General features: G+C 46.4%; 2 protein-coding genes across 9 annotated transcripts in view; one reads left to right on the top strand and one right to left on the bottom strand.

The window, feature by feature from the left end:
* The window catches only part of LOC138537711 (protein FAM163A-like), a 440,835-nt gene extending 254,911 nt beyond the window's left edge, over positions 1–185,924 (top strand). The window contains exons 2-4 of one of the 2 annotated variants that reach the window (XM_069641471.1): positions 75,534–75,630; positions 120,162–120,276; positions 184,599–185,924. In XM_069641471.1, the coding sequence (XP_069497572.1) occupies positions 120,184–120,276; positions 184,599–184,985 (480 nt within the window). In that variant the 5' untranslated portion in view covers positions 75,534–75,630; positions 120,162–120,183 and the 3' untranslated portion in view covers positions 184,986–185,924. The remainder of the gene's footprint in view (positions 1–75,533; positions 75,631–120,161; positions 120,277–184,598) is intronic. The other variant, XM_069641472.1, reaches the window with a different exon arrangement.
* Positions 185,925–215,591: 29,667 nt separating this feature from the next.
* On the bottom strand, positions 215,592–894,333 carry LOC138537634 (ADAMTS-like protein 2). 7 transcript variants are annotated; one of them, XM_069641464.1, is made up of 18 exons: positions 894,119–894,332; positions 708,028–708,173; positions 706,501–706,576; positions 686,913–687,015; positions 609,660–609,805; positions 547,479–547,602; positions 527,059–527,139; positions 512,843–513,018; positions 488,939–489,347; positions 422,406–422,859; positions 408,863–408,966; positions 405,334–405,460; positions 404,218–404,431; positions 338,209–338,364; positions 292,620–292,790; positions 284,219–284,395; positions 217,715–217,859; positions 215,592–216,695 (listed from the first exon to the last, which is right to left on the bottom strand). In XM_069641464.1, exons 1-18 carry the CDS (start codon positions 894,188–894,190, stop codon positions 216,577–216,579), a joined length of 3,000 nt encoding a protein of 999 aa, XP_069497565.1. In that variant the 5' UTR covers positions 894,191–894,332; the 3' UTR covers positions 215,592–216,576. The 7 variants fall into 7 exon arrangements, with proteins under 7 accessions (XP_069497565.1, XP_069497571.1, XP_069497567.1 ...); XM_069641470.1 differs by having other exon boundaries at positions 404,314–404,431; positions 609,665–609,805; positions 708,028–708,168; positions 894,119–894,306; XM_069641466.1 differs by having other exon boundaries at positions 708,028–708,168; positions 894,119–894,259.
* Positions 894,334–1,153,433: the final 259,100 nt, after the last annotated feature.

Here is a 1,153,433-nt window from a genome sequence, read left to right as displayed (position 1 = left end):
TTTTTAGGACCCGCTCCCAAATATTGCATCATGACGTGTTCTATCCCCCCTCGATTTCTTATCCCACTTAAAGCACTGGCAGCACCGCTTCCCTTTGCGCCGTGGTGCTTGTCTACAGGCTTGGGCTGGCCAATAGGGCAATACCCAAATTGAGCTCCAAGTTCTCCAACATGGCAGTGTGGCCAGTTTTTTTGTTGGTGAAAGAGGGCCAGTTTGGTGAGTTACTTCGCTGTGCAGCTAGTAGTTTTGAAGAAATAGTCATTAAAATTGTCAAATTGCAACATATTGTACCAACAAACTCCCCATTGAGTACTATTCAAACAGTCTATCAAAAAATTAAAGAATCGTGACGGTGGACCACCTTTTCATTGGTACCCAAGCCAATTTTATGCGCCCGTCTGACATTGCCTGACCAAGTCTTAGGGTGCAGTGAGGCACAGCAGAGGCCAGCGCCACTATTGAAGTTCGGAAAGTCAGCGAGTGTGCCACGCAGGTGAGCGGGCCACCCCCAAACATGTACCTATTACCCGCACCCCAAAGCTACCTGAAAAGGTGGAACTGTTCAAGATGCTCCTGCAACAGTTACAGCCACCCTCAAATTGCACAGAAAGAAGGTAAAGATACCTCAAAACTCACTGAAATGACACAATTATTATTGGCCTTGGCCTTCAGCGTCCATTTTTCATGTTTAAAGCTGGTCACCCTGGTTTCCCGCAAAAACAAACAGGTGATGGCTGGAAGGTTTAGAATTAATCTTAACCTCTGGCATTGCTCTGGGCAACCCTCCAGACCAGTGTTCTTCACCTGCAAAGCCATTACAGAAGGGGAAAGACCATATGCAAATCAGGCAGGGTCCCACCCCAAAAGGGGCAGTTCAGCCCGAACTGTTAGGTCACATCCCTTCTGCACGAGACCACAAACATCCGCAAGCATGTTTCGGCCTTGTTGGGCCTCATCAGTGGGGAGTAGCTTGGGTCTCTAGGTCCAGCAGGCACGGGACCCACGTCTGGGCGTACCCGTCCCCACTCGGGGTGACAAAGCAAAAACAAAGAGGTGATGGCTGGAAGGTTTAGAATACATCTTAACCTCTGGCATTGCTCTGGGCAACCCTCCAGACCATCCATCATTCTTCGCCTGCCAAGCCATTACAGAAGGGGAAAGTTTCCTGCCAGAATCAACGAAAGTGTGAGCAGCATCAAAACATATATAATGTATGCTTCTTTTTCTGAAAGAATGATCATTTAGTAAATGTGCTACACAAACCTTAATATGCAATCTAAATATTTAAGTTCACACATGCGTTTCACCGTGTAGTGAAGATATTCAGGTTCCGACAGCAGCAGCAGATGTTATTGGAGGCAGTCGGGTTGTGGCAGGAGCTTCCCAGGCTAACGAGTGAATGGATTCAGGCAGCAGCTGGATATGTTGAGCATTTGACATCATGTCACAGGTCCAGCAAATCCAAGCTGTAGGATACACCCACCCCAAATGCAACTCAGCCCACTATCCCTCCCGGTGAGCACCCTCTACACAGCACCCTGCCCCACCCATCACTCTTCACATCCTTTCAGCACTCTGCATGCCCCCCCACTAACTGTAAATGTTGACTATTCCCTGCTGCCCCAAAAGTAATAAATGTTATGTTCTAAGAAGAGTTCTTCTATGGCACCAAGAGCACATGTCTAGGTAGGGTGACCAGATGTCCTGGTTTTGGCGGGACCGTCCAGGAATTGGGCTCTCTGTCCCCCCGCTGCAGAAATGCAACAATTTAAACTGACATTTTAAATAATGAACAGCTTGATTCCTCACATTCCCATTATCACCTTTGTCAGACACCCCAGGGTAGCCTCGAACTTTACTTATTGCGCCACAGAGACTTGTTAATAAACAAGCCTAGCAAATCCTGTAACAACAATCAAAGCAAGAACTCCTCAGAGCGCTAGTGAGATATCATTTTGCAACCCTGCAGTTTATATATATGAGAAGTGCTGGAGATATTTATTTCAATGTTTGATCCCATAGGGAGGGGAAGGAAGGAGCGACAGAAGTGGTGGTGTGGAGGGGGGTTGATTGGGCTTGGGGTTCTAGTCCTACTTTTATGTTTTTGGCCTGTCAAGGGTTTTTTATTTTCAAAATATGTTCACCCTACGTCTAGGGTAAGCATGCTCTTTATAAGTGCACTATGTTATGGCAGTCTTACGGCTCGCTCGTCTTGTTACTGATTGCATTAGTGTGTTCTGTCAAGAGCGGAACAGGTTGGCGGGAATGGCGTCAGTATTTCGGCTCTGACTGACAGGAGCTAGTCTAGACAAATTACCAAAGATATTCGGATTGTGACAGAAGCTACAGTAGCCGGGTTAATGAGTTCTGTGTCATAATCCCGACTGTTGAAGGCTGCACTGAAAAAAGGCTCTTTTTGGGATGATTTTGTGCGGCCATCAATGGGCGGGATTAGGGCGATGTGTGTGGGGAGGGGGGGGAGTTTCATCCCCGAACCCTACTGAAAGCGCTCCCCCACATTTTTCAATCCAGGTTTTCACACCACCAACACCCTTCTGCTCCCCCCGCAAAAATATTGCACCCCTGTATTTCCACATCTCCCCCACGGACACATATGCAAACACACACACACACGCAAATACACGTACCCGTCGCAAAACCCATGACTTCCCTCTTCTGGGCCGTGCCTGTCAGCCCCCATGTGCACGCATGAGCGGCGTGGGCGGGGCTTGTTGGGCAGGTGCGCTTGCTGGCATTGGTATTCGGTCTTTTTTTACCCTTGACCTATACATCGCAGCCAAAAGACCTACTATCAGTTAATGATATCTTGCAGATACAGACTGCAGCTGGCCAGGTTGAAGATTGTATTCAGACAGCTGCTGCTCGGCTTCATGGAATTATTCTGGGTCAAACAACAGCTGCACGTGTGATTCAGGTTATGATATGATATGGCATTTATAATGCGCCTATACACAAATGTTTCAAGGCACGGCGAGGCAAGGGAGGGGAAACACAGGGAGGACAGAGACAACGATCCTACTAGGCCAGGTGACATTGAGAATTGCGCAAGTGCAGGGGAGAGGGGAAGGGGAAAGGTGCAGGAGGAAAGGGGAGGGGACAGTGCAGTACATAGGATAACAGTAAAATAAGTAAAGACAATAAATAAGAGTGCGGCCAGCTGGTGGCAAGGGTAAGAGCAAACGTCAGGGGTCAAGTGCTTCAGAAAGTATTCAGGTAGAAACAGAAGCTGGGCAGGATAATACATGTATTGTTCTGGAGAGAGTCATTCAGGTATTCAGTTCAACCCGTAGCTGACCAGGTGAATGCTTGCAGTCAGATTTAGACATGAGCTGGGCCGAAAGTATTCAGATTCAGACAGCAGCTGCTCATTTTGATAACAGTGTTCAAGTTCGGAATGGAGCCCGAGCTGAGAGTATACAGGTCCAGACAGCAGCTGGACATTTTAATGAAGGTATGCAGGTTCAGACAGCAGCTGGACATTTTAATGAAGGTATGCAGGTTCAGACAGCAGCTGGACATATTAATGAAGGTATGCAGGTTCAGACAGCAGCTGGACATATTAATGAAGGTATGCAGGTTCAGACAGCATCTGGACATTTTAATGAAGGTATGCAGGTTCAGACAGTAGTTGGACATTTTAATGAAGGTATGCAGGTTCAGGCAGGAGCTGACCAAGCTAATAATTGTATTCACGCTGGTGCTGGAGTTGGGGTTAATGAAGGAATTAAGGAACAGCCAGCCGCAGGATCGATGAATTCGCCCAGGGCCGCTGCTGCCTCTAAGGCCGGCCCTGACTGTTACCTTTCTCAAGCAAAAACTGCATGTAACATATTCATTACGGCCGTGCTACTTTGCATCACGCTCTAATGTAAGCTAGAGTTCCCATGGCATGCCAACGTCACCTACAGTGCTGCTGGGCGGTCATGAACTAGTAGACGCGTGACCTTAACTAGCAGAATGTAGTACTCTAGTATTCGGGGCGTCTGTGATGTCTGTGGCTCTGAGTCAGTGTGGAAGCCTGGGCGAGTGCCTGGGTGAGGGAGATTCTAGGAGTGACCAGTGGAGAAGGAGTGCTGGGCATTGCAGGGTGTGTGTGGCCAGCTGTCTGTTACATGCCACCAGCAGTTGGACTTACCTTACTTGTCTGGAATACCAGCAATAGACCTACCTGGACACGGAAGCGAGGGTACAGTGTCTTCATTCCAACAAACCTACTGTGCAACACAGAACCATTGGTTATGTCCGTAACCAGGATTGTCTAACGAGTGGGGCCTGAAGCTAATGTACCTGGGCCCACCGCAGTGACATTAACATCTGTAAATACCCACACAGTGCTGCTGAGTGGGCATTTACAGATGCTGGGTGGGCCTTGCCCACTCAGGCCCTACCCCGTCTATGCCCACATGTAACTGTTAATGTGCTTGTGGGCTTGTCCAGACCGCCTTCCATGCTTTTGATGCTATTGAATACCCGCCATGTTTTCCCTGTACTTTTTGATGTTTTTTTTCTTCACTTGTATTCATCCTTTTGAATAGTCACTCATGTATTTTGATTGTAATGGCCTTGTGTTCTGATCATGTACTCTCACAAGAGAATCACTGACGTGATATGCCTTACCAGCATATGGTACCGGTGTTGGGTGAATTACAGCCTCATTCAGTCCGTGAGGTCTTTTCCCTTCTACCCCCCTCCGCCCGCCCCACATTGCGAGCCGTCTCCATTGATGGCACAAACAGAGAATTGAGTCCCCGTGCAGGTAAGGTGAAAACCACAGCAACCCGGACCTGCCTGGATTTCACCCCTTTCACTGAATGTATGTGTCCTGGGTGAGGACCTCCTGGTCACGGCAGATTACATCAGACCCTGGCAGGCACCGCCTCCACCCTCCATCACGTTCTTCTGCTACTACAGCCTGAGCCCTTGCGTCGCCTACCTGGGGTTGTAGGTATAACCAGAGACTAGGCTTCTGCTACTACAGTCTGAACTCTTACATCGCCTACCTGGGGTTTTAGGTATGACCAGGGACTAGGCTTCTGCTTCTACAGCCTAAGCCCTTGCATCACCTACCCGGGGTTGGAGGTATAACCAGAGACTAGGCTTGTGTTTCTACTGCCTGAGCCCTTACATCGCCTACCTGGGGTTGTAGGTATGACAAGGGACTAGGCTTCTGCTACTACAGCCTAAGCCCTTGCATCGCCTAACTGGGGTTGTAGGTATAACCAGAAACTCAACTTCTGCTACTACAGCCTGAACCTTTGCTGCACCTACCCGTGGCTGAATGTATAACAAGAGATTGGGTTTCTGCTACTACAGTCTGAGCCCTTGCATCACCTACCCGGGGTTGTAGGTATGACCAGAGACTAGGCTTCTGCTACTACAGTCTGAGCCCTTGCATCACCTACCTGGGGTTGCAGGTATAACCACAGACTAGGCTTCTGCTACTACAGTCTGAGCCCTTGCATTGTGCACTTTAGTTTTCCACTTCTCTTAGGAACAACCAAATACTTTAGAACTGCTTGGTTCAATGCCTCCAACGATATATATTCAATTCCCTCCCAGACACATATGGAAATCATTGGGGCAAGAATGGCATTGGTTTCCTCCAAGTAAATATCATCAACCCTTTCTGCTCCCCTTTATTCAGGAGTATAGCACAGGGGCATCCTATTCACCTTCGAACAGGACATCATGCGACATGGGCTCGTTCCCTGGCCAAGCGCTTAGAAGACTGAGGAGTCTGTCGTGGCGCAGTATAACAATCACTAATAATGATAAATTGGATACAATGACTTCTGTTCATTTCTTTAGTCTCTAAATCGCAGTGGCTGGTGATAGAATGTGTTTAGGCATCTTTCCTCTCGGGTTTCTGTGTTCATACTTTCTTGTACACTTTTTTCTTCACACTCTGCTTGGCCTTTCCTGCAAATACTTTCTCCAGTACTTCCAAACAGTTTATTTTGAGAAATCTGGGTCCTTCATCTACCCCCTTGCACATAGGTTTTCTTGAAGCAAACCGGCTCATGTTCAGAAAACAATCACATTAGGACCAGGTACAAAGACACAGCCATGCACTGACCCTACCTGAACTCATCGAACCCGTGTTCACTCAAAGGCCCTTCGTCTGTGTCTTAAGTCTCCTGTCCTTCCAGGTCTATCTCAGGAGGCCTAGGGGCAGACACTGCCTCTCTCTCAGTGAGATACAAATCCAGGACTGGAGCTATGCTTGGGGAACACAATGCAAGGGCGAGGTGGGTGGTGTCCCCGACTACAGGCAATCAGTTGAGTAGAGCCCTAAACCCATAAAGCATTTGTCAAAGTGGTCTGATTAGCAGACCTACTTTTCAGAAACAGGATTACCTGCATTATATTAATACAAATGAAAAAGCTGCGGCTTTCACACCCACACAGATGTCATCCTTCACAGGCAGGTCGCATGCAATGGATCAACAAGCAACCAGGCCAGAGAACAGGGAGCAGTAAATCAACCTGTCTTGAAGAGGCGAGTCTTGGGCTCCTTCCGGAAATGTAGAAGCGAGGGGGTGAGTCTGGTGTTGACATACAAATTGTGCAGAATAAAGTGGGTATTCACAATCAAACGGTAGCAGCACTGGTAAGCAAAGGCATCACTGTCTAGACAGGAGTGGGACGGGGAATGGTGGTATTCGGTATCAGACAGTAGCTGGACATGATAGATAACCAATAAGGTTTTAACAGCAGCAACCAGATACGTTTAAAGAAGTTGCTCTGGTTCAGACAGTGTCAGCGAGGAGCTGGCCAGAATGGTGTTTGGGATTCGGAGTGGCAGAACATAATGTTTAGATGCAGACAAACTCTCTACATGTGCATAAATGCATTTCGGAATCTATCAAGGTTCAGACAGTGGTGGACTGGCCAACAGGGAACTCTGGAGATTTCCTGCTGGGCCTACGCACCCTGGGCCTCTTTTGTGTGGGGTCCTTGGTTTTCTGTTCCTCTTAACCTCTCTCTCAGGCAATATGCCCCTTCCTTCCTTCAATCTCTCTGTCACATCCCACTCTAAATTTTCTTATGGGGCACCCCCCACTAAGCCCTAGTTACAGAGGTTGGGATTGTTCACAATGTGTAATTTGGGGCCACTTTGGAGAACATTTCCAGTGCCACATTTGGTTCCCAGTCCACCCCTGGTTCATACGGTTATATGTGATTTTACAGATGGAAAATTCAGAGTGGTACATTTCATCGTAACCAAAATACTGAACAATACCAATTTTTTATTTCTTTTTTAATTTGGGGGGTCCCACACCGCGATTTTCTATCCTTATAATGCCACGCCAACCCCATCCCGACCCATTTTAACCCCTTAACCCACTAGCCTAAATATATTTATTTAATATTTTCGGTGAAATGTACCAAATGTAAATTGACTGGGTACCGTTCACACACATGCCAAAAACAACACCGCATGATTGTTATAGATGTACACAGGGACCAATTAAACAAAAGGTAAATCTATAAATAGAGGTTTATGAAATCGTAAAAGCTATACTAAAAACACTGTGCAATCAACAACGTTGTGGGGATTTAACTGATTTACCAATGTGGATGAGAGGAAGCAAACCAATAGCAAGTACAAGCGCACCAACCTCTGAAGGGAACAAATGAACACACACCTGTGCTTAAACACCTGAGTCGTATTAACATGCTGCAGGGCGAGCGGGGAGGTGGCAGAGCTACAGGATTCTAGGCTGGAAGAGCTAGGCCCTGCCTACTCCTGCCGCCAGACTCCCCACACTGCGCATTAGTCCACCGGGCAGGTGGTGGCCTTGTTGAATCAGGCATTTGTAGTCGAAGTTGGAGGAATGGTTACAGGACCCTCTAGCCCGGAGCTGGCTGTAGCTCCCCTTGAAACACCCCCATGTCGGGGGAAAGGCAGTGGACAGAGCAGTTCAGGATGGCCTGGTCAAATACCAGGACCCCTCTCTCGGGTCCATATTCCTGCCCAGCGATGGGTGGAATCATGTGAGCCACCATTATCCAGGTGTACTTATGCCATGGGGCCATGGGCATCATTTAGGGGTTATTAGGGCAAGTGCTTACTACTTTGCCTGTGCTTGCTTGCTACACCCAGTCTATCACTCTCACCCCGCCGACCCCGAATCCAGGTTACATCGCACCATGGAGAGGGAAAATAGCCTCCTGGAACAGAACCTAAATACACGAACATCAGAGGAAGGCGGGAGACCTTGAGGAGGTATGCCGCCTGCTGAACAATATTGGCAGAGTCCTAGGCTGCCCTTCTTCGATGGCAAGATGCTCCAAACCACACAGCTTGATTCAAGGGAGGTTGAGATGCGGCATCGCCTCCCTTTCATGGAATAGGTCCAGTGCTTTACCATGTCACAATGAAGTCGCGGCTCCGACTCTTATTTGACGTAATTGGCACCTTTAAGATTACAGGTGAAGGAATGGTGAAGGGACATGTCTCATGTGACCAAGCGGACATCAACCTGGTATTTGTCGGCTTGTCTCTTAAGGATTAAGGTGAATGGGGACCTCTAAGTGGTGGAATTGGACAGCCTCTCTATGAAGCAATGGCTCATTGTACAGCATCATGGCAGTCACTCTTAGATTGCTTTGCCAACTACAGGGTCTCCTTTAGGAATCTGTCAAGTTACTCAGGTTGCCCATTGACTGTCTGGTGATATAATGCACACCTGCAATTTTTAATTCCACATGTGAAAAGAGAGGAGGTAATCTGCTCGTAGGATACTAACCATTAGAGGTAGCCTTATCTGCCAAACATCTGTGACTTGATGGTCATTTCAGGCAAGGAATCGGCTTCAATCCACCTAGACGTGACCATCTCATAACTCTGTTCCAGCAACATGTTCATAAGGGGGAGATGGGTAATGAAGTCAATGCCTGCTTTCTCCCGGAAAGAACACTTCCATCCCACACTCGTCATCTGAGGGGTACGGGTCACAAGATGATTGTCCTCTTCAATGCAGGTGATGCAGATGTAGATCCCTATCCATTATGGGCCACCAGTACTTGCCTCTGAGCCTGCATTTGGCAATTGTACTGCTCAGTTACCCTACAGCTGTAATAGTGTTCCGAACACAGGTGGGTGGGATGAGTTTGTCAACTCTTGCAACTAGACCTGACTATTCCAATAATTAGTCGTAGATTTTACACAGTGTTTAATCTGTAAAGAAATAGGTGCCAGGATCAAATATTTTCTAACACGGCCATGACACATCAGGATGGGCCGCTCCTTGCTCTGTTACCACCACCCATTGCTGCTTCACATGCTGTCAACATATATGGGGTTAAAGCTGCAACTCCACTCCCACCGGCTTAGTGTGGTTGATGGATGGACTCACTACGGCAGATGTGTGATTTACAAATACCAATCAAGATACACATAAAATAACATACTCATTGTTTCTTGACATGAGATAAATGTTTAAGTGTGTCTTTAAACACAGCCATCATTTACATTTTGCTCTGATTCTATAGGTGTTTATTATGTGACTGATAGGAAAGATTTCCATTTCATGTGTAATTTTCCCTCCAGTTGTGTACCCCCCAACTTTTTGCTTTGTTTAGACACTGTAGTCTGACTTTACCAGAGGAGCACAGCCTTCTGCTGCACTCCCTTGGGCTTTTCGCTCACTTCCTATGGGGAAACTGACATGCCCTTAAAGACAGTCAGTACTGGGAGACATTTGTCAATGTTGCAACTTTTCTGCCACATGTTGCAAGTGCACGAAGTACCTTACAGTACAGTGCACTTGGGTCTTCCTGTCATTTCTAAAGGCCCTAGTTACTCTCGAAGGATTTTTTAGGAGAAGTGCAGATGTGCTTTGGACAGGGTTGGTGGCAGCTTATCGTTTCGTATATTTTTAACCCTTTCGTGCCAGGTAAACCCCGATTACCGCGTTTGGCACGGTTAGGTGGCCCGGCTCCAAAATGGCCATGCCATGAGGTTCTTTGTCCTGTCCTTTGGCCATCTTGCCCATTCACCTTCCCCAGGTCGAGCTGACCCGGGCCAGTCCTTATTTGGGCATGCATTTTCCCGCGAAGCGCCACGCTTTTGCAGGCTTCTGCATGACTTGTGTGCGCGTCCCCACGATGTGGGATGGACTGTCTAGTTCCAATACACATCCCGGGTGCCATAGAGTCTGGTGTACTGTCAATGCCTGGGACCACTGTGGTCTATGATTGGTCCACGTATGGTATGCCTGCATGTGAGCAGACCTCCTCTTGGGTCCTCTTTGTTTTGGCGCAAAGGAGATTTTGGATAAGAGAAGGCTCCAAACACCCATACCATGTCGATCTCCTGAGTTCTCACTGAATGAAGGATAGGATCCAAGTATCCTCAAACTAAGAAGCCGAGTCGAGGAACCGCTGGTAACCGCTGGAAGGTTTGGCACCTTGAGCCTGCTGTCGTCCTGTGGGACCCCTCTGCATCTGCTCATCCTAGGAAGTCTGCGAAGACGCTTCGACCCATTGGAATAGTGGGACCAACTATTCTCGGCACCTTCATCAAAATCTACAAGTAAGCCTTTTCGGAAGCGTCCCTGGGCCAACCAGTGGGCTGACCAGCTTGCGCAGTTTTGCCCTGATACTGGCGTTTCGAGGAGGCCCTTTAAACTTGGTACATCGCACGCTCTGTGTTCACGGCACTCTCACATCACTTGGCGTTCGCAGGTTTGGAGTAAAGTGAGTGCACCCAAACCGGAGTATACACGGTTACCGTGTCACCCAGCCGTGGTGACGTGGTGACAAACTTTGCAAGTTCTTTGCAGCTGTGGTCCTTTGTGCCCTGGAACCCGCTACAGTAAAACTGGCCTTATCCATCCACCAGGAGCGGAGAAATTTCCACAGTCCCATTTGGGAATCAATGCTGTATCTTCGTCCCTGAAAGCCGCAGAGCAGCGAGACTGCCGCATTTGATCCTGCAACCGAAGTGGACACAACTGCCGAAGTTTGGTCCGGAGTGCGCCAGGGATCAGTGAGTAATTGCAACCCTTACCGGTGGCCCCTAGCGCATCCATCCATTTTTATGCACGAGTGGACCCTGAGGCCCCTCTCCTTTCCACTGCTAGTGCGAACTAGCGAACTATTCCCAAACTCTGAAACCTGCGCTGCCCTGTTGGGGAGGCCCTCCACGAATAGTTGGAACTTATTCTGCATCACCTCACCCACCTTCCTGAGCTGCTACAGACCCTTGAAGAGACCCCGTTTTGCCCATCTGCATTACCGCGTGCGCCAGCATTGCAAGTACATTTGAGAAATAGGCTCCACTCTTCGTAGGGATTGGACTGCCTTTCAGTTAGGATTGTGTTTGATGCAGAAGGGACTAAAGACTATTTTTACTGCCTGCTTCCTTCCCTGTTTAGGTTCTGGACCCATTTCGTGCATCACCCCTTTAGACCCCATTGGTCTTGTATATATGTGTATAGATAGGATTATATTGGTTTAATAAGTATTGCTGTGAGTTTCTTACTGTGTGTTGAATTGCAAAGGCCTTGGAATAAATGTATTTGTATTATTGATAAATATACACCTGACTGGGAGTGATTCGTAAGTGTCCTTTACTCTGTGAGCTCATTGAGGTCTTTCAGTCACCCGCACCTCCCCTGTGACCTAGTCTTGACCGCCGCCAAGCTCCCTTGATTGGTCTGGCTTGTCCAGAAGTTTACCCTGTTCCAGGAAACTAGGATAGCCTTCTGAACCTCTGCCCACCAGGTCTTAGTTCAGAAATCCGTCTTAACAGTGACTGCTGTTTAAAATAATAAAGTTGCCAAAACACCACATCATAATCAAACTGACTCTGAGACAATAAGTGCCGTGGCTCAGAAATAAGTGCCAGGGCTGAGCCCTGGCAAACACCCCCACAAATTAAGCATTGATTGTACATGACGGCTTCAGATCGAGGGGTAGACTTTTCTCAGAGGGTAAGCCTTGCTTCATTAATTTCTTAATGGCGCCCAGCATGGCACCCACTGCAGTGTCACTGATGGCTCAGACGGACTCCAGGAAAGCATCTTGCACTGAGGCTACCACTTACTCTTCCCTCACATATTCTGCGGTGGCTGCCCTGGGGACTGACAACCTAGATATACCACCAGCTTGGTAGTTTTTCCATAACAGAACATATTCTATCAGGAAGTTCAATTCCTGAATCCAGAAAAATACCTTTCTGGCAAAATTAGCCTGTCTGGATGAAATCTTTGTGCCTTCAAGAAGGTGGATCAGGTGTTCATGATCGGTGCAAAGATGGAAGCGATGACCCCATATGTATGGATGAAAATGTTCAGCCACCGCGTCACAGGCTAGCATCTCACGCTGAATGACCAAATCATTTGGATCCGGATCTGTGAGTGAGGATAGCTCAGCAGCAACGTTCTTGCCTTGGAAGCAAAATGACCCAGCGCAACACAGGTTCGATCCCCGGGTCCGCCCTTAGAAACCTCTATGTATTAAGCGCGCAGAGGCACTGATATCCTCTGCTCCGGTGGTGAGCGCTGCACATTATCTCATGTTATGAAGCTTTTGTACTGCACCAATCACCATCATAGTAGACTTTTAGTGCCAGTACCTGCTTTGAGGAAATTATGTATTGTGCCCTCACCGGGCTTATTAGACCATAGTCTGTAAAAGACGAGGAAAGGAAATCAGAGCAAAAAGTGGAGGTGGGGAGAAGCAAGAATAGGATAGGAACACACAGAGCTACAAACTGGGAAGTTACAATGGGTTTATGTTAGAGGGAAATATACTTCTTTAAGTAGAGCTGTAGTGGTAGGCAATGGATGAGGCAGAATGCTGATCTAGAAAGAGGGAAAATAAGCAAACGTTTTCCAGTGATGACGCTTTCTGGAGGATCTTAAAGGGTGGAAGGACGGCAGGGTCATGTGGCATTTGTGGGCACCTGCTGAACATCCCAGGCATATAATCTTGAAATAACAAGACAACTATCAAGTGACAGAGCCAAGGACAGGCAGTGTGTGAGAATGCTGGGAAACACACTGAGAGAAAGGGAATAGGGAAGAAGTAAGTAGAAACCACCCTACAGGAGCCATACGTGCATGGCGTCTCAAGGGGGCGAATTCACTGCTGTGAGCTGTGGGAGATGAGGAGCTGATGGGCTGCCATACCTTAGCTGCCGTGCAAACGTAGCTCCACTACCATAGGCCGAATGCCTGATGTAAGCGACTATCGTGAGAACAGAGAACACGGAAACAATATGTTCTGAAAATTAAAATAGTGTCAGTTAAACTTTATTTCAGTTGTCGGAGATGTACTAGTGGCACTCTGAATCAAGTATTAGCCAGTCAGCTGATGGGCCACCCCAATAATGTTTGGATCAGAGAAATGTAATGGCTTGATTAGACTCCGCCTTGTCCAGCCGAATGGTATGGTCCATGGGGATTGAACAATCTAGGGCATGCATGATGCAACAACACTGGGACAGACATATGCACTGGATAGAGCTGGTGCTGTGTGTGTAGTAGATGATAGGTCTACAAGCTGGGCCATAACAAATGGGAAGGGTCATCGGCAGTCAACAACCATGGATGCCAACTCAACAAAATGCCAGAGCTGGTGGAAGTGACATCACAGGAAGCACCTTCACTGAAATAAAGAACGCATTGTAATAAATGTAAGAATAGACAGATTGATCTCGGGCTATGAAACAGCACTGACGATTGCAGTGGTACAGGTTTTGGCAAGAAGCAATATTGTGTTGTGAAGGTCAGCCCGTCAGCGCAGGATGATTATCAGTTTTATTGTAAAGTTATAATAATTGAACATTCTTCCTTTTTTTCTGTTTTGTTTTAATTTTTATGTAATTGATGATTGTTTAAGAATGAAACTAATGTTGTAAAAGGCTTGTGTAGCCAAACACAAATCATTTTTTTAAAATGTAATAATAATGATATAACAAGTTACTAAAGTGGAAAAAGGGATTTTTTGTTACCAATCATAAAATAAGGAGGGTGATGCATTGATGTGCCTTGGTGTGGTCATGATATGCCAACTGAACATGCAATATTTAGCTGGGGCATTGCATCGTAGGTCTATACATTATTTTATAGATAGTTATTGCCATTGCAGTCCCTGCTTTAGGGCCGTTGTCTGGGGCCCTAAACCCCAGACAAGGGTCAGTCCCCATGGGAACACCCACCCAACAGGCCAAGCGGAGAGGGTGGGCCCTCTAGCTGTAAAATAAAACTGCTGTTAATAGGATTAGGCCACACCCTGAGTTCTTACTTTATTTTAATTGGGCACAAACACCAAGGTGGATTTTTTAGAGATCCCTGTGTGAATCCCTCTTGATAAAGACACGTAGGCCTGTTTGAAATAAACATTCCTATCCCCAAATTAAATTATTCCCTTCTAAGGTCCCCCTTGTGACGGTTTGTTCTAAAAAGGGATCTGCTCTGTCATCCCCCACATTCTTGGAGGGGCCACAGGGATACCCATAGGGTGTGATTGATGATGGAGAGATCCCATACTTGTCACCTGGTACCACCACCCACTGATGGATGAGGCCAGAGGATGGCCTCTGTGGGTGGTCCCACCCCCTAGGCAGCCCCAGGTAGGGTGCCACTTCCATCATCTACATCACACCAGGATTTACATCCCTCTAACCCCTTGCACCTAATCCTAAACTCCTAAATCTACATAGCAATTCCTACATAAGATTTCCCCTACTTAACCCCCCACTTAAAATGTACTGACTCTATACATAATCATAACTATAAACATGCATTTAAAAATAAATATAAATATACAAATGACTAGCAAAACATATATGTCATCATATTTTACACAGGGGTGACTGCTTCAGTTTCTTATTGGGCTGTCTCTGTGTGGCTGGGAGGTGGCCTGCCCCTTAATAATATTGCGGACTAGCCCACTGGTCTATTTTCTGGGTGGCCCCATCCACCACTTGGGACCACGTTAACACACTGTGCTAAACCCACATTCCCAAATTGTCTTTGGGAGGCACCCGGCCCGGGTGAGGGGTTGCCTGGTCTCACCACCATGACCCACGGCTTGACTATTTCTTTGGGGTGGCCCCATAGTCTGGGGGCCACACACTGTGATCCCCCTATGACTTGGGTGGGCCCCCATGTCACCGTGCAGCCTGCAGTACCACCTTATCTTCTGGTGGAGTTCCCAATGTCATGAGGAACGATATCTCGCTCACTGCATCACCCGCGTGGGTTTACCCCATCTCTTTGCTGCGTCTAGTAAGATACAGGGGGTGGGCAACTGATCTTCACCCAGGCTGCTCCACCACAGCAGCCCAGAACTTACTTCACCCAGGCTGTTGGGATAGGGCAGTCCGGCTCTTAACTGGCATCACCGCTATTCACCCGGGCTGCCTAGGGTGATGGCGCAGGACTTCTCTTCACTGTTCCGCCCCAGGGGCGGAGCAGACTTGCCCTCTCTTTTTTTAATGAAGATGGGCCCGTCCGGTCTGCCACAGCCCCCATGGGTGCCCGGGCTGCTCCGGGCACGCAGCACGGGCCCGCATTAATTTAGCTGGATCGCCCAGCACACACATCCTGGCACAAAAGTTTCTTCACGCCCTGGAGGGCCACTCAAAGCCGTAGCCCCCTCAACCCCCAAGGGAGGAGTTTCTTTTGTCTTCTTCTCTCTCCCTCCTCTTCTTGCAACAGTTTTTTCTTTTTTTTTACCCTCAACGGTTTTCTCTAGAATGCTGCCCTGCCCATCCCGTTATTGAGCAGCGGTGTTCTGTTCCTCTGTTTCTCTTGTACCATTCCATCCAGCTCCATGGTGGCCTGGATGGATTAGTACAAGCAATTGAACTCTACACCTAAACACTACACAATCACTACACTTATTTCAACCCTGGTGTCTGTGTCTTATGTCTGGCTATCCCTTAGGGGGAAAGTATGCAGCCATACCTAGCCAGGCCCCTTTTGGGCAATGGGCTACCCCACCATCTTATGCCACTAAGAGCTTCACATGATAGGTTAGGCATCATATGCTAAATTCAGCCCCATATAACAAGGTACTACCGTCATATTCCACGTGCAGCATCTAATGCCCGGAAAGTGTTTTCTTATGCCAGGTAAAGTCTTATATTCCAAGAACTTCCCCCAGATAATTGAGCAACAGGATATCTCAGAGAGTTAAGCTCGCACTGCAGGAATCTGTGTTCAGCTTGCAGGACATAGGCGTGAATGTGTGCACAGTAAATTGAGTATCAATAAATTAGTTAATAGCACCTATTAGAACCCTTGTCTGCAATTTGGCGCTTCCTCATTTGGGAAACTCAGAGCTCAACCTTTTTGGTAAAAATCAAAGATTCACTCTCTGTGTCATTGCCCTCCTGGTCCTGGGCTCCCCTTCAGTGTAAGCGGGACTTCCTCCAATCTGTTCTCCATGTCATCCTTACCCACTCCCGCTGCCCACGCGCCACCCTCTAGTTGTACTGTCAGGTCCCGCTGAACTGCTCTGTCCCCTCAGAAAGTCGCTCACAACCATAGGCATGTCCAGGGAGTGGCCTCTGGTGGCACGCCCCGTGAACACGTGGGGTGCTGTTTACTTCACTGTCGTAGGCCCAGGCTCAGCAACGCAGCTCGAGCTCGCTGCTGGCCCGTCCTCACTCTGCTTACACATACCTTCTCAAGGCTGCAGCTTTCCTTATCTGCGGTGCCTTGCAACAAAACTCAGCAAGAATACTGCACAGGCTTAAAAAGAATTCTCTCTGTTTTTGTTGGGGGCTATGAACCCCCACGGTTGCTGAACGCCATAGCTCCCATTGAAAGTGGCCCTCACATCCAGTAGGAACCTCAGCCCTCTCTAGCTTTGTTTACGGCTGTTAAATTGGGCTTCCTTGGTACCTAATGGACAGGAACGCCTGTCCCCAAAGGTAATTTATTTATTTATGTTGTCATTTATAGAGTGCACCAAACCCGAGGCATCAGGGCGGGGGTTACAGTAAGCGTATTTAGCTTAAACATAGTACAATCATTTCAGTTTCGTGTTGCAGTCAGTTCAGTTGCTGATGTTTACAGGTAATACATCCAAAGCACAGTGAGGGTAGAGGAATAATGAGGGTATTATAGCATAGCATAGAGCAGTTACCTGTTGGTACAGTCAGTTTGGATGCTTACTGTTACCTGTAATACATACGGAGCTCCAACTTGTAGTAGTGTTATGGATCTTGTGTGAATAGCCAGATTTTGAGACTTTTGCGGAAGGACCAGAGGGTTTTTCGGCCCTTAGGTGGAGAGGTAGGGTATTCCAATCATTTTCTGCTACTACCGGGAAGCTGCAGCCCCCCTGCTTTCTGTAGTTTGAATTTTGGCTTTCAGAGTAGAGGGGAGTAGATAGCTCTAGTCGGTCTAAACGAGTATCTTTTCTTGAATTTGTTGGCAAGGTCTTTAGGTGCTGTGTTTGCAAGGCATTTGTGAGTCAATGTGAGGGTTTTAATTTGTATTTGATCGATTGCGAACTCAGAGCCAGTGGGCACTTCTTCTGGCCGCAGATATGTGGTCTTTTGTAGGGATATTCAATGCTGCTCTTAAGGCATTGTTTTGAATCACTTGTAATTTTTTTATGTTGCAGAAGGATGTTCCGGTGAACAGGGCATTGCAGTAGTCAGGTCTGGACATAATGAGAGCTCTGGCTAGGGTAATGCAACTGTTGGAAGACAGGAAGGGTCTGCCAGCATTGAAACATTTAGTTGTGTAGGCTGAGGATATTGTGTTCACCTGTCTGGTTAGGGTGTGGGACGCATCCAGGTATACTTCCAAGGTTTTTCCTCATTGGAGACTGGGATGGTGTTGCAATCGATAGTAGAAGATGTGTAAGCCTTTTCCAGTTTGATAAGATGTTTCTGTGATTCAACGAGCTACAGCTCCGTTTTTTCATCACTGAGGCGCAATGAGTGCATACAGAGTTTCAAAATAGGGATTGCCTTACTGCCACAGTTTCTTCAGGTTAAATATAATGGAACAACAAAAATGAACCTGGGCGAAATGAGATCAGAACATCTGTACACATTTAAACAATACCAGGTCTCGTCAAAAAATATACATTTATTTATAAGCAGTTGACACAAATATTTATTGTTCTCAACATCCACATTTAAACACCACCATTCATTCCATCATTCATTCACACTCTCACTATACATGTCAATATTCCACACTTGTGGTACTTAGACCACCTAGAACCAATATATTAACATAAATATAAGTGACCCTCTTGAGGAGACGGATGGTTCTGCTGCAACAGTGTGTCCATACCATATATACAATGGTGTATTGTTTATAGGGCAGGCTTACTAAGAAGCTTTGTCCTCCTCTTACGTTGCAGTATAGGCGCAGAGTTATCTAGCACCACTGCAGGATTTAGTCCATCGTTGACACGCGTCTCCATTATTTCACGTGGAGGTGAGTGCCAATCTGTATACACATAAACTGAGATATACACACAAGATATATCTGTGTCTAAACAAATAAGAGATGAGAATTCTGATGTCATGTACATTGTTTGTTTGTAGATTGAGGTTTGATGACATCCTCCACCTTTTGACATTTCGGAGTGGTTGCAACAGAACCATCCGTCTCCTGAAGAAGGTCGCTTATATTTACCGGCTTGAATTAGGGGCCTATTGTGACGACCGAAACATATGTTGAGTTACAGCAAATAAGCAGGATGCTATTTGTTTTTGTATTAACACTTACTGTAATCGCCAAGAGGTGTTGAAATGTATGTTAATATATTGGTTCTAGGTGGTCTAAGTACCACAAGTGTGGAATATTGACATGCGTAATGAGTGCATAGCCATCCAGGACTGGATACTTTGGTAGATTGTGTTCAGTAAGTTAATGTTAGTAGTGTTGTCACCAGATATAGGGATAACGATTTGGGTATCATCCACATAGTTAGTGTTGAAGATACCCATTGAGTCAAGGAGGTCGAAGAGTGGCTTTGTAAATATGTTGTATAGCGTGGGTGAGACACAGGAACCTTGGGGGACACTACATGGGACTAGCGGAGGCAGTGCCGATGCTGATGATGAGAAGACTCTCATGGTTTGTTAGACAGGAATGATTCAATCCAAGCTATTGCTTTCGGGGAGAAATGGGCCGCTGAGGCAAGGTGAAGGCAGAGGGTTTTGTGATCTACTAGATCCAAGTCAGCTGAGAGGTCGAGCAAGACGAGGAGATCTACTTTACCCTTATCTGTGAATTTGTGCATTTGTATTTTTAGAACGAGGAGAGCGGATTCAGTTCCGTGGCCAAGGCAGAAGCCAGATTGGTTCTGTCCTAGAAGATAGTTTTTTCAAGGTGATTTTGGATCTGTAAGCATGCAGCTCTGTATTTTTAGAAGGAAAGGGACAGTAGTGATCGGACAGTAGTTTGTGGGGATGCTAAGGTCGAGTGTTGGCTTTTTGAGGAGGGGAGGACCCAGGCATTTTTTAAATTAGTGGGCATCGTGCTGGTGGTAAATGAAGTGTTGATGACCAGGGCAATGAACGGGGGTAGTTTGGTGGTGCAGTCTTTGATGACGCGGACCGGGCAAGGGTCGCCTTGACATCTAGAAGGTTTTAGGCCTTTGATGATTGAGTTAACTTCCAAGTCGGAGACTCAGGAGAATTCAAAGGGCTGGATAGAATGGTCATGCGGCACCAAGCTTTGAGCTCGGAGTGTTCCATTAGTCATGAGTTTAGTTTTCTTTGCTGAGATTTTGATTTGGAGAGAGGATATCTTGTCCAGAAGTGTGCACCAAGTAGTATCTTTGAGGCAGGTGGCGGGTGGGGCAACTTGGGAGTCTAATTTGCGCAGAATAGCAAAAAACTCTCTAGAGCTGGACTGAGCACTCTCAATCCTTTTGTTATACAATACCTTTTTTGCTTGGCAAATGGCTTGTTTGTAAGTTTTTGATAGTGATGTGAAGTGGACTTTGTTGGTGTCTGAGGTTTCCTTTTTCCAAATTGTTTCCGCTGCACACTTTAAGGAGCAAAGAGTTTTGAGATTTGTGGTGGACCATGTGTTCACATGAGCTGGGGGTTTAGATTTACGTTTGCTCAGGGGGGCCACTTTGTCTGTGGCTTGGAGTAGGGAGTAGTTGTATAGGTTAACCATTGCTGTGACATCGCAAGTAGGTGGTTGGAGGGCTGTGAGTGGCTTCAGTAATGGGAGGATGGTGGCAGGAGTGATGTTTTTGACTTTTCTCTGTAGATTTCTTGGTAGTATCAGGGTTACCTGCGGTGGTGCGTTATTCACAGGGATCAAGAATGAGATCACATTGTGGTCTGACCAGGGGCATGGCACGTTGGCTAATATCTTGATGTTACTGTTGTATTCAGCAAGCCAGTCTAAGGTGCGGCTTTTGTCGTGGGTGGACTCCAGGATACACTGGCTCAAGCCCAGGGCTTCTATAGAATTTGCTAATGAGAGTACCTTGGCGTCTGTAGGGTCGTTAAATCCTAGGTTGAAATCACCCAAGAGAACAATTCCAGAGGAGGGCTTATCTTCCAAAGACAGGAGTGATGAGATATCTTCTTTGAATGAGAGGGTAGGCCCCCACGGCCTATAGATAAGGTGAATATTAAGTGTGTGTGGCTGTGTGGAATAGGGCTATTTTAATGGCCAGTAGTTTGCACGTTTGGAACACTGGGTTACTGATTTATCTAATAAGTAGTGCCTTTTTAGCAATAAAGGCTATTCCCCAACTTTAGATATCGGTCTATCCTTCCTGATGATGGTGTATGTCTGGGATGACCCAGGAAAGAGAGGGGCGGGCTGCAGGATGATTTCAGGCTTCTGTGATGGCTAGAATGTCAAGGTGACTAGAAGTGATCAGGTCAGAGATATCTAGTGAATGTGCGAGTAGTGACCTAGCGTTGATGAGTGCTCCTTTGAAGGGTGCTGGGAGGATTGAGTCAGGGCTAAGGGCTCCAATTGCTTTGGTCGCCGTGGCCCTGCGTGCATGAGTGGTCATTCAAGTTAGGGTTGGCCAACGTAATCGCAGCTGGAGGGTTGGTTAGTAAAACTAACAATAGGCAGGGTCTTTGTGAAGGCGGTATTATCAACACTGGTAGTAGGCAAGCTAAGCTATGAGGCATCCAAAACAGTTGAGCATACTGCAGTAAAGTTTGAAGGCAAAGCATTCGCATTATCAGTATCAACAACATTGGTAGCAGGTGCGTTAGCCACTAGAGGATCTACATCAGTTGAGCATACTATGGTACAGTTTGAAGGCAGGACATTAGCATTAATGATATCAGCAATAAGGCTTAAGTAGACTGAGTGGTCATGATCCCTTGGAATAATGACCCTTCCCCAATGTATAGCCCATTAATTAATTTATTTAATTGATCATTTGTAAGGCTCTTTATACAACAGAATTGTGTTTCATGCCTTTGCCTTGGTCAATAACATGGTGGCAGGTCATTATCCCACAATCACGACCCCTCCCTTAGACAACAGGGCTTAATTATTATGGTGCTTAAAAGCATGAGGAATCCATCATGAGGCACTATATAGGACCATGATACTAATATTAGGTATCACCCCATTATTGCACTGCATAAAATACCAAAGCCGAAGATGCTGAATTTTGTACTGCACATTTTAACGCAACTATATGTGAGGGTGGGTGTGTTAGGGCAATACATGAGATAAGGGGAGTATGGGGGCAGGAGTTGCGGGGGGTCTTCCCAGCATATAATTGCATTGAAATGTGCAGGGAAAAAATACTTCGACAATTTCGGCGTCAGTATTTTATTTTGCAGCATTCACATTGATCACTAATATCATACGCAAGGCGCAGCAACGCATGCCGAGGTTCTGCAAAACGTGCCAACCGCAGCCTCAAATGCCCTGGTGTTGACCTATTATTTCAAGCAAAGCTTCATATGCTAGCTATCACCACAATTCAATATGCTAGATACAGCCTCACACAACCAAGTTACAGCCCTCATATTACAAGTGCAGCTTTATAAGCAGAACTACTGCCATCAAATGCAAGGACAATTATCATAGTTTCGATACAGCATGTATTTCCTAATGTGCTGCCATCATAAGTCTGTTAAAGTTATAAATGCCCAGGCAATGCAATATTAAGCCAGTTACAGCCTCACATGCCAGGTATACTAATCAGCTCACTACAGCCTCCACAGCCCATGATACTGCCATAATATAGCAAGTGCAGCCTTATATTTATGCCTCATAAAGCCTCAAATGAAAGGTATCGCCATCGTCGATATGGTATGTGCAGCATTGAATGCCCAAGTTACTACCATCCTCTACCAAGTGAACGCGTATATGCTGGGCAACTGTCAAAATAACCACGCCTAAGGGGTTAGTGCGCTTAACAAATGCCAAAATAAATAAATAAATACTGCGGGGGGGGGGGGGGAAGCCACATATGCTAGATACGTCTCACATATCCACGGTGCTGCCATGGTAAGGGACACGCGCATGTAGCTCCACCCCACCACCCAACTCTCCGGTACCTAGAAGAGATCATGTCAAGTGTGTAGGTGGAGTCCAGATGAAATGGCCAGGCGGGCTGGTCCGCCTTCTACGAAGCAGGAGCATCTCCCCTCTTCTCCTCCCTCCCACTCTTTAGGTGGAGCTGGGGGTGGTGTACCCTGGATGCCATAGCACCATGTGAAGAGAAACCTTCACTAATACTGCTTCCCTTCTCCTGCTATAGCTGGATACATGCCGTATTTCTTTCTCCTGTCATGATTAAACGGTTGGGACGGGGTCGCTCGAGAGCCCAATAGAGATGGCTGCCTTCCAGTGTTGCCATGCCCGCGTATTATAGGCGACGTTGGGCTTTTTTTCCCAAAGTCGCTTATAATTTTGTCAGGTCGCTTGTTGCGGTTTTTGTCAGCTTATCGCCCTGGTTGTGTTCTTGCATGTAAACACACGCATGAAAGAAGAACTAACGTTCGTCCTTTCACAGCTTTCTATTGTCATGCAATGACACACGCTGGCTTCCTGCTGCAATTGCCTTCTTACCCACTGATGGTCTCAACGCCCCCACCCCAGGGTTCATTGGCATAGCAGAAACCTCTCTGCCTACATTTAATGCATTTGGAAACCTTTTGGGAACTGGCTCATAGGGTGGGGCTTTTCTATTTGCCTTGTGGCATGGTCGTTGTTATGGAAACGAGGGGATACGTTTATTGCATTTGATTTACACGTCAAGTTGAAAGATGTGAAAAATAAACAACCTGGAAGTGAATCCACGGTGTGTTTCCTTTTTTTCTTTTTCGGAAGCATTCATCTTTAGATTTTTCTTTCTCTAGGTGTGTGATCCTGGGCAAGTATAGAGGACTCCCCTTAGCAGGGCCAACATCCATTTTCACCCCTTTTGTTCCTATTCAGCCCGAGTACTGCCCCACAGAAGACTGTGTGAAATTCTTTGCTATGCTCTGTTGATGTGCACTCCAGGTTACTAACGTAAATTGCGTGATTGCCAAAAGATGCGCTTTTACAAGCCCCATTCAGATGAGAAATTAAAGTACACACATTTTCCTGAAAATAAAATGGAATTTTAGTGAATTTGTTTTGTTCTAGAATATCTGAGTTATCTTTATGTAGGCTTGCCTTACTGTATTTTTTCTTTTGAGGCCTTTCTGTAGTGTTTTAGAAGTGCGCTTGTTTTTTCAGCTTATTTCGTTGGGAGTCAACTTGTTTTGGGCTTGTTTTAAAGGGACATTCAGCTTATTTTTTCCTTTTGACCTGGCAACAATGCTGCCTTCCTGTGCAGCCCCTGACTGGGTGAGAAGGCCCTCACACAATTCAAACGCTAGTGTGTACTGTAAGAGGATTCAATTCAGCACTACAGCCAAGTTAACGCCTAGTCTAGAATACTGAATGAAAACCCTTATTGATATATCTTTATGTCCAGTTCATGCGTTCTGGATGACTACCCCTATATAACACCCCTCTCTTGGAATCCTCCTGACCCCACTGAGCCAAGAAGTAGTTCTGTTTTGCAAATTAAAAGGTTTATTTGAGAAGTAAAGCAATATATATCTATCACACTTTATAATAAATTAATAATTGAATATCACACTTAATCTGATATGATAAAGATTAACAACGGAGAATCTGGCACTAGCACACTTCTTTATAATCACTAAGGAGTTGACATGAAATGGATAAGATAGTACACTGGTAAATAGGGACAGAAGAATAATGTGGAAGAGAATGTTTTATAGGGTTCAAGGAAATGCAAGGTTGAATGAATGAAATGCAGTATAGAAAATACTCAATATGATTTCAACAAAACAATGTAATCACTTTTCTCTGGCAATTCACCCCCCCTTTTATGCAATGCAAGGAAATGGAAGGAAGCACACAGTTCTCAGAAATGCAATTCAAATGTAATTCAGTTCACCCAGCAACTTAGACTACAGAAGTTGAAAACACAGGCAAAATGCTTTTAAATGTGCTGGAAATGAAGAAAAAAAATATGCTAAAATGCCTTTAATTCCCTTTAGAGGTTCAGGGTGAGTGAAATCAAGTTAATATTAGCTCAGGCTCACTCTAGCAGTGATGCAGGGATAGTTTTTATGAGGCAAACGATTTTTTTTCAGAGGAAAGCAAAAGCAGCTATCTTTTTTCAAGTGGAGAAATTTTTAAATCGCGGCAAAATTTGCGGATGCGTCTGGCGCGATTACAGAGGAACTACAAGGACTATCACTATCGTTTTGGGGTCCTAGGAAAGCCTAGGATCTCAGCTTCCAGATGAAAGTTACTGCAAGTCTCTAGCACAAACGGTCACGGAGATATGAGCGATTAAATAAAGGTCGTTTTTCAGATTTGAAATTTTAAAGTTCAAAAAGACAAGTGCAGCTTGCAACTAGAAAATGACAGGTGACAGCTATGCAAATGACAGGTGACAGTTAGGAGACAGTTCTACTTAGATTAAGCTAGATTGAATTATATTATTTTAACTAGGAGATTGGTTCTGCACAGTTTTCTAGGTACTCACACTATATTCTTGAGTGAAATGGGCCTCGCCATGGATCTGGTCAGGTTTTAGACGGGACTCTGGTCTCTGCACTTCACAGTGATCTGGGTCTGCTCTCTCTCTGGATTCTGAAGATTGAGGGATTTAAAGTCTGGATCTTTCTGCACAGCTTTCTCTGGAGATTGATGGAGATAAAGTATGGATTTTCCCGGCAGAGCTTCAAGCTGCAAATGGATTTGAAAGTCCCTATCTGTCCTGTCTGTCTGCTTTTATGTGTTTAGAATGTGGGTGTGTTCTAGCATCACTGACCCTACCTCTCTCTCAGCTTCTAATTGGTCAAACTTCCATTTCTCACTTGATTGGGGGAGCTAGGTTGTGTCAGAGTGATGTCATTTTACAGCCTGCTGAAAGTCCACTCCTCCTGTCAACTTACACACAAATCTAGATTTGAACCAAATACATATTTCATAACTACACAGTGGTTTGAAATTACATGCACCCATCGCATATCACAGGAGGTATACCCTGTTCAAACTCTGCTCTTCCTGGGGGCTTGCATTCAGAAATAGCGATATTTTGCACTTTTTAACTGGTTTGAAATCCCGGACATTACCCCAAATGTACACACATGTGCGCAAGGAGTATGGATTGAAGTGTCAGATTTTTCACATGCACACATTTTGAGTAATATCCTCTTTTCCGCTAAAACCCCCCTAAACATGCCACCGGTTCTAAAAACCTCTTAAAATGTGGGCAGAAAAATCACAAGAATTATGGTGTCATTTATAAAATTTTCACAAGTCCGTACTATGAGTTATTCATCTTTTTCTAAAACCATATTCTGGCTATAGAGGTGTGTCTTTTCATGTCACATGGTACAGAAACCAGTCTTTCCAGTTTCTGCCAAGCTCAGAGACCCTGCCCCTCCCAGCTTCTGCCAAGAGGAAGCTCCATTTACGACTCCCGCCAATAAAACATTTGCCTGAGTCAGGACAGGGCTTTGTTCAATTTCCTGCAGAGCCCAGGTAATTCAATCAGGGAAGTGTCATATCCCTTTTGGTGTGAGCAGCAAAAGGGCAGCTAGGCCTGGGAACACAGCTGTGACTCAAGTTTCACTCCTGATGGGGGTAGTTGCCAGGCAGAATTCAGTTCCTTAAGCCAGGTTTCAGATAAAATGTCACTTTTTGTTTCCCAGTTTAAGTCAAGACAATTTTTTTACATATGCAGCTAGAATGCTGATTCTAAGTTCAAAACTATGACATTTAAACAATTGCAACCTATGTGACACTCAAAGTAGGTCACTCATTTCTCTTAAACCTTGAGATTTTTAATGTCTTTCAGTCCAAATTTACTTAAACTGCTGAAATCCCCAGCTCAGCCAGTCTTGTTATAAACCTTCAATTCACTTCAGAATATAACTTTACATTGGATCCACCTCTCAGTAAGTCTTTCTTTGGCCTGTTTTGGGTTCATTTATTCAGTTTTCTACAAAAAAGTAAAATCTGGTGGTTTTAAAACGCCGGCTTTTGGATAGTGGTGAGTACTGGTACTGCACCCCTTTTTGGGATTTAAGAAAATGAATTCTCCACAGTTATGGGTTTGCTTTTGGCAATCAGCATTGCCATTCCCAATGGTTTCAGACTACTGTGTGGGTAGTCCAATGGTGGTTTTTAGGCAGCGTCCTTCTGTGCCCATAACATCAGCAAAAATGAGTGGCAGCCTATTCTTCATGCATTTCCCTGTGCATTTTCTGGGAAGCTCTGGCCATCATGATGTTTTCCATGTCAGTACTGCACAGTTTTGAGGTATGGCTCGGATGCATGGGTAAATACATCCCACAAGCCCCCCTCTTGCGATGGCCATTCTATTTCGCGAATGGGACTCGCAAGACCTGGGATGTTTCCTCATCTTCTTCCAATAGATGGCACAGTTCAGCATCTTTTTCTCCATCCGGTCGGATCGATCGGTTCTCCTCGCCGGTCCTGATGGGAAAATTGGGCGGTACCCCGGGCCCGTTGCGTCTCTGCTCCCGGTCCCCGGATCGTCCTCCTTGGCCCGTCTCAAGGTTTTCTTTCTCCTAGGACGACAAAGGAAGAGCGGCAATACCTATCCATAGACATTTTTCCCCCACCATTGATATAGTGGGGCAGCATATGCATTTCATCATAACGAAACATTACATTCTTATTTTGAAAAAAAAACAGTATAACTAAGAGACAGTTTCATGCAAATCACAATATTTTAGAGACTAGATGTGGTATGTTTTATGGTTGGAACTGAATTAGTCTGAGACAATACCCGCTAGGATTCCAGAGGATTCCTCCAGTTGTTGCAGAGTGTGCCTGGGATGGCAACATTTCAACTGGTTTATGTGGACCCACTTGTCTTCCCCCTCTGCCAAAGGACCTTTGGGGATGTGGATTTTGTAGGCCACAGGGGAGATCTTGTCGATGATCTCAAAGGGTCCCTTCCATGTAGGCAAAAATTTCCGCTGTTTTGCCTGGTTTCTTTGGAAGTTGTATAGATAGACCCGGTCCCCCACCTGATATTCCTTCCTGGAAGTCTTCAGGTCATAGTGGGTCTTCATGCTATCAGCCGATCTTTCTAGATTCCGCTGAGCGTAAGCAAAAGCATGTTGGAGGTGTTTCCTTAAATTCTCCACATACTCATGAGTTGTGGAGGCATTTATTAGTGTCTGCTCTTGGGTCCTGTAGAGCAAATGCTGCGGAAGCCCCATCTTGCGCCCAGTCATCAATTCAAATGGTGACATTTTGGTTGCAGATGAAGGGGTAGATCTGATGGCCATTAGGACCAGAGGTAATCGGATATCCCAACTTGGCCCAGAATCTGCCACAAACTTTTTTAAGATGCTCACAATTGTCCGGTTATATCTCTCTACTGCCCCAGAAGAAGCTGGTCTATAAGCAATATGCAGCTTTCTCTTGACCCCCAGTATCTCCCACATCTTTGTCATTACTTCACTGGTGAAGTGGCTACCCCTGTCTGACTCAATCCTTTGAGGTAGACCAAAACGGGAAAAGATGTGGTTAATCATCAAGGCAGCTGCCGTTTCTGCCTTGCAATTTGGGGCTGGGAGACATTCCACCCACTTGGTAAACAAGCATGTCACAGTCAACATGTACTTATTCCCCCTAGCAGAGCGAATCACGGGGCCTACAAAGTCGATTTGTAAATCTGACCATGGCAGTGTCATCCCCCGCTTTTGGAGAGGCGCGCGGTGCGTGAGGGATGATGGCTGAAATTGTGCACACACAAGACACCCCTTCAAGTATTGGTCGAGGTCCTGCCCCATGTGTGGCCAGTATGCAACCTCTCTTAAGATTTCCAATGTTGTGTGAAACCCCCTATGACCGGCGGTGGACGCATCATGGGCGTGACTTAACATCAGGCTTCGGAATGAGGTAGGAACCACCCACTGATCGTGGCCAGCTTTGGATTTCCTTACCAGCAAACCGTCTTGGATTCGGAACATTTTTGGACATTTCATCAACACTCTTAGGTCCTCTTTCCCAATGTAATCGGTATCCGTCAGGGGAAAGTTCTCAGGGTCCTCAAGGTGCTGGTAAAATTTACCAATTATTGGATCCCCCTTCTGAGCGGTAATCAAATCAGCATCAGGGGTCTCCTTACTCCATTGTGCAATTGAAAGGTCGTTGTGAGCATTTGTCTGGGACCTAGTGATAGCAGTGACCTGGATTTCCCCCAACAGGGACTCAATCTCAATTAGATCCCCTTGGATGGCCCCGGTTTTGGCCAGCTGATCAGCTAAGTCATTTCGAGTTTTGTCTGGTCCCTCTACTTTGGAATGACCCTTGATCTTTTTCCAATAGATGGTCATCTCATTCGAGGTGACCAGATCATCAATGTTTTGGATCAACTTCCCATGTTTCAAGGGTTTGTTGTTAGCACATAACATGCCTCTGGTTTTCCAATTAACCAGGTGCTCCACGAACCCATTCCGTACATAATCCGAATCTGTGATTATGACCAGTTCGTGGAGTTGATGCTGGACAGCAGTGAGGATGGCCTGATGCACAGCCATCAATTCTGCCACCTGACTACTTCGGGGACCAATTTTGTATCCAGCGGAGGGTTCTGGGGACTCATTCACCCATGCATTCCCTACGCCGGCCACCAGTTCTTTCTCCCCGTCGTTGTCAACATGGTAAGAGCATCCATCCACATAGACAGTGGGCATTCCCTCACACTTGTCCTCTTCAAAGACTTTGTGTGGGGAATTAAGGTATGCCTCTGTGTTGTCCTTGATTTTTAGACTTTCGTCCTCGAGACAGTTTTCTCTGGCACAATCATGCAAGTCAGCCAGACCTTGCGCGAGGGGACTCTTCTTGTTTTGGCCATATCGGACCTCCACAGGAAAGCCTTGCATTGACAGAATCCAGGAAGTAATTCGGGAATTACTCACATTTCCGGCCCGGATTCTGTCACTTTGGAGATATTGCAGAGGCTGGTGTGGAGTCTCCACTATGATGTGTTCCCCCTGGATAAACGGGCGGTAATTCTTCAATGCCCACACCGTTGCCAGGAGTGCCTTCTCACAATCGTTGAATTTTTCCTCCACAGAGGATAAAGTTTTGCTCGCATAGGATATTACTTTATTGACCTTGTCATGCTTTTGGTATAATACTGCCGTCAAGCACGTATTAGAGAACCCCGTCTCCAGGAAGAACTCCTTGTTTCTGACAGGGTAAGCTAGGCAGGGCGCTTGTGAGAGGCTTCTTTTGAGTTGTCTTACTGCCTCGGCTTGTTCTGGACCCCATTCCCACTTGACCCCCCCTTCAGGAGATGAATCAGGGGTCTAGTGATCTCTGCGTAGCCCTCGATGAACTTTCTGCTGTAATTGGTCAGTCCAAGGAGGCTCCTTAGTTCCCGCAGAGTTGTGGGGTCTTTCAGTTTCTGAAGCGCTTCCACTTTCTTTTCCTGGGGACAGAGGCCCTGAGGAGTAATCTCATGCCCCAAGAAATTAACACGGGTTCTACACCACTGTGCTTTCTGAAAGGAAAGTTTTGCTCCGGCGGCTCTCAACTGGGTTAGAACATAACGGATCTCCGCTATGTGTTCCTCCACAGATGAACTTTTGATGAGGACATCATCTACATAAGCCAGGTTACCCCTTGCACCCAGGTCGGGCATGGCCTTATGTAGGAAAATATTGAACTCATTACCGGAGTTAAGGTATCCGAAGGGCGTCCGGGTCCATGTATACTGTTGGCCCCCAAAGGTAAAAGCCAGTTTGTATTGGTCCTCCCTACTGACAGGCACAGTCCAGTATCCATTGGTCAGGTCTATTGCAGTGAATACCTGTGACCCCTGAATCTGGGCCAGCCCTTGGTCAATGTAGGGCAGAGGCCATCGGGAAGTATGGACCCGTTTGTTGAGCTCCCTGAGGTCAGCACAGAGTCTCCACTGGCCGTTTGGCTTCAATATTCCCAGCACCGGATTATTGAAGGTGCTGTGGACTGGACGGATTATTCCCCGGGACTCAAGGTTCTTAATTATTTCAGTAAGGGACTCCATTGATGCGAGAGGCAAGCGATATTGCTTCACAAACACAGGAGTCATGCCAGGGTCCGTGGGGATTGTTGTTGTGTGGATGTCAGTGCGACCACAGTCATATGAGTCTACCGCAAAGAGATCTTGGAAATCCAAGAAAACTTGTTTCAACTTTTGCTTTTGTTCCAGAGTCACACAGGCATCAGCTAGGTTGACTCTCTCTTCCACCATCTGCCTGAAGCCTGGAAAGACTTCTGGTTTGGCTATTTCAGCGGCCTCCTCCAGCTGGGTGGAGAAGTCCCTGGTCAGAGTGCTGATTTGGACTGGAGGCTTCAGGTGGGAAAGGCAGCCCTCATGGACCTGGAAAATCACCTCATCCCTCCTGAAGTCACAAGTCACATCTTCCTTACCATAGGGGCAGGAAGTGTACACCAGGAAGTTCCCCCCATGCCGGGTAAAAATCCTGTCTGGTGTTGTGTTGTCCTCACTGTCACTGTCAAAACAGTCCTTGGGGATTGGTCCTAACAGTTCATTTACTAAGTCGATGGAAAGATGTCGGTCATCAACCGCCATTCCAATAATGGTGCCTGCGGCTAGAGTAATACTCTTCAAGTCGCTGTTATCCACCTCTATTGGAATGGTGTCATGTTCTATGTTGACTAATGGAGTTGGGTTTACCCCCAACCCTTGCTGTTGGAGAGAAGCGTTTAGATGTATGTAAGCATCAGGGTTTTGCAAATATTGTCCTCTTTTAGCTTTCACTTCCAGGGAGAATTGTCGGGTCCTTTCTGGGATGGTGACTTCCTCTTTAATCTGAATTTCAACTGCATAAGGTAGCAATTGAGCTGACCTAAATGCTTTTTCTGGATCATCAAAGCCCATGGGATTATCCGCTAATCGGGACCAAGCTTTGAAGTTTATTAGGTCCAAACTAATGGCAAAGCGATTGAGAATGTCACTGCCTAAGTAAAAGGCGGCAGGGACGTCTCGCACGACCCAACAATTATGGACTATGCTCTTGTTGCCAATGGAGATTTTGAGCATACACCTGCTTGGCAGGAGATGTTTGGAATTAGGTGCTTCCAGGGCCATTTCCCATTTGTCTATCAGTTTGAAGGTGGGGATGGCTGGATCTTTTGGGAGTTGGCGGAACATGGCTTCGCTGATGAAGCTCTTACCGTTGTTCACACACACTCGAGCGAGAACAGAGTCCTTCCCATCATTTAATTGGACAGGGATGAACAACTGCTCTCCAATTTGCTGAATATCAGCCAGGCTCTGAGCTGATTTCACATCTTTCTGGACTATAGGAGTGGGAGTTTCTGATTGTGGATTAGTATAGAATTTCAGAGTGTTTCCTTCCAGCATGGAGTACCACTTTAGACTGGAAGGAAGGTTGATTTTCAGAAATAGAGAGGACCCCCCATCACCAGTCTGTTGTCCTACTGCTATTACTGTCACGTCTGGAATTTGGCTATTCTGGAAGTGAAATTCTACTTGGTCAGGTTTTTGTTCAACCATGTGGCAGGTGCCGTTTAAACTAACATGGTTGACACTCTGTTTTAATTTTATTGGTCGGCTAGTCTGGGTCCAGAGGACCTTGTTTACACAATCTATTAGGGGTGACAACCTTCTCAGGAGGTCATTCCCTAGTAAACAAGGGGTGCCCTCTGGAGACACTACTATGACCGGGTGTTTCAACTTGTGTCGCCCGATCTTAATGTCCAAGTCTGCAGTCCCCTCAACGGGAATTTCCTTCCCGTCAAAGTTCTGGAGTTGCCCAGGAAGAGAGGTGAGAGGAATTTGGTAATTCTCTCCCCTTCCTGCATTCAGTTCGTCAAAGGCCCTTCTGGACAGAAGGGTAGCTTGAGATCCAGTGTCCACCAGTGCCAAAATTGTACCCTGCCCCTGTACTTGTACCGGGGCATAATATCTTCCCTCCTTCTCCTCAAGGGGGCACAGATAATGCACATTTTTGGACAACTGGTGGGCTAACTTTCTGGTTTTGGACATTGCTAGCGAAGAGATTTGGGCGGAATTCTGCGGAGAGCCTTGGGAATCTGAAAGAAAAAGTTGGCAACTGGAGATCAGAGCCATTGTGGGTTCCCCTGGCTCCGGTTCTGGGCCGCCCCCCCCCTTTTTGGAGGCAGTCACCAGGATGGGTTTGAACCAGGGGATATTCTTGCTGTTGGTTCTGGGATGAGATGGTGGGCGGCGGTAGCTCAGTCTCCACATCTCCCCAGTCTGGATTTGCATCCCTAGGGACCCATTTTTCTTTGGGAGGAGTTCCCCCATCTCTGAAGGAGAAGATCCTTTTCCCAGGATCCTCTGAGGATCCCTCTCCCTCAAATTGGAAGATCTGTACCTCCTCCTCAAACTGTGTCTGTTTGGGTCTTTTGTTTCTCCTACCACCCCTCTGCTCCTTAGGAGGCAGACTTTCAGGGGCAGGAGATTTTGTTTCCGGTTCCTGGGATTCCAGGGGCTGTTTACAAGTGAGGAAGGAAGCTTCCTCCAAGGCTTTACACCCCCCTTCCCTTTGTGCCTCCTCGCTGGGAACCGGTGAGTTATCGGGGTGCTGCCCCCGTCATTGTTCTGGAGCACCAGGTCCAGAGTTGGGTGCGTTCTGCGCCGGCACGCCCATCTGAGGGTTCTGCTGAGCCCTCAGTATGTGACCCAGATCCCGTGCCATATTTTGGATCTGGCGCTCTAACTGGGAAACCCGCTCAGGCTGATACGGGGCCCTGTTTTCTCCCCTGGGCTGATCCCGGGAAGGGTAGCTGTCCCTTCTTTGGTAGTACCCCTGGTTGGGAAGATTTGGGTACCCCTCCACCCTTGGCATCCCCTCTCCCGTATTAGGTTGTCTGGGCTCAGGGAATTGGGGAAAGAAGGATGGATGATTTTGGGGTTGGAAGTTGGGTGGATACCTGGGGAAAAAGTTCTGCCCAGGATTTGGAGAATTTCTGCCCTCCAGTGGGAAGTTAGGAGGGAAGTTCCCTGGGCTAGGTGCTTGGCTGGATCCCCCCCCCCTTGGGCTGGAGGAGTCCACACATAACCCAGGATGGGTCTGTTTCCCTTGTAACGGGGGCTTACATAATCAGGAGAGCGAGGGACCCCATTTGTGGGGCTGCCTCCCTGGCTCCCTGTCTGTGACTGGCCCGAGGACCTTCTGGGCCTAGCATTATTAGGTGCAGGTAGGTTTTTAGGCCCCCCCATCTCCAACTCTAAAACGGGGGTGACCTTTACCTCTGCCACCTTGGCAGCAGCAGGGGTGCTGTTGGCTTTGGGGTTTTTCTGAGCATTATTTTTGCTATCTACCGGTTTCTGCACCTCATAGATCCGGGTAGCCTGTTCAAGGACCCAGTCTAAAGATCTTTTCTCGTGAAAATCCCTCACGAGCTGGGTCATTATGTATTTGGGCAAGGCATGAAAAAATGTATTTATGAATTCTCTACTGTCTGTGCGCACCCTTCTGGTGGTCTGCGCAAAAGCACGTTTCAGTTCTTGCACAAATTCTTGTGGGGCCTGATCCTCCCCACATTGCAAATTGTAGGCTGCCTTGCGAGCCTCTTGAGGATTTCTATGAATGGAAAAATGTTTCAAGATGGCCGCCTTATAGGTGGACCATCTTAAATGATTTTGGTCCTCCAGCCCCGCAAAGAAACTGGAGTATTCCGGGGAGAATGTCCACTTTACATATTGGATACAGCTTTGGCTGTCCTTCAAATGGAAAGTCTCCATCATTTGCTCAAACAACTCTAAGTGCTCCCAAACAGAATACTTAGCGTTCTTATGGTAAGGCGTGATGACGCTCCTGATCGCCTTAATCTGCTTTAAGGGGTCCTTAAGCAAGGCCCTTTTTGCCTTATTGGCCTTTTTGGTTCGGGTAACCCTTGTCCATTCATCCTCTGACTCAGAGGCACTGCTCCCAGAGGTTCCTGTCTGCTCTTCCAGGTTTTCCCGGATTCTGCGAGCCTGGGAATGGCTGGCAGAATGTGGGGACCTGGTCTCCTGTGTCCTGCGCAGTTCAGAGGAGTCTTCAGATTCCTCCTTGCTGCCAGGATTTGATGGGTACCCCCTCCACTGACCTAACTGGGCAGAGGTTTTCAGGATGCCCTTAATGGGCCTACTCTCCTGGGGTTCCCCATTGAACTGTACTGTACTTGGGTGCCCATACCCGGATGCCCACCCCTCCATTCCTGAGCGGTACTGGCCTATGAGCCCCATACTCTTAGCTGGATAGTAATCTGCCATCCCTGTGGCCCTGTGCTCATGTGCGCCAGGGGACATGGGGGTGGTAGAGTCCAGGGACTGGGGGAGATGAAGGCCCCTGGTGTTAGGGCTCCTGCGGTTATGGTCAGGAATCTCTCTTTCCCAGCGGACCTCATCTCTATCCGCCCCTGCTCCCTGTTGCAATGCAAGAGCCTGCATTTGTGCTTTCAGTTCCTCTGTTAAGGCCTTACTCGACTCTATCAGTTTCACCTGCATCGCTACCTGTTGCTGGAGCCTCTCATTGTGCTGGCAGAGAGCCTCATTTTCCCTCCGTGCTTCCTGGTTGGTCCTGGAGAACTGGGCCAGTCTTTGCTGCAGGAGGGTTACCTCCTGAGCTGTGTCCCTATTGGCCTGCTCCTTTCTTGCTAGAGCATCCTCCACCCTCCTGGTGTGCTCTAGCAAGTTCTGGTGTTCTTTTTGGAGGTCACCCAGCCCCTGGAGGGCCAGGTGATTTTCTTCAATTTCCTTTTTTAAGTGGCAGACTTCCTGGCCTAAAGTGTCTCTTTCCTGACTGAGAGCCTGCATCTGTGCTGCCAGGTCGTCCCTCTGCCTTTGAAGGGCACCAGCTTTCCGGCGCTCTTCATCAAACTCTGCCTGGGTATCCAGGTCTTTCAGAATCAGTTTATTGCTTTCTGCCTTTTCCCTATCTAGGTGGCCTTGCAGGGTGACTACCTGCTCAGCACATACCCTGTTGAAGTCCAGTTGTTGCTCCCGCTTTTTCTGGCTTTGCAGTAGGGAGTCCAAACCTTCTTGGTGTTCCTTCTGCAAGGCCCGAAATCTGGTATCCTGTTCTGACATTTCCTTTTGCAGCACATCCATATCCTCCTTTATTTTAGTGATGTACTGTCTGGTCTCATTTTCTGACTCCTGGCTTCTATGCAGCCTTTGCTCAGAAGAGTCCAGATCAGATTGGGCCTTCTCTAACGCCATCTGTTGCCTTTTTGCCAGATCATGGCCTTCAGCACATTTATTCTGTATGGCTCCCATATATAAATATAAATATGCCGCTATCCTAACAATCTTGTCGTGTTCATCTTTGGCCTTAGGAGCCATATATAGTTCACTCAGGGCCACATGTAATGGACCCTGATCTCTCCATAAGTCTGACCCTGTTTCAGTGGCCTGTCGCGTGATGGCCTGCAACCAGGCCTCCTGGCCCTGCTCAGCCCATTCACCTCTCACAAATAACTTATGTAAGAAGTGCTCTCTGGCTATTTTCATGTCTACTAAGGTCGTCATTCTAGAGATTGGTCTCTGTCCTGACTTACAGAAGTTTGTATTTTATTTTTGCAGAACAGAACTTTTCTTGGAGTGTCCCTTTTGAGGAATGCTTTACAGCGTAACACAGCGTGGTGATCCGACCGGATATGTGTATCTGGTCAGCTGGCACGCTGTATTAATCTGCACAAATGGTAGATCTAACCCAAACATCCTGGACGAGCCCCCAATTTGTAAGAGGATTCAATTCAGCACTACAGCCAAGTCAACGCCTAGTCTAGAATACTGAATGAAAACCCTTATTGATATATCTTTATGTCCAGTTCATGCGTTCTGGATGACTACCCCTATATAACACCCCTCTCTTGGAATCCTCCTGACCCCACTGAGCCAAGAAGTAGTTCTGTTTTGCAAATTAAAAGGTTTATTTGAGAAGTAAAGCAATATATATCTATCACACTTTATAATAAATTAATAATTGAATATCACACTTAATCTGATATGATAAAGATTAACAACGGAGAATCTGGCACTAGCACACTTCTTTATAATCACTAAGGAGTTGACATGAAATGGATAAGATAGCACACTGGTAAATAGGGACAGAAGAATAATGTGGAAGAGAATGTTTTATAGGGTTCAAGGAAATGCAAGGTTGAATGAATGAAATGCAGTATAGAAAATACTCAATATGATTTCAACAAAACAATGTAATCACTTTTCTCTGGCAATTCACCCCCCCTTTTATGCAATGCAAGGAAATGGAAGGAAGCACACAGTTCTCAGAAATGCAATTCAAATGTAATTCAGTTCACCCAGCAACTTAGACTACAGAAGTTGAAAACACAGGCAAAATGCTTTTAAATGTGCTGGAAATGAAGAAAAAAAATATGCTAAAATGCTTTTAATTCCCTTTAGAGGTTCAGGGTGAGTGAAATCAAGTTAATATTAGCTCAGGCTCACTCTAGCAGTGATGCAGGGATAGTTTTTATGAGGCAAACGATTTTTTTTCAGAGGAGAGCAAAAGCAGCTATCTTTTTGCAAGTGGAGAAATTTTCAAATCGCGGCAAAATTCGCGGATGCGTCTGGCGCGATTACAGAGGAACTACAAGGACTATCACTATCGTTTTGGGGTCCTAGGAAAGCCTAGGATCTCAGCTTCCAGATGAAAGTTACTGCAAGTCTCTAGCACAAACGGTCACGGAGATATGAGCGATTAAATAAAGGTCGTTTTTCAGATTTGAAATTTTAAAGTTCAAAAAGACAAGTGCAGCTTGCAACTAGAAAATGACAGGTGACAGCTATGCAAATGACAGGTGACAGTTAGGAGACAGTTCTACTTAGATTAAGCTAGATTGAATTATATTATTTTAACTAGGAGATTGGTTCTGCACAGTTTTCTAGGTACTCACACTATATTCTTGAGTGAAATGGGCCTCGCCATGGATCTGGTCAGGTTTTAGACGGGACTCTGGTCTCTGCACTTCACAGTGATCTGGGTCTGCTCTCTCTCTGGATTCTGAAGATTGAGGGATTTAAAGTCTGGATCTTTCTGCACAGCTTTCTCTGGAGATTGATGGAGGTAAAGTATGGATTTTCCCGGCAGAGCTTCCAGCTGCAAATGGATTTGAAAGTCCCTATCTGTCCTGTCTGTCTGCTTTTATGTGTTTAGAATGTGGGTGTGTTCTAGCATCACTGACCCTACCTCTCTCTCAGCTTCTAATTGGTCAAACTTCCATTTCTCACTTGATTGGGGGAGCTAGGTTGTGTCAGAGTGATGTCATTTTACAGCCTGCAGAAAGTCCATTCCTCCTGTCAACTTACACACAAATCTAGATTTGAACCAAATACATATTTCATAACTACACAGTGGTTTGAAATTACATGCACCCATCACATATCACAGGAGGTATACCCTGTTCAAACTCTGCTCTTCCTGGGGGCTTGCATTCAGAAATAGCGATATTTTGCACTTTTTAACTGGTTTGCAATCCCGGACATTACCCCAAATGTACACACATGTGCGCAAGGAGTATGGACATTAGTTGATGAAGTGTCAGATTTTTCACATGCACACATTTTGAGTAATATCCTCTTTTCCGCTAAAACCCCCCTAAACATGCCACAGGTTCTAAAAACCTCTTAAAATGTGGGCAGAAAAATCACAAGAATTATGGTGTCATTTATAAAATGTTCACAAGTCCGTACTATGAGTTATTCATCTTTTTCTAAAACCATATTCTGGCTATAGAGGTGTGTCTTTTCATGTCACATGGTACAGAAACCAGTCTTTCCAGTTTCTGACAAGCTCAGAGACCCTGCCCCTCCCAGCTTCTGCCAAGAGGAAGCTCCATTTACGACTCCCGCCAATAAAACATTTGCCTGAGTCAGGACAGGGCTTTGTTCAATTTCCTGCAGAGCCCAGGTAATTCAATCAGGGAAGTGTCATATCCCTTTTGGTGTGAGCAGCAAAAGGGCAGCTAGGCCTGGGAACACAGCTGTGACTCAAGTATCACTCCTGATGGGGGTAGTTGCCAGGCAGAATTCAGTTCCTTAAGCCAGGTTTCAGATAAAATGTCACTTTTTGTTTCCCAGTTTAAGTCAAGACAATTTTTTTACATATGCAGCTAGAATGCTGATTCTAAGTTCAAAACTATGACATTTAAACAATTGCAACCTATGTGACACTCAAAGTAGGTCACTCATTTCTCTTAAACCTTGAGATTTTTAATGTCTTTCAGTCCAAATTTACTTAAACTGCTGAAATCCCCAGCTCAGCCAGTCTTGTTATAAACCTTCAAGTCACTTCAGAATATAACTTTACATTGGATCCACCTCTCAGTAAGTCTTTCTTTGGCCTGTTTTGGGTTCATTTATTCAGTTTTCTACAAAAAAGTAAAATCTGGTGGTTTTAAAACGCCGGCTTTTGGATAGTGGTGAGTACTGGTACTGCACCCCTTTTTGGGATTTAAGAAAATGAATTCTCCACAGTTATGGGTTTGCTTTTGGCAATCAGCATTGCCATTCCCAATGGTTTCAGACTACTGTGTGGGTAGTCCAATGGTGGTTTTTAGGCAGCGTCCTTCTGTGCCCATAACATCAGCAAAAATGAGTGGCAGCCTATTCTTCATGCATTTCCCTGTGCATTTTCTGGGAAGCTCTGGCCATCATGATGTTTTCCATGTCAGTACTGCACAGTTTTGAGGTATGGCTCGGATGCATGGGTAAATACATCCCACAGTACTGAAGGACCAACCTGGCATACTATGGGCAAATGTTGACCCCCCCAGGCAGTGGTGTCGTGAATTTGGACCGAATTGAGTTGGTGGGGACTGAGAAATAGAACCAGAAGAGGAGGCCTGTGGTACAGCATGGGTGCACGGACAGTGCGTGCTGAAAGTGCTTGCGTCCCAGAGTGAAGCTGAGACCTTTGGCCATTGCGGAACAGTGAGCCTGACGTCGGGACTCGGATGCAGAGCTGGAGCCGGGGCACGCGGGCACACTCAGTGTGGCGTTGCAGTCCCGTGGTTGTGGGAGGCACAGCCTTGTAACACAATGGGCTGCCTGGGGCTGCGAGAAAGGGGGAGTTTGCTTAGAATTAGGTGGCAGAGAAGAGCGGACGGCCAGCAGGAAGGTGGCTGCTATCGAAATACAGGGCCTTTCGGGTTACAAATGCTGAGACCCCAGCATGCATGGGTACACAGTCGATAGTTGTTGGCAATGGTTGTGGAGTGTGAACGGCCGGCCATTTATTATGCAGATGCAGGCTTGCCATTTTATTACAGTGTATTGAAGATTACAGGGTGGCGCTGGATCCTGGCAAGTGGAAGGGGGGAAATATGCTGGCTTTCAGAGGAGGTGGCTACCGTGTAGACCTTTACGTGCGTGGGGCACTCTGCACAGTCTGCGTAGGACTAACCCTGGCCCCTGGAAGAGCAAAGCGGTGGAGATTGTACCGGGATGGTCATATGGTATGGGTTTTGTGTGTCAGCGGCAGTCACACTAGGTGAGGCCATTTCCCCGGTGATACCTCCTAATGGGCGTAGCTGGGCAACGAGGACTGTTTAATATCAGGACAGTGGCTTGCCATTGTAAGGCTGTAGTATACCCTCTCCCTCGTTTTGCGGTATCCTAGCTGCCACTGGAGAGGCGAAGGGGAAATGGCATTGCGGATGTCAGGTAAGAAAGCTAAGGCTGAGGAGGCAGGAGAAGGTGGCGGCTCAGAATCCGGTGATGGCTGCGTTGGGTAGGATTGAGAAGTCAGTGTCACGGTTGGAAAACAAATGAGATAAAATGAGTAAGAAAATCACCCAGTTGGAAATGAGAACTGCCACGCATGAGCTGCGCACTAATTAAATGAATCAGCAGTGTGTGTGCCCAAATTACCCTTGGCTCAGCAGACATGGAGAGATGTGGAGGCTGTGATCAAAGGGAACTTGGCAATGCAGTCCAAACTGAAATTCTTAGAAAACGTGGTGAGACTGAGCTACGCAACTGCAGATTATTGGTCTCCCAGATGTGTGGGTACAGAGAGCGGTTAATGTGGACATCTATTGCACACTGTATAATATTCCCCCCAAATGGAAAGAGGACTTGCAGGGTGTCTCACATGACAACGGTTGGAGGTTTATTGTTTGGGTTTACTTTTTGAGGTGTGGACCAACCATGCGGAGGGTTCCCCTCTTGCAAATAAAAAAAAATGTTTTTTTAAAAAAATGGTTGAGACATCTTCCTCTTGCTGTTCCCTGCCTACTCTGTTTTTGGAAGCGGGAGGCCCCTTGCCACTCTTCCTCCCTGTAGTACTCTGCAGTGATGTGGCATAGGGAGGAAAATGTCGCACCCTTTATCCCTCCCATGGTACTCTGGGAATCGGTGGAACTATCTTTGCATATTGGGGGTACTTTCCATACCTTACCTAGGAATATTAGCTATGCTGTGGTACCATTGAACTACCTCTTATGCTGGCTGGAAGTCAGATTAGTCAATGAACTAACCTCTGCAAAAATTATTAGTTTATTGATAGAAGGGTTCGCAGAAGTATCAATTACGGACAATGGAGAGCAGATACTTACCTGTGATCTGTAGAATTGCTTTCGAATCAACGCCATCAAACACCATGGAGTAGTAATTTACCATCCCCATGCAAATGGACTGGTTAAACGCTTTAATCACATACCTGAGGAGAATATACAATTCGCCATTATCATCAATTAACAGCTGGTTACAGATGATGAATATGGTGTAGCAAATACTTTGCTCATACCTGCGTATTGCGCATCATGCAAAAGTGGAACTCCATTTGGGGGAGTTGAAGGAGAGGATAATGATGCCACTTGTGAGATGGTGGTGGCTGATGAGAGAAGTGAAAGTGCATCAGTTATCGACTGTGGTGGACCTGCCCCTTTATCTGAAGGGATTTTGAGGGTGATCAATCAAGGAGAAACACTGGTCTGATTCTACATAAGGTTTGAAATGCCCCTACTTGGTTATGGGTACGGGGATCAAAGTTAAAAGGCCACAACATAAATCAAAGGGCTTAGTGAGATATGGGGAACCAATACAAGGCTGGAAGGGCTGAAGGCAGATGTGCATGGAAGCAATATAGAACATGAAACATCGAGAGAATGCCCAAGCATTCAGGAAAGATATTTGGTCAGGAAATGGAGATGACTAGGGTGATCAAAGCAACGTGTGCAGCTTTGCATTATGAACATTCATCTCGGCAGAATCCAAGCGGAGAATATCTCTCTGGGGTAGGAAGAGTATAAAGCCAGGATTGATTGTTTTAGTGACAAGCCATTGATGTGCTCTAACATTTTACAGATTTAATTTTAACACCTGTTGGAGTTGTCAAATTGTACTTGTTATGAAGGGGTAGATGTGTCCTGTGTGCGTGTGTGTCTGTATGTGTTCTATGTGCAGCTGTTCCGTTCCTGTATCCCATGTCACCACGTGATGTCAACATAGACACATTATGGAATGTGGTTTGAGGGATAATTGGAGGGGAATGCAAGTAGTGTGATCTAAATAGCTTAATGGAAAAAACTCCCCAACCATGGTGTAGTGCAGGGGTCTGGAACCTTTGACTCTTCGGATGTTTTGGACTACAACACCCATCAACTCTAGCCACCAAATTATTTGGAGAGGGATCATGGGAGTCGTAGTCCAAAATATCTAGAGAGCTGTAGGTTGCAGATCCCGGGTTTAGCGGTTCTTACAACAACCCTCAGTATGCAACGTGTTGTACTTTGCATGACCACTCACATGTGACCTTTATGGGAATATGCACATGCCTGGCACCAGTTTGCCCAGTGAATTAGCGTAAATGCAGGCAAGCATGGCACTTCATTCGTAGTTTGCATGTGCCTAGACGGTTGTAAGGTTTTCTTTAAGCCGAAGGGTATGTACGGGGATTATTCATCTTTGCTCAGTGTGCATTTTGATCATGGGCCATGTCAGTAACATCACATTCCGTATCCTTGCAGACAATTCATGAAAAAATGTGCTAAAAAGTGCCACAAGGGGAGATGTATTATCCTTTATTCCCTGTAGTATCATGTTTTGTCTAAGGGAACATGGGAGATAAGGCCAGTGAGAGTATACAAATGATGAGGAGAGGAGGTGACAGGTACATCTCCTCCACTCCTCCCCCACATTAAGTGCTTCCCAGTCTCAGGCCACCGGGGTGCTTCTCCATACAGTCTCCTTGTTCCCGGCATCATCTGTTGCCACGAGATATGCTCATGCATTATGTAGTGTTCGAACCCCTCCTTCAGCACATCCTCCTCCTGAGAGTTTGTCATCCCTCCTTACCACACAGACATTATCGTATTTAAATTCTACTCATTCCCTCAATAGCAACTCACAGGACGTATTATATTAGGGGTCTGCAAGCCGCTCCATCTGAGAATGCAGTGCTGCTGTTTCTCCGGCCCCAGTTCGGAGGTCCCTGCTACTGGAAAGCCCCTTCTGGAGCCTCCCTGCACCCATCTGGTTTACACCCGGCTTGCTTGCGGACCTGGTCTCCTTTTCACATCCTGAAAAATCCCTCGCGGGTCTGTAGCTAGGAGCCTGGGCTGACTGCGCTTCATCACACGCACCACCCCAAGGCTTCAACATCTCATCTGGCAAAGTAGCGGTGAAACAACAGCCCCAACAATTGTGTAGTTGGAAGCAGCCCTTGCAGTGCCTCTTTTCTCTCCAGGAAGATGGGACTTCCTCTTTCATGTAACAACTTCTCCTACATCCATCTTCCCCTGGAAAGGACACCTCAAACTATTCATTCTAGGTGCTTCTTTCCTTTTCCATAAGTCTCTCCGTCTTCCCATATTTTCTGTTAGTTCCAGATGTTCCAGTTTCTAGTGGTTGGGTAATTCCTTTTGCTCCATACTGCTCTGCTCTTCTTGTACTCAATTCTCAGACGAGGGAAGGCTCTGGTAGTTGGGCGGAGAAGCGAGTCTCCAATGTATACTTCCGCCTTCACCTTGCACGTGGACATTTACAGTAGCTTTAGGATAAAGTTTGCTTTCCCCATGAATACATGGAGCGTCACTGCCAGAGAATAGTGGAGGGATCTTCATTACTCCCTCTCCCTCCCTGCCTGTCCCAGGGGTTGGGGGGAGAATGTTCACCCTGCACCAGGCCTGATTCCAGAGAAGGGAAACGGAGGGGTCGATGGAGGCTCCTGCCCCAGACCTGCTGCATGGTGCCAACACCTGAAGGGAGTCCATGCTGGAGGGAAAAGATGCCAGTGCCATGGCCCATGTAAGTGTTTAAAAAGAAATGTGATTATATTGTTCAGTGCATGTTTGTGGGTAGGAGCGTGTGTGTGGGTGTGTGTAAGAGAGAGAGTTTGAATGAGCGTGCACAACTTGGTGAGTGGCAGCGTGTGCATGTTCGTCTGTGTGCATGTGTTTGTGTGTGGGTATGCATGCGAATACATGTTGAATGTCTGGAAGGCAGATGGAGCTGGGCCGATGTTTGCAGTGTGGTTGTGGGGGAGGGAAAGGGCTCAAACGGAGCAGTTCCTGTGGTTGGTGGGCTTGTTCAGGGGATTGATGCAATAGTGCCTGTGTTTGCATTGTGGGGCTGTGCTGGGAGGTGGCCAGGGGAGCAATGCTTGTCAGTGTCTTTTTAAAGTGACAAAATGGCCTCATTCAACATGTGTGTATTCTTAAATGTGCATAACTGGCATATTTTGGCACACTCAGCATTGTAATGTACTCTTACAATGGCACAATATGATTATTAGGCACAACCAACATGCGTGTGTGTTCTTAAAGTGGCAATATTGGCATATATTTGCACAGTAAGCAAAACAATGTCTTCTTGCACTGCATACTGTCATATATAATGGGCGCATAATGAAAATGCATCTGCCAATCATTCTGTTTACTTTTGGCGACTAGACGTATTGGACTATTTTCTTGAGTTAGCCTTCAAAACCAATTATACATTGTTTGGCTTTTTACCAGTTTTTATTATCAAAAAGGGTCCTGTAAAATGCATCATATGAACCCATTATTTTAAAAATTCTCTCAGGGAGAGAACCCACCCAATCTTCCCTTAGTTAGTTTGGGCTCCCACACTAGGCTCGGTCACTCCCTTATTACTAGGACATAATTAACTGCCAAAGTTAAAAACTCGCCAGCCACCACTGACGGGAGCAGTGGGTAGGAATGCTTTACCCTAGGACACCTTTCCTCGATATATTGCAGTTCCCGATGTTAGATTCAAGAGCAACCCGAGGGTTTGAGCATTCGAAGATTTCTGTTGGTATGCCCAGGTGATATTAATGGCTTCTTCTAAGAAAGGCTAATGGTGTTGGCATATCCAGCCTTGTATTGACATAAGCAATGCATCTAGGAATTGTTCAAGGACAATGCTTTCCAACATTCGTTCCTTCGAAAATGTTGAATACTGAAGTCATTTTGTAGCTCAGTCTCTGAATGGATAATTGAAATGTCTTAAGTTTCTTTACAAAGATGTCTGAAGTCACCATACTTTATTTGTAAAGCCTATTCAAATAACCAAGTCTTTCAAGAATGGTTTTCGTTAAATATTAGGTGTCCCCAATTGGAATGGGTGCTTCATAGGACTACTGTATTCCGCTGACAATTAAAGGAGTGAAACATTGACTCCAGTGTTCTTCTGACCAACTAGTGTTTCTGGCAACTCTATCAAGGTTGGTAGAAATATTCTGGGTCTTCTATAGGTGAATATCTCTGCAAATCTGAAGCTGGAACTTTACTTGGGCAGGGGCTACTCCATACCATGTTTGTAGTACATCTCTAGTTTTTACCCTGCACAGTTTCTTGGACCCTGGTACTTTCACCTCTTGCTAAATGGTCGGTTGGCACGCTTGTTGCTAGGTTACAGCCTGCTAAGCCGGCAGTTGTTTCCTCTGCGCAATTGCTGTAGCCCCACAGCGATAGATTTAATCAGCCGTTCCATTTTTTTCTTTTTTTGTGGGGAAGTCCCCAATTTATAAGAATGTTGTTGAAATCTTGTCGGAAATAGTGCAGAAGCTCAGAAGAATGAGGCGTTGAATATTTTCTTGGTCAACTCTGGGTTATCCCCTAACATTGTTCTTCCAGTGGCTCGATCGTGACTTTCCGGAAAGACCTTCAAGTCCAACTTTTAAAACCATGTGTGGTGGAGTGGTATGAACAAATAAATAGCTAAACACATTAGTTCCGTTTTAACAACATTATTTTAGTTGCATGGTATTAGGTTTTATTGTTCCTTAGAATTCATAGTCTCTGTATTCATGACCTGCAATTCTGCGGGTCTATATAGCAGTGTTTCTTCTTTCTAGTCTTTTATTAGAGGGTTTTAATCCCAGAATTCTTCCTTGCTCCACATTTCAAATACAGCTGCCTTGTGCTTTTACATATGCTTCAGAAGGACTGGATTTTCTTGACATTTCCCCATCATTTCATTTACTTTTTCCTTCCCTCAGCATCTTCCAGTGTCACTTGGATTCCATGAATGGTATCACTACTTCTCTTGTTTTGAACGTTCCATGTGCCTTTGTTTCTTGACTTCTTATTGCGCAAGTTGCCTTTCAGGATCTCCTTCTGTTAAGTACCTTTCTGGGTTCTCAGAACTTCTCACTATTCTCAATATCTCTTTAGGTTCACATTCTTCTCCCAGTTCTCAGCATCTTGTCAGTTGAGGTGCCTCTTGGGATTCCCAGTTTCACCTATTTCTCAGGATTCTCTGCACCACTGGTAAACTCAATGTACCTCACAGGTGTGCTCAGCATCTCTCCACTTAAAGTAGTTCCCCATTGCAGGCTGCCTGAATTAATTAATTAATCTTTTATAACACCCGAGACCACTCTCTAAGCGCAGTACCGGGGCTCAAAGCTGTGTTGCTTTGCGTTGTCTTGTTTCAAAGACAAACACGTTTCCCCTGAGCTATCCTCCCAACCTCTATGCTTCTGCCTTCTTGTTCCTGGCAACATCAGATGACATGAACTATCGGGTCACTGTCTATAAGGCCAAAAACATTCCTCTAGCTCACCCCCCTCCTAACAATAGGTCATCCCTTATTCCTGCCCCTAGAGATTGTGGTATTTGAATTGGTTTCCTCCTTTCAATGGAAAATCAATGGCAGTATTATCTTCAGCATCTAGTAGCTTGTTTTACACTTCCACACCATCTGCAACAACAACTCTGCCCTCGTACCTCCAGCAATTGTCTTCTTTGTAGCCTTATAGGGCAGTTTGCTTGCGGTCTGGCTGGACTCTTCTGCTCGCCTGCAATGGTCTGTGACCATTTGTACCGGAGAGTGCGTCTGCTCATGCAGCATTCTCCAAATTGTGTTAATCCGTCCAGATACCATCTTTATCGAGATCACTTTGTCTGGTCCAGGCTGGGTTGTGAGATTGAGTCCCGTCAATCGGAGACACCAACTGCACCTAGCAGGATCTTAATTCCAATAGGAACACTGACCTATGCGCCTGCCCACGCTGAGTCGTTTCTGCAGGAACCACCACTGTGCGTATCTGTCTCCATGAACTGAGACCTTTATCTTGTAGTTGGTCCTGTTCTATAAGGTCCCCTGGGTCCAGGAGCAGTGGGGTTTTGCATATCCCCACGACAGATCGCCATATGAGGGTGTGACCCTTGGAATCACACCGCCACCATGTCTCTCTTGCATGCTGGATCTCAAACCTATCTAAGGATCAAACTCTACTTTGAGTACAAACTCTCACTGATTCCCCAACTTGCTGGTGGCCCCTCCTGCTGCACGTGTAGGTAAGATTAATAACTTACCTAACCTTTCCCAGTAACTGCAGCAAGCTTTTGGGGTTTTACCGATTGCATGAGGGAAACCTTTGGAAAGTCTTAGCAAGTGGCTTTCAAAAGAACTTACCTGTAATTAGACATTTTGTTCCTAGTCTCCATGTGGGTACTGGAGCTCCCTAAGCAATTAGTAGAGTCTTAGAAGATACTGGTGGCTTTATAATCATTGTAGTATAATAGGTCACTACAGTCACTCTTTCGCTTTGCAAAGACTGGTTTTACTGTAACAAAGTGTAATTAAATGTCTCTGCTGGCTTTGTTGGGTGAACTGGGATATCTCTCTCTGCCCAGTACTATGCCTTTCATTATACTACTGCTTGTTGGACCTTTTGGTCCTGTTTCCTGAATTGTTTAACCCTTCTTTCATAACCTTTATAGAACCATATAGCTTTAGTACTTCCCAGTGAGGTTTTGCCCTCTAAAATCGGTTTTAAATAGTGAGTTGGAATCATGGTTAACACATTACTGATTCTTTGCTCTATACTTATGCATTTAGTGGTATATTCATCAAGAGGAATTATTTGAGAATGTTTTTAATGTTTACATATACTAAATGCATGGTATGCAGATTTTAATAATGTATAAGGTATGATGTTTATTCTGGATATGTCTGGCCCTAATTGTACTTTGACACCTGCCCATCCTCCTTTTTGGAGTCAAAGCTTACTGTTCTTCCATGGAACCAAATTAATGAGTTTGGGCTTACTTAATCGATGCACTCTTTGGACACTCCTATGTTGGTCTCCTGAAACACCTCTCCAGAGGGTTTCTAAAACAATCTCCCTAACACTTACCATCTTCTTCCCACTACTGCCACAATAGACACAATCATTTGGGAGGTCTGTATTTTAAACCGCTATGCTAATCACTCCCTTGCCTTGTCCCTTTGTTCCCACTAATTCCGTTTTTTTTCTTTACAGAAAGTTATTGAGACCAGTGCTACTCTTAGACTATGGAACACACCCTCTAACATCTTCACATAACATCTGAACCTGCTTCTCACTCTGTTTGTCCACTGTCTGTCTTTTTTGTGCTCCTAGGGCTCTACGGGCGAGGTGGCGCGTTACTAAGAATAAAAATAAATAAAAATAAATAAATATTGTACTAATTTCATTTGATCTTCCTGAGGAGAAAATCCACTTTGTATCACTTTTACCCACCCACCCGCTAAACATTTACCAGTTTTAAGGTGATGCCCTGATAATTTTTCCCTAGTGAGTCCCACCCAAGTACGGGGTGGCTGCAACTCAATAATGTTTGTGGTTCCTTGAGAGCCCACATGGCCCTCAAGATGGGGCAATTACTGAATATGCTCTGACCAAAAGCTCCTGGCATCCTTTGCCCAACCAAGAACCAGTACAACTTTGAATATGACAACCACTACTGGTTGGCTGTCCAGCAAAAGTTTGAATGATGCATGCATTACTGAATTCCAATCCAAAATATAAATGCTATTTAATAAGGGCCGATGTATTTAAGCTGACCCTGGTCAAGTAACACCCATTTCTCAAGAAATAGGCAGACTTTCCATGCACTTCCTTTTTAAAGATATTTTTATTTGCATGTCTGAAACATCTGAAACATTCCCCCACATTCCCCACCACCCTTTCTGAGGGTAATGAGCTGCAGCATTGGTCCTCTTTCGCATCTGCCTATCCCTGCTTATTGCCCTATCTTACATCTCCCTTCATTTCGTCTCTATCCACTTGCATCTTCACATAATCCCTTCGGCATGCAAAAATCGTATCCACCCTAAAGCAACCTATTCTGGACTTGTCCTCTCCCATAAACTATTGCCATATTTCCTTGCCCCTTTCTCCCTGTGAAATCCTTGAATGTATCACTTACACGCAACTCTTCCACTACGTATTCAGAACCCCACTTCTTCCTTGTCTCCAGTATGGCTTCCGCTCATCACACTCCACTAAAGCAACTCTCCTTCATGTCACCCCTTTTCTCGCCTCAGCCCAGCACTCTAAAATGTCCTCTTTCGTTATGCTTCTCAACCTGTTAGCAGCCTTCGACTTGGTTGATCATAATTAAGGCTTCCAGTTTTCAGTTTTTACTGATTTTTATACATAAATACTGACGGAAATCAATCTGCTTTCTGTCTGTATTTATTTCTAAAAATTGAAAAAAAGCAAAAATAGGTCTTTCTGTCTGGTTCTCTATGTTGTCACTCATACATCACAGGCCAATCACATTGCAGATTGGCAGCATGGTGAGTGTAAAGGTTATATGAAAATAGCATTTAAGTTCTTCAAATTGCTGACAACATATATCTTAAGGCAGCAGCAGTCACAAGAGTGACAGTTTGTTGTTATGGGAAAAATGCATTTCTTTCCTATATGGTTGCATTCACTAGTGTAATGCTCTGTTTTTGGCCCACCCGCTTAGGCTTATACATCGGTTACAGCTTCATCAAAATGTGGCTGGGAGGGTGGCTACCTCCACCCACTATGGATCTCCATATCAGACCTGTGCTTCGCACATTGCATTGGCTCCCAGTGGCCAAGAGGATCGAATGTAATAGTGCTTTCTATCGTCAAGGAGCTGACTATTTGTAAAATAGGTTTCAGCCTTACATCCCTGGCCATTCCCTCTGCTCTGAAAATGCGTATTTAGTTGTGATCCCTAAATTCTGCCTCTCTAGGGTGGGCGGCGAGCGTTTTCCGTTTCCACAGCTAAATTGGGGAACAACCTGCCCATGGCCCTGACGCGCACCAAGAATCATCTTTTTTTCTGTCGACTTCTCAAAACCCGGCTCATTTAGGCTGCCGCTTGTCAGCTTGGTGTGCTCTGTCTGTTGTGTCTCTTCCTCGTGCCAAGATGCCTTTGGTGGATGTGCGCGGTATACATTCTGTCAACATAACATAGCATTTGTGCTTTAATAAATGCATTTTTTAATCAGGATAAATGCCTAAAAATACTGGATGCGAATCATCTTTTTATGTGACAAAAAAATGGATGAATACAGAAAAAAGGCCAAAAAATAAACATGGATGAATACAGACGGAAATGGCAGAAAAATAAATACCATAAAACCGGAAACATTAATCATAATGTCCTCTGCATCTCACTATCCTCTAGAGTCTATTGGTATATGTGTTCCTGATTTAGCCTGGCCTTCTTTCGATGTCTTCAATCACACTTAATCTGTATCATGGGCTGGCAAACGCCCTCCCCATCCCCCTCTATGGTTGGAGTGTGCCCAACTATCTATTCTCACCGTTTTCCTCATATTCCTTTATCCCACGTTCTTCTATATCCTCATTTGGTCTTTAGCGCCACCTCAATGCAATTGAATCTGACATTTTTCTTTACTTCACCTCCTACTCTAATCAAGTTCAATGACTATATCTGACTACATCCTCACTATCAAACATTGGATGCAAACCCACTCCCTCCAACTCAATTCCTATAAAACAGAAAGTCGCTTCTTTCCTGTGACATCTCCTTAATCTTATCTTTATCATTTTAGTAGTAGCAAGGGCAAAGACGGCTTTATTATCTTTAAAGACAATCTACAGAGCTACATGATATTCGCGGTACCAGAACAATCCCACAATAATCAGCCCCACCTAAAAGACCTCCACATGAATAGGTCACAACCCTGCAACTAAAACTGGCACCTAATAAAGACTATTGAAGACAATAGTCCACTGTGCAGTCTCTGGGAGGTGGCTTTGTTCCTCTATCCACTTCATTCCATCATCGGTGCAGATGTCTCTGCTGTGCTGATCACCTGACCTGTGTCCTTCTGGAAGGCACCCACCCGAATGACGACCAGGATCGCCATTTTCCACCTAACACGTGGCTGTAACTTTCCATTATTACATGCTCAAATCCACAGTTTGTATTGTTCAGAACACGTAACACCTCGGGTTCCTGGCCCAGAACTGCTACCTTTGCATCTCCAATATTTCAATCAAATGACTCACTTGGACCCAGAAGTAAATTTAATGGGGAAACACATAATGCACACATTTTAAACCAATCACTATGTTAAGGTCCTCTCTTCTTGGCTGGAAAGAAAGAAAATGTTACAGAGCATATTCTAAACATTATTATCAGAAGAAATGCACATATGGTACAGATGAGATCACATGATCCATGATAAAAAAATAAGAAAACAATATGTTCTAATGGATTGTGCCCTCCCATGGATTCCTGATCTTAGATATATCCATATCCTGCTTTGCAATGTCAGAAGAACTTCGACTGCAGAGGGCTCTGTGCGGCATTAAGTCGATGTCCATCGACGATTACCATTCCCACGTCCAGGCATGACGTGGATGATAGTATAAATAGCACGCACTGCTCTCGTTGCCTCAATTCTGTTTTTCTGCATACACAGCATACATGCAGAACTGTTCAACTTGCCTGAGCAAATCTCTCGACAAACGTCTTTTCATCTTTTCAATAAATCTTCATGATGTCTACACCGAAGACAGGCTTCAGAAGATGTGCAGACTTTGATTCAAAGATGTCGATCACTGATCCGCACAGGATTTGTCTTTGGTGCCTCGATGAAGAACATAAGGTCATCAAGTGCAGCTCACGCTAGGTCTGTCAGTCTCCCAGACTCTCTTCCACACCTTTGAAGAGGAAGTCTTCTGGAGGTAGAAGTTCTACCGGAGATAAGTCTCCAGAAACACCCAAAAAACAATCTCGACATGCTAAATGGTAATGATCCAGTGGGCCCTCGGATCCCAATGGGCATAAATCTCAAGCAGGATGACAGACTTATTCATGTCCTGAGAAAGTCTGCACAATATTTCCTGAGGCGGGCCTGCGAGGAGAATGTATTGAAAGGGGAACATTTTTGGCAACCCGGCCGGAGAAAATAGTAATCACAGATTCTTACTTTAAGGGATAGGGAGTTCCACATGAGCGAACTCACTATCAGTGGACTTTAATCCCCATCAGAATCAAGACTACACAAAAATCTGTTAGAGCTGATGGTAATCAGACTGCCTCTGATGACTTTTTACCCTCCATACAGGGGCAGAACGCACTGATATTGATGGACAACACAGTGGCCATGCATTACCTGAACAAAAGAGGTGGTATAGGGTCACTACCACTGTGCAGGGAGGCAAATCAGCTCTGGTTTTGGGCACTACAAAATGGGATCTGTCTATCGGCTGTTCGCCTAGCTGGAGAAGAGAATACGACGGCGGATGCTCTGAGTAGGCAGAGCATGATCTCCCACGAGTGGGAGTTAGCTCAGGAAGTCCTTCTAGAAATGTTCACCATTTGGGGAACCCCTGAAGTGGATTCACATCAAGCATGAACAGGAAATGCAGCCTGTTCTGCTCCAGGGAATCTCCTCAGAAAGGAACTCTGGGGGACGCGCTCGTAGTGGACTGGGATTTTCCACTCCTGTACTCGTTCCCACCAGTCCCCGTCATTCCACATGTCATCAGGAGGTTGAGGAAATTTGGGAAGGCCATGATCCTGATTGCTCCGGATTGGGCCAGGAGGACATGGTCCCCGGACCTTCTAGACATGTCCATCTGCCCTCCATTCCGTCTTCCTCAGAGAGTATACCTACTCTTGCAAGAGGGAGGCCATCATTTTCACCCAGGAATCAGAACTCTGAACCTTCACACCTGGTTTCTGAGAGGGTTAAGATATAAAGATTATGACTTCCTGCAAGATGTGATGGGGATGTTGCTTTTGGCCAGAAGACCAGCAGCAAACGCACTATACCTCTGCTGTTGGAATTAGTTTTGCAGCTGGTGTAGAGCTAAAGGTATTGATCTTTTCACTTATAATACACCTGCAGTGATTTCTTTTTTGCAGCACCTAGACCATCAGGGGCTGCAGATGACTACCGTCAAGGGATACTTGGTGCATTACCCATTTTTAAACGCACACATGAGCAAGGCTCTTACATTAAGATACCAATAGTCAGTCAATTCCTCAAAGGACTGACAAATACTTTCCCACCAGTCCCTTTTCTGGTTCTGTCCTGGGATTTGAACCCAGTACTAACTTTTTTAATGTGAGCTCCATTTAAACCTCTCCATTCTTGTCCTCTCAGGCTATTAAGCCTGAAAACCATCTTTTTGGTAGCCATCACTTCTGCTCGCAGATTGAGTGAGCTACAAGCCTTGTCATGCAAACCACCATTCACTATATTCTCCAAGGAGTAGGTTGTTCTGAGGGTCCGTCCCGCCTTCCTTACCAAGGTGGTGTCTGAATTCCGGCTGACACAGAAGATAACTTTACCAGCTTTTTACCCATCTCCTCACCCTTCAAAGGCTTGATCCTAAAAGGGCTCCTAACGCCTACATTTCTAGGATGGCAAATTTCAGGCAACATGTCCAACTGTTTATTGGTTATACTGGACATAGGCAAGGCCAACCCGGGACCAAACAAACTTTATTGCATTGGATCATCCTTGCATTTCGGAGTGCTACTCTATTGTGGGACAAGATGTCCCAGAAAACCTAAGAACCCATTCTACCAGAGCAGTGGCAACTACTTTTGGTCTCCAAAGAGGTGTTCCAGTGCAGGACATTTGCAATGCCACAAGTTTGTCGTTACTGCACATTTTCTCAAAGCATTACTGCTTGGACACTATGTCGGGCCAGCACGCTCGATTTGGAAGAGGGGTTCTTGACAATATCAATCAATAATCAGAACATTATACAAAAATCCACTTCTCCCACTCACCTACATCTACAAAACTGCTATGGGAGTCGATCTAAAATGAGGAATCTGTAGGAGGATGCACTCCATTAGAAGAACAAACTACCTACCCCTGGGAATGTTCTTACTGCTGGATGTTCCTCCCATGGATTACTCTTTGCCGTCCCAGCATACCCCTCTCACTGTGGGGACATTTTTTAATGCACTTCTCTCTTTCAATGCCCATGTGGGTTATTCAATTCACAAGGCAGTTGTGCAGAAAGAGGGAAAAACAAAAAAATGAGGCAATGGGCGCAGCGCGCAAAATTTATACTGTCATCGACGTCATGTCCGGATGCGGGAATGGAAACCGTTGAGTGACATTAACTCCATGCCACACAGTGTTCTCTACTGTCAAAATCTTTTCTAAGATGACAAAGCAGGTTATGGTTATATCTAAGATGAGGAATCCATGGGGGGGCACAATCCATTAGAAAGAACATTACCAGGCGAAGGCAATTTGTTATTTGCACCTACACCCTACTTACATTCTCTATCCCCTTTTCCTCTTGCACTATCTCCCAGTAGTGTAGCCAGAATGGGCCTGCACCATATACACGCAGTGCTAGTGCATGGACCCCCACAAACAAACAAAATGTTTATATTGAGTGTTTTTTGCACATTATAGCGACCATACTAAAGTTGCAGCTTCTGAAGGCTATCCTCAATATAACAGATGTTACTATTACCCAGCTAAATTACTGTGTTAGGATGAAAGTAAAAACCTCCCTGCCAAAACTCCAACATATCCATGCATGTTTTATTAATATTCCTGATGATTTACATGTTTGGGAGCCTTTTCTGGTGGGATGAACCCTTTTAATTTGCATCCCCTCACCCTGCTCCCAACTCTATTCCATCTCTTTAATCTTTTTTAGTCTCAGAAGGATAGTTCAGGGGCAACGTGCTTGGCGTGAAAACAAGACAATGCTGAGCAACGCAGGTTCTATCCCTGGGTCTATGCTTAGGAACCTCTGGGTATTATGCACGTTATAAATTAACAATTCCAATTTATACTGTCCAATTACAATTCCCCTTCTGTACAACACTCTGTTTCTTATTATTGTACTGTTGTGCCGCACGCACGCACGCACACACACACTCTCTCTCTCTCTCTCTCTCTCAGCGAGCAAAACAACTGGTAAGATCAAACCTTAACGTTAGTAACGCAGACCAACCATTGTCTCCTTTTCTCATCCAACCATGTTATTCACACTCTTGTTGCTCACACATGCTGGTTGAGACCTGTCAAATAATGTTCGATACGTCCTGACATTGTTAGCACATGTCATTTTGCGTTACTATACAGTTAATAAAACAGTCGTACATGTGCGAGAATGCAATATATGAGCCTAAACACCAATAGTTGCTGATTATTTCACGCCTAGCTTGTGACAACATGAGGCCCTGCCCAATGGGTTGCACTATTTTCAAGACTTGGACACACCCCAGAGCCTGTGTGATACGGTCACAAACCTGTAGTACATTTTCAACACTGGCATTCAGCTTAGTTTTTATACATTACACGCACATTTGCCATTCAACAAAAATGTCTAACACGTTTTTGTGCATGAAATAATGAAATATGGACCATATTTACCTACACTATACCGTCTCGGCACATGTATCCGTTTGCTCGCGCATGTTACTTTCAAGTCATAAACATGTGATCCATTCACATTTGACTTAGTTTGACTTTTCGCACCACTGAGTCACTAACACTCACTCTTGCCCTCTGCCAGCTTGATTATTGTTCCCCCTTTTTTTCTCGGCTTTGCCATCCATGACTAAACGAATCTCTATTTGCCAACTTTCTAGGAACCTTTGTTATTTTCACTCCATTTTCCCCTCCCACAGTCTCGTTTGTTCTCGCCTAGCTCTCAGCCCCAAACATTTGGAAAGGGCTTCTGCTCTCTCTCTCATTGCTCAGCCCCCTCACTCTCACATTTCAGCTCGCTTCTCAAATCCCATTAACTCTTTCCTTACAATTCTTAATCTTCTCGACTTGCTGCTGAAGTGTATCATTTTCATCTAGTATCTTTTGTTCAGCACCTTGACAAAGGCGTTATTTAACATTGAATGGATCTCTTAAGAGTAAGGTATGGCAGTAGGGTCATATTTTGTGATTTCTGCTATCAGCTTGTTGTACTTATATTAAGATCACTGAAACTATTCGGTGTCCTTTGCACTATAAACCTGCAGGCAGATGATGGAGAGCTTAGAGGTGACTCCTGGGCCTGTTGGTTTGCATGTAAAGGTTGCACGTGGTCTGCTAGTATGCACCCCTTTATCATCTTCATTTCCTGTCACTTTGCTTAATAAAGTGCTGAGAAGAAAGGGCTGTTGTGATTTTTCATGCCCTGGCGTCAATTGAGTTTGTGCCAACAGGAGGGTTTAGTAGGTGACCCCTGTGCTTGACCCTCTTACTCTAATGCACACAGAAAATAAAGCAGCATTATTTTGGATTAACGCTCAACAGAGGCAACTATTAGCCTCACGCTTCTGCAGGGGTCAAGCCCTAAAAATAAAAGTGGGGGGACTCATCAACAAACGTATTGTAATGGGACATCACCAGAAATTAGCATATTAATGTGAAATATGCACATTTCATTAAATTGGCTTTGTATAACCACCCAAATTTCACCGGACGAATGCCATTCGCCTTTCATAAAATCAACACACACACAAAACCAAGAGAGAATATTTTCTTCTAATAGTGTTTTTGAAAACATGGTGCGTATGTTTTAAACTCCAAGAACCAATACAAATGTTTTCCCTGGAACAGCTGTAAAGAAATGGGATATTTCACCTTTAGTTGTTTGTTATGTTTCATCAGGTTATACAGTGCAGTGGTGAAGTGTCTGGCCTGCAAACCTGGCGACTGCGCTGAGGTCGGCTTAAATTTCAAAATTCAAGGAAGACTTTCAATGTCTCTCATTTTAGCTGGGGGGGCTGAGTCCATCCTCTGAAGAAAGTGGGTGGACTCCATCAAACCCACGTGTACCCTCCACTTTAGCCCTGCGCTTCTGTGGAGAGAGAGCAATAACATGTTGTCTTGTTTCTACTGCAACTCTTCGGGGGTGGTCATGGGTTGAACAAACAGCCAGATTTATTACAAATCGCTTATTACAAATCGACAAATTATGTGTTTAATGAACGTTTTTTAGAACATAAGTAGTGGGTCCATTGATGTCATCAATGCTTCGATCAGTAATATCACTGGTGATATCATTGATGATATGCTTGGGCATATCATCAGTGATGTCATTGATGATATCTTTGGTGACCTCATCAAGGATCTTGTTTGTCGTGCATTATGCTATGTCATCAGCGATAAATTGTGGCTTATTTAAGCTTGTTGAGGCACCTTCATTGAGTAGCTTATTATTTCATTCGTGAATTTTGCTTGAAACCTAATCTTAACTGAACAAAAGATTTCCTTGCCATGTCATCATTTTTGGGAATTTAATATCAATTGATAATAGCAAAGGTTAGCATTGACTAAACCTTTTTCTTTGATTTTCTGGAAGCCCTTATCATATAGACCCACTTCAGAGCTGGCTACTTTAACTAGCTCCAGCTCTACAGCTAACCTAGAACTATTAGACTAGTTTGCATCCCTTACTCATTTATTTTTATTTATGAGCACAACCTCACCTTGGATTAAAACAAGGGAACATGTGTATAACAATACCGTAAAAACGGCGCAGAACACTGCCTTTATATGTGTAAATACTGTTACTTTGTCCTTTGGTTATTTCTTCACAAAAATGTGAATCTGATGTAATACCTCAGAAAGCAGTACTAACACACCCTTGATTTATACGCTGTGATGTGGTCTTGTGGTATTGTGGAAAACACTACAATAGCCATACTCTGTTTATTTGTTGAAATATGAATATGTTAGATGTAAATCCAGTCAGAGGACTGGAACTGCTGAATAAAAGCAGCCTTTTTTGAGCACAAAATTAATGTCTCAGGATATGTGTATGAAACCTAAATCCAGAGTAAAATAACCCTATTACTTGGATACTCATCTTACTTTTGAAGCACTAATCGAAAACGATAAACTGATACAGCACAGTAAAACACTCCAATTAAGGTTAGAGTGTAAGCATTTGACATGTGGTTGGAGCCCCCCCCATTTTGTTCTCTACCTTATCATATAGACTGACATTGCACAAAACTGTTCTACCTTAATGTTAAAGTAACCAATGGGTGTTTTACAAATGTAATTATTTAGATGATATTTTATCATAATATTCTCTGGCACGTAAGCAGTAATCGTTAGCTTAACGTTGCATTAATTAAGAATTGTACTCGTTGTACAAAAAAGACTCTAGAGTGAAGCGATAAAGACAACTTCATGAAAAATGGTCACCTATAACATTAAAAAAGAAACAAGAGACATGTACGAAGCGGTAATATTTTAGTCTCTTCATTCAGCAACTTTATAAGGTGTATGCGGTAGTGTGCACACATGTCCATGTTTCCTACTTGAGTCTGCAGGACCTCTTTATGCTTCATTATGGTGCCTTGCTCTGCTGTGTCTGGAGTAAAAATCCTTGTTGGAAATACACCAGTCCTTTGGAGATATGACATTTTCGAATTTGAAATCCTAGAATAAAGAAGTTGACATCTGCTTACAATGTAGGCCATCTATCAATTTGGAAGTCAAATATCAAAAGTGTGTTGTTTGCTTAAGATCTTATGAAAAAGAAATGTAATTTTTTTGGTCACAAATTACTGAAAATTGAACATCCATTTTCAGTTTTGCCTTTTGCTTTCTTTTACTTTCTTTTGACTTTCATTTGACGATTCTGAATTTCATAACTTTTGGATCCATTTTGCCAAAACTATGAGCTATCTGCAGGTCTGCTGTGCTAAAGGCTAGAAGTCTGTTTCAGTCTAAGAGTCTAGAATTCTTGCTAATGAGTTACCTGGGTCTGAACCACGTAATAGGATATCGTCTGCATCATGGGATGCTGTTTATAATCCCACAGTGAGTGAAGTTTTTAGTACTTAGCATAGGAGTGCTGATACAGTAAAGACCTGTGCTGCTAATGCGTCACAGGAAAGGTGTGCCGCGCGTCACAGGATATTCTATTCAAGGGAGAGATTATGTAAAATGGAAAAGAGTACTGACAGCCATTGTCTGCGAGGGGGAATGTGCATAGGAGACTTCTTCATTGTGTGGGGCTGTTTTGATGTGGGAAGAAGTATTTGGGCGTAGTCCTAAGAGATCTTCCTGGTGCTATGGACAGACTTGAGTGCCATCAGATATAATTGACTACATTAAAATACAGTCTTAACACTGGCAACAGGGGTATAGTGATACACTGGGGGAAAGAGTTTGACAGAACTATGTTGATAGCTAAAGCAGTGTTTCAGAATAGGGCAAGAGTATGCAAATGGCAACTCTGCAGATGATTGAACTATGACTCCCATGATCCATCACCATTGAATGTCCCGGTCAGGGCTGATGGAAGTTGTAGTCCAAAACATCTGGAAAGCCAAAGGTTGCAGACCCCAGAATTAGGGGTTGCACAAGTAAATTTGAAAAAGCATGGGGCGCATGAGAGTTCCAGGACACAAGGGGTGTGGGGAGTTTTGGATTAAAGGTAAATGTGTATGTGTGTGTGTGTCTCAAAGGGTAACTAATCAAAGATATTTCTACATGTGTTTCAAATAATTTGGTACATAATATGCTTGATTAAGAGTTACTCTGGGTAATGGATGTGTTTATTTTAGCGAAATGCTAATGAAACTACTTTATGAAAATATAAAGATTGCGATCTAATTTCAGATCACCCACTGGACCTACTTCACCCCAAGTCTTCTAATCAGACTTGGCCTCACAGTTTCCTCCAATTGATGGCGGGCGCGTGTTGCCTAGGCCCTCTGGCATCCTGGATCACAGGCCAGGTATTTTGGGAAAAGCTCCAAGTCAAACCGGAAGCTGACATTGAATGCTTGATGCCTGTTTCACTGCAATTTGTTTTGTTCAGGGTCTGTAGCCCAATCCTTACAGTTTAGGGACAGAGATAAAAGTGATCCATTCGGTCCTGTTTTTAGCTAGAAAAACAACATTTATGGCTTGAAAGTCCTAGAAAGATCCATCCATTGAGAAATGGAAGCAATTCTCTCCAAATTGTGTGCAGCAAAGAAGACGGGCCTTTGTAACAGAATGCGCACCAAGATATATAATATTATATGATCCCTTTATAATTGTTTTGTCTAAAATACTAGCACTGGTATAGGACTTGATAAGAACATTTGGGGGAACATGTTGACACTTCAAATGAACCCTTAGGTTACAGTGAGAGTAATTCTGACGACGAGGGTTTGCGGGTATTGTGAGAGCGACTGCCAAGTAACATGCATGTGTGAGTGCAACTGATTTGTTGCTGAACGGGTTCATTTTGCTTGGGCTTCAGTTGTAATTGACGTCCTAGCAGCTTTTGATAAGGTTTGTTTTGTTTTGACTTTCTTTGTTTTATGGTTTCAAGGAGGGGCGCTCTGAAGCCTGCACACCTCATTGTAAAAATGACACAAGGGACACCAACACCCAATGACTACATTTGAATGGAATAGCACGGGATTGTGACCTGTCTATAATATTGGATTCATCTCCCTAATGGTCATCCCGATATTGTTGGACAAAAAACACATACAATCTCTAAAGCTCATACTATGTGTTGTGGACTGGTCAACAATTTAAGAGCCACTGGCACATGTTTTGTTGGCCGATGACCTATCGAATTACCAATGTTGCTTACAATAATTTGCGAAAATCTGCATTGTGCTGAGTCCTCTTGTTTTGGTTGAGTCTTTGTTTCTTTTTTTCAATACAAGTTGATAATCTTGCCTCAGAAGGCTGAGCCTCTGTCTATCGCTTCCATGTGATGTTTCCGTATAAAACCCATAAGCTACCTCAGTAAGTTAAGCACTTGCTGCAAAGATCTTTGTCTAATCAGCAAACATGGCAGAACAATTGTGCCGGAGTGCTGCTGGGCGAGGCTACGTCTGAGCGAACGCCGCCATGAAACTTGGTACCCAGCTTTGAAACGGGTCCTGGCAACAGTTGCCCACTCTGCAGTAAGCCCATGGCAATGAAGACAGCAGCATGCAAGCATCCTGTTCTGGAATTAGTTTGGTTGGACTTGCCCCTAGTGATAACCTAACACTAGTAGCCTAGAAGGCCGTCCTGATGAAGATGGCCATTGTGGTGATAGGCCATTGAAACCGGTCGACACACACAGTTTGTGGAACCCGTTGTTAAATAATTTAAACCTGACTGTTTTTTTGGAGACAAAGTGTCCTCTCCTTTTGTTATGTCTTCATGTGAAATTGTGCACTCAATCTAATACACATTGGGTGGCACATGACTTTTAAGAGTGTGGCATGATCCAGGGGCAATAAAATTGCTGAATATCAGTCCTGAGACATTCGCACACGTGGTTTTTCCACTTTTTATTTTTTAAACATTGTTTTGTTTGTCCTATGGCCTTGACTTTAGGGCTGCGGCGGTTATATATTATAAAACCTTGAATTCTAGGCATGTGTGACTTTTTGCTATATAGACCAGGATGTTTTAACAACTTGCTGTGACCTGTTTTACAATTATGACCGCTTATTCTCTTATTCTATCCTTTTGTAGATAAGCGGCGCACCAGCGGCTCCTAGGATTAGAGGTTGGGGTGTAGGGAAAGATAAAGGTGTGTTCTGTCCCTTTCTTTTGTCCAATCCCTCTCTTTGGGATTGGCAGTCCTGGTCCAGTATATGAGCTATGAGTGTACTAAGTCTGTGTAATGACTGCATGCTGTGTAGATTGGTCTGTCCCTTTTGGGTGTTATATAATCAGCAAGCACACCTTCAAATCCAGGGCGGGCCAAGGTCTACTGGAGCACTAGGTCAAAATCAGGACTATTTAGCTGGGTAATAATGAAACCTATGATTATTACATCACTTAGACAATGTGGGAGTGAGTTCAGTTACATCCCACCTCCATAGACACAAGCTTCTATTTCTTGGATCATTCTAGACTGGGGTACAGGTTTATCACGAGAGGTCTGATATGGTTGGGACGAGCCACTGTTTCACCCTGAAGGGTGCATCAGTGTTCGGGTAGTGAGTTTGTGTACTTGATCATTTTGAGAGCTCTCTGAGAAATGTCAGGCTGTAGGAAAATCATAGTACAATAGATGCTTCTACATCTGAATTTTAATCTAACTGCATTTAATTGCCCCATTATCTTTAACATGCTGGCTGAAGCCTGGGTAGAAGCACACACGTTCTAAAATTTAAGGGAGTTCTTTCTGTAGCAATCCTGCTGCAAAACCCCTTTCAGCTCAAATGTCTACCATGTAAAGAACGATTGTTAGAGTTTGGGCTCCTGCTAGAGGTGGTCCCTTTGGTATCCGTGGGCCCCTCCGCTGCCGCTACACATGGCAGAGTACAACTTTTTAATGATTTCCTTATTAGATATGTGATTCACCAAGTGGTTTAGTCTTTTTTAGGTAACTTTATTGAACACAGAATACTAGTTTAGCTTTTGAAAAACAACAATGCAGAAAGCATCGTATCTTGTGGTCTGCAAATCCATGTCCTGATCCCCTAGGCCTACATGCTGAGCCTTTGTGTGCCCAAAACCTTAGCTCACAGTATCACACATCATCCCTCACCAGATATGCAAGGACTTCAAATGTTTACTACCGTGATGTCCTTACTAAGTTCCTGATGGGCTCACGACCTCCATTTCTTTGCCCACTACTCCAAAGTCCCAGCTCTGTTTTGAACCCATGGGTGCATATTCACTTTCACAACCATGAGGCCTGGGTTCAAGGACCTGAGTTAAGCATGTTGTGCTCTGAATACCATTGTTTTTTGGCAACAGGGCTCATGTAAGTAATCCACAGTTTTCAGTTCATAAAAACTCACACCTCACCTACTTCGCTCTTCAAGAATTCAAGTTTTGAATTAATGGAAAGAAATTTGGAACTTGGGTTCTCAGACTCAACAATCATGCTCTGTCATTTCTTGGTCGAATCATCGTTTGAGAATCGATGTTTGGTGTTCAGTGTGATGAATCTAGATTGTGGATTCTCAGACCTAGGAGTTCCATATGTTCCATCCCAATGTCAGACATGACTGAGTCCCGAAATAAACCTCCTCAATACCCGCAGTATCCTTCCCCTACTCCGGTTTCTCTTAGCAAGAACTTGCCCGCAGCATCAGTCCCGTGCAAAGTGGGCTACTACAATATCCTCTTCAATGGTCTTCTCCACTCCTTCTCCGACCGCCTTCAGGAGGTGCGGATCTTCTTTGCCATGCACATGCTGTCCTGCCTCTGACAGACCAACCCACCGCCGTTTTCCGACACAGGGCCACCCAGCTGCCTGCACATTTAACAATTTCACCCCCTGCTCTTCAAAGCCCTACCTGAGCTAGCACCCCAGCCTCCAATCACTCCCAGTCTATGTAGCTTTTCATGCCTAGCCAATGCTTCAGCAGTTGGGCTTAACCCAGTGTGTATCTACCAAAGCCCAATAGTGCACATTCAAGGTCCATGTCGTTGTTTGTTCATTCCTGCACTGGATCCCATGTCTGCTGAAGAAGGAGATGAGATCTAATATGTCCCTCTTAGCAGTCAAAGACACTCTGAGGGATTCACTGTTAAACATCAAAGTCTCACCCTAAGGTTTTACCCAGCCACCTTTACCCACGCATGTGTACCATCCTGAACGTTGTATCTGCCGAACATTGTAGGCTTTGCAAATATCTGTAAATTGTAGAGTCTTGCCAGTGGCTGAGCCCTTGTTCATATTAAATGATATGATCTTATCTTTGCTCCTACTCCCTCGCTGATATTTATTTGTATCTGCTGTTTCTTCTTATGTACCCCATATTTATCCTGTGTGTAGCACTCTTGCCAAAGTGCTTGATCCGTGCATAAAACCGCACCCAGTGTTTGAGAATGTGAGTTCTGTTTTTGGTACTCGTAACTCAGAGCTTGCTCAGCACTGGGCTCTAGAACAGAGTTCCGAGTTAAGGATGGGAATCTCACAACTTCTCTTCCCAAACCCAGGATACAAGCAAGTGAACAATAATCGCAGGTTCAAAAATCCCAAAATTATGCATTTAGTACACGAAACTCAACAATCATCTGTCCCGGTGTGAATTATGTGGAGTCTGGCTTGTGAAACCCTGGATTTCTGGTGGCTTATACAAGTCCTTGGTTGGAGAACCCGAGACCTATGTTTAATGCCCCAAATGCATACACTGTTAGGTCTTAGGTTGGTAAACCATACTTATGTGCTCAGTAAGGAAAAAGCAGGTAAGTCACCTAGAAATTAGATGCACTATAGAAACCCTTACCATAAGTTCTATATGTCACTAGGTTCAGTTGCATATAGAATGTCATGATAGAATGACAAAAATGTAGCAATGTATCGATTGTTGGTCCTGATGGGGACCTTTTGCTACCCCGATGTGGCCTGTGGAACGGGTTAAGGACGTCATATAGGAAGCCCTTAGCAACTATCTCTATTTGGGAGCACTGTATTCTATTATTGTGACGTCATGCCAGAGGATTATGGAATTCATCATCAACTGCTATGCATCAAAGCAGGAGGTTATGGCATTTTCTCTGCCAGGTATTTTTTAAATTATATTTTGGTAACTCTGGGGTGAAAAAAAGAGGGACCTGATTGTTTTTCTATTTTATATAGTTGCCTCGTGCCACTCTTCTCCCCCTGCAATTCTGGACACCAGGTATAGAGCAAGGAGTGTAAAATAGATGTACAGGGGTATACACAACTCACAAGTATAGATGGGCAGATTTAAACTATGGTGTGTATTCCATCTTAGAATTCCATGTGACAGCATAAACAACTCGAGCATCAGTCTTGTCTATCAGAAGATACTTTACCTCCCGCGCAAGAGGAAAAAGTGTCCCAAAGCAGCAGAATGAGTGGCCATAGGCGCATCCCTCATTAGAGTTACAAGTGGCCCATGGAGGATGCTGCGAGGGAAAACGTAGTGATTTTATCTCTACACATCTTTTGATCATTCAACACCCTCCACCACGACAACCCTACCCCTAAATTCAGGGAAAAAAAACTGGTTGTTTTCAATCTGAATATTATGTTTAATTTAAAATAATAAATCACAATGATTAAAGGTGTTTCCCCACCTTTAAATGCTGGAGTAGTCATCTACATTATTCCATACAAATATAGGAAATTACATAACCTGCCTGCCTGCTATTGTTTAACTAATGATTACATTCACAATAAACACACATCTATGTTTCTAAAGGCCAAGTCTGAATCACTCTTGTAGAAAAAAAATATATTTTTTATCTAAGTGTTTTATTCGTTAGTAAAATCCAACTTTCAACACTATCTTAAAACAAGATTGAGAACAATGCTTAAAGTAATACATGATTTCATTACAATACATTAAAACACATTTTCCTAACGGTTCTATAATTTCATTAAAACTTTTTACATCAATACCTTGAAATAAAAAAAAGATGGGATGCAATTCATATCCCATATGAATATTAATCTGATGTATTACACTGCAGCCCTACCTTGCCTATTGAAGCCTTAAAAAGCCTTCTGCCGATCCTACCTGTCCGACAAACTACCGGCCGATCTCTATCACTCCTTTTCTGGGCAAACTCCTGAAAAAGCTGCCCATCTCCCAGCTTACTCTCCACGCTGAATCTTTTGGTTTTCTCCATGACCATCAGTCTAGCTTCAGAGCAGCCAGAGGCACAGAAACTGCTCTCCTGAACAACCGTGAAAATCTGCTCACTAATCACTAATCTTGATAAAGCCTTCCTTCTGTCCTTATCTTTCTTGAGCTTTCCTCTGATTTTGACATGGTCAATCACGCCATCCTGATCAATCGACTCTGTGAGAACCTGGGCATCATGGATCAGGCCCTGAAGTGGTTGACCTCCTTCCTCCTGGACTGACTCTCCCAGATCCAACTTGGGTCCTTTCTCTCCACCACCTTTCTCTCCTCATGTGGTGTTCCCCAGGGCTCTAACCTCTCACCCTGGCTCCAATGTCTACTTGGTCCCTTTGGCCCACCTGATTTCTATCGTCTCCTCTAACTTTGTGTTAAAACCGGATGACACTTTGCTCTCTTTCATGCTCCCCTAAGCCTCCTCTCCTCTCCTCTCTCGCTCATTCCTCAATGTCTATCCGCTATTCAGTATTGGTGCACCTCCAACGGTCTCTGCCTTAATGCCAGTAAGACTGCGATTTTTCTCATTGAGACCCCTACCCCTGATCTCCCTATTTCACTCTGGTCGCCCATCTTGGCCCTTTTACTTCACCTTCCTGTGAGGCAAAAAACCTTGGTGTCATCTTCAACTCCACTCTATCCTTCTCGTCGTAAATCACATACCTTGCCAAGAAGGCCCACTACAGCTGCACCTCCTCAGAGGTATTCTTCCCTTTCTCACTTTCCCCCAGAAGCTCACTGTCTCCAGAGCCCTGGGTCTCTCTATGCTGGACTGACGCAACATCCTCTTTCTCAATCTGCCTTCCTCTACTCGCCACCCTCTGCAAATAATCCAGAACAGGACTGCGAGGCTTGTCCTTGGCAGCAAGCCCTCTCCTCTTTAGGTGCCTCCCTCTGGAATGACCTCCCTGCCCCTCTCAAACTTGAGCTGGGCCACCTGAAGTTCTGGAAGCAGATCAAGACCTTCCTTTTCGCCTCTGCTTCAATTCTTTCTCCCCTGTTGACCTGACTGGTTGCGTGGATATCTGTACACAAGTGTTTCTAGGCGCGACAGGTTAGGGGGGCCGTGTCGCGCCTAGAAACTCTTGTCTACAGGTGCATTATAAATGGCTCATCATATCATTATCAATGTTACATTTTCCTGTGCTTCTATGAATTTTATTAACTCCTTTCAAATATGTAATGCAGCAGTTGTGATTACTATTGACTCCGCTCCATGAATGGTACTCCAGAATTGGTCCAAATCAAACTCCATGTTATTGTGTTTGAATCGGCCATAACTCTGCCTAGAATTCTCTGATAAGCAGCTACATTGGGTAAGAACAAGTCTACTAGTTTCCATAGCCTCGCCACACAATCGGCAGAGTCTGTCCTTTTTTGTCTATGCCTTTACAACTTCCAATATAGTCCAAAGTGGAAAGGATATTGAAGCGCACATAACTAATTAAACGCTTTTCTTCACAAGTGCAAGGCTTTGTTAAATATGTGTAAGGGGCACCCGGTTGAAAACCCTGGGTAGAGTATTCTTTATATCTTCTCTTGGACTCTTATTTACTCAGATTAGACACCCAATCCCATACCAGAGTTTTCTTTCTCATTTCCCTGGTGAATAGCAGGTAAGTGTTATCATCAGGGAGGGCCAAGTGAATGGAGTCCAAAAAGGTTGTGATAGAAACCTCCAGGTCTTGGTAAAGGGAATTGGGAAATGTCCGATCGAGATTTCCAGTGAATATTTGCAAAAGACAAAATAGACAATCTCTTCCAACATGAGCATTTAAATTATCACTGCTTCTTGGCATCACATTTCAAGAATTCGTTTTCAATACTCTCATCAAAAATTGACCAGGGATATTTAACTTAATTTTTTAAAACACCAACGAAAAGTGTTGCCATCATATATCATTTTGTTTAATATACATTTCACTTAATTTTCTCTAACAACACCATCAACAAGTGTTGGAATCAAAGAAACTTTAAATTCACATATAACTTGCTTATTATAGAGGTAATTCTACTCTTGATGTGGATTAATGTTGCTTTCTAGTTTGGACATGAATATAAAAACACAGGATATGGTATGTTTGACTACTTTGTCCACAGGCTTGGGTTTAGGAGAGAAGCTTTTATTTTTGCAGAGCTCACAATCTTGACTCATTGAAAGGGACAAACGTGCATGAGAGCATTCATTTGAAAAAGAAATGGAATGAACACTTCATTAGTTATTTCAATAGACATTTTCTTGGGAATAAGGGTAAAACTAACCGCCTTCCTATTTAATTGTAAGGGTTATTCACTCTACGTAAGACTTCTCTTGTTATGTAAACTATGGATTCCACTGGTCAAGAAGACTAATAATTTGTGCAAACCTGTGTACCTGTTGTCACAAATCCATACATAAATTGTCACTGTAAAAACTCCAGAATACATTTATTCTGCTATGGTCAGAGAATATTATAGGTCCTGCGCAATCATAAATTCTGGGACATGCTATTTTAGATATACTTCCACAAAGTTTCCTTTACAACCCAGTCCCCATTCAGTAGCCTAGCCTGTAAAAGATTCCCCTAAAAGACTTTCAGTTTCTATCATGGGTTTAAAGAATCCCGTGGGACATATATCTAAATGCACAGGGGCTGTTATAGTCACTTTCAGTTTATCTTTTATAGCAGAGGACAGGTATGGACATCAATATTTCCGGGCCACTCTGCCAATTAAGCTCTGCTTTCCGTCTATCCCGTGCTTTCTAAATCCCTCTAAGGCAACCTGGTTCTATCTTGGGCAAGGCTTCTGCATCAGGGCTCCTCAGCAAAAGGCCTTTTTAAGGGGGGTTTCCCATCAGATACCTACAGGTGAAACCTCACTTAGCACATCTTCTGTTGGACAAGCTCTCTTCCTATTTCCTGTGCGTTTGGCTTTAATTACTTGATAAACCCCACCCATGAAGCCTCATTTGATGCAGCATGATATCATTGGACAATGCCAATGATAGGTTCTATTCAGATACTGACACTCCCAATTATCCACCCCTTTATTTTGACTGGTCCAATGTATTTTGCCATGTGCAATGGGAGGTTTGTCACCCCCCCCATTACAGAGACATGATCAAATTGGACTGAAATTTATTTTTGTCTCATATTTTTTGCTATGGACCTTTACTATTATTGAGGCCTACATATCCGAAATTGCAAGACAATCCTGAATCTGTAATCTGTAGACATCCTTCATGTTTAAATAACTGGTACTATGAGAACGTTATTGAATTATATAAATATATTAATAATTCATGCATAATATTATATTGTGTTTATAAGTGTGTGATGGGGAGTGCTTGCTGAATTCGTATCTTTTTTAAAGCCTTCAAAGTTATAGTGATAATATGATTCCATTTTAGTGCCATGAAAGTAAATAATTCACATTCTTTTTTTCCAAATCTGTGCATTGCATATTCCTAGTGTGAGGATGAGTGAGATTGTGGTCTGCTGTGGTGGAATATAACTTTTCTATTTCTATTAATCTGGAGGCGGACACACGATTGCTGGAGCTGCAATCCCTATAATTGCCTCATTACGCAGCAGAGCGGAGTGAGGACGAGTGCGATTGTGGTCTGCTCTGGTGCAATATAACTTTTATATTTCTATTGATCTGGAGGCAGACCCATGATTGCTGGAGCTGCAATCCCTATCATTGCCTCATTACAACGCGGAGCGCAGCGCAGTGAGGACGAGTTAGATTGTGGTCTGCTGTGGTCCGCTGAAGCCGTGAAACCACAAAGGCTCAAGGTACTTTTTCTTGAAGGCGTGCTTTTTCTAAGCACGCAGCCGCGTTCTACCTTTAGTACCTTAAATGCCCATTCACATCACTGTGCCTGACGTTGTACGGAACAAATTAGGGCTGCCGTATTTTGTGGCTTTTTGCTGTCTGCTTTATCCTGGGTCTGGATTAGGAGTGTGTGCGGAAGTGTGGTTCCCCTTTCACATGGGGCTCCATAGCACGCCGCAGCCTGTCTTCGACACCTTATATATCGACCCAGCCATCAATTCTGTAATTCTTAACAATCTACTACAGACTGATTCTGCTGCATTCTGTCAGCAGCCGCATCTTTATCACTGTGTATTAGAATAGCTCCTCCACTTACTTCTGTTTCTGCTTAAATAAGTACTGCAAGCCCTTGTGACTTTTTGTTGAGTCAGTCTTAAAGGCCGAAACTGGGTTGTGCAGGAGTGTGCTGCCGCTGTCCCTACGGGGGTTTCCATAGCCTGCTACAGCCTGTTGTGGCCTCCCTGAATACTGATTCAACCTGCGCTGCTACTAATTACAAATCAATCTAGAACAGAGTATACCCGCACCCTCCGACCGAGGACTTGCTTTTGATTTGGCTGGGAGCCTGTGCAGGAGATACTTTTAAAGTGTCGTTTGAAGATTAAGAGTACTTTTACCATTCGTATTTTACACTTTAGAACCACCATTGCACTCCCGTAGGAGGGCCGGCATTTACGATTGTTTAGACTATGCAAGGCCCCCGGTCTTTGATAATCTACTGCTCACAGATGGGGGAACTACTTTGCATGTTTTTATGTATTGGTGTCAAAATCTACTGATGACTTTTTGAATAAGGATTTTATCTTGTATTTTATATAATTGTGTTTTAAGGAATGGATTATCCTTAATATTGTCTAGAGCTGATTGTAGCTAGATGGTGCCATATTAATCATATGTTTTAAAACGACCTACTAGACTATTAATTTACATATTTGCATTCTTAGTCTCAACCCTATCTACCACTAACATTTCTTATAGACTGAGCCTTGTTTATTGCCATGCTAAGAAAAGTGTTTCTTTTACTGTAGTTAATAATGCCCGGGAAACACTGTCTTAGGTCCAACAATCAAAAAATAAGTAAAAAAGCACCTGCTCCTAAAATACTGGCTAGTAACAGAGAACGGGCAAGTATACAGTTCTCACTAATTTATACTGCCTTAACACTGCATAATACATTTCGAAGATGTGGGGGTTACAACCCAGAGATAGAGGAGTTGAAATGGGTTATGAGGTTAAATATTCACACTATTCAGAGATCTAGGGAGGGGGATAGTGTTAAAGAGGTGTTGATTCGTCGAGAGAGGCAGAGATACAAAAATAAAATTGTGGTGAGATGCCACTATACACATCAGGTGCAAGGGAAAGCAATGCTGAAAAGTTGTATGCAGAACAGAAGCCAGACTCCAATTATTGCAAGTTTGTAAATTCAGGTAACAATTATCAGCAGGTGATGCAGGAGAATCCCATATTAGATAAATGTTTGGATTAGTCACTTTGAAAATGTATATGCTCCTCCCAGTCGGTCGGATAACTTATAAATCCCTTCAGTAATTTGGAATTTTAAATTTGACACTGAGGACATTGAATTGTTAATCAAGAAGTGCATCCATTTGAGAGCCCGAGGCCCAAATGGTCTGTGTAATTTGGTGTTCACGGCTGACCCTGTCTTTTGGTCATCTGTCTTATATGAACTGTTTAAAGAAATAGTACGAAAGCGTAAAATGACATCTACATGGAACACCACAAATATTGTGCCTATCTATAAAAGAAAGATCATAAATGCGATCTTAGCAACTATAAGCCTTTAGCCTTGCTAGACGCGGTCTCGAAAATGTTTGCCTCATTGGTATTGAACGATTCAAAGGCTTGGGCAGACTCTTGTGGAATCTTCAAAGCTTATTAGGTTGGTTTTTGAGATAAGGTAGGCACCGTCACTACAGGCATAGTTGTGGGTTATATCCAGCAATTGGCATGGCAAAAGGAAACCCATGTAATTTACACTGTGAGCATGGACTTGTCATTAGCTTTCGACAAGGTAAATCGGAATTTGCTTTGGCGTGAATTAGAGAAATAGGGAATGCCTGCTAATTTGCTGAGTATTCTTGTAGAGCTCCATCCCACCAATTCTTTAAGGGTCAGACTAAATCCTTTTGGGAACATTATGCGTGTGATACACACTTTTAATTAACTTCAGCAAGGTTGTGGCATCACTCCTTTTTTGTTTAACTTATATTTGGCGAATTTAGGAGAAGTCCTTTCAGAGTCTGCTTTCGTGTCTCCTGTAGTGTATGCTCAGAAAAATCTACTGCATCACCTTTGCGGACAACATCTTCATTTTGTACCCTACCAAAGTGGAAATAAATCATTGATGAAGGTCCTTTGAACAATATTCTAACGATAATGACCTTACAATAAATACTAATAAATCAAAAATGTTTGTATTTAAACCTGGGAAAAAGATGCAGAACCAAATATGGAAACCTAATGATGAATGCTTGGAAGAGGCAAGGGAACTGACGGATTTAGGTTTACAAATGCATACTGTGATGAGTACAAATGTATACTGTGATGAGTACGCGTTTGATAAAATTATTTCCTTTATAATAAAACAAAACAACTCCTTCCGCGATTAAACCATTTCCAGAATTGGTTTGGAAGATTCTCTTTAAAGCCTTCATAACATTTTATGAAGCTAAAATTATTCATGCTTCCTGCTATGTGTTATGGTCTGGAAATTAATAATCTTTTGAGCAACTTTGATTACGATGCTATTGAAAGTATATTATGATGGGGTGCCGTGGTGCAGAGCAATGGCACAACATAGGATTTAATCAAGATGAGTCTTATAGTGATCAGCTCAGTGCAAGAAACAAAAATGGAGACAGGATTGGTCTAATACAGTAGACAAGTTGAGTTCTTATGTTATGTTATTGAGGCTTGTACCGCGCACTGATGTCCTTTTTCATGGTCTCCAGGCACTCTGGCAGATGTGAAAAGCAAGAGGGTTGGCATGGTAGTTTAGGAGGATTTAGAGGGGAAAGCACAAGAGAGCTTTGATGTGCTATTGGTAGCTTCAGTTTGGAAAAAACGGTCACTCTCTGCTGGTATGATGTTGGTAGATTGGCGTTTGTGTGATGATTTTGTGGATGGTTCTATGCTGGTGTTTCATGTGCGTGTTGGGTATTGTGTGAGTTGGTAGAGTGCCTGCCGTTTGGACATTTTCTGTTGAAGGTGTTGAAGGTCTGTGTCATGTTACTTCTGTGTTGGGTGGTGAGTATATTGAGTGTTGGAGAGTTTTTGGTATGGTTAGTTCTGGTTGTCTTTGTTGTTTTTACAATGGGTTAGCCCTTCAGCTTAGTCTTATTTCTATTGGGCTTGGAGTGGATTTACATTGGGTGTTGCCGTCTCATAAGGTTCTCTTGCATTGCAGTGCAGGGTTTGTTGCTCTGATGTTTTCTTCAATTTGATGCATTAAAGAGGCAGTATTTAACCAGTTTCCTGAATTTCAGTTGATTTCTGTTCAGTTCCAGAGTTCCACCGCTATGCAGGAGAATGCTGATCCCCCAAATTATTGTTTTGAGTATTGTATTGGTTTGAGGTGAATGTCGTTGTCGGATTTTAGTGTTTGTGTTGGTTTGTAGATAGAGATTTTCTCCTGTATATATTCCACCCCTTGGCCATCAATCGCTCTGTGTGTTATGCAGATATTTTTGAAGCAGATTATTTTTTTGACTGGTAGCCAATGCATGTTCTTCACATTGGTGTGATGTGTTCTCTTCTAGAAAGTCTAAGGAGAAACCTTGCTGCTGCATTCTGTATTTGTTGTAGTTTCTTCATGAAGTATTCTGCATTATGAGGAAGATGCTATTGGCGTAGTCTATTCTTGACATGACAATAGACATAACAGCGAGTTTTCTGTGTGCGAAGGAAAAAGGTGGAAAGTATTTCCTTGATCGTGTGTTGGCGGAAGAAGCATTTCTTAATTACTGCTTTGACTTGTGGTTCTAGTGTTAGTTTGTTGTCCATTAGGATTCCGAGATTTTTTACCACTTGGATGGGTCTGGCGGGTTTCCCAACTCAGTGCTATAAAAGATATAAAGATTTAGCAAGAGGCCAACGTGCATTAAGTGATCCTGCTACCTATTTGATCAAGTACCCTTTGTGGAAGTTCGCCAGAACTATACTGCATTTTCGTTTTAACTTAATTTTGACTGCAACAAATCAACATATGTGAAAAGGTCCTGAAATTACAAGCCTGGAATGTCGGCATTGTGCAGCCGGCTTAGAGACACTATATCATCTACTGGTAGATTGCGCTACGCGTGACTTATGTATTAGATATTTCTATAAGTATGTGCAAGACTTGAGAATATTGCTGTGGGTGTTTGGCTGGGAAAGGTTTTTTAAGGATCATTGTTCATTAGCTATGTTGAATGCACTTTCAATTTCTTGCTGTTATAAAATTAGGGATTTTTTAATTGTATTTTGAAAATCCTTTGGTATTTTAAGCATGTATATTTCTTGCGATTATTTTGTATGGATTTATGAGATTTGCAAATGTTATATTAATTTGTTCAGGTTAAGTGTGTTAAGGTTTGTAATCTTCAAACCATACGACGCAAATTAATAAACATAAAAAAAGGTTTTTTAACATCTTTCTAATTGGACCCAGTCTCCTTATGGAAGCCCACATTCGGGAACCCTTGTATTAAAAAGTGCCTAGACCTCGCTTCCTCCTTCTCTCTCTTTCTCTCTCACACACCCACTCTTTCCCTCTATTCATATCCTTTTCTCTCTCTTCAAAGTGTTTTAAAGAGTTCTCAGCTGGCGCTTTTTATTGCTTTAGCCCCAGACAACTGTGCAGTGTCAGAGTTCCGCGCAATCCCAACTGACCGTTTCCCTCCAGGTTTCAGAACCGTATGAGAGCAGTGCAGCAAGTCGCGAAAGGGGTCAGCACGCGAAAGGTCACTGGAAGGCTTCCAGCTTTCAAATGAAGTGCCACTTAAGCAATGTGGCCACCAGGCAGTCTCCAAAAAAGCAAGAGCCACCCACGGACACAAAGCTAGAAGATTTCTGCACACAGGATTATGAAGATGCGCTGTATGCTAGCTCCTCTCCCCTCTTTCCTATCTCCTCCCCTCCTCCCCTTACTCCCTCCCCTCTTTCCTATCTCCTCCCCTCCTCTCCTTACTTTCTTCTATGCACTTACTCTATCAGAATTGTCCCTGGACCTACTATGATAGTAACCTCAGCTGTCGCTTCCCTATCCCCTTACTGTTGCGCCCCCTCCCTCCAGCACTATCTGAAACGTTGTCGGGCCTAGTACGATAGTCACTTGTTTTGTTCCTCCCCTCCCTTTCTGCAACCCTCTCCCTCACCTTTTGTTTTCCTCCGGCTCTACCAGAAATGTCGTCAGGCCTAGTACAGTAGTCCCCTGTCTGTTTCCATTTCCTCCCAACTCTCCCCCTCCCTTCCTTATCTAATTCTTAGCTCTTGCACTATCTGAAATGTCGTCAGGCCGAGTACGATAGTTAATTTCACATCCTTACTGTTCATGGCCTGTAAGAATGTTTTTGTATTTTCCCTTGTTCCCTTCCTTGCCTTGAAGCGCTTTGAAACACATTGTGTATAGGCGCTATATAAATAAACTATCATATCATATCTTTCCCTCACTTCCTCTTCCTTTCTATGTCTTTCTCTCGCTCTGTCCCCCTCTCATTTTGTCTTTATTTCCCTCTTCACCCCCTGGCATCTATACCTAACACCACCTCTCTGTCTCTCGTTTTTGTTTCCTCCTATCCCAGGCTCTTGTCCTTACCTGTTCTCTCTCCTGGCGCGTCTTACTGTTGGTGTGGCATACTGTTGATCTCCCAACTAAACCTTCTCCTTTTCTCAATGCCTCCCTCTCTCGTTCTTATCTGTTCGCAGGAAGGAGGAGCTTGTCGTTCCACATATGGCTCAGTTTTTGCCTCGGACATGCCCCTATTAGCCAATGTGACAGTGACACGGATTCTGCCATTTCAGAGTGAGTTGCCAATGTTCCCTTTTCCCTTCATGCTCATGGTCTAAGTTAAGACTGTTTAGGCCATTATCAAAATTAATCTGCCTCCTAAACTAACACTATATATGGTCATGTATTTTCTGTTCCTGTTCTATCATAATTGCTTTCCATCTGGCAGAGTCCTGCAGTATATCCCCTGCTCTAGGGGGAATGCTAACTTATTTATTTATTTTGTATGTATTAGTGAGTTTTATAAAGCGCTGCACATCATATCACACTGACGATGATTCACATACGTTTTCCAATAGGGTTTTGCCATTATAAAATACTTCTGTGAATTAGGCCCTCAGTGCTAATATCCAAAGAGCACAAATTAGGTGCTATGTTTAATTGTTGGCCTGCGTAGAAGAAACCATGTGCCTAAGCGCGTCGGTCCTTACACTGGCTAACAGCTAAAGACTGCACCTCATTTAAGATTCTGTGCTTTGTGTTGTACTGTCTTCTTAGGCCTGCCTCGGCAGGGGTGTAGATTCAGGGGCTGGATGGGGTGGTCGACCACTCCAATGTTTACTGAGTTGTCAAATTTAGAGTGTGACCAGAGCTGTCATTAAAGGGCTGCCATCCTGGCTACAAGTACAGTTTAATTCCTAGGAGCTATGATTTACAGCTCTACTGTCAGATAAGGGCTGCTTAGCAGAAAGCAGTTCAAGGTCATCTTTGGTGACCCTTTGAAATGCAAAAGTCCAGTTCTTCAGGAAAAGTGTGATTTAAAAAAAAGAAAATCTTTTTATTGTTTTCACATGATAGCAACCAATAAAAAAAACAGAACCATCTGTTACAATATCCCCCCTCCCCACTCCCCCACACTCACCGGAGGGCATACCCGTAGTGTTGTGGAGACTCTCAAGCTTGCAATAAGTCCAGAATTCTGAGTTTGTGGAGGCACCATTGCGGCATATAGTCCGACTGGAGAAAGTCCAGGACCACCCTCCACTCTTTCGAGAAGGAGTCCCTTGAACCTTGTAAACTATGAGATAATTTTCCATTGTGACCAGAGTCCAGACCTTCTGCAGCCAGCTAAACATTTCCGGAAGGTCGCATTGCTTCCAGTTCTGGGCAATCATTGCCCAAGCCGCAATAACCAGGCCCATAAAACTCCTTCATTGCGCAGTCGTGTATCTTTTGGCTATTTGGTCCCTCAACCCACACATCCAGACCTTCACCCCCAACTGATCCACGTGAGGAAACATCTCCTTCATTTGGGACTTCACTCCCGTCCAAAAGGTTTGAATCCCTTTACAGTCCCACCAAATATGCCTCCAGCTGCCCTTCCTCCCACAGCCCCTCCAGCATAATTTGGTTGTGGGTACATCCGATTTAAGCGTTCCGGCGTGTAGTGCCATTGCAGTACAATCTTAACCCATATTTCCCTTGTTTGGATAGATTGGGTCAGTTTAGGGATACTCCCCCGCAGCTCTCCCCACTGAGGTTTACTGATGGATTCCCCCAGTGTCCCTTCCCATTTTAACATGTATTTCCATCTGATATCCTCCGTCTGCACATTTATAAATGTATACAGCGTTGACACTAATTGTTTTGACCCTGAGTTAGTTATGGTGTACTTTTCAAAGGGGGTGAGATCTCTCAAAGCCGCCCCTTTGACTGCTGGGGTCGCCAACCATTGTCACAGCTGCTCGTACTTGTATCTGTCTGACTCTCTGAAGTTTAAATGCCTGGGACATTCCTCAACTGATTTGACCTCTTGGTCTTGATACATTTCTCCTATTTTCATCCACCGTGCATGCTCCCATTCCTTGAACGCCCCTTTCTCCATCTCTGGGGGAAAATTCGGGTTCCCGAAAATGGGAGTAAACGGGCCCGGCACTTCTGTCATGACGCCTTTCCACGTTTGGTCATCCCATGCCTCAAGAGTAGCTCCCATGACTTTACTAATGCGTAAGTTAGGGTGTCTACCATGTTTTCCTTTCCCTAAGAGCTCCTCTGATGGGGACCTTGCTACCGCTCTATCTTGCTCCGCCCATATTTTTTGCCCTTCCCCCCATCCATTCCTTTAAGATCCACAGTTGCGCCGCCTGGTAATACCTATGGAAGTGCGGGAGTGCTAGACCCCCATCCTGGTACTGTGCTGATAGTACTCCTCTAGACACTCTGGGTGGTTTCTTATTCCAAAGCGCTCTGAAAAACGAATTGGGAACTCTAATCGGGAAAGCCTGAAAATGGTATAGCAACTTTGGAAGGACGGACATCTTAACAGAGACCATGCGCCCCCACCAGGTAATCGCCACTGGGTTCCAGCGCTCCAGATCCCTCTTAACTTTTGCCAACAGACCCATGTAGTACTCCCGTAAGAGGCCCTCCATCCTGCCCGTAAGGGTTCCGCTCAAATATTTTATCCCAGTGCTCGCTACTTTCAAGTTTAACGAGATCACCACCTGTTTGATCTCCTCGTCATCACCTGCCAAAGTTAATACTTCCAATTTACTCCTGTTTATCTTCAGGCCTGAAAGCGCCTCAAACCTTTCAAGTACCTGACAGACCACTGGGAGGGATCGAGCCGGGTCTGACAAAATAACTAGTATCGTCTGCATACGCCACCACCCTATGCTGCATGCCTGCCATCTCTATCCCTTCAATCGAGGGTAGTTCTCTGATCCTTATCAGCAGTGGCTCTAGGAAAGGAGCATATAGAAGAGGCGATAGCAGGAATCCCTGTTTGGTGCCCCTTGATAATTCCACCCTGTCTGTGACTTCCCTGTTCAAAGCTATCCTAATTGTGGGAGTGTTATAGTTGGCTTTAATCATTTTCAGATATTGTTCGCCAAATCCCATACCCCTAAGGGTCTTAAACAACATGGACCATTCAACCCGGTCAAATGCTTTTTCGGCATTTAGTGCCAGGAGGGCTTCCAGAGTTTGCTTAATCCCTATCTTTTCTACCAGATAACTTGTTTGCCTAATGTTATCATGGCTTTGACGACCCGGGATAAAGCCTGACTGGTCCTTACCTATCAGTTTGGGGAGAAACTGGGTCAGCCTTGACTCTAATATTTTTGTGTAGATTTTGGAGTCTAAATTGATTAGGGCTATAGGGCGGTATGAATTCGGAAGCAATGGGTCTTTTCCCGCTTTATGAAAGGCCAGAACTGTGGCCTCATTCATCGACTTTGTCACATTCCCCACTTCCTTGAAGGTGTTATATAATTTTGCTAAAAAGGGCGATAGAATGTCAGCATATTTCTTGTAGAAGACCGTTGTAAACCCATCTGGGACCGGAGCCTTATTTACCCAGAGTTTTCTTATTGCCTTCCGAACTTCGTCTTCACTTATTTCTTCTTCTAGGGATTCCCGCTCGTCATCTGACAGCTTAGGTAAAGATATCGCTTTTAAGTAGGAATCTTGGTCCCAGCTATCCAGCTTTCCCGAGGTGTACAGCTTCTGGTAATAGCCTCTAAATATCTCCCCTTTATCACCCGTGTGGGTTACTGTCACCCCCTGAGCATTCCTTAGCCTTTTAATCGATAGGTCCTGCTGCTTCGCTCTCAACTGCCTACCCAGAAATGTATCGGCTTTATTCGCCTTCATGTAGTAATAGTGACGGAGATATAGAAGGTTCCTCTCTGCTTTTTTTGTACGTAGTACATCTAGTTGCCTAATACCTGGCAGACAAGTTCCACAATCACACCTCAACTAGACCAACTAGAACGCCATACTCACATTGCCTTTCCGTTCCCAAATTCTCCCTAAAAAAAGCAGGTGGCGCCAGCTTCCCGGTCCTAGCTGCCAAACTATGGAACGCTTTGCCACCAAACCTTAGAGCAGAACCCTCATTCTGGACTTTTAGAGCCAAAACAAAAACATGGCTTTCCAACAAAAACGCTGCTTAATGTACTTCCTCTCCGCATGTCTCTGTTGACCACCTGTAACCCGGTCTGCTGCACCTATTGTTGTTTTATCACAGTCTGTATTGTATATTTTTACCATGTTGTAACTGTCTCTAAGTCTCCGGCGCCCAGTTACCCCAGGGTTCGGCGCGCGGTACAAATAAATAAACTAAACTAAACTAAACTAGTTGGCCCTCTATGTGTCTATTACGCTCACCTGGCTCCCACAGAGGCGTCGATCTGAACTGGACAGCTGCGGTCTCCAGCAATGTGACTCGCAGGGCCGAGATGGCGGACTGAACTGGCTCACCTACCTTCGTTTGCTTGGCCCGTAGGAATATTCTTCTGCAAATGGAGAAAGAGAATTAACACCCGTGGAGTTGAGCGTAAATCCCCCCACCTCTGCTGTTCTCCCCACTGATCACCTTGGATGTCCCCTCTTATAGTCTCACCTGATGGTTTGAAAAGTTGAGCTCTCCATCCTGCATTGAGCGCAGGGGCGCGTAGATAACCAGTTGCTTCATTGGCTTGAAGGAATTGGTGAGTTCCAGAACAATATTGACTCCGATATTCCCGGCAAGACGCCGTAAGTATATAGTTCGTAAGAGTTCAAATGCCTGACTTTCACTCTTGTCCGATTCCTTGCAAGTTGCAGTTTGACCCTACTGAAGAGTTCCTCGTGGCAACCGGTAATATTCTGGTAAGGATTTGTATTATCCAACACAGTTCGATAAATAATGTCAATGTGTAACCTGTTGCTTTCTCCCTTATTCAGGCGCTGAGAGAAAGTATGAAGTCTCGGGGAATAATGCCTCTGGCGGTAAAATCAGGTAAGTCTATTGTGGTGAGTAGGGTTCCCCTTGTTAGTCCCTTTGTTTCACCTTGGTTTCCTTTTGTTTCCCCTTAGGGGCCGGGGCTCGGCTAAGATGCAGTGGAAGCTGCGCCGACCCGTGAAGAGGAATAGTACCCCCGGTGGTAAAATCAGGTAAGTCTATGGGGAGTATTCCTCTGTGTATTCCCTTGGCTCACCTTGCTGTTCTTGTCTTCTCCTTAGGTGCCGGAGTGCGGCGGGAACATGCAGGAGGATGTAGTGGAATGTGAAGATGCTGCGAAGGCCGGTGAGTTCAGCGTGGCGCTGCAGCAGGCAAGGCGACACGCATAAAAAAAAACTTCTTTCTTCCAGCTCGAAGGCGCGATGGATCGGGAATTCAGGTAAGGATCAAAGGCATTGCTCTTGTTCTAACCTTTTCTCCTTCTTTCTCCCTTTTTCTAGGAGGTCCAAACTCGAGGCGGGCGTGGCAGAAGACTGGATGCAGACTTGCAGCCACGGTGAGCGTTACGCTGCTGGATGCAGAATAACGCGAATCGTGTGCTGCTCTTCGGGCGTGGTTTAAATAGCCTCCAAAGTAGTCCCAGGTAAGTATTCCTCCCCAGCCCCACCCGAGTAAAAAAATAGTCCCTAGGTAAAATAGTCCCTTCCAAGCCTCTTTTGGCTTGGCGCTCTTGCAGCATGGTCTGCATCAGGTAAATCTGCAGCATGGTCTGCATCAGGTAAATTTTAATCTATGAGCCTGGCACCTATGGCGCCAGGACTGACTCTCCATATGAGCCTGGTGCCATAGGCGCCAGGACTGCACCCAAATAGCCCCTAGCAGGGGTTGTTGGGCTTGCTTGGGGTAACTTGATGCCTGCTTCCAGGGTTGCTGGGCTTGGTCTGGGTCCCCGGGGGTAGGCATCATGACAGCACTCCCCCCTTAGGCCCCTCCTAAAGTCGTTCTTCCCTGTGGTTTCGGTTTGTCTGGGAAATTTCGGTGGAATCTTTTCACCAATTGGGGTGCATGAACATGGTCACTAGGTTCCCATGACCTTTCCTGTGGTCCGTAACCTTTCCAGTCGATTAAATAAAAAAGTTTTGACTTTATCAGCTTGGTGTCCAGGATGTTCTTAACTTCAAATTCAGGTTCTCCGTCTACAAGGATGGGGTCTGGTGGCTTGGTTAGTCTTGTCCCTGGTTGTACTGGCTTCAAAAGTGACACATGAAAGACGAGATGAATTCGCATATTAGCAGGTAAGTCCAACTTGACAGCCACCGGGTTGATAATGGCCTTAAAAGAGTAAGGTCCCAAATATCTGGGGTTAAAGGTCCATGTTCCCTTTAGAGGTATATGTTTTATGGCTAACCATACTTGGTACCCTATTTGGTATTGTGGAGTATCACTTCTATGCCGATCAGCATCTTTCTTGTATTTTTCTTTCGCCTGTTTTAAATGTCTAGTTGCTTCCTTAAAGGCTTGTGTAATCGTAGCGTGCAGATGGTCCACTGCGGGCATTTCTAAGTGTTGGGGTGAGTCAAGGTCTGAGGTTCGAGGATGGTGCCCATATAAGGTATAAAAGGGGCTTTGTCCAGTTCCAGAGTGTACTGAATTATTGTATGCATATTCGGCGATCCAAAGAATGTCTTTCCAATTACTCTCAGTCTGATGTAACATACAACGCAGGTATTGTTCGAGAGTCTGATTGGTCCTCTCAGTTTGACCATCGGTCTGGGGGTGGTGACTGGTCGATAGCCTTACATCGATTTGCGCCAATTGACAGCATTTTTTCCAAAAATGTGAAATGAATTGACTCCCCCGGTCAGAGACCAATACGGACGGAAATCTGTGTATGCGAACAATGTTTTCGAGGAACTCCTTGGCCAGGATTGAAGCTGAAGGTAATCCCTTTAAAGGAATAAAGTGGGCCATCTTGGAAAAAAGATCCACAATAACTAGAATGGTGTTAAATCCATTGCATGGGGGTAGATCAGTAATAAAGTCTAACGATAAGGTGTGCCATGGTGTAGGCGGAATGTCTAAAGGTTATAAGAGTCCAGCTGGTTTTTTCTTTTGACTTTTGTTTTGGGCGCAAATGCCACAAGACATCACAAATGATTTAATATCCTTTCGCCAGGTGGGCCACCAGAATTGTCTTTTAATTTTAGCTTCAGTTTTTGCAATACCTGGGTGCCCCTCCATTAGGGTATCATGATAACAGGGAAATGACTAGCTCTTGTAGTTCCTTGTGTGGCAGAAATAGCCGCCCTTGGTAATAAGGCAGATCATTGGTGACAGAGTAGTCCGGGCCTTTCTTTACCCAGTCCTGCAAGGCTGTAGGATCAAAGAGTTGCTGGATCTTTACCTGAATGTCCTCTATTGTCTGTAGAGTAGTCATGCCAAGAATCCTTTGTTCGGGAATTATAGGAACTGGTTCTGGGTTCACTTCTGCCTCTCCCATCCCTATTCGGGATAAAGCGTCTGCTTTACCCTTCTTACAACCTGGTCAATAGGTTATCACGAAATCGAACTCGGCAAAGAACAATGCCCATCGGAGTTGACGTGACGATTGGGCCTTGGCTGTCTTTAAATGCTGTAAGTTCCGGTGATCGGTGATCACAGTAATGGTATGCCTGGCACCGAGAAGATAGTGCCGCCAAGCCTTGAAGGCGGATTTAATGGCTAATAACTCCTTATCGGTAACCGCATAGTTTAACTCAGTTGCCGAGAACTTTCTGGACCAAAATGCTACTGGGTGAAGCTGGCCAGTTTCAGGGTCCTTTTGAGACAGGACAGCTCCCATGGCTAGACTGGATGCATCAGTTTCCACTATGTATGGAAGTTCAGGGCACAAGTGCTTTAATACAGGTGCAGATGTGAATTTCGCTTTCAGCTCTTGGAAGGCATTTTCAGCTTCTTCAGTCCACATAAAGCGTTTATTTTTTCGCAAGAGTGCTGTGATGGGATGTACATGTGAAAAATCCGGGATGAATCTGCGGTAGAAATTGGCAAAGCCGAGCATACTTTGTACTCCTTTCACTGAACTTGGTGATGGCCACTTAAGCATTGCATCCACCTTTCGTGAGTCCATTCAGACTCCCTTTGGGGTCAGGATAAACCCAAGGAATTCAACTTCTGTGGCATGAAAAACGCATTTTTCCAGTTTTGCATATAGTTTGTGCTGGCGCAATTTCTCAAGGACTGCTCAGACGTGCTTCACATGGTCAGATTCTGAAGAGGAGTATACTAGAATATCATCGATATATACGACAACACAAACGTCAATGAGTTCATGAAGGACATCGTTCATGAAGTATTGGAAGGCTGCTGGTGCATTGCACAACCCGAAAGGCATCACCTGGTATTCGAATAACCCATACTTAGTGCGGAAAGCAGTCTTCCATTCGTCACCCTCTTTTACACGTACCAGATGGTATGCCCCCCGGAGTTCTAATTTAGTGTATATGCAAGCGTCCTTCACTTGGTCTAGTAGTTCAGGGATCAGAGGCAATGGGTATCGGTTCTTAAGAGTTATCTGGTTCAATGCGCGGTAGTCTATGCACGTTCTGAGGTCACCTTCCTTTTTGGGCACGAAGAACAAAGCTGAAGATGCAGGGGACTTAGGTGCGCGAATAAAGCCATTGGCAAGGTACTGGTCTAAGTATTGTCGTAGGTGAAGGTTCTCAGGTTCCGTAAGGGCATAGATCCTGCTACAAGGGGGTTGTGCACCGGGTATGAGATCGATTTGGCAATCGTACGATCTGTGAGGAGGTAAGGTGTTTGCCTGTTCTTTTTTGAAGACATCCTGGAATTCTTGGTATTCAGGAGGTAGTTGCATGACTGCTTTGGTTACTGTGGCCAGGCCTGCGTTCAGATTTTTCTTTGGGTAACAGGTTTGTGCACAATCCTGGAAGGTTATTCTCTTCTCTCGCCAATCAATACAAGGATTATGTGTTTCCAACCAAGGTATCCCCAGTATTATTTGGAACTGTGGGGCCTTGATTAGATCAAACACAGTAGTCTCTCAATGCCCATCCTGACCCAATAGTGTCATCTCTGCGGTGGAATGAGTTACAGGCCCAGAGGCAATTTCAGTTCCATCGACTGTGGTGATGACATCTGAGGTGGTTTTTCGGCAGAGAGGCAGATTCATCCTGGAAGCCAATTTGTAGTCCACATAGTTTCCTATTGCCCCGCTATCAATGTATGCCCTTACTGCGTGCATACACGATGGCTGCACTGGATCTACGAGGACCATTGGTATGATGAAATGCGAGGTCTGAGTATCCTTCTTCAAGCTCGGCAAGCGGACCTCTATGCTTGTCGGGCGTGGTCGTTTCCCGAGTCTGACTCCATATGGCTTTTATCAGCAGCTCCTACCACCTTCTTGGGTGGTTTTACAGGGCAATCCCATAGAAAATGCCCAGAAGTTCCACAATATAGACACAATTGCATTTGCCATCTCCTTTCTCTTTCCTTCTGGGTTAAGAGTCCTTTAACCCCTCCGATTTGCATGGGTTCTGAAGCATCTGCTCCTTTGGGGTTAGCATGGGTTTTGACCAACACCCTATTCTCAAACTTGGCTCGATCAGCCTTTCTGTTCTGAAGTCTGTGATCTAACTGGACCACTAAGTCTATATGTTCAGCGCAGTGTTGAGGTGGGTTCACAACTTGAGCCAAGACATCCTTGAGTTCTCCTCGAAGCCCTCGATGAAATAACGTGATTCGTTTTACCTCAGGCCATCCAGTTTCCACTATCAACCTATTAAAGGTCGCAATGTAAGATAGAAGGTCCTGGTTACCCTGTCGTAGGGACAAAAGTTCGTTATCCAGGGCCTGTCCTTGGGAGTGCCGGGCAGATAGTCTTTCCATGCTCGTTTGAAAGCCCTGAAAATCCCGAAGAATTGGGTCATCCTGAGTAACTAGTGGAATTGACCAATCAGCTGCACTGCCGCTGCGATATGACAATACAAAGGCTACCTTGGCTTGATCGTTTGGGAAGGCTCCAGGTCTGCATAAAAAGTGAAAGCGGCATTGATTCATAAACACGGCGAACCTTTTGGGATCTCCAGCAAATCGTTCGGGTGGAGCTAATGGAATATTTCCTGGCAGGTTTATTTGCACAGGGTTATTCGATAACACAGGAGCTGGATTTTCCCCGGAACCAGGTAGGGGTGCTTGTCCAGCCTGGCTTTGCAATAGTTGCCTAGCAAGGTCATCAGTTCGCTCCTTTGACAAAATCAGTTCTCTCCTAAGGGCATTGGTTTCTTGACGGGCGGAATGCACTTCAGCCCTCAGTTCCCCTAGTAATTGGGCCAATTGGTCAGTTTCTGAGGTATCAATAACGCCCGGGTGGGAATTTGTAGGTAGGCTTTGCATTCTGTTACGCTCACCTGGCTCCCACAGAGACATCGATCTGAACTGGACAGCTGCGGTCTCCACCAATGTGACGCGTAGGGCCGAGATGACGGACTGGACTGGCCCACCTAGCTTAGTTTGCTTGGCCCATAGGAATATTCTTCTGCAAATGGAGAAAGGGAATTAACCACCCGTGGTGTTGAGCGTATATTCCCCCACCCCCGCTGTTCTCCCCACTGGTCACCTTTGATGTCCCCTCTTATAGTCTCACCTGATGGTTTGAAAAGATGAGCTCTCCATCCTGCATTGAGCGCAGGGGCGCGTCGATAACCAGTTGCTTCACTGGCTCGAAGGAATTGGTGAGTTCCAGAACAATATTGACTCTGATATTCCCGGCAAGACGCCGTAAGTATATAGTTCATAAGAGTTCAAATGCCTGACTTTCACTCTTGTCCGATTCCTTGCAGGTTGCAGCTTGACCCTACTGAAGAGTTCCTCGTGGCAACTGGTAATATTCTGGTAAGGATTTGTATTATCCAACACAGTTCGATAAATAATGTCAATGTGTAACCTGTTATGCTTTCTCCCATATTCAGGCGCTGAGAGAAAGTATGAAGTCTCGGGGAATAGTGCCTCCGGCAGTAAAATCAGGTAACTCTATTGTGGTGAGTAGGGATACCCTTGTTAGTCCCTTTGTTTCACCTTGCTGTCCTTTTGTTTCCCCTTAGGGGCCGGGGTTCGGCTAAGATGCAGTGGAAGCTGCGCCGACCCGTGAAGAGGAATAGTACCCCCGGTGGTAAAATCAGGTAAGTCTATGGGGGGTATTCCTCTGTATATTCCCTTGGCTCACCTTGCTGTTCTTGTCTTCTCCTTAGGTGCTGGAGTGCGGCGGGAACATGCAGGAGGATGTGGTGGAATGTGAAGATGCTGCGAAGGCCGGTGAGTTCAGCGCGGCGCTGCAGCAGGTGAGGCGACGCGCATAAAAATAACTTCTTTCTTCCAGCTCGAAGGCGCAATGGATCGGGAATTCAGGTAAGGATCAAAGGTATTGCTCTTGTTCTAACCTTTTCTCCTTCTTTCTCCCTTTTTCTAGGAGCTCCAAACTCAAGGCGGGCGTGGCAGAAGACTGGATGCAGACTTGCAAGCACTGTGAGCGTTACGCTGCTGGATGCAGAATAACGTAAAGCGTGTTCTGCTCTTCGGGGGTGGTTTAAATAGCCTCCAAAGTAGTCCCAGGTAAGTATTCCTCCCCAGCCCCACCCGAGTAAAAAAATAGTCACTAGGTAAAATAGTCCCTTCCAAGCCTCTTTTGGCTTGGAGCTCTTGCAGCATGGTCTGCATCAGGTAAGTTTGCAGCATGGTCTGCATCAGGTACGTTTTAATCTATGAGCCTGCCTATGGCGCCAGGACTGACTCTCCATATGAACCTGGCGCCATAGGCACCAGGACTGCACCCAAATAGCCCCTAGCAGGGGTTGTTGGGCTTGCTTGGGGTAACTTGATGCCTGCTTCCGGGGTTGCTGGACTTGGTCTGGGTCCCCGGGGGTAGGCATCATGACAGCGTCTTAACGCTCTTTTCAGATGGAGGGTGGGGTTCCTTAAGAGTTCCCCTCGAATGTCTGCCATCTTCAATTCTAGCTCCCTCTCCCACACGTGCCGCTGCTTATCTTTAGACGCCTTCAGGGCTATCAGGAGCCCCGTCACCACGGCCTTAAAGGCCTCCTACACAGTGCCCTTACTAACATCTCCCGTATCATTCAGTGCCCAGTATTCCTCTATCAATTCCCTAAGTGTGTTCCCTATCTCCGGATCCTGGAGAATTCCCTGGAGGAGCCTCCATCTCCAGAGCCCTAACCCCCTCTCCGGAGTTTTTATTTCCAACCAAAGCGGCGTGTGATCAGATAGGGGCCTACATCCATCCCTTGAACCTCCCCCAGTAACCCCACAGTAACCCAGAAGTAATCAATCCTAGACATTGAATTGTGTACATTGGAGTAATTTGTGAAACCTCTCTGCTGCCTGTTAATTTCCTGCCATATATCACACAGCGCGAGTTGGTTCATTTTTTGGCAGAGGCGTTTTGATGGAGCGCCTGGACCTTGATGACTCCCTGTGCTCCTGTCCACTGCGGGGAACCACGCCAGGTTCAGGTCTCCCCCCAAGATTATCTCCCCCTCTGCAAAGGCCTCCAGCTTTTTCACCATCTCTCTCAAAAAGCCATCTTGCCCAGTATTTGGAGCATAAACCGAAGCTAACGTGAATCTCCGCCCTTCTGTTGTGACATTGGCAAATACAAAGCCCCCCTCTTTGTCCGCCTGGGTATTGTGAAGCTGTATTTTCATCCCATCGTGTAATGCGATCAAGACCCCAACTTTTTTGTCTGCCGCATTGGATTGCACTATCCGCTTGAAACCCCTTAGACACAGCTTTGCTTTATCCTGGAGTCTAATATGCGTTTCCGGTAGCAACAGGATGTCCCCTCTCTCCCTTCTCAGCATATCTTCCACTTTCTTACTCTTCACGGGGGCATTTAGGCCTCGGACATTATACATTAAAATTCTCAGCTTCCCCATTGGCCATGTCCCCCCCACAATGCACTATCCCCCTTGATCTCCACTTACCAGTTGCCCTCCAAGCCCCCTCTCCCCCACACCGCCCACCCTCCTCCTTCCCCCCTGAACTTGAACTCCCCCCAACAGCCCCATAACTGTCCCGAGGAAGGTCCAGGGACCTATGGTTGCTAGGACGCACAGTCCGTCGCACCTGACCCTCAGAATACTCGGGAATAACACCCCGGGGAGCCCTAAACCCAGCATTACCTTCTGTCTCGTATGATCCGGCTGTGATGCCCTTGCATCCTTAAGATCATTGGAGCGCCTGAAGTCTCTGTCCTTTCCAGGGGGCCCCACGCCTTGCAACCGCCCAGCGCCTGCCTCCATCAAGGCCTCCCGCCCCCCACCTACTTCCTCTTCAGATGTGCCTCTTTCCATTCCCATGGTTTCCTCCGGGGTTCCGCCCTGAGCTGTTGGCGGTTTTCGGCTCCTTCATCCTCCTGGATGCCCATCACCTGTAGCCCCTCATCACAAGAGGTCACCCTTCTTGGCTTTTCCTCCCAGGAAAATAACAGCCCAAAGGGATGGTCCATTTATACTGAATATTTCTCGTTACCAGCTCCCTAACCACAGGAGCCATCGCCCTCCTCTTCTGAAGGGTCACTTGAGCCAGATCCTGATACAATTGAATTTTCACCCCATTCATCTTTACGTGGTCCATTCCCCTGGCTTTTCTCAGAATTTCCTCTTTCTGTGGATATGAGGACATCGCCACCAACACATCTCTGGGCTTTTCCCCCGGCGCGCCTGTCCTCTTGGGACCCACACGATGTACCCTGTCAATTTTAATAATTTCGGCATCATCCTCTGCCACAATGTCTCTGAAAACTTCTTGCACCGCTTTATTTAAGTTTTTCTCTTCCACCGACTCCACCATATTCTTAATTCGAATATTCGATCTACGGGACCGATTTTCAAGGTCCTCGCACTGGAGCTCTAGATTATGTGTTAGGCGCACCAATTGTTCCTGCGTTTCGCTGGACTGCTGTGCTTCATCTTCCACATTCTGCACAATCTTCTCCAAAGTATCGGTCCGTTCCTCCAGCTTTGAAACGTCCAATCAGAGTTCCTGGACCGCCTGTTTCATATCCTCTCTCATGTTAGCAAATTGATCCTATACCGTGGACATGAATTTGTCTTGCAGATCCTTGAACCATAACTGCATGTCCTCCTTCGAGATATGCTCTCCCTGAGGGGGGGGCTGGGTCCGAGCCTCGGGAGCGTCCGCCAGCAGTCTCCCTCTGGTGTTACTCGGAGTTTCAGCTGACCACATCTGGACTAAGTTCGCATCCTGTTTGGCAGAGAGAGTCTGTTTCCCCGAGGGGCCCCTCTTCCCTTTATTCTTGGACATTGGGGTTCCTGCTGATTATTCCTCCGGCCACCTCCAAGGCAAGACTCTCCTGCTGGCGGGCCCTTTTCGTGTCAATGCTCCCACAACTCTCGCCCTCACGAGGGACTCTGCTCGCCTGGGCAGTCCCTATTCTCTCCTGTCTTCAGCCCAGTTCTGCAAAGCCCATACCGGGGGGGGGGACCGCGACCCACAGAGGCCCCACTCGCTCTATGTCTTTGCCCCCCGCTCTGAGCACGTCCACCAGCAGGGCCTTCCCCTCCTCCACAGAGACCCCACACTTAATCTGTGGGGTCTCCAGACCGCACCCCCTTTACTGGCAATTCACCACTGGGGTCTCCGCCCTCCAAATGCTCTGCGCCAGCAAGCTGTTTCTGTCCTTGCCGGTAGCCTGTGGTCTCACCTCCTCAGTCCCGGGTTAGGAGACCCAGGGTCCGACCCAGAGTAGTGGGAGGCGTGATTTGTCTGATCCCCCTGCCTGGGACCTTGCTGAAGGGGCTCCCCGCCCGTAGCCTGTCTCCTCCAAGCTTTTCTCCTCAGCTAGGTACGAGGCAGCCAGGGCTGCTGCAGACACCTCTCCAGTGCCCGCCTGCACGCTCCTCCAGAGCTCTCTCTCCAACTGTGCTGGCCTTCTTTGCATCCCCGCCGAAGTGGCGGCTCTCCGTGGCTGCAGGTCCGCTCCACCTCCGTTAGGCTGCTTGCCTTTCGCCGGGGTCCCCCGGATGCCACTACCCCCGACAGCGCTCCTCAGCTCAGCTCTATGGGCGCTCTCCGTCCCGCTCGCCTCGCCTGGTCCGGTGGCAGTCACTCCCGGGTAGCCCCGCCGTCGGGAGCCGCCGAAAGCTGGGTTTCAATGCAGCGCCCGTCCTTCGGGGGGCACTCCACGTGGGGCGGCCTCCATCCAGCACCTCCCCGCTGTCTACTGCTGCACCCGCCAGGCACTCCTGCGCCGGCACCATTGTCCCGCCTTGGGGCCCGCGCCGCGGCTATGATGTTGCTGCCCTTCCAAGTTGCGCGCTCAGCCGCGATCGGACGCGCCACCCCACATCAGCTGCTTCTCTCAATCCCGGCGGCACTATCACCACCTCCAGGGACCATAGGGTGGTCGAGCACTCCACCTCTGCGCTCTCAATGCTGCTCTGTAGTGCTTTTCTGACGCGGCCCAGTGGGAGAGACCTCTACGCGAGTCTTCTCGCCACGGCCGCCATCTTGGAATCTTCGTGAATGTTTTTTTAGGGTGATTTGCCATATGCATTATAGAGCTAAGTCCAAACTGCAGCTCACATTACTTGGTTGGTTAATTTGTGAAGAAAAAGGTCCATTGAATTTTTTTCTAATTAAATGTACAAAAGATACCTACTTGGTTGACAAGCAAAAAAACTTTAAAATTGCACTTGTTATCCACCTAATACAAAATATTGACTGTATATTCAAAATAATGAGAACAACAAGCAACCTTAAACGATATTTTAATCATCCCACATCAGACTATACTGTCATCCCAAGTTGTGCTGGTGTCACATGTAACAAACTTTGGCAATGCCAACTGTTTGAGCTTTTGTGCAGGTATGGGAAAGGCACATGCCAGGCACTGTCATTTATGGTATTAAGTGGCCATTGGTGGTAGCAGGTGCAAAATGGTGCAAGTAACTGGGCATCTAATAGCAGTGCCTAGCAAATGCCTAATACTTATACACAAGCCAAAATTCTTGGCTTTGCCAATGCTTGTTTTTAACAGGACTTCAGTGAAGGACACCCATAGTGCTTATAAATCAGTGGCTGACGTTCAAACCTGGTTAAGAAATTTCTATTACACCTGTAGCGTGTTTACAGCTCCAATTAAGTTATTAACTCCGAGAAGACTGCTTTTAAAAAACACTGGCAGGCACTTTGAGTGACTTGTTGGATGGTAAGGCTTGAATAAAGGGCGCTCAAAGATTTCCCATGAGGAGTTGTTTTTAGTGGGGGACAGGAACTCGGTGGGAATGGCCATAGGGATTAGCATGGCCATAGGCAGCCAATGGGTAGGCAAATAACCAAACACTTACAAGCTTTGTGTCTCTCCTTACATGCCATTTCTCCCTATCTGTACTCAAATGCAATAGTTTCAGTTTATAGGTGGCACTAAAGCACCACCTAATAGCCCAAACTAAAAATGGCATCCAGCCCTCCTCTCCCTTTCTTGCATTCTGTCACTTACAGCTCCACATTTATAATTAGTACCAGTAAGCAGATAAACACACAGATGATGTATTACTCCCACACATTAGGTTTGATATCTGCATTAGATATCTAGGCGCTCCGAAGCGAATTTGGCATGCAGTACTTTACATTTACTTTACTTTATATTACATTTGTAACGTGCTCCAGGTACCTCTAGGCTTAAGGGCGCACACATAACTAACATAGAATCTTGACAGACATTACAGGTTGGATAATACACAGATAGACATGAGGTCTCTGTGCTATGCAGATGCCTAGTAGAATAAAAGCGATAATGATCTCTTTTGAAGGTCTCTGTGCACTCGGTCTCTCTTAAGTCCAGGGGGAGAGCATTCCACACCAGTGGGGTATTAGCGTGCTATAAAAGAACAATTATAATTATAATACAAGATTGAACGTAAAGTTTATTTTCTGTGCCTACGACGCAGATTGTCTTCTAACCTCCCGTGAGAATGCCTTATCACCAAAGTAAAAATAAGAGTCTGTTGTGGGTGATCTAAAATCACATGGACGTCATGACCTTCAAAATTGGAGTGGAGTGAACCTTTGAGCAAGGAACATATTGCACAATGGCGAGATAAATTATAAGGGCGCCTTGTGTTTAAAACTTATTCCCCAAAAGATTTACAAAGTGTTGAGGAGGTGTCTTCTAAGTCATAACTTAATGAAAACCCTTTTAGAGATGGAACTCTGCAAACAGCAAAAACCTTATCAGCCGGCTTGGAGCTATAGCTCATGCTACAGATGTCAGTTAGCACGGCAAAGACTCAGAACCTGTCCACTTTTAACACAGTTTTATAGGAAATAAAGCATTGCACAATAATTCAATGACCTCATATTATGCTCATTAGTATGACTAGGGGCCTCATTCCAAGTGCGGCGGTAAGGGGTTAACAGCGCCGGTAAGGATATCGGTGCTGTTAACCCCTTACCGCCGCATTCTGAGGTCGTTTAGCGGGTCCCACTAAGGGCGGCTGGTTATTAACAGGCCCGTTATTAGCTCTCTCCCCATTCCCATTTGAGCCCTATGGGGGCTCAAATGGGAATGGGGATGGGTTTTTTGAATGGGGACTTACCTGGCCCTCCAAGGATGGAATGGCTCGGAAATTCCTCATTCAAGGAACCCGGACCCGAGTTTGGAAGCCACCATGGCGCTAAAAGCACCATGGCTACCTCCAAACTCGTAATGAGGCCCTAGGTGTTATCCACATTTTATATATCCCAGACATGTTTTCGCAACTTTAAAAATGGAAAAACTGTTTTTTAAAATGATGTATTTCTTCAGACTTCTTAGCACACTGTCTCCAAGGTCAACCCACCTTGCTTATCTGCTTCAGTCCACTGCCAAATTTCATTTATAAAAAAACCTTGAACACCATTGTTAGAAACTGTATATTCCTACCATTTAAACTGCTGAATCACTGCATTTTGCTTCTGTCCAATGCACTCCATTTTTTTGGACACAGCACTACATTTCCTGTTTGCTCAACACTTCTAAATCTTCATATGGCTTTGAGGCCTGTAGCCATATGTAATGCAATGGCTGTTTTTTGCTGACCTATATTCTATATCATAAATTCAAATTCTGTGTTAATCATGTTGTGCGCAATGTAAGCATTCCTTTGTTTATGTTGTCCTAAATAAATGTGTTCAGTATCATCTATTTTCTAGTGTACCTGCTATAATAAAGGCAGCCTGGCTGCCTCAATGAGCAATGTCTCTGATTTCTACAATGTTGAACAGGAGGGTGTGACACATGCCTTTGAATGACATTTTCATCTGTCTGTTACCACAGCGGGGGAGGATCTATTCCTCTTCAAAAGCATATTAACTTGTGGTTAAAGTTCTGGGCTTCATCAGTTCATTAGGTGTCCCTCTCTGTTCTCTGCTCCGAATGTGGGTGGATCTGTGCCTGGTCATATCGGGTAATTCCATTAATAACTATTACTTCTTTCACAATGGTACCTTCAAGCCAGGGCTGCCTACCTGTACCTCAAGTGGATGATCTTGCTGTCTTACATGGTGGATCAATAGTGACATATTTTGGGGTTAGATAGGTGTGGAATCTAAGCTGAGGGGTTTGCCATTACCTTTGAATTGAATAATGTTTGTATTTGGCAGGTGCTCCTGCTCTGCAGTTGGTGACTCCCTGCTGCCATGTGGATTGGAGCATGTGTGTCTCATGCTCTTTATCATAGTGGAAGCATTCATCATAACACCACGAGCAGCGGCATAGATAGCACCCATAGCAGGCCTTCTTTCTATGTCAAAATGATTCATGCTCAACTGCAGGCAACCATCTTGGAAGGATGCTTATTAGTAAAGCTTCAATGTCCTGTATACAATAACATTTACGGGACAGAATCTTTTGATGGATAGCTCAAGTTCCTAAAGGTATATACTATATGGCCTAAAGGTGGGTTGTGCTGATGCCCTCAAGAATCTGTGCATGTAGATGTTTATGTTGCTTGTTTTAGCCTTTAGGGCTGGGTTCTTCCTTTGTCCAGGGGTTTCCCAGGTAGGCCCTAGAGAAGACTCCTCAGTTGGGTGATTTATGAGATGCTGAGTAATTTAATGATGGCGGATTGCTTAATACATGGCCTCAAGCTCTTGGCGACGAACTTGAAGGAGATGTTTAGGAAGTTAACGTGGAAGTCTTTTGTGGCAGGATTCAAACCTGCATGGGTGATATAAGTCATTGCCTAAGTGCAGGCAAATAAAAAGTCCTGCTTCTTGACTGCGAATCCACCCTTAGTTCTTTACCCTTTTACTCCTCCCAAAGAGCTGGGACCAGTTAACCAGCCTGTCATGGTGGTTCGCACCTTGGGTCTCCTTAAGTCTGTCATTTGAACCACACATCAACACTGTTGTGAGGAGTGCCAATTACTAGGTTCATTGGAAAATTGTGCTTTCTGCTTAGACCTGCATGCTAAGCTACTCTGGTCGAGGCCCTGACTCTGTGTTAGCCCGGCTGTTGTGATTGCATATATATATATATGTACCACTTGACACATTACAACAGGTCCAGAATTGAGCCATTCGGTTGGTTTGGGAGCTGCATTTCTATCTGGCACCAGAAACAAGACAGCCAGACAGTTCTCCAACAAACAAAAATAAAGGCTGCATTCACCACATGGAAGGCTTTGTCCTCTGTTGAATCCCCTCTTGATTCAAATCAGCCTTTCTATCCTGGCTCTCAAGATCACTACGCTCACTAGCAAGCAAGAGGTGGAATTCTTTGTGAAAGAGGCACAAGAAACTAGGAGCAAAATGCCTTCAAGCAAAGGAGCTGGCTTTGTGGCATGTGCTGCCTTTTGAGCTTTGATCCAACCGCGCCCAATCGTTATTTAGCAAGCAGCAAAGAAATTGAACTGCCAGACTATGACTAAATTGCTCTATCTTTCCGATGTCACCCGAATGAAATACTATGTTCCTTTTTATGTTTCTCTGTTGTATTGTTTGGTCTATCTGGTCTTTGTTTTTTTATGCCTTGAAGCTGGGTTCCTGGCTTTCTGTGGAAAATAAATGAAATAAAGCTAAACTAGATGATTACTCTAGTAGCTTGACATGCAATGAGATGGAGCCAGGTATAGAAAAAACCTTTCTTGGAAGGAAATGGCAGGGATTGACCACTGCCTTATCTTGTGGGCCACAGAACGTTTGCAGTGAACCCAAGTTTAATTTTTCACCGGACAGGTTGTCCTCTAACAGGTGAGTCTGTAGTAAATAAGTCAATCCTCTTTAGTTTTGGCTATTAGGTGGCACTAAAGCGCTACCTGTAAGCCAAAACTATTGCATTAGAGCACAGCTAGGCAGAAATGGCATATGAGGAGGGACACAATGGTTGTAGGCATTGTTCGGTTCTTTACCCACCATTGAATGCCTATGGCCTTGCTGATCCTTATGAACATTCCCACCCACATCCTGACCCTCCCCACCCAAAACACATAATCCTTGGATCTCTTTGAGCTATGTTTATCAAACCTTACCATCAAACATTGTGCTCAAAGTGCCTGCCAGTGTTTTTTAAAGCAGTATTATGAGAGTTAATATGACTTAATTGGAGCTGTATACATGCTACTGGTGTAATAAAGAGCCTTCACCAGGACTGCCATTCTATGTATAAGCAATATGCATGTCACTCACTGAAATCCTGTTAAAAATAAGCATTGGCTGGAGGGGATGCTCTCAGCCTGGGTCCTTTTTCCACATGTGGTGGTCGTGTCCAAAGATCCTGCAATTCTGGGAACGTTGCTTGGCGATGATTGAGCAAATTACCAGGCGGGCAATCCCCCTGGAGCCCGAAACAGTTCTCCTGGGGGTCCCAACCCCCGCGACCTACCCCCGCTCAGGGAACAGAGCGAAACTGATAACACAATGCCTGTTGGCAGGTAAAACTGTTCTAGCCCGCTTCTGGAAGTCCCCGGACGGCCCGTGCATAGCCCACTGGTGGGGTAAGCTATGGGACGTCCTGATTGTGGAAAAAGTGACCGCGGCAAGGGCGGGAGTGCTGCACCGCTTCCAGAATGTCTGGGCCCCGGTTTTGGCCTACGACCAGCGCTTCCCTGCTTTGACATTCAAACCGCATAACGCACGATGGGCCCTGAAGGATAGGGAACCTAACTGAGTTGCAGGGGCCTCGGCTGTACCCATGGAACGTGAGAACTAGGGGAGGGCTGCTGGAGGTTGGGGGGGAGGGGTGGTGGGGTATGATCTAAAAGTGAACTGTCATGGGTGTGTTCTTTAAGTAATGTCATTGATAATTTGTCCTGCCTTGGTTTAAAATAAACGTATTTAAAAATAAGCATGGGCCAAGCCAACAGCTTTGGCTTGTGTATATGTATTAGGCATTTGCCAGGCACTGCTATTATATGCCCAGGTACTTGCACCGTTTTGCAGCTGCTACTATCGATAGCCAGTCAATCACACTATGGCAGTGCCTGGCAAATGTCTTTCCCTAACCTACATAAAAGCCCAAACTGTTGGCATTGCCAGTCCTTGTTTTTCTTTGGCATTCAGGTTCTTGCATTGCTGGGGTTTATGATGGAAGCATCAACGCTACAAAGTTTGCAATACAAAGGAAAAAAACAGCACTTGTTGTGCCGCTTTTCATTGTCTTGGGAAAACAATTCTCTGTAACATGCTTCAGTGGAAAAGCACATACATCTACACTTTGCTGCCACAGGCCGGCGCCTGTGGCCTAACCTCCTGTTCCTTCCCTAGGCTTCTACTGCCTTCCTTGAAAATGAGTATAAGAGTGTGTTGCAGACCCAGGTATGAATGCATGTGTGGATGTCTGCATGCACTGGTAGGACTGGGCGTTTGTGTAAATGCATGAGCAAGTGAACGGAGGATAGTATAGGTGCAACGCGGCAAGACCACGTAGAGCAACAGAGGTTCGAATCCCGGATCCGACCAAACTCAGGTACGGTATTAGGCGTGTTATAAGAAAACAATTAAATAAAATAAATAAAGTGAGAGGGTTACCCAAGAGTGACAAATTCACTGAAAACACAAAATGCCAAAATTTGTATCCTCCCTTCGGGAAGCCAAGAACCATGGACTATGGTTTATTTGCCTTTCGACCCGTTCACGGGGCATCAGCCGACGTGGATTGGATTTCACTCTTGAAGTGTAGAGTTATGCTAACTGTGGTGAAGGGGCACCTATGATGACATCATACGAAATTCAAAGCCAACTTTATTTGACTTCATTCACAAAATAAATGAGTTTCTTTTCGTAATGTATTCTATGCTCTTTACCCCTCTTAGTTGTCTCTTCCCATGCCTAGCTGTAATGTGTCTTTTTCTGTTCGCTCGTCCTTTCTTCTCCCAGCTGGCCCTCCTTCTAGCTAACCAGGTCATCTTTCATTGGCATTCATAGATAACGGCATCTGGTCATTGCATCGAATGCAGTACCATTGAAAGCCTTTCCATCTAAACAATGGCATAAAGAAACACTGACTGCATGTTTTTTTAAGGTAAAGGCTTAAAAGGGACCCATTAAAAAAAATGCATTCGCTGCCATTTTTTTCGATGCATTTTTTTCGATGGAATGGTCTGTCGATGGTAAGAATTCGATGGAATGACTATAAACCATAGATAACCTACCTTGGAATGGCTAAGTCTGTCTTTCTCTATCGGCCCATGACATGTGATGCCCTAGTACTCCTTGCATCATGTTGCTGAGGGACCACACTCCTATTCACAGTAAAGAGTTCACATGGGTTAAAAATCAAAATTAAAAAAAAAAGTATTTTGGCAACAAGTCCCAAAAAGTACAGAGCAAACAATTCCTTAAAACTTGTGAGCACAAGGCAAATGAACTCGAACTTCACAATGACTTACAAAAATGAAAAAATGAAACACGTATATGATTCTGGTGATATTATTAGACGCAATACATAAAATACAGTTAGACCACTTTAAAATTCAGAGCAGCATTATACCATGAAAATGTAAGGTAAAATCCCAAACATCATCTGATGCTTAGCTCGCACCCGACATATTTTCTCTATTTAACTGGAAACTGCAAAAAACACGTCTTTGTGCCGGCACTGCCGGGTCATCTTGCAGATGCTCAGAGCGTCTCTAGTGGTTTGGGTCTGACATTTTAGAAAAATAGAAAAGAACCACCTTTTCCGTAGGATTGAATATTTGGGACATTCATGAGTGACTGGCCCATTACGGCGTGTGCGGCAGTGCGCTGCCAGTGCCAGCTTCTACCACTCCTCCCTCATGTCCATGAGTGACACACAGGTCCATACTGCAGCTGTGACATGGGGATCGACCTTCGAACCATCCACGTCACGCATGCGCAGTTTGCAGCAGGGCCAGGTGGATGAGCAAGACGCCACATGCCGGGCCCAAATGACTGATTGGGTAGTGCTAAAACTAAAGCACCCCCAAGTCATATAGAGGCCTTCATCCCACCCCCTAGATTGTCTCTCACAAGGGAGGGGTGGGGTCACTAACTCCAGTTGAGGGCAGGTTGATGTAGGGTCCGCTCTCAAGTCCTTCCTTGGCCCTCAGGCGTCACATGAGCAGGTGGCGTCAAGTTTTGGGTGGAGCCTCTACCAATTACTGAAAAGGGCTCTGCTCCAGAAGCCAAGTACGTAACTTCCAAAGACAAGCCAGTGCTAGGAAAGAATATTCACTGCAGCAGGGGCACAGCCAGGCCCAGAGCCCCAACCAAGAAGAAATGAAGGTGCCAGGAGTATGGAATGCAGCACAAAAATCGGGTAGGTAAAATTAATGGGGTCAGAAATACAACGTGGTCAGAAGCAGCTTGCTTCTTCAAAATCTGACTTAGGGCCTCATTACACGGAAGGCGGTGAGCCATGGCGCTATTAGCGCCATGGCTCATGCCGGTAAAATACCGGCACCGCCTTGGCGGAAAGGGGATTTACCGCCCCATTCCAAGGTTGGAGGGGCGGTAAATCCCCCTTCCGCCATTGCCCTTCCCCATTCCCATTTCTGCCCCATAGGGCTCTATGGGAATGGGGAAGGCGCTAATTACGGCACCGCAATTTTGCGGTGCCGTAATTAGCTCCGATGTCCCTTAGCGGGTTGGTTTTTAACGCCTGCAAAAAGCAGTCGTTAAAGCACCAACCCGCTAAGGGACCTCGTAGTAAGGCGGTAATGGTTAACGGTCACCGTTACCATTAACGGTGGCCGTTAACCATTACCTCCTTCCGTGTAATGAGGCCCTTAATCTGTACGACCATGGTGAGATGAGCTGTGAAGGATATGCCAATTTTTCACTGTCATTGTTCTTCTAAGTCCACACATATTCCCTCCTTTGACATGAACACTCTTCTGGGCGTGTCTTCCAACAGTATTGTAAAGATCAGAGGTCCAGTGAAGTGTAACTCTTCTCTGTTGTTGCCTATGCCGTCCATCAGTAGTTACCCTTTCTTTTTATTTGAAGTAAGGTGAAGAATTGTTAATCTATCCAAGAGGAACTGGGCCAGGGGAAATCCCCCGCACTCAAAAATGGAAGAGTGCAAAAATATGACAAATATTACTGTTTATTGAAAGCTTTCGAAAACAGGGATCAAGTTATGGACAACACGCAATTCTCCAATACTTTCTCATAATTTTCAGGCTTGTCATGGTCTTTTAAGGCTACGCGATATCACAAAATGAATGATACATTGCAAAAACCTAAGGTAACATGGGATTGGTTAGTGTGGTAGACTACATATAGGATGTGTATGGGGATAGTAACCTTATTGACTAAACTGTTTTTGGTGGCTCCCCTGCGACCACCTCCTAAATGCTGCAACTACAGGCATGTCAGGTTAGCGTGCTGCTATTGCGCCTTGCAACAAAGTCTGAGTTAGGGCGGAAGATGAGTAAGGATTGGTCAGCAAAGGTCTTCTCTGCCTTAGGCCTTGGAAAATTACCAACAACTATCCAAGGTGGACTGACAGCCTAGTCTGAGCCCCTCTGCAAAATCAGCATGTCAGGCCTCTCTCTGTATTCTCAAGCCATTTTAGTGCCTTAAATTCATTTCAATGCAGCTGTGACTTCCATCTTTATTTACATGGCCATTCATGTTAGTTGCGTTCAGCGTCAGCAAGCAGTTTGTATGTATTCTTGTGCAACTTGTAGTTACTGCATAGCAAAGGTGTATCCGTCCTCTATCTAAGTGGGTCAAAAGCATGTTCTTTGTCTCTAAGACCAATTTAATCTAAGTGTCTGTGTAGCTTCATGCAGGAATGCATGTCTGCTTCTTGTCTAACGCATCTATTTATTTATTTATTTGTTGTTCGCTTGTTAGGTGCTTATATAGCAAGTAACAGCAAGTACATACTGTTTTAAATCGCCCACAGGGCAAAGGGAGGGATTAAGGGAGTGAAACACAATAAAAAACACAAAATATAAAAAAAAGTGGAGGGATAAAGGAAAAAGGACGAACCTACTATGCCTTGTGAGTATTCAGAACATGCAAGTGCTGCAAGGTAGAGGGCAGATGGCGTAGTTGCTTTAGTGTCCATGCTCGTAGGTGAGCAACAGATTAAGTGCATGGTATGGTGAGTGCTACAAGGCTTGGAGCCATGTTGGATGTAAGTGGGAGCCTCCAGGGTGCAGGGTGTGCTGAGGCAACTGCTGAGGGTAGACAGAAGCTGGGGCGATTGGGTGTGGGATGTCAGGGGACTCGAAGATGCATAAGTGCACAGGCCACCAATCACAGCAACTGAGGGATTAGGAGAGGAGAGAAGGAGGTAAAGAGTAAAGTCTTGAGAAGCTTACAGGATTTAAGACAGTCCTGCTCAAGGCGCATAAGGAGGGGGAGGCTGTTCCATAGGAGGGAGCCAGCTGCGGAAAGCGATCGACCTCCTGCACTCTGTTTAGCAAAACACTTTACACACAGAGTTGGTGCCTGAAGAACGTAGAGGTCTGAAGGGAGAGTTTTTAGTAAGATAAAGTTGAAGATAGTGTGGTCTCCAGGCCTAGACAGCCTTGTGGATGATGCAGAGGGATTTTAATTTAATCTGTGCATCATCCGGGAGCCATTGCAGACGTTTTAGGGCAGGAGAGATGCGGTCCCTGAGCTTAAGGCCAAGGATAAGTATTGCTGCCCTATTCTGGATTAGCTGGAGGAGTCGCAGAGTGGAAGAAGGTAGATTCAGGAGGAAGATATTGCAGTAGTCAAGCCTAGAGAGAACCAGGGATAGGGTAACATTGAGCCTCTGGGGGAAAGTGAGAAAAGGGAGAATTCCTATGAGAAGGAAGAGCTGAAAGTGGGAATTCTTGTCAATGTCCTGAGTGTGAGGGAGGAAGAAGAGAGAGGAGTTGAAGATGACTCCAAGGTTTCTGGCGTCAGAAGAAGGAGCAGGGGGAGAGCCCATGGAGGAAGGCCAGAGTGAAGGGAAGAACGAGGGAGCAGGGGTCCTGATGGGAAGGATCTCAGTTTTACAGGCATTGAGGCAGAGATCGTTGGAGATGCACAAGGACTGGATGGCATAAAGGCAGTCAGGGATGATGGAAGGTGCAAGGGGGCAGGGGTGTTGCTAGCCTTTTGGTTGTAGTTCCTGATATTCTATCCGGGGCTACAAACAAAAGACCAGGGGCTATAGCCCCTTTAGCCCCCCCCTAGCAACGCCTCTGCAAGGGGGTCAGCAGGAAGTTTGAAAAACAGTTGTGTGTTGTCTGCATAACAATGGAAGCTTGTGGAAAAGGAGGAGATGAGGCGTGCCAGCAGAGCAAGGTTAATGTTAGAGCCACTGGCAGAGAGTAGAACCCTGGGGGACACCACAAGTGGAAAAGGAAGTAGGGAAGGAGAAGGTTCTCAGGATGATTTGGGCTGAGCAGTTAGTAAGGAAGGATGTGTGCCAGTCCAGTGCCTGTTCTGAGATACCAAGGGCATCGTGGAACCTTTGTATGAGGATGGAATGGTTGACTGTGTCAAAGGCATAGGAGAGATCGAGTAGGATGAGGACATCTGGTGAGTTAGAGACCAGAGATGCAAGCAGTTCTTCACAGGTGTTCAAAAGAGCAGTTTCCGTGCTTCTGGATGCTCGGAATCCAGATTGATGGTTGTTGAGACTACCAACAAGTTCAGTGTGGGAGTTGAGTTGGGCAAGGCCAGCTTCTCCAGCAGTTTTCCCAGGAAGGTGGTGATGGAAATAGTGCAGTAGTTGGCAGGAGAGGACAGGTCTGCTGAAGGTTTTTTCAAGGGGGGGCGCTCAATTGAGTGTTTGAGGGAGGAGTGGAAGGATCCAGTGGCAAAAGAGTGATTACAGATATCAACGAGTGCCGAGGCAAGAAAGGCGATGTTGTCCTTGATGGTTCTGCATGAGCAAGGGAAAACCTATTTAGGAGAGACATTCATGGAGCGGACAACTCTGGTAACTTCTTCAGGTGTGACAGGGGAGAAGGAGGAGAGGGAGGAAGGAGGAGAGGGAGGGGCCAAGGGAGGCAAGGAGGTGTGAGATGGCTTGGGAGGGTGAGTAACAAGGGTGTTCAGAATGTCCTGAGTTTTGGTGGCGAAGTGCATTGCAGAGGGCCTGGGGAAGGGGACAGGGAGGAGGAGACTGAGGAAGGGTTGGCTAGTTCCCTGCAGATCTTGAAAAGTTCAGCCGTGTTGTTGGATGCACCGGAAACCAGTTCCTGAATGTGGGCTCTTTTGCTGGCACGGATGGAGAGTCTGTATTGCCTTTGAGCAGACATCAAGGCAGTTTGTCAGGGGATGAGCCTGAGCTTTGCGACTTCCGTTCCGCCGCTCTGCACTTTCGTTTCAGGGCCACAAGATCGGAGTCGTACCAGGTGTTACGCTTAGAGACAGGTTTCAGGCAGATCCTCATGACTGGGCAAGTGTGTTGAGAGTATTGGTGATGGCCAAGTAGAGGTTGCTGAGAGCAGAGATGGTGGTAGAATCTGAGTTAGTAGGGCAAGGGGGAATGAAGGTGGAAGTGAAGGCAGCAGCTGACACTAGTTTCATCGGGCGAATGTCAGTGAATGAGGTTGGCAGGGCTTTTTGAGGGGTGGTCAGAGGGTCCAAGGGAACCAGGTGTGAGTAGAGGATAGAATCATCTGACCAAGAGAGAGAGGGGTGAACAGTGGGGGGGGAGGTCAAAGTGGATGAGGGCATCCAGAGTGTGTCCAGGTGAGTGAGTTGGACCAGACGGGAAAATGGAGAGGGAAAGAGAGGTGCAGAGGTCAATGAAAAGGGTGGATGCCATGACAGGGGAGTTTTGGATGTTGAAATCACCCAACAGGAGGAGATTGGAGGTGGATGAAAGTAAGAAAGAACAGAAGTCAGCCCATTCATAGTGGAACAGGTTGGTAGCTCATGGCGGCCGGTAGGTAGTAGCTATTGTCATCAAGGTGGAGGAGGGAGAGATGACCAACTTGCACACCAGGCTCTCAAAGGAAGAGTAGAGATGGGTGGTAAAATGGAAGAGGGAACCCACTCAGGGTAGATTAAGCCCAACCCCAACACCAGCACGGTGAGGTCGAGGCTTGGAAATGATCTTGAAGCTGTCAGGGAGGAGGGAGTCAAAAGCAGTGACTGAGCTGGCATTGAACCATGTCTATGTAAGAGCAAGAATGTCAAGGTCAATGTCTTCAAGTAGGAAGCAGATGTCAGCGGAGTGTTTGTTGGCTGAGCAGGAGTTAAGAGTCACCAGATGGAGTAGGTCTCAGCCTTTGAAGGTTTTCTGAGGCGGGGTACAGGGGCGTGGTACATTAGTCAGAGGGGGAGGGCTAGAGAGAGTAGTTGGGGGAGAGGTAGGAGAAGGAAGGAAGTTAATGAGAGGCGGCAGGATTCCGTCAAAGAGAAGGAGGTTGGGTTGAGGACCCTGGAACAGGATAGTGCCTGTGTGTTAGACATTAATGAAGCAACATGAAGATGAGAAGTTAGCCAAGAAGACTTCCCACTTGGTGCCACCATTAATGGGAGAGGATGTGGAAGGAGAGAGAGCAGAGATGAGATGGTGGGTCCATAGATCTGGAGAGGGGACAGAGAAGAGGATGTCAGTGAAGACCTCTCTGGAAGATGCGCTGACATAGGTGTCTGCGATGGGAAGTCCAGGGTTTGCACTTAGGATTTCTTGTTTGTGTTTTTTCCTTTCCAGACTTCGTGAGAGAGGTGGGATGGGTGATAGTGTAGCAGTTAGAGAAGATGGATGAGTTAGTGAGAGCCATGGGGCGACAGAGATTAGCAGATGAATGGAAGAGGAGTGGCTGCACAGCACAGGTCTAGCTAAACTCACCAGGTGGCCTAGTCCCCAAAGGCACATATGCAATCCTAAATGTAGATCGAATTTCAAGAAAAATAATGGCAAAATGCAAAGCAGAGATGTAAAGGCACACACACCTAAATTCGATTTTCGAAAAACATGGCACAAATGCAATGCACAGATGAGGTAGGTTAGTTGAGGCAAGGTAGGCAGAGTACAAAAGCATAGCAAAAAGGATCAGACAGTTAGTGGAGGAGGCAATGGGAGAGTTCAGCCATCACTCACTGGTAGATCATCTGCAGAGAGACTAGAGGTCCAAGGGTCCAAGTTCATGAGGTGGTAGTATATATCTGGAGGCCGAATCATAGTTTGAGGAGGGGGGGGGCAAGAAGGAGAAGGCCCTCCTCGGCCCCGACAGGCACAGACAGGACTTGGGAGTGGAGCCTTTGGTGAATGGGCTGGCTGAAGTATGCTGGCTTTGGGATTGGCTGAGATGCGGAGCCACGAGCCAATCATTGCTGGAACTTCCTGCACATGGAAGTCCAGACCAGTGCTGATCCCTGGGGCGGCCATATTGAAAGGCCAGTGAGGAAGCACTAAACTGAGGTGCCACAATCAAAAAACCCAATCTCTAGTGCGCTGTAGCTTTTTTCAAAGTTGTAATTCAATTGTGGCCAGATTGTACAAATTGTAATGCTATAAAGTCCCCTCAGTTACAGAAAAGCCTACCTGTGCTTTTGTAATTCTCGTGGTGGTCCCAGGGAGCACTCGGGAGCCTTGTGGTGGGGAGAGGCTCTCTCTTAAGGCAGTCGTGTGTTGCTGCAGATGTCAAAGTCTTACTAGTGACATCATCAGCCTTCTGCATGGTTACAGTCAGTCTAATTTCTCCATTGACTGCAAATGTATCTCTTCAATGACATCATCAGGCTAGGGTCGAAATGACTGTCAGAGTGAATAACGTTTCTCACATCTGCAGTACATCGGTAATGGGGACGAAGGGGCCAGGAACAATGTACACCTTTAGTATCTGCGACGTCGAGATGAGGGCGGGACTGGTGCCACGAGGGCCACATTTATGTCTCCCTCTTCATATGAAATGTAAACATAAATCTGTGCAGTTCATAACATGTGTGTCACTCTACCCGATCCATACTTAGTGTGCCTTTAAACCAATGTTTTGGGGAGCCTGATGTATTTTTAACTGTGTATATGTTCACTGAAGTTCACTGCAACAGCCACCACATAACATTTCACTATGGCAAGTTATCAAAATAGCGTTATGTATTAAACTATTTGAATATGTGGTATCCTCAGGTTGTGATGGTGAATAGCAAAACAAATCTGTAAAACATATGCTGCAGTGCATAAGAGAGCCAGATATCAATCCACAACATAGCTTTCTACCTTGATGAGAACACATTAATTTACATAATAAAGTAGAGATGTGGGGGCATGCTCTTGCTGTTGATATCTGCGTGAATGTCTATTTGGCTGAGAACAGTATGGGCCACACATTGGAAAGGCCACACTCTTGATTGGCTCGCAGACATCAACTGCAAAACCACCATCTCATCCAACTCTCCATGCCCCTGGACCGACCATCATCTCATTACCTTCACCATTGAGACCTCAACCAACAAGATCTTTTCTACCGAGCTTGCTCCAGTTGCCCCTACCAGAAATAAGAGAAACATAACGGCCGTCAAACTACTGCCACTGTTGCAGCCCCTCCTGTCTGCACAGCCCATTGACAACCCTGACCCAACCTTGATGACCAAAAACTACAATGACACCATGCTGGCTGCCATTGATCAATTGGCCCCACCTGGCCCTTCGCAAAGCCAAACAACCCGCTCACCTCAACGGGTGGTTCACCCCCACACTTAATGCCCTAAGAAACTAAAAAAGAAAGGCTGAAGCATTATGGAAGAAATCGCCAACAGAACTGAAAAAATAGGCTTCCTTAATACTGCGCAAGAATACAAAACTCAAGTTCTCCAAATCAAAAGCGTACTCTACAACGACAGAATAGCCAAGGTAAATTCAAAACCCATGGAATTCTTCTCTATACTCAGAGAGTTAGAGACACCTATCCCACCAGCCGAAAACTGCAACAAAAATGCAAGTTGGCGTCAGGACATTCAGAGTGCCTGGCTAAGTAAAATCACACAACTGCAGACCAAAATATCAGCAAAAAAGAAAACCTTGGCACAGCCCTCAGCGCCAGTTAATCTACAACCCACAACCACCAATAAGCTGGAAACGCCTCAATTCGAATTCACTAAGGTCACTAACGCGGAAGTGATACACATCATCTCCAGTTTAAAACCATCCAGATGCCAAGGAGATCCATGTCCATCTTAAGTCATGAAGGACTGCGCACGGTAGTGCTCCAGGTACGATTTTGAGGTCGGAGTATTTTACTCCCTGTTTTTAAACTTTGAGACTAAATGTGATTTTAAGAGAGTAGAAATTACTTTTCTCCTATGCAAGAGAGTAAAATGTATGCGACATCCAGCCGACGCATGCACAAACTGTATGGAAATCATTACCGTACGGCAGCTTTCTGCATTGTGAAAGAATACACCTTTCATTATTTCTCTAAGGTCTGGCCATTTGATCTCTCCTGTACATATTTAAATGTTGAAATCACAAAAATGTTATGATACAACAGTGCAGAGAGGCAATGACTTCATGTTAAATTCTACATCTAATCTAATGGTCAAATGGTTATTTATATAGCGCTTTTGGCCAAGCGCTGTACATATTTATCAAAATTATCAGCAAACCAAAGTTGCTACTCCTTTATCAACCTCGAAAGGATTGAAAGCTGAGCTGGATTTGCCGGGATTCAAACCTGCAACCTACAGATCAAGCACAGATTGCAGCAATGAGAGCTCAACCAGCTGAGCTATCTTATTGGCTAACATTCTTCAGAGGTCAGTTAACTGAGTATCGACTGAGGTATAATAATCAAAGTACATAGATGTTGGACGAACCATTTATGAAGCACTACATGAAGTTAAATACATATCTAGATTATCACAGGTACAGGTTTTGCAGAGTTTCTATTTCAATTACAAATGTAACTTTCATTAGTTTGTTTTTGAACAGCGCTTGCACTTCCTGGAGAGTCAGGTTTTGGATGTTTTAATTGTAGTCTTGAAGATTTGAGAGGCTAGAACACCTGTGATTGCTGTAATGACAACCACTCACCCTTGAGCAAAGACTGCTGTCACTGACCATTCATAGTAATGTACCCCATTGACTGCAAGGTTGAATGGATGTAATCTAGACTGTGCATAGTCATCATTTTACACACTTATAATGATAGTGTACATTAAATTATCAGTGTAAAAATGATCTGCCTCCGCATGATTATGCACACAGCACCAGAACTCTGAAAAATACAATTGTGCTGTGCAATACTGGTTTGCTTTCACTGGAACAAAAAGCATAATTTTTTACAAAATATTAATTCTCAATTGCAACTTAGTTTTCCATCTTATTATTTATACAATCCTAAAATTCTAGGAAATTATGCACAGTGCTTCTAAAGCTGAATGGAAAGAAACCATTCCTTTTATCACAGTGTGCAGTTTTTTTTTTTGAAAGGCTTCAGAGTAATACATTCTGTTTCAGAGGTGGCTTGCAATTACATCCATGTAGATACAAATCCAAAGAAGCCTCCTAGTTTCTATCAAGTAACCTGACCTTTGCATTGCCCTTTGCTCTAAACCTGTGTGTAAATGTACCCAGGAAAATAATAAAGCTGTCGTATTTGCAAGATTTTAATGCGTAAAAAGGCCTGGTATCTACCTAATCTGGAGGCCTGTTGTGTACCCTAAGATTCCTAGATAAGGGAGATGATGGGAGAATCCATCTACATGGGGAGGGGTGTCAACATGTGTGTAGTACGCACAAAACCGTAATGTTTAATGTCTTTTTTCTGTATTTAGATAAAGCCACAACCTGCATGAAGGAGTTCTCTAGGGGTTTGAAGAGTGCAACTTTCAACAGGGATGGCACATCAAAAATGGGCACGGGCTATTCATGTCACACATTTTGTGACAAAACTGAGCACTTCCTCATCTGCAGAAAGCAGCTGAGGGAGTACTCCTGGGCTGGCTTTAACTGTATAAGGAAACATGGTTTCCCTTTGACAGTTCAGTAGCCCAGCAGCATGCATGTCGAATCGGCCATACAAGGCCGAGGCATTTTGCTTCCCTAGGTGTGCATAGCCAATTGAAGCTGAAGGCTGGGGTAAGATAGCTTAGCTGGTTGAGTGCTCATTGCTGTGATCGGTCTTTGATCTTCAGGTTGCGGGTTCAAATCCTTTCACGGTTAATTCATCCTTTCATCGTTCCAAGGTCGATAAAGTGAATAACAATTTTGATTGGGTAATAATAATTATGTAAATATGTTCTATGTAAAGCACTTTGGGTAAAAGCGCTATATAAACAAGATATCACTGTAGAACCGAATGTGCGCTGGGTGCACTCCTGCACCTCTCGACATATTTAGAGCCTAATGGCAATAAGATGGAGGCGCTCTCACCCCATTGCGCATGTACAGAATCAGGAAGCTCTCCTTTCTTCTTGGTTCCTGTTGCATGCTGTATGGGAGTTGGAGAACCATTGTGGCAGGCGGCGTGAGGTGGAGTTTAGTCCAGACAGCAGCTGCAGGTAAGAGTAATTGGATGTATGTATGTACGTATGTGCGCATGCAAGGGTATGTGTCTGTAAGTGGGCATGTGAATTAGATAGAGCGTATGTTGTTCGGATGCATGTGTGAATGAGAGTGTACAATGTCTGGGTGCACTTGTGAATGACAGAGTGTATGCATGTTGGATGAGTGCACGTGTGAATGGGTGTGTACGTGCTGTATGCATAGGTATGCTTGCATGTGTGCTGGGCAGAGAGCAGGCCTTTGATTGGAGGGGGAGTGGCCTGCATTGGTGCAGGAGCCTTTTTTTTTTTTACTGGAATAAAGGGTAAAGCCAACACAATGAGTGTTCTTTTGTGGCCATACTGGACTACAATGGTTCAGTCAGTCTGGACATATTTTCTTTCTGTGGCATGGCATTGTTTACTGGCATGAAGGGTAAAGCCAACAGTTTGAGGGAGACCCACATTATCGAATTCTGGAGGGATCTGTTGGGTCAACTACTAAAACACAACAAAAGATACAGACACCAAAGAGATGCTCTGCAATATATACTGTGCAGTGTACAAATGCTCAAGGTAAAATGGGGATCGAGGTGCATTCGATACAGGTTTATTAAAAATGTAGTGATTATAAAATCAATGAAACAGTATAAAAAATACATGAATCTGTTATAAAAACAACCACAGAACAAATATTTAATTTCAAACATTCACCCTCCCATACATACACAGCACCACACGTGAACTCGTCACCATAGTGAAATTATAACAGCTGCTGCACAATGTTCTTGTGGAAATAGACTTGATTCATGAATCACGCATACAACCCGAATTTTCATGGAAAAACAAAGAGTATGCTATGCATGGTACTCTTAAACCATCTTAGAAAATGGCGACGTTGTATTAATCAGCCACATTAATGAAATGATTCCTAATCACTTAGTGGAGATTCCATTGGCAACACACACAACGGAATCTTCACTACATGACCGGGTATCTTGGTTTAAGAGTACGATGAATGATAGTGGACACTGGGGGTAATTCTGAGTTGGGCGGTAAGGGATACCGGGCACCGGTAAGGAGACCGGTGCCGGTAATTCCTTACCGCCCAATTCCGAGGTCTCTTAGCGGGAACCGTAAAGGACGTGTGCTCTGACCACACGTCCTTTTCGGGTCCCACTAAGGGACCAGGGCGCTAATAACAGGCCTGCTATTTGCGGGCCCGTTATAAGCGCCTTCCCCATTCCCATTGAGCCCTATGGGGGCTCAAATGGGAATGGGGAATGGTTGGTTGAATGGGGACTTACCGGGTCCTCCAGGGTCGAAATGACCCGGTAAGTCCCCATTCAACCAGACCGGACCGGTATGGGAGGCAGCCATGGTGCTAATAGCACCATGGCTACCGCCCAACTCGGAATGACCCCCTCTGACCTTTTGCAGGATTCATGATTCAAGTTTGAGAAGTGTTTGGGCCTCATTACGACCCTGGCGGTAAGGGGTTAACGCCAGCGTTAGCTGCGCCGACCCCTTACCGCCAACTACGAGGTCCCTTAGCGCCATGGCGCTTTTAACACCTGCTTTTAGCAGGTGTTAAAATCCATGGCGCTAAGGGACCATGGAGTTAATTACGCCACCGTAATTTACGGTGGCGTAATTAACGCCTTCCCCACTCCCATTATGCCCTATGGGGCAAAAATGGGAATGGGGAAGGGTAAATGGGGATTGGGGACTTACCGCCCCGCCGACCTCGGAATGGGGCGGTAAGTCCGCCAACCACCATGGCGTAAACGTAGTTTACGCCATGGTGGTAAAGTCACGGCCCAGGCGGTAACTTACCGCCTGGGTCGTAATGAGGCCCTTTGTCTACTGTGAATAGTGGTTTCTGTCTGTCAAGATAGTTGATGAGTAATATGAAGTTGAGAGACATGCCAAACTCTCACAGGATGAGGTGCTGCATCTTTGCCAACTTGCAGCCCTGGTGGTGTATCTGCACGCTGGTCTCTTGTCCAGGAGCTGGTGTTGTGTGCACGTGTTTACCAGATTTCTTAGTCTCGTGTGCAATTCTGTCCATGTACTCAACTGGGGATGCGTTGCCTACCTCGATTTTCATGCCAATGTGCACGATAGGTCTGAAACTGCCATGATGTCCTACTAGTCTTGCCCCCCAGCATTTGCTAAGCGCACAGGAAGATCTTGTACGCCACTCTGCCAGCATATTGAAGTAGCGCCAACTTCACTGCTTCATGGGTCCGTTTTTTTCGAGTGGGCTTCATATAGTTGGTTAAGCATGCCAGGCACAGCTTCCAGCGAGGAGCATCCGATGCAGGTGACACGTGACAGGAAGTCCTCCTGGGTTGGTTAAGCATGCCAGTCACAGCTTGCAGCAAGGAGCATCCACTGCAGGAGACACGTGACAGGAATAGGGGATGACGATTTAGTGCTGCCCCCTGCCGGCCTCAGGGCAGTAGCAGCAGACAGCAGCAGATAACAGCTTATATACCCTTGCCTTCCTTTCAAAGAAAAAGACATTTACTTCTTTTTCTTTTAACAAATGCTTCTGGTATTGTGGGATCGCATGTGTCAGTTGGCCCACATCGTTATGTGGGGCCGGCCTCCGTTGTGTTCTAAACACGCGACGTCCAGGACGTGACGTCAGGGGAAGGGGGGGGACGGGGAGAGGTTGCGGCAGTTGCCTCCAGTGTTTAATAAAGAAGGTTGACTAGCAATACTGGCTCCTGCGTATCATTGTCCCTGCGGCCTGCGCCCCGCGAGACACCTCACATGGAGTTACCCACAATGGCGACGAGCAGGTGAACGACCCGCCAGTGCTGTGTCGAGGTCTGCAGCCGAGCAGTGCAGCGCGTCGGCGCGCCTCGGGCACACCCGCACTTGGGAGCCGCGCACTACCCGCGAGGCAACGCGGACCAGCATCAACAGGCTGACGCTAGAAGGGAGGGGCTCGAGAGACAAAAGCCCGCTCCCCAAAGAAACGAGCCAGCTCCGCGACGCGGGTCGCAACGCAAGAAGGCATTGACAGGACGATGCGGGAGGGGAGGGGCTCGTGAAACGAGCGCCCGCTCCCCAAGATAACTAGTCAGCACCCGCTCCACCACGCGGTTCACCGCTGCCGGGAGGGCCGGAGCAACTGAACGGGTGGCAAACTACTTAGACATCACACGGCCCGCACCCAAGGAAGACACCACACGGGTAGGCACCGCCCACAAGCAAACTCCCCACGAGGCTGATACTCGTATAACACGGGCACATAACACAGTAAAGGACATAGCTAGAATTCAAAAAGTGAGCATCGTAAAGGACATAAAAAGAGTACACAAAGTACACACAGTACAGAAAAGAGGGCCACAACCAGAACCAATCAAACTAGCACTCCACTCAAAACCAGAATCCTAACACGCCAATCAGGATTTCGGACTCGGCAAGCACTACAGCCTCATCATCTGGAGGGGCAGGCACAGCAGCAGCTTCCTCAGGAGGGGCAGATGCCAACCAAGGCAACAACCCGCCCACACAAATGGAAGGAGGAGCCTCACAAGTAATGCATATGCCAAACCTTTTCGAAATAAGAGACACTTCAAATCTAGGACCTCGCTGGACCATATGGCTCAGAGATTTCAAGTTCTACGCCGGGGCCATAGGACTAACGGATGACACAAGACTAAAAAACACATTATTTATGGCAGTCGGACCGGCATTAAGAGACATTGCAGGGGAATTGCTCAATGTAGACACCGTCACATATGGCGAACTTCACGCCAAGTTGTCAGACTACTTCGCACCGCACACAAATGTTGACTATGAACTTCACATTTTTCACACTACCAGACAAGAGAGAGGTGAGTCCATAGACAATTCCGTCATGCGCCTTCGTATAAAGCTGAAGCACTGCGAATTTCACAAATACTCAAATGAGGAAGCGCTTAGATCGCAGGTGATTGCGGGATGCCTGTCACAACCATTCCACAAACAACTCCTACAAAAACAGAGATCACTTGAGGAAATTCTAGCGCTGGTCCACATGGAGGCCGCAGTCGACTCACAACTGGACAACCTAGGCAAGGTATCCATATAACAACAAGGAGAACATACTGAAACTATTAACAAGCTATACGCGAACCCCTCGCAGGGAGGAAAGCGCCCAGGGGCCACTTGCTACAAATGTGGATACGAATATCCACATGAGGGGGAATGCCCAGCCATAGGCCAACAATGCGCCGCGTGTGGGGGCATGGATCACTACAGGGCCATGTGCAAGAACGCACCAGTACACGCACAGGGCAGACCGCGGACACAAGAGAGGCGTAGATACATCCGACAAAGCCCGCCTTGATCCAGACGAGAGGGCGCCCGGAAACCCACGAGAAGAGAGGGCAGTGAGCGGAAAAGTCGCTACACTCGGATGACAGACGCTTGCCTGAGGACACGAGACACTCCCACAGAAGACATTTCGTAAGATACATCGAGACACGGTCCCCCACCAGCAGTGACACCATCCTCGGAAGAAGACCAACGGAAGAAGGAATATGTATGGGCCATCAATGATAACACCGCGGCCACGCAACACAGCCCCGTACTCACACTACAGGTCAACAACACCCCACTGAAATTCCTAATAGATACCGGAGCCACGGTCAACATCATCAATGAACAAGCATATGAAACGCTGGCACCGCCGCCCAAAATAAGGAAAGCCGCGGTGGACATTTACCCGTACAGATCCACGACCCCTCTGCCGTGCAAAGGCACGATCACGGCCTGGTGCTCCCACAAGGAACACACAGCAAGAATCCCTCTGCACATCATAAAAACGGAAGCCAACGGTGGATGTATTCTAAGCTTCAGAACGGCAGTGGAAATGGGCCTGGTACACATCCTCTATCAGCTGATGGCTCATAAATATTTCGCCAAACCAGAAGCAATTGAGAAATCATTTCCAAAATTGTTCACCGGCCTTGGAAAGCTAAAGCATAGAAAAGTACACCTGCACATAAACCCACTCGTCAAACCGGTAGCCCAACACTACCGAGGGATCCCATTCAATATTCAAAGGCAGGTGGAAGAGGAACTCGACAAGCTAATCAAAATGGACGTTATAGAACCCGTGTCGGGGCCCACCCCCTGGGTGTCACCCATCGTCCCTGTCCCCAAAAAGTCACCAGATGGGTCTATCCGCCTGTGCATCGACATGCGCAGAGAAAACATCACCATTGAAAGGGAGAGACACCAGGCACCCAGGATCACGGACATGATACATCTCCGCCACGGTTCAAGAATCTTCTCGAAACTAGATTTGACAAAAGGCTACCACCAGATTGAAATTGCGCCTGAGTCTCGATACATCACCACATTCGTCACCCACCTTGGCCTATTTCAATACAAAAGACTCAGCTTTGGCATTTCCTCGGCTGCTGAGATTTTCCAGGAAGAGATTCACAAAGTAATTCGACACGTCCCGAACTGTTTCAACTATTCGGATGATGTCCTGGTATACGGAAAAACACAAGAAGAACACAACACGGCACTACACAGAGTGTGCCAGGCAATGGAAGAAGCAGGACTAAAACTAAACAAAGCAAAGTATGAATTTTCAAAGGGATCCCTAAGATTCTTAGGGCACATCTTCTCGGACAAGGGTATGAGGCCAGATCCGGAAAAAGTGGAAGCTCTCAACTCTGCTACCCCCCACAAACACGACAGCGCTCATTCTTGGGCCTGGCCAGCTACTGCTCCAGATACCTAAAGGACTATGCCACAGTGAGTAACCCGTTGCGCCTGCTCACGTGCAGCACCGTTCATCTGGTCAAAAGAGTTCCAAGAGGCATTTGAAGCGATCCGAGGTGCCATATCGCGTGCGGAGGACATGGCATACTTCGACGCCAGCCGCGACACCGAAATAATTGTCGACGCCAGCCCAGTAGGCCTCAGTGCCATACTTACGCAAAAGGACCCAGGGGAGCCACACAACGTCCACATAGTAGCATATGCCAGCAGGAGCCTGACGACCACGGAACAGGCATACTCACAAGCAGAAAAAGAAAGCTTGGCGGTTGTATGGGCCTGCGAGTATTTTCACTTATTCCTGTTTGGTAAGGAATTCACGGTAGTCACAGATCACCAAGCACTACTGACCATCTACGGCAACCCCAAAGCCACAATGCCACCGAGAATTGCCAGATGGGGTCTGAGGCTGCAAGACTACAAATTCCCAGTCAAGCACCGGCCGGGGAAAGAGGAGAATCCCGCTGACTATCTCTCCCGGCACCCTACGACATCAACCGCATCTCAACCATCCATCGCGAACGCATACATTAACTACATCATACACCACCTGCAACCGCTGCCAGTCGGATGGGCAGAAATAGCGGCACAGTCAGAATCAGACCCGGCACTCCGAATCGCAAGACACTGCCTGCAGACAAACAAGAAGACCTTCATGAGACAGCAAGCAAGAGAAGAAACGGACGTGACCAGAGAGGTCGTGATCAAGTCCGAGATGAACTAACGATGGTAGACAGCAAGGTATTGCTAAAAGGGTGCAAAGTGGTCGTCCCAAGGGCCCTCCGAGAACGGATGGTACACCTGGCCCACGAAGGACACCGAGGAGTGGCGGCCACGAAACGACTCCTCCGACCAAAAGTATGGTTTCCACAGCTTGACCGCCTGGTAGAAACCGTCGTGGGGGGCTGCCACATATGTGCACAGGTAGCTCCACCCCGCACCCCAATCCGCTACAAATGTCATCACTGCCGAATAAAGTGTGGGAGGAGCTCGCAGTAGATCTATTTGGGCCACTAAGTGACGGCACGCATGTGGTGGTACTCATGGACGAACACTCACGATACCCTGATGCACAGATCGTGGAAAGCAGCTCAACCTCAAGTGTCATCCCGGCACTCGACCGAATCCCTTGGGAATATGGGATTCCCAAGGTCATAAAATCAGACAACGGTCCCACGTTCGTAAGCCATGAGTTCCAAAGATTTGCAAGATACATGGGATTCCAGCATCGACGGATAACCCCTCGCTGGCCACAGGCAAACGGCATGGTCGAAAGATTTATGGCCAATGTCAAAAGAACATTACAAATCGCCCACATTCAAAACAAACCGTTTGAGCAGGCCCTCAATCAGTTGCTCAGAGAGTACAGACATACGGCCCACAGCACGACGGGGATATGCCCAGCAGACCTGTTATTCCGGAGACCAATTACCACGAGATTACCAGAGTACCCGAGACCGAAAGAACCGACCAGCCTAGAGCAAGAGGCCAGAGTCAATGATGAAACGAGTAAGGCTCAGATGAAGGAGGTAATGGACAGAAAGAGACGGGCTCGTGAGAACCCAATGTAACCAGGCGACGAAGTATGGCTCAGGCAACCAAAGAACTGGAAAGAGGAAGCCACCTTCGCACCCACCCCCCTTGTCGTGACACACAAGAAAGGAACTATGGTCACGGCGCAGAGGAGTGACTGCTTGTCAGTAACCAGAAACAGTTCACAATTCAAACGGCTAATGCCGAGTCAAGGAGGTCGGTGGGAATGGGATAGAGACAGTGAAGACGTCAATATGCGTGAGAAACTGTACCACGTAGACGGCAAAGAGTCGGAAAGTGAAGTACATACTGGAACACCCGAAAGGGAAAGGATGACCCCGACCCAGTCAAGGCGCCCCCAGAGGAGCCGCATGAAACCGCTTCGCCTCATAGAAGAAATGGGGTAAGCAGAAAGACAATGGTCCTCTCATGTTAAAAAGGGGGGAGATGTCAGTTGGCCCACATCGTTATGTGGGGCCGGCCGCCGTTGTGGTCTAAACACGTGACGTCCAGCATGTGACGTCAGGGGAAGGGGAGGGACGGGGACAGGTTGAGGCAGTTGCCGCCAGTGTTTAATAAAGAAGGTTGACTAGCAATGCTGGCTCCTGTGTATCATTGTCCCTGCGGCCTGCGCCCCGCCCGACACCTCACATGGAGGTACCCACAGCATGCACTGTCACCAGTTTTGTTCCTCCAACCTTTAGTGCGGGAGCGGTAAATCATGAGGCTTCCACATGTTTGCTCCTTTACAGAGTACTGTTTGAATTTGAGGACAACCCCTTCATTGGCCTTTGCATTTTGCTTCCATGTGCGGGTGCATGTGTGTGCGTGGGGCCTAGGGGTGTGACCCCTGACACAGGCTTCTTCACTGCATAACAGGGGTCCCTACGTTTCTGTAATGATCTTGACCTCATTCTGCTTAAACATAACACGCCCTAGAATCCGCTGCTATTGGAACAGAGCTGCCTGTAGTCATAGGGGCCACGTACACGGAGGCAAAGAGGTCAAGTCCCCTCTATGCTCCTCAGTGATTGGGGCAGGAACCTCGCCTGCCCACCGTACAGATGTGATTGGATATCTGCGGCGATGGGCTTTCTATCTGCTCTGCGTTTATGATTTAATGAGAGTTCTATGTGTGGAATGCTGTGTGAGTGAGCGGCTGAGTGTTCTAAGGATGGCACTTCAGAGAGATTGGCTAGGAGAGAGGTTGTACTGATGTCCTGTGCTTCTACGTACCTGCTCGGGTCGGAATATCTCTGTAGCCTGTAACTACAAGAATAACTTCTGCTCTTTCATGCCTGTGACTCCTGTCTCCCCTACTTGACGGCTCCTATATGGGGCTATGCATGGTGTCCATATTGCTACAGATCACAGGAACTGTACTGTTGATGATAATGCAGTCCTTTTGGCCAGAATCCAGTGATCCACATCTGATATTGAATACTTTGAAAGTTAATAGATGAGCCCTGAGGTAGAAACTTAAAAAGGTAGCTCGCTTGGTTGAGTAACTGTGGCTGGGATGTCATGTGTTAAGAACGGCAAGTAAATCCTATTATTCTTTTCCAAATTCGTCTATAAAATGCACTGATTCGGCTCATTATTTGCAAAATATTTCTGGAGTGTTCATCACCAACCTCCCCACTGAGGGAGACACTCTTTCTCACTTTGCTCAGGCGTTTGGTCATATTCTGTGGTGGGGGAGTTTCTCCACCTTTAGTGACAATGTAAAGTTGTCATCCATGTCTGTAGTTTCAATGTCACTGAACATGCTTTCATTCCTACACAAGTCATGTTGAAAGAGTGAGAGCTGCTTTCAGAGGGAAGTAATCGAGAGTCAATGAAAAAGATATGTGTCACACGTAGGAAGATGGAGTGTGGTGGCAGCGTGCACAGACACCGCTGTGTCTTTCTACATGGACAGGCATGGCTCTGTGTACCTTTGTTTACATGTAGACGCCTCTTTATGACTGCCGCCGGAGTCATTTTTTTACCGGCAATGGACAATTACTGGGGCATTCCGGCCTCGCCGGACCTGGTAATTGCCAATTGCCGGGTGCTGGTAATTATTACTCCCCATTCCCATTTGAGACCCAATTGGAATCGATGGTAATGGGGAGGCCAGTAGCATCGGCACCGTTAATAACTGTGCCGGTGCTACTGTGTAGGTCTGCTCGCGGGTGCCGTTCTGCCCAGCAGGTCAGACCTGCCGGGCTGACAGGCACCCGTGAGCAGACCTCATAGTTTGCCGGTCCGGTAACAACGGTACTGGCAAGCTTACCGGTACCGTTTTTACCGGACCAGCAACATTGTAATGAGGCCCAGTGTTTAATTTGTGTGGGTGTTTGCAAGGGGTTAGCTCCAGCACTTATTTCTGAGCCCCAGTATTTATTTTCCCAGTCTGATTATGCTGTGGTTTTTTGGTTTTGGCAACTTAATAATTTGAATTCACTTCACTAGTTGTCACACAACAAGCAACAACCTGATGACTCAGGTGTGCAGGAGAGTGCTAGTTATCCATTTTCATGGCTAACAAAGAGCTTTTAGTTGGCAATTCTGGTTGCTTGTAACCGGTCATGACCATACAGCGCTCCAGTCATCCTGCACTGCTGCATCTCTGCTACAGGAATGACCAGCAACACTACCACAGCAGTGTTGGATGAGAACAAGAGGACAACCACCATCCAACAGCACCAAGGACAATGCCAGGGAAACTGCCCTTGCCTAAGAGTAGTGCCCGTCATGAGTGCTAACATATACACAACGATTTTACAGTATTAGACAGACACGTTCAACAGTTTAGCAATGATTTCTTTCCTACATTTGTCAGTAAATTTACCATAGGAGGAAAGCCCATTTGCTCTTTTGTCTGTGGATAGATGGGCAACGTTTTCCACTTGCCACTTATAGAATCCAAACTGTTAGCAAATGATGGTGTGTTTAAAGAAGCACTTAAACATTTGTATTACACCAGTATGTTATGTTATTTTTTATTGATTGGTATCTATAAATTGGTTAGCGCATCCTTCACTGACAATAGCTATTGGAAGTTGCAGCTTTAACCCTACAAATACTGACACTCTGGGGAGCAGCCGTGGGTGGTGGCATCAGTGGGAAGGGAGTTGCCCTCTGGGTGCTAGAAAATGCTTGTACCCTGACACTTACTGTTTTACGGATTAAACACTGCAAGAAGAGGAGTGGTTGTGCGCTTGCAGTAGTGTGTCTTTTTGTTAAACCATTATTTTAATTTGTAGCTACCTCTTATTGTGTACGTATTTAAGCAGGGGTGAGATTGAGTGCATTTATTCACACGTATATTTGTGTCTGTGTGTATGCAGAGATCTCATTGTTTACCGGGTTTCTAGGCTGTATGTGTAGCAGCTTGCAGAGGTGCTCTTATGTGTATGTATGTACAGGTGTGGTTCCGTGCCTGTATTTCTACGTATGATTATTATATGTTTGATTTTACTCCAGAGTTGTGACTACGCAGATGTATTAAACTGAGAGACTCTTCATGTATTGACTGCTCCAGGTCCTTCTTCAAGGCCATTTTCTGCATGTTTCTCCCGTCTTTCCTCAGCCACAACCTCTGAGTCTTTCTTTCATCTCCTTGATGCAGAGTTTGATGGAGAATCGGTCGGATGACAGCCGGAACTGTAGTCATCACCGGTGGAATCCTCGCGACGGTGATCCTCCTGAGCATCATAGCTGTTCTCTGCTACTGTAGGTTACAGGTAAGTTCTTTATGAGTACAAACACTTCTCTCTCTATTGTAGTGAACCAACCTTTATAATCCAGGTGCCAATTCTGGTCTGCAACACAAATTAGGTTCTGCAGGTCCCCAAGCACTGCACACACAGTCCACCTCAGAACATTGTGTTATTGGGTGACTTCAATATTAAAGTTGTGGACAGCAGTGACTTAACCAATACACTTCTTCTCAATTGAAATGACTTAAATGAGACTCAAAAAAATCAATGTCATGGCACATTCAGCCAAGAATATGCTGGATTTAAGCTATACATGCAAAAAACTGTGTTAATTCCTTCGATTTAGGGCGTATTGCTGGAACTTTCCTTTTCCTATTGGTGCACAAGGTGCGGTGGGATGTTATTTCACGTGATCCTCTCTTCTGTTGAGGAGGTCCTGATGGCCACGAGTTTATCCAAGTTGCGATGTTGTATTCACAATCGTTTTGGTTTTGAACAGATGGTGATCCTGGGTCATTAAATTCAACAAAGTATTTTTTCTTTCTGGGATTCTTTCAATGTGGTAAGCTGATACAAAGAATTGGGAAACTAGAACAATTACAAAAGGATGACAGGCAAAAGAAGCTATCTGTCCATGCAGACTAAGCCCGCTGATCGGAAGCTCTAAAATGCAAAACAAGCATGGGCAAAGGCAACAGTTTTAGCGTTTGTGTAGGCATGGGATAGGCTTTTGCTAGGCACTGCCACAATGGTACGACCTGGCCATTGAATGGCAACAGATGGAAAATGGTGAGTGTTCCTTGGCATTTGATGTCAGTGCTTTGCAAATTCCACTCTAACATCTATATACAAGCCTAACCTGTTGGATTTGCCATGCTTGTTTTTAACAGAATTTCAATCCAAGAAATAGATGTGAGGACATATATTGCTTGTAAATCAATTAGCTGAGAGCACACATGGTTAAGACATTTTCATTACACCAGGGGCTCATTTACAGCAGCAATTAAGCCATTAACACCTAGAAGACTGCTTAAAAATATAACCTTTTCATTTCAACATTTTATATTGCTGGACCTAACCAAAAGGCATCAATGTGCAGTAAACAGTAAATATCAGTAAAGTAAGGGCAAACCTTTTGATCAAGGCAGAATTACTTAGAGAACAGGAACTTTTTAAGACCTTTATCGAATAGTAGCAGTAAAGGTAATAAGTGTAGGATGGGAGGCAATCAATTCCAGAATCTGGGCAAAGCAACAGGAAAAGCTTATTTTGAAGACTGTGACTTGAACTTTGTGAATGTTCAGGCATAAGCCGGCTTTACTGTGTGTCTGCTTAGAAGCACCTGCTATCTGGACTTTTTCGACCAGTTAGGGTGCTCGATGTAAATTAGTTGCTTTGTGTGTAAAACAGCACAATTTAAAGAGAATCCAGGCTTCAACGGGCCACCAATGAAGATTGATGCGATCCGATCGTTTATCCATTTCCTGGCCACCATTTGAGGAGCTGCCTGCAAGGAAGACTTAACAGGTCGGAGATCATAACTAGATGCACCCAGAAGAATGACTTTGCTGCTACCATCAATGTGAGAGAGAACGAAAGCCTGTATCACGGTACAAAAAAGATCAACTGGAACAAGGCCCTTTTTCCAGTGTCAGATTTTAACAAGAGCATGTCATCAAGCAAAGAGATTTCACTACAGGAACAAATGTTGCCATCATTTTCTTTGGTAAGTTGGACTAGCCAGGGAGAGACCATTGTTTCTTTACCAGATGGAGGTAGAAGAAAGAATTCTTAAATTGTTAAGTTTCGGATTAGCAGACACCACCCAGCTCTCAATTTTAGACAAGAAGGTCACCAAGATATGGTGATCTTAAGCCGATTATACTCGGAGATGAGAATTGGGTATCATCGGCATATTGATGAAATTTGACCCCAAACATCTGACCAACGTCACCCAAAGGTTCAACATAGATAATAGAGCCCTGTGGGACACCACAGGTGACGGGCACATTCGATGATATGACAGACTTAACCTGAAGACCTTGTTGGACAGAAGTAGGATAAGAATTAAGCCACGTTAAAACAGTTCCATCCGGGCCAATTCAAGCATAAAGAATATCTAACAGTGCATTATTATTGACTATGATAACAGACAGGCACAACCAACATCGTAAATAAGCAACATGTCATCTATATATGCAGGACGTACGAGCTGGTGATTGCCAATTTGATTCACTAACTCAATTGCAATTACCACCTCAAGAATTTTATTTACAAATGGGAGGCCTGGGATTGGCCGGTAATTATTAAATACATTGAGGTCTAAAGAAGACTTTTTTTTTAAAGTGGAGAGAAAAGTCCAGTCTTTTAGTATGATGGAAATATTCCTTGAATCATAGAAAAATTGATCAGGCTACTAAAATTTGAGAGAGTCTAGGGAGGAAGAGCTTTCCAAAATGCTCCCGGAATAGGATAATCAGCATAGATTGTAGGCTTTAATGAGGTAATAATACATCATAACTCCTTTGTAGATAGAAATTGGAAGTTTTTCCAAATTGATGTTTCATGATCAGAAAATAGAGACAAAGGGGGGAAAATACTTTCCTCGACCGCCCCTCTCAAATAACTTAAATCTTCTCTGCAAAAACGTGTTTGTCAAATTACATCTCTCCCTAGAATAATAGGGAGGTGGAACTGGGACAATGACAAACTGTTTTGAAGAGGTCCTTGGAATTAGAACAGGCATTGGTATTGGCAAGCCCTATACAGCACAACGTTTGATGTTACTGAATGATAGAGCTACCTCAAAGAGATCCCAGGAAGATATGTTTTGGGTGGGAAGGTGCAGGTAGTGGGTGGGAATGGCCATAGGGATTACCATGGCTAGGGTCAGCAAATGGGCGGGTAAATGACCAAGCGATGCACATAGATCATGTGTCCCTTCTCACATCCCATGTGCCTCCTATGTGTACTCCAGTGCATTCATGTTGGTGTATAGTGGTACTAAAGTGCCAATTAATAGCCAAAACATAAAAGAAAACTTCACTGGTCACCTGGCTACCCTCTGATCTCGGGCCCAGGTTCCTTCCCCCGCAAGCTGCACCCCTGCACTGCCTCCCGTGCAACCCCTGCACTCGGGGGCTGTTTCTGTATGCCTACGGTCCCCACCAGCTCTTGACTCTTGATGTCTGCACTTACCCCTGCACTTGCCACTAGCTGGCTGCACCTTTAACTACTGTTTTATTTATTCTATTTATTTTACTGTTAATCCTATGTATTGCACTGCCCCCTCCCCCTACCCGTCCTTTCCCTTTCCCCATCCCCTCCACTTGCTTGATCCCAATGTCACCTGGCCCATTAAGATCGTTGTCTCTGTCTTCCCTCTATTCCCCCACACCTGCCTCGTCACGCATTGAAACACTTGTGTATAGGCGCGTTATAAATGCCATGTCATATAATATCATGTGTGCTGCACATGTCTTTCTACTGCCTTGCTTATTTCAGAGTGTTGTTACAAGTGTTGCAAGGTAGAGCCATTTCTACTGCAGTGTATATAACGTTTCATTTTTTCATTTTGCCGCCACCCCCTCCACCAGCTGCCGCCACACTACAGCAGTAGTGGGAGGATTCTTTTTTTTTGGAAGGAGGCAGTGGAGTTATGGAACATTCAAAAGGCTCCACCACTTGTTTGGTGCACACAAATGCAAAAAAAGGTCCAAATGTGCAGTGGACGTCCTTCTTAAAAGCAGAAACTTGATTTTGCGATGGGAATGTGGCGGGGCAGAGTGATATGCTACTTTTGAACTGTTACTGTGCAAATCTGCAACACCGCACAATTGGCACGGCCATTTGCGTGAAGAGCGATTTGTGTTCTGTAGTGCCATTCACACATTGGGCCTCATCACGAGTTGGGCGGTATCCCAGCAGTTTCCCCGTCGGCATACCACCCATGGTATGCCGCCAACTTGTCCGGCGCTATTAGCGCTGGATCACGGGTTTAGCAGAATGGTAGTTGCCCATTCCTCATTGGGCCCATTTGGGAAATCCCATTCCCCATTAGACCCAATGCAGAATTTTCACTGCTTTTACCACCCTGTGGTATTACTGCACGGTAATAATGCGGAAAATCAGAAAATTCCCGCCGGTATTCCCCCCAGCTCAGAGCTGGGGGTAAATGCTGCCAAACCCATGATTTGGCATACCATTAAATGAGGCGGGGATAGCCCGCCGCATTTAAGGGTTACTGCCAAACTCGTGATGACCCCGATTGACTTAAAATATCGGAGATTGGGCACACGCCTTCTTCGTTACCAGGCGTGCTGCTTTCTGTGCACCAGCAAACTTAAATCAGGCTCTCTGTGGTGCAAAGCGTGCTGGGTCCAGGAAGACAGCTACCATTGTATTGCCATGATCTATGTTGCACCATGGGCAGAATGCTAACAGCCAATCTACTTGCTTGAAATCTGGGAAACTCCGACCATTGTACCCTGCCAAAGCCTTCACCGTAATATCCCGAGGTACAAAAATGCTCATAAGCGCCCTAATCTTCTCCAAGACTATCCTCTTGGCATGTTTTGCATTACTGCGCATGGGCTGACTGATTCATATAGTCCAGTATATTCTGATTTGGTTCCATCGCCCTATCAAATCCTAACAGCCACTCACAGTTCAAGAGGAGGTGAAGTAGCTGTCCTTTCCCATGAGAATCTCTCCTGCAAGCAGATTCGTTTATCTTCTCGGTTTACCTGATCAACCTATTCAGAAAATGGTTTTACTTTACCGTCCCTCCAAAGCGCTCAGCTGCTGTTCAAGAAAAACAGTGTGATCTACTTGGTGAGCACATTATCAAACCCTGTAAAATGATCGCATTGCAATGTCTGGGTAGATTCCGCCTTGTGCTGTGCATTCCCGCAAGTTCTTCAACTATCTGCAATGATATCCCACCCGACCCATCCTTGGAGCCACACATTAGACCAGATGCTCGGTCCTCCTGGTATTTGCCTTTGTAGTACCCAGGTTGAGCCCCATGGCTGGTCTGATCATAGTATTATCCCATTTGAACTCTGACTGAATGCTTTTATTCTTATTTCATAGATTCCCAGGGTAAAAGTTCTTATGCCGGTAAGATAGCTCAGCGGGTTGAGCGCTCGCTGCTGCGATCTGAGCGTGAACTGCAGGTCGCAGGTTTGAATCCTGGCAAGGCCAACTCAGCCTTTCATCCTTCTGAGGTCGATAAATGAGTACAAGTTTCGGTTGGGTGATATTGTATGTAAATATGTGCTCTGTTAAGCGCTTAGGATAAAGGCGCTATATAAATAACACATCATTGTCGTTATTCGGCCTTGCAAGCATTTCACCCTTCAAGCTCTCTCACTGACCCCAACCTACCACCAATGCAGTCTTTTTCTGATGTTCTGATGTTGATCCAGACCTTATTCTTTCTAGCTTGAAATAGGCATATTTTATTGACAAACTTCCAACAGAAAAAAGGTGGAGATGAAATAATTACTCCTAAGGTAAAGATTACATACCATATTGCACCTCATGGAGACAAACTTGCGATTCATAATGCTAAGAAATTCTTCTCCCTATCCAGAATCTAGCAGGCAGCAAACTCTTCTAAGGAAATGTGCAGAATAGTACAGGCCTCTCTTCAGCCAAATGTGTATTCCAGCCGATTACCTCTTCTCAGCTACTCTGCAGTTTTCTTGCATCAATTGTTTCTGACAACATTTGTATTTAGCATCAGAGAAATGTTCACATATGAACTTAACTTACCTCCTGATTCCGATAAATCAGACCCTTGTACAATCTGTTGGTTCCTGCTCTAGCAGCTTTCATGACTGTGTACTCTACTGAAATACATGCCCTTATTAAAAATGCTATCCCCCTGGTTCTCCTTTGGATGTTTGTGCAGTGACAGTGCGGAAGTCAATTTCAAACTCCACTGCTCCTGATCTTAATGCTTCAATAAATGCTTTTTAACTCTCCGATAAATTAACTGAAGAATGCCATTGTTACTCCATTATTATTGAAGAAGCCCAGTCTGGATCAGGCTATGCTGACAGCTTTTCATCAAATCTCTCAGCTTCCTTATCCCTCCAAAATTGTATAGCCACTTGTGGCAGAATATCTATTTTGTATTTGTATTTATTTTTTATTTATATAGCACCTTACACCAAGGCACTGTACAGAACCAATTTACAGCACAATAAAGGGAGCACATGAATACACTAAAATAATATAACTTACAATAGATCTCACAATACAAATAAGGCTGCACTAAGAACGTTTTTAGAGCATGAATGAATGAATAGACCAAAGTGAAGAGGAGCCAGAAGAGAAAAAGAACGGAAACTAGAGGAAGCACATGGGGGACGATGGACAGTTAAAAGAAAGTGGGTTTGGGACCGAATAGTACGAGAAGGGACATAAAAGGAAACAAGGGAGGCAAGATAAATGGGAACAGGTCCATAAAGAGATTTAAATACTACGCAGAGAAAATTGAATTTAAGTGGAGAGTGAAAAGGTAGCCATCGAAGAGAGGAAAAAGGAGAAATAGAGTCACAAATAGTTAGGGAGTATAGAAGTAGAGGAATTAAAAAGATTTAAGGGGATCTAGACGGGAAACAGGAAGACCAAAGAGAAGAACAGAACAATAGAATACTTGAGAGAAAATTAAAGAAGAGATTAGAAGCCTTGTGGCACTACAGGCAGTGATGAAAGTGAACGGTAGCGGTCGGGAGCGGTGTTCCACTACTTTTATTTTAATCTGTTTACTATTCCTCTACTTTTTACAACCATATTCACCATTCTACCTAGAGGATTTGCTCATGACCTTGCAAGTGTAAAGTTGTAATAGTAGCCTTAGTTACTAGTCACGTAGACTACTGCAATGCTCCAGCTACAGCACCTTGTCACATTTTGCACATTTTGCACTATGCTTCCACATACCCTCTCTGAGACCACAGTTCCTCTACTTTGTTCAGTACACTTCTACCACTGACTACAGGTAAGAAAAGTTCTAACTTTCCAGATGTTAAAAAGATGAAAGTGACAAGAATGAGATGTGGTCCAGATATGATGAGCAAAGGAACGATTAGTATCAAGTTGTAGACCAAGGTTGCGGGCAGTCTGACAAAAAGGCTGAAGCGAAGAAGAAAAGACAACAAACGTAGGAGAGACAGGAAGAGGGATAGTATTAGCAGGCATAATCTACAATTACACGTGGAAACACACAAACCCCTTCACCTAAACTAGGCCAGTTTTCACTCAGAAATGGACTCTGATACCATTTTGGTTAATATATTGGATGATATGCAATGGGTGGCTGCTCCCAGCATTGTCATGGTTTTTATACTATTGGATCTTTAGGCTGCGATTTACACTGTCGTCCATCAGCTTTTAGAGTCCGATCTCTCTCATTTTGGAGTAGGCATATTGGTAGGTTAAAAATCTTTGACTAATGCAATAACTTGTCGTCGAGAGGCAACAGGACGCTAAACTCGAGTCTCAGTTGGCTCTTGAATGTATTCAGTATATCCTGTCTGACTGTGCTCAGTCTGTTTCTCTACCTCCTCTTTCCTCTGACTGGTCTCCTTTGTCCTCTGGCATACCACTGGCATCTGTTCTTTCTCTACTTTTATTTAATATTTTTGTTTTTGCTGGTTGAGCCTTTTGGTTTCTTTGTGTGATGTATGCAGACGACTCCCAGATTTTGGCATGTCCGTATTCCAGGCGGCACAAAAACTTCCAACATGTCTTCAAGCTGTTGACTCTTGGAAGTGTCATCATCTGCTTACATTGAAGGAGTCCAAAATGAAAATTCTTCCTCCTTGTGTAGACCGTGATGCTTGGTTTCAAGTCTCATGGTCATACTGTCTGGGGCCATGCCCTTCTCTTTCCCCAGTTCTTAAACATTTGTAGTAGTATCCAACGCGTCTTTAACCTTTTCCACACGTTTCCTCTGTGGTTCAAATTTGCTTCTTCCATGTATTTTTGTGTCGTACTCTCCATTTTTTGTTTGTTTTCTGCTTAAGTGACAGTAATAGTTTTATTTTTAGTCGTCTTGACTATTGCAATTCTGTATTCTTAAGCCTTCCTAAAAACTCTATTAACCTACTTCACCGTGTTCAGTCTGCTGATAAGAACTCTGCATTAATTGACAGGTCATAAGCAGGTAACATGCAAGACACTGCACCTTGATTTCAAGACTTCAGCGCCCTTCTGGCTTTGCCGCTACATTTCTGAGATATCTAACTTTGCGTTTGCTTCGCTCGAACTTGTCAAACCTTCTCTTTGTTCCTCCATCCTCATCTTGCCTTGCACCTGCCGGAAGAAGGGCCTTTTAATTTTGTTTAATGACATATGCATGGTTTTCTATCTTTTAGAAATTGTCTTAAAACCTGGCATCTATCCTACCATTGATTTATTGCAGGCTTCAGCAATGTTTGCCTTAATGCCAATGATGGCCACTGCTGTGACTCAAAAACATCTCACACAGCACAGCTCATTTTATTTTCAGTTTTGTATAGTATCTTAAATTTAACTACAAATAAACATACTTCACATTTTTTCCTCCGAATACTCTCCTGTGAACTTCAAGGCATTCATTAGTAGTTAGTGTTCCCTCCCATTTACTGTTATTTTCCTTTCATGCTGATGCTACACATTGGAAAAAGAAACCATCTTCTCGCCAATTCTGGACATGACCGCATTTTTCTTTTCATGTGAAATCAATTTCCCTTCTAGCCCAGAAGGCGCACATAGCTCGCTGTAAATCCATAGCCATAACAGCTTCCTTGTGTCAAATTAACATGCATAGTGCCATGAAATTCATTGGTTGCATTTTCAGGCAATAACAGCTTTAAATTGGCCTGTGCCCTCGGTAATTGCCCTCGCTTCACGTGGGTTGACAACCGGGCAACTATCTATTGCTAGTGATATCAATCTGATCAATTGTCAGCACTTACTGCTATGGACAGGGACCGCGCAGCTTCTCAATGCTGTCCTCCTGCTATATCCAATTCTCTGTGGGTCGATTCTCGGTGGGTCGGGAAAGATAGGAAATGCATACATCGCAGACTTCGCAGCTTCTCAATGCTGTCCTCCTGCTATATCCAATTCTCTGTGGGTCGATTCTCCGTGGGTCGGGAAAGATAGGAAATGCATACATCGCAGACTTCGCAGCTTCTCAATGCTGTCCTCCTGCTATATCCAATTCTCTGTGGGTCGATTCTCCGTGGGTCGGGAAAGATAGGAAATGCATACATCGCAGACTTCGCAGCTTCTCAATGCTGTCCTCCTGCTATATCCAATTCTCTGTGGGTCGATTCTCCGTGGGTCGGGAAAGATAGGAAATGCATACATCGCAGACTTCGCAGCTTCTCAATGCTGTCCTCCTGCTATATCCAATTCTCTGTGGGTCGATTCTCGGTGGGTCGGGAAAGATAGGAAATGCATACATCGCAGACTTCGCAGCTTCTCAATGCTGTCCTCCTGCTATATCCAATTCTCTGTGGGTCGATTCTCCGTGGGTCGGGAAAGATAGTAAACGCATACATCGCAGACTTTAAGGTTCACTCATTACCTGTTATTTGGACTGTCTTTGAGAGAACAAAGGAGTTTGTGAAGATACTTCTGTTGTTCACTTTGTTCCTGTGTGTCAGCACGCCCGGAGTGATGCCAAGAACGGCATACTGTGTTTCTGTCCAGGATTCTGTGTGCTCGTACCTAAGCCAATTGCACACATGGCATTTGCCTGCCGAGATATGGGCCGCTGTGAAATCAAAAGTTCTCCAAACGGTGCAGAACATTGTTCTTTGAAAGTATTACCCAGGGGACCCCCGAAGAATTGTTATTTACTGAAACAGGAATTGGTAAAATGTTGCATGCTCCACTTAAGCATTAGTGTACTGGACCGAAGCAAGGGAACGGCGGCACAGTCCAACAAGAATTTATGTGAAGTTAGGAATCAGAACAACCAAACATCATTGATTTGTCTGAAGTATGTAAACAAATCTCCAGCAGTCCCTAGGAATTCCAAACTGGTGTTCCCAAAAGACAACCATACCAGATGATAATAGCTTAACGTAGCACATATTGGGGCAAGCGCATTCTGAGAAATCATAGATAATAGTAATAACAAAGAATGCGCTGTTGGCTGGTTGCGGAGGGCACACCATAACATATGTGTTACAACCATGGAGCCATTCGGTTTTCCGCATGCAAGACATAAGATTATTTGCCTGTTAATATCTCTCCCAGACAATGAAAAAAAGAAGAAACCTCAAATACATGGGGCCTCATTATAAGGCTGACTGTCCGGTAACAACGGTACCGGTAAGCTTGACAGTACTGTTGTTAACGGATCGACAAACTACGAGTTCTGCTCGCGGGTGCCTTACCGCCTGCCAGGTCTGACCTGGCGGGCGTACCGGCACCTGCTTGCAGGCCTTGACGGATGCACCGGCACCATTCATGAATGGTGCGGTGCATCCGGCCTCCCCATTCCCATTGAGTCCGATGGGACTCAAATGGGAATGGGGAATAATATTTTCTGGCACCCTGGAATGGGCAAGTACCAGGTCTGCCAGGGCTGTAATGCCCTGGTAATTGCCCATTCCCGGGCTCCCGGAAAAATGAATGACTCCAGCGGCAGCCGTGCCGGTATTTACCGGCACGGCTACTGCCAATGTCATAATGAGGCCAAGTTTTTTGTGGTGGACTAGTAGAGGAAACCTAGTTGCAGTCACACACTACTCTAAAACTGTTTTCAGCCTCCTCGTATTACGAAAGAAGTCAGAAATATCAAGAAAGCGTATACCTTGCGTTTAAATCTCTCATAACCTATATATATTGTTTACATTTTATTTAAAAAGTCTGAGGAAACCTCCCTTTCTATTTATTTTTCAGTATAAAGATATTATGATGATATTCAATATTGCAGTGTTGTAATATGTACATGTAATAGCATTTGCATACAGCACTAATTCTGAATAAGTATGCATTTATATATCCCTTTGAGGGCTAGGATTAAAAGACATTGGTTTTCGAGTTAGATGACCCAAATGTACCATAAGGCTTTCTAAAGGAGAGTAGGAGGGAATTTACTTTAGAGAGCCAATTAAATCGTGGTATAATGGAAACATGTTTAGTTGTACATTTAAATGCTATGTTTTGCATAGCTTATTTATTGCAGTTCTAGCATGAACAGGGAGAATTCATGACTGTCCAGAACCTTTGAATGCAGGGTATACGCTAAGCCTAAATACATGTCATACAATGTTGCTTGTTTTACATGGCAGTGCTATATTATGCATAGCTTCTTCAACCCAAGACAGATAGTTTTGAAAACTGCACACAACTGCCTTCCTGTTTCACCGTTATTAGGGGTCATCAACACAGGTTCGATCCCCGGGTCCGCGCTTAGAAACCTCTGGGTATTAAGTGCGTTATAAATAACCAATTATAATTATAATCATTGTATAGTCTGATGACAGTCTTGTGGTTAGAGCATTGGGGAATGTTTACAAAACACGAGCAAAGTAATGGATGGTTTAAAAAGGTTAGAAAAAGCTTGAAGACACCCTTACACCACGTGTGCGTGTATATATATTTCTGAGGCTTGTGGAATCTGCTTAGATCACATGCTGTGCATAGGCCGACATCTAGTGGAAGCTGCAGAGTATTACAGTTGTTGTTTTCGAAATTCGAAAAGGGACTTCGACAGGGCATGCCAGGAATACTATCCCTAGTGTGATGTCAACTGTCCCCATGGTCCTTCGCGCGTCGATGGTCCCTCAGATAGTTTTTTTCCGCCATCGTAGACGGACGCTATTTCGAGGAGTTCTCCTTTCGGCATACTGCCATTGATTTATACAAATTCAAGATAGATATCCTTTATATTATACATCACCGACTATCGAGAACATCCGACATTGGATAAGATACGACCGTCGAAGACTCCCATCGACGGATCCGTCCGGCCTTGGAAGGCCGCTTCGGGCTTTGGCCCACACAGTAGGGAGAGAGGGGGGAGGACATTTCGGAATGTATTTACCCCTTTTCGTACATTATTCTCGCTTAGCTGTTTTCTGTATCCCTACAGTCCCCTACCAGCGCTTGACATCTGATGTCTGCACTTACCCTTGTTCTTGCCACCAGCTGGCCGCACTTTTTACTTATTGCTTTTATTTATTTATTCTATTTATGTTTTGTACTGTTGATCCCATGTACCGCACTGTCCCCTCCTCTGTCCCCCCACACTTTTCCACGTTCCCCTGCACTTGCGCAATCTCAATGACACCTGGCCTAGTAAGATCATTGTCTCTGTCTTCCCTCTGTTCCTCCTCCCTTGCCTCGTTGCGCCTTGAAACCCTTGTGTATAGGCGCGTTATGAATGCCATATCATATCATATCATATCATATCTAGCTGCCGTGTCTTTTGATTATGGATAGAACCCCTTTCAAATGTTGCCCTAAGTGCAACCAAAAATTCCCTGGGGTTGACAAGCACCTGTTGTGCAACCTTTGTTTCCCTCTGGACCACGTCGAAGGTACCTGCCGAGCCTGTAAACTCTTTAAACCCAAGACATTAAAGGACCGTTTAACTAAGCGCTGGGCCCACCACGCCATGCAGGTCAAGGCCACCATGGATGTGAAGGGGACTTTCAACAATGGCAGCGACGCTGCAGTATCCGACGACAAAGGCAATGGGGATACTTCAGTTTCCCAAGCAAAGGCCCCCAACCCCATCAGACAGGGCGGCGGCCCTGTCAGAGGGGAATACACCCGGCAGCAGTGGCGCTCTCACAGCCCCTTCCACTAAGCACACAACCCACGGCCGAGACTCGACACGTTCGTCGAACAAAGGCCCACGCACAATGTTTAGGGAGAGGTTGATAGAATCACTGTCCTCTGGGCACTCAAAGTCCCAATCGCCACATGACAGGCCCGACTGTCGAAAGACAGAACAGACGTTGTGACTAAATCCATTCCCAAACGTTGCACGTCTGTAGACGAGACTTTGAATCATTCTGTAGCCGAACTTCGACGTTCTAAAAAAACCTATACAGACGGGACTAGTCCATTTGGTTAAAAAACTCATCCCAGAAAGCCTAATAAAGGGGAGGGAGTCCAAGAAGAAGACTTCTAAGACCCCTCACAGGGAAAGGACCCCTCACAGGGAAAGGTCCCTTAAGGATAGGGTAGAGACTCACAGGAACCGGATTCCTTACCTACAGCCCTAAATAAAAAGGGTCAACCCTCACCACAAGTCCCAGTCACTCCTCAGGATCAGGGGTTTCCATTGGACCCTATGTTCATCCCCAGCTCTGCCCAATGGACATGTGAGGATATTGATAGGGTCATGAAAAGTAACCCAAGAGGCTGCAGATACTTATTACGGTGATGATGATGAAGAGCTAGACATGTATATGTATATGTCCCGTCAACCAGGATCCCCCTGGGGGGATTCACCTATAGATAACCAGCCACTACTAAACGACATGCTCATCAAGGCAGCTGAGCACTTCCAGATAAAAACACAGGAAACTCAACAAGACAAAGACTTAGTTGACAACATTTTGGGGGATAAGAAGGCTGTCACTCAGTTCATTCTCCTCCTGCAGTCTATTCAGCGGAAGATACAACCCTCGCTGGAGACGCCTAACCAGACACAGGCAGTTAATCCTTGCATTGGGGGACAGCTGAAACATGACTCTCTGGTAGTTACAACAACCAGGAAGAGAGTGGGACATTCCTAGCCTCTTCAGAAGCTCCCCCGGACAAGGAGAGCAGGAAGCTGTACACGATGGGGAAGAAAGTGGCCTTGTTGGCTGCCTTTTAGGCGAGGATATCTAATAATACCAATCTTCTGGCGAGTTTTAACTGCCATAAATGAGATGAAGTGTCAGCTTTTTTATCATCAGCCACTGAACCCCTTAAGACACAATTGGCCCTTGTGGCGGCAGAAGGCAGAGCATTTTCAATGTGCATGTTAAAGAGTAATCTGGACGCTGCTAACAACACGGGCAGGATTATTGCAGAGGGAACTATAATTAAGCATCATGCTTGGCTACTCCAATCCGGCTTCAAGCTAGAGATGCAAGCCACGCTTCTTAATATCCCCATTGAGCCCCAATAAATCTTTGGAAAGTCCGTTGAAGATGCCTTGAAAACTGCTAAAGAGGAATACGATACTCTAAAGTCATTGGGCCAGCTAACTAATAAACCCACTGGCCAGAGAGGCAATGGTAATTTTCGTCGCTCACCTGGACAAAATTCAAAGAGGGGTTCAGGCTACAATCAGAATCAGGGAGCATCCTTCGGTAACAATCAAGGCCAGGCCTCACAAGGTTACCAGAGGGGGCAGCACAGATCCCGCGGCGGGGGGAGGACCTCCTCATCTAGAGGTGGTACCACACCTCCAAAACAGTGACTACCTGCTTCAGGTGCCCTCCCATGCCTCTCCTGTAGGAGGGCATATTTGAAATTTCACCCAAGCATGGGAGGGAATCACCTCAGACAAATGGGTGCTATCCACTGTGGCAGGCGGTTATTGTGTGGAGCTCATCCGGCGACCCCGGAATCATCCTCTGCGCCAGAAAACTCACTCGAGGGAAGACCAACACATCATACTCGAGGAAATCGCAACGCTGCTCCAAAAGGACGCCATAGAAATCGTCCCAGCTAACCAGGTAGACAAGAAAATGTATCCAACCTACTTCCTTGTGCCAAAGAAAGATCTAACAATGCGCCCAGTATTAGACTTACGCACTTCAAACAAATATGTCAAGCCACAAAAGTTCTGCATGACTATGCTACAAGAAGTAATCCCTCTGCTAAAGCGGGGGGATTATATGGCAACATTGGATATTAAAGATGCTTATTTTCATATTTCAATGTTCCCAGTGCACAGAAGATGCTTCTGGTTCAAGATAGCAAACCAACACTACCAATTGAAAGTGGTACCCTTCGGTATAGCAGCCGCACCAAGGTTATTCACAAAGGTACTGGTGGTAGTGGCAGCGCACCTGCGCAGGGAGGCAATCCCATTGTACCCTTACCTGGACGACTGGCTGATTACGAGGGAGACACCCCAAATTTGCAGACAAAACATTCAAAGAACTATCAACCTTCTCAATAAACGAGAAAAACTCAAGCCTAGTGCCGAGCACAGCCAAACAGTTACTAGGAGCTGTAATAAACTCAGAAGAAGGGTTGGTCTTTCCATCAGAGGAAAGAGTCCAAAACATGTTACTGCAAATTCCTCATTATCAAGCCAGCCGCCAGATAAGCGTACGCAAAGCTATGCGTTTGCTAGGCATGATGGCATCTTGCATTTACCTGGTACCAGAAGCGCGCCTGAGCATGTGACCCATACAGGAGTGGTTGGCGAAACAGTGGTCTCAGGCAAGCGGTCAGTGGGACGATCTAGTGGTCGTTTCGCCAACACTAGTACAAAATCTTCGCTGGCGGACACGAAAAATCTGTTGAAGGGAAAACCCTTCCACGATCTGGAAGGCATCTTGCATTTACCTGGTACCACACACGCGCCTGTGCATGCGACCCATGCAGGAGTGGTTGGCAAAATAGTGGTCTCAGGCAAGCGGTCAGTGGGACGATCTAGTGGTCGTTTCGCCAACACTAGTACAAAACCTTTGCTGGCGGACAAGAAAAATCTGTTGAACGGAAAACCCTTCCAAAATCCGAAAGTGCAAGCGATTGTCACAACAGACACCTCACTCGCCGGGTGGGGGGCTCATTACCTTCATCACACAGCACAAGGGCTGTGGGCTCATGCTACAGCGCAGAACCACATCAATCTTCTGGAACTTCTGGCGGTGTTCAAGGCCCTTCAGGCGTTTGAGATTCACCTAGCGAACCATTCAGTGCAAGTCCTCACCAACAGCACTACAGCAATGTTTTTTCATCAACAATCAGGGGGGCACACATTTTCCAAATCTGCCAAAGCTAGCGCAACAAATTTGGAAATGGGCATTCAGACGGAAAATATTCCTATTGTCACAGCACATTCCAGAGCCACTCAACTCTCTGGCAGACTCACTGAGCAGAGATCCCCTACCAGAGGAACACGAATGGCAACTAGAAAGAGGGGTCGTAGAGCGCCTCTTCTCTCAATGGGGTTTCCCCACTATAGACTTGTTCGCTACAAGCGAAAAAAGTCAATGCCCAGACTTTGCGTCCAGGTTCCCACAGCCAGGCTGCAAGGGGAACACCCTAGGGATGAACTGGTCAGGGAAATTTGCTTACGCTTTTCCCCCTGACTCCTCTCATGAACAAGACGTTGAACAAGATCCACAAGGAACAAGTGACGCTCATCCTAGTTGCTGCTATGTGGGCAAGACATCAGAAATGGGTTCCATGTGTTAATATCCCCGCAAAAATATCATGATACAAAAATATTGCCATATTTTTGTGGCGATATTGACCCATGGACCCTGCGGGGGACACCCCCGCAACCCCTGCATTATTTTAAAATGTGCGGGGGACACCCCTGCAACCCCCTCCCACAAAATATCCTCCCCAACAATATCGCCTATGTCGAGACAAACAGCAATATCTTTGGTGGGGATATTTTGTAGGGATACCCAGAAATACACACAAAAAGTGGCGGAAACCAAATTCATTGCGCCCTCCTTCTAATTTTCACTTAGCATATAGTGAGAACCGATTTTATCAGAATCTTATTGCTGCTTTTGATTTTCTTAATACATATGTTGTTTTATTCTTGAAATTGTAGCAAAAAATTGAGTCTTTCTCCTCACTTTCACAAATGGATTAGGGTAACATCCTTACATTCTTAGTAAATTATTTGTGTAGAAGGGTCCTGATTGCGGCGTGATAACCTGCGATCTGGTATGCTTGATTTATGTATTTTGTTCTGTGTGGAGTCGCCGTCACGTGACTCTCTTGGTCACCTGAGCGCAAAACTGCCATTTTGAGTTGGGAGACTTTCTAATAGTGACGTTTTTTGTTTTTCTTAGAATGGTGGCCTGGTCTGTCTTAAAAAAAAGCATCCTGGTCACTGCATGATGGCCAGCTGTCTAGTATGTAGTATGTTAAAGTTTCCAAATATAGTTTAGAGATAGATTTTAATGTCTGTTTGCGGTCACGTGATTCTCTTGGTCACGTGAGCACAAAACCACCATTTTGAGTTGGGGAAATTTGTATTGGTGAGACTAATTGATCCTCTTTTGAGTTTCTATGATTTGTTTATTATATACTAGTCCTTAAACTTTGTATAGGCCCTATAGTTCTAGGTATATATTGATACAGTATAATACAATTAAGTCATTATATTTACATTCATTGTTTTACATTTTTGGTACAATGTTCATGAGCTAATTTCTGAGTACAACGTTCTCCGGCTGAGCAGCTTGTGGGCAAGACAACCTTGGTATCCGCATCTGCGCAAACTGGCAATGTGCGATGCCATCAAGCTCCTGTGCCTTACCAATCTACTCACTCAGCATGGGGGATTAAGAGTGCACCCTCAACCCCACTTATTGAACTTGGCAGCATGGCTCCTGAAGTCATAGAGTTCAGTCATCTTAACCTACCTCAGAGGTGTCTGGATATCCCGAAGGTAAGCATGAAAGCCTAACAGTAGACACTGTTATTTCGACAAGTGGAGTAATTTGGTAGCAGTCTAAACAAATTAACCCCATAAAATGTACCCCTTCCCACATTCTAAATTATATGCTCCACTTGTTATACTCAGGGTTAGTATTGAACTCTTTGAAGGTCCACCTGGCGGCCTTGTCAGCCTACACCGTCTCCCACAATAAGGTATGTTGGTGGAAGGTGCCGGTCATCAAGGGATTCATGGAGGGAGTAAAGAGACTCCATCCTCCGATTTCAAACCTGCCGCCTGGATGGGATCTCAATGTAGTACTCGCTAAACTCATGGGACCCCATTTCACTCCATTGCATAAGTCAAGTCTTAAACACCTGATTTACAAGACTGCCTTCTTAGTGGCTATTACTTCCATAAGAAGAGTTAGTGCATTGCAAGCATTGTCAGTGCAGGATCCTTTCTTTGTCAAGGACAAACTGGTTTTACGTACTTATCCTAGGTTCTCTCCTAAATTCATCTAAAAATTTCACGTGAACTAGTCCATTGAGCTTCCGGCTTTCTTCCAGAACCCAAAAAGCTCAGCTGATGTAAAACTCCATACATTAGATGTAAGGAGGGCGGTCCTTTACTATGTAAACAAGACCAGATTGCTAAGGAAAACAGATCAACTGTTTATCTCCATAGCCCCAGGCAGAGAAGGGGAACGCATTTCCAAGAATGCAATCTCCAGATGGATAGTCAGGTGCATACAACTGTGCTATTCTCTGTCAGATAAGATACTGCCTTTCACGCCAAGAGCTCACTCCACAAGGAGCACAGAAGCTACTCTGGCATTTATTGCAAATGTCCCCCTAAACAGCATTTGCAAAGCAGCTACATGGAGCTCAGTACACACTTTCACTCAGCGCTTTCTGCATTGACACACATTCCAAGACAGATACACAGGTAGGAAAAGCGGTTCTAAGACATCTGTTCGCCCATGAACCTTCTCACATTCCACCACCTTCTCCTAACACTGCTCGCTAATCTATGCACAGCATGTGATCTAAGCAGATTCCACAAGCCTCAGAAGGAATACATTACTCACCGTAATCGTATTTCTGATGCTTGTATCTGCTTAGATTCACATGCGCACACCCTTTGTCCCCTCAGAGAGAAGGCGCATGGATGCTTTTGAGCTTGCCTGATACATATATGCTTGGATACATCTGTACTCGTGCTACACTTCATGCTACCTCATATCCAAAAAATAACAATCTGAGGGACCTCGACGCGTGAAGGACCAAGGGTACAGTGAACGTCACGCTAGGGATAGTATTACTGGCACGCCCTGTCAACGTCCCTTTTCGAATTTCGAAAAAACAACCACTGTAATACTCTGCAGCTTCCACTAGATGTCGGAATATGATATGATATGATATATTTTATTTGTATCGCACTCGTACACAGGCGTTTCAGAGCGCGACTAGGCAAGGGAGAGGAAACAGGGGAGAACACAAAAACAACAACGATCTTACTAGGCCCAGTGACATTGAGAACGCGCAAATGCATGGGAAGAGGAAAAGGGGAAAAGTGCATGGAAGGGGGAGAGTGGAAAGTGTAGAGCAGAGGAGAGTGGAAAGTGCAGAGCAGAGGAGAGTAGATACATAAATAATAAATACAAAAAATAGAATGGAGGCAATAAACAGTGATAGTGCAGCCAGCAAGTGGCAAGTGCTGTGTTTATGGCGACAGACTGGGTAAGTCTGATAAGTGCAGAAAAGAGAAAATGGGGTCGGGGGCTGTATGGGTACAAATATAGTCCATCCAGTGCAAGGGTGGCCCGGGAGGCAGTGCAGGAGGGCAGCAGGGTGAGCAGGTACCTGGACCCAGGGGAAAGAGGGTGGCCAGGTGCACAGTGCCCAGAGAGAGCGGGTCAGCAGGGGAGAGGGGGAGAGAAGGCAGAAGCAAAGAGGAAGGTCTTTAGGTGCTTCCGGAACCGGAGATGGTTCTCCTCAAGTTTTAGAGTGACAGGGAGGCTGTTCCAGAGGGAGGCCCCAGCCGAAGATAGAGATCTACCCCAGCTCGTTTCTTTGAAAAACGATTCACCCGGAGGGAGTTAGAGGTAGAGGAGCGAAGAGTTCGAGAGGGGAGGTATTTGCAAAGGGATAGCTGAATATATTTTGGACCCAGGCCCCAGAAAGCCAATGCATAGGGTTTTGAATTTAATCCTTGCATCCACTGGGAGCCAATGGTGAGATTTCAGAGCTGGAGAGATACAATCCCAGGGCTTGAGGCCAAGGACAAGTCTCGCAGTCCTGTTCTGGATAAGTTGCAGATGGCGGAGAGTAGAGGCAGGTAGATTTAGAAAGAGGCTGTTACAATAGTCCAACCTAGAGAGAACCAGAGCTTGAGAGACAGTGAGCTTCTGAGGGAAGGAGAGGAAAGGCAAAGTACCTCTGAGGAGGTGCAGTAGGAAGTTTGACTTTTTAAAGACCTCAGAGATATGAGCGGAGAAGGAAAATGTGGAGTCAAAGATGACCCAGGGGTTCTTAGCCTCGCAGGTAGGGGTAGGAGGCGGGCCAAGGGAGGCAGGCCAGAGAGTGAGGGAAAAGGATGGAGAAGGTGTGCCGATGAGGAGGATCTCAGTCTTGCTGGCATTCAGACAAAGATCATTGGTGGCACACCAATCTTGAATAGCAGTTAGGCAGTCAGAGATGAGAGAGGGGGAGGAGGTCGCTGAGGGCAGCTGGACAATGAGTTGAGTGTCATCAGCATAGCACTGGAAATTTGAGCAGAAAATAGCAATGCAGTGGGCAAGAGTTGCTAGGTATTGGTTGAAAAGCCAGGGTGAGAGGTTAGACCCCTGGGGTACCCCACAGGTAGAGAGGAAGATAGATAGTAGGAAGGACCCGAGTTGGACTTGGGAGGGTCGATCAGAGAGAAAAGAGGTCAGCCAGGCCAGAGCCTGATCAGTGATACCCAGGTTATCACAGAGTCGGTTGAGCTGGATGGTGTGGTTGACCGTGTCGAAGGTAGAGGAGAGCTCAAGAAGGATGAGGACAGAGGGAATGTTAGAGTCCAGGTTGGAGAGCAGATCTTCACGGATGTTCAGGAGAGCAGTTTCCGTGCTTCTGGCCGCTCTGAAGCCAGACTGGTGGTCATGGAGACAGCCAACAGAATCTGAATGAAGGTTAAGCTGAGAGATGGCCAGCTATTCCAGGAGTTTGCCCAGAAAGAGGGTAATGGAAATTGGGCGATAGTTAGCCGGACAGGAAGGATCAGCTGCGGGTTTCTTGAAGAGGATGCACATGGGAGTGCTTCAGATGGGAGGGAAAGGATCCTGAGGCAAAGGAGTGGTTGCAAAAATCGACAAGGGCCGGAGCAAGGGTGGCAATGTGGTCCTTGATGGTTTTAGAGGAACAGGGATGAACCTGTTTTGACAAGGCTTTCATAGATCGGACTTGTCTAACGACCTTGTCAGGGGAGAAAATCGGAAAGGAAGAGAAGGACGGTGGGGGGTGGTTAAAGGGGGGTCTGCAAGCACAGAATGAGGGAGAATAGGAGGGGCAGGGGAGGAGAGGGTGGACAGGATGTCCTGGGTTTTAGTGATAAAGTGCGAGGCAAGGGCATTGCAGAGAGCCTGGGAGGCAAGAGGAGGGGTGGAGACTGCTGCAGGGTTGGCAAGCTCCTTGCAAATTTTAAAGAGTTCGACTGAGTTGTTAGATGCCGCAGAGACACGGGCTTGGATGTGGGCTCTCTTCTTTGTGTGGACAGAGAGTCAGTTTTGCCTTTGGAGCAGGCGACAGGCCAGTTTGTCAGAGGATGAGCAAGAACCCCTCCATTTGCTCTCAGCCGCCCTAAACTTGCGTTTAAGTGTAGCTAGGTCGGAGTCGTACCAGGAGTTGCACTTGGCTTTGGACTTCAAGCAGATCCTCATGACAGGGGCAAGAGCAACAAGAGCATCAGAAATAGAAGAGTAGAGAAGGGACAGGGTTGTGTCTGGGTGAGAGTCAGCCAGAGGAGGCGGACGGGGAGCGAAGGTGGCAGCGAAAGCCTCAGCTGACACACGCTTCATAGGTTTGATGTCCGAGAAAGTAGGTGGCAGTGTTGGGGTGGGGTTGGCTTGGGGGGAAGAGAGTGAGAGATGGGAGAAGAGAAGGCAGTGGTTGCTCCAGGAGAGAGGAGTGGTCCGAGGGATAGAGAGGGGTGTGTCCAGCAGAGTGCGTTAGGCCAGAGAGAAGGATAGAGAGGGACAGGGAGTTGCAGAGGTTTCGAAAGAGCAGAGATGAGGGACAGGGAGAATCGAGGTGGATGTTGAAGTCACCAAGGAGGAGGAGTTGAGTGGTAGAGGCCAGGAGGGAGGAGGAGAGGTTAGCCTATTCCGAGAGAAAAGAGGTGATTTGCCCGGGAGGCCGGTAGAGAGTATCAACAGTAAGAGAGTAGTTAGGAGAGATTGAGGAGTAAATGTGAGTGGGAATAATAGTGGCAGGAATCCACTCAGGAAATATAAGGGCTAATCCCCCTCCAGGTCAAGTAGATCTGGGTGCAAAGAGGATCTTGTAGCCATCAGGGAGTAGAGTGTCAAATCTTGTGACAGAGCTGGCCATGAACCATGTCTCCGTAAGACCGAGGACATCGAGGTCCAGTTCTTCAAGGAGGTGGCAGATGTCAGAGGAGTGTTTGACAACAGAGCGAGAGCTGAGAGTGGCTAGATAAAGAAGGTTGCCAGCCTTAAAGACCTTCCGGGGAGGCATACAAGTCCGAGGTACGCCCTGCGGAGTTGTGGATGTAGCCTGAAGAGTGGCAGAGGAGGAGGAAAAAGTGGGCAAGGTAGCCAAGGAGTGAGAGGAGGGGACAGCTGGAGATGTGAGGAAGTTGATGGGGTGGAGGAAACGTCTATCGAAGAGGAGGAGATTGGACTGAAGACCTTGGACCATAACAGTGCCATTTAGGTAGACATTAAGGATGACTCTGGAGGAGTCGAAGGAAGTCATGAGGACATCCCAGCGAGTGTCGCCATTTATGGGAGAGGAGGAGACAGGACAGAGCACAGAGATCATATGGGGGTCCATAGATCCGGTGAAGGAACCACAAAGAGGATGTCGGTGAGGGTCTGTCTGGATGAAGCGCTGGTATAGGTATCAGCAATAGGGAGACCAGGGTTAGAGACCAAAATATCCTTTTTAAATTTCTTTTTTCCAGATTTAGTGAGATGGGAAGGATAGTTGATAGAGAAGCAGTTGGAATAGATGGGAGAAACAGAAAGCGTCATGATTGGAAAAAGAGGAGGCACAGGAAGGAGTAAGCAAGCCAAGAAGTATTGAAACATTCACTGGGCTAGCAGGTTACACTCAATGGCCAAAGTTAGATGCAAAATTACACCCAAGTTTGACTTTCAAATAAATTCAAAATCACACCCAAGTTTGCATTTCAAATAAATGCAAAATTACACCCAAGTTTGAATTTCATGTTAAATTGGAGACCAGTAGTTATGGAATTTAGAATGGTAGTCTGATGGAAAAGGTGAGTATAGATAAGGCTTCAAATGAGTACATAACAGGGAGAGTAGAGAGTACTATCCGAGGAGGAAGTAGACATAGACCAAGAGGGAGGGGAACTAACCCAAACAGGATGTGGTAGGAGAGTCATGGCAGTCCAATAGTCAAGGGGTAGCCGCCTCACCAAGGTTTTGGGCTGTTGCAGCATGTGAAAGTAGTCAGGGAAGCTGACAGGGCCTTAGAAGTGGGTCATAGAATGATTGGGCTGGCTAAAAGCCTGCCGACCCCTCATTGGTCCATAAATGCAAACTCCCCACCAATCAGTGAGCAGGATGGCAGGAGGGGCCCAGATCGGCAGCGCCTCCCTAGTAGAGAGGGCCTAGGTGGCCATGTTGAAAGCACCGCATGGTGTAGAGAAATACAGGCAAGGACAAGACGTAAAGGAACCAATCAGGTGCAGGGCAGCAGGATTTCGCAAAATAAAGCTGACTGGAGCGCATTTGTACGGCACTGTGATTAAGGCATATGTAAAAATAATTAATTTCCAAAATGCCAAATTTTCGATTTTTTGAAGAAAATTAGCAAAGACTCTTCGGGATGGTGCTGGGGTGCAGGGCCAAATGCACCTACCTCGCCCTGAGGGTTCAGGAGTAGCAAGGGCACTGAGCCGAGCTCCACTGATGAAATAGAAGGTTGCAGGAGAAGGAAGGAGCGTTTGTAGACCAGGCGCTCCGGCGCATAGTGCAGATATACACAGCATGTGAATCTAAGCAGATACAAGCATCAGAAATATGATTACAGTGAGTAATGCATCCCATATATATATATATATATATATATATATTTATTATAGAGCTGCGACCGCTGCCGGATAGTTAAAGTGAGTACTGAGGAAATTGAAAAAAATAATTGCTAATAACTTTTGACTCGTGTGATGGATTTTGCTGAAATTTTGCAGACAATTGTGTATGCCTGCAAAATCCCAATATGAAACAAGTGCTTGTGGTCTTGTGGGTAAGTGTCTGCACTGGGAACATGACAACCTGAGTAAAATCCTGATAGTCAAATACTTGGGCACAATTGCCAAGCTAAAAAAAAAACAACGAGTTGTGTCTGCCCTCTGAAAAAACTTTAATGTCCACCCACATGTGTCCTTTACTTGTGCCCTGAAAAGCAGCCACAATCAGGCAGCAAATAACTACACCAGTGTCCAGGATTGCAAACTCTCTTGATACATCATTGGCAAATACTCATGACTTACTTGCCCTCTGATCATTTCCACTCCTCACCCACATGTCTGTCTTTCAACAATACTCTGCTTTATAAAGATAACTTAAAAAGTACACATACTTGCTGGCAAACTACAAATACCGGAATGCAATGCTTTCAAGGACTGACAATAGCATGTTTAGAAAAAAAAAGAATGTGGGTGCTGTTTTCTTAGTGTGTTATGAGATATTTAAATCTAAGAAAATACATGGTATCCGGGACTGTGGACTTTCTCCCATCCATGCAATAACCGGGACCAACGCTTCTTAACTTCAAAGTGAGGAAGGCGCCTGTCCCCTCAGGCCATGTTGCTTTAAGCGGTCTTTTAACATATGTGTATTTGTTAGGCAACATGGCCTGAGGGTGCTAGCTGCTACCTTGCTTTGAAGCTAAGCAGGACCAGTCCTGGCTACTGCATGGATGGGAGTCCTAGATGCTATGGCCAGTGATGTATCACCCCTGATGTCACTGTAGCTGTAAACTTATATATTTAAACAAAACGTTTTTTCTATACCTGCAGATTCAGAACTACAGATAACCTCAGCTATCTCTAGTTATTTTATGTATGGACTACAGATGCCTGCGGTTATCTGTAGTTTTTATAGCCGTGCATAGCGTACAAACAGCCACAAAAAAATGGTCTTGTCCCCAGGCCCTCACCAAGTGCCCCAATCATCTGTGCCAGCTTGCCAGCTCTCCCCACTCCCCAGATGGCCTCGTCACCTCTCCTGCACCCATTTCCCCCATAACATACGCTGTTTCTATGATGCAGTTAGCTTTGAGATGTAACTCCCAAATTTCACTTTGTGCCCTATAGCCACCCCACCCCCCACCTCTAGACTGATGGCACTTGCATGTTTTTTGACCTACACATCATTTTTCCTGCATTTCATTTTATGATAACCTCAGCTATCTCTCGCATCGAGCAAAAACAAAGATGGCGGCTGATTCATTTCTAAAAAAAACCTGTTTTGTCAATTTACCAGAGAAATAGCTATCTACTTTGGAGAAGGGGCACCCCCTTCTCATCAAATATTTAAAAAACTACTGCACGGAATAACCCCAAACCACAAAATGGCCTCTTTTAAACACTTCATGCCCAAGTTGTTTTGGACCTTGACCAAATCTGTCCAGAGGTTTGAGTTGTGCGGTCCTGCAAACATTGACCTTGTTTGTCTATGAGAAAATTAATGGGAAGTAGGCCGCAACTGTGATCAACAAATCTTTAACAAACTTTGCAGTCTGGAGGAGGGGGAGGGGGGTCGCGTGCCTACTTAACTCAAAAAGGTTGGCCTAATCCATCACCCAAATCCAAAGTTATTAGCAATAGAATTTTTCAAGGTTCCTTTGGGAGTCCGACTAACCTTAACCATAGGGCGGCGACTGCCACCCTATAGATAAGGTTAGTCAGACTATCATAGGAACCTTGAAAATCATCTATATATATAACAAGACAGTTATGGTGGGTTAAAAAAGATTTGGGAAAAAAAACCTTTCACCTGAAATGTGAAAGTAGGAAAGTTCATTTGAGCCAATTCACATATCCCACAATGCCATCTAGTAGCTGGAAGTTCACCCCCAGTTCTGAGCCACAACAGCAAGGCATTGTGGGTATGCAAATCAGCTCATTTGAGGCAGGAGGCAGAGCAGAGATTATGAGAAGGCCTGTAAAGTTGGATAGAAGAGAATAGATACAGTGGTGCCTTACCATGATAGATTTGTGAACCAGGAGAAGAAATTTAAATCTGGCCCTGTTTTGCATCGTCAGCCATCCAGCCTGGTGACAGCAGGAGGAAGTAGGTGTGAAGTGAGGGATTTCAAAGAGCGTCCTGGTAGTGAAGTTAATGATCTTGTCGCGTGGATAGAATACATAGTCGGGGAGAGCAAAAAGGATGCTGGCACACTAGTCCAGTTTAGAGAAGACAAGAGTGGTTAAGAGTTGATTGGCAGTGTTGAAAGGAAGGAGGTGCCTGATTTTCCTAATATGTAGGAGGTTGATGCGAGCTGCTGCTCCAGTTTTGGAGATGAAAGTAGAGAAGGTATGAGAAGGGTCATAGATGACAGCAAGGTTTCTAGCTGAAGAAGAGTAGGCTAGAGTGTCAGGTGGGAACTGGCTAGGCAAAGGAAGAGATGCGAGAGAACTTTTGGCAGGGAAGAAAAGCACCACTGTTTTGGTAGATTTTAACATCAGAGAGCGCAAAGCTATCCAATATTTAATGGCAGAGAGACAGTTTGAAATTCTGATAGAAACGATCAGAGGAGAGTTTCATACTTTCTATATGAAAGAAAGTAGCATATTCCATTTGAACCATCCAAGGTTGATTAAGCTATGTATAAAGGAGCACCTCCCTGAAACAAAGGCACATTTCTGGAGCAAAACGTTTCCATTTGAGCTATTTGCTATGCTATGAGCATAAATCTATGTTCTTGAACTTGCTCTACTGCTTTAAGATGCTTTTCATGCCACTGCAAGTACCCAAAGCTGCCTTTGACAGCCACTACTTTTCAATCCGCTGTCAAGCTGCTGACTCGATCCATCATGAGACTGTGCTCCAACTGTTTTTGAAGCTGGTCGCCATCTAAGAACCATTGTGCACCATTAAAGCTTCCTTGACACATCGCCTGCCTGTTCTTCACCCGATCGGAGCTAATCACTGCCACAGGACCCCAATGCATCACTAGACTGTCTGGACGCCCTCACTCCATTGATTGCACATGACTTGAAATGTCTAGATGTCGAGTCAACCTATTGGAAAGCAACAAGAAGCCTGGCTCGATGCTGTCTTGCCCCAAGAACAATCATTAAAGATATTGTAAGTGGTTGTGTCTCTCTGGCCTGCCTTAAATGACCCTAGTAACAATTTAGACCCCATTCTCTACCTTTTCAAAAGCAAAACATATCTTGACATGCTGCTGAAATTATTGCCTGTGCACCCGTCTTCCAGAGTGCCTCTCTACATTATGAAGTGCATATTCGGTGTCTTTTCTTACAGAGGCGGTGCATATTGTTTTTGATTGGTGTGTTTGTATTTTTAGTTTATTCAAACTATCCTATTTTTTATAGAACCTTGTTTGGACTTTCTTGCATTTGGTACCACAGTACTATTGCTATTAGGACTTCTCATGTGCTAGCTCAGCCTCCCGACCCCCTCTAAGATTAGTATATCCTGCCAGTGGCCTGTGCTAGCTTAAGAGGCTAAGGAGATATACCTGTCAGGCTGTGCCTCCTCCACCTTTGAGTGTGATCAATGCTGCTTTAGTAGTAGTGTGTGGCCGAGTTGTATCCATTACTAGTCCGTGTATTGCTGCAGAGCAGTAGTCCTTTCATCAGAGAATTTTAAATTGAGGGTTATTTGAGTACATTCTATGTTACAGAGAAGACAGAGATTTGTAAAATAAAATAGGCAGACTTTCAAGTTCCATTGCTCCTTGTGCAATAATACACATTCCTATTGAAAAACCTTGCCAAAGGTCATTGTACCTTTGGTTGGTCATGCTGGAGGGATCTGCAGATGGAAAGGATGTTAAAGAAGTGATGAAAGTGAAGAAATTATTAAATTGAAGAAAACCATGAAAAGGTCTTGGTATTTTTTAAATGGTGACCACTGATCTGAGCTGGAAAGGTGATGACATTCAATGCCCAAACAAAGCACTCAGGTAAGATGGTAGTTTTGAAGTGCTTTTCTCCATACCGTTATCCTTTGTTCCCCACCAACGTGTGACCCACGATCTCAGGGACCAGATTGGAGGAGGCAGCTGCCTACAACCACTGGTTCCTGTGGCAAAGCATTGTCTTATATTTTACAATTTTGGTACAGGATGCTGGAATGGATGCTCTCTCATGATGCTGCTACTAGTGGCCACGAGTTTCCCAGCAGAGTCAGACCTGAAAAGACCTCATATACTTTATTTGTGGTCAGGAGAGCGTTTCTGTATTTCTGCAGAAAAATATTCAAAAAGGCTGAACAGAAACTCTTTGCATAGATTGAGTATTCTAATAATTGGTTCCCCATGTAAACCTAACACACCAATCGGTCAAGTGTCATGGTACCCTGAAAAGGAAGGAAAAGGTAGGGCCTTCTATGGTGATCTTTCAGAGGCACGAGGACTGCTTAGACTTTCATGCCATCCCTTTTTGCTTGTGACCGACATGAAGCTCACTTTGTCCACATGAAGCCTTTCATAATTCATGGACCACGCAGTCTTCCCCACTCCCCCAGGGCACATAGTCAATGGACACCAAGCATATCTTCTCCCTATTATTGCCTGGTGATTGCTGTTAACTTCTAACGATTGACTGCCATCCCTAATACAGGCAGATAAATCCCCTTTCCACATCTTTTCACAAAGGAGGGACATTTTGCTTGGCTTTAAAAGACATTCTTGTTAGCCCAAACATCATTAAAATAATCATAATCTAGTGGTGGCAGAGAGTGGATGGATGTTACTACATCCAACGTGATGGGTGTGATCTCCTTGGCAGAGCTCAAAGCAAATATTCTCCTCCCTGCGTATGGGCACAACTGTTGTTTCACTCACCCCCCTTCTGCTAGAGCGTACATGTCTGTTCTTGTTAAACATTTTGCGCACTCTTCATTCCCCAAGTGTGCAGTTCTGCTTGGCTCTTCTCGTTTCCCATTTTTAGTTTGGGCTATAAGGTGGAGCTGAAAGTGCTAACTTTAAGCCAAACCTATTGTCATTAAAATAAGAGCTTTAACATAAGAGCTTCAAATATGGCAGTTGAATGAGGGTCTGTAATGCATTTCAATGGTGATGACATTTGAGGAGGGATACACAGTTGTTCGGTTATTGAATCCCTTCCATTTCCTGCCCCTAGCCATGCTAATCCCTATTGCTAATCCCACCCATTCCTGCCCATATCGGAACTATTTGAGCTCTTCCATGGAGGCAGCCATCTTGGATGACTGTCTCTAAGGAAGCTCTCTGTAAACCAGCCAAAAATGGTGTCCATCTTTGAATGCGAAAGAGACCATGCATCTTTCAAATAAAAGGCCTTCACATTGATCTGTTTTCCTCTTTAAAGTGGTAGTTCTCTCAAACAAGTTACGCTTTAAAAATGATGGCCATAATAAAAAAGATATATTTTATTTTATTTTTTATTTTTATTGTAACAATTAGTTGCTACACAACTTTAATTACAAAAGACAACAATATCAAATCTTTCCCATCCTCTTCAGATGTGATCTTTTCATTACTGTTCAATTTCTCTAGGTCTATGCAAAAAGAAACAAAAGGCCGTCTCATCAGGATGGATCCACTTGAAGAACATTTTCCAAAAAGTCTACCAAGGCACATGTCAGTCTCACATTTTTTCCAGCTATAGAAGAATTCCACCAGACTTCAGTATTATGATGTAATAATGTAAGATGCTGAAGAAAAAATGAACGCTGGATACACACATGACTTTATTCAGTGATTAAATGCTTTAAAGTTCTGGTTCAATCTTGCAGAACCTGCATTTATTGTCTGCTACTTCTTTGAAGTGTCTCTGCCACATCATCTTCTTAGTTTTAAGGATATTCAGCCGCAATTTCAGAAATTTATTGCGATGGTGCCTAGATGGAAATCTTTCTAGATACTTAGGTAGTTGATCTAGTTTGTTACAGGTTAGGACCAGGTTAAGTGCAGAAGGCATAGAATCACGTGTTTCATTGTTTTTTATCCAGTGCCATTGTCTGAGCTTTTTTTTGCAATTTGCGGCATGTCTCGTACAGTTTCCCAGGAAATGTCAGTAGTTGTTAAGATCTTACGTATTTTCATGGCCCAAATAGCTAGAACTCCGGTGTATGGATTATTGGCAGATTCTTTTAGAATTTCATAGGGAGGTGCAACAGTACTGAGGTTCATTTTACGTAGTAAAGCAATTGATTTCCATTGGATTAAGCCATTTAGAGGATCCAGGCCCAATTCATGTCGTATTGCTACAATGGAGACATAGGTTGGTAATCCCAAAACTCCCTTCCAGAACTGACCTTCTAGAATCGGCCAGATCCGATTGTCAATGTTTAGTCCAGCTTCCGCCCCATATGTTATCGCCGGGATGACTTTCTGCCGATAAAATGTCATTATTGGAATGAAGGTGAATTTACCATATTCATTATGCAACCGTTTACCCTGCAATGTAAAAGATGTCATACGATGTTTCAAGTCAATTATCCAGTCTTGTTCTCTTATGGATTTATTGATTTGGATCCCAAGATACCGTATCACCGAGACAAAGTCAATTTTTTCACCATCCGCTGACCAACAAATCTTTTCAAGGCTCTTTTTTCAGTTGTGCCAAAAGCCACGATCTTTGATATATTGGCATTTTTTTTAAACGTTCCTACAGAAAATAATTTTTAAAATGACCATTCAAGTGTTGATTGAAAGCGAAGAACTTATTTAGGTGGAGAGAGGGAAAAGCTGATCCCATCAGGGCCATGTGACACTTACTGCACAGGTCTATCCACCTGCAGTGTTTATTCACTGATGCCTCGAAAGCGGGGTCACTCCAGAGTCACCAACCAATATATGGAATATGATATGGCATTTATAACGCGCCTATACACAAATGTTTCAAGGCGCAACGAGGCAAAGGAGGGGGAACAGAGGGAAGACAGAGACAATGATCTTACTAGGCAAGGTCACATTGAGATCGTGCAAGTGCAGGGGAAGGGGGAAGGGGAAAGGTACGGGGGGTTAGGGGAGGGCAAAGTGCAGTACATAGGATCGACAGTAAAAATAAATAAATAGAAGAAATAAAAGCAATAAGTAAACGTGTGCCATCTGGTGGCAAGTGCAAGGGTAATTGCAGGCAGCCAGTGTCAGGTGCTGGTAGGGGACTGGAGGGATACAGAAAACAGTCCCCCAGTGCAAGGGTAGCCTAGGAGGCAGTGCAGGTGTGTAACTGGCGGGGGAGAGGATCTGGGCCCAAGATCAGAGGGTGGCCAGATAAGCAGTGAAGTTTCAGCCAGGAGTTCAGCTGGGGAGAGGAGTAGAGAAAGCAGAAGCAATTAGGAAGGTTTTGAGCTGCTTCTGGAACCGGAGATGGTTCTCCTCAAGTTTCAGAGAGGCAGGGAGGCTATTCCAGAGGGAGGCCCGAGCCAAAGAAAGAGATCTACCACCAACTCGTTGCTTGGAGAAGCGACTGACCCTGAGGAAGTTGGAGGCTGATGAGCGAAGAGCTCGAGAAGAAAGATATTTAGGAAGAGAGAGTTGAAGGTATTGATCCCAGAAGGCCTTGTGGACAATGCAGAGGGTTTTGAACTTAATCCTCACAGCCACTGGGAGCCAGTGCAGAGATTTCAGTCCTGAAGAGATATGATTCCTGGGCTTGAGGCCAAGGAAAAATCTCGCAGTCCTGTTCTGGATGAGTTGCAGAGGGCGAAGAGAAGAAGCAGGCAGATTCTGAAAGAGGCTGTTGCAGTATCCAGCCTAGAGAGAACCAGAGCTCTAGAGACAGTGAGCTTCTGGGGGAAGGAGAGGAAAGGAAGAATACCTCTGAGGAGGTGCAGATACACCTACACAATACACTTAAATTACACAGTACTGTGGCATGGTGCCTGCACAGGGATCCAGCTGAAACATAAAGCTGTGCCCTGCACCATCATTTGCCGTTTCCCCCACTCAAAGTTTCACTACAAAGGCATTTTGGCAACTAGATGTAATGCAGAATTTGCCAGGAACACCACAGTTCCCAAATCGAAGTCCTGAGATGCTCTCTGATGTGAGCACTGTCCTCTGTGTGTTCACTGGATTTTGCTTGAATTCAGGATTTCTAGCTCCCCACTGCCGGCATGTGCCATGGCAGCGAGGAGCTAGAAATCTGAAGTGCAAGCAAAATTCTGCGAACACCCAGATGACAGTGCTTACTGATTTTGAGCACTGTCCTCTGTGTGTTTGTGGGATTTTGATTGCACTTCAGATTTCCAGCTCCCCGCTGCCGGCATGTGCCATGTTGCCGGCAGCGGGTAGCTAGAAATCCTGAAAGCGAGCAAAATCCCACGAACACACAGAGGACATTGCTGTCCCGCTCTCCCAGCACCAACATCCCCTTGTTCTCTTTCCCTGCACCTCTCCCCATAACAAAAGACTGGTGCTGCCCCTTTAAACCCCCACCACCCTGCGTGCCGCCATCACCCTTGTCCTCCACCCCTGGACTAGCCACCATGCAACTCTGGCTCGCCCGCGTTAACCTTCTAGAGACAGACCCAAAGGCTTGGTCCTGGCTCGGCCCTACCCCAGTGTTCCCTGCCTCTGCCAGCTCTACTTAGTGGCAACATGAGAAGGGACATTGCAAGAAGTTGCAATGTGTAAGTGGAAAAACAAATATCTTGGGTGTGGAATACATTTATGGTCACTGCTATGCACTTAATATTTACTTGTGACGATTAACTTAAATAAGGAACTTACATTCAAGACTTACTTGCAGACTCCTACTTGCTTCTGATCACCTACATACCATACAACTATTGATAAAACCAGGCACTGCCATAGTGGTATTAACTGGACGCTGATAGTAGGAGGTGCAAAGCTCAAACTGTTGGCTTTGCCAATGCTTGTTTACTTTTGGTGTTCCTTTCGAAAGTGCTTTGAGGCATGACAAGTGTACTAAGCGTGCTGGAATCCCATCTGTGAGTGTGTAAAAGCCAGTGCTTTTTCGATTGAATAACTATACAATTATTTAGTTAATTATGTTTCTAGATGTGATATTTACTAATCTGATCCAATTCTCACAATGCTTCATGCCAAAAGCATAGTGCACTCATGTACCTTGGCTGGGACTGTCTTCTGACACCCCCAGTGATTGCCCTGCAGTGACAGGAAAGTTCAGAGGTCACGTGCGTTCCTGAACAGCTGCTGGAAAAACCAGGTTCCCACAGCCAGAGGTTGCTTTTAAACCATCTGCACCGCTAGTTTAATACAAAATAATTCTGTACCCCAGCCACATGTTGGCACATTATACTCTAAAAATAAGCCATGTCTAGTTATGACATAGTGGCTGCTGAAGCTACACAACTATACAGCCACAACATTTTAATTTCATATTATTGTTAGCTTGGTGTAGCGATTCACTCATGACATGGCTGTGTGTGTATTACACGTCTGGTCTGGATGTACCCACATCAACTATGTGGTACCGTGCCCAGGAACCTGCCCCTATGATGCCTCTGAGGAAGGCTTCCCCCAGGGCACAGCAACCTTCCGTGGGAAGTCCCCAGGGAAACAGTGCTTCAAAGACAGTCTTGCCATTATAATGGCTTTTCTTACACCAGGTTAATGATTACTAAAGTTGTTTTGAAGACGGCAGAGAGAGCAAAGGGTGTGGAGGTAGCGTAGCCAGAGGAAGGTTTAGCTTAGTGAGGGATTCCACCATCTTGTATTTAGCTGGGGCTCCCAAACATCCTGCCCCTTTCCCAGTTCCTGCAGACAAGGTACTCTGGGTATGACATTAGAAGGCAAAGGGGACAGTTACTACAGCAGCATGGATTGGACCTCTGACAATGTATTTGCTTTGGACCCATCCACTGGACCATTAAGGGGGGTGTAATCCCTCTCTTTGGTTGATTCATATTTGGACTTCAAGACACAAAGGATTCAACTGGAACTCTGTTGGGGATGCATGCTATCACAAGGTCATCTGCCAGAATGCTTCAGGGAAAATAAAGCTTTTCTTCCTACTCAGTTCAGGGGCACACTGGGGTGGAACTGCTGTGGACCAATCCTCTCTTCTGCCTGTGCACTGGAACTAGAATCCTTCTATTGCAGTGTTACGAACACTAAGGGCCTTATTACACGGTAGGTGGTAAGGGTTTACCGGTACCGGTATTTTACCGGTACCGGTAAACCCTTACCGCCTTACTACGAGGTCCCTTTGCGGGTTGGAGAATTTAACGCCTGCTTTTTGCAGGCGTTAAAAACCAACCCGCAAAGGGACCAGGGAGCTAATTACGGTACCGCAATTTGCGGTGCCGTAATTAGCACCTTCCCCATTCCCATTATGCCCTATGGGGCAAAAATGGGAATGGGGAAGGGCAATGGGGGAAGGGGGAATTACCGCCCCACCAACCTTGGAATAGGGCGGTAATTCCCCTTTCCATAAGGCGGTGCCGGTATTTTACCGGCATGGACCAAGGTGCTAATAGCACATTGGTCCACCGATGAGGCCCTAAATGTATTGGCAGCTTAAGCCTGCTGTTTCTACACATATGTAATAACCCACATGTTCTATATGTAGCGTGCACAGAATCTTCAGATGCCTCCTAATGCTGGCCAGTTTTGATTTTGTATTCCCTTCAGGAAAGAGTTTATATGTCACAGGCGTACACCCGACCCTGTTGTGTCAAACCCACCCCGCAGATCCAATAGCCTGAGCTCATCAGATTGTTGCAAGCAAATCATTTGAAACAGTTGTTGGGCTGGAGCCAGCTACCCTTAGTTCCACATGCTGCTCAGTGTACTTCCTGGGAGTCTTTCAAATCACACTTAACTCTTTCATGCCAGTGTTCTATCCCTGGACGCTTTTGCATCTGCTTGTCAAATCAATGAACCATGATCTCATCTTAAATAAGAATTAACTTTAACATAAAGATCTTCCATACTTCGAAGGGGGTCTTTGTTTTTCCCTCAAATACTTATAACATAACATTCGTTTTGGCTGATAGGCGGCGTCACCTATATCCAAAACAATTAGTATAGTGCGAGAAGCTATGAGGCAGATGGCATTGTGCCAATATAAGCTTGGAGTTCATCTTACAGCAATTGGGCATTAATGTGTCAGATTTCATTTGATGCTGTGTTTTACTGGCAGAGCTATGGAATAGTACACACCAGAAATTTAAAGATAACATGATGGGGTCACCAACTGTGTGTGGCCATAAAGCAGTTAAAGCGCCAATGCAAATGCAGAGTTCCTTCGTCGAGAACACATTTGCTGACTTGCAGATTACAGTCCAACCGTATCCTATTGCACTATGTCTGTATTTCATATGCTACATTGAGCTCCCGTGATAGAAAATAGGTGTTAAATCCTACTAGTTTGTTCTGAATTCAATAATCCCTTGCCAAAGACACTCTGGAGGTCATTACGACCCTGGCGCTAAGGGGTTAACGGCGCTGTAAAAGGCTGCAGCGCTGTTAACCCCTTAGCGCCTAATTACGAGGTCCCTTTGCGGGACCCGACCTGAAAGGCTGGTCTGGACCTGCCGTTAAAGTAGGGACCCGCAAAGGGACCTTCGAGGTAATTACGGTACCGCAATTTGCGGTACCGTAATTACCGCCTTCCCCAGTCCCATTGAGCCCTATAGGGTAAAAATGGGAATGGGGAAGGGCCAATGTTCAATGGGGAATTACCGCCCCGCCAACCTTGGAATGGGGTGGTAATTCCTCATTGAACATTGGCGGACTCGTTACAACACCGGCAGCAACCATGGTGCTAATAGCGCCATGGGTTACCGCCAGTGTTGTAATGAGGGCCTCTGTCAAATGGTTTTGGAGTTTGACATAATACCTGCCCTTATCAAGTTTATATTTGTTAAAGATCTTTCTAAAAGAAGTATTGCCAAAGACAACCGGGTTAGGCTTTTATGTAAGCACACGATAGGTTTTTGCCAAGCATTGCCAACTGCTACTACCTAGCGATAATATGGTAAAAGCAGATAACTGGTGTTAATACTTAGGCATATATCAGTGCCTGACAAACGTCCATCAAGTGTATATACAAGATCCAAAACTGTTGGCGCCTTGAAACAACGTTTGCTTTATAGGCGCATTATAAATAACCAATACATTAATACATACATGCTTTTTACCAAATGCAGTTTCATTACTTTCTATCAACCATCAAGTAATTCCTCCACTTTTTCTTATTTATTTAATTAATTTCTATACCGCACCAGATGCCCACAGGCCTCAAGGGTGCACAAAAAACACTGAACAAGCCAATCAGACAAACAAATCTGGGGCAGTAAGTAGTCAAACCGACAACAATGTATAACCCTGGACGTAGAAAATCAGTCAATCAAGCAGAGACTTCATTCAAAACTCAAAAGATGAGTCTTCAGAGCTCATTTAAACCGAAATAACAGCGGAATTGTTCCAAGGCACTCCTTGCCCACCACATCGCCGCTCTCTGCCCCAACTTTCAGTGCTATGCGGATGATACCCAGCTCATTTTCAGGCTACCCTCGGCCTCCTCTCTGCCTTCCCTCATCTCTGACTGTCTGTCTGCTATCCAGTAATGGTGTGCCGCCAATGACCTCTGCCTTAATGCCAGTAAGACTCCCTCCCTCCTTCCCTGCAACTCTCTGGCCGGCCTCTCTTGGTCCTCCTCCTGCTCCTACCTGCAAGGCAAAAAACCTCAGGGTCATCTTCGACTCCACACTCTCCTTCTCTCCTCACATATCTGACGTCTCTAAGATGTCCAACTACCAGCTCCACCTCCTCAGAGGTATTCTTCCTTTCCTCTCCTTCCCCCAGAAGCTCACTGTCTCCCGAGCCCTGGTTCTCTCGAAGCAAGACTACTGTAACAGCCTCTATCTAAATCTGCCTGCCTCTACTCTCCGCCCTCTGCAACTTATCCAGAACAGGACTGAGAGACTTGTCCTTGGCCCAAAGATCGTATCTCTCCAGGACTGAAATCTCTACACTGGCTCCCAGTGGCTGCGAGGATTAAGTTCAAAACCCTCTGCATTGTCCACAAGGCCTTCTGGGGCCTGGGGCCTAAATACCTTCAACTCTCTCTTCTAAAATATCTTCCTTCTCAAGCTCTTTGCTCATCCGTCTCCAACTCCCTCTGGGTCAGCCGCTTCTCCAAGCAACGAGTTGAGGGTAGATCTCTCTCCGCGGCAGGGGCCTCCCTCTGGAACAGCCTTCCTGCCACCCTGAAACTTGAGGAGAACCATCTCTGGTTCCGGAAGCACCTCAAAACCTTCCTCTTTGCTTCTGCCGTCTCCCCCCTCTCCTCTGCTAAATTCTTGACTGAAACTGCACTCTCCTGCATCTGGGCACTCTCCACTTGCACTGCCTCCCTGGCAACCTCTGCACTACGGGACTGTCTCTGTATCCCGACACCACATACTAGTAGAACAGGAGTGGCCATGTTCTCATTAGCAAAGACCCTGGCAGTACGATCACTCAAACATCAGTTAACCCAATCTGACGCTTCCTGGGAGAAATTAGCTACGTCCAAAATCCTGTTGATAAGTATTTTATGATCAACGAGGTCAAAGGCCGCTCGAAGATCCAGTAACATAAGCACAGTGGTATTATTACTTTCTATAATTCTAGAAATGCTGGATTTAAGATCGAGCAGAGGGGTCTCCATACCATGCATGGCACGAAAGCCTGATTGTCGTTTACTGTTGGCTGTTTATCTCAAAGAACTCCTGGACCTGAATATAAGTGATAGGATCCAAGATCTTCAGAAGTAATGGAACATTAGTTATTGGATGATAATTGCTCGCCACTGTAAGGTCCAATGACTCTTTTTTAGAAGTGGATTAATCCAGGCTTACTTAAGTGTAGCAGGGATGTTATGTGCTGAAAATGAGGCATTAACCAGCTTGGTAATTAACAGGAGAAGGACATCCAAAGATTATTTAACAGTGTCTGCCGGACAGATATCACCCTTACAACATGTAGGCTTCATGGCTTTAATGATATAGACTTCAGGACATCAGCTTAAAAAAGTAACACAGGGAATCTCCCAGTGATACAGGAACATTAGGGCCTGCTGTAGAAGCCATGCATTAATACAAGGATTGTCTCTTCCTGATCAGGGGCGTCATTTCACCAAAATGCCAGAACTGACATCACATGACCCTTGACCTCTGATGACATGAAGTGATGTCATTTGACCCCACCCCGAAGTGACATCATGGGAAATGATGGAACACGATTGTTTACCCCTTGACAAAACAGGAAGTGCCATCACATAGCATTGTTTCCAAGTACACAATGAAAGATCTGGTTACAATCTCACTGTAACGTGATATACATTTCATACAAGAATGGATCACCATATGTATCGGCACAAAAAAACATGCTATAACTTCAACTTGCGAAAAGAAAAATACATAGATGGATGCTTATTCTACTCTGAATGCTTTTTGGAGGATTTTGTCTGCATTGTGAATTTGAGGTGTTTAAGAACAGACCAAATCAGTGACTCACCCCCTGAAGTGTGCCTGAAATAAACCTTTAATGAGTCTAGCAATTATTATATACAAGTCCAGAAAAACGAATTATTTGTTATTCCTATTCTTTCTTATTTAGGGTCACTGCTCACAGTATTACACTTGTGGAACGCCCTGGTTTTTGTAAAAAGCCTGAACAAGAAAGCCAACCACTCTAGAAACAAAAAGCCACATGGCATTGGCCACAGCCTAGGAGCTACAACATGTAAAGAAAAAATAAATGTACTTTTTTTGTTTTGTTTAGGGGTAGCAAGGGAGACCACAGGGGTTGCAAGGGAAACCTCGGTGGTCACAAGTGTGACCCACTCGTGACCCCTAAATGACATCCCTGTTCCTGACGTTCAACTTCTGAGATGATAGTTTATCCAACATTGCATTCTGAATCTCTTGACACCAAGAATCATTCTTCTGAACAACGACTTTAGCAATCATTTTACCCTCCAGCTCTTTCAGGATAGCCCAGAGTTCCTTGGAGCTAGAATTAGCTTTCTCTATCCTAATTGAACTGTTTTGCCTGGAAAATCGCCTGTTTATAATGTTCAGCCGCGGATTCATAAGCAATGTTGTTGCCTGGAGTGTGTTCTGAGCACTACACTCTCCCACAGGCTGTCTTGACTTGTCGGGATTTTATAATGGCCTCAGAGAACCATTCTTCTTTACCTCCGTTTTAACAGCCTTGAATCTCTCCGGAGCAAACATGTCAATAGTTGGCATTGATTTACAAGCTCCACGACATCAGAAGTTGAGTGCCGGGAATCAATAACAGGCCTATCGATGGAAGCGAAGGCAGATGGAGTAATCTCCTTAAAGTTCCTGTGTGCCTTGGTTGGCAGAAAAAGATCAAATGAAATGAAAGAATGATCTGACCAAGCACACGGGGAGATCACAAGAGGGGATATAGTTACATTGTGAGATAAAAGCCAATCAATAATATTTCCCTCGCTATGAGTATGCAATATAAAGCCCAGGGCAGTCAATGACTGTATGAGCGAGGTGGCAATAGTGTCAGAGGTATCATGTGCCCAGCAGTTAAACGGACCCTCCAGGATAGTGCGGCAGGAAATTTAAAATGTTGCCGCATAAATGCAAATTTTGCGGCACAAATTTGTATTTCTTGCAGCATTTTTGCAGCACATTGTTTGTCTGGAAGGTGTGAGATTGCACATTGCAGGAAAGAGGCAGTGTGCAAGGCAACATTTTACATTTCCATCACGCTTTCGTTCCTTCCAACTTCTTGCTTCTTTCCATTGGAACGGTCTCCCTCTCTCTATCTATCTATGTACTGCTTTCTGTAAATTGGTGCATATGTTGTTAGAATGCTTATTTTTTTTATTTTGGTGCTCTTGTAAAGCGCTTTGGCGTAAAGCGCTATATAAATATTTAATAAATACAAAAATACTAAATATCCTGAAGGGTCTGGTTAAAGTCGCAAACAACTTTTTTTGTTGTTGTTGTTATTTTTATTGTAATTTAGTTTATTACAAACCTTTTATTACAGTTCTTCACATTCAAATGTTTCGCTCTCTGGTGCCTTTCACAACCATGTTTCCTGTAGGCAAATGATATTATGTGCCCTTTTATTGATCTCATCCTTGTTGAGCAAGTGCAAAAAGCCATGAAACAAGTGATCCATCCCTGGGTTTTTTCAGCAGTTTTTGCTACTGTCAATGTAAACTTCTCTCCTCAAATTTGCATTTCGACCTCCTATCATCTTGGCTAGTTTTTGGTATTGCACTATGATGGGACATTTAGCCTTTCTGCAGAATATGTCCTATCTTGGGACGCTCATCAGGAGATCTTGTTGTTACATACTGCTCATTTACTTTCGAGTTTCCTTTCTCCATGTAGTTCTGTGTGTAGCTCGTCAGATCGAATCCAATTGCTAATAGGCCAGTTTCCACCCTTAGAAGAATGCTTTGCACAATTTGTGAATTTTCATGTATGATAACCCAATCTGATTGTGATTCAGTCACATATTCAATTATATCGTTGTCATCTGTGGATAGTCTTTTCAGCAACGGCACGCACTTAGGCAGTTTCATGACATTGCGTCTATGTAAATTAACTTAATTTTTTACAGATAGAATCTTTTCATATTGTAAATTCCCAGATAATCCTCTCAACACGTTCTCCTTTGAGAACTCTCGTTGTCTCATCAATTTTTGTGTCAAGGTGCATTTTGGATTTACCCTTGTCAAAGCTCTCTCTGAACTGTGCCTCCTCTCTTGAATTTAGCAAGAGTTTCACCCAATCTCCTTCGCTTTAACGGCCAGAACTGCCGGTAGCGAGCCTTGTGTCTGCCCCAGCTCTCCATCTTTCTCTTCCACCACCTTTCTATTGTCACACTCTCATTTGTTCAATGGTATTTTTCCCACAGGTGGCGAATGAGATGTTTTTTCAACCAACGATTCCTCTCTGGACATAAAGGAATGTTCGTTCCCGTCCAAATATATGGAGAGATTTTCTAATAGTTCATTTTCGTCTTCTTGTGTCTTCACCTCAACCTCCTCATTCATCCTTTGTCTTTTTTTCACGTTAGCTATCAGCTCGAGAGTAGAATTGCACTCCACATCATGAATCTTTGCAGCATTTGTGATATTTATAGACTGTTTGCCACAGGTACGATGAAATAATGCAGTTGGAGGCAGGGTTGTCAAATTTCTAATAAAGACCCTTGAACCATTCTATTTCCTTTTTTTAAAATTCGCTAGCATCTCCAGTTACCTTTTCCTTGAATCTCTCCTCTTTCTCTCTCTGAGAGTTTTTCTCTCGTTTTATTGAGGCCTATGTAGTCTGCTTTTTACTGAAAATGCTAAAGGGTTGAGGGTCATCTGATATCTTAATTAAAGGAGGAATTTGAGCGTCCTTTTGAGAGCTGGAAGAGTTTTTGGTTCCACCCGGCTTTGTCTTTCTGACGGCATCCCTTCCAGAGCGCTCTACTCTTATAGCACTTATTCCCAAGGTTTGCACCTTGGGGACGCTCACACTAGTTTCTATATTTATCACAGCACTTTCAGTGGGTCTTGGAGTTAGATCTCTCGCCCCGTCATACCAATCACAGTTCTTTACTGACTCTTTGTAACATTCTGTTGCCTTTCTTGCTCTCTTTCAGCTCCTCCACTCTTCTTTTCTACCACTTTATTAACAACGTCCACCTTGGCGGTACTATTGGTTTCTTTAGATGCAAGCTTAGGTCTTCTGCAGTCATTTATGGCACAATCACACTTGGCTTTATCTTGCGATTGTGTTACTCTAATTAAATTGTGGCGCATCCATTTTATGGATTCCAGTACTGCCACTATCATATCAGATTTGTCTGATAATTAATTTCTGGTCAGGTCACTTAATCTTGAATGCCATTTTGCAGAGTTTTCCACCTCCTCGTCCAATCTCTTTTCGACCTTTGCCGCAAAGGTCTCCAGATGAAACACTGTGTACAGGCGCGTTATAAATGCCATATCATATCATATCAGATGTAGGAGTTTCGAGTGAATCCTTGCCAACAGGGTGTCATAATCTTTCTGGCTGTCATTTAAAGACTCAGAGAGTTTTATGAAGGGCAACAATGGAATTGTGAGGGCTGTCTTAACATTGTGTCGTGGATCTGAATGGCAGCTGCAACAGAAAGCTGGCTTTTGATGCTTTCACTCTGATTTCCGTGTTCAAGCTCACTCATAGGAGTGGAAGAGTCCAGGCATGTTGGAGCCGATGACTGGGCCAATGAATGACTGGAGATACTATGCCGCTTTGATTTTGTGGGCACACCATAAATTGGCTCCCCCTTCTCGTCAGACATCTGGTGCCTGACATTCCTATTTACAGCCCTTGGAGCTTCCATCATTTGTCTTGTCCTATTCCCACTTTGCTCCATTTGCTCATATTCGCTGTCGATCTTCTATGGGAATATAGAGACTTGCCCGAGCACACTTGTGGTGCTTGTTTAAATTCATCATGCGCCAACCGGCGTTTGCAGCTTCCGGCGATTTGATCTCTTAAATTTTCAAAGTCTTGGTGTAGACGAGAGTATAAACACGCCTCACATGATGCTAGTTCATTGTACGAGGTAGTCATTACCTCTTTTTCTATTACTTTTTCACTTTCACTTTCACTATCGTTTCCAGCTGTTATAGAAGCAGAGAGTGTCATTTCCTTTTGTAAATCACCATGTTCGGTGTGTTGTATTGGTATTGGTTATTACGCCACATTTAGTGCTCGGTAGTCCTTGTACTCCTAAGTCATTTGCATCGCCCTCACTTTCGGGACTGTTGATATTTTCACTTTTTGGTGGAAGCACTCGATCTAGTGGGCCTCCATATTTCACTTTCGCCTCGCAATAGTTGCCCGCTTTAGACTGGGGCTGAAAAAGAGGATGGGGAACGCTGAGACTGGCAAGGTGACTGAGTCAGTTGGCTCGTATGTTGCTTTGTTTCTCCATTTTCCCCCTTTTCACCACTTTCACCGCTCTCAGCCCATATGTCTACACCCTGCTGATTGCATTGAGCCTGTTGCTCTTCCCCCATTTTCATCATTGACAGACTTCCCTCTTGTGAAAGCTCAGCTTCCAGTAGTTCAGCGTCCATGATATCTAACCTAGAATCACTTGCACGTACACTTGATCATAATACTCTTTCCAGTGTTAGACCCTTTCTGTCTCACTGTGGAATAGCTTTTATACTTTGTAGCGAATACTGCGCCACACACCTCTTTATTTGATTCGTTGTTCTCAAACACTTCACAGTCCTCGAGTGCGGCAAATGTCCGGGACTCGAAGTGAGTAACTTCTTCCATTCGATTTCGTAGTACTTGCTGCCTTGTTCGTCCGGGTCCGCATCTGATCACAAGAATGTCGGCAGCGACAGCTTCATTTTGGTGCACGCTCTAGATGTCAAGTGTCCGAGTGGATGAAATCTTTTTCCGACTTTACCGTCACACTTTCACTGTCCCAGATCACACTGGGTATGGTCGAACTCAGTGACTCGGTGTCAGACTTAATTTCGGTTTTTATCACGATTGTTATATTTTTCAGCGACCTGGTGAGCGGTTCGTGATGGACCTCCTTGCTTCCAAGGGCCAGCACCCCAGCTCTCCCGGCTCCACAGAAACACGGTAACACACTCTGCCCAGCACCAGTGTTGCCAGGTCGGAAGGAAAAAATAAGCTGAATGCCCTTCAAAAACAAGCCCAAAACAAGCTGACTCCCATCCAAATAAGCGGAAAAAACAAGCGTGCACCTAAAAAGTTGTGGAAAGGTCTCAAAAGTAAGAAACATAACAACAAGAAAAACATACATAGACAGAACACTGACATAGTGTGTTAGAACAACAATATTTTATTGCATGGTGACTAGAAGTCCCAGATTGCAAAATAATACGCCCGGAAATATTTGTATTTATTGTTTTATATAGCGCCTTAATCCAAGGCGCTATATAATATTGTAACATGGCCAATTGGAAGCTGAAAAGAAACATGGCCTTCCTGAATACATCTTTCTGAGAAAATGTTGTATATAGATTCCAATAATCCTCTAACCCAGTCTTGCAAAAAAAAGTTTTTAAAAAATAAATAAATAAAGGATGTTAGTGGATAATGCGTCAGCACTGGGGATATCACCAGGGTAATATTGCTATAGAGTGACGCGTGCTAAACTAAACCAATCCCCTTCTTTACATCTTTACATGTCAGTGTGTCTGCTTGCATGACAAAACTTTTAAAGTGCGCTTTTTTTGCATATGTTTAGGCATTTGGCAGTGATGGGCCACCTGGTGGGCAAGTAACGATCCCATCAGTGCCAAACACTTAAGCATATTCAAAATACAGGGCGCACCCAAGAGCAAGACAAAGCAGCAATTGCCGTCAAATGCTGCCAGCAGCCCAGTGCAGGACGCCCTGTGCGACGTGTAATGGGCTTAACAGCAATATAAACAAGCCCAATTACACGCGCACAGACGGTCCAACAAGCGGACGAAAACCGCGACAAGCGACTTCCAAATATTATAAGCGACTTTGGGCAAAAACAAGCCCAAAGTCGCTTATAATAAGCGGACCTGGCAACACTGCCCAGCACTCCGCCACGCTCTGCTTGCCGGCAGGGGTTTTAACCCTTATGCTCCTCCTCCACAGTAATGTCAGAAAGTGAGGAAAGACTTCTGTAGCAACAGCAGGGAAACGATTGAATGCACATGGCAACATACTCCGCCACGCTCTGCTTGCCGGCAGGGGTTTTAACCCTTATGCTCCTCCTCCACAGTAATGTCAGAAAGTGAGGAAAGACTTCTGTGGCAACAGCAGGGAAACGATTGAATGCACATGGCAACACACTCTGCCCAGCACTCCGCTACTCGCGAACAACTAATAAATGTGTCGGAAGCTAGACAACAACGCCAATCGTTGTTCCTCAAAGAAAGGCATTTTATTAGGTGGTCTTTATAGAACCAATATGTTAACAGATGTGTTAGAGTAAAGGCAGAGATTCGTTAGAACGTGTTCAAAATTATCTAACACTGGAGTATCTACTGAAATTCAAAGAGCAACCCCACCACCTTTGGCAAAAGTTTGATCTGCCATAATAAGTCTATAACCATGTGAAGCAGCCTCGAAGCCACATTTCCGTAATGGTTGAAATGTCAATATCATTATTTTTTTTATTTTATATTTTATTAAGTGTATATGGCTACATAAACCTTTACACTGTCAATTCTATACAAGTATTAAGAACAAAGAACAATCCATATATTATAAAAGCAACACTTAGAATATAAAACATCTTAAAAGAATAACACATTTGCTTTGAATATCATTATCTGCAATATGGTCTGCAGGTTCAGTAGCATGCTGCATGACAGACCAGGTATTGATAAGTGGGAAAAGCGGTTGAGACTGTATTATCAGAGGCCATTAACATAGCCATAGGAACATTGAGAAGTTTAATAGAGACTGGTCTTAAAGATTGTGCTGCTGTTACACCCAATTCAATGGGGACAGCAGTAAATTCCAGTAGTAAAAGTAGAAGGAATGAGTGTCGACCCCCTATCAGGGGAGAATCCGGAGAGATAGCAGATGCTCCAATCTTGTCCGATATGTGGCACCTGTCCAATAATAAAGGGGAGAAAATGCACTCTGCAGGTGGGGTCCCCAAACCAGCGCAACATGGGGTTGAACCCGTGGTTGAAACAAACTCTATAGTGCAAGATGAAATCTAACTTTCGAAAGAGGGGTTTGCCAATTTAACGGTATCAGATGCAAAATCAGTATTTGCCAACAATGTCTCAATATCCCCGGAGGTCCAATACCTTGCAATCATTTCTAGTGTCTACTCCATTCTTTTCAAGATCACACATCCTAGCGTTAATTAGGGCTAAAGAATCATCTCTGGCCCTAGCCACCATCTCTGTAGAAGATGTAGTGTAATATAGTGTAAATAGTGTTCCCCAAAACCGTACTAATCACACTATCCACTACACGGACTAATAATGCACAGCACCCCGCTACGGCACCTCTTCGTATGCTCTACTACGTATGCCACTCACAAACCAATTACCACTCACAACCAACTACCGAATCCACGCGCCAGCGGGGAGAAAAGGTCACCCACACTCAGATCAAGGTACCGGCACCGGCCCTCTCAATCGATCTCAGCCACACGCTACCATTGTGCAAGATTCTCCAGAACGAGGAAACAAGGAGAAAGAAGAAGCTGCAAGGAAAGAACCCTACCACGTATCTACGTGTCTATGCACCTGCAACAACGAAGTCAAACAGAATCAAAGCAGGCATCAAGCCGCACCACCAAGTGCCCGCTTCCGACACCACAGGAACAGAATCAGCATATCCTGACCTAGAAACATCAGAGACTGTTCATTATTATAATAATAATTATTAGGGTATTTATTTAGCGTGAACCTAGCTGAACAAACATAATGGGAAGAACACAGTGAAGGAAGCAGAGAAACAGGGAGCAGTGAACTAACAGGGGACGGTGGGCTATTTGGCAGCAAGATATCTACAAGCAGTCATGGGAGCAAACAGAGTAGAGCACATCACCCAGTCTCAGGTAGGGTGGGGAGCTAAGGGTGTGTGGTCGCGGGTGTTAGGGAGGAGCCATTCTTGAAGAGCAGGGTCTTGAGCTCCTTCCTGAACTGGAAAAGGGAGGAGGAGAGTCTGATGTTGTCACAGAGGAGGTTTCAGAGTCTTGGGGCGTAAACTGAGAAGGCCTGTCTTCTGGTTCTTTCCTTCCTGCACAGACAGAGTTCAACACTGTCTTGTACGTTTTGGACGTAAATACATCCATTTTGGTTGGCTTTCACAAAGGGGAGGGAGAATTCTCAACACATTTTTAGTGTGGCTGTGATGGATCTTATTTTCAATCAAATCAAAGTGGGAAATTGCTAGAGCAAAGGAGTGCAGAGTAAAGAGTGTCCTACTTGTCAGTTAATGATGCAGTTTTTTTCCCACGTAAAAACCTGCTACTGTAGGGATGGTTTTTCTCACCTGACACTGTACCTAGGGCTAGTCGGACTTCCCCTTGAGCAAACCCTCTTGCTTAGTCCTGTGATTAATATGACGCAGGGTCAGGGTGAGACAAATTATTACAAGATTTAGAGATTATTGAGCATAAAACATGAAAAGGTAAGGGTGAAGCTAAATTCGAACAGTGTAGTAAATCAAATCAAGTGAAAGGATCTAAGCTAAGAGGGGCAAATGGCTTTAGATAGCTGTCCTGGGAGTGCACACATGGAAAGCCTCCAGTACACTCACAGTCCCACAGTATTTAAAGAGCCCCAGCAAGCTTCTTTACTTGGCCTTTGGAGGTGGTCCAGAAGATAAGCTTTCCTCCTGGAATCTGTAGCTGTACAACACACTTCCGATAGGGCGACCATGCAGAGTGTACCTCTCCATGCCCTAGGGGATTCTGGGAACTCCACTCCTAACAGGGCAATACCATGCAGTGTTCCCCTCTTGCCCTAGGGTCTCCTTTTTTGTCCCACTATCTATGTCGGTCTGCCAGCCAATGGTCACCCTCATGTGCTTGAGCCGGTACAAGCTCTTATCATGTTTAAAGGGTTATAAGGGCCTGGCAGGTTCCAGCCATATCAGAGCCACACAAATGTTCTTCCTTTAAGCTCTGGTGAGCTTGCAGGTACCACAAGCTTCCAGGCAACAGCCATCGGCAGGCTTCCCTCTCCCCCTCTCGTCCGTTCCACTATCCTTTAGCTCTTGCCAGCTGCTGGGTCAAAGCCCCAGCAAGTTCCTTGCTGTCTTCTCGTCAATCATTCTTCTCTCTCTCTCCCTTTCTCTCTCTCTCTCTCTCTCATCCTGTCTCTCTCTCTCTCTCTCTCTCTGTCTTGCCTATTTGGCTTATCCACATCATGCTCTCTCCTTTTGCTTCTCTTGCTCCTCTAACTGCTACAACACCAACTCTCTGGAATGTTGTCCTTACTCCAACACAACCTAGTGATGTGGGTCTTTTTTGTATTGGGGAACCAACCCTTACTGTTCCAATAAACATTCCTATTAGTGGATCAGTTTCCTCATTAGCCCTGGGCCTAGCAACTGGTTTGGGCTTTGTGGTATTGCCTCCTTACCCATGTGTGTTTGCTATTTTCCCAAGTGTAATCAGGCGGTGTGCGTTTTCTAATGGTTCGGGTTTGCTAGTAATCCTGCCCCGGCTTCCTAAGGACTCAAAGAATGCAGCTGCAACTTGCCTTTTCTACGCCCAAGTCCTGGTTCTTTCCTGGCTGGATGGTGGGAATGCTGACCTCCAAGGCTTTTTTGCTGCTTCTCTGGCACCATTTAGAACATTTTTTTAAATTTTTTTTATTGTTATAGCGGATTCAAATCAACTTTACAATGCATTCACTTAAAAATCAATTCATATAAACATTAACATTTGTTCAAACATTCATACATCCACTCCAGGTCTAATAATTAATACAAGAGAGAAAAAAAAGAGAGAAAGAAAAAGAAGAAGAAAAGAAAGATAATAAAGAAAAAACACATCATACATTTCTCCATTACACTGCACAAGATCTTTAAGTTCAAACAAACCAACTCCTGAATCGAATGATTCTATTTCTGATTATCATATGCAGTTATATGTATTTAAATCACTATTGATGTCACTCTGAAATGGTCAATTTTCCCTCTTTGAGTTTGAATTCATTAAGATAGCATATTGCTCTAATTCACATGTATGTAAGAAAACCCAGAGTGGATGATCTTCCATAGATCATCAGAAGATAAGTCTCTATGGAGCTCCATGGCATGCTTGAAGTATTTATCGCGCTGGTCAGATAATGCAACACACTCTGTTAGGAGATGTTTCAATGTCTCTTTATAGTCCACTCGATTACAAAAGTGACAAAAATTCTCGCAGTGCTTTATGTTTTTCAACGGCGATGATTTTTAGAACAATTCTTCACTCTGCTGCTTCTCTTATCTCTTGGTCGTCCGTTTCAGCTGCATTGGCTCCCTCATCAGTACCATATTAAGTTCAAGGTGTGCTGCATCACCTTTAAAGGCTTACTCTGGGGGACCCTATTTATCTGACATATAAACTGAAGGTCTATGGTGGTTCCAGGTCTACGCCAGCCATGTCATCTTGCCACGGAAACCAAAATTTTGAAGCGAAACCATCTCTGACCAGACACTTTCTGTGGATTACCTCTTGCAACCCATATACCGTGAACTGACCTTCCCTTTCGATGGATATTTCTTTATCAAACACATTTCATTGAGGTTTACATTTTAACATTAAAGTGACCTGTGAAATAGAAAACCGCTAATATAGTCATTGTTTATAAGCCCCCCACCCCACAAATAATGGGTAAAACCACCACAGCGATATGCATCTCAGACCTAAAGAGCTGAGAATGAGGCTCTACGCATTGAACTTATATTTATAATTCATTAGGGCATCTGAAAATAAAGGTTTTCAAAGACCAGCAGTTTACACATTATATATTGAATGGCCTCAAGTCTCACATGGCAAGTGAAGTCCCTATTTCCCTGAGAAAGAAAACCTATTAGCACATGGGATCGTTACTGACATCCTCTCAGCCAATCAGAATGTTTACAGTGAAGTCAATAACTACTGGTATTGACTGCATTCTGAACATTCAGTCTTCATAATCTGACAGGGAAACAATAATGCAACTTCCAGGCGTGTTTATTTCAACAAGACACTTCCTCGCTGGGAGGACCTTTTCTGCTGCAACATTCTATTTACCGGTAAAAGAGAAAGCTAAAACACTGGAAAATGCTTTCACTTTCTTATAGAGAAACTCTTTACTTTTACTGGACACCCAATGCAGACTCATGTTAAACTTGCTCCAGTTCAACCAAGTTGCAATTAAAATGCTTAATTTATTAAGACAACCATTGTAATTGTTTATTTGTAAAGTGCTTGTACGCAAGTGAAGTGCTTTAAAGTGCTTCAAGGCGGGAAGGGAACAAGGGGATATCAACGTCTTTCTTAGGCCTTGAAGATTCCGAATGATCCAAAAGCAATGACAAGCATACTAGGTCAGGGTATTTCTGCTAGAGTGAGTATGAGACAAAGAATGGGGCAGAAGTGGGGGCGGGGATTCAAATACTAAAATATAAAACCACATTTAATTTACTAACTCAGTTGTCTGTTTACTTTTCTCACTCTTAAAGTAAAATGTTTACTTCACCACCAAAACTCCAAATCATGTATTCCTCCTACCACCATGTGCTAACAGCCTTATAGACCTTGGGAGGGGTCATTATCGCTTGGGATAGTGACCCTTTCCCAACTTATGGCCCTAATCTTTGCCTCGGGCCATAACTTGGTAGTGGGTCATTATCTTGTGATAATGACCCCTCCCTAGGTATACAAGGCTATATTAGCAGTTTCCTGATTCTGTTGAGTGTGTGCCCACTAATGGCTGCTGATAATCTCTACATCACCATCATTGTCCAACGTTCCTTCAGCCACATATTGGAGGAGGACTCCACTGCCCCTATGACAGAATCCTCAACTTAGCACATAATAACATTGGCTTAACTCATTTTCCAAATGTGGAGCAAAAGGGGGATATGTCCCCTCCAGCGACAAACCCAGGCCAATCACCCTGCAATCTCAGGGGAGATCCAGAACAGTTTAAGGATTGTGCAGGACCACCAAATGTGAAGAAGTGTCCCTTGCTGCCCACACCCCTCCAGCAGGTTCATGGATATCAGAATTTAAAATTGCATATTGTATGAACGTTGTTTTGTATCAGTGCTCGATTGGCTTACATTCAGCCTCTACATGTTGAACGCATCTGGAGGAACCCCTAGGCCTGGGCCAGATTGTCTCCCATTGCCATTCAGAATTCGGAAACCTTAATTCCTCCACCCAATGGGGCCAATATCTCAAAGTAGTGAAGGGTCTGGAACTGCCTAAAACTTCATACAAATGGAAAATCAGTCCTTTAGTGGCAGACACGTTGTCACTGTTTTATGAAAGTGGGTAAATTGTCTTCTCGTGGCCGTTCAGATATCTGTCCACAGCAGCCAGAGTCTAAACTGCAGGTATTGCAGCCTATCTCCTTCCCGTAAACCAAATCCCATTTTACTGTCATTGAAAGGTTGTTATTTCGTCTCCCTTAAAAAGATCAGACACCCAGATAAAATCTCCTTTTTTCCAATTAGAAATAAAAATTCTTTAAGATACTCAGGGAGCAATCTGAGTTGGTAAACAATGGTGTAAAAGGAGATGAGCATGCCCTAAGACTGCCCTTAATTGAAATCCAGTCCAGGATCTCAAATACAGACTGTGTAACTGTTTTACTTATACAAACGGCGGCCTCTGGTGTTTTGAGGAGTCAAATTAAATTCCAGAAAAAGTGCTAATATAACAGCACTACCCACCCTGGAGCCCTGGCATTCCTAGTGAGGAAACCCAGGGCAGAGAGTGCTCTGGAAAATGTAATCCAGTCTTTATATAATTTAATAATATTTGCTTTGGAAAATGTTTAGAAAGGGCTTGAAAAAAACTCCAGAAGCCTAGGAATAACATTCATTTTCAAAATTCAAAATCTCCCAAACAAGGACATTGAAAGGTACCGCCACCTGGCTAAATCTGCTCTAGCAGATTAAAAGACCCATGAACGAAAATTATCCCCTATTTACTCCTTCAAGGATGGTATCTCTCAGGAAGGCCCACTCTACCCTGTCAAAAACCTTTCCAGCATCCAAAATGAAGAGGGTGAATGGGCCTCTGGAGAATATGGTTACTTTATCTCGTAAGTGTAGCGACGTTGTGAAATACGAGGCAGTCAATGACAAAACCGGAATGGCAATCAAGGTCAGAAGTATCCCTTCTGGATGGGCCGACTGTATCTTAAATAACGGTTTAACGTTGAAATTTAATAGGATGATTGGTTTCTATGACCTGCAGAGTTTACTGTCCTTTCCTGGTTTCAGGGTCAAACTGAGAGTTGCCTCGCTTATAGTGTCAGTGACTTTTTTCGCAATCCTAGGAAGGAAATAAAAAAGTCTGTTTTGGGCCTCTTTAACTTTGTAGTAAAAGTGTTGTAAAATTAGATGACAAGCAGTCTGGCCCATGTGCTTGTTCAATTTGTGAGTTATGATTGCTTGTAGGACTTCCTCATTAATCCGCCTGGGAGGTCTTATCATAGAAATCCTGTGAATATAGGTGTGAGTAATAATTAACAAAAGCCTTCATCTTGGTATCCAACCCTATTACTATCAATAACCAAATTAGCTAAGCTAACAACTTATCAGGTGTGTTCCTCTTTTCAAAAAAGCGTTGGTTAAGATTTAAATATTACATTCCACCTTTTTAATTTGAAGGGGCCCAAGTTGTCTCCCGTCTGCTTCGAATCTCAAAACGTTGCTATAATTCGATTCTCTACAAATGTCTTCACATATCTTCACTTTTGCTTAAGAGGCATCATATACTTCACTAGGTACTTTAGCTAGACTTGAGGCCACAGCCAGTGTGCAAACCCTAACAGATTTTATGTGAGGTAGTGATTGTATAGCGCCTGCTGCCATTGGTATGGTTTGGAAGTGTTGTTAGGGTGAACGTACTTTGGAAGACTATATTCTGTGCTGAAAAGTAATGCTAAAGGAGTGGTAAAAATGTGTGTGTGCAATTACTGCCAAATCAAAGGTAGTTAGAGAATGGCTAGGTCTCTAACAGCAGCCCATATTGCAAAGTGCCAAGCTATGTGAACAGCTTTGCCGAATTTTGCGTGGGACTCAGCTGTATTCTATGTGTTGTAGCGATATATGTTTAGGTTAATGTATTAGTCAAATAGAATACGTCTCAAAGGTGCGCAGCTATGTGAACAGCTGGAACATGGGGCCCAGCTGTATTCTGTGGGTGAAAGGAGAGTGTGGCAAAATATCACAGAGGTGAGGCAAAATGTAAGTGTGGCAGAACGTCATAGTGGCGAGACTCAATGGAGCGACCCTAAGCTGGAAACACTTGGGAGGCAAAAGCAGGTGTGGCAAAACATAAAAATGGCGAGTTTCAAGGCAGCAAACCCCCAGTTGCAACACTCTAGGAAGCGAAATGCAAGTGTTGCAAAATACAACTGCAAAAGGCAAGTGAGGCAAATATAACAGTGGAGAGTCTCAAAGCAGTGAACCCCCATTTGGAAAACTCTAGGAAGCAAAATGCAAGTGTGGCCAAATATAAGCAGTGACGAAATTCAAAGTAGGCATCCCTTACCTGAGAGTAGCTAGATGGAGAGCGAGGTGTCTGGCAGGACGAGGGTGTCAGGCGAACAAACTAACAGGGAGGGAAGGTGCTCTAAGGAATGCACCGTTAGCCCGTGCCCTTCACCGACTGCCTGGGCAAGGCTGCCCTGAGTCTCACCTACAAATGGGATGCGTTTCCTTGGCCAGCTGACCCTCTGGAACACCAGCCATGGCTAAGGAGGCTGGAGGTAAGGCAGACAAGAGGGGAAGGGGGCTGGCCTGCTGCACCACACCAATGGCATTGGATTCAGCTGGGGGGAGGGGAAGGCGAGATGTTTGAAGGCATCCCATGAAACCTTGTGAGAAGTCTTCTCGGGGGGTTGAAAGCAAAGAATTGTGTTTTGTGTCATGCCAGCTCTTGTACAACTACCTTATCTTTAAGAATTAAATGTGTGATAGCCCAAGAACCCTTTTCTACCTGTGAACCTGACCTTTGCCACAAAATCTCCACATAACTCATGCCAATACAGTCTCTCCAAACTGAGGTACCAGTGTGGAGCACTGTCGGAAATAATCAATGCAGAGTGTATTAAAAGAACACATATTCCTTAGTGTTTGAGTATTTAAATCTCCAAATGTCATGCAAGCCCTGATTGGATAGTGATTTCAAGAGTTCCCCTGAGGCCACACTACTTCCAACCCCACCTCCCTTAGTGTAATCTAGAGTGCCTGGCAATACTATATTTAGGTCCGCCCTACTGTAATCTCTGACCACATGAAGGTCATTAATTTAGACAGAAAGCCTTGTAAAGCATTTATTTATCCATATTGGGACCTTAAACCAAGGCCAATGTCCCTGGGCCTCCCAAACAGAAACCCCCTAAAATCAGGAACCTACCATTGTTATCTCGAATAGATGATTTAATTTAAAAGGGGAAGTTCTTGTGTATGACAAAAAGCTACTGCTGCTCGCTTAGATGATTCAGATGTATGGAATATCACTGCCATAGAGCCTATGGTTAAGTCACCCTTGATTTGACTTAATCAGGTGTGGCTGCTGAATAAATGGTACCTTTGGCCTCATAATGTCTGAGAAGATTTATTAGGGGCATTGAAGCCCCTTAAATTAATGTCAGGAAGTTGAACAGGGAGCGTTCCACCCTCCCTCCTATTACTAGATCCGTAGTACTCATCTATCCACCAAAGGAAAACAACACGCATAATGGCATAGTCCATGATAAGCTCAGCAAATCTCCCTCCTCCCTCCAGCTTACTGTTACAAATATCTCAAGGAAACAAATACTTTGAAGGTTTGGTGAATACTCCTTATGAAGATCGACAAGGTATCTACTGGCAACAGGAGATTTAATTCATAAGATTTAAAATCGATTAAAACTGCCTAAAGTAGAAATAACAACACATTTTGACATTCAATAACCTAAACCGATATCAGGAACCTCTCCATAGTCTCATTTCATGTGGGCAAGGCAGGCTTTTTAGTGTTCCTACCAACTAGCTCACACCCCTCTTGGACTGTTATTTGCTTTTAACTACCTTTCACCTAAAAAGTAAACCCACAAGGAAATTACCTGCAGTACATGAACGTATTAATTTGTGGTTGTTAGGACACTGGCCTAAATTCCCTTCTTTTCAACAGCTGAGACATCCTGGTATAGTTGAATCATACTTCCCTTGAAGTCTACTTCAAAGCAGCTAAAATATTCTTTGGCTAAATAAGAGGGATTTTCATCAGAATGTCCCTTGGTCGAGTCTTCATTGTGTAAGATTTAGGCACTTTCCATTGACTGATTCAGGCCATGATTAATTGGAAGGATAAGTGTAAAGAGACTGTTCAACATACCCTGTAAATCTGTGCCTTTGTAATACATTCAAGTACTTCAGACAGAGGGTGCCCCTGCAAGACCTATTTTCAAGGTCATCACATTTGTCCGATAATTGAGAGGTGATTGTTTAAAGCGCCAACATTTCTCCCTGGAGCTTAGGCATTTCATTGAACAAGTCGCTAACAGCCTTTTTTGTGACATCAACTCTTTCCCCCAATTATTGACTCTCTTGATATCTCTCTTCTAATGACTTCCTCATTTTCTTTTTTAGAGACAAAACATCTTGTTTTACAGTTTCCCTTAGGTCTTACAGACACGCTGTTAACCCTTCTCTGGTAAATACAATCAATGAGTTAGCTTGACCTGACAGTGACTCTTGTTACCTCGCGCATGGCTTTTTCTACTAAAGAGTGGATATATTAACTGTTATGCAGTTAGACTGACTTCTGGTCTTTAGAAAGCTGGATATAAATTGCATTTAATGTTTCCTTCTTTGCCTTGACATACTTGCACAGCTTTCATGTGGCACAGAACATGTCACACGCTAACTGACATTTTCCATGATGAACAGAATTACACATGACCCCACTCCCAATGGTATGCTTTTGGGGGGGTTGTTTTGAAGGGGGCACTGTAATACAAGAGGGGGTTTCCCAGTAGATAACTATCAGAACAACTTTACAAACCTTTTTGTAATTTGCCCAAGCAAAACCAGTTTACAGCCGTGCAAGTGAAGTTCAATATCATGGTTCCCTTCGTCTCACAATGCTACCCTTGCAGCCAAAAGTAGACTGTTTCTTTGCTTTAATTTAAAGGGCTGTTGGGTTATTCCTTGGGCAATACTTGTTCCCTTACTGGTTTACACTCTTTGAGGAATTGAGTCCAGAAGCAGCTCCAATTCCCTTGCCTACACCGGCACACAGTCCTTCAGGTGGTGTCTCCAACGGCACTTAGCTCTCTGGGTCTCATAGCTGACCCAGCCCACTCCTAATGCATAAAAACCTCACTCACAGGTTCTGGTCAGTATCAGATGGGACTCAGCTGTCTAGTGGAGGGCTGATTGCCCCCAATGATTGAGCAGACAGAAGCCGTTGTAGACTGTCCCTCTGCCCTATTTGGTCAGTTCGGTCTGAGACCGGTGGAATGAATGTTCACAACCCTTGGGTACCATCTTGCAGTCACATCGGGACCCCGGGGCCTACACCACCTCTGCTACAAGAGCTCTCTGCAGAGTCGCTACTGCGTCACAAACCCATCTAGATGTTGGCCACGGTCTACCATTACAGCCTGTGTCTGTAAACTTTAATTTGTGTTCTACTTCTGTGAAACAAGGCTGCTTTGCAGGAGCTCGCAGGAGAAGGTTCTATTAAGCTTTCATCTCGACTCCACCCAGAGAATTAAGATATCCTCAAAGGATCTTAAAAACATCTTCAATCTTAGTTATCTGTGGGCTTCATATTAAGTTCATTCCAATAATGCCTGTCCTTTCTCCTCTTCACTCTACTTCTGTCCATTGTTAATCCCCTCTTCTTCTCTCTCCCACATTCGAATACATTTTATTTTGACTGCTATATATTTGTATTTAGGTTCATAAATTAATACATCATTAATATTCAGTATATTAAATATCAGTTATTATAACAGCATTGTATCATCTCAATCAAGCCAACTGTAACAGTAAACATGTTTTGGGGCAGTTAAAGTTCTCAACTGTAAATAAACATGTTTTGGGGCAGTTAACTGTATACATAAACATGTTTTGGTCATTGCTGCATTTAAAGATGCATTTGTTTATCTGTTCTCATTCTGTTCGTCAGTGTAAAGATGATATGTTACCTGGTTGCCTATGTGACCTAGAACCTCTAAAGGTTCCACCAGGCTGCATGACTGTTCAAGCCCATACTAATTTTGGACAGGATGGCCTCCTTTTTGCAGCAAGATTCAGACCTTCGGTGGTCAAGTCTCTTTCCGAAAAAGTCTCTTGCCTCCGAGGGCCTGATGTATCAAATTTACAAAACAAAAGTTCCTTTTTGTTTTCTTCTGTAGGGTGAGGACTCTTCACCCATTGATCACCGTCAGCCGAGCTCCAATCCTCTCACTGTTTTAGCCTCTCTTACAGCCTTTCACTCAGCAGAATTTTTCTTCTCTCACTGTGAACATCCCAACACAATGTTCACGGGTTCATTACTATTCCCCTCACTTCGCAGGCATCCCTCAGTCGGGGTTTGGCTTGACCGTCGTATGACCAGTTTGACATCTCACACCAGCCTCCCCTAACGCCTCTTGGTACTTGTAGTTTCTACAACAATTGAAGACTTTCGAGTATGCACAGGATTCATCATAACCTGCTGCAGGACCACTTTGATTTCCCAGTTTAACACATTCTCCTTGTTCAGGAGCAGGGCATCAGTTAGAGTCCTTCGAATGAGCGCCCACGTGGCGCCGGACCAATCCAACTCAAATACATGCACAAAAAGAACTTTTAATGTTCTTAAATGTTGCCACTGCAACCTTGAGCTTATCACAGTCCGGTTCCTATCAGGTTCTTCCAACTCACCGGCTGTGTTGCATTCGTTGGCATTTCTTTTGCCACCAGAGTCAAGGACGGTACCACAATGGCAACCTCGTCTCCCCGCCCTGGCTATCAGTGCAGGAGGGTTCCACGTACCGCTGACATCCGCCACACCATTCGCCAGCTGCGATTCCCGGTCTTATGTTTCTTTTGTCAGAGGCTTTGCGTGTCTGGTTTTTCAAAACGCAAGGGCAATTCCCACCTTGACGTCCTTTCAGGTTGTGCCACCTTTCTCCTCAGTTTGAACTGCCACCCTGGAATGACTGCTTCCTCGTCGGGTTGGCCTTGCTCCCCGTGTGCTCTCATGCTCCACCTTTTATCCCTGTGAGGAAGGGAAAGGGCCATCAGGTGTGTGCAGATATTGTCAATTGCCGGACTATGCCTGGCCCTCATGTTGGGACATGTCAGGTAAACAGCCCTGGTTTTAGTCTGTTGTCTTTCAGGATGAAAAAAGTGTTTCTGTCAGGAGAGGAGATCCGGGGGTGGGGAGTAGAGTTTCTGAATATCCTACAAGGTAGGATGGGGAAAAGGTGTTATAAGGAAGAGGGTACTGCATCTCACCCATCAGTGTCCCACTTCCACTCCCCGAGGACCCCCGATCCAGGAGATCCTCCCGCACTGGTCCACCCCAGGAGCTGGATCCAATATTGATGGCTGTGTCCTGGCAACCTGTATGACAGATCCCTGGGGACTAGTCAGTGAGACACATTCAGGTTTCTCACACTGCTTTCACCTCCATTGTGTGAGCCTGCAGCCTTTGTTTCACTTTCCGCACACTTGCTGCTGATCGTATCCTGGAATCCTAGTATTGTGGAGATTGCTCCGCAGTCTCCCCTGCACTCCTGTCAGCCTGATCTTGTGCCTTCTGTGCATTGCTGCAGTCTGCATCCATTCTTCCTTCTTTTGCCTGCCAAAGCTGGCTTCTTCAAGCAAAGAACCTCCTGACATGCCACGCAATATTGGGCCTTCTGGTAACGTGCACCTGGGAATTGGACAAACTTCCTTCCCTCCACGTTATTGCGGCAGCCTATGCCATAGGCGTATCTATCTACGTTCACTCCTCTCACGTTGCCTGACAACGTGGGACTCCGGCCTCAGAAACAGCACTACCTGCGTAGTTCTGGGTTCACGGTCTGCTGACATCCACCTATTTTCCAATTAGGCTCTGAAGACCTCCTTCTATGGATCCACTACTCCTGCCGCTCACTGAGGACTTGCCCATCGCTTTGTGTGAATTAGACTTGGACTTTGCTCTTCATTTGTCCTCAAATCCCTGGTAAGCACATTGAGAAACTCTGGCCCTGCCAAACACTCCTTTCATTCAGCTCATTGCAGACTGCACGTCCCAGAAGGTGTCTCGTGTCCCCTCGCGATTGAACAAAATTCCCCTGCTTTCCTTTTGTTTTCTTTTTGTGCTATTCTCATGTTTTGTTGTGAATCTTCACTGTAATTCGCCATGATCTTTATTGCATACCTAATGTGATATTGTTTTATCAAGGTTTTACCTGCACATTTTGTTGTAGGCTTTTATGTCGTAGGCCTTCACTGCAATACTTCTTTGCCTTATTTGCCATTACATCCTGTCCTGCCGAGAGGGGGTCTTGATTTCCCTCTGCACCCTCATACAATGTAACTGGTTCTGTTAGCTTCTCCTTTCTGCCACCCCACGGCAGCACTCCACAGGTAAGCCTGGGTCTGTGCTGTATACAGTTTGTAAAGGCACACACATAAAACCATGTCTAACTTACCTCCACACTTTCTTCAGACACCAGGGGAACCAGTGGTTCCTTGGGACACGTGGAAAGACGATTTTATTGATTATGTTACTGCCATCAATGGCCCTAATTTTAACATGGAGAGACGCAGAGCTCTGTGGGTGCACTGCTTGGGTTATCAAGGAAGGCGCATTCTTAAGAGTCTCCCAGATCTAGCCGCAACCTCTCAGTCAGCTGGTGAAGGTGTAGACCTCCCCTCAGCATATGATGTAATTTAAAAAAAGTTAGACACACATTATGAAAGAAGGGTCAGCATTATTTTACAGTGCTATCATTTCAGCACCTGGGAGCATGCTAAGGATGAGTCACTCAAATGTTTTATTACAGCACTTAGAGGACTTGCTAACAAATGTAATTTTGGCCTGTCCTATGACAAGTGTCTCAGTGACCAATTTATATTGAAGGTGAGAGAGACACAAATAAGGGAGGAAATCTGGGAAAGGGGTGACCCAAGTTTAGACGATGTTCTTGAAATTGCCAAAAGATTTGAACATATGTTGGCGTGCGTTAAAGGGTTAGATACAAAAGAGTGTAAAGAAACTGTTAATGTGGTTGCGTCACATTAATCCAAGAAAGTCACAAAAATGAAATCTCACTCCGAAAGGGATGAGCATGAGGAAAAAGTGTGTCACAAGAAAGTCAGCAACAAATCCACCCTTTCCACAGGCTCCAGAAAATGTTTTAGATGTGGGAGTATTTACCACCTAGCCAATAATCCTAAATATCCAGCTCACTGGGCACAGTGTAGCAAATGTGGAAAAAGGGGTGTTTTATCAAATGCTGCCAGAACATGAAACGAAAGGTGGTAAAAGAGATTTATGAAAATCCTGAGAATTAAAGTTTAGAGGAAGACATGTTTGATGATAAGGCATGTGGTGTGAGTTGGTCAGTGATCGAAGGTGGGCCCGCCAGAAAAGTAGATGAAAAGCCTCACTCCGTAGTACTCATTGATAGTGTGGCTGTAAAGGTGATGATTGATTCAGGATCTGACTATACCATAATTAACAGGGTCACATAGAAAACTACATTCCCTAATGTCAGTCTAAAACCCTCCTTCATAAAGACAAGCGCTTATCAGGGCTTGAAAATCACCATGTAAGGGTGTTTCATGGCAACCATGGAGTGCAAGAATAAAATCACCAAAGATAGTGTATGTATCTGACAAAGGTGAATGTCTGTTGGGATGGTACCAGCAGCATAAAATGGGTTTGACGATCAATTCCAGAGTTCCTACTTGCGTCACCACCATCACCTCATCCCCTGAAAATAACAATTCTAATGCGTTTGGAGAAAAGCTTGGATGCTTAAAAGGGAGGTGTCACCAAATTAGATTTAAAAGGGGATCTATTCCAGTAGCTGCCAAGTGAAGGTGTGTACCTCTCGCCCTTAGAGAGGAAGTGTCCAAAGAAATCAAGAGGTTGATTGAGGAAGACATTATTGAAGCTGTTGAGGCATCTGAATGATGGAGAACTGATCAGTCTCACTTCCTGTGCAGATTATCTTTCCACTCTTTATCTAGCATCAGCATACCATCAGATCAAACTCCATACAGAATCCAGGGACCTCACTACCTTCATCAATCAGTAAGGCACATCCAGATTTAAAAGGATGCCCTTTGGGCTCATATCTGCTGCAGCCTTTTTCCAAAGAGTGATGAAGGATGTGGTTGGTGACATTGATAGTGTTTTTTACTCTCAAGATGATATTCTTGTCCTGGGTTCCTCAATCAGGGATCACAATTTCAAACTCAAAAAGGTTTTGTGCGGGCTCAACATGGCAGGCCTACCCTACAGAAATGCTCTTTTAGTACTTCTCAAATTGATTATCTGGGGCACCGCCTCGCTGGTGAAGGGATTTCCCTCAGGGCTTAGTTAAAGCCATCATGCAATTTCCAACACCAAAAGATAAGCAAGACGTTATTTCTTTCTTAGTGGTGTTTGAATACTACTCAAAATGTGTTAAGAACATTTTAGATAAATGTATACATATTAAGACCTTATGCAAAAAAGGCTGCGCTTTTGAATGATCCAGTGAGTGTGATAAGAAATGTTGTGACATCAAGCAGATGATTTGCAGTTCCCCAATTCTGGCCCCTTTTGATACTTCTAAAGAGACGTTTGTAATGATGGACGCCAGTGGCACTGGCTTGAGAGTGGTCCTCATGCAAAGTAGCAAGCTGGGTGACAAAATTGTTGCTTTTGCTTCAAGATCTCTGAACGATGTTGAATGTAGGTATTCTGTCGTTGTGAAAGAAGCATTATCTGTCGCGTGGGCTTTTAAAAAATGTAAAACCTTCTTGTGGGGCAGAACATTTTCTATTTTTTTCAGAACATAAACCCCTGGTTGCAGTTTTCATGTCCAAAGGGTTAGATGGTGTATCCAGGTGCATCATTAATTGGGTGACGTCAGTACAGAAACATGAGCAGGAAAAAAATTGTCATAGCTGATTATCTCTCCAGAAATTGTGTGTGTGTTGGTGATGAAGATATGGAAGAACAAATTCAGGATGTATTTTGGATATGTGGAGAGTCAATTTCACAAAATGAGTGGGAAACTTCTTTGAAGGAAGACCAAGACTTATCTAACGTTAAGGAGTTAGTTAAGGAGTTTTTTGGGGTTAGGACCATTTCACAGAGTAAGAGATGACTTAGGAATTGAAGATCATCATGTTGTGAGAGCTGGCCACATCATTTCGCCATTAGGGTTGAGTAAGAAATTAATGGAGATCGCTCACAATGGACATTTGGGCATTTCTAAAACAAAAGATATATAACGAGAAGACTACAGGTGGCCAGGAATAGACACAGAAGTAGAGGATATGATCAAGGAATGCACATTATGTGCTTCACATGATAAAGTACTTAGGCCACATTTTCAACCTCTTAAGCCAATGGAATTCCCCGATCTGCCATAGGAATATGTGGCACTAGACATTCTAGGTCCATTAACATCCAGAGGTGGCATAAAATATTATGTGATAGTGCTAATAAATCTATATTGAAAATGGGTAGAAGAAAGTGTGATTGGGGCTGATACCAGAGCTGTGGTGCAATTCATGGATGATATCTTCCAGAGGGAGGGTATTCCACAAAAGATTCTAATAGACAAGGGAGTCCAGTTTACATCTAGATTAATGAAGAATCTTTTGAGACGTATGGGTGTGGAACGGCAGACGGCACTGTTACAACCTTCCACAAATGGTATTGTTGAGAGGTTCAAGAGGACACTGGTGCAGGGAGTACGCATGTCCATTCAAGCTGTTAAGTGTTAGGAGGATGACATAGAAAACAAGTACTAGCTTACAGACTAGCTTCACATTCAACCACAGGACTCATTCTCTTCGAAGTCCTTAGGAGGAGAAAGGCGGCCACTGCAGTATGTCCACCGTGGTTACGGAGGAGGCGTGATGCAGATTGGGATGAGGAAAAGCTGAGAGAAAGCGTAAGATTACAAAATAGTGATGCAAAAAGAATATATGATGATAAGTTCCATGCCAGGCTTACAAGAGTAGAAGGTGGAGACTAGGCCTGGGTGTGCGGACCATGTGGTGTTTCAAAGTGTGAGAGCCCGCTTCTTGGCCCACTGAAGGTGGAAAATGTTTTAGATGATGCTGCGATACTAAATGAAGGCCGCATGTGGAATAGAGGCAGAATAGCCATGAGGCCTCTGGTGACGAAAATGTACATTTCTGTGTCCCTGGTACAAAGAGGGAGGTGTGTTATATATTAGTATTTATGTTTATAAATCAATACATCATTACTGTTCGGTAAATGAAATATCAGTTATTATAAAAGCATTGTATTATCTCAATCAAGCCAACTGTAATAAACAACATGTTTTGAGGCAGTTAAAGTTCTCAACTGTAAATAAACATGTTTTGGAGCAGTTAACTGGATGAGTAAATATGTTTTGGTCATTGCTACATTTAAAGATGCATTTGTTTATCTGGTTGTCATTCTGTTGGTCAATGTAAAGACAACATGTTATTGGGTTGCCTACGTGACCTAGAACCTCTAAAGGTTCCAACACTATGTGTGTATATGGGCTGCATGACTGTTCAGGCCCATACTCATTTTGGACAGGAGGACCTCCTTTTTATATGGATAAATACTTATAGAAAACCTACCCGAGTCTTGGGCACCCTTCACTTCACTTGTTCCTTTGAAACCCTTTAAAAGTTGGATTTCTTTTATGTCTTACGGTTCTTTTCGATTTTGAATGTGCTATTTTTATATCTTAAACGAAATAATAAGTAAAACAGAATAAATAATAAAACATGTAACTAGATGGCTATAGTAATTAAGATGTTTTGGTATCAGGGCTGGCCTTTATTGACCTGAACACGTGTTCATTGTTCTGATGCAACTTCTACATACCACCCCAAGCTAGCTGTCAATCATGCGATCCCGAATATTCACCTCCCATGCTAACCTTAGCTCTGGCCTCGACTCTATCATACAAAGAACCAACAAAATATTACTCCCCTCCCCATCGCACTGTTATTTGCCTTTAAATGTATTCTTCATCCATTTAATGTACCTGTCACCTTCATTTTAGCTATGTGACTGCGGCTTCTAATATGACGATATCTATTGTCAGGGGTGGACTGGCAACCAAAAAAGGGGCCCCGGAAATAATGTTCAATGGGGCCCAACACATTTCCAGCAAGTCCAAACCTTTTCCTATGAGAAAATGTCGAAATAACATAGGTTACCACACAAAAGAGGCTCAGGGTGAAGAGGGCTACAGGGAAATGTCCATGTAGGCCAGTCCACCTATGTCTATTGTATGTCAATGTTGATTTTCCATCTCAAAAATATGTACCACATTTGTTTAGTCTAGACGCGCGGTGACTCGATTCTGACTCTTTTTTTCCAAGTGTGTTGCCGACTAACCCAAGTCTAATGTTTTGCATTTCTCTCGTCCCTTGCAGTATTACTGCTGCAAGAAAGATGAACCCGAAGAGGAGGAGGAAGAGGACGGGCACCCAGATCCCCCCATCTGTTCGCGCTTCCCCTGTGCTACTTGTGCACCACTCAGCATGGACGGGCAGCTGGAGCCACCTGCAGAACCAAACCACCAGCTGCCACAGAGCGCTCGCAACATTTGCCCCACCTGCTCCCCATATGGCTCCCCCTTTTACATACGGACAGCGGACATGGTGCGCAATGGTGGGGAGAGGATCACCTACACGCCCACCCTCTACAAGGACACCCGGCCCCTCCTTAGTATGGGTGGACTTCAGAGTCAGCCGGTGACCAGACCAACCCTTGGCCGCAAGGCCTTCGCTAGCCCAAGCGCTATCACAACTGAGGTGTGAACAACCCCGTTTCATGGAGCAGGGGCTCCGAAGAGGATAACCACATGACTTCCTGGCTCGGCATCCTTGAAAGATGAGGGACCCTAACTGTGGGCAACCCTCAGGGATTCACATGTAGACACTATGAAGTGGGACACTCCTCCCCAGGTCTCTCAGAGCCTTAGGGAGAAAACGCTGATCTTTCACGATGAGAAGCATTTTTCCAGCATGGAGTCCTGTATAGATTCACATGCTTGCCTCTCCTGCAAACTGCTGGAGATCACAGAAATAGCAATTAGTCTTTTGTCACCTAGTATTCATGCCTGGGACTTTTTTTTAATGTATCTTCTCGAGGGCTATGGTAATGTATGGGAACAATTATATATATGTGTGCCAAAAAACAGAAGCTCTTCTAGGGCAAGAGGGTGTTTCTAAAGATGGAAATTCCTGAGATCCAATACTGAGCACGCTGTGCAAAAACTGAGTATTTACAAGGACTTTAACACAGGATCCCAAATGCAAAAGGACATCCTATATTTCAGCCCCCTACTAAAAACGGCAGGGGGACTGGCTGGTCTGGAATGTTTTAATGGACTTTATTATTGGTGTCAGGGTGGGGGGAGGGAGGTGCGGGTGCACGCAAGAACCAGCAGAAAGAGGCAACAACCTTGGGCTCATACTAGTGCTTGTATTAGAAAAACTTGATATGCAACAACATCTGCCCCAACCTGAATCTTGACCCCCAAACTTCTTAATACATGTGTGCAGGCTACCGTGAAATGGAGAATTGGAGGAAGAGATTTACAGACACAGGACTCTTGTTCATCCATTGAGGGGGCAGCTTGGAGATGCCCACACACATGTGAAGCACGGGCAATTGTGAAAGACGTCTGGCTCAATGTTCTATTAATTGAGGTCATATTTGACATTTAACATCCTCTCTAATCTAAAATTCAACTGCCATAAGGAACAAGTTACTTACCTGTAACTGTTGTTCTCCAGCATGGGTCTGGCATGGATTCACATGCTCATGAATATTCCCCGTCGTCAGGCTGGGAATCCTCGGTAAAGAAAAAACCAGTATCAGTTTCGTTTCTGATCTGTCTTTCGTAGTAATAACCAATCACTGGTCTCTGCGTCATACTGACCACAGCCAATGACTGCCCTCTATCTAAGCACCGCCTCTGGCAGCCATCTTCAGATTTGGAAGCACGTGAAGTGGCAGTATGACCAAGTGAAGAGCCGCAGAGGGGTAGGCGGGAGGGTTCGCATGTGAATCCATGCCAGACCCATGCTGGAGAACAACAGTTACAGGTAAGTAACTTGTTCCTTCTCCAGCATGGGGTCTGGCATGGATTCACATGCTCATGAATAAAGAATACATAGCAGTACACACATGCACAACCACGGGAGGTGGCAAAGGCTCAACATTAAGCATCACATAAACTCAACATTAAGCATCTTACCTCCTCACCAGGCTCACCTCAGGCGAACAGGTTGCGCAGCACTGCTTGGCCGACCCTGGACTCCTCCCTGGAATCCCGGTCGACGCAGTAGAATTTCGTGAAGGTGTGCGTCGACCTCCACGTAGCAGCCCTGCATATGTCCAGCAGGGGCACACCAGATAGGAACGCCGTGGTAGCTGCGATCGCTCTGGTGGAATGGGCTCTCGGACGGCCAGGCAGCGGTCGGTTTGCCAACCGATGACAGTACATGATACAGCCGGAGAGCCATCTGGAAATGGAAGCTTTCGAGAGAGCCTTCCCCTGATTGACAGGTCCAAAGTTCACAAAGAGTTGTGACGTCTTCCGAAAACACTTCGTGCGGTCTACGTAGAACTTCAGCGCTCTAGCCACATCCAGCCAGTGCAAAGTCCTCTCAGCCGGCGACAAAGGCGACGGGAAGAACACAGGCAACACCAAGGGTTCGTTGAGATGGAAGTCCGACGGCACCTTGGGCATGAAGGAGGGGTGCGTCCTGAGCACTACCCTCGTGTCGTGGAAAGTCAAGTACGGGGCCTTGCAGGAAAGGGCCTGGATCTCTCCCACTCGTCGTGCGGAGGTGATGGCCACAAGAAAAGCTGTTTTCCACGATAGAAACTTCAACGGGGCCGAGTGCAGAGGCTCGAACGGAGGTCCCATGAGCTTGGTCAGCACCACGTTGAGCTCCCACGCCGGGGCCGGAGCCTTCACCGGCGGGAACGATCTGAACAGTCCCTTCATGAACTCTTTCACCAGACGATGAGACCACAAGGACGTCCGCCCCGTGGTTCTGGTGTATCGGGAGATCGCAGCAAGATGAATCTTGATGGACGCGTGTGCCAGACCAGCTTTGGCCAGCGTCAGTAGGTACGGCAGTACTTGGGGAGCCGTAATCCGTAGAGGGTTAATCTTCTGTGCGTGGCACCAGACAGAGAACCTCTTCCATTTGTGTCCGTAGCATTTAAGAGTCGAGGACGCCCTGGCCTTTGCAAGAACCTCTCTGCAATCGGCCGGTATGTCGTATCCTCCAAACTCTAGCGCTGCAGGAGCCAGGCCTGCAAGTTCAGCGACTTCGGGTCGTGGTGGAGGATGGCGCCTCCTTCCCTGGAGAGTAGATCCGCGTCCGCCGGCAGCTTGATCGGCGGGGACGCTGACAAGTCCAGAAGGTCCGGGAACCATATCTGCCTCGGCCACGCAGGTGCGACGAGGATCATCCTGCACCGTGACCTCTTGAGCTGGTTGACGAGCCGGATTAGCAGAGGCAAGGGAGGGAACGCGTAGAGGAACAGGCCCTCCCAGGGGAACGTGAAAGCATCGCCCATGCTCCTCGTCTGGGGAAACCTGCTGGCGAACCTCCGGCACTTGGTGTTCGTCGCCGTCGCGAACAGGTCGATCTGGGGTGTGCCCCACCGTCGGAAGAGGCGATCCACCAGATCCTGCCGTAGTTCCCACTCGTGGCACGAGCGCAGCTCCCTGCTGAGTGAGTCGGCGATGGTGTTTTTTATCCCTGCCAGATGAAACGGCACCAGAAAAATCCCTTGGGCGACGGCCCAATGCCACAGGTCCTGCGCCTCCTTGGACAGCGCTGGGGACCTGGTTCCGCCCTGTTTCCTGATGTAAAACATGGTGGTGGTGTTGTCGGTGAAGATCCTCACCACCTTGCCCTTGAGGGACGGAAGGAAGGACCTGAGGGCCCAAAACACTGCACGGAGCTCCAGGACGTTGATATGCAGGGACTTCTCCGTCGGGAGCCAGAGTCCCCTTGCGTGCAGATTTTCGGTGTGCGCTCCCCACCCTTCCAGGGAGGCATCCGTGGTCACAGTCTCCTGGTGGGCTGGGGTCTGGAAGTCCATGCCCGCCGTCAGATGCGCGCGGGTGCCCCACCACCGTATCGCTCGTCGGAAACTCTCGTCGAGCTTGATCCTTTCCTCGAAGCTGCCCGTCGTCTGGATCCAGCGCGCATCCAGGAATTCTTGCAACGGGCGCATCCGGAGCCTGCACATGGGAATGAGGTAGATGCAGGAAGACATCATCCCGAGGAGGGACTTGATGGACCTCACCTTGGCCGCGTCGGCCACCAACATCCGTTGCACCTTGCCCAAGATGGTCCTGGTCCTCTCCTCCGACGGGGAGACCAGAAGGGACACTGTGTCGAGCCTCGCTCCCAGAAACAGTGCGACTTGCGCGGGCACCAGGTGGGATTTGGCGTAGTTCACGGAGAATCCCAGGTCCGTGAGGAGTTGGACGGTCCTTGCCGTGTGGACCACGGCGAGCTCCCTCGTCTTGGCGCGGATGAGCCAGTCGTCCAGGTAGGGGTAGACGTGAATCCCCTCGCGGCGCAGCTGCGCCGCCACCGGTGCGAGGCACTTGGTGAATACCCTGGGTGCCGACCGTAGTCCGAAGGGAAGGGCTTTGAACTGGTAATGACGCCCCTGGACCACGAATCTGAGGAATTTTCGGTGCCCCTTTAGGATGGGAATGTGGAAGTAGGCATCCTCCAAATCCAACGACGATAGGAAGTCTCCTTCCTCCAGCTGACCCAGGACGTGCTGGAGGGTGACCATCCGGAACTTCTGCGCCTTGATGAACTTGTTCAGACGTCGCAGGTCTAGGATGGGGCGCCATCCTCCCGTCTTCTTCTTCACGAGGAAGTATCGCGAGTAGACTCCGGAGCCCCGAAGCCTCTTTGGGACGAGTTCGATGGCGCCCTTTCTGAGCATCGCCTTTACCTCCAGGAGAAGTTGAGGGACGTGAAGTTCTTTCCTGGCCACGGGGGGGACGCGCGGGCACCTTCTTTGAAACTCGAGCGCGTGGCCCCGGGCCAGGGCGTCCAGCACCCAACGGTCGGTGGAGATGGACTCCCACACGCTGACGAAGCCCGCCAGCCGGCCTCCCACCGGGGTGCTTCGGTGGGGGCCCGACCCCACGGCCGGTTCAATCCTGCTTGGACGCGGCCTTGCCGCCTTGACCTCCTTGGCGACGACGGCGGGGTCCGCTAGACTTGCCTCGTCCTCTGTAGGCCTCTTGCGACGACGAGCGGGCCGCTTGACGGTAGGAAGCGAAACCGCCGCCGGAACCTTTGGAGGCGCCCTTGCCTCCGCCGCTCCGAAAGGGCGTTCGTCGTTGCTGCAGGACTCCAAGGGCCCTGGCTGTCTCAGTATCCGCCTTGATGGCCTGAAGGGAATCGTCCACTGTCTTCCCAAACAGGTTGTTCCCGTCGAAGGGCATGTCCAGGACTCTGGTCTGGACGTCCTGCCGAAAGTCTGTAGCTTTGAGCCATCCACGACGTCGAAGGCAAACGCCGTTGCCCAGCTGGCGGAACCCAGTGTCGGCGATGTCCGTCGCCACGGTGATGGCGTGGTCCGACGCCACCTCACCTTCCTGCAGGATCTCAAGGGCCTCCGCCCTCTTGTCGTCCGGCAGAAAATCCAGCAGGGGAGCTATCTTGTACCAGAGCTCCCTGTCGTAGCGGGCCACGATAGCCAAGGCGTTGGCCGCTTTAATCGTCGTCGCTGCCGACGAGATGACTCTACGTCCCATAGCATCCAATTTCTTTCCCTCGCCGTCCGGCGGGGAAGTTGATGTGGAGGCCGCACCCCCCCCCGCTTTCTTCCTGGCTGCCGCGGAGACGACGGAGTCCGGGGTAGGCTGCGCCCGGAGGCATAGGGGGGCCGTGTCCGGGACCCGGTACTTTTTCTCGTACCGGTCTCTTCTAGCTGGCGTCGTGGAAGGGTTCTTGAGGAGGGAAAGGCCCTCATCCCAAATGTCGTCCAACAGAGGCACTGCGAGGACCGTCTTCCTCTTGGCCTCGCGCCGCTGATAAAGGAAGCCTTCCTTTTTCTTCTCCTCAGGGCAGAGTTGGAAAAGCTCGGAAGCCCTGGAGATCATGGAGTGGAAAGATCCGATCTCGTCGGGCGGAGAAGCCCTGGTGGGAGGCGACGACGGAAAATCCTCGTCGTATGCCTCGTCGTCCGTACCCGTCGCTGCCGTGTCAGTCCCCGTATCATCCCCTCGGGTGGACGGGGAGGAGGGCTGGACGGGGCGCGACGGTTGAAAAGGAGGTGGTGGATGGATCCTTCTTTTCTTGGTGGGGGGAACACCAGAAGGTCCCGGTTCTGGATCCCCCGACGGGAGAGGTTCCTCCGTCGGTAACGGTAGCCTCGTCCTTATCTCGGAGCATAAGGACTGTATGGCCAACAAAATGGCCGCCGAGTTGTCTTGCGGCGCTGGCAGAGGGGAATCCGACGGGCGAGCAGGGGCCCCGTCGGTATCCTCGACGATGTCGACGTCGTCACCTGCGTCGGGGTCCATTCCGACGGGCTGGCCTTCTTCCACGCCTAGGCCGTGGCTTAAGACCTCGATCAGCTCCTCTTCTGAGGTTGAGGCCGAATCTACGACGACGCCCTGCCCCCCCTTCTTCTTCCCCACGGAGGGTTTCACGGGGGTCCTATCGATGGGCACAAAGGAAGACTCCCTCCGCGGAGGCAGGGAGATTCTGGGCCCTGAGGTCGCCACCACTGGTGTAGCCACCACAGGCTGAGCCAGGGCCGCCGCGACCGTTTCGATAGAGGGCTTGGTCGGATGGATCAAGGCCTTCACCACCTTAGGTGCGCTCACCGCCTTATCCTTGAGGGAGGGGGCACTGCCACGCTCCTCCTCTGCCTTAGAGCTCGACCGGGGCCTCTCCAGGAGCTTCGCCGGGTGCTCGGCCTTCTTCTTACCCGACCCAGAGCGTTGGCTCGTGGTTGATGGTGCCGGGGAGGGTGCGCCCTGCCTGGCGCCCGTAGAGCCCGACCGTTCGGCGCTCCCGGTGCCAGCGGACTCGCGGTGCTTGGCCTTATGTTGGGCCCCCGTCGCCGGGGCGCCCTCAAAGGTCTTAGAAGACCGCTCGGACGCTCGAGAGCAATAGCACGAGGATCCCAACACATGAACGTGCGGTAAAAATCTGAAGATGGCTGCCAGAGGCGGTGCTTAGGTAGAGGGCAGTCATTGGCTGTGGTCAGTATGACGCAGAGACCAGTGATTGGTTATTACTACGAAAGACAGATCAGAAACGAAACTGATACTGGTTTTTTCTTTACCGAGGATTCCCAGCCTGACGACGGGGAATATTCATGAGCATGTGAATCCATGCCAGACCCCATGCTGGAGAATGTAGCATCTGGCAAGTCTGTGAGCTCAAACCTGGAGCATTCTGTAACCTTAAACTCTTCCAAGCCCCCACCCGAATGCCCTAGTATCCAACTTCTAAGCATATCCGAATCTCAAAACATCTCAGCTCAGGCGCAAGAGCACTTGAGATGCTCTGGAACCCAGGATATCCTGACTTTGACTTATTTTATGAAACAAAGGTCACAATGTCCTTGTGTGTGCTGAAAATGAAATGAGAATGTAGATGATGTAATAGTAGAGTTGGTTCATGGATGATTTTATATTCTCGAGCAGAGCCTGTGGACGTCAAAGTCAGGATCTACCGTGGTGAGATCTGGCGTGGGGGGCTCACTTTGGGAATCAAAGCATCTTTTCCTCCTGGGTGCCAGTGCCAACAACTGCCTTTTGTCTTTAGAATGTGGGGCTCCATTGGTCAGGAGCCTGATGACGGTATAGTCTCTCAAGTTCATCTAAGCCCATGTCAGACTTCAAAATTGTAGAACTTTATTGCACCAGCACGCACGTTTTTGCCTGAAACCCTAATTTTCCCCACTTAACACGTCAGAGCTAGGAACTGTCTCCGGAGGAAAGGCCATATTTCACCTGTTAGATTAGGCGTCATCCTGTAGCTCAGCATATGCCATGCCAGGCAACAGAGCTAAAACTCTAACTAGAATAATGCTTATAGGATAACCCTTATGAAAAGGCCATCTCAGATGCTAGAACAGGGCACTGCCTTTTAAACCCAGAGCGTTCCAAAGTCGGTGCCACCAAGGAGACGGCTGGTGCTGGAGGGAGACCAAGCTGCCCTGAACTGGAGTACTGGATGACCTCTTCGAGGGCCGATGCCACGGAGTGCCCTACTCCGTGGCCTGAAACATTTCATGTTTCCATTAGCACAGAGCATGAAGAAAAATAATGTTTCACGATTTGAGTTTCCTGTTCTCATCCCTTTTTCTCAATCTCCTCATTCCATATACCCTTTCTCGCCTATGCTCTCCATTGTTCTGCACCCACAACCCCCCCCACAAAAGCCGTCCTTCTCATTTGGCAAAGAAGGGTCTAAATGGTTACTCTAATAAAGGATGTACTACTGAATAATAATTCTATTCTTCACTGTCCAGTTTTTGTGCTACTTTGAGGGGAGTATGAAGAGGGATCATTGCTTGCTGTGCCCTGCGCATCTGAAACAAGACTCTTGGTCGTTGGCATCGAGTGAGGAGTGCCACCTGCGTAGGATGCCCATTACAATGCCCACCCTTCTGCATCCTCTCAACTCCCAAATCCCTTTTGCCTAGACTCACCACCAACACATTTTCGCAGATACTAAAATTATAGCCAGCCTAAGTGGCAGAGAACGCAGTGGAGACCACTTTCCTTTCTCCCATTATAATGAATGTTTACAGCAATCTGTCTTTGTTGACTTCATCACAGCTGGAGCCAAAAAGGCAGCTGTTCTCATCAATAGCATGGCGAGGTGCATGTTTAGTCTTCCAGGCACAACGCGAGGTTGTAAGCGCAGCGCTGATAAGGACAGAGATAATGCAACAGACACTGAAGACAGTGGAACTGCTTTAAAGTCCTCGCCTAAAATATCAACTTAACAAGAGGTGGGAAAGAGCAGCAGGTGAAGTAGTGTTCCTTTCCAGCCAAATAACTAAGTGTTGGACGTTCTAGGCAGGAAGATTATATAGAGAAGACCAACAAATGGGACAAGAGAAACGAGACCGCCCAGAACCTGCCAGGTGGCGGTATCAGGTAATATTATCCCCACCAATAATATCGCCATATATATATATTGCGGGGATATTAACACATGGAACCCAGGTGGCCTTAGTGGAGGCCCCCCTGGAAAAGCTATTACTAAGTCTTCCAATGTCATTATGTCATGTGAATGTTTGCATCGGTTTTTATGTCAAGCTTGCAAGGTAGGTCGCTTCCCATTTGGATTGTCAGGTCTTAAACGCAGCAGAGCAGGCTTCTCTCAGGCATGACCTGTATCAGAGGCCACACACACCACACGTGTGTATCCTAAGGATAATTTGAATCTAAAAATTCATGGGCATTGCATTATCAGTGGAAACATTTGTCTCTAGGCACACAGCTGAGTTCTCCATTCATGGGCGATTGCAAGTTGTTTCAATTTAGGTTTGAGTAGCTTCTAGGCATTGCGCTGTATCTGGGCACTCGAGGTCTTGCATTTATAAGGGAAAGGCAAAGCTACAAGTGTGAGAGTGCAAAGAGAAAATCTGGACTGGATGAACTACTCACACTACAAAGTGGATGAAGTGGACATGCATAAGCAAGGACGAGAAATGCATTTAGGGTGATTACATTATTTAATGCGTGGGGTGGAGCCAAATGAGGCCAACAATGGCTGCAATTGATTTAGGCTATTACTCATACCTCTCTAGGCTGGCTCTTCTCTGTGGCCTTTGAACTCGGCATGGTTACCAAAGAGTGTATTTCAGTGGGCCAATTTGAGACCCAACCCATATCTTGGGTTGGAGCACTGGAGATGCTCTGGTAACTGAATTAAGGGTTCCCCTCATCCCATCTCACCTGAAGTGGTGAGCACAGATATGGAGGCGGCTGGTGCTGGCAGTGCCAGTGAGATAATAGGTGTGACGAGCATCATCCGGGAGACCTAGCAGCTATAGACCAGGGCCAGAACATCGGCAGTTGATAATGGGTGGGAGCAGAGATTGGGTGGGTGCAATGAACGAGGGATGCAACAGAATCCTCCCATGGTGGAGGCCAAACACGCCATCGCTCTTCAAATGAGGATTGCTCCACTGGAGGAGAGTGCAGGACAACAAACTTGCTGGCGGACTCTGGGGCATAGCTTTACACTGGCCTGTGGAGGATGATAGCTGAAGCCAGAGCCAGACATTGAGAGTCAGCCTCATAATCTACATCTATACTTTGATAGCCATCTTCAGGTGGTTCTGCAACAATGAGATGCAAGAAAAACTTAGAATTGATAGCAGAATGGAATTCTTTAAGCATCAAGGCCATGCTATTAGAAAGCACTAGACAATGCATTAGCACCTTAATGGGGGAGCCAGCCAATCAGCTGGCTAGGAATGCGGGCTCATGGCCGGCTTTGCTTTGTCTATAACTTGGACTGCCAGGCCGTTACCACCCATTCCAGCACTTGGGATGGGTGCTTATCGCCACAATAAGTATTTCTTAAATAAAGAGGGTTTAACAAGTGAAGAGAAATCTCTGTTCCAGTCCATCAATGTCAGAGGATTTAGCTGGCACTGTTCTCTGAGTGGAACAAACATCAGAGACTTGGTTTCATTGATATGATTTATTGTTTCCTTGTTAGGTGCTTATACAGGAAATAAATTCTGTTTCAAAGCGCCCACAGGGCAGCAGGGAGGGAACATGGGATAGCAGTACAATGAAATACAAGAAATACAGAGGTTGGAAAGGGAAGGATGAACCTACTATGCCCGGTGAGTATTCAGAACATGCAAGTGCAGCAAGGAAGAGGGCAATGGGGTGGGTGCTGTGGTGTCCGTGCTCGGGGGTGAGCCAGAGATGAAGTGTAAGGTATGGTAAGTGCCATGCGGCTAGGAGCCACATTGGGTGGAAAGTGCGAATCTCCAGTGCTTAGGGTGTGCTGAGGCAAGTGCTGAAGGAAGACAGATGCTGGGGAGATTGGGTGTGAAAGGTCAGAGGCCAAGAGGATGCATAAGGGTCCAAGACACCAATCACAGCAGCTTCCCTTGCAAGAATAAATGCCCTGGCGCTTCATAGGTTAAGTGTCACTGCTGCACTGGAAAGGTTTAGGAATTCAACAGATGTGCTTTACAAAGTAAAACCAAGATGGGCGCTAGAATGGGGACTATGGAAAACCTTAGGAGCGGGGCCCGGATGCAAGTATTGGGGATCCTCTTGTATATCCTGCGAGATATGACACTGGCAACACTTCATGAGCCGCTAGAAATGGGAGATAAAAGATTGATAATCCGAATATATGCAATGCCCACGGGGGGTTAAAAGAATGATGAAGCGACTGTGAGACAGTGTTGGTGCTTAAGATGTCTGCTATTCTGAGGGACGGAATACTGAAAGCAGCGATTATTTGAGGGTCACCATATCTTACTGTTACCTGTCGTAAGGCCACAGACTCTGGCTAGGAAGAGGGCGCCCATGTGAGTAAAGAAAAAAAGTTAAACGCACATTTATTTATGCCACAGTTGAATGATCAGAATGATTGAAATGTACGTATCTCGAGAAAATAGAATTTTGTTGAAGGAAGTGCTGCCAAATTCTTTACATACAGTTCGTGGGAAGGAAACTCGATGATGTGACATCGGCCATTTATTGCATGATGGTTTGTGCATCCACCGGCGAGGGAAGCAGGGGTGGCTTGATGACTTGCATGGAAGGATGCTGGAAACAATGCTTCCTCAGAAGAAGAGGAAGAAATAGGGCTGGGGGAGGTTGGGGAGCTGGCTGCTGCTTGAGATGGACTGGAAACCTCTGCTGGTCCACATACCTCTGCCTGTTTATTTCCCCCAAGGTCCCTTTGCGGCCATTGAGATTTTGTATTATTTTTCATCTTCTGAGCATAATGGGCCAATTATATGCGAGTTGGGTAAAAGGAACATTGCAGGTCAAATCTGACTTATCGATTGTTTAAAGTTCTGAATGATACTGACTGCGCAGTATTTGGTGAAGTTACCATTGATTCTCTGAGTTTTGATTAATAAAGGGAAATTGTACACACAGTGGAATGGCTTCTCTACTGAGGTCTTCTCAATTTCATTTTCCACAGCTGCTTTCTTTGCAAACTGAAACAGACTTATTTTTCTCAAAGTGATTATCGAACACTGGAGGGGTTCTATGGTGCCGAATGAAATGTGGGTGCTGAGGCCCACCTCTCTCCTGCAGCTCTCGGCTGAAACCTTTCTTTCCTTTAATGTTAGCTGACCTGGCACTCTGCATTCCACTGTTCCCCTTCACCACATTACCCTGTCTGTGGTAGGGCAGCAATCACGAGAGGGATTTAAGTTTAAAAGAGCTGGCTGTAGACCAGGCAGCAATGTGCTAGACGGAGCGATCCAACAGGTGAACAGTCCAACTGCCCTAAAGGTCATATTTGAGGATTAGACAGGCTTATTCCAGAGAGTCTACCTGGAAACATTGGTTGGGCTGGTCAGATAAAAGATGGCAGGCTTCAGCCGTGGAGGCGACACTGCCACAGAAATGCATGGCTCTTCAACAATTGTCAGTGTAGCTGACATTGGGCCTCATTACGACCCTGGCAGAAGACCATGGTGCTATTAGCACCATGGTCCATGCCGGTAAGTTACCGACTCCGCCATGGAGAAAGGGGGAATTACCACCCCATTACAAGGTTGGCGGGGCGGTAATTCCCCCTTCATCCATGGCCCTTCCCCATTCCCATTTTTGCCCCATAGGGCTCAATGGGAATGGGGAAGGTGCTAATTACGGTGCTGCAAATTGTGGCACCGTAATTAGCACCAAGGTCCCTTTGCGGGTCCCTACTTTAACGGCTGGTCTACACCAGCCATTAAGGTCGGGTCCTGCAAAGGGACCTCATAATTTGGCGCTAATAGGTTAACGGCGCCGCAGCCTTTTACGGCGCGGTTAACCCATTAGCGCCTGGGTCGTAATGAGGCCCATTGTGCGTGCTAAGGGACTGTTCTAGGCAGCCAGTGTTCTAGATGGCAGCCCAGTTCACCTGAGGGACAGTGCAACACTGGAATTGTCCAGACCCAGTGTACCTCCTGAAGTAAACTGGTTAGGATTGGTGACATCAAGCCTCACATGCTCTATGTGCAGGCCTAGCAAATAGACTCATGCCATGAACAATCACATGTATTTAAGCTAATCAGTTACACTGTGCTTCCACTAATGCCTTGCCTGGTGGCAAACAATGAATCCTATGCATAGAAGCCAGTACCCTGTTCAGCAGTACCTGAGAGATGTGCAAGGTTACATTTGATAGTTGCCCGAGCTTAAAGGGACCAGGAAAGCCATGTACCTTGGTGCATCATTGTTTGTAGAGTCTGGTGCTTCTACCAGGCACCAAAATAAGTTCTATGAGTCTGGGTCACATGCAAGACGCAGATGCAAGGTTTGATGCTTCTTGAAACTGGCACCTGTCAAGACAATTGTGGATTCAAAACAATGGGAGCATCTGTCCCATTAAATGCGACCCTTGTCGTGAGTTTGAGATTTGGGTGGAAGTTGTGATAATTTCTCATGTCCTATGATATGTCTGTATGTTGTTAGTCATCGCTAGACCTCAGCCTGAGATCTTCACCCATGTGGCTGGAGGAATGCAACCGCACCTGATCCTAACCCTGGGGATGGTATCATGAGGGAGGATCACATGGGATGCAATGGCTGTCAAGGGGAAATGGTGACTCCTTTGGGAGGGAAACGGTATTCATCTTATTAGGATGAGACCCCCAAATAATTAATCGCATGATGTACAAGTCCATCCTATGAAAATAATAAAGAACATGTTTTGAAAAGTCATCTAATCAGAATAAGGTGTTCAGGAATTAAATGCAACATCCTCTAATTGTCATGATCATGTATTAAATAGAGGTTCAAAACACAATGTTAAAACACAAACCTAATTTCACAAAGCACTCCAAACTAATTGAACATCAAAACACCAAAACCATTATGGACTTCAGGATCCATAATGCCCCTGGTACTGGGACAAGGAAGAGGGGCACAGAGTTAGTAAGGATCAACAATGTCATTCCCTATGGGGGCACAAATGGGAATGGGCATTGGTTTTGTAAATGAGGAATTACCGGGTTCTCCAAGGTTGGAATGACCCAGTAATTCCTCATTCACAGAACCCAGAGCTGGAACCCGGTATGGAGGTAGCATTTGGCTACCTCCATACTCATAATGAGACCCTATGGGCCTCATTCCGAGTACGGCGCTAACCAATGGCGCTATTAACGCCTTGGTTGACGCCGTACCCGGACCGGCAGCGCCTTGGTGGTTGGCGGAATTACCGCCCCATTCCAAGGTTGGCGGGGCGGTAATTCCCCAATCCCCATTTACCCTTCCCCATTCCCATTCTTGCCCCATAGGGCATAATGGGAGTGGGGAAGGCGTCAATTACGCCACCGTAAATTACGGTGGCGTAATTAACATCAAGGTCCCGTAGCGCCATGGTATTTAACGCCTGCTAAAAGCAGGTGTTAAAAGCACCATGGCGCTAAGGGAACTCGGAGTATGGCGGTAAGGGATTACCGCCACCGCTCTCGTTAGCGGTGGCCGCTATCCCTTACCGCCATACTCGGAATGAGGCCCTATGTCTTTTCATTCCAGAAATGTAATGTCATTTGAGAACCTTGATATTATGCTGTGTACAAAGAAAAAGAGACAGCATCGCATTCCAGTAACAATAGAGTAAAAACTGTTTGAAAAAACTCTTTAAAAAATCAAACACTGGTAATCCTTCACAATATCCTTCTTGATGAGGCACAATGGGGGTCATTCCGAGGTGGGCGGTAAGGGGTTACCGGCACTGGTAAGGATGCCAGTGCCGGTAACCCATTACCGCCCTATTCCGCGGTTCCGTAACGGGACCCGCTAAAAACGTCTGGTCAGACCAGACATCCTTAGCGGGTCCCGTTAGGGGACCATTATTAGCGCCTTCCCCATTCCTATTGAGCCCTATGGGGGCTCGAATGGGAATGGGGAATGGTATTCGGCATGGGGACTTACCAGGTCCACATAGGTCGGAATGTCCCGGTAAGTCCCCATTCCGCCGACCCGGACCCGATTTTGGAGGCAGCCATGGTGCTAATAGCACCATGGCTGCCTCCAAACTCCGAATGACCCCCAATGTCTCTTTTACAAAACATAAGCTGATAAACCAAGGCAATTGTTTTCTCAATTCTTAGCACATCACAATTATTCTTCAGTTGTAATACTTCTCTCAGGACAGCACAACAACTATCTTTGATGATGCCACAGTTTGCCAAAATGATAATAAAGTTAAAAACCTCTTTCAACCACACTTCCTTCCTTGCCACTATCACACTTCTTTACCACTACCGCACTGCTTCACAGCATTTTCTTCTCTCCTGGTATACTTGCCTGCCAGGAAAAACTACTAATGGTCCATTTCGTGGTTCACTCTACTGCCAAGAAGAACAAACTCCTACAACCTCAAGCAATTTCAGTGGCAATATTTGTTCAAGAGTTCACCCCACCAGTATCCCTTGTGAGGAGGGCTGAACACTGGCTCTTTTTATAGTTTCTTGGCAATGTGGGTTGCAGATTCCCCCAAACTGTTGTCCCGAAAAAGGAGGATTGCGCCCACGTGGCCTCCTTTCAACTTCTTGTTCACAACCTCTTGGCTGTTGGCAATGTGGGTTAAAGGTTTCACCAGATAGGTATCCCTTGAAAGGACTATTGCACCCTTACTGCCTCTTTACTTCTCTTTCACAAACTCTTGGCTGTTGGCAATGCGGGTTACAGGTTTCAACAGAAAGATCTCCATTGAAAGGGGAATTGTGCCCTTGCTGCCTCTTTACTTCTCCTTCACAACCTCTTGGCTGTTGGCAATGCTGGTTACAGGTTTCCCCAGAGAGATGTCCCTTGAAAGGGGAATAGGGCCCTTGTTGCCTCTGCACTTTATATGTTCGGTATTCAAATCTATTGGGCACAGCCCGATGTCCTGTTCAGAGCATTTTTTTTCAGGCCACCTCACCGGTCTTCTGTGGCATCTCCGCTGCTTCTGCGGCAGAACTTCAGTGTTCCGCTGCCACCTACCGCGTAAGGCAGCGGTTAGCACAGCTCTTCGTTGCAGCGCTGACAGCTCCATGGGTTCTCCGCTTTCACCTCTTCACCAGAGCTGTTCACGTCATGTTGGCTGCTCGTCTCCCATGCAGCTGGGCTTCCATTCCAGCAGCCTTCCACAAGGCTGCTTTCTGCTGCGCTTTCTCTGTACTGCCACACACCTTCTCCCCCATCAGCTTCAGCTGATGCTTGTTCGGCTTTCACAGCAATGCCTGCATTCCGGCCTGCTGCTGCCTCCACTACTCCTTCAGCTTCTCCTCTCAGCTGTAGCTTATCCTGGGATTTAAATGTCCCGCTCAGGTGTTTCACACTACAACAACTAGACCGCTCATTATGGTCAATGGCACCTTTGATCCCCATTAACTCTGAACCCTCTTCCTCGTCCCAGTCCCACATGCATTATGGACCTTGAAGTCCATAGTGACATTACGCCTTTTACATTTATTTGGTTGTATTTGGTGAGCTGAGAGTTGTGAGAGTGAGGGAATGTTATAGAAAAGGTTTGTGATTTCACATTGGTGTGAGGACCTTTACTCAAAACAGAATCATGACAATTCGGGGATGTCAGATGTAATTCCTGAATTTGCGAAGTACACTTTTTACTCTGAGTGGATGACTTTTCATAGCATGTTCTTTGGGCAGTTTCATGGGAATGATAGCATGCGATTAGGTATTTGGGAATTATAGGACTTTCATCCTCATGAAAGGTCGAATACCACTTCTCTCCCAAAGGAGTCATCACTTCCGCCTGATAACCATCTCCTCCCATGTGATCGTCCCTCCTGATACCACCGCCAGGGTTAGGATCAGGTAGCGGCTGCCGTCCCCTGGCCACATGGGAGGAGATTTCAGGCTGGGGTTTCGTGGTGACTCCGCAGGATTCATCACAAGTTCACTCCGACATCCACACCTGATGGGTTTACATCCGACTTGTTCTTAATTAGTGAATAATGTGGCTGTAGACGAAGACAAGTTGCTTTCTAGCTGCAGATAATTTGCACAGGTTTCCAGGGACGCAGGAACGAGATGATATCCTGGTGAATTAGGCAAATGAAAGACAGCTTTTGTAAAAATAAAAAAAACTGTCTGTGGACTTTCAGAACAAAGCAAAAAAGGGCAATGTTTAAAGTAAAAGGAACATCCTCAGAATCAGCACATGCCTCAAAAACTGCTTACCTATGCCTCTGCAAAGGGGAAAATTTTATAAAGTTAGCTTGACCTCTGCCTGAAAGGTACAATACAAGATTATGAGCAAGCACTGGACCCATTTCTTTCTTTGGACAATGTCAGATGCATGAACCCATACTGCAGACAGAGACAGATCACTCAGACAGAGACCCTCCCAGAGACCAAAAGCAACTCAGTGTGAGATATCCCGGACAATTCTTCTTTTGCAAAGAACAGGTCTTTGAAATGTCAAGACATGTAAACTTGAGGCGTGTACCCCATAATCATACTGTGCTTACTTGATATGATATGATATGATTGTGTATTTATATAGCGCCTATACACAATGTGTTTCAAAGCGCTTCAAGGCAAGGGAGGGAACAAGGGAAAATACAACCACATTCTTACAGGCCATGAACAGTAAGGATGTGAAATTAACTATCGTACTCGGCCTGACGACATTTCAGATAGTGCAAGAGCTAAGACATAGATAATGAAGGGTGGGGGAGAGTGGCAAGGAAATGGAAACAGACAGGTGACTACCGTACTAGGCCTGACGACATTTCTAGTAGAGCCGGAGAAACACAAAAGGTGAGGGAGAGGGGTGCAGAAAGGGAGGGGAGGAACAAAACAAGCTACTATCATACTAGGCCTGACGACATTTCAGATAGTGCTGGAGGGGTGGTGGGGAGGAAAAAAATAGTAATGGGAGGGTGGAGGAAACAGACGAGGTTGCTATCATATTAGGTCCAGGGACAATTCTGATAGAGTAAGTGCATAGAAGAAAGTAAGGGGAGGAGATAGGAAAAGGGGGAAGGGAAATGAGGAGAGAACAGAGAGTAAGCAGTCAAAAAGAGTGGAGAAGCAAGAGTGGAGAGCGAATACAATTGCAGAAGTCAGTAGTAACACATAATGTTGCAAGCCAGGATACAAGATGAAGATGGGAATAGCATGATTCAGGGCCACCATGAGTACAAGATGCAAAGGAAGTCCAGCATGAGAGTTGAGAAAGAGTGACGCACCGTGAATGAATGAAGTCCATAAAAGTCAAATCCAGCATTGGCCACAAGACGGTGATGGTGAAGGAAGGCACCAGGTGGGCGGGGCTTGCTAAGTGGTGAAAAAGAGCAGCAGGCAGGAAGGCACCAAGTGGGTGGGGCTTAGGCCAGGTGACCTAGATCCACTTGCACCTGCTCCCCATCTGCAAAGGAAAAGAAGCTGGAGGGATCCTTAAGTAGGGGAAACAAAGCGGCAAGCAGGAAGGCACCAGGTGGGCGTGGCTTGCTGAGTGGTGAAAAAGAGCGGGAAGGCACCAGGTGGGCGGGGCTTGCTAAGTGGTGAAAAAGAGCGGCAGGCAGGAAGGCACCAGGTGGGCGGGGCTTAGGCCAGGTGACCTAGATCCACTTGCACCTGCTCCCCATCTGCTAAGGGGCTGGAGGGCCCCTTAAGTAGGGAAACAGAGCGGCAAGCAGGAAGGCACCAGGTGGGCGTGGCTTGCTAAGTGGTGAAAAAGGGGGAAGCAGGAAGGCACCAGGTGGGCAGGGCTTGCTAAGTGGTGAAAAAAGCAGCAGGCAGGAAGGCACCAGGTGGGCGGGGCTTAGGCCAGATAACCTAGATCCACTTGCACCTGCTCCCCATCTGCAAAGGAAAAGAGGCTGGAGTGCGCCTTAGGTAGGGAAACAGAGCGGCAAGCAGGAAGGCACCAGGTGGGCGGGGCTTGCTAAGTGGTGGAAAAGAGCGGCAAGCAGGAAGGCACCAGGTGGGCGGGGGTGCTAAGTGGTGAAAAAGAGCGGCAGGCAGGAAGGCACCAGGTGGGCGGGGCTTAGGCCAAGTGACCTAGATCCACTTGGATCCACTTGGATTATTATTTAAGCCTGTTCATGTTCCCAAAGTGAACTTGTTCTGAATGCTTGGCAAGGAGAGGGTGGATGCCACCAGCTGTTTGGAAGAGTTTGGCAGGGACTTATTTTTATGTGCTGGTGTTCTTTTCCCCAGCAAACATAAGGCCAGATATAAGTGTTATGTAGTGCTTGCTTGGATGCATTGAATGTATGCGGTCACTGGGAGAATGCTGTGAGAGTGACTGGAATGTTTGTGTATGAGTGAGGTTCCAGCCCAGGCAGTTGGAAAGATGCAAGCCTGGGTGGTGGGAGCAAGTGGGTTCCTGCAGGGCTCTGTAGTTCCTGCCCTGTTTCTATACAACTATCTGACTTAACTTATTAAAAGGAACCTGTGAACAACTCACCTGATGTCCCAAGGAGCGTCCTTTATAACAGCGGCGACAAGCTGGTCTTGAAATTGGACCCAAGCATGCAGGATCTGGAACAGAGGAACAGGAGAAGTAGTAGACTGCTGCGGGGGTGCCGGAAGTTGTAAACAGGACCCACTGCCCTCAGCAGTGCAAGAAGGTATTAGCATACTTGATCGAAAACATTTTACCTTTTCAATTTGACTGAATTTATTTGATAGTTTTTTCAGTCAATTAAATACAATAAATATGCGAATGTGGAGGAAATAGGTTATGGTGGGGGAAAGTAGGTGCATGGGCTGCGGGAGGTCTCCCCTCGGCATTTCCGCCCAAAAAGAATCAGGTCAAATTGGAAAAGGTCAAATATTTTCAAGCAAGTAGACCTAAATCATTCGCACACAACCCAGGGCAGATAAAAAGGGCAAGAGAGGTAGCTGGAATAGAGCTGGAGAGGACCAAGGGGCAAAGAAGAAGGCACGGTGGACAGCAGGTGCAGGAGAAGGTACAGTACACCTGTTCAAGGCGTCCAAGGTCCCCTGCACAGGACTGCAGGGAGCTGTGACGCTGCAGAGGTAGAGGCCTGATAAAGGGGGTGGTCTATAAGGCCCCGTGGTGAAGATTCATCTCTGCAGGAAAGGGCCTACGCCTGGGTTGAGCAGGCACTGAGAAATATAGTGTTGAGTGAGGAAGTTCTGGAGTTGACGCGGTTCTGTTGAGAAATCAGGAAGGGAGCCTATGACACATTTACAAGTGCCCATCTGTCGACTAGAAGAAGGTCCGTTGGGGCCGTTAATTATTGGCAGCTCTGTTGCGCTCCGCGATCATACTACCTCTGGTGGCATCATCTCGAACACCGGCAAGTATGGTGGGTGTTGGAATGCCTTCTGGAGTTTTCATCAGTACAGATCGTCCAAGGGTTTCCTGAGAGCTAATGCAGATGCCGAGATACAAAAAAAGGACTTTCAAATGTTTCTGCTGTGATTGTTATATTTGCCTTTCTCTCCCATGCTCCCTCACTGTTGCCCTGTGGGCGCTTTGAAACACAATTTACTTGATGTATAAGCGCCTTACAAATGCACAATAAATAAAATAAATAAATATACAGAAATGGGAGGAAATGCAACAGTAGTGTAAGGCCTGTTGTGGTTAGACAGGCAGAATGTCGGGAAGTTCGATCACACAAGGCACTGATAACGGTGACAGAAGTAAAGGAGAGCAGCCAAAACTCAGGCATTGCTTGCCATGTGTGCATTGAGGGAGAGCTGCCGAAACTCAGGCATCGCTTGCCGTGTGTGCATTGAGGGTTTCAAATGTGAGGTGAGTGTTACAGGTGAGTCATCTCAGTGAGCAGCAGTGGGGAGAAGAGGTTCCCTCTCGGATGTGGACTGAGAAAAGAACTGTTAGGGCTAGATGCAGGGACAAAAAAAATAGAAAGTGGCATTGCAGTTTTGATCTGTAGCACAGATGTTTTTTCTTGGTAAAGGAAATGTTTTTTTGTGTGGAGTTAACCATCGAACTAAGAGTTTTGCAGTTTCATCTAGTGCAAAGCTTTGTCTTTGAATATGATCTTGTACTGCTTTGTGTTATGTGCAATACTAGGAATGGTTGTGTGGTAAAGTCACTTAACGCTTTGCAGGATTAGAGCCACATGACGCAGCGTCGACTCTTAGGGGTATTTAAAAATAGTGTTAAATTCCATTTTGGTTCTGCGTGATGGATGCGCTTTGGGTAAGGTTATCAAGGCAATACAAGGCAAGGCAAGATTGAGAAGTTGTGTTACATGCCTGTGGGTCCATAGACATCCACTGACCCTGACCTGAGAGCTTGTAGCAGCTTTCTGAAATTCAAACAAGATGTTTTGCCCAAACTTGCCCTGCCTTTCGTCCTGATTTGTTTGGTCTTATCTGTCGGTTGTATACTAATTGACCTTTTCACAATTGACCTGGGGAGAATTGACCTAATTTAGAAGGTCAATTAGGACATATATGCAGGGGTAACCCCCACAACCCTCCACCCAGTCCAAAACCCCCTGCGTCCCCTCACCCAATCCCCTTATATTATTTATAATCCAAAACCAACCCAATACATATATAAAATAACTAAAATAATATAAAGGTCAATTAGGACCATTATAATTAGGTCAATTGTGCAAAAGCTCAATTTAAAAAGGTCAATTTGGGTAATTCCTTTCTGTCTATTCCTGCGCTCTTATGCCTACGGTCTTTGTCGATGCGCATTACAAATGAAATAAATAAATAAGTGCTGTAGGCACACAAACAAAATGTATTTCACCTGGATATGGGGATTTTACAAATGTGAGTGGTATGACAAGTATCATGTTTTGGGTCATTGTCATTGTGCTGTTTGAGTGAAATTTCAGCACTTTCCCATTTGGGGTGTGAACGATATTTGGGCATGTCACTTTAAGTTTTAAGTAATATGACACATAGCAATGGTTGGGTCTTTGTCAGTGAAATATGCAACAAGTAGCTTTATGGGACCTTGTTGTTAGTGATTTATATAACAAGTAGCGTGGTGCGGGTCCTGTAATTGTAGTGCATAATATGCTTGCTAACGGAAGGTGAGGATTTCAAGATTTTGCGAAAATACTGAGTGATATCATGGTATAGGTATCGTTGAAGATTCAGAACGTTGTTCCTGAGTGTGTTGTAATCTGTCTATGCGTGGATTATTTGGATTTCTCAACCATCATATTTGGGTGTTGAGGAATGAGACAAGTATTTCTTTGCAGAGCCTTGTCGATAAATCTGTGAGCAGACAGACTGGATTTTTAACATTTTGCCTAAATGTTAAGGAGTTCGTCACCGTACGAATTGCAGAATTTGGGAGGAATTTCAGTATGCTGCGAAGATGCTGAGGAATTCGTCACCAGACGAATTGCAGGATTTTACGGATGAATTGGAACTTGTGCAAAGTGTGTGCTCACCTCTCTGAGTAAGATGGAAGGCACATTGTTTTTTACTTTTATGCTGCGGTACGTTTGGAGCACTGGTGGGGCCCTGTCTGGTTTCGTTTAAATGTTTTCTTCGTCATGAGGATGTCAATGTAAGTCCAGTTGTGTATTGGTGTCAACTGACCAGATGTTGAGAGGAATGGCTGGGAGGAACTTTGTGAGAGCCCTGTTCAGTAGGATATCTTCATAGTATTCTTTTTAATCTTTACTCCAACCAGCAGGAAAGCAGTTGTGTTTGATAGGCCTGATATTGCAAGGATAATAGAAGGTATGGTGATGCACATTCTAAGGGCTAGGGTGGTTTTAGGTTTTTCCTACATGAAGGGAAGATAGGACACAAGTTCCTGCTGAGGTGCCATCGTTGAGGTTGGTTGGTGTTACCAACCTTTATATACGGTGTTCCCATGTAGTATTACAAGAATGATGTCTTGATTTGTCTTCCTCTTCTGAGCTTGACTCTGCGGTATCCTAATTTGCATAACCAATAGGTTAGGACTAGTTCTGACATTTGTTTGTCTCCATTTGGAGAGCATGAGTGGTGATCCTTACGTAGAGCGCTTTATTTGTATTTGTATTTGCATGTATTTGTTATTTATTGAGCGCTTTATTCCAAAGCGCTGGAGAGCTGAACATAAAAGTGGTTCCAGTACAATAATGTGAAACTTGGTATGTTTACAGAAGTGTTTCAGGTCAAGACTAGGTACAATCAGCTGAGAATTAGTTAGGTTAAAAGCAATTGGAAGTGGGAAGTTAAGATTGGAGAAGATAGGTCTTTATAGAAGTACGAAATGCAGAGTAGGAGGTAGTAGAACGGAGAAGGAAGGGAAGAGAATTCCAATTATAGAGAACAAGCAGAAAAAAATAACGGAACTGGGATTGGGCTCAAGAGGGGCGAGGGACTGATTGCAAGAACTGGGATTGTGAACGAAAAGAATGAGCGGGCGCATAGAAAGAGACCAAGGATGAGAGATAAATGGGAGTAAGACCGTGGAGGGATTTAAAAACCATACATAGAGAGTTGAATTTGAGCCTGGAGGAAAATGTCAACCAGCGAAGCAAAGACAGAGATGGAGAAATGGAGTCGCAAGGCAATAACTGGTGGAAAAGATGTTGAAAATGGATTTAAGAGGGGTCAAACGGGAAAGAGGAAGACCAAAGAGGGTAGAAGAACAGTAAAAAAGGAGACAAAATAAATTAGAGATGAGATCAGGAATTTGGTTGCGCCAAAGATCAGAAAGGGGCATACTTTACAAATGTTAAAGAGATGGAAGCGGCAGGACCGAGAGATAGTAGAAATGTGAGGGGAAAAGGATACGTCTGTAACAAAGTAAAGACTAAAGTTGATCTCACCTGTGTGCTGGTTTTAGTGAGTTCCCGTCTACAATGTACATAGTTAGGTCTGTTGAAGGGGGACGTGTGTTGTGTATTTCTGGAAGCATGCCTGAGGTGTAAGGTGAGGGGTGTACGAGTTCTCTGTTGGCTGTGTGTTGAAAGGAGGGAGGTGTGTTATATAGTGCTTTGTTGGATGCATGGAATGTATGGGGTCACTGGGCGAATGCTGTGAGAGTGACTGGAATGTTTGTATATGAGTGAGGTTCCAACCCAGGCAGTTGGAGACATGCAAGTCTGGGTGGTGGGAGTCAGTGGGTTCCTGCTCGGCTCCCTAGTTCCTGACTTGTTCCCATGCAACTACCTGATGTAACTTAATAAAAGGAACTTGTGAATAACTCACCTGATGTCCCAAGTAGCGTCCTTTATAACAATAAGACACAGTTATTTTAAAGAAATGGTGAGCAGCGCTTAAATCTGTCAGGTAGTCCAGTTTTTATTTGTCCTCCCTTCCCATGGTCAGGGGTCTGCATACCCTAACAAACAGACCCACAGCACTCATTTAATTAAATGAATCTTGTGGTGAAAAGAAGACTACCCCACTCTTGGGTTGACCAAACGCATCTACCTCCAAAGGTTCCTTTAAAGAACACGTTTAAAGACCCGACAAGGAGAGAGTGGGCTGCAAAAGGAAGAGAGGGACTAGAGCGGCATCAAGAAGAGTTTCTTTAACCTTTAATGGAGATCTTTATCGAAAAGTGAAGAGAGTGTGTAGACGAAGGGTAAGTTAGTTGCAACACCCAAGCATAATGCTCATGACAAACAGTTGATTTATTGAAGTTCTTCTGCAAAATCAAACAAAAGTATCTTTTATAAACCAATTGAACTGAAAAACAAACTTAAATAAAAAGACTTCAAGTTGAGAAGAACATTGTGTCCTGTGGTTTTAAGTAATGCCTTTTAACATGTTTATCAATGAAGACACGAAATAGGAGCACAATCTTGATATTGATAAAAATCGCAAGAATTTAAGGGCTGAATTTAAAAGAGTTACAGAGTGATTCACACATTATGATTGAACTTGAAGATAAAGGGCGAACATTGGTCATACTTGACAAGTCGTACTGTGCAAGGGATTTTAGGTTAACTTGACAGTGAAAGCATTTACAAGGTTCCGGGCCGCAATCCTTTTATGAAGTTCAAAATACTAGTGGGTGGCACACTTGTGGTGGCTTTAGGAAAAAACAATGTTTTTCAGAGAACACTCATCAGTTTTTTGGCAGTAAAGTATCCAGTAGAATCTGTGATCTACTCCGTACTGAAGATTTATAAACACTTTCTCTAGTTCAACTGACAGTTTCTAGTGCCATCACTCTTTTCCAAACATTACTGATACAAGTTGAATTTTCTGTTACAGGAGTTGGCTCATGTAGCAGCATCATTTGTCGGGGATGCCATTTTTTTTTTTAAATGACTGGAGAGGTTGTTACTACAAGCAAGAGACGTAATATCGCTGACGTTAGATGCCAATACTTTGTACACTAGTAACCGTACAATTTAGGCATAGAAGTGGGCCAAATGCTGTTGGGGTGCCAAGCCACATTAAGGATTACAGACGACATTTTTATTTTTCACTTCAGAATCATTGCAAAAAGGACTTTTTCTTTCAGGCTAAATTATTTTACAGAAATGAGGTAATGGCTATGGGACCCAACCAAGCTCTGTTTTGTGCCAATGTGTACATGCAGGATTTTTAAGATAGATTGAGAAATAACATTTGTCAGTGGTATTGGTTTGAGACAATCTATTTCTGATGTGGACAGGATGAGAACGTGAATTTCCGGAAGATTTTCAATGGTTGAATGAAGTATGCCATCACATTTACAGTGCCTTTGGTAAAACAGCTGTTCCTAGGCACTCGAGTTTCAGCCAGGTGCTAATGAATGGCAAATTTGTGCCCGACAAATTTCTGAAGCCTAGTGACCATAATATTTTATAATTAGAGCAGAGCTTTCACCCAAAGGCTTTGATCCAAGAGTAGGGTCGATTTCCTTATTTGTGCAGAATTCTTTATGAATACGGCCAATCTGATAAGCATGCCAAAATAAAGAAATAGAGATTTCTAATGACAGGTAACGAAGTAATGACTGTGCCTGCAGCTCTAGAAAAAGCCAGGAATCAATGAATGGATGACATAATTGTTTGTGCTGTGATGGTATCCTCTTACTCGACTGAGATCCCAAATATTAAGAGAAGCAAGAGAAACAACTCTTCTAAGGAGGATAGCTCAAGGGCAACGCGCTCGTCTTTAAAACAGGACAACACAGAGCAACACAGGTTTCGATCCCTGGGTACGCGCTTAGAAACCTCTGGGTATTAAGCGCGTTACAAATAACCAATTACAACCAAAGAAATCTGACATTGTTGAAAAGTGATCGTAAAATGAGAAATGGTTTTGGTTAAAAATTGTCTTTACCAACAGTTGTGATAATAATGATTATCTGGGGGTGCTCTGGTGTCATGTAGAAAGTAATAAAGTACAAGAGAGATTTTTGTGTTCTCAAATGAATGGGACCTTTTCCTGTTTGGAGTTGCATATATTGACCTAATGTATAACCCATTTAACACGATGGTAAAAAGATTAAGATGAACTGCCCTAGTTCATGCACCACTGTGTTTGTAATGTATATCATTAAATGACAACGTGGGTTAATGTATGTTGGTGGGGCTCCAGTGAGATAAAGGTGAAGCCAACAAACCACAAGCGGAATTTGAAATATAGATATGAAACTGCCAAGAGTTAGGAATTTTGTGGACACGAGAAACAATGTTAACCAACTGAGTTCCCACACTGTAAATCATACTCTGCATCTCTCAAGGAGAACAGAATAGAAAGACATGTTATGGCAGATGCCCTTTGGATTAAAGAATGAATAGACACGACCTCTGCTAGGTGGATGAAGGAACACATGGATTTTACATGGAGTGGACTTTTGAATTGCAGGTGGCTATGTAGATGGGACTAGTATGCAGCCCTAAAGTAAAGCACTGGAAACTGCATATGGTGCTAAAATCAAAAGACATAAAATAGAAAAAACAAAAGTGTGAAATGAGAAAAAGTTAGAAAATATTTTAAATGTTTTGAAAAAAGCAACTAACCAGAAGAGATAATCAGAAATAAGAAGTTAATTGGTAATCAGAAATAAGAAGTTAAGTGGTTGCAGAAGGGAAATGGGGTGTGTGGGAGTTAGGGGAGGAGGTATCCCCTCAATTTCATATTAAAAGAAAGACTATTTTTAAAAGAGCAGTACGCAACATGATTTCAGCAGGACAAAAAGGGGGTTACAGGCGTGACTCCCATTATGCTTTAGACAGACTGCAGGGCTAGAGGATGAAGATAGAAGGGTGGATGGGGAGGGAGATGTTGGAGAGCATCCGAGAGAAAAGCAATTTAAAGATCATTTTAACAAGGTGTATTTTCGAACTTTGGTGTTTCAAACTTTGGGTTTTCAAAGTAAAGACCTATAATGAAGGAGAAAGGTGATGCATGGGTATGTGCGGGGGTAGTTCTTCTTTAAGCGTATTTGAATGACTATGTAAGCACAGGTAGAATGCCACAAAACAATAGAGAAGCATGTATGCTGTGAAGCTATTGAGAAGAGTGCATTAAGGAGAGTGACTGTTTCACATACAGAGCTTGCATGATTTATTCAATGCATAGACTGCCCAGCAATGCCTCACGTCTTGCTTGTGAGCCCTAAGACTGAGCACTGGACATTGATTTTTTTAAAATGTTTGCACAGCACAGCGCAATATATTCACCTGCATGTCTGGGTTTTAATTCACCATGCACACTACTTTTCTAAAATACTTCAGTTAACAACTTTGATAAGGTACACATGAGAAGGTGGCAGGGTGAGCTCTGGAAACCAATGATAGGTGTAACTTTGATCAGTGTCAGTCATTTAGATACAGGGGTTGTATCTCAGTGTCAATTGTTTACAAGGGTCAGAATTCTCTTTTCTAGTTTTTCTCCTACCTCTGCAATAACTAGTGTTTGTGAGGAAAACTTGAAACACAAGGCTAGTCTGCATTACCTCCACGTCCACTCTTCCTCGTCACAGTACTTACTTCATGCGGCACCTGCCTCCGACACAGGACCTTCTTCTATTTCTTTAAATCTCTATAACTCCTCCCCCACATCCATGTCACTCAGTTTAATTTTTCCTGCCTCCGGCAGGTTGGACTTTTTCTTCCCGGTGCGGGGCACCAGGGAGCACCGATTGCTGGCCCCCTGGGGGGGGCTGTGTGGCGGGGCCCTCGGCTCCCTCAGGTGCGGCGCTGCTCCTTGGCCCCCTGCGGGGCTTGGGGTCACAGTTGAGCTGGATTGCCTCGCTCGGTTCTTTGCTGGGCTCCGGACCGCAGCATGAGCATTGTGTCCCAGGTCCTGCACGGCCCCGGGAAGGTAAGGAGAGGGGAGGACTGGGCTTGATGTTTTTCCCCTCTCCTCCTGTTTTGGCCGTCTTGATTCGTGGGACCGGTGGGGTTCGACTTCCTGGGTAATGGGCTCCTTCTGGGGGGGGTATCAGTTGCCGTTCCTGTCTCCTCCTGTCCAGGTTTGCATGGTTAGGACTTTGGTACCCAGCTCACGGTCCAAGTAGTTGGCCATGGGATCCGTTCTCTCCGAACGGTTGTTGTGGGTTACCGTCTTGCCCGTTCCTCTCCCTGTTCAGGGTCAAGTTTTCTACTTGCGGGTGTTCCTGGTCCCTATGCCTTCTACGATGTGTCTCCTGCTTATGGGTCTCAAGACCCTGCACTGCTTGTCCGGACGTCTGGGGAGAGCGTACTCTGGATGTTGTGCAGGGGGGGCGCTTGCTGGCTGTTCTGGGCTGGGTTCTCAGAAGGCAGTATGTCTCGGCTCGCCTGTTGCTGAAGTTACGGGGCACGTGGCGTCTTGCATCCAGTTCCTTGAGCCCGTCTTCGGTTACGTCTCCTGGTGTCTTATACTCTCTCCCACTGGCTCCCGACATCTCAGCTTTCGTAGTTTTGTTTTCAGTGTCCCCAGCGCTGCGAGTGTCCCTGCTATGGTGGCGGGGGGTTTCAGGTCTACAGGCTGAGGTGTGCATGGTCCTTCCTCCTGTGGCCTCTCCTACTACCAACACCAGCAGAAGGGTCTACATTGGGGGTCCTCTCAGCTCAAGGGTTGTGAGATCTGGGGAGAGCCGGTGATCATCCAATTGGCAAGAGTTGTGCAATTGTCCAAGCTCTGGTGTACTTCGAGGAGTTGCTGGACGGTCGGCGGTTTTTGGTCCGATCGGACAATACGACGGCCTTGGCATATGTCAACTGCAAAAGGGGTTCCGGCCACTCCTTGAATGCTCTGGCAGCGCTGATAGGCACCTGGGAGGACTCTCATCTGGTGTCTCTGGTGGCCTCTCGTATCAGAAGGGTGGACAATGTTCAAGCGGATCTTCTCAGACGTCGGTTTTCACTCCTCTGCGGAACTGGTGCTGTTGGCCCAGGTCTTTGCGGTGACCTGTGTCAGATTAGGGTCCCTGGTTCTAGACCTGTTTGCATCCCCGGCCTCAGCAGAAGTTCCCCTCTTCTGCTCTAGGTTTCAGGCTGAGGGGATTGGGGGATGGACGCCCTCTCTGTACAGTGACCTTGGGGTTTTCCTTTATGCCTTTCCGCCTATTCCCCTTCTGCCCCGGGTGGTTTGGCGCATCAGAGTGTCCAGGGTGACTGTGTTGTTGTTAGCTCCATTCTGGTCCCGCCGGAGCTGGCTCCCCTCTCTGTTGGAGCTTCGGTCCTAGGAACCCTGGCTGGTTCCGAGGTGGCCGTGTCCCCTTCAAGGGGATCTGCGGTTGGAATTCCACCAGATGCAGTGGGCGGTGTGGCTATTGCTCAGTCTAGGTTGATATCTCAGGGGTTCTCAGATCCTGTAGTTGGGTCCAAATGGGTGCTCTTAGACCCTCCACTCTGAAGGTGTTAGGCAGACACTGGGGCCATTTCCGAGACTGGTATGGGCGGTCTGGGATCCCTCCCCTCCGTTCTGGCCTCTGCTATCCTTCAGTTCCTTCAGGAGGGGTTTTGACAGGGGCCTGGCAGTTTTTCCAGGCTTCGCTCTCAGTAGGCCTCCATGAAATTACTTTTGGGGGACTCTGACGGTCACTTGGATGGGGAGGTGTTGGTGGGGAAATTGATCCAGGGTTTTTCTTCTTCCCGTCCTTGTGCTGATAAAGGGCTTTCCTCTTGGGATCTCCCTCTTTTATTACGGTTCCTTAACGGGCCTCCTTTTGAGCCCATTTCCGGGATTGATATCAAACATCTTACACTGAAATCTGCTTTTCTTATTTCCCTCACTTCTGCCCGTAGGCTTGGGGAGATTGGGGCTCTCTTACGTCACGCTCCTTTCCTGAGGGTGCTGCCAGACTCGGTGGTGCCGGGGTGTGGTCCGATGTTTCTCCCTTCAGTTGTCTCTCGGTTTTCACACCTCTTAGGGTCTGGTTCTCCCTGACTTCTTTCATGATCCAAGAGCGCCTGAGGAGGTGGCTCGGCTTAACATTGATGTCCGACGGGACGCGTTGGAGTATTTGGCTTGGCTTGCTTTTTCCACCAATCTGATAGTCTTCTGATTGCTTGTGGTCCGGCTGGGGCTGGGCATAACGCATCTGTGGTTTCCATTTTCCGTTGGTTCCGGGTTGTGATCTCTAGGGCCTATGTGGCTTCTGGCCTGCCTGTGCCTGCGCACTATCGGGAGCGGTCTGCCAGGGGTTTGGCGGCTTCCTGGGCCGATGCAAGGAGGGTTTTTCTCTGCAAGAGATTTGTATGGCTGCCGCCTTGGCTGGTCTAGGCATTTTCATCAACCGCTATGGGTTGAGTTTCTCCCACTCGGGGGTTGGTTCCTTCGTGGTTGGAGTTTTGTCTGTGGGGATGTGATTTAAGAGTTATTGTGGGTGTGTTTTGCTGCACTGTTTTTGGTTCTGTGTCTCATTGGGACCTTTTCCCCGTTGCTGCTTTGGTATACCTCATGAAGTAAGTACTGGGACGAGGAAGAGTGGACGTGGAGGTAATGCTCTGATTACTTACCGGTAATCTTCATTACTCCTAGTCCTACTCTTCCTCGTCACAGTACTGACGACCCTCCTCACCCTCCCTCCGGGGAAGGTCCCATGCTCCGGCTTGGTAATATGAAACTGAGTGACATGGATGTGGGGGAGGAGTTATAGAGATTTAAAGAAATAGAAGAAGGTCCTGTGTCGGAGGCAGGTACCTCATGAACTAAGTACTGTGACAAGGAAGAGTAGGACTAGGAGTAATGAAGATTACCGGTAAGTAATCAGAGCATTCCCGTTCCGATATGGAATCATACGGCAGCCATCTTGGAATTTGCAAGGTTCCATTCACTGTACTAAGAGCTTCAACAGGAAACGAAATACGAGGACAAAACTTTTTTGGATAATTTTATTCACAAAATCATTTCAGGCTACCAGTAACTTTCAAAAAGTTGTGAGAAAGACTGAGGGGTTCGTACGTGAGTGCAGAAAGCTGCAATAAGGGTTGTTTTCAGTCAACGTGTGCTTAAACCTAAACTTTCCACTTATTGCACCCAACGAGATGAAAGCTTTGAGTCACCCCAGAACAAAACAACTTTATAAAGAAAAATGTTGTGCAATCAGTTTCATCCCTCTCTCTCACATTAAAATCGCAAATGCTGGCATCACAAATCTTCCAGTAGGTCTTACTCACTGGGTCCTTTACCTGTTAAATATCATCTACGGCTGGACATCTCCACATTTCAAATCTGCAGGCCATTGATCCACAGTTTTTTTTAAAGGGACATGTAGTGTAAAAACAAAGAGCCAGGAGAGTTTGAAGAAAGGGAAAACTTGAGAATGGTTTCAATTTCTATTAAGATAAAGATGACTCCTTTAACATTAAGAGCTAATAAATTCCCTTTTAATAAACTAAAAATGAGAGCACGCCTCTGGAAAAGCTGCTGTTGCCACTTGCCAACCCTACCCATATAACAGTTCAGCTCCTAAGCATATGATTCATACGCTGCAGCTCCCTGATGATGTTAGAATTTCAGTGAAGACTAACAATCGCATGCGAAGATGGGCGAAGAGCTTCCACACGCCTTGGGCAATCCTGGAGTTAGGACTCTGGCATGACAGGTGCCCATTCACTTCTTCTGCAAGCCCTCCCAAAGTAAGCCTGTTGTGCCAGGACTGCCACTCTTCATTTGCTGTTGGGAGCCATTCTTGTTTGCATTGGAAGATAGAGTCCAAGTGCTCATTGCAGTCTTCACTCAGATAATTCAGGTTTTTCTGTAGACAAGGATTTCAGAGTTGTATTTGTCATCTCCCTCATTATTCCAAGATTTGGGTGAGGAGAGGGCAGGAAGGCTTTGGTTGTGGGTAGGTGGCATACTGTTAGTTATCATTGCACCTTTCCACGACAGGCCCTGCAGCAGGCCTTTCGATAATACCAGTGTGAGCACAACTTCACCCTCAATACCAGGACACAGTTCGCTGTCGCTTTATCCTCACAATCTTCACCTGCAAAGGACACAAATGCACGACGTTTAATTTAACTGAAGGAAAGGTGAGCAGGTTCAGCATGGATAAAATAATTAACATGGTGGAGGTGAATGGATGAAAAGGTCCCACAAGGGAGAAATCTATATTTTTCAATATAAGAGTCTATCTCCTGATACTAGAGCTCCTCTCGTTTATTAAGGATGAGTATTTGCCACTGGAAGCTATGTAATGAAGAAGAAAACATCACTAGAATGGGCGCGCTAGCCTGCTAGGGTGTGACCAGGATGAGTCGGGCCACTCAGACAAAAGCTCAAGAATTAGCCTACCGTACAAAAGTTGAACCATTCCATGTGAGAAGCAGCTACATAGCCAGCACTTTGACAAACTATCGACTCATCGAGCGAATTCCAGGACCGTGCCTGTCCAAATTGCACCCTTTTGGAAGCGTCCCTAGTGGCATGATCTAGTAGGGAAAGGACGCAAAGACAGGCCCAGGACACATAGTGCCATTTACAAAAAGCACAGCAACGATCCACTCCCGAGCTACAGTGGAAGGTGTCGCCCACCCTGGATGCCTAGTGACGTAGTGATGAAAAAGGAAAACGGACCCAGAAGGGAAAAATATTGATGCTCCAGACCAGTAGCTCAGCAACATGTGTGGAACAGCAACAGAAACAATTCCCTAAATCATTACGAGTTCGGTCTGCAGACTAGGGATTGAAGCGGAAACTCGACTGGCTGTGGGTTACGGCTAGTCCAGGAGCCCCTTCTTATCCTTACTGAGAAAGAAAGCAGACAATGCAATGATACCTCCTGCCTCTAAAGTATTATATATACTCTCCCTCTACATTGATAACCCCTCCACTGAAGTGGTACCCTGTGCCCTGGCTGTGTTACTCCCTGTCATGCTTTACCCTGCAGTTATGAACTAGTCTATTCATTGTGAAGTCGTACAGCTTCGCCCCTGTTGCTGCACTGTTATCCCCTGCAGCTGCAGCACTGCCCCAGTCTGTACAGTGAATGATGCTTGGTCTCACCTGGGGACTCAGTGGGGCACGGCTGAAGATCACACATCTGCTTGTCCTCAGGTTTTGATTGTGGGTCGCACCCTTGCACCAGCTGTTCACCCTGGTAGCACTTCACCTCTCGCACTTGCTGCCCAGTGCCACAGGTGGCACTGCACTGTGAGGGACAAAAAAAGAGACAGGTGGTCAAAGGCGGTGATGAATGTCAAGCAATAAGCAATGAGCAAGAGACAGAAGCAATGAGAATTAGACAAAAAGCACAAACCAAACTACAGGAATTTTGATAGGTGACTCTGTTTAATATGTGACCTACCCATAATGTGCTGTGAATCATACGAACAAGTGGCCCTGCAAAGCACTCAGCAGTCAGAGGACACCCAGACACTCAGAGCTTGTGTTAATAAAATGATACCAAAACAGGGCTTTTATTCAAGAATCATAACTCTGTAAAGTGGTCAGCAGTCAGAGGGCAGCAGGCTCTATATTTCTCACATGGGTCCTTGGGTGGAGAATGGCGTGTGGGAGAGATAACCACAACAACACGCAATTGTTTCCACCTAAAGGACCCATGTGAGAAGAAATATAGAAGCTGGTGTCTTCTCACTTCTGCATGCTTTACAGAGGTGCAATGATTCCTGTTTTGGTATGATTTTATTAACGCAAGCTCCGAGTGTGAAATCCAAGAGGAAAAGGTTGGTGAACCTCAGGCTGCTAACATGGAGATTTAGTGAATGCAACTGAACCCCAGGACCTGAGGCTCTTTAAGACGAGGTAGCAATACTTAGAGATGGATGGGGATGCAGAACTTACTCATACATCAATATTCAAACCGACTCAGGAAGTTGGCAAAACTCAATGCTGTTTTATTTTCAATTATCTAAAACAGGGAGTACAATGGACATCATCTGATGTCGCACAAGCAATCTCTCGAAATATTTCATAAAAAAGCATTCGTAGATAGTGAAAATTCATCATCATTGACGTCACACTACATGGTAAACTACAAAAACCTACTAAGGAAAGTGATAGGCTTACAGGGAACATCTAGGTATACGTTCCATACTGACCGGGGTTGTGATTGGGTCTCTACCATCAGGTGGACAACTAAGCCCTCCCCTAGTGCAAGTCATCTTCATCGTCACCCTCTACAATTGGCTGCCATAAATATACTCTTCTGGAATATTCCACTTGCTAGCAGCACACAAGCTGGTTAACCCAGGTGCTGCAAACGGTTTTCCTGGTCATGCCTCCCCACCCAATTAGCCCAACATCTATCATCACTCCGGCGGTCTGCCATTCAATTAGGCTTTGAACTTGGCCTTGCAGAAGCTCTCTGTGCCTGAGAATAAAAGGGAGTATGGCATGGTCTTATCTTCCGGTTTCGGTGTAGCTCGACCCAAAGTCTATTTCGATCTGATAATGTGACTGGAGACCAAGTTTCTGAGCTTTTCATTGCATATAATACTATTAAATGATGAACTCTTGGCACCTTCAATGTCTTTCCATTTCACCTCAAACAGAAGATTGTTTCTTTCCCTCGTTCATTGTAGCTTCTTGATAGACAACCAGGCTCATGGTGGCCTCGGCTCTTGGTGCTGGGCCAACCAGCCTTTCTTGAATTCTCCTTCGCCATCAGCTATTTTCCAACTGTGCCACGCTCCGAGCCCTCTCAATTCACAGGGTTTGAGTTTGCGAAAGTGGATTGTGGAACATCCAGATTCTATAAATTCCTATGAATATACATTGGCGCATCGCCGCAATCTATTTACTACATAGCCAGCATTAAGATTTCTGCATCTACTTGCGTTGCTGCATCTGTACAAGTGTAAAATGACTTTGCATTTTCTTCACTGCTTCTTCGCACAAGCATCTTCATTTCAATCCCGAAATGTTGCTTATCTTCGACACCTTATCTTCAGATTCTATAGAATGTCTATATTCTTTCTTCATTTGTATATTTTCTGAGTGCGTCAGTTCTGCTTCGTATGACGTCACCAGTTCTTTTTCTCATTCGTTTTCACACTTCTTCCGGGACCCTGCCCAGAAGACCATTGTTTCTTCGTGAATGCATATAGGTTTTCTTAATGGATACCTTGTCTCAGAACTCTTTGCGGTATTGGCATCCTCACTGGTAATGCACGTGTCGCTATTTCCGGTTCCCAACATATAGGCAACATGGGGGTGGAGCTTTTAGTAGACGTACTTGGGTCCTCCTCTACACAACGATTCATGGCATTGGCTTTAGAGGGAAATCAATTGATTTATTTTCCTGAATGAACACTGGGAATCTCGCTATGACTGCAGCAATGGTGATGAGACATCAAGAATGTTACGTTCCCATCAATGCACATGCCACTGAGCAGTTTGGTATGGGAGTTCTTTTGCAGTAAAAGCACAACTTTTTAATTGATTTGGTAGGCTCTTTAGAGGATATAATTTCGCCTGGGCTCCAGCTGAACATGCAAGTTATAAAGCAATCTAAGCTTACTTAAGGGAATTATTCTGGAAAGTATGTTGTAAAAGTAGAGACGCACATGTTCATTGATTTATCCATAATGTGTACATCTGAAAGGACATGGCAGAATCTTGGTTGCCAAAACAAATAACTTATTTCTTGGATCTTTTCATCCTTTTAATATTGATATTTGTCCGCTTCCCATTTTATACTAACTCAAAGGTATGCACAATTATTCTTCACACAAGCACAACTGCTCTGGGACTCGGAGTAATTATCAGCATCTCCAATAACAACGTCCAGAGTGTCTACAAGGAGATGCAGAGCAGCCAACATCACTGGGCTGCATTAAAAGTCAGGATGTGCACTCTTCCTCTTGAATTTAAACATAGAGGTTAATGTACCACTACATTTCTTTACACTTGATCTCCAATAAATTGAAAGCATGTGGACATAATGTACGACAATATACAATGTCATAGTAGGGTTGAGAATGAGAATCAAATGGGCTGTGTTTCTACACTATGCATAGGAAACACCAACCAAAGCCACCCTTCTCCCAGTAACATCTAGGCTGTCTACCTGCCCTCATCTCACTCCCTTAATGTCGGCTTTCCTTGATGCTCCCGCCCAGTTACAGCAGGGTCACAGTTCCACTACTTTTTAGCTCTGGTTTGCGAGAGTTTCAACTCGGGCCAGATTACAGAAACTTTGCACTGGTGCAAGTGCAAAGTTTGCACGGTATTAGCACTAGGGCAAAGTTTGCCCTATTTTTAAAAACACTGGGACACATTAAAAAAACCATTGCACCTCATCAAGTGCAGTTTGGCATATTAAAAGCACCAGCGCTAAAATTGCCCTAGTGCTAAAAAGATACATTTGTGATGCTTTTTTGCATCAGGGCAAAGTTTGCCCTAGTGCTAATACCATTCCGTATTAGCAGTAGTGCAAAATTTGCGCTGGTGCAAAAATGTAGTGAAAATGCATCTTTTTTGCACCAGGGCAATTTTTTCCCTGGTGCTTTTAATATGCCAAACTGCACTTGTCCAGGAGCAATGGTTTTTTAATGTGTCCCAGTGTTTTTAAAAATAGGGCAAACTTTGCCGTAGTGCTAATACCGTGCAACTTTGCACTTGCGCCAGGGGAACGTTTCTGTAATCTGGCCCCAGAGCTCTTGTACTAAAGGGGCCCAGCTGCCAGTCCGCAGCTCCAGGACGAGAGCATCCGGATGGAAGCTCTGTTATAGAAACATCTATTTTGTAGGAGCAAGCGCAGCTACGTTGGGAAGCAAATCGTAAAAAATGCTTTTAAAAGCACGTCTTGTTTCCGTGTTGCTCGGTACGTTGGTTTGTTTTTGACTTTTGTACTCCATTATATTGTTTTTGTTTCTATTCTTTTTCTAACCGGCTCCATTTACAAAGCCAGACATATCTGCTTTGCCCACTTTTGTTTTGCTACAATGCTCTCTCTACAATGCTAGCTCTGGTCAGAGTTCTTATCAGAGGATTGACGGAGCAAACACGCACGCAGCGGAAGTGCTCGCTTTAACTCCAAGGAAAGGTCAGGGAGGGAACGTGATTGGTTCACCTGGGAAATCCCTAACAGCCATAAAGAAGTGTGCACGTTCTCTCCGGCTCTAGTGGAAAATCCCCCAAAGGAATAAAGGTTTTGGAAAGTCTTTTGTATTAAGTGAAATTCATTCCCATAGCAATAGCAGCTGCCCACGCAGGTCGCACACATCATTCTTCTGTGCAGCGACACGAAATTGACTGAATTGGTCCCGCTCTTATGCGATTCCTCAAGCATTCAAGCACCACATACGCAATACACAACCTATCACAAACAGGCACACAATACATTATTCTTAAAAAGAGATTCTTGCCCTGAAGAGAGTGGCAGCTTCTAGAAAAATATAGGGCCTGACTCATGGAATTCTTTGCACGGTGCAAAGTGACTTTGCACTGCCGACACATACCCTGATTCATGGAACTTTGCAAAGTGTATTTTTGCTGTGCAAAGTCAGTGCAAAGTCATTTTTGCAGTACAAAATGACTTTGCACTGACCTGGGATTTGGCTATTGGACTTTAACAATTTGAACTTTGGCCTTCAATAATTTGATCCTGCAACAACCTCTCTTCTTTAGAATAGGACAAGAATAAGGAGCATTTGATTCATGGTAGGGGATCACTTGGACAGCAACAGTAAAAGAACAATTTACCTTTATGTTAATACCCTATGTTTATGGACACTGTTCTTATGTACATCTAACATATTTTGTTCTATGTTGCTTTCAAAGGAATATCATTTTTGTAGCTTTTCCAGTCATTTTTCATTCTTGTATTAGTGATTTGTATGAGTGATCGAAGACTCTAATGTATTGGACGATTAATTTGTTAAAAAATAATAAAATAATAAAATTAAACGTACGATTCATTTAATGTATGCAATATCAATTGCTTTGATCAAGCCCAAGATTGTGTCTGAGATGGGCAGCACTTGGTGTGCACAAGCTTTCGGTTGTCCACTGTAGGTGCGAGAGGATCATTGCAGGAGTTAGGAGACTAGCATGTGTGCCTTGGAACATGATTGTTGTGCTGTTGCATATGTTAATCAAGAGCCTTTCTGATTTTAATCTGAAGATTAAAGTTTCCCATCTTCCTCCCCACACCACCATTTATGCTGATTTGGGTTTGGATTGTGAAGTATGTTTTGAGCGTTGTTTTCCATTTCCCCAGCTTTACTTGTGTTTTTCATCACATGCGTGTAACAATGTTCGTTCCAGCGCTCATTATACAATGTTGCTGCTTGCAACCTTGACCTCAACACAGACCGGTCTTGCATTGGTCTACCCAAATCACCGGGTGTGTTGATCTCTCTACTGTTTCTTCGTTCTTAGAGCCAAGGACGATATCCCGGCGGCTGCCGCTCCTCCCCACCTTGGTTGGTTATGCGGGAGGGCCTTCGGAATCTCTGACACCAAATGAAGGAGTCTTCAGTCAGGTTTCCTGGCCTTATGCTTTCTGCTTCAAAGGTTTCTGTAAAGTAATGGTTTCTTTCCGAAAAGGTCAAGGGTATTTCCCTCCTTGCAAACCCTTATGAGTTTTCCATTTTTCTCCTCTCGTTCAGCTGCCAACTCTAAACTGCTGTTCCTTCTTGTCTTTGCCTCGCTCAGAGTGTGCTTTCGTGCTCCGCCTGGGGAAGTTTAATGGAAGTCAGGTGTGAGTGATTGTCAGTAATTGCCTGACTTCGTCTGACCATAGCAGCGGGACATGTCAGGTACACTGCTCAAGTGTGAGTCTGTTTTCTCCCAGAGCGTGCTGTCCGTGTGAAAGTGTTGGAGAAGGGAAAGGGGGGCAGGGGAATTAAAGTTCCCACATATCCTACTTGGTAGGATGGGTTAAAGATGTTACAGGGGAAGGAAAGCGCTTCTCGCCATCCAGCGTCCCACTCCCCGAAGACCCCTCAACCAGGTGATCCTTCCACACTGGTCCACCCCCAGGGTCTGGATCCAAAGATGATGGCCAGGCTCTGGCTACCTGAGAGAGATCCCCAGGGACTAGCGGGTGAGCTGGTTTCTCACAATGGTAGCACTGTTCAGGAGGGGGTGTTACTGACAGGACCAATTAAACCAGGTTCTGCGGGCACATTTTGGAATTATAAGAAAAGACCTTTGGGATGCCTTTCCATGCACTGGAATTATTCTGTCTGCACTTCCAGGTAATGGTCCACAAAATCATACAAATGGAGGCAGCGCGACAGTGGCAGCTATCAACATAGACTAGTGACTCGGCCGGCACTGACTGAGCTACTAATTGATTGTAATGGTATGTGATCAAAAGCCCTACTCTGTCTCTCCATTGGAGTCCTCCTGTGTTTTTCCTTTTTTCCTGAATAGTTAACAGACCTTTTTCTTGATAAATTATAATCTAAGGACTCATAAGAAATGCAAATGCTGTTATGTGACCTTTGACGGAGCTAAGTCCTTCAGGATTATAGTACACCATTTGCCCCATTTTCGTATGTGTAACCTTACCTAGTTGACTGTGTAGTGGCTCCACTGCTTATTGGCATCTTTTAGGTAATTTTAGGTACTAGTGCTCTGCAGTATCCAGCAGGAGCTACTATCGGTGATATCCATTTAATTTGTAGTCCTGCAGCTATACATTTTTCATAGGTACATGCTTAATTGTACAGATGTGGCTATATATGGTTATTTCTCTGTGGTCTACAGTTCCAGGGCAGCAGCCATGGCCATAACCAGTTTGTGAATAGTGTTTGAACACACATCAGAAAGGTGCCCTGGAAAAAGCTCAGAACATGGTAGTCCTCACTGAATGAACAATTCCATGTTGTTTTACCGACTGGAATTACTTTGAAGTAACTTACTTCAAAGTAATTCCATTGAAAAAACTCATAACTTTTTTTATGCTTTTATGTGTCGGGGGATTTCCCTTCAAGCTCCCCCAAACCCTATACTAGTTCCCCTACTCCAAGCTATACCCCACCGCTTTTAACCCCTTACGCCACCTCCTGCATATGTTCATGAGTTTTTCGATGGAATTCATTTGAAGTAAATTACTTTGAAGGAATTACTGTTGGCAAAATGATGGTATACCTGAAAGAACACAGCCATCCGTTTGGGGTGAGGGTTCCCCCAGTTCCCATAAATGTTGAGGGATTCCATTAGGTACCACTAGATCTTTGAGACCAATTTTCTAAACAGTGAACATGCGACTCATAGGAGCAGGTGGCTCTTATGAGCAAGTGCAAGGACCTCTGCTCAAACCCGCTCCCTTGAAGACAACACTCATGATGGCAAAACGCTGCCTCTGTGACTGATCTCATGTTGCTTCCTGTTCGAGGTTAATTTGGACTGGGTTGATTTTCTATTTGATTGAGTAAACTCATTCCTAATGTTGTCGAACTTATTTACAAAACGTTGGGCTAACTGATCTACAAGGAGTGTGAGGGTACAATGTTATCGGGCACTGGTGCTTTAAATAGGTCATCCACTACTGAAAGTAGTTCCCTCGTTCAGTCGATTCTATGGCCATAGTAACCTTTTTTTGCCTTAGCTAGTTCCTTTTTGTAATAAAGCTGATGTTGTTTTAGTTCCCTATGTATCCCTAAATGATATGAGCGGCGCCAGTGTCTTTCCAGATTCATAACTTTCCGGCGTAGGATGTTAAGTTTTCACGTGAAACACTTTTTACTTCGCTTCTGTCTAAGCCATTGATTAGTTAACATTACTGGGGAAAGTGTATCCAGAATCTTTAGTGTTTGGCAATCTAAGCCTCCTAAAATTTAGTTTCGGTTGTTGAGATGTTTGAGACTATGCGTGTGGTGACAGCTCCATGTGGTGACAGCTCGTTAGCAGTTCTGCTTCGGATTTTTGGGTAATTTGCTTCCATGGGCGAGACGATGTAGGTAGGTCTGGCTTAAGCTTCAGGATCTTAGGTAAAGAAGAGGGGTTTGAGAATGGTATGCCCAAATGATCGGTCCAGCAAATGAGGATAGGCTGGTCTGTTGACCATACAAAGATTTGATCCTATGCGTGTTCCACTTTTGTGTGTAGGATAATTCACTAATGCAGCCAGGCCAAAGTCCTGGATTAAATTCTACAAGGTGAATGACTGCTGGTTCTGTCTTGAGCTCTGTCCAGTAGTTACAATCTCCCAGTACTAGTAATTAAGTGTTTTTTCAAGTAGGTCAAGTTTCATAGATGCTAGTTCGTGGACAAAGCTGTTTTTAGGGCAGGTGGTCTGTATAGTAAGAGAGGTGTGATCTGGTCAGTTGGATCTGTCTGAATGTGTAATGCAAGGCACTGTGGAAATGTAAATTGGTGGTAGTAGGGATATACTTAATTAGAATATATAACTAACTGCTAGTACACCACCATGCTTGTCTCCCACTATTTCTGATCAGTCGTGATTTAAAAACCGGATTACCCAGAATTGTTTGAATCTGAAATGATCAAGGGAGAAAAAAGAAAGTTATTTTTTCGAAAATAACTTTACTTTTTTCCTCCTGCAGCCATTTCAGATAACCCACTCCCACCCACACCCTTACTTACCCTTTGGCGGCACACTTTGCTGTGTGCCGTCGACTCCCTTTGTTCCTGCAACACCTGTTCCCTTTTCTTCTGTTATCGGGAACCGGTGCTGCAGAGTCCTTTTATTTGTACACTTTTATTCGGGAAACAGGGGATACCCCTGCACCCCCTGAAGCCATCACAGTGAACAAGGGTGCGGGGGACACCCCCGCAACTCCCACTCCCCTTGTTCAATGTAATGGCTCCGAATTTGAGACTTAATCGAAATTTTCGGCTATACGTAATTTTGTATAGCCGAAATTCGATCAAATCTCCCATTCATTGTTTTTTTCCGATCAAATCTACGGATTCCTTTAAAAGCCATGGGCAGGTGGGGTTAGGTGAATATGGTTGTCCTCTTGAATCCATGTTACCATTATCACTATATCCAAGATAAGATGCTAGGTATGAATTTAATAGTGTGGAGATTTTTTTAGGTAGAAGCTTTTAGCTGTGGAATGAATGATAGAGGTTATGTGAGTTTAAGCTAGCAACTACATTCCCTTCTAATGTGTAATGTGTGGTAAATCTGTAACAGGGACTGTATTCTAAGGCAGCTAGACCACTGTTCGCAAGGAGGTAACAATTATATTTAAACAAAACTGTTCCTCGCACCTAAAGTAAGTCCCTATGTTCAATCAGTACAAAAATAAAATAAAGATACAATGTATAGCCTTACAATTGAACTCAGTTAAACACGTTAGAGGAGCCTGCCTGCGTGCAGTCGTGGTTTCTCACATCGTTAATCAATGTTTCCTCGCTGTCCAATCAAGCACAGGCCCATCCGGTACAATAGTGACATCACTCAGGGTTGGATGTGGGTTATGGTGTCTGGACTCGCCGCCCAGTACAAAGGAGATCTCAGGGCCCACAAAGTCTTCTTCCCAGGCTCTGTCCAGTGCCCGCAAAGAGTCGGAACATTTATGGCCATTTCCTACCCCGATGGGACACAAAGGCAGGGCTTCAACTATGAATTTTGACATTTGACCACTGTAATGGTGGAATGTCTACCTTGCAGTAAAAAAAAGAAAGTTACACAGGAGTGGCAGTGGTAACCTCTTTTTACACTTTCTGTGACTAAATCATGCCCCTTTCTTTTTCTACTGTGAGGTAGCAATTCCACAAACTGACTAACCTCGCCTGGGCTACACTGAAAAAGAGCGAAAAGCTTTCTCAGCACGACTATTCTTAAGGGGAGCAGTAGTGTTACATAATAGACATTACAGGGTGAATGGGTCCCGCTGCACTGGTCTCACCTGTGCTCCCAAAATGAAAAGAGTTCAGCTCTTGAATGAAAAAGACCTCACTTGGTAAAAACAGGCCAGGAAACAAAAACCAGTGAGCAGATATGCTGGGGGTCCTATTGAAAGGTATTGGAAAGCTACAAAAAGAAAGGTCTTGCCTCAAACACTGCTACCACAAGGTAAATCAAAAATAATCAGTGGCCCACTTGGACCCTACACTAGGGCTATAGGAAAAGGAAAGGAAAAAACAAGACGTGTAGATGGCAGCTCCAATGATCAAGCCAGAGGCATCAGATCATCTAGCATGCGCCCATTCCGATGCCCTTTGTGAAGTGGAACACTCCTTTTTTGACATAACGTTTGGGATTTTTGTAAAAGCAACATGCTAACTTATCAATAGTGTACAAGTCCAAATGTAATTTTACTTCTCTGGATTCCCCTCTGTATTAACTTCTCAGCAGATGAGTACAAATGTTTATATCCTCTTTTTACTAATATGTTAATACAATGCAATTTTATTTTGAATCCCGCTCTCATGCCAGAGTCCGGCCACTAAGTGTAATACCTGGTTTCAAACCTGTTCTGCCTATGCATTGTCTTGTTTCCAAGACAAGTGCATTGCCTCTGAGCTATCCAACTGGCCTGTTCCATATTTGATACAGTATCAAAGGTTTCATCACTTATTGGATGGTATTTTGGCGTTAAAGTGACCTATTCGCAGTTATCTTTGGCATCACCGATGCACAAACAAGAGGAAATTCATTTTGCTGTTACCCATCTCTTTCCAGGTTTTTCAGCTCATTCCAGTTTTAGGTATGAACTATTTGGCATAACACCTTGCATGTCCTGTGGCCAGATTTTAGGAGGCCACCATAATTATAGACAACAGGGGAACTCTGAAAGGTTAGCCAAAATCCAATCAATGTAGCAATGGAGAGCAGTCAAGGCTATTCTCGGCAGAGTGTGAGTACGAGTGGGGTCAGGGATCCACAATAAGTCATACATTGAAGCACACAATAATTAAATTTAAACAGGTAAGTACAATATAATATTTATTCTAGGCCCAAAACACACACTAGAAAATGAAACAAGCAGGTACTAATATCGCACAACACTAAATAATAAACATATTTATAGCTGCCATAGGTTCTAATATGCATTCAATGACTTCAATTAATAAAATATGGTAAGTGATGCAGTGCGATGCAACCAAGTCATACGAAACATACCCTAGTTTCAGAAGTCTAATCCCTATGAAGAGTGGGGCCTTGTGCCCAAAAGTCACAAATTCTTCTCCCCAGAATGTGTGTGATGCAGATAAAATACTTCTGCTAGTGAAACGTTCGAAAGAAGAGATGCAACAAAGTTACTGGTAAGTAAAGATCTGTTCTTATCTTTCAGGTAAATCTGCTTAGGAGCGACGACCAAAAAGCAGTGGAATGGAAGGCTACCAAGAGACTTGTTCACAATATTATTCTATGGAGAACAGGGGAAGACAAATGCTTTGTGTTTACTTACCCCTGACTCCGATTTCCCCAGAGGACTGGATGTGTCGACTGGGCGTTGCTGGAAGTTGGCTTTCCCACTGTGCAAGGATTCTTTCGGTCGGTTCCAGGAGCAGAGTGCATCCCTCGGAGATGGAGAAATGCAGAAAGCCCTGATGTACACCTCTTAAGGACATGTAGCAAGACAGGGGAAGGCGAGTTCCAACGATAGCCACCACAGACAGGCGATGGCAGACGTTCTTCCACTCGTGGTTGAAGAAAACCTTCCAAAGAGGGATGCCTTGAAGTTGGGAGGCTGAAATTCGGCAGGAAAGTGACTTACACTACAAGCTGGCAACCACCCACCAAAGTTCTGACTTCAAATGTGGAATTGAGATGAGTCTAGCGAAAAAGCCCAATGGAGAGCTTGACAGTCCATCAGGTGGTCTAGGGACACTGTTGAAGGCACAGGAGGGCTGGATCCTCAAGAACACGTCGCCACACGGTGATGCTGGAAATGCATTGGAGGGACAGGGCCTCCCTGTCCTTGTCCTGTAGTCCTTTTTCATTTGTGTTCTGTATTATTTTCTGCCCAGGAGTCCATGTGGGACTCCTGGCAGTGCAGCTCTTCCTGTTTTTGGTTTGGTGTACAGACCCATGGGATACCCTTATGGCACCCATGGACGGGGGTGCAACCCTGTGCCCCTAGTGTATGGGCTGGTGGCAGCTGCATGCTGAATTTGACAGGTGCTCTGAGTATCCTCCATCTTGGGATACCCAGGCCCTGCCATTGGAATCAGTTGATTCCTGATAGGAAACAAGATGGCCCCTGTGGCCTCTTGTTTTCTATTGCATGTTACCTTGTTTTCCCAAAGTCCTGGGAAGCCCTGACTCTGTCCCTTCCCCCTGACTGGCTTTTGGGTGGAAGTTCCATATATGGTGTTGTTGTGAAGTCCAGGCCAGACTGGCTGGTGCCTTCCCAGTGACTGTATGTTGTGGGTACACCCTGTGGGTGGGACCTGGGTGAATGGAGTGTGTGACCAATATGCACTTCTTGTTGTGGATGTCTGGTTTCTGGTGGTTGACAAAATGACTGAGATACCCCTGCCCGAAACTGGTATGAATGCAGTGTGTAGTGTTGAATGGCTGGGTACTTGTCCCAATACACATTCCTTGTTGTGGTTGTCTGAGAGGGAGGAGAGTTGCCTGAATGCACTGTATGCCTGACTGGCTGACTGACTGCTGAATGCCCTTCTGAGTGATTGGTTGCCTGAGTGTGACCCAGCAGAATGAATGAGAGATCAACTAATATATCTGGGGGCCTCTCACTGCTAGAAATCGTTCAGAAGCTGAAGTTTAAACTGACACTTAATCTCGAAGCCGAGCCTGAAGAAGAAGGTTGACTGCTGTCTCCCTTCGCTGAAATCCGAAAGCCGTCGAGACTGATCCAAGAGAGGACTTGGTTAGGCGCCCTCTTCCCGTGCTCTGAGGGACCATCGAGTACCATTAACCTTCGCCGAAGCGCCCTGGAAGTCAGATCCTCGAAAGGCTGCCGACCGGAGACTGGGACCGCCGAGGAGAACGAAGACCAGCACCGGACATTCCGTCCACCGTCGTCGACCAGGGTTCAAAAGGTTGCTGTAACCGCTGGAGGCCCGTCAAAGCCTTGTTGCCCGGAAGAGGGGACCGATTGACCCCGTGCCGCAGACGACCAGAGCTGCACGGTCCTTTGCCTAAGACTTTTGATTCACGGACATGCTCCTCTGCATCGCCACCCGCCTTATCCTGCCGGAGAAGGCCAGGCCGTCGACGCGCCGAGGAGCATCCGCCGAAGTGGTTTTCCGCCACCCAACGACCGTAGAGACACTGGATGACTCAACGCCCTTGCTGGGCCACAGTTCTTCACAAACTCTTTGCGGTCCTGAACTATCGACATCGAGGTGCCCAGCATGCCTCTTCCTTGCAGTACATCTTCGCTCCGTCGTCGACGAGCACCGCTAGGACCGAAGCTGCTGCCTCAACGCCGAGTTCACTTTCTTCAAGGGATCGCAAAGATCCGTGGCTCCTGCTTTAAAGGGAGCTGCTCAAAATGGATCCGTCGACGACCCGACGTCGAACTCTGCTATTCCAGGTACATTGGGGTGGTAGAAATATTATAGAAGGAAATGAGACTGATCGAACAATATATGGACTGGGCTTGTGATATATCTTTACTTTACAGGTTGCCCTGGTGGGGGGATCTCCACACCGAATTGTGTCTGGTAACGGGGCTAGTATTCTGCCAATTGTTCTAACCAACTGCTTTCCTCCTATGTTTATTGTTGGTTACCTTTATTAAGTGATTTGTGTGACATTTAACCAGAGTACAGTTGATGCAATTTAATGGAATCGAATAATAATTGTGGTACCACTTAGAACTGTATATATCTGCCATTGTAGATTTTCTGAGCACAAAGTGAGTTATTGTGATTGTGAACATAAACTTGAACTTAATTATATAAAGACTGTGTTTTAACTAATACAGTATGTGGACATTCCTTTGTGGAGGCTTGGGGACTACACTGTACTTAAGAACCAGCCTGCATCATTTCCTGAGAAGCTAGGCCTTGATTGCTCGTCCATTGCTACCACAATAGAGAATCTTGGCTGGGGTCCTCTGTGCCTGTCCTCTACCATATAGAGAGCAGAAGTACAGACACCCCCTTCCAGTCTTTACACTGGTGGCAGGGGTGGGATGCTTATGGTTTTAAGAATCAGTGTATAACCGTGCCACTTACAAAATATCTGCACTTTGTTAAATTGAGGTTTAGTTGTGTACAAGATAACTGCATTACAAGCAATGGAGTCTATTGCAAATGGTAAATTGACTAGGATGAGCTTAGAGGCTCTCCAGAGTGCTTGCGAAGCCAGGGAGTTAGACTTTGTGGATAAGTCTAGGGCTGAGCTGATAGCTGCCCTGGTGGACTACCAAACTGATGGTGAACTCTTGAAGGGGGGGATGCAACCAATGAGGACTCTGCCCCTGGGGTTTTTGCTGAAACAGATTCTGAGAATGCCACCATTCCTGCTGCCTCTGTTCCAAACCCCAGCACTGCTCTTCAGGGGGAAGCCCTGAAGATTGAACTTTTAAAATTGAAGCTACAACGGGAACAGTTAGCCTTTCAATACAAAAAGTTGGCAACAGAAGCTGAGTTGAAGAAAGAGGAGTTGGCACAGCAAGTGATACTCAAAGATAGGGACACTGAGCACCAAATAATCCATCTAGAGAAAGCTAGAATGGAGACTTCAGCTAAACCAGTTGAGAGTGGCAGGTCCCCAGCCACCAAGTTTATGAAAAATCTGGTTGGTGTGTTTGTGGAGGGTTCTGATATCCTCCAATGGATTGAAGCGTTTGAAATGATTTGTGCAATTCATGATGTTGATAAGAAAGATTGGGCTAAGTGTTTGTTAAGCAGAGTGCCTCAGACTGGATATGACTGTGTTCTGAAACTGAGCGTGGAAGAAAGGGGTCAGTATGAGTGCATGAAGTCTGCTTTGATTGCCAATTTTGGCAAGACACCTACCCAATACCTTAAAGGGTTCAGGGATTTTAAGAAAAGAGAGAATGTGTCTTGGGTTGACTGGGTGAGTGATGCACACATGAACATGATGGGGTGGCTTGATGGTTACAAAGTGAAAACATTTGTTGAATTGCCTCACCTTTTGTTTTTTGAGCATTTTTCTGAAGCCTGTTCACAAGAGCTGTGTCAGTATTTTGCTGACAAGAACCTTTTGGATCCCTTTAAGCTGGCTAGGTTGGCTGACAAGTGGGTCTCCCACCGGGTGTCCCCTAAGGACTCAAGTGGGAAGGACAAGGACAAAGAAAAGGGGACCTCTCAGAAAGCTGAGGAGTCCCAGAAGCAATCACAGTCGGGTAAACCAAAACCTTCCTCTACTAAGACCCAAAATTCTAGTGAGGATAAGTCATCTGTGGGTGGGAATAAGAGTAGTGGTCCACCTGCTGCAAAGCAGGGTCCCAGTGGCTCCAGTACTGTGCCCCACATTCCTGGCACTTGTTGGGAATGTGGGGCCCTGGATCACAAGAAGGGTGATTCCAAGTGTAAAGGTAAGGCACTTGGAGTACAGGCTGTCAGCCTGAGCTACTCTTACCGCATGTCTGAGGTGGAGGCCACTGTCCTCCCCTCCTCTACAGGAATCACCTTCGGTGCTCCTGTAGTGATTTCCTTAGTGTCCCTTGGGGCCTGGGACCAGTACGCGGAAGTACTGGCGACTATCCCAAAGAACACCTGTAGGTTTTTGAGAAGTGTCCTCTTGACTGGCCAGCCTTCTACTGTTTTGAGAGACACTGGAGCAAGCATGACAGTGGTGGACAGGACCCTGCTCAAGCCAGGGGACTATGTTGGCGCTCCTCTGAGAACCACCAGGTTAGCTAGTGGGCCTCCCAAATGATCGCCTGTAGCCTTAGTCACACTCATGATTGGAGACAAGACAGCAAAGCTTCCTGTCCGGGTTCAGGACAATGTCCCTGCTAACATTTTGTTAGGTAATGATCTAGTAGATTTGGGGTTGATCTCGGATGGTCTTCCCATGACTGCTGCTGCAGTCACTAGGTCACAGGTGACATAGGGTCTGGCTGTGAGTCAGGTACCCGAGCCAAAGGCGAGGCCTAAGGCAAGAATACGAAAGAACAAGAAGGCCACCTCTGTCAAGGGGGCTCCTTCTCTTCCTGCTGTTCCTACAGCAGCCATTGGGATCCATGCTCCGGACGGGCTGGGTCCAGTGGAAAACCCAAACTCAACTCCTGAGTGAGAAGAGAATGAGGACTCTCCTGTGGGAGAGGTTCTCAACCCGGAGGACCACCCCGACCTTCATTGCCTGCTGGCTGAAGGGGACCCTCCCGGCTGGACTTCTGTAAGGGACAGAGAGAGTGCCACTCTCTCGAGGGTCTGAGGAAACAGGCCCTGTCCCAGGCACAAGGAGAAGTGCCTAGGACATTCCGGATCTATTGGGAGGGTGAGCTCCTCGTTAGTGAGCCCACTAAGCCTGAACCTGGTGCCCTCAAAAGGTTGGTGGTACCCCAGGTTTACAGGCCCTTCATGCTGCAGTTGGCACATGCGGTGCCCTTAGCTGGTCATCTTGGTACCAAGAAGACTAATCAGAGGCTCTCTGCCCATTTCTACTGGCCCCGGATAGGAGTAGAAGTGGAGTCCCACTGCAAGACCTGCCTCACTTGTCACCACCACTGCAAGACCTGCCTCACTTGTCAGTTATCTGGCAAGACTGGAGGCAGTGTTATTGCCCCACTTCAGCCACTGCCAATGGTTGGCACACCGTTTGAGAGGGTGGGCATCGACATTGCCAGTCCCCTTGACCCTCCCACTTCCGGTGGACATCGGTTCATCCTGGTCTTGGTTGATCATGCCACCAGGTACCCTGAGGCTATACCCCTTCGGACTGTTACTGCCAAGGTGGTTCCCAGGGCTCTCCTGGGCATTTTCACCCGTGTTGGATTCCCTAAGGAGGTTGTCTCAGGCAGAGGATCCAACTTCATGTCTAACTACATGAAAACCATGTGGAAAGAGTGCGGGGTAACCTACAAGTTCTCCACCTCTTACCATCCCCAGACCAATGGTATAGTTGAGAGATTTAATAAAACTCTCAAGGGCATCCTAGGCGCTTTGGAAGGAAATGGGATCTCCTCCTGCCATGCCTGCTTACAGAGAGGTACCTTAAGAGGGTGTTGGTTTCAGCCCCTTTGAGTTACTTTTGGACATCCCGTGAGGGGGACCTTTGCCTTGATCAGAGAAGGTTTGGAGGCCACCCCTCCAGGTCCCGCCTAGCAAGTGGGGGACTATGTGTTAGGCCTCAGACGGAGGATGACACAGATGATGGGTCGGGCGACAGCAAATCTCAAGGCCAGCCAAGAACTGAATAAGTACTGGCATGAACTTAAAGCCTTGCAAGTCGATTGGACTCTGGGACAGGAAATCCTTGTGATGGAGCCTACCAAGCCTAGAGCTTTGGCAGACAAGTGGACTGAACCCTTCAGGATCATCTCCAAGATGGGCAAAGTCAATTATCTGGTTGACATGAGGGTCCCGGGGGTAGGCCCTCAGGTATTCAATGTTAACAGGCTCAAGCCTTTCCACAGTCTCGTATCTCTTGCTAGCTTCAGAGCAAGAAGATGAGAGTGAGCCCCATCCTGATTTGCTGCATAGAAACCCTAGGATGGCTCAGTGGTGGGAGTGCATCTCTCTCCTGATCTGACGACAGAGCAGCAGAGGGCCTGCAGGGCTTTGCTCTGGCAGTATGCCTCTCTGTTTTCACTGACACCAGGCCTTACACCGTGGTGTAGGCACGAAATTGACACTGGTGAGAGTGTGCCTGTCAAAAGCAGGTGCTACCGTATGTCGGATACCGTTAAGAACCATATCCAGGCTGAGGTCGCCAAGATGTTGGATCTGGGTGTTATTGAACCCTCAACCAGTCCTGTGGTCCAGTCCTGTGGTCCTTGTCCCCAAGGCAAGTTCCCAGGCAGGTACCAAGGATTGGAGGTTCTGTGTGGACTACCGAGGAGTCAATGCCGTCACCAAAACTGACACGCATCCATTGCCCAGGGCTGATGAGCTTGTGGACACAATAGGTGCTGCCAAATTTGTGAGCACCTTTGACCTTACCTCAGGCTATTGGCAAATAGCTCTGATGGACCATGCCAAGGAAAAGACAGCGTTCTCAGCACCCGAGGGACTCTACCAGTTTTGGGTCATGCCTTTTGGGTTGCAGAATGCCCCTGCCACCTTCCAGAGATTGGTCAATCATGCGCTCAGTGGGCTGGAAGCCTTTTGGGTGGCCTACTTAGACGACATTGCCATCTACAGTTCCACCTGGGAAGAGCATTTGACACATCTGGATAAGGTGTTGCAGGCCTTGAAAAGGGCTAACCTCATTATCAAGGCCACCAAGTACCAGACAGCTCAGGAGAAAGTCACCTATCTTAGTCATGAGGTAGGAGGGGATCAAATCCAACCTCTCCCCAGTAAAGTACAGGATGTACATGACTGGGAGACTCCCACTACTCAAACCCAGGTGATAGCCTTTTTGGGCCTCACAGGGTATTATCGCAATTTCATGTCAGACTATGGAACCATAGCTGCACCGCTGACAGCTCTTGACTTCACCCAAACAACCAAGGAAGGTTAATTGGACTGCAGACTGCCAGAGGGCCTTTGATGGCTTGAAAGAAAGTCTGTGTAGGGCACCTATGTTGTGTGCGCCTGACTACAGCAAACCCTTTATCGTCCAGACGAATCCCTGCGACACTGGAATTGGAGCTGTCTTGTCCCAGTTAAATGACAAAGGGAGGGAACATCCTATCATATTCATCAGTAGGCAACTCAAGGGTAGAGAACTTAGGTGGGCTACTGTTGAAAAGGAATGTTTTAGCATAGTTTGGCGCCATTCGGCATTTAAGGCCCTACCTTACGGGGTCTACCTTCAAGGTCCAAACAGATCATAAGCCCCTGAAGTGGCTTATGCAGATGAAGGGTGAGAACCCGAAACTGCTCAGGTGGTCCATTAGCCTGCAAGGGCTAGACTTTACCATAGAGCATAGACCAGGGAAGAGTCACGATAATGCAGATGGCCTTTCCAGAAGGTATTTTGACCATCTGGATGAGGGTGTCTATCTCGTGGGAGATTAGGCAACCTCAGTCTGGGGGGGTGGGGCGACCGTGATGCTGGAAATGCATTGGAGGGACAGGGCCTCCCTGTCCTTGTCCTGTAGTCCTTTTTCCTTTGTGTTCTGTATTATTTTCTGCCCAGGAGTCCATGTGGGACTCCTGGCAGTGCAGCTCTTCCTGTTTCTGGTTTGGTGTACAGCCCCATGGGATACCCTTATGGCACCCATGGGTTGGGGTGGAACCCTGTGCCCCTAGTGTATGTTTTTGGGCACCTGTGTGTGGCCCACAGAGCAGGGTATGAGCTGGTGGCAGCTCCATGCTGAATTTGAAAGGTGCTCTGAGTATCCTCCATTTTGGGATACCCAGGCCCTGCCATTGGAATCAGTTGGTTCCTGATAGGAAACAAGATGGCCCCTCTGGCCTCTTGCTTTCTATTGCCTGTTACATTGTTTTCCCAAAGTCCTGGGAAGCCCTGACTCTCTCCCTCCCCCCTGACTGGCTGTTGGGTGGAAGTTCCATATATGGTGTTGTTGTGAAGTCCAGGCCAGACTAGCTGGAGCCTTCCCAGGGTTCCATGTGATAAAATCGCGGGAAAAATTGCTGTGATTACAAAATATTGCGGCAAAAATGCTGTGGTTTTTGCTCCGCAATCCATGTAAAGGATGCGGGGGACTCCCCCGCAACCCCTGCAACCCCCGCTCTCCTTAAATGGTATAATGGGGCATACCTTTACCAGGTCAAACCACAGCATTTTTGCCGTGATTTTTTTTACCGCAACATTTTTGCCACGCTTTTATTACCTGATACTCTTCCCAGTGACTGTATGTTGTGGGTACACCCTGTGGATGGGACCTGGGTGAATGTAGTGTGTGACCAATATGTGGATGTCTGGTTTCTGGTGGTTGACACAATGACTGAGATAGCCCTGCCCGAAACTGGTATGAATGCAGTGTGTAGTGTTGAATGGCTGGGTACTTGTCCCAATACACATTCCTTGTGAGTGTATGAAAGGGAGGAGAGTGGCCTGAATGCACCTTATGCCTGATTGGCTGATTGACTGCTGAATGCCCTTCTGAGTGATTGGTTGCCTGAGTGTGACCAAGCAGAATGAATGAGAGATCAACTAGTATATCTTCGGGCCTCTCACTGCTAGAAATCGTTCAGAAGCTGAAGTTGAAATTGACGCTAAATCTCGAAGCCGAGCCTGAAGAAGAAGGTTGACTGCTGTTTCCCTTCGCCGAAATCCGAAAGCCGTCGAGGCTGATCCAAGAGAGGACCTGGTTAGGCACCCTCTTCCCGTGCTCCAAGAGACCATCGAGCACCGCTAACCTTTGCCGAAGCACCCTGGAAATCAGACCCTCGAAACGCTGCCGACCGGAGACTGGGACGGCCCAGGAGAACGAAGACCAGCACCGGACATTCCGTCCACCGTCGTCGACCAGGGTTCGCAAGTTTACTGTAACCGCCGGAGTCCCGTCAAAGCCGTGTTGCCCGGAAGAGGGGACCGCTTGATGTCGTGCCGCCGCCGACCGGAGCCGCATGCTCCTTTGCCTAAAAGCTTGACGCTGCCCGCCTTATCCCACCGGAGAAGGCCAGGCCATCGATGCGCCGAGGAGCATCCGCCGGTAGGTTTCCCGCCACCCAACGACTGTAGAGACGCCGGACGACTCGATGCCCTTGCTGGGCCACAGTTCTTCACAAACTCTTTGCGGTCCTGAACTATCGACATCAAGGTGCCCCGCATGCCTCTTCCTTGCAGGACGTCTTCGCTCCGTCGTCAACAAGCACCGCTGGGACCGAAGCTGCCGCCTCGACGCCGAGTTCACTTTCTACGAGGGATCTCGACGATCTGTGGCTCCTGCTTTAAAGGGAGCTGCTCAAGAAGGATCCGTCGATGACCCGATGTCGAACTCTCCTATTCCAGGTACATTGGGGTGGTAGAAACATTATAGAAGGAAATAAGACTGATAGAACAATAGATGGACTGGGCTTGTGATATATCTTTACTTTACAGGTTGCCCTGGTGGGGGGATCTCCACACAGAATTGTGTCTGGTAACGGGGCTAGTATTCTGCCAATCGTTCTAACCAACTGCTTTCCTCCTAGATCTATTGTTGGTTAGCTTTATTAAGTGATTTGTGTGACATTTAACCAGAGTACAGTTGATGCACTTTAATGGAATCTAATAATAATTTTGGTACCACTTAGAACTGTATATATTTGCCATTGTAGATTTTCTGAGCACAAAGTGAGTTCTTGTGATTGTGTACATAACCTTGAACTTAATTATATAAAAAATGTGTTTTAACTAATACAGTGTGTGGACATTCATTTGTGGGGGCTTGGGGACTACACTGTACTTAAGAACCAGCCTGCATCATTTCCTGAGAAACTAGGCCTTGATTGCTCGTCCATTGCTACCACAATAGAGAATCTTGGCTGGGGTCCTCTGTGCCTCTCCTCTACCATATAGAGAGCAGAAGTACAGACACCCCCCTCCAGTCTTTACACACACACAAACAAAGGCATCACTAGCCCACAAAGGCTTGGGCTTTCCCAGGCCAGTGCATGACCGTATATGGGATTTCCAGACCTGTGAAGATAGAAAGAAGGCCAAACAACAATATGGCCAAAGAACAACCGGAAATCTCATGGCATGGCCATTTTAGGGCACTAGCCACATTTAGTAGCCATACATGGTGAACACAAATGTGCACACTTGAAATAACGCAAAATGGAAAAAATATATCTGCTGCCACCAGCTTGTCTTTAGGCACATATTAAAGTAACCAAAACCCCCAAATGTAAAAGACTAGGGTGATACAAAAGTATCCACATTGCACTGCATTGTGAGATGCTGTGTGCAATATTCAAAAGTTATAAAGTGTAAAAAGTCAAAGGGGAAACATAGTTTCCCAATACTGATAGTCTGATGGACTGATCAGTTTCTCCATAACAAAATGAGCAAAAGGCCAGTGGAGTGAAGCTGAAGGCTTTACTTTCCTGTAAAAAGTCAGGACAGGTTCAAAAACAAAAGCATACATTCTGGGGTTCCATAGAACTATGGGGGGAAAGTTGCTGAAAGAGAAATCTTTCCCAACACATCTCAAAATTGAATCCAGTGTAGGTGAACTTGTGCATGCAGAAGCATGGCCTCTCGTTTCGGATCTACTCTTGGCGACCCATTTGCTAAGGACATGGGTAAGATTTTAGGCACTTAAATTGCTCTAGAGAAGGCTCAATCATCCTTTGTGAGGTTTTTCGTCCTGAAAGTTTTTAACTTGTGTATGGCATTTAGAGAGACCAACCTATAATGGATCCACAAGGATTCCACCAAGTTTGACCAAACCCCTACTGTACCGTGATTGAGCAGTAAGACTTCAGCTCTTAAGTGGGGTAGGCACTACACAAACAAGATATATATGGGATATATGGGAAATAAATGCAGGTATTTAACAAGTAGAATGTGCCATAAATTAAGGTCAACTATAAGGTCAGTACTATATACACACATTTTTTATTTATTTTAATCTTGAGTTACTGTTTGCAATTAAAACCTTTCACAATTTGGAATTTTAAACAACACAATAGAAAACCTCTAATATATTACAAAGTAGAATTAAAATTACAAATATACATATTTACATAAACAGTCAGGTTTTGAAAATGGCCACCACCCACACCTTAAATTCTAAACAGTAGTTAAACTTGATACATAATAGATATGTTGTTGCAATTAGAAACGTCAGTGAAAATGGGCATTTGTAATGATAATACATGCTTTAGATGACATAAAGCAAACCAGCAAAAACCCAACAAATGACCTCTGCGGTCCATCCCTAGTCATCCTTAAAACCTTTAAAGAAGTAAGAAAACCAAGTTTCTCAAACATTGACTACATGTCCCAGAGTCCCCCAGGGACTGTAATGAAGAAGCGGGCTGAAGAGGCATGTAGAGGCCAAGGATAGGCAGGCAGGCAGGCAGGCCTAACAGCTTCTGGCAAGGTCAGGCAATTAGCTCTAAGGCAATAAACCCACCTGAGAGGCATAAAAGGCTGCAGAGGGAGGAAGAAGTAGAAAGAAGCTGGAACAGTACCTGAAAGGTCGGCAGCAGTAGCAGAAGAAGAAGCAGAGCACGAGGTTGGCAGTTCACTAGGAAGTGTGACCACAGAAAGACGCTGGAGCAAAGGAAGAGCAGAATTCACCTACAGGATCGGAGTTGGTCCTGTGCTCACAAACCCTGTTTGGCTGTGGCTGCATTGGAGGAGACTGGGAGGAACTGGAAGTCTTCCCAAGTGCGCGTTATTGCTTTGAATGCAGAGCTGTAGTCATGCATCCACCCGAGGCCTGTGTGCAGAAGCAAGCTGAGGGAAACTGGGGAAAAGAAGACTCTCCATCCTCAAGTTCGGATCTGAGACACCTGTGCTGCTTAGGCTTGGGTCCCAAGAGTGCCTGTATCAGTTGTAGCAGAAGAAATAAAGACGGGAAGTAGAAGCAGCCTGCAAACGCTGTGATTGTGGAGTCGGTGAATGAGGATCCGTACTCCAAATCATCAGGAATACCTTGCTGGTAACTGTAACCAGCGTAATTGATGCTTGCATGTAAGTAAAAGCGAATAAAGTTGTTCGCAGCAGTGGGAAGTCACTATAACAAGGGAATTGTATTGCGTGCTTCTTTCACCGAAGTTAAAGTGCTTGCGTGACGAGAAAGTCTTTCTTTTTCCTATTGTATTTGGTTGCTGACCAGTCATGTGTCTACTATTAAGGAGGAGAGCGTTGCCGTTAAGCCTTTAAGAAGCAGTAGTTGGCTTTCCCATAATGTTACAGGGCTATGTAACATCAAAGAGAGGTCACACGTATGAAACTCTGTTTCCAGATTCCTATTAATACATAAAGCTTCCCGAATAAAAGGGAACGCACACTTTTAAGTAGAGGTATGTCATCAAAGCGAAATCACGTGTACCTAAACTTGTTATTATAAAGAAACCTGGCTCTTGTAACATTCAGAACACTCCTTCAGAAGTCGTAGAATTTGCTGAAGTCACGAAGAGAACAAGCATTACCCAAGCCAATAGACAAAACCTTTCTAAGGTGAAACCAGCCCAATTAAGAATTGAACACCATTGTTTTAGGGTTGTTGAAACTGTTGTAAATCCAGAGTCCTCTGATACAAAGGTGACAAGATTATCCACGGCTGGAAGAGTGGCAATACAGCTTTGGGGTAACTAGTGGAAACAGGAAGGTGTATATGAAGCTGGGGAAGTGAGTTGGGTGCTTGTTAAACAAGTAATCTTTAATCTCTGGAACTGAGAATGCTAAAGTTGAAAGAGAGAAGCAGTCATTCCAAGATGGCCACTGATCCGTGAGGGTGCACACTCCTGTGCTCTGTCCGGGTGGGATAAATAAGGAGACATAAGTACCCGCAAAGAGTGAAGATAGCACATTCCCCTGATCCCCAGAACCTACAGAGAAGGTGGACTGCACAGCGGCAGAGAGTGCGCTACAGAACCTGGCTGTTACACGCCTCTGGCAACAGCCTGAAAAGCGGCGCCGTAATATAGTGGAAGCGGCGTGGCGGGCCCCGCTTGAAAACCCAGGAGGGAAAGCAAGTGAAGGAAGGCGGCATCAACCCACCAGCAAGCAGCGGATAGGAGACGGGCAGTGAGAGACACCGCCGACAGCGAGGCAGCCCCTCGATAAACCTGCAGCTGCAGAAGAAACACCAGCGAGGGTGGAGACCCAGGACAGTGCAGCGGCAGGCGCAGAGAGAGAAATGGATGGTCCCAGCCCAGGTGGAACGACGGGAGGCTGAATGAAGGCAGAACGGAGAAGCTGCCCAACGGTGCCACGCTGACGACGAGGGAGGCAGGCAACGTCGAAGCAGCAACAGAGCCCAGCCCAAGTAAGACCGGGAGGGAAGCAGGAGGGTGCGCGTGAGGGCTGAAGAAGGGTTGATGCTAAGGTGCAGTGTGGAGGAAGGAGCGATCGAACCCTAATGGGCGCCTGGCCCAACGCACACACAACACGGATGAGGAGGGCACATTAAAGAAGCGAAGACGCAAGGAAAAGGGGGAAGCCCGGCTCCGTTAAAACGCAGCATATAATCCACCCTCCCAGACACAGAGGTCGGGTAGACACTGCTGAAGCAAGCAAGGCACGCAGGGAGAGGGGAAGCCCAGCATGGAACACTGTAAAAAGTACACAACGGAGCAGCGAGGACAGTGGCAGGCTGGGGGAAACACACAACAAAGGCACACAACAAGGGACATTACTTAGGATGCTATAACCCACGATAAGAGGCTCCAGAACAAGCACAAAAGAAACAACTTGGGGTAAGCAGCACCCACAAGTTGGGATTGTGTGAGGCGAAAATAACAGACATAAAAGGACAAGTGAGAACAGTGCACCCTGTGAGCAGAGCACCACGCAGGAGCATGTCAGAGCGTGAGGACTACATATACCTGAATAACATGTGGTGATAGAACAGGGCAGAACCTAACTGCCAGGTACAAGGAAATAAATTCAACAGCACCTCAAGGAGAGTGTCGAAGATGGCACTGTGGACAGCTGTGACTCAGGACCATTGCAACAAGTACCCAGGAGCGGTAGTAGTGAGACTAGCGAGATACCAGATGTGGCGACTAAGGGATGAGATCACGCATGCGCTAACAGATAATGCAACAGGCTGGCAAATAGCTGCGCAGAGAAAACCTGAGTCAGCCTTCCCGGCTCTCATAGAGAGGCAAGGAAGGTGAACAAATTGACACTGCCAGCCACCAGATGCCAGGGGCCAAACCCAAAAGCACCCCTGCGGGAGCCAAAGGAGCTATAAGAATGCAAGGGGGACAGCTGGAACGGTGTTGGAGGCGGCAAGAGCAGGAAGAATTTCATGTGGCAGAGTCGATAAAGGGAGTGGAGGGGAGCCGAAATATTGAGGCAGAGCCCACAATGGCAATAAACAACACTGTTTGAGAGGGATGGAGAGTAGAATGCTGGAATCCTTCCAGGAACAATTCTGGAAGATGAAAGGAGCTCAAGACCTCACTATAGAACGTTCGAAAGGAGATTACCGAACTGGGAAACAGATTGGAGATAACAGAAGATGGCTTATCTGAGATGTCAAAAGAAATGAAACAGAATAGTATACTCCTTGAGCAAGTGGCCAGACCAACACACAACCTCGATATCCAGGTGGAGGACCTTGTGAACAGATCCCAGAGGTCTAACATTAGGGTCAAAGGCCTAGTTGAGACAATCACAGATAGGGATCTAAAGGATGCAATGCAGCACTACTTCAGTAGGCTCCTGACCGGTACGCAACCGGAGGATATATTAATTGACAGAGTGCATAGAGTAGGACCTAAGAAAAGGGACCCAGGGGCAAGACCCTGTGACATCTTAATAGCATTGATCTCCTATACCATGAAGGAAGAGATACACAGGGCAGCGAGAACGCAAAAGGAGGTGTCACTCAATGGGACACAGGTTCATCTATACCAAGATTTGGCGCTATCCACATTACATAAAAGGAGAATGATGCAACCAGTCACTAGGGCACTAATTGCAAAATGGATTGCCTACAAAGCAACATTCCCCTTTGGCCTAATGTTCACTTGGGAGGGCAAACAACAGAGGATCACCACGTGTGAGGAAGGTCTGGCGCTGTTGCAGATAGAGGAACCAGTCTTTTCTTGAGGGTCGAGTACCCACCGATCTTAAGGAGACATGGATTACCCCGTTGCTTAAGAAAGCCAATCTCGACCCACTCATACACAAGCACTATCAGCCGATAACTAACGTTCCATTCTTACTGAAGGTAATGCACCGAGTGGCATACCTTCAGCTACAAAAATGTATCGAAGACAATGCCATTCTCGGACCCCGTTAATCAATCTATCGTGCTTGCCATGGCACGGAAATGGCCATGCTCGATTTAAAATCCAATCTGTCCTCTATTATCGATTGCGGCCACCCAGCTCTTCTGATGCTGTTAGATCTTTCTGCTGCGTTCGATTTAGTCGACCACAAGCTCATGGCCTCCAGGCTGCAATCTCTTGTAGGCTGTACCGAGTTAACCACCCAATGGTTAGTCTCCTTCTTAGGCCCCCGCGTCGCCCGAGTGGCCATTCATAATTCTTCATCCACTCCATCTCTGTTGACGCAAAGCGTTCCGCAAGGATCTTCTCTCTCTCCCACCCTCTTTAATATTTACATAGTCCCTCTTCTTCTGTTGCTTGATGACCTGGGTGTCTTGTACACCAACTTCGCTGATGACACCCAGGTCATCCTTGAACTCACTGGTTCCTACCCCACTGATGCTAAGGCCATCTCAGCCATTTACTCAATCATCCACTCCTGGATGGCTCATAACTCAATGGCATTAAATGCCGATAAGACTGAGCTTCTTATTGCCGCCTCCAGTCACATGCTAAAGAACCTTCCCGCTGACTCTGCTTCATTTTGTATAACCAATGTCTGTATTCCTGTTGTTCAAAGCGTCAAGACGCTCAGGGTCACCATTGACGCTGAACTCTCTATGCGTCCGCACGTGGTCAAAACCATAGCGACATGCGGTTGGATAAACAAACGGCTCTGTTCACCAAGCCCTTTTCTACCTGTAAACTGCATGTCCCTCCTGGGCTCGGCCTTCATCAATTCAGGGCTAGACTATTGCAATAGCCTTCTGGCCGGTACATCTTCTGCCAACATTGCAGCTCTTCAGACCACCCAAAACGGCGCTGTTCACGCCATAATTGGCCTACCAAGACGGCATTCCATTACTGAAGCCCGGAGAAAACTACACTGGCTTCCTATCCGGCATGCGGTATCTTTTAGGATACTCACACTCACGTTTAAATGCTTGAATGACATTGCACATAGCTACCTCTGAGCGCGGATACATCGCTACATCCCAGAACGCTCTCTCAGGTCAACGGAACAGGCAAGACTTTCTCAGCCTCGCTTCCGTCTTGCCAAATTTGGCAAAACAAACTTTGATTTTCTTGCCTCAGCATGGTGGAACTTGATTCCACTTCACCTCAAGTCCTCCACTTCCTTATCTGACTTTAAAAAGAACCTGAAGACCTTTCTTTTTTCAGCTCCTTAGTTCTGTGCTCTCTCTCTGCCTCTGATTCTGATCTCTGTCACTTCTCATTATCTGTTCTGTTTTGTTTTTATGTGCGCCGTGAGGCCTGTGGGCGATTTGGCGCTCTATCAAGAATTAAAATAAATAAATAAATAAATGAAGGTCGGGCAGATCAAGGACCAAAACAAAACCCAACTGGTGACGGTGCTAGAATGTGGGAATGGTCGACGGGCAGCAAAAAGAGACGGGGAAAAGAAGTCAAATGAACAAGCCCCCACAGGAAATAAGGACGGGCGAAGGGACGAACATATGATACAATTCTGTCTCATTGATGGTGATGAAAGGATGGGGGGAAAGGAGGAGAGAATGATATAACAAGGAGCAGGGAGCAGCATGCCCGGACAGGGACGGGAGCGGGAGGCAGCTTGGAACTCAAATCAGGGTATGGGAATATCCTGGCATAGTGAAGGCCAGGGATGTATGGGGCTCAATGCCCCGGAGAGGTGCCCGGGGAGGTTCAGGAGAACCTTGGCAAGAGGGGAGTTAAGGGCAGGGGGAGCGGTTGGGAAAGAGGGAGCAGGGGGGAGGAGTTCAGAGGTGCTATGGTTCGGTGTGGCGAATAAGGAACAACAAGGGCAGGTGGAGAAGAGTGATCAGAGATACGGATAAAATTAGATGTTTAGGATGTGGCTGAATTGAACATTATAATCCTGAATGTACAGGGCTTAAATTCACCGGCGAAACGTTCCTCCATAATAGGGAGGCTAAGGGACCTTCAAGCATCAATAGTGTTCCTGCAAGAGACGCATCTACTCACCGCAGACGAATGGAGGATGTCACATAAAGCATTTCCCAGAGAGTACTATGCGGCAAGTGGGAAAAAGACAAAGGGGTTGACGATACTGTTGAGCGCCAATTTGAAATTCCAAAAACAACCTCTGTACAGGGATGCTGAAGGCAGATACCTGGTGCTCAAAGGTACACTCGAGGGCCAATTATACACATTAGTTGCTATATATGTCCCTAACGAGAAGCAAGACACATACCTGGGTGAGATACCATTAAAATTGGGAGGATGGTGTGAAGTGATAGTGATAGGGGGGGACTTTTAACTGTGTAATGGACCCCGCTCTAGACAAAACACTACCAGCCACTGCTATGGATGGGAAAAACTGGCAGGCAGTAGGGAAATATTTTCGGGACCTCGGAGTAATAGAGACATGGAGGTTCTTTCATGAGCAGGACAGAGAATTCACACATTACTCAGCGGTGCACAAAGGCTAGTCAAGAATTGACATGATTCTAGTCTCGGCTACATTGATCCCTCAGGTAGGCAGGGTACATATGGGGGTTCAATATCTTCCCGATCACACTCCAGTGATAGTTCAAATTGAGACGGCAAATGGAAAGGGGAAAACACAGAAAAATTGGAGGTTGAACAAAATGATAGTGAGAGACGTAGCTTTGAGAGAACATATGGAGACAGCAATAAATAATTACTTTAAAGACAACGACAATGGGGAGTCAGACTGGAGAATAGTATGGGATGCGGGGAAAGCGGTGGTCTGGGGGGAATTTATATCATAGGCCACAACATACGCGAGGGAAATAGGGCTTATCACAAAAAAACTTGAGACAGAGCTCAAGGAAGCAGAAGCACAACACAAAGCTAGTCAAATGCAAAAATCACTGAGAACACTTTGGAAAGTTAAAGCCCAGTTGGAAGCACAAGTGGCAGATCGCAAGGCACAGGCATTAATAAACGTCAAACAGACATATTACACTCAGGGTGGCAAGGCCAATAGATTTCTGGCTGCCAAATTAAGAAAACAAAAATCCCACAATTACATTGCCCAATTGAAAAATGAACATGGGGAACTCTGTATAACAGAAGAGGCGAAATTGGAAATAATGGATAGATTAGTGGCTGTTGATTTATTGGCAACATTTCTGGCTGACCTGCTTACATCCACTGCCCCTCCACCCTCCACAGACCCATTTCCTCGCTCCCCCGACACAGCTCCCGCCTCCCATCCTGCCCCCCTGATCCGATTGGCTGCTGCCTCTGTGCTGGCCTGGGCCTCGTCCTGCGGCCTCCTCGCCACTTCCTTTGAGCCAGTCAGGTGAGTGGAAAGGCCCCCGGGACCCATTTGTGGCCGTTGATTTATTGGGAAAGTTTCTGGCTGCCTCGCTTGCATACCCTGCCCCTCCACTGACCCATTTCCTCGCTCCCCCGACCAAGCTCCCTCCTCCTATCCCGCCCCCTGATCTGATTGGATGCTGTCTCTGTGCTGGCCTGGACCTCGTCCTGCGGCCTCCTCGCCAGCTTCTTTGAGACAGCAGGTGAGTGGAAAGGACCCCAGGACCCATTTGTGGCTGTTGATTTATTGGGAAAGTTTCTGGCTGACCCGCTTGCATCCCCTGCCCCTCCACCCTCCACGGACACATTTCCTTGCTCCCCGACTCAGCTCCCGACTCCCACCCTGCCCCCCTGATTCGATTGGCTGTTGCCTCTGTGCTGGCCTGGGCCGTGTCCTGCGGCCTCCTCGCCACTTCCTTTGAGCCAGCCAGGTGAGTGGAAAGGCCCCCGGGACCCATTTGTGGCCGTTGATTTATTGGGAAAGTTTCTGGCTGACCCGCTTGCATCCCCTGCCCCTCCACGGACCCATTTCCTCGCTCCCCCGACCCAGCTCCTGCCGCCCAACCCGCCCCCCTGATCCGATTTGCCTGCTGCCTCTTTACTGGCCTGGGCCTCGTCCTGCGGCCTCTTCGCCGCTTCGCCACCTCCTTTGAGCTAGCCATTTCCTCGCTCTCCCGACCCAGCTTCCATCCCGCCCCCCTAATCCGATTGGCTGGTGCCTCCCAGGGCAGCCCTCTGCCCAGCAGCCTCTGCAGCTAAGGGCCCCAAGGCAAAGGGCGGCTCCTACACTGGCGGCTCCAAGGTGTGTCTGCAGGTATCCGCAGGGGGAGCCAGTGAAGCCGGCCATCAACCGAAAGCAACAAAAAGTGAGTGTGGCAAAGGTGGGGAGTAGAGCAATCACTCTACTCCAGAAAGCCCTGCCACTCTACATTACATACTAAAACATGCACTGCCAGGTGAACAACAATTACAACACCCATGCTTATATAAATTGTGACCATCAACATACATCTGTTAGAGACAGGATTGTAACTGTGCCTTGCATCACACCTAGACATATTTGTGGATGTCAGCAAGTCCCACACTTACACAGAATTTCAAGGTTTATTAGAAACCACATTAAACAGAATTGTGAACATTAGCCCGCATCGCATCTAAATAGAACTGTAAATGATAGCATGTGCCACACTTAGACAGAATTTGTGAATGATAGCATGTGCCACACCTAGATGGAATCGTGAACATTGGCCCGCATCGCATCTAGATAGGATTGCAAATGGACAGAATTTGTGAATGATAGCATGTGCCACACTTAGATGGAATTGTGAAAATTAACCCACATCGCTACTAGATAGGATTGTGAATGATAGTATGTCCCACACTTAGATGGAATTGGTGAATGATAGCATGTACCACACTTAGAATTTGTGAATGACAGCATGTGCCACACTTAGATGGAATCGTGAACATTAGCCCGCGTAACCTCTAGATAGGATTGTAAATGATAGCATGTGCCACATTTAGCTGGAACCATGATTGTTAGAACATGCCACACTTAGATAGAACTATGCATGCTAGCATGTGCCACACTTTCCTGGAACCATGAGTGTCAGAACATGACACACCTAGATGAAATTGTCAACATTAACCTGCGTCCCATCTAGATAGGATTGGGAATGAATAAATGTCAATGATCAATTTGGGTGTAGAGGAGCACTCCTTAATACCATGAACCTTAATGTAAATTCAAATGCTTGCTTGTTAGAATTAAATACACACTTAGGTTCTAAACAGAGTTTGATTCTGGGCTACAGAATCGGAATAAACAATGGTTTGAAAGATCACTTCAGCAAAAATGATCATACTCTGTGCACACTTTAAGGCATGAACATGCAAAACACATTATCTTAATGCAATTTTTGCTTTCACATTTTATTCTTAACCAAAAACAATGACCCTTGAAAGTCTGGGTAATCTCTCTATTCAGTTTTGTTAGTAATTCAAAAAATACCCATTTTACAACAAAATGTTACATGCAGTCTCGTGTTTAAATTTTTTTTCAATAAACCAAACAATATATCCGTGTTTGCACAGCTTTTTCAATCCGAAAGTGTTTCTAATGTCTCTTTAACACTCTTTTTCTTGTTGATCTTTACAGTTTAAAGTCCATAGTTCTCAAATGAAATCAAGGGACTATTGATCAAATAGTCTCTTATCTTTCCGTTGATGCACAACGCGTTTCGGGCTCTCTCTTAGCCCTTCATCAGGTGCGACCAAATTCTATACTTCAATCTGATGTATCTGAAACTTAAATATATATTTCTATTTAGACCCTCAGTTCATGTTCCATATAGCTTCACAATTTCTTTTGACTAGATTGACCAATGTACCTGTAATACTGTGGATCTCTCCCATCTGTCAGTCTCTAATACTTGTGAATTTCATTCAGTATCGTTTATTCATCCACTCTTGTGTTTGTCTTGAGTATTACGCCCAATCTGTAAAGAATGAATATGACGTGGTTTTTCTACATGAATTTTGAGTGTTTATGAGCGGGTTTGGTGCTGGGAACAGTCGCTACATCATAGTGCTGTGCCCCAGTCACCCAACCCTAATTCAGCGTTTTTCATGCTTTACTTTCATATCTTGTCCCCGTTGTCTCACCTGACTGTGCGGACCGCTGTCGGCTACTTTCTTTGGCTTGCCGTACGTGCGAGCTCGTTGTCATCAGCTCAGCACTGCCGCAAGCCGCTCGTGTTGCTGTCTCGTGCCGTTCAGGATTTTAGTTTTCTCCTTCCCTTGGTCCGCACTCTCCTGTCCAATTCACAGCACGTGTGTCTCCTTGCGGTAGCTCCACGGTTGCCTTGATTGTGTTTCTTTGAACTCCCTAGATGTAGTCCCTTCTTGCTTTCTACCAAGCTTTCAACTGGCTAGTTTCCCGTGATTGCATGGCCACCATCTTGGAATAGTTTCAATAACTGTGGTTTAAATTCCTGTGGTGTGGTGGTTGCTTCTAGATCGTCGCTACAGAAGTCTAGGGATGTTGCTAAACATGATGTTTGTTGTTTTAAGTGTTACATGGTTCATTAAAAAGCACTCAAATTTTTTTTTTTATTTATTTCATATGCATTTGCTTTGTACCAGCCCGATTTTTCACAAATACAATTCTATACGCGGGGAGCTATTTAGATACTCAGATTGAAGTATAGAATTTGGTCGCACCTAAGAGAGAGCCCGAAACGCGTTGTGCATCAACGGAAAGATAAGAGACTATTTGATCAATAGTCCCTTGATTTCATTTGAGAACTATGGACTTTAAACTGTAAAGATCAACAAGAAAAAGAGTGTTAAAGAGACATTAGAAACACTTTCGGATTGAAAAAGCTGTGAAAACACGGATATATTGTTTGGTTTATTGAAAAAAAATTTAAACACAAGACTGCATGTAACATTTTGTTGTAAAATGGGTATTTTTTGAATTACTAACAAAACTGAATAGAGAGATTACCCAGACTTTCAAGGGTCATTGTTTTTGGTTAAGAATAAAATGTGAAAGCAAAAATTGCATTAAGATAATGTGTTTTGCATGTTCATGCCTTAAAGTGTGCACAGAGTATGATCATTTTTGCTGAAGTGATCTTTCAAACCATTGTTTATTCCGATTCTGTAGCCCAGAATCAAACTCTGTTTAGCACCTAAGTTTGTATTTAATTCTAACAAGCAAGCATTTGAATTTACATTAAGGTTCATGGTATTAAGGAATGCTCCTCTACACCCAAATTGATCATTGTGATTTATACTAGAGGCTACTCCAAATCTAGGGGAGCACCCAGCATCAAGTGGACAAATAAAGAGATGTAATTTTCAAAAATTGAATCTTTAACTACAAACAGAGCAGAAACATTAGGCTTCTCTGTAGAAGAAGCCACAGAGATTTTGGGACTGATTAAAGAGATCAATATTGACCTAAGTACCTCGGATAATCCTGAAGAACTAATACACCAACTAGAACGCCTAATACGGAGAGAAATAAGTCAAAAGTTACACGCTACAACACTAGCCCAATACTACAAAGCACAACGAATACCACGGGGGCTGAGAATTGACCTAGAGCCAACACTCTGCAAGGAAAATCCTGAATTTGTGAAAAGGTGGAAATTCATATTAAACAAATGTTCACTGGACTTAATCTTATTGACGATTGAAGAACTATCCAAATCACTTATCACTATAGAAGCGGACCTTGAAAAATTAAAAACTTCATTAGTCAAAATAATTTCTAAAGAAGAACTAGTAACTATATTAGAAGAAACCAACAAAAAACTAGATTCATACAAAAAGGAAATTGAAGCTAAAAAAATCAGAAAATTCCGGAGGGACACCTTAGACTACAAGTTAGACATAGTGTATTCGTGGAAAGAATATTACCAGCAAAAAGACAACGCAAAACGTGGAAGAACACCTTACAACAAGAGAACTCCAACAACAGGAAGTGCATCGTCCGAGGCATCAAGTGGCGAATCAGAACCAGAAGAGCAAGAACAACAATTAGAAAGGAACGAACAAACACCATCGACATCAAAAACGACAAAGTCACCGTCAGAAAACATTGCGTCTTTTTTAGACAGGGCAAAACTAGAAGAAGCAAGAAGAAAAAACCCATCTCGGAAAGTGAACTTTCTGCAAAAGAGAAGTTAGCAATCAACATTTCAGATTACCGATTGAGTAAATTTGAGGAAAAAACTCTACAGAAAGGTATTTTGTTTGTCCCGTACTACAGCAGTTCACTGTTGAAAGAAAAAATTGACTTCTTCAAATTGACTCGCAAGATGAAATTGAAATTATTCTTTGACACATGTGAATGGGGAACAAGTAAGCAGGAATGTAAATATCTGGAAATGAAACCTAAGAGCACATTCATGCCACCGATCCAGAATCCACTAATTGATGTGTTTCAGAAGCAAGTATTAAAAGATTTGGAAAAATTGAAGTATAAGCGCAGATCGAAAACAAATTTTTCAAAAAGAGAACAACAAGTCCTTGACAAACTGTGGCAAAATCCGAACTTAATACTAAAACCTGCTGACAAGGGAGGAGCTCTGGTATTGATGAATGTAGAGCAATACAAAATGGAAATAGAAAGACAATTGGCAGATGTCAACACCTATCTTGAAATCTTTGAAAACCCAACGGAGAAAGTACAGAAATTAATCAAGGAAACATTAGATGAAGCAGAAAATGATGAACTAATAAGTCACCGTACCAAGAACTTTCTAATGAATCTTCATCCATTGATGCCGATAATATATATTTTGCCGAAAGTCCACAAAAATCTGACTCATCCACCAGGGAGTCCTATTATTGCTGCGAACAACAGTTTACTTGAACCATTGGCACAATATATAGATAGGGCAATCCAACCTTCAGTGCATAAATTCAAAACATACATAAAAGACACAAATGATTTTTTGAACAAATTAAAACAAGTTGAAATAGATGACGATCAAGATATCCTCTTTACAATGGACGTGGTAAGCCTTTACACCAACATCACTCATGAGGGAGGTCTGGAAGCCATGGAGTGGCTACTACTGAAAGCAGACACGGTTTGTGAAGCTGATAAGATGTTCACTTTAAAACTACTCAAAATAGTGTTACAAAATAACTTCTTTATGTTCGAGGACAAATACTATATACAAATATCTGGAACTTCCATGGGGGCCGCAATGGCCCCAAGCTATGCGAATACATATATGGCTTACTTGGAGGAAACCAATATCTTTAATGAAGAAAGATGGACAAACAAATTGAAATGTATGTTCCGCTTTATAGATGATATATTCGGGATTTGGAATGGTTCAAATGATGAATTGTTGGCATTCTTTCAGCATCTCAACAGCATGGCACCAAGGATTGAATTAACATCTAAAACGAGCAAAGAATCCATTGAATTCCTTGATGTCCAAATATACAAGAAAGGAGGCAAATTGGAAACAACAATATTTACGAAACTAACCGACAGGAACAGCATACTGCATGCGAATAGTTTCCACCCGCCGAGGACAATAGAAAGCATACCTTTCAGTCAATTTTTAAGATACAGACGGATTATCTCAGAAGAAGTGGAATACACCAGAAGAACAGCAGAATTAAAAGAAAAATTTGAGAAAAGAGGTTATCAACCATCCATTATCACAACATGTGCCGAAAAAGCCAACAGTATCAGTAGAGAAGGAGTGTTACAACCAAAAGAAAAGGAGGAACAGGAGAAACTTGTATATGTTACCACTTTCTCCCAACAGAGCCCGAAAATTAAAAAAATGATCAAAAAGAATTGGTCAATCTTGACCTTAGACCCAATGATGAAAAGACTCTTTCCAGAACCTCCACTCTTTGCCTATTCCAAGAGTAAATCAATGAGGGAATATCTCATAAAAGCAGATTTGTCAGCAGAAAAACGAACCCAGAAAACCTACAAAGGTACAACCCCATGTCACAATTGCAACAACTGCAATAACTTAATAACGGGCAACACCATCTTTCACCCCCATAAAGGTTACAAAATCAATTTGTATCATTCTTCGACCTGTGATTCAAAAAATGTAATCTATGGTATAAAATGTCCATGTGGAATTTATTACGTAGGCATGACAATGAGGAAGGCGAAAATAAGGTGGTCCGAACACAAGTCAAACATCAGGACAGGAGCAATAAAATCACCAGTTACTCAACATTTCAAAAAAGAAAGACACAATATCTCTCAAGTAAGATTCATAATTCTGGAACAGATAAAAATATCAAGAAGGGGCGGAAATTTAAACAAAATTCTTCTGCAAAGAGAAACATACTGGATCGACAAATTGAACTCAATGCAACCCAATGGGATGAACGCAGATTGGGATTTAAGTTGCTTTCTATAAAAGAGCATAGAAACACCAACCGGACAGCAAGAATCTAAATAGCTCCCCGCGTATAGAATTGTATTTGTAAAAAATCGGGCTGGTACAAAGCAAATGCATATGAAATAAATAAAAAAAAATTTTGAGTGCTTTTTAATGAGCCATGTAACACTTAAAACAACAAACATCATGTTTAGCAACATCCCTAGACTTCTGTAGCGACGATCTAGAAGCAACCACCACACCACAGGAATTTAAACCACAGTTATTGAAACTATTCCAAGATGGTGGCCATGCAATCACGGGAAACTAGCCAGTTGACAGCTTGGTAGAAAGCAAGAAGGGACTACATCTAGGGAGTTCAAAGAAACACAATCAAGGCAACCGTGGAGCTACCGCAAGGAGACACACATGCTGTGAATTGGACAGGAGAGTGCGGACCAAGGGAAGGAGAAAACTAAAATCCTGAACGGCACGAGACAGCGACACGAGCGGCTTGCGGCAGTGCTGAGCTGATGACAACGAGCTCGCACGTACGGCAAGCCAAAGAAAGTAGCCGACAGCGGTCCGCACAGTCAGGTGAGACAACGGGGACACGATATGAAAGTAAAGCATGAAAAACGCTGAATTAGGGTTGGGTGACTGGGGCACGGCGCTATGATGTAGCGACTGTTCCCAGCACCAAACTCGCTCATAAACACTCAAAATTCATGTAGAAAAACCACGTCATATTCATTCTTTACAGATTGGGCGTAATACTCAAGACAAACACAAGAGTGGATGAATAAACGATACTGGAATGAAATTCACAAGTATAAGAGACTGACAGATGGGAGAGATCCACAGTATTACAGGTACATTGATCAATCTAGTCAAAAGAAATTGTGAAGTTATATGGAACATGAACTGAGGGTCTAAATAGAAATATATATTTAACTTTCAGATACATCAGATTGAAGTATAGAATTTGGTCGCACCTGATGAAGGGCTAAGAGAGAGCCCGAAACGCGTTGTGCATCAACGGAAAGATAAGACACTATTTGATCAATAGTCCCTTGATTTCATTTGAGAACTATGGACTTTAAACTGTAAAGATCAACAAGAAAAAGAGTGTTAAAGAGACATTAGAAACAATTTCGGATTGAAAAAGCTGTGAAAACACGGATATATTGTTTGGTTTATTGAAAAAAATTTTAAACACGAGACTGCATGTAACATTTTGTTGTAAAATGGGTATTTTTTAAATTACTAACAAAACTGAATAGAGAGATTACCCAGACTTTCAAGGGTCATTGTTTTTGGTTAAGAATAAAATGTGAAAGCAAAAATTGCATTAAGATAATGTGTTTTGCATGTTCATGCCTTAAAGTGTGCACAGAGTATGATCATTTTTGCTGAAGTGATCTTCCAAACCAATGAATAAATGTCAGCCTGTGCCACAATTAGCTGGAATCACGATTGTTAGCACATGCCACATCTAGATTCAATTGTGAACATTAGCCGGACTCACATCTGGATGGTATTGTGAATATCGCTAGGGGCCACACTTGGATGGAATTATGATTGGTGGCGGGTCACACATTTAGATGGAATCCTATACATAGGCCTGAGTCGCATCCAGATGAGCTTCGAATCTCGGCAAGTGCCACACTTAGATGAAATTGTGATTGATAGCATGTGCCAAACTTAAATGGAACATTGAACATCAGCTGGAGTCGCATCTACATAGAAATGGGAATGTTGGCATTTCCCACACTTAGATAGAACCATAAACATTAGCCGGAGTCGCATCTAGATAGTTTCAAGGGGTTCGGATTTTAGTGTCAGGACAGACGGTCCCCTGCGCACGTTTAATTGGTGGTTGTGGTCTTGCCTGCAGCCTGGCACATGGTTTGTCTGGGAACCAAACTCCTGGGTTCCCGAGTGGTTTGGTACTTGGTGGGGTGACAAAACCTTGTTTGGTGTGGGCGCTGGCAGTTTTGGAGGTCCAATACTTGATACTCTTGATAATTATTGAAATTTAATGACAGTTCAGTCTTGAGTTGTTGTACATGGTGTTTTTTAATTTTCTGATATAGCATGACAAATGTGGCATTTTGTGCCAGGAGTGGTGAAACAACAAGCCGACGCGCGTTTCGACCGTAGTCTTTATCAAGGCTGTGATGGGTGAGAGTTGTGGGGTGATATATGTGAAGGAAAAAATGGACGGTGCAGTGGCATTGTTGGGTTTCACAACAAGTTGGTGGCAACATAATCAATTTGATCAATCATGGTTTGTCATAGATTTGTATGGGTGATAGCAAGTTGTTATAACAAGTTTAAACAGCATTACATGTGTGTCAAACACGTGGTGATAGGTGAGTTTGTGGTGATCAGAGAATGGCCAGTAAGGCATTCGGAAGTAAAAATAAACATCAATAGCACATAATACAGGCATATTCATTAGGCATTGGAATATGTTGTGAAGCAGACATAGTACCAAGGGAGGAAGGAGGGAGAAAAGAGTGAGGGAAAGATTAGAGCAAGTTTGCGGGTCATGAAATTTGTTACAGGAAGGAGTTAATGGGAAGGTGCTCTAGCAGCAGTTCTTACCAAAGGTGGGATTGTACAGCAGGCTCATGGTGGAGCGGGTAGGCAAGTTACCCTATGTAGGGTAAATGGTGGAGGCTTGTTGACTTCATCTGAAAGAAGACAGAGGAGCTATATTAGAGCAGAGGGCCCGGGTCCCCGAGAGGGGCAAAAAAATGTGCATTATATGCTGGGTCATGTGGACATGATAAGATGGCAAGGCTGTGGTTGCGCGCAGGTGAATTGGTGCGGAGGGGGTGGTGAGGGTGGGCCCTATGTTGGCTCCTGGCTGTTGGGGTGGAGGGTGGTACCTGTGGTGGCCCTTGGTTGGAGGGGTGGCGGGTGCGGTAGCAGTGGACCCCAGGGGGTCCCGGTTGAAGTATACTTAAAATAGGTGGCTTGGTGCAGCAAGGGAATCCACTAACGTTGGGTGGCTTGGTGCAGCAAAGGGTGGGATGGAGCACTGGCGGGTCATGGTGAGAGTGGGCCAGGACCCCAGTGTGCCCGAGTGAGCAAAGATGGTCCATTAGGCTCGGAGGGGATAGAGGTACCCATTGTGTGGCGGTGCTGGGGCCGTCAGCGTGTGAGCTGTGGACCGCAGGATCTAGGAGCGGGGTGGCCACGCCTTGATTGGCATCCGTAACAAGACTTGGAAAGCATGCAGGGCGGTGGAGCAGCGCCCGCCGCCGTGGGTATAGATGGGCCCGTGGGGCAGACCACTAATTGAGCCTGTCAATGCAGTGGGAGGACTGGGTCAGTGACGTGGTCCAGGTCCTTGGAGATACCCGACGAGGAAGAGCGAAAGGCCAGTGTGGCAGCGCGGGAGGCCTGGGGCTTGCTGGAGCGGGGGGTCAAGGGCGTACCTGAAACTGGTGGAGCGTCCAATCTGTGTGGTTCCAGTCAGGAAGTGAGTGCTCCCGGCTGTGATAAAGCAATCACTTCCTGACTGGATGGAGGAGGCTCAAATCTGATTGGTGGGTGGTGGGTGACTCAAAAAATGACACGAGGAGCCCTGATTGGCCAAGCTTGGAAAATAAATGGGGCGTGTCAGCCGCGAGAACCCAACAAAGATAGTTTGCTAAACTGGGCGGTGCTGGATAAGGTGGAGTGTTGTGAAGCTCACAACACAGGACCCTGGAGGGCAGAAGGAAAGGCGAGCGGATTGTTGGGGTGTGTCAGGTTGGGGGGTCGTAGGTCTGGGGTGTGACCGTTAATAATACAGAAGATTTTTTCAAATAATATATGTGAATATATAATGGTCACTTGTTGGTAGGTGTGGTGAGGAGATTTATGTATAAAGGTGCATATATATATATTGGTCCCTGATGGCCTCATTGAGGCTCCGGTGTCTGGTGTAGGAGGCTGAGAGCGTAAGTGGTGAGGAGATACATGTATGTAGGTGCATATATATGATATGGTTCCTGGTGGCTTCAGTGAGAAAAGTATGGAGTGGAGACAGAGGTGAGGACAGCGGGCGGTCTGGCCCAAGTGGGAAAGGCCCGATCTGGTGGTACAGATTGAAGATGCTACTCATAACTTGTCAGCAAGTACCACACTCAGATGGAATCATGAATGATACCATGTGCCACACTTGGATGAATTTGTGAACATTAGCTTGAGCCACATCTAAATAGGATTATGAATGGTAGCAAGTCCCACATATAGATGAAACTATGAATGTCAGCATATACCACACTTAGACAGAATCGTGAATGCTAACGTGCCTCGACTAGATGAAATCATAGACTTTAGCCCGCGTCCCGTATAGATAGAACTGAATGTTAGCATGTGCCACACTCAGACGGAATCGTAAACACCAGCTAGCAGCCCCACATATAGACAGGTGCCAAAGGTGGGCAGAGGCCGAATCTAGACAGTTGTGAATATTGGCAGGCATCATTTATGGAAGTGATTGTGAATATCGGCTGGTGCCAGAGCTAGATAGACATGCAATGATGTTCGCATGGCACCCCTAGAAAGAACTTGGAAATTCAGCACATCGCTAATAGACAGCAATGCCAATAACCAATCCACTAACAATTTCACCCCTCTGCCTACACCTCTCAAACTCTAACCAAACACAACTACTACCCTATACCACAACAAACCGCACGAACTTCACCACACTGCAACAACAAAACAAACCACACATAGACTCGCACAACAGCACACAACGTCTACCTACCGGAAAACACCCCAAGCCCAACCAACAGAGTTGGCTGGGCTTGGGGTGCCCAGGGGTGCCCAGAGGCTGCTAACGGCACATCACTGCTCTTTTGCACTTTTCCCGCTTACTCCCACTAACTCACCCCCCCTTCCTTTTTCAGAGCCGCCAGAGCGCCAGGGGACCACTCTGGTGGTGATAGTGCGCCGTACAAATATACTTTAACATTAACATGAAGGGTTGTTGAAACAGGAAGGCTTGAATCCATAGCGACAAATAAACTATGGGCCTCATTACGAGTATGGAGGTAGCCATGGTGCTATTAGCGCCATGGTTGCCTCTATACCGGGCTCCAATACCGGGTTCCTGCAATGAGGAGTTACCGGGTCATTCTGACATAGGAGGACCCGGTAATTCCTCCTTGCAGGAACCCATCCCCATTCCCATTTGAGCCCCCATAGGGCTCAATGGGAATGGGGAGGGAGGTAATAACGGCACATTACAAATGGCCCGTTATTACCTCCCTCTTTCCCTTGCGGGACCCGAAAAGGACGCCTGGTTTTACCAGGCATCCTTACAAGGTCCCGCAAAGGGAACCTCGTAATTGCGCATCCCGTAATGAAGGGTGCTGGTCCTATACCAGCACCCTTCATTACGGGAGCACAAGCCTCGTAATGAGGCCCAATATTTCAAAATTGCGATAAGCCCAAATAACCAAAGAAGGTAGAGACATTCTACAAAGTCCTATAACGACACAACAAATTAGTGACGCAATAACGTACCTGCCCTGTAATAAGACGCCAGGCCCGGGTGTGCAAGAGAATGGGTACAATAAAACGTTCCCGTCCCAGCTATTAGGCCCATTAACAAGGCTCTTGAACCACAAAAGTGAAAAAGGCAAGATCACTGTGGACATGGGGAGGTCCATTACATTCCCATTACAAACCGGGTAAAGATCCCATGGACTGCACCAGTTACCGTCCCATCTCCGTACTTAACACCGATGCGAAAATGTATGCTAAAGTATTGGCGGCAAGATTAATGAAAGTACTACCTGGGATTATCCATGAGGACCAAGCAGGCGTTATAGCAGAAAGACACACGCAGGACAATATAAGACAGGGCTGTAGACATAATAGACCTGGGGTCCAGATGGGGCAGAGGTTTTCCATAGCGGCGCTGGATGCATGACGCGCTTTTGATAGCTTAGACTGTGAATACTTCTGGGTGGTCCTTGAAAAGTTTGGATGCAGACCCGAATACATTAGGTTGGTTTCTTGTGAACTTTCAAATATCGACTACAAATTTCGTGGTCAATGGGCAAACCTCAGCACAGATTACAATACAGAGAGGCACACACCAGGGCTGTACCCCCTAATATTTGCCTTGGCCATAGAACCCTTAGCTGTGGCAATCAGACAAGACCACGGGATTGTGGGATTGACTTGTGTAGAGGAAAGACATAAAATCGCACTATATGCCAATGATATCTTGCTCTTCCGGAAAAACACAATAACTACACTACCTAAAGTAATGGAGAGACTACAGGAGTTCCCCATGGTCTCGGATTTCACCATAAATTACTCCAAATCCAAGGCATTAAACATAACTACAGAGAGAGGAGAGATAGATAAAATGAGTGAAAGGTACCCTCTGTTTTGGGAAAATGAGAGTATAGAGTATCTGGGTATAAACCTAACGAGAGAATACAAAGGGCTGCATGGGGCTAATATAACTCCACTGTAGAAACAACTGAAGAAGGCCTTGCATAGATGGGATGCACAGGAACTCTCCTGGTTCGCACTAATTGCAGCAGTTAAAATGACACTGCTCTCACGTTTATTATACATAGCGGGCTCGTTACCGGTAGTACTACCGCCCGAATGAGTAAGGCAATAAAGAAACAATCTCCTTTGTGTGGCACGGAAAGAGTCCAAGAATACAAAGGGAAGCCCTGATGCGGCCACCTCTTTTGGGAGGTTTGGGGGTCCCTGATTTTGAGAGAAATGTCCTGGCAGCACAAATAGCACCAATGATGAAATGGGCAGGGCAGGACATACCAAAAGGCTGGTGGGGAATCGAACAAGGGGTTACACCTATTCCTTTGAAAACACTACAAGCTCTGAGAGCAAGGTCCCAAGGGGCAACTATTGGAAGCGACCAAAGTGTTGTTGCAGGGTTGGGATAAAGCACTTAAGAGGCGGAAAATAAAGCAGGGACTGAGGCCATTCACTCCAATGGCACACACTGCAGATTTCACCCCGGGTAGGCAGAAACAATTCTGGGACAACTGGACGCAGGCCCCCCATTTTTGGGAATTCTTCCAAGGGGGCAACCCTCTTCTATTCGAAGAATGTAAACAGAAATTCAGTGTAGGGGAAAGAGAAAGATATAAATACGTACAGATCAGGCACTGGATATCCCAGAAGGAGTTAAGGGAGGCGGGCACAAGAACCCCGGTGGGAATAGAACTGACACTGCAGGAGGGCATGACAGCAAGAGCTTTAGCGAGGCTGTATAGTCTGCTGGACAAAGCACAAATGGAGAATAAGCTTGCATACAAGGATAATTGGGGAAAATATCTTGTAGAACATATCACAGAGGAGGAATGGGGCAAATCTGGAGGAGAGCGCACAAGACATCTAAGAGCACAGCCATTAAAGCGACAGCATACAAAATATGTTACATATGGTATCTGACTCCCCATAGGTTGAACATAATGAATGCTAACTAACCCCTGAGTGCTGGAGACAATGTGCAGGGAAGGGGGACTTATATCATATGTGGTGGTCGTGGTCCAAAGCTACCATTTTTGGAAGGAGGTTCTAGGGCATATTAAGGGGATTACAGGAACACAACTACCAAACCCACCAAAGGTAGTATTGCTGGGGGCAGTAGTAGAGGGAGTTTACGCAGCAACCAGTAAAAATGCCACCCTCATAACACATCTGTTAATGGCAGCAAGAATGACCCTAGCACAAGGGTGGAAAAGGGTGGAAGGCCCGTCATAGCGTGCTGGTGGGTCAAAATCTGGGGAGTAATGGCCATGGAGAAAGTATTGGCCTTAAAGGAGAGGAGGTATAAGACGTTCTTGACGGTATGGAGCCCCTTCCATGAGTATGTAAAGGAAAGAGAAGCTCAGTTCTACAGGCCAGCAATAATGAGGAATGTACAGGTGGCTGAGCAAAGGAAGCAGAGGGTAAGAAACCAAATCCGCAGAGAATGCTGGATGAAAATCCTCCCCCGGGTTAATAAGACTGAACCGAACCGCACCTGTGGGTGCTAGGGATGGAATGGAGGTGGGGATGGAAGAGTTGAAAGGGTTAAAGTTAAATGGTTGGACTGCATTAAATAAAACTCATAATCACAGTAGCCATGTGAGAAGATGCCAGATGACTAAATGCATATGCAACTGAGGTAATCACATGAGTAACACATTTGGTAAATGTAATTGTACACTGTGATTGTGAATGAATAAATAAGGTTTGGACAAAAAAAGAAAGAAGCCAAAGACAGAATTTGGCAGTCTAGAAGCCAAAGACAGAATTTGTGGTAGCTGCAAGACTGCTGGGAAAGGCAAAGAGGCGGCCCTTTCTCATCATACAAGAAAGAAGAGTGCATTGCCAACCCGTAGAGGTCGGAGAGTCTTACTTAAGTTGCCTAACATACTTTACAAGTATCAAATTGTAGCAGAATTGTCTATAATTTTGCCAGAACATTATTATTTGAATGAAGTAGAAGCAGTAGTAGACTGTGAGGCAAATGAGCCTGCTCTCACAGTATCACAGTATCATTGGCAGAAGGGAGTTGCAAAGAAGAGAGCAATCCCTAAGTAGAAGCATACTGACAAATTGTATTCTAGACGTTGCAGAGATTACAAAAGAAGTTGTTATTAAAGGGAAAGTGCACTCAAAAATGTTATTGGGCCTCATTACGAGTCCGGCGGTAACCGCGGCAGTAAAACCGCCTGGTTACCGCCGGACTCGTATTACCATTCCGCCTCCGTGACTCCCGGAAATACCAGGGCATTACGACCCTGGTATCCTGGGAATCCCGGAGGCGGAATGGTCCCAGAGGACTCAATGGGAATGGGGAAGTGGAAACACTGGCACCATCTCGTGATGGTGCTGGTGTTTCACATTCGTCTGCAGGCGGGAGGTGTTCAACCCGCCAGGTCAGACCTGGCGGGAAGATCACCTCCCGCCTGCAGGACTCGGGATCGGGCGGTCCGAAATTAACAGTGGCGGCGGGTTTCCCGCCACTGTTAATTCCAGACCGCCCAACCTGTAATGAGGCCCATTGTCTTAAAAGATGGGCAATAATCAAAAATATATTATACATCATTTTAAAGAAAGTTCCTATGTGAAATTTTGCACAAATAATGTTTAAACCCCTTTAATTTCAAGCAGTAGGAGGTATCCATTTTGTGAAATGAATGAGCCTCATGTGCTTGTGTTAATCTCTTCCCTCGCGGCACTACCCAAGCAAAAGCCACCTGCTAGTAGCTTTTATTACAGCGGCTTTTGCTTCATTAGTGCAGGAAGTGCTTTTATAAATACAACGTTGTTGTATTTATGATTACCGTGGTTAGAAAACCATGGAAATCATAAATACAACAATGTTGTATTTATAATTGCAGTGGCTTTCGCTTTGCGTCTCCCGGCCAGCGGGAGCTCGTAAGACTCAAAGCAAAACGCAGCACAATCATAAATACAACGCGGTTGTATTTATAATTGCTGTGGTTTTCTTTTTAAGTCTGTGAAACTTAAAAAGAAATCCACCGGGGGGGGACGCTGTTGTGCTCATTGAAGATGGCTGCCTGATTTAGAGCTCCGAACTGCGAGGCGCCTTTCGTCCTGAATACTACTCTGGTGCGTCCTTAAACTCTGTGCCAGCTACTCATCTCAACTGCTGTGTGGCCCGGGCGGGTGCTGTCCGAGTCCTGTGTCCCGAATCAGCCCTGGTACGGAGATCCTGTATGCCGGAATTGGACCGGGAGCTGGCGCTGTTCTGCCCCGCTCTCCCGCGCAAGAGGTGTTTTACTTCAACGCTGTGGATCGAAGGCCCATGGTGGGGGAGGGGTGCTGTGCCCGCGCTGTGCTGTCTTTTCCCTCCCTCTCATTTGGAGCCTGCGGCGGCCTTTGTGGGGGAACCAGCCTCCTGTCAGGACCCAGAGGTCCTTCTCAACGCTGAGCGTTCCGCTCCGCTGCCCATCCTGGGCAGCGTGCTGTCATCCAGCACCCCTGGGGGGCCCGGACGGGTGGATCCTCGACCTGGGACCTGCTCGGGGGCTGCTCCCGCCCCTTGGTGACCGCGGTGGGTTTCGGAGTTCCCTGCCTACACTGCTCACTTGGCCTGGCTGCCACTTACTCCGCTCTGAACTGCCTCCCTCTCTGGGATTGAGGCCGGCATCAGTGCCCCTCCTCGCTGCCATTTGCGGCAACTGGAACCATAAGCCTGTTCCCTCCTATATCACAGGACACTCGGGGCCCTCGCCCCCAACGCAACCTGGTGGACACAGCTGGGGTGGCACAGACTCCCTGGGCGGCTGGCCTTTTGCATTCCAAGCACCCCTGAAGCACAGGCACACCATACCCATAACTGGTTCTCTGGGCTGGGGCCTCTCCCCAGCCTGGTTCCCATTGTCCTCCTTTGGAGCATCAGCATGCAGGCCTCACTACAGACCTACGCGTACCGCCCCCTCCGCCTACATATACCTATTGGAGGCCCCAGGTCCTAGGCCCCAAGAGGCCCTTCCCGACGGTAGAGCACTCCGCTCCGCTACCCCTCCTGGGTGGTGTGCCGTTGCCCTGCCCCCCTCGGGGCCCGGAAGAGGACCCCTTCACACATATCCCTCCCTGGGACCCGGAGGCCCGTCCCGACTGTAGAGTGCTCTGCTCCGCTACCCCCCCTGGGTGGCGTGATGTTGCTCTGCCCCTCTCGGGCCCCGGACGAGGTGCTTCCCGCGGCCTGTGTTCCGCCCAGTGCCTGGAGTCAAGCCTGCTCCGCGGTTGTTACGGTGAGTCTCTGGGGCCCCGATCACCCTACCAGTGGGGCCTGACACTCCTGTTTTCACCACCACCCTCTCGGATACACTGCTGGCGTTTCCTCTGATCCTCTCTGCCAGCACCTACGCGACTGTGGCTGCGCTCCTCTTGTCCCCCGGCACCCTGTGATATCTGGGCTCCCGCTCCCAACACAATTTGGCAGATACCACTTTGGAGGCACGGGGTCCCCTGGACTGCGCCCCCACTGCGCTCCACACCACTGGATATAAGTGGCCCAGAGACCTGAAACCTGCCCAGCCCCCGGTTGGGCTGCAACATTACTGCACCTAACTCTGAGCAGTAAGCATTTTGTGGGCCTTCGCCCTCTGTTCCCAACGCCATACGCCAGCTGAGACCCCGTAGTTTACGACCTGGCATCATTCAACGACGGTGCACTGGGCTGGCCCCCCTCATCAAGCCATCTGAAACCTGGGACATCCGCTCCAAATAGGTGCCTGGTGACTCCCGGTGCCTAACTCTTGCTGCCACTTTACCACCTGGCCCGAGGTGCCCTTCCTCATCTTAGCGGGCCACACCTCGTGCTCTTGGACACCCGGCTCTACTACCTCCCGTTATAAAGGCTGGCCTCCCTGACTCATTCAACTGCATCAGGCCCTTAGAACACTGATTGCCTTTACCCTTCCTACAGTCCATAATCCTTTAGCCGGTTTTACTTGCTCTGCTTTCCCAAGCCGGTCTCCACCGGAGGATTCACCTACTGAGCACCTGGCGCGTACATAGTGCAGCTGACCGGGGCGGCTCCCCCGGAGTCGTACCTTAACGACCCATTGTAACCCAGAAACTCCACAGCTTACTGCAAACCTGCACTCTACCGTCACCCCGAGGATCCCTGGACGGCCGGAACTTCTCAGGTGACCCTTCAACTCACCTCCTATGACTCTCCCCTCCCAATCTGCTCCTGCGCCACTGCTGTCTTCCAAGACCTTAGGGCTTTCCCCCCACTTGGCAACATGACTAAGGGAGCGGGAAAGACGCAATGTCCGATCAACATGTTTACGAAGACCCCGTCAAAACCGCTGGGGGATCCGCCTGAACAGGAGCCCTCCAACTCGACAACCTCTGACCCAATAGATTCTCAAAAAATGATGGAGTACATTCGGGAGGGCTTCACCGCGCTCCATAGTAAATTGGATGACATGAATGGTACCATATCCTCTATTAAAGCCCATATGGAGAGAACCGATGGCCGAGTGGCTGAGATCGAGATGAGATTGAGTGCCACTGAGGACGACCTAGGCTCCCTCTGTGCGGAGGTCTCCTCGCTCTCTAACCGAGTCCTCAAGGTCGAGAAGAAGAATGAGGACCTTGAATCCCACTCGAGGCAAAATAACCTTCGCATTATCGGTGTTCCCGAAGACGGCATTAATGAGGCAATGGAGGACTATGTCGAGCGCACACTGCTGTCACTCCTCGATTCTCAAGCACTCTCCCCGCAGTTCGCAATAGAGAGGGCCCACCGCTCCTTGACAGCTAAACCTAAACCGGGCGCACCCCCACGGCCCATCATAGCCAGGATCCTGAATTTCCGAGATCGTGACTCTCTGCTCAGAGCTGCAAGAGCCAAGGGCGAACTTCTGCTGGGAGGTGCCAGGATTCACCTATACCCCATTTTTCAGTGGCTGTGCAGCGGGAGCGCAAGACTTTCCTGGCAGTAAAGAAGAGACTAAGAGACCATGGAGTTAAATACTCCATCCTATACCCCGCCAAGCTAAGAGTTGAACATTCTTATCAGGTGTTTTTCTTCACAATTCCAGAGATGGCCTCCAGGTTCATAGATGAACACTTTCCTTGCTAAACACCTCTCTACACCACTTATTTACGACTGTTACGTCATTCTGTCGAGAGGTTACCAAAACCAGTTACCGCTCTTTAACAGTAACCTGTGGGACTATTCCTCTCAATCATGAACAAATTGGTTCACTATTGTGCGGCCGTGCCATCCCCATTCGCACAAAATCCTCTCTAAGTTATACATGACGTTATTGTTAGGCACCATGGTTATCCTTAAATTGCCCTGTGGTCCAGAACATCGCCACCAGGCCGGTTCACAGGCCCCCCCGGCGTTGATGCCTTTGGTTTGGACTTGGTTAATGGGGTACGGGGTTATCATTCCTCTGTTTGGGGGAGGGATGTGGGCGGGGTGGGATTTGTTGGGTGTTATGTTATAAAAGACTTGGCGGCCACAGAGGAGGTTGAGTGCGAGGCCGTATTGTACCGACGGTACCACAGGGCTGCTAGATGGATCCATCAGCCACCGGGGTCCCTGATCCGACAAACATTGATCCTCAATGAATATGTGTACACTGTTAACCGAAGATAACTTAACTCTTATGAGTTGAAATGTGCAGGGTTTGGCCAATTATAAGATAATTAGACAACTCCAACTTCAGGTAGAACGTCACGGGGTCAAAATCCATTTTCTACAGGAGACACATGCTTGTACTGAACACTATGAAAAATTTGCCAAAATGTGGGGTCCCCAAAGATACTTTACTAACTACTCTACCCAAAGCTGGGGGGTCATGACCCTAATTCACAAGAGCCTTAAGTTCGATCCCATATCCTCACAGATCGACCCCCAGGGCAGATATGTGCTACTTTACGGCACCCTTCAGAACAGAGAGGGTGTCCTGCTAAATGTCTACAGCCCTAACATTGACAATCCAGAATTTTATTTACACCTCACGTCCCTCCTTGACAGCTTCACTCTAATACCAATTCTCTGGGGGGGTGCATTTAATACAATTTTCGATGTGGACCTTGACAGATCCGGCTCCAGACCCCGCCAATTTACCAAAGCAGCCTACACCACATTGTCATCTGTCCCCCGACTTTCACTGGTCGACACATGGAGGCTTCTCTATCCTGACTGCCGCTCCTATTCCTTCTACTCCTCGGTACATGACTCCTATTCCCGAATCGATAGATGGCTAGTATCTGACATACTGATAAAGAATGTGACTCGTCTAATGATCCTTCCCAGAACTCTTTCTGACCATTCAACAGTGACTATTACCCTTTGTGGGGCCCAGACCGCGACCGGACTAGACACTGGAGAATGAAACCTAACTCTCTCCTTGACCCTGTATTTAGCTCTGAATTGGAGACGGCCATTGAAGAGTTCTTTGAAATAAGCACTGAGTCGGTATCCTCTCAGGCCACCCTATGGGAATCTTTTAAAGCTTATATCAGGGGCATACCACTCTCCAAGGAAAATGTCATCCTTAAAACGATTCGTAAAAATATCACAGAAAGTGAATCCACACTATCAACTCTAGAAGCCCAATGCTCCCTACACCAAACTCCTGAAACCCTAGCGTCCATAGGCGTGGAACTCGACACGTTTTGCTCCCTGGCGGATCGCAAGCTGAAATTCTTGGACAACCCTGGCCTCGCTAGGAAATATGGAGAGGGTGAACGACCTGGCCACTTCCTGGCTAGGCTTCTCCGGCGCGAGCTTGGTGCCCCACACATTCCTGGGATGAAAAGATCTGACGGCTCCCTAGCCACCTCATCGCAAGATATCAACTCCGAATTCCTTTCCTTTTATGAATCCATATATGCCAATGCAGACAGTGCCCCGATACTGGAGATTGATTCCTACCTCAATGCCCTCCCCCTCTCGGTACTCTCTCCCGAAACCATTGGTTCTCTTGACTCTCCATTTACCCCTGAAGATTTCTCAGACGCCATAGACTCACTTTCCTCAGGGAAATCCCCAGGCTCAGATGGCATCCCAATTGAATTTTATAAACGCTACAAACCACTCCTACTTCCCTGCCTAATAGCCCTCTGGGAGGAATCAGCGGTGGCAGGTAAATTCTCCCCTTCCCTCTGCGAAGCCACAATAACTGTTTTCCTCAAACCTGGCAAACCCCCCACACAATGCGGATAGTACCGTCCACTTTCACTCACTAACTGCGATGTCAACATTTACACTAAACTATTAGCGCTACGCCTGGCCCCCTACATGCCCCACATCATGCACCCTGACCAAGCTGGTTTTATCCCAGGACGCTCCACCTCCTTGAATCTGAGATGCCTCTTCAATATAATTAGCAGAATACACCCAAATGTTCACGCAGTAGCCGCCACACTCGATATGTAAAAAGCGTTCGACTCTGTGTCATGGAAGTACCTCTGGCACTTTCTTGAAAAGTGCAAATTCGGCCCCTCCTTTTTCTCCTGGGTTAGATTGCTATACTCTGACCCAGTAGCCAGGGTCCGCACTGAGGACCGATGCTCTCCCCTTTTCCGAATTGCTAGAGGGACGAGGCAGGGCTGCTTCATTCTCCCCCCTGATCTTCGCTATAGCGATGGAACCATTTGCGGACATGCTACGACAATCCCATGCACACAGAGGCTTACGAACAGCAGGCCAGTCTGATATAGTGTCCTTATATGCCGATGATGCGCTTCTCTTCATCCACTCTCCCTCCACCAACATGGCTCCGATATTGGAGGACGTGATCCGCTTTGGACACATTTCCGGACTCAAAGTGAATTGCTCTAAATCCACTCTCTTCCCGCTCACAGATTGCACGCGCCCCCCTCCTGATACCCTGGGGTTTGCATGGGCTCAGCCAAAATTCACCTATCTAGGAATAGAAATAGCTTGCCATTCCGAATTGGTCTTCGATGAAAACTATCAAAAATACTTCACGAACCTTGCAATAAGGACACTGGGCTGGAGTAGACTACCGCTTTCTCTTGCAGGCAGAATAGGGATACTGAAGATGATAGTGCTGCCCCAACTTCTGTACAGGTTCACCAACATTCCTTTATGGCCAGGTGGAGAGTTCTTCCGAACATTGACTCGCACGATTAACATCTTTTTGTGGCACTCAGGTGCGGTCCGTCTTAAACTCAGGACCTTGACCACCCGAATGGAAGGAGGTGGCTTTGGTGCTCCTGACTTCTTCAAATACTGGCTGGTGGTGCAGATCCAATTCACGTCACAATGATTCAAAACATTGGACCCCCTCCACATGTCAGACTCGAAAAACTGACGGTTAGTGACCGGGACATCCGTTCCCTGGTCATCAAACCTATGCCGACAGTCCTGGACTCACTTGACCCGGTGGCTTGCACGTCCCTGGCCCTAACTAAAACATGGAAACTACTCGGTACCGCCCACCCCTTCCATGGTAACCTCCCACTTTGGAACTTCCTACCGGAGGTCCCACATGCATCACCGTCCATAGTGCACCGATGGGCTGAGGCGGGATACGAGCTGATCCGTGACATCTTTGAACAGGGAAACTTCATAGAATGGCCAGACCTCCCACTGTCCCTGAGACGGAGACCGTCTATATGGCTCCAGTACTCGTCTCTCCGGAAAACCCTTAAACGCAAATACCCTACTTTCCCAGTGATACCACCAGATGATCCCGCAATTACGGAGTTAACCTCCCCCACGCCCACAAGGGGTAAAGTATCCAGACTCTATACCATGGTTCAAACTAGATCCACCCCTGTGTTTACCAAATTGAAAAATGCATGGGAAAACGACCTTGGGTTGGAAATGACCGACGAACGCTGGGCCCATATGTGTGTACGCATACATGGGATATCCTTCAACTCCCACTTCAAATTAATTCAGTTTAAGGTGCTCCACAGATATCACTACACCCCAAACAGACTTCATCACATGCTTAAGGACCACTCCCCAAGATGTCCCAGATGTGGCTATGATACCGCTGACTATAATCACATGATCTGGTCCTGTCCCCGCCTCACCCAGTTCTGAAGTCTGGTATGTTCCACCATGTCAACTATTCTCGACCATGCTATCATCCCGTCCCCAATGAGATGTCTTTTATATGACTTCCCCGAACTCTGCCGAGATTCCAAAAAACTGGCCGGCCTCTGCATGCTACTCGCAGTATGTTCCATTCTACTCTGCTGGCTTCGGCCTACACCACGTACTCATGCGCAGTGGCTCAGGGTGGTCACTTGGGCCTCAGACACCGAAGAATCCTGGACCCTACTACAGCCAACTCACTCGAGACCCAGAGATATTTGGCTCAAGTTTCGATCCTATATGTCCTCTATGGATACTGCATCAGATGCCACATCTCCAGCTTCTTCCCCTCCTCCTCCCCGATCCCCCCCTGAACTGCTGTCTCATCAGTCCCGCACCCACTTTGTATACACCCCCCAAATGCATATTCAAGTTGTCAGATGATTCTGTGTACCTGTATTATGTATACTGTAACTGTATTGCACCTGCCTTGTATGTTGCTCACCTGTTCCTGTGCTGCCAAGCTAAATAAAAAAAAGTAACAAAAAAAATTCACAGCAATTATAAATACAACTGTGTTGTATTTATGATTGCAGTGGCTTTTGCTTTCAGTCTCCCGAGCTCCTCCGTCCCGGGGGAGCCTGGGAGACTGACAGTGAAAGCCACCACAATTATAAATACAACTATGTTGTATTTATAAATGCTTTGGTTTTCTTTTTGAGTTTCCTGTGCTCACCCGGGCCGGAGTAGCACGGAAACTTAAAAAGAAAACCACAGCATTTATAAAACAACGTTGTATTTATAAATGCCGGTACTTTTGCTTTGAGTCTCCCGGGCTCCCCCGGCTCGGGGGAGCCTGGGAGACACAAAGCGAAAGCCGCTGCTGTCATAAATACAATGCTGTTGTAGTTATAAATGCTGTAGTTTTCTTTTTAAGTTCCCCGGGCTTCCCCAGGCTGGAGGAGCCCGGGAAACTTAAAAAGAAAACCAGAGCATTTATAAATACAACAAAGTTGTATTTATAAATGCTACATTCAACTGTTACATTATCAAATGTATGCCACTATGTACATCACCCTGACACCTGTATCTTTGTTTAATGTATGCCATGATTGCGGCGGACCAAACTGTAACCCGGTCCCGCCACAATCTACTGTGCCTCTTTCTCGGACCACTCAGTAACCTGGTCCTTCTCACCATTTACTGTACTGTAGTATACTTGCTTGCCCCTGTATGTGCAACCTTCTGTAACCACTGCTTATCCTAAAGACCTAGCGCCCAGTTACCCTAGGGTTCCGCTGCGCTTTACAAATAAACAAACTAAACTAAACTAACTAAACTAAACTAAACTATAAATGCTGGTACTTTCGCTTTTAGTCTCACGGGCTCCCCCAGCTCAGGGGAACCTGGGAGACTCAAAGCAAAAGCTGCGACAGTCATAAATATTACGCGGTTGTATTTATCATTGCTGTGGTTTTCTTTTTAAGTGTACTGAGCTCCCCCGAGCCGGGGGAGCCCAGGAAACTAAGAAAGAAAACCACGGCAATCATAAATACAATGCGGTTGTATTTATAAATGCTGTGGTTTTCAAACAAAAAGAAAAGAAATACTCCCCGCAGCAGCCTTCCTCCAAGCCTGCATTCTCTGCTCTCCGGCACTAATCAAGCAAAAGCCCCTGTAATAAAAGCTACAGCAGGCAGGTGGCTTTTGCTTCATTAAGGCTGCAATGGCAGAGATTAACACAAGCACAGGAGGCCCATCCATTTCACAAATTGGATGCCTCCCAGTGCTTGAAATTAAAGGGGCTTAAACATTATTTGTGCAACATTTTACATAGGAACTTTCTTTAAAAAGATGTTTAATATATGTTTTTGATTACTGCCCATCTTTTAAGACAATGGGCCTCATTACAGGGACGGCGGTAAGGGTTTACCGGTACCGGTAAGGGCACCGATACCGGTAAACCCTTACCGCCTTACTACGAGGTCCCTTTGCGGGTTGGTACTTTAACGCCTGCTGTTTAGCAGGCGTTAAAAACCAACCCGCAAAAGGACCATGGTGCTAATTACAGAACCGAAATTTGCGGCACCGTAATTAGCACCTTCTCCATTCCCATAGAGCCCTATGGGGCAAAAATGGGAATGGGGAAGTGCAACGGGGGAATTACCGCCCCGCCAACCTTGGAATAGGGTGGTAATTCCCCTTTCCACCAAGGCGGTGCCGGTATTTTAGAACCAGGCCCTCATGCACTACTCTTAGGGAAGGTGACATTGCTACATCAACATGCAAACAATGGAGGTCAAGATCCCACTGTACTGACAGCCTTAGGAACTGACCAGTACTTTCCCAAATCGCTGAGTCATAAAAGGAAAAGGCAAGTAAGATATAAAACTACATCACTTGCCAAAGAAGGGTCAGGAAAAACCAAATTGTCAGCAGATATGTTGGGAGTCTCACAGAATAAGGCAGAAAAAACAAAAACGAAGATCTTTCTTCAAGACATGATTTCCAGGTATTCTTCAGTGAACTGAATCAAAGGAAGAGCAGGCATCCAGGAAAGGGAGTTGGCATTTTGGAAACAGCAACATTATTTGATTTGTTAATATGTTGCTGTTTGCTACAGAATTCTCAAACTACAGGTTTCCATATTTTTATATGCAAAGTCGTCTATGTTATTTTTTGAAAACTTGCTGATGAGGGTATTTGTTAAGAAATTGAAGCATAATATTATCCATCTTGTCTTCAATAAAATACGATCTTGCCTGGGCTACAGAAGTATGGGAAATCTGCACTAAAGGGTGAACGGATGCAAAGTAGACTTAAAAAACAGTTAGAGTGTGAAGTCAGTGTTTGAAACTCAGTTAAAGTTCAATTTTATTAAATAAAACAATTATTGCAAAATTACATGGAATAAACTGTAGTGTGAATCCTGGTACATTATTCTTGTTTTACTTGTTACATTTACAAAACTTGCATTTGTTTTGACAACTGTTTAAATTCAGTAAAAACCCATTTTTAAATTGAAGTAATTTTTGAATTTGATTTGAATAGTTAACAGTCAAAACTGAACCACTTAAAACAAACTCAAAACTCAATCAACTGTACAGAACCAAAGAAACAAAACCTATAATCGATTAAAAAGTTAAAACCATGTATATCATTTTTTTTTTAATCCATCAAAACAACAATGTGTGATTTGCAGTGCACCAGTCATTTTACGTCAAGCATTCAGGCAGTGCAAAGATAGTGTAAAGAAGAATTGAGACATGGAAAAGCAACAATTGTCAGATGGACAAAGTAATTATCATTTGGATGAAGAAAATATGAAGCGTGCAAGGGGAGGTTTGGTTCAAACATGAAATGAGGGGTGGAAGAGCTGGTTAGTAGAGGGCTATAACCGGGGTCAACCCGTTAGAAGTTGAAGAGCAATGACAATGGATGAGAGGTAAGTGGGAAAAGGGACTGGGGAGGGAGGGTTTTTCCTATATAGAATTAAAGGACAGTCACTTTTTAAAATCTATTTTGCTACAAACAGTATCATTCATTTACATGCATGTTTGAATTAATTAATTCTAACCAAATAATTAAGTGAGAAGCACTTTGGACCATTTTAAATAGCACCTAGGTTCAATATATTTGAATGAATTTGCTATGTTTCTGGAAACCGATTGAGTAGCTTAATGGTCTAACATATATGTGCAGTCCTTGGCATGATGAGGCCATAGCTGTACAATTCTGCAAAACCTGGTAGTGGTGTATAAACATTAGAGACACATTTAAAAGCAGGAGAGTTGAAGTTATCTACTGGCTGGATGGCCTTTTATAAAAAGGTTAGTTATGCTTTTTCGACTCGTAACCTTGCTAGCAATGTGTTCTATTCAGGGTTAGAGGAGAAAAGTCTGTGGTATACTGATTTGCCCAGATTTATGTTTTTCATTTTCCCTCAGGGATGATTTTGTTTTTTCTGGATTGACATGAATGGATTCCACTGGTGGGTAAAAATCAGAATGGGTCGTATACTATATTCTTTTAGTGGGTCAGGATTTACCTTTTCAGCAGTGTTTCAATATGTATAAGGGACACAGAGACCACTTCAAGGGTCTGCAGCTCTATGTTGATGGGGAGCACTGCGAAACACCTAAAGCACCATAATAAGCTGGTGAGAACAGAGCAAGGAGTAAGCAGACTGCTTCTGGCTGTCCAGCACTTGCTCCAGATATGTAGCTATTTATAAACTTACCAAGATAGGTGTTTGTGATCAAGAAGCTGGTGACAAGTCATTAACAAAGCTATAATCATCAGTCATCATGTTTTTCAAAGAATCAGAATGTTACAGTTATATTGTAGCTCTTGACAGAAGCCAATGGTGGGGACATGCCTTGCCGTAGGGTCCTATATGGACTTTAAGAATGTAAACACCTGCGTATGTGTGGTATATGCTGCAATGATTTTAGAAGGGTGGTAGGTATTATTCTCGGCCATGAGCATTTTATGAACTTACCTGGAGTTCTCAAATAAGAGGATTTTTGTCCCTCATCCAAGTGTGTGTGTAGTTTTTTTAAATGAATGTTACTATCTTTCAGTTCCATAGTACACCAATATTGTAATTTACATTCATACGGCATGCAGTGGTAGTGTAAATGAAATGGGTATAAGAAATGAAGCAAAATGGAGACTTAACTATGTTTGCACAATCATATGCTGCAATGGGAAGTTGCAGAACGTAAAACTCAGCACAAATTATAGGCTCAAATGGCTACCTTTGTTGATTCCCTATAATATTGAGACTTACAGCCGACTCATTTTCCAGCAAGAAATTACCAGCCTTTCATAAATCTGTGAACAGAAAGTTTCCCTTCATGCCGTGTCTATGCTCCTGGCCACCCAGTATTGAAATGTGATTGCTCGGTCAGTGCGAATGTTTATTTTGCCTACAAACAATAACCCTATGACTGAATGGGCAAGTATCTCTTTTGGGGACTTAATTGATTATTATTAGTGATTCACTCTTGGAAGCACAGCTTCTGAGCAGATGTCACATCCTGCAGAGTGTAGCCATTTATAAGGTGAAGTTAAGCCCATGACCTGATCCATAAATGTAGCTGTATGAAGACATTGTATGAACGTCAAACCACAAAGGGAGAAGACATGGGTTGCTGGTAATTGGTTGCAGGACCGTTGTGGGTGGTGATGGTGCCATGCCAGTACACAGAATCTTGCCCTCAAACAATCCTGGAGTTATCAATCATTCTGCTAATAGGATGAGATTTTTAGTGCAAAAATCACAGGAGAAGCAACAAACATGCCTGCTTTTGAACCACAGAACTCAGAGCTAATCCAAAATTGAGAAGAGGGCAGAAATTGACAAAAAGGCATGTGGAGAGCATCCACTAGGAATTCCTGGTGTGTGTTCAGGAGTGCCACATTGGAGAAAAGATATTAGTACTTCATTAGGCTGGGATTGATGGAACGTAAAGAACACTTATAGAGAGCTATGTCTGATCAACAGTGAGGACTAGAAAGAGAAGGCTGCACATTGGATTCTCATCACTTTCTCAACCTCTTTTCCCTCTTTGGTCAATCACTGCAGGGCAGAGCCATACTCAGAAATGTTGAATTGTGCAGTCTGACACTGTTCAGTAGACATTTTTGGTCCATTGTGGGATTGCTCTTCTAGGCAATGCCTCACCAGACAGTACTTCAGTTAATGAGTAGCGTTTATCCCACTGCAGACCATGCATCACCCACACTGCACACATTGCCCTCAATCTATGCTACCTACCACTAGGAGTAGAAAAACATACTTCGGTCTGTGCAGGGTCATAGCACATTTCTCCCCACCCATTTTTTCATAACATTTATGTTTGTTGTAATGCATGGTACTAGTGCTGTATTGTTCCATTTATGAATTGCTCTTTATGTGAAAGCTTACAGAATGCACGTTCAAGTCTCATTATTTTGTTCCCTTGGTGCTCCATTTTCTCTATTGGCCTCCAATCGAATTCCCCAATTAGGAAAATCCTGCTAACATTGTCTGTGTCGTGTTAACAATGGTTTGGCTTTATATAATCACTCCTCCCCAAAAGGCACTTTCACAATACTCTAAGTGTCAACAACTCACAGCCAGTACCATCGCCTGTTAAAACCCCCAAAAATCAGGACTACAGATTCTTGATGCACCAATTATACATATCACTCAAAGGACATTAAACTGTTCCCATAGAACATAAGGCAAGTGTTACTTACCCGTAACAGTATTTGTGCAGATTGTATCTTTTTAAGAGTGAGATACTTCGAATAATCCACCATCAACCAGTTGGCCCACAGTAGAACATGTTGCTTATTAAAACTTCAATGTATATGCTCCCCACAAGTAATCGACACAATCCTCCGATTTTATTTTTTTCACTATTGATTCCAGTCACAGGGGGAGAAGTGGAGGAAAAGGAAAAGGACATCTTCAAACCATTTGGTGCAGTAATCATGGATTTTTCTATGACGGCTTCAGGATCAGGCTGTGTCCAGAATAGATATACTATTTTTGACAATCTCAACTCTCCAATGCTTAAAGTGACTTGGATTCATGGAAAAGACTTCATTTGCATCCTGCCCATCTTGTAATCAGAGATTTCTGTGTCTGGACAAACTCAATGTCAACAACCAGTGTCATCCACAGGACGCAAAGACACTGAAAACACTGAATAACTGGGGAGCCTATGCCATGGGGGCCAGTAGAACTGAAACCTCAATGCGACCTGAACAACTCATGAGGTGTAGGAGCTGAAGAATCGAGAGCAAGTCTCCTAAGATTCTGTTAGGAAGATTCATCTCTGTTCCTGTGTCCAAGGAATGGGGGAAGTGTACCCAAAGCTAGTCAACAGTGTAACCCTCAAGTTCACCTGATGCTCCTAATGAATGGTAAACATGGTGGAGCAGGCAAGGCTAAAGGCTGAGGAGGGGAGCAGGGTGGTAAATTAATAAGAAACACATAACATTCAATAACTGAATGCCCACCCAATATATTACTGGAAATGTATCTTTACCTAGTTCTGCTGTGCAAAGAAAAGGAAATGCATTTTTCAGGAAAGTTACTTCAGAAATGGATGTAGTCAGAGGCAGAAAGAGCTGCTGGCTCAGGGCTTGCAAAGTTGGGGTTAAACTAGATGCGGTCAGGATTTTTCAAAAGGGAAAAAAGTTATCCCAGACAAATACTCACAATTCCAGGAAAGCAAGCCCACACTTTCAAAATGTTCTGGAAGTAAAATGTCACAGCTATGAATTATCTATCTGGCTATAAGAGCTGGTGCTGGATTGGAGATAAAGGCAATCTTATGCAGAGGTATGGTGCAACGTTGCAAGTCTGGTAGCCAGGCAATGTAGAAAATGGCCCTGCAATGCAGATCCGGTACGTGTAGGATTCTTTAGAGTCCCAGGGCTTGCAGAATAAAGGTTCTTGGTTTGAAGAACTTCCTGTGTACCCAATGGTTTGCCTGCTTCACTGATACATGCGTCAATATTCTAGTACTCCTGCCTGTTCGTTACTCGCTGACACAGGCTAAGCAGCAAGGATTATTCTGGGAGTTGAGAAGTCTTGGAGACTTCCAAGCCTGCTATACCATATGGGTCATGAGGAGGGAGCTTCGCTCACAGTTCCTTCTGGTACATAGAGAAAGCTGGAATCCTTGGATGCCAGCAGGGCTTCACCATTAGAGTTATCTTGGATAGATTGCTGCAGCAGAGCTTCTACCAGTCATTCTCATTGTTAGGCTGCTTCTTGATGCTTTAGGACTTGTCGCAGTGAGTTACAATGGTAATGTGCAGTTTCCCCTATTTCATAGGAATAGTCAAACATGAGTGCAAACTCTGACTCTAATCACAAACATGCATCATTTCAAATATTTTGCAGGCAATCAATCATTGGTGGTACCCCATTTGAATTGTTCAGGGCTTTTCCACAATTAAAAGCAAATTATGAGAAATGATCCTGGAATATCAGACCTCTTTAAATTAAAGTTCTTGGGCCTCATTACAAGTTTGGTGGTATGTTGGTGTTAAATCTGCCAAAATACCACCAAACTGAGTTACTGTTACTGCCGCCTGGTCCCGTGGAGTTACCATGGGATCACAAAGGGTGGTCATTCCCCATTTCTGGAATCCACAGGACTCCATGGGTATTTCTACCTGATTAACGCTGGCGGAATTACCACGCTACCGCTTTTTGGAGGTAAAGTGGAGGATTTACCTCCAGCAACAATCTGGCTGTGAATCCAAGACTTTTCCACGAAAATCGATGAATTTACAGCACAGTAATTACACCTGCAGTAAATCCGCCAAAAATTTGGTGGTACGTGAAAAATGGCGGTAAGGAAATTACTGCAATTTCTTTGCCGCACCGCCAAACTTGTAATGAGACCGTTAGTAACCAATACTCTGGGTATTGATAAGCATTAGATTGTGGACTATGCAAAGCTTGTGAATCTAAAACAGATTCACAAGCTGCATATACATAATTGCAAAATGTACTCTTCAGTTATGGTTAACTTTGCCGCTCCATAAAACGAGCTCTTCTTGGGCAGCTTATAACTTTGGCGTTGTTCAACAAATCTTCATGAAACGTTTGAAATAATATAGAACTGATTCCGAATTTATTTGGAAAGGTTTGTGCAGTTTCATCAAGGTGGGGGGTGAAATTATTGCCAGCGAGGTGCAATGTTTGAGATGGCTGCCATTGTGGCCCACAGATTTTTAGTATTGCCAATCAATTCTTGCACTGTAAAAATGTAAAACCGGGAAATATGGTAGCCCTCTTGAGGAAACATAGAGGAAATACGGTGCCCGGAGAAGGTGCAATAAGCCCTTTGAAAACATCCCAAAAATGTCTTTTCATATTGAGGACGCATTGGCTACATTAGATGTGACTTGCTGACCTGTTTTGTGGACCCCAAGCCACTAGAGGGCCACAGATTTATGTGGTGGCTGTCAGGCAATTTGGTTCTTGGCACTGGGCCTATGGTAGCACTTTTGAAGTCGCTAAAGATTCACTGGGGATGAGAGGGGCAGAGAAGTCAAATATGCCCCTAAAAATGTCGGTTCAGCATGGGGTTTAGAAGTTACCAAAAGGGTCTTGGGGAAACCAAGCTGGTCTGCATGTAACATCAGGATCTTGGATCAGAGACATCACCTGCTGGCCAAGGACATTGGGCCAGGGACAACAGTGGCCCACAGACCTATTTGGGGGCCTGCAAACCAGCATTATGGCCAATGTGGCCATCGGGCCTGGTTTCAACTGGCCCCAGCTGCCACTTTCTCTGGCTTGGGAGGACCCAGTTCATGGCTTGCACAAGGCTATGCTCAGGCCCAACCACCACTCCGGGAGGCTTTGGGGGACTAGGGGCAGAACTGTAGGCTATAACAGTCAAAATGGCACTAGCAGTTGCTAGTGGTCATGACCAGTTGCTACTTATGACCCAAGTCTGCCAATGGCCATGGCTGTATGCCATGGCCATTAGCCACTAGGGGTCACCTTGGGGGGTCTGACCATCGCAAAAGGCCATACCATGAACGAACAAAGTCACCACTGGCCATGACACAAATCATGACCATTGCCTATGTTGGGTGGCTTGGTACCGACTTCTATCTGTCGCTGGAGATGTTGGCTAGTGCCTACTATGGGTGACATGGGGATGCCTGGGGCAGGGCTGAAAGGCCTTGACTGATTAAAGTGGCCATTGGGCATGAGCATAAAGACAGGGCCAGTTGGCATATCAGGTGGCTCTGGGCAGGGCTATAGACCATGACCAGTCTGTCTAGGGAGTGGCTCATGGACTCTGTGGGCATGGCTAAAATCCCTGACTCAGTCGAAGTAGTGACTTGGCATGGCCGTGCAACGATGTCCAGTGGGAATATCGGGTGGCACAGGGTTTCCGGAGGAGGGTAGGGATTGGGTATACCCAGTTTGCTTTTGTATGGTTAGGGGTTTCCTGGGGTTGACGGCCCTGAATCGATAAAGGTAGCCACTGTACATAGCCCTGTGGGTATGTCGGGTGGGTTGAGGGTTCTTAGGGAAGGGCCAAAGACAATGTCCCTGTGAAAGTAGTCAATGCCTGGGTCAAATTAACCACTGAAGGTATCTTTTGGCTTGGGAGAGGCAGGGCATTGCCAATGGGCCAATCAGTTGGTGGACAGTCTCGGACAAAGTGACCTATGTGTCAGTGATACAGTATATCATTTAAACAACAAAAACATGCATTGAACCAACTTTGGTTAAAGGTATGTTATGGTTATGTTTTCTTTAATAAACCTTTCTTATTCACTGAAGATATGTTGATTAAAGTGGCAGTATGAAAAATCTTAAATGGACATTATGGTTGTAAGCAGAGACGTCATTTGGGGTCCTGAGGGGTCGAAGTTCCTGTGCAACCCCTGGCACTGCCTCTGCAACCCATGGTTAGGGCTTTTAGTGGGCAGAAAAAACAAAAGTAAAGAGGACTCAGACAAGAGCCCTCTTTACGTTCAGCTGCACCCACCGGCACATGTCCTGGAGAGGGCAGGGGGGAGCTTGCTTTTCAAAAAGAAATAGTTTTTTTTTTAAGTCACTCTGACTTCAAAAAGAAATTATTCCCATTACGAAAAACCGTAACGGGAATATTTTGTTTTTTACATCACAGTGACTTAAAAAAGAAATTATGTATTTTTTAAATGCGAGCACCCTACCACCCCAGGACATGGAGGCATCCGACTCATCTGCTCTATGCATGCGTGCATGGATCATGGGAGTCGGAGGCGTTCCTCAGAGGAAAAGGTAAGGACATGTTTTTGTAAGTGTGTGTGTGATATGTGTAATGTGTGCCAATGAGTGAGTGCTTGTGTCCAATCTCTGGATTACTTACTGGTAATCTTCATTACTCTTAGTCCTACTTTTCCTCGTCCCAGTACTTACCTTTGAAGCACTTTGCCTCATAAGTAGTGGGTCGAGGACGAGGGATATGGAGGTAATGCTGGGCCGATGAGCTGATTATGTGGGTTGGAGGAGGCGAGTGGGAGGGAGAAGGGATGTGTGGGAAAGGTGGGACTGGAGGGGGTGCATGAGTGCTTTAAGTGGGTCTCAGAATCGAGGGGGAGTTCTAGCTCGGAGGCACCCGTACTTAGGCCATGTCCCCTAACTAGAGCTCCCCCTCGCCTATGGGGTGTGGAGGCCTGGCAAATGCTTGGTTCCCTATGGAAGCCAAGCAGGAGTGATGGGGTGCACTTGTATTATTCCTTTGGTGCGCCCAGCCCCTGCTTTTTGTTCCAAATCACGGGCTCCGAGCTCTGCTGACAGGCTGCCTGTGGGGGGTGGAGCCTGTGATTAAGAAACAAAAGGAGGGGCTAGGAGCACCAAAGGTATAATACCAGTGCGGCCCAGCTCGCCTTTAGTTTCTTAAAGAGAGGAGCTAACACCAGCAGCCTGGCCTTTCATTCAAGGAGCCACGTGGTTAAAGGGCTGCCTGCAGGGGTTTAGCTCCTCTCACTAAGCAACAGAAGAAGAATTGAGGTGCCCAGCATCTCCTTTTAATGAGAGGAGCCGAACCCCACAGCAGGAAGCCCATTTGGGAAAGAACTGTGCATGGTTAAAGGGCTGCCTACAGGTGTCTGCAATTCTAATTAGGAAAAAAGAGCAGCATCTCTTTTTCCTAATCAGAAGCGCAACACCTACAGACAGCCCTTTAACAATGCACAGCTCTATGGCTTAATGGGCTGCCTGCTGGAGGTCAGCGTATCTGGGGAGGATCTCCAGAAGGGCCCCTGCTCGGCAGTCCTTTTTGTAGACTGCCAGGGCTGTATCCCGTCTAGCCCCGGCACACTCAAAGCCCTGGGTTGCGCTAAAACATAATGGGCATCTATGATAAAGCAGTCATAATGTGTATTATTAGTGGCTAGAGTGGATTTTTGGTAATTGCACATTTATGTACTTTTGTCTTTTACGCCTGCATGCCACTTCCGGGGACGTTATCGCGGTTAAAGAGGAACTGGTGTCATCCAGGTCAAAGGTCATGTGACATCACTTGTTATGGTGTCATAAGGTGTGTGATATCAGTTCCACTACCCCTGGAATTTTGGTGAAATGAGTTCCCTAGTTGTAAGACCAAAGAACACAGCACAAACAATTTGCAAGTTATGGTTGAGCTAGAGAAAAAGAGTGGTTCTGCAAACTGGTTAGGGTCATTAAAAATGTTAATGTGACGAAAACAACACAAAGCAAAATACACCTAACAACTGTAAAAAGGTAAACGAAGAACCCATGTCTAAGAGGAACCACCACACGCAGAGACATCATGAGCAAAACATGACCGTTACAGAGGTATGTTTGTTTAACAATGTTGGTGGTGAAACTAGAAGTGCCATGTTTTGGGGGGTTTTGCTGTTTTGTGTAGTAAATATTTTTTATTGAATGTGTACACTTAACCATAACGTTTCTTTAAACAATGTGTTTTAGTTGTATGCATTTTCTATGTTCCATTGCTCAATATATAATATAACCATATTTTAAGCCCCCTTCCCAAGTTAGAGATGAATACATTCATTAGTGAATTGAAATGAGCATAACGTTGGTTCATAGGCGTTGGTGTAAATAAAAACAGCAACACCTTGCTGATGCTGCATGGCCACCAGAAGAGAGACAGCGAGACAGAGTGGGGGCAGGAGGGGGTGGAGAGAGAGAGAGAGAGAGAGAGAGCGACAGACCTTAAAAGTGCCCATCAAACCTTTTGATTTCGCCACCAGCAGGTTATGCAGAGCTGTGAAATCAGAAAACACGTGTGTTTGTAAATCCCTGTCAGCTGAAAAGGCTCTTCTGTGGCTCTGGCCTTCACCGCCTCCAGTAGACCCTTGAACCCATATCGCCATGCCCCCTCTTACCTGTGACCAGGAGGTGGTGAACCAGGTGGAGCAGGGCCTCCGGAAACAAGCAGCCTGAACATCTGGTTTGCGGGAGAGGTCACAGCGCGTTTCAGGGTACTCCTTGTACATCCCGTTCTCAAGACCTGCACACATCACGCGGCGAGTTTTCTCTCCACGTCCACAACTGGCATTGCACTGTAAAAAGAGATCATTGTCAGCAAATAAAAGAGGCTGAAGGGGCAGGGGATTGGGAGGGTACAGTACGGCACCCCACGAACAAGGCTAGACAATCAGAAACCACTTAGTATAAAAGCATACTAACATAACATATGGGATACCGAGGCAATATGGCTGACGGGGCAGCGATAAGTAGAACCTGGAAGGGTGTGAGGTGGTTGAAAAGATGGAAAGGTGATGCAGTGGGTGTGGGATGGTACACATGGTGACTGGGGGCGGGGGGTGAGAGTGAACCGTAGTCCTAGAGCCCTTGCTCTGTCAAACTCATGTCTGTACTGTGGGCAATACATGTAGACTGTAGAGTGTTTGGAGCCCGGAGAGATTGAAGATGAGGGGTATGTTGGATTTGGATGACTGCTGGAGCTGTGGAAATGGAGTGGGAAGCTTAGAACATATGATATGGGACTGTATACGTGTCTGTGGATTGTGGCAAGATGTGTGTAACATATGCCTACGGTTTTTACATCGGGATATTGCTCTAGATTTCAAAACGATGGTCTTGGGTTGTGACAATCTACTTGAAGATCTTTCAGTCTCTTAGAGAAAACTTCTATTCGGGGGGCTTGTGTGTGCAAGAAGATGATACTGAGGAGTTGGAAGTCTCGAACAGCACCAACGGTTGTGGAGTGGATTGAGGAGATGAATTGTCTTGCCAGTATGGAAAGGATAATCTACAGGAAACAAAAGAAGCTTGGCTTGTATGCTAAGATCTGGGATGAGTTTCTAAACATGTACTAGTTCAATGTTTGTAAATATGTGCTCTATTATATGTGTGCCTTTATATTGTTTTAATTCCATTGCTTGCTCTTTGCTGTTTTGTCTAAACTACAAATAAATGATTAAAAAAAATAAAAAGTACATGTAGACTGGCGGTAGCTCCTGGTGTCGCATTACAATGAACCCAGTGCAACGGCCACACTCGTCCAGCAAGCCTGTCGATGGGGTGCGCACACCAAACCAGATTGTATTTCAGATCAAGGAATGGGTCTGTGCCTCATGCGCCTTACTGGAGCTCTATGCAGCATTTATAAGCCTTGAAAATCAGGCGATGTGGGTGCCTTGCTTGTCATGACATGCCCTGTATGATCAAGTGCGCCTCCTCCATTGGCATCAATCATACCTGCTCCAGCTCCATCACGTCATGGCGTGGTGCCAGAGTGATCCCTGACTTTCAACTCACGGGCAGTGTCATGTTGTGCAAACAGTAGCGTTCATACCATCTGATTTTTTACAGATTAATTAAAAAAACCAGCGGGAATATTAAAAAAAAATGAAAACGAAATGAGACTCGTTTTTTAAAACGTTTACTGAATTACTCTGTGTGCTTTAATATAGCCTCTGATGCAGCCCTCAATCTGTTCTCAGATTTATTTCTTGCCACTTACTCACAATTACATCTTGTCACTAGCTAGTATATTAGTGTGTGTGTGTGTGTATATATATATATACATGGGATACATTACTCACCGTAATCGTATCTCCGATGCTTGTATCTGCTTAGATTCACATGCTGTGCATAGGCCGACATCTGGTGGAAGCTGGGGAGTATTACAGTTTGTTTTTTCGAAACTCAAAAAGGGACGTCGAACAGGGCGTGCCAGTAATACTATCCCTAGTGTGACGTCCCCTGTACCCATGAGCCCTCACGCGTGTAGGACCCTCAGATTGTATTTTTTCTGACATGAGGTAGCATGAGGAGTAGCGTGAGTACAGAGTATCCAAGCAGATAGATAGATGAGACTACAAGCATCCATGCACTTTGCCTTAGAGGGGAGGAAGGGCGGGCGCATGTGAATCTAAGCAGATACAAGCACCCGAATTACGATTACGGTGAGTAATGTATCCCTTCTGATGTTTGTGAAATCTGCTTAGATCACATGCTGTGCATAGATTATCGAACAGTGTTAAAAGAAGGAGGTGGAATGTGAGAAGGGTCATGAGCGAACAAATGTCTTAGAACCACTTGTCCCACTTGTGTATCTGTCTTGGAATGAGTGTCAATGCAGTAGTGCTAAGTAAAGGTGTGAATAGAGCTTCAGGTAGCTTTGCAAAGACTGTCTAAAGGGACATTTGCAATGAACCCCAGAGTGGCTCCAGTACCTCTTGTAGAGTGGGCCCTTGGCGTAAAAGGCAGTGTTTTGTCTGAAAGGGAATAGCACAGTTGGATACATCTGACTATCCGCTTAGAGATGGCATTTTTAGAGACGCAATCGCCTTCTCTGCCTGAACAGTTGATCTGTTTTCCTTAGCCGTCTGGTCTTGTCTACGTAGTAGAGGACCGCCCTCCTCACATCTAGTGTGTGGAGTTTCACCTCAGCAGAGCTTTTGGGCTCATGGAAGAAAGCCGGTAGCTCAATAGACTGGTTAACATGGAATTTGAAAATTAACTTAGGTGAGAACCTAGGGTGAGTGCGTAAAACCAGTTTGTTTTTATGTATAGTAAAGAAAGGATCCTGTACTGACAGAGCTTGGATTTCACTGACCCTTCTTATAGAAGGAATGGCTACTAAGAAGGCCGTTTTGTAAGTCAGGTGTTTGAGACTAGACTTGTGCATGGGCTCAAAGGGTGGTCCCATGAGCTTAGCAAGTACCACATTAAGGTCCCAACCTGGTGGTGGGTTAAAATTGGAGGGTGGAGTCTCTTTACCCCTTCCATAAATGCTTTAACAACTGGCACCTTCCACCATGACACCTTGGTTTGGGAAGTGGTGTAGGCTGACAAGGCAGCCAGGTGTACTTTTAGTGAGTTAAACACTAACCCTGCATCCAGTAAATGGAGCATATAGGTTACGACATTAGAAGGAGTACAATCAACAGGGCTGATTTGTTTATTCTAGCACCAAATTACGAATAGTTTCCATTTGTCATAGTAACAGTGCCTTGTGTTAAGTTTACTTGACTCTTTCAAGCTATCCATACATCTTTGCGGTAAATTAAGATGTCCGAACTTCAGGAGCCATGCTGCCAAATTCATCGAGTTGGGCTGAGGATGCACTGTAAACCCCTCGCGCTGGGAGAGTAGGTTGTACCGGCAGAGGAGTTTGATGGGGTCGCACACCGCCAGTTTACACAGGTGTGGATACAATGGTTGTCTCGCCCACATAGGAGCAACCAGGATGAGCGTCATCGGTTCCCTGTGGATCTTGTTCACCGCTTTCCTCATTAGAGGGGTTGGTGGAAAAGCATAGGCAAATATCCCTGACCAGTTCATCCATAGGGCGTTCCCCTTGGAGCCTGGCTGGGGGAACCTGGATGCGAAGTTTGGGCATTGCCCGTTTTCGCTTGTGCCGAATAGGTCTATAGTGGGAAAACCCCACTGAGAGAAGAGGTCTCATATGACCTCTTTGTGTAGTCGCCACTCGTGTTCCTCTGGGAGGGGATCTCTGGTCAGAGCATCTGCTAGCGAGTTGAGTTCCCATGGAACATGTTGGGATGACATGTAAATCTTCCGTTTGAGTGCCCATTTCCAAATCTTCTGGGCAAGCTTGGACAGATTTTGAGAACGAGTGCCCCCTTATTTGTTTAAGTAAAATATTGCAGTCGTGCTGTCTGTTAGGATCTCAACTGACTGGTTGGATAGGAGGGGTTCGAATGCCTGAAGCGCTCTGAAGACTGCCAGAAGTTCTAGCAGATTGATGTGGTTCTGAGCCACTGTGTGAGACCAGAGACCCTGAGCTGTGTGGTGAAGTTAGTGAGCTCCCCACCCTGCAGGGAGGCGTCTGTTGTGACGACGGCCTGTATCTCTGGATCGTAGAAGGGTTTCCCCTTCGTAAGATTCTCTCTTGTCCACCAGCGAAGACTCTGAACCAGTGTTGGCGAAACAACCACTAGATCGTCCCACTGACCATTTGCCTGAGACCACTGTTTTGCCAACCACTCCTGCATGGGTCGCACGCGCAGGTGCACGTGGGGAACCAGGTAAATGCAAGATGCCATCATGCCTAGCAAACGCATAGCTTTGTGCACCCTTATCTGGCGACCGGTCTGATATTGAGGAATTTGCAGCAACAAATTTCAAATTCTTTCCTCTGATGGAAAGGCCAACCCCTCTTGGGTATTTAGGACAGCTCCTAGGAACTGTTTTGAGGTGCTTGGCACCAGGCTTGACTTTTTCTCGTTGATTGAGAAGACCAATTGGAAGAGGAGGTTGATAGTTCTTTCGATGTTTATCCTGCAAATTAGGGGGGACTCCCCTGTGATGAGCCAGTCGTACAGGTAAGGGTACATTGGGATTACCTCCCTGCGTAGGTGCGCCGCCACCACTGCCAGTACCTTGGTGAATACCCTTGGAGCTGAGGCTATTCTGAAGGGCACCACCTTGAATTAGTAGTGCTGGTTGTGTATCTTGAAATGCAAGAATCTTCTGTGTGCTGGGAACATCGAAATATGAAAATAGGCATCTTTCATATCCAATGTTGCCATGTAATGCTCCTTCTTTAGTAGAGGGATTACCTCTTGTAGTGTAGTCATGCAAAATCTTTGTGGCTTGACATACTTGTTTGCAGGGCGCAAATCTAATACTGGGCGCATTGTCAGATCTTTTTTTGGCACAAGGAAGTAGGTTGAATAAATACCCCTGTTTACCTGGTTGACCGGGATGACTTCTATGGCATCCTTTGCTAGCAGAACGGCGATCTCCTCGAGGAGGATCTTCTGATGTTCCAGCGAGTGTACGCTTTGTCGCGGAGGATGGTCGTGGGGGGGTCCTAGCAACTCTATGCAGTATCCTCCGGACACAGTGGACAGCACCCATCTGTCCGAAGTGATCCCCTCCCATGCGTGGGTGAAGGTGGAAATGCGCCCCCCTACTGGGGATGCATGGGAGGGGACCTGAAGCAGAACTTCACTGCTTGTTGGGTGGCGTACCACCTCTGGCGGGGCTGCCTCTACACCTAGTGCGACCCCTGCGCTGCCCTCTGGGGTAGCCCTGTGAGGATTGGAATTGGTTGTTACCCCATGAGGTACACTGGTTCTGGTAATAATTTGAACCCCTTTGGGAACCTTGACCCCGAAAGCGGCGAAAGTTATTGTTACCCCTTTGTCCAGAGGGTTTGTTGGTGACTTGGCTAAGAGAATTTAGGGTCTCGTACTCATCCTTTGCCGTCTTTAAAGCTTCCTCCACTGCTTTGCCGAATAGTACATTCGGCACCACAGGCATATCTATCAGGGTTGCTTGGGTTTCGGTCTTGAACACTGACTGCCTTAGCCAAGCGTGACGCCTATGACAGTGCCCTCGCCACTTAGCCTCCCAGCATTATCTTCTGCATCAAAGTTTGTTTTTAACATGCAGCCTGATACAGACCTTCCATCTGCTGCCAGCCGAGCCAACTGGCTCTTTAAGGGTTCGGTGCGGAGAACACCAAAGCGGACACTTCCTCCCACTGTTGGCAATTGTAGCTTGCCAAAAGGGTGGCACTGTTGGCAATTCGTGCCTGATAGGCTGAAGTGGAGGCAACCTTTCTCCTCAGAGCATATACACGTTTACTTTCCTTATCAGGAGGTGCTTCCGAGGAAGCAAGGAGTGTACCTGCCCTCTTTCTGGTGGTTGTTACGACCAGGGAATCAGGCTTTAATTGGCCCCTATGTACAGGGGATCGGAGGGTGCGGCACAGAACAATTTCTCGACTCGCGGGTTAACCGCTCAAGTGAGATTTGGGGTTTGTAGCGAGGGATCAATTCTGCGCTGGATGGATTTCAACAAAGGGATAGCCTGAGTAATGGCTTTCTTGTCTCCTAGGATTTCTTCAGTGAAATCTCTGTCTTCTTGGACACCCCGTGTGTCGATATCAAAATGGGCAGCTGCCTTCGCCAGTACCTCATTGAGGAGGGGCTGGTTATCTACAGGTGAGTCATGCACCAGCGAGTCTTTAGCAACCGGGGAGTCAATGTTGTAGGCTTCAGCCTCATCCTCCTCCTCGTGGTCCTCGTCATCCCCATAATAAGGGTCACCCGCCTGGTCATCAACCAACTGAGGTTCTGTTTTATCGCAATATGAATCCGGGTGGTAAGGTTCCACCACAAAGGGGTCTATGACCAAGCCCTGAAACGGGGCGTCAGAGCGGAGTTTCTTAACAGGGGGCTGAGAGAACTCAGGTGTTGCCTTGGACCCAGAAGGGGCAGAGGTAGGAGGGGTGTTGGAGTAACTACGAAAGTAGTTAGGGTCTTTCTCATAAAAGTCAGCCATGAATGTTAATCTTTTCATTACCCTATCAATGTCTGCTGAGCTCCATTCTTTGGAGCTTGGAATAACAACAGGTTCTAGTTCTCATCAGTGCCCATATCCTCAGCAGTGGGAGGAACAATATTTGTTTTTGGGGTAGGTTCTGAAACCTTAGCCTTCCCCTTCTCCTTTGGGCCCTTTTGTTTCTCCTTATGATCATGGGCATCTGAAGAGGTTTTCTTGTGTTGCTTATTCCCTCCCCCATGGCTAGAGGAATGTTTACCCAATTTTTTATGGGCCTCAGAAGATTTCGACACATCGCGTCAAGTTTCGGAGGCGGGATTCGAAGAAGGACGTATAGTCTCGGGAGTGCGGTCAGACGCAAGTGCCGAGCGGTTTCGTCATCCGACGATCGGGCCTCGGGGGCTCTTGATCGGGTGACACCCTTATCAACCGAAAACGGTTGGGTTTTGTCATGAGGCGAACGCGAGCGGGAACGCCCAGAGGTCAACGATTCATTGGACCGCTCTCGTGGTCTCGTCCGGCGCCGATCGCTCAACACGCGTGTCGAGTCACGGCCGGGGCTAATGTGCTTAGTGGTGGTATGATGTGAAGCGCTTTTGCCGCCGTGTGTTGTCCCCACAATGTGGCCGCCGGCCAGTCCTTCGGGGTCGGGGGCGTGCGCGCGGGTGTCCGAAGTCACCCCTTTGCCCTCGCCGTTCGTTTCAACGGCGTTGCTGCCACCGCTGAATGTCCCCTCTACTTCCATGGCCTCTAGTTGCCTGGCGAAGTGTGCCCAGCGCTTAGTCGAGAAGTCTTTAAGGGTCTTCGGCTTGAAGAGCTTGCAAGCTCGACAGATAGCCTTGGGATGGTCTCGTGGGAGACACAGATTGCACGTATTGTGCTTATCCACCCAGGGAAACTTCCTATTACACTTAGGGCAGAATTTGAATGGAGTACTCTCCATATGTTACCAAATGGCAGCGGGCGGGTATATGTAAGAAAGGGGGAAAAGAGCCTGTATGACCACCCCCCACTCTCCCTAATGTATAGGGCCGAGGCCAGAGGCCTTTCTAGGCCCGGAGTCCGTCGTGCAGGTTCTCGACAACTGATTTACACGATCTTCACCGGCATCGATCTTTCGGCGTACGGTGGAAGAGAAAGGGGGAGTATTAACAGTAATTATTAACTATAAATGGCTTAGCGTCAAAGGAACTCCGCAGCATGAATCCGACAAGTATGGCAGAAAAAAACAATCTAAGGGTCCTACACACGTGGGGGATCATGAGTACAGGGGACGTCACACTAGGGATAGTATTACTGGCACGCCCTGTTTGACGTCCCTTTTTTCGAGATTCGAAAAACAAACTGTAATACTCTGCATCTTCCACTAGATGTCGGCCTATGCACAGCATGTGATCTAAGCAGATTTCACAAACATCAGAAAAATATATATAATTAACTTGGGGCTGAAAACCTGAAGGGTTTTCAGGATATCCCTCATTAATACACATGAGAAAAGATTTGCATACATTCAGAATCATTTTATGCAAATTTATCTCATGAATATTAATGAGGGGTATCCTGAAAATACGACATGGATCTGGCCCTCGAGGCCTGAAGTTGGAAAACCCTGCTAATGTATTGCCTACACCATCCCTATTACATATTTCCTACAGTCCTGCATATGCATTACTTGCATCTTTAATCCTATGTGCTATCTACACAACGCTCATATGAACTACCTGCCCCTTCACATGTACTTCCTCCTCAAGATCTTACTTGCCACCCCCATGTATGTCCTTGTCATCCCTAACTTGCATTGCCCATCAGCTCTCACTTGTATTTCATGCTGCTCTCTTACTAGTCATAACAGCTCCCTCATAAGTAGATTCGGCCCTCTCCCACATGTGACACCTCCCCTAGCTTATATGCCCCTCCCTGGCGTTTATTACCTGCCCCTCCCTCACATGTACCATGCACCCTTCTTTACACACCACTAGGCCCTCCAGAGTATGTTACCTGTTCCCATTCTTGTTCCACCCAGTGGGCGGGGCAGATCTTTCCCCCACAGGGGTGAATTGTAAGTGGTTTGGCACCACGATCACACTGGGGGTCAGGGATCACCTCTCCTTCCAGGTTCTTGCAAACCACGTGACGGCTCATCCGGCCCTCCCCACAAAGGCCAGAACACTGAAAAGAAAAAAAAACAGCATTTCAACGTTTGTTCACTTTTTACAAATACCCTATTACATATACCATCAGAGCGCTGTTGGGGGTCGGTCGGGGCCCCCATGCGGTCCCGTAAGCCCCCACACTGCACAGACACACACACACACACATGTCTTGGCAGTTTGGGCTTCCCGGTCGCTCTGATCCGGCCGGGAACGCCCTGTTTATTTATGCAGCACGCAGCGGCGTGCAACGTTACGCCGCCGCGTGCATGTTACATCACGGGGCAGCGCCAAACTCCACCTTTTTCTGAAGAACATATAAACACTTTTAACACACACTGCAAGCCACACAAACACATAAACTGTTCTACTTAACAACACAACTTGCCCAAACCGCTTTATTGTCAACCACCCGGATCCCCTTACTCAGGTTGATTAACCAACTGTCCCAAAACATAATCGCTGAGGTAAGCGGGTTTCCCTCGCCCAGCCCTCTGGGGGTACCTCCCGCTCACCTCCGGCACGTGAAGTCTTTCAGCAGACGTCTCCCGGGCAGGGGACGCAGGTGTGCTGGAGGGACCTCCCCTGTCCTCCGGTATCTCCATCAAGTCCGGTTCCAGCGGCGGTTCAGTTCTTGAATCACCCAGTTTCTTGAAGAAGCTGACATTCCGGGTGACAGCGGACCTTCCGTCGGATTCCGTTACCATGGATCCCTTTCCGGCCACCACATCCAACGGCTCCGGCTCATAGGGGAGCAAAAGCTTTCCGTGGGGGTGTCGATTACGGATGAGGACTTCGTCCCCCGGTTCCAGCCGCTGGGGCCGGAGCCCTCTTAGCAGGTTTTCCTGCTCAATCCTTACCCGCCGGTCTACCTCGACCTGTTGACTGTCAATCACCCCGGGCTCCTTCTCCCCGACCTCGGGTAGTAGACCCCGGGGGCATCGCTTGAATAGGGCCTCTGCCCCCGTCGATGCATGAGGGGTGTTGCGGTACACCCTTAGAAACTGATACAGGGCTCGCGGGAGTGGCTGTCCTTGTCCCTGTGCGATCCTGAAAGTCTTGTTAAGTGTCCGCATCAGTCTCTCAGCATCTCCGTTTACCCTGGGCCACAATGGGGATATCTTTCGGTGCTGGACCCCGCAGCTCTCTATGAGTTCCGCAAACCGCTCACTCTGGAACGGCGATCCGTTGTCTGAGCACAAGGTGTGGGGAAAACCATGAGCTGCGAACACCTTCTCCACAGCCACGACCACATGCTCGAAGGCCACCGATTTGACAAACTCCACCTCCGGATATCGTGAATATTCGTCGACGATTACCAGAAAACAAACTCACATTCAGTCACCAAAAATTGCACCTCTGTCTCATGAACAGTTTGTGACTCAAAAAGTAAAGGTTACATCAGCAGAAAGAGAAAGCAAATAATTTAAAGTAAAAAGAGATGAAAGAAGGTAGAGTTTAAGATCTGTTTGGAAAATACAAAGAGTGGGAAGAGCGTTCAAATGTTTAGGAGCCAAAAGAGAAAAGGAGCGGAAAAGAGATGATGCACTTCGGGGCTTGGGAACAGTTAAAAGAAATAGATTCTGAGATCGTAGGGGACATAGAACGAAAGTAGGGAGGAAAGGTAGGGCAGGGCCAGGCCATGAGTGCATTTGAAGAGAATCGAGAGAAAGTGATACAGAAGACGGGATTCGAAAGGAAGTAATGAAATTGAGAGCAGGGAGGTTGTGATGGAGGACCAACGGGGTAAAGAAAAAAGGAGATGAACAGAGGAGTTGTGGATAGTAACATGAAAGGAGAGATAGGAGCAAGCATGGCAAATGTTAAACAGAGCATAGCGACAGGAGCGGGCAATAGTGGAAATATGAAGGGAGAAGGAGAGGGAAGGAACAAAGATAACGCCCAGCTTGCACGCCGAAGGTGAAAAGGAAAGAGAGGATGGGGAAAGGAGAGGGAAGAGGGTTTGGAGTGGGAGTGATAGTAGAGGGGAAAGATCAGAACCTCTGTTTTTGAGGGATTGAGATGTAGAGAATGGGACGACATCCAGTTCTGAACAGCTGAGAGACAGTTTGAAACAGTGGAGTGCAAAGCAGAATCAAAGGAGGAGAAAGAGAGAAAGATCTGGGTGTCATTGGTTTAAAGGTGAAAAGATGAAAAAAAGGTGAAAGGAGGAGATGAGGGCAGAGATAGGAGCAGTATAGTGAGAGAAAACAAGAGGGCCGAGTACCGAGCCTTGTGGGACACCATAGAGAAGAGGAAGTGAGGGAGAAGAGTGTCCAGCCCAGGTAACGGAATAGGTCAGTTGCGAAAGGTAAGAGCAAAAGCATTTGAGAGCAGACCCAGTGATACCGAAAGTGGAAAGAGAGGAGATGTAGACGGAGAAGACTTGTGGAGAAGCTCACTGTGTTTTTCAAACTTTTCATAATTGCTGCAGTATTTTGAGCTGTCGCTTTAAGATCCTGAATCAGCTTTATTAGATGAAGTCGGGAGCGTAGTGCCAGCGCGTGAATTTGGCAGCAGGAGTTTAGACAGAGAAGACTTGTGGAGAAGCTCACCATGTTTTCTGAACTTTTTACAACTGCTGCAGCATTGTGAGCTGTCTCTTTACGATCCTGAAGCAGCTTTATAAGGTAGAGCCGGGCATGTAACACTGGCACGTGAGTTTGGAAGTAGGAGTTTAGACGGAGAAGACTTGTGGAGAAGCTCAGTGTTTTTTGAACTTTTTACAATTGCTGCAGTATTGTGAGCTGTCTCTTTAAGATCCTGAAGCAGATTTATAAGGTGGAGCCGGGCACAAGGCACTGGCGCGTGAGCAGCAGGAGTTTAGACAGAGTTCAGCCGAGCGTCCCTCGCACACACCATCAGCTGAAATTACTGGACGCTACAAACAACATTAAGCTCCATGACGCCCGAGGTGAGCGTTACTCTCCCCATTCCTTCTATTGCGATTGACAACATAACTCTAAACAGTTCACCCCCCCTCTGCACCTGTCCTCGGTAGGTTATACTGCTTTCATTGAACTTGTGGATATAGGGGTGACGGAGGCACTTGAGTACATTTTTGATGTTACAGGGATATATGACTTTGAGCCACAACAAATCCTTATACAGACGCCCACACAAACATCAGTGCTGAGTCCTCTATTGAGACTGTGTAAGTTCCCAGTGAAATGGAGGGGCAACACTTAGTGCTGGCAGCTCGACTCTCGAGATATTGCAGGAATAAAAACAAGAATGGAGCTGCAAGGAAGACTGATTGACTCTGTGGGGGTAAATGGATACATTTTAGACCCCCCCTAAAAATGGCCAAATACCAAAAAAGGAATGAGGGGCAGTTGCGATACCAGAAACACTGTTAGGAAGCTTGTCATCGTTAAAGCAGATGAGACGTAAAGAGCTAGAAACACAGGTTCCTGAAACCCGGCTAATATCTCCAGAGGCTAAATTTGAAATCGGAGCAAATTTCTGGGATTCACAGATTTCTTCTCTCTCGTCAGCCTCATCCTCGCTAAATGATTCGCTTTTTCCCCCAATATGAACATGCAGGGCACCCATCTCTCTGTTGCTGCTGCTGTTCAACTTCAGAATAATATAATGTCAGCATTAACAATTTCTCTGGCACCTTGTATGAAATTTTATGAAATGCTGAATGATACTCTTAAAGAACAGGTAACCTTGCTCGCTATGGTCCATTCGGAAATTATCTTTGTGGAGTCACTTACCTCAATTGTCCAAACCAGATTGGACTGAGAAGCTGATCTTTTCGCACAATGGCAGGGGCAGCGTATGCGACCTTGCTAGAGAAAAAGTGTCAGATGAAAGCATCATGAAGGATGCCCTTATGGAAGCTTTTAAATGGATTAGGAAGACACACGAAAAGGGGAATCGTGGCGCTAAAGTTCCAACCAAAAACACTGTTGCATCTCTCAACCCTTGGCCTGCACAAGACCAAGGCCCAAAGGGTATTATTGCCACAGCATCACAGGACAATAGTGCCCAGACACGAACAGAACCTAGTATTATTTCATCTCCGCTGGATGTGGATATATACAGCAGAGTAACGAGTGGTAGCATTGATGTAATGCAAGTGACAACTTGTGCAATTGAAGGAGGAGTCCAGGTTTTAACATCGCTAGCAAGATTGCTGAATGAGATACCAACTGCTTCACTGGACCTCCTGAAACAATCGAATGATCAATATCGGCCCATTAAGGCTTTTTCCATATTTGGAAAATGGAAGAAACAAAAACGAACTATCTCTGTGGAAAAAGACAAAAAACATGCAATCAGGGACCAGACTTAAATCCAATGGTTCAAGAAAATGTCTTTGAAATGTTAAGATGCCTCCGGATCTGGACTTAGATCTTTCAGTTCAACCAAGAGGTGGACGTATAGGAACTACTAATCCTAGAAAAAATAGGGAGTACCAGGGCACATCAGAGGCATGTAATCTACCAGAGAAGGATGAAGATAACCAAGATGAGGATCTTGGACTAAGTGCACTTATCAATCTACTCTGATGGGGTAAATAATGTTTACGCAGGAGCAGAAGAATCATTTACTGCTTTGCGTACTGAAACCCATATTTCCTCCTGGACCTCCAGTGATAATGATTCATGGTCAGTGGCATGCATATTCCCATGCCCTGATGTTCATCTAAAGCCTGGGACGAGGGCGGTTTCTTTTCAAACTCTGGATGAAAAATAGAAGGCCACAGTTTTAAAGTCCAATGCGCAAGGCTTGGATAGTGTTGAGCTTGACCTCATTAACGTTGGTAACATAGTTTCTGAGGCTTGTGGAATCTGCTTAGATCACATGCTGTCCATAGGCCGACATCTAGTGGAAGCTGTGGAGTATTACAGTTTGTTTTTCGAAACTCGAAAATGGGCGTCGACACAGGGCGTGCCAGTAATACTATCCCTAGTGTGACGTCCACTGTACCCATGATCCCTGACGCGTGTAGGACCGTCAGATTGACGCGTGTAGGACCCTCAGATTGTTTTTTTCCGCTATACTGGTCGGAAGCATTTCGCGGAGTTCCCTGGCCTTAGCCATACTTTTGCAAAATATCGTTATATTTTCCCCATTCTCCACCCCAACGTTGAGTCACTGAACTTCCACACTCGACGCCGGCCCGGAGAAGAAATCGACCGTCGATAGCTGCACGACGGATTTGGGCCTCGGAAGGCCTCTGGCCTCGGCCCTGCAAGTAGGGAGAGTGGGGGGTGGACATACTCTACACTCTTTTGGTATATAGGTACATTCTTATATATTCCTACACTTAACAGCCCGCTGCCACAAGGTGCGTATGGAGGGTACCCCTTTCCAATTCTGCCCCAAGTGCAACCGCAAGTACCCTCGGGTTGACAGACATGCCACGTGCAATCTCTGCTTGCCGAGGGACCACGCCGAGGTGAACTGCAGAGCGTGTAGTAGGTTTAAACCGAAAACACTTAAGGACCGTTCGATCAAACGTTGGGCCCAACACGTCAGGCGTCAGGAGGCCATGGCAGCGGAGGGCGCCTTCAGCGATGGCAGCGACGCCATACTTTCGGACGGCGAGGGCAACATGGCGTCAAGAGACAGCCGAGCGCAAGTCCCCGACCTCGGAAGGTAGTCCGGCAGGGCGGCTATGGGAAAGACCCCCGGCCACACAAGCGCTACCCACAGCACTTCCACAAAGCACATGAAGTCCAACCGAGACTCGACGCGCACGTCGAGTTCTCGGAAAGAGGCACATAGAGAACGGTCCGATTCAGTGTCCTCTGGGCGTTCTCAATCTAGATCGCCGCATGACTCCAGGCAATCATCCACTGTTGCCAAGAGTGCCTCGCTCCCCAAGCTAACAGAAGTTTGATCGTCGGAAGACGAAGACGACTTCCATCCCCAGACCGCACTCCAGGAGTCGGCGCCCGCAGACCGCGTAACGGCGGCTCCCGAGTCCCTACCTCCACGTTCTAAAGATAGGGATACTACCACCGAACCTCAACGACAGTCGTCGGAAGGCTCCAGAGGGGCGAAAAAGCAGGGAAAACACTCTTCCGCCCACGGGGAGGGGGGAAAACAACAAAGGAAGCAGTCTCAGCCTCCTCACACACCTCTAAAACTTTCCACTCCACATAAACAGACAGACAAGTCCCAGTCTTCTGTTATCCCAAGGACCCCTACTAAAATGTCATGATCTCTGCTTCCAAAAGGTCAGGGTTTTCCCAACTCCCTTGGAAGCAGATCCATAACCCAGGTTCCGAGTGCCAACCAGTCCCAATTGGGACCTTTTGGACCCAGTCCTGGCGCCAGTGGCACCAGGCTCATAAATATGCCCAGTCCCAGCGCTGGAAGCGCCGGGCTCATAATGCTTCGGTGGACTTACCTGCAGCAGACCATGCTGCTTACTTGCCTGCCAGTTGAGCCTCTGATCCTCTTCTGTTTGGAACTACTTTTCCTGTTGGGTGGGGCAGGAGCCACTCCCTAGATTCAGAACACTGGAACTCTTCTGGAAAGCAGGAACTCTTTTCTTACCTAGGCGTGGCTGTGGAAGGAGACACCTAAGCACTACAGGAGGCTATTTAAACCACACCCGATGGATGAATCTTGCTTTGCGTTATTCTGCATCCTCTGCAGCAGAACGCTCATCGTGTCTTCTGCATCTGATCCTGGGCCTAAGGAAAAAGGCTTACCATCCTGAATCCAGTCTTCAGCAACACCTATAAAGACAAGAAAGAACAGGTTAGCATTACGGTCTTCAGTGACAGCTCTTCACTTACCTGGTCCATCGGCTGTCACCAACGCCTCGCGCTGCATTCCGGCATCTGAAAGACAAAGGCTTACCTACTCTTCGTGCGCTCCGGAGGTCTTCACACTGCATTCCGGCATCTGAAAGACAAAAGCTTACCAACTCTTCGCACGCTCCGGAGGCCTTCGGCGCTGCATCCCGCATCTGAAAGACAAAACAAGGTGCGTTTAAAGACATTGGGGAACTTTAATACTCACGTGCCATTACTCCTTTCCACATCTAACCCAGTGGGTATTCCGGCACCCTGCAGCCGCTCCGAACTTGTACCTGCAAAATAAAAAGACAGTTAGAGCGCATCGTGAAGCAGGCAACAAGCGCTTACTTACGTGCTTCCAGGCGCTTCTATTCATCACACGGGCTCCATCTTCAACTCACTTCAGCCCGTCATCCGCCATCGCCGGAACCTTGCAAAACAAGAGACATCATTACTAAAGACTTTAAAGACATTAGAATTACTCGAAACTTACCGTTTGTGCAGTAAACGACGGACAGCAGTCCTCTGAAGTCAAGAGGCCTGCTCCCCTTATCCAGTGAAGAAACTGGTTACAGCACCCTGCCCCGAGGCAGATGGAGAGCACAGCGTTCACTTACCTAAGGTGAGAGCGTTAACCTTTGGGGTTCTACAGGAGAAGAGAAAGGGAAGAAGAGAGAGACATTCAATAACCCAGTTCCTTAATCCCATATTTTCTATCTGCAGACATCTTACCCTTCGAGTCAGACATACAGTGCACAGAGGTCCAGCCCAAAGAGCCAGCCGTGTGTTACACATCACCTTTGAAGATACGGTATACGCCCAGTCAAGACCGGTGCCACTACGGGAATCAGGTGAGCGTTACATAAAACCAGTAAGTCTAGTCAGGATAAGGCGGAGAAAGTCCCAGAAAGGGTCATTCCCAGTTCTAGAGAATGGACTAGTGATGACATAGACAGGGTTATGTCAAGGATGTCATCATTAGCAGATTTTTACGCAAAAAACCCTGAACACTTTCTCTCCTATAATATCAAGGGGATACATCCTTTTGTGAGGATCCAGATTTGGGCATGTTGGAAGAGCAAACTGGTACGGGCTACTATGGGGATGATGAGGACGAAGAAGAGGAAGAGGAAGACCCTGAGACCTAAAGAGTAGATTCCCTGGTAGAGAAAGAACCCCCGATTACCGACTCCCCTGTCGACAATCAACCTCTCCTGAATGAAGTTCTGTCCCAAGCGGCAGAACATTTCCACATTGACCCCCAGGGTGCTCAAGAGGAGAGGGACTTCGCTGAAGAGTTAGTCGGAGAAAGGAGGCCTGTTGCTCAGGCCATCCCTATCCTTAAGTCTATTCAGAGAAGAATAGACCCTTCACTTTTAAATCCTAACCTCACCAGAGCAGTGAACCCCAGGATTGAGAAACTTTTCAGGGCAGCCCAATCAGACCCACTGTATATAAGGGGGCATCTGAAACCGGACTCCCTGGTTGTTACAAACACCCGTAAGAGGGCTGGAACACCCTTGTCATCGTCTGAAGCTCCTCCCGACAAGGAGAGCAAGAAACTGTGTGGTTTGGGGAGGAAAGTAGCCTCCACTTCCGCCTACCAGGCAAGGATTGCCAACCCCACCACCCTGTTGGCCAGCTACAACTGCCATCAGTGGGAAGAAGTCGCGGCACTCATAGACTACGTCCCAGAACCCTTAAAGAGCCAGATGGCACGAGTTGCGGCGGAGGGAAGAGCCGTGTCCGGTTGCATTTTAAAAGCAACCTTTGATGCCGCGGATAACGCCGGCAGATTGATAGCAGAAGGAACTGTTATCAAGAGACACGGTTGGATACGGCAGTCTGGATTCAAAGCTGAAACCCAAGCATCATTGTTAGATAAACCGGTGGAGCCGGATCTGTTGTTTGGTAAGGCGGTCGAGGACGCGCTGAAAAATGCCAAGGGCGAGTATGAGACAATCAAATCCCTAGGCCAACTAACCAATAAACCCTCTAATCAGAGAGGGAATGGTAATTTTCGTCGCCTACGCGGCCAAAATTCCCAGAGAGGATCTAACTATTCCCAGGGGCAGGGTACACTGTGGAACAATAATAACCAACAGTCTACCCAGGGTTACGGCAGGGGTAATAAAAGAGGACGTGATAAAGGTAGAGGCAGTCCCAGTAAAGGAGGGCACGCCTCCACCAAAACAGTGACACTCTGTTCAGGGTCCCTTCTCACGCAACCCCAGTAGGGGGACGCATTTCCAACTTCACCCAAGCTTGGGAAGGGATCACATCAGACAGATGGGTGCTGTCCACAGTATCCGCAGGGTACTGCATAGAACTGTTAGAGCGTCCCCAGAACCATCCTCCACGACAAAGAATACATTCTTTGGAACACCAGAAAATTCTCCTCGAGGAGATCGTCAATCTGCTAGCAAAGGACGCGATAGAACTCGTCCCGGGACACCAGGTAAACAAGGGTATTCATTCAACTTACTTCCTTGTGCCAAAAAAAGATTTGACAATGCGCCCAGTTTTGGACTTACAGCCTGCAAACAAGTATGTCAAGCCCCAAAAATTTCGCATGACTACTCTCCAAGAGGTAATCCCCCTCCTAAAAAAGGGGGATTACATGGCAACATTGGACATGAAAGATGCCTATTTTCATATTTCCATGTTCCCAGCGCACAAAAAGTACTTGCGCTTCAAGGTGGACAGTCGGCACTACCAGTTCAAGGTACTGCCCTTCGGGATAGCTTCAGCTCCTAGGGTATTCACCAAGGTACTGGCGGTGGCGGCAGCACACCTACGCAGGGAGGCAATCCCAGTGTACCCTTACCTGGACGACTGGCTCATCACGGGGGAGACCCCAGTAATTTGCAGAACAAACATTCAAAGGACAATCGACCTCCTCTTCGAATTGGGCTTCTCAATAAACGAGAAAAAGTCAAGTCTGGTGCCAAGCACCTCCAAACAGTTCCTAGGAGCTATCCTAGACACTCAAGAGGGGTTGACCTTTCCTTCAGAGGAAAGAATTCGGAATATACTGCTGCAAATTCCGCAATATCAGTCCGGTCACCAGATAACGGTATGCAAAGCAATGCGGTTGCTGGGCATGATGGCGCCATGAATTTACCTGGTCCCCCACGCACGCCTGTCCATTCGTCCCATGCAGGAATGGTTGGCGAAACAGTGGTCTCAGTCAAGTGGGCAGTGGGACGATCTAGTGGTCGTTTACCCAGCACTTGTACAAAGCCTAAACTGGTGGACAAGAGAAAATCTGTCCAAGGGGAAACCCTTTTACGATCCCGAGATACAGGCGGTAGTCACAACCGATGCATGCCTGACAGGGTGGGGAGCTCACCATCTCCACCACACAGCTCAGGGTCTCTGGTCTCACTCAGTGGCCAAGAATCACATCAACCTGCTAGAGCTTCTGGCAGTATTCAGAGCGCTTCAAGAGTTCGAGCCCTACCTGCTAAATCTGTCAGTGCAAATCCGGACGGACAGCACTACAGCCATGTTTTACCTGAACAAGCAAGGAGGGACTTGTTCGCCAAATCTGTCCAAGCTTGCCCAGAAAATTTGGATATGGGCACTCAGACGGAACATCTTCCTGTCATCAAAACATGTTCCAGGGGATCTCAATTCTCTAGCGGATGCTCTAAGCAGAGACCCCCTCCCAGAAGAACACGAATGGTGTCTACACAGAGAAGTCGTAGAAGATATCTTCTCTCAGTGGGGTTTCCCCACTGTAGACCTATTCGCCACAAGCGAAAACAGACAATTCCCAGGATTTGCATCCAGGTTCCCCCAACCAGACTCCCAGGGGAACGCCCTGTGGATGAACTGGTCAGGAATGTTTGCATATGCTTTTCCACCAACTCCTCTCATCAGGAAGGTGGTCAACAAGATGAACAGAGAATCGATGACGCTCGTCCTGGTTGCTCCCGTGTGGGCGAGACAACCGTGGTTCCCACACTTACGCAGATTAGCGGTGTGCGAACCCATCAAACCTCCGGCCTGGTACAACCTACCGTCCCAGCACCAAGGTCAAACAGTGCATCCTCAACCCAACTCAATGAACCTGGCAGCATGGCTCCTGAGGTCATAGAGTTCGGACATCTCAATTTACCACAAAGGTGTATGGACATCCTAAAAGAATCTAGGAAGCCAAACACGAGGCACTGCTACTTTGACAAATGGAAGAGATTTGTTATCTGGTGCCAGAATAAACAAATCAACCCAGTTGATTGCACTCCTTCCACTATTGTTACATACATGCTCCACCTGCTGGATGCAGACTGGTTTTTAACTCACTGAAGGTACACCTGGCAGCTCTGTCAGCATACACCACTTCCCATAACAAGGTGTTGTGGTGGAAAGTACCAGTAGTTAAAGCCTTCATGGAAGGAGTAAAGAGACTTCACCCTCCTAACCCACCACCAGGATGGGACCTTAACGTGGTGCTATCTAAACTCATGGGCCCCCCATTCGAGCCCATGCATAAAAGCAGTCTCAAACACCTGACTTATAAAACGGCCTTCTTAGTAGCAATTACATCTATAAGAAGGGTCAGTGAAATTCAGGCTCTGTCAGTGCAAGATCCCTTCTTTACTGTCCATAAAGATAAACTGGTTTTACGCACACACCCTAGGTTCTCACCTAAGTTTATTTCTAAATTCCACGTGAACCAGTCCATCAAGCTTCCGGCTTTCTTCCAAGACCCACAGAGCTCGGCTGAGGTGAAACTACACACCCTAGATGTGCGTAGGGCGGTCCTCTACTATGTAAACAAGACCAGACCCCTAAGGAAAACAGACCAACTGTTTGTCTCCGTAGCTACAGGCAGAGAGGGGGATCGCGTCTCTAAAGGTGCCATCTCTAAGTGGATTATTAACTGTATCCAGCTGTGTTACTCCCTTTCTGGAAAAACTCTGCCTTTCACGCCAAGAGCCCACTCTACAAGAGGCATTGGGGCCACTCTGGCTTTCATTCCAAATGTCCCCCTTGACACCATTTGCAAAGCAGCTACTTGGAGCTCTATTCACACTTTTACTCAGCACTACTGCATTGACACCCATTCCAAGACAGATACCCAAGTGGGACAAGCGCTTCTAAGATATTTATTTGCTCGTGACCCTTCTCACATCCCACCTCCTTCTTCAGGTACTGCTCGCTAATCTATGCACAGCATGTGATCTAAGCAGATTCCACAAGCCTCAGAAGGGATACATTACTCACCGTAATCGTATTTCTGCTGCTTGTATCTGCTTAGATTCAAATGCGACCCACCCTTCCTCCCCTCTGAGAGAAGGCGCATGGATGCTTGTAGTCTTACCTTTCTTTCTATCTGCTTGGATTATCTGTACTCACGCTTCTCCTCATGCTACCTCATGTCAGAAAAAATACAATGTGAGGGTCCTACACGCATGAGGGATCATGGGTACAGTGGACGTCACACTAGGGATAGTATTACTGGCACGCCCTGTGTCGACACCCATTTTTGAGTTTCGAAAAACAAACTGTAATACTCCGCAGCTTCCACTAGATGTCGGCCTATGCACAGCATGTGAACCTAAGCAGATACACGCATCAAAAACCCTGCTCAACAACGAAATAATCAATCCTGTGGGATAACATTATCCTTAGAGCAGTTGCTATTTTCGGATGACGGCTTAATTTTGAACCGCAGAAATGTTCTAAAATTATTGCATCATATTCCAAAATTGCGATACATTGGATCTCAGGACGTACAAGTGGTGGAATTTGTGAACGAGAACCGATTGGATTGGGTAATCCTCCATTTAAAATCAGGCCTGGTGAAAACAGCTCTTTTGGAGGCCTCTGTTGCATTTATACCATTGGGATTTGAATTAAGAGAGCATTTAACCACACAAGATGCTGATCATCAGCTGCCGCCATTAGTCTCTATTAAGGTTCAGACTACAAAAGATGCATCAGCGGTTGAGGCCCAACACAGGGATAAAAGAGATGTAAAAAGAGACCTAATGCCTAAGCCTAATGAAAGAAATCTTGCAAGCAACCAGTTAACATCTCTTGAAAGAAAGCCTTGTCCCTTAAGACTGATGTTTGACTGTACAAAGACGCAAGACAGAAAAGTCACTAAGATACGGGATATATCTACATCACCGACTGAAAAACAAGATTGGTTGTGGATTGTCGGTGCGGTAGCAACTCCCAACAATAATTGGCATAAAGGTGAAGAACAATGAAGTGATGCGCTGGAATGAATTGAGACCTGGAATGCGCAAGACTTTGTCCATCTGTTCAATGAAGAAGATCTAGGGCTGGAGTCTTATGATATCTTGTGCCTACAGACGAAATGGCTCCAGTATAGCCCAACATGCGACGGTTTCTCTGTAAATTTTAATCCAGCAAAAAAGAGAATTATGCGAAGACCGTATTCAGGATAGATGATACTGGTGTAAAAAGGGCAGGAACTTTGTGTGGTAGAAACTAACAATCCAAACCTTTTTGTACACATTGTGGTGTTGGAAAGGGACTTGGGAGGCGCCAGTGGAACTAAAATAATTGTAATACTGAATTTGTATTGGAACTCTGCAATGATTGAGCAGGAATCCTTTGTTGACTGTATAAAGAATTTCGTATATGACTCCTATATCCGAACCATACATCATGATATGTGGTGACCTTAATAGAAAGTGTTTGGATGAGCTGGGGAAACCAACTATTAAGAGATTGCTTCAGAAAAGGGTGGCGACATGGCTGCGAGAAATGAATGGACGAAGATTTCATATGTTAAATGGTCAGACCAGGGATGATATGCCAGGAAGAGCGACCTGGTTTGAGGAGAGATCAGACCGCCTTTCTGGATTATTACTTCATATCAGGCAATTTGATCGATCTGGTCAAATCTCTTTTGGTGATCCCAATGGCAAACAGCGATCACAACCTTTTAGGAAATAATGTGGAAAGGGGGAAGTGAAGCCCCTAATTTAGGAGTTGATCATGATATACAAGTCTTGCAAGGTAGGAATAGATTGACAATAGGGTCTCCCCCTATTATAGCTAAGTAAAGGGGTAATCTAGATGATGTGAATCGGGGCTTAGATTAGCCCTGGGTGCTGCTTGAGTTTGAAGAAGTAGGACGGAAACAAGGGAGGCCTGAAATGCAATGGGATGGGACGTCACCAGAAATTAGCATATGAAGGTGAAATTTCATTACATTTGCTTTGCAAAACCACCCAAATTGCACAGGACGAATGTCATTTGCCTTTCATAAAAACACACACACAAAAGGAAGAGAGGGTTTTTTCTTCTAATAGTGTTTTTGAAAACGTTAAAAGATGTGCATGTTTTAAACTCCAAGAACCAATACACGTGTTTTCCCTGGGAATTGCAGTACCGAAATGAGACATTTTACCTTTAGTTGTTTGTTATTTTTCATCAGGTTATATAATGCAGTGGTGAAGTGTCTGGCCTACAAAACCTGACCACTGTGGTACGATCCACATGGTCGTCTTTAATGCATAAATTCAAAGAGGACATTTACTGTTTATCATTTTAGCTGGGGGGGACTGAGTCCACCCTCTGAAAAAAGTGGGTGGACTCCGTCCCCCCGCGTATACCCTCGACTTGAGCCCTGCCTACAACAAAGATCTAGTTGAGTAAAGAAAAACATACTGTGCAGACATAAGAAAATGAAGACGACTCCCAGTGGGCCAGAGAGAGATACTAATAAGGAAAAGGAAACAGAGATATAGAAATTGTCTGATCTCATCGAGAGCCCAAAGATTGCAACAAGATGGTGAACACAATATTAAAGATCATTTGTCAAAAAACACACACAGTCTACGGGACACGATAAACAACAATGTGTTGTAATATGTGCTTGAGTGTGCGCGCGTGTCGCGTGCGGGGAGTGTTATTCTTTTCCAGCTGTGACGGAGGGAGAGGTGTTGTAATTTGTGCTTGAGTGTGCGCGCGTGTCACGTGCGTGGAGCTGGGTGCACGTGCACTGTGACATGCTGGTGTTCGATCAGTGGCGGTTGAGGGAACAGTTGGAGACCGCCGGGTGGGATGCCGGTGTCTAACTCATGTTAACTACGTATTCCAATGTAGTTGTGATACCTGAACAATAAACCCGTTAACGATCTTACCTGACTGGAATCGTCCTTCCCATAGATCGTTACACTGGCGACGAGGATGGGATTTCGTCGCGGAGGGGACAAAACGCTGATGTGAAGACACTGCCCTTCATCTTCCTTTATCCCACCCGGCGGGGCCCGCACCAAGTCCGGTGTCGTGGCCGTTGGAGTTTGCCGGCTTTTGGCAAGCTGGTAATCTGATAACCAGTACCAGGAAGGTGCACAGTGCGTTGTTGCTAGATCTTAATGCTCTTCTTGGTCATGTACTGAAGCTGGGGTTCAGTACACTGCTGTAGCCGGGGTCCAGTATGCTGCTGTAGCCGGGGTCCAGTGTCGAAAGTGTTACGTGGTCGTTGTGAGTTTCATCCGTGGATATCATTGCTGTTGGTCTGCTGCTGTAGCCGGGATCCAGTGCGAGAGGTGTTACGGCAGTCGACCGTGAGATGAATCCAAGGGCTGTGCTGGTTGTTGGTTATGCGCTGTAGCCGGTGTCCAGCGTGCTGCTGTTAGCTGGGGTCCAGTGCTAGCCGGAGCCCAGTACGGAAGTTGTTCCTGTTGTCACCGTCGGGGGCAATTTGAGGACACTGCAGTTGTTACCGGAGGTGTTTTTGGTGCATTACCCTGTCGCCCGCGCTGTGAAGGCGGTTGGGGGTCCAGTCTGGTGTGCTGCGGTCTCTACCGTACCTGGGTTTTCCTGGTCTGAGAGACACCAGAGATGGCTTGCGAAGAAAAGTTTTGTTATTTACATGAGGGGCGCACTTCAAGGCAGGACGAAGGAAGTGTTTCGGTTCCCCCGGAACTGTTCATGCGGAATCTGTTTGTTTGCGGAAGCGCTCAGTCAGTGGTTACAGCGCCGGAAGAGGAGAGGTCGGCTGTTCCTGTTTCGGAAGAGGAGATGTCAGCTGTTCTTGCGCCAGATGGTGTGTGTTCTGAGTGGGGGAAGTCCCCACCTGTACCGTTGCAGTGTATCAACAACGCTGAGGATCAAAGTGGAAATAACTTTTACTTGTTACCGGAGGCAATGGTGTCAAGGAAGAGGTCCTCAGCGCTAGACCGCAAGTACCGTGAAAATGTGAAGAAATTGTGTACGCACCTGTGTCCCCTGTAACGCTCACCTGATTCTCGCAGAGGCGCCGGTCTTGACTGGGCGACTACCGTATCTTCAAAGGTGATGTGTAGCACCCGGTTGGCTCTTTGGGCTGGACCTCTGTGCACTGTATGCCTGACGTGTAGAGTAAGATGTCTGCAGATAGAAAATATGGGGTTAATGAACTGGGGTTATTGGGGTGTCCCTATCTCTTTCCTCTTCTCCTCTCCTGTAGACCCCCAAAGGTTAACGCTCTCACCTTAGGTAAGTGAATGCCGAGCTCTCCATCTGCCTCGGGGCAGGGTGCTGTAACCAGTTTCTTCACTGGATAGGTAGCGCAGCCCTCTTGACTTCAGAGGACTGCTGTCCGTCGTTTACTGCACGAACGGTAAGTTTCGAGTCATTCAAATGTCTTTAAAGTCTTTAGTAATGATGTCTCTTGTTTTGCAGGGTTCCGGCGATGGCGGATGACGGGCTGAAGTGAGTTGAAGATGGAGCCTGTGTGATGAATAGAAGCGCCTGGAAGCACGTAAGTAAGCGCTTGTTGCCTGCTTCACTATGCGCTCTAACTGTCTTTTTATTTTGCAGGTACGAGTTCGGAGCGGCTGCAGGGTGCCGGAATACCCACTGGATTAGATGTGGAAAGGAGTAATGGCACGTGAGTATTAAAGTTCCCCAATGTCTTTAAACGCACCTTGTTTTGTCTTTCAGATGCGGGATGCAGCGCCGAAGGCCTCCGGAGCGTGCGAAGAGTTGGTAAACTTTTGTCTTTCAGATGCCGGAATGCAGTGTGAAGACCTCCGGAGCGCACGAAGAGTAGGTAAGCCTTTGCCTTTCAGATGCCGGAATGCTAACCTGTTCTTTCTTGTCTTTATAGGTGTTGCTGAAGACTGGATTCAGGATGGTAAGCCTTTTTCCTTAGGCCCAGGACCGGATGCAGAAGACACGATGAGCGTTCTGCTGCAGAGGTTGCAGAATAACGCAAAGCAAGATTCATCCACCGGGTGTGGTTTAAATAGCCTCCTGTAGTGCTTAGGTGTCTCCTTCCACAGCCACGCCTAAGTAAGAAAAGAGTTCCTGGTAAGAAAAGAGTTCCTGCCTTCCAGAAGAGTTCCAGTGTTCTGAATCTAGGGAGTGGCTCCAGCCCCACCCACCAGGAAAAGTAGTTCCAAACAGAAGAGGATCAGAGGCTCAACTGGCAGGCAAGTAAGCAGCATGGTCTGCTGAAGGTAAGTCCACCCAAGCATTATGAGCCCGGCGCTTCCAGCGCTGGGACTGGGTATATTTATGAGCCTGGTGCCACTGGCGCCAGGACTGGGTCCAAAAGGTCCCAATTGGGACTGGTTGGCACTCGGAACCTGGGTTATGGATCTGCTTCCAAGGGAGTTGGGAAAACCCTGACCTTTTGGAAGCAGAGATCATGACAGTACCCCCCCTCAAGGCCCCTCCCAAACCGGGCTTCTCCGGGGGTTTTGGCTTGTCAGGAAATGTTCGGTGAAATCTTTTGATTAGGCGAGGAGCGTGGACATATTCAGCAGGTTCCCAGGATCTCTCTTGGGGGCCGTAGCCTTTCCAGTCAATTAGGTAGAATAGTTTAGATTTGGAGATCTTGGAGTCCAGAATGCTTTTGACTTCAAACTCGAGTTCTCCATCCACTAGGATAGGTTTTGGAGATTTGGTTAGTCGGGTTTGAGGTTGCACGGGTTTTAATAGAGAGACGTGGAAGACCGGATGTATCTTCATGTGCGGGGGCAAGTCCAACTTGACCGCTACTGGGTTTACTATGGTAGTGATGGAATAGGGACCAAGGTATCTTGGGTTGAATGTGCGTGGCCCTTTTAGAGATAGATATTTGGTGGATAACCAGACTTGATCCCCTACTTGATAGTGAGGGGCTTCCTTCCGATGTTGATCTGCTCCTTTCTTGTATTGTTCTTTAGCCCTTTGAAGGTGAGAAACAGCTTCCTTAAAGGCTTGGGTGATTGTAGAATGCAGGTAGTCTACTGCTGGTGTTTCAAGATCTTGGAGGGGATCTAACTCCGAGGTTCGAGGGTGACTGCCGTACAAAAGAAAAAACGGGGTTTTCCCAGTTCCCGAATGGACAGAGTTATTGTAGGCATACTCGGCTATCCAAAGGATATCTTTCCAAGTTTTTTCAGTTTGTTGCAGCATGCAGCGTAAATACTGTTCCAGAGTTTGATTGGTCCTCTCGGTTTGTCCGTCGGTCTGAGGGTGGTGACTGGTCGATAGTCTCACATCAATTTGAGCCGACCGACAGCAACTTCGCCAAAAATGAGAAATAAATTGACTACCTCGATCCGAAATTAGAACCGAAGGAAAACCGTGCAGTCGGACGATGTTTTCGAGAAATTCTCGGGCCAGAGTTGCTGCTGTTGGCAAGCCTTTGAGCGGAATGAAATGCGCCATCTTGGAGAATAAGTCCACGATTACTAGAATCGTATTGTATCCGGAGCATGGAGGTAGATCGGTGATGAAGTCCATAGAAAGCGTATGCCAAGGGCGAGGTGGGATGTCAATAGGGCGTAAGAGGCCTGCTGGTCTTTCCTTTTGACTCTTGTTTTGGGCGCATACTCCACAGGACATTATAAAGTCTCTGATATCTTTTTTCCAAGACGGCCACCAGAAGTAGCGCTTGATCTTTTCTGAGGTCTTGGCTATACCGGGATGACCTTCCATTAAAGAGTCGTGATAACAAGAGATTACTTTTTTCTGTAAATCTGTGCTGGGTAGGTATAATCGTTCTTGGAAATACAATAAGTTGTCCTTTACTGCAAAGTCCTTTCCCTGCAGATGCCAATTCTGTATGTCTGCTGGAGTTACAAGTTGCCTGGCTTTATCCTTAACTTCCTCTATGGATTCTGTGGCGATTACACCCAGAATTCTTTGTTCGGGAATGATTGGTACAGGTTTAGGGTTGACCAAGTGTTCTTCCACTCCCATCCGAGAAAGGGCATCGGCTTTACCGTTCTTTGTACCAGGTCGATAGGTAATTATGAAGTCAAACTCGGCAAAGAATAATGCCCAACGGAGTTGTCTAGAGGATTGGGCTTTTGCGGTCTTCAAATATTGCAGGTTTCGGTGATCCGTAATCACAGTAACGGTGTGTCGGGCCCCCAGCAGATAATGCCGCCAAGCCTTAAAGGCAGACTTGATAGCCAGAAGTTCCTTGTCAGTAATCGTGTAATTGATTTCAGGAGGCAAGAATTTGCGGGACCAAAATGCCACGGGATGCAACTGATTGGTTACCGGGTCCTTTTGTGATAGAACTGCCCCCATGGCAAGGCTTGAAGCATCAGTTTCCACGATGTAGGGGAGTTCGGGGCGAGGGTGTTTTAAGATTGGTGCAGAGATAAATTTAGTCTTCAAATCCTGGAAAGCTTGTTCCGCCTCGGTAGACCATTCAAAACGTTTGTTTTTCTTTAACAAGGCAGTGATGGGCTGGACTATTCGAGAGAATTCGGGGATAAACCTGCGGTAAAAGTTAGCGAAGCCTAACATGCTTTGCACACCTTTTACGGAGGATGGTGATGGCCATTTGAGAACTGCATCGACCTTCTTTGAATCCATACGCACTCCGCCAGGTGATAATATGAATCCCAAGAATTCAACTTCAGTCACGTTGAAAACACATTTTTCCAACTTAGCGAAAAGTTTGTGTTGACGCAATCTTTCGAGGACCATTTTCACGTGTTTCCGATGTTCAGATTCCGATGAAGAATAAACGAGGATGTCGTCAATGTAAACAACAACACATACATCTATGAGCTCTCTGAGGACATCGTTCATAAAATATTGAAAGGCGGCCGGGGCATTGCAAAGTCCGAAGGGCATGACCTGATATTCAAATAGCCCATACTTGGTGCGGAAGGCCGTCTTCCATTCATCGCCCTCTTTTACTCGTACCAAGTGGTAAGCTCCTCTAAGATTCAGCTTTGTATATATGCATGCTTTTCTGACTTGGTCCAGGAGTTCAGGGATCAAAGGTAACGGATATCTATTCTTAACGGTGATCTGGTTCAGGGAGCGATAATCGATACAAGTTCTAAGGTCTCCTTCCTTTTTTGGAACGAAGAACAAAGCTGAAGAAGCAGGGGACTTGGAAGGACGAATAAACCCATTTGCCAGGTATTGATCCAGGTATTGTCGAAGGTGAAGGTTCTCAGGCTCGGTGAGGGCATAAATTCTACTACAAGGAGGAGTAGATCCAGGTATCAGGTCTATCTGGCAGTCATAAGACCTATGAGGAGGTAGAGAGTTAGCCTGATCCTTCCGGAAAACATCTTGGTATTCTAGGTATTCGGGAGGTAACTGGGGAGTCTCTGAAGAAATTGCGGCCAGTGCAACACCAGGTGGAGGGTGACAAGTAGAGACACATTCTGGAAACTGGACCGTTCTTGCTCGCCAATCGATCAGAGGATTGTGTTTCTCTAACCAAGGTATTCCTAGAATAATCTGAAACTGAGGGGCCTTGATCACATCGAACACGATCTTCTCATGGTGTCCATCTTGACTTACTAGCGTCACCTCTTGAGTGGTATGCGTTACTGGCCCGGAGGCTATCTCCGTACCATCCACCGTAGTAATGACGTCCTTTACAGCCTTGGGACAAAGAGTTAGATTCATCCTCAAAACCATTTCATGATCCACATAATTGCCGATGGCACCGCTGTCGACGTAAGCTTCAATTGCATGTAATCGATCCGGATTATCAGGGCTAATGAGGACCATAGGTATCACGAAATGCGAGGTCACGGAACTGGTTTTCACGCTCGGCAAGAGGACCTCTATTCTTGTCGGGCGAGGTCGTTTCCCTGCTCAGAGCTTGTAACTTTGGTAACTGCAGCTCCTACTGCCTTCTTGGCAGGTTTCACCGGACAGTCTCGAAGAAAGTGCCCTGAGTTTCCGCAATATAGGCATAATTGCAACTGTTTCCTCCTTTCCCGCTCCCTTTGTGTTAGAGGACCTTTCAGACCCCCTATTTGCATGGGTTCCCCGGAGTCTACTCCTTTGTAAGGAGTTGGCGGTTTGGAAAATACTCGAGCATCAAACTTGGAACGATCGGCCTTCCTGTTCTGCAGCCTGTGATCTATTTGAACGACCAAGTCTATATAATCGGAACAGTCTTGTGGGGGATTCACTACTTGGGCTAAAACGTCTTTGAGCTCTCCACGTAGACCTCTATAAAACAGCGTAATCCTTTTGTCCTCAGGCCATTGAGTTTCCACTATTAGTCTATTGAAAGATGCAATATAAGCCAAAAGGTCTTGATTACCCTGTCGCAACGAAAGAAGCTCATTGTCCAAGGCCTGCCCCTGTGAATGTCTTGCGAACAGTTTTTCCATACTAAGCTGAAAGGCTTGAAAATCATGGAGAACCGGATCATCTTGATTAACTAGAGGGATCGACCAGTCTGCCGCATTGCCACTAAGGTACGAAAGTACAAAAGCTACTTTTGCTTGATCAGTTGGAAAGGCTGCTGGCCGGCATAAGAAGTGCAACCGGCACTGATTGATAAATACTGCAAACCTCTTTGGGTCACCAGAAAATCGTTCGGGCGGAGCCAGAGGTACATTCCCAGGTAGGTTGATCTGCACTGGATTCATAGAGGATGTTGAAGGAAGATTTGCCCCTGATGCGGGTAACGGGGTCTGTCCGGCTTGTGACTGTAGCACTTGTCTAGCAAGATTGTCTGTTCTCTCCTTGGAAATAATTAGTTCCCCTCTTAGAGCATTCGTTTCCTGACGAGCTGCATGCACTTCTGCCCTTAGTTCCCCAAGTAACCGGGCTAGGGGGTCAGTATCCGAGGTTTCCATAGCGCCTGGGCGAGAGTTTTGCGGTAGGCTTTGCGTTCTGTAACGCTCACCTGATTCTCGCAGAGGCGCCGGTCTTGACTGGGCGACTACCGTATCTTCAAAGGTGATGTGTAGCACCCGGTTGGCTCTTTGGGCTGGACCTCTGTGCACTGTATGCCTGACGTGTAGAGTAAGATGTCTGCAGATAGAAAATATGGGGTTAATGAACTGGGGTTATTGGGGTGTCCCTATCTCTTTCCTCTTCTCCTCTCCTGTAGACCCCCAAAGGTTAACGCTCTCACCTTAGGTAAGTGAATGCCGAGCTCTCCATCTGCCTCGGGGCAGGGTGCTGTAACCAGTTTCTTCACTGGATAGGTAGCGCAGGCCTCTTGACTTCAGAGGACTGCTGTCCGTCGTTTACTGCACGAACGGTAAGTTTCGAGTCATTCAAATGTCTTTAAAGTCTTTAGTAATGATGTCTCTTGTTTTGCAGGGTTCCGGCGATGGCGGATGACGGGCTGAAGTGAGTTGAAGATGGAGCCCGTGTGATGAATAGAAGCGCCTGGAAGCACGTAAGTAAGCGCTTGTTGCCTGCTTCACTATGCGCTCTAACTGTCTTTTTATTTTGCAGGTACGAGTTCGGAGCGGCTGCAGGGTGCCGGAATACCCACTGGATTAGATGTGGAAAGGAGTAATGGCACGTGAGTGTTAAAGTTCCCCAATGTCTTTAAACGCACCTTGTTTTGTCTTTCAGATGCGGGATGCAGCGCCGAAGGCCTCCGGAGCGTGCAAAGAGTTGGTAAACTTTTGTCTTTCAGATGCCGGAATGCAGTGTGAAGACCTCCGGAGCGCACGAAGAGTAGGTAAGCCTTTGCCTTTCAGATGCCGGAATGCTAACCTGTTATTTCTTGTCTTTATAGGTGTTGCTGAAGACTGGATTCAGGATGGTAAGCCTTTGCCTTTCAGATGCCGGAATGCTAACCTGTTCTTTCTTGTCTTTATAGGTGTTGCTGAAGACTGGATTCAGGATGGTAAGCCTTTTTCCTTAGGCCCAGGACCAGATGCAGAAGACACGATGAGCGTTCTGCTGCAGAGGTTGCAGAATAACGCAAAGCAAGATTCATCCACCGGGTGTGGTTTAAATAGCCTCCTGTAGTGCTTAGGTGTCTCCTTCCACAGCCACGCCTAAGTAAGAAAAGAGTTCCTGGTAAGAAAAGAGTTCCTGCCTTCCAGAAGAGTTCCAGTGTTCTGAATCTAGGGAGTGGCTCCAGCCCCACCCACCAGGAAAAGTAGTTCCAAACAGAAGAGGATCAGAGGCTCAACTGGCAGGCAAGTAAGCAGCATGGTCTGCTGAAGGTAAGTCCACCCAAGCATTACGAGCCCGGCGCTTCCAGCGCTGGGACTGGGCATATTTATGAGCCTGGTGCCACTGGCGCCAGGACTGGGTCCAAAAGGTCCCAATTGGGACTGGTTGGCACTCGGAACCTGGGTTATGGATCTGCTTCCAAGGGAGTTGGGAAAACCCTGACCTTTTGGAAGCAGAGATCATGACATCCCCTGTGTAGTGCTGAGGGGTGCCGAGACGATTGTTACTGTGACAAGTGTGACTCTTCACTCCGTACCTTAAGGAGTTTTGATCCAGATCTGTACGATTTTTATGTGAGGATCAATGGCCTCACTTTGGCGGAAGTTTAACGTTTGTGTTGTTGTCACGAGAGGCCAGTGTGGGAGCGTGTAGTGTGTTGTGTGTGGCCTCTGTTTCGGTTTGATGAGGGCCAGTATGGTGTGTGGATGAGTTAGTCTGTATGTGTGGTGGCCCTGTTCTATGTGTTCTACTAATACTATGTATATTTACTATTGTTCTGCTTACAATTGCTCTGATTGTTATTTTCCCTTCAAGGCGGGTGAGGGTAGACAAACTGGGCTTGTGGGTACCAATGGGGTTGTTATGTACTTTATTATTGTTTTCCCTTCCAGGTGGGAGAGGGTGGACGAACTGGACTTGCTATGTACCTTATTATTGTTTTCCCTTCCAGGTGGGAGAGGGTGGATGAACTGGACTTGCGGGTTGTTATGTACCTTATTATTGTTTTTTTTTTCACAGATGGGAAGAACGGACTTGTGGGTTGAATGTTTCTAGGGTCTGTGTTCTCTCATTGTTTTTCCTTTCTGGTGCTCATTTGTTTTTGTGTGTTCCTTGGAGGGGTACACCGTGATGGGGCAACCCTATGTAAGTGTGGCGTACAGCTGTCTGTGTTGGGCGTGAAGTGTGTACACATCTCAAGGTGTCCGTTAGTGTGAGGCGTGATTTGCCTAGTGCGTCCGTGTTAATTCTTGGGGAGCATCCTTTTGGTGCAGTTAGGGTCTTCTGGCGCCATGTGCATTTTCTTTTTGTTTTGTTTGGTTGTGTCCCAGAGTTAATAGGCGGTATCCCGGCGTTAGGTCTAAGGCTATAGATGGCCGTGTGGGCCTAGTTATGTGATCTCAGTTAAGAAGTATTTCTTCTTTCAATTGTTATGCTTTTGTAGGTAGCCCGGTGACCTACACTTAGTACTTTCAAGCGGTTGTGTATTTGAGGAGTAGTTTTGGTTCTCGTCGTTCCTGGCAGTGGCTTGGCGTCACATGGTGATTGTGTCTGATGCATTTATGAATCGGGTCTTAAATGTTTGATGCTTCTATGCACTGTGGGTCCTGGTTCTCATAGTTGTTCCTTGTGTTCTGGAGGATGTGGAGCGGAGTTGAGAGATGTGGGGCTCATGGTTGCTGCGGGTCTGAGGCTCTTTGAGCTGGGATGTGTTTGGGTGTGGCAGGCACAAGGCTCCGAGGGGCAGCTCGGGGCGTATGGGGTTGGTGCTTGATGGCGTTCGAGTGCTAGCGTTGATTTCTTGGGGATTTGCTGGGTGTGGCAGGCCCAAGTTCCGGGGGGCAGCTCGGGACTGGTGGAGGATTTAGTTTATTATTTTCTGTTCTTGTGGGTGGGTTCCACATTATTGTTGTGGTCGGTTATAGAGGGTACTAGATGTGTTTAGGAATTGTAACATTCTTCCTATTGTTGACGTTAGCGGTGGGTCGTTATGTATTTGTGTTCATCTGGTTTGCCGGGTGTTATTGTTAAGGGTAGGGTCTTCCAATTACCCCTCTCCTGTTTTGGGGCGCAAGTGTTTTCCACTGCACTTTAGTGAAGGGCATTTTACGCATTCAATGGTTATTTCCGCTCCTTCTCCAGGTTTGCTTGATGGTGTAGTTTTGGGTGCACTGCGTACTGGCCACACGTGGTGCAAGGTTTGCTATGGTTAAGGTATTGGTGGTGAGTATTGTCGCCTCTTTACAGTGGCGGGGAAGAAGGGGGTGTAGTAATGTGTTCAGTATGGTGTTATTCTTTTCCAGCTGTGACGGAGTGAGAGGTGTTGTAATATGTGCTTGAGTGTGCGCGCGTGTCACGTGCGTGGAGTGTTATTCTTTTCCAGCTGTGACGGAGGGAGAGGTGTTGTAATATGTGCTTGAGTGTGCGCGCGTGTCGCGTGTGTGGAGCTGGGTGCACGTACACTGTGACGTGCTGGTGTTCGATCAGTGGCGGTTGAGGGAACAGTTGGAGACCGCCGGGTGGGATGCCGGTGTCTAACTCATGTTAACTACGTATTCCAATGGAGTTGTGATACCTGAACAATAAACCCGTTAACGATCTTACCTGACTGGAATCGTCCTTCCCATAGATCGTTACACAATGGTACTCCACAAACAGACCTACAAACTAATCCTGTAACCGAGGATAGTTGAATTAGTCACTTTACAACCCTTTTTGCCCCGTTTGAATTTACAAATAAGAAACAGGAGATAGGCCCCTTGGAGAAATGGCCTTTGCTTTTGAGAAGAGCGATGTTGAAAGTCTAATTATGAAGCTAAGCTCCTGTCGGGCTCCAGGACTGCATGGTTTTACAAATACAATGCTTAAGGAAGCCCCTGGATTATGGGCTGATATCACCTTTCTGTTATTTGAACAGGTGATGCGAGCCAGAGAGGTACAGAGCTCAAGGAAAACTGCACTGATAGTACCCATATTCAAGAAGGGCGATAGGGAAGATCCTATAATGTATCACCCTATTGCCCTATTGGATATTTTGGGTAAGTGTTTTGCTTCAGTGGATTTGTGCCACTTGATCAGCTGGGCAATTAGAGCAGGCCGACTTGTTCGCTGAGAGTCGGGTTTTGTTAAAGGCGTGGGAACCAACATAAGCCTTGTGAAAACACAGAGCTATCAAGGGTGATTCAAAAATCTATCTAGCTGGGCGTAATTAAGGCATTGTATTCATCCACCTCGAAGCAGGTTAAACTATCCATGAAATGACTTTTCTCAAAAAAGATCAGCACGCATAGAGGTTTGAAGCAGGGGTGGCCCTTGGCCCCTGCTTTATTTAATCTATACTTCTTTGACGTGTGTTAGCCATGGGCTGGTAAATACCTTTACTCCTAAAATAAATGGAGGGGTTGTACCCTGGATGCTCTATGCGGATGATTTGGTCTTCGGTGACCAAACACCCATAGGCTTGCAGCGTAGATCAAACCAATTCCAGGTCTGCATAAAGGAAAATGATTTGAGAACTAACGTCAAAAAAAGTCTAAAATAATGTCCCTAAATTCATTAAAAGGCACACAAAAATGTTTATTTAAATGGTATGTGGAAAGGAGAGGCTGGAATCTGTAGAGTCAATTGTTTATTTGGGAGTATATTTGAACTGTAGTATAAACGAGAATCTATGGGCTCTGGCTCAAGTCAAAAGTTTGGCGGCCAAGGGTTAGCATTCCAAAGGAGATACAGCAAATTTACTATCTCATCTGTTGCTACCTTTTGTAAACAAAAGGTCATTCCAATCGTAATTTATGGAGCAGAAGTGACCTTAAATCTTTCTTGGCAAATCTGGGACGTACTAGAAGGTGCCTTTTGGAGGAGGGTACTTTGCCTCCCAAGTGGGCTCGCGTCTGCATTAATCGGATATGAATAGGGCTTACAATCATTATATTCAGTTATCTTCTGGAAATTATTGTTTATGTTTCGGAAGTGGGTAATGATGGACCTCCTGCCTTCATTTGATATTTTAAGAAACTTCGATAACGAGAAATGTGATTGGCCTTTAGAAAATTGGAAGTCTGAATGTGAGGGTTGGCTAAAAAGTCTAGATATCTCTATTGGATAGATACCCAAGAAAATAGAAATAGATATAGACTATCATTTAACTTTAGTAACGAAAGGAGAGCTGTTAATATGCTCCCGGAGTATTTAAACAAGTTTCCTTGCCCTCACTATTGTGATCAATTTATGCAATTGCGCTTGAACCTACTACCAACCAGGGAAGTATTGAGTGTGTGAAAGCAGATTGATCAAATGGAGGCTGACTGTAGATTTTGTCTAGAGGACGGAATGATTGAAACAATAAAACATCTAGTTGTGAGCTGTAGTGGTTTAATGCTCTTAAGAACATGTTATTTAGGGGAATCTGTTAACAATGTTAAAACCATGACGGCTGATGAATGGTGGAATATGTTTTTAATGGGGGAAAAGCCTTTTATGATTGTTGCAGTTTTGACATTTTTGGAAGAAATTGTAATTTTGCAGCAGTGATACTGCTGTAATGTTATTTGATTTTGTAGGAGAACAGAGAATTACATTATGTAATGTAATTTGTAAATGGAATTGTTGAAATGTAATGTGTTCTTTGGGAATATGAAAGGTTTGTAATAAACCAACCATACATAAAACACAAAATAAAAAAAAAGAGGAGATGAGAAGAGAGTGGTCCACAGTGTTGAACGCTGCAGTCAGATCAAGAATAATAATAATAGAAGAAAGCTTGGAGTGGCGGGCTGTGAGGAGAGAATTCGAAACATGAAGAAGGGCAGTTTCAGTGGAGCGAGATGGACGAAAACCAGACTGCAAAAGAGGAAGAAGAGAATGAAGACTCAGATAACGTGTAACCTGGGTATAGGCAGCCTGTTCAAGAATTTTAGAGAGAAAGGGTAGAAGGAAAATAGGGTGGAGTCAAAGACCTTAAGAGGAGAGGATGATGAAAAAGTGTGTAGTGATGGAGCAGGAGAAAGAGGAGGAGAAAGAGAGGCTGATGGGGTGAAAGCTATACGAAGACTAGTGACTTTAGATGTAAAGTAGTTTGCAAACATCAGAAGAAGAGAGGGACGAGAAAGCAGAAGCATCAGGGGCTTTATTATATTTGCTTTACCATGAATGTAACATCCCTCCCTAAGTAAACAGATACAATTTTAACTGAGAGTGCTCCTTAGTCTACAGCATAAAGCCCTGGCGCCATTGTGGTACACCTCTTGGCGCTCTTCTTGGATACCTGGCATCTTCGGTTGTGTGGTTGTTGGCTCCATCCTGCTGTTGGTTTCTAGTCTTCATCTTTCACACCCTAGAACGACTCTGTCCCATTTAAACTACTGACATCCATACTGTTATTACTTTTACTGTCTGCGCCATAGCTTCTTCATTTTATTTGCCATCGTTATCATTGTTGCCTTTCCTTATGAAAGGAGCAGCCTTCCACCTCCTCAGGCTCTTATCAATTGCCGCTATCTGTATTTGCCTCGCGAATGTGTTGTTATTGATTAGTAGATCCCTACATGGGTGTGAAGGTAAAGCATATTTAATGTGATGCCCCACCAGTGCTCCTACCAGAGCCACCACAGTAGAGGAATGCGCTGAATTTAATGCAATGTTTGCGCAAAAAACTTGTATAATGCTACTTCCATGTCTTCTTTCTGCCCTAAGTCAACGTGGGATGTTTTGCTTAGTGTGTGCATGAAGCGCTCCTCATCACTGTTGCCTTGAGGCCACCCTTGTGTAATTCTCTGATGGGTAATCTTCAGCTTTGTCACAACGTTCTTGAATTCTTGTCCCCAGAAAGGATGGCCATTGTTGGTACACAGGTATTCCCAGAAGACATGAATAGTGATCATTTCTCAATTGGCTGAAACTCTGCTGCTATTTTTGATAACTCTATCTCCGGGTACCCTGACCATTCACCCACGTTGACTAAGAAATGCTTATCTAACTGGATCATTCCAAAGTCCATGCTCACGCATAGCCATGGGTTTGAGCTTCTTGGCAGAGGCTGGGTCAATGTCTCTATTGCCTGATGCCGTACGCAACTGATTATGGCTACTTTGACTTTGGCCTTGAGGTCCGGGAACCTCTCCCTCAGGCGTGATTTCGGCTTGGCCAAGCCCTGATATCTATGAGGGTGACGTTTAGCACTCACTCTACCAATGTCATAATGCATGTGTCGTGAAGTAGAAAGCCTCTCTGCAATCAAGTGAGTTATGTGCAGAATTTGCATAGCTCTGGTATAGTATCTTTCGCATTAGCGGTCCTGTGCCCCTGTGTCGGGAGCAGGTATTTTCATTGACCAAAGGTGATGACCCCAGAGGTTACTTGAAAGCTTTTGTCCTTTCTTGCAGCACAAAAGAGTTAATCAATTGACATGTATAGCACAACCTCAGCACCCATGATCATGTGGAAAGGATCTTCCATCATGGGAATATCACCTTAGGGAATCCCTGGAGAATGAAGTGACAATCGGCAGGCTTGTCAGCACCAGGATGCTAAGATAATGTCAAATTATACTCTTCCAACTGCAGCACCTACCTCTCAATCTCAATCCTGGCCTCAGGCCTGTGTGCTGCCCCATTTACAATGGGGATTAGAAGTGTGTGATCCATTACAACCACGATTGAGTGTCCGTAGTAGCACAATTGAACTGCCAATGCCATTCTCTCAATATGTGAATACTTCTGTTCAATCACCATCAATACTTTGGTTGCAAAGGCAATATGGTGTACATTGATCCTTTTGGATTAACACTGCCCCCAGACCATTTGCTCTATAGGCGCATTATAAAATGCCAATAAATAAATAAAAATAGCACAGCCTCTGTGGGAAGTGATGGGTAAAAGCATGCATGGTCGTTTTTGCTGTCGGAGCCTTTTAGGCGGCCTGAAATACCTGTTCTACCTACACGTCCCAGGGCCATGGACAGTCCTGCTTTAAATTCTGCAGTTGTTCAAAGATAGGGCCAGGTGGAGGATGAACTACCCGCATGCATCCCCAGGAAACTGCAGACTGCTTATGGATTCGTAGGAGCAGGATCTTTGCAGGATCTTTGGATCCTATGAGAGGCCAGACTCCTGGAAGATAGTAAATATCTCACTATTTGCCTTATTCAGCTTAGCGTCAGACCTTGTTACTTCTGTTGGGAGTGGACAATGGACATCATTTCCATGTGCTCCACTTATGATGTTGTATAAATCAGCATATCATAGCTGACATTGAGAACAAAGGGGAGACCTGACAAAAAACTCACAAACGTTTTCTGAAATACTGATACTGATATCACAAAGCTCAAACCTGTGCACCTATAACAGGGGTCTGCAATCTGCAGCAGCTCTACAGATGTTTTGGGCTACAACTCCCATGATCTCTCTCCATTGACTATGCTGGCAACGGCTGATGAGAGATGCATTCCAAAACATCTGGAAAGCGAAGATCCTTGTTGAATAAGAACGTTGTGATGTACCCTGAGTCAGAGTGAAACAGCACCTGGTGGTATCCTGCATTAAGATCAATTTTGGAGAATAACATTGGCAAGCTTAAAGTCTGCCACAATCTCAATGGTCATGGGCATAGAGGTGTCCTTCCCTCTTAGTAGGCATATTTGGGAAGCCCACATCCACATCTACTCTCATGGAGTCATGTGGTTTCTGTTTTGCCTCAATAACAATTAGTCATACCCATGGGCAAGCGTGAGACATTCTCGACTAAGTCGTCCTTTTCCAACTTGTCAAAAATCATTGGCATTCTCTTTCAGAAACTGAAAGGACCTATCGATGATTAAGACCCTCTGCTTGCTTTTTGAGGCACAATACTCTGTTAAACACAGATGTGAGGATTTGGAGGAAACTGGAAATGTCTTCCATACACATGCCAAAGGTCAAGTTCACTACGTCCAGAGCCTCCACATTGTCACGCCCCTGCAGCCTGTTCCTGCCAGCTTTGGTGGCATAGAATGAGACCCTAGGATTCTTTCGTCCATGGCCAACTGTTGCCATAAACACCCCCTTGAACAGTATGGGCGTAGGACCACTAAACCCGAATCCCACACCCTGTTTAGGATCATCCAAGGTCACAGGGCAATTGTCACAAAATGAGTATCCGCCAGGACATTCACCCAAGCACCGGTATCAATCAGGACAGGCACTTGTTTCCCACCAACTGTGACACAGCACAATGGTTGATGCTGTCTGCATGACCCCGCACCCATGACAGTGGAAATGAAGATCTTGTGTTCCTTCTCGTCACAAACCTCACCTTCCTTGGCCACCTCTGCCAACGTTGTCTTAGGTACATTGGGAACACAGAACTGGGATTTGTCCCTAAAGACTGGCGCAAAGTGGTTGATTTTGCCACATCTGTTGCAAGTCCTCCCCGTGGCAGGGAATCTTCCATGATGAGGCACTGAACCTCCATAGAAGTCACACAAGTCATTGAACAGCAGCAAGGAGTTGTGGTGGGCAGGAGAAAGAGCACTTTTGTGCAAAAATTTCAAGACCATCTGAAAGCTCTGATATTTTAACCTGCACTGTCACCTGGCTTCTTCCAAGTGCACCGTCCTCATGTCTGCCAATTCATGTGAGCAACCAAGTTCCAAAACCTTCTGCAGAGTAATCCCAGGTTCCTGTAGACTCTGTTGTCACAAATGCCCCCCCCCGAACCCCACCCCAAAAAGCCATGCCCTCACCTTTTATCCTTTGACAATTCATGTACATTTAAACACTAGTTGGCGTAGCCAAGCAGGTAGGCTTCCCAAACAATTCTGTCACACCCTGATGGACGTAGTCGAAACCTTTCATAAATGGAACTCACTAATGGGCTGAAGTAGGTGGGCATGGCCTCTGTAGCAGCGTTGTAGGAGTGGTTTTCTTGGAAAAGCATTTTAAATATTGCATGTAGCACTTCCCTTGCTGTGTAGAAAAGTATTTACCTCTTGGCTGCATCATCTCTCAGTGCCACAAGGGATATTTCTAATGTAGCTTCTCCAACCAATGCGCTCACGTGGGACCCTGACAGGAAGGGACCCTGTTGAGGTCAATCACCTTCATCTGGGATATGTGTAAATCGGTCATTCTCACAATTGCAGGCGCCTGCCACCCAGGTGCGGTCGAGGAGTCAGGCAGCTCATCTTCACTGTCATATGCCTTTTAGGTTGTGGAATTATGTCCTTGGCATGGTATGGTGTGTGGGTGTGCACGAACGCCACCACGAGCACTCGTGAGGATCAGGCTGCTTGCTTAATAGCAGAGAGGGACTTTTAGTATATTGTGCATACTGTAATCTGATTTTATAGACAGTGCCAGACAGTGTCCAAAGTTTTTTCTCAGCTTAGTCTTTGTGATTATTTAGAAACAGCTACATAAACTAGGGTGACCAGAGGTCCTGGTTTTGCTGGGAAAGTCCTGAAATTGGGTCCTCTGTGCCCCCGTCCCAACAGTTATTTTAATTTACAAACCCCATCCCGTTTTTGGGAAAAGAGGGGGTGCCAGTCCTGGTTTTTGTGGAAAGGGAGGGTCGGCAACAATTATAAAGTAAGGTTATATTAAAATACACACAGGATTTTGTCATACCACGCTGAGCTTGAGCCCCCAACCTTACAGGTTCAAGGTACATGCATTAACTAATTGTGCCACAGAGACCAGGGGGGAGATGAATGACCAGCAAGGCTTATAACATGTATCAAAGCAAAATCTCCTTTTATTCTAAATAAGCTTATCCACAGTCAAAAGCGCACAGTTTATAGGAGTAGGAGAACTGCTGGAAATACTGTGGGATGGAGGGGTAAGGGTGGTTTGAGAGGGATGAAGGCTGTGATAGGCGTAATCCTTCTTTTATGTTGTTGGCCGTCCCAGTTTTTCGTATTGGAAATCTGGTCACCCTAATGTAAGCACTCTGTGGCGAGTGAGTCTCATGAGTGCCCGTGACCCTGGCGGCCTCGTGAGACTCAGTGCGCGAACGCGCACAGAGGTCAGGAAGCCGAGCAAGAGAAATGCATGAAGATCAGAAGGAGCGGGCATGCAGGAGAGGGTGCTTAGCCCGGGCGCTCATTATTAGAGAACATTAGTAGGACTAGCGCTGCTCTTCACTGGTACTGTCATTTATGTTTGGGACTTCCTCATTGGTAGTGAAATAAATGCCAGACCCATGCTGGAGAACAACAGTTACAGGTAAGTAACTTGTTCCTTCTCCAGCATGGGGTCTGGCATGGATTCACATGCTCATGAATATAAGAATACATAGCAGTACACACATGCACAACCAACGGGAGGTGGCAAAAGGCTCAACATTAAGCATTACATAAACTCAACATTAAGCAACTCTTACCTCCTCACCAGGCCCACCTTCAGGCAAACAGGTGCGCAGCACTGCTTGGCCGACTATGGACTCCTCCCTGGAATCCCGGTCGACACAGTAGAATATCGTGAAGGTGTGCGTCGACCTCCACTTAGCAGCCCTGCAGATGTCCAGCAGGGGCACACCAGACAAGAACGCCCTAGTAGCAGCGATCGCTCTGGTCGAATGGGCTCTCGGACGGCCGGGCAACGGCATGATGCAGCCGGAGAGCCATCTGGAAATGGAAGCCTTCGAGAGAGCCTTCCCTTGGTTCACAGGTCCAAAGTTCACAAACAGCTGTGATGTCTTCCGAAAACTCTTCGTTCGGTCCACGTAGAACTTAAGCGCTCTAGCTACATCCAGCGAGTGCAAAGTCATCTCGGCCGGCGATGGAAAGAAAACTGGCAACACCAAGGGCTCGCTAAGATGGAAGTCCGACGGCACCTTGGGCATGAAAGAGGGGTGCGTCCTCAGCACCATCCTCATATTGTGAAAAGTCAAGTATGGAGGCTTGCAGGATAGGGCCTGAATCTCTCCCACGCGTCGTGCGTTGGTGATGGCCACATGGAACGCTGTCTTCCACGACAGGAACTTCAACGGAGCCAAATGCAAATGTTCGAATGGCGGCCCCATGAGCCTGGTCAGCACCACGTTGAGCTCCCATGCCGGGGCTGGAGCCTTCACCGGCGGGAACGAACGGAACAGTCCCTTCATAAATTCCTTCACCAGTGGATGAGACCACAAGGACGGCCGTCCTTCAGTTCTGGTGTATCGGGAGATCGCTGCCAGATGTATCTTGATGGAAGCGTGAGCTAGTCCAGCTTTGGCCAGCAACTGTAGGTATGGTAACACTTGAGGTGCCGTAATCCGTAGAGGGTTGATCTTCTGTGCATGGCACCAGACAGATAACCTCTTCCACTTATGTCCGTAGCACTTGAGAGTTGAGGATGCCCTGGCCTTTGCAAGAACCTCTCTGCAGTCAGCCGGGATATCGTACTCTCCAAACTCTAGTGCTGCAGGAGCCAGGCCTGCAAGTTCAGCGACTCCGGGTCGTGATGAAGAATGGCGCCTCCCTCTCTGGAGAGAAGATCTGCGTCCGTCGACAGCTTGACTGGTCGGGACGCTGAGAGGTCCAGAATGTCCGGGAACCAGATCTGTCTCAGCACGCCGGTGCAATGAGGATCATCCTGCACTGGGACCTCTTGAGCTGGCTGATGAGTCGAAGCAGCAGAGGCAACGGAGGAAACGCATACAGGAACAGGCCATCCCAGGGGAACGAGAAAGCATCGCCCATGCTCCTCGGCTGGGCAAACCTGCGGGCGAACCTCTGGCACTTGGAGTTCGTCGCCGTCGCGAACTGGTCGATCTGGGGTTTGCCCCATCGTTGGAAGAGCCGATCCACTTGATCCTGGCGTAGTTCCCACTCGTGGCACGAGCGCAGCTCCCTGCTGAGTGAGTCGGTGATGGTGTTTTTTATTCCTGCCAGATGGAAGGGAACCAGAAACATCCCCTGGGCGACGGCCCAGTGCCAAAGATCCTGGGCCTCCTTGGATAGGGCTGGGGATCTGGTGCCTCCCTGCTTCCGGATGTAGAACATCGTGGTGGTGTTGTCGGTGAAGATCCTCACGACCTTGCCCTTGAGGGACGGGAGGAACGACTTGAGTGCCCAGAACAAGGCACGGAGCTCCAAGATGTTGATGTGGAGGGACTTCTCCTCTGGGAGCCAAAGGCCTCTTGCATGGAGATCTCCGCTGTGCGCACCCCATCTCTCCAGGGAGGCGTCCATCGTCACCGTCTCCTGATGTGCCGGGGTCTGGAAGTCCGTGCCCGCCGTGACGTGTGCACGGGTGCCCCACCACTGAATTGCTCGACGGAAAACCTTGTTGAGCGGGATCTTGTCTTCGAAGCTACCCGCCGCTTGCATCCAGCGGGCGTCGAGGAACTCCTGTAGAGGACGCATCCGTAGCCTGCACAGGCGCACTAGATAGATGCATGAGGACATCATTCCGAGGAGGGACTTGATGGATCTGACCCTGGCCACGTCCGTGGCTAGCAGGCGCTGCACCTTGCCAAAGATGGCCTTAGTCCTTTCCTCCAACGGAGACGGCAATCGTTCCACTGTATCGAGCTTTGTTCCCAGAAACAGTGCCACCTGCGACGGAACCAAATGGGATTTCGGGTAGTTGATGGAGAAACCCAGCTCCGTGAGTAAGCGGACGGTCTTCGCCGTCCTTGCACAGATGAGCCAGTCGTCCAGGTAGGGGTAGACGTGGATCCCCTGCAGACGCAGCCGCGCCGCCACTGGTGCTAGGCACTTGGTGAACACCCTGGGTGCCGACTTCAATCCAAATGGCAGAGCTCTGATTTGGTAGTGGAGTCCTTGGACTACGAATCTGAGGAACTTTCGGTGTCCTTTTAGGATGGGGAAGTAAGCATCCTCCAAGTCCAACGACGATAGGAAGTCGCCCTCCTCCAGCTGTCCCAGCACGTGCTGGAGAGTGACCATCCTGAACTTCTGTGCCTTGATGTATTTGTTCAACCGACGTAGGTCCAGGATGGGGTGCCAACCGCCTGTCTTCTTTCTGACGAGGAAGTATCTTGAGTATACTACGGAGCCCCGGAGCCTCTTGGGGACGAGCTCGATGGCACCTTTCTTGAGCATCGCCTTTACCTCCAACAACAGTTCAGGGATGTGATTTTCCTTCCTGGCCACAGGAGGAATGCGGGGGCACTTCTTTTGGAATTCGAGAGTGTGCCCGTGGGCCAGGGCATCCAGCACCCAACGGTCGGTGGAGATGGACTCCCACACGCTGATGAACTTCGGCAGCCGGCCTCCCACCGAGGTGCTTCGGTGGGGGCCCGACACTACGGTCAGTTCAATCTTGCTTGGAGGCGGCCTTGCCGCCTTGGCCTCCTTGGCGACGACGCTGAGATCCTCCTTGCTTGCCGCAACCTCTGTAAGCCTCCTGGGACGAGGAGTGGCCCGCCTGGCGGTACGTAGAGGAGCCACAGCCTGATCCCTTGGAGGCCCCCTGTCTGCCTCCGGCACTCCGAAAGGGCCGTCGTTGCTGAAGGACTCCCAGGGCTCGGGCTTTCTCTGTGTCGGCCTTGATGGCCTGTAGCGACTCATCCACTGTTTTCCCAAACAGGTTGTTGCCGTCGAACGGCATGTCCAAAACCCTGGTCTGCACGTCCTGACGGAAGTCTGTCGCCTTGAGCCAGCCTCGTCGTCGAAGGCAAACACTGTTGCCCACCTGGCGAAACCCGGTGTCGGCAATGTCCGTTGCCACCGTTATGGCGTGGTCTGACGCCAACTCACCTTCCTGCAGAATCTCTAGGGCCTCCGCCCTCTTGTCCTCTGGTAGGAAGTCCAGTAGGGGAGCTATCTTGTACCATAGCTCCCTGTCGTAACGGGCCACAATCGCTAAGGCGTTGGCCGCCTTAATTGTCGTCGCCGCCGACGAGATGACCCGTCACCCCATGGCGTCCAATTTCTTACCCTCGCCATCAGGTGGGGAAGTAGAGGTTGAGGCTGTCGCCCCTGCCGCCTTCTTCTTGGCCGCCGCTGAGACGACCGAATCCGGTGTAGGTTGAGCCCTGAGGCACAATGGGGCGGCGTTGGGGACCCTGTACTTCTTCTCGTACCTGTCCCTGCAGGATCGCAAGTCCCTCGTCCCAGATATCGTCGAGTAACGGTACCGCGAGGACCGTCTTTCTCTTGGCCTCTCGCTGTTGATAGAGGAAGCCCTCCTTCTTCTGTTCCTCGGGGCAGAGCTGGAAGAGCTTGGACGCCCTGGTGATCATGGAGTAAAAAGGAGCCAATTTCTTCGGGCGGGGAGGCCCGAGGGAGTGGTGATGGAAGGTCTGTCCCGTCGTCACCACCGTCGTCATCCGTCCCCATCGTCGTATCCGTCGCTGTGTCATCCCTGGGGTCCGGTGAGGGGGATGAGGGCTCCACAGGTCATGAGGGCATGAAGGGCGGGGGGGTGAACTCTCCTCCGCTTGTTCGGAGGGCTTCCCGATGGGCCCGGTTCAGGATCGTCCACCGGGGTTCGTGGTAATCTCGTCCTTATCTCCATGCATAAGGTTTGGATTGCCATCAAAATGGCCGCCGAGTTGTCCTGAGGTTCGGCCAATGGCTGCGACGGGAGGGATGGCTGCTCCTCCACTGGTGCCTCATCGGCGCCACCGTCGCTTTCTTCGACCACCTCTTCGGGATCCCTTCCGTGGGATTGTACCTTCTCGAACCTCTCGTTGAGGTTCTTCAAGGTTTCCACAAGCTCCTCCTCAGAGGCTGAATCCGTGTCTGTAATGGCCACCGGCCCCCCACCCTCTTTTTCCACCGGGGTCTTTATGGGGGTCTTGTCGATGGGCTGGAATGAGGATTCCCTCCGCGGTGGCAGGGAAACTCTGGGCCCCCGAGATTGCCTCCACTGGTGCAGCCTCCCCAGGCTTCGCCAGGGCCACCGCGACTCCCTCGATAGAGGCCTTAGCCGGGTGAATCAAGGCCTTCGCCACCTTGGGCGCACTTGAGGCCTTCACCTTGGGGGGAGGGTCACTGCCTCGCACTACCTCGGCCGAATCCTTCGAGATCGACCGGGGCCTCTCCAGAAGTTTACCCGGGTTCTCGGATTTCCTCTACCCCGAACCAGAGCATTGGCTCGTGGTTGATGGTGCCGGGGAAGGCGTGCCCTGCCTGGCAGCCGAACAGCCCGACCGTTCGGCGCTCCCAGTGCCCGCGGACTCGCGGTGCTTAGCCTTCTGTTGGGCCCCCGTCACTGGGGCGCCCTCACAGGACTTAGAAGACCGCTCGGACCTTTTCTTCTTCTCACCTGCTGGGCCCTTCTCCAGCCAGCTGGCGAGGCAGGAACAACGATCCCTCATGGTCCGTTCCGATAGGTTCTTGCAGAACGCACGGTCCTTCTCCACGTGCGTCTTGTCCTCATGAAGGCAGTAGAGACATCTCGAATGCTCGTCCTCCTTGAAAACATTCTGTAACCCGCATCCAGGGCAGTTCCTGAACAGCTTGGATCCGGGCGTCGAGCTTCCCTTGACCTGGGCCATGTACATGGTAGCCTCAGATCTTCTGGAATACTCGATGAAAACTTCACCCTTGAGGGGCGTAGAAAATTCCGAAACGGGTCCCTGTTGATCGGAAGTAGAACGGTGGAGCTTGAGGCTCGATTTAACCGAAAAATTAGAACATTTCTTTGAAAAAGCGCGAAAACGCAGTAAAAGCTCGAAAGCTATAGCACAAGGACTCCCAACACTTGAACGTGCAGTAAAAATCTGAGGATGGCTGCCAGGGGAGGGGCTTGGGGAGAGGGCAGTCATTGGCTGGGGGCAGTATGACCCAGAGACCAGTGATTGGTTACTACTAAGAAAGGCAGATCAGAAACAAAACTGATACTGATTTTTTCTTTACCGAAGATGCCCAGCCTGACGACGGGGAATATTCATGAGCATGTGAAACCATGCCAGACCCCATGCTGGAGAAGGAGTTGGTACTTGACAAAGAAAACCAAATCGCCAGAGCCGTTGAAGAAACCTCAATCATGCACAAGGAAATGGTGGGCAGTGCACCATGCCCTGAGGTACATGCCATGCAATGTTGGGGGTACAAGGAGAAACAAAGGTGGGATGGCAAGGACGAGATGTTTGGGAGAAAAGAACCATTGAAGTGCCACAGGTGTGCCAGCCCTCGACATCTAGCCAACGATAGAGACTGCCCTGCTCAAGACAAAGAGTGTTCGAACTGTAAGTGAATTGGACACAGCGATTGCCTGCAGATGGAGAAATAAGAAAATCACATTGGCAGAAGTGAGTGGTGTTGCAAGAAGCGACAAATCCTCAGAGGAAGACAGGCCGACCATCATCATGGTGATCAGCTGCACTGCGAGTAGAGAGAAGCCATATTGTAGGATCAGAGTTGACAGAAACGAGGCCACGGTCATGGCAGACTCGGATTCAGATCTAACCCTTTTGCCCATTCGCACCTACAAATAGATGGTGGCCAACGACAAAGTGGAAGTGTTCAAAATGAAACATAGGCCCATCGTGTTTGGTGATGCATCACTTCGCTTGCTGGGATATATCAAAAGCACCATCAAATTCAAAGGGAGGAAGACACACAACCAAGTGTACTTTGCTGAAGAAAGTCCTTCAGTGCTAGGTTGGAATGACCAGCCAAGACTGGATATGAAACTCGACCCGAGCATGGATGATCAAGTTCTTTCAATAGTAGTAGAAGGAGCGTCGGTAGCAAAAGAGGACTTCCCTATGCTGTTTTCCAAGGGTCTGGGCAGAATACAAAACTTTGTGCACAAAATTAAACTACGTCAGAATGCAGTCCCAGTCAAACACAGAATTCAACCATAACCAGGCACAGCGCAGCAAGCATTAAACATACAGTTGAAACGAATGGTTGAAGAAGGCACCCTTGAGACCGTTGAATTGTTGCAATGGCTGAGCCCAGTGGTGTTAATAAAGAAACAAGGCTCGAATGAGCTGAGAGTATGCATAGATTTACGCAGCCTGAACCTGGAAGTCATACCTGACAGCTACGCACTTCCAAGCAACAATGAACTCATCTTGATGATGAAAGAGGCAACGTTTTTTCCCAACTTGGACATGCAATATGCATACCATCAGATTACATTACATAAGGAGTCCAGACCATTGACTGCGTTCATCACTCCGTTCAGGACTTTTCAATAAACAAGGATGCCGTTCTGGCTAAACTCTGCAGCATCAGCGTTCCAACAGATGATGGACTAATTGCTGAAAAACATCAGAAACTTATCCTATTTCCAAGATGATATCCTGATATATGTAGATGGCATAAAGACCCATGGCAGCGTGGTGAAAAAGGTGTGTCATATGCTGCAAGACGCGGCATATGGTTGCGCTATGAGAAGTGTGTAATCAGGGCCAAGGAGGCGGAGTACTTAGGATACACCATGTAAGAAGAGGGCATCAGTCCTAAGAAAAACTTGCTGCAAGCCATAGTGAAAGCTCCGGTAACAGCTAACAAGGAGGAATTAAGGTCCTTCCTCGGCTTAGCAGAATACTATGCCAGATTCGTGCCCAACCTCTCTGAAGTAACAGCACCCCTGAGAGAACTGTTAAGCAAAGGGGCAGAATATGTGTGGTTGCAGAACCAAGAGGGCGCATTCAAAGAAGTGAAAGAGAAAATAATTATGCACTGTGTCTTCAGCTTTTTAATCCCCACTGGAACACATTCATCATGACGGACGACAGCACGTATGTACTGGGTGCGGCACTCACCCGGAAGCAAGGAGAATGAGCATGTGGTCGCATTTGCATCGAAAGCACTGTCAGATGGCGAAATAAATTACTCTATCATCGAAAAGGAAATGTTAGTGTGTGCCTGGGCGGTTGAATGCTTCCAGACTTATGTGTGGGGTACTAGATTCACACTTCTGACCGACCACAAACACTCATACACATGCTGAGCCCAGGTGCCAGCAAAACGTTCACCACCAGGTTGGCATGCGTAATGGCGAAGCTAAAGGTGTACACATACAACAATGAGAACATAGCAGGATAGAGAAATGCGCAAGCCGACTGCATGTCAAAGCTGCCTCAGTTAAGAGGATCAAAGTCGACATTCTTGCAAGACGAATGTGTAGTGGCCTCCATCAGTGACCTGAGCAGCAAGACGTACATGGAAATGGAAGAGAACCACGGAGAGAAGAGTCGGCTAAAGACCCTGCGATGCTAATGATATCAGGCTGGGTCCGGGAAGGATGGCCCGATGAGAAAGCAGCCCAAGAAGGGCTGAGACCATTCTGGAAAGCTGTAGATGAAATAATTGAAGAAGATGGCCTGAGGGGAGATCAAGTTATACCACCAGTGGGCATGAGGAAAACAATCCTGTGCAGGATTCATTCAGGACACCTAGGGAGCAGTATGACGAGACGTCGGATCAGAGATGCATATTGGTGGCCGTGTATGGATCGCGCTATTCGAATAATGATGGATCAGTGTCATGAATGCTTGAATAGTGACAAGCGCCTTAAGTTGAGACAAGCACCACTGATTCCTACAGAAATAGCAGAAGGAGTATGGCACACGGTGGGATTGGACCTTATAGGCCCACTAGAAGCCATGTGGCCGGAGCACAGGTATGGAATAGTGATGGTCGATTACCTGTCCAAATGGGTGGAGGCTAAATTTGTGGCAGACATCAACACCATAACAGTCATTGAAGTATTGACCGAGGTGTTTCAAGGGGGAGAATTACCCAAACAAATTGTTACGAAAAATGGGGTGCAGCTGGTATCCAGAGAAATTGAGAAATTGCTGATGGGGAACAATATCAAGCAAAATAAAGCTGCACTGTACCATCCCTACGCCAATGAATTTTAGTTGAGAGGACAAACAGATCATTAAAGGAGCGTTGCAGCTGGCCAGAGCCTCAGGCATGGACCTGTACAAGACGGTCAAGGAGGCTATTGCAGCCCATCGCTTCATTCCCAATGGGACAATAAATGTGTCGCTGTTCCACATGCTGCAAGGAAGAAGAGCAGTTTCCTCACTTGTACCTCCATGGCTAACAAAGGTCTGAGAAGATGAGGTAGTGGACAAGAAAGAGGTTGTGTGGAGAATCAAGAAGAGTAAGGCGTCCATGAAGAGCAGAAGTGACGAGAGGAGAGCTGCCCTGAGAACAGAGGTGCAGGTGAGCGATATGGTCAAATTTCGACTGCCTCAAAAGGATCAAATCACTGGATCAAGGTTCAGCAGCCCGATTTAGGTGGTGCGGAGAGGAGAAAATCATGTATGTACCCAAGGTGGTAAACGGTGGAACCTGGAAAGGGTTGCTGTGTACCAAAGGACATTGGAGGGATCAATAGAACCTCAAGTGAGAGAGTCCAGCGTGCAAGAAAGAAACAATACACTGATGCCCGATGCCAGTGACATGAAACCAGGGAGGGAGAGCACTGTGGAGATGGAAGAGCACAGGTCCAGCATAGGAAGTTAAAGTGTGAGCCAAGAAAAACAGAGAAATTATTTGGCGGAGAGAACGGGCAGGAGAACATGAACCACAGAGTCGCCCATCAGAGAGTGTCCTTAAGGTCGGCCCGATTGGGAGAAGCGCAGACCTGCCCGGTATGAAGACACTGGGCCTCATTACAAGTGTTGCGGTGAGGCAACAATGGCGCCAGTAGTGCTACCGGCGCCATTGTTACCTCGCCGCAACATTACGAGTTTGCTTGCGGGTGCCGCTCTGGACGCCTAGTCAGACAAGACGTCCAGAGCGGCACCCGCGAGCAGATCAGGATGCTAACAACGTTCCCATCATTAACGGGACCGCTGTCAGCATCCTCCCCATTCCCATTGAGCCCTATGTGGGTTCAAATGGGAATGGGGACATACCGGGTCCGGGTCCCGAAAATGGGAATTAGCGGGCCCACAAATGTCAGAATGGCCCGGTAATTCCCATTTTTCGGGACCCGGGTTTGGGGGTAGCCATGCCGGTAAAAACGGCATGGCTATACCTCCAAACGCATAATGAGGCCCTATGTGATGGAATGGGACATTCCTGCTCAATGAAAGGAGGTATGTGGTGAGTCAGTCACGTGAGAGCCCGCAACCCAGGCGGCCTTGCGAGACTCAGTGCACAAGCGTGCTCAGAGGACAGGAAGCGTGTGCGAGAGACGCGCGAAGGTCAGAAGGAACGGAGCGAGCCAGAGAGAGTGCTTACCCCTCGGCGCTCCTTATTCAAGAACATTAGCAGGACTAACGCTGCCCTTCCCTGGGCCTGCCATATATGTTTGGGACTTCCTCATTGGCAGTGAAGTAACTGCCTAGCATTTCTGAGGCATGTAGATAAATACCCGTGGTACTTCAAAGTCACTGTGTCACTGCCTCATCATTTGACTACACACTCCTTAATGGATTTGCAGGCCACATCTCAATCAGGCCCCACCAGGGCAGGTGATGTAGTGCATGGGACTGCCGGTAGACGTCACACTTTCCTGAGTGACCACATTTGGAGCACACTCAAGGGATCCAGCTTTCCGGTGGCTTACACCGCAGCAATGGTACAGCTCTTCGGGACTATCCGACGTGCGCTGCACCATTCCCCAAGACACAGCTGAGCACAGGCAGCAACCAGAATAGGCACTACCTACCTGCTCGTGGGCAGTGTGTTTAGGTCCCAAGGGTAACATCGAGCCCTCAATGTTTGATGGCAGGTAATGGTGCCCACACGCACACACACACACACCAGGGGTCATAGTACAGAAATGTTGTCACGTTGCAAGTGCAAATTAGCACAGCATTAGCACTAGGGCAACGGTTTCGCTAGCGCAGAAAGAATTTGGTCCATATTAGAAAACATTTGCCTCATTACAAATGCAGTGTTGCATGGCATTAACGGAAGGGCAAAGCTTGCCCTTGGGCAAGAACTTCCTCTTCCAATGCATTTTTACACTAGGGCAAACTCTATGCCATGCTACAAACATGCACTGAAAGTATATATGCGTTTGTTGCACTAAGCAAGTTTTTACCCTAGTGCGATTGCAATGCAAAATTGGACCTACCAGGGTGCAATTGATTTCTGATGTGTCCCCAATGTTTTTTGATTTAGGGCAAACTTTGCCCTCGTGCTAATACCGTGCAAAATTGCACTTGCACCTGTGCAAAGCTTCTATACTCTGGCCCCAGGTATCTGTATGGCGCAGACTCTACTCATGCGCATGATAACTCCCTACTTATAGTATTTGCATGATGATGCATTTGGTATCATCACGCATGTACATTCTTTACCACAGAACGTAACAGAGCCGAGGGACGACAGAGAGAGAGAGGGGAGGAGTGTATGTGGGGGTGGGATTGAGAGATAGAAAGAGCCTAATTTTAAATCAGGCCTAGTATGTACGTGTGCGTGTGTGTGAGAAGATAGGTATATATATATATATAGAGTGAGAGAGAGAGATAGAGAGAGAGAGAGAGAGAGAGAGAGAGAGAGAGAGAGAGAGAGAGAGAGAGAGAGAGAAAGGTGGGGGTGTGGAGAGAGGGGCATAACTGAATGAGAAGGTCCACTTATTGAGGAAGAAAGAAGTGGGACCTAAGAGAGGGGACAGAAGAAAGACCCCCCCCCCCTTCATAGCGAGAAGAGGGCCAATTACAGACAGGGAATACGGCATACAGGAGGAAGGGTAGGTAGGACAGTGACAGTGCAAGAGAACAATTCATCATGGAGGTGGACCAGTAGTTTTAGACAAAAGAGAAGTGGCAGTCAATGCCACAGAGAAAGCCTGAGGAAAAGTCAGACGTCAGTCTAAAGGAATGGGAAAAGGGAGATAGCCTAAAAGCTACCAGAAACAGTCATTCATCAGCTGATATGGGTCATTGCAGCCTACATGCCAGCTAGGAATCCCATCAGAGGGTTTCAACATGGCAGTACACCTAGTGCTAGAAGTAGCAGTGAACACCCACAAGAGCCATTTGACTGCTGCCAGGCTCTCTCCCACCTGAGCTCAGGCCAGAAAATGCATTCCCTTCTGAATACCCACACAGGCACTGTGCAAGGCTTCTACACGGATCCTTGTGTTATTCCAAGCAGACATTTCAGAATACGTGTTCCTCATCTATTTTTTGACCCCTCATAAAAACAATATGTTCTAACATTGTGTGGGTTTCTCCTTTGAGCAAATGTATTTCACAGTTATTGTACTTGGCACGTTTCTTTGGGGTGCACACATTTGACCTCTTGCATATATGGCGCCACCACAGAATTCACTTAAGTATATCTCTGACATATCGTCTCCTGGCCACTTGTTAGACTTCCATAGAGCTCAACCTATCCTAGCAGAACCTACCTTTTTTTTTTGACGCACATTTCCACCTCAAACATATACTATAACCAAGAGAGAAGGCATGTGAAAAGGGAGCCCATTAGGATGCCCACAATTTTACACGAGACATATAGTGGCCCCAGTGGAGGCCCAGGCTGCCCTAGGGAGCCTTTCTTATCCTAGGGTACACATGCTTGTACATCTCAGATATTTACTTACACCAATGCATTGGCTTGCCATAGAGTGGCCTCCCATCCTGGAGTGCACACATTTCTATGGCCACACATACATCAGCAGCAGCAGAGCTCAGCCCATTCTGCCATATATCACACGTTCTTATTCATATCCAGAAAAAAGAAGAGGGCGATTTACTTACTGGTCCCCAGTCGGAGGCTGTCCAACGCCGGTCGCAGGGTGGACCCACGCACCCCATCTCACTGACGGGTCTCATAGCCTCATTGCACAGGTGAAACTCTACCGAGCAGCGTACCTCCCTTCTCATGACGCCTGGTGCACCACATTGAGCTGAGCACTAGAACAGGTAAAGGAGAAATGTCAATAGGAAGCAATCTGTATTTCAAGACAGCTCAAATTCACCCAAACTGAACAGGACACTGTAGTGTGGATAATAGTGTTGAACTGCAGATGTCAGGGATTCGGATCTTACTAGGTCTAACCGAGCCATTCTGATGGGATGGGCATCGGTGGCACCAATGGGAGCATTTAAAGACATTATTTTTCACAGCGAGTGGTAGTACTTGAATCGTCTACCAAGCAACATCCTAGACACAAAAGCAAATACATTGAGAACTAATAAGATTATGCATGTTACTAGTGCCATATTTGAGGGATGGCCATGTTCCCTGTTTACAGGCATTCACAAATCTCTACTTTTTTCATGAGCTGGTAACTAAATCCCACCTCACTCCCACTGGCATGCATACCCACGCCCAAACGAGCCACTTAGGGGGAGCCCATGTATGCTGCCTCAGCGACAACCATTATTCAACTCCATTTAAAATCTTTATCCCCAAAGAATTGAGATCAGTATTGCTGTTTTACCATTAATGGTGATGAACAGTTTGGTTGCAGAAGGATTTACTCTAAGGAAGCACACCACTGCCTATTAGAGTACGATGGCTATGCCAGTAAGACACCTCTGCCAGCAGCTAAGTGCGTGACTTCAGACATCTGTTAACAACCTGGAGTCACAGGTTTATGTCGCGGCTACCACGCAGCGCTCTCCGTTCTTCGAAGGCGATAGTTTTACCCAATGTAATTGTATTCAATCTAGCACCTATTTTTCCAGCAAACCAGGGCCACCAAAATAAATAAGATGAGCAGGCTGTTGGGGTGAATGTTCATTTCTGTGCTTATTTCCTCCCACCTCAGAGACCCCCAGCTCTTTTGCTGGACTTAGGACTTTTTAATTTTAACTCCTCAGTGAGAGGGACCTTTTACTCACTCTCTCATGTGTTTTCCCCTGTTTTTTCCTGATTCGGATTTTATGTTTTCACTGTTTTTGGAGTCTGACAAACTCCATAAGCATCTGCCTTTTGTATAGTGACACACAGCACCGTCAGTGCAGTGTCACTGAGAAGTACTTTGGATTTCTGTTAAGGTTGAAATACATTTTCTTGGGTGAAGTACTGTTGCCAAGAATAGTAAGGTAAATTGATCTTACTTACCTTTTTCCTTTTGTAGGTCCAGCACACACCATCTTCTGTGGAGTGCTGGGGGGGTTACTTAGTAGCCCTTTATCCTACTTTCTCATGTAATTTTTTTTTGTTACACTCACTACTTTAAATGGCTGGTGGCAGTGGTTTAATTTTTACTACCAGTCCGCTTATTTACCGCAGGCTGAACCCTCTGCTGCAGTACGGCACCCATGGGTGTCCATTTTGTCAAAATGGCCCCAGTCTTCTTTTTTCGCCATTTTCTGTTTGTGAGGTCTTTCTTGGATTTTACTCTGTGCGTTGAGACAGATTTGAGCCCTTTGTGTGTTTTGCCTTTGGTGGGCTTCAGCCCTTGCTTCAGTGTGTCTGGAAGGGCAGGAAGTGAGGGAGGTTCCCAAAACTCCCCTGTCCTTTGTCTCTAGGAATACCTTGAATGAAACCAGTCCTGATTCGCTGGCTGTCCTGAAACCACCCTGCTGTGTGATTGACAGCCTAGGCTGTGAATGAATGGGAAACTTGCTTAAAAGGCGAAGATTTTGGGACTAGAGGCAGAGTCGACCACTGGAAGAAAAATCCAAAGAAGAAACCGTGAAGAGAAGCCCGCTCAACCTCTTGGACCTTGAATTGCCCAGTGAAGCCCTGCTGCTGTGCTGACCTCCTTTTTCACCTTGACAGAGAAGCTCCTGACGGAACAACTTCTCCCCATGGGCTGGTGGGATAAACTAGCCCATGACGAACTCCACTTTGGTGCAATCCCCGACTTGCTGTGCCTCTACAGTCTTGAAGAAGCCCAATGCCAGGGGTCGAGTGTCCATAACTGAGTGCAACATCGTCCGCAGAAGGAATCCTCCGGCCAAAAGCTCCAGGAGCCTCCTAAGGACACTCCAAAGCAGGATATCCCGATTCAGAGTCCCCTCACCAGAGTCCAGGACTGAGGGAGCAAATCCAAATGGGGATATTCAATCTGCATTAGTAATGTTTGCAAAGTGCTTAAACTGCAAAGTGCCGCTGAGTCGAAGAGAGCTCATAGCTGCCGAAGTTCTGCCTAAGTACTGCCACAGGAGCCCTCCAGATGTCCCCATGACTGAGGCTCAGGAACCAGGGTCTGCGTGGCTGTAGCAAGGCGGAATCTAGTTGGACCACTTTTCTTCTAACTAGAGGTACTTTTTGGGCTTGGGGGTACTTACCTTCTTGCTTTAAGTCGTGCTTTCTCACTTGAGATTGCACTTGCTTAACTTTTCAAGTTGACTTCAACTCCCCTTGCACAGGCCTAACAGATTGTGTCCTTTCAGTGATTTTCTTGAACTAACTAACTTTGTGAAAGACTTTATCCTAGAAGTACATCACAATGATAGACTTTGTCCACTTGACCTTGGCTGTCCTGGCTCCCTAAAGGCACCCTTCTGAATCCATTTACTTTGGCATTGCTTGTCCCTCGTAGGTTGCAATTTGTTGAACACTTTTACTGCTGGGAAAGGCTTACCTAGATTTCATTGGAGGATTGCAACTGTCTTACTCTTATAGGAAATTATGTTCTAACCTTCCTATTTTTCCTTAACCCTTCTGATCTGAAATTCAGAGTCTAAAGAGTATATTGGTGTTATATATAAATACAATACTATCCTTGTTATTGAAGTCACTTCAGGGTGTAGGAGATATGTATTAGCATATCCAAAGAGTATTCACCAAACTTTATTCACTGTTGAAAAGTTATTCCAAAGTTTGCATGACTGTTACAAACAATTGCCTTTTTAAAGAATACTTAACTAAAACTTGATGTTTAAATACATTTTAAATAAATAAATATATATTTATAACTGAAACCTTGAGAGTGTAAGTGTTACTTGGTTACTTGTATTGATTGATTTAATCTGTACAGCTCTACAGCTCAAATTTACCCCTCTTGAGATAGGCCTGGCTGCTCAGTCACACTACCAACGTGTGCAGTACAGACCTATGCCAAAAGGTGGGTTACCTAATACGAAGCGGATAGTCATACAAAGTGTGACTGCACCAATTGTTACCAACACAGGCAAGTAAAGTTACAAATCTTTACTTCAAAAGTCAAGCAGGGGTTTGGGATATAAGCAAATATGCTTGGAATCTGTGGTGGGATAATGCAAAGAGAACATTCTCCCTAACAGACATTTGCAAGTTTCCCAAGACTCAGAGGCCATACAAAACTCCCTCACATACAAAACTCCCTCACATGAGCAGTCTCTTTGGAACAGCTGGGGTGACCTTTGGGATGGTCATTCTTTACACAGTCCCTGCAAATGCTAGGGGAGTGAATTGGTGAGGGTCCACCACTTACCTTTGAGTAAGTCGTACCACCCTTCTTATGGGACCCACCTGAAAGGGGACTATCCACCTCTACTTTGTGGACCTGTAAGGAGGGAGATTTTGTACCTGACTTACCTTCCCTTTGTCCTTGTGGTTGACTCTATGGGAGACCCACAAGCCAGCCATCTTTGCTCTTTTTCTAAAATCTAAGAACATCGAATCAGCTAAGTGCTGGTGCATGAGATGCAACAGCATTACTGAATTGATAATGACTTCTAAGATGTCCACTTGTTAGCCATTCACCCATCCACTGAAATATTTCAGGGAGGCATGCACCCATTGAACATCATCCTTTTTGTGTTCCCTAAATTCTCCTCAGGTAATAAGTGGAAGTTAAATCTTACCACATGAGCTGCTTTCATGCTCTCATACTTCACTCTCTCTTCTGTACTCAACTTCAAAATAGCAGCACATGCACTCTGTTGCAGATGGGAGAGAAGGAATGCACCCTTGCTGTCATCAGAGACACTGCATTCCAAAAGCAATCTCAAAATCATTTAATCACTCTACAATATTTGCACTTTCCACTTAAAGGCTCACCAAATTCTTAGGAGACTTGGGTGAAGGGCGAGACCCAGAACCACCCCAGATCCTGAAACAGAATGGTTGGCTTTCTCTAAGTCCAATGTCTTAAGTTCAATCTCATGTGTCCAGGTGCTCTCCTTTGCATCATTGTCAGCCCTCTTGCAAGCCATTTCTCCCTCATAATAGTTTAGGCTAATTGCTGAGTCTTAAACTCAGCCGCTTGGTGTGCCTTTTTCAGCTCAAACCGTAAGGCTCTAAATCGCTCTCTGAGGCTCTCTCTCTTGAGGGAGAAAGGGGCCTTCACAGTAGAGGCAGATTGAGAAAGGGAGTAGGAGAACTTAACTCTCATGGCCCAGCAGCAGGATTTTCAGACTGATAATGCTGAATGAAGCTGAGGTGCCTGCAGCAGGGAGAACAGTACAAGAAGATGTTAATTTCTCAATATGCATCTTGAGCGGAATCCCTCTACCAAAGACTTTCGTTATCAACACAGGCACGGCTTAGTAAACCTATAGCAATACAACCCACACAAGGAAGTGTAAGGGTGCAGAAGTACAAGTCTGACACAATGGTGGCATGGTGGTTGTCAAAGACTTTTATTCAGGCAAAAACAATGAGGTAACCTACCACTCCATAACTATAAGAGGGGCTTCCCTCCCTCTACTAAGGAACTAAGCAATCAGTCAGAATGTCTATCCCTCACACTTGTAACTAATAAGAAAAAGCTAGTGGATCATATACAAATGACTCCCTTCTTCTGGACAATGACCCACAGTTCCAATTGTAGGGGGAATTTCGCCTGTGAGAATGACTCCCTTTTCCAGGTCCGAGATCCTTTCGAAGGAACCAAACAAGGTTCCAGCCTGTGGTGCTGTAAAGTTTCAGTTCCAATTCAAAAGAAAAAGTTCAAACTCAAACACCATTCCTTATTGACCATTGTTTTGCTTCACTATTGGGTTCCTGGAGAATGCCTCCCTTCTCCAAGTATTTTTGTCTCCAAAGTGCCAGGGGAATGCCTCCCTTCCCCGGGTCGTCTTCTGATTGGCTTCATGATACACAACCTTCCTTGACTTCATGGGGTAAAGCACCAGGAGGTATTGCTTCCTTCTCTTGATGTCTCTTGGCTTCACGGTTAACAATGGCCGGGTGTAATGCCTCCCTTCCCCTGGCTTCTTTGCACTTCAAATGTTCTCAGTTCACATGTGCTCCCAATCTTAAGGGCTGGGGGTCCCAGACCCATGCATTTCTCTTGTCTTTGTGCAGTAGTCCTGGTTCACTATCCTGCCAGGTACTGTAAATAAAAAGATGACTTGGGTTGCTCTTCGTAAAAGGGTGCGGGCCTCAGACCTGTGGTATTCTCATTTTTGGTGCTGCAGACCTGGTTCACTATCCTGCCAAGTACTGTGACTATGAAGATAACTTTGGTTACTCTTCATAAAAGGGTGTGGGTCTCTGACCGGTGTTCAGACACTTGTCAGCCCTTCTGAAAGCCCACCAACTCTCCCGGAAACCCAGGTACCTGAAATGAGCTTGCTGGTGTTCTTCAGTCAGTCGCGGCTGCTCCTCTGTGTCCTTTCGGGCCTCTTGCGGCCCCTGCTGCGTTACAGCATTTTAGTTCTTCGCGGGCTGTGCGTCTCCTGTCGACAGCGCGTTCCGGTTGCTTCTTGCACCTGGATGCCTGCTTCTCCACAGCTCCGGTCGGTCTCTCCATGACAGACCGGATAGGGACAGCTCCGCCTGCAGGACAGCGTCCCCAGCAACAATTTCCTCTGTTCTCCGCTCTGCTTCCCGTCTTGGGGTTGCTCCAGGGTGGGCTTCTCTCCCCTCCCTAGTTTCCAAATCATTACAGTCCTAGAAAGAAAAGTACATTAAGAATTTGCAATAATACATTGTAACGAAGTATTCCTCATAGGAGTAGTAACAATATATATAAAGTCAATGGTACATGCTAAAATTCCAGTATTTTGCCTAAATATTGAGCGACCAATGGAGGACCCAGCAAAAATACCCAGAGGCAGGTATGCCCCTACAAAATCACTTCAGGAAAGTTCCAGATAAGTTCATAATTTCCCCCATAGGAATAAATAAGGCAAAGTCAGTTGGCACAGCTGCGGTTATGAGAAAAAGGAAGGTAAGTTCGAGTTCTACCACACCCCTGCATAGAAGAAAGAAACAGTCCCCAAAGGATGCCACAGTAGAACATCTGGAAGCGCTCCAGTGCCAAGTTTATGACCCTGAAGCCCCAGCAAGAGATGGAGCTAAGCAGGTTTTGGGTCAATACAAATGAACGGCAAAACACATTGGGACGGGACCTCCAGAGACCAACGAACACAGACCATGGGGACCCTGAAGGTAAGTATCACAGATAACACCCTAAACCAGGGCACAAAGGTAATCTATTCATGGCAGTGGTTCCGGAAAAGGCAGATCAGGAATGCAGAAGCAACCCAGTGAGTACAGATCTTCTTTTTACAGGTGTGGTTTAAAGGATCTGGTAACTTGAAACCTAGAACAAAGATGACCCATATAGCCAAAAAGAATACTAATTGGTCTTCCCCAGGAGTGGGATCCACCAGCCAGCCAAGCAAAGCGTGATAGGATGGTTTGATGGAAAAAGAGGGACAGCGAACCAGCAGAAAAGGGTCCCAGGATGAAGACGATGTGTCATGCCTGCGCCATGGGCACATCCATTTACGCTCAATTTGGACTATATGTTTATCATTTATTTACAACAGACTCTTGGATCTATCTATATTTACTTTGGAAACTTTATTTCCCATTTGCGAGAATTTGCTGCTTAATTATTATTTCCAACAAACTACGCATACCATAATGCACCTGGCTACAAGCATCGATTCCTGGCTGTTCCTAATGGTTATCAATGGAACTACACCCCCCAGAAGCCCTAGAGACTTGCCCTGCTTCCACCAGCCCAGGAACAGAAAGGGAGGTGGCCGATTGCCTGCAGGTGTGCTTAGCCAGGTGCAACCAATTAGCCTGCCTCTGTGCTGGGCTAGGCAGTATAAAGGCTGCTGCCTGCAGTGGCTCAGCCTCTTGCATCTGAGAGTTCTTCCTCCACCTTTTGCTTCTTTCTACGGATCTTGTATGCTGCTTACCTTCACTCCTGCTTGGACCCTGCCTTGTTGCTTGCTCCACCCTGCTGCCTCCAGCCATAGCCTTCCAGGCTCCCTGCCTCACAGCCCTGCTCCTCTGGGCTCTCCACACTGCAGCTGATCACGCTCTGCTGCCTTCCAGTCTTCGCCCTTGCCCTGCCGGGCTCTCCACACTGCAGCGGATCACGCTCTGCTGCCTTCCAGCCTTCGCCCTTGCCCTGCCGGGCTCTCCAAATTACAGCGGATCACGCTCTGCTGTCTTCCAGTCTCCGCCCTTGCCCTGCCGGGCTCTCCACATTACAGTGGATCACGCTCTGCTGCCTTCCAGCCTTCGCCCTTGCCCTGCCGGGCTCTCCACATTGCAGCGGACCACGCTCTGCTACCTTCCAGTCTTCGCCCTTGCCCTGCCGGGCTCTCCACACTGCAGCGGATCACGCTCTGCTGCCTTCCAGCCTTCGCCCTTGCCCTGCCGGGCTCTCCACATTACAGCGGATCACGCTCTGCTGTCTTCCAGTCTCCGCCCTTGCCCTGCCGGGCTCTCCACATTACAGCGGATCACGCTCTGCTGCCTTCCAGCCTTCGCCCTTGCCCTGCCGGGCTCTCCACATTGCAGCCGATCACGCTCTGCTGCCTTCCAGTCTCCGCCCTTGCCCTGCCGGGCTCTCCACATTGCAGCGGATCAGGCTCTGCTACCTTCCAGCCTTCGCCCTTGCCCTGCCGGGCTCTCCACATTGCAGCCGATCACGCTCTGCTGCCTTCCAGCCTCCGCCCTTGCCCTGCGTACCCTCTACATTGCAGCTGATCACGCTCTGCTGCTTTCCTGCCTCAGCCCTTGTCCTCTGGGGCTCCCTGCTCTGCAGCCTACCTCTCTCTGGCAACCTACAGCCCTTGTCCTCTGGGCCTTCCTACTTTGCAGCTTATCCCGCTTCGCTGCCTACTACCTACCTTTTCCGCTGGGTTCTCGGCCTAGCAGCTCTCTACAGTCCTCTGCTACCTTCTACGTTCATCGGCCCTGTCCCTCAGGGTTCACTCCTTACTGCCCGGCCCTTACGGGATCCTTGCCGTGCAGTCTGCTTTACTCTGCTGCCCTAAGCCCTTTTCCTCTGGGCGTTCTACCTTACAGTCCTGCCCCTGTGGGCTTACTCATTGCTTTCCTGCTCCTCTGAGCTCTCAACCTTTTTCCTTACTGTCCTCTGCTATCCTATCCTGTTACACGACTTTCCTTTCATTTCCTTCTGCTAGTTTGCTATCACCTCGTTTACTGGATTTGTCTGTAATATCTTCTCTTGTACTGTTTGTAGACCCTTTTGTACAGAGCTTGTCTGTTGGTTCCCATCAGTCAACCTCTGCCCCTTCCCTTGTCCTGTTTCTACATTACAGACACCCAGAGCTGCTGTTCCAAGTCATGAGCAATCAGCGTGGGCCTCTGTTATAGCAAACTGTGCAGAAGGCTAGAGTATTTCCAAGGTTCGTGGAATACTCTTTTCCTATATCTGCATACACCCCAAGAGGGTATTCATTCTGTATCTTTTCCCTTGCTACTCTTGCTTACTCTTCGTTCTCTTTCCTTTCCGCTGTGTGTGTTCTTATCTGTCCACTTTATTTGGCACAACCACCCAAAACCTTTCTGGGTGTCCTGTGCCACTCTTAATAGAGTGCCACTCCTGACAGAATGCAAGAGCCAAAAATGTCTTGTTCCATAGGCCGGAAAGGCACACACAGAACAAAGATGCTTTCCTTTCGGGTAAAGAAACCTTTGCATAAACCTATGGTTTCCCTAAAGACAGCAAATAAGATCCTTAGTCTAAAGGACAGTCTCGCCTCAGTAAACAAAGATTTACAAACACGGTACTATACTCACTGGCTAGCTGACCCTTCTTCCATGTACAATTATTATGACATCTGCGACTATGACCCGCAGTCCTTATCTGTTGCAGAGCTACAGCAAGATAATGAATTCTTACAGATCTTGTTAAACCAAACAGTGAAAAACACTCCTGCGTCTTCTGACAAGCCTTCTAACACCGCAACAGCCAAGGATATAGCACTCATTTTGGGAGACTCTAAACCAGAATACGCTGTTGCCAGAGTGATATGCCCAAGATCAGCTTGGCAAGCTCCCCAGAATGCTGGAAACCCTTATTTGACAGGACAAGGCAGTCATTATCCTGAGGTTTGTGCATCTGGTCCTGGGTACAAAAGACCTATACTAACCATCGGTTGTCTTAATGCTTCCACAGTATCTACTAACCACAATAACCCTAAGGTCAGTCTTCCCATTGCTACAACCAAATTTTCTGCCACACCAGCTTCTGAAGCTTTAGATCAAACTAATGATACTTACCTGCTACACGAACAACTCCTACGCCTTAAAAGAAAGACCGAAGACCTCTATGATGACTATGTTTATTTGCATTATAAGAATCTTATGAAGGGACACAAGTCACCAGACCATCTGACACTATGTCCAACACCTGACATCTTATCTTTAGAGATCGACATGATAAGGCCTGGAATTTCCATACAGAAAAGTATACAGACTTATACCAAGCAGATGGAAGACCTAAATATAGCATATGTATCCCTTCTAAAGACTGACACAGCTCTTTCACCTTCCAGCCACAGAAACTCAGGTTGTTGTACTGACAGAAAAGAATTAACTCCTCCGGTGGGTCAAATCACGCACACAGCCATTACACCACAAAACAAGGGTGGTCTTCTGATTGGAAATCCCTCTGAGTCAAAGGATGGTTCCGCCCTCACCCTTGCCTATTGTCCAGTACTCACACTTACAACCTCTTCTGAAATGACAATGGCAGCTGAAGAGACTGGCGCAGTTCACACCGAGCATGCTGAGTTGGCAAGCGGGGCTTGCCAAAGTGTGGCTGTGCTATCAGACAACACTCTTGAGCAATCAACATCTTCAGTTTCTTCGATACCCCCTGAATCGCCAGTGGTTGTGGTACCCGATCTACCAGTAGTTGCAACACCTGAACTATCTGTAGCTGCTACAGCACCCGAACTTCCAACTGCAATCCATGATCTTCCTGCTGCTGTGGTTCCTAAACTCCCTGCCACATTTGAGACTCCTCAAGTCTCTGCTGCAAATCTTGAGGTTGCTATAGCTACTGTGATTCCTGAAGCTACTGCTAATTCTGATGCTTCCGATGCCCAGATTTCTACTTCCTTCGCAGCTGTGCTCGCTGCAGCAGAATCCTCTGCTACACAACCTGATCCCTCAGCACCTTCTCTTCCTGATCCTACATCCGCCATGCTAACTGTTGCAGGGTCAGCGAAGGGTTTTCCTGTTAAGACTACTGCTCCAGTTGTTTCTGCTGGTGTATCTATAGCACTAAGACTGCCAGACTCTACTCTACCAGTCTCAGGTGCGTTCCAGCCCGCTGGCTCTCTCATGACACCCACACACCCAGTTGCTACCGCCTTGATACTCTCTACAGCCATTCAAGACTCTCACCTTGCAACCCGTTTCTGGTGCTTCATGATTTGCCTTTTTGGAGTAAGACTCTTGTACGGTGTGACAGACATTCTTCCTATAGGTCGGTCTTCAGGGAACCTGGAGAGGGGCCTGGAGAGGGGCCTGGAGAGGGGCATACTGTCATGCCTGCGCCATGGGCACATCCATTTACGCTCAATTTGGACTATATGTTTATCATTTATTTACAACAGACTCTTGGATCTATCTATATTTACTTTGGAAACTTTATTTCCCATTTGCGAGACTTTGCTGCTTAATTATTATTTTCAACAAACTACGCATACCATAATGCACCTGGCTACAAGCATCGATTCCTGGCTGTTCCTATTGGTTATCAATGGAACTACACCTCCCAGAAGCCCTAGAGACTTGCCCTGCTTCCACCAGCCCAGGAACAGAAAGGGAGGTGGCCGATTGCCTGCAGGTGTGCTTAGCCAGGTGCAACCAATTAGCCTGCCTCTGTGCTGGGCTAGGCAGTATAAAGGCTGCTGCCTGCAGTGGCTCAGCCTCTTGCATCTGAGAGTTCTTCCTCCACCTTTTGCTTCTTTCTACGGATCTTGTATGCTGCTTACCTTCACTCCTGCTTGGACCCTGCCTTGTTGCTTGCTCCACCCTGCTGCCTCCAGCCATAGCCTTCCAGGCTCCCTGCCTCACAGCCCTGCTCCTCTGGGCTCTCCACACTGCAGCTGATCACGCTCTGCTGCCTTCCAGTCTTCGCCCTTGCCCTGCCGGGCTCTCCACACTGCAGCGGATCACGCTCTGCTGCCTTCCAGCCTTCGCCCTTGCCCTGCCGGGCTCTACAAATTACAGCAGATCACGCTCTGCTGTCTTCCAGTCTCCGCCCTTGCCCTGCCGGGCTCTCCACATTACAGCGGATCACGCTCTGCTGCCTTCCAGCCTTCGCCCTTGCCCTGCCGGGCTCTCCACATTGCAGCCGATCACGCTCTGCTGCCTTCCAGTCTCCGCCCTTGCCCTGCCGGGCTCTCCACATTGCAGCGGATCACGCTCTGCTACCTTCCAGCCTTCGCCCTTGCCCTGCCGGGCTCTCCACATTGCAGCCGATCACGCTCTGCTGCCTTCCAGCCTCCGCCCTTGCCCTGCGTACCCTCTACATTGCAGCTGATCACGCTCTGCTGCTTTCCTGCCTCAGCCCTTGTCCTCTGGGCTCCCTGCCCTGCAGCCTGCCTCACTCCGGCTGCCTTCAGCCCTTGTCCTCTGGGGCTCCCTGCTCTGCAGCCTACCTCTCTCTGGCAACCTACAGCCCTTGTCCTCTGGGCCTTCCTACTTTGCAGCTTATCCCGCTTCGCTGCCTACTACCTACCTTTTCCGCTGGGTTCTCGGCCTAGCAGCTCTCTACAGTCCTCTGCTACCTTCTACGTTCATCGGCCCTGTCCCTCAGGGTTCACTCCTTACTGCCCGGCCCTTATGGGATCCTTGCCGTGCAGTCTGCTTTACTCTGCTGCCCTAAGCCCTTTTCCTCTGGGCGTTCTACCTTACAGTCCTACCCCTGTGGGCTTACTCATTGCTTTCCTGCTCCTCTGAGCTCTCAACCTTTTTCCTTACTGTCCTCTGCTATCCTATCCTGTTACACGACTTTCCTTTCATTTCCTTCTGCTAGTTTGCTATCACCTCGTTTACTGGATTTGTCTGTAATATCTTCTCTTGTACTGTTTGTAGACCCTTTTGTACAGAGCTTGTCTGTTGGTTCCCATCAGTCAACCTCTGCCCCTTCCCTTGTCCTGTTTCTACATTACAGACACCCAGAGCTGCTGTTCCAAGTCATGAGCAATCAGCGTGGGCCTCTGTTATAGCAAACTGTGCAGAAGGCTAGAGTATTTCCAAGGTTCGTGGAATACTCTTTTCCTATATCTGCATACACCCCAAGAGGGTATTCATTCTGTATCTTTTCCCTTGCTACTCTTGCTTACTCTTCGTTCTCTTTCCTTTCCGCTGTGTGTGTTCTTATCTGTCCACTTTATTTGGCACAACCACCCAAACCCTTTCTGGGTGTCCTGTGCCACTCTTAATAGAGTGCCACTCCTGACAGAATGCAAGAGCCAAAAATGTCTTGTTCCATAGGCCGGAAAGGCACACACAGAACAAAGATGCTTTCCTTTCGGGTAAAGAAACCTTTGCATAAACCTATGGTTTCCCTAAAGACAGCAAACAAGAACCTTAGTCTAAAGGACAGTCTCGCCTCAGTAAACAAAGATTTACAAACACGGTACTATACTCACTGGCTAGCTGACCCTTCTTCCATGTACAATTATTATGACATCTGCGACTATGCCCCGCAGTCCTTATCTGTTGCAGAGCTACAGCAAGATAATGAATTCTTACAGATCTTGTTAAACCAAACAGTGAAAAACACTCCTGCGTCTTCTGACAAGCCTTCTAACACCGCAACAGCCAAGGATATAGCACTCATTGTGGGAGACTCTAAACCAGAATACGCTGTTGCCAGAGTGATATGCGCAAGATCAGCTTGGCAAGCTCCCCAGAATGCTGGAAACCCTTATTTGACAGGACAAGGCAGTCATTATCCTGAGGTTTGTGCATCTGGTCCTGGGTACAAAAGACCTATACTAACCATCGGTTGTCTTAATGCTTCCACAGTATCTACTAACCACAATAACCCTAAGGTCAGTCTTCCCATTGCTACAACCAAATTTTCTGCCACACCAGCTTCTGAAGCTTTAGATCAAACTAATGATACTTACCTGCTACACGAACAACTCCTACGCCTTAAAAGAAAGACCGAAGACCTCTATGATGACTTTGTTTATTTGCATTATAAGAATCTTATGAAGGGACACAAGTCAGCAGACCATCTGACACTATGTCCAACACCTGACATCTTATCTTTAGAGATCGACATGATAAGGCCTGGAATTGCCATACAGAAAAGTATACAGACTTATACCAAGCAGATGGAAGACCTAAATATAGCATATGTATCCCTTCTAAAGACTGACACAGCTCTTTCACCTTCCAGCCACAGAAACTCAGGTTGTTGTACTGACAGAAAAGAATTAACTCCTCCGGTGGGTCAAATCACGCACACAGCCATTACACCACAAAACAAGGGTGGTCTTCTGATTGGAAATCCCTCTGAGTCAAAGGATGGTTCCGCCCTCACCCTTGCCTATTGTCCAGTACTCACACTTACAACCTCTTCTGAAATGACAATGGCAGCTGAAGAGACTGGCGCAGTTCACACCGAGCATGCTGAGTTGGCAAGCGGGGCTTGCCAAAGTGTGGCTGTGCTATCAGACAACACTCTTGAGCAATCAACATCTTCAGTTTCTTCGATACCCCCTGAATCGCCAGTGGTTGTGGTACCCGATCTACCAGTAGTTGCAACACCTGAACTATCTGTAGCTGCTACAGCACCCGAACTTCCAACTGCAATCCATGATCTTCCTGCTGCTGTGGTTCCTAAACTCCCTGCCACATTTGAGACTCCTCAAGTCTCTGCTGCAAATCTTGAGGTTGCTATAGCTACTGTGATTCCTGAAGCTACTGCTAATTCTGATGCTTCCGATGCCCAGATTTCTACTTCCTTCGCAGCTGTGCTCGCTGCAGCAGAATCCTCTGCTACACAACCTGATCCCTCAGCACCTTCTCTTCCTGATCCTACATCCGCCATGCTAACTGTTGCAGGGTCAGCGAAGGGTTTTCCTGTTAAGACTACTGCTCCAGTTGTTTCTGCTGGTGTATCTATAGCACCAAGACTGCCAGACTCTACTCTACCAGTCTCAGGTGCGTTCCAGCCCGCTGGCTCTCTCATGACACCCACACACCCAGTTGCTACCGCCTTGATACTCTCTACAGCCATTCAAGACTCTCACCTTGCAACCCGTTTCTGGTGCTTCATGATTTGCCTTTTTGGAGTAAGACTCTTGTACGGTGTGACAGACATTCTTCCTATAGGTCGGTCTTCAGGGAACCTGGAGAGGGGCCTGGAGAGGGGCCTGGAGAGGGGCATACTGTCATGCCTGCGCCATGGGCACATCCATTTACGCTCAATTTGGACTATATGTTTATCATTTATTTACAACAGACTCTTGGATCTATCTATATTTACTTTGGAAACTTTATTTCCCATTTGCGAGACTTTGCTGCTTAATTATTATTTTCAACAAACTACGCATACCATAATGCACCTGGCTACAAGCATCGATTCCTGGCTGTTCCTATTGGTTATCAATGGAACTACACCTCCCAGAAGCCCTAGAGACTTGCCCTGCTTCCACCAGCCCAGGAACAGAAAGGGAGGTGGCCGATTGCCTGCAGGTGTGCTTAGCCAGGTGCAACCAATTAGCCTGCCTCTGTGCTGGGCTAGGCAGTATAAAGGCTGCTGCCTGCAGTGGCTCAGCCTCTTGCATCTGAGAGTTCTTCCTCCACCTTTTGCTTCTTTCTACGGATCTTGTATGCTGCTTACCTTCACTCCTGCTTGGACCCTGCCTTGTTGCTTGCTCCACCCTGCTGCCTCCAGCCATAGCCTTCCAGGCTCCCTGCCTCACAGCCCTGCTCCTCTGGGCTCTCCACACTGCAGCTGATCACGCTCTGCTGCCTTCCAGTCTTCGCCCTTGCCCTGCCGGGCTCTCCACACTGCAGCGGATCACGCTCTGCTGCCTTCCAGCCTTCGCCCTTGCCCTGCCGGGCTCTACAAATTACAGCAGATCACGCTCTGCTGTCTTCCAGTCTCCGCCCTTGCCCTGCCGGGCTCTCCACATTACAGCGGATCACGCTCTGCTGCCTTCCAGCCTTCGCCCTTGCCCTGCCGGGCTCTCCACATTGCAGCCGATCACGCTCTGCTGCCTTCCAGTCTCCGCCCTTGCCCTGCCGGGCTCTCCACATTGCAGCGGATCACGCTCTGCTACCTTCCAGCCTTCGCCGTTGCCCTGCCGGGCTCTCCACATTGCAGCCGATCACGCTCTGCTGCCTTCCAGCCTCCGCCCTTGCCCTGCGTACCCTCTACATTGCAGCTGATCACGCTCTGCTGCTTTCCTGCCTCAGCCCTTGTCCTCTGGGCTCCCTGCCCTGCAGCCTGCCTCACTCCGGCTGCCTTCAGCCCTTGTCCTCTGGGGCTCCCTGCTCTGCAGCCTACCTCTCTCTGGCAACCTACAGCCCTTGTCCTCTGGGCCTTCCTACTTTGCAGCTTATCCCGCTTCGCTGCCTACTACCTACCTTTTCCGCTGGGTTCTCGGCCTAGCAGCTCTCTACAGTCCTCTGCTACCTTCTACGTTCATCGGCCCTGTCCCTCAGGGTTCACTCCTTACTGCCCGGCCCTTATGTGATCCTTGCCGTGCAGTCTGCTTTACTCTGCTGCCCTAAGCCCTTTTTCTCTGGGCGTTCTACCTTACAGTCCTACCCCTGTGGGCTTACTCATTGCTTTCCTGCTCCTCTGAGCTCTCAACCTTTTTCCTTACTGTCCTCTGCTATCCTATCCTGTTACACGACTTTCCTTTCATTTCCTTCTGCTAGTTTGCTATCACCTCGTTTACTGGATTTGTCTGTAATATCTTCTCTTGTACTGTTTGTAGACCCTTTTGTACAGAGCTTGTCTGTTGGTTCCCATCAGTCAACCTCTGCCCCTTCCCTTGTCCTGTTTCTACATTACAGACACCCAGAGCTGCTGTTCCAAGTCATGAGCAATCAGCGTGGGCCTCTGTTATAGCAAACTGTGCAGAAGGCTAGAGTATTTCCAAGGTTCGTGGAATACTCTTTTCCTATATCTGCATACACCCAAAGAGGGTATTCATTCTGTATCTTTTCCCTTGCTACTCTTGCTTACTCTTCGTTCTCTTTCCTTTCCGCTGTGTGTGTTCTTATCTGTCCACTTTATTTGGTACAACCACCCAAACCCTTTCTGGGTGTCCTGTGCCACTCTTAATAGAGTGCCACTCCTGACAGAATGCAAGAGCCAAAAATGTCTTGTTCCATAGGCCGGAAAGGCACACACAGAACAAAGATGCTTTCCTTTCGGGTAAAGAAACCTTTGCATAAACCTATGGTTTCCCTAAAGACAGCAAACAAGAACCTTAGTCTAAAGGACAGTCTCGCCTCAGTAAACAAAGATTTACAAACACGGTACTATACTCACTGGCTAGCTGACCCTTCTTCCATGTACAATTATTATGACATCTGCGACTATGCCCCGCAGTCCGTATCTGTTGCAGAGCTACAGCAAGATAATGAATTCTTACAGATCTTGTTAAACCAAACAGTGAAAAACACTCCTGCGTCTTCTGACAAGCCTTCTAACACCGCAACAGCCAAGGATATAGCACTCATTGTGGGAGACTCTAAACCAGAATACGCTGTTGCCAGAGTGATATGCGCAAGATCAGCTTGGCAAGCTCCCCAGAATGCTGGAAACCCTTATTTGACAGGACAAGGCAGTCATTATCCTGAGGTTTGTGCATCTGGTCCTGGGTACAAAAGACCTATACTAACCATCGGTTGTCTTAATGCTTCCACAGTATCTACTAACCACAATAACCCTAAGGTCAGTCTTCCCATTGCTACAACCAAATTTTCTGCCACACCAGCTTCTGAAGCTTTAGATCAAACTAATGATACTTACCTGCTACACGAACAACTCCTACGCCTTAAAAGAAAGACCGAAGACCTCTATGATGACTTTGTTTATTTGCATTATAAGAATCTTATTAAGGGACACAAGTCAGCAGACCATCTGACACTATGTCCAACACCTGACATCTTATCTTTAGAGATCGACATGATAAGGCCTGGAATTGCCATACAGAAAAGTATACAGACTTATACCAAGCAGATGGAAGACCTAAATATAGCATATGTATCCCTTCTAAAGACTGACACAGCTCTTTCACCTTCCAGCCACAGAAACTCAGGTTGTTGTACTGACAGAAAAGAATTAACTCCTCCGGTGGGTCAAATCACGCACACAGCCATTACACCACAAAACAAGGGTGGTCTTCTGATTGGAAATCCCTCTGAGTCAAAGGATGGTTCCGCCCTCACCCTTGCCTATTGTCCAGTACTCACACTTACAACCTCTTCTGAAATGACAATGGCAGCTGAAGAGACTGGCGCAGTTCACACCGAGCATGCTGAGTTGGCAAGCGGGGCTTGCCAAAGTGTGGCTGTGCTATCAGACAACACTCTTGAGCAATCAACATCTTCAGTTTCTTCGATACCCCCTGAATCGCCAGTGGTTGTGGTACCCGATCTACCAGTAGTTGCAACACCTGAACTATCTGTAGCTGCTACAGCACCGAACTTCCAACTGCAATCCATGATCTTCCTGCTGCTGTGGTTCCTAAACTCCCTGCCACATTTGAGACTCCTCAAGTCTCTGCTGCAAATCTTGAGGTTGCTATAGCTACTGTGATTCCTGAAGCTACTGCTAATTCTGATGCTTCCGATGCCCAGATTTCTACTTCCTTCGCAGCTGTGCTCGCTGCAGCAGAATCCTCTGCTACACAACCTGATCCCTCAGCACCTTCTCTTCCTGATCCTACATCCGCCATGCTAACTGGTGCAGGGTCAGCGAAGGGTTTTCCTGTTAAGACTACTGCTCCAGTTGTTTCTGCTGGTGTATCTATAGCACTAAGACTGCCAGACTCTACTCTACCAGTCTCAGGTGCGTTCCAGCCCGCTGGCTCTCTCATGACACCCACACACCCAGTTGCAACCTCCTTGATACTTTCTACAGCCATTCAAGACTCTCACCTTGCAACCCGTTTCTGGTGCTTCATGATTTGCCTTTTTGGAGTAAGACTCTTGTACGGTGTGACAGACATTCTTCCTATAGGTCGGTCTTCAGGGAACCTGGAGAGGGGCCTGGAGAGGGGCCTGGAGAGGGGCATACTGTCATGCCTGCGCCATGGGCACATCCATTTACGCTCAATTTGGACTATATGTTTATCATTTATTTACAACAGACTCTTGGATCTATCTATATTTACTTTGGAAACTTTATTTCCCATTTGCGAGACTTTGCTGCTTAATTATTATTTTCAACAAACTACGCATACCATAATGCACCTGGCTACAAGCATCGATTCCTGGCTGTTCCTATTGGTTATCAATGGAACTACACCTCCCAGAAGCCCTAGAGACTTGCCCTGCTTCCACCAGCCCAGGAACAGAAAGGGAGGTGGCCGATTGCCTGCAGGTGTGCTTAGCCAGGTGCAACCAATTAGCCTGCCTCTGTGCTGGGCTAGGCAGTATAAAGGCTGCTGCCTGCAGTGGCTCAGCCTCTTGCATCTGAGAGTTCTTCCTCCACCTTTTGCTTCTTTCTACGGATCTTGTATGCTGCTTACCTTCACTCCTGCTTGGACCCTGCCTTGTTGCTTGCTCCACCCTGCTGCCTCCAGCCATAGCCTTCCAGGCTCCCTGCCTCACAGCCCTGCTCCTCTGGGCTCTCCACACTGCAGCTGATCACGCTCTGCTGCCTTCCAGTCTTCGCCCTTGCCCTGCCGGGCTCTCCACACTGCAGCGGATCACGCTCTGCTGCCTTCCAGCCTTCGCCCTTGCCCTGCCGGGCTCTACAAATTACAGCAGATCACGCTCTGCTGTCTTCCAGTCTCCGCCCTTGCCCTGCCGGGCTCTCCACATTACAGCGGATCACGCTCTGCTGCCTTCCAGCCTTCGCCCTTGCCCTGCCGGGCTCTCCACATTGCAGCCGATCACGCTCTGCTGCCTTCCAGTCTCCGCCCTTGCCCTGCCGGGCTCTCCACATTGCAGCGGATCACGCTCTGCTACCTTCCAGCCTTCGCCGTTGCCCTGCCGGGCTCTCCACATTGCAGCCGATCACGCTCTGCTGCCTTCCAGCCTCCGCCCTTGCCCTGCGTACCCTCTACATTGCAGCTGATCACGCTCTGCTGCTTTCCTGCCTCAGCCCTTGTCCTCTGGGCTCCCTGCCCTGCAGCCTGCCTCACTCCGGCTGCCTTCAGCCCTTGTCCTCTGGGGCTCCCTGCTCTGCAGCCTACCTCTCTCTGGCAACCTACAGCCCTTGTCCTCTGGGCCTTCCTACTTTGCAGCTTATCCCGCTTCGCTGCCTACTACCTACCTTTTCCGCTGGGTTCTCGGCCTAGCAGCTCTCTACAGTCCTCTGCTACCTTCTACGTTCATCGGCCCTGTCCCTCAGGGTTCACTCCTTACTGCCCGGCCCTTATGTGATCCTTGCCGTGCAGTCTGCTTTACTCTGCTGCCCTAAGCCCTTTTTCTCTGGGCGTTCTACCTTACAGTCCTACCCCTGTGGGCTTACTCATTGCTTTCCTGCTCCTCTGAGCTCTCAACCTTTTTCCTTACTGTCCTCTGCTATCCTATCCTGTTACACGACTTTCCTTTCATTTCCTTCTGCTAGTTTGCTATCACCTCGTTTACTGGATTTGTCTGTAATATCTTCTCTTGTACTGTTTGTAGACCCTTTTGTACAGAGCTTGTCTGTTGGTTCCCATCAGTCAACCTCTGCCCCTTCCCTTGTCCTGTTTCTACATTACAGACACCCAGAGCTGCTGTTCCAAGTCATGAGCAATCAGCGTGGGCCTCTGTTATAGCAAACTGTGCAGAAGGCTAGAGTATTTCCAAGGTTCGTGGAATACTCTTTTCCTATATCTGCATACACCCAAAGAGGGTATTCATTCTGTATCTTTTCCCTTGCTACTCTTGCTTACTCTTCGTTCTCTTTCCTTTCCGCTGTGTGTGTTCTTATCTGTCCACTTTATTTGGTACAACCACCCAAACCCTTTCTGGGTGTCCTGTGCCACTCTTAATAGAGTGCCACTCCTGACAGAATGCAAGAGCCAAAAATGTCTTGTTCCATAGGCCGGAAAGGCACACACAGAACAAAGATGCTTTCCTTTCGGGTAAAGAAACCTTTGCATAAACCTATGGTTTCCCTAAAGACAGCAAACAAGAACCTTAGTCTAAAGGACAGTCTCGCCTCAGTAAACAAAGATTTACAAACACGGTACTATACTCACTGGCTAGCTGACCCTTCTTCCATGTACAATTATTATGACATCTGCGACTATGCCCCGCAGTCCGTATCTGTTGCAGAGCTACAGCAAGATAATGAATTCTTACAGATCTTGTTAAACCAAACAGTGAAAAACACTCCTGCGTCTTCTGACAAGCCTTCTAACACCGCAACAGCCAAGGATATAGCACTCATTGTGGGAGACTCTAAACCAGAATACGCTGTTGCCAGAGTGATATGCGCAAGATCAGCTTGGCAAGCTCCCCAGAATGCTGGAAACCCTTATTTGACAGGACAAGGCAGTCATTATTCTGAGGTTTGTGCATCTGGTCCTGGGTACAAAAGACCTATACTAACCATCGGTTGTCTTAATGCTTCCACAGTATCTACTAACCACAATAACCCTAAGGTCAGTCTTCCCATTGCTACAACCAAATTTTCTGCCACACCAGCTTCTGAAGCTTTAGATCAAACTAATGATACTTACCTGCTACACGAACAACTCCTACGCCTTAAAAGAAAGACCGAAGACCTCTATGATGACTTTGTTTATTTGCATTATAAGAATCTTATTAAGGGACACAAGTCAGCAGACCATCTGACACTATGTCCAACACCTGACATCTTATCTTTAGAGATCGACATGATAAGGCCTGGAATTGCCATACAGAAAAGTATACAGACTTATACCAAGCAGATGGAAGACCTAAATATAGCATATGTATCCCTTCTAAAGACTGACACAGCTCTTTCACCTTCCAGCCACAGAAACTCAGGTTGTTGTACTGACAGAAAAGAATTAACTCCTCCGGTGGGTCAAATCACGCACACAGCCATTACACCACAAAACAAGGGTGGTCTTCTGATTGGAAATCCCTCTGAGTCAAAGGATGGTTCCGCCCTCACCCTTGCCTATTGTCCAGTACTCACACTTACAACCTCTTCTGAAATGACAATGGCAGCTGAAGAGACTGGCGCAGTTCACACCGAGCATGCTGAGTTGGCAAGCGGGGCTTGCCAAAGTGTGGCTGTGCTATCAGACAACACTCTTGAGCAATCAACATCTTCAGTTTCTTCGATACCCCCTGAATCGCCAGTGGTTGTGGTACCCGATCTACCAGTAGTTGCAACACCTGAACTATCTGTAGCTGCTACAGCACCCGAACTTCCAACTGCAATCCATGATCTTCCTGCTGCTGTGGTTCCTAAACTCCCTGCCACATTTGAGACTCCTCAAGTCTCTGCTGCAAATCTTGAGGTTGCTATAGCTACTGTGATTCCTGAAGCTACTGCTAATTCTGATGCTTCCGATGCCCAGATTTCTACTTCCTTCGCAGCTGTGCTCGCTGCAGCAGAATCCTCTGCTACACAACCTGATCCCTCAGCACCTTCTCTTCCTGATCCTACATCCGCCATGCTAACTGGTGCAGGGTCAGCGAAGGGTTTTCCTGTTAAGACTACTGCTCCAGTTGTTTCTGCTGGTGTATCTATAGCACTAAGACTGCCAGACTCTACTCTACCAGTCTCAGGTGCGTTCCAGCCCGCTGGCTCTCTCATGACACCCACACACCCAGTTGCTACCGCCTTGATACTCTCTACAGCCATTCAAGACTCTCACCTTGCAACCCGTTTCTGGTGCTTCATGATTTGCCTTTTTGGAGTAAGACTCTTGTACGGTGTGACAGACATTCTTCCTATAGGTCGGTCTTCAGGGAACCTGGAGAGGGGCCTGGAGAGGGGCCTGGAGAGGGGCATACTGTCATGCCTGCGCCATGGGCACATCCATTTACGCTCAATTTGGACTATATGTTTATCATTTATTTACAACAGACTCTTGGATCTATCTATATTTACTTTGGAAACTTTATTTCCCATTTGCGAGACTTTGCTGCTTAATTATTATTTCCAACAAACTACGCATACCATAATGCACCTGGCTACAAGCATCGATTCCTGGCTGTTCCTATTGGTTATCAATGGAACTACACCTCCCAGAAGCCCTAGAGACTTGCCCTGCTTCCACCAGCCCAGGAACAGAAAGGGAGGTGGCCGATTGCCTGCAGGTGTGCTTAGCCAGGTGCAACCAATTAGCCTGCCTCTGTGCTGGGCTAGGCAGTATAAAGGCTGCTGCCTGCAGTGGCTCAGCCTCTTGCATCTGAGAGTTCTTCCTCCACCTTTTGCTTCTTTCTACGGATCTTGTATGCTGCTTACCTTCACTCCTGCTTGGACCCTGCCTTGTTGCTTGCTCCACCCTGCTGCCTCCAGCCATAGCCTTCCAGGCTCCCTGCCTCACAGCCCTGCTCCTCTGGGCTCTCCACACTGCAGCTGATCACGCTCTGCTGCCTTCCAGTCTTCGCCCTTGCCCTGCCGGGCTCTCCACACTGCAGCGGATCACGCTCTGCTGCCTTCCAGCCTTCGCCCTTGCCCTGCCGGGCTCTACAAATTACAGCAGATCACGCTCTGCTGTCTTCCAGTCTCCGCCCTTGCCCTGCCGGGCTCTCCACATTACAGCGGATCACGCTCTGCTGCCTTCCAGCCTTCGCCCTTGCCCTGCCGGGCTCTCCACATTGCAGCGGATCACGCTCTGCTGCCTTCCAGTCTTCGCCCTTGCCCTGCCGGGCTCTCCACACTGCAGCGGATCACGCTCTGCTGCCTTCCAGCCTTCGCCCTTGCCCTGCCGGGCTCTCCACATTACAGCGGATCACGCTCTGCTGCCTTCCAGCCTTCGCCCTTGCCCTGCCGGGCTCTCCACACTGCAGCGGATCACGCTCTGCTGCCTTCCAGCCTTCGCCCTTGCCCTGCCGGGCTCTACAAATTACAGCAGATCACGCTCTGCTGTCTTCCAGTCTCCGCCCTTGCCCTGCCGGGCTCTCCACATTACAGCGGATCACGCTCTGCTGCCTTCCAGCCTTCGCCCTTGCCCTGCCGGGCTCTCCACATTGCAGCGGATCACGCTCTGCTGCCTTCCAGTCTTCGCCCTTGCCCTGCCGGGCTCTCCACACTGCAGCGGATCACGCTCTGCTGCCTTCCAGCCTTCGCCCTTGCCCTGCCGGGCTCTCCACATTACAGCGGATCACGCTCTGCTGCCTTCCAGCCTTCGCCCTTGCCCTGCCGGGCTCTCCACATTGCAGCCGATCACGCTCTGCTGCCTTCCAGTCTCCGCCCTTGCCCTGCCGGGCTCTCCACATTGCAGCGGATCACGCTGTGCTGCCTTCCAGCCTTCGCCCTTGCCCTGCCGGGCTCTCCACATTGCAGCCGATCACGCTCTGCTGCCTTCCAGCCTTCGCCCTTGCCCTGCCGGGCTCTACAAATTACAGCAGATCACGCTCTGCTGTCTTCCAGTCTCCGCCCTTGCCCTGCCGGGCTCTCCACATTACAGCGGATCACGCTCTGCTGCCTTCCAGCCTTCGCCCTTGCCCTGCCGGGCTCTCCACATTGCAGCGGATCACGCTCTGCTGCCTTCCAGTCTTCGCCCTTGCCCTGCCGGGCTCTCCACACTGCAGCGGATCACGCTCTGCTGCCTTCCAGCCTTCGCCCTTGCCCTGCCGGGCTCTCCACATTACAGCGGATCACGCTCTGCTGCCTTCCAGCCTTCGCCCTTGCCCTGCCGGGCTCTCCACATTGCAGCCGATCACGCTCTGCTGCCTTCCAGTCTCCGCCCTTGCCCTGCCGGGCTCTCCACATTGCAGCGGATCACGCTGTGCTGCCTTCCAGCCTTCGCCCTTGCCCTGCCGGGCTCTCCACATTGCAGCCGATCACGCTCTGCTGCCTTCCAGCCTCCGCCCTTGCCCTGCGTACCCTCTACATTGCAGCTGATCACGCTCTGCTGCTTTCCTGCCTCAGCCCTTGTCCTCTGGGCTCCCTGCCCTGCAGCCTGCCTCACTCCGGCTGCCTTCAGCCCTTGTCCTCTGGGGCTCCCTGCTCTGCAGCCTACCTCTCTCTGGCAACCTACAGCCCTTGTCCTCTGGGCCTTCCTACTTTGCAGCTTATCCCGCTTCGCTGCCTACTACCTACCTTTTCCGCTGGGTTCTCGGCCTAGCAGCTCTCTACAGTCCTCTGCTACCTTCTACGTTCATCGGCCCTGTCCCTCAGGGTTCACTCCTTACTGTCCGGCCCTTACGGGATCCTTGCCGTGCAGTCTGCTTTACTCTGCTGCCCTAAGCCCTTTTCCTCTGGGCGTTCTACCTTACAGTCCTACCCCTGTGGGCTTACTCATTGCTTTCCTGCTCCTCTGAGTTCTCAACCTTGTTCCTTACTGTCCTCTGCTATCCTATCCTGTTACACGACTTTCCTTTCATTTCCTTCTGCTAGTTTGCTATCACCTCGTTTACTGGATTTGTCTGTAGTATCTTCTCTTGTACTGTTTGTAGACCCTTTTGTACAGAGCTTGTCTGTTGGTTCCCATCAGTCAACCTCTGCCCCTTCCCTTGTCCTGTTTCTACATTACAGACACCCAGAGCTGCTGTTCCAAGTCATGAGCAATCAGCGTGGGCCTCTGTTATAGCAAACTGTGCAGAAGGCTAGAGTATTTCCAAGGTTCGTGGAATACTCTTTTCCTATATCTGCATACACCCCAAGAGGGTATTCATTCTGTATCTTTTCCCTTGCTACTCTTGCTTACTCTTCGTTCTCTTTCCTTTCCGCTGTGTGTGTTCTTATCTGTCCACTTTATTTGGCACAACCACCCAAACCCTTTCTGGGTGTCCTGTGCCACTCTTAATAGAGTGCCACTCCTGACACGATGGTGGAGGCAAAGCTTTCTACAGCAAGGTGGATGACCAACACCGTCAAACAGGAAAGCAGCCGTAAAGCGGTCCGGAAACAGTCTCAGATTGGATGTCCCATCCCAGCCAACAAGGAGGAACAGAGGAAGAAACAGGACAGCCCAAGAAGGACGCCCAGCATCCAAAGATTCAAACCGGCGCTAAGGTAATGAGACTCAAGCCTATCTGCAATGCCCAAACATTGTCTCAAATTTGCTGCAGCAGTTCTTTGGTGCTAACATTTTCCAGGTAGTAGGTAGACCTGCAGAGTTATACTTAGCTCGAGCAAAAATCCAGCACAACTGAGTTAGGGTTGTGGTCTCCTCAAGAATACCCTTAGACTCGTGAGCTTGCCTAAGCCAGCCCTCCAATAACACACCAGGACAATTTACAAAGTATTTGCCAGCCAGCCGTACAAGTTGGCTCCAAAACTTGAAGAAGCCCAACATAAAAAGAGGTCAGAGATCCTAGAAACAAAAGGGGGAAACACGTTAAGTTTTAAGAGTCCCCAAAAAGGAACAGCAGGCCCCCCAAAAATCAAATACTAACCAAGGGAAACACCTTTTTGGCAAAGAAGTGGAGGAAACACTTGAGAAGCGAAGGAAAGAACAAGAAATGCTCAAAGTATTAGCATAGAACATTTCACAAGATGCAGCTATTGAAGGAGAAGAACAGGCACCTCCAGAAAGGGTTAAAGGACTCCACTGTTTCAGCAGTCACAAACGCCATGCCAGAGCTCTAAATTCATCCCAGCATCAGGGCGACGACCTCAACAGTTCCAATCAAGCCCGCTACAGATAGGCTCACAGAGATCAAGGCAAACCCTGGGGCAGCTCCACAAGAGTTTAAGTAACACGCAAACCGTGAATTTTTACATTCGGTTCCCTCCCATATCTAACCCCATAGGGGTGAGGTTATCAATTTACACCCATACATGGGCATAGGCACCTACAAGTGGATCTTAAACACTGCCAAAAAAGGGTATTGTGTAGAGTTTCACACAAAGTCACACATCTCACCCAAAAAACAAAAATGGTTCTATGTCCAAATCCTACCCATTGAAGACCGCATACCAAAAAGGCAACCTTTTAAGGCCAGTTTGGTGCAGCCTTCAACGAGCGAGAAAATGGCTATTGGGGGTTTGGGGGTTAACTCCCGGCCCCACCACCCCTACCCATCCCCATCTTCTCCCGCATTGCCAGGATTTACTTTTAATCAGGGTGGGAGGGGGATCACCCACCCAACAACTTTTCCTGCATCTCTCACCCTCACCACTTCCCTGCCACACACATAGCACACCCTCTCCTCTGCAGAAAGACACACATACATTCACACTTACCTGCTGTCTGGGCTGCCTCTTCCCTCTTCTGGGCGCTGGGGACTGCCAGGCCCTGTGCAGTTTGGGGTGAGCTTTGTCCAGCTTCAGGGGTCAGCGTCCCTCATTCTGCAGCATCTTTTGACCGAAATCTATAGACTGCGGGTAAAAGACGGCATACCACAAAAACATTGCCAGAACACAGTCAGCTGTTGGAAGCAGAGGTGGCAGGAGTGTTTCAAAAGGGGGTCATCGAGAACATCCCTCAAAATGAAATAAACACAGGGATCTATTCAGTCTAATTCCTCATTCTCAAATAAGACCTCACTCTGTGTCCAGTTCTCGCCCTTGGGCCAAACAAAAATCAAAATATAGACATTTGAGATGATGGCCCAACAAGAGGGTTACATCTGGGGAAAGAAGCTGTCCACTTTGTCCTGTGTTTCACGTTTTAAACCCTTGTAGCAAATCCATGGTGAACCATGCTGCAAAGCACACTGCAGCTGTGTTCAGCCTCCGCCGGAGCTAGGACCTGGGGCATGGGAGGAAAAGACGGTCTACTCTATGCCAGCACACGGAAGTGTTTTAAACTTCTGCGGCAAGCCCTCAGCAAAGCCCACAGCAAAGGACGCTTCAGTTCCTTGCACGCGTGGAACGATGTTGATAGTATTTCGTAGTAGCAGCTCTCAGGAACCAGTAAGGAGGAACCATTATAGAGGCTGTGACATAAATCCTGAGGTACATTCACGTCTTCAGCATTTATAATATGTAGTGGGCTCCAACCTTGCCTACACTACAGTGGCTGTTCTTACTGATTATGTTATGGCCTTCTCCGAGAAGACTGGTGGCGTAGCTGAAAGGCTTGCAACCAGGGAAAAGCAAATAGGAGTTCCTTAAAAAATAAAACACAAAAGATTTTATAAACAAAGGGTGTTGTTGCACTCTGCTCACACGTGCTTAAATGACAACACGGGACACCAGGCTTGCACGTCTGCTTACTATTAATCATACACCAACTGCCTGTCTCTCTCCTGTCTCCTGCCCTTCCCCTTCCCTCCCCAGCTCCCTCCCTCGCTTCACAGTCCCCTCCCTCTTAAAGGGGCAATGTCCATTTCGTCAATAACATCCCCCCCTTGCTTATCACAGGAGTTTGTGGCCTACATCTGTTCGATGAGGCGGGGGTGGGGGCCTGCGTATGGTTCGCTAGGGCCGACCCTCTGGTTCGCGGGCCTCCTCATCGGGCGCCCTCGGCGGGGGATCCTCAGGCAGTTCCGTCCCGGGTTCCTCTTCTTCTTCTTCCACCACTTGTGTCTCTTTGTCAAAATCCTCTTGAAACAGCTTGCAGAAGAATGAGACGTTTCAGGTTATCTCTCCGTCTTCTCCCAGGGACGTGATCATTGGTCCTTTGACATCGGTCACCACGAGCGGCTCAGGCCTATTTCTTGCATCAGTCTTTCTTTGTTGTTTCTGCTTGACAAGCACGACCTCGCTGTTGGTGTTCTTCGACCTTCCACTTCCGATCTGTCCACTCCTTGGCCTTCCTCCTTTTCTCAGTCTCTCGTTCCCTGATCTCTGTGTCTTCTGCAGGGGTGTAGTCTCCCCGCTGCAGTATTCTGGTCTGTGATTTATATTTTATCATGAGTTCTGTGGGTGTTCGTCCAGTTGTCTCATACAGTGCGTTTCTATAGCTCCTTAGCATTTGGGAGATGGCTTGGGGCATGGACAGCAAGTCTGCCGCTGCTTTCTGGCGTATCCTCTTTATGGGAGCCATAAGTCGTTCCACCATGCCGTTGGCCTGTGGCCATAGTGGTGTGATCCTTTGGTGGAGGAATCCTAGGTGTGATGCATATTTCCGGAATTCTTGACCCTGGAACGGTGGTCCTTTGTCTGTTTTTACTGTGTTGGGGACTCCCCATTTACTGAACAGTTCATCTATTACTTCGACTACATGTTGGAATGCTGTGGACTGGACATGCTTTACCAGGGGAAAGCAAGAGTTTTCATTGATGGTTACCAGGAGATGTCCCCCTTCTTCTAGGGGCCAGTAGAAGTCCATTGCCACTATTTGCCAGATTCCCTGTGGTAGTGGCACTGTTTGGAGCGGGCACGGGGGTCTGCTTGCTTCTGTTACTTGGCATGGTGTGCAGTGCTTTAGCGTATCCTCTACTATTATGTCCATATACGGGAACCACACCTGGTTTTGCAGAATTTTCTTTTTATTGGTGACTCCCCTGTGGCCTTCGTGTGCTATGATGATTAGGGCTTTCCTGAGGCTCTTGGGGGCCACTAGTCGATTTCCTCGCAGCAGCGTCCCTTGGTCTGTCATGGCCAGTTCTCTTTGTATCTTCGCCATTCTCTGCACGTCTCTTTTGTCCACCTCCCCGTTCGCAACGTGTTCCAACGTCAGGTGTCGCCACATGCTGGTATTTGTGAGCTGGATTGCCGCTTGGATGGTGGGGTCAGTCCTACTCCTCTCGGTGAAGAGGTCCTCCGTTATGGCGGGTGGCAGGCCATTAAGAGATAAGTAAGCGATGTAGGCTTCAGCTTCAAGCTGCTTGTCGTTTTCCGGTGCGCTTTCGGGATGCCTTGACAAGTAGTCCGTTGGTTTGGCCTGTCCTCGGGGCATGTGAACGATGGTGTAGTCGTATTCTTGTAACCGAATACCCCATCGTTCTATGCGTGGTGGCATCTTGAGATTTGGGTTTCCGAAGAGGGAAAGGAGCGCCTGATGGTCCGTTATGAGGACGAATGTCCTCCCAATGACAAAGTGGTGGAACTTCTCACATGCTCAAACTGCAACTAGGCTCTCGCGTTCAGCCTGGGAGTAGGCTTGCTCAATCGCAGTGAGCGCTCTGCTGGCATACGCCACTACTCGCATGTCGGATTTGTTGCTCGGGTCTGTTTGGGTTAGTATGCCGCCTAGTCTGACGGCACTGGCGTCAACTGTAATCCCAGTGTCCCAGCCGGGTTTGAAGTACACCAGTTGGCGGTTGTTTGCCAATTCTCGCTTGATGGTGCCGAAAGCCAATTGACAATGTTCGTCCCATGCGAAAGGGAGGTCCTTCTTGAGGAGCTGCCGGATTGGGTTGGTGGGTGTTGCATAGTGTGGTAGGTAGCGGGTGCAGTATACTGCCATTCGTAGGAAGGACTGCAGTTCCGTCACATACTTTGGTGCCTCCAGATTCACAATGTCACTGATCTTGTCAGGGTCTGCCCTGATTCCTTGGTTGGAGAATATGTGCCCGAAAAAGCACAGGCTGCGCATGTTGATGGGGCATTTTGGTCCATTGAGGGTGAGGCCGGCTTTGTGTAGGATGTTGCACACCTGCCTTAGCGCGTCATCGTGCTTGTCCTGGGTGATGGCGAACACTAAAATATCATCACTATAGTTGAAAGGGTTTGTTACGGGTGCAAGCAGCTGGCGTATTGTTTCCTGTAATATCTCGGCTGCCGATGATATTCCAAAATTGAGCCGCTTGTAGCGGAACAGCCCCTCATGTGTCGTGAAGGTGGTTATGGATCTCGAGGCGGGGTCAATGACCAGCTGGTGGTAGCCTTGGTTCAAATCTATCTTAGAGAACCGGGTGGCCTGATTGAGTCTTACCATCATGTCCCCAATGTTGGGTCCGGGATGTCTCTCCCTCTGGATTGCGGTATTGGGAATCCACACGTCTACAAAGAGACGTAGGCGTCCATCAGATTTGGGTATTACCACCAGGGGGGACAACCATGGGGTGGGTCCATCGACTCTCTCAATGATGTCATTTTCAAGAAGTAGTTTTAGTTCATGCGTCACTTTGGCCTGTAAATGAAACCCTATTCTCCGAGGGTATTATGGTACTGGCCTCACTGTGGGGTCAATATGGAGTCGGATGACGGTGTCCTTTAGCATGCCTACGCCCTTGAACAGTTGGGGGAACATCGCTTTCAGTTCATCGATGAATTGGATGTTGATAAGCTGTAGAGCGGTGGCCGTCATGTAGCTGAGGAGACGTGTCCCCGTCACAGGGCTATGTATGACGTAAATCATGGCGGGAACGCGTCATCCTCTGTGTATCAGGTCACAGCAGAATTGGTCTTTGGATTGTAAAGGAAGCGTTTCTCCCTACTGGAAGATGCAAGCCCAGGACGGTTGCAACGGGTAGGTGCTCGCCATAGTCTGATATGTTTTTTGTTTCATAACATTCACAGTGGCTCCTGTATCAATGAGGAACGGGGTGTGGAGTTCTCCCATCTGCACTGTCACTTTCGGGGCGGCACTATCATCGGAAATGTTATATATGACCCGGACAAATTCTCTGCTGTACCTGTCATATTCGCAGTATGGATCTGTAGTTGATGATTCTTCTTCTACTGGGGGGTTTTCATATGGGTCATCTGTGGAATAGTCTCGTCCGGGTCTTTGGTCTTCCACCTGGTTTGGCTGTGCGTGGAAGAGGTATTCTGGTGTCTCGAGGTGTCTACGAGGTGTGTCGACCTGTAGATTTTCGACAGCTCGTGTGAACCCTGGATGTGTTGAATATGTCACTGTGTTCCTGTTGAGGTTGGTTTTCCCACTATCCCTCTCTTGGTATGGGCGTGTGTTGGGCGTTCTTGGAGTCATATCTCCTGTTGGGAGTCGGCTGCAGAGGTGGTCTGTATGCCGGCAGCAGTGGTGCTTTTTCCTGGCACATGATTTGGAAATGGTTCTCCTTGCCGCAACTCATGCACATTTGGCCAAAGGCTGGGCATTGGCCCTTGTGGGTAAATAGGAACTTGCACCTGTAGCATTGTCTTTCTGGTGTGGCTTGGCGGTTGGTGCCCCACGTGTCTTGGTGGGTTGTTGTACCCGGGTATCGGGACTCCCCCTGCGGAATGGTAACTATGGCAGCCTGTTACGCTCACCTGGTCTCTGAGGAGGGGTTGGGACACGGTTACAGCCCTCCCGGGGGTGAGGTCGCTCGGGTCCGACTTCGCCCTCTGTGCTTATGTGGTGACTGGTGGTAATAGGTGATGCTGCTCGGGACTGCTCCTGCGTGGAGAATAGGGTGCGTGAGTATGCCAGCTTGAGCGCCTGATCCCCTTCTCCCATACCGTGGCACCCGTGGGATGCGCTGTCCCTGGAAAGCTCACCTGTTGATTAGTTTTGGCGAGCACTCCGTCCTGCTGTTTCTGGCAGCGGCGCTTGTATGATCTGGACCGAGTTCCTTCACTGGTCCCTTGCACGTGGTAGTCCATTCCTGCTGCCACTATACTTCAGGTAAGTGTTCCTGTTTGCCTTTGTCTTTCCTCGTCTGTTTTTGTTATATTGTAAAGTTTGTTGTCTTGTATTGCTGTCCATTCCACTTTTGATGTTTGCTCTTTTGCTTTCTTCCCTCGCAGGTGATGTTGCCAGCCCGGCAGAAGCTGCTGAGCTCGAGGTAACAGCCGGTGGGAATGAGGAACAAAGCTTGTCTTTCTTGTTCTTCACAGGGTCCGAGTTTGTGGATGCGGAGTGCGGTGCTGCTGCGTCAGGATCAAGATCTCTGGATGTCAGGAGATGAGTCTGCAGATGAAGCGATGAAGCACCGGTTTCCTGGAGGTGAGTATGCAGGAGAACGTCTGGTTTCAAAGGTAAGTAAACTGGTCCAAGCGGCGGTGAGCGTCACATTGCACACGAGTGCACAGTAACGCGAAGCACCGGCCTTAAGGATGGAGCAGCTTATATAGCTGAGCTTCTGAAGCCATGCCCACCAGGTTCAGCCTGCCTGCCACACCCGATGAGTCAGCACATGAAGACCAGGCCTAGGGAGCCACACCCAATGAGTCAGCAAATGAGGATGTTCTCTGGAATAAAGGCGTTCAGCTCCTGGAAAGTTCTTGTAAAATAAAAGCACTCCTGCACTGAAATAAAGTAAAAGCACTCCTGCACTGAAATAAAGTGTTCCTGCTGACATCTCTATATGAGCCTGATGCCAAAGGTCCAGCCAGGGCCCCTGTGTGTATAGGTCCCAAAGGGACATAAGTGAGTCAAGTGACCCATTGCCCCCATCACTAGATGGTGTGGTTTTTGTGTTCTGGGGCCTGTGGCCATGACAGCACTCCCCCTCAAGGCCCCTCTCATGGGTGGTTCTCCCTGCTGGCCCTGGTTTAGTGGGGTTATTGCGGTGGAACTGCCTGATTAATCGTGGGGCATGGACATGCTCACTGGGTTCCCAGGTCCGATCTTGGGGTCCATAACCTTTCCAGTCTATAAGGTAGTATAACTTGGACCGGACCATCTTAGAGTCTAGGATCCCTTTAACTTCGTATTCTGGCTCTCCTTCGACTATTTCGGGATCCAGTGGAGTATCGATCCGCATACCTGGTCTCAATGGGTATCCAGTCATAATTTCGAATACAATATATTCGAAAGTAAAAATGTCGAAAATATTTAGTCGAAAAACAAAAATGTCGAAAAACAAAAATGTCGACTTTTTTCGATTTTATGTGTTAATAATAAATATTTTATTAAACTTTTTTTAAAAAATAATTAAAGGTATTTCCATGGGGGGTGGGGGTGATGGGGAGGATGGGGGGGGTTGGGGATAGGGGTTTGGGATGGTTTTTTAAATAATTAATGAATTATTTAATATTATATTAAAGATTTTTTTAAAATAATTAAAGGTATATCTATGGGGGGTGGGGGGGATGGGGAGGAGGGGGGGGGGTTGGGGTAGGGGTTTGGGATGGTGGGTTGGGGGGACCCCCCCCCATAATAAATGTTACTATCTGGGTAAGTGTTTTGGGTTTTCAATTTTTTTTTCGACATTTTTTTTCTCGAAATTATGACTTTTCCTATTATATGTATGTTTTTTCGACTTTTTTACATTCGACATTTTTTTTCGACATTTTTGCTATTCGACATTATGTTTTCGACTTTTTGACTATAAACCGTCTCAATGGTTTTAGGAGGGAGATATGAAACACTGGGTGGATCCGCATGTGGGTCGGTAATTCTAATTTCATGGCCGCAGGGTTGATCACAGCCTTGATAGTGTAGGGTCCCAGATATCTGGGACAGAACGCCTGTGGTCCTTTTAGTGGGATGTTTTTGGATGCTAACCAAACCTTGTCTCTGACTTGGTAGTTGGAAGCTTCCCTTCGGTGTCGATCCGCAAACTGCTTCTGTTTCTCTTTGGCTCTGGCAAGATGCTCTGCTACTTCCTTAAAAACCTGGGTGATGGTTTTGTGTAAGGTCGTTACAGCGGACATTTCTAATGATTCGAGAAGGTCGAAAACGGATGTCCGTGGATGTCGACTGTACACTATATAGAATGGGCTTTGTCCCGTACTGGTGTGAATGGAGTTGTTATATGCCTATTCTGCTAACCAAAGTATGTCCTTCCAGGTATCCTCGGTTTGTTGCAGCATACACCTTATGTATTGCTCGAGGGTCTGGTTAGTCCGTTCGGTCTGGTTGTCGGTTTGGGGGTGATGGCTTGTAGATAGCCGTAGGTCGATTTTGCAGTTTTACAACACCTTCTCCAGAATGCAGAGACAAACTGAGTTCCTCGGTCTGATATTCATATTGATGGGAACCCGTGTAGCCGGACAATGGGCCTCATTACGACCCTGGCGGTAATCGGCCGTCATTACCGCCATGGCGTAATGAGCGTTTACGCCGTGGGACGATGGCGTAAAGAGCGCCACATCACGACCCATCGCGCACGAGCATTACGCCATGGCGGTAATGCAATTAACGCCATGGCGGAAAAGGCCCCTACCGGCATCGCTAAGCGAGCAAGGTGCCCTCCCGCCAGCGTAAGTAGCGGCCACCGTAATTTACGGCCACCGTAATTAGCGGCGGCCGTAAAAGGCCAAACCGGAAATAGCGTCATCGCGCGCCGGAACGGGAAGCAGCCCGTCGGCCATCTTTAAAAACACAATCCATCGCCATCCTACCAAACAACACCAGACCCAACCCTGACACCTGTCCCAACCAAACACCCACCCATCCAAGTTCCCGAAAATGCCAAAATCCGTGAAAAAGGCATGTGACCGCCAGCGCCAGGAGCGATTCAGCCGGGAGGAACTCTGCATGCTAGCGGAGACCCTGCAGGACAACGCAGGTGTTGTTTTCTCCCCTGAAATGACCAGGACAGCAATCGGGAAGAAGAAGGCCATCTGGGCCCTGGTGGCTGAGCGCGTCAGCGCGGTGGGGACCGTACCCCGCACCCCACAGCAGTGCCGGAAGCGCTGGGATGACCTGCGCATACGGGTCAGAGCCGTCATCTCGGCAAACCGCAACCTTGCCCAGGGAACCGGTGGAGGGTCGGAATCCCCCCTGAAACTCCAACCGTGGGAGGAGATCTGTGCTACCACCATCGGCATGGAATCCATCGAAGGCGTTGGAGGGATGGAAAGGGGAGCCCCGACATCAGGCGATGAAGGTAGGTGCCTCATACAAGACATGCCATAGTCACAGCAGTCCAATCATGTGTAGCACAAGGTTGCCCTAGAGTGTAAATGCAACACAAATCAATACTGCCCATAGCCACATGCGAGCACCACCCTGCATACACTGCTGGCACCCGCATACCTGCATCCACATACCACACTAAAAGGAGACAACCTGCATGGCACTGCCTGAAATCTGCCTCATCCACTGGTCAAAATAATGTCAACCATTGTCATTCAAAAGTCCGTAGACCCATCAATAACGCCCTCCCACCTTTGCTCCACCACAGGCACAGAATCACACCCAGAGGACCAGGACACCCCTGCGCCGAAGAGAGCGAAGTCCAACAACAACCTCCCTGCACCCTCAACCTCAGCTGCAGTGAGGCAGACCCCACGACAAGCAGGTCCCACTGCAGGCATACCGGAGGTCCCACCGGCAAGCACCCCTGTTGGCAGCAGGCCAGCAGCAGCTGCTCCACCTCCACCGACATTGCCTGCCACAGAAGGCAGGGGGTCAGCGGCCAGCAGCAACATCGGGGAGGCAGCTGCAACAGCTGCATGTTCTGACTCGGACATGGAGCAGGAGGTCAGAAGCCCCACTGACCAACTACATTCCCCCTGTTTCTCAGACGCCAGCCCCCATGAGGGCGACACACAGGGGCACACTGAGGCAGAGGAGTGGCCTTCCACCCCATGCCCTGTCCACACTCCACAGGAGGGGACCAGCCCCTCCATCACTCCACCTGCACTGGCCATGGGCCAGCACGGCCAGCCGTCCCTCGAGGACATCACTCAACGGCAGCATCAACTGTCCGCAATGCTGGATGAGCATGCCGCGGAATGTGTGGGGGCTAGGTTTAGCATTGAGCAGGCCACGGAGACACTAAGGGCGGAAGTGGCGCAGAGCACTGCCACCCTGAGGGATGCCATGCAGGCCATGTCCAGGGACATCTGTGCCGAACTTGCGGGCTTGCGTCGTGCGGTCACTGACCTCACCCACACAGTACAGGAGCTGCATGCACAGGGGCAGCCAGGGACATCCTCCACTGCCAGTTCTGCGCAGAGCAGCCCCGTGCGCCGTTCCGGACGCAACCTGCGCTCCACAGCCAGGGGTGCCCCGGGGGCCGGGAGAGGGGGCTTGTGACGGCCTGTGGACACTGTCACAGGCATCTGTTGACAGCTACATGGGGTGTGTTGGGGTGTGCAGGGGGGAGGTGGGAGGTGGGAGGGGGTGTGTTGGGGTGTGCAGGGGGGAGGTGGGAGGGGGTGTGACACGACAGTTCATAGTTCCAATACACTTTTTTCTTTCAAAAAAAGAAATGTGTGGACATTTTCATTGCGTATGTGTGCTTTATTGGTGTACAGTCCACAGTGTGCATGTCCCAGAGACACACAGTGCCCCAAGTGCAGTCTCCATGCGATAAACACCAGCCGTGTGTGCTAGAAGCAGTGGTCGATGATACTTTGGCGCATGGCACGCCCCTCCTGTGCATCGCCTCCTCCATGTGGTGGCGCCCCATCTGCACCCTCCTCATCCTCATCGTCAGGTGGTTGCAGTTCTGCGTCAGGGGGCAGGGGCACATTCCGTCTGACGCACATATTGTGCAGCATGACACATGCCATGACGATCTTTGCCACCTTCTCATGGCCATACAGGAGTGCCCCACCAGACCTGCTGAGGCTTCGGAACCGTGCCTTCAGGATGCCAAATGTCTGCTCTATGACCACACGAGTACGTGTATGTGCACGGTTGAAGTCCTCCTCGTGCTGGTTCTGCGGGTTCCGGACTGGCGTGAGGAGCCACCTCTTCAGGGGATAGGCTGCATCACCTGTATGTAGGCGAGAATGTATGTGTCAGTCATGTTGTCTGATCAGGAACATGATGTTCCACCATGGCTGGCATGGAACTGTTACCTTGGCTCACTTCTACATGCACTAATTGATTCACACTATGCAACCAGTATATGCTCATTGCTGCCATGGCCTGTTTTGCATGCCATCACCCTATGTATGCAGAGGGGTTTTGTGCATTGTGAGTGCCCTTCCTCTGTATCCGTTCTCTGTGTTACTCACAGCCAGGTGGAGTATGCATCATCCCCCCCCCCTTTCTGCCAGGTGGAGTATGCATCATCCCCCCCCCCTTTCTGACAAGTGGAGTATGCATCATCCCCCCCCCTTTCTGCCAGGTGGAGTATGCATCATTCCCCCCCCCCTTTCTGCCAGGTGGAGTATGCATCATCCCCCCCCCCCTTTCTGCCAGGTGGAGTATGCACTGGTACGTCATTCCCATGCCCACTTCCATGACATTGCACTCACCGAGTAGCCAGGATCTTGGGCCTGCATGTCACTCCATGTAGCGTGGTATTGTGGAGTTCCTCAGGACCATGGAATCATGGGTTGATCCGGGGAATCGGGCACAACAATGTGTGATGATCTTGTTGGAGTCACAGACCATTTGCACGTTGATAGAGTGGAACTGTTTCCGGTTGCGGTACGGTACCTCCATGGCACGTGGAACCACCAATTCCACATGGGTGCAGTCGATGGCACCAATGCAACCGGGTATGCTGGCTAGTGCATGGAAACCCACTTTGGTGTTTGCAATCTCCTGGGCAGTCCGTGGTAATGAGATGTGGTCGTCTGTGTGCTTGAGGAGGGCATCGAGCACTTGGATGAGTGTTCGTGAGAATAATGGTTGTGAAATGCCATGCAGGTGCCCCACTGTGTGCTGGTAGGTGCCTGTGGCCAGGAAGTGGAGTACAGCCACTACCTTCAGTAGGGGGGGGGGTGGCGGTTGGACTTTGTATCATGCTGACGATGTCGTCGTGTGTCATGTCTACGATGGCGGTGATGGTGTCCCGGTCCAAACGGTACAGGGTGTGGATCTGCTCAGCAGTGAGGTTGTTTGGATTGGCTCTGATGCGTGGGATTGGGGGCTGCCTGCGTGGTGGCACTGGCTGTGCTGGTGGGGCTTGCTGGGCCTGCCTTGCCCTCCTTCTCCTCCTGCGTCTCCTCTGTGCTGCCTGTTGTTGTTGTTGTTGCTGTTGTAGTAGCACATGCATTGCTATCAGGTCCTCCAGCCCCAACATTGCTAGTCGTATTGGCATCATTGTGGAGTGTGACTGGGTGTGGGTAGGGGTGGGGTGTGCTCTTTTTGTACTCCCCTGAGTCTGTATTGCCTTCACCTATGCTGTTTCTGTGCACCTGTGGCAGCTGCATTCACTTGAATTGGCCCTTTACGGTTGGTTCGCGATGGCGTTATTTGCACCATGGCGGTAAGGTACTTAGCGGCCTCGGTGATGGCGTTAGGTGCATGTCCGCTTGGGTCGGCATTTGCGTACCTTTCCGCCATGGCGCTAAGTACGGTGTGGGCGGTCGCGTGCGCGCACCCTTAGCGCAGTTAGCGGCAGCGTTAACTACGATGCCGCTATTGGCATCGTAGTTTACGGTCAGGAGTCATGATCGGACCTGGCGGAAAACGATGGCGGTAACCATTTACCGCCATCGTTTTTCACTTACCGCCAGGGTCGTAATGAGGCCCAAAATGTGTTCCAAAAACACAGTAGCCAGAGTAGAAGCAGTTGGGAGACCTTTCAGGGGAATAAAGTGTGCCATTTTGGAAAACAGATCTACGACGACTAAGATGGTGTTGTATCCGTTACAGGAGGGAAGGTCTGTAATAGAATCCATTGATAGCATATGCCAAGGTGCTGGAGGTACTTCTAAAGGATTTAGCAGACCTGCAGGACTTTGTTTTTGGGACTTGTGTTGTGCACAGGTGCCACAGGTTGCGATGAACTGGACAATGTCCTTTTGCCAAGTTGGCCACCAGTAACTTTTCTTTATTTTAGCTTGAGTTTTGGCTATTCCCGGATGCCCTTCTACTAATGAATCGTGATAGTTTGCGATGATTTGATTCTGTAATTTCTTATCCGGGATGTACAATCGTCCTTGGTAGTATGGTAGGTTGTCCACGATCGTATACCGGTCTCCCTTCCCTAGCCATTCCTGTTGCGCTGGTGGACTCATCAAGTGTTGCAGGTCAGATTTTAAGTTTTCTAGAGTGGTGGTTGCGGCAATCATGCCTTGGATTCATCCTTCAGGGATGATGGCCACAGGGTCTGGTGTAGTGAATGCCTCTTCTCCCTCACTCATGCGAGACAGGGCATCCGCTTTTCCATTGCGTACTCCGGGTCTATAGGTGATGACGAAGTCGTATTCCGCAAAGAAGAGAGCCCAGTGGAGTTGGCGTGATGATTGCGCTTTAGCGGTCATCAGATATTGTAGATTGCGATGATCCGTGATGACGGTGACTGTATGCCTAGCTCCAAGAAAATAATGGGCCTCATTCTGAGGGGGGTGGTAAGGGGTTAACGGCGCCGGTAAGGGTTCCGGTGCCGTTAACCCCTTACTGCCGCATTACGAGGTCCTTTAGCGGGTCCTGCTAAGGGCGGCTGGTTTTACCAGGCGCCCTTAGTGGGAGCCACTAAAGGACCAGGGAGCTAACAATGGGCCTGTTATCAACGGGCCCGTGGGAATGGGGATGGGTTTTTTGAATGAGGAATTACCGGGTCCTCCAAGGTTGGAATGGCCCGGTAATTCCTCATTCAATGAACCCAGACCCGGTATGCGGTATGGGGTTAGCCATGGCGCTAATAGCACCATGGCTACCTCCATACTCGTAATGACCCCCAATGTATCCAGGTTTTGAACACTGCCTTAATTGCTAGCAGTTCTTTATCAGTGATTGCATAATTCAATTCAGGGGCTGAAAACTTGCAAGATTAGGATGCCACGGGATGCAACTGACCTGTTTCTGGGTCTCGTTGTGACAGGACTGCTCACATTGCTATGTTGGAAGCATCAGTTTTCGACCACGTATGGTAGTTCTAGTCGAGGATGCCGTAGAATTGATGCTGTGGTAAATGCTTGTTTTAGCTCCTGGAAGGCTTTCTCTGCCTCTGTGGACCAATTAAATTGTTTATTTTCCCATAGTAAAGAGGTGATTGGGTGGACGATCTGGGAGTACCCGGGAATGAACAGGTGATAAAAGTTGCCGAACCCGAGTACACTCTGTACTCCCTTTATGGATGTTGGTGAGGGCCAGTTAAGGATAGCGTCTATTTTGCGCGTGTCCATGCGTACGCCCCGTGGTGTGAGAATAAAGCTGAGGAATTCTACCTCTGTCACATGAAAGAAGCATTTCTCCAATTTGGCGTATAGCCGGTGTTTCCTCAGTTTCTCCAAAACTGCCCGGACATGGTTGACCTGGTCCTCCTTGGTGGTCGAATAGATAAGAATGTCATCAATATAGACAAGAGTGCAGACGTCCAACAGTTCGCGGAGCACGTCATTCATGAAAAATTGGAACGCTGCAAGGCAGTCTCCCTGATCCAGAAATGAATAAAACAGAGAGCTCCGTATCTGCCAGTAAATACCCAATTAAAGAATACCATAATCCACCAGTGTTCCCGGACTCTGCATCTTTAGAGAGAACCTTAAGAATTGATGATAGTGATAATATAGAGCCAGCCTTTACTCCTGTTATTGTGGCTCCTCTTTCTCGGGAAGGGCCTGAGAAACATACAGGCAGGACTATCACCCAACATATAAGCCCTGTAGATGCCCTGTGAGCGGGGGCTAGGCCTAATCCTTTTCAAGCCGAATTATAAGCTTCTGATCAATGGCCAGGCCTTATGGCCAGCATTGCTAAAGAGCTTATTTTATGCACCAGCCCCTTTGATTTGGGCCTACTGGTGGACTCACTGAGCAATTGGGTGTCGGACTTTCAACCCCTCTAAGCTAATACTGCCTCACAAACAGATGAATTTATCATCTGGTCGCCTGGTCTCAGACATCTAAACGGGATAATGCCTCCTAAACCAATATACAAAGGGAGCTACTCGACCAATCCTCACAAACTGACTGCTGCAGTAAAGAGCCTTTGTTGCTCACCACTCCTACTGTGGCCAATAAGGAAAGGGGTGAAACATCCATTACTGCCAATATGGGCCCCGTTCAGAAACTATCATCTTCTCCCCTGCCACATGCTCCTAAACGGGACCAAAAAGGGACTAAACAACAACTTTCTGTGACTGCTACATTGGGACCATCACAGAACATTCGTCTTAGAAAGTCTCAAGTGCCTAAGACAGAAAAGTCGAGCATGCATGACTTTATTATGAACAAAAGGAACTTTATTATTACTAATATTCGCACGGTCGAAGGCCAGGAACCCAGAGAAGCTTTGAGTAATAAGGTCCTGGCCTGGCTAAGACAAAGAACTGGGCCGGTTGTGGTCAGATCGTCTGACCTGAAGGTTCTCCGCAGGCTGGACCTAAGAGATTGATGCTCGCTACCTAACAATGACTGTGTTTTAGTGGGCTGTGGGTCTAGCACTTTACCTGATTTTCTAAGACTATGTAAATATCTCCACAGAGGGTCATCTAACTGCAATATCATTCTTTGAGTTACTGTGTTTATAGAGTCCTGTTTCTGTATTTCTCCTCTGGGTGGGTGATACCACTTGGGTACCTCTCCTGTTATTATTGTACAATTTTTTGTTATCCATGTTGTTTGTATTGTCCGCGCCCTCACACCTACGGGTCTATTGGTTGCGCTATATAAATGTAATAAAGTAAAGTAAAGGGCATTACATAGTCCAAAGGGCATAACCAGATATTCATAAAGGCCCTATTTCGTGTGAAAGGCCATCTTCCACTCGTCTCCTTTTTTTACTCTTACTAGATGGTAGGCCTCTCGTAAGTCTAGTTTTGTATATATCTGAGCGTTTTTTGACTTGATCCAAGAGCTCGGGGATAAGCGGTAACGGGTACCGTTTTGTTTACAGTGATCTGGTTAAGTGCTATTACGTCAATGCAAGTTCTCAGGTCTCCCTCCTTTTCAGGCACAAAAAAGAGGGGCGAGGATGCAGGGTACTTGGACGGACGAATGAAGCCATTTGCAAGATATTGATCGAGGTAGGTTTTTAGATGCTGGTTTTCCTGTTCTGTTAGGGCGTACATCCGGCTGCAGGGAACTTGAGCTCCAGGTACCAGATCAATTTGGCAGTCATAGGGTCTGTGCGGAGGTAGGGTGTTCACTTGCTCTTTTTGAAAGACATCTTGGTAATCCAGGTATTCAGATGGTAGTGAACTGGTGAGGCCCAGTATGGTTTCTTTCTTCGACCAACCTGGGTTGGTAAGACCTTTTAATGAGAATCCCTTGCTATAACAGGTGTCGGCACAGTCTTGGGGAAAGGTCAGAACTCGTTTACACCAGTCAATCCTGGAATTGTGGGTCTCCAGCCAGGGCATTCCTAATATCATCTGGAACTGAGGAGCGCCGATGAGATCGAAGGTGATGTCCTCTTGGTGACCGTCCTGACACAGAAGCGTGACCTTCTCGGTGTAATGCGTCACTGGGCCGGATGATAGCTGAGATCCATCAACTGCTGTGACGTTTTCCGAAACCTGCTTCTGTCGGAGAGGAAGGCCTATCCGGGTAGCCAGATTTTGGTCCATGTAATTTCCCACAGACCTACTGTCAATGTATGCCTCCAAGGCATGTATTTTCAACGGGTGCTTGTGGTTTACCAGGAGCACAGGGATGACTAGATGTGAGGTCTGTATAGGTTCCTTTTCACCGCTCGACAAGTGGACCCCTACGCTTGCCGGGCGTTGGAGTTTCCCGAGTCCTGTTCTTCTTCTTCACCCTTGTCAGTTGTTCCAACTGCTTTTCTGGGTGGTTTCACTGGGCATTCTCGGAGATAGTGACCTGCCTTACCACAGTAGAAACAAAGCTGCTGCTGTCTCCTTTTCTCCCTTTCTGCCTTGGTGAGTGGGCTCTGCAAGCCTCCATATTTGCATTGGCTCGGACTGATCATGTCATTTGGTTTGATTCTCACGGGGTCGAGCATAGACCGACCGCCCCTCGGCCTTGGCCTGATCCATCTTCCGATCCTGCAATCTGTGATTGAGCTGCACTGTCAGGTCTATGTATTCAGCACATATTTCCGGGGGATTTATTACTTGGGCTAATACGTCCTTAAATTCCCCTCGCAAGCCTTGGTAAAAGAGCGTAGTTCTTTTCTCCTCTGGCCAGTTAGTTTGTGCTATCAGACGATTGAAGGAAGCAATATATGTTAGTAGGTCTTGATTACCCTGCTGTAGTGATAACAGTTCATTGTCCAGAGCCCTCCCTTGAGTATGCCGTGCTAATAGTTTCTCCATTTCACGCTGGAAACCTCCAAAGTCTCGAAGCAAAGGATCATCCTGGTTTACCAAGGGTATTGTCCAGTCCGCTGCACTACCTCCCAAATATGAGAGTACAAATGCCACTCTCACTTGATCTTTGGGGAATGCCCCAGGTCTGCACAAGAAATTTAGGCGACATTGATCCATAAAGACGGTGTACTTATTCGGGTCGCCTGTGAAGCGTTCTGGTGGGGCCAGGGGAACACCCCTGGAAGAACCACCTGTACTGGTGTGGGCTGTGGAGGCGCGGCAGGAGGGGCATACCCCGGCAGTGGGACCTGGCCTGCCTGTGCCTGGAGCATTTGCCTTGCTAGTTCATCTGTCCGCTCCTGGTTCACAATTAGATCCCTCTTTAGGGCATTGGTTTCCTGTCTTGAGGCATGAACTTCAGCCCGTAACTCTCCCAGTAATCAGGCCAACTGGTCAGTTTCAGAAGTTTCCATAATGCCCATGCAGAGATTCGAAGAGGCTTTGCATTCTGTTACACTCACCTGGTCTCTGCGGAGGCGTTGGGACACGGTTGCAGTCCTCCCGGGCGTGAGGTCGCTCGAGTCCGACTTCGCCATATGCGTTTATGTGGTGACTGGTGGTAATAGGTGATGCTGCTCGTGACTGCTCCTGACTGGGAAATAGGGGGCATGAGTATGCCAGCTTGTGCGCCTGATCCCCTTCCAGACCCCTTCACCCAAACCGTGGTACCCGTGGGATGCGCTGTCCCTGGAAAGCTCACCTGTTGATTAGTTTTGGCGAGCACTCCGTCCCGCTGCTTCTGGCAGGGGAGCTTTTATGATCTGGACCGAGTTCCTTCACTGGCCCTTTGCATGTGGTAGTCCAGTCCTGCTGCAACTAAGCCACTATACTTCAGGAAAGTGTTCCTGTTTGCCTTTGTTTTTCCTCGTCTGTTTTTGTTGTATTGTAAAGTTTGTTGTCTTGTATTGCTGTCCGTTCCACTTTTGATGTTTGCTCTTTTGCTTTCTTCCCTCACAGGTGATGTTGCTGGCCCAGCAGAAGCTGTAGAGCTCGAGGCGACAGCCAGAGGGAATGAGGAACGAAGCTTGTCTTTCTTGTTCTTCACAGGGTCCGAGTTTGTGGATGCGGAGTGCGGTGCTAAAGCGTCGGGATCAAGATAACTGGATGTCATGGATGAGCCTGGAGATGAAGCGATCAAGCACCGGTTTCCTGGAGGTGAGTATGCAGGAGAACGCCTGGTTTCAAAGGTAAGTAAACTGGTCCAAGCGGCGGTGAGCGTCACGTTGCACACGAGTGCACAGTAACGCGAAGCACCGGCCTTAAGGATGGAGCAGCTTATATAGCTGAGCTTCTGAAGCCATGCCCACCAGGTTCAGCCTGCCTGCCACACCTGATGAGTCAACACATGAAGACCAGGCATAGGGAGCCACACCCGATGAGTCAGCACATGATCTTGTTCTCTGGAATAAAGGCTTTGAGCTCCTGGAAAGTCCTTGTAAAATAAAAGCAATCCCGCACTGAAATAAAGTAAAAGCACTCCTGCACTGAAATAAAGTGTTCCTGCTCACATCTGTATATGAGCCTGGCGCCAAAGGCGCCAGGACTGAGTCCAGCCAGGGCCCCTGTGTTTATAGGTCCCAAAGGGACATAAGTGAGTCAAGTGACCCATTGCCTCATCACTAGATGGTGTGTTTTTTGTGTTCTGGGACCTGTGGCCATCACACAGCCACTGTGTCAGTTTTCTTGGGATTTTCTATGTTGGCTGCTTGTGCGTCAACTTTTTCATTCACTCTTGCGAGGTCTACTAGCCCTTCAGCGCGAGAGGTTTCTTTAGCAGGTGTTTTCTGACCTGCGACGATATGCATCCTTCTATCACTCTTAGTAGTCATCATTGAAGTTTGAAGTCACAGTATGTTATCTTCTTCTGGAGATGTACTATGAATTGTCCAATTGTCTCGTGAGGTGCTTGCGTGCACTGTTTGAAAGTATATCTTTCGTAGTCTCTGTTGGGGAGGACTACCAGCTGTCCGTTGATTGCAGCAGTGAGGAGTTGGTATGTCAACTTTACTTGGGGGGGGTTATGATCCCTTTAATTTCTTTCCCTACAAGATCTGTGAAGGTGTCCAGTTTGTTGGGCGCATCTTGGATCCCTACCGCTCTCATGAATTCTTCAAATTCCTCCATCCACTCCTGCCATCTCTGGCTTTGATCTTCTTGTGGTTCTAGGGTGTAAGAGTTGGGTCGACGTAGGACCGTTACCGGATTTGTGGGGGCTACTCCTGGTACGATTGGTGCCGTCCCGTCTGCTGTTCCTCCATGGGACAAAGTTTTCTTTTCCTGGTGTGGTTATTCCCGTCGTTTCGTTGCTCAGTATTTCAGGTGGTGTGCTGTCATGGAGTTAGTCACCAGTGGTTGTGGTCCGATGACCCTGCTAGCACCGCTCTTGTGCTTCTTGGGAGTGTGGGGCTCTGGTTCATGTGCTGTTTTTTGTGCTGGTGTGCTGGCTTGTTTTCCTCCTTTGGCTTATTTCAGGCGAGGCTGTGTTGTGTGTATGATGCGCGGTCTCTTGTAATGAATTGTCACTAAGGCCATGTGGTGCGAGGCCTTGTGAGTTTGTTCTCCTTTCTTGTCGTCGTGTGCACCCACATGTGGTAATGGGTTTGGTGCTTAGCTTTCTAGGCAGACTTTCACCTTTATTACTGGCTGCAATGAACGTTCTCATTCGACTCCTCGCATTCTAGTGGGTGTGCAGGGTGAAATCACGTGGCGTATGTAATGCGCGACCTGTCAGGAATGATGCGCTGGCTTAGGTTTGGCAGGGCGTGTCTCTTCAGTCCTCCGTGGCCACCCGCCTCCGTGTTGGGAAGTGTTTCTGTGTGCGCTCTTCTTTTCTAGCCACAGTGCTCCTTAGCGTGGATGTGTCCTCCCTGTGGCTGCCGTACGCAATGTCAGGGTTCACCTCAGCACTGCCACCATCAATGCTCTTTACCCTCTAAGAGGTCAGGGTAACCTACTGAAAGCTAGGAACCTGGAGGGTACTGTGGCAAACATACCTCACCAATCAATTTACAGCAATACAAGGGATTTACACTTGCAGACTTTGTGGGGTTGGTTCAAAACACAGAACATGCTCACCTTGACTTGGATTAATTGCTATGGATTGATTTGTGCTTCTCGTCAAGTATTTGACTTTCGTATACCATATTTTAGGGATTTTGACAACATGTTTTTTAAATTTACCTTCATTATTTTACCTTTTTGGTATGGACTGATTAATGTTTGCTACCATTGGACCCAGGGAAGAGGAATACACATTTTTGAAGTTTTATAGTTTTAGTATTTTTAGTGATTCTGCTTCCTTTTGCTTGTACTTTTTGATTTTAATGTATTTTGTTTATACCTATAGTGATATCATCAGTATCTTGAATTGTACAGAGCAGAGTGTTTTGATCATTTATTTTGAATAGCCTGAAGCCATCCCAAGACCTGCACCTACTTTTAGACCTTTATTAGTTGTGCAGAATTCTGTATATAAATGTATAAAAGAAGGGGAGTCACTACCTTTTGACAGTGCAGCCCCAAAACAATTCTGCAAAAATGATTGCCCCATTTCAGGAAGCGAATATTTTAGTTTCTGTCAACAACGAGAGCTCATCTGTGTTGCGCACCTGAGTCTTTCCTGTTTTTCCACAGGCTGAGTGGCGTCGCCGTGGTGGTAAAGAGGAAGAGTGGATGTGTGTCACAGGAAGCCCTCCCTAAACACCCCCCAGAGAATCAAACCCTGTTTGAGGTGCCTGAAAGGTCTCCCTATCCACAGAGTGACTTCCCCTGTATTTACGTGGCACAGGGACAGTGAAAGCACTGTCAGGGGAGCCGGACTGATGATACTGCTGTCACTCCACTGGACGGCGAGATGCAGATGGTACGATCTAGGTAAGGGGATGTACAGGAGCAGATGTAGAACAGCGTGGGCCACCGGACAAAATGGACCAGGAAGGCAAGGAAAATTGAAAAGAACCCCACAAGCAGAATAGGTCAGCAGGACAAAGGACAGGGTAGGAAAGTCCCCCAAGGGTAATGGTCTGATCAGACAGAGGGCAGAGGACTGAATGGGGGACCCAAGGAGCAGCACTGAAAAGCAGGCCAAATAACAGTGTAGGAACCCTACAAAAAGAGCAGGCAGCAAGAAAGAGAACCCAGAAGGCAACGGAGGGCAAAGGGCTGACAGAGCCACCAGACTGACTACAGGAAATAGAAGCCGATTAGGAAGCGTCAAGACACACCCAGTATGGTAGTGTTCAGGCTTTTATAGTCCTCCCTGCTCTGGCACAGGAAACCTGTTGGCAAGACAAGGATGCCAAGTCGTACAGTGCAGAACTGCGGGGCAGGGCTTCCTCCATGTTGTATGCGTGCTGTCACGGCGGGCTCAACCGCGGTCTGCAGGGGTCTCCTTCCCATGCAACGGAACCACTGCATCCCTCCATGTCATTGTGCAGCGGGCCACTGTGGAAGGAACCACCAGTGCTGATAGCAGCGCCACTCACCAGCAGGTAAGTGAGGCGGTGCTGCACAACGTAGCCGACTGGGCGTGGAATGCCCAACATCACACACCTCTCCTGGGGCACCAGGCTTCCAAGCAAAACAGTAATAGAAATCACAGACCAACCGGGGGCATGGACATGAGAAGCAGGTTCCCAAGACCGGTGAAGAGGGGATAACCCTCCCAATCCACCAAATAAAACGACGTCCCCTTCGCCAACGAGAATCACAGATCTCATGAACTTCATATTCTGGCTGGTCATCCACCAACAAGGAAGGAAGCTTAGGTGGAAGAGGACCAAAGGAATCAGAAACATGAGGGTTAAAGAGAGGCACATGAAAAACAAGGTGGATGTGCCAAGACAATGGAAGGCGCAGCTGAAAAGCCACAGAGTACACCCATTTCGTAATATGAAATGGCCCCAAGAAACAAGGAGCCAGCTTGGTGGGCAGATTATGTAACGGCAGTTTTTTTAGAAGAAAGCCAAACCTGCTAACCTACTGTGAAATCAGGCTCTGGGGTATGCCTTTTGTTGGCATGCCTCTTGCTCCTGTCACTTGCCTCTCGGAGGTTCCCAGTGGCCAGCCGATGCGTGTTCTGGATCAGAACCACAAGTTTATCCACAGAACAGAAGGTACCAAACCAGGTATAACCCATTGTAGAGGCACTAATCGCTGAATACTAAATACTGGGGACCTCTATTCGAGATGATTTTAGAAGGCAGGCCATGTAAACGGTACAAGTCATGGAAGAATGCTTGTGCCATTTGAGAAGCCGTAAGAATACTGGGAAAAGAAACAAAATTAGCCACCTTGGAAAAGCTGTCAATGAGGACCATGACGCAAGTATACCCCTTGGATCGAAGTTAGTCCACAATGAAGTCTGTCGATATCGTGTGACATGGATAAGCAGGTGACTCTGGAGGGCAAAGTAGACTAAAAGGTTTTCTGCGTGGTATCTTACATTGGGCACATACTGGGCAGGGGCTAACGCATTGTCCTATTAACTTCTTCATTCCAGGCCATCAAAATTGTCTTGAGATAGTTTTCTGGGTGGCTTTTGCGCTTGTATGACCTCCTGCCAAGGAATCATGGAAACTTGACATGACCAGGAAGGGTAGTGCTTCTGTGGGTACATATACTTTGTCCTCCATCAAAAGAAGTCCATCATGGTACCACGCCTGAAGCTGGTTCACAAGATCAGATAAGTGTGGATCACTGGCCATCGCCTGTAGTATTTCTCATACATATTGTTGAAGAAAGCATACAAAGTTCTTTTCTGGTAACATGGGACTCAGTATAAGATACATTGACTCAGGTTCTCCTAAAGAACGAGACAGGGCATCTGCTCGACAGACTGGTGTTTCCAGGTATGCATGTGATCCGGAAATCAAATTGACAGAAGAAATATGCCCAGCGTGCTTGACGACTAGTTTTACACTGCATGGCGCATAAATACTGCAGGTTTCTGTGGTCGGTCCTTAGTTCCACAGGAAAACGACCCCCTAATAGGTGGTGCCTCAATTCTGCAAACACCTCTTTAATAGCGAGGAGGTTCTTTTCAATCATGTCATAGTTGAGTTCACTTGACGTCATTTTTCGTGAAAAATAAGCTTCAGGTAGTTCTGTTTGCTGATGTTCATCAACTTGCAACAATCCCGCTCCAATAGGAGTGCTGAATGCGTCAGATTCCAGGATGACAGGTTTTGTATCATCAGGGTGGCGCAAGATCGGTGCAGACATAATGGCATTTTCAATGGTGCCAAAAGCAGCTTCTGCTTTGTCGTTCCACCGAAAATGGCTTTTGGTACTAGTCTGCTGTTATATGAGCAAATCTGGTTTTAAAACATTGATACAAATGTGCAAAAGAAGCACTGCAGAGTTTTTATCACTTCATAGTAGCGCCACACACCAGCAGGTAAGGCAGCGTGGCGCGACAGAGCCGACCGTGCGCGAAGCGCCTAACAGGTTCTTCTAACGGCCCTGGACAGGAGTGCTTAGATTCTGGCTGTGGGAGTGTGTTTCTTTACCTTGATTTGCCTTGGTAATGGCATTTCATAGCTTGAGGAGGTTCAAGACGGGAATATGGCTCAATCTCATTTAAAGTTTCCAATTACTAATAGCAAAGAAAATGGTAACGAGAGGCAAGCTAAAACAAATTGTTACTACGTCCAACCAAAAAGACCATTTATTCTAGCAACTATTGAGATACCGAACACAGAATCAAGATGCCGGGCATAACATCAGCATTCTGGCCAAAATTCATGCAGGAAGAAATTAAAATATTTTTTTAGATTTCATCCTGAACTCAGGTGAAGTGTGTCAACATTGTTTTCCCAGTAGAGAAATCAGTGATTTATGAAATATCTGATGGCATCTTTTAAACTAACAGATTTCCCTTGTGACATTGGTTTACCCAAAAGATCGTATTAATAACTTATTAAGGGCATGGCTACCTCCAAACTCGTAATGAGGCCCATTGTGTGTAGGAGAGACAGATTGGTACCACTTGAGTGTGGTGAGGGGATGAAAAAGGTGAGTGAGGCAGTGTGAGATACAGTTCTGCAGGAGAAGCTGTCTACTGAGTGCTGGGGAAAAGGACAGTCTGCTTTCCCTTTCTACACTGCAGACTTCAAGCTCCACCTTAAAATCTCTGGAATAGCGCAGAGGCATGCAGTGTGAGGTAGAGTGAGATACAGTTCTGCAGAAGAGGCTGTGTACTGAGTGCTGGTGAAAAGTACAATCTGCTTTCCCATTCTACACTGCAGACTTCAAGCTCTACCTTAAAATCTCTGGAATGGTGTGAGGCAGTATGGGATCCAGTTCTGAAGTTCAGCAAGTGCTGTGTGGTGCTTCAGTGCTTCTGTACTTTCAGTTCGGCAATTCAGCAAGAACCTCGGAAGAAGCTTGGTTCGTAATTCATTCCTTGCTTTCTACAGCCCCACTGGTAATCGTCCAAGGTGCGAGGCAGAAGTAGAGCCCAACTTGGCTGACGGATGCCGTCCTCTTTTTACGATCTGAGGAGTGAGAGCAGCCTTCAAGGTTAGGCTTGTGTGACGCCCCCTGCCCAAGATGTGGTGGCTGAGGTCATTGCAACGGCAGAGGTGGAGGCTTCAGATATGCCGGCGGTGGCTGTGGCTGGTATTGGGAATAGTAACAAAGTAATGTTTCCCGACTCTAAACTAAAGTAAAAGTCAGGCTTAAGCCCCTTTTGCTTTGCCCCTCACTTTTGCAACCAGTGTTTGCTTTGACAAGGAGAACAGGCCTACAGCTGTATCTGCCCCCCGAACCGCTCTTTGCCTTCCCGTAAAATTGTGAGATTTCTTGCCTATACACTTTACCTTCTCCCCCGTGGCATTTTCGAGGTTGTACAGGCCCATACATTGAACGTTAAATCTGTTGAACTTGCTTTATCAGCTCACCAAGTTGCCAGAGCCAAGGCGGTGAAGTCGTCAGTTTTTATTTTTGGAAGATCAGATAATTCCTTTCTTATTAAACTTGGCTGCTATTACGCCCGCTTCTTGTTTTGCCAGCTGCAGTAACTTCGGGAGGAGCCATCAATGATTATTGATTTCAGGCCCTGCTGTCAGCGAGAAAGGGCCTATTACGTGAACTTACAGACTTGGAAATACTATCAATTCACAACGATTTGGTACCACAAACAGGAAGGGTGGTGGTGGACGTTTTAAGACTACCAGATATTAATGTTTGTCTAACAAATTATTTTAGTGTGGCACCAATATCAGGCTCTTTGCCGTTGGATGGACTACGGTCCGGTCTGTGCCATGATGGCTTTATGGATGTGTAGGTAGCAGTGGTAGGGGCCCCGGGTTTAGGGGCTCTCCAGCCACTCCTGCTCCACAAATAACGAGCTTGGTGAGCTCTCTAGAAGTAGTTGTCCGCCCACTCATTTGTTCCTCTAAAGGCAGGCCATCAGTACTTGTTCCTATAATTAAAAAAAAAAGGTAAGCTACATGATTCTTTACCAACGGTTAGTCCAAGGCTCGATTTGACAGGAGATTTGAGTTCTTTTGTGCCGTCTGGTTTACAGTTTGGTGATGCCGCCCCAGTTTTACCTATGGTGAGCCCACCATTAATAAAAGAGCAAGGTTTTGGTATCCAGGTCGAACCTATCGTAACCTTCATTTCGACCCTGCACGTAAGCTTAAATGTGGCTATTAAAGCTCTAACTGATGCACACGAAAAGGGTAGATGGAGTCCTTATTGAACAGGCGCTTGCCTTTAATAACTTAAACAACAGATTTACATACATTGAAGACTACATCAAAAGAGAAGATAACGCCCACAGATCTTATAGGTTGTTGTGTAGGGCGTGCTGAGGGCGTGGCGCCCAAGGTTTGTAGAATGGCAAAGTTGGTAAATCTGTCTGTGAACTCTAATTGTATTAATAATGACATGGCCCTTTGCACTAAAATGGCTGAGGGTATACATGTTGCGGATACACCTATCCTTTTTCCTTTACTGTTGGTTGATCAACCTTTTTTTGACCAGGTGATTCCCCTCCCTTTTACTTTCCCTATAAGTGAAAGTGTATTGCAGGTGGCGGAAGACCTGCTGACAGAGAGGGATGAAGGAGTGGAAGTGGTCATGGATGTAATTGTGGAGGTCGCAGGCTGTGGGCGTGATGTAAAGGAAGAGTTCTCAATCTTTCAACAAAGGAAAAATAAGAAAAGAAATAAGGGGAGGTGGAAGTTGAGAATAAAAAGCCAAAAAATAAAAAGACGGTAAGAAATAAGAACTCTAGGGGCTCACACGCACCTTTGAGAAAGTTATTCCTCCCCTTATTTCTTTTCTTATTTTTCCTCATTCCCTTCATATTCAGGCTGCTTTATTGCCCCATCATGACTCTGCCCAAACAAATGAAGTGGGAGTGGAAGGTGGATAGAACCAACCTAACGGGGCTACCGTCCATGATCTTGGTGTGAATAAGACGGTAACATCAGTAACCTCAAGGGTGGCCGTAGAGGGTCTGCGTTCAAGCCAGGAGGTGGCAGTGGGAGTGGACAGCGGGCCTCCACATGCCGACCCGCTGATGCCGTGTTTCAGCGTCCAGGCTGTTATTGACCCCCTCGGCTGTTGAATTTAGACCATTATTCACGTCACATGTGGGCATAGGGACGAGGACAGACACTTAAAGGGTTATCCAGGAAGAGGCGGGAGAAGTAAGATCTCCATGTGAATTGGTTTTGCCATGTTATGTAGCTCGGTCTGAGTGTGGCCTGGTGGCTGCTAGCTTTCGTACATTGGCGGAGAGGAGACTCATGATCAACTCTGCCCGTGCTCCCATTGATTCAGTGGGTGGAGGGGGTTTGTCTACTGTTAAGCAATCTTTCAAGTAACTATTGCTGGAAAAAATCATACCGGATCAGGAGACCATGGTACTCAACAGAGAAAATGTTCTCAGCTTACTGAGGAGTGTTCCTCTGCTCTCCCACATTTGTTCAGGGACATTACCCAGGTTGAGTTCTGGAACGACCAACGATTGGATAAGGTCATTCTACATTTGTGTTCACGTTTGGTTTTAAAGAAATTATTGCTGCCTCTGATTATATTAGAACGTGGGGTTATGATGTTAGTCTTTTTGATTCAAAACTGCTACCTTCTACCCAAAATCAAGCTATTATGGGTAGAAAGGGGGGGCCAAACCTAGCTACTCAGCCTGCCTTTCAAATTAAATGCTTTTGGGTAATGACAGACAGAGGGAAGTATGTACTTCAAATGCCGGATTGACTAAGGCAAATGATAATACAGATTGGAGCTGGTTGGTGGCTTCTTTGACCCCAATGACAAGTCTTCAGGAGTAGCAGTCTCAAGATTCCCCTGGTAGAGATTTTAAAGTGATATCTTGAAATACCAGGGAATTTGTCCATCTATTCCAAGGCTGTAGTGTAGACTTGACAGGGGCCGATGTCTTTTGCCTTCAGGAAAGTGGCTTCTCGAACCTCCAATATTAGATGGGTATACACATATGTTAAATCGTGCATATAACGTGGAAAAGGACCATCCAGCTTCTGATTTGCTTTGTGAAATAAGAACAGATCTTTCTGTTGATGCTACTATTTTTTGCTCAACCAAATGCGTTTATGCAGGCTGTTTAGCTGGAACGGGACCCACTTGTCTACCCGGAACTCAGCCACACCCTTTTTACTGAATCATTATTGGAACTCGCCAAAAATCACTCAAGAAGAGTTCTTTGAGGCCATTGAAGAGGTTTTGTTTTGTTGGCAAACTAGTAGGAATTCTAACTCTATTGTCATTTGTGGTGATTTGAACGCTTTGGCGTTCATTGACCCACTTGTAATCATGATTTTAGGGCAGATTCTGCTGTTGGACAAAGAGGGGCGGCATTTGTGTCTCTGATGGACATAAAGGATCTAGATATTATTAATGGTAATGTGGTAGGAGATGCGCCTCCAGATCATACCTGGGAAAGACACACTCAGAGAAATGTACTAGATAATTTATTTGTCTCTGAAGGGATATATACATCTATTACGTCCTTCAAATTCAAGCCCACTACTATGAGTGATCACTTTCCTGTTTATTTGAATTGGACAGTACAAGTTAGTGGCTGTGAACCATTCAGTTTCCCGCTGGCCCTACAGGTAAATTCTGATGGAAACCGTCTGGCGTGGAAATATTACAACTAGCCTGTCACAAAGTTGAATTTTCCTATTTGCTAATTCTGGTTGTTTTTTTAAAAAGTATGTATTTCACTCGTCTGTAGGAAAGTTGAATCTGCCTACTTTCTAATTCTGGCTGTGTTTTAAAAAGTATATATTTCACTTGCCTGTAGGAAAGTTGATTCTGCCTATTGCTAATTCGGGCTGTGTCTTCAAAAGTATGCATTTCACTCGCCTGTATGAAAGATGGAGCTGCCTTTCTATGAATTGCTGCTCTGTTCTGAAAGAAATAAATCTATGTTCTTGCCCCCTCTATGTGACTGTCAAAGTTCTCTCTTGGCCTGGTCGTTCCTTTGCCTTGCGGCTATTGGGTCATGCTCTTCAGTTCCTTCCTCCCTCTGACCCCCCTCCCTTGCCCCCAGACTCCACAATAGTGCCCTCAGTCTCCCGCATCTTCTCCAACTGCTTCTCTATCACCTATCCTACCCCTCTGTCTAGGACTGTTATGAAAAGGTTCAACAAGGATCTCCTGGTCTCCAATCCTGGCCTGCCATTGCTGACACCTATGTCAACGCCTGTTCCAGGCAGACCCTCACTGATATCCTCTTTTTCATTCCATCTCCAGCCCTTTGAGCTACTGACATCATCTCTGTACTCTCCCCTTTCTCTTCCTCTCCCATTACTGGTGGCACCCGTTCATCTCCTGCAGGTTCTTCATTAATGTCTATCTGAATGGCACTGTCATGGCCTCGGGATCTCAGCCCAACCTCCTCCTTCTAGATAGGCGTCTCCCGTCTCTCAGCAACTTCCACCTCCCCTCTCCCGCCTCTCCTCTCCCTGTCATCCCTCTGGCGCCTCTGTCATCTCAGACGGGTGTACCACACTCTTGTACCGCTCCCCAGAAGACCTTCAAAAGTGGCAACCTGCTCCACTTAGCTATCCTCAATTCGCGCTCTGCCATCAAACATTCCTCTGACATCTGCCAGCTCCTTGAGGATCTTGATCTAGATGTCCTCGCTCTCACTGAGACATTCTTCACGGAGAGCTATGTCACGACTTTTGACACTCTCCTCCCTGAGGGTTACAAGATCCTCTCTAAATCCAGACTTAACAGGCCTGAGGGTGGAGTGGCCCTCATTTTCCCTGAGTGGGACCCTGCTACTATCATACCCTCTCAGTCCCTATTCCTCTTTCGAATACCTTGTCTGCAGGCTCGATGTCTCCCCTGCGCTCTCTCTGACTCTGGTCACCATCTACAGGCCCCCTGACCAGGTCTCCCACTTCCTCTCTAAATGGGCAGCCCTCACCTTTCGTAACCTCCTCCTCCAAGCTTCTCTTTCTTGGAGACTTCAATATTCACCTTGACTCCCATGATGCGCCTCTGGATATTTCCGCAACTTCTGTGACTCTCTTTAGCCCCCTATTCTTCCCTCTGGTCCGATGCACTCTGCCGGACACACCTTGGATGCTCTCATCTCCTCAGACCTCCACATCTCCAACCCTCTTGTTACTGCTCTCTCCTGGTCTGATCATGCCCTTGTCTCCTCTCACTTGGTCCTCCAGCTAAACCTTCCCCTGCACTGCCAGCCTACTTCTCCTTCATTCGACCGATGAAGCAAGTGTCAGCTGCCGTTTTTGCCGCCACCTTCACTCCCTCTACTATTCTCTCCACTGACTCTCATTCTGACTCAGTCCTATCTAACCTTCAACTCTTCAACTGCAACACTCCAGATATCCTTGCCCCTGACATGAGGATCCGCCTGAAGCCTGCATCCATGTGCAACTCCTGGAATGACTCCGATCTGGCCGCTCTGAATGCAAGTGCTGAGTTGCTGAGTGGTAGTGGCAGGCTTAGAGCACATACTTTGAGAAACAGGCCTGCAGCCTGCTCCAAAGGCAGTACAAACTTGCCATCTGTTCTAAGAAGAGGGCCTATATCCGAGCATGCATCTCAGTGGCCACTAATAACACGGCTGAACTCTTCAAAATCTGCAAGGAACTTGCCCGCTCTACTGCAGTCTCCACATCTCCTCTGCCCTCGATGGCACTCTGCACTTCCCTGGCCTCTCACTTGATCTACAAAAACCATAGAATCCTCTCCTCACTCACTTCTATTCCACATTCTTCTCCCTCCCCTTCTTCCAAGCCTCCCTTGGTCCCCCTCTTGCTTGCCGCTCTATTCCCTTCCCTTTCTCCCATAACACCTGATGAGGTTTCTAGAATAGTCGGGTCTATGAAAGTCTCTTCTAAACAGGTGAGCCTCTGTTCCCCCAGAACTATCAAGGACAATGTTGTCTCCCTTGCTCCAGCCTTGGCCGATTTCTGCAATCACTCCGTTGCCACTGGATCCTTCTCCTCACTCCTCAAGCACTCCCTTGTGCACCCTCTCCTCAAAAAACCTTCTACTGACCCTTCCTGCAAATATCGCACTACCTCTACTACCCCCTTCTTGGGCAAACTCCTGGCGAAGCTTGCCATCTCCCAGCTTGTCCACCACACTGAATCTGCTGGTTGCTGCCACAACTAACAGTCCTGCCTTAGAGTGGCCAGAGGCACAGAAACCGCTCTCTTGAACCCACATGAAGACTTGCTCACTAAGCTTACTACAGCTCTTCTTCTATTCTCATCCTTCTTGACCTTTACTCTGCCTCTGACACGGTCAATCACGCCACCTTCACAAAATGGCTCTGCAACACCCTTGGTATCACAGACCTGGTTCTGAACTGGTTGACCTCCTTCCTCTCCACCACCTCTCTCTCCACTTGTGGTGTCCCTCAGGGCTCTATCCTTTCGCCCTGGCTCTTCAATATTTACCTGGCCCCTCTTGTACAATGGATCCTGGGGTAATTGAGTGAGAGAGGTAAAAGAAGAAGGTTGTGGCTAGAGGGAGAGAGAGAGGCAAGAGAGAGGGGAGAAGAGAGAGGTGCAGGTGAGGCCGACAGAAGGGAGGGGAGAGGAGAAAGAGATAGGAGCAGATAAAAGGGGGAATGGAGGGACGTGAGAGGAGAAGGAATGAGGTACAGGTAGGAAGAGAGAGAGAGAGAGAGAGAGAGAGAGCGAAAGAGGTGAGGAAGAACACTGAGTGATTGGAGACAGAGAAAGAGGGAGAGATAGAGACAGGGAGAGAGAGGAGAGAAGGGGTCTTAAAGAGAAAACCCTGGTGACAGGGGGCCTCCATCAAACCAGAGGTACCCCTAAGAAAGTCCCGGAAGGAGATAGATAGAAAAGGTAAAGGCCTTTAGGTTTCCACGTCAAAATTAAGAAAACTTAGACAGCGGGGATTGCTTGCCTTAGAGTACATCAGGTTGAAAGATCCTGGGTGTTAGGGACACCTTGGCTCCCACGGAGAGGTTGAGAGAGTCATATGTACCACCTTTGTTTCAACAATCACAGTCTTCTCAAATCAGTTCTTTGAAAGCTTAATAAAATAACTTAAATCTACAAAAATGGCTGTGGATTTCTTAGGCCATCTATGACAGCAGGTTGCCAAAGCAGAGCATACACAGGGTCATCTTTGAGATCCGATTTCATGTTGGTGCTTCAAGACTCATCCCAGAGATTGACAAAGTTTAGGTGCAGATTCCTTTATCTTATACAAATATTGGACTCTGCGTGTAAACACAGCTCCCAATCACAATTGTGAATTTTTTCAAACATATGTCAGCCACCCAATCACTGGGGGTTACCAAATTCAATCCTTCCCAGGCTTCTTCCCGGCAAACACACATGATGTGGATTCCGTCTTGATTCCAAACATATGATTTATGTACTTGTGAGTTCTGACCTTGGAGGGTCTTGACCCAGTCAAAAACCTTTTCTGGGCACATACGTATCATTTCACACAAGGCAAGATAATTTTAGCTGTTCTCTTTCAGAGTGTTAACTGCAAGAACACCATCTAAAGGCTCTGTGCCAAGGGGTAAGTTTGCACCCTAATGAATATTTATTGATCAGTATCCGGGCAACATCTGACAAATTATCACTGCCACCAGCTTCTGGGTCTTGCAGAGATGAATGGCCAAGGATACATGCCCAGGAAAATACAGTGTACCTTTTGGGCACCCGATCCTAAGAGTTGCATTATTAGTGAGGCCTTCAATAAGGACTCATTAGGGAAAACATTTTGGTGAACCTGCTCAGAATAAGAAAAAGATTACGGTTCTCACATCAGAGACACAGTTTATCATTATTATTATGAAACAACAGAGCACTTTCCAAGTCATGGGGGGTAGTACACAGTGAGGAAAGCAGAGATACAAGGGAGTGGGGAGCTAACTAAGAAGAAGGGGGTTTGTGGGTAATTTGGCAGAAGGGGCCCTAATAATAAACAGGAGAGGTACCCCGTAGCAGATTACATCGGCCCTCATTACGAGTATGACGAGCTGTAAAAAAGTGGCGGTAATGGAATTGCCACCACTTTTATTGTTCTGCAATAATCCGAGCTTGGCCTTGCAGTGCAGGATTTACTGTCAGCATCATGCTGGAGGTAAATCCTCCAACTTTCTGCCGAAAGATCGGTGGAGATACCTCATTCCGCCAAAATCCCCATGGAGTCCAATGGACTCCAAAAAATTGGGGCCAACTCTGCCTACCACCACTTGTAACAGTAATTCAGTTTGGTGGTATTCCGACAGATTTACCACCGGAATACTGCCAAACTCGTAATGAGGGCCATAGTCTCATGTTAGGTAGGGAGTTCAGAGTGTGTAGATCTATGTGTTAAGGATGAACTATTCTCTGACATGCAGAAGCGAAGCAGCGAGTCTCATGTTTTCATAGTCTAGCGACATAGACAGAGAAGGCATGTCTTCTGGTCCTTTTCTTCCTGGACTGGCCGAGTTCAAATCTACATATGTCTTTACTTCTGGTGGGTAGATCCCCTCCGGAGATGCTGAGCTTCTCAGCGAGGTAGCTTGGGGACTTGTGTGCAACAGCCTCATAGATGATGCAGAGGATTTGAAGGTGATATGTGCTTGCAGAGGGTGCTATGGCGGTTCAATGAAGGTTGGGGTGATGTGGTTGAATTTGGTGAGTCCTTTCATGAGTTGTACTGGAGCATGTAGGGCACATCTCAGTGTTGCCAGGTTGGTTTCCGGAAGGCTTTGCAGAAGGGCATTGCGACCACGTAGGTGGGAGAGGATGGGAAGTGGTTTGCTGGGATGAACGATTTGGTTTTCCACAGGAGCGAAAGTTGGTACCAAGCCATTTGCGTCTTCCTTGCTATGTGCTCCTTGAAGGAGAGGTGTCTGTTTATGTAGAGCCAAAGAGACGTGACACAGGTGGTCAGCTGGGGTGTGAAAGTTCATAGCAGAGAGTTGGATCTGGATTACAGGGTGTTCGGTTTTGTTGGTCAGCAGTAATCTGGTCTTGGAGTGGCTGAGCTTCATGTAAGCACTGAACATCCAGGACTGGATCAATGTGAGGCAGGAATTAAGTTTGTGGATGTCTTCTATGGAGGATATATTGAAGTAGTGTTGTATGTGATCTGTGTATTGGTGGATGTGTCTGTTGTATGGAGCCAGGAGGGTTCCGAGAGATTTCATGTAAAGGTTGAATTTCAAGGGGGAGAGGATGGATCCTTGCATTACTCCACAGGTAATGGGTAGAGTTTGTGATCTGGAGGAATCCATCTGTACACATTGGAGATTGTTAGCAAGGTAGGATTTGAACCAGCTGAGGATGGTCATGCAGCGATGTAGAATGTCGGTGAGTGTCTGGTGTTCTTCTGTGTCGAATGCTGCTAAATAGTTGAGAAAACCTAGGAGGCAAAGATGGCCATCGTCAAGGATTGTGGATCGCATGATGGTAGCCATTTCCGTGTTAAATCTGGATCGGAAGTGAGATTGGTATGATTTAAGGAGGTTGTTGGTGTCGGTGTGTTGGAGGAGTTGCATGACTACTGCCTTCTCGAGAATCTCTCCTAGGAAGGGAAGATGGGTGATGGGGCAGTAATTGCTAAGGTGGTCAAGATCCAGTGGTGGCTTCTTGAGAAGCTGCAAAATGTGTCTGGTCTTGCGGTTCAAGGTGAAGATGCCTTGATTAAGGGAGCTGTTGACGATTGCCATGTAAAGGGTAGTGTGCTTCAGTCAGAAGGTTATTGAGTACAAAGGAAGGGAGGATATCATTCCATGTATGATGCAGCCTTGAGGGATGCTTGGCGATCTTCTATGGTGAGTGTCTTGAAAGTCACCCAAGTAGTGGTGGTTTTGTGAGATGGGATGTGTGGTGTGCTGTCAGTTGTGGCATTGGTGTCTATGTGCTGGCAGATCATTCTGATCTTGTTGATGACGAAAGAGTTGATGGCAGTGGATTTTTCAACATCATGCAGTACAGGTGGGTCGGTCAAAGGGTTGATGTAATGCTTGATGGCTTAGAAGAGGGCTCTGCTTTCGTTGTTGGCCTTGGCCATTGTATCTGGTAGTAGTTGACCTTTGAAGGGACGATCAGTCCTCTGCGTGTATCACAGAGTTCCTGAACCGCACATAGCACACAAAGATCCAATGCATACGAAAGGTAATATACTCAACTTCATCATTGCACCATGCCCCTCCTCCTTCAATTCCACTCAACTGGTCATACCATCTGGCAGTCCCCTTTCACATTAGTCACACCACACCGTCAAGCACACCCATTGGCAGCCCAGCAAATAAGCCTTCAGATCAATCAAGAAATTCTCAGTGGAAGCTCTCACGGAAGTCCTCACCAACCGCCCCCTCAACAAAATAACTATCAGAAAATGAGAAAAGACTTGGCGACAATCCTGCAGCGCATTCAACCTCGCCCTCCTCAAGGAATTCTGAGCAGCAAAGCAAGAATGCACCAAAAGATTAGTAGTGATTGACCAGTGGGAGGAAATTACGTTACGTGACCTAGATCCACTTACTGCAAAAGAAAAGCTGCTGGAAGGCTGGTTAAAGAGTGGGAAAAGAGCAGCAAAATAAGAAGGTACCAAAATATTAGCATTGACTGACAGTTTGGTGGGGTCTAAGTCATGTGACCGAAATGTAGGTCCTTGGTAGGGCTGTAGACCTAACACGTATTGGAAAACATCAGGGAATTCAAAATTCGACATTATCCATGTAACCTCAGAGACGCAAAAGTGTCATGCCTCCCGCCAAGAAACCCCACAAGAATGGAGCTAACACCTCATGTCTCTGGGAGAACTAGAGGATTTCTAAATGTGTGGTGTCCTGAAATAAACGGTCCTAAGCATGATAAACATACTTGTGGCTCAATTCTAGCATCCTGATGGAAAACCGAAACAAATTTCCATGTGTAAAAGCCACTTATAAACAGGGAGCCCTAACTCTAAGGAAAAGAACTCATAACTCCAAGATGCTTTCTGTCGAAATGGCTGCACTGGCAATTAGTGAATGAAGGTAAAGAAGGCACTATCACAGTCTGAGAGGGTTCTAATGGCATTGTATGTTACACAGGCTTCTCTGTCTATGAGAAAATGAATAAGCCCTCAGTACAGGAGAATGGTGACTGACCATTGTGATTAGAGCTTTTCATATGCCAGGTTCATAATGGCAGACAGAGCAAAGCTTGTGCCAAACACTTAAAGCAATAGATTTAACTATTGGTTCAAAAGAATAAGTTGTTTTGCTGCGACTCTGCATGATCCTCCCCCGCACGCTGTCTGATCACTCTCCGGTGTTACTGAGCCTCGTTTTCCAGGATGTTCCAAGACAGGCTAGAAGGTGGAGAATGCCGGGGGGATTGCTGGGAGATGCAAACGTGGCCGAGTCATTACATGAGGAGATAACCAATTTCTTTGTAGACAACCTGGGGACGGTAGATCGGATATCCACAGTTTGGGAAACCTTCAAGGTTTGGGTTAGAGGTTAGTCACATTTGGACATTATGTCCAAATCAACAGGACTCTTGAAGGGGGTGAGACGGGACCTCGAAGTGGTGGAACGTGAACTGAAAGAGCTGGAGGAGGTATACAGCCGCACTCATAATAGGTACACCCTTGCTGGAATTCATAAACTCCTTAGGACCTTTGACAATTTAGCCACGAGGGAGGTATGATACATTGCGGCCCCCATGCGGGCGCGTCGCTATGGAGAGGGGAATAAGGCGGGGAAAATGCTGGCCAACTTGTTTGGAAATTAAACAAATAACGCCCCGATAGCCGCTATTCAAACAGCTCCAACTGTAATGGTCACAAGCGATAAAGGTATTAATGATGAATTGGTTGAATTCTACAAAACACTGTATGCGAATAGAGACCAGAAAACCCCCACTGAGATAAAAGATTACCTGGCCTCACTGGGTCTCCCGACGCTCCCAGACGAAAATAGATTGGCTTTGGAGCTACCTGTCACAATGGAAGAGATCACTGAAGCTATCAAGGATCTCACGTCGGGTAAAGCCCCGGGTTCTGATGGACTGGGGGCTGAATTTTATAAGGAGTTCCATGAGGAGCTGGCCCCTATTCAACTCAGAACTTGGGAGGAGGCCCTCGAACAGCACGTATTGCCCCCTACAATGAGGGAAGCTATTGTCACGGTGCTTCTCAAGCCCAGACGCCCACCCCAGGAAATGTCCTCTTACAGGCCCCTCTCGCTCATAAATACCGACGCAAAAATTTCGCGAAGGTCATGGTCAATCGCATGTTACCCATGGTTCCAGCACTGGTCTACCCGAACCAAAACGGGTTTATTCCCAAGAGGTCTACTGCGTTGAACCTCCGCAGGCTGTTTGGGATCATGGTACAAATTGACCCGGGCAGGCAGGCGGTTGCGGTGTCCCTCGACGCCGAGAAAGCATTTGATTCGGTCTCATGGGAGTACCTCTTCTCGGTGTTGGAGGCGTTTGGGGTGGGACCCAATTTTATCAGATATGTCCGTCTGCTCTATACAAAGCCCGGGGCTAGAGTCTATACCAACAGAACCATGTCTGACATGTTCGACTTGGGGAGGGGCACAAGACAGGGGTGCCTGTTCTCGCCAATCCTATTTGCTCTTACAATAGAGCCCATGGCTGCTGCAGTCAGATTGCGTCATAAAGATAAAGGCATAGTTATGAAGGGCTCCAATCAGCTGATTTCACTTTATGCGGATGACACGCTGTTATATATCCGGGAACCTGACAAAAACCTTGCGCCCGTTATGGCAGATATACACGAATTTGCTGATTACTCTGGTTACACTGTAAAAAGTTCTAAATCAGAAATTTTCCCACTCACCCCTTGTACTAAATGCCTGGAAATGACAGAAGGCCTTAAATGGTCGGAGGGATATATTAGATATCTAGGTCTCCAGGAGCAGACAATCTTTATTTACCGACAACTACGAAGGGGCGCTACAGTCAATTAATGCGAAGCTTGCGATATGGAGGCACCTCCCTATCTCACTACATGGCAGGATAGCAGTGCTAAAAATGACCGTCCTTCCTAAGCTACTATACCTGTTTGTGAATATCCCGATATGGCCAGGCAGGGAATTCTTCTCCAGGCTACGATCAATGGTGACCACATTTCTCTGGAACGGTAAGACTGCTAGAAAGGGATGGGAGAAAATGGTGGAACCATACAGTTCCGGAGGCAGAGCTGCCCCGGACTTTGAACTTTATTACTTAGTTGCTCAGGTGCAATTCGCGAGATATTGGTATGAGACGGCAGAAGAAGCACCTCACGCATGGGTAGAGACACACACAGTTGCACCCTCTGATGTGAGATCAATTATTTTCGCCCCACGACATAGAGATGTGTGTGAATATGATCCGGCGAGCTGCACTGTCCGGGCTTGGGGGCCAATATGTCAGAGACTTCAAATTGAAAAACCCTATAACCCACAGATTCCCTTGTGGAACTTTCCCGGCATTCCTTCCACGTTTGACACGGACATGCAGGAAGCATGGGACCCTAATGGGGAAATGGTGGTGGGGCACATGTTCATAGAGGGGAAATTTGTTAGCTTAACAGGTATTTTAAGGGCACTGGGTAGAGGACCGCTTCGAACACTCCAATATTACCGAATGAGATCAGCATCCAGGCTAGATGGCCCCTATTTCCTGATGAGCCACTCTCACACCCATGTTTACAATTGATCACAACTCAGGGGGGTCTAGGAGTCTCCAAATTATATGCATCGGTGCAGGCCCACACCCCCACAACCAACAATGTGAAAATAAAATGGGAAACAGATTTGCAGATACCCAATTCCTGATGAGAAATGGGTAAAGTATTGTTCACTCACTAAAAAGGTTTCGCTCAATGCAGGACTGCGCCAGATACAATTTAAAATTCTTAACAGGCTGCACTATACGCCAGCTACAGTGGCAAGGTTTGTGCCAGACTCCTCGAGCGAATGCCCTAAGTGCGGCGCCCCACAAGCAGGGTCCTTCCACATGTATTGGGACTGCCCTGTGCTGCAGCGGTTCTGGGGGAGAGTGGCTGAGTTGCTGGCGGAAATTACACAAATATCCCCATTCCTGTCTCCACAGAAATACCTGTTTGGTGATATTGGGAAGTGCTCTGAGAGAACTAGAAGACTCTTTAATGTTTCTTGCGCAGTTGCTAAAAAATGTATCCTCCAGGCTTGGAAAAGCCCTACACCTCCAAGTATGAACACCTTTTTATGAGAATTGACATATGTGAATGAGAATGAGGAACAATATGTACTGACTCAGCCAAGAATGAGCCGACCGAAGGACATCTGGGGCCCGTTCAGGACATACTTATGTGAACTGCCGTCGGACAATGAAGAACCTATGTGAATATGTATCACCTGTGAAAATGCAAATGTGCCATTGTATGATTTTTCTTGTTATGTTGTTGGAACGAGTTGTGTACCTGCCACTACCTCAATAAAAAAATGTTTTAAAAAAAAAAGAATACGTTGTTTACCCGTAACAATGCTTATCCAGCGTGAGTGTTATTTGTAGAATTGCATGCTTGCATCTCAAGATATGGGCTGGATTATCCCAGAAAGCTATTAACAATAGTTTCTCTTAGAACCTATAAGTGTTGTTAAGCAGGAGGGGCTCAAAAAGGCATTACCGACGTAGAGGCATCACACAATTCCAATTTGTTCTGATGCCGTCTTCTGAAACATTTTCCAATGGATCAGGATAACAATTGGCAAAATGGAAAAACATTAATTGGGGACAGAGATGACCGCAAAAAGGGGTTTTCTAGGAAGGGCTAATGAGGCTCTGCTGGAACCTCAACACTAGAACCAAGACAATAAACAAGACCAAAGCATTGTTGGAAGATTGGAATATTGACACTGCATTCCAGCATGCATACATATAATTAAAATGTTTACTGGCTCATATACCAGTTCTGACAGGGCAATGTATGTCTCAAGTACCTGGATGCTCAATTCCAGGATAGCACACATTCCCAAAACCTCCTACCTCTGACCACTCCGACAGCTCCCACTCTGGCCCGCATGGCTTGTTCCTACACACTTTCTTCTCCATGGGCCTCACAAGGTCCTCCGCCTCACACACCTGATTGTAGACAGAGCTGTCAAAGCCTGGTGCCATCATTTTCCAGCAACGCACACTGCGGACCTGGAATCCTTCGCCACATGTACGTGAACACTCGCTCCATCGACTCGTTTCCCACCTCCAAAGAGAAGAAACAAGTCTTGAAAACAAATGCAAACAGCTATCACTTACCACTTCATTTAATACATTCTCTCGTATAGCTTCCTCATGTTACCTCTCGCAAATACATTCAGTGTCCCACCTTTACTCCCTTGTTTAATTCTTTACTCACACACACAATTCCTCATTTCTTTCTTGCCTCATTTCCTCACATCCTCTGCTGTACCATCCTTTTCTCTGTGCTCCCTGTTGGTTCGTTTATGTCTCCTTCTTCCCATACTCTATCATTGTCTACTTTCCTTGTAACTTGAAACCACCTCGACTTGCCCTTCCAGTAAGACCCTCTTCACAATTTCTGTCATGAATATATTCTTCACTTTCATGGCTCCCATAAGTTATCCTTCTTTTCATTTCATTGTCACCACCACTGCCACAAGCCCACCCAGGTGCATGCACTTAAGCCCAGTGTTTTACACTCTTATTCTTCCTGTCCTTGCCCTACTCTCATCTTTTCCCCTGTGGCTTTCCCATCAGGCAGTTGTATACTTTGCCTAACAACTTCTCCTCACTTGTCTCGTATCCTCAGGCAGGACGATATTCATATTACTTGCATACCGCGTTGCACTGTCACTCACAGCCCCAACCCCGGCCTGACATTCCATAACATTGCATACTCAACTGGGCTACCCCTTCCTGACACTCATAGACAAGCCCTGGGTTGATACCGTCACTCCTCACACATTCTATTCACCTTGGTTGACTATCCTGACCTTTGCACATTGCCCTGGTCATGCTCCCACTACTTGTACACAATCACCTGAGCTGACACTAATAACACTTGCAACCTCACCCGGGCTCACATTCTCTTGCACTATGTACTTACCTTAGCTGGCCCTATTCCATTCACACTTACATGCTCACCTGGGCTGACACTCTCTGCCTGAGCAGAACTCATGAGTTGGCTCCGGCCGGGTAACGGAATCACAGTGTGCCTCCTCCACTTCCACACCATCGTAGCGCACGCACATGGCATAGGAAGAAGTGATTCCTGCCAGAAGAACAAATAGCCATCAGGAAAGGACTGGGGTTACATTCTGCTGAAAGAGCATGGGTCAAGTAAATTACCACAATCTGCTCTAAAGTATGATTCAGTCTTAATGGGTGAATGTGGGTGAGAAAGATTAATTTCACTTTCTCCCCATTTGAAAGTGATGGTGTACCATGTTTCAAACTGAGTGATTGGGTTGTGGTGACCATGGGCGATGGTTGTCATCCGCTCAATGGTGTAGGGCCATGGGGAGTTAAATGAAGGATTCTGCAGACACCCCCAACCAATCACCAGCCTTAGAGAAACAACATCTCAGCAGCATCAGAGGAACCCCAATCTAGGAGAAGACGGAACACTGTAAGAGGTAGGGATCCCGCAAGGGGAATGTTCTGAGGTTAGAAGTCTCAGGCCGAAGCTTAAAGGAAGCCTCTGTTAGCGAGAAAAGAGCTTTATAACCTGTTAGAGTGGGGCAACAAGGAAAGCGCCTGGGTAACCCCTTTACTATGAGCAAATCCCCTAAGCTCTATGATCACCAGAGTGGAAGGGAGTAATCCCTTTTTTTAAAACATTTTTTTAAAATTACTTGTGTATAATCACGTTGTGATTTTTACAAGGAATCCCTTTTATTCAAGGTGTTAAGGAGATTTTCATACGGCTCTCTGGCGAGAGCTGTACAACCACCTAGCATAATGGCAGAAAACCAAATCCAACTGAAAGGGAAGCCAGGCCCCTCTAAAAGTAGTACAACCGGCAGAGCAGTCAGGGTTAACTTCAGGAGGGAAAGAGGGTTGGTAGAGTTGAGCTGCAGAGAGTCCACACAGCTAACTAAAGAAAACACCCAATGCTGGCATATTGGACAAATATACACTTTATTAAAGTAACACATACAATATCTATTTATTTATGGTACTTATAGAGCGCAGACTAAGCCCAAAGGCATCCAGGCACTGAGAGGCAGAGACGCGGTCAGTCCACAAAAAATTACTAGAACAGATGCCTTTTCAAAGCCCTATGAAATCGGGCATGATCAGTGATCTCACGTAACATTGGAGGCAGGGATTTCCACAAGGTGGGAGCCAAAACTGAAAAATAACGACCACGTAAATGCACTCTACGATGATGTGGAATTTTTAGTACGTTTTGAGAGGTCTGGTAACGAATCAACTTATTTTGTAGATACACTGTGCCTACATTGTGAATTGCATGGTGAGTCTTGAATTTAATCCGTTAATTCACCGGAAGCCAATGTAGCTGATAAAGCATGGCCTGTGATGATGTGAAGCTATGGGCATCAAGCGCCAGCCGCGCTGCAGAATTTTGCAGAGTTTGCAGTCGCTGAATCTGGAAGGCAGGTTGATTAAGATATATACCATTACAGTAGTCAAACGACCCCATAATGGATGACGTGACCACCTGAACTCTGCAGTTGGGAGGAAGAAAAGGAAGAATCTTCCTAAGTAAGTTTGACGAAGCCGGCATTACAAACTGCCGCAATGTGTGCCTCTCTGGAGCCTGATGGCAAGAGCTTCACCCCTAAGCTCTGAGCTACTAGGAGCAGGACATAGCCCCAGGGGAGCCAGCCAACAATCTGTGCTCCAGTTGGTATTGAGCATGGGGGCACCGATCACCAAGACCTCGGTTTTCTCCCCATTCAATTTTAACCAATTCTTTGCCACCCAGTCCCCATTTTCTACAAGGCAAGTTTTCAATTTGCCCAGGGGTCCAGAGCCGGTGAATCTAGGCAGAACACTAGCTGTGTATCATCAGCATAGGTGTAAAAATGCACCCCATGCTGAGAAATGAGATCTGCCAAAAGGCGGAGAGATAGAGGTTGAAAAGAAGCAGAGAAAGAGAAAAACCCTGGGGGACACCACATGAAAGAGCAGCCAGCATAGAATTATAAGACCCTAAGGATACTGTTTGCAAACGATCTGCTAGAAGACGATAGCCACACAAGGGGAATTCCCCAAATACCAGGCTGCCCCAGCCTTTGCAGGAGAATTGCATGATCAACTGTATCAAAGGCAGCGTAAAGGTCAAGGAGGATGAGCACCCTAACCTCTCTGTGGTCCAGAAGCATTGCAAAGTCGTCTAACAGCCAGACCATGACCGATTCCATACCCATACGTGCCCTAAAACCCGACAGAAGCAGGTGTAAAGGTTTGATAGCTTCCAGGAAGCGAGAAAGCTGAGCTGTTATAATCACCTCCACAAGTGTTGTGAGAGCTGAAAAGAGGGATTTAGGAGGATAGTTGACACCCAGAGATGGGTCTAAGTGAGACTTCTTTAGAAGAGGAGTGAAAAGAGGATGTTTTAAGAAACAGGGAATAGTGCCAGATGAGGAGGAGTGTTGGAGAGCCCCAGTGAAGAAAGGTATTGTTTCTTGAGGAAGAGCTTGAAGAATGTGAAGAGGAATTGGGTCCATGGGGGAAGCTGAGTTAAGTTTGTTAAATGCAGTGACTGTCTCGTCAGTAACCGATTCAAATTCTCCCTCCTCTTCACTGCAGCAGCATTGGTGACCCTGCGCTCCACAGGGCTCCTCCCTGCCACCCCTCTCATCCCTCTCCTCTCCTATTATGTTTCTCTTGCACTTATTTTGCTCTGTTCGTCTTACCCCTCCCCTCTTCCCTTCTTCATTTATAGCTCTTGCATTATTGAAACGGCTGTCAGGCACGTACAATAATTATGTCATATGTGGTAACAGTTTGTATTCCTCATTGTCCTATGTTGTACCACTAAACGCATAGCACTTGCCCATTCTGAATGTTCCAATGCCTATTAAGACTCACCATTTATGTTTTTTGTTTAACTACTCTCCCTCCCTGCATTGGAGCGCTTTGAAATGCTTGTTAAGTGTATAGGTGCTATATAAATGACCAATCAATAAATAACCACAGGGCTGGTCAATATAGGTGAATTAGACCCGCATATGGATTCAGGGCCGTTCCGCAGGACGGTAGCAATAGATTGCCTAATTTTACCAATTTTCTCTGAAAAGAAGGTGCTAATTGTGTCACATTGAATTTGGGAGCCTGAGGAGTGACTTCCTGATGGGGGCAGTGAAGATAATTCTTCAGCCACTGTAAAGAGCTCTTGCGAGGAACAACATGTGGAGGTGATACAACTGGCAAAAAAAATAGATTTTTCTTCTTTAATCGTGCTGTAATAAGAATACACTGCCTGCTTAAATGCTAATTTAGCTTCAGGTTCATAATCCATTCTCTATCTATGTTCTGCCCAAGGGAAACTAGCATTCCTATATTCCTGAAAAGAGAGAAAGTGGGGGGGAAAGAAAACAAGCAAGAAGCAAGCACATGAAGCAATGGTAGAGTTTCTTTTGCCTGGGCTAGAAACCCTCCATTCTTAAACCAGAGTGTAATGGGACGGATAAAGGGATCTTACCTGAGGAACAGCTGGAGCTACAGGGTGCATAAGCAGACACCTTCCAGCGGTACATGTCGGCCAGGCTGATATCCTTATCCAATGGGTTCACATCAAAGTCATTGCTAGAGAGAGAAAAGGAGATGATCCACTAAGCCTGAATGGGAAGGAGAACAAAAAATAAAGAGAACAAATAACCAGTGAAAGATATCGGAAAAGAGAAAACAATATAAATAAATCAAGACAATACTTTAAAAGGCTTGAGTTAGAAAGACAGAAAAAGGAAACCATAAAGAAGATCAAAAAACGAATAACAGGTAGGAGGGTAGGAATATTTAGCATCGTAGAAAAATAGAGAGAGAAGGAAGATAATTTGAACTTGGCACACACTTGGCACCTTTTCCTTCTGTATCCTGCACTGGCTCATCCCGGCGTCAGTTCAGACCCCTCACATGTCACAGGAAGAGAATTCTGCTCTAAAAATTGTGCATTTTGTAATATACAAAAAACAATTTTCTCACAATTTCTGGATTGTGCAAGTGTCATTACCACAGATTTATCCCCTAAATCCCCTTTGGCCTTTATGCATTTTGATTGAAATGTGATTGATTTGTTGCTGAATTTGCCTTCAGTTTACTTGAAAGAGTGTGGGTTAAAAATTCACTGCAGGGTTATTCAACTCTTCTGGATCTACAAAGCATGCTCAACTGAGACATCAGGAATGTGCCAAAAACTTGTAGAATAACTTCCCCCAAAACCTCCTGGGGTTAGGGATTACCTCAATGCTATTTGGTGCAAACAACAACACTAGCTATCCTTATTGGGGTCCTTGGGCACTACACTCCCCCTGACCAGGCACATATACTACTTCCACCATTTTTGAACATTTGTCTGATGGGCAGACACTGCGTTTGATAAAGGGGTTTCCCAGAAATATGATTTGCACTGTATGGGACTTTTGTGATAATACAATTCACTCACTGTCAATTCTTACATCTAGTGGCAGTGACATGACATGGTTGAAAGACTTCAGGAAACCCCTGTATCTACCACTATAAACACCAGCCAGAGCAAAAGAGCAAAAGTAATAAGAAACTGAAAACAATGGAGCCGTCCAGTCCTCCCAGATAGTGATTGAACTACCATGAATGCTTAAGAACTGAGGGAGGTCTGTAGAACATGAAAGCGCAAGAGCAGCGGCCCAATCAAGGTGGATGTTCTGGCAGCAGTTTGAAAGTTCCAAGAGGGAACTGCACAAGAAGACAAAGAAGAAGATGATGTTGCTACAGCCCTCAATATGGCTTCAAGCTCCTTGCTTGCACCGCATGTCTAAGCAGCCAGCTATTCAGAGAAAGAAGTCCCTTCATCTGAGAGAACTGCAACTAGGGATCTGAAGAGCTCAGCTGGCTGAACAGAGCCTAGCCTGGAAGATTTGAAAGTAGAAGAGTGATAAGAGAATCTGATCTTGCTCAGAGAAGGACAGAGGCCATCAGATGGAGTTAAAATACATTTAAACTGGAATCAGTCAAGGCATTCAACTAAACATGGCTTGGAGCCAACTTACCTTTCTGCCACCATCTCCTGAAAGAAATTGATGGGCAGGTATGTGGTTGGGGCAGATAGTCTTTCCTGGATAGCCCCTTCTGATTCAGTGTTCACTATGCATAGAGTGAGTGAAGAGGATACAGAAGCCTGTTCACTTTGTCTCCTACCTCAGAGGTGAAGTGACACACGTGTGGAACTGATGAGCTACCAGAAAAGGTATAGCTGCATGACAGAGGCTGTTGAGCAAAGTTTGGGAAAATGCTGACTCAGTATCTGCAAGGTTTCAGAGCTTTCCAGAAGAAAGATCAAGGGAGTTGGGCAATATGTGCAACTGGGACTATGAGAAAGCCGAAAGGGTGTATTTGAGGAAACCATGCGGTTAACTGTGATTAGCTTTTAACCATGCAGCACACTTTAGAGGATTGTCCCACAAACCTGCAATAGCACCAAGCCAATGCCTAGTGAGGGACCCCTAGCTGCCACATGTGTCTGCAGACCAACGGTTGCACGCTAAGTAAACCAGAATGGACATGGTCCTCCCAAGAAGCAGGAGATGCCCCTGGCAGTTGTTATAGGAAAACCCATAACCACAGAGCCACAACATAGGCAGGCCCTAGGTGGTTAGCAAACACCAGAGGTGCTAGGACAAAAGGCAACTTGTTAGAAACATTCTTCTTTTTGTAGCTTTCCTTTTTACTTCGATAGGACAGCTAGCATATCTGCTGACTATTATGAGACCCTAATCTGATTGTTGGGAGTGATGTCTTTTTAAAGCTCACTTCCTTGCTGAACTTATTTCACTTTTTGGGAATTGGTGAGTCCTTAAGGTTACCAATGCAGTGGGATTCTATGACCCACTTAGGCCAATGGATCCCTAAGAAGGGAAGTGCAGGGGAACCACATTTCCTCTTTCTTTAATTGTAGGGGTGTTTCCACATCCTCAGTAATGCCCTGATAGGCTGGTGGCAGTGGCTGGCACCTTTATTTTACACTTTTTATGGTGAACCACTGTTTACTTTATTTTATACTGCATGCAGGGCTTTTGCTCACTACAATCCTCAAAAGAGCTGGCCATGTTGTTTAAGCCTTCTTGTTGTGCTTCACCTGTCCTTTTGGCTGTCTACTTCCTGGCCAGGGCTAGTGAATGGCCATATATGGAGTCGCCTCTGTGGGCTCTAGCCAGAGCTGATATGTAGCTTTTGTGCATGGAATTGGTTTGGACAGGTTAAGGAGCTGCAAGCAGTCTCACTACACATCTCACATATTTTGTGCGGTCGTGGCTGTACCTGAGCTGGCAGTCAATGATTCGACAACCGCCCAAAGTTTGAATGTTCCTTATCCCCCAGCCCAGGATTTCATGAGATATGGGGGAGAACTGGAGCCATTTCTTTAGTCGACCGCTTGAACCAGGAATCAGAAATATGAGAGGCTGCAAAGGGATGCTGGAAGACTGCTACTGGGACAAACATTGCTCAAGCCATCTAGTGCAGATTCTTCGACAGGGGAGACCTTTCATGGTGGCTCCCTCCTTTGAGCTGTGGGACCACACCGTTCCAAGTCATGCATCACCAATGGGATCTCCCTGGAGCTCTGAAGAGTCATGGGTCCTGTAGTTGACATCTACTATCCAAAGAGGGGACATCCCCTGTTGCCTAAATCTCACACAGCCTGATGATGTGAAACTGGCAGTGCACTCTCATCATGGTTCCTGGACATCACTGCTCTGCTGCTCTATTCCAAGCAGAGGAGCCTTTCACTTCAAGGTCGGAGTGGCTGGTTTGCAAACCATTTTTCCACATGCACTAACATTGGGCATGAAGGCCTTCCCTGCAACTCTTACCTTTGTTGGTGGAACCTGCATATTTGAATCCTTTCTGGGATCACGCTGGAGGGCCAGGATTGGTAGATGGCCAGTTTGCAGGAAACTTTCTTTTTAGATGTTGAAGTGCCACTGACTAAAGCAGTAACATTGATGTTGAACCCATTGCTTCTTAGAACTTTGAATATCTCTCAAAACACTCTGAAGATAGCCAACCCCTTGTTACTTACTATGAACACTGTTTAACACTTCTGCTGCTGTCTTTAAATTTTACTAGGATTGTGATAGTTTGTTTTAACATCCTTTCCCCAAGTGAGTTTAGGTCATTGTAACTGTTCTTACCAATAACTGTATTGATCTTAAATAGTGGTATGTGTTCTAATTGGGAACCTAACTTGGAATGTAATGTGTATATGGTTTTTTCTTGCCTGTATTATTTTAGTTTAATGCATTTGTGTTGGTAAATACGTCTATGTTTATGCCTACTTGTGTGGACAATCTATTGCAAGCTGATGGTTTTGTTAACTGCACTTTACAACAAGCTCATGATCTCCTTAGTTTAGGCCTTACTGCTCAGCCTCTTTACCAAATGAGAGTTGTGTTAGATTTTCTTAGTAAACCTTTGCAGGTCCACAAATGTTGACTTCTACATCAGCAGTGGTTATGAAAAAATTCATAACGCCAGAAATTCTGAATTTTGTTGGAACTGTGGGAATCTTATAAACAGAAGGAAGAACACTCATTGTAAAGTCAAACAGGGAGGAGACAGGCGGTCATCCTGCCCTTCCAGAAAACTCTACAGAGATAGTCCACGTCTCCCTGGGAATCCTGGCCCATCACCAGGAAGTCTTGGGTAAAATTCATGAGAACAATCAGCATTACCTGAAAGGTGTCTGCATCAATGACATAAGGACATATGCCTTAAAAGACACTGGGGTTAATATCACGCTGCAAGACAAGACACTGCTCATTCCAGGAAATCTAGAAAAGGGTCTTGCTGTGCCAAAGGGCCTGTTACTGACCCCCAAATCCATGTACCTATGCCATATGGGCTTAAGGACAATTTTGATTTGATTTGAGGGATTTATAACGCGCTCTAAAAAACCCAAACCGTATAATGGTACAGATGACATTTACAGAGGCCAAATACCAGAATTGTATAAATACCCTGCATCCCGTCTTAAGGCCAAACAGTTCCAAACAGGCCTGACGGAAGCCATAACTTTATTTAAACAGAAATGTTTTTAGGTCCTTGCAGAACTTAAAGAGTGAGTCAAGTCTCCTAATTACCCTGGGTATACTATTCTAGGGTCTAGGGCCAAACACTGTGAATATTCTATCCCCTTGTGATACAAATGTAGATGTGGGAATAGCCAGCAGAGCTTGGTCCCGTGAACCTAGGCATCTAGATGGCTGATATAGCTTAAGCTTGTCCTTCAGGTAGTCAGGTCCTACATTGTTCAAACATCTGAATACTAGACATGCTACCGTGAACTTAATGCAATCCTCAACCGCTAACCAGTGGAGTAATCGACGTGAAGGAGAAACATGGGAAGTAATATTTAGTCTACAGATCAGCCTGACTGCTGCATTCTGAGCTTTTTAAAGTCTGTAAAGTAGTTTTTTTGGAATACCCATCAGTTGGCTGTTACAATAATCCAGGTGGGCATTCCTAAGTGCTCTCAACACTGATGCATGGTCCTCTTTTGGAATATACGGAAGAGTCTGCCCAAGAAGTCTCAGAGAATAAAAAATTGCTTTCACCTTAGTTCCAACCTGGCTTTCACAGCCCAGGTTACTCTGCCAGATGCAGCCAAGATTTTTTACTTTAGCAGAGAGTTTGGGTTCAACTCCCAATAGATTGGGAAATGACTGATTTTTCATGGTGGTACAAAGCTGTTCAGGACCAAACAGAATAAATTCTGTTTTTGCAGTGTTTAATTGCAGTTGATTGGAAGCATCCACTCACTAATCTCTTGGAGGCATTCGCTGATCCTGGAAAAGGTTTCTTCGACATTATCAAATGTAATGAAAATCTGAGTGTCATCTGCATACGATTGGAAGCTCATTCCGTGACGTCTCAAGATTTCCATTAACAGTCGAAGATACAAATTAAAGAGAAGCAACGATAACAACGACCCCTGTGGGATGCCACATCCCATAATACTGAGATCTGAAGTAAAGGCTACCAGTCTAACACATTGATGGAGATTCTCCAAGAAGGATATAAACTACTGAATAGCGTGCTCCGAAACTCTGCCGACCGACCTTTGTCGATCTAGGAGAATAAAATGATTAACTGTATCAAAAGCGGCTGACAGGTCAAGCATCACCACAGTGAAAGCTTGCCCTGATCAGCCACCCTCAACAGCTCGTCATAAACTGCCAGCAGAGCCATCTCCGTACCAAATTTAGGGCGAAATCCAGACTGCAAGGAATCTAGAAGTGACTCTTCTTCAACAAAAGCCTGTAATTGTTGAGCCACCACTTTTTCCAGAATCTTCCACAATCAGCGTCATAAGTATGTTGGAAATAGTAAAAACATGGTATTTAAAATGCATCCTATTTTTAAAATACCACCTAATTCTGAGTTGCAATCGCATAGGATATTTACTAAATGGGCAGGGGGATAGCTCAGGTGCATCACGTTAGTCTTGGAAGCAAGAAAATGCAGCATAACACAGGTTCAAATCCCGATCCCACACTTAGAAACCAATCTCTGGTATTAAGTGCATTATAAAAGAATAATTATAATTACAATTACAATGGGGTATATAGGAAGTACTCCATGGGATAACTATGGTTAAATTACTCAATAAAATATCAGTTATTTATCTAACACAACATTTTATATATGATCGATGGAAATCAGAGCCTGTGTAAAACTGCATAAACATTTCAATAGGTGGTATAGAAGATTTCCTAAGCATTTCTTTTAGTTGAAAGATTATCTTCACATATCTATTTTTAATAGAATAAATCCTATTGTTTTATTTGTAACTGAGGTTCATACTTCAAAGCAGAACATATGCCAAGAAGGCTATAAATCTATCACCAAATATTCAAATCAAAGTATATAGCTCTTATGACACACTTTGCAATTTAGTAATTAGCCTATTTTATTCAATTTGAAACAGTTGCTTTGCAAGGTCTTTAAATAACCAGGACTTGGTTCCTATGATTTCTTTTCATTAACAAATATTACTAAAATGTCTTAACACAACAGCAACACAAGTTTTTATTTCTATTATGTTTTAAATCCCGAAATGCTATAAAAAGTGAAGTTGACACACAATGTAAGGCCTTTACTCCAAAATAATTTAACAGTTGTGCCTGAAAGGAAAACAGCCGTTGCCAAACCTGCCTTGGCTTCTACAAATGAAAGAAGGGAAACAGAATGGCTGCTGTGGGCTGTGGTGCATTCAGGCAGGTAATCAAAAGGGAGACCCCTTGAATTATGAATCTCAAACTTCTGAAACATTTTGCTGCCATGGGAGAGTGGTAGACTGATTACATGGCACAAAGAGTATTCTGTAATACAACGGTGAGCGCAAAAAGGAGATCATAACAACATGTGATGTTCAGGAAAATGTTTGCATTAAAGAATCATTATTTAGTGAGAAGCATGCTGTGGATGTTGAGATATGTTATGTTAAGAGGCTTTTTTGATAAGACGCCAGTTATCACTGTGGCGGTGCAGCAGCACCAAGACTTACCAGAGAGTGACGTATTGTACCCCTGACAAGGGTATCCTGACCTTGGTCTGCAGGAGATAACTGGGCAAGCTCCTGTCAGTAAGGTCAGTCAGAATAGAACTGAGGGTACAGAGGATCTCTTTGTGAAAGATGACATGATAGCTATAGAAATACAAGGGATTCAATCAAGACTTGTGGCTAACTCTAGACACATGAACTGGCCATCCAAAACTAACATAGTTTCATAATTTTGGTGATAAAATAGGATATTGGTATCTGTTAATATTAGCTGAAAGCTTGTTGAAAAATTAAGATTTAAGGGTCTTTGATAAGTAGTCAAATTTAAGAACAAAGAAATCTGAGAAAGTGTTAGGATTATATTGAGCCATTGGTGTTGTTAGTGTCTCTGCATACAGGGTTTGGCAAACTGTCAGTATACAGATGTATTTGTTTACCACATCCAAAAGGCCGAATCAGCCTAGGCAGTGTTGAGGGATCATGGGTGTTGTAGGCTATAACATCTGGAAGGCGAGAGGTTTGCTAGCCATGCTTAGTATTGTCAAGTGTAAGGCTGTTTAACTCAATTCCAGAATTCCTATCATGGATCACATATGAGGACTAACAATAACATATTCACACGATTGGAATGCTTTCAACATTAATATGTAATATAGATGATCATCACAGGGGAAAAGAAGGATTTAGCTTAGTCAAAGTGATTAATATAATGCAATCAAAGACAAATACTAGTGGGAGAATTAGGTAGCAACTTAAACTATGAGCAGTGACAAGCTGTGCTTCCTACAGGGTGCACTCAAGAGGCCAGTTAGAAATAGAGCTCATGTTTTGAGGGCACTTAAACCTCATTCTAACAAATGTAAAACTTATTAAAAAAAAGGAGAGCCACACCTGCAATCCAGTGATGACAATATCACAATAAGCGCCCATTCTGGGGGCTTCACCGGGTGGTAAGAGCCCGGGTTCCCAAGTTATAGTGTGAGTGCCTTAACACATGGCCCCAGAGCTATTACCAGCCGCTGAAGCCCCCAGAACGGGTGCTTATTGCTATTAGCACCACAGGTTTTCAATTAGGAAACCATGGGTGTTAAAAGCAATGCATTTTGTTTGAATGAACGGGACAAGATGGCCTCCGTGGAGCTGGAAGACGGAGCCCAGCTTCCACGGCAGCCGGCGAGGACACAGAACAGCAGCTGCGACTGGGTACCTCTGCCATTTTGTTTTGGGTCATTGCTTTAGTTGGGAAAGACAAAAGTGAGGCCTAAAATGGCTGTTGTGCAAACAAGGATTCACTCTGAGCTCAGCTCTTCACTCGCTGTAGTGGTTTGAGCTGGTTTACACTTGCCCCTATCCTCAGATAGGCCAATGCACACCCTTTATGGGTGGACCTGAGTGTTTGGTGGTATTAAGTACCAACCTGATTGGCTGCCTGCCAAAACCTTTGTGTGCCTGCCTTTTGTGTCACTGGAGGGCTGGCTTAAGAAAGCCCATTAATGAATGAGTATATGTAGGGGAGACCCTGACCCTTGTATTTATCAGCATTGCTGAAGGATTCTGACCCACTGCTGTATTATAAGGAACCGTTTTGGCCATGCTGGCTGGATCCTGCATTCTATTCTTTTCCCTTTCCCTTTCTATCCCATTCTATCCGGTTTCTTCTTTTGTGTGCTGGACATCCTTCCTGGGCTATCCTTCCATCTCCTCTGCTCCACTTCACTGGATGGATTGGATGCCCATGCTGTGACACGTTCTTGGACTTTTCTCCACTGTTTTCCCATCCCCTAATTGTAACACCTTGAGGTAAGAAATCTCTGTCACCACTACCTCACCTTTGCCCTGCGTTTGGTCCTTCACTGTTGCACCTGTCATGTGACTTTTTATTGCTGGCTGCGCTTTCTGTGTGACTTTGGAATCGCTTATTTGGCAAATTTCTTGTGGGGTACCCACCTGGGAAGGCTGACACTACCTTTTTGGGGTCATCAGGGTCATCGTTGGTCCAGGATTCAAGTCCCTGTGTGAATGGATCCTATACGTGTCCCTGCAAAAGCAGGTTATCTTTCCATTCCTTGGCTAAGTTCTCAGAAAGTGATGTTGAGAGTAATTATCCCTGGATCCTGGAATGGTGTGAACATACCAACTTGGACAATTCCCCTAAGTGACTTTTAGGGGCATCTACCTGATCATTGACATGTTACCTGGTTCCCTGGAGTTTTCAAAAAGAGACTGGAATTAACCCATCCCCTTGATTTATTGTACAATTTTGAATCTGTGCATTACACACCTGTCAATGGAAACGTGCTGTAAATGTACCTACGTGTTGGTTATTTTGTATCACTGAATTTCTAAGAGTGTAATGAGACAATATGCGCCTGATATTGTAAGGTAGACTCTATCCGGACTTTTGGTGGCCCTTTAGGCATTGTTGGCTATGTGTTAACCCATGTTCTTCTCTAGGTTCTATATGTAATACGTAGTGTTAATATGAATCATCAATGCTGCTATGTACTAGAGGTGAGGGGAATTGTTCTGACTATCCGCGCGTGGCTTTTTGGGTCCTGATTAGGACTCTGTAAATGTGTTTTATTTCTCTCCATAGTTCCCCTTTTCTCCCCACCTCTTACCTTATGTGTATTGTGCCTGACACAAGGTAGTGCACATGCATTTAGCTTATGAGTGGACAAGGGGTGCCTATGGCCCTTTCTGTTTTTTAACATGCTCTTTATGTTCCAATGAGTTATGGTTAACTCAATGTACTTATTGGACCTTATAGATATCATATGTTTTCTGATAAAGTGTATATTTTTCAGTATACCAGTGTGTATTCTCTATGGGCGGCTACTGGGAAAATTGTACTTTACTACCAGGCTACCTCCGCTCTTGAGTTAAGCCTGACCAATCTACTATATCTACAACTAGATAGAGTTTGGTATTTTTGATTGGCTGGAAACTCTGTCTTTCTTTTAGATTACATGGTTGTACATCCCTTACCAGAGAGCTGTGGAATAATCTCCCTTGCAGGAGCGCAATAGATACATACTTGTCAGGAATCATCCTGCGAGTTTCCACAGGTACTAGTAATATAAACAACCTTCTTTTATCACTAGCTAGACACATTAGTTAAGCAATAGGCCCCGAGCTGGGGGGGCATTACCACTTACAAGCCCAAGTTAAAAGGAGTGTTCCCAGCGTGTCCGCTCCCGATCAGGACCAGAATGAAGAAGATAAGTGGGGCTGAGGGAGAGAAATCTGAGGCAAATTGGGAGTCGGTGGGGGCACTTACCTTGATGGTGGGCTCAAGCCATACGAAGGCTCAGAGCAGCAGGATTACTGTATGGTAATTTCCCCGCTCTGACCATCTCCATTGGCTGGAAGGACAAAGCCACGCACCCGCCAGGTACTAACGGTTCCGAAAGACTGTAGGAGAACAGCTGAAGCCCCATAATCCCTCCACACAAAGGACGCACAGACAGGGCTAGGATCTATAGGACCACAAGACTGACTGCTGAGCAAACAGATGAAACCACTGTGAAAGAGCAGGCAGTGGAAGTTCCTGGACTCTCTATCGAGGGAATTAGACCAAAGCATTTCAGAAGATGCCAGCTGTTTAAATTTCTGTGGTGCAACCTTCCCTAGAGTACTACGCCCAGATCAGAAGGCCACTTATGGCATATCGGTTCTAGTCTTTAGGCTCTGGAAAATGCCTAAAATGGTGCAAGGTCTACTGAAATCTTAAGACACAGGTTGGAAGGAATACAATTGGCAAGTTCTGGAAGAGGGTACATATAAACTATACATTCAAAGACCAAAAGCCAAGTGCAATTCCTCGTATGACTCCGACCTAGCTACACTTAAACGTAAGTGTAGGGCGGCTGAGAGGAAATGGAGGGCTTCTTGTTCATCCTCTGACAAACTGGCCTGTCGCCTGCCCCAAAGGCAATACCGACTGTCTGTCCTCACCAAGAACAGAGTCCACATTCAACCACGTGTCTCGGCGGCATCTAACAACTCGGGAAAACTCTTTAAAATCTGCAAGGAGCTGGCCAAACCTGCTGCAATCTCCACCCCTCCTGTTGCCTCCCAGGCTCTTTGCAATGCCCTTGCCTCTCACTTTATCTCAAAAACCCAGGACATCTTGTCCACTGCCTCCTCACCTTCCCCTCCTCCCCCCTCTCCATCTATGCTTGCCGACCCTCCCACAGCCGCTCCCCCACCCCCCTTCTCATCCTTTCCTCTTTTCTCCCCAGATGAGGTCGCTAGACAAGTCCGATCTCAGAGAGCCTCGTCAAAACAGGTTCATCCCAGTTCCTCTAAAACCATCAATGGCCACATTGACACCCTCGCTCCAGCCCATGCCGATTTTTGCAACAACTCATTTGCCTCAGGATCCTTCCCCTCCCCTCTGAAGCACTCCCTTGTGCATCCTCTTCTCAAGAAACCCACAGCTGACCCTTCCTGTCCAGCTAACTATCACCCAATTTCCATTACTCCCTTTCTGGGCAAACTCTTGGAAAAGCTGGCCATCTGCCAGCTTAAACTTCATTCAAATTCTGTTGGCTGTCTCCATGACCACCAATCTGGCTTCAGAGCTGCCAGAAGCACGGAAACCGCTCTCCTGAACATCCGTGAAGATCTGCTCTCCAACCTTGACTCTAACATACCCTATGTCCTCATCCTACTCGATCTCTCTTCTGCCTTTGACACGGTCAACCATACCATCCTGCTCAATCGTCTCTGTGATAACCTAGGTATGACCGATCAGGCTGTGGCCTAGTTGACCTCTTTCCTCTCTGATCGACCCTCCCAGGTCACACTGGGGTCCTTCCTATCTTCTATCTCCCTCTCTACCTGTGGTGTTCCCCAGGGGTCTAACCTTTCGCCTTGGCTTTTCAACCAATACCTAGCAACTCTCGCCCACTGCATTGCCTTTTTCTGCTCACACTGTCAGTGCTATGCTGACGACACTCAACTCATTTTCAGATAGCCCTCAACCACCTCCTCTCCCATCTCTGACTGCCTTACTGCCATTCAAGATTGGTGTTCCTCCAATGATCTTTGTCTGAATGCCAGCAAGATAGAGATCCTCCTCATCGGCACACCTTCTCTATCCTTTCCCCTCACTCTCTGGCCTGCCTCCCTTGGCCCTCCTCCTACCCCCACTTGCGAGGCCAAGAACCTCAGGGTCATCTTTGATTCCACACTTTCCTTCTCCGCCCACATCTCTGACGTCTCAAAAAAGTCAAACTTCCTACTGCACCTCCTCAGAGATACTCTGCCTTTCCTCTCCTTCCCCCAAAAGCTCACTGTCTCCCAAGCTCTGGTTCTCTCTAGGTTGGACTATTGTAACATCTTCTTTCTAAATCTACCTGCCTCTACTCTCCGACCTCTGCAACTAATCCAGAACAGTGCTACGAGACTTGTCCTCAAGCCCTGGGATCGGATCTCCCCAGCTCTGAAATCTCTCCATTGGCTCCCCTAGGATGCAAGAATTACATTCAAAACCTTCTGCATTGTCCACAAGGCTTTCTGGGGCCTGGGTCCAAAATACCTTCAGCTATTCCTCCGCAAATACCTCCCCTCTCGACCTCTTCGCTCCTCTACCACTGACCCCCAGAGTCAGTCGTTTTTCAACGAAACATGCTGGGGGTAGATCTCTGTCTTCAGCTGGGGCCTCCCTTTGGAACAGCCTCCCTGTCACTCTAAAACTTGAGAACCATCTCCGGTTCCGGAAGCACCTCAAGATCTTCCTCTTTGCTTCTGCCTTCGCCCACCCTCTCCCCTGCTGATCTGTTCTCTCTTGGCACTGTGCACCTGGCCACCCTCTGTCCTCCGGGCCCAGGTTCCTGCTCACCCTGCCATACTCCCGCACTGCCTCCAGGCCACCCCATGCACTGGGGTCTGTATCTGTACCTATACAGCCCCCCCTTTGTTTTGTCTTCCTGCACTTATCTGACCTACCCGGTCTGCTGTCTTAAACTCAGCACTTGCCACTTGCTGGGTGCACTATCACTTTTGTTGCTGTTATTATTTATTTATTTGTTATTTATTCTGCTCTCCTTTTGCTCTGCACTTTCCACTTCGCCCCCTTCCTTGCACCTTTCCCCTCCCCCTCCCCCATGCACTTGCCCGTTCTCAATGTCGCCGGGCCTAGTAAAATCATTGTTTTGTTCTCGCCTGTTCCACTCCCTTGCCTTGTCGCGCTCTGAAACAATTGTGTATGAGCGCGATAGACATAAAATATCAAAATATCAAACATGTAGAAGAGGATGTGTGCATTTTGCAGGACGGGTGTGGCTCTCAAGCAAAGGGTCATCACGAGATAAGACTTTTTTAGTGGAGGTTCGGAAGTGACCTAAAGAATTATAAACTAGAACTGTGACATCAAGGGCTAATTACAGCCTAAGGTGTTGCAATACTTAAGAAAATGTACAAGCTAGAGCGGCAAACCCTATTTCCCATATATATCTATGTGTCTGGATAACTCCTGTACCTGTCTGTGCCTGCGGCCTGCAGGGGCTGCACCTTGAATGTTTCATTGGAGGCTCCTGGATTCTGTGTGATGGCCTTCATCAAGGCAATACCCTCAGACTCTTCTAGTGTCTGCTCTTCCTGTGCCTGCTGCCTGGCACCAGTTACTGTGTGGTCTTCAGCACCTCTCATTCCCAGTACATCCATCTTCTCAAGTCTATTGCGCAAGTCACCCTCCTCGCCCCATCCTGCCAGTAGTGCCCCCCAGAAGCCAGCAGTGCTGTTCCTCCGAGCCAGAATGGTTGCCAGATGCTGGATTCCTCGGCACAGAGCCAGTTCACCACGATCCCCAAGGCGGCACATCCTCCAAAATTGCCGCAGTCTGGAGGCCCGAATTCTGCTTCCACCGACCTTCCTGGTGCGGAGGGCCCCCAGGGGACGAGCTGTGCTCATCGGTATGTGGTTTACATGGAGATCTGAAAGAACAGAGTGCGGAAAAGAAGGGTTAGATAAGAGATTTTACCAGGAGAAATACACATATTAACTCTCATGAGAGCCTGATCACACAGCTTGCGAAAGCTAACAGTGTCAAGCTAGCATCACCTCTGGCACGAGACTGCAGACACACCTAGCACAAGAAAACCATCTCCCTTGCAGCATGAGAGGCGCCTGGCCTAAGCCTCCGATTAACTTGGATGTTGCCTTAGATACCATTAAGCAAAGACTGGGTCCCATAATTATAAAACCCCTCCTTATTTACCTTAGTAAAAGTGTCTTTTAAGTGCCTATATGGTGTCATAAATACGTAGCAAAACACAATGCAAATTAAATCACTAGAAAGTCTGGGAAACTAAAGAATAACAGTGAAGTAATTCATACGTTTAAAGCCGAGACCCATCAACAGTAGATAAAAAGACAATGCTTGTTGTGACTGGGCCTGAGGCCGCTCATTCCTTTTATTAATTCCGTTACATGGTCACTGACACGTGACATGACCAGGAGCCCTGGGAGATACCCTGCTCCCAGGAGGGGTGACACACTGTGATGCTGCCCCTTTAAGGGTTCAGCACGCGGCGGAGTGACGTTGCACTCTGCTGCGTGCCTACAAATAAACGGGGCGTTCCCGGCCACGTCAAAGCGACCGGGGAGCCCGAACTGCATACAGCGAGCTCCGTGTGAATCTGTAGTGGAGGGGGCTCACGGCACTATGCATGACCCTGGTTGACCCACAACAGTGGCGACGAGGTTGCATCCAAGGTCATTTTTCACTATTTCCATGCCGCGGAAAGGGAAAGCAACATGCGGCTCGGCGGCCATTTTGATGATCAGGCCTAGGATGGTCACGGCCCTATAAAAGGGTGTCTGTGCGCCATCCAGACCAAATTTTGGGATATTTCAGCAGCGGGCAGCTGTCTCTGTGCACACTGCATGCCATGAGTTCAATTTTCATATTTTTGAGTGTAACATTTCGTCGAGTTGAGGTCAGGTGCTGGGGGAGGCCTGCTGTTTTCTTTGTTGGTCCCCTAGGCCCACCCAGCTCACTTTTTGGAGCTGCTGGGGTATCTTCATCATCTCCTGTGGTTTCTCCTGCCATACCCTACATATGTTTTTGGACTGACATGCTGCATATGCCCCCAGGGCTTGTTTTTCTTGGTTTGGTGGCGGTGAAGAACAAAGGAGCCTGCCATTCCATCCATTTCATCTGGAAGAAGACTGTCTGGGTGAGTTACGGCCCCAAATGTAATTTAGGTCGGGTGTCTGCGCGCTCACAGCCATGAACGATCAGGCTGACCAAGCTGCGCCTGCGCCTCCGCCCCCTGTGCCCCAAATGATGGCCCTGATGAGACCACCAGAGGCGCTACAACCAATCCCTGTGTTTGACTTCACGGGTGCCCCATCTAGCCTGGGGCCCAGACGGAAAAGGTGGATAGATCGGCTGGATATGTGCTTTCGACCTACCATGGAAAAAAATGAGGACAGTAAGCTGGCTACACTTTTGTATTCTGCTGGACCTGCGGAACACTAAGTGTTTGAATCCCTTCAACCTGTGAACAACTGAAACGCTGCGGCGAAGGCTGCTCTTCACAATTACTTCTTGCCCCTGGCAATTGTGGACTATGAGTGCTTTGTGATGAGGTCTACCCGTCAGAAGGACGATGAAACACTGGACAACTTCTATGGCCGACTGCGCTGGCTGTCAGTGACATGCGCCTGAGACAACCCTGACACGATGGTCAGAGAACAGCTGATCCAGGCGTGTGCATCTGGCAAGCTACGCAGACAGGTACTGCGGAAGCCAGGCATCACCTTGCCCCAGATTCTTGAGCTGGGTTGGTGCCAGGAAGTTTCGGACGTGAGGGCATCCAGGATGGAGGCCGGGGTGTGTCCTGGCAAAGCAGAAGAGGTGTGTGCTGCAGGGCGTGGCACAGGTGGGAGAGGTGCCAGGAGGTCAGGGGGCAACTTCCGTGACCGTTCTGGAAGCTTTGAGGACTCGTGCCCCAAGTGTTGGTATGACTTGCCCCACCCTGCGGAATGCCCAGCTGCGAGGAAAGCGTGTGGCTGGTGTGGTCTGGCCAATCACTATGCCCGCATGTGTAGATTTCCTCCTCTACCAGTGGTAGTGCCGAGGGGTCCAGTCCAGTCTGGCTATTTTCATCAACCACGCCCACCCAATGTCGCCCAGGTGGACCAGGGAGAAGAGGGCGCTCAACTCGAAGAGGATGAAGAGGAAGAGGAGGAAAACATTTTCTTTGTGTCCAGTGTGAGTGCCCTGCGCTCTAAGAACAGGCGGCAGCCGAGGTGTCTGGTCACGGTGAATGACTCATCTGTCACGGTGCTGGTAGACACTGGGGTCTCCGTGAACGTCATGGCGAGAGAACATTATGATGCCATGGAGTGTCCCCCCCAGGGCACGAATATTCAGGTTTAGGGTGTTCGCAACCGATTCCACTTGACGGTGCCTTTGTGGCTGATCTGGGACATGGGGACTCTCGCATAAGAGCTTGCTTCTACGTCACAACTGTGAGCAGCAATACTCTGTTGAGCTGCGCGGCGGCAGAGGCCCTGGGGATTGTCAGTTTCGTATACTCGGTGTATGTAGAAGACATTAAAATGTCACTGGACAAGTACTCCCGGCTGTTTGAGGGGATTGGGCGGATGACAGGGGACCCTATAAGACTGCACATTGATAAGTCGATTCAATCCATCGCTCTGAAACATCGATGTGTGCCTTTCCACTTGCGGGACTTGGTCGATCGAGAGCTGGATAATCTAGTCAGCCTCAACATCATCGAGAAGGCTGCGGGCCCAACCCCGTGGGTGTCCCCCATCGTCATTGCCAGGAAGCCAAAACAGCCGGACTCGGTGAGGATATGCGTCGACATGCCGCTCCCCAACAAGGCCATCAAGAGAGAGCGGCTTCAGTCGCTTGGCCTGACCCTGCACCGCGACAAGTGTGAGTTCCTCAAGACAACCTTCAAGTTCTTTGGGTTCGTGTTTAAGGAGGGAGGCTTGTCACCTGACCCCCGCAAAGTTAAAGACATTATAGAGGCACGACCGCCAAAAAATGTGTCGGAGGTGCAGAGTTTTCTCGGCATGGTCACATACTGTGGCCGTTTTATTAAGAACTTAGCCTCTCGGTCTGAGCCATTGCAAGCCCTCACAAAGATGGATGTCACGTGGCAGTGGGGGCTGCTGTAACAAGCGGCATATGAAGACATCAAAAGTACCCTCACAACTGAAGACACCATGGCCTTCTTCGACCCAGCCCTGCAGTCGGAGATTGTGGTGGACGCCAGCCCGTTTGGCCTGGGGCAGTCTTAAACCCAGTAGACGCCAACTTGGATGTCCGGCCGGTGGCGTATGCCAGCAAGGCCCGCTCGGAGACCAAGCAACGGTACTCCCAGATTAAGCGGGAGGCCCTGGCTGTCCTGTGGGGCTGTCGGTATTTCAGGCTATACGTCCTTGGGCAGCCAGTGACAGTAGTCACTGACCATAAGCCCTTGCTGCCCATCTTGGCAGGCACGTCCTCAAAGCCCCCTGCGAGGATTGAGCAGTGGATGTTGGCTTTACTGGAGTATGGGGTCTCGCTCGTCTACCGGCCTGGGAGCAACAACACAGCTGATTATCTATCTCACCACCCTAGAGGGGTACCGGAGGATCAGGCGGACATCTGTGCTGGGGAGGCGGATGCGCACGTTCAACTGGTGGTGGAGGCAGCGACTCCCAACTCAGTGCCACTGGACAACCTGGAGTTGGCGGCGGCCCAGGATGAATGCTTCCTCATCCTGAAGTCAGCAATTCAGCAAGGGTCGTGGAAGGCTGTGCTGGACAATGTTCTTGCACCGTGGACGCAGGAGGCCAAAGTCACCCTCGAACAGCTGTGGAAAGTGAGAGGTGAATTGACGTTCTCTGAAGCTGGTCTTCTGCTCAGGGGTGACCACGGATCGTGGTCCCGCAGGTGAAGATACAACAGGTTATTGAGTTGGCCCACCAGGGACATCAAGGCGTGGCCAAAACAAAAGCCTGGTTACGCCAGAAGGTCTGGTTTCCAGAGTTGGAGAGGCGCGTGGAAGAGTTTGTTGCGTCATGTGTATGGTGTCAGGCGGCGTCACCAGCCCAAAGAGAGCCTGTTATTGAAACCATGCCTCGCGGCACGAAACTGTGGGAGGTGGTTCATGCAGACTTTGGCTCCACGATCCGTGGCACACATTTCCTGGTCGTGGTGGATGAGTGGTCCAGGTACCCTGAGGTGGAGTTTGTTGAGTCTGTGGCTTTTGAAAATGTGGTGGTGGCGATAGAGAAGATCTTTGATGCTCACGGGCTCCCCAGGGTACTGTGTTCGGACAACGGAGCACCCTTCCAGGGTGAGAGCTTTGCCAGGCTGATGGAGGGCTATGGGATACACCACAGGAAGGTCACCCCGCTATGGCCCAGGGCGAATGGCGAGGCCGAGAGAATTATGAGGACTCTCAATAAGGTGTTCCGCATCGCACAGGGACAAGGCCAGTGTTTGCAGAGGGCGTTATACCAGTTTCTGCGAGTGTACAGGGTCACCCCGCACATATCCACAAGGGTGGCACCTGCGGAAGCTCTATTCAGACGGTGCCCGAGAGGGCTGTTGCCCGAGATGGGGGAGAAGGAGCCGGCTGTGATCGATGATCAACAAGTGGAATGGGACCGGAGGCTAAGGACGGAAAAGGAGAACCTCCAGAGGGGACTCAGGCCTCAGCAGTTTGTTCCCGGGGATGAGGTGCTTATCAAGAACCCACACGGGAAGCTGTCACTGACATACAAGCCGGAGCTGATGGATGTGGTGGCAGTAAAGGGGTCCATGGTGACGGCCTCGGATGGCACAGCGTCCGTCACTTGTAATGCCAGCTTCTTTAAAAGACTGGGGGAGCCTCAGGCGGACGTGACCCAAAACCAGGGCACGATGGAGGTTCCAGATGAAGGAGGGGGTGTGGCCCCTTTCCCCAGCTCTCCAGCCAGAGAGACTACTGCCGAGGGAGACCCTATCCGGGAGGCTGGCAGGGAGTACCCCCTGAGGACAGGGCGAGGGAAACCTGTTTACCTCAGTGACTATGTACTGGAACCGTGATTCCGGATGACCCTGCCGGGATGCTGCAGTTGGTACTGGGGTCTGGGTGGCTGTTATTAAAGGGATCTTTGCGGCTTTTGGTTTGCAGTGAGTATTGTGTGTTATTGAAAATAGTGTTATGTTGTTTGTTGTTGTCCTCATGAAAAAAGAGGAGTGTGGTGCTGCCCCTTTAAGGGTTCAGCACGTGGCGGAGTGACGTTGCACTCCGCCACGTGCCTATAAATAAAAGGGGCATTCCCAGCCGTGTCAGAGCAACCGGTGAGCCCGAACTGCATACAGCGAGATCCGTGTGAGTCTGTAGCGGGAGGGGACTCACGGCACCGCCGCATGGCTCTGATTGACCCACAACACCATATAGGCCATTGGTTTGAGAGAGCCTTGTTTTGTAATTAGTCTACGGCTGCTGGGGGATGAAAGGGGCCAGGAGGATCTTGTCAGGATACGAAGTCAAAAGTCTTTAAGCTGTCCAACGAACAAATGTAAAATTCAGCAACACATTGGAACCTAAAAGCAGCCTTGCAATTTATTTCAATGCCGGCAGCAGCATATTACACCATACAAGACAGACAGCATAATGAGCAAGCTCAGCCCTCCCGTACAGGCAGTAGCAGAGAAGGAGAGGCTCTACCCCAAGACACATTGAAAACATGGTAGCCAACTAGTTCCTTGTACAGTAAATTGCTGCGAGTCTATGAAGAAAATGAAGAAATAGACTTTTTGCTCGGGTAGTAATACATTTGAGTCGCGTCATTCCGAGTATAAATGAGTCATACACGGTTTATAATGGCGCAATCCCATCAGAAAACGCTCAGTGAATCAGGCCTATAGTATTCTCCTGCAGTTAATTGAAAACAAAATAACACAGGTTAAATCAAGGTTAACAGGCTGAAGCCGCAGACCTGACAGCCCGGCATGGCAGATAGCGTGACATGTGTAAAGAAACAACCTACAAATGGCAAATCATAAATTAATTTGTTAAGGATTCACATTTATGATTTATATACATGTTACTTAGCTGCTTGGAATCACACGCTTCTCATAGGACGCCATCTAGTGGTTGGTACAGAGTATTACCGTCAGTTTGTTTTACTTATAGTGAAAACGTGGCCAGTGTTGTAACACTATCCATACGTGTGCACCCATGTGGCACATGTCAATATCCGCAGATAGCTGTTTAATAGTAGACAACATTTTAAACTGCTTTGTGGCAGGGAATTGCCTTTAAGTAATCACTTAGACTAGCAAGTAGAAGCGATGAGCTGGATGGTGCAGTTTCAAAATAAGTATTTGAAAATAAGCATACATGGCTATTGTTTCCTACTCCAAAGTGAGGAGAAAAGTCTTACACTGTGCCTCTGCAGGGAGGCCCTGAACGTGTGTTTTCTTCCTGACTGGTGTACCAACCTTCAACCAGATGAATCCACGTCCATAGCCTTATCTGGGATGTAGCCCTGGAATGTAACCCATGAGGGATCCTTGGCATCACAGAGTTAGGCATTCATAAAGAAACCTGTGACAAAGTCACACAGTGTGCCGGCCCCTCTCTGGGACCAAGAGGGGCTTTGAGGACCGGGGATACAATCAAGCTAAGTGCGAAGACACTGAGTGGTACACGGGGGATATCCAGAGCCCCTCCACATTCCCCACGGTGCTCTGCACCCAGTGACAGGAGCAGATGCTGCCCAGCCCACCTGCTATTTGGGGAGAAGTGGTAGAAATGGGAGTCTCTCTGAGACACTACCAGGATTTCAAGAATAATCTAACAGGCAGTAAGAATTAGTGCACATCAACGTAATATAGTAAATAGACCACAAAATTAATCGTCCAATTTATGAAGTGTGGGGTGCAGAGTAAATAGTCATGTTCTACTTCTCGAATACCAACAACTAGCACTACTATGATTACAACTTCCTCTTCGCCAAATCCCAGGGAACCACAGCATGTTCCATCAACATCTTCCTTTTTTTTTAAGAACAAAAAAGAGTATTAGAAGAGGTAAAAAGAAGTTAGGACCACAGAGCAAAACTCAGAGGGGCCGATTCATGGGACAAACGTGCGCCGAAAATCTTCGCGCAAGCATGCGCAAGCATGCGCAAGCGGAAAAAAACAGGCGCACGCGCACGCGTGCGATTCATGGAAGTCCCTGCGCGTGTTCACCGCGGGATGTGGCGCACAAGTCACTGCAACATCGCGAAAGGCGTGCGCGACGCGCACAGTGAAAGCGCACAACCTCAGCGCACACACCAGAAAGTGGGCGGGACATGGGGCGTAACGCGCGGAATGGGGAACAACACGCGAAAATAAGGGCGTAACTGGGGATGTACTGCAGGGAAGCAGACGGAACGCCCACACGCACTCGAACCACACGTATTCATGGAATCGAATAGGGCAAAGCCACGCACAGCCAAAGACACGCACAAGCTGAAACACGGCCGCCACACGAAGGCAGGCGGTAGAGTCCCAGCGCATCAAAAAAGTGGCGCGCGGGAAGTTAAATACGCAATTGAGCGGGGTACGTGGATTTCAGGGGTGCGCGAGAAATTCTACACGCGATTGGCCTGGGTACGTGTATTACAGGGGTGCGCGAGAAAATCTACACGCGATTGGCCTGGGTACGTGGATTTCAGGGGTGCGCGAGAAAATCTACACGCGATTGGCCTGGGTACGTGTATTACAGGGGTGCGCGAGAAAATCTACACGCGTTTGGCCTGGGTACGTGGATTCCAGGGGTGCGCGAGAAATGCTACACGCGATTGGCCTGGGTACGTGTATTACAGGGGTGCGCGAGAAAATCTACACGCGATTGGCCTGGGTACGTGTATTACAGGGGTGCGCGAGAAATGCTACACGCGATTGTCCTGGGTACGTGGATTTCAGGGGTGCGCGAGAAAATCTACACGCGATTGGCCTGGGTACGTGTATTACAGGGGTGCGCGAGAAAATCTACACGCGATTGGCCTGGGTACGTGGATTTCAGGGGTGCGCGAGAAATGCTACACGCAATTGGCCTGGGTACGTGGATTTCAGGGGTGCTCGAGAAAATCTACACGCGATTGGCCTGGGTACGTGTATTACAGGGGTGCGCGAGAAATCCTACACGCGATTGGGCCTGTGCGAGTGGGGCAGTGTATTACGTGGGTGTGCGGGAAGTTGAAGAGGTGAATTGCCAGTGTGGGTCCTCCCAGGTCTCCCCTCTACCCCCTCCACGACCTCTGCAGGCAGCCCACACCACAGGGGACTACCCTGCACCCCTGGTCATGTCCCGCAGGCAGCCCATCCACCATGGGCATGCCCCCCAGCCAAGCCACATGTCCCCTTGCACCCCCACCCCCCAGCACCGTGGGGCACCTGCCAGCAGGCCCCCAACCATGTCCCACTCATGTCCCCTTGCACCCCCACCCCCCAGTCACCAGGGGCAGCCTCGACCAGGCCCCCACCCATGTCTCCCACCACCCCCACCCCTCCAGTCACCAGGGGCAGCCTCCACCAGGCCCCCACCCATGTCTCCCACCACCCCCACCCCTCCAGTCACCAGGGGCAGCCCCCACCCATGTCTCCCACCACCCCCACCCCTCCAGTCACCAGGGGCAGCCTCCACCAGGGGCAACCCCCAACCATGTCTCCCACCACCCCCACCCCCCAGCAGGCCCCCACTCATGTCCCCTTGCACCCCCACCCCCCAGCACTGTGGGGCACCTGCCAGCAGGCCCCCAACCATGTCCCACTCATGTCCCCTTGCACCCCCACCTCTCCAGTCACCAGGGGCAGCCTCCACCAGGCCCCCACTCATGTCCCCTTGCACCCCCACCCCCCAGCAGGCCCCCACTCATGTCCCCCTGCACCCCCACCCCCCAGCAGGCCCCCACTCATGTCCCCCTGCACCCCCCAGCACTGTGGGGCACCTGCCAGCAGGCCCCCAACCATGTCCCACTCATGTCCCCTTGCACCCCCACCCCCCAGCACTGTGGGGCACCTGCCAGCAGGCCCCCAACCATGTCCCACTCATGTCCCCTTGCACCCCCACCCCTCCAGTCACCAGGGGCAGCCTCCACAAGGCCCCCACCCATGTCTCCCAGCACCCCCACCCCCCAGCCACCAGGGGCAGCCTCCACAAGGCCCCCACCCATGTCTCCCAGCACCCCCACCCCCCGGCCACCAGGGGCAGCCTCCACAAGGCCCCCACCCATGTCTCCCACCACCCCCACCCCCCAGCACTGTGGGGCACCTGCCAGCAGGCCCCCAACCATGTCCCACTCATGTCCCCTTGCACCCCCACCCCCCAGCAGGCCCCCACTCATGTCCCCCTGCACCCCACCCCCCAGCACTGTGGGGCACCTGCCAGCAGGCCCCCAACCATGTCCCACTCATGTCCCCTTGCACCCCCACCCCCCAGCAGGCCCCCACTCATGTCCCCTTGCACCCCCACCCCCCTGCAGGCCCCCACTCATGTCCCCCTGCCCCCAGGTCCTGACGAAACGCAATCATGGCAGTAATGGGCAGCATACCCAGCACAAACACCCAGCCAAGGATTGCATCCACCCACATAGTAGATGCAATTACATGATACAACCCCAATGGCAAGTATGTAAATGAACACATGTCCGTCACACACACATACACAATGGGTGCAAGTGAATGTCAAAACCCATATCATGACATGCATGAAACCAATGAGAAAATACCACAAATGTAAGTAATAAATATATGTATTAAAGATGAAAATGAAGTAAAGAAATAAAACACACAACAATGGGGATGACAAAACAAATGGTCCATGTCCGAGAACTAATAGAAAAAATCAAAAAACAAAGGAATCCAAAAACTAATGTAGTCCAAAGCAAAATAATGGGGGGAAAAAATAAGGAAAAACCATTGCCTCATGGTGAACACAAATATAAATCCAACAAATGTTTTCCAAACATCAAACTATGTACAAGAATATCCCAGGGTCCATGAGCCCAACACCATAAATGAAACCTACTACTACTAACTAATAAAAAATATATATACAGAAAAGTGGCCATTGTCCGAGCGGTCCAAAAAAAACTTAAAAAATAAAGGAAACCTAACACTAACTAACTAAAGAACTATATACAATGGCAGCGGGCAAGTCCTGCGGCTCACTCTGTGATGTTGCCGGCCAGGGCATCATCGAACTCCATGTCGATGTCCCGGAGGCGGGACTCTGTCCTGGCCCCGAGGTCTCGCAGGGACAACCCCGTGTCCACCTCAAACTCCCTGCGAGCTTCCTCGAGGCACTCAGCCCGCCTCAACGCCCGACGCATGGAGAACTCCGCCCTGACCATGGTGAGCCGCTCCTCTTCCGCCCGCTGCCGCTCCGCACCTATCCGCTGGACCAACTGCTCCCACACGGAAGACACTGCCATCCCAGGGTTCTCCTGCCCTCCGGCCGATGCCTGCCCCTCTGATCTTGATGGCCCCGAGCCATGATGCCTCCCACGTCGAGCCTGCTGCTGCCTCCGACGCCACTGCCTCTGCCAGCACGACGGCATCCAGGCTGATGGAATCCACCGATGCCGTTGTGCACGTGCCCTGCCAGATGATGCCGGCACATCAGCCATCTGCAGGGTTCCAGTTGCTGTGTCCACCCCTGCTGGAACAGTAGACTCCCGACTGGGATACCATCGCTCCACAGCCCAGCCCCAGGACCCAGTTGCCCACCCACGCCTGCCTCGGGGGTCGCCATGTCGGGGCAAGCACCATCTGAGACCAGTGGCGACCCCCAGCCAGAGTGAGAAGGAAGTTGGTGTCCTGGTGGAGCAATTTGAAAGTGTTTTTTGAAGCATTACCAGCACAGGATGAACCAAATGAGAGTTTAAACCTAAAAGCACATTTACTCCTCCTGTTAATGTTCCAGCGAATACATTTGTAAAAAAAAAAACGGTGCTATCTTATAGCAACCTCAATAGAGGTGAACTGTCATAAATAATACTAAAAACTATCACCATACGCCCATATGACAAGGGTGGCGCCCTGGTAATCCTGAATACGAGAGATTACATGACGGAATGCGATCGACAATTGAATGATCAAATAATCTATGAGGTCCTAGTCCATGATCCCACAACAGAAATCAGCACTGATCTAGACAACGAACTAACCACTGCTGTAGAAATGGAATAGATCTCACTTAAAACAAAGGCATTTTTATCTACCTAATATCCACAAATACTGCATTTCTATCTACTTCCCATAATTCATAAAAAGTATGCAAAGACCTCCAGGACTTCCCATTGTTGCAGCCACGGGAGGCATCCTACAACCCTTAGGCACCTACACCGACTTCTTCCTTCAACCTATCATACAGAAAACACCCACCTACATTAAGGACAATACTCACTTCCTACTAACACTAGATAAGAATAACCTGACCGGAGAAGATACTTTGTTCACCATCGATGTCAGTAGCTTATACACAAGTATTCCACACGATCAAGGACAGGAGACAGTCGAATGGCTGTTACTACAAGAAGAGACATCCAAATAATTTATCATGATATTACTGAACTTTATTTCACTTAATTCCTATTTCCAGCACAACATGTTTTATCTCCAAACATCAGGGATAGCCATGTGAGCCACCATGGCACCATTTTACGTTAATTGTTGTATGTATAAGTTTGAGAGCACACACATACTGAAGCACCAGTTTGGCAGAAATACATTAAAACGTGGGTACGGTACATTGATGATATCTTTGGAGTCTGCTATGGAAGGAGGGAAACATTGGACAACTTTCTCCTATATATCAGGCACCCCGGATGTACATTTCTTAGATGTACAAATAAGAGTACACGATTGCAAGATCTCCACCACAGTATATACAAAGACAACGGACAGGAACTATTTATAGCATAGACTGAGTTTCCATCCTCAGAATACTCTTAAATATTTACGATACGGGCAAATACAGAGAATTAAGAGGATTGGAAGTAACCCTATAGAGTGTGAAGTGGAAGAATACAAACTTTGTGAAAAACTGAGAGATAGAGGCTATCCCGAGCAAGACCTAACCACAGCAGCCACAAATACAATGTTACGCACATGTGAAAATCTGTTACAAAAGGAGACCAAGCGACAATCACCATCAATGGTACATGTATCGAGATGCTCAACTCAAGGCCAACAGATTAAGCGATGCATCACAAAGCATTGGAATATCCTGACTAATGATGAACGCACTAAAGATCTTTTTCCTAACCCACCTGTGTTTGCCTATCAGAGGAGCGACAAGATAAGGAATCTTCTAGTGAACACCAGAAGCGGATCTCGTAAATCTACAAAGGATAAGAAACCAGCAACCTTCCCGTGTCTCAACTGTGGAAATTGTAACAATGTGATCATAGGATCACACGTTTTACATCCTAGAACAGGTGAAAAGATAAAACAGAACTATTTTGCAACCTGTTTATCTAAAAATGCAATATACTACATAAAATGCCCATGTGGCCTCAACTACATTGGCGAGACTGCACGGAAAATCAGAATAAGAATGAACGAACATAAATCCTGCATAAGGAATCACAATATGACCTCAGCAGTGGCAAGACATTTTCATAAAAAAGGCCACAGCATTGCCCAAATGAAGTTTTACGTTCTAGATATCATCAACCCAAAAAGGTCAAAAAGAAGACACAAAAAGAAGAAGATCGCAACAAGAAGCCTATTGAATTGACCGTTTGGACACGCTAGCGCCAAACAGGATGAATGAGGAGTGGGATCTAAATTGTTTCCTGTAACCCATAAGTGAGGAGTCAGGATTCAAGTTTGTTTACTTGTGTCCGAAATGACGAGACATCATCCATTAGAATGGATTAGCTCCGGACTACCTGAGGAATAAGATCAGCTTGTACCAACCTTCTAGGTGCTTACGGTCACAGGATCAATCACTTCTGAGCAGCCCCACCACCTCTCTTTGTCTCAAGGGGGGGATAGAAGATTTGCTGCCTTCGGCCCAAGGATCTGGAACAGTATTTCCGGAGAGATCAGGGTCCTGGATACTCTATATCAATTCTGTAGGGCCTTGACATTTTTTTTATTTAGATAGCTATCTCATCTTCCTCTTTTTTTGTGATATAAATTATGTCCAAATCTGATGATGGCTACAATTTGTGGTTCAATTTCCTGTATGTCAGTTGCACCACTATACAGTTCAGTCCATGACTGTGTGCGATATAAATACACAAATCAAATACCAAACACACTGGTTCTGCTGGAGAAGGCATGAACCAGTGCCATGCTTAAAGAACAAAGAGGAGTTTCACACCTTGCATTGTATCCAGAGATCTCCAGAAGGAGTGCCATTTACATTTTCTTCTATAACAAATTAGCCATGATCCAGGACGCTAGTTTGTCTGTGTTGCTTGTGTGCGAAATGATGAGTCGTTATACATACTAAACCCACTGGTTCAGTATGATAAGGCACTAACCAGTGCCAGGCTGAAAGAAAATAAGTGGTTCACACCATGCATGGTCTCCAGTAACCCACCCTACAGGCAGTTTAGTCCCTCACACATTGCTAGTTATGCTATGTTGTACTAACATTCCCTTCATTTACAGAGAGGCACTGATCCACTCAGACTGATAGTATAGGAAGGTATATGAGGGCAACACTTCACAGTGCACCATGATAGAGCTTGTCACACGCACTTTTTGTAATACTTTTTTATATTTATAATGTATGTGATGTTCTAAATTAAATACACGGACCGATCATAATATCCTTTGTTTAATTATCATCACTCTCTTTGTAAAGATTGCAGACAGGACTGACATGGGAAGTCTATGTTTAAGCACACACGCTCAAAGCCTTTCTACCCATCTATATCACATAACTCGCACCTTTCAAAGATGTCAGACACGGTGAGCAGAGTAGATGCCGTGTTCGACAGTCCGAAATTTTACGCTGACGTAGGTTGACACATAGGATTAATTGTTGGTAAACAGTGTTCGCGCGGTCTACGCTTATCGACCGCAGGAGAGATGTGTCCGGCTGTAACCTTCCACGGAGAGCAGAACGTTACAGGTAAGACACGCTGACTGATTAGAAGCTTGATCGGTACAACGCTTCACTAATGATTGTGCAGCTAACCATACGCGTTACTTCGTAGGCATTTGTCGCGTCCAGAAGGACATGCGGTTTCCGTAAGAATTCCAGTACATTCAGGTTGGAAGTTCTATCTTTAACATTTCGGCACAATTGTGATATAGATTACAACTCCATCCATATGCAGATTAAGCTCACTGACTGGAGACTGTGAGAGCACAGAGCAGCAGATTACCACACTCCCACACCTCATTCCATACCCATATATGCTATATGTTCACACATGCTACTATCTCTATAGGTCCCAGCATTATTTATTTCCATAAGGGACGTCCACAGATGGCATGGTTACATCATAGAGTTATACAATGGAAAGAGCATACGCTCAACAATACTTGTGCACGTGTGCAGTTCCATTGGTGCTCTCACCAGGATAGAGAATATTGGCAGAAACAGTGGACCTCCCAGTATTTGTATTGACCCAATTAGAATACTGAGTAATTGAATGTTGAAATGCCTAGAAATCATACTGTAATTCCCACTTGTGTATCTGCACAATTCTTTCTCTAAATGTTGTCTCTTTTGCTGTCCTTTTTGTCTTGTAGCCTAATGAGTATTATGATTTAATTGGTAAAGAAATTATGATTTTGTCTCAATACCACCTTTCTGAATCATTAACATAGCATACTGCAACCCAAATGACTATATTGTCACCCGCTGGGTGATTGCCTTGCTAAATTATGGATGCATTACTGAATATATGCACCATTCTTGCATACGCATGATTGCTTCAATGATGTGTCTTTGACACACTTTTTGATTGATTTGTTGAATTATCAGTTTATTAAGTTATGCCCTGATGAAGAACGACTTTTGCACCAACTAATAACTGAATACACTTCATAATTTACTATAACTACGGAGGATTGAAAATTGAATTGAAAAACTCATTGATACCCTTAAACAGCACTTGATGACCTGCGTAGGTTTTCAGCTAAAGCACCTAGTGGATCTCAGGGAGTGCAGCCCACACGGATGGCTAGATAGCCTTGGTCCTTTTTTTCAGATCTCTATTAGTCTGTCATTTGGGTTTACTATTTTACTTTGATACTGCTTTTTAATTTGTTTTTGCACTTATTGCACTTATTGTAGTTTCTTAATTATTGCTACTGTTTTCCCAGCAGTAACTGCTAGAGATAGTTAAAAGGAATTCCGAAGTAGCGCATGGAGACGCCGCTTTCCATACACAATTAATCACGTAACATTCTGTTGGTGGTTTATTGCCTTTTGTCCCATGAGATGCAGTTTTTTAAAATATTTAGGCATTCCGATATGTTTTCTAGACTTTCATAAATTCAGATGTGTACATGCCCTTTCACATCCAGCCTTCACTATGTGCTATGTATGAGTCACATTTGTTTTCATGTTGAATGTAAATCAATTAGAATTTTAGGGTGATATTTTTGTTTTCACTTTTTTGAATTTGGTCTTTACCTTTGTTGCCTTTTTGCTATTTGTTCCTTACAGCCTTGTGATTTGGACATTCCATTGATGAACGTGGACTTGCGTTCGCTCTCAATTAATTACTTTTTCAATATGCCTTTTCTTTTTGAATACTGGGTTACACAGAATCATTAATCATTGTTAACATACAATTGATGGCATGTCTTATTTTTCATTGTTTACACCAAACAGACATTCAGTACATTAATTAATTTATTGAACATCTTTTCAATCTACTCTCTGTTTATTTACCTGCATGACACATTCAGCTTTATATCCATAAGTGGTTTATTCAGAGATTGATATATAAAATATGAATTTCTATTTTTGCTTTTAGATGTGTTCTGCTCCTGATGAATGGATTCTTACTGAAACACGTTGAGCTCATTAATATATATTTTTGGAATTTCTGTATATTTGTATGGTTATGCTGAATATGTTTGTTATTGGAGGATTGTGACGAATCCCTAGATGTTGTCACTTCTCCACGAGGGGGAGTCCCTTCCCATGAGGCGAGAGAGGTGAGACCGCTACCCGATAGTGCCTCTGCGAGTGGTATAATGTGGGAGAATCTCATGGGGAGGGACTCCCCCTTCAGGGATGAGTACGACCATCTAGGGTGCAGCCCTTGTAACATCAACACACCTGCACACATGCTAACCTCTCCTTCCTTGAAGAACCTCTTTGTAGAGAGTAAACCTGTGTACTGCTATCAGGAGGAGAACTATGGGGAACCTGAAAGTACTGTGACGAACAGAGGCATACAGACATGACTACCCACTCTCCAGAAGCGAGAGCAACAGTCTAGTCTCACGCAAGCAAATGAACATTTGAACACTTTAAAAACCGAAGCAGGACAACCGAAAGAGAGAGCCCGGCTGGTAAGCTATACAGAGCGGAGACGCTGCGAGACGCGGGAAGTTGGAATCCTGAGACCGGAGGACGCTGGCAGAAAAGGAACAAAAGACCCATCTTATCCTGCAGGAGAAATACAGCGCACAGCTGTGGCCGCCGAGAGGAACGGTAACATTGCCCTGAGAAGTCATATCGGCGAGTCCTTACCAAGTGTTGGGACGGTAGTCAGCAGGAAGATGCTGACCGCCAGAAGGACGGGAGAGAACGTGTAAGACCAGCGAAGCCAACGGCGCACCACTTCCAGTCCCCGTGTGGTCCGGAGACGTGCCGCAAATCCCTGCAAGCTAACGGGAGGCATGGGTCTGCCGGCAGTGACACGAGGGAGGTTAGAGGGTCTCTGTGTGGTCCCTGGTGTAATTCCTATGACATAAATATTGGGGAAGTGTCACAGACCCCAAGAGTCAAGAGGACTATTTGTGAATCCGAGGAAATCTTACTTGTGTCAGTGGTGGAGTCATAACCACTGACCACCAGAAAAGGTTCACAAACCCCAAGAGTCCAGAAGACTGTTTGTGCATCAGAGGAAATCAACCTAGTGTCAGTGGTAGAGCCATACCCACTTACAACCAGAGATGGGTCAGGGACCCTGAGAGTCCAAAGGACTATTTGTGAATAAGAGGAAATCTTCATTGTGTCAGTGGTAGGAACAGAATCAATGACAATCAGAGAAACGCGGGTTGAGACCCAAGTCCAAACAGAGACGCAAAGTAATCTTCCTTGTGGCAGAACTTGGCAGGTTAGGGAACCAGGTCTGCCGACCTTAAAGAAGAAGAACCTGGGTCTGGTACCAGAGCACAATTGGAACTTTATATGACATCCATGGGAAGGTTGTCATTCCCCCTTGGTCTAATGTGATTGACATATTGTAATGAACTACATCAGGAGTAAGTCGTTATTATGATAACTAGTGGAGGGACAAGCTTCCAGCCAAGGGAAGGGAGTCATTCCACCGGGTCTTTTGACTACGAAGTGGTAAAGGAACCTTTCAATCAGGACAAAGGAGGCATTCCCCCTGATACATCAACGACCCAAGACGACAAGGGTTGTTGGGCTTGTTTTCCTTTGTTGATTTGAGGACACTTGCAACCAGGGGACCAGGGTCATTCCACCTGGTGAACATTGTTTGAACTTTGATCTGTTGAGAATACGCCAACCAGGGTAAGGCAGTAATTCCCCCCGCTGAGAACTATTGAAGTTCCTGAAGTGAACTCTTATCACAATCCCAGGAGAAGGGAGCCATTCTCCCGGACAACAAACACTTTAGCCTTATCTACGTTAGTTATAAGCGTGAGGGACAGAACTAGGGATTTTGACAAAGGACGGTGAACCCTTTAAGTTAAATGGACATTCTGACAGATCCTTTTTAGTCTTAGTTGAGGCAGGGAAACCCCTCATAGAAATAGGGACAGTTAGGCCTTTCTCTTTATTTTCAAGAAGAATATAAGTCTTTGCCAACCATCATGCCACCTTTGTGTCAATCCCCTTCTTCCGCACTCTTACATTATATTTTTGCGTTGTTTTGCTCAGAAACTGTTGCTGGTCTTCCAGCTTATGCACATGCCGAGGAATAGGCTGTCCTAATTTTTCAGAGCGAATTATTAAGTCTGTTAACAGCTATGAACCATTCCATTGCTTCTAAGGGAACTACTGGCCCAGCTTCCAGATGAAAGGTACATAAAACACCAGACAGAGGGGAAGGAAAATATACATCTGCACAACTTTGTACACAAATAGTACCTGCCTGCCAAGATCAGCATATTGGCTGACCCTCGTCCTCCCCATTCAACAGCAGGTCTTGCGTATTGAAAACACTGACATTGTCCTAAAACCATAGTAAACACACCACAGCATGAAAAGGGAAGTAAGCAGACCCATAAATGTGAAATGTCCCAGAATTGAACCCATTTACCTGCCAAAAGGCAGCAAACCGGAGTCATGAAGAAACTGTCTGCTCAGCAAACAAACACCAAAAGCATGTAGCATAAATTCCAAATGACACTAGCATTTTTAAAGCCATATCCCCTCTGAGCTTCTGAGTCATACTCCAACTAGAACGACTGCAGGACTATGTTCTGTTTCCTCAGTCTGGGAGAAAGGCAGCAGGAGGGCAGAAATGAGCTGGAGAGTTGTGAGACAAGAGACAAGTAATGGAGGAGGAGAGCTTGGAAGGCTCAGAGGGCCTGAAGAGATTATGTAGGAAAGGACACCATGACTCCCCTTTTAGTGAGAAGCGCAATATAATCCCTGCAGAGTGAGAGAACTGAGAGACAGATGCAGGTGGTGAACCAGACCCTGTGAGACAGCCTGAACCAGGGGGAAAGGAATAAGCAGGCAGAGGAAGAGACAGAGAGAGAGAGAGACCAAGAGGGAGCAAGACAGAGGACAATAGAGACCGATTCAGAGGGTCAGGTGGGCACCATACCCTGGCAGAGAGCCAGACGGGGATTGGAGCAGCAGGGAGAATCCTGAATGCCTGTTGAGGACTATACGTTAGAGAGTGGCAGATACTGAATAAAGAAGGAAAAAGTAAGTCAAATGTCTGCTTTAGGGTTATATCTCAAACCCTGGCCAGAGCCAGAGAAGAAGAGCTTAGTGTTACCCTGATCTGGTAGGTTATAATAACAGGGCCAGTCAAATACTGTAAGCAAATTAGAAGAAATATTTGCTAATAGGAGTGTGCTGAAAATAATACTCTAAACAAGGAGGGGGGGAGTAAATACACCATTGTAGGCGTGTCCACAAGGTTTCATCATTGGTTTAGGTGTGTGGTCTGCAGTTACAGGGTGAGATTATCTATGCCAACAACAGTCTAAGCAAGGGGGAGAAATAATTTCTGCTAAGAGTGTGTCACGGGTAATAGCCTAAGAAAGAGTGGAGAAAATAGATGCTAGTACGAGTTGCTAAAGAAGCAAGTTGAGTGCTATACTCTCTATTTTGACTATTATTTCTTCTTTTCATCTTGCATCACTTCTATGTGGACAATTGTCATATCCTTATTTCTTTATCATTTTTCTCATACTCTCTCCATTCTTCTTTCTCTGCTTGTCTCTTAACCATTCAATCGTGGATGTTAGGGAATTTTCTCTACTTAAATGCTTCTAAAAGAGAGATTTTTTCTTTCCTTCTTAACAGATCACACCCTCTGTTTTCCGCTTCATTTACCTTGTTTCCACCCTCTCAACAACCTTTAATTCACTTTTCAATTTAGATGTTATATTTTAAAGAATTAGTGACAAGGCGCGCACTCTGTTGCCAGTCAAGTTTTCCCGCATTAGCTTCTCCTCCAAACGCACGTTTTCATGACTCATCAATCTTCAGGGAGGCTGTGTTTCTTTACTTTTTCAGGCGTGCCTTCATTTCCTTTTCAGGTGTAGCAGGTTAATTGACTATAGTGTCTCTAAGGATTCTGGTACTTGTGTTTTTCGCACTTAATTTTTCTTGCAGGTGGCTGGAAACAACTCCCTCCATAGCACAGATCTTCCCCTTGATAGGGGGAGGGGGAAAGCCATGTTTATGGCTCTCCACTGCAAGGCATGATGGCCCTGGTGCTGCAGCCTTTTGAGCCCGGGACTCCTGGAACAATGTTTAAGAATTAGTGATAAGGCGCGCACTCTGTTGCCAGTCAAGTTTTCCTGCATTAGCTTCTCCTCCAAACGCACGTTTACATGACTCCATAAATCTTCAGGGAGGCTGTGTTTCTTTACTTTTTCAGGTGTGTCTTCATTTCCTTTTCAGGTGTAGCAGGTTAATTGACTATAGTGTCTCTAAGGATTCTGGTTCTTGTATTTTTCGCACTTAATTTTTCTTGCAGGTGGCTGGAAACAACTCCCTCCATAGCACAGATCTTCCCCTTGATGGGGGGGAGGGGGAAAGCCATGTTTATGGCTCTCCCTTGTAAGGCATGATGGCCCTGGTGCTGCAGCCTTTTGAGCCCGGGACTCCTGGAACAATGTTTAAGAATAAGTGACAAGGCGCGTACTCTGTTGCCAGTCAAGTTTTCCTGCATTAGCTTCTCCTCCAAACGCACGTTTTCATGACTCCATCAATCTTCAGGGAGGCTGTGTTTCTTTACTTTTTCAGGCGTGTCTTCATTTCCTTTTCAGGTGTAGCAGGTTAATTGACTATAGTGTCTCTAAGGATTCTGGTACTTGTATTTTTCGCACTTAATTTTTCTTGCAGGTGGCTGGAAACAACCCCCTCCATAGCACAGATCATCCCCTTGAAGGGGGGAGGGGGAAAGCCATGTTTATGGCTCTCCATTGTAAGGCATGATGGCCCTGGTGCTGCAGCCTTTTGAGCCCGGGACTCCTGGAACAATGTTTAAGAATTAGTGACGAGACGTGCACTCTGTTGCCAGTCAAGTTTTCCTGCATTAGCTTCTCCTCCAAACGCACGTTTTCATGACTCCATCAATCTTCAGGGAGGCTGTGTTTCTTTACTTTTTCAGGCGTGTCTTCATTTCCTTTTCAGGTGTAGCAGGTTAATTGACTATAGTGTCTCTAAGGATTCTGGTACTTGTATTTTTCGCACTTAATTTTTCTTGCAGGTGGCTGGAAACAACTCCCGCCATAGCACAGATCATCCCCTTGATGGGGGGTGGGGGAAAGCCATGTTTATGGCTCTCCATTGTAAGGCATGATGGCCCTGATGCTGCAGCCTTTTGAGCCCGGGACTCCTGGAACAATGTTTAAGAATTAGTGACAAGGCGCGCACTCTGTTGCCAGTCAAGTTTTCCTGCATTAGCTTCTCCTCCAAACGCACGTTTTCATGACTCCATCAATCTTGAGGGAGGCTGTGTTTCTTTACTTTTTCAGGCATGTCTTCATTTCCTTTTCAGGTGTAGCAGGTTAATTGACTATAGTGTCCCTAAGGATTCTGGTACTTGTATTTTTTGCACTTAATTTTTCTTGCAGGTGGCTGGAAACAACTCCCTCCATAGCACAGATCTTCCCCTTGATAAGGGGGAGGGGGAAAGCCATGTTTATGGCTCTCCATTGTAAGGCATGATGGCCCTGGTGCTGCAGCCTTTTGAGCCCGGGACTCCTGGAACAATGTTTAAGAATTAGTGACAAGGCGCGCACTCTGTTGCCAGTCAAGTTTTCCTGCATTAGCTTCTCCTCCAAACGCACGTTTTCATGACTCCATCAATCTTCAGGGAGGCTATGTTTCTTTACTTTTTCAGGCGTGTCTTCATTTCCTTTTCAGGTGTAGCAGGTTAATTGACTATAGTGTCTCTAAGGATTCTGGTACTTGTATTTTTCGCACTTAATTTTTCTTGCAGGTGGCTGGAAACAACTCCCTCCATAGCACAGATCATCCCCTTGATGGGGGGGGGGGAAGCCATGTTTATGGCTCTCCATTGTAAGGCATGATGGCTCTGGTGCTGCAGCCTTTTGAGCCCGGGACTCCTGGAACAATGTTTAAGAATTAGTGACAAGGCGCGCACTCTGTTGCCAGTCAAGTTTTCCTGCATTAGCTTCTCCGCCAAACGCACGTTTTCATGACTCCATCAATCTTCAGGGAGGCTGTGTTTCTTTACTTTTTCGGGCGTGTCTTCATTTCCTTTTCAGGTGTAGCAGGTTAATTGACTATAGTGTCTCTAAGGATTCTGGTACTTGTATTTTTCACACTTAATTCTTCTTGCAGGTGGCTGGAAACAACTCCCTCCATAGAACAGATCTTTCCCTTGATGGGGGGGGAGGAGGAAAGCCATGCTTATGGCTCTCCATTGTAAGGCATGATGGCCCTGGTGCTGCAGCCTTTTGAGCCCGGGACTCATGGAACAATGTTTAAGAATTAGAGACAAGTTGCGCACTCCGTTGCCAGTCAAGTTTTCCTGCATTAGCTTCTCCCCCAAACGCACGTTTTCATGACTCCATCAATCTTCAGGAAGACTGTGTTTCTTTACTTTTTCGGGCGTGTCTTCATTTCCTTTTCAGGTGTAGCAGGTTAATTGACTATAGTGTCTCTAAGGATTCTGGTACTTGTACTTTTTGCACTTAATTTTTCTTGCAGGTGGCTGGAAACAACTCCCTCCATAGCACAGATCAACCCCTTGATGGGGGGAAGGGGAAAGCCATGTTTATGGCTCTCCATTGTAAGGCATGATGGCCCTGGTGCTGCAGCCTTTTGAGCCCGGGACTCCTGGAACAATGTTTAAGAATTAGTGACAAGGCTCGCACACTGTTGCCAGTCAAGTTTTCCTGCATTAGCTTCTCCTCCAAACGCACGTTTTTATGACTCCATCAATCTTCAGGGAGGCTGTGTTTCTTTACTTTTTCAGGCGTGTCTTCATTTCCTTTTCAGGTGTAGCAGGTTAATTGACTATAGTGTCTCTAAGGATTCTGGTACTTGTATTTTTCGCACTTCATTTTTCTTGCAGGTGGCTGGAAACAACTCCCTCCATAGCACAGATCTTCCCCTTGATGGGGGGGGAATGCCATGTTTATGGCTCTCCAGTGTAAGGCATGATGGCCCTGGTGCTGCAGCCTTTTGAGCCCGGGACTCCTGGAACATTGTTTAAGAATTAGTGACAAGGCGCGCACTCTGTTGCCAGTCAAGTTTTCCTGCATTAGCTCATCCGCCACACGCACGTTTTCATGACTCCATCAATCTTCAGGGAGGCTGTGTTTCTTTACTTTTTCAGGTGTGTCTTCATTTCCTTTTCAGGTGTAGCAGGTTAATTGACTATAGTGTCTCTAAGGATTCTGGTACTTGTATTTTTCGCACTTAATTGTTCTTGCAGGTGGCTGGAAACAACTCCCTCCATAGCACAGATCATCCCCTTGAAGGGGGGAGGGGGAAAGCCATGTTTATGGCTCTCCATTGTAAGGCATGATGGCCCTGGTGCTGCAGCCTTTTGAGCCCGGGACTCCTGGAACAATGTTTAAGAATTAGTGACGAGACGCGCACTCTGTTGCCAGTCAAGTTTTCCTGCATTAGCTTCTCCTCCAAACGCACGTTTTTATGACTCCATCAATCTTCAGGGAGGCTGTGTTTCTTTACTTTTTCAGGCGTGTCTTCATTTCCTTTTCAGGTGTAGCAGGTTCATTGACTATAGTGTCTCTAAGGATTCTGGTACTTGTATTTTTCGCACTTAATTTTTCTTGCAGGTGGCTGGAAACAACTCCCTCCATAGCACATATCTTCCCCTTGATGGGGGGAAAGGGGAAAGCCATGTTTATGCCTCTCCATTGTAAGGCATGATGGCCCTGGTGCTGCAGCCTTTTGAGCCTGGTACTCCTGGAACAATGTTTACGAATTAGTGACAAGGCACGCACTCTGTTGACAATCAAGTTTTCCTGCATTGGCTTCTCCTCCAAACGCACGTTTTCATGACTCCATCAATCTTCAGGAAGACTGTGTTTCTTTACTTTTTCAGGCGTGTCTTCATTTCCTTTTCAGGTGTAGCAGGTTAACTGACTATAGTGTCTCTTGTTTCCAGTCACCTGCCAGTAAAATCAAGTGCGAAAAATACAAGTACCAGAATCCTCAGAGTCAATTAACTAGCCACACCAGAAAAAGAAATGAAGACACGCCTGAAACAGCAAAGAAACTCAGCTTCCCTTAAGATTGATGGAGTCATGAAAACGTGCGATGTTATATTTGACTCTTCTCTCAGCTTCCATCTATTAAACATCCGTAAGGCCTGAACCATTTTTTCCACTTGAATCTACCAAGCTTCTTTTGTCAAGTAAGGTTCTCTCGTCTTGACTATTGTTCTTCCCTTCTCCTTTGTCTTTTTACTTGTCAAGTTTTCCACATGTCTAATGCGAGCGGTGTATTAAATATTGTAGGCTTTGTAATGCCGGTTTTGCCATAGGCTCTCTCAAACAGAAAACTGTGAACATGTCTTGCTTTAGAAATCCTGAGCCTGCAGCAACATGGAATGCTAAGCATGGACGTGGCTGCCCACTTGTACTTACAGAACGGGTTTAGCATGTTAAATAGCTGAGTAACAGCTGCAAGAGAGTAGAGAGGAGTAGAGAGAGAAGAATATAAGCAATGGGAAGATATTTCAAGACATAAATATAGGAGAGAAGCAGATTAAAAAACGTTAACCACAATCTGAAAGAGATAAAGCAAGTGCATTTGATAATGAGAATAAATTAAGGATTATGAAGAGGGAGACTGTGAAGATTTAATAAGAATAAAGGGTGTGTGTGTAGCCAGGGCATACCCCTCTGCCCTGACACCCGAATCAAAAATGAACTTAAAGGAGAAAACAGATCCATTGTTAGAATGTTTAATGGTAAAAAGGCCTCGTCCATCCCCTACCGGGTATCTGGTGATGAGGTGATCTCCTTGCCACATAATGCCCGCAGGATTACAGCCCATGACACAGAAATCGCAGAAAAGGTAGTGTTTGCATGGATAACAAATGGGCTACTAGGAGTGGAACATACTAAAGTATATGTGCTCCAGGAACGAGGTACACTTGTTATGTCATGTTAAATAAACTTCTAGAGCGCAGCGTACACCGGAAGGCATCTTGGCGCTATACACCATCAAGCCCTGGCCACAACAGAGGTCAGAAGAGGTGGTCCTAAAACAATGGGTATTTAACAGGCGACAAAATGATAGATGAATCATCACAGCTTGCAATGCAAAGAGGAGAGTTCCACGCTTTCGCAGCAGCCACCGAAAAGCTTGTCTTCCAACATGAGAGTGCTTTATAATGGGGACCTGTATTGTCAAAGAGGACTGAGAACGCAATACTCTAGGCGGGATATAAGAGCAGAATTTGGCCTGAATATATTCAACTCCAACTTTATAGAAAGATTTGTGCACAATACACAGAGAGTTAAATAGAACACATTTCTCCACCGGGAGCCAATGCAACTGATGAAGGAATTGAGTCATACAAGAGCCAAAAGGGGGGTGTAGAACCACCCTGGCTGCCATGTTTTGTAGCAGCTGCAGGTGGTGGAGCAAGTAAGCTGACTATGCCAGGTAGAGGGAGTTGCAGTAGTCGATGCCACTTAGAACCAAAGAGGAAACCACTGGGGCCTGAAAGCAAGGCGGAAGATAGGAAAGAACCTTACGAAGGGTCTGCAGCTTTAAATGCCCAGATTGACAGATGGCGACTTGGTCCTTCATCGACAGAGAGGCTCAGAGTTCTACAGCTAGATCTTTCACCAGTGCAACTGGGGAAGGACAGGGCCTGAGGGTGGAAGGCCAAAAATCAGAGGTCCAGAAAAGAGAAGAGAAGAGGAGCCTACAACCAGTACCGCTGTTTTTTCAGCATTAAGGTTAAGCCAGTTGTCGGCCATCCATCCTCCCACGGCCTTAAGGCAATACCTCGGCCGCATAGCCGTCTCTGAAGAAAAGAGATCAAGCCGCAAAATAATTAGCGTATCGTCAGCGTAGGAATAACTGCGGGAGAAGATACGTCTGATCAGTGGTTAGATATGAATGTTGAACAAAATGGAAGATAAAGTGGAGCCTTGAAGAACTCTGCAAGTCAAAGGTACAGATTTGGAATAAAAAGGTGAAAGATATATAGACTGAGACCGACCCGACAGAAAGGAGGAGAACCAGGCAAGTACCTGTCCAGAGAGTCCAGCACAGGTCAAACGAGCGATCAGGGTGGGGTGGTCGACAGTGTCGAAGGCAGCTGACAGATCGAGTAAAATCAGCACCCCCACTCCACCCTGATCAACAAGGTGTGCCAAATCATCCACCACTGACACAAGCATGGATTCACAAAGCCAGACTGACACAGGTTGAAAAAATCAGAGGACTCTACAAAAGAACTAAGTAGGGGAGTAATCAAGGATTCCATCAGTTTCATAGTAAATGGGAGAAGCGAGATAGGGCGAAAATTAGAAAGTACAGAAGGATCAAGCAGAGGCTTCATGAGGAGCAGAATCATGAGAGCATGCTTCACCTCCTCAGGGATAAGTTGTGATGCAAAAGATTTGTTGACTGCCGATGTTACCTTTGGCGCAATCTGGGTGGAGATGTTTTTAAGTGTGCTCAAAGGAATTGGGTCAATGGGTGAAGCAGACTTCAATTTATTAATAGCTCCAAGGACATCCTGAATGGTGAAAGAAGGAAAGGTGGACCATCCTATGTTTGGGCCACCACAAGGGCCAGGCAGGTGCAGAGGACCTGACTGGGCAATGGAGTTTGCTATGTCGCTGCGGATGGTACACATTTGACCTACAAAGAATTCAGCGATGGAGTCACAGAGAGTTTGGTAGGGAACAATGGACGGCTGGGTGCCACTAGAAGAGGTCAAAGAGCGAACTACGTCGAATAGTTGTTTAGGCTGGTTAATTGCACCTTCAATTCTAAGCCAAAAAAAGGGTTGCTTAGCAAGGCGAGTAGCTGTTTGATAGGTAACAGTCACTAGACGAAGCAGAGGTTTGCCAGTCTATAGGCCCTCCTGCGCTTATCCTTAAGGATTTGCAAATCCTCAGAGAACTAGGGTCCAGAAGCACGATTTTTTCACTTACACATTTTCTGAGGAGCGAGACAGTCGGCAGCCTTGCTGAAAGATTGTATCAGAGTTGGTATATTGCAACACACAGGGACCCCACAGTTCGTGGCTATATGAGTGCTCAACTCCCGCATAGAGACCGAGTGGCAATTACGCTTCCAGGTAACCATTTCTTTTGCATCAAAGTTGTAAGAAGGAAGAGAAAGAGAAAAAGGAACAATTTAATGATCAGACCAGATAACAGGGTGTACATGTGTGATGCTGGAAATGCATTGGAGGGACAGGGCCTCCATATCCTTGTCCCTTATTGCTTTATCATGTGTGTTCTGTCTTGTTTTCCGCATAGGAGTTCATGTGGGACTCCTGGCGGTGCGGCTCTTCCTCTTTTTGGTTTGGTGAACAAACCCTTGGGATACCCATATAGCAACCATGGGTGGGAGTACGACCCTGTACTCCTAGTGTATGTTTTGGGCACCTGTGTGTGGCCCACAGAGCAGGGTACAGGCTGGTGGCAGCTCCTTGCTGAATTTGACAGGTGCTCTGAGTAGCCTCCCTTTTGGGATACCCAGGCCCTGCCATTGGGCTCAGTTGATTCCTGATAGGGACAAGATGGCCCCTGTGGCCTCTTGCTTTCTATTGCCTCTTACCTTGTTTTCCCAAAGTCCCGGGAAGACCTGACTCTGTCCCTTCCCCCTGACTGGCTGCTGGGTGGAAGTTCCATATATGGTAGTGTGGGTAAGTCCAGGCCAGACTGGCTGGAGCCTTTCCAATGACTGTATGTTGTGGGTACGCCCGTGGGGTGGGGCCTGGGTGAATGGAGTGTGTGAAGAATACGCATTTCATTTTATGGGTATCTATTTATTCGTATTTGTAAAGCGCACAGAGTCAGCCCTGGGACATCGTGGCGCTGGTTACAGAAATAGTGCTGGTTACAGAAATAGCGCAACTTAGTTACAACATAGAGGCACACAAGCATACAGGTTTAGACAATAACAATGTTAGTAATGTGTGCCTGTTTGAGTGTAGGTAGAGGAGGTTTAGTTAAAGAGAGAAGTTTTGAGTTTTTTTCTAAACGCTGAGAGGGAGTCTTCTGCTCTTAGAGCGTGGGGGAGATTGTTCCAGAGTCTGGGTGCTATGTAGGGGAACCCCCGCCCTCCTGCTGTAGTCTTATTGATGCGTGGTACAGTGAGTTGGTTAGTGTAGCAGAGTCTGGTAGGTCTGGATGGGGTCGGTCTGCGAATAGTGTCTGAGAGATATGATGGTGCAGTGTGGTGGATACATTTGTGGGTAGTAGTCAGTACCTTGAAGGTGATGCGTTCTTTGACAGGGAGCCAGTGAACAGATTGTCTTGCCAGTGAGATGTGGTCCCTTTTGGAGATGCTTAAGGCTGCTCTAAGAGTGTTATTTTGAGTGACCTGAAGTTTGTTTAGGTTTTTTTCAGAGGTGCCGGCTAGGAGTGCATTGCAATAGTCAGGTTTAGCGCCTATGATAGCTCTTGCTATTGATAGACAGTTTTCTTTGGAGAGGAATGGTTTGATGGCGTTGATGAGTTTGGTGCTTAGTGCAGATGCGGAGACATTGGCACTAACTTGTTTGTCCATAGACAAGCTTGCATCAATGTAGACCCCAAGCGTTTTCACAGAAGATAGGACTGGGATAGTGCAGTTGTCCATGTTGAAATTGGCATAGTGACTGTCTAGCCTGGCTAGTGTGGATTTTTGGCCGAGGATAAGGATTTCAGTCTTATCCCTGTTAAGACATAGACCGTTAGTGGCCATCCAGGCTTGAATGGTGGCGTATATATGTTTTAGGGCAAGGGCGTCTGCGTGGTATGAGCCAGTTAGTGGGAGGAGCACTTGGGTGTCGTCTGCGTAGTTGGTGTAGGCAATCCCAAGTGCATCCAGTTTATCGAAGAGGGGCTTAGTGAATAGGTTATACAGCGTAGGTGCTGTACAAGAGCCTTGTGGGACACCGCAGTGTATTATGGATGGTGTTGCGTTGGAAGTGTTGGAAAAGACTTCATGGCCCTCCCTTCAAGAAATGATGTTATCCAGGAGGTGGCTTGGTCAGAGAAGTGTGCAGAGTGGGAGAGGTGTGAGGTGAGGGTCTTGTGGTCCACTAGGTCGAACGCCGCTGAGAGGTCAAGGAGAAGTAGAAGGGCGGGTTTACCTGTGTCCAGTATCTTAGTTATTTGGTTCTTAAGGTCCAGCAGAGCAGTCTCTGTTCCATGGCCTTTGCGGAAGCCTGACTGTCTAGTACCTAGGATGGAGTTAGTTTCAAGGTATAGTTGGATTTGGCTGTGTGCCACTTTATCTAAGATCTTGAGAAGGAAAGGGACTGTCGTTATGGGTCTGTAGTTGTTAGGAACTGTGGGGTCGAGAGTGGGCTTTTTTAGAAGTGGGCGCACCCAAGCTTCTTTAAGACTGTCTGGGACGGAGCAGGTCTTGAATGAAGCATTATTGAATGCGGTGATGAGTGGGGCAAGTGGTTCAGCGCAGTCCTTAATTAGCTTTGGTGGGCATGTATCGCCTTTGCAGGTCGATGGTTTCAAGTGTTTCAGAATGTCCAGGACTTCTAATTCTGAAACTTCGTTAAAGGCAAATTTGGGGATGTTAGTGGTTTTGCTAGAAGAATGAGGATGCGAGTGCCGAATCTGTTTCGGCACGGTATTGTAGTGGTCACGGATTTTGTTTTGTAGGAGGTCTATTTTGTTGAGCATGGCGGCTTGGATACTGTTGCACCAGCCTTCATCCTTAATGATCTCGTCAGTGGAAGTGGGAGGCACTTTGAGCTCTTTAAAGATGGAGAAAAGTTCTCTTGAGTGAGACTTCGATTCCGATATTCGGCGGTTGTATGACTCAGACTTGGCATTGAAGATGGCAGTTTTGTATTTTTTTGCGATGTCTTTGTATAAGTCTTTGGTGATGTCGCATGGGTTGGCCTGCCAGTTTTTTAGTGCTAGGCGTTTGTTGTTACGCAGAGCTTGGAGGTCCTCTGTGAACCATGCGTTGGAATGGAAAGACTTTTTTTCTTTTTTTTCTTCTAGAGGAGCAATGGAATTTATAGCATTAGTGAGCGTTTCCTTGAGGATGTCCGCTAAAATGTTAGGATCTTGAGAGAAAGGCGGGGCGAGGCATGGGGTGTTAAGAAGGGGGCGTAAGTTGTCTGCAGTTAATTTTTTAGAGCTTCTGGCTAAGGTTGCAGATTTATGCACTAACGTTTTTTTGGTGGGTATCGTGGGGATAGAGAATTGTATGCAGCTGTGATCTTTCCAGGGGAGGAAAGTATTGGATGTGACAGAGGAGTTGCAGTTATGGTCGGCTAGCCAGTCTAGAGTTCTGCCTTTGGTGTGGGTGTGTGACACGATTTTTTGAGTGAAGTCTAAGTTGGAGAGGTCCTTAAGGAAGGAGATTGCTGTTTTGTCAGTGGGATCGTTATAGCCTAGATTAAGATCACCTAGGAGTAAGGTTTTGGTGGATCGTTTTAAGTTTTCGCTGAGAATGTGCGTGATTTGTCCTTGAAAGTCGGCTGGCAGTCCTGGGGGCCGATAGATGACGTGGATGTTGATGGTGTTGTTGTGAGAGAGGGGTAGTTTGGCCTATAGTATGTCTGCATTCCCTTCCCATGTGCGGGGTGTGGGTCTGATATGGTGGATGTCTTTATATATTAAGGCAACCCCCCCCTGATTTAGTTGGTCTGTCTTGCCTAAGGATGGAGTAGCGTCTAGTATCTGGTGTTTGACATAATGACTGAGACAGCCCTGCCCGAAACTGGGATGAATGCAGTATGGAGTGCTGAATGGCAGCGTGCTTGTCAGAATCCACATTCTTTGTTGTGAGTGTCTGGATGGAGAAGAATGGCCTGAATGCACTGTGAGCCTGATTGGCTGCCTGACTGCCTGAATGCTCTTCTGAATGATTGGTTGCCCGAGTGTGACCCAGCAGAGTGTATGGGAGATCAACAGTATATCTGCAGACCTCTCACTGATGGAAGTCGTTCAGAAGCTGAAGTCGAAACTGATGCTTAATCTCGAAGCCGAGCCAGAAGAAGAAGGTTGATTGCTGTTACCTTCACCGCAATCCGAAAGCTGCCGTGCCGTTGAAACTGATCCAAGAGAGGACCTGACTAGGAGACCTCTTCCCGAGCTACGAGGGACCATCGTGCACCGCTAACCTTCGCCGAAGCGCCCTGGAAGTCAGCCTTCGAAAGACTGTCAAACGGAGACGCGGACCGCCGAGAACAAAGAGAAGCACCGGACAGCCATGCACCCTTCTCGACTAGGGTTTGCAGATTTGCTATATCTGCAGCAGGCTCGGCGAAGCTGTGTTGCCCAAAAACAGAAACCGCTTGAAGCCGAGTCGCCAACGACCTGAGCCGCAACGCTCAATTGATTGACACTTTGAATTCAAGGATGCTCTCGCCAGCACTGCCAACCACTTTGTCCCGCCAGAGAAAGTCAGTGCTGCCGACGCGCCGAGGAGCATCCGCCGGTGGGTTTCCCACCACCCGAAGACCGCAGAGACGCGGCCACAAACTATCGCATCAGGGTGAACCACACGCCTCATCTTCGCAGGACGTCCACGACTGATTGTCGACGAGCACCGCAAGGAACGAAGCTGCTGCCTCGACATCTGTGTTCATCATTTCTTCGAGGGATATGGACGATCCGTGGCTCCTGCATTAAAGGGAGCCGCTCAAGAAGGATCTGTCGATAACACATTGTCGAACTCTGCTATTCCAGGTACATTGGGGCGGTAGAACCTTTTTAGAGGGAAATAAGACTCATATAAACAATATATGGACTGGGCTTGATTTATAACTGTATTTACAGGTTGCCCAGGTGGGGAGATCCTCATACAGTGCTGTGCTTGGTGGTAGGGGCCCAGTATTCTGCCTATTGTTTTAACCAACCTGCTCTCCTCCTATGTCTATTGTTGGTTCACATTATTAACTGATTTGTATGACATTTGAACTGAGTACAGTTGATGCATCATTTTAATGGAATCAAAGGGTAATTGTGGTGCCACATAGAAACTGTATATATTTACCATTTTAGATTAACTTGAGCACAAAGTGTGTTATTGTGATTGTGTACATAGCTTGAGCCTATGTATATAAAGAACTGTGTTTTTACTAACATAGTGTGTGGACATTCCTTTGTGGGTGCTTGGGGACTACACTGTACTTACGAACCAGCCTGCATCACCTCCTGAGAGCTTAAGCCTTGATTGCTCTTCCAATGGTACCAAATAGAGAATCTTGGCTGCGGTGCTCTGTGCCTACTCTGCCATATAGAGAGCAGGAGTACAGATACCCCCCTCCAGCCTTTACAACAGGGAGAAAACTACCAGAGAAGGATCACAGGAGAACAAAAGATCGAGATGATTACCCAACTGATGTGTAGGTTCGGTAACATGCTGGCAAAAGCCTATATCCAACATGGCGCCCAGAAGTTGAGAGGGCAGAAGGTCATCAATTTTGTTAGCTGCAAGATAAAAATCTCCAACAATCACCAAATTGGCATGGCTTAGTTGCAGTTCAGCTACAAGAGCAGGAAACTCATCACAAAACTGTCGATCGTACCCTTTTGTTTTCTCTGTCTTTGTGATTGTTTGAATGTTTGTCTTGTCTTACTGTTTGATGCACAGTTTTTTTTCCAACCTTTATTTTTGGTTTTATGACAGTAACAAAAACTATTCTCAACAATGCACAAAGTTAATGTGTAATTGAGACGACTATATATATGGGAAAGAAGAATTCTGTTCTGACTAAAGTAATGTACAACTGATTTAACAGGGTTAATATTGACTTGATATGGTTGCTTATACAATAAGGTATAACAAAATGATCATATTGTTTGGAAGAAGTTTACTGTTGTAATCACTTACCTGTTTAATTTGAAAACAATGAAGATATAAAAAAAAAAGATACGAGCTAATGTTGTTAGCTTCAAACATTACCATGTATCACTGTGATACTGTAAATCCTGCTACCTTGCTAACCTTTCCATAATATGAATTAAAAGTAATGTTTTTGTTGACCAAATTGCAAGAGCAACCATACAGTCCCTTGTATGACACATGTATATTACACACATAATGCAGCCAGAGGAAAGTGTATGTTGATAAACTTTTTAGGCTGTAGCCCCTGAGCAAGAGCTTCAGGAATGGAAACAGACTGAGAAATATATAGATGGTTATTGGCTAAGAAATGTAAGATTGCCACAATTGTATTTGCCTTTGATGCTGTTCTGTGCTCAGGGCCCATCTTATGTAGGTGCAGAAGGAAATGTATAGGATTGCACACTACAAGTGGGGAGTAACACTAAAACTTAAGATCAGCCATGGTTGCATATTGTAGAGCTGTTTAGTATGTGTGTCCTGTAACATTGGTGAGAGTGAGGAAGACCAAAAGAAAAAAAGGCATTATTTAGCTATCTTTTGAAGCATTACAGCCAGAGTTTATTAAAGTTGCCTCTGTGTCAAAGAGAAATATGTTAGCAATAGTATGTTAGTGATAGTATGTATGTTTAGCAAATAAATTGGTGTAGATCGGCCGTGCCGGGGAGACCGGATTTAAACGGCACTGGGCTTATGATTAGCCATTGATCTGATTCACGATATTTGAGTTCTTGCAGGGTGCACGGTGGCTAATCATAAGCCCAGCGCCGTTTAAATCCGGTCTCCCCGGCAGGGCCGATCTACACCAGTCCTAGGACTACACCCAGGACTCTTGATAGTTTTACCGCCTTGCTCCGGTTGGACGATCTTACCTACGGACAGACTCTTCAACTAGTCTCTCCTGATGAAGGCCACCACAACTACTAGCTTCAACCCAGCGATTATGGCCGAAACACAACTGTGTCGATCACTTGTGGCACAACTGTGAAAATGCCGTTTTGTTGTATGTTTCGAATTTCGTGTTGTGTACACTGTTTCTGTTTGAAAAACCACACCCGGGTTGAAAAACAACCACGGGCAGCACTGATCTGAGTTACCTATGTCACCTACGTTGTATACTCACATGTGCTTGTAACTAGGGTCCTCATCTTTCACATCCCGATGAGGGTGCACAACTGCATTTCCCTTTGGTTTTATTAAAATCTGTCCGTTATTGCTCTCGTGCTTAGCGAGAGTTTGTATAAAAATTGAAGACACCGGTTTTTAAGATGGAAATAAATATGTCTAAAAACCGTGGATTTTTGTGAGGATCTCGCATCCTGATTATTTGTGTTATCAATATAAGTACCCACCTGGGCATATCAGGACTTTGCCAGGCGCCCTTTATTTTCTTACCTGTTTAGCAAATAAGCAGAACCATTTGACAGATAGAACAGTACTGCAGTGAGCATTGTTAAAAATACATAGAGGAGTATTTACCCCGATTTGGCCTGCCTTATGCTGTATCGAGCAACAGCAATGTATACATTGTTAAATTCTGGTGTTCAGGTTTTGGATGTTATCTTCATGATGTAGTCATGGGCCGGCCAGCTACCAAAACATATGTTTTATCCGCTGTTAATCAACTACTGTAAGAGTTAGCTAAACACTTGTTTATTCTCTGCAAACAGGTTCTAAAATATCATTGGAAGGGGTCAGGACACGGCATAGACCTGGCATTATCATGAAGGGTCAACCTACGAGTTCTGACTACCCACACTAACCCCCTACGGTAATTTCTTAGCCCTAGATGGTCAGGAGATTTAATTTTTGATCCTTCACATTTATTATAGCACTAATATCTATCTTGTACGTTTTTTCGTTGACAATTTATAATGTGGAGGAAGTAAAGTTCATTGAAGAAATATTAATTCAGAAGTTGATTCTAACGCGACTAGAAGGGTTCTCATCAGGAAAGTCCTAGTATTTCCAGTGACTTCAACCATATAGCTCCTGATGAATGTTAACCATTAATTGGGACTTGAACAGAAACATGTTGAAAAGTAGCCAACGCCCAAAAGCAGAGGCAATTGCGTATAAAATGTCAACTACACAGAGTTATTAGTTTCTCCTAAAGTCTGTGAATAATATACTACTGACCATCTCAACCAGGCTCTATATAGATGAGCCATTTCAACCTTTATAGTTAGTCACTGTACTGCAATTTGGGCATGATATCAGAATACAGAATCTTTTGTTGTGTATCTTTTTTCCTCACTAAGAGGTATTGATTTATTAATTGTTATTGTTTACTGAGTTGTGTTATATATTTATGTATTTTAAATATACATTTTTGCTATGTTTCGAGATTTGACTTTTTGCAGCACATTATAAGCTATCAGAAACTCTCTACCTCCATGTTTAAGTTTATAAGCCTGAGCGCTATATAAGCAAAATAAATACAATACAAACACAACGTATGCACTCACGGATGTGCCTGCCACTTGTAATGCTCACCTGGTATCCACAGAGACGTCACTCAGCCTGTTCTGACCTCTTACGACCTCAAACCCTTCCCTGGAGTCTACTCGACTGGAGACTGGGTCTGAAACACAGGATTGGTAGAGTTTAACTCCCTAATGTCTCTGTGTGCTTGAACCCCTTCTTCCCCCGGGTCCAAACCCTTCCATTTGATCCACAGCTCACCTTGTTTTCTTGGAAAGTGTGCTCTCCGTCCTGCTTTCAGCGCAGGGGCGCGTTGATTGATGGCAAGAGTCCGACAGGTAAGTATAATGAGTCTTTTGAACAGTTCTCTAACTTTGTTCCTTTCTTTCCTCAGATGATGGCCGGCGTCCGGGGATGGCGACGTGCTGCTGAGATGTCCACTGGAACTTCTTGTTGCTTTTCCTTAGCAATGACGTGATGGGATGCACGATTTGCGAAAATCCTGGGATGGAACCGGTGGTAGAAGTTTGCAAAACCCAGCATACTTTGAACCCCCTTTGGGGATGGCCAGTTCAGGATAGCATCTACCTTGTGTACATCCATTCGGATTCCATTCGGACTGAGAATTAAGCCCAGCAATTCCACCTCGGAGACGTGGAATGAGCACTTTTTGAGCTTGGCGTAGAGCTGGTATTTCTCCAATACGGATCTGACGTGTTTAACGTGGTCCTGCTTTCATGCGGAATATACTAGAATATCGTCGATGTACACTAGAGCACAGACATCAATCAAATCCCGTAGGACATCGTTCATGAAGTATTGAAATGCTGCAGGCGCGTTGCAAAGGCCAAAGGGCATTACTTGATATTCGTACAAGCCGTATTTGGTGCGAAAAGCAGTTTTCCATTCGTCCCCCTGTTTTACGCGAACAAGGTGATATGCCCCCCTCCGGTCTAGTTTTGTGTAGATTTGGGCATCTTTGACTTGATCAAGCAATTCAGGGATGAGTGGCAGGGGGTAGCGTTTTTTTTTTACAGTAATCTGGTTCAGTGCGCGATGGTCGATGCACGTTCTCAAGTCCCCCTCCTTTTTCGGGACAAAGAATAGAGGACTGGCTGTTGGAGACTTCGAGGGGCGGATGAACCCGTTGGCCAGGTATTGGTCAAGATAGGCCTTCAGGTGCTGGTTTTCTGGTTCTGTGAGTGCGTAAATTCACCCACAAGGGATTTGTGCGCCGGGTATCAGGTCGATTTGGCAATCGTATGGTCGATGCGGTGGCAGGATATTAGCCTGTTCTTTCTGAAAGACATCTTGAAAGTCCTAGTATTCACTTGGTAGGGTGCCGATTGCCACAGTCGCAAGCGTGGAGGTTCTGGTGTCTTTTGGTTGTTTCTCTTGGCGATAACATGTGTGGGCGCAAGTCTTGGGAAAGGTCAATTCTTTTGCTTGCCAATCGATTCGAGGATTGTGAGCTACCAACCATGGCATTCCCAAAATCAACCGGAACTGTGGTGCCTTAATGAGGTTGAAAACGATAGATTCTTGGTGTCCATCCTGGCACAGAAGGGTTAAAGCTGCAGAGCATTGGGATACTGGACCAGAAGCTATTTCCATGCCGTCGACAGTGGTAACAATGTTGGTGGTTGATTTAGGGCGTTAACGGAAGCCCCATCTTTGCCGCAAGATCCTGGTAGATGTAATTCCCAACGGCTCCACTGTCAATGTACGCTCTTACTGGGTGCATCCGAGATGGTTGTTGGTGATTGATCAAGACCACAGATGGTGCAAAATGGGAGGTCTTTAGTTCACTTTCTTGGCTCGACAAGTGGACCCCTACACTTGCCGGGCTGGGGAGTTTTCCAATTCCTTGATGGTATCTTCCTTGTCCGTGGCCCCTACCGTCCTCCTCGGTGGCTTCACAGGGCACTCTTTAAGGAAATGACCTGACCTTCCACAGTACAGACATAACTGCTGCTGTCTCTTGTTATCCCTTTCCGCTTTAGTCAAGGGGGATCTGACCCCCCCCCCGATTTGCATTGGTTCTCCTGAACCTTCCGTTGTGCGGGCAATATTGCCCTTTGAATGCACATACATAGGGCGAGGGTCCAGTCTGGTTCGATCTGCTCTCCGGTCCTGCAACCTATGATCCAGTTGAACAACAAGGTCAATGAATTCTGAGCAGTCTTTCGGGGGGTTCACTACTTGTGCGAGAACATCCTTGAGCTCCCCCTGTAACCCCTGATGAAATAACGTTGTTCTCTTCTCCACTGGCCATTCTGCTTCAACTACGAGTCTATTGAACGTGGCTATGTATGTTAATAGGTCTTGATTCCCTTGGCGTAGGGACAGAAGTTCGTTGTATAATGCCTGCCCACGAGTACGACGGGCGAACAGCTTTTCCATCTCCTGCTGAAAGCCCCTGAAATCATGTAGCAAAGGATCGTCTTGGGTCACAAAGGGTACAGACCAGTCCGCGGCGCTACCACTCAGGTAGGACAGCACAAAAGTGACCTGTGATTGGTCAATCGGAAAGGCCCTGGTCTACAAAGGAAGTGCAGGCGGCACTGGTTCATGAACGTTGCAAACCTCTTGGGATCCCCGTAAATCATTCGGGCGGGGCCAAGGGAACTGCCCCAGGAAGGGTTATCTGAACGGGATTGGCTGATGGTGCTGGCATCGAGGGCACGCTTCCCGGCAATGGTGCATGCCCAGCTTGTGACTGGAGAAGTTGCCACTTAAATCATCAGTGCGTTCTTTGGCTACTATCAGCTCTCTCCTCAGGGTGTTGGTCTCCTGCCTGGCTGCATGTACTTCGGAACGTAGCTGCCCCAACATGTGGGCTAACTGGTCGGTTTCTGACGTTTCCATGATGCCCAGGTGGATTTTGATGTGAGGCTTTGTGCTCTGTAACGCTCACCTGGTATCCACGGGGACGTCACTCAGCCTGTTCAGACCTCTTACGACCTCGAACCCTTCCCTGGAGTCTACTCGACTGGAGACTGGGCCTGAAACACAGGATTGGTAGAGTTTAACCCCCTATTGTCTCTGTGTGCTTGAACCCCTTCTTCCCCGGGGTCCAACCCTTCCATTTGATCCACAGCTCACCTTGTTTTCTTGGAAAGTGTGCTCTCCGTCCTGCTTTCAGCGCAGGGGTGCGTTGATTGATGCGGGCTCATTGCCGCCTAGTTACTTCACTGGCAAGAATCCGACAGGTAAGTATAATGAGTCTTTTGAACAGTTCTCTAACTTCGTTCCTTTCCGTCCTTAGATGATGGCCGGCATCCTGGGATGGCAACGTGCTGCTGATATGAGTAGCGCTGAAGGTGAGTGAGAGTGTGATGCGCAGTGCGACCCTTTTGTATTTGTATTGAACAGAGTTCTTTTTCTGTGTCTTTTAGGTGCCGCGACGTTTTCAGCGTGGATGCCGGTTATGAAGAAGAAATGCGGTGAGTAAGCGCGATATGCGGCGCCTCTAGATGTTTCCACGCTAACCTGGAGTGTCTTTTCCCTCTTGCAGATGGATGAGAAGTTCCGGAGACAGAGTTCCCCCAGAACGGCTGGGATTCAGGTAAGCGTTTGAAGCTCGTACAGTCTTTAAAAATAAGCAAAGATTTGCTGAATGCTTACTAATGCCTTTTATCTGTTCTTTTCCCTTTTCCTTAGGAAGCGGCATGCCGGGATGGGAATGACACCGCCAAAGATGCCCGCAGAACAGAAGGAGAGATGAATGATGGGCAGAAGCGCCGCAAGGTAAGGCTGTTCCTAACAGTGTTCTTATTCTTGCAGGAGCTGAGCACAGAAGAAAAATGCAGGCCTACTGGAGACCGATCCGAACACGGTGAGTGTCACGCTGCAGGTGCAGAAAACACAAAGCATGTTTCTCAACCTGGGCGTGGCTTAAATAGTCTCTGGGTATCCCAGGTGTCTCTGGGCTGAACCACACCCAAAAGACTAAACTGCACATGCAGTTCTGGGAACCGAAATATGTGGGGGCATCCATCTTGTCCCCATCAATGCACTACAAGTCCAATCCCCAATGTTATCCTATGGGAGTGAGTGAGTCTGGTGCCACAAGCGCCAAGTCTGACTGCAAGTGGGTCTTTGGAGGGATGGAGAGGCCCTTGAGGGCCATGTAGGTGATCGTGGCCTGGCTCCAGCCTGACATCTTGGAGGGCTGGGGACATGAGGGGCAGGAATCATGACACCACTACACCGTAACACTTCCAACAAACATGGCTTAAACTGCCAAAAAAGTAATATTCAATTAGCAGTTTTAGTTTTCTGATTCAGTCTAGATGCATAGTATGTGCTTTCCTTTTTTATGTCAACTGCAGGAAAACTGTTTTGTGAATATGAGCCAATGTGTATGGAGTAGGTGTTGTGAAGAGTTCAGAAATGAGAGGCGGACACAAAGTGGTAGTGTTTTCGACATCAGACATCTTTATTGAAATAAAAGGGTTGGATAAAGGCCTATGTGTCCCTATCCTAAAGAAAGTTTCCCTACCTAGGAAACTAAAACTAAAGATCAGTCTGTGTCTCGTCGTAAAAATGATATACACTGTCCTTGTGTCCAAAAAATGTATCCGACCTTCACACTAAAGATGAACAACTACAAGCGTAAGCAACGTGTCTCTGGTGTAAGTTTGGCAAAAAATAGCTCAAAACCAGTAACTAAATCCAAGAAAATAATCTTTGGATCCAGAGGAAGAGTTCACTTCCGCTGGATGTCTCAGATAGGGTGGCAAAAGGGTCTCTTGTAAAAAATGATTCCGTAAAGATGGCAACACGTGTCTCTTTCAAATAATCACTTCTTGAGGATGGCAAAAGTGTCTCTTTTAAATAATCACTTCTTGAGGATGGCAAAAGTAATTCTTTAAGGTTGATGACAGTGTCAATGTCGTTTTCAAATCAATAACTTCTTATGGATAAACTTCTGGTATTCTCCCCCACCAGGAGGCCTTTATATCTTTCAGATCTATTACCTGGTATACTCCCCTGACAGGAATCCCTTTCTGGAGTCTGCAGATCCCCTGGTATACTCTCCTGCCAGGTATCTTCTCCCCAAATGCAAACTGCCTGATGTATTTCTTTCACCACTGCATTATTTAGATATGTTTTCAATGTCTTTCAGTGTTGTACAGTTGTATTCCTAGACTGTCTATACTTTCTTGGCTTAAGGTATTACTTACTCCCACATTAATATACAGAGACTTGTTCGAGTTTATCTTTCAATTCTTTATTAGCATTCATTGGCTTGTGGCAATACTTGCTCCAACCTTCCTCATGTTGACATCTCATACATGAGGATTTGTGCAAGTTGTGTCTTTGTTTTCTACTTGGTCGTCATTCAAATAAAGTTCTTAATGGTTCTCGTGCCTGTCCCCAACATACATCTCTGGGCAGACTCACTGGTGTCTGGCAGTTCCTCTGACCCGTGGCAAGGTGTTGCAGTGAAGCATTCACCATGGGATGGCATTCTCCGCTCTGTAGACCCTCTCCCAGCTCCTCTGCTGTATCTGTGTGCTATCAAAGGTAGATCTGCTGCTGTTGGACTTGATTGCGCTGCCTGCAGCTCTGCTGTTGCTGCCAGTTGCCCAGTGGTATTTTCCCAGTACCTGCAGTATCTTCTGTTGCATTGCGCCACGCCGGCTAGTACTACGTGCAAGCAGCAGTTTGAGAACACATGTTCTCATCAGCATGATCCACTCTCATGCTTCTGCCTTCTCCCGTGATTCTGCTTCCTTGCGTTCGGCATCCCTCTCTCTCTGTGTTTCAGATGCCAAGAATGTTTGGCAAGAAGGGGTTTCAGGGTATTACAACTGAAGGGATTTGTATAATGCCAGCATGCTATCAAGAATTTAGAAATGATAGGGTCTTCTTCACATGGAAGGGAAGAATACCGCGTCCCTCCTGATGGAGTCACCACATCTCCTCGACAGCCATATCCTCCCATGTGATCCTCCCTCATAATACCACTCGCAGGGTCAGGATCAGGTAACGGCTGCCATCCCCTGGCCACATGGAAGAAGATCTCAGACTGGAGATCAATGATGACTCCACAGGGTTCATCACAGTGTCCTCAAAATCATTTCAATATTTTAGGTCAAACAGCTGGGTTGGGAGGTGGAACAAATAGATACAGGTAGTCACAACCTACAATTGTTGGGGGCGTCCACTGAATTGGCGGAGAGATCCTGTTGTTTAATCTCTATAAGAGACCTAAGAGGGGTACAGGGCTAGATACTCTTCTGAAGCTGCAGGAACTGAGCAATTCTAACCTGCCCTCAATTTTGGGGAGCCAGTATATTCTAGTTGCTGGCGATTTGAACCTCCAGATGGAACCATTGTCGCCATGGTGATTCTCTGCGATGACCGATATTCTGCCTGGTCTATTCCCCCCTGCTGACTAGCTCCATTCCGAGAGTCCACAAGGCTGCAGTGGAGTCAGCTTGTATTATTGCCAATCTGCACCTCAGAGCTTGCAATGGCAGATTGGCGGGTGACCTCCCGGCACAAACCTTAGGCCCCCCATCCCCAGGGACAGTCCCATATCGATTTCTTCTTCATCTCGGCAAATAACTGGTTTAGGGCAAGAGAATAGGTCATAATCGATAGGAGTGAAAGTGATCACAGTCCCTTATTCCTTTGCTGTGACCTGGATAGTGGAGAGTCTCGAAGAGGGCCTCTTCATTGTGGATGGACATGCTAGGAAATCCCTGAAATGGTGGTCTGGCCTGGGAGGGGCGATAAACTGGAGGTTTATGCAGCCATAGAGGCTCATGTGAGTGCCATCTCCGATTGTAGCCTCTCTGAAGGGGCTGTTGTTGCTGAATGGGAGAATATGTGCAAGACTCTAATGCCATTTTTAACTGCCCGATGGGGTGAGGTAAAATTGCTGCAGGAGAAAAATAACCCTTGGTATGATGAAGAATGTTGTCAGGTGAAAAGGGGGATTGTGCTTCATGTTAGGTCTCCACATTTTCCTGACAATGGTGTGTTACAGGCCCTCAGAATAAAATACAATCAGCTATTATCTGCCAAGAGCAGAGCATATGCATTGAGGTCTTGGGAAGACTTGTCAATGACAATGGCGTCCGGAGACATGGTCACATTTTGGAAATTGGCTACCTCATGTGAGCGAAGGGGAGAGCAGGAGCTAAAATGCCTCATAACGGGGGTGGTGTGGCAGACCCATTGTACACTCTAATGGGGGGGGGGGGCGGTGGTGCAGGTTGATAGGGAGGTTCCAATGGCCACACACATCAAAGTGGTTCTGTCCATCTCAGACATTGAGGTTGAGGATCCATTACGAGCCCAGATATTGGGTAACGCTCCAGGGCCGGACTTGATTCCGGTGGATTTCTATTGTGACGAGCCATTATTTTGGATGCTGTTATTGACTAGAGTTTTTAATGCGCCCATCTGTTCTAAAATAGTCCTTAGCACCTGGAGAGAGGCAACCATTGTACCTGTATATAAGAAGGGGGGTAAAGAACGGCCAGATGATTACTGTCCCATATCCTTATTAGATTGTGTAGGGAAAATATTTGGGAAAATCCTCAAATTAAATTGCAGGAGTGGGTGGATGACTCAAGCATTATTAGTAATGCACAGGCAGAGTTCAAAGTGGGTAAGGGAATTGTTTATCACTGCTTCCTTTTGTTCCATCTCATTGAAAAATATACCAAGCTTCGTAGAATTAAGTTATACATCATTTTCGTTGATTCGAAATTGGCACCTGACTTTTGTTGCCCTAAAAAAATATTGTGGCAGGTGTTAGAAAAGTGAAAATTCCCTCTGCCCCTAATAGAAGCGATCACACTGCTCCATCACAATACCTCAGCGTCAGTTCTTTAAGGGCAGGTGGAGAACAATCCAAACTGTTTATGGTTAAGAGGGGGGGTTGCTTTTTGGCTCCACTTCTTTTCTTGCTTTAAATCCAGGAAATAGTGGATGCATTGGCGTTAGGTGCCTGGGATGTGCATAGGATTGCACCCAAGAGATGGTCCGCCCTATTCTTCGCTGATGATGTGGCATCCTTGCAACAAGCCTGAAGGACCTTTTAGTAGTGCTTGACATATTCCTTGGGAAATACAAGGCCCTCGGGTTAGAAGTAAATGGTAGCAAAACCAAGGTAATGGTTTTTAAGCCCCCTTTCTCTAAGTCCCATAAGTTAAGGGTTGCGGTAGAGGGCAGTGTATTAGAGCAAGTTGGACATTTTGATTATTGGGGATACCGTTCAATGAAGCAGGTGGTTGGGTTGACCAAATGATGAAAGCTAAGATCAACCTTTCTAAATGCAGTGGGGTTATTTTGTATTCATAGCCATGGTAGCGGGGCAATCTCTCCGGCTATGGAATTGCTTGATAAACAAGCTGTATCAGCAGCATTATATGGTGCTGAGGTATGGGGCTCTATTTAGAATATATTCCTAAAAGAACTACTGCTGTTACCAAAAAATGCCCCAACCTCTTTTCTCCATTTTGATCTACAAACATGGCCTGTAGCTGATCAGATTGCCCTAAAACCTGTTTTGTATTGGCTACGATTATGGTCATCCCCTGGTCTTTCTCCCTACAGGGACGCACTTAGCAATTTTCTCAAGTTGGATGGTGCTGCTAATTGTGGGTGGGTGCAGCATGTGAGGACGATGGTAAAGGGACTGAATGCTGGCCCCATTTGGCTCATCCCACTTGAACATTGTTGTTTCTAAACCTGCATTGAAAGCTAAGGGCAAAGCAATTGCTAGGGCTAAATTTGTGTACACAGCTTTTGACCTCAAGAATGGGCAGGAATTTATGGATATCATTATGTTGGGGAATTGCACAAATATCCTGGATGAGATTCACCCCCTGTATGAACGCTCTCTTTATGTGCGTTTTAAACTAGGATTTTTATCTACGGTGTGTTACACTGAATCTTGGTCTGTTTTTAACACTGGTGTGTGCCCCCCTTTGTAAAGCAGCTGACGAATCTCTCCTGCACTTTACATTAATATTTTCTGCTTTATTGCGTTTGAGACACAGGTATTTGAGACCTGTCTTGTTGTTGGTGCATATAAGAAGCACACACAATACTATGTTGCTTTTTTCCTGTTCCTTGGATTGGAAGGTTATTTTCTCAATAGGGAGATCTGTCCATCGTGCCTGGATTTTTAGAAGTAAAGTACTGAGTAGTGTATGAGTAACAGGTGGAGCTTCCTGGGGGGATTGCGAGCCTGCTCTCCTTTCAGGAGCTCCCCTGTGTGGCGTCTAAGGACGGCATGGTATCAAAGTAAGACAGACATAAGTGACCACAGTTCAAGGGTGTTCATTGAACTTTATCAAGGGTATGATAAACGCCTATCTAAACCTAAATCTAAGATGGGAGCAAGCTAAGACTATCAAATAATAATAAAATGCAGTGATAGTGGTGTCTCGTCAAAATAAAAGAGCCTATACTAAAAAACTATTGCCAATTTGTACTGCTAAATTCCAAACAGTGTGGGGTAATGTTCATGAAAAATAAAGAAGTGTTCACAAAATGAGAAGTTAGGATGTTGTTAGGAAAGATTTCTTAATTGTGGGTAATTTTCCTTCCATGTGGCAACCCCTAAACTTTTTGCTGTTGTTTTCACCATGATCTAGACATTGCCAGAGAAGTGCAGCCTTCTGCCGCACTCCTCTGGGCTTTCGCTCCATTCTTACGGGGAAACTGACATGCCCTTAAGACAGTCAGTACCGGGAAACGCAGTTTTCCGTAGTTTCTTTATCATGTTGCGGCTTTCATGCAACATGACACAAGAGGGCACTGTAAGCTAAGTTACTGCTCTCTTGGGTCTCTAGCCTTCTACAGGCCCTAGATACTCTTTTTGGATTGTAACTGACGGTGCAAGTGAATCACGGACGGGAACGGTGGCAGCGATCGTTTCTTGTGTTTTGAGCTCCTTTTGGCGTTTTAAGCGCGTTTCTCGCGCTTAGCCCAAAATGGTGGCCTGGCTCCCAAAATGGTCAGACCACGAGGCTCCTTTGTCCTGTCCGTTGACCGTCTTGCGCCCTTCGCCTTCGCCAGGTCGAAGCCGACCCAGGGTCTTCCTTATTTGGGCATGTACTTTCCCGAGAAACACAGATGCTTTCGCGGGCTTCTACAGGCCTTGTGTGTGCCTCCAGGATGTGGGCTGGGATGTCTGGTCCCAATACACATCCTGGGTGCCAGAGAGTCTAGGGTGGTGTGAATGCCTGGGACCACCGTGGTCCGTTATAGGTCCACGTATGGTGTGAGTGTTGATGAGCGGATCTCCCATTGGGTCCCCTCCGTTTTGGCGCGAAGGGAACCGTGGATAAGAGGGGGCTGGAAACGCCACTACCAGGTCGATCTCCTGAGTTCTCACGAACAAAGGAATACAGGAGCCAAGTATCCTGCAACCACGAGGCTGAACCGAGGAATCACTGGTGACCCGCTGAAGGACTGCTCCTCTGCACTGCTGTCGCTTTCTGAAACCCTTTCTACCTCTGATCGAACCAGAAGGCCTGTACTGGTACTTCGACCCTTGGAATAGCGGGGACAGCTATTCTCGGCATCTTCAACATCTCCTGCACGTAAGCCTTCGGAAGTGTCTCTGGGCCATCCAGCAGACTGACCCGCCTACCCAGGAGTCTTGCTCTGTAACCGCCGCCAGGTTGTGTTGTATTTCGAGTCCTTGTCACTCTCACACGATTCGTACACTTGGCATTCCCAGGTCTGAAGTGAGTAGTGTACATTTGGCTGAGATACACACGGCCGCTCCGTTGCCCTGCTGTGGTAACAAACTGTGCGGGTTCACTTCGTTTGGGACATCTTTAACTCAACTCTGCTGCTGCAGAATCTACACGAATACGAGACGTCCCCTGCTCCCCTGAACCTGCCAGCACTGAAACTGACGCGGAGAAGCCTAGGTCTGCTTGCATCTGGGACCGGTGAGTAGCATAGCTAGGAGCTGGTTGCCCTCCTGCAGGAGCCCATAGCTTTTCCCCGCTGTGTCAAACAGCACGCCTTCCGTACTCGCGCTCTGCTTCTGCCCACCGTGGAGGCTGCGCTTGAGTCGCAGAACTCTGTTCTTCTTCATTTGTGCACCAAACTGAACTGCCCGATTCCCTCGAAGAGACTCCCCTTTTTGGCCGTTGGCACCAGCGTGTGCAGGTACTTTTGAGCACAAGGCTCCACTCTTCGTAGGGCTTGGACTTCCTTTTAGTTAGATGCCTCCGAAGGCGGACTTGGTCTAATCATTATTTCGCACTGCCTGTTTTCCTCCCCTTCTAGGTGGACTACACATTTCGTGCATCTAACGCTTTAGACTCGTTTGTATTTGTATATATATATTGTATTGGTTTGGTATGTGTTGGTTTACTAGAGTTTTATTGTGATTTCTCGCTACAGTCATTGTTGCAAAGGCCTTGGAATAAATGTGTATATATTTTTAATATAACACCTGTTTGGAGTAATTTGTAAGTGTCCTTGCTTTGTGTGCTCATTGCGGGCTTTCAGTCACCCTCACCCCTCTTGAGACCTAGTCTTGACTGCCGCGATCGCTACCCTGATTGGTCTGGCTGGTCCAGAGGTTACCCTGTTCCAAGTAATTAGGTTGGCCTTCTGAACTTCTGCGCCGCCAGGACAGAGTTCAGAAATCCGTCTTAACAAATTGGTGTACAGCGGTGGGATACGACTGAAGGTATCCAGTGTTGCGCACGAACTAAGGCATTTCAAGTTATTCCTACCAGGACACGTAGTGAATTGTTATAGTATAACTTTAAAAAGGCCATAGTCCTATCTAACAGTATGGAAACAAATACCTTGTTAACTTTAAATGCTTCCGAATCAGAAACATTGAAAAAGATGTGTGCGGAGAGAGGTGTTTCCTCTCAAGGCACTAAATTGGATATGATCCAAATAATCGTGGCGTGGCAAGAAGCGCAGCTTGACGCTATAACTTCTGAGGACAGTGCGGAAGGAGGTGGGGCTGCTCTCACTGGTAGAACCGACGGTTCTGCCGCTGCACTGATCCACCGCGACCACGAGGGAAGGGAGGATGAGATGTCTAATGTTTCCTCTGCCAGTGTCGATGGGGAGGCCATGCTTGAATTCAAGAAGCAAGAGCTGCGGTTTAGGCAGAAGGAGCTTGAGTTCAGCATAGCCAAACTACAAATCGAACAGGCAGAAAAACAGAAAGACAGGGATCACCAGTTGGAACTGGCCAAGCTTCAGGTTGCAAATGGGTCCAAGGGTCCTGGACATGGGTCTGGGGCCTCCTCTCATCCACGGTTTCCGAAAGATCTGCTCAATGTGTATGAGGAAAGGATTGACATTATGGACTGGCTGAATACTTTTGAATATGCATGTGAAGTTCAAGAAGTTGAAAATGCCGATAAGATTGCCTGGTTACTCAGCAGACTGTCCCATTCTGGCTGTAGTGCCATTATGGAAATGTCGAAGGCTGAGCGATCTGATTTCGCAATGTTAAAGCAAACTCTCATTTTAAAGTTTGGAAAGACTCCTGCCCAATATTTAAAACGATTCCGAGAGTACAAGAAAAAAGAAGGTGGTACTTGGGTATCTTATGTCACCGAATCCTTAAAAAACTTGACTGGCTGGGTCGACGGTTATAAGGTTTCTACCTTTGAAGGCATGATAAATCTTGTCATGCTGGATCACATTTTTGCATCTTCTTCCCCGGAGCTTAAGCAGCATTTGGCCGATTCGAAGGAGATAGATCCTTAGAAGCTGGCCATTGCAGCAGACCTATGGGTGTCACATTGAATGTCCCATAAGGACAAAACTCATCCTGGTAAGCAGGAGGAAGGGAAAAAGTCCAAAGATAAGGAGGGTGGAGAATCTGATAAATCTTCTCTCAAAAGGGCCACAAAAAGAAAAATAAGGGTAAGACACAAGAGAACTCACAGGGTAGTGGAGGTCAGCCTCCGAAACAGAACTCTGGTTACAATAAGCCTCCCTATGTAAACAGACCCAATGGATCTTGTTTTGCTTGTGGAGCAACTGACCACGTGAAGGGGGATCCCCGGTGTAAGGTTAAACCTTTGGGGGTCCACTCCGCTAATCTGGCCTTCTCCTCCTACGAGGAAGAAGAGATTACAGGAGCATCCTTCTCCTCAGACTCATTCCCCAGCGGGATAGAAGCTGAGGTAGTTTTAGTTTCCCTGGGTTCCTGGGAGCCTAAAGTCGCAGAGGCTTATGCTAGGATTCCAGATAATACCAAGCACTACTTTAAAGACAGTGTGCTGATCAATGGAGTGGATACTCCAGCTCTTAGGGATAGTGGGTGCAGTCGAACTGTAGTGGATTCTACCTTGGTAGACTCAGAGGAAGTTGCCAGAGCTACTCTGATGCCCACTAAGTTGGCTGACGGCCCACTACGCATGTTCCCAGTAATACCTGTAAATCTTACTTTAAATGGTACAGCAGTCAGGATTCCAGTGAGCATTCAGAGAAACATCCCAGGAAAGGTCTTGTTAGGCAATGATCTCATAGCTTTAGGGCTCGTAGGAGACACTGCCGACAGACCCTACACACGGTCTCAAGCACGGGCAGCATTGGCAAGACCAATACGCCGCCCGAGCCGAAGGGGAAACCCAAGGCGAAAGGAGTAAACAAGTCAAGACGAGGGAAAGAGAATATTCCCCCGAGCTCGCCTACCACTGCGGTGGAGGAAGTTGGTCAATCGCCCGGGCCTGACGAGGAGGTGGCGATGCCTGAAGTATTTGACCCCAACGACCATCCTGAACTAAAAGACTTGTTAGTAGAAGGTGGTCCTGACAGGGAAGAATTCAGTAAAGGCCAACGTGAGTGCCCATCTCTGGAAGGCCTAAGGAGACAGGCCTGCTCCCAGCTTGAGGGTGAACCTCCTGGGACGCATCGGATTTATTGGGAAGGTGGACTCCTATATAGTGAGCCCACAGAGTCTACAGAAGGAGACCATAGGAGGTTGGTGGTTCCCCTTGCTGTAAGACCCTTCCTCCTGCAGTTGGCACATGAAGTGCCCCTTGCTGGTCACCTTGGTATTAAGAGGACCAAGCAAAGGTTATCCATGCACTTCTACTGGGCCAAGATGGGGGTGCAAGTAGAAAGTCACTGCAGGAGATGTGCCTCCTGCCAGTTATCTGGTAAGGTTGGCTCGACAATCCAAGCTCCGTTGGTACCACTCCCAGTTGTGGGAATACCATTCGAAAGGGTAGGGATCGACATCGTTGGTCCCCTTGACCCGCAAACATCCTCAGGCAATACGTTTATCCTGGTGCTGGTCGACCATGCAACCAGATATCCTGAGGCCATCCCATTGAAAACTGTAACTGCCAAGTCAGTTGCAAAAGCGTTACTTGGCATATTTACTAGGGTTGGCTTCCCTAAAGAAGTTGTGTTGGATCGTGGCAGCAACTTTATGTCGAAGTATATGCAGGCTATGTGGAAAGAATGTGGGGTCACCTACAGGTTCTCTTCTGCATACCACCCCCAGACCAATGGTCTGGTGGAACGTTTCAACAGAACGTTAAAGAGCATGATTGGGGCTCTGGAAGAACCTCAGAGAAGAAAATGGGATCTTCTTTTACCATGCTTACTGTTTGCCTACCGAGAGGTATCACAGGAGGGTGTTGGCTTCAGCCCCTTCGAACTTCTGTTCAGTCATCCTGTACGGGGACCCTTAGCCATAGTCAAAGAGGGATGGGAGATGCCCACTCCCCCTGTTACTACCAACGTAGTAGATTATGTGCTGGGGCTCTGAAAACGGATTGTACTTCTGATGGGCTTGGCTAGTGATAAATTGAAGGCAGGACAAGCGCTGGTGAAACATTGGTACGACCAGAAAGCTTCCCTCATCCACTTTACACCTGGTCAGCAAGTCCTGATCATGAATCCCATCAGGCCTCGAGCTTTACAGGACAAATGGTCAGGCCCTTACACAGTGGTGGAGCCCCTGGGTGAGGGTAACTATTTAGTGGACCTTGGAAGGCCTGGACAGGCTCCAAAAGTGTTTCACGTAAATAGGCTGAAGGCTTTCGTCCCAAGAGTCGAAATCGCAGCACTGCTACTGGCTTCAGACGTTGAGGAAGAGGAGTCTGAACCTCTCCCCGACCTGTTCCAAAGCGGTCCTTCAGATAGCTCCTTTGAGGGTGTCCGAGTGGCCCCTCACCTGACTTCTGATCAGCAGGCTGAGGTGAAAAGTTTGCTTAGGCAGTTTTCCCCCCTGTTTTCACAGTCGCCTGGTTTGACACCTTGGTGCAAACATAACATAGACACAGAAGACAGTGTACCTACCAAAGGTAGGGGATACAGGATGTCAGACAAGGTACGGTCTTATATTAAGACCGAGGTCAACAAGATGTTAGACCTTGGGGTGATTGAACCCTCTAGTAGTCCTTGGTCCAGCCCTGTGGTTTTGGTTCCAGAGCCAGGCACTTCTGAATTGAGGTTCTGCGTGGATTACAGGGCTCTGAATGCTGTCACCAAGACAGATGCACACCCCTTGCCTCGAACAGATGAGCTGGTGGATACTTTGGGTGCCTCCAAGTACCTCAGCACGTTTGACCTCACTGCTGGCTATTGGCAAATAGCTTTAGCAGAACATGCCAAGGAGAAGACAGCGTTTTCTACTCCAGACGGCCTTTACCAATTCAGGGTAATGCCGTTCGGGTTGAAAAATGCACCTGCCACTTTCCAGAGTCTTGTAAATCATGTGTTGAATGGGTTGGACGAATTCTGTCTTGCATATCTGGACAATATAGCAGTTTTCAGTGCCACCTGGGAAGACCATGTGAAACACCTCGGGATTGTGCTCCAGGCTCTTCAGAAAGCACACTTGACCATAAAGGCTAGTAAATGCCAGATTGGACAAGGCTCAGTGGTTTACCTTGGACATGAAGTAGGTGGAGGGAGGATACAGCCTCTTCCCAGTAAAGTACAAGCAGTACAAGACTGGCCTACCCCCACTACACAAACCCAAGTGAGAGCCTTCTTAGGACTCACGGGGTATTACCGCAACTTCGTGGCAGACTATGGCACCATAGCTGCCCCTCTGACTGCCCTCACCACTCCAAAGAAACCCAAGAAGGTAACTTGGACCGACGAGTGTGAGAAGGCCTTCAACGGCTTAAAAGACTCCTTGTGCCAGGCCACTGTCCTCAGGGCCCCTGATTATCAAAGACCTTTTATTGTGCAGACGGACGCCTCTGACACTGGGATAGGAGCTGTACTATCGCAAGTAGATGAGAAGGGTAAGGAACACCCTATTGGTTTTATTAGTCGCCAGCTTAAGGACAGAGAGCTCAGATGGTCCACAGTGGAGAAAGAATGTTTCTCTGTTGTGTGGGCCCTACGGAAGCTGAGGCCCTACCTCTATGGGACCCACTTCACTGTGCAAACTGACCATAAGCCCTTAAAGTGGCTAATGAACATGAAGGGAGAGAATCCAAAGTTGCTTAGATGGTCCATAAGTCTACAAGGCTTCGACTTCACTATTGAGCATAGGCCAGGTGTCCAACATAGCAATGCTGATGGGTTGACCAGAATGTTTAACCGACCTGAACAAGAGACTCATCCAGGGGTGGATTAGTTCCCCCTGTCCATAGTCTGGGAGGGGCGAGTGTTAGGAAAGATTTCTTAATTGTGGGTAATTTTCCTTCCATGTGGCAACCCCTAAACTTTTTGCTGTTGTTTTCACCATGATCTAGACTTTGCCAGAGAAGTGCAGCCTTCTGCCGCACTCCTCTGGGCTTTCGCTCCATTCCTACGGGGAAACTGACATGCCCTTAAGGCAGTCAGTACCGGGAAACGATGTTTTCCATAGTTTCTTTATCATGTTGCGGCTTTTGTGCAACATGACACAAGAGGGCACTGTAAGCTAAATTACTGCTCTCTTGGGTCTCTACCCTTCTACAGGCCCTAGATACTCTTTTTGGATTGTAACTGATCGGTGCAAGTGAATCACGGACGGGAATGGTGGCAGCGATCGTTTCTTGTGTTTTGAGCTCCTTTTGGTGTTTTAAGAGCGTTTCTCACGCTTAGCCCAACATGGTGGCCTGGCTCCCAAAATGGCCAGACCACGAGGCTCCTTTGTCCTGTCCGCTGACCATCTTGCTCCCTTCACCTTCCCCAGGTCGAGCCGACCCGGGGCCTTCTTTATTTGGGCATGTACTTTCCCGCGAAACACAGATGCTTTCGCGGGCTTCTACAGGCCTTGTGTGTGCCTCCAGGATGTGGGCTGGGATGTCTGGTCCCAATACACATCCTGGGTGCCAGAGAGTCTAGGGTGGTGTGAATACCTGGGACCACCGTGGTCCGTGATGGGTCCACGTATGGTGTGAGTGTTGATGAGCGGATCTCCCATTGGGTCCCCTCCGTTTTGGCACGAATGGAACCGTGGATAAGAGGGGGCTGGAAACGCCACTACCAGGTCGATCTCCTGAGTCCTCACGAACAAAGGAATACAGGAGCCAAGTATCCTGCAACCACGAGGCTGAACCGAGGAATCGCTGGTGACCCGCTGAAGGACTGCTCCTCTGCACTGCTGTCGCTTTGTGAAACCCTTTCTACCTCTGATCGAAACAGAAGGCCTGTACTGGTACTTCGACCCTTGGAATAGCGGGGACAGCTATTCTCGGCATCTTCACCATCTCCTGCACGTAAGCCTTCGGAAGTGTCTCTGGGCCATCCAGCAGACTGACCAGCCTACCCAGGAGTCTTGCTCTGTAACCGCCGCCAGGTTGTGTTGTATTTCGAGTCCTTGTCACTCTCACACGATTCGTACACTTGGCATTCCCAGGTCTGAAGTGAGTAGTGTACATTTGGCTGAGATACACACGGCCGCTCAGTTGCCCTGCTGTGGTAACAAACTGTGCGGGTTCACTTCGTTTGGGACATCTTTAACTCAACTCTGCTGCTGCAGAATCTACACGATGACGAGATGTCCCCTGCTCCCCTGAACCTGCCAGCACTGAAACTGACGCGGAGAAGCCTGGGTCTGCTTGCATCGGGGACCGGTGAGTAGCGTAGCTAGGAACTGGTTGCCCTCCTGCAGGAGCCCATAGCTTTTCCCTTCTGTGTCAAAGAGCACGCCTTTCCGTACTCGCGCTCTGCTTCTGCCCACCGTGGAGGCTGCGCTTGAGTCGCAGAACTCTGTTCTTCTTCATTTGTGCACCAAACTGAACTGCCTGATTCCCTCGAAGAGACTCCCCTTTTTGCCCGTTGGCACCAGCGTGTGCAGGTACTTTTGAGCACAAGGCTCCACTCTTCGTAGGGCTTGGACTTCCTTTTAGTTAGGTGCCTCCGCAGGCGGACTGCGTCTAATCATTATTTCGCACTGCCTGTTTTCCTCCCCTTCTAGGTGGACTACACATTTCGTGCATCTAACGCTTTAGACTAGTTTGTATTTGTATATATATTGTATTGGTTTGGTATGTGTTGGTTTACTAGAGTTTTATTGTGATTTCTCGCTACGGTCATTGTTGCAAAGGCCTTGGAATAAATGTGTATATATTTTTAATATAACACCTGTTTGGAGTAATTTGTAAGTGTCCTTGCTTTGTGTGCTCATTGCGGGCTTTCAGTCACCCTCACCCCTCTTGAGACCTAGTCTTGACTGCCGCGATCGCTACCCTGATTGGTCTGGCTTGTCCAGAGGTTACCCTGTTCCAAGTAATTAGATTGGCCTTCTGAACTTCTGTGCCGCCAGGACAGAGTTCAGAAATCCGTCTTAACAGATGTCCAGGCCGTTGATCTCCCTTCCCCACGTTTTCAGCACGCTACAATGCGGTTCATTCGAGCATAGCACACTCTTGGGATTCTTCCGCACGGGGACACAGTTCCATAACAAACGTCAAGGTCTTCTATGCCCAAGTCTCTTAAGTTATAAAAAGTCTCTTGACTCAGAGGGCTTTATGTATCAAACAAACGAAAAGTTCCTTTCGAAGTATTCAAGTAGGGCAATTTACTCTGCACCCTGGATCCCCCTCAGCCGGGCTCAGATCCATTTTGTACCACAATCTTTTCTCGAGTGACTCACGATTCACCCTGGATCGCCCACAGTCGGGCTCAGATCCCTTTTACACAATTAGTGTTCCTCAGCCGGGCGCGGACCAATTACAGATCGTATATCTTTTCTCGGGTGACTCACGGTTCAACCCAGATCCCCCTCAGCTGGGCTCAGATCACTTTTACAATTTTTATTTGCTATCAAAGCTTTTCGAATGTGCACAGTGTTTGGCTTAACCCGTTGCAGGACCACTTTGATTTCACAGATCACAATTTTACACTCTCAGTTGGATACCTAACAGAGACCTTCGAATGAGCACCCACGTGCTGCCGGACCACTCTGTATATGGTATCTTGCGTTGCCTCCCAAATTTCAATCACAAAGTTCAATTACTTCTTTGGTTCCAATTATACTCAGGTCCCTCATCGCCAACGCCTCACACACGGTCCTCTTTATACAAAGTTGCCACTTGCAACCTTGGTCCTAACACAGACCGGTCTGCTATCAGTCTCTCCGACTCACTTGCTGTGCTGACTTTACTGGCACTGCTTTGTTGTGGGAACCAAGGACAGTACCATGACGGCAATCGCTCCTCCCCGCCTCGGCTTCAATGCGGGAGAGCCCAGTGCACCTTCAACACACAATGCACCTTTCTTCACCTTTCTTCAGCTTTAATTCCCGGTCTTATGTTTCTTATTCTCGAGGGCTCATGAAAGTAACTGTTTTCCTCCGAAAAGGCAAGGGCAATTTTCTCCTTGCAACTCTTTCTGGTCTTGCCATCTTTCTCCTCGTATTAAACTGTCATCTGGGAACTGCTGCTTCCTCGTGTGTTTTGCCTTGCTCAGAGTGTGCTTTCGTGCTCCGCCTTTTATCCATGTGGGGAAGTGTGATGGAAGTCAGGTGTGTGTGTAATTATCATTAATTGCCTGACTCTGCCTGACCCTTGTGTGGGGACATGTCAGGTATACGGCTCAGGTGTTAGTCTGTTTTCTCTCACAGTGAGCTGTCCGTTAGAAAGTTTTCATGTCGAGAAAAGGGGTGGGGTGTGGGGTTGAGTTCCTAGGTATCCTACCTGGTAGGATGGGGAAAAGGTGTTACAAGGAAGGGCATACGCATCTTACCATCCAGCGATCCACTCCCACTCCCCGAAGACCCCCCATCCAGGTGATCCACCCGCATTGGACCACCCCTAGGAACTGGATCCAAAAGCGATGGCCGTGTCCTGGCCACCTGGATGACAGATCCCCGGGGACTAGCGAGTGAGACACCTTCTGGTTTCTCACAGGAGGCACTCAATTTTATGTTTTTTTACTGTGTTATCCAATTCGCTTTGCCTTCAACACGTGATATTGTATACCATTCCTGTCTATGGTTTATTTTTCCTCTCTGAATTGACAGGTTTATGTTTCATATGTTTGCTAATGGTTTAACCGGATAAAGCACTTTAAAATGATTGATAATAACACCCCCAGGGCCCGGATCAGGTTGGAGCTGCCGTCCCCTGGCCACATGGAAGGAGATCTCAGACTGGGGATCAGTGATGACTCCACAGGATTCATCAAAGTGTCCTCAAAACCATTTCAATATTTTAGGTCAAACAGCTGATTAGTTTGTGGAACTCAGCCAGTAAATCAATGCATAATTCTATTTTTATGCATGGATATATATAAAGTACAATTCACTGTTTTGATGGCTTCTTAGCGCTAGTGTTAATACAGCCCAAGCATGTCAGGTTATCTCCTCTAGTGATCAGAGACGCCAGACATAAAATGCTCGGTCTGATTGTGTGCTTAAGATTGAACAGGCTGAGAAGCCAATGCATGATCAATAATACTATTATCATTGCTGCGATCAACACCAGAGGGATCGAATTAGCAACAGAAAGAAAAATAAATGAAGGTAGACAATGTTTTCTTGAGGACACCTGTGAGCATTTAGGGTGTGTACTAAGCTACATTTGAGGTGGGAAATGTACTTGATGCAGTCATTTCAAATGTAACCATTTGTGTCTGTAGTTCATGGGGGCTAATGGGATTTGGCCGCAGACGCGGTTCTGGTTCTCATCTGTAAAGGAGCCACCTAATTCAGGTTCACATTTTCCTCCAGGACCGCTGGGGCCTGATGGTCTTTTAGAGAGAGAACAACAATTTACATTTGAGGAGACAATACTCGAGTTGTTAGTAGTGTGAACCAAATAGTGAATAATTATAGTGGTGTTGAGAGCTTCCAGAAACTCAGGCAGATGTTAATAAGTGTATCCCTTGTAAAATAATACAGGATTGTGACACACCCAACCACACTCGCTCATGAATTTGCCAGGCAAGAATAGATCAGCAAGGCACGTCAGGCCCAATTCCTGGAAGAGGGGTGTACATTTAAGTTTGAATGATAGTGGCCTGGAAAACACTGTACCTAGATCATGGAGAAATAGCAACATCATCCCTATCTTTAAAAAAGGAAAAAGAGGTCTGCCAGCCAACTATCAACTAGTAGCAATGTTGGATATTGAAGCTAAAGTCGTCGCAATAATCCTTCTTAATAATCTTAGAAACTGGAGTAGTGCAAACCATATTTTACCTAAAAATCAGATTGGTTTTCTAAAGGGCTCCAGTACTATTCATAATATCAAACCACGTGTCACGTTAGTTGAATACTCCTGGAAAGTCTGACGCTTACCTGTATATGTGACTTACAAAGAAATCGACATCGGTTATGGAATAAACTCGCTGCATTAAACATCCCTAACGATTTACTGTCTATGATTGTACTGATTTATCCAGATAAACGTGTTTGTGTGAGACTTGATGGGATAGGACATGTCACCAATTTGATACCTACCTAAAATAACGTTAAGCAGGGTTGCGTACATGCTTCATCATCGTTCAATTTATACCTGTCTGACCTGGATAAGGCACTTGATGTGAACGGAAAAAAAGGTGGTTAAGTGTGGGGACCTTTCTCTATCTTGGCTCGGCTGTGTTGATGACTTGCTGACATTTGATTACACTCCTAGAGGTCTTCAAGCGAAACTCAACGCTTTGGGAGATTATGTTTCAGATAAGGTAAATCAGCCTGGTTGCGGCTACTGGCGCCCTCGTATTCTTTATATTTTTTATATTTGTCAGTTGAACATTGTATGATAAATCAACAAAGACTAGTGTTCTAGAATGGCAGCTCAATTTCAAAATACAGTCACCCTCAGGCTGACCAGGGTTATAAATAGAACAAAAGAAAAAGAATGCTGTATTGTTTGAAATGGCGCCTTTAATGATTTTTCAAATGTTAATTGCTTTAAATATCTTTAGTTCACAAAAACATTCACTACGGCTTTGTCCATTCAGTTAGTTTGTGTAACTTCCAAGTTCCTTGTATGTTATAACTTGCTTTTTGATCATAGGTTCCTCTCTTTCAAATGTTATTTGCTTTGGATATCCTTAGTTCACAAAATCAGTCACTACGGTATTGACCGTTCAGATGGTTTGCGTAACTTTCGAATTGTAGATTCCTTTGTGTTTATAGGTTCCTCAACACATGTTTCCCCGTCTAAATATTTGACGGTTCCTCAGGAGGTTCCTATATAAGTATTGCACTTTGCGCAGTCTTGTACTGTCATCGAGTTCTGTTATTAGACACAGAATTCCTTTCAATACGAAGAAATCAAATTTTATATGTTCTTGTTGAATATCACAGAATACCTGTTCCTTATGATTTTTTGTGCTTCCCTTTTTTTAAAAAAATGAGAAAAATATTTTTTTTATATAGTTCCAAAGGTTTCTGTTATATATCACAGAATTTGTATACGTGAAGTTAGAAGTTTTGTTGAGAAGCCACACTGTTTCCACATTTGCCTGTGTTGATCATCCTCTTGATGTTTGTATTTGGTATGTTAGCTTCAAGTTGTTATATAGTTGCTGGAAAAGAAACCCAATATTTACTTGAGTAAACTTAACAGTGTTGTTTTTTTCAACTGATAACATAATTAAAACGAACCACATTTATTCAAACACATTTTTCGAAAAAAGCCCCTCTTTGTGTTGGTAACTTGCAACTTCATATTGGAATTGACAGAGAGAGTTATGCCACAATAGATAGATTGCATCGTTAGGCTAAGTATTGTGGTTGCATACATCCATGTAGATAAAATATTTGTATTGTACCTTGAATTTCAAATGGTCAAATGCGTTGCCGAATTTTAGCTCGGAGAGCTTTTCTTTTTCCAAGATTATTAGAGTTTCCTGTGTGGGGAAGACATACATTTATTGCTGTTGCCTTATATTCTAGCAATATCTTAAGTCGCAATTAAAATGGACTAGTATATCGTTTTGTTAACATTGACCCTTGTGAATCCATGCGAAAAGCTAACCGCTATGTTTACCTTGACTTGATTTATTTCCCGAATGTAGCTTCTCGCTGGTTGCCGGCTCCTGTTGAGTGTCTCCTTGCGAATTCCGAGTTTGCGATCACATGACTTGCTTTTTATGCGCGCGATGACATAATACGTTCTGCAATCTGCTTTTGCGCCATTTTAGTGTGTGAAACGTTCCGTTTTTTTCCCATCGCTTGTATTAGTTACGAGGGTTACTGTTGCTAGGATGCAGTATTGTTTGTTTGCAAAGAAAAGAGCCCCTCATAGAGAATTTAAAATGCAACAGAATTAAATTGTTATTGCAATATTTTTACCGAGATCTCATTGTATAGAGACTTTAGTTTTTTTGTTGCATCTTCTGGAGTTTGATAGCTTCTGAGATGTGGGTTTTGCTTGCATACGCTTTGTTATTTGAATTTTGCGGTTCCCTCTTCCAGACTTCTTATGCCGTGGGCTTAATATGTAGGTCAACTTGGTATAGCCAGACAAAAATGATTTGTTTCAAGCTTGATATGGGTACCTTAATGGAAAGGCGGCCCAATGGTGATATTCTATGATTTTTATTAACAGGAAATGGTGCATCTCTTGATCCATGTTGAGTCCAGTATGGAAAGTGTCCATAAGGCAAATCCATAATGCTTCTCTTTTTCTTAAGGCTTTTTCAATGTTACCTCCTCTTGGTGGAAGTTTGATTTTTTCAATTCCAAAGTATTTGAGTTTGCCGATGTCTTTTTGAGAGTGGTTGGCCTGGTAGTGATGAGCCAATGGTGTATATGATTCTTGGTTCTGTATAGATCTAATATGTTCACCAATCCTTATTTTTAGATTTCGTATGGTACTTCCAATGTAGTATTTTGAACAGATGCATTGAATTGCATAGACTACATGCTTGCTGTTGCAATTGATAAACTGTTGTATTTTTTCTCGTTTGTCCATTGGGCAGTGTAATAGTAGTTCTTCCATTGTCTGAAAATTTGCAATGGCTGCAGGTTCCACATTTAAAGTTTCCTGATGTTGGGGGTTTAAGCCACATCATTTGTTTTACATTGTCAATTTTCTTCTCATGAACGAAGTGTGATGGACAGAGTATATTTTTGAGATTGTTTGCCCTGTGATAGGTCAGACTTGGCTGTGGGTCTAACATTCGTTCTAAATCACTGCCTGTTCTAAGTATATTCCAGTTTCTTTTTAGAATGTTGGTAAGTATTTTGGTGTTACTATTGTATGTCGTAATGAATCTTACTTTTTCCTCTGATGTTGTCTTTCGAATTTTGTTCATTAGAAGGTCTGTTCTTGTTCTTTGATTTGTTTTAAGAAAACTTTTTTGTAGTAGCTTACGGTTGTAACCTCGTTTTTTGAATTTGTTGATGCATTCTTTAGTCTGTGTTTCAAAGTGTTGAGTTTTTGTGCAATTGCTTTTTATCTGTAGCAGTTCACCATAAGGTATATTCCGAGTGATATGATGAGGATGGTTACTGGTGGCATGTAATATGCTGTTTACTGCTTTTTCCTTAATGTAGAGTGTGGTGTGTATTTTATTATCTTCTATGTATAGTTTAAGATCCAGAAAATTAATGTTACATTTGCGGTATTGAATGGTTAATTTCAAATTGTAGTTATTGGTATTCAGGTATTGATGATACTCTTTAAGTTGTGTTTCTGTTCCATTCCATATCAATATGGTATCGTCAGTATATCTGCCCCAATATGTAACTTGGTTAGTTGTGCTATAAAAAGGATGAGTCCATGCGTGTTCTGTCTCAAAATGTCCCATATATAGGTTTGCATAGGGGGCATATTTTGCCCCCATCGCCGTTCCTTGTATTTGTCTTAAGATGTCCTTGTTGAAAGAAAAGAAATTGTTGCAAAGTGTAAAATCCAGCATCTCCAAAAGCATATAGTTTTGTTCTAAAAATGATATGAATTAGGCAACGCATTTGACCATTTGAAATTCAAGGTACAATACAAATATTTTATCTACATGGATGTATGCAACCACAATACTTAGCCTAATGATGCAATCTATCTGTTGTGGCATAACTCTCTCCATCAATGCCAATATGAAGTTGCAAGTTGCCAACACAAAGACAGGCTTTTTTCGAAACATTTGTTTAAATAAATGTGGTTCGTTTTAATTATGTTATCAGTTGAAAAAAACGACACCGTTAAGTTTACTCAAATAAATATTGTGTTTCTTTTCCAGCAACTATATAACAACTTGAAGCTAACATAGCAAATACGGACATCAAGACGATGATCAACACAGGCAAATGTGGAAACAGTGTGGCTTCTCAAAAAAACGTTTAACTTCAAGTATACAAATTCTGTGATATATAACAGAAACCTTTGGAACTATATAAAAAAATATCTTTTTCGCATTTTTTTTTTAAAAAAAAGGGAAGCACAAAAAATCATAAGGAACGGGTATTCTGTGATATTCAACAGGAACATATAAAATTTGATTTATTCGCATTGAAAGGAATTCTGTGTCTACCAACATAACTCAATGACAGTACAAGACTGCGCAAAGTGCAATACTTATATAGGAACCTCCTGAGAAACCGTCAAATATTTAGACGGGGAAACACATGTTGAAGAACCTACAAACACAAAGGAATCTACAATTCGAAAGTTACAGAAACCAACTGAACGGTCAATACCGTAGTGACTGATTTTGTGAACTAAGGCTATCCAAAGCAATTAACATTTGAAAGAGAGGAACCTACGATCAAAAAGCAAGTTATAACATACAAGGAACTTGGAAGTTAAACAAACTAACTGAATGGACAAAGCATTAGTGAATGTTTTTGTGAACTAAGGATATTTAAAGCAATTAACATTTGAAAAATCATTAAAGGCGCCATTTCAAACAATACAGCATTCTTTATCTTTGGGAGATTATGCCAGTTTAAATGGATTTAAAGTTAATATTGACAAAAGTAAAATCATGGTCTTTAAACCCAAACTGACTAAATCAACCAGCTTCAGATGGGTATTAAATAAGAGCAAGGTGGAGCAAGTAACATCTTAAAAATATCTTGATAGATGAACAATTTAACTGGTCTTCACATGGTGAGCAGGTCTGTGATAAGATCACCCAACAAACAGGAGCTATAAGTAAATTTGCAAGCAATAACAGGGTTTATTCGATTCAAACCTTCCTTAATATCTATTGTGCCAAAATAGTGTCATGCTTGCTGTATGGTGTGGAAGTATGAGCGAGAAGATATATTACTGATTTGGTTCGACTCGAAGGGAAAACGCAAAAAAAAAGACTTTGAATGGCTATATCTCTATCTACAGAATATATTTGTCTTCAATGTAATATACCTAGCATTGAGAGCTCTATTTTTCTTAGATGTATGTTCTTTGTAAAATGGGAGATGGATCAAGACACTATCATTTATAAACTGTTTACATCTTTTGATAATGTTTGTAATTTACTGCATTATAGCTACCTAGGATAGATTTGACAAATTCTGCTAAACTGGGATCCCTTGTTGCCCTCTTGTAACTCTCAAAATACAGCTATGTTTTTTAAAAATATGCTTAAGAAAAGATTGGATGATTTTGATGTTGAATATACATTGGTTGAACTGTCCACCAAAACCAATAGTGGGATGTTTTAGAATATTGGATGAATAGATCACATAGTTCTAAATATATTTTTGCTTTCCCAAATAGTTATACTGTTAGACCATATATGCTGCTTAAATTCAATATGGCTAACTCCTTAGAGATCATTGGTGTGAGCTAAGGAATTCCTTGCAGAGACAGACTATGCAGAGAGCCTGTTATTGAATCTAGTAGACATTTGCTTGTCGATTGTGTAAGTCTAGACTATATACAATATTGTTTTTTATAAGGTTCTATGTGATTTTGTCGAATGTATTTCAAGGCAGTAGAATTCATTGAATAATTATTTTGACTGGACGGTTTTGCTGCAAATATGTGCAGGGGAGACACTGCCAGTCCTCCTCCTTAACCCCCTTCATTTTGTATTCACCTACACCCACCCCCACATATATTTGCCGCTCAATTTTTGGTAAAACATTTGATGATTTCTATTACAACGAACTATGCTGCGGCAAAAACTCCCTGTCCCTTTTTTAATACAATATAAGGGTAATACACAGAATTTGTGGGAGATATTTATGGAAGGCAATGATTTAATTTGATTTACTACATGACTAAATTGAGTAACTATATATTTGGCCTTTTAGCAGATTTGTAAAATACTAATGATTTAATTGGTTCTTGGATATTAATATTGTATACTGTCTAGGGGTTTTATTGTTGGTAAGTGTGATGCTTTATCAAGATTTTATGAGTGTGACTATTTGCTTTTTTATGTGCATGCTTATGTATATAAAGCCTATGATAGACTATGTGTATACTAATACAAATATATAGTGGGCATTCATTCAGGAATTCTGAAAATGTGGAATGTGGATTGATAGGGGCTGACTTTCCATTTACCAGGATTTTATTCAGGTTCGTTCATTTCTTCAATGTTCTAGTGACTGAACCTGGTCCATATTCAATTGTAGCTCACATGCCAATGAGGGATTGGAACGCTAAAACGTTTTAAAATTGCAATCTGTGGGAAATCATTGGTACCAGCATTCCTCTGGATAAAACACTGCACTAGAAAAACCAAAGTACACAGTTGCAGTTCTGGCACGCTGAAGCCACCTTGATTACATGCTGCAACAAGACTTTTTCTCCAGTTTGCAGAACCCTACTTTGCTTACCAATCTACACTTACTAGCCTGGAGATGCCCGAAGGACAACTTTGCAAAATAAAATTGTGAGGGAGAACAATTTGAATGAGGGAGATGCACCCAATCATAGACAAATCTTAATTCAGTGGTGTACATTAACATTTAAGGGCTCCCGCACAGTTTTCACAATAAGGAGCACTATGGTCATGGGACAGCGTGACCTGCAAGTATTTTATGTAACTGGCTTTCATTTTGAAAAAAAAGTTGCTGCTTTGTACATGTGGTTCGTTCATAAGGGGGAGGTCAGCTTTGGCCCACTTTATATGGTCATCAGCAAAGTTTTAAAATGCACATACATCCTCCTCCATGAGGGTGTAGATTGACATGTTTCATATACAAGAGCAGGGTGCAGAAAATTCCAAGTTGCAAGCTACTAACCAGCCATAAAGTGGTTGCATGCAGACCTCAATTCTATGCATACAGACAGCACAACATTTCTTACTCACCTAGAGTCAAAGATCATCCTAAATAGCCAATCGATAGTGGCAAGTGCACATTTTGCGCCCTGTATAAGAGCATAACAGTGTTTGAAAGGCTATTCCTGCCTGTGGAATTATAGCTAAATGTCTTCCTTGGTGTGCTTTTACCACACTAGACAGGGTAGTGGATCTATCATCAGTATAAACCGTATGAGGAAGGGTGTACACACTGCTGCTGTGCGCTTCTGCGAGAAGATAACAACACTTAGGAAACACAACTGTTGGTCATGGCACAATCTGTAAACAGCACAACATTTTACATAGAGACACAAAGCAACCCCTGATGCCCGATTGACTAAGAGCCTTAAGGAGAAGACCCAATTCACTGAGTCAAGCAGCCTCCAATGGCAGTTGTACAGGGTTTATGTTATGCATGATTGAGGACAGGTGTCTCATATTATTTTGGTTCGTTCTGACATGCTCCTGCTCCCGTCTGGGTGCATACAATGTTGCCTGTATGTGATACCTTTGGTTAGGGGCATTTTGTCCATATTTACAAAGGGCACATGCAAATACACATCCAACAAACTGCCACAAATAACAAACAACGTTCTATAAGCGTTCTATAAAATACCAATTATTATTATTATGCAGGAATTACTACCATATTATGAATTTAAACAAGACAAACCTAGTGTCGGGGCTGTTGGGAAAGTGTGCGCTTCGGTATAGATTGAGCACTGTTCATTGTTAAAGTTCCTATAATCTGATAGCAACAAACCTATGCAGAGTTCGGATCTAGCCCCTAGATCCTCTAAGTATTAGCAAAACAAATAACTCTGCTGGTTTTGCGCTTATCTACAAGTATTCAATGGTAATTTGTTAGTGTCCACTCTCAAAATGCACAACGCTAAATCATCCAGTTTTGGCCGGTGAGCCATTTCATATAGTATTGTTTTGCCAATGCGTATTCAATATTGTTGTTCATTCAATTTTGCTGACACGAGTTTCGACCCTAGGTCCTTTTCAAGGCATTTGCATTAAATGAACGTTCGATCTCCCTCTCTATAATGAGGCTCTTAGATGTCAATTGTCTTTTCAAGGTGTAAAAGTGATGGCAACATTGGTTGCATTGTAAGAAATGCGCCAATTGTTTCAAATCGGTATTGTGATATTTACCCCATGCATTAAATGATAGACCCACTTCACTCAAGAGAGCCATCCTACATACATCAGGTAAGACATCCATGAAACTTGGCATTAGAGAAGGCTCCTGTACAAAAGACTTATACCTCTTTCTGACATGAAAGACCCACCTAACAGCTTCGATGAGAGAACCTGCACAACAGACCAATGACACAAATCATACAAATAATCATAAACGCTGTACAGGGAGATCCATCTCACACGTTACATGAGACCACTTTTGAAATCTGCATAAGAAAGAGACCATTGCTATGTGCACAGAACCATCATCATATGCTTCATGAAAGGCCTCGCTCATACACTGCATGCAAGATCCATCTTAAAACGTGCAAAAGTAAAAGACCATGACAACGTGTATGACTTAAACCAATCTCACACCATGCAAGGAAAAACACCAATCCCTCGCCAAGCAAAGGAGACCAATTTGAATCCCGCATGAGAGACACTGCTCACAGACTGCATGCTAGTGACCTATCTCACAAACCTCATTACAGACAATGCTTGTACGCCGCAGGATAGAGACCCATCTCACATGCTGCGTAAGAGACTCATTTCACAGCCTAGAAGCGATGGGGATCATTCGCAAACACTGCTCAAGTGATCGAACTCACACCATGCATGTGACCCTCTCACACACTGCCTAGACAACCATCTGAAATCATGTGGAAGACAGAGCTATCTCGACCCCGCGAGAAGGGGAGAGAAAGAAAAAGAGAGACCAGTCTCATACAGTGTAAAAGAGAGACCCATGTATCACCATCTATCCCTTGCCGCACCTTATGTAAGCGAGACTCATCTGACGCCCTGTATGAGACATCAGAGAAACTCACGTTGTACTCTTGACAGAGCTGCATCTCACACCTTAACAATAAACTCATTGGGCACATTGTGCATGCATGGAGGACTCGTCTTGCCCACAAAGAGTCCTACTCACCCACTCTGGATCTTTCTGGCTCTCCATTGTCTTCTTCTTCCTCATCCTCCTCCTCTTCCTGCTCTCCTACTCGGTTTGTGTGGTAGTCGCTGCCACGGTTGTTGAAGTCCTCCTGTGTCCTCCAGTCCCAACCTTCGGCAGCCCCAGTGCCGTTGACCCAGTTGAATCCTCGGCTGCTGTAGTCTTCCTCTGCATTCTGGGATAAGCCACGGGCTTCAGCCGGTGATAGCCATGTGGAGTTGTGGCCACCAGCAGTGACAGAGCCTGGAGAGTCATGGTCAACAGCATTAAGGTGCATGGCTGATTGGTGAGAGAACGGCAGCATATCCATTCCGTGGGCTGATGCTGCGATGCGTGGCACTGTGTACTCATACGTGATGTGGGGCAGTTTGCCATTGAAGTTGTAATACTGGAAGTAAACCATAAGCATTTTAACATTCAATTAAAAAGCATGCTAATAATTCAGAAAACGAAAAACAAGAATCACAAAACTATAATATTCTAGAGAATGACTGTGATTAAAACCAGCAATCCTCTTTGACATTTCAGCACATCTTTTCCAATACCTCTAGTTATACGCTTCCTTAACACTGCATATGTATCTGGCTGCTGACTCATTGACCACTACCTACTGCTAACCCAGCAAGCAAAAGACCAATCTGTAAACTACCAGCCACACACAATAGTCAGTCACCCGCTTTGTGAATGAAGGGCACTGAATGAAATGAGCCAACATGTACCAAACCTCAACAATAATGAACAGGTGTTGTCTCAGCGCCAGTAATGACCCAATTCACTACATATATTTGGATAGAGGATGTGGTATCTATTGAGCTTGTTTGCTCCAGATGTCACCATTTATTTTTGTGTTAAACTAACATAGGCAGAGATATGGAATTTGGAACTAGGAGACATGGGTTCTAAAAATTGCTTCCTCACATTATCAAAAGGGTTCAATTCCGGGCAGATCACCTTATTGCTGTATACCTCTGTCACTCTTGTGGTAACATTCGGCATAACTAAAACAGCAAGAGGATAACACTGTATATACACTAAAGCAATGGGGCCATTGTGTTCTGCCTGGAAGCGTTTACTGCCAAATTGCAAATGCAGGAACCAGGAAACCCCAGTGGAAGGCCTGGTTCCCCCACGTACAAATTATGTGATCCTGGGCGTATCCCTTTTTCTCTCTGTGCCTTATTTTCTCTAGATGCTAAAGTTGGTTTGACCTAGAAACTTACATGCTCAACTATGCTAAAGTCTCCTCACTTGAAGGGATACTCAAATAGATGAAGATTTAAAAAAAGAATACAATGGTTACTGAATGTGCATGGATACAATCTCGGAACAGGCTGACGTTAGGTCTGCTTTCATTTCAAAGCCTAGCAAAATGGTAACTAAGCAAAAACGGCATCAGTGAAGGGCTGCAACATGTACTAATGGCCCGCTGTCTGAGGAAATGGCTCAAGTGTAGCAAGGGCATTACCCAGGGCGGCAGGCCATTCACAAATGTCATAGCTCGCACTGATGACCATTATTGCCAATAGAACCGGAGGTGCAGAGGTGCAGAGGTTGAATGAACTGGCATCTCACACACAACTGTGGAAGGACATTCAACGTGCTAGATAAGGTCGTGTCGGCTGCCGACACATAGAAAGTATTTCTCCCGGCCTTTGAGGGGAGGAGCATTTGGAGGTTGGCCTGAATGACAGTCCGGAGGAGCGTATTAGCCGGCATAACATAGTGAAGTAGTTGGGGGAGGAAAAGAGAAGGTGGTGGGATTGAACGAAGAGAATCTGGGCAACGCAGGCTTGCCATAGCAGATAGCGCCAGCATGCCTTGGCTTGTGATTGGTGGAGAAGAAATCCAAGCGTGGTAATTATAATTCATGTCCAGTCACTTCCTACTCAACATTTCCGGGATACCTCATATTTTTTATTCCACTCAAAGCACTGCCCAGATACTTAGAAAACAGCCACTGTATAGAGGACTGTGTTGTGTAGTAACCCTCCCATGTGTGTTGCCTCTTTAAGGGGATTGTGTCCCTCCCATGTGCATTACCCTTTTAAGAAGGGCCATGACGCAAGCTAATGAAAGGGAGACCTGCAGGCACGTGCGACAGAACAGCTGCAGACTCAGAAATGCAATGACCTGAGTCTGTCTCTCATTAAGGCCTGCTGGCCCACCCTGTGTAAGCAGGGCCTGCAGGCCAGGTTGCCATCGTGGCGTTGCCCCTTAAAGGGCGAGCACGCAACAGAGTGACGTCCACTCCGTTGCGTGCTGATATAAATAAACAGGGCGTTCCCGGCGGCCGCAGAGCCACCGGGGAGCCCACATGAACAGCACAAGAGTCTCTGTGTCTTGTGTTCAGGGTTGTGGGGGGCTCACGGTGCAGCAGTGACTGCACACCGCTAACAGTGGCGACGAATGTCGGAATACTTACCCGGGACAGGCAGTGAACCTCAAAAGGTGCGCGATGATCAGCTGTGAGGCGCACCTTCCGAATTATGCCGCGGAGAGGGGAGTGACACATGCGGTCGGCGGCCCTGGGAGGTCAAAGCTTCACAAAGGAGCAACGGTGAGCAACGGTGAGCCATCCAAGCCTAATTTCTGGACAATCCATTAGCGGATAGCTACTAGAAAGAGCACATGCCATTTTTATAGTGATTTCTTTGCTGTTTCACTGTTTTTCACCGAGTATTTGGGTGTGGAACCAAAGAGGCCTGCTGTGTTTATATTTGGGACCCACCCTGCAAAATCTTTGGATCCTCTACGCTGCCTGGCTACCTGATCTGCTGCACTGTGGAGCTGCTCATGCCTTACTGCACCTGAGGAATTTTAGCATCTGTGGGTTTGCCAGTGGCCACATCCAAGACCATCTACTGCAGAGGACTACTGACTGGTGTGGTGGTGAGTTGCGGCCCCTCTTTCTTCACATCTTTGGGGTGCCTGTGTGCTTGCCACCACGAGCCAAGCTACGGCCGCTCCCCAACAGCCAGTCGCTCCTGCAGCTCCCCAACAGCAGCCACCCATCCTGCCACCAAGACCTTTACCGAAGCCACAGGGCGCCCTGCAGCCAATGCCTGAGTTTGATGTCTCAGGCACTCCATCGAGTCTGGGGCCGAGGTGGAAGATTTGGATGGACAGGTTAGAGATGTACTTCAGGGCTACAATGGAGACTAGTGAGGACAGTAGGTTGGCCACCCTCCTATATTGTGCAGGCCTTGCGGTAATTAAATATTCCTGTCCCTGCAACCAGCTGATGGGTCATATGCGGCTGCGAAGGATGTGCTCCACAATCATTTTCTGCCCATGGCGAATGCAGATTATGAATGTTTCCTGATGGGGGCTGCTCGCCAAAAGGATGATGAAACTCTAGATGTATTCTATGGGAGGCTACACAGGCTGGCAGTACCATGAGCATGGAATGACCCTGATACCATGATTCAAAACCAACTAATCCAGGGGTGTGTGTCGGGCAAACTGCGCCGTCAAAACCTGCGAGAGCCGGGCATCACTCTTCCCTGCATCCTAGAACTGGGGAGGTGCCATGAGGTCTCTGAACTGCGGGCAACCAGAATGGAAGCCGGAGTGCGCCCCAGCAAGGCGGACGATGTCTGCGCAATTGGTAGGGGCGAGGGCCTAGACACCCGGCGGGTGGCCAAGGACTAAGAGGACAAGCAGTGAACAGCTTTTGCCTGAAGTGCGGATACAATCTCCCGCACCCAGCAGAGTGCCCGGCCATTGGAAAGATGTGTGGCCGGTGTGGGGGGGCTGACCACTATGCCCGAATGTGTAGGGCCGCAACTCCAACAGGGGTTCCCATAGGGCCCGTCCAGACTGGTGTCTTCCGCTCCCAGAGATCATCGTCTATCGTCGCCAAAGTGGACCAAGGGGATGAGGGTGCCTCTCCTGATGGTGACGAGGAAGAAGAGGACGAAGAAAACGTGTTCTTCATTTCCAGCGTGGGCGTCCTAAAAATCAACTCCAAGAGACAGCCCAGGTGCAACGTGATGGTGAATGGGGATTCAATACCAATGCTGGTGGACACTGGGGCTTCAGTTAATGTGATGGCCAGGGAGCACTATGACACTAGGCAAGCTCCGCCAACCCTGGCTGCGCCAAAGGCGCGTATCTTCACGTTTGGGGGCAATCAGCTGATTCCCCTAGATGGTGTGTTTGTGGCGAATGTCAAGCATGGCAACACATCAGTCCGGGCCAGGTTCTACGTTACACCGGTGTGCAACAACACCCTGCTGTGCTGTGCTGCGGCAGAGGCCCTGGGCATCGTGACATTTGCATTGTAACGCTCACCTGATTCCCACGGAGGCGCCGGTCTTGGCAGGATGGTGTCTGTGACTCGAAAAGCGAAGTGCAGGACTGGATTGGCTTCCGGGGCTGAGCCTCTTTGCACTGTGTGTCTAACTTGAAGAGTGAGATATCTGCAGGTGAAAAAATATGGGGTTAATGATCTGGGGTTGTCGGGTATCTCTCTCCCTTTCCCTTCCTCGCTTTTCCGTGGAGCCCCAAGGTCAACGTGCTCACCTTAGATAGGTGAATGCTGGACTCTCCATCTGCGTCTGGTGCAGGGTGCCGTTGCCAGTTCCTTCACTGGGTGAAACATAGGCCTCTTGACCTCAGAGGATTGCTACCGTCGTTAACTGCACGAACGGTGAGTTTCCGGACACCTTTTAAGTCATTACAGTCTTTAGGTGCGTGGGCACGTTAATGTGGAACAGGGCTCTGTATAATGCTTTTTCTATTTGTCTTGCAGGGCTCTTGAGGTAGAAGATGGTGTGAAGAAAGCCGAAGTTCGAGCCAGAGTCTTGGAATGACGCGCTTGGAAATGCGTAAGTAAATGCCGGTTGCCTGCTTTTCAAAAGCTCTCTAACTGTCTCTTTTCCCTTGCAGTTGTGAGTTCGGGTGTTGAAGAGACGCTGGAAACGCCGGAGTATTTGCAGGCGCCCTATTGTGGCGGGCGCGATGGCGCGTAAGTAAAATACCTGTCTAATGTCTCTTCTTTTGTCTTTCAGGTGCAGGATTGCAGCGTTGAAGAAAACCGGAATTCGTGGAGTGCCGGTAAGTAATTCCACACAGGAATAACTATGCTTTTGTCTTCACAGGCGGAGGAGCAGCGTGAAGAGATGGTAGCTGCCGATGGATCAGGTGAGGAAAGCGCTGCGCGTGAAGGTTGCCGTGCTAACCTGTTGTTTCTTGTCTTTGCAGGTGCTACTGAAGGCTGGATACAGGAATGGTAAGCGTTTGTTCTTGCAGGTTCAGGATCGGAAAGAAGAAAACTGGAACAGACACGGTGAGCGTTCTGCTGCAGATGCAGAATAACGCGAAGCACGTTTCATCAATCGGGTGTGGTTTAAATAGCCTTGGAGTGATGAGGCGTCTTCCTCCACGGCCTCGCCTAGGTAAGAAAAGAGTTCCTGTTCCAGAAGAGTTCCAGTGTTGTATCCAGGGAGTGGAGCTTGCCCCAGCCAGGTAAGAAAGTAGTCCCGGCTCCCAGAGGATTCCTATGTGGCTGGTAAGTAAGCAGCATGTTCTGCTGCAGGTAAGTCCACCCAAGCATCTTCATACAAATTATGAGCCCGGCGCTTCCAGTGCCGGGACCAGTGACTTTGATGAGCCTGGTGCCACCGGCGCCAGGACAAGGAACAAAAGGTCCCAGTGGGGACCGGCTGGTGCCTAGGATGAAGGTTAGGGGCCTGCTTCCAAGGACGTTGGGCTGGTCCTAGCTCCTTGGAAGCAGTGATCATGACATGCATATTCGGTGTACCTGGACGACATACAGGTACTACTGGGCAAGCACGCCTCCTTGTTTGAAGGCATAGGACAGATGGTGGGTGAACCCGTACGGCTACATATAGATGAGTCCATTCAACCAGAGGCGCTCAAACATCGGCGAGTGCCTTTCCACCTTAGAGACCTGGTGGACAAGGAGCTGGATAACCTTTTTGGCTTAGACATCATCGAAAAGGTGGAAGGACACACCCCGTGGGTGTCTCCCATCGTAATCGCCCGCAAGCCCAAGCAGCCTGACGCAGTGAGAATTTGCGTGGATATGCCTCCCCAACAAGGCCATAAAGAGGGAACCCTTAACCCCCACCATTGACGACATTATAACGGAACTGCAGGGGGCGAAATTCTTTTCCAAGCTGGACCTCAGAGCTGGGTACCATCAAGTGGACCTGCACCCAGCTTTGGGGTCTCCTCAGCGGCTGAGGTGTTCCAGAACATCATCAGAGGGGCACTTGCAGACCTGGAAGAAGTCCTCAACATCAGCGATGACATTCTGGTGTACGCTAAGTCAGAGGCCGGACACCTGGCATGCCTTGCCAAGACATTATAGCGCCTCCGCTAGCTGGGGCTCACTTTGCACAGGGACAAATGCGAGTTTCTCAAAACCACAGTTGAGTTTTTCGGGCTTGTCTTTAAGGCGGATGGCGTGTCACCTGACCTGCGCAATGTGAGGGACATAAAAGGAGGCCAGACCACCAGAGAATGTAGCTGAGGTGAGGAGCTTTCTGGGCATGGTCACATATTGTGGCCGCTTCATTCGGAACTTGTCGTCCTGCTCTGAGCCGTTCAGGACACTAACGAAGAAAGACACTACATGGCAGTGGGGGGCGCTTGAACAGGCAGCCTTCGACGACATCCAGGGCGCCTTTGCTGCTGAGGACACCATGGCGTTTTTCGACCCGGGGCTTCAGACTGAAAGCATTGTGGATGCCAGCCCCTATGGTCTAGGGGCGGTTTTCACCCAGGTCGGGAATGACCAGGAGGTCTGCCTGATAGCCTACGCCAGTAAGGCACTCTCCAAGACCGAGTAGAGGTACTCGCAAATCGAGCGAGAGGCCCTGGCTGTGTTGTGGGGCTGCAGGCACTTCCACCTGAACATCTTGGGGAGACCTGTCACTGTCATCACGGACCACAAGCCCCTGCTGCCCATAATGGCTGGCTCCTCATCCAAACCACCAGTGAGGATAGAGCGTTGGATGCTCGTGCTTCTCCAGTATGGAGTATCGCTGGTCTACCGCCCAGGAAGCAACAACGCTGCTGACTACCTCTCCAGACACCCGAGAGGGGGCTCCCATTCGTCTACATTGGCAGAGGAGGCGGATGAGCACGTTCGGCTGGTTATTGAAACGGCCACCCCAAATTCGATGCAGGTGGAGGAACTTGAACACGTGTCAAAGAGCGATGAGTGTTTTGGAATTCTGAAGGCAGCAATGGAACAAGGTGCCTGGAAAACCATGTTGGAGGCATTTGGCCGGAGAACAAATGAGGCAAAAGTGGTGCTGGAGCAACTCTGGAGGGTGCGGGAAGAATTGACATTCTCGGACTCTGGGCTCCTGTTGAGAGGAGATAGGATTGTGGTCCCCCAGGCTAAAGTCTAGCAAATCATCGCCCTGGCGCACCAAGGCCACCAAGGGGCCCCTAAAACGAAGGCTCGCCTCAGGCAAAAGGTGTGGTTTCCTGAACTTGAAAGAAGGGTGGAGGAGTTCGTAGCATCCTGTGAGTGGTGCCAGGCAGCCTTTCCAGCACAACGTGAGCCGTCCATCGAATTGATGCCTCGAGGGACAAGGCCATGGGAAGTGGTCCATGCAGACTTTGGGTCCACAACCACAGGTACCCACTTCCTGGTGGTGGTGGACGAATGGTCATGATACCCCGAGGCGGAATTTGTGGAGTCGGTGTCGTTCGATAAGGTGGTGGTAGCACTGGAGAAAATCTTTGCCATCCATGGACTGCCCACGGTCTTATACTCTGACAACAGGGCGCCATTCCAGGGAGACAGCTTTGCTGACCTCATGAGGGACTATGGCATCCATCATAGAAAGGTCACCCCCCTCTGGCCTCGTGCAAATGGGGAGGCAAAGCGCATGATGCGCACACTGAATAAAGTGTTCAGGATCGCACAAGGAACGGGCGAGTGCCTGCAAAGGGCTCTGTACGTGTTCCTAAGGGGATATCGGACCACACCTCACTCATCCACGGAAGTGGCGCCAGCGGAAGCACTGTTTCAGCGATGCCCGAGGGACATAATACCAGAGGTGGGTGAGCGAGAGCCAGCCGTCATTAACAATGACCAGGTGGAGGAAGAAAGAAGGGCAAGGACCGAAATGGAAAACAACAGAAGAGGTCTAAGGCCACCAAGAATTGCCCCGGGGGATGAAGTGTTAGTGAGGAATCGTCACCCGCAGGGCAAGCTGTCTCTCACTTATGAACCGGCTCTGCTGGACGTGGTGGCGGTCAAGGCCTCTATGGTGACCGCGTCCGATGGAACAGCATTGGTGACCAGAAACGCCAGCTTCTTTAAGAGGCTGGGTGAGCCCAGGCCTGAGACCATGGAGGACATGGACCCAGAGGACGCACCGGACGAAGGAGGGGGTCGTCCCTCCCAAGTGGATTCTCCAGCCCACGGTGGGCCAGGCGAAGGGACACCAGCCAGAGAGGCCTGCAGGAGGTACCCCCTGAGAACAGGGCGTGGGAAGCCTGCCCGTCTTACAGACTATGTGACGGATTGAGATGGCGGTGCTGTGCGGAAGAGACTTTGATGCCGTTAGGTGGGGTGCCATCTGGGGATCCAGGGTGGGCACCAATAAACGGGGGAGAGTTGGGTTTGTTAATGTGTGCTGTTAATGCGCGTTAGTTTAGACCCTCTATTTTCAGTTTGTTGTTATGGAAAAGGAGGAGTGTGGTGTTGCCCCTTTATTGGCGAGCATGCGACGGAGTGACGTCCACTCCGTTGCGTGCTGATATAAATAAACGAGCCACCGGGGAGCCCACACACACAGCACAGAGTCTCTGTGTCTTGTGTTCAGGGGAGTGGGGGGCTCACAGTGCAGCAGTGACTGCACACCGCTAACAGCCATGGGGCCCCCCTGCCAGCAAGGCAGCCAAGGTCCGCATGTGCAGGTAAGGCAAGCCCTGCCACCCCTAGAGGCACTGGGCTCCAAGGTGCTGGTGTCCCATAGTGCCTCAGGGGTTTGGTGCGATGTCCATGGCCAGCCCCCCCCCCATAACAGACTGTTAAGGCAGAATTTCATTTTTGAAGGTTATGCTGCCCCTTTTCGGTGACTTGTGTTTTTTTACACCATTGGTTTTTAGGATCCCTGACCTCTTTGGGACTTCTGCTGCCCCTGTGCAACCGTTCTTGAGTAAGCAGCTCTATGGTAGCTCATATGACTCGGGGGACAGTGGGGCATTTTAAGCACCACACTGTGACACCTAGGGTGAATATATCACCCTATACTGGTTTTATGATTAGGCTGGTGGTAACTCAAATTTCATTTTAGCTTCACCTAGGGTGCAAGCCGAGTCACTGCATTAGTAGTCTCATATACCTTACTTTTTTGAATTGGGGTACTAATGTATTGTGTCAAGTCCTGCGTTGATCATTTTGTTTTCGAGCCATGTCTTTGTCTTGGGAAACTGTGAGGAAACCTACAATGGCAGTTGTGCACAAATTGACTCACTTTTGAGTCCAGATCTGCACCCTCTAATGCAGTTGGGACTAGTCTAGACCCATTGCTAGGCCTAAACAGGTCTTTTACACATCCTGTGGGAGTGGGCCTGAAAAAGTGACATTTTTTGGGGACCACCCTGACTGGCTGGATGCCAAAACCTTTTTTAGGTGCCCTGATGTATTACTGGAGGGCTGGCTTAGGCCAGCACATGAGTGTGTAGGTTTTAACAGGGGGACCCTGACTGTGCCCTCAATTCTGCTGGATTTCTTTCAGACGATCTCCACAGGTTTATGTACATGCTGTTTGATTTTAGCACCAAAAAGCTGCTCCAGTATTTTTTAGACTTTGGCCATACTGATTTGACTTGTGCCTCATTACATCAGCTTGGTTTTTCATTTTTAGATACTGGACGTCATTACAGGGGTGTCCTGTTCATCCTCCTGGTCCTCCTCATTTGCCTTGCTGGGGCCGTCTTTTGGCCGTTTTAACACCATTTTCTTGTTTTACAGTCTTGGCAGTTCACCTTGGTGCAGGAAGCTGCCGTCGCCCAGTAGGACCTTCATTGTGAACTATTTTCTGCTAGTTGGCTGCCCCTCTTTGTCTATCGAGCCATCCACATCTGCCTGGCCAGGTTCCTCAGTCTTCTACGAGCCTAGTCTCTGGATGACAGGATCCTAAATATGTCTCTGCAAAGGAAGAGCCATACTCACCGGGTTGTTTTGCCTTTATTGAACTGTCATTTTGGGAACTACAATTGTGAATACTTATCTCTAGGCCCTGGGTTAGTGGGTGATTTGAGACACTTCCCCTTAGGGGTCCCCAAGGTTCATGGTTGAAGGCTTCTCCAGGTCCCCTTCTGCCGTGTTTTGTGATTTGTTTGTATTGATCCATGTGTTGCTTGGTTGTATCTCATCTATTCCCGTGACTGCTGGCTCTCGAATCTGGCACTGGAGCTCTTCGAGAGGGTTCCCTCTAAAGTCCCCTGTGGTCAGTTGTTGTCTTCCCCGCAACTGTGTGGTAGAACTGGACCGTACCTTCCTTTTGCTCATAACCGTGGCTGTGACTACTGGGTCATTTCAGTGCTCACTAGTAACTCTCCTACGGTGACTTTGTAGGTACTTTCTTGTCTGTGGACATTTCTCTGGTCCCCTTTGCGCCTTTGGGGCTTTAAGCCAAACACTGGAATTATAGCTTGTACTGCTGATTTCATATGTATTTTTAAAGTCTTGTATTGTGCTCCCAAATAAGAGAAATGCATGGTTAAAAGGTATAACTGCAAAGTATTACAATATCTATTTTTTCTAGGAGTGTAATGAGTTGGTGCTATCAGTCTCAAGTTATTTTAACTTTTGGTGAACTGGGAGCTACTGTAGCATTCTTAAGGCTGGAGTGATGGGGTCCCTTTGTGAGAGGCTGAGGAGCCTGGCAGCTGCGTTCTGTATATGTTGCAGTTTCTTCAGTAAATAGTTTGCTATTCCGAAGTATGAGCTGTTGGTGTGGTCTATCCTGGACATGACGAGGGAGATGATGGCCAATGTTTTGTGCATGGAGAGGAATATTAGAATCTTTTTGAATGTGTGTAGAATGAAGACGCATTTCTTCATTATCGTGTTAACTTGCGGTTCTGGGGATTAGCTCATTATCCATTAGGATTCCCAGGTTATTTACTACTTTGGATGGCGTGGGTGCTGTTCCCAGTTCTGTGGGCCATCGGATATACTGGTTGCTTTCTTGGATGTTGGATGTAATAATTATTTCCGTCTTGTCTGGGTTGATTTTGAGGTTGTTAGTGTTCATCCATTGGTAGAGTTCTATGAGACAGTCTATTAGCTTTGCGTTCTCCTATTGTGCATCGTCGAATTTGTAAACTATCATCAGCGTAGTTGTAGCCAGTGAAGCTGTGCCTTTTGATAAGGTTGATTAGTGGCGTCATATAGACGTTGAAGAGGAGTGGGATACTGATATAATAATGGAACTATTTGGCCAAAAGATGGCAACAGCTGGAAAATTGAGTGATTACCTGAGAATATGATGGCAGTACCTGGCAAATGCCTATCTAATACCACAAGCAAAACTGTTGGCTTTGTCGTTGCTTGTTTTTAATAGGACTTCAGTGGATGGAAGAGATATAAATCAAGTGGCTGGAGGCACACTTGCTTAAGACATTTGTATTACACCAGTAGCCTTTTACAGCTGCAATTAATCTTAGGTATAACACTTGTAGGCTATAGTTTCATATTACTTCTTCATTGAGGAGGAGGTGTTCTAGGTATAGAGGGATGAGCAGTCGGTGGGAATTGCCACAGAGATTAGAATTGCCATGGCCATTCAATCAGCGGGTAAATAAACAAAACCCACAAGCTGTGCGTCCCTCCTCACATGTCCTCTCCCTCCTACCTGTACTCTAATGCAATCGTTTAGCTTATAGGCAGCAATTAAGTGCCACCTAATAGCCCAAACTAAGTAGGGCATATTGGAAAGGATGGAACATGATGTTGAATACCGACTTCTGAGACACCCCATCATCAGATGGTCTATCAGGTCAGAGACCTCTGGCTCAAATGCCTCTCAGGTTTGTACGTAAAGAAAGTGAAGTTGGCAGTTATGTGACCACTCAATGGCAGCTTGCATATTTCTCCAGAAGATCTAGAGGAGGAGAGAGAGCTGCTGGAGAGGGCCAGAGACGAAATGTATCTCTGTATCCTACACCGCCCCCCGGCTTTGTATGTGCTCTGCTGTTACCTCTGAAAAGCACTATGTTATGCATCTGTACTGTTTTGTGCCTCTGTAAAGCGCTCCGCTGTGTACCTGTATTGTTGTATACCTCTGTAAAGCCCTACGTTGTGTATCTGTCTTGTTGTATACCTCTGTTGCTTCTCAAAACTAGGTCCGCGCTCAATAAATACCATAATAATAATAATATGGCAGCAGTGCAAATGAATGCAGTAAGGAAATCTGACTTTGATTATACATACTAGATGTCCTTCACAAGTCAAGATACTAAATGTATTCTTAAATCCAGGAGTTTACAGATGGTAGCATAAGAGGACTTGACTTTTCCAGACTAGCTACTCCCAGAACAGACTGTACAAATCATATGTGCAGAGGGGACGTTCCGGCAAAGTGATACTATGTTCTCAATGTAAGCAGCCGTCATGCCAGAATAACCAGAACCCGTAATACTGGAAATTTGACAGGTCATAGACCCACTTCCAGTGGAACCAAAATCTGTTGAAATCAAGCACCATAACTTCCTACATGTGTCGGACAGGTGTTAATATCAGTTCTTTGAAGAAACTCAATTCCAAGATGGCGCTCTGCATGACACAAAGAGAATTTCCTGTAAAGACTGACATAAAAAGGAAGGCAGGACTAGGAATGTTGCCAAGCAACTTCTGTTTTGCATTCATTTTGTTCAAGCAATAGCAAATTCCATCACCACTGGTATCTTCTTGCTTCGCCCTCTCTTCCTTCTCTGTTCGTGCATGTGTTCTGAGTTCCTCCGTTGCTTTGATTTCCTTTGGCAGTCGGTCATAATTCTACTGCACAGCACCTACTTCCTTGGACCTTCCAGGATTCCCCATGTGATAGAAGCCCCGCCTGTCACCCTGGTACAGCTTCTCCTGTGATTGCGGAGACGGGACAGGTAAGGAGAAGGGGGACTGATGCATGTAGGGATTATGAAAGGGAATCTAGATCTGCATGTTCCCAATCTCTGCAGGAGATTAGTGGGGGCCAAAAGTCACATACCAACTGAATGGCATTAGGCTGCCAATGCTATCATTATCCCTGGGGGTCCGAGAATGCCTTTCCCAGAGGCAATCATTTGCAGCTGGGGTAGGAACATCTGGAATACCTAGATTAGTCTTCAGAACAGACTGCTTCTCCTTCTGCCAGCAACAGGTAAAAACACAACAAGATATTTCAAAGCAAGTGGATTGCTTTGTCCAGTGGTTTTGGGACTTAGAATAGAGAAAGAAAAATAAGTGGGACTGTCATCAATACCTTTGTACCGACAACAAGTGGAATATATCTTCCGAACCCAGGAAAGTTGACTGCTTCAGGCAGCTTGTTCGGGTACATTCCCCCTCAACCATTCCACAGTAAGGTAGAGAGAAGAATAAAGGGGCAGAGGGGAATCTGATGAATCATAGGATGATATCACTTCTCCCCGTGGAGGAGCCCTTCCCTGTAATGCTAGGGTGGTGCAGCAGCAAACCAATAATACCCTAGAGTTGATAATATGCGGGAGGACCTTCCAGGGGAGAACTCCCCTCTTGGGGATAGGGATGTTCATTCCATGACTCACCTCCCTGACCCCCTGACCTCTTACACCCCAAGCTCCTCACTGCATCCTCAGATTACTACCTGTAACACTAAGGTACTATAGGTAGCACTAGCACCTCCCCGAGTACTGAGACAAGGAGACCCCGAAGAGACAGAAAGATTACCAAAGCATCTCATCAGGATACTGAGACGAAATAGCCCAGAGGAGACATAAAGATCACTCCATGGAAACAAAAGATAGACCTTGACCGTCTGATGGGGAGGAAGCAGCTGCCAAGTATAAAAACTGACAAAGGAGGCTGGAAACCCCGGGAAGTTCCAACCCGGCAAGAGGAGAAGTCACAGCCGTAGGTCAGCAAGAAGCAGTCGGCAGGACAGACCCAAGGAAGTGGAAAAGCTGGCCACAGAAGCAGCTGGAGGGAGAGTGGCGGTGGTGTGACCTCAGTGAGGTGGGCCTGGTGGTCCAACAACAACGCAGAGACCAATAGCTCCCAGGCCCTGTGGAAACAGGGCAGAGTGGCAGAGAACAAAGGATGGCAGCAACCGCTGCCGACACCCCAGGAAGCACCAGAGATGGGCTGCCTCCACAAGAAGGTAACGTGGACCCCGGGAGACCTGATAGGGGCGTGGGTGTAGAAGGTTACAACAGGAATTAATCTCCCTCATCCCAGTACTTATAAGAATGAGTGCTTCATTGAAGTGTGCATAGGGAGTAATCTCCATCGTCCCAGTACTCGTAAGAAGGGGGGCATCATTGAGGAGTGTATAGGGAGCATTCCCCCTCGGCACAGTACTCATAAGAAGGAGTGCATCATTGAGGAATGCATCGGGAGTAATCTCCATCAGCACAATACTCATAAGAAGGAGTGCATCGTTGAGGAGTGCATAAGGAGAAATCTCTCTCGGCACAATACTCCTAAGAAGGAGTGCATCATTGAGGAATGGATCAGAAGTAATCTCCCTCATCCCAGTAGTCCCATCAAAATGACTGGATGAAAAGTTTGTGAGTTATACATCGGCGTAATCTCCCTCGTCCCAGAAGTACCATCAAAGCTACTGGAAGGAAGACTTTGAAATGTGCATCAGGAGTAATCTCCCTTATCCAAGAAGTCCAATCAAAGCTACTGGAAGGAAAGACTTTGAAGAGTGCATCAGGAGTAATCTCCCTCATCCCAGTGACATTTATAAAGAACTTGACTCTTGACAGAGGGGGACAAGAAACGAATCTCAATACCACTGCGAGCAATTGTGCAAGAGTTGCAACTGCTGATGAAAAGGGTTGATTGAACTTGAGAAGAGACAGGTTAATCAGAAGAAGGGAGGTATTCTTCTGGTCGCCTTTCTACACTTTAACTGTTATGATCTCCACGAAGAGACTCTCTTGTTACTAGGAGCAAGGAGTCATCCTCAAAGGGGCGCTATTTTGTTATTTTCTATTTACTAGTGATAGGGTGAGACCAGGAGTTTTGTACAAAGGACAGGTTTATTTGTTATAAGGACATTCTGATGACGTGCACCAGAGGTGATTGTTTCTTAGGTAGGGGAATCCTGAAAGTGTTAGGGAGATTTAGCCCTTTATTTTGTGATAATAAATCACTTTCTTGAACCATGCCAACCACGTGTCTGTCTCCTGCCTGTGACGCCTTGTTACACTTGTTACAGGAAGCACATATGAAGACACAGTCATGAGTAATACGACCTGGTACTTTTCAAGGAACTGAATGAGGAAATCAAATCCATCTAATGGGAGGAAAATAAGGAGGAAACAACCCACAAGTGGGGGATCCACAGAAAGGGGGTAGAGAATGTGATGAAGTCAGGTGCTTGACATTGTTCCAGGGTCTGAAGGTGGCTCTATCACCGAGAACAACTAGTGTCCCAAGGCCTAAGCCCCAGAGTTATGTGCTACCATTGAGTGGCAGTCACAGAGTCCACCCCAGATCATGCCCTCTCTGACAACGGAAACTTAGACTCTAGTGATCAACAGTATTGTGAAGTACCTTTTCCGCAACATCTGTGCACCATTTGTATGAGTATTCAGGTAAAGGTGAACCCAATCCCACTGATACCAAATTAATGAGAGATCGATTGAACATAGGAGGCAAAGGAACCAGACCCATAACCTGGATTGTCCTATTTGTGGGATGCCCTCTGTCCCTGGACATCCTCTTCTGAATTTGCCCTATAAAAATGAAGAGAGAAGGACTAAGAGAAACGTGGCAAAAGCGCCATAGGATCCAGTATGCTGGCACTGATGTCAATGAGGAAATGTAGAACTGATTTGCAGTACATGGCTAAGAGTGGAGAGGAGAATTAGGAGTGATGTAATGCTGCAAGCTTCCAGGTCCCCATAAGAATCCCCACAAATGCTTACCAAACTAACAAGACCAGGAAAACCCCAACGTAGCAGCCATTGGAGAAGACAGAGGAAGAGGAGCCACAGAAGAATAGCAATTCTGAAGTGCAGATCTGGATGAAAGGGACGAGATATCTGCCTGAACCTAAGATGGCTTTATCTTTATCAAGCCTCAGAGGCATGGATCCACAACATCTGAGGCAAATGAGTAGATTAACTTAATGAACCAATCAACTTGCTCCTTAAAACCATTGATAACAAGAAGCCAACAGGAAAATACCAAGAATGGTGTGGGTACAAGGAAGCCAAGGCATTTAAACGCCCACCAAAAGAGCAAGTATAAAGATGGAGTGGATTTTGGGAGGCAAAACTATTATGGTGAACAGGAAAGACACTAAAGTCTAGCTGAACCCACTCAAGGTAGGCAGCAGGTCAGTGAGGCATAGACTACGGAGGGGGCTTGAGAGGTCTAGGGCTACAATAGGCCCACACAGAAACTCACTAATAATTCCAGTTAGTACAAAAATATACAATCATTTATTAGGCATTTAGAATACACACTAACCAAGAAACCATCTAGGCACATATTGTCACATACTTACAATAAAACAGATATAAACGTTCCTCCATTAAGAGAGGATAGAAGGCATGTGATTCAATAACCAGTGTAAAATGGGTAAGTACTGAGATGCATAAAGTTAAGTAGAAAAGTTGGCCATGAATTCATCTTATGTGAAATGTCTGTGGAAGAAGAACTAAAATGACTTGTTTTTTTCTCTCGCAGAGATTTCTGGCAACCCGCTCCCCTTCCACCCCCTTACTTACCTGTGGCCGGCACACCTCGCTCGCTGTGTGTCACCAACAACATGCAATGCCAGTTCCCTTCACTTACGCTGATGGGAACTGGCGCCGGAGAGTCTTTTTTTTTTTTACTTTAACCTATCGGGAGAGGGGGACACCCTCACAACCCTCTATCCCCTTGTTCACTTGAATGGCTCTGAATGGTAGAATTGATTGAAATGTTCGTTTGTACATCATTTCTGAACAATTCTACAATTTATTTTTTCTATACATTTATACAGATACCAAGTAGAAACACTTTAGAGCAACCATAAAGCAATTCCCTAGCACTTAGTAACTGCAGCTCTAAGATGGTTTAGGGCCATTTGAAATAATGTCACCAGTTCCAAAGTTATACTTTATAGGTCTTCTTACTATGTGATTGGTTACTACTCAAAGCTCAAAAAGTTCAGGTAAGTAACTCTCTCAATCCCACTACACTAGGATAGGCCTAGGATGGATCCTTGACCAGGTTAGCACCAACCTAAGTCAGGAAAGATAGAGATAGGGACAAGAGATACGGACAGGGCGTTATGCCAAAATAACACGATAGAAGACAGGGGGGAAAGAAACAGTTAACTTAGCCCCTAACTCTGATTACTCAAGAGATCACTGCTGGGGTTCCGCAATCCGTTGGGGACACAGTCTTCTGTACTTGGTCCAGTCGAGGGAGGCACAGAGGTCATGGGTGCAGAGGTTCATTTTGGACGCAGGATTTAGTTTCGGTCAGTCGCAGTGCTTCAATCTGTACCTGAAGTTTGAAGCTGAACACCTTTGCAAATAAAAAATAAAAACTTCTGTGGAGCAAGAGACCTCAGGACACATCTAAGGAGTGAAGAAGAAGGATTGCAATAGGAGTCACCATGGTCAGGCAGCAACCAGCGATCTTCAATGGACGAACAAAGGAGCAGGCCCTGCATGTCTTCTGTTGATGCAAAAAGGCTGGAAATGCAGGAGCAGGCATCTTGTAGCTCAAGCAGAAGATACTCCAAGTTCAAAGGAAACATTCGGAACGGTGACAGTTGCAGATCAGTAGTCCAGTCGAGAGCTGGTCAGTCCACAAATTGGTCCAGTGATGCTTCTGAAGGCTCTGTGAGAAACCAGAGGGTGTCTCACCCGCTAGTCTCTGGGGATCTCTCTCTCAGGTGGCCAGGGCACGGCCATCACCTTTGGATCCAGACCCTAGGCGTCGACCAGTGCGGGAGGATCACCTGGGTGAGGGGTCTTCAGGGAGTAGGGGTGAGGCAGCCGATTTCGAGACGCGGTATTCCCCCCTTTTTTGTTCATCTACCCCATCCTATTTTATAGGATTTCCCAAAGTCCCAACTCCCCCCCTTTTTTACACGAACAATGGGCCAACTAAGAGGATGACTGAGAGCAACCAGACTAACTCTCTCACATCATAGTGGACATGTCCCGTTAAACGGGTCAGGCAAAGTCAGGCACTTTACACTAAGTGCATACACCTGATACCAGTTAGCCCTCCTCACACGAATAAAAGGCAACACCTAAAGACACACTCTGAGCAAGGCGGAACATGAGTACTAGCAGAACTTCTGGGATGAGGGCACACCTATTGCAGCAGAGCAACGGACCAAGGGACGAGAGAAGCGGGCCAAAAACCCCAAGAGTTCCCTACTGGAGGTCATTGCCTACGATACACTGTGAAATACACGTGGAGAAGGCCAGATCCCATAAGTGAAGATTGCAGTGTGTTCCAAGGACGCCAACGACCCTCCTGGGGGAAAAGCAGAGTTGGGGAAGCGAGGCCAAGCCTGTGGTACTTTGATTCGTGAATTGAAAATAACAAAACAAGAAAGACGCGTGCACAGCCGCTGAGTTGGCAAGCAACCTGAGAGACCGGTGTGTGTTAAAGCGAATGAAGTAGCAACATTATATCACAAGTGAGGGCTGCACGCGTGTGGATGAGACGAGAAGAAAGGTAGACCTGTGAATTAACTTGTAAGTAAAAAGCAGCTGTGAGATCAGAGATACTAAGTAACAGAGTGGTTCAGAAAAAGGAAGTAGCCCATTCAAAAGTCTCAGTGAAAGGTACATCGTTTAAAGTTATAAAGCAAACAGACAGCGAAAGCAAATTAAGTGAAAGTAACCGTGAACTGTGAATCGAAGTGGTCCGGCGGTGGTCTGGTAAAAGTGCCACGCACATTCTAAAGTCTCCAAAAGGGGTTCCAGCCCGATTGAGGGAGACCCGAAGTACAATAAACTTGGAGGAGGGAGCCCCCTTGCAAGTTTGTGTTGAACTGTGCCATGAGAGGTCTGAGTCTGACAGAGGGGGACCTTCATGAACTGTGTGCTGTAAGGTCTGAGCCCGGCAGAGGGGCACCTTTATGAACTGTATGCCGTAAGGTCTGAGCCCGGCAGAGGGGTACCTTTGTGAACTTTACAATGGAAATACAATTTTGACAAGGCAAAAAAAAGACTTTAACGTGGAGGCTCTATCCCCGGTTTGGAACTGCTTAGAGTGTTAGAAACTGAGCCAGAGTGTGTCATCCTGCCTTCCGGCATAGCCTTACTCCATGAGGTGTAACGTGAGTAGGACAGTTGTTTCAACTACCTTTATGCTTTTGAACACTGATTTTTCCTTTTCATACATTTCTCCTTTTACACTTTCTGTATAAAAGATAGGGCAGGCATTAGCTTTTGTAGCATAGGACATTTTGATTTGACTGACGCCACTAGGACAGTTTTGTTTATCGTTTGACGGTAGAGACTAATCCCATCTTAGTTGTAGGGCAAGTTAGGAGTTTCTCCAACCCCAACATTTTCAATAACGGTTTTACAAATTGTATCCATTGCGTCCGTGTCATACTTGTGATACCATGCCTTCCCTACAGCTCCGAAAGCATGCATCCTCGAGCAAGGGGTCGAGACTGGTTGTACCCTCTGGTCCAGGGGTAAAAGCACTGAGAAGGGTCTTCTTGAGATCAAGCAGAGGGGCAGGGCTTCACTGGGACCTTAGTGGATTTGGTGCTGGTCAATTGCACAAGTTGTCCTCGGGTCGTCAGGCGGCTTGACCTCTTCGTAGGGGTTTTGGCTCCAATGATCATCTGTGGAATGGATGCAGGAGTCCTCCTTTTATCCAGGATTTGGACTCTAAACTCACTCAGATACACCAATTTATTTTAATTTTATTTATTTTTCATTTATAAAGCGCACTAACCTTGAGGCTTCAAGGCGCTGGTTACATCGGTTACAGCAGTAACAACTAGAGAGACAGATAATGCAAAGATAGTTTAGTTCCTTTAGTATTTGATACCCTCCCGCGATCATGTCATGGGTTGAATAGTAAAATCTTTAAGTGCTTATTGAAGATCCAATATGATTGTTCTGATCTTAGTTTCAGTAATAAAGTGTTCCAATGGTAAGGCTCTGCAACATTCAAACTGCCCATCGCTATTCAACAATCACAACCACTGCCACTGGCCACACAATCTGCCCCACAACAGACATTTAGGCTCCAGGATGTGCACTGGGACCAGAGAGTATCAACCTCCACATCTGGCCACCTACAGACTGTCCCATAGCCCTCAAGAGGAGCAGCTTTCCCTAGGAAAATCCATACCATATAAAGCAACTCCAGCAAGGAGAAGGTAAAAAAAACATATGGCCAAAGGGCAGGCAAAAATCTCGGGCATGGCCATCTGAGAGTGCTAGCCACTCTTAGTAGCTATTTGCGGTAATTGCAAAAGTGCACCAGTAAAAAAGTTCAAAACACAGTAGTGATAAACATCCACTGCCACCAGCCCATCCTGGTCACATTGTATTTGTAACCCAAAAGTTATAAAAGACAAACATATAAGGATACAAAATATCCTAACCACGCTTCGCTTTGGGTTGATGTGTGCAGCTGTAAAAATGCAAGAAATCCACAAAGAGACATGGGACCTCATTACAAGTACGGCGGTGCGGGAACAAACAGTGGCAATGCAGTGGGATCGCTGTTACCCATACATTACCGCTGCATTACCGCACCGCTGCATTACAATTTTGGAAGTGAGTGGAGGATTTACTAAATCCGCTGCTTTACTGCTGAAAATTGGTCAAATCATCAGAATGGACTTATATTAATGGGGACTAACACCGCCTACCACCACTAACAGTAAATCCATTTGGTGGTATATTGGCAGATGTACCACCGAAATACCACCAACCATGCAATGGGGCACATAGTCTCTCAGCACAGATAGTCTTGCAGGCTGTCATAGAAATTAGAACAAAGCAATGGAAGTAAAGTTGGCGGCTTTACTTACCCCATAAAAACAGGTCAGGATTGAAAACAAAGCAAAAAGAAAGAAGAAAAGCAGCAAAAAGAATATTTCCTATCAGCAAGTTGGGGAAGCCTTTTTCCAAAGCCAGTGACCTCACGGTCCGATAGCACAGGGAGTAGTGCGCTTGCTTTGACATCTGTGCACATCCTGCTGACGCAGGTTTGAATCCTGGCAGGGCCAAATTCAGCCTTTCATCCTTCTGAGATCGATAAATGAGCACCACACTCCGTGGGTAATAATAAGCAGCGATCAGATACCTGAGGGTTTGTAGCGCTATATAAAAAATACTAAAGGAAGGAGAGCCAGAGCTCCTGTCTCCTGGACCCAGTGGTGAGGCCTGAACTGGACCACCAAGTTCGTCTTGCAGAGCAAGAAGCATTCCATGTCCTAGGACTGGAAACGCTTTGCAGGCTGCTCAAGTGGGTCATTACGAGTTTGGTGGTATCTGGGTGGCAAATCCACCCAGATACCACCAAACTGCATTTCTGTTACTACCACTTGGTCGGGCAGTATTAGCGCCGGATTACAAGTAGCGGTGGTGGAGTAATTCACCGTTTAATTTAGAGTCCATAGGACTAAATGGGGCTTTTTCAGCAGAATTACTGTGGCGTAATTCCACCGAAAATGGGCAGCTCATGGCTGCAGGTGAATCCTCCACCTTTAAATCCACCTCACAGTTGGACGGTGCAGAAATGCAGTGGCACAAGGTAATAATACAGCAGCATTTATCCTGCACCGCCCAAATGGCTAGAAGGCCTAAGATTCCTGAAGAGACATACTGCTTATAAGTGAGGTGGGCATTATGTATATCTTGGAAGTCAGAGGGGCACTGCATCCCTTAAAAAGTAAAGTGACACTATAACCATTAGAAGTAAGAGGGTCTCAATATCCTTTATCAGTGAGCATGGCACTATATCTCGGGATCATAAAACATGAGCCAGGCAATAGCCTCCGGGATGGATTGCAAATAGTGAATCGGGTGCTACATCACTGTGGCTGTGAACTGGGCAAAGAAGCAGGCTGGGTGCTATAGGCCTATGACTGTATTTTATTCCCGAAACAAAGAAATGGTTGAGCATTATAATCTTGAGATCATGTTGGGGAAGAAAATTAAGAGGCTGCATTCTAGATCCTTGTGACTGTGTAGTGTATTAGGAGTCTGTGGGAGACCAGGGCCCTAATATACTAGGAGCATGAACACCTTATAGTATGATCTGTCCTGACACATTCAGTGCAGAGCTTTCCAGGAAATTATCCTCCTTTTCAGTTACAAATAAATCTCTAGATTCAAGGACATTGATCCCCATTTCCCTCTTGCCCAGAATAGAGGTTGGCCACAACATCCTAGATGTCATCCCTTAGAGGGAGGGAGACGAACTCCAGTTTAACGGGAGATCTTCAAACGTATTAGACTTAGGGAGGAAGGATAGCTTAGGAGCAACGTGTTTGTCTTTGAAGAAAAATAACGTGGTGTAACACCGATTCAAATCCCGATCCTGCATTTAGAAGGTATTAAGCGCCTTAGGAATGAACAATAAAGTAAAAAATCAATAAGCATTAGACTACTAACCTTCAGTGGCGCCGCCAGGGGGGCTAATGGGGGTCACGGCAACCCTTATAAAAATGCTGGCCTCTTGGAGTCAATGAATGTGCCACCCCAAGTGACCTTATCAGGCACCCCTAAGAAAAATTTCTTGGGGGGTGCCCTTGCTAACCCTGACACCTTTTGTTTAGTCACAGATGAGAATCTCCTTTTTAAATGTAACTAAATCCGTAGTTCTCACAGGCATTTATCTCAACCAGCTCTTGTCAACAATAAAGCATGCTGAACTCCATCTTTTGTGGCAGCTGCTTTGTTGGTCCACTAGTGTTCAGTACATTGGCAGACTACTGTTAGTGGGTGGCGAAAAAGGGATATCAATGAAGGTTAGAAAATGAATGACAGTAGGTTGCCAGAGCAGCTGCAGGATTCTGGCACAGGCAGCAGGGGACCTAACATTGAGTAGGAGTTTATTAAGAGAAAGTGTGTAAGAGGTTAGCAGAAGGTCTGCAGGGTGTTGGCAGAGCCATTGGTGACCAGGAGGTTGCCACACTGCATGCAGGGTTTCGAAAGAGTATGCGCACAATACTGCCAAAGAGGTTGGAGTAGGATAAAAGATGGTGTGCTGGAGGTTGACAAGAGTGAGCGGTAGGGTGACGATGGGGTGCACTGGGAAAAATGTGGGTGTGTAGAAGCAGATTAGTAGAGGATGTGCATATATTTGGCAATGGGCTTTAGGTTGGAAGAAACTGTCTTGGTGTTAGCAGCGTGAGTAGTAAGCTGCCAGAGGTTGGCAAAGGGTGAGCAGAAGGTTGGTAGAGGGTCGGAGGTAAGTAGGTGAGGGCGTCCGCTTGGACGACAGACAGTAGTTGTGACATCAGGTTGGTAAAATAATGCAACGAGTTAAGTGCTTGATTCATATATCTATGAGTAACCTTCATCTTGTGGCGTTGATAACTTCTGTACGCGTAAATTATGTAATAGTACTTATTACAGCATTTAGAAAAGTGATGAATCAACCTTGAAAAGCAACATACAAAAGTGATATTATCATTAAATCGAGTAAAGGCACTACTGTGCAGTAATTGTGCACTCATTATAATAAGCTCATACCATAACATTAAGTGACTGATTGATCGGCCCCTGCGCCATGATGTATTCCAACCCATCTGCATGTTGCGTAGAGGGCCGCCGGTACTTGATCAGGGTTCCACCAATTCGGAAGTTCTGGGGGTTATCAATAGCTGTGTTCCCATTGATGATAAAATTTCCTGCTGCATCGGAGAGAGCTGGAGAGAGAGAGGAAATGTGCTTAGTAGGCTGACTGATAAACTTCCCCTTTTGAATGGTCTTCATCCCCACTATTCATCAAGTTTATATGTAATTGTTATTGGAAAATGCCCCTTCTGATTCTTCTTCTAGTATTGATAACGCCAATGAAGATAACGTGGAGAACCTGGACAGTAGGAGATTGACGGTATAGGAGGGTTAGTAGAACATATTCATTTTGAGATTTGAGTTTATCGATGGTGTACTCATCACACACATGCTTAGTAATTTTATTTATTCACTTTTACAAAGACAAGACATTTTTCCCTGGCTAAGGGTCACTATATGACTTAAAACTCATTAAGTACATTTAGTGATGCAACAAAAACTACACACCAATTCTATTCTTTATCTAGACATTTTTGGGTGAAATTTAATACAAAATCGTTGCTTTCTTTTTTTTGGTTAATTTTGGTATAAGACTAGAACTGCCAAAAGAAATCTGAAATTATACTGTCACTGATAAATGTGTATTTACTGTAGATCACGTGATATTGAACTGTTTTGGAAAATTCTGACAGATTATTTTCTATTGTTATTGGTTTAGAAAAACGATGTAAAATGTTATTTGTACATAAACTGATTATAGTACTTTAGAAATAAAAGAGATTTTGATTATTTATTTTATTAACAACTAAATAGAAATCCTGGACGTTTTTCCTTTGTGAGTGCAGCATTGTCTAATCACCGGATGGTGTGACATACCCGTTTGACGGGAGGCTTTCATGATGTAGCCTACACAGCCCCAACGGTCTGAATACATTGTATACACTTGGTCGACTCTGCACAGTGAAAGTAATGCCAATTTAGAAGTGAGTTCACGTTAGCAAGATGTTTGTGCTAGTATAGAAGAGGTTCATATTATCAAGTTAAGGAAGACCCCTTCCCAATACATGAAGTGTGACTTGGGATATATGGACGGATGACTCCCTCAAACCCGAATGGGTGGATAGATGGCCAGACGGTGGATCTTGTCCCACATGAACATGTTTTTGGAATCTTCTTTTTTAGAGTAAAAACAGCACCTGGCTGATTCACAGTAACTCGATCATAAGACGTTGACATTAACATATGATAACCCCCAGGGTCAAAGGGGCTCCTAAAGACCTGAGGAGATAAAGCTAGTGGTGTGCAGGGGACGGGAGTGTCCACCAATTGAGGACACGTTGTTCTTTGTGTACAGTTTAGCGATTTATTGTGCCAGAATCGCTTTTTCCCCCTGCACCTTTGAACACTAAACTAGGCATTCCTAAATGTGCACTACCTATTGAGTAATAAGGTGTGAGTTATCTGTATCTATTTCATATACTTGATGAATAGAAGTAGACACAGTTAATAAGCAAGTTGAGAAAATAACATGTTTAGTCTTTTCCGGAACAGCACATGATTTTCCACAGATCAAAAGACAGCTGGGAGCACATTCTAAAGGGCTACCCCAGAGGCATCCAGTGGTCTGCCGCTGTGCTTTCTTTCTTGTGCTCAAGGACACCATCTAACGTTTCTTGGAACTATTTACTAGGAGTCTTGTAGGACAGTAATTCTGTGTCTTTTTCTTGAAACATGCAGGGCAAGAAGGCTCTGTGTATTAGACTCTTGGGGTAGGGAAAGTAGCACAGGAGTTTGCTTTCACAGTTTCAGACCAGAGGATTAACCTGGGACCTTATTCTAGATGGTCCGAAGTTGATTAATAAGGTAGTTTGGGAGAAGTAGGTTAAGGCTATTGAATTAGGTAGGATGTGAGATCGCCATGGCGGATGTAACTTGCACTCTTTGCGACATGTTCCGATGTGGAAGAATGTGTCTCAGCACATGGAGTTGAAAATAGGATTTCTTTGTAAACTCTTGAACTGCCATAAACAAGGCCATCAAATCCAACCACACGTTTCGTTCCAATTATAACCAGTCTTTGGATTGTATATGATGGCTTTGGAAATGACTTTGAAATCTTTCAACATCAAAGAAGTGTTAGTTGTCAAAAGTATTTCTGAAAAGCCAAAGTATGTTCCAATTGGCCTCAGCAGTCGAGCTTTCAGTGGCAATTTTCTCTGTGGCCCTTGGGAAATTCGAAAGGAGAGGTTTGCTGTTTTCGAGTCCAGCACACCACGTCCACTGGTCATGAGTGACTTTTCCCTTTTCTAAAAATCATAAGACGCTGTGCTACTTTTTTAGGTATTGCATTGTGCTTCGATTCCTCAAACTTTCAGAACAATTTTCACCCGCTCCTTTGATGCATGCATGGCTTTTGGCCACAGCCTTTCTCCCTGGAGTATCTTGACATTGAACTAGTTGCAACTTGCACACGTTGTTTCACCACGTTGGACAGGGAGGCTCGTTATGTCTGTACTTTCCTGTAAACCTCTGTTGAATCCTGGCCAAAATCAGAAAGAAGTTCTGTCCACCAGACCAAATTCCCTCTCTGAAGCAGAGGTATTGTTTGGCAAATCACACGATTTATAAATGCACCCTAGACTACAATCGATGAATCTTTGAACGCCAGCTGCTGCTGAAGACCGCAAACCAATGCCTCTAGCAAAGTCCAGGTAAGAGCACCGTCTGAGTATGGCAGTGGTGCTCCCTACTCAATCCAACTACAACAGCAGTGTTAGGAGGATTCTCAAAACCACTACTGGTGAGCGTTCTGAGAAGCCAAACCTAGTGGACCTGAAAAGGTTTACCGCAAAAGTCTCACCAAACAGGTTAAGCATTAAGCATTAGACTAAAAAGATTACAGGTTTGGTGTAAAGTAAGGTTAACACAAAAGTGATTGTCAAGTAAGATTGTCCACACAGGTGAGCATAAACATACACTTATATAGCATGAAGTTAAATTTGTAATCATAATTGGGTGTCTAAATGGGACACACACACACACATCACACATTAGAATTAACACAATTAGTGCTAATATTATAATAGTAGGATTCCTGCATGGGAAGATGGAGGTACTCATTCTGGTCATCTAGGGGGTCAGGCTCCCCACGAAAGTGAAGGCAACGTTAGATGCAGGGAAGGACTTAACGCTGAATGTTAGTGAATGGGGAACAGGAGAACTTCAAAACAGCCTCTCGTACCCCAGACAATAACTCCAGGTAAATCGGTGCTGTTGAGGACAACTGCTTTCACTGTAGGTTGTGGCGTTGGAGTTCTATAAGTGGCAGGTGCTGAGAAGTATTTGTTTGGCAAGTTTGACAGATGAGTCCAGCAAAGCAGTGCTTTTGGTCTCCATCCGTATCCTAATGGTTCCAAAGGGAACCAGACTGGACTCAAAATGAGAAGATGACGAACTTCTTCTGATCCCACATGTCTTGAGGAACGACAGGACACCACAAACAATGTAAGCAGTTCATGGGACGCTGCACAGGGTCTGCAAGCATGAAGACACAGGGCCAGGGGAAACACACTCCAGCGAGTCTCCTCTTCTTGACAGAGAGTAGCAGCAGCAGATAACTAATGTCCAGGGCCCATGGTGAGAGTGTACTGGGAGTTTCGCAGCATGAGGCTGTTCAACATCCATATAACGAGAGAAGCCCCCTCTTCACGTACTGGTTGCCAGCCAGCTGCAGGCCCACAACCCTTGAGAGCGCCAGGGTGAGGGCCTTGATGGTGCTGGACTGGGAATTGGTTAAGCCCACCAGTCAAAGGAACTGCATAGAAAGTTCAGAGCTTTGCTTTATAGACCAGTGTTTGGACAATACTGTATCTTGTGCGCCTGATGCTTGGCTTCATGTTCGACTAAAGAATGTCCCGGCCTAAAGCATGGCCTATGCTGATATACACAATTCTGGGCTGGGCCAACCCCACCGCACCTACCAGGGGGCCTACAACATTCAAATTCTGGGAGGCTGCCCGTTCATGGACAGCCAGCTCAGGTACAATCACGACCTCATAAAACGGGTGGAATGTGTATTGGGACTGTCTGCACCACCTTAGTCAGCCCAAAACTTTTGGGGCATACAAACGACTACTTCCCCGGCTCTGGCCAGAGCACGCAGAGAGGAATGTCCATATAGGGTAATGTCCTACCCCTTCCTGGGCGGAAAGCACAGTGAAGTAAAAAGACAGGGGTCTAAACAGCATTGGCAGCCATTTGGAGCACTTTAGTGAACAAACAGCTGCCATGTGCTAAAAAAGGATGTATGTAAGGATGCAAAAGAGTGCAGCCAAAATGTGTAAGATAAAGGTGCCACTGCCACTGGCATTTCTGAGCCTCACTGAATATGGGGGCAAGCCCATAGAGTCAAAAGAAAGGGAACACTTGCATTCCATGCACATCTCTCCTTAAGGGAGGAAGTAGTGCTACTCCACTGACTTAAATGGCAAGCAGGGTCCCCCTGCACTGTCAGTCTTAAGGGCTGTTAGTCGCCAGGGCACACAAAACAAAATGACATAAATAAGGGAGAGGGGTTAAAAAGGCCCTCACTCCCAAAATGTGGTTCAGAGTCTCAAAATAGCGGATTTATAGACGTCTCATTGAAGTATATGGCAAAGCCAGAAAAAGATACATGTTTCTTAAGAAGCTGAAAAAACAGTCTGATGAAGAGGCCACATCGTGAGGTTTCAGTTGATGCTTGTAACATTAATGCTCACTGCACGTTTTTGGGAGACAATTCCAAAAATAACCACAAGATGGCAGGATCATACAAAACAGGTGAATTTACAATAGCTGTATGTGAAATAAATGTGCTCAACTAAATCGGATATTGGAATTGTAACTTCAACAAATAGGTTGAAGCAGTAGGAAGAAGAGAAAGTGATTCTATAATCAGTCGACAGGCTAGCATGCAAAAGCATCAGAGAATGGCTAAATATAGCAAAGGGTGGAGGCCTTTCCTGGTGTTACATCCGCCCTGCGTCCCGCTACGCGGTGACGCAGGGCGTTATAATAAAAGCCCCGCCCCTGAGCATGGGAGGCAGTTCCGGGCCAACCACGACAGTGTGTGCAGCGTGTCTTCTTTCCTCCGGCTATCACTGCGACACGCAGGCCGCACGGCCTAGCTCCAGCAGATCCAGTCTCCCCGCGCGCAGAGCCGCAGAGGCTGGATCACAACAATGGCAACGAGGTAATCTACTCAACACGCACACGCTCGGCGCTCAACGAGCTACGGATGGGCCACGGCCAGCGCCAGTCAATTTTTGGAACCCGGTGGGGGGCACAAGCACGTGACCCCCACCCACATAAAAAAAATAAAAGAAATGTTTCTTCTCTTCTCCGCGCATCCATGGGAAAGCATCCCCGAACCTGGCCCAAACCACATACGGCGGCCTGCCCAGACGGAGTGGCGCCAAGACTCTGCAGACGCATCCCTGGGGTCAGAAAGTCCAGGGTAAGGCACGTGCGCACGTGTGTGCGCTGGACCTTGCCACTGCGGCCCAGGTGGGCACTCGGAGGGGCCACCCAGGCCACGACACCGAGGTGAGGCAAGCGAATCACAACTATGGCAACCGGAATGTCCACCCCCAGACCCGGCACACCATCAAGACTAGCAGCAAACTTGACGATGTCATCACCACAGGCCCGCCCACAAGGGAGTGCCTCAGGGTTTATCCAGTCGTTTGACCCTTTCACAGATCCGTCGTCAGTTGGCCCCAGGTGGCAGCTATGGATCCAGAAATTCGAAATGTCGATGGGGGGGCTGTGCAAGGACATAACGACTGCCAGGAAAATGAGGTCCAATCTGCTGTTAAACGTGGGGGATGAGGTACTGCGCATATTCAACTCTCTGAATGTTGACGATGGCCAGGAAGCATACACAAATGCGAAAGATGCCCTGACGGCGCATTTCCTCCCCCAAGTAAACCCGCACTATGAGACTTTCATATTCTGCTCCACCTTACAGGCAGAGGAAGAAACACTGGACGCCTACCGCACACGGCTGAGGAAGCTAGCAATGTCCTGTGAGTTCACGAATGTGGAAAAAGAAATCCGGAGGCAAATCATCAATGATATCCAGTAGGAAAAGCTGAGGCGGATGGTACTTGCTGAGAAAGGAATCTCCCTCCAACGGATCCTCGAATTGGGGCGACAAAGAGAACTGGCACACACCAGGGCTCGCCAACATGGGGGCAACGCTACACAAACTGCAACCCGCACTCACCACAGCCATGGGTGTCCCATGTCACCAACAGACAATTCACGAGAGACGAGTCTGGTGGTAGCTTCGCCCAAAACAGGTGGCAACCACGTGTCCCGGGTCCCACGGAGTGTGGATGGTGTGGCGGACCGCGACATGGGCGGCGGATCTGCCCCGCGCAGGGCACCATATGCGGGGCATGTGGTAGGAAGGACCACTATGCGAAGGTATGCCGGTCGGTGGGTACCACGGCACAGCCCCCACAGAGTCCCCAGGAAAGGAGCGGGAACAAAAAGAAGAAAGAGGCCAGCGCAAGACGAGTCGAAACGGCCAACTCTTCGACCGAGGAAGAGGGCGATGATGTCCCAGGCTCACACCATGAAGCTGGCAAGGAACAAGGGAGAAAAGGACGGAAGGTCTACCTGGTATCGGCGCTGGATCAGGGGCAGGCGCCACAAAGAAAGAACTTCCGAAGGCGCAAATGCTTGGTGAACATTCAAGATCAGCAGGTTTGGATGACCATCGACACGGGAGCCTCCGTCAACGTCATGCCCATAAGCATGTTCCAGACGTTACGACCCCAACCGGATCTGAAGGACACAGATACACTGTTGTTTGTGTACGGCAGCAGGAGGCCCCTACCAGTCATCGGCAGATTCCGCACCACTCCAGTCCACGGCGACAACAAGCTATGGTCAAAGATCTATGTCGTGAAGGCAGGGATCGAATGCCTTTTGAGTGGGGACGCGGCGGAGGATCTGGGTCTGGTCAAATTCATCTGCCAAGTCGATGAAGTGCAAGAAGTCGAGAACATTTTGAAGCACTACCCCAAACTGCAAAAGGGGATAGGGTGCCTGAAAGGGAAGACCATCAGGCTTCACATTGATGAATCCGTACAGCCTAAGGCAGTGAGACACAGGAGAACACCGTTCCACATGTGAGAACAGGTGGAAAAAGAACTGAAAGCGTTGGAAGAAGCCGGAATAATTGGAGGTGACTGGGCCAACACCATGGGTCTCCCCGATGGTAGCAACAAGAAAGCCCAAACAGCCCGGAAAAGTCCGGATCTGCATATACATGCGTCTCCCGAACACTGCCATCAAGCGGGAGCGCCACATCACACCCACGCTAGACGAAATAGTGGCCGACCTTACAGGGTCGCGAGTGTTCTCCAAAGTTGACCTAAAAGCGGGATACCACCAGCTAAAACTTCACAGAGACTCTCGCTACATCACAACCTGCGCAGGTACAATGTTACGCTCACCTGACTCCCACGGAGGCGCTGGGCTGGTTCGCACTGCTGTGACCTCTTCTAAGGTGATGCGCAGGGTTCGGAAGACGGACTGGACCGGGCCCCCAAATCTGGCTTGTCTGGCTCGCAGAAGTATCCTTCTGTGGGCGAAAATAGGGGATTAACTGTCTGCGGGGTAATGCAATCGGCCTCCCACTTTCCCCTCTCACCCTCCTCGAAACCCTTCTGTGATTTCTCGTAGCGTCTCACCTTAGGGTCTGGAAGGACGAGCTCTCCATCCTGCTTCTGATGCAGGGGCGCGTTGGTATCCAGTTACTTCACTGGATTTTCGGATTGGTGAGAACCAAACTTGCTTGGCTTCCAGGTAAGTTTTTTGATAAGAGGTTCCCCTTGTGTCCATGCATTAAGTAACTAATGCTAGTGTCTTTTTCCCCATAGGGGCCGGGGTACGGAATGCCGGGGAACAGGCACCGACCCGAGATGAGAGGTGAAATCCTTGTAGAAATCAGGTAAGTCTTTGATGAGCGTTTTTTTGGTAATGTCTTTTCATTCGCTCATTAACGCTGATGTCTTTTTTTCCCCTTAGGGGCCGGGGTCCGGAAATGCCAGGATGCGGTGCGGACCCGAAATGAAGAGGAAATGAATCAACAGGTAAGTCTTAACATGGAGATTTAGCTTTCCTTATTCCCTTCTCTCTCTCACCTTTTGTTCTGGTCTTTTTCTCCCTAGGCACTGGGGCGTGACTGCGAATCCGGATGATCGCTGCTGAACATGGAGGCGCCCTGTAAAGGTGAGTGGAATGCGGCGCTGCAGCGATCGACGCGATGAGCTTTTAAATTAAAGTCTTCCTTTTCAGGATTGTCGGCGAGATGTCTCCGGGATGCGGATTTAGCAGGTAAGGACTTTTCCTTCTTCTGTTCTCTTCTTCTCTTCCTTTGCAGGTGATCCAGGATGCTGGCAGGCGTGGCAGAAGTCAGGATGCGGGAGCAGACACGGTGAGCGTCCATCTGCTAGATGCAGAACAACGCGAAGCACGTGTGGCTGTTCGGGTGGGGTTTAAATAGCCTTGGAAGAAGTTCCAGGTATGTATCCTTCCTCCAATCAGGTATGTATCCTTCCCCGACCACGCCCGGATGGTAAATTAGTCCCACAGGTAAAGTAGTTCCTTTCAGGCCTCAAGGAGGCCGGGATCCTGCAGCATGGTCTACATCAGGTAAGTGCACCCAAGCACTCCCATAATGAGCCTGGCGCCTATGGCGCCAGGACTGATGCCTTTTATGAGCCTGGCGCCATAGGCGCCAGGACACTGGCCAAAGGGCCCCTATATGGGGTTGCTGGGTCCTTCCTTGGGGACTGGATGTCCGCTTTCGAGGACGCAGGGCTTAAACCGGCTCCCCGGGAGCGGGCATCATGACATACAAACGCTTGAGTTTCAGGATTTCGTCTGCGGCTGAAGTTTTTCAACAAACCATCCAAGAAGTCATCCGGGACATACCTGGTGTCCTCAACGTGAGCGACGATATCTTGATTCATGCCCACGATAGGGAAGAACACCTCAAAAGGCTCCAGACCTTACTGAGCAGGTTGGAAGACGCTGGACTGACCATACATAAGGAGAAGTGCGAGTTTCTCAAATCTGAAATCACATTCTTTGGATACAAATTCAGCAGTACCAGCATCTCCCATGACCCCCAGAAGGTTGCGGACATTCAAGCGGCAAGCCCACCACTGACGCCCACCGAGGTGCGCAGTTTCCTGGGAATGGTCACCTACTGCGGTAGGTTCATCTGAAATCTGGCCACCCTCTCGGAGCCCCTACGTGAACTGACCAAACTAAACACCAGGTGAGAATGGGGGCAGGAGTGCCAAGAGGCCATCGAGAACATTAAAGAGTCCCTGTCCGTCGACACGAAGATGGCGTATTATGACACCGAGCTCCCGACGGAACTGTTCGTGGACGCAAGCCCCGTAGGGTTAGGGGCCATTCTCATGCAGGTCACCAGAGAGGGGGAGAAAAGGCCTATCGCATACGCCTCAAGAGCTCTCACGATGACAGAACAGCGGTACTCTCATATCGAGAAGGAGGCCATTGCCGTGCTATGGGGGTGTCGCCACTTCCATCTATACCTCTACGGACAGAGATTCACGGCGATCACAGATCACAAACCTTTGCTGCCAATCTTCATGGGCACGTCGTCACATCCACCGGCACGGATCACCAAATGGTTGCTGCACCTCCAGCAGTACAATTTTGAGCTGGCTTACCAGCCGGGAAGTGGAAACCCGGCGGACTTTCTATCAAGGCACCCGCGAGCGGCAACCTCACAAGAAGTCCAAGTGGCTGAAGAGACCGAGGAGCACATATGCCAGGTGGTGCGAGCCATGAGGCCCAAGGCTGTCAGCATTGAGGACATCGAGTCGGAAACCCACAAAGACCCTTGCTGCGACATCGTGAAAGACGCCATCCTTTCGGGTGACTGGAAGACATTCATGAAGAACACCCACAACAGGACAGTCGAGGCGAAAGTTTTTCTATCTGGGATGTTCACCGTGAGACAAGACTTATCGATCACCGAAAGCGGACTGCTGCTCAGGGGAAATCGAATTGTCATCCCGCCGAGCCTACAAGGGTGAATTGTGGCACTGGCCCACGAAGGACATCAAGGGATGCCGCGGACAAAAGCTCGGATCAGGAACCGGGTGTGGTTCCCACAGATTGACGAACAGGTCGAACATCTGATAAGCACATGCCTACCCTGCCAAATAACCGGAGCCCCGCCTGACCCGGAACCCATTCAGTCAGCGGACCGTGGCTGTGGCCGGTGGGATGCCATCAGCATCGACTTCTGTAAACTATGAGAAGGCCTGTATCTCTTGGTGGCTATCGACGATCACTCACGATACCCCAAGGTCGAGATAGTGGAATCCACAGTGGCGGAGGTGGCCATCCCTGCCATCGAGAAAATGTTTGCTACCCATGGTCTACCAACCACCATCAAGAGCAATAATGGCCCCCCTTTCCAAGGGGAGGAATTCAAACAGTATTTGCAAGAACTAAACATCAAGTACCACCATATCATGCCGAGATGGCCTCAGGTGAATGGCGATGTGGAACGCTTCATGAGGACTCTGAACAAAGTACTGAGGGTGTCGAAGGCAAACGCCAGCCCGTGGAAAATTGACCTGTACTGGTTTCTGTGGAATTACCGGGTCACCCAGCGCAGCACAACGGGTGTCCCGTCAGCCGACCTCATGTATGGCACCGTTATAAAGTCATCGATCCCGCATCACTCCAGCAAAACACTGGATGAGGTTGATCAGGAGCGCACAGAGAGAAGGAGAACGAGTGCCAATGCACACATGAGCTCGAAATGGAGGGCGAAACCATCCGACCACCATGTGGGCGACCAGGTGGTCATGCTGCGAAATCCGACAAGGTCCAAACTGGACACCAGATACGAAGAGCGCCCATGGACCGTCAGTGCGAGGCATGGGACCATGGTGACGGTGACGAGAGGATCCCGCCAGGTGACACAAAATGCGTTGTGTTTTAAGGCGGTACCATGCAACTTGTGGACCGATGGCAAAGGCCACCAGGTCGATGAAGCATCTCAGTCCAACGAAAATGAGCCAGCGCCCCTCCAGGACGAGGCAGAAGCGGGTGACAGGACATGGGAGCAGTGCGGCGAGCCGGACAGGGAAGAGCCGGACAGAGAAGGTGAGCCACCCAATGGGACAGCGGGGGTCAGCCCTAGCCGAGGGCGATATGGTTTAAGAACTGCTAAGAGACCGCCTGCCAGGCTCAAAGACTATGTATGTTAGTCGGCCCCCGGCGGATTGGCAGTAAGGAGGGTCCTGGTATATGAACATTTAATAGTTTTCGTTTGAATTGAAGTTTATGGCACATGTTTGGTTATAGTTAACTTTGTTTGAAATAAAGGTGGAATGTTACATCCGCCCTGCGTCCCGCTACGCGGTGACGCAGGGCGTTATAATAAAAGCCCCGCCCCAGAGCATGGGAGGCAGTTCCGGCCCAACCACGACAGTGTGTGCAGCGTGTCTTCTTTCCTCCAGCTATCGCTGTGACACGCAGGCCGCGCGGCCTAGCTCCAGCAGATCCAGTCTCCCCGCGCGCAGAGCCGCGGAGGCTGGATCACAACACCTGGGTCTGAACTTTCCTCCTTTGTTCATGTTATAGTAAAGAGTCTCTCAAGGCTTCAAGGAGATTGTTATACGGGAAGTCAGGCCAGCCAGTGTTCCAAAAAAGTGTTCAGAAAGGCAAAGTGTATTTGTCACTCTCAACCTGCACCAACAATATGTTCAAGAAAAAATACATCACACCTAATTTTGATTTGTGAAGATTTATTTTCAGTGTGTCAGCCAACATGTTTCTACCTACTAAGGTCTTCCTCAGGGCTTTGAAAGTTACAGTTCCATTCAGGTCTTGGATAATAATGCAAACCAAAGCGCCGAAGAGCTATGACATCGAAACTCAAAATATTGCCGGAAACAATTAATAGACTGATGCCAAGTCACCTGTAAAACAGCCTGTTTAAGGTCCGCGAGACAAGTGTGTCAGTCTGCAGCGTTACTGCAGAGAATGGCATATGGATAGAAGAAGCAGGAAACACCATTCCCAGAGATTATGCACAATAGGCCTGACTCGCAATAGACTGTGTCCCTTCTACAAAGGGTCGATGATTATGTTTGTTAATCCTCATCGCGCTGGTCCACCTCTCTCGTTAGAGTATTCTACAAATAGACTTAACAGTCCCACAGAACTCTTGCCAACTTCTGTTTTTTTTATCCCATATGGTGTCACCGGCTCTTGCCCTTATTCCTCTTGCCATTGGTATAAGGGTTTGGCCACATCCAGGTACTTCCTCTCATACCTCTTTATTCTGTTTTAGGTGACCAACGTGACATCCCCCAGAGGGTAGGTGTGTGAGAGAGCGGTATGTGAGTACTGTGACGAGATGGAAGGCCAGCGCAATGAGGTTTGCCATATGTAATCAAAACCATACCTCTGAGCCACGTTCCTCGTCACAGACCTCATTAATGAGGGTACACCAAATATAGCATTTTTGATCAAAAGAACAATAACACTGAATTAATGCAACATTTCATTATAAAACAAAATCTACCATATCTTTTTTTCGGAGGAGTCATCTGGTTAGGTCTGTCGTGTTTCTGTTCTCCAAGTGTATGAACCAGTCTTCCAGGCAAATCAGATCTTCACTCTCTATACTTCAGTACTTGCGCCCAATCTCCTTGTCCGACGTCTAATATCAACTCTTCGCTAACGTCACTCAGATCTTCTCCTTGCACTACTTATCCAATGAGCTGTTGTCAAACATTTAAATATCTCTATCGACCATCAAATATTAGATCGTGTCTCACTCACACATGCTCAACTCCACTAAGAGTGAAGTTATCTACTTTACAGACAAACAGGCTATATCTTCCTCTCCTCCTCTTCTTCTCTCTGCCGTCACCAAATTGGCTGGCTATCAATGAAACAAAGGGCTGAGTGTAAACTTCTTCTAATCATCTTCAAAACTATCTATGGACTTGGCCCACCCTATCTGTCTGCTCATGCCACTCCCTACTCTCCTCCTCAGATGTTAAAATCATCCTCAGCGTACCTTCTTGGCACCACTCAAGCCCCCTGTGCTCCCTCTCGTTCCCGCTCTCTCTCTCCCCTACTCTGGTATGCTCTTTCTCTCACTCTTTGTGCTACTCCAACACTAACACTATTTAAATCCAACCTCAAAGCTCTTCTTCTTCGGAACAACATGTTTCCTAGCACTCTACGCTACTGCATGACACTGTTTGCCTCTCTCCCACCCCTTCATGGACAACATTACTGCACTTTCCTGTCACCGCTCAATCCTTAATTCAGCACTTCCTCCACCATCCTATTCCTATGTCATTCTGCCGTGTCCTCATCCCTGGTTTATGTTTCCATCTTCCCCTGCAACATCTGGTGTTCAAATCCCATTCTCTCACCCCATTGTAAAGGACCCATGTCCTCCGCTCTGTTATCAATGGTAAATTCTGCATGCGGTTTTGTGCCAAAAATGCACTGCTTTCCCTATGATTTTTTATAAACAAATAAAATACATAAAATAAATAATTGGCAGAAAATAAAGCAGCCTATGAAGTTATAAACAGCAGCCTGAGGGTCCATCCTTATGTGGTGCTGTTTTAGATCTGTTAGCTGACAATTAACGTGTGCACTGATTTTAAGAGCTTCTGCCAAAGATATAAAAATTGCTGATGAATGGCTTGGGCTACTAGGAAGGCAGACTGATGGTGTATTGGCCTCAATGCTCTTCCAGTACCACAAAAATACAAAACATATCATTCCAGAATCATATTATACAGTAGGGGTCCAATTCTTTGGAACGCCTGGCTACTAGATATTATTGCTTTCACTAATTATGCAGCTCTTTAAGACATCTAAAAAACATTTTCTTTAGGAAAACATCCGGCAGTACTAAAAACCAAAGGTCACCATTATCAATTCCCAATTAATGCTGTACCTGTTATGAAATCTGAAGCAGAGTTAGGAAGTTTTTGTTGCCTGCAACACATTGCTAACAAAGCACAATTAAGAAGAATTGTCATAACTGTAAATATATTGAAGAAACATTTCTAGAACACCAAATGGGTTACCTAAAATGTTTTCAGTCTTTCTGCGCTCAATGATCAGAATGTCCAGTGCTCCCGCAGGAATGTGGGTGATCAGTGCATATCCTAGAAAGGGAAGGAGCAAACAGACACCCAAAACATATCAGAACATAATACATAAAAGTCTACACCAACTTCTTCATACACCACAACAATTCCACAGCTTATGCTGTAAGGAAGATTTTCACTACACTTGTTTGTGATCTTGAGAAGAACATCTAATAGGTTAGGTGAAGGGTTTACCCTGGGTTAGGCCTGACTCTCAGAATGGTGGCATGAGTGAGCATGCTGGATTTAATCTGAGTTGGAGAGAGGGCGGTCATAAAGAACAGCATACACAAACACTGGCACGCAATAAAGGATTTTGTAAACAGTATACTTAAAGAAAAATATACTCTTTATAAAAAGTTAGAGTAAAATCTTCAATCAAGGTTAGTATTAAAAAATCAGAGATCAAAACATTAAAGTATCTCAAAAAGAAACACAGTAACACTTTAAGCACGAAAGTAACGCAAAGTGGCAATGTAAATAACATTCAATACTTTGTTTATTTATTTATTTATTTGCATTTGTAAAGCGCACCTACAGCCCGGGGGCATAGTGGCGCTTGTTACAGGAGTTTTCAAAGAATTTTCAATAAGCAAGGTTACATGTGACTGATAGGTCTCTTAAATACAAGTACAGTATTCATCACATTTTTTTGTAGACATAAGAAACAGCTTATTGGTTAGATGAAGAGTTGTGTTTTGAGTGCTTTACAGAAGGCTAGGTGGGACTGAATCATTCTTAGGTTAGGCAGAAGGGCATTCCACTGTGTGGCTGCTATCGTGGGGAAGCTGGATCCTCCTGCACGGACCTTTTTGGTTTTAGGCACCAGGATAAGGTTAGAGTACCCCTCCCTAAGAGGTCTAGTGGCAGTGTGTTTGACGATCCTCTGTACAAGGTACAGAATGCAGTATCATGGAGGCATTTGTGTGCCAGGGAGAGAGTTTTAAAAATGATTCTCTGTTTAACCGGGAGCCAGTGGACCTGTCTCCCGATTTCTGAGATATGTTCTTTCCTTGAGGTCCCACTGGCTGCCCTGAGGGCATTGTTTTGCGCTAGTTGCAGTTTAGAAAGGTTTTTGCATGACGTCCCGGATAGTAGGGCGTTGCAATAGTCTAGTCTAGAGCCAATGATGGCTCTGGCTATGGCAACACAGTTCTGTTGTGATAGGAATGGTCTGGCTGCATTGATGATTTTTGCGTAGTAGGCTGATGATGTGGAGATAGCATTCACTTGTCTGTCCATGGTGAGGTTTGAGTCTAGGTAGACGCCAAGTGTTTTGATATGTTCAGACACCTTGATGGGTGTATTGTCAATAGTGAAGGAGGCGTATTCCTGACTGAGGTTACCCAGGGTGGTGGGTGAGCCGATGAGTAGGAGTTCCGTTTTATCGCTTTTTAAGCAGAGCCAATTGTCAGCCATCCAGGATTGTTGATGTCTTATATAGTATAAACGTATCTCCCATAGTTATAATGGGGATATTATGGGGCAATAATGGGGCAAAGACCAATGAAAGTTTGTTTCTGGCTGTATGTAAAAGGTACATATATATTACCAGAACCCTCCTCTGAGGAGATCCATACACAGGTTTAATGATCAACGGTCTTGGAGAGGAAAATTGCAAAGCAGCCCTCAAGGGGAAGAAAGACTGGGGGTGGGGGGGTCACACCATGCCCCATAATAGCCCCATTATAACTATGGGAGATATGTTTATACTATATAAAACATCAACAAAGTATTGAATGTTATTTCCATTGCCATTTTGTGTTACTTTCATGCTTAAAGTGTTACTGTTTTTCCTTTTGAGCTACTTTACTGTTTTGATCTCTGATTTTTTAGCACCATGGCTGCCTCCAAACCTGGGTCCGGTCTCACTGAATGGGGACTTACCGAGTCATTCCGACCTTGGAGGACCCGGTAAATCCCCATTCAGTAAACCATTCCCCATTCCCATTTGAACCCCCATAGGGCTCAATGGGAATGGGGAAGGCGCTAATTACGGGCCTGCAAATAGGTAGTAAACCCTTACCGCCCACCTCGGAATGACCCCCTGGGTCTGGGTGGCAGTCTCTGGAAGAAAGATCTGCAGGCAAAACCAACAAGAACAGAAGACAGCCACCAATGATAAATCTGGAGGAGGAAGACCCCTTTCCAAGATGCTGATCATGCTACTAGGGTATACAGAAAGGATCTACAGGGTCAGTTCCAGTGTCGGGTTTCTCCAATTGAGCAAGCAGACAAGGCCTGCAGTCAGCCCCTATGACACAGCAAGACGGTGACAGATGTGGAAAAAAGCTCACAGTACCCCAAACATGTGACTCTCAAGTCGGTGGACCCAAGTATAGCAGTAGCAGCAAGGGCTCAATGCTCAATGCTGAGCCATGGGGTTAGGTCAGCTCAGGCTCCGGTCAGGACTGGAACTTTGCAGTTAGGACAAAGAATGATCCCTTCGAGGAAGAATAAAGCAGAAGATATGCCTGAAGAATTCAGGAATGGAGCAGCAGCAGTGCAGTTCGGTTTCCCGAAGCATGCAGGGCCGTCATCTCAGGGTTGGTAGAACACATGATAAAGGGGCTACAGGGAGGCACAAAGAGCACTTGGCATTGGTAGCACACAGGGGACCATATGCACATTTATACTACGGTGCATGGGTATGTGCACAGTTGCCCACCTACCCTTGCATGTACATTATGTTGCGTTGCCTTTGGGTGCATTAACATGTGGTGGCACTGTCCATTGGGCCCATCTATGCTGAGGGACTCGTGCTTGAGATGGTCAGTTGGCCAATGCATTGTCATGTGGGGGTTTGACATTCATACTCACTAGCTTCACTTGGCTGGTGGCTCCAACCTCAGCACTCCCAAGACCCTCGACCCACTGCATGTGGAGTATGCTGCTGGCCTTCTCCTCCTATGGATTCAGGACAAGGGGGTCCATTGCCTATTCACCATTTGAGGAGTAGGAGCTCCCTCCGAGCAGGAGCAGTGCTCAGCCCAGGAGAAGAAAGCCCTGTATGCAAAGCAAATGCAGTAAGCAGGTTGCTAATTCCTGCCTGAAGTCATACCACCGCTCAAAGATGTGTCGGAGCATCCATATTACATAATATTTGCAATTAGCACCACCGCCTGCATTTTGCCTGGAAATCCACGTTCTATTTGAAGTTCGCCGCCGAAATTGAATTTTTTCTCCATTGGGCACCACGAGGAGTGCACATTCTAAGATGGCCGACCTGGGTTCCATGGCCTAGCACCCTCCGACCAACCAAGGCTACGTTTTGCTGCCTAGCGCGGATTGGTCATTGTGGCCTTTATACCCAACAATCAGGCACCGGCAGGCGTTAGCCGGCCCACCTCCCCAAGGCCCAGGAAACAAGGCTGCTTCTTGTCCTCAGCCTGTCACCAGCCGTCATGCCGTCTACCAGAACACCTGCATGAGCTGATATATCTCCTGTGCACTACGAAGGTAACTTTTAAATACCACCCGCCTAGCCACTGATTCTTGCCCTAGTGGCAATCCATTCCGTCTACTTTATTTATGCTCCTGTCTCCGAATACACTACTACTATGAGCCGACTATCTATCCTGCCCTCATGTGCACATTGAACATTGAACCGCAGTATCTTCAGACTATTCCAAGCCCGTTTGAGCCATAGGCGCCTGCTCTAAATATGCTTTGTATTACAATCGTGCTTACACCCTCATATCCCTGACTGTTCGAATTAACCTTTTAACCGAGCAGATACACTGTTTGTCTACACAACTGCTGCACCATTTTATGCCTTAATCTTATGTACGTGTACTTGATCCTATGTACCACATACCTCCCTGCTACACACCATACCCTGGTACACACGCTACGTTGGTACAACTTTCATATCTCACTGCCCCACTTGCATTGCCTTATTGTTGTTGCTGATTTGCAATCTGGCCCAGGTGCCTCACATGCATTGCCTTATTTCTGTTGCTGATCTGTGTTCTGGCCCAGGTGCCTCACATGCGTTGCCTTATTTTAGTTGTTGATTCGTGATCTGGCCCAGGTGCCTCACATGCATTGCCTTATTTTAGTTGTTGATTCGTGATCTGGCCCAGGTGCCTCACATGCATTGCCTTATTGTTGTTGCTGATTTGCAATCTGGCCCACGTGCCTTACATGCATTGCCCTATTGTTGTTGATGATTTGTGTTCTGGCCCAGGTGCCTCACATGCATTGCCTTATTTTTGTTGTTGATTTGTGTTCTGGCTCAGGTGTCTCACATGCATTGCCTTATTTCTGTTGCTGATCTGTGATCTGGCCCAGGCGCCTCTATGTGCATCGCCCTACTCATGCTATTTAACCGTGAAAGATGTTAAGTCTAACAACTTTGCTCTGCTTAATGGCTGCTGCCATTCACTCTGGCATGAGAAGCCAAGTTTGCCTTACTGAGCTCCCGCCAGCACCCATTCTAGCTCCTAGCCCACCTACCTTGACCAAAACAGCTATGAATAATGCCGCCACCCCGCCTCCAATCTAAACACTACAGTGTCTCAGGGACTAAAACCCATGCCTCTCTACCATGTGCCACGTCTGATAGAAACTTTCGATTCCGTGCCAGACTCACCAAACTAAATGTACCACTGAGAAGATCTCTACCACCCACCAACCTGAAAACAAACTACCAGCATATCACGATACCTAGGCACTTTAACTCACCATTGCCACATTCTATGTCTAATATAAATGCAATCACAAGATCAAACTAAACGATACTAACACATCTAAGCCTATACAGGTCAAAGATGTAACTGAGGCACTTTCCCTTAAAGGAGCACTTCTCAATGCAAGATCGCTCGTTGCTCACACCCTTGACATAGCTGACCTAATCACAGAAGGTAATTTGGATTTTCCATGTGATTACTGAGACATGGCTACATAACGCGGCAGGACTGTTGCTTATGTTAGCCATCCCAGGCGGCTATACAATATCTAGACAACACCGAGATGGCGCACAAGGAGGTGGTATCGCCATTATATCTAAAATGTGCCTCTCCCTCAGACTAGTCCCCACCCAATTGCCACAATCTTGTGAAATTCTGCCAGATAAACAACTCACCATTCATTTAATATACAGACCACCGGGTCCTCTTGGTACCTTCGAAGAAGATCTGCGTAATATACTCACCAACAACCTCAAACCATCCTCTCAACTACTCCTACTAGGGGACTTCAAAATAGGTTTTAATGACCCGATGGACAAAAACGCTGCGGCTATAGCTAACACCATTAATGTACTAGGTTTGTCTCAAAAAGTTAACAAACCCACCCAGTTGAAGGGGAGAACATTAGATTGGATTGCGGAGTATAATTGCACAGCTACTATCTCATCCATCATGCCTCTACTCTGGACAGACCACTCACTGGTGTCCTTTAACTTATCCACCACCAGACCCACTCCGACGGCCCCTATACTACCGCCACCATGTTTAACCAGAAGCAAAAAGAGCATCACAGTAGAGAAATTAATCCCTGCTATCTTACCCACACTAAATACATTGCCAGAAAATGTAGATCCCAGTATTCTAGTCCATGAATTCAACAATATCATGCTCACCACATTGGACAAAATTGCCCCTCTTAAACTTAGATCTAGCAAACCCAAAGCCCATTTAAACAAATGGTTTACGCCACAACTCAGAGACCTACGCCTCCTGAAAAGAAAAAGTGAAACCAATTGGAGACTATGCCCCTCCAATGACAATAAAGCCAAATTAACCTCTCTCTCCTCGCACTATAAGAAGATATATGACGACCTGCGAATGACGAAAAGAATGACAAAAAGAGACAAAACACCATGGATAAGGGACATCATGAACCTAAAAGTGAAATAACGATGTAAAATGTTAGAAGCTTATGCCATGAGCATGGTGAAGATATTTAGTGCGTTTACACGTGTACTTATGCTTGGAACCGCAAAAAGCAGAGAATCGTGAGGCTTGCTTATGCTTAGTAGTAAGATAATTGCAGCAAGCGACACCTATACATATCTACCTCAAAAGGGGCACTGTACATAAATATACTTCCACTATGCACAAAAGCAGAATCAACCAAAGGTTACTAAAGGTTTCAGGAGAAGAGCCCCTCAGCAGGCAAATCGAAAACTAAAGACAGAAAGAAACTCAGACACATGCAAATCGTGCCAAGAAGCCAAGGTCGTATCGGCTGAAATAGACCAACAGTGGATACAATTAATGAAGCAAAGAACAGAGTATCCTATTCTGAAAGGTCAAGATAAGCCACAGAAGGCAGATGGTTGGCAAGACTAAATCAAATACACGAATTGCATGAAGAATAAGACGATTTCACAGTGTCTGAATCACGTGACCAGCCAAGCGAAAAGGGATAAAACTTTCACACCTACGTGTGGCCTTGTGCCATGCACAGATATCTTAACTTTTCCAGATCGAGAAGCAGTCTTGAGGCCAACCACAAAGAAATAATTCACACATGACCACTGAGGTGATGATTGATTGTAGCAATAATTGGAGGAAGGCTGGGGGTGCAGACGAGCTCCCTGCACCTGGCCGGCTATTCTGCATGCTGCTAAGCAAGTGGAAAAGTATTTCTTATGACGAACGCATAGCCAAATCCAACTCTAGCATGAAGAACCTCTTCTCCATACTAAAAGACTTAGAGTCACCAACAGCCATACCTGATATTTGTACTAAAGATAAGTCCTGGTGCGCAGACATCCAACAGGCACTAGCAAACAAAATTAACATGCTCCAAAATATAATACATCAAAAAAAGAAACGTTGAATCTACAGCACTCGCCCAATATCCTTCCACTTAGTGATCCACCTATGGCACACAATAATATATTTCCCTTCACTAAAATGTCTACCCTGGAAGTAGAAAAAATCATCCTCTCGCTCAAACCTTCCAATTGAAAAGGCGACATCTGCCCAGCACAATTGATAAAAGATGCTGCCTGAGACTTATCTCCTTTAATCTCCAAACTGATTAACACCTCCTTTGCTTCAGGCACCAACCCTGCCAACCTAAAACACTCTTGGGTGCCCCCCCTCCTCAAGAAACAGACATTAGACCCTCTCATCCCCACCAACTACCGTACCACGGTACCATTCTTACTCAAGATTCTGGATAAAGCCGCTTATATCCAGATTCAAAAACACCTAGAAGTGCATAAACTGCCTTAATTGATTTAAAATCCCAAATTGACGAGCTGAGAGACAAAGGGAAGACAGCACTTCTGCTCCTACTTCATCTCTCAGCAGCAATTGATCTAGTGGACCATAAGATCCTCTGTAGACATCTGGATTCTGCCGCTCACTTCTCCTCTGAGGCTATCAGATGGATTGAGTCTTTCTTGAGCGAGAGAACCATGAGAGTATTATCTCCATCGGCAGCTGCAGACCCTACTCCCATCATATGCAGTGTTCCTCAGGGCTCTTGTGTCTCGCCAACTCTATACAACATCTTCACCAAGAACTTGTTTGATGATCTGGACCGTCTGGGTATCGCCTACACTAACTATGCAGATGATACACAGATTCTCCTCCCGCTTTCTGGGGATCATAGTAAGGACACAGAGTTGGTGAACAGGGTATATCTTATCATCCAGGCATGGATGGCCACTCATGGCCTATGCCTGAACGATGATAAGACTGAGCTGATAATCATGGGCACACATGCCAACATTAAAAAACTAGGCCAGGAATTGTCCTCATTCAATATCGATGGGAACATCATCAAAGTCTCCAAGGAAGTAAAAACCCTTGGTTTCTACCTTGATTCCACCATGTCCTTTGACAAACAGGTAAAAACTCTGTCCTCCACCACGGCCTACACGTGGAAGCTGATAAGAGCAGGCAAGCCATTCCTCTCCAACGACAGCCTCAATACTCTCCAGAATTGACTACTGTAATGCCCTATACAGTGGTACTAACAAAATCACCATCCGCAGGCTACAAGCACTATAAAATAATGCCTTAAGAGCAGCACTTGGCATAAACAAAAGAAATCATATTTCCTCCATCAGACGCCATCATAAATGGCTTTCTACTGATAACAAAATCCAGCTAAAAACGATATCACGGGCCCACAAAGCCTTAAATAACGCTGCCCTAGCTACCTGATAGATAAACTTCCTAGAAGAATCTCTCTCAGACCAACTAGGGCTGGCAACGTCAATTGCCTGGCAGTACCCAGATTCAGGCTCACTACGATTGGTGGTAACAGTTTCCCAGTGAAGGCTGCTAAATTCTGGAACCTATTGCCACAGCACCTGAGAGCAGAACAACCCTACCTACACTTCAGAAAAAATGCTATCAAACATCTCATCTCTACTGACCCCTAGTCTCCCCTCCTCTAGGCTGTCTCCGTATCTGGCTCAGTATACTCCTACGCGCCCAATATTCCCACTTGAACCTTGTGCCACTGCTTGTATGACTATGTGTAATTTATTCTACTTTTGTGACTCAGTGTAAAATATTGTTAGTTGTATATTTTTGTAACCCTGTAAGCCTTGCATTTTCTTATTGCTGCACCCTGTTAACCATGGGTTTGGTGCGCATAAAAAGTGAATAAACAAACAAACAAACAAACAAACAGTGCCGCCTCCTGTGGCAGATGTCTCTGCCAGTGTTTAAACATGAGGCTGCGGACTCTGATCTTGGGGTCATTCCAGCGTTTCCTGCAGTCCTTAATGTCCCATGGGAATGTACCAACTGCCATGACCTTGTTGCGGATGCTTGCCCAGATTGCGGCCTTCATCTGGCCAGATGTTTTACAATGCCTAGAGCCATAGAGATCTTCTGCATGGACCACCACCTCATCATTGAGGACCTGCCGCTCGGCCTCACTGAATTGTTGCTTCCTCGGGCACTGATTGGGGACCTTCTATCTGCCTTTCTCGTGGGACATGTTTGCACTCCCCTATGGGTCCGGATGGCTACTGGAAATTGGGGATTCGGAGTGGACTGAGTTTTTCAAAATGGCCAACGCCATGTTTCCCGTTCCAGCTATGATGCCATTTACGCCGACTGTACGCCGGTTACAGTAATTAGACTGATTTTGGGCGGAAATTACTATTGGGGGCTCGCTTTCGTTGGTAATTCCACCAGATGGAATTACAGTTACTGGCAGTGGTATGTGCACGCTCTGGCCAAGTTGTAACACAGCCATAATTCCACCAGGCACCACAGCGGTAACAGTAATTCTGCCAAACTCATAATGAGGCTATATGGGGGTCATTCCGAGGTTGGAGGTAAGGGATAAACGATGCGGGTAAAGGATTACCGGCATCGCTTACCGCTCCGGGCTATTCCGACCAGCCAAACCGCTATTAGCGGCACCGTAAATAACGGTACCTCTAATAGAGGCATGGGCGCGGGCACGCGGGCCATCATACCGGCAATAGCGGCATGCCATAAACTGGAGGAGATCACAAGTGAAGTGGACATGCAAATACCATCATCATGAAGGTGTTAAAAGTGGATTTAGGCATGCCGTAAATACCGGAATCTCTGACCAACCGTAAAATGCCATGTGCAGTGTTCCCAACTGCCACAGGTGCACACCATCAGCACAGGTAGAGGCAATGGAGTCTGGACCTGACCAAAAGGAGCACACCCACACACCACACCCTTTTCCACACCAGGATCAATCCAAAAGTAGCATCAACACTTCAGCTGAAGGACATGCATGCATTGCAACACCAGCAACAACACCAACACCAACAGCAGGCACCACAGAGGAGACGCAGCAGACGAAGGAGGGTGAGACAGGCCCAGCATGCCCCACCAGTGCAGCCAGCGTAACCACGCATGCAGCCCCCAATCCCAAAAATCAGAGCCAGTCCCTCCAACCCAACCCCGTAGCACAACCACACCCTGTACCGTCTGGACCGGGACACCATCAACACCATCGTGGACATGATACACGATTGTCAGCCTCATCGAAATACGCACCGCCATCCCCCCTCTACTGAAGGTAGTTTCATGCTCCACTCCCTTTCCACAGCCACCTACCAGCACACAGTGGGGTACATGCATGGCATATAACAACCCTTATTCACTCGCATCCTGAAGCAAGTGAAGCAAGGGATACATATCCCTACCACAGACTTCCAGGAGATTCTTGAAACAAAAGGTGGCCTCCATGCCATGGAGGTGGTTTACCACAATCGCAAGCTATACCACTACAAACAGGTGCAGATGGAAGGCGACGCAAGCAAGATCATCACACATTGTTGTGCCCGATATCCCGGATCAAACACAGGAATGCTGCTTGTCACCATGGGAAAAATCAGCGCAGAATGCCTAACATTGCAGATCCTACTGCCAACGCTCCCCATCAGCAAATCCTACAGTACACAACACATCTAAATTTACACAAACACAGCTGTATGCGTACACAATGCATGAGCTACAAGACGGTAGAGCACACCGTGTATCATCTTGAAGATGCAACCCACACCATCATTCCATGGCACAGGACACATTGAGGGCCTAAAAATGGGGTGCATACTACCAGGGACATGTGCATGTGACCAACGATAATCTGCCGACATGTGTGACTAGTACAGCTGTCCATCATCAATCGACTGACATATAGCTTTTCATGCCTCCCATGCAGGTGACAGTGGCTACTATCCCTTGATGCTGTGGCTCATCACCCCTGTCCGAAACACACAGAACAGGCATGAGGAGGACTACAATCGATCCCACACCCTTACCCGTGTGGTCATTGACCAGACCTTTGGCCTGTTGAAGGCATGGTTTTGCTGCCTTAGCCCGTCAGGTGGGGCACTGCTCTACAGGCATGAGAAGGTGGCCAAGACCACCATGGCATGTGTTATGCTGCACAACAAGTGTATCCGACGCAACGTGCCCCTGACCCCTGACATTGAACTGCTACCACCTGGTGAGGATGAAGGGGATGAAGAAGAAGTGGCTGCACATCATTGTGGTGCCGAAGCACAGGAGGGGCGTGCTGTGCGTCCATCAGTGATTACACAATATTACTGACGGACATGGCTGCAGAGGGTGACATGATATTCTGACAGAGCCCACTGGGTGTGTGGGTACATGCACACTATGCACTGTGTATGAATAAATGACACATGCGCAATGTTGAATGTCCACTCAGGTCTTGCTTTTGACGCAACGGGTGTATTCAATTTTACAATGAAAACAATTGTGCAATAACCCTCCACCACCCTCACTCCCCTCCCCCTCCCCCCACAACTCCGACACACCCCCACCGCCGCTCCCCCTCCACCCACAACTCCCCCACACATGTCCCATCAAGTCTCTAATGCCTACATCAGGCTGCCCAGACTATTAATTCGCACTCCCTGGACTATGTGGCGGCATGTCTGGCCAGCGCAGGGTGTGTGATGACCTGCGAGCGGGCTTGCCTGGGTCGAGCTAGCCAATGACGGTGTGGCGCCTGCACGAATTTGGTTGCCAGGCACCCTTCCTCCATGGAATCGGCTATGCGGCCTAGTACCTGGCGCAGGGCAGAGACCTCCTCGCAGAGGCGGCTAGTGTTCTCGGCAAATGTTTTGCCCATGGAGGTGGTGTTCTCAGAGATGGTCCTGCCTAAAGAGGAGATGTTCTCCCGCCACTCCTGCCTAGCCTGTGTGTTGTCCTCAACGAACTGCCACACAAGGGCAGTCAGCTGTTCTGCACGCTGTGGCCCTGCGGGTGCACATGTGGAGATGGATGGTTCCTGGGTGTCCTGCTCAGCCTGAGCAGTCGCCACTATCGGACTAAAGTGCCCTTCAATTTGCTCCCGCCCAGACTGCTCCGGGGTGGTGGCGTGGTCTGTCTCAAGGGATGAGATTTGGGGGGCTGCCAGTGGACTGGGTGGGCGGGGCAGTTCTGATGAATCGTCCTCAACCGGCACCCATACCTCCTCCTGTGGCTCCTCCACAGCCTGGGGTGCTGTGGCTGCAACACCTCCCCAGCCAAACTTGACTCCTCCGAGAGTGGTGCCTCGGCTGATTCCTCGGGCTGGGCAATGGGTGTTGGTGCTTCGGCCTCTACGGCCCATGGCAGCACCGGTGCACTGGTGTTAGGCAGAAACCTGTGCAGATCCCTCTGGGACCACTGCAAAAGATTTAAGACTACAGGTGTTTGGCAGTAAACCCACTTGGTAGCAGTCTGTACCACACAGATTCACTTGGTAGCTGTGGCTGAGCAGTCAGACTTCCCTCAAGAAGAGTTAGGCAGTATACAGAGTATTCACAATAGGTCAAGAGAACACAATAGAACAAGTAAACACTGACCAGGGCTTGGTGTAAAAGAGATAAAATTATTTATTTAAAACCCACATCTAGAAAAACACACAGGCACTAATAGAAAGCAATTAAACACGGTCACTAAAAGATATACACTCCCTTAAAAGAATATTAGACAAGTCTTAAGCAAAGCCCCACTTATTTTCAGACAGCGGTGAGCGCTTAACGTAGATGGCACTCTAATAGTTCGTTTTAAAAAGGGAGAGAAAAGCAGAAAACAAGTTGAAACAGATCCCAACACTTTTACAAGAACATAACAAGAGGGGAAGGCAAAGTAAAACCGTGAAGTTAGAGTTCAAAAGGCCGGATCCACTTTCAGAGGATCAAAACGAAATGTGTCCAAGGTCACACGGTTGCAGTGCACAAAAGTCTTGTAAAGGTTCAAAAAGGGGTTGGACCAATGAAAGGGACCAGTTAGAGGGTCAAGGCGGTCAGCCCAGTCCAGAAGGTTAAGGGATTATTATTACCTTGTAGCAATCTTTAGAAAGGGAGTCCTGGCGGACACAGTACCTTAAAGTGGTGAGAGGACTCCAGCGGGGGCAGTTGTTCCTGGCAGCGGATGCAAGTCGGTGCTTTGTCCGGGGGAAGAGAGGATCTCGTCGTGGAGGAAGACAGGAGTCTGTTGCACTGCCAGGGAAGAAACCAGCCGCGGAGTTTCTGAGGTACAAGGAGCGGTCCGTTGATTCGCGGTTCAGTGGTGAGTGGCTATCCGGCTGCCAGGGTGCTTGGCACGGGCAGTTCGACCACAAACCGGTCTGAGGTACGAAGAAAGAAGGTAAAACTGGTTGTGCCCACCAGTCAGGGGAAGAAGCCTCTCCAGCGGGGAGATCTTCTCTGTCGTCGGGAAGTGGTGAGTCGGTTCCGCAGGGCTCCACCGGTGGTGTCGTCGTGGTAGATCGGCTCAGCTTCTCCCTCGTCGGTTTCTCAGGTCTTGTGGCGACTTCTGAAGTTCCAGTCCCCAAAGCCCTGCTTTTATGCAGCATACCCCCATTCACTCAGCCTGGCTGTCAATCAAACATGCTAAGTGGTGAGCCGGCCGGCTCACCACTTGGGCCAATCACACAAGAGTGCGACTTGAGTTACCAAGGTAACTCAGTCCAGGGTGCCTAAACCCCCTCCCACACCCCCTGTGGTACCCAGACAGAGTGGCACCACTTTTGGAGGCTTCTGTGGAGAAGCCCGCCAAAAAGTGGAACAAAGGGCTCGACTTGGGTTGGAGTCACAAAAGAGAACACAGACGCCATTTTAGAATCGAGTCCTGGCAACAAATACCAACCGGCGAATGAATATTAAATAATTAAACCGGCGGTATGTTCGAGGCTATGAGAATTAAATAATTAAAGTTGGTAGCCTCGAACAATGGGAAAATCCCATAGGAAAATATTTGCGGTCGAATATAAAAAGTAGTTTCCACTGCCACCAGCCAAAACTCGATCAGGGGCGGACGGAGACGTGCCCCCTCGACTAACAGACCCCGGGGCAATCGAATTGCCCCGACCAGTACGTCCACAATATGATGGTTTGTACTGGTTTCTGTTAATAATTTGGGACTAGTAAAGCCAATGGTGACTTTACATGCCCTGGGAGACAGTAGTCAGTCCCAGGATATGGAGTCTATGGTGGGGTGTCAATATGACACCCCTGTGTTACTGCACGGAGGGTGCTGTGTAACACACATAGTAAAAACACATGAGACCCTATGGAGTAAAGGACCCCATAGCCCATAACACACATTAACATTCAAAGGAACACTATAAATCATGTCCAAGAGTGGGAGAAAAAGAGTCTCACTCTTGGCAGGAGAAAAACACAAATTCCAGAAATCCAGCAAAGCTGCTGGGGGACTCACTAGGTTAGTAAATTCAGCCTAAAGAGATAATTCTCCCTAACAACTGGCAACCTGGGGTGTCTTCCCTGGTGGGTTGTCCCTTCGAGGTGGAAGGGCGGTTGGTGTCATCCCGGGACCTCTTCCGTGGTGTGGTCTTCGCGGGGGTTGATTCCTGGCAATCGCTGTCATGGTTCCGTGAAGTCTTGGTGAAACCCTGCTCCTCTGCCTGATCTCAATAACACCATTCTTGGTGCCTTGACCCCTAGACTGGTGGGAACAATCAGTCTCGACGCCTGCTTGGGGATCCATGCTTTTCTGAGCCTCCTTGTTCCGGAACCAACCAGTGGACTGATCAGCTCACTCGTCACTCATCACTGCACTTGCAACCATTCTGAGTGCATCCTTGGAACATGGAGGTTCTTCAGGTTTTACAAAAATATGCCTGCTCCTGCATTTTCAGCCTTCTTGCATCAACGTAACCCGTGCAGGGCCTGTCACTGGAAGATGGTCTGTCGCAGCCTGACTATGGTGACTCCCTTTGCATCTTAGAGGTGTATTTTTCTCTCTCGCCTACCCATTCTCTTACTGTGGTTACCATCTACCGGCCTCCTGGTCAAATCAACTCATTTCTCTCTGAGTGGGCAGACCTCTCAACCTGCCACCAGGCCTCTACCACTCAACTCCTCCTCCTCGGTGACCTCAATATACATTTAGACTCTCCTTTCTCCTCCTCTGCGGCTCCCTCCCCCTGTCCATCCTCCCCTCTGGCCCGACTCACTCTGCAGGGCACACACTTGATGTCTTGATCTCCTCTGACCTCCCTCTCTCCATCCCTCTGACCACTCCTCTCTCCTGGAGTGATCACTCCCTCCTCTCCTCTCATCTCTCCCTCTCTTCCCCCCAAGACAAGCCTACCCCAACACTGCCATCTACCTTCTCGGACATCCGGCCCATGAAGCGTATGTCAGTTGAGGCTTTTGCCGCCACTTTCTCTCCCCCCCTCCACCTTTGGCTGTCTCATATCCTGACACAGCCCTGTCTCTGCTCTACTCTTCAATTTCTGATACGCTTGATGCTCTTGCCCCTGTCATGAGGATCAGTTTGAAGTCCAAAGCCAAGTGCAATTTCTGGTATGGCTCTGACCTAGCTACACTTAAACGTAAGTGTAGGGCGGCTGAGAGGAAATGGAGGACTTCCTGTTCATCCTCTGACAAACTGGCCTGTCGCCTGCTACAAAGGCAATACTGACTCTCTGTCCTCACCAAGAAGAGAGTCCACATTCAAGCTCGTGTCTCTGCGGCATCTAAAAACTCGGCCAAACTCTTTAAAATCTGCAAGGAGCTGGCCAACCCTGCTGCAGTCTCTACCCCTCCGGTTGCCTCCCAGGCTCTTTGCAATGCTCTTGCCTCTCACTTCATTTAAAAAATCCAGGACATCCTGCCCACCCTCTTCACCCACGCCCCTCCTCTCCCCTCTCCATCTGTGCTTGCTGACCCTCCTTTAGCCACCCCCCCACCATCCTTCTTGTCCTTTCCTCTTTTCTCCTCTGACGAGGTCGCTAGACAAGTCCGATCTATGAAAGCCTCGTCAAAACAGGTTCATCCCTGTTCCTCTAAAACCATCAAGGACCCCATTGACACCCTCGCTCCGGCCCTTGCTGATTTTTGCAACCACTCCTTTGCCTCAGGATCCTTCCCCTCCACTCTGAAGCACTCCTTTGTGCATCCTCTTCTCAAGAAACCCACAGCTGATCCTTCTTGTCCAGCTAACTATTGCCCAATTTCCATTACTCCCTTTCTGGGCAAACTCCTGGAAAAGTTGGCCATCTCTCAGCTTAACCTTCATTCCAATTCTGTTGGCTGTCTCCATGACCACCAGTCTGGCTTCAGAGCTGCCAGAAGCATGGAAACTGCTCTCCTGAACATCCGTGAAGATCTGCTCTCCAACCTTGACTCTAACATTCCCTCTGTCCTCATCCTCCTGGATCTCTCTTCTGCCTTCGACATGGTCAACCATACCATCCTGCTCAACCGTCTCCGTGAAAACCTGGGTATCACTGATCAGGCTCTGGCCTGGCTGACCTCTTTCATCTCAGATCGACCCTCCCAGGTCCAACTTGGGCCCTTCCCTTCATCTATCTTCCTCTCTACCTGTGGTGTTCCCCAGGGGTCTAACCTCTCGCCCTGGCTTTTCAACCAATACCTGGCAACTCTCGCCCACTGCATTGCCACTTTCTGCTCAAATTTCCAGTGCTACGCTGACGACACTCAACTCATTTTCAGGCTGCCCTCTGCCACCTCCTCTCCCTCTCTCATCTCTGATTGCCTAACTGTCATTGAAAATTGTTCTGCCGCCAATGATCTTTGTCAGAAGCCAGCAAGACGGAGATCCTCCTCATCGGCACACCTTCACCATCCTTTCCCCTGGCTCTCTGGCCGGCCTCCCTTGGCCCTCCTCTTACCCCCACCTGCGAGGCTAAGAAGCTCGGGGTCATCTTTGACTCCACCCTTTCCTTCTCCGCCCACATCTCCGAGGTCTCTAAAAAGTCAAATTTCCTACTGCACCTCCTCAGAGGTACTCTGCCTTTCCTCGAGAAGCTCATGGTATTCCAAGCTCTGGTTCTCTCTAGCTTAGACTATTGTAACAGCCTCTTTCTAAATCTACCTGCCTCTACTCTCCACCCTCTGCAACTAATCCAGAACAGGACTGCGAGACTTGTCCTTGGCCTCAAGCCCTGGAATCGTATCTCTCCAGCCCTGAAATCTCTCCATTGGCTCCCAGTGGATGCAAGGAGTCAATTCAAAACCCTCTGCATTATCCACAAGGCTTTCTGGGGCCTGGATCCAAAATACCTTCAGCTATCCTTTCACAAATACCTCCCCTCTCGAGCTGTTCGCTCCTCTACCTCCAACTCCCTCAGGGTCAGTCGTTTTTCAAAGAAACGAGCTGGGGGTAGATCTCTGTCTTCGGCTGGTGCCTCCTTCTGGAACAGCCTCCCTGCCACTCTAAAACTTGGGGAGAACCATCTCCGGTTCCGGAAGCACCTCAAGACCTTCCTCTTTTCTTCTTCCTTCGCTCCTCCTCTCCCCCGCTGATCTGTTCTCTCTTGGCACCATGCACCTGGCCACCCTCTGTCCTCCGGGCCCAGGTACCTGCTCACCCTGCCAGCCTCCCGCACTGCCTCTAGGCCACCCCTTGCACTGGGGTCTGTATCTGTACCCATACAGCCCCCCTTTTTATTCCTGCACTTAGCAGACCTACCCTGTCTGCTGCCTTAAACCTAGCACTTGCAAATTGCTGGCTGCACTACCACTGTTTGTTGTCTTTATTATTTATGTATTGTTATTTATCTGTTTCTCCTCTGCTTCGCACTTTCCACTTCTCCCCCTTCCATGCACTTTTCCCCTCCCCCTCTCCCATGCACTTGCACGTTCTCTATGTCACTGGGCCTTGTAACATCGCTGTTTTGTTCTCCCTGTTCCCCTCCCTTGCCTTGTCGCGCTCTGAAACACTTGTGTACGGGCGCGATAGAAATAAAATATCAATATCAATATATTCCGGAACCTCAGCAGTGGTCTCTGCAGAAATCGGGAGTCAGCTACCATGTCCACATTTTTTAATAAACCTACCTGTGAAGTATAACTTTAAAACTTCTGACAAGGTCCCAAACCATCTTACAGTTGGTTAAGTATTAGCTGAGCTCCTCTGTGGATATTCAAAGTGTCTATAATGAATTTCATGCATGTAAGAACATACCTGTGTTTCACTGGTTATTAAAGTATATGCTTTCTTTCTTCTATTAAGGGTGAATGTATGTATCTGTTCTATAATAATTAAGTGACAATATTTGACAAGATGTTTTACTTGCTTAGTGTGTCCAAATAAACCTTAGTGTATTTGTATGCTTACCTGTCTAAGTTGAATTATTGGTATTGTTCTGTGTGGACTCATTGTAGCCCTAAACCACTCTCAAAACCCTTCTGAGACTATGCCTTACCGCTCTGCTACCTTACCTTGATTGGGTTTGGCTAGTCCTCAGTGTCTCCATGTTCACCATAATAGGGTGACCTCCCAAAATCCACCCTCGGTTGATTTTGGAAATCCATCTTAACAGCTACCAATGGCCTTAAAACGCTACACCGCTCTGCATCCCTCTGTGGAACTCATACAATGACCACAAATAAATTGACCCGGTCACAGGGCTTAAAAACACTTGGTAGCCATTTTGCTCCTGTGCACCAATGGGATTAAAGGGCTACACCGCTGTGCAACCCAGTAGAAAATACACAGCTGCTGCTACCAGCATATAACTGACAAATGTTATAGATTAGGAAACTCCCTCAGGGTCAAAATGTGGCACAATATAGTGCCCCTGACTAGGTGGACAAGGGTGCTTCTGAGAGCAGAACATAAAACGTGAGTTGCAATTACCGAGAAGTCCTTTGAAAAGAGCCTCATTGGAGACAATAATTGATCAAGGCACAAAAAAGAGCGACAAAATCATGAAGTGGCTTGCACAAGTGAGAAAAAGGGACTGTCTACCACCACACATATACTGTTACTACACTACAGTGTTGTGTCCTCAACACTGCCACAATCCACAGCATCTCCACATTATTGGCTCCTGCACAACCTAACACTTCAACCAGATCTGACAATTTCACAATCCCCAACATTTCAACAAATCCTGACACCCAAGCACCACCACATGCTTTGACATTTCACCAGTCCATGGCCCATTCCTTATACCTCCACTATTCCTAAAACATCCACAACCATTGACAAATTGACATCTGACACATTCCCAGGCCTTCACCGCCCGAACATTCTAAGCACCTCCATGTGACCTACACAATGCCTGACATCTCCCAATCCCAGACTGCTCCTCCGTACCCAAGAAATCCTGGATTGGAAAATGTATAGCCACAGTTGGCGACACCAACACACTCCCTAAAACTTCCATAGTCTGTGACATCTCCAGTTTATCTGCCACCACAATGATCGTTGATGCTCTCACTATCACTAAGATGTCAATGACAAATGAAATATCCACAGTGCCGACACCGCCAAAATGCTTGACATAGCAGATGGCCCCACAACTCCACAATGCTTAGACACCTCAAAACCCTGCTACATGTTAACTCCTTCTCAACTACTGAATCCACCAAACCAAAATATAAGCCAGACCCTGAACATTACACAACTTCCAACCACTGTATCAATCAAAAATCTTTAACTCTTAACTCAACTGTAACACCTACACACCCCAAATATTCTTTGAATGAATGCCCATCCTCTTAAGTGACTGTCAAATATGTATCCATCACCTGAACAACTCTAACTAATGGTTACACTAAAGTGTAAACCCTTCTCAATCTCCTCACACCTGCAACAAAATTAAACCAGCTGAACTCCCTCCACGACCCAACATCTTCAATGGGCAAGATCCTTCAACAGCTGCTTAATATTATTTACAGTTCTGCCAACCACTCCACTGCATCAGACATCTGAAATACTAACCGCTTCTGACTTTCCAACAATTTATGATCTATTTTCAAAACTCAAGATGGTCGTTGCATCAACAATCTTTTCATCAGATGTATTTTGTTCTGTAATGCTGTCTTTTGTTCTTTTATTTCTAGGTCTTTTGGAAAGGAGAGCTGTCTAAAATATCTGCATAGATGAATTCTAAACCGAAAAAACTCCTCTCCCTTCTCTCAAACGTCACACAGTTGTATTAATTTCCAGAAGATTTTATGGTTAACCAATTACAGAGCTTCTGAGTACAGGGATAGTTGGGCTCTTGGAACCCTGGCACTTCCACAACCCATCACTTTATTTCACAACGACTGGATTTTTCTTTTACACAGTCGCTTTATAACTCCAATGGGTGCCCCCTGCAGCACATGACCACATGGAGTGTTAACCCTGACAGAACAATGACATCCATGCACTCAACAATCCATGATGTGTCCTGCAACCTACCTAACATAAAGAAGTGCCCTCTCTAGTCTCAACGCCCCTCTCTCAATGCTCCCTACCTCCTCTTTCCGCCTCTCCTTCTCATAACTCCTTCTCCTCATTCCCATCACTTTTTTTCCATCCATCACATCTCACTCACTCTTTCATCCTTTGTTTCTCCTTCTTCACTCTTTTCTCCCCTCTCTTCATGCGTTCTTTGCAGGAGCTATCAGAAGAGTCAGGTATATTCCAGGAAAGAAACCCGAGTACCTAACTGTGAGATGCCCTTCCGGAAGCTGCCAGAGACTCGGAAGCAGGCACTGCCATCCCCACCACACACTCTGCAACGATCCATCGTCCTAGAGGAATGCAGCCTCCCATCACATCCCACAGGCTGTGGAAAAAAAGAAAAAGAGATGCGAGAGTGAGCAAGGTCCAAAATGAAGGGGCATGGCAATGTCACATAGCAGATAGAGCATTGACAACACACCAGATCATAGAGAAGAACGTATGCAACATGCCAGGACACAATAGGGAGTATGGACAGTGTGAATCACGGCAAGAGAAGAATGGTCAACGTGCGGACAATATGTGTATACGGCAAACAAGCCAGGATTGTAGAAGGAGCATAAACAATGAAACCTTTGTTAGTATGATGAACTTCATCCCTGGGGGCACCATTTAAAGCTACTATGGTGCCAGCAAACGCTCCCGCCCCATCAACAATTATCAGGCATCTGGTGAGCAAAAAGAATTACTAACAATACAGCGCTCTCTTCCCAGAGTTATAGGTTTGCAGTGGCAGGTTGTTGAGAGACATAAGAAGGTTATGGCGCCATTGCACAAGTAGATTATGGCTGCAATGTGGACAACACTCAATGGTTGTTCACTTATCAGGCTATGACTGGCTGAATTTTCACCCTTGAAACATTGCTACTAGATGTCTGCTGAGCTTGCTCTGACTTTTTCCTGAGAGCACTCTGACCCACGATTTTGCAACTTCTCAACTTGGAAGCCAACAGGATTAGGAGGACGACCTTCTGAACCTTCAAGTAAGTAACAACTCACAGAATGTTACTTAACTGAGTCTAAAATCGTTTGAATCCAAACATTTCATTAGTAATTAAATCCTAGGCAACTCTCCCTTCACACTGATTCTGATGTATGAGTACCAGCATAATATATGAGCAGAATTGCTAAATGCCTGTGCCTGTTTTGCGGGGAGTGCTATAAATCAGACCTGGGGCACAGTGGGTAGAGTCCCCTGAGCTATTGTGCTTAGTATGCTTGGATCCATGCCTGGAGGTGATTGGTGCAGTATGATATACCATATCTTTGGGCTGTGACAAAACATCTGAAGCCATGATGTGCAATTCTCCTGAGATGGAGTATTGTTCAATATCCAGTCCCTATCTGCATCCTACCTGAGGTAGGCCGTGGCTTCCGGATCCCCCTTGTTGGCAGACACTGTTGTGAAATCTTTTGCGTGCCCCAATGCTCCATCCTACGGATCCAGAACAGGCTTCGAATCAACCCCTGGCATACCTCCCACTATTCATAAGCATGACCTGGAGAAGGTACCAATCGCATATTGCATGGTTGCTCTACTCTGAGAACTGCTTATTGCAATGTGGGAATGTCCAGAAGGGGGTGATCGCCATCGTGCCTCCTGAATAAGGCTAAATAATCCTATTTAAAAATGTTTTGTACAACCTGCCTTCGGCTAAGAGGAAACAATGGGCCTCATTACGAGGTGGGCGGTAAGGGATTACCGGCACTGGTAAGGGCACCGGTGCCGGTAATCCCTTACCGCCCTACTACGAGGTCCCTTAGCGGGTCCCTTCCTTAACGCCTGGTTTTACCAGGCGTTATGGAAGGGACCCGCTAAGGGACTTCAGAGCTAATAACGGTACCGCAATTTGCGGTACCGTTATTAGCACCTTCCCCCTTCCATTGAGCCCTATGGGGGCTGAAATGGGAATGGGGAATGGCTTTTTCAATAGGGACCTACTGGTCCCGCAAAGGTTGGAATAGACCGGTATGTCCCCATTCAACAGGACCGGACATGGTACCGGTATTGGAGGTAGTCATGGCGCTAATTACGCAATGACTAGCTCTAAGCGGTGTCCGGTCACATGGTCGACAGACAAATGGTCGACAGGACAATTGGTCGACACCATTTGGTCGACAGGTCAAATGGTCGAATTTATTTTTAATTTATATATATATTTTTTATGTTTTCGTTTAGGGAAAAAAGGGGTTTTTAGCAACAAAAAAAAGGGGGTTGCGGGGGGACCCTCCCCCCCAAAAAAAAAGAAATTGTGAAAAAACACAAAAAAAAATTCGACCAATTGACCTGTCGACCTTTTGGTGTCGACCAATTGTCCTGTCAACCATTTATTTTCGACCAAATGACCTAGAACCGCTCCAACCTCGTAATGAGGCCCAATGTGTCTCATCTCTGCTGCTTACATCGGCCAGAGTTTTGTTCAAGTTGTCTCCCAGAATCATCCAAACAAAGTTCTCAAAGATGACAATTTCATGGACCATCTGTGGTGGGCAAAGAAATCCGAGGAAGGCACGAACACAGAAACCTTGATGCCAAGGCACAGTTTGACGATAGAGTGATTTGTAACTCGATTCCGATTACTTGTCCATACCAATCTCTAGCAGGACAATGCATGACATGTGAATTTATAACAGATTCAAGCTGTTTTTCAAACTCATAGGCTCACGAAGTGGTGACATAATTTACAGTGAACACTAGAGATTTAGCATCCCTTATCTGCAGGAGAAGAAGAAAATACTGTGCACGCCAATGGCAATATGTAACTTTTCAATTTCGCTATCTTTTAATTCCTTTTCCTTCTTTTTTCCTGAATTGGAATTATAAGGCCTGATTTAGAATTTGGCGTTAAAATAAAGAAGTGGTGGTAACACACTGCCAAACTCATAGTTTCAAAAGAAAACTCGAAAAACAGCCCGGTTTTGTGGGGAGGACATTTCCTCCACGCAAAACCATTACTGCATTCTTATATCCATGGAGTCCCACGAGATTTCAAAATGGGGAATAATTAAAGTATGCAGACCCTTAACATTACCATGATGCATGAGTAACAGTACTTCCATTTGGTAGTATTACCAGAGGTGATACTGCCAAACTCTAAATGAGGCCCAAACTGTTTTTTGCTAATATGTACTCTAATGTTAGGGTTGGTGTAAATGTGTCATGCTGAGCTGTAGTGATGGAGTTATTGTGTTGAAGGAGCTGCCTTGCAGTTTAGTTTAGTTTAGTTTCTTTATTTATACCACACGCAGAACCCTGGGGTAACTGGTCGCCAGAGACATAGAGGAAGTTACAGCAGAGTATAAACATAGAAGATGATAACAGTAAGTGCAGTTGACCATGTTACATGGTAGTCGGCAGAGAAAACAAGTGCAGTTGACCAGGTTACATGGTGGTCGGCAGAGAAATCGAGTGCATTAAGTCAGATAGCGGTGGAGTTCTTGTTGGCGAGCCAGGACTTTGTTTTTGCTCTGAAGGTCCAAAAGGAGGGCTCTGCTCTAAGGTTCAACGGTATAGCGTTCCATTGTTTGGCAGGTAGGACCAGGAAGCTGGAGCCGCCTGCTTTTTTTTAGGGAGAATTTGGTGATGGAGAGACAGTGAAAGTACACTGTTCTAGTTGGTCTGGAAGAAGTGTGTTTGATGAACTTGTCTGCCAGGTTTTTGGGGGAGTCATTGGAGAGGCATTTGTGGACGATGACGAGGGATCTGAGGGTGATTCTATCTCGTACAGGGAGCCAATGGTCATCTTGTCTAAAGCTTGAGATGTGTGCGTGTCGGGGGATACTCAGTGCGGCTCTGAGTGCATTATTCTGTAGCACCTGCAGTTAATTCAAGTTGCGTTCTGAGGGGCCAAGAAAGTATAGCAGTAGTCAATTTTTGAAAGCACTAGCGCTCTGGCTAGTGTAATGCAACTGGTGGGTGAGAGGAAGGGTTTGCAGGCATTGATAAGCTTATTTGTATAAACTGTGGAGGAGGCTGTAGCGTTCACCTGTCTTTTGAGCGATAGTGTGGAATCTAGATAGACCCCTAGAGTTTTAATTTCTTTGGACACACTGATTAGGTTACCGTCTATGTTGATAGATGCGTAACAGGGGTCCAGTTTGTTTAGCCGTGGTTGGGAGCCGACAAGAAGGAGCTCAGTTTTCTCGTTGTTGAGGCATAACCTGTGTTCTGCCATCCAGGCTTGGATCTCCAGGTAAAGGTTGTTAGCGGTAGTCATACTTAGCTATCTGGGTATTGTCACTGATATGTTTGATGGTGAACAGATGTGTTTCTAGGGCTATGGCTAAGTTTACAATAGGCTTTCATGTCATTACTCATGTTTATTATCTGGGTCAGATGCCACAACACATATGGTCATTTACTGTGATCTGATACGGCTCACGTTTTTTAAACAAGATCAGATGCCACAACACATATGGTCATTTACTGTGATCTGATACGGCTCACGTTTTTTAAACAAGATAGCTCAGTATGTTAAGGGCTCCTCACAAACAATACATTGAGTAACTTGGAAGAATCTAGCAATGAAAGCACTATATAAAAGTATGGTCTTTTTTTAATTATGTTTCTGTTATGTCATTTCCTGTGAAGTCATCATCAGGTCAAAGGAAAAGGCATGTAATTTAATATGGCATTGTTATTATGCCACTTAGTATTATTGAAATATCAAAAATCCTAGATTGTTGGAAAGTATGCTGGATACTTCTTAATCCAATCCAGTGTGAGGGTTATCTTGTTTAACACCACAAAACACTCATACATTATTTCGTCCTATTATGGATCGCCTAACAATGTAACCTCTTTTAATATATATATTGGACCACCTAGAAACCTACATTCAACACCAACAGCACAGGTTTTACTGAAACTAAAACTATTCCATAAATAAATTACAAAACTTTAATTAAACTAATGCAAGTAACCAAACAGGTTGCTTAAAAACACGGCTTTGACTGCCAAAATAAGCCCACAGTGGGGGCAAGTAGTTGGCCACTCTTCTGCCCGTTCATACCCACCTTTCACACCATGCCCTCCCCCCACATCAAACTATCCCTAAAAAATAACCATAAAAGTAAAAGTGCGTACAGACTGATAGCCCAGTGCCACCTACAACTCACAGGACCCCTGTACTCTGCTGCTCCTCTACAGGTCCATGGCCACCCAAGTTAATGGGAGGAGGCTCCGTGTAGAGTCTCGGCTGCATTTTCTTGGCGGCCATCTTATTTAAAGTGTTTGTAGTACAACATAAAAAATAAGACACGCACCTCCCAAGGTCCATTCCTTTTCATGCAATCTGTTCCCCTTACCACCCCAGATGTTGCTGTGGGGTGCCAATGACAATAATGGCCGGTGGACCAAGTTGCCTGGTCTGGTAACGACCCACCATCAATAGTAATACTTCACTCAAGCCATTATCTTGTTAATTCGGGTAGGCAGACTGTTACCAGCCAAAAGGGCAGGGCGTGTAAACACTCACAGATCCAAATAAAGCAAATAAATAAATAAGCAATGGAATGATACACCAATCATGGGGGATGGAGAAGATTATGAAATAAAGGAGGCAGAATCAGGAGATTACTCTGGCAAATAAGACAAGAATGAACATTTTGCTGCTGTCATGATATCATCTTCTTATCCTTATCACTAATAGGGTATTATTTTTGTTTACAGGGACATTGGTTATGCCCTGTCACTATTGATACCAGGCATTGATGGCCGATATAACCACTGACTGCCCATGTGCACCTAAATCACTGACTCCGGGCATTTGGCCTGCCTCTGATGACTGGGGCAAGGCCACCAATCCAGCCAATGTATTGCACAGGTTTTAGCTGGATCCAACAATGGACTGTTTATTCGTGCTGGAATCTGTCACAGGGGTGGAGGCCTCACTCCCCTCGCCTGAGGAGGATGAGACCGGAAGTGTGTGTACATCACCATGGTTCATCCAGAAGAGGTCCACCACATGATACCTTATGAACATGGACAGAAAGGGAGAACTAGTGCCTTAAAACAAATACTTCTATTATTCTAGAGAAGTTGGGGATAGGCCCGTTGAGTACCTTTTGACGTCGTGGGGTCGAGCATCTGTATTCAATTTAAGGGGGATTCCTGGAGGCTGGAGCGGGTTAGTGGGTTGGGAATGGGTTAATGCTAGGATGCTGTCCATTTGTCTTGCAAGACCAACCAAACTATACTATTTTGATCAATTCATTGCTTGAAATTAAGACCATTTATTTTTGGTGCTCACAAAGTGGTGATGCGACTCGGACCTGTCACACAACGCTGTAGGCTGTACAACAATTGACCGGTGAGCCACATCCAATTGAGGACCCGACATGCACGAACAACCACATGTAGGAATCCTTATTATAAACACCATGAGGTTTATTGGGAGGAGGTGTGATGGGCTGGTACCGTGCATGCATGGTCACTCAGGGGAGGCACAACTTTTCTATCAAAATGTATGAGCAAATACATGTGTTGGAAATGATGGGCAGTGTATGCCGTTTTATTACTTTGTTTTGCCTTTTTTATTGCTGTGGTTCTTACGATTGCTTATTTTTTCTACTCTGGCATAGATCTGGCAAAATACTGGGAGTTGTAGATTAGTGAAGCCCGAATTCGAACGGGCTGTAGTAGGAAATGGCACTGTTAAGAGGCCCATCTGTTTGTGTTTATGGTTTAGATAGGGAAAGAAAATGGGAATGGAAAAAAGGAATCTGGTGGGACAGTAGCGTCAAGCACATGAATAAGGAAAGACAAATGTCTGCAGGTTGAGTGCCTCTTACTCCTTTTAGGACCACGCTGCAGAGTCTCTGGTACATCCGCTTTCCCCTCTCAGGACTGCAAAGGAGTGGAGTCAAAGAGTGCATGATACAAGATTAAGTGAGCGCAGGGCACTTGACAATAAAACTAGGGACTGAAAATGGGCAACAGGCACTCTAGACAGGCGGAAGCCCTTCCAAATGGCTCACCTGTACTTTTTGACACAACTCAATACGCATTCTAAGTTCCAAATACAAGGGACTTTTAATTTTGTCAAATTGGGGGTGCTCAGGTGAGCATAAGAAGGACAAAAGAAAGAATAAGATAACCCTTCAAACAATGGGGGCATTTGCAACTTGGTTAGAAGAGGTGACAGCGAGATGCAATCACTGTAAGGTCAGGGCGCTAACTTGGGTGCATGACAGATTGTGAGGGCAGAATAAATGCCTAAGAGACAGGCGATGGTCAGAGAAATAGATACACCAGTGCCCTCAGATAATGGGAAATAAGACAAAAAAGGGTGAGCTGGGTGACCATGAGAGAGAGATGGCTGAGGAGACTGTTGTTTTGTTTCAGCAGCGCATGCACTGCAGTGAGAGCAGGCCAGCGATAGGTGGGGAAGTGACGCAGGCAGCAGGAGCTGATGTGGCCCTTTGGTGAAACTGCCCCAACGTGCAGATCCCCCAGCCTGGTGCTACGTGGGCTGAGCAATCTTGGACCCCAAGGTGGTTCCCTCTTACCTGACATATCTCCCTCTTATATTCTTATATTCCATTTGCGATGAGGGGAGGCGCAGTGCATAGGAGCGATTGTCAGGTCATCTATGCACCACTTAGACAAAGGCAAGCAGGGAACGGGGAGGAGGACCAGCAACAACCCAACCTTGTATTCCCAGTTTGGGAAACACCAGGTTTTTTACTAGAAGGCATAGAAGCTATACATATGAAAATTGGAATGAATGCAGAGTCCATGATAAACATTTTGCTACTATACCGTCCATCATCTTCAAAGTTACACTTGGCAGAGGCGCTTTCCACCCACATACTACCTCTTTTGAAATCAGCTACTAGATTTTTAATTCTAGGTGATTTTAACTATTGGTTGGGAGTAGATACGGATCTCCATGCCATAGAAATGAAACAAACGCTAGACGACCTGGGCTTTTCCCAACTCATGACAATGCCTACCCATGCATCCGGTCATACCTTGGACTGGCTCGGTAGTCTTAATATAAACTGCAGCAATGTTGAAGCCAGTCCATGTCCTTGGTCTGATCATTAGTTTGTGCATTTTACACTGCATGTGCCCTTTCCTTTAAAATCCCTGAGCAAGCAACCTAAAGTATGGCTAAGGAATCTTAAACGCATCACGATAGATAATATTGATCCAGTGCTTAATAACAAACTTCTTAACCTTCACACAGAAATGTCTTCTCAGGACATGGCGACAATTCTGATAGACAACCTATCTTGTATATCAGAGAAGTTAGCGCCGCTCAAGCTAAAAAAGATTAAGTCCCCTGAACACAAAAGCAAAGCTTGGTTTTCAAAGGAGCTTCGAACCAAAAAAACAGAGTTTAGTACAGCATTCTTTGTGTGGAAAAAGGAATGTAACCACGCTTGTCTAGTAAGGTATAAAAACCTAGTATGCGAGTATAAAAAATCTATCTTTGAAGCTAAAAGAGAATTTCATACCAACTGGATTAATACAGCTAAATCTAACACAAGGAAAAAATTCAAGATTCTAAAGGAGCAAGAAAGTGCCCCTGCTCCTCTACACTCCCTAGCGAAAGATGACGCAAACTGCTGTCAATTAATACAAGATGGCCTATTTAACAAGCTACATAACATTCGGTCATCAATGTTAGAGAAAAATAACTCCTCTATTCTCAAGGCTTCTAACAAAGGGTTCTGTCATGACCCCTCAGTTCCCCAATTTGATTTCCACCCCATAATGGTGAGTGAGCTACAAAAAAATCATCAAGCATATGAAACCCTCACAATGTAGAGGAGATGCTTGTTCTTCGATGATTATAAAGACGTGTCCCCCGCAGCACCTAGACGTGGTGTGCACATTCATAAATACTTCATTGAAGGAAAGTAGTGTCCCAGATGAGTTTAAGTCTACCATGGTTAGCCCCATTATTAAGAAACCGGGCCTGCCAATGGACAACCCACTTCATTTTCTCCCCATATCCAACACTCCCTTTCTACTAAATATTCTGGACAGGGTTGCATATGGCCAGTTGGTGGAACATCTGGAGCAATATCCAATTCTCCACCCTAATCAGTCGGGCTTTAGAAAAAAATTCGGAACTGAAACAGCTCTTTTGGAGCTAAAAACTAAACTCTTGGGAGAAATGGATAGAAGGGGCTTGTCGTTAATAATCTCATTAGATCAATCAGCAGGCTTCGATCTAATTGAACATTACATTCTCATTACCAGATTACAAGAAGTTGCAAATCTCTCTGCCTCGGCAGCTCAGTGGGTCACTTCTTTCCTGGAGCATAGAAGCAGCAGAGTCTTCTCGGCCTCGGCTGAAGCCACTCCTATATCAGTGCTATACGGGGTTGCCCAAGGGGCAAGTATGTCACCCTGCCTTTATAATTTGTTTATGGCCGCCTTCTTCTTCATGCTTGAGGAGGAGAGGTTGTATTCTGAAATAATGCAGATGACACTCAGTGTGTCATCTCACTAACAGAACACCATGAGAGTGACGAGTTGGAGGTAAACAGAATCTTCGCACTGATAGAAAGGTAGATGTTAGAAAACGTCCTTGTTCCGAACCGCAGCAAGACAGTTATTGATTGTTGGCAGTTCAAAGGCTCTAAAAAATCTCAATGAAGCATATAGCTCCTTTAAAGCATATATGTCATCTCTCCTCTACCGAAAACAAAAATCTTAGGGGTAACTTTAGATTCGACCTTGAGTATGAAGGCTCATGTCTCTACCGTAGTGGTGGGGGTAGTGTACTATGTTAAGCTACTCTCTAACCTGAGGCCCATGATCTCTCAGGAAAGCGCTGAGACAATTGCTAGGGCAATAATTGGAGCAAAGCTTGACTATTGCTGCAGTCTCCTGCTTGGTATTAGTCAACTTGAACTGCGTAGACTGCAGGTCGCTCAGAATTGGGCGGTCAGAGTAGTTCTCAGACTGCCTAAGTACAGCCACATAACAGAGGCTAGGAGATCTCTTCACTGGCTTCCTATAGATCCCGGATATCTTTCAGAGTGTTGGTTATCACATTCAAATGTAGGTTACAAGTTATGCCCATATACTTACAAAGTCATATAAAAGAGAAATGTAACCAACGTACCCTTAGATCTGGAACGCAAAATCTGATTGTGCAGCCTAGAAGCAGGACTGCGAATGCTGAAAATGGAGCATTCAATGGTAGGGCTCCTTTTCTATGGAATAACCTTCCAGCCAGACTAAGGAGTCTGAACTCTCTTCACGCCTTTAAGAAAGAACTCAAAAACCTTCTTTTTGCCTGATACCACAAAAACTAGAGTGTTAATTGGATTTTTGGAATAACACCTCTCTATCTCCAAGTACATTCATCCTTAAAGTAATTTCCGGATATGAATATTTGGGGTTGACCCAGCTTAATACTCTTTTAGAGTCCCCCACTTCTTCCGCCTTATGGTCAGAAGATGTGTCTTTTCTTGTTTCCATGTTCTCTTTGTTCCTGTTTTGACTGCGCCTTTATGCCTGAGGGCCAATAGTGCGCATTACAAATGTAATGTAATGTTGTTACCGTACACGTTCCATGGACACCGGATTACCATCAGAGCCTGGATGAAGACTTCTCCAATATTCGGGAAGAACCACAGAGATTCATAGAGGAACTACACATTGTCATTCTGTGCTTCAATCTATCTTGGGCAGATATCAACCAGCTCAAGAGAGTGGCAATGCCGCCCAAAGACAGAGACTGGTTGATGGGCTACTTGGCCAGATACAATCCAGATAGGATCCCAGAGATCTGCACCCAGAGATCTGCACCCAAAGAACTGATTGGGCTAAGATAGGGAATTGCAAGCAGAACAAAGGAGAATCCCCGCAGACTATCTGGAGGGATTGAAGGTAGTGTTTGTCCAGCATTCAGGTATTACTAAACCTGATGAGACAGCACAGGATGCTATAGCAACTCCCTCATAGACGGACTATTTCCCAAGGTGCAAACACAGTTAAAGAACGTGTGCACAGGGTGGCAGACTATACCCCCAGCAGAGCTAGTGGGGGTTGTGAATCACTGTGTAGTTTGTAAAAAAAGAAAGAGATCTTTGAAAGCAAATGAGTGACCCTCCAGATGCAAAGCCTACAGAGGGATAGGTGCTGGGAAAGATACAAAACACACAGAACGCAGCCCTGATGGGTGGAAGAGGAGGTCCGCCCTCAGGACAGATGGGAATAGGGGGGCAAGCAGGGGTTATCCCAGGCAACAAGACTGGCCTAGACATTGGGGCCCGCAGGATCCAGAGACAATGGTGTCAGCAGGGAGAGCAGTGAACATGGGGACCATAGGGACCGCAAGAACAGTGGGGACTGTCAACAAACCTGTTTGTTTGTAATTACTGTAAACAGGCAGGTCATTGGATGAACAAGTGCCGTTGCAGAGCCCAAAGGCCCTATTTCCAAGGCAAGCGAGGACAGAGTAATGTGCACAGTCTCGTGTCAGCAGCTCTGCCCCTTTCCCAAATCTGAATGCTTTGGCATTTGTCCCTGGACCGACCCTCATCCCACAAGTTGACCAAGACCATTTCTGACTACACCCTGACAATTGGGTTCCAATCGGATCGGTCAAGACGGCCCACATGTACAATGTAGTTAGAAGGAATATCGATACCTTGTCTAGATGACACAGGGGCTAGCAAATCAACCCTATTCATTGATAGTTTTCCGGATGTGCCTCTGTCCAAAGTAACTATAAAAGCAGTGAGCATTTCAAACATTCACGTGTTGCACTCAGTTACAGAACCCCTCACAATCACACTATAACCTATCGCTGACACACATGCCCTCCTTTTGAGCCCTTCTGCACCAGTTAATCTGTTAGGTAGAGGTATGCAAACTCATGTGCACAATCTACTGTACCACGGATGAGGTATTTCTGAGCGTCCCTCCTTCGTAACTTTGAAGCAGTATTAGTGACACTCCAGATAGACCCAGACGAAGGACTACCACATAAGGGAGAATGGTTGGATGATTTGAAGGACATGAATAATTCCATAACTGTCACTTTGTGGTCGACCCATGACAATAAGGTAGGATACAACCACCAACCAGATAGCATAAAGGTTGACCCTTCAAAAAGCTTCCCCGAATTCCTTAATACACCCCGAAAATCTAGAAGCAGAACAGGGTATCACTCCTGTTCTGGAAGCTTCCCTGAGCCATGGAATAATTGACCGCACTACTAGTCCATATAACACTCCAATATTGTCAGTTAAAAAGCCAGGAAAGATCACCTATAGTATGGTGCAAGATCTGAGAGCCGTCAATGCAGTGGTCGTTCCTTCATTCCCTCTAGGGTTAAATCCAGCTACGATACTGTCATCTATCATCCCAGATGCTACAAATTTCACAGTAGTGGACCTATGCTCTGAATATTTCTCTGTACCCATACAAAAAGACAGCCATTACCGGTTCTCATTTTCACACAGAGGAATGTACAACACCTGCACCCATTTACTCCAGGAGTACACCGAGCACCCTACCCTTTTCTCCCAACAACAAGAAAGACTAAGAAGATAAAAAGTTCCCTGGAAAGTCAGTTTTGGTCCAGTACATGGATGATTTGTTAATTGCTTTACCATTCTATGCAACTTGCAAGCGAGACACACAGGCTCTGCTAACCGCTCTTGCTGATAAAGGGCACAAGCCCTCTAAGAAAAAAATTAAGTTATTTATGCAGATTGTCTATTATTTAGGGCATGATATTACCCAAGGTATCAAATTAATAGCTCCCTCAAAGAAAGAGGCAGAGCACAAAATTAAAAAACTTCAAACTATGACACAAAGGAGAGCGGTTTTGGGCATGGTGGTGCACTGCCGACAATGAGCCTTAGGGTATGCTGAGATCATAAACTCCTACAGCAGTACACCCGTGTTAAAACTGTAGAGTCCCTGAAGTGGTCCCCGTAGGCTGTAGTAGCCTTTATAAAGATAAAAACGAGCCTGGCCAGCGCACCAGCACTAGAACATGATTATGAGAAAGGCCTTACCCTATACTGCCATGAGAGAAATGGCTGCCCAAGCCATCCTTACCCAGAACCATGGCATATACCATAAGCCAGTAGCTTACTACAGCAAAGAATTAGATCCTGATGCTGCCAGAATGCGGCCATGCTTAAGGTCAGTTGCGGCGGCCGTGCTGGCAGTGGAACAGTGCAAGAATATCATACTAGGGTCTGCTCTAAGGTCACAGTACCACATCCAGTTGTCTCTTTAGTACTAAAGAAAATAAACACAGCTCATGTCCGTGTCTCGGGCTAGCAAGTATGAGATCCTTCTCTTGAACTCTTACAATGTCAATTTGACCAGATGCTCATTCGCCAGGATGGGGAACCGCACGATACTGAACCTCATGATTGTGTATCCATTACTGATTCCCTATTGACACCCCAAACAGCTTTAAATGATGTGCCCTTACCTAAAGCAGGCCTAATTTACTCCTTTGATGGGTCGTGTTACCGAAATCAGAATGAAAAATTGGTTGCAGGGTTTGCGATGTGTGAACCCGGGGAGGTGGATTAGAGTGGAAAATTGCACCAGGTCACCTCCACTCACGTTGCAGAACTAGTGGCGCTAACAAGAGGGTGCAGTTAAGCCGCTCAAAAATCTGTCAATGTGTATACTGATTCCTGCAATGCATTCAGGGTAGTCCACGACTTTCGTCAGCTCTGGAAGCACAGAGAGTTCCTGACATCGACTGGATCGCCTATCATAAATAGCTGATAAGTTAAGGCTCTCCGAGATACAATTATATTATCTAGGAACATTTCTATTATCAAGTGTGCCGCACACTAGCCACTAGATGAAGAAATCAGTTGCAGCAACATTTTGCAGCTCAAACTGCCAAACTAGCTGCTGTGTCTGACTCAGAAGATGCGCATTCTCTCAGGGTTAAGGCTAGTCCTGTCCTTTCCCCATACAAAACCCTAGAAGACTTGGCACAGATGTAAGAAAATGCCCTTTTTAGTGAAAGGGACAATTGAATTAGAAAGCTTGTTGATTACATGACATATGCCTGTGCAAGATGTCCATGGTTGACTAGTGGCACCCAAAAAAGTGTTGTTGCACCTAGTTAGGCTGTGACATGGCAAAGCCCATTTGGGAAGAGACGGAATGGCTTTGTCACTAATTGAATCTTGTTTCACCCCCGATTTCTCTAAAATGGCTTAAGAACAATGCAAACGCTGACCCTTTTGCCTCCAAAATAATGTAGGGAAAAGCGTACCAGGCACCCCTGAGTAAACCCAACTCCTTCACCCACTGTAGACCTTTAGACAGATTTTCTCCAGCTCCCTCGCTAAAATAGCTGACAGTACCTTCTTGTTATCTTTGATGTGGTCTCTGGCTGGGTGAGGTGTATCCCTGCAGGAGGGGAGATGCTGTGATAGTCATAAAAATCCTTGTCAGAGACTTTGTACCTTAGTTTGGAGTGGCTGTTAGCATCAACTGTGATCAGGGCTCCCCTTCTGTGAATAGTGTGGTGAAATTGCTTCAGTCTACTTTAAACATGCAACACAATTTACATTTCCTGCACAATCCCCAGTCAGCAGGTGCGGTAGAGAGATGTAATCAAGTGAACAAGAATAAACTGGACACACTCTGTTAGGAGATCAGGCTGAAATAGCCCAAGGCCCTCCCCCATTATTCTTCAATATGCAGAGCAATGCTAGCAGAAGGCCATGGCTTAGCCCCTATAAAGTACTATATGGTCAACCTATGGGATTGCCTGTGTCTACACCTGTTAAAGCTACTAACGACATTTTGCGCTTAACTGACAACACATTGCTGGAGTATGAGAAGTCCTTAATTGCTTCTGTCATTTTTGTCCACAACCAGGTTAAGGCAGCTCTGCCTAGAGTACCACTTGTGCCTGGCCACTCTGCAACCGAGGGATTTTGTTCTACTGAAGATTCACCAGAAATCGGGCTCCTAGACAGAAGGTGCCATTGCAGGTGTTAAATCCTGCTGTGAGGTTACAGGGGCACCCGATGTGTGTCCATGTGACCCATTGTAAGTAGGCCATCCCACCTGTGAATTGAAATGTTGAAAATGCCCGGTTCAAGGCTGTCTTGCTGTTTTGGCTTCCCTTCTGTTCTAAAATATAGTATGTACTTCCACCAAAATGAGACAGAGCTACAACCTCACTAACATAGTAACTACCTTCACCCTGGTACAATAAGAGGTTTGTAGTGCATTGGCAGGGAGGGACATCTGACATGAATGGGGCACAGGAATGTGGGGTAGGAATGTGGTTGGGATTCCTCTCAAGACATGCTATTTGTCCCCAAGGTGTTGTCTCTTATCCACGTGAGGTCCTCCTAAACCAGCTTTCTGGTGCTTACATGTGGGCCTTGAATGCTGAGTCCTGTTCGTCCAAGATAGTTCTCACATCAGATGTGTATTCGAAAAATCATACCACTGTTATTAAGCCTACTCCAACACCCGAAATGAATCCCTCACATTTCAGATTTTACGATTTGGTACTCTGTTTTGTACTTTAGTTTGGGATGAAAAGAAATTGTGAAAATAATGTACTGGTATAACAGACCAATACGATGGTATTACTGAGAGAAAATACTCAGAGTGGCAATGTGTTAGAAAGGACTGTGGCACTATACTGCTATCTACCAACCACTTTGAGCCCTAGGAATAATACTGAAGTGATAAGGGTGTGTTTGAATATGGCAGATGCTATATGCCGGTGTAATGAAGATGTAGACAATAGTACATGCACCTTAATTATGGTTCTCTTATTATGGTTCCCTCTAGGCTGGACTATTGCAACATTCTCTTCCTTAATCTACCTTCCTATTCTCTCTGCCCTCTCCAACTAATCCAGAATAGGGCTGCAAGATTTATACTTGGCCTCAAGCCCAGGCACTGTATCTCTCCAGCCCTAAAATTGCTCCATTGGCTCTGAGTTGCTGCAAGGATCAAATTTAAATCGCTCTGCATCATCCATAAGGATGTCTGGGGCTGTGGACCATGCTATCTGCAACTCGTGCTCACTAAATACTCTCCTTCCAGATCTCTCCGATCCTCAGGCTCCAACTCTCTGCTGGTGAAACGCTTCTCTAAGCAGAGAGCTGGTGGTCATTCCCTTTCCTCTGGTGGCTCCCTCCTTTGGAACAGCCTCTAGGATTGGCGGCCTGGGCCCTTAAGAGTTGAATGGGGTCCTAGCCCTCTGCCCAATCACCTACAGCATCTGTCAGCCCCCCCCCGTGCACTTGCCTTGGAGCCCTTACTGGCCTGCGCTGTTCGTCAGATCTGCACTTATTGATTGGCGGCTGACCTCCCCCTACCAGATGGTCACTGCCTCGCACTTATCTGTTGCCACTGCAACGGGCACTCGGGCCCTTCGCCCCCTGGGGGGGCCGGCCTGCACGTACCCCTGCCCCCTTCCCCTCTCTCTCTCACTGCACCTGCACGCTCCGAATGTCACAAGGCCTAGTACAACCGCTGTTGTCATTTATTTTCATTGCCATTTTCTTCCGTTGGCATGCTTTTTTCCCTTCCCTTTTGCCTTGTGGCGCTTTGAAACACTATTCTAGCTGTATAAGCGGGTTTATGGTCTTTCCATCTAATGCCATCGCATCTAATGCCAGTCCATTGAATTTGTTCCATCTACAAACTTTGCATCTAATGCATTTCTTTTTTGGGGGGGTAGGGAGGGTCTTCTACCCTTTATAATGCACCTAAACAAAAATTAACCCTTTACCCCCCAGAAAATGCATTAGATGCAACGTTTTTAGATGGAAAAAATGGATGCAATGGCATTAGGTGCAATGGCATTAGATGGAAAGACCAGATACCATATAAGTGCCTTGTAAATGCCCAATAAAATAAATAAATAAATACAGTATCTTGTGTCACCTACGTTTGAAGTTACTGAGTTTATGAGATCTGAATTTCAGTATGTTATTCTGAACACTAGGTTAGCTATGCTGCTATTTACCAATCCCATGTTTGTATTTCAGGTCACCGCTCAGTTTCCCAACTGCTCAGAGGGGGCCGCCATTCAACTTCAGAAGCAGAAAGAGTAGTTGCACAGAGGAAGACAGAAAAGGGAAATGGCCTTGAATTTGGGATGAGGCAAATACAGCCTTTGCAGCTTGGGGTATTTATAAGGGACAAAATTTAGATGGCCGTTTGGGTCGCCTAGAATTAGCAACAGGGCTTATCTCTGGGGGACAGCTCATAATGCAAATACAAACATCGGTGGGCTTAAAAATTATCGGAACTCTCAGCAAATTTACAAGAGATGGCCTAATCCAACTGATTAACGGAGTGATGACAGGATGAAGGCTGCAATGGGACAGCACCTTTGAAGAAGTGTGGGACTACCTGAATACATGTGAATACATAGATGTGCAGCATGAAATCTGGCCAAGAATCCTGGGAAGCGGCTCCGGAGTTACGGAAGACCTGTGCCCCTGGAGAAACTTCTAGCAATACAGTGGTTGGACCTGTGGATGCCAAGAGTGCATCTTCACAGCAAAGGGGCCATTGAAAGGCATCTGGGCCCCATCCAGCATAATCGTTCCAGGCCTGTGGGTTGGATACAACTCAATCACACACAAAGAAGTGTGGGAAGTGCGACCACCTGGCAGCTCAGCCATATACCTCACTTCTGCCCAGGAATAACCCCTGACTTGTGGTTTAGAATTGGCTCAACTTGGAAATGATAGCCTTTTCAGCCACCCCAGCTGCAATGTCTTAATATGCTAGCAGAAGGTCAGCTATCGTTAGTAGGTAACATGATCTGTTGGGATGATAGGGTGCTGGGATATCATTGACAGTCAGGTTAATATTTAGTGGTGGGCATGAGTGTGTGGAGTTAGTTTCAGTGGCCACAACAGACTTGCATTTCGTTATACAGACTGGAGCAAAGCAATTTAATGTTTATTGGCCAGCAAGCAAATGTTTATTGGCCAGCATCCTGACATAGGACTTCTATACCATAGTGCATGCCCTTGTGGTCTTGCACATCGATAGGGGAAATGCTCTCCTTTTAGGGCCCCCAGCTGCTCACTTGGCTCCCCCAAAAACAGTCCACCACGCTGAAGCACGTCTTATTGAGTGCCTAATTGAACTATATTAGCTTCCTCTACAGGCCAGGATACTGTTAAAGACTGCATATATCATCTACAAAGCAATCACAAGTTGCACACCAGTGTACCTGGCAGCTAAGCTCCACATAATTTGTGGCACACGCTCCTCACGCAGCAAATCGACCAACCGGCTTGAATCATATCTCGTCCGCAAAGGGAGGACCAGCCAAAACAATCCTTCTCTTGTTACGCACACACCCTCAGGAACTCGATCCCATTGTCAGCTCGGAATGCCCTCACAATTTTCCAGTTTCAAAAATCTCGCAAAACATGGCTTTTTCAACACCTGACTAAGGACTAATTCAAATGAACGCATATACTGATGCACAGACTTCAACTCACAGTACTAGGCTAGTGTTAAAAGATGCCAGCCCAAATGCTTGCTACCCGCACTCTGTACAGCGCACAGCTGCTCTCAAGGTCCACGCTTTAAACAATAAACATTTATTTTAAAGGAAATCTGTAAGTGTTCATATAGAGCTCTTAAAGGGGCGTGCAAGGTAGTGAGAATTGAAGAGTTAGAAAGCTTGATATCAGACAAAAATAAGATTAAGGACATTCAGAAAACCCCAAAAAAAAAACAATTGAGATAGCTCATCGTATGTCCACACGGTTTACTCAAAGTGACATTATGTGTTCTTTTAATAATGAAGTCTCTGAAAAACCTTACATCAGCACAACCGTATGTATAACCATGTTCCTCTCCTTATGGGCAGGTCTTGTCTCCTGTTGTCAATGGTGATGTAATAAGAGGAAGACCATAATCATAAATGCAGCGCTCTCCAGGTCTGCTCCAGGCTCCACAACTCCTGACATATACCTTTAATTTGTTCTACACAAAGTTAGCAAAGAAAAGCATGCTCTCCAACAACAGTTAAACAGTCTTTTGGACGTTTGAAATGCAATGATGATAACATTTACTAATACTTAGATTGTAGTGTAGTGGGGCAATTATTGACTAGAGAGCATGTTCAGGCTCTGCCCCCCTGCCTTCCTCAGAAGAAACAAAATTATAAGATAGAAAGGACACCTTTGAAACTGCACTTTAAATTCTCCAGGAAATACAGCTGACACAGAGAATAGTTAGATTTGTGCCACACATGTAGGGAACAGATAAGGGAACCGATAAGGCATTCGCTTGCACAATTAGTGTGTTTTAAAATAGAACAGATTAAGTGACAGGAAGGCGTGTACACAAGATAGGGACTCACTACAGAAGTAGGGCAGAAAATTGTAGGCAGATAAGTTTGCTGCTACACATAGGAAGGGAAATCATGTGACAGGCATGCACTAGGAAATCGGTATATCGTCAAATAACATTGTCCTACAGAGAGAAAAATGTGAGAAGCAGTTGCCATTTTAAACTGTACCAACACAGCAGAGAATTAAGCTCTGTAGCTTTAAGAAAGGCCACAAAGCTAAGCATGCTATTTGAGACAAATACATTTAATTCAGGAAAATGCTGCGGTGGCTGAATGGTAGCTACCTCAAAGGAATGTCAAAGCCCAGGTCCCTGTAGGGGAGGGTTACATAACGGAACAAGATACCATTGTGAGCGTTCAACTGTTAAGGTAAATCAAGATACGACAACACAGCAGACTATTTGAAGTCTATGTGGGGAACTGAACATCTCAGGAAATGTACTAAGTGGCGGATGCGGCTAAGAAAACAAGTAATTACCACGCACATGGTGAAAGCAGCATGATTCATAATAACAGTATTCATCAATGTGTCAAGTACAGAATGGCGCGGGGAATGTTGCAAGAATATGGAGGGCCGAAATTACTGGAAGTTGGTCCTTGAAACTCAGAGACATCATAGCGGAAATAACATGGGCTGTTTTATTTAATTATGAACAAAGACGATACGCTTGTCCTCTCCTCCCATGTACATAAAACATGTCATCATGCTGCCAGTTCGCTGAGAGTGTGACCGCATGTTAACCGATAAGCATATAACTTTTTCACCGCAGAAGTAATTTAGAGCCTACTAATAATATTCAAGCATGATGATGTAGCACCTTATATGGGATGTTTTATGGGTGGGATCTTAGATAAAGAGTTATCCAATCGACCAGGAGCGATAGGTTTTCATAACTCAGTGCTCATGGTGACATCAAAATGACTATATAAACTGCTGTTTCCTGTTGAAATGTTGGAGAAAATCTTGAGTGAGAGCTTGGCTGTTTCCCCCCCAGCTTTACATTGCTAATAACGCTGGGTTACCTTGCATTTGGCATACTACAATCCACTCTGTGTTGCTGCTTTAATGGCAAATACCAATTACAGGGCTATATTGCTTTGGACCTCGTATTTTTATCTGGTAGGAGAGTACGGTTGGAGTTTGGTGGACTTTGGGGTGCCCCCCACCACCTTCCTTTTTGGACAGCAGATCGGTCAGGAGAGCAGCATTATGTTTTGTGCACAACTTAACAGGAGGACAGCAGGACCTCGTATATTGCTTTGGACCTCGTATTTTTATCTGGTAGGAGAGTACGGTTGGAGTTTGGTGGACTTTGGGGTGCCCCCCACCACCTTCCTTTTTGGACAGCAGATCGGTCAGGAGAGCAGCATTATGTTTTGTGCACAACTTAACAGGAGGACAGCAGGAGCCGGCTTTGGAGTGGAATCCTGCCTGGTCTTCCACTGCCCGCAGTAAGCAACAGGAGGAGCTGGCAAATTGAGGGGACCCCAGTGCCCACAATCCTCAAAGGTCCACGGAAAGTGATTATGCTATGTGCATGGTAACGTTTGGGGGTTGAGAAATGTATTGTATGGTATTTAAGAAACAGTGAAGTTGATAAAGTTTATCCCTAGACAAGTTCTTGGAAGGTTGTGCAATAGGACCCCTGAGGATGCAACCTTCTTTTGAGGGTAAAGTTAAAGAGATAGAGCGATAAGGATAATCTGGGGCAAAAGAAAAAAAACGCAAGTCAGCTGTATTTTACTGTGTTTTATTATGTTTTAATTGACTAAATTGTTGATTGCCGGCATTGTGTTGTGTTGTAAGGCAGGTTCTGTACAGGTGGTTTTCTTTGTGTGTTGTGAGCGTGGCAGAAAGTATTGTTTGTTAGAGGGTGATTAGGATTTGGATATTGAGGCATTGTAAATACTGGAGGTGGGTATCTGTACTCCTGCCCTCTATATGGTAGAGTAGAAGCACAGATCACCCCAGCCAAGATTCTCTATATGGTAAAGGATGAGCAACCAAGGCTTATGCTCTCAGGAGGTGATGCAGGCTGGTTCTTAAGTACAGTCTAGAACCTAAGCCCCCCCACAAAGGAATGTCCACACACTATGTTATGTGCTAACACAGTTCTTTGTATATATAAATAAGGTTAAATATATATATATACACAATTAATAATCACACTTTGTACTTAGGTAAATCTAATATGGCAAATATATAGAATGTCTATGTGGTACCACACTTAACTATTGACTCCTTTAAAATGCACCAACTGCTGACAGTTCCAATGGTATACAAATCAAACAGTACTGTGTATCAACATCAGACATAGGATGGAAGACAAATTAGGTTAAACAACGGCAGAATGTTCTCTTGCTATTAAGACACAGTTCTGTGTGAGGATCCCCCCACCTCGGCAACGTGTAAATAAAGTGTATCAACAAGCCCCCAGTTCATATATGTTTAAAATATTCTTGTTTCCTGCTAAAATGTTCTACTACCCCAATGTACCTGAGTTTAGTAGAGTTTCTTCGATGGTTCCTCAACGGATCCCTCGAGGGTGGACTCCCTTTAAAGCAGGAGCCACAGGGCATCGAGATTCCTTGAAGAAAATGGGAACATTGTCGTCGAGACAGCAGCTTCGGTCTTAGCGGTGCTCGTTGATGATCGATCGTGGACATCCTGCGAAAGCGAGGCATGTGGTGCACCTCGATGACAAGAGTTTGTTGCCGCAAAGCAGATTTGATGAAGAACGTAGGCCCGGCAGCGGTTGTCGACGCTGTCATTGGCGATTGGGACTCGACCACCGCTGGCTCTCGGATCTTCGTTGGTCTGTGTCTTCGTGGACTTCAGGTGGTGGGAAACCCACCGGCAGATTCTCTTCAGCTCGTCAACGACCTCGACTTTCTCTGGCGGGACAAAGGGGTCGACGGTGATGGCAAGGGAGTCCTTGATTTAAATGTTTTAGAGCGTTGTGGCTCTGGTCAACGAGGTTACAGTGGTCCTCCGAACATCGGTCGACGGTGATGGTCGTCGAAGGCCTCAAAGTCCTGGTGCTTACCCCGTCTCCGGTCGAAGCTGTTTGGAACTGACTTCTAGGGTGCCTTGATGAAGATCAGCTTCTGCACAATGTTTCCTCGTAGCTTGGGGAGAGGTCTCCTAAACAGGTCCTCTCTTGGATCAGTCCTTGACAGACACAGCAGCTTTCGGATTCCGTCGATGGTGAGCAGCAGCAAACCTTCTTCCTCAGCTGGGCTTCAAGGATAAGCAGCTTCAAGTTTCAACTTCAGCTTCTGAACAATCTTGGTGAGTGAAAGGTCCCCAGATATACAGATCTGACCCTCATTCACACTGCTGAGCCAAGCTCAGTCAGCTAATCATTCAGATGGGCATCATGCAGGCAAGCGGCCAATCAGGTTCACAGTGCATTCAGGCCATTCACTTCCACCCAGACACCCATAACAAGGAATGTGGATTGGGGCAAGCACCCAGCCTTTCAGCACACCACACTGCATTCATGTCAGTTTCAGGCAGGGCCGTCTCATTCTTTGTGTCACACACACAGCTACCAGACACCCATAACATGGAGTGCAGATTGGTCACAGACTCCATTCACACAGGTCCCACCCCAAGGGTGTACCCACAATATACATTCACTGGGAAGGCTCCAGCCAGTCTTGCCTTGACTTCCCCACAATACCATATATGGTTCTTCTACCCAACAGCCAGTCAGGGGAAGGGACAGTCTGGGCTTCCCAGGACTTTGGGAAAACAAGGTAACAGGTAATAGAACCTAAGAGGCCACAGGGGCCATCTTGTCTCTGTGAGGTAGTGTCTACCGGGTCCCGGGGCCCCTGCAATACACACGAGCCGAAAGACTCCAAACCTACAGAACCCACAGGCTCTGTAAACAGATACGGCCGGAAGTCTATGAACAGACCAAAGGGGTAAACAACATATGCCCGGATGTGATGCCCGAACACGGCAGCACTACAGAAACAGAGAATACAGAACGCTGCAGAAACATATCTCCCATGGATGCGGAACATGTAACACCCAGATTCCACGGAAATAACAAATACCATAGGCAGTTCAAGGAGGCAGCAACGTCTATAGGAACACCTAGTAAGAACCAGACACAGCAACACAATGGAAATCTAAGAGGCTATTCAGCAAGACGGACTACAGCTCCCACAATAACCAAGACAACATGGTTGCCTGTTCCCTGGAGGTCGAAGAGCCATAACATCCATTCAACCAAATCAAAAGGCTGGCAGCCCCTACCGTATACTCGATTACGGAGACGGGAATCATCCTACGATACTGGGATGCCGGGGTTGAGGGTGAAACAGGTTGGACATTGTACGGGGTGGGTGGAAGGGGAAACGCCACGGCCCAGGGAAGGAAAGGTGGAGAGACCCTACCCGACTGACTTGACAGGGTTGGGAAAACCAACTGATTGGAGGGGAGGAGGGGCAGGATGTTTAAAACCCCGCAAGCACGGAACCCTTGGCATTCTCTGTTTTTCCCCGTTTTCACAGCCAGAGGACTGCGAGGAGTGGAGCGAGGACACGGCCGGTTTCCACTGGGCGTACTAATACGCGGATTGCCCGAAGCCGAGGAGTTTCTTACTCCCGTCCCACCTGCAAAGCGGAACATCGAACTGCTGATCCATTTCTATTTTCTATTGGACACTTGCACCCCACGGAAACCCGTGTACTGTAATTCCTGAATGAAGGACTTTTTATTTCACCTGCATAACATCTCGAGTCTGATACTTAACAGTGGTGGAAGCGGTGGGATCTGGTAACACCTCCCGGTCTGTTCATCATGGAGGCTATCATCAAAACATTAGCCGAGGGACAAAAGCAGCTGCAGCAACTACTACAGGTGCAGGGGCACCAGGCCCAAGCGGACCGACAAGCGCTACAGCAAGCCCTTCAGATTCAACGCGCTGCACAGGACCAAAGAAGAGAAGCCCTAAGGATATTGGGTGAAGCAGTAGCCGCCAATAAAAATCAACCCGCGATTCCTCCCACAATACTGCAGAAATATCAGCCTGGGGATGACCCAAGTTTATTTTTTGTCAAGTTTGAGAGAATTGCCAGAGCAGCTCAGTGGTCCCAAGAAAGATGGGCATTCTACCTAGCCCCGTTGCTAACGGGGTTGATGCAAGGGGCCTACTAGGCAGCAAACCCCACGGGGGATACCCCATACGCTGAGCTGAAGACGATCCTAGAAAGGCTAGGCATGGACGAGGAATCCTATTGAATAAAATATCGTGAGACCCACCTTAAGCCTGGTGAAAACCAGTGGCAACCCTTCTATGGGATTCAAGAGTTAGCTGAAAAATGGCTACAGCCTAGCACAGCCACCAAAGAACAAATCAAGGACAAAATCCTACTGGAACAATTTGTGGAGGCCCTACCGAGCCTGATCCAGAGGTGGGTTAGGGAGCAACATGATCTGACCTAAACCGAGGCGATTGACGTGGCTACAGCATACCAGAAGGCCGGAACACCCCAAACCTTTACTGTACCTCCTGGAAGACTGGGTACTGAAACCCTGACCTTGCGCAACAGGCCTTACCGGGCAGCACCAGCAGAGACACGGCCCCGGACAGAGACCCGAACATCAACTGGAGGAGGCAATCCTAGAGCACAGCCCCCACAATGCTTTGAGTGTGGGGAATGGGGACACAACGCACGGTTCTGCTCCCAGAAGGCAAAAACGGAGCCGATGGAGACAGGGACTGTTCAGATCCACGAATTATCGCCGGAGACGACTGCCATACGTGATTGAGGTTACCGTCGACAGACACCATGCCCAGGCCATGATGGACTGCGGCAGAGCAACCAAGAAAACAATAAGGTGAGACAAATATCAGTGAAATGTGTGCATGGAGATCCTGGGACATCACATTGGGCATAAAAGGAGCAAAGATACCCATAACGGCCGTGGTTATCCCCTCACTCCCAGCCCCATTGATGATAGGGATTGACCTTCCGGGGTTCGCAAAGTGGTTACAAGAAGCATCCTTTTTGGAAGCTGAACTGGCGGTGCATTCCCCTACAAAGGTCTGACTCTCTAGATCCGAGAAGAGAGGATTAAAGGCAGCTTGGAGGGAGGAACTCCAGGAAATAGACTTAGTGGACTGGAGAATTGGAGATCATCTACCTTCATTCTGCACAGAGACAGGGTTGGATAAAACCCTTAAACGAGCAAGAGAGGAAGCACAAGAACCTACCACTGCAAATGCCTCAACCCTGTACTTTAAGGAACAGCAGGGCTTACTTTTCCGAGTAACCAGGGGAGCTGACAGCACAGAAAAAGAACAGCTGTTGTTTCCCCAGTCGTACAGAAGGAATCTGGTCCAATTAGCCCATGATCACAATACCGGGGGCCATTCGGCCGAAAACATGACCCTGAAGAGACTACTACAAAACTTCTTCTGGCCAGGAATATATGCTGAGGTGACCAAATAATGTCAGGAATTTCCTGTGTGTCAAAAAACCAGTGCACACATACCTCCCAGGGCTCCAATACATAAGATGCCCCTCATTAAAGAACCATTCCAAAGTGTAGGGATGGACATTGTTGGACCGTTGGAGCCTAGCAGTAGAGGATATCGGTTCCCATTAGTCGTAGTAGATTATGCCACAAGGTATCCAGAAGCCTTTCCTTTAAGGGGGACGTCTGCCAAGCAAGTATGCGATGTACTACTACCATATTTTGCCCGAGTGGGACCCCATGTGATCGTTACGGACCAAGGGAGTAACTTAATGTCGGTAGTAATGAAGGAAGTTTGTAAAACCCTAGGAATTACACATCTCAAAACCTCATTGTACCATCCTCAGACGGATGGACTTGTGGAAAGATACAATAAGACATTTAAACAAATGATACGTCGGGCAACGAGTCCCACTGGGGTGGGATGGGACAGAGCCCTACCCTGGGTTCTGATGGTACTACGAGACACTACGCAGTCTTCTACCGGGTATTCCCCATTCAAACTCTTGTTTGGGAGTCAACATAGATCCATCCTCGGGCTGTTAAAGAACACTTGGGATTCCCAAGAAGAAACTTCCCTAACGGATTATGTGAACAATTTGCAAGAACACCTTGGACACCTCCGTGACTATGCCCAAGAAAAGATCGGAAGGGCACAGGAACAACAAGAAAAGTACTACGATCGGACTGCCCGATTACATACACTCAAGGTAGGGGACAAAGTGTTAGTATTACTTCCCATCGGCGGGAATAAGTTGCTAGCCCAACGGAAGGGCCCTTATCGGGTCACAAAGGTATTGGGTCCTGTAAACTATGAAGTGGAACAACCGGATCGACAGGCAAAACACCAGAACTACAACATAAATCTACTTAAAAAATGGAAGGAAGACTCTCACCCGGTGTTGTGTCCAACACATTCAGAGATATCAGTACCCGAACAGTACATACCCAACCTTCCTAGCAGCTTGAAGGACGTGGTGTTAGGTGACCAGCTGAGCAAAACGCAAATAACTGAACTGTTCACCCACCTCGAGCCTGTTTCGGTGGTCTTCTCGGGGCTACCAGGCCAAACTAACCTTGTATCCCACTCCATCAAGACAGAGGCAGGCAAAATAGTTCATCTCCGGTCGTACCGGATACCCGAAGCAAAAAGAGCGAAATCTCACAAGAGATACATGAGATGTTGAAAATGGGCACCATAATCCTGTCCAAAAGTGCATGGTGCTCGCTTGTGGTATTAGTGCCCAAACCAGACGGAACCACACAATTCTGTATGGACTTTAGGCAATAAAACGCCATCTCGCAATATGAAGCCTATCCCATGCCACGGATCGACGAATTACTGGAAAAGCTTGGTTCCGCTTCATACCTCAGCACCCTGGATTTAACGAAAGGATATTGGCAAATACCCCTCAAACTCAAAGATCAAGAAAAGACTGCATTCCCCACCCCTCAGGGTTTCTACCAATTCACGGTGTTGCCTTTTGGACTACACGGTGCACCAGCCACTTTCCAGGCCTTAATGGACAAAATTCTAAAACCTCATGAACCCTATTCAGCCGCATACCTTGACAATATAATCATTTTCAGTCCCACATTGGAAGAACACCTGAGCCATCTACGGGAAGTGATCCTAACCCTCCAGGAAGCCGGACTCCATATAAACCCAAAGAAAACCAGACGAGCGGCTGAAACCACTGAGTATCTAGTATATACAGTTGGTGGAGGATGAATATCGCCTTTACTGGACAAGGTGCAAGCCTTACAAAGACTCCAGATACCCAAAACCAGGAAGGAAATACGTGCCTTCTTGGGCACTGTAGGATACTACCGGCGGTTCATTCCCCACTTTGCTACGATAGCCGCCCCGTTGACGCACTGAAAACTAACCGACCTCCGATTATAACTGGAGAAGCCATCCAGGCCTTCCATTCTTTGATCAACCTGATTTCCAGGCAACCTGTTCTACACTGCCCAGATTTTTTCCAAGGCCTATTTCGTGCAGGCAGATGCCTCAGGTTGCAGGTTGGGTGCTGTGCTATCCCAAGGGACCAAAGCCGGCCTGTGTCCAATCGCCTTTATTAGTTGGAAACTGCTCCCACACAAACTTCTGTACACCACCTTAGAAATAGAGTGCCTGGCGATCAAATGGGCAGTCGAGTGCCTCCGATATCACCTGCTGGGACGGCAGCTGACAATATTTACAGATCATGCCCCTTTGCGTTGGCTGGCCACACAGAAGGACTCGAATCATCAGGTCCTCCAATGGTTCCACACCTTGCAACCCTCCAAATTTGAAATGGTCCACAAACTGGTGAAATACCAAGTGGTATCTCGCTCATTGAACCAGCCCGAACGGCTAGGTCACTTGAGGGGAGTTTGTGAGGTAGAGTCTACCGGGTCCTGGGCCCCTGCAATACACACAAGCCGAAAGACTCTGAACCTACAGGACCCACAGGCTCTGAAAACACATACGGGTCGGGAGCCTATGAACAGACCAAAGGGGTAAACAGCATATGCCCGGCCGTGATGCCCGAACACGGCAGCGCTACAGAAATAGAGAATACAGAACGCTGCAGAAACATATCTCCCATGGATGCGGAATATGTAACACCCATATTCCACAGAAATAACTAATACCATTGGCAGTTCCAAGGAGGCAGCAACGTCTATAGGAATGCCTAGTAAGAACCCGACACGGCAACAGGATGGAAATCTAAGAGGCTATTCAGCAAGACGGACTACAGCTCCCACAATACCCAAGACAACGTGGTCGCCTGTTCCCCGGAGGTCGAAGAGCCATAAGATCCATTCAACCAAACCAAAACGCTGGAAGTACCTACCGTATACTCGATCACGGACAAAGGAATCATTCTACGATACTGGGACGCCAGGGTTGAGGGTGAAACAGGTCGGACATTGTACGGGGCGGGTCGAAGGGGAAACACCATGGCTCAGAGAAGGAAAGGGGGAGGGATCCTACCCAACTGACCTGGCGGGGTTGGGAAAACCAACTGATTGGAGTGCAGGAGGGGCGGGATGTTTAAAACCCGCAATCACAGAACCCTTGGCGTGCTCTGTTTTGCCCTGTTTTCACAGACGGAGGACTGCGAGGAGTGGAGCGAGGACACGGGCGGTTTCCACTGGGCGTACTAATCCGTGGAACGCCCGAAGCCGAGGAGTGCCTTACTCCCGTCCCACCTGCAAAGCGGAACACCAAACCGCTCACCCGTTTCTATTTTCTGTTGGACACTTGCACCCCACGGAAAGCCGTGTACTGTAATTTCTGAACAAAGGATTTTTTGTTTCACCCACATACCGCCTCGAGCCTACTACATAACAGTCTCCTATCAGGATTTCACAGATTCCTGTGGCAGGGCCTGGGTATACCAAAATGGAGGATACTGAGAGCACCTGTGATATTCAGCATGGAGCTGCCACCAGCCCATATCCTGCTCTGTGGGCCACACACAGGTGCTCAAAAACATACACTAGGGGTACAGGTTTGTACCCACACCCATGGGTGCCATAAGGGTATCCTGAGGGTCTCTGTTCACCACAAACAAAAAGAGGAAGAGCTGCACTGCCAGGAGTCCCACATGGACTCCTGTGCAGAAAACAACATAGAGCACGCATGATAGGGAGTACAAGACAAGGACATGGAGGCCCTGTCCCTCCAATGCATTTCCACCATCACAGGCGTGGACGTAGACAATGAAAACTGCTCTAATAGATGGTGTATATCTGAAGAGGGGAGGAGGTGTGAGTAAGGGAAAAATGTGAGAGAATTGTATAGAATATTTTTGTTCTGAATATTGGTAAACTGACCACTATTTGTATTGTTTATTCTTTGTAAGTGTCCAGCTGCGCGCTGCTTAAAAGTTGTCACCGTGTCCGATGCCCGCATAATTAACCTATGCAAAGCATTCCCTAGTTATAGTACTAAAATCATTAACTATCATGCTGAGTGGGTGAATGTCGTGCCCACAAGAAGGCACTCACTCTAAAGATGTACTCCAACATATGTGCACATACTTACATGCCATACACATGGGCAGGAAGCCTAAGAACAGGCTAGGTATATTAGAGCTCTGGAAGGCGTTTGAGGAAGAGACAGAGGAGCCTAAGAAGGTATGGATGCTTAATATGTGTGAGGGGGAGCACGGGTAGCCCACAGCGCCGCCGCCTCCTCCATCTGAGGAGAGCGCTTGCACACAGCCAACAGCCCCGCCAACACCAGCTGTGGCAGGCATCCACACACAATTCGCAGTGCTGCCTCCATATGAGGAGAGCACACCGGCCCCGACCATCCCAGGAATATACCTGGTACAAGCAGCAGCTGTAGGGTATAGTAATCCCAGATATGAATCCCTTGATGAGGAAAGTGATGATAGTAGGAGGAGGGCGAAATTGGTAAAAGGAAAGGCACCATTAGTGCCAATGAAGAATGAAGCACGGCGCAGCTCAGAGACACAGTTAAGGGATGAGGAAGAGTATAGAGGGCTACATAGCTTGAAAAGCAGCTAAGATCAGCTAATGAAGAGCTCCGGAGAGTGAGAGGCATGCAGATAGATGGTCACAGGGCGAGAAGCATACCCATAGGTAATGGAGATAGTGGAGAGACTATGATGGAACCAGAGAAATGGGTAGGAGGAAAAATATTGTTGAAACTCGATGGTAAAGGCACAGAAAATAATTATGTGAAGGTAGTGGAGTATGAAGAAATGAAGGAAACAGCCAGGGAGGAAGGCAGGGTGGAGACACAGGAAGAGATAGAGCAAAATGCACAAAGGAAAAAAGAGAGGGAACTGAGAGAAGCAGCAGAGAAGATGCAGAGAGAGGAACATGAAAGACAAAAAAGGAGAGGGGGTAGGAGAAAGGGATGAGTATGTAAAGAGGGTAAATGAGAAGAACAGGAGAATGGCAAGAGAAAAGGAAGACATTTTAAAAATGAGGAAAGAGATGAGCCAAAAGATGAGCAGAAATATGATGCCAGAGATGTGGGGAGAAGGGAGTGGGACATTGGGCCTCATTCTGAGGTAGGCGCAAAGGGATACTGGGCACTGGTAATGACACTGGTGCCGGTAATCCATTTGCGCCCTATTCCGAGGTCCCTTAGCGGGTCCCTCCCTTAACTGGACGGGATCCGCTAAGGGATACCGGGGTCAATAACAGTACCGCAATTTGCTGTACCGTTATTGACGCCTTCCCCCTTCCCACTGAGCCCTATGGGCGCTCAAATGGGAATGGGGAATGGCTTTTACAATGGGGACTTACCGGTCCCGCCAAGGTCGTCCTGGACCGATAAGTCCCCATCGAACGAAGGCGGACACGGTCCCATTATTGGTGCTAGTCATGGCGCTAATAGCGCCATGACTAGCACCAACCTCGTAATGAGGCCCAATAACTCCAGAGACCAGGGGCAGAGATGTATTGCCAGAGATTAATGGGGGTCATTACGAGGTTGGAGGTAAGTGGTTAACGGCGCCGGTAATGGTGCCGGTGCCGTTAACCCCTTACCTCCGCATTACGAGGTCCCTTAGCGGGTCCCGCTAAGGGCGGCTGGTTTTATCAGGCGCCCTTAGTGGGAGCCGCTAATGGACCAACATGCTAATAACGGGCCCGTTATTAATGGGCCCGTTATTAGCATGCTCCCCATTCCCATTGAGCCCTATGGGGGCTCGAATGGGAATGGGGAGGTACCGGGTCACGGTTCCTTGAATGAGGAATTACTGGGTCCTCCAAGGTTGGATTGGCTGTTAATTCCTCATTCGAGGAACCCAGAGCCGATATGCGGTAAGGGGGTAGACATGGTGCTATTAGCACGATGGCTACCTCCAACCTCGGAATGCGGCCCAATGTGTAGAACATATTTAAGGGAGCCTGTTAAGGGAGTGAGTTTTGATCTCATACTTGAGGCTGATGAGAGTGGAGAAAATGACAGGAAGACAGATTGGGTAGACATTGATGATGAAGAGGGGGGAGAGGAGGCAGCGCAAGCCCCACAAATGGATAACACAGGACCAGGCATAGGAGAGATAGGAGATTTGCTGGACACAAATTTAAGCCTATATCCACCCCTCACATCAGTACTCCCCATAAATGAAGACCATAAATCACCATATTTCTTAAGAAACTTGCCAGAACGCCAGCGACACCGTTTAGTTGAGACATTGAAAAGGAGAACTCGCACAGCATCACCTTTGCGCAAGAAAGGGATAACACAATTCCCATTGCTCCACAAGGGATTAGGGCAGCCCCACTATACGTCATGGAATCAGACAGACAAAAATAACTTAATGGATAATGGCAGCAGGGGCGGGCAGCTGGATCTACAAGCTAGAGCGAGAGACAGCTGGGATAGCGTTAGCTATAGGTGATATTAAAAGCCTATTTGCATCCTTATTGGGTGATGAGGCAGAGGGCGTGTGGAAGCGAGCAAGCTATTTTGCAGTGACAGAACATAACACTACTAAATATGACGGGTAACCATTCAATAATTGTAGAGATAATGGGCCTCATCACGACTTGGGCATTACCGCCGGCGGTATTACCGCTGGCGGTATTAGCCCTACCGCCGAACTCCCCGGCGCTAATAGCGCCGGATCACAAGTTCGGCGGTAATGTTAATCCCCATTCCCCATTGAGCCCATTCGGGAATGCCCCATTCCCCATTGGGCTCAATGGGTAATTTTCACGTTCTTACCGCCGGCGGATTTCCCGCCGGCGGTAATAGCGCAAATTTTCAGCAGATTTCCCCCCAGCTCAGAGCTGGTGCGAAATCCGCCGAAGCCCTGATTTGGCGGACCCTTAAATCCGGCGGTAATAGCTCGACCACCGGAATTTAAGGGTTACCGCCAAAGTCGTGATGAGGCCCAATGTATGGAAGGCACTGAGGGTGCTATTTCCAGACCAAACTGACATGAGTGCCATAATGACTAGGAAGATGGGGCCTACTGAGGACGCTGCTGCCTATATTCAAGACATTAAAGAACATTGGCGTTTGGAAACTAAAGACCATTGGGATAAAAATATACCAGTGTTTTATTATATTTTATGTCAGGGCCTACCTGAAGTACAGAGACAGTTAAAAAAGATTGTGTGGATTGAAATGAGACCATGGCCAGAGATATAATTGACTATTGTCGATCACTGTAGGTTAAAGCAGGAGAAGGATCAAAAGAAAATAGAGGAAAGGCAAAAGGAAGAGGTAAAATTTGGTGCAGAAGAAATTATCCAAAATGGCGGTAGAAGGAGCGGTATTGTTAAATAGAGGAGATGGGAATAATGGACAGTGAGCTGTCATGCCACAGCAGGGCATAAGTGGTTATCTTGCAGGAATAGGGAAGAGTAGTTTTTACCCCAGAGGAGGAAGAGGATTTGTTCACAGAGGGAGAGCATTTGGGTTTGGTGTAGGACAGCCCCGCTTCGGATGACCTGGGGGCACTCGAGCAGTATGTTGGACATTTGGGAAAGTAGGACACATTTCACAAGTGTGTAGAAGTAGAGGAGCAATGCAGCAAGGTGCAATGCAGTATGGGCCAAGAGGGGGGATGGCATATCCAGCACCATATGGTGCACCACAGCAAGACTATGGGTATTATGACTACACACAATATTCACCAGATCAGACACAAGCACAGCAGGTGCAGCAACCACAAGGGCCACAGATACAGCCACAGATAGGGCCACAACAACCAAAGCAGACATTGACACAGCAGCGACAGAATGCAGAGCAATCACAACAAGCAGTGATACAGTGGGATACAAACATTTTGCCACAGACACCCCGGATAGGAGGAGTGACAGCAGTTAGGGGGAACCCTTTTACAGGGACAGGACTGAACATGTATCCCCAATAGGACAGCCCACAGAGTAGCTTGATGTGCCCTATCCTATCAGTAACCGCTGACCCTGAACAGGAACCGAGGGTGGAGGTATCTATAGGCGACCAGATTCTTTCTTTCGTAGTTGACACTGGGACAACAAAATCCTGTGACAGTAGGAGAGCAGATGGTAGCTATCCCATTCCTGTATTCCAGTAAGACACCTGTTAACATATTGGGAAGAGATCTTATGGCCAAACTCAATATGTCAATATCATTCACTGAGGACGGGATAATATGCTCTACACCGGGCACATATTTCCAGACAGCAAAGGAATAAATACAACCCTTTCGTGGGCAGGAAGTACAGAGGGGAGTACCAGTTGATTCAGAGGTATTTGTCTATGGAGTACAAGTGATGTTAGCATGGCTTCCCCGCATTGAGGGACAGCTATTGAGACTACCCACAGACTTTTTATTCAGTACACAGATACCTACAGATGTAACTGAAGGGGGACTGGTTACAATTGAGCTAGAGGTGGCTGTAGTGAGGGAGGATAGAGTGATTTTGCACAGCACTGATGAGGAAGGGGTGGGTTGGCGCACAGTAATAGCACTTGACGCATCACACAGACTGACCCAGTTGACAGATGATGAGTTGTTTGACGACAGTGACTCTGATGATGAGGTATTGTTTGAGAAAAATATACCATGTCAATTGAGAATAGAGTATACAGAGGTGCCACAACAAATAATCCTAGCTAAAAAGTCCCATCATTTATGGAAGAAGATTTGGCAAGGGTACCCGGCACGCTATGGACGACCAGTCCATATGATGTGGGGTTGTTAAAAGGGATTGGAGCAATATAAATAAAATTAAAGAAAGGGGCAATTTTACCTCTAGTAAAACAGTATTCAACGTCCAAAGAAGCAGATGTGGGTATTTATGGAACAATAAACGCGCTCATGAAGCGGGGAGTGATAGTGCCATCTGAATCTCCTTGCAACAATGCTGTATGCATTGTGAAAAAATCTCAGGGAGGGTCGTGGATATTTATTTATTCATTTATTTATTTTACATTTATAGAGTGCACAAAACTCTCGGGAATCACAGGTTATTGTATTGTATTGTATTGTATTGTATTTTGCATTTATATAGCGCCTTATATACCATTGGTATGGTCTGAAGGCGCTGGTAGGTTGAACGCCCTTGGGAACCGAGGTTCGAGTCAGTAGAGAGGGTGAAGAGAGACAAAAGGTGCGTGTGCGCACAGAGTATGTGTGCAGCTGGTGCGGGGTTATTGTGGTAGCTGCTTCTTAGCGGTAGGTGTGGTGGTTGAGAGGTCAGGAGAATGTGTACGCTCTGGCAGAATTAATCCAGCTCGAGAGTGGCTGCGTTAGGCCTGAGGAGAGACGCCTGGCTGGGGGTGTTAAACCAGCGGTGGTTACTTAGAGTGATGGGGAGTGAGCGGGCGATGTTGATATGAGAACAGTTATACCGAATGGTGTCATAGTATCCCTGTGTTCTATTTGAGTGATGGTGTAAGGAGGAGAGTAGGCGTGAGGTGTGGTATGATATATGTTCATTCGAATGTTCCCGCATATTAATGCATATTGTGTACGTTCCTCACACTCAGCCAATTCCTACATTCAGCCATTCCCCACACTCAGCCATTCCCCACACTCAGCCCATTTCCTCACACTCGGCCCTTCCCCACACTCGGCCCTTCCCCACACTCGGCCATTCCCCACACTCGGCCATTCCCCACACTCGGCCATTCCCCACACTCATCAGCCATTCTCACATTCAGCCATTTCCCACACTCAGCCATCCGCTTTCCAGACCCATCCGCTCTCCAGACCCATCCGCTTTCCAGACTCATCCGTTACTCACACTCATACACTCCCCACACTCATATGTTCTATACATTCATACGCTCCCCACACTCAGTCTCTCCCCCCATTCGGTTGTTCCCCACATTTCTCCGCTCTAAATGTGCCTCTGTTCTCAGCGCTCTTTCGTTCTGCATGATCTTGCGCTCTGCACATTCTCCAGGCTCATTTGCCAACAGCATTTATCCTCACATTCACCCATACTCATCTATACTCATCCATACTCATTCGTTCTTTCTACTCATCCGGTCGTGCCCTCTATGCTCATCCGCTCTCCTTGTTCATCCGCTCTCCACGTTCTCTTCTTTCCATTATTCAGTGATTTTTTTTTTTCTATTTAATCATTTCCCTGTTTAGATCTAGTTTATTCGTTTTAGTTCTGTTTGTCAATGTAGGTTACAATCTGGTTCGGTTACTTTATTTATTTATTTTAATATATTTGTTTTATTTGTTTTTTTTTTTTCTTTTTTTTTTTTTTCTTTTTTTTTTTGGGATGATGGTGGTTTAGGGCTGGTTGGTTTTAGGGAAAGAGCCAGGTTTTCAGTAGTTTGCGGAAGGCCGTTAGGTCCTGAGTTCGGCGGATGTGGGGTGGGAGCGAGTTCCATAGGGTTGGGGCCAGGGCTGAGAATGATGCTCCGCCTAACCTGACTGAGTTTGTTTTAGGAATTACTAGGAGGCCGGCTGAGCTTGATCTAAGGGTGCGGGTGGGGTGATAGGGTATTAGCTTTTTTTGAAGATAATAGGGTCCAGTTTTATGTAGAGCTCGGTGGGTGAGGCATAGGGTTTTGAAAGCTACCCTGCGGGCTACTGGAAGCCAGTGCAGTGTTTTAAGGGCTGGGGATACGTGGTCCCTTGGACCGAGCGCGAGAAGCACTTTGGCTGCTGCGTTTTGTGCTCTTTGTAGTTTATTCAGTTGGTAGGCATGAATTCCGAGGTACAGGGGGTTACCATAGTCCAGTCGGGATATGACGATTGATTGGACCGCGGAGACTCTGTTAGGGAATGAGAGATATGGAAAGATGCGCCTAAGGTTTTTGAGGTGGTAGTGGCAGGACTTAGAGACATTGTTGACTTGGCGCGAGAGTGTTAGGTCGGAGTCCAGGGTGCACCCAAGATTTTTTACTATGTTAGAGGGGGTCGGTGAGATGCCCATGGTGGGAGGCCAGGGTAGTGGGTGCGGAAGAAAATCTGAGTTGCCGCAGACCATGATTTCTGTTTTGGAGGGGTTTAACAGGAGGTGGCTTTGGGTCATCCAGCGCTCGATGTTGAGGAGGCAAGAGGTCAGGTCAGGTTGGGAGTTTGGTTTCGCGTTCAGGAACTTTTAGAATTAGTTGAGTGTCATCTGCGTAATTGTAACACAGGATGTTGTGAGCACGAATTATTGGTGGGAGGGTGATCAGGTAGAGATTGAACAGGAGGGCGGATAGACATGCTCCTTGTGGGACTCCTGTGTCAACTGGTCGGGCTTGTGATGTAAAGTTGGAGAGTGTCGTTATTTGGTGTCTGTCTTTGAGGAATGAGGCTATCCATTTAAGGGCGGTTCCACGGATTCCTAGGGAGTGGAGGCGGTCAAGGAGTATAGAGTGATTGATCGTGTCAAAGGCGGCTGATAGGTCGAGAAGGATTAGTGCGGCGCATCCTGCAGAGTCAGCAGTCATTTTTAGGTCATCCCAGATCGAGGTTAGGGTGGTTTCAGTTCCATGGCAAGATCTGAATCCTGATTGGGCGGGGTCTAGGAGATTGTTGGCTTCAACAAAGGCGTTTAGTTGGGAGTAGGCTGTTCGGTCAATGAGTTTTGCAAGGAACCTGGTGTTAGAGATCGGGCGGTAGTTTTTTGGTTCGAGAGGGTCGAGTGAAGGTTTTTTAATCAGAGGTTTGACGTACACTAATTTGAATGCATCTGGAAAGATACCGGAGGAAAGGGAGGCGTTTATGATAGATCTTGCGTGTTCTCCTGCGCAGGTGGAGGCAAAGATTTCTTTAAGGGTTGTGGCTGGGCAAAGGTCTAGTGGTGATCCAGATGGCTTGCGGTCGGATAGGAGTTTGAGAAATTGTTCTGGTGATATTGGACTGAAGGATTCGAAAGTTGGTTGCGTAGTGGTCGTAGTTGGGGGACTGGCTGGTACGGGCTGATGATTGCCTGGTGGTTGTAAGAGAGCCTGTTTGGTGGTCAGAGATTTTGTCCTTTCAATTGCCGTTGAGTAGAAATGGAGGGAGAGTGAGTCACATAGTGATTGTGACGCGGTCGGGATGGTTGTGTTGCATGCCGGTTTGGTGAATTCGGAGATAATTTTGTGAAGTTCTTTGCATGGGTTTTTGCAGTTTAGGATTCGTGAGTTGTGGTGGGTTTTTTTTGCTTTCCGGATTTCGGCTTTGTACTGGTACAGGTGTTGTGCCAAGGTGGTCCTGCTGTCTTGGGTTTTCTCTTTATGCCATTTGCGTTCTAGGTATTTGTAATGTCGTTTAGTGTTTTTTAGCTCAGGAGTGAACCATCTGGGGAAAAGGCCAAGTCGGGTTGATGGTTTGCACGAGGGGGTCAGGCGCATCAGGGATGAGTTGAGCCATGAATCAAAGGCCTCAGGGGTTAGTTGATTGTTGAGATGGCAGGTAGGTTGTGGGGACTGGAGGAGTGCCTCGGCTAGGTCCGGGGTGATTATTAGTTTCTTCCAGCTTTTGCGAATGTTCGGAGGTTCAGATACGAGTATGTGAAGGGGTTCAGGTGAGTGGATGGCGAACGAGAGAATGAAGTGGTCGGACCAGATGATAGGAGTGGGCGGCATTAGATGAATCAGGGTGTTGGAGCTGAAGATGGCATCAAGAGTGTGTCCTTTATAATGAGTCGGGCCGTTTATATGGGGTTGGAGATTAATTGCATCTAAACCGTCAATCAGGGAGTATGTCATGGGGTTGGTGGGGATGTCGAGCCATATGTTGAAGTCTCCAAGAAGGGTGAGGTTGGGATGGTTTAGTTGGAGGGTGGAGATGGAGTCGCAAAGGTTGTTTGCGAAGTGTCTATCATAGCCAGGGGGCCTGTAGATTATTAGGAAGCTGTACGAGAGTGAAAGGGAGAGGGATAGTTTAACAAGGAGCGATTCGCAGGATGGAATGGAGGGTTGGTTGTCGATGATTGAGGCGCGGAAGAGGGATTTGAAGACGAATGCTATCCCTCCTCCCCTGGACGTGCGGTTCAGTGAGATGAGGGAGTAGTCCGGAGGAAAAGCTTCATTAGCGATTGGGCCGAAGTCATCAGAGAACCAGGTTTCGGTGATGAAAACTAGGTCTGGTGTGGCAGAGGAGAGGAGGTCAAAGATGGAATGTCTGTTTTTTGCTACCGATCGGGCGTTAAATAGGATGCAGTTCACATCGGCAGCTAAGGATGGTCTCGGTGCTGGAGCGGGACAGGGCGGTGGAGGGGGGTGTGGACAGAAAGGGGTAGGGTGGGTGGTGATAGATGGGAATAGTGGGCGAGCAGTGAGATTGGCAGGGTTCGGGAGGGGTTGGGAGGCAGTGTGTGATAGGATGGTCGGGTTTTGATTGGGGGGTTTGAAAGAGGGATGTTGGCGGTTAGGAGTTTCAGTTGGAGTTGATGAGAAATCGAGGGAGAGGGGTTTCAGGTAGGGAGAAGCGACGGGGGAAGGAGGGGATTGCGGGATAGAGGCGATGGGTCGAGCCAGGGGAGGCGAGGAGTGCTGGGAGGTTGAGGGGGACCAAGAACGTTTCCTCTTTAGTTTCTTTGTTGCGACTGGTGTGTGGGAGAGAGTAGGGGGGTCGGAGGGTGAGCAGGAGGCAGCTTCGGTTCTTGCTAGGGCTAGCCGTGCAGTTGTTAGGGAGGGGAAACGGTGTGGTCGGGGGGGGAGGGTGGCAGGTGTATGAGGGGAGGGCGGGAGGTTGGTGATGGCAGGGGTATGAGGGGAGGGCGGGAGGTGGGTGATTGCAGGGTGGGGTGTGCTAGGTATGGTAGAGATGGGAGTGGGTATGGGGAGTGCTGGTGGGTCGGGAGTGGGGTTCAGGGGAAGAGTGGATTTAGGGTGGGTGGTTCGCCATCGTGCTCCCCTGGCTTGGTGTTTGGAGAGGGGGAGTGCTGGTGGGTCGGGAGTGGGGTTCAGGGGAAGAGTGGTTTTAGGGTGGGTGGCTCGCCATCGTTCTCTCCTGGCTTGGTGTTTGGAGAGGGGAAAGGCAGGGCGAGAGGGAGCGGGTGCGGGGGTTTCGGGGGGGCGGGATGGGAAGGAAGACTGATCGGAGGAAGGGGGTGGTCCATGGGAGATGTTTCTGACTGATTCTGGTGGAGTGGGTGCACTCATGATTGGTGTAAGCTTAAAGGATGGTTTAGGAGGGTTTTCTGATTGTAGTTCTAAGATCGGTGATGACACGCTTTTAGGTACGCTTCAAGGTTCAACTGCTCGAAGATGGTCTTAGGTTTACTTGGTGCTTTTCTAGTTACAGTTGTAGATAGAGGTTGTTTTAGTTTATTGGGTACACTTCTAAGATTGTTTGACCCCAGGAGGATATTCGGTCAGCCTCTAGATTCTATTTGCTTAGAGGGGGAGTCAGATTATTAGTCACAGTTTTAGATTCAATAATATACAGGGTACAGTGGTAAGCGATTGGGACACTACTAAATGCGACTTTCCTCAGAGAGGCTATTGGACGCAGCACCTAAACTTCAGAATCCTATTGGGAACACTTCTAAATGCAACTTTCCTCAGAGAGACTATTGGGCGCAACACTTAAATGCAATTTGTAACACTAGTAAAAGCAATTGGGGACACTTCTAAATGTAGTTGAGAACACTTCTAAATGCAGCTTTCATCGGAGAGGGTATTGGGCGCAACACCTGAATGCAATTTGTAACACTAGTAAAAGCAATTGGGGACACTTCTAAATGTAGTTGAGAACACTTCTAAATACAGCTTTCATCGGAGAGGGTATTGGGCGCAACACCTAAATGCAATTTGTAACACTAGTAAAAGCAACTGGGGACACTACTAATGCAATTGGGAACATTTCTAGATGCAACTTTCCTCAAGGGCTATTGGGCGCAGCACCTAAATTCGAATTGGGAACACTGCTAATGCAATTGGGGATACTTATAGATGCAACTTTTCTCAGGGAGCCGTTTGCGCGCAACTTCAGAATGCAATTGGGAACATTTCTAAATGCAGCTTTCCTCGGAGAGGCTATTGGACGCAGCGCCTGAATGCGATTGGGACACTTCAAAAATGCAATTGGGAACACTTCGAGAATGCAATTGGGAACACTTCAAGAATGCAGTTGGGAACACTTCAAGAATGCAGTTGGGAACACTTCAAGAATGCAGTTGGGAACACTTCAAGAATGCAGTTGGGAACACTTCTAGATGCGATTGAGAACACTTCTATATGCAGTTGGGGACACTTCTAAATGTAACTTTCCTCAAGGGCTATTGGGCGCAGCACCTAAATTCAGATTGGGAACACTGCTAATGCAATTGGGGATACTTATAGATGCAACTTTTCTCAGGGAGGCGTTTGCGCGCAACTTCAGAATGCAATTGGGAACATTTCTAAATGCAGCTTTCCTCGGAGAGGCTATTGGACGCAGCGCCTGAATGCGATTGGGACACTTCAAAAATGCAATTGGGAACACTTCGAGGATGCAATTGGGAACACTTCAAGAATGCAGTTGGGAACACTTCAAGAATGCAGTTGGGAACACTTCCAGAATGCAGTTGGGAACACTTCAAGAATGCAGTTGGGAACACTTCAAGAATGCAGTTGGGAACACTTCAAGAATGCATTTGGGAACACTTCAAGAATGCAGTTGGGAACACTTCTAGATGCGATTGAGAACACTTCTATATGCAGTTGGGGACACTTCTAAATGTAACTTTCTTCAAGGGCTATTGGGCGCAGCACCTAAATTCAAATTGGGAACACTGCTAATGCAATTGGGGACGCTTCTAGATGCAACTTTTCTGAGGGAGGCGATTGCGCGCAACTTCAGAATGCAATTGGGAACATTTCTAAATGCAGCTTTCCTCGGAGAGGTTATTGGACGCAGCGCCTGAATGCGAGTGGGACACTTCAAAAATGCAATTGGGAACACTTCGAGAATGCAATTGGGAACACTTCAAGAATGCAGTTGGGAACACTTCGAGAATGCAATTGGGAACACTTCAAGAATGCAGTTGGGAACACTTCAAGAATGCAGTTGGGAACACTTCAAGAATGCAGTTGGGAACACTTCAAGAATGCAGTTGGGAACACTTCTAGATGCAATTGAGAACACTTCTATATGCAGTTGGGGACACTTCTAAATGTAACTTTCCTCAAGGGCTATTGGGCGCAGCACCTAAATTCAGATTGGGAACACTGCTAATGCAATTGGGGATACTTATAGATGCAACCAACTTTTCTCAGGGAGGCGTTTGCGCGCAACTTCAGAATGCAATTGGGAACATTTCTAAATGCAGCTTTCCTCGGAGAGGCTATTGGACGCAGCGCCTGAATGCGATTGGGACACTTCAAAAATGTAATTGGGAGCAATGCAATGCTGGGATTCCGAGTTTGACTATAGAGGGATTGATGCTGAGTTAGAGGGGTGGTAGGGTAGGATGGCCTGAAGTAGTTGCTTCTGGCCCTGCCCTTGCCACGCTTACTTGGCTTCTTGCTTCTCCTGCGGATACCTGCAGATACGATCTGGAGCCGTCCAGTTGGAGCCGTCCTTTGCCTTGGGGTCCTTAGCCGATGGGGCTGCCGGGCAGGGGCTGCCCTGGGGAGATTGGCTATGAGTGGAAGTCCTCTTGATGTGACCAATGGGAGGGGGTGGGCGGGAGCGGGAGGCGGGGAGGGCCGGGGAATCAGGAAATGGATGCGGGGAGGGAGAGGGAGGCGGATGGGCTATCGAGGGGGGCAGGGGACCACGGAAACCACCAGATGGGCGGAATTGGAGGCCAAAATGTAGGCTGCTGCACTCACCTGGCTCTGGGGGCTAAGGGAGCCGGGGCAGGCACGCGAGTCGTTAGGCTCCGAGCGTGAGGTGGATTGACCAATGGGAGGGGGTGGGCGGGAGCGGGAGGCGGGGAGGGCCGGGGAATCAGGAAATGGATGCGGGGAGGGAGAGGGAGGCGGATGGGCTATCGAGGGGGGCAGGGGACCACGGAAACCACCAGATGGGCGGAATTGGAGGCCAAAATGTAGGCTGCTGCACTCACCTGGCTCTGGGGGCTAAGGGAGCCGGGGCAGGCACGCGAGTCGTTAGGCTCCGAGCGTAGGTGGATTGACCAATGGGAGGGGGTGGGCGGGAGCGGGAGGCGGGGAGGGCCGGGGAATCAGGAAATGGATGCGGGGAGGGAGAGGGAGGCGGATGGGCTATCGAGGGGGGCAGGGGACCACGGAAACCACCAGATGGGCGGAATTGGAGGCCAAAATGTAGGCTGCTGCACTCACCTGGCTCTGGGGGCTAAGGGAGCCGGGGCAGGCACGCGAGTCGTTAGGCTCCGAGCGTGAGGTGGATTGACCAATGGGAGGGGGTGGGCGGGAGCGGGAGGCGGGGAGGGCCGGGGAATCAGGAAGTGGATGCGGGGAGGGAGAGGGAGGCGGATGGGCTATCGAGGGGGGCAGGGGACCACGGAAACCACCAGATGGGCGGAATTGGAGGCCAAAATGTAGGCTGCTGCACTCACCTGGCTCTGGGGGCTAAGGGAGCCGGGGCAGGCACGCGAGTCGTTAGGCTCCGAGCGTGAGGTGGATTGACCAATGGGAGGGGGTGGGCGGGAGGCGAGGTGGGCCGGGGAATCAGGAAATGGATGCGGGGAGGGAGAGGGAGGCGGATGGGCTATCGAGGGGGGCAGGGGACCACGGAAACCACCAGATGGGCGGAATTGGAGGCCAAAATGTAGGCTGCTGCACTCACCTGGCTCTGGGGGCTAAGGGAGCCGGGGCAGGCACGCGAGTCGTTAGGCTCCGAGCGTGAGGTGGATTGACCAATGGGAGGGGGTGGGCGGGAGCGGGAGGTGGGGAGGGCCGGGGAATCAGGAAATGGATGCGGGGAGGGAGAGGGAGGCGGATGGGCTATCGAGGGGGGCAGGGGACCACGGAAACCACCAGATGGGCGGAATTGGAGGCCAAAATGTAGGCTGCTGCACTCACCTGGCTCTGGGGGCTAAGGGAGCCGGGGCAGGCACGCGAGTCGTTAGGCTCCGAGCGTGAGGTGGATTGACCAATGGGAGGGGGTGGGCGGGAGCGGGAGGTGGGGAGGGCCGGGGAATCAGGAAATGGATGCGGGGAGGGAGAGGGAGGCGGATGGGCTATCGAGGGGGGCAGGGGACCACGGAAACCACCAGATGGGCGGAATTGGAGGCCAAAATGTAGGCTGCTGCACTCACCTGGCTCTGGGGGCTAAGGGTTAGCAAGATTACGTGACATGCTGCATAAGGACTGGCTGTATTATCTGTGTGCAGATGCCCAAAACACTGCGACTGTGTTTGTAAATGAGTTACATGACTATTTGATGTCCATGGCTAAATACATCTCTCTTTAATTTCTTGACAGGAAAGGGAAGGGCAGGGAGGTATCACTAAAGGCACAGAAAAAGACGAAATACAATTGAATACTACTGCAGTTGTCAATGTTTGTTCTATGGGTCAACATAGCCAACATAAGACGATACAAGAGTGCCACCTTCCTGCCCAACTACCAGGATCCCGAAGGAGAAGAGAATGAAAACAGAACCTGCAAAAGAGCCCAAGTGCATGCTGAAGAAGAAAATAAAAGGAATAAGGAACTTGAGAATAAAGGAGATATAAATCACGTTGACCACTTGCGGTACACTGACCCTGAACTATCAATTGAACAGTAAGAAAGGATTTGATGCTGAGGACTTTTTGAATATATAGCCAGCACAGTATTTAGGACTATTTTTCACAAGAGCATACATCTATAAGAGACTATTTTTTCTACTTTTCTATCTTTACATTTTTATTGGGACTATTTTTATAATATTTTTCACTAGTGTACCCATCTATAACACTATTTTTTCTACTTTTGTATCTTTACATATTTATCGAGACTATTTTCTATCTTCCGCATTTTTATATTTTTATGTTTTTTATCAGCTCTATTTTTATATTTTTCAATGAAACACTTAATAGTGGAAGTGATTTGTGAAAAAAAATCATCATTGAAAAATTATAACCTAATATTGCCTGGTACTAAGTAAACTGTACGAATGTTTTCATATTCTTATGTTCCTGATATCTTCATAATACCCCAATATATATGCTACAGGACACATCTACAAAAGACTGACATTATGGCTATTGCGGTCCTTCTGTTTTCCTTTCTCTTTTGCTGTTTTTATTTCTTATTTTATCTCACACTGCATTTGACTGCTTATGATAAAATAAATGTGTGCCTAAGGCATAATGTTAGTGAAGAAGTTAAAAAACAAGTAGATTTCCAGTTAGTGCAAGAAGTGGTATACCGCCCAGTTATGGAGACAGTAAGGGCTAGGAGAAGTATTGCAGATGATGAATATTACATGAAAAGGTATTTCGACAATTCCATAAATATTGAACGAAACTCATGGTATAGGTCAATGGAGAAGGTGGGGGGAGAGAGAAATCGAGGGAAAGCTGCTTTGTTTGCTCACTTATCCCCTATGCCATGGCAGCCTCTTGAGTATTATACCTCAAGAAGTACCTGAGTCCAGAGACCACTGCTTGGTACATCTCGCAGCATGCCAGACCAGAGGACAATTTCAGGGACAATCAGCCATGATGAAGTATCTCACAGGGTCAGAATTCCCATACGTAGACATCTATGTAAAAGTGACACATATAATGTATAGTATTAGAATGAAAAGCAAGGTGCTCAAGTACATACTATTAGGTGCAAAAAGAGGAGATGTTGAAGTAGTGGATCACCAAATATTAAGGTGTACAGATGCTCAGTTTAATTTGATACCTCATTGTGCTGACAGACCACAATTACAAATAAAAGGGAAAGTATATTCCTCAGGAGGATGGGTTAATGGAATAATGGGATGCAAAGCAGAGGCAGTATGGACTGCGCCAATAGAAGTCATAACAAATGCAGACAGAGTGTGTCGCGAGGAATGGAAACAAACTGTAAAATGTTTAACATGTGTGGAAGATGAAGCAGGACCACTACCCATAACCAAACTACAAGCACCGACATTATGCTTTAGAAATAATGGTTCAGTAAAGCTTGGTAACAATGAAGGGTGCAAACTCATTATGGATTTACCAGGTATGAAAGTGGGCACAGCTTTACTAATGGACCATTACTGGGCCTGCAGTACAAGAGTTTATATGCAGCTTCCACCCAACTTGGGTGCCATATGTACAATAGTGCTACTAAATGCACCAGCATTGATAATACCACAAAGTGAGGTTGCCATTGGGACGTTTCATTCAATGGCACACAACAGGAAGAAAAGATCCCTGGGCCTAAAATGCACAAAAAAAACTAACTATATTTCCCAGGAGGCCAATGCTGCATTCAATGAAATCCCAGAGAGTCATAAATTGTTTGGTAAAACAACAACATTCTTCATATCCTTTCTAATGCCTGACCTGCAAGCAGCAGAAAATGCACATTAGATCCAGATAACTAGATGGGAACTGTTACAAACTATTAATGCCACAATAAAAGGCTTCAATGCCAACAAGGAGGAGTTAAAAAGGGTCAGATTGATGACACTACAGAACAGGTATGTTCTGGACCTCCTCATAGCCATGGAGGGAGGAGTGTGCACAAAGATAGGGCCATGTTGCTGTACATATGCACCCGCACATGATGAGGAGAATGAGACCTTGACAGAGGTCATATACTCCTTGAAAGAGCTGCACGATAAAATGGAGAAGGAATTGGATGACACTGAGCACGATAGCTGGTTCAGTTATATATTCTCTTGAATGCCTACCTGGCTGACAGATGCATTCAAATTTCTGTTGGCAATTTTGGTACTGGTCCTAATGGCTTTTTGCATCTTGAGAATAGCAATAAGCCAATGCGAAACGACTGGCAAGAAGGCACTCCAAATGACAGTAATGGTAAATGAGGCTGACACTGTACATCAGTACACTCAAACTGATGACAAAGTTTACTGTCCCATGTACCCATTGGGTCAGCCAGCTAGACAACCTGGAACATTGTTTACATGCCAAAAAGATACCCATTACTACAATGAGCACTGGATGAAATGTGACGACAATGGCGAGTGCTGGCTTATGACATGCAGTCCAGCAGAATACGTAGCACAAGGAGGTAACTTGAGGGGGGTCACCAGAGTATGGCTGCACAAGAATGGCTATAATATGATGAGACAAAATGAAGGAGTGGTCGATGACTCGACCACAGGGGGAATATAGTGGGGCAATTATTGACTAGAGAGCATGTTCAGGCTCTGCCCCCCTGCCTTCCTTGGAAGAAACGAAATTGTAAGATAAGAAAGGACACATTTCAAACTGCACTTTAAATTCTCCTGGAAAGGCAGCTGACACAAAGAATAGTTTGTTTTGCGCTACACAATAAGGGAACAGATAAGGCATTAGCTTGCACAATTGGTGTGTTTTAAAATAGAATAGATTAGGTGACAGGGAGGCGTGTACACAAGATAGGGACTCACTACACAAGTAGGGCAGACAATTGTAGGCAGATAAGGTTGCTGTTACCCAAACAAAGGGAAATCATGTGACAGGCATGCACCAGGAAATCGGGAGATAGCAAAGTAAAAGTGTCCTGCAGAGGAAAAAATGTGACAAGCAATTACCATTTTAAACTGCACGAACACAGCAGATAATTAATATATGTAGCTTTAAGAAAGGCCTTGCAGCTAAGCACGCTATTTGAGACAAATACATTTAATTCAGGAAAATGCTGTGGTGGCTGGCTGATAGCTGCCTCAAAGGAATGTCAAAGCCCAGGACTCCGTAGGGGAGAGTTACATAACGGAACAAGATACCATTGTGAGCATTTAACTGTTAAGGCAAATCAAGTTACAACAACACGGTAGACTATTTGAAGTCCATGGAACGAACTGAACAGCTCGGGAAATTTCCTAAGTGGCAGACAGATTAATGTATCAGCGATCGGGTAGGCGTGACAGAGAAACGCGGATGCAGCTAAAAAAACGAATAATCACTGCGCAAATGGTGAAAGCAGCATGATTCATAATAACAGCATTCATAAATGTGTCAAGAACAGAATGGCGTGGATACTGTTCAAAGAAAAGGAGGGCCGGAATTGCTGGAAGTTGGTCCTTGAAACACAGAGACATCATGGCTAAGATAACATAGGCTGTTTCTTTAATTAAGAACAAAGGCGATGCGCTTGTTCTCTCCTCCCATCTACATAAAACATGTCAGTTCAAGGAGAGTGTGACCACATGTTAAGCGATAAGCATATGTCCTTTTCAACGCAGAAGTGATTTAGAGCCTTCCAATAATATTCAAGCATGATGATGTAGCACATTTTATGGGATGTTTTTTGGGTGGGATCTTAGATAAAGAGTTATCCAATCATTATTGTTGGACATATAGAATTATATATGTAGCTTAGTAGAGGGAACCAATGACCAGGAGCGATAGGTTTTCATAACTCAGTGCTTATGATGACATCAGAATGATTATATAAACTGCTGTTTTCTGTTGAAATGTTGGAGAAAAGCTTGAGTGAGAGCTTGACTGTTTTTCCCCACAGCTTTACCTTGCAAATAAAGGTGGATTACCTTGCATTTGGCATACCACAATCCACTCGGTGGGCCTCATTACACGGATGGTGGTATTAGCACATGGACCAAGGTGCTATTAGCACCTTGGTCCATGCCGGTAAAATACTGGCACCGCCTTGGCGGAAGGGGGAATTACCGCCCCATTCCAAGGTTGGCGGGGCGGTAATTCCCCCTTCCACCACTGCCCTTCCCCATTCCCATTTTTGCCCCATAGGGCATATTGGGAATGGGGAAGGTGCTAATTACGGCACCACAATTTTACGGTGCTGTAATTAGCACCAAGGTCCCTTAGCGGGTTGGTTTTTAACGCCTGCAAAAAGCGGCGTTAAAGCACCAACCCGCTAAGGGACCTCGTAGTAAGGCAGTAATGGTTAACGGTCACCGTTACCATTAACGGTGACCGTTAACCATTACCGCCATCCGTGTAATGAGGCCCTGTGTTGTCTCTTTATTGGCAAATACCAGTTAGAGGGGTGTATTGCTTTGGACCTCTGATTTTCAGTAGGTTTAGAGGAAAATTGATGGACCTAATCCTACAAAACCTCCACTGCTTTGAAAATAAAATGGAAAAGTACTTGCCTGCGGTTACAAGTGGCAGTCACGCTAGAAGCACAAAATGGGCACTTGTGAATGCTTTCAGCCTCCAGTAACGAGAAAAAAACAATGGCGATGGAATTTTCCACTGATCATGGTGACTGTGAAGATTATGTAATAAAGGGGGCCTGATCAGGAGATTTCTCTGGCAAATAAGACAAGAAGGAAATATGTGTGCTGCCCGTCATGATGTCATCATCATATCCTTATCACCAGTAGTTTATTATTTTTCTTTATATCTTAGCAGGCATTGTTTAGTGTGCCCCTGTCCCCTATTGGTACAAAGCATTGCTGGTTGATCTAACAAGGACTGCGCGTGTGTGCCTAAATCACTGACTGTGGACATTTGCTCTGTCTCAGGTGACTGGGAAAGGTCATCAGTCTTGTTCCAATGGATCGCAAGTGGATGGATAGTCTGAGCAGGATCCAACAATGAACTGTTCATCTGCGCTGGAACTTGTCACTGGGGTGGAGTCCCTACTCCCCTCGCCCGAGGAGGATGAGACCGGAAGTGCGTGTATGTCACCATAGTTCACCCGGAAAAGGTCCACCCCACAATACCTTTTGAACATGGACATAAAGGGAGGTTTGGTCCCTTAAGACAAATACTTCTATTGTTCTAGGTAAGGCGGAATAGTATGTCAGATGGCCTGATCAGTGCCTTTTGCCGTTGTGGGCTTGAGTGTCTGTAATCAATTTAAGGCAATTCCTTTTTAACGTTCACAGCCATGCCTGCTATTATCGCTATATTAGTCTCCAGAGGAGCCACTGTTTATGCCATGCCAACACCCTAGCTGGGGCTCACACTCAGTGCACCACTCTGTCTTCCCACCAGCGTCATCTTCCCACTCAACCACCGGCATCCGTAGAGCTTTCCGCAGTTTACAGCTCTTAGGGTTCGCCACCATTTCCTCATTGCCCCCAGCAATTAGCCCCACTACCTCATGTCACTGGCTCCCTCGCTCATGCCAGGAACACACAGTACTACTTCGCCTCTGGCTGTTATTCCCCCTGCAGTCCCACCTGCTCCTCTCCAAAGTAGTACCCTGGGGCAGCAGCAGCACCGAATGCAGACTGTCCCATGGTGCTAATAGCTTTATAACCCGCTGCTGCAGGCTATACGGACTGGAAATGATCCTAACCCCGTGTAACAGCCTCACTTTGTTCAGGAATTAACTTTGGCTTCTGGCCCAGTACTAGCCAATGTGGCCTGTAGGGGAAGGTTATAAAGCTTTGTAAGCACCTTGAGGAAAAGCAACAGCCAAACGGGGGGCCAGCAACAGGATGTTATGTTGTTCCAGCTTATTATTTCTGAGTACACTGAAGTGCACATTGTATATCGTTAAACATGAGTGATAATTCCATGTTGTAATGGCTGGATGTTGGAATGCAGTGAATGCTGTTATTTTTGGCTATTATAATAGTGGCAACGAGGTTGAGGTGGCAGCCCCCGGATGCACGATGCTGCTTCCGCTTTATGAGGCTGCTCGGCCCCCTTATCCCGAATGTGGTACTGGCTCATGGTGCGGGCGAACATGAGGTGTTGCGGCTCGGCATACTGGAGTGCGGTGGTGAAGCAGAGCAGACTTCTGCAGTAAACGCTTTGCACAGTATTGTGCGGGTGTTGTGCGGCTCTGTAGTGGGACCCGCTGGACCTATCACCATCCAGGGCCTGCTACAGGGACTCTGTGGTAGGTAGGTATGGAAACGCGTGCCCCGCAAGAGGATGAGATGAATTATATGAAGAAGGCACCCATGGCTGTCTGCCGCATCCCAGACCATTTGGCCCAATGGAGGATTTGTGGAAACACCTTGTTCCATGAAGTGAATAGTAACGCTATGTCTGTTGTCAAGGCAATGAGGATGCTGAGAGCTGGGAATGGGCCTCTAAGGCAGTCAGAAGGAAGGCATTTTCCTCTGTGGGAGCATGGTGACGCTCCAGCAGTTGCTGAGGCAACCTAACCGCTGAAAGACATGAGCGTACAGTGCAGCAGATTTTTTTTTGGTAAGGTAATCTCCCGGTCAGTGGACACTGCTCTCACAGCCATGAGTAGCCTACCTCCCTAATTCCTTCCCAACCCAGGAGAGCCTACAGTAAAATGACCAGCCCAGGACCCAAATCGGGCATCAACAAAACGCAATAGCCTTGAAAAGAACCCTAGAGGTCGAAACACGTGTTGGCTGACCACACAAGACTAGGGGCCTCATTACGACCCAGGCGCTAATGGGTTAACGGCGCCGTAAAAGGCTGCAGCGCTGTTAACCTATTAGCGCCTAATTACGAGGTCCCTTTGCGGGACCCGACCTTAACGGTTGGTTTTACCAGCCGTTAAAGTAGGGACCCGCAAAGGGACCTTGGTGCTAAGTACGGTGCCGCAATTTGCGGCACCGTACTTAGCCCCTTCCCCATTCCCATTGAGCCCTATCGGGCAACAATGGGAATGGGGAAGGGCCATGGAGGAAGTGGGAATTACCGCCCCGCCAACCTTGTAATCGGGTGGTAATTCCCCCTTTCTCCATGGCGGAGTCGGTAAGTTACCGGCATGGACCATGGTGATATTAGCACCATGGTCCTCCGCCTGGGTCGTAATGAGGCCCTGTATGTCTTCTTTATCGCAATAAAAACCAATTGGGTTTCACTCAAACAATTGTGTGGATATTCATCCTTTCAACAAAAAAAAGCGCAAGGTATCCGGGTCTTTGCTTATTACCAGATACATATACATACTGTCAAAAGCTTTTATGTTTTTTCTCATTAGCCAAGTGCAGCAACGCTAAACGCAACGCAAAAAAAAAGATCCTGAGCAAGCTTGCAGATTCTTATGGCAACTTACCCTTTGGAACTGCAGGAGTATATATGGAGCCTGGTAGGACCATGTAGGACTAACCTATAGGAAACATAGCACAATATAAGTATGTAGAAATCATATAGGCCTTAAGCTGCAGAACACCAAATGAGGGAAGCAGACTCAGGCTGCACGAAGCAGGAAGACCAAGCTCACAGCCAAGGTCAGAGATAAACAGGTGCATTCCAAACTTCAAACAACAAGGGGCCAACTGCAGGAAAACAGAATAAATCCTCATAAATGCAGACCCGAAGAGCGCGATGTTGTGGTCCACAACCACGTGATACCGCTGAACTAGACAATGGCCCTCATTCCAGGTTTGGAGGTAAGTACCGGTTATTACCGGCATGGTGCAAATAGCGTGTCCAAGCCGGCAATAGACCGCTAAAAGTGGCCTATTACGACTTCGCGGGCACAAGCTTTGCGCCATGCCGGTAACATACCTAGCGCCATGCCGCAAAAGGGCCCCAAAAAGCCATTACCGGCATCAAACGCACCGTAAATAACACTACCGCCATAGAGCAAAGCGGCAATAGGGTTGACCGTAAATAGCGGTGACCGTAATCAGCGGTCACTGCTATTTAGGGTCACTGTTAAATAGCGGAACCGGAAACAGCGTCATCGCACAGGAACTGGAAGGAGCACGGCAGCCATCTTTAAAAACACAATCCATTGCCATCTTCACCGCACAGGACCCGGAGCCATTCAGTGAATACAGACATCTACCATCAACACCACCATCATGCCGAAAGCACCAAAAAAGGGAGCTGCCCGCCTCAGGAAGGAGCGCTTTAGCCCGGATAAGCTCCAGATGATGGTGGACACTCTCCACGAGCATTCAGACACCATGTTTAGCGGTGACATGCGGAGGGTGACGATTGTAAAAAAGAAGGAGATCTGGGCCATGGTAGCACAGAAGGTGAGCGCCGTGGGCAACACCACCCGCAGGACACGACCCACGCCGCACACTGAGGAGACCAGTGTGGCTGGGGAGGATGCAGCCACGGGCCGCCTCGATGTCCCTGACAGCCCCTCATCTGTATGCGTAGCTACTAAGGAGGACATTGATGTGAATGTCCACACCCCGACGCCCAATCCAATCGCCAGGTGTCATACAGCGACTCCGGTGAGAGTGATACACCAGGGCATACAGGGCAAGGAGCCACACTGGAACATGCCAGTCCTGTATCCACTTCCTTTACTGAAGCAACGGCAATCCATGCAAGCCCAATTCCCAGCGGGCCAACCACATCTGCCACATTAGCCATGGATGCAGAGCGCTCTGAGCAGCTCACAGGCCTCATTAATGAGTTCATCTGAGACAATCGGGAGTCCAGGAAGGAGTGGCGTAATGAACTCAGGGCACTGGGTGAGGTCATCACAGTCAGCACAAACTGGCTCTGCGAGGTCCTTGGCCGGATTGCAGACGCCCTGGAGGCTGCATCTCCTACACGACAGCCCCAGCAGGAGGACACACATTCTCAAAGCTCCTCCACCCAGACCAGCCCGCTCCATCGCTCACAGCGTACATTGCGCCGCCATGACATGGATCCCCCTGGCTCTGGGAGCGCACATTGACAATGCTGGCATACACGTGTGGCCTATGTTGTCCTTATGGGACTAGTGTGGGGTTGATGTGGGGGGAGGGGGGTGTGTTTGGGAGTTGTGGGGGGAGGGGGAGGGGTGAGGGTGTGTTTGGGAGTTTTGGGGGGAGAGGGAGGGGGGTGAGAGTGGTGGAGGGTTTGTTTTTCACATTTGAACCTACTAATTCAATACACCGGTTGTTCATTAAAAAATAACAACAGAGTGGACATTCATCATTGCGCATGTGTCATTTAATGTTTCACAGTGCATAGTGTACATGTATCCCCACACCCAGTGCCCGATGTCCTGACATCCTCACACCCTCTGCTGACTTGTGTGTCAGAAATATTGTCCAATCAATGATTGCCGCACGGCACGTCCCTCCTGTGCATCGGCACCGTGATGCTGTCCTGTCACTTCTTCCTCCTCCTCCTCCCCTTCATCATCATCACGTGGTTGCAGCTCCATGTCAGGGAGCAGGGGTACGTTCCGACGGATGCACATTCGGAATGACCCCCGTTGTGCAGCATTACACATGCCATGGTGATCTTGGCCACCTTCTCATGGCTGTAGATAAGTGAAACCACCCGACCAGCTGAGGCAACAAAATCGTGCCTTCAACAGGCCAAAGGTCTGTTCAATCACCACACGTGTACGGGTTTGGGAATGATTGTAGTCCTCCTCGTGCCTGTTCTGTGGGTTTCGGACAGGGGTCATGATCCACGCCTTCAAGGGATAGCCACCATCACCTCTATGAGAGGGGAATGAAGGTAAGTGTTTGTACATTCATGGCGGACAACTGTACTAGTCTTACATGGCAGCAGGTAATTTCTGCCCATACACACATGTCCCTGGATGCATTGGCCCCATTTCTGACCCCGCTATGTGTCCTGTGCAATGGGATGATGCAGTGGGTAGCATCCTCAGGATGGTTTATGGTGTGCACCCACATCTTGTTGCACGTGCATCGTATATACATGCAGCAGTGTTGGAGTGTGATAATTGCTGTGTTGTGTTCTGTGAGATTTGGTATTAGGGAGTGTTGGCTGTTGTCAGTAGCACATTCGTACCACGCTGTGGTATCCCTGTTAGGCTCAGTTCAATGCACTCCCAGGGATGACTCTCCAGTGTGGTGATATGCTGGAGGCAGTGACATAGTGCACATGTAGTGCATATTGCTAGATGTCCTTACGGTGTGTGAGGGCCGCTGATGAGTGGTGCATGTGTTGTGGGATGTGGCCTGGTCACTTGTTGGTCATGTAGTGTTAGGTGTCGGCCTTACTTCATCACTGTGGGATTTGGTAGTCATGTGCCGTTTCACTGGCTCTGGGGCACAGGGTTCGGTGAGGTGCTCATCGTGCACTGGCGTCATCATTTCCACCCAGGTGGAGTATGCATCTATCCCCCCCTTCGCACCCAGCTGGAGTATGCAGGCACCCACCTCATAATCCCGATGCACTGCCATGGGCCAGTCAGGCAACTCACCAAGCAGCCAGGCACGTCGTCCAGCATGTCGCTCCATGTAGTGTGGTAGCGTGGTGTTCCGCAGGACCAAAGAGTCATGAGTTGATCCTGGATAAGGGGCAAAGCAATGTGTGATGATCTTGCTTGCGTTGCATACCATCTGCACGTTGATGGAGTGGTATTGCTTGCGGTTGCGATATGCCATCTCCATGGCATGCGGGACCACCAACGCCACGTGGGTGCAGTTGAGGGCACCGATACAATTTGGCATGCCTGCCAGTGCATGGAAGGCAACTTTTGTATCGAATATCTTCTGGGGAGTCCGTGGCAGGGATATGTAGTCCCTTTTGTTCTTGATGAGGGCATCCAGCACTTGGTTCAGTATCTGGGAAAATAAGGGTTGTGATATGCCATTCATGTGCCCCACTGTGTGCTGGTAGGTGCCTGTGGCAAGGAAGTGGAGTACAGACACTACCTTCAGTGGAGGGGGGATGGTGGTGCGTATTTCTATGAGGCTCACTATGTCGTCATGTATCAGGTCCACTATGGTGGTGATGGTGTCACGGTCATGCCGGTACAGGGTGTGGATCTGCTCTGGTGTTAGGTTGAAGGGGGTGGCTGTGATGCGAGGAATTGGGGGCTGCCGGCGTGGTAACATTGGCTGTACTGGTGGGGCATGCTGGGCCTGTCTCACCCTCCTTCTCCTCCTATGTATCCTCTGTGGTGGGGGCTGTGGTTGTTGTTGTTGTTGCTGTTGTTGTTGTTGCTGCCTTGCAAGCAGGGCCTCCAGCTCCAGTAATGCTACTACTATTGGTATCATCTTGGTGTGGGAGGGGGTGTGGTGTGTGGGGGTGCTCCTTTTGTGCTGTTCCAGACGCCATTGCCTCCACCTGTGCTGATTGTGGGCACCTGTGGCTCTTGGAAACACTGCTCAGGGTTCTTAACACCGTCTCGGAGATGCCGGTAAGGTACTTTTCGGGCTTCAGGAGGCCGTTATTTGCATGTCCGCATTACTTGGGATCAGCTCCGGTTTACGCCATACCGCTAATTGGTTAGAGTGGCTTCCACTGCGGGGGTGGCGAATGGTTTCCCTATTATCAGGTTTTCCTTCGACCACCACCGTAGCGAGAGAACCAAGGCCTGCGAGACCACCACTAGATCGTTCCATTGTTCGCTGGCCTGACACCACTGGCTGTTGAGCCACTCTTGCATTGGGCGCATGCGCGCGTGAGGTACCAAATAAATACATGACGCCATCATTCCAAGCAAGCGCATTGCTTTGCGTACGGTCACCTCTGAACCAGCCACATATTGAGGGATCTGAAAAAGCATATTTTGGACCCTCTCATTGGAGGGGAAGACGAGGCCGTCCCTTGTTCGAATTAGAGCCTCTAGGAATTGTTTGACTTGGCTGTGCTCTAAACTGGACTTTTTCTCGCTGATGGAGAAGCCCAGTTGGAACAAAAGGTCTACTGTCTTCTGGGTGTTTGAGAAGCATATCTCGTAGGACTCCCCTGTTATGAGCCAATCGTCGAGGTAAGGGAATACCGGTATGGACAACCTGCGCAGGTGGGCCGCTGCCACTGCCAGTACCTTTGTGAATACCCTTGGTGCAGACGCTATGCCGAAGGGTAGCACTCTGAACTGGTAGTGTTTGCCCTCTATCATGAACCTGAGGTATTTTCTGTGCGCTGGCAACATTAAAATATGAAAGTATGCATGTTTCATGTCTAGTGTTGTCATGTAGTCCCCCTAAGATAGCAGGGGAATTACCTCCTGTAATGTTACCATACAAAATTTCTGAGGTTTTACAAATTTGTTCGCTGGGCGCAGATCTAGTACAGGGCGCATGGTTAGGTCCTTTTTGGGTACAAGGAAGTACACTGAATAAATACCTTCCATTACCTGAGATAGGGGCACAACTTCTATTCCTCCTTTCTGTAGCAGCTGTTCTACTTCTTGCAGGAGGATGACGAGGTGGTCTGGAGACAGGCGTTTTCCCCTTGGAGGTCTGTAGGTGGGGGACCGATTGAACTCTATACAGTACCCATGGGCTACGGTTGATAATACCCACCGGTCTGATGTTATTCCCTCCCATGCTGATAGGAATGATGTTATCGGCCCTCAACCGGAGACGCATGGGAGGGGACCCGGACTTTCGGGTCATTTGGTGTTAGTTGCCAGGGTGCCTCTGGGGCTAGAGCCCCGGCCTCTGCCCTTGCCGCGGCGTTGTCCTCTTTGGTTATATTGGTAACTGGAACCCTGATTAGAGGGCCAGTTGCCCGAGGTGTATTGCTGTTGCTGCTGCTGCTGTTGGCGTTGGCCACGAAAAAAGCGCTTGTTTCCAAATCCTCGCCTGTTTGGAGGCTTTGAGATTTGGTGTTAGGTTTTTATGGTGTCGAATTCCTTCTTCGCATTTTCCAGCGCGTCGTCCACTGCCCTGCCAAAGAGATTAGACTCTTCTATTGGCTTATTAATGAGTGACGCCTGCGTTTCTGCCTTGAAACCGGAATTGCCAAGCCAGACGTGACGCTTCAGTAGAATTCCCTGCACCAAAGAGCGGCCAGCAGTTTCTGCCGCATCAAGAGTGTTTTTAATGATGCTCTGGTTGACCAGACCTCCTTCTGTAACTGTAGCCAAAGGGCGTGTTCTTAGAGGTTCAGGGGATTCTTCGATGTCCTGTTTGAGTTTTCCCCATTGAGCATCGGCGTAGCTTGCCAACAATGTATTATTATTGGCAATTCTAATTGAAAACGCTGCCGAGGCGGAAATTCTTTTGCCCAGGGCATAACATTTTTTCCCCTCCTTGTCTGGGGATGCCTCGCTGGTTGACAGTGGAACCCCAGCCCTCTTCCTTGTGTTAGTAACCACTAAGGAGTCTGGGACTGAGTGACCCCTGATATATAATGGGTCTGACTGAGAGGGTGAGAACAATTTCTCTATTCTTGGATTGACCCCTCTTACCAGCACGGGGGTTGACAGTGATGGGGTGAGTCGTCTTTTAACTGAGGCGAGGATAGGGATGGTTTGACTAGTGGGAGGTTTTTCCTTAATAATCCTTTCGACGAAATCAGTATCTGGGGTGACCTCCCCAGTTTCTACTTCAAAATGCGCTGCTGCCTTCCTCAGTAGCGCATTGAAGGTGGGCTGATCGTCTACTGGAGATGGGTTCCTGATCGGTGTGGTCTGAGGAGAAGAAATGTCTATCATTTCGGGGTCTGTAGACCCTGATGTTGACTGCCAGGGCTGTGCGCCACCTTCACCTGGGTCCTCCCCGTAGCTCTCTTCACTTACATGAAAACCTTCTTCCTCCTGTAGGTCTTCATTATACACAAACTCATCCTCGTCCTGGAAGTGAGGATCCTCTTCAGTGAGGTCGTAAGAGTCCATGTCTTCCTGTAGGGGGTTAAAGTGCTTCGGGTATTTAGCCCTTGGCCCCTCCTGGGGTACCTCCCTTGGCCTCTTGGGTGTCCTATTTTCTGGGATAGCCATGAACCTGTCTAGCTTGTCCATACGTGACTGGAACCTCTCTACAGTCCAGTAAGGTAGGCCAGAGCGGTCTGGGAGTGAAAAGGGAGGTTCCTCTCCTTGCAGTTGCTTAGTTCTGTCCCATAGCGTCGAAGATAACGTCCCTTTGCCTTCTGAGAAACCTTCTCGCTGGTTAGGGTCTTCTGTCGACGGTGGGAGCTGTCCCAGCCTACCCTCCGGCGTCCTCAGCGTTTCTTTGTCCCTGTGAGCGGTTTTCGACGTGTTATCCGCCGTCCGTCTCTGGCCGTCCTTCGAAGCTATACGCGCGAGGCTTTCAGAGAGCAGTTTCTCCGTCGAGGGATCGCGCGCCGTTGCGCTAGGCAGTGTCGAGTCTTTACTGGCGACGTGCGCACTCATGCGAGGCGCGTCGCCTGAGGATTTGGGGTTAGCGCCCTTATTCATAGAAAGCCCAGTCACCGGTCGCGGAAGCAGTGGCAGGGAGGGCTTGCGACCCTTACGGTCGGCGGAAGGCGCCGGTGGACCCGACGCCTCCGTTGACGCTATGGTTGCCTACGTCTTCGATGAATGTGTGCCGTGGGGTATGTGCTTGTGTATTTTTCTGTGTTCGTCCTTATAAGCGGGGCGTGAGCCGGGCTTGTCGGGCCGGGGACGGACGACGACGAGGAGCGGGACCGCTCCTTCGAGAGGTCTACAACCTCCATAGCGGAGGTCATGTAATCACTTTCCTCCTCACATTTGGCGACGGCGGCAGCTGGCGTGGAGTCAGACCTAGACATCGCATAGGCTGCCCACCTTTTGACCCTGCGGTCTTTTAATGTTTTGGGTTTCAATAACTTACAGGCTGCACAGCCGTCCTCTTTGTGATCGAGGGGCAAGCAACGGTTGTGCTTGTCCTTCCAGGTAAATTTGCCCTTGCAGCGCGGGCAAAACCTAAAGGGCGTCCTCTCCATAGCTGAGGATATGAAATGTGATTACGACCTCGAAAGAGAGGGAGGGGAAAGAGAAAGGCATTCTTAGAGTGAAACAAAGAAATGACCACACAACCCCGCTCTCCCTACTGTGTTAGGCCAGCGAGGCCCGGCCACGTGTCCGGCAGCCCCAAAGGATCTCCTCCACTCGTCCCTCCGTCGAAGATCTTGCTCGGCGGACAACGTTTCAACGTCGGGGGGGAGATCTATGTATATGATCTATGTATATGGTATTATATAGTAAACGACCAAGGTCGAGGAATTGTTTTGCAATGTCTCTCGAGGAGCTCCGCATAAAGGCGACCAATAACTGGGCGGAAAAAAACAATCTGAGGGACCTCGACGCGTGAGGGATTGTGGGTACACGGCACGTCACTATAGGGATAGTGTTATAGACACGCCTTGTCGACGTCCCCTTTTCGACTACGAAAAACAAAATGCAATACTCCGCGGTGACCACTGGATGTCGATTCTAAACAGATTAACAAGCATCAGAAATACCTTTCGTATACATTTGACTTAGGTTGTTCAAGAAGAGGAACACATTTTTGCCTTACAGAGAAGAACTTTGACCCTATAGGGTTTTATTTAATTATCTATCCTGAAAAGAATAAAGTCTTTGAAAACATATATCCCTGTTATCGTGAGTTCTGTTGGTCCGCCACAATCTGTGGCAGTGTGGCTTCTATGAGGTCACCTTATCCCTCAATCATCACTGGCTGGCAGTAGACAGTCTGGGCCTCATGACAGAGGCCTGGTGCAGTTGTGCTTCAAGGGAGTGGTTCTCCCCACAGCTGCAGTTCCAAAGTTGGGAACGCCAAGATAGATCTACCAGCTGTAGCATCTTGTCTAGCCCCTCTTACATGAAGACAAGGGCATGTTGCATTTCAAGGCAGATGCACGGCGGTTCCCTGATTTAAAAGCCTCTGCCCCCTTCTGGAATGTTCCAAGTAGCTCGTGAACAGGGTTTGCATTACCTTTCAATGAGTCATTGTATCATAGTCCATCACAACCTCCATCCGAGTCCCCAGCAAAAATGAAGCGAACGCAGCATATAAAAACATGTGCATATGTCACTCTAACTGCTTAACATTAATCTATACATTTTTGTTTGAGGTTTTTTGCACCTATCCTGCACCCTCTCTACTGGGAACCAAACCCACAGAGCATTCCAAGAACAATTTAAATGCCTTCTTTAAAAGAGGTTTTAATTTCTTAGAGTGGTTCTTTAGCGTATCCATATGTAACAAGGGGTTACAACACAACTACCATCTTCACTTTTCTTCGCCCCTTGCCTATATTTCCCATATAGAAATGTAAGCTACAGGGAGGTGCATTGCCGGGTAAATTGGTATGTCTTGAAGCTTGTGGCGTTGCTATTTATTTTATTTGATCGTGTAATCTACGCATGACAGTAGCCTGTTTTTACAATGTGCCATTTATTTTGAAGACATTTCTGTAAACTGTACTAAAACTGTGCTGTTTCTTTTCCTCTAGTCTGCGGGAAAAGTATAAGTGGGACAGTGACAGGACTGAGCCATGTACAATTCAGACATCACCAGAGCCGAACTGGGTCATAAAACTGTCTCGGGCACCAATGAGAAAGTGGGCCACAGTTGCAAATGGCAATTCATTCTTTTTGTGACAGACTGTTTGAATAGTACCCTAGGGGGAGTTTTTTGATAAAATTTGATGCAAATTGTGCATTTTTTAGAAGAATATTTATCAGCAACAATGGTCAAAACTACTAGCCGCATAGTGAAGTAACTCATCAAACTGGCCCACATTGGACACAAAAGTGGACCGCTTTGACCCACGAAACTGTCCCACACCAGAATTTTGCGTTTTTGGTTTGGCCATGAGCCTATTGCCCCGTAGTCCAGTCCGACCCTGGATATAACCCTGTGAAGCCAGGAAGCCACAGATATGAATAAGAAGCATTTTAATCAGACACGCTCCCTAAACTCTTGGAACAAGAAAAAGATATCGGACACATCAAATGTAGACATCAAGCTCTCTGAGCAATAGACAGGAAACAGACACATTATGAATTCAGATACCGTTAGCCAGTCAGTGTGTTTTCTTTTAGAGCTATAATGTCCAGACCTATATTAACCTAAAGGGAACATGTATTTTCCTTTCTGATGAAACATGAGGAAATATTAATGGTGATGAACTACTGTTTTAATGTCTTCTATTTTCTTTTCACATTTGAAAATTGTAATTACTGTGTAAAGTTTTGGAAGCCAAATCACAATAAAAACATGTATTTGAAAAAGAAAAAAATAGGTTAGCCAGTCAGTAAGCAAGTGGAACAAATATACGGCTACATTGTTGCACATTGCTGGCTACAATACTTAAGTGAAAAACTGAATTTCATTGGCTGAATTAAAACTGCAAAGCAAGTGACATGGGCAGGCAAGGGAACATAATAATTCCAGGTTTTACTACGATATTGGATGTGTTATTTATATAGCGCTTACGCCAAAGCGCTTTACATAGAACATATTTACGAACACAACGTTCGTACTCATTTATCGACCTCGCAAGGATGAAAGGCTGAGTTGGCCTTCCTGCGATTCAAACATGTGACTTGCAGATCACACACAGATTGCAGCAACAAATGCCCAACCCGCTTAGCTATATGACTATATAGTACTTCACACTGGATTCCTCCGGCTTCAAAGCCCTGTAGTAATAGCTAGTACAACCAAATTGTCAAGGAAGAAATGCTCTATTCAAATAGCTGGGTTCTGATCTTGTGACCTGCTGAGGGCATACAAATCGTTAGCAGTGAACGCTGAACTTGCTGATCTATTGTATCGGCTATAGGGAATGAGTCCATCTATCAGTGAAAAATATGATAGTTGGCACAAGGTATGGACAGGAGGTTCGCAGCAGTATACTGAAAAAACAAAAGGTGATGGCTTGAAGGTTTTGATTCAGTCATAACTACTGGCACAGCTGTGGGCAACCCTCCAGACCATCGGGTTTTCAGCCTGACAGAAGGGGAAAGACCATATGCAAATCAGGCTTGGTCCCACCCCAAAAGGGTCAGTCCTGGCCAAACTGCTAGGTCACATCCCTTCTGCATGAGACCACAAGCATCCTCCATCTTTTGTAATCTATATCCTGTCCCTGCCCTAAACCCTGATTTCAGCATGGTACCTCACACTTGCCGCTGATGCAGACCCCTTGGTAGGTGCGATCCTTGCAGGAAGTGCCATCCTGGGCCGGCACCATCAGCTGCCTCTCTCCACCCACAGTAGTGCATTGCAGGTCACAGGGCTTGTTGGAGATACTGGTGTAGTCATCTAATGGGGGAATTAGACACAATCATTAACTGACAAGAGGTTACACTGACAGCACGACTCATAATCTTAAACCCACATTCCCAGACCTCAGAGCCAGCAAGTGCCCTGGAACTCACGTTCAAAGCACTAGATCTCACACCCACAGCAGTAGACCTCACTCACAACCATAACCCCACACTTCCAACCTACAGTTCATGCCCACTACATATAGGTATCAATTTTCCTTTCTCTTACGCATTACACACATTCCATCTCAAATAGGCCCCAGCTGGAAAGATGCGCAGAACGAGAAGATAACACACAAGTAGCTGCCAAGTTTCCCAGTTCCATACGGAATCTTTGATCCAGTCCTGTGGGTTTCTTCGCACTGCATGCTGTGACTTGTAGTTCCAGTATGCAATTGGAAGCAAAAAGCAGGACTGACTCAAGGTGTCACGCATGTACCTGGGAAACCTGTCAGGGAGAGTCATGTGGCCCCTCGCTCTCATGTCGGTTGCTGCGCACAAATGGCTGGTGAAGGGGGTTGCAGCAGATGGGGGGCCAAGGTGTTAAGAGATTCGCTCTTGGTAAAAGTCTAGGGCGCCCAATGGCAGGGACCTCTGCCATAGCCGGGTGGGGGCGAGCGCACAGGCTCAGTTCTTGTGGGGTGCAAACCGGGATCGCCCCAGCTGGCCTCAGGGAGCCCTGGACAGGATCCGTGAATTAGCCCTTACAGACTTCCCATACGCCTGTGTTTGGTGGTACTCTTATCCTGCTCTGGCCTTCTGGGGCCAGTCGGTTAAGGCCCTGTGCTCTGGGATGCCTACCCAGGGAGGCCCAGACTGTCTTGTGGAGCCCTGGTAGCTCTCCCCTGGGAATCCCGCTGGACCCAGGTCCCATTTGGGCCTCAGATGCCAGACTCGCCCTGCGCTCAGGCCCGCTGGGCACCAACTGCATTGGGGCACCCAGGCATCATCAGGGGGGGGGTTGGCTTGCAGCCTTATCTTTGGCACATGATTATCAGAATTATTCATACCTTTCCATGTTAAATTTATCAGATAGATGTATGACCAGTATAATTCTCCAGGCACTTGAATAATTCATGTTGTTTTTTGTAAATTCAAATTTATGTACCAGCAATTTGGACATCAAATACAATAATCGCAGGTGCAAAATTAATAACACCCACCATATATGTTGTTTTTTCAATTTATGTTGTGAATTTGTCTTTTTCCATTAACTGCACTATTCTGTAGACCAGGATATGGCTAATGCTGCCCCTTGGTCTTTGACACCAACGTATGCTTTCTTTTACAGTCCATTATGTGTTTCACATGCAAGTGTACATAAGGAAATTTTATTTATTTTTTGTCTAAATACAATCAAGCATATTCTATGAAACAGTCCCCACTGTGTATGTGTGGTTTTTCTTCCTTGACAATTTCATGGGCAATTAACTTTGGGATTTATTCCTTGAGTTCAAGTAGAAAGGTTCCCCAATATAACTAAAAGGCTTTTCTCCCTTTGAGGAAGCATTTGGGTTGAGCCCATAAGTAGCAGCACTACCCTTTAGTGTTTTTTTTGCAGCCTTATGGGGGCATCTTTCTGTGTGCAGAGGTGGAGTCTCTCGCCTGCGCCACCCAGCCACCCCGCAAGAAGACACATGCCATCGACTGGCTGGAGACAAATGTAGGAGTAAGCAGGTCCAGGTGTGGCTCGGGCCATCTGGTCTGACTGCCCGGTCAGATGGCCGATATAGCCTAGGCGAAAGGAGCAGATGGCCCGGTACGGTCCACTCTGAACAGCTATCCTGAGGAAAACTTTGGAGTCAACCAGGTACTAGATGGTATAATTAGTCTTTCGCCCCTATACCCAGATCTGATGACCGATTTGCACGTCAGGACCGCTACAAACCTCCACCAGAGTTTCATCTGGGTTTGCCCTGCACAGGCATAATTCACCATCTTTTGGGTCCTATCACACACGTTCATGCTCCACCTCCCGTACAAAGCTGGCGATACAGGCTGGTGGTGCGCCCGCCGCGACAGGACTGCACTTCTGCCGGCACTCGCTGGCCGTCACCTTCATTAAGCCACAGGGTGTTGTCCGGCCCTCCTACTCGCACTTGTTTTAGACATCACTGCACCCCTCATGCCCTTGAATGGACCTCCCCGCCCAGCTGCAGAGTCTGGCCAGAAACAAATGTAGGAGGCAGCCAGACCAGCCACAACTTGTCCGGTCTGTCCGTCCCGGCCAGATGGCTGGTTGGGCCCAGATTAAGGACCAGATGACCCTGGACAGTCTGCCTTGACCAGATGACCGGGCGGCCATGAGGTAGTGCTTTCCGTAAGGCCATTGTCCAGGGACCGGGTCCAGGGACCGGGGCTTAGGCCGCCACTTACGTGCCCTGGGGCGTATGCCGCCATCTCTGCAGTGGTCCTATTTCCAGGGTTACAGTTCACACAGTAACCCAGTCCTCACAGTGAATCTGTCTTCACACCGGATCTGCCCTTCCATTAGATCTATTCTCACAGCATTCCTGTGTTGACAAGAGCCCTGTAAGTTAAACATTAACCTCATCATCCACGATTGCTTTGGAAGAGTGCTCCAAGTGTTCGACTGAGTGTTTTTATAGACATCTGAGTTAGAATCCTTGCCTGTTGTGCTTAGTGTTAGGTCAGAATTTAATTTTTGGGGTTCCTTTTGCTGACCCTTTGAATCTGTATACTTTTATTTCTGGGTAGTAGGAAATGGGTTCTAGAATGTGAACGCTCCTATGCTGAGCTCTATGTGGTTGTAGTTCTTTCTCTGTTGTTTCTTTGCAACGTCACAGGGAGGAAGGGGCAAACCCAATGCCCCTTTGAGGGAATTTCGTACAAAGAAGTACTGGTTACCTTGCAGTAAGTTATGTTATATTTGACCCTTGTAAATAAAAAGGATCTCACGCAGGTTGCTGCATCTTCATATGTGGTTTTAATTGTCCAAAATGTGGACATATAGTAAAAGGAAGGTGGTCAGCCGACACGTGTTTCAACCCAGAAGGGTCTTTATCAAGGCAATGGTCTTTTATTTCTGGTTTGCTTCTATTGAAGTCCGCTTGCAGTTGTAACTCGTTTCGGCATGCTGCCTTTATTAGGTCATATGGCTACCCAAGCAGTGGTGCTCCTTGAGCACCCCATTTTATCCCTGGGCGAGTTCACTCACCCAGAAAGCATGTTGGGAGTACACTAGTGGCAGCTGTACATTTTATTTTTGATTGCACCAAGCTTTAACTTTTTTACTGTGTTAGTAGCAAAATACCTACGTGGTCGCCATTTGGGTACTAAGGCATTTTAAAAGTCCTGCATATGGGCCATTTTGTTTGTGGCATTTTCTTTGGTTTGGATGGACAATAAGAAATGGCAGAAATGTCAGTTCTGACCGTGTAGGCTCGGTACAGAGGCTGCCATAGCACCCTATGTGTAAATGGATCCTAGATTTCATTGAATGAGGGTCTCCTAAATACTGCAATCCACATTTGTGTGGTTGTCCCAATGTATGGAATTTGGCTGGCCAATCCTAACAGGATGACCACCAAACCTTTTAAAGGTGCGCGGTTGTGAATCCCGGCTCTGCTGTGCCGGTGGCACCCTGTCTTTTGTGAATGCCTCTCCATGCTGGAAAAATCTTTCTCCAAGTGCTTCTTCCTCTTTCCTCCAGTATTGCTTTCTGCAACTCCATGCCTGCTGCCTCTGATGGTCTCCTAGAAACATTGATGTCATCACAATATTCAATGGACCTATGATGGGGACCTCTCTGCTGCCTTGCCGGAATCTGAGTGGTTTAATGCAGCTCTGCCTCATCGCGGCTTCATCGTTGGACATCTAAGAACGCCTAATGTAACTGATGTATCGTCGGACCATTCCTACTGACTTGCCTGAATGTTTGTGTCCACCTTGGAACTGGTTGCTGAGTCCCCATGTGCTCCTTTATTGCTGTTATTGCTGTGTTGCCCTAATCCTCATGGATCATCTGCATAGGGTCATTGGCCCTTGTAAGCCCGTCGTTTTTGCTCTTGCATCTCCTGGAATTCTGCTCACAGTGACTGGAGAGTCCACATGCTACCTATCCAGACCAATACTAACTCCGAAACCCGCCTATGTGCTTCCTGGCTCAGTTCCTTCACAATCATCACCTCGGGTCACTTACCCGGGGTCTTCACGCTCCGATCCTGTCGCTGGTCCTATTCTTTAGAATCCCAGGGCTCTCAATGCAGAGTGTATTATTGATTTAAAAGGTCCTAGCCAAGTTGATTCAGTTCTGTCAGGAATTACTTTAGCCAGAGAAGAGGTGTGCTGCCAATCCCGAAATCTTCTAGTCTTTTTATGAGGGTGTCGTGGTAGACCTTTTCAAAGGCTGTTGACAGATCGAGCAGTATTAGTGATGAGATTGTGTTGGAGTCAGTGTTGGTTTTTAGATCCTCCCAGATAGACAGTAGGCTGTTTCAGTTTCTCGCATGAGTCTGAAGCCTACTTGTGCCTGATCTAGCAGACGGTTGTTATCCACGTATTCTTGGATTTGTTCGTAGACATAGCTTTCTAGTAGCTGGGAAATTTGAAATTGGTTGGTAGTTGGTAAGGTCTTGCATGTCTCCCGAGGAGTTTTTAAGGAGTGGTTTGATGTAAGCCGATTTAAAGGTTTGTGGCACTGTTCCTGTTTCTAGCGAGAGGTAGAAGAGACTGAGATAGTATTCTTCCAGTAATTTTTCAGTGAGGATGGTTTTGTAGACCTCCGGTGGCCCGGGATCTGATGGGGAGACCGCTTTGTTGCTTTATCTAACCAGGTTATTGAACTTATCTGTTGACATTGGGGCAGACGGTTTAGACTGGTCGTTGGTCCAGTGTTGGCTGGCTGAGTTGGTAATTGGATTATTTGGCCTGTTTAGTATATTTTGCTGAATGCTGGTGGTTTTGTTCCTAAAATTATTGGAGAGGTCACTGCATAGTTTTTGTGTAGGTATCGATGAGTTGTTGCACATGGATGGGTTTCTCATCTTGTTTATGATGCAGAACATTTCTTTTTGGGCATTGCCTGTTTTGGCGATTCTTTCATTGTAGCGTGTTTTTTTGATCTGTCTTTGATATGTGTTTTTTTTTGTGTCAGTCGTAGGTTTTCATCAATTTTCCGCCAGACGCGGACCCCTTTCTCACTGTGCTCAGAGAAGCACAGCTCCACCACACCGATGAGGCCCGACTAGGCCGAAACATGTGTCTGGGGTTGCTGTTGGTACTCTTTACTCTTATTCTTATTCAAAGGAAGATTGCCAGAGCATTTTGGTGCTGTACTGCTCGAGTGGGCGAGACAAGGATTGATATGCAAATGGATGCTCCTCCTTTCTGAAAGGTACAGTGAGCTAAACATGTGGCTGCAGACTCTGAGTGGGTACATTCCCACAGAACAGGCTATCATGTTGTTTTCTTTCTTGCAAAGGGGAGCCCTGACCTCTTTTTGTATGTAAAAGGAACTTGGGGTTGGTCACTGTAAGTTACCAAGGATTATCCAGACGTGGACCCCTTGCTCAGTGTGCTCAGAGAGGCACAGCTCCACCTCAATGATGAGACCCGACTAGGCCGAAACACAGAGGATTGCCAGAGAATTTCGATGCTGGAATGCTCCAGTGGGCGCGACAAAGACTGATATGCAAATGGATATTCCTCCTTTGTGAAACGTACAGTGAGCTAAAACAGACACTGAGTGGGTACATTCCCACATAACAGATTATCATGCTGTGTTCTTTCTTGCAGAGGTGCGCCCTGACCTCTTTTTTTTCCTCCATTCTTGTTCTAATCTCCTGTTTCTTTTTTTCATTGCTGTGAGGTGGGGCGTGAACCATCTTGCCACAGATTTTTTGCTTTATGGGCTGAAAAGTTTTTCTGGTGCAATGCCATATATTGTTTCCATTGATACATTTTAGGAATGCATCTGTTCTTTCTTCTATGTTGCTTACATCTAGGATACTGGACAATCGTTTTGCCTCTAGTTTGGTATTTAGGTCCATGCTGTTAATGTTTCTCCAGTTTTTTTTCAGGGTTGGAGGATCGTTAGATGGCTTGTTGCATGTTCTAGATTGAGAGTGGACCACAAAGGGTGGACTTGCTGATTCTTCCTAGTGTATCTCGTCTCTCCTGTGGTAAGCCTGCAGCAAGCGTTCGGCATCCTGCTGGCTGCTTCTGTTTCCTGGGTTCGCTTCTCTTGGCGGCTCCTGCAGGGCTATGTGGCACTTTCTAGAGCTCTGGTAAGGTGGAAACAACCTCTGAACACCTGTAAATGCCCAGATGTCTTCTCTCAGCTTCTGGCATCCCAGCAGCATGTTCTTCCTTGTGGTCGGCTCCACGGAATGCCTTCTAGTCCCTCAGTCTCTCGGTCACTTCTGAGAGATGCAGTCTTCTCCCACAAGCAGCTCTGCTTGGTCAGCTGCTTCAGCTGTTTAAATTTCCCCACTGTAGGCAAACGCCCGTAACAACTAGCCTTGTGCTCCTGGCCTTGGGTGATCTTTATTATTTGATCCCTCATCCTTGTTCCAGTATTCCTGCGCGTATGGGAATGGAAGTCCATTCTTGATGACTTGCATATGTAGTTTGGGCAAACATTCTTAGTGGTTTTCCAAAGCAAGTTGGTTTTTAATGGTTTGTATACAGATCTGGTAAAAAAAGGTTTTCAACACTCTTCGTAGGTGGATGAAATGGGGTGTAACAATATGCCATTAATGCATCAGGCATGGGTGAGATACCCTCAGAAGAAAAAGGGATACCATGTCTCATCCGATGATACATGACCCCAGAGATTGTCTCCCCCCCATGTGATCCTCACTCATATAGCTAGCCCCAGGGACAGGATCAAGTATTGGCTGACGTCCCCTGGCCACATGAGGGGAGGTCACAGCCGGGAAAGGAGTTATGACACCATTGGATTCATCACATTGTCATCACATTGTCTTCCTTTAAGTCTTCCCCCTCAGTGACGGGTTCAACCCCTTTCGAATCATCTTGGTCTATGTCAGTGAAGCAAAGCATCTTGCATGATTGTTCCTAACACATACATGTGGGCCCCTTTTGTCCAATTTGAGGCATTGCACCTCAAATCAATTAGTCACACCAGAATGTATTAATCCTCCTTCTAGGGTATGTATAAACATATTTATCAAAAATGTCTTTCATTGGAAAATGCCCCTTTTTATCACTAGCTCACCCTAACTACCTAAAAAAGCATTTCTCACAGTTGTGACATACCTTCACTGGGACCAAGATATACACCAAGGCTGTGATACTCTTAACGGTTACATGTGATTTTAACAATGACATTACATCTAAATACATATATAACGAAAAATACCCTTTATGAAGGGACAACCCCCAAATCCCTGTGACCACTTATACCTGTCAACTCTCTTTTTCCTCCTCCTTGTTATAATATTTGGACTTTTTCCCCCACTTAAACTCAAACGTGCAATATTATGTCATTGCCTATATTTAGTTATTTTTTCATCCTGTCGTTTTTTACCTTCTTTATTTTTGTAATTCGTTATTTTTACCCCTACGTTTATTGTCTCTTTATTTCTTCCTGTAATGTAATCACTGGCCACCACTCTTAACATACTTTATTGTTTTATAAATATAAAGGCAACTTGTTTTTTTAGCAAAGAAAGAATGCCACAATGGACTAACGTCTCATGAAAATCAAACCATAAATCAAAACTGGAGCAGAATAACAAAAGACAGTGCAAGACCCTAATCTTAGTGAGGCCTGCTAGGGAGATTTTTCATTTGTATGCCAAATCCCCTCTACCTGTGAGATCCCCAGCACTTTTTGTTGGACTCTTGGACCGTTTCCTAGTTCCCCTGAATGAGGCGAGTCTTTTTCCCCTGATTCATTCTTTTTGCTCTCACCATGGTAACCCAGTTCATTGTTGTTTTACTTTGTTTTATGGAGTCTTGCTTTCTTCCATACTAGTTAAAGGCATCTGTGTTTCACTTTTGCAGAACAGAGCAGCTTTTGTGCAGTGTTGCAGGGAGCCCTTTGGGCTCTCCTTTCTACATTCTTTTATTTTCCCTAAGAACTACTATTCTCAAGGTTAGAGGAATACTTTTTTTTAATCATTTATAGCTTTTCCTTTTGTGAGATCAGCACACACCACCCCATGTGCAGTGCTGAGGCGTTACTTTGTATCGGACGATATGCCACCTTGAACATTGTATGGATGAGAAGCTCTTAACAATGGTATGAATATGGGGGGCGCTGTTGCACGCACACAAGATGGCTGCCTGAGGTGAGAGCTTCTCTCCTCCTTAAGCAACAAAGATCCTGCTCTGGAGCCACCCGAGTATCCCACACGACGTGTGCCTGAACCCTGACTGCGGGTGTACCTCCTGCGAAAATCCCAGATGATAACGGACAATATTGAGCTGGAAAGTCCATTGTGTGAAACTCAGCGTTTGCGGCGGTGTGCGGCCGGAGCGAGAAGCCGGAAGAGAGTACTGCACTGTGGCGACTCGAGCCTGCTGGCTGGGAATCGCTCTGAGGCCACAAAGTGGGTGGAGTCTGTGCAGCCACCTGGGAGCGGAGCACAGGCTTTCCCACACCATACGCAGCAGCCTTTCTGGATTGGGGTCTACACTGGAGGTGCCGCTCCCACCACGACACTACCTATCTACCGGCCTGGTGGCAGCGACTCAGACCATCGCCGTCGCGGCTGAGTCAACATCTGCAATATATGGTAGCTAAGTGAGCGGCACATGGATTTAAGCCCTGCCAAATCCGTGCCTGAGGTCTGTGAGGACATATCGCTCTGCCTGTGACGCTGGTTCCACTGATGGTGTGCGTTCAGCTCACCTGACATTAAGCCCGCACCCTGGGGACCAGCTGGATGTGCGTGCCTCCACGGCGCAGTGGCCAGCGATAGATGCAGCACCCCGCCCCGGCCACAGCGGTGGAGGTCTGCCTGGCCGCAGGTAGGAGAGCGACAGTACTACCCGGAAAGTGCTTGCGGGGGCCGCTTGCCTGATCGCGCAGATAAAGACTCCCAGCTAGTTGCTTCCTAACAACCTGCACGCCATTGGCGGTTCGACTGCCTGCTTGAGTCGACACCCATCGGACCAACATTGGGAAAGGCATGGGTGACTGGTGGGCCGCTGCGACGGGGACAGCTGCAGTAGGCTCTCGTCCTAATACCCCGGCGAGAGACACCGGTCTGCATGGGCAGACCGCTTGAGGTAACAGACAGCAGCGGTTTGGCACATATCCTTTGGACCGAAGCCTGCAATAAAGTTGTTTGAAGACGCACACTGGCAAGAAGGTACTGGAATAGCCACACTAATAAAGCCACTGGGTCTATGAATAATATGCACAGCGTTGACGACGCCTGGAATGAGACCCGGGGAGTCAGGGTGCAAACGGCCTGAACACAAACTCCTCGCTGGGCTTAAATGATAGGGCACAGTTCATTCAAGTACTACCATGTTGTACGGATAGAGAGTTCGACACCCGTTATGGTGCGGCGATGTTTGGGCGGCTCTTCATCCATGGCTGGGAACGTGTGGGTGATTCTGTGCTGATGTAAGTCGAGAAGATCACTCCAAATATCCGGTGAGAGACACGCCGACGGGGCCTGGGGAGCTGCAATACACAATTGACCCTATTCATCAGAACTGCCCACGTTTGCCAATTCAGCTAATTGGGGCAGCGGAGCAAAGTGGGTGACCTATGCCTGAACTACCCTAAGAACTTGTGACAGTGGTAGCAGAATCTGGTATAGCCACTGACTGTGTGGTGCGCTACATGGATGAGATCCCCCGGTGAAGTCCAGGAAGAGAGGGTGCTGTACATCAGTATATGTTACAAGACCCGTCTGGGTCACCATACCACGAGCCGGACGACGGGACCTTGACGAAATACCCAAGGAAATACAGAAGAACCGCTGGATATTCGCTGGGTGTACGTGAGAGGGCACAATACATTCAAGTGAATCAATACCATTCAGACAGGCTGTTGATCACCCATAGAAAGTGCAGCGATTCCTAGGTGGCTTATCCTCCGTGACCTGCAACGTGTGGGCGATTCCGTTGCTGGAGTTGAGAAGACCGCTGCAACCATCCAGTAAGCAAAACATTGCAGGGGCCTGCGGAGTCGCGATATCCAGCTGGTGTTAATCATCAGAATTGCCTCAGACTGCCTACCCATTCAGGCGCAGCAGAACAGAGTAGTGGATGATTTCTACTATGAACATAATCACAGTGTAATTAAGGACACTGCTGGAATAATACATGATGTAAGGTTTGCCGAGGCAGAGTAACAGCGGCAAAAAAATCTCATTGATGTGGTTACGTGAGAAGGCACAACCCATTCTAGTAATATAATATTGCACGGGCAAGGGATCCAACACTCGCTGACGTGATAGTGGTATCTATTTATGGCCCTATGAATTAGCCTCTTTGTGTTATGAAAATTCCACATAGCCTGAATCGCCTGTTGACAAGAAATAACTGGCCTGGTGCTTGACCGAAGTCATACACGAGCACTCGAACCCTGTCATACAATTTTCTGAAACAGGACTTCTACGAGAACTAAGCCCAATCTAAGTGCCTCAAGTACTATTGGCGCTTTGGGGGCCAGATAAACTGTGGGTTGTTGCAGAACCACAACGGATATCCACAGCAACCTGTCCTTGTTGTGAAGGCGTTTGTGTGCCAGCCACGTGCGAAGCCAATTGACACCTATGCCCCAATTACTCAGCGATGACCAAAGGAGCCGGCTCCAAGAAAAAGAAAACCAGGCCCATGGACTCCTTTACAAGCAGCCAGTCTCCAGTTACAACACCACCACCACCGGCTGAGCCCCCATCAACTTCACCCGAGAATGCCAGATATGAGCAGTTCCTTACCACATTACAAAGTGGGTTCATGTCAGTCAATGTGAAATCAGACTACATCGTCGCCACCATTGGTTCATTTTCATTGAAAGCCCGTGTTGAGAAAGAAAGCGTGCGTGTGACAGAGGCTGAATCAAGGATCAGCAACAATGAGGACTCTATCGGTCAAAAGACTCGTGAGATTACCCTATTGAAAGGCGAGATGGGCAAACTATGAGGGAAATGTGACGACTTAGAGTCCCGATCCAGTCAGAACAATATCCGGATTGCGGGGGTGGCAGAATCCTTTTTCAAAGGCCCAATGGAGACGCATGTTGAGTCGCTATCGAAATCCTTGTTTGGAGACAATGCCTTCTCTGTGTAACGCTCACCTGATTCCCGTAGAGGCGCCGGTCTTGACTGGGCGTATACCGTATCTTCAAAGGTGATGTGTAACACACGGCTGGCTCTTTGGGCTGGACCTCTGTGCACTGTATGTCTGACTCGAAGGGTAAGATGTCTGCAGATAGAAAATATGGGATTAATGAACTGGGTTATTGAATGTCTCTCTCTTCTTCCCTTTCTCTTCTCCTGTAGAACCCCAAAGGTTAACGCTCTCACCTTAGGTAAGTGAACGGCGTGCTCTCCATCTGCCTCGGGGCAGGGTGCTGTAACCAGTTTCTTCACTGGATAAGGGGAGCAGGCCTCTTGACTTCAGAGGACTGCTGTCCGTCGTTTACTGCACGAACGTTAAGTTTCGAGTAATTCTAATGTCTTTAAAAGTCTTTAGTAATGATGTCTCTTGTTTTGCAGGGTTCCGGCGATGGCGGATGACGGGCTGAAGTGAGTTGAAGATGGAGCCCGTGTGATGAATAGAAGCGCCTGGAAGCACGTAAGTAAGCGCTTGTTGCCTGCTTCACGATGCGCTCTAACTGTCTTTTTATTTTGCAGGTACAAGTTCGGAGCGGCTGCAGGGTGCCGGAATACCCACTGGGTTAGATGTGGAAAGGAGTAATGGCACGTGAGTATTAAAGTTCCCCAATGTCTTTAAACGCACCTTGTTTTGTCTTTCAGATGCGGGATGCAGCGCCGAAGGCCTCCGGAGCGTGCAAAGAGTTGGTAAGCTTTTGTCTTTCAGATGCCGGAATGCAGTGCGAAGACCTCCGGAGCGCACGAAGAGTAGGTAAGCCTTTGTCTTTCAGATGCCGGAATGCAGCGCGAGGCGTTGGTGACAGCCGATTGACCAAGTAAGTGAAGCGCTGTCACTGAAGACCGTAATGCTAACCTGTTCTTTCTTGTCTTTATAGGTGTTGCTGAAGACTGGATTCAGGATGGTAAGCCTTTTTCCTTAGGCCCAGGATCAGATGCAGAAGACACGATGAGCGTTCTGCTGCAGAGGATGCAGAATAACGCAAAGCAAGATTCATCCATCGGGTGTGGTTTAAATAGCTTCCTGTAGTGCTTAGATGTCTCCTTCCACAGCCACGCCTAGGTAAGAAAAGAGTTCCTGCTTTCCAGAAGAGTTCCAGTGTTCTGAACCTAGGCAGTGGCTCCTGCCCCACCCAACAGGAAAAGTAGTTCCAAACAGAAGAGGATCAGAGGCTCAACTGGCAGGCAAGTAAGCAGCATGGTCTGCTGCAGGTAAGTCCACCCAAGCATTATGAGCCCGGCGCTTCCAGCGCTGGGACTGGGCATATTTATGAGCCTGGTGCCACTGGCGCCAGGACTGGGTCCAAAAGGTCCCAATTGGGACTGGTTGGCACTTGGAACCTGGGTTATGGATCTGCTTCCAAGGGAGTTGGGAAAACCCAGACCTTTTGGAAGCAGAGATCATGACAGTACCCCCCCTCAAGGCCCCTCCCAAACCGGGCTTCTCCGGGGGTTTTGGCTTGTCAGGAAATGTTCGGTGAAATCTTTTGATTAGGCGAGGAGCGTGGACATATTCAGCAGGTTCCCAGGATCTCTCTTGGGGGCCGTAGCCATTCCAGTCAATTAGGTAAAATAGTTTAGATTTGGAGATCTTGGAGTCCAGAATGCTTTTGACTTCAAACTCGAGTTCTCCATCAACTAGGATGGGTTTTGGAGATTTAGTTAGTCAGGTTTGAGGTTGCACGGGTTTTAATAGAGAGACGTGGAAGACCGGATGTATCTTCATGTGCGGGGGCAAGTCCAACTTGACCGCTACTGGGTTTACTATGGTAGTGATGGAATAGGGACCAAGGTATCTTGGGTTGAATGTGCGTGGCCCTTTTAGAGGTAGATATTTGGTGGATAACCAGACTTGATCCCCTACTTGATATTGAGGGGCTTCCTTCCGATGTTGATCTGCTCCTTTCCTGTATTGTTCTTTAGCCCTTTGAAGGTGAGAAACAGCTTCCTTAAAGGCTTGGGTGATTGTAGAATGCAGGTAGTCTACTGCTGGTGTTTCAAGATCTTGGAGGGGATCCAACTCCGAGGTTCGAGGGTGACTGCCGTATAAAAGAAAAAACAGGGTTTTCCCAGTTCCCGAATGGACAGAGTTATTGTAGGCATATTCGGCTATCCAAAGGATGTCTTTCCAAGTTTTTTCAGTTTGTTGCAGCATGCAGCGTAAATACTGTTCCAGAGTTTGATTGGTCCTCTCGGTTTGTCCGTCGGTCTGAGGGTGGTGACTGGTCGATAGTCTCACATCAATTTGAGCCGACCGACAGCAACTTCGCCAAAAATGAGAAATAAATTGACTACCTCGATCCGAAATTAGAACCGAAGGAAAACCGTGCAGTCGGACGATGTTTTCGAGAAATTCTCGGGCCAGAGTTGCTGCTGTTGGCAAGCCTTTGAGCGGAATGAAATGCGCCATCTTGGAGAATAAGTCCACGATTACTAGAATCGTATTGTATCCGGAGCATGGAGGTAGATCGGTGATGAAGTCCATAGAAAGCGTATGCCAAGGGCGAGGTGGGATGTCAATAGGGCGTAAGAGGCCTGCTGGTCTTTCCTTTTGACTCTTGTTTTGGGCGCATACTCCACAGGACATTATAAAGTCTCTAATATCTTTTTTCCAAGACGCCCACCAGAAGTAGCGCTTGATCTTTTCTGAGGTCTTGGCCATACCGGGATGTCCTTCCATTAAAGAATCGTGATAACAAGAGATTACTTTTTTCTGTAAATCTGTGCTGGGCAGGTATAATCGTTCTTGGAAATACAATAAGTTGTCCTTTACTGCAAAGTCTTTTCCCTGCAGATGCCAATTCTGTATGTCTGCTGGAGTTACAAGTTGCCTGGCTTTATCCTTAACTTCCTCTATGGATTGTGTGGCGATTACACCCAGAATTCTTTGTTCGGGAATGATTGGTACAGGTTTAGGGTTGATCAAGTGTTCTTCCACTCCCATCCGAGAAAGGGCATCAGCTTTACCGTTTTTTGTACCAGGTCGATAGGTAATTATGAAGTCAAACTCGGCAAAGAATAATGCCCAACGGAGTTGTCTAGAGGATTGGGCTTTTGCGGTTTTCAAATATTGCAGGTTTCGGTGATCCGTAATCACAGTAACGGTGTGTCGGGCCCCCAGCGGATAATGCCGCCAAGCCTTAAAGGCAGACTTGATAGCCAGAAGTTCCTTGTCAGTAATCGTGTAATTGATTTCAGGAGGCGAGAATTTGCGGGACCAAAATGCCACGGGATGCAACTGATTGGTTACCGGGTCCTTTTGTGATAGAACTGCCCCCATGGCAAGGCTTGAAGCATCAGTTTCCACGATGTAGGGGAGTTCGGGGCGAGGGTGTTTTAAGATTGGTGCAGAGATAAATTTAGTCTTCAAATCCTGGAAAGCTTGTTCCGCCTCGGTAGACCATTCAAAACGTTTGTTTTTCTTTAACAAGGCAGTGATGGGCTGGACTATTCGAGAAAATTCGGGGATAAACCTGCGGTAAAAGTTAGCGAAGCCTAACATGCTTTGCACACCTTTTACGGAGGATGGTGATGGCCATTTGAGAACTGCATCGACTTTCTTTGAATCCATACGCACTCCGCTAGGTGATAATATGAATCCCAAGAATTCAACTTCAGTCACGTTGAAAACACATTTTTCCAACTTAGCGAAAAGTTTGTGTTGACGCAATCTTTCGAGGACCATTTTCACGTGTTTCCGATGTTCAGATTCCGATGAAGAATAAACGAGGATGTCGTCAATGTAAACAACAACACACACATCTATGAGCTCTCTGAGGACATCGTTCATAAAATATTGAAAGGCGGCCGGGGCATTGCAAAGTCCGAAGGGCATGACCTGATATTCAAATAGCCCATATTTGGTGAGGAAGGCCGTCTTCCATTCATCGCCCTCTTTTACTCGTACCAAGTGGTAGGCTCCTCTAAGATCCAGCTTTGTATATATGCATGCTTTTCTGACTTGGTCCAGGAGTTCAGGGATCAAAGGTAACGGATATCTATTCTTGACGGTGATCTGGTTCAGGGAGCGATAATCTATACAAGTTCTAAGGTCTCCTTTCTTTTTTTGGAACGAAGAACAAAGCTGAAGAAGCAGGGGACTTGGAAGGACTAATAAACCCATTTGCCAGGTATTGATCCAGGTATTGTCGAAGGTGAAGGTTCTCAGGCTCGGTGAGGGCATAAATTCTACTACAAGGAGGAGTAGATCCAGGTATCAGGTCTATCTGGCAGTCATAAGACCTATGAGGAGGTAGAGAGTTAGCCTGATCCTTCCGGAAAACATCTTGGTATTCTAGGTATTCGGGAGGTAACTGGGGAGTTTCTGAAGAAATTGCTGCCAGTGCAACACCAGGTGGAGGGTGACAAGTAGAGACACATTCTGGAAACTGGACCGTTCTTGCTCGCCAATCGATCAGAGGATTGTGTTTCTCTAACCAAGGTATTCCTAGAATAATCTGAAACTGAGGAGCCTTGATCACATCGAACACGATCTTCTCATGGTGTCCATCTTGACTTACTAGCGTCACTTCTTGAGTGGTATGCGTTACTGGTCCGGAGGCTATCTCCGTTCCATCCACCGTAGTAATGACGTCCTTTACAGCCTTGGGACAAAGAGTTAGATTCATCCTCAAAACCATTTCATGATCCACATAATTGCCGATGGCACCGCTGTCGACGTAAGCTTCAATTGCATGTAATCGATCCGGATTATCAGGGCTAATGAGGACCATAGGTATCACGAAATGCGAGGTCACGGAACTGGTTTTCAAGCTCGGCAAGAGGACCTCTATTCTTGTCGGGCGAGGTCGTTTCCCTGCTCAGAGTTTGTAACTTTGGTAACTGCAGCTCCTACTGCCTTCTTGGCAGGTTTCACCGGACAGTCTCGAAGAAAGTGCCCTGAGTTTCCGCAATAGAGGCATAATTGCAACTGTTTTCTCCTTTCCCGCTCCTTTTGTGTTAGAGGACCTTTCAGGCCCCCTATTTGCATGGGTTCCCCGGAGTCTACTCCTTTGGAAGGAGTTGGCGGTTTGGAAAATACTCGAGCATCAAACTTGGAACGATCGGCCTTCCTGTTCTGCAGTCTGTGATCTATTTGAACGACTAAGTCTATATAGTCCGAACAATCTTGTGGGGGATTCACTACTTGGGCTAACACATCTTTGAGCTCTCCACGTAGACCTCTATAAAACAGCGTAATCCTTTTGTCCTCAGGCCATTGAGTTTCCACTATCAGTCTGTTGAAAGACGCAATATAAGCCAAAAGGTCTTGATTACCTTGTCGCAACGAAAGAAGCTCATTGTCCAAGGCCTGCCCCTGTGAATGTCTTGCGAACAGTTTTTCCATACTGAGCTGAAAAGCTTGAAAATCATGGAGGACCGGATCATCTTGATTTACTAGAGGGATCGACCAGTCTGCCGCATTGCCACTAAGGTACGAAAGCACGAAAGCTACTTTAGCTTGATCAGTTGGAAAGGCTGCTGGCCGGCATAAGAAATGCAACCGGCATGATTGATAAATACTGCAAACCTCTTTGGGTCACCAGAAAATCGTTCGGGTGGAGCCAGAGGTACATTCCCAGGTAGGTTGATCTGCACTGGATTCATAGAGGATGTAGAAGGAAGATTTCCCCCAGATGCGGGTAACGGGGTCTGTCCGGCTTGTGACTGTAGCAATTGTCTAGCGAGATCATCTGTTCGCTCCTTGGAAATAATCAGTTCCCTTCTTAGAGCGTTCGTTTCCTGACGGGCTGCATGCACTTCTGCCCTTAGTTCCCCAACTAACTGGGCTAGCTGGTCGGTATCCGAGGTTTCCATAGCGCCTGGACGGGAGTTTTGCGGTAGGCTTTGCGTTCTGTACCGCTCACCTGATTCCCGTAGAGGCGCCGGTCTTGACTGGGCGTATACCGTATCTTCAAAGTTGATGTGTAACACACGCCTGGCTCTTTGGGCTGGACCTCTGTGCACTGTATGTCTGACTCGAAGGGTAAGATGTCTGCAGATAGAAAATATGGGATTAATGAACTGGGTTATTGAATGTCTCTCTCTTCTTCCCTTTCTCTTCTCCTGTAGAACCCCAAAGGTTAACGCTCTCAGCTTAGGTAAGTGAACGCCGTGCTCTCCATCTGCCTCGGGTCAGGGTGCTGTAACCAGTTTCTTCACTGGATAAGGGGAGCAGGCCTCTTGACTTCAGAGGACTGCTGTCCGTCGTTTACTGCACGAACGGTAAGTTTCGAGTAATTCTAATGGCTTTAAAAGTCTTTAGTAATGATGTCTCTTGTTTTGCAGGGTTCCGGCGATGGCGGATGACGGGCTGAAGTGAGTTGAAGATGGAGCCCGTGTGATGAATAGAAGCGCCTGGAAGCACGTAAGTAAGCGCTTGTTGCCTGCTTCACGATGCGCTCTAACTGTTTTTTTATTTTGCAGGTACAAGTTCGGAGCGGCTGCAGGGTGCCGGAATACCCACTGGGTTAGATGTGGAAAGGAGTAATGGCACGTGAGTATTAAAGTTCCCCAATGTCTTTAAACGCACCTTGTTTTGTCTTTCAGATGCGGGATGCAGCGCCGAAGGCCTCCGGAGCGTGCGAAGAGTTGGTAAGCTTTTGTCTTTCAGATGCCGGAATGCAGTGCGAAGACCTCCGGAGCGCACGAAGAGTAGGTAAGCCTTTGTCTTTCAGATGCCGGAATGCAGCGCGAGGCGTTGGTGACAGCCGATGGACCAGGTAAGTGAAGCGCTGTCACTGAAGACCGTAATGCTAACCTGTTCTTTCTTGTCTTTATAGGTGTTGCTGAAGACTGGATTCAGGATGGTAAGCCTTTTTCCTTAGGCCCAGGATCAGATGCAGAAGACACAATGAGCGTTCTGCTGCAGAGGATGCAGAATAACGCAAAGCAAGATTCATCCATCGGGTGTGGTTTAAATAGCCTCCTGTAGTGCTTAGATGTCTCCTTCCACAGCCACGCCTAGGTAAGAAAAGAGTTCCTGCTTTCCAGAAGAGTTCCAGTGTTCTGAACCTAGGCAGTGGCTCCTGCCCCACCCAACAGGAAAAGTAGTTCCAAACAGAAGAGGATCAGAGGCTCAACTGGCAGGCAAGTAAGCAGCATGGTCTGCTGCAGGTAAGTCCACCCAAGCATTATGAGCCCGGCGCTTCCAGCGCTGGGACTGGGCATATTTATGAGCCTGGTGCCACTGGCGCCAGGACTGGGTCCAAAAGGTCCCAATTGGGACTGGTTGGCACTTGGAACCTGGGTTATGGATCTGCTTCCAAGGGAGTTGGGAAAACCCGGACCTTTTGGAAGCAGAGATCATGACAGTACCCCCCCTCAAGGCCCCTCCCAAACCGGGCTTCTCCGGGGGTTTTGGCTTGTCAGGAAATGTTCGGTGAAATCTTTTGATTAGGCGAGGAGCGTGGACATATTCAGCAGGTTCCCAGGATCTCTCTTGGGGGCCGTAGCCTTTCCAGTCAATTAGGTAAAATAGTTTAGATTTGGAGATCTTGGAGTCCAGAATGCTTTTGACTTCAAACTCGAGTTCTCCATCAACTAGGATGGGTTTTGGAGATTTAGTTAGTCGGGTTTGAGGTTGCACGGGTTTTAATAGAGAGACGTGGAAGACCGGATGTATCTTCATGTGCGGGGGCAAGTCCAACTTGACCGCTACTGGGTTTACTATGGTAGTGATGGAATAGGGACCAAGGTATCTTGGGTTGAATGTGCGTGGCCCTTTTAGAGGTAGATATTTGGTGGATAACCAGACTTGATCCCCTACTTGATATTGAGGGGCTTCCTTCCGATGTTGATCTGCTCCTTTCCTGTATTGTTCTTTAGCCCTTTGAAGGTGAGAAACAGCTTCCTTAAAGGCTTGGGTGATTGTAGAATGCAGGTAGTCTACTGCTGGTGTTTCAAGATCTTGGAGGGGATCCAACTCCGAGGTTCGAGGGTGACTGCCGTATAAAAGAAAAAACAGGGTTTTCCCAGTTCCCGAATGGACAGAGTTATTGTAGGCATATTCGGCTATCCAAAGGATGTCTTTCCAAGTTTTTTCAGTTTGTTGCAGCATGCAGCGTAAATACTGTTCCAGAGTTTGATTGGTCCTCTCGGTTTGTCCGTCGGTCTGAGGGTGGTGACTGGTCGATAGTCTCACATCAATTTGAGCCGACCGACAGCAACTTCGCCAAAAATGAGAAATAAATTGACTACCTCGATCCGAAATTAGAACCGAAGGAAAACCGTGCAGTCGGACGATGTTTTCGAGAAATTCTCGGGCCAGAGTTGCTGCTGTTGGCAAGCCTTTGAGCGGAATGAAATGCGCCATCTTGGAGAATAAGTCCACGATTACTAGAATCGTATTGTATCCGGAGCATGGAGGTAGATCGGTGATGAAGTCCATAGAAAGCGTATGCCAAGGGCGAGGTGGGATGTCAATAGGGCGTAAGAGGCCTGCTGGTCTTTCCTTTTGACTCTTGTTTTGGGCGCATACTCCACAGGACATTATAAAGTCTCTGATATCTTTTTTCCAAGACGCCCACCAGAAGTAGCGCTTGATCTTTTCTGAGGTCTTGGCCATACCGGGATGTCCTTCCATTAAAGAATCGTGATAACAAGAGATTACTTTTTTCTGTAAATCTGTGCTGGGCAGGTATAATCGTTCTTGGAAATACAATAAGTTGTCCTTTACTGCAAAGTCTTTTCCCTGCAGATGCCAATTCTGTATGTCTGCTGGAGTTACAAGTTGCCTGGCTTTATCCTTAACTTCCTCTATGGATTGTGTGGCGATTACACCCAGAATTCTTTGTTCGGGAATGATTGGTACAGGTTTAGGGTTGATCAAGTGTTCTTCCACTCCCATCCGAGAAAGGGCATCAGCTTTACCGTTTTTTGTACCAGGTCGATAGGTAATTATGAAGTCAAACTCGGCAAAGAATAATGCCCAACGGAGTTGTCTAGAGGATTGGGCTTTTGCGGTTTTCAAATATTGCAGGTTTCGGTGATCCGTAATCACAGTAACGGTGTGTCGGGCCCCCAGCGGATAATGCCGCCAAGCCTTAAAGGCAGACTTGATAGCCAGAAGTTCCTTGTCAGTAATCGTGTAATTGATTTCAGGAGGCGAGAATTTGCGGGACCAAAATGCCACGGGATGCAACTGATTGGTTACCGGGTCCTTTTGTGATAGAACTGCCCCCATGGCAAGGCTTGAAGCATCAGTTTCCACGATGTAGGGGAGTTCGGGGCGAGGGTGTTTTAAGATTGGTGCAGAGATAAATTTAGTCTTCAAATCCTGGAAAGCTTGTTCCGCCTCGGTAGACCATTCAAAACGTTTGTTTTTCTTTAACAAGGCAGTGATGGGCTGGACTATTCGAGAAAATTCGGGGATAAACCTGCGGTAAAAGTTAGCGAAGCCTAACATGCTTTGCACACCTTTTACGGAGGATGGTGATGGCCATTTGAGAACTGCATCGACCTTCTTTGAATCCATACGCACTCCGCTAGGTGATAATATGAATCCCAAGAATTCAACTTCAGTCACGTTGAAAACACATTTTTCCAACTTAGCGAAAAGTTTGTGTTGACGCAATCTTTCGAGGACCATTTTCACGTGTTTCCGATGTTCAGATTCCAATGAAGAATAAACGAGGATGTCGTCAATGTAAACAACAACACACACATCTATGAGCTCTCTGAGGACATCGTTCATAAAATATTGAAAGGCGGCCGGGGCATTGCAAAGTCCGAAGGGCATGACCTGATATTCAAATAGCCCATATTTGGTGCGGAAGGCCGTCTTCCATTCATCGCCCTCTTTTACTCGTACCAAGTGGTAGGCTCCTCTAAGATCCAGCTTTGTATATATGCATGCTTTTCTGACTTGGTCCAGGAGTTCAGGGATCAAAGGTAACGGATATCTATTCTTGACGGTGATCTGGTTCAGGGAGCGATAATCTATACAAGTTCTAAGGTCTCCTTTCTTTTTTTGGAACGAAGAACAAAGCTGAAGAAGCAGGGGACTTGGAGGGACTAATAAACCCATTTGCCAGGTATTGATCCAGGTATTGTCGAAGGTGAAGGTTCTCAGGCTCGGTGAGGGCATAAATTCTACTACAAGGAGGAGTAGATCCAGGTATCAGGTCTATCTGGCAGTCATAAGACCTATGAGGAGGTAGAGAGTTAGCCTGATCCTTCCGGAAAACATCTTGGTATTCTAGGTATTCGGGAGGTAACTGGGGAGTTTCTGAAGAAATTGCTGCCAGTGCAACACCAGGTGGAGGGTGACAAGTAGAGACACATTCTGGAAACTGGACCGTTCTTGCTCGCCAATCGATCAGAGGATTGTGTTTCTCTAACCAAGGTATTCCTAGAATAATCTGAAACTGAGGAGCCTTGATCACATCGAACACGATCTTCTCATGGTGTCCATCTTGACTTACTAGCGTCACTTCTTGAGTGGTATGCGTTACTGGTCCGGAGGCTATCTCCGTTCCATCCACCGTAGTAATGACGTCCTTTACAGCCTTGGGACAAAGAGTTAGATTCATCCTCAAAACCATTTCATGATCCACATAATTGCCGATGGCACCGCTGTCGACGTAAGCTTCAATTGCATGTAATCGATCCGGATTATCAGGGCTAATGAGGACCATAGGTATCACGAAATGCGAGGTCACAGAACTGGTTTTCAAGCTCGGCAAGAGGACCTCTATTCTTGTCGGGCGAGGTCGTTTCCCTGCTCAGAGTTTGTAACTTTGGTAACTGCAGCTCCTACTGCCTTCTTGGCAGGTTTCACCGGACAGTCTCGAAGAAAGTGCCCTGAGTTTCCGCAATAGAGGCATAATTGCAACTGTTTTCTCCTTTCCCGCTCCTTTTGTGTTAGAGGACCTTTCAGGCCCCCTATTTGCATGGGTTCCCCGGAGTCTACTCCTTTGGAAGGAGTTGGCGGTTTGGAAAATACTCGAGCATCAAACTTGGAACGATCGGCCTTCCTGTTCTGCAGTCTGTGATCTATTTGAACGACTAAGTCTATATAGTCCGAACAATCTTGTGGGGGATTCACTACTTGGGCTAACACATCTTTGAGCTCTCCACGTAGACCTCTATAAAACAGCGTAATCCTTTTGTCCTCAGGCCATTGAGTTTCCACTATCAGTCTGTTGAAAGACGCAATATAAGCCAAAAGGTCTTGATTACCTTGTCGCAACGAAAGAAGCTCATTGTCCAAGGCCTGCCCCTGTGAATGTCTTGCGAACAGTTTTTCCATACTGAGCTGAAAAGCTTGAAAATCATGGAGGACCGGATCATCTTGATTTACTAGAGGGATCGACCAGTCTGCCGCATTGCCACTAAGGTACGAAAGCACGAAAGCTACTTTAGCTTGATCAGTTGGAAAGGCTGCTGGCCGGCATAAGAAATGCAACCGGCACTGATTGATAAATACTGCAAACCTCTTTGGGTCACCAGAAAATCGTTCGGGTGGAGCCAGAGGTACATTCCCAGGTAGGTTGATCTGCACTGGATTCATAGAGGATGTAGAAGGAAGATTTCCCCCAGATGCGGGTAACGGGGTCTGTCCGGCTTGTGACTGTAGCAATTGTCTAGCGAGATCATCTGTTCGCTCCTTGGAAATAATCAGTTCCCTTCTTAGAGCGTTCGTTTCCTGACGGGCTGCATGCACTTCTGCCCTTAGTTCCCCAAGTAACTGGGCTAGCTGGTCGGTATCCGAGGTTTCCATAGCGCCTGGACGGGAGTTTTGCGGTAGGCTTTGCGTTCTGTACCGCTCACCTGATTCCCGTAGAGGCGCCGGTCTTGACTGGGCGTATACCGTATCTTCAAAGGTGATGTGTAACACACGGCTGGCTCTTTGGGCTGGACCTCTGTGCACTGTATGTCTGACTCGAAGGGTAAGATGTCTGCAGATAGAAAATATGGGATTAATGAACTGGGTTATTGAATGTCTCTCTCTTCTTCCCTTTCTCTTCTCCTGTAGAACCCCAAAGGTTAACGCTCTCAGCTTAGGTAAGTGAACGCCGTGCTCTCCATCTGCCTCGGGGCAGGGTGCTGTAACCAGTTTCTTCACTGGATAAGGGGAGCAGGCCTCTTGACTTCAGAGGACTGCTGTCCGTCGTTTACTGCACAAACGGTAAGTTTCGAGTAATTCTAATGTCTTTAAAAGTCTTTAGTAATGATGTCTCTTGTTTTGCAGGGTTCCGGCGATGGCGGATGACGGGCTGAAGTGAGTTGAAGATGGAGCCCGTGTGATGAATAGAAGCGCCTGGAAGCACGTAAGTAAGCGCTTGTTGCCTGCTTCACGATGCGCTCTAACTGTCTTTTTATTTTGCAGGTACAAGTTCGGAGCGGCTGCAGGGTGCCGGAATACCCACTGGGTTAGATGTGGAAAGGAGTAATGGCACGTGAGTATTAAAGTTCCCCAATGTCTTTAAACGCACCTTGTTTTGTCTTTCAGATGCGGGATGCAGCGCCGAAGGCCTCCGGAGCGTGCAAAGAGTTTGTAAGCTTTTGCCTTTCAGATGCCGGAATGCAGTGCGAAGACCTCCGGAGCGCACGAAGAGTAGGTAAGCCTTTGTCTTTCAGATGCCGGAATGCAGCGCGAGGCGTTGGTGACAGCCGATGGACCAGGTAAGTGAAGCGCTGTCACTGAAGACCGTAATGCTAACCTGTTCTTTCTTGTCTTTATAGGTGTTGCTGAAGACTGGATTCAGGATGGTAAGCCTTTTTCCTTAGGCCCAGGATCAGATGCAGAAGACACGATGAGCGTTCTGCTGCAGAGGATGCAGAATAACGCAAAGCAAGATTCATCCATCGGGTGTGGTTTAAATAGCCTCCTGTAGTGCTTAGGTGTCTCCTTCCACAGCCACGCCTAGGTAAGAAAAGAGTTCCTGCTTTCCAGAAGAGTTCCAGTGTTCTGAATCTAGGGAGTGGCTCCTGCCCCACCCAACAGGAAAAGTAGTTCCAAACAGAAGAGGATCAGAGGCTCAACTGGCAGGCAAGTAAGCAGCATGGTCTGCTGCAGGTAAGTCCACCCAAGCATTATGAGCCCGGCGCTTCCAGCGCTGGGACTGGGCATATTTATGAGCCTGGTGCCACTGGCGCCAGGACTGGGTCCAAAAGGTCCCAATTGGGACTGGTTGGCACTCGGAACCTGGGTTATGGATCTGCTTCCAAGGGAGTTGGGAAAACCCTGACCTTTTGGAAGCAGAGATCATGACACTCTGACATTTTTTTAGTTGAAAGGGCTCATCGCATTCTGTCACCGACGGCCAAGCCCGGATCCATCCCGAACCATAATTGCCAGGCTGCTAAACTATAGAGGCAGAGACACTGCTATCCACTTGGCAAGAGAAATGGGACCCCTTCGACATGAAGGAGACAACATTCACATCTATCCGGATTTTGCGGCTGGGGTACAGGCCCAGAGAAGATCATACGACCAGGTTAAAAAACAACTTGGCTTGCTACAGGTCGCGTATGCATTGATCTTCCCGGCGAAACTGCGCATACAGCATGGAGGTCGTGCACACTCTTTTGAACATCCCACGGCAGCCATGGACTACATACAGGCTACTTTCCCGTTGCTGCCGCAGGGACAGGGAAAAAACCAAAAATAGACTTCCGTACCCCGCAGGAGACCGAATAGATCCAGCAGATTAATCACATCGATTCTGATATCCTTTTTATGATTGCATAATTGAAGAAAATGGGTGCCTGGGTGGCACCGACAGACGCTTGTTTTTGCAGAACGGATGAGTGATGTCCTACCGTGGCAGTTGTGAGCCGCGATATTCGCACCCCCGGAGAATTCCAGAAGTTGTATAATGGATTTCATCATCAGGTTGGGGTTGATGGTGCAGGTGGGGGTAAGGGGAAAATTGCGAGCACTTTTGCCCTCGGCGCTAGGCTGAGGTATGTTGGGGTGGGGAGTTTTACCCTCGGCACTAGGCAAAGGTATGTTGGGGATGTCCCAGGGTCTGTTGGGACTGTTACAGATATAAAACCAGACTGTTTCACCTCTACAAGAGCTGTCCGATCAGTTGAGGTATACTATTGCATTGGAAACAATACTTCTATAGAATGGCACATAAAACACGAGTTTACGGGGGACTGACTGTCAAATTACTCTCCTGGAATGTATGGGGGCTTAACAACCCGGTTAAGGCCAGGAAGGTTGCAGCATACGGAGCACGACATAGCCCGCAGATATTGCTACTTCAGGAAACACACGCACTTAAAAACATGAACTCCAGTTTTCTCCCACGATGGGGCCCCCTCAGGTATGGCACGGAGTACTCAGCTCAGTCCAGAGGGGTCCTTACTCTTATACACCCAACATTTGGCTTTCAATATCTAGACAGCATAATAGATGTCCAGGGCAGATTTGTACTGGTGTGTGAGCGGTAGCTGGTCGCACTATGGTAATTGTGAATACACATGGGCCAAACATAGATGACCCGAAATTCTACCATGCAATACTGGGCATAATGGACGTAAGGGAGGACGCATTGATATTCTGGGGAGGGGATTTCAATACGATCCTGGATATATCACTTGACCGATCCTCCACAACCCCCCGGGGTCCCACAAGAGCTGCATCCACCCTGAGACAAATAATGTCTCAGGCATTCCTAACAGATGCCTGGCGCGCACTTCACCCACTTGAGAAACGATTCACATATTATTCATCTGTCCATGATTCGAAATCCTGCATAGATTATTGGCTTGTTAGTTCATCCCTGGCAGGATCAGTAACTGACTGCGATATCCACCCACGTGCCCTCTCAGACCATTCCCCGATATCCCTCACCCTGGCCCTGCGTGATGACGCCCCACAGGCTAGTCGCTGGAGGATGCCCTCAGCCATACTTAGAGATCCCCATATATGCGAGACACTCCACAAAGAAATATAGGAATTCTTTGAATTAAACGAGGGCTCAGTGAGCACCTACTCCACACTGTGGGAGACGTTCAAGGTGTGGATACGAGGCATCATTATGGGTAAGACCACTGGACTACTAGCTGTCGTCAGGAAGGAATTAGGAATAGTGGAAACTAAACTGGCAGGGCTTGAGGCAGAGTACAGCGTCACACATAATAAAGAGACCCTTTCTAAGATCCACGAAGCGTTAGGTGAATTTAATAAACTGGCTGATAGGGAAATCCTGTACATAGATACCCCAGCTAGAGCCCGTAGATATGGCGAAAGCAACAAGGCAGTGAAATTCCTAGCAAATATGCTTAAAGCAGAGGACTACCGAAACCCAATTTTTAGTATCCAAACTTCAATGGGTGAGATGATAAATCGGGATGTGGACATTAACACTGCATTTGTTGACTTTTACAACACCTTGTACTCCAACCAAGACACCAAATCCATGGACGAGATAACTGATTATCTGCCGGGTATTGAGCTCCCTACTCTTGTCCCCGAAGCCCGGTCTGCACTAGACTTACCCATAACACTAGATGAAGTCACAACCGCTATAAAGGCATTAACGTTCGGTAAGGCCCCCGAATCGGATGGTCTGGGCACAGAACTATATAAGCAGTACCACGACAAGCTGGCCCCTATGCTACTAAAAGTATGGGAGGAGGCAATGGCACATGGCTCACTCCCAGCGTCCATGTGCGAGGCTGTAATCACTGTGCTCCTTAAGCAGCGTCGCCCTGCACATGACCTGTCCTCGTATAGACCCCTCTCCCTGATTAACACTGACGCCAAGATCTTTGCCAAAATACTTGCGACCAGGCTTCTACCACATATGCCTTCCCTGGTCCACCCAGACCAGGCAGGCTTTATTCCCACGTGATCCACAGCCTTAAACCTACAGCGTCTCTTTGGCGTGATGGCTCAGATTAATCGGAAGGCCAACGCGGCAATCACAGCTCTAGACGCAGAGAAGGCTTTTTATTCAGTTTCATGGTCCTATTTATTTGCAGTGCTTGAACGATTTGGACTGGGTCAATATTTCCTCAAATGTGTCCGATTTCTCTACACAAACCCGGAAGCTCGGGTCCTCACCAACCGTACTATCTCTTCCCTCTTTTCTTTAGGTAGGGGCACAGTCAGGGTTGTCCCTTTTCCCCGATATTGTTTGCTCTTACGATTGAACCCATGGTGAAATTCGTCCGGCAACACCACATAGATAGAGGTATCAGAATGGCAGGACCCCTGCAACCAATTTCCCTTTACACGGACAACACCTTACTGTATGTTCGAGACCATAAAGCTAACCTGGAACCAATTATGCAGATATTCATGTATTCGCCGAATACTGTGGGTACAAAATGAAAATCTCCAAGTCTGAATTGTTTCCGTTAACTTCAGCTACCAAAAGATTTGTCAGACATTGGAGGGTTCAAGTGGTCCCCTATCCGGGTCTGTTACTTAGGAGTTGTGGTGTCCAATGACAAACAAACATTATACATGGATAATCATGAGGAACTTTTACAGACATTAACCACTAAGCTAAAGCTGTGGACCAAACTCCCCATTTCTATATACAGCCGAGTGGCTCTCCTTAAGGTGATAGTCCTCCACAAGCTACTCTACTATTTTGGCAACATACCCATCTGGCCCGGTAAAAGTTTCTTTAGAAAACTCCCATCACTAGTCACCACGTTTGTGTGGGGTGGGAAGACAGCTAGGGTGAAATGGACCAAATTGACTGAACCATTCTCGAGCGGTGTCATCTCAGCCCCAGACTTCGAACTGTACTACTTAGTAGCCCAAGCACAATTTGCCAAGCATTGGTTTGACCCGGACGATACAGCTGCACATATCCCTATAGAGAAATATGCGGCCTCCCCCTCCGATGTTCGGTCGGTCATCTTTGGTTCCAAACACAAGGTCTCCTGTGAGTATGACGCGGTGAGTACCACGGTGCACGCATGGTTTAAAATATACAAAAGGATAGGGCTAGAGACCCCATACTATCCAGAAATCCCATTGTGTAACTTCCCCAATATTACCCCTACGTTTGATAAAGCACTGCAAAAGCTGTGGGATGCGACTAAACAATTTAAAATGCGAGCTATGTTCCCAGAGGGTGTATATATTGAGCTGAAAGATTGTGTGGACGCAATGGGAAGCAGGCAACTCAAACAATTTCATTTTGATCACATGAAAGCCACATTTGCAGCTAAATGCCAACATTCCCTGTAGAACCCCACACACATGAATGCACAAGGGCTATAACAGCGACTGATGGGCGGAGAAAAGGGGTCTCGACTTTATACACCCTGGTTCAATCACACTCAACCTCCTACAACAATATGAAAGAGACCTGGGAGCGGGACCTGGGGATCACACTGAGTGATGAAAAATGGCTCAGATGCTGTCAGCTTACTAGATCCGTTTCCCTAAACTCTGGGTTGCAATTAATTCAATTTAAAATACTTAATCAGCTACACTACTCCCCTGCTAAATTGACCAAATTTGTGGAGGGCTGCACAGGGAAATGTCTGAAATGTGATGCACCAGATGCAGGTGCATACCATTTGTACTGGTCGTGCCCCCTAGTGGCAAGGTTCTGGGGCGAGGTTGCAGAGGTCCTGGAAGAAATCGAATCTATTCCTGCATCCCCTTCACCACTGAAATACCTGTTGGGTGATATTGGTAAAACGCCCGAGACCACTAGATGACTATTTAATCTGGCATGTGTAGTTGCTAAATGCTGTATATTAAAGTGCTGGAAATCAGTAAATGTAACACGTAGGAAGACTTCCTCAGAGATCTAAAGATGCTGAACGAATGTGAAGAGCAATTTGTGTTAACTGTGCTGGCAACATGTCGCCCCAAAGATATCTGGGCTCCCTTTAGAAGCTACTTATGTAATATATAGTATCGGACACAGACTTTACACCCCCGCTAATACCCTGAACAGTAAGACAATGTTTGATGTGCTTTGAATATCAACTTGTTGTATTGGTTGACATTAACTGCTGAGTATGTGATGCTCTGTTCCGATGTAACTCTCTTTAAAATAAAGTTAAAAAAACAATGTTACTGTGATAGAGACTGGAAGAGCCCCGTTAATGGGGGTGGTTTTGGGTCCAGCGTTAGTCCCTCACGCTGTTAACAGTGTGTACTTGTGGGTAATACATTGTATAGGGGCAGACAACACTTATGGATGACAAGCAGTTGTTATGTTTTTTTGGTATGTTTATTTTGACGTTACTTGATGTAGGACAGAATGCTGTTAATTCTGACAACTATATGTAATAGGACTGGTATATTAGGGAAAAATGTAAATTGAAAGATTTTAAAACACATTTTGAAAAATATCATTGAGTGCTAAATCATTAAAAAAATAATGTTCTTCTCCTGCTTGACTCCAACATGTTTCAGTCTGTCCTTAACTCTTGCAACTTCTTCAGGGGGACATATCTTAACATTGATAGGGCGGGCACCACAACATGATACAAAGACAAATAACAGTCACTTTCATGGTATAAAACGTTGCACATTTATATTCAAACAACTATTCAATCTAAAATATGTACTTGAAAATACCTTATGGTATAAGGATAAACATTGCCCAATGTCTGGCAAACTTGTATTTCCTTCGTTTTTGGGGGTGGTCATCTGCAATAGAAGCGATGGATTTTTTTGGTAGACACATGATAGTGTTTATTTTTACACCAAAAGGTATTTTCAAGTAAATACTTAGAGCTTCAATTGTTTGTTTTTCAAATACAAAGGTGCACCTTTTTATACCAGGAGAGTTATGCTGTCTTTTCACCTTATATTAATTGATATTGATAGGCGCGTTATAAATGCCATATCATATTATGTTGCTATTTTATTTGTATTGCGCTCGTACACAAGTGTTTCAGAGCACGACGAGGCAAGGGAGGGAAACAAGGGAGAACAAAAACAAGAATCTTACTAGGCCCACTGACATTGAGAAAGTGTAAGTGCATGGGAGAGGGAAAGGGAAAGGGGAAAAGTCCATGGAAGGGGGGAGAAGTGGAAAGTATGGAACAAAGGAAAACAGATAAATAATAAAATAAATAAATAATAAAAAGCAACAAACAGTGGTAGTGCAGCCAGCAAGTGGCAAGTGCTGGGTTTAAGGCAGCAGACAGGGTATGTCTGATGAGTGGAGGAAAAAGGGGCGGGGGCTGTATGGTTTGCGGGTGGGTGGCAATGTGATCAGGTACCAGGGCCCAGAAGTCAGAGGGTAGGCCAGGTGAACAGTGCAGAGAGAGAGAAGATCACAAGGGAGAAGAGGGGCGAAGGCAGAAGCAAAGGGGAAGGTCTTGAGGTGCTTCCGGAACCAAAGATGGGTCTCCTCAAGTTTCAGAGTGGCAGGGAGGCTGTTCAAGAGGGAAGCCCCCGCCGAAGACACAGATCTACCCCCAGCTTTGAAAAACGACTGACCCTGAGGGAGTTAGAGGTAGAGGAGCGAAGAGCTCGAGAGGCGAGGTATTTACAGAGGGACAGCTGTAGGTATTTTGGACCCAGGTCCCAGAAAGCCTTGTGGACAATGCAAAGGGTTTTGAATTTAATCCTTGCATCCACTGGGAGCCAGTGGAGAGATTTCAGGGCTGGAGAGATACGATCCCAGGGTTTGAGGTAGATTTAGAAAGAGGCTGTTACAATAGTCCAATCTAGAGAGAACCAGGGCTTGGGAGACAGTGAGCTTGTGAGGGAAGGAGAGGAAAGGCAAAGTGCCTCTGAGGAGATGCAGTAGGAAGTTTGATTTTTTTTGAGACATCAGAGATGTGGGCAGAGAAGGAAAGCGTGGAATCAAAGATGACCCTGAGGTTCTTAGCCTTGTGGGTGGCGGAAGGAGGAGGGCCAAGGGAGGCCGGCCAGAGAGTGAGGGGAAAGAAGGGTGAGGGTGTGCCGATGAGGAGGAGCTCCGTCTTGCTGGCATTTAGGCAGAGATTGTTGGCAGTACACCAATCCTGAATGGCAGATAGGCAATCAGAGATGAGAGAAGGAGAAGGGGTGGCTGTTGGAAACCTGAAAATGAGTTGAGTGTCGTCAGCATAGCACTGGAAATTGGGGCAGAAAATGGCAATGCGGTGGGCAAGAGTTGCTAGATATTGGTTGAAGAGCCAGGGTGAGAGGTTAGACCCCTGTGGAACACCGCAGGTAGAAAGGGAGATAGATGAAAGGAAGGACCCACGTTGGACCTGGGAGGGTAGATCAGAGAGGAAATAGGTCAGCCAGGCCATAGCCTGATCGGGGATACCAAGGTTGTCACGGAGAGGGTTGAGCAAGATGGTATGGTTGACCGTGTTGAAGGCAGAAGAGAGATTGAGTAGGATGAGGACAGAGGGAATGTTCGATTCAAGGTTGGATAGAAGATCTTCAAGGATGTTCAGGAGAGCTGTTTCTGTGCTTCTGGCAGCTCTAAAGCCTGACTGATGGTCGTGGAGACAGCCAACAGAATCTGAATGAAGGTTAAACTGCGAGATGGCCAGCTTTTCGAGGAGTTTGCCAAGAAAAGCAGTAATGGAAATTTGGCGATAGTTTGCCGGGCAAAAAGGATCAGCGGTGGGTTTCTTGAGAAGAGGATGCACAAGAGAGTACTTCAGAAGGGAGGGGAAGGCTCCTGAGGCAAAGTAGAGGTTCTAGAAATCAGCAAGAGCCGTAGTGAGGTTATCAATGTGGTCCTTGATGGTTTCAGAAGAACAGGGATGTACCTGTTTTGACAAAGCTTTCATAGATCAGACTTGTCTAGCAACCTTGTCAGGGGAGAAAAGAGGCAAGGACGAGAAAGAGGGTGGGGCAGAGATGTTTTTATGGGAGGGCAAAAGGGGCACTTGCCCAGGGCACCCACCTTGGAGGGGGCCTCACAGGGCTGACTGATCTGAAGAAGTAAGATTCCATTGTTCTCCAGTCTTAAAGAGCACATGTCGGGATATTTTATTGGGTGCTACTGAGGCTCTAAACCCATTGCCTTTCTCTTTTGACAAGTACATTCTGCCTTGATAAATCCATCATGTATTACTTTCGGTGTTCACTGTGGTATACACAGTTTGTGTGTTCTCTATGGCACAACTCTGTAGCATTCTTTCCTTTGTGTGGGAATTATGTTGATCATGTGCAATAGGCAACATTGAAATGCATATTGATAAATTGAGTGCCACAATGGTTCAGAAGGTAGCTCAGTTTGTGAAGCACCCATTGTAGAGATATGTGTTTGTATGCAAAATTAGAATATCACAATCCAGCAAGGCTGGCTGAGCCTTTCCTATGTCTGAAGTTTATAAACCTGCCTGCATATGTACTTGGTTTTGCAGAACAACATCTGATATTATCAGCAATGTACCTGCACCATATAGGGGTTGCTATAAAAACTAACATATCATCCATATGGTGAAGGTCTAGAAATTGGTTTGTTCAGATGGGGTGTTGTAAAACCTAGGCAATCGCCTCCAACAACGGCATAAACTGTTAGTCCAAGAGGTGAATAAGTATCCAAATTCAAGACTATGGAACGAAAGCGTTCATGCTTGTATCCTGGATTTGCCAGCAGACGATACTGTGATCCTGGTCAAATCATCTAATATATCTTACATTACTGTGTTGTTCTTTGTGGGGTTTGCCTTCTTGCATGCTGCTGGTATTGTTTAGCCCGTTACTTGATATTTCCTCTTATGTAGGCCATTTGGGTGGAAAGGTTGGTAGACAGAAGAGAGTGGACCAGATGTTGCAGGCCTCAGGCAAGCATATTTTAAGGTCAGCTTGTTTGACACAAAAAACCTGTTGCTTTTTGGTAAAAGTCAAGGGTTTTTATGCACGTTTATAAATGAAAATGTCACAAGCCATTGTTTTGGAAGTATTTAAAGCTTTAAAATACAAATGACAAACCCATATTTAATGTGTTCAATCACATTGTTTGGTATGCTGGTACTTATATACTTCCCTTGATGGTGTAGAGAATGAATGCATAACACCCTCATTTTGTTTCAAAATGGTCATGTTTGGTAATGTGATTTGTGTACTTTCCAAGCTCGTTTCTATAAAATTAGATTGTTTTAGTTCAATCTAAGAACTGGAAAAGAAAGTATTCAAATGTAGAAATTGCAGAATTGTCACAAATCCCAGTTTCACCCCTTAACCAATCTGTGATCCTGGGCATCTCGTTTAATCTTGTATTGCCTAACCTCTCAATATTGCCAGTCCTAAAACCTTTCAAAATGGTCAGCCCTTCAGAGTGATTTCCTTCTCATGGTATGATCTTCATAAAAGCCTTATTCATGGTTTCGCTGGCTATAGGGTTGCTTCCACTTTAATAGTGAGCATATTTATAACGCACATCACAGGCATTTGTCCTTTTGATATCTAATGGCAACAATATTTGAAAACCATATCTCACTTCTAATCTCAGTCTGTCTGGATAAAGACACCTTCCTGGTAGCTTCTAATCTGCATACACTATTCATGCTACGTTATGTATAGCATTCGCCGTCCTTCCAATTGGTGGTCTCTATCCATTCATGAGCACTTTTACGTTCTGTGAGGCAGCTAATGTGAGTTGTCTGTCTAATATGGGTTACATGTACCTTTTACATACGGTCCTGCATTAATACTACAGGCTGCATACCTTCTTGGATGCTATTGATAAAAAGTATCCTGTATGTACTAGAACAATAACCTCTTCATAGACTGCTACTGTTGGTCTTCAAATGCTACTTGTTTATGATTCTGATTAGCGCAAGAATGAATAGTGTAAGGGGACATAAAGGGAGTAAACGTGCTTATTATACTGCGAGACAGCATATCAACCTATAGGTTGTGATCGCAACAGGTATGGGGGGTCAGCGCGACCAGTATTCTTGATCCCTTAATTCCTTTGGTTTGTTGGAGGGGGCCCCAAAGATGTCCATGCCCAGGGCCCCAAAAGTGCTTAAGATGGTCCTGGGTAGGGGGGTGGCTGAAGGAGGGTCAGAGTTCACAGAAGGAGAGGGGAGTCTAGGGGGAGGAGAAGAGATAGTGGACAGGATGTCGTGGACAGGATGTCCTGGGTTTTTAGATGAAGTTAGAGGCAAGGGTATCACAAAGGGCCTGGGAGGCGACCGGAGGGGTAGGGACTGCAGAAGGGTTGGCCAGCTCCTTGCATATTTTAAAGAGTTCGGCTGAGTTGTTAGATACTGCAGAGACACAGGCTTGGATGTGGGCTCTCTTCTTGGTGTGGACAGAGTCAGTATTGACTTTGGAGCAGTCGACAAGCCAGTTTGTCAGAAGATGAACAAAAAGGCCTCCATTTCCTCTCAGCGCCCTACACTTGCATTTAAGTGTAGCTAGGTCAGAGTCATACCAATAATTGCACTTGGCTTTGGGCTTCAAACGGATCCTCGTGACAGGGGAAGAGCATCAAGATTATCGGAAATAGAAGAGTAGATCAAAGAAAGGGCTGTGTCGGGATCTGAGTCAGCCAGAGGTGGAGAGGAGGAGAGAAGGTGGCGGCGAAAGCCTCCAATGACACACGCTTCATGGGCCGGGTGTCCGAGAAGGTAGGTGGCAGTGTTAGGGTAGGCTTAGCCTGGGGGGAAAAGAGGGAGAGGTGAGAGGAGAGGAGGGAGTGATCGCTCCAGGAGAGAGGAGTGGTCAGAGGGATGGAGAGGGGGAGGTCAGAGGAGATCAAGACATCAAGTGTCTAAATTTAGGTGTCCACCCTATCAATGTGACGATATCGCCCAAGCAGAATTCTGCCTTATAGTGCATGGGGTTGTTTGTAAGTCAAATGAGTTTCTTTGTGAAAACCTTCTTTTATTCCACGACTATTCCACGATTCTCCATACTTCATCAGGCAATCTAGGTTGTCTATAACCTGTGCAAACGTATGTTTTTGTAAATCCTGTAATTTTGTTGGTGTAGTAGTGAAAGTATCTCTGGTATCAAGAATGCTATCATTTACAAATTTGTCATCATCTTCCTCCTCTTGCGACTCAGATGGGAAGGTTGAGACACCTTTGTACTGTGTCAGTGTGAAACTATTGACTACAGAGAGCTTTACGTGAGGTGCACTTTGCTTGTGAGTTTATCTTGATGTTATGGTGGAGAGTGCAGATGACTTTGGTGATTTTTTTTAAATGTTGCCCACAGAAAATGTGTTTGCTGTATAGGTGTCATGTTTTTTAGAAGTTTGCCTTAAGATACACTGGGTTTCACTGCTGAATATGTTGGCACCGTGCCTTTCGCTGGCATGTTTTTTAGTGGCCTTTCTCTATGCTCTAGATTGCTTGGTGCTCTGTTTTTGTGTGCCTGGTATATTGTGTCATGCAAGTCTGCACTTTTGGAAGCTGTGCTTCGAGTGCCTGCTTTTTTTGTGCCCAGTAGATCCATAAGAATGTGCACTGGACTTACCACTGCAACAACTTTGGGGCACCCGGTAGAGACTGCATGCAATTATGAAGTATCGTTGATGGTACTGTCAGTAGTGATGATGTGTTTGACCTTCACCAAATTAGTTGTGCCTTGAAAATTGGTCTTCTCGGCATGTATTACTTCCCCTTCCCATGGAGCCTCGAACTGTACGATATATCCTAACCCCAACTTCCGGAGGTATCTGCTTTTTCAGTCTCTGTGGGATATGCCGTCCAGCATTACTGTTTGTGGCTGTTTTTGGGTTGGACTGCTCAGGTCTCCTCAGTGGGATTGCATAATAGTTTGACACTGCATGGTGTCGATATGCATTTTTGTGTTGAGATAAGGGCAAGTTTAAGGGAGTATTTTCTGGTGGAGTTCCAAGGCCTTGAGCACATTAATTGCTATTCAACCGACGGTTACATTTTTTTAAATCTCAGACTTGTTGACTTGGTGGACCATTGACGGTACCTGTAGGATACGGATAATCGTATCCAAACACCCCTATCTTTCACTTTTCAGTACAAAACGTGTAATACTCTGGAACAACCACTTGATGGCAGACTATGCATAGCCTCTGACTCTAAAACAGATTCACAAGCCCCCAGATATATCTATATCATAATATCCTATTTACAAAGCTTTGGCATGAATGAAAATGCAATATGCCACAGGTGAGCAGTTTTTTTAGGATTAAGTATTTAGGGCAGTGATTTTCGTACATGTCATTATGTTCATGAAAACACTTTCAGATTTCTGAACGCACTGAATGCAGAGATTTGGATCGTTTTTTTAAAATAAACAATGCAACACTCTATCCAATGGGATAAACACAAAAAGAAAGCAAACAGTTATTATGAAAAGTGAAAAACAAAGTTCAGAGTCTGCACAACACATTTTTGTACTTCGTTTTTGCCCAATGGTTTCCTAAGGACCAATGTTGCTTAAAGAGACAAGGACAATTGGAAAGACTGTCCTTGGAGGGAAAAGTAGCTGTCAGTACAGGGTCTACCTGAGACAACCCCCAGTTAATAGGGTTGACGCACTGACCCTAGACAAGGTTGCTGGTGCCTAAAAAGCTGCGGTTGAAGCCTCTGTGGCTTATTTGGTTTGGGTGGAAACCCAGCTCCTGGAACAGGTAAGTCATAGGAACTGGATACTACCTGCTGTTAGACCTCTGTAGGGGATCAGTGTCCCAGACTACCAGTCCTTTGCAGGGGAATAAGTGTCCCGACACAGTGTTATCACCAGACACAACGTCCCACGGGGTCCTAGGGTCTCTGACAAAATGTAAGACTTGCAACTCTTCAATGCAGCCATGTGTTCTTGAGGTACTGTAACTGTCAAAACCGAGTAAAGGGAAGGAAGCACCAATATGGTTCTGTGTGGTTCTGTCTGGTAATGTGGAGTGAAGTCTGTATTGTAGAGAGCCCAAAAGTAATTTGCTATCGGACTGTAGATTCAGGGAAAGGTGCTGGTTCAGAGCCTTCCTCTTCCTTGATTATGTTCCTCTTCTGAGATGACTCTGAGCGATTCACACAGGTAAGTGAAGATACTGCTATTCCTATTAACATAATGAGTGCTGGATGCACATCAGGGACAATGGAAGAAATAAAGTGGTGAAGGTTAAGGCCACGATAAAAAACGACCCCAATAGTGCACATGTTAGGGAAGGGGGAGAGTAAGTCATGTGGAAAAGAGATGGTTGAAGTATGTAGGTGAAGCAAGGGGAGAGCGTTGGATGTAGAAAGTCAGATCACATTGGTCTAGAGGAGTTTAGCTAAAGACAGAAACGTGCCATCAAGGGACGGATCACTGAGAGACAAGCAAAGATCTGAGAAATTCGAAGAGAGGTCAGTAGTAAACGTGGGGAAGCAGAGGAAGATTTGCATGTTGTCCATAAAGAGGTGAACGGAGAACTTAAAGGAGGGGAATCAGTTGACCAAGGGAGGAGGTGTGTAGGGTGAAGACTGGGGAGCCCAGGATAGGCCATCTTGAAACACTTCACCAATCCTATCCCAGCAACCTTGGGACACAATCTATGCACACTGCAGCAACAAAATGCACCTACAAATCCAAGACCACCTGGACAAGAGGGACCCAACTACAGCACCCAACTAAGCAATGTAACCAGCAGTGGGTCCTTGATGATAATCCTTGATGCAAGAATTCATGTGCACAGTCAATGTGAGCAACCCAGCAGGATCATCTGAAAACATATTGCCCCTAAACATCAGCAATGCCATAACCCAACAACCAAGGTTAATTCCCTGAACTGGATGATCTCCAAACAGCCCTTTAAGATGAGTAGCAGTACCCTCGAGATAGATAGGGATGCACATTCATACTCATGCATCAAATAATTAAGACAATTGAATAGTTTGGCAAAGTGAGTCCGTTTAATGACAAGTTCATAAAAGGAGGAGTACAACAAACATCAGCAATCACTCGATCTTCATGCTCTCTTCACTTTTAGAAAAAACACAATATTAATAGCAAAAACTCCTCATTGCTGACGTACAACCTGCGCACGTACTAACGGCATTCTACGTGGCAATCTTAAAAACCTAACATAAAATGTGATTAGTTATAGGAAGGTAACTTAATATAGGTACTATATCTGTATATGGTAACAGGGAGAGGGGATTGGATAATCAATGTCAGGTGTCTGTAGGACCCTAGATTACATGGTCCACTATGATTGGGTTGGCATCAACCCCACTCATTCTTTTCAATCTATGTCTAGCAGAACATCCAGGTGCAGAGAAGCTCGCCTGCACCCCAGCTTCCCACCAATTATGCTACAATCAATCATCACCTCAGTAGTCATTTGTCAATTACTTCTTTGTAGTTTGGCCTTGAGTCTGCTCTGTGCTCTGAGAAATTTTAAGGAGTATGGGCATGGCGGGGATCCATGCGTAGGTGTAAAAGTCTCACTCTTCCAGCCGGCCTTTGTCACGTGACTGGACACCGTGAAATCGGCTTTTCTCTGTGTCTTTTCGTATATTTGATTTCATTCTACCAGTTCTCTGACATCTGTGGCTTATCCTGACCTTTCTGAACAGGATCCTCTGTTCTCGTCTCTCCTTAATTGTATCCATTGTTGGCTTATTCCAGCCCGATAAGACCTTGGCTTCTTGGCATGGTCATCCTTAGCTGATTTTTGCTCTGTCTTGATCCTCGATTTTCTTGCTGCGACACACTCCACTTGAGGCTCTTTGTAACCTTTGTTCAATTCTGCTCATATGCATAGTGGATTTGCATTCATACATAAAGTGCTTCTTGAAGTATATACTAGTAAACGTTGGCGCTTGCCGCAATCTATCGACTATTAAAGGAATGGTTCGGTCAAAATGTTTTATTGTCCCTATGAGTCGGCCATGTGTTTTTAAGCCTAAGTCGCTCGATTTTAGAAAAATTTCCTATGGACCTTACCCGAGTTTTCATCCATTAAACGCACGCGAAAACAGGCATCAGGGCGCTGCCATTTTCTGATAATCCTATCACTTGCGGCACTAAATCATATCCCCCGCCCCTGAGCCTGTCATCATCAGACGCGTACCGCCCATTTCACAACGCCAAAGCACGTCTCGTGTCAACATTCGCTGCGCTTCAGCTAATGACGTGTCGCCATGGAAATGGCAGGATGCCTCTTTTCTCAATAAGTATAAACAGACCGTTTCACAAGACACAGCAGCAGATTTTTCGATTCCATTCCTCTCTCTGTGTTACTTTGAGTATTCTGTGACTCGTTTCTGTGCTCTGGTCAGCTACCTTCGTTGCTTGTAGCCCGTGTGAACAGATACCAGTACCACTGCTATAAATTATTTTAGTTTGTTCAACACACAATGGCTACAATAATGCCCTACATGTACGAGCCCGAGTATACCGAGGAGGAACTACTGGAAAGGGAAACACGCGAAAACGATGGGTCTTCGGACGGCAGTTGGGAGGACGATTCAACAGCTGAAGAGCCTGGACCTAGTCGCATGGACGGTGTTTCCACCTGGTGCACATGCAATCGGTGCGAGCTAATGCCAACTGAGGACGAGAACTGCTGCTGCTGTGAAAACTCGGGATGCGTGGCCTACATTTCGGAAGGCGAGCCACGACCACAATGCATCACCGAGCTGCCAGACTTCAGGGCAGCCTGCCTCACACGGTCCGGGTTGAGGATAATGATGATGCTTATGCACGAACTTCGCACAACTGTTCGTCCTCGTAATCCGATTAACGAGTAAGTATACTCTGCTTGTCATGCCACTCCTATTTCATGGTCTTCTACTATATCCAAATTTACATATACATATCATTGTAACGCATGAAAGTCACTCAATAGTGTGCAGTGTCTAGATAGCATTTGTCCGAGCATAATGTCATTAGTTACAAGAATTGTCATTGACAACAAACGTTTATTAAACTTATCTTGGTCATTTAAAAACAGTTTGTTTCATTCCTTTTCACAAGTGGTACAGGCTGGTGGCCTATCGTTCCTTTACATGGTGGCTTCACGGGAGGCTTGGACACCGCATTTAAAGAGTAATACCCGCCTGTGCCGTTCGTGCCATAAGAGAAACTTTCCCAAGTGACAGGGGATTTTCTCTCGCTGTGCTGCAACCTGACCTGTACAATGTGTAAAGTCTTGTATTTTTGTGTCATGAAAATAAGATACAAAATAAAACATCACATATATTTTAACAACGGTTGTTTTGATTTTTTAAATGAATCAAGTGTGTACCCATTCAAGGATGGACGTCAGACATCTATGCTCCGAATGGGTGAAGGTCAGGTCGCTGTGAAGCAGGGTGGTCACTATCTAAGCTAACATAATATCTTCTCAATAATGCATGCACTAAATAACACTTGTTCAAAGTCTTTCAATCGGTTATGTCTCTATAAAAGTCACACAATTATCTATAATATCAATTAACATTGGATTATACAGGCCTTAGGTTAAGGGTCCTGACCACTATAATACACTGTTTGAAGTGTGGGTCTGTGCTCACAAGAACTCCGGTATGTGGCATTTGTTATTGATAGGCAACAATATACTGCAGTAGGGGTCTAATGTTAGTTGGGGATCTGCTAGGTGGGCATCATGGCGTGGTCATTGGTCTGGCACATGAAGAGAATACCTTGCAGGGACACAGGGTCAGAATGGCAGTAAGTTTCCACTGGCGAGGGTGCGTGGGCAAGTTCACGTTTGTGGAGATGATCGAGCTATGTGCTTATTTCAGGCTGGTTCACATGCAGGACAGTGATCTCAGAGGAAGAGTGATGTGTTACATTTATTAGCTGTTGCAAATACCTCTGGAGTTTTCCAGTCTAGAGTGGGAACGAGGGTGGGGGCCATGTGCTCTGCGCAGTGAGGCCTGGTCACCAAGATGGAGTGGAAAGGGGGTACAAAAATGGATGCCCTGTGTCCTGCTCAGTGGTCCCATCTACGCGAATGTCAACCAAAGTTAACATCACATAAGGGCAAGGGGCGAACCCACTACTGGAGGCACTTGGTCCGAGTTTCTACTGAGAAGTAAAGGATGAGAGGGGCCTGATGGCCCCTCGCTCCCACACACTTGCCTGCACGCCCACCGGCCCATCCATCCCACCCCCCTCTATCAAAGGCGGTTCGCACCCGGGGATGAGCAGTGGCATGGGGGGCTGTCACGGGTGCAAACGGCCAAGGTGCCAAACAGCATGTACACTTCAAAAGGTATCCCACGCCCAGGGGCCATTGCTCACATGGCCTCCTCAGACCCCGTGTCTCCAGGCAGGCCTCCCCTGAGGCAGGCCACCCCCCTGCAATCCACATAAGTGTGTCTCCATTCAGCAGTCTTCCTGTGCCTTATCTGCACGCCCCAGGCCCATCCATCCCACCCCCTCTATCAAAGGCGGTTCGCACCCGGGGATGAGCGCTGGCATGGGGGGCTGTCACGGGCGCAAACGGACAAGGTGCCAAACAGCATGTACACTTCAAAAGGTATCCCACGCCCAGGGGCCATCGCTCACATGGCCTCCTCAGTCCCCGTGTCTCCAGGCAGGCCTCCCCTGAGGCAGGCCGCCCTCCTGCAAACCACATAATACCACGACATACACACGTCATTCATTCACAAACACACCCGTTTCTAATACTTTATAAACCACTTGATATGTCTCATGAGAACATCTTTGTGCTTTGCAAGTCAACTCCTGAACCTTCTACCTGAGAAGCACTGAGATCTATGCTAATCTGCTCGTCGTCGTGCTATCTGTGACCGCTTCGAGCAAACTCGTCAGTGTGCTACCTGTGGCCAGCTACCTGTTCTCCTGCAACTTACTGCTCGGCCTGCTGAATCCAACTGTTTGTTGGTCAAGGTAAGGCCATGTATCCTAGTCATATTTCGGTCATTTTTACATTTCTATCTATTTGCGATTACAGTACCCAATAGTGCTATGGTCATTGGTCTCATTGCTATTGACTTGAGTTTCAATCGTTATGCTATCAATAGATCTATTTATTTTCATCTGTGTCAATTGTCATCGAATTACATCCTTCGGGGGTCCAGTCTATAATGTAAGCATGTTTCCTTCTCGTGCAAGACAGAACATCCAAGGGACGAGTCACATGTTCAGAGTTTAGTCACATCATTTAAAAAATGTCTGTAACTTATGCAAATACTAAGCCGCACATGATGAACTGGTATAGATCCGGCGACCAAAACAAACCTTGCATTGAACATGGTATGGTTCATTTACTTTTTTATTCATCAAGGTTTTATAATAATCTAGATATTTACTTTTCAGAATGTTCAACAATGCATGCCTGTTCGATTAGCGGTTGCCCTTTGAAGAACCATGCTAAATCTGAAGGCACTACAATGCATGTATTCCCTAAAACTGTAAGAGAATGGGTCAGACATTGCGGATATCCACCGGAAGAGCTTGAAAGTACAGTCCAGCAAGTCTTTGAGGACAAGAGGGGTGATCGATACCGCATCTGCAGCCGGCACTTTTCCTCGAACATGTATGCCACATCTTGGGTAACAAAGAAGAATAAACGGCGAACGACACGAAAATTGCTCGCAAACGCTATTCCAACTCTATTCGTCGACATTCCGCCAGTGGTGAGTCAAGTAACCGGATTTAGCTTTAGGCCTTGCGGTAGTGTGTAGGTAGCCGAATGGATTAATTGATATTTTAGGTGCTGTGTCCCTTGTAATACTTTCGATATTGATATGAGTGTATAGCTTTTTGAATAATGACATTTATCAATAAATTATTTTTCGGTTTTATAACCCCCAAAGGAAATCTATTTATGGGCACAGGGAACTGTGCTATATTGCGCATTTTCAATAGCATTATTCTCAAGTATTCTGTCGGTTTACATGGCAATTTTTTAATATTTGCATTTCATTATCAAACAATAATTTACCTTTACAACTGCTTGACTATCCACTGAATCTGAAGCAAGAACATTCTACATCCATGACGTGCCCGCAGTTATCAACCACTTCTAGCGCGTATCAGGTAAGCATACTTGGCTATTCCGCTACAGACTTGTTTTATGCATATCAAGTAATAGTTTTTATGTATCGTGTGATTATTTTACCAATTGTTTGGTTAGTGCTTTCCAATTGATATACACCTTAGTTGTCGTCCCCTAGTTTTTGTTTGCAGTTATAATTAGTGTTATCCATACTAATGCAAGTACTGTCTTTCAGGGAGATGCTGAAGCGTCCACCACATTGACAACAGCCCTAGATGTTCTTCAGCAGCACGAGGTATGGATACTGACAGCTCCATCGACCGTGAACATCAGGACTGGAACACTTGTCGTTTGATTGTTCTACACCATGTTTCATTCGTGGTTAGCCATTGATATGTACCTGTGCGGTCGACCCCAAGTTTGTTTTGTGTTTTCAATATTGTAATCCTTACTAATGCAAATACTATGTTTCAGGCAGTTGTTGAAGCGTCAACCCACGCACTTGATGCGGAGCCTGACATTCAAGTAATTCCAGGGGAAGTGGAAGCGGGACCATATGGATACGAATCGGCGCAACAGCTTTCGGAAGTGCGCACCACATTTACAACATCCATAGATATTCTTCATAAGCACGAGGTATGGATACTGACAGCTCCATCGAGCGTGATCATATAACGTGATTCCATTTGCTATACTTTCTTCCCTATTGACGCAAGTACTGTGTTTCAGGGAGACGATGGAGCTTCCACTACAATCACAAGATCCCATTTAGATGATGCAGATGTAAAGAAATCGGAGAAATAAGTCGATTAAATCAGATAATATTTAAATATTCCTTGATTCTTTTAGACAGTGCATCATTTGTGGTTATCTCTTTATATGTACCTGTGCCGTCGACCCCAAGTGTGTGTTATGTTTACAATATTGAAAACCATACTAACGCAAGTACTGTGTTTCAGGGAGTTGCTGATGCCTCCTCTCCAATACAATCATTCATAGCAGTCCATGCAGAGCCAGAGGTATGGATACTGACAGTTCCATGGAACTAGGTCATCAGAGCTCGAATACTTGTCGTTTGATTGTTCTACACAATGTTTAATTCGTGTTGAGCTATTGAGATGTACCTGTGTGTTCGTCCTCACGTGTGTTTTATGTTATCAATATTGTGATACATAGTAATGAAAGTACTATGTTTCAGGGAGTCGATGGAGCCTCATTCCGTGCTGTCTATGCGGATACAGAAAATATAGTTGTTGCAGCGTAAGAGGAAGAGAAGAGATGCGGAAACAAATCGGAGCTACAGCGTGCAGATGTTGAAGGTCGAGTCAAGAAAGATGCAAAGAAAAGAAACAAAAATAAGGTTAGTTACAAACAGTTCATAACTTTAGAATTTCTTTGTGCTGGAGACTATTTTATGTTTTTTCCAGTCAATTGTACTATACTTTATCTTGTGTTTAAACTGAACATCCCTTTTCCAATCTGTCCTGTAGTTTCCCGTGGGTCTACGAACTATACATACACAGACAGTGAAGCGAATGAGAGATGTTGCTTGCCAGACCATTTACACTATGGGGGAACTATTAATTCAGACGCCGCGTGTTGAGACTAGAGATACTCATATCCAATGGCCAGAACATGAAATGAATGTGTCCGGAGAATCCAGTAAAGTTGTAATGGACCATTGCTACAGTGCGACTGCACCACCACAAGAAGATGATACTGAATGTATTGAGGATAGCTCGCAGATCAATTCACACAATCTAAACCCGCCAAAAAATTGCCACCAAAAAAGCTGTCGACAATGTTGTGTTCTCCCATCAATGTTGAAGTAACAGATGTTGAAATGAAAGAGAATGAACCAGCAGCAGCATTCACCGACGCATCAGAACCTGATATCAGCGATATTTCTTTCAGTTGTGGTGAAATGTCCTCAACGATGCAGTCCGAAACAAGTGTGACACCGGATGACAGTCTAATGAAAGAGGGCAAATACATAGTATTCGACAGTTGTTTGATGGATATTATAAGTATGCTGAAATGTGGGCATTCCGTCAGAGGGAAAGTATGTCGGAGGCCATTGATTCATGTGACTCGTCAAAAACAAGGCAGTAACGTCAAAATACATGCCGCCTGTAGATTAAATCATGCGTTCTCATGGTCTGCACAACCGATGCTGGGGAAGCTGCCAGCAGGCAATCTACTGTGTGCAGCTGCATCACTTTTTAGTGGGTCCAGTTTTAGAAAGTTAGAGGCTTTCTTTCAGTTTGTGGGACTCCATTTCATTTCTAAAGCGCTGTACTACAAATACCAACATGATTATCTGTTTCCGGCCATTAGTGATGCTTGGAAAATTGAACAATTGTCTCTAGCAAGTACATTCGAAGGGAAACGATTCAGGCTAGCCGGCGATGGACAGTGTGACAGCCCTGGATTTTCTGCCAAGTACTGCACCTACCACTTTCAGGACATGGATAGTAAGAAAACTGTGAGTTTGGTGGACGTGCAGGTAACACAATGTACATCCTCAGTGGCCATGGAGAAACTAGGATTTATAAAGTCAGTGGAATATCTACAATCGAGGGGAATGCACATCAACCTCATAGCCATGGACAGACACGTTTCAATTGCCAAGACAATGAGAGAGCAGTTCCCACATATTAAACATCAATTTGATGTATGGCATCTTGCTAAATCAATCAATAAGAAAATCTCGGCTGCAGGGGAAAAAAAAGGTTTGGAAAGTATTTCACAGTGGTCCCAGTCTATCAGCAACCATCTTTGGTGGAGCTCCAAAACTTGTGAAGGGTCAGTGGAAATACTACTTGAAAAATGGCGGTCACTGATGCACCACTGTACCAACGTTCACCGCTGGTCAGAAAACCTACATTTCCACCAATGTGAACATGGCCCTTTTCCCCAGAGGAGGCCAGGAAGAAGAAGTGGTTGATTCCATCTTCACCGACACACAAAGCCATTGAGAAGATTGTTTTCGATAAAACTCTATCAAGAGATTTAAGGGGACTGACAGAATTCTGTCACACAGGAGGTTTGGAGGTTTGGAGGTGTTCCACAATATGTGCCTAAAGTACAGGCCAAAGCGCTTGCATTTCAGCATACAGGGCATGAAACATAGGACTCTACCTGCGGTCTTGGCCCATAACGAGAATCTCTGCCGTGAACAATCTAGGACTACGGGTAATGTAAGGATGCCTCGCTACACTAAGGTGTTTTCTAAAAGAAGTAAGCAATGGGTCATCAAACCACTCTATGAGGAAATGGAGTTCGACTTTGTAAAAAGCCTTATTGTTGCTGTACTCGAGAAGCACAGATATGGAATTTTGAACGTTTCTGTGCAGAGCACTGATGCATTGCCACCAAACATTGCCACTGTGCCATGTCCACCCAAAGCAGAGCTGGTTGTGAAGTACAAATCCTGGTTTAAATAATTGTAATATGATTGTCTTTTTGTAAATAAATGTTATTGTACAGTGTACATGCAAAGTATGCTAACCCTAACCCCTCCCTTCACCATCCTGGGTGGCGAACAACCTGGGTGTCATGTTTGACTTCTCTCTCTATTCACCTCATATCGCTGACCTTGTCAATATGTGTATGTATATATTTTTGTTGCTGTAACTAAGTTTCGCAAGGCTTGCGTATTGCAAATAATAAAACAAACAAACAATAAATCTCACTTTCAACTCAACTCCTCGGGTACGTTATACTTTCCCTGACCTTCCCCCAAAAAGTCAATGTCTCCATAGTTATGGTTCTCTAGGGCTGCAAAGCTCGCGGACAACGAGGACAAAATTGGGGGCCTCAGAACGCGCCAAGCGAGCCGTTGCAGATGGGAGAGAAGCCAGTTCACATTTGCACATTGAAGCCTAGTACATAGATGGATTCGAAAATTCAAGTCCTCACAGATGGCTTTACTACGGGATGTTGCAAAGTAAGAATGCAGGCTCGTTTAGAGTGAAGGTCAGCGGCTTTGATTTTCAGCTGGCGGCCTGAAGAGGCCCACAACTCACACTGGCAGTATAAGGTTCTATTGTTTTTTGACCTTGAGAGACAGGGACCATGCCGAAAGGACTTCATTTGAAGGAGGGGTGCAATAACGTACAAGACGATAAGGCAGAAAATTCTGAAACTAGACAGAGTTTCATGTTAGTTCAGTATACGAAAAATCATTGTCAAGAGCACAGTGGGATTTACGGACTGCATTACGCAGACACAATGGAAATTGCAAATATAATGTAAGTAACTCTTTAGACGCTTTTATACCGGAATGAAGAATTAATGAATGGATGAATGAATGAATGAAGAGCAAGTAAAATGTTTGTGGGATCATCTTTGTACCGGGCACATGGGCATGCAGGTCCACATTCCACACGCATGTAGACAAACAGTCGTTTCTCATTGTGTGTTAACCTCGATTTATTTAGTTAGTTTTCGCATTGATTTTAGAGCCAAACATACTCCATTGCACTATCCTTGAAAGCAAATAGTTTCAGATCGGCCGTAATAAATAAAATGAATAATATTAATAAAGATCGGCTGGCGAGACTAATTATAATTTTTATGTTTTCAAAACAGGTATATCCTACCCTACTGCTACTGCCACCAGTTTCAGACCCCAGCAGATGGTTTCTTCAACCGCCAGCTGCAGCTTATCGTAAACAACTGCACCACTTTGACGATTTTATGGGACGATCGCCAAGGGCCCATATGCCCTTACGCGTTACTAGCGGCTAGAAGCAACATATCAACCTTTACGCTGGCCTAGTGCCTAGTTGTTGGAACAGCCTTGCAGTTCACCGTGCGACCAAAGTGCTTGTTTTAACGAAAACCAACACCCTGTGTACCATAAAGTAACAGCGCGTGAGTCACGATAATACGGAACAGGATTTGTGGATAGAGAGAAAAGAAAAAAATGCCAATTGCTGAATATTCTATAAACATTTAATGTTAAATAAATGTACTTTACCAAAAGTACCGTGTTGCTGTTTGATTTGAAAGTACAGTTTCATATTCTGAATTGTGGCGCGCTGTGTTGTGAGTTGATCTGTGTTGGTTTCCGGGTTCTGTGTGAAGTCGCGTAGAAGACGACTGGGCCCGTTTGTCTACGCAGCACAGTAACGTCACGGTGAGAGGCGGGGAATATGAATGTTTTGATAATGTCAGGCTCAGGGGCGGGGGATATGATTTAGTGCCGCAAAAGCAGGTCAGCCAGGGCGATGCGGCAAGTGATAGGATTATCACAAAATGGCAGCACCCTTATGCCTGTTTTCGCATGCGTTTAATGGACGAAAACTCGGGCAAGGTCCATAGGAAATTTTTCTAAAATCTAGCGACTTGGGCTTAAAAACACATGGCCGACCCGTAGGGACAATAAACATTTTTGACCGAACCATTCCTTTAAGCATAAGCAAGCTTCATGATTTCTTTGCCTCTTGCAGTTACTTGCATCTGTACACGTTTATACTAACTAAATATCTTCATCATGAATTTGGCATAGGTTTCTTCATCTTGACATAACTTCTTCACCTTGGGCTCAAGATGTCACTTATCCATGGTATCTCCTTGGTATTTCGTTTCTTGTCAGTATTCTCAGGTCTTTATATCTTCTATATGTGCGTCAGCCTGATTTTTTATGACATCACGATTCATCTTCCTGCATTATCTTCTTTACTTCTTCGGGTATTTTATTCAAACAACCATCATATTGTTTAGAATGTAGGAATGGCTTTTTTAATAGATACCTTACTGTCCAGGTTTTCTTAGGTGTCGGTATATTAATAGGTGCTGTCATACTAATAGATACTGGGCAGGGCCCATGTGCTGCTCTCTGCTGATTTAATTTCTCCATACGTCACATACTTTGGTGTGAACTCAATAGGAAATGGGAGGGGGGCAACTGGAGTGAGGGCGATACTTGACACCTCCTCTTCACCCCTTTTCCTTTCACTCGTCAACTCACCCATAAAACAAGGCATCATACGGAGAGTCTTCAAAATTGCCTACTTCCAGCCTACCTCATTTCGAACCGTTAGGACCCACTGAGCTACGCCCCAACGCCAAAACATCATTTACTGCAAAAAATATCAAAAGCTGTATCTACCGACAACTAGAGAACAACATGGAAACCATGGAAACAAGCAACTACTTGAAAATAAATCACAAAATGTATTCAGAACTCTGGGGGGAATAAAATACCCACTTATCCATAAGGGACACACAAAAAAACAGCAAAGAAGACAACATACCAGGTCCACTCATCCTTCTGGCATATCCATGGCTTTCGCCACTATCAGCCACAAAATCCTTATAAAAGACTCATGGACATCGACCTAGAAGGAACTTCGCTACATTTGATCACATGTCTCCTTTTCGACTGTGTCAGGAAAGATTTTTCCTTTTGCAACTTCGCTTCCATTGACATCAGTGGAACCGCAAGCTATCTTGCTATGCCTTTAACCATGACCGTTCGAGGTAAGTAAAGCCTTTTTACTTCACTTATCTTGCTCAACTCATTTATTTCGGGGGCACTTATCACCCCTTATAATTAACAGTGCAGGGGAACTGTGCCACTTTCGGCATTCGTGTGTTGTTTTTAATGTAGAACACATCACCTTAATATGAAGTGCTGCAGGGGCACTTTGTATCCCTTTTGTTTATCCAGATTATGATGCCACGAAAAGAAGCTCAAATTGGACACCTCCATATGGCTGCAGCCCGAAACTCAAGGCATATATTGACTCTACCAGAAAACATGTAAGATGTGACATACGCGAAAAACAACATATAACTAAACAGAACTTTACGTCCCAAGAAAGAAGGACAATTAGAACACTCCAAACAAACAAGCAAATCATAATAAAACCTGCAGACAAGGGTGGAGCTGTTGGGGTCATGGATAGCCATGAATAAAAAGCAGATGCATACAGCAAACCTCTTGACCAGGAGTATTACCAGGAACTGGGTGATGACCCTACCATGGAGTAAAAAACAACTCTGTAACAAATCATCACATCCATGCCAAACAGTGTGGAAGAATGACTCCAACATCTGATACCAAACACTCCGCTTCATGGGACATTCTATATGCTCCCGAAGATGCACAAACAAGGAAGTCCAGGCCACCCAATCATCTCTGGGGTCAATACACTAACCAAAGGCATATCTGGATATATTCAATCAATCCTAAAATGACTGGTGATTGGCACAAACAGCTTTGTACCAGACAAAACACATTTCCTCAGGAAGATACAAGAGGTAGAACGTGTACCACTGTGTGCACTATTGGCTGCGTTGGATGTCACCTCACTTTATTTAAACATGCCACATGAAAATGGAATAGCTGCATACCAGAGTTTCCTGCAAACCACAACCCCCAAGTCAGACACCCCAATTAGAGCCATAACAGATCCCATAAGGTTCACACTTACACACAACAATTTCTGCTTTAATGGAAGACATTTCCCACAAAAGACTGGAACTGCCACAGGCACACAAATGGAGGCCCAGGATTCAAACCTTTTCATGGAAGACCTTGAGCAGAGGTTTTTACAATAACAATCCGAGAAACCACATTTTTGTAATTTGGACAGAATGCAAAGATTCCCTGAAACAATTCTATAAATCCCTAAGTAGCTTTCACCACTGTATGAAGTTCACCATGGAATACTTCAATGTGAGCATGCACTTCCTGGACACCACCATTTCAGTTCGAATCATTGGCTGCCTAGAAACAGCTGTATACAAGAAATCAACTATCATCTACATCCAGGCCATCCAATAACAACATATATGCTCCAACAGGAAGACGAGGGCCAACCAACCTGCCACACTCCATACCCCATCCTTACAAAAGGGAGGTACAGACAAATGGACAAGGAATTTGATCAGGCATTGAGACTAGCCAGATACGACCTGCTTCAATACAGAGACAGTGAAACCATCCAGCACTAACACAATTGAATAGAATTCCTAAGGACCTACAATCAATATTTAACAGAGATGAAGAGCTGAGTGACATCTTCAAGGAAAGCCCTTTAATTGCATACAAACAACAAATAAATCCTGCAAAGTCCCTCACTAGAAGCACATGTCTATCAGATCAAGAACAAAGACGATAGACAACATCCCCATGCAATGTTATGAGACACCAAACCTGCCAACACATCTGCACCGAATCAGATGTAAAAACTCCACAGAACCAAACATTACATGATACAATGAATATACAATTTCAAATCATACAATGTGGTATACCTCATCCAATGCATCAAATGTCTACAAGGAAAGTATGTTCGCGAGATTTGCAAGGAACTATGCCAAAGAATGCACCTGCATAGGCCATCTTGAACCACAGCCATCTTGAACCACAAAAGAGAAACACCAATTAGCCAACTCTTCACACAAGATGGGCACACACTGAATGAGCTGTCAGTGATGGTACTGAAAGTTGACCTCTCGATATAACGCACAAAAAAGAGCATAGGAGCTCAAGTACTTTAAGATTCTCAAACTGAAAAATGATGGGCTGCACAAAGACACAGGACTATGACATACCATGGCTTACTTTGAGCCTGAGACTTTGAAAACAACCACATTGACAGTACCAGAATATCACCTGCCACTACCACCGCTCATATACGGCTTTTAGACACAGGGCCTCATCACAAGTTGGGCTGTAGCCCTTAAATGCGGTGGTAACGGTATTACTGTTACGCTCACCTGGCTCCCACAGGGGCGTCGGTCGGAACCCGGACTGCTGCGGCCTCCACCAACGTGATGCGTAGTGCAGAGATGACAGACTGGACTGGCCCTCCTAATCTCGTCAGCTTGACCTGTAGAAGGATTCTCCTGCAAGTGGAGAGAGGAATTTAGCCACCCGTGGATTCTAGTGATGGCACCTCCCTGCTCTCCCCACTAATCACCTCCGAAATCGCCTTCCAGTACTCTCACCTTATATTCTTGAAAGATGAGCTCTCCATCCTGCATGGATTGCAGGGGTGCGTAGACACCAGTTGCTTCACTGGTTAAAAGGCGTTGGGGAGTTCCGGACGAGAGTTGACTCTGAGGTTCCTGGCGAAGACCAGTAAGTATAGAGTTCATAGAGTCCAATATGTCCGATGTTCACTCTTGTCCCATTCCTTTCTTATCTTGCAGTGGAGTTCGAGAAAAGATGGTCTTGTGGCGGTAGATGGCGTTCAGGTAAGAGTCTGTATTACCTGATGATGTCCGGTAAATGATGCATGTATTTAACGTATTGTTTTCTCTCTGTTTTCAGATGCAGCGTTTGAAGATATGAAGAGTTAAAGAATAATGCCTCCGGTGGTAAATCAGGTAAGTCTATGGTGGTAAGAGAGATTGTATTTGTTGGCTCTCTCGGCTCACCTGGTTATTTCTTTTGTCCCCAGATGCCAGAGCCCGGCGAAGAAATGATGGAGGCAGCGCCGGATCGAAAGGTGCTGTGAGGACTGGTGAGTATGGCGCGGCGCTGCAGCTGGCGATTTGACGCGTGTAGAAAGAATGTCCTTTCCAGGTGCTGAGACGTGATGGTTCCGGAATCAGGTGAGAAACTGGAATAAAGTTCGTTTTCTAACCTTGCATCTACTTTCCTTCCTCTCTAGGAGCTCCGGATTCAGGACGGGTGTGGCAGAGGTCTGGAAGCTGACTTGCAGGCACGGTGAGCGTTACGCTGCTGGATGCAGAATAACGCGAAGCGTGAGTTGCTGGTCGGGCGTGGTTTAAATCGCCTCAAAAGTAGTCCCAGGTAAGAAGTCCCTAGAACCACACCCGAGTAAAAAATAGTCCCAGTAGTAAAATAGTCTTTTTCAGGCTTCATGTTGGATTGGAGTCATTTGCAGCATGGTCTGCCTGAGGTAAGTAATGACTATGAGCCTGGCGCCCTGGGCGCCAGAACTGATTTCTATTATGAGCCTGGCGCCTAAGGCAGCAGGACTGAACCCAGATAGCCCCTAGCCGGGGCTGCTGAGGTTTTACTAAATGTCTAGATGCCTGCTCCCGGGGCTGATGGGCTTGGTCCGGATGCCTGGGGGTAGGCATCATGACAGCACTCCCCCCAAAGGCTCCTCCTAAAGTTGTTCTTCCCCTGGGCCCTGGTTTGTCTGGGAAGTTCCGATGGAATCTTTTCACCAACCGAGGTGCATGAACGGGGTCACTGGGCTCCCATGACCTTTCTTGTGGTCCGTAACCTTTCCACTTGATTAAATAAAAAAGTTTTGATTTAACCATCTTAGAGTCCAGGATATTGTTTACCTCAAATTCAGGTTCTCCATCTATCAGGATGGGGTCCGGTGGTTTGGCTAATCTTGTTCCGGGTTGAACTGGTTTTAGAAGTGAAACATGAAAGACAGGATGGATCCGCATATTAGAGGGTAGTTCTAATTTGACAGCCACCGGGTTGATAATGGCCTTAATGGTGTAAGGTCCCAAATATCTAGGATTAAAAGTTTGAGTTCCTCTTAGAGGTATGTGTTTCGTAGCCAGCCAAACTTGATCTCCAATCTGGTATTGGGGAGTGTCACTTCTATGTTGATCAGCATTTTTCTTGTATTTCTCTTTTGCTTGTTTCAAATGTTCAGTTGCCTCCTTAAAGACCTGTGTAATAGTAGAGTGCAGATGGGTCACTGCCGGCATTTCCAAGTGCTGGGGTGAATCGAGTTCTGAGGTTCGAGGATGATGTCCATACATGGTATAAAAGGGGCTTTGTCCGGTTCCTGAATGTACTGAGTTATTGTATGCGTATTCAGCAATCCATAACATGTCCTTCCAATATGGAAGGAAATCCATGTATTCGAACTATGTTTTGCAAGAAATTCTTTGGCCAAAATTGAAGCGGAAGGTAATCCCTTTAAAGGAATGAAGTGGGCCATCTTGGAAAAAAGATCGACAATAACCAGAATGGTGTTGAACCCATTACACGGAGGTAGATCTGTAATAAAGTCTAAAGACAAAGTGTGCCAGGGTGCGGGTGGAATATCCAAAGGTTGTAAAAGACCGGCTGGTTTTTTCTTTTGACTTTTATTTTGGGCGCAGATACCACAAGACAGCACAAATTATTTTACTTCTTTTCGTCAGGTGGGCCACCAGAATTGTCTTTTAATTTTAGCTTCAGTCTTTGCAATACCTGGGTGCCCTTCCATCAGAGCATCATGGTAATTGGAGATGACTAGTTCTTGTAGTTCCTTGAGTGGTAGAAATAGACGCCCTTGATAGTAAGGTAAGTCATTGATGACTGAATAATCATGGCCCCTTTTCACCCAATCTTGCAGGGCTGCTGAATCGAAAAGTTGTTGGATTTTTAAATGAATATCTTCTAGAGTCTGTAGAGTAGTTATACCAAGAATTCTTTGTTCTGGAATTATAGGCGCCGGTTCTGGGTTCGAATATGCTTCTCCCATCCCTATTCGGGACAAGGCATCTGCCTTACCATTCTTGCATCCTGGTCGATAAGTGATCACGAAATCGAATTCGGCAAGGAATAATGCCCATTGAAGTTGACGTGATGATTGGGCCTTAGCTGTCTTTAAATACTGCAGGTTCCTGTGATCGGTGATTACAGTAATGGTGTGCCTTGCACCGAGAAGATAATGCCGCCAAGCCTTGAAGGCGGATTTGATGGCTAACAACTCTTTATCGGTAACCGCATAGTTTAACTCGGGGGCTGAAAACTTCCTGGACCAAAATGCTACTGGATGAAGTTGACCGGTTTCAGGATCCTTCTGGGACAGGACAGCTCCCATGGCTAAACTGGATGCATCGGTTTCGACTACATATGGGAGCTCGGGGCGTGGATGCTTCAAGACAGGTGCCGACGTGAATTTCGATTTCAGCTCTTGGAAGGCCTTTTCAGCCTCCTCGGTCCACAAGAAGTGTTTGTTTTTTCGCAAAAGTGCTGTGATGGGGTTTACAACATGTGAGAAGTCAGGAATAAATCTGCGGTAGAAATTAGCAAATCCAAGCATGCTTTGTACCCCTTTAACTGAACTGGGTGATTGCCATTTGAGAATTGCATCCACCTTTCGAGAGTCCATTCGGACTCCTTTTGGATTCAGGATAAATCCAAGGTATTCAACTTCTGTAGCATGAAAAACACATTTTTCCAATTTTGCATATAACTTGTGCTGACGTAGTTTCTCGAGGACTGCACGAACATGCTTAACATGGTCTGATTCCGAGGAGGAGTATACTAGAATGTTGTCGATGTATACGACAACACAGACGTCAATGAGTTCACGAAGGACGTCGTTCATAAAATACTGGAAGGCTGCTGGTGCATTGCACAACCCGAAGGGCATCACCTGATATTCGAATAATCTGTACTTGGTACGAAAGGCAGTCTTCCATTCGTCCCCCTTTTTTACACGTACCAGATGATATGCCACTCGGAGATCTAATTTAGTGTAGATGCAAGCATCCTTTACTTCGTCTAGTAATTCGGGGATCAGAGGCAATGGGTATTGGTTCTTCACCGTAATCTGATTTAATGCACGGTAGTCTATACACGTTCTGAGGTCACCTTCCTTTTTAGCTACGAAGAATAAAGCTGAGAATGCAGGAGACTTGGATGGCCGAATGAAGCCGTTAGCGAGGTATTGATCCAAGTATTGTCGTAGGTGTAGGTTTTCGGGTTCCATAAGGGCGTAGATCCTACTGCATGGAGGTTGCGCACCGGGTATGAGGTCGATTTGACAATCGTATGATCTGTGAGGCGGTAAGGTGTTTGCCTGTTCTTTTTGGAAAACGTCTTCGAATTCTAGGTATTCCTGAGGTAACTGCACAACTGGATTAGTGACTGTGGTCAGGCCTTTGTTCAAGGTTTTTTCCGGGTAACAGGTGTGCGCACAATCCGGGGAGGTTATTCTCTTCTCTCGCCAATCAATACAAGGATTATGTGTTTCCAACCAAGGTATCCTCAGTATTATTTGGAACTGCGGGGCTTTGATTAACTCAAACACAATAGTCTCTCAATGCCCATCTTGACCAAGCAAAGTCATCTCTGTAGTGGAATGAGTTACAGGCCCAGAAGCAATTTCAGTTCCGTCGACTGTGGTGATGACATCCGAAGTGGTCTTTTTGCAGAGAGGTAGATTCATCCTAGAAGCCAATTTGTGGTCCATATAGTTTCCTACGGCCCCGCTATCGATGTATGCCCTTACTGCGTGTATACGTGATAGCTGCCTTGGATCAATAAGGACCATTGGTATGATTAGGTGCGAGGTCTGAGTGTCCTTCTTCAAGCTCGGCAAGCGGACCTCTACGCTTGTCGGGCGTGGTCGTTTTCCGAGTCAGGCTCAGTTTGATTTTTAACAGCAACTCCAACTACTTTCTTAGATGGTTTTATAGGGCAATCCCGTAGAAAATGTCCTGAGTCCCCACAGTACAGACACAATTGCATCTGCCGTCTCCTTTCTCTTTCCTTTTGAGTTAGAGGTCCCTTAAGCCCCCCGATCTGCATAGGTTGTGATGCATCTATTCCTTTGGGGTTAACATTAGGTTTAACCAATACCCGATTCTCAAACTTAGCTCTATCAGCCTTACTATTCTGAAGTCGGTGGTCTAACTGGACCACTAAGTCTATATATTCTGCGCAATCCTGAGGTGGGTTCACAACTTGGGCCAAAACATCTTTAAGTTCACCCCGAAATCCACGATAAAATAATGCCACCTGGTTTCCACCACTAACCTATTGAAGGTTGCAATATAGGTTAGCAGATCCTGATTACCTTGTCTTAGGGATAAAAGTTCGTTATCCAGGGCCTGTCCTTGTGAATGTCTGGCAAATAGTTTTTCCATGCTCAATTGAAAACCCTGAAAATCCCAAAGAAGAGGGTCATCCTGGTTGACTAGTGGAATTGACCAATCCGCTGCGCTACCACTAAGGTATGATAGTACAAAGGCTACTTTAACTTGATCATTTGGGAAAGCTCCAGGTCTGCATAAAAAGTGCAAGCGGCATTGGTTCATGAACACGGCAAACCTTTTCGGGTCCCCAGCAAAATGTTCGGGTGGAGCTAAAGGAATGCTCCCTGGTAGGACCACTTGCACAGGATTGCTCGATGAAACAGGAGTTGGATTCCCTCCGAGTCCAGGTAGCGGTGTTTGCCCAGCTTGGTTTTGCAGCAGTTGTCTAGCAAGATCATCAGTGCGCTCCTTTGACATGATCAGTTCCCTCCTGAGGGCATTAGTTTCCTGGCGCGCAGAGTGCACTTCAGCCCTAAGTTCCTAGAATAATTGGGCTAGTTGGTCGGTTTCTGAGGTTTCCATTAGCGCCCGGGTGGGTGTTTGTAGATAGGCTTCGTGTTCTGTTACGCTCACCTGGCTCCCACAGGGGCGTCGGTCGGACCCGGACTGCTGCGGCCTCCACTAACGTGATGCGTAGTGCAGAGATGACAGACTGGACTGGCCCTCCTAATCTCGTCAGCTTGACCCGTAGAAGGATTCTCCTGCAAGTGGAGAGAGGAATTTAGCCACCCGTGGATTCTAGTGATGGCACCTCCCTGCTCTCCCCACTAATCACCTCAGAAATCCCCTTCCAGTACTCTCATCTTATATTCTTGAAAGATGAGCTCTCCATCCTGCGTGGATTGCAGGGGTGCGTAGACACCAGTTGCTTCACTGGTTAAAAGGCGTTGGGGAGTTCCGGATGAGAGTTGCGTCTGAGGTTCCTGGCGAAGACCAGTAAGTATAGAGTTCATAGAGTTCAATATGTCCGATGTTCACTCTTGTCCCATTCCTTTCTTATCTTGCAGTGGAGTTCGAGAAAAGATGGTCTTTTGGCGGTAGATGGCGTTCAGGTAAGAGTCTGTATTACCCGATGCTGTCCAGTAAATGATGCATGTATTTAACGTGTTGTTTTCTCTCCGTTTTCAGATGCAGCGTTTGAAGATGTGAAGAGTTAAAGAATAATGCCTCCGGTGGTAAATCAGGTAAGTCTATGGTGGTAAGAGAGATTGTATTTGTTGGCTCTCTCGGCTCACCTGGTTATTTCTTTTGTCCCCGGATGCCAGAGCCCGGCGAAGAAATGATGGAGGCAGCGCCGGATCGAAAGGTGCTTTGAGGACTGGTGAGTATGGCGCGGCGCTGCAGCTGGCGATGCGACGCGTGTAGAAAGAATGTCCTTTCCAGGTGCTGAGACGTGATGGTTCCGGAATCAGGTGAGAAACTGGAATAAAGTTCATTTTCTAACCTTGCCTCTACTTTCCTTCCTCTCTAGGAGCTCCGGATTCAGGACGGGCGTGGCAGAGGTCTGGAAGCTGACTTGCAGGCACGGTGAGCGTTACGCTGCTGGATGCAGAATAACGCGAAGCGTGTATTGCTGGTCGGGCGTGGTTTAAATAGCCTCAAAAGTAGTCCCAGGTAAGAAGTCCCTAGAACCACAGCCGAGTAAAAAATAGTCCCTGTAGTAAAATAGTCCCTTTCAGGCTTCATGTTGGATTGGAGTCATTTGCAGCATGGTCTGCCTGAGGTAAGTAATGACTATGAGCCTGGCGCCCTGGGCGCCAGGACTGATTTCTATTATGAGCCTGGCGCCTAAGGCGCCAGGACTGAACCCAGATAGACCCTAGCCGGGGCTGCTGAGGTTTTACTAAATGTCTAGATGCCTGCTTCCGGGGATGATGGGCTTGGTCCGGATGACTGGGGGTAGGCATCATGACAATTACCGCCGCATTTAAGGGCTGGTCCTATCACGAGTTGGGCGCTAAATCGGCTGTTTTCCCTCCAGCTATTTTCTATTTTCTGGAGGTGAAAATCCCTGGTTTCGGCGGTATCACAGCCAGCTGTATTAGCCCGCAGTAATAGCACCGAAAATTCCCCATTGGATCCAAAGGACCCAATCAGGAATGGGGATTTACTGTTAAGGCCCACCTGTGATCCGGTGGAAATACCACCGGACCGGTCGGTGCTAGGGCTATTACAGTCAGCGGTATTACAGCCGGCAATACAGCCCAACTCAGGCCCACAATGTTTAAATCGCCAAATGAGTAAGGACACTGGCATCATGTATGGGGATTTTGTATGTCTGAGCAGAAAGGATTGGTGCCCATTATTGAAGAAGAGGCATGCCCTGCAAACAGTGGAAACGTCACCATTGGAACAATGGTAAAGTTTTTTTGTATTTGTCACTTTATATTCCAGTCATTAAGGCACTGTTAAATATGATGCCGAGCTAGGATACATTTGGACATAGCACCTTGGAAGCTTAGAGGATATTTCTGTATTAGTTCCACCATATGCATACAAGTAGGCCTCAGTAACTCAGATTAACCTATTGTACCAGCCTAGCACAGCATGGAGGCTGCAGAAACATGTAGAAAGCTCTGGCATAGCTTAGTCCCCACACATGGGTGCACAGTGTTGTTCTTAGTCAGGTGGGGAATTACAATCACTGCAAGCAATACATTGGCTGTGACTACCAGGAAGATGGTTAGACGCATTGTAATTGTAAAAATGTGAGTCTGCGTAATAACATTGAAAAATGCATACCATTGTAAATGCGAAAAACCTTACTGGCAGGGAAGGTGTGAGAAAGCATATCCTTTCCTTCTCGACCTGTGTGCCTTTGAATCTAACATTTTGGAATTGCTTTGCAATAGCATTGCTATTTTTTTATGCAGGGTTCCACTCATTAAGCACTACTCGTTTAAAAGTTTGAACGCATTATGCGCTAGATGCAAAACATTGGTTGAAAAATATAGCCCTGCTTGAAATGTAATTTCTCAGCGAGGAGAAGTGCCTCCCAGTGTTTGAGCATGTGTTTGTTTCGCTTCCAATTTGTGGCCGTTTAGATGAAGGGGTCATGCAAGACTGAATTACTAGCATACTTTTTTCCTGCAGCCAATGAAGTTTAAAGTGGGAGAAACCGTTGCCTTTTTTTCCATGTAAAATTGATGTCCAGCTCTGTTTGTGTTTTCTTTTGTTGCTAATTAGTTTGTGCTATTAGGTGGCGCTTGCATCACCTATAAGCCGAATCTATTACATGAGAGTACAGATAGGGAGAAATGGCATGTGAGGAGGGACACATAGCTTGTAGGTACTGTTTAGTTATTTGCCCACTGTGGTGAACCAGAAAAAGGACTCAAGCTACGTTGGTCATAGTTAAAAGTAAAAGCAAAAATGCCTAACTAGCCCTATCGCTATGAGGGAAGTTCACTACCTAGCAAAACTAAAACTAAGGGTGCACATCAAGTCCAAAGTAAAAGTCTTCTGTCCGAATCCTAACCACTAGCTGGCCCTGCCACTTTAGAAAACACCTAACCAAAGGAAAACGGGGAGGCTTGCACAATAGCCTCGGTGTGGGCTTCTGCCTTTTTGAACTTGTAGTAGACTTGCTCTCAGTCTCAAAGTTCCTTTAGTATACAATCGTATAGTTTTCCCAATCTTCAGATATAGTCTCTGGCTAGAAATTATAATTATCTTCTGTATGATATTCACTCTCCCCGTTGATAAAGAAAACTGTTTCTTCTTGTACTTTTCTCAGGTGTTATTTCAAATGTCAAAATCCCTTCAGGATTACTTGACAAGACACTTCTTTGTCTCCCACCTTTGTGATATTGGACTCCCCAAATTCCTGTGGTCCTCTGATAGGTGCTGATGTTTCATAATTACAAAATGTAATATGTTTGTTGGCTATCCTCGTCTTGACACACAATATTTGTATCTCTTTCACTCTGTTTTAGTGGGGCTGTGTACCCCTTAGCTTCTCTCACATTCTCATACTTCTAGTGGCCATTCCAGGCTGTATATACAATGTTCGTATCCCTTTCCCTCTGCTTTAGTGGGGCCATGTGCCCGTTGGCTTCTCTTTCGATCTCTTACTTTTGGTGGCTATTCTAACCATGGCATACAGCGTTTGTATCTCTTTCACTCTGTTTTAACAGGGCAGTGAGCCTGTTAGACTGTCTTAAATTCTCGTACACCTTCTGATTGTGGTACCTCTTACTGGGATGAGGGGGCTTTCTCCAACCATTATATTTGGATTGCTTACAGGGTATAATATCTATCTCTGTCCCTTTTTACATGTGTGCCTCGTTTCCTGGGTCTCCCGCTCTCCCCATTACCTCCAGGACAAGGGGTCTACGTCACCAGGTTGGCGATCTCTCTTTCTTCCTCATGTTCTCTCCAAAATGCTCTCCGGATTTTCTTTGGCCACTATTCCGACATGCTTTGGTGTCTGACGGTGATATCAGCAATTAAAGGGTTTTTCACCTATTTCCCATCCAGGTCACCATCTTTCTGATACGGTTCTCTACTCGGGTTCACGTTTCTTGGACAGACCTCCTCGAGTCCGTCTTTGGCATCTCGCCTCTCCGGGATGCCAGTGTTAGGGCTGAGCTCTGGCCCTGCTCGCGCATCCCTCTTGGGACTTTGGTCGGCGTCCTCCAGTCTGTCAGATGTACTGTAGACAGCTGGTCCTTCTCCTTGCCAGCTGTTCCATAGTGTGCAAAACAGCAGCGTCCCCGGTCTCCCAGCTTCCCCGACCCAGCTGGTTGGAATCCCTGGGTCTCACTTATTGTTCACTGGGTTACACTCACTGTTCTCTTGGCCCTCCCCTCATTATGACGCAGTGCTGGGGCTTACCCAGCTTCTCAGGAAAGTCCTTCCTTTATGTTTGGGCCACATTCATCATAACTCCTTTTGGCTTATTTGTCTCAGTGATTGACAGACAAGCATTCTTTATTCCTCTTAGGTTCTTACTCTTCAGCTTAACCCATGGATGACAACGGGCAAATTAAGAAAATCTGTGGAGTTCTTATGAGGCATAAATAATCACAGACCCGAGTCCTCCTCGGTCCGACGCTATTAAGAGTGAGTTTGCAGACTGGCCAATCCGAGGCAACCCAAGTGATAAGCATCCTGGTCTCCGTACGGCCTTAACCAGACCATGAGAATGGAACCACCCATTGGTCATTGGGGCCAACTGCCCAATTTAGTTACTGCACGGTATGCAGTGGTTCAGTTTTGGTTTAAAATGTTGTAAACACGGTTGCACCAGGAATGTGAAGCGAGAGCGGAACCAGACGGCAGCTGACACTCACCTTGATCCACCCTCCTTGATCACCCTCCTTTGTAGAAAACTCGGAATCACAACTGTCGTGTCCCCTCACCAGAAGCTGAAATCTGTGACGTAAAAGGCTTAAACTCTCCATTCAAGTGGAAATCGACCCTGCAGAAACTGGTGGACCTGAACAGTTCTGTAGCATTTCTGCAAGAGACTCACCTGAACCATCCAGACTAATTTGTCAAAGTCAATGTACTGTAAAAAGCACCATTTTAACCCAGTTTTAAAAATAATTTCTTGGGGGGGCGGGAGGAGGAGTAAACCCTTGTTACGTTCGATCTCCCTTGCTATGCTCGGTCATTCCAGCACGTTCGGCCGGGACCAGGACAAACCCACTTCCCTCTGTGGGCTTGGGGTTTGCCAACTGCTCCACGCCCCAATTGTTTGATAATCCTGGCTCTGCCTCTGGATTATCCTATTTTTTTGGAAAATTGAACGCTAAGTGCAGACTCCCAATTCTAATAACAAATTGCAATCATGCATCCTTTCAAATGTTTGGCAGTAAGTCACACAATAGGCTGCCAGATTCAAACGTTCTTGTGTTTCTTCTCGGGTAAACACACAGAAAAGCTTGGATGTGAAAATACTATTTGATTTCTAACGAAAGAGTGCCATCTAGGGCTCTTTGGAGGAATAGTGCTCGGGTTATCAAACTAAGAAGGTTAGAAACACATTGGACAAATCGAGTCGGCCACCAGGAACCAGCAACATCCAAACCCACAGGTATACAACTCTAGCGGAATCATAAGTACCTGAACCTGGATACAGACCCCACTAACCCAACCCTCAATCTTCTGCATACTTAAACCCGCACAAAACCACACAACCATCTCTCTCCCAGCAATCCGCACGCACTTTACCACACCGCATCAACACACAAACTTCACCCACAGCACTCGAGGCCTTCATCCGACCCGATACCAGCACCAAAGCCCAGCACTCGGTGTATACCGAGCTGAAGCTGCCAACAGCACACCACACCTCCCACTCTCCTTCTCCCCTCCTCCTGACTAACCCTACCCCACCCTTCCTGTTTACAGATCCGCCAGAGCGCCTGGGGACCAATTCCGTTGGTGACGGTGCGCTATACAAGTACCGATAACATAACATAAAATAACATTAAAACTGCCGCCAGCCTGTGTAGTCAACATAGCTAAATCGACAAAGTCACTAGAAACACAGGATACCTCTGGGGTATACCTCTCCTAGAGGGGCTGAGGGTCCCTCATGGGTACATAACACACAATCACATCCTAGGTAAGTCCTTACATTAGGACTCCGTAGGGAACAAAGGTTGGTGGATGCAGTTCAGAAAAGCAAAAGGTTCAGGCGATTCATGCCAGATCTACATCATACAACTTTATGCCCAGCTACATGCAATCCCCAGATTGAGAAAAGGTGGGCAGTGGGGAGCCAGGGGTAGCGGGATCAGTCCCCAAAGGGATGGGCAACATGTTCCAGTTGGGCAAGCACCATAGAAGGTCCATCTACATTCCCTTGATCCAAACCAGGCTTATTCTCAATTGTAAAGTCAAGCCATTGAAGGCTTATGACCAACCTGAGAACTTGTGATTCTCTTGGTACATGCACTTTAGGTCTCAAGATTTGTTTGGAACTTAAAGGGAGACCTTGTCAGATAAGGTCTGAGCACCTTAAAGCCCAAAACTATAGTATAAAGCTATGTATCAAAAGTGGTGCATCTCTGCTCTCTAACCACATGTTGGTGACTGATGTAAATCTCTCGGTGTTCTCTGCTTTTTTCATTAAGTTATGACAAGACTGTGCCCCGTCCCTGCCTCGGATGCATCGATCTGGCCAATGTATGTTGCATGTAATCTAGTGCTCTCAGCAGTGGAGAATTGCACAGGCTGGCTTTCACCTCTTAGAATGTCTGAGGACACTCTCAGTCCAAATGACCTTTTTGGGCAGCGTGTGTGTGCTAAGCACAATCAAGAGGCCTGCTAAAGTCCGACAGTCATCACATTAGTCAAGTAAGTTCCTGTAGGAGCCGGTGGGGCAAAGAAAAGGCCTCACATGGGTTTCAGCAGTGGGGATTCCAAGCAAAGAATCACCTGCATACTACTGTGGAGATCCTGCATCCCCCACCCCATCTACCTAGTAACCAATATAGACCATAGAGCTTTGTTCTACCTGTCCCTGGGTAGCCTTGGTAGTGAGCTTGACCTGCAACACTCTTAAGGTAATTCAGATGCTCTCCCCAGCTGGATCCGTAGACAATGTTGTCATCCAAGTATGCAACACAGAAATCTTTCAGCGAAGCGAGGGCATGGTCCACTAGCACCCAATATTTAACAGCTGCATTCTTGAAGCCAAGGGCCGTGCGCCTGAACTAGTACAAGCCATCTGGTGTATGGAATTTGGTGTCTTCCTTTGCACAGCAGGTTAATGCAATCTGCCAGTAACCTAAGTTTCAATCAAAGGTGCTCAGAAACCTTGCAGCACCTACCTGATCTATAGGATTGTCAGCTTGTAACAAGGAGTGGTCATCCGTCTTGGTGACAGCTCCTAGACCCCTGTAGGGCACACACACACAGAGGTCTTCAGTTACTGGATTAGTAACCAGAATGACTGCACTGGATCACGGAAGTTTGTTTTTTCCAGTCGTCTCCATAGAACAACTGGAGCAGAGCCTGATGCTGCAGGCCAGCGAGAGTGGGATGTATTCTGGGTCTTTGTGAAAACTCCTCTTGTCAGGTCCTCTGAAGGGAAGAAGTCTTGCAACTCAGACAGGCCGCTTAGGTCTGACCTTCCATCTTCCTCAGATACCACAGCTTCCACTTCATCTGTAGCAGGGTAGGCTGCATAGTCTGTCTCGGGCGGCTGGGTAGCAGGCGCACCTCTCCAACTGCTAATGGCCCCTCTGTTGCAACAGAGTACTCATCACCAGGAAGTAATTTTGGGGCATGTGACCGTGTGATCACAGCCCCTGGCAAGACAATTTTCAGCAGACACCAATCTTGACATTTACTTGGTACACACAATGGAAGCTGGGAATCTTTGAATCAGTCCACTATCTGGCCTAGTGGGCATTGCAGGACCCTGTAACAGATCTGCTTGGTCAAAGAAGGGTTGGATCTACCAATGTGATACTGGCTCCACTGTCTATTAATGCATACTTCCCCATCCATTAAATACACTACTAAGGTAACAGTGTGTTTTAGAAGGATGCTTATCTAACATCCCCAGGTGTCATTCCCAGACCCCTAGGACTGTCAGTGTAGGGATACCAAAGGTCTCCTCTTCAGGGGGGTTAGGTTAGGCTGGCAACCAGCAACCTATATAATGGTGGTTAGAGTCCCCTCAGCCCCAACACCATCCAGAACTGCGGTCTCCTATGTCCCCCCACCTCCCAGTACCTGGTGATTACTGCTCTTCTGCAGACCAAGCACCAGTAACTTAGCCACCTGGCTTTTTTTATGTTCCTTGGGAGGGGGGGATTGCATCGATCTGACCAATGTATGTTGCATGTAATCAAGTGCTCTCAGCAGTGGAGAATTGCACAGGCTGGCTTTCACCCATGAGAATGTCTGAGGACACTCTCAGTGCAAATTACATTTTTATGGAGGGCCATAAACATTTACCACAAATATGCCAGAGTAACCAAGCGTAGCGTTAGAGCCTGGACTAGACAAGGGAGTGTCGAGGGGGTTCTCCTCTGAGAATGTTTTTGAATAATGGGTTAAAATGGTGCATTATACAGCACACCCTAAGTGAAAAAACAGGTAAAAAGCCAGAAAGTTTGCAAATGGTTTTATGGGGTACCTCGTGAAACAATTCAATAGCTGCAAGTCACCAAAAGTGCACAGGAGCATTTTCCAAGGCATTTTCATGATGCCTTTGCACGCAACATATGCCGGAACAAAAATATTTTCACGCTGGCTGTGCTCTTACATTTCCATGCTGGCTGCACCAATATATGCCAGTATTCCCATGTAAGAACATTCTGATGTTTGCTTTGCACATAATGCCAGTGATGATACTATAAGATCACATGTCCATGCTGGTTCTGCCAATATATGGCACTATCCCCATGTCAGTGCATACTGCCAGTCCAGGCGCATAAAAACATAAATCATGCTTGCTTTATCATAGATGCACAATAAGAAATAGCTAGATTGAGTGCACCAAAATGCCAGCCTAGCCAATTAACACTTATCATTCTTACTTTATCAAAGATCCCCAGTAAACAACGTCATGCCACAGTAAGAAATGACCAGACTGGCTGCATTAAAATGCCAGGCTAACCACGTAATAACACGTACCACGCCTGCATGATCAAAGATGCCCAATACAAAATGTCATGCCACAGTAAGAAATGGTGTGACTGGCTGCACCACAAAGCAGGTCTAGCTCTGTAATATTACTTACCATGCTCGCTTTATCAAAGAGGCCCAATACAAAATGTCATGCCACAGTAATAAATGACCACACTGGCTGCACCAAAATGCCATTCTAGCCACATAGCACTTATCATACTTGCTTTATCAAAGATGCCCAATACAAATATCATGCCAGAGTAAGAAATGGCTAGACTTGCTGCACCAAAATGCCAATCTAGGCTCGTAATAACAATTATCATGTTTACTTTAGCAATGATCCCCAGTACACAATGTCATGCTACAGTAAGAAATGGCTAGACTGGCTGAACCATAATGCCAGTCTGACATGTAATAACACTTATCATGCTTGCTTGAGCAAAGATCCCCAGTACGAAATGTCATGCCACAGTAATAAATGGCTAGACTGGATGCCCCAAAATACCATTCTAGCCACATAATAACACCTATCATGCTTGCTTTATCAAAGATGTCAGATACAAAATGTCATGCCACAGTCAGAAATGGCTAGACTGGCTGCACTATAATGCCAGACTACACATGGTACAAGTTACTTACCTGTAACTCTTGTTCTCCAGCATGTGTCTTACATGGCTTCACATGCTTGTGAATATTTCCTGTCGTCAGGCTGGGAATCCTCAGCAATGTAAAGCAGTTTAGCTTTGAGCTAAATACTGTATGCAGCGTATATAGCCTATTGCTGTCACTTTGTGTCATACTGCCCCAGCCAATGATATTCATCCTTCTTAGCTCCACCCCTGGTGGCCATCTTCAGATTTGGTAGCGCATGTAAAGTGGAAGGAAGAGCCAAAAGGGAAGGAGTGAGGGTTTGCTTGTGAATCCATATAAGACCCACATGGATTAACATGCTCATGAATACGATTACACAGCAGTACACTTGCACAACCACGGGAGGTGGCAAGCCTCAACAGAAGCAATACACTTACCCCTGGAACAGACTCACCCCATTCAAACAGGGTGCAAGGTAACGCTTGCCCGACATCAGACTCCTCCCTGGAATCCCTGTCGACACAATAGAATCTCGTGAAGGAGCAGGCAGACCTCCACACAGCCGCCATACAGATATCCAGCGGGGGAACACCAAATATGAACGCTGTCGTCGATGCGATGGCTCCGGTGGAGTGGGCTCTCAGCCAGCCTGGCAACAGTCTGTTGGCCAGCTGATGTCAATGCATGATCCAACCGGAGAGCCACCTGAGATTGAAGCCTTGGACAGGGCCTTCCCATGCCCCAGAGGTCCGAAATGTATGAAAAGATGAGAAGTCTTTTGAAATTTTATACGTGCCACATAGAACTTCAAGGCACACGCAACGTCCAGTGAATGCAAAGATCGTGCTTTTCCAAAGCCAGGGAAGGACAAGACTCAATGTGTGTCCTACAGACCCATAGCTCTCATCAATATAGATGTCAAGTTTATAGCAAAATATTAGCAACCAGATTGGGAAGGCTGGTACCACAACTAATACACCCTGATCAATCCGGGTTTGTCATGGTTAGGCAAACATTTGATAACACTAGACGGGTGAGTCATCTGCTTGAGAAAATAAACAAAGCAGGATTATCAGCAGGGGCTATAACGCTTGATGCTGAAAAGGCGTTTGATCGAGTCCTAGGTTTTTGCAAATGGTAAGAGCGAAACATAAATCTCCAATCCTATGACTAGCCAATAATGGAGATCTCTCCCAATAGGTTGAGGTTTCCCGGGGGACCAAACAAGAGTGCCCGTTATCGCTGACACTATATGCATTACATCTTGAGCCACTGTTGTCCAGAATTAGAAATGAGGAGAAAATCAAAGGTATTCTATTTGGGGCAGAGGACCATAAAGTAATGGCCTTCGCCGACAACGTATTGTTCACGGTGACCGATATACCATCTTCTTTACCAGCCCTAGCAACAGCATTGACACAATTCGGGGAGGTGGCAGCCTAAAAATTAACATACAAAAATCAGTAATTATGACATTTCAAAAAGGGAAAATAACAGGAAATGGGGAAGGTTACGAAGACCAATTTGTATTGACGGAACAGGGTATGAGATATTTGGGCATACAATTAACCGATTCCTTGGAGTCGATGTACCGAGCAAATCATCGGCCTCTTCTGGCGTCAATTAAACAATGGCTCAAGATACGCAATTTTCTGGCAATATCCTGGACGGGAAGAATAAACGTAATCAAAATGAGGATCCTCCCAAAGGTGTTGTACTTCTTCCAGGCATTACCGATAATGGTCCCCCTGAAATGTTTTAAAACACTCAATAACATAATGAGGGATTATATTTGACAAGGAAAGATATCCAGGGTTGCATGGAAGACACTAACGTCACCAGTACTTAAGGTGGTTTGGGGGCCCATAGTTCAAATATTTTTACCAGGTGGCCCAATTGAGAATGAATAGGGAACGGTTCAAAGGAAAATGTGGGTGCACATGGACAGGGCAGTGGTTGGTAAACCCCTTCAGGAAGTACTTTGGTGTCAAAAGCGGGATCGTCCTATTAATGTGTATAAGTGCAAAATCACACCATTGATGGCAGAGGTATGGGATGCGGTGGTGAAGTGATCAGGTATCACTATATTTCCCTCCCCCTTCACACCTCTTTTTCGCAATCCCCAGTTTACTCCGGGACTAGGGCAGGATGCATTTAAGACATGGGAGGAAACGGGATGTTTGAAGATGGGCAACATGGTAGAGGGTCAAGAGATCAGAAAATTTCAACAAAGTAAGCAGGCCTTTTTCGTTGAACGAAAATGAAAGATTGAGGCATGTTCAACTCCAACATTGGTTAATGGTCAAAAAGCACTTTATAACAAGGGATCTATCCCCCTTTGAAAAATATATCACCACAAATTCATGTGATAGGTATGTGGTTGGGGCATTGTACAAGGTACTCAGAGATAACTTAATTGAGTGTAATGGGGGTACATGAGGCTATGGGAGAAAGACACAGGTATTGTTATAATGGAGAGCCAATGGTTGGCGGTATGGAAGGGAATCTCAAAATTGATGCGGGCGAATCAGATACAGGAAGTGTGGGTTAAGGTAATGGTATAATGGCACCTCACACCAGAGAAATTGCACAAGATTTATAAGAATGTTTCGGGGGAATGTTGGAGGGGATGCAAAGAAATGTGATCATGGGTTCATATATGGTGAGGGTGCCTGAGATTTACAACTTTTTGGGAAAGTGTCAACAATACAATGTACGAGATCACGCGGTTTTAACAAAAAAAAAGCAAAGGAAAGCATATATGATACTGATGGTTGCCGCCGTGTCACTCAAAGCACAAAAATGGAAACAATCCATGGCCCCAACAGAACAAGAGTGGCTAATGAAGATATGGCATTATGCTTCTCTGGAATGGGTTACTTATGTAATACAAGGGGAGCAAATGAAATTTAAGAAAGATTGGGAGTTTGTGCTGGGCTTTTTTGCACAAGGACTTTCGTGAGAACTGGTGCCCGCAAAGCATACAGATCATTGACTTATTTAATAAACTGTTAGCTTCCCGGGGGTGGGTGGAGTCGTGAGGGAAGGGAGTTGGGGGGCAGGGTGTTTTTGTATGTTATTCTGATGAACATACTAATGAAAACAAGATTTAAAAAAAGAATAATGGTTTATTTTATATACATGTCAGAAAAGATAAATCTTTGAAAAGGTAAGTACTATATCATAACTCATAAACACAATTATAAAAACCAACACAATACTATGGCGGGCAAACCAACGTATAACCTTTTATAGAGCAGCAATGTGCAGTTCAAGGTGAGTAAAACGTATACACATTTAGAATGGCAACAGCTCATGGGGAGTAAAACCAAAATAATTAGACTTTTAGAAAGACACAAACTAATTCAAGGGAGGCAGTTCGCAATGGTAATAACCTACAGTGTTATTCAGTTTCAGGAATCACCTAGGTCCACCAAGACTGTCACAAGTATTACTCTGTAACACAAGTAACGTATTACTCTGTTAGGAATGAATACAGTTACACCACTATTACGTTTCAGAATACAGTTCAAAGATAAGTAAAGAACTTAGATACTTTTCAGAGACAGTAGTCAGCTACTCATGGATAAGTAAGAAGTAAGACCGTTTTAGAAGTACACTAAACAATTCAGAGTAAGCCCAACCCAGTGTTACACTTTTATGAATGGCAGCAGTTACTCAAGGTAAGTAAAACCTTATCGGTCATAAACTCTCACTCTATTTCAATTACAGGACTAGTTAGTTATACCAATGATACTTTTCAGATGCACTCCAGCGTTAGCCCTGTGCGAACGGTATGGGCGAACTCCCAAACACATAAACCCACTCATACACCTTAAGCATACACAAACACCTTTAGTGCCGTGTGTTATGCTAGGATTCTATATTATACCCTCAATGTCAATTAAGGTACAGAAGATCACCTACCTTGAGCCTTTGCGGTGGACACTGCCACTGCTGATAATAGGAATCCTCCTGCGAATCCCTGTGTGATCCGGCACAAAAGGGCTTTATCACAGAGAGAATCCCAGGGAAACCCTCATGGGGGATAAAACCCTGGGTAGTCCTGCTGGGGAGCGCTGTTTTGATGTCACTCGGTCAGGGAGATGAGAAGTGCTGAAGTTGTCCTGGATCCTTCCAGCCGGTGAAGGCTAGCAAGTGGTACCCCTTCTATGCAATACTAAAAAGGAGGAGGAGAGATAATTAGGTCCAGAGTAGGTTGCAAGGGTGAGAAAAGGGAACCTGCCTATACGGGAATATCTTACCACAATATGGATGAAAGAAAACCTTTCCCCTGAATGCCGTAGCAGAAAGCAGATGTGCATTTAGTACCATTCAGGATTGCTGATGAGAGGAGACAAATACAGGCATTATAAGCAACGAATGAGAAGGGGCAGAAAAGAGTCTGCGTGTCTGACTGAAGCTAACCTGAGGAGACGGGACTTTGCTGTCCTAATAGAAGTGGAGGATCCTGGGAGATTAAGTCCTGATAATTCACAAGAATCCCAGTACCTAAGTCTTTCCTGTAAAAAACAGAAATAATTTTATGAGTCGAGAGCCGGGGTACGGCTGCAGCGGTACTTAATACGTCCTCGGATTAAGAATAGAACACCTACCCGCGGGGAATGCTGTTGAAAGCGGATCAAACTGAGAGCCACTACGAAGAGTGGGCAGTTCTATGCAGAATGCTGCGTTTTGTATGAGATGCACACCGAGAAACGGGAGGTATGAGTGCAAAAACAGAGAGAGAAGGTTAGAATGGAGAGGGAGAGTAGGTAAGTGTTAAGCTTTAGAATAACAAGAGCCTAAGGCGAATGTACAGAGTGTGGGGCAACTCCTACGATAGTAGCTACGTGAGGAGTCTCCATTCTTCCGGACATAAATACCGGCAGAGACAATCAAAGGAGGCGTGTCATCATCCGGAAGCCTCCCTGCTCCAAGAGCTAGACTGTCACTCTGGGCAGGCTGGAACTCCATGTTAGTGGGAGGGAATGCCTGCTAGCCAAAGACAACATGGCTCAAAGCAGGGGATCCCATCACAGTATGCCCCTTCTTAGAGGGAGTCCCTCCAGGTTTACCCGGATGAACACAGTGAAACCTCTTCACCAAGAGTGGTGCATGTACTGCATCCGCAAGTTCCCAAGACCGTTCCACGGGGCAGTACCCCTTCCAGTCCACCAGGTACTGGAGCAGTCCATGATGGTACCGTGAGTCACAGATATCAGCCATTTCAAATTCTGGACCTAAGGCAGTAAGGATCGGCGGAGGACTTGCTGTGGCCTTAGGACAGAACCTGCTTCTTTTGTCCGGTTTCAACTGGGAGATATGGAAAACAGGATGAATCCGAGCCCATGAATCAGGGAGACGTAGACGGAATGCCACTGATCCTATTAATGCTAGAACACGAAAGGAGCCAAAAAACCTTGGGGATTGTTTGGATGGTTCCAAATGTCGTGTGAGAAAGCGTGATGACAGCTACACCGAATCACCAGGCTTTATGAATGGAGCGGGTGTTTGATGTCTGTCAGCAAATCGCTTCACAACACAACATAACTCCGGGTCCTGGGTGAGTATAACAAATCAAATAAATAAAATAAAAAAACAGAAAAACATCAGAAGAGTGAAACACAATTCTAGGTTAAGTAAGAACTCTAGCTGACTTTTCAGAGGGGCAGTATGCAACTCTATGATAAGTAAGAACTATGTAAGACTATTTTAGAAATGCACTAAGCAGTTCAGGATAAGCAAAACCCAATGGTACACTTTAAGAATGGCAACAGCTATTCAAGGTGAGTAAACCCTAATGGTAAGCTTTTACACTTAATCATTCAGGAATAATAAAACAATACCAACTCAGTTACTTTCTAGAGCAGTAAAACACAATTCAGAGATAAGTGAGAACCTCTTATACTTTTGAGAAACTCAAAGGTAAGTAAGAACTTTAGGACACTCTAGTAACTTATTTCAGAGATACAGTTACAACACTAACACAAGTAACACAAGTAATTACTTTCCAACACTTGTGATCTTTTCAAAACAGAGGCTTTTACTTTTAAAGTCCTTCCCTATTCTAGGGCATGAGTTATCTCAGGGACAGAAGAGGGACCCTAGTTGTCTAGGAGCCAACAGTAGGTAGGTCAGGATGAGGCTCAAATGTAGGAAAGTCAGAGTTCCAGAGGATTTCTCATTCAACAAGTACAGACTTCAAAGTCAGTAGAAAGTGTTCAGAGAGTTCGGAAAAGGCTCCCTAGATGCATTCCATCGTTAGCCATGGGCGAACTCCCAAACACACGAATCACCCACTCAGTCACACAGGATCGACACAAGACATAAGGGACTTATTACCCAAGCCAACACAGTACCCCAGCAGAGAAGAAGAGCTTCTGCGTGGACGCTTTCACGGTGCGGCAGCACAGGACCTGGTCCCTGGATTCTTGGTCGTGATGACGAAAGAGCAGACAGTAGATGGGAACTTGCAGCAGCAGTCGACAGAAAAAGCTCCCAACAAAGGATTATTCAATGCTTCTCATGTCTCGGTCATTTTTGCACCCTTTTACAGGTATCTGGTGAAGAACGGATATTGCTGGTCGGATTCTCTTGGCTAATCTGGTCCTGCACTGCGGTGAGGGGACTTCAAGGATTCGAATCGTGTCTCTGCAGGTACAGCATGAGTCCACCAAAGTTTCAGCAAAAATCGGACTTTGGAAGACCATGCACTGCACTCTGGTTCGTGGTCCTCTGGGATTGGCGGTTTGCAACCCAGCAAGGTCGCAGCAAGTCGAAGGATGGCTCATTTTTCAGGTCTTCTCAAGACTAGTGAGTCTCACCAGCCTAAAGGTCAAAGTCATCGTCTTCGGGTCTCCTAGGTCAGATGGAATAAAGGGTCAGAACAGGCTCTAGATATTCAGCAGGCATCTCCAGTAGATGGAATCAGTTACAGCTGTCTTTTCGTCATCTTCCTCTTCGGATTCCACTATAGAGGTCGACTCAGTGGTCCAAGTGTACGGAAAGAAGTAGTGGAACTATATTCCCTGCTGACCTGCACCCACTCTCCACACACCTCATCACCACGCCCCATCCCACACACAATACAAACCCCCAAACACTTGCACCTGCTGTTTAAGGGAAGGTTCAGTGCAGTGCACTGAAAATGCAAGCTGCAACGTCTTCCTACACTTTTATTTTAAAACGAAACCATTCCGGAATGGTTTCTTTTTAAAATAAAAGTATAGGAGCTGTAAAACGTAATTTAGAAAAGTAGAGGAGCACCACTCCCGACCGCTCCCGCTCACTTCGACCACTGGGTCGACTTGTCTTTGGCTTCCTGAATCGGACTTTTAAACAGGAACCCACACACAACTTCTGTAAACTCTCACTACAGTTTACAGAAAGGGATGGGTGGCTGTCCAATCAGGGTAGCCAGCCCCCCTGTGGGAATTGGTTTTGCTAGGCACACCGGAAGACAAAAGGCTGCAGGGTTTTGGACTCCTCCCTCACTTCCTGCCTTCACAGATACTCTGGAGCCTCGGCAGGAAACACAAAGGGTTTCAGCCCAAGACAGAACTTCAACCAGGACCTCCCCCACCGAGAATGGCAGAGGAAGACCCAAAAATCGACAAGTACACTAAAAATGGCGAAAAGAGAAAGCTGTATGGTGACCCTTCTGTGCATTACCACAACTGGTTTGACAGCCTGTGTGTAGTATTAACTAAAAAGTCATTAAAGTCATTAACGTAGATTCACTGCTACCAGCCATAAGAGTTAGCTTGCCACAGTAACAAAACATTTTACTAGGTCATTGAGAAAGGGGATACCATGTTTCTCCACAGCATTCCACATAAGGGGTAGTGTGCTGGTCTCACATATAAAATGTAGAGTGGATGAAAATCCCTCTCTGGCCTTGGGATCAGTAGTTCACTCAATGTAAATTAAGAGTAATTAAAAAGGGAAGCCTCGGTCCCCAACAAAAGCTATCCCCGACCACATTAGGAAACATCCAACTCTGGCACTCCTGTGTAATCTATGGAAAAAGGGTAAATGCAATGACCTCCTCTCTTCCTGGCCGTCTCCATTCAGCTCAGTGTGTGGATCCCCGTTGGAGGTTGGTGGGAGGGGCTTCCGCTACGCACAAAAATGGTCCGACAAAGGTCTAGAAAGAGCTGGGCAACTGTTAGCAGAGGGCCACTTCATTGAGTACGTTCAACTGTCTGAGACCCCGGGAGCCAATTCACTGAGTGTTTTTGAATACCTCTGCCTCAAGGGCAATTTTTCCGACTGAAAATGGTTCTCCAAGATTTCTCAACCACTCACCCCATTTGAGAAAGTCATTAGCGAAGCCACCTTGCGAAAGGGAATCCTGTCCAAAATATACAAAGTGATGTTCACGTCGGAACTAGAAGGGAGGCAGAACTTCAAGCAGTCTTGAGCCGAACAATCAGGAAGGGAAATTTCTGAAGTGATCTGGGGTCAAATCTATAAACTAATGTTCTCTGGCAACCTTTATTCCTCGGCGATGGAGCACAACTTTAAAATACTGCACTGTTGGCACCTCCCTCCCCTGAGAATTTCCAAAATGTTCCCGGGATCCTCCCCCCTCTGCCCTAGACACTGTGGTCAAACTAGCTCATGGATCCACATGTGGTGGTCTTGCCCTAAGGTTAAGGTCTACTGGTCAGAAGTCCTCAGTTGGATTAAAGATACAGTGGGAATAGCTCCTGACCTGTCCCCTCTGCAAGTGCTCCTGGTAGTCCCGGACGAGAACAGTATGAGCAAAGATTCCCAAATCTTATTGTCGCCATGCTGAGAGCAGGGAGGGTGGCCCTAGCCCAGAAATGGAAAGACAACTCTATACCTTCTGAAAACAACTGGATGAACAAACTCTAGGATACATATACGTATGAGAAACTGTTGTCTATGGTTAATGACTGTGTGGAGACGTTTCATGTTGAGTGGGGGAACCTTTATCCTGAAATGGGGTAGTGACAGGCTGAAACCTTAAACCCTAATATGTTACTAGGTATGAGGTGAAAGGGCTGGCCCTAAACCAACCCAACAACCATAGGGGAAGTAAAAGGAGAACGCAATGACCCGGTGCCGCCACTGAAGTTCGTTCTTTTGTTCTAATCTAAATGACCTGCTGTCCTATTTGGTAGAATGGTCGCAGTGTGTAACTTACTGTGGGGGGTGGCAAGAGGGTCTTGTTCAAGGAGTTTTGACAATTTGGTTGCCTTATTCCTGCAAATTGTAATTCGGAAAAAATTTAAATAAAGACCTTAGTTTAAAAAAGAAAAGGGAAGGAAGCCTCAAGGGCAACCCAGCAACACTGCACATAAGGTGCTGTGTGCTGCCATAGTGAAATGCATTCAGCCCAAAAGTTATAGGGAACTATACATTCAATCATACACTAGGGAGAGACATAAAAATATCACCCATAAAAAGAGTAAAAGAAAGGGTAAGAGGCGAAAATGATTTCCACTCACTCAGGAACATGGAAAAATAATCACCAAGTCCAGAAAAAAGTTCTTGGGTTGACATAGGTGGGGAAGATTTATCATATAATTGAAGATCTTACCTAACACCATCAACAGTGCTTCCACTGGGCTTTTAGTGGGGAATACCTAGTGAGGACAGTAAGGAGACCATGGATTGGCTAGGAAAAGAAAGCCACAAAGGTGCAAATAACAGAAATTCTGTTTCAAGAGCACTTAGATTAAGTAAGCAAAGGACATCCAGCCTTTTATGACACCAAGGCAGAACTTCAGATGTTGAACGGTTGCCACAGATGACATTGTTAAACATACCTGACACACACACGCAGGCACTGTTATTCACGCAGGCACTGTTATTCACACAGACACCAACCTCAGTATACTCACAAGACACGCACGCATACGGATCGGAACACAAAGGCACACAAACGCATATGTTCATACATATACATACAAACATACACCTAAGGCACACACAAACACCTATATACAAATATGGATAGGCATATACATATACATATATATGTGCAGTTTAACCCAGGAAGTTATGTTTTGCAACTGCAGTGTCCTGCACCGACCTGGGTAGAGTGGCGTCCAACTGTAGTAGTGCTTCCCGAAGGCCTTCCCATTGAAGGATGAGCATTGTTGCTGCTTGAAGCTAGAGGAATCGATCGGGCAGGCCTGCAAAAAAAAAAGAAAAACATCCACTGTAAGTGGGGTTGGGCAGAGGTCAGTCTACTTCAGGTGAGAAAAGGCTCAGCACCTCAAGACATATTATCCAGGGCCCAGGATTTCTTACTCAGGGTTCAGGAAGACACAGGGGAGCATTGGAAAGTAGGAATGACAGAGAAAGAGGGAGTGAAAAATGTATACTGTGTGGAGGAGAATTGGGAAATGAAAACTTTATGTACTCCCCTTGCCTGTCACTGCAGTATTATTGTGAACAGGCCCTGTAACCTGCCATGTTTTAACACTGTTTCTTGCTTATGCGAGGCAAAGACTGTAGGATATACTGCACGTGTCTTTGTAATGAAGACCTCTCGTCTAGCTTATTGGAATGCTCGCTTTCTCATCTCTTGCTTCTGATATGTTTCCCTTTTGGCATATACAAGGGGGTCTAGGCTCTCGCTTTCTCAAGAAAAACAGTACTAAAGGGCAAAAGTCATATTGATAATGATATGACAGGTTATTTATAACACGCTTAATACCCAGAGGTTTCGAAGCACGGACCCGGGGATCGAACCTGTGTTGCTCCATGCCGTCTTGATTGCAAGGCGAGCATGTTGCCCCTGAGTTATCCTCCCGAGCTAATGCTCTTGCTCGCCTATGGGAATTGAGGCGAAGCGCAAGGCATCCTCACTGCTCCAAAGAGAGGTCGGGGGGGCACTTCTTATGAGGTTAGGGACAAATATTTGGAGGGAATCCTGTGAGTCCCCCATACCTCATACCCTCTAAAATACATTTACCCCACTCAAGATGCATCTTCAATTCATACTTCCATACGCCTCTGTAAGGTAGAGAACATCCAGTCCTCAGGAGGTACTGAGACGAGGAAGACTAAGGGTCACATAGGTAGATCACCTCTAGAGACTAAGACGAGGAAGAACACTGACAACTTAGTGAGGAGTGAAAACCTCACTACTGGGACGAAGAGTATGCGTGGAGCAACGCAGAGTGCCCCACGGAACCAAGATGAGCAGTCCAGACATCTTGGAACAAGTACTGGGACAAAGAGGAGGAGTGGAGGCATGAACAATACTTCTGGGACCCACATTGAGCATTCTAGTGGTTGCCAGCTTCTGATTGGTCCAACTATAGTTGAAATAAAAGAAGGAAACATGAGGTATTGTCCAGCCTTCCCTGGAGGAACCGGCAGAGAAGCAGGTGAACAGAAGGGGCTGCAGAACAGGGGCTTACTGAGGCTGCAGAGGTGCTCCCAAGCGGTCCAAGGTGAAAGGACCATCCGGCTAAAGGGAGAAGCACCAGTCGAGGCAGGCAAAGCCAGGGGACTGCGCGGCCGAGAGGAGACGTGCTCGCTGCGAGGGATCACATACTTCAGAGCTGCCATAGCACACTGAAGAAGGGGAGAAGACTGTAGAAGGACAAAACCAAAGCAGAAAGACCCCAAGACCGACCAAAGATTACAGGTAGAAATCCTAAAGGTACAGGGGTGACCGGGACGATTGGTAGGGGCAGAAGGGAGCATTGGGATTCCCTGACCCAGCTAAGCAGTGGAAGAAGGGAAACTCAGGAAAGTAAAGTAACCTTCCTGAGCCCCCGAGAAAGAGACCAGGGGAAGGGAAGTGTCCTCTCTGGTATTGTGAGGAAGAGACCAAGGGAAGCATCCTCCCTGGTATTGTGTGAAAAGAAGACATGGGGAAGGGAAGCATCCTCCCTGGTATTGTGAAGAGGAGACTAGGGGAAGGGAAGCGCCCTCCCTGGTATGGTATGACGAAGTGACAAGGGGAAGGGAAGCGTCCTTCCTGGTGTTGTGAAGAGAAGGCCTCCCTGATGTTGTGAGAACTGCGTGAAAGAAAACAGGGGAAGGGAGTCATTCCCCTGGACATTGAGAACTGCATGAGAGAAGCCAAGAGAAGAAAGGCATTCTCTTGACATTGTATATGGGAGTCATTCCCCTTGGTGTTTGTAACCAGTGAGAAGTCTGGATGAGACCAAGAGAAGGGAGCCATTCCTTTGGTGTCAACATTTTTGATTTGGAACTTCGCTTTCTTTTGAGCCACAAAAAGTTTGCTACTTTGGAACTTTGTTTTTGTAAACTTTGGAACTCTAATTCAATCTTCTGAATCAAGAAGACCCACATGCTTTCTAGTTTAGTTGATAAGGTAAGGGATGGAAATAGGTTTGGGACACAGGGCGGTGGACTATATACTTTTACTGACAGAGTCCTTAGTATGTGGTTTGAGGCAGGGAAACCCCTCTTAGTAATAGGGATAGGTAGGTTGTTCCCTTATTTTCTTTTGAATAAAGGTTTATGACAACAAACGTACCACTCTGTGTCTATCTACTATCTCCAAACCCTTACAGAATCTTTATGGAGTACAGTAACCTTGACTAACTGAGTTACGACAGATTGGCCTCACTTAAAACACCTGTGTAAATGATAGAGCGCAGTTGGTGTCAATGGCTGATATAATGAGGCTTTGTTCTTTGCCAGCAGGAGGAATTTAGTATGCAACCTTGACCTATTAGGACCACCTCTTCCGGTGGAAAGCATGTGTCCAGTGGGGTATAAAAGTAGGGGGACTCAGAGGGAAGGGGATTCGTAATCGGTGTCTCGTGTTGTAGTTGGGTTTGTGCTGTCACTGCTTTCTACTTATAAAGTGTTCACCAATCCAACGGAGTCATGAGTGATTATTTTCCTCAACAACTGTGTAAACCTGCAAGAGCACAGCAGCTCTAGACATTTCAATCAATGATGGGGTTTTCTTTCTTCGGGCAACCTCTGCTTCTCTCATTCACGGCTCAAGAACTTTCACCCAGGACATCACAGAACCTCTCCCGCAGAGCTATGGATCACATACACAGTGTCAGTGAGAGGCAGAAAGAGGGGGGATATACATTTGTTAGTGCAGTTCTCGAAGTGTAGCAGTTGGTGGGGTTATGGGGATCCACAAAGGGATTATTTTTAAAATAAGATATCACTTTGAATATTTCAAACTTGGTCAGGGTGGTCCTTTTGGCAAGAGGAGGAAGAGGGTGGCGAGGTCCGAGCAAGAGAGATGAGCTAAATGTTTGACTATTTGCTGTGCAAAATAATTCACAGGGGCATACAATGAGTAGGCTGCACAGAGGATTGGTGCCAGTTTAACAAGACTACAAAGAGAGAAGGTGACAAAATATGATGTCATAGGAACGGAAATAATACAGAGGAGGTAGGTGGAGGGAGTGAGATTAGATCAGTTAGGGCCACTGCACATTTTAAAAGTGTAAAAAAGCATTTCACTGAGAAGGAGAATGAAATAGAGCAAGAACGACAGAGGCCAGAAAGGCCTGAAGGGTAGCAGAAGGGAATAGTTTCTTACCTGTAACTCCATTTCTCCAGCATTGGTATCTTTCATGGATTCACATGCTTAGAATATTCCCCGTCGTCAGACTGGGACCCCTCGGTACACATATATAGCCTTTTCCTATAGGAAAACTTTCGACACTTTTGTGTCCTATCTACGTCCTTTTAGGACCCGCCTACGCATGCTCCGTAGGCCGTCCCAGTATAAGAGGCCCGCCCCCAGGGTTCCCCTTCAGATTTCGGCCCCTCCAAAGTAGGAAGGGTTAAACTTATCAATCAAATACATTGCATTCCGGGGAGGTTTGGCGGGCGCATGTGAATCCATGAAAGATACCAATGCTGGAGAAATGGAGTTACAGGTAAGAAACTATTCCCTTCTCCAGCATTGGATCTTTCATGGATTCACATGCTTAGAATAGATTGTATAGCAGTAACACTTGAGACGGCGGTGAGAATGTAATGTAATATACCCTCATCATACTACACAATGCATATGTACAGTAGGAATAAGTTAACTCATATAACCTTACCCACATAAAGTATACTGTCATCAAAAAGGTAGAAAACATATTCTCCACAGCGTGGAGCTTACCTTACTGAAACAGATGGCGCAGGACAGCTCTTCCCATCTGCACCTCGTCCGCATGCTGCCTGGCAAGGCAGTAGTGGCGGGTAAACGTGTGGGGCACTGACCATGCCGCAGCCTGGCATATGTCTGTCAGTGGAATTCCTGCCCATAAAGCTGCTGAGGAGGACATTGACCCATCGAGCCAATCCCTGTTTAGAGATTGCTTTTCCTCTCGTCGACGGACCATATGCGATGAACAGATGTCGAGTAGACCTGAGTTCCTGTGTAAGATGTAGGTAAAATTTCAGAGCCCTCTTAACATCCAGGGTCTGAAGAGCTTTTTCTGCTGTCGATGATGGTGTCGCGAAGAAAGTAGGGAGAACAATGGACGAGTGTTTGTGATACACTGTCGGAACTTTTGGGACGAACGTAGGATTAGTTGCCAGGACCACTTTGTCCTTAAAGAATCTTAGGTATGGCGGGTCTACGACCAGCGCTTGCAGTTCCGAGATTCTCCTAGCTGATGTGATAGCAATCAAGAATGCCAGCTTCCACGATATGAATTTTATGTCGGACGTGGCCATAGGCTCAAAAGGCGGTTTCACTAAGCCTGCCAACACTGTGTTGAGACTCCAAGTTGGGGGGAAACGTTTTACCGGGGGAAAAATTCGAAATAAACCCCTCATGAAGTGTTTCACAAGTCTGTCGCTAAATAGAGGAGACGACTGCCTCTTCCTCGTGAACCTTGAGATGGCCGCCAGGTGCACCTTTATCGATGTGAAGGATAACCCCCTCTCCGCCAAGAGGAGCAGGTAAGGTAGAACTTGTTCCGGCGTCACGAACAACGGTTGTAGGCCTTGTTGTCCTCGACACCATTTACAGAACCTCCGCCACTTATAGGAGTGAGATTTATTTGTAGAAGGGGCTCGGGCCGCCTGCAGAATTTTTTGGCAATCCTCCGCAACGTTTAAAGCACCGAACTCCGAAAAGTCAGGAGCCAGGCTGTAAGGTTGAGACTGTCCGGGTCGTGATGCCACACCGTGCCTTTGTCCCGGGATAGTAGGTTCGGGACTCTCGGAAACGCTATGGGATGTTCCAGCGACAGGTGAAGCAGGTCGGAGAACCACGGTTGCCTCGGCCAGTGTGGTGCCACTAGAATTACCCGGCAATTGTATCTGCGTATCCACTGAATTGTCCTCCGTATGAGGGGGAACGGGGGAAAAGCATAAAGGAACATGTCCGTCCATGGGAAGGAGAATGCCTCCCCCATGGAACCCTCTTGAGTCCATCTGCTTGCGAATTGCTCGCATTTCTTGTTGTCTTTGGTCGCGAAGGCGTCCAGAGGGGGGTGACCCCATTTCTGGAACACTTTCATCAGGTCAACTGTGTCCATTTCCCACTCGTGTATTTGGGCCATGCTTCTGCTGAGGGAGTCTGCTTGGGACTCACTCCTGGAAGGTGATGAGCCACAATGGAAATGTTGTGCTTTAATGCCCAATGCCATGTTTTCTGGGCTTCTATGGAAAGAGTTCTTGATCGCGTCCCTCCTTGTTTCCTCAGATAAAACATGGCCGTTGTATTGTCGGTCAGTATTCGTACTCGCGAGCCCTTGATGTGTGGTAGGAATGCCTTCAAGGCCCATCGTACTGCTCTGAGTTCTAACACGTTTATGTGTAGGAGTGACTCCGTTGGAGACCAGCTACCCTGCGTTTGGAGAGCACCCATGTGATCTCCCCATCCGGTTAGGGACGCATCCGTGACTATGGTTCGCTGAAACTCCGGCTCCTGTAGGGGTACGCCGTTGTTCAGATTGTGGAAACTCTGCCACCACTGAAGGGTCCGAAGCAGCTTGTCGTCGTCGATGGTTATCTTGTCTGACCACGATCCTTGAGCCTGCGTCCATCGGTCCGCGAGGAATTCCTGGACTGGCCTTATGAATAGGTGACAGTTTTCCACCAGATGGATGCAGGATGCCATGGCCCCTAGGACCGAAACGTATTTTCTCACTGAGATCTTGGTGTATCGCCGTAGTCGGCATGCTTGTTGATTGAGTCTTGAGGTTCTGTCGAGAGAAGGTTTCACTAGCCCTAACTGGGTCTCGAACTGTGCCCCCAGGAATACCAGCGATCTCGATGGCTGCAGAGAGGATTTTTCGAAGTTTATGGCGAATCCCAGCTGTTGTAGAAGCTGCATGGTGGCTTGTAAACTTGTGTTGGTCGACGCTGGGGAGGATCCCCTTACCAGCCAGTCGTCGAGGTATGGGTATACATAGTGGCCTTGCTTCCTTAGCCAGGCCGCTACTGGAGCCAGGCATTTCGTGAACGTTCTGGGGGAGGTCTTGAGCCCAAAAGGAAGAGCCGTGAATTGGTAGTGAGTCCGCCCTATTACAAATCTTAGGAATTTCCTGTGTTTCCGACACATTGGAATATGGAAATACGCGTCCTGTAAATCCAGGGACGCTAGAAAATCCCCCTCTTGAACGGCGGGGATCACTTCCTGCAGAGTGAGCATCTTGAATTTTAGGCTCTTCAAAGATTTGTTGAGATCGCGTAAGTCTAAAATGGGACGCCATTTGCCGTTCGGCTTTTTTACGACGAAATATCTTGAGTAGACTCCTTGACCTCTCTGTGATGTTGGAACTAATTCTATCACGCCCTTTGCTAACATGAGTGTTACCTCTTGTTGCAGTATCTTCAGATGGGAATGAGCGGTGAACGCAGGTGGAATTTGCGGAGGGCTGTGTTTGAATTGTAGAGAGTGTCCGTTTCTTATAGTATCCAGCACCCATTAATCCGTCGTTATTCGTTCCCATTCGTCGACATATGCTGAAACTCTTCCCCCCAGAACGGTGTGTTGTATGTCACTGCTGATCTTTATTTTGCTTGTCTCTCGACGACGACGGATATGATGGTCTTTTTCTGGAAGTCTGGAAGTTCCGGCGACGGTTTGCCGTTTGGGAGGCACGTCTGTATCCCTGGGAGGGGTAAGCTGATCTGCCAAAGGATCTGTCTCCAGATGCAGAGAATCTTGAATTACCTGAAGCCCCTCTAAAGGGACGAAAAGATTTGTAGTTTCTGCCACTCTGGAGGGCACCCAATGAACGTGCCGTGTCCGAGTCCTCTTTCATTCCCTTTAGGGCTTCGTCCACCTTCTCACCGAAAAGAAGGTCTCCCTCAAAGGGCATATCTAAAACTTTGTATTGTACTTCTGGCCTGAAGTAGGTACACTTAAGCCATGACTGTCGACGTAATACGACCTCATTATTGACTTGCTTGAAGCCTGACTCAGCGAGGTCCACCGCGATGTTTATTGCGTGATTTGAGGCTTCCTCACCTTCTCGGACGAATAACATCGCTGCCTTCCTATGCTCTTCCGGAAGATGATCAAGCAACGGAGCTAGCCTGTGCCACATCTCCCTATCGTATCTGGCAACAATTGCCAGAGAGTTTGCGGCCTTTACTGTGGTCGCTCCCACGGATAGCACTTTTTTGCCAAAGGCATCTTGGCGTCTCGCTTCGTTCTCCGGAGGAGTCGTGCAATTGTGCTGGGCCTTCGCCTTCCTCGCTGCTGCCGCCGACACCACCGAGTCTGGCGTTGGTTGGGAGGATAAACACTTGGGGGTAGACTCTGGAGCCTTAAACTTTTTTTCCAGGCGTCCTTTCACTGCCGGCTCTGAAAACGGGTGACGCATTGTCTGCAACCCCTCCTTCCATACATGGTCTAGTATTGGTATCGAGAACACAGACCTCCTTCTCTTACCCATGTGGTCGAACAAAAAACAGTCCTTTTTCTGTTCTTCCTGGGACAAACCAAATTCTTTGCATGCCTTCTCCATCATAGAATGGAATGACGCAATGTCGTCCGGAGGGGACGGGTGAGCGGGGCTTCTAGGGGTTTCCAACTCCACCTCTGACTCCCAGGTTGGATCCCTGGAGGGGGATGATGAGATATCCGACATGGCTCCCCTGTCAGACTCCGAATCTGGCAGCTCACCTTCCTCCTGTGCCAGATTGGCGTGCGTAGGTGCGTCGGTTGACGGGACAGGCCCGGCTCGTCGACGGGTGACTGCGGCAGGTTTGCCTGAGGTAGTCTCTGGTCCAACGACTGTAACAACGATTGAAGCGTGGACAGAATTTCCAACGACAAAACAGATTGAGGATTGAGAAGAGGGGCAGATACCGGTATAACGGATCCCCTCGTCGACGACTTGTCAGCCACTCGTAGCCCTAGGTCTGCTGGGCCAGCTATTCTCTCATTCTCGTCCTCCGAGGACAGCAACACAGCCTGTTCTTGTAGTAAAGTATCCGGGGGGGTCGGATCAAAAACTTCAGGCCTCCAGGCCTCCTGTAGAACCCCCGTCGACGAGGCCATCGTCGACGTCGTCATCGGTGGGACGGTGGATGCCACCTGCGTAAGTGGCAGGGTGGAGGCCGATGACTGGGCCGCCGTCGACGACGGTGACTTAGCAGGTGGTTTTGGCAGTCCCGCCTTTTCCACACTTGGCTTGCTTTTACTCGACTCTCGACTCGTGGTCGATCTATGATGATCGCCCGAGGAGGATTTCCTTTCCTTTGATGAAGATGATTTCTTTGACAAGGAGTCTCTAGTTGAGTGGCTTCCAGACGACTCTTTTTCCGTTGGTCGAGATTTCTTCGCCGGTGGTTCCGACAAGGTAGCGCGGCGTGATGTTTTCGCCGATTGTGTGGAGCCTACCTCCGAAGGGGGGTATGCCCCCGCTCCCTCATTCAACCATGACACCAGTCGTCGACTGAGGTCTTTGAGGGTTTTTTGAGAAAACCCTTTGCATATGTCGCAGTTATCCGCCGAATGATGAGGGTGGAGGCAATATATACAATCCATATGTCCGTCCCCCTCGTAAACTTTTTTCAAGCCGCACGTCGCGCATGGGCGGAACAGCGCTTTTCCTGACACGGAGGACATTTTCTGTACTCAAATTCCAGTAACGCAACCTTGTACAAAATAGTAAGACACGCGAGGAGATCCCACTACTTTGGAGACGGTTGAAATCTGAAGGGGAACCGCGGGGGCGGGCCTCTTATACTGGGACGGCCTACGGAGCATGCCTAGGCGGGTCCTAAAAGGACGTAGATAGGACACAAAAGTGTCGAAAGTTTTCCTATAGGAAAAGGCTATATATGTGTACCGAGGGGTCCCAGTCTGATGACGGGGAATATTCTAAACATGTGAATCCATGAAAGATCCAATGCTGGAGAAACTTAACGAGAATGAGAGCAGACAGATGAGATAAGGTCGGTATAATAGGTGGTCTTAGCAGTGTCAAAAGCAGAGGAGAAAGAAGAAATAAAACACTTCTAAGATGTTATGAGTGTTGGGGAGTGAAACTTCAGCCAGTTTAGTTGAAGGAGGTAAATGGATGTCTTGAGCTAATGCACATGATTGGGTGGTACATAGTTGTGGGCTAAGGCAAGAGGGGGTGAAAGTACAAGCGTGGTAGGGATGTTCAAACGGAGAGTGGAGAACAGATTTGATATACAATAAGTCCTGAACAATTCATGAGATCTGGGATGGTGAGAGACCAAGGAGATAGGAAGCCAGAGGGACAGTTTTACATTTACATTTAGTTAGAGTGAGGTAGGGAGGCGAGAAAGGTGACGTGAATGAAGATATTGAAATAAAGAAAGGATGGGCAGATGGGGATGAATCAATTAAGAGGACTGACAGGGTAAGCGGGGTGCTGTTATCGTGTGTATGTTGGTTGTCTAGGCGAACCAGTGAGTGGTCAGAGAGGATGGAAGCAAATTTAAGATAGTGACCATTTATATTAGCAATGCAAAAGTTGCCTATGAGGCTGATGGGACCTCTGGTAGATTGAGAATCAAGAAGATCAAGGTCAAAGGAAGAGGCATTGTCAGCATCCTACCCACCTGCCACCTGCTACCTAGCACCGCTGCATGTGCACATTCAGAGACTCTGTTTATAGCATAATTACCATGTTAAAACCTACACACTGCCTATGCATTCATTTACCTGTTTGACCACTGCAGTATTTCACCAATTTAATTTCATATTCCATTCTGGTTTTTAGGTTAATCCAGCAGATGCATTCTGGTATATTTATGCTGTCCAAGAGGCAGAGGGCTAAGGGAGCCATACTAAGTACATTCACTTGCAACAGGCTGATAAGACCTGAAGAGAACTTGATTGCATCCACCTGTTACATGCTACTGATGACTTGGCTCCCAAGAACTGGAGAGATCTTAATTATAATCCACTGCTGTAGGCTATTGAAGTCTGGAGTGGGCTTGATTGAGCACAGCTGCCTGAGACTGCCATCGGCTCCACCCTGTGGGGCTGTGAGGGTGTTGATAAGCTTCAGTCGTAACAGTTGTTCTATCAACTGCTTTCACTGTGAGGTCCTGCATTGTGCTTCTGTGACTGGTTTTGTAACCTTTTCCGAATATCCTGCTTTTGGCTTCTGAATCCTGCCTGTCCTTCCCAGTCAGATGTTATAGCCTGCCAGCTTGATAGCCTTTCCAGGAAATACTACTTTTGCTACTGAATCTTACCTGATGTAGCTGGTTTGTTGTAGATCCTGTCCTGTTTGGTGTTAAGAATATCCAGTTCTATGCCAGTTTCTTTGCTACCTTTCTGAATTTCTGAAAACACCTATTTTCTGTGAGCATGTCTTTCTTACAGAGTCCTCCTGCTCCTGCATATGTTATTTTCTCTATTTTCCTCTGCAATCCCAGTTCTTTACTTTTTTGTCATTTTCTCCTATTTTTCAATTCAACACATTTGCTGAGTGTGCAGATACCTGCAGTATTAAGCGTATCTCTTTGTTTCTTTCTTGATGTATTACTAGACTTCAGTCCACAGATTAAGTGCCTGCTGTTTAGTGCAATGTGTTTCCTGGAGCAACGTATTTGCTGACTTTGCAGCGGCCTCTGTCTTGCCTGTAAATAGTACCATCACAAATCGGAGGTCGTCTCACTATAACTAATTCCGTACATGGGCCCAGTGGGAATCAAAAGGAACGAGCAAGCAACGGGAGCCCATAAAACATTTGGTGTGTGTTTCAAGAGAACATAGAATAATTTAGAAAAAATAATTACAAAATAGATGTTTTGATCACAGAGACAATTTTTTGTGAGGAAGGGAGGGAGTGCTTTTACTCTTTTGTCAAGTTCGTGGAACTGTGACCCAGCTTGGTGTTGCAAGAGGCACATGCATTGGAAGAGCACTGCTACCTTTACAAGCACCGCACCTCCAGCGGAGCACTGCAGAGTGTGGAGAGTGTGACAACAGATATAGCAGTAGTGGCTCTTGGAAGCTGTCGTGTACGATATTTGGCTGGCAGTGCGACCCATTAAGATCCAACTGCTTAAAGTCTTGTGATATAGCTGTGCTCACTGATTAGTATACTGAACTGTTCTGGACAGTATCTGGTCATTGCATCGAATGCAATACCATCGAATGCCTTTCCATCTAAAAAATTGCATCGAAAAGAAAAGCATTGAATGCATGTTTTTTGAAGGTAAAGGGTTTAGTTTAATTTTAATGGGTTTTAAAGGGTCAAAAAAGGGGGGTTAGGGTGGAAACCCCATTAACATTTTTTCTTTAAATGCATTCAATGCAATTTTTTTTCGATGGAATGGTCTGTCGATGGTAAGAATTCGATGGAATGAATATAAACCGTTTTGGACTTATTACAAATGGAAATTAGGTTGTATAACCTCTGTAGCAATTCCTGTAATCCTCTAATACCAGAGGTTTGTTCAGTGGTTAACACGGAAACCATCACCCCCCTTTCAGAGACTGCCATAATACATAGTAAGCAGCTGCAAGAGCATAACTTACAAAAGGAAGGCGAGGGAGGGGACATTTAAAGGAACAGCTTAGTACTCACAACCTTAAGGAATGGCGACCTGCCTACACGAGAGCAGGTGCACTCGAGGCAACCAACTAGAATTGTGGGAAAGCCATTCCTTAAAATATTAAAGAGTGTTGGAGTTGGTTAAGAACAATTAAAGTGAAATATAGTGGAAAACAAGGTTTTACTACTCATGTGTCAGACAGCTCAGTATCACTGTCAAAATCGTCCCATAATTAATCCCAATCCCCTCAACACGGGAGTTTGGGACACAAACAGGATAGGGGTGGCCCCTCGGGGCTACACCACCACATAATGCATGTCTTACCTGAAATACCTAATGTATTAACGGAAGCAAGTGTAAATATTAAAAACATTATGGTAAGAGACAAACTCGAGGCAGAAATCCCTGAAATAGTTTCAGAGACAGTCAACATGCAAGATGGTGTGGAGGGAAAAAAGGCCAAAAATAATAACATTAACATAAAGGTGAGACAGAAAAAGAATGAAGAGCAGACCACGCCACCTAAGCAATCATCTAAGATTACTGATTTTTATAAATATAAAAGCACAAGCACAGTCCAAAAAAAAGCTCCTTCATCTAAGGGCAGTGGGAAGTACTATTAGGGCTGGACTCGAACTTTATTGCTGACACAAGTTTATTGGAGTTGGCCAGCTTAACTAACAATGATGTATCTGGACTTAATACTTACACGAGTATGCTTGAGAGCTGGTCAAGTCAAGAAATAGTGATTATTCTGGTGACATGGATAATCTGTCTGGGACAATAATAGCTAACGGAATCAACTGTAGTTCACAGGCACTTCTCACATTATTAACAGATTGTGATCCGAGTTTGGAGGAATTCACACATAAACCTTCTCAGACCTCTCTAGTTCACCTGTTGCATCAATCTCTTGTTGTCTATGGGGGTGTGCGGGGGTGGGGGCTGCGAAAATAAAGAGTAGAACAATGTACAACCCATTTGAAGACACAATCAGTTCAAACTAGAAATTTGGGATTAAGGGGCCTCATTACAAGTCTGCCAGTATACTGCTGATGATTCTGTGGTACCGGTGCACCGTTTCCAACAACCGAACCCACGGAATCACAACAAATCATAACTTCGTGGGAGCACGCATTCTGGCATGCCGGTATAGTTGGAACTGGCATGAGGGAAACAATGTCACTGTCGGTTGAAATCGGTGTCACTGTCAGCAAAACTGTCAGTGGCACCGTCACCCACAGAAACAATGTGACCGTAAATGTCAATGCCGGAACTGGAAGCTCGTCAGTGGACATTTTGAAAAACACAATCCACTTACAATCACCTAGTTCCTGGTGCCATCGGGACAAGTAGACACATGCATCTCAACAGCAGCAGGTATGGCATCTTGGGTCCTTGAAAGGCAGCAGTGGAAGCCATGCTTCACTGAGCAAGAACTCACCGTCCTGACAGACATCATTGTGGAGCATGCTGGTAAGCTGTTTGCCACAGACCGTTGACGCAGTCCACAAATGTGCCAAAATGACATCTGGGAGGAGGTGGAGCAGAAGGTGTCAGCCATGGGACCCGTACCACGCACAGAATACGACTGCCATAAGCGGTGGGATGACCTCCGCCTGAGGGTCCGCAACCTGCTCTCGCCCCACAAGAAGGAATGCCTGCCCACTGGTGGTGGGAGTGCCTCACCAAAAAAGCTCATGCCATGGGAGGAAAAATGCAGCAGTTTGCTGCACTTCGAAGGGATCAAGGGAGTGGGAGCGGCGGAGGCTGGTGCAGGGACACCTGGAGAGGGCAAAGAGTACAACATGACACACCAAAACAACCACATTTGGCATGCACATGCAGTGCACACCACACAGAGACATGTCCAACTGCATGACACCAAACCACATCCAACCCATAAAGTGGCCAATGAACCATGGCCGTTGGGCAAGGGTTTACAAGCATCGCCCGCACAAACATCCAAACACAATATGCCCACATGAGTACTGTGACGACATGAGAAGCAACACATACACAAGGCACACACCCTCCAAGATGGTGTGCATGCACCATGAGCAATGAGCCTCCATAACACACTCACATGCATGCACACATCAAGGCTGTCCTGACAGAGCTGACTCTGGCATGGTTGACCGTCTACCTGTCAAACATGACGCCCCCAAGTGAAATTGGGCCCTTCCCTCGCCACCTGTGGCGTCCCTCAAGGCACTATTCTATCGCCATGGCTCCTCAACACCTACATTGCACCTCTGGCTCACATGATCACCACCTTACTACCTCACTTCTAACTTCATGCTGATGACACACAGCTCACCTGTAAGCTGTCATCCTCTACCTACTCTCCATCCTCTAACATACATGACTGCCTAACTACTATTCATGCATCATGCTCTGCTAACAATCTCTGCCTTATTGCCAGCAAGACATTGTGACGCCTGTGCCCTGTTTCTCACCCACTCTCTGGCCACCTTCCATGGGCCCCCTCCCCTCACCCACCTATGAGGCAAGAAACCTTGGTTTCACCTTCGACTCATCCCTCTCCTCCCCTCTGCACATTGCTCAGAGGCAGATTACATCCTCAGAGGCACCCTCCCTTTCCTCACCTACCCCCACAGGCCGAATTTCTCCAGAGCTCTGGTTCTCACTAGGCTTGACAACTGCAACAGCCTCATCCTCAATCTACCTCTTACCTCCCTTCGCCCCCTCAAACCAATCCAGAATAGGGAAGCATGAATCATTCTAGGCCTCAAGCCCTGGGACCACATGCCTCCAGCCTTGAAATCACTCCACTGGCTCCCGGTGACCGCAAGGATAACATTCCTGACCCTTTGGCTCAGACACAACTCTGTCTGGGTCCTGGTCCCCCATGAGTCTCACTGGTGCCAGCCCATCATCCTCGACCAGTCTCCCCAAGTATCCCTTACCAGCAATTGCCCTCAGGCACACTTCACTTGACTTGCCCAAATCTGGTCCACCCCATCTTTCGCAGTGTACTCCCCTCCCCTCTTTTACCCCTGGCACCTGCCCCTGTGGCTCCCATAAGCACTTGTTCAGCCCCTTGGGCCCCCTACCCCCTGCACATCACCCCCTCCGATCCCTGCCCCCTTCCCCCTCCCTGCCCTGCACCTTATTGTTCCCTGCACTTGCACAGCAAAAATGACACAAGGCCTAGTACGACTGTGGATCCTAATTCCCCTGCCTATGTCCACCACCACTCGTCTTGCTGCGCCTGGAAACACTTGTGTATAGGCGCTATACAAATGTACAATGTATGAACTGGAAACTCCATGCATAGGCATCATGTCACTCGCTGTATGAATTGCATGTTGCAAGGCCATATGATGTCACAGAGGTGAATCGTGGCATGCCCATCTCACCCCCACAGGCACCTCATCTGACAGAGATCAAGGAGGACCAAGCACCTCACGGACAGCTACACAGAGGAGGAGAGCCACACCCGTAAGCGCACTGCCAAGGCCAAACCAGCAACAGCCACGCAAACCACAGGCCCAGGGAGCATGCCGCCTGCCCCTACAGCACAACCTGCTAAGCCAACAGAGGCATAGCCAGCTGCCCCTGCAGAAACATCTGTTGCACCAACGGAGGCACAGTCAGCTGTCCCTACAGCAACACCTGCTGCAGCAACAGAGGCACAACCAGCTGCCCCTGACACACAGCAATGTGGGCCAACAGGACGGCCATTCCCCTCCCCCACCAGCCTCCCATGTATGTCGCCACCTCGACGGATGACGATGCCGGGCAGGAGGGCGGGGACACAACCGAGGGGTCACCAGAACACCCCCCCCTATGACCGTCCCTCATTCAGCCCCTCGGATCTCCACAACCCACTTCCACCACCGATCTCCAGCATCCGAGATCACTGGACCTGTGCGCTAGCAGCTGGAGGAGACCAGGTTGATGCGGAAGAGTGTGTAGAACCCCGTGTTAGAGGGTCTGGAAAGAGAACGAGGCAATCTCGTCACTGGCTGAGACCCTCACCATTTCCCTGCAGGCGGCACTAGAGCACAGGCACACGGCAGGTTCTGACCCCCATCACCAATCCCCACGCCTGCCAGCTCCCAACAGAGCAGCCGAGGCGCCGATCCCTACCCCTGTTAGGCTCACCACAAAAGTGCAGGTCCGGTGTGAAGAGGCCACGGAAGTGAGCCAGTTCAAAGCTTAGGTGACACTTATGCAACCTAGGGGGTGTTACTGGGAGGGTGTGTTTAGTAGGGTTAGTTGGGAAGGGAGTGGTGGGGAGGGTCAGCTGGGGAGGAGTGTTTTTGAGAGGATTAGTAGGGTAAGGGTTTTTAGGGGGGGTTAGTTGGGAAGGTGCCGGTTGTGGGCGGGTGGTGTGCCATACGTTTGTTCGTGCTTGTTAATTCCAAAATACACGTTCTGTAAATGAAATCACGCCTGGACATTCAATTTGTGAAGTGGTGTGCTTTATTTTTGCGCTGCCTCACATGCAATGTGTGCCATGGATCGTGCTCAGGTGCTGTGTGCTCAAAGGTAGTTCTCTATGAGTTCCTGATGGGCTGCAGGCCCATTCCTGACATCCCTGTGATGGTGTTGGCGCATGTCTGCAGCTGCATCCACGTCCCCATCCTCATCATCTTGTCCGCTGGATGCATGTCCATGTCCGGGGGCAGGGGAATGTTCCGCCTAATGCACATATTGTGCTACATGGCACAGGCCCGGACTATGCCCACTTTCACTGGCCTGTACATCAGTGCCCCACTGGAGGGGTGAAGGCACTGAAAATGTGCCTTCAACAGACCAAAGGTCTGCTCAATTGTCGTCCTTGTTCTGATGTGGGCGCGATTTTATGCGATTTCCTAGTGGGACCATGGATCGCTCACAGGGGTCATCAGCCATGGTACTAGGTGATAACCGGATTCACCTGCATGGAATGGAACAGTGAGGTGACTGGGAAGTGCATACATATTGGGATGTGTGACACATGTATCTGGGTCTGTGTTCTTGCGGGCCCTCATTCACCTTGCTACACCCTGTGACAGGAAATGCTGGTCAGGCCATGTGTAGTGTGGGGTGGTGGGAATGGATGGGGTGGAGTCGGGATAGGCTGGGTTTTGTGTCATGGCAGTAATGCATTCTGGTACCTGTAGTGCATTGCAAGTGCCTGTCCATCCGTGCCCAGATTTTGATAGGACGTTCATACGTTGACACATGTGGTAGATGCCAGGCGTGGCCACCTACTCTTGCATGCAGAAGGTGTCCCTGCATTGGCATGGTGCCTGTGGGCCTTGCACTAGTGCAAGTGAACATCACCCGCGCCCATGCCCTGGTGCACCTGCAATGTGGTGTGTGTGTTGATGCTTTTACTCACCCAATAGCTAGGTCCACTGCCAACCATGACGTGCCATGTATGCAGGCAGCGTGCTACTACGAAGGACCATGGAGTCGTGGGTTGATCCAGGAAAGCGTGCAAAGCAGTGTGTGATTGTCAGGTCCGCATCGCAGACGACCTGCACATTGGAGGAGTGGTACAGCTTTCTGTTTCGATACACCTCCTCTGTGGTGTGGGCAGCCACTAGTTCTATCTGTGTGCAGTCCACTGCGCCCAATACATTAGGAATGCCCACAAGGGCATGGAAGCAGACCTTAGTGGCATCCACCTGTGCCTGTGTCCTTGGTAGGGCGATGTGCTGCGACACATGACACAGAAGGGCATCCAAGACCTGCACCAGCACAATTGCAAATGCTTGCTGAGAGATGCCATGCAGCTCCCTGACTGTGTTTCAGAACGTGCCCGTGGAAAGAAAGTGCAGAACAGACACCACCTTCAACAGGGGGTGGCTATGGCACTCCGGATGCCAATGATGCTCTGGATGTCGTCCTGGATGAGTTCCACAATTCCCAGGATGGTCTCGTTGTTCAGGCGGTACAGTGTGTGGATCTGCCTGTCAGTCAGGGACCAGGGTGTGGCCCTTGTGCAGGATATTAGTGCTCGCCTCCGGGGCACAACTTGCTGCCCATTGTACCTCTGCATCCTCATTCTTACCCTCCTCCTCCTCCTCCACTGCCTGTCGGCCTGTTGCCACTGCAGCACCTCATGCTCATATGCAGCACTCCTGCATGCAGCACCTCCAAGTCCATGTCTACTGCTAGGAGTGGCAGCATGGTTGTGTTGGAAGGTGTGTGTAGGTTGAGTGTGGTCCTTTTCAGCAGTCCCGGTGCTCATTTTCTGGCGATGGGTCCATTGGGTCCACCTATGGCCTGTTCCTCCACACCTGGGCCTGGTTACTGAATGCTCCTCAGGGCCAGTGTTTCCGGCATGGTTTTCCCGGTGCCACCAGCATTTTTGTGCCAGTGTTTCCAGGGAAACTGTTGTTGCAATGCTGCCTTGTTTCCGTGGTGCAGGTGTTTCCGACACTGATTCCTGTGGGTCCCGCTGTGTCAGCTCCCTGTGCTACCACGCTATCTACAACTGGCTCTCACTAAATACTCTCCCTTCAGATCTTTACGTTCCTCCGGCACCAACTCTTTGTGTGTCAAGTGCTTCACGAAATAGCGAGCTGGTGGCCAATCTCTTTCCTCTGCATGCTCCCACCAATGGTACAGCCTCTCCCTTCCTCTTCAGCCGGATCTCCTCAAATTATGGAAGCTCCTCAAGACCTTCCTTTTCACCTTCTCCTTCACTTCCTCCCTCCTCTACCAAACCCTACAGTTGCTGAGATTGGTGACCAGGGCCCTTATGTGTCCTCCTGGGTCCTGGCCTCCCACACCCAATCGCCGTAAGCCTCTGCCTGCTCCCAGAACTTGCCTTGAAACCCACTGGCCTATGCCACCACAGGCCTGCACTTATTTGCAGTTGACCACTGTCACCATGTCATTTAACAGCTGCTTACTCCCTTGCACTTTCCTCTGTGGTACTCCTAGCACTTACCCCCAACTCTCTCATCCCGTCTCTCTCTGCTCTTTCAAGGTCTGAATGCTTACAAGACCTCGTAGGGCCGCCTCTATCTTTCATTGTTATATTTGCTTTTCATTCCCATGTGCCCATGTTCTCTCCCTGTTGCCATGCGGGCGGGTTGAAACAAAATGTACTTGATGTATTAGTGCCTTACAAATGCACAATAAATAAAATGCACCCCCCGCCCCACCCAGGCCCCTCATTGACTGTGATTTGAATTTTCTAAATACTATGCCCTAGAGGTTTAGAAATCCTGTGTCTTTGTTAGTGTTGGCAATAGGATCAGATGCAACCCTTCTCACTGGTTGTTTTAATATCTGGTTCCCTTCTCTTCCCACCCCCATGTCTTTATATTTATTGTGCCTTTCACAATGTAGTGAACCTACAAGGAGTGGGGTTGTGTCTTTATGCAAATGTACTATTTTTACACATACACTGGGAATTGTTACTCTGTGCTATGTCTACCTAAAGTACTTATTCAACTAATGTGGGTGTGTGTTTGAAAATGGTGTCTATTATTCAGTATAAAACTCAGGAGCTCCCGCTAAAAAGATAGCAGTCAGAAATACTGTAAGGAATAAAGAAGCAATCATATTGCTCCCAGCGTTGGTGTAGCATTATGCACGACACACTATACACACTGCACAAGGAGGATGACCCATCGCGCATAGGAAAAGGTAGTCACTGTTCGGCTGCCCAATCTTTTTACAAGTACTGCTTCCCTAGAACACGAAGGACAGTGGATCAGATTTACCTCAAGAAATGTTCTTACCTGTTCTTGGCACAGCTGGTATTGCTTGGCTAGACCCACACACACCGAGCTTTCCATCCCTGGAGACACCCCGAGCCTGGAGGGACGAGATTAAAGACATGGCGTTATTCACCTTCCATGGAATGCGTGTTAAAATGCACACCTTTCACACTGAAGGCTAGGGGACTCTATGATCACGCGTCATGGGACAGAGCTACGCCTTCTTACACTGGGAGCGTACGGGACCACTAGTCATCAGCTAGGGAACAGAGCACACATCCTTCTAACTAAGAGCTGTGAGAATCCGCAGAGGGGCAGGTTCACGCCTCTTCCAATACACACTCAGGTGGCCACCTGGTTCTCCACTAGATGGCAGAGCACATCCCACTCTACGCAGTGACCTCCAAGGAACCCTACGACCATTCCTATGTAGCAAAGGTCCCACCTCTAACGCTCAAACCACATGTGCCCAATGATGAGTGTCGAGAACGGAGAAGGCCTCACACCTCTCACACTGAAATACCCCAGTGGCTGCCCCCTAACAGTCAAAGCTCATACCATTCCCATTGCGACCTGCGGAATTCCCACCAGGGCACACATGACCACTCATGTGGAATGCACAGCCACTACAAGTGAAAAACACGCAGGGCAGACTTCTTACTGCTCTAGAAATGGCATGTTGGGTCATGGGCCACACACCTCACAATACATGCCACACCGCCGTATTTACAAGGGAGACTACATTTTGTAGTCACAAATGTTGCTAATTATAATAGATATTTCCTTTCTCCCACCTAAAATAGCCCGTACCCCAATGCAAGTCAATGGGTACATTGGAGTGCCCCTCTTTCTGGCTCAAGATCTCCTGTGTGTGATCTCAAATGCTGGAGCATATGGCTCACACTGGGCGCACAAGGTAAACCATGCTCCAAAGCAGCAGGCTTCTTACAATGAGATCACAGAGTATCCCAAATGCCCATATTAACGTCTTCTATGCCAGGGTGTGTATGCCTCCCTATGCCAGAGGTTTCAAATGAAACCGCATTAAAATGCACAGACATGTCTAATATATTATTACGACATTATGGCACTTTAGGTACCCTTAAAGCTGGCATATTAATATGGAATGCTATCACTGATGGAGTTAAGGGCCCAACTCGCACTTTCACCTTTGAGGCTTCAAGAAACCATGGACCAGCCACCTGAGGACAGACCTTACACACCTCGGCAGCCCTAATATTACATGGTCAGTTATGGGAATACATCTTGCACATATTCCACGAGAACAGAAACAAAACAGGGAGAATGTGGCAGAGAAGCACGGACAGTGGTGTGGTCGCAAAACATCTGTGTGAGGAGAAAAGGACCACGCAGGGACACAGGAAGGTTAAGAAGACTGTGTCTGGCAGAATCAGTGAGTTATGAGGGACAAAGTGACAGATGCAACAGTAGGTGATGAAAGAGACCTTCAGAGGCAAATGCAGAGAGGGGTTAGGGAGACAGTGGCAGGCGGAAACCCACATGGGTCACTTTGGAAAGAACTCTTACCTTTGCCGCAAGCAGTGTCTCTCCTGGGACATGACACCTCCACCACAGGTCCGGGAACAAGTGGACCATGAGCTCCATTCACCCCACCACCAGGGGGAGACAGCGTCTTCCAAAGCAGCACCATCTTCTGACACCTCACTACTGTCCTGACAAGATCAGAAAGCGGTCAGTGAGGGGACCCGCACCATGCACAGACACAAAATGCAGCACACAACAGTCACAAACAGTCAAATCCTGGCAAGACTAGTGAGCAGTCACTGAAAAAACCCAGACCCAAACAACAACCAACACGTACACATAACAAAAAGCATAACATGCCACAACTTACTACTGTCCTGAGAAGGCCAGAAGGTAGTCAGGAAGTAGGCACACAACACAGCACATTGCAAAACACCCACCACCACCACCTGCGCACACGCACACCCACCATCTTCCTACTGTCCTGAGGGCTTGAGTTTTAAGGTTGAGGGTGTCTTTATTGTGCTGTTTTGGTCAGATGCTTCTTTTTGCGGTACTTTGTTTTGCAGGGCGCTGTTGCAAGGTTGTGTGAGAGTGTACTGGCAGCCTTATTCCGGAGGGGTGGAAATAGAACAACACATACTGCACACAGCGACCAGGTTGAGATATTCCATTCACCTCTCTGTGTGGGATAGACAAGAATCACCCAACTCAAAATAATAGTTGACCTCTAGCTTTATTCTCACACAGGATCATAAGGGTATACATGCCTACATAGACCAAAGGATGATATAAAACAGAACAGGGATTTCCTACCTGGGACTGGCCAAAGTAAACAATGTCTGGGTTATTCCTATTGTATGGATATTGGTCTCTCACAGGATCACGAAAAATGGCACATTTTCAGGGGAGGCATTGCGCTCAGCGGTCACTTGAATCAAAGCTCGCAGTCTCAGGGATGTGGCACCCAGCCACTTCTTTGCAACAGATCACGGTCTCAGGGATAGAACACCCAGCTGCTTTTTTGTCACAGGTCACAGTCTTAGGGATGAAACACCCAGCTGCTTTTTTGTCACAGGTCACAGTCTCAGGGATGAAACACCCAGCTGTGTTTTGCCCCGGGTCACATTCTCAGGGATGAAACACCCAGCTGTGTTTTGCCACGGGTCACAGTATCAGGCATTTAGGATCCAGCTGCTTCTTTGACACATGTCAAAGTCTCAGGGATATACCAACCAGCTGCTTCTTTGCACCAGGTACTCGTAAAAGATGTATGCCATGCTTCTTTGCATTTGTAATCCACAACAGGAGGATAGTGCCTGGCACTCTGCTTCCTGAACCGGGGTTAAAGTGCCCCAGTTCACGGTGTCAGTCACTGTGCCATTTGTCATCCCGCCCTAGGGCTTCCCTACACCATAGGGTCCCTCTTTCCTCTTCTATATTTAAGGAATATAGCCCACTTCCCACGAATTGGCTCATACAGGGGTGTATTGGCCGTCCTACTCAATAGACTGTCTTGCTCCTTTACCTCTAAAGCAGGGGTCTACAACCAGCGGCTTTCCAGATGTTTTGTACCACGGCCTCCAATGATGATCTTGCACCACTGACTAGGCTGGATAAGGATAATGCGAGTTGCAGTCCAAAACATCTGGAGGACTGAAGGCTCCAGACCCCTGCTCTAAAGGTTATAGTACCCTTATAACTCAGCAAGGGAGATGGTGCCCTTGACAATGGGGTAGTATAGGGATCAGTGGGTCAAAGGAGGTCCACCCTGAAGGCGCGCCCCAGGTTTCTGCACAACAGTAAGCTGCTGGTCCAAGGTAAGGAGTCTGGGTTCTCCACAGCTGCCTGCATCCAGGCCTCAAATCTCTCTTCAGTGTGCATCTGTACTCCATGTTTCCCCAGTATTGCACAGGTTTCTGGCTCTCGTGGTCTCTGATTCTTTACCTGTCAGCTCTACTGCTCCCACCGCTGCTCACCCCTCTGCCTCTGCCTATGTTACTCTATGAGGGCCAGTGGTTCCTGCCCATCTTTGGGTTGTGCTGTCCAAGCTTTTAAAATTACTATTTTGAACTCAGGTTGAAGTCCACCTTACAGCTGGTCTTCGGCTGGCTCTCCGGCAACTACTTTGCCAGCATATGGTTTTTGTGCCAAGGCCCTTACTTGCCGCCACCGTGCTGAGTCTTGCATATATGGGAAGGTCCTAGGATCTGGAACTCCATTCGTTAGGTTTGCAGATGGAAGCCCTTGCTGCAATGCCTTAAACAGTCAAAATTCACTGGTCCAGTTTGGCAGCGCTACCGGTCAGATTAACAGAATTGTTTTTGCTAATTCCAGGGATCATCTTGAGACTTGTGTCTACTTACAGCTTTCTCTTTATGGTGATCTCCACTCCAACAAAGAGACATTGCTTGGAGCAGCTCTGCCTTTTGGGCTATCCAACCCTCAGGGTCTGCAAATGGCGTTATGCTTGCACACCGGCATTAAGACAATGTCCAGATAACACTACACTGGGCTGCAAAAGCCTGTTTAGGTCAGGTGAAGAAGATGGTGTTCAGACTTGTTCACACCTCCCAGCCAGAAGAGATGTAATAAAGAGTATGTGTGCAGGGACACCTTGCATAATGGGCCTGTTAGTGCATATACGTGCAGTATCTCATTCATCCTAGCCATGCAAAAAGGTGTGCGACTCCTTCCCCTGACCCAATGCAATTGCATTCCCTAAAACTACATAGGTGAAAGGTGCTTCCGCATAGGCAATAGCACTCCATGCTGCAAGATATGGCATACATGGCGGAGTACAACTCCAGACAAGGCACACTTTTACACATAAACTGTACCACAAGCATCGATATAAAAGAGTTGAGAGTTTTTCCTCTTCACTTTTAGAAGTGGGTTTTGTGAAATAGGTGTGAAAAGTGTGATGAGTATGGCATAGAATCATTTTAATGGGAGAGTGTATTTGTCACATACAGTGCTTTTAACAAATTCACTGCTACAGTGCTCCCACGTTATTTTATGTCAGGAGTGAGAAAACTATTCATTATAGTGCAGAAGTCCCAGAATTGAGGGAAAAAGAACTATGGTAATAGCTACTCACACCTGAAAAGGGACAATTTACAAGCTTACAGGGCATTTTTGTGCGCCTCACTCTGCCTCATTTTCTGGGTACTTTCTAATTGTGTATCGCCCCCCTGTCTCTTACTCCAGCTTTCTGAATCCTTTCTTAGATCTTGCAGCGTCTCTGCAAGTGAAGTTCGCTGATTTAACGGTGCTTGGGGATTTTAACATTAGGTTTAATGATCCCCCACTGGCTCCGGTATTGGTCCAGTTTTTTTGTCATTATTTGATCTTGGCCTCAATCAGCTTGTTCATGAGCCTACGCATGTGTTAGGGGGTACCTTAGATCTAATTTCCTCAGATCTCGGATCTCTGTTTCCCCTGTTAGCCAAGTTCTCTGGTCCGACCACTGCTTAGTACCAATCTTGGTGCAGTTTCTTATATCGCCATCTAAGCCTCAGCTTGCTGCGATTTTAAGGCGTAACTGGCGCCCTGTGGATCTCAACTTGATGCTCTCACTGATCAATTACAGCTGGAAAAGAGCCCCTGTGGTTAATCTGTCTTTTTATCTCAGACATTGAGCTCTGTGGCTGATCAAGAAGCCCCTCTGAAGCCTATCAGACCACGTCCTTCTGACAAGCTTAAAGCAGCGCGTTTGAAACTCAGGCAAGTGGAAAGCAAGTGGCACTTCTCTCTCTTATAGGTCTACGGAGAGGATGGTGTTTCGGCAGCTCACCAAAGACTGTCATGTAGCATTCCGGGACGCAAAGCAGGGGTTTTTCACTCATAAAGTGGAGGTGGTCCTGAATCAGTGTAAAGAGCTGTTTTCAGTGGTCAAATCACTTTCTTCCACTACGCGCTCGGATGCCTACAGTGTTATCCATTCAAACTCCCTGCGACTCGCTTCCTGAGTTTTTCTTTTCAAAAATCGAAAATATACGTACTAACATTAATCTGTGCAGTCAGAGTACTGCTAATGTATCTCCATCTGAGACAGTGGCCACCGCCTACTATGTTTTGGTCTCAATTTCCTGAGTTTTCTATTGAAATAGTTTCCACTGCTGTTAGTCAGCTGCAGTCTGCTGCTCCCTCCGACCCGGTTCCTTTTGAGCATACGCATGGACTCCTGGGTGACTAAGGCAGTTAATCTATCCTGCCAGTCTGGGTCCATTCCAGTGGAGCTTAAACAAGCTAATGTCATCCCCCTTTATTAATAAAACATCACTGGACTCTTCTATCTTGGCTAACTTTCATCCTATCTCTTGTCTCCCTTTCTTTATGAATCTTCATGTTTCTTTGACCCCTTGCAGTCTGGCTTTAGGCTGGGGTGTGGCACACAGAGCGTCCTGTTGTCTGTAATTGATGATCTGGCCAGGCTGGTTGAGCAGGGTGGAGTGGAAGCCATGATATTGTTAGCTCTTTCGGCTGCTTTCAACACGGTCTACCGCTCCATTCTGTTGTCCTACCTGGTCTCGGCAGGTCTCTCTGGGCCCATTCTGGCATGGTTTACGCCCATCCTGACAGATAGGGGCGGACTGCTCTCTCTTCCCCCTTTCTCCTCTTCTTCTAATGCACTTTCCTGTGGCGTTCCCCAATGCTCTGCCTTGTCCCCTATGCTATTTAACATCTATGTTTAGCCTCTTGTCTGTCTCATCCGCTCCTAAGTCTTCAGGTGTTACTCCGATGCCGACGATACCCAGATCTTTGTTCATTTAGATCTTAACCATGCAGAGGTGTTCGCGCCCCTGTGTGAGTGCCTCACAGCCGTGAGGGGGTGGATGAACAGCAACTGGCTCAAGCTTAATGGGGACAAGATTGAGATTCTGGTGGTTGGCTCTCCCCCTAATCCAACACTTTGGACTCCTTCTTCTTGGCCTCCTGCTCTGGGTGATTTTCCTGTGCAAGTGATGATGGTAACAAACTTGTGTGTTTATCTTTCCTCTTCACTTTCGATGGCCTCCAGGTGAGCATGGTCTGTAAAATGGGCCATTTTCTTCTTAAAGTGGCCGTAAGGCATTCTTGCCTAGTCATCTATGACCCCTGGTACTGGCCTTGTTAGTTGTAAGTCGTAATGACCACTACAATGCCCTATTCCTAGCTCAGCCTATTGCCCTTATTCGTCGGTTGCAGCTCTTGCAAAATGTTGCTGCTCGGTTGGCCACAAATACCCCAATGGAGCTCATATCACCCCAGTGCTCCGTTCACCACACTGGCTTCCTGTGGTCAAGCGATTGAATTATATCTCTTTCTCTGTTCTACCAGGCGTACTATCCCTAGGGGGCTGACTTACTCCAAGGAAAATGTGTTCCCTATATTCCCAGGCAACCTCTTTGCTCTGGTAATGCCTGCCTAGTCTTGGTACCTAAATTCTACCTATCTAGGGTTGGGTGCCGTGCATTCTCAATTGCCGCTGGTAAACTGTGGAATTACCTACTTTCCGCTCCTAGGTGTATTCAGAACCATCTCCAATTTAGGCGCCTATTAAAGGCACTTTTGTTTTACGCCAGTGATGTGTATTTTCTTGGCTGTGGGTTCCCTAGCGCCAAGATGCCCTTGGGTGAACGTGTGCAGTACAAATTTGTTTAACATAACATAACAGGTATCACCCACCGCCCCATTGGACATATATTGATCCTGGTTTTCTGTTAGGCAAATGGGATTTCTCCATTTATCGGGATGGGATGACGAGTGGTTTATAGGGCACATCACACAATATGCAAGATATCCGATATATGGATTCTCTGGAGTCTATGACAGATGACCCAAATCGGTGCATTGCAACACACAAGTAAGAGACATGGTAGTGGGGAGTCTCAGGGTGTAGAATACCACTAGATCTGCTACACTAATAAGACAACCATATTATGGAGAACTGGACTTACAAGTAACTATTTCTGCCACTAAGTTGAATCACTGTAACACCACCCTTTACTCGTTCCACTAAAGAGTTTGAGTCTGTTTCTGAAAGACGTGCACTAGAGTGAGGCAAGCCCAGGAGCATCTGGAATTTGCGGCAGCTACCGCCTAAAAGTTGAGCCAATCTGGCGATGTCTGCAGCATCTTTGGGAGGCTACCGGTTAAATACGATTCACAAAGATGTCATCAAGGGAGTTTCAGAGATGCTCCAGGCGCAAACCTTTGTGAATCAAGCCCTTTGTGCTCACAGCCAAATCTAATGGAAAGTTCAAGTGGTATATGTCATCATATATATTTATTTAGCTACCTTTTAAACCAGAAATGTCTAACAACAATGATCACTGTGCTGTACAGTAGAAAACCAATTACAATCTGGCAACACCTATATACAATGCAATATTGAAGACTGAAGACTTAACAAAGCAAATTCTAATTCAATTTAATAAACGTGGAGAACTTCAGACACTTGACAGCTCAATGCCTTGAGAAAGGGCAGGGCTGGTACAGCCGGCGAGGGCAGGGGGGCATTTTCCATCCCTTCACAGCTGTGGCACCTTGATAGAAAAAAGAAATCTGCTGGTTGAGATGCCCCCAAATGACAACTGGCGCCTTCCTTGACAGTGGCAAAGCTAGGGGAAGGGAGGTCGGTCGGCTCTCTGGACTCTCGTTGATGCTCTGTGGGCCCCCTCCCTGCAGTCCTATGGGCTGCTGCTATGGTAACCTTTTGCCGATCTAGCATGGTGTTATGTGTGATCATGGCAGCATGGAGTTAATTAGGACAGAAGCGGAGACTGGCAATGTATGCACCCCTTGAAGGCAATCTGTAGCAGAACCTGGTGGTTGGGCAGCACTTGTGATTCCATCCCTGCCTCGACTTAGATGACCTCCCTGAAGCTCTTGTCACCTGAGAGCGAGCACGATTGCCAGGCGCACAGAGTATAATATGACGTTAGTAACCCATTCCACGGGCTACCAGGTGGGCCAGCAGCCCGAGTTAATGGCTCGAGTGAAGCGAGGGAGTTTAACGAGGGCACCAAGAAGTTAACCCCCGGTGTAGCACATGGAACTGGTTACTAACGCCATTAGCTCCCCGGGTTACCAACGCGGTAACCCAGCATGCTGATAGCGTGGTCTTTTCTATGAATGAACGCGACGCCTCAAAATATCAGTTCCAAGATGGCCACCAAGGAGATGGAAGGCGGGGCTCCTTACGAAGTCACTCTTCCATTTCCATTGCGGCTGGCAGTGGGAGACAGAGAGAAGCAGCAGTGGCGACGGGCCTCACCCCCGCCACAATCATTTAAGTCAGGCTGGGGAGGGGGATAAGAATATAAAAAGAAAAAAGGGAGAGTGGGGAGAAGATGGCGGTCCGGGCAGAGAAGGCAGCCAGCGGGTTCCATGGAACACGGGCTGAGATCAGCAGTTTCATCCCGCGATCCATGGAACCTGATTGGCTGCTCCCCCTGCCCGGGTGCTAATTGTCCTTTCTGCCTGAGAAAAAAATGTCCCACTTAGAAATGATCACTGTTTGTTGAATATCACTATAGAGCTACTAACCAATTACTGATGGGAGGGAATAAAACACTATAGCAAATAGTAACAAGTAAAAAATGTACATGTGCACTACAAATAGCAGCATGAACTGCTCGAATCTCAAGAGGAGGAACAAGGTGCCACAATCAATGTCTTGAGATAAGCGCACCGCGAGTGCGTGAGCACGCCAGAGTGCCAGGTTTACTTAATGGCAGCAATACGTTGCTATTAAAATAAGATGGTAGGAATAAATAATTAACTGACAGAGATCACACAAAGCTATAATGGTGGTGCATATTGCGACAGGAGGAGCTGTTGAGACTCTCCAGCTGTGATGTTGCAGGAGGTTTGCTGATATTGCAGCAATACAAACTGAAGAAAGCACTAACAAGTCGGAACGATTGGGTGCGTTACACCTTGATAAGTATACTGAAATTTGAAATGCATGGCAACAGCAGTCATTAAGCACATTAAATTGTGCCTCGCTGTTTGTTTTTAATTACCTTGAAAAGGAATGCTGCAGTTGGAGTACTCTTGATTGGTTTTAAATGTCCACTTACTCTTAGAAATCCATTAGAATGTGGACCATTTCTTTCTTGGAATGGGAGCAGAAAATGTATATTGATGAAGACACTATCCAGCTCGGTGAAAGTAACTGTGCTGAAATTGAGGGGGTTGCTATGGTCTGACCCTGTCCCTTTAGCGGGGCAAATGGTGGGTGGGTAGAAAGGGGCAGGGTGCATGAAGCTGTATGTTGTGGGGAACCATGGTAACAAACACGTGATTGCATGATGCATTTTCCTTCACTGGGCCTCATAACAAGTTTGCCAGTCCGGAAACAACGGTCCGGAACGGCAAACTACGATCTGCTGGCGGGTGCCGTTTCGCCCGCCAGGTCTGACCATGGCGGGCAGAACGGCACCCGCCAGCAGACTTTGACGGATGCACCGGCACTGTTGCGCACAGTGCCGGTGCTTCCGTCCCCCCTATTCCCATTTCAGTCCTATGGGACTCAAATGGGAATGGAGAGTAACTTTTTCCGGCGCCTGGCTTCGGTGATTCCCTAAAGCCAGGCGCTGGAAAAAAACACAACGCCGGCGGCAGCCTGCCGTTTTTACCGGCACAGCTACCGCCGGGGTTGTATTGTTCTTTCAGTCTTAATAGTAAAGTTGTAAAACAGAGATTTTTTTTTAGGCTCAAATCACTTTGTATACTTGTGAATTTAGGGTAGGCTTACATATAATAGGGGGAAAATAAAGCTATAACAATAATAATAATAATAATAATAATAATAATAATAATAATAATAATAATAATAATACTATTTTTACCCAAAATGTTATTACAGGGATTGATATATATGTAAAAAGCTAAATTAAAAACTGTAAAGAAAATAGCAACCCAAAACCAGAACGGTAAACATAATCCAAAAGGCCAAATAATAACTGCACCTTTTTGCAAGGGAAAACACGTTTTATTACATGCAAAAGGTCTCAGATGGTCCCGTAAAACCGAAATGAACGGTGCTCGTCACTTCCCACGAAGTTACAGATTATATAGCGTTGAACTGCTGAATTTGAATACATATGTTATAATATTATCCCACAACACTCATTGGCTCCACCTTTAGAACATGCTAATGTCGCCCATAGTCCCTGGACCGATTAGCCACATCTTATCTAAACGCATTACCCCAAACACGTGGGCTACTACATCGTCACTATTCAATCCAGGTACAGGATTGGTAGTTTAAACGTATTGACACATTAATGAATTGAGACTGCCACTTGATACCCTTCCGATCCAGACACGATCAAAGTAAACTGCTGAGGCCAACTCTACTTTGATAAGACAATAGTCCTTCTCATTATACCAGATGCCATGGTGCACACAAGCTGCCTCCCCGTTAAATTTATGGGCATCATCTCTGCTCCTCCTATCCCAAATCACGGAACATTCCAGACACGACTGGCCCTTATGTCCTTCAAACCACAGGTGCCCAGTAATGACGTGACTGGGGCACCACTCTTGAGTCTGAATTTCAGGGATTTATTCGTTTTAATTGTGCGTCTACTTGTAATTCATAAAGGATGACCGCTCATTGGGGAGGGCAGTAGTGCTCTAAATCTTGTCCTTACCAATTGGCATCACAAAACCTTATACCCTATTCGCATGAATTTCTCCTTCAAAGGGTGCATCCCTACCAGCTCTCCCAGCAGCTCATATTCCATTCCCACCACGTTCAGGCCCTGCAGCTGGATACAATTAGAGTTTATCTGTGCACCACAGGTGCCTCTGACCTCGGCTTCTCTTCTGGGGAACGGAAAAGGGGATTTGTTTTTGGAACTGAGCTACACACAGAGCCACAGCTCCACATCAGGGCGTGCGTTCTATTCTGTTCATGTTGCACTGGGCCTCATTAGACGTTTGGAGGTATCTGGGTGGTAAATTCACCCAGATCCCACCAAACTGTGTTACCTTTAAGGGCACTCAGTCCGGCATTATTAGTGCCGGATTACGAGTGCCGGCAACGGGTGAAAATCCCCTTTCCATGGAGTCCCATTGCCAGTATTACCGAATACCATCAATTTTTGCCAGTAAGGCACCTGACTATCCTCCAGCTCCTAGCTGATGGTAAATCAGGCACCCCACCAGCAAACTTGTACTTTGCCAGTGAGGTAACATGTCGGTAAACAGTATTACTGGCTCATTATTACTGCACTGGCAAAGTTAGAATGGGACCCACTGACCTTACTTCTACCACAGTGCATGTCTGACTCCATCTCCCACCTGTTTCAAATCTTCCTGCACACCTCACTTCGGACAATAACTTTGGATACAACAACTAAACACAGGGCCTATAATACTGCCCTATCTATAACCTCTGAAACCACAACAATAATGCATGTGTTGCTCTTTCTATATTGCTATATGTGAGTATCTAATATGTGTCAAACCAAACTAAAACATTACATGCACCTTAGATGAGCAAACCTAAGTCTGCTCCCACGATAATGCGTGCAAATAGGTTTTTCTCAACCTGTGCCTTTTTTGCTTGGCTGGGACGCTGTGCATGTATTACAACAAAGCACAGGGCTAAACTAACACTCTGTTATACAGGTATTACTTGAAATGTGCACAAATAAACCAACCTGACCAAAAATATATATAGTCAGATGTATGCACAATGGAAGCAATAATGGTATAACAGAGTGCTAGTTTAGCCCTTTTATTTTAGTTTTTAAAAGCCTATCACTTGCCTGCCATGACTCCACCCCAGCCCGCCCCATTGCTAAGGCTGCCCAACTGGTTCTCCCCACTCACTACCGAGGTGAAATCCATTAGTCATGTTTTTATTTCCAACACTGGAGAGTACGATTTGCTGGCAGAACCATACACAACCATTCCTGAGGGGAGCCTTTCTGCAAACATACTTCGGGAGGGTTGGTGCCAAAAAGCTATTTGCACACAGCATTCCCATGTGCTGGCCACCAGCAGCCCAGATTCTCTAGGGCATGGGGCGAGGTCAGCAGATGGCAGTGTAGTCAGGCTGGGATTCACTACTTTAGCACTCTCTTTACCCCTTTCCTCAGGAAACTCCTGGAAAAGCTGTCCATTTCCCAGCATACTCTCCACACTGAATCTGCTGGATGTCGCCATGACCATCAGTCTGTCTACAGAGCTGCCAGAGGCACGGAAACTGCTCTGCTGACCACCCATGAAAATCTGCTCTCGAACCTTGATTCCAGCAAGCCTTCTGTCCTCATCCTCCTTGATCTATCCACTGCCTTTGACACAGTCAACCAAGCAATCCTGATCAATCGACTCTGTGGGAACCTGGGCATTACGGATCAGGTCCTGGAGTGGTTGACCGCCTTCCTCTTGTACCGCCCCTCCGGGGTCCAACTTGGTTTCTTTCTATCCGCCACCTCTCTCTCCACCTGTGGCGTTCCCCAGGGCGCTATGCTCTCACCCTGGTTTTTCAACCTCTACTTGGCCCGTTTGGCCCACCTGATCTCTACCTTCTCCTCCAACTTTCAGTGTTATGCGGATGACACTCAGCTCTCCTTCAGGCTCCTCTCAGTCTCCTCTCCTCTCTTGCTCATTCTTGACTGTCTATCTGCGATTCAGGATTGGTGCACCTGCAACGATCTCTGCCCTAATGCCAGTAAGATGGAGATACTTCTCATTGGGACTCCTACTGCCACTTTCCCTCTCTCACTATGGCTGCCCTCCTTGAGCCCTCTTCCTTCGCCTTCCTGTGAGGTTAAAAACCTTGGTGTCATCAGTGACTTCACTCTTTCTTTCTCTCCTCACATCTTGGATGTCGCCAAGAAGTCCCACTAACAGTTGCACCTCCTCAAAGGTAATCTTCCCTTTCTCACTATCCCCCAGAAACTCACTGTCTCCAGAGCCCTGGTTCTCCCTAGGCTGGACTACTGCAACAGCATCTTTCTCCATCTGCCTTTCACTACCCTCTGCCCTCTGCAACTAATCCAGAACAGGACTGGGAGATTTAATGTTGGCCTCAAGCCCAGGGACTGTATCTCTCCAGCCCCAAAGTCTCTCCACTGGCTCCCGGTGGCTGCAAGGATCAAGTTCAAGACCCTTTGCATTGTCCACAAGGCTTTCTTGGGCTGAAGCTGGTGCCGGCACTACATCCAACAATCTTCCTAAATACCTTCCTTCTGGAGCCCTTCGCTGAGCTACCTCTAATTCTCTACGGGTCAGATGCTTCACCAGGGAGAGAGTGGGGGTAGATCTCTCTCCTCCGCAGGTCCCTCCCTCTGGAATGGCCTCCCTGCCCCTCTCAAACTTGAGCCGGACAACCTGAAGTTCTGGAAGCAGCTCAAAACCTTCCACTTCTCCTCTGCTTTCTCTCTCTCCCGCCCATGATGAACCCACCTGGCACCTACACTGACTGGTTGCTTACCCAGAGCCGTGCTACCCTGTGCTGCACTTACCTTTGAGCATTTCTGCCCGTTTCTGTGTCCCTCTCCCTGGCACTCCCCAGCCCCTTCCTCTTGCACTTCTTGTTCTAGCACTTCTCTCCCCCATTCCCCTCGCACTTCTCGTCTCACACTTGCACGATCTAATGACACAAGGCCTAGTAAGATCGTTTGTCTTGTCCACCCTCTGCCCCCCCCCATTGTCTTGTCGCGCATAGAAACACTTGTGTACAGGGGCATTATAAATGACTTATCATATCATATCATAACTCAACAAGAAGGTCAAATTGATGACTTTCGGATTGTGCAGGTGCAGAAAAAAGAATTACACATGTGCATACAAAATAAAGTGCTGCCTTCATGCTGGGGCCAAGATAAGGACCACATGTGCTGCAGTTACACGCTCGAGTAAGTAACTAGCAATCAGTGCTAGGTTGGTCCTTCTGGACAAGGAATAGGAGCGAATGGAGCAGCTAAGAGTGAGGCACAATGTGTGGCCCTTTGGAACTGGAACGATCCCTACGCCTCTCCTTTTCAATTCTCAGAGTTCTGAGGCGGTACCTGGTGACCTACAAGTAGGAGAGTTCTGACCAGCCCGGTTAAGGTTGTAAGGACAATGGTATTTATTTGTTATTCCTGTGTTGCATATTTTAGAGCAATATGGATAGCGTAGTAGGTTAATGCACCTTCTACACAGTCTTTTGTGAAACCTGCAGAATGCAAGTATGGAATCCTGAAGCAATCACATTTCTAATGTTAATATAGGGAATGCTCTCGGAAAATAATAACATCCATTATTATAGTACTACAACCCAGAAACGTATGTGTAAATTGGCACAAGGTATTATTTTAGGTAGGCTTTTCCGTACCCATGCGTATTTGTCGATACTAACCACATCAGGCTCTGCTTTGTATGCATTTCCGTTGTTTGATTTTGGTCTAAAATGAGCGCCAAGGGTCCTTGTTGAGGGCAATGAGCACTACAGGCACATTGCAATACAATTTATTGGAAGAGTTTTGTATTCCAGCCATGAGCTTTGTTTTTCTATGTTACTTTTCTAATTAACATCAATGAGGCGTTATATGAACAGTTAGGACTGCAGACCTCAAACGCAGCAGCCCTGCTTTCCCGTCCCAAATTCAGAATTGTTGCATTCTTTGGTATGTGAGAATTTCTGTTTCTTGCTATTTCTGATATGATTTTCTTTTAGCGCCTGTGAGGAACAGCTTACTACAGCAATGGGTAATAGTGGGATTACTTGCTAAATAACCAATTGGGGCTCGCTTAGTCCTCCTTTCTAGTGATCCGTTGGTTACAAGGGAGGGGCTTTGGCGAAGCTCGGGGTGGGTATTGGGTGCAAGGTAGGGGCATTGGCGAAGCTCGGGAGGACTGATATCGCGATGCACCCCCTCTGTCTCCAGGAAAGTAGTGAACAATAATGGACAGTGCCCAATAAATTGCCTCTCCCATCCCCAAAATCTGCATCTGCCCACTGTCCTGGATTGCCTAGGAGCGAGCTGGGTTTCACATGGTTTGATGGTCTTTCTCTGGACTAGAGGATGACTTTACAGTATGGCTGTATTTCTTCATTTTCAGAATGATGAAATGTTTTGCGCTGCACTGCAACCTGCCTCTTAGAGCACTTGCTTAACAAAACAAAGGTTTGTGATTCCAAGATGGCCGCCGGCACTGAGTAGCTGTGCCGACGGCGCTCCCTGGACCCGGCTGTAGGGAAGGTGCCCACCACACCCTCAACGGACCTGTGCAGGCATCGTTTGGACCCCCACGAACCTCAGGAGGGGTCGAAGAGAGTTGGCGGCGTGTTTGGAGCCGGAGTCACCGCAGCAGGCGGGAGTGTGCCGCCGCGTCCGACGAGCGGAGGAGGAGGAGCTGCCGAGGCGGCCACCGCGGGCCCGCTTGCGTGCGGCGCTGTGCTGCCGGAGCCTGGGGGAGGCCGCGCCGCACCGCGTGGAGTCGCCGTGGGCCTGCCCCCGCGGTGAGCACGGCCGCGGGGCCTGACCCGGGGAGGAGCGTCTCTGCCTTGGAGCGGCCTTCCCGCCTTCATCACCGGCACTCCCCAGAGAGAGAGACCTGGGAGCGGTGGCAGCCGGGGGAGGTCGGGTCCGGCAGCGGGCCCGGTGGGGGGTGGCCCCCGCGACCAGAAGCTGCGTGGTGTGCCAGAGGAGGAGAGCCCGGAGGCGGCGGGGAGTGGAGGCACCCATACCTGGCTCCTCCCAGAGGGAGTGCCCTGGGAGTGGAGGACGCGGTCGGCGGCAGATCCGGCGGCCTGGGACCGTGTGGAGACCAAGGGCAGTCAGCCGTAAGGTGAGAGCTCCGGGGCTGCGTTGGGAGGTGGCGCACCCCTGAAGCGTTGGGAGAGAGGACCCATAGCGGTTGCCCTGCCTGCCTTGGTCCGCGGGGGAACTTAGGACCTGCTCCCCCCTGCCCCCGGGGGTGGAAGAGGGGCCCGGGAGACATTGCTCGCCCCTGAGGCCTAGCAGGGTGCGGGAGGGCCCGCAGGTTGTCATTGGGAACGAGGTCAACGCGGCGAGGAACATTTCACTTCCCTAACGAGAGATGTAGAGTGGCTCCTGGGTGTGGAGGCAGGGGATCGGACTATGCGGGTCCCCTAGTAATCGGGGGATGAATTGAGGCTGCGCGAGTGGTCCTGGGGCCAGCAATTGTCCTTGGATAAAGACTCAGGAAGAAGCCAGGGAAGGATCGGAGCTGCCCACCTGGAGGAGAATTTACCGGCATGACCACAAGGCCCAAGGGCAGAAGGGGAAAGCACTTGCGGACCTCTGGATACAGCACGGGTACTCTACGCGCCATGTGGTCGGCACAGAACCTGAAGGAAGGGTCCGGGGCCTCGGGGGGAGCGGCAGGTGAAGATTTCGTGCCAGGGCAGGCAGAGGACTTGGCAAATATGCCCAGGCAGGAGTTCATCGGTGAACTGCATTCCCTGCAGGCAAACCTGACTAAGACTTTTCAAGAGCAATTTCAGTTATTGCACACAGACTTGAGCGAAGCTGTAGGGGAGTTAAAGCAAGAGATGCGTCAACTGGGGGAGAGGACCGACATCCTGGAGAAAGGTCTTCAAGAGGCAGATAGAGAAAATGCAGCAAATAGTGAAGCTATAGAGAGGCTGGAGGTCGCCACCAGGAATCTTGAACTTCAAGCGGAAGACCTGGAAAACAGGTCTCGCAGGGTCAACATCCGGGTCAAAATGCTGCCTGAATCTGTGACTGATAAGTCTTTGAAAGCGGTGCTCCAGGGTATTTTCGCTGACATCTTGGGCACGGGCAGCCCGGAAACGGTGGAGCTAGATCGAGTGCACAGAACCGGTCAACTGACCAAAGGTCAGGCGGCGAGGCCAAGGGATATCCTAGCTGCTTTTACTCGATATGCCCAGAAGGAAGCGGTTCTCAGAGAGGCGAGATTACGTGAACCAATTATGTTCGAGGGTCAGAGGATCGCCCTCTTTCAGGATTTGGCGAACAGCACTCTCCTAAAGAGGCGACTAATGGGCCCAGTGGTAAAGGTTCTCAATGAGAGATCGATTCGCTACAGGTGTACCTTCCCCTTTGGCTTGCTCTTTGACTGGGAGGTGTCCCAGAGACGAATCACATCCCTCCAAGAAGGGGCTGCTCTTCTTCATATCGAGTTGGAGGAACCCCCCCTGGCGCGGGACTTCCGGGCACGAGTGGCCGCTCCGGATCAAGGCCTTGGGACTGGACGACGGTTCGAGAAAGGAGGAGAAGGGGCCCCAGGGGAAACACTCGGCAGAGGGAGGGAGCTCCCGGTGATACAAGTAGTACTTCTCCCACGCAGCCTTGATTCGACATATGAAGAAAGGGGTGGTGTGCCTCTATAGGGTGTCTTAGCTCATGGGGTCGTAGGGGGCGCAACCATGTTGGAAGTAGAAAGGGCGATGATGCCCGAGTTTGGGGGGAGGAGAGGGCGGAAAGGTATTGACCTTCAGGGGGGAGGGAGATGGGTTGGGGAGTTTTCGGGAGGGTTGGAGGGGCGGCAACGAGCAAAGTATACAGGTCAAGGGGGACACAATACCCCCCGCTTTCAGCGATTTTTCGCTTCCGGGAGTTCCCTTAGGTGGCTAATGCATAATGTTCGGGGGTTGAATACCCCCCTTAAAAGGAAAAAGTTGGAGCACTTCACGCAAAAGGAGAAGCCAGATATTATGGGGCTCCAGGAGACGCATCTACTTCATAGGGATCAGGGCAGGTTGAAATTGTGGGGTTCTGCACGCCTCGAGCCACTGCAAAGCTAAGGGGGTAGCCCTGGCAATTAGGAATACGGTAGATTTCAAACTCGATGGGGTGCTTAGAGACAAGGAAGGGAGGTATATCATAGCTAAAGGGAAGTGTCAAGGGGTCCCTTTGACAATAGCGGTAGTATACACTCCCAACACGGGCCAGGAACCCTTTTTGTGGCGGGTCTTGAAGTTGCTGGAAGAGTTCTCGTGGGGTCATATTGTTCTTCTTGGGGATCTCAATATTGCCTGGGATAAGGGAAAGGATAGGACAGGAGGTAGCGGGGAGAGGGTAGGAGCTATAATGTCAACGGATTTGAAAGAAAGTGTTGGTAGGCTGGGGTTACGCGACGCCTGGAGGGAGTTTAGGGGTGATGAGGAGGGCCATACTTTCCTGTCGGGCGTCCATGGTTCGCAATCTAGAATTGATTATATATGGATTTTGGTTGCCTTAGTTGGAGCTATTCGGGAAGTATGTACGGGGCCGATAGGGATTGCGGACCATAATATAGTCTCCCTAGAGATGGATGTGGGTCAGAGAAGAAGCGGAATCTGGGGATGGAAACTCCCAGTATCCATCTTGAGGGATCCAGTAATCAGAAAAGATATTGAAGAGAAGATTAAGCTCTTTTTTGATACCAACAAGAGGGAGGATACTGGGGAAGACATGCGGTGGGATGCCTTAAAGGCCACTCTCAGGGGAGAATTAATAGCGATATCCGCCCACCGGGTGAAACAACTGCAAGTGTTGGAATCGCAGTTAGAAGCTGAAGTGGAGGCGGCTAGCAAGGCAGCGGGGAACACCCCCTTTCGAAGAGCAATGCGGGAATATAGAAGGGCAGTTGGGCAGCTGGAACTTCTGCGCAATAAGAAGGCGGAAGGGGCCTTGCTGTCGGTGCGACAACAGTATTACGCAAAGGCCAATAGAACTGGCGCCCTGCTGGCTCGGTTACTGAGAGGTAAAAGGTCGGGAAATGCGATTACGGCATTAAGGTCGCCAGCGGGGGAGCGGGTCACGGACCAGGAGGGGGTCCAGGAAGCTTTTGCCGAGTACTATGAGTCACTCTATGCCTCCCAACACCCTTCAGGTGATAAGCAGGAGGACTTCCTCCAAAAAATCCACTTAAGGGAAATTAGCAGTGCAGTACGTGAAGTCCTCAGTCGAGAAATTGCGGAGGAGGAGGTGCGGGGGGTGATAGGGGCTCTGCCACCAGGTAAGGCTCCAGACCCGGACGGTTATACGGCCGCCTTTTATAAGCTGTTCAGTATGCAGTTAACCCCACATCTCACCTCGTTATTTAACTCATTTCGCCTCTCGGGCAAAATTACGCCCTCCATTGAGGAGGCTAAAGTCACCCTAATCTTGAAACCCAATAAAAATCCGGAAGACAGAGCTTCATACCGCCCTATAGCGCTGATTAATCTAGATGCTAAGATCTTCACTAAGATCCTGGCCAACAGGCTTGACTCCATCCTCCCGGACCTGATACACCCTGATCAAGCTGGGTTTATCAAGGGCAGACAAACCGCGGACAATATCCGTCAAGTGCCCCATGTAGTCGAGAAGGTCCAGAAAACGCACACTCCCGCAGTCCTGGTGGCTCTGGACGCGGAAAAGGCTTTTGACTGTGTGGAGTGGTCCTTCCTTTTTCGGACAATGGAAAAGATGGATTTTGGTGGGGACTTTCTGGCGATGGTTAAGGCTAATTATCAGGCGCCCTCCATTAGAGTAATGGTGAACGGGATCGCCTCTAGGAAGATATCTCTGCAGAGGGGGACAAAGCAGGGATGTCCCCTTTCCCCAATACTATTTGCGCTTTATTTGGAACCACTACTTCAGGCCATTTGGGAGGCAGGGGACATCCAGGGGGTCCCATTCGGAGGGGAGCAGCATAAGGTAGCAGCCTTCGCTGATGATATGCTGCTCATGCTCACAACCCCTCGGAATTCATTGCAGGCTAGTGTGGCCCTTTTAGAGACCTTTGGGTCGGCTTCAGGGTTGAAAATTAACGCCAACAAATCCGAGGTTTTGAATTTAACGCTTGGACTAGCAGAAAGGGAGAATCTGCGGGCGGCTACTGGCTTTCTGTGGAGCTCAGAGGGATTCGTTACCTAGGGGTGAGAATTACAGCTACTCTGGCAGGATGGTTTCCGGCTAATTACCCTCTGCTTCTTAAGGCTATTAAGAGGGACTTCCTGAATTGGAGAGAGCTGAGGGTGTCATGGCTGGGGCGGATAGCTGCGGTTAAAATGGTTATACTTCCACGGCTCTTGTACCTATTCCAGGCGGTCCCGCTGCCAGTGCCGGCGAGCTACTTCAAGGAGCTGGAAACCCTGACCAAGGGATTCATCTGGGAAGGCAAAAGGCCTAGGGTGGGAACCCGACTATTGATGGCACCGAAGAGCGAGGGAGGTCTAGCATTGCCAAATTTTAGACGTTATTACGAGGCAACCCAGCTGCGAATTATTAGGGAATGGTTGAAGGGGGAGGAAGGAACGCGGGATAAATTGTGGGTACGGATGGCTAGGGCCGTAGCACACCGAAACCTAGCAGAAGTACTGTGGCTCCCGAAACAACACAGACCAGGTCACCTCTACGAGAGCTCCATCACCAAACTGATGGCTGACATTTGGGATAGGCTAGTGGGATTAGAAGGGATCACCACATTCCCGTCTCCCTTCACCCCCATATTCGGCAACAGGGATTTTTCTTCGTGCGTGGAGAGAGGAGCTTTCACGAACTGGCAGGAGGGGGGCTGTCGGAAACTGTGCGATATGTTTTCTGGAGGGGAATTGTTATCGTTTAACGATTGTAAGAAGCATTTTGCAGTACAAGAAAGAGAGAGGTTGAGATATGCCCAGATTCGCCATTGGGTTCTCCATCCAGGGATCAAGAAGGCGGCGACAAGGGACCCGACGCCCTTTGAAAAATTCCTGCTCACGAATGACGGGGCGAGAGGCCTCATCTCCAACATCTATAAGATTCTGGCTGGCTCTAACGAGGGGGTCCAATGGGCATACATGCGGGAGCGGGTTCTGGGATGCGGGGTCTGCCGGACGGACTGGGGGAAGTTGTGGAGGAGAATTCCTAAACTGGTCAGGGCGCCCCAGCTACAAGAGACATGGTATAAGATCATGTTTAGGTGGCATTATACCCCTGTCCGGCTTAATAGGTATTATCCTACTGTGTCAGGGATGTGCTGGAGGGGTTGCGGGATGGCGGGCTCCGCGGAGCACATTTGGTGGGATTGCCCAAAGCTTACATCGTTCTGGGGGGAGGCGAGGGAGGCACAGGGACTGGCTTTTGGGTTGGGGGATGGGAGGACTCCAGTGCAAATTCTTTTGGGTGTCCCGGTGGACTCTGGGGCTGGTGAACCTAGAGGAAGAGAAAAAACTATTGCTATTACGACTCTTGCCGCTACGCAGTTAATAGCCCAGAGATGGAAAGGCCCAGAGGTTCCTATGATACAGGACTGGTTCCGAAAGCTGTGGGAGATAGTGGCCCTGGAATGGGTGACTTATGCCATGGACAACAAGGCCCAGAGCTTCGCGGCAGACTGGGGGGAACTACTGAAGGTTCTTAAAGACGATTTTAAGGTGATGTGGTGCCCAAAGCGACTGAGGCTGCTGGATTTGCAATGACTGTAGAAGTTTTTCTAGAATGGTCGATGGGTGAAGGTGATTAGCTCGTTGCCGGGAGGGAGGGATATGGGTGGGGGGGGGGGAATGTTTGCTTGTTGTTTTGTGAAAATCAATAAAAAGAGTTTTCAAAAAAAAAAAAAAAAAAAAACAAAGGTTCGTTCACGCGGTTATATCTGAAGACGCCTCCATTTAAGTGTCTGTCCATCCCACCATGCCGTCATAAACTCAGTGCTCGACGAGCAACCCGCCATTCTCATCGGACCCAACGTTGCTCTCCTCTACGCTGCTGTTGTCGCTACTAAATTGATCTTCCACGGACCTCATTTTTTCACGTACTTATTGTTACATGTGCCCGTTTCCCCATCAGTCTTCATTTGTATCCTGTATCCTGCCTCCGGGCTGCTGGGCGCTTTATAAATCCAAATAAATAAATAAAATAAATAAATTTGTCACAGAAGTGATGTACTCACGAATATTGTCCATTAACTGAATGTAATGTGTACAAACGCGGAAGAGAGCTCACAGAGTTGAATGAATATGTGATAATAACTGGCCTTGCATGCATTACTTTACCACGACTCGAAATTCGGATTTGATGAGCAGGAGCTCAAACCTCTCATGGGTGTCAAGCATCACCCAGTAGGCAGGAGCTATCACTGGGGAACCAGGAGTGAGCACTCGGCACACTGCAAATATAACTTTCACATGAAATGCACACTTTAACTTTTTGCTGATATAAGTATGATACATTCTATTTAAATGTGTCCTAATTCTTCTTTATCTACATTCTAAAACATGCAAGGTTAATGTCACATATGCATGTTTGTAGGCACCAGTTGTCCTGGGGAGCCAAAAGTAGCTCCTGGTAACTGTTGGTTTTAAGCTAACCAGGCCCTCCTAGGGTAGAAGCAGGAGCTAAACAGCTCCCTGCTTCCAGCAATTTCGAACCCAGAGGCTGGCCAGCCCCCATACGGGGCGCTAGAGGGACAACCTGTATAGCGGGCCACCCCTCTGGCTGCCACCCCAGTGGGTATCTAGCACCTCCCCTCCTCCCTTGGAGGCAGAAGGGGCGCCCCTGGGCCAACCCACATCCAGATTGGGCTACTTTTCCCTCAATGCTACATCTGTTTGGTACAACGTCCTTTTGCGGACAGTGTTTTTCTTTTTTTTTGGTACAACGTCCCTTTGCCGACAGCTGCTTTTGCGATGTACTTTTTACTGAAAAAAATCATAGAAAACAATAATTGAAATATATGTGGGGGGTTGGGGAGGTAAGGAGTTATAAGCAGTGGGGAGGAGGTCAGGTGGGGTTAATAACATAGGGAAATGTGGGGATTAGGGTGGACCGCTCATAAATGTAAAACAATCAAAATTCAATGAGTGTTTTTGATGGATTGTTTCAGTATAAAATCCATCAAAAAAACTTGGTAAAACGACATAGAACCGTGCGTTTTGCCTTTCTTTGGTAAATTCGTACCCAGGTCTGTCATTTAGTGTATTGATTATCCATATTACAGTGCCTATTCCACAGAAACCAGCCCGCTCAAGTGCTTTGAGGCCTTGAAAGTTAAGTGCTCTACACATACCACAAAGGATATCATGATATCATAGCTATGATAACAGCAACAGTAGCTAATTGCACATAAAAGGAGCTGGATCAGGATCAGGAAGGAGATTCTAGTTTTGAGGATCCCTTTTGAGTGACTTGCCTCCCAGGCACTATGGATAGTTGAATGTGATAGCATCAGCTCCTTACCCATGCTGGAATGAGACTGTCTCCCCTCATCTTAACTCTAACGTCATTGGTTTTGCTGGTGTCCTTTACGTCTGATCCCACACACCCTAGGTTCCCCTCACATGCTGGTCTACTAATTTCACTTCTCCTGCATACCCTCACTCCCATACCATAGTTACCTATTTTTTGTCTTGGATCCCTCACCAGATTTTCTCTTGTGGACTGTCCCTCTCCAATGCACACATGTTGCTTGCCCCTGTTGTCCTTTTTTAAGGTGGATACTTCACCCCACTATGTTGGCCCATCTCTCCATGTCCAGAACGCTGTGGTCTACCTTTCATGAAGTCTCCTTCTCATGCCTCAACACCGTGTCAAACTCCAAATGCACAAATGCTGATGACTGTGTTGTCTGCATTTAGATTAGCTTCCCTCTGTTACACATAGCTCTTAACCTTCATCTATACTGTTTTAGATGCCAATTTCATTGTACTAGCATCTCTCATTCAATCCCCCAGAACCACCTTATTCAAAGCTAATTCTGCTTACTACGTCCAATCTACCTGACCTCCTAGACTGACCATGGTCCTACCCGCTCTCTGTCTGCTCTGGCTCCCATCTATTTCGCCTTCACCCTTCCAGGCCTGCTGATTAGCTGGTGCTCTCCTGAAGTTCCCTGGTTAAACATCACCACAGCACAGATATCATTTCTTACTATATTCATCTTAAGACAGTATGTCATGCTTTTTTCTGTGTCCTACATGGGTCAATGTACTTAGAGCACAAGTGGTTCCCACACTGTCTCTAACTGGGTGATGCACGTTACCAGTGGTCGAAGTGTACGAAAATAAGTAGTGGAACTATGTTCCCTACTGGCCAGCACCGCTCCCCAAAGACCCCATAGCCGTGCCCCTCCCATGCACAATAAAAACCCCAAAGCACTTGTGCCTGCTCTTAAAGGAATCGTCTTGTGGAGAGCACTGAAAGTGCAAGTTTCAACTTCTTCCTACACTTTTATTTTAAAAAGAAACCGTTCCGGAGCGGTTTCTTTTTTAAAATAAAAGTATAGGAACGGTAAAACGTAATTAAAAGAAGTAGGGGAGCACCGCTCCTGACCGCTCCCACCCACTTCGACCACTGCACGTTACCCTTTCTTCTGCTACATTACTCTGCAGAGCTCTCAATACGTTCATTTTTGCTTTACATTTGGTACTTTGTTCATTTATGGCTCACACTCTACATGTAATTCATTAATAAATTAATAAATGTATTGGAGGCACAACATTACTGTACACGCAGCGGGAGAGTGAGTGGTGCTTTGGGTTTGGATAATTTACCTCTCAGAAAGAGCGCCCCAATCAAGACTGACATGCCAATAGCTATAGAGGAGAATATCTATCAATGGAGCACTTTTGTTGCTGAAAGTGAGCAATGTGTGCAACAGAACAATGCTTTATATTCATAACCAGGACACATAAAGACAATAGCTGGGGCTTTTTATTGTGGTACTGTTTCTGTGCTACCTGGTATTGGCATGATATGCCTAGCCACTGACACCAGTTTCCAGTAATAGCTATCATATGTCCAGGTACTGCTGTCATGAGTCAGGAATTCCCAAAATATGCTCATGTATTCATATCATATGGAATATATTATCAGTATATACCACATTGCTAGGCACTCTCTAGATACCATCTTCTCCATCAACATCTACATTTTTTAGATGAGCGCTGCCTCATTCCGTTGGCCAGTCTACTGCTTGCTCTTGCAAAAACTGCCCAGAATCAGCACAAGTGATGAACCGCCCATTTCATTTGCAGAATGTCCTTCATGGGTCGACCTAAGAAACTGGTCACTACCTGCAACTTCGAGGAATCCTACTCCTCATCCATGAGAGATGAACTTCTACTCGAAGATATGCTGAGGACATTCCAAAATGATATCATCAACGTTCCGCACAGCCTGGCTCCATCATCCTCAAAGTACAGAAATCGTCTTCCTATGTCACAAATACATGGTTTGATGATGACACAGCTCTCCTTAACAGGGCCAACAGAAGAATAGAATGAAAAGGGAGGAAGACCGGGCAGAGAGAAGCAAAAAGAGCATGTTCCCAACTCCAAAGAGGATAGCACTATGTCATCTATAGGAACAAAAAGACATTCCTCCAAAACCAAATTGAGCTAACAACCAACAGATTCTGTAGTATAATTCAGCGTGTTTTGGAGAGCAGCGCCATTGCATGGGATCACATTACAGCTGTAAGGTGGTACAGCAAGTCATGTGTTGCCAGGGTAACATATGGACAGGTATATGAAGACAGGCTATCTATGAACATCATGTTTTTCCATTTTTCAATACTTAGTTTAAAAAAAACACCATTCTTTTCTCAATTGAAAATGCCTCAATTACAGGTGACACATTAGATACTTGATTAATTAACTTAACTAACAAATACTAATCACTAATACTAATCAAATAACATCATAATGTGATCTCCATGTGAAAATGAGGTAGAAAAGACACGCTCTGAAAGTCATTTTAAACGTGCACTTGGATTCATTTTTTTTCTCTGTTCACTGTGTTAGCTGGATGCAAAATCTGCATGCCAGGAAATGAGTAGATACAGTTTCTAAACTGTATAAGCCAAGCCATTGTTGAAGAAGGAGGATAGATTATTGTGTATTTTTATTAGGTACGCGTCATTTTAAGGGTTGTGATAGAGGTTTCTTGAAGCAGCTCGGGGAGAAGGAGAGTTAGTGGACATTTTGCAGAGCTTCAGTGAAGACTTGGCTGGAGTTGCTGTGGGGTTGCCTGGCTGGGCTGCTGGGAGGCGTTGTTCCAGTGCACTGCTGACCTTCGGAGACTGGGGTGTCCAGTCAATTAGCACCGGCTTGAGAACAGAAGATTGCAGATTGGAACTGCATGTTCTCGCTGGGTACTTTAAAAAGAAAACCCTGAGCCACTTATCGGAGGCGACAAGCCAGGAGATCGCGTGTGGGAGAGCTACAAATAGCTGGTAAATATACGAATGGAGTGAGTTTGCTGTGACGGACAAATGATTTATTATTAGGCAGGCAGTGTAGCGATAGTCACTATTGGGGAATCACCGTGTTTAAATGCCACCTTCTAATGTTGCCATCTAAATGCAAGTCAATTGATGTACTGTTCTTTTTATTGTTGCAAAGAATTTAATGAAATGCCTTGTATTTTTGCAATTGTTTCTCTTCTGTTTATTTTAGAAAAGACTGCCTCGCAAAGCTGGTAATGTATGATTTTGAAATGAAACTGGTATAAATCACAACCTGTGTAAAGTTTTTTTTTTGCTTCTGTCTTTTTCTGGTGCATTTAGCCCATATCACATAATAAAAGGGGAGGTTATTAGGTAATATATGTGCCAAACTGCCTATGTAGATAAAGTAATGTTATGAGCAATTATAAATAGCTGTGTGCGTGGTTCCACTCAGTGTATATGTATGTGTGTGTCTTCTGAGTAGAATATAATACAATAGTCTGCTGGGCGTGTATGAATCAGCAGAGAGAGGCCTCTGGAAACATAGTCTCACTAATGTAAATAAATTAGTGATAACACCACATGTTATTGTGAATACTTTATGGAAGTATAGCTCACTGGTGTTGATAAATCAGTAATAACAGCCATACGTGGCACTCCATATGAAAATGTGGTGTTATTGAATAATGTAGAAGCCTGAGGCCTCTAGAGATCACAAGAAAAGTCTAAAAAAAAGAAAGGGGTTTTGTATGTTGGGGCCACAAATAAAACAAAGAAATTATGCTCACCACGATACCACAACGAAATGTATACCAACCAAATATATCTGTGTACTGAAATAATGCATAGCCACTATACCACTATAATACCAAACCCAATCTAAATACAAGGAGTGGTTATTACTAAATTATTTTGTTTTTGGCGGTGAGAAAATACCGCTAAGTCCCAAATCTACACAAAATACCCAACAATCCCCAGAAACATTGAAAATCACAAAGAAAGTAGCAAACCCCTAGCAAATGCTTCTGCTCCAGCCCAAATCTCACCACAGCTGGCAGATCGGGCAGACTCCTTCCAAGATAAGATTAATGACATTGCTACCAACAGTGCCCATCAGCCCAGATCCGACCATCAACTGGGAAACACCAAGGCATGCAACAACTGCTTTAGTACCTTCACCTCTACCTCATTAAGACAGTGACAAAATAAATGCTTCATCTGAACAATCAATTCCCAAACAAATATCACTACACTGTCCCCAGCAGTCAATGTTGTGGTCAATAGTACCTTCACTCTCAGGTCAGTGCCCAAGGATCTAAAGATTTCAACTATCAACCCATTGTTGAAAAAATCTACTGCAGACCTGAATGTCCTAGCTAATTTCTGCCTCATCACAAACAACCTGTTTATTGACAAACTGTTAAGAGAAGTTCGCAGCACAGCACCTTCTTGAAAACTCGTAATCCAACCACTTCCTCCACTGCCACCTATCTGGAGTCCAGCCTTCCAAAGGCAATAAAACTGGCCTGCTGCATATGAAGCAAGTATTTTTGCCCACTCTTAATGATAATTGCCTTGCAATTCTCGTTCTCTTTGTCCGCTCAGCTGATGTTGACACTGTACACTACCATATCCTGCCTGAAGACTCCAACTCTCATTTGGTATCTCAGTGGTGCACTTTCTTTCTTCAGGGCAGAGCCACCATGGTCAGATCCAGACACTTCAGCTTTGAATCCTTAAACTTCAGATACAGCATATCCCATGGTCTTATTCTGTTGGTCAATTAAAACCACTCCAGAGATTCTGGAATTTCCCCACCCCCTTCCATATACACCGACGACAGGCAAATTGCTTTCAAAATACCTAACCTAATGAAAAATGACGAAAATATCTCATTCCGCTAGGGGATGCTGCAATATTGTATGGTTGAAAACCATCTCTACATGACCACTTTCAAAACTGAAACAATCTTCGTGTGATCTACTATCACAGCAGCACCGATCACCATGGACCTCCCTCTGATCCCATCCCATTATTTTTTAATTTTATTTTTATTATATTTATAAGATTTCAATTACAAAGTCTCACATAAAACCAAGGACTAGAGAAGGACTAGAGATGCAATGCATAAACATATATACATAAAAAGCTAACTAAATGCAGTACCTCTATTGCAAAAACAGGAGTTATAAACAATTAGGATTGAAATAAAGAAAAGAAGGGGCAGAAAGGGGAGTAGCGCCTACCTGTCCCAGGGTGCGGCAGTGTTAGTGGCGAAGGAGGCACTCGGTCCAGGCTGATCACCCGTTGCCATTGAGTGTTGTGACCGCTTGTTGCATCGAGGATGATGTCGCTGCTGCACCAAGGGCCGCGCTGGAATAAGCACAGTGCGTGGACTGCTACAGGGTCCATACCCACGCAGGGTGCATAGTCTTTTGGCATCATCATCATCATCATCAATTTGCATTTATAGAGCGCTATAAACACTCAGACACTTGAGCGCTGATTATTATTGCCCACGATGTGTGGTGCTCATTTATCGACCTCGGAAGGATGAACAGCTGAGTTTGGCCGTGCTGGGATTCGAAATGGCGTCAGCAGGCTCTGAACGCATGGCAAAGGGAGCGCTTTACTCGCTGTGCTATCCAACCGTCATGTACAGCAGAAGACCGAGGAGGAGTGCTGAAAGGCCGTTGTGTAGGTGGGTACCACTACGGGCCATATACTGGTTGGCAAGGCACCACGGCTCTGAGGCTGGGAATTAGGGAGCTGGTGGTTCACAGAAAGCTCCATGAGAGTATCGCCCTGATGGTTTACTGGTCTGGGGACTAAAGAGTGGCAATGGAAGCTGGAAGTCTGGCAGCAGATCATTGCTCACTTGTGTTTGGTGCCAGAGGAGGCCTGCGAGGGAGCAGGGGCTAACTGCAGCAGCGGTGGAGTTCTTGAGGGTTGCTTTAATTGGGCTGGCACTCAGGTGTGTCACAGAAGGAGAGAGGAATCCAGTCCCCAAGGGGAATCGAGTTGGACAATGGTGAAGTGGCAACAGCAGAAACTGGAGCAGTGCCTTGGGGGCAAGGGCAGGCAGCCTAAACAGAAATTGCACCCTGTGGAGGAAGGAAGGGACCTTATGTCGGCAGAAGGAACTGTGACCATGGGTCAGCTATTGGAGGCGAGTCATGCCTCTAGGACGTCCCTAGAGGGCAAGGTGCGAACAGCCAAAGTGGAACTCTCCTTTGTGAAGGCAGACCTCTGGAAGATGGGAGCACCAATGACCGAGGTGGAGAAGAGAGTGGAAGATGTGGAAGACAGAGTGTCGGTGCTTCAGTCCCGTATTAACGCACCTGTGGTTGCTACAGGCGCATAGACGTTCAGAGCTGAGGACGCAGAAGGCCGATCTCATCGAAGTGACATCAGAATACTTGGGGTTGCAGAGGTGGGGAAGGCCCTAGTGTGAAATTGTACCTGGAATAGCTCTTTACTAACAGCCTGAAGGTTAAAGGTATCTCAATGTGGTTCACCATTGAATGGGCACACAGGGTACCTGGCAGAAGACCCCCAGTCGGAGCCCCACCATGGGACATTGTGGCGAAATTATTGAACTTCAGGGACCGGCACCGCATCCTTCAGGATGCACAGCGATCCTCGGTCCATAAGGTGAGTGGCATGAGGATTATGGTTTTTCTCAACTGCGCACGGGAGGTGCAGTGACAGCATGAGTCCTACAACGCAGTGAGAAGAAGGCTTAGAGAACTCAGATATAAATACATGATTTTCTTTCCTGTGAAACTGAAAGCGCTGGCAGAAGGTTGCTTCCTTTTCTTTCACCAACAAAGTGATGCGTGGGACTGGTTGGACACTGAGAGAGTGGTTGACACGGCTTCTCAATGAGGGAGAGGTTGTGGATCGAGACCAAGGGGTGGGGACACGTCCCGGCAGTCTAGAGGCACACAAATGGTGCTGTGGGAAGAGTTTACTTGAGCAAAGATAGCAAACTAAACAAGAGAGAGGTACTGCCACCTCAAGATCCTGGATGTGCTAACAGGGGGAATGGTGCTGATCATGTGGTCCCAGTCCCTAAGGGTAAAGAGGATAATGCATGATGGCCAGTGGGGGCTTTTTACCCCGACCCTCTTGGCTGAAGACATGCCTGGAGATGAATAGCCTTGATGATGGCGATGCTTAACAATAGGGGGGTGGATGAGCTTTTAATGTTGGGTTATTTGTGTGTGAAGTGGGACCACTGTTGGTGCGACAGCAAGACATTGAAGCAGTGGGGGAGTTTATGTTGATAATTTGGGGATTGATGGTGTGGGAAAGTTGAATATGGTGGACCATGGCGGAGGGGGCTCCCTTGGTGTTGGCTGGAGTAGCTTACCCCTAGTATTCTACCTTGCCCTTTATCTGGCCTCAAGGGTCGAGCAGGGGGATTGAGGTGGAGCTTCAGATTGAGTATATTTGGAGGTTATGCTATAGAGCAAGGGATAGGAGTGCAACCTTTGTTTGGGGTTTTGGGCACAGGGAAGTGGGTGGGAAGCAGGGGTCTGTTAAATGGTTTATGTTGATTTGCCATACAAGTGAGGGTCTAGCCTTCATATTGGGGCATGTGAGGACGGGGGCTGAGGACACAGGGAATGATCCATGGCAGTGCTAAATGGATCAGTTGGAATGTGAGGGGTTTAAATAATGCTGTGACAAGGGGCAAGATCCGTTTGTACCTCATTAGGCATAAGGTGGATGTGGCGTTGCTACAAGAAACTCACCTTGATGCACATGGGCTGAAAACGTGGGGCGCACGGTGGAAAGGCAGAGTGACTGGCATGGCTTTCTCCTCCTTTTCCAGGGGGATACTCATTTGGATAAGGGATATATCAAAACTGAGGGTCACACAGTCCATGGTGAATAAGGAGGGGAGATATGTCGCTATGGTGGATGAGATGCTGGGTTGTCCTACAGGGCTCCCAAAATCTACTAACCCACTAGCATTGGCAAGTAGTTTTTATGCAGGACGAGCACCATTTGCATGATACTCAACCTTGCTGGCAAGTATGGGGATGCTAGAAACGTATTTTACATTTACTGCAAACACACTTTGTTTGCAGTAAATGGCAAATACAGGTTTCACTGTGCATGCTGGACAGCATTGCAGCAAATATGAAGTGTGCTTATGGCGACATGCACCGTTTTACAAATAGCACTGGTAAATATTTTGTCACCAGTCACCTTAGGGCAAGTGCATTTCTCTTAGGTCGAGTATGTAAAATGAGAAACACGCCATGCAAGTCTAGTGGGATTTTTAAGAATTTGCACGGCCTGTCCTATATTTCTTCTTGAAATGTATGCCCCCAACATGGCCCACTTAGAGTTCTTTCAGGAGATGCAGGATCTCATTGTGGGGGTATATCACGTCTTGGATTCTTTGGCTGGGGGATTTTAACTGTGTGCTGAATTGTACATTGGAAGTTGAAAGTGCAATGGTTTGCCCCGGGGTACGGCACTAAGGCCCTGTCACAGGTAATTTTCTTATTTATATCTAAAAGATGTATGGCAGGTGCTGCATGATGGCAAGCACAGTTTTTCTTCTGCAATGCCCGGGACTTACTCCACATTGACTATGCCTTTGTGGGAGAGGAGGAACTCGATCTGGTCTCTTCAGTGGAATTCTTGAATAGGACCCTCTTGGATCATGCACCATTGTTGCTGGGGTTGGTTAGGAAGAATGATCTACCTCCCATACCTAAATAGAAATTTGATAACTGGATGTTACTGGATTGTGCCTTCAAAGCTTTGTTGGGGGATCTGATATACGGTAGTTCCTGGAGGACAATCGGGGTTCAACAAAACGTAGGAGTTCTGAGTGGGAGGCAATCAAGGTGTTTGTTAGGGGTGTCTGTATTTCGGCTAATGTGGGGGTGTCACGCGTCCTATGTGATGAAGTAAGAGGTCTTGATCTGAAGGTAACCTCATTAGAACAGGAATTAGCCATAGGGTAAGTGCCGACTGTGGTGGTGGCTGATGCCAGAAGTGACCTGCACGGGGCAAGGGGACCGTTGGACACTCACACATATGCTGGGTATGTTGCCAAACAACACTCTGAGTATGGCAAGGCTGGCAGATGGCTGGCCTGGTTGGTTAAGAAGGAGGGTGGTCAGCACTTGTGCTCAGGAGTCAGGGATTGGGAGGGGAGGTTGATTACAGAAAAAGAGGGGATATGTGAAGTGTTTAGGGAATTTTACACATTCTTGTATGATGAGAGTGGAGGGTTTGACAAGCAGCTTGCGCAGCAATGGCTCGAAGAGTTGGCTCTCAGTAGGCTTGATGACGAACAGAGGGAGCACCTGGGGAGAGCTGAGGATAGATCGGAGGTAGAACGTGCAGTTCATGGCTTATATCTGGGTAAAATGCCAGAGACTGACAGTCTCACTGTGGAGGTGTATAAAGCGTACAGGGAGCTGCAGGTGCCTAAGCCTCTAGCGGTTTTTCTAGAGGCCAAGGAGAACAGCAGGTTCCCAGACTCGATGTTGGAAGCTTTAGTGATACTTTTACCTAAGGAGGGGAGGGACGTGAGCAACTGTGCCTTTTATCGTCCCTTTGACCATGATTAATGTTGACGTCAATATTATGTGTAAATTGCTGGCGGGTCACCTGACAACGGTCATCCAGGGTCTGGTGCATCCGGGCCAAACCAGGTTCATACCTGATAGGGCCACCTCGCAAAATCTAAGGCAGATACTCTTTATACTGGATAAATATAGAAAGACGTCTGAAATGGAGGCTGAAGTGTACGTGGACTCATACAAAGCGTTTGACACCGTTACATGACATTTTCAATGGATGGTGTTGGATAAGATGGGACTTGGGGTCCAGTTTAGGGAATGAGTAAGGCTCTTATATGGCGGTTTGACCTCCACAGAGCAGGTTAATGGGGTAATCTCGAGTCTGTGGCAGGTGCTGAGAGGTATGCAGCAGGGGTACCCTTTGATCTTTGTGCTAGTCATCGAGCCGCTGGCAATGGTCTTTTAGAAGAGGCATGAGGCTAAGGGCCTTTAGATGGGTAGTGGTATACACTGCATATCCCTATATACTGAGGACGTTCTTCTACATGTGTGGGATCCGTTGGTGAACTTGGACCAGGTTATGGTAACGTAGGAGAGTTTGGGAGGCACTCAGGGCTGGTTGTCAACAAATCTAAATCGGCTATCTACAGGTTACCCGAGGAGGTGGGCGGTGCGTTGGTGCAGTTCAGAATGGCGATCCCGGTGCCAGTGGGGGCATTCCGATACTTAGGTATAACGATTAGGAATGGGTGTATACATGGAACATAGGGTAACTGGTGGCTGCCTTTGATAAACTGATGGAATTTTGGGTCAGATATCCCATCTCCCTGATGGGGAAGATGGCACTTGTGAAAATGTTTGTTACCCAGATTACTGCATGTATTTCAGGTAATGACCATGGTCCTGAAGGCTGCTTGCTTCCAGGCTCTGCATGGAATGCTGACTAGGTTGTTATTGAGGGGGGGGGTGCGTTGGGTACTATAAAATTACAGGCAGGCAGAGAAGGAATAGGGGCCCCGGACTTCAGAACGTACTATTGGTCATTGGTTCTGGTTGTTTTGGTGGATTGGTTTGTTCTTCCACATGGGGATTGTCTCACTGAGTGGATTATGACTGAATCTGCACCTCGGCGGGTAATGGAATTGCTTGGGGGAAGGGAAAGGGAACTTGAGTGGCTCTTGACCACCGTTAGTCCCATTCTTCGAATCTGTTGAAGGGCTACCAAAGTTTTGGGACAAAGGTTGCCCTTAATGCCAGCTATGACGCTGAGTTGTAGTTGATTAGGGTATGATCCTCAACAGAAGGGAGGGAGTAATGCAGGGCGATTGGAATGAGGTGGGATGGTTGTTGATATTTACAAGGAGGGCAAGGCCATTACCTTTATGGAATTTAGAGATGCTCATCCACCGGTTTGCCTCAACTTCATGGAGTTTGTCACCCTGATGACGGGGGTTAGAGCTTTATGGGGAGGTTTCTGGGAGAGACCGTCTATTCATGGGGTGAATGTAGTGCTGTTACAATTGGCGGAGGGAGGGGGGAATGTCTCTGAGATATATGCAGCAAAGAGAGCTGAGTTTGACGTGAAGGCAGGAGTATTGAAACTAAAATAGGGGAAAGATATAGGGAAACAAATTTCAGATTGGAATGGCGAAGGGTTCTCATGCAAGCGAAGCAAGTATACAGGAATGTGCAATTTCAATGGATACAATATAAGATTGTACAACAGGCCTATGTCACTCTGATCAGGGTGGCTAAAATGGCTCCAGGTGAGGACTGAACTGTTGGAGGTGCAAAAGAGAGATAGGAACATGGTGAGGGTGTGACCGAGTGAAGGGGTTGGTTGTGGCAAATGGTCTGTGTAGAACTGTTTGAGATGGTCACGGTGAAGATCCAGCTCACGGTACTGCACTGTTTGTTATGGGTGGGCCCACTATAAAAGGCAGATGGGGTAAAGCCATCTCCCGAGTAGCAGCGTTGGGGCTTTTACTCTGCAAAAGAGATTGCTATGACATGGAAGGCTCAATGTGGACCCAATATGGGTGACTGGCATACAGCGACGCGCAAGTGGGTAAGGGCCGAAATGGATGTGGCAACTTTTGTGGTATCATGGGGGCACGATGATTCACAGTACATGGTATGGCATGAGATATGGGTCAGGCTCGAAGCACATTCCGATTTAAGACCGCCTTAGTCACCGGGTTAGCTTTAAGACTGCCTTTGGCATCGGGTTAGCTTTGATGGTGGGTTCAGGGGAGGATGGCATGTATGGGGCTGGGACGGACTGGGTTTATGGGGAGATGGCGTGTACTCACGTGACTTGTTATATACTTAAGGCCTGATTCTTAACTTGGTGCAGTGAACGTGCTAAAGAGCATGATTCAGTGTACCAAATGAGGACGCCCAGGCTCCACCACTATTCTCAAGTGGGCCTGGGCGTCCTCGTAGTGCACGAGAGTGCACCTTCAGTATTGCGCCTGTTTTTGGCTTAACAGGCGCAATCCTGAAATCTCAGCAGCATTTTTGTAAAATAACAACATATTCGTTATTTTACCAAACTGCTACCTAGAACACTGGTGTGTATGAACACTTTAATTTACACCAAAGTAAGCAGCTTCAACATTGTATTCTGCATCGCTGAAGCTGCTTACTTTGGAGTATATGAAAGTGTTCATATACACCCTGCAATGCAGGCTTCTTGTGGCACTACTCAAGAATAAACCATATATGTGTGCGACTTTAGGTCACATATAAAATTGGAGGAGTGCCACAAGAATACCAGTCAAAATCGCTGGTAACGAATGTGGCAGTTGCTCGGTTGGTTTCCAACCCATCCTAGCAACCGCCACGTTTTCCGAAAGTGGCGCATTCCTACCGACTTCGGAAGAATGCGCCACCTTCAGAATAGGTTTTAAGTACCGAAAAGGTTGATAACGTTTTAACAACCTTTTCAGCACTTAACACCAGTTAAGAATCTGGCTCTGAAAATGACAAAAAAGCTCTGTTCGACCAGTATTTTGTCGCATAAAACAAATTCGAAGTCAGTGCCATTTGACCCAAAATAATGAGCACTGGTGACCTAGGAATATTAATATTTGTCACTATCTTCATTCTATTAAAAGCACCATCCCAATAATCCCCAACTTTGCAACATTTCCAAAACATATGTAAGCTTGTGCATCTTGCAGCTTTACTTGACCAGCATAAGTCTGTTGACAGCAGTTTAGAGTCTTGCATCTTCTATGGCGTCCAAAACAAACAATGAGCAATTCTCTGCTAGGTGTGTCTCAGATCTAGACCTACCATCATTCAAAAGATGTTGCTACATATGCCTGACCAAACAACGTCTGATGTAGGAAGTTTAAGTTTGCTCTCCCAGAATAAATGCTTTGAGTCAGCAATACAAGAAGTTGGAAACAGTATATGATATAACACTGAGGCAGGCATAGGGTGCACCCTTAGAAGACAACTCAACTCTGGTTCATTACCCTCAGAGGACAACTCAACTCTGGTTCACTATGCAGCGTTGCACTAAGTGGGGAAAAAATAGCCACAAGGATGCTGGATAATAATTGATACTTCTGTACCTCCGATCCATGCAGCTTATGTTTAAAGCATAAAATGCTCAAATCTGCCACTACATCTCCAATCAAGACATCTTTACGTTTGTAAATGCCAGCTCTCTGCAAGGAGCTCCAATGTATCGAAGAATTGCCTGAGGAATAGCCAGGTTGTACCAGAGACTTGACTCAAGTAATAGCAGGGTTTAAACATTATTTTATATATGATCAGTTTTCCGGGTACCGACAGTATGATGAACCGTTGGTGGCGCTAATCTGGTCATCCAGTGTTTTTCCATTGTCAACAAGCAGTCCATTGGAGTAGGAGATACAGCATCATTCTCAATAGAAACCCAAGCTGGGTTGGGATCAGAACTCGTATTTAGTCATCCATGAAGGCCTTGCAACGTGTACCCCGCTGATTCTTCAGTATTCGATAGCTGAAACCACCATCCTTGACCGAAAGCCTCAAGACCTGCATTCAGATACAGGGTCTCTTCGTTCAACCCCACAAGAAATCATTGAATATCTTCTGTGCCTCCTTCAAAATCCCGATTGGGAGTGGAAGAGGGAGCATATGAAAGAGGTAGAGCAATTTAGGGAGGAGAGACATTTTGATGCCACCAATTTTATCCCATAATGTAAGATTCATTTTAGACCACCAGTTACATTCGGAGATGGGCACTTCATTATGAGTTTTGCCAGTAAAACACTGGTAACACCAGCACGCCGCTATTACCGTCTCCAGCAGGGCGACCGCTGGAAATACTGGTGCATTACAAGTCCTCAGGTGCACGCACACCCACCTGCCGGAAACAGTAACACCAGCGTAGGCATCAATCCGCCGGTATTACTGGCAGAAATGTGCCAGTAATACTGAAACTGGCACCCAAACTGCCGGAATTACTAGCGCCGGAATTACCGGCGCAGGCATTATGATATGATATGATAGGCTATTTATAACACGCTTAATACCCAGAGGTTTCTAAGCACGGACCCGGGGATCGACCCTGTGTTGCTCCATGTCGTCTTGCTTCCAAGACGCGTACGTTGCCACTGAGCTATCCTCCCGACATGTAGCGTCACAGCCGGAATGGAAAGCTCGCTGGTGGCCATCTTTAAAACCCAATCCAGTTTGACTCTCCCATTTTCTGCTGACACCTACCGTGACTGAAGCTTTTTAACAAGTCATGGAGCAAAAAGGCACGAGTCCCTAATGTCAGCCTGCGGAAGCTGAAGTACTCTGAGGCAGAGCTCACTGCACTGCTCAACACTGTGGTGCAGCATGCAGAGACACTCTTTGGGGATGGCCAAGAGGAAGACAGCTAGAAGAGGAAGACAGCTATCTGGAAGGAAGTGACAGAAAGGGTCACTGTGGTGGGGACTCCCCCCGCATGCAGAGGGACTGCCATAACCAGTGGGATGACCTGCGTCTGAGGGTCTGCAACCTCATCTCGACACACAAGAGGGAATATGCTGCCACAGGAGGAGGGACGGTGGCACCCCTCAACCTCATTCCCTGAGAGGAGTGGTGCAGTTCCATCGTGTACATGGAGGGAATAGAGGGAGTCGGGAAAGCAGAGGCAGGAGCTGGGACCTAAGGTGACGGTGGTAAGTCTAACAAGCACCATGTAAACGCAAATGTTGAGTCCAAATACATGCATCCCTCAGCAGAGAAACACCTAATGGGCAAGGGAACAGGTCCAACACGTGTCGGTCACAACAAATGGCCAGATCACATGCACGTGCCAGGGGATGTGGGTAGATAGAGCCATGCACATGCACTGTTGCCAAAATGTACAGTCCCACATATGAACACATGATGAGCGCCCATGTGTGCCAATGGAGAACAGGACAGGAATCATAGGCCCACCGCACACACAACAACAAGCTACCTTGGCAGACCAACAGTCAATGTGCACTTTCACCACCCACATGTAGAAGCACACATCGGAGTCAACAGACCAAAGAAGCAGCATGACAAGAGCAGGGCACACACCATGTAGCATGAGGGTAATGCAAGTCCGCAGACATGACTCCCAGAAGACTAACAGCATGCTCATCTCTTGTCAACATGCTCATAGTACATCAACAGCAACGCGCCTGGACCGCCATCATCAGGTCCCGCAGCTGCAGGCAGACCTGTGAAGGCCACACCACTCACCAGCAGGTCCAGGCAGCGGGGCAGGGCAACTAGTCCATTGCAGCCACCATCAGCACCACCACCTCCAGCTGCATCAAACCCACTGCCATCATTACCATCCCCATCACCATCACCCCACCACCATCATTGGCACCCACCGGTGGAAGTGGCTCATCAGCAGTAGTACATGTGGCTGCAGCCATCACCACACCTGTGTTCAGTGGCCCCACTGTCCCTCCTGTGCCCTCCGCACCACCACAGGCACAGCAGCCACCAGGCCATTGTGGCAGGGTGATCACTGGCGAGGAGGAGGCGGACGACATGCATACCCGTCGGCTTGTTACAGCCCCCTGACACCACACACACCCCTCCACTGCCACTGCCCAGCATCCATTGTGGATTGCCACAGTGAACTCTCTGTAATAGCACACCAGCAGCTAGAAGAGATGCCTTCATAAAGAAATAATTTCCATTACGGAACCGTAATGAGTGACTTCAAAAAGAAACAATTTACTTTTGAAGTCAGGGCTACCTCACCATCCCATGAAATGGTGGCCTCCAGATCCTCTGCAAATGATGGTAACAAGCGTTCCTGGCTGCTGCAGGGAGCTGAGGGTCTCGTTCCCTGGACCAACGGATTCATTAAGGTACGAAAATGTATTTTGTTTAAATATGTGTGCCTGCATGTAAGTTTGTGTAAATATATATACAATATAATGTGTGTGAATGCATGATATATGGGTGGCTGCCTAGCTGGGTGTGTGTGAGTGTATGGTGAATGGTGTGTGTGCTTGTGTTTAATGCATGGATTACTTATTGGTAATTGTCATTACTCCTAGCCCTACTCTTCCTCGTCCCAGTACTTGTGTATGAGACACTTTGCCTCATACACAAGTACTGGGATGATGTAGGGGGACATGGAGGTAATGCCTTGCTTAGTTACCTGTAATCTGTATTACTCCTAGTCCCACTCTTCCTTGTCCCAGTACTTACCTAAGAGGCACGGTGCCTCATACATAAGCACTGGGATGAGGAAGAGGGATGTGGAAGTATTTCTGGGCAGAGGAGCTGATTTTGGTGGTTGGAGTTAGGGGGTGGGAGCGAGAGGGGATATGTGGGGCATGTGGGTCAGGGGGTTGTGCGCCAAATTGTAATGATCATCCATGTACAGGCTAAGCAGGCATACTATGTGTTATTAGTGGCTAGGAAGGCATTTTGGTACATCCAGTCTAGTCATTCCTTATTTTAGATTGATTTTTTTTAACTGGGCATCTCTGATAAAGCAGTCCTGCTAAGTATAATTACCTGGCTAGACTGGCATTTGGGTGTTGCCAGGATAGCCGATTCTGACTGTGGCATTGTATATTGGCATCTGTGATAAAATAACCATGATAAGTGTTAATTGACTGGTAATCTGGTGTAACCAGTCTAGGTATGTCTTAATGTGGCATGGCATGTTTTACTGTAATATGACATTAATGTCATTACGTGTCAAGACTGGTCTACATTGTGCAGCCAGTTGGACATGTTTTCATTGTGGCATGGTATTTTTAAAGCAAAGCATTACATTATTAAAATCATTAATGTTCCTGTGCACTGTTGGTGACTTGCATGCATTGGATTTTTGGATTGGTGTTACCCTACAAAACATTTGCAAACGCTCTGGCTTTTTAGGCCATTTTTCTCCGAAAGTGCATTAAGATATATATCAATAGAAGGTAGATAAATATGACAACAGTTCATCCAGACTAGTTATTCATTAAGAAATGATATCAATCTATTAAAAACAAGATTAAATTTGACAACTTCCTATACATATCGCGTGTTAAACAAAGCACAAAAAACTTAAAATAAAGTGTTAATGACAAAGATTCCTGTAGTTTAGTTGCAGGTTTTATACAGCTATATCGATATATCGTTAACGCCTCAGGATAGTTATGAATGTTCTATTCAACTGTGGCTAATTCCAGAATGGTACATATAATGATCTAATACAAACAATTAGATAGATCTTGCTCTCGACATGTTTCCGTTCATTACTTTAATATGGAACAGTCTTCAGGAGGATAATGTAGGATCACTGTTACTTTATGAGTGATCTCTGTTGATCTTCCCTATTTCGTATAATGCATTAAAACACATATTTATATCGTTCTCCTAGTGCAGTGTGCGGTGTGCCCCTGCAGCAGCATGATCGTGTGTATTGTGTAAGCATGGTAGTCTAGGCCGGGCCAGAGTGTGGTGCGACCTGTGATTTGTTGCCGAGCTACGGTGTGGGTGGGGTGCAGTGGGCCTCAGTCTGGCTCACACAGGGACCCCCAAATGTTGTGCTTCTCCACTATGGGATCGTGTCTCTCAAGCTCTGAAAGCCTTAAATTGGCTTCATTTGAAAGAAAGGATAGAATTTAAAGACTGTGCATCATACACAAAACCATCACTACAATGGATGGGCTACATTGGCCCTTACATCCATAAATAAGTCCCCAACCGCAAACTAAGATCCACAATGGCTAGTGGACTGATGAACATCAGCACTGAAGACAAATCCGTGAGATTCAGTAAACCTTTAAAAACTCATCTGTTCAAACGGAATTGCCCCACAGACTAAGACTAATGGTGCGCGAGCATTTGAAGATAACCAAGATATGTTCCGGTTCGCCATGACAACTCTCTACCTGATTGACTCTTTCTCTCCAGCATTTTGATGGTCCCATGCTGGGTTTCCTGATATGTCACTCTTCTACCCTAGCTATGGCTTGCCTACCTTGCATTCAAAGCCGTATTAGACACTTACCTGCTGCTCTGCCACCTACCGTGTGTTGCTTTCCTTCCTGCTCCTTACCTTGCACTTATACAGTACTGATCTGAAGGCTACAAGTACTGTGAATTATTAGCTTCGCCCCCTCTCGTCGTGGTCTTTCCCCGCTCTGCTTGCGGTGTTACTAAGGAATCTGAGCATTAAAGTGGGTGCCGGATAAATCAACAATAAATATATATTAAAATATTCCTGGTATTTTGCCATCATGTGCCCAGCTTTTCAGACAGGTTCTGCCGTAATTTATCCAGTAACTCCTACCACATGCCACGTTTGACAATCACATGTTATGTTAGGTTGCATTTGTAAAGCACTAAACTGCCAATGTTATGGCCTAGAACCGCAAGGGGTCAGCTTGATATAACCTCTGTGAGACACTGGTCCAGTCTTTCCTTTCACGATTAAGCAGTCATCACATTAGACAGTCGCTGTAATAGCAGAGACGACTATACGGATTAGAAATTAGTAATAATAATGTAGTTATTATGTGTTGTCTTGGGGTGGCTATGTAGCAACTACATTCAGGTTATGGTGATTGGCAGTGTAAGGACTCCTTAGTGATGCGTGCATGATCAGTTGAGTTAGCCTTAACTGTCCCTAAGGAAATGAATGGCAAAGCACCCTCGTTATTTATCATGCATTGCCATCATATGGCCCAGGTATGGCGATTGTTTGCTGGGAAATACCATGTTATGCCTAAGTGCTCAAATCATGTGAAAGATATTGATAGCACATAAAAGGCATGGCCAATACATGCAGAGATACACACATTATGTGCCAGGTATTGCTGTCATATGCCTAGGTACTCTCATTACCATTTGCTAGGCATTGGCATCATTTGACCAGACACTCTCACAATATAGCCAGCTACACAGTCTGTCTAGTCCACTATCATCAGGGGGCGGACTATCTCCGTGATGGCCGATCCCCCTTCCTTCCCGGTGGAGCTCTGCGTTTCCGGTATTGCTTGCTCAGTCCTGTTCCTAGGTTTCGCTTTTCAAGGGTGGCACCTCGAACCATCTGGAATTCAGATGTCTTCTGAAGACACTACTCTTCTAGGCCAGATATGGATTAGCCATTCTATGTGTTCCTAGCGCCAAGATGCCCAAGCACTTTACAAAATCAGTTACCCTAACCTAACATCATTTGACAGGTACTGAAATCATATATAATGTACGCAGATCATATGCAAGGTTTTTTGCCATGATATGCAGAGGTACTCAGACCATTTGACCGCTACTGCCATCGTATGCCAAGGTACTCACACAAAATGGCATGTTTAGCTAGCATATGCGAACGATCTAACACCAAAGGCCATGTTTTAGCCCCAAATCCGGAAGCACCCTTGGCCAGTCAGTTGTCAGGCATTGTCCACATGCCAGGTATTTATATTGTTTAAACAGGTACTCTGAATAGGACATGTCATGTTATGACTAACTGCTGAAATAACATTAAAGATATTGGTAGCTTATCCCAGGAATTTCCATTCAAAGCGCCAGTACTAGCATATTATTGTCATCACATGCCTAAATACACACACCAAGGGGCCTCATTACGAGTTAGACAGGGTTTGTAAAAAAAAAAAGTGTTCAAAAATACGATATGTTTTACTGTTGCCCCTAATTCTGTCTGGGCTTTGCAACGAACGCATAACCCAAAAATCTGCCTGCTTTTTGTTGGCGATATTACCTCCACACAAAGTAGCAGTAATGAGGCGTGGGGGATTACCGTATGTGGTGTTATCGATACTAAAACAAAAAAGTCCTGTGGGACTTCAATAAAGGGAGTGACGATTACCCAAGATGACCCTAAATCACCAGGTAAATGACTGTTACAGTATTCGGTAATGGTATGCGGTAATGGGATGCGGTAATGGTAATGGAGTTTGGTGGTATTAAAGGAGGAAAATACTGCCAAACTCGTAATGAGACCCAAATGTAAGTGCCCTTTCCCGAATATTGGCCTCACATAGCACGGATATTGGCCTCACATAGCACGATATTGGCATCATATGCCCAGGTACCATCATCATTCCAATGGGACTGACATCATGTACCATATTCCAGGTGTTGCCATCAGATGCCAAGCTACTCACACTATATCCAATGGAATTAAACACTGCCTTTTCTCAAAACAATGGTGTGTGCAGTTCCTGCTTTTGAGTGGAATACTATGTTTTGATGATTTCAATGCCAGTGCGAGGGAAGCTTGGAGCCGCGCAAGGAAACAAGAGTTAAGGGTCAAATCATAGGCCATGTTTAATCAAATGATCAAATAATCCCCCCCGCCCCCCATGTCACTAGGCATACCATATACCAAAGTTTGCATTATATCCCCAGATACTAAAGTGTACTCAGTGTTTAGCCATCAAATGCTCAGGTAGTCACGGTATTGCCACAATTTGCCGTGACACGCACACTATTTCCAGGATTGCAAAGACATGCCTAAGTAATAAGATCCTTTTTCTAGCTACTCGTATATAACGTATGCTTTTAGCAGCCCCCTTCATTGTGGGTTGGGGACATTTCCCAGATGCGTTATTTGTAAAATACTGCACAACATATATAGCGCGGTCCGATAGCAGAGCGAGTAGAGCGCTCGCTTTTACATTTGTGCAGAGCCTGCTCACGCTGGTTCGAATCCCGGGTCATAAATAAGCACCAAACCGTGGGTAATAATAAGCAGCGCTCAGGTGCCTGAGGGTTCGTAGCGCTATATAAAAGCAGCATTATTCATTGTTACTGCAAGATTAAGGAATTCAACACCTCCTGAAAATCTGAGAGATCGCTCCATAATGTCACCTGCATCCGAAAGGCAGAAGTCAAATAATTAATTTACTTTGCTTCTAAAACCATTTGTCCCACAAGTGAATGAATGTGCTAGCCCGTGACCATCCCGTGTGTGCCTAACAGATGAGGGTACATTGCAAAGAGGGCACGAATATGGCCACCAGTACGGCTCACATCCTGATCCCTTTTTTGTATGGACGGGACATTACTGGTGCATACTATCTTCCGGGGGCAGCAGCAGTGCACATCCCTGCTGTGCCACACGCATTTTTATCACTTTCATATGGATGGAATGCATTTTTTTTTAAAATGTAAAACGATTTCAGACATACAGTGTGACAGAAACAACTTTACCACACTAGCAAGAAAAAGGCTTAATGGATCGGTTTCACTCAGAAAGCTGCATGGAGTCCCAGTAGTTACTCTATAGTGCTGAATGTAATCCAGTGAGACCACACCAGAGAGCTGGACCTGCCCTGTAGCACCCTGGCAGGATCTATGTGATCACTGGGATCCCCATAATTGCGACGGCCGCAAATGCCGATTTTTAAATGTATTTAACCCCTTTACACCACATAGATATGCCGGGGCGGGTGCGGGGGGGTGCAGACCCTCCATATTACTTTAATATCGCATACCTCCCCCGCATCTCCCCCGCACATATATATGTCGTGTAAGGGGGCTGTTTCAGATCCACATGCAATCATTTATTGCAGAATAACTTCCTGATCTTGGGATCTGTTAGCAATTATTGCACCATAACATGTCTGACCTGGGGGTTAATATTCTTTTCTGCAAACAGTTTTCTGGGACAAATGGTTAGGGATTCTGGCCTCAGTCGCAGTTGCTGGACGAAGGCCGGACAAATGTCATTCTTTGGCTAACATGCAATAGGCATGCCCTGTGACGTGTAACAACATGCCACACATGAGAGCGAGGCACTCTTGCCTGAGCACAGGAATAAGAGTAAGGGTGCTGGTCAGCAGACCACGGCTCGTTATGATGATGGAGCGAGCCTCAGAAGGTGAAGATTGTGTCACAAGGGTAGGCCAGTGGAAATTGTATAGGCCAAGCATGGTGCTGCTAAACTGAGCTCTTAAAGGCGGAAGAATGTTGTGTTGGCCAAGCAATCCATCGCTGAGGAGAAGGTTTGCTCGTCTTCAGCAGGGGGAGAGCCATACGCGGTGTCTTCCTTCCTTAAATGAGCAAGCCTAACTAGTGTTGAACCCTTACAGGGAGCATCAGGCGGACCCAGAGCCTCCAACTCCATGATCAAGAATAGGCGGATTTTGGAGCCAGAAAATATGTCTTCTTTTACCCTTATCTTTCAGGCAAACTGAACTAAGTACAGTGAAAAAAACTGTTCCTCAGCTAAGAAAAGTGGGAAATTTGAAAATGATGTGGATATTTTCTACTGAGTTAAGGAATGATACCCTTATTTTGCAAAGGACTCTATTGAATTGAAAATCCATCCTGAAGATCAATCCAGAATTGAATAGGAGCAGTGAAACACGTATAGAGAGGCTAATTTTGAGAGGCAAATCGAATGAAAAATATGATATATCAAAATATTAATAAACATATGGCATAAACTTCAAATTGCAATATCTTCTTCTTTCAAGTTGAAATCTTACAAACAAGGGGATTATAACAATTTAAGTTGGCGCAAAAAACCATTTCTCCCTAATCTGTACTATTTTCAATAGTGTTGAATCCTGCTCTGGTGTCCTCAGGATTTGCTGAGGCTGCTACTAGCTTGCATCCTCAGGAGTGGGGACTCTTCCATTGCCCGGACCTCATCTAGCCCTGGATCTGAAATGTTTGCAAACATCTTTGTGATGAGACTGGAGCCTCGTCACTCTGCTGGTGCTGCTTAGTGTCCTGGGGGTAGTCTTCCTGGAGCCTGAGTCCACTGGTCCTGCTCCTTCATGCCTGCTGACTCTGTGCAAGGTCACCCCACAATTCACCATGCCTGAAAGTGTCCTCGGGGTCCTCCATCATCGTGGGAGTCATCACAGAGGCTTTCTTGCAGCTTCAGCAAAGTTGTGATCTATTTCTAAAAGGTTGCTGACAAGCGACCAGAAACGCTGAACATCCAGGCCCAGCTGTCCAACTTGCCAATACGGAGAGGACTCTGCATCCGCAACCCTTGCGCCTTCAACAAAAGAACTGACAATGTGAGTAGCTATCACCATAGCATGACTTACTAAGGGCTGTTACCTTTCTAGATCAAAGCTTAAAGTGCCTGGGTGCAAACCTTTTTTAATGCCCGCTTGTTCCCTGTTCATTTCTTGCTACCTGGGCCTGACTTTTGATGGCGGCACCTAAGCCTGGGCACCCACAGTCACCCTATATGACTAGGTAAGGTAGCTGCCTCTTTACTACCCAGCAAATCTTACTTACATATACTACAAAAGTATTGCACTGAATCTGGGGCTACCGTTACACCAAGCCTGCATTATGCCCACGGAAGAACTGTGGGGGGTCACACAAAGTCTCCGTAGAGTAATGTAAACTGGGTTACATACCTTGAACATTGCTGAAGAGTTGTTCCTAGACTAGGGTTTGGACTTGTGAAGCTTAGCACTGAAGTGTTGATGTGCCTGGCCCTTATAATCCTTAAAAGACCTCTGTAAAATTGCTCAACATCATTTTCCCCCAATTTAAGTTATTTTGCAGTGTTATTGCATGAGCGATGTCCATTTCAAATTGTGATGTGTTTTGTATATGTATGTGTGATGAATTGCCATCTGGCAAGGGTCGGAAAGCTCTAGCTTTTTTTTATTTTTATTTAATAAAATGATGCAGGTGATTCCACTCTGAAAGGGAAATCTGATAATCAGATTCACCCGTCATAAACTCCATGCCAAAAGCACTGTGTGCACTTGTGCCCTGCTGCATCAGTATCCCGATTCACAGCACCTGCTCCACCAGTGGCAGAGAGCAGGTTCAGAGGTCACAGGTGCCCTCTTGACAGCTGCAATGACAGCCAAATCTCTGCAGCGCAGGGACTGTATTTAAAATATACACCCCTGTTCCAAAAACTACATAACTCTGGAGATCCTGTCCTGGAGGTACATTCAACTGTAAATATAATCCATAACTAAGTTGGGGTATGGTGGCCAGCATCTCTCTGAGTTATCCCAGCCACATTAGATTGATATTGCACAGTGGGTAAAAGAGCACTGGTGGACCAAACTAAAGAAATAGCTATGAATTTCTTCTGATGATGATGATGGCCTTCTTAAATTGAGTCACCTAGTTGGTTGTAGATCTAGGCGGGTTCCAACTGGGTCATATTTAAAATCCAAGAATTCTGACTAATAACGACCTTCTCCAGCCTCAGACAGTTTCCCTAGGACAACCGTGCTCTGCCAAGCATTCACGCACTGTTTTCAGTACCTACTGTATAGTGCACGAATACCCTATATGAGGCTTTAATATTACAGCAATGCATATCTCTGTGTAAGGCAGCCCACAGGTAAGTGGCATATCAGTCAGGTTTACTCTCTAAAGACTCGAAACAAAAAACTGTGTGCAAAATACTCTCAACAGAAAATAGGCAGCAGCTGGCGAGCAGGAGCCTGGCCCCTGCTTCCACCCACACAGCTCAGCGAATATGTTCGGATCAGTATTAGTGCCGCAGGCAAAGCTCTGTTATTATTGCTGCCTGCTGTGGAGAGCAACTTTAAGGTACATACACATCCATCTTCTAGTGTGCATGAATCGCTAAATGCAAACATTCCTGGTCTTCTCTGTCCCTGCAGCATCCTGCTCGTGGGAGAGCAGATTGACATAACTGAAATCTGGAAGTCCTTATCATCTGTGGACCAGGTGCTGCAGTTCTGTACAGAGCAGATGTGTTGTAGAGACTAATTTGTACTAGATTCTAACAACACTTCTCATTCCGTTCACCCTTTGGCTTGAAGACAAATTCCAAAGTTCAGGAAGGCACTGGGATGCACCTTTTCCGTCACACGCACGCATGCATGTACCGTGGACAACTCACCGTGGCTCTGTTAATGTCCCCCAAACCCCACTTGTAACGCCCTCTACTTTAAACGCCTTGAAGCTGTCTCACAGCAGGTGAAGCACCAATTAAACACACATAAATAAAATAAATGCCATGCGATGGTCGCATGCAGTATCATGAAGAGAGCCTCTTATTCATGCCTGAGAGAGACATCTGGGCATATCGCCACAAACAGCCATTGGATCAATACGTATCGCCACTATTATCCCCAAGGTATCTGATACACAGCCGATACAGCCATGCAAGACGTGCACTGTTTCACCAGCAGGTGTCACCTTGTCATTCAACACTAGTCAGAGACACAGCCAGAGCACTGCTGGACTAAATATTAAAAGACTTGGCCTGGGGGGACAGAGAAGCCGTCAATCAGGACATATTACAAGTAAAAGAAAACAAAATACAGGATGCCACATTGGCCGGCAAAATTATATAGCTCGAAATGGAGTGAGAATCGAGTGAGAATCATATATACCAGGACAAATCCAACCTTCAGGTTGGATTTGTCCTGGTATATATGATTCTCACTCGATTTGTCGAGCTATATAATTTTGCCGGCCAATGTGGCATCCTGTATTTTGTTTTCTTTTACTTGTAATATGTCCTGATTGACGGGAACTACTCAGCATATACAATCGGATATCGTCATTGAACTGATGATTTGTAGTTTTGTGTGCCTTGAAGACGACCCAAGTGTCGAAACACGTGTCGGCTGTTCTTCAAAATATCTTCATTAAAATACTGTACCCAGATTGTTGATTTTTTGTAGTTTAATGGTGTGAAGCGCAATCCTACCCCTCTCAATATATTACTTACAACAGTGCTCAACATAACATTTCGAAATTGAATATACTTTTTTTTTAGAGTTAAAAAAAAGTAATTCTCATTCTCAAAGAAGTTCTTTCTTAGCTAAGTAAAATATTTGTTAACTCTAAAACAGATATCTTTTTGTAATCCATACTTTGTTGCATTGCTACCCCTGATCCCTGAGTAATTCCTGTGTGGGTGAGGCTATGTAGACGTTTCCAGTTTGGGATGTTTTCCAACTATAATGTTTAGCACACTCTTCTCCATTGGATCCTAGCAGCCAGTTTGGAGAATGGAGGTCCACCGCCTAACCGCAAATCTACTAAGGTGCGCAGTCTGAAAGGTCCTGGTTTTGTGGTTTTCCTGCTTTCTAAAGGGATGATAGCGGCCGCCAAAGCAGAGTTGGCCCAAATGAGTTGCCCAGTGAGAGTACGTTCTGAAATCATTCACCTATGTTGTGTCTGGGGCAGTGCTTATAGTATTAAAAAGCCCACTCATGTTAAATTTGCTTTACGTGGGAGATCCCGGTATTAGCTGCATCCAGCTGCCTCATTGACATGGCTTTGTGTGATTGAGGTAGCAGAAAAATTTCATTTTTTAAGAAATTTCACAAAAACTCTCAAAACAGCCATTTTAGTGTTGGTACCCTCCAATTGAAAGCAGTATATACATTTTATCCTCGCGTTTGCGTGACCTGTAGAAAAACGTAACTAGCTGGCCAGAACTTCCCCACAAACAAGTTCTAGAGCCATGGATGGAAAGAGAAATGTCTTACTTTGAGAAACATCATGAAAAATGTACATATGGCGCCTTCTGAAAGTTCTCATGTCCAGCTAATCGGTAGGTGGGAATTGTGCCACCCACCAATGGATTCCTTGCTGAACATGAACCGATTTCTTTTAAGTGCTGTCACAGAGGAACCAGGGCCACGAACTGGCCTTTCAAGGAGACTTTGATCTGAAATTGCTTGGCTGTGCTATGTCTGTTTTAGCACCTCGTAAGACCCAAACATGTAGTCCTACGCATCCAATGAGTAACAGGTGAGAAGCCCACATCCATAAACATGCTACCCACATCTTTTAGGATTACAAACTACTCAGGAATTAATTTATTTTATTTATCTATTTTTATTTATTGTATTTGTTGATAGCACCCAGACGCGGAGGTATCACACTAGTGAAGGTTACATTACAGTAAATGCATTGTGAGTTACAATGTAGAAACAGAGAAGGCACAGTTTTTGTTAAAGGCAGTACATTTCAGGTGTAAGTCAGCAGTAATTTAGGCATATTTGTTAATCAGTTCAGTTTTACTTTTTGAGAAAGATCAGGCAGGAGGGTTCTTCTTGGATACAGGCCGGGAGCGTGTTCTAGCGAGTGGGAGCGATAACGCTGAGGCTCACTCCTCCAGCTCTTTTTCTTTTGAATCTAGGGGTAATTAATGATGTGGAGGAGGAGGACCACAGGCTACATAGGGTGGACGTTTTGAGATGCATTGAGATGCGATGGGTGAGATCTCAGGGTGGGGGGCAGTGTTGTGGAGGCAGCAATAAGTGACGGATAGGATATTGAACTCAATGCATGCCTTAATTGGTAGCCAATGCGTTTCGCGTCTCACTAGGGAGATGTGATCAGATCATTTCATGCCCCCACACCGCTCTGAAGGCGTTGTTTTGGATCAGTTGTAGTTTATTGAGTTTATTTGGGGAGATTCCTGCAAGGATGGCATTGCACTAATCTAATTTGGTGGCAATTATGCCCTGGCCAGCGTGGGGCAGTTGTTGGGGTTAAGGAATTTTCTGGATAGGTTGATGAGTCTGTTAGAGTAGGCAGCCGACGAGGCAACAGCCTTGACATGTTTATGCATGTTTAGCTCTGAATTGAGATAGACCCCTAGCGTTTGTTACGTGGGTTGATGTGGAAGTGATGTTCCTGTCTATGTGAAAAGAGGCAAAAGCAGGGTCAAGGTGTTTGAGACAGTGTAGAGAACCGACAGTGAGGAGCTCTGTCTTGTCGTCATTTAGGCAGAGATGGTGGTTAGCAATCCAGAACTAGATGATGCTGTAGATACGGTGGATATTAGCAGAGTCAAGTTCACGGTTACCAGTGAGTTTCAGCAAAGTTTGTGTATGGGATGTTTAGGCTGTCCAGATGGTCAAAGAGTGTACATATTGTACAGTTTAGGTGAGAGACAGGGTCCTTGTGGTACCCCATGGAGACAGGGATGGTGTTGGCTGCTTCAGCCCCAGCAAAGACCCTGGAGAATTGTTCGCTTAGGAAGGACTTGATCCAGTTGGTCGCTTCGAAGGAGAGGTTGAAATTGACAGTGAAGTGGTGACATATGATATCGTGGTCTACGAGATCGAAGGTTGCCGAGAGGTAGAGTAGGAGGAGGATGGTGAGATCCCCAGAGTCGCGTATGTGATCAAGCTGAATTTTTAGGTCAAGGAGGGCTGATTCTGTGCTGTGTCTGGACCTGAACCAGGACTGGCGAGTGGTAAGTAGATTGTGGGTTTCTAGATGGGTTTGCTGTTGGGAGTAGGTGGTGCGGTCAAGAATTTTCAGGAGGTAGGGCACCGTCATGATTGGGCGGTAGTTGGTAGGGAGGGTGGGGTTGAGAGAGGTGTTTTCAGGAGCAGCATGACCCAGGCGTCTTTCATGGAATTAGGCTCTATGCGGGAATGAAGGATGTGTTGATGAATTTATCAATGGTGAGAGTGAAGGGGTCTGCACACATTTTAACGAGGTGGGCTGGGCAGATGACGCCTGTGCAGTTGGATGCTTTGAGGCATTGGTGAGCACATCCGTCGGGGATATGGGGAGAAGTGGAAAGGGGGGGTCGTGGGAGGTGGGGAGGCATTGAGTATAGGGATATGTGATACTGTGGTGGGGAGCAGAGATTTCTTGAGAATAGTTTTGTCTCATAGGTTGTGGGTTTTGTTAGCCAGGGCTGATTGTACAAGGGAGCACCAAGCTATGTCTTTCGGGAAGCTACCGATAGGAGGGGCTGGGGCTTCAAGCTCCTTTCAGATTCTAAAGAGCTCTTTTATGTTAGAGCTGGCTTCATTAATTCTAGTATTATGGGTGCTGGCTTTTGTGGTGACAATCGCTGTTTTGTACGAATTGGCAATGGTGCTAAAAGCCTCTTTATTGTTGGGGGTAGGCTTTTTTTTCCATTTGTGTTCTTGGGCACGTTTAAGTTTGTGGGGGGATGTTAATTCCTCTGTGAACCAGTTATGGTGGATGCTTTGTTTACATGTCGTGGTTTTGAGGGGATGTGCTGGTCTAGTGCATTGAGGAGAGCAGAGTTGTAGGCATTGAGAACGGCTTCATGGTCTTTGTTGTCGGGTCATGACTCAAGGCAGGTACAAATGGTGGGCTTCAATAGTTCCTTGGTGAATTTGTGGGTGTGTCTCGCAGTGATAGGTGGATGGTCAGCAGTATTTTGGGTGGAAGTGGATGCAAGGGACATTGTAAAGAGGATCAAGGAGTAGTCTGTCCAGGGTACAGGGTCAATGGATGTGACCTGGATGGGTGTGTTGATATATAGGAGCCAGTCAAGGATCCGCCCTTTGGAGTGTGTGGGGGCAGAAACAACTTGAGAGAATTTCATCTCATAGAGAGCTGTGGTGAGAGAAGTAGTCTTCTGGTCTGCAGGGTCTTTGAACCCTAGGTTGTAGTCACCCAGGAGCAAAAATCTGGTGTTTGGCTTAAGGATTGGAGTGATGAGAAGGGGGATTTCAGCGTCCGGGGAGCTGAAGTTGTTTGGTTGACGGTAAAGAAGTAGGATGTTTACGGTGGTCTGAGGGTTAGGTTCAATTTTGGCTAGTAGGAGTGCATAGCCTAGCAAATGTGGGAGGGGTAGGCTCTGCTGGGATGGAGGATTTGGAGATAATAACTCCTCCGCCTTGGTTGCCATCTCTGTCGGATCTAAGAATAGAATACTGGTGTGTATGGCGAGAGATAGAGAAGGACCAGTTGCCTCGTGCAGCCAGGTTTCCGTAATGGAAAGCATGTCAAGGTTGTTGACTAGTATGAGGTCGTGTTTGCCATGAGCATGGGCACAGACAGATTGTGCATTAATGAGGGCGCAGGCAAGGTGTTCGTGCCTGGTGGAAGTGGTAGAGTGGGTGGCAGGTATTATGGACTTGGTCTTAGATCGGGGTAGATGTATGGTGAGGCAGGTGGTAGGTCTAATTCTTTGAGATGTTCTTTGGGCATCGGTAGCTTGGGCACATATGTTCAGGATCGGAGACGCTGCAATCTGGCAGTGCCTGTGCAGGCAGCCGGGTTGGCTTTCCGGGAGGAGGAAATGGGCCTTAAAATAGGATTGGGGCTCCAGGTGTGATGTGCTTTAAGGGGTTGGAGAGGCCAACCAATCTAGAACGAAGTCTGAGTAGGCATAATATTCCCAGGGAGGGTGATGTGTGCACATTGGAGAGGTCAATAGGTGAGGGTGGAGAGGGAGGCATGGCATGCACAATGTTTGGGATGAGCCATTGCAAAGTAGAGGGTGGAGGAAAGGCCAGTTTAGTGATTCTGGCAGATGACAAGGGGGTAGTAATTAAGGCTGTGGAGGGTGGCAGAGTAGCATAGCGAGAGGCATGGCTGTCTTTGTGTGACTGGGTGCCCAGTTTATGTATGAAGTACTGGCAGAGGGCGCTGGGGGAGCTAACTGATGGTTTGGGGCAGCCACTAGACTCACCTGATGCACCAGTGTGCCAATCCACTTCAGAGTGGGCAAGAAGGGTGAAGGTGGTGGGAGGGAGCTATTCAGAGGGTGCCTGGGTAAAGTGGTTAGAGGTGCTGCTAAGTTAGAAATAGCAGTCCCAGATGAAGAGGCGTGAGCCCGAGGGGGAGCAGCAGTAAAGTGACAGTCATCACAAGCATTACAGTCCTCATTAGCATTGCAGAGCAGATCAGCGCAAAGCAGTGGGGCCAAATGTGTATTGTTGCATGCATTACAATTCTATGTCAAGACCGGAGGTGAGCATTAAGCTTTCTCTTCTTTATTTCTACCCTTCAGCAGATTTAAATCTTTAAACTTTTCTTTTCATGTTTTGTTTTGTGTTTACTGAAAACAGAAAAACTCTTTCAAACTTCATTTCCCATAAATCCCAGTGTCTCTGGTAGACCACATGTCCACATCCAGTCCCACGAGGCACTTCCTGCCAAGGTCCTTTCCTCTTCTTTTTCTGCTCTTCCCAGAGTTAAGTAGCATGCTCATGTGTCTCCTTCAACAGAACGTTGAAAGTTGTAGTTTATTTTGTTTGCACAAAGCGTTTACATTTGAATAGGTACTTATGTGTTTGATGTTAACTCTGCACACAGCGAGCGCTACCAGCGCGTGGCTGAGAGCAACTGTTCTCGTCCACATGGGGCGACCATTCTTCAGACGTTTGCCAACCCCTCGCTCACAGCGAGGTCGGGCGGCATGTCGGGACACAAACGTATCATGAAGGTGCAGTTGGGCCCGTGAGTATCGGACTTCACTCTGCCTGCGAGCATGAGCGTAGGCAGCCTCGCATGTATGCGCAGAGGCGTAGGCTCACGGGAACCCGCCATGCAGTACGTGCCTTCCTCTAATCCGCCGAATTAGATCAACTGCTTAACGCTCGTCACAACGCACAAAAAGAACTTACTACCTGTAAGACTTCACAGCAAACAAGGCCAGCAGTGCCACATCCTACCGGCAAGTAGGGCTTCACAGCATACAACAGTGCCACATCCTGCAACAGGTCTAACCCTCCCTAACTCCCAAGAGGACGTGCCACTCAGCCTGCCCTGTTCAGGCACCCAGGCACACAGTTCGAAAGCAATCAGATGAAGGGAGTGTAGGAAGTCAGGAGCAAGTGCTCTCAGAAGAAGTATCTGACCTAATTCTTAGTTTCAAAAGAGTCTTAGGAGATTCTCTGATCGATGCAGTATCACAAGGGGTACGCCCACTACAAGAGAGGCTGGACGCCCTGGAGTATCTCATTGAAGATGGCCTCAAGAAAAAAGGTTCCAAAGCAGCCACCAGCACATCCTCTGATCAGCCCTCTAATAAAGTGACAGGTAATGGGAGGGAACAGACCCGTAAACATAAAGGCTCACCGACTTCCCAGTGTCATGACAAGGAGGATAAGAGAAAGCCTCCTCAGGCTGTCAACGCATTAGAGAAGTTGAAAGACGCTTTCTTGCTGCAGGCAACCGTGCCAATCCGCCTACCCCCTTCCCCAGGGGCGCAAAACGCAGGGGATGATGACTCCTCAGTCTAGGGATTCTGACTCTAAAGCCTCCCAAAAGTCGAAGGGCAGTAAATGAAAACGTAAGGAGAAGCATTTAGAGGAGCAAAGCAAAGAGTTGATGGATATGTTTGACCCTGAGTCAATAATACATCCAAGATCAAACAGCTGGCGTCCATCACCCAGAGTGATCTCATATGTGGCTCAAAGACTGCGCAGGCCCATTGAAAAGGAAGTGAGACTTTGAATGCGCTCAGAATGTCCCAGACCAGAGCTACCCAGCAAAGTGGCAGGCAACCCAGAATGAGACCCAAAGATGACCACATTCGTCTCCAAAGCCACCAGGGATTTGAGAAAGGGTATGGACCGAGCCTGGAAAGGCTGCCAGGAAAAGGTCCTGGACTTAACCAGACCCATAGCTAAGATCATTGACTTGGCAGAGAGAGCCAGAGACATTAGAGATGCGGTAGGCTTGAAGGTGCTAGCCAACTGGGCACAAAGAGCCATGTGCCTCTTAGGAAATGCAAATTGCGCTCTGTCATCTGAGAGGAGAAGTAACCTTCTACTGAAAATAGATGGCAAACTAGGGGATCTAGTGTCCTACGAGGCAGGAGAGACTGTCCAAGGGCTGCTATTTGGTGAAGCCTTTGTCAAGGAGATGGGGTGGTTTGCGGGTACGTACACAGCCCTCAAGAAGGCCCAAGCTTCCATCAGAAAGATACCCCCTCTAGAGTTTTTGCCAGAACCGATCGCAACAGAGGTCATGCGTCCAGTCGCTTCCACTCACAGAGAAGACCTCAAAATTCTAGGGCACACTACTGGGAATCCCGGCAAAGAACTCCGGCTTGCATACGCGTCAACAGGGGACACAGAAGACGTGGCTACTACTGTCACCCAAACATACCAACAGGTGAGAGAAATGGTACCTTCCCCCAACCCCATTGGGGGCAGGACACTGTTATTCTTAAGAAATCGGCAGATGCTTTCAAGCGATGCATGGTTACTGCAAGCAGTGACAGGTTTCCGCCTAGAGTTCGGAGCGCTGCCTTCACAGCACGTAAAGCCAAAACACTTTACGATAGCACGCAGGGGGAGCGAGATCCTAGAGAGGGAGCTGAGCCGGTTAGCAGGCAGAAATGCTATAGAATTCAGTACCACGAGAAAGGTCTTCATAAGGAACATGTTCCTAGTGCACAGGAAGGAGAAGGTGCGACGAGTGATAAACCTAAAAGAATTAAATGGGTGCACCTCCTCCGAGACATCATTCGCAAAGGGGATTGGTTATGATATGATATGATATTATATGGCATTTATAACGCGCCTATACACAAGTGTTTCAAGGCGCGACAAGGCAAGGGAGGGGGAACAACGGGAAGACAGACACCGATCTTACTAGGCCAGGTGTCACTCAAATTGCGCAAGTGCATGGGAAGGGGAAAGGTTAGACCTAAAGGATGCCTACCTGACAATCCCTATCACCAGAAAACATTGCAAATACCTAGGTTTCCAATGGAAAGGGCACATATGGCAATTCAAATGCCTTCCGTTCAGACTGACCTCAGTGCTGTGGGCCTTCCCAAAGATCTTGAAGTCAGTAGCGGCAGCCATGAAAAAGAGAGGGATCCAGATGATCGTCTAGCTAGATGACATCCTGATACTAGCGGAAGACAACCATACCCTCATTGAACAGACACGGTGGGCGTCCCAGCTCCTCTCTTCTCTAGGTTTCATGATAATTCAGGAGAAATCAGAGCTCCTTCCCAAGCAACGCAAGAGTTTCTGGGTTTCATAGTAGACCCCATGAAGACAACGTTAGAACTTCCAGGCCCCACGATTAGAGCGATTAAGAAAGAGCTCAGAGCAACACTAGTGAAGGAAACAATATCTCTTTGAGTCCTAGCAAGGATTGTCGGGCTTCCAGCAGTATCCATCCAAGCCATCTTTCCGGGGCCCCACCACTACAGAGCCCTGCAGAGGCTGAAAATACAGCACCTGCGAGAGGGTCTGGGATAACAACAACTAGTCCCTCTAGAGCCGGGGTTTTAGAGGTCAGAGCTAGAATGGTGGCTTCAGAACATGGAATGAGCGAGCCATTTTTGGAGACATCCTGAAGGTGATCATGTAGTCTGATGCCAGCAGAACGGGCTAGGGAGTGAGGTGCGGCCACCTGGAAACAGGGCTGAGATGGTCACAAGAGGAGCTAGCCCTCCACATCAATTGCCTGGAATTGCTCACAGGCCCTTTTGCAGTGAAAGTCTTTACCAAGCACAGAGCGGAATGTTGTATCCTACTCAGGATAGACAACATCTCGGCAGTCTGATACATCAACCAACTAGGTGGGACGTGATGGTGAATGCTAGCGGAACTGACCGAGGGTTTCTGACACTATTGCATCATTGCGTTGATCGCAAGATTTCTGTGACAGCGGAGTACCTTCTGGGTGTTCAGAACACGGTAGCGGATTGGAATTCTCTCTATTGACATGACTCCAGCGACTGGATACTCAACAAAGAGGTATTTGCATGAATAACAATCCTCTGGCGGCCCCTGGACATCAACCTTTTTGCGTCCAGATTGAAGAAACAATTACCGAAAATGTTCAGTTGGAGGCTGGACCCAGAGGCCCAAGAGGCGGATGCTTTTCTGCTAGCTTGGTCTGGCGCAGTGCACTACACCTTCCCTCCCTTTCGTGATGCTAACGAGGGTACTGGTGAAAGTGAGGAAAGAAAAGGCGGAAGTGGTAGTGATAGCTCTGAACTGGAAATCGCAAGCGTGGTTTCCAGTGTTATGATGGAACATTCCACGGATTTCCCGCAAGTCCTTCCTCTCAGAGAGGATCTCCTAGGGTATCCGCAAGGGAACCATCATCCTCTGACGAAGACCGGCCAACTACTTCTGATCGCATGCAGAGTATCGGGAGCAGATGGAGCTTGCCAGGCATTTCGGAGCCGGCTGCAGAATTCATCAAGCAATCCTGGGCCCCCTCTACGCTCAAGGGTTACTTGGCGACTTGGAGGAGGTGGAGCCTATGGTGCAGACAGCACAACCTTCATCCTGTTCATGCCCCTTTAGTTCAAGTGCTCAATTTTCTAGCTTCTTTGGCCAAAGAAGGGAAAGCATTCCGAACGGTGGAAGTTTACAGGTCAGCGATCTCGGCCCAACAGAACCAGTTGGAAAGGACCCCTATATGGGAACATTCGGCAGTAGTGAGACTGGTGCGAGGGGTAAAGACTAGCTTGACTCTGGTGACCCTGGTTCAGGGTGCTTGTGTCAGAAGCCATTTCAAATTATTCTGGTTACTGGGAAATCTCTCTCTGTGGAAACTGCAAAGGGCTTGGGGTCCTCAATGTGCACTAAATGACAATCTGCTGCTGTCCCACACACAGAGGACTGCTAATGTTTTCCCTTAGTTCCAGAGAGCACATGGCCAATTAAGTCCTGTTTTTATGCAATCCAAAGATATCCTATATTTTCCCTCCTTTTTAGAAAGGGGACAGCTCTCCTACTCACCCTTTGGAAGTATGTTTAGTTTCAAACCTTGTGGAACTTCAGGTAACTACAGGCAAAGATCCCAGGGTTGGGGGCAGACAGGCTATTGATAGGAACATGTGTAGAAATCCCTTCAAACGTAGAGAGGGAGAGACAAACACAGACCTAAAAATAGGTTTTGAACACTGAAAAGAAAAGTTGCATTTGAGGTACATCCCTGGTGCACGTGACACCTGCAATATTTCACCATTGGGAAGTAAGCGGAAGATCATTACTTAACCATCAACAAACATCAACTCGTAGCGACAGGGTTGGGGAATGGACTGCAAGTAAGCTTCATTCTCAAGAAGACTGTCTCAACAATCCAAATCTCTTTCTTGACTGAATTCTCATGCACGTCTATTCAATCGTGCATTGGGGTAAGGGTTGAGCTCTAATGTTTTTGCTATGCAGATTTGGCGCTATCAGTAATTCTCTTCTCTTTGGTCTTGGCAGTTATTCAGTATTGACTTCTGCGCTAACACAGAAGACTGGGTGGTCACTACGTGTTTTGTAGTGTTGTATTCATATCTTTGCTTTAATTGTATGAGTATACCATTTTGATGGCAATGGAGCATGCTCACTGTGCGTTATAGCCATGCGTAAAATATTTTAAGCATGGTTTGAATGCACCGTGTGATATATTTTTTGTTTTTGTTTGTATAGATTTGTTTCGCTGAGTCTGATTCTGTCTCCCAGTTCGCTCCATGAGACAAATACAACAGCATCTTCACTCACTTTCAATTTTAAAGCAAGAGGAGATATTTGGGATCCCTATCGAATCTGCATGTTCTGTGCACCTAAGAAAAGCAGGCAGATTTCATAGGAATCCATATAAATGCTGCCTGCCCTGCAACGACATGGCATGGAGCATTTAAGACTGTTTGCATACGTACAGTGCATTATTCATAACTACACATGCAAACTATCACTATTGCAACTACACGTAAGCAAACATCTTCCTTGCAGTGTGCATGTCTATCCAAAGTGACCCCCTTTGTGTTTACTAAATTTCATGATGAAAATTATGTAGGGTCATAGTTTCTCGCTCAGCACAACTAGTAGCGAACGTTTACACTGTGAATGTGGAGGCCAACCACCATTGCAATTTGAGTTCATGCTGCTATTGACCTTAAATTATAAAATGGCTAGGCGGACTTCTTACTCCAATGTTCTGGTGAGCGTTGGTGTTGTGGGTGCCTTATTGCATTTTGGTCACCTCGAGAACCCCCCCAGCAAGCAGGTTTCTCTTATTTCACAGTATGGACTCTGATACCAGCTCTGCTGATGCTGGAGAGGGGTCTCCTTTTGATTACCGCAGCTCTTCTTTAGCAATGCGGTTCAGTTCAAACCTGAAGTGTTCTGGAGCCTTTTCTGTAATGTAATTTGATTGCAATCAATAGCGATGTAATAGTATTCTGGGGTTTGGCCATCTGGCTGATTGTTCCTGTCTATTTTGGGTCTTGTACATATCTGGATGTGAGATCCAGCTGGAGACATATTACAGCCTTCTAGACAGGGGGAGAGGTCACACAGTGGACCTTAAATTGGGGAAAGGTCATTATTCCAAGTGATAATGACTACTCATGAGGTCTACAAAGATATTAACACATAGTGGTAGTAGCAATACATGTTTTGGAGGCGAGTTAAAAGAAGTGCACTTTAATAAAGGGTAAAATAAATAAGCAAATGATATAGTAAATTAATTGTGGTTTTATTTTGTAGTATTGAAATTACAAGGTTGCCCTCACGAATGAAGCATAAATTAAGCATTTTAATTACAAACTTGGTTGAGCTGAAACAGGTTCAACGGGAGCATGAATTGTCATGTAAAAGTACATGGTTTCTCAATAAGAGAGTGAAAGTATTTGCCGATGTTTTAGTTTGTCTTTCATGGATCGGATATAAAACATCCATACACATACTAAAGATTTACAAATTATGAAGGATGGTGTGTATATTCCTGCAGAGTCCTCACAGAATCCCAACCTAAAGGCTCCTCCTAGGTGGCCAGGGGAAGGCAGCAGCTACCTGATCCTAACCCTGCGGGTGGTATTAGCCGGGTGGATCACCTGGGAGGAGAAAGCGACCAAGGGAAAAGGGTGACTCTGTTAGGAGAAACGTAGAACTCATCTTCTACGGAGGTTGAGCCTTCCATAATGCCAGAATATCTGATGGCATGCTGTAAGAGTAAGGCTCCCCTTCCTAAAAGCACCCAAAGTGTAACGAGTAAAAACTCTGATGGTGAACATGGGATTAGAACGGTGTCCGGTTAAAGGTGCAAATACAAAAGGTTTGAATGCAATAGGATCGGGTCAATAGGACCGAAAACAAAAGGTTTGAATGTTATTTTTTAATTATATAATTTTTTTTGGGTTTCCATTTAGGTAAAAAAAGTGGTTTTTACCACAAAAACAGGGATTGGGGGGACCCCGCCCCAAAAATAAATATAAAAAAAAATTAAATAAAACATTTTCGAACCTTTTGTTTTCGGTCCTTTTGATTCGACCCTATTGTATTTCGCACCTTTTGATTCAAACCTTTAACCTATAACCGATTAGAACATCTAAGGATCAGAACATCAATACCATTACTTCTGATACAGTTGATTCCCCCTTTTATTTGAGCTATGAAATCAAGAATCAACCATTAATCAATCTAAAGTTTGTTCCAAAAAGTACATTCTATAAACAGAATGAGTTGGGTGCGGTTAAAATAGAAACCTTTGATAAAAAAGGGGAAAGAAACATTAGGGACTTCAAATCCCATAATTCCCTAGGTACTGAGACAAGGAAGAGGGGCTCATAGACACAGAACGTGACTTTTGAATATTTAAAGCCATTTCAGGTGAACACCATGATGAGAAGCAGGAGAAGAAGCAGTAGGAGAAGTAATAAGCAGCCGTGTATGCAGCCAGGGCAGAGAAGTGAAAACCCGGGACCGCTGCCGTGTTTGTGGCGGATTATGATGCAGAAGGAGTAACAGAAGTGAAAAGCTATAACTGCAGAGGTATGGCAGCAGGAAGTGTTGTCGTGACAGGCTGCTACGTGGGAGAGAGAAGCTCTCCGTATGCCCAACCTAACTTCGGTGGCTGGCGAGCATCGGAGACCGCGCAGAGTAAAGCAGGCTCCTGTGGTGAAAGGTGCAGGACACAGGATTATAACCAGAGCTGTAAGAAGCTCCAAACACAAAGACATAAGTAGAAGCCACAGCAGCAGCGAGTTAAGCGGACATGCAAGAAAAGACTGGTGAATTAGCCTTTGATAGGTGTCCCTGGGACGCTCCGCAAAGACTGCTGGCTGCTTACAAATGTTTCGAATACCAAACCAATGAAAGTATTTTTGGGATCATTCTCATATTGAGAGGAAACGCAAGGAGGAGGTTTACAACTATCATTGCCCAAGTAAAGAGGCAACAATGTTTGAGCCAAACTTTAACCGCCATTGCCAAAATAAAGAGGAGGCAATATTTAAGCCAAACAACAACCAGCATTGTCAAAATCTAAGAAAGGCCATCACAGATAAAAGTCAAAACTGCTTTCTAAAAGAGAGAAACTTGAATAAGAGACCTTATCAGCAGTTACCTGGTGTGATAGTAGAAACCCAAAGGTGGAATGAGAGAAGCCCTCCCTGTAGAAACTATCAAGGGGAGAGGAACATAACCTGCAGTGTATGTGGAAACCAGAACAGTGGAACCAACAGCAACAATGAGTGTTGTATCCGTATGAAAGAAGTTGTGAATCTCAAAATGTTGAAAGTCAAAGACTTTACAAATGTTTGAAGTAAGTTTATTTGATATAGCGCGAAACCAAACCCGAGGGTAGCTGGGCACAAACATTACATAGATACTTGGGAACTTGGTTACAGAGTGGTACAGGTATACAGTAGGTTGAAACATATATTTACATACTGTGGGTAAGTAGAAAAATAGTAGAGGCATGGTGAAATAAACAAGGTGGCATACAGGTAATCATCAGTTGGCATAGTCAAGAGAAGCAATTGTACAGGGTGACGTAGTGAGACTGTCCGGCTAAGTGTCATTAGATCGTATCCAGGTAAGGACCTTGCGCCTGAAACTCGGGTAGGGTTGGTCAGTTCTGAGATGTAAGGGGAGTCTGTTCCAGGTTTGGGCTGCTATGACCGGAAAGCTGGAGCTGCCGACTGTGCTTTTTTTGTATCTGAGCACCATTAAGGTGTATGTGTTTGACATTCTAGTGGGACGGTTTCAAGTTCTCTTGATGATTCTATCAGTCAGGTAAGGAGGAGCTTTATTGTTAAGACATTTAGAGGTGAGAGAGAGGGTTATTAGGGTAATCCTGTCCTTAATTTCTAGCCAGTAGATATTTCTTCTGGCGGCCGATATATGATTTCTGGTCAGGATGTTTAGGGCTGCTCTTAGAGCGTTATTTTGGGTTTGTAGTTTATCGAGAATGTATTTGTTAGAACCTGCATATAGAGCATTGCAATAATCCAATCTGGATATGATCAGTGCATTCGCCAGAGTGATGCAGCTGGTTTCAGATAACAATGGTCTACAAGCTTGGATTAATTTGCAGGTATATGCTGTGGGGGATGCTAGGGTATTGATTTGCTTCTTGAAGGTGAGTGCTGAGTCAAGATAAACCCCTAGGGTTTTAACTGCAGGCATCACTTTGATGACATTGTTATCAATGTTGAATGAGGTATAGTTGGGGTCAAGTTTTTTAATTGCTGTCTCTGTGCCAAGGATCAGTAGCTTCGTTTTGTCGTCATTCAAGCAGAGGCCATGGGATGCCATCCATGCCTGAATGAGGAGATATATCTTGTTTACCAAGGCCGAGTCTTCCACAAAGTTGCCCAAAAGGGGGATGAGGATCTGAGTGTCATCTGCATAGTTAGTGTAGATGACACTCAGTCTGTCCAACTTGTTGAATAAGGGCTTGGTAAAGATGTTGTACATCGTAGGAGATACACAGGATCCTTGGGGGACGCCGCAGGAAACTTGTATGGGATCGGCGGCTGCTAGGGGGAGAAGACTCTCATTGTACGGTTTGCGAGGAAGGATTGCACCCAGGCTATGGCATCACTTGAGAAATGGGCGGCTGAGCTGAGATGATTGCATAAGACTGCATGATCTACCAAGTTAAAAGCCGCCAAAAGGTCAAGGAGGAGTAGCATAGCTGATTTTTCATTGTCCTTCAACTCGTCAATTTTAGTCTAGAGGTCAATCAAGGCTGTTTCGGTGCCATGAAGGGGGCGGAAGCCCGATTGACGTGAGCCTAATAGGTTGTTGGTTTCTAGATAATCTTGGATTTGCAAATAGGCTACTCTGTCAATGATTTTGAGTAGGAAGGGGACGGTGGTGATGGGTCTGTAGTTTGTCGGTATAGAGGGGTCAAGTGTTTGTTTTTTGAGCAGGGGAAGTACCCAAGATTGTTTTAGGTTGTTGGGTACTAGGTTTGACCTGAAGGAGGCGTTGATGAGCTTGGAGATAAAGGGGGCAAGATCTCTAGCTGCATCCTTGATAATTTGGGGTGGGCAATTGTCTCCTTTACAGTTAGAGGGTTTTAGCGAAAGTATTATTTTTTCTGTCTCTGGTATACTTATTTGTTTGAAGGTGAAGGGCTGGGGGGTATTTTTAGGGGGGTTGAGTGGTGGCTGTGATTGGGGAGGGGGCTCTGGTGGCAAGGGTAGGGAGGCTTTCTTGTTGTCAATTTTAATTTGGAGAGAGCTAATTTTACCTGCAAGGGCGTTTTGTATATTGGTACACCATGTCTTATCTTTGGGAGTATTGTCGATCTGAGGTATAGGTGATTCCATTTCGCGAAGGATGGAGAATAGTTCCTTGGTGTCTGATTTGGCCTTAGATATTCTGTCGTTATAGGTATTCTTTTTAGTGCTAATGATTTCCTTTTTGTACAGTTTAGAGTGATTGGTTAGCTTAATTTTGTTCTCCTCGGTGGCGAATGGCGCCAGATTGATTGCAGCTTTCTTTTTTGAATTCTTGGTGTGAACCAGTTATTCAGATGAGATAGTTGTCTGCCTTTGCGTTTTTTGAGCGGGGCGATGGTGTCCAGTGCTTTAGTCATAGTGCTATTGTAGACTTCCACGAGTAAGGTGGGGTCTGTGTTGTTGTCTAGATTGTCAAGAGTGGGAAAAAGGTGTGGTGAGAGAAGTTCTGCTGTAATGTCTTTTTTACTCCTGGTAGAGAGTGGCGGGGCCATAAGTATGGGTTTAGGGTGGATAAGATCAAGTGTGGCAGAGAATGAGATTAAGTGGTGGTCCGTCCATGATTGCGGTGTTATGTTGGTGATACTGATGTTACAATTCAGGTCAGCAATCCAGTCTGAGGTCCTTCCTTTAGAGTGTGTGGGAGTAGAGACTTTTTGTGTCAGGCCATGGTCATTCAGTAAGGAGGCTATGGCGAGGGCATGTTTATTGTTACAGTCATTGAAGCCGAGGTTAAAGTCTCCCAGTAGGAAGGTTTGTGCATGGTCTTTGGTATTGTTAGACAGGATGCTAGTTAAGTCGTCCTCAAAGGAGCCTAGTGGTCCAGGTGGTCTATAGATTGCGTGGATAGTAAGGGTCCGGTTGCATGATAGGTGGAGTTTGGCCGTTAGGAGTTCACAGGACTGATATGGCAGGGTAGTAGTTAGCCTGATTGGTAGGTTGGATTTGTGGATGATGGCTAGGCCACCTCCTCTAGAAATGGGTCTGTCAGCTCCTAATAGTTGGTAATCCTCTGGTACCGCTAGCATGATCGCAGGGCCTGCAGCCTCGTGGAGCCAGGTTTCTGTTATGACCAGTAGGTCCAAGTTCTCGTTGATTAAGGTGTCTGAGATCTCTATGGCATGAGCTACCATAGATCTGGCATTTATGAGGGACCCCATTAGTGATAAGGTGCTGGTAGGTACGGTAGTAGTGAGTTGTTTATTTTTAGTTAGGGTTGCTCTTTGTGGAGTTGTCTGGTTGGTTGTCGGGAGGGTGGGAGGCAGATGGGTAGAGTTGGGGTATTGTGAGCGTTTGTTGGTTGAGTCGATATGGCCCCTGAATGTTAGGTGGGATGAGGGTTCATGGAGACGGGATAGTCTTGCCCTCAGTCTCATATTTTTATCCTTGGGGGGGCATGAGGCAATAGAAGCGAGTGTCATGGTGGTGAGGAGGCTTAATACAAGGTGTGAAGACAGAGTAGTATTGGTTTTCAGCATGGTCGTGGGCCTGGGGGAGTCAGATAAGCAGGTTCAGGTTGGGGCTATGGTCTAATCTGGTGTTACCTTATAAGTGCAGCAATTCGAGTATCGGCATGTGCACAGGTGGGCTAGGAGGTGGCTAGGTGGTGGCTAGTCAAAGGTGGGTAGCAGTTGGAGAGGCACAGTGTCTAAGTTATTTGAGTATTAGCAGTTAGAAGGCACAGTGACTAAAGTTACGTTTTAGCAGTTAGAAGACACAATGGGCCTCATTACGACACAGGCGTTAAGGGTTAACGCCGTCGTTAACCCTTAACGCCTATTCTGATTTTAACGGCTGCTCTTAGCAGCCGTTAAAATCCATGGCGCTAACCTGCCATGATGCTAATTACGCCACCGTAATTTACGGTGGCGTAATTAGCGCCTTCCCCACTCCCATTATGCCCTATGGGGCAAAAATGGGAATGGGGAAGGGAAAATGGGAAATGGGGATTTACCGCCCCACTCACCTTGGAATGGGGCGGTAAATCCGCCATCCACCATGGTGTAAACATAGTTTACACCATGGTGGTAAAGTTGGCGCAATTAGCGCCTGGGTCGTAATGACCCCCAATGTCTAGATTCGAATTTCAGCAGTTAGAGGGCACAGTGACTGAAATGAGGTATCTGCAGTTAGAAGGCACAGTGATTAGAATTACGTTTTAGCAGTTAGAAGGCACAATGGGCCTCATTATGAGTCAGGCGGATGGACCATGGTGCTAATAGCACCATGGTCCATGCCGGTAACTTTCCGACTCCACCATGGCGGAATGGGGAATTACCACCCCATTCCGAGGTTGGCGGAGTGATAATTCCCCCTTCCGCCATGGCCCTTCCCCATTCCCATTTTTGCCCCATAGGGCATAATGGGAATGGGGAAGGCGCTAAGTACGGTGCCGCAAATTGCGGCACCGTACTTAGCATCAAGGTCCCTTTGCGGCATGGTTTTTAATGCCTGCAAAAAGCAGGCGTTAAAATCACCATCCCGCAAAGGGACCTTGTAATCAGGCGTTAAGGGTCGGCGTCGTTTACGGCGCCGTAAAAACCTTAACACCTGACTCGTAATGAGGCCCAATGTCTAGATTGGAATTTCAGCAGTTAGAAGGCACAGTGACTAAAATCAGGTGTCTGCAGTTAGAAGGCACAGTGATTAAAATTACGTTTTAGCAGTTAGAAGGCATAATGAAGTACAGCATTGTGGTGAAAGGTTGAGGTGGAAAGAAAGTGGCAAGGCCACTAAAGTGTTTGATGAACTGTGGTAAAAACATCCTGACAAAACATTGTAGTTTATAAAGGAGAAATGTGACGTAGTTGTCTTTCCAAAGAGGAGAAGTTGTATTGAAATATTCACTGGAAGTGTGACAACACAGACTTGTGGTTTGATAAGCTAGAGCTTGTGGAAACTTTATTTTGAAGAGTGATGAACTTGGTTTAATCATAAAATAATCCAAGGGCCAAGTAAAATCCTAAAGGAGGAAATTAACTTTGTGTTACACTTCAAGTAGAACTTGGCCAGTGAAAGGAACTTTGTGTTACCCTTGAAGCAGAATTTGAACATTACAAAGAACTTTGCTAATTGGAACTTTAATTTGAAACATTCTGCATTAAACCCGGAGAAGGGAATCCGACCTTGGTTACAAGAATATGCGGTTATAAAGTTTGTGTGTGAGTATAACTGTTATTTTGTTGAGTTTGAACAGCTGTATAAATACCTATATGCTTTTGTTCTATATATAAGTGTGAGGGTCAGATAACTCTTGATGTTAGAGTGTTTTCCTTTAGTCTTAGTTTTATAGACAGGGAAATTCTCGTTAGGTTAGGGAAAGCGAGGCATTTGTTACACCTTTATAATTGAATAAAATGGCTACTTATGAAAAACCTTTATCAAAAAGAACCAACATCATGATACAGGGATGCAAGTGAAACATTTAATCTTTCCAGAATGCTTAACAGTGGAAACTGCTGAAATAAGCCAAATTGACCCTATCGAACCATATTTAAACAAAGAATAATGAATACGCATCAGGCAAACAACAATAAGTCTCTTATTGACGAATACAATTATGATGCGCAACACCAAAAGGCCTTGAAAAAGACAGCAACAGTCGAAACACGTTTTAAACAATTGAAACTTAAATAAGTCATTCTATTCAATTCTTCCTTTTAAAAAAAGCAAAAAAAAGCAAAAACTGGCCAGCTCAGTTGTGCCTCTTTTAAAATAATTAATTTTTTTGTACCAATGTGGCTTGTGGCATAGCCACTACTTTTACCAGAGCACTTGCTGCAACCAGCATTTCAACAAAACATCCTAGCAAAAGAATACTGAGGCGAGGTCAGGTAGACATCACATTGCCCCACGTATCTGGACTAATAAATAGGATGTTGCAGCAAAAAAAGTCCCTTTAGACAGGAAGTTTTTTGTTGAAAGAAATTGTTCCTGGAAATTTCATTATTTGCCAGTCTGCTATTGTCTTGGGGAAATGCCTCGTTTGATCCAGCAACTCCACAGGAAGTGTTCTTGCCTCTTAAAAGAGGCCCTTCCTTATGGCATCTCCCAAATAAGGAACAGATTGCCTCCTTCGGCTGCCTTGGGCGTAAAAAAGCTGTCTGTAACAAGCAGAGCAGGTGCTATCTGGTGGTGTGAATATGTTTCGGCCAATACAGTAAAACTGCGACCACCTTCTTGGCCCTGACCTCTCTGCAATTCTTTGAGGACAGTTGACTGACATGAATCATGGGAAGGGTTCTGAGATGACTCACGATTCTCTCATAGTACTTGAGTAGCTTTCTTGCTTATCACTCTTGTCACTCTTTCTAGCACTCCAGCTGGTTGAATTTGCTTGGGTTAATATTATTTCATGTAGCTCGCCAAATCCACCTACTTTAACTGCCAGCATGTTGTATATTTGAGGAACAATTGCCGTTAGTCCCAAAGTCAAACCCGTTAGGTTTGAACTCTAGACCCCCCCTTATCCTTTCGCTTCCACTCGGCTTTAATAATTCTTTTACTTCCAGACGCGTGCGTCGATTTGTGACGCTTCAGTTGACCCTTGCTAGATACTGTGTTACCCATGTGGCTTCTCTTTCCTGCATATTAAAGCTAGAGGTCACTTTTCCACCATATAATCAAAAGTCGGTTTTAACTTTAAACAAGACAAAGGGTTTGAGTGTAACAAACTTGTCACCTCTACATGTAAATGCGGTGCACTACATGCTACATGGAGGCTGCCACTAGCAAGTTTAAACATATAAATGCGGTTGCGCCAACCTCAGAAAAATATATTTGTAAAAGAAAAAGCCTTTCAAATATGTGTCCAATACAATACTGGCTACAATACAGGCTAACAGGATGAGGGAGAGAGTGACAAGAAGATTGCAAAGAGGGCAGGCTACTCACTCTGATCCCTTGAGTACCCTGCTGCGGTCACCCATAACAGCCATTTAAGTCGGACTTCACTCAGGCAAAGCTTTAAATAAAACAGCAACGCAGTCAAATCGGACTTGCTGCCTCCACAACTCCCCAAAGTTGGAGAGAAAATATCCTCATCAGCCCCACTTGCCTCAAGTAGTGCTTACCCACTTTGGTGTCGGCTCAAGCCCCACCACCGGCTCCACTGTGCCAGCGACGCTGGTGACCGGGGACGTTGAAGACGAGAAAAACCAGGAAGCACCGGAACACACCAATGAGATGGCAACAGTGAAACATGGATATCCGCCAGCGGTGGAATGTGGACAGGGAGGCAGGGTACTGAGGCTTCTGATGCCTGCTCGCACCACCGACAGTGCTGCACACGAGCCTGTGCACAGTTAGAGTTAGGATTTATTTCATCACCTCCTTTTAATGGGGTCAGTTAGAATCTAACCTTAATGCCGAGAATACAGTGGAAAACATGAGGATAGCGTTTTGACTGCTGCATAAAATAATGAGTTTTAGCACTGTTTCAAAGGTAACATGTAAATAACAAGCTGTCTGTGAAAATGTGCTACTGCCCTACAGCACACAGATGTGGTATAGATTTGGGAATCAATATGGAGCCTGGCTTATGCAAACTTTTCAAGGGCTGCCTTTCATTTTAGATACATTACTCACCGTAATCGTATTTCTGATGCTTGTATCTGCTTAGATTCACATGCTGTGCATATGACGACATCTAGCGGAGTATTACAGTTGTTTTTGAAACTCGAAAAGGGACGTCGATAGGGCGTGCCAGTAATACTATCCCTAGTATGACGTCCACTGTACCCATGATCCCTCATGCATGTAGGTCCCTCAGATTGTATTTTCTGACAAGAGGTAGCATGAGGTGTAGCCTGAGTACAGTTGTATCAAAGCAGATACGTGTTAGACAAGCTCATAAGCATCCATGCGCCTTCTCTCCGAGTGGAAAAAGGGTGGGTCGCATGTGAATCTAAGCACATACAAGCATCAGAAATACGATGACGGTGAGTAATGTATCCCTTCTGAGGCTTGTGGAATCTGCTTAGATCACATGCTGTGCATTGATTAGCGAGCAGTGGAAGAAGGAGGTGGGATGTAAGAAGGTCCATGAGCGAATAAATGTCTTAGAACCGTTTGTCCCACTTGTGTACCTGTCTTGGAACGGGTGCCATGTAGTGCTGAGTGAAAGTATGTACAGAGCTCCATGTAGCTGCCTTGCAAATACTGTCTAAGGGGACATTTGCAATGCAAGCCAGAGTTGCTCCAGTACCTCTTGTGGAGAGAGCCCTGGGCGTAAAAGGCAGAGTTTTATCTGATAGGGAATAGCACAGTTGGATACATTTGACTATCCACCTAGAGATGGCATTCTTAGAAATATGTTTTTCTTAGCGGTCTGGTCGTGTCTACGTAGTAGAGGACCGCTCTCCTCACATCTAGTGTGTGGAATTTCACCTCAGCTGAGCTGTTGGGTTCCTGGAAGAAATTGACTGGTTTACATGAAATTTGGAGATGAATTTAGGTGAGAACCTATGGTGAGTACCTAAAACTAGGTTGTCTTTGTGTACAATAAAGAAAGGATCCTGCACTGACAATGCTTGGATTTCACTGACCCTTCTTATTGAAGTAATAGCCACTAAGAAGGCAGTTTTATAAGTCAGGTGTTTGAGACTAGATTTGTGCATAGGCTCGAAAGGGGGTCCCATGAGCTTAGCGAGTACCACATTGAGGTCCCACCCTGGTGGCGGGTTAGAAATTGGAGGGTGAAGTCTCTCTACTCCTTCCATAAATGCTTTGATGACCGGTACTTTCCACAATGAGTTTATTATGAGAGGTCGTATAGGCTGACAAAGCCGCCAGGTGGACCTTTAGGGAGTTAAATACTAACCCTACATATAGCAAATGGAGCATATAAGTTAGAATGTGGGATGGAGTACATTCTATAGGGTTGATTTGTTTAGTCTGGCACCAAATTACGAATCTTCTCCATTTGTCAAAGTAACAGTGCCTAGTGTTTGGTTTTCTTGATTCATTCAAGATATCCATGCATCTCTGTGGCAGGTTGAGATGTCCAAACTCTATGACCTCAGGAGCCATGCTGCCAAGTTCATTGAGTGCGGCTGCGGGTGCACTGTTAGTCCCTCGTGCTGGGTGACTAGGTTGTACTGGCACATGAGTTTGATGGGATCGCACATCGCCAGTTTGCGCAGATGTGGATACCATGGTTGTCTTGCCCACATAGGAGCAACTAGGATAAGCGTCATCGGTTTCTTGTGCATCTTGTTGACCATCTTCCTCATGAGAGGGGTTGGTGGAAAAGCATAGGCGAATATCCCTAACCAGTTCATCCATAGGGTTTTCCCCTCGGAGCCTGACTGGGGGAACCTGGACGCAAAGTTTAGGCATTGACTGTTTTCGCTTGTGGCGAATAGGTCTATTGTGGGGAAACCCCACTGAGAGAAGAGGTGTTCTATGACGTCTTTGTGTCGTCGCCATTCGTGTTCCTCTGGAAGTGGATCTCTGCTCAGAGAGCCTGCTAGTGAGTTGAGTTCCCCCGGAACATGTTGGGCTGACAGGTAAATCTTCCATTTGAGTGCCCATTTCCAAATTTGTTGGGTAAGCCTGGACAGATTTTGAGAACGTGTGCCCCCCTGTTTGTTTATGTAAAACATCGCAGTTGTGCTGTCTGTAAGGACCTGCACTGACTGGTTTGATAAGAGGGGTTTAATTGCCCAAAGCGCTGTGAATACTGCTAGAAGTTCCAGCAGATTGATGTGGTTCTGAGCAACCTTGGAAGACCAGAGACCCTGAGCTGTGTGGTGAAGGTAGTGAGTTCCCCACCCTGTTAAGGAGGCGTCTGTTGTGACGACAGCCTGAACCTATGGGTCGTAGAAGGGTTTCCCTTTCGTTAGATTCTCTCTCCTCCACCAGGAAAGATTCTGTACTAGTGTTGGCGAAACGACCACTAGATCGTCCCACTGACCACTTGCCTGAGACTACTGTTTCGCCAACCACTCCTGCATGGTCGCATCATGCCTAGCAAACGCATTGCTTTGTGCACCCTTATTTGACGACCGGCTTGATATTTAGGAATATGGCGCAACAAATTTCGAATTCTTTCCTCTGACGGAAAGGCCAACCCCTCTTGAGTATTTCGGACAGCTCCTGGGAACTGTTTCGAGGTGCTTGGCACCAGGCTTGACTTTTTCTCATTGATGGAGAAGTCCATTTGAAAGAGGAGGTTGATAGTTCTTTGGATGTTTTGTCTGCAAATTAGGGGTGACTCCCCTGTAATGAGCCAGTCGTACAGGTAAGGGTACACTGGGATTGCCTCCCTGCGCAGGTGCGCTACCACCACCGCCTGTACCTTGGTGAATACCCTTGGAGCCGAGGCTATTCCAAAGGGCAGCACCTTGAATTGGTAGTGCTGGTTCGCTATCTTGAAACGCAATAATCTTCTGTGCGCTGGGAACATTGAAATATGAAAATAGGCATCTCTCATATCCAGTGTTGCCATGTAATCCCCCCTTTTTAGTAGTCATGCAGAATGTTTGTGGCTTGACATACTTTCAGTAGCCACCGGATACTGTGGCCAGCACCCATCTGTCCAAGGTGATTCCCTCCCATGCGTGGGTGAAGTTGGTAATTCGACCCCCTACTGGGGAAGCATGGGAGGGGACCTGAAGTGCAACGTCACTGCTTGGAAGGTGGCGCACCACCTCTAGCGGAGCTGCCTCTTCCCCGCCCACGACCCCTGCGCTGTCCTCTCGGGTAGCCCTGGGAAGAATGTGATTGGTTGTTCCCGCCGATGAGCTCTGATTCTGGCTATAGCTAGACCCTCTTTGGAAATTTTGGGCCCGAAAGCGGCGAAAATGACTGCTTCCCCTCTGTCCAGAGGGTTTGTTAGTGAGTGACCAAGGGATATTAAAGTGTCATACTCATCTTTCGCCTCTTTTAGGGCATCTTCGACAGCTTTGCCGAATAATACGTTAGGCTCGACCGGCATGTCTATAAGTGTTGCCTGAGTTTCAGGCTTAAATCCTGATTGTCTCAGCCATGCATGCCTTTTAATGATCGTACCCTCAGCGATTATTCTACCGGCATCATCAGCCGCATCAAAGTTAGTATTAAGGAGACAGCCAGACACTGCCCTCCCCTCGGCTGCCACTTGTGCTAACTGGGTTTTAAAAGGTTCTGGGGCAGAGGAGAGTAAAGCAGAAACTTCCTCCCACTTGTGGCAATTATAGCTCGCCAAGAGGGTGGCACTGTTGGCTATCCTAGCCTGATAAGCCGCATAGGAGGCGACTTTTCTACCTAGACCATAAATCCTCTTGCTTTCTTTATCCGGGGGATCCCCTGAGGAAGCAAGTAGGGTGCCCGCTCCTTTTCTCGTGGTGGTGACAACTAAGGAATCTGGTTTTAGTTGTCCCCTAATATATAAGGGGTCAGAGGGAGTGGCACGAAATGACTTCTCGACATGCAGATTTTCTGCATGTGTGAGGTTAGGGGTTTGCAGAGATGGCTGAATCTTGCACTGAATAGATTTTAGTAGCGGGATGGACTGAGTTACTGAGTTACTACTCTCTTGTCCCCCAGGATTTGCACTGCGAAATCCTTGTCCTCCTGAACTTTCTGAGTATCGGGTTGGAAGTGTTCAGCCGCCTTGGCCAACACCTCATTAAGGAGGGGTTGGTTATCGACTGGAGAATCATTTACGGGAGGGTCCTTAGGAATTGGGGAGTCCAAGGTGTAAGCGTCAGCCTCATCTTCAGCCTCCTGTTCCTCATCATCCCTGTAATAAGGGTCTGCATCCTGGTCCTCATCAAGTTGAGGATCAGGGTCTTCATGGTAGGAAGCGGGGTCATAAGGCTTCACAACAAAGGGGTCTATGACTAAGCCCTGAAAGGGGGTCTCAGTGCGAGACATCTTGGGAGGGGTTTGAGGAGACACAGGTGTGGCTTTGGAACCAGATGGAGCTGAGGTGGGGGGAGGTGTGGGTTGTTCATATAACTTTGAAAATAATTTGGATCCTTTTCATAAAAGAAGGCCATAAAGAATGTAGCTCTGCAGATATAGACAACGTAATGAAAAGGTTGACCTTTTCATTACCCTGTCTATATTTGCAGAGCTCCATTCTTTGGAGCTTTGTATGGTAACAGTTTGAGGGGTTAGGCCCATATCCACATCTGTGGGAGGTATAACCTTGGTTTAAGGGGCAGGCTGAGGTTCTTTAGATCTTTTTGCAGCCTTGTCTTCCCCATGCTTTTCTTTAGGAGTGTGGGGATTTTAGAGGATTTTTTTATGGTGTTTACCCCCTCCCCCATGGCCAGAAGTGGTCTTTCCAGACTTTTTGGGGCCTTCCGCCTGGTTCGACGCAGCGCGTCGACTTTCGGAGGTGGTATCTGACGCAGAGCGTTGCATTTTGGATGTTGGATTAGACACAGAGCGTCTAGTCTCGGAAGTGGGTTGGGACACGGCATTGTCGTCAGACGACCGGGTCTCGTTGGTAGTTTGACGGGCGACACCTTTTACTGTCATGAGGCGACTGGGGGCGGGAATGCCCAGAGGACAAGGATTCAGTGGACCGCTCTCTAGGTGTCAACCATTGCTGATCACTCGACACGCCTGTCGAGTCTCGGCCGGGGCTAATGTGTTTGGTGGTGGGTGTACGTGTTGCGCTTTTGTTGCCGGGTGTGGTCCAGACAACATGGCCACCGGGGTTGGGGGCCTGCGCCTGGGTAGCCGAAGCTGCCCTGTTGCCCTCGCCATCCGATTCAGCGGCGTTGCTGCCATCGCTGAAAACACCCTCTACGTCCATGGCTTCGAGCTGCCTGGTGTAGTGGGCCCAGCGCTTTGTGGAGCGGTCCTTTAGGGTTTTAGGCTTGAAGAGCCTACAGGCCCGGCAAGATGCCTCAATATGGAGACACAAATTACAAGTTAAATGTTTATCTACCCAAGGGAACTTTCTGTTACATTTGGGGCACAATTTAAATGGAGTACTCTCCATATGGTCAAATTATGGCAGCGGGGCGAATAATATGTAGGAAAAGGAGAATATAATCTATAAATGTCCTCCCCCCACTCTCCCTACTGACTGGGCCGAGGCCCGGCGTGGCCTTCCAAGGCCAAGGGTCCATTGCGGTAGTCTCCGACGGTAGTCTCTCTGATCCTCACCAGCGTCGTTATTCAGCATTCGGAGGACAAAAGAAAAGGAAGAAATCTAACGTAATTGAGAGTAGATAAAGGCTTTACGCCGAAAGGAACTCCACACACATGCATCCGACTAGTATGGCGGAAAAAAACAATCTGAGAGACTTACACGCGTGAGGGATCATGGGTACAGTGGACGTCACACTAGAGATAGTATTACTGGCATGCCCTGTCGACGTCCCTTTTCGAGTTTAAAAAAAAACAACTGTAATACTCTGCAGCTTCCACTAGATGTCAGCCTATGCATAGCATGTGATCGAAGCAGATTCCACAAGCCTCAGAAATATATATATATTCATTGAAATAACTTGGTTAAAGAGACGTTATGGTTAAGTTGCACTAATAAAAACTGATGAAATTCAGGTAAAAAACATTGTTAAAGGGACGTTATGGTTACAAGTAAAACCGAAAAACCCCAGAAATTTGCCAGTTATGGTAAGCTAAGCAACCATAACTCGGGCCACCACCGTGCACTGCTAAGACTAACACCCAGGACATGAAATATGACATCACAAATGTCATTGATGATATTTCAGTTTGAAAAAAATAGAACTAGGGTGGCCACCAGGGGGCGCGCAGATGAGTTCCTCTCCTGCGTGAGCTCCCGTCCCGAGGTCCCGAAAAGTGGAATGAGCCCCCACTTTTGGACCCCCCCTGGGTTAAAACTCGAGACGAAGGTTTATGAAAGTATCAACCATACACGGGAGAAAACGGCCCAGGCTTCCAGTAATTATTCCCAAGAACCCGTGGCGGTAAAAACGAAACTGGATGAGGCCTTCAGGCAGCTCGGGACACCGTGCCTGCCTGGAGCGATTACTGCGCTGACACCAGGAGGAGCGCCCACCGGAGGTTGAGCCCCCTCATCTACGCGATACCACTCTTGGAAGCGAGGACCCCATGCAACAGTCGATGGGATGCAGTAGCAGGGAAAGGGCCTGTAACAACTTAGACGGTGCGATGCCGGTCGCCCCGTGGAGACGACAGAGGCACAGGCCCTGTGCTCCCTCTTCTGCTGAATCGTACTCCAGCGGAAGGATTACTTTGCCGCCCTCTGCAAGGAGCGTGACCCGAGAGAAGTAAGTGATTCCCGCTGGCCCCTCCATCGCTTGGCGGTATCGCACAAAGCTTTCAGCACGAAACTGTGACACAACTGATTGGGGCCTTGCTGACGCCCCTCGCCCGGAGGAAACCCGCGAAACCGATTATAGGCAACGTGCTACAGTCCAGCCAAGTGGTGCTCTTGCGGTTCCTTTCTTAAGCGATAACGAAGAAGCGGGCACACGATGGGTGCACTAAGCTTCTGATTCGTGGGTCCCCACGTGGAGGTGTCCGCGGGACCTTGAGAGACTACGAACAACCCTGCTCCCTCAAGACGATAAGGCCCTTGCTCGGACTGTAACAACAAACACATCTTCCCCACAGAGGAAAAGGCCCCTGGCGACACCCTTAAAACGGTCCGTCTGGGCCAGAAACCAAAATAATAGAAGGGGGAAATTGGTCTAGGGGAGTGTGCCTCCTCTGTTGTACCAAGTACTTGAGCCTTTGCACTTAAAACACGTTGAGTCTGCAACACCAGGCGCATGAATGCCCGCCAGAAACTTGCCATATACGCATACGGACTAGCACCCCGAATTGACGTCGGACCCACAAAGGCCACATCATCAATTGTTGGCGCAGAAACCGCCGCGACAAAAGGAGATATTGCGGATTTACTGGTGGAAATTAGAAATATGGGTGCCAGCATCGGAGGAAAAATCGATAAGCTCACACAGCGCCTTGATAACATAGAGGACAGGGTTGAGGGCGTTGAGAAAAATCAGGCCTCAATTGACGTCCTAGAAACGCAGCTCTCACACAGAATAACCAAATTAGACTCAAAATGGACGATTTGGAGAATCGCGAAAGGCGAAACAATCTACGCTTTTTTGGGATTCCTGAGAAGGAAGGAGAGACAGAGGAGGACCTAAAAACGACCCTTCACAACATCATTAAGCTACTCGTTGCAGGCGACAACATTGATGAACCCAAAACGGAACGCATTCACAGAGCGGGAGGCCCACCTGGAGGCCCGAGGTCGGTGCTGGCAAGATTCCACCGGTGTCAGGATAGGTCGAGAGTGCTGGGAAAGGCACAGAGTGGGGGCACCATTATCCTAAGTGGGGCCCAAATAACAATATACCAGGACCTCTCTTCCCTAACACTAGCCCTGAGGAAAATGTGCAAACCACTCACGATGTGGCTCAAGTCTCGGGACACGCACTACAGGTGGGGATATCCGTTTTCTCTCTCCTTTGAACATGAAGGCACGAAGATCAGGCTGAGCTCCGAACGGCAGATCAAGGATTGCATCGCTGACTTACTAGGCCCGCAGGATTGCGAGGAATCCAGCGACCGACCTCCCAGGGATGGGTCAGAATGGCAGACACAGGGCCGAAGAGGAGGAAGGTGAAAGGTTCGAGGAAATACCGCAGAGGGAACGGTTCTCCGGAGGGGGGCAGCTAAGCCTTGATAAGTATAGTACTCTTTGCTTGAACTGACATTTGATATAAGGACAACATGGTTGCCTTTTTTTTTTTTTTTTGGGTGAAATGTGATAGAGACTTCCACTCATGTTGCGGTATTGAGCTCACTCTGGCGGGAGGTTCTTGGGGGCTCATTAGTTAATTTGATGTTTACTTTACGAGGGGACCGTGAGGTAACGGTCTCCACTGGTGGTTCGGTCCAGGGCGGGTGAAGCTAACTCGGCCCGATCGGATGCAACCGAACTCAGGTAGTGGGAGGGAAGGGGGGGAGGGGTCGGGGGACTGGGGCGCGTGTTGGATCAAATGTAAACTTAAGAACTATGAGTAGTGCAACGGTCATGTGGTTGTTTCGATACCAAGGAAGTGAGTTACAGCGGTCAGAAAATATGGATGGTCCTAGATCCCGTCGTTATGATGACCGCTGAACCATATTGCAGGAGTGCCATAAGGGTGGGGACGTTAAATGTCAAAGGTCTTAATTCACCAACCAAAAGATCACTTGTCTACAGAGAATTTCGTAGATCAAAAATTGACATCCTTCTATTGCAGGAACCTAAATATATGAAAGGAGAGGAGAGGGTGGTCCTGGGGAGGCGTTCCGAGATGGAATTTTGGGGCTCGGGACCGTTGAGGAGTGGGGGAGTGGGAATCCTCGTTAGGAAGGGGTTGGACTTCAAGATCCCAAAGGTCTAGTCAGATGTTGAGGGCCGTGCCCTACTGGTTTTGGGGACCATTGGGAATGTGTCCACTACAATTGCCACGATTTAGTCCCCCAATGTAGGGCAAGTTAGATTTCTCTCCAAAACAATTCCCAAGATTATATTAGAGTCAACAGGTCATGTCATCCTTGGGGGAGGTTTTAATATATGGGCAGATCCCACGCTTGACTGGAAACCTGGTAATCCAGAAACGCGCCAAAAACTTGGAGGAGATCACGCTCAATTCAGGTCATTGATGGAACTCTATGGACTGACAGATGTGTGAAGACAAATGCACCCTACATAGAAAGCTTACACCTTTTTTCAGCCCCACACAACACCCTCACCCGCATCGACCACCTCTATTTCTCAAGGGACTTATTCGGTACGACCTCACAAACAGAAATCACACCAATCACATGGTCTGATCATGACATGGTGATCGCTGACATGGTATGGGAGTCCTTGCCAGTTAGAGGTGGGAATTGGAGATGCAATGAAACCCTATGGAAAGACCCTGTCTTTAAACTGTAAATGGAAACTGAGATCACCGAATACTTTCGATTGAATGATACTGGGGAGGTTTCTAGACAAGGGGTCTGGGATGCGGGCAAGGCGACCTGGAGGGGAATCCTTATAAGGGAGGGAGCCAAAAAGAAAAGAGAGAGGGCTTTGATCGAAAACAGACTCCGCAAGGAAATCACCCAACTAGAAAACGAGGCGAGGGACGGGGATGTGCTAAACCATGAAAAAGCCTGCCAAGCGCAGACAAAAAGAGAGGAACTCTGTCACCTGGAACATGATAAAATAACTCGCAAACTCCTCTTCCTTAAACAAAAGTTTTATGAGAAAGGGGACAAGGCGGATGAGTTGCTGGCGGCCAACCTGCGAGCACAACAGGCAGAACGCAGAGTGCAGGAAATAGTTGATGGAGGCCCCAACACCCCGATAACTAGCACCACCATTCCCGAAGCCTTTGCAGACTTTTATGAAGCTCTGTACACCCCAGAGACGGTACCGGATTTGTCCGGTATTCGCACCTACTTGTCTGACATCGACATGCCCAAACTGTCGCCCACTGAATCAGAGGCCCTGGACACCCCCGTAACTGAGGAGGAGATCCAGGAGGCCATAAAACGATTAACACTGGGTAAATCCCCGGGCGAAGATGGGTACACTGCAGGTTTTTATAAGACATTTGCCACCCAGTTTACGCCCTTCCTAGCGGAATTATTTAATTAAATCCTAGAGACCGGGAAACCTCCAGACTCATTCGTTAAAGCACTCATAACTGTCATCCCGAAAGAGGGGAAAGACCCCAAAAAATGTGGATCATACCGCCCCATTTCCCTGATCAATCTAGACGCGAAAATATACACAAGGGTCCTGGCTGCAAGAATTGAGTCATTCATGCCCCGCCTCATCCACCCCGACCAAGTTGGCTTTATATTGGGCCGCCAGGGTGCAGACACCATGCGTAAAACCATGCACCTGATACATGCCTCCCACAACCTGAATACTGAGCCTTCATTATTTTCCATCGATGCAGAAAAAGCATTTGATAGGGTTGACTGGGACTTCCTGATGGGAGTCCTTTGCAAGATTGGCATGGGCCCTAAACTTAGGAAGGGAATCCAGGCAGTTTACTCGAGGCCCACAGCTCCGGAATTTGTAAATGGGACATGTTCTAGGTGGTTCCGATTGAAGCGAGGAACCCGACAGGGATGTCCATTATCGGCCATCTTGTTTGCCCTATCGTTTGAACCCCTGGCGCATAAAATACGATTGGACCTGTTAGGCAGAAACCTGTGCAGTTCCCTCTGGGACCACTGCAAAAGATTTAGGACTACAGGTGTTTGGCAGTAAACCCACTTGGTAGCAGTCTGTACCACACAGATTCACTTGGTAGCTGTGGCTGAGCAGTCAGACTTCCCTCAAGAAGAGTTAGGAAGTATACAGAGTATTCACAATAGGTCAAGAGAACACAATAGAACAAGTAAACACTGACCAGGGCTTGGTGTAAAAGAGATATAATTATTTATTTAAAACCACATCTAGAAAAACACACAGGCACTAATAGTAAGCAATTCAAAAACACGGTCACTAAAAGATATACACTCCCTTAAAAGAATATTAGACAAGTCTTAAGTAAAGCCCCACTTATTTTCAGACAGCGGTGAGCGCTTAACGTAGATGGCACTCTAATAATTTGTTTTAAAAAGGGAGAGAAAAGCAAAGAATAAATTGAAACAGATCCCAACACTTTTTCACGAACACAACAAGAGAGGAAGGCAAAGTAACACCGTGAATTCAGAGTCAGTAGGCCAGATCCGCTTTAAGAGGATCAAACCGAAATGTGTCCAAGGTCACATGGTTGCAGTGCACAAAAGTCTTGTAACGGTTCAAAAAGGAGTTGGACCAACGAAAGGGACCAGTTAGAGGGTCAAGGCGGCCAGCCCAGTCCAGAAGGTTAAGGGGTTATTATTACCTTGTAGCAATCTTTAGAAAGGGAGGCCTGGCGGACACAGTACCTTAAAGTGGTGAGAACACTCCAGCGGTGGCAGTTGTTCCTGGCAGCGGATGCAAGTCGGTGCTTCGTCCGGGGGAAGAGAGGATCTCGTCGGGGAGGAAGACAGGAGTCCTTTGCACTGCCAGGGAAGAAACCAGCCACGGAGTTTCTCAGGTACAAGGAGCGGTCCGTTGATTCGTGGTTTAGTGTTAAGTGGCTATCTGGCCGCCGGGGTGCTTGGCACGGGCAGTTCGACCACAAACCGGTTTGGGGTGCGAAGAAAAGAAGGTAAACTGGTTGTGCCCACCAGTCAGGGGAAGAAGCCTCTCGAGCCGGGAGATCTTCTCTGTCGTCGGGAAGTGGTGAGTCGGTTCTGCAGGGCTCCACCGGTGGTGTTGTCGTGGTAGGTCGGCTCAGCTTCTCCCTCATCAGATTCTCAGGTCCTGTGGCGACTTCTGAAGTTCCAGTCCCCAAAGCCCTGCTTTTATGCAGCATACCCCCATTCACTCAGCCTAGCTGTCAATCAAACATGCTAAGTGGTGAGCCGGCCGGCTCACCACTTGGGCCAATCACACAAGAGTGCGACTTGAGTTACCAAGGTAACTCAGTCCAGGGTGCCTAAACCCCCTCCCACACCCCCTGTGGTACCCAGACAGAGTGGCACCACTTTTGGAGGCTTCTGTGGAGAAGCCCGCCAAAACGTTGAACAAAGGGCTCGACTTGGGTTGGGGTCACAGAAGAGAACACAAACGCCATTTTAGAATCGAGTCCTGGCAAAAAATACCAACCTGCAAATTAATATTAATTATATAAACTGGCGGTATGTTCGAGGCAATGAGAATTAAATAATTAAAGTTGGTAGCCTCGAACAATGGGAAAATCCCATAGGGAAATATTCGCGGTCGAATATAAAAAGTAGTATCCACTGCCACCAGCCAAATCTCGATCAGGGGGGGCGGAGACGTGCCCCCTCGACTAACAGACCCCGGGCCAATAGAATTGCCCTGACCAGTACGTCCACAATATGATGGTTTGTACTGGTTTCTGTTAATAATTTGGGACTAGTAAAGCCAATGGTGACTTTACATGCCCTGGGAGACAGTAGTCAGTCCCAGGGTATGGGGTCTATGGTGGGGTGTCACTATGACACCCCTGTGTTACTGCACGGAGGGTGCTGTGTAACACACATAGTAAAAACACATGAGACCCTATGGAGTAAAGAACCCCATAGCCCAGGAAACACATTATCAGTCAAAGGAACACCATAAATCATGTCCAAGAGTGGGAGAAAAAGAGCCTCACTCTTGGCAGGAGAAAAAAACAAACTCCAGAAATCCAGCAAAGCTGCTGGGGGACTCACTAGGTTATGAAATTCAGCCTAAAGAGAGAATTCTCCCTAACAGGACCCTAGCATAGAAGGGATACACCTGGGTCACACTGAACACAAACTGGCATTATATGCTGACGATATACTCCTTCATGTGGTCAATTCCTCCAGATCCATCCCGCGAGTTATATCTCTCCTTGAGGAATATGGCCAGTTATCAGGGTTTAAGGTCAATCAATCTAAATCCATACTGTTCCCCCTCCAGGGCAGACCAGAGGCGAATGAGACGAAATATTCCTCCCTTGGATTGACGTTAGAACATGACGCTATGCAATATTTGGGGATTCAAATTACGAAACGAATAGACACCCTATACGAGGCAAATTTCCCAAAACTCCTTGCGAGATTCCATGCAGACCTGGCCAGGTGGGACAAACTAACCATCTCGTGGCTTGGCAGACTTAATGCTATAAAAATGACATGCATCCCGAGGTTCCTCTATCCCTTTCAGATGCTCCCCATTAAAATCCCGGAACGATACTTCGCCGAGGTCCGAAAGGCAACCCTAAAGTTTTTGTGGCAGGGGAAGAAAGCCAGAATCGCCTACCGCATATTGACACTGCCCAAAGACAAAGGAGGGGTAGACCTTCCCGATCTTAAGAAGTACTATGTTGCGGCTCAACTTCGAGTGCTCATCCCTCACTTACGCAACCATAAAGAGCCTCAGTGGATAGCTATGGACAACCACTATCTAGACCCAGCGACACTCTCGGAGTGGCTATGGTCCCCAAGAAAAAGAGTCTTGAGGAAGACAAGGGAGCATCCGCTTTTTGCCACCTTATGGGAAATATGGAGAGAGGGTCCAGAGATGAGAGAAATCACAACGTGGCCGTCCCCCTTAAGTCACCTGTGGTCCCCTGGCACTAATAACTACATCCCCAATGTTCAAAGATTCCAGGCGTGGTATGAGGCGGGACTAGAGAGGGTAGGACAGCTCCTCCGATGTGATTCCTTCATCACTCTTCCAGAACTGACAGAGGCCCTTAATATAGGTGTACTATCCACCTTCCATTACCTACAGATCAAAGGGGTCCTAACAAAGGCGGCATGGAAGGCAAAACTTAGTAGAGAACTCACCCCCTTCGAAAAGCTCCTGGACTCCAAAACTGACAGGAAAGGCCTGATTTCCGCCATGTATAAATTACTTGTAGAAGCGGGTGGAGGGAACACACTTAATCTCAGGACGCGTTGGGAGAAAGACATGGGCCTAGAAATAGATGATGACATGTGGGATAATATGTGCCGCATGGCAACGCGCACATCCATATCGTGCCAATACAAGCTCCATTCCATTAAACATTTGCATCGCTGGCAGTATGACCCCTATAGACTATCCAAAATGTACCAGTCACCACCCCCCCCCTCTGTTGGCGTGAATGTGGACAAGTTGCGGACTATTGGCACATGTGGTGGGGATGCCCTAAGATTAAGATCTATTGGGATGAGGTCTTGGGGTGGATTAGACACCTGGACGGGATTCAGAGAACAGCAGACCCTCATCTAGTCCTTTTCGGTCTGGAGAAAATAGAAGACGAGTGGAAGAGAGTATAAGGCTTGGCCCCCCATCTCCTGCTTGCAGCCCGAGCCTTAATAGCCACCAAGTGGAAATCAGCTATGACCCCAACCGAGACTGAATGGATAAACATTGTAATGAACATATGCACCATGGAAAAAATCACAGCCTCACTCCACGGCAAAGCACACAGTGTGAGACCCTGTGGTCTGATTTTTTATCCAAACACACATCAAACAGGCATCCACCTTAGTGGGGACAAGGTCCAATGTCCGTGTGGCTCGAATGGGTCCCTTCCCTCTTGATGCTGTCCCCCCTCTGCCCTCCGCTTTGATCCTGTTCCCAGACTACCGACCAGACGACATCCAAATTAAGATAGGATAGGAAGCCCTCCCTATGGAGAGCCCCTGCACACATGACATCGAAAAAGTTTCAAGCTGTGACAATGACCACATGACCATACGAGCACGACTCCTTGGTAACACGACTTCCTAGTCCATGGGGTTGGGGGTGGGGAGAAAGTGTAAGAGAATGAAGAAAACGAGGGATCCAAGTAAAGCGTTTTCACTGTTATTCAGTTTGGTTCATGGTTACGAAATTGTGTAATGTATTCTGGTTTTATTTCCACCTGTTTAATGCCTATGAATCCATATGTAACTTTTTCTTTTGTTTCTTTTCCATTGAGAAATGTTTATGTGTTAAAACCTAATAAAAACCAAATTAAAAAAAAAACCTAGAACTAAAACAAATAATCTTATAGACTCCATCAACTTTACATTTCTCAGTAAAGTAGTTAGACTCAAAAAGATTCTCCAACATTTCCATTAGTATTTTATATTATGCTAAAGGTAATAATGGACAATTGTATAGCACCATAATCCATGCACCTTTATAACTATCCGCAGTCTCTGCAGTCCCCTTTCCACGCCATGCATCATTAAAAGACCCAGATGGCACATGCACACCATTGCACAGGACAGCACTCTACCAGTTTTACTTTTATATTTGTAACACTCCCTCATTGCCTGCTTTCGAACAGTTACACATCCACCCACCAATCCCTTCCAAAAACTCTACATATACCCAAACCAACATATTTATACTTCCACACACCAACGACCACTTAACAACATTGTACAAATCTTTTGCATCTGCATTTCCCTTACTTATACAACGAAAACTGTACATAGTGCTCCTATAAATGCACATATGCATTGTGCATAAATAGAAAGGGCAATAAGGATGAGCAAGTGCTCATGGGAGCCCAGGAGGGAAGGGACTGGGGATGCCAAGGTGAGAGACCACTAGCTAACTGCTGGGGCGAAGGAGTCCCATGGGTAGGGTGCATCTTAACCGTAATGTCCCTTTAAGAACGTTTTTTCTGTCAGTTTAAAAGGTTTTTATAAGTCAAAATGTTGCATGATGTTACATCTCGGTATATAAGTAATTAATAATTCCTATTTTAACATATATACAAGGACTATAAAACACCTTTAACAAACATATGTTTTCCAATGTATACTTATGTCTGCGATATCAGCAGCGCATGCTTGGGATGCAAATTATCATTGAGTTGCCTAAGCATGAGGCTCGACCATCAGCTCAGTCCCACCAAACCACCCCCATTATTCACTGCACCTACCCTACATCCAGGCTAAGTATCCAGTATACCCTAATAATGTAACCAACGGCCAGTGCTCATGGCTTGCAGCCATGGGCAGTCTCCAAAATCCATGGGGCATGCGCTTTGGCCATACTGCATTCCCCAATAAGTAAATCAGAGTACGCATTTGCGTTTGCTGAGGGCCACTACCCATACACCAAGTTTATAATACTAGTTTTTCTACTTACATTCTAACACTAAAACACAAGACAGATTTGCAAAAACATGCTTTCAGATGCTTGCTGATGCTCATCACGCAACTTTGTTGTAATCCTGTATGGCATTTCAGGCTGTAACCGCAAGCAGAATATTTTATTCCTATTCAAACCTACGGCTTCGACCATGCTGAATGCCCCAATAAGTAAATTACAGTACACATTTATCCTCGCTCAGGCCCAGGCCCATTGCTCAGGCACCAAAGTTATATCACTGTGTTGTGTACTTACATGTTCACAATTTACAAAAAATAAAATACAGGACAAATTTGCAAAACCATCCTTTAAAGTTCTTGCTGACCCTCCTTGTGCATATGTGTTGCAATCCTGTCCAACACTTCAGCCTGTAGCTACGACCAAAAATGTTTTCCCAAAGAAACCTATCCCAATTTTCAAAAAACAATGCCCCGTAGCCAGTCCCTCGTGTCCATGGCCACTAGCCAGGCCACAGGCTATACTTCAGTCACCAAAGGTATATCACTACATTTTCTACCTACATCATAACACTTCTCCAAAAATGAAACACAGATACATTTCCAAAACTAAACACAGATACATTTCCGAAACTACGCTTTCGAGTCCTTGCTGATGCTCCTTGCACATGTTTGCTGCAAATCCGTCCATGTTTTAGTTTTTTCAAAGGTATCAAAAAGTACATACAAAGAATAATCATATAATTTACCATATCTTGAGAAAATCCATTGTACCTACGATATGACACTTAAAAAAAAATAAAACAGAGGCACATATGCAAAACCATGTTTTCGGATCCTTGCCAGTGCTCGTTGCACAGGTTTGCTGCAAATCCATCCATGTTTTATTTTTTGGAAATTGTATGTACATACAAAATAATATGCATTTAACCTAGCCATATCTACACAAAATCCATTCAGACTTACCACGAACATTCAAGGTTGAGTCTATAATCTTTCTGCTAACTTTTCTGCAGATTTGTGAAACAGCAACAAAGTTATAAGCTATCTAAAAATGTTGAGACCGCCTCTAATTTTGCCCCCTCTTCACAAAATCCCACCAAACTTTATAAAAACATTAAAATCTGGGTCTAAAATCTTTTTCCACACTTTTGTGCAGATTCGTCAATCGGCACAAATTCATAAGCTTTTCAAATATTTTGGTACTCCCCCCTCTAATTTTGCTTCCTCTTGGCAAAACAGCACCAAACTTTGTAGAACCATTCAAGGTCAAGTCTAAAATGATATCACATGCAGTTTCATTGAGTAGCACCTAAGTTATAGGCCATCCAAACATTGCTTGTCATTAACCCTGCAATTCACAAATACGCATGAATGCCACCGAACATCTGAAATGTCCTCAAACATCACACAAAGGTCCTCGGAACATCTAAGATGTTTGCGGACATCGGAGGAGAAAGAAATGCACATTTATCGCTTTGCATGGCCATATCCCATCCAATCCTCATCACCCCTCCCCTCCCCAGACATAGTTTCATGAGTTTGACAGGTGCAATGTTGTGTTTTTAAATATGTTTTACTGCGATGTCAGCGGACAATGGCAGAACTTTGCGGATCCAACATGTTGTCTGTTTCAAAATATCTGACGCACCTCACGTTTTTGAACATCCAATCAGCGGGCGTGTCCACTGACTGCAGACATCACGCCGGCGCCCGCTTGGCCCAGAGGGGTGTCCGTGGATCGAATAGGCAAGTGAGTCCACGGACCGGACTCAGATATCGCTCATTTCTTTTAACCTACGTTTTGGCCATTTAAAAAAAAAACTACTGGACGGATTTACACCAAGTTTACAAAAGCATGCTTTCGGGACCAAGCTCCTGCCGCAAATCTGGTGAAAATCAGTCCAGTGGTTTGGGCTGTAGGCATGAGCAACATTTTTCCAATGCATCTACTAAGCAAACCACACATTTGAGGACCACCCTACAACTCCCCAACCCCTCCCCCCGGACGAAATCTCACCAAACTTCACAGAATCAATCCGAGGGGGCGGCCATATATTTCTTTGCAAAGTTTGGTGAGGAATCGTCCAGGGGGGGGTGTCAAAGTTATAAAACACCAAAAAAGTGCTCTTTGTATGAGTTGAACAACTTAACCATAACTACAGGGCCACGACTGTAGTCCCTGTAATTCAGTGGAAAAACATTAGTTAAGATGATTGATCCAATGTATAAAAACAAAACTCATGAAATTCAGCGCATGTGGGAAGCAGTGACATCTTAACTCCAAGTCCTCGCTGGAAGGATAGCTCAGGGGCAACATGTTTGTCTTGGAAGCAAAGCCATTCAGAGCAACACAGATTTGATCCTGTGCTTAGAGACTAGCCTCCGGTATTAAGTGTGTTATAAAAGATTAATTAACAACGTACATTAACCCTCAGGTAAGAGTCCCCCAGGAAGCAGTTTTTTTCTCTCATTGTTAATCCCTGCTGTAATGTCAGGTATGTGCTAATGTGCTCATTAACTAGGAGGAATCAGAGTTAATATAGCTGTTACGTCCCATACTGAATTTCATGAGTTTTTTCGCCATGGCCTACAGTCACAAGCCATATTCCCCTACCCAAAACCAGTGGGCACGTACTCCCTGTAAGGCAGAATCCTGTGCAGTGCCCTTAGGGACCACTACACCTGATTAAGACTACAGGTGGCAATACAAGTTTTACCTTTGGTACAAGCTCGTACTACTAAGTTATAGTGGTAGCAGTAGCAGAGCAGCCAGGCTTATCTCAAGAGTATATGAGCAGTAGTATTGATTACACAAAGGGACCACAATTACTGTGACTCAAGCAAACACTGACTCAAGGTTTCAGGTAAAAAATATACATTTATTTTTAAACCATCAGTTATAAACACAACACCTCTATTAAACTTTAAACAAAACCACACGTTAAATATACTACAACTAACCAATTCACTTTGTACAGTAAATCTCAAGGTAAGTACCCTGTGTTTGAATGAACCCGTGTTATGAACAAAACACGATACCGCAGGTACTGTTGCGATCACTTTTTGACAGTTCGGTCTACTAAATAAACGCGTATCCGTGACATGAAATGCTACCGGGCAAAAACACACTTAGCACCTGTATACCCAGAGGGAGTTTGAGGCAAAAATCACAGGCAATATTTAGGTTAGGCAAATAGTTTCGAGAAACACTCAGAAACAGGTGTTCAAAAGTCAAAGGGTCGGAGCCAGGCTTAGATGACGTCGGAGGCCTGTGCCGAATATCACACCGTTAGACAGTTCACGATTCCATATAGCCCAAGAGTACTTGAATATTGTCAATGTTCAGAAGAAAAAGTTATAAGAAGGAGGGAAGACAAGGACGAGCCTTGGCGATGAAGAAAAGGGGTTCACCCCGTTTCCTCGAGTAGAACACAGTACCTTGTGTCCACGATGCAGCTGGAGCCCTGGCAGTTGTTCCTGTTGGTTTCCCGCAGACCCACGATTCCTGGAGCTTCATTGTGAAGGAGGACGTCTGAAGGGGGTCTGCACCACACAGGGAGGAAGCCGGCAGCAGCGACAATGAAAAGGTGTGCTCCTTAAAAACAGGAGAGGCTCAGCAGGTGGCTATCTGGACCACTAAAGCAGTGTGCAGCGATTTCGACCACGGCAGAGATCTCTGGCTGAAGAAGATGATCTGGTTATCCCCACCAGGCTCAAGGGAAGAAGACTCTGGACTGGATCTTCTCTTAGTCGTCGAAGGGTAGATAGCTCAGGACTGCAGCAGGGCTTCACCGGGATGGGGTAGTTGCAGCAGCCGTTGTTCTCTCCGCTTCTCTTCGTTCCTTGTAGTTCCAGAGGCGACTCTGACTTCTAGCCCAAGAGACCTGCTTTTTATGCGTAAAACCCCCATTCACAGAGCCTGGCTGTCAATCACGCAGCAGGGGGGTTGTCCAGCCGGGACAACCACCTCAGCCAAACATGGCAAAGTGTGACTTGGGTTTCCTAGGATACCCTGTGCAGGGGGTGACTACACCCCTCCCTCACATTCAGCCCACCTAGACACCCTGGCACCTTCAGGAGGGCTTCTCTGCAGAAGCCTGCCAAAAAGACGGTGAACAAAGAAGGCGAACCTAGTTTGCCACGCAAAGTAAAACATAAGAAGGACTTTAACAAAAAGAAATGGCGAATAAACCCAACCAGAGCCAAAAGAAAGACGATTTGGTCAAGCGGGTTAATGTTCGAGGCTAATATGATAGCCAAGAACAGTACCACGTCTATCTAACATAATCGCGGTAGAAAAGTTTGGGTAGATACCACTGCCACCAGCCAAGTCTAAGGGCCTCATTACCCGGTAGGCGGTGAGCCATGGCGCTATTAGCGCCATGGCTCATGCCGGTAAAATACCGGCACCGCCTTGGCGGAAAGGGGATTTACCGCCCCATTCCAAGGTTGGAGGGGCGGTAAATCCCCCTTCCGCCATTGCCCTTCCCCATTCCCATTTCTGCCCCATAGGGCTCTATGGGAATGGGGAAGGCGCTAATTACGGCACCGCAATTTTTCAGTGCCGTAATTAGCTCCGAGGTCCCTTAGCCGGTTGGATTTTAACGCCTGCAAAAAGCAGGCGTTAAATCCCCCAACCCGCAAAGGGACCTCGTAGTAAGGCGGTAGGGATTTACCGGTACCGATATTTTACCGGTACAGGTAAATCCCTACCGCCATCCGTGTAATGAGGCCCTAAATGTTAAAAGAGCAAAACAATGCTCAGGGAGGTACAGACAGAAAAGGGGTACAGATTAGCCCTTTCCAGTACTCCATGTAAAATGGGCTGTACTGGGTCTGTGGTAAAAGTGACTATGTAAAGTAAATGGCAACTTTACCTTTCTCTGGGGAACAGTGGTCAGCCCCAGCGAAATGGAGTCAGAGGGAAGTCTAAAAGACAACCCTGGGTTACTACACTAAAGGTGCTGTGTAACCCATACAAGAACAGGGGCACTTGGAGTGGTGTGCTTCAGTGCCCAAGATCACAGAATGAGTAACAACACATAGGCCAAAACACATGTAAGAGTGGGAAAAAAAATGTACACTCTTACCAGGTGGAAAAAATAAACTCCAGAAACTAAAACTAAACTCCAGACTAAGGGACAGGAGGATTTAATCCACTCCTGGATGGATCTCATACCTCTAGTCGGTTACAAACATCCAAGAGAGGCCATCAGCATTTTGGTGGTGACTTCCTGCTCAGTGCTCAATGGAAAAATCAAATCTTTGCAGGCAGATTGACCATCTGAGTAAATTTGGGTTTTCACCTTTCATTTGCATCAGCCATCTCAAGGGTTGGTGGTCGGTCTGAATGATGAAGGTAGATCCATACAAGTATGGTCTAAACCTCTTCAGTGACCACACAATAGCAAAGCATTCTCTTTCTATTGTTGCCCATCTTGTCTCAGGATCCTTTAACTTCCTGCTGATGAAACAAATGGGGCGTTCCCTCCCTTTCTCATCCAGTTGACTAAGGACTGCACCTATACCTACATTAGAAGCATCAGTTTGTACAATGAAGGGTTGGTGACAGTCAGGAGCTCTTAGGACTGGAGCTTGACAAAGGGCTTTCTTAAGACCTTCAAAGGCTTGATTGCATTCCTCATTCCACCTGACCTTTTTAGGGAATTTGGGAGAGGAGATGACATTTAAGGGAGAAGCTATGGTCCCATAGTTCTCTATGAAGTTCCTGTAATACCCAGTGATACCTAGGAAGGCTCTCACTTGGGTTTGAGTAGTAGGGGTGGCCCAGTTTTGTACAGCTTGTACTTTGCTAGGCAATGGCCTTATTTCACCTCCTCCTACCTCATGCCCAAGGTAGACCACTGAACTCTGACCAATTTGACATTTGCTTGCCTTTATGGTCAGATGGGCCTGTTCCAGAGCCTGCAATACATAACCTAGGTGTTCAAAATGTTCTTTCCATGTAGGGCTGAACACTGCAATGTCATCCAAGTATACCATGCATAAGTCCTCCATCCAATTCAGAACTTGATTGACCACCCTCTGAAATGTAGCAGGTGCATTCTTTAACCCAAAAGGCATCACCTTGAATTGGTAGAGGCCAGCTGGAGTGGAGAATGCAGTTTTCTCCTTGGCATGGTCTGTCAGGGCTATTTGCCAATAGCCTGACGTTAGGTCGAATGTGCTGAGGTACTTGGCTGCCCCAAGTTTGTCCACCAGCTCATCTTTCCTAGGCAGTCGTGGTCACTGCATTTAGAGCTCTATAGTCCACGCAGAATCTCAATTCTTTGGATCCTGCCTTTGGTACAAGCACAACTGAGCTAGACCATGGGCTAGTAGAGGGCTCTATAACCCCGAGTTCAAGCATCTTGTTGACCTCATTCCTTATGTGGGATCTGATATTGTCAGACATTCTGTACCCTCTGCTTTTGACAGGTAAACAGTCACCAGTGTGTATGTCATGCTGGCCCCAAGGGGTCAAGCCTGGTGAAAGTGAGAACAGAGAGGCAAACTGATTTAACAGTAACTTGCACTCATCCTGCTGGTCAGATGTGAGACTGGAAGAGAGATTAACTCCATCCACTTGCTTATCTAAAGGTAAGCCTCTGAGGAGGTCAGGCAGAGGTTCACTCTCCTCCTCCTCCTGAGCTGAAGCTTGAAGCAGAGCTCCTATGTCAGGTCTAGAGACATAAGCCTTTAAACGGTTGGTGTGAAAGACTCTGGGAGCCTCCTTAGGGTTGCCTAAGTCCACCAGATAGTTCACCTCTCCCAGTTCACCCACAACCTTGAAGGGTACTATCCATTTGTTCTGCAAGGCCCTCTGCCTTGTGGGGACCATAACAAGAACAAGCTGGTCTTGAGTGAACTCCACCATGTTAGCCTTCTGGTCATGCCAATGCTTGACCAGAGCTTGACCAGCCCTCAAGTTACCACTTGCTTCTGCCATCATGTGTGACATTCTACTCCGGAGACCTATCACGTAGTCAGTCACTCTGACTGGCTTGGGGGAAGGAGCACTCTCCAACCCCTCCTTAATCAGGGCCAATGGACATCTGACTGGATGGCCATAGAGAAGTTTGAAGGGACTAAATCCTACTCCCTCCTGAGGGACTTCTCTATAAGCAAAGAGAAGGCATGGCAGTAGAAGGTCCCACTTTCTTCTAAGGGGTTTTTCTAAAGCACTTATCATGCTCTTCATAGTTCTGTTAAACCTCTCTACCAGCCCATTGGTTTGGAGGTGGTAGGCAGTTGAGAACTTGTAGGTAACTTCACAGGTTTGCCACATGGTTTGCGTGTAGTGGGACATAAAATTTGATCCCCTGTCAGATATCACCTCCTTAGGAAAACCTACTCTGGTAAAAATACCAAGTAGGGCCTTAGCCACAGCCGGAGCCGTAACAGTCCTCATAGGTATGGCTTCAGGAAATCTAGTGCCATGGTCCACTACCACCAGGATAAAGCTGTTGCCTGAAGATGTGGGAGGGTCAAGAGGACCAACAATGTCAATCCCCACCCTCTCAAAAGGAATTCCCACCACTGGGAGAGGCACTAAGGGTGCCACATTTTTGGACCCACTCTTGCCAGAGGTTTGGCAAGTGTGGCAGCTGCTGCAGAATTTGTCTACTTCTATACCCATCTTAGGCCAGTAGAAGTGCAGAGATAGCCTTTCTTTGGTCTTCTTAAAACTTAAGTGACCAGCCAAAGGTACCTCATGGGCTAACTGCAGAAACTGGAGTCGGTTCACTAGAGGTACTACAAGTATTTTGTAGTCTCCAGGGGTTGAATCAGTTGGTTCACTGTAGAAGAGGACATCTTCCCAGTGCAACCTATACTTCCCAGGCTCAGTCCCATTGAGCTGAGAAGTGGCTTGTTGGTGAAGACCTTCCAAGGTAGGACACTCTCTTTGTCCCTTGCTGAAATCCTCCCTGTTGGGTCCACTTTCTGCCAGTAAAGACTGCAGCTCAGGATGGTCAACAGGGTCAAGATCTCCTACCAAGGTAAGATCCTCTTCTAGATCTGATTCCTCAGTATCTAGTTTGACCATACAGGGTTGAACCTCACACTCAGCCTCAGCTGATGTGGGAGTCGCAGGTGTGACTTTGGACAGTCTTGGCGATGTCCTTCTGGGCACAGGAGTGCTTGCTGGTTTCTTGCTGGCAGACTTAGGTTTCCCTTTTGTCTTTTCTTGCCCTGCAATGGCAGTAAGTAAGTCCTGTGGACTTGGGGTGATAGCTTCCTCTATCAGGTCCCCAGGAGAGCCTCTTAAGGTTCTCTCCCTTGCAGACCTTGTGAGCTCCTGCTTCCTTCTGCTGGGGGGCCTGGGGGTACTAGACACAACTCCAATAGTTTTAAGGTCATTACCTAACAGGACCATCCCAGGTATGTTATTTTGCACACTTAAAGGTATTCTGACAGTCATGTCATTACACTGGATGAGAGCTGGTAACTGGGGAACCATTTGCACAGGGCCTCCAGCTAACTTGGTTAGGTTTTTGGGTGCCTTAGCAACATCCTCCACCTTGAAAAAACCTTCATCAACCACCGTTATGCTGGATCCAGTGTCTCTGATGGCAGGGGTCTCCTGACCATTCACAAGAACACTATCTTTGTAATATTCTTTAGTATTATCTGGGATTGAGTTATAGACATCTAAGTTCTGTTGTTCCCAAAGACCCAAGGACACTAAAGAAACACTAGCTGAGACTCACATGGGCTCATCAGCTAGTAGCTGAAAGTTTCCACTTGTCATAGGTACTTATTCCACCTGGGAGAAGGCTAAGGAGACAGTGTTGACCCCTGAAGATCTACCCTTACACTTGGGTTCTCCTTTCACATGGCCAGGCACTCCACAAACAAAGCATTTCCCAAATGCTCTCTGGAATGGGGGCTTGCTCTGACCTCCATCTGGTGTGGAACCAGGTGGTACACTAGCCTGATTCGGTTTACCTTGTGGCTTACCCTGGTTATGTTTGTGGCCCTCTTTTGGATTGGAATTATTGGAATTCTCCTTGTTATCCTTCTTGGACTGCTTTCCCTCTTCCTTCTTCTGAGTTGCCCCACAATCCTTGTAAGTAGCCCTGTTGGCAACCCACACGTCAGCAGCCTTAGCTAACTTCTTAGGATCTATCTCCTTTGAATCAGCCAAGTGTTGTCTAAGCTCAGGAGAGCAGGCATCAAAAATAGACCCCAACATTACAAGATTGCTCAAACCTTCCTAAGTGTTCACTGTGTAACCCTTAACCCAACCATCTAAGTTTTTCAAACAGTCACACACCCAGGTAGCCCAAGGAGTACCATCATCCTTTGTGAGGGTTCTGAACCTCTTAAGATACTGGGAAGGGGTCTTCCCAAACCTAGCTATTAATGCTAGTTTCACACACTCATAATCCTGCTTATCCTCCTCCCCCAACTCCATTACAGCATCACTTGCAACAGGGGGAAGCCTAGAGAAAAGCCAAGGAATCAGCTGATTCCCTGAGATACCTTGAATCCCATGATTGTACTCAACAGTGCTAACCAATCCAAAACATCAAGTTTAGTCTCATACATACCAATCATTTCCTTTGGCATACTGGGTCTCTTAGGGTTGGAAGACCTAGAAGGCTCTGGGAGAGAAGCATTTTCTAGAGACAGTTTCTTCATTTCTAGTTCATGATTTAGCTCCATTTCTCTGAGCCTTAACTCTTGATGTTTCATGGCAGTTTGTGCATCAATACGTTTCACTTCTAATTCAAGTCTCATTTTCTCAAGTGCAATACATTCAGGAGTAAGTGTAGGACCTGTGGGGGTCCCTGTGGACAGAGGTTGTGCATTCTGAGCAGGCAAAGGAGTTGTAGCTGAAATAAGACATTATTGAGAGGTTTCAAACCTTGCAAATACTTTAAACTTCAGCTAGACCTTCAGGTCGGGTAACTTAGTTTATCTATTCAACCTAAGATCCATAACAATGGGGGACAACAAATAAAAAATGTGGTTTCTGTAAAATGGTGTATTTCACTAAATACCCACTTTACGTTTGGCACACTGCTACCACCCAGAGGCCAGCCATGCAGAGTGAAACTTTTATTTTATATTTACTGCAAAGCAAGTTTCAAACATCTCTTGTAAATGCTACTCGCCCTTCATAAAATCTACTCGACTATGCGGTGTGGGGCATAAAAACAGTTAACAAATATACCAATTTGATCACCAAGATTACAAAACTGAATTTTGAAGTAACACATTTAATCAAATCTACGAGCTCTTCCTTTGAGATATTCAGCACCCAATCTCCCTTGATCTGCGGAGGCGAGACTGGGTGCTCCGATATTAGTGGTTTCTCATACAAATCTCCAAAGAAAGCCATCCAAGCATCCTCATTTACTGCACTAGACTGGAGGGCCCTCTGAGGACCCCCTGTTTCAATCAGTAACAACACAGGCTCCTTGAATCTTTGCTCGGCAAAAGCTTTTAGCATTTTCTCTGCATCAGTTTGTAATCACTTTAAGCGACATTAGCCAGTTTTTATATTTCTGCCTTTGTTTTTTTATTAAGTCCCCATTACCCAAATTAGATGTCTAATATCTTTCTTTAGTTCACGTTTTTAACAGCTACTGCAACATCATATTGATGTTTCGGTTTGAACTGGGGTTTGCCCCAACCCCCTTTGAACTCCCAATAGTCACTCAAAAGGGATACATAATCACAACTGGTGTTCTTGCAGGTCAAAGCAGCAATATATTGGTTGCTCAATGAGATCACCTTGTTGCGATTTAAGCTAAGGCTATTTCTTCCCAGGGATAAATCCGCGCTAATTTTCCACTGTTCCCACAGCTGACAGGTTGGTACAACCAGTGATATTTTCACCAGATCATGGTCGCTATGCAACATACGCACACCTCCAATTTTTAAACCAGGGGGGCAGTACCAGCTGAAACAAAGGAATAATCTAGAGTTGAGTGTTGGTTACCTCTGCTTCACGTGGGGGCTCCCGGAATGTCCCCAGGGGTATTCCCATTTAGCATATGAAAATTCCGTTCTGCAATTTCATTCAGCCAGATTGCAGCTCTAGCTTCTTTCTTCTGTCTCAGAATTGGTTCAAAGTTTGCATTCTCTTTTCTCCCCTGCCTTTATACAGTTCATATTGAAGTTCCCACACATTATGATCATAGGATCCATGAAACTTGATACAGAATTGTCTATCACTTTCAAGACCATGTCCACAAAACAAGCATCTTTCCAAATCAGCGGGTTCCAGTAGTTATTGACAATTAACACAAGGCGGGGAGTCTCCGCCTTCGCTACTGCCCATTCCACTAATATTGTTTGTATGTATGGGTTTGAGTTGTGAGACTCTAAGATTTTAATTCCCAAATCCTAATTAGAGTTAAAAAGCCTGTAGTGGGTCTCCCTTTCCCTCAGGAGGATAGCTCAGCGGCAACGTGCTCTCCTTGGAAGCAAGACGACATGGAGCAACACAGGTTCGATCCCCGGGTCCGTGCTTAGAAACCTCTGGGTATTAAGCGCATTATAAACAACCTATCATCATCATCATCATCATCACCCTTCATAACAGGATTTAGGAACAAACTGAAGCCCTCAAATCCTGGCATGACCGAAAGCCAGGTCTCCTGGAGGCATAGGATATCAAATTCATCAAAACAATTCCTGGTATTGTTAAACAAATGGCTGAACCCCTTCATGTTCCATGACCCAAATACCACTTGCTCTCTACCGAAGGACTCCCGGCGTTAAAAATTTCTGTTTATGTTTAAGGAGCCTGCCACCCAAAGCTACGCCTTGGGATAGCTTGCACTGTTATACTCTTGGATTCCTGTTGCTGGTCAAATGTAATTTTAATTGGGCTTTTCCTCATCAATGTGTCCTCATTAGACTTTGATTCGACAGCCCCCCTCCCCAGGGGACACCCCTATTGCTCTCTTAATGCTCTTGAGGCCAGCCCTCGAAACTCTTTTGTGTCATCAACCCGTTGACTTCTCTCCCCGGGTCTATTCTGTATGGTGTCTTGAGACATCATTATGTCACTTATATCAAAAGCCAGGGGCCATAGATGTTCCGCTGACTCCAGTAACAGATTACAGATTAATTGTGACCTTATATGTAGACAAACAAAGTCAATTTTCTGTGGAATTGGAATTTCTACTGCCCTAATGTCTCCAGATTCTATAGCCCTAAGAGCCGGTATGTGGTGTAGGAGTTTCCAGATGTTTGTACAATTCATCCGCAGCCGATCATTTACTGACAACATTCTGTCCAGATATATATTTTGTGGATCGTTACCGTTACCAAAGGGGGATAGTCGTTGATAGTTTTAAGGGATTCTTGATTTTTATGTGAATGAGTATATAACTCCTTTTTAGCTGTTAGTGCATTGTTTTGAGATCTGTCAGGGGCTCTTTGATCGAAGAGCTCAGCATAACTTTTTTGCAAGTGCTTCCTCTCCCCACTTCCTGCACGTGATGGAGATCCCTTGGGTCGGGGGTATCAGAAGGTGAGTCCATTATGGCCATCGGGTTTTTCAGAGGTAGTAGTGTCGATATATACCTATATTCCTATCTCGCTATTATCAGTTTACGTTTCTTCACCAAAGTTAGAAACCGCTCTGTTGTCAACTGCGCAGTTGGCAGATTAGCTTGTAAACTAATTTCAAGATGAATCCGGGGTGCCTGGGCTCTAGAATCTCCCCCCTCTCCTCCAAGGGTGGGGGGGCGAGTGGCTCCTCATCAATATCGACAAATTAGTAAACGACAGATCCAAGAGCTCTTGATCTAACGGGGCAGCCACCCCCGTTTGAATGATTTCCTTTGAGTTTCCTCCCACCTCACTATTTGTGTCTAGTGGCTAAATTACAGTTTCTTTTCCCTTTCTAGGTTGACCGTTATTTTTTAGAGAGCAGATTCTCTGCTTCTGCTTCCAACAAAGGATTTTTTAGGTTTCTAATGAAGCCGCGGGCACCATTAGATTTGGACTATTATTTCGTTGGCATATTGTTCGATTTTTTCTGTTGTACTTGTATGGAGGGTAAATTATTTCTGACCATCCTCTTCTTTTTTCTTCTTGAATGAAAGATTTCATAAGTATTGTCTTCGACTAGCTCCTCTTCGACCAGCGCAGTGTCAGAGAGCGGTCTCTCACCAAACTCAGTCACAATAACAGCTAAAATGTTCTCTGTTCCAGTAGAGAGATTCAGGGGGATGACGGACTGAGGGGGTTCAATAAGAACACAGCAACCCTGTTAGTTTCCCACCGCATCTACTGTATTAGTAGATAGGTGTTGATGAAATTCTGAGTTATTCATTACTATGCTCAAGTTCTCAGTGTGTTCAGCGAGGGGGCTCAGAATGCTTTGATTATGATCAGATTGTTCATTTGAGTTTCTTTAGTAGAGAATTTAGGCATTTGTTTATGGTTGTTTCCCCCATTTCAGGATCTCTCTTGCCTCTTCTAATTGCAGTTTTTTGTTAGCCCCCACTTCCACCATATGATCGCACAGTAATTTCTGTAGTAGGCTATCTGACGCATATTCTTTATCCAGTCGACTTTGCAAAGAATTAACAAAGGCTTCGATATGTATCAGTTTAGAGTGCGTCATAGCCAACAAGGTGGCTTGATCTTTATAGCTATCACTGATAGCTTCGTAAAATTTTATCATTAGCGCAAGTGAGATTGTCAATGCTGACATGAAGCTGCATTGGGTTTGTAGATGTGTCTGGTTCTCTCTGTTGTTAGTTCCAAATCTTTTTTTGTGCAAATCTACTAACATTAACGGGAGCGCCGCAGCACTGCCTTTGCTCCGACGAAAAAGAGAAGACGGAATCAGATTCCAGTGTGTCCTTAGATACACTGCTGCACTGGGCATTTCCTCTGCAGGTAGTATTTCCGTTCCAATCTGGTAGCTCATTCAGAATTTTCAACTTTTTAGTAGTTGTATGAGGGGACTCTGTGCTGAGTCGCAATCTTGGGCTGGCTTGTTGTTTTTTTTTTATTATAAGAGTTAAGGAAGCAATATCCTTTATCAGACGGGCACTCTCTGTAGTTGTTTCAGGCTCCAGTGGAGCAGGAACTTTAGACAGGTGTGCGTACGCCACAAGCAGTGGTCTGCCAATTTCTCGAATATCGGCCATGCACCTTCTTTTTTGCGCCAAGTTTATTTTTAGTGTAGATACCGGGCTGCCCGTGGAAACGTTGCACACCCCGATGGATCGGGGTAATTTCCCTGTACAGGAGGGGTGTGGATGTTATAACCCCCCCTGAGAGGCACATTAAGTTAAGTCAGTGTAAGCTTCAAGTAGGTTTTCATTTTCCAATATTTGAACCATTTAACACGTTTCCCACAACTCCCCGTTTGTATGGGCCCATCGCAGGCATTGTACCCAACTCTGTTGTAGTCAAACGTTTTCAATCAAATTTCAGGAAAGGTCAATGTAAATGAGTTTTATCTTAATTATAGGGCGGGTGCATGACATCTGGATGTCTGAGTCTTGTGGATCTGCTTAGTCACATGCTTTGTAGTTGGTGTAGAGTACTACATGTGGTTTTGTTTTCAAAGTCGAAAATGGGCGTCCACTGGGGCGTTTCTGTAACACCATCCCTAGCCTTATATGTACAATACCCATCATGCTCCTTCACTCGTCAACGTTCTCAGATTGTTTTTTTTTCACATCCAGTTAGTCGCTGCACGTATAGTTCATTAAAAATAATCATAAAACTTCCTGCTCGGCTCAGAGCGATTCATCTCTACCACTTTTGGTACCATTTTGCACAGAAGACTGCAAGGCGGTGAGGAGTATATTGACGGAGACCGTGGAGGGCAGGGGAACGGGATTGACAGCTAACACCATCGCTATTGGACCAAATTCATTATTAATCAGCCCGCCGTGAGATAACAGTAAGGTAATGTGGTGTCTTGTATTTTCATTGTTCCTCATGCAAGTCTCAACATGCAACCAGTACAGCAAGGGCTGGTGGGGCAATGGTTGCAAGCAGAAAGTGAATGGGACAATCTAGTGGAGGTCTCACACAAACTGGTCTTGGCACTAATATAGTGGACAAAAGAAAACCTGTTAAAAGGGTAACCTTTTGTGAACCCGCCAATTCACATAACCCTTACATCAGATACATCTTTAACAGGTTGCAGGATAATGGTCTACACCTTACTGCACAAGGAAAATGGTCAACTCTGCAGAAGAGAGAACACATAAACATACTGTAACGTCTAGCAGGGATCATGTGTCTCACCTATATTGTACAACATAATTACCAAGCCCCTTTTCAATGATCTGGACCATCTTGGTATCACCTACACAAATTATTCAGATGATACCCAGATTCTCCTACCACTTACTGGGGACTAAGATAAGGATTTGGCCTTGGTAAATAGGGTTTACATCATCATTCTGGCATGAATGGCGGCCCATGGTCTCTGCCTGAATAATGGCAAAACCGAGCTCATTATCTTGGGCACCACATCCAACCTCAAAAAACTTGGCCATGAATACATCTCTTTTAACATCGACGGGAACCCCATTAAAGTCGCAAAAGAGATAAAAACCCTAGGTTTTTACCTCGATTCCACCCTCACATTTACTAAACAAGTAAACTCCATGGCATCCGCCACTGCATATACATGTAAATTAATCAGAGCTGGCAAACCATTCTTATCTAAGAATAGCAGTATTATCCTAGCAAGAGCTCTAATCCTGTCCAAATTGGATCATTGTAACTCCCTTTACATTGGTGTCAATAAATACATTGTCACAAGAATACAAACTCTCCAGAACAATGCCCTTAGAGCCGCCTTAAGCATAGCAAGTAAAGAGCACATTTCAGAGATCAGACGGCAGAACAACTGGCTATCCACCAGCAACAAAATACCGCTAAAAACCGCCTCACTCACAAATGCCTGAACAAGGCAGCACCATGCTACCTCACTAAGAGATTTAATAGAAAATCCTTGAGCAGGCCTATCAGAACAGCCAATACCAATTGTCTAACCGTGCCCAGATTCAATCTGTCCAAAGTGGGGGGTAATAGTTTCCCAGTTAAAGAGGCACAGCTTTGGAACTCCTTGCCCCCATCCTTGCAAGCTGACCAAACATATGCAAACTTCAGACAGAACCTTATCAACTGGCTTAAAGATAATGACCAGTCATTACATTGCATTCATTTGCATCCCTTCTCACTCGATTTCAGAGTGCTTTGTTAATTATGTTCCTGTGTGTACAGTGTTCTTCCTGCATGGTATGTATCTACCTTATCTTGTATATTATGTATTTGTTTATCCTAACTTGTAATTATATGCCATTTAGTAACTTAAGCTGAAAGTCTTCTTGTATTTTCTGCGCCCTGATACCCTTGGGTCTGGCGCGCATTATAAATAAATAAACAAACAAACAAACAGTCAAGATGGCGCTGCACGCTTTCCAGGCACAAATAATAGGGAAAAATATTCTCATCTCAACAGACAACACAACAGCCAAGTTTTACATCATCATCATTATTATAAACTTTATCCGGCAAAAGCATAAAAGTACAACACATTTAAAACAACATTATGCATAACTCAATTAAAAGAATGCAGAGACGAATTATTAACCCACTATACCATATAAGGTTTGACAGAAAAACCCAACAAGATGTTGGTTGCGCAGACGTCATGCAATGCCAATATAACTCTGAATTGCTTCTAAAGCTATCAGATCTATGACAACTAACATGGCCCACCCAACAGTTCTAATACCTGCACACCTAAACAAAGGGAGGCTTCTGCCTAACCTTCCTGTATAGTTCACATAGGAGCATAAAACGTACTGTATCCTCCTTAACTTGCAGGCAATTTGGGCAGGCCAAACTTTGAGGTCATGTATGTATACTCCAATTGGATACCTTTCCACTTGGCAAAAAAACCAACCTTAGGTGAGTTATATGTGACCTACTAACAGGCCAAGAAATCGGGTCCAGATAGTCCATTCTTTGACCTAGGATAGAAATAGTACCAAGCTTCCTGTTCAACAGTTTGCAGAGTTCCTTTTCCCTCCTTTCAATGTGCCATTTGTGTTTTAATTTCACAGTGATCAGCCAAGGGTAATTTTTAGAAATGGTACTTGGATCCGTGAACAGTCCTCCTGCGTCCACTTTCGTCAGGGTCTTGGAGACATATTTTATCCAAGGGAGCCTATGTAAATTTTCTCTCACCTAAAGATCCTTCGAAATGTTCGGGGACACACCAGCTGTAGGATTGGACCATAGTGATAGCCACATGCAAATAGTTCTTAACCTGAGCTCATAACTAATAAAGGGATGGTTCAGTTCTGAATTCATGTTGAAAAGCAGGGCAGACTGCGTGTAGTTGAGGAGACGTCTGATAAAGGCATCCTATGTTGATTTAATTAAATTTGTGTCCTCGAATCCCCAGAGCTCAGCACCGTACATTGCTATTGCCTGGGGTTTTGCCCTGTACATTTTTAAAGTAGTCGAAGCGGACTGATAACCGAAATAAATTGTGGTGTTATTAATGGCACGACATGTCTGACCCATAGATTGGGCTTGTTTGGATAGGTTGTTCCTCCCATGCCATTTGTTTTAAAATGCCACCCTCCAATATCTTAAGTGGTCTACCTACTCTACTCAGGGGTTATACTGAACAAAGGAGAAAAAATATCTTTTATTCTCCCAGATCGTCATAACCTTAGATTTACTCGCATTTACTTTTAAATATATTGCTCCCATACATTCTGAGAATTTGCTAATTAAGGACCTGCAGTGATTTTGGTGTCCTAGCTACTAACACTGCATCATCTGCATAGCTCAGAACTTGCGTATGGGTGCCAGCCACCGTAGGAACGCTGGCGAACATAGCCTTCATCTGAGACGCCAACGCATTGCTGTAGAGGTTGAACAGCAGTGGAGCCAACAGACACCCCTGTTTCACCCCCTTGCCTATATTGAAGTCCTGAATGCACTCGCCCATGGGTCCAAAACAAACAGCTGCCTGGGTATTGCAATGTAAATGTAAAAGCTTTATAACTGTTAGAAGATGTGAAGATATTCCTAATCCTTCCAAGACTGCCCAAAGCCTAGCCCTATTCATCATATAAAAGTTGGTTGAGAGATTCATAAATGCTAAATACATGATGCTTTATACAAGTAATAGTTTTTAGCCACTAGAAGGTATAAATTGAAAGTTTCTCTCTTGCGCCAAGCCAAGCGTGGAAACCTCACTGAGTCTCAGCTAAAATGCTCACTCCCGCACCCCACTCGTTAATCCTGGTAACGACAGATTTAGCAATTAGTTTACTAATTGTGGGGGGTTGTGGCCAGGCAGCCATGGAATAGGCTGTGTTTCCTGGGAGCTCCGTGATCCGGTATACTGATCCTTTATAAAGCATGCATCAAACAGCCCATTGTGGCTCGAAAAACAACACGAACTGCGTGTGAGCACATCAGGCAAAAGGAGAGCGAGACGGAGCCCTGTTTGCGCTGAGAACGTGGCATTCCGGACACTTTGTATCCCGTGCCCGGCCGTGAAATGAGTCCCAAAGATGGCGGCCTGAGGACAAAGGACAGCAAGCCCCTGTGAACGCCAGCAAAAACTGTGCGGGACGAATATCAGCCCCTGAAAAGACCGGACGTTTGGGGAAGAAGCCTTGATGGCATTGGGCACTCATAGCCGCTGATACACTTGTTGCGTTCTCAGTACAGTGGAAAATAGGAGCGCGGCGGTGGGTGTGCCTGGTGGAGGCATCGAGGATTGGATGCAAGCCGCTACATAGTATCTACGAGGAGCGGGCAGCGCTGATGCTGTGAGCGGCCGGGAGCCTTCAGCCGCCGCAGTACAGGGCAGCAGCTGGAAACAAGCCCACGGCGCACCCCATGGAACGGGCACTCAGCCCTAGAAATCACTGTCGGAGGGACCTGCTGTGGTCTGTAACGTGTGTGCGGCGCGGATGACCGAAGTGACCGCACAACGTGGAGCGGGCCGCTCCGAGCGCTGGAGGGCCGTAAGGAGTGCGTCTGGGTACTGCTGCATTGCTATTTAAAGGTGTGCGAGCGGGCTGCAGACGGATTTGCACTGGGAGCCGGCCGCACGAGAGGAAGCAGATTCATAGGTCCCCCACCCTGCGCGAAAGTGTCCCAACACAACTACGGACAATAGACACATGCAGATAAGCTGGTATGTGGGAAACTGCAAGCATGCCACCGCTGATATCAGCATAGCCCTGAGGTCCGGGTGAGGCAATCAGGCACAACAAAGCAGTGCCACAGGCCCATGAGCATACTGGACTGGACACACAAAGTTTGTCACAACAAAAGGAAGATGGCGGCCCGGCTTGATTAGAGGTGGCCAGAGACCCATACCTGTTGGTACAGGGCTGCTGCCAGGCAGGGAGGTGCAGTGTAGTGGAAGCCAGGGACAAAGATAAGCTGGAATCCCCACGACCCGGGTAAGACAGTGGGCACACAGAGGAAGACGTTGCCTGCCCATAAGAGATTGCTTAGACATCACAGAGTCGTGACTTCCCCGCAGGATGGCCCAGGAGGCACGAAATGGCTGCTTGCCCCAAGGAGTATCACTAAACACTGCGGCCGGAAAGAACCTACACACGGACCCCGGCAGTGCGCAGGGTCCTGGAAAGTTGCACGGAAGGAGCATAAGAAGGAGCCCGCAATATGGAGCAAAAGGGACTCAAGAGCAAAGTGAAGCAGCTGACCCTGGACATATTTACCAAAGCACAGCAACCCACCACCCCCCCAGCACAGTCTGGGATGAAAGCACAAAAGACTGAGGGTGCGGTGGGAGACCACCAACAGATACTGGAAGCTATCACAGAACTGAAATCCTCATGGGGAGTGGCGATGGCCGAGCTCAGAGAAGCGCTGGAAAAGAAGATAGACACAGCAGGAATAGATGTTAACCTGCCGCGGCAAGATATGAGAGCGCTGGCGGACCGAACTAGTAGCTTGGAAAGTGCTGTAAAGAAAAATGAGGACCTTAGTTCCACGAATGCAAAAGAGGTCCACGTGCTGAAGCAACAAGTGGCCAACTTGGGAGAATCGGGCGGAAGAGGCTGAAGGGCAGGCTAGGCGAAGTAACATACGGGTGGTGGGCCTGCCGGAAGGGGAAGAAGGAGCGGACCCCACAGACTATGTCGAGAACATGCTGCTTCAGGCAGTGGGAGCTGGTAAACTTTCCCAGGGATTTGCGGTCGAGCGAGCGCATCGGGCCCAGACGAGGAGACCACAACCAGGGGCGCCGCCTAGGGCTATCATTGCGAAAATCTTGAATTATAGAGACCGTGAAAAGATCTTGGAATTTTTCTGAAAAGGTGGTACTAATAAGAGCGTCAGCAACGATCACGGCCTACCCGGACTATACAATGCTGGTGCAAAGGCAACATTACAGCTACGTGGCAGTCAAGAGAAGATTGCGCACTGCAGGGATGAAATACATGTTACTCTACCCAGCTAAGCTTAAAGTCCTGCACAAAGGTAAAGCCCATTTCTTTGAGACCCCGGAAGAAGCGGTGTGCTGGCTAGACGCGCATGGATGTCCAGAGCCGGAGGGAGACCAGGACCGATGCGGAGAGGATAAGTGAGCCAGTGACACGGGGGCAGAGGAAATGGGAGCGACACTGTATAAGGGTGAGGGGATGGGGGTGTTAACATAAACTGAATGGTAATAGAGCAGAAGCCCCCTGCCATATATGCTCGCCAATGAACACTGGACTGGAATATAGTGTTGATTATTTGAGACTGTGATGCATAGCGCTGTGTTATAGTAATATATATCGGAGCCACAGGATACTTGCGTTTTATCCCCATTAGTACAAGTAGTAGGTGCGCCGATAGGGCGACATCTCCCCACAGGGTCCTAAGTACGGACAGTACCAGAAAAGGGCTAGATGTGGGGGAGCCTGAGATCCAGGGATGGAGCTGGGCAACAGTTGGGAGGGAAGGGGAGGGGGTGTTTCAGTGTGAGTTGGGGTGGGGAAGGGAGGGGTGAGGGAGAGCAGTTGGGGTGTTTGATGTGTTGTTAGTTAAGGGGAGTTTAAGTTAAGAAACAAGCCTACGCAATGGGGGAACACAATTGGATTTGGACTGCACTGCTGAGGGGAGTTCAAGCTGGGATATGATAGGTGGGAGGGGGGGAGTGACTCTGATATGCCATGGGGGATCTTAGAATAGTCACTTGGAATGTCAGGGGACTCAATAGTTACTTGAAGCGGAACAAAGTCATGCTATATTTATGAAGACAGAAGATAGATATCGCCTTATTGCAAGAGACGCACCTGACCCGAGAGAAGATGGAGATGATCAGGAGGAAATGGAGGGGTACGGTGGTGGGTTCGCCTTATTCGGCTTATGCTAGGGGAGTGCTCATCTGGGTGGTGCAACACGTCCCGTTTCAGCTGTTACAGACGCTGGAGGAGACGGACGGGAGGATGGTTGTGGTGAGGGGATTGGTAGAAAATAGGGAGGTAAGTATTGTCAACACATATGCCCCGAACCAAAACACTGCAGCATATTTTAAAACGCTGTGTAACAATCTTAGTATGTGCGTAGGGAGTGCAGTGATTTGGGGGGGGGACTTTAACTGCGTATTGAATCCTAGGGTGGACAGGTCAGATGGGAAAATGAATAGGCCGACCCCAGCGGCTAACGCGCTACAGCTGCTGCTGAAGACTTTGGGTTAGAAGATGTATGGAGGGTGCGCCATCCTCATGAGAGGCAATATTCACACTATTCAGCCCCGCAGCAACTTTACACAAGGCTGGACTATGTTTTCCTTACTCCAGAGATACTGACAGAGATCACGCAAGTTGAATATAAAGCAAGGGTCCTCTCGGACCACTCGCCTTTGATCCTTGGTTGGCAGTGTTGCCCCCCGAGAGCAAGGATTCCGGCATGGCGCCTCAGGGCAGAGGCGCTCAGAGACCCCCACTTCAGGGAGTACATGAGGGAGGAGATAGTTAGCTATTTTGAGACAAACACGGGTAGTGTGGACTCGGCGGGCACATTGTGAGAAGCTTTCAAAGTTGTGATGAGAGAGACGGCCATAGCAAAATCTAAGGGATTGCAGGGAGGGATCCTGGTGGACCTGCAGGGCACTTGGAAGAGCTGGAAAGGGCACTTAGGGAAGAAGATAGTACCAACCAAGACGCAGATCTGATACCACGGCTGCAGCAAAAGTGTGCAGGGCACTGGGAAAGATTGTGTAACCTTAACTATAAAAAGTATGTAGAGAGGCAGCACGCGGGAGGAGACTAACCTGGAAGGCTTCCGGCATAGCTATACAAGAGGGAAACCCCTAGACCCCCGATTAGATCGGTAATAAGAGAAGACGGGACAGTGGTGGACACCCAAGAAGGAGTTAATCAGGAGTTCGCAAACTATTATGGGCGGCTATATGGGGTTGATAATGAAGATAACCGCGCAATGATAGTGGAAACACTGGAGGACATAGGATTGCCGCAGATTAGTGCTGAGGAAAGTGAGGAGATGGACGCACTAATTAATGTGGAGGAGTTAGAAGAAGTGGTAAGGCAGTTGCCAACTAGTAAGACCCCGGGAGCTGATGGCCTACCGAGCAAATTTTATAAAATATTTAAAGATGAAGTGCTCCCCCCGTTGTTAGACATGCTGAATGAGGCGTATGAGCTAGGCAGACTGCCAGAGTCACTCCGAGAGGCGATTATAATACCACTACCCAAACCCAACAAGCCGGGGCATAGCTGTAGCTCCTACAGACCCCTGTCGATGTTAAATCAAGACAGTAAAATTCTGACCGCCGTTTTGGCAAACAGATTAAGGAAAGTCATAGGCAAACTGATACACCCGGACCAGACGGGCTATGTCCCAAATAGGAACATATCCAACAATCTTAGAAGGCTCCATAGAGTCATAGAATATGGAAATTGAAGCGAGGATGAATTGGCAATTGTGTCGTTGGATGAAATAAAGGCCTTCGATTCTGTCAAACGGTCATGAATGTTGGCGTCCCTGGAGGGCTATGGAATGGGTCCAGGGTATCTACAGTGGGCAAAAATGTTATATAGTGAACCGTTGGCCAGGGTTAAAACAGGGTCAGTGGTGTTGGAAAGGTGGCAGCTCCGTAGGGGAAATAGGCAAGGTTACCCATGGTCCCCTATGCTCTATATATTGGCCTTGGAACCCCTAGCTATCTACTTAAGGCAACAATACGACACGGTAGGCATCCCTGTGGGTGGTGAACGGCACCTGATATCATTATACGCAGACGCTATACTATTGTATTTGCGATATCCAGAGGAAAACCTCCAATATGTTTTGGAGGTGTTGGGGAGATATGCTGAAATTTCTGGAATAGCGGTGAACCCTCAGAAGTCTAGTATGTTCCCATTGGGTAGATATAAAGAGATCCCTTTGGAGCAGCTGCCCGTGCTGCAGGTGCCGTGGGTGGCCAGCACATTTCGCTACCTGGGAATAGAAATATATCATGCTGTGGAAGATGAGCACAAGCAAAATACGGAAGTAGCCATTGCGAAAATTGAGAATTGCATGCTATTTTTGGTAAGGCTGCCCTTAGCAATGATAGGACGTAGTGCAATGTTAAAGATGGTGGTCTTGCCCAGGCTCCTGCACTACTTTGGGAATATCCCGTATTGGATACCAAATAAGTTTTTTAACAGATTGGCCAGCATCTGCAGGGACTTCCTGTGGCAGGGCACAAGGAATAGAGTGGCCCTTTGGAAGCTGCAGAACTTTTATGAGACGGGGGTATAAAGCTACCTAATTATGAAGTTTATTATGTTGCAAGTCAGCTGCAATATGTGGCCAAATGGCTCTCGGAGGAGGTGACCTCTGAGACCAGACTGTTCAGGCAGGACTGTGCCCCATTCTACATGAAGGAGATTATGTGGCTGCCCCGGGTAGTAATGGGTGGGCCCCCCGAGATGATGGCATTGGGATGGAAGATGTGGCGCAGGGTGTGCCAACTAATGGGGAACCCATGGCCATGTTCCCCCCAGGTACCATTGGTTGCATTGGCGGGTGGAGAGGAGCAACTGAGGATAATAATCAGGAACCACTGGGAGCCGGCCGGTATAGCGACAATGGGGGATATTTGGCAGGAGGGGACCATAGCGAACTTTGGGGAGTTGGAGGCAGAAACTGGGCTACACACTGGCCAGTATATCACATACCATAGACTGGTGCGGAAGATCAAGAGTACTTGTCTGAACTAGTGCTTGAGGGAGAACCAGATGCCACCATTGATGTGATATACGACATAGCAGAGGGGGGGGACACGAGATATCCAGAATATACGAAATGATGATGGCCAACGTGGGAAAGGAGTTGGGGCATTTGAGACTAGAATGGGAGGAGGAAGTAGGGACCCCGATGGAGGATGGGATGTGGGAGCGTCCCCTAGGATATCATAAGAAGGTGTCAAGGAACGCAAGACTTAAGCAGATGCAATTATATATTACGCACAGGGCATATCTGACACCACAGAGGATAGCCAGGTTCAAGAATGCAGGGCGACAGGCATGCTCTAAGTGTGATGAGGAAAACGCGGGCATGGTACATATGTTTTGGTCATGCCCGGTTATTGAGCTCTTCTGGGGCGAGGCTGCATGCAAACTAGCGGGAAAAGGTATTAGGATTGTGGTGGATACTGTGTGGGCTTGCCTGTTAGGGGGTTCCCTAGGCCAAGGAAACTTAGGCATGTGAGCAAGCTGAAAGATCTGGCATATGCGCTTGCAAAGAGGAGAATTGCTATGGGGTGGAAGACGTGCCATAAACCAAGACTAGAAATATAGTGGAAAGACCTGCAGAAATGAATGGAGGTTAATTATTTTTTTTTCTAAAAAAAAAAAATAGTTTACTAATTGTGTCCAGTAGAGAAATTAGGCAATATGATTGAGGAACCCCCAATACCCCTTCATATAAATTGGCATGATCATAACTTTCCTCCAACTCTCAGGAATTTGCCCAGTGACACAAAAATGTTGGTTAAAAAGGGGTCCCAGAGGTCTAAATTAGACCTAAAACGGTCCACCGGAATTGTGTTGGGGCCAGGACTCTTGCGAGCTGCTTGCTCAGTAATAGCTTCCTAGACTTCTCCTAATGAAAACTCTGCTGGTGAACCGTGCATGAAGACACCTGTGTGAGTTGAGTAGTTGAGGGTAAATTCCCTATCTAAGCGTTCAGTTGAACACACCCCCTGGAAGTAGTCTCTCCAACCCTTTTGACTTACCATGGGATCGGAATAAGAATCTTTGGACTCACTCGGGGAGCATGACACAAGCAACCAAAATGTATGGGAATTCTTCCCAAGGGCAGCCTCTTCTATTTCCTGTGCCTTCTTCTCTGCCTAGGTCTTTTTTGCGCCCAAGCAGGTGATCCTAAAAGCAACCCTCTTTAATTTTACCTCATCCGGACTATAGGGAGTTAATTTCAAGGCATGTATTAGCTCTTGCTTTGATAACGTGCAATGCTGTGGGAATCAGCCTACCCTAACATGGCGTCTATTCGCTCCTGAATGTAAGGATGGGGATTGTAAGTGAAGCCCAGCGACCTTTACAAATGTCTGGAAATTTGAGATAACTTGGCTAGATCTAGAGTTCTCTCCGAGGCAATACTGTATGTCATTCATTATCACTTGGGTGATATGATCTGGTGATAGTTTAGCCCAGTTCCTTTTTTTTTCTTTTTTTAAATATTTTTTATTGATTTTCAACATACAACCATGCATTTTTACATACCAATGATTAGCATAAATGTAACGTACAGTCATATGCCTTTTCTATTTCCACCCATTCCCTTTCCCCCCAATTCCCCTCTGCCCCCCACCCCCGGCCTACAGCACACTGCATCGGTCTGCTTCTTGCCCCATAGGGCCTAATCCCCCAGTCCTCCCACTTCCAGAACTAGTTGCTTCCCCAATTTGTTTAATCCCGTAGAGACAGTTCGGTCACCAGTTGTCTCCAGGCTTCTAGTCCTCCATCCTCTCATTCCTCGTGACTGCGCCTGGCATCTTGCCACACCACTGTCTCCACATTCGCCCATTTTATTATATATCACCACCATACAGTGGCAGACGGTCACATCCGTGTTTTCCAGCCCATCGCTATTCTGCGTTTTGCCAGTATATGCTCTAGGTCTTTTAGTTTGCCCATGTGTTTAGCACTACTGGGCCTTGGGAACCCTCCTAGAAATCATGCCCAGGGTGTGCTCACATCCCCGCATCCACCTCCCCACACTTCGGGTATGTCTGTTTTCTGCCTGATTGAACTTAGCTATTTTCCTTTGGGTTAAGTACGCTCTGTGGGTTACATACAGCTGAATATGCTGCAGGCGCACATTTCTCGATACCTTCTTGTGGTACCCTTGTACTCTGCTCCACATCCCATCAGACATTGGTACCCCCACTTCCTCCTCCCACTGTAGTGTCGTCTGGACTATCTCTTTCCCTATCCTGGAAATAAGAAGCTCATATATTCGGGAGACCTCATGCCCCCATTCTGCCACATCATAAACTGATTCTATCACTACATTCAGTTGTTGGGTCAATTCGACCTCGGGCCACGTCCCCTGGATAAGCTGTCTGAGTCTATGGTACGTAATATGCTGTCCTTGATGTAAACCTGTGTTCCCCACCAGCTCTTCAAACTCCCTGGGCTTCCATCCTCCCATACATTTCCAACCGTTGTTATCCCTGCCGGTTCCCACCACTTCCTGACTTTCAGCCTAATCTGTGTGTCCACTCCCTCCAGCGCCACCAGAGGTATCTGCTGGGAGCCCAGGGTAGGGGTTGGCCACCGCCCGGCATGCTCTGCGTCAAATATCTCTACCTAGTCTCAATAGCTGGCTCTCTCCAACTTCCTTCTTTCTAGATAGCCACATTATCTTGTTTGGAAAATAAGGGGAGCATTGGCCTTGAGTAGCCTGGATTCTGGTGTCTGCTCCTCCGATAACCATTTCTCCACAAATTGGAGCTGACTTGCTAAGTAATATATTTCAAGGTTAGGCGGTTTAATGCCTCCCTGTTCATATGAGTTCTGTAGTTTCGTAATGCTACTCTGTTCCTTCCCTTATACCAGATGAAGCCCTTGCATATGCTCTGTACCTTCGTGAAAAACCGTTTGGGTATGTCGTGTGGGATATTTGCGCAGTAGTGTAAAAGTCTGGGCAGCACCACCATCTTCAGTAATGCCACGTGACCCATCATGGACAGTGGTAACTTGGTCCAGAATATCATACTTTTTTCTATTTTGGCCAGTGCCTTCTCCGTGTTCTGTATGTGTTCCACCCCAGGATTGTGATATTTATCTACACCTAGGTACCGAAACGTCTCTATTTCCCAGTTTACCTTTAACACCGGCAGTTTGTCTATTGGCTTCCCTACATATTGCCCTAGGGGGAATATACTTGATTTCTGTGGGTTGACTGTTATTCCCGATAGCGTGGCATATCGTTCCATCACCTCCAGAATGTATTGTAAGTTTTCCTCTGGATATTTCAAGTATAAGAGCATGTCTTCTGCATACAATGATATCAGATGTTGACCTCCCTTCGTTCTGATTCCTACTTCCCCATAAATCTCCCTTAAGTACACCGCTAAAGGTTCTAATGCTAAAATGAAGAGCATCGGAGACCATGGGCATCCTTGTCTGGTGCCTTTCTTTAGTTGCCATTGTTCTGAAATAGTGGAGCCTGTCTTGGCCCTTGCTACCGTCTCGCTGTACAACAGCCGCACCCATTTCAGATATGTAGGCCTGATCCTGTATCCTTCTAGGACCGCTAGTAGCCATGGCCATTTGACAGAATCGAAGGCTTTCACTGCGTCAAGTGATATGATTGCTGCTTCTTGCGCACCCCCCTGGTTATGATAAATAATATGGTGTAACCACCTCAGGTTATTGGTTATATTTCTATGTGGGACGTAGCCGGTCTGATCTGGGTGTACTAGTTTGCTTATGACTGGTCTTAACCTTTTTGCCATAACTGCCGTTAGGATCTTCCCATCTTGATTCAATTATGAGAGAGGTCTGTAGGATCCACATTCTGTGTCCGGCTTATTAAGTTGGAGGAGTGGGATAATAATCGCCTCCTGCAAAGTTTCGGGTAGTTGCCATTGATGAGCGCCTCATTTAGCGCTCATCAGTATTTCTATCTTGTATGCTTTATAAAATTCCCTAGGGAGTCCGTCTGCCCCTGGGGCCTTACTAGTGGGCAGTTGCTCAATCACCTGCTCTAGCTATTTTTGCGTTATAGAGATTTCCAGGCTCTTTCTCTCTCTGCTTCGTCCAATCTAGGGAGTGTGATATCTGTAAGAGTTTCGCGTATATCTTGCTCCCTCGCCTCCTCATAGTCTGCATATAACTGCCTGTAAAAGTGATACAAGCTTTCGTTCACTCCCTCTTGGGTATCCCGTACCTGTCCATCCATCCCCCGCACCACTCGAATAGGTTGCTTGGAGGTGTCCCTTTTATATAGCCAGGCTAGCAATCTGCCTGGTTTGTCTCTTTCAGCATGTTGCCTCTCGATATACTTCCTATAGCTAAGATTGCCTAGTCTCTCCCAGTGGCCTTTGCATTCTTGTTGCAGTCTGGATACAGTCATAACTTCCTCTGGGGATCTTGTGCCCTCTCTCATAATCGTTTCTAACTCTTTTTGTGCACTTTGATGACATTTTGCATCCCCTTAGACTTGGCCATGGCCGCCCCTCTCACCACCACCTTAAAAGCCTCCCATAACACCCCGGCTGATTCCACACTACTAGTATTATGTTCAAAATATTCCTTCACCTCCGCCCTCAGGTCCTCCCGGAACCCACCATCTTTTAACGCCTTCGCCCTGAGTCTCCATGTCGTTATCTTGGCACGGGGAGGCAGGATCTGGCAGGTCACTACCAGAGGGGCATGATCTGACTGGACCATAGCTTTGTATTCTGCGTGTATCACCTCATTTATCAAGTTCGTTCCTGTAAACAAATAGTCCAGTCAGGTGTATAGTTTTTCAGGGGCCGAGTAATGTGAGTACCCTCGTTCTTGTGGGTGTCCCGCCCGCCATACATCTACTAACCAACAGGACTGCAACAGTGTGCTCAGAGCTTTTGCTGACGGTGTCGGTTGAGTTGGCTTCTCGTCCGACCTGTCCATTGCCGGATCAAGGGTGCAGTTAAGGTTTCCCCCCTCACACCACCCCTCCATCCATATACAGGCTTATCTTTGTGTATAGAGATTTGAAATACCCAGCAGTGTCCTGATTGGGTGCATACACATTGATAATACAGATTTCCCTACTTTCCACCCACCCACACATACTTTCCACCCACCCCCACATTATTACCATCCTGCCGTCCTTGTCTATGTAGGACTGTGGTGTCTTGAAAGGGACATGTGGTGCTATTCATGTCAGGACTCCTCTAGCATACGCTGAATAAGGCGCCCCCAAGATCATCCCTTTCCATTTCCTCATGATCATTGCTTGTTTCTCTTTAGTCAGGTGTGTTTCTTTCAACAGCGCTATGTCTATTTTCTGCCGCATCAAGTATGTCATCACACTTTCGTTTAATGTAACTATTGAGCCCCCTCACATTCCAGGTTACTATTTTGAGTTCACCCATCATCTCCAATTATCTTCCCCCCTTCCCCAGCTCTCCTTCCCTTGTTTCTTGGTGCATGGTCCCCCATAACTCCCCCAACTTTCCCCCTCCACCCTTCCCTAACAACCCCAACACTTTCCCAGCTCCATATATGAATCACAGGCTTCCCTGCTTCTCCCTCATATCCCGGCCCATTGCCAGTACTCGGAGCGCAGCAGGCGGATACTGCCTAGTATCCCAACTAACTAATCCACTGAGGGGTAGGCGTGATTCTTGCACTGCCCTTCCGTGCAGTGCCCTTGCTCCTGCATTCTGCTACTTTAAATGGGCCATCATATTTGGTTGTATAATTGTCAAAGTGTCTCTACCACCTCAGCCTACGTCAATACTTCCTCCCCCCAACATGCGCATTAAGGACCCCTTCGTCTTTCACTTATCACTTTCCTCTTCGTTCTGGTCAGGCTGCTCAGACGGCATATTCTGTGAGTCCATCCAATTATTCAGATCCTCCAGGGTTTCGAAGAAGAAAGCACAATCTTTGTGCAACACCTTCATCTTCGCCGGGTACAATGGCATAAACTTGAGGCTGGCTGCTCGCAGTCCCCTTTATACCAGCCCATAGCACATCCTTTGCTTTTTAACCAGAAAGGTGTAATCTGGCTATGCAGTAACTGTTACTGACGCCCGGCTAATGGTGCCCCCATTAATGTTCCAGAATCTTCTCTCTTTCTTTATAGTTGAGAATCTTGGCGATTATCGGCCTTGGCGGTGCCCCAGGCTGCGGTCTCCTCGTGAGGGCTCTGTGCTCCCTCTCCACTGTGAACCCCTGGGTAAGCGTGCCTCCCGCTATTTCTTGCAGGAGCATGTCCTCTATATAACTGGTTGGGTTCTGGCCTTCCTCTCCTTCCAGCAGTCTGATGATTCGCACATTGTTCCGTCTGGCTCGGCCTTCTGCTTCTTCCGTCCTATTTTCCAGGCTCTGCACTTATTGCTTCAAGATAGAAACGTCCAGGGAGTTGTCTTTACAGCTACTGGCATTGGCCTTCACCTCCTTTTCCAGCACCCCAGTGCGCTCTGAAAATGCTCTGACATCTTGTCTCAGGAGGGTCATGTCTGTTTGCATTGCATCTATTTTGAACTCCAGCAACGCCTTCAGTTCCGGTATCGCGGCCAGTATTTGCTTGTCCATCCTCCCGTGTATATCACCTTCACTTGCTTCATTAGCCTTTGACTTTGGCACCTTCCATCACTTGCGTCGGCCTGGCGAACGTGTCCAAGGATGACTGCTTCACCATGATGTTGTTCGTTTTAGTTGTCATAGCTATTGCTTTCTCCCTGGAGGTCTTTTTCTTTCCTAGCATTCGTGAGGTTTTTGTCTGATGTTCCCCTGCCTACTGCGGGGAGTGTGCACTGGTTTTTGCCGATACTTCTGATTTGCTCTCTTCCCGGTACCTCGCCCGTCCCTACTGGACCGTATCTTCGCCTCACTCCGTTATCTTTATATCTTGGGACGTATCACTGTTTGTGGATCCCTTGTCCTCCCTCCTGTGTAACTTCCTGTGTAGTTATCTGTGACCATCCTCCGGTTGCGATGTGAGTTGTGCTCCTTCTCCATACCATCGTTTGTCTCTCAGTCCATGCATATCTGTAGTCCTGCCGCTCTCCGTGTCTGTGCCAGCTTGGGCTGGGAGGGTCGTCTATGCCAAACGATAGGGGCCCAATGACTTCCCCAGTGCCTTTCTCACTTCCCAGGTCTCTACTGTTCCTCAAGTTGCCAGGAGCTTCTAGTTGTGTTGCCTCCGACTTGCCGGGGTTGCTATTCCTGGCACTCTCAGCGTCAGATTAGTGCACGCTGTTCCATGTTCAGCGAGTCTGCAAGCTGTTGGTATGCGTGTATGCTGCTGTGCAATCTCCACACCCTTCGTTGAAGCTGAGTTTAGGTAGGGTCTCAGGCTCGGGACTGCCACCTATCATTCAGTTGACTACTGCACTTATTTGATGGTCTCTATGGCCCGCCGTGGCTCGCTCCGTTTGTCTTCCCCCCTATTGCGCCCTCTTTGTTCTTGCTTGGCTGGGGCTTTATACCTCTCACCTCCGCTGCTCTCGCGACTGCGGCCCAGTGTTTTAGAGCTCTCCAATTCCGCTTCCAGGAGCATTAGACCTCTGCTTGGATTTCAGTCTTCTGTGTGCAGATGGTATTGGCTGTAATGCGTCTCCACGGGCCATGTTCTCAAGGCTTGCTGGCATCTTGTGCGGTGGTGCTCTACCCACCTGGGCGCTTCAGGTGCCATAACGCTTAATTCGCTTCTTATCTATGAGCTCTCTTCTGTGCTCTTCTTAGTCATGCAGTTTAGCCTTCGTGTTACTGCTTAATTATTGTACAAAGTATGCCACCCTAAAAGCTCCTGCATGGTAAACAATGTCAAAGGCTATCAGTATTTAGGTGCAGTATTCTTCCAGTGAGGTAGATTGTAAAGGCCCACTGAAATAAACCGGATCACTTGAGGGACTGCTGGGACTCCTGATGCTTCCCACTTGTGCCAACTGACAGTGCCTGCCACCACCAGTTTAGGTGCATATATCCTGTGCACCCCAGTTCTCTTTCCACTGTCCAGGGGTTCCACACTTCACCCGGCCGCTCTGCAGCCACCCGTGCACTGCGTGTTCCTCGCAGCTTTCTACCAATGTCCCGGCTTGCGTGCTGTGTTACTTTATCTCGTTCGTACTTTGATTAACCGTGCGTTCCTCGCAGCTTTCCGTTGCTTCCGCAGCCTTCTGGTAGCATCACAATGTATTATAAAAGCTGTGGTATATAGCACGATTCTCGCAGCCGTCTTGTGCTGTGTCACCCTGCGCATGGTGTAACAATGTATCCTTCCATCTCCAGTGTTCTTTTCTACGGCTGACTGCCGCTTACTCGCTCAGCTCCTCTCGTCCCACTGTGATTCCTGCTAATTTCTATCCACTCTCATGCGTTTCGGTGCAGCACTGCTGGTTGCAATTGGGAATGGGGTTCTGTTTTGTTTCATCAGCGCTCCGTGGTCAGCCCTTTCCTTTGTTCTAGGCTAGTCACCATTTTGTTTGATTCGTCTGCAGGATCTTCCAAACCTCTCAGCCTCCGCTTTCCGTCCTAGAATCATGTTTTACCACAGTCTTTTCTGCGCTGTGTGCTCGCCGTGTTCATGCGGCTGAGGCTTCAAGTTCACTTCGCTTATCTCGCTTAAAATGCCTATCTGGCCGTCAGATCACTGTCGGATCAGCAGGAGCGCAGAATACATGTCCTAGTCTGTGGCCAAGTAGCCACGCTCCCCAGTTCCTTTTTTCCCCATATTGGGGACCACCTCAACTGGTCACACTGGGGAAGGGACAATGGCCCCACTACTGTGATTATTCCTCCAGATCAGACTAAGAGATAACGCTGCATGGTCACTATCTTGCTCAGGAATAACTTCAAATGAATTCAAGTATACCCAATTGCATACTCTCGATATAAAATAATCAATGATAGATGTAAAACGGGAACTCCTAAAAGTAATATTTCAAGGAACGTCAGTAGGGACTCTACCATTAACCATTCTTAGGTGCCAATCCAGTAAAAAGGTGTTAAATTTAAGTCCTTCCCCCCAATGGATCATGCAAAGCTTCCCAGGGATATATTCACAGCAAAATCTTGAATCTCCCCAACTTGGTCCCTAAATAATTCATACCTTAGTTTTACATTTAAATCCTTGCCTAAAATAAAATAATCTTTCAAGTTTATCGAGTCCAAATAAAATTCTAACACCTGGATTAAAATCTTTAAATTGTTTAATCCTTTGGATACCAGGGTATTATAAAAGTTAAAAAGGAAGAGATAGGGAACCTTTACCTTTAAGGCCAGAATGTTGTTACTATGTACTCATCTAAAATCATTATATTGGAGTGTTGTTGTTAATACATAAACCTAATCATATATAAACATAGGCAATGACTGCAGCATGCACCATAGAAGTACACTATTTATAATCTTGTAATTTTGGATAGTACAATAATGAATGCTACCTTATGAGAATTTTGAGTAATGTTAAACATGTAATAACTAGCTAACAATTCAAGACTTACAACACTTGTTCTAGTACAAACAATACATATGAAGAACCACAATGCATACAAATCAGAGGGACATACAGGGAAACTAAAGTAAGGAAGAAAGAAACAGCATCATCAGAAAATGTTAATGACATTAAAGTTTATGTTCATGTATACAAATGAATTGTGTGTTTGAGGCCTGCTCATTTCCCTATGTATGTGCACCATGAGCTGAGGCCAAACCCTAAGGAAAGTACTTAAAGGGCATATGACAAGGTTAACGTCTAGATATATAGCACCTTTTTCAATTTTAATATTCTGGCTGTCAGTGAACAGAACCACCTGGCCTATATATGTCAGTGAACAAAAACAAGTGGCCCAGATATATGATGTCATCAGTGATGTCATCAATGACATTTGTGATGTCATCTTTGATATCCTAGGTGTTAGTCTTAGCAGTACACGGTGGTGGAGCGAGTTATGGTTGCTTAGCTTACCATACTGGCAAATTTCTGGGGTTTTTCGGTTTTACTTGTAACCATAACGTCCCTTTAAGAAAGGTTTTTCATTGAATTTCATAGGTTTTTATTAGTCCAACTTAACCATAACGTACCTTTAACAAAGTTTTTTCATTGAATATGTATATATATACATTCCATCGCTCATGGATCTAGCTTGTCTGGAAGACACGCAATTTGATCCCACCAATGTTGATTTTATGGATTTTAACATTAATCCCAATTGGGACATGCATACTAGGCTCAAGAACAAATCCAAATTTAATCCTCAGTTTCCCGTGGGTGGTTGTATTGAAGCGTTCTATGATTTGTGTGTCAATGATCTAAGAAAATTACGGACCAGCACTGTCAGTGTTAAACATAATCTCACTGCCACACAACTCCAGGCCATAGGCGAACTACAAAATCTGCCCAACATTGTCATCAAGCGGGCCGATAAAGGGTCGAATATAGTGATCCAAGACAGAGTCCATTATGTCTCTGAGGCCAATCGCCAACTCAGGGACAGACTGTATTATGCCAAACTATCTAAAAATCCCTTCCTGTATATACAGTCGGAGCTCAACAATCCTATGTACCAAATGGGCTGATAATGGCCTAATTGAAGAGGATCTAGTCAAATTCCTCGTTCCCTCCTGGCATACCGTACCCACCATTTATTTTCTACCTAAAACACACAAATCCCTCACTCATCCACCTGGGAGACCCATTGTCACATTATGTGGATTCCTTCTTGAGCACTTGGCACAATTCATTGATGAGACCTTGTTTCCTTTTGTTTCAGTTTTGCCGTCTTATCTGCGAGACACGAAGGATTTTTTGCAACATGTCACTGAGACCCCTTGGGAGGAGGGCCTCCTTCTGGCCACCCTTGATGTTGTATCTCTTTACACATCTATTGACCATCAAGTGGGTATGGGAGCCTGCAAATATTTCCTGGAGACACGTTCACTAAACTACCACGGTCATAGTTCCATGATCTTGGAGATGTTGTTCTTTTGCCTTACTAATAATGTCTTTTTGTTTGATGGTGCCTACTATCGACAAGTCAGGGGAACTGCCATGGGCAGTACCTTTGCCCCATCGTATGCCAACCTGACGATGGGCTGGTGGGAGGCTACGTTCTTAAATTACCTACTTGTGTCCAGTTTTCCCACCCAAATTGTCGCCTGGTGGCGCTATATTGACAATGTATTTGTAATTTGGAAGGGTGCCGAAATTGATTGGCAACAGTTTGTGAAAATTATCAATACCAATGTGGCGAATTTACGATTTACAGAATGCCAAAGTACCACTGAGATTATCTATCTTGATGTAGTGGTAAGTCTAGACAGATCTGGCTTTCACACAACTCTGCATAAAAAACCCTCCAATACCGGTCTACCTCTGCATGCCACCAGCTGCCATCCTGTATCATGTAAAAAAAGCATTCCTTACGGTGAATTCATCCGTTACCGCAGGAACTGCACCGACTTGGCATCATTTGACCACTATTGTGCCCTAGCGGCTATTGACTTTTTGCAACAAGGCTATACCAAAAGAACCATCGAAATGACCTACACCAAAGCCCGTGGACTCTGTAGGGATAAACTACTGCATGGCGCCAAATCTGATAAGACTATAACTGATGATGAACCCAGACTCATTGTCTCTTTTGATAATGCCTCCAATAATATTCGTAGGATCATCGAACAGCATTGGCGTGTCTTGATCTTAGACAAAGATCTATGCCCCTTGCTGTCTAAACGTCCCACTATTACGTACCAAAGAGTCCCATCACTTAGAGATAAGCTAGTTTCCAGCTTTCTGTCACTCATTGATAAAAGTGCTTCCCTCTCCAATTGGTTGGCAGTCTCCCCCATTAGTTTTACGAAATGTACCAAATGCAAAGCATGTGCCCATGCCACTCCTTGCAAATCTTTTTTACATCCAGTCACCAAATGTAATCAAATCATTAATTACTCAATCAATTGTGACACTGCTTTCGTTGTCTATGTTCTCTCGTGTCCCTGCATGAAGTGGTACGTCGGGAGCACCACATGCAAGCTCAAATTAAGGATTCTCCAGCATCTCAGGGCGATTAAAAACTCGGATCCCGCGTACCCCATGGCCAAATACTTCCGGCAGGAACATGAGAATGACTCCAATTTGCTTACGTTTTTTGCAGTGGCACACATTCCTATTCATCCCAGGGGTGGAGACCGTGTTTTAAAGTTAAGACAATTGGAAACTTATCCTGGACTTTGATACTAAGTTTCCTAATGGACATAATCTGGATGAGGAGCTCTACACGTTTCTGGGCACCTAAGACTGGCTGTTCTGTCCAATCCCTGCTTTGCTCTTTCTTGCTTTGCCATATCTTGACCTCCTTTTGTTCTAGGTGTTCTCCGTTGGCATTTTTCTCTATATGTCGTATCCTTGGACTGTATTGGATTATTTCACACCTTATTTAATTGGTGTTTTTGTCTTTTTATTTTAGACTTATTCTTGTCTAATTTTTTAGCTGTTGCAGCACGTCTTTATGGGACCTGACCTCTTTTTTCTGATCATTTTTTGTGCAGTCATTTTGCCTTTCTAAATTCTTTCTTTTCTATTCCACTTTCTTTTCTATGCTGTTACACAGTTGCTCCCCTTTGATTTATACACTTGTACTCACAATCGTTGCCATTGCCCCCTTAATATTTGTTATCTTTTACTTCCCCTGTCTATGCTAGAATCACAACCTGTTATTCTTTATACCCCCCCCTTGTTTGTTGGCTAGCCATGGACCATGTGATTCTATATATGTCAATGCTACCATTCTGGCTTTACAAGTTTGCACATATCGAGGTTGCTTTATACTTTTTTTATAATGGCGATACTCTGCAATTTTGCTCCCATAGACTTAGACATTCTGGCCCGGTACATTTGCACATTATCATGCTGCCATGCACTTGCACTTTATTCAATTTTTTATTGCAGCCAGAATGTTGTATCATGCTATTTTATATATCTATATATTGCAACCTTGTTTCCGCACATTTGTGCTCTATTATGCTGCTACTATTGCCTGCACTTGCACTTTATTCAATTTGTCAGAATGGTGTATTTTGCATTTTTGCATATGTTGATATTGTCACTTTGGTCGTGCATTTTTGCACATTACTTTGCTGCTATAATCGTTTGCACTTGCACTTTATTTCATCCTTTTGGTAATAGAAAGCCTTTACCATGTCTAGCCATGACTTACATATCTACGATATGTTTTCCTTGTAACATGGGGTTATGATATGGCATGGGTCCTTTCTCATAGATGGGTTTTGTTTGCTTTTTCGATTGTAGGGGTTAATTTCATTCATTCAATTGTTTACATATTATGATCTGCAAACTCTTTTTTTTTTTACTATTGCAAATCACATCGGTGGAATTATGAAACCATGGGTCCGGGTGTCATGGAATGGCTGCTTTGGTCAATACGTTATGGACACTTTGTCTTAACTGGTTCCCAGCGTCTTTCCACCACCGCGCTCATTTATCTACATTGCAGGCTATTCATGACTTTTCATTCCAACATGGCTGCCGCCCATTCCATCTTCCCAAGCACCCATTGAGTTTCATCGAAATAGCAAAAGGACTGCATTTGTCCAACTACTAATGCGCCCAGGTCCTTTGTTTCTTCACGTGATCAAGCACTCAGTCGAGTGTGAAAGGCGTTGTGTGTGTGTCGCGCTTACGGGTGTCCTGCCTCTGTTTTTCCTACTGCCTTCCAGCCGTATCTTTTATTGGTGTCTTTTTCTGTATGACACATTAAATAACTTTCAGACTTACATTTTGCTGTGAGCTGTGCCTTTTTTCTCCATGACCATGGCCTTTTAATCGGCCGCGGAAAGTGCGGTTCATTTTTCCTCCTTCTTCTTTCCATATATATATATATACATATATTATGTGAACAAGCGGTTTGTTACGCTTTTTCCACAGTACATTTAATAAAGGATATTTGCTGATGCAGATACTTTGGTTGTTTGTCTGGCAGTGTCAGGGATTCATCCATACAGCTGCTCCTGGAGTGCTATCCACTTTTGTACTTTGTGCACGTTTTTTTCGAATATATATATATATATATATATATATATATATATATATATATATATAGCACCATTTCAATTTTGAAAATTCTCATTGTCAGTAAAAACAAAAATCTAGCCTAATCATGTCAGTAAACAAAAAGAAGGTGGCCCTGATATGTGAAGTCAACAGTGATGTCATCAATGACATTTGTGATGTCATCTTTCATGTCCTGGGTGTTAGTCTTAGCAGTGCACGGTGGTCAAAAAGTAGGTAAAAAAAGTAGTGATATCTGGGTCTGGTCTGCGGACTCACTTCCTTTTTTCGGTGTCCGCTGACACCTCTGGACCAATCAGAGAGCAGAGTGATGTTCGCAGACATCGTACGTGCTTGCTGATTGGTCAGTTAAAAAACGTGAAATGCTTCAAAACTTTTGAAATGGGCGCCATGTTGGATTCCCAGACTTCGCCCGTTGTCCGCGAACATTGCAGTAAAAACATATTGAAAAACATAATATTACACTTGTCAAAATAATTAAACAATTTCAGGGGACCTGAGGGGTGATGAGGATGGGATGGGATATGGACATAAAAAACAAAAATTGCATGTTTTTTCTTCTCCAAAGTCCACAAACATCTCAGAAGTTCGGGCAGCCCTTTGATGTTCGCAAACATCTCAGATGTTCGGGGACATCTAGACATAGTTCTGCATTTTGGAGTCTGTGAAAAACAGTTTTTGGATGGCTTATAACTTTGGCGCCACTCAATGAAACTGCATGAACGTTTACAGTATGATTCTAGACCCAGCCCTGAATGGTTCTGTAAGGTTTGGGCTGGTTTGCCAAGAGGGGGTAAAATTAGAGGGGGGTCCCAAAATATTTGAAAGGCTTATAAATTTGGTGCCGTTTGATGAATCTACATAAATGTTTACAAACAGATTGTAAACCCAAAGTTGAATGCTTTTGCAAAATTGTGGTGGGATTTTGTCAAGAGGGGGCAAAATTAGAGGGGGTTCTCAATGCTTTTAGATGGCTTATAACTTTGGTACAGTTTGACGAATCTGCACAATTGTTTGCAGAAAGATTATAGAACCAACATGGAATGTCTGTGAAAAGTTTGAATAGATTTTGTCAAGTGGGTGCTAGGTTATATGACAATTCTTTGTACTTACATTTTAAAGATTTTTAAAAAATAAAACATGGACGGATTTGCAGCAAACGTGTGCAAGGAGCATTGCCAAGGACCAGAAAGCATGGCTTCGCAAGTATGTTCGTGCTTTATTTTTTGAAAACTGTCATAATGTAGATACACAAAATAGTGATATACCTTTGGTGACTGAGGTATAGCCTCAAGCCATGGCCATAACCCGGACAATCTGGCCACTGGCCATGTCCACGATGGACCGGCAATGGGGTTAAAGTGGGCTAGGCCACCAGGGACCGGCTATGTGATAACGTTTTTTCAAAATCGGAATAGGTTTGATTGAGAAACAAAAATCTACTCGTGGCTACAGCCCAAGGTGCTGCACGAGATTGCAACAAACATGCGCGAGGAGCCTCAGCAAGGACCTCAAAGTATAATTTTTCAAATCTATCCTGTGTTTTATTTTTGCCAAAGTGTCAAAATGTAAGTACAAAAATAGTGATAAATAGTGATATAACTTTGGCGCCTGGACAGTGGGCGTGGCCCTCGGCAAGGATGAATGCCTACTCTGATTTACTTATTGGGGCATGCAGCATGACCGAAGCCCTAGGTTTAAATGGGAACAAAATTCTGCTTGCGGCTGCAGCCCGAAGTGCTGGACGGAATTGCAGCAAACTTGCGCGAGGAGCATCAGGAAGGACTTTTAAGCATGATTTTGCAAATATGTCCTGTGTTTTACATTTTGGAAATTATCAAAATGTAAGTACAAAAAATAGTAATATAACTTTGCTACCTGGTCAATGGACCTAGCCCTCAGCAAGGACAAATGTCTACTCTGATTTGCTTATTGGGGAATGCGGTATGGCCGAAGCCCATGCCCCATGGATTGTGGAGACTGGCCATGGCTGCAAGACATGAGCATTGGCCATTGGTCACATTATGAGGGTATAGTGGACACTGAACTAGGATGCAGGGTAGATGCAGTGGATAACAAGAGTGGTTTGATGGGGCTGGGGTCATGGTCGAGCCTCGTGCCCCAGGCAATTCAACCATGACTTGTTACCCAGCATGTGCTGCTGATAACGGCACACATTAGTATGCACTGGAAAAAATATGTTTATTAAAGGAGGTTTATAGTTATGTTATGTTATGTTATGTTATGTTAGGAAAACTTGTAAAGCTCAGTCAAATGAAAGTATCATGGCGCTGAGAGGGAGGAAAGGACAAACTGGCCAGTGCCGTCTAGAACACGTAGGTCTTCAGGGACTTTCTGAATGTGAGATGGTTCATGGGTGCTGCAAGTCGTTCCACAGTTGGGCCGCGGCCACAGAAAAGGCCCGGCCTCCAATGCAAGATCGACAGAAAGACGGCATGCAGAGCAGGCCAGCAGAAGCAGATCGTAATGTCTGATTAGGAAAATAGCGGGTAAATGTGGCCCGCAGATATTCCGCTCCTAAATCGTGTAGAGCACGATGGACCAGAGTGACTTGAACAGAATGTGCTGGATGGACCACAGGCAACCAATGAAGGGAGCGCAGAACTGGCAAAATATGTGCCCCGTAAGGGGATCCCGTTGCCACTCGCGCAGCCAGATTTTGCAGGCGCTGTAGCCGCTGAACGAGTCCTTTAGGCTGGGTCAAGTGTAGCAAATTACAATAGTCCAGGCGGCTCAAGACCATACATGGTAAAAGAGGCATTATTAATAACTTATATACAGTAACGCAACATCATGAACAATTTTCACTCTTAAAAACCTATAACATTCACTGAAAAAACTTCGTTAAAGGGATGTTATGGTTAAGATTCACTAATAAAAACCTATGAAATTCTGTGAAAATACTTTGTTAAAGGGACGTTATGGTTAAGTTGCATTAAAAAAACTATCAAATTCAGTGAACAAAACGTTGTTAAAAGGGACGTTATGGTTAAATGGCACTAATGAAAACCTATAGAATTTAGGGAAAAAGCTGTGTTAAAGGGACGTTATGCTTACAAGTAAAATCAAAAAACCCAAGAAATGTGCTGGTTATGGTAAACTATGCAACCATAACTTGAGTCGCCGGCATGCACAGGCATCCACTGTTAACACTAACACCCAGGTCTGCAGGACCCCATTAAAGGTTCACAAACCACAATAGTGGCCATTTGAAAAATTTTCCAACTAGCCAGTCCGGTTGCCCCATGCAAATCCTGCAAAGAGGTCTGCATACCACCTGGAAGAGTATGCCAAACTTGAGCCAGTCAGGTGGCCATATGTGAAGCCAGAAATCACTCATTTGTCGTCCCCGTTAAAGGTGAGGCCTTTTAAAAAGGAAATCCCGTATTCCGAAGTCGGATACTAAATTCATATGTTGAGTAGAGTGATTAGAGTGAGAGCAGGCCTGGGGGTTCTTTAGACTAGTCAGTGCCAGTCTAGTCAGTCTGACCATGAACCAACAGTCCCTGTCCTGCAGGAAGCCTTGCTGTGTTGCTAAAGCTTCCCTTCTGAGTCTTGCCACACGAGTTTTCGAAAAACAACGACCGGGATAAGACCCAGTAGATGGGAAACCTAACACAGGCAGCATGGGATTAGTAGTAGTGAATAGCTAATGTAACATATTACTTTAGCACCTTTTGAAAGGAGGTTCGCATAAAAATATAAAATGTACAGATTGAGCGCCAAGAAACCACGCAGTGGCAACAGTGCTTGGTATAAGAACCTTTAACATAACATAACATAACATAACATAACATAACATAATCATGCTGCCCAGGAAGGCCCGTGTGTCTATACAGGAGGGTGGAGTGGCAGATGGCCCCGTACTTGCTTACTGTAACTCACCCAAGCCCACTTGATATATGTACAAATCGATGAAGGAGTCAAGGAACAGGCTAGACCTGCCTGCAGGTACTGAGTGAAGGAGAGAACTGCATTTCTCTCTGCCCCAGCACCCATCTCTTTGTGCAGTGCTCCCTAAACATGCATGGTTTTCCTTTCACTGTCCCCCTAATTTATCTTCCTACTTCAAAGCTCTTGTTACCCCACCTTCCCTCGTTCCGATTCCAATTCCATCTTTTCTAATACTGCAGTGCTTGGACTCAGACTAAAGGCAGCATTAAATGCTTCACAACAAACCTACATAAACATATAGTAAGGTGTAAATAAAATCTGGGGGTAAACGCACCACATCAATCTTGATCACCATCAAACCCCGCTAACACATTAGTGATTGCATCCTGTCAACCACACAGGAGTAATGGACCAGGACTCATGGGGGTCTCACTAATAGCAGTCCTGCCAAATTCATAAAGGCAGCACTTTTTGTAAGTGTGTCCAGTGCCTGGGTCTTTGCTTTTGAAAGTGTTTTATGTAATTTCAGCGGGGGAGGCACCAGCAACGTGTTAAAAGATAACATAAGGCAGATCCCTGTTAGCACCTTCTTGATTCGTCTGCTAATTTAGTCATAAAATGTATCCATGAGGCCCCTCAACCCACTGTCTGAAACCATGAAATCACCTTTCATTCAGAACCTATATAAACTCTTACTGTAGACTCACTGGGCATTACTCATGGGAACCCGAGCTTGCTGCTGAATGCCCCTTTCGCCTTGAGTGCTAGGCAGATGGCCACTATTCTTTGAAGCCAGTTCCCCAGTGAAGGAGGTTCTCAAAATATCTGCGTGTTGACGTTCCCAACCATGAGCATCTTAAAGAGACATCACTCATTAAGAAGCCTTAACTGTGGAGTCTTTGGAGCTGTGATAACGTTGTTATTTGTTGATGGATCTATTTATAATGTTGTGTTCAAAGAAGCAAGATCCCAGCCGCACGTCTGCAATCTGGCCTGCCATTGCCTATCATTGACTCTATGGCCATAGTGCTCAGATCAGCTACTGTACTCTGCATCCATGTACTGTTTCTGTCTTAAGACACATCAACAAAACGCTTCAGCAGTTCCTGTATCTTTCCAGAGTTCCTGGTCACTGGAACCTTCTGCGCCCCTTCATGATGCCTTCTTGGAAAATATCTTCCCACTCTTGCGACATCACTGTGAATCAGATGATAGGTATTTTGAGTGCCCACCATAAGAAAAATACAATGCTTCCTTGCAAATGATCAACCCATGGTAATCTGCAGAGTGGTCTGTGAAAATGCACTTCTGAAAAGCCTGCTTCTGGCCCCTTCCAAGAGTTTATTCTCAGTACTCAAAACACTGCAACATCCAGCAGCGGTATTGAGTCCTTTTCTTGTCTAGGCACCCATTGGCATGCTGCACTTATTGACAGGACTGATTGACGGGTAATTGTGCTCGGCATATTATTTGACTTGGCCCAGACTGTCAGGTTGGACTTGAGTGTGCGCAACTGATAGCTCACACACAAATGTGCACAAGCCATGTTGTCCCATAAGTTACTTTCAAGGAATCTGCTGATGAGTAGCATATGGGTGAGGAGGGAGCAGGATAATCCAGGCATAGGGATGAGCACTTTTGGAGTGTGGTGGGGGAAAAAGGGGAAGTGAATAAGGAAGACGAGGTGCAGTGGGCAATAAAGAATCACAACCAAATATTTTTTTATAAATGGGATTTTAGTTGAAAGGCATTTCTGGTGTACAATGTGGGAAAAGGGTGGTTCAGAAAGTGGGATTTGGGGGGGACCACCACCAAGCCATTTTTAATATGTGAAATGCTCTTTTGTAGTTTCATTGTGCTTAGCAGTTTACATGTCGACTTTGTGACAAGCATCAGGACAGGCATCCACACCAGCAAGCCTCTTGTCCAGCAGTCTCTGATAAAAGCAGATTATAGCCACCCCGCTTCCCCTGCTCTGGCACACGTCAGCAATCCAGCCTACAGGGCCATAACCTGACAGCTCAGGAAGTACCTGGTCTCCATGTAGCAAAACCCTCCTGTGCCTGTTAATCTGCCTGCTAATCCCAAAGTTCAGGGAGAAACAAAGCAGCAACAAACACTGACCTGATCTGAGGTAAGTCCCAGATCTCCAGAAAGGAATCCAAATCATCGCTCTTCAGGAAGTATCAAATGATGGGGGCCACAAGCTGTCTAATGAGGCACCATAATTAAGCAATAAACCCCAAAAGGCGAGGGCTTTCTGGCTTTAATGTGAGACGGGATATTGCCTGTCCCTGAAAAGCCGCCTTCCCACCCCCCAACGCCCGCCTGGAGGGATTTATTGCTATCAGCATCCTGCCATGCTTAATGGGATGCAAATAGTAGGGTTTTTTTTAAAGTTGAGAAACGGCACGGTTGCCATTTCTCAACTTTAAAAAAAACACAAACTAAAATGGCCGCCATGGATTAGGGAGACGTGAACTACATGCAGTCCCATCCCATGGCAGCCATTGCTGCAACAGAGATGCGCCGGGAACACAGACACGGGAACGAAAGGTTAGTGGGGTGTGGATGGGTGAGGGATGTGGAAATATGGGGGATGTGGAGGGGCACATTTATCTTTATCTCGGCAGGGAAGGTGGAACCTCACGCCATGAGGTAAATATCCCGTTCCAAGCTTCATAATTAGCTGGGAGGCCGCAACAAACACTCCCTCCCCCCACCGGGTGCTAAGTGTACATATAGACTTACATGGTCCATAGATCTTGCAGAACCACGTACATGCCCATATGTATGGCCTCTAAAGCATATGGGTTTGTTTGGGCTACTGGATTCAACCCAAGGCTTATCTCAAACCTAGTTTCCGATTAGTCTACATATGCTGATGGTTCCTATGTTAAATGTTCTAGCCTCTCCCATGCACAAACTGTAGGAATCGTAATGTTTACATGACTTAGGGTTCTTATGAAAGAATTCTGTGTTGTAAGCTGACCCTGCCCAAATTTCCTCCTTCACCATGACGTGATATTATCACCCATTTCATCACTCCCAATTTCTAAAAACATGTAGACTACATGTTCAGTCAATATGCAGTTTTGCGGGACTAAGGGCTGCACGTTTAAGCAAATCCCTAGTGCAGCACACAGCTATACATTTCTAAGTATACCTCTAGTAACTATTCCCAACGTATGTATAGGACAGACAAACACGTTTGCCAAAACGTATGTTTATCTGATTGAACATGTCTACTCTCATAGCATGTGATTGTGAAGATGTAATGTCTTCATAAGGCTAACACATATATTAGTGGCTAGTGCTAACGCATATTTTAGAACCTTGCATTCAAGACAGTGCGCGTCTCTTCCTTCATGAAAAAACAGTAATTCCCATCTGGCTATCAAGGCCTCTCCTATTATCAGTGGTTGGCGGCTCATTCATTAAGGGTGCTGGTGCTCTGTCCCACCAGCCCCGCCAGCAACTGTGAAGGGATGATGCTGTGTCCTTTGCCTAAGTGCCAGCGAGGAAAGCCGAGCAGCCCTGTGTTGTATGGTATCCTGCATCCCCATGGTAGCTTGTGGGAGGCAGTGTTCGGCAATCTTCAGAGCCACGCCTACTCGATGCCTACAGCCATACATACAGCGTGAAATGAAAATATAACGTGATAGCCCGCCCTCCAACAGGTCTGTTCCTGGGATTGGCCAGTGATGATCTTCGTAGCTCCACCCCTGTCCTAGAGTGCCCGTGTCCATCATTTATGCAGTTCTCGTATTTTCTTCTTTTGTAGAGGCCGTGGAGAGAGGAAAGCCGTGTTAGTGCGCACCCCATATGACTAATTTGTGCTGCATAAGACAGATGGTGGAACCCCCAACATGGAAAGCCTTATATTATACCATACAGTATGAAATTCGGCTTCCCATGACAAAGTGAAGGCCCTGAAACAACGCCCACCTGGTAGCTCACGCCCACCTGGTAGCTCTGAGGGCGGGCTACTGGGTGAGTGTGAATCCAAAGATTGCCGAACACTGCCTCCCACAAGCTACCATGGGGATGCAGGATAACATACAACACGGTGTTTCTATGGAGCTCTGTCACACTGACACCTCACGCATCCTCTTGAGTCCCACGGCAACACCAGTGGCCCGTCCCACGACATGTTCCGCAACGTCACAGACTTCAAGCAGGAACTGGAAGCCAGAGTTTTGAGGAAACGAATAGAGGCTGCCAGGTTTGGCAGACGTCTGCATGCCTGCTAACGGGTCCAGTGCCATGCAGGGCTTTTCATTTTGCAGGCTGGGACTAGTACACCCATATGTTTAATGCAGAGTGAAAAACGAAGACTGGTTCAAGGAGGCTGTAGAGACATCGCGAGAGCCCGCGCTCTCGCGAGATCTCGCTGAAGGCTCAAGCACCGCCCCTGCGCGCTCCGCGCGCACTACGGGACGAGCGGAGGACGCGATAAGGTGCGTCCTGCTTAGCCCTTCTGGTACGGGGCCCGCTCCTTACACATCTTGGCGAGAGACTCCAGTGCGACATCCTCCCAGCCACCTTAGGCCCGTTAGCCCTTATCTTTAAGGCACGCACATTGTGTGCACACTGCATAAATCTTGTGAGTGAATAAATGCAACGTCACAAGATCAGAGGCTCCTGTCTTTATTGAAAGCATTATACTACATAAATTGGCAACGAGGATCACCACCAGAACCCACAGAGGAACATGCAAGGAGCAACGCCACCCCCACCATTTCTCCAAACTCCAGGTAGGCCTGCCATTCCATGGCCACAATGGCAGCCCCTATTCACGACATATGTGGAGGCCCTAGGTGGGGCGGGGTTTTCAACGGCGAGGCGCAGGGCCATGCTACTAAATGCCCTGGGAGTGGAAGGACAGAGAATATTCGAGAGTCTCACCCCGATACCGGTGGATGGCGACAATGACGATGTTTTCAAGGAGGCTGTCAGGAGAATCATAAAAAGGTTTGCCAGTAAAGAGAACACCGTGCTCCACCGGATACGGTTTTACACGCGAAGACAAGAAATATCTGAACCAGTTGACGATTACGTCACCAAGCTGAGGGAATTAGCGGCGCTGTGTAATTTCGGCAACAATGCGGAGAGTCTCATATGTGACATGTTGGTCGTCCACACTAACAGCCGGAAAGTCCAAGATAAGTTTATTGTCGAAAAGGAACTGCAGTTGGAGAAAGCGATTGAGATCGCCAGGGCAGTCGAGGAAACGGCGGGAAGACGAAAGGAGCTTACTGGGCCCCAGAGTTCGGCAGAAATACAAGCAGTGGGTTTCCATGCAAGAAAAGAGAGGCCGGCAGCTGACACGAAAGAAGGGAGAGGGAACAGAAAAGAACCCCTAAAGTGTCACAGGTGCACCAGCACGAAACACCTGGCGTTTGACAGGGAGTGCCCAGCCAGAGACAAGGAGTGCTCCATTTGCAAACGTATTGGCCATTTCTCCATTGCGTGTCGGTGGAGGAACAAGAAAGTCTCCAGCCTCAATGCAGATCGCAATACGGAGAAAGAGTCATCCTCAGAAGATGAAGGTAGACCCACTGTCATCATGGTTAACAGCACAAGAGCGAGGAGAGAGAAGCCTCACTGCATGATCAAGATTGACGGCATGGAAACTAGGGTCATGGCAGATTCAGGGTCCGATATAACGATCATTCCCCTTCGCACGTATAAGGACATGGTGGGAAAGGAAAAGGTGCAAGTGCTAATAACGAAGCACAAACCCACTGTGTTTGGAGGGGCGTCAGTCGAACTGTTAGGATATATCAAAGCCAGAGTTGAATTCAAAGGAAGAGAAACCACGACCAGGGTCTATTTCAGTCACGAAGGCCCAGCAGTGCTAGGGTGGGACGACCAAGACAAGCTGAAAATCAGACTGGATCCCAGCACCGAAGAACAAGTCCTGTCGGTCAGGGTGACGAGCGGACCTATTGTCAAAAGCGACTACCCAACACTTTTCTCCGAGGAGCCGGGGCACATCAAGGGTTTTCTGCACAAAATAATACTCAAAAGGAATGCGGTCCCTGTAAAGCACCGAGTGAGACCGGTACCAGCCACGGCAAGGGACATCCTTAGAAGTCAGTTGGAAAAGATGAAAATGGAGGGCGTCATAGAAGAAATCGAAGCATCTGAATGGATGAGCCCTGTCGTGCTCATAAAGAAACCCCAATCACAGGAACTCAGGGTATGCATAGACCTACGCAGCTTAAACTTGGAAGTCATCACAGATAATTACCCTCTTCCAAGCATAAATGAACTCATTCTGTTAATGAAAGAAGCCAGGATATTTTCAAAACTGGACATGAGGAATACATATCACCAAATACAGCTACATGACGAGTCGAAACCCCTCACGGCATTCATCACTCCATTTGGCACATACCAATTCACCAAAATGCCATTCGGGTTGTCATCAGCAGCGTCGGCGTTCCAACGCATGATGGACGTCTTGCTAAAGAAAGTTAAAAACGTAGTATACTTCCAGGATGACATCCTCGTGTATGCGGAGGATGAACAAACGCACAATGCCACGTTAAGAATTGTCCTAAACAAGCTACAAGAAGCAGGGGTGCGGTTACGCTATGAGAAATGCCAGTTGAGAGTGAAAGAAGTTAAATACTTAGGATATAAGATTTCACAAAAAGGGATCAGTCCCAAACAGAATCTCATGCAAGCAATCATTAAAGCACCGGAACCAATCAGCAAAGAGGAAGTAAGGTCATTTCTGGGGTTGGCCGAGTACTATGCGAATTTCATACCGAAGTTTTCCGAGACCACGGCACCTCTTTGCGATGTACTCAAAAAGGGCTCGGAATTTGTATGGCAAGAACCCCAAAAGACAGCTATGGCGAAGGTAAAACAGCATATCATAGATGCACCATGCCTGCAACCGTTTAATCCGGCGTGGGTAACAGTCGTCACCACCGACGCCAGTGCTTATGGACTGGGAGCAGTGCTAACACAAAAGAAAGGTGACACTGAACACGTTGTGGCCTTTGCATCGAAGGCATTATCGGAGGCGGAACGGAACTATTCCACCATTGAAAAAGAAATGTTGGCCTGCGCATGGGCGGTGGAACATTTCAGGACATATGTATGGGGCACCAAATTCAAGTTGGTGACTGATCATAAGCCCCTTATCCATATGCTCAGCCCGGGAGGCACAAAAGTTTCCACGCCCAGATTGGCACGCATTGCAGCCAAGCTGCAAGAGTACACGTTTGAGATCCAGCATATCTCAGGCTGGAAAAATTCACAAGCTGACTGCATGTCGAGACTGCCGGAGGGTAAGGATAAAGCCACCACGTTCCTCCATGGAGAATTCATAGTTGCATCCATTTTGGACTTGAGAGCGCCAGATTACCTGGAACTCAGTGAGAGACACTGGGAAGAGGAAGATGGGAAAGACCCCACCATGGCCATGACCCGCAAATGGACCAAGGAAGGTTGGCCTAGTGAAAAGGCGTTACCCGAGGGCATGAGACCCTATTGGAAGGTGTCGGAAGAACTATCGGAAACGGAGGGGATAATCATGAAGTCAGACCAGATTATTCCTCCCACAGGAATGAGAAGAATCATCCTAGGTAGAGCCCACGCGGGCCACTTGGGAAACACCATGACCCGTCGCAGAGTGAGAGAGGCCTACTGGTGGCCATCCATGGACCAGGAAATTCGATCCATGATAGAACGTTGCCATGAATGCCTCAACAGCGACAAGAGACTTAAAGTCCGCCAAGCACCCCTAATACCCACGGAAATTCCAGAAGCTGTGTGGTCAAAGGTCGGCATTGACTTCATAGGGCCTTTGGAAGCAATGACACCCGAACACCGGTACGGCATAGTACTGGTCGATTACCTATCCAAGTGGGTGGAGGCTGCGTTCGTCCCGAACATAACCACGGCAACCGTTATAGAAGTACTTACAGAAATTTTTCAGAGGGAAGGCCTCCCCAAGGAGGTAGTCACAGACAACGGGGTGCAACTAGTCTCAAAAGACATGGAGGAATTCTTAAAAAGGAATCACATAAAACAAAAGAAAGCGGCCCTGTATCACCCCCAAGCAAATGGGCTTGTTGAGAGGGCCAACAGGTTCATAAAAGGCGCCATCCAATTGGCAATAGCATCGGGCATGGACCCGCTCAAAACCACCAAGGAGGCCATAGCAGCCCACAGACTCACACCAAATGGGATCACCCAAATATCCCTGTTCAAAATGTTGAGAGGGAGGAGTGCGGCATCCACGCTGATCCCACCATGGTTGTCGAAAATACGAGAAGATGAAGCGGTGGACATGGCAGAAGTAGTCTGGAGAATCGAAAGCGATAAGGCACGCATGAAATCATGGAGTGATCGGAGAAGAAGAACCAAGCAGACGTATGACATAGGAAAAGGGGACTTGGTTAAAATCCAGTTACTGAAGAAAGATCAAAGCAGAGGGTCTCGGTTTAGCCGACCCATCAAAGTGATTCACAAAGGAGCAAATCATGTTCGCACGGAAGACGGGCGAGCGTGGAATCTTGAAAGAGTGGCACTGTACCAGAAGAATCGAGGAAGAGCGAAGACCCCGGAGAGATCACAAACGGAAACCGAAAGAGACTATGGAGCAGGCGAAGAAAGAGAACCAGAAGGAGACGACAGAGAGAGGGTTGAAACCGAGGTCGAACCGGAAGCGCTGGGTGCAGATCCCGATCAGGAGCAACAAGAGAATTGCACCAGAACTGATGATCGTCCCAGCAGGGAACACAGAAGACCGGTGAGATACAATGACTATGTTTTACAATGATTTCGGTGCGCGTTGAAAAAGGGAGATGTGTAGAGACATCGCGAGAGCCCGCGCTCTCGCGAGATCTCGCTGAAGGCTCAAGCTCCGCCCCCGCGCGCTCCGTGCGCACTACGGGACGAGCGGAGGACGCGATAAGGTGCGTCCTGCTTAGCCCTTCTGCTACGGGGCCCGCTCCTTACACATCTTGGCGAGAGACTCCAGTGTGACATCCTCCCAGCCACCTTAGGCCCGTTGGCCCTTATCTTTAAGGCACGCACGTTGTGTGCACACTGCATAAATCTTGTGAGTGAATAAATACAACGTCACAAGATCAGAGGCTCCTGTCTTTATTGAAAGCATTATACTACAGAGGCATGCATGATATAGAGAAGGGGTTTGCAACCTTTGGCTCTCCACTCCAGATGTTTTGGACTACAATTCCCATGATCCCTTGCCATTGGCTATGACGGCTGTGGATGATGGGAGTTGTAGTCCAAAACATATACAGAGCCAAAGGTTGCAGACCCCTGATATAGAGCCTCTTGGCTGGGGACCAGATTGTAAAACAATAAAACGGGGCATGCCAACAACATAAAAGCAGGACTTCAATTTGACAGTGACTAACAAGACTACAAGGCTACACTTCAGAGGGAACAAGTCAGGCAAAGAGAGGAAGGATAGATAATCAGCAGAGTTAAAAGGAAGTGTTTTGATGGCCAGGCTGGGAGTGTGGATGAAAGTTTACAAGCCTGAGGGAGAATATTCCATTCCTGTGGTGCACAAACCTCAAAGCAGGTGCCTCCGAACCGAGCCGTTTTAGGCGAATGCAGGGATGAAATAAAGAATAAGAATTACTAGAGCGCAAGGCTCTAATGGGTTGAGTATGAGAGATTCTTCTTTCCAAGTAGAGAGGAGAAGCAGCATTCTGGTATTTGTAGGTCAGAGAAAGTAAATTGTGTCTAATTATTTGTCGAACTGGAAGCCAGTGTAACTTTTTTCTGTGATACATCATCATTCTTGGCTAGACCGTATATAGCCCTGATGGCCCCATTTTGTGTCGTTTGCAGGCGGGTGAGATTAGATTGCGAGGTGCCGATAAGCAGACTATTACAATAATCAAGCCGCAAGTTGATTAGTGCAGTGGCCAAGAGAGACCTATTTTTAATGCGGAGATATGGCTTAATTTGGTACAGTAACTTGATGATGTATCCACAAGATAAACGCACCCTTGAGATGTGTTGTTTCACGGAAAGTTCAGAATCCACTATCACACCAAGAGTTTTAACTGATTTACTGATTGGATGATGTTACCTAGGATAGAAAAATGGGAATAACAGAGGTCAATAGTCATCAAACGGCGACATGTATCAACAATGAGAAGCTCTGTTTTCTCAGTGTTATGTGCAAGAGAATTATTGGCCATCCAGGAGTGAATTTCATTCTAAATGCAATTCACATTTTTAAGATTGGTGGCATATATACCTGAAAACTCGAAGAGGACCTGGGTGTCATCTGCATAGTTATTGGACACCCAGGTCATCGAGAAGATCAAGAAGAGGTCTAATGTATACATTAAACTGGGTCGGAGACAAGCAGGAACCCTGAGGTACTCTGCACGTGTAAGTGGCTTTAGCATCCTTGGAGGCTACTCTAGAGGTTCTATTACTCAAAAAGAAGAAAACCAATCAGCAGCTTTTCCTGAAAAGTTAGTCATGTTAAGCAGCCTTTCATGCAGGAGATTATGATCTATGTGATCAAAGGCAGCAGAGAGGTCCAATAACATGACCAAGGCCAGATGGCCCCTCTTTACCATCTTTGAGATGTTGGATTTACGGTCCAACAAAGCTGTCTCAGTCCTGTGTCCAGCCGTGAAGCTAGATTGATGAGTGCCCAAGAGTTTGTTCTCTTCCACAATGTTTTGGAGTTATAAATAGGCAACTCTGTCAAGGATTTTTAATAGGTATGGCACAAAAGTTAGTTTTTGGCTATAGATGGATCTAGGGTGGCCTTTTTAGGCAGCAGGGTAATCCAGGCGTTTTTCAAGAAAATATGCACAATGCCTTCTCTGAAGGATGAATTAACAAGCTTGGTAATCCATGGGATAGTCACAATTAGTGAGTCTTTCAGGATGTTGGTATGACATGGGTCCCCTGAACATTTAGTCGATTTGAGGCTCTTAATAATATCCTGAATTACACCCTCCACGCAATGTCGGAATTCAAATTTAGGAATGGATGAAATAGGGACATCAGGGATGTTAAGTTTCCTAGGGGCCTGTTTGACATTAGTGGCAAGATGACTCAATTGCTTAGAAATATTCAATTGGTGACTAGAAGTTTTAGCCGTAAAATCATCTTGGTTTGAATGGCACCAGGTGGAATCCTTGGTAATGGATGCGAAGGGAGAGGTGGACCTCTCAAATTCCTTAAGGGATTTAATCAATTCATTGGGGAACGAATTGGCTTTATTAATCCGTGGGTTAAAGTTTTTAGCTTTAGCTTCAATGATGATGCTCTAATAGGCTACAGCAGCCTTTTTATATTTTCCCAATGTGGAAGGTCCAGGATTTTTCTGCCATTCTCGTTCTAAAGCTCTTTTAATTTTCCTAGCGTTAATAATGTTTTCAGAGAACCAAGATATTTTTGTTGTTTCCGTCTTAATTATCTTCATTCTTTCAGGAGCCAAGATGTCCATTGTAGTCTTGATGGTGTTGGAGAGATGGCATGCTAAAACGGTGGCATTGCAGGTGTATTTATGGAATCAAGATTTGTTGCTAAAAGAGTATTACATTCTGCAGGGGACATTTTTTTGAGGTTCCTACATTTAACTGTAATCTGAGGGTTACTATCAAGCTTGAGCAGGGCTGCAGGTAGCGAGGAGCCCCCATATACCACCTCGAAGGGGTCTCATCACGTAGCTGGTGGCTTCCTCTGGTCCCAGAGAACCCCACCCTCTCTCAGTGGGCAATCTGAAGCAGACCTTGTCCTAGTTGGTACACACTTCCAAAACATACATTTAATAAGTAAGATACTCATGGGACTATGGTGTTGGGTTGTTGGACTGAGACTTTAAACCACCTTTAGAAAATAGTTTAGACCTATTACGCATGACGACAACCTCCCCAAACAAACCTAGAAGCACTGCAGATGAACTATTTGCATGGTCACCAAACCAGGCTGATATGGTGAAGCTATAACAAGGGTGCCATTCTGAAGGTAAAAATCTTCTAGACAGACAACTAACCCCAAAACGTATATGAGCAGCCAAACTTGACAGCGGAGGAAGAGCAACAAGAGACACAATCTCTTGCATCCACCCAAATAATGCTGCTGTTGTAAATGGAAGCCAGATGTCTGTATTATATGGAGCTGAAAAGAGGAGAAATCAGATACAAAATAGTCAGCAGGCATTGTATCCTTCCTTGCCTCTGCCTCTAGATATAACATCACGCCCAGAGGCCCCCGTGTACAACAGGGCTGGCAAAATGACTCAAGAATGTATCAGGGAGCTGGAAAAATGGGATGAGAGCAGAAGAACTCATCAAAGAGAAAAGAAAGGAGATGCTATATAATATGGGCTGGGGAGACTGACCTGCAGTGGGAGCTTGGAAGCCAACTGCTGAGGACGCTGACACTGCTAAGTCAATCTACAAACCGTAAACTGAAACCAGGCTGGCCTAAGCCTTGAGAAGGCCGAGTCTCACTAACGACCTTGAACTAGTGAAGAGGCTGAAGGAAGGCTTGCGACTGCTCAGTCTCACTGCAAACCATAAGCATGTGAAGAGGCTCAAGGAATCCCTGTGACTGTTGAATCCCATTACAAAGAGTGAACCCCTGAAGAGGCTGGACAAATCCTTGGGATGAGTCTTACTGCAAACATTGAATTTGTGAAGAGTCTTGAGAAAGATTTGATACTGATGCGTCTCACTAGACACTCTGAACCTGTGGCAATGCTGGAGGAAGCCATACAACCACTGTGTCTTGCTACAAAGCATCAATCTGTGACGTGGCTGGAGGAAGTCTTGTGATGCCCGATTCTCACTACAAATTCTAAACATGCAAAAGAATTGGAGGAAGCCTTGAGATGGCCGAATCTCACTACAAACCCTAAACCTGTCAAAAGGGTGAAGGAAGCCTTGAGAAAGCTGAGTCTAGCTACAAACCATCAATATGTGAAGCGGCTTGAGACAGCTGAATTACACTACAATGTCTGCACATGCAAATAGTTTGGGGGAAAACTTTAGAATGCAAAGTCTCACAACAAATACCATGAGACTGGTACACATGAAGAGGCTGGAGAAATTCTTGAGACTGATGAGTGTCACCACAAACCATAAACCTGTGAAGACAACAAATGACTGAGGTAGAGACTTGTCTCTGATGAATGTGATATACCAAGATTGTAGCCACCTGTATACTAAGAAGTTATGGTGTTACCATGCTTTTGTATTGCACCAAATAAATACTGTGGTAGCTTCAAAGGGCTGATCCTTGTCTTACTTTTAGATCGTGCCATATCTAAAGTAATGCTGTTTCTGCTCCTCTCATGGATCTGAACACTACTTGTGCCTGGTCCAATTGCTTTCTCCGTGTTCCAGGATTTGTTCATAGATGCAGACTTTCCAGTGGCTTCGCCAGGTATGGGATGGCTGAGATTGGTCGGTAGTTGGTTAGGTGTTCCATGTTTCCCGATTAGTCTTTGGGAAGTGGCTTGATTTGTGACGATTTGAAGGCTTGTGGCACCATTCCTATTGCTAGTGACTGGTTGAAGAGGTTGAGGAAATATTGTGCAGGTGTTTTCTGGGTGAGGAAAGTCTTGTATATGTCTGGTGCGCAGGTGTCTGCTGGAGAGCCAGTTCTGTTGCCTTTTCTCACCAGGCTGTTGAATTTTGATGTTTAGATTGGTGGGAGCTGATTTAGTCTAGTAGGTGATTCTGGTGTTGGCTGGTTAAGGATGTTGTTGCTAATTTTAGGCATGCTCTTAATGACTTTTTGGTTGTTTGTGATTTTGTTTTTGTGGTCTGCAAGGTAATTGCATAGTTTTTGTGATGAGGTTGGTGTATTGTTGCATGCAGCTAGGTGTCTTAGCTTGTTAATGATGTTGAACATCTCTTTCTGGGTATTGCTTGACTTTGTGATCTGTTTGTTGTAGAATGTCATTTTTACTTTGAGTATTTTACTTTTGTATAGTCGTATCTGTCTTTGCATTGGGTTAATATACATGTTGAGATTCCAAGGCAGTTTTAGAAGAATTGTAGAATAGAGATCAAGTAGTGTGGGATGCATGACTATGACAACTCTGACTAAAGGTTGCCTGATCGCCATCCTGTGGTGTGACCACCTGATGGCACCTGTTATCATCAACACACCAACTCACAGGCTCCCGGCTCTCAAATGACAAGCCACCATACCAATAAAAACTGGAAAACAGTCAACTGCAAATAACTTGAATAATTAATGGACGACACCAAACCAAATCCAAGAGAAATAGACCTCTTAATCCTGAAAGAAAATATAGAGATATTGTAGAATTGAATTTCAAAAGCACTGGAATTACTTACACCAGTGAAACGCATCACCCTTTCAGAAAAAAGAAAGCTGCAAGGTAATTTACCACCCATTGATGTACACTGAAGTAAACAACCGGAAACTATAACAAGCCTGTAGAAAACATTACAACCAACAAGACAACGTTTCATAACTGAAACAGCTTCGATCCCACAAAGCAGCAATCTTAGGTCAAAAAACATTATTGCCTGTGAGTTTTAAGGTTTTATTATCTCCCATGGCCAAGGGGGGGTTTGCGCTGCCGGACTTTTGGAAATATTATGAGGCGGCTCAAATTTGTGTGATTAGAGAATGGTTCTCGATTGACACCTAAGATTTGGATGAGAATGGAAAGGGAGGTAGGGCCCCAGTTGAAAGAAGTACTGGTAGTACAAAGGCAACATAGGCCTGGAAATATGCACTGCAGCAGGATCACTGGGTTGATGGAAGATATATGGAATACAGTGGTTATCAGGGAGAAACGTATGTCATTCCCATCTCTATTCAAACCGATTCACAGAAACCCACTGTTTGCTCCGGGGCTAGAAGAGGGGGCTTTTGAGACATGGAAGTTGGAAGATTAGAGACCTCTTTCAGGGGAACGAGTTGAGATCTATTAAGGATTTTCGGGAGGTATTTGGGTTAACGGAGAGGGATAGATTGCGATTTTGCCAGATTCGGCATTGGGCTCCTAACCCTGGGATCAGACTGGCAGCAATTAGGTCACTCACCGTTCGAAACATTCCTGGTGTCACAGTAGGGTTCTAGGAAGCGGATCTCCTCGATGTATATGCTTCTCAATGACCAAGGGCAAGAGAACCAATGGCCTTATATGGAAGCATGGGAGCAGGCCCTGTGAAGAATGATCCCACTGAGGCATTGGGAATTCCTGTGGATGATTATTTTTCAGATCATGGAAATGTGGATTAAATTGATGGTACAGTGGCATTATACAAAATGCAAAGTACAAAAATGGGTCCTTCTGGTGTAGCCAGGGTTTTGGAGAGGGTCTCAGGGGAGAGGGGACCGGATACACATTTGATGGGCTTGCCCGAAGATGGAGGAGTTTTGGGTCATGGTAAGAACGCACTGAAAGGACATTTTTGGGCTGCACCAGGATTTAGGAGGAGTGGAATGCGTGCTAGGGTTGTGGGACCCGGAGACTGCTCGAGAAATAAACCTCCCTTTAAGGCATTCTGTCTGCAAACTTGCTGATAGCCAATAAAGTCGAAATGCAACAAGATGCCCTCTGAACACAATTGAATAAGGACAATCTGGAGGTTTGTAGCAATAGTCACTTACTCGATTCAACAAGAATGAACTACATTTCAATAAGATTGGGGGGTGGTCCTGGTCATTTTACTGGAGGACCTCAACAAACCACTATGCCCGCAAAATTGGAGACTGTTGAACTTGAACTATACAGGGAACTGTTTGTAATGGCTGCAGAGGCACTATGTGATGTAAAACAAGCTCTGGATCAGTGGGAGGGGGTTCATGGGGGAAGGAGAGATAGGAGTGGGGACGGTCACGCTTGGGGCGTTTAAGTCCATATCTCGCATTTGAAAATTCAATAAAAATAATCTTTTTTTAAAAACATTACTGCACAGAATGTATCAGATCAGCAACTTAACCAGAAAATAAATGTTCAAACTCATCAAGGGCAACAGAAACTTTACATCATGTAACAAATCACTGATGTCCTAAAGGAAATTGTGTGATATCACAAACCACTCCCAAAATAAAGTGAAAACATCTAGCAAACTAGTCGCACAGCACAAATTAATGGAATTTATGTGATCCTTCCCAACAACAACCCAATTATAATCCCAGTCCTCAACAAATCAACCAAATCACAGAAGAACAATTCAGAAAAATGGTGAATAAAAGTAAAAAAAGCGGGCTGCCCAGCAAGCCCTTGCGCAATGGACACCTATAAATAAATCCTCGTAAAAGAAAGCCTTGCACTCTATTTTGGCAAACTGATGAACTCTTCACATGAAACAGGAATTGTCCCGAGATCTTTCAAGTTGGCATATGTTAAACCACTACTCAAAAACACCACTGGCAACCAGGAAGATCCCAACAACTACCAATCTATCTGAAACATACCTTACTCAACAAACATTGTAGACAGCTATGTATAAAGCCAACACTAGAACATTTTGAGTCTACCAACACCCTAGATCACGCCCAAGAAGGCTTCAGACTAATAAGTGCAACAAAATCAGCACTTGTATCTATCTGGGACGATCTATCAATGCAGCCACTAAGATCACCTCAGTTCTTATACCCTTGGATATCTCAGCGGCTTTTGACACCATCAACCATGCATACTTAATTAGGAGATTGGAAGGCATTGGGTTACACAATGCAACTTTACAGTACATGACGGAACACTAATTACCTGTCTTCCCCCTTTCATCATCATCAAAGAAGTTTATTCGACTTCCATCATTAGAAAAAATTTAAACATTTTAACTAGCACAATATATCCTTGAATACAAATGCATACCCTAAAATAAATACCAACAATTTAAGTATACAATAATTAAAAACTTCAACTGATTCTTGATCAAATTGCTTAATGATTAAATCATGCCATGTTATAATTTCGATCCCTATTGTATACATTCAAGAACTCCATTAATGCTTCAATTGTCTATCTTAACTCTAAGTCTGTGTAAATGCAGTCTGATGAGCCTTTTCCTTAAATGTGTGTGTTTGGCACAAGATAGAATAAAATGTAAGAAATCATCCAGCTCCCACTCGATGAAGAAAACATGTGGAGCCCTACAAGGATCGAGCATATATCTCTTTTTAAACACCTACATGGCTCCACTTTTGAGGCTCATACAAAACATTGGGCTCCCCTGCTACAACTACATGAACGACACACAAGTCATCTTTAAAACGACAAGGAACAGTATGGCCAACAATGCCTTTACTAACTGCCTTGCAGAGGTGAGCACAAGGGTGACAATAGAAAATGTAAAACTCAACCCAGACAAAGCAGTAATGATGGTTGCCTCAACCAGCGAATTAGAAGCACCACTACTTTGGTCTACAGAAATGGGCACCTGCCTAGAAAACTCAAAAGTGATTTAGAATTTCGGATCCTTATGGACAGTATGCTCACACTGGAACCACAAATCAATGGACTATGTCATCGATGGCACAGAAAAAACTCTTGAGTCATTGCGATAGTTCAAGGGTTTATATTTTCTTTAAGGGGCCTTGAACCATGCTGCTCTCTCTCATCTGTCCACGACCCTCCTCCCCAACCCAAGCATCCGTAACCCCTGGTTAGAGCTACAGATTGTTGGCCCCTGCTGGCTACAATATGTCTTCTTCTAGTGATGGTTCCCTATATGCAGCCTCTCTAAAGCCCTCAGGAACTTCCTAACTTCACCCTAGTTTAGCCAAGTATTCGTGGTGTATTCAGAGTTAGGACCGGACGTTGCACTTGCTCTGCAGTATTCAGGCTGGTTCAGTCATGGCAAATAAAAAGGGTGGAGAAGTGGATCGGAGTGACACAACTCAATATCTCTGGTAATACAAATTTTATTAAATGAATCACAAATAAACATATATCTGTATGTTTCCTTTAAAATAACATATTAATTTTTACAGGAAAAAAGTCACAGATGTTTCACAACTCAGGCATCTAAACTCTCCTATTCATACTTACATAAATAAAACCATAATGGCCTACTAAACATAGTGTAGCAACAATCAAATACTACAGCAATATTCACAAATCACTATTCAGCATCTATTTTCTCTGATCCTGTCCTTGTTAATAGTGTCATATACAGTTTGTTTTATAAATTTCAAACAGTTCGTGTGGTCATCGACACATGTTTCGGTCACTTTGGACAACGAATACTGCCCTTTTCTTCTTAAGACCTTCCTCAGGACGGAAGGCAAAATAAAGATGTCCTGCCTCTCTCATGGACTGGAGTAAGCCATACCAAGTTCAGTCATGCCCATTCACCTCTTCTCTACTCTTACTGCCACTCCCACCAATGTATTCATCCCACCAGTCCTCGGCCCCTCAGATGTTCCACTGTACTACTCCTTGCCTCCACCCTTTGATGTTATCACTCTTCCCACTCAACGTTACTGCTCCACTCTCTCTACTACTCTCATGTTCCTATTACTACTCTCCTCCTCCCACTACCCCTCTCCTCTTTCCACTATTAACCACCTCCTCCCACTACTAGTCCACCCTTCAAACTATGCAAGCACCCATCTTTCACCCAGTGTCATTCACTTCTTACAGTAATGTTCTTCTATTTACTCGCCACACATACTGAAACTGCAGAACCACTTTCACTCCTTATCCAATACATCACCTGCTCCAACAGTCTCCTACACAAGCCGCCACACCTCCACCTCCACCCCTGTCCTCAACTGAGAAAACCTGCTTTTCCAGATTCTTCCATTAAGGACCCTGCTTTGTGATTGGTCCCTTTGCCATATACAATCGGTACTACTATTCCCGCCACATGATGTGTATAGGCATGGGAAAGCTTTGAAAAGAAGGCTAAGCCCTGCCTGCTGTGTCCTCAGAGCTTGCTGTGTAATATCAGTGGGGGCGTTACAGGGTCACTGCAGCCATTCATGTTTTGTAGTCTATTCTCCCAGACCATTCAGGTACATTTTTGGCAATATCCCTGGTGGTATAGTGGGTCTGTATGAGTCTGTGCAGACATGCTGGCGAATTCGGCAGACTCGTAACTTGGGTTGCTTCGCTACTCGGGTGCATGGCTGTAGCGGTGGTCTGTCTCTCTCTCTCTTTCTCTCGCTGAGAGAGAGAGAGAGAGAGAGGTGCAGCTGCGCTCGGGTCACTGTTGGGTTTTGCTGGCTCTTCACTGTTCTTCTCTGGCCACTTGAAGCATTGAGTGTGTTAAAGCTGGTTCTTATACTCGTCATTCTCTGTTCGTCCTTGTTCTCTTGCTGGTATTTTCTACAAATAAAGAAAGGTAATACAATGCATTGGTTTTTAGAGGCAAGTCTGGCGATAAGTGTCTACAAAGACACATACTGGCACTGTTTCTGGGTTCACACCAATATCTAGGGCTGGCTCTGGATTCCCCACTGCACCTCTCACCTCTCATGGAGAAGGGCTCTTAACCCCTTCAGACAAGGCCAAGGAATTGGCCTTTTCACAGCATGCAAAGAAATGTTTATTCCAGCTTCACTTTATCAGAAGGATTATGCTGTTCCTCGGCTTCCAAGACAGGTCCCTTAGCACCATAGCACTGGTCCTATCAAGAATAGACTATGGTAAAAGCATATACCTCGACATGCTTCACTACGTCATGAAGAAATTTCAATGCATTCAGAACCCAGTAGCAAGTCTACTGCTTAGACTCAACAGCAGGGTACACAAAATTCCATCACTAAGAGCTATCCACTGGCTACTATTTTTAGAATGCACTTCAAAGTACTATGCATTACCCACAGAGTGCTGCAAGGCCCTGGAGCTGAATTAATTCAAGCAAAGATCATCAAATACCAACCAAGAAGGATACTAAGGTCCAGTTGGAATGTAAAGTATTAAATACTATGAGCTACAAAGGAGAGTCACAGATTATTGGCCTTCTCCAACGTCGAGACCAAACTCTGGAATGCGCTTTCAAAAACAATCTGCACAATCAAGGACCATCTTATTTACAGAAAAAGGCTGAAGAACTGACTTTTCAAGGTTTAATCAATTAAGAAACCATCTGGGAACCAGAACGTGATAGAATTTTGATGGCAATTAACAAACTTGTCCGGACAACAAGACAACTATCCACTGCCTTCTCTTCGAGCAATCGCTTCAAGAGAAAGGCATTCCGGCACCCCTCCACTCCACCATTCTGACAGAATGCCATCTGGTGATAGCAGAATAGCCGGAACCTTTAAATACTAAAATGATATAGGTAATTCTGTTTCTGAAAGGGGGGTCTACTAATCAGACAGCTTTTTTCTAGTTGGTTGATTAATAAAACAATAAAAATGCCAAGTATATATTTGCTACTGTTATCAGCCCACATTGCTCCTGAAGACATGGGGCCTCATTACGAGGTGGGCGCAAAGGGATAGCAGGCACCGTTAAGGACATCGGTGCCGGTAATCCCTTTGCGCCCTATTCCAAGGTCCCTTAGCGGGTCCCTTCCTTAACGCTTGATTTTACCAGGCGTTATGGACAGGGCCCGTTAAGGGACTTCAGAGCTAATAACGGTACTGCATTTTGCGGTACCGTTATTAGCGCCTTCCCATTGAGCCCTATGGGGGCTGAAATGGGAATGGGGAATGGCTTTTTCATTGGGGACTTACCGTTCCCGCAAAGGTCGGAATAGACCGGTAAGTCCCCATTGAACGAGGGTGGACTTGGTACCGGTATTGGAGGTAGTCATGGCGCTAATAGCGCCTTGACTACCTCCAACCTCGTAATGAGGCCCTATAGCCTGCCTTGGCCCACGTTACCAGCAGTGGCCAATTATGTCCTTTTCACCTTTGTGATTGGGTTCATTGCTGGTTTAGTAAGTAGTGTAGATCTGAGAAAGCAGTTTAGCCACTACTCATCTCTGTACTCCTGCAGAACAGTAGTTATTTCGTCACAACCACCTTAATGGAATGCCCTACTGGCTTCCTCCACCACCACTATGCACCATAGTCATGACCATATGGGATAGATATTCCAAATGGCCCATCAGGTCCTCCTATAATTCCTCCACTGAACTTTTCAACCTCTGTGCTCAAATACAAAATACTCATACCAACTAAACCCCTTGCACACAGCAATTGAAAATCTGCTGAACAGACATCACACAACAGACCGCTAGCTTCTTTTACACCTTGAAAATAGGCAAATATTCCTAACAAAGAGAAGTAGGGAGTAAAATGCTTATAACAAACGATATAAAGAATGGGCAGATATAAGCTTGCCATAGGCTTCCGACAACAACAAGCTACAGATAACTTTGAATCAGTGCTACAAGCAGAGCAGTGCCACCAGAACAAGCCCCAATACTTTAACTGGCAAATTCTGAACTTGAAGGGAAATATACAATTTTTTAGTTTCCATAAATTATGATGTACAAAGAGTTTGGAGTGCATAAAAGGTTGTTGGTTTGGTTCGCATTCAAATATATTTTTACTCATCTACAAAAAAATTCCCCCACTGGAAATGGGAAATCTTTACAGCCCAAAAAAATATGTTTCCAACTTCAAGGAATTGGGAATACAACATTCCCATTAAACATGCTGTGTTACTTAGCACACCAAATTGCCTGAAAACCATGACTGGCAATTTCGAGAGCTAAGCAAAACACATGCATTTCCATTTTTTTTTACAATTCTTTACAAATAAACACTGCCAAGAAACAGAGTTGTTTCTATCTGTACTCCTATGCAAAAATCATTACAAATGGAAAACAGGGAGCTTTAAATATAATGAATCTGAAAAATGTAACTGTTTGTTCCTCTATGACCGATTGTCTTGTTACTCTGTCCCAGTATCCCCTTACCTGAGCTTGGCGTGGTAACTCAGGATCAGAACTTGGACACCGAGGCTTTGTTTTAAGGGTGTATTTTGATCAAGCTCACCTAATCTTTACCTAAATGTACGAGCTCAAGAAAGTCCAAGAGGTGCTGCTCAGGATGTCTGTAAATAGACAAGTTCCTCTGTCCAGAATCCTATTCTAACCTACCACTTTCCCTATCTTCCAAAAAACAACAACAAAATCAACATAGATAGACTTAGTATAACTATTACTCTGGAAGGGATGGCTGCTGGCTTCTAACCACAACCATGTCACTTTTTAGTAAAGGTCTTTGCCCACAGTTCAAGTTTAATATCAACAGTTTTTAGTGTTTTGGAATGCTATCAAGGTGTTCCAGCTCAGGCCTCTCTGTCTCTTACGACTTTGGGATTCTTTCAGCCTTTCTTCTTCCCGACTCTGGGGGGTTCTCTCAGTCTTTCCCCACTCTGGTTCTCTTCTCCTTCTTGCCCCCAACTCTGGGGTGTTCTATGGCTTGTCCTACTCTGTGGCTTTTCTTACTCTCACTCCCCACTGTGGGATGTTCTCACCCTCTCCCCACTGTGAGGCTATTTTTATTTGTGTATTTGTATACCGCTGCAGCCTGCATGCATTGCAGTTTCTCTCCCCTTTGGAGCTTTCCTTTATACTCCCCACTATGGCGCTCTTCTCCTCACTCCCCTTGGGTTCTTCATCTTTCCTCAATCTGGGCTTTTTTCTTTCTTCCTCTCTCCTTAGCCTCCCTCACCACTGGAGCCTGAGTGGGACAAGTGATGTTCCTCGGGAGGGCTGTTAAGTATTGCTGGTACTCCGGTAGTCAGGGAGCCACTTATGCATCTTTTATGCCAGCCTCTGTGAAGGTCTCCCGAGGTTCGACTCCCTCGTCCTGGCCACTCGGTCAGCTTGGAGTTGCTTATGCGACTTTTCCGCTGGGCTCGGCATCGGCCTTTGGCGACTCTACCTTTTTGTTGCTGCAGATTGGTCAGTGCAGCTCTGCGTCACCCCTCCGATCCTTCTCTTTCTTACTCTCGCAGCTCGGCCTGTGCAGAATCACTTATGCCACTTCTCAGCTGGGCTCCTTGTCATCCTGCAAGACTGTCTCTCGTTCTCTCAGCTGGGTTGGGGCGGAGTCAATTATGCAGCTCCTCTGCTGGGCTATGTGCCTTCCTACAGAGTGGGCCTCATTACGAGTTTGGAGGTAGCAATGGTGCTAATAGCGCCATGGATGCCTCCAAAATCGTGTCCGGTCCGGGTTCCTTGAATGAGGAATTACCGGGTCATTCCAACCTTGGAGGACCCGGTAATTCCTCATTCAAAAAACCAATCCCCATTCCCATTTGAGCCCCCATAGGGCTTAATGGGAATGGGGCTGGAGCTAATAACTCTCTCATTCTCTCGTCTTGAGTGGGGCGGAGTCGCTTATGTAGCTTCTCTACTGAGCTCTGCTCCATCCTACCGAGAAATCAGTCTAGCAGTTCAGTTATGGCAGAGTCACATTTGCAGCTTCTTTGCTAGGCTCTGTGTGCTGTCCTATCGAACCTCTCGCTGGTTCTCACACCGTGGTTAGGGTGATAGGGTGAAGTCGCTGCTTCTCTGCTGGACTCTTCTGCACCATCCTATCGAAACTCTCTCATTCTCTCAGCCTCTCCAGTCTTCTCCGGTTGGCCATCAGCTGCGTCTTGCTTTGCTGCACTCTCGGCTGCGTTGCGTGGCCCTATCTGGTGACACAGATATTCTCTCTCTCTCTCTCTCTTTCTCTCTAGCTCTCTCTCTCTCACTCTCTCTCTCTCTCTCTCTGTCTCTCTCTCTCCCTCTACAGCCACATGTCCTTTGTGGCACAGTTAAGCTCTGCGGCACAGTTAAGCTCTGCAGGGTCTGCTCAGCCTACTCTGTGATTGGCTGTTCCAAAATGCTCCTCCAGTGGGCTGGTTCACTCATCTCTTCGTAGTCTTTGGCATACCTATGGTTGGAAGTCAAGTCAGCCATTGTAAAATGTGTATATGGTCATCTCAAATTCTAAACCCTACAGACCCTACAAAGGTACCTGGGCAGGATAGTGGCTTATACCCATGTTGAAGTCTCTATCCCCGAAGGAGACGTCACCTCCATAGGGATCCTGCTTACCCAGTCGTCTAGGGGGGGTGTTAAGCGTAGAAGGTTCACTTCCCTAGTCTCAACAGGGGGTGGCTCCAGCTTGGCGAGAGGTGACGATCTACCTGGAATCATCACAGTGGGTATGACATATGCTCCACGTAGGCATTCCGGATTTACATTTAGCGCAGTTGACTCCTGCCCCTGTAAATTAGACATCTTGGTGGGCTACAGTAGAGATTCATGAGCGCAAAATAATTTGTGTTGTTTTTGTAGTTTGCTGTTTTGATTATTCTATTCATTAAATGTATGGATGAGGGCCATTTGTAATTAGAATGTCATGCTTTTGTACCCAACTCGCTTGCTCCGTACTATTGTTCCCTTCCTGTTGCCAACAGTAGTTTGGAGATAGTTAAGGCATCATTTCATCTACTGCCATGGAGAAAGTATACTTCCAAATGTTAGCTCTTCCTTCCCCAGTTTAGCAAGGCTATCATAGAAAAAGGTTAGAAAAGGTGAAAGAGTTGGGCCTACCAGATCTACAGCGTTCTCACTGGACACCCAAACTGCTGTTTACCTTTCTTCTCCTAACCAATGTCACTAACAATGTATCTGCATAGTGAAGGAAGTAAAATACATGCGCAAAAGATGTGAGTTACCAAAGTGTTTCCTATAACCAGACCAAGTGCTATCTCCCCCAGTTTTGATGATTTATTGATGACACCATTGCCAAATGGTGGTCTCAAAAGACTAAAGGAGCTACGAGTGGGTCAAGAACTGGTTTAAGTTCAGACATTAAATAATTTAAACAATGGAGAACTGAGTAAGTTCAAACATATACATGTAAACATTTTGCAGCCTCAAGTCAAAAACTATCCAAGGAATAGTGTGCCTTTAGATGATTTATATTAATATTTTAACTGAGCACACCTACTACAAATGCTACATATTTGTGCCATGGTGTTTCCTTTTTCTTGCTGAAAAATATGTACATCAATGCATTATATCCTGGGGTTGGGAGTACGGCCAAGGGAACTGATTCCGCATTTTGACCAAAATCAATATTGCAAATAAAACCTAAAATCTAGGGATAATCTTTGTCAAATGATATTCCTTCAAACAGCAAGTGACTGCAGCTTTAAAATAAATCTACTTTCAAGTAAGGAAGCAGCATCAAATCCTACCAATCATCTCTGAAGAGAAAAGACAAATCGTGATGGGACCATGGTATACATTCTTGTTTGGATTATGGCAATGCCCTTTGCATCGGAGGCACAAAAGCACAAAACCTTTTTGAAGTTCCCTGGAGGCCAAAAGAGGTGCTAAAACCATGTACAAAAAGTGTATCCCCTGGTTTAACACCCCTATTTGTTCTCCTGTGAGATTTTCTATATTTTCGTGGGTGGAGCAGGGTGATAATTGAAATACTGGTTCCCCCTCACTTTCCTGCTGTGCTTGCAAAAACCATTTGCACAGACATAGGAATGCACTGTGAGTGTCCTCGTAGTGCAAACAAGAAAGATTTCATGGAGGGGACAAGAGTGCTCATATTGCTTGTGCATGCTGTGCAATTTAGAACACTTAGAATATGACCCTGAATAGTGAGCTCCAGTGGGCACAGAACACAAGAGTCAGAGGTATCAGTGGACACAGGAGAAGGGGCCTCACCTCCAAGTAGAGGTGAGAAGTGCACTGATTCCCGGTGAAGATCATGAGCCTTATGTTTCTGTTTTTTGTCGTGCACTGTCCAGGTTTACCTCAATAAGGCCCCAGTAAGCTAACTAAGATCCATCACAGCATGCATGCCAGTGACACCCAAAACTAAGTATAGGTAAGGATATTATGGGCTTTATGAAAGCCCTCAAACCTAGCAAGCTTTCAATGAAAATGCTGAATTTCCTGTGTAAGATCAGCAATATGTAGGAATATACGTTGCATAGTGATAGCATGTGCACTAAGCATGTGTGCACAATCTTCACTCACTCATACTCACTCAGTGATTTACTCAAACAATATCAGACATACTAGAGAAGTACCTTAATGTCTGATAACTGTTAAGGCAGTTTTTGGACAACCCTCTATACAGAGCAAGTAGCATGACAGAGCAACAGGGCTTAACCATTAGGAAGGCATGGTAGGCTGACACAAAGGTACAATCAGTCCACACACTTATCCACAGAAACGTACACCACAGTGATATACTGAAAGATGTATACATTTTGTATGTTACATATGTAGATCTCTATTAGTTCAAATAAGTACTTAGACACATTATGCATGGTATTAAACATGCAATGTATATGTATAAAAACAGTAATGACTTTAAAGTATACATAAATTCCCTGGTAAATACTAAAAAGCCAGTTTTTGGCATGATCTCCCTGAGCCCCTTGTCTTGACAGGAAGAATGTCTTGGGGACGTTTGGTAAATATTCTCAAAGTCACTTTAGTAGAGTTCGAGTAAGTCGCTTCAGAAGTCGCTGTTACGCTGCAACCACCTTGCTTCTGTGAATACCAGTGGAATACCTGTGAATCTGTTTGGAACTTCGCAACGCGGTACAAGGACACTCTTCACTCTTGTAATTTGCTACCTCTGAAAGACATTTTAAATACTAAAATACACTGTTTTGTTACCTTTTTAGGTAAACCCCGCCCATTTTTCCCAGAAACCCTACAAAATCGACGAGCGTGCGCTTCTGCGCGCGCGCTTCGAATAAGTCACTTCGAGTAAGTCGCTTCAGAAATCGCTGTTACGCAGTTACGCTGTTAAGCTGATTCAGCTGACAGCATGCAGCGACTTTACTTCCCAGCAATTTTGATTTTATTATCATTTACTATCTTTCGATGCTGATCTCTTCTACCTCTATGATCTGAGAAGTTTTATTTTTCTTTGGGCTTTGCTAGCAGATCGAATTTAACTAACCTAATGTCACGAAAAGGTGCCGGTTATACCTTGAAAACCGGAATGCCTTCTCGCCTTATGGTAACGTGTACGTCCCTTCAATTGAAAGCTTCACCTATGAAACCATCGCCGACCATTGTAATCAAAAGGAAAATTTGTGGTCAGCCTTCCAATCCTGTCGATAAAAAGACTGTGACTGGCGATATCCGTGAGTTCTATTTCCCATGTATTTCTATTGATTCTTTTTCTGATTCTAATTGCAGCAAAACTATATCTACAAATGAAATTGTAATTAACAATCCACCCGAGCAGGGATTGGGAGTCCAAGCATCTAATTTAAGGATTTCTGATACACAGATTATGGCTGCAATTACAAATGTACCTGTCAATGCTATAGTAGTTGACTTAACAACTCAAAGGAATGAACACAATGATCAATTAAGCTTTTCTCTGTGCTCTAGTCCATTGTGTGATACAAAAAGGTAGTTTTGTTCATCTAGAATCAATGTTTAAGCAGTTAGTGTATGCCATAATCATGAACAAGATAATGAAATACCACCTAGCAACCATGAAGAATTGCAAACTATTAAATTACCTATGCTCACTGTCTCAACCTTCACAGGCTGCTGAAATAGGTTTGTACCAGTCGCCAAGTCTATTCAATCATTCAAATGACTCCTTACCTGACAGCCCGTCATCTTTTGCCCAACCTACCCCAAGGAAAAAACATGTTAGTTGTACCCCGCAATTGTCCCCAAAGTTGAAAGATAGGCCAGATAAACAAAATCCTTTGCTGGAAATCACCCTAAATGCTATGAACAATACAATTATGTCTTTGATAAAATTATTTGAATCTTTAGATATAAAAATTACACAACAATCTAGGAAAATAGATAAGATTGCTAAGAGGATGCATGACTGGGACAAAAGACTAAATGACAATATCAAACTAGATACTGTTGTTAAATCTAAAAGCAATATTTTGGCTGATGTACAAAATGAGCGAATTATACAACCTTGTTCTATAATCGATAAACAAATATAAGAACCATCTACTCTGTCGCAAAATTGCCCACTTCTGACTTTTGAACAAATCATTTGTCCTAGTAATCACGAAGAAGAGACTAATGTTTTGGCTGTTCAACCTGCAGTGCAACAAATGACTGAACCCGTAGCTAGGCCCGGCCTGGTTTACAACCTGTTTGACATCAACTTGAAAAAAACAAATGATTCAACCAAAATTACTAAATTAGATAATTCTGGGAAGAAAAATTGAATAAAAGAAATTTGAGATCTAATAGCAGTACCAACGTCAAACAGTTTGTACAACGCCTGAATTCGGTCAAAAGCTCAAATTCCATCGGCCACCAGGGGGCGCACGGATGGACACGATCTCCGTGTAGGCTCCGCGCAAGGGTCCCGAAAAGTGGGTTGAGCCCCCACCACGAGACCCCCGCCGGCCGCTACACCGATGGAACCTGGCATCGGAAGTGCCCAGGCATCACCCGGAGCAAACCCGACGAAAATCAGAGCCCGCTTCGCAGAGACATCCTCTCCTGCGACCTACGCTGAGTGAGCGCAGACGGGGCCTACGAGCTGCCATCGCACGCTGTGCCGAGATACGCACGGCTTCGTGGAGCGCGTTATAACGTGCACTCTCGTTCTTGCTGGGGACCGCTATACGGTATGTGTACACATGGCCCCATAAACCATACCTCACGGTGGCGCGGTCTCCAAGGACGAGCTCGCACTTGCGAGGCTCGGAAGTGAGCGGCCCAGTCCCCGGCCCTCGCGTATGATCTGCCCCGGACTACGCATCAATCCTGACATTCCACACGCGCCCAGAGCGGGCCCATCCACGGACCACGGCGTAGTTGCCGCATCGGACCCGGATAGCACGCATCAGGGCCCGGCGGCCGCCGCTGACATTTGCACCCAGGTGGCGGTGGAAGGTAGCGATTGGGATCCACCACAACGCCTCGTTGTCTTTCTGCCCGCTCGGCCCGGATAGCTTTCCCTCGAGCGAGCCCATGTGGGAGAGAGGCGCCTGAACTTTGTTGGGACAGCTGCATCCCCGCCCCAGGACACCGGGACTGCGCACGTTCCGCAACGCAGAGCCCCTCATCTCGAATCTCTCCCAGGCCACTGTGGGCTGAGGGTTGGGCCCCTGGTACGCAGGGCGTGTGCCCTCCTCGCCCTCCACTTCGACCCTGAGGCCTATCGTCTCTACACCCTGCCTGGCCTGGACCCTGTACACGAGGAATTCCTGAGGAGGCCGCGAGCACTTATTGGAAGGGGTTCATACACGGGGGTTGCCACCCTCGACCTCTCTTCTGCTCCCCAGTATTGGGCATCCCAGGATACCACCATGAAGCCCTAATTCCAGTGCTTTGGAGCGTATTAAAGGTTTTCCTAGCTGTTGGATCCCCTCACAACATCTTGCCCTGGTTATGTCTCTCCAGTGCTGACGGCAAGGGTAACACGAGAACATACAACCTTTGGACGCTCACGCAGATATCGAACAGAGCTCAGCCCACAGTCATTGGGATCCCGTTGCCCATGGACCCTAAGGGTAAACTGGCAAAGTATAAGTTCGCCCCACCTCAGGAATATCCAAAGTCCCGCATCGAGCAAGCGATGTTGTCCCAGGGGTCAGACGCCGCTGCAACCAAAGGGGATGTCGCTGATTTACTTACGGAGATGAGGAGCATGAGGGCAGATATAGGAGGTAGGATTGACAAAATCACTCAAAGGATGAACAAAATAGAGGACAGAGTGGAACAGGTCGAACACAATCAAACCTCTTTAAACACGCTGGAAGCCCAGATGGATCACCGCATTGCGGAAATTGAACATAGGGAAGAGGAAATACGATTAAAGGTGGACGATCTTGAAAACAGAGAACGCTGTAACAATATATGCGTCCACGGCATCCCCGAAAAGGAAGGCGAAACTGATTCGGATCTGAAACAGACTCTCCATAACATCCTAAAGCTCCTCTTCCAAGACGATCTGATAGATGAGCCAAAAATCGACCGCATACACAGAGCGGGTGGCAGAGCAGGGGGCCCGCGCTCAGTCCTAGCCAGATTTCATAACTATGCGGACAGAGCCCGGATTTTGGAAAAAGCCAGACATGCCCCGTTACTCTCCTTGGGTGATGCGACCGTCTCTCTTTATCAGGACTTATCATCACTCACGCTTGCTATGAGGAGGAAATGCTCACAGATTACGAAGATGCTGAAGGATACAGGAACCAGATACCGGTGGGGCTACCCGTTCTCGCTCACCTTTGAATGACAGGGCTCGACAATAAAGCTGGCTTCGGAAAAGGACATTGCAGATTGTACAGCTGATCTTCTGGGCGACCAGGCAGAGGGCCCCTCCCATGGAGAATCAAAAAAGGAGGAAGGTGAATGGCATACTAAGGGTCCCCGCCGTAGGCGGATCCAGGGATCCAGGAAATTTCGGAGAATGAATAACTCACAGGACATGGTACATTAGCCTGGACACCAGACTGGCATGCTGAAATGCTTGAGGCGATGGACCCTTATATTGTGTGTTAATGCTTGATCAGGCCACCTGGGCATAGCCCGGAGTCGCACAAAGCCAGGCGGATGTGTCGGCCGGGATGATGCCTGCAGGACATACATCATTGTTGCACCTGACTCCCTTGACACACCCCTAGATTATAATATGTTACTCCTCTCGTATGCATGGTGCACCTGGTCATGCAGGCACGAGGCACCCAGAGAAGGATATGAGGTAATATCCACGCTGTGATGACGCCTTTGTGGGGGTCGATATTAAGATTCTGATTTTTGAATTGTTGATGTTGGCATAAGAGCTGTTGGTTGGGGGCTCACTGTTATATATGTCTATATTACGATAGGACCGCTTGTTTTTGCGGTCCCCATTGGTGGTCCGAGATCGACTGGGTGATGTTAACCCGGACAGGTCGGGCGCCGAACATAGATGGGATAGGGGGGGAGGGGTGGCAGGGGAACACATATTTTGTCACAGTCCAGACCGGAGGAGCGGGAAAACAAAATATGGGTATATAAAGGGACTTTGTAGGGACTGGACGGGTCAGTTTTTGACCCCTACGGGAATAATCGAGACCTAATGCAAAGAAAAAGAACCACATACTCTAATAAGAAACATGATAAGGGCCTTGAAGCAGACGTACTGGATGCTCACATACTTGTCCACAACTTAAGATGGCTCCCACGCACTGTACAGACACGATACGTATTTGCACACTTAATGTCAAAGGTTTGAACTCCCCCACAAAAAGATCCATGGTGGCTAGAGAATTCAGGAGATCGAAAATAGATATTCTTTTTCTTCAGGAAATGCGATATCGAAAGGGTGAGGAGAGAAGGATCCCATTGCGGGAAGTTGGGCCCACCTTTTGGAGCTCAGGTGTTTTAAAGAAAGCGGGAGTAGGGATTCTGATACGTAAAAGCCTCCGGATGTCAATTCTGGAGACATGGACAGATAGGGAAGGGAGAGCCCTCATAGTCACCGGAAACATACGAGGCACAATAGTCACCCTTGCTACGCTTTACGAACCTAATCAGGGCCAAAACAGATTTCTTCATAAAATCACTGAGAAAGTCTTTGGGATGGCTAGGGGACACACGGTTCTTGGTGGGGATTTCAATACATGGATGGACAGCTCAATGGATAGACAAACTAAAGCCGATGCAGCAGACCCGCCCGGTACCAGAAATGAGGCAGGCATCAAAATAACTCTTGATCTCTTTGGCCTCACTGATTGCTGGCGCCATCTGCACCCGATGGAAAGAGGCTTCACTTTCCACTCTCTCCCCCATGACACACTCACGCGCATCGATTACATCTTCCTCTCAGAACACCTCTTGCGCACGTTGCAGGCGGCCACTATACACCCCTCTGCATGGACGGATCACGATATGGTGATGGTGGATATATCTTGGAATGATCTGGCCCCCCGAAACACCAAATGGAGATGTAATGACTCCTTATGGGCTGATTCGGTCTTCAGGGAAACTTTCGAAACCGAGATTAAGCAATTCTTTATTACCAATGACACTGGGGAAGTTGGGAAGACAAACGTGTGGGAGGCCGCTAAGGCAACTCTGAGGGGAGTACTTATTAAGGAAGGAGCCGATAAAAAAAGAGAATGTGCCCTGATAGAGAAAGGCATCAGGGAGAGGCTCGGGAAGGCTCAAGAAATGGCACAGTCCTCTCCATCTGAGAGATCCAAGTACATCGCTGAGGTCAGACGTCTCAGGGAAGAGTTGAAAATACTTATTGCGGGCAAAACAGCCCAGACCTTACAGTACCTTAAACAAAAATATTATGAGAAGGGCGACAAGGCTGACGCCCTGTTGGCAGCCCGTCTTCGTGCACAGAAGGCGGAGAGATGTGTTGACTTAATTGAAAGAACGGACTGTACCCTCACGGACACGATAGTCACATCCCCCAAAGACATACAGGAAGCATTCGCCTACTTTTACGAAGACCTATACACGTGCGACCCCCCTCCACATGTAGGAAGTATAGACACATACTTGAAGGAAACACGGATTCCCACGCTCACATCCATGGAGGCAGCATCCCTAGATACGCCAGTCTCGGAAGAGGAAGTTACAGACGCTATCAAGAGATTGACAGCAGGAAAGGCCCCGGGCGACGACGGATTCACGCCCGGGTTCTACAAGACATTCTCCCCCCTCATTGCCTCCTTTCTTGCATCCATGTTTAATCACATCTTTGACACAGACCAAGCACCTCCGTCCTTTTCACACGCCCTTCTTGCTGTTATTCCAAAAGAAGGTCGGGATCCCAGGTACTGTAGCTCCTACCGTCCCATCTCCCTCCTCAACATCGATGCTAAGATATACGCTAGAGTGATTGCGGCTCGGCTTGAAACACACCTCCCTAGGCTGATACACTCTGACCAGGTTGGATTTGTCCTTGGAAGACAGGGCACGGACACTATGCGGAAAACACTGCACTTAATCCATGAAGCACAGGAAATGGAGGGGGACCCGTCCCTTCTGTCCTTAGATGCCGAGAAGGCTTTTGACCGGGTCTCATGGGATTTTCTAGAAAGGGTATTGGTGTCATATGGGCTGGGACCAAAACTCTGCCGTGCCATCAAAGCACTGTACAGTTCCCCCACAACATCAGTGACGGTGAACGGAGGCTATTCTCGTTGGTTTCCTCTGGAAAGGGGGACAAGGCAGGGCTGTCCACTGTCAGCGATCCTATTTGTAATGTCACTTGGGCCATTGGCGCAAAAGTTGAGAAGTGATAATAGAGTAAAGGGTATCACAGTGGGCGATCTAGAATACAAATTGGGTCTATACGCCGACGATATCCTACTACATTTGACCGACCCCTTAGAATCGCTCCCGGCTGCGCTCCGCATAATTGAAGAATATGGCGAGCTGGCGGGTCTGAAAATTAACACAGGGAAATCTGTCCTTCTCCCGATTGACAGACGTTGAGATTCTGAGGCCGAACGCTTCGCCCCCTTGGGAGTAAAAGGCAGCCTCACCACACTCCGATACCTGGGCATTAACGTCACCCGTGATCTGGGATCCCTATATGGGGCCAACTTCCCTCCATTGTCATTAGCTCTTCAGAAAGATGTCCAAAGGTGGTCCAAGCTTACCATCTCGTGGCTAGGCCGTCTAAATGCTATAAAAATGGTCCTTCTCCCCAAGATATTATACTTATTCCAAATGCTCCCCATGAAAATGCCCCCAGAATATTTCACGGATACGAGAAGGTTGTTACTAACCTTCCTATGGCAAAGTCAAAAGCCGAGAATCCCGATCCCTCCTCCAACTTTGAAAGGACAACGCTGGGGTGGGTCTCCCAGACATTGAAACATATTATAGTGTGACTCAACTCAGGGTCCTTGTCCCACATTTTAGGCAACGGTCGGAGCCCCAGTGGATAGCGCTCGATAACTACCATCTCCGCCCCTTTATTTTATGTGAATGGCTATGGGTGCCTGGGCCTCAATTACGCAATAGCGTTAAATCTCACCCTATTATAGGCACAATATGGTCAATATGGAAACCGGGCAAGAAAATGGTGGGAGTCACGACATGGCCCTCTCCCCTGGGACATCTTTGGTCACCCGGGATTCGCGACGCAATTCCTGAACCGGGAAGCTTTGAAACCTGGTACCAGGCGGGGATAGAGAGGGCAGGCCAATTACGCCGAAATGGCTCTTTTATAACCATTCAGGAACTACAAGAGGCCCTTGGCATAGGTACACTCTCGGTCTTTCTGTATCTGAGACTCAAGGGGGTAATGACTAGACCAATATGGAAAGAGCAGTTACAGAGAGATCTTACCCCGTTTGAGAAAATCCTCGACTTATGCACGGGCTCCAGAGGTTTGATAAGTGCTATGTACCTGCCACTGATTGAAATCGATATTAAACCCTCCCTGGCACTCAAAGGCAGATGGGAATCAGACATGGGTAAGCAAATCTCATCAAAGCTATGGTTGCAAATATGCAGACGAACAGCGAAATCTTCCTTATCATGTCAGTATAAATTACATGCCATTAAGTTATTACATAGATGGCAATACGACCCAATCCGGCTTGCCAAAATGTACCAGGGAATAAGCCCACATTGTTGGAGGGGTTGTGGGAAGCGAGCCGATTACTGGCATATGTGGTGGGGATGTGCATTGGTTCGAACCTATCGGTCAGAGGTCCTTAGCTGGATCAGGGACCTAGATGAAGAAGACAGAGAGAAGCATCCACTGCTCATTGTGTTTGCCCTAACTGAATCATATGACAAGATTGTGAAGGCAGGCAAGATGGTGCAGGGTCTCCTGATGGCTGCTCGAGCATGTCTTACCATGACATGGAAAAGGCCTGCACTCCCCAGCAAAACTGAATGGCTGGCGGTCGCATTGAGCATTTATAGAATGGAATGTATGACTGCAGCCTTACACGGAGAACGTGATATTGTTGAAAACGCCTGGTCTGAGTTTCGATCCACATATGCTTTGTGAAGGAATTGTGTGCAAAACACTGTTGAGTTTCGTGTCAATTTGGTTTATCGCATGACGAGTCTGTGGTACTGGAATTTTGAATCATTGTGCGTCTTCTTTGCCCGAAGCTACGAGTATAATGTCGGTTTACAGGTATTATTTAATGCTCTCTTCATTCTCAGGTCTGAGTTTATGTGAGGGGGATGGGGTCTGGGACATAATGAGAAACATGGAATGGGTTTTGTTGTTCTTACCGGTTATTTATCTGATTTCTAAAGACTCTACATACGATAAATAAGAATGTAATTCACTGTAAAGGCTCGCCTTTTAGAATCACGAGATGTAACTTGCATATATTTGAATGTCAAATTTTACAAAACCAATAAAATTGAAATTAAAAAAAAAAAAAAAGCTCAAATTCCAATGTAAGGAAGGTGTTACAGAACAAATATAAATATCTAAATAAAAAAGAACATCTAAAAAAATGTCAACACTAATAAAGATTATTCACCATTAAATGACCTTATTACAATGATAGAGACCCCTCTCATACCTCAGGTCAGTGAATTGAAAGCAAATCAACCTGTTGTTGATCCTATATTTGACTGTAACCCTTCTGCGGCACGCGGTTCTGATGATGGGAACAATTCACTGAAAATAATAAGTAATCCGGTCCCTATGCAATGTACCCATGACAAAAGAAAATCTTCTAACAGTAGACCAATAATGCAATCCAGTACTCTGAATGTGACACCCTTGTGTAACAATATATCTCTCCTACCTGACGATATCTTGAAAGACGTTCAAACAGAGATTCAAAGAACGTTGGAAGAATATAAGCAATTTAAACAATCCAATCTAACTTCCAACTGTTTGAAACCTGTCTTGTCCTTCCATCAAGACACACAAACAGAGACAACAATATCTAGAGAAGATGAACTTTCAAGATGCTTGGATTGCATAGAACAATCCAACTCTCATATATCCTCAAAATTTCCATCAGTTGAGATGACCTCTCATTCTACTGAGAGAGAAGACATGAAAAGCAATGCTACTGTGAATTTGCCGTTTAACATCAGGGCTGGAATTTGTCATGTAATGGACGAATATTTCAAAAAAATAGAGTTTAACTCTAATGCGACTGAGACAAAAGTTGTTATTGCAAATACACAACAAATGGAAACCTCAAGTAGCTTGTTATCAGAATACTGTCCTGAACAAAAAAAGATGTTACATCAAAAATATCTCACCTCGAACAACAAACTGTCAAGACACATGCTCAATCAAAATGAAAATCACAGATTTATATTGAAATGCTGTGATGCTCCAATTGAAGCATATGATCTGTCGAGCTAGTGTCTCGGTAATTTTTGAAGACATACCAGCGTTGAGTGATATCGCCTCAAATGATATTACTCAAGTTGAATTCGTAAGTGACTCAAATTTATCTATAGTTAGACTATGGGTGAGTTCAAATGTTGTTCGAAACGTCTTATGGCAAGCACGAGTGGACTTGTTTGCAATGGGATTCATTTTAGCGATCAATACTACATCGTATGAGAACAAAAAAGCTCAAGGGGATGAGAATACCTCCTTAATACCAATATGAGAGCTGAAATTATATAATGCAAATGAAAAATACATTTTCAATGAACCAGCTCAAGGAAATTTACAATCAAAATTCCAAAGTTCAACAAACACCTGTTACGTTATATAACTATACTCAGAGAAAAAGTCCTTGGAATTTTCGATTGTAAGTTGGAACACATGTGGCCATTGTCATTTGTTGAAAGACAGTTCACATTTATTAGCATATAACATCATAACCCTCCAAGAAACCTGGTTTACAACCACTCTGGTTTGGAATGGATATGAAATCTTACTTTGCCCTGCAACTAAGGGGTCAAAAGTTAGACCAGCCTCTGGGCTCATGGTAGCTGTCAGTCTAGAAGCTGGTTTTAGAATCTTTCAATGGGCACAACCAAATCCTTATTTGCAAATGGTTAAAATAACATTCCAAGGCAACACATTGGCCTTAATAAATATTTATCGAAACCCTGTTGGTATATCAGATAAGATATTATTTGTAGAGCTGGAGAAACTTCTAAACACTATATCGCAAACATCTGAGGTGACAAATACTTTTATTGTGGGTGATCTGAATCTTCATTGCTTAGCAAAAATACCTGATAAGAAAAATAACTCATGTATTAAATGGGGGGAAGCTATGAAAAGCCGCAATTTATTGATGCTTAATGGCTCAATGAAAAGCAACATCCCACCAGATTGCACTTGGCAGCGAGGTATAAATACTTCAATTATTGATTACATATATGTTGATAGCATTTCATTTAGTTTGATCTCTAAATTCGAAGTGGTGCATTGCCCTAACAGATATCATGAAATGCTAACTGCATATTGGCATTCTAAATAAATATCTCCTGATTCACGTAACATGAGATATACACCACAACTTACTGTAAACAACACTGGAATTAGATTTCGCTGGAATGGGAAAATGCTAGAAAATTTCTATAATGATCTTCTGAAAATAAAAGCAGAATCAAATTGGGAGGATCAAACATATAGATCGGCTTTACACCTTTATAAACTAAATCTCGACCCTACTACCGAAGGGAAAAATACTCTGAGATATAGTTTTAATAAAGAAATGCAACAGAAAAAAACACAATTCCGCAAAGAAAAGAGACTTGTTTTACAACTTCCTATTCCTCAAAGATATGAGGCTCTTAGAGTCATAAAAAACAGATACATAAACTGGACAAGATGCCATAAGACCTGGTTATACCAACATAATGATGAAACTATGTTAGCAGCGATAAACTCCAAAAAATCAGCTGAAATTTGGGGTCTTTTGAATACAGCATATAATCAAACCCAGTATCCAGCCCAAATAAATGGAGTGCTTGAAATTGACTGGATACTACATTTTACAAGTCTTTATTCCAATACTCATATAGAAGAATTTGAAATTTCAGACTCAGCCAAAAGTCTACATCAAATGCAGATTTTGGAAGCGGATGTATTATACTTCATCAATCAATCAAGTAATTCCAGAGCGCCTGGGCCTGACGGCCTTAGTAACTATGCACTTAAGAAACACACATTGCTACGGGGAAAGATCTTGCATAACATCTTCTCTCAAATACTTGAAACCAATATTATCCCTGTATCCTGGCGAAGATCGGTAATTGTTCCGATCTTCAAAAAGAGCGATTGGTCAAATCCATCAAAATATAGGCCGATCGCCCTTTTGTATGTTCCAGGCAAACTTTTCGCCCGTTTTATCTTGCAAAATTTCAACTATTGGATGAATTCTCGATCCTTACGTGACCCTTGTCAGACGGGATTTATTGCTAGATTGGGAACTTCAGTCAATTTAACAACCTTGACAGCAATTATAAAATATCACCAGGCCAACAAACAATCATTATATATTGTTTTTGTTTACCTACGAGCCGCCTTTGACTCGGTGTCACGAAAATTGTTGCTAAGGAAACTGCTGGTGCAAGAGAACTGCCCGAGTCATATGGTCTCACTTATTCATGCCCTTCACAATCAAACTAGTATTTGCGTGAGATTGAATCTAGAAGGACTGCTATCGACATCGATTAATACATATAGAGGGTTACGAGAGGGCTGCCTTTTAGCTGCAGCCTTGTTTAGCTTTTCTTATAGCAGATATATGCAAAACCCTCAATTAAATTCAATCTGATGCACCAAAACTAGACCATAATAAAATACCTACACTTTTATACGCAGACGACCTGGTCTTGATGTCAAAAACACCTATTGGACTACAAAAACTCCTTGATGCACTTTCTGCGTATGTTCATAAAATTAGGAACAATTAACCTTGAAAAAACTAAGGTAATGACATGTAATGTGTCTATGAAATCTAATTGCAGAAATTGTAAATGGTCCATACAGGGGAAACATCTAGAATGTGTCACTGAATATGTATATTTGGGAGTTGCCATCTCTGGCACTACGAATATAGCACAGATGTCAAAATGGTAAACAAAGTTGGGTACAATGATCTCCCAATCATTAATAATTCAAGCTAAATTTGGAAAATTCTCAATTATCCCAATGTTGACATACTTTAGACAAAAAGCTACTCCGATTCTACTGTATGGTCCAGAAACCTTACCAATTATGTCAGAATCCGCATGGGAAAAATGTGAGGCCAAATTCTGGAGACGTATCCTAAGACTTCCAAATTGTACACCGATTGCGCTTATTCGCAGTGAACTGGGGCTAACATCTTTATACGCCCGTTATTTATGGCAAATAATAAGCTTATTTCGAAAATGTTTGTTAGCATATGACTCAAACATGCTGCTGGGATCTTTAGCACAGTATCTGTTGCAATCTAATGATAACTTTGTGAAAAATTGGTGTCAAGAAGCTATCAATGCTATTGCTTATGCTGATGTGACAATTGAAGTATTCTTACAAAACCCTATCCGGGTAAAGACATAGTTATTCCAACGGGACTGGGCGAGAAATAGATTAACTTGTCTTCGGGATCAGGACTTTGATGGTAACATTTTTATACATAAAAAATACAGTCTTCCAAAACCTTACATGATTAAATCTCCTTCAATCCAACATAGATGTAACTTCCTAAGATTAAGATTGAATCTATGGCCTACACAAAAGGTACGTGTAAAACGTAAAATCATTCCACCAGAGGAAAAATTCTGCCGATTATGTAAAAATGCTAGACAAGTTGAAACTTTAAGACACATATTGGTAGAATGTAATGCTGTATGTAGTGAAAGATTACTTTACTTAAAACCTCAGTTAAAGGAACACAGTGATGTAAATATGGATACCCTGTGGTTAATGATCATGTCTGGTTTATCTTTACCTCGGAGGATCGGTACCATCCGATTCCTGAAAGTATCCCTGCGTTGAACATCCAGATGGAAGGAACTTTAATGAATTGTCTTGAAGTATACATTTTACAATTATTATTTATTTCTAATAATTACCCTTTTTAATAAGTACCAAGTTTTATTGTGATTTTGATTCTAATTTATTCTGTTCTATTTGGATTACCTTAGTTTCTTTTGTCTTTATATATTGTTGTATCTTTCATTATACTATATTTTATAAGAATTGCATAAAAAAATTGTAAAGTTGACTTGTTTCAGCTAAAACAATTAAAAAATAGAGTTCGAAGGTGAGTAGAAAGTTACATAGATGGCAATGTAACAGTCAGCAGGTCATCCACTTATATGGGGAAAATAAATGTAAGTCTCTGTTTTACTCCACATGTGTAGGTTTGGTGACAAACAACCCCAGGAGGGACCAGAGGAGACGTCAATCAAAACATATATAGGTCTAGTAAAGAACCAGAAAGGATGCAGCAAAGCAGGAAATCCTCCCAATGTTAGTCAATTGGAAATTCAGTAGAGCATCTTTTCCGGATCTCGACCCCAAAACAAAGAGACCACCTGAGAGTGTGCATCTCGAACAGACGATCCCCCCGGACCGAAATGTAGGTAAACAGGACATCCGTTTCCCGAATCTCGGTGCCAGGGAGGCTGTACAGCACTGGCTAGTACAAGCCTTCTTTACTAGATGTGGTTTAGACGATCTGGTGCCCATGGTATTGACCCCTCAATCAACAATGTCCCAGACACTGAAACAAACAAATGATCTTGCCATTATTGAGCCCCTTGAGCAAGCAATGAAAATACAGTCGAGATAGACTTGGTGGAAGTGGATGTAAACAAGATTCCAGTGGCTCTGTGGGCAGAGGAAGGTTGACCAGCCACAGAAAACAGTCCCACTGTGGATACGGCAATGGAGGGACCTAAGATGGTCCATGCAGCTGAGGAGGTGGGAGAGTGGTGTTCTGCTATCCTTCCAAGTGACGCAAGCTACTCAGAGCAAGGCGGGAGACAGCGAGAAGCGGCAGTAAAACAGGAAGGCTTGACCCAGCAACGAAACGGTAAGCAGGACGACTCTGGAAGTCCAGACTGGACTTCTATCAGCTGAAAACTCTAATCAGGACATGACCAAACAACTGCATACAGACAGTATGGCGAGATGAGGATTTAAAATGGCATTACCAATGGGAAACTCCTCCAGTAGTTTAGCACACCTGCTTCTTCCAAGATCCAAGAATAGAGCAGCAGGAGAGAAAGTGGGACCTGGACAAAACCGTAGGTACCACTGTGAAAAAGGAGCTGGCCAAAGCCAGCCCACCAATCACTACAGCGGTCTAGGGTAGGGGGAGTCAGGTGGCCAACCACTCAGCCCAAACGGCCCTTACAGGATGTCAGATGGAGAGTCCAGGAACTTAAACTGGTCTAAACTATTTAGAACCAATATGGAGGCTGCCATGTAGGTTCACAAAGACCCACATGATCAGAACGCCCATTTTACGCATACCCCATGGTTGCCCTGAGCAAAGGAAGCCCTCAAATATAAAATGGCTGAGAGCAGAACTTAAAAAGGTACATTAGGCTACCAGTGCAGTAAAATGGCTTGCACCCAGGCCAATCTGAAGTTAAAGTACAGCTGCCACCAGCCTACTCCCTAAAACCAATACAGGGCGACCTAATCACCTTTGGGCAAAATGGGGGGCCCGAGGGACACCCATGGTCTGGGAGCCTTATTTGTGACCCCGGACCATGCACCTTAAGTAAAGCAAAAAGGGGTGCAAAAGCAGGGGGACTTGAGGAGAAGTCCATCTGGCCACCAAAAATAAGTCAGTGGTCCAAAATAAATAGCGGGTGAAAAGCAAAAAGTGTAGGGGGGCCTAGAAATTGGCCCTAGAAGGTCCAGAAATAGTAATACTGTATTAACAATAACTAAGATCTGCGCCCCATAGAATAATTGTGACCATGTAGCTGATAAACAAGAGATATAACATCCTGTCTGAATAGTTCTTTTGTAAATGTATTGGACGGAACAGTGTGTTTCTAACAAAGAGATACCAAAAGATCTTGCACAATGTCTTATAACCAAAAGATGTGACACCCTGAGTCAGGATCCACAGATACAACACCTTGTCAGATAACCAAGAGATATTACACTATGTGTGATAAGCATGAGATATGACAACAATGTAATAACTAAGAGATTGAAAACGTATCTGATAACCGTGGGATTGGACACTGTCTGATAACCAAGAGATTTAGTGATGTGTCCGATAATCAAGTGTTGCGACACATATCTGCTATGACAACTAGTCTGATAACCAAGAACTATGACAGCCCATCTAAAGAATAATAAATACACCATCATATCTGAAAACCAATATATTGCTCTTATGCTTAAAATGCAGCATCTTGTTCAGTGTTTAAAAATGTGTATGTTCATCGTTTTGCTACTTTTTTAAAGTGGTCACGTAAAATAGGACGACATCGCACAGAGAAATGATAGCTGGAAATAGTGACACCTTGTCTGATAAAATAAGCAGATGTCAGAAACGCTTAAGAACGATTCACTAACTTAATATTTCAATGTATGTAACATAAAACTACACTGACACATAGTGCTGAAGTGGCGAGAAATCTCTGTGCTGGTACTACCCCATGAACCATCTGATTGCCTTCATGTTCAAGAGATGTGATGCCTTGCCTGAGAACCATGTCTGATAACCAGAGCTGTGACACCAAGCATGGAATGGGAGACAATGTCTGATAACCCAGAACTCTTCATATCATATCTGGCAATAGAGAAGTGTGACACTTAGCCTGATGGCTAAGAGAAGTTATACCATGTCTGATAACCTAACCATGTGATATCTCATGTGATAACCACGGCATATTGCCTGGGCATATGAAACTGTGCCTGAGAACCAAGAGATGCAACAACACCTCTTACAGCCAAAAGATCTAACCTCAGATTTTGTAACCTGACGCCCAGGATATAATGCATTGATGTAAACATTTGTGACAAGAAAAAGGCCATATTTTGATGCATATTTATACATTTTGCAGCATTTACGCTTGAATAAAATAGTTAACTACTAAATGTACAGGGTTCTGCCGCTCATGTCCTTGTTGAGCCTTCTGATTGAAAACAAGTTTTTTCAGAACAATACAGGCACTGCTAGCATGGGATGTCAGAAACTGACATTGATTTTCCTTTTAGAGTAATAAAAATGAGTGGCAGGGTAAAATATCAAATTGTGCCTAATTATTTTCAGTGAAGTTTTTTTAAATTGTGCGTTACATTTAAAAATTACAACTTTACGATTTTCTTTCTTTTTTTTGCAGCAAGTTCAAATTGGACGTATGAGCATGGGATGTGACACCCAAGTAGATAGACAGTCCCAAGTGTATAACCAACTATTATCAATCTTCATAAAACTGGTCCACATTGTAGGCAGTACCACAGGATCCTCCCCTCTGCGCACCATTTGTTTTTATGATCCCATTGATAGGCAAAATGAGGCAATTTATTTTCTGTACACAATCCTATCGTAACAACACCTATTTGTTTTTATCAGTAAGGAGACTGCAGGACTTGGACATTTTCCTTCAAGTGGTCCACACGTGGATAATTGCAAGCTGACATCATTAAAAAGGGGACAATGTTATCATAGTCTGCATGGGGCAAAGGGAGGGCGTGTGCGCACTAAGGCTGTACGTTCTTAGTATACAAAAGCAGTTTAAAGTCCCACACAGAATTCCTGTTGCACCATTCCTGTAACATTTTAGATTTCCACGGCCGTTTTCATTAAGGATTCCCTTAATATCTAGTGGTCATGGTGTGGGTGAGAGAAAGGCGGCTTTTCCTCACGAGACTCCCTGAGTGCTTACATTACACATGTGTGTTCCTGTGGGCTGGTACGCATGATGTCTCGGGAGCTGGTGGGGCAAGAACCCCTTTGTCATATTGTGGGCTGGAATCGAGAGCAGAACTCCTTCTTGATGTGTCCTCTAAATGCCATGCAGCCCTGCCCTATCCATAGCATGGCTCCTAAAGGTTGCAGAATGCAAAGCCCACCCTTAGGTAAGCATGCCTGTAGCTCCACTCAGTTGTCCTGCTCATAGACCCTGGCTGTTATTGGCCTAGCAGCTGTGCGATAATTTGAAATTCAGTAAACTTCAATTAACTCTTACTCTTTGAAGGGACCCCACTGCCCACTGCTTAAGTCTCTAATGCAAAGCACAAGTAAGTAGAGTTGTGTGTGGAGCAAATCTCTGACATCGCTCCTCCAAAGCACACCACACATGCAAACCTAAGTCAAGGTAACTGCAGCCCTCACACCTGCACTACTGCTAGACTATGTTGTAAAATAGGATTGAAGAACCCAATAACAGTCAGAATGCCCTGAAGCTATTTACCTTGTGCTTTTAGGCCAAAAGGGCCTGGTTGGTTGCACTTCAACAGCTACCAGGAAGAGCTTTTGACTACCTAGGGTCACTACTACCATTAAACATCCCTATGGGACATTAACTCTGTCCATTTAAGAATGTGTATGAAGGCATTTAAAGCACACGAAAAATGTATACCTTGCATCTCGTGTGGAAGTTAGATTTCCAGCAAGCTAATCACTTTGCAGAATTTGCTCCTGCTTACTGGGTGATGCCGATATCCAGGAGCAACTTTTAGCATCTGTTCATCAAATCTTTATTTTGATGCTTGATTCAGTGCAGAGGCCTGCAATGGCAGCTGTCTGCTATACAAAACACCACTGCACATACATTCTTAGCGCATGGATGCATGTGGCTCAGGGGCACCAGCTATATTTCTCGCAGGACTCGTCCCTTTTGAATGTATGGAAGTAATGGTGTGGGTGATGGCTATTCATTACAAATCACCTCCATTCTAAGTGTCTGGATCTTATGGTTATGGTCGAGGCAGGGGGGCGGTTACATCATTTCTCCATACACAGTGACTGAATCCCATGTCAGGTATAGGTGGGAGATTTTCTTCACAGGACTTCTTGATTGATTGATTGATTTATTTAAACATTTATACAAGCGCACACAACCCATGAGCATCTAGGTACTAGTTGCAGAGGACCAAAAAACAGTTTGAACGGGAAAGGGGTGGACAGGGCAAAGAAGGAAGGAAAAGGTAATTGAAGACGTGGGTTTTGAGCATTTTCCTGAAGACATTGTAGGAAGGTTCGTTTTGCAGGAGCGGGGGGGGGGGGTCATTCCAGAGGATGGTAGAGCGGAATGTTGAATGCCTAGGTGCTGAATGCTATCCAGGTAAAAGTGACTTTTATTTCATCCAGAGCAAGATCAACTGTCAATATAGATACGACGTTTATTTTGGGAATGTGTCTATGTTCTACCCCAAATACAGTGTGACGTTCCTCCATTGCTCTTGTAATTTCAATGTGCTCTCACAATCAAGGAAATAAGGCACTTTAAGTTTAGGTTGAAAACTATTTTGTCACTAAATATCGGATTGTTTGATCAAAGAATTTAAATTATGTTGTGAAATTTATATTAATTTGAATCATTTCATGTAGAACATTTCGAGGGTCATACGACTTGCTTTAAACAATGGGGCAACCTTTTCAAGAATATAAATGAGAAGTCTGTCCCTGGGAACATAGTCACCTAAAAAGAGACATTAACTAGAGACCTTTGATTAATGATTAGTATTAGTCAGGGTTGCTGGCAGCAGATCGTTGAAACAAAAATTTGAAAATAAAGTGATATAGCGTTGAAGATAAAAATGTGAAAAACCTGGGCTCAACTTTGAGAAGCCATATCTTCTTGCAATGGTCGAACGATCTATGTGATAGTGGCTCAATGCACCAGACCACGAAAAATGGCAAACATTCCCCCAATTTCAGAGGAGTGTTGGGCAATGGTCCCTCTAAGCTGTTCATAAGTGCACTTGCCTAGCTTCCCTGTGGGTAACGCTCGGAAGAGTTTTAGCTGTGCACACAGACAGTCCTCAAATAAATCAAAGAATTAATGAGGCAAAAGCCGTGCAGTTACCTGACATTGATTTTCTCACTTAATAGCATTTACTTTATCGCTTAATAAAGGTAAATTATACTAGTCTCGATATTCTGGTCTGGCCTATTTACATTACCCTACTGTGCAAATGTGACCTTAAACCCTAAAAACAGAATATGCCTTCAAGAGATTCAAAACTAATACAAACATCTGGCTCCATGAACAGAAGATCTATCTAAGAAATGCCTGTACACATTAACCAGATAACCTTCCCTCCCCACCCTCGGCTCCTATGCTTAATTGTAGCACACTTATACCTTATGGCTAACTTACACCCCAGGCCCCATTTAGCTATTACCAGACAACCTTGAATCTTCCTACCTTGGTTCTACTAAATGTTTTTAGACTTGTACCTACATCCACTTGTTTTAGGTTTTTTGTAATGGGAATAATGTTCAAGTACCAAAATGTGTTACACGTGGTGCTTTAGCAAAGGTGTGACCCATACTCTGTAACCCAACAGTTAGCTGAAATATTGGATATTGACTAAATAAGCAGACTCCTTGGATGTGCAACCTCATCCCATGCTTCCTATTCTTTGCACATGGGCACCACAGACACTTTGAAGAGGTACTATTGCAAGTTACTGCATTATAAAACTCAAAAATGAATTTGCACTCAAATGATTTGTGACAAATGTCATGCTCAGCCGCTCCTACTTTAGTATTTCTAACATTTCGCTGCAAGTAGAGAGCAGCATTGCAGTATCGTTCACTTAGCCTGCAAAGGATTATGGGTATAGAATGTGCCTGGCGGTACTCGTACATAGCATTAGGGCAATGGATATTCAGCCAGCTACAATATTATTTGACACAATCTGCATCCTTTCCAACTTTTCAGAGTAGAATTGTGCATAGACCTTAACAAATTATATGTTAACTCTCTCCTATACAAAAATGGTTTCACTGAGCACTTGTATAATCCTACCAAACAGTATCAGGGTGGGGGGAATGTTGCGAAAAGGCTTGTATCTACTGCAAAATAATTGTGTATATACAGATTCATTAGATGTTTACAAATTGACCTTAATATCAGGGTGAGGCTTTACATATTTTTTGTATGCAAAGTATTATGGGTACACACATATCCCAGTGAGTGTTTTTCTGCTACAATCCCTCACTTTGTACAGAGCCCTGTCAACTAGTATTGGATGCTAGCACAGGAGCTAGGGGAGAGTACAGGGGGAAAGGGCACAGGAGACCAAATCGGCAAATTCCAAATATCAAGTCGGGCGTTTCAGCAGTACAATACAGTGTAGGAAATGTGTTGTTTGTTTGCACTAAAGTAAATGAAACTCTAGTAACCGTCTAGGAAACTGCACCATCCGTTTATTTCCATGTGCAGCTACGGTTCGCTTTTCAATATAATCATGTGTTCTGTGTTTAGTGTCTCGAGCATCCCCGTACATCTTAGTTAACTTGTAACAGTGAACTTTCAGAAGAGGGCCCCCTAGTTAAGTAAGAAGGCACTCCATCTGCCATACCTCCAAGCATTACTGCTATTAACTTAAAAGGCAAATCTAGGCTGTATCATGAGCAACGTCGCTGCATACCCTATTTCAGGGTTACACGTAGGGCTCTGATCAAATGTACTTCCTTCTTGGAATCATACGATTTTTCAGGGAGGAAAAAAGGAATGAGCATTGCCAATGGGGCACTGTTGGTTTCATAGGGCAACTATGGCAGCCAAGAAATGGATCTTGAGAGAATAGAAATCTAACAAACCCCCTTCAGAGACAGAGTGGGTTAGAGAAATGTACAAAATGTCAGTGATAGAGAGAGTGATATTGAAGAACAAAAAAAGTAAATTTAAGAATTATGGGGCAGATTTTTGGAATTCATTGTTTAAGCTGTTACTCCATAATACTTCAGATGATCATTTATCGGGGGCAGACGCTAGAAAAGGAGGGCTAATATTCTTTTTTTTATTTCTCTTTGGTGCACATCATTTGAAACCTTGGTAAAATCAAAAAAGTGAATACAAACAATACAAGCGTTGTCAATGTTGCCAATGTATTCTTCTTACACGGTGCACATTCCGCTTTAAGTTCCTCTTGAGATTGTGCGGTAATATTATTAGAGCCCCTTCCTATGCCACTGCTCTGCTGGTCACTTATTCACAAATATCAGTGGAACTTTGTGAGTAGAAGCAGGATGTAGGCTCCTTTGTGTTCATTGTTTCCCTTTTTTTTGTTAGGCTTATTTTTACTCCCTATTTTTGTTGGGCACCTATACCAATTTTAGGGAGTACAAATGTGTGGTATGTATGCCTCTTGGCTGTAAGGCTGGTTTTGGGTAGGTGTTGTCACTGATCTATTCCCAGGACAATGACAGTGATGGGAAGCAGTCACACAGGAATTCTGATCATCATGATATACGGTGCAGTTATTATGGTGCAATTATAATCCTGACACAAATTATGAAAGGCATGTTCCACTGGTCACTGAATTACTTAAAGTGGCACATTAACTCTTATTGATATGTGTTTTGGCACACTCCTTTTAGTTGCCACTATTCCATTATTCCAAGCAACAAGTTGGTGGTAGATCGCTTTCTTCGGCGGGGGCCTCCCTCTGAAACAACCTCCCTGCCTCTCAGAAACTTCCAGATGCACCTTAAGACTTTCCTCTTTGCTTCTGCCTCTACCCTCTGATCTTGGGGCAGGTCCCCTTCCCGCCCAGTTGCACACCTGCACTGCCCCTCTGGTAACCCCTGCACTTGGGTCTGTATCTGTGTCTGTATCTGTAACCCTACAGTCCCCCTACCTGCACTTTGGACACCTGCTGTCTGAACTTACCCTTGCACTTGCCACCCGTTGGCCGCACTTCTTGTTATTGTTCAATCCCTTGTACTGCACTGCCCCCTCCTCTTTCCCCTCACACTTTTCCCCATCCCTCTCCCCTGCACTTGCACGATTTTAATTTCACTTGGCCTAGTACGATCGTTGTCTCGGTCTTCCCTTTGTCCCCCTCCCTTGCCTCGTTGCGCCTTGAGACACTTGTGTATAGGCACATTATTAATGCCATATCATATAATATCATATCATGTGGTAAATAATGTATCATGCCTGAGTTTGTTGCCAGCCATATCAGTTATAATAAGCAATATTTGTTTTTTGTAATACACATGAATGCTTTTTTCCAATGGCATAAAACACGTTCTTTGTTGTCCGAGCATTACCAACGAATGAAAAGCCTATTATTTATACTGAGCATGAAATGCTTTATTCACATGTTTCTCTGCACAGAAGTACTTTTGCTCGGTACTATGGCAGATCCCGCGCACCGTCACCAACGGAACTGGTCCCCAGGCGCTCTGGCGGATCTGTAAACGATAAGGTGGGATGGGTTAGTAAGGTGAAGAGGGAGTAAGATAGTGAGAGGAGTGGTGTTCTGTTGGCAGCTTCAACTCGGTATACACCGGGTGCTGAGCTTTGGTGTGGGTATTGGATCGGTGTCAGTCCGCGTGCGCTGTTGCTCCGGCTTATGTGTTGTTGCAGTGTTGTGAAGTGCGTGCAGCTTGTGGTGCGATAGATGGTTGTGTGAGCTTTTGAGTGAGATAAGTATGCAGAGTTTGAAGGTATATTGGTTAGTGGGTTACCTGACCGTTAGCATGCTAACATTCACAGTTTTGTCTAAGTGTGGCACATGTGGGCCTTCACAATCCTATCTAGAAGCGGCGCAGGCCAATGTTCAGAATTCTATCTAGGTGTGGGCATGCTAACATTCACAATCTTATCTAGATGCGGCGCAGGCTGGTGTTCACAGTTCTAAGTGTGGCACATGCTAACATTCAAGTTTCACCTAGGCGCGGGCATGCTATCCTTCAATCAAAATCCTATCTGGATGCGACGCAGGCTAATGTTCACAATTCTATCTAAGTGTGTGCTCATTCATTTGCTGGTAATGTAAACTAGCATTGGCAATATCAATAGTTTCCGTTTTTTTCTTTTACTTGCAGTTTACATTTAGCATGGAGGGAAGGAAGGAGAAATGAAAGCACAGCTAAGATGAAAAGACAGCATGAAAGTAAATGAAGAACAGTTCCGAGGGGTGAGGGAAGCACAGTGTGGAGAGGAATAAGAAATGAATGGCAACACAAGGAAGAATACAAATATCCAATTGTTGAAAGCTAGGCCAGCAACAGTACACAAGAGCAATGTACAACATTCAAAGGAAGGCGTGGCAGTGAAAAAGGGGAGGAAAGAGTGACTGCGCCAATGGGAGGAAGGAGCGACAGCACAAATGGGAAGGACTGACAGCACATGGGGGAAGGAGCAACAGCATACGGGACAAAGGAGCGACAGCACAAGTAGGGAAGGAGTGACAGCGCAAAGGGGAAGCAGCAACAGCGCAAGGTGGAAGGAGGGACAGCAAGCAGGGAAGGAGTGACAGCGGAAGGGGGAAGGAGCAACAGCACAATGGTGGAAGGAGCAATAGCACACAGGGGAAGAATCAACACTGCACAGGGGAAGGAGCACAAGCTCACAGGAGTTGGAGTGGCAGCGCAAAAGGGTCAGAGCGCCAGTGCAGGAAGGAAAAGAGGTGAGGAGGAAAAGGGCGAATGGGTAGGAGGGATACTGAAACAGGGAGGAGGTACAACGCGAATGGGGGGAAGGAGTGACAGCACAAATGGGAAGGACTGACAGCACATGGGGAAGGAGCAACAGCATATGGGGCAAAGGAGCGACAGCACAAGTAGGGAAGGAGTGACAGTGCAAAGGGGAAGCAGCAACAGGGCAAAGGGGGGAGGAGAGACAGTGCAAGGGGGAACGAGTGACAGAGCAAATGGAAAGGAGCGACAGAACAAGGGGAAATGAGCGACAGCGCAATTGGGCAAGGAACTATAGCACAATGGTGGAAGGAGCAATAGCACACAAGGGAAGAATCAACACTGCATAGGGGAAGGAGCACCAGCACACAGGAGTTGGAGTAGCAGCCCAAAAGGGACAGAGCGCCAGTGCAAGAGGTGAGGAGGAAAAGGGAAATTGGGTAGGAGGGATACCGCAACAGGGAGGGACAGCGCAGAGGGGGAGGAGGGAAGCACAACGGGGGAGGAAGGACTCCCCAAGGGCAAATGAGCAACAGCGCAAGTGGGAGGTACATCTATTGGCTGTATGTATGTATAATTGCAGACTGGTTGTGGTTTTTTCTTCTATTGTAGTCTTGTCCTCAATAGGGCTCATTTTCAGCCCGGTGCAGATGTCTTCACATTCTGACATTTCTTCATAGTCATAGATGAGCACATTCTGATAGCCTTTTCTGTCTTTTTATGCAATTGCAAAAAGCAGTAGAACAAAGGGCATTTCTACCCATTTCAAAGTGCATCCCAAATTCAGAAACTGGAGGTGCTTTGCAATGCACATAAAACATGTTTCGACCGGGAGGAGGGGAATGCACAATGCATATCCAGGTCATTTGTGACCCCCTAATGCTACATCACCTCTCTCTCCAAAATAATGTTTTTATTGGAACAGTATGCAGAAAGGTAAACCGATTTGTAGCCCAGCATGGCCAGAAAAGTAGGCAAAATATCTATAATTGTCAGAAGAAAAACAAACTATTCAAAAATATCTGGGCCAGGTTTCTAGATATGTATTAGCTCTGTGTTTTAAGATTCAGAAAGGTAGGGGGTGGCGGGAGGGTGGCTATTGGTGGTAATGTTGTAAATACTATAAATATGTGAATACATCTTTTCAAAAAGAAAAGAAGGATTACTACGTGGCCCCAGCATTGAAATGTACACATATATGCGTGACATGCTACAGTACTCATAATTGAGAGAAGAGTTCAACCATTATTGGATTACATCGGCATAATAAAACAAGAACTAACATTGAGTACATTCAGTGCAATAACATTTAGAAATCCCTGGGAACTGAGCATTACATTGAATTGTCAGCATTATTCTTTGCAAGGGTGCAGTACCACAGACAACATACAGAGGTTCTCTCAGATTTCTTATTAGGAACTCTGTATATTGTCATTGGTCCTGAACCTCTACAAAACAAAACGCTCATATTGTAACAGTGCACAGAAAGGGAAACCTACCTGTAGTCCAACAGGGCCAGGAAAGTAGCACAAACTGAAGAGAGGTTCCCGGGAATGCCTCTACTCACCCCCATGAAAATGACGGACTGATGCCTGAAGTCACCCATTTTTCGGACAACCCCCAAGTGCACCACTGACTGGCACTTACATTATGCAGAGAGGAATTCCCTCAGAAAGCCATTCTAACCTTATCCAGTGCATGTCCTCATGGATATAGGTGACTCGACAGTGATCATGGATCCGAACACCATAATGAACTGCATCGATTAAAATTATAAGGATCTTCAAGTTGTGGACTTGTTGATGGGTGCTCTTTATAATCACATACAAAATAGATGGGGGTTTTATGAGAAGAGAAGAAGGCTGGCTTTAGTGAAAACTGGTCTGGCGGCGACTCTGTAAAGCCTGTTTCATTTGGTTAATTGACACTTTCTAATGGTATTTGTGATTATATGATGATAACTTGTCGGGTCTTGTCAGAAAGCGGATATAGCCAGAAACCGCTAATGATTACTGTAAAGTAATGGTCTCTCAAGACTGCCCCAAGTGAAGTTAGCACAGAAACTTAATTGGTAAGCATTATTTCATTTGATTTTCTGATGCCCTTAAGATGACACGTGTTTCGGCTGGTCCCAGCCTTTTTCAAAACAGGGCATACTCCATGATTTTTCAATTCGAAGGAGTTGTGGGATATATTTTGTGTCATGGGTTAGATCCTCTTGTTTCCGTACTTCTGGATAATATTCTACACACACTAGAATATGATCCAGAAGTACGGAAACAAGGGGATCTAACCCATGACACAAAATATATCCCACAACTCCTTCGAACTGAAAAATCATGGGCTATGCCCCGTTTAGAAAAAGGCTGGAACCAGCCGAAACACGTGTCAGCTTAAGGGCATCAGAAAATAAAATGAAATAATGCTAACCAATTAAGTCTCTATGCTAACTTCACTTGGCGCAATCTTGAGAGACCACTACTTTACATTAGATCGAGTTTTTAGCCTATTTCTTTGGGGAAAGTGCTTTAAGATGCAACTTTTACAGTGGTTGGGGAAAGGGATATTCCCTCCCAAACTTTCTTCTGAGATGATAGCTCACTAACTACGCATGCTGGCAAAGCAGCTTACCTTGTTAGTCCATTGCACTCATGGAAAATACTGTGTGCAAGAAAGCCAGTCATTTTACACACTTAAGAGTAAAATAATTAGACGGAGCATTGGTGTTGGGCCACCTTCATTGGAGAATAATGTGCAGTCCTGTGAGGATTAGTTGCATGCATAAGGGCAGACTTCAACTGTTGTGCATGTTTGTATGCCCTTGGCCATTCTGCAAGTACCAGAGGCAATAATATGCTTAAAATCCTCAGGGGCACCTGACCGAGGTGGTCTTTCTGCTGACACTCTGAAGGCAAACCCAAATGATTGGTCCCTGATCCCCTGGGATCTTTCTAAGATTACTTACAAATCGGAACAAATTCTAGCTAAATCTTAGTGCTAATTGTTAAGAAGGTAGCTAATCTCTCTTTTGGACATTGAGGTAAAGATTGTTTTTCTCTGATCTTATTATCAGAATTAACCAAATGTGCATCTTATCTGCAATGAGTTCCTTGGTCCCAGACCGACTTTATGAAAAATAGTATTTGTATATGTATTTGTATTCATTTATATAGCGCTTTAATCAAAAATATCAACGGTACAATCAGACATGAGATTTGACAAAGTATGCACAGAATCGGTTTTGCTGGGACAGATGTAATTTCAGTGCTTTACGGAATAGGGGATAGGAAGTGATAGAGCGAATAGAAAGAGGAAGAAGATTCCAGTGTAGAGGAGCAAGATGTGCAAATGTACAGAAGCATGATTGTGTACAAGGAGGTGGTGGAACTGTCAATCGGAACTGAGTATGAGAACGGAGAGAACGAGTAGGAGAGTAGAATGAGACTAATGAGGACAGATAGTCAGGAATTAGACCATAGAGAGATTTGAAAGTTAAAGAGAGAAAATGTAACTTGAGTTGTGTGTGAAAAGGAAGCCAACCCAAGGTGTGAAGAGCGGGAGATATAGAGTCAAGTGGGGTCAAGCAGAAGAGTACCATAATTGCAGCATTCAAAATAGATTTTTAGAGGAAAAAGGCGAGATACAGGAAGACCAAAGAGCGTGTTAGAGCAATACAAGAGGCGTGAGAAGATGAGAGAGGTTATGAGTAGTTTATTTGAGTCCAAAGTTAGAAAAGAACGAACTTTATAGATGTTGAATAAGTGATACCGACAAGCTCGAGACGGGATATAAATATGGTGTTTAAAGGATAAACCAGAGTCAAAATAAAGCCACAAATTGCGAGCAGTGGATACAAAAAAGAGCTGAGATGGGGGGAATTAAATCAATGGAGGAGGAATCGGAGGAAGGATAGTAGTAGAGTGAAAGAAGAGTTGTTCGGTTTTTGCAGTATTAAGAGTTTAGATAATGGGTAGCCATCCACGATTTGATGGATGTTAAGCATGCAGAAAGCTGGATATCAGAAGAAAAAGAAGAGAATGATAGAAAGAGTTGTGTATCATCAGCATAGAAATGGTGGCAGAGACCAAAAGAAGAAATTATGTTTGCAAGAGGAGAAGTGTAAAGAAACACTTGTGTATAGACGCGTTACAAATGCCAGATCATATCATATCAATGAGAGAAAAGAAAAGGCCCTAAACCCGACCCTTGTGGAACACCTTGGGCAAGAGAATAGGAATCAGAAGTAGTTCCACCCATGAAACTGAGAATGTTCGTCAGATAAATAGCATTTAAACCAAGAAGGACAGAACCCGAGAAGCCATAAGATGATAGAGAGGCTAGAAGATGCTGGTAATCAACAGTATCAAAAGTGGCAGAAAGGTTCAATAAGATGAGCATAGAGGAATGTTTAGAATAACGGTTTGTGAGTAATGAGTTAAGAACTGAAAGAAGCGCCGTTTCAGTAGAGTGCATTGGTCGGAATCCTGATTGAAAACAGGGAAGAATAGTTATTAGAAACAAAAGAAGAGACTTGATGATAGACAAGGCGTTCAAGTAATTTTGATAAGTAAGGGAGAAGAGAAATAGGCCTAAAATTAGAGGCAAGAGAAGGATCAGCTGAGGGTTTCTTCAGGATAGGAATGATTGAAGCGTGTTTAAAAGAGGAGGGAAAAGTTGAAGATGCGAGACAGATATTAAAGAAGGAGGTAAGATATGACAGTAAAGGAGGATAGACCTTTGAGATAAGATCCAATGGAATAGGATCTGTCGGGGCAGCAGTAGGATGGGCACGAGCCATCAAAAGAGAGAGATCTGTGTCTTTGACAGAAGAAAAGTGAGATATAGAGGCAACAGGGGGAGGGATAGGTGGGAAGGAAGTACCAAGAGAAGGCGGTGGAGATGAGTCAATTGCAAGGCGAAGAGAAGTTACCTTAGAAGACAAGTATGAAGCAAAATCAGAAGCAGATAAGGACGAATTAAGTGAAGGATCCAAAGCAGGAAGAGAGAGAAGACGAGACGAAGTTTGAAAAAGGCATTGTGGATGAGTAGACTGAGCATGAAGAAGATCAGAGAAAAAAGCGCTTAGCAGCTAGAAGGCAGGTATCGTATAGGGTGTGGTATGAGTAAGATGTGAAGCCATTTTCATGTATTGATGGAGCCATTGCCTTTCCAATCGACGCAGGACATGCCGCATAGACTGGAGATGAGTAGTGAGCCATGGTTGGGAAAGTTCACAAGATGGAATGAAAGGAGAAGCAGGATATAGAGTGTCGAGAGATGAAGAAAGTGAGGTAAAAAGAGAAGAGGCTGCATCATCAGCAGGCAGAGTCGAAAAAGTAGAGTAAGATGGTAGAGCAGCAGTAGAGGTAGAGACAAATAATTGAGTATTGAAATTGCACAGATCCCGTCGAGAGAGTACACGAGGAGAGGTAGATACTAGAGGTACAGGAGATATGGGAACAATAGAAGTAAGACCACCACGGTTAACTGCATGGCACTTTGTTGTTTGGTCGACAGAGAACTTGCACAAAAAACTATACCTTTTCTTTTGGTTTTGTCAACTTTTCCAAAGCTTTCGACTCCACTAACAGAGGAAACACATGGAGGAAAAGATAAACCAACTGTCATTTTGACAAAACTGTTGCAATGTATAATCAGGAAGCTTGTGGCCTGCTCACAGTTACTAAAGTGATAATCGGAACAATATATTCCGATCATGCTCTATAGCAGTGAGGTCTGGAACCCATTCCCTGGAATCAACCTTCATCAAGTAGGGAAGATTTTGGGGGGGTGTATGGGTCTCCCAAAATATTCACCTATCCAATGCTGAGGTTAGATTTGGAGTTCACCTCATTTCGGGCTGCTGTAAACTGCTGGACTGGATACTCTTGTTTATTAATTCTCAAGACATATCTAGACGAGAATATGTAAGTCGGTAGACTCCTATATGAGGGGAATAGGGCTCATAATTTTGGAATCCTCTTTTGTTTGTGGACTTGCCAGAATACCGGGGAGACATTCAGGGTTGGACTGGGGCATAAATCAACCCAGGCAGCAATGAAGAAGTGGCCCACAATCACAAATGACTATTCATTTATACTTTTTGTGACATACTATTTGAACTCTGCCCAGGTGGTAGTTTTTAGTAAAATATGTTGAAAATAGTATATTTTTAATCCATATTTGATCTGTAACATTGATCAAAACTACCAGATTCACAGTGATGTAACTCATCAAAGTGGTCCAATTTGACTAGAGAAACTGGCCCTTCGAGGATTGCCCTATTTTCCTAGAGGCCAGTTTGAGTCTAGATACATCAGCCTGTTAAAACGAACTATAGGGGTGTGAAGCTAAGGTTCACACATTATGTTGCGTGTTAATGAACTCTTTATGATCGGGTCCCCCTCTCCCGGGAAGACTCGGCCCAGTGATAGATCAGAGGACCTCAAGGTAAAAGACATTCTTATGAGGTTGATGCTGTTTGTTGGAGAAGGATGCCGGTTTTAATGTATACAGGAAGGAGGCTCAGGCTCCCAAGAGCTTCCAGATTTTGGAAATTATGTGGTAGAAGACTGGAAACTATCGCCCATAGATGCTATTTGCACGTTCCTGCTTGAAATGGCCTCAAACCAATTCCTTTTCAAGGGCCAACATATTCAAACAGCTGGAGAAGAACTTTTGTATCTTAAAGATGGTCCTTTTTATGTGGTTTTGAACAATTCATGACTACGTCGAGTGACCTCCCCTAGCCGAGACAAGTATGGGTGGTCACTGGTTATCTAAACTCGAGTAGGACACTGCGACTGGCTGCCTGTAATACTACTACATACAATGGTTTCATTGTGTTCCAATGATTACTCTTCTCTCGTGTGAAATGGTATTGTATGCCTCATTTCCGTTTCTTCCTGCATTATGGAGTTCCCTCCCTGTCACTATATCATCTCGGGAAGTACTGATTTTTTATTGTGAAAAATGTTAATTTGAGCTGTTGCCTGAGATCAGGCGAGGAAAGCTTCCATTAACATTTTGCACAACAAGATCATATAGTGGCAGGGACATATTGTGGTGAGGGAACTCCACAATGCATTGAAAAAAAAACATGATTGTATTATAATACATATTGGGTTGATAGTTCGAGTGTTTGGGTGCCGTGGAATGGGCGAGCAGCAAGGGTTTCCATCTCCATTCTGAGAGTCCATGCTATATGTGTTTTAGTGGAGTCGGGGGGGGGGGCGGGGGTTCCTTTGTGACAGCAGCTCAAAAGCACGAGCTTATCCTTTCAAGCAGAGAATTCACGTGTGGCGCGCTCCTTCCCTCTGTCATCGCCACCATCGTGGGTGCGGAGAGAGGAGGGGGGTATGTGTGTCGACAACAGAAGCCGAGAGAGCACTAATCCTCCCCGTGGCCAGACGCTTTGATCTGAGATGTCAAAGTCCCTGGCATGAAAGCCTTTCAAAGTGTGTTTGAACAGGAGGGGCGCGGGAGGAGGAGGCTGGTGTTTGAGGTCTGAAGGTCTGGCCGCATCCTAGAAGAGTGACAGGCGCAAGCTCTTTTGGTGAGATGTTCTCTTTTACAGCTGTGCGATGCCCACCCCTGTAAGATGCACACACCAATGATACCCTATGCTACATTTTTCTCCATTGTACGCACACGGTCCATGTACACGAGCCCAGCAGGGAAATGCAATAACGTGGACCAGTTTCCTTCAGCGAGATGCACAAGCCACTTCTGCAAATACGCCCTCGGTGAGACGAGCAAACTTCGTGCACCGAGAAACACAAGCTCCACACAGAACTATACACACCCCGATTCATACCTCTCAGTGGAATATACCGCTGCCAGACAGACAACCTTGGTAAAAAAGTGCACACTCCCTTTAATGACACTTCCCCTAAAGCACAAAATTGAGAGTTCAATTGAGAAACAATAACACCTGTTATTAAGGCGCTTAGAAGGGTTAGGAATACGACATGAATCCATATATGCCACATCGAGTACAGCTCCATACACTGCAATGCACAAGCCTGAGGGCTCGCAAGCCCCTCGGTGGAATCTACTAGCATTTCTAAAAAGCACAAGTTCCCTCTAGTGATATTCGCAAGCTCCCAAACTGCGCGACGTGCGGTGCAATGATTCCAGCGTGATATGTTAGGACAGCAAAGAGGGCGCAGAGTCGGGAAGAATTCCAGTAGACCATTTTCGGGTTTTACTGTATTTAAACGGACAAAATGAGAGGTGGCAGTAGTAAATATGAACCAATGGACCTTTCTCTGGCATATGTACCAAGATTTAGGAACCCTAGGGAAGGAGATTGTTGTTTTCATCCACGAGAAGAATTAAACTTCCACACTTGGCGTGCGGCCGCTATAAGAGCAGAAACAGACCAACATCATGTTGAGGTAAAATCGCGAGCTCGGTGGCACAGTGAAAACGACTAGCGCGGGTGTTCGCGGAAGTTTTTAACGACTGCGAGAGCGTCTATCTAGCAGCTCGTGTGAGAAACGTGCGTAGGTTGTGTGTGAGGACCGGTCGCCTGAGCTGCCAGGCATAGCTGAAGCACCGCGGGGCGCGGAACTGATTCCTCCCCAGCTCTGTGGGCCTTTCTGGAATCACAGCCTATCGCGAAACTTCCCCGCTTTCCCATGAGTCTATGTGGCCGTGTGGCGGGACCGAGTTCAGCCTTACCTTAGGTTGCAGCGGCAGGGGGCAGAGCAAGAGCAGGAGCAGTGGGGGCAGGCGGCGGGCACTCTCGGGCATCGTCCGTGCTCGGAGGAGAGAGCGCACTAGCAGAAGCAGCAGCGCCCAGCAGCAGTCCAATGAAAGGCCGCATGGCGAGCGGCCGGGCCTTTACAACCTGTCCACTGGAGGAAAGCCCGCTCAGGCTCCAGGCGCTGATTGGCATGCCAACCTGAGCCCCCCAGGCAGGGGAAGGGAGTGGGCTGAGGGGAGGTGGGGGTAGGAGGCCGAGGGAGGGGGCAGAGGCAGCCGGGGGAGTTGGAGGGGGCAGAGCCCGGAGAAGGCAGAGCCCAGACATCTGGGGACTCGGGGAGGGCGAACAGGCGCGCACACACAGGAGGGGTTTGTGTGTGTCCCACGCAGGGTCAGAACATCCTCCAGTCTGGAGAAAACGTATTTATTTAATTTGTGTGCCGCCAACATGCTGACAGGAGTCCGATTCGGAGCGCACGGGAAACGAATTCACGCACACAGTCTGATAGAATACAAAGTACTTTATTTTCATGACATGTCGGACAAGAATTGACGAAGCCAATGTTTGCTGTATATAAAGTGATCCACACATTAGCGCATACAACCTACTGGCGTGTTTCCTGCGTAACGCCACACGTATGCACTCCAGAGACACCCAGTCATTAAGATGTTCAGTGTGCAAGGCTCCAGTGAATATTACTCACCTCAGCTCTTCCATTAGTGGTCTGTGGTTTTGTCAGGTCTTTTTTGAAAAAAATCACGATGGCTTTTTAATCGCTTCCTGGAATGCATCCTTAAGCGCTAGACAGGCTGCACCCAAGAGCCCGTGTCTGACTGTCAAGCAGTAATCTGAGGTTACTCGTTCCCGTAGACAGTTTAGGACGGTCTGAGGCTCTTTGATGTAGGCTGGGTGAGGAGTGGGACATTGGCTTGGCGAATATGGACAGATCGTATGCGTAAACGTGGAGCCCTTGTGTTGTGATGTAGCTTAATGGCATGGGCGTAATTTTAGGGGGGACAGGGAGGCAAGTGTGTTTGTCCCTCCCAACTTTGGTGGCACACCATTTTGTCCCTCTCATTTGGCAGGGGCCCCTTTCTTTGAGATAAAATGCCCCCACCTCACACATTTTTGGCAAAGTAACTGCACTGTTGAAGGCATATGGGCAGGAAGTTTAAGGAAAGTTACTGCATGTGTATAGAATGTGCAGAGACAGACCTGATTTAAGGGCATGCAGCGTGAGGTAGCCTGTGGCAGATAGCGTCTATTAATACATGGCAATACTTCCTTCATCGATGGAGGAATATCCCAAGTATTTGGAAAACAAAGGATTCAAGACAACTAGCACCTCAAAGAAATTTCACCTTGAAACCCGCCGTGAAAGGCCCATATGGCCAAAAACAAAATAGCATGGAGGGAGCAAGAGCTTGTGCTCTAGCACCTTGAAGCGCCCTCTGTGCTAGATGGAATTACAACAATGATCTTAGACCAAATAATCTGACAGACTCAAACAGTTCGGCAAAATATGACTTTATTCTTATTTAATAAAGGAGGGCGAACTGGCAGACATCGTACTGATGCATACTCACAAACAAACTTAGTTACATTTAGGGGTATTTTACCCCAATATGCATCATCTAAGATGTCCTTTTATGTGGCAAATCATAAAACCTATCAGTGGACGGCATTGGCTTAAAGGAACATGTGTACATATGGATCATGTTTGAATTAATGCTTCATTGGCTGCCCATTATCTGTAGGACACACCTTGAACTACCTCTTAACACGTATAGTATTGATTATAGCGTACCTAATAGCAGCGGATTGTTCTTTGCAACATTGTATGTTAGGTTGCCTCTTTACAAACTAATTAGAAAAATGAAACTTAAGACATTTTTCAGTGAAGTAGAAGAACAATCCAACCCCACAGAAGAGGCACCTTACAAAGAATTCAAAAATAAGAGTAAATTCATACCACAATCAATATACCAGCAGTTGAAATCTTTGAGAAGCAAGTTTTGAAAGACTTAGAAAAGATACATTTCAGGAGTACAAAACGCAAGAATCTTAAACCTCACGAACTGGGATTACTGAAAGACCTATACAGCGATGAATCAATAACAATTAGACAAGCTGATAAAGGTGGTGCATTAGTCATACTCAATTCCGAAGACTATGAGACTATGATAAACAATGTAGGAGACAACTTACGGAGACCAACACATACAAGGTACTAGACATTGACCCGACAATGAAGATCAAACAAAGTTTGGAAGCCATATTAGATGAAGCAGAAGAGAACGCATGGATTAATCATCACACACACACATTTTTAATGAACAAGAACCCTTGCATTCCAAACCTCTACATGTTACCAAAGGTACACAATGATCTCATCAACCCACCAGGGAGACCAATCGTGGCTGGAATCAACAGCATATTACAACAGATTGGAAAATATATTGGATTATTTTTTACAACCCCTGATTCAGAAGACGTCCACTTACATCAAGGACACAACACACTTTCTTCAACTATTAGGCACAATACCGCATTCACCGTCACACATCTTATTCACAGTTGATGTCAAGAACTTATACACATGGATCCCACACGATCTAGGGATTGCAGCGATTGAATGGCTACTGTACAATACAGGAAATATTGAAGCAAACAAAGAGTTAATCCTCATTCTACTCCGCTTCATAGCAGCAAACTCGTATTTCAAATACAAAAAACAATTCTACATGCAAATCACAGGAACTGCAATGGGTGCCACCATGGCACATTCATATGCAAATACTTTCATGTACAAATTTGAAACAGACCATATACTAAATAATCAAACATAGAAACCACACTTGGCTTTTGGATACGTTATATTGATGACATTTTTGGAATCTGCACAGACACAGAGGAAAACCTCAGAGAGTCCTTTACGTACTTGAACACGATCGACACAAGAATCCAATTTACTCACGAACACTCCAACAGAAACATTCACTTTCTTGATGTGAACATACAATCCATGGAAAAGCATTACAAAACCAACATCTACACCAAATTAACAGATCGAATAATCTGCTTCACAGACTCAGTTTCCACCAACCTAGTCTGATAAAAAAACTTGCCATACAGCCAAATGCTAAGAGTCAAACGCATTATCAGTGACCCAACGGATTACAACATTGAACTACAGAAGATGGGTGAAAAATTCACCAGACGAGGGTACAAACAGGAGGAAATCACAGAGGCAAAGCAGAAAGTGGAACAAAAAAACAGGGAGGAGTTATTAACAGCATCAAGAAAATTCAAAACAGAACCACCACTGGTGTTCGTCACATGATTCTCTACACAAAGCAGTCGTATAAAATCAATAATTAAGAAACACTGGCAGGTATTGTCTTGTGACCAGAGAACTGAAGAATTATTTAAAGAACAACCTACGTTTGCATACCAAAGCAGCAAAAACTTAGAGATCATTTAGTACAGACACGCCAGCCCAGGCAACAATTGGACACCAAACGTAATGGAACCTTTCCGTGCTTACAGTGCAGCAGCTGTGGTTATGTACAGAAAGGAAATGTAATCAATCATCCCTACACTGGTAAAAAAAATATGTTGAAATCTTTTGCTACATGTGACACACCCAATATTATCTATGCAATCAAATGTCCATGCGGACAATATTATGTTGGACAGTCACAAAGGAAAGCCAAACTTTGTTGGAACGAACATCGATCGTGCATATGCAACAAAAACATGAACTCAGCTGTTGCAAGGCATTGGCTAAACAAGAGACACAATTTGGCGCAAATCCGTTTTCTTATACTGGAAGTGGTTCACAAAAATGAAAATTAACAAGGGGGATCCTGGGAGTCCCTCTGCCAGACATTAGTCCTGGTTACGAGAGACTTACCCAGAGTCTTTAGCTCACTATCTTTCACAGAGAAGAAATATCCCAAACATATCAGTCTTTGTCCTGCCCTGGGGCAGTCTAGCACCGAAATGCTAGGCAATTCTCCCCTGAACAAGAGTACCAACAGAAACCCCAGACACGTGTTTCGGTCTGGTTGGACCTCATCAGTATGGTGGATCTGTGCCTCTCTAAGAATAGTGAGCAAGGGGTCCACGTCTGGATTCCCCTAGTAACTTAGGGTGAACCCCAAAGTTACTTAAATATGCAAATTAACAAGGGGGGGTCCTGGGAGTCCCTCTGCCAGACATTAGTCCTGGTTACGAGAGACTTACCCAGAGTCTTTAGCTCACTATATTTCACAGAGAAAAAATATCCCAAACATATCAGTCTTTGTCCTGCCCTGGGGCAGTCCAGCACCAAAATGCTAGGCAATTCTCCCCTGAACAAGAGTACCAACAGAAACCCCAGACACGTGTTTCGGTCTGGTTGGACCTCATCAGTAGGGTGGATCTGTGCCTCTCTAAGTTACTTAAATATGCAAATTAACAAGAGGGGTCATGAGCCACATGAAAACATCCAGAACAAACTTGACAGAAGGGAATGTTTCTGGATTGAACTTTTGGGGACTTTGACTCCCCGAAGATTGAACAAAGAGATCAATTGGGCATGCTATTTGTAACACAATCATGAATGTTAACATAGATACGATTGTTTATAATCTATATGTGCACTAAGAATATACTGTTTACACAAAAGGCCCCTTTTCACTGTATTCTACATCATCTTATACACAACATTAGGCATTATCCAAATAATTTCAGTTGTGTCAGCAATCGAATGTATCTATCTATTACTTCTATATTTCTTTTTGACGTTGCATACGAGTGGTTTGCCAAATGCCTTTCCACTGGACATACAGTGAGATTTTCATAATGCATGATTGTGTGGGGCACACGCATTTGTCTACCCCACAGGATAATACACTCATGAAGATGTGAGCATCGTTCGCTATTCCGCTAACAGGCGCTTGAGACATAACATCTGCATAAGCACTTCAGTACCGCACCCTGCAGTTTGACACAGTTACATTCGCTCTTTTTTTCACCCATTCCTATCTTTCCATTTCCATTTTTGGTACTTTCGCTACATATATTAGAAGTTGCAGTGCCTTATTACACTCTATTAAAATGTAATCCATTGCAGGATTAGTCAAGCACCCCGTCCGTCCCGTTCCCCTGTCTCCATGGGGATACGCGACACGAGGCGTCGGAACGTCAGCACGTCCGCTGCCGCCCCGCAACGCCACTTTGGGTTGCCATGAGAACTAAGCACAACAATATAATCCCCATGAACGCGGCGCGCGTACACACACACAAGCGTTCTTTTCGTGATAATATTTCAAGTGTGCATCGATAAGCCTCTATTTTATTACTAAATGTATTCGCCACAATCTGCAGCTACTTCGCTTGCCACGACTATACTAAGTTCATAATACTTGATTCCCCGCAGCGTAGCCACTTGAGAAAGACAGTTTCACATAGAAGCAATTTGAAACCTAACGAAGATTTATTAAGGTACTTTGGCCAAATGTACAAATGTTACATGCAGTGTATAAAGTATGGTTATTCACATTGCACAATATCTATATTGCACAATACCAACCCTAGATTTTCTCCGCTTTCTTTTTTCTTTTCTTTATAACTCCACGTATTTGGACACACGCTCAAATTGGGTATGTATGAACGTATTCACCATTAACTATTATCTTTTACATTTTACATGATGGTTCATTATGCATATGTTAATCTACAAACAACTACGGTTTAAACGCACAATGCAATTTATTTCATTTATCTTATGTTCTTTCATATGTAATTTATTTCATTTCTGGTATGTTCCTTTACATATACTTTGAATACTAAGGCGTAGTTGACGCCCTGAAGATGGAGTTGTACTCCGAAATGCATTGGCATTAAATTAACTACGCACTAATCCTACCATTTTGCTTCTTTGAATATTAAACCTTTTGGTTTTTGATTGCTTTCACAAAGACTATATATCTTAAGTGACTGTTAACTAAAAATCCCGGCTCTAATTCAATTTGAGTATAACCAAAAAAGTTATTAGAATCCAATTACTTTAGACAGAACTGTCAAAGCTCATCACAAGCCTCAACGAGAGTGCCAGACTTAGCTGGATAGAACTATCCAACTTTACTTTGTATACTGTGTGGACACAGGGTCCAGGTGTCATAGGACCCTATATCAGTCAGGCTGCTCCAGAAGTGTGATTACCTAAGCAATTAATTAAAGAAATTCATAAAAAATGAAAGGTGGTGCCCATCTCTTCCCACTCATCCAGGTTGCCTCTAAGACCCACTGATTGGTTGGCATGCTACCCCAACCTTGAATTTTTGACTCTCTGGCAGCACTGTACATGAAACAAAACGTAGGTGTTTCATTCTCGTCAGACTACTCCCTGTGTTCCCAACTAAGCCATCATCTCTCATTGGTCGGATATAAGCCAACGTCTTCTATCTGTAGTTGCCTTGTAGCTTGCCCACTGTCCTGGAACATTCAAGGGAGTGCAGGCTCACCATTATCAATGACTGAGGCTTTAATGAATAGTCCATGTCTTGACTTCTGAGACACATGTGAAGAGACCACAAATTTGTCAGTTTCAGTCTCTTATTTACTGTAATTTGATTTAAGCATGCATGGTGATGTTGCTCCTCTTAGCCTCTTGAGATTTGCTCACTCCATCTCATATGAGCTTTATACACTTTTAATTGTTCATTACTTGGCTCTTGCAAATGTTTTCGTCTTTGTTAATCTCAAGAGTAATGTGCCCTTGGTTCACTGCGTATCCTTAGTTAACTCCCCTTGTGCCTTGCAATTATTCCTTAAAATAGCCTCCTGGATCCTCGGCCAATGTAGCCTTGCTGTTATTGTGCACACAGAGCTTTTCTGCCTTTTTGGATTCCAAACCCACGATCCATTTCTGAGGTAACTTGGTTGAATTTGACATGAGCCAATGTCAATTTTTCCTCTCATGGCCGTCCTTGCCACGTTATATATACCTCTTTAGCAAGCTTCTATATATGTACTTTCTACCTTGTGTTACTGCATATTTACAGTTAAATTACTTCATTTTCTTTATATTCACGATTACTCCAGGTTTAGGTACAAGGTTCTCTTGGTGCTTCAGTTACATTGTTGCTCTTAAGTATGTTCATATCGTTTCAGTGTAGGTTCATACATTCTCTTTATGACATCACTTTGCTTTCGTCAGATTCAATTTAACATTCCATGATGTCCACAGGTACATGCTGAAATTCACCCACGCAGCATCCTTCCACACTTTCAGTGCAAGCGTACATTTGGTATGGCTGTCTTGAGTGCATAGCGTCTCACATACACTCAATACGGTATTGGAACAATACACAGGACTCCATTTACTGCTCTTCTTCTGTTGTTACAATATGACGGCGGTGAGGGGGCGGGAACTAGTGTGAAAGCATCCACCTGCTCCTATACATTCCCCCCTCTGGTTGAATCTTTGACCACATTTTCTTCTTCGATTATCTTTGTCTTCTCTTCATCATTGGTCTTCATTGATTCATACTGTTTTTCATTGTCCTTTATCATTTGTTCATATAATCATTTATTGGGGATCCAAATCTTTGTCACCCCGCTCAGGTCACCCTGCACTCTTCATATGCTCATCAACACTCCCAAGTCATGTGACAGCATTTTCAAGATGGAAAAAATACCCTATGTATTCCTTGTGATCCCCGAGGTAGTGGAACTTTGTTCCTGGGGGTGAAAGGGTGCTCATCTTTATATTCTCACGGATAGTGTCTTCTGTCTGTGATGCATGGTCTCCATTTACATCGATCATTATCTTCATGCCAACAGCTTTCCAGGCTGTCTTCTGGCTTTGTCCCAAGATGATCCTTATGAGACAAAATCCTATCAATATCAACAGTAGTATTGCTCTGAGTATTTTAAAAGCATTTGCTAACCAGGTTGCGATCCAGGATAACAATCAAAAACCAATGTTCTCCTGCTTTCTCATCAGCTTCATCCTCCATTTTCGTATGTACAGTCGTCAGCATGGTTATTGCCTTTGTCAGTGTCCCATTTTCTCCATCATGAGAAGGTATGAATGTACAGCAAAAAGGTCCGATCTTGGCTCACACGCCTTCTTCCATTGCTGTAATCAGATCTAGGACATAACTGTTCTGGAGAGTCATCAGCCTGATGGCTCTCAGTTCTTCTCCGATATAATGACATCCTTTTTTTGTCGCATTAATCAGCTGCAGCAGCTCCCATCTTGTAATCTGCAGTCACTTAGTGTTTACTGCATCTTGAAGTCCTGGCAAAAATATAGATGTCATTATCATTGCTGTCTTACTGAACAGTGTTTTCTCATCTGGAATATTGTCATAGGTCTCCATTGATTTTGCTGAAAAATTATTCTCTTCAGCCGGCGAAGTTCAGACGATCTCTTTTTCCTCTGGTGTTCATCCATTTTTGGAAACGCATTAATATGGAGGTCAATTTTGGGAATCAGCAATGCGGGAACATGTATCGTCACTATAGAACATACTCCTCCCCAGCCCATAGGCAGCCGCATAGAAGCTCTGAATCCACAGGCCCAATATCGATCCATTAACCCTGCAGTTCCTCCATTCATTCCTGCCACTTGAATTATCTGTCCACATCCTTTGTTTTTTATCGCACCAGGATCGGGACATTATTCCTGAAGCATTTTGTTGCATTTCTTAGTGGTATTATATAGAGTGGTCCTGCTTCGTTGTCAAACCATGTAAGTAACTCTGAGTACTTAGCCCATAATTGTAGGCATTTTCCACTAACTATCTGCACTATGCTTGCTGATTCTTCCTCCAATAAAGGTGCAGGATAACCCAATAGACCTTCTTCCCATCCAGTGCTGGTAAACACATGTCAATATATCACCAGCTGAGGTCTATCTCTGCATTTTTGCTCTCCTGGTTTTTCAGCTCTATCCAAACAATTCTGCTTCTTCATCTGGACAACCTTTATTTGTTCTCCAATCTGGGATGGATACATATGTTTCTTACTTGTCCATCCTAATGCATTTTCCATCCTTCTTGTTATCACATAGGTATCTTCATATGGGAATATCACTTTTGGTCGCCATCGTTACATAGCCCATTTTCCTTCAAAATGTCCTCCGGTGGTGCATGCTGCTAGATGACTGGGGCACTTTGAATCATGCGTAGTAATCTCTCTTGCAATAAATGTTCTTGCCGTATTCATGGCATACGGTATTAGGGAACAAACATAACAGCTTTCGTCTGATGTTATTTCTCCTACCTCTTTCATGTGTTGGTGCCATTAATTATTCTTTAAATGAACAGAATTTTCAAGATATGTATTTATACCTTCGTGGTTCTCCTCAACATCCCTTTCAAATCGAAATAGACCCCTGGTTGTATTGTAAAACAGACTTTCTGTATCCCTAGTGGGGATAATAATAGATGTTTCATTAACATCCGCCATATCTGCATCGCTTTTTATAACACTTTGAAATGCCATGATGAAAAGGAGAAAAACAACACAAATCATAATACCAAATGATGTAATCAATACACAATCAAAACTCATCAACCTTCTAGATGGCAGTGAATTTCTGAAATTCTGAAACCTCCCCATTTTATAACACTTTTAATATGCAAATTTGTTATCTTCTTTTAAATCACTCTTATATCAGAAATTTCAGTAGAATCGCAATTATCACTCTCCAAATAATGCAGTTATTCTTGGGATCTCCAAAAAACCTAACAATGTTTACTCCTCTTTGGATTAAAGCTGGATAAGTCTGCAAAATGTAGTAAAAAATAGCATAGAAGAGTCTGTATATTGTTATTGTGATGAGTATCATATACGATAAATGTATTATTTCTTCTCTTTAAACTCCAGATTCTTCTCACATTGTCTCTTTGATCGGTCTAAAAAGGTTCCAAGAAGTCTGCACCTCTATTTCCTCCTTCTCAACTTTTTGAAAAACGTCAATCCCTAATCTAAAAGACTGATGTACTCATGACTTTCTTTATCCTTATTTCTGGCCATGAGGCGAGTGCATCCGCAGAACTACTTAACTGTGGGCAGCTGCAGCAGGGGTCAGTGTTTCATCTTTATAGGGCTTGATGGCATGTAAATGCAGCCACGCTCTCTGCCTTTTAATTTCACAGCAGTGAGTCTAACTTCTTCCACTTCATGCAGTCTGTCAAAACGAGGCGTGTTCTAGGTGCGTACAAACTTTCGTAACAGCACCTGATCACCTGGATAAACTGGGGGGCTTCAGCAATTCTTCTGTTTGAAGAGATTGATTGTCTTTGTCACTTCTTTTTGACCCCTCCGTTCTTTTTTTGATCTGTTGAGTAATATTTGCAATCATTGTTAAATAATCGTGCATCTCATCACCCAAAGACTTTGCTACACTATGGGCATCAGTTCTTACCCTTGTTGGAAAAGCAAGTGGGGTTCTGATACATCGTCCAGTCACCAACTCATGAGGAGTTAGATGGTAACATGAGCCAAGCTGATTTCTCATGGCATACAAATCCAAAGGCAGGCAATGTAGCATCCTTTTTTTAAGGTCATTTTAAGTTTTGCTAATCTTTCCTTTAATAATCCATTTAATCTCTCACAAATTCCATTTGCTTGTGGGTGATAAGCGGAGGTAAACTTGTGTTTTATACCTAATAGAAGAACTATCTGCTCAAACACTTTGTTTACAAAATGCGGTCCATTGTCAGATCGCAAGACTTTGGACACTCCCCACCTGGGAAAAACCTTGTGTACAAGGAATTTAGCAGCACATGAGGCATCAGGGTGTGTGCATGGACCTGCTTCGATCCATCCAGATCAGGGGCACACTATACCAACCAGCATGTATCTGTAGCTGTTGCATGCCTGTAACATATCCACATAATGTATATGCAGATGCTGAAATGGGCCATTGGGTCTGGGAATTGCTCCTCTCACTGTTCGCAAAGTCAGCCCTGCAGTAAATCTCTGTCACACAATGCAATTTACAATAAACTGTGCCACGTTTCCTAACAGGTTGGGCGAGAACCACTCTTGTGCAATTATAGCAGCAAGACTCTTTCTCGAGTCGTATTTTCTGGATAGTGAAGCTGCTACAGCACTACTCTCCATAATGCTAGAGGCATAACTGGTTTTTCAGTGCTATCCTATCTCCAAATCGCCTCAGTGGGATAACGAACACCCCCACTTTCTCCATAGATCTTGTTCATCTTGTGGTGCTCGACGTTGTATCTCAATTAACTGAACAATAGACAGCATGTTAAAGCCCTTCATTGCCAACATGCATCATCCTGTCATTTGTTTAACATCTTCGTCTTCAAAACTAGAAGAAAAAGGTGGATAATAGGCCGATTTTCTGGCCTCTAAGTCTGCAGCTTAGTTTCAGCGGGAAATTAATTAAATCTTTTCTTTTGCAATGCACTGCGCAATTTACGACTGCTAGGGTCAATGGAAGACTTAATGCTTCTACAAGCCTATCCAATTGGTCTGCATGTTGCACTGGAGTGCTGTCTGCACGGAGGAATCCCCTTCTCTTCCAGCGTGACAAACCTGCATGTACTGGTGACGTCACATAAGCGGAGTCAGAGTACACCGTCACTTCCTCATTCTCAAATTTTCGCAGTGCTTCAATGAGTGCTATTCATTCCTCAGCCTGTGCTGAACAATTCGAAGTCAGTCTCATGCTTACCACTACCTCAAATTCACTCTCTGGGTTCACCTTCACTACCACTGATCCAGTATGCCTTTCCCCAGTGATTTGGTCAATTCTTGAAAAGCCATCAATAAAAACAATTTACCGTCTCGCGAGGTCATTTTCTCTTGCTTGGGGAATATCCTTATAACTCTCAGTATACATTGTACAATCATGCACATAATCATCCTTGCCTACTAGTTCTGCTATAAACATTGCAGGATTCACTATCTTACATCTAACAATTTTGATTGCAGGGTTAGAAATAATCACCTCATACCCAGATGTTCTTTGTGTGGTCAATGTACTCTTGGGTTTCTCTAGAATCGCAAATAATGCATGCTCTACAAATAGAGTTATTCAACATCCCATTGTTATACTTGAAGCCTTTTCAATTGTGAATGCAGCAGCAGCTAAAGATAGCTCACAGGGATAATGTCCCTTCATAACTGGACCTAAAATCCCACTATAATAAACCAATGGTTTGTGTCCATGTCCTAATGTCGTCTTCTGTGTGAGGACTTGTTAAAATGGATTTCTAAACTCTGGCCTGATTGACAGAAGTTTAGGAGGTCACCCTAGTTTAGTGAAACAGGGAACCTTCTGGACAAGCCAGTCCAATCACGGTAGCTTGGCAGGCGTTCAAGACTAAGGGCCTCATCACGAGTTTGGCTGTAACCCTTAAATCTGGCGGTAGCGCTGTTACCGCCGGATTTAAGGGTCTGCCAAATCAGGGCTTCGGCGGATTACTCCCCAGCTCTGGGCTGGGGGGAAATCCACCGAAAATTCGTGCTGATACCGCCAGCGGGAAATCCGCCGGTGGTATGAGCGTGAAATTTCCCCATTGAGCCCAATGGGGAATGGGGCATTCCCGAATGGGCTCAATGGGGAATTCCAAATCCGCCAAACCCGTGATCCAGCGCTATTAGCGCCGGCTTTAATAGCCCTACTGCCAAACCCCCCGGCGCTAATAGCGCAGGATCACGGGTTTGGCGGAACGGGTATTGCCCATTCCCCACTGAGCCCATTCGGGAATTCCCCATTCCACATTGGGCTCAATGGGGAATTTTTGCGCTCTTACCGCCGGCGGATTTCCCGCCGGCAGTATGAGCGTGAAATTTCGGCGGATTTCCCCCCAGCTCAGAGCTGGGGAGAAATCCGCAAAGCCCTGATTTGGCGGACCCTTAAATCCGGCAGTAATAGCGCTACCGCCGGATTTAAGGGTTACCGCCAAACGGGTGATGAGGCCCTAAGTCTCAGGAGGGGTGACAGTAATCAGAAGCCCACAATGAGCATGCACAGTAAAGATACTACAGAATATTCTTAAACAGGTGTATATCAAAAATACATATACATTTATTGTAGGCCCAATAAAACAACACAAATAACCAAACTAATAATGCAACAGTTACCACACAAGCATTTCACTTTGTAACATATACATAACTACTGTAGCCTAAGGCGATAGAGGGAGTAAAACATACACAACCTGTAACGGAATGGGGGTTAACATGAATGATGCATTAGGCAGTCTTCTGGATGGACACCCTAACGTATTCAGTCCAGCCCTACGAAGTGGGGAGCCTTTTGCTCAATGTACAGCCCTGTGCATAAAAATGTGCGGTTGTGCGTAAAGCGAGGATAGTACTGTTTGAAGATGCTGGGACTGTTAGGTGGGGGTCCTGAAGGGTGTAGGAGAAGTTACAATCTCCAGGGAAGGGTCTTCCCTTGTGGGCAGAGCAGTTTCCGACTTTCAAAGCAGGCTAGGAAGCGCGGGCTATCCCAGCCAAAGAGAGGATCCCAAGGAATCCTTGTGCGTAAAAACAAATGGATGAGCCAGGCACCACCAGTAAGTTATGCAAGTACTTACCGCCCCTTGCTCCAATCCAGAGGCACTCCTGTGCGATATCCCAGGACAGAGCTGGTCAGTTCACTGGACAGCCCAGGAACACTTAGAGAAGGCTCTTTTGGCAGGAAATCAGGAGACGCAGAAGTAGTTGTTCCTGTCAGAATCTGAGGAGTTTGATTCTCTCCTCACACTGTTTAGTTTTGGTTGACAACTTCTTCACATGAGTCTTCTCTTTGTTCTTTGTAGACCGGGGTTCATGGAGATAAGGACGAGTCTCCCCTGACGCCACCCTGCTGGTACGGACCAACCAGGCTAGCACTGAGGGCAAGTACCCATATAAGGCAGACCGGAGAAGCGTCCGGAAAGTCCATGCGGTCTTGATTCCAGGGAAGGATATCCAGGAGAGGTAAATCCAGGAGTCCAGGAAGTAACAACAGTAAGTACAAACAGGCGAACGGCACCGCCGCCACCGTCAAGAAGATGACAAAATGTTCGAGTCCAGCAGTTCAAGAGAGAACCAGTAGCTAGCAGTTCAGGAGTGAGGAAGAAGCAAAAGGGAGAAGCAAAGAGACGGCAACGTAGAACGAGCCGAGGAGCAGAGGGTAGCCAGCGCAACCCAGGGTCGCCGCTAACGGGAAGGCAAGAAGGGAACAGAAGTAAGCGCTGAGCACGGCAAACCACACCGAGTTTTGAGACGCACCAAACACATGTCTCAACAGCGCTTAAAAGATGACGATGTCGGGGCGTAGCCTGGAGTGCCCGCGATGTGGCTGCTCCATTAATGGCCTCTGCATGGACCCACTGCGATGACATAAAATTCTCTGGTTCCCGTGATGGCCAGGACCCCTGGGCTGCTCATTTGGGTGGCGGAGCCTGGGGTGCCCTAATTCCTGCATTTTGAGCACAAATCGCTCTGGGGATCATTGAAAACACCGGCGCGTAACATCCAATGGCGGCGATAAACGAAAACAAAATGGCGGGTGCACTATCCTGATCCACTCTGCAGACCCGCCTTGCAGCCCCTGGGGGCTCTCCCTATCCCGCCCGCCCGCAATGCATGACAGCTCCTGCCGAACGACCAGCGCAGGCTCCGGTCGGGGGCCCTACTTGGACCGGACGCCTGCACCTTCATCGCCTGCACCGCCAGAGCGGCTGCCTGCAAGCTTCCTTCCCCGACCTCCTGATCCTGGGCTCGCGGACCCCTCAATCCCCACCGGCTGGTCTCCGCCGATTCCCCCTGCCCTGCTGGAGGCCCACCTGCAGCTCCTGAGGATCCGCGGAGTCTGCTTTCCACTGCCCTGAGTCCCGTTCCCAGGGGCTGCTTCTACGCCCCTGGCATGCAGCCTGGTTCACCGGGGGCGCTGAGAGGAGGAGGCCCGGACGATAGGAAGTCACTGCTGGCGGCTAGACGTCTGCCCCTCTGGCACCGGGGGCAGCGGCCTGGGGCCCAGGCCTGCAGTCGGCGGGCGTGCCCTGCTGCATCCTCTCCTCCGGCGGGCTGGGACCGGCCGCCGGAGGTACTAGCCTGCACTCACTGCTCTGGGCTGACCCGTATTGCACCGGTGGGTGCCCCCGCGGGCCCCACATTGCACCCACACACCCAGGGGGCACGCAGTGCTCCACACGGGGAGAGCCCCCACATCTCTGCTTCCCCCTCATGGTGAGAAGCTATTAGGTGCCTATGAGCACCCACCAACCACATGAACTAGGAGGGGCCCCACCGCTACCTGAAGCCAGAGCCCCCCCTCCAGTACATCTCAGCGCCGGGATTCTGGAGTGAGCCCACAAGGACCACCAGATCTGCCTCCCTCTCCCCCCACAGCCCAAGCAGCTCCCCTGCACCTCTCTCAGCCCTCCCAACCCTCGCGGGCCATGACATCCCTCCTCATCTTCCTGGGTGCCCCTGCCCAACCCCTAATAATTGCCCAGAGGGCCCAAGGATCGGAGGGCCTCCTGGGGGGCCCGGCAGGTGCGAACCAACAGATTCACAGCCACCAGAGGCATAGGCCCTGCCGCTCCCGCTGCCCATTCTCCCCACACCTTTGCAGAGAAGCAGGAAATATCACAGTATCAGCCCCCTTGCAGGGTTATTTGGACCCACTAACTAGGACAGCACGGACATCTGGCCGGTACCCCGAGACCCCCCACGGACCGACTGGCACCTCACCCACCAGCTGACGATCCTCTGCTTCCCTCACTTCCACTGGCCTCACCCCCCCTGCTCCGATACCATGGCCAAGTCTTTGAAAACCCCCAAATTGGCGGACATATCCACCATGCTTTTACCAGCCGAAAAGGGGAAGAGGATGGACCCCGTCAAACTCACGCCCCCAAAAGCGTCGGAGGAGAAAGGCTCCCTCACCACCAAGGAGGACCTCCAAACCTTCATGTCCGACATCAAAGCAGAATTTAGGTCCTGCATGACGGAGCTCACCGCAAAGCTCGAACAAACGGAGCAAAGGATCAGCGAAGTTGAACACAGGATGGGGAAATCTGAAGACCTGGCCCAAGAACACTCCAACGCACTGGCGGAAATACAACGCACCGTTAGGTCCCTAATGGACAGAACTGAGATTCTTGAGCACAAGCAGGAGGATCTGGAAAATCGCTCCTGCTGCAATAACCTGTGTATCCGAGGTGTGCCCACTTCCATCCCTGACAAGGACCTCCCTGACTACATGAGCAACTTCTTCCAGATGCTTCTCCCGAACCTAGAGGAATCCCAACTCCTACTGGACCATACTCATAGACTGCGCCCACGTTGAGGCACCGACTCGGACCTCCCCCCGTCAATCTTACGCCCGGGCTCCCAGGGGCACCTGAGTTCCTCCTCTGCGGGCCAAAAGAGTCCTGATTCTGGCACAGCCTCCCCTAAGCCTGGACGCGCCCCCTGGACGAGGGTCCAGAGAGTCCATAAAACCAGGTGAAGGTCTGGAAAAACCCCAAGGAATACTTAGCAAGGGAACCATGCTTAGCAAAGCCTGCTGTGGGATCCATGCGGTCCATACCCTCCTCCAAGGTGGATGTTATCATTTTACCCTTGGAGCGTACCTCAACGTGGGCTGGTGTCAGCCCGGGTGGCTAGGGGAGCCACCGACAGTTCAAATTCGGTCCCCCTGGTCACAGTTTGGGCCCCTGTTGGTGGCCGATGTTCGAAGTTTGTGGCTCCCGTTGGAGTCCAGTTAAAAAAACTCAGCCACAGGAGTATCCAAAGCAGTTAGCCCCTTATGGCTATGGCTCATCACCCCCCATCACCCTCGCAGCAAGAGAGCTCGGAGAGTCAGACCCCACACCAGAAGCTGAATGTTAGGGGCCTAAACTCCCTGCCAAAAAGGAAGTCCATCCAGGGGCGTGGCCAAGCAGCCATGGATTTGGCTGCGATTCCTTGGAGCTCCGTGATCCGACTTATTGATTCGAAGCAAAACGCATGTGTTGACAGCCGATTCCAGCGGAAAAAAGATACGGTATCTGTGTGAATACTTCAGGCAGCAGATGAGCGTATCGGCGTGAAAAAGTGGACACAACAGATTGAATTAGGCCACTTTGTGTCCTGATCCGGGAGCGGTGCAATCGAAACTAAGATGGCGGCTTGCCAACACAAAGGGACCCCCGGCGGCACTTGAAATCGGGTGCCAGGCAGACAGTGACTGGACTGCTGGCGTGCAGCGGCGGATGAAACAGTGAGTGGCTGACTACCGGAGAGAAGCCCACGAATAGCCCGAGAGGATGTACACAGCGTTGGGCCACTGGGCCAGGAGATAGGCGGTACGGCCTTGGTGCTCCCACTGGACCGGGACGATGTATACATGAAACGGACAAGAAGACTGACAGCGTTCCCGCAGTAAGATAGAAGCGTCGAGCACGCAGGGATTACATCCCAAATCCGCACCGAGGAGTAGATGAGCAAATACGGACACAATAAGTGGCGACAAGACCTGTATGCCCGAAACAAAATGGCGACTGATCCTGAACAAAGGATTGTACTGGTGGACCGTGAAGCGGCCTCGTAAGGTCTGGGACGCAGCAAATGGTTATATGCATCTTGTATGTACCATCGGCCTTTGATAGGTGCAAAGTTTATAAAGAAGCACCAGAGATGCTGATGACGGCACCCTGCTGATGACTGGCATGGACGCTAAGAGGTGGTTGTGACACGGAGAGTTACAATCCACCTGAATAACAATTTCGTGTGTAACAATTGGTGTAGGCTGATATACAGAGACTCCAACGACTCGAACAACAACTAAGCGGCACCGGGCCAGAGTCAGACACGTGGACAAGGTTGCACCATGCCGGTGAAAAGTTTGAGAGCCAAGACCAAACAACCTACAATGGAGGTCTTCGCTAAAGCGCAGAAGACCCCCACAACTACGGAGCGGGGCGGCGCGTCCACGACTTCTGCTGAAGAAGCCCCAGAAGGAGACAAGCACCAAATCCTGGAGGCTATATCGCAGCTGAGAACCAAGTGGGGCGCGGCAATGGCGGACTTGCGGACAGCCCTGGAAGGCAAAATTGATGCGGTCGGGACTGAACTTACCCTGTTACGACAAGATGTCAGGGGGCTGGCGGAGAGAACAAGTGGGCTGGAGAGTGCCGTAAAGACCAATACTGGGGTCAGCACGACTAACGCAAAGGAAGTTCATATGCTCAAACAGCAGATTGCTAACCTCGAAAATCGGGTGGAAGAGGCTGAGGGAAGAGCAAGGAGAAATAACATACGGATGGTCGGCCTGCCGGAGGGAGTGGTGGGTCAAGACCCTACAAATTACGTGGAAAACTTGATCCTACAAGAAATAGGAGCAGATACGCTTTTGCAGGGATTCACGGTGGAGCGGGCGCACCGAGCCTTGATGAGGAAACCGCGACCTGGGGCTCCGCTGCGACCTATCATCTTGAATTACAGAGATAGGGAGAAGATCCTAGAATATTTTCGCAAAGGTGGGACAATACAGAGAGCATCCGCCAACATTACAGTATACCCGGACTATACGATGCTGGTGCAGAGACTGAGATACAGCTACGTGGCCGTCAAGAGGAGGCTGCGAGCAGCAGGCATCAAATACATGCTCCTGTACCCGGCAAAGCTGAAGGTGCTACATAAGGGCAGAGCACTCTTTTTTGACACCCCCGAGGAGGTGGTAACGTGGCTGGATCTGCAGGGTTGCCCGGAACAAGAAGTGGACCACGACCGGCAGGAACATGACGGCTAAAACACTGGTGCCGCGGACATTGGGGGTACCGGATTATACCGGGAAACGAGATTAGTTGAACACTGGATAGCATTCGGGCCTTGTGCCCGTCATGGACTGGAATATAGTAGGTAAACTGTATAAAGCATAAAGTTAACACAATGCGTAATACATTTGGGAAATAGGAGCAATAGGATGGAGGCAACTCACCCCTGAAATACTAATAGTTAAGTGGCCATTAGGGCGACTTTACCCTACTGAGCCCTGAGCATAAGTTTGTGCTGGACGGGGCTAGATGTGGGGGTGCCTGAGATCCAGGGATGGAGCTAGGCAACAGTTGGGGGGGATGTTGGGGAAGGGTTGGGTTGGGGGAGGGAAGGGAGGTGGGAAGCTTGGGTTGTACATAGTATTGGGGAGTTCAAGTGGAAGAGTTGAAGGGTTGTATCTGCATAACATGACCGGGAGGATTCGGTTGGGAACGAGGGAGGAAGATATCAGTGCGCTATGGGAGATCTTAGGATAGTGACGTGGAATGTCAGGGGACTTAACAGTTATATGAAGAGGAATAAAGTCATGCTGTATTTGAAAAGGCAAAAGATAGATGTTGCACTGTTGCAGGAGACGCATTTGACGTGGGAGAAACTGGAGCTAGTTCGGAAGAAATGGAAAGGGATCGTGGCGGGTACGTTGTACTCTGCTTATGCCAGGGGAGTGCTTGTCTGGGTAGCACCTCATGTCCCGTTTCAGCTACTGCAGGAAACGGTGGAAACTGACGGGAGGATAGTTATTTTGAGAGGGCTGCTGGAGAATAAAGAGATATGCATCGTGAATACGTATGCCCCTAACCATAATACGGCGGCATACTTCAGGACTCTGTGCACTAACCTTAGTATGTGCGTGGGAAGCGTGGTTATTTGGGGCGGGGATTTCAATTGTGTAATGAACTCCAAAGTGGATAGATCTGACAACAGGATTGATAGGCCCACCCCAACGGCCAAAGCATTGCAGGTGTTACTAGATGATTTCGGCTTGGTAGATGTATGGAGAACAAAACATCCCAATGATAGTCAATATTCGCATTATTCTGCCCCGCAGCAGCTACACACGAGACTGGACTATGGGGGTCATTACGACCCAGGCGCTAATTGCGCCAACTTTATCACCATGGTGGATGGCGGATTTATCCGCCCCATTCCAAGGTGAGTGGGGCGGTAAATCCCCATTTCCCATTTTCTCTTCCCCATTCCCATTTTTGCCCCATAGGGCATAATGGGAGTGGGGAAGGCGCTAATTACGCCACCGTACATTACGGTGGCGTAATTAGCATCATGGCAGGTTAGCGCCATGGATTTTAACGGCTGCTAAGAGCAGCCGTTAAAATCAGAATAGGCGTTAAGGGTTAACGACGGCGTTAACCCTTAACGCCTGGGTCGTAATGAGGCCCTATGTCTTTGCCACGCCGAATGTGGTGGCAGAGAGCACTCAAATAGAATACAAGGCGAGGGTCCTCTCGGATCACTCTCCCCTGATCCTTGGGCGGCAATACTGCCCTCCGAGGGCGCGGATCCCGACGTGGCGCCTCCGAGCAGAGGCACTCAAAGATCCGGTCTTTCGTGAGGACATAAGGGATGAGATCATTAACTATTTTGAGATGAATACTGGAAGTGTTGACTCAGCGGGTACACTATGGAAAGATTTTAAGGTGGTGATGCGGGGAGCAGCCATAGCTAAGTCAAAGGGCCTGCAAGGTGAGGTTCTGGCTGACCTACAAAGAGTTGAAGATGAGCTAGAAAGGACATTAGAATGTGACAGTGTGGACACTGAGCTAGCACTTAAACTACAACAGCAATGTGCGGAACATTGGGAAAGGCTCTGTAACCTCAATTACAAAAAGTATGTAGAAAGACAGCACGCGGGAGGAGATAAAACGGGTAGGCTTTTAGCGTGGCTGTACAAGAGTGAGACCCCTAGACCCCCGATCAGGACAATAGTCAAAGAAGATGGCGATGTAGTGGACACTCAAGAAGGGGTTAACAGGGAATTTGCGGATTATTATAGGGTGCTATACGGTGACAAGGAGGGGAGTAGTCAAGAGGAGATAACCGAAACACTAGAAGATATAGGATTACCTAAGATAAGTGATGAGGAGAGAGAAGAGCTTGATGCACCAATTACCCTGGAGGAGCTGAGGGAGGTTGTGAAGCAGTTGCCCACCAGTAAGACCCCAGGAGCAGACGGGTTCCCTAGTGAATTTTACAAAGTATATAGAGAAGAAGTGCTACCACCATTGCTAGACATGCTTAACGAAGCGTTTGAGATAGGAAGGTTGCCGGAGTCACTCAGAGAGGCGATCATAATACCGCTTCCCAAGGCCAACAAACCGGGGCATAGCTGTAGCTCCTACAGGCATTTGTCGATGCTGAACCAGGACAGCAAGATACTAACGGCTGTCCTGGCAAACAGATTGCGGAGGGTAATTAGTAAATTAATCCACCCGGATCAAACGGGCTATGTCCCAAACAGGAATATAACCCATAATCATAGGAGACTCCACTGTGTGATCGAATGGGCAGATAGAAATTAAGGCGAAATGGCGATTGTATCCCTAGACGCAGTTAAAGCTTTTGACTCCGTTAAGTGGCTATGGCTGCTGGCAGCCCTGGGAGGTTATGGAATAGGGCTGGGTTATATCAGGTGGGCGAAAATACTATACAGTGAGCCATTAGCCAGAGTTCGAACGGGATCGGTGATATCCAAGAGATGGCAGCTTAGTCGAGGTACCAGGCAGGGGTGCCCCTGGTCTCCGATGCTTTACATTCTAGCCCTGGAGCCCCTAGCAATATACCTCAGGCAACAATACAATATGATAGGTATTGAGGTTGGGGAGGAGCGGCATCTAATATCCTTATATGCGGATGATTTATTATTATACTTGAAATACCCAGAAGAGAATCTCCAATATATTCTTGAAGTGATGGAGAAATACGCGAGGTTGTCCGGCATAGCGGTAAATCCCCAAAAATCCATTTTATTCCCCCTAGGTAGCTACAAGGGGACCCCAGAGGAAAGGTTGCCGGTGTTACAGATAGCCTGGGTGCTTGGTTCTTTCCGTTACCTTGGCATAGATGTGTATCACACCGCAGAAGAGGAACACCGTGGTATCTGTTGAGAAAATACAGAAATGCATGAAGTTTTGGGAGAAGTTGCCCCTAGCTATGATGGGACAGGGGACAATGCTTAAGATGGTGGTCCTACCTAGGCTTTTACATTATTTTAACAATATCCCACATATGATACCCAAGAAGTTCTTCGCTAAACTGAATAGTGTGTGCAGGGACTTCCTATGGCATGGTACCCGGAATAGAGTAGCGCTATGGAAGTTGCAGAACTTCTATGAAAAGGGAGGTATCAGGCTGCCCAATTTTGAGGTCTACTACATAGCAAGTCAATTACAATATGTGGCCAATCGGCTCTCCGACGAAGCGACCCCTGAACATAGGTTGTTTGGGCGGGTTTGTACCCCATTTTACTTAAGGGAAATGATATGGTTGCCTGAAACAGACATGAAGGAGCGCCCCAAGATGATGATGTTGGGGTGGAAAATGTGGCGTCGAGCGTGTCGGATGATGGAGGACCTATTCCTGTGCTCCCCGCAAGTACCGCTGGTCGCATTAGCAGGAGGGGACAAGCAGCTGAGGGTGATTATCAGAACCTACTGGGAATCAGTGGGACTGGTGACGTTAGGGGACATCTGACAAGAGGGGACCATTAGAGATTTCGAAGAACTTGGGGAGGAGGCAGGATTACATACTGGCCAATATGTTACATACCATAGTATGGTCCATAAAATTCGGAAAACGTGGCCAGAAACAGTGTTAGCAGAGGAACCAGATGCTACTGTGGGGGTAATATATGACATATCGGAAGGGGGGCATGAGATTTGTAGATTGTATGAGATGGTGATGACCAAGGTGGGGAAGGAATTGACACATTTGAGACTTGATTGGGAGAAGGAGTTGGGGGCCCCGATGGGAGATGGGATGTGGGAACGCGCCCTGGGATATCACAAGAAAGTGTCAAGAAACGCCAGACTTAAACAAATACAGTTGTACATAACGCATAGGGCATACATGACCCCTCTGAAGATATCCAAGTTCCGGAACGCAGGGCGACAGGCGTGCCCTAAGTGCGACATGGAAAACGCTGACATGACACACATGTTTTGGTCATGCCCAGTAATCAAAGGTTTCTGGGGTGAAGTGTCACAAAAATTAGCGACAAAAGGGGTCACGCTTGTCATAGATACGGCTTGGGCCTGCTTGCTGGGAGGGTTCCCCAGACCACGGAAACTTAAACATGTTGAGAAACTGAGAAACTTGGCATATGTGTTAGCAAAACGGAGGATCGCCATGGGATGGAAGAAGTGTCACAAGCCATGGGTGGAGGTGTGGTGGAGGGAGTTACAGAAATGGGTGGAGGCTGAAACGGTAGTATGGCAGGAGGCGAGCAGCATGAGTGGGGAGGAAGAAGTAGGTACCTTGATGGCATGGAAACTATTAATAGCGGAACTGTTCGGATCTATATCGGATCCGATTGAATCTGAAGATAGTGAGACCCAGCCACATGTAGCAGATACTGAACGAGAAGTACAAATAGGCTCATAATGGAGGGAGGGACTTGGAGAGCAGTGGCAAACTGGAAATACAAATGGTGTTTATTGGAATTGTTGTAAATTACACTGCGTGTTGGGTTTGTTTGTATTGTTGTTTGGTTTGAATAAAATTAATAAACTATTTTTTAAAAAAAGGAAGTCCATCCTGCAAAGGCTACTAGCCCATGGTACCTCAGTCGCCTTCCTACAAGAAACCCATCTAATTCCGGAGGACTTCCCCCATCTGCGAAGCAGACTTTTTCCCCTACATTTTCTGGCGTCCAATGGCACCAAGAAAGGAGGCACTGCTAGTCTTTTCACAAAAGACCTATATCCCCAGGTCCTGGATACTCTGAGATGTCAGGAGGGTCGTTTCATCGCGGTCAAATGCGTCATCCTTGGCCAACTTTATACCCTCATTTCAGCCTATGCACCGAACGAGCACCAGGAAGGGTTTTACCAAGACCTAGAAGAGTCCCTCCTACCATTTATTGAGGGGCAAGTCGTTATTGGAGGAGATTTTAACAGAGCCCCAGACCCCGACAAAGATAGATCGCACCATCCAACACCCAGGGACCTGAAGCTGGCAAAGGCCTTGCTCCACCTCTTCCGTACACTGAACATTGTAGTTACCTGGAGAGTGCTATCTCCGGAAGAGAAAGACTTCACCTTCTACTCGTATGTGCACCGCACCTTCTCTAGAATAGATATGCTGTTGGCCTCCCCTCAGTTATTGACATTTACCGACGACGTCATCATCGGCCTCCGGATCCTCTCTGACCACGCTCCAGTCTCACTCACCATGCATTCTCACAACCCAGATTCTCCCCCTCGCCGCCGCTGGATGCTATATGACCCTATCCTAGGGGACATGGCAGTAAGAGACTCCATCGCCAGAACAATCAAAAACTTTTTCGCCGAAAACTGCGATGAGGATACCTCCTCAGCCAACACCTGGGACACCATAAAAGAGGTGCTTAGAGGGGAACTGATTGCCCAAGGTGCGGCCTTCCACAAACGAAAGCAGGCAACCCGTGCTATTCTGGAAGCAGAAGTCCGTGAGGCGAAGGCCACTCACAAACGAAAGGGCTGGTCACCGAAATCCTACAGGGCCCTGCGGATGGCAAGAAAGAGGCTCGAAGCGCACTATGCTGACGCCACAGCAAACCTATTGACCAGAACGAAACATTGGTATTATGTCAATAGCAACAAAGCTAACAAGCTCCTGGTAAATAAGCTGGCCAAAGAGAAGGAAAAGAACACCATCCTGGGTCTCCGTGACCCACAGGGGGTGGTCCACTATGCCGAACATGAGAAGTTACGCCTAGCGGTAGCCCACCAGGCAGAGATAATGACGGCAGTACCGCGGGACCTAAATGAACAACGTGCCTACATCCAAGAGGCGGCTCTCCCATCCCTGACACCCACGGCAGGAGAGGAACTCGAATCACCTATCACACAGGAGGAAGTGGAGGCGGCCATAAAAACCTTGAAACCCAGAGCCCCAGGTCCAGATGGGTTCTCCACCCAATTTTATAAACTCTTCCGCCCGCAATTAGGGGCCCCTTTAACTCGTCTTTTCAACTCATTCGCGGCCACTGGAAGTATCACTCCATCTATGCAGGAGTCCATCAGAGTCCTCATCCTCAAGCCCGGAAAAGATCCCCAGGATAATAGCTCGTACAGACCCATATCCCTATTGAACCTGGATGCCAATATATACTCTAAAATCCTGGCTAATCGGCTTGCGCCAATCCTTCCGAGCATCATAGACCCGGATCAGACTGGGTTCATTAACCACAGGTCGACAAAGGACAATATCTGCAGAGCACTAGACCAAATAGAGGTAGCTAGCCAAAACGCCCAACAACTTGCCCTGCAGGCACTTGATGCTGCCAAAGCTTTCGACAAGGTGGACCGGACTTATTTACATCTCACTTTTGAAGCCTTTAGCTTCGGCCCGACCTTCACGAACATGGTTCTAGCTAACTACCAAGCCCCTAAGACCCGGCTGAGAGTCAACGACCACCTATCGGACCCAATCCCTCTCACGTGCGGAACCAGACAGGGATGCCCACTATCCCCCCTGTTGTTTGCCTTGGCCATGGAACCTCTAGCCCAACGAATCCGCCAAAACGCACGAATCACTGGCCCACAGATAGGCCCCGCCCAACATAAAATTGCCCTCTACGCAGATGACGTGCTGTTAACCATCACAAATATTAAGGCCTCCATGAGAGCGGCCCTGACCGAAATCCACGGATTCGGGAGGGTAGCGAGATTTGCCATTAACTTCCAAAATCAATGGCCGTTGGAGTGGGTCTGACCCCAGGTGAGAAGGAAGTCTTGGAGAAGCAAAGCCTGTTCCAATGGAGCACCCAATCTATCCCATACTTGGGGGTTCAGATCCCCTCCCACCCTGTGAAAGTTTACCAGGCAAACTTCCCCCCCTCTTCGAGGAACTGTAAAAGGACCTTATTCGTCGGCAGTCGCAGGAGATTTCACTGCTGGGCCGCATCACAACATGTAAAATGAACCTCCTCACTCGGTTCCTTTACGCCTGCTCCTCCCTCCCAACCTCACTCCCACTCCCTCCTCTACATCGGCTCCAAAGGAAAATGATTGACTTTATCTGGAGGGGCATGAAAGCGCGGATACCCCGAAGAACCATGATGGCCAGCACGAAACTGGGAGGACTGGGGGTGCTGGACCTCTGCAAATATCACATTGCAGCGCAGCTGGCCCCTCTCCAGGCATGGGGAATCGCCATGGGACGCCCGAAATGGGTGGAGATCGAGCAATCCCGCCTTCCCCTCCCCCTTCGCTTCCTTCCATTTATTCCCACCGCACTATGACGGGCTTGGCCTGGATTGTTGACTTCCACAAAACAATCACTAAGGGCCTGGGAGTTGGCACGCAGACACAGGGGTATCCTGGGGGACCTGAGTACATTCTCTCCAATCTTTCTTAACCCAGCTTACTCCGCAGGCGCCCACCCAACGAATTTCAGGAACTGGGTAGCGGGAGGCCTTGAATCGCTGGGACAACTCTTTGAGGGGGACTCCGTACTCACTTTCGAACAATGAAAGGCGGCCTTCCAACTAGCAGAAACTGACAGATTTACTTACGCCCAACTGAGGCATTGGTGCTCCCACCCCCGGACCCGAGCCGCAGCAACACAAGCTCCTGCCCCACGAGAGCTCACAGTAACTGATCTGCCAGCCCAGGGGAAAATCTCGGCCCTCTACAAACTAATGCAAGAAGACCCTTTCCATACCAGGCCGTCCTATAGGACTCAGTGGGAGACGGATCTAGGTCATGCCATAGAGGACCGCACATGGGTGGGCATCTGGACAAGAACGCGCACAGCATCCCGTTGTGTCACTAATCGGGAATGTGCAACAAACTGCTGTTACGGTGGTATTACCCCCCCCTACGACTTCACCACTTCCAACCGACACTGAAGCCTCACTGTTGGCATCTCTGCGGACTTCCAGGATCCTACTTCCATATGTGGTGGACATGCCCTAAGGTAAGAGAGTTCTGGACCCACTGCCTGGCCACGATTAAGGACATCACTCACGTAGAAATACTGCTAGCCCCTGAACAGTTTCTCCTGGGAATTCCCCTCCCAGACTTCTACCCTCGATCAGGAAAGAGGGCAGTGTTAGTATCGCAATTCTTGCTGGCAGCTAAAATTACAGTGATCCGCACCTGGAAATCCGTGGAGGGGCCCCTGATCACCCTCTGGTGGGTTAAACTCTGGGACATCCTAATAGCTGAAAAGGTCACGGCAGCTAAAGCGGGGCTGCTCCACCGATTTACAAACATTTGGGCACCACTGCTAGACTATGACCAGAACTACCCAGCCCTGACTCACAAGCCTCGCCAGATAGCGAGAGCCCTTCACTTTACCAGAGCATCCTCACCACTTGGCCTGGCCAACTGAGGGCCCAGAACAAAACTCAACCCAGAACCACGGGGGCGGGATGAAGGGACATGCAGGTAAATGTCACGGTTTATATTCTCCTGTGTACTGAGTTATAAATAAACACATTTTTTTAAAAAAGATGACGATGTCAACAAAGCCCAATGCTAGAGCGCGCTTGTTTCTTCTGTGCAGCGGCCATGTTTGAAGTAGAAATCGACTCTGCCAATCGCCGACGAATCCTCCAGGCTGAAAGGAATGGACGGCCACGTTGAATCATGACAGTTCCCACTTGTCCAATGGGTCGAAGCACCAACAGAGGCCTTCTAAGGTCGAGAACCAAGCATGTGTCCAACTGGACAGCAGCGGGCTAGGTTGCCAAACCTTCTAGCTCGTCTCGGGCGGGTCAACGAGCCTGCTTCAGGTCACAGGATGCTTGACTCCTTCTGTAGTTCGTTATGAACCACCGACCTGGAAGGGATGCAGGGCCCCTTGTCTTATCCAAAGTGTAATGCGTGATTGAATCTGGACAACCAATAGAAGACTGCTCCCTGGTATGCACGCCAGTCGGGGTCCAATCATGGTCCAGTGTGGTCCTTGTGTATTCATGCGTAGCAGACATCCTGGCACTAGTAGTGTGGATGGGGAACAGACAGTCCCAACCCTCTTCCTGGGCACTAACACATGTGACATGGAGGAGCCCGCCAAAGATGCAGTTTTCGCGGGAGGTTGCATGCCCAAATAAGGATTTCCTGGGTCCACTCGACCTGGGGGAAGGCCAAGGGACAAGATGGCCAAAGGACAGAACAAAAAGCTTTGTGGCACAGCCATTTTTGGCACTGGCCACAGTCACGAGCCATCTGCGGTAAACGTGATATGGTTAGCTAGAAAGTAGTAAAAATACCATTACAGTAAACTGCTGCCCCCAGTTCATGCTAGGCACACTTGTACATTCACCAAAAACTCCTTAGAGGGTGTCTAGGGCCAAAAAACAAAAAGGACCCCAGTGCACTGTATAGTAATTTATTTTGTGCACTGATAAAAAGTGACCAGGAAATGGCAACAAAGAAAAAGCCTAAGGAAACATAGTTTCCCAGTACTGACAGCCTCACCAGACGTCCAGAGCGGGTCCCGCAAGGGATCCTCGTAATAGGGCGAAATGGGTTTAACAGCGCGGGCACCTTTACCGGCGCCGTTAAACCCATTCAGCCTGGGTCGTAATGAGGCCCATAGTGTTCCTATGCCCAGTGCACTCTGTAGTTTAGAGATCGTAAGGAATGTTCCCTCCCTCCAGAGTTGGCCCACCCTCTCCAGGCCCGCTTCAAACCACGTTTGGAACCGTGCATGGTCTGGGATTTCTTCTCTAATGCCCGGTGTCCATATGTGGCTCAGTGGGGATGGCCATGTCGTGCCCCTGCGCTTGCACAGGCTTTCTCGCCAGATTTCCCATATAGTACTGAGGATCAGGTGTTGTAATATTCTACGTGTTAATTTGTTCTTCGGAACCCAGAGCCACTCTGAAAAGGTGGGACAGACACTTTTCAAGGCAAAAGTAGGTTTTTCCGAATTATGACCTTCACTTTGAAACACCCTCTGCTGCTTGCATATGATGTTTTTTATTTGTAAACTCAAGTCAGTGAAAGTAGGGACGCATACCAAACGGTCTTTCTCTGATGTTTTGGGAGACTGTTCTAGTAGAGCCTCTCAGTGGATAGTGAATGCTCTTTTGGCTCACTTCTGAACTAATCTATTCTGTTACCCTCTCCTGTGTAATTTCCTTTTTTCTTTTTTAATGCTGCCACCTCGACTTCAAAAGACTTGGTAGTGCTACCGTTGCGTTTCTGTCGGATGAACTGGCAAAAAGGCAAATTCTCTCGTAAATGTTTTACATGGTGGCTTTGGTAATGCAAAAGTGCATTCTTTTCCGTCTCCTTATGATATGGTTTAACCAACAGAAACCCCATGTTGTGGTAAATAGTCAAATCAAGAAAAGTCAAACTGGTATTACTCATGGCGTGTGTACATTTTAGATGTCTGTATTGGGTTTTCAGCCAGTACACAAATGCTAGGGCTTCTTCTTTAGTGCCCTCCCATTGTATCAACACGTCATCAGTGTAGCGTTTCCAAGTTTGAATCTGTCATTGGTATGTTTAGAATCAGGATATACCACTGTCTTCTAAACAAAACTCTATGTATAGATTTGCCAAACTGGGGGCCATAGTGAACCTCATGGCAGATCCTTCTTTCTGATGGTGTAATAGCTTGCTGAATTCCACAACATTTTTTGTAAGTGCTACTTCAGCACACTAGAAGTAAAAAAGAGTTGGGCACAGGGTCCAAGTCTTCTCGACTCTGGAGTGCTTCTTCCATCACCTCCACTGTTGCCCCCTGTAGTCCTTTTGTATAGAGGGATATGATGTTCAACCCCAAAAGAATATTAGTTTCAGGATTGAACGCCTTGTTCTCAAATAACCCTTTAATATAAGACTGTATTTTTAGCCACTAATGGATTGAGATAATGGTCCACACATTTGGACAGAGGCTCAAGAACTGAATTAGTCCCTGATACTATCGGTCTCCCCAGAGGTTTTGACACATGCTTGTGTATCTTTGGAATACAATAGAAGAAGGAGGTCCTGGGATTGTCATTCACCAGAAAATCCCGTTCTTGTTTGGTAATCCACTCTTTACCTGCTGCTTTCTGAGCTTTCTCTTTAATCTCTTTTAACATTTCCTCAGTAGGATCTTCATCCAATTTCTCATAATATGAGGTATCAGAGAGTTTCTGGCTACATTCTCCTGTGTAGTCAGTTGTAATACAAACAACGATCGTCTTCCCTTTATTGGCTTTCCTGATAATTATATTTGGATTTTGAGTCAAACTATTGAGTGCAATCTTTTCTACTTTTCTCAAATTGCAAAAGCATCTCTCAGTGATATTAGATTCCAATTTTGAAACTGCTTCCAAAACTTTCTGCTCCAACACAAGCTATTCCAGAGAGAATGACCTAGAGAGGGGCATAAAGTGGACAGTTTTCGGAAACCTGTTGGATTACTTACAATTTTGGGAGAAGCATCTTTAACAAAATTCCCTCAAATACATTTTTCTCATGAATTCCTTGAATTCCATTTGGAATTCAAAAGGATCATGCCGTTTTGTGACTACAAAGTCCAGTTCCATTTCGTTTTTAATTTCAACAAAGAAGGGGCACAGGGGCGCCATGGCATGAAACCAACATTCCTCACGTCACACAGGAAACCACGGTGAAAGCCGTTGATATTGCGGAATAATATAGTTCTGATTACTGAAATTGCTGTGGGAGGTGTGCGAAGGACAGTGGCATGGCTGGGTGCAGAAAGAGATCCCCTCAGTGATCAGGGCCGGGAGATATCCTGAGTTTGTTGGGAGTCTGGGCGATGGGTGAAAACAAACCATAGCTGCCGCAGGATAGAGGAGGGGCAACGAGGCCCCGGCGGGGTGGGCGTAGAGTCTGGGCCCCAGCTCCAGCAACGCTCATCGCTGCTGCCAAGTGCCCCCACGCAGAATCAAGAAAACTCTGCCCACCCCTGTCCCCCGCAGATTCAAGGGGACACGACCCGCGAGGCAGAAGACTGGGATCGCCCTGAAGGGTGAGGCAGGAGCTGCATGGGTGCCACAGGCACACACACAGTCAAAGCCATAAAGAGGTGAGACAAGGAGGCTGCAACATTCAAGAATGGCAGAAATGACAAGAGAGAAGGAGAAGGCTAAGAGGTCTGGCTGTCAGACAAAAATGGAGGCCTACATGACAGGCAGCACGGTGGGACGGCGGCAAGCAGAGGCTGCTGGGAATCAATGAGTGTTGTGGAAGGAGCGCCGACGGTGACGCAAGAAATCCTGATGGAGATCCAGGACTCAAGGATGCACCTGGAACAGAAAATTGAGACAATGGGCGAGATGTGAGGTTATTGAAGCAGGACATCCGGAAGAGGTCCACGAGGGTCGCTGAAGCAGAGAACCACATCTCGGCAGCTGAGGATGATATGATATGGCATTTATAAAGCACCTATACACAAGTGTTTCAAGGCGTGAAAAGGCAAGGGTGGGGAACAGAGGGAAGACAGAGACAACGATCTTACTAGACCAGGTGAAATTGAGATCGCGCAAGTGCAGGGTGGGTGGCGAAGGGGAAAGTGCGAGGGGGAAGTGGAGGGGAAGTGCAGTACGTAGGATAACAGTAAATAAATAGAAACAAAAGTAGAAACAATAAATAAGAAGTGCGGCCAGCTGGTGGCAGGTGCAAGGGTAAGTGCAGATATCAAGTATCAAGTGCTTGTAGGGGGCTGTCGGGATACAGAACAGCCCCACAGTGCAAGGGTTGCCAGGGGGCCAGTGCAGGTGTGCAACTGGCGGGGACGGGACCTGGGCCTGAGAACAGAGGGTAGCCAGGTGACCAGTGCAGTTTCGCTTTCAGCCAAGGAGTTCAGCAGGGGAGAGGAGGAGAGAAAGCAGAAGCATTGAGGAAGGTCTTGAGGTGCTTTCGGGAACTGGAGATGGTTCTCCGCAAGTTTCAGAGAAGCAGGGAGGGTGTTCCAGAGGGAGGCCCCAGCTCGAGAAGGAAGATATTTAGGAAGACAGAGGTGAAGGTATTGGGGCCCCAGAAGGCCTTGTGGACAATGCAGAGGGTTTTGAACTTAATCATTGCAGCCACTGGGAGCCAGGGCAGAGATTACAGTCCTGGAGAGATACGATCCCTGGGCTTGAGGCCAAGGACACATTTCGCAGTCCTGTTCTGAATGAGTTGCAGAGGGCGGAGAGTGGAGGCAGGCAGATTTAGAAAGAGGCTGCTGCAGTAGTCCAGCCTAGAGAGAACCAGAGCTCTGGAGACAGTGAACTTCTGGGGGAAGGAGAGGAAAGGAAGAATACCTCTGAGGAGGTGCAGCTGGTAGTGTGACTTCTTAGAGACGTCAGAGAAGTGATGAGAGAAGGTGACTGTGGAGTTGAAGATGACCCAGAGGTTTTTAGCCTCACAGGTGGGAGCAGGAAGAGGGCCAAGAGAGAGACAGGAAAGGAGGGGCGGGTGAGGATGCATTAACACTGCTGCTAAAAGACACGCAAAAGCTGCTAAAACATACAACGCTGCTTCAAAGCAGGATGGAAGATGCAGCGGGGTGATCACTCCGAAATAACATATGCTTGATCAGGCTACCAGAGAAGGCAGAGGGTCCCTTCATGGAGTTGTTCCTGGAGCAGCTAATCCAGGGATAGATGGGGCCATCTCGCCTTTCTTCTCCATTGAACGGGCACACAGAGCCACATGGAGGGACCCACCGCTGGGAGCCCCTCCTAGACATGTGATCACCAAACTGTTGAACTATCGAGACAGGGACACCATACTCCAAACGCCAAGGATAATGGGGCCCCTTATACACAATGGAGTGGCGGTCTACCCCGATTTCACCAAATCGGTCCAGAAACCCAGACAGCCCTGCAATGAAGAGGAAGCTACTGGAGAAAGGGGTTAAATACGCAATGATATACCCAGCACATTGCATGTCTGTGGACCGAAAGGTGTGTGCTTCTTCAATAAACCAGCAGATGTCTGGTACTGGACAGAAACGATTGTGAGCCAACCGGGTGACAGACTGAAGGGTGAGGCAGGAGCTGCGTGGGTGCCACAGGCACACGCACAGTCAAAGCCATAAAGAGGCGAGACAAGGAGGCTGCAACATTCAAGAATGAGCCGCATTAAAAAAGATTCCCTTCTCGCTTCCACCAAACCTGACCAGACCCCTAAAATGACATACCCCACTCGATCGCACACCCCTGCCCCTAATCCCCACTTCAACTTCCACAAAGTATCTACTAAAGAGGTTGAAAATGTCATTCTCACCCTCAAACCCTCGAATTGCCACAGGGACCTATGCCCTGCACAACTGATAAAGGATGCGGCTCGTGATCTCGCACCATTTATTACCAAACTAATAAATGCGTCATTCACCTCAGGTACCATACCTAACAACTTGAAACAATCCTGGGTCCTCCCCCTTCTCAAAAAACCTATTTTAGACCCTGCTACCCCTACTATCGCCCCATCACTACAGTCGCATTCCTACTTAAATTCCTCGATAAAATAGCATATCAACAAATCCAACATTACCTTGAACACTTCCATCTCCTTGGAGTCCGACAATCAGGCTTCAGGCCTCAACACGGTACTGAAACCGCACTCATAGATCTCAAGCCTCAGATAGATGAGCTGAGAGACAAGGGCAAGACTGCACTATTACTACTCCTTGACCTCCCAGCCGCTTTTGACCTGGTCGACCATGAGATCCTATGCAACCACCTACAAAAAGCAGCCCATTTCTCTCAAGAGGCAACCGGTTGGATCTGACCCTTCGCCTATTACCTGTGGCATGCCCCAGGGATCTTGCGTCTCCCCGACTTTATATAACATTTTCACGAAGTCCCTTTTTGATGATCTAGACGGTCTGGGTATCACCTACACCAACTACGCCGATGATACCCAGATCCTCATCTCGTTGTCGGGGGATTATGACAAGGATTTGGCCTTCGTTAACAAAGTGTACCTCATCATCCAGGCATGGATGGCCCTACATGGTCTATGCCTGAATGATGACAAAACAGAACTCCTCATTCTAGGGTCATCCCAAAACATCACCATCACCAAACTAGACCTAAACTACTCCTCCTTTGTAATCGACAATAATAATATCACTGTAGCCAAGGAGGTTAAAACCCTTGGCTTTTACCTAGACTCCACTCTCACCTTCAAAAAGCAAGTTAATGCTATGGCATCCGCCACATCTTACACTTGCAAACTTATCAGAGCAGCCAAACCATTCCTCTCACCTTCCAATTGCATCACCCTAGCCAGGGCTCTGATCCTTTCCAAACTGGACTATTGCAATGCGCTATATGTAGGCTGCAACAAATATATCACGAACAAAATTAAAATCTTACAGAATAACGCACTAAGAGCGGCCCTTAGCATCCCAAAGAAAGCCCACATCTCCGAGACTAGAAGGTCTGTCAATTGGCTATCCACCAAAGACAACATTTTCCTTAAATCTGTCTCTCTAACCCACAAATGCCTCCACCAAGCAGCCCCTCAATACCTTATAACTAAATTCACCAGACCACCTTTCTCCCGCCCCACCAGAAAGGTTAATTCCAATCTCCTCCTTGTTCCCAGATTTAAACGTACTTTGTCTGGTGGGAATAGCTTTCCTGTAAAAGCAGCGCAATTTTGGAACTCCCTACCACCTCTCTCCAGGGAAGACCTCCCTTACCGCCAATTCAGATCAAAGACTATTCAGTGGCTCAAGGACCATGATATATAACACCTGCCGGCTGCGCCACACTACTATGACTGCTAATCTGAACACACAGGTGGTCAATTGATCTGTGTAGTTACAATTCTTATAATAACCTCATTTTGTATCTGTATTTTCTTGTTACGCATGCCTCACCGACTTTTATGGTCTTTGATGCTCCAGCAATGTAACCTCAGCCGGACTTCATCCTTTGTATGTAACAAGCTTTGCAAACCTCTTTATGCCTCTGCGCCCTGCTACTCCCGGGTTAGGTGCGCACTATAAATAAATAAAAATACTAAATACTACACCGGGCATGGCCCGACTTAGCCTGCAAAGAGATGGGACTGCAGGTGACAACGGATTGGTGGAAGACTGAGGACTGACTGCAATGGATGGGTTAAGTCAATGAGCCGCATTTGAACACAGCAATTACCAAATGGTGTAACACCATAGATGGCTCAGAACTGAAAGCATCATCTGTAATGGGGGCGTCAAGCATGTGAGAATAGGGAAACCGCAATCTCTGTGAGACTCTGGCTGATACAGCTAAAAATCTTACATAGGGTGTACTATCCGTGAGTTGACCCCAACTGCTTACGTTGCCTACAAGAAGAGGGCACCTTCTTCCATATCTTGTGGGACTGCCCCCGGATCAAAGAGTACTGGCAACAATGCTGTAACAAACTGTCTGCGGTCCTGGGCCACACCATCTCTAGAGAGCTTAAAATTATGCTGCTGGGCATTGAGGAGAAGGGTGATACAACACGCTTTTAGAAACTATTTCTATCCATGACCACGGGATTGATTAAGCGCAACATAGCGAGATTGTGGTGTTCTGGTGTTGCACCGTTGTTGCACAATGGGTGGCAGACATGAACATTTTTATGTTGATGAAACAACATATATATATATATCCAACTAGAGGGTGCCCTCGGAAGGCGAAAAAGATCTGGCAGAAATGTGAGGATGCAAACTGAACTGTTTTTTTGTAAGGGCCTGGTCCGATGGCTCCGAAGCTGTGGTTGTTGTACTGTACTGTATTAACGAATGGACTGGACTTGTTTTTGTTTTGTTTGTGCAAGTGTTATGTAATGTTCATGGTAGAACCTCTACTACCTATGTTTAAAACAAATAAAATGTGGTGTTTTTTTTAAAGCTTAAAGCTTGTGAGAGTTGGAGCGTAGCGACCTTTTCACACATCAGATGCTGCCTCCTAAAGTTCAGGAGACAGTAGGACAGTTCATTGTTACAGGGCAACAGATGCCTCTATGTTGGGAGAAGTATAGGGAGGGAAGAGGCAGGAGTTCAGTTGCGGGAAGAAGTGGGTGGGCCCGGGGAGTTGGGTTAGGGTGTTATGCTAATAATGCGCACAGGAGGGAGATAGCAAGGGAAGGGTAGTTGGGAGGGTGGTGTTGGGGGGGGTTGCATGTTTATACCACAATGTGGGAAGACCGTGATTGGGGCCAGTGAATCTAACATGAGAATGCACGTTTTATGGGAATGGCAGGGAACGTAGGAGGCTTAAATGCCTGACATGGTGTCATGATCTCTGCTTCCAAAAGGTCAGGGTTTTCCCAACTCCTTTGGAAGCAGATCCATAACCCAGGTTCCGAGTGCCAACCAGTCCCAATTGGGACCTTTTGGACCCAGTCCTGGCGCCAGTGGCACCAGGCTCATAAATATGCCCAGTCCCAGCGCTGGAAGCGCCGGGCTCATAATGCTTGGGTGGACTTACCTGCAGCAGACCATGCTGCTTACTTGCCTGCCAGTTGAGCCTCTGATCCTCTTCTGTTTGGAACTACTTTTCCTGTTGGGTGGGGCAGGAGCCACTCCCCAGATTCAGAACACTGGAACTCTTCTGGAAAGCAGGAACTCTTTTCTTACCTAGGCGTGGCTGTGGAAGGAGACACCTAAGCACTACAGGAGGCTATTTAAACCACACCCGATGGATGAATCTTGCTTTGCGTTATTCTGCATCCTCTGCAGCAGAACGCTCATCGTGTCTTCTGCATCTGATCCTGGGCCTAAGGAAAAAGGCTTACCATCCTGAATCCAGTCTTCAGCAACACCTATAAAGACAAGAAAATCCAGTCTTCAGCAACACCTATAAAGACAAGAAGGAACAGGTTAGCATTACGGTCTTCAGTGACAGCTCTTCACTTACCTGGTCCATCGGCTGTCACCAACGCCTCGCGCTGCATTCCGGCATCTGAAAGACAAAGGCTTACCTACTCTTCGTGCGCTCCGGAGGTCTTCACACTGCATTCCGGCATCTGAAAGACAAAAGCTTACCAACTCTTCGCACGCTCCGGAGGCCTTCGGCGCTGCATCCCGCATCTGAAAGACAAAACAAGGTGCGTTTAAAGACATTGGGGAACTTTAATACTCACGTGCCATTACTCCTTTCCACATCTAACCCAGTGGGTATTCCGGCACCCTGCAGCCGCTCCGAACTTGTACCTGCAAAATAAAAAGACAGTTAGAGCGCATCGTGAAGCGGGCAACAAGCGCTTACTTACGTGCTTCCAGGCGCTTCTATTCATCACACGGGCTCCATCTTCAACTCACTTCAGCCCGTCATCCGCCATCGCCGGAACCCTGCAAAACAAGAAACATCATTACTAAAGACTTTAAAGACATTAGAATTACTCGAAACTTACCGTTCGTGCAGTAAACGACGGACAGCAGTCCTCTGAAGTCAAGAGGCCTGCTCCCCTTATCCAGTGAAGAAACTGGTTACAGCACCCTGCCCCGAGGCAGATGGAGAGCACGGCGTTCACTTACCTAAGGTGGGAGCGTTAACCTTTGGGGTTCTACACGAGAAGAGAAAGGGAAGAAGAGAGAGACATTCAATACCCCAGTTCCTTAATCCCATATTTTCTATCTGCAGACATCTTACCCTTCTAGTCAGACATACAGTGCACAGAGGTCCAGCCCAAAGAGCCAGCCGTGTGTTACACATCACCTTTGAAGATACGGTATACGCCCAGTCAAGACCGGCGCCTCTACGGGAATCAGGTGAGCGTTACAGAACGCAAAGCCTACCACAAAACCCCCGTCCAGGCGCTATGGAAACCTCGGATACCGACCAGCTAGCCCAGTTACTTGGGGAACTAAGGGCAGAAGTGCATGCAGCCCGTCAGGAAACGAACGCTCTAAGAAGGGAACTGATTATTTCCAAGGAGCGAACAGATGATCTCGCTAGACAATTGCTACAGTCACAAGCCGGACAGACCCCGTTACCCGCATCTGGGGGAAATCTTCCTTCTACATCCTCTATGAATCCAGTGCAGATCAACCTACCTGGGAATGTACCTCTGGCTCCGCCCGAACGATTTTCTGGTGACCCAAAGAGGTTTGCAGTATTTATCAATCAGTGCCGGTTGCATTTCTTATGCCGGCCAGCAGCCTTTCCAACTGATCAAGCTAAAGTAGCTTTCGTGCTTTCGTACCTTAGTGGCAATGCGGCAGACTGGTCGATCCCTCTAGTAAATCAAGATGATCCGGTCCTCCATGATCTTCAAGCTTTTCAGCTCAGTATGGAAAAACTGTTCGCAAGACATTCACAGGGGCAGGCCTTGGACAATGAGCTTCTTTCGTTGCGACAAGGTAATCAAGACCTTTTGGCTTATATTGCATCTTTCAACAGACTGATAGTGGAAACTCAATGGCCTGAGGACAAAAGGATTACGCTGTTTTATAGAGGTCTACGTGGAGAGCTCAAAGATGTGTTAGCCCAAGTAGTGAATCCCCCACAAGATTGTTCGGACTATATAGACTTAGTCGTTCAAATAGATCACAGACTGCAGAACAGGAAGGCCGATCGTTCCAAGTTTGATGCTCGAGTATTTTCCAAACCGCCAACTCCTTCCAAAGGAGTAGACTCCGGGGAACCCATGCAAATAGGGGGTCTGAAAGGTCCTCTAACACAAAAGGAGCGGGAAAGGAGAAAACAGTTGCAATTATGCCTCTATTGTGGAAACTCAGGGCACTTTCATCGAGACTGTCCGGTGAAACCTGCCAAGAAGGCAGTAGGAGCTGCAGTTACCAAAGTTACAAACTCTGAGCAGGGAAACGACCTCGCCCGACAAGAATAGAGGTCCTCTTGCCGAGCGTGAAAACCAGTTCCGTGACCTCGCATTTCGTGATACCTATGGTCCTCATTAGCCCTGATAATCCGGATCGATTACATGCAATTGAAGCTTACGTCGACAGCGGTGCCATCGGCAATTATGTGGATCATGAAATGGTTTTGAGGATGAATCTAACTCTTTGTCCCAAGGCTGTAAAGGACGTCATTACTACGGTGGATGGTACGGAGATAGCCTCCGGGCCAGTAACGCATACCACTCAAGAGGTGACGCTAGTAAATCAAGATGGACACCATGAGAAGATCGTGTTCGATGTGATCAAGGCCCCTCAGTTTCAGATTATTCTAGGAATACCTTGGTTAGAGAAACACAATCCTCTGATCGATTGGCGAGCAAGAACGGTCCAGTTTCCAGAATGTGTCTCTACTTGTCACCCTCCACCTGGTGTTGCACTGGCAGCAATTTCTTCAGAGACTCCCCAGTTACCTCCCGAATACCTAGAATACCAAGATGTTTTCCGGAAGGATCAGGCTAACTCTCTACCTCCTCATAGGTCTTATGACTGCCAGATAGACCTGATACCTGGATCTACTCCTCCTTGTAGTAGAATTTATGCCCTCACCGAGCCTGAGAACCTTCACCTTCGACAATACCTGGATCAATACCTGGCAAATGGGTTTATTCATCCTTCCAACTCCCCTGCTTCTTCAGCTTTGTTCTTCGTTCCAAAAAAGGAAGGAGACCTTAGAACTTGTATAGATTATCGCTCCCTGAACCAGATCACCGTTAAGAATAGATATCCGTTACCTTTGATCCCTGAACTCCTGGACCAAGTCAGAAAAGCATGCATATATACAAAGCTGGATCTTAGAGGAGCTTACCACTTGGTACGAGTAAAAGAGGGCGATGAATGGAAGACGGCCTTCCGCACCAAGTATGGGCTATTTGAATATCAGGTCATGCCCTTCGGACTTTGCAATGCCCCGGCCGCCTTTCAATATTTTATGAACGATGTCCTCAGAGAGCTCATAGATGTGTGTGTTGTTGTTTACATTGACGACATCCTCATTTATTCTTCATCGGAATCTGAACATCGGAAACACGTGAAAATGGTCCTCGAAAGATTGCGTCAACACACACTTTTCGCTAAGTTGGAAAAATGTGTTTTCAACGTGACTGAAGTTGAATTCTTGGGATTCATATTATCACCTGGCGGAGTGCGTATGGATTCAAAGAAGGTCGATGCAGTTCTCAAATGGCCATCACCATCCTCCGTAAAAGGTGTGCAAAGCATGTTAGGCTTCGCTAACTTTTACCGCAGGTTTATCCCCGAATTCTCTCGAATAGTCCAGCCCATCACTGCCTTGTTAAAGAAAAACAAACGTTTTGAATGGTCTACCGAGGCGGAACAAGCTTTCCAGGATTTGAAGACTAAATTTATCTCTGCACCAATCTTAAAACACCCTCGCCCCGAACTCCCCTACATCGTGGAAACTGATGCTTCAAGCTTTGCCATGGGGGCAGTTCTATCACAAAAGGACCCGGTAACCAATCAGTTGCATCCCGTGGCATTTTGGTCCCGCAAATTCTCGCCTCCTGAAATCAATTACACGATTACTGACAAGGAACTTCTGGCTATTTAGTCTGCCTTTAAGGCTTGGCGGCATTATCTGCTGGGGGCCCGACACACCGTTACTGTGATTACGGATCACCGAAACCTGCAATATTTGAAAACCGCAAAAGCCCAATCCTCTAGACAACTCCGTTGGGCATTATTCTTTGCCGAGTTTGACTTCATAATTACCTATCGACCTGGTACAAAGAACGGTAAAGCTGATGCCCTTTCTCGGATGGGAGTGGAAGAACACTTGATCAACCCTAAACCTGTACCAATCATTCCCGAACAAAGAATTCTGGGTGTAATCGCCACAGAATCCATAGAGGAAGTTAAGGATAAAGCCAGGCAACTTGTAACTCCAGCAGACATACAGAATTGGCATCTGCAGGGAAAGGACTTTGCAGTAAAGGACAACTTATTGTATTTCCAAGAACGATTATACCTACCCAGCACAGATTTACAGAAAAAAGTAATCTCTTGTTATCACGATTCTTTAATGGAAGGACATCCCGGTATGGCCAAGACCTCAGAAAAGATCAAGCGCTACTTCTGGTGGCCATCTTGGAAAAAAGATATCAGAGACTTTATAATGTCCTGTGGAGTATGCGCCCAAAACAAGAGTCAAAAGGAAAGACCAGCAGGCCTCTTACGCCCTATTGACATCCCACCTCGCCCTTGGCATACGCTTTCTATGGACTTCATCAGCGATCTACCTCCATGCTCCGGATACAATACGATTCTAGTAATCGTGGACTTATTCTCCAAGATGGCGCATTTCATTCCGCTCAAAGGCTTGCCAACAGCAGCAACTCTGGCCCGAGAATTTCTCGAAAACATCGTCCGACTGCACGGTTTTCCTTCGGTTCTAATTTCGGATCGAGGTAGTCAATTTATTTCTCATTTTTGGCGAAGTTGCTGTCGGTCGGCTCAAATTGATGTGAGACTATCGACCAGTCACCACCCTCAGACCGACGGACAAACCGAGAGGACCAATCAAACTCTGGAACAGTATTTACGCTGCATGCTGCAACAAACTGAAAAAACTTGGAAAGACATCCTTTGGATAGCCGAATATGCCTACAATAACTCTGTCCATTCGGGAACTGGGAAAACCCCGTTTTTTCTTTTGTACGGCAGTCACCCTCGAACCTCGGAGTTGGATCCCCTCCAAGATCTTGAAACACCAGCAGTAGACTACCTGCATTCTACAATCACCCAAGCCTTTAAGGAAGCTGTTTCTCACCTTCAAAGGGCTAAAGAACAATACAAGAAAGGAGCAGATCAACATCGGAAGGAAGCCCCTCAATATCAAGTAGGGGATCAAGTCTGGTTATCCACCAAATATCTACCTCTAAAAGGGCCACGTACATTCAACCCAAGATACCTTGGTCCCTATTCCATCACTACCATAGTAAACCCAGTAGCGGTCAAGTTGGACTTGCCCCCGCACAGGAAGATACATCCGGTCTTCCACGTCTCTCTATTAAAACCCGTGCAACCTCAAACCCGACTAACTAAATCTCCAAAACCTATCCTAGTTGATGGAGAACTCGAGTTTGAAGTCAAAAGCATTCTGGACTCCAAGATCTCCAAATCTAAACTATTTTACCTAATTGACTGGAAAGGCTACGGCCCCCAAGAGAGATCCTGGGAACCTGCTGAATATGTCCACGCTCCTCACCTAATCAAAAGATTTCACCGAACATTTCCCGACAAGCCAAAACCCCCGGAGAAGCCCGGTTTGGGAGGGGCCTTGAGGGGGGGTACTGTCATGATCTCTGCTTCCAAAAGGTCAGGGTTTTCCCAACTCCTTTGGAAGCAGATCCATAACCCAGGTTCCGAGTGCCAACCAGTCCCAATTGGGACCTTTTGGACCCAGTCCTGGCGCCAGTGGCACCAGGCTCATAAATATGCCCAGTCCCAGCGCTGGAAGCGCCGGGCTCATAATGCTTGGGTGGACTTACCTGCAGCAGACCATGCTGCTTACTTGCCTGCCAGTTGAGCCTCTGATCCTCTTCTGTTTGGAACTACTTTTCCTGTTGGGTGGGGCAGGAGCCACTCCCCAGATTCAGAACACTGGAACTCTTCTGGAAAGCAGGAACTCCTTTTTTTACCTAGGCGTGGCTGTGGAAGGAGACACCTAAGCACTACAGGAGGCTATTTAAACCACACCCGATGGATGAATCTTGCTTTGCGTTATTCTGCATCCTCTGCAGCAGAACGCTCATCGTGTCTTCTGCATCTGATCCTGGGCCTAAGGAAAAAGGCTTACCATCCTGAATCCAGTCTTCAGCAACACCTATAAAGACAAGAAAATCCAGTCTTCAGCAACACCTATAAAGACAAGAAGGAACAGGTTAGCATTACGGTCTTCAGTGACAGCTCTTCACTTACCTGGTCCATCGGCTGTCACCAACGCCTCGTGCTGCATTCCGGCATCTGAAAGACAAAGGCTTACCTACTCTTCGTGCGCTCCGGAGGTCTTCACACTGCATTCCGGCATCTGAAAGACAAAAGCTTACCAACTCTTTGCACGCTCCGGAGGCCTTCGGCGCTGCATCCCGCATCTGAAAGACAAAACAAGGTGCGTTTAAAGACATTGGGGAACTTTAATACTCACGTGCCATTACTCCTTTCCACATCTAACCCAGTGGGTATTCCGGCACCCTGCAGCCGCTCCGAACTTGTACCTGCAAAATAAAAAGACAGTTAGAGCGCATCGTGAAGCGGGCAACAAGCGCTTACTTACGTGCTTCCAGGCGCTTCTATTCATCACACGGGCTCCATCTTCAACTCACTTCAGCCCGTCATCCGCCATCGCCGGAACCCTGCAAAACAAGAAACATCATTACTAAAGACTTTAAAGACATTAGAATTACTCGAAACTTACCGTTCGTGCAGTAAACGACGGACAGCAGTCCTCTGAAGTCAAGAGGCCTGCTCCCCTTATCCAGTGAAGAAACTGGTTACAGCACCCTGCCCCGAGGCAGATGGAGAGCACGGCGTTCACTTACCTAAGGTGGGAGCGTTAACCTTTGGGGTTCTACACGAGAAGAGAAAGGGAAGAAGAGAGAGACATTCAATAACCCAGTTCCTTAATCCCATATTTTCTATCTGCAGACATCTTACCCTTCTAGTCAGACATACAGTGCACAGAGGTCCAGCCCAAAGAGCCAGCCGTGTGTTACACATCACCTTTGAAGATACGGTATACGCCCAGTCAAGACCGGCGCCTCTACGGGAATCAGGTGAGCGTTACACATGGAATGTCAACGGCATGCTTGACAAGATTAAAAGGAGCCTAGTAATACCTAAATCATGGCTCAGAAAGCGGAAATAGTTCTGCTCCAGGAAACCCACCTGATGGGAACGGTATGCAGGTGCTTTGGAAGAGGGCAGTACAAGGTGGTGGAACATGCGGGTTACCATAGAGCAGAGGTCTTCAAACTGTGGGGTGCGCCCCCCAAGGGGGCGCGGCCACGTCCCAGGAGGAAATTAGATTGGAGGAAATGGGAAGGGGCAGCTCACATGGTCAGACTGGACCATAAAACGGTCTTAGGCACCAATGAAAAAATGGCCAGCAGTTGCAAATGGATATTCAGTCCTTTAGTCACAGACTTTTTGAATAGTACCCAAGGGGTTGTTTTTTGTTCAAATGTAAACAAATGGTGATATTCAAAGAATATTTGTTCAGCAACAATGGTCAAAACTACTAACTGCATAGTGAAGTAACTCCTCAAACTGGCCCACATTGGCCAAAAAAGTGGCCCATTTTGACTGGCCTACATTAGCACTTTGCATTTTTGGTACGGTCATCGCCCTATTGCCCTATAGGCCAGTCCAAGCCTGCCGGCTCATCCATAATGGGTGAGGGGGCGTCCACCCACTGGCCACCTCACCCATTATGGAGGAGTGAAACACTGAGCACTCCCTCAGCTGCTATTTCCAGCTGAGGGAGTGCTCCTGGGCTGGCTGAACTGTCAAAGGGAAACACTGTTTGCCTTTGACAGTTCAGTTCCGCAGCTGCACATGATCACTGAGCCATGCAACGCTGGGGGTGTTTTGCTTCGCCAGCCTTGCATAGCTCATTGGAAATGCTAGCAGGGGCACGGCATGTATTTATGTGCGAGGGGGTGTTCCTGCTCCTCCTCGCACATACGGGCAAAGCAACCTGGAGCGGGGCATTTTATCAACCACGCGCAGGCCCCTGCAGAAGGTACGTTTATGGCGATTTATTTTTTATTTAAATGTGTATGGATTTGTGTATGCTTGTGTTATGGGACTGTGGTGGGAGCAGGATGGGCGGCAGCACTGGGAAAGTGGTGGGAGCAGGGTAGGGAGAGCCCAGGGTCTGTACTGGGAGTAGGGTGCGGTGACGGCACGCAAAAGGTCATAGTGATTTCTACTTACTGTCCATCTGGCACTTTTGGGGGGGCCTGGCCTGCCCAAACCTTGCTCAGGGGGGCCCAGGCCAAAGAGGTTTGAAGACCACTGCCATAGAGGGTACAGGGAGTGGCAATATTGGTGCTTAAATCGGTACCCCTGCAGGTTAACAAGGTGATTAGGGATGGAGGGGACAGAATGTTGGGATACGAGGGGTCGTGTGGGGGGAGTCAGTCCTTATTGTTAGCATTTATGTGCCTCCGCGGCTGCAGGCTGACCTCCTGGCAGAGCTGCAAACAATATTGGCGACACATGGGGCGGACTTCACACTGGTTGGGGGAGACTTTATGATGTAGCAGATAAGGGTATGGACCGATGGTCTAGGGGAGCAATATGTCGGGGCAATATACGTACCAAACTTGCATCGTTCCTAGTGACTTCGAGACTGCAGGATGCATGGGTAGACCTCCACCCTGACAAGATACATGTTTCTTACCACTCTGGGGCCCATGATTCCCGGTCGAGGTTGGACTACATGTTGGTACCCTGTACGGCAATTGCCAGAGTAGAGGAGTCTCAGTACCTGCCCAGGGGACTCTGCGGCCATGCACCGCTTCTCATTCATTGGGAGGGGAAAGAGAAATCAGGGGAGGGGGAATGGCGACTGAATGCATATCACCTGGGTAATGATGTGATCAAAGAAGCAGTACGGGAAGTAACAGAGGAGTACTTCAACTTGAACACAGGGACTGTGGAAGGCAGTGACACATTATGGGAAGTGTAGAAGGCAGTGATAAGGGGGACAGTGAGATGTGCAATAGGGGCACAGGAAAGGAAGAAGCAGGCCAAACTGCGGTAAAAAGAGCCAAGAGTGGCAGAGGCCGAGAAGCGGGATACCCAACCACAGTCCGAGGCAACCAGGAGGTCACTGATCAGGGCCGAAAGGGAGGAGCGACGGACAAAGCCCGACAGGTCCACCTGTTTAAGCGGGGCTGGGTATATGATTTAGGAGACAAAGGGGATTGTATGCTCGCATGGTTAGAGAGAAGATAGGAACGGGGCCAGATGGGTCTGGGCTATATCAGACAGGGACGGAGAGGACCACACAGAAGGGGGAGCTATTGCCCAAGCTTTTGCAGCCTATGATCAAAGGCTATTTATGGAAATCCCGGGTTGTGCGGCCCCCAACTTGGCTGGCATAGATTTGCTGTGTCTGGGGGAATAGGAACGCCTGGGGCTGGAAGCAACCATAACAAAAGAGGATCTCCAATGGGTTCCCGGTCGAATTATAGAAGTGGGTCTGGTATAAAGTGGGAGATGGCATGCTAGAGATGCTGCAGAATAGTCGGGGAAAAAGCCAACTCCCTGAAGATAAGCCCCTGAACGTATGTTCCTCATACCGACCAATTTCATTACTTAATGCAGAGACCAAAATTCGAGCAAAATTCTAACAAAAGTTCTGGCCAACAGGTTACTTCCTAATACACCCAGATCAGTGTGGCTTTGTACCGGGTAGGGCTACCCCAATGAAACTCTGGCGTATCCACAGTGCCATAGCTCTATCAGAATCACTGGACGGGCCCCACGTGGTTATGGCCCTGGACTCTGAGAAGGCCTTTGACTCGGTCAGGTGGGCCTTTGTCTGGGCTGTGATGGCTAAAATGGGGGTGGGACCCCAATACATGGGTTGGTCTACATGCAGCCAAGGGCCAGAGTACGAGTCAATGGAAACAGGTCCTGAATATTTCCACTGCAGCGACGCACCCAACAGGGGAGCACGCTGTCACCCCTGCTGTTCCTCATGGCAATAGAGCCACTGGCGCAGCTTTTACGAACTGAGTAGTTTATACAGGGTTCATGGGCGGGGTCAGAATGTATTTATTTATTTATTTCAATTTTTATAGAGCACCACACGCCCGTAGGCCGCAGAGCAGAATGTGCCTATACCCGGACGACCTCCTAGTGTACCTGGGGGACCCAGCAACATTGTGTCAGAGAACTATCGAGATATTGGAAGAGTTACAATGGTACTGCAGGCTAACAATTAATTGGGAAGAATCAGTGCTCGAGTTGGGCAAAGGATGGTTGAAGGCCATACCGGGAGGCTGCCCCCTTCGGGTGGCAGCGGAAGGCTTCAAATACTTAGGAATACAAGTGCAACGAGACATGGGAACCTTTTTAGAGCTTAACCTCGACCCAATAATCAATAGACTATGGGAGGATGCCAGGCACTGGGCCACTTTGCCAGTGACCCTGCTGGGGAAGGTGAACTTATTAAAGATGTTGGCGCTCCCCAACTACTCTATGTACTGCAGAACACCCCGGTGCGACTCCCCAACAAATTGATATAATTAGGGCCCTGATTAGGGAGGTAATAGGGGGGAATAAAAGCCCCTGTATAGCATTGCACACACTGACCAGGCCAGTTTGGGATGGAGGGGTGGGATTGCCGGATATTAGGCAGTACTACCGGGCACCCCAACTGATAGTAGTGAACGAGTGGTTGTTCGGGGTAAGGCAGCTCCCGAGGCTAGAGCTGAATGCGATGAACGGTGTAGATCCACTGCAAGTGTTGCATGGGGGTTCGGGAGGGCAACAGTTGCCTACGGCAGGACAAAGGTTACTGCAAATTCAGGAGGAGGCTACAAGGGTGATGGGATGGAAAGGGAACATTGCGAGGTTCCAACCCCTATGGGACAACCCAGTGCTGGGAGAAATTAAGAAGTTGGTAGATAACCGCAGTGGGTTAGAGCGGGGATAACAAGAGTGGGGGATGTGCTTGAACAAAATGTCAAGCTGTCCTTCCAGGAACTGAGAAACAACTATGGCCTGGGCCAGGGGAGGCTTACACATATGTACGCCTTATGGATGTGTATCGGCACAGTTTGGGGGGAATCTTGATCTTCTGGGCCACAGTCCCCTAGAGGTCAATTTACAGAGACACTACGGAAGAAGGGGATAACAGTACTGTACCACGCCGTTAATAACTTTTCTGCACCCCTGCTAGCACAGTTGAAGGCTAAATGGGAAGGGGATCTAGATATTCTTGAGAGTGAAGACTTGGTGGAGGCCATGGTGGCTGCCAGGGAAATTAATGTATCATCCAGGATGCGGCTGATCCAATATGAAATCCTACACAGGGTGTATTACTCAAGAGATAGCTTACACAGGATGGGTAGAGCAGAAACAGCCATGTGCCTTAAATGTGGGAAACTAAGGGAACATTTTACCACATAATGTAGAGTTTTAGGCTGGTCTTAACCTCGTGGGACGCAGAAATTGTAAAACTGGTGAGGTTGTTGGGCAGGACAATCCCAAAGGATCCCAAAATGCTACTCCTACACACATCAATGGGAGTGATGAAAGGAGCAGAGGGGAAACCCCACTGATAGCAATCGCGGCAATGGTGGTCAAGAGAGACCTGTCAACCAGATGGAGTTCCGGAAACATGCCAATGTTCGGAATAAGGGAGATGGGGATGGAACATTGCTTCAGCATGGAAAAGATAACCTACTGATCCAGAGGGATGCCAGGCAAATAGGGAAATGGGAGGACTACAGGGACTAAAAGGGAGGGAGCGCACCAATAGAGGGACACTATGGATTGGGGCAGGAAATGCAGGGGGGGGGGCGGTACTGAAGGCACGGAATATCTGCATAGTGTACGTTTGAAAAGTTGTGGATCAAGGTTGCATGTTGGTAAAATGCTAATAAAAAGAGTTTATAAAAAACAAAACAAGGAGGGGCTCATTACATGTTTGCTGGTGCAGGATAAGTGACAGTAATTCTGTGACCGGCACTTTTGCCACATCAGCAAACTACAAGCTTGCTGATGGGGTTAACTGAGTTACTTCCGGCCAAAAGCTGGAGGTAAATAAGGCCCCCATTGGCAAAAAAATACCAGTATTTCTGGCCCCGGAATTAATGTTGCCAAAAATACCATCAACCCTCCATGGAGTCCTATATGTCTCCATGGAATGGGATTTAAAGCCCTTTCTGCCACATGTAATATCGCAGTAATACTGGGATGTCAGGCGGCGGAAACGGTAGGGCAGTTTCCCGGTATCCTGCCGGAATTTCCTACAGGAGACTGGGAAACTTGTAATGACCCTCACAGTGTGGGATAAATGAGGGTAGATTCATACAATGTGTATGTAGGGTTTCTTGGATTTTCGTCTTCGATCACGTTGGCCTCCAGTGGAGAACTTAGCGGAATATCAAAGCATTATTGAAATTGAGATTGTAGTGCCTGATGTAGCTGCATATAGTGATAGTATCTCGTATCTGGCAAAGGGAAGGTTTGTTGGAGATCCCAGTACTGTTTCATAGCCCCTTCGTCACTGAAATCAGCTACTTTTGTAATATTTTTCCCATCCAACATTCAAACATACACAACTTTTAAATTTCCAGTAAACCTAGGTTTTTCGACGGCTTGGCCCTGAGAGTAATTCTTCCATCCCACCCTATCGCTTACGTAACCTTTTTCTTTATTTAAATAAATAGTTGCAAAGCCATTGGCAGTTCCCTTCTTATCCTACCACCATAAAGTGTCTGTAGGGAAGTGTCTAGACCCTTCCACATACATTCAGATTTAATGTGGGGCATAGATGGATTACCGTAAAGCCATCATTAGCAACCACCATTTGTGATGCCTAATAGTATCTTTTAACATCCAGTAGACCAATTCCATCATCTTAAATGAAACTGTAACAAGTTCTTTTCAATTTTATTAAACTTGGTTTTAGGAATTTCAAAGGAATTGTTTTGAAGGACATACATGTATCTAGGTAATATCATTATTTTAAATAAGGCCACTCTACCCAAAAAGACATAAGGGTTGTCCTTCTTGGAATTGTTTAGTTATCTGCTCAAGATTACGACGAAAAAAGGTTCTAGGGTATTTGCTAATGTAAATACCTAAGTATTTAAAGGTGTCATCGTCTGTGAAATGTACAATTAGCCGGGATTGCAAGTTTGCTCCTTGCAGCCGAAGTAGAGTTCCTTTGTGTCAATTCACCTGAAGGCCGTTATGTCGCCCAAACTCCTGTAAAATCTCCCTTATTCGTGGACCCGACTTTGAAGGTTCTGCCAAAATATAAAAAATCATCAGCATATAACACTGTGTCTTCATAGCTCATTGGCCACTTGATGAACTGCCACAAGAGACCAGTTCACAGCCAGACAGCCAATGGTCCTATAGCCAGAGTGAACAGTAATGGTGTTCCACTCCCCATTCATAGAAACTGACGCCCATGGTTTATTATACAATAGTTTGATCCATGGCATAAAGCTATTACAAAATCCCATTTGTTATATTACAGGCCATAAAAAGTTCCAATCAATTGAGTTTAATGCTTTCTCCAAGTCTATTGATAGAAGGGCCAGTGGGTTCTGATTCATGAATGCTCTTTCTATGGCAATATGTTGTCTCCATTCCATAGTTCTGTTTAGGAGAAATCCACAATGGACTGGGTGACTGAATTAGCCATCATTTTGATCAACCTTCTGGATAATTTCTTTGTTAACATTTTGAATTCGCCATTAATCATCATCATCATCATCACACTTGTAGAGCGCAACTAATCACCAAAGACATCAAGACCTAGCATGAAATGAGCAGACGACGAATTGGACAGTTTTAAGAAAACAAATGGGTTTTAAGAAGAGCCACTGAGAAGGAACGGCCACCACAACGCTCTAGATGATAGAAGGGCAATGCCACCAAAAAAGAGAAAGCTGACCGCAGAGTACGTTTAAGCTGATAAGGAATAACTTTCTCTTTCAAAGACACCACCGTTTAAAGTAAGCTCGATGATTCAAGCATAAAGATTTAAATTTGACTTGCACAGCAACGACCATCCAATGAAGAGCGTGCCGAGCTGCAGAGACATGATGAACATAGGGAATGCCTTTGGCAATGTACACTGTTGAATTTTGCAGTACCTGCAATCAATTTATCATGGAGCTGGGTTGGACTAAAAAAGTTGTATTACAATAATCCAAAATACCATTTATGGATGCAGCTATCACTGGAGCATTGACAATTGTGGGAATAAAGGGTCACATTTTCCTCAATTTTTTTGCTTGAAGAAGCCTGCACTGCAGATCGAATTTACTTGAGCCTCAGAAGAAAGTGAACTAGTGATTTTTAGGGCAAGCAGTAGAACAGAAAGGAGGTAAAGAAACAGACTGCGACCTCGAGGACACAAACAGATTTTAACCAATCCAGGACAGATCCTACAATACCAATCTCCTGGAGCCTACAAAGGATGGTGGCATGGGCAGTTGTATCAAAGGCGGCAGACATGTCCAATAATATTAGACCTGCTATGCCATGCCACCCTGATCTCTTATTCTAATTAATGAGAGATAGCCGATGTGAGCCTCAATCCGTGGGTGATTTATCCATCTTAGAAATAACTGTCATTGGCTGCTTTAAATCTGGTGGCAATTCACATTTATTCATGCTTGCTTGGAATATGTGTACCATGGGTTTAGCCACTTTGTCTCCCAGTCTTTTGCAAAGTTCTATTGGAAACCCAATGGGTACAGGGGCTTTCCCTGATTGAAGATAGGAGTCTGGGGCCACCACCTCCTCTTCTGTGATTTCCTGATCAAACTTGTTTCTTTGTTGTTCACTTAAGGTATGTTGATTAATAACTTCTAGGAGTTCTGTGTGGGTCTGTCTTGTGTCACCAAGATCTGTTTGATAAAACATCTGAAGTAATTTGTGACTTCATTGGTGATATCCTTATAATTGGAGACCTTATTACCATTGTCAGTGTATATTCCATAAAAATAATGAGATGTTTCTTTTTTAGCCAGGCCAACATTTTCCTGACTTTATCCCCAGCTTCTAAAATTTGCCCCTGAAAATCGTGAGAGTGGTGTCGGAAGATGCGGGCGTGATCCCCCGGAGGTTTGGGGGTCCTTGAACAGTGGAAAAGCCTGAAACCTCCACCTGTAACATTGCATGTGAAAAACCAACATGCCAACATAATGGACGGGCTCAGCGCACCAAATTCTAATGGCTGGGGCGCCACAAGCTCCAAATATCGGCCAGTAGCTGAGTGAGCCTAGCAGAGGTGAGTGGCCGCTTGGTTCCGGCCTGGTGGCGGATGCGGGCTGAGGAGCGCTTTGTTGGCTCTGCCCCGTAATGAAAACGAGGACTACTCCGGCGGTGGAAGTTGGACCCTGCATGTGCAGCAGGATGCCTTCCTGAGTGGCTGAGAGGTGGGAGATCGACTGGAGCCCGCAGCGGAAGCTGGAGTTCACGCGGCTCGCAGGGTGTGGGGTGGGAGACGCAGGCAGCTACTATGCTGGGGAACCCTGCAGCGCGCTGACTTTGGCAGCATGAGCACCTGCATGATGACGAGCACCTGGAGGAGGGCACTGGCATGCACAGTCCTGCAGCTGTGGCCCCCGCAGGCTGACTGGAGCTGACACAGAGTGTGATAGAATGCTTGGGTGAACCAGGGAGGCTGTAGCCCTCAGCTGCAGGCCATCAGAGGCTGAACAGTAAGTAAGTCTGCAGAAGGGAGGGAGCAGCAAGTATTTAAATGGAAGTAGCAGCCTGAATACAGTCTGGTGCTGCAGCAGGAATGAGCATGATGGTTTGCTGGGTGGCTTCCTGAGGAGTTGTGACCTCTCCAAGGCAGGAGAGCTGCCCATGCATTTGGGGGTCTGCCAATCCCATTCAGGAACAGTGGTTGTAGCTGGGCAGAAGCGGATCAAGTTGGCCTAGTGTGACGAAGGAGGATACCCTGGCACAGAGATACCGCGCCCTCATCAGCTCTCCCTGGTCATGGTACGGCCAAACAGCAGGTTGGCCGCTCCAGGTGAGCAATATAAGCAGCTGAATACTCAGGCGCAAGTGTAGAGGGATGGGGGCCTAGCTGGGGGTCCCAGAACTGCTCTGTTGGTGGGCACATCTTGAACTCAGACTCCCACCATGGCAAAGCAAGCGGCAAAGCAGAAGGGCCTCATGTTGGGGGACATAAAGGCACTCATGCATGGGTCGGAGTCGCAGAAACGTCTGCAGCATCTGGCAGCCGCCCAGGTGCACACTCCCTCCCCACCCCCTGCTCCAACCAGAGATTGAGGATCCACTGACAAGGAGATCCGATCTGATGCAATGCTGTTGGAGCTTAAGAAGGATATCAAAGACAGGACCATGATCACGATGAACTGGCACAGCGTGTGGGCACCTTGGAGCAGCAAATGGAGTCAGTGCTTAATAAACAGGAAGACCTAAAATGTGTCCCCCCCCGAAATAGCATTCACATTCATCGGATTCCTAAATCAGTGCCGGACACAGAGCTACAAGAATATGTGACAGAACTGTTTCAGCACCTTCTGGACCCTCCAGCGGGGTGAGAGATAGTCCTGGACCGGAGCCACCATGTGTATTCCTCGTTCCAGCTGAGTAGGAATCTGGCCTCTGATATCCTGACCAGAGTCCATCTGTTTTAGGTGAAGGAGGAAGTTATGAGAGCGGCGTGAAAACATGAGCCGGTGCGGCTCCATGATACCCCACTGACACTCTACCAGAATTTGACCCAGGCTAAACTGCTTAAACGTAAACGACTGTGGATTGTCACTGGCTGGCTCAAGTCCAAGGACATACGACACGGATGGAGATTCCCATGTGGCCTGAGCTTCGAAAGGCAGGGCCAGCTATACACTATTTCCATGGAGGAGGAAGCTGCAGAACTGACGGATGGGATAGAAGATCTGAGTCCTAAAGACTGAGAGGTGAATCTAAATGACAATCAGAATGTTACGCCACTCTCTAAGCGGGAGGGATGGAAGACGACTCGTCCGCACCCAAAGGGGAGGAGTAGAGGTGGCCAAAGCGCTGCCCCCACCTGAGCAGCATTAACAGAGCCCTGCAATGACTATCATGTTTGGACTGACATGCTTGATGTTGCTGTGAGGGCATATTATTCATTGGATAGATAATGGCTGGCATCATCATCACTCAATGATGTAAGGTTTTTGTGGGGGTTTCTATTAAAAGATAGGAATAGTAGGAGGGAGTGTGGGGGGAGCGGATGTGATGCGGGAAATAAATCCCATTTACCCCGGGCAGTTGGGTTTTAAATGTTTAGTGGGAAATGGGGGACGGGGGCAGGGGAGTTACTGTTTAATTGCAATTTACAACTTGTGGGTGGCAAACTAGAGTCCTTATTGTAAAGATTGGAGGGGGGTGTCTGTACCTCTGCTCTCTATATGGTAGAGGAGAGGCACAGACGACCCGAACCAAGATTCTCTATTCGGTAGCTATGGTCGAGCAATCAAGGCCTAGCTTCTCAGGAGGTGATGCAGACTGGTTCTTAAGTACAGTGTACTCCACAAGCCCCCACAAAGGAATGTCCACACACTGTGTTAGTTAAAACACAGTCTTTATATAATTAATATTCAAAGTTATGTACACTATCACAATAACTCAATTTGTGCTCAGAAAATCAATAATGGTAAATATATGCAGTTCTAAAGTGGTACCACAATTATTATCAGATCTCATTAAAGTGCATCAACTATACTGTCAAAATGCCACACAGATCAATAAAGAGGAAACCAGCAGTAGAGAGGGGAAGGAAAGCAAGATGGTTGAACTATTGGCAGAATACTGGCCTTTACCAACTAGGCACAATTCTGTGTGGAGATCCCCCCACCTGGGCAACCTGTAAAGCAAAGAAGTATCACAAGCCCAGTCCATATATTGTTCTACGAGTCTTATTTCTCTCTACAATAGTTCTACAGCCCCAATGTACCTGGAATTGTAGCGTTCATGGTCGGGGAGGCAGGAGTCACGGGTAATCGAACGTTCGACAGAGAACTGGGTGAACTACGGCAGTGAAGTGGCAGCTTCGTTCCTAGCAGTGCTCATCGACGATGGAGTGTTGGCGTCCTGCAAGGAAGAGGTGTGCGGGGCACCTCGATGACGTTAGTTCTGGACCGCAAAGAGATGTTGAAGAACTGTGGCCCAGCAAGGGTGTCGAGTCATCGCCATCTCTGTGGTCTTTAGGTGGCGGGAAACCCACCGGCGGATGCTCCTCAACGCTTCAACGGTCGGGCCTTCTCCAGCAGGATAAAGCGGGTGGTGATGCAGACGAGAGCGTCCTTGGATCAAATGAAGTTCTTAGGCAAACTGGAGCACGGCGGCTCCAGTCGGCGACAGTGGTCGTCGACAGTGGCGGACAACAATTCGGGCGCTTCTCTTTGGGATTCCGCAGCAGTCCCTGTCTCCGATCGGCAGCCTGTCGTAGGTCTGTCTACCAGGTAGCTTTGGCAAAGATCAGCTGGTGCACGATGGTCCCTCGTAGCTCGGGAAGAGGGTGCCTTACCAGGTCCTCTCTGGGTCATTCCTTGGAGGCACAGCAGCTTTCAGATCAACGAAGTAGAGCAGCAGCAAGACTTCTCTTCCAGCAGGGCTTCAAGGTTAAGCTTCAGTCTCACTACAGTTACTCTTCAGCTTCTGAACACCAATTCTAGCAGTGAGAGGCCCCTAGATATACTAGTTCATCTACCATTCATTTTGCTTGGTCACACTCAGGCAACCAATCGGTCAGAAGGGCATTCATGCAGGCAGGCAGCCAATCGGGTGCATAGTGCATTCAGGCCATTCACTTCTCTCCAGACACTCACAACAAGTTATGTGTATTGGGACAAGTACCCAGCCATTCAACACTCCACACTGCATTCATACCAGTTTCAGGCAGGGCTGTCTCAGTCATTTTGTCAAACACCAGATACTAGACACCCACAACACAGAATGCGTATTCGTCACACACTCCATTCACCCAGGTCTCACCCACAGGGTTTACCCACAACATACAGTCACTGGGAAGGCTCCAGCCAGTCTGGCCTGGACTTCACAACAACACCATATATGGAACTTCCACCCAACAGCCGGTCATGGGGAAGGGACAGAGTCAGGGCTTCCCAGGATTTTGGGAACACAAGGTAACAGGCAATAGAAAGCAAGAGGCCACAGGGGCCATCTTGTTTCCTATCAGAAATCAACTGATTCCAATGGCAGGGCCTGGGTATCCCAAAATGGAGGATACTCAGAGCACCTGTCAAATTCAGTATGGAGCTGCCACCAGCCCATACCCTGCTCTGTGGGCCACACACAGGTGCCCAAAAACATACACTAGGGGCACAGGGTAGTACCCCCACCCATGGGTGCCATAAGGGTATCCCATGGGTCTGTTCACCAAACCAAAAGAGAGAGCTGCACCGCCAGGAGTCCCACTTGAACTCCTGCGCGGAAAACATGACAGAACACACAATAAAAAGCAGTAAAGGATAAGGATACGGAGGCCCTGTCCCTCCGATGCATTTCCAGCATCACACTTATCACAATTGGGAGTGGGGGTTGCTGCTGGGCTTCATGGGATACGGAGGGTTGGAATGGGGTAATGGTCAAGGTACAATTGGTTTCCCTGAACTATAGGGCCTAAATTTGCTGATTTAGAGGTGCTCAATTTTGAGGCGACTGATGGAAATGTGGGCCTCTCTTGTTTGGCTACAGAAGACGCATCTGCTCCCCAACAATGAACTACAGATCAGACACAGAGAGTTCTCAATTCAGTTGTACACGTCCAGTGGCACTAAAAAGAGATGTGTAGCGATTCTGATCTCGAAGGGTACAGGGTTTCAAAAACGATTCTTAATCAAGGATCCAAAAAGCAGAGGCTAAGCTCATTCAAAAGAAATTGGCAAAGATTTGTCTAGAAGGGGCAGTAATTACGAATTCTATGGAGGAACAGCAGGGGTAATCGGGACAACAAGGATACAGTGAACCGGGTATGACACAGGGGTGGATGGAAGGGTATGCCCCGGTCCAAAGTCAATGAGAGGGTTTCCGAGGGGCAGGGTTTCCACAGGGAAGTGTGTCATTTGGTGGGTTCAGAGGAATGGGTCCACGGTTTAATGGGCAAGTGGGAAATAATTATGGAGTATTTTATGGGATTCAGTGTTGGTCATATAGAAGGTTGGGACATGTGTCATGAGATTGTCTTGGCGGGTCACAGTATTTCAACATGGGAGCACAGCAGATGCAATCCTGGACCCTGCCATATGCCCCAGGCTCTGTGCAATCATAGCAGGCATAGGTTGAACAGAACCCACCCACTGGGACTGCACTGACCTATGGGATCCCACCGACCAGGCCAGCACAAGCATCGGTGGAGATATGGAACAAGAATCCTTTACCCCAAGGAATGGCCACTCACTATACAGGAGCAAGTGTTCACTACCCAGTGCTAATATGTACCAGGAGTAGGACAGACCACAGTGGCCTCTGATATGTCCATTCCTGTCTGTTACCACCAATTCGGAAGAGGAAACTCAGATAAGTGTGCAGGTACGTGACCAAACGTTCTCATTCATGGTCGACACAGATGCTTTGAAATCATGCATTAAAGGTGAGTTCCCCTTGTCAGGCACAGCAAAGGACACACAGGGATTCTCTGGGGCTATCCTGTCAGTTCCTTATACTGAATATCTTCGTATTAAGGTAGATACTCAAAATGTACCAGCACCTTTGTTGTATTGTACAGATACCCCCGCAAATCTTTTTGGGAAGGAACATTCTGAACAAGTTGCAAATATCAACTGGCTTCACAGAGGAAGGTATTGTATGTTCGACTCCAGGGTTATATCCGGTAAGGGAAGCAGCGCATTTTTAGACCTATTGTAGTGATATGATATGATATGGCATTTATAATGCGTCTATACACAAGTGTTTCAAGGTGCGATTAGGGGGGGTTCCCATGCATGCAGCATTGTTTCTTTATGGGGTGATGGTTTTGTTGAGTTGGGTCCTGGGGATCAGAAATCAGGCTTGGAGGGTACCATTTGAGTTCATTTTTTGGCCTGATGTGCCACAGGAAGTAACGCCAGCCGTCATTGTTATAATTCTGTTAGAGGCTGTAGTGATGAAGAAGAACAGGGTGGTTCTGTCAGGCACAGGTGAAGAAGGCGGACAGTGGCACACATTTCTGTGAAATGATCCGACATTGTCGCTGAAGGACATGTCTGACGAGCAATTGTTCGAAGACACAGGAGAGATGGTCTTTGAAATTGGGGTACCTTGCCAGATAGCGATAGAGCAAAGGGAGGAACCACAGACCATGATCATCGTTAGAAATACATCGCCATTTTGGAAGGAGGATTTGGTAAAAGTGCTGGGCCAGCAATCCTCATGATTTGAGGCTGCTAAAGCGTGTTGGAGTGTAAGGATAAAATTGATACCCAGTGCGATATTACCACGGGTTAAGCAGTACCCCATGTCTACACAGGCGGACAAATGGATGTTAAAGCAAGGTATAATACAACATTTTGTGTCTCCATGAAATACGGCCATCTACCCTGTGAAGAAAGCGGAGGGGTCCATTTGGAGGATGATCCAGGATTTGCATCCCACAATAATATTGTTGATGCAAAATGTCCAGTTGTACAGAATCCTGCCACCATTCTCTGTAACATCCCTACTGGGTTGACCCACTTCACGTTGATTGACTTAAAAAATGAATTTTTCTCTGTTCCCTTACACCCCGATTCTCAGTACCTCACGACGTTTACGTATTGTGGTCAGAGATTAGAGCACACAAGAGTGTCCCAGGGGTACTGCGAATCTCAGAGTGTCTTTAACACTGTGGTTCAAATGGATTTGGGAAATGTACATGTATCCTGTACTGTAATTCAGTACGTGGATGATCTATTAGTCTGTAGCACTTCAGAGGAGCAGTGTTGAGAAGACTCAATAATGCTCCTAACCCTGCTTGCTGAGAAGTGGTGCAAAGTGGACAAAGAAAAATTGCAGTATTGCCTGCGGGAAGAAATGTAATGACCTCAGATAGCCACTGCAGTTCAGAATACGCCTCAGCCATTCACAGTGAACCAGATACAGCTGTTTTTGGGGCTCTGTAACTATTGTACATTGTGGATCTTCGATAACTCTAGTTATGTGAGGCCCTTACTACAGGGACTCAAGTGAGCGCAGAAGGGGAAAGGTCCGATAGAGTGGTCTGAGGAAATGGGGACTTGCTTTTGGGAACTCAGGACTGCGATCAGCAATGCTCCGGTGTTGGCAACCCCCGAATTACAATAAGCCATTCTTTCTGTTTTAGCATTCAAATGGACAGGTAATGACAGTGGTCCTGACCCAGCAAACATCACTAGGCTATATTTTTTTAGCATACTATAGCGGACTCCTGGACCCATTGATGCTGGGACAGTTCCCTTGTAAGCAAGTTCTAGTGGCAGCGGCTTTTACAATTCAAAATCTTCGACCAGTACTATGGGTTGCCCGGTGACATTGTATGTGGAGAATGCAGTTTTTGCGATTTTAGAGAAATCTAAGTCTACGTTAATGATTTTTGAGCGTTACAGGGTACGAGGTTATTTTGGCAAATGCATCAATTCATCCCGTGCGATGTCTAGCCCAGTTGATTCAAGCCCGCTGTACAATCAGTATTATAAAGGCACTTTTAGCTTGAAATTCTCAGTGTCAGACATTTTATTCTATATTAATCAATCCAGTCGATCTCATGCCCCTGGCCCGGATGGGATATCTAACTACATGATGAAGCAATTCCCGGAGGTATGGGCGGAGAACCTATTCCAACTGTTTACCCAAATCATGCACACTCAAAAACTACCTACTTCTTAGTCCCTTTCCATTATTATCCCGGTGTTCAAGAAGGTTAATAGACAAAATCCATCCAACTATGGACCAATCACCCTTCTTGATACACCAGGAAAGATCTTTGCACGTCTTATATTGCGTGGATCGAATCCTCTGGTAATGCTGATATATTTCAAACAGGTTTTGTCGCAAGTAAGGGCACAGCGATAAACATCACAGCTATCAACTCTATCAACATCAAAACCAACCCTTATGTTTAGCCTTCGTTGATTTTAGAGAGGCTTTTGAGTCTATTGACAGATTACTACTAATCAACACACTAATAAAAATGGGCTCTCCTAGCTCATTAATTACATTGATTGTACTTTTACACTCAAATACTTCAATTCAGATAAGAATCTCCTTAGCTGGTCAACTGACCCCCAAAATGCCGACAGCTACTGTCTTTAATTTGTTTATTTTGGACATGGGCAAAAATTTCATTGACATTAATTCAGACGCTCCGAAACTAGGGCCACACCAAATTGCATGGATTCTGTATGCGGATGATCTTATTTTAATATCTAAAACGCAATCGGGCCTCCAACGGTTGATAAAGGGTCTCTCGCATTATGTACAAGAAAATTATATGTCAATTAATTTAGCTAAAACACAGATCATGCAATGTGTTAATAAGAAATGCCGCCCACTGAAAAAGTCCATTTGGACTTTTCAGGAGGAGATCATCTCTATTACTCCGCAATACAAATACTTGGCAGTGATTATCAACAATCTGAAGCTTGATATCCCGTATGTCAATGATATAAAACATAAAATGCAAACATTAATTTGCCAAGCCAAAGTTCTGCTATATCAATTTGGCAAATTTACATGCTCCCCTGTTCTCCTATATTACGCCCAAAAAGTTTTACCCATTATTACATATGGTTCCGAAACCAAATATCCTACGGACCAGGTGTTTTGGGAGCAGTTAGAGGGCAAATTCTGGCGCGCAATATTTAATCTACCAAACTCAACACCCACACCCCTGATACAATATGAGCTAGGAGCTCTTGTGTTTTATGCATGGAAATTATGTTCTTTATTGAGGAAATTTTTGCTGTTTATAAATTGTTCTGATTTATCGCACATATTGGCCATGTATATGTTAAAATCTATTCATCCTTTCCCAGTTAAGTGGAGAAATGTTGTCGTTAATCTTCTGATGGAGGCTGACATCACAATCGACCTATTAATAAAAAAAAACAAACGCGCTCAGAAGAAATTATACCAGTATGACTGGATCTGTACCCTAGAACAATGCTCTAATTATAAAGATTATAGCATTTATCTTTTTGGATTAAAAAGAGCAAGAGTTGCAGCTACTTACTTGCTCAAATTTCCTTTGAGCAAGCGACTAAACAGGATCAGCTCTAACTGCAATTGCTCCAGAGGTGTCAAGAGAACAAGGTACACAAATTAAATTAGGACCAGAACTTACCCTCAGAGGTTGGAACTACAACCCTGGGTGGCCTTCTGTTAAAGGAGGGCGTCTCCAATTTAAGGTCCTGCATCGTTGGTTATGGCGCTGGCCCAGTTTCTAAGTTCAGCCAGTTACTTAGTTAAAGGGGGGATGGAAGGGAAGCAAGGCATGGTGGGAAGGGGAGGGGGAAGCAGTTGGTGGGGAAAAATAGAAGGGAGTTGCTGGAAGGTGGGATAACCCAACAACAGGTTTATATAAGAGATCACTATCACTTGATGGCATGGAATCCAATGTAAGGGGTTTGGGAGGCAGCCACATCTGTCCAGGGAATACCACTTTAAAAGTAGGTACGCTAAATGTCAAGGGGCTCAATTCGCCCGCCAAACGATCTCTGGTAGTGAGAGAATTTGACAGAGCGGAGCTAGATATATTATTTATCCAAGAGACTAGATTAAAGGCTGGCGAAGAGAGAGTGTTAACGGGCAAATCGGTGGGTCATACATTTTTGGGCATCGGGGAAAACCAAGAAGGTGGGATTGGGGGTCATTCTTAGTAAAAGAAAAAGACTAAAGCAGCTTATGGTGGAGCGCTCATCAGAAGGCAGACGCCTAATACTCCGGGGCACGTTGGGATCATTCCAAATAATGTTAGTCGGGGTATATGCACCCGATCAAGGACAGGGTGCCTTTAACGACACTGCTTTTGCATCCCTGAAGGGGATGGGAAGCGACCTGGTAATGGCGGGAGGAGACTTTAAAGCACGGGCGGACCACCATATGGACAGGCAACAAACAAGGGTTAAGAGCAAAAATGTTGCAAGGTTGGAGGCACTGCAACCCAAGAAAAAGGGGCTGTACATTCAAATCAGAGTTGCATGACACCTTTACGAGGATTGATTATTTGATGGTTGACAAAGAAAACCAATCCAGGGTTCATGACTGCATTATTCGGCCAGTCGCTTGGTCTGACCACGATATGGTGGTAACTTTCCTGGAACTGGAGGGGCTGGAGCAGAGGAATACGAGATGGATGTGTAATGAATCCTTATGGCTGGACAGAAATTATGCACGAGAGCTTCGTAAAGAGATAGAAGACTACTTTCAAATTAATAATAATGGGGAGGTGACCACAAACTCGTTATGGGAGGCAGGGAAAGCGGTGTGGAGAGGGCACCTCATTAGAGAAGGGGCAAGGCAGAAGAGGGAGCGCAAATTGCTAGAGGACAAGCTGAGGGATGAAATAGCAGAAATAGAGGGAAGGCTGCATGCACAGGGATCCTATCGTGCAGAATACCTGGGAACCCTTAAAAGAAAGAGGGAGGAACTAAAGGATTTGGGAGAGGGAGATGTTACAAGAAAGTTGAGGTTCCTGAAACAGACTTTCTATGAGAAAGGGGATAAAGCAGATAGAATGCTAGCATTGAAGGTCAGACAGGTGGGTTGAGGCCATCCAAACGGGAGAAGGGTCCCTGACCCGTGGTCCGCAGGAAATAGCAGAAGAATTTGCAAACTTTTATGAACAGCTTTACACCTCAGAGGGCGATCAGGGAGGGATGGAGATGAAGGAATATATTGAAGCATCAGGTCTCTTCCACCTTACAGAATCTGAGCAAGCTTTCCAATGATCAGACATAACAACAGAGGAAGTCAGGGCAGCTATTAAAAGACTCCCGCCAGGAGGAGTCCCAGGGGAGGATGGGTTTACAGTGGGGTTCTATAAGCAGTTCGCGGACACGCTTGCCCCCCAGATGTCTGCCCTGTTCAATCACATAAGAGAAACTGGCCTTGCCCCGCCGTCGTTCTCCGAAGCACACATAGTGGTGATTCCCAAAGAGGGGAGAGATCCCACGTGCGGTAGATCCTATAGGCCAATTTCACTCCTTAATCTGGATGCTAAAATATACACCAGAGTGCTTGCGACTCGCCTGGAGGGTCTTATGCCTCTCCTTGTCCATCCAGATCAGGTAGGCTTTATAAAGGACAGACATGGGTCAGATGCGATGCAGAAAACTCTTGACATTATGGAGCATACTAGGACCCTAGAGGGGAATCACCTTTTGAGCATGGATTCCGAAAAAGCTTTTGACAGAGTGGAATGGGGGTTCCTGTGGGCTGTCTTGAGTACTATGGGATTTGGGAAAACGGTGATAAGAGGAATTCAAGCTATATACAGAAACCCGAAGGGAAGGGTGCGGGTCAATAGCACACTGTCAAGACAATTCTCCCTCTCACGAGGTACTAGGCAGAGCTGTCCCCTGTCACCGCTACTGTATGCTTTGTCTATGGAACCGTCTATGGAACAACATCAGAGGAGAAGGGGCCATTAGGGGAATCCTTGTGGGAGAGGTGGAGTATAAGCTAGCAATATTTGCAGATGACATCCTTCTTTATCTGGCAAATCCACAAGAAGATGTCCCAACGGTTTTGGAGGTTATTCGTAACTTTGGTAGATGGTCCGGACTGAAAGTAAACCCTCAAAAAACTACCCTTTTTCTCTACAAGGACGGCATCCCGATGAAGCAGCAAACTCTGCGATATTTGGGTATTAATATCACCAGATCCCCCGAAAAATTGTATGAGTCCAATTACCTTCCCTGGTGTCCAAAATAGCAAAGGATCTTATCAGATGGGCGAAAATGACTATATCTTGGCTGGGGCGTCTAAACGCAGTAAAAATGGTAGTGCTCCCCAAGTTGTTGTACCAATACCAAATGCTCCCCATTGCCATACCAACGGTCCATTTTGCAGAAATTAAGAAAATACTACTCAATTTTCTATGGAAAGGCAACAAGCAAAGGATATCATATGCTAGGCTGACCCAGCCCAAGGAAAAGGGGGGCGGGGGGTAGGGTTCCCTGACATGTACTCATACAATCGCTCAGCCGAATTCAGAGCCATTGTCCCCCATCTCCATGGAGATAAACAAAAACAATGGGTGGCCATCGAAAATTACAAAATTAGACCAGTGACACTAGGGGAATGGTTGTGGGCCCCAAAGAACGCTTTCCCGTAAAGGGTTATCAATCACTTTGCAATGGGTTCTCTGTTGAAACTATGGTGGCGGAAGGGTGAAATAAAGGGGCTCACTACATGGCCATCGCCTATGAGCTGCATATGGGCTCCACCGATCCAGGACGGGATAATCAACCCATCACGGTTCCAGGACTGGTATGAGGCAGGGCTAGAAAGGGTGGGCCAGTTAATAAAACCCAAAGGGTGCATCCCAATCCAGGACCTAGAGGCAGGCCTACAGATGGGGCCGTTGGACGTGTTTAAATTCCTCCAATTGAAGGGCATCCTGATGGCAAAGAAATAGAAGGACAGCCTCATGAGAGATCTTTCCCCCCTAGAAGTGTTCCTGAGTGAGTCCACCCACACAAAGGGTCTCATCTCAGGGTTCTATGCTGCTCTCAACGAGGCTAAGAGGGACAAGACTGGATCCCTGCATAAAAGATGGGAACAAGACCTGGGTCCGATGTTGGACAGTCAATGGTCCATGTTGTGTGGAACTGCCCACAAAACCTCCATCTCGGCACATTACAAGATTTGTGGGATTAAACTTTTGCACAGATGGCAGTTCGACCCTAAAAGACTTGCAAAGATGTTTGCCCAAACGAGCCCTATGTGCTGGAGGGGATGCGGATCTCAGGCGAACTATTGGCATATGTGGTGGGCATGTCCAAAGTCTCAGGCATTCTGGAAGGAAGTGTTAGCATGGATTAAACAAATTGAAGGGCTTCATAGAGAACTGGACCCTAAACTGGTCCTTTTTGGCTTGGAGCAACAAGAAGAGCGATGGTTAAAGATTCCCCACATGACTCACTTTCTACTAATAGCCGTGAGGGTCTGCATCACGATGAGCTGGAAACACCCTGCTCTCCCAAAAGACGCTACTTGGGCAAAGAAAGCTAAAAACCTTTATGAATTGGAAAATATCACGAGCCTCCTGCATGACCACCTACCAAACAGAGAAATGGAATGGGCCCTGTTCCTTGAAACCTATAAATGACTGCTTCACTCTGGCTGCAATCCCTTATCTCCAAAAACGCTGGCCACAAGAGACTTGGAGGTTCCCACCGTATCCCGCTTGCAAGATAGGGGAGGGGGAAGGAGGAGGGAGGATGGTGTTCTGGTTTGAGCGGTCTTGGACCATTTGTTTTTGGTTTGGAAAATGCTTAGTAAAAACAAGTTTGAAAAAACAAATAATAACAGGAGATGCTGACATCGACAAAAGAGCACTTATTGGTACTCTTGTCGACTGCGCAGTCCCAGCCAGCGTTTATGAGCAGATTTCTGTTGACGGCAAACTCCTCATCGACAAAGGACTCATCACCAAAACACACCCCGTCGATGGACGGCCGGTAGACGACCACGACTGATAGCAAGGCAAAGAGCCTTCCCCTTTTAACAAATAAAACATAGTTTAGTTAAATGAATGGGGATCACGTGGAATAAGAACAGAAGAATAATAAGGATGATCATTTTTAGTGCCACTGCGAGGGAGAGAGGCAGTTGAATCCACAGGTCACATTTTAAAAAAATGTACTCAACAGTAGAGCCATAGTTATGAGCATAGATTTCTTCTGCTGTGTTGGCAGTCTGTATCCCTAGGTATTTAGTGGTGTGCTGGCACCACTGCATTTCTCCCTCTAGCAGGCACTCTGCATCTTTTTTAGTCAGTGGGAGCAATTCTGGTTTGTTTCAGTTTATTGTGAGTCCTGCAAATTTCCCCTATTCCATAATTTCCCTAATGATAGGTTGGAGATTTACAGAGGGCTGAGATACGTATAATGCCATGTTGTCCAGTTACAGCGACACTAAGGCGTGATTACTTCTAAATAAAACCTCTTTCTTAATATGGGCCTGTCTTGGCAGCTGGGGTGTTGCTTGATTGCGCACACGAATAATGTTGGAGAAATCGGGCAGCCTTGTCTGGTGCCTTTCGTGAGTTCAAAGGTTTGGGAGGTATCCGAATTTATGACCCTAGCTGTTGTGGATGTAGTAGTAGTAATAGTAGTAGCAGTAGTAGTAGTAGTAGTAGTAGTAGTAGTTGTAATTTATATAGCACCTTTTTCCATGAGTATGGTCTCAATGCGCTTGTGGTGGGAACACCCTCGGGGACCAAAGTCCAGGTATGAGAAAATTCTCAGAAAAGGTTTAGAATTTGTCATATGTCGTTGCTGCATTCTAATATGTGTGGATGGATAGCCGTGCCGGCGGCAGATGTCCACCAAAGTGGTGCATTTATATGTACCTTGAGCTCAGATGGAGCTTTGTTTTTGATGTCGCTGTGTGATCAGATCGTCTGTGTGAAAAGATACCCTCATAGACTCTTCTAGGCACATTAGACTGGCTACCCTCATAGTCTTCTAAGCGCAATAGACTGGGTATTCCAGTACATCTTCTAGGGTGACAGACAAGGCTGGGATCATTTGATTCTCTAAACGCGACACACAGGCTATCCTTATAGTCTTACTATACATCTATTAATTTCTATAATAGGCTACCATCAGACAACTTTAAATTCAGTATCAAGGATACCTACATATGTCTTGTATGTTTTGCAATGGCTAACTTATAGATCTTATAGGTGCAATGGATAGGTTACCATCATGTATCTTTGAGCGTTATGGACAGGCTAACATTATAAGCTACACAATTTCTTCTAAGAGCATTACATGTGCTAACCTTCACAGTTTCCTCTGAGTGTAATATATGTACTAACCTCAACGGTTCTTCAGGAGCAATACATGTGCTAGCCTCCACAGATCCTGTGCAATACCTATGCTAACGTACCCAAATATTCTAAGTGCAGTACATGTATAGAGGATCTGTATCCTTTCACCAGAAGGTGCCGATAGACCTCATTTCAGCAGTGCCTTCCAAATGCTTCCTGGGCTCCAGCAGTACCAGAACTACATTTTGTATGTGAGAAAAGGCTGTGATGGTGGTGAACATTCTGTGCAGAGTTCTCCCGGAATGAAACCGGACTGGTCCGGGTGTATTAGATTAGGGGTGTGTTGAAGCATTTGGTCTGGTCTGTTGATATTTTGGCTCGGATTTTATGTTAAGCATCGACAATGGGAGGTACGACTCACACTGTGCCAGAGCTTTCCCGTTTTTAAAAGGACTATGATGTTGGCGGTCATCATAGACATGGGTAACTGAGCCTTGTTATATGTTTCTTTGAACATTTCTAGTAAACGTGGAGTTATAATTTTGCTATATTCCTTGTAATCAGAGGGAAGTGTGTCCAGACCAGGTGTTCTGCTGCTCAGCCTTTTTAAAATGACTTCCTTACCCTCCACAAAAGACAAAGGTCTGCACAAATTGAGTGGAGGCTTGGTAGCATGATCTGGCTCAAATATTCATCGAGTTTGTTTGTGTAATGTGTCCTGGAAGTACATAGTTGTCTATAGAAGGATTCAAAAGTTTTCTTTATTTCAATGAGATCAGTGAGTCGTTTCCTATTCTGATTTTCAATTATTGGGATCATGAGCCAGGTCCTTTCCTTGTTCACAAGCCATACCAGCACCTTGCTAGGCTTATCTCTCCCTCTCCCAGTAGTACCTAGCTAATGTTGGTCTTTTTCAGTATTTAATCTCTGAGTCAGCAGTATCAGCAAATTGCTGCCTCTTCCCGTAAAGCTGTTGCCTAATCTTGGGCCAGGGTGCTTCAGTCTGCTTTTCTGGCAGATCCTTCAAGTTGGCATCCAATCTATTAAGCCTGCTGCGTATGTCACTCAGGCACCCTAACTCCTTAGCAATTCAGGCACTCCATATGTATACTTTTAAAGACCTCCCAAATACATAGCATGCTTTCTATTGAACCCAGATTCTTGTAAAGAAAACACTTCATGGCAATTTGTATTTTATTTCTAAAGACTTGGTTTGTCAAAGGTTTCAAATTAAATCACTGGTGCCGTTGTATTCAAGGCCTTTTCGGTAGGTCTAAAATTGAGCCTCACTGGGCTGTGGTCTGAAAATGTTCTGAGGAGGACATTGTATTCTATAACCCAGTTAGCTACCTTTTGTGTCAGAAAGCCTTGCTGATGTATCATGTTCATGTGATTAGTGGGTGTATTCCTTGGCTTGGATTTAGGATTTCACTGTCCCCAAATGTTTATGAAGTTGTGATGGTGTGTGAGATCTTCTATGGTGTATGCAAAGTTATGTATGTGTTTAGGGACCCAAGAGAGCTATCCAGCACTGGATCAATAACAGTGTTGAAGTCACATGCACAAATTGTGATCATGTTGATGTCAATCTGCAAGGAGAGCCCTCTGCCATTTCGAAGAAACTCAGGGAATTTGTGTTGGGAGCATAGCTGTTGAGTAGCCAGATCTGGTAATTGCCAATTGTACCCTGAATATGGCCCTAACTGCTCTCTGGGTCTAGTAGTGCACTTTTACAATTAAAATTAAGGTCTCTGTGTTTCAGTATCACTGTGCCTCTCATGTAGGAGGAATAAATAGTGAAATAATGTGTGTGCACCTGGCTATAATATTAATGTTGACGTTGCCAAGGTATTTTTCTTGTAGACATAGAATCCTGATCACATGGCATAAAAAAAATCACTCTGCGGGTCCTTTGGTGGTTATTTAAACCACTTCTCTTTAAAGAAACATGTGTGGTTCAGTCTACTGTAAGCATGTGGCCTTCAGTGTGTACATCATGTATTTGAAGTCTGCAATGAGATTTCCAACCCTACGTGTGCCACACTCCCCCATAACCCACCTACATTTACATCCCCAAACTGTCAGTGGTTCATCCCTAGAACTAACAAAAGAATGTTTAGCTAACATTGAATATTCTTATTCAGGTCATGAACGAGCATCAGGAGAGCTTGCGCTATGTTGGCGGACTGAACCCTATTATATTTAATTCTTACATTATTTTGGGTTAACATAGTTTATAAAGCTTACAAATTGTTCCCGGGCAATTTTACAATTACGGTCCCATGTAAGGTGAACGCAGTAATGAGGTTGCAGATGGGTCGGTTCGGCAGTCGATTACAGAATCACCTCGCTTTCCGATAATTTGGTAGTGGTCTTAATCATGTCAATCCCTACCTTGCATGTCTTTAAGGCAGTGAGTATAAAAATGTAGCTGCCTATGATAGGTCCCTATAAAAGTGTGTCACGCTATGTATAGGTAAAGCTGTGCAGGGGACACCATTGATCATTTTACCTCCTTTGACCTTAGAATCTTCTTTGCTGCATCAAATTCTTGTCTGGCTCGTTATGCTGTCGGGCTAAAGTCTGGAACAAAAATGGAAGAATTACAGTTTTTTCTTTACATATTTATTTTGGAATAATTCATAAAATATTGCAAGATAAAAACACAGTACAATCAGTATGTAAAAATGTAAATAGATAATTAGCAGTAACTACTAAACTCACACAGTGTTGATCATCGAATTCTGGGTGCACAAGTGTGTTGGATAAAGTGCATAAGTGCATAGAAATGTACTAAAATTCACAAGTGATTGCTAACCTGTCCTGAATCAGAGATACGTTACTTAATACTTAGGGACTGTTGTATGCCAGCCCTATCTGATATTCCATTATAGGCAGTGTGCAAATAACAATTCTGGTTTATTGTGGTGGTTGCACATAATAAGTATCTCATGGTTTCCTCCCTTTCCGACTCAAGAGATGGCAAGCCCTGCTTCCTTCTTAACAGCCAAGCTTAGTGAATGAATTTTGAAACAGCAAACTGTGACGAATCTAGACATTTCATCCCTTCTGCTCAGAGGGGAGCCACACCCTTTGAGGCTAGGCAGGTTAGCCTGCTAATCAAGACCCTCTCTGGGGGTCTGGGCAAGAGCAAACTCACTGGGAGTGACTCCCCTTCTGGGGCCAAGGACTCCCATTCCAGAGCGGAACTCTCAGTCCACACCACCTTGTCTGCATACATGGATGTGGAAAAGACTTTAATGTCTCCTGCAGTGACTGTTTCACAAATATCCTTCTTTTCATGGATTGTCTACAGGCAATGCTGAACACAGCTTGAATGCCATAGTCAGCGAAAGACTGTGGTGTGTATAAGAGGGAAGAGCAGCTACATAAGCCATTGAAACCGGTTGACCCCAGAGGTCATGAGGGCTCTCATGACCTATGACAAATATCCTTAATAAGAAGAAAAGGATATTGCTTCAGATTATTGCTGTTACGCACACTCATGTGTATTTTTACAAGAGCCTTCTCTACACCCCCAGGCCCCACGGCCATTTTACCTAAACTGCTATGAATTCCTCCTCACGCCACCTATGGGCAAATATTAAAATTGACACGAGAGAAGGAATAACAGACAGTTGACCTCTTCCTTCCTAGGTCTTTTTCAACCACATCCAGCCAGCAACAGAATTTAATCCCCAGTTCTAGACATTACTGAACATAACATGAAATTGGAATCGCCTGTAACATTGGAATTCTTGACTAATTTGAAGATGGAATAAAAACTCTCCACTTTTTGTGCGTTTCTATGTGCTTTGAAATTGCCACGCAAGTCACCAGTTTAGTTGACTAGGGCTAGCCCTCTCCTCTATTTCTGCTAGACAGGCGCCAGCACAAGGACAGTGTTACTGGCTCTCTCCAAACTGATTAAGGATTTTTCAAATTGGGCAGTCCAGCTACCGGTGCTTGAAAATCGGGTACCTAAATAGTCAAATCTATTGACTTGTTCGATTAAGTGGCCCACGATAGTGATGCGTAGACTTGGTTGTTATTTATGAGACAGATGAAATACCATGACTTTGGTTTTGTCAATAATGATAGTTAGGCCACTTGATTGGCACCTTTCATAAAATGCTGCCACTTGTTTTTCCAAACTCACGGGTGTGTATTGGAGACTAATATTGCTTTGTTGAAGTCCAGGAAGGGGATCTTATCCTGTGCCAGCCATTGGCTATTCACAAGTCTGTCGATTAGCTTATTGATGTAAATGGAAAGAGGATAGGAGCTAATGCTCAAACCCCTAATCCAATATTTATGGGGCAGTTGTATCCCCAACTAGATTCCATTGTACTTTTGCATTGTTATTGGTGTCAAGACTAATAATTACTAGGAGCAGTGAGCTAGAGATATTCAGCTCTACGAGAGAACTCCAGAGCTTCTCCCTTGGGACTCCATCACATTCTGTCTTAAAGTTGATTAATTCAGTATTAAAGATTCATCTTCCTCAACAGGACGTATTTCTGATGCAGTGGGTGCATCCTAAATTATTGGTCAATTGTGCTCAGGCCAGGCTGGAAGTCGACCTGAAGATGGCTGATCACTGATGTCTCCCGGCCAAATGTTTCAGATTGAAAAATAAGACACGGGCAATAAGACATGGGCGTAATAATAATATGGGCCTTTAATTGTCCGGATTGTCTCACCCCCTTTTTTATATTGTGGAACCATTATTGCCTGTGTCCAGGAGCTGGGAATTACTCTCTGGATGGCAAATGCATTAAAAAGGAGGAGAACCGGGGCCCACAGTTTAATTCCTTCTTAAAAATAGCTAATGCTCAGGGCCTGACACCTTCCCCCATTTCTGAAAATCAATTGCATCCTTCACTACCTTCAAAGGAAATTTAACTCAACTTCTGCTCTCTCTGTTTTTTCTGTTACACTGTATGAAGATTACATGGGTGCTTCGTGTGTGGGGGTGGGAGAGTGTTTCGTTAAAGGGGTTCTCCACAACTCTAGAGGTATGTTACCATGTATTGTATTTTTATTGTGAACTGAAATGCCAAAACAATGCATTGTCCCCCTTATTGAAAGCATCCAGCTGTTCCTGCCACTCACTCTCCACAAACTCTGTTTTTCCCCTTTTAGTCACGTCCTTATAGGATGCTCTTAATGAGTTCATGGTGGATTTATCTGGGCCTTTTGTATGCTTAAGCTGAGCTATAAGTGAATATTTTAGCCTCTCGACAATCCTAGTCACACCAACTAACATATTGTATGGCAGACGATGGACCAGTTTTTCTTGGTTTCATTACAAGGGGCACAATTTGAGAGATAATGGCCATAGACACTGTAGCCAGATCATTACAACTCAAGAGGTTGGTAGACAATAATTCCAATGCAGGTAATATGGCTTCATAGATCACAGGTTCGACGTTGCTGCCTACAACATTTGCCCATTAATTTACCCTTTATGATGATGTTAGATTGGAAGAAGTCTAAATTGCCTTCTTGTTGATGCTGATTATTTATGGTAAGGGGTTGGTGGTCGCTATATGAGCGATCACTGACACACATTTCTCTAATCAGAGACCAATCTTTGGCACCAATAAGGACGACAATCGAAGTGGGATTTTTGTGTTGCCATTTAAGAATGTGGGTCTGGTTAGTTAATCGCCAATAAGCCTCCCATTACATGCTCATTGTTCAAGGTTTGCCATGGTGCGTACTATTTCTAAGGCTGTATTGTGTACCCTTACTGTGTAGCTTCCTTTGAGGTCTGAGATGTCCCACACTGCATCGTAATCCTCAAACAGACCTATAAGATCCTTCAATGGCTCAAAATGCACATTAAAATCACCTGCCAGTAGAATGACTGGTGTCCCTAGGATATTGCCCGCTGAGGTCCATAATTCTTTTATATACTGGTCTTTATTGCAGGTATTCAGGCGATTATCGATGTTAAACAATATAATATGAAAAATAGTCCCCTTCCCTACATGGATATCTTGAACCTCATCAGTGTTCAAATGCTGGGGGGCCAATGTCATCCTTTAGCTTCGAGTCAACCCAATTCAGTAAACAGCTGAAATGCCGGTCCTCTAGAGCCCTTAATAGCCGATGTGCTATAGGTAGCATACCCTTGAAGATGTGTATAGGCAAGGGCCCATGGTTCTTGCAGGCATATCATTTGAACATTCGCCTGCGCCAGATGTTGACAGGATTGTGAATTTTGGCAATGCCACACTTAGTTAGAATTGTGAACATTAGTCTGCGCCAGACCCTGACAGGATTGTGATTGTTAGCAATGCCACACTTAGTTACAATTATGAACATTAGCCTGCGCCAGACCCTGACATAATTGTGAATGCCGCACACAGAATTTTAAACATTAGCCCGCGCCGCACCGGCAGGATTGTGAATGTGGGCAGTGCTACACTTGGTTAGAACTGCGAACATTAGCCTGCCCAGACACATACTAGATTGTGAATGTTGGCAATGCTGCACTCAGTCAGAATTGTGAACATTGGTCTGCGCCGGACCGGACAGGATTTCGAATGTTAGAAATTACCGAACTTAGTTAGAATTGTGAACATTAGCCTGCCCAGACCCATACTTGACTTTGAACGTTAGCAATGCTGCACTGAGTTGAATTGTGAACATTAGACTGCGCCGGACCAGATAGGATTGTGAATGTTAGCAATGCCGCACTCGGTTAGAATTGTGGACATTAGCCTGCTGCAGACCCAGACAGGATAAATTAAACATTAATTATATATTATGTCGTCAAGATCAATACCGAGATGAGCTACCTGACTCATGCTTCTACTCTTGTGGGACTTAGTTCACATTTGATCTAATGTCTTCCCTCCCAGGTGCTTGATCCATTGCACTTCATTCACACTTAGATTAAATCATGAGCATTTGCCTGAGTCACATCTGGATAGAAATGTGATGTTAACATGTCCCAGCATGTCCCATACCTAGACGGAACTGTGAATGTCGGCATATCCCACACTTGATGGACTTGTGGATGGAAGCAAGTGCCCCACTTAGATGAAATCGCGAACATTAGCCAGAGTCACTTCTAGATAGAAATGCAAATGTTAGCATGTCCCTCACCTGATGGACTTGTAGATGGAAGCAGGTGCCTCATTTAGATGAAGCCGCGAACATTAGCCTGAGACGAATCTAGGTAGAATTACAAATGTTAGCATGTCCCACACTTGGGTGGAGCTGCAAACATTATCCTGAATCACATCTATATAGAAATACAAATGTAAATGTTAACATGCCCCCGTGTATCACTGTGTACCATGCTTTCCTGTTCCCCATGCTGTTGCTACATATCCGCATCCCCCCTCCTGTCGCTGTAAGCCCAACCCAATGTCTCTATGTGTCCGTGTGTCGCTGTGTTCCCTGCCATCCTGTTCACATGTCTGGTCTCAGGCGCTTTAAAGATAACCATCATATCACATCACTGTGCTTACTCTCTACTATACACCATCATACAACTAGAACACAGCTATGCCCCTAATTAATTCGGCCTAGCTGTTCACATACGAATACGACCCCATGAACACCTCATCACCCTCGTAAAACGCAGCTAGCCGAGCACATTCCGGCCTTGTTGCTCACATATGCGTCCTTCAGGCCTAACGCAGCCAGAGCCCAGTCTGTGTGTCCACCCACCAGACTGCACACATCCAGCTGATAACTTCAGCACCACACCTAACGCTAGGATGCAGCTACCATCCGGCATTTACATCCGCTGCACACATATCTGGTGCACCCATGCACCCTACGACTCTACCTCTCTCTACTGACCAGAACTACGGTTCCCAAGGGTGTTCAACCTACCAGCGCATTGAGGTCATAACAATGATATATAGAGCGCTATATAAATGCCAAGTAACATAACATAACATAACATTTGAAGGACGGCTAAGGACAGTCCCTGCATTCCCTGGGTGTGCTGTGAGGAGGAAGAGGAGGAGACGAGCTAAAATGCCTGCTTGATATTTGCTTCTTGTTTAAAAACCAACTTTGTGGCGAAGCGGTGGCGAAGGACGGCTAAGGACAGTCCCAGCAGTCACTGGGTGTGCTGTGGGTGTGCTGTGAGGAGAAAGAGGAGGAGCCGAGCTAACACGGCTGCCTGGCGTTTGTTTCTTGTTTAAAAACCACCCTCACGGTGAAGCCGCGGTGAAGGACGGCTAAGGACAGTCCCTGAAGCCCCTGGGTGTGCTGTGGTTGTGCTGTGAGGAAGAAGAGGAGGAGCTGAGCTAAAACGCCTGGCTGGCATTGGTTTCTTGTTTAAAAACCACCCTTGCATTGAAGCCGCAGCAAAGCATGGCTAAGGACAGTTCCTGCAGTCCGTATAGGACCGTGCCGTGATGGGGTCTTTGTGGAACGAAGAGGTGGTGTGTGCGTAGAGAATCAGGGAAGTAACCTGTAACTTCTCCTCCGCTGGCAATAAGTAACATTGAAGTTCTTCTTATTAGAGAAAGCAGCGTCGGTATGTTGTTTGCCTGTTTGTTTTTCCTCCACACTGCCAGTGCCTTCAATGCCGCCCTTCCTCTATTGTCCCTCACTCCGGTTCCCGACAGTGTCTTGGCAGGATTTATGCCTAACTGCCAACTCGGCTGCGAATGTTGTCGTTTGCTGCCTCCCCAGCTTGCTTTCTCACATTGAGCTGCAAAGAACCCTGTCCATCGGGTGGACTAGGAAAGTAAATTTTCCATGCCCTGGCATGACTCTACGAGCTATCCCTGGATCATTTCCGACAAAGGAAAAATAACCTCGGGCTGCGTGTGGCGAGCGGTGCTCTCCGTTGGGGTCTGGGTGTGTGGGTATGCGGACTGTGACTTGCGAACTGCAGTACGTGCATAGGAGGCAAGTTGTGGAACGGTTATGCTCCCAGTGTAATATTCGTGAAAGGGGGCTTGATACTGCCGTTAAGCACAAGTGACTTCTAAAGTGCATTAATTTACTGGAGGGTGGGGAGTTGGACTATGACAGCCCTGTAAGCCAATCGGGTGTTCCTCCAAGGAACTAAAAAACTAAAAACGTACTCTTTTTTTCCTTTTTTTTTATATTTGATGATTTTAAACACTTATTGGAATCCGGCAATGATAACAGATCCCACTTACTTAGCGGCCATTACCTCGCAAATTGATGAATGCCTAGACGAATATAGAAATCTGTTTATTCTAATATGTGGCGACCTAAACTATTCATGGTTTGACGATGCCAAAGTACGCAAAAACTCAGATAAGATCAAAGTGCCTACTGAAACGGCAGACCGAGGGACAAAGTGGGAATACGAACTAACACAACGCCATTGCATGATGCTAAATGGATGCACTAAAGGCGATATTCCAGCAGGAGACACTTGGCACCGTGGAGAATCCAAAAAAACTCTCGACTATATATGGGTATCTGAAAATCTACATGCATATATTCGAAAGTTATCTATAAGACATTCTGCAAAAAGCGACCACAACGCTCTAATACTTCTTTGGGATGTACAAAACGCAAAACAGTTGAAATATAAATGTCCTCTAAGTATAACCAAGGACAAAACAGAATACGAATAAATTCTATTCAAATTACTAATCTGACAAAAATTTTTACCCAAATGAATATGAGAGACGTGGAAGTTAACTATATACCCTTGCTGACGCTAAGGACTTTTTGGGGGGATTGCATATTACTCATATTGACTACTGTCATTGTTTTATTAATTGTGTGGACATTTTATCTATAAGGCTATTAGGGTGGGGGAGAAGGGCAGCACAGTGTTCCTATTTAGGTGGCTGCCGTCTGGTTATTACAAAACGGTCTTATTAACACTCTGAATAACACTCTGATTAACTTACCACTGAGGAGGTTCCTGAGGGATGTGAGTGTACTCTCCCATCATTGTGGCTGCTTGGAGGTCATTCAGGTTTTGTAATTCGTGTCCGGGGTAACTTTCTGCGTCTTGAAGATCTGAGAGTTGGGCCTTTTGTTGTGCTGCTCACCGAGCTCTTTAGAGGAAGCTAAAAAGGCGGATTATTCTTATCTGCCTTTCTTTATTAATTAATCTTTCTTATGAGTTTTTATCCCATTATCATCTGTTTTTAATATTGTTCTTACTTAAGTCCATTTAAGTCCATTGTGACTCACTCTGTTACTACACTAATTTTAACCCAAATAAACCAATAATTATTATCATTCTTACTCACATTGGACCCGACTACTGGTTTTACCGCACCCCGCCACCCTCACCGAGTGCTAACCTAAGGTGACTCTAGGTGGGATAAAGCAAGATCCACTGTGTGACCAGGGTTTAGCAGGATGTTGAACATGGTAAAACGCAAAGCCACTACTAGCCTCTTGGCGACCCAGGGTCCCACACATGTTAGGAAAACAAGGAACATGGAAATATCCCCACTAGTGTATATGGTGGCATCACTAGAGGGGGTATCTGGGGTGTCACAGGGATTGAAAGGGGGCAGGGCGGGACTCTGAACTCTTACTTGCAAAAATTCATACGACTAGATGAGGAGATTAGGGTTGCAGAACAAGTAATTGCCTCCACAGTGAGGTGGGCAATCCTTTGTCAAACTACACGGGTTTCCCCCCAGAGTTAGCAGGACCCGCACCTGGGGTATGGGATGTCCCATGTTTTACGGTTGACATGGCTACACCGTTTCGCCAGGGGGCTGCTCCACTACCTATGACGAGGGCCTGTACCCAGGCTACATGCGATAATACTTCCGAGGAGGGTAAAAGCACCACTCTCTCTCTGATAATGGGCTCACAGGGCTCACTGGGAGGAGGGAGTGCTGAATGAATAGATAGAGAAGTAAGGTTGCTCCTGACTGCCCCTGATTCACTTTCTGACGAGCTTTAAAGCAGGCATTATGAATACCCTGTCGATCTTGGATGACCAGGTGAGGTCCCTGAAAAAAGAAGTTGAGATACTAAGTAGTGAGCTCAGGTCTTGTCTGACGTGTAACATCATAGGGAAACTGATCCAAACTGATTAAGGATTTTTCGAATTGGGCAGTCCAGCTACCGGTGCTTGAACATCGGGTACCTAAATAGTCAAATCTATTGACTTGTTCAATTAAGTGGCCCACGATAGTGATGCGTAGACTTGGTTGTTATTTATGAGACAGATGAAATACCAAGACTTTGGTTTTGTCAATAATGATAGTTAGGCCACTTGATTGGCACCTTTCATAAAATGCTGCCACTTGTTTTTCCAAACTCATGGGTGTGTATTGGAGACTAATATTGCTTTGTTCAAGTCCAAGAAGGGGATCTTATCCTGTGCCAGCCATTGGCTATTCACAAGTCTGTTGATTAGCTTATTGATGTAAATGGAAAGAGGATAGGAGCTAATGCTCAAACCCCTAATCCAATATTTATGGGGCAGTTGTATCCCCAACTAGATTCCATTGTACTTTTGCATTGTTATTGGTGTCAAGACTAATAATTACTAGGAGCAGTGAGCTAGAGATATTCAGCTCTACGAGAGAACTCCACAGCTTCTCCCTTGGGACTCCATCATATTATGTCTTAAAGTTGATTAATTCAGTATTAAAGATTCATCTTCCTCAGCAGGACGCATTTCTGATGCAGTAGGTGTATCCTAAACCATTGGTCAATTGTGCTCAGGCCAGGCTGGAAGTCGACCTGAAGATGGCTGATCACTGATGTCTCCCGGTGAAATGTTTCAGATTGAACAATAAGACACGGCAATAAGACATGGGCGTAATAATAATATGGGCCTTTAATTGTCCGGATTGTCTCACCCTCTTTTTTATATTGTGGAATCATTATTGCCTGTGTCCAGGAGCTGGGGACTACTCTCTGGGTGGCAAGTGCATTTAATAGGAGGAGAACCGGGGACCACAGTTTAATTCCTTCTTAAAAATAGCTAATGCTCATGGCCTGACACCTTCCCCCATTTCTGAAGATCAATTGCATCCTTCACTACCTTCAAAGTGAAATTTAACTCAACTTCTGCTCTCTCTGTTTTTTCTGTTACACTATATGAGGATTCCATGGGTGCTTCGTGTGTGTGGGTGGGAGAGTGTTTCTTTAAATGGGTTCTCCACAACTATGCAGGTATGTTACGATTTATTGTATTTTTATTGCGAACTGAAATGCCAAATCAATGCACTGTCCCCCTTATTGAAAGCATCCAGCTGTTCCTACCACTCACTCTCCACGAACTCTGTTTTTTCCCCTTTTAGTCACGTCCTTATAGGATGCTCTTAATGAGTTCATGGTGGATTTATCTGGGCCTTTTGGATGCTTAAGCTGAGCTATAAGTGATTATTTTAGCCTCTCGACAATCCTTGTCACACCAACTAACATATTGTATGGCAGACGATGGAACAGTTTTTCTTGGTTTCATTACAAAGGGCACAATCTGAGAGATAATGGCCTTACACAATGTAACCACCTCATTACAACTCAAGAGGTTGGTAGACAATAATTCCAATGCAGGTAATATGGCTTTATAGATCACAGGTTCGACGTTGCTGCCTACAACATTTGCCCATTCATTTTCTGTAGTGCATTATCCTGTATGGTGATGTTAGATTGGAAGAAGTCTCAATTGCCTTCTTGTTGATGCTGATTTTGATGGTAAGGGGTTGGTGGTCGCTATCTGAGGGATCACCGACACACATTTCTCTGATCAGAGACCAATCTTTGGCACTAATAAGGACGACAATCGAAGCAGGATTTTTGTATTGCCATATACGAATGTGGGTCTGGCTAGTTCATCACCAATAAGCCTGCCATTGCATGCTCCGAGTTCGAGCTTTGCCATGGTGCGTACTATTTCGAAGGCTGAATTATGTACCCTTACTGTGTAGCTTCCTTTGAGGTCTGAGATGTCCCACACTGCATCGTAATCCTCAAACAGACCTATAAGATCCTTCAATGGCTCAAAATGCACATTAAAATCCCCTGCCAGTAAAATGACTGGCATCTCTAGGATATTGCCCGCTGAGGTCCATAATTCTTTTATATACTAGTCTTTATTGGGGTATTCTGGCGATTATAGATGTTAAACAATATAATATGAAAAATAGTCCCCTTCCCTACATGGATTGCTTGAACCTCATCAGTGTTCAAATGCTGGGGGGCCAATGTCATCCTTTAGCTTAGAATCAACCCAAGTCAGAAAACAGCTGAAAGGGCGGCCTCTATAGCCTTTAATAGTCAATGTGCTATAGGTAGCATACCTTTGAAGATGTGTATCGGCAATGGCCCATGGTTCTTACAGGCATATGATTTGAAGTATGGCTAAGGACAATCCCTGCATTCTCTGGGTTGCTGTGAGGAGGAAGAGGAGGAGCCGAGCTAACCCGCCTGCTTGATGTTTGTTTGTTGTTTAAAAACCACCTGTTACGCTCACATGGTCTCTGCAGAGGCGTTGGGGCACGGTTGCAGCCCTCCCAGGAGTTAGATCACACCCTTCATGTTTCTCCCCCTGCGGACGAGCTGTGGGTGGTGACAATTGGTGCCTCTGCTCCTACGTGGATATGGGAAAATGTGAGTGCGTTGATTGGTGACTGTTGTACCTCTCAAACCCTTCGACCCAAGGTGTGATTTCTGTGGGCACGTACCAGCCCATAAGGCTCACCTGGTAAGTATGGATGATGAGCTCTCCATTCTGCTACTTCTTGCAGGGGCACTTGTTGATGGGATCCCTGATAAGTATAGTTCAATCATGCTGCTACGATGCTCTTCCTGGTTGGTGGTAAGTGTCTCTCAATGTCTCTTGTCTTTTCCTCTTTCCATTTTCTCTCAATGTCTCTTGTCTTTTCCCCTTTCTATTTTCCGTCTTGGTGTTACTGCACTCAATGTTGCACTCAATGTTGTTGTTAATTACTGAATAATGTTTTCTCTTCTGTTTTCTTCCAAATAGATGGAAATGAGGCCCAACAGCAGCTGTGGAGGTGCGGAATGCGGCCGGGAGGAAGATGGGTGAAACCGCAATGTCTGACAACAGTTGAGTGATGGTTTAAATGAAAGCATGAGGTTTGATGGTAGCGCAACCTTAAAATTAATGTCATTTAAGTGTCTAACCTTGCCTTTCGTTTTTATTTGCAGGTGCTGCGGTCGCGTGTGGGGCGCGTCGTGCTGCAGTGTCAAGATGAAGATTTCATCGTCTCGGAAGAATGGAAGATGAGCCGCGGTGCCAAGATGAAGATGTCTGCGCTGCGAGATATTTGAAATTGAGCCGCGGTCCCAAGATGAAGATGCCTGCGCTCTGGGAGATTTGAAGGTGAGCCGCGGTGCCCAGGAAGACATGCACAAGTGAGAGCAGGATCCCCTAGGTGGTAAGGATGGAAGGATGGAGGCAGATGACAGGACTTCTAAAGGTAAGTTGAATCCCAGGCGGCGGTGAGCGTTGCGCTGCATGGAATTGCAGAATAACGCGAAACATCTGCCTCAGGGATCGGAGCAGCTTATATAGCTGTGATTGTAGGCACGGCCAACAAGGCTTGGCTTGCCTGCCACACCCTGCCACTCCTAGTGAGTCAGCACGTGCCAGGCAACCCAATCGCAGTAGCCCCACCCAAGGCTGCTTTAAAGATGAAAGTTTCAATGTTAAATACACGGTGCACCCGAAATGAGGTGCTATATCCATAATAAAGGTATTTTTGACCCAAATGAATGTCTTGTTTATTGTTCTTTATGAGCTTGGTGCCAAAGGTGCCAGGACTGTGTCCATCCGGGGTCCCTGTTTGTGTGACCCTGTAAGGTCTGTGTCTTTGGCCTGATGACCATGACAGCACTCCCGCTGAAGGCCCCTCTCAAGGGTGGTCTTCCTCCTGGTCCAGGCTTGGTGGGATTATCGTGATGGAATTGCTTGATTAAACGTGGAGCATGGACGTGTTCACTGGGTTCCCATGTTCGGTCTTGAGGTCTGTAACCTTTCCAGTCTATAAAGTAATACAATTTGGACCAAACCACCTTGGAGTCCAAGATGGATTTAACTTCATACTCTGGTTCCCCATCTAGTAATTCAGGCTCTGCTGGAGGACTAATCAGTGTATCCGGTTTCATTGGTTTGAGGAGAGAGACATGACATACTGGGTGAATCTTCATGTGAGATGGTAACTCCAATTTCATGGCGGCTGGGTTGAATATTGATTTGATAGTATAGGGGCCCAAATAGGGGCCCAAATATCTGGGGCGGAAGGCCCGTGGTCCTTTCAATGGTATGTGTCTGGATACTAACTAGACTTTATCCCCAATCTGGTAATCGGGAGCTTCTTTTCGGTGCCAGTCAGCAAACAATTTTTGTCTTTCTTTGGCCTTAGTCAAGTGTCTTGTTACTTCCTCAAGAACCTGAGTGATGGTTTTATGCTAGGTTTATATTCCTGGCATTTCCAAAGTAACGGGTGGATCAAACACTAATGTCCATGGATGTCTTCTGTGTAGAGTATAGAATGGGGTTTGCCCAGTGCTCATGTGAACCGAGTTGTCATATGCATACTCGGCTACCCAGAGTATGTTTTTCCAGGAGTCTTCGGAGTGCTGTAGCATACACCTTAAATATTGCTCTAATATCTGATTAGTTCATTCGGTTTGCCCATCGGTTTGAGGGTGATGGCTAGTGGACAACCGGAGGTCAATTTTGGTAATTGTACAACACCTTCTCCAAAAGGCGGAAACAAATTGAGTCCCACGATTCGATATCAATATTGATGGAAATCCATGTAACCGGACAATTTGTTCTAAGAACACAGTAGCGAGAGTCGATGCAGTTGGAAGTCCTTTCAGAGGGATGAAATGGGCCATTTTAGAGAATAAATCCACAATGACTAAGATGGTGTTGTAACCATTGCAGGAAGGAAGATCTGTGATAAAGTCCATTGATAGTGTATGCCAAGGTAATGGCGGTACCTTCAAGGGATGTAGTAAACCAGCATGGTTTTGCTTCTGAGATTTGTGTTGTGCGCAGACACCACAGGTTGCAACAAACTGAACAATATCTTTTCTCCAAGTGGGCCACCAGTAGTTTTGTTTTATCTTAGCATGCATCTTAGCTATTCCAGGATGTCCTTCCAATAATGAATTATGATAGTTTGTGATGATTTGAGTTTGCAGTTTCTTGTCCTGGATATATAACCGTCCTTGAAAATATGGTAGATTGTTTTCGATGGTGTACCGGTCTCCCTTTAAATGCCATTCCTGTTGTGTTGCCTGATTCATCTGGGACTACCAACTGGTTTTTAAGTCATTTATACACGTGGTAGCAGCGATGGTGGTTTGGATACGTTCTTCGGGAATGATGGCCACGGATCGGATGTTGGAAAGGCCTCTTTTTTTTCACTCATACGTGCGTTTGCTTTCCCATTCTGTACTCCAGGTCTATAGGTGATAATAAAGTCTTATTCTGTGAAAAAGAGCACCCAACGAAGTTGCCGCGAGGATTGCGCTTTGGCAGTCTTCAAATATTGCAAGTAACGGTGGTTCGTGATAACGGTGACTGTGTGTCTTACCCCAAGAAGATAGTGTCTCCATGCCTTGAATGCTGCCTTGATCGCCAGTAGTTCTTTATCCGTGATCGTGTAGTTCAATTCGGGGGCAGAAAATTTGCGGGACCAGAATGTGACGGGATTTAACTGTCCTGTTTCCGGGTCCCTTTGGGACAACACCGCTCCCATGGCTATGTTTGAAGCATCTGTTTCAACCACGTATGGTAGGTCTGGTTGAGGGTGTCGAATAACTGGTGCTGTGGTAAATGCTAGTTTCAGCTTCCGAAAGGCTTCTTCAGCTTCTCTGGACCAATGGAATTTCTTATTCTTTCTCAGCAAGGAAGTGATTGGGTGAACAATTTGTGAGAACCCAGGTATAAATCGGCGATAGAAATTAGTGAAGCCGAGCACACTTTGTACTCCTTTCGTGGATATTGGTGAGCAAAACCAACATCTTAAAACTTACCTGGGTCAGTATCTGGCAAACGGTTTTATCCGCCCATCCATGTCCCCTGCTTCCTCACCCCTCTTCTTTGTGCCTAAGAAGGAGGGGGACTTAAGGACCTGTATTGACTACAGAGCAATCAATCAGATCACAGTAAAAAACCGATACACCTTGCCACTTATACCAGAGCACCTGTATCAGGTGAAACACGCTCAGATTTATACCAAGTTGGATTTGCGAGGGGCCTACCATCTTGTGAGAGTCAAAAAAGGAGACGAGTGGAAGACGGCTTTTCGCACAAAGTATGGCCTCTTCGAATACCAGGTCATGCCTTTCGAGTTATGTAACGCCCCTGCGGCGTTCCAATTCTTTATGAATGACGTGCTCCGTGAGTTGTTGGATGTTTGTGCACTTGGTTGGTGGTAAGTGTCTCTCAATGTCTCTTGTATTTTCCTCTTTCTGTTTTTTCTCAATGTCTCTTGTCTTTTCCCCTTTCTATTTTCCGTCTTGGTATTATTGCTCTCAATGTTGTTGTTAGTTCCTGAATAACGTTTTCTCTTCTGTTTTCTTCCAAATAGATGGAAATGCGGCCCAACAGCAGCTGTGGAGGCGCAGAACGTGGCCGGGAGGAAGATGGATGAAACCGCAATGTCCGACAACAGGTGAGTGATGGTTTAAGGGAAAGTGCGAGGTTTGATGGTAGCGCGACCTTAAACTTAATGTCTGCTAAGTGTCTAACCTTGCCTTTCATTTTTATTTGCAGGTGCTGCAGTCGCGGGTGGAGCGCGTTGTGCTGCAGTGTCAAGATGAAGATTTCAGCGTCCCAAAAGAATGGAAGATGAGCCGCGGTGCTAAGATGAAGATGCAAGCGCTGCGAGATATTTGAAGGTGAGCCGCGGTGTCAAGAAGAAGATGAGCTGAGATGCCCACGAAGACGCGCACAGGTGAGAGCAGCATCCCCCAGGTGGTAAGTATGGAGGCAGATGACAGGACTTCTAAAGGTAAGTTGAATCCCAGGCGGCGGTGAGCGTTACGCTGCATGGAAGTGCAGAATAACGCGAAATGCCTGCCTAAGGGATCGGAGCAGCTTATATAGCAGTGATCGTGGGCACGCCCAATAGGCTTGGCTTGCCTGTCACACCCTGCCACTCCTTGTGAGTCAGCACGTGCCAGGCAACCCAATAGCAGTAGCCCCACCCAAGAGTGCACGTGGGGCTGCTTTAAAGATGAATGTGCCAATGTTAAATACACGGTGCACCCGAAATGAGGTGCTATGTCCATAATAAAGGTATTTTTGACCCAAATGAATGTCTTGTTTATTGTTCTTTATGAGCCTGGCGCCAAAGGTGCCAGGACTGTGTCCATCCGGGCCCCCTGTGTGTGTGACCCTGTAAGGTCTGTGTTCTTGGCCCAATGACCATGACACCACCCTTGCGGCGAAGCCGCGGTGAAGGATGGCTAAGGACAGTCCCTGCAGTCGCTGGGTGTGCAGTGAGGAGAAAGAGGAGGAGCCGAGCTAACACGCTTGCTTGGCGTTTGTTTCTTGTTTAAAAACCACCCTCACGGTGAAGTCAGGGGGTATGTTTTATGTTTTATTGTGCATTTGTAAGGCTCTCATACATCAGGAAATTGTGTTTCAAAGCGCCCAAAGGGCAAAGGGGAGGGAACAAGGGAACCAAAGGCAAATAAAATAACAATGATGAGCAAAGATAGAGGTGGTCCTACCAGGCCTTGTGAACATTCGGAACGTGCAAGAGAGAAAGATGGGACAAGGGAGGTGGGTAAGTGCTAGAGGTTCCACAGAGGGGGAAGTGCCAGAGAGCCAATTGCAAGGCAACAGGTAAGTGCCTAGCAGAGACCACTTGGTAAAGAGTGGTCACCTGCCAATACAATAAGTGCAGGCCTGTGGGACAGCACAGGCCAGTGGGTGCCCAAAGGCAAGTGCAGGGGGAGGGCAGAGGCTGAAGGCGATTGGACGGAAGGTCAGGTCCCAGAAGGAGACAGAAGGGCCCAGGCCACCAATCTCAGCAACTGTGGGGTTTAGCACAAGAGGGAGAGGAGGAAGGAGGTGGAGAAGAAGAAAGTCTTGCGGAGCTTGCGGAATGTGAGGAGATCCGGCTCAAGATGGAGAGGAAGGGGGAGGCTGTTCCAGAGGAGGGAGCCAGCCGAGGAAAGAAATCGGCCACCCGCTCGCTGCCTGGGTTTACTACTGTGAGGTCTGGGGGGTGGTTTGCGGGTTGGGCGTGGGGGGCACCGCTGATTTATCTGATGAGGTGGGTGCTGAGCTGCATCCTTCTGATTAGATTTTCCATTGCAATTGCTGTGGAACTAGAAATAGATATGACGCAGCACAGCGTTCTCACAAGACATATGGTGCATATGTCGCTTTTACGCCTTACATAGTGTTCCGCCTTGAAAACCTGCATACATCACAAAAGAAAGAAAAGAGGCAAATACGCTACTCTTTTACAATGGCTTAATCATAATGTTCATGCGTGGCCTAAAATACACAACAACGAACATGAGCTCCAAAATATTTTGCAAAAATTCAGGAATGTTTGATCAATATGCAAAGGTGTATGACATTTTGTCTCTCATTATTCCACTGGTGAGTACTAAAATGATAACCTAAAATAATGTAATAGGTAAATACTGGAATTCAAGCTTACCTCTTGGAGATATGCACATGCAGCACTAAAAAAAGCAAGAGCAACAGCACAGTTTCAATGACTACGACCCATAACCCACAAATAGTTCACCCCACAGGAGTCATGCTAGACATATGTCCAGAAAATGTATGCAACACATGTCTCTACAAAGATGACTGAAACAGGCAGGGTCACTGCCAGGTAAATGAAATGACCGACAGTCAGTCATGAAGAAGTCACTGTGTGCACCGTTGTATTGTCCTACAGAGGACACCTCCATTAATCAGGCGGGAATATCCCCAGCTCACCACCTGCGTCAAGGCTTGTGGGTTCTACATCAATAGAAACCTCTCTGGGTGCAACATCAATAGACATCTCTCCTTCAAACAGCACATAGCAAGGAAGACACAAAAGGCTTGGTAGAAACGTTTTCTCCTGCATCCCAGAAAACAACTTCAGATCTGATGTCCATGCCTTGGGCCGCTCCAACCTGGATGGTGGAAATACCTTTTGGAAGGCCTTCCAGCAACTACCCTGCAACCCCTGAGATGTGTCCTACATTCTGCAGTGCGGATCATCAAAGGACACTGCAAATTAGACCACATCCCTCCAACCCTCATCGAGCTGCACTGGCTTCCGCTGCAAGCACATATCATCTACTAATCCTGCTGCATCATCTGCAAGGCTGTCGCCCTGAAGTCCCCAAGCTTCCTCACTGAGAAACTCAGCATCTATGGAGCGCTACAATCCACCAGAAGTAAGCGCGTGCACAGACTTCAACTCCGTCGGTGCAGGAAGGAAAGAACAAGAAGACAGACTTTCTCTGCCTATGCCCCCCGACTCTGTAACCTCCGCCCCGCCCACACTAGACTTGTCCCCTTGTTTCTACATTTCAGGGAGGAGCTCAGTACCCTCTGCATCAAAGAATGGCTCCTCCCTAACACCTATGTCCACACATCCGCCACTCCCCCCGTAACCTAAGGCCAAGTGATATGCTTCTCCCTGTTTCCTCCCCTAGTTGCTTGTAGATCTCTTGCTGCCAAACTGTGCACTCACTCCCCCATTGTTAGCTTCCGGCTCCCTTATATCTATGCTTCGCTCACCATGTCCTTCCCCCCCATGATTTGTAAAGTGCTCTGTTGCTTCCCCAAGCTAGGTCCGCACTCAATAAATACCCTAATAATAATAATCCCCCTCACAACCACCTGCAAGCACAAGCCGCATAGCAACCGGCAATGGGCTGACAACCTCGCCTACCACCACTGACACACCCACTGCAATGCCAAGTAAGCCTGCAACCAAAAAGTCATCCAGTGGCAACAACAGCGTTGCAAAAGGGAAGACGCTGGCGGCAAAAACCCATGCGTCACTAGATTTATCATCCTTGGTATTATTCACGCAGAATATACAAACTATGCACCTCCTCTTATGTTCAAAATGTGTCTACATTCGCTAACACATTCGTATTACGGTTCCTATTTAATTACTTCTCTTTGTATTTGCTGATTATACTGTATGGTTCGATTTTCTCTCCACTGTATCTCATTATCCTCATGTTTTTCTGCATTATGATCAACTGTTCTATTGTTATACTTCTAATAAAAATTATCAAACAAAAACAAAAAACATGCACTGGCTACTCAGCCAACTATGGAGACAGAAATGGTGCCCACGGCCACCTGCTGGAGCTATTTGGAAAAATACATCAGAGGAACATGCGCCAGTTAACAGGAAAGTGCAGGTGACAACACTGTCTGGCCCATCATCCTCCACCCGACCCCCAACCCCACAAGGGCCCCGCAGAACATCTAGTAGCACCGGCCTAATCCGTGCTGGACAGGAATTGGGCAGAGGTGCCCCTTTTCGGCACAACTCGTCCTGGCTCCTGTGGCACCCCCTGGCAACCGAGCAGACTCAAAATACCCAGTGCAATATCTGCCCGCAGCCTCACGACGCAGACGTTACTGTGGAAGTTTGAAATGTATATATTATTTCATATTATCCATGTAGTTCCTTTGCCAACACTTGCCTGACTGTTCATATCAATAAAGTGTTTCTATTGTACTGCACCGGACACGCCTATACCATTGCTTACACTACACACGTGCTGCTTCCTGCAGGAGAAAGGAGCATGGTAGGCTGGGTGGGAGGGGTCAGGACTGTGCACATCCTACCGCGGGAGGAGGGGGGCGAGGAGATGGGTGGAAATGGGAAGAGGAGAGGGGGGTCAAGCCTGCACACCAGATGTGCTGTAATTACTGTGGGAAGCTCCTCCGGCCCCGGTGCTTCTCCCCCACTAGGGGTCTGGGCTCAGGAGAGAGGTGCTGAGAGATGTCAGCTGGAATTGGGTCCGCAGGGGCTGAGAAGTACTGATCAAAGAGACCTGCAAAGGATGGGGGTGCGGGCTGGGGACTGGGGACTCAGCATCTTCCTCCCCTCGCCCTCTGCCATGAGGGCAGATTCGTTTGAAGGCAAAATTAGCCATTCATGCAGAAATGAGTTCTACTGCACATGGGGGAGGGGAGGGGGGACGGGACATGCGAGGTAGAGGTATGAACACAGATGCGATGAGGAAGAATGCAAACGCGAGTTACAAACAGAAAGACGAAGAGCTAAACAGAGAGTACAGGAAGCATAGAGTGCAAAAGGGAGAAAAGTGCACAGTGAAAGAGGGGCGGACATGGAACGGTGACGCAGCATACAGGAAGCAAGACCGTAGACGCACACACAGATTGAGACCGTGAGGGGTGTGCAGGGAGACACAGCTGTATATGCACAGAGGATGCACGCAGACAAGGCAAACACCGAGCTAGACATGTGTAAGGGGCACAGGGTAAAGACAAGCACGCAGGCAGGCAGATGGAATGGGTGCGAAACACACGAAGCACTGAGAAACAGCCATAGACACAAACGCACGACATAGGGACGACGCCTAGAGATAGTCACACCGGAAAAGGAAATGTGGCTAATAAGCCTGGAAGTGTTTTTGTGCGGGAGAGTGGCATGCAGGTGACAGGTGTCATGGATGACAAGTATGACATGACAGAAAAGACAGTAATTACAGTATCCGGAATGAAGCAAGACCGTAGACGCACACACAGATTGAGACTGTGAGGGGTGTGCAGAGAGACACAGCTGAATATGCACAGAGAATGCACGCAGACAAGGCAAACATCGAGCTAGACATGTGTAAGGGGCACAGGGTAAAGACAAGCACGCAGGCAGGCAGACGGACACGCAGATGGAATGGGTGCGAAACACACGAAGCACTGAGAAACAGCCATAGACACAAACACACGACATAGGGACGACGCCTAGAGATAGTCACACCGGAAAAGGAAATGTGGCTAATAAGCCTGGAAGTGTTTTTGTGCGGGAGAGTGGCATGCAGGTGACAGGTGTCATGGATGACAAGTATGACATGACAGAAAAGACAGTAATGACAGTATCCGGAATGAAGCAAGACCGTAGACGCACACACAGATTGAGACTGTGAGGGGTGTGCAGAGAGACACAGCTGAATATGCACAGAGAATGCACGCAGACAAGGCAAACATCGAGCTAGACATGTGTAAGGGGCACAGGGTAAAGACAAGCACGCAGGCAGACGGACACGCAGATGGAATGGGTGCGAAACACACAAAGCACTGAGAAACAGCCATAGACACAAACACACGACATAGGGACGACGCCTAGAGATAGTCACACCGGAAAAGGAAATGTGGCTAATAAGAATGGAACTGTTTTTGTGCGGGAGAGTGGCATGCAGGTGACAGGTGTCATGGATGACAAGTATTCTATTCTCAAGACAGTGGAAAACCACAGTTGGGGATTGGTAAACCTCTTACTCCGTGGAGTGAAGTCTAATATCTACAAAAAGAAGTTTAAGGTTATTTCTTAAAAAAGGGGAAGAAAGTGCCACCACTTACATGGGTATCCTGTCTCACAGATAAATTTTTAGGCAAAAATAGATATATATTTTATTAGTCGTACAAAATTCATTTTAAAAATAGAAAATTCATCATAAAAAATGATCATATCACATGGAACAAACAATCAATTCTAAAACCACACAAATAATTCAGCTTCAATCGGTTCTAGTCTCAAATTTGATCTTTTGGTCAACCCGTATGACCCAATCACACTGAGTCCCCTCGCCTCGAAATCAACTTTTGGCTAATTCAGTTCTTAGTTTCCCAAAAACCCAAGACACATTTAAAGTTGGGACCCGCAAAGGTACCTTGGTGCTAAGTACGGTACCGCGATTTGCAGTACCGTACTTAGCGCCTTCCCCAGTCCCATTGAGCCCTATTGGGCAAAAATGGGAATGGGGAAGGGCCAATATTCAATGGGGAATTACCGCCATGCCAACCTTGGAATGGGGTGGTAATTCCCCATTGAACATTGGAGGACTCGTTAAAATATCGGCACCAACCATGGTGCTAATAGCCTAATGAGGCCCATTGTGTCATAGTGGGGTGTGGGGCTAGTACCCTACCTGCTTTTCTCAGAAAGTGCAATTATATGCCTAAAGGTGCATCTCACTGCAACCTAATTTCCTAAAAAAAAAAGGCACCCTTTCGTTGTACTTTTTACCTTTAACTATGATCTTGTTTAATTGGTTACTGGATGTCATCTAGCGAGGCTTGATGCCTTATTAACTTTTTATTTGTCCTTATGTAGAATTTATCCTTTATTTACGCAGTGCTTATGTTTGTTGTTGTTTTTGTCTTGTTGCGCCATCACACCCATGGGTCTATTGTGCGCATTATAAATGTATAAATAAATAAATAAATAAACCACTCGAGTCTTTGAAGCCCCCACACTCTGTTGTGGGATAGTTATTTCTTCAGGGGTGGGTTCTAGGAGCCTTACTAGGATTTTTCCCTGCTCCCGAGCCACTTGTGGTGTGAGACCCCCTCAGCGCTTGTGTTGTACTATTTCGCCGCTCGGGGTCGGTTCTAGGAGCCTTACTGGGAACTTCCCCTGCTCATGATCCACTTGTGTTTGGCCCCCCCAGTGCGCTTATCATGGATAGTTTGTGCAATGGGGGTGGGTTCCAGAGCCTTACTATGAACTTACCCTGCTCCTGATCCACTTGCGGTAAGACCCCCCTGTGCATGCGTGGAGGTGGGTTCTTGAGGCTTACTAGTACATTTTTTTGCTCAAGATCCTCACGCCTTTTGTGTTTTGTAAGACCCCTAGACCGCTACCTTGTATTGATTTTTATCTTGAGTGGGTTCCTGGAGCATTACTAAGGATTCTTCCGGCTCGTGATCCACTTATGTTTTGAATGAAAAAAAACCTGTAGGTGCTTTACTTGGTTAGTTTCCCTCTAGGGAGGGTTCATAGAGCCTAGCTGATTTACACTCTGCTCCTGACCCACTCTTTTCAGGTTCCCTTCTGACGTTTAATTGCTCTGTTATCCTAGGCGGTGGCTTCTGTGCGCCTGGGTCTTACATGACTGTGTATTTTAAAATAAAAATTAAATAAACACCCCCTGTTGTGTTTTAAAGCCCTTCCTGGTGTTGAGTTTTGTTTTTTAGCGAGGCATTTTAGCCTCCCCTTGTGTTTGTGTATGTTCTAGAATCTACCTGGCCCCTGCTAGTGGGGTTTTTTGTGCAGCTATTTGCAGGGTGGGAGGGAGGTATTTTTTCTTCCTGCAGCCGTCCTTACTGCTGTCACCGTCAGATGGAGGGGGGAAAGAATGAGAGGGGCTACTTTGCCCCCGCAAGATAAAGGCATAATTTTGCCTGGGGGCAAGGCGGCCCCTCTTTGATCTTCAAAGGTCCCTGCTCCGCATCAGCCCAGATGGGAAGGGGGACCCTTGATGCGAGAGGGCAGGGACTACCTGTTGTCACCTGCCCCCTTCACCTCGCTTTCCTTTAGTGGCGTCCCGCAGTCTGGATCCCCTTTGTCTTGGGGACCCAGCTGCCTGCCCTCACCATGTGCATGCTGGACTTGGCACAAACCTCCCACCTCCCAGTTTACAGCCCCGGGCCTCCCATCCGGGGTGGCCCGGGTGTATAAGCCTGGAAGTGTTTTTGTGCGGGAGAGTGGCATGAAGGTTACAGGTGTCATGGATGACAAGTATGACATGACAGAAAAGACAGAGTAACGACAGTATCTGGAATGAGGAGACTGAAACCAGGATGTGAGGTGGAAAAACTTTGGCCACAAGCTTTTATTTTAGTACCAGCCATGGTGCAAAAGAAAAACCAACCATAACATCATCATAAAGAGAATAACAATGATATATTTTGGGGACAGAGGATCAGGTGAGCGGGGGGCCCTACTCCCAATTAGGGCCTGCTCGAGGCTGATCCCCACCGCCACCCTGAGGGGATGCTGACCGGCATCCCCCAGGTCCCCCCAAAATAGGAGCTATAATTTATGTACAGCCCCTGGCAGCCAGGGACCAGAAGATGTTTCTGGTGAAGATGTCCATACCTTCAATGGACAGGCGGACCCTGTCACTGCAGAACATGGCCTGGTTGTGCACCGAGATCCCATGTTTAATGAATTAGAGGCCTGAAAATAGGCAGAAATTGGCTTCCTGCTTTATTCAATTTGCGCCTAGATATTTTCATGGTTTTGTTGTACTCTGCGCCATGCCACTGCTGGCGCAGGATGATTTCTGACATCATCACTTCTGTTTGAAGTCTTAATATGTGAGCCAAGGATCTGAGCGAGGTGCAGATTTCAGTCAGGAGGAGCTTCCTGCCCAGTTGAGGCAAGTCATTGCCCCTTAGGTGGATGATGAGATAATCAGGGGGAGGGAAGAATTCCCCCAGTAGACCGGCCACTTCGTAGTGGAGGACCCCCAGTGAATGCCTGGCTTGCCCCACCAGGAAGGGATGGTGTCCTGACAATGCATGCCGACCTGGGTTTCCTCCAACCATCTGCTGGCCCTGGTGATAAATGAGTGGCCCATGATCCATGCCGTTTTTGGAGGGTGGCTGCCTGTGAGCACCCAGGGGGAGGTGGGAAGAGGGGAGGTAGAAGACTGTTACATCAAGTCTTTCCTAATATAACTTTCATAAGTCCCCGATTTCCAGCCCCCTATCCTCTTTATGGCTTTTTACTGCAACCCCTCCATCTAGGCTGGAGTGGCTGCTCCTATCCTACAGGAGTGGGACCCTAATTCAGCGGGGGTTCCCTATTGTAATTATGTTTTTCTTTAGAACTGACCTCAATTGAAATCTACTGAGTGTGGACCCATTTTTTTAAATTCATTTTTTGAAGGCGTTTTAGCCTTTGTCTAACCACTTTTGTGTTTAAATCAGCATTTTCTTCGTTCATCATCTGCTTGTGTTTGAACCCCCTATGTGCTCTTATTCCATTGTTTCTCCTAGGGGGTGGATTCATTGAGCCTTAATTGGATTTTCCTCTGCTCATGATCCACTTGTGTCTGAACCCCTTATGTGCTCTTATTGCTTTGTTACTCCTCAGGGTGGGTTCTATGAGCCTGGGTTTTAATAACTGAATTCTCTTTTCCTTAACAGGTTTAAAGCCATTCATGGTCTTTGCGTTTGATATGAACCCCCCCCTACTTGCTTTTGCCCTGGTGGCGGGTGCGGGCAGAGGTTCTCATGGGGGAGCCTTGTCTGGAGGGATGAAGGGGTCTGTCATGTTTTGTTCCTGGGATGGCCCCAACCTCCCCTGGAACTGCTGTCCTCTTTGCTTCTGTCTGTGGGTTTAGAATGGAGAACTGAAAAACGGGACAGAGCGTCAGCGGCTTTGTTGTCTTGGTCTGCAATATCCTGTCCAATTATTACAATGTTGTGTTTCAGACCAACTTTTGTACTTTCTCTTAATACTTTCAGTACCAGAGAGCCAGATGCAGCACCCTTGATAAACATGTGTAAAACTGCCATGTTGTCTGACCATGTGACCGGTGCTGTATTGGCCAGCAGGTCCCCCTACAAGTAGGGTGCCAATCTCTAGCAGGGTGATGTTACTGGTCCAACCCCACTCGTGCCAGCGGGGAGGCCAGTGGCCGGCCCACCACTTGTTACCCAAGCATATCCCAAAGCCTTTGCTGTCAGCCGTATCTGTGTACAGGGCCCTATTCCCAGCATCATTTATGGGCTTGCCCCATTTCACTTTGCCATTAAAATTGTCAAGGAATGACTCCCATATGGCTGGGGCTTGTGCTATCCCATTGCCCAATCTGATGTGGTGGTGTGACTTGGTTAACCCCCTTTATTTTTCAGTTGCAGGCATCTGTGGAAGACCCGCCCTGGGGCATGATTCGGGTAGCAATAATGACCTTCCCAGCGAGAGATTGCATTTCCCGCAGGGTCGCCTTGTCCCTGCCTGTCTTCAACTTTATTGCTTTTAAAAAGTCCTCTATTTTTTCTTTGGGCAAGTGGCATTCAACCTTGGAAGAGTCAATCTCAATTCCCGGGAATGAAAAAAGGGGGCTGGGGGGTGGTAGGCCCTACCGTATTCTCAGGCGCCAGTGGAACCCCTAGGGACTGCCTGATTACGCTACATTTTTGGATGGATGAGCTGCATAAAGGTGACCCTGCTGGGCCAGTGAAGAAGATGTCATCCAGATAATGCACCAATCTTGCTCTGGGCATGGCTTGCTGGAGTGTCTATCGTCAAATTGAACTGAACTGCTCGAGGTAGACACACGCGATGGCGCAGGCTATGGGGAGGCATTTGTCAAAATAGAATTTGTTCTCGAAGTGGAAACACAGCCACTGGTAGGAGCTCTCATGTACGGGCAGCAGCCTAAATGCTGAGTTGATGTCGACTTTTACCATGGGGGCGTGGTTACCTGACAGTTTCACTAAGTCCACTGCATCTTGTACACAGCTGTAGGAAACAGCTGCCTCTGTGGCTGGGATGCCCTCATTGAAGAAGCTCCCCAGCCGGTAGGATAAGCGGTGGATCATCCTGAACTCCCCCTGTTAATTCCTGGGCACAAGGCCCGAGGGGGCGGAGGGGTGGGGGGTGCAGGGGGCATGGAAACTCTGTGAAAGAGAGCAGGAGGAAGGGTCCCTCTAGCCTGCCAGGTTTTAGTTATTTGCCAATATTTTCACTGATTCTGGGGTCAAAGGAGGGGGCAGGTTTTTAGGGTTAGGTGGGGATGGTGTGGGCTCCATGTCCCCTGAATAGGATCTGAAAAACCGTCTTGAAATCCCTGACCCAAAAATTCTCTAGCTACTGGACCGGGAAGCCTTATAGCATTTGCAAGAGTCTGTCTACTTGTATTGTTGCGGCCCCTATTTTAAATCTAGTGGGTGTTTTTGGCCTCAGTGATTTTTGGGCTGGGCCTGGAGGGAGTGGGTTTGGTGCAGTTACCGCTCCTGTGCCCTCCACTACTTGTACTGCATTGGTGTTTGGCAATTTCTTCTTTCATGATCCTCTTGTGTTTTGCAACCCCCTTATGCGCTTTTGTTGGATTGTGTTTATTCGGGGGTGGGTTCAAAGAGCCTTACTAGGATGTTTCCCCTGCTCATGATCCACTTGTGTTTTGAAAACCCCCCTGAGCGCGCATATATTGGATTGTTTTACAACGGGGGGGGGGGGTTCTTAGAGCCTTACTAGGAATTTTCCCTGCTCATGATCCACTTGTGTACTTGAAAAAAAAAACTAAACATTTTTGTTGCATCGTTTTACAACGGGGGTGGGTTCTAGAGCCTTACTAGGAAGTTTCCCTGCTCATGATCCACTTGTGTTTTGCAAACCCCTTAAGTGCATATATTGGATTGTTTTATCCTGAGGGGTGGGTTCGATAAGTTAGTTGAGTGCAAAAATGTACAATCAGTTGCTTTCTCCCAATCTTTTTCTTAATGTTGTGCACAATGTGCCATGCAATAGTCTTTTTTAAAACTTCTCCCATATTTGGTCATTAGTAGGCCTGGTGATTCAACATTGTTGTTATGACCAACCCACGCTTTAAGTTGCCCCTGGTCATCCTCACTCCCAGGGTCAGACTCGGTGTCCGAGCTGTCACTCTCGCTGTTGGAGCTGCTCGAGTCCTCCCTGTGCCTTTTCTGCTTTTTCCCAGCCTCCCCATCTATGTGCCATTGCAAACATTGCTCTGAAATTGGCTCCCAAATAATTTTTCACAGTGCCTGATTTGGCTCTTCTTATGCTGCCGGGGTGGGTGTCTGAAGAGGCGGGCATGCTGCGGATGTCAAGGCGCTGCTTCTTCCTTGCCCGCTGCTCCTTTTCTGCTGGCTCATCGCCTCCGTCATCTTCTTCCTCGTTTGCTCCTTCATTGTCTGCGTTGAAGCTGGTTGGTGCAAGTTCAGCCATTTTTTCTTGCACCAGGTCCATGCCATGGACTGCTTCCAGGAGCAGCGTCTCCTTCATTGAGAGTGTGTCAGGGTATCCAGTCAATATCACTATAACCCTGTGTCAGCCATCATTTCTCTCGGTTGCTAGGGGGTCTTATGGGCTTCTTTCTGAGACCTGCGCCCCTTTTGCCGTTCTGTTGTCAGTGGGAGATGGGTGGCTGCCGGCAAAGGGACTCTTTGTGCTGTGTATTGTCTTCTTTACACATAATTTATTGTGCGGGCTCACCCAACTCGGCCTGTGGGTGTGCTGGGAGGGCTGGGGTGCTGACAGACGTTAGGCCAGTGTCTCGTATGGTGTAAAAAGGTTCACGCAAGCCAGGTGCCAAAAAGCTGCTTGCCCTATGTCTTTTAGCTTCTTGCTTGCAAAAATTCGGGGTGTTCATGTACCGCTTCTTTGCCTGGACCCTGAGGTGCCGCCCGGCACAATACAGCTCCTACTGATGAAGATGCTGGGAGGTTATAGCTGCTGGACTTCTGCCCAACTAAACCATGTGTGCAGGCTTATAGTAAAAACCCCCTTTGTGTGCCTCATTCAGCGTGCCGTGCTCCAGTGAGCTCACTATCTCCATTGTTAAAGGTAGTATTGGGCCACGATACGATGTACAGCTTGTTTTTCCCTTCAGGTACATGGGCTGTTCGATATTCCCCCTTTATTGTTGCTCTGTGTCGTCCTGCTTCCACGAACGTGCGCTCCGGTAATTAATGGGTTAGCCCCTGCGGGTGCTGAGCCCCAGCTGCATCTGTATGTACTTTCTTGGGTTACCTGCCCTAACCTGTGCCCGGCGGACGTGTCCTGCACCGTGTCGTCCTGCTTCCATAGTGCGCGCACTGAAGGAAACCCAGTGCTGTCACCACAGATGTGTGTTTTTAATCTTGTTTGCCCTCAGCGCATCTACTATGCAGGCCGATGCCTGTACGATGGTGCTGGTTTCTGGGTGGCTTTTGTCGGTGCAAAACCCCCTTTGCTGTCCTTCGAGGGTCGCTGCGGATAGCCGCTGTGTGCCTTTGTCTCCAGTTAAGCACAATATTGTCAGGATTAAGAGGCGGGGCTGAAAGCGTTGTGCCGTTGTCCGTCACTGCTTTTGAAACTGCCTTTAATCGATTTTGGCGGGTAACGCAGCACCACTTCCTTATGGAAGCGCTCAGTCTGCTCACCCAGTGCTTGTTCCATGCCCGCTGCAGGGCGTCGTGCTGAGGCTGGCGGGGTTGAACTGATATCAGTCTGCTGGTGGGCTTTCCCTCTGATGCTCGATGCTGCCATGTTCAGTCCGCATTCTCCCAGAGCTTGTGCACTACCGCCTGTAGTGCACGTCTTTAAGGAAGAAGTGGAAGGGCGGATGGCAGCCCCTCGGCTGTCCTTGCTTCTAGCAGTCAAAGCAATGTTTTCACTCAGCCACTCCATGCTTGACCACTTCGTTTCCTTAGCGCCGACACCCTCAGTGGGGTGGCACGGTGGCCGCCCATGCTGCTCCCAATAACCCCCCCGCCCCCCAGCTCTCATTCCACATTCCGACTCTCACTCCTTCCCAACTACCCTCCTCCCAAAGCAACCCAACCCCCATCCACCCAAAGGATAGGCAGAGACCAGTAGGATGAGTGGGAGAAAAATTGCCACAGTAAACTTTATTACACATAAAGTCAGGAGTTATCTTACAGGTGTTCCGTTCACGCTCAGGATTTTCTACTCTGAGAGCAAGCAACTTTCCCCCCCCGCCCCCTCGGGTCCTTGGGGGACCCGACGCGGGCGCCCAGTCCCTTCCTCAGCAGTCCCTCTCTACCCTTTGGCCATTTCTTTATTTTGCAATTTTTCTTTTTTCATTTCTTTCCCCAACGCTATTTAAGTGCAATTTTTATTTCGTGCTTTACTTTCTTTCCATTTTTCATTTCCGCTTAGGCTCCTTCTAAAGGATGCGTTCCGGTCTTCTTTTCCCCTTCTTGCTCCCTTTCCCCTGGATTCTCTCTTCCCGTTTCCCCGGGTTGGCTTATTGATCATAGTTAACTTTCTCTCCCCAAACAGGTCTTCCTCCAGCCCATCCTGCCAGGGAGCCCCTCTCCCCCTTTCAGCCAAGACCCCGATCAGCCCGAGCTCTCCCCGCCGCCTTAGTTGTCCCATCCCCTCCGGCCCCCATCGCGCCCTCCTGTTCTAGAGAGCCCCATCCATCAAGCGCATACCTATCCCCCAGAGCCCCAGCATCCTTCTTATCCCCTCCTCTTCCCCCGCCTTTCGCTAAGGGGGGTCCACCCCAACTAACCCCCCTGCTCCTCCTGGCCCCTAGCCCCCGCACTCCAAGGCCCTCCCCCAGGTTTCTTTTTGATCTCCTTAAGCTGCCAATCCCAAAGGGCCCCCTTCTCTTGAGCCCCCCTATCTCCCAGGGGCCCCCCCTTCCCCTCAGTTACCAACGTACTTGCCGGAGCCCCGTTTACAGTGCAAACTTTCAATTCACCCCCCCCTTGCTGACTTCATTGATGCTTTGCAATTTTCAGTTTCCAACGATGCACTTCCCATTTCCCCCACCCACTTTTGGAGTTGGAAAGGTCTTCCAAGCCCCCTAACCCTCCCCATTAACGTGGGCCTCCCCTGAGTCTAATACTCCTGGGCGCCGTTCTTAATAAACTGATGGCTGTGCAGTTCCCCTTGTGGTCTCCGCCAGTACTTTCTAATGGGAACACCAGGTAACATCCGCTGGGCTTGTCTGCAAGAAAAAAAAAAACATCACACATCAGTACAACATTGTAAAGAGGGAGGGCGGGAGGGCAACGTAGGAGGGAAGCCGGCAGAGAGAGACCCTGCGTCTTCAGACCGGGTGTATTTAAGCCCCAAATGGGCGCGCGGGTGATGACGTCACCCACCCCTCCACTCCCTCACCAGGGTGGAGTGATGCCTGGCGCACACACCCCCCTCACCCCCCCGACTCCTCGCGCCACCGTGCCTTGTGAGGCAGTCGTCACTAAGGGGGGGCCCCCGCCGAGGGGCCCTCCTTCGTAGGGCGCGGGAGCCCGTCGTAGCGCCGACACCCTCAGTGGGGTGGCACGGTGGCCGCCCATGCTGCTCCCAATAACCCCCCCGCCCCCCAGCTCTCATTCCACATTCCGACTCTCACTCCTTCCCAACTACCCTCCTCCCAAAGCAACCCAACCCCCATCCACCCAAAGGATAGGCAGAGACCAGTAGGATGAGTGGGAGAAAAATTGCCACAGCAAACTTTATTACACATAAAGTCAGGAGTTAGCTTACAGGTGTTCCGTTCACGCTCAGGATTTTCTACTCTGAGAGCAAGCAACTTTCCCCCCCCGCCCCCTCGGGTCCTTGGGGGACCCGACGCGGGCGCCCAGTCCCTTCCTCAGCAGTCCCTCTCTACCCTTTGGCCATTTCTTTATTTTGCAATTTTTCTTTTTTCATTTCTTTCCCCAACGCTATTTAAGTGCAATTTTTATTTCGTGCTTTACTTTCTTTCCATTCTTCATTTCCGCTTAGGCTCCTTCTAAAGGATGCGTTCCGGTCTTCTTTTCCCCTTCTTGCTCCCTTTCCCCTGGATTCTCTCTTCCCGTTTCCCCGGGTTGGCTTATTGATCATAGTTAACTTTCTCTCCCCAAACAGGTCTTCCTCCAGCCCATCCTGCCAGGGAGCCCCTCTCCCCCTTTCAGCCAAGACCCCGATCAGCCCGAGCTCTCCCCGCCGCCTTAGTTGTCCCATCCCCTCCGGCCCCCATCGCGCCCTCCTGTTCTAGAGAGCCCCATCCATCAAGCGCATACCTATCCCCCAGAGCCCCAGCATCCTTCTTATCCCCCTCCTCTTCCCCCGCCTTTCGCTAAGGGGGGTCCACCCCAACTAACCCCCCTGCTCCTCCTGGCCCCTAGCCCCCGCACTCCAAGGCCCTCCCCCCAGGTTTCTTTTTGATCTCCTTAAGCTGCCAATCCCAAAGGGCCCCCTTCTCTTGAGCCCCCCCTATCTCCCAGGGGCCCCCCCTTCCCCTCAGTTACCAACGTACTTGTCGGAGCCCCGTTTACAGTGCAAACTTTCAATTCACCCCCCCCTTGCTGACTTCATTGATGCTTTGCAATTTTCAGTTTCCAACGATGCACTTCCCATTTCCCCCACCCACTTTTGGAGTTGGAAAGGTCTTCCAAGCCCCCTAACCCTCCCCATTAACGTGGGCCTCCCCTGAGTCTAATACTCCTGGGCGCCGTTCTTAATAAACTGATGGCTGTGCAGTTCCCCTTGTCGTCTCCGCCAGTACTTTCTAATGGGAACACCAGGTAACATCCGCTGGGCTTGTCTGCCAAAGACCAGTCGCTGCGACCGGTGTCACCGCCATGACTCACAGCGGGCCACCGGCCGTAGTGAGTTCCCCCTCATGCACCTGGTCGCCTTAGCTCAGGAATCCCTGGTTAAACTATCAATGCGCCTTTCACCCCTTTCACTCCGTCCGCAACAGGCACGCAGGCCCTCCGGCTGACAACCGGTGGCGTGATGACTTGTGTCGCAGCCTTCCCCGCTGGTGCTCCTCCTGACTGTTTGCAGCTTACATGTGCAGGAGGGCCAACTGACCTGTCAGCGGCGTGCCGAAAGAGGTCTTCCCTTGACCGTTCCGTTCCATAAATGGAGACCCCCCTCCCAGATTTAGGTGGGGGGGGGGCGTTTCGGGCCCCTAAAGGCTTCCTTTATTTGCAAAAAACCCAAATCGACACTCACCCCTGCCCACCCCACCGCTGTTCAATTGCAGCCCATCCCCTGCAGAGCATCCTTTAGGTTGTACACCATCGCCCTTACCCCCACTTCGGATAAGTGAACTTTTTCCTCCCCGAAGCAACCCGCAGTTTTCAAACTAAACCAGGCATGCTTGACCCACCCAAAGCCCCTGCTGATTAGGAATTTCCCCAGTTTGGCGAACCACGCCAACTACGATAAGTAATGCACTTTTGTAAAATCTCTTATTTATTCTATTACAATTGTTTACTAGCAGTAACTTACCTTTTCTTCGTTAATGCTCCGACCCGAAGCACTCACAGGACTCCTTCAGCCACGACTCTTGCATCGACTGGAACTCGGCCCACAGGGAACACCGACCCAGGACACCTTCCCCTTCTTCCCGGAACTGGTCAACTCCTTCACTGGAACCGCAGGAACGACCCGACCTGGACCGCTTCCTTCTTCGCACTGGCACACGAACACATCGGCTGCTATGATTCGCATGAGTTTCTTCCGAGTTACATACCTCTTGGTGCGAGGCGATGGGTACTGGCTGCACCCCCTCCTCAACCCTGTGCTCCTCTGCCCCCCACCGGAGCCCCCATTAATAATGTTAACTGCCGGTACCTTCTTTGAGCCCCCCTCGACCCACCTTGAACTCCCCTCTGTCCAATCCCGATCGTGGGGCCTGATCCATGGTGCCGGCGGCAAGTGATACAGAGGCACGCATAAAGCTACGTGGCCCCCTTTCCTGCCTGCTTCCCCGTGCACTGCAGCCACTTAAAGACTGCTTTGCTCCGAAACAGCGTCCCCTCTCCATATCCTGGCTTGGCTGCCCACATTCCAACCTAGCACGCATTCAAACTCTACACCACATATGCTGTCCCACTTAACTCCGTACCTCAATTGAAATTTTTTTTTTTTGCACACCCATCGTCTCTCCTCCCAAAGCATGCGTGACCCTCCTTCTGGAACAAGGAAATCGCCGACCACACGAACGCTGGAACAACCTCCTTCTGGCGCCAACCACAGCAGTAGCAGCAACGTAGGAGGGAAGCCGGCAGAGAGAGACCCTGCGTCTTCAGACCGGGTGTATTTAAGCCCCAAATGGGCGCGCGGGTGATGATGTCACCCACCCCTCCACTCCCTCACCACCGTGGAGTGATGCCTGGCGCACACCCCCCCCCTCACCCCCCCCACTCCTCGCGCCACCGTGCCTTGTGAGGCAGTCGTCACTAAGGGGGGGCCCCCGCCGAGGGGCCCTCCTTCGTAGGGCGCGGGAGCCCGTCGTTCCGCCGGTCCACAGTGCTTCTGCTCCTTTTGAAAAAAGGTTTTTCCTCTTTCTTGCTGCATGGACAGCGTACTATTGCACTGTGCAAGTGTTGTCCTGATGCTCCACTCTTAGTAACCCATTGTCTCTGTAGCAGCAAGCTCACTGTGTGCGTCTTGCAGCGGTTCCCAACCCGAGCTTCAACGATACCGCAGGGGCTGGGGCAGTCTCCCTGTGCCTCCAAAACAACATCATGCTTCCTGCATCTGCGTTCAAGTCAGCTGTTTGCTTCCTGATTACAAACCCGTTGTCACCCGCCTTGGCACACTGCACTCTGGATGCCGGCTGGTTTCAGCTTCCTGCAGCCGTCCTTGCTGCTGTCGCCGTCAGATGGAGGAGGGAAAGAATGAGAGGGGCTACCTTGCCCCACAAGATAAAGGCATAATTTTGCCTGGGGGCAAGGCTGCCCCTCTTTGATCTTCAAAGGTCCCCACTCCGCATCCGCCCGGATGGGAAGGGGGACCCTTGATGCAAGGTGACAGAGGGCAGGGACTGTTGTCACCTGCCCCCTTCACCTCGCTTTCCTGTAGTGGCGCCCCACAGTCTGGATCCCCTTTGTCTTAAGGACCCAGCTGCCCACCCCCACCATGTGCATGCTAAGTTCAGGTGCTGCCCCACAGGACTTGGCACAAACCTCCCACCTCCCAGCTTACGGCCCCAGGCCTCCCATGGGGGTGGGGGGGCCTGGTGTAACCGAAAGATACAGAGAGAATGCAAACACGCCCCTTATTTTGCTCCCCAGCTCTGTCCCCGCCTCCACCAATCCCCCTGTTGTTCTTAACAGTACCACTCCCAAGCCAATCGCTATCCCACAGGGAGGAAGGGTTGAGTAGTAGGAGTCAGCAGGACAGGGATGAACGACCATAAACCTCTGAGCGTTATTTAAATCATAATAAGGTGGCTCATTTGTCAGCTCGGTCTTTTAAATTGGTGGATCCCATAGCTCTTACATGCCATGCCCGTAAAGTAGTGAAATGGACGACAGCGGTAGAACAAGGTACGAAACAAGTTAGATATGAAGCCATTTTGGGAAATCTTTAAGTTATTTGCTCAGATGTCTCTGATAGGCATATGAAGCAGGGAATTTTTCTTCTTATTGTAAATTGGTAGTGGGTGAAAGTTTTAAATGGGAATTCATCTCTCTTATGCTGTATCCCGGCAGATACTTGGTGACAGCATTTTTCATTTCTGCATGGAGTTGTTAACGTGGGACAAAATCAGGGCACCCTACTGGTGTCAAACTCAGAAGGCATTCCTGGGAAGAGGCCCTTGTGTTTTATGGAGAGGAAGTGTGGAGGGCCATTGAGACCCAAAAAAGAGGAAAAGCATCTGGGCCAGATAGAATTCCCCTAAACCTCTATAAAGATGAATCTAAGATCTGGGGCCAACGTTTGTGTAACATACTAATGGAGTGACTAGAGTGGGTACAGTGCCTGCCTCCTGGCGATATGCAAAAATTATACCCATACATATAAAAGGGGGCAGAGACGTCCCAGCCAACTATCTGCCCATTTTGCTTTTAGATGAAGTGGGGGAAACTTTCACAAAAATCATCTTAATGCACATACAGATTTGGGTGGATGAAAATAATATTATTAATTACCTCCAGGCAGGCTTCCAAAAACATAAGAGCACTGTCGTTCAAAGTTTCCGCTGTTCCTGTTGATCCAGAAGTACACTGTGCTCTTCAAGATGAAGTTGTACATGTATTTGTGGATCTCAGGACAGCGTTCAACAGTGTCTCACGGGTGTCCCTCTGGTGGATCCTGAGGGACAGTGGAGCCCCCCCAAATTGATCTTCGCTATACAGTCTTTGTATACTGAGAAGAAAGCTGTTGTACGTTTTGGTTTAGTTTATGCTGATGATGCAGTGATTGTATCCTCCACCAAAGTTTACAAGCAAATCTGAATGTATTTCTAAAGAAATGTGAGGACCTTGAATTACAACTAAATACGGGAAAAACAAAGACCATGGTCTTTAAACCACAGTTATCGAGGTATAGTCAACTGAACATTCATGTGGACAATTGTAAATTGGAACAAACTTTATTCTATGACTATTTGGGAATCAGATTCCATGAGAACTGTGGGTGGACTGCACAGGTGGTCAAAGCAGGTACTAACCTTGGAAAATACTGTGGGGCAACAAATTCCTTTTTTCTTTTTTTAAACATGGGAGTAGGCAATTTCTCCGGCAGTTGACTTATGTCAAAAACAGGCAATACCAGCACCTGTTTTTGGTGCAGAAATTTGGGGTTATGGCAACTCACGGCCCCTCAACAAAATCGAAAATAAGTTCTTGAAAAATGTGCTTATGTTTCCTCAAAGTTCACCTGCAGCCTTATTACATTTGGAATATAATATTGGCTTGGTAGGTGATCTAGTTGCTCTCAAGCCAGTGTTTTCCTGGCTTAGATTGTGGACTACTGGGTGCATGGGGGGAGTACTGAGATGCATCAATACATCTACTAAGTCTGGAGGGGGGAATGTATCCGCTGGGTTGCACATGTTAAGGAGCGACTAATTGGACTAAATGAGTCTGGATTATGGGAAGCTCCCGGAAACATTGACAAATCTGCCATAGTCGGGATTAAGAAAGTAGCAAAAAAGGTCAAAGGAATCAAAGGAAAGGATGATGGAGGCAGCTACTAAGTTTAAACGTGGTCCGGAGTATCTTGAGGGCAAGATAGATTATAGCTTTGAGAGCTACTTTGATTATATATGCCCTGTCCCCCCTGTGGCGAGATCTATGTATATTGGATGGGTACATTATGGGCAATGCCGCAGGGCCGTCCAATGTGAGGCAGGGTAACTGCTGTTACCATCTGGCAGGCCAGGGAGAGGGACAGCCCCCCCCTTTCAAGCCTGCTCCTCTCCCCCCACGGACACGGAGACACGCAGTCTCTGCCACACAATGAAGGGGAAGGGTGAGGTGTGAACAATCACCTCACCCTTCCCAAAGTAACAAGCTACTAAGCACCTGGAAGTAACAACAGTCAGGCAGGGCACAGGTTCAAAGACCGCCCCCCCCCCCCTCAGGGGGCCAGACAGTTGGCTACACCGGCCTGGGGCTGGACTACAGCCCCCCACTACGCACAACAAAGACCCAGGGCTCCCCTGGGTCTGATAAATAAGAGAAGCAAACTCCAAGAAATCACAATCTGTTTGTGGACCCTGAACGGGGACCCAAACAAACAGGAGGTTTGCTGTTTACTCGGCATCCTCCACTCTTTGCTTCTTTACCACAAAACCCTCCCACCCTACAAAAGAAGGGAGAAGAACAAAGAAAAAACAAAGGAGGACACTGCACGATGACCACTACAAGTCGTGGGACAATAAGGCGGCATGGGCCAGAGGGGGTAACCTCAGGATCCGGTGCCCAAAAGTATGATATTATTATGATATGTGATTATTGTTATTCCCATAACCATATCTTCACAATAAAATCCTACGGCCTTTTATTGTCAACACTTGACAAACATTATGCTCTAACTTATTTACAGGTGAGGGTAAGGGTTGGGCCATTGTAAGTGCATGCATATGGGGTCAGCAGTTACCCCTGGCATGGTTTACTAAATCCCAGGGCTTCAGGGGGCTGGATTTTTGCCCTCTTTGTAATCAAGGCATGGAAACTGTCACACATTTTTTTTTTATTTGCGTAAAACTGAAAGTGTTAAGAACCCAATATATAAGACCGCTATTCAGGGCAACTAGTATACAAACTACTAGTGAAGCATTGATATTTTGCAGAGCCTCAACTGTACAATATATTGCATTTTCAGTAGCCCCTAGGGCTTGGTTACTCAGAACAAAAATAATGGCAAAGAAAGAAGGACTGAAGGGGATCAGCTCCCTGCTGTAAATTTGGCGAGAATTGTGGTGGACGGTCTACATCTATGTCGCATCCAGAGGCTGCGAGCTTGCTCTCCTCATGTTACGAATTGATATAAATTGTTATAAGATTTGTATTATTTTTATCTATTTTATCTGTTCCGATTTTAAGGGATGAGTTTATTGATAAGCAGTGATGTAAACTGGATTTTTATTTTCATGTCTTGAGAATGGGTAATGACATTATTTTGTATCTGTATTTTAATTTGTTTTCTACTTTATGATTTTATATTGTATAAAGTATTAAAACGAAATGAAATGAAACTTAAGTCAAGGGTACCTGTGCTGCAGGAGAGTATCCAACTTGGCAAGAGTAGGGGATAAGGGGGGAAGGGCGAGCCACAAAAAAAGTCTTGATACTTTCCTCTCCAAATGCATCTTGGAAAATGAATGCTCAACTGACACACAATTGTTCCATCCCTGCATATGATGACTTGGCTCCGTACCCTCTCCATGCATCATTCAGATAACAGTGGGATATGGAGCCGTGTTCACCTGCTCTGTATCTGGCTCGGCCCCTTATTGGGCCTGCAGTCCAGTCAACGGGCTGTCGCAAGACACAGAGCGTGTTCCTTCTGAAAGTGAGCGTCCCCTAAAAAGGCATTAAGACTCCACAATGAGAGTCAATAATGGACACACCCCAGATGGGAATGAGACCAAGACCAAGTGTGGGTGAAGTTAAAAAGTTTTATCCAAACCAATATAGGGCAAGCAGAGAACTCTGCAAAACTCAGAGAGAGCTCTACCAAACATCAGCAAAACATTCACATTTATTACAAAATCGCTTCATCAATGATGTAAGCTATAGGGGGCACATAAGTCGTGGGGATTGGGTGGCGAAGACTAGATACTATGTAATATGTAGGTCCGGTGCTCCGGGATTGGCAGAGTTCCACGTGGTGCCAGTGCGGGGTGCACGGGTCAGCTGGGCTCTTCGGGGTGGAGCACCAGGTCAGGAGCTGTTCGAGTTGATACGTCTTGGCTGCACTAACATTTTGCCCTTGTGGACACACATACACATTCATTGTTAATCTTCTGCTTCAAATCGTTTTATAAATCCTACAAGTTGTTTATCTAACATCACAAGAGAAATAGCACATAACCCTAGGTGCTCTTAATTCATCCTCATCAAAAACATTATTCAAAAACGGGCAGTTTCATGAGTCCGGGTGCCTTATCAGGGGGCATGTGCCAGGATACCTTTATCATTCTCCTTTGTTAGATTTAGTAGTAGACATCTTTATTGTATGTTAGTACAAGAGTGAATAAACTGCCACCACTGTCAGTCGAGGTTGGGGTGAACTACAATACTATCGGGTCAGGGTGCACATGGCTGGTACATCAAAAGACGGTGAGAAGTGGGGGCTTGCTGCCCATAATTCTTTCAACCAAAGCATGGAGGTACAAAGTGGGTTTATGGTGGCATCCTGTGTCAGTGGGCATGGGGGTAGACAAATACCTTGTGCGGGTTCAGCAGGGAGGCGAGGAGGTATATCTGTATTACTCCACATCAGTAAAACAAGGGGCCTTCAATTGCTAGCCCAGCCTGAGGAGGGAGGAGGGTGGGGGCTGAGTACGCAGCTCTGCAGGGGAAGAGACGTCCCTGTGGCTTCTCGTGCATCTACATTGTAGGGTTGCATGCACATTATTAGAAATAAGAGACAGGATTATGCCAGTATAATTACATATATATGGAAGATCATGCAAGCTTATGAACATTATATGTATTACACATTTTCGTGTAGTACCATGTTTGAAAAATAACTTCTATCACAAAGGTCTTGTTAGCATCACATCATTCACAGGGCTAAGGTTTTACACCTGGATGCGAGACGCACAAGAAAAGCTGGCATTAAAAAAATGAGGTAGACACAGGTTGGCATATGTATTAGCATAGGAGGAAAGAGTCTGCAACATTCTGCTTATAATCTGATTTGTGTAACATAATGCTCAAGAATAACCGAATACTTCAAAAGACACTCTATTAGTATGTACATATTGCAACACTTAATTGTCTACCTATAAACTTATATATTTTTAGGAAATCATAGAATACATAGGGATATCACACATTGCTTTTAAATATTGTGCAGCATCAATAATCCTTGATTAGTAATGGCAGGTTCGAATATATATATATATTTTATAACTTCACGTGTGGGTGATCTGGGATGGGAGAGGGCTGTTTTATTTCAATATGAACAATCAATCTCATGGACCTGAGGCTAATTTATCGTCCTTACAGATGGTTAAGCAGCATGGGTGAAACTGGGTGGCACACGGGCTTAGCATACATGTCTGGCACTTCAAACGGGGAACAAGATTGGGGGTTATTCACAACATATATTATAGATGCGGGGGTCTGCGAGAGGACAGGACAAGTTTTATAGAGGCAGCTTTGTTTTTCTCAGACCCTAGCTTTGGCCCGGTCATCGTCATGTCAATGATGTACTGCGGAAGGTGAAAGATACAGTGTTTGTAATGTAGCCTGTTCGCACCTAGTCTCCCGTGAGAACAGGCCTTCAGCTGAGCCGCCAAGGGGAGGAGGGTGAGGGAAGTGCTGGCTCACTGTGCGCGGTCGGGCGGGGAGAGCTGCGGCCCTGCAGGCCGCTTGTGCCACTGAGGGTGGTCGGTCAAAAGGCCGAAAAAAAAATCTCGAATAACAAAAATCTCGAAAAAAAAGGCAGAAAAAAAAAATAGCGATTTTTTTTTATATATGTATTTTTTGGGTTAGGTAAGTAAAAAAAAGGGTTAAAATAAAAAAAAATAGAAAAAAGGGAGGTTGGGGGGGAACCCCCCCATTTCGAAAAAAAACGTCATAAAAAAAATTCGATATTTTTTTTTTAGGCCTTTTTTTTCGAGATTTTATTTTTCGAGATTTTTAAGTTCGGTATTATCACTATAAACCGCCACTGAGGCCTAGATTATTAAGTTCAAAATGGAGTCTGGGCGTATCACAAAATGGAGTCTGTATCATGCTACGGGATGAGCTGTGCAGCCTCATGCGTTGACCCGCAGCCATCCCGCATCCCGGGCCCAGGTGCATAGATGGCTGCCGGCGAGTCATAGGCCTCACGTTGGTGAGAAATGTAGGGGGAGGGGTCCTAGAGACCTTTCCTCCCATACATTCCCCCCTTTCGTTACTTAAGTAACAAATTTTGCAGCTCACCCAACCTCCTTCGTTCCTTGTCATCAGCCACCGCTTCATCCCAGGCCGGTGTTCCCTTTATTGGCATACAGGCCCTACATACTCACCAGAGGCTCTGTCCTGCTTTAGCATATTCATCAGGGGTGCAGGTAAATATATATATACCCCTATCTCCCTCCAAGTCCACCCATACCTCCTCATACCATTCCAGTGAACGGGGCTCCTTTATCGTGGTGTGGTATAATCTGTCCACTATGTCCCCATCATAGTATAATGCTACCATTCTATATTTGGGCCCAGGGTCCTCACCTGTTTGTACTTGTGCTTCTTGTGTCATCTGTGCCACTCTTCTAGCGTTGCCCATTGTCACCATCATCATTGCCCCATTAGGGACTGCATTTGCGCAGCACCGAAGACCCAACTGACACACACAAAAAATCAGGAGCAAAAAGACGATGATGGGTACCAACAGTTTAACAGTCATTCCGAGCCAGGAAGGTACTCATGAAACAATTTCGTCGATCCATGAGCTCAGCTCCACTCCTCCTTCTTTCTTCATCCACTCGCAAGTTGTTCACAGCTGTGATAACGTGGGACAATGTTCCATTGTCCGCATCTGCAGCAGGTACGAAAGTGCAGCATGCGCTCCCGATTTTTCGGCAAACACCTCCATCCATGGCCGTGAACAGGTCTAGGACGTACATGTTCTGCATTGTCATTAGCTGCAGGGCCCTTAGCTTGACCTTGGTCATGTTGAATCCTTCTTCTGTGTCGTGGGCCAGTTGGATCAGCTCCCAGCACGTGATTTGCAGCCATTTTGCATTGGCTCGCGCATGGATACTTGGGATAAGGGAGGCGAAAAATGTTTCAACATAATTTAACAGCCGGAACCTGTCTGGAATTTGCGCCAAAAGTTCTGTGGATGTCTTGGATATGTAATTGGATGACCTTTGTTTTTTGGAGACTGGGCTTTGCATATTGTCTGCGGATAGGGCATACACTGGCATCTCATCCATTGGTTGTGTGTCCTCTGGTTCCCGTACGGCTTGCAGCCCCTTCCCCCCCTTGGATGTGACTCTCCGGAACCACCATCAGGGCGGAGTGCAGCGTTGCCAGAGAACACGGGCCCCTCCATGACTGTGGGAGGTGCAAGTATGCCTGTTTACCACAAACCCAGTTAGTGTCCATCAAGGCAGCTGCCCCTTTCTTCATATCCGGGATGATGAGCGTTTTGTTACAGTTCTTATTTATGCCCATGCTAGTATTCCGTTTGCCGAGGAAGCACAGTTCGTAGGTAATTTCTTTTTGTAGTTTGAAGGGCATTTCCAGGGCTATGACCCAAGTGAGCTTTGTGATGTGTTGGGCCCATAACGGAGCGCACATTTTCTCGACCCATTGCAACATTTCTGCGGCCAACCCTCGTAGCGCTTCTGCTTTGCATGTAACTTGTTCCTCTTGCCATTTGTTGTCCAAATACAATGTCCCTTTAATCACTAGGAATGGTTCCTTCAAGCACACCACTCCTTTAGTTCTAGAGTAGCACGTTTTTTCATTCTGCAGCATTTCAAAAGAAACTGTGTGTGCCTGGAAGGTGTTCTTTATTCTGCATAAGGTGAGATGAAGGAGACACTGGGCATCTGCACTAGGTAATTCTTGTGGCAGGAGCACCTTGGGGGTACCTGAGGCATGGGGTATTAGAGAGCACACATAACAGCTCTCGTTAGTGGTTTGTTTGGCTGTAGAACTCATGTCTGCATACCACTTGTTGGACTGTTGCGGGTGTCAGGGATCTTCTATTGTGTCTAAACCTAGTCCGGAGTATTCATCATACTTCTTCCTCCCAGCCTCCCGTCTTCTTCTTCTCCTATTGCTCCTGGGGTTCACTTTCCCTTTTTCTACATCATGCTGCATTAAAGGCATTCCCCCCAACCCCCCCTTTTGCATTCGTTATACAAGGCAATAAACCTCTCGGTTGTCTCCGCATTTTCTTCCTGTACACTTGTGGGGGATTCATAACCTATAGAAATTTCAAATGTTGGTGTTACAGTGGTGGTGGTGGTGTCATCATATAACCAAGGTAACTCAGAGGGATTTGGATCGTTCAGTTCATAAATGTTGTACTCAGAGGCATTGTACGGGGCAATGGGAAGTGGAGCTACCTGTTCATCGCTTGTACCATTTGGGTGCCGTGTGCCATCATGGTAGGTACCATGTCCCCATATAAGTTTAAAGCCGTCCCATATGAGGTGGGTTCCTTGTTTTATCATGCTCATCCCATTCCCTCCCCCCTCATTTATATCCCAATATATTACTAGTCCAAACATCATTGGGAACAATATTACAGCACATACAAACAAACCACACTCATAACAGTATTTACGCAAGTCAAAATTACTATTTCCATTTCTATCTATTCTAACGTTGTTCACAGAGGGGGCCCCCTTCGTTGCCATGGTTTCTCCTACATAATGAGACATAAAAGTGCATTAAGCAACTGAAACATTCATTTTTATATGTTTCTTTTTCTTCTTTTACACTATTTATAATTATTCTATTATTATTATGTTTATTCTTTAAATCGAGAGAGGGAAGGAGGAGAGAAAGAGAGAGAGAGAGAAAAATAAATAACATCCCTTCATTTCATTACCATTATTATGTACGTTAGGATATTTATTCATTTAACTTTCCTTCTCATTGTCACATGTGTACCGCTAAATCTACACCTTTCCCCTATGAAGTTTGTGTTTCTTCCTCGTTCATTCCCATTTCTTTTTCCTGTGTTACGCTTTTGTAAGCTTTTAGTACGTCTGTCAGATGTATCCAATATCTCAGGCCCTTCACCTTAATGGCAGTGGGTGTGCAGTACACTACTTCATATGGGCCATGAAATCTTGGAGAGTTCCACCGACGAATGAAACTCCTCACATACACCATCTCCCCTGGCATTAGCTGGCCTGTTGGACTGTCTATCGCTGGTGTTACTGTGTCACCTATTGCTCCCTGGCATTAGCTGGCCTGTTGGACTGTCTATCGCTGGTGTTACTGTGTCACCTATTGCTTCTTGTGTGAAGGGGGGTGTTAATTGCCTGGCAATCATGCGCACTGCTTTTGTGCGTTTTGTCATGCCTGCGCCATGGGCGCATCCATTTACGCTCAATTTGGACTATATATTTATCATTTATTTACAACAGACTCTTGGATCCATCTATATTTACTTTGGGAACTTTATTTCCCATTTGCGAGACTTTGGTGCTTTATTATTATTTCCAACAAACTACGCATACCATAATGCACCTGGCTACAAGCATCGATTCCTGGCTGTTCCTATTGGTTATCAAAGGAACTACACCCCCCAGAAGCCCTAGAGACTTGCCCTGCTTCCACCAGCCCAGGAACAGAAAGGGAGGTGGCCGATTGCCTGCAGGTGTGCTTAGCCAGGTGCAACCAATTAGCCTGCCTCTGTGCTGGGCTAGGCAGTATAAAGGATCTTGTATGCTGTTTACCTTCACTCCTGCTGGGACCCTGCCTTGTTGCTTGCTCCACCCTGCTGCCTCCAGCCATAGCCTTCCAGGCTCCCTGCCTCACAGCCCTGCTCCTCTGGGCTCTCCACACTGCAGCTGATCACGCTCTGCTGCCTTCCAGCCTCCGCCCTTGCCCTGCCGGGCTCTCCACATTGCAGCCGATCACGCTCTGCTGCCTTACAGCCTCCGCCCTTGCCCTGCCGGGCTCTCCACATTGCAGCCGATCACGCTCTGCTGCCTTACAGCCTCCGCCCTTGCCCTGCCGGGCTCTCCACATTGCAGCCGATCACGCTCTGCTGCCTTCCAGCCTCCGCCCTTGCCCTGCGGGCTCTCTACATTGCAGCTGATCACGCTCTGCTGCCTTCCAGCCTCAGCCCTTGTCCCCTGGGCTCCCTGCTCTGCAGCCTGCCTCACTCCGGCTGCCTTCAGCCCTTGTCTTCTGGGCTCCCTGCTCTGCAGCCTGCCTCACCCCGGCTGCCTTAGCCCTTGTCCTCTGGGCTCCCTGCTCTGCAGCCTACCTCACTCTGGCTACCTACAGCCCTTGTCCTCTGGGCCTTCCTACTTTGCAGCTTATCACGCTCCGCTGCCTACTACCTACCTTTTCTGCTGGGTTCTCGGCCTAGCAGCCCTCTACAGTCCTCTGCTACCTTCTACGTTCAGCGGCCCTGTCCCTCAGGGTTCACTCCTTACTACCCGGCCCTTTTTGGGATCCTTGCCGTGCAGTCTGCTTTACTCTGCTGCCCTAAGCCCTTTTCCTCTGGGCTTTCTACCTTACAGTCCCACTCCTGTGGGCTTACTCATTGCTTTCCTGCTCCTCTGAGCTCTCAACCTTGTTCCTTACTGTTCTCTGCTATCCTATCCTGTTACACGACTTTCCCTTCATTTCCTTCTGCTAGTTTGCTATCACCTCCTTCCCTGGATTTGTCTGTAGTATCTTCTCTTGTACTGTTTGTAGACCCTTTTGTACAGAGCTTGACTGTTGGTTCCCATCAGTCAACCTCTGCCCCTTCCCTTGTCTCGTTTCTACATTACAGACACCCATAGCTGCTGTTCCAAGTCATGAGCAAACAGCGTGGGCCTCTGTTATAGCAAACTGTGCAGAAGGCTAGAGTATTTCCAAGGTTCGTGGAATACTCTTTTCCTATATCTGCATACACCCCAAGAGGGTATTCATTCTGTATCTTTTCCCTTGCTACTCTTGCCTACTCTTCGTTCTCTTTCCTTTCCGCTGTGTGTGTTCTTGTCTGTCCACTTTATTTGGCACAACCACCCAAACCCTTTCTGGGTGTCCTGTGCCACTCTTAATAGAGTGCCATCCCTGACACGTTTAGTCAGATATTCATTGAATTCCTCCAAAAATACTGTAGCAGTTCTGTGCACATCTGAATGTCTGCGGAGTGGGGAGTGCACAGTATGCATGCGTCTTCCTGTCACTATTTTATGCGGTGACAAATGGTAGTCCTTGCTGTGTTGATTTCTCAGTTCAAACAAGGCCAGGGGTAAACAGTACACCCAGTTCCTCTTTAATGTGAAACACAATTTCGACAATCTCCTTTTCAAGAGGCCATTTATTTTCTCAACCACGCCGTTCGATTGTAGGTGATAAATAGTGCACAGTTTATGTGTTATCCCCAACATTACTTCTTTAAACAGATCGTTAACAAAATGTGTGCCGTTGTCCAAGCGAATTACGTCGCAAATCCACCAGCGTGGAAACAACACTTCCCATACTAAGAACTTTGCAGCGCATTTTGCATCCGGTGGGCAGACCACCACTATCATATAGCGTGACGCATTGCATCTTTCTCCCATATCGGCATAATCAATATGCAGCTCTCTGAAGGGGCCTGTTGGTTTAGGCAATGTCCCTCGCAGTGTTCTTAGTGTCATTCCTGAATTATATATCTCACAAGTTGTACATTCCATGGCGATTTTTGATATTTGCTCCTGTAGCCCTGGCGCAAACCAATTTTCTTGTATTTCTGCGGCAATGTGTTGTTTGGCATTGTGAGCTGGAAAGTAAAGCTGTTGGAAAGCTATTTCTAGTAATTTGTGGGGCATTACTACTTTACCTGTGTTGTTTTGGCGCCAAAGGAGATTAGTAGACGACTGGCTGCACCCTCTTTTTTCCCATACCTCCTTTTCCTCACCTGACTCCCCTTCTTGTCATTCTAATATTTGGGAAATGGGCATTGAATTATACCCATCAGGGCAATCATCTTCCACATGTTTCTGCATTAGGTACTCACCTGTTTTTCCTTTTGTTAAATATGATGCTTCTTTCGCGGCAGCGTCTGCTGCCGCGTTTCCTAATGAGATGACGCCATTGTTGTTTGTATGGGCCTGGCATTTCACTATGGCCACAACTGTAGGTTCTTTTAGTGCCTCTATCAACTATTTTAGTAGCTCAGTGTGCTGCACTGGGGATCTGTCTGCTCTATGGAATCCTCTTCTCCCCCACCTAGCCAATCCCCATGTACTGTTGTGGTCATGTATGCAGAGTCAGTGTAGATTGTTACTGCGCATCCCTTAGCTGCATGTAATGCTTCAATGAGTGCTACTAACTCTGCTGCTTGTGCTGAGTAATGGGCTGGTAGCCTCTGTTGGATGAGTACTTCATATTCACCTTCCTCCAGTCTCACAACAGACACCCCCCATGTGTTTTCTCCTGTTTCTGAATTTCTGCATTTCTTTCACTGTTTTGGGATCACTTAGTGCCTTAATTGCAGCTGGTATGATTCCTTTACCATCTTTTGATATCAGTTGTCCCAAATACAATACTTCTTTCTGACTATATTGTAACTTCTCCTTGTCCACTTTGTAACCTTTGTGGGCCATCAATGTCAAAAGTGTAATAGAATCCTTCCTGCACTCATCTTCATTTTTTCCACAGATCAGGAGATCATCCACATATTGAATGATCGTGCTCTCTGTGACAATATTGCCTAAATCTTCATGTAACATTCTGTTGAATATGCTTGGGCTCTCACAGTATTCCTGGGGTAGTCTGCAATGTTCACATCTCTTCCCTCCCAATGTGAATGCTTTCAGGTATCGAGATTCTGGATCTAGTGGCACTGAGAAGAATGCGTTCTTCTAGTCCACCACTGTGAAACATGATGCATCTTTTGGTATACTACACAGAATTGATGCAGGGTTGGGAACTAATGGAAATTCCTTCTGTATGATGTCATTAAGGGGGCGTAGGTCCTGGATCATCCTTCATGCCCCGCCCTTTGCTTTCTTGATGGGGTAGATACAAGTATCAGTCTGGCTTCCACCCTGGCAGGGGCACAGAGTCTGTACTTAACTCTGTTATGGACGATCTTGCCCGTGTAGTTGACCAGGGCGGGGTGGGAGCAGTATTATTATTGGATCTTTCCGCCGCATTTGACATGGTAGACCACCCCACTCTTTTGACCCGGCTGACTGACACTGGCATTTCGGGTCAGATCCTCGACTGGTTTCAAGCTTTCTTGACTGATCGGACCCAGTCAGTGTCTTTGCCTCCTTTCTGCTCCCCCCCCAGGACTGCTCTTCTGTGGCATCCCTCAGGGATCTGCACTTTCCCCTATCCTTTTTAATCTGTACATTCGCCCTTTCCTGCTCCTATTATTGGCTCATGGGTTCAGATATTATTCCTATGCCGATGATACGCAGATTTTGGTTCGGCTTGATCTCACCAGGGCCGATACTGCGGCCAGGCTATGTTGCTGCCTAGAAGACCTTGGCGCCTGGATGGCGACTAATTGGCTGAAGCTCAACGGCTCTAAAATGGAGGTTCTGGGCACCTCCAGTCCCCTCTCCTTCTGGACCCCTGAGTTCTGGCCTACCTCCCTAGGCATGTGCCCTACACCTGCGACCTCAGTAAAAAATCTGGGTGTACTGTTCTCATCCTCTCTTTCCATGGCACCCCAGGTGGCTTCTGTCTGTAAAACTGGACACTTCAAATTACGGATTCTACGTATGGTGCTCCCTTTCATTCCAGCCAAACATCGGGCACCTGTGGTGGCTGCCTTGGTTTTGAGCACCACAGACTATTGCAACTCTCTATACCTGGGCCAGCCTATTTATCTCACTAAGCGCCTTCAACTACTCCAAAACTCTGCGGCTCGGGCGGTGATCCGTCCTCCAACCCGTGCCCACATGACTCCGCTACTCAGGCAACTCCACTGGCTCCCGATTGAGAAGCGTATCCTTTTTAAATCCCTGTGCCTAGTTCACCACGCTTTTTACAATCAAGGCGCTGAATACTTACAGGAAAAATTCTCCCTTATGTGCCTGCCTGCTCTTTGCGCTCACAGTCGGCTTTACTGATTGTTGTCCCGTGAGTTAGGCTTTCCCGGATTGGTGGTCGCGCTTTCTCTGTAATGGAGGCCCTATCCTGGAATGGTCTTCACCTTGATCTTCACGCCAACGAAAATCATCTAATTTTCTGTCGGAACCTGAAGACCTTTTTGTTCTAGTATCTGCTGTTGCACCTCCACTGCCTACCTTTAGCGCCAAGATACCCTCGGGTGAATGTTGCGCTTTAGAAATTCTCCTAACATAACATAACATATTACACAGTGAGTTTGAGGGCACTATTATTCCCTAAACTAACAGTGCGTAGATTGTCTCTTTTATCCCTTCTTCTGCTTCTCGGGACATGGGTTATTGTTTTACTCGAGGCAGCAGTGCTCCTGGTTTGCGTTTTATTTTTACTGGTGTCACCTCATGCAGCAGCCCTACATCGTGTGGGCCGGTGGTCCACAGTTCGTGTGGCACCAGCTGCATGTTATCGTTAAAGAAGGAATGGGGTGCTCCTACCACTGCCATTAGCTGTACTGGCACCTGTCTTGTTTGTATCATGATATCGCAGGGAATCGCTATCTCCATTATTATTTCCCCATTGCTGTCTGAATCTGTGAAAAGGTCCTCATCTGACAAATCTTGCAGTGCGATGTTAGCATTAATGCATAACACTGTTCGCCACTGACATCCATGTATGTCCATTCTGATAACTGCTATTCTTTGCGGTGACACCTGCACTGCATGCAAGTCTAAGGACATCACGGTTCCTGGCATTATTTCTGGGCGTGCTACAGGGTGAAAAATACATTCTGCGGGTACCCTCCACTCTTGGCGTTTTAACTCTGGGACCACTCGCGCTAGTGTTTTTAACCCCTGAATGAACATGTCTGGGTCAACTGGTATGCCGCGTACCTCCGGTGCTGTGGCTCGTGTGTGTACTACCAACATCACTCTCAATGAAGAGATCCCCGGGGTCGAGCACACTATCCCTCTTTCAGTGAACGAGATGGTCATATTGAGCTTGCTGAGGAGGTCCCTCCCCAGCGAGTTAATCAATGATTCTTCATAGTACAATAAGGGTGCTCGCACTGTCTTCCTCCCTACTGTTTCATCCAAATCTTCTGTGTAAGGAACTTCAACCAACGTACCAGAGAACCCCTGCGTTTCCAATTTATGATTAGATAGCGGAAGCCTGCCTTCTCGTAGGCATGATTTTTCAGCTCCCGAATCTACCATAAAAATGAATTGTTTGTTCCCTATCCCTATCTCCGCCCCCACCAATGGTTCCTCTGCTGCATCGAGGGTCGTTGATAGTACTGGACACGCACTGCTCTCTGAGGGCTGTCCTATGCTGGATGCCTTGTTGTTCCCCCATTGTCAAAAACATGTCCTGATACCACAGCCACTCCACCAAACGGTGCAGGCGCACCATTTGCCGTCATGACGAAACGGTTGCCCTGTACGTGTGCCATGTGCTCGCGGTATTGTTGGTGTTGCTGAACATTATGCGGCTGTGCCCTGCGTTCATCTGCGTACCTCTGATCCTGTTGTTCTCCTCTACCTTCACCGCCCATTGGCAGCCCATGTGGGCTTCCTGGGTGAGGGTGACCATACTGCTGTCCATTTGGATAAGTATTCATGGGTCTGCTTCTACACTCTCTTGAAAAATGTCCCCACTTTCCACAATTCCAGCAATTCCCTTGTCTTCCCCGTGGACCCGGGCCTCCGTACCCGCCATACCCTCCGTACCCTGGACCGCCATCTCTTTGCCCTCTGTACCCACCTCTTCCGCCACGGGCGCTCCACCCTTACCATTGTGGCCATCTGTACTGCTCCTCACCGTTCCACTGCTCCTGTTTGTTTCCTGCCCAATTTGCTGCCCTTCTAGCTTGTATTGCTGCTGACGCCTCCTCTTCCTCTCGTTCTCTATCTGTGGGGAGTGCAGCTACAGCTGCTGTGACCTTCACCAGTTTTGTCTGTATTAATTTTGCCTCATCTGCCAACCTTCTCTGTGCTATCTCCTTCTCCCTTTCTTTGATCCTTTTGCAGTGGTGTCCCATAATGCTTTGTATCTCAGGCCAGCCTTTGGCTTCAATCCCAACTATTTTATCGAGCGCTTTCTGAACTTCCTTCAGGAGCCCTCTCTTTATTATAAAGTAAAACAGGGAGGTTGACTGATCCCAGACCGTGCCCATCTCCGCTCTCCACATCTCCTGAACCCCGTAAAATGAAAGCCATTGCATCTTCCTCATCATTCATCTTACACTGCATTACTGACTGTAAATCTGGTGTGTCTGGGAAGGTATCTCTCAATGCGTCCCAAATTCATGCTCTAACTGTGTTAAAAGAAGCACCATCATGTCGGTCACAATCTAGTGTAATTTCTGGGAAACCTGCTTTTGCCCAAACTCGGTCAGTTTGATCACCCACGGTGCACACCAGCAAGCTTTTAACGTCACCTACTGCCAAGGGGACCGCTGCAGTGTGTTTCTCAAAGGCATATATCCATTTACTTGCATCCCCTGACAGCGGGGGCAGTAATTTCAACAAATTGGCCTTATCCATCTGTGCCCAGGGTATATAATTTGGCCTCCCTCCTCCCCGATGTATCAGGGGTAGCTGTAACGTTCCTTTTGTTCCTTTCCCCGTACTCACCTTTGTTCCTCGTTTTCCCAATACAGCCATTCTCCCCACTCTGCTTCTTAGTCTTCCATTCCATTCGTCTTCCATTGCCCTCCCCAGAGGTGTTTCATTAAACCTCACCGGCGCCCCTCCTGCTGCAAACTCTATTGTTCTTCCTTCCAGATCATCTTCCTCTATGTCACACCATAACTCTTCCGCTCCTCCCAAGGTCATGCCTTCTCCCCCTGTGTCTCCCTCCGGCGTGTGTTGCTCTAGCTCGATTATTCTTGTTGGCTCATCCTGTATGCGGAATAGGATCTCCCCCTTTTTCCATACTTCTTCTATGGACCTGTCGGGTGTCTGTGGCCTCTGTGTCTGATCGATCCTAGAAGTACTTGGTCCACTTTGTTCACACATATCTCTTAATCTGGACATTTAGTTTTGGGCCATTGATAACCTGGAGTCTAACTCTTCTATGAATTTTTCAATATCTATTGCGCGGGTACTCACCTGTCCACTTGTTCTTGGGCACTCGTATGGTGGGTGTGCTGTTGGTCGTGGTGAGGTTGGGGGGGGGGGGTTTTGACACATACACTGGGTCACTGTATCCCTCAGCGGGCACTGGTTTATTCAAAAGGGGATATAGTCGTGTTACCTCCATTGTCCCTTCTTTTCCTTCGCTCTCTTTTTCGCTATTTTCTATTGCCAGGGAAGATGCAATCTGTTCCTTTGTTTGCTCCTTTCTTTTTATTAGAGGCACCTCTTCAAACAACCTCCATAGATCTAATATCTGTCTTCTATTTTGCAATTGTTTTCCTTTATATTTAATAAATAAGCATGTGGCCACCATATCCAACAAGCTTTGTCGAATGATCCTCCCTGGGGCCATACCTGTGGTAGCCCTTCCCCTTTTAATTCCGTGACCCATTGGTCATGGTATTTCGTGATACGCTCTGCATAACCTGGAAAGTTCTGGCAAATATGGGCCAATGGTGTTTCTGCCCCCATGTTACTCTCCCGTCCACCCCTTCTGATACCCTGTTTTAGTGGGTGGGTGTTATGTACTAGCAATGCTGATGATGGCAATATTCTACCGCTAATATACCACTTTTGTATACCACATGTACCAAATCTTTGAAAGGTCACACTTATAATGACCACTTTTCATAAAACCATTACAAAGTAATTTTAACAACTTTACCAAAACATTGTGATCACAGAAAAAACATAACCGGTTCAATACATAACATTGATTGACAGAACACTTTACATACAACATGTAACATATACCTCCCTTTCTTCTCTACACTACTTTTTATCCAAAAGATCTCTTTTACTTCAACGCGTTGCACCCCTTAACCCTTAGATTGTCTGAATATCTTCCCATAGATTTTTAGAAAGAGGAAAAAGAATAAAGCGTTTCTAAATTCTACTCTGAGTCTTCTCCTTATATGAGACTCCTACTAATGTCTTCTGTTTTCCACTTATTCCCGGTACTAGTCAAGATAGCACTATGCAGCGCCGCCTTCCACCCCCTTTCGGAGCTAGGTTCCCGTCTTCCCTTTTCACCTTGTAATCTCCTAAACCCATCCTAATGGCCATATGCAAAAGAGAAAAGAAAAGAAAGAATAAGAATAATACCTATTTTACCCCCAAGAACCCCTTTAACTTAAATTGACCTCATATACTATTGTCGATATCCAACTCCTTTTAATGTCGTTCGCACTTGATACTCACGTGTCCGTATTGATTCGAGACCCTCCGGACCCGGTCCGTCCAGGCGGCGCTGCCTCACGCTCAATGGCCGCCCCCGGCTCTGGCGAGCGGTACTATGGGTTTTGTGAAGTGGGACCCGTACCCTCTCGCCCTACTGCGTGGGTACGTCTAAGCGTACCGGTTGCCATAGGCCGGCAGCTCTCTTGAGGAGGCGCGCCGGGTGTCGCCACTGTGGCCTGGGACGTCTTGTGCCAAAAGGAACAAAAAGAACGCAATCGCGTCGGGGTCACCACTTGAAAGTGAGCATCCCCCAAAAAGGCATTAAAACTCCACAATGAGAGTCAATAATGGACACACCCCAGATGGGAATGAGACCAAGACCAAGTGCGGGTGAAGTTAAAAAGTTTTATCTAAACCAATATAGGGCAAGCAGAGAACTCTGCAAAACTCTGAGAGCCCTCTGCCAAACATCAGTAAAACATTCACATTTATTACAAAATCGTGTCATCGATGATGTAAGCTACAGGGGGCACATAAGTCGTGGGGATTGGGTGGCGAAGACTAGTGTTACAGACTTGATGGTCGTGCAGAGTAAGAATACCTCCGTCCCCAAGTACCGCACAGACAACACCAGAAATACTGCCTGTGTGGTCTTTGAGGCCACAGGTGAAGTGGTTCGTAGGCCTGGATTCGGGAACAGCCGGAAAAGGACCCCTCGAACGCTGTAAGGCAATTTGTTATAGGATAAGCACAGAGCAGTTGGCAAGAGCAGAACCCCAGGGAAATGATCCGAAATGGCTTACCTAATGTGTTGGCACAGATGCTCAATAACAGCAGAGAGACGTTGGGAATTCCCCAAATGGTGGAGGGCAGATGGTGGGTATGTAGACAGGCAAGCGCCCAGCGTGAGGCCAGAGACCAAGAATCCAGGACAAGAAACAAAATCCGTAGGGCAAACCAGGGACAGTCCAATGGTCAGGCAGCGAGAAAACCAACAGTTCCAAAACGAGGTAACAAGAAGCAAAGGCAATAGGAATCCGATTGGGTAAAGGTAGTCCGGTAACTGGTGATCCAAAGTCAATACTTGGGCAAGGCAAAGGCAATCCGTGATACAAAAAAAACGTGGTCGAGCAAATCCGTAGAGTCAAAAGCGAAACGAGCGTCACGGAATCCAGGTGGAAACAGCTGTGAAGCGACACTCATTGTTTCCCGGAAGCTTTTAACCAATGAAGGCGTATCACGTGATGGGGATGGTAGAAGTCACGTGATACAGAGTTGTTGTGAGGACGTATCACGTGATGGGGATGACAGTAATCACGCGATACGAAAGTATTGCTGCAATGGAGAGTCACGTGACGCGCGGATCCTCCGAGGTCCATTCAGGGCACCATGGTGATGTGGAAGCCTCCAGTGTAACTGCCAGGAGCGGGAGGGAAGGTAAATGCCAGGTCTATGAGTAAACCCCCGGGTATGATGACTGAACGGACGCATGCACGTGCGTGCAATCGGGTGTGTATGTGAGCGAGTGGGACGGCAAGAGGCCGAGGGTGGGGGTGTGGCACTTGCAGAGGGGGTGTTAGGTGTAGGAGACGTGACAACTAGATATTATGTAATATGTAGGTCCGGTGCTCCGGGATTGGCAGAGTTCCACCTGGTGCCAGTGCGGGGTGCACGGGTCAGCTGAGCTCTTCGGGGTGGAGTACCAGGTCAGGAGCTATTCGAGTTGATACGTCTTGGCTGCACTAACATTTTGCCCTTGTGCCACACATACATATTCATTGTTAATCTTCTGCTTCAAATTGACTTAGAAATCCTACAAGTTGTTTATCTAACATCACAAGAGAAATAGCACATAACTCTAGGCGCTCTTAATTCATCATCATAAAAAACATTATTCAAAAAGGGGCAGCTTCATGAGTCCGGGTGCCTTATCAGGGGGCATGTGTCAGGATACCTTTATCATTCTGCTTTTTTAGATTTAGTGGTAGACATCTTTATTGTATGTTAGTGGGCCATCCACCTGGTTGTGGTGCTCTATGTGGGCTTTGTACTGGTGACTGATAAACGATATCAGAAACAGGATTCGGTCATCAGTTCTATCCACACTAAAGTGAAAGGAGTAGTGGAGGCAGACAACCGGATTTGGGACACGGCGGAGTACACACTGCCCATGCAGTGACTGTCACTAGCTCCGCCCTCAGGAAGTCCTGTCCTATTTCTATAACTACCCACGGTGCAGCGCACCTGCGCGCGCACCGTGAAGCACCTTCAAGCACTGTTTACTGTTCGAGAAAAAAACAAAGGGGTAGACCTGCACTATAGTTCCTGATCCTTCAGGTATTATGCAGCGAAAAACTATAAGTTGGATCAGTGAAACGGGTTAACTCTGGCAGAATTTAGAACATATCACCTTTTATTTAAGTTGTTTTATTACAAAAATATATCATAAATTACATAAGAACTCTAAAAAATCAACAATTCATCATCTCTTTCATACCTTCAGACAATCCCCATTCTAACATATCTATCTAAAAAAACACATCAAGTGATACCCAATGCTTAATTTTTAGTAGAGCATCTATTATTGCTGTTTATTAGCATTTTTCAGCAATGACCCAGTCCATAATTTCAAGTGTCATTGTGTAACTGGTGTGATGTTTGACCAGATATCGTATTTCTAGAGAAAAGCGTCGACACGTGTTTCGGTCAGAGACCTTCTTCAGGACGTTGGGCAGGAGGACACTTCTCCGCCCTATTATATGCTTGTATGGGCCAAAATTCAATCTAAAAACAATAAGAAAAACCAGAATGTCAACCCTATTTCTTTTAAAAGGTGACGCATAAGTGTCACATTTGTGTCAAAATTAAATCGAGACACTCGCCTTACTCACCCCCAAGAAGCAATTCCTAGGATCGTGAGAAAGGACCCAAGGGATTAATCCTCCACTGGTCTCGGTATTTATATCGAGCCTGTGGAATCAACACATACCAAAAACACACTTAATATTTATTCCATGAATCAAAATGAGACTTGTAACTATACATCTGTCAAGCTAAGAATGATATATAAAAGCCACTTACAACTATCTGATGGCACAAGGAGCAACTCGTGCGAAGACTGCACGGTTATGTAGGTCGGACGTGCACTGATGTATTGCAAGCACTAAATCCTTACTGGACCCATCAACAACTGTAATAAAATAAAAATATACGGATTAACCCCCGTAAATCACACGGTGTCACTTTGTTTTCTAATATACGATCACCATCGTGCTGGACTCATCTGTTATCAACATTATACTCGGAGTGCCGTCGCTGTAACCATCTTTCACATACTTCTTACCCCAGTGAGAACATTATACTCGGAGTGCCATCGCTGTAAACATCTCAGCCTACTGGTAATCTATACCACACAAAGAGGAAAGACAGAGCCTAAATAGACTATGCAATGATGAATCGATCACCATAAAACCCGCCGATAAGGGTGGCGGGATTGTCATACTCGATACAGATATGTATGAAGCAGAATGTACACGATTATTGGAAGATAAAAATTCCTACAAAAAATTAGCGAGGGACCCCACGGTAAGACTGCAAGAAGAAATAAAAAGTTTAACTAATCATGCAATAAATGAACGATGGATTAGTGTGGAAGAAGGACGGTTTCTTAATAAAACTGGATCTAAGAAGGCCGCATTCTACACACTACCCAAAATTCACAAAAACTCTACAAAACCCCCCGGGAGACCTATTGTGTCAGCAATAGACTCCCTTTTGGAGCCACTTTCAGTTTATGCGGAGGTATTTTTAAAACCATTTGTGCAGGCTATGCCTTCATATGTAAAAGACTCGACTCATATGATCAACATCATCCAAGGAGTCCAAATTGATGAGGGCGATATTTTGGTGACCATGGATGTAGAGTCATTATACACGGCTATTCCACAACAAGAGTGTCTACAAGTGCTAGGCCACTTTTTAAATCAAAGAATGAGACCTCATTTGCCCCATACTGAGTTTATACAGGAATGTATTAGGCTGGCAATGACTGAAAATTTCTTCCTGTTTAAGAACCAACTCTATAAACAAGAGAGAGGGGTAAGCATGGGTGCCACTTTTGCTCCCGACGTTGCCAATTTATATATGGCTGATTATGAGGAGAAGTTTATTGTGGGACCACATAATCTACTCACTAGCCATCCCACTCTGAGTGGCCATCTAAATATATGGCACCGTTACATTGATGATGTTTTTCTAATTTGGAAAGGGACAGCTGCATCCCTTAACGAATTTCATACATGGTTGAACCAATGTGATACACACATAAAATTCACTATTGAATATAGTTATCTACAGGTGAGTTTCCTGGATCTTGTGATCAAAAAAACTGGGAATCATCTCACGACTACCTTATTCAGAAAGCCCACAGATAAAAACACCTTACTGCATTTTAATAGTTTCCATCCAGCGAGTTTACGGCAGAACCTACCCTACGGTCAGTTCCTACGTATCAAAAGGAACTGTTCTGTAAGGGATGAATTTAAGATCCATGCGGAACAACTAAAAGAAAGGTTACAAAAGAGGGGGTACCCGAGAAGGTTGGTGAAAGACCAACTTAAAAGAGCGGAAAATACAAATAGAGAAATTTGTCTTACCCCTCGAGAAAGACAGAAGAATGAACGTTTAGTGTGTGTTACAACTTTTAATCCAGTGAGCGTTGACATAAAGAGAATAATCAATAAACACTGGAATCTTGTAAAACACCCGGGGTCATTATTACAGAAACCAATGTATGCATTTAAACGCAATCAGAATCTAAGACAGAGATTAGTGCATACGTATAGAGAACCGAAGAGGGCTACCACCATCAATACACAGTGGGGGTTGCCCCCCATATTGGGCCACTATAAATGTGGCAAGTGTGTAGCATGCCCTCTGACAGTAACCAAAAAGGAATTCAAATATGGCGAAAAGGTGTGGAAGATGAATTGCCACACTAATTGCCTGACAAAAAACGTGATTTATATTATCAGTTGCCCCTGTCAACTCCTATATGTTGGCAAGACCACACGTGAAGTACGACAACGGATATCAGAACACAGGAGCTGCATCAGGAATGGTGTGGCGGATAAACCGCTTGTCGACCACTTTTTGAAAATGAAACATAAAGATATAGAAATGAGATGGTTCGTACTCCAACATATTAGGAGTAATATGAGAGGGGGGGACATTAGTACAATACTACACCGTACAGAACAGAAATGGATTCATACTTTGAATACCGTCAAGGAAGGACTGAATGTTTCAGTAGAGTGGAACACTCTTGTTACAAATAATTAACATTTCCCATTGTTTCCAATTAACACGTGTTATAAGCAATTAACATCTTTGCTATTGATGTATACACCGCTGATAATGAATAATACAGGTTCACTTCGTGAATAGTATTGAATTCTTTTAGTCAGCTTTTTAGTCAGCTGTTTATGTATGACCTATGAATTTGTTTTGTGATGCGTCATATAAATTGTGTGTATGATAATCTTTATCTGCTAGACGCAGGACTTCAACAAAGCACCCAGTTCCTAAAATCAAGCTGTGTTGTAGTAGGATAAGGGCCAATATATCTTAAGCATCGTGTACGTGTATTCACCACGGTTTTAATATTTTAGAGCCCGCCCGGATGTGATCGACCATTGTTGTTCAGCCGGGCATGGGGTTCGAGACACAGAACCATGGAGCGTTCATTTTTCTAAAATTAGTGGATATACGCACCCTTATCATTACCCATTGATTACCCACGATTTGGATACACAGTCTGGTTGCGTGACATTAGTGTTTTGCCCGGATAGAGTCCCTTTTTTGTGTCTACACATGAGGATATTAGTTTGTCCCCTTTTCTATGTCCATTGCTTCCGATTGAGTCGGCAGTTACGCGCGAATTGAACGCCGTCCGGAGCAGTGGTTTTCCTGCTTGTGGTTGCCGATTGACTGGACTGAGGTAAGAAGTATGTGCGATAACAGGCATGATTTAGATGACGGCAGTATGGTGAGGGCATACGCAGTGTAAAAAACAACATGTAATTTATGTTGTCTATATGAGTGTGGTATAGATTACCAGTAGGCTGAGATGTTTACAGCGATGGCACTCCGAGTATAATGTTCTCACTGGGGTAAGAAGTATGTGAAAGATGGTTACAGCGACGGCACTCCGAGTATAATGTTGATAACAGATGAGTCCAGCACGATGGTGATCGTATATTAGAAAACAAAGTGACACCGTGTGATTTACGGGGGCTAATCCGTATATTTTTATTTTATTACAGTTGTTGATGGGTCCAGTAAGGATTTAGTGCTTGCAATACATCAGTGCACGTCCGACCTACATAACCGTGCAGTCTTCGCACGAGTTGCTCCTTGTGCCATCAGATAGTTGTAAGTGGCTTTTATATATCATTCTTAGCTTGACAGATGTATAGTTACAAGTCTCATTTTGATTCATGGAATAAATATTAAGTGTGTTTTTGGTATGTGTTGATTCCACAGGCTCGATATAAATACCGAGACCAGTGGAGGATTAATCCCTTGGGTCCTTTCTCACGATCCTAGGAATTGCTTCTTGGGGGTGAGTAAGGCGAGTGTCTCGATTTAATTTTGACACAAATGTGACACTTATGCGTCACCTTTTAAAAGAAATAGGGTTGACATTCTGGTTTTTCTTATTGTTTTTAGATTGAATTTTGGCCCATATAAGCATATAATAGGGCGGAGAAGTGTCCTCCTGCCCAACGTCCTGAAGAAGGTCTCTGACCGAAACACGTGTCGACGCTTTTCTCTAGAAATACGATATCTGGTCAAACATCACACCAGTTACACAATGACACTTGAAATTATGGACTGGGTCATTGCTGAAAAATGCTAATAAACAGCAATAATAGATGCTCTACTAAAAATTAAGCATTGGGTATCACTTGATGTGTTTTTTTAGATAGATATGTTAGAATGGGGATTGTCTGAAGGTATGAAAGAGATGATGAATTGTTGATTTTTTAGAGTTCTTATGTAATTTATGATATATTTTTGTAATAAAACAACTTAAATAAAAGGTGATATGTTCTAAATTCTGCCAGAGTTAACCCGTTTCACTGATCCAACTTATAGTTTTTCGCTGTTTACTGTTCGGTCAGACTGTGCGGACCTCCTTGTATGCTGCTGCTGCATTCGCCGGCAAGAGGACGTCTTTTCCTGTAAAGCCGCTGTTGCCTGGAGGTGAATGCATTGTGAACTGCCATTCATGTTGTTCTCATTGGACTTGCTTGGACTCATGTGCTTTGATATGCATTGATATGCATGGACTCTTTGGTAGTACTGAACCTAAATAACATTACCTATATTTCCTTTTTCTTTCTCTTTTGATTCCCAGTGAGCGTCACTAGCTCCGCCCTCAGGAAGTCCCGACCCATTTCTATAACTACCCACGGTGCAGCGCACCTGCGCGCGCACTGTGAAGCACCTTCAAGCACTGTTTACTGTTCGGTCAGACTGTGCAGACCTCCTTGTATGCTGCTCCTGCATTCGCCGGCAAGAGGACGTCTTTTGCTGTAACACCGCTGTTGCCTGGATGTGAATGCATTGCGAACTGCCATTCATGTTGTTCTCATTGGACTTGCTTGGACTCATGTGCTTTGATATGCATTGATATGCATGGACTCTTTGGTAGTACTGAACCTAAGTAACATTACCTATATTTTCTTTTTCTTTCTCTTTTGATTCCCAGTGAGCGTCACTAGCTTCGCCCTCAGGAAGTCCCGACCCATTTCTATAACTACCCACGTTGCAGCGCACCTGCGTGTGCACCGTGAAGCACCTTCAAGCCCTGTTTACTGTTCGGTCAGACTGTGCGGACCTCCTTGTATGCTGCTGCTGCATTCGCCGGAAAGAGGACGTCTTTTGCTGTAACACCGCTGTTGCCTGGAGGTGAATGCATTGCAAACTGCCATTCATGTTGTTCTCATTGGACTTGCTTGGACTCATGTGCTTTGATATGCATGGACTCTTTGGTAGTACTGAACCTAAGTAACATTACCTATATTTTCTTTTTCTTTCTCTTTTGATTCCCAGTGAGCGTCACTAGCTCCGCCCTCAGGAAGTCCTGACCCATTTCTATAACTACCCACGGTGCAGCGCACCTGCGCGCTCACCGTGAAGCACCTTCAAGCACTGTTTACTGTTCGGTCAGACTGTGCGGACCTCCTTGTATGCTGCTGCTGCATTCGCTGGCAAGAGGACGTCTTTTGCTGTAACACCACTGTTGCCTGGAGGTTAATGCATTGCGAACTGCCATTCATGTTGTTCTCATTGGACTTGCTTGGACTCATGTGCTTTGATATGCATTGATATGCATGGACTCTTTGGTAGTACTGAACCTAAGTAACATTACCTATATTTCCTTTTTCTTTCTCTTTTGATTCCCAGTGAGCGTCACTAGCTTCGCCCTCAGGAAGTCCCGACCCATTTCTATAACTACCCACGGTGCAGCGCACCTGCGCGCGCACTGTGAAGCACCTTCAAGCACTGTTTACTGTTCGGTCAGACTGTGCAGACCTCCTTGTATGCTGCTCCTGCATTCGCTGGCAAGAGGACGTCTTTTGCTGTAACACCACTGTTGCCTGGAGGTTAATGCATTGCGAACTGCCATTCATGTTGTTCTCATTGGACTTGCTTGGACTCATGTGCTTTGATATGCATTGATATTAACATTACCTATATTTACTTTTTTGTTCCCTTTTGATTCCCAGTGAGCGTCACTAGCTCCGCCCTCAGGAAGTCCCGACCTATTTCTATAACTACCCACGGTGCAGCGCACCTGCGCACGCACCTTCAAGCACTGTTTACTGTTCACTGTGAGCAGTGAGCGGTGCAGGTCTACGATCACTATTTTCCTTTTTCACCTACTTCACTGAGTAAAACACCCCTTGAAGTTTACCTGTAGTGAAATAAGCTACAGTGTCTGGGGCTCTGGTCGGTAAGGAGAACATGTGATTTTATATGCTGTGTGACGCTACTGCGCTACTTTTCCGTTTTTCTTTTATGGGCTAAGCATTTACTTTGCTGAATACGACTGGTTTACCTCTGATTCCTTTTGTATAGTGGGTCAAACGTTGCCTATAAACTGCTTTAGTTTGATTTGATTATGGAGAAAAAGAAAGCTGCCTTTGCAATGAAAGACATTAGAGCAGACTTTTTTAATGCAGTCAGTACACGACATGCGAGCTTGGCGCGGGCAGTGCCCTTCCACTTCCTGTTATTAGTGATGAGGAAGAAGCCTTGCTGCAATGCGCCAAGGATTGCTCTCCTAACTGCAAAACCATAGAGGACCCAATGGACCCCTCGCAACCTCTCTTTGTTGATGAGGAACTATCTCAATCTAACTTAGGGAAGGTTATTATCCTAGAGAAAGAGGATACCCTGGAGGAACCTAAAGTTACGAAAGAAAGCAGTTTTTCTTATGACAATTTTGTTGACTCCTTGTTTGATCCATCCTTGGAGGCTAGCCACAAGTTAGACTCTGAGGTAACACTTAAAAATGATGTGACCCACATGGGAATTGGATCTGATTTTGCTGCAACAATTAGCATATTTAATAGATTACTGCTATCAGAAGTGAGAAAACAGACAGCAGCTCTAACCAATTTAGCCGCAGAGTTTGTGAAAATGCCTCAGTATATAACTGAATCTTTTGCTGCGGCATTGAGTAAAGAAACCTCTAACATTCTGGCACGTGTGCCAGGGCTGCTAAGGGTTAAGGATATAACTGTCCTGGACAAACCTCCTTCCATTGATCAGATAATCATAATTCCACCTACCCAAGACGGTGTAGTAGGGGGTGGTTCATCGACAGAAGGTTTACTTACAGAGTCACAGGAGGTGGTCTGAAAAAAATGGCCTCCCAAAGACTTCTATTAATGATGTCTTTGAGGTAAAAACTTCTAAACGACAGAATAAGAAACTGGCCAAACAAAACAAAAAAACAAATAATAACGCGGCAAGAAACAAAATGTCACAAAAATGTATGAGGAAATTGGATATGCAACAACTTGCTCATGAAGAGGGTGTTGTGCTCTCTGAGCCTACAAAGAATCCCACAAGCATGGGGACTAATAGCTTGACAACAGCTCTCACGACGGGACAAATAATTGATGTGGAATGTACTCAGAGGGGTGCCTTCACTGAAGGGGAGAACACATTGAGTGAAGCCCTGAAAAGAAAGTCAGACGTTATGTATCAGATCTTTAAAGGTACTCACTGGACTTCAGTAAAGACAACCTAAACCCTAAAATTGTCTGGGGCACTAAACTGCATGACGACTGCACTAATAACAGTATGCTTAAAGTTATACAAGCACCACATTCTGTACCTGTAGGTTGTGCAGGAAATTCTGGAGAATCAATTAATGAAATGCGACCTAAGGGGTCTACTCGTGTGAAACACTCTGGAATTACAGTTAATACTGGTTTGGGTAGTGTGGAGTGGAGAAGTAACAATGGGGCTTGGAATACTAATGCACACTTCAATGCTAATAATGAAGTGAATGGGGAGCGTGAGCTCCTTTTTTCCAAACCTAATTGTGAGACAATTGTTGGTGCTCAGTGTTCTGATGAAGAGGCTAAAGAGAACGACTTAAGGCGTGTTATTTCGAAGGTGCTTGGGGAGAATCAAGCCTCTATAAACAATTGTACTGTGGGATTAACTCACCCTAGTTTGTTACAAGAAAATGATGTGAATAGGGTGAATGAGCTTTTTCTCCCCAACCCTAACTGTGAGACATTTGCTGGTGCTCAGGGTTTTGATGAAGAGGCTAAAGAGAATGACTTAAGGCGAGCTATTTTGAAGGTGCTTGGGGAGAATCAAGTCTCTATAAACAAATGTACCCTGAGAACAACTCACCCTAGACTGTTACAAGAAAATTCCTCTGAAATACTGAAGGAGAATGAATCTAGAGGGTTGGGAAGAGAAAACCATGATGTGAAACCAAAAAAATCTGAATCTGATAACATGGGGTTTTACTCTGGTACACAGGACACTGATTTAAGACAACCAGTCTTTCCTGAAATCCGGGTCTGATACTGAAAGTACTATTTAAGGACAAAGGTCATACTTCATTAAACAGACCATACATTCTATCCTTATTAGCTACTATACCTGAGCTTAGTTTGATTACTTCTGCGGACATTATCTTGGTTGATTTTATTCATAGATCCAGATTTGACTATGTAAGACTTGTCATACCCTCTCTTTTGGTTAGGTCTCTATTATTAAGGGAGGCTGAATCTCTTCAAAAACGAGGTTTTGACATTTTTGAATATAAACTCCCTGTGTTTATACAACAGAAATCTCGACTGCTTGAAGCAGAGCAACAAGAATCCAACCAAGTTAACAAGTCTTCAAATGTTGAATCGGATCTGAATAAACAGGAATGGAGGTGGTTGGCCTTGACCCTGAGGGAATCTATTGACTCACTCAGAAAACTTGGCAAACCCCTCTAGCTCCTGCTCGAATCTTAAACTGGTGAGCTGGAATTCAAGGGGATGCTTGAATCTTTTGAATAATAAAAAACTTACAAGCTATCTATCCCAATTTGATTTTGTTCTTCTTCAAGAGACCTGGTCAAGGGAGCAGTTGTGTTGGGAAGGGTTTACTGTGGTTGCTGTTTGTGCGCATGGATGCAGCAAGGGGCGCCCGAAGGGTGGTCTACTTATAGCTGCCAAACAAGCTAATTGTTTCTCTAAAATGGGGGAATGGTGTCTGGAACACCACTTTCTTGTAGCTGCTTTTAAACTTGGAATAAACAAGGATTGTTTTTCTGTCCTTCTTATTAACATCTACTGGAACCCGAGTGAATTGACTGACCAGCAACTAGGAAGGGAGCAGATCAAACTGGGAAAAATAATCGAAACTTGGAGGGAGACAAATTTGGGAGGACACATTGTGATGGCAGGTGACATGAATGCTAATTGTCTTTGTGATCAGTTAGTGGGCAATGATATGTTGGCAAATGTTGACATGCACTCACGGGTGGGAGGTTACAGTATTATACGTGTAAGGTTGTGGAAGCATTTTGTGGGAATCCTTGGGGTTAGAACTTCTAAGAAGTGATCACTATATTTGGAAAGCCAGAGGTCTTGAATCCACTATGGACTACATTTTTGTTTCATCTGGAATTTCTAGGAACTTGTGCAACTTTGAAGTTTTGGACTCTAGTACTAGTGACCATTGCTTTCTCACTCTTAAAATGGCAGTGGACTTTCAAGGTCCGGGTAATGAGAAGTATACACATGGGGTGAAGATTAATGAGCAAGGGAATAGAATTAAGTGGTGTCACAAAAAGAACGTTAAATTCACTTATTTAATGATTAATGAGTATTGGTCTATGTCTAAATTCCATAGAGAGGTTTGTTATTCACCTTTACATTTCTCTGATTATATTAAAAAGACCATTGAAAACGTGGTTCCTTTTCATGCTAATGTTAATAAAATGAATGTTAATCATAGACACCATACGGATACAGTGGTTCATACACGTAAGATTCTATATAGAAGAGAACTTAGACAGCTAAAAAAAGTTGGTTTAGTGACTTTGTAATTCATGCTGAGAAAAAATAAACTCAAAACAATCCTACAAAAATTGGCATATACATTACAAAGGTTCTCATATGCAACAGGATGGTGAGTTGATGCTGAAAGCTTTGCGTGGACATGGATGTACCAACTTTTGGTATTTAATCAATGATATTGAAAAACCTCGACAGGATATGGCTGTGAATGTTATCAATGAGGACGTATGGCTGGGACATTTCTCTAAATTATATACTGCTGATAAGATGTCAAGCCAATTGAAAATTGCTGAAAGCCTGACATGGTCTTTGAAGGCTTCAGTTTATGATATTACATCCCTTATTAAGAAATCCAAAAACTCGGGTGCCACTGGACCGAATAATCTGTCTAACAAATTGTTGAAAATGGACCCGGTAATATGGGCGAAAATTTTGTCAACTCTATATGCTAACATTTTAGAGACCAAGATCATTCCTGAATCGTGGAAGGTCTCTATTGTAATACCGGTTTACAAGAAGGGGTCCCTCATGTGTCCAACTAGTTACAGGCCTATAGCAATTGCCGACCCAGAGTCTAAAATCTTTTGTTCCTTGGTTTTAAAGGACTTGCAAGAATGGATTAAAGATAAATCCATTCTTGATATGAAACAAATAGGTTTTAAAAAATATATTGGAACTGACTGTGGGGGCCTTGTATTAAAAACTTTAATAGCTAATTCTATGAAGCCGGGTGAGAGACCTCTATTTGTGGCCTCGATGGATCTAAGCTCTGCTTTTGATCTTGTCGATATGCAACTTATATGGCTAAAGCTAAAAGACCTTGGTATTCCAGCTCAATTACTTCAAATTATTATCGCCCTATACACGGACACCAGGCTGAAGGTACGTTTAACAACAGAAGGTTTACTCTCGAAGGAAATCATAATTCCGAATGGACTACGTCAAGGGTGTATGTTGGCCCCTACGGTCTTCAATCTTTATGTGTGTGGTGCTCACAACACTCTTGGTAGTAAAGGTATGGTTTGTCCCAAACTGAACGGCGTGTGCATTGATTGGATGGCATACGCCGATGATTTTCTTCTTTTGGATAGAACCAAAATTGGTCTCCAAAGGCTACTTAGAGCTTTTGAAAAATGTATAGACGCTCTTAAACTTAAAATCAATCTATCTAAAACGGTTATCGTCCGGTTTGGTAAACAAAATAAAAGAGAGAATGCTTTTTCTTGGGTCTGTGATGGAAAGAGGATTAAGGCACAATCATTGTTTAAGTATTTGGGCTTTTATTTCTCTGGGCTGGATTCCACTAATCTGATAAAAAGTCAGCTGAACTTGAAAGCAGAAATAGCCATTAGACAATTGAGGGCCATAGATAATAAATTTGGAAAGTTCTCTTTGGTCCCGTTGAGGGAATTTTACAATAATAAAGTTGTTTCACGTTTAACCTATGGAATTGAACTATTCCCTAATGGGATACATGTACATCTGACCAGTATTGAAGCAAAAATGTGGAGAGCTATGTTGTGGTTCCTTCCCAAATGTATTCCTCTAGACCTAAGAAGATATGAATTGGGTTTGCAATCGCTTTCTTCCTATGCAAACTGGAAGAGATTATGCCTTTGGAAAAAATGTAAAACATCATTGGATGAAACCTTGTACGCCTGTGCCTATCATGAATTACTGAATCCTTTCATGTGTGTGCTTAAAGCTGAAACTGAGACCTGCCTGAAAGAGCTAGGTTTATCTATGGTCTCGTTATGTAACAAGCCGGTAAAAGTAAAAATCAGCCTTATGGGCTTTGATTGGCAAAGAACTACAGGAAATATTTTAGAATCTAAACTTTATAAATCTGCCTGTTCCATTTGGAAATAGCAGCCTGTCATGGAAGGCTATTTGATTCAATATCCGTGTAAACAGCTGCATAATGATTTTATGCGCTTTCGCTTCAATGTTTTATCTACTAACCAAATAAAATGTATTAGAAATCGTTCTTCAGAAGGCAGACCATGGTGCCGATTCTGTAATATTTCTGGTGTAGTAGAAACCTTGCAACACATTTTACTGGTATGCCCCCACTTGAAGGCTCAAAGGCTAGAATATTTTGCGAAATTTTTGATCTCAACCAATGAAGTAAATAGAGACCTCATATGGTATCGAATGTTACACGATAATTGTATAAGTTTAAAAATGTGTGTAACAACTTTTTTAAGAAATGTTTGTGACTTGAGTTAATGAAGGCAAGGATTTTAGACATAGGAATTACCTATTGATCTTAAAAGTTTATTGTAGGAAAATTGGAATTTGCTGAAAAAGTTAAAATGTAATTCTGTACTATGAGTAATATGCAATACGATTGTGACCTGGAACTTCCTTTATAAAATATGTAAATTTCTGATTGCTTTATTTACACAGCTTGCTTTTTCTGTACGTCCTTACTTTTCTTTTAACGATAATGTTTGATACTTTTTGTGATTTTGTAAAGGTTTGTAATAAACCAAAACAATAAAATAAAAAAATTAAAAATAAAAATAGTATGTTAGTACAAGAGTGAGTAAACTGCCACCACGGTCAGTTGAGGTTGGGGTGAACTAGAATACTATCGGGTCAGGGGGCACATGGCTGGTAAATCAAAAGACGGTGGGACATGGGAGCTTGCTGCCCATAATTCTTTCAACCAAAGCATGGAGGTACAAAGTGGGTTTATGGTGGCATCGTGTGTCAGGGGGCATGGGGAAAGGCAAATACCTTGTGCGGGTTCAGCAAGGAGATGAGGAGGTATATCTGTATTACTCTGCATCAGTAAAACAAGGGGCCTTCAATTGCTAGCCCAGCCTGAGGAGGGCAGAGGGTGGGGGCTGAGTACGCAGCTCTGCAGGAGAAGGGAAAGATGGCCCTGTGGCTTCTCGCGCGTCTACTTTATAGGGTTGCATGCACATTATTATAAATGAGAGACGGGATTATGCCAGTATAATTACATATATAATATATATGTAAGCTTATGAACATTATATGTATTACACATTGTCGTGTATCATGAGTACCATGTTTGCAAAATAGCTTCTATCACAAAGGTCTTGTTAGCATCACATCATTCACAGGGCTAAGGTTTTACACCTGGATTCGAGACACACAAGAAAAGCTGGCATTAAAAAAATGAGGTACCACAGGTTGGCATATGTATTAGCTTAGGAGGAAAGAGTCTGCAACATTCTGCTTATAATCTGATTTGTGTAACATAATGCTCAAGAATAACCAAATACTTCAAAAGACACTCTATTAGTATGGTCGGCAATCATTACCCTAAAAACCCATACATATTGCAACACTTAATTGTCTACCTATAAACTTATATATTTTTAGGAAATCATAGAATACATAAGGATATCCCACATTGCTTTTAAATATTGTGCAGCATCAATAATCCTTGATTAGTAATGGCAGGTTCGAATATATATATATTTTATAACTTCACGTGTGGGTGATCTGGGATGGGAGAGGGCTGTCTTATTTCAATATGAACAATCAATCTCATGGAACTGAGGTTAATTTATCGTCCTTACAGATGGCTTAGCAGCATGGGTGAAACTGGGTGGCACACAGGCTTAGCATACATGTCTGGCACTTCAAATGGCACTTCAAATGGGGAACAAGATTGGGTGTTATTCACAACATATATTATAGATGTGGGGGTCTGCGAGAGGACAGGACACGTTTTATAGAGGCAGCTTTGTTTTTCTCAGCCCCCACCTTTGGCCGGTCATCGTCAGGTCAATGATGTACTGCGGAAGGTGAAAGATACAGTGTTTGTAATGTAGCTTGTTCACGCCTGGTCTCCCGTGAGAACAGGCCTTCATCTGAGCCACCAAGGGGAGGAGGGTGATGGAAGTGCTGGCTCGCTGTGCGCGGTCGGGTGGGGAGCGCTGTGGCCCTGTAGGCCGCTTGTGCCACTGAGGCCTAGATTATTATGTTCAAAATGGAGTCTCGGCGTATCACAAAATGGAGTCTGTATCATGCTACGCGATGAGCCGTGCAGCCCCATGCGTCGACCCGCAGCCGTCCCGCATCCCGGGCCCAGATGCATAGATGGCTGCCGGTGAGTCATAGGCCTCACGTTGGTGAGAAATGTAGGGGCAGGGGGGTCCTGGAGACATTTCTTCCCAAACACTTCTATGCCCCCTATTGTGGATGGAGGGTGCAGAGCAGGGGCATACGGACACATTGCTGCCTGTGTCCTGCTCCAGACCGCTGTTCTACAGGCAGTCAGGCCGAGCAGGATCACACAGCAACACTGCTGTTCAGGACAGGATGCCCAGAAAAAGTCCTGCCACAGTAAGAAAGGGCTAGATAGGCTGCCCCAAAATGTCAGACTAGGCAAGTAATAACACACACCATACTTGGTATATCATGGATGTCCAGAAAAAATTTCAAACCACAATAAGAAAGGGTTAACTGGCATCCCCAAAATGACAGTCTGGCCATGAAATAACACATACCATACTTAAAAACCAGATATGGTATGCATTATTAGATGGCTAGACTGGCATGTGGGGCAGCCAGTCTAGCCCTTTATTACCATACTATGATTTTCTTTTCTGGGCATCTATATCACTGGTTGTGGCAATGTTTCTGTCTCCTCTCCTGCTGGGTTCAAGCTTGGTGACGTGTTACCATGCATCTTGCAAAATGTGCACGTGCTGCTCACTTCAAAATGGGAACAAAGCATCATTAATGGACTACCAGACCCTTGCTTATGTGCAGGGGGAACCAGGGGATCCTACGACAGAATGCTTCAAAGACAACTCATCAGATTAGGTGACTGTTGCTGGTATGTTATATGTTTAGATATTCCTGTAAATCATATGGTTTTTGTCCTACTCCTGCTGCAGAATGTGTTGTAAAATGTGTTTCGACCTGGGGATGGTTACAGGTGCCTTGCATCACTCAGTGTGGGAATCTCTGCCCCTGTATAAAAAACAAAACAAAACTGCCACTCTTAGTTCAATTGACCTTTCCTCTTAAAACAGTGGTCTTCAATGCCCATAGGGTGCCTCAGACTCTTCAAAAAGGGGTAAATGGAGAACATTACAGGGGCCCTCCATGACATTGCCCCAAGCAGAGAATTGGAATGGGCGCCCTTCCTCAATGCCTACAAGTGAAATGAGAAGACGCTGGAGTAATGATATTCCATAGGAATAAGTGTAATCGTTGCTGAGAACTGAAGTCAAGACTCGTTTCATCCCAAGTGGGGAGGGGTGAAGGTGGGAAGTTGGAGTTTAACCAAAATATTTATAAAAACCACTGCTTTTTTCTTTTTAACAACTGAGCTAACACGTATATGTGTATAATATATGTGAAAATGTGACTTGACGAAAATGCTTAATAAAGAAAATAAAAAAGGGGGTAAGTATAACTGTTGTTAATATAAAATTCTACTGCTTATATTTTCTATTAAAATCAGTCACCTTAAAGCTGCTCCTTCCCAGACATCCTTTTTGCTCCCTAGGGAGGCCAACCCCTACGTGGGGGTGGGCAGAAACAATATTTTCTATCAAAGGGGTTTGGTATGAATACATGTGAATACCATTGCTTGAGAACAAAGTGAACGAGTCAAAGGAGCATTTGGATTACCGAGAAATAAACAAATGGGAGAAATTACCAAATTCTTTTTTTTGTGCTTAATGCGGGGGAGACACCCCTGGCTCCCCTTCCCCCCCTTACCGTAACTATTACCCTTACCCCACCCCACACCTATATTTTTAAAAAATTCCCCAAAGATGGCCACCATGGGGCGCGTGGATGAAGGACTCCTAAACGCCCCCCCTCCCTCGCTCGCGCCACTAAAACAGAGTGTTCCCCCACTCATAGCCCCCAACAGGGTGAACTGACTCCAGGCAAGGACGGAGGAGTTTGGTGGCTACATGGTGCCCAAAACCCAGAGATAATCGGTGCTCTGGAGCTGGGAGACCCGTCCCTCTTCCTCGCAGGGGACAAATCAAAAGCGAAAGGGGAGGTCGGGGCTCCGGCGGCCTACGCAATTGCTGTTCCTCGAGGTGAGACGGTCAGAGGCGACCCTGCCCCAGTGGGCAGGAGGCGGTCCTGACCCCCCCCCCCCCCCCCAGATACGGGGTACTTCACTTTTTGTTCAAGAGGCGGTGTGCCAGCTGGTTGGCAGGGGAAAGCTCTGTGCCCCGCTCAGCCCCAGCACTGGTGCACAAGCTGAAGGTCCCGGCCCACCTGGGGGACACCGGAAACACAGAGGATGACACTGGGCGCCCGGTCAGTGCTCGGGGATGGGGAGATCCTGTCCTGGTCCCTCTCCTCCTGGAGGAGGGAGGGGAGACTCGAGGACTGTGCAAGCTCCTGGTTGGGGAGCACAGGATTGTGCTTTGGGAGCCCAGGCGACCGAGGTCGCGCCCAGAGGAGGTTAATCAGTGGCCTGCAGGGTGAGGGTGCCCACTTGAGGGGCGTGTGCCAAACCCTGCGGCCTAAAGGAAACAACAGCTTGGGAGGAGGAGGAGGACGAGACTCCCCCCCCCGGGGGAGGTAACTTCCCCAGAGCAAGATGCCCCGTGGGGGAGGGGGACCCAGAGGGAGACTTTGGTCGGAATGACATTCCCCTGGAGAATCCTTGAGAGGTGGTGATCAGGGTGGCCCTGAGGCCCTGCTCCTGTGCTCTTGCCCTCACTGGGTCCCGGGAATTCTATGAGAAAGGTGATAAGGCCGATGCACTTTTGGCCAGTAGACTGCGAGGACAGCGGGCAGAGAGATGGGTCATGGAGATCAAGGACAGGGTGGAGGGAGAAGGGGATACTGCGGAAGGGATTCAGGAAGCATTTGCTTCGTTCTATGAGGTTCTTTACAAAAGCGAGGGGAAGGCTCCCAGGGGAGAGATCGACCAATATCTTGAGGGGTCCTACCTCCCCTTTCTTCAGGGGACTGAGATGGAGGCCATGGTCACACGGGAAGAAATTCAGGCCGCTAGAGGGCATCTCCGACTGGGGAAGGCAGCGGGCGAAGATGGTTTCACCCCAGGCTTCTACAAGACCTCCTCGACAGTCCTGCTTCCCTTCCTGACGCTATTCTTCAATGACATTATGGAGACGGGAAGAGCACCCGACTCCTTTGTCCGGACCCTCATTACAGGGATACCCAAGGAAGGCAGGGACCCTAGATCCTGTGGCTCATATCGCCCAATCTCACTTTTAAATATAGATGCCAAAATCTATGCTAGGCTCCTGGGGGCAACATTGGAGATGCATCTGCCAAACATTGTTCACTCTGACCAAGTGGGTTTTGTGGGGGGATGCCAGGGAGCAGACACCATGAGAAAGACATTGCACCTGATAAATAAGGCCCGGGAGATGGAGGGGGACCCATTTCTTCTCTCAGTAGATACTGAGAAAGCTTTTGACAGGGTGGAATGGGATTTACTTGAGGCGGTCCTTACCAAGATAGGGCTGGGCGAGAGATTTCTATGGGGTACTATGGGAATGTACTCCTCCCCGAGGGTCTGTGTCTCGGTTAACAGGGGATACTTGAGGTGGTCCAGCCTGGGAAGGGGGACGAGGCAGCGTTGCCGCTTAACCGGGTGCTATTTGTGCTCTCACTGGAACCCCTCGCTCACAGACTAAGATGGGATCAGTGGGTGGAAGGGGTTAGGGTGGGCGGTAAAACTTATAAATTGGGCTTGTATGCCGATATGTGGTATACTCCATGTGGTACACCCACTGACCTTGGTCCTGGCCGCAGTCCAAATTATTGAGGAATATGGTCGACTGGCAGGGTCAAATTTAATAAAGGCAAATCTGTCCTTTTACCATTAGAGAAAATCAGACTGGGAGGAGGGGCAGTTCCTACCATTGGGCATGAAGGTCAGTCTGGGACCACTGCGCTACTTGGGCATTAATGTCACAAGAGAACTGAATGGCTTATATGAGACGAATTCCCCCCGCCCCCCCTTGATGACTGGAGTGGAGAAAGATCTGGGGAAAATGGAACAAGCTGACCTTCTCGTGGATGGCGTGACTTAACGTAATCAAAATGGTGGTGCTTCCCAAGATTCTCTATCTGTTTCAGATTCTCGCTATACAGATACCTGACGGCTACTTTAAAGCAACCTGGGGTGCTCTCTAACGGTTCCTCAGGCTTGGGAAGAAACCCAGGGTTTTGTACGTAACATTGAGCCTCCAGAAGGACAGTGTGGGGGTGGGACTACAGGACATACATATGTATTATAAAGCCACCCAGATTAGGGTCCTTATCCCACATCTCAGAAGGCAGATAGACCTAGAAGGGGTGGTCTTGACAACCACCTCCTGAGACCGGCGACGGTCGGAGAGTGGCTATGGGTTCCCAGGTTGAAATTACTGCATAGGATAAGAGAGCACCCCATGCTGGGCGCCATTTAGAGCATTTAGTGACAGGGAGCGGGATAGTCATTAGTAATTTCTTCAGTTTCCGGATTATTTGCCCTTCAAAGAAATTATTCAACCCGGAAAAATAATCAGAGAGAGGAGAATTTCCTAAAACTATACTGGCACATTATAAAAGTTGCCAACCTTTTAAATCCAACAATTTATGATGATATATTCCATGGAAAACAGAATTCAAATATGAGACATGTGCTTTAATGACACTTGTATATGGTCTTGGGGTGAAGTATCTGCATTGGAAACAGGATAACCTGGGGTGAAATCCTAGTTGTGAAACACTTGAGCAAGCAAAACTCCCAATGGGGGTTGCATCTGCCCTCTGAGAAAAGTAAATGGAAGCTGTCCACCCACATGTATCATTGACTTGTGCCCAGACATCAACACAGGACCAGCACCAGGGAAAATAGCCCCTCCAGTCTCCAGGACTGCAAACTTTCTTGCCACACCTTTGGCAAATATTCATGACTCACTTGCCTTCTCATCATTTACACTCCTCAACCTCATGTTTGGCTTTCAAACATACTCTGTTTTATAAAGATGACTTAAAAAGTGCACAAACTATAGTAAAGTACTTAGACAAATCTAAAACTCCTTATGGAAATATGCTAGGCAAAAAGTGTGCAATTACGGCTTTACCCCCCACCCCCACCTTCAAATGGAAGACTACAAATACTACAATGCAATTCAGTAGAAGGCAAAATATATTTTTAGCAGCTAACTTGCACTTTTCGTCTGCTTTCAAAATAAAAATGCTCCTTTGTAATTCTTAACAAACGCTGAGAACGTCTTATCCAAAACAATAGCCTCTTAAATGAGCCATCACATGCAAATCACTCCCACTTTAAATGCTCTGCTAGAAGGAAGAAAGTGATAAGCAGTACTAAGGTAAAGAAGGAGTCCGGCTGCCAGGACAATGAGTGTACTGAGCAGGAACACTGGGCTCCTGATCGGCACCCTTATTGTCCTGCCTGCGGGAAACCTTTCCCCTGGTGCTGAACGGGAGAGGTGATTTGCTCCCAAATGTCCCGATCTGGCTCTTTAAAGAGCCACTGTGGTGCAATGTGCCTACCCTGCCCCTCCTCCCCACTCAGTACGCCACTGCTCGGCTGTCCCAGAAGCACGTGAGATAGTTCATCATATCCATCTTTTCCAATTAGAAGAAGGGGGGGCTTTCAGCGGCGGCTGGTGAATATTTGTATTGGATGGGGTGTAAATATTTCCTAAAATTATGCTGAAGTGACTGAGTGTAGACAGGGAGCCGGAATCAACCAAGGGCGGTTTGGGGTGGAGGGGTCCCCCCAGAATTTTATTTGAATAAAGGGTTAAAATGGTACATTATACAGCACACTTTCTGTGAAAAACTGGCTAAAAAGACAGAGAGTTTCCAATTGAATTTGTAGCATAACTCAAATCCAAAAATGCAGTTCATTGCTAGTCACCAACAGTGCACAAGAACATTTCCCAACGATTTTTATGATGCCTTTTCCCCCAATATATGTCAGTATAAAAATATTTCCACCCTGGCTATGCCCATACGCTTACATGCTGGCTACTCCAATATATCCCAGTATTCCTATAGAAGAACATACTTGTGTGTGCTTTGCGCAAAATGACAGTAAATATGCTATAAGAAAACATTTCCATGCTGGCTTTGCCAGTATATGGTCGAATCCCCACGTAAAAACATTCTCATGTTGGCTTTACCTTTAAAAATGCTATGCCACAATAAGAAAACGTATCCAAGCTGGCTGCACAACGTCTACCTGTCTAGACACGTAACAACATTTATTTGTATTTTGTATTTATTTTATTTTATCATGTTTGCTTTACTCTTGATGCCCAGTAAATGCCATGTCAGCGGAGTGTCCAAGCGGCAGACCGATGCAGTGGCAAGTGCTATCAGCTCCATAGCAAAGAACCATTTGCCCCTCTTCCCCCCTCTCCCTGCTCTACCCCATGAAACCCTATGAAGGGGTAGTAGGTCTCCAGGGGCATTCCGGCAACGAAAGTGGCACCAGAGTCAGCATTCAGTGATACGCGGGCAGTGGCGCACAGAGTGCGAGGCCTCAAGATGGTGGATGGCTGTGTGTTGTATCGGCGGGGCGGCAGAGGGGAACAACACTAGGCCTGGAGCCCTTCCTGCATTGAAGGGTCAACCCAGGCACTGGGGCGGACAGCGGAGACTGTGCCAGGTGGCTGACAGAGAGCAGGCTGTGGCTGAATGAACGTTGTGGAGGCTCAGGGCGGTGTTGGGAGGCCATGGCTGTAAGATATGGCAAGTCCAGCATTTGAAGTGGATGCACTGGGAGAACCCACCTGCGCCAGCCTATGCCATCAAGGAGCTCTTGCCTTCCCATGATACGGTGGGAGTGAGTTTGGCTTCCCGGTCTGTATCTGTGCCTGGAGTGGTCACACTGATCTCCAAAACAGAGCATCAGAGAGGAGTTGTGGGAAGTATAGGAGTCATGACCGACCCTGAGGTATTAGCATAATTGATCTAAAAATATTTGACCTAAAACATTTGATTGAATTATTTTGACCTTTTTATTTGGTCAAATGTAATTAAATATATATATATGGGGGTGGGTAAGTGTATAGATTAGGTTGAGGGGAAGTGGGGAGGGGATTGCAGGGGGTCTCCACCCTGCATTTTAGACTGAAAAAAAGTTCAAATAAATTTGATCAAATGTGATTAGGTCAAATGATTTAGGTCAAATAGACCCAAACCGGCCCTGAAGTTGGAGCACAGGTAAACTGGGCGTTCAGTGCCCCACTGGCAGCAGAACAGGAGCAGGAAGTGGAGGGAGAGGAGTCTTCACAGAGGCTGAGAATCACACTGTGTGTTGGTGTTCCTGACTCTGCAATTGGCAGGGGTGAGACACGATAGAGCAGCCAGCATGGCAAGTAAATAGAAGGCCTCGCTAACAGGAGACATAAAATCCCTACTCTAAGGGCAGCACCCATCCAAAGAGCAAGCCGAGTAAGTCGTGACTTTGGTGCACACGCACTAGGAGGCAGGAGAGGCGCCAGGAGGATCAGTAACAAGAGCTGACCTGCAATTGCTGCTCCTGGAATTTAAGGCAGAGGTCCAGAGGGGAACATAAGCACTGACGCACAGAATTTCAGAGCTGAGCTACCACCTGCAGAGGTCGGACAAGCGCCTGGAAGAGCTGGAAGACAGCCAATGTGAGCCAGACTTTGAGCAGGATGCCCTATAGTCTAGGGTTGCAGTGCTGGAGACCTCTGTACAGTAGGTTGTGGACGAACAGGAGGACGCAGAGAACAGATCCTGCTGCAATAATATCAGAGTGAGGGACATTTCCACAACAGTCCATGATAAGGACTTAGCTATATGTTCAAGACCTCTTTAAGGCTATCCAGCGATGATGCACAACTCAATCGTACCCACAGAATTTAAAACACATTTCAGCAAAGCAGGAACCTGATCATGGATGTCTTGATGAGAGTTAACTCCTAACGAACAATGGAAAAGCTGATGATGGCAGCAAGGGCGACACCTCCAATCAGAGGAGCCCAGATATCTCTGTTCCAGCACTGATCCCAACTGACGGTCTGGAAAAGGAAAAGCCTGCAGTGGCTGACCAGCGGTCTCAGAGAGCGAAACATTTGGTGCAGATGGGGTTTCCCCTTCAGACTTCATTTTGAACTGGATGGTAAGCAGAGAGCGATTGTCAAGCTGGAGGAAGCAGGTGACTTGTGGGGCGAAGTCCAGGTGGAGGAACGACTGGAGCCTGGCCCGGGGACTGAGAGCGATCTGACTTCCCAGGACAGGAGAAGGAGACGCCAGGCAAGAAAACTCACTTGAAGGGGTTCTTTGATCAGAGACTTATGTGGGAGAAGTTCAGGTCCTCCCGAGTGAGCAATGCTATGGGTCCTCCCCGAGGTGGACATACTGCGACTTGTTGGACTCTCAGAGGTAACCTCTATTTCTTCCTCTCTTCACTTTGCTCTTGGTCTTCTTTCTTTGCTCTTATCGAGGGGGGTCATTTGGGGGTCGCCAGGTCTCTCTGGCTACCCCTGTGGTCTCCCTTGCTACGCAAAAAAATGTTTTTAATGGAAGCTCCTGGGCTGTACCCAGCACTCTTTGTTTCTGGAGTGGCTGGCTGTCTTGTTCAGGCCTCTGGAAAAAACAGGGGGTTCCACAAGTGTAACATGTTGAACAGTGACCCTAAATAAGAAAGAGTAGGAATAACAAATAATTTGTCTTTCTGGAATTCAATACAATAATTGTTAGACTCAAGGATTAGTGTGTTCTTAAACACCTAAATTTCACAATGCAGATAAAAACTTCCAAAAAGCACTTAGAGTAGAATAAGCATTCATTTCGGCCTATGTATTTTGTTTTTCGCTAGTTACAGTTTTACCATATTATTTTCATCACAAGATATTCCATCTCGGTGTCCTGAGTCACTTGACAAATTCCTTGTGCTTAAAAGCTGGTGTACGTGTGGAAATGTGTGACCATAGCACATAAAATGGCCCTTGATTTAATTGTGCCCCCCGTTAATGCGTTGTTGTAATGTGTCTATCCCTCCTATCTCTGTGGCATGCTGTGCAGGATGTATGTTTGCATGTAGGAGGTAAGGAGTGCCCAGCATACAGGATGCTGCGTGAGTGCACTGCTTTCCCTGCGCTACTCTAAATTCTTTAATAAACAGTTATGAACCCTCCCAGTAGATCCCTTCAGGCTTGACATGTGGCCAACTTTGCACCAGACCTGCAGATGAACTGGCCTGCTGTTAAATCTCAGTTACCAGTTTAATGGTATCTACTACAGAGTGTAATTTGCTTTCTGAATTTGAGAACATTCAGACATGTAATTACTCATTTTAGTATACTGTCAAGATAGTGATAGCTCAGTGGGTTGAGCACTCACTGCTGCGATGTGTGTGGATCTGCAGGTTGCAGGTTCGAATCCTGGGAAGGCCAACTCAGCACTCAGCATTTCATACGTATGTGGTCGATAAATGAGTACCAAACACAGGTTGGGTGATATTGTGTGTAAATGTTTTCTATATAGAGCGCGTAAGTGCTATATAATATTACATCATTATCATTTGGCCTTGGATGTCTGTTCGCATTCACAGTAATTTGGTAATATGGGCCTACACACACTGATATTAACGATACATATGGTGATCCATTCTTGCATGAAATGTATATCACATTACAGTGATATGTAACCATAATTTTTGCAGTGTACTTAGGAACAATGCTATGTGATGCCACTTCCTGTTCTGTCAAGGGGTGAAAGGTCGTGTTCCATCGCTTCTGCAATGTCACTTTGGGTTGGGGTCAAATAACATCACTTCCTGTGATGTCATCAGAGGTTAAGGATCTTGTGATGTCACTTTCGCTATCCTTGGCATTTTGGTTGAAATGACATCCCTGCCCTTTCCCCTTTCCTTTCTTTATTTTCTCTTTTTTTAATTCTTTTTGTGTGGGTTCGGGAGCGGGCAGCAGGCGTCTGTGCTGGGATTTTCACCCCAAAGGGACGAGGAGTATGTGTGGGGTATGGAGGGTAATGTTGGTAATTGGTTTAAAATAGTTCAAACTGTTTCTGTTAGAGTTCGACAGGAGAGTTGTTTTTGTATTCATGCATGCTCATGCTGGCCCTACTGGAAGATTGTCTTACATTTTACATAGCAGTTTAATGAAGAATGAAGTGAAGTTTATCTCCCTGAATGTTCAAGGACTAAATTCCTTCATCAAGTGGATATCTATGGAGAGGTCCCTGAGGGAGCTAGACGCTGCAGCAGTGTTCCTACAGGAGACACACTTTCCTATACAAGATACTCGGCGTCTGGTCAGTAGACAACACAACTTGAAGTATTTCACCTCAGGAGAGTCCAAGAAAATGGTTGTGGCGATCCACATCAAGACTCTCATAACCATTTACACCCCCAATGAAGCATGTGACTTTGATTTGCTTCTTCCGATTCTTTGTGCGTTTTGTGACGGGGAGGTGGTCATGGGCAGACATTTCAATTGCGCCCTTGACCTAAAGCTGGATAGGACATCCCAGTCCTTTCATACAGACAGGCAAAACCTCCAGGCACTCACTAGGATCCTGAGGGAGTGCTCCCTGATAGAGCTGTGGTGGTTCTTTCATCGGTCAGAGCCAGGCTATACTTGTTACACCCACGCCAATAAGTCGTTTTCTAGAATCAACCTGATACTGGCATCCTTCGAGTTTAGTCAGGTATGTAGATAGCATATCGATAGGGCAAAGATATCTCTCAGTTCACACTCCAGTACAAGCAATAATCTTGCAATTCTTGATGCCCATAAGGCATTCAATTCAATAGATTAGTTCTACATGGGACAGGTGCTGAGGGCCTTTGGTTTGGGGGGAAAAATTCAGGCAGCTGCTACTGGCATGTTCCCAAATACCAATTATGAGAATCAGACTGAACAGACCGTTATCATCCCTGATAGCCATTAGGAGAGGTACTTGGCAATGTTGCCCCCTGTTCCGGCTTATTTTTGAGCTCGAGGTCGAGCCACTGGCATGTGCTGTAAAGGTTAACAAGGCTATTCAGGGGGTAGTCTGTGGCATGTCCCAGCATAAAGTTGCACTGTACATCACAACCTCTTTGCCAGCTGCTCTGGAGGCTCTCTGTGTAGGGGAGGGGGGGTGGTTTAATATCAATGGAGACAAATCCCAGGGCTTACATGTTTTGCTCTCCCCAGCGGATTCACGGTACCTGGAGGAGATGTAGATCGAATGGACAAAGGACCCCATTGGCTACTTGGGAGTCCGTATACCCCCCATCTTTTACTCAATCTACGAGGCAAATATTCCAGCCTTGTGGAAGGCATGTGAGTAGGATTTAAAACGCTGGGAGCAGCAAGAGACATCATGGACCCTGAAGATGGCCTTAGTACCGAGGCTGTTATATGCATTCCGGACCATGCCCCTGAAAATCCCTGCACCTGGGTTTAATGCACCCCAGGGGATGATATTAGCATATGTATGGTGGAAGAAGAAACTGCGCATCCAGAAGAAAATAGGGCTGCAAAAGCCCAAGTGTGGGAGGCCTGGCATCCCGGAAATAAAAGAATACTTTTCGGCAGCACAAACTGCACAGCTGTTTGACTGGGGAGCGGAACATGGGCAACAACGATGGCGGGATGCCAAACAAGCAGCCACAACCCAACCGCTGAAGCAACTGCCTTTTCTGGGTATTAAAGCTAGGGGTGCGACGGGGGATCTCCTATACACAACAAAATAATACTTGGACAGGGGCTTGAGAATGATTGGGGTGCCCGTGGGACTGGGCCGTTATCTCGGATTTTACACAACAGCGACTTTTTCCCAGATATGGATTGGATGCTTGTGAGGCATGGGGCAGCTGACTCTTGGGGGTTTATATTCAGGAACCGGACCACTGACATTCGAGGAATGCAAAACAAAGTTTGGGGTGGGTGAGAGTGAAGGGTTTCACTATATGCAGCTGAGGCACTGGAGATCACATAAGAGAACTCTAGGGGCGGCAGCTGTGCTCCCAGAGGGTTAGAACTAACTCTTGAGGAGAGTTTGCAGAGGGAAGTGGTGATCAACATCTACAAGGGAACATAACGTCCAATTAATTCGCTTCCTTTGCCCGCTTCGCTCCATGAGGGACTATTTGGCTTTCAGGCGGTCTCTAAAAACGTATTTGGTCTAATGGCCGTGTCTTTTTTTTTTTTTTTCCCAGAATTTAAATTTTTATTTTCACAGTAAGCAAACATAAATAAATGAACAGCAGTCCATGAAATTCACACATATCAACCAAGTGAAAGCAAAGTAATCAATTCGCCATAAACAATCCAAACATATGAACATCAAAAATAGAACAAGAAGGAAGAAAGGAAAAGAAGAAAAAGCGGGACCTATCCTGCCACAATCGCCGATCGATGAGGAACTGCTCAACATGACCACCCACGAAGAACAACCTTCAGAAAACAATCAACAGTCTTCACAATCAATAATCCAGACGAGTTACATAATAATCGATGAATATACCACAACCCTTGATCAACATGCGAAACAAAATCAAGACAATTCTACTGAACTCTCCCTAGAAGAAATTTCGATGCTATCAATGGAAAACATCTCAACATCCACAACCAGAGACGAAGCTTACGACCCCATCTCGTCGATCTCGATAACAACAACACCACAAGACTCCAGTCAACAAACCCAGATGCGACCAACATTTGTTAATCCACTACGACAAAATGAAATATATGAAATCCACATTGAAAATGCAAATAAAAACCTGGAACCGGTAATCCTAAATAGAACAAATCTACTACGCCTCTTTGGCGTAATACCTCGCTTGAATAAACTCACAACAAAAGACCTTGATCTGATAACCTTTAAAGACGACCGAAACTTGGATAAAATCGTCATAGAGCTCTCGGACCCCAATAACCAAGAACTCATCATATCAACACGAAGACAATTGCACAAATTGGGCTTCTCATGCTGGGCCTCAACATCCACAAGAATACCAAGCAAACCAAAATATAAAACAACAGCAAGTTACGAAAGAAAAAACAACGACCAAAGGAAACAAAAACAGGCAACTGACGACAGAAACTCAAATCGTGCCTTAGAAGATGCACACCTAAACAGAAATAACAAACCTAACAGAACAAGCTTTGAAACTCCTGCATCAGACATTGAATCTATAGAAGACTCAATAAGAAGCCAACGACCAGACAAAGATGCCCATGCAATTAGAAGAATCTATGACTTCGAAACCACCTTCTCAGAAACAGAATCTACAGAATACTCAATGAACTCTAACTCATAACAATTAACGAACAATGGATTTACGTGGTCACTGTGCTCGTGGAACACCAGAGGAAATCTCCATCTATTTACGGACCCAGCTGCTGAGCTAGAGCAATACCAATTCATATGCCTCCAAGAAACCTGGCTCAGCGACCCACCAGCATGTGAAGGTTTTATCACACTTCTAAACCCAGCTATCGTACAAAAACAAGGAAGACCCGCTTCAGGCTTACTCACCCTAATCAAGATAAACCCTCACAGCACAGTAATACTCTCCGAAAACATAAACCCTTGGACTCAACTGACCACAATAATATATACAAAAAACCACCAAAAGCGAGAAGAGAAGGACAACTCAACAATCCTAATCATAAATCTCTATTGGAACCCATTAGCAATATCAACAGATACGTTCCTAGATGGAGTTTTCATCTCAATCGATGAGGCCACAACTAAACATCCGTCATCGGAAGTAATAATATGTGGCGATCTGAACATCAAACTATACGACAAGAACGGTGGCCTCTTAAAGCACTCAGATCTATCGGCAAACGCAAAGAGATGGATGAAAGAAACCACGATACGCAACCTACTCCTTCTAAGTCAAGGGAACACTTCGAAACCCTATACACCAACATGGAGCAGAGGTTCATCCCATGCTATCATCGATTATATATTCCTATCTGAAAAACTTCACCGATCAGTCACAAACGTGCAGACGATATTAACAGATAGGAGCGACCACAACCAACTTACCGCCCACTCTGAAGCGGCACTGGAAAAAATAGAGCCGGGGCTACCATCTCCTCTATTAGAACTAAACGGAACAACAACAAGACTGAGAATCCCACAAGCATCCTTAGCCTCATTACCGGAAAAATTCCTACAGGCAAGTCTGACAAATGCTTTAAAAATCGACTACGAATGGATCCTAATTCCGTTCCGACAAACCAGTAAAAATCGCCCGCAGAAAGACCATCGACATTTCTACAATCAAGAAATTGCCGAAAGGAAAAAAGCCTTAAACCGAACAATAAGACAGATAAAGAAAACCCCAGCTCTCGATATCCCAAACCAGATCAAAACTCTGAAAAACAACCATCGAAACTGGACTAAATCACAAAAAAGTCTCATTCAGCAAGCAGATGCAGAGAACATATTGAAAATCCACAAATCCCACAATACAAAAGAACTCTGGAACTTACTCAATGACAATCAACAAAAACAGCAGAAGCTTACAGCTAATGTAACCCAAGAAAAATGGATAACGCATTTTACTACCATCTATGCATCACGAGAAACAGATCAACAGAACACGCAACCCACAACAGACCCAACATGGAAAGTACACGCAGAATTTGAAGATTTCATCCTCCTGATTAACAAACTCAACACTTCCAGAGCACCAGGCCCTGATGGACTATCCAATGCCATAATCAAAGAAGATCCTAACGCTTGGGCAACCCTCCTGTGCCACATCACAAAACTGATCAATAAACTGCACAGAGTACCAAACTCCTGGAGAACAGCAGTAATCGTACCAATCCACAAACAAGGCCCTAGAGAAGACCCCCAAAACTTCCGACCGATCGCTTTGCTCGATCCGCTAGGAAAATTATTTGCAGCAGTACTTCTAAACCAACTCACCGCGTGGGCCATAAAAAACAATAAATTCTCAACCAGACAAACAGGATTCACGGCCAATGTTGGAACAAACCTCAACCTGATATTACTACAAGTAATCAAACATGAAGCCATCAACTCCAACTCGACAATCTACGCAGCATTTATTGACCTAAAAATGGCTTTTGACGCAATCTCACGCGAAAAACTATGGTCGAAACTTAGAACATGGAACTGTCCATCTGATATCCTAGAACCGAATATCCTGCTGTATTCAAAAACCACGATAAAAGTCAGATTGTCGAGACAAGGAGCTACAACATCTGCCATACCAACAGAAAATGGACTCAAACAAGGCTGTCCTCTCGCAGCGACACTCTACAACTTGTTCACTGCCGATATCGAAGAACATCTAAAATCACATAAAACCAATCCCCCCAAAATCAACTCTATCCCGGTCCCAATCATGGCATACGCTGATGACATTGTGCTACTAGACAAAACACCGACTGGGCTACAAACGACACTAACAGATCTAAGCCATTACATGAAAAAAAACGAACTAACGATCAACACGGAAAAAACAAAGACAATGACCCTCACCAAACCATCAAAAAAAAGAACAAACCAATGTATCTTTACGATCGACAATTCAGAAATAGAAAACGTTACATCGTTCAAATACCTAGGGATCACAATAAAACAGTCAAAATCAGAAGAGCAGTGGATAGACAAAATCGAACAAACATCTCAAACTCTATCAAGACAAGGCTGTCTCCTTCACAGAAAATACGGCAAGTTCTCTTTCAAGCCAATTATCTCCTACTACAGACACAAGTACATTCCGATTCTGACCTACGGTACCGAAGCAATGCTGAACGCTCAGAGAGTCAACTGGACAAAATATGAAGCGACTTTCTGGCGCAAAGTCCTTCGACTCCCGCAAACATTTCCAATGCCAAGAATACGCTACGAACTGGCAACTCAATCAATCGAATCAGTCGTACAATGGAAAAGACTAGACATTTTTCGGAAAATACTGATAGATGGGAAAACTCCAGCAATTCAAATACTGCGACACAAAGAAAACACCTTCAACACGACAATATTGAAAAAATGGAAAGATACAATGAGAAATGAAATGGATAGTGAAAATATCACAGAAGAACTGCTTACACTTCGTCCACAACACGCAAAAACAAAACTGCTGCACAACGACTGGATAAAGACCATCCAACAAAAAAATACCTACAAACAGAACCTACAATGCACAAAAGATAATAGGAGAATCCACGAACCACCAGCCTACCTGCAAACCTTCCCAGACCAAACCATTCGAGCAACATTTCTAAAAATTCGCCTAAACATTCTTCCTACAAAAGCATACCTATTCACAAAAAGACAGATCAAGCCCGAAGACAACTACTGCAGGTTCTGCAAAGACCCAAAAATCGAGGAAACCATATTCCACCTCGTTATGGAATGCAATGAACTCGCCACACAACGCAAAGAATTCGGTGCATTCTTTCAACTCTCATCGACACAAATGTGTACGCAAGAAAGATGGACCGCTCTCCTAAGCGGCCACAACAACAAGTACACTTACACAATTTCCCTCTTCCTATCTTCTATACTCGAACTAAACAAACAAATGTTAAAAAGCGATTCTAACTCAAGTAAATGATGAAAAAGTTTTCAAATAAACTGCAGCATCAAAAAAAAAAAAAAAAAAAAAAAAAAAAAAGAAGAAAAAGAAAAAGAAAAGGAAGAAAGAGAATAAGAGCGTAGGAGTAGAAGACATAAACCAAAAATGTCAATGCAAAATACTATACCTCAGACAAAAGGGCATTACAAAAACCATCACACAAACTATAGGTATTATACAGATTATGAGTGTTCAAGGGTAAGTACATAATACCCCAGATCAAAGATCAGGTTTATCCATATGCATCAAGAAAGCAGCTCCAAATGTCCCAAAAGTTTTCAATGTCACCAGTGAGTTTGTAAATGGCTTTTTCATATGTTGAAACAGTAAGTAGCTCCTCCACCCAGTCATCAATGTTAAATGAAGTACTTGATTTCCATGACCTCAATATGAATTTTTTAGCAACCATGCATGCACGAAGCAACCAAACTCTCTTACCAAAGTCAATTTCCTCCAGAGAAGAGTCATCACCCAAAATCAGTAATGAAGCATTCATGGGGATTGTGACATCTAAAACCAGACTCAACCTCTCCCGAAGTTTATCCCAGAATTGCATCGTCTTGGGACAGGACCAAATCAAATGACTCAGAGACCCTCTCGAACATTTACACTTCCAGCAAAGATTGTTGTCTAAAAGTCGTCTCCTGAATAGTTTCTCCGGTGTCCAATAGGCCCTGAACAACAACTTAGTTTGAGAAGCTCTGAGGGACCAATCCAAACTTACCAAACGAGTGTTTTCACAGCACCTCCGCCAACATCTGAAGTTAACATCTTCCCCCAATTCCTCCGCCCAAATTGCAGGCAATCTCGGATCACCCTTCCGAGTAGCTTTTATAATTCCATACATGGTAGAAGCAGGGTGTGAGGCACTCAAGCATACAGATAGAGCTGTCCAAGCAGGACTTTGACCAGTCAATTGTGGCATCTCAACACAAGCTGAAATAATAATCTTCAGTTTCCTATATTCAGCAAACGAGCATTCTGACATGTCATACATCTGGCCAAGCTGAGCGTACGTCAACCAGTTGTCCCCCTCAAACAAATCTCCAATATATTTGATGCCAGCCACAAACCATTCCACCCAAAACAGAGGTTTACCCTGATATTTCAAGGCTGGATTATTCCATATGGAGGCATCTGGGTGTAAATATGGGTCAGCACTCACACGATTCGAGAGCTCACACCAGCAGTCTCGCAAGAATGAAGTAAGAGAGCTGACTTTTTTGATTTGTTCTTCTGAGTAGTCAGCAACGCTTTCGGGTCCAATTGGGAAACAGCACTGCATTCCCAGGATAAGAGGTCAGAATGTTCAGACTGTACATCTCCAGAGTCAATAACTCTGCACAAATGACGAGTGGAAAACGACAAATGGTAGTCTGAGAAATGGCCGTGTCTTGAGAGTTCTTACCATTTGTTTCAAGTGCCAAGATGCCCTTGGCTGAATGCTGTGCCTTACAAATGCCTCAAAATACAAATGCAATGCATGCAGGCCACACATAGGGCCTCATTACACGGATGTCGGTAAGGATTTACCGGTACCGGTAAAATACCGGTACCGGTAAATCCTTACCGCCTTACTACAAGGTCCCTTTGCGGGTTGGGGGATTTAACGCCTGCTTTTCACAGGCGTTAAAAACCAACCCGCAAAGGGACCCAGGGAGCTAATTACGGTACCGCGATTTGCGGTACCGTAATTAGCGCCTTTCCCATTCCCATTGAGCCCTATGGGCCAAAGATGGGAATGGGGAAGGGCAATGGTGGAAGGGCGAATTACCGCCCCGCCAACCTTGGAATGGGGCGGTAATTCCCCTTTCCGCCAAGGCGGTGCCGGTATTTTACCGGCATGAACCATGGCGCTAACAGCGCCATGGTTCTCCGCCATCCGTGTAATGAGGCCCATAGTCTGGAGCTGTGTTCAGTCCGGTAAGTTTGCTCCTTTTTAATTTAGCTGCTACCTGAAGCATTTAATATTATGGACTCCCATCTAGAACTTGCACTACTCTTAGCAGCCCAGAAACTAGCAAGTGAGGCAATTGTGCAGACGTTGATTAATTTGCGACCTGCATATTCACACCCTCATTCAGGGATAGCTGGAATACTTACTCCAGACATAACACATGATGTAGCCAATCAGTTCAACGATGCTACCGTTTTGCTGGCTCCATTAATATAGAGAAGGCTGGTATACTAGACAAAACGAATGCAGCCAGGGTGGTGGCTCAAACTAGCATGAACCAACTAGATTTGTAGACAAAATACATGGTTACGAACACTGCACAAAAAGTGATTACAAATAATATGACATATATAGCAGTGACAAATGAACCTCCTAAATATTCTTGCCCTGTAGATGATAATGATGAAGAACTACAAATACAAACTATTACAGATGTAGGGAAGTCGTCTCCGCATATCAAAAATAGCTTTATGATGGGATGACAAGCCCTTAAAGTAGCACTGCTGAATCCCAGCCCCCTAGGCAAACACACAATAGACATCCATTAGTATGTCCTTGATAATCGCATCGACATCATGTGCATAACAGAAACCTGGCTAAAGGACTCTAACAGTCCAAATATTGATTTGGCCACCCCTGAAGGATATAAGTTCTATGGGCAGAATCGTGAAATTGGTAATGGAGGAGGTGTTGCCATTTTGGCAAAACAAGAGCTTTGCCTCATCCAATCTCCAGTTGCTTGTGAAGGGTGTGAGATCATGCTCCTTAAAGCTACCCCCTCTCGTAATAATTGTGTCAAAATTATCTTGTTGTACCGTCCACTTAATCATTTTGGAAGATTTTAACTGATGGCTGGGAAACACTTTGGATACCGAAGCGATACTGCTGGAGCAATCCCTCAAACATATCCAGGTTACTATACATAATAGAGAACCTACTCATAACAAGGGAAATGTACTGGACTGGGTTGCATCCAGGAATATGCACCTTAGTCCCATGAATATGCGTTTGATTTGACCAATACTTTGTTAACTTTCAACTTACGCTACCTGAAAAGGCACTGCTGGAAACAATGTACTAATAAAAATAATTAGCAAAAATCTAAATAAAGTGCATTTGGATGATTTGGAGAGCTGTATGTATGGGCTCATGAGTGCTACTTCAGATTCCGATACTACTTACATTTTATCCACCTGTTATGAAAAATATCTGACCGAATTGCTAGATAGAGTGGCTCCTATGAAGTTGAAGACAATCCGAAAAAGATCAAACCACCAGAGTTGGTTCACACCTGACCGCTCGGAAAGAGGACAGAAGACGAGCAGAACGAATTTGGGAAAGAAACAGAACAGAGCAAAATACGATGACATGGAAGTGTCTAGAAAAGAATTATAGGTGAGAGAAATATGAGGCAAAGAAGAACTACTTTGGTGCACAAATTGAGAACTCCCGGAATGACACCAAGAAACTCTTTGAAATACGCAAGAAATTGAAGATACCTTATATACAATCACAATCATTTGTTCCTACGAAGGAAGATTGTATTAAGGTTCAACAGGCTTTTGCCGAGAAAGTTAAACTTGCCCATTCAAAAATCACCAGTAGCACGGTTCCCGATATCTTGTTTAATGCATCCGAGTCCTTGAGAAATATATTACTGTCTGTTTATAAGTTTAATTTTTATCTCTGTGCCTGAAATGGAGAGTGTTCTTAAAAAAATGCTCCCCACAATGTGCTCTGGAGATGTAATCTCATAAAATAATTATTATGAGCAATTTTAAACTATTTGGTCAATTTCTTTCATGTTTTACCAATGCAACCTTCTGCTAGAGCACTGTTCCAGACATTGTTAAACATGTTGTAGTTACCCCTTTATTCAAAAAACCTGTTCAGGACCCGAAAGTACCCAGTAATCTGACACCAATAACTAATGTCCGTTTTTGTTGAAAATCGTGACAAGATTGCTACAATGCAATTCCAGGGGCAACTGGACCAATCTAACATTCTGCATCCTAGTCACTCAGGCTTTCAATCCAACTATGGTGCCGAGAGTGCACTGTTGGATCTTCAGACCCAAATGTTGAGTGTCGTTGATAGGAGTAAGACGGGGCTGCTGATGTTGTTCGACCTATCAGCAGCCGTTGATCTTCTCAATCACCAAAGACTACTAGGAACTCTCTCCAAGGTAGGAGGCTGTTCTAGGGAGGCTATTGAATGGATTAATTCCTTTCTTGCCAATAGGAGGTCTGGAATCCACTGGGGTGTTGCTGTTTCGGATCCGGCACCAATTACTCGCACAGTCCCACAGTGCACATGCTTTCTCCGACACTTTTCAATGTTTATATCTGACTGCTTGGCGACCTGCTTGAGAACATGGGAACCCAGTTTACAAATTATGCTGACTGAACTGGTGATTATTCAAGTGACAAGAACAAGATTTCTAACATTTACAAGTCCATACAAGAAAGGATGTCATCAAACTGGTTACGTCTTAATAGCACAAAAACTGAGCTCCTTATAATTGGCTCCCCACAATCGAGGGCTAAATTGAATCCTAAATATTAAAGCTTCCTTATTGATGATCATCGTCTGTAGTTGGCCTTATACCGTGCTCACTGTTCTGGAACATGTAAGGGAGTGTAGCACATCACTATCTCCATTCAGAGCTTAATGAATAGCTCTTGTTTTCGACTTCTGAATCATGTGTGAGGAGACCACAAATTTGTCAATTTTGACCTTCTATTTACTGCTATTTGATTTACATATACTGGATGTGCTTGCTCCTCTTGGCCTCTAGAGGCTTGCTCACTCCATCTTGCATAGACTTCATACACTTTTCATTGTCCAATATCTGGCTCTTGCATATGTTTTCTTCTTCTTTAATCTAAGAGAAATATGTATCCGTCTGGCTCCCAGTGTGTGTTGCAATTATTCCTCAAAATAGCCTCATTGATCCCAGGCCAACATAGACTCCTCTTCATTTAGCACACAAAGCTATTCTCCCGTGTCTCCTGATTCTGCAGCCTTGGTCGGTCTCTGAGGTAGCCAAGTTGAAGTTGAAACGAGTCAACGCCCATTTTCCTTTCATGGCTGTCCTTGCCACTCTATATTTTCCTCTATAGCAAGCTTCTATATGTCTTTTCTACCTTGTGTTACTGCGTGTCTACATTTATTAGTCAGCAAGTTACTGTATCTTCTTTGTATCCATGATCACTTTATTCTTAAGTACATGTTTCTCTTGTTGCTTCTGTTACATCGACACTCTTAAAGATTTTCATAATGTGTTGGCATGTCTTCATATATCTTCTTTATGACATCACTCTACCCTCTTCAGATTTCACTTAACGCTCCATGATGTCCAATGGTGTGTGCTGACATCCTTCTATGCGACATCCTTCCACTCTTACAGTGCGAGGATACATTCTTTGAGGCTGTCTGAGCGCATATCATCTCTCGTAGACTTGATGCGGTATAGGGACAATAAATGGGGTTCCAATATGATGGTGGTGAGGGGGCAGGAGTTAAGGAGAACTCATCCATCTACTCCACTACATTCCTCCCTCGGTTCGAGTCCTCTACCATATTCTCTTCAACCTCCTTCATCTTCTCTTCATAATGTTGTTTTTTTGGTATTCATATCTTCATCATCCCCTCAGGTGACCTGCATTCTGTATATGTTCATCCACACTCCAGGTCATGTGACAGCAATCTCCGGATGGTGGACACAATATCCAATGTCCTACATATTTCTTATGATCCTTGTGTAGTAGAACTTTGTTCCTGGAGGTGCAAGGGTACTGTTTTATATATTCTCATAAGTCCCTTCCTCATTCTGCATTTCTTCACCAGCTCCACCATCTATGTTAATCATTATCATCATTCCAATAGCTTTCTTGGCTGTTTTCTGGCACTGTCCCAAGATAATCCTCATGAGACAAAATCCTAGCAATACCAGCACTAGTATTACTTTGAGTATTTTGAAGGCATTTGCCAGCCAAGTTGGAATGCACGACAACAGGAACGAAAAACTAGTAATCTCCTGCTGTTTCATCATCTTCATATTCTATTTATGTATGCAGGGTTGTCAGCATAGTAATTGCTTCTGCCAGGGTTCCATTCTCTCCATCATGATGTCATGGGCGCTACTCCCGAGGGGCCAGGACTGGCCCAGCGCCCTCGGAAGCAGACCCGTCTTCCACTACTCCGGACCCAGCAGACCCCTACAGGGGCCCTTTGGACCGTGTCCTGGCGCCTTTGGCGCCAGGCTCATGAAGGGTTTCAGTCCATATTCAGTTCATATTGATAAACAGTGTAATAATGCTTGGGTGGACTTACCTGAGGCAGACCATGCTGCATATTTACCCAGAACAATCCAGTCTGGTTGAAGTCCCCAGCCATCAGGGCTGGGAGGAACTACTCCCTCCATTCAGGAACTCTTTTCTTACCTGGGTGGAACCGGTGGAAGAACACACACTGGAAGCACTTCTCTGCTATTTAAACCACGCCCGATGGAAAACACGTGCTTCGCGTTATTCTGCAGCAGCAGCAGGATGCTCACCGAGTCGGCTCCTGCATTCCAGGTCCAGAGTCATCTTCAGCTTCCGCGCAGCAACCTGTGGATGAAGAAAGACACAGAACAATACTTACCAGATCCCGGAATCCAGTCACGGCAAAACCTGCAAAGAATAAACATAAGGTTAGAAAAGTGCAACTCGCTCGCAGCCGCGCCCGCTTACCTGATCCATCCGTGATTGCAATGGAGCTAACCGCGGCCTTCTCTTCGGCAGCTTCTCTGCACCTGAAAGGCAAAGGACATAATTAAAAAGGGGTTCGGGTGAAGGCAGTCGCATTCATCTTAACTTACCAGTTTTTGCACGCGCAGAAGCGGCCGCATCAACCGCAGCATCCCTGCACCTGAAAACTAGAAAAAGGACATTATTAGAGGTGCCATTAAAAGCGGCCAACGATCATTATACTTACGTGCATCGGCACGTGCAGTGGCAACGGATATAAAGCCCGCAGCATCCCGGCACCTGAAAACTAGAAACAGGACATTATTAGAGGTGCCATTAAAAGCGGCCAACGAACATTATACTTACGTGCATCGGCAACGGAAAACTACGCCCACAGCATCCCGAGGCCTGAAACAAAGGAAAAGGGACATTATTGAGGTGCCCATCTTTTAAAGCCTAAAGACTACAGTATACTTACAGGCATCCGCTCGTGCAGTAACGGCGGCATCGCTCTTCGGCATCCCAGCACCAGTGCCACAACTAAGGCCGCAAAAGACTTGAGCCTCAACACTGAACTCATCCAGTGACGTAACTGGAATCCACACACCCCTGCACCAGACGCAGGATGGAGAGCTCAGCATTTATACGCCTAAGGTGAGAGCTCGCCGAGACAAGTAGAAAGCTAGGCTGTGGGAGAAACTGGCGATTGGTGGGAGAAGGAATCCCATCAAACGGTGATTAACCCTTTTTCTTCCACCTGCAGAAAACTTACCCTGCAAGTCAGACATTCGATAAGAGGAAGCCCAGTCCTGAGAGTCGTCCGAGCTCTACGCTTCTCAATTGAAGAAACGATAGCAGCCCAGCCGGGATCAGCGCCTCCGTGGGAATCAGGTGAGCGTTACAGAACGCGAAGCCCACCAATAACCTCCTACCCAGGCGCTATGGAAACTTCTGACACAGACCAACTGGCCCAGTTATTAGGGGAATTAAGAGCTGAAGTTCATGCTGCCCGCCAGGAAACGAATGCCCTTAGGAGGGAATTGATAATATCAAAAGAACGAACTGATAATCTCGCCAGACAGTTATTACAGACACAAGCGGGGCAAACCCCGCTACCTAATTCAGGAGGGAGCTATATCCCAGCGGCTTCAGCCAATCCTGTTCAAATCAACCTACCCGGAAATGTGCCATTGGCACCGCCTGAACGCTTCTCTGGTGACCCTAAAAGGTTTGCGGTGTTTATAAATCAATGCCGATTGCACTTTCTTTGTAGACCTGCAGCCTTTCCGACTGACCAGACTAAGGTAGCCTTTGTGCTTTCGTATCTTAGCGGCAGTGCCGCTGATTGGTCGATCCCTCTGGTTACACAGGATGACCCGATCCTTCGTGATTTCCCGACCTTCCAGGCAAATATGGAAAGACTTTTTGCAAGGCATTCCCAGGGGCAGGCCCTGGACAACGAACTCCTTTCCCTACGACAGGGCAATCAAGATCTTTTGGCCTACATTGCATCATTCAATAGGCTAATCGTGGAAACCAGATGGCCTGAGGACAAAAGAATCACGCTTTTTCACAGGGGTTTGCATGGCGAACTCAAAGACGTCCTTGCCCAGGGAGTGAATCCTCCTCAGGATTGTTCAGAGTACATTGATTTGGTGGTCCAATTGGATCACAGACTACAAAACAGAAAGGCGGATCGATCCAGGTTTGAAACACGAGTGTTCCCTAAGCCTCAAAGTCACACCAAAGGAGTTGAAGCCGTCGAACCTATGCAAATTGGGGTTGTAAAGGGTCCCCTAACCCAGAAAGAACGCAACAGGAGACGACAAATGCAACTATGTCTCTATTGTGGAAATTCAGGACATTTTCTTCGAGATTGCCCGGTGAAACCACCTAAGAAGACAGTGGGAGCTTCTGATAAGAGTTTTGAAAAGCCTGAGCCGGGAAACGACCTCGCCCGACAAGTGTAGAGGTCCGCTTGCCGAGCGTAAAAACCAGTTCTTTGACCTCGCACTTCATAATGCCAATGGTCCTCGTAAACCCAGAGCAACCGGATCGTTTGCATGCAATTAAGGCATACATTGATAGCAGAGCAGTTGGAAATTATGTGGACCGCGAATTGGCTTCCAGGATGAACTTACCTCTTTGTCCAAAGGTGATTAAAGACGTCATTACCACGGTGGATGGGACGGAAATCCCCTCCGGACCAGTGACCCATATCACTACTGAAGTGACGATACTAGGCCAAGACGGGCATCAGGAGGTAATTGTGTTCGACGTGATCAAGGCTCCTCAATTCCAAGTAATTCTAGGGATTCCTTGGTTGGAGAAACACAATCCTCAGATTGATTGGCGAGCAAAGACGATAAAGTTCCCAGAGTGCACACCAACTTGTTATCCACGACCCAACATTGGCCTAGCGTCAGTAACGGCTGATGGTCCACAATCACCTCTAGAGTATCGAGAGTTCCAAGATGTTTTTCAAAAGGAACAGGCTAACACCTTGCCACCCCACAGATCATACGATTGTCAGATAGATTTGCTACCCGGTGCAACTCCCCCTTGCAGTAGGATTTACGCCCTTACCGAGCCTGAGAACCTTCATCTGCGACAGTATTTAGACCAGTACCTGGCCAATGGCTTTATCCGTCCGTCGAAGTCCCCTGCATCCTCGGTTCTGTTCTTCGTACCGAAAAAAGAAGGTGACCTCAGAACCTGTATAGATTATCGTGCTCTGAACCAGGTAACAGTAAAAAACCGGTACCCCTTACCTCTGATCCCGGAACTCCTTGACCAGGTAAAAAATGCCTGTATTTATACTAAGCTTGATCTCCGGGGAGCTTATCACTTGGTAAGGGTCAAGGAAGGAGCTGAATGGAAGACGGCCTTTCGCACTAAGTATGGGCTATTTGAATACCAAGTGATGCCCTTTGGACTATGCAATGCACCGGCCGCCTTCCAATATTTTATGAATGATGTCCTCAGAGAGCTCATTGATGTCTGCGTTGTCGTCTACATAGATGACATTCTTGTGTACTCATCTTCAGAAGCTGACCATCGAAATCATGTTAGGGCGGTCCTTGAAAAACTTCGCCAACATAAACTTTTTGCCAAGCTCGAAAAATGTGTTTTTCATGTCACTGAGGTCGAATTTTTGGGATTTATTCTGACACACAAAGGAGTCCACATGGACTCGAGAAAAGTAGACGCTATCCTCAAATGGCCGTCTCCTACTTCCGTGAAAGGCGTTCAAAGCATGCTAGGCTTTGCCAATTTTTACCGTAGATTTATTCCGGAGTTTTCACGAGTGGTACAACCCATCACCACCCTCTTAAGAAAAAATAAACGCTTTGAATGGTCCGCAGAAGCAGAACAAGCCTTCCAAGAGCTAAAGGCTAAATTCACCTCGGCGCCAATACTGAAACACCCACGCCCGGACCTCCCTTACATCGTTGAAACCGACGCCTCCAGCTTAGCAATGGGAGCAGTCCTATCACAAAGAGATCCAGAGACTAACCAACTGCATCCTGTGGCATTCCTGTCTCGGAGGTTCTCGGCGCCTAAGATCAACTAAACCATCACAGACAAAGAGCTTCTAGCGATTAAATCAGCCTTTAAGGCATGGCGGCATTATCTCCTCAGGGCCAGACACACCGTCACAGTGATCACCGATCATCGAAATCTGCAGTATCTGAAAACCGCCAAGGCTCAATCCTCCAGACAGCTTCGCTGGGCTCTATTCTTTGCTGAATTTGACTTCGTGATCACTTATCGCCCCGGCAACATGAACGGCAAAGCGGATGCTTTTTCCCGAATTGGAATGGGAGATAACGTTGCCAATCCAGAACCTGTACCAATAATTCCTGAACAAAGGATCGTGGGTCTGATTTCTTCACAATCCATTGAGGATATTGAAGAAAAAACTAAACAACTTGTAACCTCACCAGACTTACTGAACTGGTTACAAAAAGGAAAAGATTTCACCGTAAGCAATGACTTGCCTTATTTCCAAGGACGATTGTTCCTACCACACGCCGATTTACAAAGACAGGTAATCTCCTGCTATCATGATTCATTAATTGAGGGTCACCCTGGCATTGCCAAAAACACAGAAAAGGTGAAGAGACACTTCTGGTGGCCTTCGTGGAGAAAAGACATAAAGGAATTCGTGATGTCCTGCGGTGTGTGCGCTCAAAACAAGGGTCAGAAGAAGAGGCCGGCTGGTCTTCTGCAACCATTAGACATCCCACTGTGTCCCTGGCATACCCTTTCCATGGACTTCATCACAGACTTACCCTCCTGTTCCGGGTACAACACCACACCATTCTTGTTATTGTGGACCTGTTTTCTAAAATGGCCCACTTCATTCCGCTAAAAGGCTTACCTTCAGCATCAGTCCTAGCCAAAGTATTTCTTGAAAACATCGTCCGGCTACACGGCTTCCCGTCAGTACTAATCTCAGATAGGGGGAGCCAGTTTATTTCCCACTTTTGGCGTAGCTGTTGTCGATTAGCTCAAATCGATGTAAGACTTTCGACCAGCCATCATCCCCAGTCCGACGGGCAAACCGAGAGAACAAACCAGACTCTCGAGCAATATTTACGATGCATGCTACAACAGTCGGAGAGTAACTGGAAGGACATCCTTTGGATAGCTGAATATGCTTACAACAATTCAATTCATTCGGGTACCGGGAAGAGTCCCTTCTACATCTTGTATGGGATTCATCCTCGAACCTCCAACCTTGATCCACCTCAAGATCTTGGAACACCCGCCGTGGATCAATTGCACACCGTTATTACCCAAGCTTTTAAGGAAGCGACTGCACATCTACAACAAGCTAAAGAGAGGTACAAAAAAGGAGCAGATCAGCACCGAAGCAATGCCCCTCAATACCAGGTTGGGGATCAAGTCTGGCTGTCCACCAAACATTTATCGCTTAAAGAGCTTCGCACCTTCAACCCCAAATACCTGGGACCATATCCAATTACGGCCATAATTAATCCAGTGGCCGTTAAATTAGAATTGCCAACCCATATGAGAATACATCCTGTATTTCACGTATCTCTTTTGAAACCCATGGAACCTGGAACCAGATTGACCAATCCTCCAGAGCCCATTCAAGTGAATGGGGAGCCCGAATTTGAAGTAAAAGACATTTTGGACTCTAAAATCATCAGATCGAAGCTATTCTACCTAATCGACTGGAAAGGCTACGGACCTCAGGAAAGGTCATGGGAACCCTATGACCACGTCCATGCTCCTCGTCTAGTCCAGAAATTTCACCGAACCTTTCCGGATAAACCAAAACCCCCGGGGAGGACAAGTTTGGGAGGGGCCTTGAGGGGGGGGTGCTGTCATGGGCGCTACTCCTGAGGGGCCAGGACTGGCCCAGCGCCCTCGGAAGCAGACCCGTCTTCCACTACTCCGGACCCAGCAGACCCCTACAGGGGCCCTTTGGACCATGTCCTGGCGCCTTTGGCGCCAGGCTCATGAAGGGTTTCAGTCCCGGCGCCATAGGCGCCGGGCTCATATTGATAAACAGTGTAATAATGCTTGGGTGGACTTACCTGAGGCAGACCATGCTGCATATTTACCCAGAACAATCCAGTCTGGTTGAAGTCCCCAGCCATCAGGGCTGGGAGGAACTATTCCCTCCATTCAGGAACTCTTTTCTTACCTGGGTGGAACCGGTGGAAGAACACACACTGGAAGCACTTCTCTGCTATTTAAACCACGCCCGATGGAAAACACGTGCTTCGCGTTATTCTGCAGCAGCAGCAGGACGCTCACCGAGTCGGCTCCTGCATTCCAGGTCCAGAGTCATCTTCAGCTTCCGCGCAGCAACCTGTGGATGAAGAAAGACACAGAACAATACTTACCAGATCCCGGAATCCAGTCACCGGCAAAACCTGCAAAGAATAAACATAAGGTGAGAAAAGTGCAACTCGCTCGCAGCCGCGCCCGCTTACCTGATCCATCTGTGATTGCAACGGAGCTAACCGCGGCCTTCTCTTCGGCAGATTCTCTGCACCTGAAAGGCAAAGGACATAATTAAAAAGGGGTTCAGGTGAAGGCAGTCGCATTCATCTTAACTTACCAGTTTTTTCACGCGCAGAAGCGGCCGCATCAACCGCAGCATCCCGGCACCTGAAAACTAGAAAAAGGACATTATTAGAGGTGCCATTAAAAGCGGCCAATGATCATTATACTTACGTGCATCGGCATGTGCAGTGGCAACGGATATAAAGCCCGCAGCATCCCGGCACCTGAAAACTAGAAAAAGGACATTATTAGAGGTGCCATTAAAAGCGGCCAACGAACATTATACTTACGTGCATCGGCACGTGCAGCGGCAACGGAAAACTACGCCCACAGCATCCCGAGGCCTGAAACAAAGGAAAAGGGACATTATTGAGGTGCCCATCTTTTAAAGCCTAAAGACTACAGTATACTTACAGGCATCCGCTCGTGCAGTAACGGCGGCATCGCTCTTCGGCATCCCAACACCAGTGCCACAACTAAGGCCGCAAAAGACTTGAGCCTCAACACTGAACTCATCCAGTGACGTAACTGGAATCCACGCACCCCTGCACTAGACGCAGGATGGAGAGCTCAGCATTTATACGCCTTAGGTGAGAGCTCGCCGAGACAAGTAGAAAGCTAGGCTGTGGGAGAAACTGGCGATTGGTGGGAGAAGGAATCCCATCAAACAGTGATTAACCCTTTTTCTTCCACCTGCAGAAAACTTACCCTGCAAGTCAGACATTCGATAAGAGGAAGCCCAGTCCTGAGAGTCGTCCGAGCTCTACGCTTCTCAATTGAAGAAACGATAGCAGCCCAGCCGGGATCAGCGCCTCCCTGGGAATCAGGTGAGCGTTACACATGAGATGATGTGAAAGTATAGCAAGAAGGCCCGACCTTGGCGCACACGCCTCCTTCCATCACTGCAGTTAGGTCCAGGACATATCTATTCTGGAGGGTCATCAGCATGATGAGGCTCAATTCTTCTCTGATTGCATTTAATCCTTATATTGTTGTATCGATTCTCTGCAGCAGCTCCCATCGAATGATCGGTAACCAATAGGCATGCATTGCAGTCTGGAGTCCTGGCATGAATATAGATGTCATTATCATTGCTGTCTTACTGAACAATGTATGCTCATCTGGAATGTCTTCATAGGCCCTTATTGATTTTGATGAGAAATAGTTCTCTCTCTCTTCAGCCAACGGAGGTTAAGCAACCTCTTCCTCCTCTGATGATCATTCATTTTTGGAAATCCATCAATATTGGGTCCCTTTGGGGAATCACCAATGCTGGAACATGTATTACTACAATGGAACATACTCCTCCCCAATTCTTACTTAACTGCACGCACATTCTGAATCCACAGGTCGAATATCGGTCCATTAATACAGAATTTGCTCCATTCATTCCTGGGGCAGCTATTGTCTGGCCACATCCTTTGTTTTCTCCAACCAGGATCAGGCCTTCATTCTTGAAACACAGTGTTGCATTCTTCAGTGGTATTATAAATACTGGTCCGGCTTCGTTGTCAACCCACGTTAGTAACCTAGAGTACTTGGCCCATGATTCTAGGCATCTGTCATTCACTATTTGCACTATGCCTATTGGTTCCTTCTTCATTAAGTGTGCAGGGCAAGATAATAGTCCATCTTCCCATCCCGTACTGGTGGCAACACGTCCATACACCAATAGCAGAGGTCTCTCCCAGCATCCTGATTCTCCTGATCTTTCAGTCATATCTGAGCAATTCATCCACTTCATTTCGAATCTTTATTTATTCTCCGATTTGTGTTGAATACATCAGTTTCTTGCTTGTCCACCCTATTCCATTTTCCATCCTTTTTGTTGTCACATACGTGTCCTCATATGGAAATGTTCCTCTTGATGACCATTGTACAGTTGTGCATTTGCCTTCAAATTGCCCTCTGGTCATGTGCAAGCATTTCTTTTGCAATAAATGTCCTTGCTGCATTCATGGCATATGATATTAAGCAACAGACGTAGCAGCTTTCATCGGACGTTCTCTCTCCACCTCTTTCATGTGCTGATGGCATAAATTATTTTTTAAATGAGCCAAATCATCAAGATATGTTTTTATATCTTCATTATCTTCCTCAGCATCCCTTTTAAATCGAAAAAGATGCCTAGTCATATTAAAAAACAATCTGTCAGTACCTCTAGTGGGAATGATAATAGATGTTCCATTTCACCCTTCATATCTGTTTCACTTTTTATAACATGTTGAAATGCCATAAAAATAAGGAGGAAAACACAAATCCTAATACAGAATCGACTTTCTTGATGTTAATGCATCACTTAGGTTCCGAAAAGGCCTCATTTTGTTTGTTACTTCTTTATAAATCACACTTTTATATAAAAAAATGCAAGATAATGGCTATAAGTATTCTAAAATGATATGAGTGTTCTTAGGATTGCCGAAAAACATTGCTATGTTCAAGTATCTCCTTATAAGTGCTGGAAAAGACTGCCACATATATGTGAAAACAGCAGGCAAGAATGTGTGTATTGGTATTATAATGGGTAACATTAAAGATGAAATGTGCTTCTTTTCTTCAGGCTCCAGATCTTCTAATCATTGTCTCTTTAAACCTATCTAAAAAAGTTCCAGGGTAACTACAAGTTTATTTATTCCTCATCAAATTTAGAAGATATAGGTCCCCAGTTCAAAAGTGCTTTAGTGCTCGTCATTTCCCATATCCTCGCTTTTGACCATCGTGCGACTCAGCATGCACAGAACGTCTTCTCTTGCTCCACTGTGGGCAGCTGCAGGAGGGGTCAGTGTTTCTCCTTTAAACTGTTTGATGTCATGCAAGTGCAGCTACGCTCTTCTTCCTTTCAACTTGACAGCTGTGGTGCTCACTTCCTCCACCTCATGTGGCCCCTCAAAACGAATGTGCGTACTAGCACCTGGTCACCTCGGTATAGAATTGGGGGTTTTAATAAATCTTCTGAATCAATGGGTTGATTGCCTTTGTCACTTCTTTTTATCCCCTCCCTTCGATTTTCGATCTTCTGAGACGTGAAAGAAACATTCATGTTCGATAATCATGCATCTCGCCACTTAGTGTCTTCACTACACTGTGGGCATCATTTCTCACCCTAGTAGGAGGAGCAAGGGGAGTTCTCATACAGTGTCCAGTCACCAACTCATGAGGAGTTAGAAGCAGGATGATTCCTTAAAGCATATAAGGCAAGGGGTAGGCAATGTAGCCATCCCTTCCTTAAGGTTATCTTGATTTTTCAATTCTATCTTTTAGTAATCTGTTTAATCTCTCACAGACGCCATTCACCTGTGGATGATAAGCAGAGGAAAACCGGTGCCTAATACCTAATAAAATAACAATTTTTTCAAACAATTCGTTTAGGAAGTGTGGTCGATTGTCTGACTGCAAAACCTTGCACACACCCCATCTGGGAAACACCTCATGCACAAGGAACTTGGCGATGCACATTGCATCAGGGTGCATGCACAGACCTGCCTCGATCCATCTGGAAAAAGTACATACCACGGCCAGCATATATCTGTAACCGTTGCATGTTTGCAGCATATCCACACAATCTATATGTAGGTGCTGAAATGGTAATATAGAAATACAAAGTGTAAATTGGTTACCCCTCCCTTGCTGAAATGGGCCATTGGGTCTAGGAATTGCTCCTCTCACTGTTCGCAAAGTGTGCCCTGCAGTACATTTCTGGCACACGATGCAATTTACAATGAACTGTGCCATATGTTCGAACAAATTCGGGGAAAACCATTCTTCAGCAATTGTTGCAGCAAGACTCTCCTGAGTCGTGTGCACTGGGTAGTAAAGCTGCACCAGCGCTACCCTCAGTAATGCTAGAGGCATAACGGGCTTCCCAGTGCTATCTTGCCTCCAAATTGCCATATGGGGCTTAATGAACAGCCTCACATTCTCTGTAGATCCTGCTCTTCTTGTGGGGCTACCCCTTGTATCTCAATTAACTGGACAATAGCCAGCATGTTAAAGCCCCCCTTTACCAGCATGTATCTGCCTGTCATCAGTTTAACACTTTCTAATTCAAAATTAGAAATGGTTGGGAAATAGGCTGCCTTTTTGGCTTCTACATCTGCGGCTTTGTTTCCGCAGGAGATTATGTTAGTCTTTTTAGAATGCGCTGCACATTTTAAGACTGCTAGAGTCAATGGGAGACTTAACGCTTCAATATTACTATCCAATAGGGCTGCATGTTGCACTGGAATGCCATCAGTGCGGAGGAAGCCCCTCCTTTTCCAGCGTGACAAACCTGCATGTACAGTCGACGTCACATAGGCAGAGTTAGAGTACAATGACATTTCCTCATCTTCAAATCTTTGAAGGTCGGCGATAAGCACCACTAATTTAGCAGCCTATGCTGAGTAATGCGAAGGCAATCTCGTACTTGTCACTACTTCATATATACCCTCTTGGTCCAGCTTTACTACTGCTGATCCAGTGTGCCTTTCGCCAGTTGTTTTATCAAATTTTGATGAACCATCAATAAAGACAACTTCCCCCCTTCCGATAGCATTTTTCTCTAGCTTGGGGGATATCATTATAACATTCAGTATACGTTGTGCAATCATGTACATAGTAATCTTCTCCTACCGGTTCTGCTATGAGTGTTTCAGGAGTCACTGTCTTGCATCTCGCAGGATTCAAGATTATTACCTTGTATACTGATGCTCTCTGTGTGGTCAATGTACTTTTGGTTTTCTCTAAAATCACAAATAATGCGTGTTCCACAAACAATGTTACTGAACACCCCATTGGTATACTTGAAGCTTTTTCAATCGCGAATACAGCAGCAGCTAAAGGCTGCTCACAAGCAAAATGTCCTTTCATAACTGGGTCAAAAATCCCACCATAATAAGATAATGGTTTATGTCCACGTCCTAATGTCGTTTTCTGTGTGTGGACTGCTGTCATAACGTCTCCATTTGAATGTGAGAACAAGTAAAATTCTTCATGATAATCTGGAATTCCTAACACCGGGCTGTACTGTTTGCCTTTTTTAATCCTGCAAATTGTTCAGTCATCTCATCTGTCCATGTTATTTTAATCTTATCCACCTGTGCTGCTTTAAGTCCTTTTAAAAGTGGTTGAATATATGTACTGTAATCAAAAACCCAGGCCCTATAATAATTACATAGGCTTAAAAATTGCTGCATTTGCCTCAGTGTTTTGGGTTCTGGAGTCTTCAATATTGCTTCTGCTCTTTCGGGTGTCAATTTTCTCCCTTCATGAGGGATCAACTGTCCTCTATACAAGACTTCTTCCTGACAATATTGTAACTTTTCCTTGTCCACCTTATACCCTTTCTCTGAGAGAATAGTCATAAGCTGAACTGAGTATTCTTTGCATCTTTCTACTGCGCACCAAAATATCATCCACATACTGAATTATTGCACTTTCAATTGGACATTACCCAGATCTATCTGGAGTTCTCTATTAAAGATTGAAGGGGACTCACAGTATCCCTGGGACAAACGAGTATGTTTCCCCCAACCCCTTGAATTTTTCATCTGCCTCTCTGGACATAGGGTATTGTTTTGCTTGTGGCACAATACCTCTTGGTTTAAGCTTTATCTTACCTGCTCCTATCCCTTTTAATAGACCCACATCATATGGGCTTTTGGTCCACAAAATGCTTGGCACTTTCTCCAAGTCTTCCTGAAAAAAAAACAGTTTCTTTTTTACCAGCACCATTCTCTGTGGTATCTCTATACACTCTACTTAAATCCAATAAGTGAGACTTATAAAAAACACAGATTCATTGTCTGAATAATCATCCCTAAATAGCTCTTCGTCTGTTAAGTCTGTCAACCTGTATCCTTCACTGAGGGCTATCACTGTTCTCCATCCTCTTCCCTCATCATCTGTCCTGTGAAGAACCACCCTTTCCTCTCTGACCACTGCTGCTTCTAACTCCAAGGGGATAATCTGCCCTTATTTGTCATCCATAGGAATCTCCGGTCTAAAAAAAAACTAATTTGCTATTATTAATAGCTTAACTATCAGCCTGGGCAAACATGATAATAAAACAGTCACTCCATACAAGAATACTTCTGGATTCAAAGGAACTCCCCATAATGCCTTCTGGCCAGTGAAGGCTAATATAAGCTCTCTCACATTCATATAATGTATTCCTGGAGTAGAACAAACTCTTCCTTCATCCTTGAAAGATATCATCATGTTAAGTTTTGTCATCATGTCATGCCCTAATATATGAACTGGCATCTGCCTAGAATAGAACAATGGCTTTGTCATATCATGTTCTCCTATAGAGATTGGCAATTCATCTGTAAAGGGAACTAAACTCATAGCTCCAGAAAGTCCCTAAGTATTGAAACACTTGTGTATAAGCGTGTTATAAATGCTATATCACATCATACCATATCATTCATGGCAATGCCTGACATTGGATATTTTTCCTCACAGACACAGGAACGAGTCCTACAAGAAAGTGTCTACAAGAAAGGAAAATGCCTTGCCTCCTATCATCACCTTGACTCCTCTTGGGGGTCTAGTGAGACTGATAGTACTGAACACATCACGTTGCTCTGTGGGCTGTCCTGTTGTGGATATACATTCATCCCTGTACCTCTGAAAGGATTTCCTCTTACCACAGTCACACTCCCTAATTTGGGTGAAGGTGCTTGCTTGGCTCCTGTAATCATATTCCATTGCTGTACCATAGCCTGTTGTGTCTGCGGCTACAGAGTTTGTACCTGTTGTGTGTGCATAGGCACTTGCTGCGGTTGTCCTTGCGGCGCTTGCATTTGTAGTGGCGCTTGCTGTATCTGCTGTGGTTGTGGCACAAATGTCTGAACCTGCATGTGATCTTGGACATAATACTCCAGCGGTTCTGTATTATACTGTGGAGCATAGCCCATCTCCCCTCTTGTTGCCTGCCAATTTTGTTGCATGCCTCCTCTGCCTCTACATGTTCTGACTATGTGTTCTATTCTTCCACAATTCCAACTTGTCCTCCCCCTTTAGGCCCATTCCCTCTTCGGCTTGGCCAAAAACTGTAACCACTTGATCCATGGGATAGACTACATTATTTTGCTGCACTGGTTGCACCTCCTGCGTCACCTCAACTTCATTACTCGTCAACACCACTCCCTCTATGGCTAGTTTTGACAATTGTTTCTAAACTAACTTTGCCTCCTGCTGCTTTCTGCTCTCGCCTTTCTTGCTATTCTTCTCTTGCAACAATCAGCAGTGAGGCACGATTGTCAATTGTATTTCTGGCCACGGTTTTGTTTCCATTCCCACCAGCTTCTTCATTTGCCACTGCACTGGCCCGGGCAGTTCCTGGCACAAAATGTGGTAAAATAATGCTACCGTTTTATCCCACAGTTCACAAGACACCATCGTTCTTGAATGTCTTGAATAAAAGCGACAGGGTCTTCATCCGCCCGCATTTCTCTAGTCTTAAACACACCCATATCTGATGTATCGGGATACTGTACATTGAGCACCTGCCATACATCTGTTCTACAATTATTAAATGGCGCTCCATCGTGTGTTGTGTTTTGTGCAGTCACAACTGCATATCCTGCTCTTTTCCAAATATTGTCAGTTCTCTCCCCTAGAATGGCACCTAGCAAGCCTGTTACATCGCCTGTAGCTAACGTCATTCCTGATGTCATTCTCTCTAACTCCTAAATAAATGTTCCCGCACCAGAAGTTAAATTCAGTAATTTACATTTTAAATGTTCTTCATCCATTTGTGGCCATGGAATATACTGCAGTTGTCCTCCCCCTTTCTCTAATGATGGGAATTGTAAAAATCCTTGTCCACAATCATACCTTCCCACACCTTGTTCTCCAGGTGGGGCTAATCTCAACTGTTTGCCTCCATCCTGGCAGTGCCCTTAATCTGCTTACATAAGGCATATATCCTCCGTATTGCGTGATCGTGCTTGTGGTCTATCAGCGTACAGTGTTGATTCTGGTGTTCTCTCTTTGGGGTCCTCTAGATCTGACCACTTTAACCCTTTCTATACACTCAATTATTTTGAAATCCGCATGCGCTCTCCTCCCTTTGCACACTCTCCTTTTCTTCCCTTTCGTCATCTGACATTATTATGCCCCAATTTGTATGACTGTTGCCCTTTTCTATGTCATCAAGATCAAATGTGCTTAAAGACAGCATTATGTGCTCATCTTTTATACCATCATCTGACCTACCTCCCGTTTCCCTCAATAAAGATCCTTCTATATTCTGTTGGGTCCCATACCCTTCTTTATCCCTCACTTGCCTATATAAATCCCCAAGTCTCTTATCTAGATCTTCTGGATCTCGCTTATCAGCCCATGCTGATAATCTCAGAATTCCTTGCATATCCCTATGGAGCTGTTGTGATCCTGTCTCTTCCTCAAATCGTTCTTGTGCTTCGATCGGCACCATACTTCTATGACCTAGATATTCTGTCTCATCATCTTTTAATCCCCTACTCCTGTTCATTTCTTCTTCTCTTTTCCCTACCGCCCTCAATTCATCTTCTGCTTGCCTTCTTTGCAACCTATGTACTTTCATTCCTTGTCCTTGTACCTCCTTTTGTCTCTTCTTTTAATCTCTCCTTCTTTCCTTGCTTCGTACCGTCTCTGTTTTTCCCTTCCCTTACATTCTATTTCTTTCTCTTTCTTGTATACTCTCACCTCTTCCTTGTTTCTTTTCCTGCTCTTCTCTTTCTGTTCTTTCTCGAGCCCCATCAATGCCTTTGTCATCCAATTTAAGCAATATTTTTCCTCCCACCCATTAATTCTGTACTATTTTCACTCCCTTAGCTTTGTTCCTTATTTCTTTCTGTTTCTTTGCCTCCTCCTCTATCTCCATCCGTCTGTCTTGCCTATCTTTTCTTTCATCACACTGTTTACTATCATCGCGTGTCTCTATATTTGCGTTCTCTACTTTTGCTCTCTTCCACATTGTCCTCACTGTTCTAAGCAGGGGTGGTTCATATGTCGGATTAACATACCCCATGCTGCTTTCAATTTCTTAAAGGATAAAATCCCTCTCCTCTGTTCCTGTACTGCTGTTTTCAGGAAGGGAAAGGGGAGCCAAAGCTATTGCATCCTCCCCTTTATGCTGATTAAGCATCAACTCCTTCTTGGCTGGATCTTCTTTCTTGCTCTGATACATTTTCCATAACTCTAAAACAGCCATCCTTTTCTGTAACTTCTTTCCCTTTTATGTGGCATGCAAATACGTCATCATGTGCCATAATATTGTTTTTGCCAACAAACCCTCTTGAGGCCATGACATAAGTGTTTTATTGGTTGTGCATTGAACCCACGCCAAATGAAATTTCCTTATCTCAGATGTGTATCTTGGCAATGTCATACATAAGTGTAGAAGAGGAGTGTCCCTGATGGTGACAATTCGATCTTGACTGTCAGCACTTACCCAACCTTTTGTTCTGTTCTTTATTTTATCAAATATACTATGCTGATCAATTTGAGCAGGCACCTTCAATCGCCGCTGATTATCCAAAATTTTAAATATTTTAACCACTTTTAAAAATGTATACAATGATGTTCTTTGTGCTCCTTTAATCCCCTATCTGGAGTCTTTTTAGTGCTTACCCTTTCACCCCGCTTGGAACCAGGAATCAAGGTATCTACTGCTTATCTTTATAATCCCCAAAGATCCTGTTAATTTTATACATATTATTTACAATACAGTCCCTCCCCCTATTTTTGCCACTTCCGCTGCTCTACTTACATCTGTGGCTCAGCTCGAGTGTCTTGACATCGACACTCCCTCAACCAGTTCGCCTTCCGTCCACGGGGTACCTGCGGGACTCGACATGAATTTTGTCATAGAGGGACCTGACAACCATATCTTCTTATCAAGTGTTTTTACGTGCTTATCTCCACAGGAAGCTGTACAGTCAAGTGTCCATAGGTCTGGATCTGGGCCTAGGTCAACTGGACCTGAACCATTCTCTGCTACCGAAATGTGCTCTAGCACCTTGAAGCACCTCTTGGGCTAGATGGGATTACCAATAAAGATCACAGACCAAAGAACCGGACAGACTCAAAGAATATGGCAAAATACTACTTTAATAAATAAGGGCAAAACTGGCAGACATCGGACTGATGCTTGCACACTCACACCCAAACTTGATTATACAAGGGTTTTATACCCTAATATGTGTCACCTATGACAGCATTCTATGTGGCCAATTCTGAAACCTATTGAGGGGATGGATTGGTTGAGGGAACATATGTACCTATAATATCTATAAGGGTTGGTACATCATTGGCTACCTGTTATCTGTAAGGCACACCTTGAACTACCTCTAAATACATATAATACTGATTACAGCAGAGAAAATGGCAGCGGATTGGTCTATGCAACATTGTATAGCAGGTTGCCCAATAGACCCTCTGATTGGCTGGCATTCTCACCCTACCTTGGACTTTTAGGCTTGTTAGCAGCATGTAAGAGAAACGAAAACCAGGTGCTTGAGTCACGTCAGATTACTCCCTGCTTTCCCAATTAATCCACCATCTCTCATAAGTCCGGCCAAGAGCCAAAGTCTTCTTGTCTGTAGCTGATCTTGTAGCCTGCTGATTGTTCTGGAACCTTTACGGGAGTGTAGCACATCACTATCTTCATTCAAAGCTTAATGAATAGCCCTTGTTTTCTGCTTCTGAATCATGTGTGAGGAGACCACAAATGTGTCCATTTCGGCCTTTTATTTACTGCTATTTGATTTGATTATACTGGATGTGCTTGCTCCTCTTGGCATATAGAGGCGTGATCACTCCACCTTGCATAGACTTCATACACTTTTAATGTAATTATTTATTTTTGGTTTTATTACAAGAACCTTTACAAATCATTAAAATAGTGTCAGAACAATTTAATTTCAATTTACAGTATGGTATGATTCATATAAAGAAAGACATTTAAAAAATACAATTCTCAAATAAAGTTAGCAAATAAATGTGAACACAACTTTGTCTTTAAGTATTAAATTATAAACGCAACCTACAAACATCCTTCAAAAATCTTACTAAACTCATTTTTAATGATACATTTTTACTGTGCAACATAGTCAACCAGAGACAATCAAGTGACACAAAATAGAGATTAAAAACATATTTTCCGAAAATACAGCATTATCTGAGACCTTAGGGCAGGACAGTAGACTAATAAATGCCTCAAAGGTTCAACTACTGAGCGGTTCTGGCAAATCCTACAAAGAGACACATATTATTTGCCTGCCTAATACTAAGAATTTCATTTGTTAATAAAACATTAAAATGAAAGCACATAAAATAGTTTCAAGCACATTTCTGTGGAAATCGAATCAAATACAATTTTAATGTTCCAACTTCTTTTTTATAAGAGATTATATGCCCATATAATGTTATGTTATGTTATTTTGCATTCATGTAGCGCCTTATCTACCATTGGTATGGTCTGAAGGCGCTGGTAGGTTGAACGCCCTTGGGAACCGAAGTTCGGGTCAGTAGAGAGAGTAGAGAGAGTCCAAAGGTGCGTGTGCGCACCAGGTATGTGTGCAGCCGGTGCGGAATTTGTGTAGTAGCTGCTTCTTAGCGGTAGGTGTGGTGGTTGAGAGATCAGGAGTATGTGTTCGCTCTGGCAGGATTTATCCAGACCGAGTGTGGCTGCGTTAGGCCTGAGGAGAACGCCTGGCTGGGGGGGGGGTGAAACCAGCGGTGTTTACTTAGAGTGATGAGGAGTGAGGAGATGTTAATATGAGAACAGTTATACCGAATGGTGTCATAGTATCTCTGTGTTCTAGTTGAGTGGTGGTGTAAAGAAGAGAGTAAGCGTGGGGTGTGGTATGATATATGCTCTTTCAAATGTTCACTGCATTCCAAAGCATATTATGTATGTCACGCAAATCTATGCGATCAATTCCGTTCTATGCACTTTTATTCATTTCAGGCGTTCAAGATTGCCCTACACAATCCTGTCTGCTCGACACACTCACGCACTCTAGTCCACCTAGCGTGCTCTAGTGTATCCCTCATTCTCCAGTGTGCCCCATGCATGCACTCCTATATTCCATACGCATGCGCTCCTGTCTTCCCCACGCATGCACTCCTGTTTACCCCACGCATGCACTCCTGTCTGCCTACGCACTCATCCGCTCTGTACACTCATCCGCTCTGTACACTCATCCGCTCTGTACGCTCATCCGCTCTGTACGCTCATCCGATCTACACGCTCATTCGATCTACACGCTCATCGATCTACACACTCATCCGGTCCACATACTCATCCACTCAACATACTACTCATCTGCTCTACGTACTACTCATCCGCTCTACGTACTACTCATCCACTCTACATACTCATCCGTTCAACACACTCATCTGCTCTACATACCCATCCGCTCCATACACTCATCCGTTCCATGCATTCATCCGCTCCACACACTCATCCGCTCCACACACACTCATCCGCTCCACACACACTCGTCCATTCCACACACTCATCCGCTCTACACACTCGTCCGCTCTACACACTCATCCAATCTACACATTCGTCCAATCTACACACTCGTCCAATCTACACACTCGTCCTATCTACACACTCATCTAATCTACACTCTCATCCGGTCCACACACTCATCGGCTAAACATACTACTCGTCCGCTCGACATACTACTCGTCCGCTCTACATACTCATCCGTTCCACACACTCATCCGCTCTACGTATTTATCCGCTCCACACACTCATCTGCTCCACACACTCATCCGCACCACACACTCACTCACTCCACAAACTCATCCGCTCCACACACTCATCCTTTCCACACATTCATCTGCTCCACCCACTCATCCGCTCCACACACTCATCCGCTCTACGTACTCATCCGCTCTACGTACTTGTCCGCTCTACCTACTCGTCCACTCTACGTACTCATCCGCTCTACGTACTCAGCCGCTCCCCACACTCATCCACTCTACACACTCATCCGCTCTACACACTCATCGGCTCTATTTACTCATCCGCTCTCCACACTCATCCGTTCCCCACACTCAGCCGCTCCCCACACTCAGCCGCTCCCCACACTCAGTCGCTCCACACACTCATCCGCTCCCCACAGTCATCCGCTCTACACATTCATCCGCTCTCCGTACTCCTCCACTCTCCACACTCATCCGCTCCCTACACCCATCCGCTCCCCACACTCATCCGCTCTCCACAGTCATCCGTTTTCCACAGTCATCCGCTCCCTACGCTCATCCGCTCTCCACACTCATCAGCTCTCCACACTCATCCGCTCTCCACACTAATGCACTCTCCACACTCATGCACTCTCCACGCTCATCTGCTCTCTACACTCATCTGCTCTCCACACTCATCTGCTCTCCACACTCATCCGCTCTCCACGCTCATCCGCTCTCCACGCTCATCCGCTCTCCACGCTCATCTGCTCTGTACACTCATCAGCTCTGCACACTCATCCGCTCCCCACAGTCATCCGCTCTACACATTCATCTGCTCTCCGCACTCATCCGCTCTCCACACTCATCCGCTCCCTATACTCACCCACTCCCCACACTCATCCACTCTCCACAGTCATCCGCTCTCCACACTTATCCGCTCCCTACGCTCATCCGCTCCCTACGCTCATCCACTCTCCACACTCATCCGCTCTCCACACTCATCCGCTCTCCACACTCATCCGCTCAGCACCCTCATCTGTTCTGTACACTCATCCTCTCTACACGCTCATTCGCTCTTACACGCTCATCTGGTCTAAACATTCGTCCGTTCAGTATAGTCATCAGTTCTATGCCCTCCTGCGTTCTATTTGCTTCTCTGTATTTACGTACTCATCAACTCTACACGTACTCATCAACTCTACACGCTCGTCCGCTCTACACACCCAACCAGTCTACACACTCATCGGCTTTAGTATGTTCATCTATTCTATACACTCATCCGATCTCCATACTCATTTGATCTATCTAGTCGTCTGTTCTTCCACTCATGCACTCTTCCACTTAGTGCATTCATCTGTTCTATACGCTTCATCCATTCTAACTATTTCATCCACGCCATTCACTACTTTCCCTCCTCATTCATTATGTCCATTTCATCAGTTTAGATCTCCTTACTTTCCCAATGATTTATTCATATTATCCACTTCACCGTTTTGACCTACATTACTCGTTTAGTTCTGTTTGTCTTTCTAGTTTACATTCAAGTTTATTAGCTGTCAATTTCTCGCATCAGGTAGTTTGTTGGGTCGGTGTCATTGTGATGCTGTTAGTTTGGAAAACCGGTTGGTTTAAGGGGAAGAGCCAGGTTTTCAGTAGTTTGCGGAAGGACGCTAAATTCTCAGTTAGGCGGATGTGGGGTGGGAGCGAGTTCCACAAGGTTGGGGCCAGGGCTGAGAATGATGATCCGCCTAACCTGACTGAGTTTGTCTTAGGAATTACTAGGAGGCCGGCTGAGCTTGATCTTAGGGTGGGAGTGGGATGATAAGGTATTAGCTTTTCTTGAAGATATTGAGGTCCAGTTTTATGCAGTGCCCGATGGGAGAGGCTTAAGGTTTTGAAAGCCACCCTACGGGCTACAGGAAGCCAGTGCAGTGTCTTAAGGGCTGGGGAGACGTGGTCTCTTGGACCGAGCGCAAGTAGCATTTTGGCCGCCGCGTTTTGTGCCCTTTCGAGTTTATTCAGTTGGCAGGCATGGATTCCAAGGTATAGGGGGTTTGCGTAGTCCAGTCTTGATATAACGATTGATTGGACCGCGGAGAGTCTGTTGGGAAATGAGAGATATGGAAAGATGCGCCTAAGGGTTTTAAGGTGGTAGTGGCAGGACTTTGAGACATTGTTGACTTGGCGCAAGAGTGTTAGGTCAGAGTCCAGGGTGCATCCAAGATTTTTCACTGAGTTGGAGGGTGTCGGTGAGTTGCCCATGGCGGGTGGCCAGGGTAGTGGGTGCGGAAGATGATCGGAGTTGCCGCAAACCATGATTTCCATTTTGGAGGGGTTTAACAAGAGGTGGCTTTGGGTCATCCAGAGTTCTATGTTAAGGAGGCAGGATGCCAGGTCCGGTCGGGAGTTGGGTTTCGTGATCAGGAGTTTTAGAATTAGTTGAGTGTCGTCGGGGTAGTTGTAACACAGGATGTGAGATTGAACACGAGGGCGGATAGACATGCTCCTTGTGGGACTCCTGTGTCCACTGGTCGGGCTTGGGAGGTAAAGCTGGAGAGTGTCGTTATTTGGTGCCTGTCTTTGAGGAATGAAGCTATCCATTTAAGAGCGGTTCCACGAATTCCTAGGGAGTGGAGGCGGTCTAGGAGGATTGAGTGATTGATCGTGTCAAAGGCGGCCGATAGGTCGAGGAGGATTAATGCGGCGCATCCCGCGGAGTCTGCTGTCATTTTAAGGTCATCCCAGACTGAGTGGTTTCAGTTCCGTGATGTGTTCTGAAACCTGATTGGGCGGGGTCTACGAGATTGTTGGCTTCGACAAAGGCATTTAGTTGAGAGTAGGCGGTTCGGTCAATGAGTTTGGCAAGGAACCTGGTGTTTGAGATGGGGCGGTAGTTTTTGGGCTCGAGAGGGTCGAGCGAAGGTTTTTTAATTAGAGGTTTGACGTGCACCACTTTGAATGAGTCGGGAAAGATACCAGAAGAAAGGGAGGCATTTATGATAGATCTTGCGTGTTCTCCTGCGCAGGTGGAAACAAAAATGTCTTTAAGTGTTGTGGCTGGGCAAGGGTCGAGTGGTGATCCAGATGGTTTGCAGGCAGATAGAAGTTTGAGAAATTGTTCTGGTGATATTGGACTAAAGGATTCAAACGTTGGTTGTGTAGAGGTCGCAGCTGATGGGCTGGCCGGTACGGGCGGAGGATTGCCTGGTGGATGTAAGAGAGCCAATTTGGTGGTTAGAGTTTTTGTCCTTTCGATAGCCGTGGTGTAAAAGTGGAGGGAGAGTGAGTCGCACAGTGATTGTGACGGGGTGGGACGGTTGTGTTACAAGCCGGATTGGTGAATTCGGAGATGATTTTGTGGAGTTATTTGCTTGGGTTTTTGCAGTTTAGGATTCAGGTGTTGTAGTGGGCTTTTTTTGCTTTCCGGATTTCGGCCATGTACCGATACAGGTGTCGGGCCAAGGTGGTCCTGCTCTCGTGGGTTTTGTCTTTCTGCCATTTGCGTTCTAGGTATTTGTATTGTCGTTTAGTGGTCTTCAACTCAGGAGTGAACCATCTGGGGAAAAGGCCACGGCGGGTTGATGGTTTGCACGGGGGGGTGAGCCGCATCAGAGATGCGTTGAGCCATGAATCAAAGGCCACAGGGGTTAGTTGGTTGTTGAGACGGCAGGTAGGTGGTGGATACTGGAGGAGTGCCACGGCTAGGTCCGGGGTGATTATTAGTTTTTTCCAGCATTTGCATAGATTCGGAGGTTCAGATACGAGTACGGGAAGGGGGTCGGGTGAGCGGATGGCGAACGAGAGAATTAAGTGATCGGACCAGATGATAGGGGTGGGGGGCTTTAAATGAATCAGGGTGTTGGAGCTAAAGATGGCATCAAGAGTGTGTCCTTTATAGTGAGTCGGGCCGTTCATGTGGGGTTGGAGATTAATTGCATCTAAACAGTCAACCAGGGAGTGTGTCATAGGGTTGGTGGGGATGTCGAGCCATATGTTGAAGTCTCCAAAAAGGGTGAGGTTGGGATGGTTTAGTTGGAGGGTGGGGATAGAATCGCAGAGGTTGTTTGCGAATTGTCTATCGTAGCCAGGGGGCCTGTAGATTATTAGGAAGCTATGTGAGAGCGACGGGGAGAGGGATAGTTTAAGGAGGAGAGATTCGCAAGACGGAATGGAGGGTTGGTTGTCGATGATTGAGGTGCGGAAGAGAGACTTGAAGACGAATGCTACCCCCCCTCCTCTGGACGGACGGTTCAGTGGGATGAGGGAGTAGTCAGGGGGAAAGACTTCATTAGCGATTGGGCCGAAGCCGTCAGAGAACCAGGTTTCAGTGATGAAAACTAGGTCTGGTTTGACAGAGGCGAGGAGGTCAAAGATGCAGTGTCTGTTTTTTGCTACGGATCGGGCGTTAAATAGGATACAGTTCACATCGGCAGGCAAGGTTGGTCTCGGTGCTGGAGCGGGATGGGGCAGTGGCGGAGAGAGTGGAGGGAGAGGGGTAGGATGGGTGATGCTAGATGGGAATAGTGGGCGAGCAGAACATTTGGCAGGCTTCGGGCGGGGTTGGGTGGCTGCGTGTGATAGGATGATCGGGCTTGGGTTGGGGGATTTGAAGGTGGGGTGTGGGCGGTTAGGAGTTTCAGTTGCAGTTGATGAGAAATCGAGGGAGAGGGGTTTCAGGAAGGGAGAAGCCATGGGGGAAGGAGGAGATTGCGGGAATGAGGTGGTGGGTCGAGACATTGGAGGCGAGGGGTGCTGAGAGATTGAGGGGGACCAGGAACGTTTCCTCTTTAGTTTCTTTGTTGCGATTGGTGTGTGAGAGAGGGTAGTGGGGTGAGAGGGGGAGAGGGAAGCAGCTTTGGTTCTTGCTAGGGCTAGGCGTGCAGTTTTTAGGGAGGGGAAAGGGTGCGGTCAGCGGGGAAGGTGGCAGGGGTATGAGGGCAAGGCGGGGGGTGGGTGATTGCAGGGCGGGGTGTGCCAGGTATGATAGTGAGGGGAGCGGGCATGGTTAATGCTAGCAGGTCGGAGGTGAGGTTCAGGGGAGGAGTGGTCTTAGGGTGAATGGCTCGCCATCGAGCCCCCCTGGCTTGGTGTTTGGAGAGGGGAATGGCAGGGAGTGTGAAGGAGGGTGGGGTGATTTGGGAGGGGGGCGGGAGGGAAGGCAGATCGGAGAGTGGGGGTGGTCCACGGGGGTCGTTTCTGACAGACTCTGGTGGAGTGGGTGCACTCATGTTTGGTGCGAGCTTTTAGGTTGATTTAGGAGGGCTTTCTGATTGTAGTTCTAGGTTCAGTGGTGGCACGCTTTTAGGCACACTTCCAAGTTCAAACTGCTCAGAGACGATATTAGACTATTTGGTGCATTTCTAGATTCAATTATAGACAGAGATGATATTAGTTTATTAGGTACACTTCTAAGTTCACCTGTACACAGAGAAGATATTAGGTCTGCCTCTAGATTCAATTTGATTAGAGGGGGTATTAGATTATTAGTCACTGTTTTAGATTCTACATTACACAGCTATACTGTTAGTTATACTAATAGGATTAAATAGGGCACACTAGTGGGTGGCTTCTTTCAATTCAACTTTATACAGGGAGTGTATTAGGCATGAATCTATATCAACTTTGTATTAGATTATTAGTCACCATTTTAGATTCTACATTACACAGCTATACTGTTAGTTATATTAATACGATTAATTAGGGCACGCTAGTAGGTGCACTTCTTTCAATTCAACTTTATACAGGGAGGGAATTAGGGACTTTGTACAGAGAGGTTATATGGGAGATTGGTTGGTTCGGTCCGGCATGGTATTATACTATTGCAATTTTCACAGAGAAGCTATTGTGGTCACTTCAAAATGCAACTTTCCACAGAAAGGCTATTGGGAGCACTTTCTAAGTTCACAGAGAGGCTACTGGGCACACTTCTAATGCAACTTTTCACAGACAGGCTATTGGGCGCATTTCTAAATTCAACTTTCCAGAGTGGCTATTGGTAACATTTCTAAATTCACAGAGAGGCTATTGGGCACATTTCTAAATGTGACTTTCACAGAGAGGTTGTTGGGCACACTTCTAAATTCAACTATCACCGATAGGCTGTTGGGCCCACTTATAAATTTATAGAGAGGCTATTGGGCACACTTCTAAATGCAACTTTCACAGAGAGGCTATTGGCACACTTCTAATTCAACTATCACAGGGAGGCTGTTGAGCGCACTTCTAAATTCACAGAGAGGCTATTGGGCACACTTCTAAATGCAAATTCGAAGAGAGGCTATTGGGCACACTTCTAAATGCAACTGTCACAGAGAGGATATTGGGCACACTTCTAAATTCACAGAGAGGCTATTGGGCACACTTCTAAATGCAATTTTCACGGAGAGGCTATTGGGCACACTTCTCAATTCAGAGAGAGGCTGTTGGGCAGATTTCTAAATGTGACTTTCACAGAGAGGTTGTTGGGCACAATTCTAAATTCACAGAGAGGCTAATGGGCACACTTCTAAGTGCAACTTTCCAAGAGAGGCTATTGGGTACACTTCTAAATTCACAGAGAGGCTATTGGGTACACTTCTAAATGCAACTTTCAAAGAGAGGCTATTGAGCACACTTCTAAATTCACAGAGAGATTATTGGGCACACTTCTAAATGCAACTTTCAAAGAGAGGCTATTGGGCACACTTCTACATTCACAGAAAGGCTATTGGGCACACTTCTAAATGCAACGTTCACAGAGAGGCTATTGGGCACTCTTCTAAATGCAACTTTCAACAAAGAGAGGCTATTGGGCACACTTCTAAATTCACAGAGAGGCTATTGGGCACACTTCTAAATGCAACTTTCAAAGAGAGGCTATTGGGCACACCTCTAAATTCACAGAGAGGCTATTGGGCACACTTCTAAATGCAACTCTCAAAGAGAGGCTATTGGGCACACTTCAAAGTGCAACTTTCAAAGCGAGGCTATTGGGCACAATTCTAAATTCACAGAGAGGCTATTGGGCACACTTCTAAATTCACAGAGAGGCTATTGGGCACACTTCTAAATGCAACTTTCAAAGAGAGGATATTGGGCACACTTCTAAATTCAGAGAGGCTATTGGGCATACTTCTAAATGCAACTTTCAAAGAGAGGCTATTGGGCACACTTCTAAATTCACAGAGAGGCTAATGGGCACACTTCTAAGTGCAACTTTCAAGGAGAGGCTGTTGGGCACACTTCTAAATGCAACTTTCAAAGAGAGGATATTGGGCACACTTCTAAATGCAACTTTCACACAGAGGCTATTGGGCACACTTCTAAATTCACAGAGAGGCTATTGGGCACACTTCTAAATGCAACTTTCAAAGAGAGGATATTGGGCACACTTCTAAATTCAGAGAGGTTATTGGGCATACTTCTAAATGCAACTCTCAAAGAGAGGCTATTGGGCACACTTTTAAATGCAAGTTTCACAGAGAGGCTATTGGGCACACTTCTAAATGCAACTTTCAAAGAGAGATTATTGGGCACACTTCTAAATGCAACTTTCAAAGAGAGGCTATTGGGCACAGTTCTACATTCACAGAAAGGCTATTGGGCACACTTCTAAATGCAACGTTCACAGAGAGGCTATTGGGCACTCTTCTAAATGCAACTTTCAACAAAGAGAGGCTATTGGGCACACTTCTAAATTCACAGAGAGGCTATTGGGCACACTTCTAAATGCAACCTTCAAAGAGAGGCTATTGGGCACACCTCTAAATTCACAGAAAGGCTATTGGGCACACTTCTAAATGCAACTCTCAAAGAGAGGCTATTGGGCACACTTCTAAGTGCAACTTTCAAAGAGAGGCTATTGGGCACACTTCTAAATTCACAGAGAGGCTATTGGGCACACTTCTAAATTCACAGAGATGCTATTGGGCACACTTCTAAATGCAACGTTCAAAGAGAGGATATTGGGCACACTTCTAAATTCAGAGAGGCTATTGGGCATACTTCTAAATGCAACTCTCAAAGAGAGGCTATTGGGCACACTTCTAAGTGCAACTTTCAAAGAGAGGCTATTGGGCACACTTCTAAATTCACAGAGAGGCTAATGGGCACACCTCTAAGTGCAACTTTCAAGGATAGGCTGTTGGGCACACTTCTAAATGCAACTTTCGAAGAGAGGCTATTGGGCACACTTCTAAATGCAACTTTCACAGAGAGGCTATTGGGCACACATCTAACACAAACACAACTTTCAAAGAGAGGCTATTGGGCACACATCTAAATGCAAGTCTCACAGAGAGGATATTGGGCACACTTCTAAATGCAACTTTCAAAGAGAGGCTATTGGGCACACTTCTAAATTCACAGAGAGGCTATTGGGCACACTCTAAATGCAACTTTCACAGAGAGGCTATTGGGCACACTTCTAAATGCAACTTTCAAGGAGAGGCAATTGGGCACACTTCTAGATTCACAGAGAGGCTATTGGGCACACTTCTAAATTCACAGAGAGGCTATTGGGCACACTTCTAAATGCAACTTTCAAAGAGGCTATTGGGCATACTTCTAAATGCAACTTTCAAAGAGAGGCTATTGGGCACACTTCTAAATTCACAGAGAGGCTATTGGGCACACTTCTAAATTCACAGAGGGGCTATTGGGCTCACTTCTAAATGCAACTTTCAAAGAAAGGCTATTGGGCACACTTCTAAATTCACAGATAGGCTATTGGGCATACTTCGAAATGCAACTCTCAAAGAGATGCTATTGGGCACACTTCTAAATGCAACTTTCAAAGAGAGGCTATTGGGCACACTTTTAAATTCACAGAGAGGCTATTGGGCACACTTCTAAATTCCCAGAGAGGCTATTGGGCACATTTCTAAATCCAACTTTCAAAGAGAGGCTATTGGGCACACTTCTAAATTCACAGAGAGGCTATTGGGCATACTTCTAAATGCAACTCTCAAAGAGAGGCTATTGGGCACACTTCTAAATTCACAGAGAGGCTAATGGGCACACTTCTAAGTGCAACTTTCAAAGAGAGGCTATTGGGTACACTTCTAAATGCAACTTCTAAAGAGAGGCTATTGGGCACACTTCTAAATTCACAGAGAGGCTATTGGGCACACTTCTAAATGCAACTTTCAAAGAGAGGCTATTGGGCACACTTCTAAATGCAACTTTCAAAGAGAGGATATTGGGCACACTTCTACATTCACAGAGAGGATATTGGGCACACTTCTTAATGCAAATTCGAAGAGAGGCTATAGGGCACACTTCTAAATGCAACATTCACAGAGAGGCTATTGGGCACACTTCTAAATGCAACTTTCAAAGAGAGGCAATTGGGCACACTTCTAGATTCACAGAGAGGCTATTGGGCACACTTCTAAATTCACAGGGAGGCTATTGGGCACACTTCTAAATGCAACTTTCAAAGAGGCTATTGGGCATACTTCTAAATGCAACTTTCAAAGAGAGGCTATTGGGCACACTTCTAAATTCACAGAGAGGCTATTGGGCACACTTCTAAATTCACAGAGGGGCTATTGGGCTCACTTCTAAATGCAACTTTCAAAGAAAGGCTATTGGGCACACTTCTAAATTCACAGATAGGCTATTGGGCATACTTCGAAATGCAACTCTCAAAGAGATGCTATTGGGCACATTTCTAAATGCAACTTTCAAAGAGAGGCTATTGGGCACACTTTTAAATTCACAGAGAGGCTATTGGGCACACTTCTAAATTCCCAGAGAGGCTATTGGGCACATTTCTAAATCCAACTTTCAAAGAGAGGCTATTGGGCACACTTCTAAATTCACAGAGAGGCTATTGGGCATACTTCTAAATACAACTCTCAAGGAGAGGCTATTGGGCACACTTCTAAATTCACAGAGAGGCTAATGGGCACACTTCTAAGTGCAACTTTCAAAGAGAGGCTATTGGGCACACTTCTAAATGCAACTTTTAAAGAGAGGCTATTGGGCACACTTCTAAATGCAACTTTCAAAGAGAGGCTATTGGGCACACTTCTAAATGCAACTTTCAAAGAGAGGCTATTGGGCACACTTCTAAATGCAACTTTCAAAGAGAGGCTATTGGGCACACTTCTAAATTCACAGAGAGACTATTGGGCACACTTTAAATGCAACTTTCAAAGAAGCTATTGGGCATACTGTTAAATGCAACTTTCAAAGAGAGGCTATTGGGCACACTTCTAAATTCACAGAGAGGCTATTGGGCACACTTCTAAATTCACAGAGAGGCTATTGAGCACATTTCTAAATGCAACTTTCAAAGAGGCTATTGGGCATACATCTAAATGCAACTCTCAAAGAGAGGCTGTTGGGCACACTTCTAAATTCACAGAGAGGCTATTGGGCACATTTCTAAATGCAACTTTCAAAGAGAGGCTATTGGGCACACTTCTAAATTCACAGAGAGGCTATTGGGCATACTTCTAAATGCAACTCTCAAAGAGAGGCTATTGGGCACACTTCTAAATTCATAGAGAGGCTAATGGGCACACTTCTAAGTGCAACTTTCAAAGAGAGGCTATTGGGCACACTTCTAAATTCACAGAGAGGCTAATGGGCACACTTCTAAGTGCAACTTTCAAAGAGAGGCTATTGGGTACACTTCTAAATGCAACTTTTAAAGAGAGGCTATTGGGCACACTTCTAAATTCACAGAGAGGCTATTGGGCACACTTCTAAATGCAACTTTCAAAGAGAGGCTATTGGGCACACTTCTAAATGCAACTTTCAAAGAGAGGATATTGGGCACACTTCTAAATTCACAGAGAGGATATTGGGCACACTTCTTAATGCAAATTCGAAGAGAGGCTATAGGGCACACTTCTAAATGCAACTTTCACAGAGAGGATTTTGGGAACACTTCTAAATCCACAGACAGGCTATTGGGCACACTTCTAAATTCACAGAGAGGCTATTGGGCACATTTCTAAATGCAACTTTCAAAGAGAGGCTATTGGGCACACTTCTAAATTCACAGAGAGGCTATTGTGCATACTTCTAAATGCAACTCTCAAAGAGAGGCTATTGGGCACACTTCTAAATGCAAATTTCAAAGAGAGGCTACTGGGCACACTTCTAAATTCACAGAGAGGCTATTGGGCACACTTCTAAATGCAACTTTCAATGAGAGGCTATTGGGCACACTTCTAAATGCAACTTTCAAAGAGAGGCTATTGGGCACACTTCTAAATGCAACTTTTAAAGAGAGGCGATTGGGCACACTTCTAAATTCACAGAGAGGCTATTGGGCACACTTCTAAATGCAACTTTCAAAGAGAGGCTATTGGGCACACTTCTAAATTCACAGAGAGGCTATTGGGCACACTTCTAAATGCAACTTTCAAAGAGAGGCTATTGGACACACTTCTAAATTCACAGAGAACCTATTGGGCACACTTCTAAATGCAAATTCGAAGAGAGGCTATTGGGTACACTTCTAAATGCAACTTTCACAGAGAGGATATTGGGCACACTTCTAAATTCACAGAGAGGCTATTGGGCAAACTTCTAAATTCACAGAGAGGCTATTGGGCACATTTCTTTTTTTTTTTTTAAACAACTTTTTATTAAGGTCTCAGCAGTTACAGTGGCACCCAATCAATACATCACATGGTCTTACATACAACAATGTCTTCATCAAAAGTTCAATAATTTACAGTCTACATAGCTGTTTCGTCATCCGAGGGCAGGTCACATAGATACGCACTGAAGGGGCTCCAGATGTCGTTTGGTCGGCTCATGCTCAGTTGGGTTAGCACATATTGTTCCTCGCATTCATTTGCATAAGTTAATTCGCGTAAAAAGGTATTCATGGTAGGGGAGTTCGGGCTTTTCCATGATTGCAGTATACATTTTTTGGCGATTGCACATGACACATTAAACAGCCTTCTGATTTTTTCGGAGCATTTCCCAATATCCCCGAACAAGTATTTTTGGGGGGACAAATACGGGGGGATTTGTGTAAAATCTGTCAGCGTAGCTGCAACCCTCTCCCAGAATCGAACCACAACCGGGCACTCCCAGTACATATGATAGGATCCCGCTTGCGGGGACTTACATTTGGGCAGTCACCTGAATCACCCGGCGTAAATTTAGCAATTCTGGCCGGGGTATAGTGCAGTCTGTTAAGGATTTTAAGTTGTATTTGGCGCAATCCTGCATTGATGGACACCCTTCTTGTAAGCATACAGTACCTTACCCATTTCTCTTCAGGAATAAGCATTTTCATATCAGCTTCCCATTTCTCTTTCACTCGGTTGGTCGTAGGAGTGTGGGTCTGTAGCGTCGTATACAACTTGGAGATTCCCAGCCCCCCTTGTGTTGCAACCAGTTGTGTGCACGGGTGAGAGGGGGGTTCATCAGGGAAGGATGGCCAGTGTGCTTGAAATGCGGACCTCATCCGATAGTACTGTAATGTTCGGAGGGATCCTCCTCCCACACCCCTCAAGAATACTGCAAGGGTCACGAACTTCCCGTCTATCTACATATCTCCCACCTTCATCTCTGTATCGGGGTCCCAGGCTTCCTGGATGCTGATGTCGAATGTGGGGGGAATATTTGGGTATTTCCATAACGGGGCCTCTGGGTTATAGGGGTTTCTCAAGGTCCAGTTTCTTGTATATGGCCCCCAGGCTCTCACTGTGCAGCTAACAGGGTCAAATTCACATGAGTCCTTGTGTCTTGTATCAAAGATAACTGATCTAAAGTCTGTGGGTGTAGTAGTGTACTCTTCTATCCACGTGTGGGGTGAATTGTCCGCCTCGTCATACCAATGTTTTGCGAACTGCGCCTGTGCCGCCATGTAATAGAGTTCAAAATCTGGTGCTGCTATTCCCCCTTTTTCATATGGTTCTATCATCTTTTCCCACCCAATCCTAGCCACCTTCCCGTTCCAAAGGAATGACACTGCCACGGATCGAAGTTTAGAGAAAAATTCCTTACCCGGCCATATAGGTATGTTTACAAATAGATGTAGCAATTTTGGGAGTACAATCATTTTAAGAATGGCAATTCTACCGTGTAGTGAGATTGGGAGGTGTCTCCAGGTCTGTAATTTGGTATGGAGTGTTTGTAGCGCCTGGTCATGGTTGCCAGCATACAGGGTCTGTCTATTACTTGAAACCAGGACTCCCAGTTATCTGATGTGTCTTTCTGACCACTTAAGGCCGCAGATCCGAGCCGGGCGGTTTGCGGATGGGGTGAGCGGGAACATTTCTGATTTAGCACTGTTCACTGTGTACCCAGAGTACTCAGCGAATTCGTTGATGTCTGCCATAATAGGATCAATGTTTTTGTCTGGTTCGCGGACGTACAGCAAGGTATCGTCCGCGTATATGGATATTATTTGAGTGGCACCTTTCAGTGGTACACCCTTGTTAATATGTCTCAGACGAACCACAGCCGCCATGGGCTCTATTGTCAAAGCAAATAGGATAGGGGAGAAGGGGCACCCCTGTCTGATGCCACGTCCCAGCTCAAACAGCTTGGATATAGTTCTATTTGTGCACACCCTTGCACCCGGGGCCGTGTACAGCAGCCTGACGTACTTGATATAGTTGGGGCCCACCCCAAACGCCTCCAGCACCAAAAAGAGGTACTCCCAGGAGACCGAGTCAAATGCCTTCTCGACGTCAAGGGACACTGCGACTGCTTGCTTGCTCGGGTTGATTTGTGACATTATGCCGAATAGCCTACGCAAATTTAGGGCAGTGGACCTATGGGGAATAAACCCACTTTGATCTGCATGAACCAGCACAGGGGTTTTAAGGGTAACATGCGATTCGCCAGCACCTTCGTGAACATTTTGGCGTCTACATTTATCAGGGACAGGGGCCTATAGGATGACATGTCTTGTGGTGGGCGTCTGGGTTTGGCCAACACTGTAATGATGGCCTCACGCATTGTCGGGGGCAGCATTTGTTTCCCCAGAGCCTCTCCCCACATCTCTAACAGCACAGGTACCAATTCTTCCCGGAATTCTTTATAGAATTCAGCACCGAGCCCATCCGAGCCGGGTGCCTTTCCAGACGCGAGCCCCTTTATCGCCTCAGTAAGCTCCTCGGCAGTGATAGGTTGTTCGAGTGCTAGTTTGCTTTCTTCTGGGATTGTGGGGAGATCTAGCATAGCAAGATATCTTTTAATCTCATCGGGGGATTTCCCATCTCTATTCTTATACAAATTTTTGTAAAAGTGAACAAACTCATCATTTATTCCCTGTTCACTTGTTATTATCTCATTTTGTGCCGTTTGGATCGCTGTAATCGGGGTCATATGTTTTTCGTGCTTAACCAAGTTGGCCAACATTCGTCTGCTTTATTTCCTTCTCCGTATCTGCGAGCCCTGGTGGGGGCTGCTGTATATTGTACTTCCCTTATTGCCAGTGGGTCAAAATCCCTAAGTAACTTATGTATTGCAGCCAGGGTGTCTCCACCATGCGTGCGGCTGTAGATTTCTTCTAGTGCGTTCAACTCTTTCTCCACCCCCTCCAGCCCACGGCGCACTTCCCTCAAAAGACCAGTGGTCTTAGATATTAGGGCCCCCCTCGCCCAGACTTTGAAAGCCTCCCATACTGACGATATGTGTTCTACAGAACCAATGTTGTCTGTAATAAAGTTGGCAATTTCAATGTGTAGGGTTTCAACAACATTTGGGTCTTTTAGTATGTCTCTTGGCATTCTCCACCTCCTAGTTGGTCTGGGGGCATCTTTCAAAACGATCTCCAACATCACCGGGGAGTGGTCCGATAGTGTACGAGGAAGGATTTCGCAATTCTGTAGGGTATGCGCTATGTTTGTGGATATAAACCAGTAATCTATACGTGACTCACTATCATGGACAGAAGAGTAGAACGTGTACCGTCTGCTGGTTGGATGGAGCACTCTCCAGGCGTCCACTAGAGACAGTTGCGGGATAATTTGCTTCAGAACTAGTGCCGCCTTGGTGGGTGCCCTGGTTACCTTAGTAGATCTATCCAGGGTCTGGTCTAATATCACATTAAAGTCCCCTCCCCATAGTACCGTGGTCGCATCTTGTTTGGCAAGGATCTCGAGCATGTGTAGGTAAAAATCAGGATCGTCCAGATTGGGACCATAGGTGTTCAATAAGGTTATTTGTTTCCCTGCTATTTCCCCCCATACCAGAACATATCTACCCATCGGGTCCGCCAAGTGGCCTTTGGCAACAAAGCTAAGAGAATTATGTATGAGGGTGCAGACCCCTCTGGACTGCGATGAATAGTTCGTGTAGTAGCGCAATTTGCCCCATTTTGCCAGTATTTTCTCGTTAACCGAGCCCTGTGCATGCGTTTCCTGTAACATTAAAATGTGAGGCCCGTGTCTAGTGACATAATTGCCAACCTTTCTGACCTTCATTGGATTGTTCAGGCCCCGAACATTCCATGACATTAATCTTATCTTCAGCCTGTCACCCTTTTTTTTGCATTTTTACATTGTACCATACAGTAATGACCATCAATGCTCAAGTGATTAACATTAGAGTAGGACCCGTGCCTGCGAGACCATGTTTTAATTAACCTACAACTTCCAACAGTGCATGCTCCCTCTCCAGACTCCTCCACATCCCAGGTCCCTAACATGCCCTGGCAGCAATAACATTCTGTAACTTCCCGATTTCCCCAACTCCACCCACATCATCCACCCCAACTTGACGATGTACCCTTAAACCTTTTAGGAACTTTCCTGTGGGTGCCACTTTGTCGCCACGGGGCAACCAGAGCGGGCTCACGACCCGCTTCGAAGATTACTCAGAGCCCCCCAGCGGGAGCAGAAATCCGTTACACATCACTAAAGCAGCAACAGAGGATATGTGCGCAACCAGGTTCAGTCAGCAAGGCCCCGGTCTCCACCTCCCGGAGGTGATCTTCCGTTCTGGTCCGGTCCACGGCCTCTAGGTGGTAGGGGTATAGTTGCCTCCACATATGCCAGAGCGGCGGCCGGGGTCTCAAAAAAGTGTGTTCTTCCTCCATACTGGATTCGCATTTTGGCCGGGAATATTAGCGCATATGGGACCTGTCGTGCCCTCAGTAGCCGCTTGACCGGCTCGTATGATTGCCTGCTAGCCTGTACTCCCGCAGCAAAGTCTGGATAAACATGTATGCGGTTCTCCTCATATTGTAGTGTCCCAATTTCTCTAGCCTTTCTGAGAATTGTATCTCTGTCTCTGTAATTCAACAGCCTGGCAATGATGGTGCGCGGCGGGGCTCCGGGTTTCGGCACGGGGGCCAGAGTGCGATGTGCTCGCTCAACCAGTAATTGGCTTGAAAAGGATTCTGTCCCAAAAAGAGTCTTAAGAAGGTTTTCCACTTGCTGTTCCATTGCGCCTTTCCCAAACTTTTCAGAAACCCCCACAATCCAAATATTGTTCCTTCGGGATCTGGATTCTAGGTCCTCGCATTTACTTTGCAACGCGTTCATGTCTGCATTAAGCTGCGCTATGTCGCGATTGTGTCACGCAATGGTGTCTTCGTTTGTACCAATTCTGTCTTCAGCCTCAGTGATTCTGAGGCTCTCCTTGTCGACTCTGGTTTTCAGTGCTCCTATGGTGTTAACAATGTCATCTAGCTTCACATTTAGGGATAGGAAGCCATTCTGAACTATCGTGGTAAGGCTACCAACCCTGTCACCGCTGTCCACGCCAGGTTCAGCCGTTGATGTTGTCGACAGGTCTGGTTCGTGGCCGACTGCCTGGCTACTGGTGAACAAGTCCATCAGGCCTTTCTTTTTCCCGGTCGTCCCCTCTGCCGCTTTTTCCTGTTTCCTCGTGTTACCTATGTCTGCCACCCGAGCCGGGTCACCAACACGGCCCAACAGGGGCAATGGATCCTGTGGGACTATACCGCAGGGGCAGGCCGTGTAGGATATTATTTGTCGAGTGGGCTTGTTCAGGCCGGGGAGCCACAAAACTAGTGATTCACGGAGCCACCAATGTCCAGGCACCAGTGGTAACTTGCTAATTCGCCCACTTACAAAGGACTGTGTCTTCCCACGAAGAAAGGAGCTGCACCCCAGCCGCTGAATGCCACACCACTCACCGTCTCTGCGGCACCGCCGCCAACTTGCAGGAAATGTAGCACGTGTGGCGCGCCCCGGCTGCAGGCCAGAAAATGGAGTCACCCCCTCGGCCACGGCCCAGGCCCGTGGGGAAAAGGATATCACGCCGTCCGACGACGGCCCGCTTCCCAGCACCCGCCGCGTCACGGCAGGGAGCACCAGCTCTCACCCAGCAGGATCACCTCAATAACCGCAAAGGCAGGGCCCACAAGCCAGCAACACTTGCCCGCACAGCCCCATGTACGGGACCCAGGGGGAGACACCTCAGTCGATCAGCAGCGCACACGGGCAAGCTCCGCGACCACGGCACAGCAGCCCCACCTCTCTATGCCACTCTGGCGAGAGCGTCAGCGGCGCGTGGCGCCGACCAGCCGGACGTCCCACGCGGCACACTTCCGGGCCTTCTCCCGCTCAACCCGCCAAAGCCGATATCTCCGTGAGTTTTGGTCCGCCGCTCTCAGGATTTCAGTCGGGTGTGGACCGGGTCAAGGTGCACCCTCTGCTCGACTTCGCTGTCCGCTGGTGGCTCCGAAACAGGATTCAAATATAATTCGGATTTCTGTCGGGCCGGAGCTCTCGCTTCAGGCGGCCATCTTGGTCGTGCGCAACAGCGCCCCCCATTGGGCACATTTCTAAATGCAACTTTCAAAGAGAGGCTATTGGGCACACTTCTAAATTCACAGAGAGGCTAATTGGCACACTTCTAAATGCAACTTTCACAGAGAGGATATTGGGCACACTTCTAATGCAGCTTTTCACGGGGAGGCTATTAGGTACACTGTTAGATTCAACTCTTCAGAATGTAATTCTAACACACTATGGAGATTTTACAATGGTTTCGTTTCTAGGTTCAGTGGTAGGGTAGTATGGCGAGAGGTAATTGCCTCTGTCCCCGCCCTTGCCACACTTACTTATTGTTGGCTTCTTGCTTCTCCTGCGGATACCTGCTGATACGACCTGGAGCCGTCTCTGCAGGAGCCGTCCTTTGCCTCGGGGTCCTTAGCCGTGGGGCTGCCGGGTAGAGAGCTGCCCTGGGAGCGTCAGTTTTTGGGGTGAGTTGGCCAATCACGACAGTGGGCGGGTTGGGAGACGGAATTAGGAAGCGGGATAATGGCGAGGGAAAGGGCCTACATGGACGTTTTCTTCATGCTTTGGGCACAATTTACGAGTTAGCAGAGCTCAGGTGGCAATCACCTGCACCAGCAGTGGCGATGGCAAAGAAGGGGCAGGCCTGTGCACCCGATGCTAGACTCGAAGGCCTAACACACAGTGGCTAATCAGGGGAGGTGGGCGGACACAGGGGAGGGCTGGGAGAGGGAATCAGGAAGCGGGATAATGGCAAGGGAAGGAGCCTACACAGACGTTTTCTTCACGCTTTGGGCACAATTTACGAGTTAGCAGGGCTCGGGGGGCAATCACCTGCACCAGCAGTGGCGATGGCAAAGAAGGGGCAGGCCTGTGCACCCGATGCTAGACTCGAAGGCCTAACACACAGTGGCCAATCAGGGGAGGTGGGCGGGCACAGGGGAGGGCTGGAAGAGGGAATCAGGAAGCGGGATAATGGCGAGGGAAGGGGCCTACACAGACGTTTTCTTCACGCTTTGGGCACAATTTACGAGTTAGCAGGGGTCGGGAGGCACTCACCTGCACCAGTAATAGCTATAGTTTTGGACCAATCAAAAATTGGGATTTGTTAACCGTACCATCTGTGATGACCCAATTTTTAAAGGATTAATAAACCTTTAACACATAGTTTCTGGATAAAGCCTTTATTTCCCACCCCTCCCTACCCACTCTTCCGAGATGCCCAAAGAGATTGGATACAGGACTCAACAATAATTTGCTCATGACCAATCATTTGCTCACTCCACAAGGATAGCCAATGATTGCCGACCTAATTTATATCTTAAAGTAGCAAAAGTCACACAATGAGGAAGATGAGACAGCACTTTCCTCCAGATTATGGCCTTGTAGAGGTCTAACTCCCAGAGGAACCACACTGGGAGAAATTCCAAACCATATAGAAGCCTTGGAACAACTTTGCCAATGTAATACTTCTTTGCCGGAACAAGCGAGCAATGTCCATATTCTTTATCCACTTTAACCATTTGCGTTGCTAATAACAGAGCTTTACTCCTCAAATAAGCCCTATAAAAACCTTTATTAGGGTGAGCGACAATGGGACAGCCCAAATACACCATGTGATCTTTGGCTTGAATCTTAATCTTATTAATAAGCCAAGCAAATTAGCATTTCTTGCAGGTTCTACACAATTTCAGTATTACTGTTTTTAAGGGATTGATTATCAAATTGTTCAATTGCATATATTCATTGAAGCTGTTTAAAGGTCTTTGTAAACCAATTGGTGTAACGTGCATTAATACAAAATTATTGCCATATGTGGCCCATGAGATCTGAATATTGCCCATTTTGGGTGGTACTAGGGAAGCTGTAGTTAAATGACGACCAACATCTGAGACATAGATATTAAATAATGTAGGGATACCTCAAAGTTTATGGCGATTGACCAAATTGAATGCCTTGGACAGATCCATTGAGGCTACAGAAACCGTTGAGAGATCGTCTTTCACCGCTATCTGACGTAAATGCCCCAAAATCGAACCTCCACAATCGGTTCCCATCCTTTTACAGAAGCCCAGCTGAAATATGTGCAGTATGTTATTCTCACTACACCAATCTTCTATATGTCCCAGAACAATTGCAGCAAAGATTTTTTAATCTGCATCCATTACAGAGATTGGCCTATAATTCTATGGGCATAGTCTATCACCCCTCCTAAAAATTGGACAAACATAGAAGTTTTCCAGGAGATTGGAATTTTCTGTGTGTTCACAATGTCACTTAACAGAACAAAAAGAATACATGACCATAGGTCAACATTCTGTTTAAAGATAGTGTACGTTAAGGAGCTCTTGAATGAACGTCACCCAATACATTTTTACCAATATCTTCCAGAGTCCACTGGAGTGTCCAAGTAATTTAATTCACCTTATAATGGGAATCGGGTGGGGGGGGGTGCCCTCCCACTTTATACAGTTCCCTAAAGTGGGTATCCCATATTTCGTCCCTAATTGGATTTGCTTGAATTATGTTTTGAGTTCTTTACACGTTGTTAATCAAACCCCAGAAGGTGTGGAAGCTTCCTTTGAAGAGACCAGCCTGGCGTCCGTATCAGCTTGAATCAGCTTGGCCCGATACATCCTGTACCAATTTCTCAATCTCTGTTTAATACCTGTGATCTTAATCTTTATAGATATAAGATAACCCAACCCAGAGGCTTTTACATGCCTAACCTCTTTCCTGGCATTCATTTTCATGTGTTAGACGCTGGGCTCAAATCTATGACAATGGATTTTACCTGGGACCCCTAACACCCTTCTTTTACCATTCTTAGGCAACACCCTCTCAATGTACTGATTAAAAGAGAATGAGATATGGATTGACCTCTTTAATTCTAATGACGAGCTCTCAGAATCATTTACAATATAAATATTGAATGTGGAACTCTTATCGTTCCATCTAGAATGATTACCTTGGGGATTTATCTTGATCTGAGAATTATAGAACAATATCCTGCAATTTGATTTATTACATTCAAAGCCAGCGATCAACATCGTACGGTCACTAAAACCGTTATCAACCACATCAGAAGAACCTTTCATATTGTGCAAAGCCACAGAAACAAATATATAGTAAATGCAAGAGGGTGCAGTTGCACCAAACCAGGTGTTCAGATTTCCTTTATCTATCTCTTTATCAGAATAAAATAATTGCAGATTCCATCCTTCCAGGTTGGAACACCACATTTGTCCCTGTATAATGTTACACCTAGCAGCGCTGAGTTCTGCAACCCATTCCCACCAGCAATATAAGTTGTAAGAGAATGTCTTTCATTGACTGATCACACTCCAACAGGGAGGGTGAAAAACAGTCAGCATTCAAATCGCCTAATACAGTCACCTGACCACCCGGGCATAGATGATACCACTCCTTAATCTTTTGATTCATCTTCTGCAAAACCAGAGACAGATTACCGTCTTTCCCCCAATAGATATTAAACAAAAGAAGATTTTTAAGATTAAAGACGCCCTCCACTTTGATGGATACCACAAGAACACCCTTACAGAGGACAGAATAATCTATAATGCTAAGGCCCCTGAATTGTTGAACAGCAGTCAGGAGGCCCCCTGAAGGCCGGGCCCTGAATAACCGGTTCACTGACTATATTATATCCTTCAAAAAGGGGAAGACCTGCTATCCAAGTTTCTTGCATACAAAACAGTTTAAGGGTGTGCAGGTAATCGCACAATATAGTATTAGTGCACAATACAGAAAATTCCCAAACATTCCAGGAGAGAATTATAAAATCAGGATCCAAGCTAAAGTTTCACTTTCAGTTCCTTTAATTGAGCTATGGATTCTCTTAGGGAGATGGCAAGCCACCTCCAACTCTCATTCTCCTTCCCCACAGAGAAATCTACACTAACCATCCTAATCCTTTCGTTCGAGGTGACCTTATTAATGAGTAGGGTCCTTCCATTCCCACCCCTAGACTCCTCATAGACAACTTGGGTGGGATGTGTCTGAGGTCATAACCTAATTTTTGAAAGAGTCTCAGGTTCATTCAACAAGATCTCATAGACCATTCTAGAGGAAATTACTAATCTGACATAGCCATATCTTCCCAAGTATCTAAAATGAACTAATTTAATATCCGTAGTTGTGAGTAGCCTCAGGGAAGGAATTTCATTAAATAATGAAAGTATGGTACTTCTATTCAAATGGCCCGGGTCCCCTGTATCAAACATATAGTTCAATGTTTGACTCATAAAATCAGGGAATGGCAGATCTTTAAAAACATATTCTCTCCCGTAATTTCTTGGAGGAAAGTCCAGACACTCTATCGGGTTGCAATCCATAATGAGGCAAATCCTCCCTGATTTGAGGCTACAACAAGATCCCTAGTAGAAACCCTCAAACCAATGCTTGCAGTCTTTGTCACGTCCCAGCACTAACGGGCCTCACAATCGGGGTTTTACCATCGACGGGACCTCTAACCCTAGTTTTATCCACACCTGGCGAAATGTTGGGAAGAGGACTGAATAGCTGGTTTATCTATGTTGTCCTCAACCCATAAATAGCTTGAGGCTTGAGCGTAAAGTTTTACTCCACTTTCGGGAAAACTCCGAGTATCTTTTGCCTGCCTCATGATTCGTTTAATACGATCTCTAATAACTAATTCTACCCAACATCAATGTTTCTCAGTGCATCATCTACCACTTGGATGGTTTCAGTCTCAGTGCTGCATTTGGGGAGGAAGTCAGACTGGGTCCCAACTACTTTCTCAATAAGCTTCCTGATGAACGGAGGCTCGTGATAGGTCTGTAGTTGGCTAGGTCATCTGGATCAAGCAAGGGATTTTTGAGAAGGGGCGTATGAGACCTGTCCTCAACATCTCTGGGAATGCACCTGGGAATGCACTTGCACTGAGAGGTGTTCACAATAGCAAGGATTGCATTAAGCATTAAGTGCTGGACCAGTGAGTTGTTTAATGAGGGAGGCTGAAAGGAAGCCATCTGTGTAGGTAGTCGGTTTGAGGGAAGCAAGTGGGTCTGTGTGATCCTTAGGAGAGCGGAGGGAGAAGTCTGTCCAGGGGAGGCTCGCAGGGCTCTGCCTGGTTTTGAGGCATCAATGCGGCCTCTGATTTTATCAATTTTGTTAATGAAAAAGCTGTTTATTCCATGGCATCTCGCTTGTGAAGCTGGCACACCAGAGACAGATGTGGGCTTGGAGCAGTGCTTGACTACTTCAAATAACAAATTGTAAACAAGTATGTCTTCTTAGAGAAAACTAGTATACATATGCTATAACTCAAATTCATTCACCACCGAGGAACATATGTTCTCACTGTAAATCATATTCAGGTACAACACCTCACATGAACATGGAAAATATGTATTTATCAATTCATAATAATATACAATTAAAAACTACAACATATAGGTTATTTTTTGGAACACATAAGAATACATAATCACTTGCCATAATCACAATGTAAAGTGCTCAATGTGCTTGGAAGTGCTCTAAATCGTAAACATGACACAAACACAATGCAAATTACAAAGTGTGATGCATGAGTGATGACTCCAAACCGGCAGACAAGATGGCTGAGATGGGGGTGCAATCACGTAGGATAACAGCAGCTCATCTAGCCATTATGGCCAACTAGTGTTCATTAGTAGCAATGTTTATAGAACTGGGGCTAAACCTAAGGGTTACAAAGACCTGTAAATAAACTCAACCCGGCAAGCCCCCTAGTTTTGACAGAGAGAAGCAATGAAAACATCTTCCTCAGAGCCAAAAGGACTCCAACTGTAATACAAATAAAACAAATATCAGAATATATATCCCCTGAACAATATGTGTGCGTACATGTTACCTTGCAAGATTGTCCTACCTCTCAATTTGAATGGGTTCACATACATTTTCCATGTATTCTGCTCATGCCTGAATCAGAATCCAAAACAGATGCAGAAAACAAACTATAAGGAAATCAATTCCTCCATTCTATATCACTAGGTAACACTATTAGGATAAATGACTGCTTCCAATAAGGCTTTGGTCCTGCTAGAGGCGGCCTCAATGGTGGAAGTGTAGTAAGCCTACTCAGCCTCAGAGATCATATGTCTGCGTTGGGTACACAGAGATTTGAGGGATGAGAGATCCTCTATGCTGTGGTCCTTGCACCACTGCTTTTCAAAGGATCTGATAGACAGTTTGTTTTTGCAATATTGGGCGTGTACTAGGGTGCAGACGCCTTGACTTTACTGTACTGACTTGCTTGTTGAAGTTAGTCTCAAATATGCCAAAACAACAACGTAAAATAATCAAATAGCAAAGGTTCAGAACTGCTTGACAACCAATGTCGTTTTTATTTTTGAGTAAAATGATAATACAGATTGGTGTCTATTTACTATGACTCCTTTATTGAAATGTGCACTATTGTTTGGGACACTTTATTTTATTTCTTGCTCTTCTAACAGTACCTTTAAATTTCAGGTTTTGGTGGCTGTGGGGGAAGGGTTGACCACTCATACAGAGATTGTAACCTCCTGAGTAATGATTGATACCGCCCCTGGCCACTTGCAAGATGTTCGCAACCTTCACCCTTTCACCTGGGCGCCCAGTTGCTGTTACCTGCCAACCACTGGGGGAATGGAGGAGATTGAAGGAAAGGCAGCTTGAGTTTGAGCTGAACAATGTTTTTGAGTAAGGTGGTGGATTGTGAGGTTCTTCAAGAACTGTAATATTGATTTTTTTTGTTTATGTTGAAAATAGTACTTACATTCAGAATTTTGGAAATTCCCTCTCACTACTGAAGTACAATCAATGCGAACGTTATTGCATTGGGATAACAGCGAACGAGCCCGATGGAAAATGGGGAGAATTTTTGAAAGACTGATGCTTTTAAAAAGCACATAAAGCTCAGGCATAACCAGTCACGTGGCATGCAGAACTTGCGCATGTCCATTTTTCCCTAACTCATGCTAGCCCCAACTACCTCTGCTAAGGATTTCTGGGTGAGTGGGATTCTTGACATGCATGCTGCTAGTGCTTTTATCTTTCAATCAATTTGCATTTGAGTAGATGGCATTGGTCATGTTGGTCTTGCCCGATTGTAACTGTGCCCTTGTTAAAACATTGCATTCTTTGATGGACAGCCTTTTGTAAGTATGTTGCTCTGTCATTCTTGACAGATGAGATGATGAGATATGTGAAGTTTGTTTTCCTTAGTTTCTTTTTATTTTACTTAGTTTCTTTTTATTTTAACCCTGCTCTAAATGGTAATATCCAGGCATGGTCTCCTTAAACAATCCTCCATTGTCCTAGACTGCAGTTAAGTTGAATCTTCTTCCATTGTTACACTATTCAGAACTTGGTGGATTAGAATGGAGCTGAAATATGGAACTCTTTCCATGGCTTTAACTATCTTCCTCTCTGTCAATTATCTTTAGTTGAGCCCTCACAATTCTTTTAAACATGGAAGCTATTTTCTGGGTGTTTAGGTGCTATTATTGGTAACATTGGTTTTCTTTTGTATTTTTCATTATGAAGCGAGTTTAGAAATTGGCTGAATTAACGCAGACTGGGAAATCCGCTTCCCACCATCTCCCCTCTATTGCTTTGAGGGGGAGAAAATGAAACGACTAGTTCTTCACTAGGATATAGTCATTCGCAGTGAACAACATACCCAGATCATACTGGGAACCTCGATAAATGTTCTCACCTTGAGAAAGACCCCTGAGGTTTGCAACACGTGTCAGCTGATTGACTTATTTTACAATCAAATTCTATTCACTGTTCATTTACTGAAATTTTTGTGACTATTGATTGGGAGAACCAGATGGAATGACTCCCTTCCCCTTGTATGTCTTGATACAATACACAACCAAGCAAGGGGGAATGACTCCCCTGGTTTCACCAATTTAACATCTATTTCAGGACCAAGAGAATGCCTCCCTTCTCTTAGTCTGATCCTGGCACACAAAGCCAGGGGGAATTACTCCTTTCCCCTGACATCTCTCTACTTCCACTGTGGTATTACTTGATATTCAATGCTTTCAGATTGATACACGCTTTGCCTTGGTAACTTGATGTCAACAATGTCCAAATCTTCCAAGGATCCCAGATCCTTCTCTTGTGATTAGTGGATGTCTCTCTGCCACTATGATGAGGAAGATTTCCTCTCTGTTTCAGTGTCTCTTTGTTAGGGTCCCAGGCCCTTCTTATCTCACCAGTGGCTTCCTTTTTCCCACTGTCTGGATGAACATGGTCCCAGAACCTTCCCTAGTGGCCAGTGGACTTATCTCTGCCACTGTCTTGAGAGCGACTCCCTCTGGAATTTGCTTCAGGGTCCCAGACCCTTATCTTGTTTGGGTTTCAAACCCTTACTTTCCTCCCCTTTTCGCTAGGCCCACTTGGTTTACTCTGAAGATTACTCGTATCATCAAGTTCGATTAACTCGACATCAGGATTTCCAATTAACTTGTATTCCTTCTCAAGCTTTCACCCCCTACCGATTCCCATGTTACACCCGTTACGTTTGCTGGCTTTGGGATGCTCTGCCAGTTCTTCCTGGGGTCTTGCTTCGTTCGGGAGTGCTGCACAGGCTTCCATGTCTCTCTGGCTCCTGCTCCACGTTCTTTGCCCATGCTCACGGGCCAGCGTAGTAGGGGCTGTTGCAAGACCATGCTGTCCACCTTCTCATGGTCACGTCACTGCTCCTCAGCCTCCAGCCATGTTCTAGACCAGCTCCACACCACCAGGCAAAGGACTCTCGCTGCCTGCTTCTCGTCTTCAGGGCATTACAGCTTTCAGCTTCCCCAGATCATTCTCTACTCTGCCTTTGATTTTCCCAGGCAGGACTGTCTGCCTGGCTGCTTTCCTTCTCGGCTGGCCCACATCCAGGGTGGTTCTCTCCTTCACTCCCTCGTTTGTAGTTTTTTTATGTTGTTTTGCCGACCACACCCCCGTGGAGCAATAGAACGTTTTCTCTTGTTCCACAAGTCCCTCTTCATGGCTCCTTGGGGCCACCTCTTCTAAGGGCTTGCATTGGGGTTAACCTTTGGTTCTCTGACAATCTTCTTCATCGTAGTTGATGAAACTGACATGATGTTACCTTTTACATCTTGGATGATCTTCTTCGTCTCAGTTGGTGAAACTAACCTGATGTTACACTAAGATATGGTTGTGTCATTCAGAGGGTGTGTGTGTTAAGGTGCTAGAGGTTTCAGGTAGGTTTGGGTTTGGGTGTTGTGCTGACTATCACACAGGTGGTCGTCCTTATACGCAGTAGGGGAGTCCCTCTGAATGAGGATCTCCCACATTAAACTACGCCTATGCAGACTTTTGTGTAGCAGCCTCACCTCCCTTGCCTCATGAGAAGGGGCTACCCTCTGGGGAGAAGTGACAACATCTAGGAATCATCACAAATCTCAATTAATCTCTTTCCCCATTCAGCAGCCGAAGCCATAGAAATGTTAAATCTTGTAGGATACAAAAATTGCTTAAAACAACATACAGGCGTTGCAGCCCTCTATTGCCACACAAGCGCCGTCACACCATATCATATTTATGGATCCCAAATCCAATCCTTACACCAACATCCTCCATTCTTCATCCAGTTGCCAAACAACCCAGATACAGCATCCCCCTTTTGTACGTACTCCCACAGGTATATGTCCACTGTCCCTCTATACAACCTCACCACCCAGAGGCACAGTGGGAAGAGTAAATAAGAGAAAAGTGGGAAGGGAATGGGAAAGGAAGGCGAGGGAAAGGTAAAGTAAATACATAGCAACTGTGGAACTCGAAGGTCTGTGTTCTAATCCCAGTTACCCCACTTGACCGTTGGACAAATCAGTTTCTCCCTCTGTCCTCCTATTTGTTTCTCTGCTAATTGTAGATGTGCTTTGAAATTGATTCAAAACCAGTACCATCACACTTTATTAAACTAAAACTACTTGCCAAGAGGGAAGAAGAGATGTGATTTAATCGTGTTGTAATGGTCATTTGTATAGCACCTTTCACCATTGGTATGGGCCCTACGCGCTGTTGGTTGCACGCCAGTACAAAGGTAGGTAGAGGTGGTCAGTCCCAGCTAGCTACCCATGTCGAGCTGCCATGTAGATAAGTGCTGTGAAGTATTCCGGAGATTATGCGAGAGCAGGAGACTCGTTATGTGTGCAGCTAGACCAAATTTTGTCATGGGGCATAGCTGCATTCTAATGGCAGGGGTGTTATGCAATGCGTCTTAGCGTAGTGTATCATAGCAGATGCGTGCGGGTGGGCAGGCGTGCCTTCCCATTTCCACACATTGCATACACCCTGATATTCATCTAAACACATCACAATGACTGCAGCGCCTAAAATTAAGTACATTTGCTACACTCTGTTATTCTTCTAGATTTGATGGTTAAACTGTAGATTTTATAACCAGAAGGATTGTAATCCTGGCATCCTTTCGTTACCTAAAAATCATGTTCTCCAATTGAATAATCAGGCAATTGTGGGAGTGCCTAGAAATAATCAGAAAACCAGTGTAATGTGCTATATTATATCAAAAAGATGTACAAGAAATGGCAGATGCATGCTAGCAGCAAAGTTGCTGACTTCAGAATCAGAATATTGAGGTGCCAAACCACATTCCCCATTTGATCAAAACTGTTTGACCCTGGGGGGCGTGGCTGACAGCCATGTGAGAAAGACATACTTGTGCTGAGTTTCTGCAGATCTGGCTGAGAAACGTCCTGTTACGTGACTTAATGGAGCCCTAAAACGTTCAGAAACATGTGTATAGCTATATACGCTGTGGGAGCTGCGGAGCAGAGCTGAAGCTGTGGAACACTGCATGGAGCTGATTTCACCGAGATGCGGGATCGCAGCAGTGTTTGTGAGGACAAAAGGAAGCTGAGGCTCGCAGAGTGCAGAGACGAGCGGGCTGCGGACTACAGTTGCGACCGTTCAGCCAGGCCAGGGCACAGACTGTCGGTGAACAGATCGGGTAGCCCAGCTGAACTGGGATTGGGGCAGCAAGAAATTTATACCAATGATCAAGCCGCAGAGGGGCACCCCGGCTGGTGGAGGTACGAGACGTTGTACTGAGTATGCAGAGACACACAGCTAGTGGCAAAAAGTGGCTGTCTTAGTGGAACTATCGTAGGGGCTACGGAGGAATGGAGGAAAGCAGGCAGAGTGCCCCAAGAGGGCAGAAGCAGGAGGGCGGACACGCGAGCAGAAGACAAACTACAAGGAGGCTGCAACCAGCGACCGTAAGTGCGTGAGCCCGCAGGAAAAAGCAAAAGTGCTCCGTCCTTCCCCCGGCTGAGAGGGAGCTTCACAGGAGGAGCAGAGGTGGTGTGTAAGACCGCGGGGGAGGCCCGAGGATGCTGGGGCCAGAGGTAAGGAGTGGGATGGGGGGCCAGTGTAGGACTGAACAATCTGCTAACAACGTACCAGGGCACCCCCCATCACTCCCACTCCTAGAAGCAGCGCCGAGCAGCGGTGCCTGCAGTGTCTGGGCCCAGTGATCGCTTGTGATGGTGGATAGATTGACCACCCCCACGGGGGGTGGACAGGCTCCGAATAAGGAGCAAACAGTGCAAGGCAGCAGGCGCATGTAAGGCCACGACAACAGGCCCACCGAGAACATTCTCAATTTCTCTTCCATGTTTTCCAGCTCTTTGGTAATGACTTTCTGCACCCCTCCCGACTCTGCCATCATTTCTCCCCTAATCACCACCTTGTATGCCTCCCAGACTGTGCCCACCTTCTGCACGCTTCCCTCATTTACTGTGATATATTCCACGGTGCTCTTTCTAATGACCTCAGCAAACGCTATATCTTGCAGTGATTCGCTTCTTAGCTTCCATGTGGGGATGGGCGGTCTCAGTGCAGACACTCTCCACCTTGCCACAAGCGGGGAGTGATCCGATAGTATCCTAGCTACGTACTCCAACTCTGAGAATTCAAACTTGTGCTCCTCACCAGCGAACATGTAATCTATTCATGCGTACACCTTGTCAGGAGCTGAGTAATGAGAGTATGCTCTATCTTCCCTGTGCTGCACCATCCACAGGTCCCGCAGTTGGAAGTGCGTTAACAGCAATTTTAGCACTTTGGCTGGGGGGATGGCCGTTTTTGTTTCTTATCTGACCTGTCCTTAGTGAGATCCACAGTACAGTTAAACCCCCCCAACCCCCAGAGCAACCTCCCACCTCTATAAGGTCCTAACCTTGCATACAATGCCCTGAAGAACACGGTAGCATCGTGGTTCAGGGCATATACGTGTTCACAATGCAAATCTCCTGATTTTCCATCATCACATGCAACATTGCCATCCAGCCTTTGCTGTCTATCTTAGTGGTAAGCACTTTGAATGGTATCGCCAGGTCCACCAAAATAAGGACCCCCCTCGCATACGTCGAATATGTGGAACCTACCATCACCCCTCCCCACGCCCTCTCCAAATTCTTCTGTTTTTGTGCATCCAGGTGCGTTTCCTGCAGGAAAGCTATCCCAACTTTATTCCGCTTAATGTACATACTCACTCTCCTCCGTTTCACATAATTGTTAAGCCCCCTGACATACCAGGTCATAATTTTAACCGTACCCGTCATTAGTAGTAATTCCTAAAAGTGTCAGTGCGGCTTCCAACCCATTGCCCGCATTAATAGCAATTGAATGCAACGTGATGTCATGTGTGCTGGGCTACGGCCCCTTCCTCCATTGCCCCCTCCACCCACCCCACGGCAAACAAACTTAAACCTTAACCTGTCCCACCATGCCATGTATGCCAGGACTTTCCCATTTCCGCACCATTCGTCATGCTCTCAAGAGTAGTCTCCTGGTGCCCTATGGGCATGCCCTCTATGATAGCCCTTAAACTGCTTCTTTGGGGGAGCAGCGGGTGTGCTCTAGGCATTCCCTCTACTGGGCTTCTGTAACTCACACTTCTGCTCTTGCTACTTCATCACTTATATTCTAGCTTCCATGTTACTTTTAATGGCTACAGCCACATAGCATAGGTACAACTAATACTCAATGTATACAATTGTCCTGTGTCAGTCTTGCTACCACTGTCTGCGCCAAGTGTCTTCTTCTCGTTTTGGCTCTGTTCCGCTATATCTGGGACCTGCACACTATCCATCCACTTTTGTGCTTCCATTGGCGTCTCGAAGAAGAAGACCTTCCCATTATGTATCACCTTCAGCTTCGCTGGGTATATTAGCATGTATTTAAGTTCTGCCTTCCTGAGCCTGGCCTTTATTGCAATGAAATGGGCTCTCCTCTTCTGGACCTGAAAGGTATAATCCGGATTGACTGATATCTTGGCTGACGCTCTTTGTATTGTCCCTCCGGATCTAGAGACGGCTAGGATCTTCTCTCGGACCTTATGGATCAGTACCTTGGCTACCACAGGTCTTGGAGGGGCACCTGGCGGAGGACGTCTGACAAGGGACTGATGCACTCTTTCAGTTGTGAACCCCTGTGTGAGTTCTCCTGCCCCCATTTCTTGGAGCAACATGTTTTTGATGCAGGTGGTTCTATCAGACCGTTCTGCTCCTTCCGGCAGCCCCATGATTCTTACATTGTTTCTGCGTGCCCGTCCTTCTGCCTCCTCAGCTCTGTCTTTCAACAGCTTGACTTTCTGTTGCAGTACGTCAATGTCCTTGGCTGCTTTTGTCTTTGCTTCAGTATTTTCCTTGACCTGTTCCTTCAGCTTTCTGGTACGTTCTGCAATGGTGCGGACACAAGTGACAGAAGAGAAGAATCGAACATAACAGCTAAATTCCTAGCTGAAGTAGAGAATGGAAGGGCATTAGGGGGAAAAGAAGTTTAGCTGGAGGCAGAGGGGGAGCAATAGGGAACACAAGGGCTCAGTCTTAGTGGGGTTAAAGTGAAGAAAGTGCCTCTGCATCCAAGATTGAACAGCAGTGAGCCTAATCGAGAAGGTACTATGAAGCTTGTCAGAGAAAGAGAAAACATCTGTGAGTCATCCCTGTAGAAGTGACACAAAAGATTAAATAAAGTGATGAGGACACAGATGGGAATAGTACAGAGAGAAACAAGAAGAGGGCCAAGAACAGAACCCTGGGGGATCCCAAATTGAACACAAGGGGGAGGGAGATCTTGCCAGACAATAAGACAGAATAAGTGCTGTCAGAATGATAGGAGTGAAACCATTGACACATTGGACCGAACAAGTCGAGTGAAAACGGAGCAGGGAGACAAACTGAATGATTTACAGCGTCAAAGGGGGCAGATAAATCAAGAAGCATTAGAAAGAGGGATAGTTTAGCATGCCGGGCAGAGAGCAATAATTCGTGACATGTAAGAGAGCAGTCTAATTAGAAGGGCAAAATCCTAATTGGAAAGGAGGAAAATGGGAGTGGGAGTCAAGATAAGAGGTCACTTGAGCGTAAAGGGGAAAAGAGAGGTAGGGTGAAAATGAGCAGGCAGAGAGAGATTTTCTTTATCAGAAGAATGACTGTATGTTTAAAAGAAGAGGGAAAAGACAAGGTGATAGAAAAAAATTGAAACGCACAGTAAGATAAGGAATAGGGAAGCGATATGCCTGTGGGAAGAGCAAAGAAGGAATAGGGCCAAGGGGAAGCAGTAGGATGTGTGCAATTTAAAAATTAGACAGTATCAGAGACGGAAAGGGAAGGCAAAAAGAAGGGAGGGGGGACTGTGGACAAGCAGATGAGGGAAACAGGTTTAGGAGAGAGCAATTTAAGGAGGATATTTTAGAGGAGAATAGGTAAGCAAAATCAGAGGAAGAGAGGAGAAAAGGCAGAGGGCTGTAGGAGGGTGGGGGAGATGTTATGTTATGTTTTTTGGCATTTATATAGCGCTCTATATATCATTGGTATGACCTCAAAGCGCTGGTAGGTTGAACGCCCTCGGGTACCGTAGTCCAGGTCAGTAGAGAGAATAAGGTGTCGTAGGATGCTTGGGTGCCCCAATTATGTGTGCAGCTGATGTAATTGCCTGATGGTAGCTGCGTCCTAGCATTAGGTGTGGTGTTATTGATATCAGTTGAATGTGTGCTGTCAGGCGGGTGGACACCAAGATTGGGTTCTGGCAGCATTTGGCCTGTACAACGCTTATGTGTTCAGCTAGGCCAGTTTGTCATGAGATATAGCTGCGTTTTATTAGAGTGATGAGGTGTTTATGGGGTATTGTTTGTATGTGAGCAGCTAGGCTGAAATTGATCGAGGGGTATAGCTGTACTCTAATTGAGTGATGTTGTAGATTAGAGAGTAAGCGTTGTGATATGGGGGTGAGTTTGGTTTGAGTTATCATCTAAAACATAGGTAAGTAAATTGCAGAACTATCTCATGCTGCCTTTTCTAGTTGCGAATCGAGCAAGTGAGAACAATACTAGTTGTCTAGCGCATGCAAGTGAGTCAGTGTTATCTCAGGGGGTACTTCAAGATGTGAGTTAAAGTAGTTTTATAGAAGTGAATCAATCTAACAAGAACAATTCCTAAGAGTGGTAATAAATCCCAGTATCATCACAGCGTGCACCCTCTAGATTTGAATCAATGTAACAAGGTCAGTTCTAGGAGAACGGCACAGGCAGGCGACGCAGGCTAGTAAATTCACAGTACTATCACAGTGGGTACTTTCTAGGTTTGGTTCAATGCAATGCCAATAGTTTATAACACATTTCTAAGTGTGAGTCATGCTAAGTGTGAGTCATGCTAAGGCAATGTAATGCTAACCATTTTCTATGTGTGTATCAATGCAGTGCTAACAATTTCTAAGTCAATGCAGTGCTAACAATTTTCTAAGGGTGAGTCAATGCACATAGCAACTTCTGTGTGCAACACAGACTAGTAAATTCACAGTTCTATCACTGTGTGCACTTTCTAGATTTGGTTCAATGCAATGCTAACAAGTTTCAAAGTGTGCAACGCAGACTAGTAAATGCGACGGAGGCTAATGTTCACAATTCTAACTAAATGTGGTACTTGCTAGAATTCACAATTCTATCTAAGTGTGGTGTTTGCTATCATTCACAAGTCTGTCTAGATGCGACGCAGGCTAATGTTCACAATTCTAGCTAAATGTGGTCATTGCTATCATTCACAATTTTGTCTAGATGGGATGCAGGCTAATGTTCACAGTTCCAACTAAATGTGGCATTTGCTATCAATTACAATTCTGTCTAGATGCGAGACAGGCTAATGTTCGCAATTCTAATTAAATGTGGTCATTGCTATCATTCCAAATTGTGTCTAAGTGTGGCATTTGCTATCATTCACAAATCTGTCTATATGTGATGCAGGCTAATTTTCACAATCCTAACTAAATGTAGTACTTGCTAGCATTCACAATTCTGTCTGGATGCTGCTGGTTAATTGTATATTAACCATATATAAAGATGGAGGCTATGCCTAGATTTGAGAGTCCTATATAGTGGGAGAAAGGCCTAGGTTTCATAATGCAGCAGGTTTCAGAATGTAATACAGTAGGTTTAGTTTTAAAGTGGACACAGAAGGTTTGATATACTTGTACTTGAGAGTACATTTATAATGGGTGATTGCTAGTGTTGAGTATTCCCTAAGAGATTGATGCAGGTGACATTCGCCTGGCAAGGTATGTTGTGAGGTAAGGAAATGTAGAGTGGCAGGGCTTTCTGGAGTAGAGTGATTGCTCTACTCCCCACCCGTGCCCAACTTTGGTCGTTGCTGCTGGTTGATGGCTGGCCACTGGCTTCCCCTGCTGACACCTGCAGACACCATCTGGAGCCACCTCTGTTGGAGCCGCCCGTTGCCTTGGGGCCCTTAGCCGCAGGGGCTGCATGGGCAGAGGGCTGCCCTGGGAAGGCCAGTTATGACCAGGTGGATGTACCAATCAGGGGAGGTGGGAGGCCTGGGAGGCCGAAGGGGGATGACGGGATTGGGAAAAGGCCAGACACAAACAAAGGACTACACCCCAGGGACTGCACACTCTAGATGCAGGCCAGCACAGGAAAACAGGGTCAGAAGCCACTAAAACACCAGAAAAACCCACCAGATTAGCACACAAGGCTCACCAAAAACGATTGAAAAAAACACTTACACAACTCCAATAGAGTACATGAAACAGGACAAAAACGGATTACAATCAATGTTCAACTACTCACTGAGCATCAACCAGCCCCTAATGCTGCTTCCAAAGTGGTTTCCCTACCAGATCCTTCTAGATTGCAGTCGAGAAAGCAAGTGGAAAATGGCTGCTGGAAGATGTGGTTGAGAAGCTGAAGAAGCCAGCGAGGGTTGGGAGCAAGAGACTGAGTGACAGTGGGGAAATAAAGTGTCCTTGTTTGATGGGGAGAGGTACTGTAGGAGGAGTGGAGAGAAAAAAGTAGGGCAAGATCACAGGAGCCATGAGATTTCTTCCATCGCATTTCCACCCGACGGAACTAGGTCAGAGGGAATGGAGAGATGGGGATAAGAACTGTTGGGGGGGTGGGGTCGAGAAGGAGGTAAAAGGTGAGTAGCGGGTAAGGGAATAGAGAGTAGAAAGAAGGGCAGAATGAAAAGGAGCAACTTCTTCAGAACGTAGGCCATGTCGCAGGAAGACCCATGAAGAGGGGGATGTAGGGGAAGGGATGGAAGAAGACGAAAAGGAGAGAAGAAAACAGTCAGAGGATTATACTGGGGAAGCAGAAACCGTAATGTCAGAAGCAAAGGAAGAAATAAATTACATCCAAGGAGGAAGATATATGTGAAGCAGGAGAGGGGAACTGAGAAAGACCATATGAGTCAAGAAGAGAAAGGAAAGGGGCAGAAAAGTGAGTGGAGTTTAAGTGAAAAAAGCAGGTTTTGAGAGGGAGAAAGAGCTCCTCACAGAAATAATGGAGTGGTCTCAGGGTACGTAGAAAGTGAGAAACGCTAGAAAGAAGGGTTTAGTGAAAGAAGAGTGATTTTTAAATGAGGAGAAAAGAGGGGGATTGAGAGAGTGAGGAGCAAGAGACCATGAAGATCGGTACAGGACAAGTCAGCCACCTTTTCTAATAAGACATGAGTGTGTGAGAAGTTAGTAGAGGGGGAATAAAAGAAAACAGGAATAGTAGTGTTGTGAGAAGTGATCCAAGTCATTGTAAGGCAAAGGAATTGAAAATTAAGTCTGAAAAACATGCCAAGAAAATAATGTGATTTGTTACAAACTGAGCAGTCATTTCTGAGACCAATAGAAACCAGTAAGGATGAGAAGCAGTAAGAGCAGGACAGCAAAAGTTGTATAAGTTGCGAGTGCAAGATACGATACAGAAAGAGTCTGAAAGCATGAGGAAAATTAAGAGCAAAGGAGAAAAGAGAAAAAAGTGTACAGAAAAGGGAAAAATAATAAAGAAACTACAACTAGGCACCAGAAAGCAAGAGAGGGATTACTAGGCATGCCAATAGATAATGAAGAAAGGCAGCACCAGACAACAGAGATGAGCTGGGGAAAGAGCATCAACGTATGGAACAGATGAGCATAAGGTTGAGCAAGTGAGGCATTGCATTACTAAACATGTGCAAACATTGAAAGAAAGTGCCCTTTAAAGGATGCTCTTCAAAGAGAACACCGTGGAAGCAGGAAAATAAGAGACACAAAGTCACATGCGCTCCTGCACAGCTGGTCCAATGAAGCCCCAGTCCACGAACATAGTCAGGCTCGCCTGACCCATGCTGTCAGGGGAGGCTCCTCCATAACAACACTCCTTTGGGGGTTGGAGCGGCAAAGCGTCGGTCAAAGCGTCCTGGTTGAGGAAGAGAAAAGAATCCAGAAGATACGTTTGTAAGGTCATGTGACGCAGTTAGATTGTGGGCTCTGGTGCAGCTGGTCAAATATGGGGGTAGTCAGCAGGGGAGGGCCAAGGTACGCCGCCATGCGATTCTGACATGTGCTAGCAGTGGGTGGCCCCCTGACTGGAGTGGCAAGGCATCCTGGCAAGGAAGAGAAGGGTATCAAGGAAGTCTAGGAGAAAGTTCACACGGTCACAGAACACCTGTATGATTTTGGCAAAGGCCACTGGTTCTAATCCGCGGTCCCCTTACTTGTCTACATTTTATGACCTTGGGCAAGTCTATCCCCCACCTGTTTCAGCTTTCCTATCTTACCAATATTGGAATGCTCAGAAATAATAAACTAGGCACTAGTGAAGTGCTGTACAAAACGTACAGAAAAGGAGAGGAAATGGAGAAAACTACCATGTGGCTGACTTTGGAATCAGAAGGTTGGGATCCTCCTCTGGGCTTCATTTCTTGACCAAAGTGGTTTTTCCTGGACATATCACTTCATCTTCCTGCACTTCAGTTCCCTTCTCTGCCAAATGTTTTTGCTTTTCATGCTAAAAAGCAAATGCCCGCAGTGCACATTAATAGGCTACTGGTAACTTCATATTCTAAATGTTTTGGGTAAGATAGCCTGCTGTTCTCATGTCATTGGACACTGTCTGGGAGCAGGTGCAGACGCATCCAGAGCGAGCCCAGGCATTTAAACCGGTCCTGGCTATGCCGCCTGTAATTTGTGTGTGTGATTAAACTCATTTAAAGTGTGTTTTTTATCATACATCATACTAGGCCTGTGCTCATTGGACCCAAGTAATCTTAGCCCAGATTTCCCACAATATGTGAAATATTTACCACAATGTGTGAAATTCCCACACACCTGGTTCCCTGGTTAGGGCATATTCAGCACACCTGATGTTGACATGAACACCTACCAGGAGTTACTTTTGACTCCATAGGAAATCGTTATCCATACATACATACCCATGCGACATTAACTGTGTGTGCTTGGGAATGTGCATATAAAGGAACATCACAGCACATCTAGAAGACATTTGAAGCATAGTAGGTCAATGGACAAACAATTATAGCGTGCATCTAATTTGGAAGCTTGATTTGTGACTTGCTATGTACTAGGTACCAGCTCAACGGGCCACATGGGTATCTTCTGCCTACTGACTAATGCTTGAGCTTCTGCCTACTGACCAATGCTTGACCCACAGGAGATGCTTTTAGCACACGCTCATCACATCTTCAGTTCAGTCCCTATTACATGTATTTTACTAGTGCTGTAGCACCATAGTGTGATAACATCAAGCAATCATTGAACGAACGGCCATCAGTGTAAAATTGTAGCATACAAATCTTCTGCAAACACAGCATGCACAAATATATAGGACATCAACGATGTGCTCTGAACTTGCTTTGGAACAGTATTCTATATCAAATGATATATTTAAGTGAAAGTGAGTGTACATGCGAGGGTAACATTAAAATGCATTGCAATGCAAGTAGTTAGGGTCTTTCAAAAGTACAAGGCACAACTGTGCTGAACTTTATCTTGGACTAATGAATGTTAAAGCAAGGTGAAAAGAGAAAAAAGTGTTTGCTGCATGTTTTATATTCCGCGGCATTTGCACAATAAGAATGCAAACTGCTCACGCCATGAATCTCATGAGGATGCATAACTAAAAGCTGAGCTATCTGGTGGCCAGGAAGACCATTGGTTCGGATGGTTTCCCAAGAGCCTCCGGTGCGGCGAGAGATAAATAAGGTTGCCATCCCCTATCCCGTGATGTCTCTGCAGTGCGCGACCCAGTGAGGATCTGGCAGGTGTTTTTTGGAGCGTCGAGGACACCTGGACACAACAGAGGGCCAATGGAGGAGCGGCAACCCGAGCTCCCAACATGGCGCCGACTAGTGTAGCAAACGGGGTCTAACCCATGTCAGGTCTGGCGCTCCCAGTAGCAGGGACCCCTGGATGGTGTGTTTCCCACGGCAAAAATCGCTCACCCCCTTTATTGGTCCTTATGGTGGTGTTTGCGGTTCAGAGTGGCGGGAGCTAGCAAGTACCCGGGAAGGTGAGCGTAGAGAATGTGAGGAGGCTGCGCCGGTGTAATGTAATTTTTGCTATCTGTCAGAAAATCCTATTGGTAGGAAAATCTGACAGCAATTGTAATGTCATGTTTTGCTACTCGTCAGAAAATCCTACCGATAGCACTTTTTGACTGTGTAGAAGGAAAGTGTGGGTACATTTCAATGGGTAGGCACTAGGCACATTTGACAGGTTATGCCGAGGTAGGAGAATGTGACAGGATAGGAAAATCTGACAGCATTTTTTTGCTACCCGTCAGAAAATCCTACCGATAGCACTTTTTGACCGTGTAGAAGGAAAGTGAGGGTACATTTCAATGGGTGGGCATTAGGCACATTTGACAGTCTACGCAGAGGTAGGCAAATGTGACAGGGTAGGAAAGCTGACAGTATGTAATGTCATTTTTGCTATCCATCAGAAAATCCTACCGATAGCTCATTTTGACATCTATTTTTATTTGTTTTATTTGCATTTTTTATGTTTACATTCAACATTTTAGCAAAACTGCGTCCTAGTCGTTTCAATTCTACATAATGTAAACATCGTTTTGAGTCTGTTCGATCCGATATTTAGTCCTAATAATTAGTCAATCAATGCCACACTTTCCTTTACTTCAGTGGTTCTAATACATTCCAATAAAATCAGACCATCACAATTATCAATGTAATTTCAGTTCCTGCTAACAAAAATCTCCACCAGTCTTCTGTTATAATGGTTAGAAACTTCTCCAGAAAGTGACCAAAGTATTCAGTGCGTTTCAAGGTGAAGGACGGGCATGTCGAAAATAGATGACAGAGGGTTTCCTTAACTCCTAACCTTGTACAAAATCTGCACAATGAATCACTTGGTTCTCCCTTGGATCTTACTGCTATGATTTCATTAGATCTACACAAATTAAATCGAAGATATAGTTGGATCTCACCTTGTTTCTTTGACTTTGTTGCCAATTGGGTGTAAAGTTTTAGTTTGGTAACTTCGACATGGGTCTGTATCCACTCTAACTCCCTCCATTTTTCTTTTCACTCTGCCCGGGTTTATCAGGAGATCTTGAATCGAACAGCTTGTTTCTTCGAGCGGCGCAGTACATTTCTTTCCCCAAGCATTTAGGTGATTGTTAGTACCTTTCAGTAGTTCCTCTTTCATCCCTTTATATCAAATATGGAGGATTCAGACAGTTACATTTTCTGAACAGACTAAGGGCCTCATCACGAGTTGGGCGGTATCCCAGCGGTATTACTGCCGGAATATCGTCCGCGCTAATAGCGTTACCACCACCCGGTCCGGCGCTATTAGCGCCGGATCAAGGGTTGAGCAGTAACTGTGATTCCCCCAATCAGGAATTTTCAGCGCAATTAGCGCACGCTAATAGCGCGGTGCTATTTGTGCCCGAAAATGGGAATTTTTCCAGCACGTTTACCCCCAGCTTTGAGCTGGGGGTAAACACACCAGACCCATGTTTGGGCAGGGTTAATAGTGTTCCCACCACATTTAAGGGCTACCACCCAACTTGTGATGAGGCCCTAAGTGACTTCCAGTCGGCTGCATATTTAAGGGAGCGTAATCCCAGTTCTTTCCTCACAACCTGGATAGGGATTGCTTCCCTGCCCGCTCCCCCATCCCCTTCTTCCTCTCTGCACCCTCTATGGTGCTCTCTGCCTCACAATATCTTCTCAAACTGTTTTTCTATCGACTATCCCATCTCTCTCAATAAGTCTGGCAGGAAGAAGTTCAAAAGGGACATCATGGTCTCCAACCCAGGCCTCCCTATCGCTGATAACTACACCAGTGCTTCCTCCAGATACCCTTACCAACATCCTATTTGTTGTTCCCTCTCCAGGCCTATGGACCCCCCATATGGTCTTGGTTCCATCTCCTTTTTCCTCTTCTCCCATTAATGATGGCACCCGGTGGGAGGCCCTCCTGGCCCCTTTATACTCCAAGATCATCATAAATGTCTACATTAATGGCACCGTCTTGGTCCAAGGCCCTCGGGCCAACCTCCTCCTTTTTGATAGATGCTTCCCGCGCCTTATCAACTTCCTTTTCTCTCTTGCTCTCCGTTCTCTGGATCCTCTGCCGCCTCCTGCCTCTGCCACCTCTACGGCTCCCTCTGCTTCTTTCCTGGCAACCCTGTTGCTGCCTTCAACCGCCACCCCTCTGGCACCCTCTTCCTCCTCCCCGGCTACCTTGCTGTCTCCACCTTCCTCCTCTGCCTTCCCTTGGACACCTCCAATACTTCTGCAGGGCGTACCTCTGACCTATACCCCTCCACGGAAGGCCTTCAAAGGGGACAACCTGCTTCAAATTGCTTCTCTTTAATCTCGCTCTGCTGCCAAACACTCCTCTGCCGTCTCCTGGAAGAACTAGATCTGGATGTTCTCGGTCTCAACGAGACTTGCTTCACGGCCAGTACTGTCACAAGCTTTGACACCCTCCTTCCTGATGGCTACAAGATCCTCTCCAAACCGACCCAGTGGTGGTGTAGCCTTGATCTTCACAGAGAGGATCACTGCTTATGTAATACCTATACAGGACTACTCCTCCTTTGAATGCCTGGTCTGTAGGCACTATCTCTCCTGGCCTCTCCCTCACTGTGGCCACTATCTACAGGCCACCTGGCCAGATTGCCCTATTTCTCTACGAGTGGGCTGAACTCCCCCCCTCCTTTCCTCTAACTCTCAACTTCTCCTCCTCAGAGACCTAAACATCCACCTGGATGCAACCTGCCCCTCTTCGTGACTCTTTTGCGATCTCTGCGACTCTCTCTCTATATATATTCTTCCCTCAGGCCTGTCGCACTCTGCAGGGCACACTCTAGAAGTTCTGATCTCCTCAGGCCTCCCCTTCTCTATCCCTCTCACCACTCCTCTATCCTGGAGTGATCAATTTCTCCTTTCCTCCCACCTCTCTCTCTCTCTCTACCCCTCAGGCCAAGCCGGCCCTTGCACTGCCACCTACCTTCTCGGTCATCCGACCCATGAAGCGTGTGTAAACTGAGGCTTTCGCCGCTATTTTCTCTCCTCCTTCTGCACCTTTGGCTGACTCACATCCTGACACAGCCCTTTCTAACCTTCATCTCTCTATCACTAACACTCTTAATGTCCTTGCCCCTGTCATGAGGATCCACTTGAAGCCCAAATCCAAGTGCAACTCTTGGTACGACTCTATCCTCATCAACCTTAAACGCAAGTGCAGGGTGGCAGAGAGGAAGTGGAGGGCATCAGGCGCATCCTCTGACAAACTGGCCTGTCGCCTGATCCAAAGGCAATACAGACTCTCTGTCCTCGCCAAGAAGAGAGCTCACATGCAAGCCCGCATCTCAGTGACATTTAACAACTTGGCCGAACTCTTCAAAATCCACAAAGAGCTGGCCAATCCAGCTGCAGTGTCTACCTCCCCAGTTCCCTTCCAGGCCCTTGCACAGCCTTGGCTTCTGCCTTCATCACTAAAACTCACGACATCCTGTCCTCCCTCTCTTCTTCTACCTCCTCCTCCACTCCTGGCCCATCTGTGGTTGTCTTTTCTCCTCCTTTCTCTGCCTTTCCCCTGCTTATCAAGGATAATCAATAACTATCAGCTCCACCTCCTTAGAGGTATTATTCCTTTCCTCACCTTCCCCGAGAAGCTCACTGTCTCCAGAGCTCTGGTCCTCTCTAGGCTGGACTATTGCAACAGCCTCTTTCTAAATCTTTCTGCCTAAACTCTCCGACCTCTACAACTTATCCAGAACAGGACTGCAAGACTTGTCCTTGGCCTCAAGCCCAGTGATCGTATCACTCCAGCACTGAAATCTCTTCACTGGCTCCCCTTGGCGGCAAGGCCCTCTGCATCCTCTACAAGGCTTTCTGGGGCCCGGGACCACACCATCTCCAACTTTCTCTTGCTAAACATCCCTTTCGCGAGCTCTGCGCTCATCCACCTCCAACTCTCTGAGGGTCAGCTGCTTTGCCAAGCAGAGAGTTGGGGGCAGATCTCTTGCTTCAGCTGGGGCCTCCCTCTGGAACAACCTCTCTTCCTCTCTCAAACTTGAGCAGAAACACCTCTGGTTCCGGAGTCAACTCAAGACCTTACTCTTTGCTTCCGCTTTTTCTCTTCCACTCCCCTGCTGATGTCCTGACTGCTCCACGCAATGGTCACCTGGCTACCCTCTGAACTTGGGCCCAGGCTCCTGCCCCTCACACTGCCTCATGGCTCCCCCAGCACTTGTGGTTTGCATCTGTAACCCTACAGCCCACTCTCCTTGCACTTGAGCCACCCACTGGCTGCACCGATTGGGTTTCTCTGCACTGAGTCACCCGCTGGCTGCACTTCAGACTTACCTGCACTTTCCCCCTGCCCCTTTTTTGGCCCCTTCCTTTTTCCCTGAACTTGTGCGATCTGAATGACACAGGGCCTAGTAAGATCGTTGTTTTGTCCTCTCTCTGTTTTCCCCCTCCTTGTCTTGTCGCACCTAGAAATACTTCCCTATCCCCATCCCCTGGAATTCCACACCCAACTTCAACATTATACCACCACTTCTATCTGTCTCTGACTTCTGCTCTGGAGCGGCTCTGTGCACCTGCTGCTAAGCGAATTTCCTTCATGAAACTAGTAAAGGCACATTGTCACTCTGCTATTTCCAGGCCACCACATTTCTTTTGTGATTATTTTCGTGGTAAAACACATTTCACTTTTAGAGCAAAGGTTGTGGTGCATGGAAAATGGAACACTGTTAGCAGCCCAATATATAACCCAGGGTGCTAATAGCATAACGTACCCCATTGAAGGATGGGCTAGGTGGTAGAGGTCCTGAGTGATTGCAGAGGCCCGAGTGAACATGTTGGTCTATGAATAGCACTAAAGCCAGTGCCAGAAAGGGATATTTAATGAATGCCACACGAAATCATGGGCCTAATGTTTATCAATTCATAACAAATGTCACTAATCGTACTACAATATGGACATTATTTACACATTATTTGACATTATTTCGCTCTGAAACACTTTGCTCTCTGAAACACTTGTGTATGAGCGTGATACAAATAAAATATATCATTATCCACATGTCACGGGTCGGCGTTTTTGTAGACCACGAGGACAAGTGTATCCTTCAGTTTCTGCACATTGAGGAAACTTTACACTAAAAAATAAGCATCCTTCCAGAGGGCGACCTAAAAGTTAACCTGCCTTTGATCAATTGCAACAAGGGATAAATGTGAAATAGTGGTCCCACAATACCTCCTTATGACCCACTAGAAGGAAAGTGGAGAAATGTGTGTTGAGGTTATGGAAACAATTCCTTTCTTTTCTGTTTAATGACATACTTAAGTGGAGTAAGAGGTTATGGAAACAAATCCTCTCTTTTCAGTTTGATGACATACCCATGTGGATTAAAACATTTTTGTTCACCGTACTGCCTCAAAGTGCGTTTTTAAAGATGACAGCTTATGCAACTTCTTTATACCCACCTTTGCTTTACTATATTGATGATTAGTATTGGGAAGACACAATACAGGGACATGATTGCGGACGCCTACTACTTTACACATTGAAATGTACATATCACTGAAAATGTCAATGCACTTCTGTACACTTCCTACAAACAAAGTGGACTTCTTGCAACGCTAAGTCTTCTGTGTTGCTTGTTGAAGGAAGACAATTGAAATGTGCCCATCTTTTGCATTGCTCACATTGTACCTGGTAAATCAGAAATATGAAAATCAAGAATAGTCATAAGTAGCATAGAAATACACAATCATTATCATTAAAATAAAAGCTGGATATGAATTATACAAATGCCAATCTACACCTCTGTTTGCATTTCACTCCAGTGACAAGTACAGTAATAGACTAGTGACCAAAACCTACTCTCTAGTTACAGACATTCATTTATTACCATTAATCACCTATAGATGTGTAATTACTTGACATCATTATCTGCAAACTTCTAACCTTTCTGTACTTACACAAGTGACACTTTCTACATCAATAACTAGTGTAATATCACAATTTGATGTTTGACAAATATATGAATGCTGTATTTAGGGTACAAACTACAACTGACCATTCATTCATCCAAACTTTTTGATTCAACGAGGTTGCAAGCCATACAATAGTCCTCAATTTTGCCTTCAAGAGAAACAAGTGTTACTTTGTGTGACGCAATGATTAATTATATAACTCTGGTGTTTATATTTTATTATCTATACTAATCATTCCTAGAGCTGTACATTATGATTGGCTACATAGGTTATGTCCTACACTGGAGTGATTCTTTTTATTTAGTATACAGGTTCATAAGTTCGGAGTAAAATGACCTAAGAATGAAAATAAATTATAGCTTTACGTAGCTAAAATCCTATATACTAAGCAATGAAATCCAGTGACAAATTGAGGAAACGTGGCTTCACACAAGGGAAGCTATACTAGTCAGTACATGACATTATTTGTATTAGAGGAGACTACATTAAAGGAATGGCTGTTTTCTCTCAATGGAATTCTGCATCAGGTCCAGAGCTATGTGGTTTCTGAATTAATCCATATCAGTAGTATTTGAATGTACGTTTTTTAGTTCACCACCGCAAAGGTAAGTCTCTGCAAACTGAAATGGAAAGAAATGATGTGTACAGAGTCAGCGATTAAACATAAATAACAGATTTTGAAAGTTATAGCACAATATTACTTTCAAGATTACCGGTCAACAGTTAAAACCATCCTGTTGCTTTTGATGCGTGCATTGTTCTATCTTCCAGGACCCAGATATTATATGATCTGGGAAGTGGCTCCTCAAAAAGTTTCTGTAAAGAGAAGATTAGATTTGAATGCATATCGTTGAATCATTTGCAGACTATCTGAGGTAATGTATCATCTTTGCAGACTAGGTCCCAAGTAAATGTGCCTAGCTGTTGATCCTGTGGTTGCTGCACCTAGAGACCCAAACTATAACTCGCTGGGGAGAATATGATGCCGAAACATGTTGTGCTATAGTCCAGATGTTTGACCAGAGCAATCCCAGAGGTCTTGATGAATTAAAAACCTTGCAGCACCACACTTCCATTTTACTCACTAAACTGAAGATTGGATTTGAATACACAACATAATCAAAGCAGACAGTTGATGTTAACAGACAATATACATATTTGGTTTTATGAGTTGGTTTTTCAGCAATTAAGTTAAAATCATCTAGTGTCCTTCATGGCCTAACTCATATGTACACACTATCACTTAGACTACCAACTCATGTTTCCGATTTTGTTTTCCAGTTCCCCAACTGAAGTACAAACATGGCTATGTAGGATTACTTCTAACCTTTCAGATTGTTTTAAAAACATCACCTACTTAACAAGCAGTATATAACATGGACATACCTCCGGTTTTGCAGATTCCTGCAGCTGTGTTAACCTCTTCCCCTATTTGATTGATTAAAAGGTTTGTGTCCTTCAATGCAATAATCTTTACATTTAAAAAAAAGAACACAATTTAAAGTTAGGATGTTGCTGACACCATGCACAGTGTCTATTTGAAAGCACTCCATTGCCTTCATTTATTCAAAATTAAAACGGAAAATTGTACCACAATTATCCAATGATTTCCAGTATTGTATGGGCATAACAGCTCATCACTGTTCTGCAGTGGAAAGTAAAATTGTGGAAAAGAGAGAAAATAAACATTTGACAGTGCACATTCACATTGTGAATAATTTAAATATACTTTCTCGCTCCATTGCCACCCTAGTGCTGCATGTGAAAGTGCAATACCTATTTGTATAAGGTTTTTCTGTAGTGTCTGCCTAGTATACTGGCTGCCACCAGGGGTGTTGCTAGGTCTGGGAAAGATCAGGGGCTACGCTAATGTCAGGACTGGCGGGATTCGGGGCTAGCTATAGCCTTTCGGTTGTAGCCCCTGATCTTCTATCCGGGACTACAACCAAAAGACCCGGGGCTATAGCCCCCTTGGCCCCCCCCCTAGCAAGGCCACTGGTTGCCACACACGATGAGATGGCCTGGAACATTACCTATTTGGTAATAAATACATTAAAACATGTTTTACATTCAGTTCCCCATCAGGTCAGTCTCCATTTTAGTCATAAACAGTTAAATATATGTCCTCATGAGCGTATTCTAATTATACCTGATAGTAAGATGTTGATAACCCCCCTTGTTCAGTGGTAGAACCCACCCTTGTTCGGTGGTATAAAAAATACCATCTTGTCTACTCCCTTTCTGGTTTTTAATGTGGGTGTGCACTGGTTCCAGTGGTCTTTTTTTCACCAGAAATGATGATCTTTTTAATGAGGCGGAAATGTGTTTTTGTTGGTACCAAAGCTTTGCTACTTACATCCTGTGGACGTTCAAAAGACACAGGCAATTTTAGGTCATTTGTGAGTGTGCTCAAATCATTGATTTTCCATACAATAGATTGAAACAAACGTAGCCATCAACAGTTAAGGTTAATCTAACATCAAAAGTGTAGACAGAGTTGGATGTAGAGGGAAGTAAATGCCTGATTCATGAACAATAATGTTATTTGAAAATGAGTTTATCATAGCTGTCACCTTCTTTTTTCTTTACCACCCTTTCTCCCGTCATTCTGAAGACGTCACTGCTTATTTGTATTGTTTCACAAGAGATGAAAAGTGCTTGAAATTTGAGAAAACTCCTAAAATAGTAGTTACATACTGTACTTTTAGTACGAAACTTATCTTGTTACAAGAAACATAAAATGCAAAACGTTTATCAATCTACTTAAGGTACCGTAGGTTGGATTTTCTGTAATAATGAATGCAAATAGGTATCGATATCCTATACAAAGATAAACAAAATGTCACATTAAGTACCATCCACTTTTAAAATATACCATGCAAGAAAGACAGATTTGCACAGAAAGTTTAAACCACTTTCATACTCTAAATATATGTAAGGTGGTACATGCGACTGCAATTGAGTTTTTAACATCTTCTTTCATCAATGGGCATAGATGCAGTCATCAATGTGTGCGTAATGGTTCGCCCTGTACACTGCCACTGAGATGTTATGTGCCGACTATTTATTATAGGCCCAATAACACACAATGAATTATGAAATGTACTGATAAAACTATCACACAAGCAACACACTAATAGGGTGACTAGGGCCATAAAACACAATGACCCCTTTGCACAGTACTGCAAAGTACTTTGTGCAATCGTAACAGGTTGCCAAAAAGTAGAAACAAAGTCAGACAAGTGAAAGAAACCCCTGCTTCCTCCTACTGTTCCTCCCGTTGCGTTTGTTTAACAGAACTGTAAGTAGATGTGGTTTTTATGAAAATTAAAACATGTATTTTTCCATTTATTCATATTCCTTCCTTATTCATATCTCAATTCAATGCTTCCTACCCCCGTTATTTTCGCAATTCATTATTTTTAAGTAGCACTGCCCTCAGACTGCAGTATCTTTATGAACAAAAGCAAAATCAAGTAATACAAAAAAGCTTAATCAAACAACCTACCTCATCAGAAACCCATCCCCTGTTTTTTAATAAGTGAAATGATGGGTCATAGATCTTGTACGGGACAACAATTGCTTCCAGTTTAGATGAAAATTATGTGTTAGAAGGCTTGTGTGAAAATGTACATGAGAAATTTACAAGTTTTGAAAACAAACAAATTAATGTGATTGTTCTCTCACAAATGATCTACCTAGGTATGCTGCTAGGAGACCAAGCATGTTAAAAGGTGTCACCTTTACAAAAAAATGTTTTGTATTACCGTAATAAGGAACCTTCTAATTATCAGCACATTCACAAATGTTGTGTCTATGAATAACATCAACAGCAACACTTTGTTGCAGCATTAGCAACCCCAGTCATCTAGAAAATGTATACTCACCCTCTGCATATTCTACCGCTTTTTTAATCTCTGTCTTCAATGATTCTGTCTCATCATTTCTTCTCTGCATTTCCTCAGCTGTCTTGCTGTCGTATGTATTGACTGTGACTTTCTCTTCCTGATGGTGCGCAGCTTTTCTATCCTTCTGAGTGACATTGGGCCTCATTACGAGTCCGGCGGTAACCGCGGCGGTAAAACCACCTGGTTACCGCCGGACTCGTATTACCATTCCACCTCCGTGATTCCCGGAATTACCGGGGCATTACAACCCCGGTTTTCCAGGAATCACGGAGGCGGAATGGTGTTAATCCCCATTCCCATCGAGTCCTATGGGACTCGATGGGAATGGGGATCATGGAAACACCGGCAGCATCTTGTAATGCTGCCGGTGTTTCCTCGTCCGCCTGCAGGCGGGCAGTGTTAAACCCGCGAGGTCAGACCTGGCGGGAACATCACCTCCCGCCTGCAGGAGTCAGGATCAGGCGATCTGGAAACAACGGTGGCGGCGGGTTTACCGCCACCGTTATTTCCGGACCGCCTGAGTTATAATGAGGCCCATTGTCTCTAAATAGCTTTATATGATTAATACTAATCATTTTCCTCATGTCTTTGCCTGCAAGTGTTTTCAAATACACTTTCTTTCCCTCCACAGACCTAATTATGTAAGCTCCCAGGTACTTAGGTTCCAGTAGACCGCCTTGGCAACGTTCTTCCTGATGTTCAATAAAATCACCTTGTCCCCAACGTTCACAGACATATTTCTTCTCTTCTTTAACTTAACTGCCAGGCTATTATGTAAGTCTATGCAAAAAGGACGAGCATACTCATCCTTGGCACTTAAGTGGTTAAAACTCTTTTAAGATACGTGTTCTGTTGAACACTTTGGGTGACAGCAACATTCTTCGCTATTCTTGTGCTAGTTTCCTTTCTTTTTTTGATCTTGTTCGTCTTTTGCTTTTACGTAATCACTTTCTCCTGCCATTAAAATTGTATCCAGCTTAAAATAAAAGTAGAGCATGAATACATAACTCATTGTGTACTGTCAATATTTAATGAAGTGTATTGAAAACATGCTAAGAATGGTGATAAAAATGGCAAGGCTCATCAATGCAACGGGCCAGATCAAGCTCACTGCTTTGTAGGGCTAGTGTGAAATCAGCAGTCTCGCTGATGCCAATTCAAAGCAAATGTGCTGCACTTGACTCATTGCAACAATATTACAATTAATCCAATATATGTGCTGCTGGTGCAGCCATGAGCGCTGCCTCTCTGAGCTTAATCTTGACCTACTGATACAACAATGAACTTTCACTGTGTAAAGTAAAAAGGTGATACATAGCACCCCACAAGAGAGGGTTCACAGCCAACAAATACAACACAAATGCTTTAACCCAGATGCCCTGCTAACAATTTCTGGTTGATGTAGTTTGACACCTGTGTCATTTTAGTTAGAGAAGTTCCTTTTGATGTCTTCTTCCAATGAAACCACAGGATGGTGTGCCAAGCGATTGGTACATTACAGTTATATATGACAAAATGAAAATCTATTTGCTAAATAAAAAATGTGATTTTAGTCTTTCTATGCAGTTTTTAATTGACGTAGCCAATGTTAACAGGCCTCCAAATTTGCATCCACCACCAACCTTAACCACTGATAAATGACTGTTCATGACCCAAGGAAGAGAGTGATTTTATAGTGGGCTAATAAGTTGTACATTTTACCTAAGTCCTTCCAGTACCATGACCATCGCCATCAGTTTTCTGTTGTTTTTCATCTTAACTGGACACAGTGTAAGTATTGCACTATGGATTTCACACACAACATGGTTCAACTTACTGTGTATGTCACAGGCAATTCACAGGGAAACACTGCTTCACGCCCATACATGAGTTGGAATGGTGTGAAATTGGTTGTGCTTTGCTTCTTGCTTCTCAGAGAAAACAAGATAGGTAATAGAAACGGGTTCCAACTATACTGCTTCTCATTAACAACCTTTAGGATAGCCCTTTGCTGGTAATGAATAGAAAAGATTTTAACATTGTTATATTATTTGCAATTTTGTATATGTTGTATTACACATCATGCATTATTGATGACTACATTTAAACCTTGCACAAGAAATATGTATTTAAAAATGCTCACTCCATTTCATGTGTAATGAGCACTAAACAAACACAGGCACAGGTATCCCCAGGGAGGGAGACCAAATGTTGTTTAGACTAAAGACTATCACTGGAGGAAAATTAGCAAAACACTGCGACAGGAAGTAGCCATTCACTGCAATCACAGGTTCATATCAACCGCCCCGCCAGACTGCCATCTGGTCCTCCCCCATTTTTGCCCTGAACTCCTAATCGTACCTTACCCTGGTGAATCCTCCAACACTTACAAACGCTTTCCTAACAACATCCATGTATTTAAATGCTGCACAACTTCTCACTTCAGAGGCAATCGTATATTAAAAATGCAGACGTATAATTCTGAATCGTAATAGACACCTTCAGCCTCGCTGCCAATTCCCGTTGCTCCTCCTTCCACCCCTCTTTTGCTCTAACTTCTCTGTGTAAGAGCTTAGTGAACAGACAGCATTTAAAAAAAATGTACATGCCATTATGTCAACAGCGAGTATACAACACATTCCAAGTAGAGCTGAGATTACCTTTTGGTGTTGTGGTTGTTATTTTCATCCAAACCAGTGGCCTGGGGGTGATAGGCTGCTGCAACGCTGTGTTCTGTGCCTAGACTTTTACATAAACCCATATTTAACTGCAATGGAAAAAGATGACAACGGCATATTTAGTGTTAAGTGCTATGTTTGGTTTAACTGTGCCCAATTGTACAACAAATAAATATTGCAGATATTTGTGATATAAAATCTCATAGTAACCGGCACGCCATATTTTTGATCACATCTGAGCACCGATTTGTGCATTTCCAAGCCTTAACGGCATAAATCCCAGCCGCGGCTTTGCGTACCCTACACTCTGGCGCCTCCCTTTCCCTATGAAGTTGCCTAGGCCGCCATGGAATGGGAGAAGGGACTACACGTAGTCTACACGTAGTCCCTTCTCCCTTTCCATGGCGGCCATTATCTCATTCAACATTGACGGGAATAACATCCCGTGGCTAAAGAGGTAAAAACTCTAGGTTTTGACCTTGACTCCACTGCAAAAGTACACAAACAAGTTAACACTACGGCATCAGCTACAGCCGACACAGGCAACCTGATAAGGGCTTGCAAACCGATGCTTTCCACCGAAAGTTGTCTTACACTAGCCATAGCGCTTATCTTGTCTAAACTGGATTATTGTAATGGGCTTTATTTAGGCGACAGTAAATTTGTGCTTAACAAATTACAATTCCTGCAACATAATTAACTCAGGACTGCTCTGAGCATCCCAAGGAGAGAACACATCTCAGAAACAAGGAGGCAGCACAAATGGATTTCCACCGGAGACAATATTCAGCTGAAAACACTGGGCCTCATTACACGGTAGGCGGTAGCCATGGTGATGCCATGACTCATGTATGTCTTACTTCTGGCAATGTACCTGCTCTCAATGTACCTTAGCGCCACTTGTATATTTGTAACGACTCACTCTGTAACAAGTGTAATCTGTAACCGGCTATATGACTACCTCTGTAAGAAGTGCAATTTGCTTTAAGCGCCCAGTTACCCCCGGGTTCGGTGTGCTATAGAAATAAATAAACAAACAAACAAACATTCAGGGATTGAGCCATTAACAGGTCGAATCTGGGAAAATACTGTGTTAAGACCTAAACTGTCAGGAATGGTAGCACTTGTGATTGCCTCTCTCATTTTAAGTGTCATTCTCAGGTCAGCACATGTTTTAGCACAAAGATTCCTAACTTTTCTAAAGCTTCATGTGCTGCCATGGTATGACAGGGCGTCATGAATCAGAGCAAAGTACCCTTGATGGATACAAATACTGTAGCTGTTTGTCATTTTGGTGTGAAGTCCTGTGGGTTTGGGGGGCAAGGGGGCATTGGCTGAGCAGTGCCTTTAGGAAGCTGCTGCTGAGTCCTCCCAGGCATTACATCACCCTCGGTACAAATGCACGCAAGTCCTAATTTACAAAGTGCACGGCCGCGCGGGATACATGGCACCGCAGTTCATTATTTATTTGTTTGTTTTTAATGCTCCCTCGTAGTTGCTCCGTTATTGGAAAACTGACTAAATGGCCTTGTGTGCAATGTAGAGATACCTGCTGATGTCCACTATTAGACATAAATGTCCTAAGTTCAGGGCCCCTCTACTGGAGGACTGAACAATGCTGAACTATCCTCTTCATCATGAGAAGCAGCACACCATCCAATATGGGTAAGATCACCTCTACTTGCCCTTATCATCATTACCTAATTATTACCTGTAAACAAGCAAATGTTACGTTTTAGAAGCAATTTTTTTATTTAAACCATTTTCACACGACAATGTTTGTGCTATAGTGTTGAATTTTTAAAAATCAACATAGGACAGATTCATTCTTTCATACAACCCCCAACAATGGCCCGAGTTTCAATATTACAGCACTCTATATGAGACAATTAATGGGTATGAGTATATAAATACCTTTTGTGCTCTGTCGTTGGCTACTATATGTTGTTTTTTGCTGTTGTTCGTACAACAGAGGTGGAGGGATAGTACCGTGAGAAGGGCAACATGCCATGAGTAAAGCTGCCATTCCACCCCGATGCTCAGGAACGAGGCCCGAAAATTCAGTTATACAATGACGTTGGGAATATGAATGATAGTCAAGTTAGGAATATCCAGGCATTGACCAAAATATACACATAAATTGGGATTGTGCAGAAAGGAAATCCTGTGTCCTCCCGCCATCCCGGGTGTGAAAGTTATTCACACCCCAAGGTTTGCCCGGGGTGCAGATAATTTTTGCTTTTCTTTTTAGTTCCCGACAGGAAAAAAGGGGTAACCGGAAAGAAGAGAAAAAATTGCAGTTTTGTGTGCTACATTCTGATGGGAGGGGCTGCAAGCCACTCTGCACAGTATGGGACTCCTGAGAAGTGGCTCGTGCTCATGTTCATACCGATGCCAGAATGCATACCAAGATCACTGCTGGCTTTCAGACAAAAGGAGAGTATTTGCTGTGTGATCTGCAGACATTTGCCTTAGTGATTGTCACAAATAACACCACTAACAGAGAACACGGTCACTGCTCTCCTTAGGTAGGGGGGCAGAAGGGGGCACCCAGGACTTCAGAGAGTGGGCATGGCACCCTCAGGCCCCACCCTAGCAATGCCACTAACTGTAACAAGTCCACACAGACAATGAAGAATCCTAACCCACGACTCAACCCTTGATATCCAAAAATCACTGCTGATCGATAAAATCTATCAGCATGAAGAAGACAGACTCGGGGCGCTCTGTGGTTAAGCAACCACTAAATGGTCTGGCCTACAGTCAATGCGTTGGGCCTCATTACGATGTGGGCGGTAAGGGATTACCGGCACCGGTAAGGGCAGCGGTGCCGGTAATCCCTTACCACCCTACTACGAGTTCCCTTAGCGGGTCCTCCCTTAACGCCTGGTTTTACCAGGCGTTAAGGACGGGACCCGCAAAGGGACTTTGGAGCTAATAACGGTACCGCAATTTGCCATGCTGGTAGAGCCCCTGCTGGCCCACTCTATCTCTGGAAGCCGGTGCCCCTGCTGGGCAACTCCGGCGTTGTCTGCCGAGGCAGGCCTGGGTGGCCCCAGGCCATGTATGAGCTCATGTGCTCACGGGGGGACCGGGTGCCCCCGGTCCTGAGTTGACTGCCTGCCCCTACCCTTGAAACCACGTCAGGTGATCCCAACACAAGCAGGGTGATCCCTGCCTATAATCCTGCTGCGTGACCGCAGCCCATGTGTCTGCTGGGTGCCCCCAGCCCTAGTCCGCCTGGCCTGGGTGCTCCCAGGTCAGGACATAACAATTACATTATTGGCAAATAATGATCACGAAGCTCAATGATTATAAAAATAATTCTGATAAAAAATGCTTGATTCACGCCTTGGGGTAATTGTGTTTTGAAAAAGAAAATCCAAAACATCACGGTTCGTTTTAAGAGCAGTTTATGTGCAAATGTTCTTGGATTAGGTAGTATATGGTCTAGTATCCTCCAGCGCCACCTTGTGTCCACAAGATGGGAGAATGCCTTGCAATTGTGAACTTCAAGCGCTTGTGACATGTTTCCGATTTATGTTCTATTACACAATTCTTTATTGCTTGTGTAGTTCCACCCATGCACTGTAGACCACACTTGCAAACGATTGCATATAGCCACACGTGTAGATAAACCCATCGTGTAATTATGTAACTGGATTTCTTGAACAGATTGTAGATGCATAAGTGAGGACCCTTTAATCACAGTGTTGCACCCTGCAGAGCCTAAACCGAGGGATGATCCTTAATGTGGCATAGCTAAGAATGATTACATATCAATTTGAACTAGTATATCAGAATGGTTAGTCAGAATTTGTAATTGAACATCTGTTTGTTTCACTGTGGCATCTAGTTCAACGTCATTTTATAAGATTGGCTGGTATTTTAGCATTTTTTTCATTTGAAAATGTAATGGTTCACAAATCTGTACAAATACAAGCACAAATACCAATCCTTGTGCTTCAACCGTTTACCTGTCATTTTTGCAGTGAGTTCTTAATGTCATGACTTTAGTTATGGATGCAACTTTTTGGAATGCACTCTGCAAAAAGGTCAAATGGTTTCCGAGGGGTTAAACTGGTTGGCTGTAGCTTGCACAGTCCTCACATGCACACCTTTAGCTTTCATGCCAGTGCCTACCTGCCTCCACTCGACAGCCTGCCCATACCGCCTATTGCATCTCTTCATCCCCTGCCTCCCGTGTCTACAGCCACATTCTCTCAATCATGAATACCAGTGCTCCTGAGACTGCTCTTCTCCGCACACCTTTCGCTGCCAGCCCACTGTACCCCTTTGTTGCCGTACAGCATATCCTTTTGTATGATGACTTTGTATGAAGACTTTTATCTAGTGTCCATATGCTATGAAAGTGTAGCTGGGTGGGCTCCACAAACAGTCTGACAAGAGGGTAGCTTTCATTAAAAGGAGAACGTGTAAAGCAATTAAGGTCATTTGTAAAAATCGTAAAAGAGAATCTCACAACAGTTCTACAAATTAGATCCGTCCACCACATCTCAAGTGTCCAACAGTCACCCCTAGGGCCTCATTACACGGTAGGTAGTAAGGGTTTACCGGTAAGGGTACCAGTACCGGTAAACCCTTACCGCCTTACTACGATGTCCCTTTGCGGGACCCGACCTTAACGGCTGGTTTTACCAGCCGTTAAGGAACGGGCCCGCAAAGGGAACTTGGTGCTAATTACGGTACCGCAATTTGCGGTACCGTAATTAGCTCCTTCCCATTCCCATTGAGCCCTATGGGGGCAAAAATGGGAATGGGGAAGTGCCTTGGTGAATGGGGAATTACCGGCCCCGCTCACCTTGGAGTAGGGCGGTAATTCCGCCATCCACCAAGGCGGACACAGTAAAATACCGGCGGCAACCATGGCGCTAATAGCGCCATGGTTACCGCCTACCATGTAATGAGGCCCCTAGACTTTGGGCCTCATTATGAGGTAGGTGGTAAGGGATTACCGGCACCGGTAAGGACACCGGTGCCAGCAATCCCATACCACCCTATTCCGAGGTCCCTTAGCGGGTCCCTTCCTTTGGAAGGGACCTGTTAAGGGACTTCAGAGCTAATAATGGTACCGCAAATTGCGGTACCCTATTAGCTCCATCCCCATTCCCATTGAGCCCTATGGGGGCTCGAATGGGAATGGTGAATGGTTCCCGGAATGGGGACTTACTGGGTCCTCCAAGGTTGGAATGACCCGGTAAGTCCCTATTTCGGGAACCCGGACCCGGAATGCGGTAAGGGGGTAGCCATGGTGCTAATAGCACCATGGCTACCTCCTACCTCGTAATGAGGCCCTTTGTCTTTCAGCTACAGGCTTGTGGGGTTCCCAAAACCTTGTTGATTAAGTATGCATAGTAGTTTACCATTACATTCCAGGCTAGGTAGGGGTGTCCAAAAATCACTGGGGACCGACACCCTTCATTACAGGAGCGCCTATTACGAGGTTCCCTTTGCGGGACTCGAAACAGATGGGCCTCATTACACGGACGGCGGTAACCATGGCGCTAGTAGTGCCCCCATAGGGATCAATGGGAATGGGAAAGGAGAAAATAACGGTACCGCTATTAGCGGTACCGTTATTTGCCCTGAAGTCCCTCAGCGGGTCCCTTCCTTAACGTGTGGTCTGGCCACACGTTAAGGACGGGACCCACTGAGGGACCACGTAGTATGGCGCTAAGGGATTACCGGCACCGGTGCCCTTACCGGTGCCGGTAATCCCTTAGCGCCATCCGTGTAATGAGGCCCGATGTCTGGTAAAAGGAGAAGAGGGAGCTAATAACGGGCCATTTGTAATGTGCCCGTTATTACCTCCCTCCCCATTCCCATTGAGCCCCATGGGGCTCAAATGGGAATGGGGAATGGTTCCTTCAAGGAGGAATTACCGGGTCCTCCAATGTAGGAATGACCCAGTTATTCCTCATTGAAGGAACCCGGTTTTGGTGCCCAGTATGGAGGCAGCCATGGCACTAAAAGCACCATGGCTACCTCCATACTCGTAATGAGGCCCAATAGGCCTCATTACAAGTGCAGCGGTAAGGGGTTAACGGAGCCAGTAAGGATGCCAGTGCCGTTAACCCCTTACCGCTGCATTAGGAGGTCCCTTAGCGGGTCCCGCTTAGGACGGCTGGTTTTATCAGCCGCCCTTAGCGGGAGCCGCTAAAGGACCAGGAAGCTAATAACGGGCCCGTTTTTTAACGGCCCGTTATTAGCTCCCTCCCCATTGAGCCCTTTGGGGGCTCGAATGGGAATGGGGATGGGTATTTTAAATGGGGATTTACCGGGTTCTCCAAGGTCGGAATGACCCGGTAAGTCCCCATTCAAGGAACCCGGACACGAGTATGGAGGCAGCCATGGCACTAATAGCACCATGGCTACCTCCGTAATGACCCCGAGTGAGCTTTGTCAGGACTCTATTCCCTCTCTTGGGTTGGGGCCGGAGGCATTCTTGGCCAGGTGACCAATTTGCTGCTCTAAAGTCTTTGTCCCTGAAACAACCCTCTCTGACTCATCCTACTGTAAGCTCCTGGCCCCGGTGAGATTGCACTACCTCGTACCTCTTCCCGTTTCATGTGAGTTCTACCCTGGAACGACCTAGTCCACCAGATCCTCCTTGTTCTCTCTTATTAAATGTAGCATCTGGTTGCCTCCTGCCTTCCCGGGTCTAGCAATTAGTTTTCTCCTTTGGCTCCTTTCTCTCTGCCACACAAGTTAAGGGCCTCCAATTTCTTATCCCTCCTGGGTGGGGTGCTGGACTTCCTGGTGGTACCTCTTACCCAAGCTCACCACCCATCCCTTACTCCATCTAATAGTCTGCCTCATCCACTGTCCAACAACATCCTTTCTTTCTCCAAACCTTCTCAACTCTCTTAACATCTCTTCTCCCCTTGAAGACCACTCTTTATTACTCCAGCTCTCTGCCCCTCTCTCTCACCACTATCGTCCCCCGAACCCCTACTCAAACAACCCACACTGCACTGATCGGGCTGTCTCTTATAACAGTGTCTCCCCTCGGGTGGTGCTTAATGCTATTTAGAAGACATTTGTACTGAACACTGGGCTATTAGGTTAGTGGGCCATTGGTTGGTGGTCACATGACTTTGAAGGGGTGGCCTGAGAGTACATGGATGTCAATCTTGGAATTCACAATAGCCATGAGAGGTATTGTGTTTCCTTCTTCCCCCTGGGCGACGTGATGTCATTTTCATGTGTCAGTCTGGATCCTCTGCTCGCCTGGCATGTGACTCTTGAGGCGGAAGATGTCTTGGGAAACTGCAAAGGGAAAGGCTTCTTGTTCTGTGCTAGACGATTGACTCCGGCCACAGAGCATCAATGTCTCTCTGAGTGCACTCACTGGATGGGAAGCAGTGTCTTAATGGTGGGACCATCCCGCTTTCCCTGTGGTGTCACCGGTACGGTTAGGGATGTTGGGGATATAAGAGCCCCTGTGACCAGCCAATACCACTGCCACGTAACCCTGCTTTGGCGCCAAAACAGCTTCAACTGTGATTGACACACTGTATTCTAATAGAGAATCACATATTTGTCACTGACCCATTCTATTCAATTACCACTGTCAAGAGATGACGCAGCTAACTGTGTATACACACGTTTTATTGAATCTTGATATAGGGGCCCAAAACCCTAAGCAAATTCATTGAAAATGTACATTCATCGCTCTCCCACAAAATGGCTGTTTGCGCATCAAAAGTGAGACTGACATATTTGGATACAGTATTACATATTTGTCACCATACCATTCCTTTCAACAACCACTTGATCCAGCCTATGGCTGTTTTAGCATCGCGGGCCGTTACTTTTGTGTCTCTAAGAGTGTGAAAACGCTCAGTGTATTTTTAGACATTGAACTGAGCATGAAGATTCACATCTCACACCTATCCGCATCATGCGGCTACACAACAAAGCTTCTCATATCCATCCTTTTTATTTCAGCCAGTAACTGCCCCTTACTAGCCACTGCGCTCGTGAACTCAAAGCTAGATTTTTTAACAGTTTGCTGGCACGCACCACACAAGCTAATCTACACTCGCTCCAGGTCTCTAAGCACTGCACCGTTCGTGCTATTCACAGTTTGTCTAGACGGAATCATGTCTGCGACGCCAGAAGGGAACTTCATTGGCTTCCCATACCACACCGAATCACTCACAAGATCCTGACTCTGTCCTATAAATGTTGGACCGACACTAGCCCCAAATACCTCAAGAATCGGATAAAGGTGAACAAATCGGCACCCCAGCTGCTCTCCCAAGACAGTCTAAAATTGTTTCAACCCAGATACAAGCTTTTCAAGTTTGGCGGTACCTTTGATGTCCAGGCTGCCCAGGCGTGGAGCGCTATACCAGCCTCTATAAGAACAGTAAGCACTTCTCAGTCTATTTAAAAAACTGGTCAAGCATCACCTCTTCAATCTGAAACCAGGTTGAACAGGTAGCCTACCGTAGAACCTCCGTCCCACAGCTTTGACGTTTGTCTGTCTGTCACAGTTTTTTCTGTTTTGCGTGTGAGATACAATACAAAATCCTCCAAAGATGTAATATACCCTGAATAAACCCTTTAAAATGGGGCTTCAGCTTACGCCACTAGTCTGGAGAGGGTGTAACGGCACTGGGTCAATGGGACACTTACTCTGGTCCTGGCCCACTCTAGACTCCTTTTGGTACAGAATCCATCGACAACTAACAGATATTGAGGGGGCTGATAGAGCCTTCACCCCCAAATCCATGCTCTTAGGCGCAGACGGAACAATCTGGCATACTGATGCCCCTAATACGCAAGCTCATGAGTCTTCTACTCTTCACGGTTCGGAAACTCTTGGTACTACATTGGAAGGCAACAGACACGCCCACGCAAAAGGAAGGGGCCAGGACCCTCTCCAAGACATGTCAACTCGAACGAGCAGCTTTCAAAAGACAATCAAAGCTCAACCCAACAAGGGGGCAGCGTTATGGGGAATTACTAAAGCCATACATCTGATCACAGGGGGGTGGCACAGATACTATTGGCGTCATTCCGAGTATGGCGGTAGGGGGTTAATGGCACTGGTAAGGATGCCAGTGCCGTTAACCCCCTTCCTCCACATTCCGAGGTCCCTTAGCGGGTCCCACCAGGAACAGCTGGTCTGACCAGCCGTCCTTAGCGGGACCCGTCAAGGGACCACGGAGCTAATAATGGGCACGCTATTTGCAGACCCGTTATTAGCTCCTTGAAGCCCTGAGGTGGAAAGGGCTGACGATTCAGAGCTGTTTAGCTGTGGCGAGTGAAAAGGAGTGAGAGCTGAGACTTTCCAACCATCTTTAGAAGACTTTCTTTTCAACTTTACAAAGCCCATAGCAGTGGGTAGAGGTGCGTGTGCCTTTAAATCATCCTGTCGGTCAGCTGACCACCCAGCTGACTACATAAGGCCGCCTCTGTGACCCTTGTGGCGTGAAGCCCTGAGGTGGAAAGGGCTGAGGATTCAGAGCTGTTTAGCTGTGGCGAGTGAAAAGGAGTGAGAGCTGAGACTTTCCAACCATCTTTAGAAGACTTTCTTTTCAACTTTACAAAGCCCATAGCAGTGGGTAGAGGTGCGTGTGCCTTTAAATCATCCTGTCGGTCAGCTGACCACCCAGCTGACTACATAAGGCCGCCTCTGTGACCCTTGTGGCGTGAAGCCCTGAGGTGGAAAGGGCTGAGGATTCAGAGCTGTTTAGCTGTGGCGAGTGAAAAGGAGTGAGAGCTGAGACTTTCCAACCATCTTTAGAAGACTTTCTTTTCAACTTTACAAAGCCCATAGCAGTGGGTAGAGGTGCGTGTGCCTTTAAATCATCCTGTCGGTCAGCTGACCACCCAGCTGACTACATAAGGCCGCCTCTGTGACCCTTGTGGCGTGAAGCCCTGAGGTGGAAAGGGCTGAGGATTCAGAGCTGTTTAGCTGTGGCGAGTGAAAAGGAGTGAGAGCTGAGACTTTCCAACCATCTTTAGAAGACTTTCTTTTCAACTTTACAAAGCCCATAGCAGTGGGTAGAGGTGCGTGTGCCTTTAAATCATCCTGTCGGTCAGCTGACCACCCAGCTGACTACATAAGGCCGCCTCTGTGACCCTTGTGGCGTGAAGCCCTGAGGTGGAAAGGGCTGAGGATTCAGAGCTGTTTAGCTGTGGCGAGTGAAAAGGAGTGAGAGCTGAGACTTTCCAACCATCTTTAGAAGACTTTCTTTTCAACTTTACAAAGCCCATAGCAGTGGGTAGAGGTGCGTGTGCCTTTAAATCATCCTGTCGGTCAGCTGACCACCCAGCTGACTACATAAGGCCGCCTCTGTGACCCTTGTGGCGTGAAGCCCTGAGGTGGAAAGGGCTGAGGATTCAGAGCTGTTTAGCTGTGGCGAGTGAAAAGGAGTGAGAGCTGAGACTTTCCAACCATCTTTAGAAGACTTTCTTTTCAACTTTACAAAGCCCATAGCAGTGGGTAGAGGTGCGTGTGCCTTTAAATCATCCTGTCGGTCAGCTGACCACCCAGCTGACTACATAAGGCCGCCTCTGTGACCCTTGTGGCGTGAAGCCCTGAGGTGGAAAGGGCTGAGGATTCAGAGCTGTTTAGCTGTGGCGAGTGAAAAGGAGTGAGAGCTGAGACTTTCCAACCATCTTTAGAAGACTTTCTTTTCAACTTTACAAAGCCCATAGCAGTGGGTAGAGGTGCGTGTGCCTTTAAATCATCCTGTCGGTCAGCTGACCACCCAGCTGACTACATAAGGCCGCCTCTGTGACCCTTGTGGCGTGAAGCCCTGAGGTGGAAAGGGCTGAGGATTCAGAGCTGTTTAGCTGTGGCGAGTGAAAAGGAGTGAGAGCTGAGACTTTCCAACCATCTTTAGAAGACTTTCTTTTCAACTTTACAAAGCCCATAGCAGTGGGTAGAGGTGCGTGTGCCTTTAAATCATCCTGTCGGTCAGCTGACCACCCAGCTGACTACATAAGGCCGCCTCTGTGACCCTTGTGGCGTGAAGCCCTGAGGTGGAAAGGGCTGAGGATTCAGAGCTGTTTAGCTGTTTGGCGAGTGGCGGGCAGTGGAAATGGCATCTGCCCTGTCTCCTGTAGCGAGGACACGGGCACAGAGGCGTCGGGATGGTGCGACCTTACCAGTTGATTCTAATGTGCTACGGCCAGTTTGCACCCAGAAAGTAAGTCGCTATCACACGTGTTCATCAGAGATAGCTGACGATAACGCCATTGTACTTCATGAACATGCTACTGAAACCCCTTGGGGGAATACCACACACACCCACACTCTCTGCGATACTGTATTTGAACCTATGAGCGATATGTATGAAGCCGTGTCTGTGCAAGAAGTGCATAATTATACTCACTCAATGGAGAGTGTCGCGGGAGGCGGCGCTGTGTCTGACGGCCGTGGTCCCTTGCGTTTGTTTGCTGTGGCCGCCGGGACCGGTGCCTCGCCGGAGTTACAGTGTCCCTGCGCTGGGAGTGTTGGCGTTGACGGGGCCCCGCCGAGCAGAGGCGGAACTCATGTCTCGGCTGCGGACGCCGTTGAGAGACGTCCGCCCAGAGCTTCCGACGCGATCGACTCGGAGGGGGCGGGAGGAGGAGTGAGTCCGTGCCCGAATCGGCGCCGCCAGAGCGTCATTGAACGCGAGGCGGCCTCCGTTTGCCGGAAAGAGAGTGGAGCTCCCCCTGGTGGCGACCATTCTCCAGGACACGAACCGGCTTTGCCTAATGAGTCGAACTCTGTTGGGCTCATAAATGCAGCAGTATGCTTGAACAAGTGTTCTTTTTCAAGCCTCCCATGTGAGGATGCAGCACTCATGGGTAATGACTCAGCTGCAGTGTTCTCTGCAAGCTCCCCAACGAGTGTGACAAGTAACTTGGAATTCATACCAATCTCGCATGACCTAAGTTTCCAACGAACTATTCTAAAGTCAGGCATGCAGGGGGATGACTGTTCCTTGGATAATGGCAACCCGAGTGAGTTGGAGCTGAATCCTAGTAACTCTAGCAATATCACAAGAAGAGATTCTTTGGGGATGGTGAATAAAGTGCTGCAAAATTTAGTGCTCTTGAATAAAGTGTGCGCATCTAAGATAGCCAAAGATCCGAGGTCGCCTTCTGACAAAAAAGCCAAATCAGCGGCAAAACGAAATAACAGTCAGTTGTCAGGGGCATCGTGTGACATATGGCCTGAAGTTTGCTATAAACGTCAAAAGTCTTTTGACTATCCGCCAAATGGGGTCTCGAGGCTCGAGATATCTGACATTCACCTGACCTCTCAAAAAAGACATGCCAATCTTATAAGGAAAGAGAATGGGGTGATTGAAGAGCCAGAGTGTAACGAGCATTCCTTTCATAACGCCTCTATGGATTCCTCATTAATGGAACGACCTTTTCCGAAAATACGTCGCGATAATGAGCCCCACTCCGACAATTTATTGGAGTTCCAGGATAAAACAACAATGGCAGATATACCAGTAGCGTCATCTTCGACTGATCTGCAAGCCCTTTTTATGGCTTCCTCGTCAATCTCATTGGCGCCTTTCATGAAACTTTATGAAAATATACATGAGGCCACGAAGGACCTAACCACCGTTGTGGCAATGATGAACTCCAAACTAATTCAAATAGAAAAAACCTGCGATCGCTCCTATGTAGAACAACGTGAGAGCCTAAAAAGACTGGATGCAGCCTTCAATCTATTGAGCGAGAGCAGAAAAAGCGACTCTTCAGATAAAAGGTTGTTTGCTGAAGTCGCCCGGGAGACACTTGCCCTATTTAAACATGATTCAATCAATACAACGCGACAAAGGTACGCTGAGCGTGCCCTCGCTGACGAAAAGCAATCGAGTGTTCAAGTTGAGCAAGAACTTGATAGGTCTAACAAACAGCGTCATCCTTTTTCTGAGGCTGCAACCATTCACGATTCTCAATGTACCCAGGCTTTAAAGCAAACGCAGATTACTCTACCCGTGAGGGAGCCAGTATTGGCGACCTCAAAGGAATCTGTAGCTCCCATCGATGCAGGAAACATAGCCGTTGAGCTTTCGTCAATGATTGGTCCTTGCTCTTCCGTAATTTCTTTTGTACCGAATGAGGGTGATTTGTCCTTCAACTCTGCATTTGAACAGGCAAGATGTGCTGCTAATAAAATTTGTAACGATCCTCAAACCGCTTCATCTTCAGGTATTGGCAATCAAATGGAATTGGCTTCAGAAGCTCAACCAACATCCGCCACTGTGGGGTTACCAAATGTTTTCCCTATTTTTACAGGCGGTTCCAACGTTACGGGGAAACCGGAGTCTTTACCACCAAAATTAAAACTTGCTGTATTCAGCAAGAAAACAAAGAATCAAAAGGCAAAAAAAAACAATAAAGTTGCAACTGGAGCACGGAAATTCCTGCGAAACATCAAAATGGGCCAGGCGTTCATTACTGACTTGGTAAAGTCTACTACTGCTCCAGTGTCAATTACAAATCAAGTAAATACTCAACAAAAAAGTGTTCAATCAAGTCCGGTCACCGAGCCACAATCAACGACTTCTACGTCATCTGCGGTTGACGTGGCAGAATTATTGGATCTATCTACTTATGACGATCCTGAATATGTAGAGCTTGAAGCTGAAATACCTACAAACGCTGACTTGCCTCATAAGGTAGGATCTCTACAAAATGTGCAATCCAGCCAATGTAATGAGACACCTGCACAGCAGAGGGCCACTGTTGATCCGGATAACTCTGCAAAAGCACTGCCAGATATCGGAGAAGTTGTTTGCAGAAATCCCACCAAAAAAAACGGGCCGCATGAAAGATCCTGCGAATTGATAGAGGTATGTGTTAACAATACCTTACCACCTCTGCTGTCATTAAGCCCACGGTTTTTGACAATGGACGAGAAGAGAAAATTATGCTTAGCTAAAACTCAAGTTGTTCAATCAGGGAGGCCATTGTCTATCGCAGGGCCACGCAATAACCTCACCAATGAACTCGATCCCCTTAGGCCGTCAAATGGAAATTCCATGGAAGAGGCACGGGAACGCAACCAAAGAAAGGAGAAAGAATGGGTGTCTGGCCGAAGTATTCAAACCGCAAAGGAAGGCGTTTCTAAGCCAATGCCGACCAATGGCCTAAATTACAAATTGACAATTGAGAGTCTAGAACCAACTGAAAACTTGATTCTGAATCGAGGAACTGTCCTCAGGTTACTTCACCTTGTTCCAAGCTTACGTGCGATATCTTCAAACGATATCAAAATTGTGGAGTTTCCGGTTGAAGGTACGAACGACAAGGTGGTGCTCCATCTATCCTCGAATTTCCTAATTACATCAATCTTGGAGGAAAACGTCGCTTTGTTTTCACTGGGTTTTGACGTCTACAAAACCATTGAGCTTGACGTGTCTCGATCAATCCCCAATGGAACCACTGGCTACTCAGAGGAAGCACCTACGATTGCACCTTTGACATCTATACCATTAAAAGAGACAGCGATTATGACCTTCCAAGGGCCGTCTCCTTTGACGCACCCCGATGATCAAAAACACATCCATTCACGGGGCCCGTTAAGGATAACTCATACGTCATCAAGTGATGCTAGAGCACAACCTGCTGATCATCAGGAGAAAATAAGAATTACAATTAAAAGAAAAGAGACCTCTGACGAGTTGATTCAAGTGACTCATCAACCTATAACATCTGAAACTGAAAACCACCAATGGCATTGGTTGGCAGGGGCCCTAAACACAAAAAATATCCAATAATGCCAGGATTCGGCAACCCCAATGGCCTGCTGCGTAGCATCCTGGAACACACGAGGGTTTACACATTTGTTCAATACAATTTGGAGTGACAATATACAAATCGTGTGTTTACAGGAAACATGGCTAAGTGAGTTGCCAGTTACTTCAGGCTTTGAGAGCGTAATAAATCCTGCCATCAAAGCTATGCATGGCCGCCCTATGTCAGGGCTATTAACGATGGTGAGAATGGACTCAGGTTGGCGCATAAAAAACTCCATCAATCATTCCCCCTATATTCAGGAGACTATAATTGTGAGATCTGGTGAACAAGAGCGTTTGCAAGAGAGGATCACAATTTTGAACTTGTATTGGCATCATTCACGGGCAGGAAAAATGGACTTCATTGACCAGATAACTGATCTAATTGATTTCCTTATGGAATCATCAGATTCATCCAAGATCCTTATTTGTGGAGACTTAAATATTGACCTATTTAAAGAATTAAACTCAGTGCAAGGCCCTGTGGCTCAAGCGTGGCTGACCGAAATGGGTCTACGTAACTTTCAAATGTTGAACGGGAGCACCTGTGGGGATATACCAGCTCGCCCCACATGGCATCGTAGGGAGTCTTCATCTACCATAGATTACATGTTTGTGTCCGAAGCCTTGCATCCAAGGATTCAATCACTAAGGATCTGCGTCAAAGCAAACAGTGATCACGACATGTTAATTATGAAATTGGCATTAGACGGTCCTGCCCAAAGACCAAAATGGGCTCATAAACTCCGAGTCGAGTCAAATAGAGTTCGCCTACGACTGGAAGAGAGAGAAGTCAAGGGCGTGTTGACCCAGTACTGCCACCTAAGTCCAGATCTAGAATACGACCATTTATTGACACAATTTAAAAGTGTAAAGGTTGGCTTAAAAAATTCTAACATGGTGCGAGCCCATCACTTCGATCTCGAAATCTTAATTCAAAAACGAAGGATGCGTGCTGCCCTTAGGAGAGCTAAGTCTCTCAATATCGTCTCTCGTAAATTGGAAATCAAGACGGTGAAGCAAAAATACAAGAACTGGCTAAAAATGCACAAAAACATTCTAGTGCAAAACGACGCCGAGCAGATGCTTGCCATATTAAAGAACAAAAATTCGAGTGACTTTTGGAGACTTATTAATAACTTTCAAGCACCCCAAATGGCACTACAGGCATGTATGGTCTCGGAAGTAATGTGGATTGATCACTTTGAAACCCTCTATAAAGCTGAAGACCATGGTATCACTTCATTTGTGTCAACTGCGAAACCGTGGTCTTTAACGTTCGAAAGAGAAGAGATTGTGTCCATAATTCATAAGGCAAAAAACTCTCGTGCCCCTGGTCCGGATGGCCTTTCTAACTACACTATTAAACATCATCCCGAGCTTTGGGCTTCCATATGCGCAACTTTATTTGACAGAATATGCAAGAATCAAATGTCTCCTAAATCTTGGAAAACCGCTGTCATTGTCCCAATATTTAAGAAGGGGGACAGATCTTGCCCAAAAAATTATCGGCCAGTGGCTTTACTGGATACTTTGGGGAAAATTTATGCCACAATGTTGCAACAAAAACTTGTGGCTTGGGCGATTGCATCTAATCACGTTGACAAACGACAGGCTGGTTTTGTAAAGCATGTGGGCTGTTCACTGAACTTGTTACTTTTGAATCTGATGAAGATGGAGGCGATAAAATCGAAGTCAAAGGTCTATTTGGCATTTATCGACTTCTCATGTGCATTCGATACCATCGACAGGCCTCTCTTGTGGTTAAAACTACAAAGTTGGGGGTGTCCAGCTGACTTAATAGCAGCTATTCGAGAATTGCATTCCGATACCTCCATAAAAATCCGGTTGGATCAGTCTGGAAATCTAACAGCCCCAATCAAAACATATAAAGGGGTGAAACAAGGCTGTCCTCTAGCTGCTGCGATATTTAGCCTATTCATCTCTGATATAGGGATAGCAATTGATTCGGTAAGATCCTTTCCACCAAAGGTTGCTAAGTCCCACTTAAGCTGGCTACTATACGCCGACGATCTCGTTCTTATGGACCTAACTCCTGTTGGTCTCCAGAGGAAATTAAATGCGGTGGCCCACTATGTTGAATCTAATCACTTGGTGATAAACACAAAAAAATGTGAAATTCTGGTGTTACAAAACCTTAAGAATGAAAACCAAAAGAAATCAAGGAAACCAAGTTGGTACATAGGGCAGGAGGCCATTCAGACAGCCCAGAGCGTAAAATATTTAGGCATGTTAATAAACTCATCTATAAACGATGGACCATGGATTACTGAAAAGAAAAGAAAATGCAAACAACTGGCCAGTCAAGCTTCCATCATTCAGACAAAATTTGGGAAATTCTCCCTAAAACCAGTGTTAGCATTTTATCAGCAAAAGGTAGTCCCAGTTCTATTATATGGTGCTGAAAACGCTCTGGGTTGTAGTCACGACGTATGGTCTTCCCTGGAGCATTGTTTCTGGTCTAAGGTCCTGTCTCTCCCAAGGGGAATTTCGACATCCTGTGTGAGATATGAATTGTCTCTAATCTCGTTACACGCTAGGGTCTGTTGGGCTCTGGTGAGCTTGTATCGGAAATCTCGCCTACGCGAACATATACCACAATTTGACATCTTTCACGATACAACGCCAGCCAACAATAGTATGGTGTCATTATGGTCTTCAAGATGTGAAGAGATACTGAGTGATTATGGAATTAGTTTGGACTTGTTACATAATGACCCGAAGACTGCCAAATTGAAAATCTGGCGTGCGGATTGGGATCAAACTTGCTCACAACGCGTCACAGCGTCAATGATGAAGGATGTACCACTGGAAATATGGCCAGTTAACGCTCCCCAACGCTATACTGTGTTGTTTCCGGATCCACAGGCTCGAAGAGTGTTTATGATGTTGCGTCTTAACGCATTCAAAACTAAAGAGCGGTTGGCGTTATGGAAAGCTAATAATATTTCAAACTTAAGATGTAGGCTATGTATAAAAGCCAAGGAAACCCTCAAACATTTGGTGTTATTCTGCACGGCTCTGCGTTCTGAAAGGACAATTCATTTGGGGCCATGGGGCCTGAATTACCCCTCCCGTTGTGCTGACGATTGGTGGGCTCATATGTTCCAAGGATGGGACATGAAACTGATACTACCACTGATTCGCCTTCTAATGATAATTGAAACTCGCCTGAATGCATTGTCGACTGATGAGGATGGAGGACAGTGCTCTGCCTGATTGATAGTGAACTTGAGAGGGGTTTCTTGAAGTGAGGATGTCGGGATACTGTTTGGTTTATGTTTGTTTATCTATTTTAAAGGTTTGTAATAAACCGAAAAAAATAAAAAAAAAAAAAAAAAAAAAATTAGCTCCTTCCCCATTCCCATTGAGCCCTATGGGGGCTCAAATGGGAATGGGGAATGGTATTCAGAATGGGGACCTATCGGGCCTCCAAGGTCGGAATGACCCGGTAAGTACCCATTCTGTCTACCCGGACACGGGTTTGGAGGCAGCCATGGTGCTAATAGCACCATGGCTGCCTCCAAACTCGTAATGACCCCCTATGTCTTAACTAATAGCACCATCAGCAGGTGGAGCCTGTCAGAGCTGTAGTACCCATACATCTAGCAGGACCAGGATTGGATCATGCACCATTAATCGGAAGGTGGTGGGGAGGGGTCCCTGGGGATAGATTGGAGGGGAAGTGTGGGTGTGCAAATGAAAATGAATATGAACACTTTAATAATATCTAGCCACTCACAATGTATGTATTCCGGCATAAGACGCACTTGCATGTCTGTAACCCTTATGTTTATGTTTATGCTATTTTTTATGAAAACTAATAAACAGAGTTGGAAAAAAAGGTGGGATGGGCTGGCTGTCTGGAATCATATTCTAGCCTAAGTAATTGGGGTTCAAATCAGATTGAAAGAATTTTACCTTTTGGATCTGAAGCTTGAACGTCCAAAAACGTTAAAACTGGAATTCGAGCTGCTCCCCTAGATACAAGAATTTGATGGCTCAAATAATTCTCTAAGGTAATACTGAATTGCAGGATACTTGTAGCTAAGGAAATGATGCAGTAAGGCCATACATAATCTCAATTTTGTTGCTGGAAGAGCAGAGAGAAAGACCCCTAGACCTCATGGGTTTCATTCCAAAGCGATCATTACTGAAAATACCCATCTAGTTGAAAAAGTTTACTTCGTTTTTTAGGTGGAATCCTTTCATTTTAAGCAAAGCCTTTTATTATGGTTTACTTTTGGTTGTACTTGAATATGAAAGAAAATACATCATTGAGCCAGTGCGCAGTCAGCAAGCTGCTGACTTAGTCAATGCCTTCAACCTCACTTAGTACACTTAAAATCTGAACATTGTGCATAGGTGGCATTTTTCTATTTTTAGGTCAATTTATTTTCTCATATAATTTAAAACTAAAACAACATTTCATTTAGTCTAATCTCCTTCAACTGTTTTCTAAAAATACATTTTCCTTTCCCATTAAATTTGCTGCGATTGTTTCTTTTGTTGTCATTATCATTCATTTTGTTATTTTCAGAAAAAAAGATAAGCATTTGTGCAAGCCATTGTTTTGTGGTTGATACTGTCCTTCCGGAGAGTTTTCTGCTTTTATTTAATTATTTTGTATTGAGTTTCCTTCTTCTTCTTGAGGCATCCATATATCAAAAGGTCTACGACTCATAGTGCTGCAAGCACATTTGCAACCAAATCACAAATAAAGATGTGTCAGTTTCTGAGGCCAATGCAGAGAGGGAGGAAGAATAGGAATCTGATCAATCATCAAATGAGCAGCGGTCAATTGAAAGAGAGATATGCAATTTAAATGACAGTACAGGCGGATTGGGCTCGGATGTAGACTGTGCTAATGCAGATCCCCTGGAAAGATTGGCTAACAGTGAATCCCAACATGCTGAAAGACAGTGTAAAAGATAGAAGAATGTTTCATTATGTTGAATCTAGGAAACCAGCAAAGGAAATCGCCAGTGGTCTGATAAAAAAATAAAAAAACGTAGTGATTGCTCATGCTCCAAACAGACCTCAGTACCATTTGAACAATCTAGAAGCACAGGACACCTTGCTCCCGGTTCAAGCACTAAACCCTCAACAGCCCCTGTTTGCAGCCATTTTTAAATCAACCCTGAAGATATTACTTTGGCTATCTGTACTATGGGGCCTAAATACCTTCAACTCTCTCTTCCTAAATATCTTCCTTCCCGAGCCCTTCGCTCATCCGTCTCCAACTCCCTCAGGGTCAGCCGCTTCTCCAAGCAACGAGTTGGGGGTCGATCTCTCTCCGTGGCAGGGGCCTCCCTCTGGAACAGCCTTCCTGAAACTTGAGGAGAACCATCTCCGGTTCCGGAAGCACCTCAAAACCTTCCTCTTTGCTCTTCTGCTTTCTCCCTCCCACTCCCCTGCTAAATTCTTCACTGAAACTGCACTGAATCTGCAACTGGCCCACTCTCACCGACCTCGGTCCTGGGCCCAGCCACTCTCCACTTGCACTGCCTCCCTGGCAACCCCTGCACTGTGGGACTGTCTCTGTATCCCTACAGCCCCCCCTTCCCAGCACTTGTCTGCACTTACCTTGCACTTGCCACCAGCTGGCCCTATTTATTTATTTTATTCTATTTACTTGTACTGCACTTCCCCCCTCCCCTTCCCCATGCACTTTTTCCCTTCCCCCTACCCCTGCACTTGCGCGATCTGAATGACACCTGGCCTAGTAGGATCGTTGTCTGTCTACCCCTTGTTCCCCCCTCCCTGCCTCGTCGCGCCTTGAAACACTTGTGTGTAGGCGCGTTACAAATGCCTTATCTTATCATCATCATATCATATCATATCATATCAGTACTGTACTATATGCAACCGGAATGTGAGGCATGGTAAGCTCCATCTGGAGCTAAGTCACCCTATGGCTCTTTCTAACTATCAAACAGACAGTAAGAATTGTTGTGGCCAGACAACAATTGAGACTGAAAATCAGAAGAATGATGACAGTAATCCAGAAGGGCTGTATCGAAAACAGCACTTCACCATTAAACTATGAGTGGCATGTTAGAAAAGTGAACAGTCTATGCCACAAGACACAGTGGCCCTCATTAGGACCTTGGCGGAGGACCATGGCGCTATTAGCACCATGGTCCATGGCGCTAAGCTGCCAACTCCGCCATGGGGGTTGGCGGACTTACCGCCCCATTCCGACCTTGGCGGGGCGGTAAGTCCCCAATCCCCATTTACCCTTCCCCATTCCCATTTTTGCCCCATAGGGCATAATGGGAGTGGGGAAGGCGTTAATTACGCCACCGTAAATTACGGTGGCGTAATTAACAACAAGTCCCTTAGCGCCATGGATTTTTCCGCCTGCAAAAAGCAGGCGTAAAAATCACCATGGCGCTACGGGAACTCGTACTCAGGCGGTAAGGGGCGCCATGGTTTACGCCGGCGTAAACCCCTTACCGCCTGGGTCCTAATGAGGCCCAGTAACTTTCGAAATCAACCAGTTGAGTGAACAGTTTATAGGCAGGAATGTAGCCATGCAGTGTTACAAAAACGGTTCATTTTGCCCTGAGGGTCATTGAAAGTCATTTAACAATAGCTATGTTGACCAGCTTCGCAACAGAACATTACATGTACGTCACTGATGTCCTCCCAACGTACAGACCTAGACATTTCGCTTCTAAGGCCTTGCCCCTAAAATGCCCCTCCCCCAGCAACACAGGCAGTGGTATGCAGTAAATGGCTGCTCTCTACATCACTTCATTTGGAAAACCATGTTAAAATAATATTTTAGAAGAGCTGCAAGATGTTATACCCGAGTGGCTACAACTGCTGAATCTACATGTCAGTGCTGTGCTATCTGATAGTGGAGCAAACCGTGTCTGCATTGCAAAAAGGCAGATTTTATCATGTGGCATACATTGAGTATTATGTAAATCTTCTGGTCCCTACCTTTATTAAGGATAACATCAGCATTGTTACCTTGGTGCGAGCAGCAAAGACAATGGGCCTCATTACACGGACGGCGGTGGACCAAGGTGCTATTGGCACCTTGGTCCATGCCGGTAAAATACCGGCACCGCCTTGGTGGAAAGGGGAATTACCGCCCTATTCCAAGGTTGGTGGGGCGGTAATTCCCCCTTCCCCCATTGCCCTTCCCCATTCCCATTTTTGCCCCATAGGGCATAATGGGAATGGGGAAGGTGCTAATTACGGCACCGCAAATTGCGGTACCGTAATTAGCTCCCTGGTCCCTTTGCGGGTTGGTTTTTAACGCCTGCAAAATGCAGGCGTTAAATTCCCCAACCCGCAAAGGGACCTCGTAGTAAGGCGGTAAGGTTTTACCGGTACCGGTAAAATACCAGTACTGGTAAACCCTTACCGCTGTCCGTGTAATGAGGCCCAATATGTGGCCATTTTCATCATTCTGTGATGGCATGGGCAGCATAGGTAACCATTCACCCAAAGCACAGCCTGAAATATCAACTTGTGCAAGATGTGCTCACCAGGAGGAACTCCGCTTTTTACATGTTTGAAAGAATGCGAAAGAAGGCAGTAGAGGAGTACACCTTGCAGCATGTAGTGGCAGATGGTGTTCTGCTCAAGTGACCACAGTGGGTCATGTTCAAGCACCTAAAGCACCTTCTGAGGCCTTTTGAAAAAGCATCTCACCACATTTATAGTGATAAAGCCACAGTGAAGTGATCCAGCTAATAAATCTCTAAAAACAACAAGTCAACACACTGCGCAGTGTCTTTCAAAGCAATGGGGGTGTATCTGGCATACCCCTTTCTGACCCATTATTTCAACTGCTTCAAAATTGCAAACAATTTAACAAACTGATGGGCACAGGACAGTGGGGCTCACTACAAGTGGGCCAGTGCAGGTAAAATGCAGTGGTATTACAATATCTCACTGCATTACCGCACCGCCCAAGTATGAGTTGAGCGGAAAGTTCGAGGATTCACCTCCAGCTATGAGCTGGAGGTAAATCTGCCAACTTTTCACCCGCTTTTGGTGGAATTACCGCTGGTGTAATTACCAATGTGGTAGTTCCGGCAAAATGCCTCAGAGTGCTATGGACCCAAAAGTAATGGGGACTTACGCCACCACTTGTAATCCAACTGGACCAAGTGGCGGTAACGGTACTATTATTTCGGTACTGGTATCTCGGCAGATTTATCGTTGGGATACCACCAAACTTGTAATGAGCCCCACTGTAAACTGGCAACCCTAATTAAATCTCGGTTCAAAATGACAGTTGCCAAAGTATCTTAAAGGATTATCTTATAAAACCATGATTAGTTCTGCTCTACTGGAAGACACAGACGTTTTAGCAGAGAATTGTGATGGGCCGATTGGTAGCTAAGCCACCACTTCTATCAAACATTACCAGTCACCTAACCGGAGTACCCGCTCAGATAAAATACGCATTTTGAAAATTGCTCTCTGTCAACACCAGACGCAACATGCAGTACCTGTCAAGGAAATCTTTTCGAACAATCTACTCATGTCCACACAGGATGACGCTATAGTAGTGTCAAGGGAGTGCTCAATACAATACACTGTTGACAGCTATCTTAAAGAAGGACTTGCACCATTTGACACTGATCCATTCTGTGGCCTTCTCAAGCTCGCTCCCTCTGGGGCCTTCTAAGGGATTTATCACTCTGTTGAACTTCATGTTGATTGTATCCAGATGTTCTCTCCACTTCACCCGCTCTCATTCACCTTTATCCTCATCCTACGCTCCTATCCTTACTACTCTGATTCCTATATCACAACACTCCTCCCTCCTTACTCTTGATTGTCCTTCTTTCCTCTTCTTCCCAGTGGCAAGCCATGCTGAGGTCCCCCCCATCTCAGCAACAAAGCAAGGGCCAGTCCACACTCTACTGTGCTGGCTTGGACAACCACGCATGCTCATGATCATGCTGATCATGGGGCACGCCACACTAGGTGAATGATGTATGTGTTTTAATCAAAGCTTAAATCTTTCACCTAGCGCATAAACAAGGGTGATGAGTCTGGCTCCTGAATACTGACACCCAAATGTACCAGCCACCTTTGTGCATGGACAGTAATATTACCATAAACAAAAATATTCTGCTGGCTCTGTCTGTATATGCCAGCATCCCAACGTGCCAACATTCACTTGTAGGCTTTGCCATTAATGCTAGCATAAATCTCCTGCCACAGGAAGAAAACATGTTATTGCTGTTGTACAAATGCTTGCCCAACCACCGCACCACCATATAGGAATACTCTTCATGTTGACTTTTCCCTCAACGCCAGTAAAACATGCAATGCTACAGTAGGGAATCATTTCCTTGCTTGGCTGTATAAATGCCTCCAACTATCATGAAAGAACACACATCATATTGGCCTTGCCCTTTATGTGAGTAGAAAATGCCATGCCACAGAAAGAAAGTATCCAGTCTGCCTACCGTATTGTGCTATAACCCCCCATCCCTCTTCCATGTAATAACGTTCATCAAATTGGATTTGCCCAACAATGCCAATAAAACATGCATGAAAACGTCCATGGTCCAATGTCCCTTTCCTGGGCCCCAGCTTTACACACACACACCCAGTGGCGGCAGGTGACTGTTTTTAATTAGAGGGGTGTAAACATTTCCCACAATTATGCCAGAGCGACTGAGCAAAGCAAGGGAGCCTGAACCAACCAAAGCTGTAAAGCTGTATCAGACGGGCGAGGGGGCGGGTGGGTGATTCCCCTGCCCCCGGAGAAACGTTTTGCTTAATAGGTTAACATGGTGCATTATAGTGCACACTTTCTGTGAAAATTGGGTAAAAAGTCACAATAGATGCAATTCACCAACGGTGCACAGGAGTGTTTCCCAACACATTGTCATGATGTCTTTGCCTACATTACATGCAAGTACACAAACATGTTCACGCGGGCTGCTTTGCCTATACATGTCAATGATGGCTGCACCTGTATATATCAGTATTCCCATATATCAACATAGTCATGTGTACTTTGTGCATAATGCCAGTAATGATACTATAAGAAAACATGTCAAGGCTGACTCTGACAATGTATGGTAGTATCCACACATAAGGACATGCTTCTGTTGGCTTTGCCATTAAAAATGCCATGTCAGAATAAGAAAACATGCCCTATTTGGCGGCACCAAAGTGCCAGTCTAGCCACTGATAACACTTACCGTGATTATTTTATCATAGATGCCCAAAATAAAATGCAATTACACAGTAAGAAATAGCTAGACTGGCTGCATTGAAATGCCAGTCTAGCCACATAACTCATATCATGCTTGCTTGATCATGGATGGATTCCTATTAAAAATGTCATGCCACAGTACAAAATAGCTGGAGCGGCTGTGTCAAAATGCAGCCTAGCCACGTAATAACACTTATGAGGCTTGCTTTATCATGACTGGACAGCACCCATTAAAAATGCTATAGTAGCAGAAGCACACCTCTGTCTCCCCCACCCACCCACCAAATGTTCTGCTACTCGGCAGTGGGCCCAGAACAAGTACACACAGCCATTCCCACAGCATTCACTCACTCATTTACTCACACTATTCACTCGCCCGTTCACACGCACCTAGCTACCCATTCATCATAAACATACTCATTGACACACACATTACATAATACATAACACACCCTTGCATGCATGCACGCATACATTCAAACATACATTATAAAGATGTAACACCCACGCAAGCACGCACGCACACACTTAGAAACAAAGGGGTCGATTCATGGAATTAATGTGCGCCGAAAATTCCCGCGAAGAGGTGCCAAAACGTGCGAATCGCAGTGCAAGTGCGAAAATCACAGGAAAACCAGCGCACAGCGATTCATGGAAGTCAGTGCGCGAGAAAAACATTTGATGTGCGCTAAAAATGAGCGCCGCGCACGCCGGCGCACAGGTCATCCAACAGCGTGTGCCACGGCCACTGCGAAATCGCACATAGCGCGGCGCACATCACAAAAGTAGGCGGAACACGGGGCGTAACACTCGGAATGGGGAACAACGCGTGAAAATATGGGCGTCACGGGGGGAAGTGGAGGAGGCAAGTGCGCGGAACGCCCACACGCTCGCCTACAACCCGTATTCATGGAATCGAATAGGGCAAACCAGCGCACGGTCAAAGACGCGCACAGGGCCAAACAAGTACGCCACAAGAAAGCAGGCGGTAGCGCCCCTGCGACTGAAAAAAATGTGCGCCAAAATGTGCGCTAACAAAAAGCACCCATATACAGCCATGATGAATGGCCCATACAGTGGCCCTCTAGGACAAATGAGGTGCAAAGGGGCACCGACAAACACGGACACCCGCTGTGTGAAAAATTGCGTGTGCGCGTGTTCCTGGGTGCGCGGGAAGTTCCACACGCGATTAGCCTGGGTATGTGTACTTCGTGGTGCACGGGAAGTTCCACACGCGATTAGCCTGGGTACGTGTACTACGGGGTGCGCGGTAAGTTCCACACGCGATTGATCTGGGTAGGTGGGGGTGCGTGGGAAGTACCACACGCGATTGGCCTGGGTACGTGTACTACGGGGTGCGCGGGAAGTTCCACATGCGATTGGCCTGGCTAGGTGGGGGTGCGCAGGAGGTTCCACACGCGATTGGCCTGGGTACGTGTACTTCGGGGTGCACGGGAATTTCCACACGCGATTGGCCTGGGTACGTGTATTCCGATGTGCGCGGAAGATTCACATGCAATTTCTGCAGGGTACGTGTATTTCGGTGGTGCGGGGGAATGCTACACATGATTTGGCCACGTGGGTCCCCCCAGGTGTTCCCTCTACACCCTCCACGGCCCCTGCAGGCAGCCCACACCACAGGGTACTACCCTGCACCCCTGCTCATGTCCCACAGGTAACCCATCCACCATGGCCATGCCCACCAGCCAACCCATATGTCACCTTGCACTACTGATCACCAACACATGTCTCCCAACACCCCCACCCCCCAGCCACCAGGGGCAGCCTCCACCAGGCCCCCACTCATGTCCCCTATTACCCCCACCCCCCAGCAGTGCAGGGGCGGCCTCCACCAGGCCCCCACTCATGTCCCCCTGCACCCCCACCCCCCGGCAGTGCAGGGGCAGCCTCCACCAGGCCCCCACTCATGTCTCCCACCACCCCCTACCCCCCAGCAGTCAGGGGCACCCTCCACCAGGCCCCCACTCATGTCTCCCACCACCCCACCACCCAGCAGTGCAGGGGCAGCCTCCACCAGGCCCCCACGCATGTCTACCACCGCCCCCACCCCCCAGCCACCAGGGGCAGCCTCCACCAGGCCCCCACTCATGTCTCCCACCACTCCCACCCACCAGCCGTGCGATTTGCCTGGGTACGTGTACTTCATGGTGCGTGGGAAGTTCCACACGCGATTGGCCTGGGTAGGTGTACCTCGGGGTGCGCGGGAAGTTCCACACGCGTTTAGCCTGGGTACGTGTACTTCGGGGTGCGCGTGAACTTCCACACGCGATTTGCCTGGGTACGTGTACTACGGGGTGCGCGGGAAGTTCCACACGCGATTTGCCTGGGTACGTGTACTACTGGGTGCGCGGGAAGTCCCACACGCGATTGGCCTGGGTACGTGTACTACGGGGTGCACGTGAACTTCCACACGCGATTGGGCCTGTGAGAGTGGGGTACATGTATTCCAGGGGTGGGCGGGAATATTTACCCGCGACTGTGCCTGTGAGAGCGTGCTACATGTATTCCTGGGGTGGGCGGGAAGATTCACAAGTTCGCCTACGACGTGCCGAAAAATGGTCCAATCCTGAGACACGTACGCCAGCATGAAGCAGGCGTACGTCGACCCGCGCAGCATAAAAGTACGCGCAAACAACAAACAAGCTCATACGCCAGGATGAATATACCATTCCTAGCAGCAGTGGCCGTGGGTTACCAAAGGAGGAGGAGGAGGATAGTGAGGGCCCGAATTTTCACTCCCAGAACCAGCCTTTTTGGGATGCCTGATGACCAGGTGTATGGGAGGTACAGGTTTCCCCCACACATAATACTGGACCTGGTCAGTGAGTGGGAGGATGACCTCACATCACCCACCCTGTGCTCCCAAGCACTCAGCCCCCTGGAGAAGGTCCTCAATGTACTGCACTTCTTGGCCACAGGATCATTTCAGCGGACAAGTGCCATAGTGGGTGGGGTGTCACAGGCCAC

Source organism: Ambystoma mexicanum, chromosome 1q, assembly GCF_040938575.1.
Source record: "Ambystoma mexicanum isolate Mex_15411 chromosome 1q, UKY_AmexF1_1, whole genome shotgun sequence".
NCBI classification, from domain to species: domain Eukaryota; kingdom Metazoa; phylum Chordata; class Amphibia; order Caudata; family Ambystomatidae; genus Ambystoma; species Ambystoma mexicanum.
The sequence above is the reverse complement of the archived record's forward strand: the minus strand, read 5'-3'. Positions and strand labels throughout refer to the sequence as shown.

Coding starts and splice junctions, on each gene's coding strand:
- LOC138537634 (XM_069641464.1), bottom strand. CDS start 894,190: ATGCCCGAGAGTGCCCGCCGCCTGCCCCCACTGCTCCTGCTCTTGCTC. Junction 422,860..488,938: donor GCCAGAAAGATCCAGAGTGG/GTGAGTAGGACT, acceptor CTGTTCTTTCAG/ATCTCCATGTAAACCACATA. Junction 216,696..217,714: donor GTGCCCCACTGAGTCCCCAG/GTGAGACCAAGC, acceptor TGTCCTTTGCAG/GTGAAGATTGTGAGGATAAA.